Source organism: Crocodylus siamensis, chromosome 11 (assembly GCF_052110815.1).
Source record: "Crocodylus siamensis isolate JL-2025a chromosome 11, ASM5211081v1, whole genome shotgun sequence".
NCBI lineage: Eukaryota > Metazoa > Chordata > Crocodylia > Crocodylidae > Crocodylus > Crocodylus siamensis.
In genome coordinates this window covers 25,638,665-26,734,163 of record NC_143405.1, presented here as the reverse complement: position 1 = coordinate 26,734,163, position 1,095,499 = coordinate 25,638,665, and the positions used below count along the sequence as shown (strand labels likewise).

The 1,095,499-nt window shown below is 48.9% G+C and overlaps 5 protein-coding genes, 1 long non-coding RNA gene and 2 pseudogenes across 8 annotated transcripts; 2 read left to right on the top strand and 6 right to left on the bottom strand.

The window, feature by feature from the left end:
• The first annotated feature begins 77,035 nt into the window (after positions 1–77,035).
• On the top strand, positions 77,036–107,721 carry MST1 (macrophage stimulating 1). Its single transcript, XM_090022248.1, has 18 exons — positions 77,036–77,134; positions 78,405–78,549; positions 88,675–88,787; positions 89,640–89,754; positions 90,301–90,437; positions 90,758–90,878; positions 91,441–91,559; positions 91,914–92,076; positions 92,960–93,090; positions 93,476–93,578; positions 93,950–94,086; positions 99,556–99,591; positions 99,840–99,951; positions 101,846–101,923; positions 102,865–103,011; positions 104,363–104,469; positions 104,868–105,007; positions 107,161–107,721. The coding sequence occupies exons 1-18, from the start codon at positions 77,083–77,085 to the stop codon at positions 107,320–107,322; spliced, it is 2,118 nt and encodes a 705-aa protein (XP_089878374.1). The 5' UTR covers positions 77,036–77,082; the 3' UTR covers positions 107,323–107,721.
• A 28,520-nt stretch (positions 107,722–136,241) lies between these two features.
• On the bottom strand, positions 136,242–148,716 carry APEH (acylaminoacyl-peptide hydrolase). The gene is made up of 22 exons (XM_090022462.1): positions 148,658–148,716; positions 148,366–148,495; positions 147,549–147,675; positions 146,855–146,945; positions 145,936–146,011; positions 145,485–145,657; positions 143,912–144,049; positions 142,806–142,897; positions 142,311–142,351; positions 142,098–142,219; positions 141,524–141,584; positions 141,103–141,200; positions 139,927–139,978; positions 139,637–139,725; positions 139,054–139,192; positions 138,802–138,885; positions 138,625–138,705; positions 137,801–137,889; positions 137,218–137,408; positions 137,021–137,123; positions 136,826–136,932; positions 136,242–136,442 (listed from the first exon to the last, which is right to left on the bottom strand). Exons 1-22 carry the CDS (start codon positions 148,667–148,669, stop codon positions 136,337–136,339), a joined length of 2,202 nt encoding a protein of 733 aa, XP_089878588.1. The 5' UTR covers positions 148,670–148,716; the 3' UTR covers positions 136,242–136,336.
• Positions 148,717–148,799: 83 nt separating this feature from the next.
• Positions 148,800–165,262, top strand: LOC149855638 (uncharacterized). The gene is made up of 2 exons (XR_016438532.1): positions 148,800–155,288; positions 165,162–165,262. It is a non-coding gene; the product is annotated as an uncharacterized LOC149855638 (long non-coding RNA).
• A 142-nt stretch (positions 165,263–165,404) lies between these two features.
• Positions 165,405–681,356, bottom strand: BSN (bassoon presynaptic cytomatrix protein). Its single transcript, XM_090022461.1, has 12 exons — positions 681,076–681,356; positions 616,064–616,463; positions 472,306–473,148; positions 238,537–238,968; positions 214,447–221,319; positions 187,053–189,234; positions 185,886–186,706; positions 184,636–184,735; positions 183,692–183,832; positions 176,464–176,518; positions 175,168–175,265; positions 165,405–170,244 (listed from the first exon to the last, which is right to left on the bottom strand). The coding sequence occupies exons 1-10, from the start codon at positions 681,258–681,260 to the stop codon at positions 176,478–176,480; spliced, it is 12,018 nt and encodes a 4,005-aa protein (XP_089878587.1). The 5' UTR covers positions 681,261–681,356; the 3' UTR covers positions 165,405–170,244; positions 175,168–175,265; positions 176,464–176,477.
• Positions 681,357–723,268: 41,912 nt separating this feature from the next.
• TRAIP (TRAF interacting protein) lies at positions 723,269–762,646 on the bottom strand. 3 transcript variants are annotated; one of them, XM_090021748.1, is made up of 16 exons: positions 762,514–762,646; positions 761,881–762,043; positions 758,297–758,354; positions 755,338–755,421; positions 748,681–748,720; positions 746,118–746,245; positions 741,118–741,212; positions 740,292–740,405; positions 739,326–739,413; positions 736,199–736,288; positions 735,502–735,590; positions 734,460–734,615; positions 734,157–734,205; positions 733,416–733,541; positions 732,825–732,875; positions 723,269–729,948 (listed from the first exon to the last, which is right to left on the bottom strand). In XM_090021748.1, exons 2-16 carry the CDS (start codon positions 761,976–761,978, stop codon positions 729,817–729,819), a joined length of 1,398 nt encoding a protein of 465 aa, XP_089877874.1. In that variant the 5' UTR covers positions 761,979–762,043; positions 762,514–762,646; the 3' UTR covers positions 723,269–729,816. The 3 variants fall into 3 exon arrangements, with proteins under 3 accessions (XP_089877874.1, XP_089877876.1, XP_089877873.1); XM_090021750.1 differs by having other exon boundaries at positions 761,881–762,046; positions 762,532–762,646; XM_090021747.1 differs by having other exon boundaries at positions 762,532–762,646.
• Positions 762,647–765,819: 3,173 nt separating this feature from the next.
• Positions 765,820–841,346, bottom strand: CAMKV (CaM kinase like vesicle associated). Its single transcript, XM_090022531.1, has 11 exons — positions 841,109–841,346; positions 800,393–800,501; positions 777,926–778,057; positions 777,080–777,154; positions 776,141–776,279; positions 775,269–775,389; positions 773,921–773,996; positions 773,409–773,545; positions 772,856–772,934; positions 772,411–772,498; positions 765,820–769,594 (listed from the first exon to the last, which is right to left on the bottom strand). Exons 2-11 carry the CDS (start codon positions 800,485–800,487, stop codon positions 769,328–769,330), a joined length of 1,209 nt encoding a protein of 402 aa, XP_089878657.1. The 5' UTR covers positions 800,488–800,501; positions 841,109–841,346; the 3' UTR covers positions 765,820–769,327.
• Positions 841,347–902,653: 61,307 nt separating this feature from the next.
• LOC149855634 (actin-1 pseudogene) lies at positions 902,654–903,851 on the bottom strand (annotated as a pseudogene).
• A 63,272-nt stretch (positions 903,852–967,123) lies between these two features.
• LOC149855633 (actin-1 pseudogene) lies at positions 967,124–968,320 on the bottom strand (annotated as a pseudogene).
• Positions 968,321–1,095,499: the final 127,179 nt, after the last annotated feature.

Below are 1,095,499 nucleotides of genomic sequence, written 5' to 3'. Positions count from 1 at the left end.
GTGCCCCGGCCTCCGCCGAGCACCATCTCCCGTCCTGTGCCCCTCAGCACAGGGCAGGCGCCAGAAACCAGCGTCCCCAGCACACACCCGACCTCATCCCTAGGCTTGTCCCTCCCTCACCTCGGGGCACTGTCCTGGCCCGGACCCAGCTTGACCACACCAAGATCTTTCCCAAGCCCTCACCTTTATCCCAGGCTCCAGGGACCGGCTCAGCCCTCTGCAGTGCCCAGCCCCAGCCCTCCTCCTGTCCCCCACTTGGTTCCTTCACTGGCACCACTGGTAGTCCAAGTGCCATGTGCTGGGGTAGGGGACAGTGTCAGAGCAGGGGAGAGGAACAGCTCCCCCTGTGACCATGCAGGCCAGGTCCTGGTCTCCCCACTTGTAATGCCTGAGCAGCAAGATCAACTGAAGGAGAGGCCCATCCCATCCTCCCACCTACTGCCAAGGTGTGACCCTGTCTGTACAGGGAACTGGGTCCTGCTGTTAGTGCATCCAACACCTGGACTGAGCCACGTTCTCTTGGAGCACACAGCTCCGGGGTGTGCTGGGGCTGTTCTGAGAACCCCTAGCCATGAGCATCCCACACTTCAGGCTCTCCTTCCACTCCTGTCAGCATTCAAAAACTCCAGCAGAACTTCTTTATTTTTCTGGCTTGGAAGCAAACTTTCTGAACCCAGTTCAGCTAAGTGCTGTGTGACTGGGTTTGCAGAGAGAGCCTGAACTCACAGCATTTGGAGGCCAGGATAGCTGCCAGGTCTCCCAGTGAGCGCAGGCCTCCAGCTTCAGGAGAGAGAGTCACAGACGTATCCTGCTCACAAAGGTCATCTCATGGCTTCTGTATTTGGCTGAGGTTCTTTCTCCCACCAGACTCATCTGCAAGAATGGCCTGTGGGGATAAATCTCAAAGACTGAAGATGTGAATCGGCACAAAGGGAGAAAAAAGTCTTACTGAGTCATTGATTCTGAGATGTCAGACCAGAAGGAACTGTTCTGACCACCTGGTCTGGTATTCTACATAGCCCAGGACAAGAATTCTGCCTAGCCATCCCATAGCTTCCCCCAGAGCAGGCTTGCTGGCTGAGCTGGGGGACACCCAGCCTCCACTGACAATCTCCAACCAGTGGAGAATCCTTCTAAATAAGCTTTTCAAATGTTAGCTCCCTCCTATGTTAAAAATGCTCCTTCTTGCTCCTATCAGTCCTGCTCTGAGAGCTCTCTTCTGCACGCCAGTTCAGCTTTCCACCCTAGTTTTCAGTCTAGTCCCAAGCAATGGGACTTCCACCTTATTTCTTGAGCGATTCATCTCCAAAAGTTTCTGTACAGTGCCCAAGAAGTTTTCTATCCTTCAATCAATTCCCCTTCCTTCCCCTTCTCTCATTTTGCCCCATATCTTCCCCTTTCCTCTCCTTTTGACTGCATTAACTATTTCTGCTGTCCTGAGTGTTAATTACTTTCAGGTATCTGGAGGCTCCTAGGCCCTGTGGCAGTTGGTCAGCTAAGGTATGCTGATATTATCAGCTTAACTGCCCCTGCTTTCTTAACAAGGCCATCTCTCCAGGTTTTGTAATCTTTGTTGCTTGTCTTTGAATTCCTAAAGTTTCTCCCTTACATCCTGGTAATGCAGTCTGGGAGCATGAGGCAATCTTCCAGAGGGCCTTGCCTAACAAGAGCATTATGGGGGGCACTCTTAGAAGCAGATTATTGCTTAAAGCGTGCAGCCCACAACTGTACTGGCTCCAGAGAACTGCAAATCCATGTTAAATCTGTTCTCCGCTATTGGTTTTAGCTCTTTCTTTTAACACGCAGTTCTTTGGGACTTCAGCTGTATCTTGGGACATACATGTGCTGTTCCTAGCACACTGGGACCCTGATGCTGGATGCAGTTTGGTGGTAACACCTAACTTATGCAGAAGTATATAAGATTACTGCTTCCTCATATTTCTGCTTCCCATTTGTATCTGGCTTAGGGTTTTTCAGACCTGGATTTCACAATGGGTACAGCTCCATGTATGTTGGTGCCACCTGCAGACACCGCTGGCGACGTTATCAGCAGCCAGAGGTGATTGGGGACCTCCCACAGACACCACTGGCAGTGTTGGCAGTGCTTTTTTGCAGGGGGTGCACGTGCACCCACATGTACTCCCTACACATCACCAATGGTGTGTTGTGCAGCAAGGCTCAGGTGTTGGAGAAGTTCCTTAATTGCAGCTCCACAACCGGGGGGCAGGGGTCTTAGGGTCATCTGGCTTTGATTAGTAGAATCTGGGGCAGTGTACTTAAGGGCTGTAAAGCAGAAGCCTGTCTGAGCTTTACAGAGCTGACCCAGGCTGCAGTGCAGGAGCCTTACACACTTTATCTCTCCAGAGGCCAACGTGCACTCTGGTTACCACTGCACTATTTTGGGTACTATCTTACATAGCTTGTCCATCAGCAGGGTGATAAGCACCAAAATTTGCAAGATAAAGCAGCAGTAATAGCTAACTAACCCCATTAAAAATTTTTGCTGCCTTTTAGTTTTTGGCACAGGAGACTTTGTCAAGACACCTTTACTTTATCTGCAAGGGATTTAATCTCTCCATTCCCAAGAGCATGTCCCAAATATTTAGTCTCCTGACACCCAAGCTACACTTCACCAATATGTCATCAGGCCTTTAGTCCAGAGGGATTGTAGCACAGCTCTGATCAAATAAAGATGTTCCTTCTAAGTGCCAGTGAAGGCCACATTTGGTGCTGCATGCTTACAGTGGGGGGTCACAGAATCCTATTCGTCAAACACTGGAAGGTGGCTGAGGTGTGGTAGAGACTAAAGGGAAGAGGGCATTAGGGTGATAGAGCTCTCAAGGCGTTGTAGTTAGCTTGGGGGATTCTGGAGGAAGAGGAATTTACCACTTTGTTAAATCAAGTGTGAATATGTATTTGACTTTCTCCAGCTGTTGTATCAATTCATTGGCTCAGGGCATTGGACATGCATCAAACTCCAGTACTGCAATTTAGTTTGCAGAAAGAAATGCAGAACCAGATTGTTTTGTACAGTTTGGGGACTGACACAACTGGGTCGCACCATTTGCTTAACGATTGTTCAATTACTCTCATATCTAACATATTTTGTACATGCCCTCTTTACTATTTCCTATGGTATTGGATATCCAGGAGAACTCTGTTGCATGGGACAACAAGGTTTTAGGATAATTCAGTGATTAATTAAGATGGTTTTCTGTGGCTTAGTTATAACACATCAAGAAACTCTTTCGGTAGGTCCCTGGCCGCCTCCTGTTGAGATGAGGGTAAGTTCTCTCCTAGCATGACCCCACTGGATGGAAGCTGACTGGGACTTTGCAAGTCTGCTATAACCATTGGGAAAGTAGTCACAGTGCTTCCCAGGTCCACCAGGGTTTCTTGTGGTTAGTGTAACATATCTGCAAGATGTGTCACCTTCCCACAAGCCACATCTCATCATCCACCTCTCCCACTCACCTTATGGCACCTGCCACTTAGTGAGGAGTTTGCTTTTTGATCAGAGGAGTAACATCAGGACCCAGTCTGATCCTTTTGTTCCCTCCGGGCTAACACTGCTGAGCCAAGGAGATAAGAAGAATCATGGAGGCTGGAGCTGAAGAGCTGATAGATATTTATCAAAAGGTTAAAAGTTCTTCCTTGCCTAGCAGCCCTAGGGCTAGTTTAGTTATGGCATTCTAATTTCTGTAGCCAGTGGCACAGAAGGGAGTAGTGTGACTAGCATCATAACCAGCCACTTTTGACTCCCCAGCATAAATGACCAGGAACCCATTTACAGCAAGATCAACTGGGTGCAGCTTTTGGCAGAAGTCCAAGGCAGCCTAATGACTCTAACACTACGCCCTTTAAATACTTGTTTATGCAAAGCTTAAAAATAGACCTATCCTTGTCTGTTCAGATGTGTAATGGATATTGTTGGTTGTGTGTGATGGTAAGACTGGCGCTGGCCCCCTGCAGCTGATTTCAGGCTCACATGCAGCATGAAAGAATAGGAAATAAAGGACATCTTTAGACGTGCTCTGGGGAGGAGAGGGATACGCTTTAATTAGAGCAGCTCTCAGGAGCCACTGTGATTAAAGTGCCTGCAGCATCAATAAACATTACAACAGAGCTGTAATTCCTGACCCAAGGCAAAAAGCATTTCTGTAGGGACACATGGTAAGGAGTCCTACTTTTTAGATCTAAAGACGGTTTAGTAGCCATGGAAGTGGTAGTTCTGGCACTTGTGCAGGCAGTAATCTCCCTGCAGTGTGGACACATAAGTATGCACCCACAGACTGGGCACATGTAGTACACTAGGCAGGTACATGTGTGCCCAAGTCCCAGAAACGCAGCCTGCCAGAATTCCTTAATTAACAGGTATTAGATTAGGGTAGCCACTGAGGCATACCCAGAATACAGGACATCCCCTTGGTGGTGGGGAGGGCAGGCCCCTTCAGCCAATCAGCAGAAAGGGGTGGGGCTTCTGCCTCCTCAGCCAATCAGCAGCAAGGGGTGGACTCACTGGGCCCTGTGGCCAATCAGCAGCAAGGGGCAAGTGTACCACTAGAAGGCCACCTCCCTCCCTGGCTGGGAACCCTGCTTCTCCTGGCTCTGCACTACCCTAGCTCTAGGCACAGCCAATAGAATCACAAGGACAAATGTTAGACATGTATTTCTATGAATGAACTGAAAAACAGGACCTTTTGCCATGTGGCCCTCATTGAGAAACAGACAGGGGATAAAGGGTTTTAAAACATGACAGTCCAGTATAAAATGGGACCAATGGCCACCCTATTTTGATGCTGGAGGAGGATGATGAGGAGGCAGTCATTTTGGATTTTAGCATCAATAGCTGAGTATTTAGGGCACTTGCCCAGAAAGCCATAGGCCTGGATTCTAGACCCCTGCCACACAGAGGTGATTTTAATATGCATCTCTGACTTTCCAGAGTAGCATTTAAAACATGAGACCACCAAGCCACAGGACAAAAATCACCTAGGTGGTGTGCAGATCAGTGAAATGGATGCTGGCTTGGAATGAAACATCCTCTGGGTTCTGGTGTGGGTCCTTGCTCCCAGTGCTGCAGAAACTCTGCACTGGCGTCCATCCATTTTATTGAATGACTACGAAAAGCAAGGCAGTGGCATAGTCTCAAAAGGAGTACTGGATAGAGGCTTTTAGTTTATTGTTTTCCTCCTGGCTCCACATATCTTCCTCTCCTGACAGCCCAGCAGACTAGCTTCAGAGGAAGCCTGGGAAATGGGCATGTGTCCTGGTGGTCAGAGTACTGTCCTGGCAAGTCAGAGAGATGAAAGCACAAGTCCCTCTAGGCAGGGTCCTAGGCAGTATGGGTCTCTGGCTCTTTGGGGGAGTTCCCTAACCACAACCATGGAAGGTCCTCCTCCTGTTGTTTATTTCTTTTTGGACTAACACTCAGACATGCACACATGCAGATACATAGTTGCCTGGCCAGTGCATAGCCTACTGGACATGCCCTATCTACACTGTACATTTATGTGCGTACATTGCACAGGAGGTTGAATCACCAGAACAATTACTGACACAGCTAGAAAACTGTCATTTGGACACACAGAGGGAAGGAGAATTGCACCCAAGGTGTTTTGCAGGAGCTGCATCTTGTATTGAATTCAAGTGGCCTGTTGGCTTTGAGCTTTACCTTCACAATTTTTTCCACATGCTTAATTGCTTTCTTTTTAATGGAACTTTCTAGGAGGCGGAGAACAGCAGGAGAACAACTACTGGGAGTGGGGTCTCTCACATGCTGGGCCTGACCTTGGAGAAGTGGATGGCTACAAGGAATTTCTTGTATAAAAATGACAAGATGGATAATGAGATAACATCAGTTAGACTTAAGAAATATTTATTCCAATCATTTACTCAGCAATTGTGGTATGTTTCCACACTGGGGCTAAGTGACAGATTCTTCAAGCTTGCCAAAAATTTTCAAGACATCAAGAGGGAGGGGAAAATTTTACAGAATTTGGTATAATATCTAGCCAGTTAGTTCTCATCTAAGTAATGCCTAATACTGCCACTGAGCAGAAACATCAGTGCCAGATCCAGACATCATTTACACACCCTAGCATACACAATTAGTTCCAGCAACACATACACGCACACGGACACATCTTACCACATTCCAGCTCCAACTAAACATGCACATCATTTGTATTTACAAACAGAGACAAGCCATATCACACACACCCAAACCAACCCCACGTGTGCACACACCAACTATACAGAAACATATGTTACACATCCCAGCTACACCCATCAACTACACAGAGATGCATACACATCAGCTGCACATAAGAAAAGAGAATTAAACAAAACAATGTTTTAAATGCATCTAGAGTTGTAGTCATTTTTGGCTGGACAAGGTTTTACTGGGTGAGTTCCTATGCAGGAGAACCAACATTTAGCTTAAATCAGCTCTTTTTTTCTCTAGTGTTTACCCTCTAATACTTATATTGAGCATTTATGCCCCTTCTCAACTTTTGTTCCGCTAAGCTAAACAAGCCAAACTCTCGGTCCCTAATAAGACAGGCTGTACTGTTCAACCCAGCTTGTATGTATGCACAAACACACTCTAAATGCCTGGTATGTGCCCACATGCCATAGACAATCCCTCACACACACACGCTTTCTTTCTACAGAAAGACGGGCAGCACTGCTCGGGCAAAGGTACTCAGATGACAGCTTCACTGTGCAAGCAGCACCTAGGTCCTGCTGGGCATATGAGGGGCTCTACATTGGCAACCAGGGGTGGACCTTCCTCCAACCAGTTATGGAAGTCTTGCTTCCCTGTTGCATCAATTGCCAGAATGACTTTACACAGGCAGGAAGCAAGAACAGCTTCCAAAGGAGAAACTGGCCCGTTTTCAGTCTTTTAATTCCCTTTATTCCTTCCCCAGAGACCCCTCATTATCTGTTCTTGATGAAGCCAGCTCTTCAATTGCTATACAAGCTCCTGATGGCTTGAGAGCCTTCAATGAGCTGTTCTTCCAGAAGTCACTGAAAGAGAGCTTTATATGTCAGAACTTTATATAAAGTTCAGAAAGTATCCAACAGGCCATGTTCTTACCCTTTCAACAGTACACCACTGGCAATTAATGAGGGTCTCAGTACAAGCTAAAACTCTTGGCAGACACCAGCAACATTACCTCCAAATGCTAAAGGTAATAAAAAGGTACCAAAAGAGCAATTTTATATCCATCAAATACTTGGTTCATTACAGGTTTCTACAGTTTATGAGAAAGCTAAACTCCAAAGGACAAGGACCCAAAGAAATTCAGTGCTCTTTATCAAACAGGTAATTTGTCAGTGCCACTTCAGCTATGAACAATGAATTCTCAAGTCTTGTTTGTGGAGTCAACGTCTAGATGTGGATAGAAGTAGTTCCCCTCTAGCCAAGTTTCCTCAAGACTCTAGTGAAAGAGTTAAACGCCATTATCAAAGGTATCTGATACGGCAGCTAAATCTGTGCCCCTTATATTAACTGTACACAAAACAAGTCAAAGAGAGTTTTGTCATAGATGGGATAGAGTTCTCACGTGCCCATTTGTACCAGCCTCTTTGCGGTCAGTGCAGTATAGGAAATCAGAGAGGATGCAGCCCACTGACCTTGAGAGCTCCAAACTGGCAAGAGTCCTGCCTATTAGATTTCAGATGGTCTACCCAATGACAGTCTCAGTATCTAGGCAATGCAGCTTAGTTGACAGAATATGGCATTAGGACTCAAGAGAGCTGGGTTCTAGTCCTGTATCTGTCCATGTTCTTGCTGGATGATCTTCAGTGAGTCCCTTCACTGCTCAGTGCCTCAGTTTCCCTACTAGTAAAATAAAGCTAATACATAGCAAAGTATTAGTTAATACTTAATTATTAAGTACTTGGGAATTGAATGATGAAACATGCTGTTACATAAGAAATAGGTATGTATTACAAGTGCGATCTGGCCTTCTACAGTATGTCCAGACTGGCTAGACTTAATATCACAGGTCCAAGGCCAGATACTACACCCAGACCTAATTGCCGCACCTAACAACTTGTATGGTGGCTGATATGATTGTATGATTCTCTGTTCATCACTGCAGAACTATACTGTACTCCTCCCACAATCAAACACTTTTCTCATGTGAGTCTACGTACTCAAGGGGTGTCAATGCAGCATATGTGAGAATGGCAACAATCCAGGTCCTTCAGCAAAGCCTTTACCCTGGCTGCTAGGCAAGCACCTGGGGCCGGGGGCCACCCAGGTAGCAAGACAACTGCATCAGAAGCTGGTGTGTGGGGGTGGCTGGGACAGGCTATACACACGCTCTGATCAGGCTAACTAAGAACAGCCAGCATTTACAAACAAACAGGTATACTGCAGTGTTCCTCCTGGATACAGGTTTGCTGGGCCACTTAGCCTTAGCAGGATTACAGGGCTTGTTTGTAAGCTAAGGCACAGGTTTGCATGTCACAGCCCAGGACCCTGCTAAACACACTCAAGCCTGTTTGCTCCTTGTACTGCACACAAGGGCAGTACAGGAGTAAGCAGTTTCACAGGGCCTCCTTTCTTTGCAGCCTAGCTCATGGCCCACCTGCATCTGGACACTGGACAGCAGAAGCAGGGCCAGATTATGACATGCTGGGGCCCTAAAGTAGGGGTTCCCAACCTTTCTATGCTGTGGCCCAGCAAAATGCGGACCGGAAGCAGCCGTGGCCCGGCAAACTGCAGACCACCGCCTGGAGCCCGCGGTTAGAATTTCCGGCCGGAACACACATAAAGATACGTCCACCCCCCCGGGCAGGGGAGCGGGCCCAAATGTCAACCACGGCTGCTGCGGGCGCTGAGGGGGGAGTTGCGGCCTTTCTGCCTGGCTCTGTGGGGTTGCGGTTTGCTGGTCTGTGATCACTTCCAGTCTGGCAGCCGACCCTTCGTGGCTCTGGGGTTGGTTTAGAGGCCCCTTATAATGCGAGGCCCTAAGCTGAAGCTTACTTAGCTTATGCCTAAATCTGACACTGAGCAGAAGAGTGGGGCAGGCAGGTCCTATGGACCTGGGCCTCTCCTGCCCTTGCATTTGAAATATGTTTGTCCTTAAATAAGCAGCTTGCTGGGCCAGTAAACATTTCCCTTGCAGGTGTGATTCCTTCTGTGTTAACAGTTCTCAGGGAGACTCCACAGTGCAGCCCACAACAACATGCTCTTGTTGCTGCCCACCGCTAATGCCAGCATCTTAGCAAAGGGCATCTACAAGGATCGTCTGAATCAGTGCCAGCCCCTGGGTTCCATGAGTGTGTCAGACAGGGCAAGTTGCTTGCTCTCCTGTTTCAGGGTAGAGACAGCTCTGCAGGGCCAGCTGCTCTAGAGCTGGGAACAGTCACACAGTTCCAACAAATGAACCAGATTATGCTGAAGCTACTTCTTGTGAGATGAGGAACAAGTCCAGCAGCAGGTACTTGGGATGGAGATTAGGAGAGTCAATCTGGAACAGCCACAGTCAACATGGCATAACATATCTGCACTCCTGCCAGCACCACCCTGCCAAATCCATCATTAGTCTCCACAGATTCCCCTGCTTACCTGTACCAGGAAGCCACTCTCCCCTTATTGGGGACAAGGGAGCTGCCTGGGCACTTTTGCCAAGATTGAGGCTTCTGCAAACAGCTGTAGCTTTGTGGAAGACCCTTCTTTGCAGGAGGGTGGGCACTGTTACTTTGGGAGAGTTCCCAGCTAAGCAGGGTGTGGGGTGTCTTGGTGCTGCAATGGGACAGGTGCCCTGGGATGAGGGTCTCAGGACTGGACAGCCCTGCCTCATGGTGTGTTACAGCCCAATAATTGCAGGATTGGCATGCTGGCATACCTCTCTGCCACTTATTTGTCTTGTGGGTGAATCGTGCAGCTTCAGTGCATTCCTAAAGTGCCCCTGTCAATGCTGCTTTTGTCCTCTGCTAAGGCTAGTGCAGCAGCCTCCTTCCTACAGCCCCAGGAATGCTTTGTGCTTTGCTTTTCCACTGCTGACACTTGAATTCTCCAAGTGCTTGCTGGCTGTTACTTGCCAGGATCATTCCTGTCCACAGGGCTCTCCAGTTTGGGAATGACAGAGCTGAGCAGGATGGGAAGGGCTACAGTGCTAGTTGTGGAGTATGACAGGTGCTTGTATAACATGGCTTAGTGCCAAGAGGCCTCAACCTGCTACTGGTCCAGAGGAGATGGGCAAAGCTTTGTGGGATAACTTTCCCTTGATGTGGTGCTGCTACCAGGTACCCCTGGCCAAGGAGAGAGTTTGGTCTCCTGCCCCATGTGCCTTGGCCTCAGCCTGCCCCCCTTTGTGCCCTGGCAGGCTCTTCCCCATGCCTGCCCGAATAAGCCCCTGTCCCTGCCTCAGGCTGCAACCCCTGAGGGTGAAAGCCTCAGGGAGTGACATAGCACTAGATCCAATTATCAGACTAGGCTTGGCCATCCTGGCACCATCAGTATGGAGTAGGAGGCAGCTCCCTCCCTGCCCAGGGCTGCACAGGCAGCTAGGTCTGCCTGTTGAGAATGGACCCAGAGGGCTGGGCATTTTTCCTTCTTGTGGCACTGTAAAGGATGCCACAGGCTGCCAGGTGGCTTCTGGACTTGCTGGGCATGAGGTAGAACTCAGATAGTAGCCTCATGTCTTGGGCTGATCATTTCACTCCATGCAGTGGAAGCCTCTACTTCTGCTGACACTGCTGTGCCCCTGGAGAGGAAAATGATGGAGGGGTGGAGTAGGAGTAGTGAGGGGACTCCATAGGGATATCAGGGAAGGTGTTGCCAGAAGGCTAGGGTGGGGACACTGGGGGAAATGAGTGCCTTGAAGATATTGGGGCAGGAAGATGCCAGAGGAACACTGGGCAGGGATACTGGGGGATAAGGCATGCCAGAGGGGCACAAAGGTGTTAGCAGGGGATGCCACATAGATAATAGGGCAGGGATCACCAGGAGATTCTGGGAGGTGATATTCAGGTCACGGATAGTTGCTGGCATGAGGTGGGGTGTATAGAATGGGTGCAGAGCCCAGGCACTGCTATGTACAGCAAGGTACAATGAGGTAGAGTGCTGTACACTATATCTGAGCAGTACGGGGGTATTTTTAGTTGCACTCCCCCTCCCTACCCAGAGCTGTCACATACCTCTGATGTGAGTTAGTGGAACCAGAACCCCAGGATCCAGGACAGGCTCAGATAGACTTACAGGGTGGTGCCTTCTGAGAAACGTGCCATGCTCTGGGCACTCTGTGTGCTGGCTAAGCAGTTTAGGGTGGGGCAGGTATGGGTACCCTGAACCCTGTGGCTTAACATGCATAAGCTGAAATATCTGCAAGCTGGCTGCCCTATTTTCAGTGGCCAGGACAGGCCTGCTGGAGAGGGCAGTGCTGCTAGGGGGACAGGAGGAGGAACACTGAAGTGGAGTTGCTTCAAGGTCAGTGAGAACCCGGTCCAGGGGCACTGTGGCTTGCCTTGTAGCAGTGCCTTTGGAGATCTGTCTGTCCACCCTGTAACCTGCACACAACCATGGTTCCTGGAGCAGACAGACATCAAAGAGCACACTGAAGTACAGGTTAGGTGCAGACAGAAGTGCAGCTCCCTACTGCAACTCATAGCACTTTGCAGGAAGTGCTATGAGTTACAGCGATCCCCTGGACCCAACGGACATTCGTTGTTGGGTCCCAGGGGTTGAGGGATACAGCTGTAATTTGGAGAAGCTACAAGTCTGCAGCTGCTCTCCCCTAGCTTTACTCCTCCTCCTCCCAGCACTCCCAGTCTTCCGAATGGGAGAGGAAAAGGGAGCAGAAGGATTTTGGTCAGGATGGGGGGAGCTCCAATCCACCCACCCCACCCTCTAGCACGAGTTAAAAAAAACAAAGACCGGACTCTCTCTGCGCCCTTCCCTCTCCTCCCGTTCTGAAGACAGGGCTGGGAGCAGGGCTGAACTGTGTCAGCCCAGTCCTGCTCCCAATGCACACAGGCAGACATTAATGAAGGTGCTCCATTTTGGAGCACCTTCTTCTGAACCCTTCATGCAATGAGGGTTCAGATTGCCACAGGATCAGGCCCTTTTAAAGTGCTCTGCAGCTGTGCACCAGTGTTTGGTCTTGGCTGTAGAGTGCTTTCAGGGGCCAGGTTGGACAGAAATAGTCACTTCTGTCTGTGTCTGTTGTGCCATCCCATCAGGCTGGCCTTCTGTTTTGTAAATTTGCTGGTATTTAAATGTATTTATGATCAACTCCCCTGCCCTTGCTCCCTCACCTCAAAAAGTTTGTCAGCAGTATGTGGAAGTTCCCAGAGTAGCACAGAGCATACTCCCACCAACAACAAAAAATATGTTTTCTGTCAACCAGAAGTAAAGTTTCCCTGCTGAATGCTTCAAGTAAAGGGCACTTGAGCACTGACTTTTTTCCTTGTTCCTAAACCAGCTGCTTTTTCTCCATACCAGACTAGGTAAATATTTCTGGTCACAAGCAGTGGCTGTTGGCTTCTCTAATAATTTAATCATATTTCACATAATCTTTCTATGGAGAACAAAACACCTATTTGTCTTGCCATCACACACTGTACACTTGATTACAAGCATCCATTCATCTCATGCTTTCCATAATTTAGATTATTCAATGGACAAGTCACACATTTGCCTGCATGGTGCTCTCTGCAGTAACAATTCTTACAAGTTTTACGTCTTGGATTCCTTAGTACATTTTATTCAAAGCCTCCTCCTCCTTCTTCCCTCCCCATAAAAAGAGTCAGATATGTGACATTTTGCTCTGTGGAACTGAAAACTAATTTAGTGAGCAATGGGAAAGGATTAGGGTTATGGGATGTTATTACCCCATGTTTGCATTTACAAGAGACAACAGCCTGTTGCTGCTGCCACCTAATGGATTAAGGACCTGATCCAGTCTCTCTAAAGATCTCTTTCTGAGTCTTTAGTGGCAGTTGGAGCAGTCAAGTCAATACTGTACTGAACGCACAATATTTTGAGGTATTTGTGGGATGTAATGCATGTTTTCTTGACTTTGCTTTACTGATACAGTGTGTGTAATCTCTATATATAGGTAGCAACAAGCCTCATTACTGCGCCTGTATGAATTGTAGTATTTGGTATGAATGTAATTTTTATGTTTAACATTTGGCCAAGATTTTTAATAGGGCAACAAGTAATTTAAGTGTTCCTCCCCTATTCATACTCGAAAGAAGTAATCACTGAAAATTAGCACCTGGCATGGGTATGTTGAATAGCCAATCAAACATACTCTTGTGTACATAGTCTGAGGCACATGAGCCAGGCCTTTCCTGAATTTACATTTTAAAATGAGATGGCTGTGGCAAGAATGATACCTGGCTATTCAGGGAAGGACATTTCTCATAGTGGGTAAGTTAAATGAGAAACAATATCTTTAGGATACTGGATTATTAATTCTTGTGTCTGAAAGGATGTAAATAGTCTCCTGTTCCTAATTAGATCAGGAAAGACTCCTGGTCTAGTAAACCCGTAAACCCTTTGGGGGCCAGGAACTTATATGCATAGATAGCATGGACTCCCCAAGAGTACAACGCGTAATGTACATGAAGGACCAGATAAAAAAAGCCATAGGTAAGACTTGTCATGGGAGTAAGTGTTTGTCTTTAGTTTTCCTGAGCATACAGCCAGTGGGCAGAGTGAAAGAGGGGAACAGGAGAACTTGTGGGAAGTCTTGGTGGGAAGGTCAGAGTCAGGAAATGCTTTCTAGGCAATTGAAACTGCATTTTTATTTTTAAGATGCAAGGAAAGATCAGATTATTGTTCTGATGTCTCCCTTGGTTTATTCTTATTTCTGTCTCTATCTCAGCATATGGTTACTGATTTCTTATGCTTGCCTTTTTTTTTTCAAATATACAAAATCTTTTTGTTATACCTGACTGCGGTCCATGGTAAAGGTGATTTCAGATCATTTAACCATACAAGCAAACCTCTTCCAAGGAATCTATCATTCCTCCCAAATTTATCATTTTTAGCATGTGACCAGGTAAAGGATGTGATTCTTGTATGTAGCGAAACCCTCTCTGCTAATAACTGGCAAGGCCTAGGTGAGGCAGGTAATGCTGAGGTGCCATGGGTTAGGAAGGTGACCTTTGGAGCATCTCAGTCTGCTCTCAGTAGTTAGGCAACAGATAGCAAAGAAGGGTTTGCACTGAAAGGCACCCCTGAAAGTGTGAGAACACCCCAGAAGTGTTTCAAAGGCATATCTAACCAAATCCAGGGTCAAGGCATGTAACACTGTTGCCCATACAAAGTTAGCTCATTTATAACCCCAGTATTGCCCCTAGCTCAACTCCTGTCCACATGAAAATCTCTCTGCCTGACTGCAGTTGTTCTCTTAACTCAAACTGGTGGGCTTGCTGGAGACACAGGTCACTATGTTGCTGTGTTACATGACTGCCCTGTGGAACAGGCAAACTTAACTTCTAGGCTGCCTGCCCTCCAGCACTTCCTTGCAATTATCTCTGTGTGTTCAAAAAAAGGCAAACATATTCTCCCACAATCCACTGTGAAATAATATATAAATTACTGCCCCAAGCCATGCTTCCCAAAGTCTGAGTGACCTATGTGGCTAAGAACAGCCTCAGGCTGAACACTGCAGCTTGGACGCTGTTTTGTCTTCAGGCTAATTTGAGAGGAATGGCCAGGGTATAGATAAGAGAGAGGTAGTTAGCCATTTTAGTCTACTTACGGTAGTTCTGCAGTGAGAACAGGCCCTCAGTCACTTAACTCAAACACAGTGTCCCCTCTTCAAACTCTGTTTTTTATCTAGGAGTTGTCTTCTGTGCAAAAGTAACTCAGGTGTTCAGTATCCACTGAAGACGTTCTGCAAAGCGCTATTCACACATCAGTGGCCACACTGGTCCTGTACAAAGGCTTTTAGGGGCCCATCCCACAGTTCTCAATGCCACATTGTGCTGCACTTCCATATACATTTTGCAGTGCATTGTGGGAGAACTCATTTGTTTTTCCTTGGCCCCTGGGTGGAAGTGTCCTGTGGCTGTTCCTTTAAAGAGGAAGTCAGCCCTACTAAGAAAGCTCAACTGTGGGGTATTTGGGCAAGCAGGGAGTGTCACACTGGGAGCTTTAAAAGCTCCCAAAAGGGTAAACAAAAGGAGGAGGAAGCAAGCTGTGAAAGGACTATAAGAAAGGGCCAGAGGAAAAGGCCATAACACTACCATAACATGGAAGCTGCAATGGAAAATTCACAGTTTAAAGAAAAAAGAAGCCAGGTTAAACAGCAACCTCTTCTTAAGCCTGGGCAAGAAACATAACATCATTCCAAGGGACTTGTCATCTGTAACCCTTTAGCTAAACACAGCTATGCAGGAGAACTTTGCAAAAACTAGGAAACCATCTTCTTCACCTAACCTACTCCAAAAAGTGTCAACTTAAAACAGGAGATAGTCATTTATGCTACAAAACTAAGAGATATTAACCTGGAGACATATCTAACTACTATGCAGCAGACTCAAACATACTGCTAAAAATACCTGATGACAGCTATGCAACATAAGAAGAAAAACTGGAATCAGCTATTACAACAGGAGTCACCTTACGGGCAGTGCACCAGTAACAAAGGAGGAAATCATCCTGTGGCACTCAGACCACCACCATCAACTTATCACAATATGCACTATCCCATTCTAAAATATCTGTACTCTCCAGAGGCCTGAACTTCTGTCCAGAGGAAAAAAACACTCTGACAAGATACTAATGTATGCAGAATTAGAAGAATTTTTCTGTGGCCCTCACCTGAAAATATACTTCCACCTCCAGTGGAAGGGGGGCACTATCATCAGAGAGGATTATACGTCCATAGCAACAGCCTGTAGGGAGGCTGTTAGGAAGGCTAAGGCAGAGACGGAACTAGGGCTAGCAACAAGGATCAAGGTCAGGAAAAAATCCTTTTTAAAATACATAGGGAGCAAATAGAAGACATCAGGCAATGTGAGGCCCCTGCAGGATACGTTGGGCAATCTAGTGGTTGCACCAGATGAAAAAACAGACCTTTTAAACAATTTTTTTGCCTCCATTTTTCTGAGCAGGGACCAGGACTTTTCCCCCACCAGGATACAGGATGGACTCAGGAGTGACTCCACCAGGTCTAGAGTCAGGGAGGACCGAGTTAGGGAACTTCTGGAGGGGCTGGACGTGTTCAAATCAGCAGGTCCAGATGCTCTCCACCCCAGGGTACTGAGGGAATTGGCAGGGGTCATCGCGGAGCCCCTGGCACAGCTTTATGATCTGGTCAGGTACCAGACAACTGGAAGAAGCCAATGTGGTCCCCATTTTCAAAAAAGGAAGGGAGGACCCAGGCAACTATAGGCCTGTTTGTCTTTCTTTGGTCCTGGGAAAGCTCTTTAAAAAAATTATCAGGAGCACATCTGGGAGGGACCAGCGGGGGGAGGATGTTCAAGGGCAACCAGCATGGGTTCATTAAGGGCAGGTCCCATCAGACCAACCTGATAGCCTTCTACGATCAGGTCACAAAATCATTGGACGCAGGTGTCGTGGTGGATGTAGTCTTTCTGGACTTCAGGAAGGCCTTTGACACTATCTCCCACCCCCTTCTTATTAAAAAGCTAGGTGACTGTGGCACTGATGCCTACACAGTCAGATGGGTCACAAATTGGCTAGGAGACTGCACTCAGAGAGTGGTGGTAGACAGGTCATATTTGACCTGGAGGGGTATGGGCAGTTGAGTCCCTCAGGGCTTGGTCCTTGGCCCACACTGTTCAATTTCTTCATCAGTGACTTGGACAAGGGGATGAATAGCACCCTGTTCAAATTCACTGATGACACCAAGATTTGTGGTGAGGTGAGCACACTAGAAGGGAGGGACAGGATATAACTGGACCTGAACAGTACGGCTGTGTAAGCTTTGGACAGAGCTTCAGATCCGGAGAAGCTTCGGACACTTAGGGGTCCGAAGCAGCACATCCGGGTCGAAGCGCTAGCTTTGTTAGGCTTCCCGAACAGCTTCAGAGCTGCCTTGGGGATCTGGCCGTAGGGTATAATAGGGAAACAATCAAATATCTATAACTTTGTTGTTTTTTGTCCGATTTGGATGAAGTTTTGAGGGTGGTAGATTCTGCAGAGAGGATGAATCCTGCCAAGTTTTAAGAAGATCGGTGCAGGGGCTTGGGGGGAATGGCACCCCAAATTCTTGAAAGCAAAACTCATGTCACGTCTAGGCGTTACAACATAGTGGGGTGAAAACTGCAGGGGTGGTAGTTCTTACTGAGGCCACAAAGCCTGCCAAGTTTCAAGAAGATCGATGCAGGGATTTGTGGGGAACTGCCCCTCAAGCTGCGGACAAGCAAAACTCGTGTCATGGTTGCTGTGGGACTGACTGTGTCTGTCTTGGGTGGAGAGAGGAGACCCTGCTGCAGGCCTGGCTGCTAATCTACTGTGTTACCAGTTACCAATCAATCGATCATGATTCACTCAGGGACCAGGGACTCAGGGACCAGCTCAATACACAGGACCTAGCTACTACATAATGACTTAAGGAGCATCAATTAGCACCTACAAAACCAGGCTAAGGAGGCGAAAGCATCAATACAGAGAATCAACTGCCCCAAAACAGAGACAGTCTTGGCAGAGTTTTGCCCATCAGCAGCTAGGGGTGCAGGGCCCCAAACTCCCCTGCACCAGTTTCCTCGACAGCTGGCAGGTGTCATGGCTGAAGCAGGGGCCACCATCCCTGTAGCTGTCACCCCGCTGCGCCTTAACACACGTGGTGTCACCCATGGCACGAGTTTTGCTTGTCCACAGCTTGAGGTGCAGTTCCCCCCAAACCCCTGCACCCATCTTCTTGAAACTTGGCAGGCTTTGTGGCCTCAGTAAGAGCTACCACCCTGCAGTTTTGACCCCCTGTGGTGTGACACACAACCATGACGTGAGTTTAGCTTTCATTAATTTGGGATATAGTTCCCCCCAAACCCCTATACCAATATACTTGAAACTTGGCAGATTTCATGCTCTCAGCAGAGGCTACCATCCCTGCAAGTTTCGTCTACATTGGACAAAAAACAACAAAGTTATAGCTATTTAATTGATTCCCCATTATACCCTATGGCTGGATCTCCGAGGTGGCTCTGAAACTTCGGAGCCACTCCAGCTGGATCAAGGCAGAAACCCGGTCTGGAGCTCCAAATCGGATCACAGCCATCCAAAGCGGCTGGATCTGAAGCCAGATCGGATTGCTGCAGACTTGCACAGGCCTACTGGACAGGTTACAGGGTTGGGCAAATATGAATAGGATGGGATTCAATACTGACAAGCGCAGGGTACTGCACTTGGGCAGGAAAAACCAGCACCATACCTACAGGCTGGGAAAATCCCTTCTTGAAAGCACAGTGGCAGAAAGAGATCTTGGAGTCATTATCAATTCCAAAATGAACATGGGCCGCCAATGTGATACAGTCAGGCAGGCCAACCACACCTTGTCATGCATCCACAGATGCATCACGAGCAGGTCCAAGGAGGTGATCTTCCGCCTCTATGTGACACTGTTCAGGCAACAGTTGGAGTACTGTGTCCAGTTCTGGGCACTGCACTTCAGGAGGGATGTGGCCAGCACCAAAAGGGTCCAGAGGAGGGCCACTTGCATGATCAGGGGGCAGCAGGGCAGGCCTTACAAGGAGAGGCTACGGGACCTGAGCCTGTTCAGCCTCCACAAGAGAAGGCTGAGGGGGGATCTAGTGGCCGTCTATAAACTTACCAGGGGGACCAGAGGGGATTGGCTGAGACCCTGTTCCCCTGAGCACCTCCTGGAGTAACAAGAAACAAGGGCCACAAGTTGATTGAGAGTAGGTTCAAGCTAGCATCAGGAGGCACTACTTCATGGTCAGGGGGGACAGGATCTGGAACCAGCTTCCAAGGGAAGTGGTGCTGGCTCCTACCTTAGGGGTCTTTAAAAGGAGACTTGATAACTACCTAGCTGGGGTCATTTGAGCTTAAACTTAGTAGGGGTCATAAGAGCCCTGTATACATTCCTGCCCAGGGCAGGGGGTCAGAGTAGATGATCTGCTCAGGTCCCCTCCGACCCTCCTTCTATGAATCTATGACCCTCTACAACCCTCCTGCCACAAATGAGAAAGCAAACAGTAATAAAACATCAGGCTGCACACTTCCCAGCAGACATAGTCTATGCAGTAGCCCAATGTGTGGCTATCTCAGGAAGGATGCTAACAGAAAAAAATCTCAACAAAAACAGGAGTACAAGAACCTTTTTCTGTTAAAAAGAGCCAAGTTTCCTCAACCATCAAGTACATCAATGACGCTCACAGACAACTCTCTAACACCACATATAAAAAACTTGGGGAGGATCCCACACCAGAATTCACTCTGGAACTTGAAAAATGTCATCAAATCCTTCCCATCCCAGCTTCAGGACAAACTACTTTCACTTTCCCCGCCACCCTCTGACCCCAGGAACTTTCTATGTGTTCTCAAAGATCCACAAACAAGGTAACCCTGGCAAACCCATCTTATCAAACTGTGGTAACCTCAACTGAAGAACTATCAGGATTCACAGAAACTGAAACCACACATCAGTTAAGTAGCAAGTTTTCTATAACACACAACAGATTTCCTTAACAGAGTCCAGGACAACCACCACCCTGCGAAGGCCATATTTCCAACTATGGATGTCACAAGCCTATATACTAACATCCTACTGTGTGAAGTCACAGCTCCCTACCTGAAATACCTCAAGAACATGGAGTGGATTCAGATTTGCAACACCATGTCACACAACTCATCCACTTTATCCTTACCCACAACACTTCACTTCACTTTCAACAATTGTCACTTCTTCCAAATCATGGACACAGTTATGGGCACAAAGATGGCCTCCCAACATGCCAACTTCCTCAGGAGCCACCTGGAAGAAAAAATTCTAGAAAAGTACACCATCAAGCCTCCATTATACTTGGGTTACTGTGCGGGAAAAAGAGTGGGGCAAGAGAAAAACCCCGGGAAAGCCCAATGAGGGACACCTCAGGTGCAGCAGGAAGCCTGACCAGAGCAGGGAGCATGCTGCCATGTTTCCACAGCAAGTGGTTTCTAGGTGGAAGGAGCACACAGAAGGGTATTTCCAGTCCTGGAGAGGGTCAGTCAAGAGAGGACTATGGCCAGCAGACTGAAGAGATGCCAGAATCCTTCCTTGATGATAGTGGCCAGTTGCCAGCAGTGGAAAAGGGAAGTGAATCCTCTAGGCAGAGTGGTTGGAGGACCACTGACAAGCTTCTAAACACACCACTTCAGGAATCACTCAAAGACGGATGGGTGAGGGTTAACATCGTAGACTCCCTGCATGTTGGTCTGTGAATTTTCAGAGGCATAGCCCCATGGTTTCTTTTATATTTTTTTCGTCTTCAGTTGTGTTTTGTGGGGATTGTCTTTCCCTCTCCCAGTGACGGGTAAAGTGGCTGGAGGGAGAGCTCCCTTCATGTTAAATGCCCAGAGGTCCTGACCCTGAAGAGTTAAGCCAGCAGAAGAACCCAGTCAAATAGTTTTTAATTTTTGTTTGATGGGCAGAGTCATCCTTAAAGGGGGCTGACTTGAATTGATTGACCCAGGAACCTGGGAGGCATTTGACTTAATTTGTTTTGGGATTACTGTGGCAGAGCACTGTTGGTGCCTGCCACTTTAAGATTGGAGCCAAGCAGCCAGCAGGTGCTTGATTGCGGTGGCCATCTCTGGTGGCCCATATGAACAGGGCAGTTTGCTACTGGCAGGCCAGGTAGTAACATTGCCTGGCTGTAAGGTTCTACAACATCCTGGAGGTAAGAGCAGGAGCTGTAGTGGATGACTAGGAGGCTCCTGGTTCTGGGCATGACCTAAAACTGCACCCTGCTGGGAGTGGGAGGCCTGGTGGGGTTCTTGGTGGCACAGGAGCCCCCAGGAAATTCCAGGCCAATTATCACCCTGGTGAAAGGTGGGTAGGGGTGCCTTAACCCTAGCCCTCACCTTTGGGTGGGTCTGGTAACACTGGAGGTAGTTGCAGCCAGGTACAGCTATAGCTGCCTGAGCCCTGTGGGGTACAAGGCCCTGAGGAGGGAAAGTGGGGGCCAGGCCTGGGTATGGCCACCTGAACCCTGTGGGGTGCAAGACCCTGTAAAAAGGTATTTGGGGCCAGGCATGGCTATGGCCACCTGATCCCACCAGGGAGGGAAGCCCTGTGGTCCTGAGTGAAGGGGGAGGTGTAGAGCCCTGAGTGAGGGGAGTAGGCCTAGGTATATCTCTGGATGCCTAAGGCAGTAGTTTGGGACAGAGGCTGAGTAAAGGGGCTCAGTCCGAGAGAGAAGGGCAAGTCCTGACCCCAGTAAGTTCTCTACCACTGGGAGCCTGGGTGTGGGTTGAAAGTAAGAGCTATAGCCGAGCACAATCACCTGCTGCTTGGGGTGGGGCAGGGAGAGTGAGAGTCCCCATGAGACCCTGGCGCACCAGTCATGGTGTGGGATAAGAATGCCCCAGTGAGGGGTAGAGGAGGGAGGGATCCCAGTGGGGGAGAAAAACTAGATGTCTGAGAGCCCAGTATGTTTTATATGTATAAAGCTGCCCCCAGAAGGGGCCAGAGCAAGCTTAGACCCTGTTGGTAATTGGCTGGCCACTACCCCAGTGAGGGTCACAGGAAAGGCCCAAAAGATGGAGCAGGCCCTTTAGGCCATAGGCTTTACCTTGGGTGGCAGATGTCCCAAGACAGAGCAAGGCAGAATAAGTTTTCGATGCATGAAAGAGACCCTGTGAGAAGGTGGAGTCAGAGGCCCAGCTGAGAGAAGGGCAGTATGAATGTGTGTGACTGAGGCCTGATGATGAGGCCTAAGCTTGGCATCCAGGTGACAGTCCTACAGCTGGACCATCTGTGAGGCTTGGGCTGCAGTGTAGGGCAGGATCAGAGCCACAGATTGCATCCCCTGGTATCAGAGCAAAAATGGGTAGCCTCCCACCTTAATTAACACCATAATTAATTAAGAACAAAGCATGGCAGATGAGTCAGGTAAGTGGCATGCCCAAAGGCAAGTGGGGAAACTAGCACTGTGGCTCATCTGGGAGCCCCACTTTGCCACAATTACCTATTTAAGTATTTGATCAGGATCTTTAAAGGACTAAGCTGAGCTGATTAACCCAGGAAATGGGAGATGCTTTGAATTCATTTTTATTACTCACTTGATTATTTGATTGGAGCCTTAAAGGACTGACCTAGACTGATTGGTCCCAGAATACAGGAAGAATTGATTAGGCATTGTTTGGCCCTGAGAGGAAAGGCTCCCTTTTACAATGGAGAGCCCTTGCAGACTTGTGTACAACTATTTACAGAATTTAACTATATACAGGGAGTAATTATAATATGCAAATTAATATTAAATGATATCAAAAGTTTGAAATACTCTATTTACAACACAAGGGTAAGTTTATACAAAAACAGCAGTTAATAACTATTTACACTTAGGAGATGATCAAATTGATGGATACAAAGCTAATAACTGATATGCTATGCAAAGTACTCATTATATTAATCCCCTAATAAATTATTTGCAACTAATAACTGTTTACCCCAATTTATGCCCATTGGATGGAGGGAGGGGCAGTCCCTCACTCCTCTCATCGTGTGCTTTGAGGGTTTCTGCCTGTCTCAGGCTATGCCAGGAATCTCTTGGACTTCACTCCAGAGCCCTGAAAAACAGTCTTCTCCAAACACCTCTGTACATGCTTCTCTGCTTGTGCACTGCCTCTCCAAATCCATAGAGCTATTTAAGCATACTAAGAAAGAGCATGCTGCCACAGGTGAGTGAGGCAGCACCTCTGGTCTCACGCCCCCTTGGGCCAGGCCTCCTTGGGTCTTAGCCCACACAGGCGTCCTGGGAATTTTCCCTTGATGGCATCTCTTTCCATAAAGCTGACAATTCTGCAACAGTCCTCAGCCACTCACACAGTGGGCTTATCCCACTCTTTGACCAACCCCAAGTTTCCAAACCCAGTGGAGAATTGGTGTCCTGGTCTCCAGGGACTCACCAGGGCTGTGTCGCCACCCAAAGGGATTTGTGAAGCTGGCTCATGAACTCTTAAGGGCTCATTCTAGGGGTCTGGTCTCTCCTGCTTGACCCCCAGGTGCTCCACAGGCCTCTGGCTTGCTCACAAAAGCTTCAGCAGGCACCTGCAGGGTGGAACCATTTTGCAGGCTCTTCTCAGCCCTCTTCCCTCAGTGCACGCCTCTTTCTACCACCCTGGGGGGCAGGGAGACGCCCAGGTTTGAGGGGAGCTGCCAGCCAATCCCTGGGCTGGAATTTTCCCGGGCTCCTGAACTGATTTTTGAATCTTGAATCCTGTGCTGGGGATCATACTGGACTACATCCTACAACCAAGTGTGGCATCCTGATTGGGACCAAATTGATGGTAGTTCCTAGTAAGGTGTCCTTCCTGGGATAGTCTTCTTTAAGCATTTGGGTAGAGCTGAAGTAGGACACTCTGAAGGTAAGTGTCCCTTAAACTGCCTGTTATGCACCTATGAGGTATTTATCCAGATAGGACCACTCACCACTGAGGCTTCCACCCAGGTCCTGGTTTGGTGCTGTGCAAACTGCAGCTTGCAGGCTCCTTCCAGTGACATCCAGGTGGGGGAGTGCCTGTGATGTGAGTGGTGCCTCCTGGTGCTGTCCTTCAGGGAGCAGACAAGAGAGCTACAAGAGGATGTGGTAAGGCTCGGAGGCATTTTCTACCATGAGGACTTAATTGATTTAATGCTGGAGGAAACCTCTAAGATTGTGAAGGAAGGACTGCCAGAGGCAGCACTAGAGAAGAAAAAGGATGTGGACTCCCAAGAAGGGAAGACAGTGGAAACTGGAAGCTCATGGCCTCTGGCCCTCAGCAGAAGTCTTCATCTCCACCTGCAGTGGTTTACTGAAGAACAGAAATGGAGCCCTAGCAACAGAAGAGGAGGAGCACGTTCCATTGGTGGAAGAGGCCCAACCAGGTATCCCCAAGGTTGGGAGGATCAAGACCAGTGCCACCAAGAGAAAGAAATGGATGTTGGTGTTCATAGACTACCTTCTGCAGGGGATGGAGGCATCCATCTTCTGGCCTGACCTGTTGTCTCCGAAGGTCTGCCCAGAGCCCAGATCTGAGATGTCATGGAAGGATTACCCAGACTCATCCAGACTTCTGATTACTACCCCATGTTGATCATCCATGTGGGCACCAGTGATGCTGCCAGGGGTGAGTGACCCTGAGTAGATCACCCTTGCACCCAGAGCCCCAGTGTCACTTTTGAAGGGGACAAGGGCTCAGGTGGTGTTCTCTTTTATCCTTCTGGTCAAGGGGAAGGGCCTAGGCAGGAGCAGATGCATCCTGCAGATCAATTCATGGCTGCATGGATGGGGTAGCTAGCAGGGCTTTGGCTTCTTCAACCCAGGATGTTGTTCCAAGAAGAAGGATTACTAAGAGAGAAGGAACAGAATCTTCACAGACAGGCTTGCTAAACTAGCAGGGAGGATTTTAAACTAGGTTCACTAGGGGATGGAGACCAAAGCCCTGAGGTAAGTGGGGAATTGGGTGACCTGGAGGAAGCACAATCGGGAGGGAGAAATAGGGGAGGCCTACTTAGCTCACATGTCTATACATAAATGCACAGTCTAGGAAACGAGCAGGAAGAACTGGAAGTCCTTGCATAGTCATGGAACTATGATATCACTGGAACAACAGAGACTTGATAGGGTAGCTCTTGTGATTGAAGCACTGTCATGGATAGGCCTAAACTATTCAGGAAGGATAGGCAGGGGAAAAGAGCTGTATGATTCTTCAGAGCTCCAATATGAAAGAGGACATGGGCTTACTGAAAGTCTCTGGGTTAGGGTCAGAGGGGAGAGCAACAAAGGTGATGTCATGGTGAGTGTCTGCTATAGAACACCACACCATGAGGATGAGGCTTTCTTCAGACACCTAGTGGAAGTTTCCCAATCGCAGGTCTTGGTTCTCATGGTGGACTTCGATCACCTTGACATCTGGTGGGAGGGCAACACAGCAGTGCACAGGCAATCCAGGAGGTTTCTGGAGAGTGTAGGGGACAACTGCCTGGTGTAAGTGTTGGAGAAGCCAACTAGGTGCTGTGCTGTTCTTGACCTGCGGCTCACAAGCAGGGAAGAATTGGTGGGGGAGGTAGTAGCGGAAGGCGACTTTGGCAGCAGTGAACACAAGATGACTGATTTCAGGATCTGAGGAAAGGAAGGAAGGAGAGCAGCAGAGTAAGAATCCAGAGGGGCTGGAGGGGACTGGGCCCGAGGAGAGGACTAGAGTGCCCTTGCCTACTGGCGAAAGCAGGCTCCAGCCCTTCTCCTGGGACTAACTTTTGGGGCTTTATGTAAAGTGCCATGAGTTAGTGGGGCCCTGAACATCTGTAGACATCCTTTGACTAACTTGGGGAACTAATGGGCAAGATTCCCTGGGAGACCAGTCTGAGGGGAAATGGAGACCAGTATTTTAAAGAAAATTGGTTGTTTTAAAGAAACCTTACTGAGGGTGCAGGAATGACCATCCTGATGCACAGAAAGGTCAGCAAGTATGGCAGAATACCAGCGTGGCTTAACAGGGAGCTTAAACACAAAAAGAAACTTACCATTGGAAACTTGGACAAAATATTAGGGAGGAGTATAAGAGTATCAGGAAGACCAACCCACAATGGGAGTTGTAAGTAGCAAAGGACATGAAGGGTAACAAGGGTTTCTAAAAGTATGTTAACAACAAGAGGGAAAAGTATATATCGCTTACTAAATGCAGGAGACAACGTAGTGACAAAAAAAGCTGAGGTATTGCCCTTTTCCTGTGAAGACTGAGGTGAAAGGTCATCTCCCAGACTACTGCACCTGGCAGCACAGTTTGGAGAGGGGGTAACTAGCCAATGGTGGCTAAAGACAGGCTAGGGACTATTTAGAAAAGCTGGATGTGTATAAGTCCATAGGGCCAGACATGATTCATCTGAAGGTGCCAAGGGAATTGGCTGATCATCCAATGTGATTGCAGAGCCTCTGGCCATTGTCTTTGAAAACCTGCAGTGACTGGGAGGGGTCCCAGATGATGGTAAAAGTGAAAATAATAGTGCCCATCTTTTTAAAAAAAAAAAAAAAAATCAACAGAACAACAAACTGGTCAGCCTCACCTCAGTCCTTGGAAAAATTATGAAACGGGTTTTCAAGGAATCTATTTCTAAGCACCTGTAGGAGGAGAAGATAATCAGGAACAGTCAGCATAAATTAACCAAGGACAAGTCATGACTGATCAAACTGATTGCCTTCTGTGACAAGATGACTGGCTCCATAGATGCAGGGAGAGAAGTGGATGTGTGCCGTCGATAGGTGTTGTATGGCCTTGTGCGCCTTTTGGCTAATGCCGTGTTTCTTGGTGACACCAGGGTGGGACCTAGAAAACATCACTCAGGTACCTTGGTAACTTTTCTCTTGCCTGCTATGACTTAATCTGACTTGAATTGGGATCCAGTTCCCCTCCAGTTTACCCTTTAGAGCCGTAGCCCTGACTTCTTTCTGGGGCTTCACCACCCCTGAACCCCATTGTTACCACATCAGGTGAATTAACTGGTGTGTAACAGGTCGCCCTCCCCAGCGCCATCTTCCCTGGTAATCTACGCCTTATGTGGGGTGCTCTTGTGGTCTTCTTTGAAGTTCTTATGTCCTGCCCTATACTTTCCTGCCATGCCTTGATGGAAGTTATGATGATGATGTTCTTGTGAGCAGTAGACCTGCCTATTGTATTGTGCATGTTGGGGCCTTTCGTCTACGTGGGTCTGACCCCATCTTTCTCTAGCTAGGCCTTCCCATCTAAACCCACCAAACAGTTTGACTCCAAGGCTCTAGCCTTTTCTGGTGTCTTGAGGTTCATGGCCCCCCTTCCTGCTCCAATCTGGAGCCTGGCCCCCCCGGCCCAGAGGCCCAGGTGCCAGCCTCACAGCCAGGGGGCCCCAAACACCCACCCTCTCAATCCAAAAAAAACTGAAACAAAATTGCACCCCAGGTGCACCAGACCACCCTGGCCTTTTTGAGATCACACCTTCAGGTGCCAGGATCAGTGAACCCCAAAATCCTGAGCCCCACTGGCACCAGGGTCTATGTACCCCCAAAAGCCTCACTGGCACCAGGGTCCCCACTGTAGTGAGCCCCCAAAATGAAGCCTCTTCCTTCCCCTAATAGCCTTATTGAAACCACCGGTCTTAGTCATTAATCAAAAAGAAAAAAAATAATCCTGTCCGTGGGTAATAACTGCAACCAGCTAAAGTGATAAAGAAAAGCAGCATGTCAGCTTATGTTTGCAGGGTCTGTACTTTGGCTCCCCACCATTGGCTAATGTCCTTGCTGTGATGTGGCTGCCATCTCTCCAGGGCTTCCATGGTTCCCCTCTTCCTGCCTTTGGACCAGTCGCCCAGCTTCTCCATGGAGCTCTCTGAGGCACTCCTTCCCCTTCACTGCTGCTCTGTCCAGGGTTTTTATAGTCCTGCTCCTTCCAGTCAGCTGACTAGCTGGTCATGCTCAGTATTTAACCCCTTCTTTACCAGCACTCCGTGCCCAGAAAGTTCTGGCCTTAAAGGGGCAGACATGCCTTCTGGTGACAGGGCTAGGGTCCCCTGTTACATGGTATTAGAACATCCATAGATAAAGACAGTGTCAGGCCAGTTCCCCCACCCCCGCCTATTTTCTTTGCTCCTACCCCTTGGTTCAGAGTCTATTTTACTTGTTCCCAGGTATTACCAAGGTCTCTGGCCACAGTCTGACAGTCTTTTGGTAAATATACTAAATTGAAGCTAGCCCTCCAACTTAGATCCCTTTCAGTCCCAGGTGGCCCATCAAGGGCAGAACAACACTGAAAAGTCCATCCATAGAAAAATCACTTGAAAATAAGATCTCAAAAAGTACAACTGAAAATGTAGGCTGCCACTGTTACATGCCTTTCCAGGCTTCCCTTGAGCTTCTGCTGCCTGATCAAGCCTTTTTCAGGTCGGCCCTATGCACCAACAGTTCCAGTTCCCCACGAGTTAGCATGTTCTATTGCCCTACTCCTATTATGGCAAAGTCCTTAGGAGAACTTCAGCTGAGTTGCCTCCTCTTTGGTTCAGATATACTGCCCCAAGGCAAATTCCTCCACTACTAATCCCCTTTTGTCTTCATGGGAGAGAGACTCTTCTGAGGCCAGCTCCCCAGTGCAGGATCCTCCCTGCACTTCCCACCTGCCCCGGCCACATGTGACCTGGATCTTGCTCTCCCATAGGCGTCTGCACCAGAGTCCCTGCCAGCCACTGTGACAACCAGTGCTAGCTGCCTTTTTTTGTTTGGCCTTCCTCTGACTGCCAAGCAGCACAGCTGGGTCAACTGCGATGTCCCAGGCTGCCTGTGGATTCCCAGTGGAGAGTCTCTCTGGCGTCTTCTCCCTCTCGATACTATGGACTCCCCCCACAGTGGTCCCTCTCTGGACCCTTTCCAGGTCTGCCACACACCAATTCAGAGAAAGTAGTTGCTGTGGAAATGCTGTCCCAGACCCAGTGTTCTGGAGGTGTTATTCACTTTAGATGAAGTGAGTATCGGAATCTCCCTTTCTCCCCTATCTCCCTTTCCACCTTCACAATATGATATACCTTGAGTTTAACAAGGCTTTTGATACAGTCCCCAACAACATTCTCCCAAGCAAGCTAAGGAAGTATGGGTTGAACAAATGGACTATAAGGTGGATAGAAAACTGCTGGATTGTTGGGCTCAGAGGGTAATAGTCAATGGTTCGATGTCTGTCTGATTGGCAGCCAGTGTCAAGTGGAATGTCCCAGGGGTTGGTCTTGGGGCCAGTTTTGTTCAATATCTTTATCCATGATCTGGAAGATGGGATCGAGTGCACCCTCAGCAAGTTTGCAGATGACACCAACCTGAGGAAAGCAGTAGATATACTGGAGGGTAAGGCTAGAATTCAGAGGGATCTAGATAAATTGGAGGATTGGACCAAATAAGATCTCATGAAATTCAATAAGGGCAAATTGAAGAGTTTCTATAAGTATGTCAGTAGCAAAAAGAGGATCAGGGAAAATATAGGTCCGTTACTGAATGGGGAAGGCAACCTTGGGACAAAGGAAATGCTCAATGCCTTCAGCCTTTTCTTCACAGGCAAGGTCAGCTCCCAGACTACTGCACCGGGCAGCACAATTTGGGGAGGAGGTGAGTAGCCAATGGTGGTGAAAGAACAGGTTGGGGACTATTTAGAAAAGCTGGACATGTACAAGTCCATGGGGCTGGATGGGATGCACTGAAGGATGCTGAGGGAGTTAGCTGATGTGATTACAGAGCTACTGGCGATCACCTTTGAAAACACATAGCAATTTGGAGAGGTCCTGGAGACTGGAAAAGGGCAAAAATAATGCCCATATTTAAGAAAGGGGGGGGGAAGGATCCAGAGAACTACAGACCAGCTAGCCTCACCTCAGTGCCTGGAAAAATCATGGAGAAGATCCTCAAGGAAGCCATTTATAAACACTTAGAGGAGAAAAAGTTGATTAGGAACAGTCGACATGGATTCAACAGAGGCAAGTCATGCCTGACCAACCTGATTGCCTTCTATGACAAGGTGACTGGCTCTGTAGGTAGGGGGAGACTGGTGGATGTGGTGTACCTTGATTTTTAGCAAGGTTTTTGATACTGTCTCCCACAACATGGTTGCAGGCAAGCTAAGGAAGTATGGGCTGGATGAATGGATTGTAAAGTGGAGAGAGAACTTACTGGAGCATCAGGCGAAGAGAGTAGTAATCAATGGCTCAATGTCTAGTTGGCAGCTGGTATCAAGTGGAGTGCTCCAGAGGTCAGTCCTGGGGCCAGTTTTGTTCAATGTCTTCATTAATGACCTGGAAGATGGCATAGAGTGCACCTGTATAAAGTCTGCAGATGACACCAACCTGTGGGGAGTAGTTGATACACTAGAGGGTAGGGCTAGGATTCAGAGTGGCCTAGACCAATTGGAGGATTGGGCCTATCCCAGGGAAACAGTAACCGGGGAGCAGGAAACCCTCCCCATGGTGGAACTGGAGATGGGGGTAACCCACCTCTACATGGGAAAAACCCTGAAATCAGGGGTTACTTACCAATTTTGGGCCACTGGGTGCAGGATGAGCCATGCTGGAAAGAAATGCCCATGCAGTTTGTCAGCTATACTTATTTCTGGCTGGAGCTGGCACAGGCAAATTTATGTCATTGATGAATGCCGCCCGGCTGGAATAAAAGCCAGCACCGAAGCAGAGGGTGGGAGAGCAGTGGAGGCAGCTGAGGCTGACGGAGCTCTCCATGCCGGGCACAGGCAGCACCAGTGTGCAGTAATGGGTCCAGCTCCAGGAGGAGCAGAGGAGGACCTCGATGAAGGCAAACTTGGGAAAAGAAATTCATAAGCTGGCTGGACACTAAGAGTCAAAGATATCAGTTTTATGACACCTTATATTTTTTTCCAGCTTCTGAATTCTTTCTACACAGGAAAGGTGAGAACAACCCTCCTCCCTTTTGATAGGCTTTGAACTTCCAGTAATCAGCTTCTATTCTTCTCTTAGTTGTATGTCTGCTACCCTTGAGAATTTCTCTTACCCCCTCCCCTCTGCTGTTTTTCACTGTTTTGCTTAGGTTCTTGTGATCAGAGACCTGAGGAATAAAGACATGCATTCAAAAGCTTGTTTAACATCATTCCAACTACACAGCTACTCCAATAAGAGAGATCTTCCTAAGAAATCCTTGCATCTCCCTTTATTTTCAGGAATCTAAGTCTTTCTTTCTTTCTTCTTTCTTTCTTGCTGTGGCTCATGAAGGCCCATTTTCATTCAGAGCTCCTAGCTGAATTGGGTCCAGATAATCTTTGAGTAATTGCAAGGCAGTGGAAAATATAGGGCAGGCTGGCGTTGCCAGTACCCCAGCTGGATTCTGTGGTGTTTAGTGCCATTCATGTTACTGGGACCAGGTGTGAACTGCAGTTGTAAAGGAGTTGGGAAGTGTTTGGACTTGAAGTGGGTTGATGCCATGATGGATTACAGGGCCAGTTGCAAGTTTTGAGCTAACCAGAAAATGCATCTCTGATTGCTGAGGCTAGGACCAGGGGGGTGAGGGGAGCCAGAGAATCCTTAGATGCTGACAACCCCTGGAAGGGGAGCAGGGGAAGAAGATAATGTGAGCACAGCAGTACTATGGCCATGTACCTGGCAAATAATGATCTGCAAAGACCATCCATTCATCATGAACTCAAACTCTTGGCTGTAAAGTTCATGTCTCTCCATTTTTTTCCCCAAGTACTTACTCAGCAAGAGACTAGCGAGCTAAATACACATCAAAGACCAGCTTTGTCACAGAGAAAAGGATGAACAAAGGAAGCCCAAAGGAGCCTGCAAACAGTGTCTGTGCTAAAGAAAACAAAACTAGAGCCACACAGTGCCCCATCCCCCATGCCAGAACAGCACTGCATCTAGGCCCTATTTTCCTTCCCCCAAGGCACATGAGGCAGATCACTGAGTACATCTACCTATGTACAGGGTTGCTTATTGATGGACTCACTGCAAAGCCAAAATTATCCTGTGTTTGCAAAATGGGGTTCTGTGTTGGGGAGGGTATTGGGATTATAACAGAAACTGGAAACTGGGTTGGTGTGCCAGTATGCCAAGCGACCATTCATTAGATCTTTTTCTTTGCCTGTTCTCCTGCTAGTGCCTGTCAGCCTGTTCCTATGTGTCACAATCATAGATGACATCCATAACCAAACTTTCTAACATCCTTTCATTTGAGCCTGGTTTTTGGTGTTCACTTGGATACACCTATTTGTGTTGCGCCTGCAATAAGGCACAGCTGTTAGTGCTGTAGGGGCAATGAGGTATGGCTGTCTACATTGTAGGTGCACCAAACTATTACTGTCCATGTCATAGGTACACCAGAGTTTAGCTGTTTGTGTTGGAGGTACACGACATGAGGTGCTCTGTCCTGTTCCAGGTACTGAGCCTCCCTTGGCTCTATCTCCCCCCTGCTAGAGGAGCTGAGCCTCCCTGGCCACATCTCCGCCTGGCTCTGGACTCTGGGCCCTCTGGCCCCAAGCTCTGCCTTGAGCCTGACCTCTGGCTGGGCTCAAGGCAGTCACGTACCACCCTGGCACTATCGGGACCTCTGCTAATAGTTCCAAATCCAAGCCACTGAGAAAAATGCAAACCAAAACATCAGCGCACTGATTATAACTTAAACCTCTAGCATCTAGCTACCTGAAATCCCTATCCAGGCGGCTGAGTCTCATTCCCTGCCAGCCCTCAGCTCTGTACTGGCTTCTCTCTGGGATAGCAGAATCTATCAGGCTCTCATCAGCAAGCATCTTACTGCAGGGCTCCTTCCCTTTCAGCCTAGGGTTGCCATATTTCCAGTATGAAATAAGAGGACACCTGTGGGGGGTGGGGAAGGAAGAGGAGAGGGGGAAGGGATATATGAGTGTGGGGGGGAGGGGGAGGAGCAGTGATATGCCCATGCCCTGCCCCACACTCCTAAGCCACAGTCCCCCAGCCCTGCTGCTGCCTCTCACTCCTGACCTGGACAGAACACAGGGGGCCAAAAAAGATGACATGTATGGGAAAACCCAGATGTATGGTAACCCTATTTCAGCCTCCAGAGCCAGATTACCTGCCCTGGCTCTGGCCCTGGCTTATATTTCTCCCAGGCCCTGCCTCTTTCAGGTCTGGGATTGACAGACTCTGCTGCAACTCAGCCATATCTTCCTGTGCAGGGTGAGTGGCTCTGGATTCTTGATTCAGTTCACAAAACACTGTTTCTGCTGCTCCCACTTTCCCATCTCTTGTTGTCATTATAAGGCTTCAAAGCATTAAGATCCTTGCAGCAGACTCTTCCTCCATTTGGGGCAGGTCTGGGAGATAGTTTCCCGTGAGCTGATGTCAGTATTGCATTTTTTCAAGTTGACCATGAGGACATCTGTGAAGCACTTTCTCTGCCTTGCTCTTGAGTGTATGCCTTGACTGAACTGGGAGAATAAGACTTGCCTCAAGAGTCTGGAGTCAGACATCTGGGTGATGTGGCCAGCCCAGTGAAGTTGATGCTGGATGATCATTGAATCAACGCTTGTGGTGTTTGCTTGTGACCGGACACTATCTTCTCACTGGATTTGAAGGATCTTCCACAGGCCGTGTTGATGGTACTTCTCCAATGACTTGAGGTTTCTCCTGTATGTTGTCTATGTCTCAGCTCTGTACAGTAAGGTGGGGATCACAAATGCTTGATAAGCCATGAGCTTGGTTTCATATCTGAAGTTATATCTTTAAACACTCATTTCTGCAGGTGTCCAAAGACTGCGTTTACACATTTGGAGGCAATGTTGGATTTATTCACAGAGGTCAGTCTTCTGCATGAGATGGCTTCCAAGGTACGGGGAATACTCGACATTCTGATGTACGTGCGAGCGTCCCTGGTGATAGGGATATAACAGTGGAAGGATGGTGAACTGAGACTCTACTGACAAGCTTAACCCAGTCAAATGCCCCAGCCTTACCCATGGAATCATACTGAGGCCAGGGGGGATGACCAATTGGGGGAGGCTGGAGAGAGGAAAGTGACATTGCTCTGAGGGACTCCCACTAGGTGACACTCTGTAGTTCACAGGCCAGGCCCTTGCCATCCAGTATCACCTCCCAGTTTGCACCTCTGTGCTCTGCCTGTATCTGTTCCCTGGCCCTCTGTGCAGTGTTAGGTAAGAATGTAGGAGCTATGAATATGTGCACCTGAGAGCCTCTCCTCTGCACAGTAGAGAACATGCCTCCCTTTGCTAACCCCAAGCATTAAGCTGCCTTGTCTGTGGAAAGCCTGTTATGGTTGAAAGGCTCCTCAGGCAGTATTTGTGGCCCAGCTGTTTCCTTTCACATGCAACTAGGTCTTTGGACTCAACTGACCCAACCAGTTTTTTCTCAGAGGGGTATTGTTCAGAGGTGTCCCCAGGCCCTGGCCCACCCCCACTTCCTATTTCACCAGCAGGGCAGAACAGTGACAAAGCCCACAATACAGATGGAAGTGAGAATGTGACAGCATCAGCAAGTGCAGTGTTCTCTCCTTGTCCCCCAGCCAGGGCGTGTGCACACACACGCACAGGCGCGCGCGCATACACACCCACACCCTCTCTCTCTCTCTCTCTCTCTCTCTCTCTTCTCTCTTTCTCTCTCCAATACCATATGAGCTGCTGTGGCTTTGTTCACAGAAATGTTGCACCAAGGCTGTGTTTTGTGTAAAGCGGGCCTGGACATGGGAGCAGGGGATGGGCTGGAAGCAGTGCCAAAAACTGAAGTGCTCAGTACTCCCTGTCAGGGCTGGATTTCACTGGGTAATGCCAGGAAGCTGCCACCAGGTATGGACTCTAACAAGGAATGAGGCTGCCAGTGAAGTAGATCAGAAGGAAGGAAGAAAAGTGAACAGCCCCTCTAACCCAACATCACCCTGGAGGCAGCCTGACACAACCAGGGTATCAGCTGGACAGGGATGGTGCCCAGCTTAGTCATATGGCATGTGCAGAGTGGGCCCTGAGCTAAAGCAAAACAAATCCAAAACAGCAAACAAGTGAAATACGAATAAACACCACAGTATGAGCAGAGGGTCTTTGGGTAGAGCAAGACTGGGGCTCCAGGCCAAGCTAGGGAGTAGATCAATTCACTTGGCAGACACCATAGAGTAGATCTGGATGTCTGCAAGACTGAAGAACCTCCTATGCCCCAGCCTCTTAGGACTCCTCTCCCCTTTTTTGGTGAGCACTTGCCTAGCCCCAAGCATTATCTGATGTAGGTCCTGTGAGTGCAGAGGAAGGAATATTCTTGATGATGGGAGATAGTCACTGCATTCCTTAGCTTGTCTGGACCTGCTATTCCTCAAGACAACATCATGCTTCCAGCCAGACCTTTACTCTCACTGCTGGCGTCCAAGAACCATTTGACCCACCTGTGAGGCTGGAAGCCTCACACCCTCCAGGCACAGGGGCCAGGAGAAGGTCACTATATATAATCTTTCAGATTCAGACCTGCTTCTTCCACAACTGGAAAGAACCTCCTCCCCCTCCCTGCTTCTCCCTATCCGCACTGCAGCTTGTTTTCTGCCCATCCATGACCTATTGCCTGTGGGCAGAATGAATCAGCACAAATGACCCACCCCACCCCCTAGGTCCAGTGCTGCAGGGGTGACATCTGGTTCGGCTCCCTCTCTTGGTAACTTCTCTGTGCAAAGCAAGGCTTACTCCTTCCCTCCTCTTTGTCTTCCTGGGGATGTCCAGAGCATGATCTCTGTAGAGGCCATGGCCTCCCAGGCTATTGGGCAGGGGGCTCAAGCTTCTGGTAGATGACCTGCATAGCTCAGGGACAGCAGGGTCTGGGATCTCCTTGCAAACTCTGAAATGTACAGCACTGCAGTCCATACATCCTGCTTGCCCTTAGCAGGACCTCAAACAATGACCCTTTCATAGATTCATAGATGTTAGGGTCGGAAGGGACCTCAATAGATCATCAAGGCTGACCCCCTGCATAGGCAGGAAAGTGTGCTGGGTTCAAATGACCCCAGCCAGATGCCTATCTAACCTCCTCTTGAAGATCCCCAGGGTAAGGGACAGCACTACCTCCCTTGGGAGCCCATTCCAGACCTTGGCCACTCTAACTGTGAAGTTCTTTCTAATGTCCAGTCTAAATCTGTTCTCTGCTGGGTTATGGCCATTATTTCTTGTAACCCCCAGGGGTGCTTTGGTGAGTAGAGCCTCACCAATTCCCTTCTGCGCCCCCATGATGAATTTATAGGCAGCCACAAGGTCGCCGCTCAACCTTCTCTTGTGGAGGCTGAAGAGGTCCAGGTGCCCTAGTCTCTCCTCCTAGGGCTTGGCCTGCAAGCCCTTAACCATATGAGTGGCCCTTCTCTGGACCTTTTCCAGGTTATCCACATCCCTCTTGAAGTGTGGCACCCAAAACTGAATGCAGTACTCCAACTGCGGTCTGACCAGTGCCCAATAGAGGGGAAGTATCACCTCCCTGGTTATGTTTGTCATGCATTTGCTGATGCATGATAAAGTGCCATTAGCTTTGCTGATGACTTCTTCACACTGACGACTCACGTTCATCTTGGAGTCCACTAGGACTCCAAGATCCCTTTCCGCTTCCATGCTACTGAGCAGGTCATTTCCTAGGCAGTAGGTGTGCTGGACATTTTTCCTCCCTAGGTGCACCACTATGCATTTCTCCTTGTTAAATCGCATGCTATTGTTTTCTGCCCATTTGTCCACCCTGTCCAGGTCTGCCTGTAGTTGTTCCCTGCCCTCTAGTGTGTCCACTTCTCCCCACAGTTTTGTATCATCTGCAAACTTCACTCCCTCATCCAAGTCACTGATGAAGACATTGAACAGCACAGATTCAAGGACCGAGCACTGGGGGACCCCACTGCCCATGTCCTTCCAGATCGATACCGACCCATCCACCACCACTCTCTGGGTACAATCCTCTAGCCAATTTGCCACCCACCGGACTGTGTAATCATCCAAGTCACAGCCTCTTAATTTGTTCACCTTTCATTGGCTCCTGGCTTGGGTGCATGGTGCAATGTATCAAGAGTTAAATATGAGGGGTTTGTGGGCCACAGGAGGGCATGTCTTAGGCATGACAGGAGCCTGGGTGAACTACTGCAACTATTTTCTAGAGCCTGGATTAACCCCAGAGGTAGAACCAGCACTTCCCTCGGGGCACTGCCTCCCAGCAGATAACACCAGCCCAGCTGAATCTATCCTTCACATGCTACTACAGCTGCCCACCGTTCCCTCTTTCTCAACCCAACAATGCCCTGCAGCTCTGGTGACCAACTAACCATGCTGTCACCTGCACACAACAACCCATTGCAGTAGCCTGCTCCATAGAAAGCCAGTGGTCCAACCAGTTACAATCATCTAGTAGTGCCATCAGCCCCACAGTTCCACAAATATATGCATGTCATAGAGTCAGCATCATTTCAGAGGAACACGTTGTCTTGGGACTTCCCCAAAAACAGTTTTATTCTGTCTCCCACTCCCCCTTGTGTGGCTTCACAAGGGGCAACCCTCTGGCTTTGAGACTCTAGCTCTTCTCTGTTTCTGGTTTCCCTAGCAATCCATAGCACTCCCACCTCCAAGAGTTTGGTTGTTTTTTTCAGTCAGCTCCTGGGAAGGGGGGTGTTTTCTTCTTCAAAATGGTGGGTTCATATTGTCCACATCCCAAACAGCACAGCACACTACTCAGCTCCAAACAGTCTTTATTGTGCACTGCATTTCTCTCTGTCCTTCCTTGGGCTCCATTGTGTCCTCCCAGGAACTTTCTCACTCTATCCTCCCCTGGACTACTTCTTTTCTTCCCAGCCCTCTCAGACCCTTATCCATTCTCCTCAAGCCAAGTCAGCCATGCTTGCAACAGAACAGTTAGAAAACTATAGTATGAACCTGGGACAACACTTACCCAATAAAATGAAAAAAAGCCATGGGGAACCAACCAGGGAACAATCTCTGGGCACTGGTACCAGGCCCAGACTGCCATCTATCCCGGGATGGAAAAAAACCCATATAGGTGTCCTACTTATGGCACTCTTTACAAGAATTATGTATACCAAAGCCTGCTCACATTGAGCCCCACAGAGTGTTCCCAGCAAGAGCTGCACACTAGACCTCAGCCCACTTAGCCTCTTTCTAGGGTTATACCATCTACCCACTAGAGTGCCAGACTACATACAGGCTCTGTGACTATCCCATGGTGGCCTTTTTGTCACAGTCTGCCCCTAGGCTGTCATGGCATCCACAGCCCAGCCCTCCTTGCTGGGAAGTGGGGAGGAGAACATCCTGAGCTGGCTATGGCTGCCTTCTCCCCAAGAGTCCCCTGTGTAAGCAGAAGGGCACTTAGGTCCATTTGCAGCACTCAGAATGGGAGGCAGTGGCTCTGGCTAACTGTAGGCTGTGCATGGAGGGCTCAGTGCAGGCATAGGGGCATGCAGCAATTGCTGTGACAGTACTCAGTATCTGGAGGCTGGGTGCAGACATGCTGGAACGCCTGTCTCTGAGTGGTCATGCTTGGCCACTCTATCTCCTGCCTCTGAACCCTAGTCCCTGGTGGAGAATTCCTGGTAAAGCTAGCAGTTCCCTCCTCACAAGCAGCTGAAATAATCTCCCCAGGGCGAGAAGCCAACCCCAGCTGCAGCCCCGTACAAACATTGGCATGTGGGAAACAGCCACTGCAGCAGGGCTGCTGTGCTGTATTATGCAGCCCTTTTCAAGAAAGCAATTAAATGCTGTGTGTCTGAGATCTGGGAGTGGGGTTCAGTGGGCTATAGAGGGTGGTGGGCTGGTGGGGGAGTGGAAGAGGCAGGACTCCTGGGTTCTTTCTGTAGCTCTGGGCCAGAAGTAGGCTAAGCAGAGCAAGAGGCTGGGAGCCAGGACTCCTGAGCTGTGTTCTGGGCTTTGAGAAGGGAGTTATGTCATTTAGCTAGAGCAGAGGCTGTGTTTGGCTGCCCATTGACATGTGCACGAAGCAGCAATCCCAGTCACAGCCAGACTCTAGGCAGTGTATGGCTATCAGTTTTGCTCCATAGAGTGTGGCTTTTATTTCTTGTTCTGCAGTTCTGATCCCTGGGTCAGGAGGATCAGGGAAGGCATTAGCCTGCTTGTCTGATCTCCCAGGGCTGCTCAGAATTACAGAGCTGCCTCCACTTGTATCTCCCTAGCGCATTGCCTGAGAACCAAGGAGGGTGGAGTCCACACTAATCCCAGGCCAGGAGATGCATGGGATCTTGGGCACAGAGGGCCAGTAAAGAGGTTCTGGGTTGTGCTGAGCTGGAAAGAGGGTTAGCCCTTTTTGTATTGATGTTTGAGGGGAGAGAGCATTGTTCAAAGTGCAGACATGGAGTACGAGAGACAAGTGAGCTAATGCGCTGAGTGGGTGTAGCAGGGTCAGAGGAAAAGCCCCTAGGCAGTGGCAGCTGAAAGGTCCCATAGTAATAAAGGGGCTAGGCAGGGTGATGGAGCAGGTATGGAGGTGGAGTGGACAAGGCTGGGGTCCAGATTTAATTACATGGTGAGGGTGATAGCCTGCAGGGGGTTCACCAATTAATTGAGCATGGAGGGCAGAGACTTGTACCTAAATGGGAATTAACTGAAGAAAACAATCCTATCCTGACACTTGACAGTAACAGCCTGCAGGTTCCCTGTAGGCTGGAACAGGAGTTGTAGGGGGGTTATTTGGAGAGTGACACCAGGAATGTCCATTTGCTTGGGGAATTGTGCAACAGCTTGGGGAACACAATGCACCACAAGGCTGCAAGCAACAACCCTGGATACAGTGCATTTAAATAAGGATTCAAGTTGCTACTTCAGCTGCTGCTGACAGAGCCTGAGGCTCAGAACTATGAACGATGCGTGCCTCCAGAGGCTGGGGGGGCACGGTGACCCCCCGCAGGCGGCAGTGGTGGCAGCAGTGGTGGTGAGGTGGCAGCAAGTGGGGAACTCCCGCAGGTGGCTGCCGCGGTGTCGGCAGTTGAGGGAGAGGCAAGTGCTGACTGGCGGCCAGCGACCACCCATTGACACCACTGACAGCATGGGCGGTGGCCAGCACCATCGGCAACCTCCCGTGGATGCTGCCGGCAGTGTCAGCGGTGAGGGGGAGAGGGAGCTTGCAAGCGGTGATCACCCTCAGGTGCCACCGGCAACATCGGTGGTGGCCAATTGCAGGGGGTGCACTGCCAATCTCAGGGGGTGCACATACACCCCCTTTGCATTGTCAACTAGGGCTTCCCAGACAGGGGAAATTTCATTGCATCTGAAGGAGCCTAGTGGCTTGAGCTCTCTGTGCTTCCACCCAATCTCCTGGCAGGGACTCCGTGGAGCAGAACCAGCCTTTGGGGTGGGCAGCACGGGTGGCTGCCCCAGGTGTTGTGGGGTGTGTGAGAGAGAGAGCAGCCCACCCTGCCCCAGGAGGAACAGTGTCCAGCCCAGCCCTCTCCACCCCTTCAGCCACTGCTCAGGAGGAGCTGGGCTGGGCAGTGCAGACATGCTTGCCTACCCACCTGCTTGGCACACCATACTGCTCCACCTTTCTGCCCTGCCTGCTTACTTCTGCCTGCAGCAGTGCCATTGACCTGGGGAGTAGAGGGGGGTTATAACAGGGAGTCTCAGGATTTTGCTAGTTTAATGAGAGAAAAGGCACCAGACAGAGCCCAGAGAGCTGAATAGGGGCTAGCCACAAGAAGGAAGGCAGTAAAGAAACACTGCTGCCTAGGCAGGGAACTGCCCATTAGAGGGAAGGGGTGTACCTGTGGCCAGTTAGACCTCTGCTGGGCCAGTGGGCTGCAAGGGAATAGGCAGCTAAGGAAATAAGCCAGTAGGGCAGAGCCTAGGAGCAGTTATAAGCTGCTGTGGCAACCAGCCTCCAGCTCCTAAGCAGAACCCCCTGCTCAGCTGGAATGCCACCTGCAGGGAAGTGCTTATTTTTTTTTATTACAGTTTAATCTGGTGGTTTGGGTTTGGGACTTTCAGGGGTTAGAGGAGGTCCCAGTAGGGCCTGAGGCACTGGTGATGTGCAGGGGGTGCACATGGGTATATGTGCACCCCCTGAGCGTGGCGGTGCACTGCCTGAGAAAAGGTCCCATTGACACTGCCAGTAGCGCCTGTAGGTGGTCACTGCTTGCCACCCTCACCCTCGCAGCGGACACTGCCAGTGGTGCCTGTGGGCGGTCTGCAACAGCGTCCCCCCACCGCCAACAGCGCTGTGGTTGCCTGTGGGAGCTCACTGCTTGCCGCTGCCACACTTCTGCCACCAACAGCGCTGCCACCTGTAGGAACCTGTGCCTCTGGGGGCACGTGGCATTCATGGCTTGAGGGCATGTGAGTTTCCTGAGCCCATCAGGGCTAGGGGCACAGGACACAGAGTGAGCTTTGGACTGAAAGTAGGCAGCTGCCAAGGAGGAGAGAGTAGCCTAGCTTGGGCAGAAGCCAGGCTGGGCCAGGAGTCCCAGGCAGAGAAAGCCAAGGGACACTCAGTGTCTAGTACAGGGAGGAGACGGGGGCCAGGCAGGGAGAGACAAGGAAGGCTCTGCTCCCAGAGCAGGGTGAAAACAGGGCCAGAGGTGTCTAAAAAGGACTGATATGAGGGTCAGAGGGCTCAGGTTCCAAGGAAGAGAAAAGGGATGATACCTAGAAGCTTGGTCTGGCACAATGGACTGGAGCTGAAGAGTCCAGTAGAAGGCTGAGCCTCGACAAAGAAACAACTGCACAGTATACCTGCAACACATGGGTGTGGTACAAGACGTGGCGGGAGCCACTCTTAATGGACTGGCCAATGGCAACGTCCTGAGGGATAGCCAGCATGGGTTTGTTGCAGGTAGGACAAGGCAGAGGAGATTGATGTCGTATATCTTGACTCTAAAAAAGCCTTCAATCTAGTATCCCATGATGACCTCTTGGTAAAACTGGCCAACTGTGGCCTCGGGTCCAACATGATCCGCTGGCTGGGGAATTGGCTCCGTGGTTGGACCCAGAGGGTGGTGGTTGGCGGAAGTCAATCATCGTGGTGCCCTATGACCAGTGGGGCTCCTCAAGGCTCTGACCTTGGACCTATACTATTCAACATCTTCACTGAACACAACAGGTCTGCCCCAGCCTTTTCCCAAGATCTTACTGGTATTTCATGAAGCTGCAGCACCTCCTTCTGTTGTCTGTGTCCATGCTCCTTAAGCACCTCACACTGCTCCATGTATGTCCTCATCTGGGAATTCATGCCTGGCCAGTAGGCACACTCCTAAACTCATGTATTATTTTCATGATATCTTGTCTTAAAATTGGCAGGGTAATTACTTCTGTCACCTTTAAACAAGATCCCATCTTGTACATATAGTTTGTATACATTCATCCAATTCTGTGCTCTCTGGAGATAGGGAGGTATTATAGTGCACTGATAAATCTGATCTGTTCTACAGTCACATGTGGTGCATTCTTGAAGGTGGGCCCTACTCAGAGTATCTACCATTAGCGGTGACTTCCCTGGATAGAATCTGATGCTCATATTATAGTGCTGAAGTCTCAGTAGCATGTGTTGTAGTTGCTTTGGTGCACACGGGAGAGGCTTCGTCATAATGCTCTCCAGTGGCTTGTGATCAGAATGCACATCTCCCTCTGTCCAAAGGTGAACTAGTGCACTTGTTCTGTTCCAAAGAGCAGAGTCAGAAGTATTTTATCTATTGTACATATCCTCTTTCTTATCTGTCAGGGCCTGACTAGCAAATGCTATGGGTTGCTGATTCTGCATTAATGCTGCAACTATGCCTCCTTCTGAAACATCACACTGTAGCAGTAATTGCTCTGCTGGGTTGTAAGAGTTTGAGATTGGTGCCCCACAAGTTTCTTTATACTTTCAAATACTGCTTCTGGGCTTCTGCCCAGCTCCATACTGCCTTGGTGTATTCGCTGTCTCAAAGGTTTGCAAGGCTCTGGGAAGTGTGCACAGAATCTAGAAAGATAGTTATCCATGACATTTTTATCTGGGCATTTACTTAATGGCTCTTATTTTCTTAAGGTCAGGCTGAGATCAGTAGGTGTCCAATGTAGGGGACCTCAGTTCTCCTCAGGTTCAGCTTTTCTGAGTTCAATTTAATATTTTGCTTTCTACACCCATTTAGGAGCTGCTGCAGCTTAGCAACATGGTCTGGATAGCCTCTTCCTTGCTATCTCCATCCCCCCACAATAAGATTTCATAGACATTTGGGCTGGAAGGGACCCCAGAGTCATCGAGTCCAGCCCCCTGCCCCAGAGACAGGAAGTCAGCAGTGATCATAGGATCCCAGCAAGATAAGCATCCAAATGTGTCTTGAAGGCAGTCAAAGTGGGTGCTTGAACCGCCTCCAGCAGCAGTCTATTCCAAACCTTGGGGGCTCGGACAGTAAAGAAGTTCTTTCTTATGTCCAGCCTGAAATCGGTCACAGTGGAGTTTGTGACCATTCAATCTTGTCATCCCTTGGGGGGCTGGGGTGAACAGACGGTTACCAAGATCCTGATGAGCACCCCAATAAACTTGTAGGTGGCCACCCGATCACCCCTGAGCCTTGTGCTTTTCCAAGCTAAATAGCCCCATGGCTCTCAGCCTCTCATCATAAGATCCTTTTTCCTGACCTCTGATCATACGCATGGCTCTCCTCTGCACTCTGTCAAGCTTCTCCACGTCCTTTTTGAATTGTGGAGCCCAAAACTGGACGCAGTACTCCAGCTGCAGCCTCACCAAGGCCGAGTACAGCAGGAGAATGACATCCCGGGATCTGCTTGAAAAGCATCTATGGATGTAAGCCAGCATTTTTGCTCGCTTCACTAGCCACAGCATCACATTGCAGGCTCATGTTCATCTTGTGGTCAATCATGACCCCCAAGTCCCTTTCATCTGTAGTGCTAACCAGCGTAGCACTGCTGAGCCTATAAGGATGCTGCAGGTTTTTCCTCCCAAGGTGGAGAACCTCGCATTTTTCAGTGTTAAACACCATCAGGTTCTCGTCTGCCCATTTCATGAGCCTGTCAAGGTCTTCCTGGATCATCCTCCTGTCCTCAGGTGTGGATGCTTTACCTCTAAGTTTGGTGTTGTTGGCAAACTTGGCCAGTACGCTTCTGACACTGAAGTCTACCTCACTGATGAAGATGTTAAAAAGAATAGACCCTAGTACAGAGCCTCAAGGGACCCCGCTGGTCACAGCGAACCACAACAATTGACTTCCATCAACCACCACCCTCTGGGTCCTACCACGGAGCCAATTCCCCAGCCAGTGGATCATGGTGAGGTTGAGTCCACAGTTAGCCAGTTTTGCCAAGAGGTGACCATGGGATACCAGATCGAAGGCTTTTTTAAAGTCAAGATATATATGACATCAATCTCTTCCCCCTTGTCCAGGTGATAGGTCACTTGGTCGTAGAAGGAAATGAGATTGGTCAAGCCAGGCCTACCCACAACAGATCCAGGCTTGGTATCCCTGAAGATGTTGCTGTCAGCTAGTCTGTTAAGGATGGCCTCTTTGATAATCTTTTCTAAGACCTTCCCCAGGATTGAGGTCAGGCTGATGTGCCTGTAGTTTGCCGGATCTACTTTCCTCCCCTTCTAGAAGATAGGCACCACATTGGCCTTCTTCCATTCTTCGGGGACTTCACCAGGGCACCAGGAGTTCTCAAAGATCCATGCCAGGGGCTGAACTATGATGCCAGCCAGGTCCTTGAGTATCCTTGGGTATAAGCCATTAGGGCCAGCTGACTTGAAGGTATCCAGCCTCTCAAGGTGTTCCTTCACGAGCTCAGCTTTGATGGAAGGTAAGGAATCTCCCTCACCCAGGCTTCCCTGTCCTGCAGTGGGCAGGGGCATCCCATGGGACTGGTGAAAAACTGATGTAAAGTACCCATTTAGCAGGTTTGCTTTTTCTTGGGCATCAGTTGTCAGTTGTCCCATCTGGTTTAGCAGGGGTCCAATGTTGCCCTTGCTTTTCCTCCGGCTCCCCACATATCTAAAAAAGGACTTTTTATTGTCCTTGATATTTGTAGCTAGCTGGAGTTCCATTGCTGCCTTGGCTTTCCTGATTTGCTCTCTGCAGGTCTGGACTAGAGCAGAGTATTCCTCCTTGGTGGTGGTTCCAGTCCTCCATTCTTTGTCGGTCTTCCTTTTAAGATGCAGGAGGTCCGCTAGTTCCTTGGAGAGCTAAGGGTGCTTCTGTGCCCTTTTGCTGCCTTTCCTCCAAGACAGGATAGACTTTGCTTGTGCTTCCAGGATTGCTGCCTTGAGGAGCAACCACTTGTTTTGAGGTCCCCTTCCCTTTGGGTTGTGGCCCTTTAGGTCCTCACTGACAAGGCTCCTTAGCTTGTTGAAGTCAGCTTTCCTGAAGTCAAGGACTTCTGTATTACTGACTGACTTGCCAGCTTTATGGCAGATGGTGAAGGTGATCAGCTCGTGGTCACTGTCACCCAGCTTCCCTTTGATCATTAGGTTGCTGATTAGGTTGTCCCCAGTTGCCAGAACCAAGTCGAGCAGTGCTTTACCTTTCATCAGTCTGCTGACTTCCTGGATCAGACAGAGGTCATCCACACACAAGAGAAAGCTTTGTGACTGCTTGGATTTGGCCAGGAGCTCCTCCCATGAGATGTCTGGGTAGTTAAAGTCTCCTATGACAACCACATACCAGGAACACACGGCCTCAGCCAATTCCCTGGCAAACTCCTGGTCAAGGTCTTGACCCTGGGTAGGAGGTATGTAATAGACTCCCACCATAGTATCCCCTGTGCTGTATTCCCCACTGATTTTAACCCAGATGGTCTCAAGTCATCCACCGTGGGTGCCAGTGTTGGCTTGCAGGGATGCGTAACTTTTCTTAACGTGGAGAGCTACACCCACATCCCTTTTGTTCACTTGATCCCCCTTGTACAGGGTATAGCCATCTATACCTGTGGTCCAGTCACGGGTGGAGTCCCACCAGGTCTCTGTTATCCCTATGACATAATAGTTATTTGCGTTTAGCAGGTGGACAAGTTCCTCCTGTTTATTGCCCAAGCTCCTGCCATTTGTGTATAGGCACACAAGTGTCCCCTTGGGGGCCATTGCCTTGCCTACAGTTCGGTCCAGGCCTTGGGCAGGGGTGGGCTCCCTTAAGTGCCTTGGCCTGCTGGCTTTGCACGGGTTGCTCAGCAGGTCAGCAGTGACAGTAGTCCCCCCACCCCCCGGTGGACTGAGTTTAAAGCCTGGTGGAGCAGTTCAGCCAGTCTGGCTGTGAAGAGCCTCCTCCCCAGCAGACAGAGGTGGAGGCCATTCCTTCCCAGCAGCTTGCTGCTTCTAGCTCCAAGAAGTGGGCTGTGGTCATGGAAGCCAAAGCCTTCCCTATGACACCAGCGCCACAGTCTTTGGTTTACTACCTGGATCCTCTTCTCCCTCCTCAGCCCGTAGCTCAAGACTGGGAGGATCGATGAGAACACCACCTGGGCCCCCAACCCCTTAAGCTTCACTCCCAAATCTCTGTAGCGCTTCATGACCCAGCTGGGAGTGCTCTGAGCCATGTCATTTGTGCCCACATGGATGAGGAGCATAGGGTAGTGGTCAGTGGAACTTCATCCCAGGGTACTGAAGGACTCAGAGATGTTGGAGCCCATGGCTATGTTCTTCATGAAGATGTGGGAGATGGGCCAGGTAACAGAACTGGAAAAGGGCCATTGTAGTGCCCCTCTTTAAAAAGGGGGAAATGGAGAACCTGGGGAACTGTACAGACTGGTTAGCTTCACCTCAGTACCTGGGATGTTACTGGTGCATAAGGAGTCCATTTGCAAGCATCTGGAGGAGGAAAGGTTCATCACAAGCAGCCAGGATGGACTTACTAAAAGAAAAAATTGTGTCAAACAAGCTTGATCTCCTTCTTTGATGAAATAAGAGCTTGGATGGGTGGAGAAAATGCTGTAGATATAACGTATCTGGAAATCAGCAAGACTTTTGACAAAGTCCCAAATGAGTTTCTTATAAACAAATTGGAGAAAAGTGGCTGGACAAAACTACTTGAACATGATGACATTAACAGGAAGTTGTCAGCTACCTCTCTGTGTGTTAGTTGTTGCAATAAAGCCCTTTTGACAGCAAGAGTCTCCCTGCCTTTTCCTGAGCTATGAGATAGCACATGGTGTCAGAAGTGGCTGAATCCTGCCACCAACAGGAACACAAATATCAGTCAGCCTTTGGGCAATTCCCAAAGGACAGACCAAGCTCCAGCAGCAGCTGAGTCCAGCTCAGAGCAGAGGCTGGCTACAGAGACAATGGAGACAGTTACAGTTATATTACCAGAATGATTTGATTTCCGATTCCTTGGAATGTGACCTAGATGGATCAGACATTTTAACCACTTCAGAAAAAATGTCAGGTCTGGACAAAAACCCTGCATCTTACCAAGTAGACACTCATCTACTCAATGCGGGACCAGGCCAATGAAATTCTGATGTCACTACCTCTTACAAATGCAGAGAAAAAGCAATATCCTGATGTGTCAGAGGCACCAACTGAACATTTTTTTGGGCAAGAGAAATGTGATTTATGAATGAGTTAGATTCAGTCTTTGTAAGCAGGAGCCTTCAGAACCTGTGTACAGCTTTATTACATCTTTGCACACATTGGCTTAATCTTGCCAATTTGGGAAGCTCAAGGAAGAACTAATTAGGGACTGCTTACTTGTGTCCTCATGATGAAGAGGTCTCACAAACACTACAGTTGGACCCTGATTTAAACACTCCAGAAGACTGTCACACAAGCCTGCCAATCAGTTAGTTAAGCAGCAACAAATGGAAGTCAGAAGCGACTCTAAGCAAGGGGTGGGTAAACTGTGGCCCACGGGCCAGATGTGGCCCACCAGGCCTTTCCATCTGGCCCACAGGGCCCTAAAAAATTTAGAAAATTAATATTTATCTGCCCCGGCTGCCTGTCATGCGGCCCTCAATGGCTTGCCATAATTCTGTAAGCGGCCTCCGCCCGAAATAATTGCCTGCCCCTGTTCCAAGCCCTGTTAGAGATCAGCTAATGTGGATGCAGCAAACACTGTCAAGAAACTACAACCAAAAATAAATAAAATTGACATGCACAATGAACAAAGAGAGTGGTTGTCACTGTGGGTGCCAGTGGAACCAAGTGGGAAAGGGGGCCAATGTCACAGGTGTGGTAAAATCTCTGGACATGGTTATGCTAAGTGTCTAGCTAAGGAAGAGAGATGTTGACAATGTAAAAAGATGGGTCACTACACTTGAGTTTCTCGCTCAACCACAGGAGTTAGTGAAGTTCCAAAACTCAGAGGATTGTACTGTGTTATTGGAAGAACCTACAGAGTCTTCATGAGGCCCAGGAGTCTGGAAATAAAGCTAATAAACAGTCAATTCCCTTTAAAATTGATACAAGAGCAGCAGTTCCAAGTATGTCTGATACTTATGACAGCCAACATAGGGATGGGATCCTCCTTTCTCCTATTAAAAGATTACAGAGGCCAGGTGATGTTTACCCTCAAAGTACTGGAATTCTTCAATGCAAAAATTACCCTGAAGCAGAGAATTATAGACCAGGCAGCCTGTGATTTGTGATTTTGCTTTGCCTTTGCTTGGCTTACTGGCCATACAGGCACAACAACTTGTCCATTGACTGGATAAAATAACAGACCAGAAATCCTTGGAACATTACTACAGAACCAAATACCCATCCACCTTTTCAGATCTTGGAAAAAAAAAAAAAAGTCAGATGGATATAAGAGATGCCTAAAAGCTGATGCAGTTCCATATGCATTAACTACTAGAGATGTGCGATGCTTCAGGTACTGATTTGATTCACAGGAGATTCAGAGGCCAAATCTCCAAATTTGAATTGAATCAGGAGACCAATAAAGAAGTCCAAATCCATTCAAAGCTCTTCAAAATCGATCTGGAAATGTTTTGGGGAGATTCGGGCAGTCCTTACTCACTGCTGCAGAGAGTTGGACCTGGACTCCGTGCTGATAAGTGTGTGGGGGGAGGGGCTTGTGGAAGGGGGAGGGCAGTGGGGTGCAGCAGGGGCCATGAGATGCTGGGGCCAGGTGGGGCAGTCATTGACGGGGCCAGGAGAGTGGGCGGGGGATGAGGCCTGTTTGATTCAGAGATTCAGCCAATTCAGCGGTGGCTGAATCTCCGAATCAGATTTGGCTGAATTGATTCGGGACTGTGATTCAAGTCACCAAATTGAATCATTGTCCCCCGAATTGGCAGAATCTGAATCCGAATCCAAAGCAAATACTAGCTGCTTTACACAGGCAGTACAAGGCAGCTGTCCTGGCTAGAGAGGATACCCCTCATTCATATTGGGTAGAGACACATAGAGGGTCTTCTCCATAGGAATCCAGAGCATCTCTGTCATAGTCTGCTTGTTTACTATACTAGGTCAAGACATGCGTTTCACCAAATAGACTAGATTTGTGAACTTATCCACTCTAAATGAAAAGGCTTATTGATGTTTCTGTTTTGATTATTCTCTTTTTGTAGGGAAGTGAGTGGTAAAGACTAGGGCTGTGTGAAGCTTCACCGGCTGTTTCATTTTGATACTGTTTTGACTTGTTCTGAGCTTGAAACAGCAAAATTGAAATGAAATGAAGGGCTTTGAAATGGCCTCAAAACAAAACAAAGCCAGTGGAAATGTTTTGAAAGTTTCAAAAAGTTTCGAAGCAGGAACTAGGTGGTGGGAGGCAGGGGAGAGCCATGGCTGTGCTCCATGTGGCTCAGCCTGGCAGGGAGTGCAGCCTTAGCTCTCCTTGCCTCCCACCGCTGGGCTGGGCTCTGTGGGGCTGGTGAAGTTGATCAGAGAGCAACTGGCTCTGCCCACCTCCTGATGCCGGGCTGCACTCCAATCGGCTCCGCCAGTCCCACGGAGCTCAGCCTGGTGGAGGAAGGTGGGCAGAGCCAGCACTGTGCTCTGCCTCCTGCCACGGGGCTGCCAGCCACCAGGAGCTGAGCCCAGTGGTGGGAGGTGCTTCCCCCCTCCAGGCTGAGTTCCCCAGGGCTGTGAGCTGCTGGGAGTGGAGAAGCACCTCCTCTAGCTGGGCTCTGTCAGAGATGCCTTCCCCAGCTCTGGGAAACTCAGACCATCATAAAGGAACCAATCCCCCATTTATAACATTGTTTCTATGGGAAAATTGGTTCCAAGTTATGATGTTTTGACTTAAGATGCAGTTTTCAGACACCAAGTGCATCCTAAGTCTGAGGACTGCCTGTATGATGAATCTAATACCAGTAGCAATAGGTACCTGGCGGTGAGACATTGCCAACATTGCGAGTTGATACTGTCAGTTGAGACAATGCAGAAGGAAGTGGCGTCAGGTGTCCTTTTCAGGCTTCATAAGTGGCTTCTTCTCTTCTGTCTGTTGTCACTGGCAGATGTGCAGCATAGCAATGGGAGGTAAAAATAGGATGGATGGAGCATAGAAAGAGCATAGGAATTTTTTATTGGAAAATCACCATGTAGTGCCTCCCACCCAGACCTCTTGTACCCACCTTCACGACAAACAAATCCACCAACACAAATTACATGAAAAGTTGAAATAAACAATGCACTCCCTCCTCACCCTCAGGGCACAGCCAAGTGCCAGGTGTCACTTACCAATGCGTAACATTTGGCTGGTTGTGGAGCAGGTCACGATGTCCTCTTTCAAGTCCCACATTGCAAAACAGCTCTCATCCTGCATTCAAAGCTTTACTGCACCTGACTTTAGCAGCCTGCACATTTCTCGAATGCTGCATTTGCATTCCTGAGCCCCCCAGGGGGAACTCTCACCACTAGTCTCCCCGGTGGGCTGCCACTGGTATGCTACCTTCTCTCAGCCACCTCAAACCTTTCTTATCAGGGTGCACGTATGCAGGTTTGACAACTGCTTCCCCAATTTACAGGCCTTGAGCAGAGCAGGAAAGTTCTCCCACCACCCTCGTTCTGGTGTAAAAAAAAATCCAGTCTGGCACCAGGCTGCAAAAGAGCGCGGAAATAAAAGCAGGAAAAGTGCCTTTGCAAAGTGGCTGCCTTGGCAGAATACTTGTGGTGCCTTGGCAAACTGCTTGTATCCAAGCCAGACTTGTGAGGGGTGATGCAAGCCAGCCAACCCCCCCATAGGCAGAGAAGCCTGGGCAGGGAGCTGCCCCTTTGGGTGCCTTTGCAGAGTGGCTACCTTGGCAAAATGCTTGAGGTGCCTTGGCAAACTGTTTGTGTGCAGGCCAGACTTGTGCGGGGCAATGCAGCCAGTAGGGCTGTGTGAAATGGCCATGTTTATTTTCAGTTTCGGATTCAGCTGTTTTGGAGGACAGTGATTTGTTTTGGTGTTTTGGATCGCTGTTCCATTTCAGTTCAGCCGAATCTGTTTTGGAGTTTCGACACTGTTTTGGCACTGATTTGGAGATTCGGATTGGCCAGGGAGAGGCAGGCACAGCCAGCCAGCTCCTCCAATTGTTCCTGCCTCTGCTCCGGCAGGGGAAGCCATTGGAGAAGCCCCCATGACTGCCCTGCCTGGCCCCCCTCAAAAAAGAAGCCCTGCACTCATCGGCTGCAGCAGTGCCAACCAGGGCCTCTAAGGGCTCATAGCAGAGCCCCCCTGCACAGCTCAAGGCTGTGGGGGGCAGTGGGTATCACCCCCCCCTCCGTTTGGCACCTGTGTGGCAGCTTTTGCATTGTGGGGTGCAGCGTGGCTCAGCAGGGCGCTGTGCACTGTCTGGGAGCTGGGCCGCCCCAGCTCCCAAACAGCACACAGTGCCCTGCTGAGCTGCACTGCATCCATGCAATGTGACAGCTGCTGTGCGGGTGCTGAGTGGAGGGTGGGAATGATCCCTGCTGCCCCCCACTAGCCAGCACTGCATGGGGGGGCTCTGCCACGAGCCCTCAGAGGCCCCGATTGTGGAGCCTGCCTCTGCACCAGCAGGGGGAGCCACAGGAAAAGTGTGTTAGATATGTGGGGAGCCAGAGAAAAAGCAAGGGTAACATTGGACCCCTGCTAAACCATATGGGTCAGCTGACAACCAACACCCAGGAAAAAGCCAACCTGCTTAATGGGTATTTTGCATCAGTTTTTCACCAACCCCAAGGGACGGCCCTGCTCAGTAGGGTACAGGACGGCCAGGGCAAGGAAGAATTGATACCCTTTATCAATGTTGACCATGCGAAGGAACACCTTGACAGGCTGGACACCTTCAAATCAGCTGGCCTAGACAGCTTACACCCCAGGGTACTTAAGGAGTTGGCAAGCACCATAGATCTGTCCCAGTGGCAGAGCTTCGAGAACTCATGGCGGTCAGGTGCAGTGCCCAAAGATTGGAAGAAGACCAATGTGGTGCCCATCTTCAAGAAAGGGAGGAAAGTAGATCTGGGGAACTGCTGGCCCATCAGCCTGACCTCTATCCTGGGTGTGAGGGAGCGGCGACTAGGGGCGGCCGTGAACCCCCTAGCGCCGCCTACCGTCACTTTAGGGTGATGTAGCACCCTCAGAACCTCGCCCGCCACGACTTTGATGGTAAGATATGTAATGTGGAGGCTGCCAGTTTCCCTAATGGACGGTCTAGTTGTTCGTCCCTATTCCAGACGGGTATTTGATAAGCGTCCTGCCTTAAGGGCAATGCGTGCCTCCAAGCCTCCCCCTTAGCACGCCCCAAGCCTCGCAGCTATTCCGGGGGACGCTTGTATGGTCCCTCGCCCCTCGGGTGCCCTTGTTCTCACTCTCGGGCACCGGGGCTCTTCGCCCACCTGGCGCCTCCTTGGGTCGGGCCCCAATCTCTGGCCCGTTCCCCACGCCCTGGGCCTATCACGCTGGCGCCCAGCCACTTGCTGGCGCCTCCTGTGTCGGCTCCACCAGCGCCGCTCACTACCGGCCCCCCTTGGGCCGGGTTCTAGCCGGCGCCTGGCTAAATCGCCGGCTCGGTCTGAGTCTGGAGCACTCTCGCCGTCCTAGCCTCGGCGCCTTCGGGCCGGCTCGCTCACTCTGCCCAGATCTCGGCTCTATCGCCGCCCTAGCCTCGGCGCCTTCGGGCCGGCTCACTCTCGCCGCCCTAGCCTCGGCGCCCTTGGGCCGGCTCGCTCACTCTGCCCGGATCTCGGCTCTCTCGCCGCCCCTATCGCCGCCCTCTCGGCGCCCTCGGGCCGGCTCTCTCTCGCCGCCCTAGTCTCGGCGCCCTCGGGCCGGCTCTCTCTCGCCGCCCTAGTCTCGGCGCCCTCGGGCCGGCTCTCTCTCGCCGCCCTAGTCTCGGCGCCCTCGGGCCGGCTCTCTCTCGCCGCCCTAGTCTCGGCGCCCTCGGGCCGGCTCTCTCTCGCCGCCCTAGTCTCGGCGCCCTCGGGCCGGCTCTCTCTCGCCGCCCTAGTCTCGGCGCCCTCGGGCCGGCTCTCTCTCGCCGCCCTAGTCTCGGCGCCCTCGGGCCGGCTCTCTCTCGCCGCCCTAGTCTCGGCGCCCTCGGGCCGGCTCTCTCTCGCCTGGCGCGCTAGCCTTAGCTCTATCGCCGCCCTAGTCTCGGCGCCCTCGGGCCGGCGCTCTCGCCGCCCTAGTCTCGGCGCCCTCGGGCCGGCGCTCTCGCCGCCCTAGTCTCGGCGCCCTCGGGCCGGCGCTCTCGCCGCCCTAGTCTCGGCGCCCTCGGGCCGGCGCTCTCGCCGCCCTAGTCTCGGCGCCCTCGGGCCGGCGCTCTCGCCGCCCTAGTCTCGGCGCCCTCGGGTGGCTAGCTAGGCCTGGCTATTCGGCCCCTCTCTAGGGCCTTGCCCCTTAGGGGCCGCTACCGCGCTCCCTGCGCGTTGCCCCTTTGGGCTTCCCCCCTCCGGGGCCGACACGCCACGCGCCCCGCGCCCTGTCTCTGCCCCGCTCTCGGGCCTTGCCCTCTCGGGGCTGACTCTGCGCCCCTGGCGCCCTGTCCCTGCCCCGCTCCGGGGCTAAACACCGCCCTTATGGGCTGGGGTCTATAACCCCGCACACTGCACCTCCCTGGCGCAATATAATGCCCAGCCGCACCGACACTAGTGCCCCTGGCACTGTGCCTCAACTGGGCACTGGGGACCCCCAAGCTGTTGGGGAGCTCCCCTGAGGCCTCCTCGCTCCCCTACAGCCTCACCCGGTCCTCCGGTTAAACTGTAACTTAATACTCAAGCCATCTGGCTATAACATAAGCAAAGGCTCCACACGCCTAATAACTCCAAGCCCCACCAGGGCCTGCAATCCTACCTCCAGTCAGGGCGATGCTGTTCCCTGCATCATTGCAGCCGGTTAGCGCGATGAAGTAGCAGCCACTAACCCAGGCCGCTCAGCTCAGCCGCAGAGCTTCTGCTCCTGCAGCAGCCCAAAGGGAACTGTGTCTCAGGCTCTGGCCTACGCTGGTTATAAAGGCCAGGCCCTGCCCTCTTCCGGCCATGTGACCACCTGGTTGTCCTGGCAACCAGGCACCTGAGCTGCCTGGGTGATTGACAGCTCTGCCAATCACCCTCTCAATCACGGAGCACCTCTGTGACTCCGTGACACTGGGGAAGATCTTGGAAAAAATTATCAAAGAGACCATTCTTAACAAACTGTTCTTCCCCAAGGCTCTGTCCTTGGACCCATATTGTTTAACATCTTCATTAATGATGTGGACATTGGAGTCAGAAGTGGACTGGCCAAGTTTGCCGATGACACTAAACTCTGGGGCAAAGCATCAACACCAGAAGACAGGCGAGTGATCCAGGATGACCTGGACAGGCTCAGTAAATGGGAGAATGAGAACCTGATGGTGTTTAACACCAAAAAATGCAAGGTTCTCCACCTTGGGAAGAAAAACCTGCAGCATCCTTATAGGCTCAGCAGTGCTACGCTGGCTAGCACCACGGACTAAAGGGACTTGGGGGTTGTGATTGACCACAAGATAAACATCAGCCTGCAATGTGATGCTGTGGCTAGTAAAGCGAGCAAAATGCTGGCTTGCATCCATAGATGCTTCTCGAGCAAATCCCGGGATGTCATTCTCCCCTTGTACTTGGCCTTGGTGAGGCTGCAGCTGGAGTACTGCGTCCAGTTTTGGGTTCCACAATTCAAAAAGGATGTGGAGACACTTGAGAGAGTCCAGAGAAGAGCCAGGGGCATGATCAGAAGTCAGAAAAACAGACCTTACGACAACGGGCTGAGAGCCATGGGGCTCTTTAGCCTGGAAAAGCGCAGGCTCAGGGGTGCTCTGATGGCCACGTATAAGTTTATCAGGGGTGACCATCAGTACCTGGGGAAACGTTTGCTCACCAGAGCGCCCCAGGGGGTGACGAGGTCAAACAGTCATAAACTACTGCAAGGCCGTTTCAGGTTGGACATAAGGAAGGATTTCTTTACTGTCCGAGCTCCCAAGGTCTAGAAGAGCCTGCCATTGGAGGTGGTTCAAGCACCTACACTGAACACCTTCAGAGACAATTGGATGCTTATTTTGCTGGGATCCTATGACCCCAGCTGACTTCCTGCCCTTCGGGCGGGGGGCTGGACTCGATCTTCCAAGGTCCCTTCCAGCCCTAATGTCTTTTTTTAAAAAAAGACTGGCAAAAGGCAACATCCTGACGACAGCCAGCACAGGTTTGTTGTGGGTAGGTCTTACTTGACCAATCTCATCTCTTTCTACAACCAGGTGACATATCACCTGGACAAACCCCCCCCCCCACTGTACTATTTAGTACACCATTAATTTTCACTAAGAATTCATGGCACACATCTACTTCATAACATGAAACACCCACACACTGGTCCACCTTGCCACCACCATCAGCCTCAATTGCCAGCCAGCCAGGGTGGGACCACCTGCTACTCTCAAACCCATGTCTTTGTGATAACATATCCTATATACAGTTAAAAAAATTCATGTATAAAATTTCCTTTATTTTGTAACGGGGGGGTGGGGAATGGAAAGGGACAGGAGGGGATGATTCACATGGCTTGTCATCAGGATCACCATGGGGTTGCCAACTGGGAAACTGGCCCAAGCCTAGGCTGGCAGAGTTTTGGGGTGACTGTGGCCAAGTGTGGAGTGGGGGGGGCACTTAGCATGAGCCTCCTGGTGGGGGGGCAGGGAGGTGGGGACTGTGGAGGCCAGTTTACTGGCAAACTTGCAGGCCGGCTGTAATCCATTAGCAAAGACATTGCTGGGGGTAGATTAGTATTTGGCTCCCCCTGCTGGAATTTACAGGGAATTACACACAGGACTTAAGTCGTTTGAAAGCCCGTGGCGTGCAAACACAAATGTGACACACCAACATAACTGGGTTAAATTTTTTTTAGGTGTGTTAAATTAATGAAGATCAAATGCTGTGGCCATCCTAACCATGTCTCCACACTATACAAGTTCTCCTCTTATGAATGACCTGGGACCTGCCAATACACCCTCAAGTCTACTGCTATGTGAGCAAGCAAAAAAAGATTATCAACTTGATCCTTTACAGCCATTACATCAGAAGGTGACTTAGCAAAGCTTGGCACTGTGAGCTGCAAATCACATGATCTAAAAAGGCCTGTGGCTGGTGTTTCCGGGTTTTGACCACACTAACCACAGAAGAGTAGCCTGATGGTCACTAGTCCAGGCTCAAAGCGAGCAGGCAGGGAGCATTGCTTACATATTCCATCTGCTGGAATATGCCATTAGCCTTTGCTAATATGAATCACAGTCCCCAGCCTAGACTTATTGTGCCCTAGGGGCTTAAGAGCATTGTCCCATGCCAGGAACCCCCTGCAAAGCTAAAGCTTTCATCACTTGGGGCTACGCAGATCAGCACAGATTTGCTGGGCAACCTTCTCTGTTGGCCACCCAGAGGTTTGCAGCTTCATCTGTTCCCTGCCCTGCATTGTTGCATGGTGCAACAGTGGCACTTCTGCTGTACAATATTTAGGGAGGTAGCAGTAGGCAGCTGATCAGCTGGAGACTACAGCCCTTCTCCTGCCAGTTGGTAGAAACACTCCACCTGCCCTCCAGACCATGCCAGGACAAGAAATGCAAAACCTGCCAATATATCTCCACCACTCTCACTGTAACTACAGCCCATCACCATTCCTGGATCTTATCGCTGTACCTCCAGAAATGTAATATATCTCATCCAGTGCAACAAATGCCCTGAGGGAAAATGTGTTGGTGAAACCAAACAACAAACTATGCACCAGAATGAATGCATGCTGAAAATCTATCAAAGACAACAATACTCAACTACCCATGGGTGCACACTTCTCACAGGACAATCACTTCCTCTCCAATCTCTCAGTTCTAACCCTCAAAGGGAATTTGCAAAACACCTTCTGTAGACGAGCCTACAAAATTCACTTCATCACCCTGTTGGATACAAAAAATCATGGACTCAGTATATATATACACACATTGGTTTTATGACACATTACAACCTGCCTGACATCTGATTCACCAGGTACCTGCCCAACAGCCTCTTTTCTACCTTGTACTCTATCACTGCACTGCCTTCCTTCAGCCTTTTTTCCCCTGCTCTCTTCCCCCTCCCCTTCGCCTGCTCTGCTTCACCTCTCTGCCTCACTTTTTGTCTTTCTAATTCTACCTATTTACATTCTGACTGACATCCTGCCACACTTTTAGCTTCTCTCATTCCTTGGAGTCTCCGACCAGCAGAGGCTCCCTATGCCTGAAGAAGGATGACTGTGCTGGAAAGCTTGCCAAGAACTTTTTCCCAGGTACTCAGTTGGCCTAATACAAGATATCACATCTAGTCAAAGCACCTTGCCTGCCTATGTCCTCAGACCAATGTGGCTACAACCAAAAGCCCATTCACCTGCCCTTGTCATCTCCACAGGAAACTGAATCTTTGCCCCAAAATACTATAGCTTAGCTGAGGGGATCTTAGAGCCCTTCTGGTGTTAAACCCCATTCTTCTGTTCTGTTCTAAAAAAGCTGAAACTAGACTGGAACAAAGTGCTTGAGCTTAATGAATGGGGCTGAAGGCTCCTAATGAAGTCACAACTTGGCCTAGCAATGAGTTGACTAGCTTCAGCGAAGGCAGGGAACATTTACAACAGACTCCTCTGGAATGTGCTTGTCCCGGTTAGTGCTGCCCACCCTTTTGGACATTGTGTAGCTGGGAGTCACTGAACAAGCAGAGGAGAGGAGTGCCTTGGCAAGGGTACAAGCTGTGTCATCAGCATTGCCATCCCCCCATCTGCAAGGAACACTTTACCTATGCTGGCCTGCTCCTTGAAAGGTTTCCTGTCCCACATGGGCTAGAAGGAGAGAATCAACAGCATTATCATCTCTAGCTTTCGCTGTCCTGAATGGCTCCAGTCACACATGAACACATCCTGCCAAACCCATGGATTTTCCAGCCACACCCACCCACCCAACCTCCAAAACCTAGCGGATTTCCCAAATTAGGCCCCAGACAAAGTGATTCCTCAATTGCTCTCACCCTCTTGCAACCCAGAGCCAACACTCTCTTTTACACCATTGGCAGGATTTGAACGGACAAACATGTCCCTGCAAAGTACGGAATAAGGTGTGCCTCAGCCCTGAGGCTTTGTGCACAGCTTGGACTGGTCCAGGGGAAAAACTGAGAAAATCTACTTTGGAAATGGAAGGGGATGTGGATTTTCAACCAGGCTGCAGCAGCTTGTCGCAGCTGTTCCCAGGATCCTTGATGAACAGCCCATAAACCCATTGTATTGTCAGCTGCTACCAACATATGGGGAGAGCTATGTAACTGTGCTGTGGTTGAAAATTCAAAGGTCAAAGAGCTTGTCTCAGCATTGGGAGAACTCAGCCAGGGTTCAACCAGTTGTACACATAGCCAACCTCTCTGTTGACTCACAAGGCCACCATACAGCTAACCAGGCTAGCCAGCTGGGAGGAGCTTTGCAAATTGCCACAGCACCATAAGGGAAATAAAGGGAAATAAATTGCTGCATCTGAAAGAAGTTTAATTGGGAGTTTACCTTGCTAATGCTCCCAAGCAAACCAATAACCTTTCTCTTGGTCCACCCACCTAGTAGATCAGCAGTTGCCATTGCCACTTACGAAGAAAGCTTTAAATCATCATGGGACTTTTCAATACCTCAAGGCCAAATGAACTTTAAGCAGTTTTAAGACAGGCGGAGCTTTGATTGAGAGCAACAGCTCTCCCTTTCACCCAGACGCCACCATTCAGTGAAAGGAAGAGAATTTTCAGACCTCTGCAAGGCAGCAGCTGAGATCTGAACCTGCAGCAATTTTCCTAAAAATCAGATGAGGCTGAAGTTGCTTGCTTATTCCCAGTTCCTTATTCGTTACTCTCAGTTCCTGGTTCCTATTTCAAAGCTAATCTATACCCAAGAAAAGCTTGTTATTAATGAATTACATGTCCCAAACAGAGAGAATTTCATTAGCTATGGATATTTACTAATTAATATGTAAAATAATATTCCCCATCAAGTACAGAGCCCTAAATGAAGGTCAGATTAAGATGGGATTATGGAGACAAATACTTCTTGGGCCACCCCGAAATCCTGTTGATGCCACTGAGGAACTGTCCCAAAGATCCCTGACCACAGTCTTGTCTGGCCCAAAACACAGTTTGGCTGCGCCAAGCTGCCAAATGACAACCACCCCAGCCAATGTACTAAATGTATGGGTTTGCATTAAGAACTGGTATTTTGGCTGGGATTATAGCCAGAAATCCTTCTTGGGCCATCCCATAGCATACCTCTGTGCCACCAGGGGACTCTCCCGGACATCTCTCACCAGCTTGTCTGGTTCAAAACATGGCTTGCCCATGACAGGCTGCGAACTGACAGCATGCCAGCCACTGTGCTAAGTATATGGACCCAAATAAGGAACTGTTTTTTGGGCTGGGATTATAGCTAGAAATCCTCCTTGGACCACCCTATGGCATACCTGTGTGCCAACAGGGCACAGTTATGGCCATCTCTCACCAGAATCTTGCCCAGGCCAAAACGCAGCTTGGCCATGCCAGGCTGCCAGTTGACAGCTCCCCATTCCCACTATAATAAGTATATAGGCTTGAATAAGAAATTGGCATTTTGGCTGAGATTACAGATTGAAATCCTTTCTGGGCCACCAGAGCACTCTCCTGGACATTCCTAACCAGAGTCTTGTCTGGCCCAAAACACGACTTGGGTGTGTGTAACAGGTCGCCCTTCCCAGCACCATCTTCTTAGTCCTCTGCGCCTTGTGTGGGACATCCTTGGGTCCTTCTTTGGGGTTTTTATGTCCCACCCTACACTCGTCTGCCATGTCTTCATGGAAATTAGGATGATGTTCTTGCGAGCAGGAGGCTGTCTATTGTATTGGGTATGTTGGGGCCTTTCCCCTATGTGGGACTGACCCCTGATTTTCTAGCTAGGCCTCCCTGTCTAAACCCACTAAATGGGGTTTGACTCCAAGGCTCTAGCCTTTTCCATTGTCTTAAGGCCTGGGGCCCCTTTTCCTGCTCCAATCTGAAGCCTGGTCCAGAGGCCCGGGCGCCAACCCTACAGTCAGAGGGCTACAAGCCCAAAACCAGGGGACAACCCAAGCCTGCAGCCTCCCAGGCCACAAAAAAAACAATACCAAAATAAAGCTGCACCACAGGTGCACCAAATCTCCTCAGCTTTTAAGATTGCACCTCACTGGTGCCAGGGTTTGTGCCCCCTCTCCAGGGCTTCTCGCTGCCCCCTCTCCAGGGCTGGGGTTCCCACAATGCCAAGGGCCCCCTAGGAGACCTCCTCCAACCCCTAATAGCCTCTCCTAAACCTCTGGTGTTTTATACCACAAAAAACAAAACACAAGCCTCTGGGCTGTAACATAAATTCAAGATGCTCGGCTATAACCTTATTCCTGCCGCACCGGCGTACTCTATCCTTCACCCAGTCTTGGAGCTGTACCTGCAGTCTGGCCTCTCCCCTCTGCTTGCTCTGGGAGACCTCCTTCCCACATGGCTGCTGGCAGGGAACTGCCTGCCTGGCCTCAGCCTGGGAATTATATAGGAGCCAAGCCCTACCCCTTCCGGTCAGCTGACTTCCCTTGGTTGCCGTAGCAACCTGCACCTGTGCCTCTTCGTTACTACTCCACAAGTAGCAGGCACCTCATTGCTCTGCTACATTGTGCCAGGCTGCCAACTGGCAGCCCTGCATTTCCACTGTACTAAGTGTTTAGGCTTGAATAAGGAACTGGATTTTGGGTTAGGATTATAGCCAGAAATACATCTTAAGCCACCCTATAGCATACCTCCGTGACATCGGGGAACTCTCCTGGACATCTCTGACCACAGTCTTGCCTGGCCCAAAATGTGGCTTGACTGTTCCAGCCCCCATTCCCACTGTGATAAGTATATGGACCAGAATAAGGAACTGGGCTGGGATTATGGCTAGAAATCGTTCTTGGACCACCCCATGGCATACCTCTGTGCCAGCAGGAAACTCTCCTGGACACCTCTGACCAGAGACTTGCCCAGCCAGAATGTAGTTTGGCCGTGGCAGGCTGCCAACTGACAGCACCCCCAGCCACTGTGCTAAGTATATAGAACCGAATAAGGAACTGGCTTTTGGTCTGGGATTAGAGATGGAATTGCTTCTTGGACCACCCCACACCAAAGCTCTTTGCACTGGGGAATCTCCTGGACATCTCTGACCAGGGTCTTGCCTGGCTCAAAACGCGGCTTGGCCATGCCAGGCTGCCAATGGAAACCACCAATGCTCCAGCCACTGTAATAAGTATGTGGGTTTGAATTAGGAACTGGTTTTGGGACTGTGATTAAAAATGGAAACGCTTCTTGGGCTGCCCCACACCATGACTGTGGCACCGGGAAATCTCCTGGACATCTCTGGCCAGAGTCTTGCCCAGCCTAAAGTGCGGCTTGGCCATGCCAGGCTACCTGACAGCATGTCTGTGTGCCACTGGGGGACTCCCCTGGACACTCCTGACCAGAGTCTTGCCCAGCCCAAAACATGGTTTGGCCATACCAGGCTGCCAGCTGACAGCACCTCAGACACTGTGCTAAGTATATGGACCCGAACAAGGAACTGGATTTTCAGCTAGGATTACAGCTAGAAATTCTTCTTGGGACACACCACGGCATACCTCTGTGCCACTGGGGAACTCTCCTGGACTTCTGTGGCCCAAAGCACGGTTTGGCTGTGCCAGGCTGCCAACTGACAGCACCCCAACCACTGTGCTAAGTGTACGGACCTAAATAAGCAACTGGATTTAGAGTTTGGATCATAGCTAGAAATCCTTCTTGGGGCACCCCACGCAATGCCTCTATTACACTGGGGGACTCTTCTGGTTATCTCTTACCAAAGTCCTACCTATCCTAGGAAATGGTTTGGCTGTGCCAGGCTGCCAACTGAGTCCCCCCCAAACACTGTACTAAGTATATGGGCCTGAATAAGGAACTGGGTTTTGGGCTGAGATTAGAGATGGAAATCCTTGTTAGGCCACCCCACACTATGACTCTGTGGCACTGGGGGACTCTCCTAGGCATCCCTGACCAGAGCGTTGTCTGGCCCAAGTGCAGTTTGGGTCTGCCACGCTATAAACTGAGAGCTCCCCTCTCCAGCCACTGTACTAAGTATAGTGACTTGAATAAGGAATTCTTTCTGGGCTAGGATTAGAGATGGAAACCCTTCTTGGGCCACCCCACACTATGACACTGTGGCACCAGTGGACTCCCCCAGACATCCTTGACCAGAGGCTGCCTGGCCCAATGCATGATTTGGCCCTGCCAGGATGCCAATTGACAGCTCCCTCCAGCCATGGTACTAAGTATATGGGTGTGAGTAAGAAACTGGATCTTGGGCTGGGATTATGGTTGGAAATCTGTTTGGGGCTAGCTCACAGCATGTCCCTGTGGCACCACAGGACTCTCCTGGTCATCTCTGACCAGAGTCCTAACCAGCCCAAGACACAGTTTGGCTGTGCCAGGCCATGAACTGACAGCCCCCCAGACACTGTACTAAGTACATGGGCTCGAATAAGGAACTGGGTTTTGGGCTGGGATTACAACAGGAAATCCTCTTTGGGCCACACCATACCATGCCACCGGGTACTCTCCCAGACACCCCTAACCAGTCTTGCCCAGCCCAAAGTGCAGTTTTTTCCATGCCAGGCTGCCAACTGATAGCTCCCCATGCCTACTGTACTAAGCATAACCCGGGTATACCAGAGTGTGTACCCCTCTTTCCAATAGAAGGGGATGGTCAGCAGGGTGTACATGCTGGAGATGGGAACCACAGCTTGCTTGAAGCTTCCCCTTCTCCGGTGTCTCTATAGAGGAAGACCAGGACACAATACCTTAACTTTATATATATGGTTTATTCAGATGCAGGATAAAAGGGGAGGGATAGAATAAACTGGATGGGTGACAAAGATAAATATTTACATATAATTCTAATATTATAAAAGCCTAACTCTGTCTGTCTGTCCGTAACACTTTATTTGCGCTGACATACAGCCAATCAGAGTGTGAACAAGTGTTCCAACAGAAGCTGGCGGCGTGGTGGAGTGCCACCATGATGGTGGAGACACAGGTAATGGAGGGGGTGGCAAAGCCAGCAGATCTGGCCTCGTCCTCCCAGACCCTGCTCCCTGGAGGCGGGGGCAACAGAAGGGATGGAACAGGGTGGGCAAGGCCAGCAGCATTGCCCGCCCCCGGTCCCTGCAGGTGGCAAGGATAGGGCGGAGGGGGTGGGCAAGGCCACCGGAGCTGGCCTTTCCCTGCCCCTTGCTCCTTGCAGGTGACAAGCAGTGGTGGCACGGTGGGGGGAGGGAGTGGGGTTGGGCCGCTGCAGGGTGGGGGGAGGGAGTGGGGTCACCTGCACGGCCTGGCATGGGACGATGAGGCGGCGTATGGAGCAGGCCTGATGCAGGTTGGAGGGCTAGGCACAGTGTGGTGGTAGCAGTGGGGGAAGGGAAGGGGAGGGGAGGAGTGGCCCCACACAGGGCAGGAGGAAGACCAAGCTGGAGCCGGGGGAGAAGCCAGCCCCCTGTGGCGGGAGGAGCAGCGGGCCTGGGCTGACACGGTGGTGGGGGGGGAACGGGAGGAGCGGGCTCGGAGCCAATGGGGGAGAGGAGTGGGCCCAGGCCCGATGGGGGAAGAGGCTTGCTCCTCCCCTCCCCTCCCCTCCCCTCCCCTCCCCCAGCTGATGCTGCATCGGGCGGGGCTGGCTGCTCCCTGCCACTGCCAAGGTGGGCCAGCGTCTCCCCCAACTCAGGCTCTGGCCCACCCCTCCCCAACCCCCCTTCTTCCCCCCGGTCAGCTTTGAGCCCGCTCCTCTGGTTCCCCTGCCACTGGCAGGTCAGCTTGGGCCCGCTAGTCCCCTCACCACAGCGGGCTGGCTTCTCTCCACCCTTGGGCCTGGTCCTCCCCCACATCAGGCCCAGACCCACTCCTCCCCCCCTTCCCCCCCCGCCACTGTGCCAGGGAGGAGTGGAGTGGGCCCAGACCCCAAGCAGCAGGTGGTAAAGGGGGAGCGGGTCCAGATGCTGGGAAGGGCACAGGGCTCCATCCTCACACACTCTCCCCACCCGGTTATTCCTGATGGGCAATTCGCTGGTATATTCAAGTAAAAAATAACAGAACAGGTAAATATAGCAGTTCCCAAGACTCATGAGAGAAGCCTGGCCCACAGATCCTCAGAGGGTAAGTATGTCCCAGCAATTAATGGGTAAGCACCCCCAAAATGTAAAGAACAATAAACAGTTAATAAACTTTCCAGAATAGAAAACACAACAAGCAATTAATAAACAGTCCAAAATATAAGACACAGCAAACAATTAATAAACACTAGGGCTGTGGGAAGCTTTGAGTACTGATTCAATTCGGAGGAGATTCGGCCCAATTCAGCGGCCAACTCTCCAAATCCGAATCAAATCAGGAGACCAATTAAAAGCTCTGAATCGATCTGAAGCTCTCTGAATTGATCCAGAGAAGATTCGGAGAGCTTTGGCAATTCAGGAAGTTTTCACTGACTGCCGCAAGGAGCTGGACTCAGACTCCATGCTGGTAAGTAGGAGGTGGGGGCTGGAGATGCAGGGAGAGGACCATGGGGGGACCCCTGCCAGGCCCCATCCCCTGCCTGCACCCCCAGCCCCCCTGAGTGCCCCCCGACCCCCACCCGCTGTCCCAGCTTCTCCGCTTCCCTCCCCATGGCTGTCCTGCCTAGCCCCAGCTCCCGGCTTTTTAAGAAAAAGCCGCTACTCACCAGCTGCTCCCCACTGCCCCATGCTGCATGGGGGGCTCTGCCACAAGCCCCCCAACCCCCTCCCACTCTCTCAGCCCCACCATGGCTGCCCTGCTCACCCCAGATCCCAGCCCCTTAAAGTGGTAAGAGAGTTTTCATCAGGTATGCAAAATATTAGCTGGGACATGTGCTGTTGACCACTTGTGTACAAAGCATCCAGAGCTGTCCTGCTCCACTGCACTAGGGCACATTGATCATCACTGACTGCTCGGGGAAGAATTTCCTAAGTATTATGATAGGGTTGAAAATAACCAGATAAGAGACCTCCATCACAACACGTTATGGGGTTGTTATAAGGATCATAACACCTTGCTATGAGGACCCTGGCATCAAAAGGAAACACCAGGTCAGACCTGAGGAAGGGCATTTTTGTGCCCAGAGCTTGTCTAACATCTCTCTCCCAACAACAGAGTTGGTTCAATAAAATATAATACCAAACAAACCTTGCTTCCCACAAATTCCCTAGATTGTCATGATTACGACAACTCTACAACATCACTACAGATTTTATGGATATATTTTATGATCTCTCTCCACTTCTGCAATAACTGAGCAAGACTTCAGAGAAAAGAGCATGTGCATAGAAATCAGATACACTCCACCCTGCCATCTTGGACTGCCTGTCTTGCCCTGGGGAGAGCTCTGCCAAATATTACTTTAACCATCAAATGTCTGGTCTCTGATCCCTTATGGGAAAGACTCTGTAAAACTTTGTGGGCTGAGAAGGGTTAAAGGGAAAGGAAATTTCAGCTTTTATATGCCAGGACACAACATGGGTCCTGATCCCCAAACCGTGGTGCCCCAGCCTGCCCATCCACAGCAGGAAGAACTATGCAAACCTTTGTGTAGACATTTCCGACTGAAAGGGCAGGCAGTTTTCAGCTGTTCTGGAAAGTCAGGATCCAAATCTCTTAAGCTTTATGTAGCACACAAAGGGCCTTTTCAGTGGTGACCCAAGTCCCCTGTGGAGCTTTAGGGGCATAGCTCAGTAAGGAGATGCTGCCACTCTGTGGTTAACTGGTGAGATAACACACAGAGATGCTGCTGTACTAGTAAAATCACTTAATGGCCTGGATACTAGTGATGCAGGGACACTGCCCCCTGGAGGTGGTTTAGAGACATCACAATAATATGGGCTTGTTTCATTTGCCCATGACCCCTTTGGAAGTTTTGAATTGAGGTGCAGACCCCTTTGAACTGTAAAAGTGGGCATGCACATACTTTTGATTGATCACAGTCATCTTTCACAGACTGCTTAGACAGTCTGCAGACCCCCAAGGGACAGACCACAGGTTGAAAATCACTGATATAGGCAATGTCTCTTTAGGGGCATAGGGCTAGATCCATAAATCAACTGAGTGTTGCAATACCTTCATAAGCCTGCAGGCGCTGGACAGCAGTAATAAGGTCCATGTTCAAATTTAGGGTCTAACACAAACTTTCTATTCTGACTCAAACCCAGTGGCAGCTTATGCTTTATTGGGACCCTGGGCTCCAGTGGGTGGAGGGGCTGCTTCCCCTCCTGGTGCTGCCGCTGCCACTGCCACTGCCACTGCCAAGGGCAGGGTGGGCCTCCGTGACCTGTGGGCAGGGGCAGTGCTAGGAGAGGAGGTAGGTGGGGAGCTATACCTGCCCACATGCCCCAGAAAGGTGTGGTGCTTCTGGCAGGGGTGGTGTCAACCTCTTCTCGGTGGAAGGGCTGGGCTTGGAGCAGGTGGGAGCGGGGTGGGCTCAGCTGTGCAGGGCGGGTGGTGGTGGCATTGGGAGGGGTGGCTACAGGGGGGCTAAGGTGAATATTAGGGTAGCTATAGTCCCTGCAGCCCCCGGCCTAGCCCAGCCCAGCCCTGGCCCAACCCCCTCCACCAGGAAGAGGCTGGCCTGCCCCGGTCTGTGTAGGAGACTGGCTGGACCCAGCTGGACTGGTGGTGGGATGGCACATGTCCTCCTCTCCTCTCCACCTGTTCTGGCCCCAGCAGTATAAAAACCTGCCCTGTGCTGGCCTCAGCAATATAAAAACCTGCCCTGGTGAGCAACTCAGGGCTATTTGCCCTCAGGAGCTTGAGGCCCAGCCAGTCGGTATCTGGGGTCAAAACCACTTGTGCCAGCTGGACTGCTGAAGCAGCCCTAACCTGAAGTGGCCCCTGCACCCTCTACCCACTGCAGCAGTCTGCCAGTGGGGCTGCTGCCTGCCTGTGACCTGCTGCCATCTGTGACAGCATCCACCCCCTTGGACCTGGGGCCCCATAGCTGCACCTCTGCCAGACCAGGATGGGGTGCCCCTGCTCTGCCATCTGGGCAGCTATTGCCCAGAAGATGTGCTCTTTGCAGTGGTCCACTTTGAATTGTCAAAGCATGTCCTCTTGGCCCCAGATGGCCAAGAGCTCAGCCACCTCATCTGCCCTCCAGCTGGCCCTGGACAGGCTTGGGTCTCGCCATTTGTCTCACCAGCAGAGATCCTGGTGTTTCCTGTTTAACAATGGCAAATTCTCTGATAGGAAACCCAAATTCTCTCATTAAAATACCCAAAATAGTGTTCTAATGCTATTAAAATGAAATGCCACTATACATAGAGAGATCAGTTGGCCAATGTTTTATTGATATATTTACAAGTTTAAAGCAATTTGGAAGCCTACCAGTGCCTCTATCATCATAATAAAATTGATGCTAAATATCTATACATTTAGGCATTTACTTTTGGGCTTTTCATCATAGAAAAATCAGAGCCACCCCAACCCCCTTTGGTCACCAGAGTGTGTGGTGCTGAGCAGCACTGATATGCCAGCGCCCTGTCCCTACCTCTCACTTTTAACCCACAGCCCCCCCACCTCCACGCTGCGTGGGTGAGTGTAGGGTTTGTGGGGGTGAGGTTTGTGGGGGTATGGGGCTTGTGCAGGGGTTTGGGGTTTGTAGCTGGATATATGGGTGAGGAGTTTATGAGGGTGGCTTGGGGGTGTGGGATTTGTGGGTGGATTGTGGAGGGACTGTGGGTGTGGGGGGGGCTGTATAGGGAGGTTGCCCACAGCTCCCCCACACAGGGCCACAGTCCCCACCCCCCACACCAGTAGTAGCCATCAGGCACTCAGGGCCCGCTGCTGCCAGAGCTCCCCGTGGCACAGCACAGCCCCAGCTGCCTCAGACCTGGCACTATCTGTGCCACTTGTTGCGGCCTGGCCTGGCTCAGCATGGGGCTGTGCACCTTCAGGCAGCACCAGGCCACTTGGGCTGTCACCTGGGGGCCGGGCACCACTTGCAGGGACCACACATAGCACCAGACTGGGTCCTGCCTGCATGAGCCCCCCATGCCATCAGGCTGGGCCGATTCCATAGAGGCAGAACCTGGCCTGGCATGATGCATTGTCCCTGTGTGCGGTACCAGGCCCCTGGGTGACAGCCCAGGTGGCCCAGTGCTGCCTGAAGGTGCATGACCCCATGCTGGGCTGGGCTGGGCTGGCCCAGCAATAAGCAGCACAGGCAGTGCCAGGTCTGAGGCAGCTGGGACCACACCACACCACACCACGGGGGGCTCTGGCAGCAGCAGGCCCTGAGGCCCTGATGGCTGCTGCTGCTGTGGTGGGGTGGCATGTACTCCCCCACACCCACAATCCCCCACACCCAACCCCCCCACACCCACAGTCTCCCCATACATCCTGAGCACCCCCTACACCCACAATCCCTACTTACCAGGGACAGTGCCCAAATCATGCCACAGCATTACACCGCTTCTGCTTGCCCCCCCACATATGGAGGGAGCGTGCTAGGGCAGCAGAAGCACCATAAAGACGCTCTGGCTGGGTATCTCTGGAGGACCCAAGTCCACTTGACTCAGGGCATCGTGCAGGACTGTGCCTGCCTGACCTTTTCTCCATGGGTTTTTTTTTATACCTGGATTTCCAGGTATCAAATTTTGAGTCCATGCAGCAAATATGCAGCACAGGGAACATTTTTCTGTTTACAATGTGCCTCTTGCAGCATCTCATACTGCTTTGAGACACCGCAAGAGGCACATGCTCACTCATCTAGTTGTGCCCTTTATTTTTTTTTCTGCATACCCTCATGTGTGGAGGTTTGGGGCTACCTGTTTTCACTATTTGTGGGCTTGGATTGTTTGAGATTAGAATGTGCAAATGTAAAGTGTAGGTGCATCAGATTTTGTGTCAACTGGCCCTCCCTTCCCAAACGGTGAAGTTTGTAGGCACACAAATGTTACGAATGCAAACGTCACCAACAGGTTGGCACTCACTGTGAGTTGTGCAGAAACATTCAGTGGGATAATCCTTAGTTTTGGTGCAGAGATGCTGTGCGTGAGGAACAAGAGAGTGTCTAAATGGAAGTCACTCTGGGGATGCCCTTTGGCTCATGGTAGATGCCCCAGATGGTGGTCCTGGGTGTCTTCCTTCCCAACAGATTGAGCCAGGTGGCAGCTCCCTTGAGTTTCTTTGCCAGTGACTGAGACTGATAACTGTTTTGGGTTTCAGTTAATTGTTTAATAGTTAAATTTTTCTCTAAGGTTGTGTGTTTGCTCCCATTTCCCCCTGTAATAAACCCTGTTATAGTTGAATATTGCTTGTAACTGGGGAAGTTTATTTATATTAAGACATCCAGTTACATTTTACTTTCCTAAGTTTCTGGATCAGGGCTCAGTCCAGGTTGAGAAAGTTAATGTTAAATCCCTAAATTTGAACCCAGCACTTGTTACTGCTGTCTGGTGTCTGGCAGAAGATTTACATTTTGGGGCTCATCCAGGATTTCTGGGCTGGTACCCCTTGCAAGCAATTAGGCAATAGTTTGGTAAGGTGTTATTTTACTGAACTATTTGGGGAATATTTGTGGTCATCATAGCAATGTACTTGCTAGAGCATGGGTTTTCAACCTTTTTTAACAAGTGTACTCCTTCTGGTGGTGGTGGCTGGATGCAGGGGGGAGGCGGGGCTTGCACACAGTGGCTGCCACCACCATCTACCACCCCATGCTGCTGCCACTGCCATCCACTGCCCTGTGTTGCCACCACCCACTGTCTCGTGCCACTGCCACTGTGTGCTGCTTTCCCACATGTGGTCATATGTGTGGCCTCATGAGCTGCTGACGGGCCTAACGCCCAGTCAATCACATACTACCCATTAGCAGCCTGCAGAGCCGCAGGTGCAACCAGCCATGGGAGAGCAGCATGCTGCAGTGGCACAGGTTGATGTGTGGCAGTGGCGGTGGGGGCCACATTTGAGTGCTCCCCCCACATCCGTCTGCAGAGGGGTGCTGCTGCCCTCACCACCCCCCACCACCCCCACTCCAGGGAGCAGGCACAGCAACACACATCCCCGCTTGTGGCTGTGCAGGCAGGAGGTGGCCATGGCACCTCCTTGCCATTGGCTATTGACTGAGGGCAGTGGCCCAGTGGCCAATCAGGAGAATGAGCTGTGGGGTGGGGGATAGGGAGGCACTGTGGGCCAGCAGTGCCCAGCACACCCGTCCCCCTCCCCTAGGTAAGAAGCGACGTGTGGGAATGCACTGTAGGAGATACCATCCCCATGCCCCAGGGCACACTCTATCCTTGCCTGCCCACATGTACCCCCTATGGCCTTTCTAAGTACCCCTAGGGGTATGCATACCCCTGATTGACAACCCCTGTGCTAGAGAAATAATACAATGCATGGGGTGGGCAAAATATGGCTTGTGGGCCAGATCTGGCCTGCCAGACCATTCTATCTGGCCCACAGGGGCTCTAAAAAATGTAGAAAATATTTATCTACTCTTGGCTACCTGTCAGAAATGACAAAAGCCGGGGGCAGTAGGACCCAGGGGGAGCTGTCAGCAGGAGGCAGCAGTCCAGACCCGCCACACCCCAGTCATTTCCCTGCCTTCCTGCCCTTGCACTGCTCCAGCACTGTGTGGCTCCTGGCTGCATGGTCTGACCACGGGATCATGGGGTGCTGGTACCCTGGTGTGTGTGTGTATGTGTGTGCACGCATGTGCATGTTTGTGTGTAGGGAGGGTTTGCATGTGTGTGTTTAGGTAGGGAGGGGCTGTGTGTGTGTGTGTCTGTTCATAGGGTGAGTCCCACATGCACATCCCACTATACACAGGCACCCCCCTTGCACTGCCATACACACAGACTCCACACCCACACCGCCTCATGCATCCCACAGCCACCCTCACCCCCATACACATCCCTTCAAAAACCCCATACCCATCCACACCCCACATACCGATACACACCCCCACATTCTCCCTCACCCCACCCCCACACCCCCGCACCTATCCACCCCCACAGACAGAACCACACCCTCCTCCACACCCCACATACCCATACACCCACAGCCCCCCACAAACCTATACCCCTCCCATAATATACAAGAGTAAGTGTTCATTTTAAGCTATTATATGTAATCACCTCTATGTACACTACACAAGCCCATGTGAACCAGGAAAAAATGTTTTTTGAAATCAAATTAATGAATGTTTTAGATGTTTGCTTTTTAAAATATAATCTGCCCCTTGACACATGGAGTCAGGGGCTAGGGGATGGGGCTTCCAGTCACAAGATGGTGACCAGGGGTGGGGCACCTGTCAAGGGGCAGTGCTACCCATGTGGCCCTTGACAGCTTGCCAAAACTCGTAAGCAGCCCTCTGCCTGAAATAATTGCCTGCCCCTGATATAAGGAGATGTACACAGATCCCAAGAGTCCCTATTTGTTACGGGCATATCAGAGGCTTACACTGAAACCTCTTAACAGAACACTGCAAAATGCCTCCTACTATTAAAGGGTTGTTGGTTGTAGCTGTGTTGGTCTAAGGCAGGGGTTGGCAAAATGCAGCCTGGGGGCTGGATGCAGCCTGCCAGGCCATTCTATCCAGCCCACAGGGCCGCTAAAAAATTTAGAAAATTAATATTTATTTCCCCTGGCTGCCTATCACATGGCCCGCAATGGCCTACCAAAACTCGGTAAGCGGCCCTGTGCCCAAAATAATTGCCTGCCCCTGGTCTAAGGACATAGGCAGACATGGTTCTTTGGGTAAATGCGATATCTTTTATTAGACTAACTAAATAGTTGGAAAGTTGTTCTTTGCAAGCTTTCAGGCATATATACCCTTGTTCAGGAAGAGAGAGTCATTCTATGATGGCCACCCAGATGGAGCCCATGGTCCCGGGCTCCACGCAGATGGAGCCCCTGGCTCTTGGCTGCGGGGGCTGCCTGTCCCTTTTTCAGGCTCTGGGGCCCGGGAGCATGGCCATCTCCCCTTGCGGGGTCTGCTCCCTACTGGGGTCTCTGGTGCGCCAGCTGGAGGAGCTCCAGGCCACAGTCCAGAGACTGCGTGCCATAAGGGACTGCGAGCAGGAGATAGACTCCTACTGCCACGCCCTTCTTCCCTGGGAGCCGCAGGGTAGAGCACCGTCTCCCTCCAGGACTACGGAGGACTGTGGGACCTCCCGCTCTGCCCAGTCAGGGGCATGGACCAAGGTGGTCAAGGGCCCTAAGGCCTGCTGCACCAAGGCCCCTCCCTCGCCGGAGCTTAGCAACAGGTTCGCACCTCTTGCAGCCCCAGCAGAGACTGCTCAGTTGCCAGCTCCTGCAGGCAACCCAGGCTCAACCACAGCTACTGCCCCCGCTCTCCCCAAGACAAAACGAAAGGTGTTTGTTGTGGGAGACTCCATCCTGCGGGGCACTGAGGGGGCAATCTGCTGCCCTGACTCCTTAGCCCGGGAAGTCTGCTGCTTCCCGGGGGCCCGCATCTGAGACATTGCGGAGAGGATCCCGCAGCTCCTCTGGCCCACAGACCACTACCCCATGCTCCTTATTCACGTGGGCACCAATGACACGGCTCGGAGCACCCCCAGCCAGGTCATGAGGCGCTACAGGGATTTGGGAGTGGGGCTTAGGGGTCTGGGAGCTCAGGTGGTGTTTTCGTCGATCCTCCCAGTCTCGGGCTATGGGCTGAGGAGGGAGAGGAGGATTCATGCAGTGAACCAAAGACTGTGGAGCTGGTGTCATCGGGAAGGCTTTGGCTTCCATGACCACAGCCCGCTCTTTGGCGAGAGAGGCAGCAAGCTGCTGGGAAGAGATGGCCTCCACCTCTCCCCCCTGAGGAGGAGGCTCTTCTCAGCCAGGCTGGCTGACCTGCTCCACCGGGCTTTAAACTAAGCCCGCTGGGGTATGGGAGGACTACTGCCACTGCTGGCCCGCTGAGCAACCCTTGCAAAGCCAGCAGACCAAGGCACTTAAGGGAGCCCACCCCTGCCCCAGCCCTGGCACAATCTGTGGGCAAGGCAAGAGCCCCCAAGGGGACACTTGCCTGCCTGTACACTAATGCCAGGAGCCTGGGTAACAAGCAGGAGGAGCTCGTCTGCTCAGTGCAAAGAATTATGATGTGACTGGGATAACGGAGACCTGGTGGGACTCCACACATGACTGGACCACGGGGATAGAGGGCTATACCCTGTACAGGAGGGATCGTGTTGCCAAAAGGGGTGGGGGTGTAGCTCTCTATGTGAAGGAAAGCTACATGTCCCTGCAAGCTGATGTTGGCGACTGGCATGGACAGCTAGAGACCCTCTGGGTAAAAATTCATGGGGAATATGGCACAGGGGACACAACGGTGGGAGTCTACTACAGACCTCCCACTCAAAGTCCTGAGCTTGACCAGGAGTTCGCCCGGGAACTGACTGAGGCCACTTGCTCCAGGACCTTGGTTGTCGTGGGTGACTTCAATTACCCGGACATCTCATGGGAAGATCACTCAGCAAAATCCGAGCGGTCACAAAGCTTTCTCTCGTGCGTGGATGACCTCTACCTGACTCAAGAAGTCTATGGGCCAACGAGAGGCAAAGCGCTGCTCCACCTGGTACTGACTACGGGGGACGACCTAATCGGCGACCTAGTGATTGATGGGAAGCTGGGTGACAGCGACCACAAGCTGATCACCTTCACCATCCGCCGTAAAGCTGGCAAGTCAGTCAGCAACACAGAAGTCCTTGACTTCAGAAAAGCCGACTGTAACAAGCTCAAGAGGCTTGTCGGTCAGGCCCTTAGGGACCATGACCACAGGGAGATAGGAGTTCAAGAAGAGTGGTTGCTTCTCAAGGAAGCGATCCTCAATGCACAAGCTAAATCTATGCCAACACGGAGGAAAGGTAGCAAGAAGGCACAGCAGCCCTCCTGGCTCTCCAGGGACCTAGCGGACCTCCTGTGTCTAAAAAGGAAAGCCTACAAAGGATGGAGGATGGGATTCACCTCCAAGGAGAATTATTCTGCACTGGTCCAGTCCTGCAGGGAGCAAACCAGGAAAGCCAAGGCTGCAACTGAACTCCAACTAGCTTCAAACATCAAGGACAACAAAAAGTCCTTTTTCAGATATGTGGGGAGCCAGAGGAAAAGCAAGGGCAACGTTGGACCCCTGCTAAACCAGATGGGGCAACTGGCAACTGACGCCCAGGAAAAAAACAACCTATTAAATAGGCACTTTGCATTAGTCTTTCATCAGTCCCATGGGACGCCCATGCCTGCTATGGGACAGGGAGATCCGGGTGATAGGGATCCCCTACCCTCCATAAATGCTGACCTCGTGAAGGAACATCTTGAGAAGCTGGATACCTTCAAGTCAACCAGCCCTGACAATCTGCACCCCAGGGTACTCAAGGAGCTGGCGAGCGTCATAGCCCAGCCCCTGGCGCGGATCTTTGAAAAGTCCTGGCGCTCTGGTGTAGTGCCCAAAGACTGGAAGAAGGCCAGTGTGGTACCGATCTTCAAGAAAGGGAGGAGAGTGGATCTGGCTAACTACAGGCCCATTAGCCTGACTTCTATCCTGGGGAAGATCTTAGAAAAGTTTATTAAGGAGGCCATCCTTGAGGGACTGGCCCAGGCTAACATCCTAAGGGATAGCCAGCACCGGTTTGTCGCGGGTAGGTCTTGTTTGACCAATCTCATTTCCTTCTATGACCAGGTGACCTATCACCTGGACGAGGGAGAAGAGATTGATGTCATATATCTTGACTTCAAAAAAGCTTTTGATCTGGTATCCCATGATCACCTCTTGGCCAAACTGCCCAGTTGTGGCCTTGGCTCCACCACGATCCGCTGGCTGGGAAATTGGCTCCGTGGTCGGACCCAGAGGGTTGTGATTGATGGCAGTCACTCACTGTGGTGCCCTGTGACCAGTGGGGTCCCTCAAGGCTCTGTCCTGGGACCCATAGTGTTCAACATCTTCATTAACGATGTGGACATTGGAGTCAGGAGTGGACTGGCCAAGTTCGCCGATGACACCAAACTTTGGGGCAAAGCATCCACGCCAGAGGACAGGCGGGTGATCCAGGCTGACCTGGACCAGCTCAGCAAATGGACAGATGAGAACCTGATGGTTTTTAACACCGAAAAATGCAAGGTTCTCCACCTTGGGAGGAAAAACCTGCAGCACCCTTATAGGCTCGGCAGTGCTACGTTGGATAGCACTACAGAAGAAAGAGACTTGGGGGCCATCATTGACCACAAGGTGAACATGAGCCTGCAATGCGATGCTGCGGCTAGTAAAGTGAGCAAAATGCTGGCTTGCATCCATAGATGCTTCTCGAGCAAATCCCGGGACGTCATTCTCCCCTTGTACTCGGCCTTGGTGAGGCCGCAGCTGGAGTACTGCGTCCAGTTTTGGGCTCCACAATTCAAAAAGGATGTGGAGAAGCTTGAGAGAGTCCAGAGGAGAGCGAGTCCAGAGGAGAGCCACGCGCATGATCAGAGGTCAGGAAAACAGATCTTACGATGACAGGCTGAGAGCCATGGGACTCTTTAGCCTGGAAAAGCGCAGGCTCAGGGGTGATCTGATGGCCACCTATAAGTTTATCAGGGGTGACCACCAGGATCTGGGGGAACGTCTGTTCACCAGAGTGCCCCAAGGGATGACTAGGTTGAATGGTCACAAACTCCTGCAAGACCGTTTCAGGCTGGACATAAGGAAGAATTTCTTTACTGTCCGAGCCCCCGAGGTCTGGAACAGTCTGCCAGCGGAGGTGGTTCAAGCACCTACATTGAACACCTTCAAGAGTAAATTGGATGCTTATCTTGCTGGGATCCTATGACCCCAGCTGACTTCCTGCCCTTTGTGCAGGGGGCTGGACTCGATGATCTCCCGAGGTCCCTTCCAGCCCTGATGTCTATGAAATCTATAAAATCTATGCCTGAAGAAGGGTATTTGTGCCCAGAAGTTTCCAAAGAACAATTTTTCCTACTATTTGAGGCACTGCCAGGTACATGGGCTCAGGCTTAGGAAGGAGGAAAATGATTTTGCTGCCCTCTGTGAGCCGTAGCTGCCAATGGGACCTCAAGGGCTCCCAAGGAAATAAGGATATGGAGCAGGACTGCTTTCAGGAGCCAGCCCCTCCTGCTCTGACTCCTGATGCAGCTTTTTAAAGAGAATGTTGGAGATTTTGGAGACAGAGAAAAAGACCAAGGCAGATCTATTAGGACACTTGGGCTCTCTACCATCAGTTCCAGCCATTTGTGGCAAAGTCTCTGGGACAAGCTTTGAAAGAAACCCCACCCTAAGTTAGCCCTATATAGGAAACTCTGGGTGTTTTCAGGGAGCAGAGTCCCCATACTTGTAGAAGAGGCATTTGAGCTGTGGTTTAATCATGCCTCAGAAACCTAGTTCAGAATATCTGTGACATTCTTGAAATGATTCGAGTCTTATATCTGTCCGCATCAAAAGTCACCATTATGGAACATGTACAACATAAGCAGGGGTACACCTGACATTGAGGTATCCTGGTGCTAGTGCTGGGTGGAGCTCCATGGCTGGGTAAATATGATCTACAGCATCATTGGCAAAAACTTTTGCTGACCCTTCATTCCCATCTCCAGCATAGCTGTGCACCTCTACTGCAAGGGAACCTGGGACTGTTCCCTGGCTGAAATCTGGGAGCAGCTCCCTCCTGGGGAAAGCTGCTTCATTACTCGTGTTCATTAAAGGGTTGAGTCCTGCTTGAAATTTTGCTGTAGAGTGCCCTAAGGGGTTAGTATGGAAGATGTGATGCAATGATTGGGGTCTTGCAGGGTCCTCAGTGGAGAGTCCAGACTCCCATGTGAGGGTGTGTGTTGAGGAGATTGCCTTGCTGGAAAAACCCTGTGGGTATTGTTGCTTCATTCTGCAGCTGCTTTGTTGGCTTGTAGCCCAGAAACAAATATTTGCAGAGGGATGGAAGGGGGTCTCACTCTTCTGGGAAGGCCCCACCCCTGCCTCTACGCAGTTCCTGTAAGCAAGCCCAGCTCACATCCTGGGGGGACAAGCCAGAACACAGGAACCATGAAGGCCAGTGCAGGGCTGCTGCTCACCCTGACTTGTGCCCTCAGCACAGGTAAGGAGCCCTGTCCCAGGTTTCTCTAAAGCAGCTGGGCCTCACTATGAACATGCCCCACAAGGCCAGGGTCTGGGACCAAGGGGCCCTGCTACTGCACCCCCTCCCCAGCTATATGGCACAGGGATGGCACTCAGCCTCCCCTCCGGGCCAATGCAGGGGACCCACATTATGTACCTACACTGTAGGGGACCTGGTGTGAAGTGAGAGCAGTATGATCCAAGGCCAGCTCCTGAGGAAAGGCCTCAGCCACTCTGTTAGGGGTCTGCCCAGGCTGAGCAGCAGCAACCCTCTCTCTGAACCATGTAACAAGCAGAGAGCCCCAGTACAGTTCATGCCTCATGAGGCAAAGGCTTCTATGTTACGTGGCCATCTATGGGCAGCTGAGAGCAGTGGTGAAATCAGCCATTGTTTCCAGATACCAGAGTCTCTATGGTCTAGGCCAGTGGTTTTCAATCTTTTTTTTCATTTGTGGACCCCTTTGGAAATTTCAAATGGAGATGTGGACCCCTTTGAATTGTAAGTGTGGGTATTCATATACTTTTGATTGATCATAGTCATCTCTTGTGGACTCCTTAGACACAGTCTGTGGACCTCCGCAGGGGTCTGTGGACTACAGGTTGAAGACCACTGGTCTAGGCAGAGAAGCATATTCCTGAATTCCTGGATTTGCTTTCTTTCAGCTCCAGCTGCTGGAAAGCTCCTATGAGTGTTGGCCTCTGAGTGTAGGATAGCTCCTGCAACGTGGGTGGGAGACGCTACTTGAGCCCTCGCATTGCCCAGTCAGGTGGGAGCATTTTGGTATGGGGACTGCATGGAAGCTAATGAAAGGTGGGTTGTCTGGATTCAAAGGCTGGTGACTTTCTGGCTCATAGTGCTGTCACGTGAGGGAGCTTCTTGCTAGGAGGAGGGACAGAGAGATTGCTAGGGTTCTGGTAACTACAGTGTGGTCCCATGTTTGTCCCTCACCCCACTGTGGCAACTGCTGCCCCCATGTGTGAGAACAGGCCTGAGCTCCATCTCTGTGAGGCTTGTACAACTGCCCAAAGTTCCTCACTCAGTTGTCCCACCAAAGGCACAGCTGGCACGTGGTCAATACAAACTTTGGCTCCATTAGCTCTGCACTGCCTGCATAGCTACCCCCATGCATCCCAGGCCCCTCCTGGATGCCTGCATGTTGGGCAGTGACAAAAGCCAAGCAGCATTGTCCTCTGCATCCAGGCTGTGGCTAGCTCTGTGCCTAGCTCTGTGCCTTACTGCATCCTTCTAGGCCAGTGCTCCCCTCTCAACAACTTCCAGAGTCGCAAAGCCACTGAGCTGATCTCACTGAGTCTCCAAGGCCCTGCCCTGGTGTCAGAGGAACCCATGAAGGTGGACGAATGTGCCAGACGCTGCACAGCACTGCCAGACTGCAGGTAAGGGCACAGAGTGGAAGGAGGGCAGGCAGCAGCTGCAAACACAGAAGCACATGGGAGTGTGGGAGTGCTTTGTGCAGTGGGGGCTAAGGGGTGATGTGATGGTAACCTATCTGAATGGTGAGAAGACTGTATGGAGTAGTGTTGACCTGAGTGTAGGGTGGCTTAAGTGAGGTGGAATTGTACTGACTCATTTTGAAAAGGATTGTATATAGCAGGGTTGTCCAGCCTGAATATAAGGAGAGTTGTGTGGGGTGGTGCTGGCAGTGTGGATGTAGGGAGAGGTTGGCCTATCTGTGCATGAAGGGACTTGTGTTGGATGGTTTCAACTTGTCTGGGTGTGGGAAAATTAGGAGGCAAGGTGTCATCCACTTTAAAGGGAATTGGAAATAGTAGAATGGAGTGGAGTTGACCTGTCAAGTTGTAGACAAGGATATATGAGGTGCTGCAGTGTTATCTGGGTGTATGTAGGGATGGTGTTGGCCTGTCTGCATGTAGGAAGTCTTGTTTGGAGTAATGGCAGCCTGCCAGGTGTGGGGTGGATTGCATGAGGTTGTGTTGTTTTGTCTCAGTGTGGGAAAGATTGTTTGGGATAGTATCAGCATATCTGAGGGTGAGTAAGTTTGGGGTGGTATCAGGCTGCCTGAATGTGGGGAGGGTTGTGTGAGGTAGTGTGGGCTTCTCTGGGTGTGGGTGGAGCCATATTGGGTGGTGTCAAGCTGTCTTGTTGTGGGCAGAAAAGTATCAGGTGGTGTCAGCCTTCTCTGGGCATTTTTACACATGCTCTAGGAGACGTGGCGGGGTGATGCTTTAATTAGCAAGCCATGCTAATTAAAAGCTCCCAAGGGTCACATGTATCAGTGCCCCCTGCACTAAAAAATGACAGTGGGGCACTTTGAACCGAAGCTTATTCAATGAGCTTTAGTTCAAAGTGCCCCACTGCCATTTTTCAGCATGGGGATCCTGAAACACATGAAGCTAGAGTCTGTCGGAGCACATCAATTTCTGCACTCCAGCAGGCTCAATTAATCGCTCTGGATTTTCAGTGCATGGGAGCCAGCTCCCTGTGCACATATAGGAGCTCTCTGGGTTTAGGGTTGTTGTATTAAATGGTATTGTGTCAGGAGATTGAAAGCAAGAGCAGCAGAAACAGTTGGTTGCAGACCAAACCAAGAACCCAGAGCCACCCACTGCACAGAAACACATGCCCGAGTTGCAGTAGAACCTGTCGATTCCAGACTGGTCTTGTCAGCTATCTTTGGACCCGCAGATAAGGCAGTCATGGAAGACACAATCATCATTATCCTTGACTGTGATGGATTGCTGATGATAATGATGATTGTGTCTGGATACTCAGGAGGTTGTGTAGGATGGTGTCGATCTCTCTGGCTGTGGGAAGATTTGTGTGGAAAAGTGTTGGCTTATCTGGGTGGAGGGAGGGATATGTGGGGTGGCAGTGGTCTATGTATGTGAGGGAAGGGTTGTACAGTCTGTATAGATGTGGCAAGAGTTGTGTAGGGTGGAGTTGTAAGTAGGGAAGGATGTGTAGGGTCATGTCAGTCTGCCTAAGTGAAGGGAGGGCTTGTGAATGCTGTGATGCTGGGGCACATGGAGTGTCCCACAGGAGTGCTGTCAGCATGTCCAGGTGTATGAAGGGTTGTGTGGTGTGGTGTGGTGTGGTATAGGCCCGTCTTGGTGTGGAGAGGCTTATGAGGGGTGGTGTCATCCTGGGGGGAAGTGGGTAGGTTGGGTGGGGGATCAGCCTGTTGGAGTTTGTGGAAGTTCATGCAGCATGGTGTCATTCTCTCCAGATATGGGGAGTATTTCTTGGCTGGGGTAGGACTATCTGGGTATGAGAAGGGATTATATTGCATGCTGCCGACAAGTTTGCCTGTGGCAAGTGGTTTACAAAGTGGTTTTAGGCCTGTCTGTATGGGGGGAAATTTGTGTGGGGTAGTGTTGGTCTGTTTGGATGTGGGAAAGATTGTATCAGGCTTTCTGCATGTGAGAAAGGATGTGTGCATTGGCATTGGCATACGTAGGTTTGGGAAGTATCATGAACGATGTGTGCTCCCTGAGGCTGGGGGGGCGTGGCGACTGTCCGCAGGTGTCAGCAGTGTCGGCAGCGATGTCAGCAGCGGGGGCATGTCAGCAGCGGAGATGTGTTGGCAGTGAGTGGGGACTGTCTGCAGGTGGTGCGGTAGTGCTGACGGCAAGGGCAGACCAAGAGGGGCCTGCCTGCTGGCAGCTGCAGTGATGTTTACGGCAAGGGCCGGCTGAGCAGGGACCGCCCACAGGTGGCTGCAGCAGTGTCTGCAGTGAGGAGAGGACGGTGGCGAGCAGTGACGAGGACGTCGGTGTTGGCCAATTTTGGGGGGGGCACCTATGTGTCACCTATGGGAAGGGTTGTGCAAGGTGGTGTTATTCTAGCTGAATGCGGAGATAGTTGTGTGGGATGATGTTGGCATGTCTGGGTGTAGAGAGGGATATGTGGGGTGATCTCATCATCCTCACTGGATGAGTGTAGGCTTGTGTGTGGCGGTATCAGTCTGGATGTAAGGAGATTTGCATGGTGGGGCCTGACTGCACTTGGAGCAGATTGTAAGGAGTATTGTTGACCTGTCTGGGTATGAGGAGGGCTGTGTGGTGACTTCCAGGTTGCATGGCATTGGCCTATGTGGATGTATCCACAGGGAGGAGGGTAGGTATATTCATTTTTACAGTATATTATTTTGATGGTACAGTGAACATGGAGCTACGAAGGGGCAATGGACTGACCTCTAGTTTCTCCTGTCACTACTCTCGTCTTAGTGTTTTACTCTCGCTGTTACTGCCCTTTCTGTTGGGGCAGTGGAGATGGGGCTGGCTAGGAGCAGGTTTCTGGGATGGAAGCTCCTATAGGAAGCTGTCATCTCTTGGGGAGAAGGGGGAACACTGGGAAATTTAGAGAGTTGGCATTATCCTGCTAAGCCAGAGACATGGTCTGGGGTTGGTGATAATTTTACTCCAGGGCCCTGCTGGGCCTGGTCTCAAAAGGGAGAGGTTCCAGCAGTCACCCTCTTGGGGTAGTAGCTCCACATACCAGTCCTAGGGTTCCTATCCCTTCTGCCCAGACCTTTATGACTCATGTTGAATGTCTGCGCAGTAGGGCTGTGCGAAGCTTCGGTCCCTGATTCGATTCGGCAGAGATTCGGCCTGATTCGGTGGCCAAATCTCTGAATCTGAATCCAAATTGAATCAGAGGACCCTTTAATCTCTTTGAATTGAATCAGAACCTTCCAGATCGATTCGTCGAGATTCAGAAAGATTCGTTGATTCGGATCTAGACACAGCTTTAAATGTTTTTTCTGCATACCTCTAGGTAGCAGGGGCTTGTGAATGCTGTGATGCTGGGCACATGGAGTGTTCTACAGGAGTGCGGAGGGCTCCCCAGTGTGCTCAGCAGCAGACCCAGGAGTGGACCAGAAGCACTTCCAGTCCACTTCCGGGTCTGCCAGGGAGCACGCAGGGCCTACCCCGGCTCAGTGACTGGTGCCTTCTGGGTCGAGGGGAGCGGGGGGCACCCAGGGTCCCCCTGTGCCTGATCACGAAGCCAGGGAGGCATGGGGGAGCCCCCAGCGTACTCTCTGGCAGACCCAGAAGTGGACCAGAAATATTTTCAGTCCACTTCCAGGTTCACCAACGAGCATGTGGAGGACCCCTCCACACTCCTGTAGGATGCTCCATGCGTCCCAGGACTGCAGTGATCATGAGCCATGCCTGCTACCTCAAGGCATGTAGCAAACCCTTTTAAAGCTGTGTCTCTGTCCCCATTGCTGATTCTCTGAATCAGCATCGAATCTTCGGATTCAGATTCAGCCGAATCGAATCAGGGACAGTGATCCAAATCAACGAATCGAATCACTATCCCTGATTCAGGCCGAATCCAAATCGAATAGGGCCCGCTTCGCACACCCCTACTGTGCGCTAGCTCAGTCTGCCCCACCACTCCCACCCTGACATGGCTGTGTGATAAGGGGCAAACTCCCAGGCCCAGTCGCAGTACAGGCCCGCCTGCCTGTCTTTGGGCAAGCCATCCACCTTACTTTCCTACCATGCCTTTTTGTAAATTAAAGATGTTAATTAAGCAGAAGGCTGCCCTTCGAGCGCCCTGCTGTTCATGGGCAGTACACACAACTCCTACCTCCCCCTATCATGTCCTGTGCCTCGCAGATGACATCTTTGAGCTGGTCTATGCTTTGGCTTAAAGCCAAGCAAACTCACTACATGGTTAGGCCTCTCTCATTCTGCCCTGTTCAGGACCTCACACCTACAGCCCCCACTCTCACGGGGGGATCTACCACTCTGCCTGCTCTCACCAGGCCTCTCACACTCATACCCCTTACTGGGCCTCATTCACACTGTCCTGCTCCCTTGAGTGACCATGTAGGTCATCAGGCTTGTCCCTGCACTCCTTGGCTAGCTCTGGCACAGCATTTGAGGGCCAGATGAGGGCCTCTCCCGTGACCCTCATCTGCGTGGTGGCCAGGCAAAACATGGGACTAACTATGCTGCTGGCCCCACAGTTCCCTAATGGGGCCAATGACTTGTCCCTTCTTCTTGCAGCTCCCTCTGAGCTGCCTCACTCAGCCTCAGGCCCACTTGTAGCCTCAGGTGCTCAAAGGCTTACCTGGGCCTCTCTGCCCCTTCCTCAGAGGGCTCCAGCTCACTCACCCCCTTTTCTCTGGGGCCCAACTCACTCGCCCCCTAATCTCTGGGGCTCAACACAACTCTCTTCCCTTCCTGGGGCTCCAGGGTCTTGCACCCCTACAGGCTCAAGTCCCACTCATGGGCATTCCTAGCCTCACTACCCATTTTGGGCTCAGATGCCACTCATGGGCATGCCTGGCTCTCCTACCTCCGGTCTTACACTAACCCACCAGCTGGTGGGGCTGGAGTTTTCATGCATGCCTATCTGCCTTTCACCAGGGAGGTAACTGGCCTGGTGTTTCTTGGAGGTTGTCTCTCCACAGACAGCCCTGCCAAACCACCCTTCCTTGGCAGGGTGCGGTTTTCAGTCATACCCAGGACATGGAGCCTCCTGCCATCCCCATAGCTCCTGCCATTACCTCTAAGATGTTCCTTGATCAGCAGGACAGCTGGGTGGTGTTGCTCCCTCAGCTGCTGGCAGCAAACTGCTGCCCCAGCCCTGAAAGCCGGGATCTGAAAATGGCCACCTCATCAGGGCTGGCATGGACACCCACATTACCCCTTAAAATGGTCACTGTGGGAAGCTTTCCCTGCTTCCCACACAGCAAGCTCACTCAGAGCTTGCAACAGCCCTTAAGTGGCGAGCACCCTGATGGTGCTCCGCCAGAGGCTCTGGCATAGGCTGCCACCCTTTGAGTAGTCCAAGGGAAGGACAGCGCCTGTGCTGTTTCAAGGACACATCTTAGATCTTGAAGAGTGCTGAGAGTTGGAACCACAGAAGCTGAACTGGACCCCTGGGGCTGTGTTGCCATTACCTGGATGAATAGATATTGTCTGAACAGGACCCCTGGACCAGTTCCATCCCTTCAGCCAGGATCAAGGGCTACAGAAACTCTTGCATTTGGTATATGTCAGGCTGGGGAGAAGTAAAGGGCTAGAGCAACTCTTGCATTTGTATACGTCAGAGGTGCTTTGCAAACTCAGACTCAGAAGTGGCCAGTGAAGGGTGGCCCTCATGTTGTGGGGACACTCCATGCCTGAAGTGCAGAACACACAGTGAGTATTGGCCACAGTGTCATAGAGAGAGTGTGTGCTGAGGGCAAACAGCCCACAGAGCTACTTGTATTTTTGCTCCTGACATGGATTCAGTAAGGTTTGGGAGGCAGGACATATTTTGGGAGAGGTGGGTTCCAGTCCCAGCAGGAACCACTGCCATTTGCACCCCTATAAGCCATTTGGGGCAGGGCCTGTCTCTGGCTGTTTTCATCTCTTTGCTTCAACCATGCTGATTACTAATGATGGGGCAGATCAAAGGTAATGCAAATCCATCTCTGGGGTATTTTGTTAAAGCTGGGATGTCAAGCTCATCAGGTGCCACGGGCTGGATGAATGGTGCAAGGCCAGTCCATGGGCCTACCCTGGCCTTTCATGCAACATGAAGGATGTGCCTACCCCAGCCCCACGTGCTGCATGTTGTGTGCCCCTGCCCCAGCCACTTGCAGAGGGCAGTGCCAATGCAGCAAGCAGCACATGTGGTGTGTGGATCCATTCCAAGCAAGCTCCACAGGCAGCACCGTGGGCTGGATGATATGGCTCTGAGGGCCTTATCTTTGATTCCCCCTGTGTTAAAAGCTAGACAGGTTGTTCCCAACTCGAAACTGGACTGGGCACCTTGGAGTGCCACAAGAACCTGCCAGGGGTGCTGTAGCATCGGTTCTACACAGTGGCAGTTCTTTATGGTTGCAGCAGCATTTGTCTCCTAGCTGCTTCTGCCATGGGGTGAAACTACCCTGGACACCTCCATTTTTAGGAGGCATGTTGGAGCCAAGCCAGGAAGAGCTACTGAATAACATTTTCACTGAATAACACTTTCAGCTGCAGTCCCTTGTCAGTTTGGCTCTGACATGACCCCAACCACAGAAGTGTGTGGGACAGATTCACCTGTCCTGTGCACCTATATTCCTAGGAGACACCATGGAGGGTCAGACTGGGAAGGGCTGCTGCGTTCCTGCTACAGCCATTTTGTAATCTGACTCTGGAGGAGGTGTGTGGCATAGTTCCACCTGGCCACAGTGGTGGTGGCAGCAGAGTTAATATAATATAATTATATTAATAATTATCTAATCAATTATTAACATTTTAATTAGTATCAGATTATAACATGTATGTTATAATATTCACAGTACATTTATGTTAGTTTTTCAAATGGGGTGCAGCTGAATTCTGAAAAGTGTTGGAGGGGTGTTATCTCTTGAATCTAAAAAGGTTAAGAAGCGCTCGACTAGCCAGCTGCTGTACTCTTACGAACTTCCTTTAGCTGCCCTCCAATGAGTTGGTATATATGGGCACCTGTACATGTAATGGTGTTTAATCCTTACTAAATTATATAGGTTTATTAAAATTGAAATGATTTGTTTAGTTTGATATGTCACTGTTTACAGGTGACAGTGGAATTAAGCACAGTCTGCAATTCACAGTAACTTCCAGCAGGGGGAGCCATATAACAACCCACTCTGTTGTTCTCTTTGGTACTCAAACACCAGCAAACCAGGAATCCCCTCACTCCTGAAATGCCACCCCCTCCTCCTTCCAGCCCAGAAGCTGTGACTGCCGGCATGGAGTCAGTCCCACACGAATCTATTATGAAAAAAACAGACCACACCCAGAAGGAACTTTATAAATTAAAACCTTTAGTTAGTTAAAAAATGCTATAAAAATATAAATTATACTATTTTCTGTTTATTGCTTTATAAACATAAATAAATAAAAACATCAACCATAAACACACTTTTCCTCAACTGAGTGGGGCCAGCTGGATGGTGGCATTATCTTCTATTATCTTCTATCTTATTAGAAGAGAGAAGATAATAGAAAATAGGGAGAGAGAGACAGAGAGAACAACAAGGGAAGGAGAGAGAGAGAGAGTGTTTAGTGAGGGAGGCAGTGTGTGTGTTCATAGGGTGAGTCCCACAAGCACACCCCACCATACACATGCACCCACAACCCCACTCACACTGCCATACACACTGGCCCCCACACACACCCCAGCCACCTTTCCCCCCCACACAACCCCCACAAAACCCATACCCACACCCCACATAACCACACCCACACCCACATGCTCTCTGACCCCACACCTACACCCCCAAACCTATCCATCCTCCCACAAACCCCCCACACATACCAACACCCTCCCCACATCCCACATACCCACACACCTACAGTCCCCCACAAACCTATACCCACCCCCCAACTCCCACCTCCCCATAGTTTACAAGAATAAGACTTAATTTTAAGCTATTGTGCAGTCACCTCTGACACAAATGCATGTAAATCAAGACAACAATATTTTTTGAAATCAAGTTAATGAATGTTGTAGATGTTTGATTTTTAGAATATCATTCGGTATTTTTCTGATTCAAAGATGGTAAAACCCCTTGCTGAAAGGAGTATTTCTGGGGGCAAGGGGAGGGACTTCTGGTGGCAAATGTTAGGGAGTGATACTTCTGGTCCCAAGATGGTGACCAGGGGGCGGGGCACGTGTCGAGGGGCGGGGCTACCCATATGGCCCTCGACAGCTTGCCAAAACTTGGTAAGTGGCCCTCTGCCCAAAATAATTGCCCACTCCTGGGCTAGATGGATACCTGTTGCAGAGCTACACAACTCTGACCACCAATACCAAGGATGACATCACTGCAAGAATCAATGTCTTCCTCAGCGCATGAGTGGCATGGTCCTGCCCATCTCTGGGGAAAGGAAATGCAATGAAAAATAAACCTTGTCCTGCCTGTGCATATGCTGTGCTGATGGGAACAAGGGGCCAGAGTGATGCTGTTGTGCCATCCCATCCTAATACTAATCCTAATCCTACTTAGATCTTCATTTAGCACTGTCATACCCATTGAGGAAAGAATTGACCCGATATTCCTAAAGAGTGCAGCCGCCCTTAACGGTTCTGCAGGATCACAGAACACCATTTGTTGGGTTTTCTGTAAAACCTTCACATGCATATGTGGGTTGGGGGTGTGTGGAAAATTCAGCCACAGCACACCAAAAAGGGATGTTTTAGTGGAGGGTAGAGGGGACCAGTGGTTCCTCAAGGCCTCTGCTTTCATGCAAAGTCTGGAGAGCTATGCTCTGCTGACATTTTCTGCAATGCAATGGTTGCAATTTCAACTGGCTCCAGTGAACACCATGCTCAGCAGACTTGTCACCACTGCTGAGGTTTCTGGGGAATCATACTGAGGAAAAGAACCTTTGCTAACCTCAGTGACCCAGACACTGTGACCCATTGACCCAGACAATGGTAGCAGGGACCCCAGCCCAACCACCATCCCGCACCCCTGAGCAACTGGGACTAGGCATGGCCCTTCCCTGGCATTGGCTCAGGCAGAAGCCTCGAGTCTGACTTATGCCTGGTCAAAGTAAAGGGTGAGGGGGTTAACACAGGGCAAAGTAGCTCTGATGCCTGCAGCTGTGGAATCCAAAAACCTCATGCTAGTTTAAACAGCAAACGAAAACGTGCTCGGGAGCCCACTCAAAGCAGAGAAGCAGTTATTAATGTCATACTAGTGTCGGATTAATGCACAGGCACAAGGGGGCTGGAACCTGGGGTTGTCTTACTAATCGTGATCCGCCTGGAGTTGACGAAGAGGGAGCACGAACCTGGCGGGCATGCTAGCTGCTGTCATCCATTGCAGGCTGCTGTCATCTGTGGTGGGCAATCTGTGAGCCTGCTTGAGGGTGAAGTGGACTTGCTTTATGAATAGTAGGTCATTTCTGTTGTGTCCCTCTGATGGCTGGAATTGGAATTGCTTTTGTTTGCAAATGTGCTGCCGTTAGCTATGAAGGGTCTCATGGCAGGGCCTGTGTTTTGCATGCAGGAGGATCTGCGTTCCCTCCTGTAATTTCCTGCATGCCCATAGCAGCATGGGGACAGTGCCCTTTTACCCCTGAGCAGTGGAGCTCATACAGGTTTGGGTTCTGGCCTGTTTCTGGCCTGTTGCCACCCCTCTACATAGGCATGCCCCTAGAGCTGGGATGATCCTCTCCTTTTCCTGCCTCCCCTCACCTGCCCACTAGCAAAGCATACTGTGGTTCAGCAGTGAGAGATGCTGGCAGCCTTGTAACCCTTGCTGGATCCCAGCTAAGTGCCTGCTGTGTCCCATTGCTCACTGACTCTGCAGGGCAGAGCTCTTGGGTCTGCTGTCACTTGCTCTTGCTTCACACCAGAGTCAGTCATGAATTACACCATGTGAGGAGGCCAGAACTGGGACCACAGACTTGAGGAGGAAGTCTTGACTGCATATGACAAGGGGGGATATGAGACAGGCTGGTGTCTGAAAGCAGCCCTGGAAGAGGAGGGGGATCTGTTCAAAGGTCAGTGGCTAGTGGTTCAGTATGAACATAGAGGATGTTCTTGCTTTGACTCTCCAGGGCTTTTAACTACAATCAGCAGAGCCGTGGTTGCCAGATGCTGTCCTGGACCCAGCACTCAGCACATACCCAGTTGCAGAGGAATGTCTACTATGACCTCTACCAGAAGAAGGGTAGGTGGGCAGCAGGGTATGGCAGGTAAAGTAGGGGCAGGGAGGCATGGAGGGAGCAGCCAAGGGTGGAGGTGTGGAGCTTTCTCTTAGCTTGCATCTGAGCTGAACTGAAAACAAAGGGAAAGAACCTGACTTGACTTGGATGAGCAGTGGCTTAAACTTCTGGAATCAATGTTACTACATGTCTTGGTTTGCACCTGACACTGGAACAGCAGAGCTCCCTGTCTTAAGTGCGAAGCCACGTGTGAGGTTGTGGAGGTGAGCCTGGGCTGTAGGGCAGTCTATGGCCTAGGGTAAATGATTCACAGTGGCAGGCAGAGAACTCAGCATGCGAGGGCAGAGCTAAGGTGATGCCTTGATGCAAGCTGTGCAGGCCCAGCAGGAACACTCCGTTGCTTGGCCCTGATGAGGGCTTTGACGTGGCAGCTCTTATATTAGTCTGTGCTTTAAAGTTACTGCAGCCTTTGATCTGGCATCTTCAGAGCTATAGAGCTATTGGGCTCTGGTTTACATACACTGACTACAAACCTATCAGTCTTGTCCCAGGGCTCTCTGGGTATTTTCCCCCTCTTGGGGCCCCAAACAAGGCAGCTCTGTGCTTCTGGGTAATGCAGCCCCTTGTGCCAGGGATGACTGGTTGTACAGACCGTTCACCCCCTACATTCATTCACCAGTATCTGCCACAAACTTGCATATGGAAGGAGGGGGAGGCTGAGTCTGCTTGCTCTGGGGACACTGGGCCACAGATTTGGCTTTGCCTTGGGGCTATGTGAAGGGTATGTGTCCCAAGAGCTATGTGGCAACTGTCCCCAGGGACATGCTCAGGTTCTGCACCTGTTTTGGTTCCCACAGATTACATGCGGGAGTGCATTGTGGGAGAAGGCGCAAGTTATCGGGGGATGCAGTCAGTGACAGAGAAAGGCAAGACCTGCCAGCAGTGGAGGCTGACATTTCCCCATGATCACAGGTACTGAGAATGGGGATCTGATCTCTGTCTGGGGGGCTCTCCCACTAAACTTGCGGCCCCATGATGTCACTAGCCCTGCAGCCAAGTGCACAGCACACCCCACCCACCTCTCCCCTGGGCATGTATCACAAGGGCTGCAGCTCTAGGACAGATGGTACTGCATCTGGAGATAGACAGGGCCACTCTGGCCATGACTGGTGCTGTACCTGTACAAGGGGCCTCTCAGACATTCTGGAGGCACCTGGGCAGGGCTTGCATTCTGCAGAGAGTGAAAGATAGCAGGTGGGAGGTAAAGGGCTATGAAGATGGTGCAACCCTGTGGGGCCTGGTTAATGGGCCACTGCTACTGCAGTGAGCTTCCTAGGATTGCATCTGAAGGCACCTGGATTAGGGCCACAGGGCCATTTACTACTTGCTGCTAGACCCCTTCTGGATGCACCAAGGGGAGCTATACCCATGTCAGAAATAACCTGGCTGGACATGACCCCTAATAACCTTGCTAGGACATGAGCCCCTCCCTGCATGCCCTGCTCTCTGTCTTCCCAGGTTCTCACCATCTCTGCAGAATGGCCTGGAGGCGAATTACTGCCGAAATCCCGATAGAGACAAACGGGGACCCTGGTGCTACACCACAGACCCTGATGTCCGGTACCAGAGCTGCAACATCAAGAAATGTGAAGATGGTGGGTAGACCAGGCACAGAGCCTCCAAGCAGCTAGTGTCTGTGCAGCAGCCCGCAGCACTCCCCAACAGACAACCAGAGTTACACAAGCCCTGACATACCTGCACAGTCTGGGGTTTTTCCCGCAAACTTGTCTTTGACACTTGTAATTTCTGGAATCTTTTTGGGGCTACGGTGGCAAGAACTGGGGATGATCTGGACTTTATGTGGGTTAAGAGCCACCATTTAGGTTTGCCAGGTGATAGATGTGTGCTTTTCTTTTGCACTGCTGGCTTCTAGGCCAGCTTGTGCCATGTCTAAACTCACAGCTCTTTCTTGCAGCTGTATGTATGTCATGTAACGGTGAAGACTACCAGGGCTTTGTGGATCACACTGAATCTGGGCGGGAGTGCCAGCGCTGGGACCAGCAGCACCCCCATAAACATCCATATGAGCCAAACAAGTATGGAGCCCTCCTCTTTTCAGCCTAAATGGGACGGGGACAGGAGTGGAATTGCACAGCACAGGACCCTGGTGGAGAGAAGGATGCCCCAAGCCCCTTATTCTTCCCTGACATGGGGGTAAGACCCTGCTGGGAGAAGTTGGCCCCCTGGGACATGGGCTTGGCCTTCTAAGAGAGGTACTTTGTCCTTTGCCATGGACATTGGTGGGAGCACCTCCCTGTCACCAGCCATGCATCCACAGGCTGCTGCAAGGATGATCAGTGATTCACGCACAAGAATGCACTCTAAGCCACTACTTGACACAGCAACACTTTGATAGGGGCTCCTGCACTGAGATTCTCTGGGCAGCACGCAGCAGCTGTGTTGCCTAGACAGAGCTAGTCTGGGGGGGTGCTGTGCTGTGAATCCCCTTCCTGGGTGCCAGCTGGGAAACGGGAGCATCCCAGAGGCACCCTGATCATGACAACATTGAAACTTCTGGCTTTTTAAATCTTGCTGCTTCTTCCTTTCCCTCACTTTTTTCTGGCACTTTCTTCTCTTTCTCTTCCCTATGTTGGCCAGGTACCCTGATAAGGACCTGGATGACAATTATTGCCGCAACCCTGACAGCGCTGAGCGCCCCTGGTGCTACACCACAGACCCTGCCCGGAAGCGGGAGTTCTGCCACATCCGCAAGTGCAGTAAGTTTGGGGCTTCAGGATTACCAGTGGTGTCAAGTCCCTGAGTGGGTGGGGCCAGGTGCTTTGATCCCACGGTGCACCCCCACAGTGCCACCTCACTTCCCACAACTTGAGGGCATGGCATGGGCTCTGCCAGCCAAGGGACCCAACTCAGTGTCTTAGCATCTAACTAGCCTCCATGGCTGGTGGGGAAAGCTTGATGTTGCCTTGTATTTAGTGTACTTAGTGAACAGATGCCACTTTGAAGAGTCCTGATGCCAGCAGTGTATGCCACCACTCTCTATCCCTTGGGAGGGCACAAGGAAGTCCCTAGTAATGCTTTCCCCTTCCTCTGTCTCACAACAATAAAAACAGAAAAACGCTCACGTCTCACGGACATCACTACCAACTGCTTCAAGCAAAAGGGTGAAGGGTACAGGGGCAAAGTGAATGTTACGACAACAGGGATCCCCTGCCAGCGCTGGGACACCCAGATGCCCCACCAGCACCACTTCGTGCCTGAGAAATATGAGTGCAAGTAGGCCACGAACTCTTGCTTCTGTTTCAGAGTTATTAGAAACAGCCAGTGCATATAGGGCAGATAGCATATGTGTGTGTGTGTGTGCATGTATACATGTATACAGGCAAAGGTGGTGGCAAACGGTGAGGAGGTGTGGGGATAGGAAAGGAATGTGAGAAGGTGCATGTGCTTGTATATAGGGATGGGAATGCAGTATGTGGCTAAGAGCGTAAGTGCATGGGGTTTCTAAACAACTCTGCAACTCGGTTGCTGGGGAGGGGGCCCTGTGGTGAGAGATTGCTGAGAGGTTGCTCTTTGTAGAGATTCAGCTGGAGGTGAGGATTCACTTGGTGGAGATTCAGCTGGGGTGGGAGTTTGCAAGCCAGTTGTGGTATGTAATGCCCAGGGAACAACCCCATTTTGTCCTGCTCCAACTGGCTAAGGTCTTGCCCTATAGCCAGTCAAGATTTTGGAGAGTTGCTCTGATATTAGCTGATGGTTGCTGGCTAAGATTGCAGCATGGAGTAAGCCTGAGCTCCTCAGAACAGAGTACTGTACTGAGTGTGAAGTAGGGGATTGGCCCTGTGCTTTAGCTCCTTGCTCCCCACAGAGCTTGCTGCAGAACAGACACATCCTCACCCAGGTGGTTATAAAGCCCACCTTCCTGACATGGTTAACCTCCTGCCCCTGTGTATGTGGTGAGAGTCCAGCACAGAGGCTCTGAGAGGTCAGGCAAGGTGTTAACTCGGTTTGAAAATCCAAGCCTGAATTCTCTTAGGGTGTTTCATGGCTGATTGCAGGACCATAGACCTTCCCTGGTGGCTTTGCTAGAGGAAGTAGGGGATACCGTTCTGTGGGAGGAAGAACCAGGAGTATCCATTTAAGTTGCTCTGTCTCCTAGGGACCTGCAGGAGAATTACTGCCGGAATCCCGATGGCTCAGAGGCTCCCTGGTGCTTCACCACTCTGCCTAGCATGCGCGTGGCCTTCTGCTTCCAGATCAGACGATGCATGGATGAGGTGGAAGTAGAGGGTAGGCCCTGACCTGTGTGTGGAGGAGACAGCTGATCCTGGCCACCCTATAATAGCAAACCAGTGTGTATGGCCCAATGCCCGTGAGGCACCCTACAGTAACAAGCCAGTGCATATAGCCATTGCCCATAAGTAATCCTACCATACCGAGCCAGTATGCATGTTTTGCCTCCAGAGTGGACTCTGGGAGATGAGGTGAGGTGGCACGGGTTGTGGGCATAGGAAGAGGGCAGGAGATCTCAGGGTGGGGAGCTCAACTGGTGTCCTGTGGGTTGTGCAGGGGGGACGGAAGAGGGTGGGGGGTTAAGCTAGGCCTCTAGTCACCCTGCAAAGTCTGCAGGATGGAGCCACATACCCCATTGTCTTCTCCTGTCCCTGCACTCTAGACTGTTACCATGGTAATGGTGAGCTATATCGAGGCCACACAAGCAAGACCCGGAAGGGTGTCACCTGCCAGAAGTGGTCGGAACAGTCTCCTCATGTCCCTCAGTGAGTACGTGGGGATGGGAGGTTGCCCTCTCCTGCCTTGCTTAGTGCTACAGGTGCCTGTAAGGAACTGTGCCATCTGGTGGGGAGCCGGGAAAGCCAGTACTATCCCTGAAGCCAGCACTCCCCTTAGCTGCTCCTACAGCAAGAGGGGGTAGTCATACCCATGGGCAAGTGCCAAAGGTAGGTGGCAGAATGAATGGGACTCAGTTCATGGGAGAGGTAAGCAAAAGGGTTGCTGCAGGCTCTGGAGGAGGGACAAGAAGTTTGAGATGAGAGAGGGCAGGGGCAGGGGGGCAGTGGAAGGGACTGAGGGGACATGGCAGGGGAGGGAGGAGGGCATGAGTCAATTTCCTGTCCCTGTCTTCCTCCAGGATCTCCCCCACCACACACCCAGCCGCACACTTGGACGAGAACTATTGCCGCAATCCAGACAATGACAGTCATGGGCCTTGGTGCTACACCATGGACCCCCGCACGCCATTTGACTACTGCGCTATCAAGCCCTGTGGTATGTATGTGTGATGTCATGGGGATGGCTCAGCCACTGGCCTCTTTGGGAGTGAGTCACAGGGAGGTGCAGAGAGACAGCTCTGGGCTCACAACGCGCCTCCCTTGAGCACGACTGAGCCATGCATGTCCTTGCATTCACTATGACCCATCATCCCCTCTGTGTCAGGGCATGACATGCCCCGCCATCTCCTTTGGGCCAGGCTCAGCTGTGACCCAGTCTCCCCTCTGATCCAGGTTATACAGTCTCAGTATCTCTTCTGCGCCAGACCATGCCCTGACATCCCCTCTGCACAATGCTATGCCCTAATGTCCTGGCTGTGCCAGGCGTTGCAATACCTCTGTATCCCGCCTTTGTGGGGTTTGCTGTTCCCTGTGCTTTGATTCCCATAGAGTGATGGGTGGAATCTGTGCTGCTTCCGGCAGAGGACTGTGACCCATTGGAACAGACCTCTTTCCAGTGCTTCCCTGGAACTGGAGGCAGCATGTCCAGCTGCTGGATCTAGTGCCTCTGCTCAAGGGATCCCAGTGCTGATGGGACTGGGCATGTGAGGAGCAGAAACCCTCTGTGGACTATGGAGTGGGGATGTTTGGTGCCTCTGAGAGTGAGATTACACATTATAATTGATCATGTTAAGAGTGCTAAAAACTTAAATGATCACATGTTAAAATTGATTAATTAGTGGTAATGTTAATGGCATTTTAAAGTTATGTTACTTCATGCTAGAACTATCTCTGAGCTCTGCTAGCTAGCTTGAGTTAATGTCTGGGTATTTACCTGAACCACCAGTTCGCGGTCTTCCTGTATCCCAGGAGGCACTGCTCCCAGGTGGAGTAGCTGCATTCCAGGGCCATAGCTGGGAACAGTCAGGCAACAGGTGAGTGGGGAGAGAGGGAAAAGGAGTAAAGCTGGGTAGGAGAGCCAGGGTGAAGGAGGCATACGGAAGCTGTGAGAAGGTAGGGGGGAGCTGCCAAGTCACTGCCCCCTCTGCATCCCAAACTCCCCCTCAACCTCCAAATCACCTCCTCCACCCCCATATTGCTCCCCTGTCATCCTAATTCCCCCTCTGCCCCTAATCTCCCCTTCCACCTCCAGATCTCTGCTGTGCTCCCTCGATCAGCCTGAGAATAGCGGAAGTACCATTGAAGGGGTTTCTCTCCTTGCCTGCTAATAGGGTCCCTGCAGGCCATGCAATCGCTGTGTGCCCAGATCTAGTCCCTGCCAAGTCCTGCAACTGAAGAGGAGGCAGGGGGAAGGTGGGGAAGCGAGAGACAGCCAGGAAGCTTCAGGGCCTGGTGGGGCTGGATCTGAGTGCATGGGGGTGGCAAGGGCTACAGGGGAGCAGGCATAGAGGCCCCCCCACCTCTCCACTCTGCTGCTGCCGCCACCACTGCTCTTGTGCTGATTGGGGTGGCAGGCAGTGATCCGGGACTGTAGGGGCCTATCAGGGGCTAGGAAGGGCAATCTGGGGTGTAGGGGCTAATCACAGGGTGCAGTTGGGATCCAGGAGCCAATGGAAAGCAGTGGGGTGATTTGGGGAACCAAGAGAACAACCCATGTAGCATAGGGGGGCCCTTCCCCTCCCTGGTCCTTGGCCTATACTGTGACAGGAATGCCAGGCATGGAGCAGACTTGCAGCCCCTAGCTCAGAGGCAGGCAATTATTTCAGGCAGAGGGTTGCTTACCGAGTTTAGCAAGCTATTGAGGGCTGCATGGGTAGCCCGCCCCCTTAACATGTGGCCCTCCCCCTGGTCGCCAACTTGGGACGGGAAGTACTGCTCCTTAACCCCTGACCTTTGCCACCAGAAGTCCCTCCCCTTACCCCCAGAAATACTCCTTTCAGCAAGGGGTTTTGCCATTGCAGAACCAGAAAAATATCAAATTATATTCTAAAAATCAAACATCTACAACATTCATTAATTTGATTCCAAAAAATATTTTTGTCCTGATTTACATGTGTTTGTGTAGTGTACACAGAGATGATTGCACAATAGCTTAAAATGAAGTCTTACTCTTGTATACTTGGGGGGAAATCATGGGGGGTTGGTATAGGTTTGTGGGGGGCTGTGGGTGTGTGGCTGTGGAGGGTGTAGGGAGGGTGTAGGTGTGTGGGAGGGTTTGTGGGCAAGGTGGATAGGTGTCGGGGTGCAGGTGTGGGGTGAGGGAGCATGTGGCTGTGTGTGTGGTTATGTGGGGTGTGGGTGGGTATGGGTTTTGTAGGGGGTTGTGTGTGGGGGAGGGTGGTTGGGGTGTGTGTAGGGGTGGGAGTCTGTGTGTATAGCAGTGCAAGGGGGTGTGTGGATGCATGTGTATGGTGGGGTGTGCTTGTGAGACTCACCCTATGAACACACACACTGTGCCTCCCTCACTACATATACACATACATTCTGTGCCGCCCTTACTACACACATTCTCTCTCTTTCACTCTCTCTCTCTCCTTCCCTCATTGTTCTCTCTGTCTTTCTCTCCCCCTCACTCATTGCATGGACAGACAGATGGACACACACACACACACACCCCTCCCACTCCTGGCCCCAGGGTACTGACACAGCCCCATACTCCTGCAGTCCAGCGATGCAGCCTGGGGCCACATGATGCTGGAGCAAGTGTGCAGGGAAGCAGTGAAAGCTGGGGCAGGCAGAGGCTTATTGTTGGGCAGGAGGGGAGCAAGAGGGGGCTAGCGGGGCGGGGCAGGGACCAGCCTTTCTCCTGAGTCCTGCTGGCTTCCCCTGGATCCTACTGCTCCTGGCTCCAGTCATCTTTGACAGGCATCCATGAGCAGATAAATATTAATTTTCTAAACTCTTTAGGTGCCCCGAGAGCTGGATAGAATGGCCTGGCAGGCCAGATGCGGCCCACGGGCCATATTTTGCCCACTCCTGCGTTAGCTACATCCCTGCTCAACAGCCCTCTAGCTGCAGGTCTGAGCAGTGCACGTTAGAGAGGGTATTAACACCACTAGCACCAGTTAACCTTAACACAGACATTTCTTAGAATTAGCATCTGTTAACTCTAATGTGTAATCTCATCCTGAGGAACACACACATCTCTTTATGACCTTGCCTTAGGCTTCCAGACTAAGAACCTGCCAGAAGTGTCTTGCCCAAGGTCACAGAGGTGGAGGGGCACAGCTAGGGGCAGGGCCAACTCTTAGGTCCCATTGAGGATGTCCTGCCCCCTGTGGCACAGATGGGCAAAATATGACCCGTGGGCTGGAGCTGGTCTGCCAGGTGATTTCATCTGGCCTGCAGGCACCCACCCATTAATTATACCCTGCTGAGCCCATCCATATGCTTTGCTCCCACCCTCCTGCACAGGAGGGCCCCAGCCCCAGCCAGCATGCACAGCTTGTGGGGGGGGGGGGGAGGGGGATGCTGCTGTAGCCACCGGGGAACCTGCTCAGCCTCCAGCAGATCTTCATTGTGTCCCTTCTGCAGTGGTCGCTCCAGGCCCCAGGCAGAGAAGCTGCAGCTGGGTGGGAGCATGGAGAGTAGAGCTGGGGCTGGTAGGAGCGTGGATTTCAGGGCCCATGCCCAGAAGGGCAGTGGGAGTGTGGAGCTCAGGTTGGCAGGGTGTGGGTGTGTGGTCTTTGTGGGGTGAGGGAAAATGGGAGGCTGTGGGAACCCCCGACATGGCCTTCTCCATGGTGCACAGTGCCATCACCGGCGGTGGCAGCAGCAGGCCCTTGGAGTGTTTCTGGCCCATGCAGATGCAGCCACAGCCACCAGGTGGCTGCAGCTCCTGCCAGTTCTGGGAGCTGCATGTAGCAGCAAGGAGTGGAGCCAGGCTGGCCCACCCCTATCGTGCAGGGCCTACGTGCAGCTCCTAGCACTTGTGCACCACTGGGGGGAAGCCCCATGTGATGGAGCCGGCAGCCTTCCCTGCTCCCTGCCCCTATGTGCAGCTCATGGGACTCCGCAAGAAGTGGCAGGGAGCCCCACTTCCCTGTGGAGTCCCATGGTCTGCACATGGCAACAGGGAGCAGGGAAGGCTGCCGGCTCTATCGAGTGGAGCTTCCCTTGGTGTTGCATGAGTGCCGGGAGCTGCATGCAAGCCCTGTGCACGCCAGCCTGGCTCGGCTCCTTCTCTTCTCACCCCACAAACCCCACGCAGCCACCCCCCCAACCCTCCCACATATACACACAACTCCACACACATCACAAATCCAATACGCACACCCACATACACACCCCACCATAGACACATACCCATCCCCCAACCACACCCCACACAATATAAAAAAGTAAGAGTTTATTTTTTAGTTATTATGGAATCACCTCTGTATACACTATTCAAACACACATCGATCAAGATGAAAATAGTTTTTGAAATTAAAATACTTTAGAGTAGATGTTTGACTTTTAGTATATGATTTGGTTTTTTTCTGGTTCCAAGAAGGCCCCCCCCCACCTCAAGGAGTACTTTCAGGGGCAAGGGGAGGGACTTCTGTTGGCAAAGGTCAAGGGTTAGGTGGGAAATTACTGTTCCAGGATGGCAACCAGGTGGTGGGGCACCTGTCAAGGGGTGGGGCTATCATCGTGGCCCTCGACAGCTCACCAAAAGTCATTAAGTGTCCCCCACAGCCAAAATAATTGCCCATCCCTGCTGTATGGGCTGGGGCTTTCACAGAGCCTGCTTGGCAGAGCAACTTCTTTGGGGCCTTCCTCACACCATGGCCAGCACAGCTGCCTGTTATCTGCTGAACTCACAATCCCTGGGTACGACTGAGACCCTAGCTCTGACAGCAGTGATGGGTGGACTGGCACTGCCATGTGCCCAGCCTGCTCCCCACTGCCTTTGTGCCATGTGAGGAGGGTGGTCAGAAATTACAAATACTTAAGCATATCCCATGTGAGGGACTGCTAATGACTGGGCTCAGTGCTCTGGGGTGATGAGCTTGGCCCAGTGGTGGGGCACTCAGTGAGGGGCTGTGAGATGTATGGAAGGGGAAGGGCAAATGGGTGTGACTGGCCTCCAGTGCTAATCACTGCTCAGTGCTGGTGTAGCACGTTCTGGGAGCAAGTGGCTCTTCCTGGAGCCAGGGGACTTTGTGCTCTTCTCCCTATTGAGCAGGCCCTGCGTGTGGCATTTCCAGAGCAGCAGCTGTCCCCAGTAAATCAAGGAGAGGTTTTTAAAGATTAAAGTTAATAATAAGAAAATGCCAGTTTCTGTGGGTGGGGCCAGTGGAGCTGGGTCTGTGGAGATGGGAAGGGCTGTGCAGGCTTGATCATGGCCTGCATCTCACAGCAACCTTTCTCCCCAGCCCTGCCACCTAAAGGAGTGTTCTTCCTTTGGCTGAGAACCTCACCGGCAGGGGCATGGCTGTGACCCTGGAAAACTACCTTTGTCTCTTTGGTGTGGGTGTGTCTCTCCAGAAGTGAGGCTGGCTGTTCCCTTTCCCTCCCTATTTTCTAACCACTGCATATTCCAGGTCTGACATTCATTCCTTATCTGTGCTTGCTTTCCCAGCTGGTGACAAGATACCGTCTGTCCTGGAGAATGCAGGTAAATCTACTGGCTGCAGCTGGGGCCCTGATCCTGAGTCTGGGGCAGCCTCAATAAAGGGATAGATGCTCAAGGGCAGAGGCTAATGTCCCAAAGTGGCCCCCACCATTTGGGCCCAGGGGTGTTGGCTTCATGCTGTGAGGGAGGAGATTGTCAGACAGAGGCATCTGTGGGAATCTTCTCCTGAGCCTAGTTCTTGACCTAGACTTGCCTATCTTGTATCACCCTTATCCTTGCTGTGCTTACAGGTAATGTGGTCTTCGATGAGTGTGGAAAGAGGGATGAGCGCCTGCAGCTGAAGGGCCGCATTGTTGGAGGACGCCCTGGGAACTCACCCTGGACCGTCAGCATCCGCAACCGGTGAGCAAGATCCTGATAGGGGGCTGCAGCTGACACCAGCTGGGGGCAGGCATAGAGCTGGGATCACCGGGGAGCAGCTGCAGCAGCCTGCTCCAACCTCATATCTGGATGTTTCTAGAGCTGTCATTCTGAGGCTTAGCTGTGATGTATTTTAACTCCATTTAGTGTGCAAGAATGTTCTCTGCACTTATCAGTATAGTGTGCCTCTTCCTGACTGGAGATGCAAAGACCGTAGCCAAAGACCTGGGGTAGCGTGCATCTGCATTAAATTTAACCAATCCCCACCCACCCTGTGAGCTCCTTCTCCTGCCATGGGAGCACATGTGCCACAGCTTCCTGGGAAAGGGGGCTGGAGAGATTAAAAAGCAGAAGCCTTGAGCTCATGGTGGAACTGGCTTCCTAACCTCAGCATGGTCTTGCTGGCACTCTGTAAGACACCTGAAAGTTGGGTTAGTCAGGGCTGGAGGCCAGTAGTTTAGGGACACTAGCATTCACAGAGCAGCCCATGGCAGCCACAATGGATGTCCTGTCAAAATTTCACCACAGACAGCAGAGAAAGAGCAGAGCCAAGCAAAAGCATGGCAAGACATTTGCACAGTGCCAGTCACTTCCACTGGCGTCAGAAAAAAAGTGAAGACCTCTGTTATTTATTCATGACTGAGTTATTTATTCATAATTGGGGGCAGGGACCCAGAATTGTTCTGGTCAGTCCACTTCAGGGAAGATGGAGGAACTTTGGAGGAGTTAAACCAGATCAAAAGATGGACAGCATAGATAGCAGATGACAATGAAAACTGATAAATGTGAAGTGATGTTTATTGGAGGGAGCAACGGAAGCTAGTCACACACCATGAGCTACCTCTACTCAGGAATGGGATGTAATTGTTATTGAAGACAGCCCAAAGGAGACTTCTGTTTAGTGTGCAACTGTGGTCAAAAAGCTAAGATGTTAGGCTGCTTGTGGAATGGGAGAGAGGGTTTCAAGAAGAGATTGGATGGGCCTCTGTCAGAGATGGTTTAGGAACAGCAAATCCTGCATCTGTGCAGGGAGCTGGGCTGGACAAGCCTTAAGGTGCCTCCCAAACCTCTGATGTGGAGAATATTCTAATGCTCCTAGATAAATCGATGGTGTAGCTTCAGGCTCCTCATCAGCATTGTGTGCAGGATTGACTGTCCTTCTGCTAAATGGCTGACAGAACTAGAAGGGGGCAGCAGCAGGACATGAAAATGATCAATGACCTGAAGAGACTTCTAGGAAGAGACTGGAAGGACCCAGATGACTCAATGCAGAGTGATGCTAAATATATAGGGATGGCCATAGGTGCACAGAGCAGGGAGAGGCAGATGAATAACTCCACCTTCCCCTTCAGCAGTACCAGGGGCAGGTGGGACCAGGCACATTTCCAACCAAAACTTTAGACATTTGGCATGTGGAACTTCCTTCCACAGGAGGCTGGCATAAGAGATGACACGGCTACTAATGAGAATAAACACCAGCCCTTTGGGGACGGGTCTGGATGCTCCTGCTGCTACACATGCTGATCCCCAAGCAAAGAGGACAATATGCAAACTTTCTTGGGGAATGTTATTCCAACATTGTTTGCTGTGGTATTTCTTGCTTTCATCTCTGGAGCACCTGGCATTGGCTCTTGCTGGACATGGGAGTTCTGAGCAAGTCATGCCCTTCCTCTTAGCTGTGCAAAGGCTTCCTGTGCCACATGGCCGTCTCCAGGTCAGCCCTCAGTTCTGCTGGCTATAGGCAGTAGTAAAGTGTGCCATGTGTGTGGCCCAGATCGTGTGAGGCTGACAAGTGGGACAACACATAGGGGTAAGTGCAAGAAGTGGTACACAAGGACCCTGCTCTTCCAGTTTATGATGTGCCTCTGTCTTGCAGGGAAGGAGTCCATTTCTGTGGGGGATCCCTGGTGAAGGAGCAGTGGGTCATCAGCACGCGCCAGTGCTTCTCCTCCTGGTAATCTGCCTTGACTCTGCCCTGGGGCTGCACTGTAGGGGTTTCCCTGGGGGAGTGACTGTTTGGAGCAATTCTGAGCCCCCAGTGCTGCAGGGGGCTTAGAGCCAGGCTTCTTCCCACTGGTCAGGAAATACCAGTCACTTTGGGTGGGGGGGGTAATGGAACAGAGGAGACACAGCTGAGTTTGGTCTGAGTTCTGGGGTGTGAATGGCCTGTAGTAGCAAGTCTGGGCCCAGTCACAAGGAGGGCCAAGCAGACCCCAGCAACCAGCTGTACTGAAGAAGACAAGGGCTCTGATACAGGCATGCTTCTATAGCACCCCTAAGTCTTGGCTACAGGAAGGGTGGGGTCAAGCCTTGTCCCCCACCTCTGTGTTTTGTCTCAGTTAGTTCCTAGGCCAGTGGTTCTCAACTTTGTTAGGCTCAAGCACTATCTTGGAAAATGCAAGCTCTTAGCTTTCACTTGCTTTTTGACTGTGAAAAAATAGCAGAACAGTTCTTCCGTTGCAAAAAACTCAGAAAGATCACAACAGGACAGAATGTTTCTGACATTATGGATTCCTGTTCAATATCTCTGGGTTTATCTTGTAAATCCTATGTGGGTATTTGCATACCTAACAGTGCTAATATTGTGTGGCAATGAACTGCGGAGGCTGGAGATGGGTACAGTAGCCCTGGAGCTTGTTGCAAGTCACTGAGCCCTTTGGTGGAGGGAGCTGTAGCTCTCCAAGGGGACTGCATAGGGCTGGGCTCAGGATAGGGAGGGAAGCAGAGGGTATATGGGTGGGATAGGGGACTGAGTAAGTCAGGGCACTGGGAGTGCTGCTGGCAGGTGGCCTGCGTGAGATAATGCTGGGGAGAAGGGGCAGAGGTTGTGCATGCTGCAAGATGGTGCTGGTGCCAGTAGGAGACACTGCAGCTTGTTCTGTTACCCTTTGGCAGCGATGCTGATCTGTCTGGCTACGAGGTCCAGCTTGGGACTCTCTTCAAGGACCCCAAGCCCAGTGACCCTGACAAACAGGCCATCCCCATCCTGAAGATCATCTGTGGGCCTTCAGAGTCCCAGCTGGTCATGCTGAAGCTGGTGAGGTGAGAGGTCTGTGAGTGCTGGATCGGCAGACCTTTCTCCCTGGGCTGGACACATACCCATCCATGCCTGTGTGGTGGGGAAGGAAGGGAGAAAGATGGAACACACATGCCTGCCCATTCTTCTCCAGCTGTGATTCTGCACAGAGCTTCTTCCCCTTCACCTGGGCAGTGTGTGCCCAGTTCACCAGTGGAAGGCTCATGTGTCTGAGGAGAATCCTTTGAGGGCTGATGGCATCTTTCAATGTGGGAGAGCTCTGGAGCAGTGCCTGGTCAGTCACAGGCCAGGCATATTCTGTTTGGGCTTGCTGCGCATGTAATGAGTAGAGCAGCATGCCAGTGTCAGGTCAGTGCGAAGAGGGCTCTGGTGATGCAGGGAGCCAGCTTCTGACTAGTAGCATCAGGTCCAAGGTGAGGTGCCCACAGGGAGCTTGGCTGGGGAGGGTGCTGTGTTCAGAGGTGCACTGGGTCTCTCCAGGAAAGGATGCCTGATAGTGCCAGGATGGTGCAGCAAGAATCTATCCCCACAGCAAAGGTGCTGGGCAGGCACATTCATTCTGTCTTCAGGTCAGAGCCTCCAGTTTTATCCTCCTGATTTCACCAAGCCAGGACTCACCGCTGACAATCTGCAGACCTACATCCAGGCAGCCTGGCTCAGCTGCCTCCCTTTTCCCCCATCCTGTGCCAGGGAAAGGGCACTAGGTAGCTAATGTTAGCAGCTCATTTCTAGCTGCCACAGTCCCTGGCTGTGAGCTGGACACTAGCCCTGGCTTCATGGCTTAGTGTAGATGCCCGAGCCCTTTGGTGGAGGGATCTGTAGCTCTCCAAGGGGGCTGCATGGGGCTGGGCTCAAGATAGGGGGGGAAGCAGAGGCCACATGGGTGGGATAGGGGACTGAGTCAATCAGGGCACTGGGAGTGCTGCTGGCAGGTGCACTGAAGTCCAGGTAGCTCCTCTAGTAGAAAGGGAGGGCTGCAAAGGCAGCTGCAGGCAGATCCTGGCCAGGCAGGGAGACAGGAAGCAAAACTTTTAGCTATCGGCTCTATGCAATGGGGCATTCCACAGCCATATGCTGCAGCCTGTGGCCAAGAAATTTTGAGCCCCCCAGGGCCCTGCTGAAGAAGAATGGGCAGCTCCCCCTTTAGGCAGCAATGGTCTCAGGCTCTGCACATTTGGAAGGTTTATCCTTACTGTCAATGCTGGGGGCTGAATTCTTTGGTGGACATGGACATGTGGAGCCTCCATGTGCTGCCAAGTGTGGCACATTCTGTGCCTAGGCCTGGAGCCCAGAGCCTGGGGTTCTGCGTTCCTCTATTTCTATGCAGGTTGGCTTAGTGTGTCTCTGTTTTGGCAGGCCTGCCACTCTGAGCAAGCGTGTGGCTCTGATCTGCCTCCCACCTGAGCGGTACATTGTTCCTGAGAATACAGAGTGCGAGATTGCCGGATGGGGTGAAACCAGAGGTATCAAGCTAGAGTTGGGAAGAGGAATGACCCCAATGCACACAAAGCATCTCAAGCATGGCCCCCAGCTTCTCAGACTCATTGGAGCTGGGCTTCACCAGTGATAGCTTTCTCTTCCCTCGCTCTGTGTGCTCTGCCCATATAGTGTGGAAGCCTTGGCTTGGCAAGGGACACAGGTTAGGTTGATGCCCCCTTCCACCTTTCATCACTTTAACCTCTAATCCCAGCCCATGAGATTTTCCCTTGGCCTGGTGGACATGCTTTCCTCTAGCCTGTGCTGTCACAAGCTGTGGGAACAACAGAGAACCCCAGAAGCACAGATAATTATATAGTTAATGTCCTGGTGGCACCAGCTCTTGCCCTGCCCTTCAGTGCTTTCCCTTTTCTCCTTCCTTCAGGCACTGGTGATGAGACTGTGCTCAATGTGGCCAGGCTACCTGTGATGAGCAATAAAAAGTGCAGCATGGTACACCGGGGCCAAGTGAAGGACAGTGAGCTGTGCACTGCACCCCTGAGGGCTGGGGTGGGTGCCTGTGAGGTGAGTCCCGGGGGCAGGCTATTAGGGGAGTGCCATGGAAGGAAGGGGTGTGTTAGCAGGAGTAATGGAGCAGTTGGGGGAGTCCTGTGGGGGTGGGGGGTGAGGAGAGAGCCAAAAGTGTTGGACGCTGTGGGTTAAGGGAAGTAGTAGGGATGGGACAGGCTGTGGGGGAAGAGATGCCAGTGTGGGGACAGGTTGTGGAAGGTAAGGGAATTACTGTGGAAGCAAGAGAAATGCCATGGGGTGCAGACTTTGGGAGTTAAAGGGAATGCTGTGGAGAGCAGAAGGTGCTGTGGGGGACAAGGAGAGCACCACAGGGAGCCAGATCTGGAGGAAGGGGAGTGCCATGGTACAGTGAGTAGCTGGGTTGACCAGGACCAAACCCCCAAAGTTCATCTTTGCCCCTGGTTTATTGTGGTGTTGGGCTGGCATAAGGCCAGAAATGGCACATGGAGCTGGGCTGGTGTGCAGCTGGATCTGGTATGCAGGGTCAACTTGATGTGCTGGATCACACCCATGGACCAGCCCCACATGCTGACCCCATGCAGGATCTGGGCCATGGACAGATCCTGTGCCATTCACCTGGCCACTCATTTGGAAGGTTGGGCACCACTGTTTTATACCTTTGCTATGTACTGAATAACTAAAAAACCAATCAGATTCCAATGATTGCATAGGAAGATCAATCACCAATTACCACACCGATACCCATGGATGGGTACCCTATTCTACTACTCTAGTATGTGTGTATACTAAGTAGTTGTCTCTTACTGTTGAATTTCCCTAGCTTCCTGGAAGATGTCGCTTATCTTCCAGATGTGATCTGCCAGGCCGTTGAAACTCCTACTTCATTATATTTTTTGGCAGCCCAATCAAGCCTGGTCATCTTCCAGGAGGAGACAGGGAAGAGGGGCACTTGGTTAGAGGCAAAGCCCTTATTCAACTAAGGAGAAACAGGAGGGATGTTGAAAGGGGAGGGGGGACTATGAAAAGCCGAGACCTTGTCGATCCATGTGTTTGCCAAAACCTTAGCAAGACATTATCATGTAGAGGTATCATATGTCCGGGTTGTCCCAGATATGTCCTCTTTTTTGGTCCTCCCTTCTCCGTCCAGGTGATTTTTTTTAAATATCAGCAGATGTCCCAGATTTTGCTCTGCCTCTGCTTTCCCTGCACTTCCTGGCTTGCCCTAGCAAGGAGCTGCTTTGGAGAGTAGGGGCAGGGTGATTGGAGGTAGGGCCGGTGCTGGGGCTGCAGTAGGGCAGGGAGGCGGGGGAAAGGGAAGGGAGTGGGGTTCTTCAGGGGCAGGGGACTGTGGGTTGGGAGTGAGGAGCACCGGCAGGGCTGGTGGGGTGGGGCAGGGGATTACAGCTCCAGAGTGAGGGGTATCAGCAGGGATGAGAGGGGCATTGCAGGTTGGGAATGAGGGGCACCAGCATGGCCTGGGGGGCAGGGAACTGTGGGTTGGGAGTGAGGGGAAGCAGCAAGGCTGTGGGGATGTGGCTTGGGAATGAAGGGCAGGGGTAGGGCACAGGCCTATCACTGCCCCTTCACAATCATATACCCTCTCCCCCGCTCCCCGTTCTCCCCCCTGACAGGTGTCTTCTTTTCTGAAACTAGAAATATGGTAACCCTAGTACCAGGGGCACAGGGCCTCTAGTCTATCCAGCACATAGGAGGCAAGCTTTGAAACAGTTTGAGGAATGCTGTGGGGGTGCAAGGGGAATGTTGTGGGAGACAATGGAGGGGAGTGCAATGGGGGCGGGCTTTGGGGCCTAGGGGAATGCTGTCGGGGTCATTCTGTGGAGAATATGGAGTGTCTTGGAGGGCTGGGTTGTGGTATGGAGGGGAGAGACACAGGGGCAAGGGGAGCACTGGGATAAGGTCTGACTGCAAGGGGGAGACTTGGGATGTAGGCCACGCAGCAGGCTGGTATGATGAGGTCATGGGATGGGAAGGGCCCACAATAGGGAGGCCTGTGAGGCAAACATGGTGGGGGTCTGCCAGGGGAAGTGGTAGGATTGAGGCCCAGGTATACAGCCAGCAATCAGCTCAGGTGCTGATGCCAGAGGGGTAGTGGTGGGGGAACCTGCTCCATGCTGCAGGGCTGTGGTGGATATAGGAGCCTGTGCAACTTTTTTGCCCCCCTGCAGGGCGATTATGGGGGACCCCTGGCCTGCCTGACCCATGACTGCTGGGTACTGGAAGGGGTCATCACCCCATCCCGTGTATGTGCCCGCAAAGACCAGCCTGCGACCTTTGTCCGCATCTCACTATATGTCGACTGGATCAACAAAGTGATGAAGATGATCTGAACCCCAGGGGCCTTGCAGAAACAGGACAGCCAGGGCTCTCTGTACCCCAGGGGCAACCTGCAGCTGCTCTGGGGCACAAAATGGCAGGAACAACCCCAAAGGACTGAGCTCTGTGCTCTTTCCATACATAGATGGCTATGGGCTCCGGGATGTATGTGTGCCTTTGCCTTTCATGTTACCTACCTATGCCAAGCTACAGGTCGCAGTGGAGTTTTCTGGGTAAAGCTTCGTATGGAGAGGGGAGGGCTACCCTGGGTGGGCAGGCAGCATTCTGATCCTGCCTAGAAGTGGTCCTATCCCATCTCCTACACTGACACTCAGCTAGGCCCTTTAGTCCCTTTCTTAAGTAATCATCTCCTTGTTACTGCATTGGCTAATGGGAATAAATATGGAAAGTGATGGAATGGTCTCTCTTTCACCCATAAGGGGGGCTGGGATGAGCACTCCATGGGATGGAGCACAGCTGTCAGGGCAGACCAGGGGTAGTTGGGCAGATCTGTATTCCCCAGCCTGTGCAGGGCCTGATGGGGTTTGAATTTGTTACCCTGGGGGCACAGGTAGGAACTCTGCCAGGAGTGGGGCCAAGAGTGCAGCTGGCCTTATCCCTGATTTGCTCCTGCCCCCACTCTGCGAGCCTGCTTCTGGGGGTATTCATGCCTGGAGGTACCCTATGAAGGAGGGTTTCTGTGCTATGACTGGCAGGAGTCCAGCCACCATGGCTTCCCCTGGTCAAGTGAGGGGTATGTTCCTCAAGCACAGTCAGAGCATGCTGTGAGGAAAGTATTGGGTGCCCATCACTTCCTGTAGCCACAAAAGCAGCACTCAGGCTGGCTCTAATGTAGGAGTAGGATGAGGGGTTCATTAGGGCTTGCAGGCCAGCAACCCTCTTTGAGGCTCAGCCCATTTTTCTAGTTTTGACAGGAAAAGGACTTCTCCACTCCTGCGTGGAACGCTCTGAGTGCAGGGCAGGGGCTTCTCTGGGTTGTCACAGGTAAAAACAGGGAGGGGCTGGCCTGGGGCACTGATACCATGCCAGGCCCTCTGCCCTTCATGCTGCCTATAGCTCTGTACATTGGTGCCCATCTTGCTGTACAGCAGCCAGAACTGTTGGGAATTGGCAAGGCACAGTGCAGGAATTTCCTTGGCATCACCTGTTTATTTGTAAGCTGCATGCAAAGCCAAGTCCCTGCCTGGGCAGGAGCCCTGCCCATCTGTTCATCCATCTGCCTACCTCACTCTCTGTCAACCTCCTGACTCCTGCTTGCCCTTTCTGCATGCCAAATGCCCTGCACATCCTCCTCCTGGCCCTGGCCATGCAACATGCTATTGCAGCCCCTGGTCTGGCTTCTTGGTCTTCCCTAACTCCTGCCCCATCTCTGTGCCTAGATACTTGCACCCCAGGAGTGTCTGGGCACTTCCTGGGACTGAACTACCCCTGCACTGCTGCAGGGACTGTAACTTCTCAGGCTGCCAAGGCCCCATTCACTGACCATTAGGCCTTGTCAACATGACAAACAGTGCCCCTCACAAATCCCCTTCACTCCCGACACTCAACCACCATTACAGCTAACTAGGTTTAGACCAGACCCATTGCTGTGGGATCAACCCTTCTTCCTCCCCTCCTAGCAGCCATGCTAGCCCCTTGCTTCCATCAGGGGGAGGGAAGGGGGCAAGGTTATCCACTGAGCACTGTTCACAAACATGCCAGCCTCAGTCTCCACTCCAGACAGCGCATGGTTCCCCACAGCAGCTTGCGAGAGAGGAACATGGTTAACCGGCCTTATATCCCTGTCCTGCATGCCCAGTCAGGTTTAGGAACAGAGATAACCATGCTTCTCTCTCATACCCCACCCAGTATGAGTGATAATGTTAGCCAATGCCTTGGCATGAGGCAGGGTGCTGCAGGATGACATGAGCTAAACCCTTGTGTCCTCTGGATTAGAAGCCACTACGGGTGTCACAGCCACCCTGGGACCCCAACATGCTACAGTCCCTATTGCATACCACATGTAAATGCAAAGGGAGATGAGGGACACTACCTTGCCATGGGAACAACAGGAAAGTAATTGGTTGTATGCTTAGAGGATCCTAGGAAAAGGATTACCTCCAGAGGAAGGGAAACTCTCACAGCCTTTGCTACTATGACCTAGGGGAAAAATTCCTTATTGATCCCAATTTTGGTGATCCTGAGAGGAAAAGCAAGACCATCTAGGCAAGAATCGCTGTTTTTTTTAAGTACTGGCAGAAGCAGCAGCATAGCCTTGTTAAAAACTGGAGTAACTTCCAAGGCCAGCTCTGATGAGCACAGTCAGTCAGCAACAGTGGGACCTTGCAGGATCAGAGACAAAAGAGGAGGACTAGCACAGGCATGCAGAATGGGGTGTAAGGGAAAGACACCTTGCTCCTACCAACTCTCATGCCCTGGCAGTGGAGCAGATGCTGGGCATTCAACCTGCATTATGAGGCCCAGCCCCATTATGTAATTGAGGAAAGCCCCAGACCTGCTGAACCTCCATGCCAAGGTTCGATGGTCTGGCCTGGGCAAGGACAGCCCTACATTCAGTGAGGGGCATGGAGAATTACTGCATGGGCCTGTGGCCCACAGAACCCAGTAATATTTTACAGTTTGATAGGGAGACACTTGCTGGTCCTGGGCTCCTACCCACAGCAGCAGTGGTGTCCTTACCTGCATCAATCAACTGGTATCAGTATGCAGCTGACCAACACTCTGCCAGGCCCTCTGTGATGTCAACCACCTATGCATGCTCTTGCAACCTACACCTGGATGCACAGCCACTCATGCCAAATGCCAACTTTTCTTCTAGTCACTTTACTCTTTTATGTCAACCTCCTCTACTACCCTTTTCCACCAGCTAGACCAGGGGTGGCCAAACTGCATCACCGGTGCTACAAGTGGCACAGGCAGTCACTATATATGTTATGGAGCAAACAGGGGAGGGGACAGGCAGCACAGCAGCAAATAGGGAAGGAAGAAGAAAAAAAAAGCAGCAGATGAGGCGGGAAGGGGATCAGAGTGGCACTTGGACAGGGTGCAAGGCTAATTTATGGCAAATTTACCAAAAAGATTGGATTCTGCTGAGCTAGACCTATCTTCCCAAGTACTGTCCCCTGGTTGCACTCCTCCCCTTTTCTCCACCTTCTTTCTCCCCAGAAGGCTTCCTTCACTAGCAATGGAGTATGGTCACCAGGGACCTGAAGGTGTGTGAGGAGTTGGGGGTGTTACCATCTGGATGGGGGCTCTGGCATTGCCTGACAAATTCTCCAGGCTCCCAGCTCAGCAGCTCCACTGGGTCAGGCAGCCTGTCTGGCTCAGGCGCTGATCTTGTCTTACCTGTGGGGCATAAGTGATGGGTGAGGGCAGATTCATGATAGCCAGGTCCTCTCCAGGGGGAACCCACTCAAAGGAGTAGTCCAAGCCCAGGATAGTGTAGCGCCTGCCAGAGACACAAAGCCTGTCAGCTCCGAGATACACTGACTCCCTAGGAGGGACATGGCTTTTGATAGTCCCATATCCCCATGAGGTTGTGCAAAGAGAAAACAGGAGATAGTGGGGACATAGTATATATGTGTGTGCATGTGTGGGGGGATGGGTGTTAGTTCATGGATTTGACCAGCAAGGGATAAATGAAAAGAATGAGCTAATGCTGTGAATTGGTGATGGAGGCTGCAGGATGGGCCCGCACAAGGTGGAGGTAAGCAGTGGTTGTGGGCTGGAAGGATATATTGTAAAGCGTGCAAGTACCTAGTGGTGGTGGGGTGGGCCTGCACAGTAAGGGGGTAGGACAGGAAATAGAGGAGGTGAGCCTGAACAGGAGGTAGGAATCTGGTTAGTGCTGAGTTGGTGGGGGGGAATGGGCACAGGTTGGAGTCTCACCAATCAAGGATGCCAGAGCTTCCAAGAAGGGTGGCCAGGTTGGTGACAGGGCTCCAGACTCTGCAGGCCTGGTATCACTCTGAGTAACAACCAATCAGATGACAGCTGATGAAGCCCCCATGGGAGCCTCCTAGCAGGGCAGCATGCTGTTGATCCATGGGTTCAATCTGAAGCACCTGGTCCACTGCCAGCTGCAGGGACACAGCACAGTGGGGTCTCTGTGCTGGGCTTACACATACACATCTCCCAAAGGCCCCCCACCCTGGACAGGCCTGCCCTGTTTAGATGTGGAGACTGGCATCAAATCTACCAATGATCCCACCCTTCCCTGCAACCCAGTGCCTGATAGGCACCCAATTGGTCCTCTCCTCCCCAGCCAAGAAAAGCTGTGACTGTCTCCCATGTAACTTTTTCTGTTTCCTCCCATGAACCTAGTGACCCCTGTGGAGTGCCAGGAGTAAGCTGGTGATGGACTCCTGCTGCCCTGCATGTTCTGGTGCCTGGCAGGGCACAGTTGCCATGTTGAGCTCTCTGATGTGGCTATGAGAAGTATGCTCAAAGATTTGTACATTTCCCCTGCTGGTGCTAGGGTCCAGCCATGACAACCCCTGAATCGGTATGTGTGATGTGTGTTGGGAGCCTCCGCAGGGACCCTGAAGGTAGGAAGCTGACAGGGTTGATTTCACTCTTGCCTGTGCCCAGCGTGCCCTTGCAATGGGGCATGATGTCAACACCAATTCCCTTGGCTGAGCGAACAGGCTACTTGGCCCTGGGAGCTGCAGAGGCCTGGGAGCCAAGTATAGGAGCCTGCAAGAGGTACCACCAGACAGAAAAGGATGGGCAGACCTGTGTGTCCATCACATCCTGGACCCCTACCTGGGAAAGCAACGAGTCAATGCTGTCTTGGCCAAAGCCCAAGAAGCCTCTGTAATTTACTGCAAGGACCAAGCAAGAGTAAGGCCTAGGCTGGGCTGTGTGGGACACAGCCTCTCCAGTGCTGCCCAGCTCTGCAGGAGGGCCCAGGCTACCTCCAGGGGGCTGAGAATGACAGAACCAACCACACAGCTGAAGGAGAGGTGAGTCGTGGAGGGCACAAAATTAACTCTGGACTCGGGGGACTTTGTATGGGTAAATCCTATAGTAAGTCAGGGAGTGAGGAGGGACCAGGCATCCTGCACCACTAGGCCCATGAAAGGGGCAAGCTGTTTAGCTCAGGCCCCATGGGACAGACAGTGAAGCTCACTGCTGTATGGTGTGGCGGGGTCACCTGAAACTCAAGCAGCAGACATGAGATACCAAAAGTGTTTAAATAAATGTTCTGATGTTGGGGCCAGTCTGCCTACACTGAGCAGAGAGAAGAAGGCAGGAAGGGACAGGCGGCAACTGGGCTGGCATCACTAGAGCTCCAGGGCGTGGCATGCCCTGATCTCTGCAGCCACCACCATAGCTGTAGGGCAAGCTGCAAAGCCCAACCACCTTCCCAAGCCATGATGCAAGTGCCTGGGGTAGCTGCTGCTCAGCTAGATGGAATCTGGCACTTGCTGCAGGTTCATGGTGTATCATAATGATTAAGGGGCAACCTAGGTTGTGACCCCAGCCCAGACCCAGGGAATAACAGTGGGGTAGAGGCAGCTTTCTATGTACAAGTCCAGCCATCTTGGTTTGGATCCTGCTTGGGGAACAAGCCGCTGGTGAGGCTGGGATCTGGGTGTTGGTATATGATCACATCAACCTTTGTGAGATGCCCATGGACACATTTATACTCAGCACAGGGATCCCAGCAGGAGAAAAGCCAGACTGACCTAGGTGTCCCTCTAGCAGACACCCAAATTCTGGGTTGCATCCACTCAGTGCCATGCACAAGTAACCTCCTTCTCCTGTGCAGTGGGAGGACAGAGACCCACAGGAAGGGGTGCCTGCGGAAGCACTTAGGTGTGATGTGATGAGTGTTGTACCGTCCGGGGACCTCTTCCCTCAACTCACCTGCCATGATTTGGTGTTACTGGATGAAAAGGAGGGGTTCAGTGGTGATCCTCTTCCTAGGGACCCCAGGGATGGCAGTACTCACGGTCTTGATGTGATGTTCCATGGGGCTCCACCTCTCCTACCCCCATCCACTTGCCAACTGATTGGTGTAGCCTGCATTACCCAGCCATGCCCGGTATGCCCTGATTTTCCTGGGGGACTGGCACTGTAATGGAAATTCCTAAGAGCTAGCCTGGCTGTTATGGCAGCTGGAATCCCAGCCTTGATTGTGGCTGGGCTAGGCTTTGGTCTCCTTCCTTCCTTTTTTTTTCTGGTGTCCTCCTCCTCACCTCTGGGAGGAATGCCTCTAATGAATTCCTTAGAAGTTAGATGCTGGGGGTGGGGATGGAACTGGTTCCTCCCTCCCAGTCTAATGCAGGGACATAGCTTCCCCTGCTCAGGATCCTGGCCCTGAGCTGGCTACAATGCTCCTGCTGGCCACTGGAGCTTCACCAGGTGAGGTGTGCTCCCTGCTGGTATGCTCCTTCTCCTCCCTGCTGCTGGGTTCTGGCAGGGCTTTTCAATCTTCCTACTGTGGCAACTCTGGCTGCCACAATTGGCCTGGGGTTTTCCTGCCCCAGGAACAGCTGTTTGAAGAGCCAGCCTAGCACAAGCTCACACAGCCGCAACTGCTGCTCTGACTCCAGTCATGCTCCCAGAGGTAAGCTTCCTTGGACAGGGGTTTGTTCGGGTGTCATGGGACTTATGTGGGGTCCCCTACCCCCTTCCGGTGCCTGTGGAGGCTTCTCACCATCACGGTGTGAGAAGCACCAGGAAGGGTACAGGATCCTTGTGCTACTCACCTGTCAGAAGAGCAACACCCAGGCAGCAGAGAAATGCCGTAGATGGGCGCCAGCAAGCATCAGAGTATGGACCACCTGGAATCTGATGGGTAGTGTTACGTGGGACATGGACAACTCCCCTCTATGGTCCCATTTAGAAATAGATTTATCTGTGTGTGAACACACTGAGACTGAACCAGTCCAGGGATGTGTCCTGCCCTCTGCCAAGAACAAGCCTCAGGCTGCACAAGGGCCTTGAAAACTTCCCAAGGAGATGCCAGCAGTTGCCCATCATTGGCTAGACAGGCCCGTGGTCCTGTCACTATGGTGGAACTCAGTTTGGCCCCCTGGGAATCCCCTGGCTTTTTGCTCTGTGTGGAGGAACAGCAAGGGGCACAACCCTGTGCTGCCACCCCCACTGCTGCTAAGCAGGCAGGGGGTGCATCACCAGGGCAGCTTGGGGCTCACAGCAGCTGCAATGAGCTTCCTCAGCTGGCCCTGCCATGCCGGGTCCCACCTGCCGGGCTGTGAAGGCTCCAGGGGGAGGGCAGCAAGGCAGGGAGCCTGAGCCTGCAGCAGGCAGCTTGCCCCTACTCCAAATGCAGATCTTGGGGGCATATGCCCTCCCTGTCCCCCCAGGAGTGTGCGCAGTAGTGGGGATGCAGCCCCCCGCCTAAGCCTGCAGCAGGCAGCCTTCTCCTGCCTCACCACAGGCTCAATTCTGGCTGTGTCACCCATAGGGGAGGGAGAGCTGGGCTCCATGCTCGGCTATGCTGCAGCAGCCACCACCTCTCTCAGCCAGCAGCCAGGGCTCAGGAACTGCTGCAGGGGGAAAGGGGCTGCAGACCCATAGCTCTGGCAGCTGGGGGCCCCTTCTGGTAGGGCTGGAGGGGCAGAGGATTGCATAGATGGAGGAAGGCTGGGGATAATGAGGCTTAGGCCCCCCAGATGCAGGCAGCCTGGGCACAGGTTCTGGGCAGTTGCAGTGGGGGGAGAAGAGGCACACAGACAGACACAAGCAGCCAGAGCCTGCAGACACCCAGGAACTCAGCCCAGCCCGGCCACATGTGGAGCAGTGCCCAGCAGGTAAATGTGTGGACAGGAAGGGGCACAGGGGAGGGAAAGGATGTTGGGGCAGATAGAGGCCTGTGGGGGGGGGAGGGGGGTGACTGGGGCCCTGGGGTGGGTCATAAGATGCTTGGAACCTAGACAGCTTATCCAGGAGTGCAGGGGACCCCCACCACTGTGCACACCTCCAGGGCAGGCACAGAGGGCATGTGGCCCCCCAGTCTGTGTGTGGGGTGGAGGCTGCTGGGGGGATGGATGCTGCACCCCACTGCCAGTGCCCTGGGAGCTGCACAATGCCATGTGCCTCTCACCACCAGGCAGGCGCCGCAGACAGTGCACAGGGAATGCACACAGCAGCAGGAGCCCCCTGCACCCCTGGATGAGCCGCTCAGGCTCTGAGCATCTCATGACCTGCCCCAGCCCCAAGGCCTCAGGACCCCATTCACTCCAGCCCCTGTTTCTGCCCCACTCCCTCCCTCACTGCAGGGGGCCTCATTCAGCACCCCCCAAACTATATTTGCTTCCTCCACTTATGTTGGGTTGTATTCATTAGCATAGCTAGGGGTGAGTAAGAGGGGCATCTGCCTTAGGCACCAAGTTGGAAGTGGTGCCTGAATCATCCTCAGCCCCTGAAGAGTGTGTGCCCCAGCAGCATCCCCATGCCAGAAACTCCAAAACAGTCCAGGCTGCTGCCTCTTTAAAAGGAGCAAGGCGGGCAGAGCACGTACGCCAGCAGCAGCAGCTCAGCTGGGATTATTCCAAGGGTGGGCAAAAAAATGGCCTGTGGGCTGGATCCAGTCCACCAGGCCTGGCCTGCAGTACCCCTAAAAAATTTAGAAAATATTTATCTGCTCCTGGCTGCCTATCAAAGATGACAGAAGCCAGGGAAAGTCGGACTCAGGGGGAGCCATCAGCAGAAGCCAGGAGCCCAGCCCCACCCACCCCCAGCTATTTCTCTGCTTTCTGCCTCTGCCCTTCTCCAGCACCACTGGCTCCGGGCTGCAAGGCCAGACTGGGGAGAGTGGGGCCATACTGGTACAGGGTTGTGTGTGTGTGTGTATATAGGCAGGGGCAGAGTGTATGTGTGTGTGTGTGTGTATAGGCAGGAGCAGTGTGTGTGTGTGTAGACAGGGGTAGAGTGTGTATGTGTGTGCAGGCAGGGGCAGAGTGTGTGTGTGTGTGTGTGTTCATAGGGTGAGTTCCACATGCACACCCCACCATACACATGCAGGCACACACCCCCTTGCACTGCCATACAAGCACACCTCCACACCCACAGCCCCTCACACACTTCAGCCACCTTCCCCCACACAGATCCCCTCACAAACCCCATACCCCCCACACATATCCCCCACAAACCCCATACCCCCCCACCCCATGTGTGACAGCTTAAAATTATGTCTGTATGTTAAAGATGCTTGCTGAAGGCTCTATGAAGATTAGATCATGTGTTTTTCTGTCATTTGTTCAGATATTAAGCTATATGTTGTTGTTAAAAGCCTAATTAAAGTCAAAGATGTAATAAGGTCTTGTATGAAGTAAAGCCTAGTAAATTTAACAAAGCCTTGAAGTTGTAGGCCCTGTGGAGTAGTAAAAATTAACCTTCTCAAAAGAATGCAAGGCTTGTACTGCTGGTCAGTCTAAGGACAGTTTTAAGTAGGGAGAATCTGGATGGCTATAAATTATCAGCATAGCTCAGAAATTATAGTTTGGCTGGCACATCTGGAAATCATTTAGAAGGAAGACTCAGCTCTGTAAAAGAAGCTCCTGATTTAAGGAGCTGGCCTGGATTCGTTGGGCCCGTGGATCTCAAGGAGCCCAAGGACTGAATACCAGGGTCCTTTCCAGTACCCCTTGGACAGTGCTGATCGGGGACGCCTGACTTCGCTGGGCTTTGCAGAAGAGAAACTTGTTGTATATCAGGCCTCAGAGGGGACTGCCAATAAGTTGCCAATGCAAATTATTAATGTCTGTTCTTGTTTTGTTATTTACGTGTAGTTGTGTGTTTGTTAAGTCAATAAACCTTTCTTACCTTTCTACCCCTGACCACATTATCAATCCCAAACCCTCTGCAGGTGGCTGGGACACCTATGCATCCATACACACAGCTACATGCTCCCTCACCCCACATACCCACACACCCACAGCTCCCCACAAACCTACACCCCCCCAACATACAAGAGTAAAACTTCATTTTAAGCTATTGTGCAATCACCTCTGTGCACTCTATACAAACACATGTAAACCATGTGAAATTAAATTAATAAATGTTTTAGATGTTCTCTTTTTAGACTATAATTTGGTATTTTCTGGTTCCGAGATGATAAAACCCCTTACTGAAAGGAGTACTTCCGGGACAAAGGGGAGGCAAAGGTCAAGGATTAGGGGGTGGGACATCTGGTCCCAAGATGGTGACCAGGAGGTAGGGCACCTATTAAGAGGCAGGGCTACCCATGTAGCCAAAACTCTGTAAGCAGCCCTCTGCCTGAAATACTTGCCCACCCCTGGGCTATACAGTTCCTTGCACAGATAAGAGTGTTGTCCTCACCCTTAAAACTAGGCCTATCCACCCCACTCCAGTTCCTTTGCCTCACCCACCAATCCCCTCCCCTTCCTCACTCTCAGATCCTGTTCCCCCACCTCCCTTTGGAATCTGTCCTGCTGCCTGGAAGCCATGTATACCACTCCTCCACCAGCTCTCCCACAGGGTTTGCCCCAGGTAGCAACGCTGCTTATGCCACTGGCTGTTTTCATAGGACTGTCATTTGTAAATCAAGGGAAGTGATTCTTCCACTCTATTCAGCACTGGTGAGGCCTTGCCTGGAATACTACGTCCAGTTTTAGGTCCCACACTTCAAGAAGGAAGTGGACAGACTGGAAAGAGTCCAATCTGATTAGAATTGATTAGAGGCTTAGAAGGCAAGAATAATGAGGAAAAAGCTATGTGACAGGCTAGCTGGTAATGATTTAGCTCACAGGTCTTGGCCCATGGCTCACCAAAAGCATCCAGGAACGTCTCAAAGCCAAAAAGGAGGGGTACACCCAATGGAAGGGAGGAGCCATTACCAAGGAAGACTATACCTCCATTGCTCAGGACTGTAGGGGGCCGGTCAGGAAGGCCAAGGTGCAGATGAAACTGGGACTAGTGACCTAGATCAAGGATAACGATAAGTCCCTTTTAAATACATACGGGGTGAAAAAAAAGGTACTAGGTAATGTAGGGCCTCTGCAGAATACGCTAGGAAATCTGGTGGTTACATCAGATGACAAAGCTAACCTCTTTAACAATTTCTTTGCCTCCATCTTTTTGAGCAGGGACCGGGACGTCCCCCCACACTGTGATCCTCGACAGACCCAGGGGAGGCACTGCCAGGCCCAGGGTCAGTGAGGACCTATTCAGGGAACTTCTGGTGGGAGTAGACGTGTTCAAATCAGCAGGTCCTGACTGTCTCTACCCCAGAGTGCTGAGGGAATTAGCAGAGGTCATTGCATGACCCCTGGCACAGATTTATGAGCACTCGTGGTGCTCTGGCGAGGTGCCAGAGGACTCGAAAAGGGCCAATATGGTTCCCATCTTCAAAAAAGGGAGGAAGGAGGACCCAGGAAACTACAGGCCCATTAGTCTTACCTTGGCCCTGGGGAAGCTCTTTAAGAAAATTATCCAGGAGCACATCTGCGAGGGACCAGCAGGGGGGATCATGCTTAAGGGAAACCAACATGGGCTCATTTGAGGCAGGTCCTGTCAGACCAACCTGGTGGCCTTCTATGACCAGGTCACAAAACCTTGGACGCAGGTGTCGCGGTGGACATAGTCTTTCTGGACTTTAGGAAGGCCTTCGATACTGTCTCTCACCCCATTCTCATTAAGAAATTAGGTGACTGTGGCATCGATGCCTGCAGTGAGATGGGTCACAAATTGGCTGGAGGGCCGCACCCAGAGAGTGGTGGTGGATGGGTCTTTTTTGACCTGGAGGGATGTGGGCAGTGGGGTTCCCCAGGACTTGGTCCTCGGGCCCGCACTGTTCAACATCTTCATCAGCAACTTGGACGAGGAGGTGAAAAGCACCTTGTTCAAATTCGTGGATGACACTAAGATGTGGGGAGAAGTGAGCACGCTGGAGGAGAGGGACAGGCTGCAACTAGATCTAGACAGGTTACAGGGGTGGGCAGATGAGAACAGGATGGGATTCAACACTGACAAGTGCAAGGTACTGCACCTAGGAAGGAAGAACCAGCAGCATACCTACAGGCTGGTGAACTCCCTTCTCATCAGCACAGAGGCAGAAAAGGATCTTGGAGTCATTATTGATTCCAAAATGAACATGGGCTGCCCATGTGGGGAACAGGTAGGCTAACTGAACCTTGTCGTGCATCCACAGATGCATCATGAGCAGGTCCAAGGAGGTGGTCCTCTCCCTCTATGCAGCACTGGTCAGGCCGCAGCTGGAGTACTGCATCCAGTTCTGGGCGCCGCATTTCAGGAGGGATGTGGACAACATGGAGAGGGTCCAGAGGAGGCCACTCGCATGATCAGGGGGCAGCAGGGCAGGCCCTACGAGGAGGCTACGGGACCTGAACCTGTTCAGCCTCCACCAGAGAAGGCTGAGGGGGGATCTGGTGGCTGTCTACAAACTGACCAAGGGAGACCAGCAGGCAGTGGGAGAGTCCCTGTTCCCCCGAGCACTACCAGGAGTAACAAGGAAAAACGGCCATAAATTGACTGAGAGTAGATTCAGATTAGACATCAGGAGGCGTTACTTCACTGTGGGGGTGGCTAGGATCTGGAACCAACTTCCAAGGGAAGTGGTGCTCACTCCTACCCTGGGGGTCTTCAAAAGGAGGCTGGATAATCACCTGGCTCAGGTCCCTTCTGACCCTACAAGCTATGAAACTATGAAAGTGCAAAAGATGATTGGAGGGCTTGGGATTCCCTTTCCTCACCAATCAGGCCCCAGAGATTCACCCTCCATGTCCCCTGATTTGCCCCTCGGGTCACCTGGAGGGGGATAAAAGAGGCAGCGCAGCTGACTTGGAGACCAGCGAGGACCACAAGGAAGGAGTTTCAAAGAGCTGGCAAGAGCTGGGCCAGCAGCAGTTGCCCCAGAAGAGCCTGAAAGAGCAGGACCTGCAGGCAGCAGTGGGACCCTCAGCAGTGTGGCATGCTGCCAGCAGGAGAGACTCCCCCTGGGCTCCAGGATCCCCTACAAGAAGCTGCAGCCAGCAGGAGAGGTTACCCAGCTCCAGCAAGAGTCCAGGAAGCTCGACATGAGGCAGGGGATCCTGGAAGGTGAAAACCCCTAGCAACTTAGAGCAGTACCAGCAGCGGTGGCTGTGTGGTAGAGTTTCTACCACGATGAATTGGGGCAAGTGAAGTGGCAGGGAGAAATTCTTGTTACAATGGAAGGGGATCATTGTGTTTTCCCTTTCCCGCCCCTCCAGATACCTACGCCCTATATTTCTTGTTATTTGACATTTTGTATTTTGTGCGTTTTATATTTCACCAACCAGTATTGTTTGTTCTGCTGTTTGGTTTTATATTTTGTTAAACCTGTCTTTTTTCAACTGGAGGAATATGTGTATGATTGTAAGTGCCTAACCTTTATTGAATCCTGCCCCCTCGGGGTGTTGTAGTGTCCACTAAGCCCCCTGGTTTATACATGTTATGTTCCCACTACTGTTTTCTCATTAAAAGGGATATGGTTAAGTCCCCATTGGTGGCCTGGCTCTGCTCTATAGGGGAAGGAGGGTCCCTACACCTCCCACAGTGCTTGTGCACCTGCTCTGATCCCTTCAGTTGGAGAGGGTGTACGTCTTGGAGCCCGGGTTACAGCTGAAAAAGCAGGGATTATTTAGTTTGGAAAAGAGAAGCCTGAGGGGGAATTTTATTACTGTTCTCACACACCTGAAGGGTGATTACTGAGGGGATGGACATAAGATTTTCTCTGTGGGCATAAGGGACAGGACTAGGAGTCATGAACTCAAGCTGCAGCAGGGGAAATTTAGGTAGGAGATTAGGAAGAACTTCCTGACTATGAAGGTGCTCAAGCATTGGGACAGGCTCCCTAAAGAAGTAGTGGAATCTCCATCTCTGGAAATTTTCAAGAGCAGGGTGGACAGACACTTGACTGGGATAGTTTAGTCAGGGATGACCCTGCCTTGAGCAAGGGATGGACTAGATGACCTCATGGCATCTCTTCCAGCCCTACTTTCCTGTGTTCCTATGATCCTAATATACCAACATTATGACCAAATTCAACAAGTGAAGCTGTCCCTCAAGACAGGAAGAGGCCAAACTGGAGGATGCTGCTGCAGGTGCAAACTCTTGTTCTATGAGGGAAAGAGAGATGACGGCTAGAATCCAAGGTAGATTAAATACAATTTTAGAGAGATGAAAGGACAAGATGGTTTTCTGATGGAAGGAGGAGTGGGAATAGATTGATGTCACAAAAGTGAACCAAAGAATGTGCTGTCTGCTGAAAGCAAAGACATGTGTGACAGACCTGAGGTCAAAGAGGATTGTATGGAGCTGGGTAGTATCTACTGATTGTTCTTTTTGGAAAAAATGATACGGCCAGATCATCATCAATATGGAACAAGGATGACTACTTGTAAAAGGGGATCCAGTATTGGCCCCTGTTTGAGGGAAGAAACCTCAGAGAAAAACTTACCTGAGACAGGTGTGTGGCTTGTGGCACTGCCTAATGATGTCATTCCACAGCGGGTGGCTTCAAAGCTGGCTGGAGACACCTGTGCAAGAGGCGGCACTGAGCTGCCAGCCAGAACGACCTACAAAAGTGGTAAAGCCAGTTAACATCAGTGTCCCAGAGAGGGGACAACTGGGCAACTGAGTGTGTTGTGATGAGTCTACATGGAGGCCTGGAATCTCTGGACTAAAGAGAATTGAAATTTATGGCAGTGAAGACAATGCAGTCACAAGATATCCAGATGCCTGATGGTGTGGCACAAGGAACGGGGACACTGAAGAAAAGGGGAACAAGGGTGAAAAAGAGGTCTTTTTTGAAAGTTTCAAAACGTTTTGAGTTTTGAAGCAGCCAGGTGGTGGGAGACAGGGGAGAACCAGGGCTGTGCTACCAGCGGCTCCACAGCCCTGTGTGGCTCAGCTAGGAGTGCAGCCCTGGCTCTCCCCACCTCCTGCGGCCGGGCTGTGTGAAGCCAATTGCAGTGCAGGAGAAGGGAACTGAGCCCCAGCTGAGTTCCCCCCACCAGTGCTATGATCCCAGCTGGCCTGAGTTCATTTCCCCAGCCCAATTGTAGTGCAGGGGAGGGGAACTGAGTGATCGAGCTCAGTTCCCTTCCCCAGCTCCCTGGTCCCAGGTGGCAGCACCCGGCTTCCTCTCTCAGCTGGCAGGCAGATCAGGGGCCCACAGCCCTCCTGGAACTGCGGGCCCCCACCTGCATGCCAGATGAGAAAAGCTGTTTTGAGCTTCCCCATTATAGTGAATGGGCAAAATGTCAAAACAGCATCACTGTTTCAACAAAGCGAAACAGAACAGCAGTTTCTAATTGAAATGAAATTCGAAATGAAACACTGTTCTGTCGAAACCTCAGATCTCAAGTTGAAACAGAAGGGTGCTGCTTCACAGCCCTACAAGCCAGCTGTGCCCATATGGCTGGAAGCAGGACATAGGAACACAGTGCAGCGCTGGCCCAGCCTGGCTACCTGCCAGTGACTGAGGGTGGGGGCGTGGGTGCAGGGGGAAGGGGGCTGGGAGCCTTGTGTTATCTGGGCCCAGCTGGGCCAGTGCTGTGCTGTGTTCCCCATCTCTCCCTGGTACCCTTCCCTCACCCTGACTCCCAGTATTTGGCTGGGTTGGGCTGGGGCTGCTCTGTGCTCCTGTGTGTCAATTTCTGTGCATCACTTTGGCCCCATGGGTGCAGCTGGCATGACTCCTGCCCAACCCGGCAGTGTACCAGGGACTCAGAGTCAGGCAGGAACCACACCAGGGTAGGGCAGGAGCTGCGCCCACATCGTGCAGCCTGAAGCAGTGCGCAGGAACACAGCACAGCACTGCATTAGCAGCACCTATGTCCCTACAAGGCCCTAGCCTGGCAGAGCCCAGATAACCCAAGGCTCTTGGCCCGCTTCCCCCCTGTGCTCCCTCCAGCATGAAGAACCTTACCTGAGCTTAGGCTTGCATGGGGATGAGTTGTCTGATCTGCAAACAGCTGCAGGGTTGGAGCTGCGCACAGACAGGCTTGCAGGGCAGAAGCCTGGCCAGGAGCTCAGTAACCCCTACCTTGGAGCATGCACTGGGGGTTGGGGGGTGGAACCAGGAGGGCCAGGGAGGGGAATGGCTGCTGTTGCTGCAGCCAACTGGCATGGGGAAGGGAGAAGGCTGAGAGGTGCCAAAAGCCAGGGCAGCCATGGGGCAGACACAATTCTCCTTCAAAAGTGTAGCCACGGGCCAGATAGAAGAATTTGGAGCATTTATAGACACACTCCAGGAGGTGGGGTGTGGTGGGGGAGGCACTTTAATGGTTGGGGATTGTACCTTGTCTGCCTGCCCCTTGCGGCACCTCCACCTTCTTGCACCTTGGAGCATCATGGGGGGAACACAAGCTGTATCCTGGGCCATCTCTTCTCAGCCACATACAGGAGCTCTGTCTCTGAGCTGGACCAGACTAGACAGCCAAACTGATCTGATGTAGAGAGAGATGGGGCTGGGCTAAGTGCCTGCTCCAACTGGGTTTCTATTGGATTGAGGCTCCAGCAGTATAGCCTTGCTGGGGAAGTGGGGAGGGAGGATATCTGCCTTGTTGCACTTGGCCTTCTATGTCTGAAACACCCCTTCAGTAGGTGGTGGGCACTGTTAGGGTGGTGCTGAGGTAGGGCTAGAAAGGGTGAGCCTCAGCATCCCTCCTCCATGCCTAGGAGTAGAATTGCACTGGGGCTGCTAACTTTAAACATACCCCAGCACCCTTGGCTAAGTCCCAGAGCACACAGTGGCAGGCAGGCACTGCCAGCTTGAGAAAAGCAGGGACAGTAGCAAATAGGCTGGGGCACCAAGGTTAAGAAGGGCTTGAGAAAGAGTGGCTTAAGGGAGGCCTGTCTTGGGAGGGGCAAGGTCACAGCTCAGGGCTGGTAGTGAAGTGGGTGCCATGAGAGCAGTGGGCTCTGCAGCTGGCCTTACTGTAAGTATGGACCTGGCCATGCCTCTCCAGTACTGCAAAGTTTATGCTTTTAATTCTTCCACTGCTGCCCCAGATCTGCAAGAAAGTGTAGGTCTCAATGCCTGGCCATGCCCCAGCCAGGAAGGGCATCCCCATCCCAAAGGAAGAGCCTGGGTTTCTTGAAGGAAGTGAGTGGGGACATCCACTCCTTCAGCATGGGTGTTACAGGCCAGCTGGGCACTGTGAGTGTATCAATTTATCACAGGCCAACTCGGCTGTTTGATTCAGTTTTGGATTGAGGAGGGAAAGTTGGGTGTGAAGGCAAATTTATTATAGCTTACACACACACAACAGTTAACAGAAAGATAAATGTGATAAGCAGATAATGCAGTATTAAAGAGCTAATAGTAAATAACAGATAATAACAACTGATAGATCAGTTTTGTCGCAGGTCAACTAGGCACTGTGAGGGTATTAGCCACTGGGCTGTTCAAAACAACAGCTAGACAGACATGGGTTGGTAACTTATCGATAGTCCCTCAATGCCAGGTGTGTGTCAAGTGATTCCAGCGAAGTCAGGCGTCCCCGATCCATGCTGTCGGAGGGATTACTGGGGAAGGTCCCTTGATCAGGATCCGATCCTTATTCACACCAGGAGTCCAGGCATGGAACAGAAATGACCATTCTGTTCCCTCCTTCCTGCTGGTTACCTGATGCGCATGCTTTTTATACCTAGTCTTATGCTAATATGTTGGCTTTAGAGCTGTCAAAGATCGAAGTCTTTGATTTCAGATGCCGATGGCAAACAGGTCAGAGGCTAACACAGCAAACTCTGTAATTGTAGTCTATCCCTCTGTATTAACAGTGCCGCATGCACACACCCTTGTCTGTGCCTCATTTCAAATCACTTGAGTCTCCCATACAAGAGAGAAGCTAACCTTGGATTGTATACAACTCAGTCCTATGACGTCAAAAAAGTATCGTACCTATGGTAACAAGATTAGCTAACTTTAATAAAATTGTAAAATTAAATAATGTACTATACTTGCCCTCCTGTGACCAAACAGGCTCAGTACCACCCAAGCAAAAAAAATTACCCCCCCTTTTCTGAAACCTGAGCGAACAAAGAAAGCACGATTGCCAGCCTGTTAATTATTCATGCCTGGCGTGTAGTAATTGACTACCTTGCCGAGTATAACTCTGAAAGAATTTCCACCCAAAGCGGAGAACTGCGTACACACTCAGAAAGTACAGTTTGTGAATAAGCTATTCACAAACAATATCTCCCCGCCCCCGGTTTTTTTCCAGGCGTACCCCCGTTTTCTTTTTTCTTTTTGCCAGCTTGTATATTTTTCTCGTCAAGCTCTCGGTAGTCCGCAGACTGTGACAGCTTGTGTGAATCACTCAGAACCTGTAACAAGCAAGCCTCTTACCCACCCTGTAAATGCTGGGTAATATGATATCTGCATGCTGTAACTGAACAAATCAACTCTTATGCCTATGCTGCAACCATCAGTGGCGTAAGTAAAATAAACTTTCTATGTAACCAATACACTTTAAGTCACCTGACTCCTACTCGCCGTTAACACCCACCTGTCCAATCACTGATCCCTTTCGTGCCAAGCCGGTCATGCTGACCAAGGCTCTCAGGTCAAGGGTACACCGGTCTTCGGGGCGCGACAGAGCCACTCACAATGTTACCTTATAGCTGTTACCCTATCGGATTCAAAGGTGTTAAAATTCTCATAAAAGGTTACTACCCAGACTCGGATTTATCCAATAAGCAAATTATGATGCAGCACCGTTAGGTTTGAAATTGACATTGCTCCACCTAAGCCCCAACCCCTTTTAGGTATCATTTGAATATGCTTTCTTGGGATGTGCTTTCCTGGAATGTGTTGGGTGTGCCAGGCAGTTGGATCCAGTTTTTATCATCAAGGCTGAACCCTGAGCAAAAAACCGTTAGGTCTCCTAATCTTGCAGCTACAGCTTTGCTTATGGTGCCCAGTCAATTCCATGAACAGTTAATTTATCATTTTGGGTAAACTTATGATAGACAAGTTACATTTGCAGTTTACAAACTTAGAAGCTTTATATGAACTAATACTACCTGTTTAGGCAAAATACCAAATACCTCCAAGAAGCACATATTTATTGCTTATTAATCCCTCTGGTTCTGGCCATCACACATGGTCAAGTAGGGGTGTTTTGTTCTTCCCCACCTCCAGTCCTGACAGAGCCTTTCAAATGGGTCTGGCTGTATCACTGGGCTGAGGGGTCAGATATCAGGCCTTGTGGAGCACAGGGCTCAACCATGAAATGCCAGGCCCAGCTGCTTCTGCTCCTTCAACCCTAAGCCTTGGAGCTTTTCTGGGAAAAGCAGTGCATAGAAAGAGATTGCGTGTGGGACATGGGCATCATGTTGAATGAGGGACCCCAACTGGCTGGAGTCCAAGGGCTCTGTGCTGTGGGGATGTGTGCTGATCCTAGGGCCTCCATCTGTAGGCACTATGCTCTCCTGGGCCATGGTGGTGCCAGATCACCTATGGATGCAGCTACACGTGACACAAATTTCATAGATTTCATAGACATTAGGGCTGGAAAGGACCTCAGAAGATCACTGAGTCCAGCCCCCTGCACCAGGGGCAGGAAGTCAGCTGGGGTCATAGGAACCCAGAAAGATAAACATCCAAACTTCTCTTGAAGGTGTTCAAAGTAGGCGCTTGAACCACCTCCGATGGCAGGCTATTCCAGACCTTGCGGACTCGGACAGTAAAGAAATTCTTCCTTATGTCCAGCATGAAACAGTCTTGCAGGAGTTTATAACCATTCGAACTTGTCATCCCTTGGGGCGCTCTGGTAAACAAGCTTTTCCCCAGATCCTGGTGAACACCCCTTATAAACTTATAGGTGGCCACCAGATCACACCTGAGCCTGTGCTTTTCCAGGCTAAAGAGTCCCATGGCTCTCAGCCTGTCATCGTAAGGTCTGTTTTCCTGACCTCTGATCATGTGCGTGGCTCTTCTCTGGACTCTCTCAAGCTTCTCCACATCCTTTTTCAATTGTGGAGCCCAAAACTGGATGCAGTACTCTAGCTTTGGCCTCACCAAGGCCGAGTACAAGGGGAGAATGACGTCCTGGGATTTGCTTGAGAAGCATCTATGGATGCAAGCCAGCATTTTGCTCGTTTTACTAGCCGCAGCATCACACTGAAGGCTCATGTTCATCTTGTGGTCAGTCATGACCTCCAAGTGTCTTTCATCCATAGTGCTAGCCAGCATAGTATGGCTGAGCCTATAGGGATGCTACAGGTTTTTCTTCCCAAGGTGGAGAACCTTGCATTTTTTGGCGTTAAACACCATTAGGTTCTTGTCCACCCATTTCCTGAGCCTGTCAAGGTCAGCCTGGATCACCCTCCTGTCCTCAGGTGTGGATGCTTTACCCCAGAGTTTGGTATCACCGGCAAACTTGGCCAGTCCACTTCCGACTCCAATGTCCACATCATTAATGAAGATGTTGAACAATATGGGTCCAAGGACAGAGCCCCACTGGTCACAAGGCACCATGATGATTGACTATCGTCAACCACCACCCTCTCGGTCCGGCCATGGAGCCAATTCCCCAGCCAGCAGATTGTGGTGGACCCAAGGCCACAGTTGGCCAGTTTCGCCGAGAGGTGATCATGGGATACCAGATCAAAGGCTTTTTTGAAGTCATGATATATGACATCAGTCTCCTCTCCCTTGTCCAGATGATAGGTCACCTGGTCATAAAAGGAAATAAGATTGGGCAAGCAAGACCTACCTGCAACAAACCCCTCCACTGGGCACCTCAGAGACGGCCACCCAGACGGAGCCCATGGTTCCGGGCTCCACGCAGATGGAGCCCCTGGCTCTTGGCTGCGGGGGCTGCCTGTCCCTTTTTCAGGCTCTGGGGCCCGGGAGCATGGCCCCCTCCCCTTGCGGGGTCTGCTCCCTACTGGGGTCTCTGGCGCACCAGCTGGAGGAGCTCCAGGCCACAGTCCAGAGACTGCGTGCCATCAGGGACTGTGAGCAGGAGATAGACTCCTACTGCCAGGCCCTTCTCCCCCGGGAGCCACAGGGGAGAGCTCCGTCTCCCTCCGCGACTAAGGAGGACTGTGGGACCTCCCGCTCTGCCCAGTCAGGGGCATGGACCAAGGTGGTCAAGGGCCCCAAGGCCCGCTGCACCAAGGCCGCTGCCCCGCCAGAGCTTAGCAACAGGTTCGCACCTCTTGCAGCCCCAGCAGAGCCCACGCAGTTGCCAGCTCCCGCAGGCAACCCAGGCTCGACCGCAGCTACTGGCCCCGCTCTCCCCAAGACAAAGCGTAAGGTGTTTGTTGTGGGAGACTCCATCCTGCGGGGCACTGAGGGGGCAATTTGCTGCCCCGACCCCTTAGCCTGGGAAGTCTGCTGCTTCCCGGGGGCCCGCATCCAAGACATTGCAGAGAGGATCCCGCAGCTCCTCCAGCCCACAGACCACTACCCCATGCTCCTTATTCATGTGGGCACCAATGACACGGCTCGGAGCACCCTCAGCCAGGTCATGAGGCGCTACAGGGAGTTGGGAGCGGGGCTGAGGGGTCTGGGAGCTCAGGTGGTGTTTTTGTCCATCCTCCCAGTCTCGGGCTATGGGCTGAGGAGGGAGAGGAGGATCCACGCGGTAAACCAAAGACTGCGGCGCTGGTGTTATCGGGAAGGCTTTGGCTTCCATGACCACAGCCCACTCTTTGGAGAGAGAGGCAGCGAGCTGCTGGGAAGAGATGGCCTCCACCTCTCTCCCCTGGGGAGGAGGCTCTTCTCAGCCAGGCTGGCTGACCTGCTCCACCGGGCTTTAAACTAAGCCCGCTGGGGGATGGGGGGACTACTGCCCCTGCTGGCCCGCTGAACGGCCCTTGCAAAGCCAGCGGACCAAGGCACTTAAGGGGGCACTTAAGGGAGCTCACCCCTGCCCCAGCCCTGGCACAATCTGTGGGCAAGGCAAGAGCCCCCAAGGGGACACTTCCCTGCCTGTACACTAATGCCAGGAGCCTGGGCAACAAGCAGGACAAGCTCGTCCTCCTGCTCAGTGCAAAGAAATATGATGTCATTGGGATAACGGAGACCTGGTGGGACTCCACCCATGACTGGACCACGGGGATAGAGGGCTATACCCTGTACAGGAGGGATCGTGTTGCCAAAAGGGGCGGGGGTGTAGCTCTCTATGTGAAGGAAAGCTACATGTCCCTGCAAGCTGATGTCGGCGACCGGCATGGACAGCTAGAGACCCTCTGGGTAAAAATTCGTGGGGAATTCGGCACAGGGGACACAACGGTGGGAGTCTACTACAGACCTCCCACTCAAAGTCCCGAGCTTGACCAGGAGTTCGCCCGGGAACTGACTGAGGCCACTTGCTCCAGGACCTTGGTTGTCATGGGTGACTTCAATTACCCGGACATCTCATGGGAAGATCACTCAGCTAAATCTGAGCAGGCGCAAAGCTTTCTCTCGTGCGTGGATGACCTCTACCTGACTCAAGAAGTCTATGGGCCAACGAGAGGCAAAGCGCTGCTTGACCTGGTACTGGCTACGGGGGATGACCTAATCGGCGACCTAGTGATTGATGGGAAGTTGGGTGACAGCGACCACGAGCTGATCACCTTCACCATCCGCCGTAAAGCTGGCAAGTCAGTCAGCAACACAGAAGTCCTTGACTTCAGAAAAGCCAACTTTGACAAGCTCAAGAGGCTAGTCAGTCAGGCCCTCAGGGACCATGACCCCAGGGAGATGGGAGTTCAAGAAGAGTGGTTGCTTCTCAAGGAAGCGATCCTCAGTGCACAAGCTAAATCTATTCCAACACGGAGGAAAGGCAGCAAGAAGGCACAGCAGCCCCCCTGGCTCTCCAGAGACCTAGCAGACCTACTGTGGCTAAAAAGGAAAGCCTACAAAGGATGGAGGATGGGATTCACCTCCAAGGAGGATTACTCCGCGCTGGTCTGGTCCTGCAGGGAGCAAACCAGGAAAGCCAAGGCTGCAACTGAACTCCAACTAGCTTCAGGCATCAAGGACAACAAAAAGTCCTTTTTCAGGTATGTGGGGAGCCAGAGGAAAAGCAAGGGCAATGTTGGACCCCTGCTAAACCAGATGGGGCAACTGACAACTGACACCCAGGAAAAAGCCAACCTATTAAATAGGTACTTTGCGTCAGTCTTTCATCAGTCACACGGGATGCCCATGCCTCCTATGGGACAGGGAAATCTGGGTGAGGGGAATCCCCTACCCTCCATAAATGCTGACCTCGTGAAGGAACACCTTGAGAAGCTGAATACCTTCAAGTCAGCTGGCCCTGACAACCTGCACCCCAGGGTACTCAAGGAGCTGGCGAGCGTCATAGCCCAGCCCCTGGCACGGATCTTTGAAAACTCCTGGCGCTCTGGTGTAGTGCCCGAAGACTGGAAGAAGGCCAATGTGGTGCCGATCTTCAAGAAAGGGAGGAGAGTGGATCCGGCTAACTACAGGCCCATTAGCCTGACTTCTATCCTGGGGAAGATCTTAGAAAAGTTTATTAAGGAGGCCATCCTTGATGGACTGGCCCAGGCTAACATCCTAAGGGATAGCCAGCACCGGTTTGTCGCGGGTAGGTCTTGTTTGACCAATCTCATTTCCTTCTATGACCAGGTGACCTATCACCTGGACGAGGGAGAAGAGATTGATGTCATATATCTTGACTTCAAAAAAGCTTTTGATCTGGTATCCCATGATCACCTCTTGGCCAAACTGCCCAGTTGTGGCCTTGGCTCCACCACGATCCGCTGGCTAGGAAATTGGCTTCGTGGTCGGACCCAGAGGGTTGTGATTGATGGCAGTCACTCATCATGGTGCCCTGTAACCAGTGGGGTCCCTCAAGGCTCTGTCCTGGGACGCATAGTGTTCAACATCTTCATTAGTGATGTGGACATTGGAGTCAGGAGTGGACTGGCCAAGTTCGCCGATGACACCAAACTTTGGGGCAAAGCATCCACGCCAGAGGACAGGAGGGTGATCCAGGCTGACCTGGACCAGCTCAGCAAATGGGCAGACGAGAACCTGATGGTTTTTAACACCGAAAAATGCAAGGTTCTCCACCTTGGGAGGAAAAACCTGCAGCACCCTTATAGGCTCGGCAGTGCTACGTTGGATAGCACTACAGAAGAAAGAGACTTGGGGGCCATCATTGACCACAAGGTGAACATGAGCCTGCAATGCGATGCTGCGGCTAGTAAAGTGAGCAAAATGCTGGCTTGCATCCATAGATGCTTCTCGAGCAAATCCCGGGACATCATTCTCCCCTTGTACTCGGCCTTGGTGAGGCCGCAGCTGGAGTACTGCGTCCAGTTTTGGGCTCCACAATTCAAAAAGGATGTGGAGAAGCTTGAGAGAGTCCAGAGGAGAGCCACGCGCATGATCAGAGGTCAGGAAAACAGATCTTACGATGACAGGCTGAGAGCCATGGGACTCTTTAGCCTGGGAAAGCGCAGGCTCAGGGGTGATCTGATGGCCACCTATAAGTTTATCAGGGGTGACCACCAGGATCTGGGGGAACGTCTGTTCACCAGAGCGCCCCAAGGGATGACGAGGTCGAATGGTCACAAACTCCTGCAAGACCGTTTCAGGCTGGACATAAGGACGAATTTCTTTACTGTCCGAGCCCCCGAGGTCTGGAACAGTCTGCCAGCGGAGGTGGTTCAAGCACCTACATTGAACACCTTCAAGAGTAAATTGGATGCTTATCTTGCTGGGATCCTATGACCCCAGCTGACTTCCTGCCCTTTGGGCAGGGGGCTGGACTCAATGATCTCCCGAGGTCCCTTCCAGCCCTGATGTCTATGAAATCTATGAAACCCATGCTGGCTATCTCTCAGGATGTTGCCATCAGCCAGTCCATTAAGAATGGCCTCTTTGACAATCTTTTCTAAGACCTTCCCCTGGATAGAGGTCAGGCTGTTGGGCCTGTAGTTTGCCGGAAGCACTTTCCTTCCTTTCTTGAAGATAGGCACCACATTGTCCTTCTTCTAACCTTCTTCCTCCAGATATTTACCTCCAGCAGCTCTTGCTTCTTCCCCAGTCCTGGTGTCAGATGAGAATGACTCTATGTGCCCCTGTGGGTGAATCCCAGCTCAGCAGCCTGCAGGGTGGGAAAGAAGGGCAGGCGTAAGTGGCAGGGCCTGAATGGTAGCTCCACCATAGCTGCACAGAGCAGGGTGAGGGTGGGGTGCTGAGTGCAGCGAGTTCCAAAGACAAAAGCCCAGACATGGTTTACAACCCCTTGACCTCTGATGGGAATCACCAGCCCATGCTCACACCTCCAATTTCTGCAAAGGGTGAGAGTCCCAGTCTCTGCTGAGACTGTATGAGTATTAGCTGTCTCCTTGTGGCTCAGGAATCATGCGGTTGATAGGCTGCAGTGTGCCTGTTTTTAGGACTGTACTCTTTATGTGGCAGCAGTTTCTCCATGCTGCCAGCATGGTAAGGCAGGAAGGATGCTGTGAGATACCAGCAGGATGCAGTGGAGTATTGCAACAGGGGCGCTTTGGGTATACGGTGCCACAAGGTACTGCACATGCCATGTATTGGTCCCAGATATCAGTGGAGATGATGTTACCGGTGACAGAGTCAATAGGCTGTCCGCGAGGTGCACACTGCACTGGCAGCTGAACCACAGATGTTTCTGGTGTTCCAGGTCAGGGTGGCACCACTCTGTAGGGAGAGGAGTTAGGCAGGTGCCAGGTTAGCCTTGAGCCCTCAGGTACACAGGATCCTGCCCTGTCTTCATGATGCCAACCCCAGGCTGCACAAAGGAGCACCAGCCCTTTGGCGAATGCAGAAGGGCAGGAATGAGCAGAGCTCTAGGACTCTGGCACACCTGGGGGACAGATGGGGTGGGGGGAGTGATACTGCAGTCACTGTGACCTCCCTGTAGTTCTGGCATTGAGAGTAAGTGAAACTGTGCTGCTTGGCTCCTTCAGCCAGCAGGAAGCCCCACCTACTTCAGACCCTAGGTGGTCATGACAGGTGAACCCCTGGCCCTGGGCAGACATATTATGTCCCAGGGCTTTTCCCTCAGGCCCTGGGGTTGCTGGCTGGGTCTTTGTGGAATAGGTGTTGTGGGGCTAACATGCATCCCATGGAGCAGGGTGTGCAGGGAATGACCCTTCCCTAATATACCTGTGTAGAGTGGGAAGCACAGACCACACATCCAGCTCCAAGGACAGTGCACACCACAGAGGGGAGATCCTGCTACCAGGCAGCAACAGCATCCAGCCTGTCATGGGACTGGGTGTAGAGAAAGGTAGGTCCCATAGGTGGAAGCAGCAGTGGAGCCTATTGCTGGGTTAAAAGGCAAGGCCAGAGATGCTGGATTCCCTGCACCCAGCAACTGCTGCCACCTGCCTCTGCACCTCTCCACAACAATAGCCCCGTCCCCCATGTTCCTGTTTCCCTCCATGTCTCTAAGCCCACCCTGTGTCTAGACTCCCAGGCTCCTGTCTGCACAGCAACCCTGCCCCCAAGACTCTTTCACCAGGCTCCCCTTCTTGGTAGTTCACCTCCTTTTCCCACCTCCCACATTTGCTCTGATTCGGAGGCCATGGAAGCAGAGCCAGGCCCCACCAATGACTCTGACTTCTTCCTGAGCTGGCAGCCAAGAGCCTGTGTGAAGAGCACAAACAGAGCAGGCTGGGCACCAGGCCAAGAAGCTGCACAGCTGCAGCTAGAGATGGTCCCAGGGTATGGTGCTGTTGCAGTGAGAGAAGGCAGAGACCCCAGGGTGACCAGATAAAAGGAGGTATGTTCAGTGCCAAAGGACCTGAGCAGACATTGCTATCCCATGCCAGCTCAGCCAGTTCCCATCCTTGGTTTGTCCTGCCAAAGCTCACTGTACAGTGTGACCTGGTGCCTCCTATTCACCACCTACACAACACCAGGCTTTCCCCTCACCCATGCAGGCCTTGCCCCCCACAGCAGTGTGACCAGATTGGGCCCCAGGGGCAGCTGTCAAGCCCCCTGGTGGCCATGCGGCTCCTGCCCTGCTCCAGCTCCTTGAATACCCTCCCTTGCCTCTCTCCTGGTACACCTTAGGTGTAATTAGATTATGAAAAGAGGCTGCCCCAGTGGTACCCAATCTTTTCACCCCATAGCTCAGATGAGTGGTGCTAGGTTGGATTCAGTCCATAGGCCCAATGTGGCATGCAGTACTGGCTTAACTAGGGCCTGATGCACCTGCATAGAAATGGCCTGGCTGGGGTCCACTGCAGCTGTGTGGGAAAGGCCCTGCTGGAGCCAAACGCAGCCTCATGGGGCTTGGAAATCTAGCAACAGGGGAGTAGTGACTGTTAATTGCTGCAACTGCTCTGCTGCCAAATTTCCAAACCAGTGGGGAGCCCCAAAGGCCAGATGGCATGGATCACGGGGCAAGTGATTAAGTACTACTTTATTAAACTAAACAAGGTATGTTTATAGGGCAAGTGTATCCTGCCCCAACATATTATGGAGCACAGTGCAGAGACATAAAACCTGTTCTGCTGGACCAAAGCAGGGCCAGGGGTACATGGTAGCAGGGCAGATCAGACAGCTATTTATTCTGCAGCCACAGCTGCTCCTAGCCAGATCTCAGGCCATAAGACCTTTCGGTGTGTGGACCACAGGTGCTTCTTGGGGGCTTCCTGGACTGCCACAGCCCATCTTCCCTGCTACACAAAACACAGTGCTCTTGGGGGAAGCACCAAGCTGGGCTTGTACTTTGCCCACTGCTGCATTCCTCAGAGGGGCACAAGGCAGCCTGTTTGAGTTAACGGAAAGTTAACTCTCAAGGCAACACCTTGACAAGGCAACACCTGTCTTGAGTAACTCTTAACAGGGACGTGGCAGCAGGGAGATGAGACTCTGGGGATCTAAACCTGCTGCCTCCCTACAGGTTTTTTTCCTTTTCTGAACTACTATGGAATTCATCTCCCTCAGGGCAGTCTCAAATCCATTCTGTCCTGAACTTTGGGTACAAGGATGTGCTTGTCATGGGCAGTTTCTTGCCATTCTCACAAAAGCCTGTCCTCCCTGCTGGAGCACACTAGCAACCCCCATCCCTGTCCTTTCCAGGAGGATCCATGCAAGCACAGCCTGGGGCACTCCAGCTGAGCTCCTGGGATGCTTGGCAGCAGTAGATGGCTGAGCCTTCACTTGCGCCTGTGGCTAGAGAGGACTGAAACAGATTTGATCAGTAAGCTGTTCTCTCTTGCTGAGAAACTGGAGTGTAGACAGCATGCTCCTGCAGTTACAGATCCTTCTGGCCATCCCTTCAGTCTCTTTCTCGTTCCATCTGCTCTCATGTGGCTCCTGGTGGAGCAGTTAGTATGACAAATTTGTAAGCAACTTGGAACAGTCTGAGAATAGAAAGCATCAATAATCAGGAGCATGGGCAGCGCCATGTGTCCTATTTAAAAGCAGCAGAGTGTTCAGTAAATAGGACACTAGCGAAGTACCATCTCCTGTGACGGCCAACTGTGCCACGGGGCAGAGAATCACTCTCTGGTGCAAAAGGGCTTCACAGGGCATAACTGCCAACTTCACTGACAGGTGGGCTGGGCAAAGGGTACCCTATCAGACATAGTTTTGCTGGAAGCAATGATGGGAGCAGGAACAGTGCTAGATACATGGGAGGGGGGGATTATGACTTGGACTACAAGGTGGCAGTAGACCTGCACAGCAGAGTCCCTCATTCCTGTATTTAGAGAGCACTGCTATTGCCCAAGGGTGCAGGGCTCCTTTTTCTCTTGTCCCAGTGCTTTAAAGGCCTTCCCAAAAGGAAGAAGCACCTGTCTATTTGTAGCCCATGGCTCTCCCAGCCCTGCCTGCTGTTCTCAAGTGGGATGGTGCCAAGGGCACAGGGTGGCAGAGGTCAGCTGACATTGGGGTCCTTAGCCCCTTCACATCTGGTAATAGAAGCCATGCAGGCTGCGCCCTAGGGATGAAAGTGAGGCAGAGGCTAGCTCAGCTGTACTGTTTATTAACAGGGGGTTACAGCATTAGGTGGGGGTGCAGTGCACAGCAGCATCCCCTGCAGGGCAGGGTACAGGTGCCTACAGTCAGCACTTAAGGTGCTTTATCAGCCACAGTGCCATGTTCATGAAGCCATCAGCCTCGGCCTCCACGCCAGAGAGTGCATGGTTGTTCCCTGGGTACCACAGCAGTCTGGAGGAAGAAATGGGAATTAATAAGGGCCTTCAGTCTGCTCCAACCATCTCCAAGGGATCTCTAACCACTTGCCCTGTAGCTGGACATACAGTCCAGCTCCCAAGTGAAGCAAACCCTTCATTCGTCTCGTCTCAGACCTGACCAGTTCCTCCATGATGCCAGCGAAACACCAGCCCACCCCACACATGGCCCCCCACCTTCACTCTTGGCTCTAGTCCAAACCCAGCCACCCTGTTCAAACACGTGTCCATCAGTCCCTGCTGTGCAATCCAAACTGCCCCCTGGCAAACCCAGGTACAAATTCTGTCCCTGTCCATGCTGCCCACAAGCCTCCAAGCTGTTCCCAACAATCCCTGGGCCCCTCCCTGTGACCTGCTCACCGGGTGGGGACACCCCTGGCTTTAAGGGCATGGTAATACTCCAGCCCCTGTTTTGGAGGGACTCGCTTGTCATCTTCTCCCAGCATCAGAAGCACAGGGGTCTGGACCTGGAAGGGGAGTGAATCAGAACCTGGGTCCCACAGCCAGCACTAGGGGTCCAACTCTGGGAGAGGAAGAAGAGTAACGCAGTCTTACCTTGTCAACATACTGCATGGGAGACTTGTGCAGCATCTCCGTCCAGTGGGCAGCATTTGGGAGGGTGGTGGGTGTGAAGAAAAAGCCAGCTTCAGTCAGGCACCTGTGGAAGAAGCCGAGGCCCAATTTCACTGAGGGCATAGGGGGGCAGGGGCTGGGTGCAGTCAGGGGCTGTGATTCAGGCCTGAGGCACTCACCAGTCTGGGATGTCAGTGCAGCTGATCATGGAGGCCATATTGACAACTGGGTTTCGAACGACACAAGCCTGGTAGGTGCCTGGGTACTGGCCAATGAGATGGCAAGCAAGGAAGCCCCCATGTGAACCACCCACCAGGGCTACCCGGGTTGAGTCCAGTGGCTCTTCCTGTAATACCCGTTCCACACAGTGCTGCAGCGGGATGAGAACAGACAGTTGGGAGGGGCAGCAGGAGTGCCCGCAGCCCAGCAGGGCAAGGAGCAAGAGGGGCAAGCAGGGTTGTTCAGGGTCAGGTCAGGAGAGGCAGGGGTGGAGAGGGAATAGGGAGGGGTATAACTGGCTAAGCAAGGTTGGGGCAGGGGAACAGATAGCTCACTTGGTTGAAGAGCACATGGCCCAGATCCCTATCAGGTGACTGGCAGAGGTTACCCCCGCTGTTCCCTAGGGATTAACTAGACAGAACTTTCCCCCAGGCAAAGGATCACAGCGATGGCCCACAGGGTTGCAGGGAGGATCTCAGAGTTGTGGCCCCAGCTTCTTAAGGGTGCAAGCTGCATGGTGGTACTCAGCTTTGTGGCCTGTACCTGTACATCTTGTACATCCTGGCTGCCCACATTGCCTGGCAGGGAAGCGATGTTGTCCTGGCCGAAGCCTAGCGAGCCCCGGTAGTTCACTAGAACAGAGAGCACTGTCACTGTAAGTCCCTTGCCCCCACCTCAGGCAATCCCCAAAGACACTCCCCAAAGTGTCTGTCTGCCACTGAGCACAACAGCAGGCGACAGGCTGGTATGTGGGGGGATGGGGACTGCCTCTGCTGGAGATTCTGCCCTTCAAGTGGCATAGTGGCCTAGTCTTTATGTGGGGTAGGAGTGGTACCTATGCTGCAGGATGGGTAGGCTCCAGGTTCTGTCCCTGTGACCTCCCTACCCTCTGCCTTGACCTAGCACTGCCAGGGCAAACCTCACATATTAAGTGCCTTGAGAGCTGCCCCAGTGGTTGTGTCTCCATTCCATCAGCCCCTCCCTACAACTGTGCACACCAAATGCATAGCTGCTGCCTACCAGCTGCTGTGCCTCCAGTCTCTGTCCAAGAGTCTGGTACTTCACTAGAAGTGGGTTGCATGAACTCCTGGCACTGTGGCACTTGAGAGCCTCTGCCTTTCCCTAGGGCATCCCTTGGAGTGAACCCTAACCCAGCAGAACCTCCCCAGGGCAATTTAGCTAGGATGAGAGAGAGTTCACAGCATCCACTAAGTAGGCTCCAGCACCACTGGTCCATGTTAAGTAGTCTGTGATAGCCCAATTCAGGCCCAATCTGGGGCAGCTATCTGTGCCCACCTCCCATCATGTTGCCAGCCTTCAACCCTATGCCACTGCCACATGATTCTTTGGCAGTAAGTGGGACTCACCCAGAAGCACAGCAAAGCCCATCCTGCAGAGCACTGCTGGGTACAGCATCCAGCTGGCCACAAAGACTGAATGAGGACCTCCTACAAACGGGAAGCAGAGGTGAGCCCTACAGGGCCTGCAAGAAGAGGTGGCAGAGGTGGCAGTGCTGCCAGTGTGGTGGGGAGGAGGGGGCTTACCATGGGGTACAACCACAAGAGGTGGCTTGTTTGTGCTGGCCATCTGGCTGGGCCGCAAAAGGATGGCTTCAAAATCAAGACCCTCTGCAAAGGGGTTGGGTTGGGGAGAAAGAGAGAGAAGAAAGGTTGGCAGTCATTAACAATGACAAGGCTGGGATCTACAGTGCTTGCCAAGCCCAGACAAGGAGCTCCCTCCCAGGTCCCCAGCTAAGCTTGTGCTCATGGCTCTGCCCCTCCTGCCCTTGTACTCACCATACTGAGGGTTTTCCTGCTCTGAAGGAGGCTGCAGGGACTGGATGACCCAGCTGATGTCTGACAAGGGGGCAGCATCTTCCAGACAGACCCAGCTCACCTGGGCCTCTTGGCCAACACTAGGAAGGAAGCCCACCTTCTACAAGGGAACATCAATAGCATCAGAAGCACTGGCACCAGCACACATGCTGTTCTTCTATCACCAGGGGTGCTACATTGCTGAGGGCTGGGGCAAGATGCTCTCTGGAGAGCCCCACAGAGAGGACAAAGTGGGCACAACCTTTGGTGACAGCTTCCTTTGGTGTAGGTAGGAAAAGACAGCATCTGACATGAGCTGAAGGCTAAAACTGACAGTGATGACTGGCACAGCCACCCAGAGCTCCAGTGATGTTCTCAATGATGACCTGCAACATCTGGCCCTGTGCTCCTTGAGAGCAGTATAGTTGGGTGATGCGTTGGGACACTGTCTGGAGGTGGAGGCAACTGGAAAGCTCTCACTACTGTAGCAGGCTCAGGGCTGGTGCACAGGGGAGACTGGTTCCAGCCCAGTGCCCCTTCTCCCCGATCCTGAATTGCCCCTTACCAGAGTTGGAGGGCAGCTTGGGGTCGAGAACTTGGCCACTAGAAGATCCCGGTTGATAGTAAGGAGTGTCCAGCTCCCTGGGGGAGCATCTGCAGGCGGGAAGAGAAAAGATGTCACAGCCTATGGAGCCTGCTTGGTGCTGGGAGTGCACTTAAGTCACTGGCCAGAACAGGAGGGATCTGGGGCAGTGGCTGCTGCCCAGTCCTGTAGGAACATGCAGGACCCCCAGTATCTCCAGAGGCAGGGAACAGAAGGGCCTGCAAAGTGGCTGCAGGGCTGCCAGTACTTACCAGCTGTCAGGCAATGCACACTGCTGGTCTGCGTGTCCACAACAAACAGGTCCTAGAGGGAACACCAAAGGGCAGAGCTTCTTCAGGCCGCTCATATCCCTGCATTGCCCCCTGCAGGGGACAGAATAGACACCTGGCTCCCCTGGACCACTGCTGGCCTGCAATGGGCAGGATGGCCTGACACTCTGGAGGCGAATGTACCCCAGTGAGGGGAGGGGGAAACCCGTATGGGTACAGCAGTTCATCTGGGACAAAGTGGAATTGATCTAAATCACTGGTCGGGAAGCCTCAATTTAAATCACTGTTGTTTTCTACAAAAATTGCTTTCTTGTTGTTTGATATAATCTTCATTAAAATATTCCCCAACAGGGTCTCTCGTACAGCCTTCCAAGCCGGATGCCATAATAGGTTTTCCCTTCTACTATACCATTCCCTCACTAGATCTCAAATCAATGGTGAGGCTGTATTCAGAAACATCCCACAAGACTTCCCACCAGACTCATCTCCCTTGTCCAGATCTACTCCACCCCCAACAATCCCCTACATTCATTTAAGTTCTTGAAACTTTCCACTTTTAGAGAGAGGCAAGGGCGTGACTCTGTGTACACAAACTTGCAGAGAGACAATAGGGCTGATGGATAGATAAGCAGGTCTGTTATCTATCATCTCCATATGCTGCTATTAACAAGGATGTTATTTCTGGAGAGACAAAACTGAAACTAAGCATCACAGAAATGCTTAATGAGATCTTCTAGACTGAGCACTGAGTCCCACTGGGTAGAGTGGTTTTCTTTAATCTTTACTAATCTATACAGAGGAGCCTCTGGGAACCCCATAAGATTAGGCCCCTAATATAGTCCATGGCCCATTGTGACCTATTTATAAAACTTTTCTAAAAAATTTAACATGAATATGTTAGACGTTACAATCCCTATTCCATGGTGATACCTTTGAGTGCTAACATATCTTAAATTAAAATGATCTTTAATGTAGATTTTTTTTTTTAAAAAAGCATCTTAACAAAAAGAATTTAAAAATACAATTAAATAAAAAAAACTGATTTAAATTTTCTTAAAAATCTGATCTTTCGATTTTTTTTTTTTTTTAAATCGTTGATTTTTAACCATCTTGATCCAGGAGCTGAGCTCTGGCCCTTGCCAGCCCCTGCCCTCTTACCTGCTGGCTGCGCTGTGCTGTGTCTAACACAACCCGCCGGCTGTCAGCTGCCCAACACATCTCAGGCAGTGCTGTGCAGTAGATCCCTGGGAATACACCTGCGAAGAGAGAGCCCGATCTCTGCCAGAGAGAGCACAGACCACTAGGTCTCAGTGGCAAGCCCTGGGAAGCAAGGTATGCCACTCAGCTTGAATCTGACCCCTTCCCCATGTGCACAGCTTTGCCTTGCTGCCCCAGCCTGGGTTCCCCACATACAGCCTTGCCATTGGCCTTCATTCCTGACAGAAAGCACCTCTTCTTGCTGCCTAAGCAGACACTGCTTACATGCCACCTTGCACTTGCTGAGCCTAATTTCTGGGTACTCCATCGTCCCCACTTTTTAGCTACCTGGGCCCTTCCCTGCCTCCAGTCAGCTACTTACCCTGGCTCTGCCGAGGCACAACCTCTAGCACAGTGGAGGTTTGTTTTGTGTACCAGTCATACTGCAAAAGATAGCAACACAAGGCAGTCAGGCAGTACCTACAGGGCTCTACTCTTATTTCTGCTTTGACAGAGCTCTCCTCCCCAGGAACTGAAGCCCAGCTGGTACCCTAGATAGCTGACCCAATGCTGGCCCTAGGCAGACACACACGCCATTCTGTCAGGGAAGGTGGATGAGATGCCCAAGCATGACTAACTTCCAGGCAGCACTGAAGGGAGGCGGGGCTCTGCTAAGATATGCTGCCTCAGCTCTCACACTCACCATGGGATACTGTCTACTCTGCTATGGTGATGCCTCCCAAGCCACTCACACTGACAGCGTGGTCAGAATTCTTGGCTACTGGCTCCAGCCACACTGCTATTCTGGTGGGCTAGCAGAGACTTCTGGGGTGCCCAGGAACAACTGCCCCACGGGGCAAGATGATGGCCAGGGTTGGCTCTGGCAGGCATTACTGCCACTCCCCTGCCTTGGGTCCCTGGTGCAGGCACCCCCCGGTTGGTGTCACACCACTCACCATACAAAGGCGGCTGCATTGCTGATGGGGCCCAAGTGCATTGTTCTCCAGATAGATGATGCGGCACTGGTCAGGACTGAGGCGTGGGGACCATACAGCCTTGGTGTCATTAGACAGCAGCTCTGCAACAGAAGAAAAGGAGGCAGGCAGACAGGTTGTGGGCCAAGAGAAAAGGCAAAGCTTGGAAAGCAGCACAAGGAGAACATCACTCACCACAGCACCCCCTTCTGAGGTCCACATAGAACAGTGCTGATCTGCAAATGGGATCACAGAAGTCATCATGGAAAGGGCCTGAGCGCACCTTCCCTTAGCAGCAAGGGGCTGTGCCAGGCACCCAAAACTCACCCTTGCTTTAGCTGCATCCCTACAATTAATGGGCACCACAATCACAGGCCTGGATTCCAGGCTCTGCCCAGTGGCCCCTCACTAGTGCCAGCCTTGCACTAGACAAGCCATCTGCCCATGAGAACTGCTGCTTGCCAGCCTGAAGGGCAGTGGAGAAAAGTCACCCAGCTCAAGAGCCATAGCATGCCCTAGTAGGACTTGAGGGCTCAGCTGAATGCTGGTGGAGATGCTTCTACAACCAGCAACACTCTGGCTCCTGCTGCAGATGTAGCACGCAGGTAGGTCCCTTTCCCCAGTACCTAGTGTGTAGTTTGCTGCAAGCCATGGCTAGGTTTATGTTGAGGGGTGCCACAGGGCTCTCACCTGCGGTTGGTGCAGTGCCGCAGCCCCAGACGGAAGGGTTCGTGCCACCAGCCTGTGAAGACCACACCAGTGTCACCGGGGGACCAGAAGGCCTGTGGGACAAAGCAGGAAAGCATCAGACAGCATAAGTGAAATAGCTGGGACCTAGAAGGACACTGGAAAGAAACTGGGAGAAGAAAACAGAAGAGACAGCAGGATGACAATTTAGAGACTAACTGGTTCAGAGACATAACCTTTCATAGGTGACAGCCTACTTCATCAGATGCTAGCATCTGACAAAGCATCCTTATTAGTATCTGATGGAGTACACTGTTGCTTACAGAAAAGCTCATTTCTCTCCGAACCAGTTGGTCTTTACATTGGCACCCTGCCCTGCCTTCTGCCCAACACCCTCACAGAACTGTTTCCTTTATAACAACCCTGTATATATTGGAAGGCTGTTCTCATGTCCCTAGCCCCATCAACCTTCTCTTGCCTATATCAAACAAACCCAGTCACTTCCATCTTTGCCCTTGGGGCATGTTCTCAAATGTTGTAGCATTCTTATCCTTCTTTGTTAGACAGTCTCCTGTTTCTCACCATCTTCACTGCAACTCAGTATTCCAAATGGGACACAGGACTCCAGTTGAGGCCTCACTGGTGCTAAGCACAGTAGAACAACGACCCCTCACATTATATATACACAACTCTCCTGTTCATGCATGATATTGCCTTTTTTGCCACAGTCTTGCATTGCTGACTTTGTGTGAGTTGTAGCCCCCTTTCAACCACTTATATAAAAATGAAGTACAGAAACACATCCACAGAGCTGAAGAGTCTGACACCTGCCCTACATGCAAGACAGGAACTGAGCCTGGAATCCATCACTACTCTGGTGATGAGGGGGTCTTGGATCCAGATTACCTTATTGTTATGCTTCAACTCCTCATGGGTGCCAGACAGGGTGCGAAGGGGAAAGGAGAAGAGAGGGCTCTTTGGGTGCTTCTAGCTGCTGGCATCTGTATGCTCCCTACAGCTACTCAGCAGGGGAGGTGTTGGGTTGCAGTGACATGACCCTGCTCACCAGCCTCTCCCTATCCAGCTGCTTCCCCGATCCTCATGCTGACCTGTCCAGGGGAGATGTGGTCTGGGACACCTTCCAGCACAGAGACGTTGCTGCTCTCAATGTCCAGCACGCATAGGGCAGGGACACTCTTGCCGCTCAGTGCCTCGCCCCAGTCCTCATGGTACACAAACTGCTCCCCCTAGAACACAAAATTTTATGAGTTGCCCAAAATGCCCATGCCACCCTGGTACCAGCACAGGCCATGTCATGGCCCAGGCCCACTGAGTCATAGCTTTTAAGTCTTGTGCCCTCCAGAACATAGGATCCTAGTAACAGTACAGGCCTGGCAGGGCTCAGTAGTCCTGCTCTAGGAACAAGTCACACCCAGGAGGTTTTGGCAAAGCTGACTTATCTGTATGGCTGAAGCATCCCTTAAAGCAACATAGAGCCCACATTGAACAAAGTAAACATAGTACAGAAGAGAAAAGAATGACTACTCCCCTGCCCCGAAAAGTCAACCCAGTGCTCAAGACCAACAGAGCACTTTGTGAGTGTAGGAGATAAATTTGGATTTCCTGTTGTAAAAGGAAGCCTGTTACTTTAAGGGATGCTTCGGCAGGTTAAGCTGGCTGTGTGGGGGCCAGCAGCTAGGAAGCAGGCTAGCCACTGGACAGCTAGCTGCTAGAAAGCAGGAAGACTAGTAACCATAGAGATAGGGGCTACCACTAAGGAGTGACTATTCCAGGAGCTAGGTGCACAAGTTGCACAGGGGGCAGACATCTAGGCAGCCCAGAAACAAAGAGAAACAAGCAAATGAGCTAAGCCAGGGCAGAGAAGGGCATGCTCATCATCAAGCCAAAATGGAAACTCCTGTGGATGGCTGGAGAGCTACCTGACAGGAAGGGGTGGAGCTTTGGAGGAACACAAAACCAGTACCTTAGGCCACATGGTCAGTCTGGCCTTGCAGGCAACAGACAGAGGAGATCCTGAACTGCCTGGCTGACACAGCAGCCTTAAGCTGAAAGGGCCAGAGCCTTGGGCCCAGAAAAAAAGACTGGTGTAGTAGAAGCAGCTCAGCCTGGGATCAGGGACCCAGAGGACTAATATAGGGCTACAGCTGCTTTACAAGGTCAGGGGCCAGAGAGAAGGCTGGGGCCAGAACAGGTTTAAGCAGAGGGTGAAAGCCTGGGGAGGGATTAGGGCCAGGGGCCTGGCAGTTTGATGGGAGTGTGACAGAGGGACCAGAGGATCCAGTGGACAACTTGAAGTAACATCTGTGAGGCATGGGAATGGCTGTAGGGGTTGAAGGTCACAAATAGCCCTTAAGGCAGTGGGTACGTGGAGAGACTGATGGAGCCAGGGGGGCTTGACTAAGGTCAGCAGGGTACAAGATGGACCTGCTGACTAAGAATAAGCTAGGGTTTGCTCTGCAACCTTGGGGCAGCCTCCCTTTTTACGAAAAGAAATAGTTCCATCAAGGCATAACAGGCGAGAGGAAAAGGAGGGCATCTTGAGTGGCTGGAGTGGGGCAGGAAGCATGCAGCTGCCCCTGGGCCCAGCCCTGCTACACCTGTGTCCCTAAGCTGTGTCGCACATCACTCCAGTTCCTCAAGATCTACCCAACCCCTGCGCACCTTGAGGGCTTTGTCTTGTTTCTCAGGCCTCGACACTGCGTCCTCTTCCTCAGCTGTGCTGCTGAGTTCAGGTGCCTTACTCTGGAAGAAGGACTCAGTCTTTGGGCGTTTCTTCTCCGCCACATACAGAAGATGGGTCTCTGAGTGCGACCAGGCTAGGCAGCCAAACTGATCTGCAAAAACATAGGTCAGACATGGACAGGCACTATGGCCCAGCACATCCAGTATAATGCCTCAAGGGCCTACCCCTACCTTACCAGTCAGCCCCAGGTATGCCATTCTACTACTCAGCCAGCCCCAGGGTCTAGGACCAACCTTTCCCTCCTTTGTTACTCATATACCTTTGCTACCAGCCCAGTGGCCCTGTAAATATACTACTACACCCCTACCTCCACTTCAGAGAGAAGGGGCTCCCAGGAACCCAGGGATCCCCCACAGTGAGCCTGCTCACCATCTTCGTAGATGCTGCCATGTTTCTCCAGTCCTGTCAAGTTGATGCTCTTCACTTTGCGATTCTGATCCCAGATCTGAGATTACAGAGATGTCAAGAGATGAAGCCCTGCAACCTGTGATTCTAACCCTCAGAGACATCAGGAACCAAGGCATCCAGTCACCCTCCTTGGGGAGCCATGCATCAGCCTAAGAATTACTGGCTTTCCCAGCTGCAGTGTGTCCACGGCAGATGCCTTTTAAAACTGACTTGATGCCACTCTGCTGGATGCAGGTAAGCCCTGACCTCTGGAATTTCAACAGGGTGGGAGCCATCACCTCTGGGATATTCAGATAGTTGTGGGGACCATTCTGATGGAACAGGTACAACAGAAACCAGAGACAGCTTTGTTAGCTGTACAGCAGGGAGCTGGAGCTGAAGCTGATACCCTACAGACCCCTCTGGGTCAGCCCCACTGTGCCTGGCAAGAAAATGAGTGTGGATATCCAACGCTCAGTGTTCGCTCTGGGCCCTGCCTCTCATCAGAAGGCAGGCCTCACTGAGCTGTACTGGGGCGGGTCCTAATCATGGGATCCAAGCATGGCAGAAGCCCGTGCCTGACTGATGCTGTCGGGCAAAGATCCATACCCAGCTGCCTGGCAGGTATGCAGGGAAAGGGATCCAAGCCAATCAGGTATGGGGTTTGGAGCAAGCATAAGGTATGGAGCCACAGGTGGGAGTCTGCCAGGAATCTAGAAAAAGGGCAGCAAGCAGCTTGGAGGTCAAATGAAAGTCTGCCCTTTCTCCTGAGAGCTACTAGCACCAGGTCCTGTCTGGCTCTTCTGAAAGGGCCAAGCAAGGTTAATGCAGACACATGGTATCTAGTTGTAAATGACTGAGGCCCCCTGGTCTCCTCCAGCAGCCAGATGGATGGACTCACTTCCAAGAACTGCTTCTCCTCGCCTTTGCTGTTGCTGGCCTTTCTTAGGACGGCTTTCAGTGTCCCACTGGGTGACTCTCTACTCAGCAGCCTGAAAGGTAGACCAGCCCCATTACCAGAAGGGCAAGGAGGCACCAAGGGGCTCCGGTACTGAGCACACCCCTCTCAGAGATGTGATCAGTGAGCCTGCACTAGCCCTCTGCCTGAGGTGGCACAGCAGGAGATACCAGGCAATGCAGTAAAGGGTGAGAGCCAGGGGCAGTTGCTGCATAGGAAAGCCTGGTAGCAGAACTCCTGGAGCTACTCTCGAGATGTTCTGTGAACAGGACCAGGTTGGGGGTTTCAGGGCTGGGCAAGGATACGGTGGCTCCCAATGGGGCTGTGAGGCCCCCTGGAAACAGCCCTATCCAACCCCTACCCACCCTAGAAGGGGCCCTCTTTCAGGCATGGGGCCAGATGCATCAAGTGTCCATCCCTGCCACTGGCACTCCTGGAACAGTGATCAGGGCAGGGGCAGGCAACAATACTGCCCGAACTACTCACTAGCTGCTCAAAGCCCCCAGAGCCCAGGCAAGACAGCCCTTCGCCATCGTTCCAGTCAGGCTTGAGTAAGGGAGACAGTAGCTCCCAGCCAAGCCTTGGGGACATGACAGCTGCTGATGGGGAACACTACTAGCAGGCAGTGCAGACTCACTCGCCCTTTATCTCGGTGCAGGCACCCGAGGGGCCCGAGTACACGATGGTTTTGCTGTCATGGAAGACAAGGTACTGACGGCAGAACTTCACACTCTCGGCTCTCTCCAAGTCCCGCTGAGACCACTCTAGAAGGGGAACAAATTTAGCTGCCACCCAGGGGCACCAATTCTTCCCCCCTGTACCATCTTCATGCACCAAGGAAGAAACCAGATAATACAGCTGCTCCCAGATGCCCCCATTCTGCTGTGCTGGGTCCCAATTCTCACCTCTGTGTGACACAGAGCACGTGAGGACAGAGATCCCATGGGGCCCAAGTGCCCATGCCATCTGGAAGCAGGCCCGCCTACTGCCACCAGATAGGACTGGGCCTGAGACCTGGGTCCAATTCCTGCAGCTGCCTCAACCCCTCTGCACGGCCTTGGGGAAATCAGACCTTGATTTTCAAGCCTTAGCAGTTCCCTGTGCCATTAGGGTCTGGCCAGTCAGTCCCCAGCCCCTTCCTGTGTCTCAACATCCCGCTGTGAGGTGGGGGTAGGAGTGCCCTTCCCAGCAGGGGCCATACACTGGCACCACACAAGGTGCCCTGGGCAGCACAGAGGTGGACAGGCAGGAGGCACGAGGGGGCTGGGCGCGGGGCTGAGCCACATGCGGGGGTCACATGCATGTGAGCACGGGGCTACCCCTCTGACTGCCACGAGCCGCAGCCCTCAAGATGCCCAAAGGCGAGGGGGCGGGGCGGGGGCCGGGCTGCACCTTGAACTCAAGGCAGGCGGGCGGCGGCCATCGGAGCCGGCCCGGTGCCGCGGCCGCGGTACCTGCGTAGACGTTGCAGTACTTGCCGCCGTACTGGGTCGTGAGCTCCGGCCCCAGGCAGGCGGTGCCGAGCGCGGGCAGCTGGCTCAGCTGGCGGTACAGCGCCGCGATGTCCTCCGGGTCCGTCAGCACCTGCGCGCGACACGCGGCGGCCCCGTCAGCGGGGCTGGGGGCGCTGAGGCCCCGCCTCGCGGCTCCCGGGCTGCGGCCCCAGCGCGGGACCCCGCCCGCGAGCCCCCCTGGAGCGGGCCCGCCGCGGGGCGTTGTGGGAACGCGGCGGACCCGAGCGCTTACCGGTGACTCCATGTTGTGGCAGCAGCTGCCTGGGCAAGAGTCGCTTCCGGGGCGGGGCGAGAGCCCCCTCCCATTGGCTGTCGCACTTCCGGCGGGGGCGGAGGCGGGGCGGGGCGGGTGTTGTGCGTTTGCTCCGGGGCCGCGTGGTTCCGGACACTCGGACTTGGAATAAGCTCTGGCTGATTTGGCCTCCGCTACACAAAAACCACCCCGGGCACGCGCTGGCTTTGGGCAGGGGCCCCGGCCGGAAAGCTCCCTTCACCTCCTGTCTCCTCGCCCCTCAGTGCAGCTTGCGGCCGCTGCGCCTCATCCAAGCCTCTTCGGCCACGGGGACAAGTCGCTCTGCGGCCTCCCGGGAATCGCCCTTCGGCCTCGCCCGTTACCGGCCCCCTCCGCTGCCCTCCCGCTCCCTCCTCCGGGCCGGGCTCTGAGCCTCCCTCACGGGCCGCTCAGGCTGCTCCTGCCCGGCCCCGCGCCTCCCTCGCACGGGGCCCGCGGCGAGACGCAGCTCAGCGGGGGGCGGCCGGAGCCCTCCTGCCGCCGGAGCCCGCGGCCGCCGCACCCAGCTCGTGCTCGCTGTTGGGCCCAGCGTTGGGGACCGAGCTCCACTTTGCTGGGTCTGCAGCTGCTCTACCCAAGCCCCCTCGCCTCGCCTCCCCAACAGAATGGGGCGGGGGGGAGCCTGAGTGGGGGTTTGCCCAGTCTGAGATGGAGGCTGGGGTGGGTGGGTTGGAACCCCCATGTAATGAGGGTTCAGTTTGTTGCACAATCAGGCTTTTTAAAGCACTCTGCAGCCATGCTCTTCTGTTAGGGTATGGCTGTATAAGCTTCAAGGGGCCAATTGCCTGACGATCACTTCTGTTAGCGCCCCTAAAGAGAGACACCTTGCTTCCCTTTCCTGATCCCTCCAGATGGTGACAGAGTCCCAAGACCTCCTGGTCAGCTTCTTCCTGGCCCTGACTAAGTTGGCTGTATGTCTCTGACCAGAAAGGATTCTGTGGTTGGGAGGACCCCATGTGCCTTGGGGAAGGGGGTGGGGGAGTGCTCTTTTCCTGTCCTTTATCTGTTCACATCTGTGAGTAGTTTTACTGGGTGCTGTCCAGTGTTTCCTAGGGCTCATTTGAGGGCCAGTGGGCACTGGCCAGCTTGCTCTGCTCAGTGTCATTCCCCATCCCCTCCCCTTGGAGTGCTTGTTATCAACCTTTAACCCCCACTCGCACTCCTGTTTTCACCTTGGTTGTCTCCTGGAATCTGCTGTTGTGTCCTCAGTGGCCTGCATGGCTGAGGGGAGCTTAAAGTTTCTTGTTGGTTTTAGGCCTGCTGAACCACAGCACAAGAAATGGGTCTGGCTGTGTTTACAATGTGAGTTGGTGGTGTGAACAGTTCAGGGCAGTTGCTCTTTGGTGTTCCAGTCACCTGCATGTACTTCCTGCATTTCCTTTCCTGAATCTGGAGGAGCACCACACCACTCTTTCTTGTGAGATCCAGGGCAACAGAGCTACCCTTGAGAGAAGCTCTCAAGCGCCACCTTTGTGCCTTGTATAGTAAGGAAAAGTCAGGGTATGGCAGAGATGTACTAGTAGAGCCACGTGAAGTTGGCATCTTTCCAACATGTGCCAGGTTTGCCAGAGTTCAGTCTGACACTCTGCCTTGGAGCAGGGTGATGCCTGTCTCCTTTCACCTGTATCCCCTTGACTGGGCTCATTCATATTCAAGAGACCAATTTCAGAGCACAGATTCAGACAGAGATGGCATCCTGGGCTTATAGGAAAGCTGACGGGCTGCCTAGACATGTGCTGGGTGGGGGCGTGTTTTAATTAGAGTGGTTTCCAGAGAGCTGCTCTAATTAAAAGTCTGCGGTGTCTTGTGTATTAAGCCTCTGCATGTTTAAAAATGACTGTGAGACACTTTTAACTAAAGCTCATTCGACAAGCTTTAGTTAAAGTGCCCCAGTGGCCATTTTTAGACCCGTGTGGGTTTATAAACACGATGCTTTGGCAATACCAGAGCATTCTAATTCGAACATGTTGGAGCACATGTGTAGGCACCTGGAGACTCTGAGTTAGGTTTGGCTTTCCTGTAAGGTTAAAGATCTCATATGCTGTGTTCTGGTTGGCTGACAAGTGCTGGCCTATTTTAAAAAGGCTGTCCTATGATTCTGCAGTTCCTTGCTGGTTGCTTCATTGCCTGAAAGGGTAAGTCACTAATAGGAGTCTGAACTCACTGGAGTTGCTGTGAGGCCAAGGACAGAAAAGGTAAGTTGCAATCCAAAATGAAGTGAAGTGATACAGGGATCACAGGTCAAGACTCATGAAGCATTAGACAGAACATGGATGCAGACTAATATGGACCTGAAATGTGGATTTGATTTTTCCCAATGGAAAATAGAATAGAAACTACTTTCTATCCATTAAAACTTCTTTTTATCCACAAGAAAACATACAACTGGTGTTTTTCCTGTCAAGTAAAACAACCGTCTTGATGGAAAATTACTGCCCAGCTCTGCTCTTGTGTCTGTGCTGTCCCATTCAGTTTTGACTCCCACACTATTTCCTTACTGCTTGCTGTGGCCCAACTATTATGAATTTAGGGACAGATTAAGATTCGGAATGGAAGTCCTGCTCCCAGCTTCCTACTTGAGAACTGACCTCTTTGTCTCCCCTCTGCTTAGGGCAGCTTGCTGGGTTGTGTAGTTTGTCATGCTGGAGAAAAGGTTGCTTGCTTCCTGCCTTTCCTGCACTAAGCTACTGTTGCTAGTAGCTGGACCAGGAAGTGAGGCTGCCCAGCTATCCTTGGCTGGGGGAGGAGCTGGACTTAGAAAATGCCAAGGAAAATGGTCTTCTCAGATCAGCCGGTCTCCCCTCTCACCATATGACTTCCTCCTGAGGGGGTGAATGGGGATTTGTGCTAATTCCAGGTGAGGCAGTGGTGCCTGATGGGAACATGGGCTTCGTAGGCACACAATGGTGCCTCTGTCCTGTTTTGCTATCATGGGGCATGGGGCCAGCTACCAGCACAAAGCTGCTTCTGTGGGGCTCCTGCAAACAGGTTGTCTGCAAGTCATGGTACGCAGTGGGCGTCTCACATGGCACAGCCAAGTGCTTGTGTGGGACTGGCTGTCCCTGCGCCAGTACTGAGCTGGGAATAGCACTCGAGGCACGACTCCTACGTGAAAGCTGTGCAGCAGCAGTGGGGGCTGTAGGAGGCGCTCGGACTTGCTTTAAGTTTGAATTAACTGGGTATGTAGCAGAAGGCAGCTTCATTCATCCCAGTTTACTCATGACTGAGGTGTCCCAAGGTGATAAGCTGAAGATGCTCCCCTCTGTGATTACAGGCAACAGTATTTCAGGCTGAGGTCAGGGGCTGGGAGGCATCCTGTCTGAAGCTGAGTGAGGAGTTGCTATCTTATGCTTGCAGTCAGCATAACAAAGAATGGCACATGCTAATTTGGCATTTCCTTACCGCCTCTATGTTTCTAATTAGAGCCAAGTGCCAGTCACTTTACGTGGTGGCAACGCAGAAGACAGATGGCCATGCAGGCATTGAGTGGGAGCTGCATCCGTGTGGGGTGCACAGGAAGGAGCACCAGCTAGGGATGGTGACAAACAGCAAGTAGTAGGGTGGGCATGCAGGAGCAGGAGTTTCATGTGAACTGGAATCAGCATCAGGAGTCAGAGAACTGCAGCATGAGAAAGCAGAGTGTAGTTGGGTTTCACTCTATGGCCAAGGCCTCTTGTTTCTTTCTCTTCTCCCACAGCAAAGCATCTCTCAGTAGGGTGAGCATCAGCTCCTACCCCCACCCCTGTTTGGTGTATCCTATCCTGCAGAGCTGGTAGTACAGCACTGCCAGTGGTAGCCTGGCCTGAGTTCCAAGGGGCAAAAGAATGGGGAAAGGAGCAGTTTCCATGCAGAAATTGACTCTTGACAAGGAGATGTTTCTCAGCACAATTCTTTGTCCTTCCCTAGTGTTTGGCTGGGGGCTTTGCCTCACTTATACCAGGATTTGTGTCTCATAGCTAATTAGTGGCATCCAGATCTTTTGTGAAAAAGGAAGTGAACCAGTGAGTCAGGAAGGACCTGGGACTGCAGAGGTTTGGGGAGCTGTATGGAGCATTTCATTCTGCAGGAGGTTTTGCATCCGTCACTGCTGTAGCTTCCTATCTGCCCAACAGAACAAGCATGCTATTTTTACTGTAACAGTGGAAGTTGCCAAACAGTGATGGAGGCCATCATTCATGTTAACTATTACACAGAGCATGATATCTACAGAAAGTAGCAGGTAATGAAAGGTGACAGAAGAATGTAGTAGAAAGAATAACGAGCAGGAGAAGGAAGGGGACTTGTAAACTGATCACAGTGCCACTACTCCTGTAGTGTGCCCAAGTGTCAGTCTGAATATTTGTTGTTATGGAGCAGACTTTTTACATTGCCATGCGTCTTCAATCCTGATTTCCAGTACTGACAAACAAGGCTTTTAGCCACTGCCAGGGCTCTCTACGATCATGGCTTTTTGAAATCATGTGATCTCTACCAACTCCAAAACAGCATGTTCTCTGTTAAGTACAATGTTAACAAGTACTGATATGGAACTGAATGTATTTAGGGCAGCCCGTAGCATATGGACCAAATGCCACCTGTTTCCTGACAGTGCCAGCATGTATTGCTATGAATAGCTCCAGATTTGAATAATTTAGATGAGCCCCAAAATATACAACAGGTGAGGTGAATTAATCAGAGGTGTAAGTTGAAGCAGATCTTATACTGGATAATATTAGTGGGGAGGGGAAGGGGTGCTACCTCCAAATGCTAGAGAGCTGCAGGCATGCCTAAGGGCCACATCCAAATAAAGATTTAGGTGTCTAAACCTAGACTTAGGTAGGTTGCAAGTGCTTAAGTCTAAAACTATGATCTAAAATACCCTGGTCAATTGTCTCCTAACCATGGAGATGCCTAAACTCACTAGGAACCTTCCTGTATTTTCTGGAAAGCCCTTATATGCCTTCAGTTTTGCTTCTGTTCGTGCTCAGGGCTGTCACAGTCTGAGCAGAGGCGCAAAGCTCCCACCTGAGCAATGGGTGGATCAAGAAACTAGGGCTTGTGACACTTAACTTTACTTAGGGGCCCAGTTTGACAGGTGCAATCAGGTCCTGCCTACCACATAATTGACAGCATTGAGTTCAGCACTAAGCACAGTTGCAGGAGGGGAAAAATGGTGGACTCTGCTCCCAGATCTGTTAATGTTTTTCCAGTTAAACAGTCATAAAAATACCCCAAATCATCCTCAGGGCAGAGACTGGAGCCCACAATTTCCCACTACCAGCAAAGTGCTTTTACCCCTAATGAGCCATTCAGGTCTCCCTCTTGAGAGCTCTCCTGCTGCCATGAATTCTGTTTTTGTTTTTTTTTGCTTGTTTTTTTGCTATACAGTAGTTTTACTTTAATGGAAGGGGTCAAAAATGTTCCCATCCCATTCTGGTGGTAAGAGCATTCACCTAGAATGTAGACAATGTTAATTAAAACTCCCTCAAGCTAAGGCCTAGATCCTAGGTCTCCCACTGCTTGGGTAAGCATGCTATTGCTTTCTGGTTGTCTAAATAGCTATTTTTGGCATTTATGTGCCCAGAGGAATTCTGTGTCTTGACATATATGGACAACTGCATAGTCATTGCACACACTAGATTCAGTTATAAAAAGAAGTAGGTTTATGAATGGACCTCCTGTGAGGCTTCTACCAAGATGGGGCCTTTGGATGGGTCAGCAGTACCTGGCCCCGTGTCTGTGGGAGCTGCTTGGTGGGGGCTCTAGGCACCAGGGGTGGTCAATGGCCCAGGAGTCCCCTCGCCTGTCCCATGTGTGCCAAGCTTGAGGCCGTGGAGGGACAGGTGAGGGAACTCCAGGAAGAGGTGAGCAGGCTGCAGGGGATCAGGGTGACTGAGGAGGGGATTGATGGATACTTCCTTTCTCTGCAGGACCACACACCTGAAGGGAAGGAGTCACAGGAGGGAATTGACGCGTCTGGATGGCAGACAGCCACCTCCAGGGCTAGACATCGCACTGCCGGGGTGACTCCCGCAGTGCAGCTGGAGAACAGATATGAGCCCCTGGCATCACTGGCAGAGAGCACAGCAGTGGAGGCCACACCCACCACCAAGCAAGCTGTGGGACATCCATGCAGCCGGAGGAGAAGACAATGGGTCATCATGGTGGGTGACTCCCTCCTGAGAGGAATGGAGGGAGCCATCTGCGCAGATCCCGCAGTGCAGGACGTATGCTGCCTGCCCGGAGCCTGGATTTGAGACGTCACAACGAGGATCCCAAACCTGATTAGGGTCTCTGACTACTATCCCATGGTCCTCATCCGCGTGGGAACGAATGATGCAGCCCATTGTAGTCCAGGCAGGGTCATGAGTGGCACCGTGAGCCAGGATCAGAGGTTTTGGGGCACAGGTGGTCTTCTCAGCCATCCTCCTGGTCAGCGGTTGTGGACGGCACCACAGCAACTGTGTTAGAGAGGTCAACTTGCAGGTTTGGAATTGGTGCCATCATGCGGGGTTTGGATTTCTTGACCACAACTTGTACTTCCAGGATAGGGCCTTGTTTGGATGAGATGGGCTACAGCTTTCTCCAAGAGGTAAGAGTCTGTTTTCTTACAGGTTGGCTGATCTCCTACGCAGGGCTTTAAATTAGGTTCGTTGGGGGACGAGGATGTTGATGACAGGGTGAGGCCAGGAATGACGAACCATGAGCCAGGTGTTAGAACAGTCCAGGTAAGTACCAAGGACCCAACTAAGCATCAGAATGGGGAAGTACTAAGGGAACGTATTGTGGGGCTTAGATGTCTCTATATTCATGCTAGGAGAATGGGGAACAAGCAGGAGGAACTTGCACTTCTGCTTGCAAACAAAGAATTCAACCTGGTTGGACTAATAGAAACCTGGTGGGACCCTACCCACAACTGGGCAGTGGGCATTGAGGGCTACAGGCTGTACAGACAGGGTAGGATAGAGTGGAGGGGAAAAGTGTGTGGTGGTGGGGGGGAGGGAGTGTTGTTGCTTTCTATGCCAAGGAGCAATATATATCTTCTGTATTTAAGTAGGGCCTAGGAAAAGGACAAATTGAGGTACTATGGGTCAGATTACAGGGGGATTGGGGAGAAGGGGACTTGGTAGTGGGGGTCTATTACAGACCCACACCAGAGGGACGAGTTAGACCTAAAATTTTCAAGACGGCTCTCAGAGGCGGTGTGCTCAAAGGACCTGGTTATCCTGGGTGGCCTACATTTCCCAGACATCTGCTGGGAGGAACAGGCAGCCAGATCTGCCCATTCACGTTAAGTTTTTAATCTGCTTATGGGACCTTCACCTAACACAGGAGGTAAATGTTCCCACTAGGGGAAATGCCTTACTAGACTTGGTGCTGGCCACAGGGGATGACTTGGTGGGGGATCTGCAGGTACAAGGTAAGCTAGGGGATAGTGATCACCTATTGATAGAGTTCATTATCTGGCGAAAGGTGGGGAAGATAACTAGTAGGGCTGAAGTGCTAGACTTCAGGAAGGCCAACTTCAACAAGTTCAGGAGATTAGTGAGGGAGGGACTGACGGGCGAAAGCATCAGAGAGATGGGAGTCCAGGAAGGGTGGGCATTTCTCAAGGGACTGATCTTCCAGGCACAGAAAGGGACCATCCCAGCACACAAACAGGGGCAAAAGAGGAAAGAAACCCTCTTGGTTGAGCAGGGAAATCCAGGAGACCCTGGAGGGGAAAAGAGAAGCCTACATGCTGTGGAAGCAGGGGGCAGCCACCAGGGAGCAGTATACCTGCTTGGCTCGAGCTTGCAGGGAAGCAGTGAGGAGGGCCAAAGCAGAAATGGCGCTTAGGCTGGCAGCAAAAGTTAAGGATAACAAAAAGTCATTCTTTAAATACATAGGAAGCAAAAAGAAAGCACAGGATAACATAGTTTCAAGATGGACTAGAGCAACTTAGATGAGCACCTTTAGATGAGCACCTTGCCGGGGTCATCTGACCCCGGTGCTCTTTCCTGCTAAGGCAGGGGGTCGGACTAGATGATCTACCTAGGTCCCTTCCGACTCTAGCTACTATGAAACTATGAAACTGGTAACGGATAGGATGGCTGAAGTGGAGCTCCCAAATGATGTCTTTGCATCTGTGTTCCCGGATGTGGATACAAGCATGCATCTCAATGAGACTTTAGGTAAGCACGAGATAAATACCAACCCACCAACTGTTAGCGCTGACCTAGTAAAAGGGCACTTGGAGGGGTTGGATGTACGTACCTAAGTCAACAGGCCCTGATGATCTTTCTAGGGTACTTAGGGAATTAGTTAGATTCATAGCGGAACCACTGGCGTGACAGTTTGAGCACTTGGGGTGCTCAGGACAGGTCCCAGAGGACTGGAAAAGGGCCAGCGTGGTCCCTATTTTCAAGAAGGGGAGGAAGGAGGAACCAGGTAACTATTAGGGCTGTGCGCAACAGCATTGTTCCACTTCGAGTTCCGTTTTGATGGAACAGCGTTTTGTTTAAGTTTTGTTTCTTTTCAAAAGCACTGTTTCATTTTGTTTTGTCAAAACTGTTTTGCTGTTTTGATGCTGTTTCGACATTTTGCTCACCCAACGCCAGGAAGATTGGTGCTGCTGCTGGCCCCAGCCAGCAGCACCAGCTTCCTCTCATTTGGAAGGCAGATCAGGGGTCCACACCCTGAGGAGCAGTCCGGCACAGCCCCTGCAGCCCTCCCAAGGGTGCAGGTAGCCCTGATATGTCTGCTAGATGACAGGAGGCTGCTGCTGCTGGCTGGGGCCAGAGGGAGCAGCGATTTTTCCTGGCATGGGCTGCGCCCAGCCAGCAGCACCAGCCTTCTGTCATCTTGCAGGCAGATTGGGGCCACCCACACCGCTGGGAGGGCTGCAGGGGCTGTGCCGGACTGCTCCCGGGGGTGCAGGCCCCTGATCTGCCTCCCAGATGGCAGGAGGCTGGTGGTACTGACTAGGCACAGCAGAAGATGGGCCCAGAGCAAATCAGCTCGTGCAGGGACCTGTCCCTACCTGGGATTGAGGCGGTGGTGGGTCCCTGCATGAGCTGATTTGCTGGGGGGCCCCACACCCTCCTTGGGCCGGCTCTGGTATGGGGACTAGGGCATATCAACTCATGCGGGGACCTGCCACCCCACTCCTGTGGTGGAGGAGGGTCCCCACATGAGCTGATTTGCCTTGGGTCCCACACCCTCCTCGAGCCAGCTCCAGTACAGGGCCTAGGGTACATGAGCTTGTGCGGGGCCCCCCCCCACCCTGGGATCAGGGCGGCAGGTCCCTGCATGAACTGATATGCCCCAGGCCCTGTACCAGAGCCGGCCTGAGGCAAATCAGCTCATGTGGGGACCCTCCTCTGTCCAAGCTGATATGCAACAGGCCACGTACCAAAGCCGGCCCCAAATGAACATGAGTCGCCAATGTGATGAAGTAATAAGTAAAGCTAACTCCACTCTTTCTTGCATAAGTAGGTGCATCACAAACAGGTCTAGGAAGATGATACTTCCTCTCCATGCAGCATTGGTCAGGCCGTAGCTGGAGTCCTGCATCCAGTTTTGGGCACCATACTTCAAGAGGGATGTAGATCATCTGAAAAGAGTTCAGAAGAGGGCCACCTGTCTGGTTAAAGGCCTACAGAAAAAATCCTATGAGGACCCATTGAAGGACCTGAATCTCTTCAGCCTTCACAAGAGAAGGCTGAGAGGTTATCTTGTGGCCATCTACAAACTCATTGGGGGGGGGGACAGCAGGAAATAAAGGATACAGTGTTTACCAGGGTGCCCACTGGGGTATCGCCTCGACGCAGGAGGAGGGGTGGATGTCGTATACTTGGACTTCAGGAAGGCCTTTGATACGGTATCCCACCCCATACTGGTGAACAAGTTAAGGGGCTGTGACTTGGATGACTGCATAGTCTGGTGGGTGGAGAATTGGCTGGAGGGTCGCACCCAGAGAGTCGTGGTGGATGGGTTGGTTTCGACCTGGAAGGGTGTGGGCAGTGGGGTCCCGCAGGGCTCGGTCCTTGGACCGATACTCTTTAATGTCTTCATCAGCGACTTGGATGAGGGAGTGAAATGTACTCTGTCCAAGTTTGCAGATGACACTAAGCTATGGGGCGAAGTGGACATGCCAGAGGGCAGGGAGCAGCTGCAAGCAGACCTGGACAGGTTAGACAAGTGGGCAGAAAACAACAGAATGCAGTTCAACAAGGAGAAATGCAAAGTGCTGCATCTAGGGAGGAAAAATGTCCAGCACACCTACAGCCTAGGAAATGACCTGCTGGGTGGCACGGAAGTGGAAAGGGATCTTGGAGTCCTAGTGAACTCCAAGATGAACATGAGTCGGCAGTGTGACGAAACCATCAGAAAAGCCAATGGCACTTTATCGTGCATCAGCAGATGCATGACAAATAGGTCCAAGGAGGTGATACTTCCCCTCTATTGGGCGCTGGTCAGACCGCAGCTGGAGTACTGTGTGCAATTCTGGGCGCCACATTTCACGAAGGATGCGGATAATCTGGAGAGGGTCCAGAGAAGGGCCACTCGTATGGTTAAGGGCCTGCAGGCCAAGCCCTACGAGGAGAGACTAGAGAAACTGGACCTTTTCAGCCTCTGCAAGAGAAGGTTGAGAGGTGACCTGGTGGCTGCCTATAAGTTCATCAGGGGGGCACAGAAGGGAATTGGTGAGTATTTATTCACCAAGGCGCCCCCGGGGGTTACAAGAAATAATGGCCACAAGCTAGAAGAGAGCAGATTTAGATTGGATATTAGGAGGAACTTCTTCACAGTTCGAGTGGCCAAGGTCTGGAACGGGCTCCCAAGGGAGGTGGTGCTCTCCCCTACCCTGGGGGTCTTCAAGCGAAGGCTGGATGAGTATCTAGCTGGGGTAATGTAGGCCCAGCACTCTTTCCTGCTTATGCAGGGGGTCGGACTCGATGATCTGTTGAGGTCCCTTCCGACCCTAGCATCTACGAATCTATGAACTAGAAACAAAGGCCACAAACTGAAGGAGAGCAAATTTAGATTGGGCATCAGGAACAAATTCTTTCCAGTGCGGGTTGCCAAAATATGGAATATGCTTCCAAAGGAGGTAGTTCTGTTTTCTTCCTTGGAGGTATTTAAGAGGAGATTGGACAAACACATGGCAGGGGTCATCTGATCCCAGCACTCTTTGCTGCCCAGAGCAGGGGGTCAGACTCGATGATCTAATAGGGCCCTTCCAACCCTGAAATCTATGTTATTGTATAGGATAACGCTTTAGCCTCATGTATTTCTGATTTTATACCTCATAATTGCCCAACCTGTGTTGTCAGTGGTTCAAGGGCTTTATTAAAGAGCAAGAGTGAGCGGAGATCCAGCTGAGGCAGATCTAGTCCCAGGCTCTAGCTGAGTGTAAATGGGGAATTGGGCTGAGTCATTCCTCAGGAAGAGGGCCCTGCCCACACTGGCTATATAAGCTCAGACTAGACAGCAGTGAGCTGTCTGGACAGTGGACTGTTTTGCTCTGTTTCTGGCTACTTGAAACTCCTAAACCAGATTCCCTGCTCTGAATCTCTGGCTTGGACACTCCTGCTTGCTCTTGGTTGCTCCTGTTCATGATTGTTCTTGACCTGGATCAACTGTTTGCTTTGACTATGGCCTTGTCTTGACCTTCAGCTTGTTCTCCTGGGCTAGGACTGGTATCTGGCTTGACTTTGCCTTCCACTCCGGTAACTCCCTGACCCATCCATCCTAATTCCCTTGGACTGACCCCCTATCTTTATAATGGGTGACATGTGATGTCCCATATTCTTCTACTCTAAAGCCTGAAAGATTGAGAAGTAAGTCCATTTATAATCACATGACATAATCACAGCAAATCTAACAAAGAGCTCCTCAAAACTATATCTTCATAAAAAACCAAGCAGGCCCTGCCCTCCAATGCTGTCAGATGCTTCTGCATGGGCAGATGATTTATTTGCATGATGATGAAAAGCTGTTCATTCCGTCAGTAATCTTGTATTATCAACTCCCTAACATTTCTGAAAGAATCCCACATGCTTAGTGACTGATGTCAGCTATTATTTTGTTTAATCTAGCAACCCACATCTTTGACAAAGATATATATCAGCATTCATCAGGAATGTTGATCTGGAATTGCTACAGAATTGTTAATCTTTCAGTTATTTGATTATGAGGGATGGGAGTGTCTCTCTCCTCAGTTAACATACTTGCAGTTGTGTATACTGCCAGAAGATTAAGGGCCAACATTTCCTGAAAACGATCAAACTCTGGTTTTGGAGTGTGCTGTGGGTGGTCAGAATACACTTGGTGTGGCTAGGACAAGTTCTTAGGGAGCTTAGGTGTCACAATGCCTAAAATTAGGTACTTGACTTAATGATAGCAAGTCAAAGAAACAATTATTGGGGAAATTTAGGTGCTTCCAGAGAGCAATTCAGAGGCCTCATGTGAGGGAGCACTGAGCAAGAGTAGATTAGTGGGTGCATCTACATGAGTTGCTTTACAGTGCATTAATCTAATATGCAGTAAAGTGTCACCATTACATATATGCAGCAATTACTGCACAGTAGATTAGTCTAATATGTCATTTTCTAGTACTAGATTTTGGTGGATTAAACAAATGTGCCAAAGTGCACATGTAGATGCTGACCAGGAGCGAATTGCTCCCTGTCCGCCTAGGTAGCAGGGGGCCACAGTGGGTGGGGAGAACTGTCCCAGTTTTGTGGGACACTGCCTGCCAGGCACCTGGGAGATCAGCAACTGGATGATGATATCTGTATTGATGAAATGCAGCAGCCAGTTCAGCCCTATACTCCATCCGCACTGCCTTGGGGCCAAGGAACACCTCTCATCTTTTGGCCTCTTATCATGGGCAGCTGATAAGTCAGGCTAGTTATGCCTGGATAGAGGCCAGGTCTCATGTCCAGGACTTCCCTTTACCCAACCAAGTTGGCACCCTATGCTGCATAGTCCACAAGTCAGGGGCTGAGTAAAGCAAGGACTGGTGCAATACTGTAAGTGACAGACTGAGACCAGGCAGAGAGAGCTGTCCCAGATGCTGAGCAGCTGCCTCCCAGCCATGTGGAGATCAGGACAGTTCTCCCTGCCTCACGGGGATCTGGAGGGGTCTCAGTCTGTGCAGAGTTGTAGACAGCTGCCTGCAGAGCTGGGGCAGCTCCTCCTACCCCCCTCATTTTCAGGATTAGTGTGTATGGTGTGGGGGGGCAAGGGCACACTTCAGAGTGTCCTCAATGGCAGTGGGGAAGCAGCACAAACATACTCTAACTAGAGTCTAGTCAATAGGGCAGTCACCCAGGGCTCTGTTCCCAGCTCCTATATCTGTGATATACAAAGTGGCACAGTGTCAGCAGGAGGGAGTGAAAGCGTCCTCACCACCACCCTTTGGCTCAATGGGAGATACAAGTTCAAATTCCTTCAGGCAGTGAAGGGGTTTTTACCTGTACTTCTGCCATCCAAAGCAGTGCTCTAACTGCTGGGTGATTGTAGGTCTTCCTTCAGCTGTGTTTTGTGGTGGTTAGACATGCCAAATGGCTTAGGGTATGAGGGTAATACCTATTTGTGTATCCCAGTGTTTACATGTGAGCTGCATGCCGAGTAGTCCAGTACTGCCAGGTTTCTACTGGTTCTGGAAATGTTCAACAGTGAAAGCATGGGCACCAGGGGAGCGTATAAATTTGCAGGGTTAGTAGCACCTAACATTGAACTGAAATGCCCCTGGAGGCATTCAGATGCTTAATGGTCCCTTTGGAATCTAGCTCCAAATCCCTCATTTATATAAGTTCCTTCTTATAAAGCTTGTGAGTGCAGATGCGTGGCAGGAACCACCTGATCCAGGGCTCCCTCTGCTGTGATCAGGGTCCTGGCTGGGGCTGTACAGCAGGGGTACTCATCCCCCATCCCATGGGCCAGATCCAGCCCACAGAGCCATGTCATTTGGCCTGTGGGGTTGATAATTTAGTGGCAAGGGAGTACTGTGGCAGCATTAATTGTTGCTCCCCAGCTGCCAAGTTTATGGACCCATGGGGACAACTGTAGGCCATATAATGTGACCCTGCATACCAGGTCACACCAGTGGATGGCCAGATCCAGGAGTGTGGGGCTGGGCCAGTACATGACCAGATCTGGGCACTTAGTGTCAGGCTCACATGCTGCATTGCACCTGTGGACCAACAGCAAGCCCCAACCCTGCTCAGGATCTGGGCTGTGGACTGATCCTGCACCACTCATTCAGCTCACTGGGACAGAAGATTGGGTGCCACTTCTGTACAGCAAAGCAATATGGCCTCGAACCGTACAAGATAGAGGCTTGGAACTGGATGATGATGACACCTGCACTGATGAAGTACAGCACCTGGTTCAGCCCTATATTCCATCCCCACTGCCTTGGGGCCAAGGACCATATCTCATCTTTTGGCCTCTTATCATGGGCAGCTGATAAGTCAGGCTTATTATGCCTGGATAGAGGCCAGGTCTCATGTCCAGGACTCTTCCTACCCCAGCCAAGCTGACACCCTGTGCTCTGAACAGAGGCTACGCATAGTCCGCAAGGCAGGGGCTGCATAAAGCAAGGATTGGTGTCATACTGCAGGTGACAGACTGAGACCCAGGACACCTGACCTTTCCTCAGAGGGCTTAGATGGTGTTCAGTATTCACCCCCTTCCCCCCAAATTCTAGGGGTAATGCATAGCTGTGTGCAAGGTCATGCAGAAATCCTACCAGGGGTGCCTCAAGGGTGGATCGATTGTTTGTGAGTGATGCACGGGTGAGACACCTGGGGTCCAAGTCTGCCACTCTTGAGATCTTCCTCCAGGCTTACCTCAGTTTCTGCAGCTGTTAGCTACATAACCCCTCCAGGAGCCTAGCACTTTGCACTCCTTTGGGTGGGGTTCAGGAAGCACTGTGGAGTGTTTTGGAGCTGAGAAGCTTTCTAGAGGAGCCCACAAACTTGTTTGTTCCCCATCCTAGAAGGGGCAGTATATAGAGGGGTAGTAGGGCAGGGGCTGTGCTAGGTGAGTTCCATGGGCAAGTGGCAGTGGGGTCAGAACAGAGGGTCAGTGTGCTCGATGGACATGTGGGTGGAGACTGCATTGCTAGGCTGGCTCAGATCCATGCTCCAGTGATGCCTCCACCATATCTCACCACTTTGGAGGTCAGCTGTCAAAACTTGGTACCAGGAATGAATGGACCTGGAGCTTTCAACCTATAAGTAAAATATATTCCTTGGGTAGGATACAGCTGATTGACTTCCTCACTTGGGCATCTCGTTACAAAATGTGATCAAGATGGCCCTGCCAGTGGTACCAACTATAACACATTAATGGTCTTGACTTGCGTGCAATTAGCTGAGGCAAACGTGGGACATTCATTCATCCCCAGAGCACAGACTTGGCTCCTACCCTGGGGGTCTTTAAGACAAGGCTAGACAATCACCTTGCTGGGGTCGTTTGACCTCAGTACTCTTTCCTGCCATGGCAGGGGGTCGGACTTGATGATCTGCTCAGGTCCCTTCCAACCCTACAAACTATGAAACTATGACACTTCAGCCACTTGTGCTAAAGGAGCAGCTCTGATAACTGGTGGCTCTGCTACTTGAGGAAGGCAGGATAGATTCAGCAAGCAGGTCTTCTGTTTTTCGTGTTATTTCAACTTAAACCTTGAAGTCAAAGGGGAAGAGAGGTGGTGCCTGGTGTGGGAGGTGGGTCTCTGCAGACGCAGGGCAGTGTGGTTGGTCTCTCCAGCCCTATGGAAACGGCCCCTATTAATTCCTTAGGTGACATTCTGAAGGAAGGACTCCACACACACTTAGATTTCTTCAGTTCCTCCAGAACTGAGCAGGAGCTGTCTGTTTCCATTAGCCAGAGCTACTGGGTCAGAGCAGGGAGAAATGTTGGCAAGTAGTTACCAGCAACAGAGCCCACATCCACCTTTAACCTTGTCTGACACCAGGAGCAAGGCAGCTGCCTTGGAACTGTGGGAAAGCAAATCTCGTCTTGACAATGTAGCATAGTGGTAAGTGAAGCCTGTACTACCAGAAGAGCTTCCCTGAGCACTTGGGAAGGCATTGAAGTGGGGATTGGCAAGCAGGAAGGAGGGTCTGTGTCATGCCAGAAGAGGGGAGTAGCCCTAACCTGTCTTTTAGCCATGTGCTGTCCTTGCAGCTGTTCCCCAAAGAGCATCTTGGGTCTGTGGCAGGCAGAGATCAAACTAAGGCAGCCTCTAATTTATATCAAGTCCTTTTATTCTGTTCCCACAGGAATACCTTGTAGGGGCAACTTCTCACAATACATGAGGTGGTACACAGAATACTACAGGTTCTCATAGAGCACAGCAGGACACGCACACTGTTCACAATGGTCATAGGGAGGACTCAGGTCATTGCACTTACAACTGTAAACTTGTTCTTTTGTTTGATTTTTTTTTTTTTTTTTTTTTTTACAGAACCCCTTGCCCCCCTCCAAAACCCAAAGTAAAGAAAACAACCCCAAATACACAAGCACTGGGTGACAGTGCGGAGAGAGGGCGTGTACAGCCACGACAACTCAACACGATTCTGCTACGCTTCGCAAGAGTAGAGGAAAAGTCTGAACAAGCCAGCCACAAACACCAGGCTTTTTTAGTATTCTTTTTTTATACACAAAAGCGAGAGTTGGCAGGTGTGCTGGTCAGTGAGATGAGGCCCTGCAGGGCATTGTTTGGGTTTGTTCTTAGTACCACATGAGATTTACACACTGTACAAATATTTACAATGCAAGGAATGGAGGGGGAGCAGCTGAGAAAACCTGCAGGGGGCAGGAGTCAAACTAGAGCCCTGAAAAAGCATCCTCAAACTATGCACTTGTCATTGCGGGGGTCCCTGGGAAAGGGCTGCGTGGTTGGGACTGCTGAGTGAAGCGTATCACTGCTAGGAAATACCCTGCTGTCCTGGGCAGGAAGGGAAATGCACTCCCCTCTCAAGAGCTGGGAGACCTCCACTTGGCTCAGAACTGGCTTGACTTTGAGCAGAACTGGAGAGCATTAGTCTGCACATACTGGGAGCAGCCACATGGGCACGTCTACATGTTGCCATAGTGCTAAAGCACAGTGCAGTACAGGTGCTTACTCTGCTGTGTGTGTGGTGCATGGGTAAATGTCACAGCTATCTCCCTGTAGCAGCGCACCATACTGGGGAGTGCACTGCTATAGCAACATAGCTGGTGATCATGTGTAGACCCACGTGATTGCTATGTTACCATAGTGAACTGTATGGCAATGCAGCACGTTGCTACGTCACCATAGGATGACGTGTATATGCACCCAATGTCCCTGCAGACAGGCACTCGATTCACCTCCTGTCAGGCTATTCCCCCATGCACTGCCCTTCATTAGCCCTGTGGGGTAGAACATATCTGTCTGCTCTCCGTAACCACTGTCAGTGCAGGAAAGAAGTCATGCCCAGTGGCCATGCTAGAACTGTATTACAATATAGCTGGCCACGATGCCAAACATGACTCATCCTCCTCTTTACTGACTGTGTAATCATGGGCAGCACTGTGCTAGCTAATGGCACCCATCCTAGCTATGCTCAAACTTGATGAGAGGCCAAGGCTTATGACCTGCCAGGTAAAGGGCCCTGCACACTCTCTGAGCCTGGAAGACTTGTGAATGGCAGGAGCCAGGTGGGGAGGAGAGGCACAGCTCTCACAGAGGGGCAGGGGCCCTCTGTATAACATCTACCTCCCAGTGAGTTGCTGTTTCTGGGCAGAGGAGGAAAGATGCTCCTGCTGTGCCTGGAGAACTGTGCTGATGCTGGCACCAAATGCCTCAAGGAGGGCAGTGCTCTTAGCACTAGACCAGCTGTTCCTTAGTTATTTTGGTGCTGGTGATAAATCTAGAAACAGACATGCACCTTATCCTGGGAGCCTAGGGAGCTCAGATAGTTTTCCCATCTGTGCTTCCCTCCTCATATGAAGCCTTTTAAGTAAAGAAGAGAATTCAGTGTCCCTGGCTACCAGTACATGGCTCTCTGCTGGGCCTGCCAGAAAATGGCTGAAGCAGAGCCCACAGCATTCCTGGCAGCTGCCTTCCATGAGATCAAGGTGAATGTTGGCTGACTCCAACCAATGAACAACTCTACCTACTGTGGTTCTGGCACTGTCCCTGTCCCAGAGGACAAAATAGTAAGTGACTCGCACAGTTCCCCCTTGACGCCAGGCTCTCTACCTTGTGCCCAGCTATACTCTGGTGCACAACTGCTTTAAAGTTGTGTATGCTCCCAGATGCCATCTCAGACTGTTTTCACCACACCTCTGAGGTCTGACCATGGAGCACAAGAGGCCCTGGGAAAGGAATTCCACTCAGGAGCTGATCTGTCAAGGCCCTTCTGGCTTTGTTCTTTTTGCTGTGACAATGGCTTCTCTAAAACTTGTCTATTCCTGCCTTGGAGAAGCAGTTCTAGGTTCCAGGAGTATAATGAAGAGGGGGTGACTATGGCACCAGCCCTGGGTACTGACCTTCAGGGGAGGAGAAAGGTGCAAAAATAGCAGCAGCTGTGCTGCTGGCCTGGTTGCCACTGCTGCATCACCAGCAGCACAACCACTGACTTGTCCTGTGCATGGCTGCTGCCCAGGGTGCTCAGGTGCCCAGTTATGCCTATGCTAGGTCCCACAGGGATCGACACTGGGACCACTGCAGTCATTTGATTTAGGCTGTATTGAGGAACTGTAATGGGCTGCACACCTCTCAGGGAATATGATGTAAATCTGAAATCGCTCTTTTGTCTCAAAATCCTTGGATGCACCTGTAGCCAAGACCTCATCTAACTATGGTACAGGTTTGGCACAGTGCAGGTAACAATGCCCATTCCAATTACTCATGCCCTGAAAAGCAGTGGGCTCCTGCTCTTGCTTTTTATTGGGAATGGAGAGTGGCCTAGCTGTGTGGCAGGGCCTGAAGTGCAGCTTTTGAGATGATATGGCCCACAGAGACCACCCTATCTAGCTCCTGCATAGTGGAGGGAGATCAATCTGTCCCTCTGACCTATAGGTAGGTCGCTGACATGGGTCTCAGCACTTGGGTATCTTGGGCTTAGAGAATGGAAAGTGCAGCAAACTCTGTATAATGCAGTGATTTCACTACTGATGGGTCACAAAGAGCTGAGCGGGGCAGAACTGTCACTGGCTGAGCCACTCACCTGTGTGTGCTCGTTCCAGCATGCTCCCAGCATCCAGGCACCAAGGGAAAGATGTGGCTATGCTCCCAGATGAGGCCATGCAGGAGAGGGTGTTTCTGTTTGTCTATACCAGCACTGCATTAAGTTCTCTCCTTATTAGTTTCCCAGTGCCTTGGCCTCAGATGTTGTTCAATGGCTCTTTATATGTTAGCAATACTGCACCAGTGGCCGTGGCACTGACAGCTGATAGCAGCACGAGAGCTTGGATTCTCAGCTCTCACAGAAGGCAAGCACTGGGATTAAATCACTTTAGTGCACACAACTCTAAAACTAACTTCCAGAAATGATTAGACTATCCTGCCCAGCTGACTATTTCATATCACCTCCCCACTCGTGCTGTGACATCTGTTTAGGCCTCTGGCCTGGCGGGGGGTGGGGTGGGGTGGGCTGAGGGGGTGCTTTGGGGCTAGCAAAGTCGATTTCAAGGGAACCTCTCAAGGGTGTTACATGAAGGCAGAATATTTGGTGTCTTTCTGAGGAAGAATTGCGCTTTACATTGTGACTGATGGATCCTTAATAACAAGTGCAAAAATCTGTTAATAGCATTCAATATAGGAAATTAATCATGAGAAAAAAAAAAAGAAACTTCAAGCTAAGAACTGCAAGCATTAAATGTAGATGGAACCGTGCAGAAAAGTAGCAAGCCATGCTCTACGACAGGACAGACAGTCACAGGCTACATGGCTACCCTTTGGCAAAGTGTCCCTTGATGGGTCGAACATGCCACTAATCGAAAACTTCATACACACAGGTGTTTGATATAAAGATAGCTATCCAGTTTCTCAGTAGCACATTTGCAATTAAATCCTTATACATAACATTGAAGTTATTAAATATTAACAGGTTTTTTTTCAATTTTGTATTTCATTGCATAGAACATTAGACATGAGCATCAGTCACTGTTACCCAAGGTGAATGGAAGCTCCTATGGATCACATCAATGACTTGTTGTTTTGAGCATGCTCAGCATGAAAGAGAGCCTGGCAGGAAGCTGACAACACAAACAAATGAAAACCAGAGCATCTGTACAGGTGCCAATTTCTTTACAGTGAAGCAAGCAGTTTCATTTGGCTGCCTTCTGCTCTCCCGGGTTATGGTCTGAGGAACTTCATAGTGGCAGGATAAACGAGATTTTGCTTTGAGTAGCTCCTCCGTCTTTCTGAGCATGCCCATTGGTAATGGCTTAAGGACGACTTGAATTGCACAGTAATAGAAAGAAGAATGGCAGAGGCGAAGCTCTCCTGATCTTGTTCCATGGATTGTGCTCTTAATAGCCTTCTGCACTACTATTGCTTCAGCAGACAACAGCCCATGTGCTAACTCATGAAATAAAGCAAAGAGGAAAAACAATTCTGTAGAAAGTAAAAAAAGAAGCCCAAACAAAAAACCTACTAACGACAACAAAAAACTCCAAAAAAACCCAACCCTTGGGTGTCAATGAGGTATACACATAAACAAAAGTGGAATGATTAAGGCTGTTCTTGAAATAAAAATAATACCTAGGCATACTTAAAACAATGTGCGACATCAACAATGGAAAGCACTGCCATTTGAATGCTTTAGAATGGCTTCAGGATGGCTTTGGGGCGCCTGGCCAGCAATTGCTTCAGTAAAAGTCAGCCAGTTTACGCACTGCCTTTCAGAGTCCTATGGCCTCTTATTTCAGTAATGAAACAGTGTTAGGTCCTAATTGAAGTTCTCTTAATCCCACAGATCAGGTTTTGGAACTTTTTCCAGCACAGAGACAGCGAGAGTAAAAGAACACCCTCATGTAGAAGGGACCAATGGGACAAACTGGAATGTGAAGGAAAATGGAGCCTCTGGCTCCCAGCCCTCAACTCATACACATCGCAGAGAGAGGGAAAAACCTATGAAGACTCTAGAGCTAAAATGCAGTGGAGTGAACAACTCTGTGTATAATCTCAAGAAAGGGCCATGGTTCCCAACATCAGCCTCTAGGCATGGAGGAGACCACAGCAGGGAGCACTGCTGGGGAATCCATGAAGCAGAGCAGGCTGTACCCATATGATCTAATGGTCTGGAACAGGCTCACGCTTTGAAAGCTTCCTTTATAGACAACCTTTCAGTCTAAGCATGACTGACCACCTGCTCCTATGGCTCAATCCACAGTGCACAGAGCTGACAAGAGGATGCTCCTGATGCCCTCCTGGAGTGCTGCTTCTCAGATTCTGAAGAAGCTTGCTCTGCATCCTCCACCCAGACCCCTGTGTAGACACTGTGCCATGAGATCCAATGTCCTCTCGTCTGCATTTGATCTCACAAGCAGCCTAGGGGTTTCCATGCTTTCAAAAGCTTGGCAAAAGACAGAAAGAGAGAGATTAGTGTCAGTGGAGTTGCATTTGGGTTTTGTGCTGTATATTGCCTAGGGTGATGGGGCCCTAGTTTAGGACTGGGGCTCCTAGTACTACTCTGGTCAAATGCATAACCAAGAGCTGGCAGCATAAGCATTTCTGCCAGCTATGAGATGACATCTATGCCTTTCCCAAGGTTTCTGACCCTGGGGTAAGAATATCCCTAGAATTGTCCTGCTCTCCCTCATGTTTCTGGAGGCCACTGCTTTCATAGTGGAAACTGAAGAATTGCTGCAACAGAACAGGGCAATCTGCTGTTCAAGCAGCTATCTTTTCTTTCAACACTGAAAAGGCTCTCAGACCAGGTCTTGTGTAAGAGGCCTCAGACAAGCCCCTCTGAATAATCTGGTTTGGCTCTCTAGGAAAGTACACAGATCTAGATCTCATCTACACCACTCTGCAAAACTACATGACAAAGACACCCACTTACTGGCATTGGATCAAGTTCACCCCCCAAGTCTAAAAGCATGCAGCACCTCCAATGACTATCTAAGGTGGGGCACCAGACAGAGAAGGAACAGGGATTTGTGCTACTATGACTGTGATAAGGGGTGACCTTCAGGGTTACCTTTAACTAAAATGAGCCACCTGTCAGCTTGCCCTAGCTGCATATCAAGCACAGGAGACACAGACGGACTGATTTCTAGAAGGGTTTCACCCAAGGAACAGGGAACGTTTTGTTTCTCAAGCAGTGCCCTTCTAGGAATTAGTCTGCCCACTACTTGTCTCTCTTTTTGTGCTTGGTCCTAATTGTGGCCCATAGAGACAGGAAATGGGGTGAAGAGGGGCCAGAAGTCAGGTAGAAGTTGCAGCCAGCCAGCTTCTTGTGCTTGGGACTATGGCATCCATGTGAGTTCTGAACATGCTGTAGGGACAGAGCTGGCCTAAAGGTCAGGAGAATATTTCAGGTTGGGCTGAAATAAGGGGTTTTTAGAGTTGGTGGATCTGGACTACAGGGCAGGTTACATATCATCTCTAAATGGCAATGTAGACAAAATGGTATCTTTACAGGGCTTCCATGGACCACAGCCTTATTCATGGCCTCTGTCAGGGGCTGTCTAGCTGTGCCCTGGGCCCTGTCTGTGAGAAAGGGACCTAGCGTTAGCCCCAGCAGATGCAGCAAGTTGGAGTCTCTGAACACATCTAGATGAGATGCTGACTGCGCAGTAGCCTGATACAACTGCAGAGTAGCATGGGGTAAAAACCATGCTGAGACACTACTGCACAGTAGCATCACTTAAAAGCCATTCACCAGTGCTACTGTGCAGTAATTGTGGTTACTATGTATTTATTTCATGCTTGCTTATACAAGTACTAAATAAATGTGCAGTAACACCTGTGCAGTAGCATCTTGTGTAGATGCGCCCTCTGAGAGCTAGTGCTCACTTGCCTCGTGATCAGGCTCCAAAGGAAGCATGAGCACTCTCTATTTCTCTTCCTTCTAATTTCCTCTAGGTAGAGATCAGTCACACTGCTATCACACTGTCCCCTGTGGCAGTGGGTCCTTGTTCATGAGTGCCAAGCCCAGGTGGAACGGGTGGCCCTCTGGCTCATGAATTTACTTGGCAGTTCCAGTGGTTAGTGCATGGAAATGTACAACCCCATTTGGTATAAAAGAGATGGCATTTTGCCTAAGCTGAGGCTGGCAACTGCTATACAGTCCACAATAATACCCCTGGCTCTTGTGTGACACTTAGCCCCACAGGGTGAACATCTTGTCATCGCTGACCACAAGATGAACATGAGTCTGCAATGCAATGCCGAGGCTACTAAAGTGACCAAAACGCTGGCTTGCATCCATAGATGCTTCTCAAGTAAATCCTGGGACGTCATTTGCCCCTTGTACTCGGCCTTGGTGAGGTCGCAGCTGGAGTACTGCATCCAGTTTTGGGCTCCACAATTCAAAAAGGATGTGGAGAAGCTTGAGAGAGTCCAGAGAAGAGCCACGTGCATGATCAGAGGTCAAGAAAACAGACCTTATGACAATAGGCTGAGAGCCATGGGGCTCTTTAGCCTTGAAAAGCGCAGGCTCAGGGGTGATCTGACGGCCACCTATAAGTTTATCAGGGGTTACCACCAGGATCTGGGGGAACGTTTGTTCACCAGAGCGCCCCAAGGGATGACGAGGTCAAACGGTCATAAACTACTGCGAGACCGTTTCAGGCTGGACATAAGGAAGAATTTCTTTACTGTCCGAGCCCCCAAGGTCTGGAACAGCCTGCCATTGGAGGTGGTTCAAGCACCTACATTGAACACCTTCAAGAGCAAATTGGATGCTTATTTTGCTGGGATCCTATGACCCCACCTGACTTCCTGCCCTTTGGGCGGGAGGCTGGACTCGATGATCTTCCGAGGTCCCTTCCAGCCCTAATTGATGAAATCTATGAAATCTTGCTCAGCTCTCTTGGGAACAGCTCATGTTTGGATCCCCATTTCCACAACAAGGAGGAGGCAGCAGCCTTGGCATGTAAGGACAGACTGATTCAGAAGCTGTGTTTTAAACCTGTTTCCATGGCCAAACTCTTGAGGGGAAGTTTCTGAGACAGTGGTAGCTTGATCCTGGTGGAGAGTAGCATGGGCTTTGCAAAACTTACATAATATAAAGGAGGGTAGGAACCATCCCACCGCTGAACACTGCTGTTAGCTTGCTGAAAATTGTACACACCCTATTACATCTGTTCCATCCACAAGCCAACTTGTGTGCCTCCTCTCCCATCCTGCTGTCTCTGGCTGAAAGTGTTTTGGGGCAGAGATGCAGCAGCCAGGCCAACAGGGCCCAGCCTGGTGCCACCATGGTGACCGTGTGAAATGACAGAGAAGGGTTCCAATGCCCAGAAAGTGAGCTGAAGCTCTGGGCTGAGTGCAGTGTGGGAGATGGCCTGCTGCCAGCACAGGGCTGCAGGGAGCAGCTGCTAGAGCAGGGGTGGGCAATTATTTTGGGTGGAGGGCCACTTACTGAGTTTTGGTAAGCCATCGAGGGCTGCATGGCAGGCAGCCCAGGGTGGATTAATATTAATTTTCTAAATTTTTAGGGGCCCCGCAGGCTGGATAGAATGGCTTGGCGGGCCACATCTGGCCTGTGGGCCACATTTTGCCCACCCCTGAGCTAGAGGAGCTTTTCTGCCCCTGGTGAAGCTGTAGGCATTCTTCTGTCTGACTGTCATGCCCTGAGATGGGATGTGGTGGGAACAAAGTCCCTGCCCAGGCTGCATGGGAAGGGAATCCCACTCAGGAATTAGTGTGCCAAGGCCTGCCTGGGTTTCATAGATTCATAGAAGTAGGGTTGGAAGGGACCTAAGTAGATCTTCAAGTCCGACCCCCTGCCCTGGGCAAGACAGAATACTGGGCTTCATATGACCCCAGCTAGGTAACAAGCTAGCCTCCTCTTAAAGACCCCCAGGGTAGGAGCCAGTACCACTTCCCTTGGAAGTTGGTTCCAGATCCTAGCTGCCCTTACTGTGAAGTAGTGCCTTCTGATGTCCAGCCTGAACCTAGTCTCAAATAGCTTATGGCCATTATTCCTTGTTACTCCGGGAGGTGCTCGGGGGAACACGGTCTTTCCCATTCCTTGTTGGTCCCCCGGTAAGCTTATAGACAGCCACCAGGCCCCCTCTCAGCCTTCTCTTGTGAAGGCTGAACAGGTTCAGGCCCCATACCCTCTCCTCATAGGGCCTGCCCTGCTGTCCCTGATGATGCGAGTGGCCCTCCTCTGGACCCTCTCGATGCTGGCCACATCTCCTGAAATGCAGCATCCAGAACTGGACACGGTACTCCAACTGTGGCCTGCCCAGTGCCACATAGAGGGGGAGGATCACCTCCTTGGCCCTGCTTGTGATACATCTGTGGATGTGTGATAAGGTGCAGTTAGCCCAACTGACCGCGTCCTCACATTCGTGACCCATGTTCATTTTGGAATCAATAATGACTCCAAGATCTCTTTCTGCCACTGCAGCCCCCTGCACTTGTCAGTATTGAATCCCATCCTATTCTCATTCACCCACTCCTGTAACCTCTCCAGGTCCAGCTGTATCCTGTCCCTCCCTTCTAACATGCCCACCTTGCCCCAAATCTTGGTGTCGTCAGCGAATTTGAACAGGGTGCTTTTCACCCCCTTGTCCAAGTCGCTAATAAAGAAATTGAACAGTGCGGGCCCGAGGACCGAGTCCTGGGAGACTCCACTGCCCACATCCCTCCAGGTCAAATATGACCCATCCACCACCACTCTCTGGGTGTGTCCCCTCAGCCAATTTGCTACCCATTTGACTGTAGGCATCAATGCCACAGTTGCTGAGCTTTTTAATGAGAATGGGGTGGGAGACAGTTTGTTCTTCCCACTGTGACAACGGCTTCTCCAAAACTTCTGTCTACTCCTGGCCTAGTCTTGGAGAAATAGAGTCCCTACCCAGTGCCCCTTCCCCTGAGAGACTCCCTAGTGTTGCCATTCTGCTCACATAGCAAAGCCTCTGCATGCAAATGCTCGGCCCTTTGGCCCTATATGCTTTTCACTGTCCAGTTTTTTTTTCTCCAATGCATGGAGATGGACTACAGGGAATGAGCATAGGCTTTTGAGGTTCTCAGTACAATGCCTACCACACAGCTGTTTTGATCAGCTGTACCTGCTCCAGAGACAGCCAGGAGGAAGAGGCCCTAGCAGGACTGTTGGACTGGAGCCCAGGGCTAGGAGAGCAAGGGACTGCAGGTTAGGAGTGAGGTGCACTGGGAGACCTGGGAAGGAGTTTGTGCATCTGTTCCTGCCCTGTGCTATTAGTTCCTCAGTTTCAAGAGAACTAAATTCCCACTAAACCCATACTAGGCCTGAAGTGAACAGACCCCCCCAGCTGTTGTCAGACCCAGGAATACTCACTGTTATACCCAGAGTCCAACGCTGCAGGCTGAATTCACTGGTTTCTTCATAGGTTTTTCCTCTGCGGTGACTAGATATCTATTCGCTCTCTCAAATTCCTGTGAGTGAAGGGAGCGCAGGAGAGAAAAGGGAGGATGGGATGGTTAAGGCAGAGTAGGAGGGCAGTGAACGTGCACCCCACCCCTGCTACTGCCCAGACAAGGGGAATAAACTTGGCCTGCAGACAGGCCCTGCTGCTCTGTGAAAGGATGCTCTCACTGGCGTGTGTGTGGAAGCCAGCATGTGTGTGTGCATCTGGCATGTGTGTGGGGAAGTCAGGTGGGTCAGCACATGGGAATGGGCAGGGGAGTCAGGAGGACAGTCAGGGCCTGGCTGGAGATAGGGAGGCAGTGCAGAGTGGTGAGAAGTGCAATAAGGTGAGAGGCAGTGGGGGGGCCCAGGAAGAGTACTGAATGGGTGAAGAGACCAGAAGCATGCTGGATAGCACACTGGTGGGACTGGACAGGGCAGGGAGTAGTGGACAGTGCAGTACTGAGAGGAGCAGCAGGTAAGCAGGTGACGGGGGCGGGTATAGTAGTCAGGGAGTGTACAGGGACCGAGTGGCAGAGTAAGTTAGGGTGAGAAGGACAGCAGGGCATGGATGTTGTGTGAGGCAGTGAGCAGGTTGGGGGGCCGTAGTTGGGACAGTAGAAAAAGTGAAACCCGTGAGAGGGGTGGGGCAGCGGATAAGGGTGGGCAGGGTTGTGAGTAGGTCTGTGTACAGTGTCAAATGTTTGCCAGTCTTATTACATGAAGCTGTTGTGGTGCTGTGGCGAGAACCCTGCTAGGGGCATGAGCATAGGGAGGCACCTGTGTATTCACTTGTATCCCCACAAGACATGAGCAGTAACTACATAGTGCTCCCCGCATCATTCCCGCCTTCTACCCTTGCTGCAGGAGGCTGTTCTGTCCAGGTCCCACCTTTTCTTTCTGCAGTTTTCACTATCCCTGCCCACCAGCTGGATTCGCCCAGGTACCTGGGCAGCACTGAGGTGATGTGGTCAGCACAGCAGGACAGCTGTGGAGCTATATAGGTCAATGTATTTGGGAAGCTGTGATAGGATGTGAGCCAGCAGTGCAGGTGGCCACAAGATGGTGGGCATTGGTATGTGGGAGGCCAATATGCTGGGTGGCCATGGGATGGCACAAACCAGCGCACTGGGGTGGCAAGGCTGGTGTAGCAGAGCAGCTATGGAGCAGTGCGTTGGGGCAGCTCAGCATCAGCATAGTGCATCAGAGTTGTTCTGTAAGACTCACCCGGTGGAATTCTCTCACCAGAATGATGTGAATTTCTTGCCAAAAGCAGACACCGCTGTGCAGTGGAAAGAAAAAAAGAGAGATGAGTTTGATAGCGTCTCTATAGCACCAGCATTGTCTGGCAATAGGGCATCGATTGCTGGAAGTATATGTGCCTGGCAGAGTCAGCTCCAGGTTATCCCTGCTTACAAGCTGCATCTGCCAAAGCTTGTATCTTGGAGCATCTGCTGGAGCCTGGCGTATGCTAGCTTCTGGCTGTTCACACTGTAACCCTGACACCATGGTGGTAGCTAAAGTTGCATTTTATTGCCTTGTCTTTTTCTACAAAAGCTATAATGGAACTAGAATATAAGAAAAAAAATTTAAAAAACCGTGATTAAAATTAAAGTCTGCCCTCACAGCCCCCCTGGCCCTTCTGGTGTCCCTCATTCCACCCCAACAGTCTCCCCAGCCCTGCTGGTACCCCTCACTCCCCCCACAGCCCTGCAGGCACAGACACACACACACCAACAGGTAAGTGTGTGTGGAGGAAGGGAAGGGGCTGGGGGGTGCAGATCTAGAATGGGTGGGAGTTTGTGTCTGTGCCTGCTCCCAGGAGCAGGGCCGGGGGGGCAAGGGAAATGGTGCCCCTCTGCAGGCCACATACAAGTTGCCTGGCTGCTGAGGGGGTGGGCCTCATATGTGGCAGCTGCCACTGCCACCACCCACAACTGCTGCGCCCCATGCCGCTTGCCTGTGGAGCTATGCGGCTGACCTCCGGAAGACAGCATGGGGCGTGGCAGTGGTGATTGCAGTGAGGTGGCAGTGGCTCCACCGGCAAGCAGCGCAGGACAGCAGTGCCCCTCTGTGGGCCGCACACAAGCCACCCAGCCAGCTGGCTGTGGGGGGAGGGGGGCTAACATGCAGTGACCGCCACCACAGCACTGCTGCCACACTGCCTTCCCATGGCTGGCTGCATGGCTCTGTGGGCACTGCCCTATGGCTCCGCAGGCAAGTGGCATGGTGCACAACAGTGTCAGTGTAGTGGTGCCCACCCTGTGCAAGCCTCTTCCTACCCCTGGCCAGCCAGGAGGCTTGTGTGTGGCCCACAGAGGAGCACCGCTGCCCTGCGCCCATTGCCTGCAGAGCCGTGTGGCCATGGACCTATGCCCACAGAACCATGTGACTGACTGCGGGAAGGCAGTGAAGGGCATGGCAGTGGTGGCGCAGTGGCAGCTGCCACATGTGGAAGCCTCTGCTCTCCCCTCCCTGGCACTGCCTTATCCACTGCTGCTGCTGTGCCCCACACTGCCTTTCCGTGGCTGGCCGCACAGATCTGCGGGCACAGCTCCATGGCTGCACAGCTCTGCAGGCAAGTGGCATGGCAGCAGTGGGCAGGGTGGTGGCGGCCATTTCAGGGCCACTCTGGTTCCACGCGCTGCCACCCAGGTGGCCACTCCAGGGCTTTCTCCACCTCCCCGCTCCCTGCTGGAGTGTCTGGCTGGCTGCACCCAGCCAGCTCCCCACAGCCAGTTCAGCCCCCAGCCAGCTTCCCCCCAGCCCTGCCCTGCAACCCCCCAGCCCCATGCAAGCCCCACTTACCCAACCCTGCAGGCTCGAGAAGGAAAGCAAGCTTGAGCCAAACCTTGGGGCTGACTAAACATCTCAGGCCCTGCCCTCCCCTCCCCCTCCCCCTCCGAACAGGGCTGGGAGTTTCCCACCCTTTTTGCAATCAGTTCTTGCAGGCTGGAGCTCTGCCAGCCTGCAGAGCTCTCTGCAAAAAAAGGGAATCGCCACTTTCTGTGCTAAAAGGTAAAAAACCTGCATTTTCTCTGATAAAAATGGGAAATCTGTGGTTTTCTCCATTTTCCCATGGGAAATGGAAAACCTGGATCCCTGCAATCATGGCCAGAGACATGGAACAGCTGATATGGGATTCAGGCTGTAAAGAATTAAAGAGTGACAGATTAATGAAGACCAGTCAAAATGTCTCTGTGGGACACAGGTCTTATCAAATAACTTTGTACTATGTTTTGATGTCCCCATAAATGTGGTTGGTTCAGGTGATCATGATGATAGGAACACAGCTTCCTCTGAACCTCACATTATTCCCTATAATTAATCTGTCCTCACTGGCATTTTCCTTCCCACTAATCTGTGTGTCACTCAGTCACTTTCTTGGCAATAATTTTATAATTTCTGTCAGATCTCTGATAAAGATATTGCACAGATATCTTTAGATATCAGAGAACATATAGATCCTGTGACGATCCCTGCTTAAACTCTTCTTCTGGTTGATAAGCCCCAAGTTACATGTGCTTTTTCAGATCCACCAGCTAGGATATTTTAAATAATTTCAGATAAACTAGTGATTTGGAGGAGGAATGGTAAGAACACTCTGAACATCAGTCCTTTGAAGGTTTTGCCCTCAAAACTTGATTTTCATCCACCAGAGGACCCCAAAACTACAATGAAAGTCAACTGAAGACACCAGACAGCAATTCCAAAAGGCATTAACCAGACACAAAATAAGATATTTCCTTCCGTTCCTTTCTTTTTATATGCCATCCTCAGAGGCTTTGTGACCAGTTGGGACTTTTTACAGACTACAATACTTCTTCTACCTTTCCATGATGCAACACTGATTTTTGTATTGTGCTAGTGTTTTTTAATCAGAATGTTATACAGAACTGAGTCAAGTAGCTTACTGATGCGTAGGTGTATTTGAGGGCCATGTCTGAATATAGCCACTGCAAGAGTCAGACATCTAGGAACAAAGAAAGTAGGTCAATGCTTACAAGATGGGGAACTGCGTCCTAGAAAGCAGTGACTCATAAACAGACTCAGAGGTCATGCTGGAAATCAACTGCATGTGAACATGCCATGTGCTGTGGTGGCTAGGAAAACCAATGTGATCCTCAGATCTGTAGGCAGGGAAATATGAGGAAGGAACAGGGGGAGCAGACGTAAGTGACAATTTTTGCCAGATCTGGCTGTAGGAAGAAGTTTATAGCCATGACCAAACATAAGTGCATGGATGCAGACAGCTTCAAAAATGGCCAGTTGGGTGAAAATCTGAACTCTCACTGCATGAGAGGTCAGATGAAGACATTTCAAAACAGAGTAGCTTCTGTAACTTGTGTCTGCGCTGCCTGCCAGCCTCAAGCTGTTTTCAGAATGGGAAGGGGGAAAGGGAGAGGAGAGAGTTTGCTCTGGAGGTTTTTTAGCCCCTGCTAAAATGTATTGGTAAGTGTATTGGAGACCTCTGTCCGAGGTGGGGGGACTCCGGTTCACCCACCGCACCCTCCAGTGCTGGCTGGGGAACCCCTAGAAGGAGCTCCCTCTGCTCCCTTTCCCCCCTCCTATTCTGAAACAGGGACAGGCTGGCAGGGAGGAGGGGCTGTTGCTAAGGCAAACCAGCAGCAGGCTCCCAGCCAGCAGCTAGATTCCCCTCTCTCCTGGAGCCAACAGTGAACTTCTCTGTTTGTTCCAGGGGATCCTTGTAACTCAGAACATTTCCTGCAAAGTGTTTAGTTACAGCAGGGAGCTGTACTTCTGTCACACCCCCTGGTGGCAGTATATTACTACTGTTCAAGGCACAAGCAAAAACCATTTTTACCTGTTGGGTCTGATCTGGTGTCTACACTTTGAAAGCATGCAGACACATTGATAGGGGCTCAGAGAAGAGCTGCAAGAAAGACCTGTGGCCATAAGCCTACCTGGCAGTTAGCAACTAAAGGAGGTCTATTTAGTTTATTCAGTGAAAGAAGCTTGATCACACCTTGACAGCACCTACACGCAACAAAGACTGCTGAGAGGAAGAGGGCTTTCTAACCCAATAGAGAAAGCCAGAACAAAAGCTGATAACCAGGAGCTGAAACAAGAAAACTAGAATTACAGTATAAATTAGGAACAATGAGGGAAATTAACCATTGCAACACTTGACTCAGAAGCAGAATGCATTCCTCCTCATTCTGAGTTTTTTAGTGATAACCAGGAGTCCTGGTTTTCTCTGTTTAAATATCCAGAACTCTCTGATTAACCTCCCCGCAAATTTGCATTTTTGTCATGATTAAAATGAAAGGCCACTATACATATCAATATAACACTATATCAATAGAACATTGTGTTCGTGTGTGTGTGTGTATGTGTACGTGTACGTGTATGTATCAGATGATCACAATGTTTTATTGATCTATTTACAATTTTAAAGCAAATTGGAGGCCTACCAGTGCCTCAGTCACTATAATAAAATACAGCCTAAATACCTATATATTTTGGTATTTGCTTTTGTTTTTTTTATCATAGAAAATCAGAGCTCTCTCTGCCCCCTTTGCTCACCAGGACATGGGTCCAGCTGCGGCTGTTCCCACAGCTGCTTTGTGGCACTGAGAAGCACTTATATGCAGGTGTCCTGTCCCAGCTGTGTGATGTCCCCTCACTCCCAACACACAGCTGTCCCTGCCCTGCCAGTGCCTGTCACTCCTGACCCGCAGTCCCTGCTTGTCCCGCCCACACTCCCTCCTGGCAGCAGCTCCCCTCCCTGTACCATGCCACGGATCCAGTTTCAGCTGTCTTGCCTGCTGCTTTGTGGCTCTGAGCAGTGCCAGCCCCTGATGTTCTGTTCCCCATACCTGTGCCCAGACCCCAGCAGTCCCCATGCACTTCCTGGGAAACCCTGGACTGGGGATCAGGGACTGGGCTGGGCAAGCCCCTTCCCTTCCAGGCCAGCCTCCTCCTGCCCAGGCTGCTTTAGTGGGCCAGCAGGCTCCAGGCCTGGCTCTGAAGGCCGCTTCTACCTGGAGCGTTCCCCTGCCTTCTCTCTCCCTCTTACCCACCACCCCTGTTGCCACCCCTGACCCATCACACACACACACAGACCCTACTGCCACTTTCTCCCCTCCCCCTGGCCCATCATGACCCCCCTGAGTGGTTCCTGGGACCAGGAGCCCTCCTGGGGCCAGCAAGGTCCTGTGCTGGCAGGGCAGCATGTGGGCTAGTTGTGATGCTCATCCCCTCCCCTCCCCTCCCCTCCTTGCACCCTGCCACAGTGGGACCCCAGCCACTGCTTCCAGTGCTATCTGCTATCTGGTCTCAAAACTATGAATCTATTGTCATACATATATACCGCACTATTCTGATCCTCCCCTTCTAGGGGATTATTGAATGGGTGGTTGCCCAACATCTCCAGGTACATCTGGATGCTATTCCTGTATCCTTGTCAGTCTGTTTTTCATCCTGAGGATAGCACAGATACTGCTTTTGTGGCTGCAGTTTATGATCTTCACTTGGAGATCGGCCAGTGAAATTGTGTCCTGTTGACCTTACTAGATTTTTCAGCAGCCTTTACTACAGTTGACTGTAAGGCACTGATAATACATTAATATGAGCTAGTAGCTCTTTCTGGGATTGCTCTTAGTTGTTTGTGCTCTTTCCTAGCAGGGTGGTATCAGAGGGTGATGATGGAGTATTCATTGCGCTTCTGAGATCTTTTCTGTAGGGTCCCCCAAGGTCCTGTCTTGTTACCTGTTCAATGTGTCTGTCAAGTCAGTGGGCAAGGCTGTGCAGAGATTTGAGGGGAGGTGCTATCAATATGCTCATAATACCCAGCTTTATCTCATCTGATCCAGGCTCTGCAGCTTCAGTACCTACCCAGTGCCTGTTTGCAGCTGGGGATTGCATGCAGGTGAACCAATTGGGTGCATCCAGATGAGTGCACATGTGCATTTCCCCATGGAAAAATAGCAGCGGCATACAGTTGTGCCTGGTCAGCAGCTGGACTGTGGCTTTGGCCACCAGGCTCCAGTTTCAGGCGATGCACACTGTTGTCATGTGTGCCACCCAGCTTTTTTCAAGCGTTGGTTTTTTGACATTGGGACTTCCGGTGTCAAACTTCCCCCTGCCCCCTGCACTGCAAATTAGCAGACATGTCTGTGGTCCTGCATAGCACATGTGCATGCTCATATGGATGTACCTATTGAAGCTGAATCCAGACAAAGCAGAGGTGATGGTGGTTGAGAGACCTCATAACTTGGGGGTGTGGGGAGGTAGGGACATCCATCATTGTTGGGCTTCAGCTTCTCTTTGTCACTGAGGTTTGCAGCCTGAGGTGCTCCTGGATCCGCTGCTGCACCTGGATCTTCAGGTAGCAGTGGTGGCTAGAAGTGCCTTTCACCAACTCCATCTGGTGAGAAGGCTGCAATAATTTCTTTCAGATACACATCTGGACACCATCATCCATGCTTTTGTAACCTCAAGACTTGACTATTGCAATGTGCTCCATGTGTGATTGCACTTGATGATTATCCAGAAGCAGCAACTGGTGCAGAACATGATGGCCTGCCTTATGAAGGAGGTGGATGGCCAGGAGCTCATTATTTCAATACTTCAGAGACTGCACTGGCTTCTAATTAGTTTCCAGGCACAATTCAGGGTGCTGGTATTGATCTGTAAGGCCACAAATGATCTAGATTCTACACATTTAAGTGCCTGCTTCCTCTCTTAATGTTCCACCTTGATCTCTAAATCATCCAAGAACAACCTCCTGGAAGTACCATCTGTGCATCAATTTCTGCTGAAGAAAACACATGGGAGGTCTTTCTTGGTAGTAGCTCCTCTGCTCTGGAACCCTCTTCCCTTTGTGGCTTGCCAGAGTCTGACCCTGGACATCTTCCAGAAGCACTGCAAGACCTTTCTATTTGGGCAGGCATTTAACAAACATGGTAAAGCTGGAATATTGTATTGCTTGGGGAGCGTTTTAATTAAATCTTAAATCTTATTTAATATTTATTGAAAGCTGCCCTGAGCCTTTTTTTGGGGGGGAAGGGTGGCATAGAAATCAATAAATATTCATTGACAACTATACATAGGCCTTTTCTCTCTCTGTCACTACATGCATCCATTCCTCCACACATCCATTCACATGATCATCCCTACATTCCCATGCATACCCTTCTCTCTCAGTTCTCAACAGCTTATAACAGGAATTGGTGCACAAATGTTGCTCTGCTAACCCTGCATTGCATTGACATTTGGGCAATTGTTCTGTGGTTGATTCTGTCTCAGGAGCTCCACATGCTGGTGCATGTCCAAAAAGACCCACCAGGTAAGTTTCCAAGGAGCTTCTTTTTTGAGTTGCCCAGCAGAAAGAGAATGTCCCTGCCTGTCTCCAGGGTGCAGCCTCCCAAACGCTCTCCAACCATTTGTAGGAACATCCCAGCCGGAGGCTGGCACTCATGGCCATTCTTACCTTCAGTCAATTTGCCTGCTTGTTCCGCTGCCCCTCCTGGTAGGATTTTGGAAAACATGCTCTCTCCATCCACCCCGGGCTGTCCAGCTGCTGTCGCAGCAGATGGAGTTGCTCCTGAAGGCTTTTGACCCACTTTATTACCTGTTGGGAAATAAATAGACCCATGGTAAGTGACCTTCCAGCTAGTGACCCTTCCCCTGCATGGGGAGTGATCTCTAAAACTGTCATGCTTCCCCTGGTAGGGCTGGAAAACTGGTGGCAGCACATGAGTGGTTTTAACCCATCGCAGGTACAGACAGAATTCCAGTACAGAACATGGCAGGTTGCTTATATCTGCTTTCCTGAATGGGCACTGCCTCATTACAGATCACTGAAGCCATCCTACATGACCCTGTCAGATGCAGCTCCTGCAGGATGCTAATCTAGGCTTGTTCCATAACCTGGCAAGAGCAGAAATGTTTTGGTTCCATGCTACCCTGGGCAACGTTACCTGTGATGGCTTTACTCTACAGCATCTGAATGATGCTGAGGGACTGTAAAAATAAATTAAAGACTAGCTGTCCATAAGGCTGGTGGGAGAAAAGTACAACAGTTTGGTAGCCAATGGCACACAGTAGAGCACAACAGTCAGATTAGAATTACATCCAGCTGCCTTTGACACCTCAGCCCAAGTGACCAGATTTATGGCTGGAATAAAAGTAGGCTTTGACATAAGACCAGAGAAAAGCTTAAAATCATCTTTATGGTACTGTAGCAAGGCACTTTAGTGCTCTGAGACTGTCCCTCTGCTGAAGGGCTATGGAGGACTATAACTAGATCTTCTCCAGTCAGGTGGACTGGTGCTGCTTTCTCCCCCTCAGTGCGAGCACTGGTGGCAATGGTACTGAGAGCCTGGTTTGGAGAAGTGACATAGCTGGGTCAATGGTGGCAGTCTGGCTACTGACCTGCAGCTGCTGCCCCTGGTGGCTGTGCTTGGGGCACTCTCCCCGGCTGCTGTGGCACTTTTGTGGTGGGTTTGGATGCCTCCATCTGTTCTGCTTTTGGCTGTAACATAAAACGTACATCAGACTTCCTCTGGTCTTCTGTGGTAGGCAGGAACATGGGACGTGGCCATCAGGGCTGGCATGATAGTGAACCCAGCGGAAAGGGGAAAGGGCAACACTTCTGCAAGGACTGGCAAACACAGCGTATGCACTGGGAGAAGGACTGCAGTGAGTAAGCAATGGGCACACTGCACACCTGCTCTCAGCAAACTCACATGTACATCCTGCCCCTACACAGAGCTCCACCATGCAACCAGCCATGGGTCTATAAAGAGCATACCCCTGTGACAACCACGACAGCTATGACTGGCTTTAGCTTTCACAAGCAATCTCCATGCAGCTTTGAAGCAGCTGTTCCCTCTGTCTTTCCACTCAGTGGGCAGCTGGTGGGGCTGGCTAAAATGATGGCTGGGCAGGTGGAGGAGTCCTGGATGTGGATGTGGGGCCTGGATTGGTTTACCAACCTCCAGCCCTCTTTACACACTCCCTATGCCCAGACCCCTTGCTTCCATCACCTTGGCCTTCCTCATCCCTCATTCTTTCTCTTGCTCCCATAATTCTCCTCTCTTCCACTCCCTCCTTCCTGCACATGTGTGTGCAAAGCTTGTGGATAAGGGAGGCAGATGGCTATTCTGGGGGATGAAAATACCTGGCAGTGAGCCAGCAGGTTCCTGCCAGCTGGTTTGTCTCAAATGTGGGGGGTAATTTTGTACGTCTGTGTGTGACTTCTAAAAGAGCCAAGCTTGGGGCCTGAATTCGGTCATAAAAGTATGAAAACAAAGAATTTATAGTCCTGCACTGCGGGTGGGTCTCAGCACAGCCTTAGCTCTGGAGCCGCTCCTGATATCCCTCTGCCGAATACCTCGTTAAGATCTCCTGTGCCATGGGCGCAGCTGGTACTTAAAACCTGGGTCACCTCCCTCTCTTTGAAATGCTCTGCACTCTCCTGTGCTGTGCAATACGCCAGGACTAGCCGTGGTGAGTGCCACCCTGGGTTTTGGGATACACCAGGGTATTCCCGCCATTGTGCTCCCCTGTACTGGGTGAACTACCAGGGGTGCTGTTGCTGGTGCTGTGGGACATGACACGCTGCAGCTCCTCAGTGTAAGGGGCAGATACATTGTACCGAATATAGCAGAGGATATACTTACTGGTGTTGCTTGGTGTCCCCCTGCTTGGGTGTGGGGACTTGGCTGTGGCTTCCCTACTGGCTGAGGTGGAGTGGGCTGCTGCTGTGGTAGTCGCGAGGAGGGTGGTCCTTGAGCTCCCAACTGCTGCTGCACCCTAGCCTGCTGCTGCGGCTGCTGTTGCGGGGGCTGCTGGGAAGGGCCTCCTTGCTGTTGAGCAGGTTGCCTGGATGATGGCTGCTGCTGCCTGGTTGATGGCTGTTGTGGCTGCTGCTGCGGTGGCTGCTGCCCTGGTTGTTGTTGCCTTGTTTGCTGTGGTGGCTGCTGTGGTTGATGGGGAAGGGGCTCTGTTTTCTGTGGCTGAGGTGGTGGTTTTTGTGTTTTCTGGGACTCTGAGGTATGGTGGTAATTGGATGGCTGCCGGGATTGCTGTGAGTACTCTGAAGTGCTGGAAGGGTAACCTGGCTGTGTCCTCGTTTCTGACTGCTGAGTCTTCTTCTGGGAAGAAGGCTGTGTGTGTGTGCGGGGTTCATGGCGGCCCTGATCTCTGGGGTGCTGCTTGGATGACCTCCGAGGTTGATCATCATTTGGGTGGCGTGAGGATGAATGCCTTACATACTCTCCATGGTGCCTGTGGTCTTTGGAAGAAGAATGACGTGGTTGAGAGTAATCATCATGCTGCCACAGGTCGTCATCTGGAGGCTCATCATAGTCATGGTAGGTGTGTTTAACTGAAGCTCTCTTCTGGGAGGAAGAGGCGTGGCCACTGCAATGCCTTAATCTTTCTGAGCGAGCATCCCTGGGTTTATCAAACCAGTCTGTCTCCTCCTGACCCAAATGATAGGCTTCAGAAACCAAAAATAGATCACAGTCAATCTCTCGATCCAAAGGCATGAACGTGGCCCAGACTGAAGCCATGCAATGAAATAAAAAAATGCAAGCAGCTTATCACATGCATATGGGATACATCACAGCAGCAAGTCAAGACCCCTCCCCAACAACGTACAAACAGGGTTTTACATGTCTTTACATTGAGCAAGCACTGAACACCAACAAGCTAACACAAAACACCCAAAACAAAGAGTGGAAAAGGGAGAAGGCACATGGTGAGCAAACTCAGGCTGTGAGACTGTCTTTGCATATGAGGTGCATGAGCATGCTCTGGGATGTATCACCACAGGTAGCTGTTACCTTCACTGTCTGAAACAACGCAATGTGAATCATCCATCATGTAACCATCCTCATGCTTGTAAGCGTGGTTCCTTGGCACATCTTTGATATGTTCTTGTACATCAGGCAGTGAGTGGCTGGAGCAGAACTGAGGACAGCTGTCCCCAGCTGATGGAGGGAGAGGTCCACCTGAGGAACGGGACACACCCACGGACTTTCCTAAAGGACTGATGGGACTTTCCTCTTCTGAGGCCTGTGTGCGAATTGGAGGTCGCCCTCGACCCTGACTCATGATAAGAGAAGAAGGCTTGGAGCTGCCTTTCTGGGATCTTTCCATGCTGTCTCTCTCATAGGACTTGCTTCTGCTGCTCACATCGCGGCTTGATGATTTCTCTGTCCCATAACCAGATGATCTTGATCTGCTTCCACTGCTGTACACTCTCTCATCATCTGTCATATCCCTGCCAGGCACACCATAGTATTTCTGCTGTTCATACACATTCTTCTTGAGGCCATAGGTGATCTCATCCTGAAACTTCTTTGCTCTGGATGCCACATTGCTGCTGCTGACAGATGTAGTCACTGTGTATGAGGCCAGGTCTGACTCCACATCTTTGGCTTCTTCAATGGGGGAGAATTTGGAGATCTTCTGCTCCATACCTTGTTTTCTGTGCTTACTGCGCTTGGAGGAGATAACAGCAGGGGCCAAGTTTTTGGAGGAATGTTTCTGCACCCCTGTGCCAGAACCATGCTTGTCTGGCCGTGAAGAGTGCCGGTAATCATTGTCCCCATAGTAATAAGAACTGCTGCTCCCTGACATCCTGCCATTGCTCTCTGGCCCCCTGTGGTAGCTGCCCTTTCCTCGATGGTCAGTACTGTGGTGGTCATACATGTCCTCCTCTGACTCCTCCTCTGTTTTGGCATAGCAGCATGGTCTGTTGGAACTGTCAGCATCCACCAGATCACTTTTTTCTTTAAGTTGGCGGCCATTACTGCCTTGCATTTGCACCTCTCTCTTCTGGCTTTCTGCCACTGTGCTGTCTTTGGTTAGTTCACTAATGTCATCAATCATCACGTAATTGCGAGGAATGTTCTGCTCCAGGTTTGTATAAAGAGACTCAGATGAATAAGTGGCTGAAGGGCTGTGCACAGCATTGCTCCGGTCAGGTGGCTTGGCCTCTGGGGTCTTGTACTGCTCATAGCTGCTGGTCACTGTTGTGGTGCTGAAGGTGACATCTGGGGCAGCTGAAGAGACTGTCACAGCTGGGCTGCCAATCACTTCATAATTAGTAGGAATCTTTTGCTCTAAGTCAGCCAGTGATGTCTGCCGTGGCTTCTGGTGTGTGGACTGCGTGTCTGCCTGGGTTTGGAAAAGCGCACTCTGCGCTGGCAGCAAGGGTGTTGAGTTGGGGTAGGTGGTCTGTGTTTGATAGTGATTAGGTAGCCGGAAACCTTGCTGGCTCTGCAGCCCCAAGTCTGATTGGTAGCTGGTGTTTGGAGTGAAGGTATGTGCTTGATACGTACTCTGGGAGGGATAGGTGGGTAGCTGACTTGCCTGGAAGCCATTCTGAGAGGTGCTGTTGCTCACCACAGGATACTGGGGAGGCTGACTTCTCATTTGTTGGAAAGCACTGGGGCTCTGCAGACCTGCTGGTCCTGTGGGGTACTGATAAGGGGCATAAGAGGAGGCTGATGTATACTGCAAGCTGGAAAATTCAGCGTACTGGTTAGCTGAGGTGGTGCTTGGCCGGGTGAGCAGGCTGCTGCCCTCATAGCTGGAGAGACGTAAATTGTTCAACTCACTGTCAGACATGTAATCCCTGTTCTCTCCAAGGCATCTTAGGTAGGGATAGTCTCGGATACTCCTATCCTTCAACAGAGACTCCTTTCTTTGATTAATTCCCAGCTCCAGATATTTCAGCTTGGCATCGATCTCCTTCTCTTCCTCATCTAACTCAGCTTGCTTCTTCCTTAGTTTTGTAGATTCATGCTCCACCAGCTTCAGATCACGGTCAATGTCTTTGAGTAGACTGGCCTTGGTTACCTGCATAGCTTGCCCTCCTATCCCCTTCTGCATGAGGCTAGGCAGGTACATTTGGGAGTGGGCTTGACTGGCCAGAGGTAGGTGAGCTTCCTCTGGAGGGGGGCTGGGTAGGGTGCGTTTCACCTTCCGAATCAGTGTGCTGGACTGCAAAGTGGAAATCTAGAAAACAATTGAAACGTGTTAATTCTAGACAGGGGAAAATTTTTCTAAAGAGGATAAAGGCACATACTGCACACCTCATTGGGAACTGGTTCTGTAGGAACACTCTGCACTTCTGTGCTGCCCTTCATCAGAGTTTAGCAAAGCCCTTAAACATTAATTTGTTAAGACTCTACATGCTCCCAGGTTATTACAGTAGTTGATGGACTAAAGTGAAAACTGAGATGCAGGTATGAGAAATAACTGATCAAGATCAGAAAGTGAGATAGCAGTTGGGATGGAAGATGTATCCAACAGACTTGACTTACGGCTTCGTTCTACCACAAAAGGAGGTAGGTGACTTCCATCCTGCCTGATTTCCATATCATGCATCTAGTTCCAGGACTTCAATCCTAGTTTAAAGTCTGTAAGTACCTAAGTTTTCAAGACTTAAATCTATCAGTTACCTAAAATTCTGCTTCTGTACATGCCCAGAAGTACCTGAATCTTTCAGTGCCAAGCAGTTCAGCACCTTGCTCAGGCTTAAGCCCTGCTGGGACCAAGTGACTAGATGTGCCCCTGATCATTTGGCCTGAAGGTCTCAATCTCAATAGTGTAACTAAGAGAGGATAAGCAGTACTCGAGCCCTGGGGGTGCAAAAATAGCAGCCACCCCAAAATAATGTGGTGCAAAAATAGCAACCCCCACTGCTGCTGCCTGGAAAAACTGCCCAGTTATTCCTCTGTTCAATCTGCTAGGTGTTCCCAGACCACAAGGAACAGATCAGGCCCCAGCTAAACACGGCTGAGGCAGCGGCACTAATCCATTTTATACAGTAAGTAGAGCACTCACCTGGGATGTGAGCCCAAATTTTAATTCCCTCCTCTGCCAGATGAATTCAAACACTCATTTTTCATGATTCCAGAGAATACTCTAATCAACAGGCTACAGCGGAGAACTCTTCCTCCCTCCTGTTCAGGCTGTTCCACTTTGCATGGAATACTTAAATATTAATTGGGTATGAGAACAAAAGTATGCACGTGAGTAACACTATAGCCTAGTGCTTAGAAAACATATGGGGAAGGAGAAACCTGGCTTCAGTCCTTACTCCACTAAATGTATGGCTCAGTCCTTATTCCACTATATATCACTGTTTTATGTTTAGAAGTCAGTTGGACAAACACTGTAATCCATGTCTCCTCTTTATCAGGTGGTTTCCCTAACCACTAGGTCTAATCTATTATTCTCATAACCTTGAGACAGCCTTACTAGAAGATACGGCAGCTAAACAGTTGATCATACACATCAAATCCAGTTTTGCTGGATATAGTAATAATGGGCGCCAGTTCAACAGACATGAGTTTAGAATCATAGAATCACAGAATCATAGAGAAGTAGGACTGGAAGGGACCTCCATGGGGACATCCCTATCCAAACCATCCTATAACCATTGCCTAGCCTATTAGCAAAGGTAGTCAGCCCTAACACAACACAGGACATAACACCCTAATCTGCCACAGGTAAGGTAGCGGGACCATGGTGGCCAACATCCTGCTTCTGTAAGGGCACATCTACATGTCACTGTATGACAACATTGCTATGGCACCATGCTTTAGTACTTCTTTTTGATTTTGCAGCTATATTGCCATGCAGATATGTAGACACACCCTAAAAGTTATAAAATATGCTCAAGAGATCCAAGGAAGACGTTCATGGCCCCTGCTACAGAGGAAGCCAAAATTCCTTCCTGACCCCAAATATGGCCATCAGTCTGACCCTGAGTTGGAGGGCAAGACCCTCCAGCCAAGAACAGGAATGATGCATAGGGGGTGCACGAGGGTGTACAGCTATGCCCCGACAGAAAAGCATGGTTGGAACCCATGCAGAGTGCTTTAGAAGTGCCCAATCTCATGAGTAATCCAAAGTGGATTACATCTTCATTACATCTGTCAGTGCGTGGGGGAGCAGGGCTCCAGTGCTGTCTTCCGAGGTCGGGGGGGAGGGGTGTCTCCAATCCATCCACCCCACCCTGCAGTGCAGGCTGGGCAAACCCCAGACAGAACTCCCTCCGCTCCTTTCTCCCCTTCCCATTCTGAAGACAGCACCGGAGCTGGGAAAGGGGAGGGACAGGGCTGGGGGAAAGCAGCTGCAGACATGAGGCTGCTCCAAAATGGAGCTTGATCCCCCAACCCACTAGGCCCAACAGCAAGCATCTTTTTGGTCAGGGGGATTGCTGTAACCCATAGTACTTTCTGCAAAGCATCATGAGTTACAGAGGGGAGCCGCATGTCTCTCCATGCTCACAGTGACACTAACAGATCAGTCAGATTCCTTAGCTTTGTGTGATTGGTGAACAGCATACAATGAAAAAAAAAAAAAGAAACCCTTTAATCTTTTCCCAGAATCTGAACAAAATGGCCCAAATGCATAATCAACTTGTATGGGGGGCATGGGGAAGTGCCCCAGCTGAGATTAGCTGCCACCGCCGTCTGCTGGTGGTTGCCACTTGCCACCCTCCTCCCCCATACCGCTGCCACCATGCCAGCTTCTGCAGGTGGTCTCCATTTACTGCTTGCCACTGACGTTACTGCCTACAAATGGTGTCCCCCCAGCCTCAGAAGGCACCAGTTATTCATGCCTAAATGGGTTCCAAGTTTAAAAGAAACCAGTTGGAAATGCCTTTTAAGTAGCCAAAATTAGTCTAATTTATTGATGAGAAGATTACCAGCCTGTTAGACCAGCACAGTCTCTGCTGATGATGCAGCTCTCCTCTGCACAGATACTTGTGAAGTTGTGGGAGTGGGGTTGGTAAATTTTTTTGCGTCCATTCAGAGGGGAGGTTTTGACAGTCAAACCATGCTACTGACTCGTAATGCTAATCAGTAGTAGGGCTGTGTGAAGCTTCAGTAGCCGATTCAATTCAGAGGAGATTCGGCACAATTCAGCAGCTGAATATCTGAATTGAATCAGGAGACCCATTAAAAGGTCCAAATCAAATCAGAAGCATCTGAATCAATTCGTTAAAGATTTGGAGATTCGGAAGGCAAGCCTGCAGGAAACAGAAACTGACAAGAAGGAGAGGGAAGAGAGGAGGGGAAAGACTGATCTGATATTGACATCTGTAGCTGGCCAGTGACTGGGATCTCCCCCCGAGTTCCTTACCAATCACAGTGCTCTGCGGAAAGGATGTAGAAACAACATATAAGGCTGTGTGTGAAGTGATCTGTTTCTGTGCCTTTGGTTAGCTGTGTCTGTCTTGCCAGCAGCATCTGAAAGGTTCTGGCTTGGTAGCACTAGCTAGTCTCATGCTAGCAAATTGTATCCAATCTTTTCCTACTTACCCTTGCCTAGCATCCCTATTGTTATCCCTTTCAACTTATTATTCCCCCAAAATATTCTTATTTGTTCTTGTTAAGTCTTTTTTTTCTCTGCACAAAAAGAAATCTCATCAAGAGGTGTCATCACTGTGCAGGAAAGCACAACACAGACACACAGACACACAGACACACAGACACACACACATTTTGCAGCAACACAAAGGGTGCTGGAAAAGCAGGTGCCAGGTCTTTTGGCAGGTGAGGGAGAGGGGGGCAGAGGGAGAGCTGCAAGTTCCCCCTCCCCCTCCAAAACATAGACACACCCTCTTTCCTGGCAGCAATGAGTCTTCTGCTGCTAGTGGGAGCAAGGAGGTGGGAGCAGTGTCTGCACCTGCACCACTTTCACTAACACCAGTAATGACCACCAGCATGACAATCTCCACCCCCTTTCAGTTCCCAGCACGAGCCTTTCAGTGCCAGAGGAGGAGCTGGATCTGGAAGCAGAGGAGCTAAGTGCCATAGCTAAGGAAATTCTGGGGAAGGAGGGAGAACCTGAATTTGGGCTCCACACCCTTCAAAGTTCCCCTAGAAGCAGGTCTTTTCTGGAAGGCACTTTGGAGGAGGTTGTGGGGGCAGGTGGCTCAGCTCTTCCTGTTGTTGTGCCTCTGCCTGGTGAGGAGGGGGATAAGGCAGGATCCCCACCCTCAACCCAGAAGTGGGTAGGTGGTGTAGTGTGGGATCATTCTGAGATGGCAGATGATCCCAGGTATGCTACCTGCCAGGTATGCTACCTGCTGAAAGCAGATCAGTTGGGGCAAGGAGATGAAACACTTCACCACCACAGCAATGCTCTACATCTCAGGAGGCAGCACCCCTTTGCCCTTGTCCCTCCTCAGCCTGGCACCAGTGGGAGTGTGCCCAAAAAGAAATCTCCCTCTAACTCCAAAGCACCCATCCCCAAGAAGCAGAAGCAGGCCACCCTGGACCAGTGGGGGAAAGGCAGAGAGAAAGGGGGGCATGTTCCCAAGGCAAGCAAGGTCACCCAAGCACTGGGGAGATGCTTGCTCTGGATGGCCAGCCCTTCTCCTTAAGCATCCAGGGTTCAGACAGCTCATGGTGCTCGTGGCCCCATCCTACCAAGTCCCCACATGCACCACCTTTAGCAGGACAGTGGTGACCTCCCCGTAGGAGGCATGCAGGAAGTTCTTGAGGGAGGAGCTGCAGAAGGCAGGGCTGCAGGTAGCTTTGTACTTCACCTCGGACATCTGGAGCAGCCGGGGTAGAGATCATACCTACCTCTCCCTCACAGGACACTGGTGCGATCATTAAGGGTATTGGTGGGCTCTGCTTTAAGCAGAGGTGATGGATGAGTCCCACACAGCAAGGGAGATCATGGTGGCCATGAACCACATGGTGCAGGGGTGGCTCATTGGGCAGGGTGAGCTCACCCGTGGGTTCATGGTCACTGACAACAGGGCCAATATGGTCAAGGCAGTGTGCGATGCCAACTTAGGAGCAGCTAGTGTTCCTGAAGGTGAACCTCCTGCTACTGGAGTTCTCCAAGCTTCATGTGCAGACAGAGTAAATGCCACCCTCCTCACTCTGCACTTATTTGCTTTTTAATTTGCTTTCAGAACCATTTAATGCCCTGCTCTCAGAGCTGGAGGTGGCAGTTTAGTTTATCACCAGCCAACAGGGGAAGAACATCTCCCTGCTGAGCTCCTGTGCCAGGATGAACTTGGAGATATTGACTGGGGCTATGGGGAAGGAGGAGGCCCCAGGTTCTGGGCATGACCTAAAACTGCACCCTGCCTAGGAAGGCCTGATGGGACTGCCAGTTGTGTGGCCACCCCAGAAAATGCCAGGACCCTGAACCTCCCTGGTGAAAGGTAGGTAGGGGGCACCTGATAACCTCCAGCCACCACATGCATGCACAGTCCTTGCTGGGGAGAGCTCAGACCTGTAAGATCTTTGAGTGTCCTGAGGCTTACTGGTTGCAGTGGAGTTGTGAGGGTGAGAACAGCCAGGTGGCTCAGATCTGACCTGAAGTACCCTTGACTATTCCATGCTGGGGCCAGGACCCAAAGTGGGGGGGTCGAAGGGCCAGGGGGCCCACCGCGAGGAATGCCCAGAGCAAAAGGCTTGAAATTCTGACTGGCCTGAAGGTGGGGTCAGGGCCTAAGGGGGAGCCAAAAGTCTCAGAGAGGGGACCACAGCTGGAGGGGGTGAAGGATGCCATCTGTGAGGAATGAGCCACAGTGTAGGGAAGTAATGAAGCCGCGGAAAGGATGTCACCCCTAGACATCAGGGGCCTAAATGGCAGCCTCCCGGCTGGGTAACATCTGAATCAGTTTTCCATCAAGGTGTGGCAGGTGACAGAGGGACGGGCGGTTGGCCCAGAAACAGGTGGGTGGGCCGAGATCTAACCGGCACTGGGAAGGCTCCCTGTTATAGGCTACCATCCCTGCTGCATTCATCCCACTCTGCCTTTATACACACAAGGCAGACAAGGTTCTTTGCGTCAAACTGATATCTTTTATTAGAACAACTAAATAGTAGGAGAAATGTATCTTAGCAAGCTTTCAGGTTTAAAAACCTTTTGTCAGGCTGAGGAAGAACCTGCAGTTGGTGTGTGCTCTTCCTGGATGGAATGAATAGTAAAGAAGCCAGAGGCTGTTATGCATGCAAGAAAGCCAGTCAGTGAAAATGTAAATTGAGGCACCAGTGGCTGAGAGACAGGCTGGGGGATGGGGATGTAGCAGGTAAAAGTGGGGAGGTACCTGGGAAGTCAGTTGTCAGGCAGGTTATAGTGTGTCATAAATCCAATGTCTATATTGAGTCCATGAGTTTTTGTATCTAGGAGGTTGATGAAGTGAAGTTCATAGGCTCATCTGTAAAAAGTGGTTTGTAAGTTCCCTTTGAGGATCAGGACTGAGAGATTGAAGAGAGAGTGGTTTTCTTGTGAAAAATGTGCCCCACAGGTAATTGGGTATTTTTGTCTTTAATAGGTTTGCGGTGTGCATTCATTCTGGTGTGTAGTTGTTGTTTGGTCTCTCCTATGTATTTTCCATCGGGGCATTTTGTGCATTGGATGAGATATATAATGTTTCTGGAGGTGCAGCTGTAAGATCCAGGATGGTGATGGTTCTGTTGTGGAGAGCAGTAATTGTGGGGGTACTGGAGATATGTTGGCTGTAGGGGTGTGCGAAGTGGGCTCTATTTGATTTGGATTTGGAAGTGGGCCCTATTCAATCCCCAGCCCTGGAACAAACTGTAGGTAATGCTAGGGCCCCCAAGGGGACACTTATGCACCTATACACAAATGCCAGGAGCTTGGGGAACAAACAGGAGGAACTTGTCCACCTGCTAAATGCTAATAACTATGATGTCATAGGGATAACGGATACCTGGTGGGACTCCACCCATGACTGGGCCACAGGTATAGATGGCTATACCCTGTATAGGAGGGAACTACCCAGACATCTCGTGGGAGGAGCACTCGGCCAAATCCGAGCAGTCACAAAGCTTTTTCTCATGCGTGGATGACCTCTACTTGATGCAGCAAGTCTACGGGCCGACAAGAGGTAAAGCGCCGCTCGACCTGGTACTGGCAGCTGGGGATGACCTAATCAGCGACCTATTGAAGGGAAGCTGGGTGACAGTGACCACAAGCTGATCACATTCACCATCCGCCGTAAAGCTGGCAAGTCAGTCAGCAATACAGAAGTCCCTGACTTCAGGAAAGCCAACTTTGACAAGCTCAGGAGGCTTGTCAGTGAGGCCCTAAAGGGCTGCAACCCAAAGGGGAGGGGAGTTCAGGACGAGTGGTTGCTTCTCAAGGGAGCAATCCTGGACACGCAAGCAAAGTCTATCCTGTCTTAGAGGAAAGGCAGCAAAAGGGCACAGCAACCCCCGTAGCTCTCCAGGGAACTAGTGGACCTCCTGCAGCTAAAAAGAAAGGCCTGCAAAGGATGGAGGAGTGGAACCACCACCAAGGAGGAATACTCTGCACTGGTCCGACCTGCAGAGAGCAAACCAGGAAAGCCAAGGCTGAGATGGAACTCCAGCTAGCTACGAATATCAAGGACAATAAAAGTCCTTTTTTAGATATGTGGGGAGCCAGAGGAAAAGCAAGGGCAACACTGGATCCCTGCTAAACCAGATGGGACAACTGACAACTGATGCCCATGAAAAAGCAAACTTGTTTAATGGGTGCTTTGTGTCAGTTTTTCACCAGTCCCATGGGACCCCCCTGCCCACTGTGGGTCAGGGAGGCCCGGGGGAGGGAGACTCCTTACCCTCCATCAAAGCCGACCTCATGAAGGAACACCTTGACAGGCTGGATACCTTCAAGTCAGCTGGACCTGATGGTTTACACCCCAGGGTACTCAAGGAGCTGGCGAGCGTCATAGCCCAGCCCCTGGCACAGATCTTTGAGAACTCCTGGTGCCCTGGTGAAGTGCCCAAAGACTGGAAGAAGGCCAATGTGGTGCCTATCTTCAAGAAAGGGAGGAAAGTAGATCTGCCAAACTACAGGCCCATCAGCCTGACCTCTACCCTAGGGAAGGTCTTGGAAAAGATTATCAAAGAGGCCATCCTTAACAGACTAGCTGACAGCAATATCCTGAGGGATACCCAGCATGGGTTTGTGGCAGGTAGGTCTTGCTTGACCAATCTCATTTCCTTTTACGACCAGGTGACCTATCACCTGGACAAGGGGGAAGAGATTGATGTCATATATCTTGACTTTAAAAAAGCCTTCAACCTGGTATCTCATGATCACCTCTTGAAAAAACTGGCTAACTGTGGCCTCAACCACACCACGATCTGCTGGCTGGGGAATTGGCTCCACGGTAGGACCCAGAGGGTGGTTGTTGACAGAAGTCAATCATCGTGGTGTGCTGTGACCAGTGGGGTTCCTCAAGGCTCTGTCCTAGGGCCAATATTTTTTAACATCTGCATCAATGATGTAGACATCAGTGTCAGAAGCGGGCTGGCCAAATTCTCCAACGACACCAAACTCTGGGGTAAAGTGTCCACACCTGAGGACAGGAGGGTGATCCAGGCTGACCTTGACAGGCTCAAGAAATGGGTGGACGAGAACCGGATGGTGTTTAACACCGAAAAATGCAAGGTTCTCCACCTTGGGAGGAAAAATCTGCAGCATCCTTATAGGCTCGGCAGTGCTATGCTGGTAAGCACTACAGATGAAAGGGACTTGGGGGTCATGATTGACCACAAGATGAACATGAGCCTTTAATGTGATGCTGCAGCTAGTAAAGCAAGCAAAACGCTGGCTTGCATCCATAGATGCTTCTCAAGCAAATCCCAGGATGTCATTTTCCGCTTGTACTCGGCCTTGGTGATCCCACAGCTGGAGTACTGCATCCAGTTTTGGGCTCCAAAATTCAAAAAGGATGTGGAGAAGCTTGAGAGAGTGCAGAGGAGAGCCACATGCATGATTAGAGGTCAGGAAAACAGACCTTACAATGATAGGCTGAGAGCCATGGGACTCTTCAGCCTAGAAAAGAGCAGGTTCAAGTGCGATCTGGTGGCCACCTATAAGTTTCTCAGGGGTGTTCACTAGGATCTGTGGGAATGTTTGTTCACCAGAGCGCCCCAAGGGATGACAAGATCAAACAGTCACAAACTGTGCCGAGACTGATTCAGGCTGGACATAAGGAAGAATTTCTTTACTGTCCGAACCCCCAAGGTCTGGAACAGTCTGCCAGCGGAGGTGGTTCAAGCACCTACATTGAACACCTTCAAGAGTAAATTGGATGCTTATCTTGCTGGGATCCTATGACCCCAGCTGACTTCCTGCACCTGGGGCAGGAGGCTGGACTGGATGATGCTTCGGGGCCCCTTCCAGCCCAAATGTCTATGAATCTATTATTTGGATTTGGTCCAAATCAGGGACAGTGATTCGATTTATTGATTCAGATCACTGTCCCTGATTCGATTTGGCTGAATCTGAAGATTTGATGCTGATCTGGAGAATCAGTAATTTGGACACAGACACAGCTTGAAATGTTTTTTCTACATACCTTGAAGTACCACCACAACTTGTGATCACTGTGATGCCGGAGCAGATAGAGCATACCACAGGAGTGCAGGGGGCCCTCCACGTGATCAGCAGTGAACCTGGAAGGGAGCACACTGGGCCCCTCTTACACCCCTCCAGCTCAGTGATCAGTTGCTGGGGGACCCCGGGTGCCTCCTCCAGACCCAGGAGGCACCAGTCACTGAGCCGGAGGGATGCGGGTGGGGGGTGGGGAGGCAGCACACTCCCTGGTGGGCCTGGAAGTCAACCAGAAGTCCCTCTGGTCCACTTCCTGGTCTGCTGCTGAGTGTGCTGGGGAGTGTCCCTATGCTTCTGTGGGACACTACATCCGCCCCAGCATTGTAGCACTCACAATCTGCCTGCTACCTAAAAGTATGTAGAAAAAACATGTAAAGCTGTGTCTATGTTTGAATCACTGAATTTTTCTGAATCTCTCCAAATCGATTCAGAGGGTTCTGATTTGATTCGGAGAGATTAAAGGGTCCTCTGATTTGATTCAGGTTTGGAGATTTGGCCACTGAATTGGGCCAAGTCTTTGCTGAATTGAATCAGGGACTGAAGCTTTGCACAGTTCTAGTTGGCAGGTTTTGCATTTCTTGTCATGGCATGGTCTGGATCCATTTGGTGTGTTTTGGGCTGTAGGGAGTTTGCTTCTTGTGATGAAGCTAGTGAGGTTCGGTGTTTCTTTGAATTTACAAAATACTTTTCATAGCTGAGCCTATGAACTTCACTTCATCAACCTCCTAGATACAAAAACTCATGGACTCAATATAGACATTGGATTTATGACACACTATAACCTGCCTGACATCTAACTCCCCAGGTGCTTTTCCACTTTTACCTGCTACATCCCCCTTTCCTCCCCCTCTGTCCCCGAGCCTGTTTCTCACCCCCTGATGCCTCAATTTGCATTTTTACTGATTGGCTTTCTTGCATGCATAAGAGCCTCTGGCTTCTTTACTATTCATTCCATCCAGGAAGAGTGCACACATCAACTGCAGATGCTTCCTCAGCCTGATGAAGGGTTTTTAAACCCAAAAGCTTGCTAAGATATATTTCTCCAACTATTCAGTTGGTCTAATAAAAGATACCAGATTGACCCAAAGAACCTTGTTTGCCCATGTCCTTAGATCAACATGGCTACAATCTACATCCCTTAACACATACAAGTGATATGAGTTTTGCTTTTAACACTTTGAGGGGCACATTCACAAAAACACCTGCATCTATCTCCTCGAAACTTGGCAGGCTTCATCCCCTCAGAAGGGGCTACCATTCCTCCTGTTTTCATCCAATCTGCAAAAAAAATGACAATGTTATAGGTATTTTAATGATTTCCCAGTATAGTCTATGGCCAAATCACCGAATCGGCACAGAATCTTTGTATCCAATTCAGCTGAATTGAATCGGGACAGTGACTTGAATCACCAAATCAAATCACTGGCCCTCCGAATCGGCCAAATACAAATCCGAATCAAATACTTGCTGCTTTGCACAGGCCTAATCAGTAGCATAATGCACGATGATCTATTTTTGCTCTAAAATAAGTCAGTTTGCATCATATATATAGAGGTGATTGCATGAAGTCTTATTTTTGTATATTGTGGGGGCTGTGGAGGGGTGGGGGGTATGGGTGGGCAGGTGGCATGGGGTTTCTTGGGGGCTGTGGGTGTATGTGGGGTGTGGGGTATGTGTTGATGTGGGCGGGTATGGCAGGCTTCTGGGAGGTGTTTGTAGGGATGAGTGGAGGGGGAGGGTGGCTGGGTGTGTGTGTTGGGGTGTGTGGGTGCATGTGTGTGATGGGATGTGTACAGGTAGTAGTGAGCGGGGCTCCCAGACCCATGGGTGTGTGGGGGGGTGCATGTAGGGAGGGGTATGGGGGGTGCAATGTTTGTGGGCATTGTGTAATTGCTCTAGACAGTGATCCCACACTCTCCCAGTGATTGTGTGTGGGGGAGAGTGTGGATGTGGGGTTTTCAGGGAAGGGTTTGTGGGTATGGTGGGGTGTGCATGGGAGCCCCCCACCCCAAACACACATGCCCCCATGAGCTGGTCAGCACCAGTCCCCACCCTGGAACAGCCTGGAGGCTGTGCACCCTACAGTGCACCCACTGCCAGTAGCGTGCAGCCCCAGCACACTCTGCACCTGTTCCAGACTGACCCCGGCAGCAGTGGCTCAGCCAGAGGCACAAACAGCTTTGACCTGGACCCATGCCTGCTCTGCACTGCCCGCCCAGGGTGTGTCCTGCTGCCCCCTGAGCACACAGTGAGGCTGGGGGAGCTCTGTGCTAGACTGCCTTTCTAGGCAGCTGCTGGCCCCAGCCCTGTCCTGCTGTGGACTCACCTGCTCACACTGAACAGCTGCAGTAACAGCAGCACTGGTGGAGCAGAAATGTGCTCAGCAAAGGGGAAATGCAGCCCCTCCCACTCAGCGCTGCCTGGCACTTCCTGCGGTAGGCACACAGAGCCCATGCCGGGCTGCCTTGCGCTGTCACTGCTGCCTGCGGGCTGCCCCACAGGGCAGTGGGGGCACCAGAGCAGCTCCAGGGCAGCCCAGTGTGGGCTCCACGTGGCTGATGCAGGAAGCACTGCGCAGAGCTAAGAGGGTGGGGCCACTTTTCCCCCATGCTGAGCACATTTCTGCCCCACCAGCACTGCTGTTACTGCAGCTATTCAGTGTGAGCAGGTAGGTGAGTCTGCAGCAGGTGTGGGGTGCGGAGGGGCTGCGCATGGACCCCCACCAGTACCACAGGGCTGGGGCCAGTAGCTGCCTAGAAAGGGAGTCCAGTGCAGAGCTCCCCCAGCCTCACTGCGTGCTCAGGGGGTGGCAAGACGCACCACCGTGGGACAATGCTTGGGACAGGCAGGACCAAGGGAGCCACTACAGGCCGGACAGAGCCCCTCTCAGTCCATTTTTTGCCCACCCCGATTCAATTGGTCCTGTTAATTTTCAGGGCAGGGATAACATCAACTGCTTATGTTGGTTTTTGCCACCTTTTAGCCAGGGGCTGGTCTTGTCCTCTTTGTTGCATACTCTGTTTCATATAGAAACATATATTGTATTTTGCCTAGATTCTCTGGTATACTGTGAAAACAGCATTTACATATCACATATCAATATATATTATAAAACAATGCTGATAATTACAAGGTGCTAGATCTCAGGAAGTAGAATAAAAAATACAAATAAAAATGGGTGACACCTGGCTGAATGGTAGCACTATGGAAGAGGATCTGGGAGGCCTGGTAGATCACAGATGCAACATGAGTCTGCAGTTTGATTCAGCTGAACAAAAGGCAGATGCAGTTTTGGGCTGTATTAGTAGAAGCATTAAGTGCAAGACAGGCGCTGATTGATAGTGCCTCTCTACTTAACACTAGTTAGGCCGCATAGCGAGTATAATGTGCCCTTTAGGGCTTCCTCTGTAGCAGGTGGTATGGCCCTCTTCCTTGGATCTCTCCAGCATATTTTGCCAATCTTGCAGCAGTAGGACTTCGGCTACCCTGGTGTCCCTGTTTTACCTGTGGCAGATTAGGGTGTTATGTCTTTTGTCTTTTTCAGGGTTGACTATGTAGTTTTACTAATAGGTTAGATAATGGACTTGTATAGGATGGCTTGGATAGGGATGATCTTGCCTCAGGCAGTGGGTCAGACTAGATGACCTCTGGAGGTTTCTTCCAGTCCTACTTCTCAATGCTTCTATGATATGAATCAGACATTGAAAAAACAAGAACAATGATAGAATTAAGGAAAAGGATGCTTTCTGTTAATAATTACAGAGGGAGTGGCAGGAACTGCAATATAAATCATGCCTAACACACATTAGTATACAAATACTTTCTGCTGTTTTTTGAAGTGCTCCATCCCTCGTGGGGTCTGCAGCAGGATATTAAATTTGTCAGAAGGATCATCTGGGGGGTCACTGCTAGCCTCATGAAAGTGTATTTGCATTCAGCCCAGCTACAAACTGTCAAAAGTGACCATTTTTCATCTCCGTTTTGCTCACTGGAGCTTGCTCCCAGTTTGTTGCCAAGGATCTGTCACCTTTCCAGTAGAACCACACTTGCATGCCCTACTGTGCTGAGTCTGCTTGCAATGCAGGTGGATACCTGGATGATGACTCCTCACTTCTACTGTCCTCAGCAATGTGCCCTCTTGGCCTAGGAGACTGCAGAGGACTAGCGTGCTCTACTCCTTCTTTCACTGACTGTTCTTAATTATCCAGCACCTGATTTTTTAAAGGTGCATATGTGCATCATTTGCAACACTACTTACTGAGCAAGTCCTCACATCCCATTGAGAGCTTATACAAGCTACTGAAGCAGACCCAGAACTCGCTATGCTTTCTGTATCATGCAGCAGCTCCTGGAAATGCAACCTAGAGTTTCTGACCATAGGTAGTGGTTGGTTTGCAGATGAAAGCAGTATCTTCCTGCTGCCAGCTATTGGTATTTATTGTTAACTCATTAGCATAACTAAGGGAGGTGGGGGGCAAACAGGGCACCAGCCCTAGGTGTCAATTTAGGGGTGAACAAATATTGCAGCTTCCGCTGCTGCTAATCTGGCCACTGCCAGCATTAGTGACACAGCCACTACCCCATGTAGCGCTGCCACCCAGGGCATGCAACTGCCCAGCTATGCTTTTGGATTAAGTACTGACAGTCAATGCCTGTTGTGAGTCCACAGAGGTTGGACTCCAGTGCTTCAGTCTGTGACTTTTTCCCACTCCAGTTCCTTGCAGTTTCACTGAAAATTAAAGTTGGCTGATAGCTCCTCACCTTCCCAATGGCACCATCTGTCTCTTCTTTCCTTCTGTCATGTGAGTAGGGACACTTGTTAACAATGGCTTACTAAGGATTTAGCATATGTTTTGCGGCTGATAAATAATGCAGTGAGATATCCTGGAGTATCCTGTATGCTCTGGGAACTGAATGCTACCTATGAACAGATCTCCTCATTTCAAATATTTGCGGTTTTCTGGCAACACCTTATGCAATTTAATCTTATTTCTTCCACATTTTTATTTTTGGTGATCCTCCCATGGATCTTCTCCATTTACTAGTGTAGAAGTAAGCCAATCCCTGTAGTGACTCAGCTATTAATGGCAGTTCGATGCCAGTGCTCGGTTCTTCCTGTACCTTCTCTTAACTCCATGATGAGAGCCAGTCTGTGTATGTGGGTTCTGAAAAGTCTGCTGTCTCTTTTAGCTGAGCTTTACCTTTTTCTATGTACTGTAAAACATTTTGAGTTGCAAACAGCTGAGCAGAGACTAACCAATTCATTAGACCTCTGAGTGCACAATGCACCTTTAAACAGAAGGTGCAATTATCTCCACTTTACTATTGGGGAAGCTGACGCATAGGATGACAGAGTCCGTCTTTCACTGGCCTGGTCTACCCTAAGCAATGAATAAGGCAGAAAACTTGATGAAAACAATGAATGATCAAGAAACTAGAGACTGGGGTACAGAGCCTGACTATGGGGGGATCAAACTAAAATTCCATGCACTACCCTAATTTTGGCATTTCCTGATATTTAGTGCTTGACTCGGCAACCTAAACAATGGTCTTTCAGCATATTTGCATTGTAGCGTGTAACAGGGAACCCCTACTCCTGTTCCAGGAGGGTTTGAGTGGGTAGAGCATCAGCTCAGGTGGCTAATAAGGCAATTAGCTGCACCTAGTACTGGGAAAAGAGACAAAAGGACCAATCAGGTGGCCGGAAGTGGACTGGACTGAGGAGTATAAACCCAGTCCCTGAGCTAGAGCCCCTCAGTCTGGCCCTACAGATAGCAAGGTAAGGAGCTCCTGGGCAAAGAGGTGGACTGAGCAGTGCCGATGCAGTGCCATTGAGGTGTGAAGAAGAAGCTAAGGGGAGCTTGTAGTCCTGCAGGGCTGGGAGGGTTTGGTTTTACAGCCATGAGGCTAGCATTTATGTTTTAGTGAGATCCACTGGTGGACCAGGAGTAGTTATAATGGGTGATGAGGAAGCCACAGACAGGGGTGCTTGAGGGCAGTCCTGTGCAGTAAGCACCAGAGGTCGGGCAGAATGGCAGAGATTACTGAGGTGGACCCCCAGGGAAGGTGACTGGTGTCCAGGCAAGGGCAACCCCAGAGCCTGAGGTCTTGAACAGCAAGCTCAGGCAAAGGGTGCAGCCAGAGAGGAAAAGGGCTGAGGCTGTGACAGCCATGACCCCAACAAGAAAACTACAGGGCATGTCCCATTAAAGGGGAAGTAATGTGAGAAAGCAAAAGGCCCAGGTGTGGGTGGACAGATCAGCCTACCCCATGAGGTGACTACTGACACCTCATCATCAGTAAACAACATCAGAGGCATAGCAGGTGGGTGATGGAGGTGAGGCAGGGTTGGGAAGGAACTGGCAAGTGGGGCTTACCCCTGTGGGTAGTACACGGTGCCTTTGTCTTCTCACTGCTTAAAAACTTTAGCTTGCTTCTATAACAAGCAATGTCCTGTTACATGCAGCCATAAGGATTTTCCCATCTGTGCATTAGCAGCAACTTTAAATCCCTAGACCAGTGGGGTATCACCCTTTTCATTAAGCATACCACAAATTAGTCCCATGCTCTACTGCTCTGCTTTCTGCTCCCTACACTGTTCTCCCTGTCTAGTCTCCTGCTTTGCCTTGTGCTTCCTGCCCTGTTTGCTGCTATGCTGCCTGCCCTTCCTGATCTGCCACATGTCACACATACAAGTTGCCTGTGCCACACATACCACAGGTTGGCCACCCCTGGCCTAAAGCACTAAACCCTGAGAAGGGATTAGACCAGTCCTAGGTACACAGCACATGGCACTATTGGACCCCTAGGCCATCTCCTGCACAACTACAGTTATAGCAGAAGGCCTGTAACGCATGCAAGAATGACAAAAGAAGCTTTAATGCACCCGCATGTGCTCCAAGAAAGAATTACTCTCCCACAAGTATAGCAAAAGCAACAAAATATCTCTTGAAATCCCCAGGTACCTGGACATAAAGGAAAAGATTTCCAAGTATGTTTACGTGCACCAAGGATGTCATTAACTGTTATTTGAAGCCAACTTTTTAAAATATTCATTGCTGGAGTATTAATGGAATCATGTTGCCTTAGTATGCCTTCTGAGGACATTCTCCTACCAAGAGGTTATTCCATAGCATGACCGGTCTCTGCAGAGAATTCATGGTATACAGCTGAATAGTAACATTTCCTTGGATATGTGAAAATAATGACAAGTGGTTGACTGTCTGTCACAGTACATTTCCTCAGCAGTGTATTCCCCATGACAGAGATCTCCCAAAGCAGAGGGACGTCTCCACAGGGCTGCAAGAAGGTCAGTAACCAATATTTCATAGCACCAATAAGAAGCTGCTCTTTGTATAAAAAGGATTTGCCCAAGACTTTTCTAAAATCAGTCTACAACAGCCTTATCAAGAGACTTCCTGAAAATGGTAAAGGATGTGCTATAAATAGCATATATGGGGCTGACAAGATGAGATGTTAACCTGGCCAGGGGAAGCTGCTCTCAGCCCAAATACAGATGCAATCTAGAATGATTTTGTTGTCTTACATGGCATCAGGCCAAAGGTAGTTTCTATTAATCTGAGAGAGAGAAGAGCTAGCCACACACTTCTTTTGCCTCCTCTGTTAAGGTCTGTCTCTGTCTATGCATGAGCTTTGGGCACATACAACAGAACTGGAGATGGGTCTGGAACAGCATGTAACGGACTTGGGTTGGGGTTGAAGTTTGGGTTCAAGGCTGAATTAGGTTTTGAGTTCAGCTATGATGTTAAACCCTTGTGAACAGGACCTTATGAAACTTCAACCCCAAGCAGTGGAGAGCTCAGCTTATCTTATCTTTTCTGAACCAATCCTGAAAAACAGGCTGCCTCTGGTCTCAGATTTAGTTCAGGACTAAAACTGTAGTAGTCAAAAGTGGGGGATTCAAATAAACCCTTTCAGGTTCCAAAAATTTTTTTTCTATGATTCTAGGGGTTCAAAGCTAATTTTCTGGTTAGAAAGCCCTTGAAAAAGAGCTGAGAGAAACTGTTTGGTCACCCTAGACTTTACACAGCCTCAGATGGCTGGTAGCCACTTCTGGGGGATTATCTCTTTCAACTCTACAGTCCTTTGTACCTTATTTTGAAAATCGGAGACCCAATGGCTAGGGCCGGAAGTTACACATAAACCAGGTTAAGTGATCAGAAACCAGTTTAAACCTGTAAAAGAACAGAAATTCAGTACACATAAACCACTTTCAAAATGGCTAAAACTAGTTTAAGATGAACTTGGTTGAATGTACTATCAGACTTAACTGATTTAGGTCAAAACAGTTTATGTAACTTCTGTCTCAGACTCCCTCCTGGTTTAAGTTAACTCACAGTCCCCCAGCATGCTTTGCAGAGCTGGGCTGGGTGGGGCAGCAGGGTTGGCCCCACACCTCTCTTCCCTAGCTGGAGCACTATCAGTACTCTGGCTGGCTGAGAAGGGGGTAAGGGTGGGACGGGGGGGGCCACATGGGACATGGCCAGATGCCAGCCCTGGGTCTGAGGCCAGAGGGGAAGGGAGGGGCTAGGATGGGACAATGTTGTGGTGGGCAGAAGCAGAGGGGAGGCAGGCAGGGGGAGTGATGCCCCTGGAGGGATCCTTGTACCGCCCCTCTCTGTGACGCAACAATGGAGAGAACACCAGGTATTCAGACGCGGGTGCTGGCCCGGAGGCACCTGCTGAGTGGCTTCTTCTCCCGCCAGGCCCAGGCCCAGCACAGGGTGGGTGTCCCCAGGGGAGGGAAAGGCAGTAGCATCAATGAGGAGGGAGGCAGGGATCCCCCTCCTCCAACCCGCTCTGCCAACTCTGCCCGAGTCACTCTCATCCACCTCCAGGGAGCCCCAGCCACTGCTGGGGCAATGGGCACTGGCCCACAGAGTTACTGGGTGCTGCAGCTGCCTGATTACAGCCTCCTCTTTTAGACCGCCTGGCAGCTGGGCAGGCCACTGAGAGCAGCAGTGGGGCTCAGCGTGGCTGGGAGCAGCAGCAGCAGGTCCCCCATAAGGAACCAGCTGGCTGGTGCAGCACCTGGGCCAGCCTGCACCTGGGCACCCAGCAGCTCTGCTGCTGCTACAGAGCTGCCCCAGCCAAGCAGTGCATCCAGGCACAGTGCCTGGAGAAGCTGTGTGGGGTCCACATGCAGCAGCCAAGGCACTGCAAGCAGGGAAGTGGCCCTGGCCAGGCCTTCTTGCATGTCCTATCTGAGTGTCCAGGGTGTGGGTTGGGCCCTTCTCACTTCCTCTGGTCCCTTAAAATACATGGGGGGGGAGGGGAGGGACTTGAGGGGAAGGGCTCCAAATCCTGCTTGTGGCTGTGGGAAGCTCCCTGGCTCTAGGGTGCTCAGCCTGGGGTCCCAACTGGGCAGGAGGAAAGACTACAGACTTCATGGCGATATGGTGTGATTCTGAGGTGCAGCGGCAGTTCAGGCAGGGCACACAAGCCTCTTGTGCATGTCTCAGCATGGAGGTGACTGTTCTAGCAGGCAAACAAACCCCAGGCATTTCCCCCTCTTCTTTCTGCAGTATAACAGGGTCTGAAATGCTCTGTTCTTGGAGGAGCAGTGCAGGAGCTCCTTTCTGGATCAGGTCACAGAATCCTAGAGGAGTGGGGCTGGGAGGGACTTGCAGGAGTTGCATCTAGCCTAGCCCCTGTCTGAGGCAGAAGCATCCCTGTCCAGACCATCCTGTATTCACCCATATTCTAAACTGTACATAAGATGACCAGCAGCCCTGACACAAGGCTCCCCTGCCTCAGCTGTTTGAGCAAGGCGGGGAAAATCCAGGCAGACCCTGGCTGGACATCCTGCAGGCCAGGGTTGGGGTTTAAACCCTTCCCCAGTCATACTCAGCCTGCTGGGGCCTGGCTGCTTCCTCCCCCATGCCCCTGGTCAGCTTCCTTCAGCATTGCAGCTGCTGTGGAAGGGAGGGCTCACCCTAGCACCCCCTAGCGTCTAGCCTGAGCTACTGCAGGCATGTGTCTGCATTTTCAGAATCAAAAGTAAATGTCTATTCACTTGCAAATCAGTTCAATCTATGCAGGTTAGACTAACCTGTAAAGATTTAATCAATTCAGGCTTGGGCCTTTTGCATGTCTGTACTTAGCCAATATCAAGCTCTTGGCAACCTATTTTTCAGAAATGCTGGGCTTTCAGCTACACCCACTGAAATCTGTGCATCTGGCTCACGGTGCACTTGGTATAAGCTGCTTGCCAATTTGACTGTTTGAAAAGTGCCTCTAGTGCAATGGTTGTCAAACAGGGCAGAATGATTTTAACAGAATGGATTCCTATGTGCAAACCCTGGATTTATCCTGTGAATCATGTTTGCACGCTTAATGGTGCTAACATTTTGGCTAGGGACAGGCATGACACACACACCGATTTATGTAATCAGAAACTGGTTTAAACCTGTAACAGAACATAAGTTTAGTGCACACAAACCAGTTTCAAAATGGCCAAAACCAGTTTGAGATAAATCTGGTTGAATGTAGTATCAGACTTAACTGACTGAGCTCAAACCAGTTCATGCAATGTCTGTTCCAGGCCCTTCCTGGTTTAAGTTAAACTAGAAAGCCCCAGCATCCTGGCATGCTCTCTGCTCCAGCCCAGCATGGCTGCCCCCACCCTTCTGCTTCCTAGCCAGAGCAGGGACAGGCAAGGGGCTGGGGCCTAACCTGATGCTGGCCCCAGGAAGGGGGCAGGGAAGAGGTTTATTCCCCCTCCCCCTTATCCTATTGTCCCACTAGGGCAGACCTGCATGTCTCCGCTGGCTGCTCTAGCAACTAGCAGTGGTTTGAAGTAGTGAACTGGCCAGAGAGGGGGTTTAATTCCCCCTCCCAGTCCCACCCGCATGGACCTGGGCCAGGGTCTGCCTGGCGCTCCCTCCTCACTGCTGCAGTGGCGGGGCAGGGGGTGCAGTGAAACACTGCCCAGCACTGTATCACTGCACCTCCTGCTGAGGCAGAGGGGGCAGGGAGTGGGGGTTATTTCCCCCCTCTGCCCCCACTGCCTCCAGGGCACCATAGCGAGGTCTGCCCACCCTGAACACTGGAGGATAAGCCCCCTCCTGCCCCCTCCACCAGATGCCGGGGGGCGGGATAACTCCCTTCTCTGCCCCTTGCCCAAGGGGTCCTTCTGGCTGGCCTCTGGCTGGGTCCCTGATCCTGCTGCTGGAGCGGCGAGGGAGCAGGGCCCTGATGGGGGCTGCAGCCCTTATCTTGGTGTCTGGGGAGTGCAGGCCTCTTCTGGGGCATCTTCTTTAGGTTTTGAAAAATCTGGTGGGTATTTTGCTTCTGGTCTTTGACTTAGTGTTTCAATTGCATGCTATTACGCAGAAGGAAAAGTTTACCCATGCAGCCCTAGTCTTCCCTCCAAAGAACATTTTGTCAGCTGCACGGTGTTAACCCCCTCGGGTATGTAGCATTGTGTTTTCTGTCACACTCTGAATTCCTTTGCCTAGAACAAGTGTACTGCAAAGAGCCTGGCATTAGAAGAGTTCACTTTAAAGATGTTCATGTTACTGGTTGGTGAGTTACTAGTCGAGTAGATAAGTTGCACTTGATTTAGTCACTCCCTGTGCGGGTATCTGGTTTGCTTCACATTTAAAAAAGACTAGTAATATATATTTGGGCAATATCACAGCCCGTGCAAACATTTCTACCTGCACACATTGAGGGGGCAACATTAACATTTAGCATCTTGCTTAGACCTTGCCTAACTCCATAGCTAGCCTGCAGCTGTCCACCCACCCTCCTTCCCCCTTGTGGTTCTACTCTGCCAGGAGTCAGTTTGGACTTGCCAGGAACAAACTGCTTTTTCCTCTGTCACCCACATGTAGTCCTCTTTAGCTTCCCATGGTCTCTCTTACACAAAAGTCCTTTGAGGACAAGAAACCACTTTTAAAAAAGCCTTTTATGATGTCATATATCTGGACTTTTAGAAAGCCTTTGATCTGGTGTCCCATGATCTCCTCGTGGAAAAATTGGCAAACTGAAGTCTGATGGCTGGGGAACTGGCTCTGAGGTTGGACCCAGAGAGTCGTAGTCTATGGAACTGAATCATCATGGCTCTCTGTGACTAGTGGTGTCCCCCATGGCTCCATCCTAGGACCTGTACTCTTTAATATCTTCATTAATGATATGGATATTGGTGTCAGAAGCGGATTGGCCAAGTTCACTAATGACACCAAACTTTGGGGTAGAGCATCCACACCCGAGGATAGGCTGGTGATCCAGGCTGACCTTGACAGGCTTAGAAAGTGGGCGAATAAAAACCTGATGACATTCAATACAGATAAATGTAAGGTACTCCACCTCCGGGGGGCGGGGAGGGGGGGAGATGGGGAGGAGGGAGCCCCGCATCATGCTTATAGGCTCAGCGGTGCTACTCTCGCTAGCTCCACAGTCAAAAGGGACTTGGGGGGTCATGACTGACCACAAGATGAACATGAGCCTTCAGTGTGATGCTGCGGCTAGTAAAATGAGCAAAACTCTGGCTTGCATCCATAGATGCTTCTCAAGCAAATCCCAGGACGTCATTCTCCCCTTGTACTCGGCCTTGGGGAGGCCGCAGCTGGAGTACTGCATCCAGTTTTGGGCTCCACAATTCAAAAAGGATGTGGAGAAGCTTGAGAGAGTCCAGAGGAGAGCCACGCGCATGATCAGAGGTCAGGCGAACAGGCCTTATGAAGAGAGGCTGAGAGACATGGGACCCTTCAGCCTGGAAAAGCGCAGGCTCAGGGGTGACCTGGTGGCTGCTTGTAAGTATATAAGGGGTGTGCATCAGGATCTGGGGGAATGCCTGTTTACCAGAGTCCCCCAAGGGATGACAAGGTCCAACAGTCACAAACTCCTCCAAGACTGTTTTAGGCTGGATGTAAGGAAAGATTTCTTTACTCTCCAAGTCTCCAAGGCCTAGAATAGACTCTTTCCAGAGGTGGTACAGGCACCTACTCTGGACTCTTTTAAGAAATGTTTGGATGCACATCTTGCTGGGATCCTTAGACCCTAGCTGACTTCCTGCCCCTGGTGCAGGTGGCTGGATCTGATGATCTTCCAGAGTCCTTTCCAGTCCTAATGTCTGTGAAATCTATGAAACCAAAAGGGTAAAGGCAGTTTGCTTCAGCCCATCCGCAAGACAACAAACTCTTAGGATCTCATTTACTCAACAAAGTGCCTCTTAGGTTGCTCTGGTTGCTTATGAGGACCTTGGCTCACATGCTATAAGCCTTTCTTTGGTTCTGCTTCTTCCTGCTGTCAGTCTCTATAGGTAAAGTAGAACTGTGCTGGAAAGTCTCCAGGCTTCCTGAGGCCAGTGTTAATTCTTTCTCTGACTTTCAAGTACTTACAGCCCAATGATACTATCTGCTATTCCCATAGCACAAGAGGGAAAGTTTTTGCCTTTCTCTGTAGTGGGGGCACGGTCCTCTTTCTTGGATTTCTTGAATGTATTTTAACAAACTACTTCCTGTTCTTGCCATGGCAGGACATTAACAGTGCCATTTCCCCCATTTTATCTGTAGTAAAGGTGGTTTTTGATGTTTTTGTGCATTATGCCTTGACGTTGTACATGAGAGTTGTTCATGAAGCTTTTAATAATAGGTTAGACAAACACCTATCTCAGGTAGTTTAGTCAGGGATGAGCCTGCTTTGAGCAAGGAGTTGCATTAGATGACCTCCAGAGGTCCCTTCCTACTTTCCTGATTCTAATGGTGGGGGGCTTTCAGCAGTGGGAAATATGGCATCAGACTCTGTTCTCTTGCTTCCTTCAGTAAGTGATGTTGGCCTGTTAGGTATATTTACCATTCCAAAGAATGCTGCCTATTCTGAGGTCAGTGCGATAAGAAAAATAAGGGCTCCTGTGGAACTGAATACAAGGCCGGTAGTTGGGTTCAGTTTCACACGGGAAGTGGTGGTGTGCATCTTTGACTGTGTAGTGCACATACTTTGTGCTCTCTACCACCAGGCACCCTGATCTTGGCCACCTGTCTCTGACAGTATTAGCACCCTAATTCTGTATGAGGGCATAGACCAGATCTTTTCCTTAAGACCACTAGAGGGCAGGACAAGGACTGTAATGATGATCCCTGCTTCTTAAAAATTAGTTTTATGAGCTTGCAGAGTATTAGGCTGTGCATCAGGGAAAGGGATCTTTTCACTCTCCGCGGGTACATCTACACGTGCATTAATATGCAATAGTGGGCACGTCTACACATGCATTCATGTGTAGGTACTGTGCATTCAGTTAGTACCTGTAATAACAGGTACTAACTGAATGCACAGTAATCAGTGCTACTTCGCAGTAGCGCTAGTGCATGCCTTTTTAGTGATGCTAATGAGCAGTAGACTAATTCTACTGTGCATTAGTGCAATAGCACAGCTTTTGCCATGGCATGCTAATGCACAGTAGAATTAGTCTACTGCACATTTAGGGTCAGGTACAGATGTGCTCACTATCTCCCAGAAGTGGGGTTGTTTATCCAGTATTTGATGATAAACACATTTGCAAAGTAGCAAATGTTTAATACAGAGAGGGGATAAAGAAGGAGACTGCTACAGACCACCCTAACAGAGCACTATCATACTGCTCTGTTGTACCAACAAATTGCAAAGTCAGGAAGAAACTGGGCCAAATGCCCCAGTGCAAGATGGTTCAGGAGGCATGAGGAGAGCAGACAAGTCTGTGAGCTTTAGTTCTTCAGGCCTGGGGCTTATCTTTGGCTCTGCTATGTAGGGCATTGCTGGATGGCATTTCTGGAGTTTTCTGACTTGTCACAAGGGAGCTTCTCTGCTATATGGGCAACAGCAGGGTTAGGAGCCATGCATACCATGCCTGTCTTTTCCTTAACTCAATCACCAGACCACTTCAATGGCCTTTTGCTTTGTGGTTCTTCTCACTCGAGTCTGGGGACTTTCCCACAAGAAATAATTCCTCGCAGAGTCCTGCCCCTGTAGGGGCTATGCAACTTGTTCAGTATTCCTCCCCTAAGCAGGGCTGATGCTCACCCAAGTATGAAATTCCAGTGTCGGGGCACTTCCATTTTACCAGCTGCTATTGTTGCTTTACGGCACATTTTGCCTGAAAATGTAGTACTTTGGCTTCACTTTACCTGTTTTTTCCCTTCCACCTCCTCTGCCTCCAAGCCCTCTAGACTGGGGGAGTTAGGATGGAAATTCCCTCTGCTCCCCACTCACCTGTCCAGCCTCAGCACAAAGCTGTGTGCAGCACCATCAAAATACTGCAAGAGTCAATGCCTTAGAAGAGTCAGTGCCTGGACTGTGTGCGCATCAGGAAAGGAGAAGAACAATGAGTGAGGAGGCACTGTGAACTCCTTCAGGCACTAAAGGTCCACAGGCCATATATTCAAGGCCAAGCATAAGTTTCACTTGGGCCTTGAAAAAGGAGAGAATTCCCTTCTGGGGGAAGATTCAATATGAACGGCTCCAGGAGGTGTCCCAACACAGTGCCTAAGGAGAAAGCACCTCCATGCTGAGCTGATGAGATGCTGTCCTTACCTGAAGGAGCTTAACCCTTCTGTGGGCATAACTAATTCCTGGACAACCTCTCTGGGAGGGCAATAAACCGCCTCCTTAGTAAAACATTAATGTTGCTACTGGGGTTCCTCAAGACACTCCTGATCATGAAGTATGTGAGCAATGGAAAACCCTCCTGCTCTCATACCTAAAGGCTTGCTCTTTTGTCTGCATTCAGCTGCACATCTCTACCAGACTTGCCCAGTTCTGGGCAGTGGATGAAGTCTAAGAAGACACAACATTTGTGCTGCAGCTCATGATTTGCACAAAGAGTTCTCTTACCTGGCTGCCTGGCAGTAATGGGTGCTGGTATAAGGAGAACCTGTCCTTCCCAGACTCCTCTGAGGTAGGGCTGATGGGCTTGGGGTCAGATAAGGATCTCTGCATGGTTTTGATGGGACGAGGCAGGGTCTGCTGGTGTTGGGTGGAGTCAGCCGTGAAATGCTTCTGTGGTGTCACATGGGCCTTATTAAGTCTTTCACTGGTAGTGAATGTAGACTCTAGCAGCCGGTGTGGGGAGAGGGGGGAGACGGGGGAGTAGAGTACCTGGGGGGATTTGGGAGGCTGGCGGGTCATTAGCTGGGAAAGAGAATCTGTAGGCAAATGGGACTGATATCCAATTTCCAGAGGATCAGGCTTCTTCTTCTCAAACTTGCCTAGGGCCTGTTGCCTGATAGCATGGGGGTCCAGGGGACTTGTGCTCACCATCTGAACATTAGAGGAGTAGGGTGTGATGGTTGTAGGCACAGTAAGCTGGGGGACCACAATGCCTGGCTGAGGCTGCGCTTCTGGCTCAGTCTGGCAGGCCAGGCTCTCCCCATGCTGAGTCTTCTCTGGAGCAGAGATATACTTCACTATCTCCACTTTGGGGTCATGGGTAGTGATGTGGATGGAGGGGGACACTCTGAGCAGCTGGTCAGGCTCAGTCTGCACAGAGCAGTCGCTGATGGTTTGGATGCCTATGCTGGCTGTGCCTTTTGAGGAGGAGTCCTGCTTACTCTCGGCACTGGAGTCTGAGTGCCGTGAGAAGCGGGATCGGCGCCGGCGCACTGGTTGCTCCCATTCTGCATTGTCCTCCTCATCTGTTTGCACGCTACAATCAGTGCTGCGCCGGGTGCGGCGGCGCCGGGACAGGTAGTAACGTTCCTCGCTATCTTCCTCATCTGTCTGCACACTGCTGTCTGTGATCTTTTTCACCACGTATGACTCATGTGGGGCTTCTTTGTCATAGGCGTCCCGGAGGCGTGGCATGGAGTTCCTCTTTTTTATTCCCCGGTTGGACTCCCACTGCTCCTCTGTCTGCAGGGACATTTCTGAGGCAGAGTTAGTGAGTGGCCTCTGCAACCCAGGATAGCGAGGCTGTGCTGGCGCTTCCTGCCCTGCAGCTGGGGTAGCCATGAAGGCTTGGTTCAAGGGTGGCCAGTACTGTCCATTTTGGGTCAATGTCCTTTGCATTTCCATTGCTATCTCAGTGACAGCCTGAGGAGGGATTCTCCCTGCTGGGTCACACACAGGAGGGAAAGTACTTTTTTGCCTCTTCTGCTCCTCCAGTTGTTGTTGCAGCTGCTGCTGGAGCTGTTGAATTTGCTCCAGCTGTAAGCGCTGCTGGGCCAGCTGCTCCCTCTGCAAAGCAAATTGGGCCTGGCGTTCTTCCTGCTGCTGCTGCAGAACCTGGTGCTTTATAGACTGCAGCTCCTGGATTTCTCTGTGTACCAGCATCTGCTCCTTCTCCCTGTGCCGCTGCAGCTCCACACGCTCCCTCTCCAGCTCCTCATGCAGCCTCAGCTGCCTCAGCTTCTCCAGCTCTACCCTCTCCCTCTCTATCTGGAGAATGTGTTCTTGCTGCTTGCGCTGGCGCTCCTCCTCTTTTTCCTTTTCTTCTCTCTCCAGGCTGCCTTTGCTGGGGACACTGGTCTGAGGCAGCTCTGCCTGTGGCTTTTGGGCTGGGAGCACTAGCTGCTGAGGCTGACTGATCTCTTTTGCAGTACTCTGGGCCCCTGAAGCTGTAGCAGGCCCCTCATCTCGAGTGCTAGCCCCAGCCTGCTCAGGCCTTTGAACACCCACTGCAGTGAAAGCTGGTGCTTTGGCAGTGGGCACTGTGCTGATGCCACTTGCAGCAGTGCTGGCTGCAACAGTGGTGACAGGTTTTCCCAGGTACATGGGCGTTTCCATCACTGATGTTGTGGGAACAGATGGGAATCTGCAAGGAGCTGAATAGCGGTATAGACCTGGGGCTGCAAGGGGGATCCTTGGAGTAACCAAAGGCACTCTGGTCAGGCTGGCCAGAGGGACAGCTGTGATGTTACCTGGGGTGTAAGGTCTATATAACCCTCGGAGCATGGGCCGAAGCACAGAAGCTGGCTGGGTGGTGATGGGAAGGGTTGATGCTATAGGAGTGTTTATAGTGGAATAAATCATGCCATCTGCAGCTCGCACAGTGGCTGTGGAAGGGAATATCTGTCTGACAGCTCCCAGACGGACACCAGGGAGATTGTACTGTGCTAGATTCCCGAAGCCCTGACGTGAGTCCAGGAAATTGGTGTTGTACATCATGCTGGGTTTGATGGGAGTGATTCCCTGTGGAGCAGAGATGTTGCTAGATCCTGTTGGCCCAGCACTGAGAGAACTGGGCCCATACTGCAAGAGATCAGGACTGTTTGTATGTCTTCCTCCATACTGGTCCATTGAGTTGAGCGCAGCACACATTCGGCTGATTTCACGAGCTGTAGTGGCACTGTACTGGGCCAGACTAGACTCCTGGAAATTTGCCAGGTCTCTGGGTGAGTACCGGTAGTCAGAGTAGATATTTGAGGCTGAACTGTACCTTCTCATTGGAAGTGGGTGACTTAGCAAGTCTGTGGGCTGCCGGAGGTCAGAGAAAGAGCCATACTGCAGGCCGTGGCCCAAGTAACCCCCCTCTGTGAAGCTGATGCTGTAGGAGTCTTTCATTGTAGTCAAATCCACTGCAGATTCTCCTGCAGGGGAGTGGAAAGGCTGCTCCCCCTTAGCAGGGTAATAATTCATGCTGATTTCTGAGATGTTTGTATCTGACATAGATGAATACAGCCTTCCAAACATGCCTTGTGGGTAGAATCTGTGTTCCTCATACAGACTTGGAGCTGGGGCTGACTGCTCTCTGAATGGGTAGGTCTCAGGCAATTCTTGTTCTTTGTTTCCATAGTATGGGGCACTAGATTTGCCAGTTGGAGCTGTGTCCCCAGCTTTTTTCTCTGGCATCTTTGGGGAAGGATTGAAAGCTCCAGTGCAACTGCTGCCAAAAGGGAATTTATACACTACATCACAGCATGCCACCTGGCTTTCGGGCTTTATCCCTGTGAGATCCAGCACATTAGCTGGTGGTTCGTCTTTGAGCACTTTTGTTACTGGGCCTGCTGCTATATCATCCATCTGTACCATCATGACTTGTGATTTTTTGCCTCCCAGGTTGACTGGGGGACCCTGGGTTTTCAGTTCCACAGGTACCCCTCTATATATGTCTGGGCTTTGATCCTGAGAGAATTGCCTGGGAATTGTACTGATGTTAACACCACCCGGTGTGCTACTGGTCTGAGTTATAAGCACATCTTTCTTCACAAACGTTGTCATTTGATTGGGCAAATTATATCTTGCAAATTTTGTTTGTTGCGGAGTAACAGCTTCAGGTTTTCCTTCCAGAGCAGAGGTCCCAGTTTCACTCCCACTCCCTCTGAAGGAGCCAGTTTGAACTGCTTGCTCTACCTGCTTGACTTGGGTCAGGCAGACAGGACTTCCTGCACCTTGCCCATAGTCCATCCTGTTCTGGAAAGGGTCTCCATACACTGCGGGTTGTTTTGGCTGAGACACAAGCATGGAGGATGCCACAGTTATGCTGACTGTAGTGGTTGTGCCCATAATAGCATGGGGCTGTTCTTGGGCATTGAGATTTATGATTAAGGGCTGGATAGCTGTTGATTGCCGATTTGGAGTCTGTTCTAAAGCAAGGCAGTATTTTCTAGTTTCAGTAGCTAGAGAAGTGAGATCCATGCCATGGTCTGTTATGATGATTGGGGCTGATTTCAGAGCTGTTCGTAAGTCTACAGCACTACTGCTTGGTGGCTTGGGTCCAGGCTCTACCCTGGATGTTCCAGGAATTGAAGATATTCTGCACAAGGAGATATTCTCTGCAGGCAGCGTTCCCCAGCTGTACACACCAGCAGGGCTCTCTGCAGAAGTGGTAGGCACTTTCTGAACTGCACCGCTGGGCACAGAGGCTCTGTCTATCATTGACTGTGTCTTTGTGTAAGTGGATTGCAGCTGCTCCTGCTGAAGTTGTGCTGCATTGATTATTGTTTGACTGTAGCTATGCAATGTCTGCTGGCGACTCAGCCTGGTTGGAGATGAGGCAGGGGATGTGGAGGAGTTTACATTTATTGGCTTTGTTTGGCTAGATGCATCTGATGCTAATGTAATGACCATAAATGGAGCTTCTTGTGATGACTGCTGCCTAGTAATGCGAGGAGAACCAGCACGATGGGGTGTCTGTGTTCCTTGGGCTATCATTGGAGAAGAGGTTGATGTACTGGTGGTAGTGGGGATATCATACGTGAGAACTGTGCTTTGTGTTTGAGTGGAAAACTCTGCAGTTGATTTTGGTCCCATCCCAGGGCTAGCTGGCATCCCTCTTCTTGGGACCGAATGAGTGGGACTTTGAGTAGGAGAAGTTGGGGAAAGTGGTGGGCTGGAGCCTTTGAAGAAAGAGTACATTTTGGATGACATAGTCTTGCTATCATTCATATTCTGGAGTTTCTCTCTTGCTGATGGCCCGCTGACCTCGGTAGCACTCTTGCTTCTGGAGATATCCTCTGTCTGAGAGCTGTAACTTGCAGTACTCTTAATTTGACTGTAACTTCTGGTAGATACAGATGTTGTGTCTGAGCTACTCAAAGATGGAGAGCTGTAGATTCGTGGTGCACTCACTGGGCTGGAAATGACAGTGGTGACAGTGCTGGGGCCTTTAGCATATGGATAGGGAGCTGTCATAACTCTGGACACTGAGGTAGAAGCTGCCGATAAACTCTGAAGCTTTGCATGACTATGCCCCTCTTTTGCAAAATGCTGAGTGACTCGAACATCAGGAATTACCCTGCCTGCACTTTCTTCAGAGGATGAAAAAGATACAGGAGCAGAGAGCTGGGTGGGGCTTGTGCCTGGTGTGAGTGGAGCATTGTTTTGCTTCATCAAATCGGCATAAGCACTTTCAGCATTCAGATAGTGCTTTTCCTGATATACTTCTTTTCTCCCTTTCTTCTTTTCCTCCTGTTCTAGAGCCAGATCAAAGGAGGAGGACTGGTGCATCCTGGAAATGCTCTGCGATGTCTGCAGGATTTCCTCGTACACTGCTCCAGGTTTGGAGAGTTCACTCTGGTAATCAGACTGAGAAGACTCCAAGTTCCTGGAGTCATAGCTATACTCATCTATGTAATGATATTCAAAATTATTTTGATCTTCTGTGCTGCAGTATCCTACCTGCTGGTAGGTGTCACTATAGGAAACGCTTTGTTGGGACTGCTGGACTTGCTGCTTTTGGAACATTTCTGCCTTCTTCATAATCTCTTCATATGCTTCTTCTGCACTTTTCAGAGGCTTGCTTGAGGGATAACTAGAACTACTGTCTGTTTTTTCTGTTGGGGAGTAAAGGGACATGAAAGTAGGCAAGTTGTACTCACTGCCCGACTTGTACAGCTTGGAGGCTATGACATCAAATCCCTCAGCATCAGAGTCTACAGAGGGCGAGTACTCTGAGCAGGAGGATCTGTGCAGCTCCTCCATCTCCGCTGCCTGCCGAAGCTCCTCTGTGGGAGAAGCATCCTCAATGGGAGACAGGTTACTAGGTGGTGTTTTGGATCTTTCTCTTCTCCTCTGTGCCCTCAGCTCCTCCTTGTCCCGCTTAGTTTTGCGTGCAGTGCTTCGAATACGTTGCTGCTCCACTTCCCGCATCTTCTCCTGCTCCCGCAAGAGCTCCTCTTCCTCCCGCAGCTCCTCTTCTTCTGAGGAATCCTCTATGGTTGGCAGCAAAGGCCCATGGGAGCGATGCCGTGCTTTTCGCTGCTGCTTCACTTCTTCCAGCCTCTGCCTTCGGCTGGGGCTGCTGTCACTGTCCTCTTCCAGAGAAGAGATAGAAGTTGGGGAGGTACCTGATGTGTAGCTAGGTGTTGTTGCAGGCAAGGTGGAAGAATATTCTCCCCTTGACCGTTCCTCTGGGGAGCCTGTCAGGCTCTCCATTTCCAGTTCTGGCTCCCTGTCCATATTGGTGTCTGTATCCTGGCTAATTTCCATGTCTCGGTTGTAGCTCTTGGTGCTATTTAACTCAATGGTTTTGAAGCGCCGCAATCCCCCCTGGGATGCAGTCATGTCATCTCCCTCTGCAGCTTCTAGTTCTTTCCTCTCCTCCTCATACAAACTGCCAGAGCTGTGAGGCAGGCGTCTCTTGGCTGAGGAAGGATCTTTGCTTTTCTCTGTGTCGGGTTTGTGCCCATTTTTTGTGACACTGTATTTTATATGATCATATTCCTTTTCCTCATCTTCAAGGTTGTCCTCTTCGGCACTCATCTCCAGGATCTGTCTCCTCATAAACTCCTCGTCAGTCATCTCTGTGTCTCTGCCTTTCGGCCTGGTTGGTAGTGGGGAGAATCCTCCTTCACTGCTGTCGTCCACGTAGTCATGACGCAGCTGGCTGCCAAAGTCATCTGATGACTCCATACTCTCTCTTTGATCTCTCTGGTTTTCCCACTCTAGGGAGTCTTCATCTTCTTCCATGATATCTTCTAGCTCCTCATCAGAGTCGAAGGCTTCTGGGGTGATAGAAAGGGACCGAGGTCTCTGCCTCTGTCTTTGCTCTTCCCGTATCTCATGGTACATTTTCCCTTGGTCGCTCTGGTCTTGGGACATACCCTTTGATTCCAGCAGGGGGCGTACGCTGCTCTCTAATTTTGTAAGTTCAGAGGGACTGGGAGGGCTCTGCTCTGCTAGGCCTGTTCCATTCAGCCTCTCCTCTTCCTGCTGTACCAGGCCTGTTATCTCACTCTGGGAGCTGGAAATGCCATCAGATGAGTAGCCAGTGTCACTCAAGCTTTGAGGGCTGCGGGACAGGTCTGAGGGATAAGGCTTGCTTGCTTCCTGTAAACAAGAAAGAACAAAAAGTTACCCATTAGGCAATGAACATTTTGATTTTTCACAAAAACCCAGATAATACGGGTGACATCTGGAGTGAAATATCATGAATAATTTCAGCTATTTCATTAAATTACTTCAAATGGCAGACATTTTGCACACTTATAAATTAGAAAATTATACTTGAAAATAACTTTTCTTCTAATAATTTCCCCCAATTCTGACTCAGAGCAGATTCACAGGTGTATCAGTAAGTCAATCTCATGACAGTTGGTTGTTTTTGTCTTTATAATGCATCTTTTCCAAATAAATCTTATGAACACCCCTAACCATGGATCCTGCAGTGTGATCCTTACAATTCAGATAAGCCTCACTGACATCTGCTTGCTGAAATAAAAGTGTGTGATGAGAGACTGAAACCGTGTGTACTCTGTTTGTAGAACTTAAAAGCTTCAGTATTTTGGTTGGCTCTGAGTTTTAAAAGGGGCCATCTGGCTTTTGGCTTGCCCAGGGCCACTCAGCTTCAGAAGCTTCTGTGGTCTCCTCGAGGTGGCTGTTTTGTAAACAGAGAGGGCTGTCTACGCGTTGCCCTACAGCAATGTAGCAACACCTTACGCTGCTGTAGGATGCACTATGTCAATGTAGCAATCATGCAGGTCTACACATGATTACCTGCTACGTTACTGTACTGGCATGCTCCCTGCTCATAGCGTGCTCCTACGGTGATGTAGCAGGGAAATCTAAGTGTGCACCACCTGTAAATCATAGTACCCACCCATACTGCTTCGTGGTACTAAAGCACAGCACCATAATAATGTTGCCATATGGCAATGTGTAGATGTGCCCAGAGGAAGTTTGGGTCCTTTAAGGCCAACCTGTATCATCTACATTGGGCATGCCCATATGTCACCATGCTTTAATACTTTTTAGGAAGTACTAAAACACAGCACAGTACAGGCGGGTACTCTGCCATACAGGCAGTGCATGCTTAGATTTCCTCACTATGTTGCTATAAAGGCGCACTATAAGCAGGGAGTGTGCCACTATGGCTATGTAGCAGGTGATCATGTGTAGACCCACATGATCGCTATGCTGCCATAGCGCACCACAGAGCAAAATGTAGATGTGCCCATTGTGTGCTACTCATAGGTTACCAGTTCTGCTGCTTTACTGAGAACATGCTTTGTTGTTTAAGTGAAGTTCAATAAATAGGTGCTGTACAGGGATGTATTTCAAAAGCACTCTCCACTATTCATGGGGTGCAAGCAAGGGACTTGAGGTGCCACCAACACCAATGCTGAGCAATGATATAAAACACCTAACACAGTAGCAGGATTAACCGCTGGGCTGCAGGCTCCCTCTCCCCTGCACCTGCCTTCTCCAGTGCCTTGTACCCTTTGCCTGCTGGTATCTGGCCATTTCTGCCTGCTCCAAGCTGCTGGGTGCTGTAGCTGTTGAACTCTTGAGCCCGCTTATCCCTGTTCTGGCACCCCTTAGCACCAGGGCTTGTGACCTCCTTGCCCACCACTAGTTATACTACTGATTTAGTAAGGTAAAACTTTCAAAAGTTAGCAGTGCAAGTACATGTGCATGCCTATATTTGTAAACCCAGATACCCAATGTGCATGTATAAGCATATACAGGCACAAATACATGGCCAGTTAGGTGCCTTGCAGTCAGTGGGCATGTGCCAATCTATGTAGGCATCTGATTCTGGCACACACAAAGTCTGAATGTGCTTGACTTCAAAACTCGAGCCCAGTATGATTATTTGATGCCCTCATCTCTAGCAGTTTTTTATAATCAATTTAGACCATTAATAAAATATTTATTAAACAAAAACCAGGTACTGGAAAAGCAAATGTTCTCTGGTGTGCGAGGTTTGTTAACACACAGAAGTTTTAAAGATTTAAAATATTACAAAAGTGCTCTATTAAAAGTGAAACTATTCTTCAGAAGTGCACATATATTTCATCAGCTGAGTTCCGACACCATCATTTGTGCATATAAATTAACCCGTGCATATAATCTAGCTATGGTACCATTTTTTCCTGTCCCTATCATCTGTTTGGAGATCATTACTATTCCATGACAGGAAGGTTAAGGGTCAAAACTGAGACTGCATTGTTTAAGAGGGAAGGGTGGGGGGCATGGGACAACATGGATTTCATATGGAGGAGTTCAAGTTTTTGTTTGGAGGTGTCAGATTAGATCCACGAGTACTATTAGCACCATAGAAATTATTATTTTTTGAAAAGTGGGGTGGGGGAGATTATCCACGTTTGTGCATTGTACATTTCAGGATATTTATATTCCCAATGATATGACATCCCTAACCACTCCTGGGAGTAGCTCAGGGTGGACTGTTCCTATAGCTACAGTCTCTAAATGTCGTAATGCATCAATAATAATTAAGGTGGGTAGTAAATGTACTGGGTTAATGCATTAGCTTTTTCCATATGGAAAGCTAGACATAAATCCTATGTTTAATCACATGAAAAATACATTTGGGGTTATAACTCCTGGTGGTATTTACTCACATCAGGAGATTCTCACATAACTTAACATGATCAGTAGTCTGTCCTCTGGGCGAGATGAGAATGCTTGGGTAGAGCTGCATCCCAGAGGGTGCATCTACATGTGCATTTGATCCAGAAGTGGTTCACTTACGAGTAAACTACTTAAGAGTAAATGCTCCCGGGGCATCTACATGTGCAGGGATGTGGGAGCAGATTTGCTGCTGCTAGCAGCAAACTGCTCCTGCTTCCTGCGGCCTGGCAATGGACCCCTTTTGCTACCGAGGGAGCTGGAGGCTCTGGCTGCAGCTGCCTGTGGCTGGCAGCCATCTACAAAAGGCAGCTTTGCTCTAGGGCTGTGCAAAGCTTCAGGTATTGCTTTGATTCTAAGAAGATTCAGCCCGATTTGGTGGCCAAATCTCCAAATCTGAATCGAATCAGGTGACCAATAAAAAGGTCTGAATCGATTCAAAGTTCTCTGAATCTTCAGAAAAGATTCTTTTTTCGGAGAGCTTCCATGATTCAGACAGTCCCCGCCGGCTGCAGCAGGGAGCTGCAGCTGGACTTGGAACTGGTAAGTAGGGGCGGGAGAGGGGGGGGTGGGGGAGGGGACCATGGGGGGACCTCTGCCAGGCCCCATCCCCTGCTTGCTCCCCCACCCCCCGCCTGCTCTCCCAGCCCCCCCATGGCTGCCCCGCCTGCCCAGCTCCTGGTGCTTTAAAAAAAACCCCCACTCACAGGTGCTGCCAGGGAGGGGATGATCCCTGCTGCCCCCCACTACCCCCTGCTGTGTGGGGGGCTCTGCCATGAGTCCCCTGACCCCCCTCCCCTGCTGTGCCAGCCCCCTGCATGGCTCCCCTGCCCGTCCCAGCTCCAGCCCTTAAGAAAATAAAAAACTCGAGAAAAACCCTGGAACTGATTGCTCCTGCAGCAGCTTCGGGGGGCTTGTGGAAGAGCACCCCATGTGGCGTGAGGCAGTGGGGATAGCCCCCCACTGGGCAGGAATGGTGAGTGCAGGGTTTTTGGGTGGCACAGTGACCCATTGTATCCATAAAGCCTTGACTTTTCTTAAAGGGCCAGAGCTAGGGCGGGCGGGGCAGCCATGGAGGGCGACTGGGGGAGCAGGGGGCAGGGGCAGAAGGCTTGTGCAGAGCCCCCCATGCAGTGTGGGGCAGCAGGGGTCACCACCCTGCCTGGCAGCACCTGTTGAGTCAGGGCTTTCTCTTTCAAAGTGCTGGGAGCTGGGGCAGCTATTACCAGCCTGGGAGAGATGGGCCTGGGTGATCAATTCGGGACAGTGATTCGAATCACCGAATCGGATCACTGTCCTCCGAATCGGCCGAATCCGAAGCGAGTACTAGCCACTTCACACAGGCCTACTCTGTTCCCTGTTCCCTGGCCAGCTGCTTTTCTGACCGGAAGCAGTGAGCAGAGCCCAGGTGCAGCATGCGGAGGCTCTCCCACTGCAGCCTCTGCCTCCCCACCCGCCATGGCTGCTCTGGCCCCTGCCCCTGGTAATGATGGCCAGGATCCCGGGCTCCTGTTGGCTATGGTGCTGGCCCTGCTGCCCCAGTGCCCCACATTGAGGCCCTGGACAAGGCACACACCCACCAGCAGGGGCCAGGGCACCAGGTGTGAGAGACGCTGGCCAACTATCTCCTCCTGCACTCCCTACTGTAGCCCACCTGGACAGCTGCCCATGGATCCCTGCCACACAGCACCATGCTCACTGAAAACAAGTTCTCCAAAAAACACTTTACTGCCTTCACAGAAACAGATGCCCCGCTCCTTTCTCCCTCCCCAACCACAGACCTCCCCCTATTCCCTCCTCCTCCTTCCCCAGTAACAGACACCCCACCCAACAAGAGAGCCCTTTCACCACCCACCCCACGCACCACCAGTAAAATACACTCTTCCCTTTGCAAACTGTGTACATTGTTGTGCTGGCTTGTGAGTGCCCTCTCAGGGTTGGAAGCCATGGGGTGGGAGTGCCTAGGGGGCAGAGCCCAGGGACAAGCAGTGAGCACTCCAACATCTGGCTATTCCCTCATGGGTGTGCATGCTGCCGTGAGCCCAGCAGTTGGGGTTCGCCCAAGGATGATGTCAGGTACAGTCTTCTGATATGTCTGTCTCCCCCTTTGGCAGACAGTGGCCAGGATCAGCAGGGCCAGTGCACAGTCCTGGCCCTGCTGCAGACAGCTTCTGCTTCATAGCCACATGAAGCCAGGGCAAACAGCGTGGCTGGGCCCAGGCAGGGGGGCAGGGGACCCAGGGCAGGGACCGGTGCAGTAGCTCCTGGCTGGTGGAGATGGCCCTGGATCTCTGCACAAGCACACAGCGGGGCCTGGTGTTGGGGGGTGGGCAGCTGCCAGAGGCCAGACGGGACTGTAGTCAGGGGCTGGGCAGCAGGTGGCATGAAGGAGAATGCCAAAGCCAGGACAGTGTCCAGCACCTGGCAATCCTTCTCCATCGCCTCCACTGCCCTAGCCATTAGCGTAGCCTGCTGCTCCAGGGCCCCCATGTGCCGCTGCTCCTAGAAGCTGTGTTCAGAACACCTGTTCCACACAGTTCTATGCCTTCCTGCAGTCCAAGTCCTGTGTGTGACATGTGTTCTGCCAGGGGATGTCCTCCACTTGCTAGGCATGCGCATCTGCCACCTTCTCCTCTGACACTGTCACCAGCCATTCCAGGAGGAGGGTCCCGTCCTGGGTCCTCCAGCAGAGTTGGAGCATCTGCAGGGCCCTGGATGAGGGCAGTGTTGAGTCTGAGGCCACATCCTGGCTGTCAACTGCAGCCTCACCCCTGCGTGCAGTTGCAGGACCTGCAGAGCCATAAAAAAGAAGCTGTTTGTGAGAGTTTGCAACATTTCTGAGATAAGGTGCTCTGTATCAGGGGATCGCATGCTGCCCAGCCTCAGATCAGGGGTCATGCATGCATGGGTGCACACGGACCGTGGTAAGTTGGCTGAGCAGGCCTGGGTCCAGGTGGCTGCCAGCTGAGCCCCTTGTCCCTGCTTCCTCCACAGGGATGGGTGGGCCGCTGGGTGCTGGCTGCAGACAGTCTGCCTCCTCCACCCTGTTCCCGGGCTGGGACAGACCTGGCTCCTGGTAGCACCTGCTGCCTGGGTCCAGACCCATTCCCTCCAGCCACCTGCAGGCCAGCCTGACTCCTGTGCTCCTGCCAAGCCCATGGTGCCCAGGCTTGGTAGGTATGGGACTCCTGGATGACTGGGACATGGAGCTGCTGGCGCCCCTACCCGCCCCACAAGGAGCCTTCCCAAGAAGGCACCCTGGGGCCAGCCCCCTACTACACCAGCTCTGCACGCCCAGTGTTTCGCTGTTGCAAGTGTCCCAAGCACAGTGCAAGGACCTGTTTGTGCTGACCAAGGGGTGCCCAACCCACTATGCCCTGCTGCTGCTGCTGGCCATGGTGCCCTGGCTGCACTTGTGCACCTGGCATGGGACCCTGAGCTTTAATAGTGCAGGAGGCAAGCCCGGGCTGCCCTTCAATCTCTGCTGCCACTTGGAGGGCTATCTGTGGCTGCACTACACATCCCTAGAGGACACCACTGCTAGCATTGATACATTCCTCAATGTGCAAGAGGCCCATGCCCATCTAGTTGCAGGGGCACAGATGCTAATAAGGTTTTACACTGTCTCCCACATCCCTGTGTGCTGGGGGTGGGGAGGGAGGGTGGAACCCAGGGGCACAGGTGGACCTGGCAGGGAGTGGGGGCTGGAGCCAGGGTAGGGCCAAGGTCAGAGGCTGGGGTAGGGAGGGCATTCCCTCCCAGTGCAGGGCTTACCATGTTGGTGGGGCTGGCATGCTTGGTGGCTCAGGTCAGTCCCTATTGGTGGTGACAGCGTGTGGCTCCCAGCAGTATCATCAGTCGAAGGGGTGCGGTGTGTGGCTTCCCAGGCAAGGGCCCCCTCTGGGGAGGAGCTGGTACTGCTGGCAGCCGGCGGTGACATGGCTGGCTTGGCTTCGTGGTCAGGGCTGAGGCTCCAGAGCTGGCAGTGTAGGTGCTGGCTCAGGTTCTCAGAGCTGCTGGAAGATGCTGGGGGCAGGGAGTTCAGTGGGATGGGCTGCTGGTGGGCTGAGGGGCCCTCCCCTGGTGACATATCACAGCAGGTGCCAGGCTGTAGCAGAGGATTGGGCAGGCTGCCCATACTGCAGTACACAGCATGGCTACGGCCACAGTCCCAGGGTGCAAGGATAGCATCCAGTTGCCACATAAAGGGCGTGGACTCATGAGCAGTCCATGACTGATGGTTGTGGTCAGTCACAGTGACCCATTGTATCCATAAGGCCTTGACTTTTATATGGTACTGGCATGCCAACCAGTCATGCCTGTGTTCCTGCATACAGTCTGACAGCTCCTCATAAACATGCATGTTAGGTGCTTGCCCCATGTGAACTGTCTCAGCACCTCAGCCTCACCCCACAGCACCACAAGATCCCCAGTCTCTTCCAGTAACCAGTTGGGGCCCTGGGAGGTGACATGTGGCACCAGTGAGGATGCCAGTGTGGCTCCCACAATGGCTCTCTGGGTCTCTGTGCAGTTGTTCTGGTGCTGCTGGGCCTGGGCAGTTTCCTGTAGCACCCAGAGCAGGGGCACAACACAGGACTGGCAGCTGCATGGTGAGGCAGTGTCAGGCAGCAGCTGTGGGGTTCAGGCAGGCTGCTGGGGGCCGCCTGAGGCCAGGTAGAGCTAGCCCTGGTGGCTAGGAGCTGGCTGCAGCTGGGCCTGGATGCTGGCAGGTAGCTCCAGCACCCTGAGGGGCTGGACAACACAGCCCTGGCAGCTGTGTGACACTATAGTGCCAGGGAGTGGTGCCAGGGTGCAGGCAGGCTGGCTGAGTTGGCCTGTGGCTTGTGCAGGAGGATGCAGTGGCCACAGGCTGCCTGCACATACCCCAGGACTCCACAGTGCCTGCAGGCTTTTAAGGGCCTGGGGCTGCCATACAGCTGGTCCTGACCTGGGCTAGGAGAGGATCCCAGCCCCAGGACCTTCAGGTGTGGATGAGGCTGGCCCCCTAGTGGCAGGGCTGACCGGGGGGAAATTTACTCCTGGTTAGCATCTAGATGTGCTACTGTGCAGTAACTACTTGCAATTAAATTTGCAATATGCAAGTGCAGGTAGCAAATTTACTCAAGAGTAGAAGAGTTTACTGTGCAGTAAGCATGTGCACTTGTAGACAAGCAAACTTTCTGAGTAGTAAACTCTACTGTGCAGTAAAGCAGCTTGTACAGATGCACCCAGAGAGAATGAAGGGGGAGGGGAGGAGGGCGAGAGATGCTGCAAGTCAGGACTGAGGAGTATCAGCAATCCTGGGAATGAAGGGACAGCCGGTCTATACCTGTAGGAATTATGCCTGGCAATAGACAGTGCTATTAGTTTGAGACTTATATGACCATGAAATCTGAGCAATCTAACCTGAACCTGTTCAGCCTCCACAAGAGAAGGATCTGATGGCCATCTATAAATTTACCAAGGGGGACCAGCAGGGAATGGGAAAGACCCTGTTCCCCCGAGCAATACCAGAAGTAACTAGGAATAATGGCCACACGTTGACTGAGAGTAGGTTCAGGCTGGACATCAGGAAGCACTACTTCACAGTCAGGGTGGCTGGAATCTGGAACCAACTTCCAAGGGAAGTGGTGCTTGCTCTTACCCTGGGGGGTCTTCAAAAGAAGGTTAGATAATCACCTTGACGGGGTCATTTGACCCCAGCATTCTTCCCTGCCCATGGCAGGGGGTCAGACTTGATGATCTGCTCAGGTTCCTTCTGACACTACCAACTATGAAACTATGAAAAATGGAAGCATTTTTCATTCAGGTAATTGGACTCTTCATATATCCAGTGCTCTTTGGGTGGCAGCTGTGATAATCCTTATCTGGAACCCTGCCGTGCTCCCCAGGGATGGCTGTTACTGCCCACAGAACCAGTCTGCTGCAGATACTGGTCCTTTCCCTCTAGAGCAGTGGTTCCCAAACTGTGGTACACGTACCATCAGTTGTATACAGACATCCTGGAAGTGGTACATGGAAGGTCGGGGGGAGGGGCTGCACACACCCAGAGCCTAGCGGCAACCTGCTTCACATAGCCTGCTTCACACAGCCAGGAACACAATACCACATGTCGAGCAGCACCCAGTAGGTAAGTGTGCGGGGGGAAAGGCAGGGGAGAGCGGGGCAGATCAGGGTCCCCACAGTGAGGGAGGTAGCGGAGCAGAGGCAGGTGCTGGGGTGAATGGGGCCCTGGGGAGGGTGGTGCAATGGTCAGAGCCTGGGCAGCTCATGGCGGGGGGGCTCCCCGCCATTGTGTGCACCCTAGGGCAGACATGGGGAGCACATGACACCCAGATCTGCGTGTGGGGCAGAGACAGGCTGCCACTGCATGCTGGGCTCTGCACCATGCTGCCACTGGCTCGGGAGCTTCGCGCGATGCCATGCGCGTCCTGGCTGTACTGCATCCTCTGCCCGCCTGGTGGCAGCAGGCACATGATGTCCCGTGCGGTGTTGGAGGCAGCTGTAGCATGGTGCAGAGCACACTGGCAGCCCACTGCTCACCCTGTCCCTGAAGCAGTGCTGGCACAAAGGCAGCCTGGGTCTTTCCAGGGATGCAGGGGGGTTCTCTCCACTATGCACACCCTAGGGCAGGCATGGGGACCACGTGCCCCCCGGATCTGAGCATGGGGGGGAGGCAGACTGCATGTTGGGCTATGCATCACATGGTGCTGCCTCCAGACCTGCGTGGGACGCCATGTGCCTGCCGCTGCCAGGCGGGCAGAGGCATTTGGCCAGTGCACGTAATGCACATGGGCATCCCACGCAGGTCTGGAGGCAGTGGCAGCAGCAGCAGCGTGATGCAGAGCCCAGTGCACATCATACAGCCCACTTCAGCTCAGACTCGGGGGGCACATGCCCCCTATGTCTGCCCCAAAGTGTGCACATGTCCTCCACGTCTGCCCCTCTGCTGCTGCTGAGATCCAGGGGGCAGCACACAGCCCACTTCAGCTCAGACTCGGGGAGTGCACACAGTCTTTCTCCCCCCGCTGCTGCTGCCTCCAGACCTGTGCGGGACACCATGTGCATACTGAGTGCTGGTTGAGTGCCTCTGCTCGCCTGGCTGTGGCAGGTAGATGGTGTCTTGCCCAGGGAGATCCCGGTTGCAGCCCGGGGGGCTCCGCCCTGCTTACGCTGCACCTGGCACACACAGGCCAAGCAGGGAGCCCTCCGAGCCTGGCGTCCTGCCCCAGCCAGGTGGTGTTCCCCTGAGTGCAGGGGGGCTGTGCTCCACCCCCATGGAGCTGCACAGCCCAGGCTGGGCCCCACCTTTGGCGTCACTGAGCACCCCTGCTGTGGCACGAGTCTCTGAAGCCCTGGGGCAGCCTCCCTCTCTATTCTCTCTCTCTTCCTCTTCTCTTCCCTCTCTCTCTTTCTCTTCTCCCTTCTTCTCTTTCCTCTCTTCTTTCTCTATTCTTCTCTCCTCTCTCTTCCTCTTCTCTCTCTCTTCCCTCTCTTCTTTCTCTCTTCGTTCTCTCTTCCTCTTCTCTCTCTTCTCTCTTCTCTCTCTTTTCTTTCCCACCCTTATCACAACATGCTTAACAAAAAAGAATACACAAGAACAAAGGTAGTACAGGAAGTTTTATTTATTGTCATTATGTTTAGAATTTTTAGAAAACCTGGCATTTATGATTATTAACTATATTACTATGCAGTGCATCCTGCCATGTACCCTCCACCCGAGTTTTGTTTTTCTGGTGTGCCTGTACTCTGCACCTTACAGGGTACACATTGCATTTTTTTTCAATACTCTGGCCAAAAATGTTGTGTACCTCTGGTTTACACTGTCTTTTTTTCCAATTTACAATTGTTTTATATTGCTAGCATAACTTTTAAGACAATGTTTTACAATTACTAAATGTTTCGATGTTTTAATACATAGTCTGCTACCTATGTGTATGAAAAATCTGCTGGTAGTACTTAAGGGTGTATCATTTGAAATTGGTGGTACTCTGTCAGAGTTTGGGAACCACTGCTCTAGAGGGCCTCTTACAGTTGGGGTGAAGACTGGAGCTTCATTGCCCCAGTGACTCGGGCGTGATTAGGAAGCAGATCCCTAGATGTTCCCAGGCCCTCCCAACAGAGGGGGGCAGGGTTCTTCTGCCCTGTACCAATGGCATCTTTACTTACAGTTTCTGTTACCTTTAGGTTCAGTCACACCTCGTTTTATTCCTATGCAAATACTGCTCAGTGGACATGTCTCTGTTTGACAGAGACAGGATTTTGCCTGTAGTCCAAACCCTGCCTCCATACTCCCTAGAGCAGGGGTTTTCCTTTTTTAATAAGTTTACCTCTGGCAGCCAGACATGGAGTGGGGTGGTGGTGGGGTGGAAAGGGCTGGCATGCAACTGGATGCGGAGTGGCAGAGCTCGGGGTAATGGGTGGCGGTGGCAGTGGCCATGTGCAAGCTTCCCTCCCATTGCCCTCTCTGCATCCGGCTGGCTGGGCAGTGCCTGTGCGGCCTGCAGAGGGGCACCACTGCCCTCACCCCCCTGCCCGCCCTGCTTCTGGTGGGCAGAGGTGCGAGGTGGTGGGTACAGGCACTCAATCCCCACACGCCTGCCCACACATACCCTCTAGTTTCATAGTTTCATAGTTTCTAGGGGCGGAAGGGACCTGAGTAGATCATCTAGTCTGACCCCCCTGCCATGGCAGGAAAGAGTACTGGGGTCAAACGACCCCAGCAAGGTGTTCATATAACCTCCTCTTAAACACCCCCAGGGTAGGGGCCTGCACCACTTCTCTTGGAAGCTGGTTCCAGACCCTAGCCGCCCTGACCGTGAAGTAGCGCCTCCTGATATCTAACCTAAACCTACCCTCTGCCAGCTTGTGACCGTTATTCCTGGTCACTCCTGGCGGTGCTCGGGGGAACAGTGACTCCCCCAATGCCTGCTGGCCCCCTTTGACTGGTTTGTAACAGGCCACAAGATCCCCCCTCAGCCTTCTCTTGTGGAGGCTGAACAGGTTCAGGTCCCGTAGCCTCTCCTCATAGGGCCTGCCCTGCTGTCCCCTGATCATGTGAGTGGCCCTCTTCTGGCCCCTCTCCATGCTGTCCACATCCCCCTTGAAGTGCGGCGCCCAGAACTGGACGCAGTACTCCAGCTGTGGCCTGACCAGTGCCGCATAGAGGGGGAGGATCACCTCTTTGGACCTGCTCGAGATGCATCTGTGGATGCATGCCAAGGTGCGGTTGGCCTTCCTAACTGCCTCTCCACACTGCCGGCCCATGTTCATCTTGGAGTCAATGATGACTCCAAAATCCTTTTCCGCCTCTGTGCTGACAAGAGGGGAGTTCCCCAACCTGTAGGTATGGTGCTGGTTGTTCCTCCCCAGGTGCATCATTTTGCACTTGTGTGTGTTGAATCCCATCCTATTCTCATCCGCCCACCCTTGTAACCTGTCTAGGTCTGTTTGTAGCCTGTTGCATCCTTCCAGTGTGCCCACGTCCCCCCACATCTTAGTATCATCAGCAAATTTGAACAGGGTGCTTTTTACCCCCTCCTCCAAGTCACTGATGATGTTGAACAGTGCGGGCCCGAGGACCGAGCCCTGGGGAACCCCACTGCCCACATCCTTCCAGGTTGAGAAGGACCCATCCACTACCACCCTTAGGGTGCGGCCCTCCAGCCAGTTGGCGACCCATTTGACTGTATGGGTGTCTACACCACAGTCCTCCAGTTTCTTAATGAGAATGGGGAGAGAGACAGTGTCAAAAGCCTTCCGGAAGTCCAGGAAGACTATGTCCACTGCTACCCCTGCATCTAATGATCTGGTGATCTGATCGTAAAAGGCCACCAGGTTGGTCTGACAGGACCTGCCACTGATGAACCCATGTTGGTTGCCCCTAAGCATGCAGTCCCCTGCTGGCCCCTCATGGATGTGTGCCAGAATAATTTTCTCAAACAGCTTGCCTAGGATCAAGGTAAGACTAACTGGCCTATAGTTTCCCGGGTCCTCCTTCTTCCCTTTTTTGAAGATGGGAACCACGTTGGCCCCCTTCCAGTCCTCCGGCACCACACCAGAGCATCACGAGTGCTCACAAAGCCATGCCAGGGGACTTGCAATGACCTCGGCCAGTTCCTTTAGAATTCTAGGGTGGAGATCATCCGGACCGGCTGACTTGAATACGTCCAACCTCTCCAGAAGTTCCCTAACTAGTTCCTCACTAACCCTTGGCCCAGGTGTGCCTCCCCTGGGGCCCGAGGGGGGCCCAGAAGGGAGGTGGCTGTTCTGGTCCCTACTTAGGAAGATGGAGGCAAAGAAATCATTAAACATGTTAGCTTTGTCGTCTGGTGTGACAACCAAATTTCCCAATGTGTCCTGCAGGGGCCCCACATTACCCGGGACCTTCTTTTTACCCGCTATGTATTTAAAGAAGGACTTCTTATTGTCCTTAATCCGGGAAGCTAGTCCTAATTCCATCTCTGCCTTGGCCTTCCTGACTGCCCCCCTACATCCCCGAGCGACTGCAGTATAGTCATCCCTGGTGATGACCCCTTCTTTCCATTGGGTGTACGCCTCCCTTTTAGCAAGGAGACATTCCCGGATGCTTTTGGTGAGCCATGGGGGCTTCTGTGCTCTCCGGCTCCCTTTGATCCTCGTTGGGATTACCTCCCTTTGGGCTTGGAGGATTGTCTCCTTAAGGAACGACCACTCTCCTTGGACACCTGGCTCCCCTCCCCTCTGGGATCTCAGCGCTTCCCCAACTATCCTCCTTATCTTGTTGAAGTTTGCCCTCCTGAAATCTAGGGCCGCTGCCTTACTGCAGGCTTTTGCCACCTTGCGCTGGATGGTGAATTCCAGCAGGCGATGATCGCTGTCGCCCAGGTGGTCGAGCACTTGCAGCTCCCTCACCAGGTCATCACCCGTGGCCAGCACTAGGTCCAACAAGGCATCTCCCCTGGTGGGGCTGTGCACCTCCTGGGTTAGATGGAGGTCCTGCACTCTGGCCAAGAACCTACGCGAGCGGTCAGACCTGGCTGACTGCTCTTCCCAGCAGATGTCCGGGAAGTTCAGGTCCCCCATGACTACCACATCCTTAGACTTTGCTACCTCTGTGAGCTGACCTAAGAATTCCTGGTCAAACTCTTCTCCCTGGTTGGGAGGTCTGTAGTAGACCCCCACCGTTAAGTCTCTTTCCCCTCAACTGCCTTGTACTCTAACCCAAAGCACTTCAGAGTGCCCCTCCTAGGGCCTTCCCAAGTACCCCTGGAGGTATGCGTACCCCCAGTTGACCTCCCCTGCCCTAGAGCAGCAAATGGTCCAAAGGCCAGTTCAAAAATGTGACTGCTGTTCAGCTGAGTGGTTCATTCCTTGGGCAGAAGAAGGTTTGCAGTAGGTGCAATCCCAGGTTGCTCTGAGCTTTTAAACTTCAAATTGAACTTGGGGAACCTGTAATTAGTTTTTAGTTTGGGAAGGGAATAGTTCTGCTGTCCTGTACGAAAGACTGAAGGTCTTAATTCCTGTACCGCACACTCCCAGATAGCCTAATAAATGAACAAAGAAACCCACAGACACAGGCTTTATTAGGAAATCCTTTGGGGACATTAGCTATTTAATGAAATTTAATTTTGATGGTTGGCATCACTACAAAGAATTTTTAGAAGTCATGGCAATTGTCAGAGAGTGGTGCGGGAGACACACTGGGCACTCTTAGAAACAAACATGTTATTTTAATTGAACCCACAATTAGGCTATTATAGAAACACCAGGGAAAGGTGATCCCCCAGCAGATGTGGAACAGTTTTCAGCACCCAGACCCCACTTTGTTATCCTAGCTGTCACAGAGTAATCCCAACTATCTGCTGGCAGATGTTATTCAATTTAAGAAGCATCAGCAAACATCTGTATAAGCAGCCTTTTCCTTTACTGGCTGTGATGTAGGTTTCTCTAGCCTTCCCCCTAGGTGATGTCCTTTTCCACTGGAAGGCAGCCTGGGTGAGAATCTAGCACACTTAGCAGCTGCCCAGCTCATAATCAGCTTTCCATCCTGCTGCTCATGCAGCTGTCAACAGCATACTCCCTTCTTGGCTGGACATTTGTTCACACTGTAGATCTCTGTTCTGGGTCCTCACCTCCAACTATTATCTCACTCTGCGTATCTCATAATTAGTCCTTGTAAATTATGCCCCCCCACCCCCATGCCCCAATTCACTGTGTGGGCAGCTGCTGCCCGAGCAATGAGCGCATGTCACAGGGATATGTGGGGAGCGGATTGCAGCTCTGTCCTGGGACCCCAGCCCCATGCTGTCACTGCTCCACTATTCTGGCTCTGGCCCTGTCCCGTCCTACTCCCGGCCGCTGCTCACCACCTGCCTGTGACCCTATCCCATATGCCCAGCTGAGCATGCCCTGCCCACAGGAGTCCTGGGCCAGTCTCCATGAAGACCCTGCCCACCTGCTCACCCTGTTCAGCATCTCTGGCAGTGGGTGCCCAGCAGATGGGTCAGGATGCCCAAGCAGCAGGGCCAGGTCTGGCAGTGGCAAAGACACTGGCACTGCCAGCCAGAAAGTGCTGCTGCTGCAGGAGCTGCCAGGAAACTGAGTCCAGGCGCTGCACTGTCCCTGCCCCACCGCTGTCCTGCCCAGTCCCACAGACTATAGCTCCTGGCATGCCCAAGAGCAACACGTGAGAATAGGGTAGGCTGTGCTCCATGCCAGGTGGCACCTCTGCACCTAGGGGCAGAATGGACATGTGCTATGGCCCAGGCTGCCCCCTGCACCTGGGCTGGGCATGGCCGAAGGACATGCCGCAGGCTGGATAGAATAATTTAATAGGCCAGATCCAGCTGCAGGCCATATTTTGCCCACACTGCCTTACACCAATTTTAAAATAGCCACTGCTTTGGCTTCAATAGAGTTGATTCTGATTTATAGCAGAGAGGGTGCGAACAGCATCAGGCCCAAAAACTAGCTTGTTTTTTTTCACGTAAAAATGCTCTTTATTTAGCAATTTTGCTTTCCTTGTCACTGTCCTTAACTTGGCCACTATCTCTGTCCCAGACTAGAAATCTGTGTCCCCATCCTTAACTACAGATTCCCAGTTTCCTCCCACATCCTCCTTATCTGCAAGTCACTGATCTCTACAACTTTCCGAGAATTCATCCCTTCTCTGACCATGTGGAGCTAAAATCATTACCCAATGTTCTGCATTTTTTTTTACTTCATCTATTGCAATTGTGGTCTTCTGAAATCCCTGCTTTCCAAACTTGAGGTGATTCAGAACCTGGCTGCCATCAGGCTCCTTCCCAATCCCCTAAAAAAGTAGGCTGCTGCCTACAAAATTTCATGCCTCTATGAACCAGTTACTCTCCAGCATGCCACACTGCCCTATCTTTTATCCTGTTCCCAAGGACAAGAGCTTAGCCCCCTGTCCCTCTCTGCACACCCAAAAGCAGTCTCTTTCATTTGCTTCCTAGTTGGGCATTGTATTCAGAGTTCTCTTTTGGTGTTCAGGACTCTCAGGGTCATACTTCTCCATTCTTCTCTTCTGTTCCCAAATTCTCTGCTCTCTTCAGTCCTTTTTGTCCCCTTCTCTCTGCTCCCCATAAAGAGTTACTAATGATTCTTTCACCTGATTGCTCTGCATATCTGGAACATTTTCTCCGCTGAGACATTGGGCCTGATTCTCCTTACAAATACACTAGTATAGAGCAGGCATAATTCAGTGGAGGTCAACAGAAGGTAGTGTAGTGTGAGGGGGAATCAGGCCCCAGGGCACTTCTCCAATAAATCACACCTGCATTCTTCTCTCTCCATAGCATGTTGCTGACTCTCTTGGCGAGCTAACTTGGGATGAGGGCACACTGTGAATGAATTTTCACTGAAATAGCTCTCTGTTGGAAAAGGCTGTTTAGACAAAACTCAACATTTTTATAAACATGTTTAGATTTCAAGGAAAATCCCCATGGAATAAAATATTTTAAAAAAAAATCAGAACAACAGTGTTGTTACAGCACAAACAAGCGACATTTTGAGCCAGAAAAGAAGGTAAGATATTTCAAGCAGTACTGAGTAGCAGCTGTCCCGAATGGTTTTAAAAATAAAATAAAAACATATTTCTAGATAATGAAGAAATACTAAAAATACTATAAACATGAAAAGGCCAATACCAATTTAAATAACATTTTGAGGTTTCCAACTGAAAATTTCCTAAAGCCATTTTTTTCTACAAATCCATTTTATGGGGGAAAAAATACTTTTTTCTTATCTGGAACAAAAATATATGTCAAAGTATTGATATTTTGCATTAAACCATCACTGACCATACAGTGTCTGAAGGGTGCTATATAAACAGACTATATTGTGTAATAATACCTGAAGAGCCAGCATAGAAATCTAGATTGGCTAGATTAACACTGAAAATTTCTGATGAGCAATGAGACATTGCTTTCCCTAGAATGGCCATTTATATACACTTTTCCCATCACCTTGTTGAAAATATACTTGAAGGCGAATCCACTGTTTCCTGAAGCTATCACTTTTCTTTATTTCCTAGCACCGCCCTCTGACTCCTACCTACTGGCACCCACAGGATTTTCCCTATAGGTGAGGGGGTATATTCCCTTCTGAGAGAATGTGGCTACGTTGTATGATAAACAGGGCAGCCCAGTGGATGCTGGGACAAGGAGTGCTTACCTCTTGCTCTTTCACTTTCTGAGCCTCAATGATTGTCTTGCTTTCTTTGCTGTCTACTTCTGGCTTTGATGCTGTGCTTTTCCCCTTTGGCATTGGACTTTCAGGAACTTTTGGAGAGTCAGCAGGAGGCTTTGATAGTGGCTTTTCTTCTGTTGAAACAAGAGGCTTTTTCTCTTGGACTATGGTCTGCTCTGAAGACCTGAGATTCTTGACTTGGGGAGTTGTCTTGGAGAGGTGCCTGTCTGGAGGAGCTGTTGTTTGTGACTGCTGAGGTGTTGCTCCTCTCTGTTGCTGATTGGTTCCCACTGGTTGGTGTCGGGGTGATCCTGTTGGCTGTTGCTTTGGAGCAGGCAGTGGCATCGGAGCAGGATCTCCTAGGCTTCCTTCTAGCAGCCTCTGAGTTTGGCAGTTCAAACACAGCCATTCATTTTTCTGCAAAATAACGAAAGAGCATGTCATTCATTACTAAATTAATTTTTTATCTGCAGGTCTCTGTGGAGCCTGCATTCCAGCCAGGGCTCAGTAGAGAAGTGACTTTCTATTGAACATGAAGGGAACCACTTTTCCACAGGTCAGACTTTCTACTCCTCTGGCTAGGTGCAGAGGATGGCATCTAGAGTGTTTTCCTGAAGTTATAACCATTAAGGAAGACATTCCCTTGGGATTGTCTCTGGAGAAGGGTATATCCCACCTCATGTCCTCTGTTCTGAGGTCCCTGAGAGTGTTTGACTTGCAGGGAAGAAGGAACAGCTATGTACAGTTCTTACACACCAAGGAGCAGGTTTCTTAAAAGAATGAGCCAAATGGGTTAAAGAAAACACATCTATTTCTCAAGAAGTAAATGAAAGATGAAGCCTGCGCAAAAAGGGCATCTCTTTGCTGTACCAGGGACACAGAAGACATGCAGGGACCTGAGTGGCCTGGGACATAGTTCTCTTGCCCCTTGACCATATTTGAGATTTTCAAAATTTTCGCATCTCATGTTAGGACAAATCAGTAAATAAATAAATAATAAAACAGCAAGAAGAACAGCAACGCATAAATCCTGTTTTCCAGGTGAAAATCAGTATTGTCACTTTGGATCAACTGAGAATTTTCTTTCTGATTTTGAAGTATTTTATTTTGATTTTGACCCCTTTTATTGCTTTTTAAATGATTCTTTCTATAATTAGCTTAACTATTGAAATGGAAGTTTGTTGTGAACTACAAATCCAGATTCTCTGTTTCAAAGCTGTAGACAAGAAACATTCTGATATTTTAAAAAGCTTTTCCATACTGTTTTAAAATAAAAAAAAATATCAAGACCACTGCATTCCTGCAAAGAGTGCAAGGTTTGATGCATTTAGTTGAAACTTTCCCAACCAGCTCTTATACTAGGAAGAAATCATTTAAGTCAGAGAGTATTGTAGGGGCTAGGGGATACAGTAACTCCTAAGTTACTGTAGCTCAGGCAGCACTTCCAAACTGGGCATGTCTACATGTGAATTTACGTGCACCTAAACTTAATGACTCTTAGTCTAAGGCGCATTAAGGCGGTTTAGGCATGTGTCTACACATACACCCCTTAAGGTGCCTTAATGTGGATCACTGGGCGAATGTGTTTTCAGCCTGCCTTGAGCAGCACCCTGGACAACACTCTGAATGCACAGCCACTCCAGGGCCAATGGGGGACAGGTGGGGTGCCATGCTAGGAAAGTGTCATGGAGCAGTGAGAACAATGAATGCATTCCTGGCCAGGGAGTACAGAGAAAGATGCAGGGCATGCCCAGGGGCCACAGAGTCTGACAGCTGCACGTGCAGAGCTGGGGCCACTGGATCACAGCCAAGGGTGGCTCTGCTCCAAGTGAGCAGACAAGCCCCCAGGCCATGTCTAGAGACTCGAGGTAGCTTCACCCAGCGCTGGGCCTGGCTGTGCAGTACTAAGCCACCTGCTGATGCTCCAAAGCCCATGGTAGCATAGCTGGGCAGTGCACCCCAGCGCCAGCCAAGTGGGTGGGAGCCTCCAGTCCCCCTGTATGTGATTGACCCAGCCCCAGCTCTAACCCTCTCCTTGTGTTCCTGCCTTCCCAGCATCAGTTGAAAGCAAGACAAGTCGGTTGGCACACCGACAGGTACCACTGCTGCTGGAACCACTGCCTCAGTTCAAGCATCTGTGCCTTGAAGAACAGCACCTACTGCTTCTTCTTCTTGGTGGCACCCAGCGGCAGTGCAGGGCCCCCTGGTCTCAGCTCCAGCCTGCTCAGTCGACATACACAGCATTGTCACCTTAAGGCATCCACATGTCCCTTAAGGCCAGTGCAACGTGGCAAAGGCCTGCAGCAAGGCAGCAACCCTAGATTTCAGGAGGGCAAACTTCACCGAGCTAAGGAGAATAGTCAGGGATGCACTGAGGTCCCAAAGGGGAGGGGAGCCAGGTGTCCAAGGAGAGTGGTCATTCCTTAAGGAGACAATCCTCCAAGCCCAAAGGGATGTAATCCCAATGCGGATCAAAGGGGGCAGGAGGGCACACAAGCCCCCATGGCTCACCAAAAGCATAAGGGAACATCTCCTAGCTAAAAAGGAGGCATACACCCAATGGAAGGGTGGGGCCATCACCAGGGAGGACTATACTTTGGTTGCTCAGGGCTGTAGCGGGGCGGTCAGGAAGGCCAAGGTGGAGATGGAACTGGGACTAGCTACCCAGATCAAGGACAACAAGAAGTCCTTTTTTAAATACATAGTGGGTAAAAAAGAAGGTTCCGAGTAACATGGGGCCTCTGCAGGACACACTAGGAAATCTGGTCTTTGCACCAGACAGCAAAGCTAACCTATGTAACGATTGCTTTGCTTCTATTTTTCTGAGCAGGGATCGGGTCACCCCCCACACTGGGACCCTTGTAGGTCCAAGGGGAGGTGCACCCAGGCCTAGGGTCAGTGAGGACCTAGTCAGGGAACTTCTGCAGGGACTGGACGTATTTAAATCAGCAGGTCCGGACGATCTTCACCCCAGAGTGCTGAGGGAATTAGCAGAGGTCATTGAGGGACCCCGGCACAGCTTTACAAGCACTCGTGGTGCTCTGATGTGGTGCCAGAGGACTGGGAAAGGGCCAATGTGGTTCCCATTTTCAAAAAAAGGGACGAAGGAGGACCCAAGAAACTATAGGCCAGTCAGTCTTACCTCGGTCCTAGGTAAGCTTTTTGAGAGAGTTATCCTGGTGCATGTCCACAAGGGGCCAGCAGGGGAGATTATGCTTAGGGGCAACCAACATGGGTTCATTAGAGGCAGGTCCTGTCAGACCAACCTGGTGGCCTTCTATGACGAAGTCACAAAATTCTTAGATGCAGGAGTAGCAGTGGACGTTGTCTTTCTGGACTTTAGGAAGGCCTTTGACACTGTCTCTCACCCCATTCTCATTAAAAAAACTAGGGGACTGTGGCATCGACACCTACACAGTCAAATGGGTCACTAACTGGCTGGAGGGCCGCACCCAGAGAGTGGTGGTAGACAGGTCATTTTCAACTTGGAGGGATGTGGGCAGTGGGGTCCCCCAGGACTCAGTCCTTGGGGCTGCACTGTTCAACATCTTCATCAGCGACTTGGACGATGGGGTAAAAAGCACCCTGTTCAAATTTGCTGATGACACTAAGATGTGGGGGGAAGTGGGCACGCTAGAAGGGAGGAATAGGCCGCAATCGGACCTAGACAGGTTACAGGAGTGGGCAGATGAGAATAGGATGGGTTTCAACACTGACAAGTGCAAGGTGAGGCACCTGGGGCGGAAGAACCAGCAGCACACGCTGGGGAACTCCCTTCTCGTCAGTGCAGAGGCAGAAAAGGATCTTGGAGTCATTATTGATGCCAAAATGAGCATGGGTCGACAGTGTAGGGATGTGGTCAGGAAGGCCAACCGCACCTTCTCATGTATCCACAGATGCATCTCGAGCAGGTCCAAGGAGGTGATCCTCCCCCTTTATGCAGCACTGGTCAGGCCGCAGCTGGAATACTGCGTCCAGTTCTGGGCGCCGCACTTCAAGGGGGATGTGGACAGCATGGAGAGGGTCCAGAGGAGGGCCACTCGCATGATCAGGGGGCAGCAGGGCAGACCCTATGAGGAGAGGCTGCGGGACCTGAACCTGTTCAGCCTCCACAAGAGAAGGCTGAGGGGGGATCTAGTGGCCTGTTACAAACTAGTCAGAGGGGACCAGCAGGCATTGGGGGAGTCCCTGTTCCCCTGAGCACTGCCAGGAGTGACTAGAAATAACAGTCACAAGCTGGTAGAGGGTAAATTCAGATTAGATATCAGGAGGCGCTACTTCACTGTCAGGGTGGCTAGGATCTGGAAACAGTTTCCAAGGGAAGTGGTGCTGGCTCCTATCCTGGGGTTTTTTAAAAGGAGGCTGGATGAACACCTTGCCAGGGTCGTTTGACCCAAGTACTCTTTCCTGCCATGGCAGGGGGTCGGACTTGATGATCTGCTCAGGTCCCTTCCGACCCTAGAAACTATGAAACTATGAAACGTTTTGCCATTTTGATGCTGTTTTGACGTTTTGCCCATAGGCTATAATGTGGAAGGTTGAAACAGCCTATAACATTGTCATTGCTGGCCTGATCTGGATGAAACTTGCAGAAATGGTAGCCCCTTTTAAGGGCATGAAGCCTGCCAAGTTTCAATACGTTAGGTGCAGGGCTTTCAGAGAACCTCCACCCCAAAGTCTTGAGAGAAAAACTCATGTCACATGTATGTGTTAAGCCACAGCAGGGTCAAAACTGCAGGGATGGCAGCCCCTGCTGAGGCCATGAAGCCTTCCAAGTTTCAAGGAGATAGGTGCAGAGGTCTGGGGGAAACTACACTTCAAGCTGCAGACAAGCAAAACTCATGACATGGGTGACACCGTGTGTATTAAGGCGGAGCAGGGTGAAAGCTGCAGGCCTGCTAGCCCCTCCTGAGGCCCAAAGCCTGCCAGCTGTCAAAGACATAGGTGCAGGGCTTCTGGGTTCTGGGGCTCTGCACCTCTAGCTGCTGACAGGAAAAACTCATGACATGGGTACTTGTGCAACTGTGTCTGTCTTGGGTCACCAGGGGGAGGGGCGGAGGGAGGGGGGAACTACTGCAGGCCTGGCTGCTAGGCCCTGCTGCAGCCACAAAGCCTGCCAGCTGTCAAGGAGCTTGGTGCAGGGGGGTTCTGGGTCCCTGTGCCCCTAGCTGCTCACAGGCAAAACTCGTGACATGGGTGCTTGTGCAACTGCTGCCTCTCATCAGGCAGCAGGACTGAAGATCTCCCATCACTTGCCACCACAGTCCTGGGGGTAATAATTGACCACTGTATGAACATGAGGCAGCAGTGTGATGCTATAGCCAGCAGGGCCAGCAATATGGTGGCACGCATCCATTGATGCATCTCCAGCAAAACCATTGCAAAGAAGTGATTCTCCTGCTCTACTCGGCATTGATGAGGCCACAGCTGGAGTACTGCATCCAGTTCTGGGCACTGCACTTTAACAAGGATGTAGTAAAGCTTGAGAGAGTCCAGAGAAGGGCTACCCATATGGTGTCACCTCTCAGCTCTGTGTTCTTGGGGACCCCTGGCACAGGACTCATCCTGTCTGACTCACAAAGAACTTTCCCCCTCCCCACCTCTGCCTGAACAAGAACTGATTAGAGGAAGGACTTACAGAAGACAAAGAAGATGCAGTGGGAGATGCACCTAAAGCCCTCCAGACAAGGGTGACAAGAGTGAAGCAACTCCCCTGGTCTCATTTGCATCCGAGATGGAACCAGATGACAACTCATTTAAATGGGAGATGGGACAGGGATGCACCTCCATTAGCATTCAGGATGGACAGCAGAGATTCCAAGGCAAGGCCCGCACTGAATTCTGGGGTCAGAAAAGCAGGGGAGCACAGCATGATGGGGAACCCTTGCTCCAAATGCTAATCAACCCACATCTACACACACCCAGCTCAGCATTTATCAGACCAATTCTAGTAATGACTCCTCTATTGGTATCCAAAACACTGAATCTTCCTGTCTGTATTGTGAGCTCCCTCAGAGTAATGTCACCTATAGCCAGCAGTGATCAGTTCCTATTATCCAGCATGTGAACCACTGTTTACCCCTAAACAAACCTAGTGTCCTCCCTTGAGCCACTGGTAGTTCTCTACAAAAACCCCGACCCAAGCTCAAGTTCCTGTCCTGGCGTTTGGATCCAAAGCTGCACCGGTTCCACCCCTTTTCTGCCTGGAATCTCTCCACTGATCGTGCTGAGGACTCCGCCTGTCTGCCAGCTCCAGCAACACCTGGGAACCTCGACTGGTTCCAGCTTCACTGAGTGGTGAGATTCCCAACTCTCTCTCTCTCTCTCTCGCTGACTCCAGGAACCTGACTTTTATTCTCTCACTCCAGGCATGGCTTTCTAAACTTGACTTTTGCTAATCAAACTCAAGTTAAACTTCCCCCAAACCCTAATTGAAACTATGTAATATTGTAACTGTTTAGTTGTCTCTCTCTTGTATGGCTGTTATTACTGGTATAACCATAAATTCATATACCTGGCAATAAATAACTGTTATGGTCAAGCTGGATGCTATACTTTTTCTATGAACTTCACCTACTCTTTCTTCCCCTCAACCTCTCCATTTGCTCTGCAGCAACGCTTCTTTTACCTAAGGCAAAGATCCCTGTAATGCCCAAAACCACAGTGGGGTCTGCTCATCAAGGGGGTTACTACTAGGACAGTTAGGGCAAAAGATTGGGACGGGCTGAGTTACAGACACATAAGGGGATCAGCTTGTACAGGCTGATTGACCCAGTTTGGCTCAGACGTGCCCTAATGAACTGAATGCTGGCCCATGAGGGTGTCAGCGGATCACCCACCTGGATTCAGAGGTATTCTGTTTACCTGTGTGCTTGTGTCTGACTGCATTTTGTTGTTACCTTAATTAATTGATTCCTGACATATGAGGGTGTCAGCCTGTCCATGCTGGTCAACCTGGCCAGGTTAGGTGTGTCACGTTAACCTGTGTGTGTGTGTGTGTGTGTGTGTGTGTGTGTGTGTGTGTGTGTGTTTGACTGATTTGGTGGCTGGAGGAACCCAGCCCCACTGAAACTGAGCCCTGCAAGGTAGCTCCATTGGGGATCAGGACTTGCAGAAGGGAGAGATACAGCTCCGTATAGAAACACAAGTAACACAAGCAGCACATTGACAGAATTACAGAGACCCCCAGAAATGTACCCCTGATAAATGGGCACACCCCGAAGTGATGGGCAAATCTGGTAACAATGGTCAGAGACGTGCACGGCAAACCATACAAGGAAAGGCTGAGGGACCTGGGACTCTTCAGCCTGAAAAAGAGAAGGCTGAAAGGGGACTTGGTAGCAGCTTACCACTACATCAAAATCATTCATCTAGGGCTCGGTGAACAACTATTCACCAGGGCACCCTTGGGGAAAACTAGGAGTAATGGTTATAGTCTGGACACCTTAGTTGTGAAGTAGTTTTTCCTAATGTTGATCTTGAAACAAGCCTGAAACGATCTTCCATGAGTGTGTGACCATTACTCCTACTTTTTCCCAAGGGTGCCCTGGTGAACAATTTTTTTGACTGAGTTTTTCAGGATTGTGTTTTTCAATTTTGACCAGTTTAACGAGCACACATACACATGCACGTATGCACGGTGGCCACTGCAGGAGCTGGGGGCCATGCCGGGAGGGGGTTGGAGGGGCAGGGCTGGTAGTGCCTAGGAGCCCAGTGCTGGTGGCCCCTTGCTTTGCTTAGGCCCCAGCTGGTGCAGGTGCCAAACTCCTGCAGAGCCTGGCCCAGCCTGGCCTGGCCCCTGTGTGATCAGGGCAGGAGACAAACTCCCATGGAGGCCAGGCCGGTCAGAGCAAGCTGCAGAGTGAGCAGCTGGCAACACCAGCCTCCCCGCTGCTACAAGCCCTGCCCCTCCACCCCCAGCACAACCTTACCTGCACTGCCCTCAGCTCCTGCAGCAGCTGCCATGCGTGTGTGTGCGCGTGCACATGTGCACTTGCAGCACCCCCCACCCTTGATTTCTTTACCTCCATCCCAAATGGGTTTTTTGTTCTTTTTTTACATCTCCTTTATGTACATTTCAGTAATTATCAGTGGAAATAGTTTTCTGTCAGTCTGTAAGTGTCAGGTGAATTCAGTGTTTATCAATGTCTATCAATAAAAATCAAATCCTGCCAAGCTAGTCATTACACTTAGAGGGTGTGTGGAAAGTGTGGTGTTCCTGGGTGGATTACAGCCCTCTGACCAATACGGTTCTTTCTGTTCCCATTTTAGCTTTTGGTGGCAGAACAAAGACTAAAAATGGACTGTTGAGTTGTGTGTATTTGGCAGCTGTCGTAACATCACAGACCTTTTTATGTATTTACTGATAGACGCACATGGAAAGTGGCTGCAGCCTCTTTACTGTTCTTCTTATATTTTCATAATAGAAAATCCTTTTTCTTTGACTCTGCTGAACTACTGGACATTTTTCATACTTTTCTTAAAATACAATAACTTTTTCTGAAACTACAGGAAGCAATTCTTGAGTCATTTGCTACATTAAACCAAATGGCTGCTTAACCTTGATATAAGACCACTGTGGCCTTCATGAAAGGCTGCAAGACCTCCAGTGCTGCTGTGCCGTAACTTCACTCAGTTACCAGGTGATTCCCACAGGGTTAATCATAATGGCATCCAAATGGACTCATAGTAGGCCCCTAATACCACCATAGCAATGTGGTGCTGTTGTGTGCAGCCACTCAGAGGAAGTTGAGTAGCACACATTACTGCTGTCAGTCCTCTCTTTAAAATATTCCTAGGAACATGCAGGAAGGACTCTCCACCTAACCGGGATCATGCCGGTACAATGCAAGGAGGCAATGGTATACTATTTGTTGATGTACGGTGGGGAGACAGAACTGGGCTGTTGGTATTGCTTCACATTACACTTCTCCCTGGGTGCATCTACATGTGACGCTATGCAAAAACTGATGCTACAGCTACATTGCTGTAGTGGCATGCTCCCTCGGTATAGCGCATCGCTACAGCAGCTAAAAATAACCATGCCCTGCACGCACAGCACAGTATGGGCTGTTACTACACTGTCATTTAGTACTTCCAAAAGGAAATGTAGATGCATCCTCTGTATTGGAATACTTCTGTGCAGGCAAAGGATTCTGGAAAAGCTTTATAGACAGGATTCCTGAAATTACTTTTCTCTGCCTCTTGTGTTAGTAAACATGAGCTGTGGTATGGGTTTACATTATTTTGCAACTGTTTTGCTTTAAATTTATCTCACACTTCTCACCAAGGTCACAGTTCCATAGTTTCTAGATGTTAGGGTCAGAAGGGACCTATTAGATCACTGAGCCTGACCCCCTGCCCTGGGCACGAATAAGTGCTGGGGTCAGATGACCCCAGCCAGGTGTGTCTAATATCCTTTCAAATACCTCCAAGGAAGGGGACAGCATCTCCCTTGGAAGCTTATTCCATATGTGGGCAACCCTCACTGTAAAGATTTTTTTCCTGCTGTCCAACCTGAATTTCCTCTCTTCCAGTTTGTGGCTGTTATTTCTAGTTACCCTGACAGGCGCCCTGGTAAACATTGTTTCCCCTATTTCTTGCTGACCCCCCCGATGAATTTGTAGGCGGCCACGAGATCACCTCTCAGCCTTCTCTTTTGTCTCCCAACCAGGCCACATAGGGTTTTTTCTGTAGGCCTCTAACCAGATGAGTGGCCCTTCTCTGAACCCTCTCCAGGCCATCCGCATCCCTCCTGAAGTGTGGTGCCCAAAACTGGATGCAGTACTCTGGCTGCGGTCTGACCAATGCTGCATAGAGGAGAAGTACCACCTCCCTAGACCTGTCTGTGATGCACCTACATCTGAGTAGCTAAAGTCCCAACTAGCATCATCACTTAAAACCAGAAGAGTGTATGGCTACATTTTATACTTCTTATGTAATACATCACATGCCTTCCATTTCTAAGCTCCAGGCATTTATCATTCTACTACTAGGTACGTGAAATCAGTGTCTGCCTTAAATTCAACTGCATTAATACTCAGTAAGCAGAGCAGCTCAGAGGAGGTTACCTTATACGGAAAGGAAAGGACTCCACTCTTCTGCTAAAGAGGGCTGCTTATCCTTCTGCTCCTTGCCCATTGCGTGGTACAGACGCAGAGTGACTTGTGTTTGGTTCTAAACGGGTTTGCCCTCTGTAGCTGCTGGTTACTCTGGTTTGCTTCCAAATTACTAAAGCTTTCCTGTTTTCCCATCACACACACATTCCAGTTTGCAGCTGAGAACTCTCAGGGCCTTTTGAGACCCAGCCACTCATTGATCAGCAGGGTCCAGAAGGAAGAGGGTAAGAGCCTCTCCAGTTTTTGCTTAGCTGTACGGCTGCTGCTGATCAGAACAACGAAAATCCATGGAAACACCAACTCCGGGAGCAACCTGCTACAAAAGTGCTTTATCCCTATTAAGTGCTATATTTGTCCAAGAAAATCCATGCGCTTCTGGCATGCAAATTCAGAAAGCCAGTTACAAATCAGGCACTTTTGTGGATAGCATTTGGTGGGGTAGTAACTTAGGGCCAGATCCAACGAAGGATTTAGATGCTTAATACAGGACTTAGGGGGACATTATATCTCTAATGTCAAAATAGGATAAAAAACCCACTGTTCAACAGATGCCTAAGATCACCAGGCGCCTCCCTTTTCATCTGGGAAGCTCCCTACATGTCGGCATTTCTGCACACACTCAGAATTTAGCAGCTTAGTGCCTTGCTCCTCCCTAATCTCTATTTGGGTCCAGAGATTAGGCAGAGCAATACCTAAGTCTCTTGAAGGGCTTGATCCTGTGAGGAGCTGTCTGCCTTTTATATGAGAGCCCATGGAAGGGATCAACAATGTTTTGGAGGGGGTGTATTTTAATGGAGCTTGGCACAGGCATTTTCCAACCCAGCCCACACTGCCACTGCCTCTTCTTTCCCTTCAGTTATTGTTCCCAATGAGGTGCCACTGCTTCTACTTCTCTCTGATGCCTAAGTAAAGAAACCTTTACTTAGAAGCCCCCTGCCACTAGAACGTTGCAGAATCCCCCCAGCTCCACAGGCCAGATCTGACCCCTTGCATAGGGATTACATCACTTACCCAGGAAATGGGAGTCTTGATGCCTTAAGCAGAGGGGATTCAAACCAATATTTTTCACTTCCCAGAAGAGCATCCTACCCATCAGGCTATATGCATTCACCTCCTCTCTCTTTGAAGACAGCGCACTGTGAAACCAAGAATGGGACCAGAAGGAGAGCAAGCAAAAGGGAGTCTGACTGTAACCTAATGGTTATGGCTCCAGGAAGAGTCCTAAATTCCAGTTTCTTATTTCAGGGTTATTTCTTTTTTATCCAATGACTGTTCAATGTAAACTGTATAAGCAAGGTAGGAAAGACCAGAACTCAGATCTCACCCCTAGAGCTGATTGTCCTAACCACTGGGCTACAAAATCAAGCTCCCAGTTGCCTTCTTTCTAGCCTTATGAATTATGCACTTTTGACTGCATAATGGCTTGACTTCAACAAATGGAGTAGAGAGTGCCCCCATGCACTCATCACTAGCTTAGTGGTCAATACACTTTCCTGGATGCGGGTTGTAATCTGCTTGGGCTCAGGAAGACCGAGAACCCATATCTCTCATTTCATAGGTGATTGTGCTAAGTGCACTATATTATTATATTGAAAGTGACTATCATCACCTCTTCTTTAACAAACACAAACTCAGTTATTTTCAAATATTACTCGAAGTGCTGACCCATAGAGGTGAGGACTTATTTCTGAATCCCAAGTGGACAGAGGTGCCCACCTGCAACCTCGGGCACTTGAGCTCCAAGGTTGAGGTAGGTGTGGCTTCAGAGAGACTCCTGTGCTGAACCTTTCCTAGCTCCAGCTCTCTGCTGCTCCCCACTTAGCATTCAGGATTTAAAATTGCCTTTCTGAGATATCCAGCTCTTGCCATGCACTGGTAGAGACCAAAAGTACTTAATTCTGCCCCTGAGCTCTATGTCTAAAAGTTAGACATTATGGCACCAAACTTAAGAGGTGCTGAAGCCCTTCTTGGACGTGGTCCATAGTAAGCTGGGCTCTCCTCCCAGAGATTACTATCAATTCTGGCTGAGGTCATTGACTGGAGACTCTAGGCTGTTCCTCATTTCTAATATCCAAATCCCAAGTCCTCAGGTGCCCTGAGAGACTCTATTTAGGGAGGAGCCAATGTGATAGTGCTGGCACAGATCACAGTCTGCTTATCAGATAATTAACAGTGCTCCAGGAGTATTCCAGGTACCAGAGAAATGACCATGCATTCAGCTATGCAAAAAAGAATCAATTACAAATACCTCCTGGAACCAGAGAACAGGCAGCTGAGAAACAAGAACAAAAACATTTTCATCATATACACAGTTTTCAGTGTTCAGCTCTCCTATCCCCAAGTAGCTGCAAAGCAGGCTGCCTGCTGTTTGATAAGATGCAGTAATGATGTATTGTCACTGCACTTAGCACCTCCATATCTCTGATAAAGACAAGTCATGAGGATCCAGAGGAGAAACATCCCAGTTGTGCATTTGCAAAAGTATGTATATGATGAGGTGTGAGTAACTACTGTGCTGAGCAAAGAAGCTTCCACTATTCCTGATTGCTATAGGTAAAAGGGCTGGCACAGAGGTAGGGGTCTGCATTATCTCTGTGATGAAGTGGGAGGTAGGCGTCTGTATTATTGCTATGGAGGTTGGAGAAGCTGGCAGAAAATAAGGGTTTGTAATATCCCTGAGTGTCATGGGGTGATAAGGCTGGCATAAAGACAGGGGCTTCATTTTCCCCTGATTGCTTTTGTGGTGGGATGAGCTGGTGATCCTCATTATTTCTGATTGCTATGGGGGTGGGTGAGCTGGCATAGAGATAGGAGCCTGCATTATCTGTTTGTTGGTAGAGAACAACAATGAAAAAAACCCTCACATTAGTCATTGAAAGGGAAAGGAAAACATTTTAACAGATACTACTACAGTTGAGCTCCAAAAATTCTGTATGGACATCTGAATAAGTGTCACAACTCTCAGATGTTGTGCGTACCCACTCCTGATTTTACAGATTCTTAGATTTATGGCTTGCAAGAGGCTGGAAGGGATCTCAGAAGATCTTTGGGTTCAGCCCCCTGCACCAGGCGGGAAAGACAACTGGGGGTCAGGTGGCCCCAGCGAGGTGACTGTCCAGTCTCCTCTTGAAGATTTCCAGGGCAGGTGATCGCACCACCTCTGGAGGGAGCTTATTCCATGGTCTGGACACTCTAACTGTGAAGAAGTTTTTCTTAATGTTGAGCCTAAAATGGTCTTCCAGGAGTTTGTGGTCATTACTCCTGGTTTTCCCCAAGGGTGCCGTGGAGAACAGTTGTTCACCAAGTCCTTAATGTATTCCCCTGATGTAGCAGTAAGCTACTACCAAGTCCCCTCTCAACCTTCTCCTTTTCAAGCTGAGGAGTCCCAGGTCCCTCAGTCTTTCCTCGTATGGCTTGCCTTGCAAGTCTCTGATCATACGGGTAGCCCTTCTCTGGACTCTCTCAAGCTCTACCAGATGCTTGTTGAAGTGTGGTGCCCAGAACTGGATGCAGAACTCCAACTGGGGTCTCACCAATGCCGAGTAGAGTGGAAGAATCACTTTCTTAGTTTTGCTGGAGATGCATCGATTGATGCATGCCAGAGTATTATTTGCCCTGCTAGCAACAGCATTGCACTGCTGGCTCATATTCATACTGTGGTCTATTATTACCCTCAGGTCCCTTTTGTTTGTGGTGCTGGTCAGTTTGGCGCCAAGTTTTGAAGTCAGTAGGAGTAGTAGGTGCTCAGCATCTCTAACACTGGGCCACTCAATAAATATGATGAAGCAGAGTTATGACTGAAAGACCCCATCAGCACACTAAGGATAAAAGAAATCTTTATAATCATGTAAGAAGTCTTAATCAATCACAAACCTGAAAAGCATTACAAATTCAGAGTTTCAGTTAGGTTAAGTTTAAAGGAGACCTAAAGATCTGGACACATGGAAATGCAGTTAAGGAACCTAAACAACTCTAACTCTGCCATGCAGCAAGGCCCAAATTAAAAACAAAACCTAAGACAACCTTATTCATCCCTGAAGCAGTTTAATCTCATGTGCCCTATGGCCTGGTGTTATAAACATAAACACTAGAATGTTTTTTTTTCCTATAGTGATTGTGATCCTACGGTGATTTATCTACAGCCATTTGCTGCCCCTGAGAAAAGGTTTATTCTATAAGACAAATTGAATTCTGAAATGTATAGTCCTAAAATGACTCCGTGCACCACCTAGGGCATGAAATACAAAGCTAGTGCATCTATGCCTCAGATCTCCAAGCCTTACATTCTAACACCTATGGAAAGATGTAAGGCAAAGCAGACACTTCCAATTGGCATCACATGTTGGTACAAGCTGTATGGGTAGAACGAGCTTTCAAAATATAAACCTGTATGCACAGAAAACTTTTAAAAACCCTTATCAAAGGAGAGCAGTTATGCCTTTGAGGATCTGAGTCATTCATCACTTAGGGCTTGGACATACCTTACAGTTACCCTGGTGTAATCAGCCTTTACACCAGAGTAAGAAAAAGGAGTGGACACCTGATATATGGCCTTACATTGGTGTAATATACTTGAATATGGTATAGAATTACCCTAGGAAAAGTAAGGCATAAAACTTTGCAGGCGCATCCACACATACAGGTATCTGCGCTTGCAGCAGCTCAAATAAAAGGCACAAATTTGAGCTGGAGCTTTTTGCCCAGACATGCACTTTGATGTGGGACAAATTGTGCCACTTGGGGCAAAATAACCCTGCCTGGCTCTTCCCGGATCTGGAGCCAGGGGGAGCTAGACCCCAGGGCCTGCACCTGTGCAGCATAAAAAGCTGCTTGCTGTCAGGACATTCTGGGGGCCATCGCCACGGGTGTGTATGTGGTGAGCTTTACAGACACCCCAGTCTCCTGCCCCTTCTGTGGGCAAAGGGAGACCCTGACACACATGATACTCAAGTGTGCCAGGCTGTAGCCCCTCCAACTCTGTAACCTCCTCCTGAGGTTCTGGATGGACTTCACCCCCCACCGTTTTATTTTTGGCAACCCCATCTGTGACCCCACCAAGCCCCAGGATCTCCTGGTCAACCTCCTCCTGGCCCTGGCCAAGTGGGCCCTCTACATGACCAGAAAGGAGGCTCTGGTCAGGAAAATGCTTGGAGACTGCAAGGCTGCATACCTCTCACTGGTCCGTGCATGTTGTTTCCAGGCAGAGCACCAATGGGCAGCACCCACTTGCTCCTTGGCTGCCTTTGAAGACCAGTGAGCATGGCCTGGGGGCTCTGTCCTGTGTCCCTCTCAGGAGCACTCTTTCTCACATTTTGACCCTTTAACCCACAAAACACTCTTACCCTATTTTTGCCTTTGTTGTCTCAAGAAATTTTGTTGTATTATTCACCCATTGGCCCCATAACGGGCTATTAGTTAGCTAGGTGGGCCTTAGGGCCCACAATACTTGAATAATACAAGTAGACAGAAGCTTGTGGGGGACATCTTTGAGGACCAGTGGGCGCTGCCTGGAGGGCTCTACACAGTGTCCCTCTCAGGAGCACTTATTTTCACATTTTGACCCTCTGACCCTCATGTCACACCTGTCCTGCTTTTTGCCTTTGTTGTCCAAAGAATTTTGTTGTGTCATTCATCCATTGGCCCCATACAGTAGGGCCTACTAGTTAGCCAGGTGGGCCTTAGGGCCTATGGTACCTGAATGACACAAATAGACAGGAGCTTCTGGGGCCTGGCCACTTCATAGCTGGGGACACTACCCCATGTGGCAGCTGGACTGCTGAAGCAGCATCTCAAATCCACTCTTCAAAATACCCAAAAGTCCATGTTCTTCCACAATTAGACCAAAAGACCTCTCTCTTTCTCTCTCTCTCTCTCTATATATGTATATGTATATAGAGAGGGAGAGATCAGTTGGGCCATGTTTTATTGTTATATTTACAATGTTAAAGCAACGTGGAAGCCTATAAGTATCACTATCATCATAATAAAATAAATTCTAAATATCTATATCTGTTGATGCTTGCTTTTGATTTTCTTATCACACGATGGGTGTGTGATGGGGGGATGTGCGTTTTGCAGAAGAGGGGTGGGAAGGACGTGGGGGATGCGGGTGGATGTGGATGGGTGTGGGGGTGTGTGGAGGGATGTGGGTCAGTGTGTGGGAAGGTGTGGGGGGATTGTGTGTGGAGGGCTGCTTAGGAGGGGTGGGTCCCCTGTCCTCCACAGGGTGCAGTCCTCTCCACAGCACTTGAATTGTTCCCCTTGCAGGCTCCCAGCCCTGCCCGCAGGGCCCAGAGCCCCCCTGCAGGGGCTATTGCCCCCCCGCCCCGTAGGAGCTACAGGCCCACCCACAGGGCCCAGAGCCCCCCCCCCATGAGGGCTACTGCCCCCCTGAAGGGCTCAGAGCCGCCTCGCAGGGGCTACTACCACCCCCCACAGGGCCTCCATGTCCCCTGCCTGTGCCACCACCCTCCCCCACCCTCTCTACTGCTCCCCCCATGCCTGGCCCCAGCCTCCCTGCACTCACCAGCAGCATCAGCAGCCATTGGGGCCACTTGGGGCCCCATGGTACAGCTCCACTGCACAATGCAGGGCAATGGGGCTTGGTCCCAGCCACCTGGCACCTACACTGCCTCTGCTGCATTGCATGGGTGCTGCCCAGCTCGGCAGGGTGCTGTAATTTCTGGGGCTGGGCGGGGGCTGGATGGGGGAGAGGGTGAGGGAGGCTGGGCTAGGTGGGGGGCAAGTGGGGGACCCATCCATCCCAAACTGCACCCCCATACTCCTCCCCCCTTCCTCCAGCCCCCGCTAACCCTTACTTGCCTGACACAGAGCCCACGTCCAGGTCCCTGCAGCTTGCACTGCTGCTTGCCTTGCACAGGCAGGCAGTGTGCTTCAGCACTGGGGCAAGGGCCAGCCATAGAGATGCTCTGGTTGGGTACCAGAGCAGCTCTGTGGAGGATCTGAGCCTGCGATTGCCTAAGGGCATGATCTGGGACTGTGCTCTGCCCTGCTTTTTTACCCCAGGGTATTTTTTGATACCTGGATTATGGGGGAGCATGGTCATGCTAGAAGACAGGATGGCATTACAGGCCAACCTGGACAGGTTCGCGAGGCAGGTGGCTCGCAGCCTGATGTCATTTAATCCCTGACAATCTACACCCCAGGGTACACAAGATGCTGGCAAGCATCACAGCCCAGCCTCTGGCACAGATCTTTGAAAACTCCTGGCGCTCTGGTGTAGTGCCCGAAGACTGGAAGAAGGCCAATGTGGTGCCGATCTTCAAGAAAGGGAGGAAAGTGGATCCGGCAAACTATAGGCCCATCAGCCTGACTTCTATCCCAGGGAAGAGCTTAGAAAAATTTATTAAAGAGGCCATCCTTAATGGACTGGCTGACACCAACATCCTAAGGGATAGCCATCACGGGTTTGCTGCGGGTAGGTCTTGCTTGACCAATCTCATTTCCTTCTATGACCAGGTGACCTATCACCTGGACGAGGGAGAAGAGATTGATGACATATATCTTGACTTCAAAAATGCCTTCGATCTGGTATCCCATGATCACCTCTTGGCGAAACTGGCCAATTGTGGTCTTGGGTCCACCATGATTCACTGGCTGGAATATTGGCTCTGTGGTTGGACCCAGAGGGTAGTAATAGATGGAAGTCACTCATCGTGGTGCCCTGTGACCAGTGGGGTCCCCCAAGGCTCTATCCTTGGACCCATACTGTTCAACATCTTCATTAACGATGTGGACACTGGAGTCAGAAGCGGACTGGCCAAATTCACTGATGACACCAAACTTTGGGGCAAAGCATCCACACCAGAAGACAGGTGGGTGATCCAGGCTGACTTGGACAAGCTCAGCAAATGGGTGGATAAGAACCTGATGCTGTTTAACACTGAAGAATGCAAGGTTCTCCACCTTGGGAAGAAAAACCTGCAGCATCCTTATAGGCTCGGCAGTGCTACGCTGGTTAGCACTACGGAAGAAAGAGACTTGGGGGTCATGATTGACCACAAGATGAACATGAGCTTGAAATGCGATGCTGTGGCTAGTAAAGTGACCAAAATGCTGGCTTGCATCCATAGATGCTTCTCAAACAAATCTCAGGACATCATTCTCCCCTTGTACTTGGCCTTGGTGAGGCCGCAGCTGGAGTACTGCGTCCAGTTTTGGGCTCCACAATTCAAAAAAGGATGTGGAGAAGCTTGCGAGAGTCCAGAGAAGAGCCATACGCATGATCAGAGGTCAGGAAAACAGACCTTATGATGACAGGCTGAGAGCCTTGGGGCTCTTTAGCCTGGAAAAGTACAGGCTCAGTTGGGACCTGGTGGCCACCTATAAGTTTATCGGGGTGACCACCAGGATCTGGGGGAATGTTTGTTCACCAGAGAGCCCCAAGGGATGACAAGGTTGAACAGTCATAAACTACTACAAGACCATTTCAGGCTGGACATAAGGAAGAATTTCTTTACTGTTCGAGCCCCCAAGATCTGGAACAGCCTGCCATCGGAGGTGGTTCAAGCACCTACACTGAACACCTTCAAGAGCAAATTGGATGCTTATCTTGCTGGGATCCTATGACCCCAGCTGACTTCCTGCCCTTTGGGACTCGATGATCTTCTGAGGTCCCTTCCAGCCCTAATGTCTATGAAATCTATGAAATCTAATATGCAGAAATGTAAAGTGCTCCACCTGGGGAGAAAAAAATCCACAACCCACTTACAGGCTCAGCAGTGCTATGCTTGCCAGCACTACAACTGGATGAGACCTGGTTGTTGTGACAGACAACAAACTGAACATAAGCCACCAATGTGATGCCGTAGTTGACAGAGCTAATAAACCACTGGCATGCATCTACCAAGGCTTCTCGAGCAGGGCTAAGGATGTCATTCTCCTGCTCAACTCGACTTTAGTGAGACTGCAGCTGGAGTACTGCATCCAGTTTTGGGTGTCGCACTTCAGGAAGGATGTGGAGAAGTTTGAGAGAATCCAAAGGAGGGCCACACACTTGATTAGAGGCCTTGAGACAAGGTCATATGAGGAGAGGATGAAAGACTTGGGACTGTTTAGCCAGGAGAAGAGAAGACTCAGAGGGGGCTTGGTGGCAGGCTATAAGTGTATCAAGGGCGTACATCAGGACCTTAGCAAGCATCTATTCACCAAGGCCTCCCAAGGGAGGACAAGAAATAATGGGCACAAACTGATTGAAGATCACTTCAGGCTAGACATAAGGAAAAACTTCTTTACAAGTCAAGTGCTGAGGGTTTGGAACAGGCTCCCCCAGAGGTGGTACAGTCATCCACCCTGGCAATCTTCAAAAAGTGTCTTGACACCCATCTTGCTGGGGTCATCTGGTCTCAGCAGTCTTTCCTGTCCAAGTGCAGGGGGGCTGGACCCAATGATTTGTAAGGCCCCTTCCAGCCCCTAACAACTATGAAACTCCTGCCCTGGTACGGCATTCAGTGAGTCTGCTGGGTCTCAGCTCTGCCCTGATACATGTGGTAACCCAACTCCCCAGTTCCGTAAAACGTGCAAGATTTTGGTCCATTATTATTATTATTATTAGTCAATTACCTGTCAAGAATGACGGCGGGGGGGGTGCAGGCAGGGACAGAGGCCTGTGTTTGGCCCCCTCTCCTCCTCACCTTCAGGGCCGGGCCCTCTCCCCCTTTTCTCCTCTACCATGGGACCAGGCCCACCCCTGGCCTTGCAATGGCGGCAGGGAGGGTAGGAGGGTGGTGGGCCCAGTGCCCCCCACTCCATTGCTGTTTTGGGGCTTGACCCACCACCCCGCGACCCTCCTTGCCACCATTGCAAGGCCAGGCCGGGCCGGGTCCAGTGACTCATGCCCCCAACCTGCTGCCACTCTGGGGCTAGGCCAGGTGCACCACCCTGCCACCCTCCCCACCACCATTGCGGGGCCAGGCCAGGCCAGGCGTAGTGTCCCCCCCCCCCCCCCACACACAATCCCCTGCCCACTGCTGTTTTGGAGCCAGGCCCAGCATACCCCACCACTTCCGTTTTGGGCCCATCTGCCTGGCCTGCGTCCACCTGCCTCCCCTCCCCATGTATGATAGGGAAGGGCATGGACAGAGCACCGCCACTGCATCCAAGGAGCAAGGGGTGGAGGGTAAGGCCAGCTCCACTCCACTCCATTGCCACCACCTCCCGGGAGCAGGGCGAGGGGGGTGGGCAAGGCCAGCTGTCTTGGCCTCACCCCGCCGCTCCTTCCCCTCTGTCCCCACCATCATGGCAGCGTCCAGGCCTTCTCTTCCCCCATGCCACAGTGGGCCCAGGCCCAGGCCAGCTCCCCCTCCTCCCTCCTGCTGCTGCCGTGGGTCCAGTACTGTTCCCCACCCACCTTGCGCTGCAGCTGCTGTCTCCAGTTCCTCCATGACCCCTCTGTCCCTGCTGTCATTGCAGTCATGGTGGTGGTCTGCTGCGGCACCGCAGCCACCTGCTGTCCGAATGCTCTTGGAGCACTCTGATTGGCTGCTGAGACAACCAATCAGAGTGTGAATAAAGCATTATGGACAGACAGACAGACAGACTAAAGCTTTTATAATATTAGAATTATTATTATTATTATTATTGGCATTCCTTTCTCTTTACACTCCTCCTCCCTTCCCCCTCCCCCATCCCTCATACTTCAAGTTTTTTTCTCAAGATTTTTCTCCTGACAGCCTTGGCTTTGGATGGCCTCAAATAATGATTACAGTTTTGATCTGGACTCTCTCCAGTATTTATGCCACCTTTTAAGAGTGCGAATACAAGAGCTGGACATAGTATCCAGTTATGGTATCACCTATGTTGTTTAAAGAGGAATGTTTCCTTCTCACATCTATTGAATATTACCTCTGACATACATCTGAGGGTCCCATTATCCCACCTAGTCATACCCTCACTTTAGGAGCTAATGCCCTGCTGGTTATCTCCATGATACTTTTGGGGTTGCTTCTTTCCAGGATTCAAACTTTCAACTTGTGAAAACTATGTTCTTTTTTCCTAACTGCGAGAGCTTGCATTAGATCTTATTAAAATTCATATATTTTGCTGGGTTACCAAGTCATCCAAGTAATTTTCTCTCAGTGATCTGACACCATTACTTACACTCCTTCTTCAGGATTTCATTATTTGCAAACTTTTTTCAATAAAGAATTTTTATTTTTTTCTAGGAAAGATCCTAGGCTTCACCTGAACAAGTATATATTAAAGTCAACCTTGCCTTGTCTCCATTATACTTCTAGAACATGTTACCTAGTATATGGTAGCAGATACTTTCTGATATATCTGTTGACACTGATTGAGACTAAGCCAGAACCTGTGCATTGAATTGATACTATAAACTAAGGTTGCCAAAAATACAGCCTGTGGGCTGAATATAGCTCACAGAGCCATTTTACCAGGCTCACAGGACTCCTGGAGGCATCAAGAATTCAGAAGCAGGGTGAGCTACCATGCAGCTGCTGGTAGATCCAGATCTGGCCTGCTCCAGATCAAATTCAGAGAGTTAAAATGTGTCTTAATTGGTATAACTCATCACCAAGGCCACAGAGACAAAGATGCATCAGATAAAGCAGCTTCCAAGGGGAAGAATGCTACAGCAGGCTATCATGACTCTAATGCATCCCTAACTCTTTAGCAACTATACCTGTATGTGCTTTTCTTTCTATAGCTCCCCTACTTTTCAACCTTAAGGACTCCCTGAGGACTCTCCTTTACTGGTAAAAATAAGAATTTAAATAAAATACTAGCTAACTCAGTTTAACTAAGGGTGGAAACAGATGTCACCATTGCTTGCCTGTGCACCACCATAAAAATTTTCATGGCAGAATCATGGTTGAGCAAATAGACATCCATATGCTTTGTTGTACCACAAGTACCCAAAATTTCTAGCCACAACAAAGGTGGTAAGATTGTGTCACCTTATTACAGTGAACATCTGTTTGCTTTGTGGCAGGAAATCATGGGCAGCTACAGCTGCCCATACTCTCCAGCCACATTGAGCAGGTGCTCCAGAGGCTTGAAGGGCCTGATCTTGCACACCCTGGGAATTCCCAGGTAGGATCGGGTCCCTCAAGCCCCTGGAGGGCCTGCCCAGCTTTCCTGAGTACCTAATAAGCAGGGAAAACCAGAGTTTCCCAATTATAAAGATGCACCCCTGGGATGCACAGGGAGGTATAGGAGCTGGGGAATTTTTGGTGCTCCATGCCTCCATGCTGGGACCCACAGCAGGTCCTGTGCTGACCCATGCTTTGCACAGAGGCATGGGTCAGTGCAGGTCCTGGAATGGGGTGGCATGGAGCTGCAGGGTTGTACAAGAGCCAGGGAATCCCATGCTGTGAGGGAGCGAAGGAGCAGCCTGAGCCAGCAAGAGCAGAGGCGGGCTGAGAGGCTTCATTACCTGAAGGCTCCAATCCTGTGCGACTGGACACTGCTACAGATTGATGCTTTTCTAGCTGGTATTTCCTCTGGATTGGAGGAAGGAATCTGGCACCAGCATTTGTAAGCCTGGCTGCAACCAGTCGGGAGGGGGAAGGAACATGGAAACCAGAAAGCTCTTCAAGATAGCCGGGATTGGTAGCGGCAGCCCCAGTGGAGCAGAAGGAGCTGTCAGTAAATGGAGGACAGGGAGGAGGACAGACAGCTCTGCACTGGCTGTCCATGATACAGTCTAGCCCCAGCAGCCTAAGGGGTTGCAGCAAGAGCCCAGAGACTGGCTCCATAACCAGGGAGAAGAGGCACCAAGTAAGGACATCAGATCAACTGTCTGCACACCTTGCCAAGTGAGTTTAATTTGTTTCCTTTTTTTTTTTCTCCTCTTCAACTGTTTTTCTCTTGATTGCTCAGTTGCCCTGTTCCGTCATTGAAGGGCACTGTATAGTCGAGAGGACATTAAATGCAGAAAGCATCTCAGCTTTGAGCTGCCATGGGCTCAAATACCCTCACTATAGCAGGTCCCAGCAGGCTTCCAGAGAGGGTTCTTTTTTTATTTTGCACTGTTGGTAGAGTAGTTGGGTCCTTCAAGCTGCTCAGAAAGAGCACGTGATACAGGGCCCAAGCCATGCCCAGAGTAAGCTCAGTGTACTTTTTTTCTGTCTTCTTTGATATATCCTATATGAAGCCCTATTTGAACTGTAACTAGCTATGGGAGACATTGGACAAAGACTGTAACCTGGGCTGCTAGACAAAGGTGACAAAGGATGCAAAGAGGCCAGTACATTGTGTTTTTTTCTCCTTTCTGTTATTGTTCCACGTGTAAGTTATTGAATAAGGGCATGAATGTTATTACTTTAACAAACAGCAATGTCACATCGGTGTGGCACAGGCAGGGTGTATAGCAGAAGGAGGAGCCCCCAGAACCTTGGGGCTGTACCTATCCACATACTCTTCCTCCTAGTTCAATTAGGTATACCATCAAGTCATGGCAGGCGAGTCCAACTGCAGATAAGGACGTCCTGAAGCCTCTTTTCTGATGGCCCAGGCAAACACGCTATGTAAGAGGCATGGACCCCAGCCATATTTGGTAAGGACTCAACATGTGGCTGATGCAGGACAGGAAGCAACGTGTGTTTTACCTAGTGAAGTGGATCAGCTGTGGTGGGTCATTTTTGTTTTAGTTTGGCAACATCTGTTTCTATGCTAAGTGCTGTTTACATGCAAATTAGCCCCCAACATAAGCAGAATTTAATACTTTTCAAAAGCTGTTTGTTGGTCAGAATGTAACAGATGTAGATTGTATCCTTCAAAAATGTGTATATGGCAGTGAATTCCCTGCTACAACAGGTGGTGAAAATTCATGTAAAAGAAATAGCTACTTAGGACCTTCCCTCCAGATCAGTCCTCCACTTCTTCAGTGAGAATCTGTAACACCCTGTTCCTCATTTTCTGCAAAATTCAGTGATAGCCAGTGCCTAGATACAACAGCAACAGCAACCTTCCTATATGCAAGATGGCCAGAACAGAAGCCAGGATGTAACTGATATTTTGCTAGGACCATGGGCAGAAACAGTGTCCCACTTAAAATGAGGTCCTGCCTATTGAGGGGCCCCATTTTGGTTTAAATTCTGAGTGTGTTGCAGTAGCTGAGTCTTTGTTAGGCTCTCAGGAAGGCCACAGGTATGTTGAGCTCTCTTTTCTCCTTTGTTCAGTGAAGCCTCCTGTCCTCACATAAATCACAATAAAACCATGGTAGGTCTTGTTTTATGTATGTTTTGACTGCAGGGATGGAGGAAATAGAACGAGCATCTTGTATTTATTCATACAAATTCCATTTGTTTCCTAAATTTACATTGTTTCTGTTTACAAGCGTGTCTCTTGTTAAGGGTGGGGCTCTGGAAGCAGCTCAGGTGAGTGTAATGGGGACTTATGAGAAGGATGAACAAGCAGGAGTTCTCAAGAGAGGGAGGGGGCAAGTCTTGGGGTTAGATGTCCTTGGATGCACTAGATCTAAATTTCCTGGATGTACTAGAGCAGGTGTGTCAAATATATGGCCCATGGGTTGGATCCAGTCTCTGGAGCCTCTCTATGCAGCCCACTGGGCTAGAGGCAAGCCACCAGAAGTTGGGGGGTGTGGCTTGCCATTGAATTTAGGGCCCTTTGTCTCTGTTGGCCATGGCTTTTGGTGGCAAGGTTGGCTCACTGCTGCCACCCATGAACATTTGCTGTATATCTGGACCCCCTTCCTCAGACCCCTTGCCATCACTGCCACTAGGCCCCTAGCTGCCACTGGGTCCCTCACCATTGCTCCCATACTCTAGACTGGATCTGGCCTGTAAGGAGCCATGTGGTCTGGATCTGCTTGGAGCCCCTGGTAAGTCTGACACCCCTCCCCCCCACTTTATTAGAGTATGCTTTGGGGAAGTGAAATAACTCCAAAGGGAACTCATTATTTTGAAGCAAGGACAACTACTGGGAGAACACAACAGGATCATGCATCTTGAAAAGAGACTATATGGGGGCAAGAATGGGAGAAATGGGTGGCAGAGGCGCTTCTATGTATGGAGCTTGCATGAGTGTAGCTGGCACCAAGAAGTCACCTCTGTTCTCCTGGAGCTGATGGGAAAGCTTGTCACCACTCCCTCCAAAGATTTCAGCCTAACTGGGTTTGACTATAAAATGGCTTCAGGAATTCCACATTCCCATGACTGTTCATTCTATATGCGGTCCAGGTGTGGAACAGTGATACTATTTAACAAAGTATCTGTCTGATGATTTGTTGCTTCTGGTAGACCTGTTATTCTAACGACTACATTAGGTGATATTTCCCATTTTCTTGCACAGTCCTGGTGATCCTCCTTCATGGGACTATTCCCCCCAAAAGCAGTAAATAACGCTGGAGGCTAGGGGAAAGATGGTATCTGTTTCTATCTTCCCACTTAAAAGGCTAGGGTCTGGCTTCTTGCTTCTTTGACCTGTACTCCCTGCCCTCAAATTATCTCTGAAAAGTAACAGTAGGTTGCTATGCCCTGTTCTTTCCAGTACATTAGAACCACATTCATTGGCTTGTTCCACTGGCCTCCTTGGCCATATCTGAAGTGGAAGTGTTCAACCACAGGTCAAAATGCACAACCCTGAAGCATTCAGTGTGTGGTTTCCTAAAAGACGGTAGTAAAAAGAATGTGATGCAGTGCTCCCATTACTAGGCTCAGAAGGCTCTTCCCAAATGCCATGGGGAACAGGGGAAGCCCAGGAGAAGCTACATTACAAATGTAAAATACTGTAGTTCTAGATATGCAACAAGACAGTTTCACAGGATATCCAGAGCTCAAGACTGAAACCACTGAATCAGCCAATTCCTCCATGGCTACCAGTTCAAACCTGCTGGATTTCTATGGCACAGTTTGCTTGAGCCAGATATACATTTCCTACAGAGCTACACAACAAAGGACACTTAGCTGAGCCTGTAATTGGGCTCATTGCTCTCTCCAGCTCAGAGCATTGTGCTGAGTGATCGCAGACACTCCTATGGGCTTGATCTAGAGGTAAGAATACTTCTCATCCTCTTCCTGCTTTCCTTTGGGTGGGGTGCTGTCTGCATGTCTGTACCTGCAGGAATCATGGAAACCTCTTTGTGAAACCCCCAGATTCCAGTTTAACCCAAATCAGTTGTCTGATGCTACATTCAACCGGGTTTATCTCAAACCAGCTTCAGCCATTTTGAAACTGATTTATGTACACTGAACATCTGTTCTGTTACAGGTTTAAAACAGTTTCTGATCACTTAAACCGGTTTATGTGTAACGTCTGTCCCGAGGCCCTGATGTCAAGTTGCTGCATGCTTTTAGCTGAGAAGCCATAGGCAGAATCTCCTTTGGAGCTCATACTCATCTGCACCCATTGCTCAGGTGGTGAGTTCATGGAATAGCGTGAGGTGCTGCCTTCCCATAATGGCTGGGAGCATTCGGTCACAGGGGCCTCCAGGAGGAAGCCAGTATAGTTCCTCTCGATTTACTTACAGACTGGTTTCTATAGCATCCTCAACTGCCTTCGTTGTGTGCTAGCATCTGTTGTGCTCACTGCACTTCAGATAATGGAGTGATTAACACCACTGAGGATTCTGACTTATCAAGAAGCTCCATTAGCTCCTGCTGCTTAGTAAAGTTTTTTAGCATGATTATATCTCCCTCCTGTTGAGAAGGAGTAAGCTCTATCCCCAGGAGACTAATGGTGCAGCAGGAATTGGGAGTAAAAATAACCCATTGAAATGGAGGGGGTTACCATAGTGAAGGGAGCGCTAGAAATGTAGAGATGGACACATGGGTCACACAAAATCTGCATTCTCCATCTTCTGGGCTCTGTCACACCTACACCTTGTATGCTCACTTTGCATGTACATATTGTATGACTAGCTAGGGACCCACAAAACCCTGCACATACAAACCTCCCAGAATTTGAAGAGGTCTCTGCAGCAGTGTGTACATGCTTAGCTTTGCTGAATTATCAGTCCTCTAATTTAATTGGCCCCTTTTCTAAAGCATTCTTTTCTCCTTTGTTGCAGTGAAAATCTAAGCAGCAAAGTGTTTGGACCGGGACACTTGAGTAAGAAACAGACCAGGCCATTATCCCCTTTGAGCAGCTTTAGAGCTTAGGGTCCTGGGTGCCCTGCTGATGATCCTTGTTAGGGTTTGCATTGACATTTGCTTTGGGATTGAACAGTGTTTTTGCCCCACTCCAGGCATTGGAGGCAGAATCCTATTTTACTTTACATGCCCAAATGGCAGTTTTACAGCTGCATGACTACCATTTTTGGCACTTATGCACAGTTTTTGGTCCTATTTCATGTGCAGGATAGATGTGTAAGACCTCCTTTTGAAGCTGACACCCAGAGATGCTTTTTCTGATCTCATCTCTAGGGTAGCACTTTGGCTGCCTGAATTTTTGTTGGATGGAAAAAAACACATGATAACCTGCAATTTTAACCTCCAGTTGTGACCAAACCACTTCCGACAGCTTTGTTCCTTCTCCCCTGACCCTGGTGGATTTGGCAGAAGGGCACCCTGCAATATCCCCCTGCTTTACCTGGAGCAGGTAAGGGCACTAGGCTTTGTGGCTGTGCGACACAGTAGCCTGTGTAGTTTTAATAATAGGTTAGACAAGGAATTGCTTAGGATGGGTTGGATAGGGATGATCCTGCCTTAGGCAGGGGTGTGGACTAGATGATCTCCAGAGGTCCCTTCCAGCCATACTTTTTTATGATTCTTTGATAATGACTAGTTCTGGAAGAAAGCCTGATACACAGTGATAAGGGTTTTTTCCTGCTGCTAAACAAATTCTAGTTTTCCAGTCTGTCAGCCCCCTTGTCTAGGAGAAACAATTTCTGTGCTTAGTACAAGATCCATATGTCTGCTCTTTATCTACCAGTGTCTGTTGACATCTCTGTGATTTTATTTAAATTGTGAGTAGCATGAAGTAAGGACTGTTTCTTTGTATTTACCTGTGTGCCCAATGGATGCCTGGAGCAATGTATACTATACATGTAATAACAGTACCCAAGTATAATACACACACACACTACACCTCACACTGAGCTGCTTACAGTTATGTGACATAAAAAAAATTACATTTAACGTACAAATAATTAGGATGTTCTTAGTATCCTAATGAGCTTGATAGTCTGTTGCCATGGTTGACATGTATTTTAGACCTCTGGGGAAGAATGCTTCCAGGTAGGACTGTTCTGTCCCCAGATTTCTCTGTAGTGTTGTGGGACATGATGGTTTCTAATCTGCATTCAGGCAAGCCAATAAGATCTCAAATATCAAGTATAGCTCTAGATCTCTCTGAGCAGTGTTACCAACTTGTTTGAAGCCTCAAATCTCTTTGGCTGTTTGGGAAGAGCCACTCATTCCAGAAGCCTCTGGCACACAGAGTCCCTGCTGAGCCTTGTTAACTAATAACTCTAGATTGCAAAAGTGACTCGACAGGAAACAGATAAAGCAGATCTGATCAGGATAAAAGGAGACAAAACCCAACCCAATTTACTACTATTGCAGCTTTCATGAACACTGGCACTGAGGTCCTGCCTTCCTTCCATTGCACAGAGACAGCAATCAGTCACTCAAACTCATCATGGAAAAGGCCAGTTAGAATATTATTAGTTATTGCTAGGGGTCTACTTAATTCATGGTTTTGTGGTTTTTTGCAGAAACCGTGAAAAATGGCATTGGCTACAATTGCCAGGAAATACTGCATTGGCTGCAATTTCCCATAAAATCAACCTAAAATGCCCTACCATCATCTTATTAATACAATACACTGTTTTATAATGCCCCTGTGCTTACCACAATACAAAGACAACACGGCAATCACTGCATCCATAGATCACGTGACTGAGTTACTGTTTGCTAGTGATGTAAACTAGGTGAAGGCACCAGTCAGTAAAGTGAAAATGTTTCAGTACCATCTTTTAAGAAGTGAAATGCTATGCCAATTTCCTCTGCCAAGCCGCAGAGAGGGGCAGGGCTGCCAGGAAATGCTTGTGAAATTGGCTTTTTGTGACATGACCAACCTGCAAAAATTCCTTTGTCTTGCCATGAGGTAAGTAGATCCCTACTCATTGCTATTATGTCATATTACCCAAGGAAAAACAGAGACAAAACATCTTAGGCACTAGCCTGACAAAGTCATGTCCTGTTTACTTGTGGGACCATCACAGCAGAGATGCCCAACCTGTCCCTACCCAGATCCCATTGTGTTTATCCTCACTTGGGGCCAGAGGGAGGAAGAAGTGGATGAGGTCTTTTTCAAACAACTAACAGAAGTGTCCAGATTGAAGGACCTGCTCCACATGGGGGACTTGAATTACCATGACATCTGCTGGGAGCCATGCACAGGCAGTTCATCAAGTTTTGGAGTGTGCTGGGGATAATTTTTTGGTATAAAAGTTGGAGAAGCTAAGTAGGGACAAGTTCTTATCAATTTGCTGCCACAGCAGGGATGAGGCAATGTGGGTAACAGTGACCATGAAATCACAGAGTTCAAAATCCAAGGAAAGGAAGGAAGGAAGGAGACAAGTAGAATATAGGTACCAGACTTCAAGAAAGCCAACTTTAACAAACTCAGGAAATTGATGGGTAGGATTACCTGAGGGGCAAGTCTGAGGGGAAAAGGAAAGCTATCCTGCTACAAAGAAAGGGTACGAGGTGCAGCAGGAGACTGGCTTTGCTAAAGACTGAATAAAGGCAACTATCAGATGATGAGTGTGGTTGGCAATGAGAATAGGGGACAGAGAGGCAGCCTGGAGTAATGGATGAACAGATGAGAGATTACTTAGAGAAGCTATATGTTTTTAAGTCAGTAGGAGGGATGCACCCTAGAGTACCCAAGGAATTGGCTGGGGGAATTTCAGAGCCATTAGCTATTATTTTTGAAAACTTGTGAAGGTTGGGTGAGGCCTTGAATGACTGAAAAATGGCAAATATAGTGCCCTTCTTTAAGAAAGGGAAGAGGGAAAATCCAGAGAATTACAGACCAGTCCATCTCACCTTACTACCAGGAATTATAATGGGGCACATCATTAGGGAATCTATTTCTAAGCACCTGGAAGAGAACAAGGTGATTAGGAACAGTCAATATGGATTTAAGAGCAAGTTATACGCAACCATGGGCAGATTTAGGATTTTGAAAAAAGGGGTGCAGATGGGGTGGTGCATTGTCACATATAACAGCATGTATTTTTCTCCAGGCAAAACTAAACTAGAAGCTTTGCTAATATGCTAGGGGCCTAGGGTTATATTATTCAGTTTAAGATCAAAGTAAAAAAAAAATATACTCGGGGAGACCCATAGGGGGTGCACGCAGGTGCAAGTGCACCCCCTGCAAAAATGCTGCATACCCCCTGCTGCAAAGACACTGCCAGCAGCACCTGCAGGTGGTTGCTGACCCTTGTGGGTGGGAGCTCCCCTGCTTACCACTGCTGCAGTCCCACCACTCCCGCTGCTGCCACCACCGCGCTCCTGCCACTGCCGTGCCCCGCCAGCTGCCGGGAGCATGCACCGTTCATGAATATACTGTAACTTTATTGGAATGTGCATTAATTTGCTGTATCACATACAATATATAAAAACACAACAAACTAGGCAGATATAATCAGATGTTTCTTTAGTCCTGTAGTTATTAGAATTTAATGTACCTCTCTTTCAGTTTCATAAAACAAAATCTAGCCTTCTTCAGCTTCACTGAAAAATATTTTCATACATGAGTTAATGTTTCCACACCTGAGTTAAAGTTTTTAGCTAGAGTTAAAAACAGTCTGCAGGTTTGTGAAATAAGAGTCACATTACTAGAAGCTGCTAACAGACAGAAGACTTTCAGAAAGAAGAATAGCTTTGTTAGTGGAAAATTAAGACCATTAAAAAAAGGAGAGAGGGTTGTTAAAGCCTGTGGAATGAAGAGTATAGCAGGACTCAGGTAAATTCTAATAAGCTATGAAGTCAAATGACCCCCTCACTGCTGCCTGAATAGAAATGGTGCTGCCACTGCCAGGCAGTCAGCTTTAAACTTGGGATGAACCAAAAATCTAAAGAGGAAGCAACTGCACACCCGCTGGATCTGTCTCAATGAACCTGATGTCTTTCTATGGCAAAGTGATGGGCTCTGTGGATATCAGGAAGATCAGTGCATGTGATATATCTTGTATTATAGCAAGACTTTTGACACTGCCTCCCATGACATTCTCATTAGTAAGAGATGGAAATACAGTCTAGATGAAAGGAATGTAAGGTGGATACATAGCTGGTTGGATCATTATGTTCAAAAAGTAGTCATCAGTGGTTTGATGTCTAGCTGGGAGATATCATATGGAGTTCCCCAGCTGTCTGTCCTGGGTCTGGTATTGTTTAATATCTTCATTAATAGTTTGGAAGATGGGATTGATTGCTCATTTAGCAAAATTGCAGAGGATGCCAACCTGATCTAGGTGTAGCTACAGACACTCTAGGAGCAGGGGAGGTAAGATTAGGATTCAGAATGATTTTGATCATCTGGCAAAATGCCCAGAATTAAATAAAATAAGGACAAGTGCAAAGTCCTTTGCTTGATATGGATCAGATGCATGCACAAGTACAGACTAAGGAATAACAGGCAGAAAAGGACCTGGGTTTTATAGTAGACCATGAGTGAATATAAGACAACAGTGCGCTCTTACAGAAAAAAAAGCCAGTAACATCATACTAGGTTCCTAATAGGAGCATCACTCACAAGCCAAAGGAAGTGATCCTTTTGGTCTGCTCAGCACTGGTAAGGCTGAATAGTTTCGGGCACCTGTAATGGGGCCCATTCCCCATTACTGGAGGGCATGAGTATCTGAGGCAGCCCTTTGGTCTCCTCGGGGCTCAGCCTATTGTCCCTTTCTTTCCTTCCCCCCTATTCCTGCTCCTCTTTCTCCCATGGCTGTGCTAGCTGGAGCTCCTTCCCTCCAGCCCATTCCTCTCCTCCGCCTCAGCACAAGGCTCCATAGTGGGTTCAGGTAAAAATTGAATATTTACTATAGCTAAGACAGCTGAAGTTCCTAGGCCTGCTGTTGAGTAGGTCAGGGTCTAATAGAGCTGAGGTTGTATGGTCAACCTGAAGAGGACTGGTGGTGGAGGAATGGTGGTTACCTCCACGGGCGGTGAAGGAGAGGTAGTAGGCCCTGGTGGCAGTGGTCAGAACAATGATCCCCAGCAGCAGTGGAAGAAACTTTGGTGAGAGCCTCCCTACTCGGCACTTGCTACTTTGGCTGGTATAGGTGATGGATCCCCCAGAGCAGAGCAGCCACCCCTGACAGCAAGGGACAGCAGAGTCCTCCAGGGTGGGCCTTCCTTTCCAGCATCCATCACTGTTGGCTGGTGGAGGTGGTAGAGTCCCCAGATAGCAGTCCTGGGGGAGTCTTCTTTCCCAATGGCCTGGGCTAGGCGGTAGTCCCCTGCCTAGGTAGGGCTGGTTTGTGTTAAACCTCTAAATTTGAACCCCTGTTACTGCTATCCAGTGCCTGGCAGAAGGGTTACAATGAAGGCAGAGCTAGACTATTTTTGCTGGGCATTGGGGAAACGACAATGGTCTTAAAATGCAGCAGTGGAAATTTAGGAAGGATTTTGTCACTGGAGTGATTGTAAAGACAGACATATGTGAAGGAGAAAGATCTAACAATGAACTGTAATTGTGTAACAGCAAACCAATAAACCTTCTCTGCACCTTTGTCTCTAACTTGCCTGTAAGGAAGAAACCATCTCCTAATTCCATCTCTAATGGATACATTTTATCACTACACTCAGTATGAGAAGGGGTAAGCATTAGAACAACATACCTGGAGAGGTTGTGGAATCTCTGTCCTTGGAAGTCTTTAGAAGTGGGTTAGACAAATATTTGCCTGGAATAGGGTTGCACTAGATGACCTCCAGAGGTTTCCTCCAGCCCAACTTTTCAATGATTCTAACTAATTTTTGAGAGAACAACTGGAGACACCTTGGACCTGAGTGCTTCCTATTTCAGCTAGAATCAGTGGAACATAAGAACAGAGGGTTGCAAGAAGCCTACTTGGCCACTGAATCCAGCTCTCGACATGCAAAGAAAACTGAAGGCACATAGTACATCTGCAAAGGATACCCTTTAGGTCTTAATTGGGATGGCTCTACTTAGTGGTAGTGCTGAAAATATGACTATTGATTTCTACACTTGAAACAAGACCACTGGTTTCAGAGACAAAAAGTGAGTTACTAATTGTCAAGGGCTTTTCTTTTATATTTTTAAATGACATGTTCAAATCTTTACATGTAAATTACAACAACTCACCATGGTATCATTTCCAAGGCTTAATCTTTTTCCAGTATGTACATAACATCCTCCAGAAAAAAAAAACAAAACCAAAACTCTTCAGGTATCTGTAAGCACAGCTCTGAAGAATATTTATTGCTGGAATTTCTAACACTACATTCATACAGGTCTGTAACAGAATCTGCAGACAAAGCTGGCCAGTTCCATTGAAGATGTCCAGTGAACATGATGGAGCAATCATATTAGTACATAAGTATTGTATGACTCGCATCTTGTCCCTGTAAAAATGAAGCAGAACCCCAGTGCAGAAGATAGATAATAAAGGTATCATGCAGAGAAGAGAGCCGTTGGACACAGCCTCTGCTTCCAATGAATTCCTGTCCCTAAATCTCTCAGGACCAAGACTGGACAATTTTGATGCAAAAGTTGAATATTGTTAGCATCTGAAAGTAGATATTTAGAACAGAAACTACTAAGCAAAAGCTACCTGCACCTCCTACAGTTTTGCCATTTGGCTCTTTAAAAGTGCAATTATGTTGTTGGCAGAGGGACTGAGAGGAAAAAAATTACTGTGTTATTAGCTTGATTGCATAATGCCTCAGTATCCCAAATTTGACTCATTTCTATACTTGTTTACATTTCAGTGATAAATTCTCTTACATGACAGATGGATTGCTCTTGCCTTTATTGGGCTGGAACAGGCTCTCTTCTATTCTGATTTGTTTGTGATGGTTCAATGAATGTTTGATCACATCCCTAAGCACAGTACTTACATATTTTTGCCTAGGTTATCAGAAAATTATGGGGACACAAGCAAGAAGAAACCCACTAAAGATATTACCCAAAGAACACGTTATGCAGAAAAAAACCCAATCCTGTCTGCTAAAATTCTCAGCAAGAGCTGTCATTTTCTGACTTGGCCTACTGGGAAAGAGTGGCCTACAATTGGGGATATAAGTGGCAGAAATCCTGCAGGGATAAGGCAGGAGCTCTGCCTTAATAGATCAGAAGCACTTTCTTCCTTGGATTCATGAAAGGGCTATTTTTACCTATGCAGGTGTGTCTAGAACCAAGGGGCTTGACATTTTCTTCCCTTTTAATATTTTATCATTTTAAATCTTTTCATTTTTCTACTGACAGCAAAATGTTGGAAGCTATTTTTCTCAAATCCTTTTTTTGTCAATCTATTATTGTAGAAAGCAAAAAGTGCATCATGTATAGGAGAAACATGAGATTCAGCTAAGCATTCCCAAAGGAGTTTTTCCCCTGCTTGAGAATACTCTTTATTTGAACCAGTCCTGAAATGAGGACATGCATGTGGTTTCCAAAGCTGATTCAGTTAGCGGAGCACTATTCTCATTATATATCAATACAAGTTATTTGAAAGCTCCATCTAGACTCTGCAAGCCCTCACATGTCAGACACAAGTTCAGTACTAAATGTGGGGGGTAGGACTGGTGGTTTTGCCATTCACCCATGTCTCACTGCTGCCACTGGAAAAAAGAGTAGAGCACATTTCTTCTATCCTAGATTAAAAGGGAAAATGTTATTATTCCATTGTCACTGCTGGGGAAATGGAAGTTCACTAGCATGTCCTATATCAATGACAGAGAGGGGACTACATCCCATGCCTTTTCCAAAGACCAGGAGAAGGGAAGAAACAGCAAGGAAAAGATGGCTGGTACCACACCTTTGCTTGTGCAGTCACACTATGTGGAAATATTCATGACCCCCGCCCATCCCAGCCATGGCAAGACTGTAAGCAAATCACTATCTGGGGTGCTTGCTCCGAGCCTTTTCCAGATCTGGGCACTTAGAGAAGTCAACAAAAGGGCAGCTGGGCTTCAGGACCCAGCAAAGCCTGAGGGAAATGATGTAATTAAGTGGTTCCAGAAAACACAGAAATGCCTTTGTGGATCAAGATGGGAACATGCCTGCAAAACATTTTAGTAGAAAACATTTCTGCTTCTGGAGAACAAAACATGCATGTACTTTCAAAGGTGCACTGAGATGTCTGGAGGAAGAAAGCCAGTCTAGAGTAAATGTGGACAAAGTTCAGAGTGACCTGGATGAGTTGAACACCATGACTGGATCCTGATTATACCACTCAGAAGAAGGAAGCTTCCCAGTTTTTCAAGAGAGGGCAGCAAGGATTGAGTGGGCATCGTCTCCATTTCTGCTCCCATATGCAGCCATGGGGATGCTATAATGTAGGGCGGTGGTAGCCAACTTCTTGGCAGATGTGCAACCAATTAGCCTCACACTCTCCCTTAGTATCATTCCCATCCCGTTCTCCTACCTGATCAACTGCTCTGATTTCTGGTCTTTGGCCTGTGCCCCTACCCAATCTGCTGCTGTGCTTTCTGCTCCCTGCCTGATTTTCTGTTCTGTTTTATGCTCCCTGCCCCATCTGTTGTAGTGTTGCCTGTCTGTGACTCTATGACTCTACTCACTGGTCTGCCATACACAGAGGCTGACCTGCCACTGCAGGTTGGCCACCGCAATGTAGGGCATGCAAAGCTCATGAGCACCAGAGACTGTAAGAACCTTGCATACCTCATCTCTCCCAACTCTCAGTGAAATCTTGTTTGCTCTTCACATAAGCATTTTAAGATATATTCTGTGTTTGCCTGGCCATAAAAAATCCCCATTCAGCCTAGCAATATTTAATTACTGCTTAATCAAAAAGAAAGTCTAATGAAAGGGCAAGTGCAGCCCTCTGTATCTTAATGATTGCATTTGTCTCTTTTATTTCAGAATTTGCTCTCATCAAGTTTGCTTTTGAATCAGATTTCCTCTTCACCACAGACTACTATGTAATTATTTCAGACTGCAGAAGAAAATGTAATTGCTTGTCACAAATTGAATCCCTTCCTAATGGAAATGTATGACATTTCATTTTTATTTCAGGAACATCATGGCTAAGCCCTTCTCTGCCCATTCACCATCTGATGTGTACAGGTTGGGAGCAGGGAGGATAGATGGTCTTCTGGGTAAAAAATCAGGCTATGGCTCAGGAGAGCTAATATCAAGTGCTGACTATCCCCCTATAACACCAAACCTGTTAAGTCACCTCATTTTACCTCGGTCTCTGATCAAGGCATGTATTTCATGGTCAGACAAGATCATTATAATTATTTCTAATCTCAACATCTGTGAATCAGTCATTTCATAGATTTCATAGACATTAGGGCTGGAAGGGACCTCGGAAGATCACTGAATCCAGCCCCCCGCCCGAAGGGCAGGAAGCCAGCTGGGATCATAGGATCCCAGCAAGATAAGCATCCAATTTGCTCTTAAAGGTGTTCAATGTAGGTGCTTGAACCACCTCCGATGGCAGGCTGTTCCAGACCTTGGGGGCTCGGACAGTAAAGAAATTCTTCCTTATGTCCAGCCTGAAACGGTCTTGCAGGAGTTTGTGACCATTCAACCTAGTCATCCCTTGGGGCACTCTGGTGAACAGACGTTCCCCCAGATCCTGGTGGTCACCCCTGATAAACTTATAGGTGGCCATCAGATCACCCCTGAGCCTGCGCTTTTCCCCATGACTCTCAGTCTGTCATTGTAAGGTCTATTTTCCTGACCTCTGATCATGCGTGTGGCTCTTCCCTGGACTCTCTCAAGCTTTTCCACATCCTTTTTGAATTGTGGAGCCCAAAACTGGATGCAGTACTCCAGCTGTGGCCTCACCAAGGCTGAGTACAAGGGGAGAATGACGTCCCGGGATTTGTTTGAGAAGCATCTATGGATGCAAGCCAGCGTTTTGGTCACTTTAGTAGCCGCAGCATCGCATTGCAGGCTCATGTTCATCTTGTGGTCAGTGATGACCCCCATGACATACATTTCAGAGTTAGGGCTAGTGCAGGTCTGAGGAGATCCACTATGAGTCACAAAAGTTTCCAGCCAAAAAAGATGGTACACCATTGAAGAGCCGAAAGGGAATGTAGGGAATGTGTCAGGGCTAGGTTGAATTCTGCAGGGCTGGCCACTATCTCTATGATCTACACAAGTTCAGGAAGAAAACTTAATTATAAGCCTGAGAGATAGCAGGAGACTTAATGTCCCTGTCCCTAGCTGAGAACCACATAGGACACCATCTGGCACAGCACTGTTTCTGCAATATCGTTCCTCTCTGCCATTTTTGTAGGTTTGGGGACTGCTCTAGAGAGTGAGCAAGGCCCCTCTGTCTATGTTAACAAAGGCCGAATACTAATATAGGTTAATTAACATGACAGCCCTACACTATAAGAAATCCCTTGGGAGCTGCGTGGGCTGAGGCTCTTGTGTCCCAAGGAAGGCAAAGCCTACCTCTAGAGGAACTGATGTGATTGAAATTTGAAGAGAACCTTATTTCTTTTCCTCTGCTGTCAGGGGAATTGTTATTTATTTTTAACTGAAAATGAAATGATGTGGGTATATTATGCAGACTCTATTGCTGGATCCACCTCAAATAAAGGCCATCAGCATAAGTGAACATAGTTCCTGGAAGGAATGAGGGCATGGAACTGCTTCTCTGGAATTCATCCTTGTGCTCTGGGCTTGCTGCCTAGCAGAACTTTGTATTCAGTAATTGTTAACAATGAAGCAAATTCCATCCCTCCCACGGCTGTCCACGAGAATCCTGCTCATGTAAGCAAGCAAGCAAGCAAGGGGGTTAGGACAAGGTCTCATTAGTGAGGCTCCCTGAGACAGCACTCACACCAGCCATTACCATAGAATGGCATGAAGTTGACAAAGTCATAGGGTTTGGGAAAGATCCTGCCGGAGACTAAGAAAAGCAGACATCTCCTGGCTTTTGAGAAGTCAGATTTGGTGGTCAGCTCATATTTTTGGGCAGCTTTCAGAATCAGTGCAGTCATTTCCCCACACTTTCCAAGAAGTACAAAGTGCAGGTCAAAGCATATATCATTTTGGAAGACTGAACCAAAACTTTATGGGGAAATTGTGGATTCATTGAGATCAGGAAAAGCTTTGCCTTTGAATTAATCAGGGTACAAGATTTTACCATACATGTCTAGGGTTCAGTTGTGCCTGACAGGTAAGAGCCTGCATTGGGACATATCATTGGTAAATCTAGGACCATGACAAGAGGGATGCAGCCATACTCTTTCAGATTGTGCAACACGAATGAGGCTTTCTTCTTCAAACAGTTAATGAAAATTTTTGCCACAGGCCCTGGCTCTCATGGAGGACTTCAATCACCCTGACATCTGCTGGGAGGGCAATACAGCAGTGCACAGGCAATCCCTGCTTACAAACAGGGAAATATTGGTGGGGAATGTAGTAGTGGATGGCAACTTGGGCAGTAGTGGCCATGAGATGACTGAGTTCAGGATCCTGAGGAAAGGAAGGAAGAAGAGCAGGGAAGTAAGGACCCTGGACTTCAGAAAAGCAGACTTTGACTCACTCAGGGAATTCATGGGCAGGATCCCCTGGGAAGCCAGACTGAGGGGGAGAGGAGTGCAGGAGAGCTGGCTGTACGTTAAAGACACCTTACTGAGAGCGCAGGAACAAAACATCCCAATGTGCAAGAAGACTAGTAAATATGGCAGAAGACCAGCTTGGCTTAGCAGGGAACTCTTCAGTAAACTAAATCACAAAAAGGAAGTTTGTAAGAAGTAGAAACTTGGACCAATAACTAGGGAAGAATATAAAAGTATTACTTGTGCATGCAGGGATGAAGTCAGGAAGGCCAAAGTGCAACTGGAATTGCAGCTAGGAAGGGATATGAAAGGTAACAAGAAGGGTTACTACAAGTATGTTGGTAGCAAGAGGAAGCTGAAGCAAACTATAGGTCCCTTACTAAATGGGGGAGGGAACCTTGTGACAGAGAATGCAGAAAAGGCTGAAGTGCTCAATGCTTTTTTGGCCTCAGTCTTCACAGGCAAGGTCAGCTCCCAGAATACTGCACTGGGCAGCACAGTTTGGGTAGAAGGTGAGCAGCCCTCAGTGCTGAAAGAACAGGTTAGGGTCTACTTAGAAAAGCTGGATGTGTACAAGTCCATAGGGCCAGATGGGATGCACTCGAGGGTGATGAGGGAGTTGGCTGATGTGATTGCAGGGCCATTGGCCATAATCTTTGAAAACTCATGGCAATCAGGAGAGGTCCTGGATGATTGGAAATGGGCAAACATAGTGCCCATATTTAAGAAAGGGAAAAAGAGGATCCAGGGAACTATAGACCAGTCAGCCTCACCTCAGTCCCTGGAAAAATCATGCAGCAAATTCTCAAGGAATCCATTTGTAAGCACTTGGGGGAGAAAAAGGTGATTAGGAACAGTCAGCGTGGATTCACCAGGGGCAAGTCATGCCTGATCAAACTGATTGACTTCTATGATGAGATGACTGGCCCTGTGGATGCGGGGAGACCAGTGGATGTGGTCTACCTTGATTTTAGCAAGGCTTTTGATATGGTCTCCCATAACATTCTTGCATGCATGCAAAGGAAGTATGGGCTGGATGAATGGACTGTAAGGTGGTTAGAAAACTGGCTGGAGCATTGGGCTCAGAAAATAGTAATCAATGGTTTGGTGTCTACTTGGCAGCCGGTATCAAGTGGAGAGCCCCAGGGGTCAGTCCTGGGGCCAGGTTTGTTCAATGTCTTCATCAATGACCTGGAAGATGGCATAGAGTGCATCCCCAGCAAGTCTGCAGATGACATTAAGCTGGGGGGAGAAGTAGATATGCTGGAGGGTAGGGCTAGGATTCATAGTGACCTAGACAAATTGGAGGATTGGGCCAAAAGCAATCCCATGAGGTTCAACAAGACAAGTGCACTTATGATGGAACAATCCCATGCATGAGCACAGGCTGGGGACTGACTGGCTGGCAGCAGCTCTGCAGAAAAGGACCTGGGGTGGGGGGGTTTACAGTGGACAATAAGCTGAATCTGAGCCAGGAGTGTGCCCTTGTTGCAAAAAAGGGTAACAGCATACTGGGCTGCATTGATAGGTGTGTTGCCAATAGGTCAAGGAAAGTGATTATTCCCTTCTATTTAGCACTGGTGAGGCCACATCTGGAGTACTGTGTTCAGTTTTGGGCCCCCACTACAGAAATTATGTCAACAAATTGGAGAGAGTCCAGTGGAGGGTGACAAAATGGCAAGGGGGCTTGGGGACATGACTTAAGAGGAAAGACTGAGGGAACTGGGCTTATTTAGTATAGAGAAGAGGAGACTGAGAGGAGAGGAGACTGAGAGGGGACATAATAGCAGCCGTCAACTACCTGAAGTGGGGTTTGAAAGAGGATGCAGCTTGACTGTTCTCAATGGTAGCAGATGCCAGAACAAGGAGCAATGGTCTCAAGTTGCACCAAGAGAAGTTTAGGTTAGATGATAAGGAGAATTTTCTCACTAGGAGGGTAGTAAAACACTGGAACAGGTTACATGGAGAGATGGTAGAAACTCCATCCTTGGAGGTTTTCAAAACCCAGCTAGACAAAGCTTTGGCTGGGATGATCTAGTTGGGGATGGTTCTGCTTTGAGCAGCGGGTTGGACTAGGCGACCTCCTGAGATCCCTTCCAACCCTAACTTTCTATGATTCTTTGTGTGGAATGAACTCAGAAAGGAGCTCACTGCTCATGAGTGATAGATAGTGTTGCAGGAATTGTGACTGCACACTCCTCACCACAATCCTGGATGCCACAAGCTCACTGATGTATCCAGTACCGGGGCAAGCAAGTTTGGTGCCCAGTGCAAAACCTGCAGCAGCAGCCCACCCTCACCCCACATGCTTGCACATGGGGGGGCACATGTCCCCCACCCCCATGCTTGCCCTGCAGTGCACGCAGCAGTGGGAGCCACCCTCCTCCCGTCCCTGTGCCCCCCAAATGAGCTGCTTGCAGCTCCATCCCACACCATGCCCTACTCCAACTGGGCAGCACCTGCTGGCACCCCTTCGCTTTGGTGCCTGGGGCAGCCGCCCCGCTGCCCCCCACCCCTGCCCACTTGCTATGACACTGGATGTACCAGTGTAGCTCCTGCCAAAGAGCTGCACATGCTATGAGTTCAGAGCTCAGCAGCTGATGTCTACAGGTTCTGGCTCGAGCCCCTGTTTTGGTGCAGCATCAGAGCCCATGAATGCTGCTGCCACTCATTCCCTCTTTTTCCCTGCTGCTGAATTCAGTGTGGGGAAGCCACACAGTAGTGGCCTCACTCCTGGACTCTGGAACTTCATGAAAGCAGGAGCTCTAGCAAAAGCCTGTGCCTATGGTTAATGGGCTGGTGAGCTCAGAGCTCAAGGCACATGTGGAGCTCTGCCAGCAAACTTAAGAACTGCACAGGTAATGGGCAGCGTGACTGATCCACTAGACTACCCCCCTGTATCTGCCCCAGGACACATGCAGACACATCCTCAAGGAGAACCAGATGTAATGGTATTTCCAGAGCTCCTATGCCTGTATCAGGGCTCACCCACTGCACCAGAGTAGGCCTCAGCTTCAGAACCTCAATGGTCTGATCGCTAGAGATCTTCTCTTTTTAAGCCTCCATTTATTCATAGCCTTTAGTCCTAGCAGCTTGCTAACAGATGCTTCCCACCTCCTCCTCATCACCTGCATTATAATACTAAAGCAACTAAGTCCTGTCCGTTAGCATTCACTCTGTTTCAGTGTCCCATGGTTCAGGACTCCCATCAGCATTGACTAGCAATTGAAATGCATAATGGGCTGGTTTCTTCGTAAGATCAGCAAACCTGCTTTTTTACTAAACAAGATTAAAACCCAGACGTGCTGCCCTCCCTTCCCCTCCCCCTTGACAGAAAACAGCTATTCTTAATCAACATTAGAAGATATGCCAAAATATGCAAAGTACACCATATGCTTGTGTTAAAACCTGAAGGGATAACTAAAAAATGCTGATGAAAGTTTATGCAGTGGCAGAACCATGCAGAATAGAGGAATGCTGCTGCTTACAGGATTCTTGTAAAGATCAGGCAGATGTGTTTTTGAAGACACAAGGGAATGAAGGACTGATCTTTACAGTGGTAAATGTCTCATGTAGACACACCAGGATCATGAAAGAGTAGATATGCAGTTCCTGCACACAACTGGTGGCTATTACCATCCATTGCCACTGGATGGCAGGGGAGACAGGAAATAGTCTGCCTTCATCAAACACTATCTTTGGATGGAAGTGGACAGTGGGCATGTCTAAATATGCATCAATGCACCTTTGCTACTGCACATTAAGGTTAGTACCTCTTACATGAGGTACTACATAAATGCACAGTAGCCAGCGCTACCGCACAGTAGCAAAGGTGCACAGATTTTTGTGATGCTTAATGTGCAGTGGTATGCTTAATCCTACTGTACGTTAGTGCATTAGCACAGCTTTTGCCATGACACACTAATGCACAATATAATTACAAATTCACAGATGTTTAGGGCTGGAAGGGACCTTGTGAGATCATCAGGATCAGTGCCCCTGCTCTGGGCAGGAAAGACTGATGGAGTCAAAAAACCTCAGCAAGGTGTGTGTCTAGTCTCCTTTGGAAGATCTCCAGGGAAGGTGCCTGTACCACCCCTGCTGGGAGTCTATTCCAGAGTCTGGTCACATGAACCGTGAAGAAGTTTTCCCTTATATCCAGTCTGAAACCTTCTTTTAGGAGTTTATGGCCATTGCTGGTTTTCCCCTGGGGCACTTTGGTGAATAGTTGTTCACCTAGCCCTGACACTCACCCCTGATATATTTGTAAGCTGCCACCAAATCCCCCCAAAGTCTTCTCTTTTCTAGGCTGAACAGTCCCCATATCTGTCAGCCTTTCCTCGTATGGCCTTAGTCTACTGCACATTAAGCATCTCGTGTAGATGTACCCAGTGCGTGTCTACATGCTCATTAATGCACAGTGCCTACTGCACATTAAATTTAGTAGTTGCAAAAGGATGTACTAAATAAATGCTCGGTAGGCTGCCCTACTGAGCATATGATTGCACATCAGCGCAATCACACACTTTTTAATGACAGTTAATGGGCAGTAAATTAACACTACTGCGCATTAGCAGAATAGCATATTTTTTGTTGTGATGCTGTAACACAGTCAATCAGTCTACTGTGCCTCATGTAGACATACCCAGTAACTCCTAAACTGTTGTGTGGTATGAGCTGGATTAGACAAAGGTAGCCCAGTTTAGGATATGCATCCTCTTTCTATTCCTTTTTTACATCACCACTATGCTGATTACTTTGGTATAAAGTTGTCTGTCCAAGTTCCAAGCATGTCCAAAAGAGGACTTAACACCATGCTACCATTCCACTGCAAATTCACTCTCTAGCTTATTACTTAGTAACTTCCTCATGTAGACTAGTTCACTACTTTTTTTCTTAGCATTACAAGTGGAGTTAAAGTGACTTATCTTCTCCCACATTACGGGCCGAATTCTGTTTCACTGATATGCATGCTGCTCTGGAAGAAAGCAGATCCCAATGGGGCAGAAACTCCTCCATTGCCTCCATCCATCTTACCCAATGAATATTAAAAACAAGGTGTAGTGTCTCAGCTTCAAAAAGAGGGCTAGACACAGGACAAGACAAAACCTGACCTATGGCTTGGTGGTCACAGTGTTCCTTTAATATGGCAATGTCAGTAGCATATTGCTTGCTCCCAGGGGATTGTGAAGCAGCTTTAATGTGGAAGCAGGCCCTCTCAAAATGAGAAACTGAGTCTGAAATGGAGATCTTACCATGTAATGTTAGAGCCAACAAGATTAAATTGCCCTGGGGAAAAGGGTAGACAGCATAAGTTAGAAGGCCAGGCACTTTGCTAACAACTTCCCAATACACATAAACATTAACAAGATCCAATGAAGGCAATAATTAGTACTTTGCAATGTGAAACTATAGAACAAACTTCAACTTCTTCCCACCCCTGGTTGGAAAAATAGTAGAGTCTACAGCCAGATTTTCAAAGATGTTTAGGTACTGTTCTGCACTTTAGATATGAAAATACTTTTTTAAATCTGATCCAGCCCAGATCCTCAAAGGTATTTTCTCATCTAACTCCCTTGGAAACAACACAGTTGACTTCAATGAGAGTTAGGTGCCTAAAAACCTTGAAAAATCTAGCTAAAGTGAAGTACCTAAATGCTTTGGAGCTCAGACCCTAAAATTGTGATTGCATCTGTATAGAGGTTTTGGATATCTAGATTATCCCCATTTTATTGACGGCGAGGCAAAATTTAATGGTTTGCCCAAAGTAGTGGAGTGACAAGCAAAAGAACCAGCAGCTGCATTCTGCAAAGCCATAAAGTGCATCTCACTGGAGTGTTAATTCTCTTTGCCATAGTCTATGTACACCATCTGACAGGTGGATTTGAGGAAGCTAGAATCCAGTAAATGACACTGTCCTGGTTAACTGGTGCATAACTCAGCTTCTGGACCACCTGAGCTCTCCTTCTGTTGAGCCCTTGTGTGCACTTTCAAAATTTCACATTGAAGCTGGCTGCTCTTATCTGGCTGCTCTCACCTGTCATTTTTCCCTCATCCCAGAAAAATCTCAGACTCACCTCCTAGGCCTCTTGCTTCAACCTGCCCTCTCTTTAGAGAGTGGGCCTTGCTCCTTCCCCTCAGATGACAACATTCACTCTTATCTGCTTCTTGGCAGCAGGTTCAGCTCCATATCAAATACTAAGGACATGTAACTAGACATGATAAGGACATGTAACTAGAATTCACATCAGAAGAGGATGTGGAATGGGGAGACAAATTACTGTAGGAATGCAAACACTCTATGGGGTTTGGGGCTCTCTGTAAACCGACCTGTATAAGTTACTTATAGCAGATGCCTCTGAAACATCTGAGGAGATTCCCAGCAAAAAAAAGAGACAGTCTTTACGAGAATAAGGGAGAAACTGATGAGTTGGTATTGAAGCTATCTGCACAAATGGTATTAATCAGGTTGTTCCAAGAAAGCTAAGGGGTTGTAGGGTGCAAGAGAAAGTGCAAAACCTTCTAACTGACCTGTGAGCCTTTGCATTTATTTTATGAATCATGTTCAGACTGGAGTATTGGGGACTGGAGGAAGATAAAGACTGAGGTTAACCAGCACGTTTGTTGGGTTTACGTATGTTCATAATTCTTGAACTCTTGCTCTCATGACTGTTGCTAATCATCTGCTGGGGTTGAGGGTATGAACCGACAGTTGCACTGACAGATGACAGGTGCATAATTTCTTGCAAAAATATTCTCTGATTTGTAGATTTTTAAAAAATTGCTGTTTCCATGTCATTTTTTTAAACCAGTGCCTGCTGCATGGAATCTGGCCATCTGGCTTAACTTGGCCAGCTGCCATGCCTGCTGCATCCAGAACAGTGGAGCATCTTTTGGTGTGGCTTTGGGGAGACAGGTGCTTGTGTTCTTATCTGTGTCCATGATGCCTGCTATGGATAAGCATTACTGAGAGATTCAGACTGGAAACGTACAGGGAGATGAAGCTGTGTGTGCTGGGAAAGGACTTGGAAGCTCCTGCCTGTGCCAGTGAAGAGTGGAGGTGGAGGAATAGAGGGGGTAGTATATGGAGGGGACTCTGTCCTTGTATTAACAGTAATGATGGCATCCATAAAAAACTGGAAAATGTATAAACAAAGCTTTACTTTGAAAAATTAGTCCTTTTTTGTCCTTATTATATTGCAAAGAAATGATACATTCCTCTTCCTCGTACCAAACTGTCTCAGCCACTGGATCTAAATCCCTGCAAATACAGATAGGCTCCTTGCTATATCTTGGTCATTTCTCATTCAGCAACTTTTCCATCTGGCCCACCTTGTTTTTTCTATCTCCCAGCAAGCATTGCAAAGATCCTCTATGCTAGGGGTGTCCAACCTTTTTGAATGTGGGGCTGGATCATGAACTTTTTATCACCCAGTGGGCCAGTGAGCCATGTTGAAAGACCTCACAGGAAACGGCATCACATCAGGAAGTGATGTCACATGACCTTTGACACCAATGAAGTTGCAAGAAGTGACAATGAAATGGGTCTGGAAATGAGGTTTAAAATCCAAAATACAAACAATATAAAAGCAACAATGAAATAATACCAAACATTTGACTAAAATAAACAGGTTATAGCAGCAAGCTATTTTGGCATTCCCCCCTTGTCGGCCTGGCACCTTTGCAGGGAAAGGGTCCAGGCCTTGGGTGCTGCTTTGTGTCCCGGCCAAATTTTGCCCAAACCCATCCTCCCAGACACTTACTGCTTGGAAAGAAACAGGCTGGAATCAGGGGCTCAGCAGGCCAGACCCAACCCCCTTCTGGCTGCCTTGGCCTGAGTTCCTCAGAGTTTTGCATCCTATTATTATTTTTTAAAGGTGGAGGTGGCTGAGACCTCTCACCTGTACCACACAAGGCGTCTGAGACAGAAGGATGCCCATTCTGCTGCCTTGGTGGCTGTGGACACCACCTTTGAGGGGGAGGCGAAAGGTCAGGGATGCCCCTGGCTTCCCTGCTTTGTTCTCTAGCCTCCTCCTCTCTAGTGCAACTTTGTATTAATTTTTATTTTTTACTTTTTGGGCCCCTGTGGCCTCTTGGTCGTGCCCGTACAGGCTGGGAGAGAGATGGCCTCCACCCATGGTGTTTGGTGGCTCTGGGCTGGGGGTGCAGCTGCAAGGCAGCCGAGTTGGTGCAGGGCTGCCTGCAGCCCTGTGTGGGTAGAGCTGTCTGCTCGGGGGCAGCTGGAGGGGTTTAGTTTTCTCTTCCTGGATAAAAGCCTGGCTCAGGTGGCCTTTGACCAGTGGCAGCTGGCAGGCTCCAGGGCTGGGGGCTGTTAGCTGGAGCCCAGCCGCCTGGGCCTTTCAGCAGCACAAGGCACACGGCGCTTTTGGCCTCATGGCTGCAAGGAGCAGTCAGGACTGGGAGCAGCCGGCGGGGCAGGGCAGGGCAGGGCAGGGCAGGGCAGGAGCGTGGCAGTCCCAGGGCCCCCGGCTCCACCCGCAGCAGCCAGCTCCTGCCCCGGGCTGAGGCGAGGCCACCCGAGGAAGTGGCAGCAGGTCCTGCCTGGGCTGTGCAGCACTGGGCTCTTTCCCCGGCTCTTCACCGGCAACGGCAGCAGGCGCCGCAGCTGCTGCCCCACATACCGACAGTGGTGCTGGGAGGCCCTTCCGCAGATGGGAGCCAGGTGATGCTGCGCTGCCCCCTGCGGGCTCACCTCCCCTCTCCTCCCGCCACCCTCCCTCCCCTCCCCAGCAGGCACAGGTGCAGGTGCTGGTGTTGCCGGCGCAGTCCCCTGGGCCTGGGCGGGCAGCACTTGGGGCTCAGGACCCAGCACTGATGGGGGTGGAGGAAAAGGCCTTCCTATCACCTAACTTTGATGGACTTTTTGGGTGATGAATGCAGTGGACCTCACAGAAAAGCAACAAGCACCTTCCTGCAAGCAGCGGAGAGAAACCAGCTGCCCTGCCCTGCGCCACCCCTTCTCCACCAATGCAGTGTGGACCGCCCCCGGAGCAGGGCTTAAAGGAGCTGCATGATGGGCGCGGAGGGACTGGCGGGGCATGCAGCTGAAGTCGGCTTCTCACGTGCTGCTGGGGACAGGACGGGATGAGGCTGGCCGGAGTGGCAGAGGCTGAGCCGCATTTTCCCCCTGCCTGCACTGGTCAGTCCTGAGCAGCACATGGCTCCGCTGCCGCTTCTGCTGGCTGGTGCAGACCCAGCCGGCCTCCTCCCATCCCTAGCAGCACGTGGGAAGCCAGCTTCAGCTACATGCTGCCTCGGATTGGACAGACCTGCCCAGTCGGCACCAGCCAGCAGAGGTGGTGGCAGAGCCATGTGCCACTTGGGACTGACCTGCGCAGGTAGGGGGAAAGCGCAGCCGAGCCCCTGCTGCTCCAGCCGGGCTCATCCTGTCCTGAGTGGCACATGGCTACTCCTCTTCCTACATGCACCGCGTCGGCAACGTCAAGCTGACGCAGTGCATGTGGGAACCTTGTCCCTTCCCCAGTCCTTCAGCAGCCATTGGGAAGCTGCTGAGGGGCTGGGGGAGGGACAAGGGATGGGAACGAAAGTAAACAGTGTTTACTTTCATTTCCCGTCGCAGCACCGAGGGCCTCAGAAAATGCCTTGGCGGGCTTCATGGCGGCCCGCGGGCCGTGTGTTGGAGAAGCCTGCTGTATGCAATCTAGTAGGACACTGCATAGAACAGAGTACAACATGGATTGGCTCCAGTTTGCAATCAAATAAGCCTAATTTCTTCCTTGAACTGCACCTATGATTACTTGTCCCTGGCCGTGTGTTTAGATAGTTCTCAAAATTTTCGTACGGCTACTACTAGCTGCTTCCAGGTGTCTCTTATGGCTGAGTTTGATTGTGCTTGGATCTCATTTCCATACTAGTCTCAAGTCCGTTTCAAATCAGAAGACTCACAGGAAGTTCTCTTCTGAGACATGCTAATGTCATGCAGAATAAAGCTGATCACAGAGAAACAACAATACTATCCATACAGGAAAGTTTTTCCAGTTTCCAGGTGATGGTGTTTTCTAAGCACCACCAGATTAGTGGCTTAGGGGCCATGTCATGTACATCTGTTGTGGTTCACCTGAAGGAAACAGATATTTGGGAAAATGCAAAAACAGATCTTTTTCAGAGTACATTGAAAATTACAGTCAGTCAAAGGAGCAAATGGGCTAATTTTCATAGTGTTCAAGTCATAGAGGCAGCAAAAATGAAAGCAAGCAACAGCCTGAGAAATGTATGACCCCTGGTCCTGGCTGACATCAACAGGGTCCTGCGGTGAGGAAAGGTATGCTAGGAGAACTGCAGCAAATGTTGGCAGCAGCATTTCCACCAGAATGCTGGCAAAGGTGTGGTTTTCTGTCAGCAGCAGGAAGGTATCTGAGGCAAAAGTATTTTAGAAGCCTTATAGAACAGCATTTTACTCTGCATGGGACCCAAAAAATCAGCGATAGGCAGAACAAGGCAACACGGTACAACGAAAGTCATCACACACAGTGAATTGCAAGTGCTTTTGAAACATCAAGACTGGAATGAAACAGGGCTAATTTCTGAGTAAACTGACAGCAAAGCCACCCAGGAATTGGTTGGAAAATAATGGTGCTACTATAAAGATAATACAGATGAAAACAAGAGCAAGTCAGGAATGATGCATTGCAAAGCTAAGCCAGCCAGAACGTTTAGGGGAGTTCACGTTACCAGTGCATTGCAGACCTTCTCAGGCTTTATGCAATACAGTGGCAGCAAATCTAGTTCTCAGACTTAGAGATATTGAGACTACATCTACACTGCAGCTTCAGTACTCCCTTGTTTATGCCCTACCCAACACACACCTATGCTTTTGCCAAACCCACAAATATGGTGGGTAAGTTTCTTTGGGGATGCCCCTGCAGTCTCTCAAATATCCTTGGGCATCTGTACATGTATTCCAGGAATGGGGGTGAAGAAGAGGGGGCAAGTCTCATGTATCAACATCCCCACACTTCAAAATGGCAGTGTGGGTGCTTTAACTAAAGCTCATTGAACAAGCTTTAGTTAAAGTGCATTCCACCACCATTTTGAAACACGGGGATGCTGATACACAACACACAGAGGCTGCTGGAATGTGCAAATTAGCACACTCCAGCAGACTGGATTAATTGAGTCTGCTCCGACACGCTGTAATTACAGTGCATCTGAGAAGCCTCCCTGCATGTTTACAGGCATCCCTGGAGACTGAGGTCTCAAAAGCAGCTATGAAGGGCACCCCCAGGGCAGCTTCACTGCTGCATTTCTAGGTTTGGTGCAAGGGAGTAGGTGGACAGAACATGTTCGAGAGCAAGCACTCCAAGCAGTGTCTGGGATGCAGTGAGAGTTAAATACTCCCAAGCTCCAACCTGCTTGCTGAACCTCAGTTTATTCTTTGCAGAAAAGTCCATTTTGGGTTCCTCTTTTGACCAGTAGCCTCTGCCTTAAATAGGGAGGACGCAGGTCACCTCATCTTTTGGTTACGTAGAAAGACTTAAAGCCTGTCACAGCTCCCCTAATAACAGTGGGCATGTCTCATGTGCATTGATGCACCATAATTATGGTGCATTAAACTTAGTACCTGTAATAACAGGTGCATGCCTTTGATGTGACATTAATGCACAGCAGACTAACTGTACTGCACATTAGTGCATTAGTACATCTTTTGCTGTGACATACTAACTTGCTGAAGAATTAGTCTACTGCACTTCTAGCATCTCGTGGAGATGTGCCCAGTGGCCACTGCTTCCTCACTAGAGATGGCCATAGCCTCCTGCCTCGGAGGCTAATCTCATCGCGTTCATTAAAGACATCACTTCCATGGGCGGGGCCTAAGGGCTCCTAATGCTGTGAAACATGGAGAACTACAACCAAGGGCCTCAGAGGCAGGTGTTATTCACTGGACCCAGAATGGTGATTTGAATTAACACGGCAAGGTGCCTAGTGAAACAGTCTGCTAAGTTAGTTCAACTGGTAATTAAAATTGAAGGTCTAGTCCGACCCCTGCCATGGGCAGGAAGGAGCACTGGGGGTGAGAGGGGTCATAAGACCCCAGCCAGGTGCCTATCCAGTCTCCTCTTGAAGATCTCCACGGAAGGTGAGAGCACCACCTCTCTGGGAAGCCTATTCCAGGCCCTGGCCACCCTTACTGTGAAGTAGTTCTTCCTAATATCTAACCTAAACCTATCCTCCCTTAGCTTGTGGCCGTTGTTCCTGGTGACTCCAAGGGGGGCCCCGGTGAACAGACTTTCCCTGAGTCCCTGCTGGTGGTCCTGATAAGGTTGTAGGCAGCCACAAGATCCCCCCTCAGTCTCCTCTTGTGGAGACTGAAGAGATTCAGGTCCCTCAGTCTTTTCTCATAGGGCTGGCCACGGCGGCCTATGTTACCTGTCAGCGTTGTGTTCCTGAGGGAAACCTGGCACCCAGCTTGCTGGATTTAGAAAGAACTTTTTCTATCCCCCCCCATCTAACCAGAACTAAGCAGAAGAAAAGTTTAATAGGCAACTCAGGCCATACATTCCATGGTCCCAGTATGGGAGGCCTATTAAAACTTGAATGACTAAAACTCTGTTGCCGGGTTAGGGAATGCTGTGGCAAGAGACCGAGTCAGAGGGGGTATGGGCAACATTTGAACAATGGTTAAGGGTTCATCACAACATCCAACCTGTTGGAGCCCTGACTATAAAGCTGTCATACTTTTCCCAGGATGACTAGTAGAAGTCCTCCCCACAAAGTTTATGAACACTCCAAGTAATCCCCTTAAGTATATTAAAAGACTACAGTAAGATCTGAAAGTCATGCTAAGCTGAGGCTTATTCACAACAGGGAAAATACAAAACACTGATGCTGACTTCACAGTGCAAGCATAGCTAGGCCAGCTGAGAAGAAACAATGTGGTATCCCTTCCAGTATATATTCTATATTCATAATAATTTCAAGCTGGCTCCTAGGTGTCTGGTTACTCCTTAAAAGTTTACGTCTTTCCTGGCTGTTAATCAGTTTCTTGAGATATTTCAAACCAGATAACCCAGGGGTGGGCAAAATACAGCCTGTGGGCTGCATCCGGCCCATGAGGCCAATCTACCTGGCCTGCAGGGCCCCTAAGAAATTTTGGAAAATTAATATTTCTCTGCCCTTAGATCCTGTCAAAAATGACAGGAACCAAGGGCAGTAGGATCCAGGGGAAGCCCAGTGGGCTCCAACAACAGTGGGGCCTGCCTCCCAGCTGGTTCTGAGTGTGGGGAAAAGTAGCCCCTCGCACACCCCATGGCCAGCGCCCTGCGCCGCAGCCACTCGCAGCCTGCCTGGGGCTGCCTGTGGCTGCTTCAGACAGCCCTGCAAGGGCTGCGAGTCGCTGCAACGTGGGGTGCTGGCAATGGGGCAGGTGAGGGGCTGCTTTTTCCCACACTCAACATGAGCTTCTTCCCTGCTGGTGAGCAGGGGGTTGGGGCTGTGTGCTACCCCCCTCCTGTACTGCGGGGCTGGGGGGCACTGGGTGTGAGCAGGTGGGGAGCTAGTGGGAGCACAGGGCCCACACCGGTGTCCTGGGGCTAGTGCCGGTGGGGCCCAGAGCAGGGTGGCAGGAGTGCAGGGTCCCAGCTGGCAAGGGCTCTATGGAGCTAGGCCAGCTCCCCACTCCCTGCTCGTGCAGCCCAGCCTGGCTCCACAGACCCTTGCCAGCCTGTGCCTTGTTTTGGGCCCCGCTGATGCTGGCCCTGGGACATTGGTCTCAAGATGGTGACCAGGGGTGGGGCACACCTGTCAAGGGGTGGGGCAGCTGTTAAGGGGCGGGGCTACCCATGTGGCCCTCGACAGCCAGTCAAAACTGGGTACCTAGCCCTCTGCTCAAAATAATTGCCTGCCCCTGAGACAACCTCTTGTCACTGAAAAAGGTAATTTATTTAAATGGAAACTGTGGATATAACAGGATTTTCCGTCAATTACAGCTTGGGACCCTCTTGATTTACACAAGTAAAAGAATCCTTTGAAGAGGCTGAACTAAGGGTATAAGAAAGCTGTAAAGCAGCAAACAGTGTGCTTCAAGAGGGAGAAATCTCTCTGACACCATCTGCTGTTGTTCTCGAGAAGCTGGGATAAACAGATCATCTCTTTCCGTTGCCTGTTTGACCTTCAGTGATCACGTTAGTAACTTTGCCGGTCAACAAACCACCGAAGTGCCTTAGAACCGTGAGATCCCACCTCTCCATTTCTCTTTCTCTCTCTTTCTCTCTCTCTTTTTCTTTCTCTCTCTAGGCATAACTTTCTGTACCTGAATTTTATTAGTTAAGCTTGAGCTACGTTTCCCCAAGTACTCAATTAAACCGGGGTAATACTGTAATTGTTTTTGTTTGTTTTCCCTTGCATGTGTACATGAATCATATATTTCATATACTTAGCAATGAATAACTTTTATAGTCAAACTGGTGGTAACCGGGTGAATTTTTCCTTTTCTTATTCCCGTTCCCCACTTGCTCTGCAGCAATGCTTCTTTTACCTAAGCCAAAGATCCCTGTGAAGCCCAAAAATACTGTGGGGTCCACTTATCAAGAGGCTACAACTACTAGGACAGTTAAGGCAAAAGTTTGGGACATGCTGAGTTTGAGACACATAAGGGGATCAGCATGTATAGGCTGATTGACCTAGTTTGGCTCAGACATGCCCTAATGAACTGAATGCTGGCCCATGAGGGTGTCAACTGGACACCCAGCCTGATTCAGAGGTATTCTGTTTACCTGTGTGCTTGTGTCTGACTGCATTTTATTGTTACCTTAATGAACTGATTCCTGGCATATGAGGGTGTCAGCCTGTACATGCTGATCAACCTGGCTGGGTCAGGCGTGTCACATTAGTGTGTGTGTGTGTGTGTGTGTGTGTGTGTGTGTGTGTGTGTGTGTATTTGACTGATTTGGTGGCTGGAGGAACCCAGCCCCATTGAAACTGAGTCTTGCAAGATAGCTCCATTGGGGGTGAGGACCTGCAGAAGGGAGAGATACAGCTCCGTATAGAAGCACAAGTACCACAAGCAGCCCATTAATAGAATTACAAAGACCCTAGAAATGTATCCCTAATAAATAAGCACACCACAAAGTGATGCACAAATCTGGTGACATCACCCCTACCATAAAGAAGTTCTTCCTTACATCCAACCTGAAACCATCCTCTAACAGTTTATGTCCATTTCTCCACAGATTTCCCATGTCTATCGAGAAAACACAGATTTTCCCTTTTAGCAGAGAAAACCGTGGATTTCCCACTTTTGCAAAGAGCTCTGCAGGCTGGCAGAGTTCCACCCTGCAAGAGTTGATTGTAAAAAGGGAGGGAATGCCCCAACCCTGCCCAGAGGGGCAGAGGGAGGGAGCAGGAGGGGGGGGAAGTGTGGGGCCTGGGGCTTATAGTTAGTCCTAAGGGTTGGGTCAGGCTCACTTTCCTTCTGGAGCCTGTAAGGTAAGTGGGGCTTGGAGGGGGCTGGGGGTTGCAGGTAGAGCTGGGGAGGAAGCTGGCTGGGGGCTGAGGGACTGGGGAGGTGTTGAGGAAAGACATGGAGTGCCTGGCTGGCTGCACATGTAACACGAGCAGCTTGATCAGCCCAACTGGGCTCGTCACCTCCATGTGCGGCTACCCTTAAGGGCATGGAGGAGCCAAGCTGGGTCAGGCCCATCAAGCCACTTGCGTTCCACATGCAGCTTGCCAGGCACTCCGTGTCTTTCCCCAACACCTCCCTGCTCCCTGCCGGAGTGCCTGGCTGGCTGCACATGGGACACAAGTGGCTTGATTGGCCTGACTGGGCTTGGTGCCTCCACGCCCTTAAGGGAAGCCACACATGGAAGCCCTGAGCCGACTCAGGCCGATCAAGCCGCTTGCGTTCCATGTGCAGCCGGTCAGGCACTCTGGCAGGGAGCAGGGAGGTGTTGGGAGAAGCCCTAGAGTGGCCACCCAGCCAGCAGCACATGAAACTGAAGCGGCTCTGGAGTGGCCGCCACCACCACCACCCTGCCTGCTGCTGCTGTGCCCCATATCACTTGTCTGCAGAGCCGTGAGGCTGTGGAGCTGTGACCACATCACTTGCCCGTGAAGCCATGTGGCTGACCACAGGAAGGCAGCACGGGGCATGGCAGCAGCAGCAAGGTGGTGATGGCTCCCAAGGCGAACAGCACAGCCGGCCAGGGGAGAAGGAGGCTTTGCATGTGGCGGCTGCCACCACCACTGCCTCTGCTGTGCCCTGTGCTGCCTTCCTGTGGCCAGCTGCATGGCTCTGCAGGCTGCACACAAGCTGGTCAGCTGGGGGTAGAGGGCTCACACACAGCAGCTGCCAACACACCACCACCGCTGCTGTTGTGTCCCATGCCACTTGCCTGCAGAGCTGTGCAGCTGCAGAGCTGTGTCCGCAGAGCTATGAGGCCAGTCCCCTGCCGGTTGTGCTGCTTGCTTGTGGAGCCACGGCCACCTCACTGCCACCACTGCTGCTACGCTGTCTTCCCGCATGGTTCCACAGTCAAGTGGCACGGAGTGCCGCAGTAGCAGGTATGGTAGTGGCGGTGGTGGCCCTCTCCCCTCCGCGGGCAGCTTGTGTGCGGCCTGCAGAGGGGCACCACTGCCCTTGCCCCCCAGGGCTGCTCCTAGGAGCAGGTACAGGCACAGGCACAGGCACAAACTCCCCTCCCCACCTCACCATTCTCCATCTGGGTCCTTCCAGCCCCTTCCCTCTCCCCCGCCCCCCACACACACTTACCTGTTGGGTGTGTGACTGTGCCTGCCTGTGACTGTGACTGTGCCTGCATGCATGTGTGCCTGTGTATGTGTGTGTGCCTGCTGTTGTGTAGGGCGTGAAGGGCACCAATAGGGCTAGGGAGGCTGTGGTGAGGAGTGAAGGGCACCAATAGGTCCAGGGGAACTATGGATGGGGCTTTAATTTTAATCACAGACTTCTGGGGGTTTATCAGAGAATTTGCAACTTTTTATCAGGGAAAACCAGGATCCCTGGTTATCAGTTGTCCCATCCCATTCTACAAGGGCCCCACATTTCCCTTGGTCTTCCTCCTGCTCCCTGTATACCTAAAGAAGGACTTCTTGTTGTCCTTGATTTCGGCTGCCAACCTGATCTCAGTTGCCGCCTTTGCCTTCCTTATCCTTTCCGTACAAATACAGGTTATACTTGTGCATTCCTCCTTGGTGACCAACCCTTGTTTCCACTGTCTGTAAGCCTCCTTTTTCTTTTTTAAGCACTTCTTGGCTTCTCTGGTTAGCCAAGAGGGCTTCCCAGCCCCTTTATCACCTTTTCTGTATGCAGGAATGGACCTTTTCTTTGCTCTGAGAATCACTCCTTTGAGGAATGACCTATCTTCCTGAACTCCCTTCCCCTCCAGCCCTCTTTCCATAAGGTCTCTCTCACTATTTTCCTAAGTTCACTGAAATCAGCCTTCCTGAAGTCAAGCACCTACTGGCTGATTTCCCTGCCCTATGATGGATAGTGAATTCTATCATCTCATGATCACTAGCTCTCAGATTAGCCTCAACCTTCAGCTCTTCCACCAAGTTGTCTCCTTTGGTTAGAACCAAATCCAACAAAGCCTTCCCCCTAGTCAGCTCGTTCACCTCCTGTACTAAATATCAGAGGTCAGGAAAACAGATCTTATGACAACAGGCTGAGAGCCTTGGGGCTCTTTAGCCTGGAAAAGCACAGGTTCAGGGGTGATCTGATGGCCACCTATAAGTTTATCGGGGTGACCACCAGGATCTGGGGGAACGCTTGTTCACCAGCGTGCCCCAAGGGATGACGAGGTCGAATGGTCATAAACTACGACGAGACTGTTTCAGGCTGGACAAAAGGAAGAATTTCTTTACTGTCCAAGCCCCCAAGGTCTGGAACAGCCTGCCAGCGGAGGTGGTTCAAGCACCTACTCTGAACACCTTCAAGAGCAAATTGGATGCTTATCTTGCTGGGATCCTATGACCCCAGCTGACTTCCTGCCCTTTGGGCAGGGGGCTGGACTCGATGATCTTCCGAGGTCCATTCCAGCCCTAATGTCTAGGAAATCTATGAAATCTATGAAATAAAGATCTTCCATGCAGGTCAAAAACCTATGTGATCAGTCAGATCTGGATGACTACTCCTCCCAGCAGGTGTCAGGGGAATTGAGGTCACCCATGATAACCATGTCCCTTGAATGTGCAGTCTCCATCAGTTCTCTGGAAAATTCCAGATCCAGATCCTCTTCCTGGTGTGGTGGTCTGTAGTAGATGCCTAACATCAAGTCCCCTTCTCTTCATCCTGTACTTGATCCACAGGGTCTTGAGTCACCCGTCTCCCAAACCAATTTGGGTCTCCAAGGATGTATACCACTCCTTTACATAAAGAGCTATACCTCCTCCCTTATTTCCTACCCAATCCCTTCCATGCTGCATATAGCCCTCTATTTATCTAGACCAGTCATGCGTAGTGTCCCACCAGGTCTCCATTGTCCCAACAATATCATATTCCCTATTTGCTATCAGGAGTGCCAGTTCCTCCTGCTTATTCCCCATACTCTTTGTGTATAGACACTTAAGTCCCCCATCAGTAACCACCAGTTCCCCACCACCCCAATGTCGTTCCAGCCTGTTGACACCACCCTGATGGCCCTCACTACGTCCTTCCTGTTTGACTGTCCCCCTCTTTTAAGAAAGAGACTTGTCTGAGATGGCAGTCTGAAGTCAGGTGCTGAAGCTTTATAGCTGGGAAGTCAAGTAACTTTAAACAATCGTTGTATTTTGTACAAAAACAAGAGAGGACTTAAAACCATTAACTTGTTCTTGGCTCATGCTTGATCTTAGGTAGTTCTGTCTAAGCTTCATCCTTTGTGTTCTCTGTTATTTGATTCATGGCCTGAACAGCAAACATGAATACTATGAGCCTGGTATTGAAGAGTTTTCACATATTTTACTCTGGCATTCAACACCTGGGGAAAGAAGTCAAAATGTCTGTGAAGATGGATGCAACTGGATGTGTGCAACACAACCAGACATATGCAGTAATATCATTCCACTTTCTCCAATTCAACCAGCCCACTGTAATGAGCCTGATGGGTGAGAGACTTATCTGTGCTTGCAGGTAACCTTGAACAAGTTTCTACAAGCAAAACAGAAAGCTGCCACCTAATCACAGCAAGAGCTCTGTTTTACTCCTACCTTCAGAGTATGGTTGTTAGTTTTCTGTTCTGATAGCTATGTAAATCAGTGGATGTCTTCCCCTTTTCTTTTAGAACCAGTACATTATATTTGTTTAACTTTTATGCATCATTCTAAACCATGATTTTCTTGTCTTATAATAATGAAGAAGCATGAAGGAAGAAAAGGATTTTTTTTCTATTTTAATCTTTTGTTTTTCAGATGTAATTCTGCCTCTGAGTTTAAACATGAATGCTTAACTTTTGTTTCAACGACTGGGTCCTGCACAGTGTAGGGCCTTAGGAGACTAGTCGGGGGTCAGCCCTGTCTCAAGGTCAGTTGCAAAGCTTGGGGAAGGTCCAGGTTGCTGTACGAGTTGCTGCTGTTATTTGGAACTCCAGATATAAGTGAAAAATTACTCCAAATACAAATATCCTCTCAGTGTGAGCAGCAGCCTATTTTTCCATAACTAAGGAGCAAAATATATTTGATGTAAAAGGACTGCCTTAAGGCAGGCCTTGCTCTTAGCTAATTCTGACAATTAGCATCACAAACAGCAATCAATACTTGTGCACCAGGTACTGAATCTTTGTGCTATAAAAGGATGTGGCTGCATCACAGAACACTGTACCAAGAGAAAGGAGATGCTATGTGAGACAGAGGGGAGCACAGCTCTCATCCCACATCACCAAAGGCCCTATCAGCTCTGCAGTGAGCCTCTGCAGCTGCCCTGCCTGTGCCAGGATGAATTTGTCTGTCAATGACACAGAGAATTAATTTACAACTGAAAGAAGATGAATTTTTAAATGCAGTGGGAATGTATATGATGTGTAATGCAGCAGCCAGCAAACTGCAACCTCCCAGCATGAGGAAGGAAAAGGCATACCTTTCCCACACAGCCAGCTTGCATATGAGGACAAACTACGCTGGGGGTGGGGGGCAGGGAATGTGTGCATGCACACTTGGCTCCTTTCTTAGCTGTTCTACAGTAGTTGGCATGTGGCCAGTATAGTGCCAGCCAACATCAAAGGACTTTTACCCAGTAATTGTTTTAATTTACTAATGGGTAACAAATAAAACTGTAATTAACTAAGATAGAAATTCTTTTGCTCAATTGTGGTCAACACTGTCACTTGGTGAGTTAATTAAATGCTGAGTCTATCAGTGCTGTAATTTTTTTAACAAAGAATCCAGCAAGCTTTAGCCTTACACTGGGCATGAATCTATGGCTTACTGATAGCGCAGCCTGGAATGAGAAGTGGTAGCAAACGCCCTGAAATACCAGTCCTCTGCCCTTGCCCTCTCCCCAGCAAGCTCCGTCAGCGTTCTGCAATCCAGACTGGAAGCCTTCTCCGTCTACTTCAGCAGGAGACTCCTCTTTCTCAGCTCTACTGATGACCTTCAGTCTCATCCCACAAACTAACACCTCTGCTACTCAGCTTTGCTGAGGGCCTTCAGTCCTACTCTTCAATCCTTACTACTGTTCACAAGAGTCACAGATCTGGTCATCAATCCATCCTAACCAGGCAATGGATGGGTCCTTGCAATATCATCTCTAGGTCTTTGCCCAGGCCACTACCATTATTTCAGTTTTAGATTATTAGCTTAAATAATAAAAAACAATAAATGTATCAAGGTAAAACCTTACAGAATAAGAAAAAGAGGTATAAATACTCTACAAACTAAATCCCACATCACAGTCAAATATGTGAAGTCTTATTTTAATATATGTATTCATAGATATTGTATCTGGTTCCTTGATGTGTTCCATGAGTGCCTGGAAAATGGGAAACACTCTTGGTATTTGACTCAGGATTCAAACTAGCATCAGGAACTGCTAAAAATAATTTCTGAAAAGTTCCTTTCAGAATCTAGCACTCAGTATGGTTTCAGGAATTAATGGAGCCTTCAAGTGCAATTACAGTATCTTATACCTTCATCTCCTCCTGCAGCACAGGCTAGAATAGCTCCCTCAGGAACCACACCTTTGCCTTCATTTTTATGAGCAACTTCCACATGGGCTTCTCACAGTAGCTCAGTGTTTGGTCTGAATAAATCCACACCTTTATGGAGAATTTGACTTGCATTCAACATTTCTTTTAATGAAACAGTTTTCATTACACTGGTGAGGCCAGGGAGCAGGGGATCTTTGATATTAAACAGGACTGACTGCCTCATTCACTTGGACCTGACCTTCTGCAGGTGAAAGTGTGAGCCAGGAGGGGCCTATCTCATCTTCCTGTTTTTATTTGAATATTGGAGTCTTCATACACGGGTGGATGTTTCAAACAAAGGGATGGATCCTCAGCTACTGCTGCTGCTTTCAACTCACAAAGACATTCTCTGTCTATGTCAATGGAGCTTTACTCATTCATCCTAACTGGAGATCTAGCCCAAAGTCCCAATCTTCAGCAAAAAATGAAAATTGGCAGTGTATCCAAGGAGGCAGTGTGCATGGTGCCTATGAGACAGAAGAGAAGGGACAGCTCAGCGAGCAGCAGACTTCTCCTAGAAATGCCTACCTAAACCTAAACACCCCTCACTAACGTGACAAAGCTCAAGGCTCATCCAATAAGAATTAATGTTTGAGTAAGTTGTATGAGATCCTTCCCCAAGTCCAGCTGTACCATATGTCCCTCATGTCCTTCCCCTTCTTACACTGTAATTAGATTTCTACCCTGATATGTAAACCAATGCTTATGTAGTTCCAGACATGTGCTTAATAGTTGCTCCATTATTTTACTATATATTGTTATTAGATTTTCAGATAGCAGAGGTGGAAGGGACCTCAAGAGGTCATCTAGTCCAACTCTCTGCTGAAGACAGGATCATCCCTATCTGACCATCCTAGATGAATGTTTGTTTAACCAGTTTATAAAAACTTTACAAACATCCCTCTTGTAAACTACCAACACAATGCCCAAAACATCAGAAACATCCTGGCTTGCCACAAGTAAAGCAGGGGCCTAAGGGCACTGTCACTGTCCTGTCACTGCAAGGGCAGGAAGTAGTTATCAAGAGGCACCTACCCAAATTGTTATTGTGCAGATTTTGCAGAAATCATGAAATTGGGTGATGTCCATGAAATCTTCAGGAAAAAAAAGAAAACTTGCCAAAAAAAAAAAAAGCTGGCTCTCCAGTGGGAGTCAGCAGGTCTCCTAGCCAAGTAGCCTAGCACGAAAGGGGATGCCTGCACAAAGGTAAGCATGCAAGATGGCTGCTACCGCCACCTCTTGCTGCTGACCAGCTGAGAGGGCAGCTTGTCATGTGCTCCTGTTCCTCTCCACCAATCAGCAGAGGCAGGCAGGGCCACTGGGGCCCCTTGGCCAATCAGAGGCACGAGAGGCCCTGCCACAATAAACCTTACAAAATGGCAGCCAACCCTGAAATCTGCCTGCAATATTGGCAAGCTGCCACCTCAAGTTGGGCAGACCTCTACTTATAAAATAAGTTCAAAACATCCAAGAGAGTGGACAATGCTCTGGCTAAAGAGGAAGGCTACTTCCCTCCCAACCCCCCCAAAACAGACCATGGGGTAAAATTTCTTCCTGATCCTAAACATGGCAATGGGTCTGACCCTGAATTTTGTAGTCCCAGTGGAAGCACCAGTACACCCCAGTCAGAATCCTCAGCCTGGACCTGCTCTAACTTCTCCATGCCCTTCTTAAAATGCAGAGTCAGAACTGCACACAATACTCTAAATGAAGCCTAACCAGGGCCAAGTAAAGTGGTCTATCACCTCCTGTGTCTTACATCTAATATCCCTGTTGATGAAGCTTAAGACTGCATTTGCTTTTTTTACTGCTGCATCATACTGCGTCATGAGTCTGTGATCCACCAAAATCACAAGCTCCTTCTCAGCAACACTGCCACCCAACCACTTATTACCGAGTGGGCATGTCTACATGAGACACTTTACTGCAAAGTAGCATAGTTTTCTGTGTAGTAAGCATGTGTGTCTACATGTGCACGTTTACTGTACAGTTAACCTCACTAATGGAAAGTAAATCTGCTACCTGCAAATGCAAGTAGCAAATTTCCGTGCAATTAGTAATGGTGCAGTAGCGTTCATATAGATGCCTGACGAGGAGCAAATCTATTCCTGGGCAGCTGGCCACCAGGAAGCAAGAAATTGCTCCCTGCCCCCTGGAGCTGCCTGCTGCTGGGATGGACTCCACCACCAGAGCCCAGGCAGGGACTATGTCCCTCTGTCCTGGCAGCAGGGAGCTCCAAACCCCCCACTCCAAGATTGTGATTGGGGAGCAGGGGCTGGGAGTTCCTTACCTCCCAGCCCCTGCTTCACCATCATGATCAGAGAGCTGGGAAACCCTTATCTCCCAGTGCCAGCTCTGTGGTTGTGGAGTTGACACTGGGAGTTCCTCATCTCAGAGCTGGTGCTGGGAGCTCCCTGCTGGTGGGGGCTGGGGAGCCTGTTCTCTGCCCAGCTCTGTGAGTGCAGATCTGGGTGATGAACAGGTTGGAAAGCCTGTTTTCCACTCAGTTTCATGAGCACAGAGCTGGGTGGGAAACAGGCTGTGGAGCTTGTGGCCTAGCCCCCACCCCGCCGGCCCTGCTTCTTGAAGGCAGTGGTGGCGCTGGCGGAGGAGGACAGAGTGGATGGCGGGGCAAGCTCCCCACCTTGCTCTTGGGAGGCGGCGGCAGTGCTGGGCAGGCATAGGGTTAGGGTTAGCAAGCTTCCTCCCCTACCACCTGCATCCTCCCCCCATCATTCTTGATGGGCAATTCGCTAGTATACTTATAGGCTGCCACCAAGTCACCCATGAGCCTGCACTTCTCCAGGCTGAAGAGTCCCATGGTTTTCAGCCTCTGCTCATAAGACCTGTTCTTTTGACCTCTAATCACGTGCATGGCTCTCCTCTGGACTCTCTCAAGCTTCTCCACATCCTTTCTAAAGTGTTGAGCCCAGAATTGGATTCAGTAATCCAGTTACAGCCTCACTAAGGCCGAGTAAAGCAGGAGGATGACTTCTTGGGTCTTGCTTGATATGTATCAATAGATGCAACGTAGAGTTTTATTTGCTTTACTGGCTGTGGCATCGCATTGGTGGCCCATGTTCATCATGTTCATGTGCATTAAGGTGATTTAGACAGTGCACAGCACGTGCACAAACTAAGGCACATTAATGTGTTGTGTGGATCAACTTGAGACTAATGTTAGTCTCAAGTCAGTCGACATACACAGTGTTAATGTGCCTTAGTGCATCTATATGTGCATTAAGGTGCTTTAGCTATTTGCACCTAACTTTAGGTGTGAATAGCCTAAAATTGCACGTGTAGACCCATGCTCTTAATGCTCCTTAAAAATGGCTAATGTGCCTTAAATTGGTACAGGTAGATGCACCTTAGGTGTAGCCCCTTGCATTTTTTTGCACAGAGCTTCATCTCATTGCCTTTGGCCCAGGTTTCCAATCTATCACGATCCTTCTGAATTGTGCTCCTGTCCTCTTGTGTGTTTGCAGTTCTTCTCAGTTTTATGTCATCTACAAATCTACTAAGGATATTCCCTATTCTAGAATACAAATTATTAACAAACACATTGAATATCATTTGACTCAGGACAAACCCCTGTGGGACTCCTTTTAAAAACCTCCTGTCATTCTGACATAGATCCATTTATAATTACCCTTTCCTTGCAGTTATTAAGTCAGTTGTCTATCCACCTTGCAGTAGTGTTGTCTAGTCCACATTTTTCTGATTTGCTTATGAGACAGTTGTCTGACTTTGCCCAAAGCCTTACTGAAGTTCAAGTATATATACCCAATCAGAGATCCTCTCTGCCAGTTCCTTCAGTACTCTGGAATTAAGTTCATCGTGCCCTGCTGATTTGAATTTGCTCAAAAGCTATCGGATAGTCTCTTTCATTATCATAACCCTCAGTCTTTCCCTTTCCTTGTCCACATAATCCTTACTAAGTTGTCTAATTTCAGAGGTTGTTTTCTTTTAAGAAACTAATGCAAAGTACCCGTTGAGAGGTTCCACTTTCTTAGCATCTTCTGTTAAGAGCTCTCCCTGGCTTTTAGCTGTGGACCTACAGCTTCCTTTATCTTTCTTTTCTGACCAACCTATGTACAGAACCCCATCTTGTCCTTAATTTCCCTTACCAGGTGTTATTCCTGTTTTTAACCTTAGTTCTAACCTTAGTGGGGAAGAGGATAAGATATAAAGAATACTTTTCCCTCACATATCAGGAAGACTATAGATGAGTCTGTAGTCAAGATCTAGAGATAGGGAAAATTTTACTTAGGTTTGACTCCCACATCTCTGGGATGGACCTGGCACCAGCAGGATCACCTATGGGAAGAAAGACTGGCAGAAGCTGTTTGGCTTGGGTTTGAGCTTTCCTACCCTGGTCAACACAGCCACTCATCCTGATCTGATACCCTTCAGCTAACTGCCCTGAACTGACCCAGGCTGGTCTAAAGCCTCCAGCAGAGCCAAACCCTTCTCTCCTTGTCACCAGAGAGGCTAGCAAGTGAGCTGACACTCTACTTCCCCATGTCAACCCCTATGCAAGAATAGGAGGTATCTAAGTAACAGGGCTGAACCTGAGCCAGTACTACTTTACCATTCTCTCAGGCTTGCTCCTCAACTTCTTCCTCCATTTGTTCTCTTAGCTTCTTAACTCAGCTCTCTCCTAGGGGGGATGTGGGTGCACTAGAAGGGTGCAATAGGCTACAAGCTGACCTTGACAGGTTGCAACGGTGGGCGGATGAGAATAGGATGGGGTTTAACACTGATAAGTGCAAGGTGTTGCACATGGGGAAGAAGAACCGGCACCACACTTACAGGTTGGGGAACTCCCCTCTTGCCAGCACGGAGACGGAAAAGGATCTTGGAGTCGTCATTGACTCCACGATGAACATGGGCTGGCAGTGTGGGGAGGCAGTCAAGAAGGCCAACCGTACCCTGTCATGCATCCACAGATGCATCTCGAGCAGGTCCAGGGAGGTGATCCTCCCCCTCTATGCGGCACTGGTCAGGCCGCAGCTGGAGTACTGCGTCCAGTTCTGGGCGCCACACTTCAAAAGGGACGTGGACGATATGGAAAGAGTTCAGAGGAGGGCCACTCGTATGATCAGGGGTCAGCAGGGCAGGCCTTATGAGGAGAGGCTACGGGACCTGAACCTGTTTAGCCTCCACAAGAGAAGGTTAAGGGGGGACCTTGTGGCCTGCTACAAACTGGTCAGGGGGGATCAGCAGGTATTGGGGGAGTCCCTGTTCCCCCGTGCGCTGCCAGGAGTGACCAGGAATAACGGTCACAAGCTGGCGGAGGGTAAGTTTAGATTAGATATTAGGAGGTGCTACTTCACAGTCAGGGCGGCTAGGGCCTGGAACCAGCTTCCAGGGGAAGTGGTGCAGGCTCCTAGCCTGGGGATTTTTAAAAGGAAGTTAGATGAGCACCTTGCCGGGGTCATCTGACCCCAGTGCTCTTTCCTGCCAAGGCAGGGGGTCGGACTAGATGATCTACCTAGGTCCCTTCCGACTCTAGCTACTATGAAACTATGAAACTATGAAACCAGCCCTTGGATTGACCTGTTGACTTCCTGACCCGATTAGTCAAATTCTGCTCACCCATCCTGAACATGGTTGGTGCCTTGGTCCCCAAATGGTACCAGACCTGGCCACCCACATTGCAGCATGACAGTTTACATGGACCACCCCTTTCAATGAAGAGGATGCAGCAGGGAATCCAGTCCCCTGCTGATGCCCTCAGACCTGCCTGCTTTGGACACCGCAATCTAGGGAGACCCACAGGTTGGGCAGGACTGGCTGAACCTGCTTGCCTTTGATCAACAAGTCCTGGAAGCCCATGTGCTGCAGTTGCTGGCTGAGAACCAACTCCTCTAGTCCCGGGTGGCATACCACCTGGAGGACAACTAGTGCTGGTGTGAGGAGGCATGATGGCTGCACTCCAGGCCAGTCCCATGAAGTCCTGTGCCCGTCTAACATTACCCAAAAGGTATGATGGGGACTGGTAGTACTTCAGAAACATTTTTGTTCAATGCTGCCTTTTGTTCCTAGCCCAATCCAGAACCTACTTCAGGGATCAACTGAAGGTGAGGCTTGTCATAAGCCTCCTGATATGGGGGTGTCCTGCACTGGGCTTCCCTGCTGGCAAAGCACAAGAGTCTGGTCCTTCAGGACTGGGAGGTATTCCTTGGAGGATTCTCCATTATGTCTGATGATCCCCACTGCGCTCAGACAGCGGAATCTGCATTAAGGAACTTTTGCCTGGGACAGGGTACTGCTGCTGCCCATGTGAACCTTTTCCACTGCTATGTGGATGACATCCAGTGGAACAAGGTTGCTCAACTTCGGGTCTGTGGGAAGAAGTAAAAGATTAACTTGCATGGGTGGAACTACCCACGGAGTTTGATGCCTTTATGGACGTGGTAGTCTGAATCAACCAATTGTTTCCAGAATTGAAGGGAGGGAAAAAGGTACTCACTACAGCCTCTGGTTCCCTGCACCTCCATTGCTATTCCTGAACTCATGCAGACTGATGGGGGGTGCCATTGCCTTACCCTGGCTGTAAAGGAGTGATACTGCCAGCACAATTTGTGTCTCTACTGTGGGGCCCCAGGACACCAACTCTCCCACTATCCCAAGAGAGGGGACACAGGAAAATAATCTACCCTAGGCCCAGTGTGGGGGCTGTCTTAGGGTTACCACAGGAAACCTGACCTTACTTCATCCACCCACAGCAAACCTGACCCTTGGAACCCTCAATTACAGCTGTACATTCACTTCCAGGTCCCAGATCAAACTCAACTGCTTCCAGTCCTAATTGCATTATTGGACTTAGGGGCAGTTGGCAATATCAGTGAAGAGACTGTGCCCATGGCCTACAAATTCCATTACAATGGTAGTCCAAGCCAGAGACCATTGAGGCCATAGGTGGTTCAACCCCTGCAAACCCAGCCTGCCTTGGAAATACCAGGATTACATAGATGTATTCAAGAAAAAAAACATGGAGGTCCTCCCCCCACATCAAAATTATGATTTCTCCATTGATCTACTCCCTGGGGCAAAGATTCCAGTGTGGTAAATCTATATCATCTCTAAGTCAGAACTTGCTGCTCTCCCAGGATTACTTGCAGGAAAACCTAGCCAGGGAGTCCACCTCACCTGCTGGGGCCCTGTCTTATTTGTCAAAAAGAAGGATGGGAGCCTCTGCCTTTGTGTAGGCTCCACCTGGGCTTTGACTGCAGGTTACCATCTGCAGTCAGTACTCCTTCCCTCTCATTCCAGAGCTGCTTGATCAATTGAAAACTGCTTACATATTTACCAAGCTTGACCTCTGAGGGGCATGTAACCTGGTATAAATCAGGGCTGGTAGTGAATGGAAAACTGCTTTCTGAACTCAGTATGAGCACTTTGAGTATTTGGTTATGCTTTTTGGGCTTAATGCCTCAGCTACATTCCAGTACTTCATTAATAATATGTTGTGGGATTTCTTGGACCAGTTCGTTATTGCCTACCTGGATGACATTCTGAACTTCTTCAAGAACCCTGATCAACACCCATTGCATGTCTAGGCAGTGTTGGAGAGGCTGTACCAACATGGCCTTTTTGCAAAGGTGGAGAAAAGTGTCTTTGACTAAACCTCCACTGAGCTGTTTGGTTTTATTTTATCCCCAGAGGGCTTGAAAATGGACCTCCAGAAGGTACAGCCAGCCAAGAGTGGAAGGTGCTCTCAAACATCAAGGAACTCCAAAGATTTTTGGAGTTTGCCACCTTCTACTGGCAGTTCATTAATAACTTTGCCCAGATGGTGGACCCTCTCACCACAGTGTTACATAAAAACATGGAGTGTTATTGGTCTGTGGAAGCCCAGCAAGCTTTCAAGTACCTGAAGCAGGCCTTCACCTTCTCCCCCATGTTAGCTCATCCAGATCCAGCCTTGCCCTTTGTAGTAGAAATGGATACCTCCAGCACTGCAAAAGGCATGGTATTCTCACAGTGGCAGGGCCTGGAACAGGTATTGTACTCCTGTGCTGCCTTCTTTTGCAAGCTGTCCCCAGCAGAAGAAAACTATGAGATCTTGGAATCTGAACCCATTGCCATCCGAGCAGCTTTTGGGGAGTGGTAGCATTACTTTGAAGGAGTGCACCAGAAGGTATAAATTCTTTCTGAACATAAGCATCTAGAGTACTTCTGAAAGACAAAGGCACTGAATCAAAGGCAACTTTTGTGGGAACTCTTCTCCCCCTTTAACTTTCAGATAATTTACCAGCTCAGGACCAGAAATAGGAAGGCAGATGCCCTCTCTCAGAAAGTCAAGTGTGATGCAGACTCATCACACAAGCCATATAAACCCAGCCCTATTCTGAAGCCTTATAACTTTCTTGATGCTGTGTTGCTATCAAAGCTTTCTCTGCTCTGTGCCACCACCCAAGAGAAAATACCCCCCAAAGTCCAAACCATCTTCACTCAACAACTGTGCTAGTTCCAAGATAGGGTTGGGTTAGAATAACCATCTTTTCCCTAAGCCATGACTTACCTGAGGCAAGATCTATTTCCCCCTTGGTTTGGCTAGACTAACCATCCTTCACCTAAGCTGTGACTCCCCCCGGGAAGCTATCCTGGAACTGAAAAGTCCTATCGCCTCATCTCCCGCTACTTTTAGGAGTCATCACTGCACAAGACAATGTGGGCCTTTGACCACTCTTTTGATGTTTTTGCCTGCACCAGAAGACTATGCCAGAAGCCTTGTGGATTTCTTCAACTCCTTCCCACCCCACCTTGGTAGCTGTCTGCAATCTCCATGAACTTCATAATAGATCTGCCAGTGTCCAACAGTTGTTCTGTGATCCTGACTGTAATGGATCAACTCACAAAAATGACCCACTTTATCCCAAGCCTTCTGGCAGCAAAAGATACAGCCCAGCTATGGTTGGACCATGTGGTATACCTACATGGCTTTCCGGATTATATCATATTAGATTGTGGGTCCCAATTCATCTCCTGGCTCTGGTATGAAACTTTGTGCCTATCTCTTGTGGGCCCATTAGTCTCAGAAAAATGGCCAGACTGAGAGAACTCATCAGGTCTTAGAGCCATACTTTTGCCATTACCTTAATTTTCAACAAAATAACTAGTTCTTACTCCTAATTCATAGATTCATAAATTGTAGGGCCTAGGAGGGACCTCTTGAAATCATCAGGTCCAGCCCTTCCTGTACTTGGGCAGGAAAGACTTCTGGGGTCAGATGACCCCATCAAGGTGACATCTGGATGTTTTTTGAAGATATCCAGAGTAGGCAATTGTACCACCTTTGGGGCGAATCTATTTCAGGCCATGGATACTCAAGTTATAAAGAAGTTTTTCCTTATGTCTAATCTAAAGTGGTCTTCTAGCAATTTATGACTGTTAGTCCTCGTCTTCTCCTGGGGAGCCCCAGTGAAGAGGACATTCTCCCAGTCCCTGATGTGGCCTCCTTATATACTTATAGGCTGCCACCAAGTCCCCTCTGAGTCTTCTCTTCTCCAGGATGAACGGACCCAAGTCTCTCAGCCTCTCATCATACGGCCTACTTTCCATACCTCTAACCATATACATAGCTCTCCTTTGGACTCTCTCAAGTCTTTCCACTTCCTTACTGAAGTGTGGTGCCCAGAACTGGATGTAGTACTCCACCTGTGGCTTCACCAAGGCCGAGTAAAGCAGGAGGATGACATCCTTAGTTTTGTTTGAGATGCATTGGTAGATGCATGCCAATGCTTTGTTTGCTTCGAGGCTATGGCATCGCATTGGTGGCTCATGTTCATTCTATAGTCTATGAAGATCCCCAGATCTCTTTCAGTTGTGGTGCTGGTAAATGTACCACTGCTGAGCTTGTAAGTATGTTGTGGGCTGTTTCTCCCCAGGTGGAGCACCTTATACTTCTCAGTGTTGAGCATCATCAGGTTTTGATCTGCCCACCTTATGAGCCTGTTCAAGTCAGCCTGTATCTCCAGCCTACCCTCCAGCATGACCACAGTCCCCCATAATTTGGTGTCTTCTGTGAACTCTGCCAGTCCACTTTTAACACCCAAATCCAAATCATTAATGAATATGTTAAAAAGCACCAGTCCTAGCAGTGAATCCTGAAGGATGCCACTGATCACCAAGCACCAATTTTAACTCAGTTCCATCTATTATTACTCTCTGGGTCCAGCCTTGGATCCAGTTTCCTAGCCACCGGAACATTGGTTATTGAGGCTGCAGTTTCTCAGTTTTACCATAAGCATGTTGTGGGAGACCAAGTCAAAGGCTTTTTTGAAATCCAAGTAAATGATATCAACCTCGTCTCCCTTATCCAGGTGGTATGTTACCTGATCATAGAAGGAAATGAGGTTGGTCAGGCATGACCTGCCCAGAACGAAGACATGTTGACTATCTATTAGAATGTTGCCTTCTGTTAGCCTATTGCTAATGGATTCTTTGATAATTTTTTTCCAGGATTTTCCAGGGGTTTAGGACAAACTGACTGGCCTGTAATTCCCTAGACCCTCCTTCCTTCCTTTCTTGTAGATGGGTACCACATTGGCCCTCTTCCAGTCTTCTGGAACCTCTCCCGAGCACCACAAGTTCTCAAATAGTTTTGCCATGGGTTGTGTGATGACATCTGCCAATTCTTTCAGCACCCTCGGATGCAGTTCAACCAGTCCTCCTGACTTGTAGATATCCAGCATCTCTACATGTTCCCTCATGATATCTTCGCCAGCTGTTGGTGGGTGATAACCCCTGCCTTGATTGTCCTGTATCCTGTCAAGCACAGTAATACCCTTGGACTAGTGGAAAACTGATGCAAAGTATTCATTTAGGAGTTAGGATTTCTCCTGGGTGTCAGTTGACAGTTGTCCCATTTTGTTCAGCAGGGGTCCAATGTTTTTCTTATTTTTTCTCTGCCTTCCTATGCATCTGAAGAAGGACTTTTTATTGTTCTTGATTTCCATTGCCAATTTGAATTTGGCTTCTGCCTTTGCTTCTCTAATCCACTCCCTACAGGTATGGTTTATTGCTGTGTACTCTTCCTTGGTGGTACTTCCTGACTTCCACTCCTTGTAAGTTTCTCTTTTCAATTTCATGAGGTCCATGACTTTCCTATTGAGCCGAGGAAATCTCTCAGCTTTTTTGCTGCTTTTCCTGTAAGCTGGAATGGATTTCCTTTTTGCTTATAATTTGTCTACAATAACTCTGAGCATGCCTCAACTGGGTAAAGCTCATTCATTGCAACTATGGATTCCATCACACTTGCATCCTGCCTTACCCACGGACTCTGGCAACCCTGTGGTTATGGAATGGGTACATCAGCTACATAAAGTCCAGGAGGAATTATAGCAACATCTGGAGAAGCAGAAAAGACATAAGCAGTAGGTACACTAGCACCAACAGTCAGGGCCTGCCTACTCTCTGGGACAGCAAGTGTGTCTGTCAACTGAACCTCTCTGCATGAATTAAGTCTCTTGGAAACTGGACCATTGCTTCCTTGGCCCCTTCTACATAAACCACCAAATCAACCCAAAAGCTTTGAGCTACCATTCCCCCAGACACCAAAGATCCACCCAATATTCCATATGTCACTACTCAAATGGTACAAAAAAAATTCTTTCCCACACCATACCCAACCTCTACCACCCCATAACAATCCAGGGATAGAAGGAGTACCTAGTTGATGAGATAGTAGGTTCAAAGCGGAGATGGGGGAAGTGCACTACTTGTTAGACTGGGAGGGACATGGGCCCTAAAATGGCACCTGAGAAGCAGCAGAAAATGTCCACACCCCCAACTGACTAGAAAAAACCCATAGGGGCCACCCAGAGAAACCAGAGCCAGTGAGACCCAGGGGCCACCACTAAGGACGGGGGAGTGGCGGTCAGGCTGTGGCTTCAAAACGGGGGCCTCAGACTGGCCACTACGTCACTAATCCAGCCCTTCCTCCAGCTGGGCCTAATCCTCTGTCCTGTCACCAAGGTGTTTGAAGTCACTTGACCTGACACTTCCTCCATATAAACCCCTGGGCAAAAACAGGAAGTGTCAGGGCAATAGGGCTCAGTCTAACCCAAGACTGCTTTGCTATTCCTTGCTCCCTGTCTTTGTTCTTTGCTTGACCTCCCGGTTTTCTCCATCACTCCATCTTCTGCTTGCTCTCCTGGCTTCCTGATGTGGCTCATTCCTAGGCCCCACTCTCAGATTTAACTCCTGGCTTCCTGACCAGTCTTGTCCTCTGATTTTGTTTACCCGTCTTGACCCTCATCAGCACCTTGACTCCTTAAGTGGCCCCAGACTCAGCCACCCATGTCCTAGCATGTCACGCTCATCTCTTTTCTTGGGGTACTATTTCGTAGGCTAATCCAGTGGTGCTCAATCTTCTGGCCCTGAATGCTGGATCAGGTCATGAACTGACTCTATGCGCTGGTGTAATCGAGCATGTATACCATGTCATTTTGCCTATGGGGCTCTCCATGGGTCTAGACATTTGGTGGGAGAGGATCAATGGCAGTGTTAACTGTCATGGCTCTGGAAGCCCCAGAAATTAATACTGTCAATGCTCCCCTAACACCAGATTTCTGGACCCTAAATGTCCTGACCTGTGGGGAGTCCCATGGTCTTGGTTATACAGTCCCAAGGGATGGAGGTTGAGCACCACTAAGATAATCCATTTTATTCTCAAGAAGCTGTTCTCTGAGTATTAGCTGATGTTTCTTTTCCTTACTATATTTTTATTCTACTGAATTAGCTGAATCTCTTGACCCTAAATAATTTATCTGCCATTCAGAGATGCCAGGGAGCTCTGCCAATTCCATCTGACTATCTTGTTCCATTCTTAGCAAGAGGTTACCAATGGAATTGAACTGTGCAAAATGTGTGCTTCTCTGTGATGGCCTCAAACAGAGAAAAGGACAAGTTATTTAAACATATTTTAAGACATAAACTATGTTCTGAGCCCGGATCATCAGAGATGCACAGCTGAACTGCTGAAACCAGAAAGCATATTTTTTAACCTTGCAAATATTGGTAGCAAATAATCAACGAATTCATTTTATCCCTGTCTTTGTTCTTATCTCTTGTAAATAGCTGAAGCAGTGACATGATTTGAAATGAAAAGACTTCAAGGAATAACAGGAGCCTCTTCATGATGCTACAGCATAGGCCCCTGAGACTAAAAAACAAGATAAGGCAAATGTAAGAAAACGATGCCCAGTCAAACTGGAGCCAGTAAGAGATTTTATTTATGCCTTCTGTTATTAAGAGACATGAATCTGAACTGTTGCCAAGAGGACATTCAAGAAGCTGAGGAAATACTCAAAGTTTATTTCTGTGCTTTAGTCCTCATGTGAAGGAATCATTGTTGTGTTATTTGTGGGTTCAGCAAAGATGCCAGTCAGTTTTCAGGGAGGGGTTAGACTTTATTAATACAAACTAAAGGTGAGGATAACTGGGAGGTAACTCCATTATGTTCTCTCCAACCAACCTGGTTATATTCATAAAAGCCTCTAAAAAGTTCACTATCTTTGGGTGCCTATACACAAGCATCAAGGCTGCTCCTACACACAGTAATTACAGTGCATCAGAGAAGACTTGATTATTCAAGTCTGCAGGCATGTGGTGATTACTATGTGGCAGCAGACTCCAGCGTCACATATATCAGCATCCCTGCTGCCATTTTTCAGTGTGGGGACCCTGATACACATAACACTTTGATACACATAACACTCAAAGAGCTGGTCTAATTAAAGTGTCTCCCCCCTGCCTCCTGAAGCACATGTATGCATAAATGTCCTATATCTTTGCAATTTTCCTCACAGGATTTTTGTCCAAACATAATTGCTTGTGCATTTTCTGCATCCGACCCTTAAGTAATCAATCTTCACCAGTTGCTGTTCTATAGCTCAGGAAGCAATAGCCCAAGGTTACGCAGTGAGGGAGTGGTCAAATGAGAATGAGAACTCAGCTCTGCCTTCTTCCCAACAGTATGTTCATGTATCGGCAGTGCCTGTCAGTGACTCCCATGTGAAGGCCAACTCTGCAAGCCTCAGCACTAGGCAGTTTTTACAGCCAACTCAGACTATCTACCACCTGTTGCATTTCTTTTGATAACATTTTGGAGTTGGTATTATTTTAGGACAAAAACTGATTCACAAAGCAACTGTGCTCCTTGAGAGGAAACACATTAAGTTGATAGCTCTATTACCATATCTACTCAAATAGAAGATAACTTGATTATAAGACAACCCCATAATAATTAGATTCTATATATGGACAATTTATAAACTTACAGTTTTCCAGGTATAGAGTCTAATTATTAGAGGTTTGCCTTGAATGTGTCTCCCTCTCACTGTTACAGCAGGGAAAATAAATATGGGGGAATCAGGTAGCTCTTTGCTCTCTACTTTACCCCAACTTTTCCCCCTGGCAGCCCCTTCCCCCTCCTCTTACTGTCAGACCCTATTTCCTCTGAACACAGTGGAAGTGGAGTAAATTTGAAAACAATAACCTTGAAATTAAACATGGCTGTAGCAATTTGCAAATGGTAACCACAGACTTAATTAATCCAGAATTGATGTATGTTACCTTGTTTTGAAACTGCTGCAAGTTTTAACATAGGTATTTCATAAACAAAGCAAAGCTTTGTCAATGTAGTATAAACATTTTTTTATGTATTTCATTTCAAAGGCCAAATTAGTTTCAGATTCAATTGGGCAAAGTCAGGTTCCAAAATTTGACTGAGCCAAGCTCAATCATCAAGTCTGTGGCTCTACTACCAGGCAAGTATCCGCTCTCCCAGACCTATTGGTCTGGGGCTTTGGATACTCCTCAAATCCAGGGCAGATATCCTATGTGCAAGCCCCAAGCCCAGATACTTTGCAGTCTGGATGCCCTCTAGATTTGTTTGCTCCTAGGAAAAAAAGGCTAAGGAAGAAGCCACAGGGAAGACAAGAACACAGTCCCATATTATCCCAAAATTGTGCCACTGAGTTTTCCGTATTTCAGGAAACTCACAAGAGACAGCCTGGCTGGAATACAAAGAACAGACCTCACCCTATAGCTGTACTTGATCAACTAAAAGAATACCTCCTTGACAAGTAAACTACTTGCTCCTTGCTTACTCTCTGCCAAGTAAAGTACACAATTTTTCTTTTTGGAAAAATATATTTCTATATATATAAAAAGTTATATCTATCTATCTATATCTCCTCTACCATAAACTTTCCATCACATACCTTCAACTGCATTAAGAAACCCTCACACCCATTATAATAAACGCACCCGCTCCCCCATTTCCCATCTGCTGCCCTTCCCTCACCCAACTGCAGTTCCTTAGTCCAAGCCCCAGTTTGGGGTTTACATTCTCAGTTCATTCACTGTCCTTGTTGCTGGCAATGTCGCTGTCACTTCTGCTGCTGCTGATCCTGTTGTAGTCCTTCTCACTGTCTCCAGGTCCAGTTGTGTTGCTGTTCTCTTTGTTCTCCCTGGCCACTTCCCCTACAGAGGGGGTCTTTGAACAGCCTGAGCCAAATGTTGCTTTTCCAGGTGAAGTTGGCTATGTCTTCTCTGTCCTCTCCCACTGATTTCCGGTAGTAGGACTGGAGTTCGCTCACAAACGTTTTAACACACTCTGTTTCCTTGAGCTCAGTGTGTCTGTATAACAGTAGATTCCTGCATTGCTACAGGGCACTCCTGATGTAGGACACAAACTGGTTGAAGCGGGTTGTCTGGGACCCCTGATGTTTAGTCAGATGTCTGTACAGCGCTGCCTCCCTTGTCATCAGACTGACTCCTGTCACTTCCTCAAAGAGACGACTTACCTTTTCCCACACTCCCTTGGCATAGGGGCAGAGCCACAGGAGGTGGTTGATGGTCTTGTTCTCACCTTGGCAGCTTTCCCTGGGGCAGCTGAGTCTGGTCTCTTGCTTTGCTTTGTGTCTCCATGCCTTCACTGGGAGTGTGCAGTGAGCTATTAGCCAGTTCAAGTCTCTGGCCTTTTTGTAGATCCTTGTAGAAGATCTGGTCCCAGATGGCTTCACAGTCTCTGTCTCTGACTGCTTTCTGTATCTTTCTATGGTTAGTCATAGTCACTGAGTTTTCCTTCTGTAGCCTGCACTCACTCCAGAACTCATTCAGCACACTGTAGAACCAAGGGTATTCTATGATACATGGTCTCTCTCTGGCTGGTGCGTACATCCCCCACAGTCTCAGGAGGTGATCTGTAAAATACTTGATAAGATAGGCTGCTTTGGTTGCTAGCTTGCAGATCTGGCTTGTGTACCTTGCCCGCAGGAACAGGTGGATGTCTGGCATCCCTGTACCCCCAGTTTGTTTCTTCTTGTATAGGTTCTTCTTTGCCACCTTTTCTATTCTGGATCCCCAGAAGAAAACACACATGGCCCTCTGAACTGTATGTGTGACACACCTTGCGGGAATGGGGAAGACCAGCACAGCATACAGAAGAAAGGGTAACAACACCACCTTCGTGAGTGCTACACACCTTACCCCCACAAGGATAGGTGGTACACATGCCACAGACCCAACCTCTGATTCACCTCAGCCTTCTTCTTCTCTCATTCTATGCTTCCACCTAGCTCAAGGTGAAAATACTAACACTGTACACATACTATTAGTCCAAAGCCAAAAAGCTCATGATTTGTTACATAGTTCACTGGGCTGAGCCCCACCAGAGTTGGCAGAATTTCAGGTCATGGTGAGCCACGACACTTCATACCCAGACTCCCTCTGTCACACCCTCTCTCAGCCTAGTATGTGATTAGCATGGCCCCATACTTCTTGGTGACCCCATAGCTCAGCGTTGCTCAGTATGTGTGTATACTCCAGATCCATCCCACAAAGGATCCATGTTTGTGTCCAGGAGTCATGGAGGGAAAAGGAAGAAAAGGATCCATGTGCTAATTAGCCCCCACTCATGAATGGAACAGGGTGGAATTGTCACACGTCCTGGAATGCTCCAAAAGTTTATGTGCAGATGAGGAGCAGGGTGACTTGGTACAGCTTCACCTCACAGAGAGCGAGGCCACCCTAACCATATGTGCCAGGCTGAGAGAAGAGGTGCCAGAGAGAGCAATGTCATAATCGTCGGGGGAAGGGGAAGATGAGGGCGGAGGAAACATCAGACTGCCAGACCAAACAGCACCCACAACTACAGCCCAGCCCAGCCCAACGAGCGAAGCGAATACACAGGTAAGAGATAGGGGCCAGGGTAACGCTGGGACTAGGGGGTCACTACACACACCCACAGGAGGCCTCAAATGCCTCTACACAAACACTCGTAGTATGGGCAACAAGCAGGAGGAACTCACCCTCCTGCTGGATGACACCAGCCCGGACATAGTGGGGATTATGGAAACGTGGTGGGATGCAACGCATGATTGGGTGGTGAATGTCAAGGGCTATAGGCTGTACAGGAGGGACAGGATAAGAAAGAGAGGTGGGTGCGTGGCGCTCTATATTAAGGAGGAATACACATCCTCGTCAATTAGCCAGGAGTCAGGGGAGGGGCACTCTGAAGTGCTTTGGGTTAGAGTACAAGGCAGTCGAGGGGAAAGAAACTTCACGGTGGGAGTCTACTACAGACCTCCCAACCAGGGAGAAGATCTTGACCAACAATTCTTGGGTCAGCTCACAGAGGTAGTGAAGGCTAAGGATGTGGTAGTCTTGGGGGACCTGAACTTCCCGGACATCTGCTGGGAAGAACAGTCAGCCAGGTCTGAACGCTCAAGTAGGTTCTTGGCCAGAGTGCAGGACCTCCATCTAACCCAGGAGGTGCACAGCCCCACCAGGGGAGACACCTTGTTGGACCTAGTGCTGGCCACAGGTGATGACCTGGTGAGAGGGCTGCGGGTGCTCGACCACCTGGGTGACAGCGATTATTGCCTGCTGGAATTCACCATCCAGAGCAAGGTGGCAAAGGCATGCAGTAAGGCAGCGGCCCTAGATTTTAGGAGGGCAGACTTCAACGAGCTAAGGAGGACAGTTGGAGAAGCGCTGAGGTCCCGGAGGGGAGGGGAGCCAGGTGTCCAAGGAGAGTGGTGGCTCCTTAAGGAGACGATCCTCCAAGCCCAAAGGAAGGTAATCCCAACGAGGATCAAAGGGAGCAGGAGAGCACACAAGCCTCCATGGCTCACCAAAAGCATCCGGGAATGTCTCCTTGCTAAAAAGGATGCTTACACCCAATGGAAAGAAGGGGTCATCACCAGGGAGGACTATTCTGTAGTTGCTCGGGGATGTAGGGGGGTAGTTAGGAAGGCCAAGGCAGAGATGGAATTGGGACTAGCTTCCCAGGTTAAGGACAATAAGAAGTCCTTTTTTAAATATGTAGGGGGTAAAAAGAAGGCCCCAGGTAATGTGGGGCCCTTGCAGGACGCGATGGGAAACTTGGTCGTCACACCAGACGGCAAAGCTAACATGTTGAATGATTTCTTTGCCTCTGTCTTCCTAAGTAGGGACCAGAACAGCCACCTCCCTGCTGGGCCCCCCTCGAGCCCTGGGGGAGGCACGCCTGGGCCATGGATTAGCGAGGATTTAGTTAGGGAGCTTCTGGAGGGGTTGGACATATTCAAGTCAGCCGGTCCGGATGATCTCCACCCTAGAGTTCTAAAGAACTGGCCAAGGTCATTGCAAGTCCCCTGGCATGGCTTTACGAACACCCGTGTTGCTCTGGTGAGGTACTGGAGGACTGGAAGAGGGCCAACGTGGTCCCCATCTTCAAAAAAGGCAGGAAGGAGGACCCAGGAAACTATAGGCCGGTTAGTCTTACTTCGATCCTAGACAAGCTGTTCGAGAAAATTATGCTGGCACACATCCATGAGGGGCCAGCAGGGGACTGCATGGTTAGGGGCAACCAACATGGGTTCATCAGTGGCAGGTCCTGTCAGACCAACCTGGTGGCCTTTTACGATCAGATCACCAGATCATTAGATGCAGGGGTAGCAGTGGATATAGTCTTCCTGGACTTCCGGAAGGCTTTCAACACTGTCTCTCACCCCATTCTCATTAAGAAACTGGGGGACTGTGGTGTAGACACCCACACAGTCAAATGGGTCGCCAACTGGCTGGTGGGCTGCACCCAGAGGGTGGTGGTGGATGGCTCCTTCTCAGCCTGGAAGGATGTGGGCAGTGGGGTTCCCCAGGGCTCGGTCCTCGGGCCCGCACTGTTCAACATCTTCATCAGTGATTTGAACAAGGGGGTAAAAAGCACCCTGTTCAAATTTGCTGATGACACTAAGATGTGGGGGGACATGGGCACACTGGAAGGATGCAACAGGCTACAATCAGACCTAGACAGGTTACAAGGGTGGGCGGATGAGAATAGGATGGGTTTCAACACAGACAAGTGCAAGGTGATGCACCTGGGGAGGAACAACTGGCACCATACCTACAGGTTAGGGAACTCCCCTCTTGACAGCACAGAGGCGGAAAAGGATCTGGGAGTCATCACTGACTCCAAGATGAACATGGGCCGGCAGTGTGGGGAGGCAGTTAGGAAGGCCAACCGCACCTTGTCATGCATCCACAGATGCATCTCGAGCAGGTCCAAAGAGGTGATCCTCCCCCTCTATGCGGCACTGGTCAGGCTGCAGCTGGAGTATTGCGTCCAGTTCTGGGCACCACACTTCAAGAGGGATGTGGACAGCATGGAGAGGGGCCAGAGGAGGGCCACTCGTATGATCAGGGGACAACAGGGCAGGCCCTATGAGGAAAGGCTACGGGACCTGAACCTGTTCAGCCTCCACAAGAGAAGGCTGAGGGGGGATCTTGTGGCCTGTTATAAACTAGTCAGGGGGGGACCAGCAGGCATTGGGGAAGTCACGGTTCCCCCGAGCACCGCCAGGAGTGACCAGGAATAACGGTCACAAGCTGGCAGAGGGTAGGTTTAGGTTAGATATCAGGAGGCGCTACTTCACGGTCAGGGTGGCTAGGGTCTGGAACCAACTTCCAAGAGAAGTGGTGCAGGCTCCTACCCTGGGGGTGTTTAAGAGGAGGTTAGATGCACATCTTGCTGGGGTCGTTTGACCCTAGTATTCTTTCCTGCCATGGCAGGGGGTCGGACTCAATGATCTGCTCAGGTCCCTTCTGACCCTAGAAACTATGAAACTATGACTCACCATGACTTGAAAAAATGCCAGCAGTGAGGGTGACTGCACTTAATAGGTTTACTATATGTCTTTAGATAGGCTGCATTAAACTATTCTTGTGGTAGGTTCCTATCTGCACTGAAATCTTGATTAATGTGTTAAAGGTACAGAAAGTGGCCAACAGGATATGGGTGGTGTAAGCAGTGGTGGAGGAGAACCAAAGCTCAAACAATGGCAGTGTGGCAAGCAGCAGGGAGGAGAGATGAAGAATGGAACAGAAGTAACAGAGACAAACAGAAAATAGACAAAAGTGGAGAGATGAAAACAAAAGGCAAAGACAGTAGTAGTGATGATGGCTGCAGCAACAGAGACAGAGTGACCACAGAGAGAGGACAGGAGAGGAGGAATGTAGGAGACAGAATATATGCAGCAGGTGAAGGCACTTTGAACAAGAGACAGAGAAGGGCAGAGGGACAATGAAACACTGGCCAACTGGGACTGGCACAGTGAGAAGACACAGAAAATGAAACAAGAGGCTTCAGTAGTGATTGAAGGTTGTTGGTAAAAGCAACAGCAGTCAGTAATGAGAGAGAGACAAGATTGCAGATGAGCAGATATGACTTTCTGGATAAGATAGTTTGAAATTTTCAGGGTGCAGGTGGAGCATAAACACCCTGATTACACACCAAAACCAGAAGGCATGGGATTTCACATTTTAGAGTGGAGAAGGATATGAAAACTTTGGAAGAAATATGCAAAGGAAAGTGGGAGAGAAGAATTAAGAGGGATAAGATTCACAGCAAGTGAAATATCAAGAGAAAGGGTGATTCTAGTTTGAATGCATTTAGATTTAATTCATGAGGATAGCATAAGAAGGTGGATGCAAATGTACTGCTAAAGGGTAGTGTGGGTGGATAAAGTACATGAGAGATATGGCATTTGGATGGGGGCATGGTGGGTGTGTGTAGTGTTAAAAGTGGATGTGAGGAATCCAAGTGGGGTAGTGAACTTCTCATTTATGATCCAGATGAGAGCACACCTAGGGTTTATAAATTATTTTGGGCAATCAAAAATTGCAGCAAATGCAGAAAGGAGGGGCATCTATCCACAAAATGGCCCTTAATGATGTATTTCCAGTGTGAAGGGATGGGGCATAGAGCAGTAGAGTGCTGAGAGTCCTTAAAATGCACTAGCTGGGGGTGGGGAGGGTCACTTATACTGCAGGTGTCCTGAAGCATTTGGAAGCAAAGTCAGATCCCCTGGGGAACAGCAAGAATCAGAAAGGGAAAGTGGTGGAGAAGAGGGGACTGAGACAGTGATAGGAACAGTGGAGAAGACTCCACAGGAGGGAGGAATGGGGAAAGAGGGGAGTGTGATCTCTGTGACTGAGGTGGTACAAGAAGAAACAGGAAAAGAAAAAGGGGAGGGGGAAGCGGCAGATTTCACAGACATGTAGGTGGGGAAGGCGAAAAAGAAGAAAATAAACAGAGGAAATGGAGGTGGAGCAAGTAAAAGAGCCCAGGAGTCAAGGAAGGAAAAAGAAGGAAACAGAGGGCAAGAAAAATCAGGAAAACAAAACCTTGTAGCAAGGGAACTGAGTCAGAGTCAGAACAGAACAGTTTTCCATCATTAGTGCCCTTGGACCCCAGCCCAGATTGGAGACCAGGAGGCAGGAAATGGTGTGAACGTGGGAAAATGGAAGCTTTTCTGAATGCAAAGGCAATCCAGCAGCTTGCAGAAGCTACAGGCACGAGAGTAGGGGGAAGAGGCGGAGTCAACCATGGTGAGCAACAACTCCAATGAGCCTTAAAAGGACAGGTGCACTCATTTCAAACAAGCAAAATGGCACTGATTATAGCAACTATTAATGAAAAGATGGGAACAGATCAGACCAACATTGAAACAACTAAGAACAGACATAATCTGCCTTCAAGAATATGGTATACTGGGGAAGAGGGACTGTAAGTGTTTTGAGAAAAGGTGGAAACTGAGAAAAGGTGGACTATCCTGGTGGACAGGAACAAATGAAAACAAAGTGGCTGGAGTGGCATACTATTTAAGAATCCAGAGGTGAAAGCAAAGCAAGTGGAAGATATTCAGAGATGTAGGGTTGGAAAGGACCTCATAGATCTTCTAGTCCATCCCCCTGCCCTGGGCAGGAGAGAAAACTGGGCTCCAATGACCCCAGCCAGGTAAACGTCCAGCCTCCTCTTAAAGACCCCCGATCCTGCCTGACTAACCCGGTCTCCTTCTATGACCAAGTAACAAAGAGCTTAGATGTGAAGGAGGATGCTGATGTCATCTTCTTGGACTTCCAGAAGGCCTTCGACACAGTGTCCCACCCAATTCTGGTGGTCAAGCTGAGGGACTGGGCATTGACGAATGCACAGTCACATAGGTGGCAAACTGGCTTCAGGGGTGCACCCAGAGGGTGGTGGACGTGTTGATGTCGACCTGTGAGGGTGTGGGCAGTGGAGTCCCCCAGGGCTCGGTCCTAGAGCCGGTGCTGTTCAACATTTTCATTAGCGACCTGGACGAGGGTGTGGAGAGCACCCTGTTCAAGTTTGCTGATGACACAAGCTGTGGGGTAAAGAGAATACACCAGCAGGCAGGGACCGCATCCAGGCAGACCTGGATAGGTTGGAGAAGTGGGCGGATCTGAATAGGATGTGGTTCAACAAGGACAAGTGCAGAGTGCTGCACCTGGGGAGAGGGAACCAGCATTATGGTTATAGGTTAGGGGCTGATCCTCTCAACAGCACAGAGGCAGAGAGGGATCTTGGAGTCAGGATTGACTCCAGGATGAATATGAGTCGCCAATGCGACGAAGCAATAGGCAGAGCCAACCGCACCCTGTCATGCATCAACAGGGGCATCACTAACAGGTCCAGAGAGGTCTTGGTCCCCCTCTATGCGGCACTGGTCAGGCCGCAGCTGGAGTACTGTGCCCAGTTCTGGGCGCTGCACTTCAAGAAGGATGTGGACAGCCTGGAGAGGTCCAGAGGAGGCCACTTGTATGGTTGAGGGCCTCTGTGGCCAGCCCTATGAGGAGAGGCTGAGGGACCTGAATGTCTTCAATCTCCGCAAGAGGAGACTGAGGGGGGATCTTGTGGCTGCCTACAACCTTATCGGGGCCACCAGCAGGGACTCAGGGAAAGTCTGTTCATCGGGGCCCCCCTTGGAGTCACCAGGAACAATGGCCACAAGCTGAGGGAGGGTAGGTTTAAGTTAGATATTAGGAAGAACTACTTCACTGTAAGGGTGGCCAGAGCCTGGAATAGGCTTCCCAGTGCGGTGGTGCTCTCACCTTCCCTGGAAATCTTCAAGAGAAGACTGGATAGGCACTTAGCTGGGGTCTTATGACCCCTCCTAACCCAGTGCTCATTCCGGCCCATGGCAGGGGGTTGGACTTGATGATCTGTCTAGGTCCCTTCTGACTCATTGATTCTATGATTCTATGGTAGGAGCCGTCATCACTTCCCTTGGAAGTTGGTTCTAGATCCTAGCCACCCTGACTGTGAAGCAGTGCCTCCGGATGTCTAGTCTAAACCTACTCTCTAGCCATTTATGGCTGTTATTCCTTGTTACTCTGGGAAGCGCTCGGGGGAACAAGGTCTTTCCCAAACCCCACAGATCCCCGCCTAGTAAGTTTATATCATCAGTGCCAGACTATAACATATGATACTATCAGTCAAAGGAGCAGAATTAGAAGTTTTTGACATATATGCATCACCAGAGTGTGAGGGGAGGAAGGCTCTACTTAGAAAGTTACCAGTTTATGGGGTTGGAGTGGACCATGGATAATAGTGGGGGCCTTCAATTGCATAATAGAAGTGGGCGACCGAACAGGGGAAGGAGACAGAATTTTAGACACTTCATCCAGAGTGTTAGCAAATATAATAAAAGAAGTCACTAGGAGACATGTGGGCAGGGGACAAAGTTTTCATTAGGACTGACCCCAGTGGAAAGAAACTTTGTATTTATATTAAACAAACAGAGATAAGGAAGAAAGAAACTGTACGTGTGGCATTTAGTGATGCTGAAGGAAGAACTGAGTCTTGATAAGAGCCCCTGTGGCACCTTTGGTGTCTGCCACTTCAAGGGTTTGGAGTAGCAGCACAGCAGCCAGCAGGTGCGGCCAGCTCTGATAAGGCACTCACATGACTGCAGGAAGCCCATGTGATTGTGGGAGCAGGTTGAGTAGCCCCATTTTAGCTTTGGCCTTTAGGGTTGAGCTAGCAGTCTGCTGCTGGCAGCCAGAAGGGCACTACCTGGCTGAGTAGCTGCTAAGCAACACCTTGGAGGTAAGGGCGGGAGCTTTGGGAATGGTAAGCTATTTTTGTACCATTTCTGTGTTACTGCCAATTATTCTATGGAGTGGAACTGTATTTCCACTGACATGGTGGCAGATAGCAAAAGTACAGAGGGAAATATGTATGTTCTTCTGGAATGCCAAAAGAGAAAGGTTGGCTAGATCTGAACTGTACCAAGCAACAGAGATGGGGGAATGGTGGCTGCCAGATTTGGAATTGTTCATCTGTGTGAATTATGTAAGTGTGGCATTCAAAGCAGTAACAGAGGGAGAGGAGAAAGCAGCACGTATCACCCCATTTCACATAGCTGCAATTTTGAGGAAATGGGGAATAGATCAGACCTCTTTGAAGAGTCCATGGGTTTGGAGACCACCAATTCATTACATCATGATAGAAGGTTTTATGCAGATAGGTACTGTTCCACATTTTCAGTTCCCTGGTAAATTACCAGATTGTATTTTATTTGGTTTTTACTGATTGACATCTGTTTTTCAGCGTAAATCAGTAAAAACTGAAGGGGGTGGTGGTGGCAGCCACTCGTGGAGCAGAGGGTGAGGGGAGTGATGGTGGCCACGTGGAGGCAGGGGGAGGGTGGCTGGAGCTGCTACATGGGGGCACAGGGCTCTCGGCTCTGACCCTGGATGGGGCAGGAGGGGCCGTGGGAATCACTCCCGGTGCTGGCAGGTCCCAGCTGCACCTAGCAGCCCTGGCTGCAGCCCTGCCCTGGGCACTGGGAGCTGCAAGCCATGCCAGGGGGGCAGGCAGGAGAGCACAGCCCTGCTCCCTGTGGCGGGCGCTGCACTTGGCCACACTGTACAGGCCTGCAGGGCTGGAGTCACTGCCCGGGGCAGAGAGCTCCTGGCTCAGATCCCAGATGGGGCAGGAGGGGCTGGTGTCAGTGCTGGGGTCAGGTCCCCCCCCACCCCACCCTGTCCAGCTGCGCGCCACTCCCCCTTTCCCCCAAGTGCCAGGGCAGCTGCAGCAGGGGGTAGGGGCATGGCGCAGCCTATCAGCTGCTCCTGGGGCTGCAGCAGGGAGCAAAGCAGGGGAAGCTGTCAGTGGGTGCAGGGCAGGGGACTCAGCTCTTGTTGCTACGTGCCCCCCAGGAGAGCTGCAGGCTGCACTGGGCTCTTCCTGGGGAGAGTGTGCCCCCAGATCTGCATGCGGGATGAGAGCAGGTTGTTGCTGCTGGCTGGGATGGTGGCAGCACGGGGCTGTTCCCGGCGCTTGGGGTGGGTGGCAGCCTGCTCTTGTCCTGGGTGCAGATCCGGGGGCATATGCCCCCCCCGGGAAGAGCCCAGCACAGCTCCCCAGTCTGCAGTCCTCCGGGGGGGGCATGTAGCAGCAAGTGCCATGCCCCCCTACCCCATTGATAGCTCCCCCCGCTTAGCTCCCTGCTGCAGCTGTGGGACCGCTCCAACTGGCTGCCCTGCGCCCCTTCCCTTGCCCCTTCACTAGTCCCAGCCTTACTCCAGTCCCTCTCTCAGCACACTATATAATGTATATAATACATTCTGTGGGCATGTATTATTATTTTCCCTGATTTAAACTGATTTTTTTCCCCTCTTTTCTTCCTTTTATCCTGATTTCAACCCGGTTTTTATGTTTGGAAGATAAACACTGAAAAATTCCTGGATTTTTTAAAAAAACATAAAAACTGAAAAAGTGGAACACTAGAAAAATAGGGAAGGTAGGGATGGAGGTCCTGAAGGATTATAAAAAATTGATGAAAGTGGTAAGGGAGAGAGACAGGATGGTGCTGGTGGGAAGCTTCACAGAAAGACAAGTATAGAAGGTGTGGGGAGTGGTGGCGAGTAAATAAGTAAAAAGGGAACATGCTGACCTAGCAAGGATGGTTGTAAGAAATATCTTGCTGGGGAGAAAGGTTCAACACAGATGGGGCTTGATGAGCTCATCTAGGTGCCCAAGGGAAAAGTGTGGGAAAGAAGAAATGATGGGATGTATCTTGGGAGTGTATAAATGCAAAGGAGTTATGGGAAAGGGTCTACCATTTTCTGAGTGTTGTCAGAATAAACCTGTTGTTAGCATGGGACCTATTAGTATATGGACTCATACCAAAAGGACCAGAGGAAACATTATTAGGGACTTTCTTAGCATGTTTTAAAATTAGTTTATGGAAAGTAAGAAACCTCTGGGTTTTTAAGGGGTTGGCTTTCACTGAAAGAAAAAGCTGAAGCTGGGGTGGCATGAACTGAAATACTACATTGATGGGGACAAGGAAGAGATTGGAGAAAAAGAGACAGACATGAACTGGAGGAAAATGGATTGGACACACTTGTTTCATTGACCCAACAGAGAGGACTGATGGGAAGGGTAGAGACTTTCAGCTGGCTATCGAGGAAATAGTTTTTTATGGGGCGCTATACAAAGAGTTCTGTAATAGCTTTTTTAGGAAGTTGATATATGTTGTTTAAGGATTTTAATATATGTAGTAGTATGTTTTTGATATGCAGTTGTTTTTGTGATATGAAGTCTTAGTAAAACAAGAATGCTCATTATATAATGCTTTGTAAAGTGTAGGGTGATATGGGTGGTTTTTTTTCAATAAAATTTTGTAAATAAATTAAAAAAGGGTTCCCATCAGCATGTCTGCCCTATGTGGGCCATGTGATTAAAAGTCATGCTCAGTGTTGGCTGCATTTAATTAACTTCATAGCTGGTTTCCATTGCTGAGCACATGCTGCTTTGGGCAGCAGCGTAATGACAGGCAATGCATTTAATGAGATTTCTTTGTATGAGATTATAAAATGAGGTTTTTTCACCCCATGGGGAGGTGTGGGGGGGGGAACCTTGTTTTGGAATTGAGTAAATATAGTAAATCTGCCAGAGTAACTATTTTAAATTAAAAAGATAATGTAACCACATCAAATATGATATGTTCATACATGGGAAAGGGGCTTTCCAACATAACACAAGGCCTGAATTCCTTATAATGCCTTTGAGTGAGCAGCTAGCCACATACTCTATCCTGCAGTGCTGCTTGGGCAGATATTAGTTCACCTCAGCCTACATTATGCAGTGTGCAGTCTTGTCACCTCTGGTGAAATCTCATATTTGGTATTCCTGGGAGGAGGTGTTCCCTCTAAGGCAGAACTACTCAGACCTGAAGAGATGACTTGTCAGAGAGAATCTTGCGACACCCCCTGCACAAACGCTGGCTGTTGGCAGAAATGCTTGCTGTGGGCTGAAAGGCACGTGATGCACTAGGAAGAAGCTCATGGCATAAGGCCAAAGGACAGTAAAAAGATAATGTTGTGCCAAAACTTTAAAAAGGTAAACAGCAGTACTAGGGAAATTACAGACTGGTTACCCTGATATTGGATCCAGGCAAAGTCCAAAAACAGCGTGTGAAAAATCAAACAGTGGTCCTGGTTGGTAGGGATGCTATTCCTTCCTGCACTTCCTGCCATCTCTGTAGCACCCCAGGTATACAAGCTACCTCCACCCCTCCATACACACACACACACACACACACACACACACACACCCACCCACCCACCAAGGACACCCTATATCTCCTCCCTTGGTCGCTCAAGTGGGCCTCCTGAGGAATGCTATGGTGTGCATGCTGCCCTTTTATCCCTGGGAGCTGGGGCAGTACCGTACTTCTGGAGGGCTACAGGTGAGCACAGTGTATCATTGTGAAGCACAGCTTCTAAACAAGCTCAGGGGCTGAAATCTTGAGGGATCTCATAATTGCACTTTGACCTCAACAACAGCCTTTCTAAGGGGGCTGAAAGGGTTTTAAATACCATGACATGAGCTCAGGTTCTAGGTTCCTCCCATGGGAGCCAGTACACAAGGTGATAAGCAGCAAAGCAGGTGGATGGGAAGGAGTCAGTCCTCAGAAGTGAGGCTGGGGCCTCTAGCTAAGTAAATTACTTCTAATTAGTGAGATTACATTTATGGGTTTTGAGACCAGAAGGGACTATTCTGATCATCTGGTCTGACCTCCAGCACAGCAGGGCCAGAGCATTTAATTCAGGGATTCCTGAAGCAGTCCACAGCTTGTGCTCAAATGATAGCATTCCTTTTAGCTTCATCTTTGAAATGCATTTCAGCTAAATATAGGCATGAGGTGAAGCCAGTGAGGTTTTCCACAAGTGCAGGTCTCACCCCGGGCTGCTAGGACTTTATGAATGATCTGGAATTGTTGCTCATTTACAAAAAATTCTATGCCCCCCCTGCCCTTTACAGGCATCTGATGCCCGAACTTGGAAGAGCTGCTATAATTCTGCCACAGAGGAGGTATTGCATAGGAGCATACCTTGCATACTGTTCTGCAGAGGCTTGCTGAACACGGTCTCTTTTTCACTCTCTCTCTGGGAGCAGTTAGGGGACATATGGAAAGGTCGAGTGGATCTAAAAGGCTGTATAAACCTCCCACAGAGGTGGTATATAAGGCTCCGCTCCTGCCAGGCTATGGCTGTTAAAGGCAGCAGCAGAACAGTAGTACAGGGATCTTTACCAAACTACAAAGCTGGGATGTTTGTGAACAGTTTCTTTGTCACCCCCTGCCTGCTTCCTAGAACCTTTGTGCAAAATCCACACCTCCTCTGTGTTTGAACAGGATGGGCCAGCCTTCATCTTGCTCCCTATAATGAAAATACCATATACAGGCCAACATAAACACCTGGAAGCAGCTGTAAATCTAAGGGGCAACCACAGGTGCACGCTTCAAAGCAGAGGACATGCAAATGCCTCTGTTGGGGAATCTAAATCCCCCCCCGAGAAAAATCTGAACTGCTTTGAACACTTTTTCCTTGTGTCTCTGCTATCAGGCAGCCTCAGCTGTGAGTCACATTAAACTGTGCAGCAGAAAACAATCTGTTTCAGACACAAGTGCCTTGGCTGGATGCACTGCACTCACGCTGGCTTTTTCTAGAAACTGATTACTATGTTGTGGAGGGAGAAAAGGGTTTCACTAATCCTGCAGAACACTGATAAAAGCAGCAAGAGACACGGGTGATAAGAGAGCCCTACCTCCAGGAAGGACATCTACTTTTGTGGATGGGCTGCCCTGTGTAGGATGTAGGTATAAGATTGGACTCAGTAGCAAATCCCTTGAACAGTTCAAGCATCTGCCTACTGGGCAGTCAGTAGGTTTCTGAGCAGGGATTGTACAAATGGGGCTGTGAGAGCACCAGCCAGTCAGCTGTTGTTTGACTATGTCATGTGACCTCTTCACCAACCATTTTGGAGATACTTCCCTGTGTTGCCAATTTACCAATTTTGTTAATAGATCTAGTGACATTGTGATATTCTGAACAACAAAATGCCAGTATTAAAGATCCAGTGTCACTTCACTTTGTGTAATATTTACTAATATCAAGGGCTAGGGACAGAAGTTACACACAAACCAGTTTAATTGATCAGAAACTGTTTTAAACCTGTAACAGAACAGAAGTTCAGTGCACATAAACTGTTTTAAAATGGCGGGAACTGGTTTAAGATAAACCTAGTTGAATGTAGTATTAAACTTAACTGATTTAGGTCAAACCAGCTCATGCAATGTCTGCCCCCTTCCTGGTTCAAGTTAAATCAGAGTTCCCCAGCATGTTTTATAGCCCTGGGTTGGGCTGGGCTGTCTGTCTGCTCCAAAGAGCAAGGCTGGCCCTGCCCCTCTGCTCCCCAGCTGGAGCAGTGAGGGCTGACTCACTGCCCCCCCAGGAAATCCAGGCTATAGTCTGGGGCCAGAGAGCGGCGTTAAACTTGCCTTCCCCCAAGTACAGAACTGCCCTGCCCTGCTGGCTTACTTAGTGCTGCCTGTGAATATGAACTACAAATCCCAGGAGCATCTGGAAGCAGGAAGAGGAAGTGATGAGCAACCCTGTAAAGTCTTGCTGCTGTGATTGTGGACTGCAAATCCCAGAGACCTCCGGGGCAGCAGGAAGAAGCAGCAAATGCACAGCCCATGCTGGCTACGTGCTAGAGAGCCATGCTGAGCCACTGTAGACACATGGCTGCATTTCCTGAATCTGTTCATTTCTGCAGTTTAGACTAATCTATACAATGCCTATATAGCAGGGGACTAGATTTGATAGCTCAGGAAGTCCCTTTCAGTTCAGTGTCCTATGATTTTTCTTTTTGTCCAAAGCAGGGAGAACAGCAGTGGGGTACAGCCATGCATTTTTGTTGGATTATTTGTGTGTCTGCATACGGGCAGAGGGCAAGACAATTTTATGTAGAGAGATCCAGAGGCACTGGGGTCAAGAGGGTTAATTATTGTGCATACTGAGCACGTCTATGCGAGACGCTAAATGTGCAGTGCTACTGCACTAATGCACAGTAGAATTAGTGTACTGCACATTAGTGTCACTAAAAAGGTGTATGCCAGTGCTACTGTGCAGTAGTGCTTGCTACTGCACAGTAGTGCTGGTTACTGGACATTCGGTTAGTAAACGTTAGTTAGTATTACAGGTACTAAACTTAATGTGCAGTACCTACAGTGCATGAATACATGTATAGACGTGCCCACTCAGTAGCTGACTGAAGCTGTGAAGAGGGTTTTCATTAAGAACGAACAATTAGCGGGTTCCATATACCCTCTCTGAGAGTTGAACCTATCAGGACTTAGTGGGGAAAGATTATAAATCATGGGTCTAGCCGTGTAAACTGAACAATGAGGGACTAAAAAGTATCAGTTGCAACAGTTTTGTCCTGAAACTGGGCTACCCTGGATTCAGAATATAAATGTCCTGCTTCATTGGATCCTGAAGTGATGCCAACTAGTGACTCCAGCGCTACAGCTGCTGCTCCCCAGGAGGCTCTTGGGGTTGTTTTACTGAGGGAAGATGGGGAGTCTGGAGGAGAGCCATGGGGATGCCATTCTCCTCGGGCACTTGAAAACCTGTGCTACAGAGACTAAGACACCACCCCACTGAGAAGATTGGGAAGTAGAGAGTGGCTGTGTGCATGTGTACACACGCACGTGTGCATGAAGAAATTCTTCACATTTATGCCTATGTGTATGCTAACGTATACCTTCTCCTTGGATGCATGTATCAACAGCAAAAGCGGGATGTCTGTATGGGAAATGCCAGAAGTGTTATGGAGTAATTCTTCTGTTTGAGAATGTTATTGCTCAGTTTCCCAGAAGCTGGTTGCAGATGTTACAGCTTTTAACTATTCTTTTCTGAGCAGTTGCATGGTAATACCCTGGGCAGAACTCTATTTCCCCTCGCACTTCTGAATGACAATTTTTTAGCCATCTATTTGGCCATTTTTGGCCCCTGCTTTAGATTTTAGATGCTTTAGCCCAGTCATGGGAATTAACTAGTTAAAAAGTTAAAGAAATGGCTTTTAACTTTAACTAGTTACATTTTTCAGTTGTCAACTTTAATTAGTTAAAAAAGGTTAACTTTAACTTTCTTTAAAGTATAAGCTAAAAAAAATTGAAATCTGGCTTTCCCTGAGTTTTTCCTGACACAGCCACTCTCCAGGACTTGCATGGAATATTTCTTTACTGAAATTCTAGGACTTCTTGTCTGAGAGACAGAGAGGAGTGTGCCTTGGTATGAGATATGGTCTCCTAAGAACTACAAGTCCCAGAGTTCCTTAGTTCATGCTGGCATTTTCTGTGCATTTGCAAAAGTCAACAAGGCAGCCAGTTGGCTGCAGAGGAGGGAGCAAACACAAGCATGCAGAGACATTGGTCCCAGTAAGAGTGGGAGCAAGGAGTGAGGGTGAAGGAGATGGTGACTTTTTTTAAATTTTAATGAAGATCCAAAGGGCCCAAGAAGTTGAGCCATGAATGGTGCGTGCCCCTGGCGGCTGCGGGGGTACGACTGTGCTGGCGGTGGTGGGAGCATAGTGGCAGCAGCCCAGTGGCAGTGAGTGGGGAGCTCCTGCAGATGCCACTGGCAGTGTAGGCGGCAGGGAAAGGGGAAGGGAGTGGCGAGTACCGACCAGGGGTTGGTGACCACCAGCAGATGCTGCGGGCAGCGTTGGCAGCAGCCAGGGGCGACTGTGGACCACCCACAGGTGGCACCGGCAGTGCTGGTGGTGAGCAGCGACTGCTCACAGGCGCCACTGACAGTGGCGGCACCTTTTTGCAGGGGGTGCACATGCACCCACAGGCACCCCCTATGCGTCACCCCTGAGTTAATCATTACTTCTCATCTGTGAGAAAATTATCTGAGATGACATCTACTATGAAAAAACTATTCATCCGTTATAACAGAAGCATTCCCTCATCTGTCCAGGTACAGCAATTGTCCAGTAAATGGGGGGACTTAGTTTTGCAAGACAGAGGAGGAAAATTGTCAGAAGCAAATTTTGAAATGCAGCTTTTGCTGAAGTTCAGTAAGCATGTTTAAATAGTTTCTGCTTTGCAGCTGAACTTTCTTTTTCTCATTTAAACTGATTTCCTCATTTCAGTCGAATTTTGATTTTCAGACACTTTCTAATTCAGATGTATTTCATATCCTTTCGTTACCTTTTGAGCAATAAAAATTGTAACAACAGAGGTTTTATGTGGAAACAGCTTTCATTTGTCACCTAGCTATGAATATCTCCTTTCTGTTATTCGGGTATACCTGTATGATGCATTGACTTTTACAAAGTACTTTACATGGGGAGGGTAAGAAGGATCTAACGTGACATAGGTATTGGTAAATTGTTATTCTGAAAACTGTGACAAGTACAACATTATTTTCAGGTAAAGCAGGGTGAGTTCCGAGTAGATTAGTATGTTTCTGTGGGCTTATGGAAAAGAAACCCACCCATTGCATTTGAAAATGAAAAATGACGCTAAGAGACAATTCACCATATTTCACGCATTTCTCATGAGTCAACTTAACTTTTAACTAGTTATTCTCTTTTTAACTTTCCTTTTTAACTAGTTGAAAGTGGAAATATTTAACTTTTAACTTAAGTTAATTTTAAAGGCTGCTAACTTTTAACTTTAACTAATTACATTTTTCATAAAATTTTCCTGTGACTGCTTAAGCCTGCCTGTCTAGACTGAGCCTGTACAACCTGGCTACATGCTGCCTAGGTACATATGTGGCTACATACTCACATACCTGAGAGCACAAGTCCTGGAAAAATGACTGGGGAGGAGAGGAGGACCCTCCCATGTTTTAGCCACAATAGCTAAATGGCTAGGGCACTTGCTGCCATTTAGATGCACAAAGGAAAATACAACTGCTCTTTTTATTTTTAAGTCCTGTAAAGCAGGAGCAGTGACATGGATTAGAGTTATCTATAATATGACCTCAGCATTTCCATGACTGCTTATTGTAACAAATTGTCAATTAATGAATAGGAACAGGTATAAGTCATCTCTGCTTCCTTGCTTTAACCCTCTTTCTGAGCTTCGCTCTCCTCATTCTTTTCCTCGGCTAGTGAATACTGCACACTTCTCTCTACGTATTCTACTTTTCCCATGTCTCCTTGGCATTAGTCAAGCATATTCCCTGTACCTCTTTTCCACATTTATCTTTTTCAACCATTACGTTCTTCAGTCAGGGTTAAAGTCACTGCTGCAGTGACTGATGACACAGGATCCCATGCTGCTCAGAAGTCTTGATAGCCTTTTGATAGGTGGGACCCCTAAGAGCTCATGAGGATACACCTGTGTGTTCATGCATCTTCTGTCAGGCACCTACCACACTTGCATGCAGTTCAAGCAGTGTCAGATACTATCCAAGTAGTGTCAGATCCTGTCCAAACCTTCAGCTGTCTGCTTCCTTACACCTTAAGCAGCCATCTAACAGCCAGGGGATTAAATTAAAATGCAAGGGGCTGCCATATAGGGCAGTATCACAACTACAGATGGGTGAGCCAGACACCAGCCCCAGGCACAGCTTTAGAGGGACTGTCAGATCCCAAGGATCCCACACTGTGGCACGCTGTGGCCAGCACTTGGGAAGCCTGTAAGTCAGCAGCAGCAGGCTGAGCCACTAAAGCAGCATCCTTGAGCTTTATTTGGTGGTGACCCCATGCCATGGGAGCAGCAACCAGCCTCTTTATTTGAATCTCTGAGGTGAGGTAAGATTCTGCTCTGTCCAGAACACCAAAATAGCTAGTTACACCTCTGGTATAGGGGCAGCAGTGTAACTAGGGTGGGGCAAGTGGGGAGCTGGCCTGGGTGCCAACGTAGAGGGTGCTGTTCTGCGAATGGTCTCTACACATAGGTGTAGCCAACTGCTGCATCACCCTGGGCACGGTCCTGAGCACTGGGGAATTCAGGGACAAAGAGTTGTGCCTTCCTTCACAAGCTTTCTCTCTCTCTACTCTGGCGACAGCTCCTGTGGCTGTAGTAGCAGGCTTTCATGCGGCTGCAACTGGGGAGCAGGCTCAGTGGGGGGAACCACAATGCATGCTCCCCCCCATTTCCCCAAGAGCCTTTGCTGCAGCAGGCACAGCCCTGCTAGGCTTGTGCAAAGTAGGTAGTATTCACTTTGGATTCGGCCAATTTTTGGGGGACAGTGATTCAATTCGGTGATTCTAACTCCTGTCCCGAATTGATTCAGCCAAATCTGATTTGGAGATTTGGAAGCAGCCAAATCTCTGAATCACCCAGGTCCATGCCACACCTGCTCTCCCAGCCCTGGTAATGGCTGCCTCACCCGCCCCAGCTCCTGGCACATGGGGGACAAGAAGCCCTGACTCAGCGGTTGCTGCTGGGCAGGGGAGCGATCCCCGCTGCCCCACACTGTGTGGGGGGCTCTGCATGAGCCCCAGCCCACCCCAGCTCCAGCCCTTTAAGGAAAAAACATACAAACAAACCCTGGACTCACCAGTTCCTGCCAGGTGGGGGGCGATCCCCAGTGCCCCCCGCCATGTGGGGTGTTCTTCCATGAGCCTCCAAAGGCCTGAGGCTACTGCAAGAGCCAGAGAGTCCCAGGTTTTGGGGTTTTTCTTTTTTTTCTTAAAGGGCCAGGGCTGGGGCAGGCAGGGCAGCCATGGGGAGCAGGCAGGGCAGCCATGCCCAAATCATCGAAGCTCTCCGAATCTTTTCCAAATCAATTTGGAAAGCTCTGAATCGATTTGGACCTTTTTACTGGTCCCCTGATTCAATTTGGATCTGGAGATTCAGCCACTGAATTAGGCTAAATCTCCTCTGAATCAAATCAGCACCCAAAGCTTCGCACAGCCCTAAGCCCTGCATTGACAAGTCATAAATACCAGGCAGCCCCTCTTCCCATAGTGTATGCGAGGGAGGGGTTGAGCTGAGCAGTGACCCTCCCTAGGATTTCTGCCACAGAAGGCTTAGCCCTCTGCCTAGCAGAGTACAGGGGACGGTAGTGAGACAACCAAACGGAGCACCAGGACAACCCCCCTCTGCTTTGCAAGTCTTCAGTCAGTGCTTATTAGGTAAGTATAAACCCTCCCAATTCCTTTTCATTGCTGGAAGAGAGACATTATTCTTTCCCTGTACTCTGTACCCCCACTCCAGAGTCTCCTAAGAGCTGTACAGATGGTGGTAGCAGCAGGGTCCTTTACCAAGCATCTGTCCATTTAGGATCTTCAGTCTGGAGAATAGCTCCAGTGCCTGCCTCTATGAATAGACTTTCCAAACTACAGCACAATGAATTTTACCAGTTGCTTGGCAGTGTCACTTGCTTACAGGTGTGAGCAGCAGTGAAAAATGGCATGACAATTTAGGATATTCTAAGCAATGGTCATGGCCCTGCAGTTACCTCCAGGCTCTGGAAGACAGCATTGTTTGAGTTTACCCTGGTTCATATTTTCAAAGTCATCTTTACACCCACAAACTTGTTATTGTTTCTAATGAAAGCTTTAACATGGCATAAATTCATAGTGTCAAGAAGGATCTCTCCTCAAATGGAGTTTTCAAGACTTGTCTGAATATTGCAGGAAACATCCGCTGTGGATTATAAAAACATTAGAAAAGGGAAAAGAAGAAATATTAAAGGAAAAGAAAACCAATCTAACTGCAGTGCATGTATGCAGCAAAAACAACTACATGGGTGCATCTACGTGTCACCGTGCTTCAGTACTTCCTTTTGGAAGTACTGAATCGTGGTGCAGTAAGCGCCCATACTGCACCGTGTATGCAGCACACAGTTAGGTTTTGCTACTATGTCTTCATAGTGGTGCGCTAAACCAGGGGAGTGTGCCACTATGGTGATGAAGCTGCCAATCATGTGTAGACCCACATGATCACTACCTCACTGTAGCGCGCTATATGGTGATGCAGCATGTTGCCATGTCACCGTAGGGTGATGTGGAGACATGCCTCATGTGTCCACATTGGACTGAGCCTCTGTCACAGGCAGTGTATATTCACATGTGTACAAATTATCCCTGTTTATTATTTGAGCCGTGTCAGAGAGGTACATAGTTCTTATAAGATGGGAAAGGGAGACTGTATGAACCATATAACCATTGCATATGTGCATTCAGTGCATAAGTAACTCACCCTGCACTTTAATGCATTACCTGTATTTATACATGCATATGCTGTAATGATTTAAATAGATTATTTTTTTTTTATTATGCTAAAAATGTGCCTCTGGCTCCAGGTGCCCTGGATATAACTTCAAAATACCAGCCAAGCTAATTTGAGAGCATAACTGACATGCAGCAGTAGAGGTCAATAGAACCTAACAAGGCAGGCAGCTTAAAAGCTCCAGTGTCACTGTTGGGAAGTAATTGGGAGGTGTCTGAATGTCTGTTCACGTGAGATGTTTCTGTCTATCTATGAGAGGAAAGTAGTGTCTAATCTTGCTGAAAAGCTGTGAAATTGAGCCATAGATTTCAGTGTACTTCCATAATTGCATTTTGGCTTTGAAGTGAGATCGTGTGCTGTATTGGGAGTGTATTTGGTATTGTCACCAACCCTTATTTATATACTGACAACTTATTGTTCCAGTTAGATTACAAGGACTCAAAGTCAGGCTAAGCATAGTAATTATCCACTGGACTATATGATATGCAACCCTGGAGCTGTACACGTGTGAAGAGAGCGCCCCTGGGGAAATGTATTTGGGCAGACCTTCTGCAACACACTAGTGTGTATGTCCACCACTGTACACTGAAATGTGAAGAAGAAATATAATTTAAAGCTAATGGTTTCTGCCTCACCCCAGAGCCTGATCTTTCATAGATGTCTATCTTACATTTTAGAGCTTGACAATTCATAGCCCAATCACTTCTGAGTTATCTGAATGGGAAAGTATTTCTTTTTTAGAGGAGGAAATAGTTTAATTTTCATCATATTCCCAAAACATTGACTATGGGCATTTTTCTTAAGGTTTTGTGAAAACTTTAATGGTGGAAGAAAAGCCCTGCATGTATTAGTCCAAAAGTGGGATTTGCAGAAATGAAGAACTTTTTTTAATACAGAACTTTTTAGCCAAACTAGTGCTTGTGATGTGGATGAGTTCAAACAACTCAGCTCAATTGCAAGTGGAGGAATGACTACTGACAGCATAAATCAAACACTTCTTGCCCCATCCCCCAGTCACCTTTGCAGCAAACAGCAGGCATAACTTTTTTCAGACAAAAATCTTAAAGAGCTATAAAGACAGACTTGCCCTAACACAAAATTGTGGGTCTTCACTCCTACCCTCTATTCCCTGACTGCTGGAGGCACTTGTAACACGAGGAAATTCTTGGACCATGGTAATTTGCACTTTTAAGAGTAGATGGTTAAAACCTACAGCCTATCCATTCATTCATCTCACCCATGCAACAACATGTTTAAATGGCCCTAGAAGAAGTTGGCAGGCTGCAGCATAAACACAGAAGCATGCAGGTAGGAGTGGGAGGAGTTCCTGGACATACACAGGCAGCAGCTGATGCATAACACAACTTGTTCAGCTCCACAAGAGAAGGCTGAGGGGGGATCTAGTGCCCTGTTACAAACTAGTCAAAGGGGACCAGCAGGCACTGGGGAAGTCCCTGTTCCCCCAAGCACTACCAGGAGTGACTAGAAATAACGGTCACAAGCTGGCAGAGGGTAGATTCAGATTAGATATGAGAAGGCGCTACTTCACTGTCAGGGCGGCTAGGATCTGGAACCAACTTCCAAGAGAAGTGGTGCAGGCTCCTACCCTGGGGGTCTTTAAGACAAGGCTAGACAATCACCTTGCTGGGGTTGTTTGACCCCAGTACTCTTTCCTGCCATGGCAGGGGGTCAGACTTGATGATCTGCTCAGGTTCCTTCTGACCCTACCAACTACGAAACTATGCTCTGCTGTTTGCAGCTAGAGAGAAGCAGTGTTCTCCCTCATCTTTACGGCAGCCTTTCAGGTATTAGAAGACATCCATCATGTTTCCTCGTAAGCAAAACATATCTGTTTCCTTCAACTTCTCATATGGCTTGCCTTCCAAGCCCTTTTTCATCTTTGTCACACACCTCTGGACCCTCTAACTTCTCCATGTCTTTTTTAAAACGCATATCCCAAAACTCCACATTATACTCTAAATGAGGCCTAACCAATGCTGAGTAAAGAGGCATTATCACCTCTCGTATACTGTACCTAACACAAGATTGACTGATGCAGCCCAAAATGACACTGACCTTTTGTTTGGATGTACCACATTGAGTCTGTGATTCACCAACAATTTTAGATCCTTTTTCATAGCGCTGCCATCCAGCTAGGTGTCACCCAACTTGTGACATTTATGTTTTTGGCTATTCTACCTAAGTTGTAACACGTTTTTTGGTCAGTGCTAAACTTCATCATCCTGTTAGCTCCAGCCTAACTTTCCAATCTGACACATTCCTTCTGAATTGCACTCTATTCTTCCAATGTGTATCAGTGTCATCTGTTTAGTTGAGTTTTTGGGGCCTTTCTGAGTTCACACACTGAGTTAGTACGGTAATATTGCCATTTTGACTCCTTTCAGCTCTTATTTCAACATGAAGACAAAGCCTGTGATGGATTATTTTAGCTGAATTTTTCAGAGTGATTGTTACTGAGTAACAGTGACATTTCCATTCCCTTTCCATCAAAAAATAGTTTTGTAGGCTTGCCAAATCCAGCCCATTTTTAATGTCTAGGGGCAGATTAAGTGATGGACAAAACTGATGAGCATGTCCACTACTGGGGGAGAGAAGTGTGAGATAAAAGCCTGTACAATAGCTCCAAAACCGTCAACTAATAAAGGGTATGAGTTTACAACGTCAGAGTTAAGCTACCATAGTGACAACTATGCCATTAGAATGATTCTTGCTTATGGAGTATGCATGTGGAAATTGGAGGATGGACCTACTACAGTACAAAACGTATCACTATAGACAAACAGTAAGTCTTCTTGGTAATTTAGATATTGAAAATTGGTTCTGTGTTCCTGACCTTGTTAATAGAAGTGCTGAGTCATCTAACAGCGCTGACACTGCTGATGGATCAATAAACAACACTTACAAAGTTACATATCAAACACATCCTTCCTTCAAACTTAAGTAAGATGTTATTGCCTTCAGTTCTTCTTCGTAAAGAAGTGGAGCAGTGCAGAAAGATCAATGAGGTTTTCTGAATTTTGACAAGTTCACTCAGGAAACTGATAGCTTGCCATATCCCACTCTTCTATGATGTGCTTTTCCTGACTAGTCCATGCCAACAAAAGCAGCTTGCACAATAAATAATAAGAATTTTAATTTTGCAGGCCTCATTGGCTATGAGGTTTGCCTATGTTTCATAGTTTCATAGTAATTAGGGGTCAGAAGGGACCTAAATAGATCATCTAGTCTGACCCCCCACCACTGGCCGGAGCACACGCTGGGATCACACGACCCCAGACAGGTGTTCATCCAACCTCTTTCTGAATTTACCCAAGGTAGGAGTGAGGACCACTTCCCTAAGAAGTTGGTTCCAGATCCTAGCCACCCTAACAGTGAAATAGTGCCTCCTAATCTCTAACCTGAACCTATTCTCCAGCAGCTTCTGGCCACTGTTCCTCATCACCCCAGGTGCTGCTGGGAGGAATAGGACCTTTCCTATTTGCTGCTGATCTCCCCTAACGAGTTTGTAGGCAGCCAGCAAATCCCACCCTCAGCCTCCATTTGCTGAGGCTGAACAGGTTCAGGGCTTGAGATGCATCTTCGGATGCACGACAAGGTGCAGTTGGCTTTGCTTGCTGTAGTCTGGTATTGGCAGCTCACGTTCATCTTGGAGTCGATAATGACTCCAAGATCCTTTTCCGCCTCTGTGCTGACAAGGGGGGAGGTCCCCAGCTTGTATGTATGCTGTGGATTCCTTCTCCCCAGGTGCAGCGCCCTGCATTTATCTACATTGAAGCCCATCCTATTACCATCTGCCCACTTCTGTAGTCTGTCTAAATCTAATTGCAGCCTCTCTCTCCCTTTGAGCGTGCCTACCACTCCCCACATCTTGGTGTCATTGGCAAACTTGGACAATGTGTTTTCCATCCCCTTGTCCAAGTCGCTGATGAAGATGTTGAACAGCGTAGGCCCCAGGACTGAGCCCTGGGGGATCCCACTATTCACATCCCGCCAGGTCAAGTACGACCCTTCCGCCACCACTCTCTGGGTGCGCCCCATCAGCTAATTTCTGACCCATCCAACTGTGTAGGCATCACTGCCGCAGTCACTCAGTTTATTAATGAGAATGGAGTAAGAGACGGTGTCAAAGGCCTTCTTAAAGTCCAGAACGACTATGTCCATGGTGACTAAATCATCCAGGGATTTAGTTACCAAGTCATAAAGGGCAATCAGGTTGGTCTGGCAGGACCTGCCTTTGATGAACCCATGTTGATTTCCCCTGGGCATGATCTCCCCTGCTGGCCCCTCACAGATGTGAACCTTGATAATTTTTTCAAGGATTTTCCCCAAGACTAATGTGAGGCTTATGGGCCTATAGTTTCCTGGGTCCTCCTTTCTTCCTTTCTTATAAATGGGGACCACATTAGCTAGTTTCCAATCTCCGGCCACCTGGCCCGTGGACCACAATCGCTCATACAGCCGGGCCAAGGACACAGCAATGACCCCTGCCAGCTCTCTGTATGTAAAGGTGATAACTTAGAACAGTGGTTTTCAAAAAGTCATAGAACCCTTTCACAACACTTCTGCTGCTGCAGAACCCCTGCTCCGCAGGCTATGTGAGCTGATGCAGGGCCAGGTGACTAAGCCCTGCAATGTCAGTGCACCATCTCTGCCATTACCCCTAATCTCCCATCAGAACCTCTCATGACCTACTGCAGAACCCCACAGTTCCGTGAAACTGTTTGAAAACCACTGACTTAGAAAAATCTGATTGATGATCAGCACATGTACCTAATCTAAGACCACATGCTTCAGCTATACTGTGTGGCCACTAGGCATCAAACTGCTCTTTTAGGGATTCCAAACTAGCAGTATTGCTAACCCCAAATGTTCACAACTCACAAGTCAGCACCTCCAAAAGTGTCAACTGTCTTAAAACTCATGAGTTTTTACAAACAATACATCTAGATTCTTTCTTTTTTGCTTTCTGGCTTGGAAGTCTTTAGGGTTCATATTTTCATACATATTAAAACAAAAGCTGACACTGAAGACACAAGATGACTGGCTCAAGGCAAAACACAAACCAAATCTTGTTCACCAGCTGGTCCTGCTGGGGGCTTGCCCACAGAGACACAGGTGTAAGCCAGTTTGCCATGGCTCAGCTAAGGCAGTGCAGGTCTCTTGATGCTGGGGAGGCTGAACTCTCATACCCCACCTGATTCTGAGTATAGGGTTGCCTTAATTGGATTTCTTGCAGGCGTGACAAGCATTCTCCTTTCTTTGCTTCCCACTGGCCATGTCTACATGAGATGCTGACTGTACAGTCATTTGTTTATGCGATTACTAAATACTAAATGACTGCATAGTAACTGGTGTTACTGTGCAGTCACATTGCCAAATGGCTTTTTCATGATGCTGATGGCATGGTAGCCTGAGACTACTGTGCAGTAGTGTCATGTCACACTGCCAGCCATGTGATGCTACTGCGCAGTCAGTGTCTTGTGTAGATGCAGCCCGTGTTCTTGTATTGCTGGCAATAACCCTGCTGTCAGGTGCCTCCTTATTCCAAAATTCCCCACTCCAAGCACCTTGCTAGTGCTGCTGCCCCCTTAGCCCCTATTGATATTCTTCACCAGCCCACAAAATTAGTGGAGCTGTCTTGTGTTATGATGGTGCAGTAGCATATCTAACAGTAAGTAGGACACCAATCCTGGATGCCAACTTAGAGGAGGTGCCAGAATGGTGGCTCCCAGGGAGTCCACCTTGGGACAGCAGCAGCCTGAAGGTGCAGGGCCCTACTTTTGTAACAGCAGGAGCAACCACAACTGAGGGCTGGCTGACTGCACCATGGCAGCATCAGCTATGGACTTTGAATCCCTGGGGCAAATAAGACTGACATGCTTTCTCTCCCCCACAGGGTTTTGTCCAGGACACAAAACTTGCTAATTTTGCCTCTGTTATAGCATTTCAAAAGTATCCTGTGCTCCGGTGAGCAAACTGGCACCAAGTTCCTGGTAGAAGCTCTAGAAAGTGTTTCAAAAAGTGCTTATACAGCTATTAAAAACTAGAAACAAATGTTTTGTGAGGACATATATTTCTCCTCAGTAAACACATTTCCTGTCAACTCTTTTAAAATGAATTGAGTGGCACTCAGGAGAGTATTCTGGTGCTTTTAATTCATCTAAAAGCTATGGGATAGGCTTCTAAGGCTGTAGGGAAACTTTCATTTCTGTGGGAATCAAGACCTACTTGAACTATGGGATTACTATCAATCTCCCTGAACAAAGCCTCTATGTTAGCAATAAAAACAGTGGCTGGAAAAATATCTATGAAATGGTGGTGAAGGGACATTGGTTTAGGAATATATAGGCTTGGTAGGATTAGATTTTTATCAATAAACATAGATAAACATTAATTTCACCTGTTGCACACAGACTGACGGGAAAAAAATTGCCAGTAATCATCAAAATTAATAGAAAGGAGACATTAAAAAAATTTTGGATGGAGGTAAGGAAATCCAGGGCAAGGGGGTACTATGTATGGGGGCATGTACACACATACACACGGTGGTGGCTGCAGGCAGCAGGTGGGAAGAGTCCTCTCGGACGGCTACTGCACAGAGGCCGTGCTGGGAGGGCTGTACTGGAAGGGGGGTTGGGGGAGCAAAACTATTGGCCAGATCTGCCCAGGTCTCAGCCAGCAATTGGGCATCAAACTCCTGGCAAGCCCAGGCCAGCTCGGGCATGACTGGGGTTCACTGGGAGTTTGGCCCCTGCCCTGGTCATGGAGGAGTCAGGCCAGGCAGCAGCTCCAGGAACACAGGCTCATTGTACTGGGAGGCGGGGGGGCTGGAGTGTGTAGAAGATGGCCAGAAGCTGGAATGGAGGCCCACATACTGGGGCAGGAGCCACACAGCTGCAGCTTCCCTCATGCCCAGAGTGGCACAGCAAGGGCAGGAAGAGAAGGAGGAGCGGCTGGAGGCAGGGGAACCCGAGCAGTACCTAGACAGCAAAAGCTGCACCAGAAGCAGCCCTACTGGGACACTGTGTGCGCTGGCCAAGGCCAGGGCTGGTGGACACAGGCACAGGCTGCCCTGGGCAGGACCAACTGGGGCTTGACCCCATGCGGAGAGCTGGGCAGGAGGGGAAAGGCGGGGGCACCTATAGGCTAGAGCCAATGAGTTGGCAGGCGCCTGCATCTGGGCCAGATTCAAACAGTTGGTGGGCTGGATCTGGCCCATGGGCCATATTATTCCCAACCCTGATTTGGAGGATTCTGATGCAGCTTTATACTACCCTCTCATACAGGCATATAGGCTCTGTTCATTCAAAAAAACAAAGAATCATCAGAGTCACAGATTTTAGGTCAGAAGTGATTGTTATTGTCATGTAGCTTAACTCCTGCCTAACAAGCCAAAATCTCCTTCAGTGGTTTCTAGGCCAGGCCTGTCACTTTCTGTTTGAGTTCCAGTAGGTCTGTCAAAACGATATCCACTCTTGATTTAAAGTAATGAACAGCCTACAACAGTGGTCTCCAACCTTTTTGGGTAGGAGATCAATTTTTTAATTAAAAAGTGACCCAAGATCTACCCTATAGGTAAGTCTGTGCGGAGGGAAGGGGGAGGCAGATCAAGGCAAAGGGAGAAAAAATTATTTGGGGGCATGCCCTCCCCCCAGCAGGTAAGTCTGTGGGGGAAGGGGCAGCGGGGAGGGGAAGGGAAAAGGCTGTGGCAGGGGGGTGCAGATCAAGGCCCCAGTGGTGGGGGTAGCAGGGCACAGGCAGGAGCAGGGGCTGGGGGGAGTGGGCCTGGCCAGGTAGTGGGACAAGTGGAGTCCCAGGGGGCACATGCCTCCCAGGCCTCTGCTTGTCTCCCACTCTCCCCAGCCCCTGCTTCTGCCTGGGCCCTGCTCCCCTCACCGCTGTGGTCTTGATCTGCTCCCCACCCAGAAGTGGAGTGGGGGAGTGGAGCAGGGGCTGGTGCTTTACAGCTGGGGCAGGTGTAGGATGGAGCCATGAGCAGCTAATCTGGGGGGCACAGGGTGGGGGAGGCACACAGCCTGGGAAGGCACGGGGGACATGTGCTCCCAGACCTGCACACAGGGCAGGGCTGGGTAGGTTGGGACTGGGGCAGCGCATGGCAGCGGTGCTGCAGTGGGGCTATGGTGAGGGCTGCAGGCACCTGAAAATTCTCTGTAGCTTCTCCCCCACTCCCTCCCAGCACTGCCGCCACCACACAGCCAAAGAGCCGAGCCGCATGCTGCCCTGTGTGCCAATCTGGGGGGCATGTGCCCCCATGCTCTCCTGTGCTGTGTGCCCTGCCCCCTGTGCCCCCTGGATGAGTCGCTCACAGCTCCATCCTGTACCCGCCCTGGCTATGCAACACTGGCCTCTGCTCCACTCTTCTGTCATCTCTGTGTGTGCCCCTCCCCACCCCTGCTGCAGCCACCTGAAGCCCACGGCTGGGCTGCCTTGGGGCCCTGCTGCCTATGTCTCCATGCCCCCTGCCACCAAGTGAGTAGGGCCCTGGCTAGGCTGGGTTGGGGGAGGGTTGGAGCCTGGGTGGCTTGTTCTGGTGCACACGGGGGCTCCTGCCAGTGCACACACCCTGGTGGAGGCCTGGGGGGCACATACCCCACCAATCTGTGTGTGGCACTCGGGGGGGGGGGGAGAAGCAGAGTGTGCAGCGGCAGCCACCTCTAGCCAGTGCATGGATCGGGAGGGCACGTGGACCCCAGGCCAGGTGTGTGCAGTGGTGGGAGCCCCCCCCCGCATGCCTGGATGAGCTGCCTGGGTCTGACCCTCCCATGGCCCAGCCAGGGTCCCACTCACCCCTGCCCCACCCCTTCCTTCACCACAGGGCAACAGAATGCAGAGGGGGATCACCCCTCTCACCCAACCCGGCCCCGGTGTCAGGGGGTGCAGTTCAGCCAAGCCATGTGGGTCCCACCGCTGTGTCCTGGCCACTCCACACATGCATCCTGTCATTCCTGATTCTGGAGCCTCTGACAGTTGATTTCAGTCTAAGCATGTACTCTCAGCCCTCCCAGACTGAGACGGACTGTCAGAGGCTCTAGGATTGACCAGTCGATTGGGATCCACTGGTCAATCCTAGTTAAGGGTTGCATTGTTTCAATGAATAAGCATTTGCACTATCAAAAAATGAGTGCCTTATTTCTTTGTTTCGCTTCAGCATCGAACATTTGCTCTCATTTTATATTTGTCTGCCAGATTCAAGACAAGGCTATTATCAAAAATCTTTCTCCTGGAAGTATGTGTTGATTGTTATAAAATTACCTCTGATCTTTTATAGGATGAACCAAGTATGTTCAGCTTCTTTAGGAAGCAGTGGAAGAAACCACAACAGTTTTAAAAGCAAAACAGAAATAGGACAAGGATAAAGTACAGTATCAGCACCAAGAAATCAAATAAAATGGATAAAAATTGTAAGAAGATTAACTATTCACAATAAATATAGATAGCAGTGTGTAACAAAGAGAGACCTCCTGCTTTATTTAAAAAGATTAAGAATGGCTTTTCTAAGGAAGGGGCAAGTTTTTAAAGCTGTTATCTTGTCTGAATATTAAGAGAATTGGACAACCTGATAGGAAGAAGAATACCAGTAATAATTTAAGAAGTTCCTAAGGGGGTCTCAAAACTGCTGTAACTGTGTCCTGTCTTGAGAAGTTTGCTGTTGGAGAACCATAAGGAAATGTGTCATTGTGAAAGGTATCTGTGATGTTGGCAGTGCTCCCTCTGCAGAGGGACATGCAGGGAGAGGGAATTGAAGGGATCTAAAAACAGTGAAAAGGATAACAGCTGAAGCATTTGTGGGAAAAAAGCTCTCTTAACAGGAAATCCTAACAGATGAAGGTCGGAAGAGATGTAAAATCTGCAAAGCATAACAACAAACAGGATATTGCTAGCAGGAAAATAGACAATGAATTAATAAGCCCCCCTGCCCTACTGACTTAGAAAGCAGCAGAGCTGGTAAACATAAAAAAAGTAGGGGTGCACTGATAGAGATTTTTTGGGCTGATACCGATGGCTAATTTTTAACAAGCCATATTGGCCAATACTGAACCATATGCAACCCCACAACGTGCAAAGCGGTGTCCAGCTGGTAAGTCTGTTGTGAGGGATGGGGTGAGGGGAGAGAAAAGGTGTGAGAGGGCAGATTCAGGCCCCCATGGTGAGGGAGGGAGTGGGGCTGGCACTGGGGCGGAGCCACAACTTGTTCAGGGGGCATGGGGAGGTGTGGGGTGGCTCTCGCTGCTACACGCAGACCTCAAGATGGCATGGGAGGGGACATGTGTTCCCTGACCTGAGTGCAGGGAAGGACAGGCTGCCACTGTGGGCTGGGACTGGGGCTGCACTGGGTTGCGCTCGGGCATGAGGTGGCAGCGCTGGGAGGGGGCTATGGCAAATTTTGGGGTGGCTGAAGCATCCCCACACCCTCTCCCAGCACTGCCACCACCCACCCAGAGTGCAGACCAGCCAACCCTCCCCGCCGCCCCCCCCGGAAGAGCCCTCCCCGCCCTGGCTGGGCAATGCCTGCCCCAGTCCCAGCCCCACTCCCTTCCTCATTGCGGGGTTCTCAATCTGCCCCCCGACACCCTTTCCCTCCCCCCTCACCTCTTCCACCACAACAGACTTACCAGCCGGACCCAGCTGTTCTCCATGCTGCCAGGCTGCACTCCTGCCCGCCTGTGTGCTGCACTGCGGCTGCGCACATTCATGCAGCATTTATCGGCCACATTATCGGTCACATCAGGCACAAAAAGCCGACTGCCTATACTCTCAACTTTCTTCATATTGGTGCCAGTCCAATATGGGACCAATGCATCGGTGCACCTCTAAAATAAAGAACTACACAGATTTCATGAGTTGCCTGATTTTTCATGCCACTAGCTCAGTAAACATATCGGGAGAGAGAGCTAGTGACACAGTGGTTAAATTGTTTACAAATATAGTTAGATCCTATAATCTATGATTTCAAAAAAAAGAAAAAAAACCCACTAGTGGGCAGAGCCACTGTGGTGTCAGGCTCTTGCTTGGGAGACAGCACTAAAAGATGTTCTACATGTATTAAACCCACTGAAAAATCCTTAAAATCATTGATTTAAAAATAAATGACTCCCCCTGTTACCTGTATATTGACAAGGGAATTAAGATTCTTAAAACTCAAGTTATGAGTTATAGTATATACTATATATTTAATATTATACTATATGCTGCACTGATATATTATACTATATTATTAATAAAATTATGTATAATGATATAGCATATACTTGTCTTAAATAAGTATACAATAAAATAATATTATGTATATGTATGTGTGTGTTACATATTATATTATATTATAACATAATATAATATATTATATATTAGAGCTCAGCTGTGGCCAGTGCTGAGCAGGATGCCTCCTCATGAGCCAATCCACATCTTTATCCATAGGGCACTATATGGGCATGTCTACATATGCATTTAGGCGTGGCCTAAATGTAATGCACATTAGGTTAATGCTCATTAAGGTGATTTAGGCTCACATCTACATGTGCAAGCGTTAAAAAGTATTAACGCTGTGTCCATGGACTGATGTGGGACTAAGGTTAATCCCACATCAGTCCATACACAGTGTTAATGTACGTTAATGCAGCTACATGTGCGTTAATGCGCTTTAGCTATTCACACATAAACTTGACACCTGCTTTTGCAGGTGTCAAATTTAGGCACAAATAGCCTAAAATCGCCATTTTTAAAGTGCATTAAGGGCATGAACATGTAGACGTGCATCCTTAATGCACCTTACATTGGGCTGAAACATGTTAAATTGGTACGTGTAGATGCCTCTATGAGGCTGAAACCCACTTTGTCCCACTTCCTGTACCTGTAGACCAGGGGCGGGCAATTATTTCAGGCAGAGGGCCGCTTCCTTGCTGAGTTTCAGCAAGCCATCGAGGGCCATATGACAGGCAGCCGGGGCAGATATATATTAATTTTTCAAATTTTGTAGGGGCCCTGTGGGCCGGATAGAATGGCCTGCCAGGCCGCATTTGGCCTGTGGGCTGCATTTTGTCCACCCCTGCTGTAGACAGAGGTTTGACTGCTAAGAGCTTGTGGCCAGGGCAAGTAATTTCTGCAGGGGTTAAGGCTTCTAGAATGTGGGCATGTCTACACAAGACATTTACTATGCAATTGATTAACTGTGCTGTAAACATCTCGGTGTCTTCATGTTGCACCTCTATTAGGGCACACAAAACTAATAAACTTTGTAACAGGGTAGTACTTATATTTACAAGTACTACCCTGATGCAGAGTTTTTTTCGTGTACAGCAGCACACATGTAAACGTTGTCCTGGCTATTTGGAGCACAGGGTGCTTCAGTGCGAGCCTAGCCAGCAGGCAGCATATGAAGCCTGGCTGATCCTGGCTGGAGCAGCCCAGGCTGGCAGGGACCCATGAGTCAGCCTGTGAGGCCAGGGCTGCTCTGACGGCTCCATGTGCTGTGGAGGGGCTGGCTGAGGTACAAGTGTGCTTTAGTGCCAGACTAAGCAGGTAGTAATGCGAGTAATAATGACCTGCATGTAGAATGGCAATTTAAAAGCCAAAATGTGTCTGCAAAAAATAAATGAAAGAGTCAACCCTCTCATTTCTGGCTGGGGCATGAGCATGCTTCAGTGCAAGGGAGCCTGCTTACAGCATCATAGCTTTTTCCTTCCCCTACAGCAGTGGCTTCCATTGCAAGCAAGGCTCTTGCTGGTGCCAATCGTGTGGCTGCTCCTCTGCCTTGGTTACCAGAGAAAAGGTGAGGTGAGGCATTCCTTCTGCCTCCATTCTAGCTCCCCTCCTTAGCCAGTGCCTGGGGCTCAAGCCTAGCTAACCTAGCTGCGTCTATGGACAGGATGTTTCGAAGCCACTCCCCGGACACTGGACCCAGGTTGTTCCCAGGATATCCTGGAGTTCTGATTGGGAGATTTGTCTTTGCTGCACTCACACGAGAGACCAGGGCTGAAGAGAGACAACCAAACACATAGTGACTGAGGTACTGACTTCTACAAAATCACATTTAGGAAATTTAAACTCCTTGGCTGTCTGAGTGTGCTACTGTGATACAGCTTTATGGAGACTGCAATGCATTACACTGATTTCTTCTGGCAATATAAGAGCAGGGATGCTCAAAATTTATCTTATTAAGGCAACTGAAAAAAACATCAAGCTAACTGAATAAGCACTCAGTGTTTCTGCTTCATGAGGCACTGCAGTCAATGCTTTGCTCACTACATATACTACTTTTTATCTAAAAACAAACACTGTAAATATTAGAGGCAGATAATGTAGCAGCTCTGCCGATGGGGGATGTGAATTCACAGTTGTCCTGAGGGTGAGAAGGGCCCAGTCCTAATGACTGGAACACATGGACCAGATTTGATGGCCTTCACTCAACAATGCAGAACGGAGGAGGACACTGGGGTAGTGTCATTTCTACCTTGTGAATCTGTAAGAGCTGACCACAAGTGCAACACCTGCAGAGTTTACAGATTACTTGCATTGCTTTTCCTGCAAAAGTAAAATGGCAGGGTCAGTGCTATCCCTCTCTACCTGCCAGTGAGGTGGAGTCAGTGCATTAATAATTGCTTTTCTTGGATGGAGCAAATTCATTTCCAGCTCATGCAAAGAAACCCACAGGTTGTGCCTGCCTAAGACGCACTTGGTTTCACTGTACCATAGCAGTAGTATGTCCCATGGAGGCTGGGGCCAGGTATGCCCCCCATACCTGCCTACCTCAGTCTCCTGACATTCTCCAGATCTACAGTTTTATCAGTAAGGCTGCACTGTGCTTATCTTCTGTGGCTGCTCTCAGACCTGACAGGGACCATGGCTCTGCTCTGCCCTCTACGTAGGCCCATGACAGAAAGGTTACAGTTTCAGTCTACATGAATGATAAGCCACTCGGAAAAATCTTGTTCTGGTTAAAAACATGCATTTGCTTGGAAACGCGGGTTGCTGGGAGCAGAGGCATAACAAAGAGGCTGTGTGCCCCAGGCAGATGCCACACACAGGGGCAGTGGGGACTTCCATTTGTGCTGCACTGCCAGTGAAACTGTGCGTGCCTATATGCAAGTGCAGAGGTTGTTCTGACGCACGGTAATTAATTGAGTCTGGTGGAGCAGCATTTCCCAACCAGTGTGCCGTGGTATTTTGGGCTGGAGCCATCTCCCCCGCCTGCTGCTGCTGCAGACACAGACAGACAAGGAGCGTGGCTCCAGCCCTAAATGCTATCCGACTGGCTGTGTACCACCCCTCCCCATCAGTGTCCCCTTGGCTGTGCACCACCCCCACCCCCCGGTTGGTGTCCAGTGGGTTGCACTCTACCCACCCCCCGTCGGTGTCTGGATGGCCGCTCTCCCCCTACTCTGCATCCAGTGTGCCACAGTGCTTTTTTATTTAAGTAAGTGTGGCATGGGGCGAAAAAGGTTGGGAAACGCTGTGCTGGGTAATGGTAATTACTGTGCTTCAGCCAGCCTCTGCATCTCACGTATCAGTGTCTCGCCACTTCAAAATGGTGGTGGGGCTGCTTTATATAAAGCTCGTTCAATGAGCTTTAGATAAAGTGCCCCCGCTGCCATTTTGAAGCATGGAGACACTGGTACACAAGATGTTTCAGGCACTTTAATGCCGCTCTAATTAAAGTGCCCCACCTCCAATGAAATAGTGGCACAATTTCCTCCCGCTCCCCTGAGGTAGCTGCCCCAGTCGCCTGCCCTAGTTATGCCACTGCCCACGAACATACCATTCCAGTGCATTGTAAGTTTGGCATCTCTCTCCTTATAGAAAAAATATTATCAAAGTCTCGGCTACTTGAGATATCTGTCTTTTTCTCTGTTTCCTTGACCTCCCATGGCAGTTGGGTTCCACCAGAACAATTAGCAACAAGGGGAAGACTGTGACAGCAGGAGACAGTGTTTTGTAGCAGTTCCAGGCTTGGAAGAGGCACTATGGGCATGGACTTGATTTTACTGCCCTGTCTCTTTCTCTTTCTTTTCTCTTTTTCTTTTTCATTTTCTTTTTCCCTCTCTCTGTTTCTCTCTCTCTCTCTTCCCCCATGAACATCCAAACCCCCACCACATACTGCAGTATATTTTTGTCCTAGTTTTGCTGGGAATGCAGTATCTGAAAAACAATATATTTTCCACAAACCACTGAGGTAGCAGTCATAATACAATTGTTCATCTGGCACTGGTACATAAGTATATGAGAAAGAGAACTCTATCTTTTCATTGATAAAGAAGTATTTTATTGTTCATTTTTGTTTGAACTGATCCTGGCCATGCATTGTAATTCCTTCTGTGATTAAGTGTTCTTTAAATTTTTGTGAAGCAGCTGGGCTTATCTTTAATAGTCCACATCATTGGGTTTTATTTCTCAGCCAACATTAACAGTAGTAACAAGACTTCTGCACATAATCTCCACAGTAATAATTCTGAACTGATGCATGCTGTATACTGGGACATACGGGGACCTTTATCTTCATCATTCTAGTGGGTGATACCCAAATTTCATTCCTTACAGCACACTGTTAAAGCATGTTAAGGAGACTACTTCAAGTTTCTCATGGCTAAATTACCATTTCATGCATATATCACCTACATTTCATAAAATAACTAGTTAGTGAGAATGTGTTTGCGTCTTCTTTTGTGGAAAATTTTCACTTCTCACTGGAAACAACACCTGAAAACTGAAAAATTTCGCAGAAAGCTATTGATAACTAGAAACACTGCAGCTGAAAACAAAATTTGCTTTATGGCTTTATGAAAAAAATTGAGAATTTTCAAGGAAAGATAAATGCTTTCAGTAGAAGGCTGTATTTAATGAATGCACAGTTTTTCCAAAGTAGTAAGTTTTAACAAAAAGTGGTATTCCATTTCCATGCGAGTTTTCTGGAGAATTTCATTTTAAACTGCCTGGGGCCATCAGGTATACTGAGAAGCAACTATTTGTCTTTGTCTTTTCTGGGAATCCACATCTTACTGATAATCTCCACTCTGGACAAGAGTCATCTAGGGCTAAATCCTATTGCACTTCCACATACCAAAGTAGCACTTAGTTATGCAACTACCATTTTTGGCATTTACACCAGTTAGGATTCCATGTAACTAAGTTTTTGCTATTTTCCCTCCTGAGCATGCTCAGCAACCTGAACTAGAATCCTAATGGCTTATAGGGGAATTTCTAAGGCATGTGTGTAATATTGAGTAAATCCTGAAAGTTTACTCATAGAAACACTAGTGGGTGCTTGATCTGTGAGAAGAACATCTCACCTTTTAGCCCAATATCCTAGTGGTTTGGGCACTGGCTTAGGAGCAAAAGATCCACATCGTAAGTCTCCCTCAACACGTGTGGAAGGTTGTTGGGGGGCCCCTCAATGTGTATCCTCTGCTTCCAAGCACAATGATGTAATAACTAGCTCAGGAATCTGCCTGGTGAAAATGTGGGAGAAACTGGAAGATAAGAAAGAGGAAAGGGGTGGGAAGAAGAAAGGAAAGACAAAAAAAGAAGGAAGCAAAACAAAGATAGAAGAAACAGGACTGAAAGAAAGTCTTCTTGATCCATGCTATGCCTCCTGGGCAGAGGACTGTAAGAAATAGTCAAGTTTTTTTAGTAAAGCAAGGAAGACTGGCAAAGCTATGACCAGTCCAGCAGAGACAAGACAAAGAAGAGGGGATGCTGGAGGCAGCAAAAGCCTTCGATCAGGAGCTGTACACAGCATGCTCATAAGATTTGGGAGCCATGCAGGAGTGCCTGCAAGAACTGACCCAAGTATGAGGGAAGGTGAGGGCATAATGTTGGTGGGAGAGTGGTCACCTGAAGAGACAACAAGAATACTCCACAGCTTTCAAAATTGGAAGGAGGAGATGTGTCTCCCCAAAGATTGGAAAAGACCACCTATGTAGTCTTTTGGGACTACATGGATCAAGACTTGCTAGACATGTACACACAGCAGTTGGACAAGCAGCACCTTGCAGCAGGGATGGACCAAGGCCCCCAAACTCTCTTGTACAATAAAAGAACAAAAGACAAGCTGAATAACTGGAGGTTGATAATCCTCTTAAATTTTTGCTGTAAGTTGCTGAATAAAGTGTTGACAGATCACTTTAAGTTTGTTATAGGTGCAGTAATTCTTGTTCATGACCCTGGAGCACATGTCGGTCCCCCCTGCCTTTGTGGTCTAGATCAAGATGCTGTATATGGATTCCCATTCTCTCTTTTTTTGCTTATTTGTGCAATGGAGCCCCTTGCACAACACCTCAAAAGGGACACTGGGATTTGGGGAATAAAGATGCTGGACAGTGGTAGGTTAGAGGTAAAGGCAAATGTCTATATATGGCCTAAATGTGTTATCCAAAGACTTGGGCGACTGGTGCCTCCTGATGCACACCCCTTATACTTACTAGCCAATTACCCATCAAGAATGATGGGGGGGAGGGATGGGTGGGGATGGAGCGACACCACCCCACACTGCCGCTGCTTCCTAGGAGCAGGGGCAGGGGGAGAAGCTTGCCCTGCTGTCCCCTCCATCCCCCTCCACCAGCACGTCGCGGTGCTGGCCTCACCACCCCACTCCATTACCTCAGTCCCTGCTGTCATTGCAGCACGTCCTGTCTGTTACACTTTTGGAGCACTCTGATTGGTTCTTTCAGTAACCAGAGTGCTCCAAAAGTGTTGTGGACAGACAGAGAGATGGACTAAGCCCTTTGTTATATTCGAATTAAAGCGTACCAGTCTGAGTATTGAGCCCGAAGGACACCACTGGACACCATGAGCCATGCTAACTCAGTTCCATCGACTTTCACTCTCTGGGTCTGGCCATAGAGCCAGTTCTCTAGCCATTGGACCATAAGGTTGTCGAGGCCACAGTTCCCCAATTTTACCATGAGGACATCATGAGAGACCAATTCAGAGACTTTGAAATCTAAATATGTGACATCAAATTCTTCTCCTTTGTCCCAGTCATGAACGACACATGCCCCTGGCAGCTGGGAGGCATGGCATCAGCAGGAACACGGTGGCGGGAGTGTGGCTACTGTAAGCAGGGAGCTCCTGTAGACGCTGCCAGTGCTGTCAGTGGTGGGAGGGAGTGGGGGGTGGCGAGTGGTGACCGCCTGCAGGCACCGCCGACACTATTGGCAGCATCTTTTTTTGGGGGTGCTCTGTCATGCTCAGGGGGTGCATTTGTACCCATGTGCATCCCCTGTGTATCACCCCTGGTCCACGTGGTGCATCACCTGGTCATAGAAGGAAATAAGGTTGGTCAGGCAAGACTTACCAACAACAAAGCCATGTTAGCTATCTCTCAGAATGTTGCCTTCCGTTAGCCTGGTGTTGATGGTTTCTTTGATGATTTTTTCCAAGATCTTTTGAGGGACTGAGGTCAAACTGATTGGCCTGTAGTTCCCTGGATCTTCCTTCCTTCCTTTCTTGAATATAGGCACCTTGTTGGCCCTCTTTCAATCTCCGGGAACCTCTCCCGAGTGCCACGAGTTCTCAAATATCCTCGCCATTGGTTGTGTTATGATGTCAGCCAACTCTTTTAGCACTCTTGGATGCATTCCATCTGGGCCAGCTGACTGATGGATGTCCAGCCTCTCAGGCTGTTCTCTCACAAGACCTTCACCAATTACAGGTGTATGATCGCCCTTACCCTGGTAGTCCTGCGTCACATCAAGCAGGGTGACCCCTTGGGCTGGTGGAAAACCGACGCAAAGTAATTGTTGAAGAGATTAGCTTTTTCCTGGGTGTCGGTTGTCAGCTACCCCATTTTGTTCAGCAAGGGCCCAACGTTGCCCTTGTTTTTTTCTGACTTCCAACATATTAGAAGAAGGACTTTTTGTTGTCTTTGATTCATGAGCCAGTTTGAGTTCAGTTTTTGCCTTGGCTTTTCTGGTCTGCTCCCTACAGGTACAGGGCTGAGCCTCCCCACCCCATTCTGTGCTGCCACACCACAGAGGCCTCCAGGGGGAGGGCAGCAGGGTGTGGAGCCCCAAGCCCATAGCTGCTAGCCCGCATTTGCCTCCCCCATGGGCTCCACACTAGCCACGTTGCCCACGGGGAACGGGGAGCTGTGCTCCGCACTCCACTCCGTCTGCAGCAGTAGCTGCCTGCCCTGGGTGACAGCTGGAGCTCAGGGGCTCCTGGAAGGGGGAAGAGGGCTGCTGACCTGGGTCCCTGGCCCCATATACCTGCAGCTGTGGGCCCCCTCCAGCAGGGCCAAGGGGAGGGGAATGGGGCTGTAGGTCTTAAGTGAGGGGCACCAGTAGGGGTGGGAGGGCTGTGGGTCAGGAGTGAAGTGTACCAGGAAGCCTGGGGGGCTGTGGCTTTGGAGTGAGAGGCAATGGCATGTGCAGAGCACCGGCATATAAGTGCCACAAAGCAGTCAGGGAGACAGCTGCAGCTGGACGTGTGTCCTGGTGAGTGAAGGGGGCAGAGGCAGCTTTGATTTTCCATGCTAAAAAACCCCAAATCAAACACCAAAATGTATAGGTATTTAGAATTTATTTTATGAAAATGCTTGAGGCACTGGTAGGCTTTCAAATGGCTTTAAAATTGTAAATATATCAAGAAAAAAATTGCGTTCAACTGATACCTATATATATATATATATATAGTGGCTTTTCATTTTAATTGTGAAGAACACATATTTGGGGTTTTTTAATCAGATATGAAAGTTTTGTGTGTGTGTGTTTTTAAAAAATCAGAGAAGTTGTGCTTTTTAAACAGAGAAAACCAGGATCCCTCATCTTCAATCACCTTCCTTACTAAACATGGTAAAAACAGTTAAGCACTTGAGTAGCATTCTTATTGTCACAGATCCAGTACAATCAGCAAGTCATCAAGTACTTTAAAGCAGGGGTGCTCAACCTCTGGTCTGCAGGCTTAATGAGGCACATGGAGCCATTGCATCTCGCCCATGGGGGCTCCCCATGAGTCAGGAAATTTGGCAGCAGGGGAGTGGTGATATAGCAGAGCCTGAGGCTCTCTATTACTTTACAAGGGAAGAAATCTAGGGAGAACCCCAGGTGGGGGAAGACTGTGTGGAAGAAGCTGCAGGAGACCTGGCCCAGGGAAGCAGGGGCTATGAGCTATTAGCTCTGCAGGAAGAATAGGACAATGTCCAAGTGAGCAGTAGGAAGCCTACTGCAGTACTAGCTACTTCACAGTAGGACAGCGGAGCAACTAGCTGAAGCCCTGCAGGAGACAAGACACTGTTACAGGTAGGCTGCCATGGAGACCAGTTAGTGAGCCTAATTAGAGGGCACCTGCAGCCAGAAAAGGAGCAGGGTCTGGAAGACATATAAGCCGGAGCCAGAGCCAGGGCAATTAGTTTGGCCCTGGAGGATGAAGAGGAAAGAGCTCTGCCTATTGTTGAGAGCTGGACTGTGAGGATGCTGTGCCTGGAGAGAGCAAGTAAAGGGCTGAGGGATAGCAGTGAACTAAGGCCTATGGCTGAGTAGGAGTTCTGTTATATAGACAGGAGGCTAGAGGTTAAGTTATAGCCAGAGTGCTTATATTTTTTGATGTTTAGATTTAACCAGTACTTTAGGTTTGGGATTGTCAAGGGAAGGCACAAGAGCCCAATAGTGTCTGAGGGCACAGGAATGTCTTGAGTCCTGCCAAGGCCTAGGGGCTCAAGGCACAGGGCAGATTGAAGCTTGGAGAAAGTGGCTGAAGTGGGCCAGGAAGCTGAAAACCGGAACAGGCCTAGGGGCCCAGTCTGAGAAGGACAGAGTTAGGGCCAGGAGCCCACAGCCTAGATAAGTGAGAACCAGGTCCAGGGGCCGAGAAGGCCAAGGAGGGCAGAGACTGGACCTGGAAGCCCAGTCTGAGAAGGGTGGAACCAGGGCCAGGACCCCATGGCCTAGGGAGGTGAGCACCAGGGCCAGGGCCCCAGCCTGAGAAGGGCGGAATCAAGGCCAGGGGCCCAGTACCCAGAGAAGGGTGAGATTGGGGCCCTGGGCCCAATGCAAGGGACACAGGGACCAGAGGCTTAGAGATAGCCAGACCTGAATCTGTGGGCCAGGGTTGGAGGCTTGCAGCCAGAGGAAAAGGGAGGAGGCTGGAACACCTGCTAGGTGGGAGGTCCCAGGCTGTGAATAGCTCTTAAGGCTACAGGTGCCCTGGGCAGGCACAGATGGGTCAGAAGGACCCACTTAGCCTGAGAGGGGCATAACTGAGACCAGCAGAGTCTAGGAGGGACCTTCTGGTGGCTAGAAGACTGGGGCTTACTCTAGGACCTTTAGGCAGCCTCCCTTTTCATCAAACAAATACTTCAAGTTGTGGCAGGTGAGGGAGAATGGGAGGGCACCATACAGCTGGAGCAGGGCAAGGGTTGCATGGTTACCCAGGGGCATCTTCGCCACCCCTGGAATATTAACCTTGCTACAGGTGGCTATTAATATGGCCAAACTCCCCCTGGTCAAATCCCCACCCCCAAGCCCTGTGTACCTGGTCAGAGCCATTCCAGGCACCCTTCCTCCTGTGAGGCCAGGTGGGGGCCAAGCTATGGCCTCTTTCCCCCTGTCCCCCTTCCCCGCCCCCATGGGGCCGAGCCATGCCTCCTTCACTCCCTATCCAGGTCACTTCTCCCCCCCCTCCCCCCCCACCATACACGGGGCGGGGTGAAGCATCTTTCTGTTGCTGTGGGGCTGGGCTGCCTCCCACCCCTGCTCTGTGAAGCCGGATGGTGGCCACCATATAAGCCCTGGGCACTGGACTGAAGCCACCATCTGGTCTATGGTTGGACCAGGCACTGGCCATCTAGCCAGCTGGGAAAAAGGTTGGGAACCACTGTTTTAAAAGACAACACTAAGTGTTTCATTCACTTTGCTGGTATATCAAAGTTGCTCTAACATGCAATGATTCGAACCTCAGCAGGTTCCTGCATCAGGTGAAAGGCTGAGAGCCATCTTTGCCTTTCCAATTTTAGTTGTTGCAAGAGGAACAAGGGCTAACGCTTATCAGTGACTCACCCTATCAATATATCTAATATCCATGCACCAAAGCCATGCTTTGAGAAAAACATGATTCAGGATTCTGACCATCATTACTTAGTGAATTCCCATATTTAATTTCCTCCTGAGACTCTCATTTTCCTGTTGCTTATCGTGCCTTTGTTTTTTCCTTGCTTCCTCTCCTTCAATAGGTTATTTTTTCCTGCCCTGTTATTCACACTCATTTCAACCCGTTATAGTAAGTGCTGTTGAAATACCCTATGTAAGTGGCATCATCCACTCAGCTGCTCACATAGCTGCAGATGTTTTGGTGAACAACAGGCAATTCAATTCCTGTAGTCAATAAGGTAAGATGTTCCTCAGCCCTTTTATCTTACAGCTAGGTACTTGATTTGAATCTGGGATCAAATTTGCTGCTAGTCAGCTGGAAAAAATTGTGAATGGCCTTGAAGACAAAATTACAATATCCCAGTCTGGAGGCAGTGGAAATGAAGCTCACTAACCATTACATGTGCTCTGGGACATGGCACTGGGAACTTTAATTAGTGAGCCATGCTAATTAAAATGCCCGCATGTCACATGTATCGGTGTCCCTGAGCATCCCTGCACTGAAAAAAATGGCGGTGGAGTGCTTTGAACTCAAACTCATCAAATGTGTTTTATTTCAAAGTACCCCACCATCATCTTTTCAGGGCAGGAATGTACAGTGGATGCTGATACATGTGATGTGGAAGGTTGCCAGAGAATGTCAATTACCAGGCAAGCCTCAAGAAGAAAAGGTACCAAAAGTGAAAGGCATATCGATAGGTAGGTCTAGGATTTTGAAAAGGGAAGTGTAGATGGTGTGGCACATCACCACACATAGCAACACATAGTTTTTTCCTGTTAAACAGAAACTAGAAGTTTTACATGCCAGTGATCTCTTATTCAGTTTCAGATCAAGGCAAAAACAAAAAAAATGTACTGAAATGTACACTAATTTGCTAGATTATATATTAAGTTTAAGAAAATACAACAAGTTAGGCAAAAATAGTCAAAATATATTGTTTCATTAGTCCTGTGTTCATTATAGGTAAATGTATATCTCTTATTCAGATTTGTAAAACAAAATCTAGTCGTCTTGAGCATTTTGCCAATGTCTCCAATACTTCATGATCTGCCATTTTTACACCTGAGTTAATATTATCACACCTAAGTTAAGATTTTTTAGCTAGAGTTAAAAATAGTCTGTGATACAGAAGACAGACATTACCAGGAATGGCTAACAGAGACAGCAAAATTGCAGAAGGATAGTTTGAATAGTGGAACAGTTCAAGCAATCTTGCGACAATTACAAAGGAGAGGGTCATTAACACTTGTGGAGTGAAGAGAGATTAGTAGGAATTAGGGAGATGATAGTGAACTGCGGAGCCAAGTGACTGCCTCACCGCCGCCTGAATGGAAATAATCAGAAGTCACATATATATATATATATATATACGATGTCCTGCAGTTACTGTGACTCTTCTTTCACAGGATTCTTCTACCACTCAGAATTCCCCAGGTTTATGCCCTATTTTTATTACTTTTACTCCTTAAGCTGACCCCAGGATATGATGCTATTTTTGTCTTTGTCTCAGCATCATAGCACTAGCTGTTTTTGCACATATTCCAGTCGTTCACTGCAGTTTGATCCTGATCTCCATGTTTTTCTCTCTTCTGCAGTATGTTAATCCATATGTTAATGGCTGTAAAAAGAGAACAGCAGGGAAATCATAGTTTCCACGTCTAAATCCTGATTCACTGAATGAGTAATTTTTATCAATTGATAGGTTAATGAGGCATTTGTTTGGCATTGGCACATCAGAGTTGGAGGTTAACTTCTCTATTGGTATTCATCCACCCTCATCTAATTTGTAAATGAACTAGACATCTACAAGCATTTTTTCACATGGCAACTGGAAGCCACCTCTATATTTGCATGGATAGATTTACTTTTCTAACCATAGTTTGCTGAGCTGTATGACTTGTAAACAAGGGATCCAGGAATCTTTTATATTGGGAAAGGTGTACATGCTCAGGGTGAAGTTACATGTTATACTTGGACCACACTAAATCTGTGCAATATTAAGTGGTATTAAAGTTACGGCATGTTGTGAGTAGTTGTATGTTAAGGATTAATACTGTTTCTTTCCTGCACAGCTCTGATTTGCCACTAGAGGATGGGTGAGCAGGGATGTGGCCAGGGCCCAGGACACATGGGCTCTGTCTCTACTCTGAGTATGTGGTGGGGGGCTAAAAACAGTGCATTCTGGGACGCTGGTGAACTGCATATTGCTTGTTTAATCTCTGTGGAGCAAATTAAAATTACCCTGACATGTGCTAGGTGGCATGGCCCAGAATTAACCTTTGCCGGAAGTGAAGTAACTTTTGAGATGCTCAGAGAACAGTTAGCGTAAGTTAACAAGATTCAACATTCAGACACTCACATTTTAAGTGCTATTAGTATGGCCTAAGTGTAACATGTTACTTCACCCTCAGAAATGACTGAGCTTGTATGCGGTCACACTTTCTCAGTTGCTATGTATAGCCACCACTAGAAAAATGACAAACTAACTGCAGCTTCCCAAGTTCTCCTAACATCAATTTGCATGTTGAAATATTGCATGAGTATCTGCATATTTTAGAGCACTTACTCTGGAGAGGCACAATGATTTCTGTAGTTAGTCAGCAACTAATTTTGTGGAACTCACTGCCTGCCATATTTAGTATTTTATTGGGGAAAGAGCTTGTTCATAATAGAAACTAATTCCATATATATGTAATTGCAATCTCCAGTTAGCTTAGACAAGACAGGCTGCATTCTTGCAAGCACATCAATTTTATAAAACCTTTTATCTTTCAAAATGGAAGTCAGTCACTAACTGAGTGGTACTAAGAAGAAAATATCCCATAACGGATTACTTCAGTATTCCTTGCACCTTTGTCTAAAGTAGGACTAATCGCTGTGAGGAAATGAAAACCAGACTAAATGGATCAAAGATCGGAGCTGACCATACCTCAGTTCTGTGAGAATATGGCCATTAAGAGGAGGCAGTGATTTGGTCTATGCAAAAAGCCTTCCAACAATCTCTGCATGTGGAAGGGGAGAGAGATACTTGACTCTGGTACAGTTTTGAAGATCAGAGGGAATTCATCAGTAAAAAGGAGGGCTCAGGTTTCTGTCATTTGGGAAATCTGGAAGGAGCTGTTTGGATTGGCATTTTGCTGTAAATCCATGATGGAGAGAAGGATGCACTTTTCAGAGAAACAAAAATGTCACTTTGTTGTTGAAACTCGGTGTTCTTCCCAAATCTTTCTATGACGGGAAGGATCCAGACCCAAGTTTAAGACAAAGTTTGAGCAAACAAAACTTCATTTGGGTGTCACAGAAAGTGATATGGAGCTTAGCTAGGGCAGATGGGGCATTAATTACCTTCTGCTTTGCCATTGACACCACAGTAAGAGCTAACCTCTTTATAATCTGGACTCAGCTTCTTGTTAAAGACTAAAGAAAAGATGTGATAAATTTAGAGATGTGAAGGCCTGGGGGGAAAAAAACAGAAAAATTTGGGGAAAAACTAGGGTTTTTCTGGTTTCCACCCCCCCACACCAAGAACTTTTTTTTTTTGGTTTTTGGTTTGTGGGGTTTTTTTTGAAAAATTGGAAATTTTTTGAAAAATTAAAAAAAAACCCTCTTAAGAAATATTTTCTTTTAGAATGATGAATAAAATGTTTAACACAAGGTGCTCTGGCTCTTTCAAAAAGCATCTGGATGTTTTTCTTGCCAGGATCGCTTGATCCCAGCTGACTTCCTGCCTATGGCGGGGAGGGGGTGGGGGGGGGCTGGACTTGATGATCTCATGAGGTCCTTTCCAGCCCCTAATGTCTATGAATCTATGTAATAGGAAGACTTTTATGTAAGACTAGCCAATTGCCCATCAAGAATGACAGTGGGGGCGGGAGGGGGGAGAGCTGGCGGGGACAGAGCCCCGGGCCCCCCCATCTGGGGCCACTCTCCTTTCCTCCTGCTGCTTGGGGTATGGGCCCTCTGTGGCAGGAGCAGACCCGAGGGGGGGAGAAGCTAGGTTGCTACAGTGGGGGGATGAGGAGGGAGCAGTGTGCCCGGGCCAACCTGGCAGCGGCGGGGGAGAAGAGGAGCAGGCTCGGGGTAGATGTGTGGGAGCAGGGGTGGGGGAGGAGTGGGCCTGGGCCTAGCCCTACGGGGGGAGGAGGCTCACTCCTCCCCTCCCCCCACAGCTGCTGTGTTGGGCTGGCTCCTGGCCAGGCCAGGCCAGGCCCGCTGTCCCCACTCACTGCTGCAGCTGGCCGGCTTTTCCCCTGGCTTGTGCTTGCTTCTCCTCCGCATCAGGCCCGGGCCCAGCCCTCCCCTGGCCCCACTGTCACTGCCAACACCATAATGTCCCTGCTTCTCCCACACTACATCAGGCTCACTCAGGGATGGGAGGAGCGGGCTTGGGGCCAATGTGGAGGAGTGGGCCTGGGCGTGAGGTGGGGATGCGGCCTGCTCCTCCCGTCCCTTGGCCACTGATGCGTCTGCATTGGGCTAGGCCTACTGTGTGTCCTACCCTCCTACAGCAGGCCAGCTTATTCCTTGCTCAGGCCTATTCCCCTCACCCGCATTGGACCCAGGCCCACTCCCCCCCGCAGCTGTATGGGCCTGGCCCCCCACGCTCCAACCCGTGTCTCCACCATCATGGTGGTAGGTTGCCTTCTGCAAGAATGCTTCTTCATGTTATGATTGGCTGTTACAGACAGACAGACTGACGGATTTAGGCTTTTATAATATTAGAATTATATACCATATCAGAACATTACAGTTCCTGTACACTGAGGACAGGCAGTACAGTACAACTCTCAAATGCAACAGCAAGATGCACTTATGCCCCCAAGGGACACTGCCATTTTCACGAGAGAAGGAAAAAGGATTCAGTGCCACCTTTGCTTCTGGACTTCCTCTACAATACTGTTGACTTTTGATCTAGAAGTTGGTGGATCTGCTCCTGTCCTCCTAACTAGTCTTCAAAGGACTTGGAGTGGACAATGGCAGCAGCATCCATTTCTTCCTGTAGAGATTAGAAACAAGAAGCATATTCCCCTGCTTGCTCTAAAGCCTCAGTAGATGAGAGAGAGCAAGTCTAAAGGTTTTGGAGTGGGAAGGAATCTGCATCCTTCTGGCCCTGTGACCTTGAGATCCACAGAAGTACAGAAGCAGCAGAAAGGAGCTGAAAGGAAATATAACTTTATAGATATTTGGGCTGGAAGGCACCTCAGCAGATTGAGTCCCACCCCCTGCCTTGGACAGGAAAGACTGCTGAGGTCAGATGACCTGAGCCAGGTACCTGTCTAGCTTTCTCTCAAAGACCCCCATGGTAGGGGAGAGCACCACCTCCCTTGGAAGCCCATTCCAGATTCTGCCAACCCTTACCATAAAAAAGTTGTTCCTGATGTCTAACCTAAAACTGCTGTCAGTCAGTTTGTGGCCATTGTTCCTAGTTACTCCAAGGGGTGCCCTGGTAGACGAGGCATCTCCTATTCCTTGCTTCCACCCTGTCCCCCCCCCCAATGAATTTGTAGGCAGTCATAAGATTTCCTCTCAGCTGTCTCGTGTGGAGGCTGAAGAGATCCAGGGCCCTCAATCTCTCCTTGTAGGGCCTTTTCTGCAGGCCCCTAACCATACAAGTGGTCCTCCTCTGAACCCTCTCAAGGTTGTCCACATCCCTCTTGAAATACAGCACCCAAAACTGGATGCAACATTCTAACTGTGGCCTGACCAATGCCGCATAGAAGGGAAGTATCACCTCCCTGGACCTGCTTGTCATGCACCTGCTAATACACAATAAAGTGCAGTTAGCTTTACTGATTGCTTTGTCACACTGAGGACTCATGTTCATCTTGGTGTCAACAATGGCTCAGAGATCCTTTTCTGCTGATGTGCTGCTGAGAAGCTCCTCCCTCAGCCTGTAAGTGTGCTGGTAATTCCTTCTCCCTAGGTGCAGCACCTTGCACTTATCTTTGTTGAACTGCATTCTATTCTGTTCCGCCCACTTTTCCAACCTGTCCAGATCCGCCTGGATTACTTCCCTACCCTCTAGTGTGTTAAGTTTACCCCATAATTTGGTATTGTCTGCAAATTTGGACAGAGTGCTTTCCACACCCTCAACCAAGTCACTGATGAACACATTGAACAGCACAGATGCAAGGACCGAGCCCTATGGGACTCTACTGCCCACATCTTTCCAGGTCGATACAGACCCATCCACCACCACTCTCTGAGTATGACCCCTAAGCCAATTTGCTACCCACCTGTATACTACTTTATTGAAAGTTAAGAGTTAAATATCTCTGAATTAAGTATATTAAATTATATTTTAGCTGCATTACTATATTTTTATAACCCATATAATTCATAATTGAACTTCTACTAATGAACTCTGCTGTTTGTGACAAATCACTCAAACTTAGCAGTGAGGTAAGGCCTGCAGGTCAGGGAAGTTGTTCACAATTTGGTGGCTAGCTTAGTGTTTATATATGCAAGCTAGCCACCAAATTATATTTTTCTTTTTTCTCCCTCAGCAAACTGGTGTAACCAACTTACAGCATATGGAAGCATTTCCACACTGAAAGTTATTTTGACAAAAAAATGTGATTTGCAAATACTTTCAAATGAAATATGCATTTCCAAATGCTACTAGGATGACCAAATGCATCCTTGTATGTAAGAAGTGTCCTGCAGGCATTAAAAAATCCTTCATGGGTATAAATGAGGAGGAGGTAGATCATGATGATGAAAGTGCAAGTAGTTCTTTCCAGTGTTCTGAATCCAAAAGTCCTGCTGCTGATTCTAGAACATCAGCATCACAAAGGGTTGCCCACTCAACATCCTCAAGTAACCAACTGTATACAAAAGACTCTCAATATCTTCATTTGTAGACAAGATGACACCTGAATACTAGGAAAAAAATGACCAAGCTCTTTGAAGAGCAATATATTCTTCTGGAACGCCATTGTCAATAACTGAAAATGCATACTGGCAGGAAGCTTTTAAATTACTAAGACCATCATACCATTTGCCCAGCAGACATTCTTTGAGCAAGCCTCTTTTAGAGTCAGAATCTGAACGTGTAACAAAATCAACAAAGCACTGTGTCTTGCAGTACTTATAGAGGGATGGACAAATGTGCAGGGAGAAGGAATCATAAAACTTTGTGATAACAACATCTCAACCAGTTTTTTTACAGAAGCATTGAAACAGGAAAGAACAGGCATACTGCAGAGTATATCAGTAGTAAAATATGTGAGGTCCTACAGAAGATTGGGAGTGGTAAAATATTTGCTTTGATGACTGACAATGCAAGTAACATGAAAGCAGCATGGGAGATCATAATGGATAAATATCCACATATTTCTGCAATAGGATGTGCATCCCATGGGCTAAACTTGCTTCTCAACTGCATCATGAAGTTAGATACTCTGCAGAAGATCTACAGAAGAGCAAAAGTTATAAAACATGTAAAAGCTAGTTATATTATAGCTGCAGTCTTTAAGAAGAAGCAGGAAGAAAAGAATGCAAAGAATAAAATAGTGACACTCAAACTCTGTAGTAAAACTAGATGGGGTGGAATAGTGATCTCATTTGAAAGTTTACTAAAAAGCAAAGAAGCTCGTCAAGAAACAGGAATAATTGAGGTTCTTGAAGTACCCAGAAGTGTAGGAACACTGTACTTGATGAGGATGTCTTCTGGGTTCAGCTGCAGAACTCCCTGAAGATTCTAAAGCCAATGTCTTCAGCAGTCACAGCATCTGAATCAGACAGTGCACTTTTGTCAGACTTTCCTTACCAAATGGACCACATAAAATAACTGTTTTTGAGAATCTAAGTGTATCTTTGCTTACAAGTACAGGAGAAAATAAAGTCTTTCACTTTTCTAACAGGAGGAAAGAATTTTATTGCCAATCAATTCATGCCACTGCAAATCTCTTAGATCCAAGATTCAAAAGCAGAAATGCTAGTGATGATAGCACTGTTACTAAATTTGACTGGATTACAAAACAAGCAACACTTAGGACTTGATGTTGGACATGTACTTTCAAATGTTGCAGAATATAGAATATCTTCAGGTATTTGGTGCAGGAATGCAGTCTGGGACTCTGCCAAAGATATCCCTCCTGCAACATGGTGGCACGGCCTTTGCATGACACAGCCTCTGACTTCTTTTGCTTCTTGCTCGATTCAGATTCCTTCATCTTCTGCAGCACATGAAAGAAACTGGTTTACATTTGGAAATACTCACACCAGATCAAGCAATAAACTAACATGTGAAAAAGTAGAGAAGCATTTCTCAATCCAGGCAAACCTTCAGTTTTCAGAAGTCCATAAAGATGATAAAAATGAAGGATCAGAAGAAGCAGAAACTGCTGATAGTGATAGCTTAGAAAATGAGACTGATTAGACAAAGATTCATGTAGCAGAACTTGTTTTCAATGAGTCTGGGGGTTTTTTTCCTTTTTTTTTCCCCCCCCTCAGCTCTTTTTCTAAAAATGAGTGCTTTCTGTATCTGCTTGACACTGTGGAGGAGGCCAAGTCCAGAATACATAATAACTTTCTTTGTTTTACTATAATGTTGATGGTTTCTTGTATTTTCAACTTTAAATTTTTCCCTGCTTCTCAAACTGGCAAAAACTGAGATGTTAGGTTCCTTAGAGTACAGCAGCTTGTAGCTCCATTTGTAACAAAAATTTAAAACATTTTAAAGTAAATTCAATTAGTAAATTTCTAATTATCATCTGAATAAACAGTACTTCTAAATTTAATAAATATACCAATCATGATCATTTTATGAGCAAACCAAGTTATACATAATACATTTTATATTCTTAAAGTAGCAACATGAATTTAGATCTGTAAAAGTTGCTAAGAAAATAAGTATTGCACATATTTCAATTTTCCCTAAAATTTCCATTTTTTCCTGAAAAAAAACAGGAAAAAAGTTTTTTCTTTTTCTCATGGCTTCAACATCTCTGGAATGTTTACATCTCTAGATAAACTGCTGCTGAATTTTGTCACAGAGTATGGCTTCCTAAGGCAGCAGAGCCCAATACTGGAGAATTGTTTTGCACTCATTAGGGAAGAAATCAAAGGAGTCATGGAGAATCATCTAATCCAGCCCCCTGCCTGAGGCAGGATCATTCCTATCCAAACCATTCTATACAAATGCATTGTTAAACATCTTAGCAAAACTACACAGTCAATCCTGATACAACACAAGACATAGTGCTATAATCTACCACAGGTAAAGCAGGAGGACTGTGGCAGCTAACATCCTGCTGCTCTAGGAATTGTTAAAATATACTTGAGAGATCACAGAAAGAGAGCTACACCTCTTATTAGAGAGGAAGGCAAAACCGCCTACAGTCTATACTATGACCATGGTCTATGATATGCCCATGGAATAAAATTCCTTCATGACCCCAGATAGGGCAAATCAGTGTAACTGAGTAGAGGGGCATGGCCCTTTAGCCGGGTACTTCCAGGTTTAAGGCCCAGCAGGAGCACTGGCACACCCCAGTCAAAATCCCCAGCCTTGGCTGTAGCCAACACCCAGTGCCTCTAAGGAAGGCTTTAAAAAACCCTGACCCATGTAGGAGGCGGAAAAAATCTGAGCTGTGTCTACCTAGCCTACAGTCTCCTTTCTTTTCCCCAAAGGACCTTCTATGTACTGAACTAGTATCATCTTAGATTGGATCAGTAAGGGTTGGTCCACTCTTCCAAGCCATGGTGTTCCCTGGTCTACCCTCCCAAGCATGCCTTACCTCGTGGCACCTACTTTTATGCTCTACACTTCACTTGGATTCTATTGAGAATGGAACTGGCGATGGCTGTACCTGAAAGGCAGAAGGAAACAGACATGTAGGCTGCTTTTGAAGGTGACATGGGGGAAGGAGTTGCTTTGTGCTCTCACAGCACTGTTAAAAGACTATGAATGGGTGTTTGCAGTCTGAGAGAGGCTATGGAGGCTCAGGAATGCATCCAGGTCCACTCTGAGGAGGAGGAAGCTTTCTTTAAGTGGCAGGCTGAAGCTGTAGGCAGGCATCTGAGCCTCAAGGAAAAGTTGCCTCTTGTGCTTCCTGAGAGGGAAGGGGAGTTAACATTTCTTCCATGTGGATAGTATAATATATTTTTATATTGTTATTTGCTGATAGCTGTTTGTTTGTCCTAAGTCATTCTGTTTCTCTGTTTCTTTCTTGGGGTTGATCCTGATCAGGTGAGGCTGGCATGTTCTGTGAACACCGGGGCCATGCAAAGCTTTGGTCCCTGATTCGATTTGGCAGAGATTCAGCTCAATTCGGTGGCTGAATCTCTGAATCAGAATCAAATCAGAGGACCCGATTTAATTCAGATTAATCTCTCTGAATCAAATCAGAACCCTCGATGCAGATGGAGCGTCCCACAGGAGTGCAGGGGCTCCCTAGTGCCCTCGGCAGCAGACCCAGAAGTAGACCAGAAGCACTTCCGGTCCACCGGAGAGTGCGTGGGAGGGCTCTCCATGCCCCCTCTGGCTCAGCGACTGGTGCCTTCTGGGTTGGGGGGGGCACCCGGGGTCTCCCCACGGCTGATCACCGAGTTGGGAGGGCTCCCCTGTGTGGTCCCCGGAGGACCCAGAAGTGGACTGGAAGTGTTTTTGGTCCACTTCTGGGTTCACCGCCGAGTATGTGGGGGATGGGGGGCCCTCCTTGTGCTCCTGCGGGATGTTCCATCCACCCCAGCATCACAGCATTCATGAGCCATACTAGTACCTTGAAGTGTGTAGAAAAAAAACTTTTAAAGCTGTGTCTATGGCTGATTTTCCAAATCAGCATCTAATCTTCAGATTCAGATTCAGCCGAATCAAATCAGGGACAGTGATCTGAATCAACTAATCGAATCACTGTCTCTGATTCAGGCTGAATCCAAATCCAAATTGAATAGGGCCTGCTTCACACACCCTAGTGAATACCTGGGAGAGCCATCCAAGTCAGAAGGGATACAGTGTAGAGACCAGACAAATAATGGACTATTGAACGCCAGGAACAGGATTGAGCAATAGACCAGCAGCCTATCCATGGGAAAATTGTAATTTACACAAAAATAATGACTCAACCATTCCAGTAATATGGATGGCGGAGCCTTTTTTTCTGCCTTCAGTGATGTCTATTAGCATAAGAACAATTCAGATTAATATATTTCTCTATATTTAGGTGCTGGGATCTATAGCACTAAACCCTCTTTAGTGTGTGATGGCAGCCCCCAAAAGCAAGCACTGGTGTGTGCCACATTACAGGCACTCACCGCAGCATAACCAACTGTATTTTGCATAGCATCTCTTCCTTCTGTTGTGCTTTGTTGAAATATGAAGAGTATCCCTGACCATCTCTTCTTTCTTACAATCTTAAAAGACCTTCCAAAGAAACCATCCCCAAGTCAACTCCCTTGAAACAATTTTATGTTTTATTTAGGCAACTGTTTCCCAAAATAGTAAATGGGAAATCTTTACCATGTCTTCTGCACTAAAGAGCACTCTGAAGACATATACAGCCTCCTGCAGCTGCCAAGAACAACGAAAGCCAGAGTCAGTGGGCACAGAATTCTATATTTTCAGTATATGGTTCTAGGCATGCTACCACCCAGTAGTGCCCCTGCTCCCTGATGCTTTGGAGAGGATAGTTTCCCAGAAGAGGAGACAGCAAGCTTGCACCAGGGATTCCCCCAGTGATATCCCATTGTTCCTGGAAGTAGGTTGGCATGCATTTCAGGTTTCTCTGCAGAAGGCCCAGTGAGGGAATTACTTGGCTGATCAGCTTTGTGACCTCAGTGTGCTAAAGGATTTTGATTTGCTTCTTTATGAACAGTCAATTTGTAGACAATATCGAATTCTGCTTTGGTTGATAGCAGTCCTTGAACTGACAGCATCACAAGAAACAGGTCTTTGCTTTGTTTTTTTGGTGACTGGAACTGCTGCTTTCCAGATCCCATTTTCATGTTGCAAAATAAATAGCTTACAGTCTACTACACTGGGAGAGTCTTTTCCAAAAGCTCCTTCTTCTTTCACCAAAGATGCTCCAGGGCTATAGACAGGCAGTGTCAAAAAACACCCCCAAAACCAAACTAACTAACCATTCATCACAAGAGGTTGACTTGAAGTGTGATTTCAAGAGGCTACAATGAATCAGAAGCAGTGTCAACTCCTTCAGCGAATGAATGCACAGAACAGTGTGATAGAAGCATGATTTTCCAGTATTGACTGAAACAAAATGGTAGGACCAAGCAAAAACTGTAACATCAAAAAGTCACTCAAAAACGTGTTTCGCTGAAGGATTTGTTGAGGTTGATAAAATTTTATGAAAGTATTCAGCTTTAACCATGGTATTTTTCAATTTAAAAAGTTATTTGAGTGTCATTAACTGAGCAATGGTTGTAGATGAGGAAGGGAAGAATCCTTCAGATTCTGCACTTTCCCAACCTCATGTGAACATGAAAGCATTGATTACATTTAGTTTCATGTTTTCCATGATTACCTGTAATCGTAACGTGTTTAGACACTTAGCCAGACTAGGACCTTTGTTGAACACATTTACTTTCTGGACCTGAATCAAATCAGGGTTTTCCCTTGCTCCCCTTCGCCTACTTCTCTCCCCTCCCCAAAGAAACAGAAGCCAAAAAACAAAAGAAAACAGTAACGAGTTTTTAAACAGTGCTGCATATTTTTTAAATCTAATTCTCTGAAGAACAGGTGGTAACACTACATTTACATTCAAAAATGATGTCTAGAGAGGGAGGGCATTTAACATTAAACAAAGAGGATGATAAATCCCATGTAAGTTAACAGCTATTATTACAGATTATCCACATCTAATATTAAATTGTTAAGAGAGATGGGTTTGCACTATGTGCTTTAACATTAATTTGTGTTCCTTCCCTTTTTTATCAGTGTAGCAGGCCTCCCAGCTGGCTCGGAGAACTCCCTTAGCAGGATTCTGCAGATCCCTCATAGAGAACTAGATGTGAGAAGTTAGTACGTGTATATATTGTAAGTATACTACCAAATTCTAATTGGTTGGCTTCCTATGTAGGTTCTCATGCTTTTTTCTTCTACTTGATCATTACAATGATACTGGACACGCTTATACAAGATGTTGACTGTGCAGCAGCACAATACTACTGCACAGTAGCCTTACGTGGCAACAACCATGGCAAGATGCTACTGCTCAGTAGTATTAGGCTACTGCACGTAGTGTCACGAAAAAGACGTTCATCAGTGCTACTGTTCAGTAACTCAGGTTGCTGCACAGTCATTTAGTACTTGCTTATACAAGTACCAAATGACCGTGCAGAAATGAATGCACAGTCAGTGTCTCATGTAGACGTGGCCATAGTTTTTAATACCACCAATCCATTTTGTTTTATGGTATACTTTTTGATCACACATTCAACAACCATGTCCAGCATTACAGACTAGAGACTGCCAGTTAAATTAATTCATAACATGATAAATGTTAAAACCATCTAATTGTAGAAAAAGAATGCATAAGCAAGATTGAGATATCATTTAAGGATCCCAAACAGGGCTGGATTTAAAATTGTATTGTAATACAAATATTGTACCCTGGTGATCACAAATGGAGAAACATATAAAATCCCTTCCAATTTTCTGGTGTTTATACAAGTCCACATTAATGGTACAAGTCTTGCTTTACTTCTGTTCAAGTCTTGGTTTCAGTGGTCTTTTGTGGACATGTTTTCCATAGGCTGTGTTTTGTGTGAAGAGATCCATCCTTTTATTTGCTCTACATCTGCTGTTGTTCCACTTCTTTTAATACCCACTTTTTCTTGTCTTATAAGAAACTGTAAATTGCATTGCCTGATCTACCTTCTGCAGAGCACTCCATTTGTATAATTCTTTTGCTATGCCACCAAAATTCCTTTATTTGTCAGAAGTTCATGTCCAGTCTGGCCACTGTGTGCCAGTCAGGCAGTGAAAAAATGGCCATCAGAAAATTCCCTTCTCACAATTCCCTGAAGAGTAAAGCTGGCAGAGCTTCCCCCATGCATAAATTACTAGGGACATGACAGAAAGCAAGGTGAGGTGGAGGCAGGGTTGAAATCTGGCTTTTAGTTCCTTAGGGATCTTAAGTTAGTAGCAGAAGTTAAAGCAACTCCCAGGCTACTCTAAATCATGCTGGGACTAAATAATACAGTGGCTCTTAGGTGCAAAGAAAAATCAGTCCTATGAACCTACACATGATGATAGCAGGGCACTGATCATTTTTCTGAGAAGTTCCAGTTTAGGGTCCCAGCAGAAGCTTCTCAAGCATAGCATCTCCAGGAAAGAGGGTATTTAGGGAATGAAGTTTAAGTACAGCTGCTTTTTACAAGTCATAGGATAACAGGAAAGGGACCAGGACAGCTGTAATATAATCTAGAAGATTAGAGAAAGCAAAGATGGGTTTGGAAAGAGCCTTGATGCATGGAAGGTGCCCTGCACTGTTTAAAGCCCTTTGCCAGGATAACCTTGGAAGCTACTTCATAATGAACCTAATGCATGAGTTCCTGACAATGTAATGGGTACGTCTACACATGTATTAGGGTGCTTTTTTAATGCACATGAAATTTATTACCTCCCATATGAGGTACTAAAGAAATGCACATTAGGCTACCTTAATGCTCAGTAACAAATGTGCATGGTTTTTAAGTGATGCTTAATGCACAGTATCTCATTTTACTGAGCATTCGTGTAATAGCACGTTTTTTATGTGACACAGTAAAAGAGGTTCCTGTGCATTACAGCACACATTGAGAATTGCCTGAAAATCAGATGCACTGGAACAGAGAACATGTAGAAAGGATTTTATCTCAATATTCAGCTGTCACCTGCAAGAATGGTTGGTATTTCTTATGGCAGAACCACAGGAATGCGCACTACCTTGGGAACCTCAGTACTCTGAACTAAGTGGTGGCAGTCTTGCAGTAAACTGCATTTTCAAACTAATCAGTCTTTGGATAGAGTCCATGCAAGAACATTCTTCAGCTCTGTAACTGCTTATGGGCAAAGGCAAGGTAAAACATGTCTTTTGTTCCCCCAACATGTGTCACTAGTGGGCACTTTTGTGACTGAGCTGACCGCTACAGGCGTTCATATTGTTGTCTTATGGATTTTAGATTTCTTTCTGCCTCACTTGAATCCTAAGGCCACCTTCACTTTTGTATCTTCAAAGAGGCTCTGAGAGTAATGAAAGCCCTTCCACCTAAACCCTGAGGTGGTGCAGGGTCACTTGGAAGAACTGGATGCCTTTAAGTCGGCAGGCCCGGATGAGCTCCATCCGAGGGTACTGAAGGCACTGGCCGACATCATTGCAGAGCCACTGGCGGGAATATTTGAACGCTCGTGGCGCACGGGTCAAGTCCCGGAGGACTGGAAAAGGGCCAATGTGGTTCCCATTTTCAAGAAGGGGAGGAAGGAGGACCCGGGTAACTATAGGCCAGTCAGTCTCACCTCCATCCTTGGCAAAATCTTTGAAAAAAACATCAAGGCTCACATTTGTGAGAGCCCGGCAGGACAAATTATGCTGAGGGGAAACCAGCATGGGTTCGTGGCAGGCAGATCGTGCCTGACCAATCTAGTCTCTTTTTATGACCAGGTCACAAAACGCCTCGACGCAGGAGGAGGGGTGGATGTCGTATACTTGGACTTCAGGAAGGCCTTTGATACGGTATCCCACCCCATACTGGTGAACAAGTTAAGGGGCTGTGACTTGGATGACTGCACAGTCCGGTGGGTGGAGAATTGGCTGGAGGGTCGCACCCAGAGAGTCGTGGTGGATGGGTCGGTTTCGACCTGGAAGAGTGTGGGCAGTGGGGTCCCGCAGGGCTCGGTGCTTGGACCGATACTCTTTAATGTCTTCATCAGCGACTTGGACGAGGGGGCGAAATGTACTCTGTCCAAGTTTGCAGAAGACACTAAGCTATGGGGCGAAGCGGACACGCCGGAGGGCAGGGAGCAGCTGCAAGCAGACCTGGACAGGTTAGACAAGTGGGCAGAAAACAACAGAATGCAGTTCAACAAGGAGAAATGCAAAGTGCTGCATCTAGGGAGGAAAAATGTCCAGCACACCTACAGCCTAGGAAATGACCTGCTGGGTGGCACGGAAGTGGAAAGGGATCTTGGAGTCCTAGTGGACTCCAAGATGAACATGAGTCGGCAGTGTGACGAAACCATCAGAAAAGCCAATGGCACTTTATCGTGCATCAGCAGATGCATGACAAATAGGTCCAAGGAGGTGATACTTCCCCTCTATCGGGCGCTGGTCAGACCGCAGCTGGAGTACTGCGTGCAATTCTGGGCGCCGCACTTCAAGAAGGATGCGGATAACCTGGAGAGGGTCCAGAGAAGGGCCGCTCGTATGGTTAAGGGCCTGCAGGCCAAGCCCTACGAGGAGAGATTAGAGAAACTGGACCTTTTCAGCCTCCGCAAGAGAAGGTTGAGAGGCGACCTGGTGGCTGCCTATAAGTTCGTCAGGGGGGCAAAGAAGGGAATTGGTGAGTATTTATTCACCAAGGCGCCCCCGGGGGTTACAAGAAATAATGGCCACAAGCTAGAAGAGAGCAGATTTAGATTGGATATTAGGAGGAACTTCTTCACAGTTCGAGTGGCCAAGGTCTGGAACGGGCTCCCAAGGGAGGTGGTGCTCTCCCCTACCCTGGGGGTATTCAAGAGAAGGTTGGATGTGTATCTAGCTGGGGTAATGTAGGCCCAGCACTCTTTCCTGCTTATGCAGGGGGTCGGACTCGATGATCTATTGAGGTCCCTTCCGACCCTAGCATCTATGAATCTATGAATCTATAAACAGAAGGAGCATTCAGATTTGGGGGGGGGCAGCCTTTGTGCTAGCAGTTCCAGGCAGGGCTGCAACATAAGTTGAGGGAGAGCAGGGTGACACAGCATACCTACTTTGGCCTTTGAGATGTCACTCACTGGTCCTGCACACCACAGGAACAACAAAACTTCCTTCATGTACATTAAAATAAATAGAAACTAGAAAATCTTTTTTCACTGTGGATTAACTGTGTGTAACTGGCCACCACTAGGTTGAAGGAAGTTCTAGTGTGCTCTGATGCTGTTGTTAAAAAAGTGCCTATATACAAGCAGGGAGACTGCTCCAATGCACTGTAATTCCAATGTGTTCGAACAGACTCAATTGAGTCTGCTGGAGCATGGCAATTAGCTTGTTCAATGAGCTTTAGATAAAAATGCCCCCAATGCCATTTTGAGGCATAGGAATGCTTATATAAATGAGATGCTCCAGGCATTTTAATTACAGCAGCTTTTGGAGCTGCTGTAATTAAAGTGCCCCCTGCCCCTCCTCACAGCTCACAGAGCACGTGTATAAATATGAAAAGTATGCAAAGCAGTTTCAGAGATATGACAATAAGGGATATCACAGCCACTTGATAGCTGACTATTTTGTTTCAGTGCTTTGGGCCAGATAGAGCGTTTCCTTTTATTTATTTTTTTTAAATAGACAATATGGCTGGGTGGCCATATACCACAGAATCTTTGTAGAAATAAGTGCACGTCCAAGGAGACATTTGCCCTATCTACATTTACCCCTTTTCCAGGTTGATTTTTCCTTTTCCTGATATTTGTACCATAAAGATAATGGACACTCCTGTAGAGAAGGGAAGCCATGAATAACCATAGATTTGTTACTATAGGCAAGTAGTTTTCAAACTGTATTCCATGGAACCATGGTGTTCTGTGATATGTCATAAGGGGTTCTGCAAAGCGATTGGGAGTAATGGAGGAGAAGCTGAGAGGCAGTACGCTGCCATTGTGGGCCCAGGTAGCCTGGCTCCATGTCAGTCTTTAAGAAGCAGTAGGGGTTCCACAGCAGAAGTGATATGAAAACTTTCCATGACTTTGGGAACTTTGAAAACCACTGCTCTAGACCAATGTATAGTGGGCCAGGCAAATACACCATGCCAAGGCAGTTCACTATGGTAAAAACTCTGAAACTTTGGCTGCAGCTTGTATTTCACAGCCTTGAAGCTGCCATACATTTAGATGCCCTGTTTATTTTCTCAAGTAACAGCAACAAGAATAAAAAATAAAATATAGTAGTTAATATAACAATGCATCTCACATGGTTAAACAGCAGCAGCTGCTCCTTCAAAACAGTTCCTATTATAAAAACACAGGAAAATTGTTTAAGTTGCAAAGTATTATCTGAGGCTTTTGAAGCAGAGTCTTAATTAGCTGAAATTACTTGCTTTGTTGGAGAATCCTTTCCAGAAGCACCTGAAAAGTTTTAATATTAATTCTAGCAATGCCCTTAGAAATCAAAAGCATTCCCATCAGGCATCATGACACCTGGTTCCCCTTTGACTCTTTGGGCCTAGGATGTGCTAACTGCACTTACAATGTTAGCATCAGAGTATTCAAGCACAAAAATATGGGTTAAGTGCCACTGGGCACATCTACAATGTGCCATTAGTGTGCAGTTAGGTTACTGCACGGTAAAATAAGGCATAGTAAACTGCGCCCCAGAAGAGGTCTGTACATGCAGTCACTTAGAAGCAAATTTGCTCCCAACGGGAGCCATTGAAACCAGGGATATTCCTACCCCCTACCCTGCTCTACCCCGCTGTAACAGCCAGGGAGAGCTCCAGGCTTCCCCTGGGCTGACAGGGGGCACAGGGCTGATCCCACTCCCCAGGTGGGGGGCAGGAGGGAAGACAGCTTTCTCTCTCAGCAGTTAGGACTGCTATATCCCAGCCACATGGGGATTTGGTCAGGACCCAATCCCCATGTGACCAGGAGAGGTGTTCCCACCCACCAGGCAGCCAAGTGGGGATTGGGAGGGTCTCAATCCCCACATGGTTGGGAAAGGTCTCCTAACCTGGATGGGATGCTGCCTGGCAGCCACATGGGGATCAGGACCCTCCTGATCCCCACCTGGCCAGGTGTCCTTGCCAGGTAGGGATGCCACATAGGGATCGGGAGGGTCCCAATCCTCACCTGGCTGGGAAAGTCATCCCTGCTTGGCGAGGACACTGCCTGGCAGCCAGGTGAGGATCGGGAGGATTCCAGTCCCCACCTGGATGTCAGACAGCCTCACTGCTGAGCAGGGACTGCTCTCCTGACCAGGTGGGAATTAGGACCCTTCCTACCCAATCCCCACGTGACTGGGACACAGCAGTCCCGGCTGCCAGGACAGTTCTCTTGGCCACATGGGGATCAGGACAGTCCTGATTTCCACATGGTGGGGAGACAGTTCCTAGCACAGCGCTCCCCCACATCAGGCCTTGTACACGGTTACATGGTGATGCCTTACTTTGCAGTGCACAGTAAAGCATCTCATGTAGATGTGCCCACTTTAGCAAAGTTAGGACTTTTTTGCTGAGTAATTATCTCCAGATTGTATTACCTAACATGCATTGAGCTAATGTCTGATTGTCCAGTCATTCCTAACTTCCTTACTGCGCTGGAGCCCTGAACTGGCTCCTGTGCCATGGTTCCAGTTCCTGTGGCTGACATAGAACAGTGCTGCAAGAGGGCTAATTAACTGTCCAGAGGCAGAACTAATTGCCTGGGCACAGTGCAGAGAGAATGTGATATCTATATTCCTCTTAAGCAGGAGAGAATATATCTCCTAAATCAGACAGCATGCTCAGTCACTGGAGGTGGGGTAGGGTGAGCACTTCAAACTACTCAGTGCTGGTGTCTCTAGTCACACTGAAGTTTCAGAGAAATCTACAAGAGCCCTACTTACCCAAACGGAGAGGATGCATGGCACCAGGCACAGGGAATATCATTGGGGCGCACCTGTTTTGTTCAGTTCAGAGATTTAAATCCCTATTTTTATGTATGTATAAGAGGAAATTGAGCAGACTCTTCTCAGAACTTTTTTACATATATAGCAACATAATAGGTCTGGAAGGGGCAGAAAGGTTCAATGAGTCTAATCCCCTGTAGCTGCAAGCAGTCAAATAGTAGCTATTAAGTCCAAAGTGCATATGAATACCCACTCCAGCTCCCTCTGTATACCACAAAACACAGCTCCCCCCATTAGTTTTGTAATAAACAAATCTCTTGAGGGCAAAAGCAACTAACCAAAAAAACCAGCCAAAAACCACCAACAAGAATTGTACAGTGCCACAGGAAGAGAGCAGGAGAAACCAAAATTACTACCAGGACCTTGAGCCCTTTTGATGTCAGGTAATTAGTTAGGTGCAATAGATGTAGACGATCCTAGGAAGTGGTCCGCGTTCCATATTACAGTGCAAGGGGGAAAAAACCCAGGTGGTCCTTGCCAAACTGAAATGAAAGAAAAATTCTTTACTAATCCCAGTCTGGTGATCATCAGATTAACTCTGAGCATGTGAGCGAGACATACTAGCTAGGCATCTGAGCACTCTCAGTGCCACTTAGAGCACCAGAACACCCTAGAAAATCCCTTGTGTCCTATTTCTGATGTTTCAGAGGAATGTTTTAAAAAATCCAAAACCAGAAGCTGATTTATGCACCAAGAGGTGGAAAGATTTTTTTCCTGATACCAAAAGACAACCAGATGAGGCTCTGAATCATGACATTAATTGATTAAATATGGTATAATTAAATATGCTATAAATACAGTGAGATGAATATTATAACCATACTGAAAGCTCAAGAGGAAGGAGTATGAACAAGGGAAGGAAATCCAACCCAGTAAGAACTGTAACAGCCGTCCAGCCCAACACTCCTTACTTGTGCACGCAAACCAGAGTTCCTGTAAGCTGAAACAGCCGTAGGCAAACTTTTTCGGCTGTTGGCTGGAATGACTCCCTGGGTCAGACATAAGCAGGAGGCCAGGCACAAGAACCTAGCCGCCATGATCCAGCCACCACTGCCGCTTGTCCCTGCAGTGGCATGGGGAGAATATCTTTAACTGTGCTGCTGTATGTCGCCAAAACCCCACATCTATAGGCTAAATCCAATGGTTTTCTGGGCAGGATCTGGCCTTCAGGCCAATCCCTGATCTAAACTAAAGCACATTTTAGAATGATATCTAACTTACCTCAAGATCCCCAAGCGTATCTATCCCAGAGCAAAGACTGCTATAATGGTCAATCTGCCCTTCCCCACCAAGAAGCTGCATCTCACCCTATGGTTATTGCTTCTATCGTCACCTTTCCCTATAGATCCTGCTTGCACTGTCAGTGAAGTAAAGCATCCCCATAACATTTTCCACCTATGCTATGAGCCCACCCAGGGATCAAGTCTCTTTTCAATACCTTCTTGCGGGTGCCAACAAATCAGACAGCCAATGCCTCATTTCACAAGCTTTAATTACTCCTATCCAACCTGCTATCCTTTCCATGAACTTATCTATCTCCATCTTGAGCCTAAACTGCTTCCTTGTCCCTACTATACTGTTCAAAAGGCTTTCAGAACTGCATTCCTCTAATGGTGAAAAATAATCGTCAAAATATCCGATCTAAATTTATTGAAAACCAATTTAGACGCATTGTAGCAGTGCTGCTTTAACATAATCCATTCTTTTCACTCTCTGGTTTTTGCCGCCTCTTCCTCACCAAGTATATTTATAGAGACTGATCATATTTTTCTCAACTTTACTGCAGTGAAGTTAACCAAGCCAAACTCTTTAACTTTCTTTCATTAGGTAGGCTCTCTATTTCCCTTATCAACCTAATAAATCTTTCTTGACAATCCCAACTAGAAGCAAGGGGGGAAAAAGCCCCCCGGCTCACCAAGGGCATTCATAAATGCCTGATTGTCAAAAAGGAGACATACACCTGATGGAAGGGAGGGGCTATCACCAAAGAGGAGTATACCTCCACCGTTCAGGTCTGTAGGGGGGGTTGTCAGAAAAGCCAAGGCAGATACTGAGCTAGGGCTAGTGTCAAGGATCAAAGATAATAAAAAGTCCTTTTTTAAATATATAGGGAGAATGAAGAAAGCACCAGGTAAATGTGGGGCCCTTGCAGGATATGCTTGGCAATCTCGTGGTTGCACCAGAGGAGAAAGCAGACCTCTTTAACAAATTCGTCACCTCCGTTTTCCTGTGCAGGGACCAGGACTCCCCGGCCAGGATTCCAGATGGACTTGGGAGAAACGCTGCCAGGCCTATGGTCGGGGAGGACTGGGTTAGAGCGCTTCTGGAGGGGCTGGACGTGTTCAGATCAGCAGGTCCAGATGCTCTCCACCCCAGGGTGGAGAGGGACTTGGCAGGGGTTATTGCAGGGAGCCTAGCATGGCTTTACGAGCACTTGTGGTGCTCTGGCCAGGTGCCAGATGACTGGAAGAAAGCCAATGTGGTCCCCATCTTCAAAAAAGGGAAGAGGGAGGACCCGGACAACTATAGGCCCATTAGTCTTACCTCAATCCTGGGGAAACACTTTGAGAAGATCATCAAGGAGCACATCTAATGGGCCAGCAGCAGAGATGATGCTCAAGGGCAACCAGCAAGGTTTCATTAGGGGCAGGTTGTCAGACCAACCTGAGTGCCTTCTACGATCAGGTCACAAAACCATTGGACACAGGTATTGCGGTGGATGTAGCCTTTCTGGACTTCAGGAAGGCCTTTGACACTGTCTCCCACCCCAGTCTCATCAAAAAGCTAGGTGACTGTGGTATTGATGCCTACATAGTCAGATGGATTGCAAATTGGCTGAAGGGTCGTACTCAGAGGGTAGTGGTAGACGGTTCATTTCCGACCTGGAGGGATGTTGGCAGTGTAGTTTTCCAGGGCTCTGTCCTTGGGCCCGCACTGTTCAATTTCTTTATTAGTGACTTGGACGACATGGTAAAAAGCAGCCTGTTCAAATTCGCTGATGATACCAAGATTTGGGGTGAGGTAGGCATGCTAGTAGGGAAGGACAAACTACAGCAGGACCTGGAGAGATTACAGGGTTGGGCCAATGAAAATAGGATGGGTTTCAATACTGACAAGTACAGGGTGCTGCACTTGGGCAATGGGAACCAGCAGCACACTTACAAGAAGGGAGTTTCCCAGCTTGAGAGCACGGTGGCAGAAAGAGATCTTGGAGTCATTATCGACTCCACGGTGAACATGGGCCAACAATGAGAGGTCACGGTCAGTAGGGCTAACGGTACCTTGTTGTACATCCACAGATACATCTCAAGCAGGGCCAAGGAGGTGATCCTCCCCCTCCATGCGACATTGGTCAGGCCGCAGCTGGAGTACTGTGTCCAGTTCTGGGCACTGCACTTCAGCATGGATGTGGACAGCATTGAGAGGGTCCAGAGGAGGGCCACCCGCATGATCTGTCGACAACAGGGCAGACCCTATGAAGAGAGGCTATGGGACCCTAACCTGTTCAGCCTTCACAAGAAAAGGTTGAGTGGGGACCTGGTGGCCATCTACTTATGAGGGGGTATCAGCAGGGTTTGGGAGAGACCCTGTTCCCTATAGTGCCCCCCAGGGTAACAAGGAATAATGGCCACAAAGTGTTAGACAGTAAGTTTAGACTAGACATCCAAAGGCACTGCTTCACAGTCAGGGCAACTGGGATCTGGAACCAACTTCCAAGGGAAGTGGTGATGGCTCCTACCCTGGGGGTCTTTAAGAGAAAGCTCGATGTTTACCTGACTGGGATCATTTGAGCCCAGTTTTCTCTCCTGCCCAGGGCAGGGGGTTGACTTGATGATCTACAAGGTCCCTGCCAACCCTACTTCTATAAATCTATGACACCTCTTCCAGTTTAACTTTACCTTTTTTAAACATAGGTTACCAGAGTTACATATAATATTTGAAATCAGGTGGTGTTCTCAATCTTTGTATAGTGGCATTAGGACTAGGCCTGTCTCGACCTTTCTCCTCCACTTTGTTCAGGAAACTTCAAGGATATTTCAGTCCTTGCTGATTTAGGCCTGTTTTTATCTTTATTGTAGCAGTCATAAAGGCCCATTCATGTGGACTCCTTTGTACACACTGGGCACATCTACATATTCATTAATGCACAGTAGTTACTGTGCATTTAGTTTAGTACTTGCTTAATGAAGTACTAACTAAATGCGCAGTAACTACAATTACTGCAGTAGTGCTGGCACATTGTTTTTAGAGATACTAACTGTGCAGTAGGGTATTAACACAGTTTTTGCCCAGCATGCTACTGTGTGGTATTATTAGGCTACTGTGCATTAGGTGTCTTGTGTAGATGCACCTAGAGTAGCTTTAGTGAAGCTGCTGCTTCCTAGATGCATTTTACCACAGAAGCAGTGAGCCTCAAAGTAAAAGCAGTGATCATTCAAGAGCCTACTGTGTACAACCTACTAGGCTTTCAGCTGGCTCATCTGCTCCTTTGTGTAAAAGGCCAAGGGTACAAAGACAGTTAGATATGTTATTCTGAATTCAGACTGAAGGTAGGGCAGGGTGGCATCTCAGGGACAAACTGGATCAGAGTGGCTTGAGCTTTTGTAGGTAACAACCTACTTTGTCAGAAGCTTGCATCTAGTGCCTGATGAAGCAGACTGCTGCCTATGAAAGCTTAAGCCATGGGTGATATTGGCCTCCCCATTTGGAATGTCATGCAAGTAAAGAATTTGGAAAGGGGAATTCAGAGCTGTGGTGCGAGACTGAGGAGAAGTTTCACCCAAAATGTTTTGTGGTTAACTGTTGCTCTTAAGCAACAGAAAGAAGTTCCTGTAGGCAGAGAACTTACAATATTTTGGTATTATCACATCAAAAAGAGAAGGTAATTTCTGGTCACACGAGGGATCAAAAATACCTGGTTTCCAGACAGTGTTCTATACCAAGTTACCCAAAAAGTTTAAATAGGCCACTTTTGTAACATGCAGAACTTGATGGAATTTCTTTAATATATTATTTATTTATAACTGTTAAAATAGTTTTGTGCCTTTTTCAGCAGATTTCACTCCTTTTAGGTGTCATTACAAGTGACATATTTAGAAAAAAACTTAATGAAGTGCAAAATAAAGTGATGTCCCTGTGAGATTTCACATACACTGCAAGTCACACAAACTATTTCAGGCACTCTTCTGGTACATCTCTGGGTTTACTTTGTGAGTTTCCTCTCTTGAATTACCCTCTCTTGTTACTTCTTAGGTTTCCATCTTGCTGGGATTGAGCAAAAAGTGTTTGTGTTTTATTTCAGAGAAGGTTTTGAACATCCCTGGGTGTATCTACATGCCTGCTTTACTGCAGTTGACTAATTAGCTCTGCTTACAGTCTACATATACACTTGTATTAGGGTGCAGTAAATTAATTAACTCTACTGTAGGATAGTACTGTCCAGGACAAATACTATCCTTCAAATGGAGTAATTACAGGCGCTCAAACGCATGTGTAGACTGTAACCAGGGCTGGCTAGGGCATGAGGGTGCTACAATGCTGGGACTGCCTGCTGCCTAGCCTCACACTGTAGTAACCTCAAGCCCCAAGTGGCCACTGTACTGCCCAGTGCCACCAATGCTGCTCTGCCCTGGCTCAGATTGCTGTGGTCCCAGGTATACGTGAAGATTCTGTGCCCAGGAAGCACCTAACTGGTGCAAACTGTACCAGAGTTTATTCAGGCAAATTAACAGCATGTGTAGGTGCACCCCCTGTGTAGCTAACAGTGAAAGGAGCAACAGAATAGAAGAAGGAGAAGCTAGAGGATGTGACACTGGTCAGGCCACAGTTGGAGTACTGTGGCTAGTTCTGGGCACTGCACTTCAGGAGGGCTGTGAACGGCATTGAGAGGGTCCAGAGGAGGGCCACCTGCATGATCCAGGGACAGCAGGGCAGACCCTACAAGGAGAGGCTATGGGACCTGAACCTGTTCATCCTTCACAAGAGAAGGCTGAGTCGGGACCTGGTGGCTGTCTATAAAAACTTACTGGGGGCAGTGGGGAAAAACCAGCAGGGAATGGGAGAGACCGTGTTCCCCTGAGCGCCTCCTGGAGTAACAAGGAATAATGGCCATAAATTGTTAGAGAGTAGGTTCAGACTAGATATCAGGAGGCACTACTTCGCAATCAGGGCAGCTAGGATCTGGCACCAACTTCCAAGAGAAGTGGTGCTGGCCCCTACCCTGGGGGTCTTTAAGAGGGGGTTGGATGGACACATTGCAGGGGGTTGGATGGACATGACCATGAAGTCGTGACTCCTGATATCCAGCCTAAATCTACCGTCTACCAGCTTGTGACAGTTATTGCTGGTCACTCCTGGCAGTGCTCAGGGGAACAGTGACTCCCCCAATGCCTGCTGATCCCCCCTGACTAGTTTGTAACAGGCATGTCTATAGAGTCTATAGAGTCACTGCAGTCTCAGAAGTGAGGATATTACAAAGAATATTTGTTCTCACAAGGACGAAGGGCCAGATTTTGCATTTAGGAGAAACACCATAAAAAGTTTCACAGGTCCCACAAGGGGTCTTCAGTGCAGAATTCGGAGCCGAGTCATTGGCTGAGGGATAGTTCCCCTCTTCATGTAGAGTCTGCCAATGCAAAGGACTTCCATAGCTAAGTTAGAATTTGTCTTGCAAAGACAATACTTTCTTGTAAGAAATAAAACAATGAGTAGTTTCATTACAGAGCCAAAAAAAAAAAAAAACTACACTGCTCCACTCCTTAAACGCACCTTTTATTATACACTAGATGGAGTAGATGTTGTGGCTCTTACTACTCAAAAGAAAGAAACATTGAGTTTATCCAGAGAAATTTCTCCCTTCTTTAGTATGACCCATCATGGGCATGACCCATGATGGGATTTTATCAGTAGCATGTTCCTCAGGGAAACAATACACGAGGACTGTGACAATTACGTATATAGGCTGCAGCCCCACTATCCGAGACACTGCTGTGGAAACACTCTCCCTGCCAAGTACATGAAAACAGGTTTGTACATCACAGATTTGAAAGACTATGGTAGAACACGCAGAGGAGTGATGGTCATATTTGCAGGCTTTTAAAGCAGTATACATTCTCCACACCTTGCAGCAGCTACTACTGATCTTATGGAGTGTGGTCCGGGGGAAAAGAAAAGCAAGTTATTTTTTATGTTCTAGTTATACACTAAATAGCCTTTTTGTGCTTTATAACCAGGTAGGTAAAAGACAGGGAAGTCAAGAACTGAGTGGATCAGAACTAATGCCACCATCGATACTGCCTAGTTGATAGACAATTAAGTCAGAAATTCTATTTTTCATATTTTGTTTCAGCTAAAAAGAGCTTTAGACCTAAAAAGCCAGATTTACTAAAAAAGATAGGCATTTAAAAAAGTTGCAGGCTAATATCCACTAGGATTTACAAGTCACGCAAGCACTTAAAAAGCCAATGGGCGCATCTACACAAGATGCTCAATGTGTAGTAGACTGATTTTATTGTGCATTAACACATTATAGCCAAAGCCATGCTAATGCACACTAGAATTAGTCATAGATTTCATAGACATTAGGGCTGGAAGGGACCTCGGAAAAATCACTGAGTCCAGCCCCCTGCCCCAGGGGCAGGAAGTCAGCTGGGGTCACAGGATCCCAGCAAGATAAACAGAGTAGGTGCTTGCACCACCTCTGGTGGCAAACTGTTCCAGGCCTTGGGGGCTCGGACAGTAAAGAAGTTCTTCCTTATGTCCAGCCTGAAACGGTCTTGGAGAAGTTTGTGACCGTTTGACCCTTGTCATCCCTTGGAGCGCTCTGGTGAACAGTCATTCCCCCAGATCCCAATGCACACCCCTTATATACTTATAGGCAGCCACCAGGTCCCCCCTGAGCCTGCGCTTTTCCAGGCTGAAGAGTCCTATAGCTCTCAGCCTCTCATCATAAGGCCTGTTTTCCTGCCCTCTGATCATGCACGTGGCTCTCCTTTGGACTCTCTCAAGTGTCTCCACACATTCTTTTTGAATTGTGGAGCCCAGAATTGGATACAGTACTCCAGCTGTGGCCTCAACAAGGCTGAGTACAGCAGGAGGATGATATCCTGGGATTTGCTAGGGAAGCATCTATGGATACAAGCCAGAGTTTTGCTCATTTCACTGATTGCAACAGATCACCTGGGTGGCTCATATTCATCTTGTGTTCAATCATGACCCCCAAGTCCCTTTTGGCCATGGTGCTAGCAAGTATAGCACTGCCAAGCCTATAAGGATGCTGCAGATTTCTTCCCAAGGTGGGGAGCCTTGCATTTTTCGGTGTTAAACACCATCAGGTTTTCATCTGCCCATTTTCCAAGTCTGTCAAGGTCAGCCTGAATTACTATCCTGTCCTCGGGTCTGGACGCTTTACCCTAAAGTTTGGTGTCATCAGCGAACTTGACCAGTCCGCTTCTGATACCAATGTCCACATCATTAATGAAGATGTTGAAAAGAATAGGCCCAAGGATGGAGCTTTGGGGGACCTCACTGGTCACGGTGCACCACTATGATGGACTTCCATCAACTACCATTCTCTGGGTCCCTAATGCGCAGTCTACTGCACATTAAGCATGATGAAAAGACCGTGCACTGTTGCTACTGCACAGTAGCACCAGGAACTGTGCATTTAGTTAGTACCTCATATTAGGAGGTACAGTAAAAGTTCTTTTATCCGGCATCTTACAAGCTGGCATGCTCTACTAACCGGCATGCTGGCTTGTAAGATAGAAAGTGAAACCCGAAGTGTTCACTGTGGCACTTCTGGTGTCTCTGAGCCCCCACGGCCCGGGGCAAAATAGCTTGTACTGCTGAGCCCCCACAGCCCGGGGGCATAACAGGCTGTGCAGGGATGTCCGGGGCCTGCCTCCCTGGCCTGCGGGGGGGGGGGGACGGTGATGCCATAGGAGGGGCAGAGGGACACCCCAGACGTGGCAGGAAAAAGCAGTGGCCGGGGCCACTCAATTAACCGGCATATTTTGTTATCCGGCATCCCCCATTCCAGGGGGGATTCCGGATAACAGAGCTTTTACTGTACTAAACTTAAACTTAATGTTCAGTAGCAACGATGTATTAAACACACATGTAGATGTGCCCAGTGAGAAATAAGTACTTTACTCCTTTAGTTGCTTTTGCAGATCCCACTCCAATTCCTTCAGCATACCTGTATACACTTGGCTCACAGCTCCCATGATTCTATAGAAAGGAGCTCTGCCCACCCTACCTGTAGCTCTGGGAGGGAGAGAACAAAAGTTGGGATCTCAACACCTGGGCCACCCAAATAGGACCCCTACTGATAGGACCGGCTGAAGCGGCTTACAGAGCATTAACCTGGTCTGAGGCTAGAGACTATAAGAAGGTCAAAGCTGCGATCTTGTATTGCCTGGAATTGACTCTCAAGACATACAGACAAGTTTAGGGCCAAGAAGCGGGGGGAGGAACTTCGGCCATGCTTACTCACCCAATGATTAAGGGATCTAGCTGAATGTTGGCTACACCCTGAAGGGAAGACAGGGGAGGAGGTTGTGGACTTGATAATACTTGAATAGTTCCTGACCGATTGAGTGGGGGAGGGGGCATCAGCCTAAGACTGTCAAGGAAGCCCTGCAGCTAGTAGAAGACTATGTTGCAGCCGAGGCTGAAGGGGAAACCCCTAAAGAGGGAAAGGAATGGGAGCCCTGCCAATCCTGGATGAGCAGAAGGTGGCTCAAAAGGGAGGAAGATGAAATTCCCTAGGGTCCCGAGTCAGGAGGTCTGGAATGGGGAACCATGTGAAATTATATGCTGCTGGTATGGGGAAAAAGGGGCACCTGGCCAGTTTTTGCCACCAGAGGCTGCAAACTGAAGCGGTGTCCAACTACCCTCATGAGGAGAAAATGGACTGTAGTTTTGGGAGACATAAAGGCCCATGGAAAAAAAAAAATTCTTGATTGATGTTAGGATTGGTGACACTATAATCCCTGCATTAGTCGACATGGGCTGTACACAGCCTGTGGTAAGGGTAGCTCTGGTTTCCCCACAGATGGGTACCCCGAAGAACAGTCAGCATGGTCTGTGTCGCAGGACACTTCCGTGTCCTGCTCCTAGTGGGTCTTGAACATAAGTGGGGGGAGGTGTGTTGCAGTATAGTGCCCTGCTCCTATAAAGAGGCACACGTGCCGGTTGCCAGGGCAACCGCAGTTTGGTCAGCTGACTGGAAGAGGGCAGGGCCTGACCTATATAAAGGTAATCCAGGCTGAGACCAAGGAGGCAGTTCCCCACTTGCAACCAAGGAAGAAGGAGCTCTGCTGGAGTAAGCAGAGTAGAGAAGCCTCATGGCCTGAGCAGATCCCGTTTGAGGATACCGGGTGGAGGAAGCCCTGGTAGGGATTTGAATGATGGTTAGCCAGATGGCTTAGAGTTTACGCGCAGCCCCTAAGGCTTTAGTGCATGGAGCACAGACTTGGATATATCAGGGGTACCATGTCAAAGAGGACAAAAGGCAGCCTCCCTTAACACTATTAACATCAAAGACATGGCGGGTGAGATGGTGAGGGTGCTTTATCTCAAACTTGGCATGGTAGGGGGTGCTACGAGAGATCATGACCTCTTCTAGGACCCCGCCCCGTGACAGTCTTCATACACGGGGCTTCCTACATGTATGAAAGAAGGAAACTCTGGCTGATGATACTGGGACAAACTGAAGAATTGGTAGTGGTGTTAACTGAAACCCCCTCTATGCTTCTGGGTGTAGATTGGCCCCACTTGTGGGAAGTACTGACACAGGTAATGGGAAAACTGGGGGTGAGGATTACCTTACCCAATAAATCTATTTTGGAAAAAGTCAGCCAGTCAGGAGGAAGAGGAGTTAGATTTAGATCAGATAATTGGAGGAAACACCTTCAGGGAATAGCACATCGCTTTATCAAAACATTCTGAGGGAGCATCAGGCAAAGAGAGAAGATGAGGTGCTAGACCCTAACCTGATGACGCAGAGCCCAAGATTCAAGGTAAGGGATGGCATTCTATACCACATGAAAGAGGGGAAGGGATTGGGTGAACGGATCCAGGTACCGGTGCCCTGATCTTATTGAAGGATCCTGCTCCGAGTGGCCCATGCCCTCCCTAAGGGAGAGGGGATGCATATGGGGAGAGATAAGACAGAGTGACCAGGTGGGTGTTCTGGCCTGGGATCTATAAAATGGTCTAGTGGTACTGCCAGGAGTGTGCGGCTTTTCAGAAGACCGGTGGGCTAAAGCCATCCCAAGCTCCATTAATGCCTCTCCTGTAGGCTGGGCGACCCTTTGATTGGATAGCTTTGGATATAGCAGGTCCCCTTCCACAGAGCTGGGTGGAATACCAGTTCATCCTCGTGACTGTAGATTATGCTACCCGATTCCCAGAGACGGTCCTGCTATGGTCAGTGATAGCACCCAAGATAGCTGAAGCACTGATGAAGTGGGCACCCTGGGTAAGATTTCCTGGGAAATCCCTAACAGACCAGGGGGGAAAAAAAAAAAAGGTCATGTCCGTGGTCCTACAGGAGGGGGGCAGTGTCTGTAAGACATTGGTACACCAATGTTTGAAGTTGTTGGATTTGCATTCACAAACAGATGGCCTTGTGGAGCACCTTAAGAATCGTACTCTCAAAACCATGATCCAAACTTCAATACAAGAAGATCCCAGTAAGTGGGAAGAAAAATGTTGCCACCTTTGTTGTTTTCACTAAGGGAGGCCCCACAGGCATCTACTCAATATCCACCCTTTGAGTTGGTCTACAGCCACCAGCCCAGAGGACTAATTGACCTCATATGTGAAGGGTGGATTGAATCTGAACCAGGATGGTCCACACCCCAAAGGTGGTAACTGATTTTAGGGAGAGACTGGAGAAGGCTAGCAGCATTGCACAGGAAAACCTGGGGTAGAACCAGGTAAGGCAGAAGTGCTTATACGATCAAATCACACCCAAGAGAGAGAACTGCAAGAAGGGGAACAGGTGCTGGCGATGCTACCAGACAATACCCACAAATTGCTGGCACATGGGCAGGGACCCTTTCGGGTGGTTAGGAAGGTGGGCCCAGTGAATGATGAGGAGTTGAGGACAGAACCTAAATGAAGGAAACAGGTTTATCACATCAACATTTAAAAAAAAAAATGGCACTCATGAGAGGGGTGGCTTATGCAGAAAAGTAGGGACCTAGATGACCTTGGAGGTCCAAAGCTCCCTCCGGAGGTGGGGAGGTGCCCAGTGGTGGAGAATACACTAGACAGACACCAACAGGAGGAGATGGAGGAAATAATAAATGAATTCCAAGATGTTTTCAAGGAAGCCCCAGGGGAAACATGAGGCATTGAACATCGGATCAAGACTCCAGCAGGTTGCATCATCCAAAAATCAGTGGAGAAGATTACCCAGAGATCAGTGGGAGGCTGTTAAAAAGGAGATTGAACAGATGTACAGATTGGGGATCATCGAGGAATTGCGAAGCCCCTGGAGGACCCCTTTCATGATAGTTACTAAGCCTGATGGTGTTCTCAGACTTTGTGTATTTCCAGAAGGTGAATGGGGTAGCTGAAATTGAGGAGTTTCCCATGCTCAGAATAGATGACATGCGGGAGAAAAATCGGGACTGCCAGATACATTGCAACAACAGACCTCACAGAGGGGTACTGGCGGATACCCAGGGCGAAGGAAGATCAAGAGAAGATGGCCTTCAGTACCCCATGGGGACGGTTTCATTTTAAACAGATGCCCTTCAGGGTACACGGGGTAGTGGCCTCTTTTCAGAGGTTGATGGACAGGGTCCTGGCACCCCACCAGGAATATGCATCTGCCTACATTGATGACATAATCATCTTTTCAGAAGAATGTGGACAACACTGCAAACATCTGCAGGCCATCCTGTCAGAAGTACCCAAGGCAAGTCTGATGGCAAACCCAAAGACATGCTTTCTTGGACAAAGTGAAACCCAGTACTTGGGGCTCATTGTGGGTCAAGGCAGAATTCAGCCAGTAGCTGATAAGGTTGATGCCCTGTGGCGATACATGCTCCCCAAGACCGAGATCCTTTCTGGGGTTTGCTAACTACTACTGACAGTTCATAAGAGATTTTGCTCACATAGCAGCCCCACCCAACCAGAGGGAAGAAAAATCCGGTGAGATGGAATGACCAAGCGGTTCAGGCCTTTGAAGACATCAAACGTGCCTTATGCCAGGCACTGGTATTGTATACCCTGAATTTTCAGGAAATATTTTACCTACAGATGGATGCTTCAGGCACAGCCTTAGGAGCTATCCTGTTCCAACATGGGGAAGAAAGACCAGTGACTTATGGAAGCGAGCAGCTATCAGAAACCCATTATCCACTATTGAGTGTGAATGCTTAGCTATTCACTGTAGGGTGGAACTAGTTAGGTATTATCTCCTGGGAAGATGATTTGTTTTCATAACTGATCATGCCCCTCTCAAGTGGCTTCAGTCAGCTAAAACTGACAACGCACATTTAACAAGATGGTCTTTAGCCTTACAGCCTTTTTATTTTTCAGTGGAACACCGGGCTGGCAGGGCCAATGTAGCCACTGATTCCCTGTCACCACCTGAAGGTGGAGGTGCTGTCACTCCTGACTAGACCCTGACAAATGCAACAGAAAAAGGACCGCTCAACATAGTTTTGTTCTTTATGTTCAGACCAGAGGGGGAAGGTGTGCAACAGGGCAAAGATGTTACTAAGTTGCAAGTGGAGGGGGTGGGGAAAAGGGGATGAGAGAGTCAGGTCAGGGACAGGGCAAAGTTAACTTAGTAAAACAGTTGGGAAGGGATCACACCCTGGGTGAATATTAACCGATTAGGAGCCAGCAGCTACTTAAGTCCACAGCAAGGGGTTTTCTTTTGCCCCCTGGGGCACAGTGTGGAGAGATTCAGCAGGGACACCAGGAGCCACAGACCCAGTGCTGGAGCAGCTTGCTGATAAGACCTACCGACTGGGTGTGGATAACCACGGCGACCAGTGAAGTAAGGAGGTGAGGAAGAGAGGAGAAACTTACTGGCTGAGAGAAGGTCCCACGGAGAAAGGATCTGCTGATACCACAGGAAAGAGAAAAGAGAGTGGGACTGGAGTGGAGCTGACTGACTTGGGGGAGAGGGCTGCACAGTGGCGGAGAAAAGGGAGACTGCGAGCTGTGAGAACAGCCAGAGTGCTCCACAACCTGCGGGGAAGTTACCAATAAACCAATTTTCTTTTATCCTGCTTCTGGGGTGATTTACTACTCCCTCTTTCTTTGGGGAATTAACTTCTTATTCTTCCATCATTCCAAAGCATGGCAGGAGAGTCCCAGGGAGAGAGATTTCGTTATTCACCCTCACCCAGCCACATCCTTGTGGATACAAAGGTCCAAACCCAGCTCCCCTTTAGGCAGCTAAGTAGCATTTAGCTGGCTAAAGTTAGATGCTGAAGTGGCACAAAGTACTACTTACATTCACTTTAGATCCTATTTCCACATGTGCAACATGACTTGTTCTTCTAAGAATGTTCAGAAGTCATTTGCTATGGCCATTTATGCTCTGCTTTGATCCTATACACTAAGGAAATCTCTGAAATTTTAGTTGTATAAAAACCGTAGCTAGTGCCCGATTGAAGAAGGAGAAGATGTAAAGTAGGTGGTCTGGCCTAGTGGGTAGGCTACCGGGAGCAGGGAGGAGGCAGGGCACAGAGGGTGCATCTACACGAGATGCTTTACTGAGCAGCAGACTAATGTGTTTCATGGTAAAGTGACACCATCTACACATGTGCAGCAATTACGGCACAGTAAACTAATGTACTGGGCTACCCAAGTCCCAACAGATACAAGTGGGATCCCGTAGTACAGTAATTACTGCACTTAAAATGCACATGTAGACAGTGACACTGGGATTAGTTTACTCTGGCTCAAATTGAGCCAGAGTATATTCAGTCACATTAACTGCATGTGTAGATGAGCCCAGATGCAGCCACAGAGTGTGGGCAGGGACTGAAGTTCAAGTTACAAAATCCTAAGGTGGGATTCCAGAGGCAGGATCCAAATCACAGGCTGAGTCAGACACCAAGTTACTGAAGTCAAGGAAAAACTCCCAAAAGCCAGAATCCAGAAGCAAAGTCAGAAAACCTAAGGCAGGAGATCCAGGGAGACTTATTATTACAACAGGATCAAATAGCTTCTTTCCTCTTCCTTTTTTAAACTTTGCACATTCTCTTCACCTGCTTCCAATCCCCACCCCTTTTTCTCCCATTTCACTATAACTTCTTCCCCACCTTGTTCCAATTACCCTACCCTCAAAATCATACTGCAAAAATAAGTAGGCTGATAATCCTGTTTTCATCATGACTATATCCTGTTTCACAGCCTGTCACTATAACCCTTACTTGCCACCCTACTGTTATATCCCCACCTCCTCTCACATCGCTACAAGGACCAGTATCCCTGTATAAAGTTACACTGACAATAAATAACTGATTAAAGAGTAAAATATGTTTAAAAGTTCTCACCATGCCATCACCACTGTGCTTTTGTTCACACTTAGTTTGGCCCTGGATGCTCCCCTTTTTGTATGCCCCACCACCAGTTCCAGGAAGAGTCTATCCCTTACCACATTGGATGGTGGCAGATGTGCAGGTCCCGGCTCCAACTCATGGCACTTTGCATAAAGTGGGTTGGGTTGGGGCGTGGGGGAAGGGGGAAATCAAGCCTGCCTGCCACATGATTGGAACTGGGCTGATGCAGTCCTGCCCCCCCTGCCCCGACAGTCTACAGGAAGGGATGGGAAGGGAAGCCACAGGCTGGGTTTTGCCCAGCCTGAACTGAAGGTGTGAGTGTGAGTTGGGGGGGGGGCTCCAATCCATCTGTCCCCCCTCCAAACCACGCTAGAAAACTCCCAGCCTGCAGGTCCCCTTCCCCGCCCCCCTGCAGACACCATTGACTGTGCTGATAGATTGACCCAGCCTAGAGAACACCTTGGAGCACCCTCATTTGATGATAGTTAATTTGTTGCATGATCAGCCACATTTTATACACTCTGCACCATGCACGTGTGTCACAGCACAGCTGTAGAGTGCTTTCAGGGGGCCAATTACATGACAAATATAACTTCTGTCTGCACCCACTGATATAATCCATATACAGCTCTGCTTTCATTTGTTGCTCTCCTCTACCTGCCACTGGAACACCCCAATGACCATATCCTACTTCAGTCTCTGCAGCAGTAGCTCCATAGCACAAATAAGTAGTGCTAGGGACATCCCTGCTGTACTCCAGACTGAACACTAAAAGACTCACTCTGGTGGCAGTTTATTAATATCTGACTAACAGCATCTTGATCCAACTTATCAACCTACCAGGGAAACCTATCACATCTAAAACCTGAAATAAAAACTGTGTGTCAGTCTAAGTTCATAATTCTATGTTTTCTAAGTCTAAATTCAACTTTCAATCCTTACAATACATTACAATGCCCTTACCATTCTCAATGCATTTGCAATATACCACCCCAGCACTGCACAGGTCTGATCTTCACATATAATATATGACAACAGTTTTCATATCTGTAAAACCAGCACTTCTGTTAAAATCTTGCAATCAGTATTTCAAAGTGTTGTGTGTCTCCAGTTATGCAAGGATTCCCTGTTCCCCTTTTTGTATAATAAAAAAACCAGTCCCATGTTAAAATCTTTACCCACAATCCCCTCTCACAACACCTCTTTAAAAAACTTTAATCAGGTTAATCCCACCTGTCTGTCATGGGACAGGGTCCTGCCAGATGGCCGTGATCTCCCCAAGGCCCCCTTACCATGCCAAGTTGGCCCAATGGACACCCTCGATTCTCGCCCGCCACATCTTTGATGGAAATTATATAGTATGGGAGGCTGCCTTTACATCCTCTTGGACATGGTTTGCTGTACTCTCTGACTCCGTGGACTCCTGGACCCCTGGTGGGTCCCGCTCCAAGACAGATGTCACAATGGGTATTTTGGGGCACCCTAGCCTCATGGGCTACGTGTGGCTCCAGCCACCCCTTTACCACACCTCAAGCCTCGCAGATGGTACTAACATTGTTTGGTCCAGGCCTTGTTATGAATTTGGCTCCCTTGTCCTCCCTGGGCTCTCCACAGCCCAGTCTTGCTCTGCGCCTCACTGGCGCTTGGGCTCTCCGTGGCCCTGCAAAGTGCTGCACCCTCTCTGGCTCTGGGGCTGGTGCACCCCCAAATGCTGCACCTTCTCTGGCTCTGGGGTTCCCCACGCTGCTGTGGGTCCCTTATGAGGCCTCCTCCTTCCCCTAACAGCCTCACCCAAACCCCCGGTCTTAAACAGCAAACAAAACACAAGCCCTGGGCTATAACATAAATCCAAGCCATCCAGCTATAACTTCATTCATCCCTCACCAGTATCAGAGGCTATACCTGCAGTCAGGCCTCTCCCCTTTCCTTGCTCAGGGAGAACTCCTTCCTCCTTGGCTGCTGGCAGGGAACTGCTTTCCTGGCCTCAGCCCTGGGGTTTATATACGAGGCAGGCCATGCCCCTTCCGGTCAGCTGACTGCTGACACGTGTGGGCCACTAGCTCATTCTGGCTCCCCTGGTAACCAACCGCTGGGGCTTCCAACTCAGTGCTAGAGCTCTTCCCTTAGCAGTTTCAGCTTTTTAAAGGAGCAGGGCACCTTAGTGTCCTGCGATACCACCAGATCCCCAAACCTTTGGTAAAATTCAGTTGGCAAGCCATTCTGCCCCAGGGTTTTACCCTTTTTAATACATCCCCCCCTTCCATTAAAACTACCTTCTCCTCCATCTTTGTCCTTCTTCCTCACTTTCATCGCTACCTCCTGCATAACACTGCAATTGTACCTCCTCCTCTACTTCCCTGCTCAGGTACAATCCAGCGTAATAGTTTAGAGCCGCTTCCATCACCTCCCTCCTGGGTTTCTATTCGTGTTCCCCCCTCCTCTATGCTTGCAGTCAGATCTCCCTGCTTTTCCTCACCCTGCTAGAGAAGTGGAGGGACAAGCCATCTCTCTTCTCCACCAATGGGGGACATACTAAAATCTTATTTTCTTTAAAAAACACTCCTCCGAGGCTCTCTTCACAGCATCCCATTCTTCCTTCACATTCCAGCCCAACTCTGCCTGTTTAAAGCGACTCTGTAACCTGCATTGCATCCTTTTAAAATCCCCTTTCTGTCTCCTCATTCTTCTATGCCCCATAAAAAAAACTCTTGCTTTCTGTTTTATTGCTTGTCAGCGTTCCCACTGAGTTTTAAAACAGATAGTAAGCATCTGGCAGCCCCTATACAATCCTCTAAAATCCTCACACACCTGCTCCTCCAGCAATCATACGTTCAATTCCCATAGGCCCCACCCCATCATGCTGCTTTGCTCTGCCCCCACTTCCACTCCTAACATTAAATAGTTTGTAAAACCCACTAATAAAACCTCCTTCTTGATAGTTTTAAAATCCATTGAGATAAAAATAAAATCAGTATTAGAGCGCACCTGCACTCTAGGGTCCACTCTTGTCCCCACTTTTTCACTCCCAAACATCTTTTGACATTTCCTTTTTAAAAATGTTATAAAGCAGCTCTCCCACATGATCCAAGCTCCCAGCCTCTTCTCCTCTTTGTCTATTCCCTGCCCCAGTTATACAGTTAAAATCCCATGCCACAACCTGGGGCCATCCACTCACCACACATAGTACCAGTTTCCTAAAGACCTGACACCTAGCCTCTCTCTCTGGAGGGAAAAATACATTAAAAACTTCTATTTCTGCTCCACCACCTCCACCATCATGTGCAAGTCTGCCACTAATTGCTTTCTCCACTCTTACCATTTTAACATGGGGGCTTATGATTAAAATAGTCATCCCTGTCTCCCTATTCATGAGTGCCTGGCCACCACAAAGGCCCCCACCTTCAACCTCCTCTCAAAACTGATGTGCTCCAGGTTACTTGGCAACCTGCACTCTTGCGAACACAAGATATCTGCTTTCACTTGGGCCAGGAAGGGCTCCACTCAGTCCCACTCTTCTGACTAAAAACACTTCTCACATTCAATGATGCCACCATTAAAACCTTGGCTAATAATGCAGGAAAGTGTTCCATATTATACATCTGCATCACTACTGACGTTTGAGCTTTCCTCCTGCTCCATTAAGCACATTCCTATTGCCTCCTCAAAATCTTTGGTTCTGTGTTTATCTAAAAAACCCTCTGCTGCTTTATTGCTTCTCCAATACTTCTGCTACCCATCTGGGGATGCAAAATGATATCTCTGATAACAGGGAGAAATCTGCCTCTTCCTCAGATCCCTGCCCCTGCCCCTGTCTCCAAATACCTTGGACTTCTTTCCTTTTTTATTTGAGCTGGTCTAATAAATGATATTGGATTTACCCAAAGAACTGTGTCTGCCTACATCCTTAGACCAACACGGCTACAAAACTACACTCCTGCTTCCTTTTTTATCACACTTTTTCTTCTTCTTTCCTGACCATGTCACTCTTTCTTCCTCTCCCTTCTCCAACTCTTCCACTTACTCTTCCCTCCCCCTTCTCTTCCCACTCCTTCTTTCACTTATCCTCCTTCCTGTTTTCTTTCCTCCTTGTTTTCCACTCCCCCTGTATCTTCGGTGTCCATTTTGTCCCCCAGCTTTTCTGCCCCTTAAGCCACCTTTTCCTTGTTAACCTCAAGGCCCTCTTCTACTCCCTCAACTTAGGGGTCCCTTCCACTACTTCTGGCTCTTCTTCCTTTAGCTCCTTCCTTAGTTCCTCTTCTTGAGCTGCCTTTGGGGGTCTTATTTTATTCACAGAGGACGTGGGGCATGTCTGAAATACATGCCCTTCCTCCCCACACAAATTACATTTCTTTTAGCCTGGCACTCCCCTGCCACGTGCCACTTGTCCCCACACTTATATAGTGTGAGGGCAGTGGAGTCCCACGTAGCTTGCCACTCCACATTTGTTGTACACTTTGCGTTGCCCAAAGTAAGTCACATATCTGTGCTGTATGCCTAATGCGATCACCGGAGAAAATGCCAAACTCCTGTGTTCACTGGGTCTGGGGTACAGGGCTGAGAGGCAAGTGCCCAGGGGAGGGGACAGTCCCTCCTCCCCCTGCTGCCTGGGCTGACCAGGACCAATTTGTTCCCAGTCAGCTGTCTACATGTACACTACTGCACAGCAACTACTGCATGGTTAATCTATTACCGGTATCTACAGGTAGTAGTCAGCTGCACTGCAGACTATTTTACTGCAGTTAATGTTGACCATGTGTAGGCAGTGATGCTTTTCTGCACAGTAGTTTAGTCTACTGCACAGTAAAGCATCTTGTGTAGACACATCCATTGGACTGAAGAAGACTGGGGAATTACACTTCTTTAAATAACCGTAGTTAGGTTAGAAATCCATCCTGGTAGGTTCGGGTTAGTCATGGGGTACAATGATCACTACGTGATCCATCCTGCCCCAAAATGGTGGCCCTTAAATGCTGTTCTTTGGTGCTGGAATTTTCCTAGGCACCTTAATCACTTGTATGTTAATCTCTTGAGGGACTTTGCCTAACAATCTTTTCTCTCAGGAATCTTATGCACTGGCAAGAGCTTTTGTTGCATAGTTCCTGCAGCATTAAATATTAAGAGTACTTCTTTATTTAGCTTGAGGTTCTAAACATTAAGTATGTGATTAAGTTCCTTTTTCAGCTGTAGATGTCACAGGTTCCCTTAATTTATTTATTACCTTAAGTCATAGTGTGAGGGAGTATGAAAGAGTAACAAGTAAAAGAGAATAATAGAAAAATAGGGCTTGAAGGCAGTCATATCAGACCATGTGTGGCCAACTTGTGCCATGCATGCCACAAGAGCACTAGCCACCTCAGAAAGCAGAGCAGCCAACTGGGCATGGGAAGGGGATTGGAATGTCACTTGGGGAGGGGGTGGGAGCCAACACCCAATGCTTCTGGGGAAGGCTTAAAAAAACCCCTGACACATGTAGCATCAGGAAGGGAAAACAATTCCCTCTCAGCCTGATGTGACAATCGGCAAAGCCCAGAAGCATAAGAAATACCCATAGTAGAATAGAGGCGTAGCTACTCCTACATCATCCATGACCAATGCCTGTCCAACCTCTTCTTAAACACGTCCAATGATGGACAGCTAAATATTAGTTCTTGTATGATGCAGCAGAGTATGCTTCTTAACCATGACCCCTCCCAAACAAGAAGACAGGGTTAAAGGCTAACTAAATCAGAGGTGCATAACATAATGTGATGCAATGTCACAGCTGGTAACCAATGCAATGTCGCAGCTGGTAAAGCAAACAAAACCCTGGCTTGCATCTATAGATACTTCTCAAGTAAATCTCAGGATGTCATCCTTCTGCTGTACTTGGCCTTAGTAAGGCCGCAGCTGGAGTACTGCATCCAATTCTGGGCTCCGCAATTCAAGAAAGATGTTGAGAAGCTTGAGAGAGTCCAGAGGAAAGCCACACACATGATGAGAGGGCAAAAGAATAGGCCTTATGAAGAGAGGCTGCAGGCCATGGGACTCTTCAGCCTGGAAAAGCACAGGCTCAGGGGGGACCTGGTGGCACCCTGTAAGTACACAAGGGGTGTTCATCAGGATCAGGTCTGTTCACCAGAGCAGCCCAAGGTAAACCAAGGACATGGTCATAAACTCCTACAAGACCATTTTAGGCTGGACATAAGAAAAAAAATTCTTTACTGTCCAAGCCCCCAAGACCTGGAATAGACTCCCTTCAGATGTGGTGCAGGCACCTACTCTGGACTTATTTAAGAAATGCTTGGATGCTTATCTTGCTGGGGTCCTTTGACCCCAGCTGACTTCCTGCCCCTGGGGCAGGGGGCTGGACTCGATGATCTTTGAGGTTCCTTCCAGCCCTAACATCTATGAAATCTATGAAGTCTATGAATTAAGCACAGAGCATGCTCAAACCCAGCCTCAGACCTGTCCAGGCTTTGCAATTTAATTTTTCTCTTGCTCACCTCTTAAAAGCAAGAGTACAATGGAAAGGAACTCAAAATAACCAGCAATTGCTACCATTCAGAGGTATGACCTCACTGAAGAGTAGCAACTCACAGTAGGACCAGAAATGCACACCTCTCCTTTTGAGAATTCATTCTTTTTGTGCAAAAAAGCTATCCTGGGTCACTGTCTGCAGATGGAGCTACCACCACCTTTTCCCTTCCTGGGTGAAAAGAGACCCTTTGTAGCAGGATTGTCAGCACCTCTTTGACAAGGGAATCTATCAGGCATCTTAACAAGCTAACTTGTACTAAAGAATATTTGCAATCTGCTGCAGTGTCCAGCGGACAGTAAATAAAAAGGAATTTTTTTTTTAAATATTTTTTTAAATTTAAAATATTTATATATTTTTTTTAAAAATAAAATGTAAATGTATTATTGTAACAGCCTACTCATGCCTAAATTTATTATAATCTATTAAAAATATTTCAATAAATATAAAATAATATACAGCATCAGTGAGACATCTGTGTTAAAATGAAACATTTTTATAATCATATACAGAAATATTAAACTTCTGATGTCAATTCAATCTTTATAAACATGTTACCATATTAAATACTGAATTTTATAGAATCATATAAAATTAGGGTTGGAAAAGACGTCAGGAGGTCATCTAGTTCAACTCCCAGCTCAAAGCAAGACCAATCCAAGTATATCATCCCAGCCAAGGCTTTGTCTAGCTGGGTCTTAAAAACTTCTAAGGATGGAGATTCTACAACCTCTGGGAAGCCGGTTCCAGTGCTTTACTAGTCTCCTAGTGAAAAAGTTTTTCCTAATATCTAACCTAAACTTCCCTTGCTTCAACCAGAGAACTTTGCTCCTTGTTCTGGCATCTGCTGTCACTGAGAACAGTCTAGCTCCATCCTCTTTGGAACCGCCCTTCAGGTAGTTGAAGGCTGTTATTAAATTCCCCATCAGTCTTCTCTTCTCTAGACTGAATAAGCCCAGTTCCCATGGCATCTTCTCATAACTCATGTGCCCCAACCTCCTAATGTTTTTTCTTGCCCTCCACTGAACTGTCTCCAATTTGTCTATATCATTTTTCTAGTAGTGGGCCTAAAACTAGACATGGCACTCCAGATGTGGCCTCACTAGCGCTGAATAGAGGGAAATAATCACTTCCCTCAGTCTGCGACAACACTCCTACTAATGAGACCCAGTATGCTGTTAGTCTTCTTCATAAAAATTAGGGGTGCACCAATAAAGATTTTTTGGGCTGATGCCAATGGCTGATTATTAACGAGCCATATTGGCTGATACCGATCTGATTGTCAATATGCAGCACAGCAGCTTGGAAAGCAGTGTCCGGCAGGTAAGTCTGTTGGGGAAAAGAGACATGGGGGGAGGGAAGGGGTATGGGGGGAGCAGATCAAGGCCCCCACAGGGCAGGTGCTGCTCAGCTGGGTCAGGGTGGGGTGCAGGACAAAGCCACAGTAATTAGGGGTGCACATGGTGGTGGGGAGGGCAGCTCCTGCCACTGTACACACCCCTAGGGGAGGTATGGGAGGAATGTGCTCCCCATATTAGTGCACAGGTCAAGGGCAGGCTGCCCACTCAGGGCTGGGGGTGGTGCCAGGCTCTTCCCTGCAGGGGGGGCCAGGCCAGGGTTGTGCTCAGCGCAGGTGGGGGAGGCAGCAGCAGTGGTGCTGGGAGGGGAGCTATGGGGGGCTATAGCAAATTTGAGGGGGGCTGTAGCTCCTCTCTAGCTCCGGCTCCCAGCGCCGCCACCACCTGCCCACCCACCCCAAGTACAACTCTGGCCTGCCCCCCACCCCCCACTGGAAAAGCCTGGCGCTATCTCTGGCCCAGGGTGGGCAGCCTGCCCTCACCCTGCACACATATCTGGGGGGGGCACATGCCCTCCATGCCTTCCCTTGGGGCACTCACAGTGGTGGCAACCACCCCCCTCCCTGCCCCCCAGATGAGCCACAGTTCTGTCCTGTGCCCTGCTCTGCCCTGGCTGAGCAGCATTTGCCCCTTCTCATGCCCCTGCCCCACCCCACTCCTTTCCTCACCACAGAGGCCTCAATCTGCCCCCTGAAACCCTTTCCCTGCCTGCCTGACCCCTTCCCCACCCCAGACTTACCAGCCAGACACTGCTTTCCAAGCTGCTGGGCTGCATTCTTGGCTGCATGCATGCTGCAGCTACACACATGCACACGACATTCATCAGTGACATTATAGACCACATCAGCCAAAGAAGCTGACTGCCGATAATGTCAATTTTCCTTTTATCGGTGCTGATACAAGTATCGGTGCTCCTGTAGTAACGATGGAACACTGTTGGCTTATATTCATTGTATTGTCTGCTGTAATCCCCAGGTGCCTTTCTGCAGACTTGTTGCTTAACCAGTCAGTCCCCAGTCTGTACCAGTGTATTGGATTGTTCCATCTTAAGTGCAGGACTTTGCACTTGTCCTTATTGAACTTCATGAGATTTTATTTGGTACAATTCTCCAATTTGTATAGGTCCTTTTGAATTCTAGTCCTACTCTCCAATGTATCTACTATTCCCCACAGCTTGGTGTCATCTGCAAACTTGCTAAGGGCACATTCCATCCCATCTTCCAGGTCATTGATGAAGATTTTGAACAAAACTGGCTTCAGGACCAACCCCTGGGGCACTCCACTTTATACTGGCTGCCAACTAGACATCAAGCCACTGATTACCACACTCTGAGCCTGATGATCCAATCTGTTTTCTACCTACTTTACAGTCCATGCATCCAACCCATACTTCCTCAGCTTGCTTGCAAGAATGTTGTGGGAGACTGTATGAAAAGCCTTGTTAAAGTCAAGGTATATCACATCCACTGCTCTCCCCACATCCACAGAAACAATCATTTCATCATAGAAAGCAATCAGGTTGGTCAGGCATGACTTGCCCTTGGTGAATCCATGCTGACTGTTCCTGATCACTTTCTTCTCCTCCAAGTGCTTAGAAATAGATTTCTTGAGGACCTGCTCCATGTTTCCTCCAGAGACTGAAGTTAGGCTGACCAGTCTGTACTTCCCCAGATCCTCCTTTCTTAAAGATGGGCATGATAGGTGCTAGCAGAAGTGACATTTATTGTATGATCGGCCCCCTGAAAGCACTCTACAGCCATGCTGTGATACATGTGCATGGCTGCACAGCACTTTAAAAGTAGCCTATCATGCAACAAATTAACCCCCATCTAATGAGGGATCAGATGAAGGTGCTCTAAAGTGAAGCACCTTAGGTAACTTCTGTCAATCCCTGCATGTGATCTGGGCTTCTCCTGGTATTGTCTGGAGGAAAGGAGGGGCGAGAAGGGAGGGGAAGGGAGCTGCAGGCTGGGGTGTACCTAGCCTGGGCTTGAGGGGGGGCTTGTGCATTGGAGCCTCATGGCTCCCCCCTTCCAACCCTCTCCCCCTCCAGCTCAGGCTGGGCAAACCCTAGCCTTCAGCTCCCTCCCCCTTTCCAGTGCCTTCCTGCAGACAGCACCAGAGCTTGGAGGGAGGCAGGACTAAGAGTGACTGCAAGCAGACAATTCCTCCACTGGACAGGCGCCAAAGTGGAGCTTGATTCCTCCTCCCACCCACCCCACAGCAAACATCTCTTGGGTCGGGCAGGGGAAGGTTGCTTTAACTCATGGCGCTTTCTATGAAGTGCCATGAGTTAGAGTGTGGAATGGCACGTTTGTCAGTTCCCTATATTTTCCCCTTTCCAATCATCTAGGACCTCTACTGATCAACACAAGTTTTCAAAGACATGGCCACCTGCTTTGAAATCACATTGGCCAACTCCCTTAGCACCTTCAGGGGCACTGTGTCTGGCCCCATGGACTTATACACATCCAGCTTTTCTAAATAGTCCCTAAACTGTTCTTTTGCTACTGTCAGCTGCTTACCTCCTGCCCAAACTGTGCTGCCAGGTGCAGTAGTCTGGGAGCTGACCCTGCCTGTGAAAACTGAGGTAAAAAAGGCACTGAGTTCTTCAACCTTTTCTGCATCTTCTGTCCTTAAGTTGCCTTCCCCACTTAATAAGAGACCCACATGTTCCTTGATCTTTGCCTTATGGCTGACATACTTGTAAAAACCCTTCTTGTTACCCTTTGCATCCCTTGCTAGCGCAACTCCAACTGCTCTTTGGCCTTCCTGGTCATGTTTGCCCTGCTTGTTAGTCTCCCTGCACATTGGGATGGTCCATTCCTGCACCCTGAGTAAGGTTTCTTTAAAATACAACCAGCTCTCCTGGACTCCTTTCCTCCTCAGACTGGCCTCCCAGGGGATCCTGCCCATCAGTTCCCTGAATGAGTCAAAGCCTGCTTTTCTTAAGTCCAGGGTCCTTAACTCTGCTGCTCTCCTTCCTTTCTTTCCTCAAGATCCTGACATTTGTGTTACTTGGCTAATCAAAAATAATTTTAAAACACTATTTTTATACATTTATCTCATGGTCACTGCTGCCCAAGTTGCCATTCATTTCTATGTTCCCCACCACTTCTTCTCTGTTTGTGAGCAGGAGATCAAGAAAAAGTGTGGCCCCTAGTTGGCCTCTCCAACACTTGCACCAGGCAGTTGTCCACAACACTCTCCAAAAACTTCCTGGATTGCCTGTGCACTGCTGTATTTCCCTCCCAGCAGATGTCAGGGTGCTTGAAATCCCCCATGAGAATCATAGTCTGTGATCTGGAAGCTTCTGTTAGCTGTTTGAAGAAAGCCTCATCCACCTCATCCTCTTGCTCTGGTGGGCTATAGCAGACCCAAATAAATAATTAGTAAATACCTATATTATTTTCAGTTTTTATGGTAAAGTGAATGCTGGCATTTACATTTTTCACTAAGTCAGTAGTTTATATTATGAAATAAAGCCTTTATCTTAATTAAATTTTATTTCCATTTACCTAGCAGGTATAGAGAGAATATTTTTTTCATTGGACAAGCTCATGCAAGGTTGAGAAACTAACTGGGAGTTGAAAAAGCAGGAAAGCCTGATTTCCTTTGCTAATCTATAGAACAAAAACCAGGTGGCAAAAGAAAAAAAAAATTCTAAAAACCGGAAAGACATAGGACGAATTTTCAAAGGTATTTAGACATAGAAAGTTGCTGATAATGGCCTAGTGGAATTTTCAAAGTGTCAAAGCAAGTTAGATGCTTAAGTTTCATTTGTTTGAAATGGAAGCTAGTTCTCTAACCTGGCTAAGTATTTTTAAAAATCTATTAAACACCCACTGGAATCACTAGACAGCTAAAATGTCTTTGAAAAATTGGCTTACGGTGATCAAAATAATCCATCAATTCACTAAGTACAGTTAATAATCATAGAAATAATAGAAATCATAGAAATTAAGGTCTGGAAGAGACCTCGAAAGATCTTTGAGTCCAACCTCCCTGCTCTGGGCTGCTGAGATCAAATGATCCCAGCAAGGTGTCTGATAATATTTCATTTGTTTAACTATGTTAGTTTTAAATGAAAACATAAATCCTTTTTATGTGCCCAGCACATTTGTGTTACTTGACTAATCAAAAATAATTTTAAAACACTATTTTTATACATTTAATCTAATTCCAATTTCCAATTCCAATTTCCATCTAAATGAAGTTCGATAATAGACTAAGTAAAAAAAAAAAGTCTAGCAAATAAGAAATTCATCATTTGTCATTTTCTAATACTATACATATATATAAACAATAAGAACATGAATAAAGGCATATTAAAATATATAATTGCTTAAATCAATGTTTACCAATATAGTATATCCTCCTGGTTACCAAAGGAATTTCACGTTTTAATAGTTATCCCAACTGTCATCTGGTATGCAAATCTGCAACTGTTCATTTTGTGGGATGCTATTTCCACACACAGAGGTATTCTCCCAAATTTGGCTAACTACTGTCATGTTTGGTCTCTGTTAACTAAGCTTTGATAAACTATGTTTATTTTGTGTATGTTTGTATGAAACACAGCAGCTAATATAAAACATGTTTTAGTAGTCTGACCAAATTAACAAATGATCGGTTATTTATATTACATCTAAAGATTAGGACTTCCACTGCTTTACAGTAACCCTATGTCAGTAGTTTCTTTTGATACAGTAACTAAATCTGTATCAAAGGAAACTGCTGACATAGGTTATCAAGTGGATGAAAGTTCTGGGATCAACAGCAGAAGTAGAAAATGATCTGGATAAATGAATAGAGAAAAAATGAGGGAGATAAGGCAGCCAGTGGATTTAAGGAGAAGTTTCTTTAGGATGGATAAGAACAAGACACCCCAAATTTAGGCAAAGGAGGAAACCCACCCAAGAAGGGTAACCCCAGAAATTAGGGGTGCACTGATAGAGATTTTTGGGGTTGATACTGATAGCCAATATTTAAAGAGGCACATCGGCCAATACGGATCCAATTTCCTATACAGCTGGCTCTAGCTGGTAATTCTGGTGTGGTGGAAGGGGAGGAAAAGGGCATGGGGAGAGGCAAATCAACACCCCCCATGGTGAGGGAGGTGGCAGGGGCAGGCACTGCCCAGGTGCAGTAGAGGGGGTGGAGCTGTGGCTCATGGGGGAAGGGTGGCCTCTGCCGCTGCTTGCATCCAGGGAGGGCATGGGGGTTAGTGTGCCCCCTGGATCTGTGTGGAGCAGGGCAGGACAGGCTGCAGCCAGTGTGCGGGTGGAGGCAGGGCATTGAGCTGGGGCTGTGCCAGGCAGCTGGCGGTGGTGATGCTGGGAGCAGAGCAGTAGCAAAATTTGGGGTGGATGCAGCATCCTCCCAGTACCACTGGTGCCTGCTCCAAGCCCAGTCCCCGCCGAGACGAGTCCCATGCAGCTCCGGCTGCAGCCCATCCCGCCCTACCCTGCACAGATTTGAGGGGTATGTGCCCCTTTGTGCCCTCCTGGGGTGCAAGCAGCAGCAGGTGCTGCCCCCTGCCACAAGCTGCAGCTCCACCCCGCCCCCCCCGGTCCCACCTGGGCAGTGCCTGCTCCTGCCCCTGCCCCGTCCCTCACCACAGGGGGGGATGATCTACCCCCCCAGCCCCTTCCCTGCTCCCTCCCCTTCCACCACAATGGACTTACTAACTGGAGACAGCTCTCCACACTGCCAGCCGTGCTCCTTGCTGTCTGACTGCTGTGCTGCAGCTGTGCATAGCATGGGCATTTATCGGCCAAATTATTAGCCCCATCAGGCCGATATCTGATACAGCCAGTTTTCTTTATATCAGTACTGATCCCATATCAGACCGATGTATCAGTGCACCTCTACCAGAAATTAGACAAGTGCTAGCTGTTTGAAACAGAATGTGAGAAGCTGCTTCAGGTTAGAATAGAGCAATGATCTGTTTTAGAGCCTTGATGGTCTGAGACAAAGAAGAATACAAAACTCTAAAACTCTCTCTTCCCTGGTAGTGTCAGACGGCAGGGAGGTATAGAAATCTTTCTTTCTTGTTTAGCAATGAAGTTAATAATTCCAAAGACAGCTAAAATCTGGTATCTTCCATGTTTTGGGGATCTGTTTTATAGTCGTGTTGGTCTGAGACAAAAAGGAATACAAAACACTAAAACTGTTGGTTAAGAGGTGATAACATTTATGCGACCAACTAGAAAATAGCAAAAAAAATCTTTCTTTGCAAGCTTTTGGGCACATGCACCATTCTTCAGGCTGACGGGAAGAGAAACTGCCTTATCTGCACATCAAAGCACAACTCACATGAAGGGACTCACATGGACACAGAAGAACATACATCCACCTTCAGCTTCCTCTGTGCAAAATGAAGTTTATTTTCTACCTAAGGGGACTTTTACCATTTCTAATTTCCATCATGAAGAAATTATGTGTGTACCAGAAAGCTTGCAAAGAAAAAAAAATTATTTTTTTTTGCTTTTTTCTAGTTGGTTTAATAAAAGGTATCATCTCTGAACCAAGAGTTTTAGAATTGTGTATTCCAATAGAGCAGTAAGGCATTTCTGTTTTATTTCTATATATCTGTCTCCAAACTTGACAATGTTTTTTTCAATATTTTTTCTGCCTTATGCAATAAACCTCTTTTGCTTTTTAACTTACAGTATATCCTGTGATAAGAGTGATTTTGAAGTAGCTAGCAGCAGAAGACATTCTGTTCCTATGGGGATGGCAGATGGCCTATTTTTGCATATGCAGGCAATCCCAAGAGTTTGCAGGGTTTTCTTAAGGGCCAATCAGCAGGCTGGTGAGACTAAGACTTGCTATAGTGGGACACTATATAGTCCCCGCCCACTCGGCATCCAGCCACTGGGTGTACTTAGACTAAAAAAGGTGGAAAGCCTCTGTTCTATACCATTTGTTAGCTCCCGGTCTCCTCGCAGTCAGCCTTTATGCCAGGTCCTGGTACAGAGACAGCACTTGTGATCTCTGTAGGTTAGAGGTTTGCTCATAGTCCAGCAATTCCATTCATTTCCATCCTGCTGGCTTTGCTGAGATATTGGATGCTACTGATTATCAAATATTGCTGAGGTTTAATGGGTGACTTGTAATGCCTTGCAATGAAGCCTCATAAACTAGAAAAAGCTCCCAGCCTGTACAAAATACAACAGTAGTTTTACTTTGCAGCACAATTCATTGTGAATACTGGCTTCTCACTGAACACAGAATTTAGTTTAAGGTTTCTGTTCTGTTATTTAAAAAGCTGTCCAGTACGAGAAACTTGAGAGACTGCATAGCCCTCCATGCCTTTAACAGCTGCATTCCACTGGTTTAATTAAAATGTTGGAAGTTATGATTTGGTCTATGGGGCATAGCAGATGTGTAACAATGCAGTCAGATGCCCCGGGCAACTGTGACACATGGGGGCAGCAGCAATTCTGGCTGCTGTCATGCTGCCCATGCTATCGCACAAGTGTAGCAGCAGCATTTCTTTCTGCCCCTCTACTCTGATTGGTTAAGCAGGCACTTGGGGCAACTGCCTAGGCTGCCCTGCTCTAGGTACACTCCTGGGATATGGAACAAATACTGAACCAGAACTATCAAACTGACTATCATAAGAAAGAAGATAACATAGGTCTCACTGCTAAATGCAAAATTCCTTCCTGGGACATCCTTCCCTTCACGTGCACAGAGACATAGGGCTAGATTTTTAGCTGCCAAAAATTCCTATGAAGCCATCTGAGAATCTAACTGTATGCTTGTTAAAGTGTTTAACATCAAACTGTTTTTCTAGAGGTTGGGCAGGATAAATGAAGAGGGAGAAAAATGCCTATTTTTAAATACTTGGTAGTTTCTGAGGCACTATAGTAATGGAGGCCAGACAGCCTACATAACCAAGTGCCACCTAAGTTCAATAGGCAGGCAAGGTTCTTTGGGTAGATGTGATATCTTTTATTAGACCAACTAAGTAGTTGGAAAAAAAGTTCTTTGCTACTTTCAGGCACAGTCACCCTTCATCAGGCATAGGGACTCTCTGCTGGTCTGAGACGCCAAGGAATGAGAGAAGCTAACAGTGTGGAGGGATGTCAGTGAAAATGTAAACAGGTGGAGATAAAGAAGACAAAAGAAAAAACAAGGAAGGGAGGGGGAAAAGAGCAGGGGGGAGAAAAAGCCAGAGGGAGACAACAGTGATAAAATATAAGGTGAAAAAGAGGCAGTTTGTGAAAAAGGGAAGAGTTGGAGATCAGGAACGCAGGAATGGGAGAACCTAAAAGTGTGATAGGATATCAGTGAAAATATAAAAGGGTAGATTTATGTTTTCACTGACATCCTGTCACACTTTTAGCTTCTCCCATTCCTGCTTTCCTGATCTCCAACTATGCCCTTTTTCACAGACTGCCTCTTTATCACTTTTTATTTTATCTTTGGTGTCTCCCTCTGACTTTTTCTTCCCCCTCCCTACCCTGCTTTTCTTTTTGTCTTGCTTATCTCTATTTATTAACATTTTTACTGATATCCCTCCACACTTTTAGCTTCTCTCATTCCTTGGAGTCTCAGACCACACGAGACTCCAAAGGATGACTGAGCTCAAAAGCTTGGAAAGAACTTTTTTCAAACTACTCAATTGGTCTAATAAAAGATATCACATCTACCCAAAGACCCTTGCCTGCCTATGGCCTTAGATCTACACAGCTTCAACCCAAACCCCAACACAACTTTAATTTCCTTCCATTTGTCCATTAGTTTTAGGTGTTTGACATAGGCCACTATAAAAGTACTGGGTGTGACAAGTGCTTTCATTATGACCTGGAAACTGGAGTGCAATTCTAGTGATAGTTTTGAGGGAACAGGTGCTGAAAATAAATTAATCACTTTTTTCCCTGTGATGACGTAACGTCTGATTTGTGAGAACAGCAATAGCAGAGATTCTTCAGGGGTAGTTTTTCCATTCAGCAATGCTAATGTAAACTCTAAGCAACTTGGCTGCCATTCATGTCAGGTTATGCTGGTGCAGCTAAAAGGAGAATCTAAACCTACAGCAATAAATTAGTTCAAATACTGTTTGCATTTCTTCAGTTTATTGAGGTAGCTTGAGTTTCTAGGGGCAACTTTGTTTGATGTTTGAATTTTAGTATATAATTTGGGTTTTTTTCTGGTTCCAAGATGGCAAACCCCCTTCTCAAAAGGAGTGCTTCTAGGAGCAAGGAGAGGGATTTCCAGTGGCAAAGGTCAGGGGGATGGGACTTCTGGTCCCAAGATGGTGATTAGGGGGGCGGGACACTGAACAAGGAGCGGGGCTACCCTTGCAGCCCTCAACAGCTCACTAAAACTTGTTAAGTAGCTTTCCACCCAAAATTGCCCACCACTGTTCTATGGTGAGCTAAAGGAGGGAAAGCACTCTCTGTGAAGTTAGAAGAAACATTTTAAGGTCTCCCTCAAATCATCCTTGAAACATTTCAACATTGACCTGAAGTCTTGGGAAGATCTCCCTCATCCTTGTTCCACCTGGTATAGCCTCATCCATATTGAAACTACAGTCTATGCATGGAAAACTGCTGAGGCAGAGCAGAAGAGCAAATAGCATAAATCTCACAACAGCAGCACATCCACTGTTGATCAACCAACCCAAAAAGACAGTTCAAAGCACAAATTTGCCTGATCACCAACTCACATGCTATGCTCACAGCAACCAAACCAACCAGTGATGTCATGGTCATCTCTGAATTAGAAGGACGAACAACAAAAGACACAAAAAAGACACAAAGAAGGCAGAGCTGTTCCACCACTACTTTAATTCAGTCTTCACAGAAAAATAAATCATTAGAGAACTAACAAAATTAATATAGAGTATAAAGGTGATGGGATGAGAATCACAATAAGTAAAGCATGCAGCAGAGAGCTTTTGACTAATTTAAACAATTTTAAGTCAGTAGGGCCTAATGAAACTTATCCCAGGTTGCTGAAGTAACTGGCTGAAGACATCTCAAAGCCACTGGGAACAATATTTGCGAAGTTACGGAAGATGGGCAAAGTCCCGGAGTACTAGGAATGGCTAACACAGTACCCATCTTTAAAAAGGGGGGGAAAGAAAATCCAGGGAATTATAGATCAGTCTATATGACTTCACTAGCTGGAAAGTCACAGAAGCGAATTATAAAACAATCTATTTGTAAAGACTTGGGAGAAAGGGATGATTACCAGCAGCCAATGTGGAGCCATAAAGAACAAGCCATGCCAACCCAACTTGATTTACATCTTTAACATGATAATTAGCTTGGTGGATAAAGGGGATGCAGTGGTATAATATATTTTAACTTTATTAAAACTCTTGATATAGTCCCATATGATATTCTTAAAAGTAAACTGGAGAAATGTGGGCTACATAGAATTACCAGTAGATGGATACATGGTTGTCTCAATAACTACAAGCAAAGATTGATGGATCAATGTTAGAATGGCAAAAGGTTTCAAGTGAGGTTCCACCTGGATCTGTTCTGAGTCTGGTGCTGTTTAACATTTTCATTAATGATTTGACAATGATCAAGTTACCAGAAGACACAAAACTAGGTGGGGATTACAAACAGTTTGGAGAACAGGAATAGAATTCAAATGAAACTTAATAAAGTGGAGAACTGGACAATGGACAACAAAATGTTCAGCAAAAACAAATGTGGGTTGCTACGCCTAGGGAAGAGAATGCACATACACAAATACAGAATGGGTGAGTTAGCATTCCTGAAAAGGATCTGTGGTTTTTGGTGAATCATACATTTAATATGAGTTGGCAACACAATGCAATCTCCAAAATAAATACAATTTTGGATTGCATTAACAAAATACCGTACATACTGACATACGAGATGATAATACCATCGATACTGGATAAGCTTCAGCGTGGCATTCTGGAGTACTGCATGCAGTTCTCGGCTAGGCATTTTAATAAGGATGTGGAGAAACTGGAGAGGATCCAGAGGTGAGCAACAAAGATGATAAAGGGTTGAGAATGAAAAAGGTATGAGGAAGATCAAGAGAACTAGGTATCTTTAGTCTGGAGACAACAGATTAAGTGGAGACATGATGGCTGTTTTTAAATATTTGAAAGGCTGCTATAAAGAAGAGAGAGTTCACCTTTGCCACAGAGGGCAGGGTATGAAGGAAAAGATCTAAACTACAGCAAGGCAGATTTAGATTGGATTTCAAAAAAATATCCCTGCCTATCATAACCATAGGACAATGGAACAAGCTGCCCAAATAAGCTGTAGAATCACCTTCATTGGGAGGTTTTCAAGAAAAGGTTGGATAAGCATGTAACAGCAACAGGTTAGAAATAGTGCATCCTGTATTTGTGTAGGGCAGGTGTGGGCAAAATGTATCCAGCCAGCAGCCAGACTCCATTTCCCAGCAGCCCCTGCCCATGTCATTGCAGGCTGGTTTCCATGGAGATGCCAGGAGTGGCAGAGCCATGACAGCATGGGGCCTGGGTTTCCATGGAGACCAGCCCCAGCAGTGCTGGGAGGGCGTGTGGCAAGGCAGGAAGCTGGTCCAGGGCGGGGGCTGGGATCTCTGTGCAGGGAGAAGATCGCAGCTCTGACTTGGCTCTGGACCATACTGTCACCACCACAGGATCCTGGCCCCCGCCCTGCTGCGCGCCTTGCTGCACACTGCCAAAAGCAGCATCTTTGCTGCAGAGTAAGAAGCCCCATGCTGTCACAGCCCCGCAGCTCCTGGGGTCTCCATGGAAACTGGCCTGCAGCCACATGGGCTGCTGGGAAATGGAGTCTGCCATGGGCCCAATCTCACCCATGGGCTGGACTTTGCTCACTCCTGGTGTAGGGGATTGTATTGGGTGACCTTTGAAGTCCCTTGCTACCATGTGATTCTTGACACACTTGACTGAAAAATATTTAGAATCAGTTATGGAAAAGAAATTCAATTAGTCAAAATGGCTGTAATGGTGGCTATTCTTTGGTGTTCTATTATACACTTAGGAGTTAACCCCCCACACCCTTTTTTAAACAAAGATAATATCCAATCGCAAAAACACCTCCTCTCAGAATGGAGTTCCCTCTTGCTTAGATGCCATGTTTTTTTTCTTTCACTCAGCCTCTCTCTGTGCTTGGTAGGTGAACACTGTCAAGGGGACGGCTCTTGTTTCATTTCATGAACATCTACTGTGAGGGCAGGCTGGGGGGACTCGAGGAAGAGACTGAGAGGCCATTAGTTCCAAAGCTGGGTGTTGTGAGAGGAAAGACAGACTAGTGATTATGTCACTGGTCTGGAAGTCAGATTCCCTGTTTAACTACAGTTCTCCGGTGTTACCTTGCTCTTAAGGCCAGATTTTCAAAGGTACTTAGGTGCCTAATAATGAAATTTGGTACCTAGTGGAATTTCCAAATCAGTCCTGGTGCCTGGCTTCTAGGTGTGCCTACACATGCTATTAATGCTATAAAAACTTACTGCGCAGTCAAATACTGTGCAGTAAGCTGTCTCTGGGAGCACGTCTACACATGCTCCCTGTGGGGGGCAAATTTGCTCCCAACAGGAGCAACCCAGTACAGGGCTGCTCTTACCCTGCTCTGGCCCTCTGCAGAAGCCAGGCTCCCTTGGGATGCTAACCCAGGGTTTGGCAGGGAGCATGGGACCACTCCCCATGTGCACAGGGCCAGGAGAGCTCTGTCAGCTGCAGCGGCAGCTGTCTCCTTGCCCCCTACACATCATGAGAGGTCCTGAAGTCCATGGGACCAGGAGACAGCTGGTGCTGCAGAGCTCTCCTGGCCCCATGGGGACAGCCTAGGGTTGCCAACCCTCCAGGATTGTCCTAGAGTCTCCAGGAATTAGATATAACTCTCCAGGAGGCTGCTGAGAGTCACCCAGGAGATAAATGATGTGGCATTTATTAAAATAAATATTAAATATTAAATCCAATTTATACAGTTGTGCAGTGGGTTTTTAAAATGTCGTTGTAATGTGCATTTGCCTTCCTGATGTAAAGTCTGTTCAGTACAGTAGATCAGTCATTACATCATGTGATGAAATCTCCCAGAATAGATTCAAATAGAGTTGGCAACCCCAGGATAACCCCATGCCCAGCAGGACTTCCCTGAGCAGCCAGGGGCTGGCTGGGAGCTGTCCTGCTTCTGGGAACTACCCCAGAAGTAGGACAGCTCCCAGCCAGCCAGCCCCTGGTTGCATGGGGAAGCAGAGAGCTCCGTAGTCCTGACACTGCTCGGCAGACCCGAGCAACACCAGGGCAGAGTGTGTGGAGGGAAGGGGCAAAGACCTACCCTGTCCCAGTGCTGCTCAGCTTCTGGCTTCTGGGTAGAGCTGGGAACTGAACAATACTAGGGCTGGGGGAGTTCCTTGTCCCCTTAGTGTTGGGGCTGACTGGGAGCAAATTTACTCCTGGTTAGTATCAAAATATGCGCTATTGCACAGTATCTACTGTGCAGTTAGTTAACTACCTGTAATTACAGGTAGTAGCTAACTGTACAGTAGACTAACTTATTGCACAGTAAATGGTGCACATGAGGAGATTAACACTTTCTTGGGCACATCTACACATGCTCCTATAGCACTGTTGTTACTGCGCCATCATGTAGTACTTCCTTTTTGAATACTAAATGATGGCGCAGTAACAGTCCATACTGCATTGTCCATTCAGTGCAGTTATTTTTAGCTGCTACATCACCTTAGCCAGGTGCTATACCAAGGGAGTGTGTCATTACAGTGATGTAGCTGCAGTGTCATGGTTTTTGACCACTGACGCTATGTCACCATAGTGCATTGATGACTGCTGACACTACGTCACCATAGCGCATTGTTACGGTGATGTAGTGCCTTGTGTAGATGTGCCCACTGTGCAGTAGATTAGTCTACTGAACAGTTAAGTATCTTGTGTAGATACACCCCTATAGAAGTTAAGTGCCTAGGTTCTTTTAAAAATCCTAACAGGTCTCTATCTGCATCTTCAGGCACTTAAATACATTTTATACCCTGGTCCTTCTATTTTTGGGTTTCAATATCTCATCTGGTTGTTTTTTTAAAGGATAGTAGAGTGCTTTGCCTCACAGACATTCATAAAACTAAATACTAATAGATGTATATCTAATTTTGTTTTGTTTCAGAATTTATTTTGGTTTTGGTTTTGCATGACCATGTGCTTTTGTGTAATATGGCTTCTTTGGGAACCAAAAATAACTGGCAGAGAAGACAGGACTTTAAGCCAACCAGAGGTGTTTCTTGGAATACAGAGGCAGAAATTATGACAATGAGAACTTGAGGCTAAGAACCATCTTGTCAGGGGCCTGCCAATTCCTTAAAACACTTACCACTGCCAATATATGTCACCTCTGTCTTTTCCAAGCTGAGCCTCAGCCAGCTGACTCTCTTTCAAGTCTCTACCTCCATGAGAAAGGCTTGTTCTCTGAAAGCACTCCCAGTGGCTTGAGCTGGAGTTATAGGTGCTTAGCACTTCTTACTCTGCAGCAGAGATGCTGCTTTTACCTAATATCCAGCTCTGTAGTGTAACAGAGGCTACTCCTTTCAGGTACGTTAAGTTTAGCTATTTCAGTGTTACTAGACCATATGCTAACACAGGTCCTGTTCTCTGATAGTTGCATTCGGCTACCTTGCTGTTACTCTGTAGGTTAATAACAGAATTTTCATTTACAGTTGTGACTCAGGCCAGCCAGCAAGCCCAGAAATAACCATTTTAATGGACAACTTTATTCCTCAATAAAACATACACTTCCTGAAGAGCAGGAGCCACTTCTCTGAGTGTGAATATTCAGAACATTGTGCTGAGCCAAGCAAGTGCAGATGTCTTTAAAGTTTGCTGCTCACTTCCAGTAAGGCCCATTTAGAAGCTTGCATAGCTTATTCATTGCTATTTACAACACACTGCGCATTTCATAGTTTCATAGTTTCATAGTTAGTAAGGTCAGAAGGGACCTGAGCAGATCATCGAGTCCGACCCCCTGCCATGGCAGGAAAGAGTACTGGGGTCAAACGACCCCAGCAAGGTGATTGTCAAGCCTTGTCTTAAAGACCTCCAGGGTAGGAGCCAGCACCACTTTGCTTGGAAGTTGGTTCCGTTTACTGTGCAGTAACTGAAATTACTGCATTTACTGTGCAGTACCTGAAATTACTGTGCAGTACAGGCATGTGTCTACATATACATGCCCGTAATGTGCAGTAAATATGGCAGCTTATGCTGACCTGAGTGTAAATTTGATACCTGCATCATACAGGTATCAAATTTATGTGCAATTAGTTACCGCGCAGTAACACACGTGTAGATGCCTTACTGTGCAGTAACACTGTGTGTGTGGACTGACTTGGGATTTAGTCCCAAGTCAGTCCACACGCATCATTAATATCCTTTAACACCTGAATGTGTAGACATCAGCCTATTCCTGCTTACTACGCAGTAACTTACTGAGCAGTATATTTAAGCCGGTGTAAATGCATGTGTAGACATGTGCACTGTGTATCATATATATATATAATTTTCCAATGTATGGCAGCTCCAACAGCAGCTATGTTACCTGTGGAAGGTACAGCTGTAGGTGATGGCAGCAGGTAAGGTCAGAAGGGAAGACATGGTAACAAGATATGCTAGGCTAGAGAGGGTCAACAATTCACATGCTGTAGGTAGCATTCAGAACTGGAGCTTTGACATGCGTTTTAAAGAGGCTTTGAAAGAAGTGAGAAACTTATTCTAGTAATAGAAAAAGATTTGACTGGGGACAGGAATCATGAAGTGCCAGAGTACAGTGGAGAAAGTGAGGGTACAGGGAGAGGTGAGATCAGAGGTAAATGAAGCCTACACAGGGGAACGGCCTTGAAGACGTACAGCCGGATTTATTCTTGTGCTGGCACTAGCACTGGATTAGGGACTGAGAGGTAGCTTTTGCCTTCCTTATTCTAGGGCCTATCATGCTGCTGATGCAGGCTAAGGCAGTTCTAAGTCTCAAATGGCCCTTGCAGTTGTGTAGGATGAGTTGTACACTGTGTTCTTCACATCACAACACAAACCTTAACTGTCATCTCATACTCAATACTGAAGAAACAGCAAGCTAAGCAATTGTTAGTGCCAGGATACTAAATAAAATCTGCATAATTTTACAAGGAGGAAGCAACTTTGACCATCTGAAACCTGAGATACTGCTCTTGCCTTTGTTTGAAGTAATTTGCATCATCACAGGACCTCACAACAGAGCTCAGAGACACCTTACCAGATAAGAAATGCCTGCCCAGAAGAGATCGCATCTATGTACTCCTATGTGAAATATGAAACACAATAACCAGAAGGAAATATGACTACATCCTGCTTACCAGCAAACAACTTCAAGGTAAACAGACTATTCCAACTTTTCTCTGAGCCTAATCTGCATATAAAATGAACTTTTTCAAACAGGAGATTTTACAACCTTCAATTCTCCTATGAAATATGAACTCTCATTTCCACCCAGGAGAACTTTTACAATCTTTTCTCTGATGCCCGATGAAGGGTGTTTGTGCCCGAAAGCCTGCAATTATTATTATTTTTTTCTGTAAATATCTGGTTAGTCTAATAAAAGATATCACCTCTACCACAAGTCCCGATTACTTTTTTGGATACAAAATAGACACATATGTTGATCCCACAGCCTCTAGGTAAGCTGTTCTAAAGACACAGCTAGAGAAGTAGGGGTAAGAGAGGCTTTGTCTTCTGCCTAGAACACTAATCAAACTCCAGGATTCTCAGGAGTTGGGGAATGGTGTTCAGGTGTTTGTTATGCTGTCTATGAGTAAAGTGTGTGTGTGTGTGTCTGCATGCGCGCACGTGTGTTTCAGACTTATGGTGCAAGACCTGTGTTCTTAGTCTTCTCTGTTCCCTGAAGAGTTAAACTATAAACCAAGGTGCCTCCAACGGTAGAGCTCTGGGAAAAGTGTGCATAGGCATCTGGAGAAACTTGAAAATTCAGCATGGGTTTCAGGCCCCACAGTAGCTTGACTGTGGGGTCCTACACCCCCCCAAAAAAATCCCAGACAAGGATCCATACCTAATGAATGTGCTCTGGAGGCTAGAGCTAGAAATGTATCTGGATGCTTCCTGGTGGTTGGGTCCAACTCAGGACATTGGTGAGTACCCAGATGGGAAGTGTATTAAAGCAAGCATAGTTTTTTAAATTGTAGAAAAAATTCTTAAACTGAATCAAATGCTGAACTTAAGTATGCTGCCAACATCTCTGTTCTCTGAGATAATGCGTAATTGCATGTGTAAATGGCACACTGAGTGCAACCGTACTCTCCTGGGATATTGGTGGTTGTGTGCTGGTTACCAGTTCATATGTGTTATTGATATACTTGATGACCTCATACACCTGCAGTAGAGAAGGTTCATTTTGAACTTATGAACCCCTTATGCATAAGCATGCTCTGTGTGGATGAGTAGTGTGCGAAGAGCAAAAGATGGTATGTTGTGTTGGCTACATTAGAAACAGAGAGCAACACTGCTTCTTGCTTAGTGTTCAGTGTTGTATGTAAAAAATTTGGTTGCTCTTGTTGTTGTTGTTATGGTTTGTTGTTCATAATATACTTAATTATTACCCCTCTAACTTGTGTCCTTTGTGGTTTTGTGTGGTTTCCCCAATTATCATGAGCTAGGTGGGGTTGGGCTGTAGGCCTACGCTTAGTAAGAGTAGTCTGCCCATCACCTCTGGCAATTTCAGGATAATTAGATAACTGCTAATTGGTTGTCCTAATTGCCCTGTTGATTGCCCATTAGTACATGGTTGGTGGTTAGAGCTCCAAAGTGGGGAAAGAAATCAGAGAGAAACAAGTTCAAATGCCCTTTTGGTGATGGAGGCCTATAACATGGATCTCCTGATTCCCAAGTGAGTGAACACTACAGCAGGGGTGGGAAAAATAGGGCCCACGGGTGGCATCTGGAGTATTTCTGGGGGCAGGGGGAGGGACTTCTGGTGGCAAAGGTCAGGAGTTAGGGGGTGGGACTTCCAGTCACAAGATGTTAACCAGGGTGTGGGGCACTTGTCAAGGGGCGGGACTACCAATGCAGCCCTTGAGAGCTTGCCAAAACTCAGTAAATGGCCCTCTGCCTGAAATAATTGCCCGCCCCGTATTACAGCTAAAACACAAGACAGTCTTCTTCCTTCCCTACCTCCTCCACTCAGCTATTGGGCCTAGAACATGGGCGGGCCCTCCTTCTCCCCCTGCCTGATAGTCCTGGGTTTTTGCCCAGCTACAACTGCATATGCATCTACATAGTTTCCCAACCACTGTGTAGCCTATTGAGTATGCTCAGCATAGGTGCATATGCTTCTGTGTCCATGCTGCATGGGTAATAGAACTGCAAACTGTGTCTGAGTGCCAAAAAGACCACTTACAAGGCTAGAATATTGCTGTTTAGGTGCACACAGGGGAACAGAATTCTGCCCTATACTTGTGTTACTAAAACAGGTCAAGAACCTTGAAGTGGTTTAGTTGTAGATATCACAGATGACCCTGCAATGCATTTGTACCTCTCCCTTAGTAACTCAACAGGGATTGTTCCACAGTGACATTAAGCATGTGCATGACTAATCAGAGCAGTTTCCATGGGTTTGGATCTTTGGTTTGTTTCAGTATCACACAGAACTATCATTACTTCAGTGCTGTGAGATGCACTTCTTAAATAGACCCCCACAGCTCAGCAGGTCACAAGGAAGTGGCCTCTGGCCACACCAAAATCACAAATACCCTTTGGCAATCTACACTCACATACGTGCTCTGTTCCAGGCAAGCAGTCAGTTGCCTTGACTGTAGCTGATGGCACTCAGCTAGCTCCACAGCATCTGCAAGTAATACTTGTTACTGCAAGTACTAAAGCAAGTACTAAATGACTGTGTAGTAACTGGCGTTACTTCTAAGTCCTGACACTGCACAGGTCTTTCCAAGCAACCTAGCGTCTCATGTAGACACACCTGCTGACAGACAGAGTTGAGGAGGCCATGTACCATATCATATTCTGACTCAGAAGCACCCATCTCAAGCGGCTTTTCAAGCCTCCATAAATAATCCCATTGCCTCACCTAACATTACCTCCCACTCCTCCAGCACTCCTACAATTCTTCCTCCTCATCATGTCCTCTCCATTAGAATCACAGAATCAATATTTGAGCTGAGACTTAACCAGTACTAAGTAGAGTGGTACTGTCACTTTTTGTGTCTTGCATAAAACTACAAAACACATTTGCTTTTTTTGACACACCACATTGTTCACTCACAATGAGTTTGAATCTCTGGAATTCTCAGCAGTGTCACTCCCTATCCAGTTATCCCTTATTTTGTATTTGTGCATTTAGTTTTCCTTCTCTAGATGCAACAACCTACATTTGCTTTTGTTGAATTTCATTTTGTTTTTTGTATCCCTGCTATCAAGTTTATCAAGATGCTTTTGCATTCTAATTCCATCTCCCACTGTGTTTGCAACCCCTCAGTTTTGTGTCATCTGCAGATTTAAGAACATAAAAAGTGCTATACTGGGTCAGGCTTAACACTAGTCCATCTAGCCCAGTATCCTGTCTCCAACAGTGGCAAAAGTGGATACTATACAGGAAGAACATTGAACTGAATATATCTAGAGTGATTTATCCCCTATTAAATATTCTGCCTGGTATCCACCATTATAGGTTTAGAGATGCCAGGGAAGACATCTCTAAATGTTCTATTCAATACCCATTAATAGATCTATTATCCATGAATTTATCTAATGCCTTTTTGAACCTGGCTATGCTATCTGCCTCCATCACCTCCTGTGGCAATGAATTCCACACATTAACTACACGTTACATAAAAAGTATTTTGTCTTGTTACTTTTAAACCTGTCACCTACTAATTTCAGTGGGTTCCCCCTAATTCTAGTATTCTGGGACTTGGTGAATAACAGTTCCCTATTCACTTGGTTCACAACCTTCATGATTTTATAGACCTCTATCATATCCCCCTTCAGCCTTCTCTTTTCCAAACTGAAGAGTCTTAGCTTTTTTAGTCTCTCTGACAACTGCTCCAGGCCACTGATCATTTTCGTTGCCCTTATCTGTACCTTTTCTAATTCCACTAAATCCTTTTTGAGATGTGAGGACCAGAACTGCACACAGTATTCAAGATGTGGGCACGTCATGGGTTTATATAATGCCATGATTAAGTTCTCTATTTTGTTTTCAATTCCATTTTTAATGATGCCCAACATTTCATTGGCTTTTTTTGTTTTTTACTGGTCACCACTGCACACTGAGCTGACAGTTTTAGAGGACTAAAATGACTTACAATGGGCATGTCTAAAGGTGCATTTAAGCGCAACTAAATTTAATGCACATTAAGCTAATGCACATTAAGCAATTTTTGGCATGTGTCTAGAGGTACAGGGACTTGGGACTAAAGTTAATTCACTTGCACAAAAATTAGTGCCAAGTCCCTGCAGCCCTGCCACGTGTCCCTATTGGCTGGGCAGACCTGGCACTAAAGTTAATGTTGGGTCACGTCTACACGTGTTAATGCACTTTAACTAATTACACCTAGATTTGATACCTGCATTTGCAGGTATCAAATTTAGGCATGATTAGCCTAATTTTGCAATTTTTAATGTGCACTAAGGGTGTGCACATGTAGATGCATGCCCGTAATGCACATTAAATTAGGCTAATGTGCATTAACACATCCTATGTAGATGTGCCCAGTGACTCCAAGGTTTCTTTCCAGAGTCAAAACAGCTAGGTCAGAACTCAGGATTGTGTATGTATAGTTGAGGTTATTTTTCCCCATGTGCATTACCTTATACTTGTTGACACTAGAGTTCATCTGCCATTCTTTTGCCCACTCACTTAGCTTAGTGAGATCTTTCTGCAGATCCCCTCCATCAGCTGGGGACTTGGCTACCCAAAATAATTTGGTATCAACTGCAAACTTGAAGATTTCACTGTGCACCCTCATTTCTAGGTCACTGATGAAAGCATTGAACCAAATTGGGCCCAGTATAGATCCTTGCAGGACCACACTTTTAACATCCCTCCATCTTCAAAAGCGACCATTTAGCTTTAACTTTTAACCCGCTCTCAATCCACAAAGGACCTTCCTGATGGCTAGAAAACGCTATTTATAAGTTTGTTTTTGGGAACTGGCTTGTAAGTAAAGTAGATATGCATTAGAACAATGGTCCAGGGCAACAGCAAGGGCTAATTGATTTCTAAAAGCCTGTTTGTGACAGTTTCCTTCAAGACCCACCCACTGCAGGCAAGGAACAAGCAGATACACAGGCTGGGAAACTGAAGATATGTACCACACTGTTCCATAACAGAGATAAGGGACTCTGCAGCATTGGCACCAGGTTACGGTGCCCAAGTGCAGAGCCCTTGGGTTTTCTGCTTTTGGTAGATGGACCAAATTAGGAGCAACTGGTAAAGCCCAAATTAGGATGTGTGCATGTGATGGGTTTGTGAAACAAAGGAATATGCTGACAGGACAGAAAGTGGACAGTATGATGACCACAGGGAGACCAATCAACGATGTCCAAGAGTGAAGAGTCATCAGAAGAGGAAAAAGAATACAAAAGGATGGATTTCAGAGCAGCAAAGTGTCCCTGAGAGGGGAATCTGAGGGTACTATGGACAGAGGGCATGCCACTAGTCCATCACACCCACCCCACTGGGGGGAACGGGTGGGGAGAGCTCAGCTTCCAACCTCCAGGCTGCTGACATCTGACATTCAAGAGAGAACCTCAAAGTAAAGCTTGCATACTGGCCAGATGTGCCTTGAGTCTGTGAACCCTGGGACTGGTAGATATAGGACTGTTTGCATTATTCTTATCTGCTATTAATAAAATTTGCCTATTATTGAATATAAAGGTCATGGTCAGTCTGAGGGTTTGGGTTCGCCCAAAACAAAGTATCTGGATCATAAATAATCATATTTATTCCTGTGACTGTTGATTTTATTCTTTGTTATAGATTCTACCAACTTGCTAGGTATGAAAGTGAGACTCACTGGTCTGTAGTTCCCAGGATTGCCTCCAGGGCTCTTTTTGAAAGTGGTTGTTATATTGGCAACCCACCAGTTCTTTGGTCTGGATGCTGTCTGTAATGATAAGTTACATATTTGTAGAAGAAGTGCTGCAATTTCACCTTTGAGTTCCTTCAGAACTCTCGGGTGAATGCCATCTGGTCCTGGTGACTGTTTAGTATTTATTAACTTGTTCTAAAACTTCCTCTTTTGTCACTTCACTGTGGTTCGATGGCTAAAAAATACTATTTAGAGATTTGCTTTTAGGAATTGGCTTGTAGGTAAAGCAGATATTGCATTAGAACAATGGTCTGGGGGAATGGCAAGGGTTAATTGGTTTCTAAAAGCCTGTTTGTAACAAAGTTTCATGGTCTTAGCCTTCAAGGCAGACACTGGATCTGAGGCCAGTGGCCAAACAGGCTGGGAAATTTGTACAGTGTTCTCTGAAAACCTATAGCAAAGACAAGGGACTCTGCAGCATTGGCTAGGTCACAGTGACCAACTGCAGAGCCCCTTGGATTTCCAGTTTTGGTAGACATACCAAAATAGGAGGCTGGGGCATGTCCAAATTAAGACACCAGTAAATGACCAAATTAAGATGCATGCATGTGATGGGTTTGTTGGAATAAAGGAATATGCTGACAGAACAGAACATGGTCAATATGATGACCTCAGGAAAACCAATCAATGGTACCTGCAAATGAAGAATCATCAGAGGAGAAAGAATACAAAAGGAGGAATTTCAGAGCAATGGGTGGTCCCTGAAAAGGGAATGTGTGGTGACCATGGACAGAGGGTGCACCATCAGCTTGTCTCACCTACCCTATTGTGGGGGTGGGTCTCAGCCCTCAAACTCCAAGACTGCTGACATTCAAGAAAGAACCACAGGGTGAAGCTTGCATGCTGGCCATGGGGTGAAGCTCACACACCCCTGCAAACTGTAGAACTGATAGGTATAGGATGGGGGGGTTGCCTATTATTAAATGGAAGAAGTTGTGGTCGGTCTGAGGGTTTGGGTCCACCTGGAATAAGGTATCTGGGTTATAAATCCATTGCCAACATGTTCCAACTCTTCAGACCCATCTACTCAAAAGGATTGATTTGGCATAGGAATTTCCCAAGTATCTTCTGCAGTAAACACTGATGCAAAGAATTTATTTAGCTTCTCTGCTATGGCCTTAACATCCCTAAGTGCACCTTTTATACCTTGGTCATCTAATGGTCCTAGCAATTCTCTAGTTTTCTTTCTGATTCTGATATATATTTTAAAGTTTTTATTATTAATTTTAGCACCTTCTGCTAGATGCTCCTCAACCTCTTTTTTGCCCTGCCTTATTTTGCTTTTATACTTGACCTGGTAGAGTTTGTAGGCTTTCCTGTTTTCCTTATTTCGGCATGCCTTCCATTTCCTGAAGGATGCCTTTTGCCCTGAATGGCCTCCTTAACTTTCCTATTAAACCATGCAGAGCTTTTACTGCACCACTTTGTATCCTTTTTCATTTGTGATATACACTTTTTCTAAGCCTCTAATAAGCTATTTTTAAACAGCTTCAAAGCTGCAGGTCTTTTATATTTTTTATTGCTCTTTTAAACTTCTTTTGAACTTTCTCATTTTTGTGTGATTTCCCTCCCTAAAGTTGTATGTTAGCATGGTAGACTTTTTTTGGCTTTATCTCTCTCATTAGAATATTAAATGTGATTATGTTACGGTTGTTATTACAGAGTAACTCACCAACAGATACCTCTTTAACCATGTCCTGTGTGTTACTTAGGATTAGGACTAAAATCGCTTCTTCTCTTTGGGTTCCAAAATGAGTTATTCTAGAAAGCAGTCATTTATCATATCCAGAAATTTTATCTCCACATCTTACCCTTATGAGATGTTTACCAGTCTCTCTGATGATAGACAAAGTCGCCCATTATCATTGGTTGTCCCATTTTAGCAGCTTCTCTAATCTTTCCTGAGCATTTCGTATCACTTTCACTTTCCTGATCAGGTGGTTGGTAGTACAATTCTAATACCATATTTTTTTTATTTAAGTACAGAATTTATACCCATAGGAATATTATGGTAGTTTTCCTTTCAGGTAAGGTTCTCATGCTGTTACTATCTATATTAACCTTAACATACACTCTTCCACCTGCAGATCCCACTCTATCATTCCTATATAGTCTGTAACCTGTAGGCGTGTCTATGCATTGCCATACAGCAACACTGCTATGGTGCCATGCTTTAGTACTTCCTTTCAGAATTATGTCACCATATTTGGAAGTATGTCACTATGTCACTGTAGTGGCATGCTATAAGCAGGGAGCGTGCTGCTACCGTGATATAGCAAGTGATTACATATAAATCTGCATGATTGCTATGTTGCCATAGTGCATCATACAGTGACGTAGGGAGACGTGTAGATAAGACCTGTTAGAACAGTATTCCACTGATTACTGTTCTTCCACCAAACCTCTAAGATGTCTATTGTATCAAAATCATCATTTAATACCATGCAGTCTAGTTCACCCATCTTATTTTTAGGCTTCTGCCATTTGCGTAGAAGCACTTATACATTTTATCTTTGCTCAGGTGCTTATTTCTGTTCATGATATTTGTTTTGAATTCTTGATATTCTGACTTATCTTGACTATTACCTACAATTACACTTCTTATCTCTCTAATATCCTCCTGAAGAGAGGAATCTCTGTATTTATCCATCCAAGTCATTAATAAAAATGTTAAATAGCACCATTATTAACAAAAACGTTAAACAGCAGCAAACTCAGAACAGATCTTTGTGGAATCCCACTTGAGATCTCCTGCTATTATTTGCTTGCAGTTATTCAGCTGATGACGTGTCCATCTAATATTACTTAGTCTAATCCACCTCCCTCCAGATTACATATAGGAATGTCTTATGAGACTTTGATAAATATATTACTAATTTCAAGTATTTTATGCCCATTTCAATCCCTTCATCCAACAAACTAGTCAACCTGTTAAAAAAGGAAATCAAAATGATTTGGTATATTTTTGTTCTAAACAAAACCATGCTGATTGTTAATGATCACTCTCTTTGCAGATGTTTATCAATCTACCATTTTATAATTCATGCTAGGAGGTTCCCAGGTATTCAGGTCAGGTTGATCAGTCTTTAATTCCTGTGTCCTACCTCTTGAAGCAGAGCACTATGTTAATCATTCTCCAGTTGTCTGGAATCCTGAAAACATTATTTCCACTAGCTCCAAGATTTCTTCAGTTAGTTCTTTCAGTAACTTTTGATGAATTTCATCCTCCCCTGCTTTCTTAAATTCATTTTGCAGAGACTAACACACACTATATTTTTCAGGAACATCAACCCTTCCTATTCTTTGCTTATACTAATTTTGTTAGCTGTCAGGTTGCATTTTATTTTTTGTAAATCAGTCAAATCCAGGGTAAAATTACCCCTTGAAAAATTTGCAGCAGCTTTATTGTGTGGGAAATTTACTACATGGAACATATGCATCCACTTCCCTACTCGATTTAATTTGGGGTAGCACTTTCTCAGTGCAAATCAGTTCCACACTGGGCATGTCTACACGAGATGCTTTGCTGTGAAGTAGCATAGTTTACTGCGCAGTAAGCATGTGTGTCTACACATGCAGATACTATATAGTTAACTTCACTAATACCAAGTAAATTCACTACCTGCAAATGCAAGCAGCAAACTTACTTGCAAGTAGTTACTGCGCAGTAGTGCTCCTATAGATACCTGACCAGGAGCAAATCTGTTCCTGGTCGGCCAGCTACCAAGGCATGAGAGATTGCTCTCTGCTCCCAGGAGCTGCCTGCTGCTGGGGCAGGCTCTGCCACTGGAGTTCAGACAGGGACTAGGTCTCTCTGGTCTGGGAGCAAGGAGCTCCAAGCCCCCAGCTCTGAGATCATGATCAGGGAGCAGTGGCTGGGAGATCTTCATCTCCCAGCCTCTGCTTTGCCATCACAATTGGAGAGCAGGAGGCTGGGAGATCATTATCTTCCAAAGCCAGCTCCACAGTGGTGGGGCAGTACTGGGAGATCCTTATCTCCCAGTGCCAGCTCCACAGTCACAGGGCTTGGGCTGGGCAATCCTTATTTCCCAGCACCCGCTCCATAGTCCTGGAACTTGGGCTGGAAGATCCTTATCTCCCAGCCTGAGCCCCATAACAACAGACCTGGTGCTGGGAGATAAGAATTCACAGAGCTGGGTGGGGAACAAGCTCCCCAGCCTGTTTCCCACACAGCTCCATATTCACAGAGCTGAGCAGGGAACAAACTCTCCAGCCTGTTCCCCACCCAGCTCCATGCTCACAGAGCTGAGAGGGGAACAGGCTTTCTAGCCCCCACCCTGTGATCATGGAGCAAGGGCAGGTCCCAGACCCACACCTCAATCAGGCGATCAAGGCCTGGGGCTTGAAAAGAGCTGCAATGGTGGAGTGGTCCCAGCCCCCTGCCCCATCAGCTGGTGGGGCAGCTAGTAGTGAGCCCCCAGCTGAGTGGGGAATCCCAGCCCAGCCTCCAGCTTGCTGCTAGCTGTCCCACCAACAGGTCAGGGTAGGGAGCTGGGACTTGACCCTCCCCTGCAGCTTTTTCCAAGTCCCCTTCTCTAATCAGGGGGCTGGGACCGGGAGCTCCCTGCTGTGAGGGCAGGGGGACATTGTCCCCACCCTGATGGCAGGCAGCGCCCCCTGCCCCCCTTGGGGGACAGGGAGCAATGTCCCAGCTCTGGCCAGGAGACAGCTTTCTCTTGGACCAATGCTCTATGCCAGCCTGTGGACTAGCACTCAGGGGGAGCCTTGAGCTCCCCCCTTGTGGTTGCAGGGGCCCACTGCAGTGCCTCAGGAAGTGGGAGTAGTTTGCTGCTACATGCAGCAAATCTCTCCCACATCCCTGCATGTGTTGATGCCTGCCCAGAAGCATTTACTTACAAGTAGTTTACTCACAAGTAAAATGATCTTGGATCAAATGCATGTCTGGATGCATCTCCTGTGTAGTTTTCAGGCACTGTAACATCATCCACTGCAGGCAGCCAAGTTAGGAGAGCTAGCCACAGGCCCACTTCTTACAACAGAATAAAATCAGGGGAGGAGTGGAAATTTCTCCATAATAATTGTGCTGTGGATCTTCACTCATGGTTAAATAATGTATTAAAAGATTTCCTAGCATGAGTTTCCTGACCTTTAGTCAAATGCTTCCCGGCCTCAACAGATAAATTTACAAGATGCATCTGTACAGGGGGATAGTTAAGGTTATATATGAATTAGCATATGAATTATATATAGATTCTTAACTGGTGTTCTTAGGTTTGCATGAGTTTGTGGTTTATTTTTCCTCTTGGTAGCTAATTTTTGTAAGTGAATATTTCTTTAAAAAATGGCTGAAACACATTTACTTTGACTGGCTTTCCTGACACCAGTGGGAGATATGGGAATGTAATGCAGAACAGAATTTGCAATGTGAGTTGTAATGGTGTCTCACAGAACAGGCATTTCTTGACATTGTTCCTGCCCTCAGCCCATTTCTCATGAACACAGAAGTGGAGGCTAGAAGCAAAACAATGCTATTCATCCTTGGAAGGTAGAATGGGATCTCCATGGAGGCAGTCAAACTGAAAGCTCCCAAAGGGATATATGCCAGCCACCCCTTTCTGCAAACCAGTATTTCCAAAGCTGAGGAGGCACAAACTACAAGAAACATTTCAGTTTGGAACTACAGCAAATACCTAGCCACTTTCCAGATATCATTATAGGAACAGTTTAGCCCTATTTTATAAGAATCTCTTCCTGGCCTAACTTGAGAGCAAATGATATGAAATCCAGTGATAAATCAAACACAATTAGAATATTTGTTTTTTACTAATGGGCTTATTTTTTCATTTTTCCTCCTGATATTTATAAGCACATTTCTGATATACCTAAACATTATGGCAGCTTTAACGTGTTCTGCTCCTTGTCTATCTTTTTCTGTACACATTAAATTCTTATTTTGTTGCCTTTACTTCTTCTGTTTACAGCACGTGGTTATTTTTAGACATCTCATCCTTGAGAAAGTCCCTAATGAAGCCACATTAGGCTTTTCTTGTTCCTTATTCACTCTTTTTTTCCAGAGGCAATTTAGACTATTGCGTATTAATCATGAGACCTATAGAACTCCCCAGTCTTCTCTCAGGCTGGTGCATTTTAACACTTTCTTCATTCACACCCAACTCACTAAATTTCTTGTGTCCCCATAATTTGCTTTCCTACAAAATTATTGCTTTATATTACTATTTCTGTAGCGGTAAATGGTTACAATGAGGGGATTGTTTATGGTTCCTTTTACCTTGTCACCTTCCCCCTATCAGGTATGTTCTACCATCTTAAACTGCCTCTTAGATAGGTCTACCTAGTCAAAAGAAATTGTAATCCATCTAAGGAACTTCACTTTGAAAATAGATGAAATTCAGAGAAGATCTTTCTAAACCTGAGGAAGTGAAAAGTAACTTGCACATCAAAAGGACAGCAAGGAGTGCTACAGGAAATGCAGTAACCTGGATGGTGTAAAACTGTGCTGCCTCCTGGGCATGTACCTTAGTTGGATTTTGACTCTTTCAAAAACCAGTTACAGAACAAGAAAATATACACAAACTGGATTGTGTTAAATATGGTTTAAATAGAGACTATGGATTAGCTTCAGTGACCCCCCTGTTCCTCTAAGTTCTTTGCCTGTTTGCCTCTCCTACCACTGGCTGTTCCCCCCTAACCTGGCCTCCACACCTTTTATATTTAAATCACTTTCTCCATTTTATACACTGCCCTGTGCACTTCCTTTCACAGCATCTGATGAAGTGAACTCCAGCTAAGGAAAGCTTATGCTATATATTAGGGGTGCACCAATAGGGATTTTTGAAGGCCAATACCAATATCTGATATTTAAGGAGGCATATTGGCTGATACCGATCTGCTATCCAATACACTGCCTGCAGCAGGTAAGTCTGGTGTGATAGGAGAAGGGGCGGGGGGATGGGGAAGGGAAGGGGCATGGTGGGGGGCAGATCAAGGCCCTGCTGTGAGAGAGGGAGGCAGGAGCTGGGGCAGGGTCAAATATTGCCCAGTAGGAGAGGGCGGGCCTGGGATGAAGCTGCAGCTCGTGTGGCAGGTGCAGGATAGAGCAGGGATCATTTGGAGGCCACAGAAGGAGACAGGGGTGGCTGCCACCACTGACTCATCCACTGGCTCCCGCTGCTGCTGCTGGCACTTGTCCAGAAGGCCACGGGGGCGGGGGGTGAGGGGCAGGCCTGGATCTGCACTGGGAGAAGGGGGATATGAGGGGGTTATGGCAAATTTCAGGGTGGCTGCAGTGCGTCATGTAGCCCCCTCCCAGCAGCACCACCCTCCATCCCATGACCCACCTGGCCCAGGCTCTGCTGGGAACAGCCCTGGCCACAGTCCACCCCATGCAGATCTGGGGCCTGTTCCTGGTGGAGCCTGGGCCAGGCGGGGTGTGAGACAGAGGGCGGTGCTGCTGGGAGGGGGCTATGAGGGGGCTGCAACCACCAGAAAATTCAGGATAACCCCTTCATATCCCCCTGCTCCCAGTGGCACTGGTGCCTGCCCTGTGCCCCACCCAGGTGGCCCAGGCTCCATGGTGAACAGCCATCACCCCAGCCTGCCCTACCTGGTGTAGATCCAGGGGTACCACCCCCGCCCCCGCCCCATGCCCTCCTGAATGAGTGACAGCAGCAGCAGCAGGAGTCGGTGGATGAGCTGTGTGCACTGGTGGGAGCCGCCTGCACCTCCCCTGCACCCCCTGGACAAAACCTGCTCCATCCTTTGCCCCTGGATGAGCTGAGGCTTCCTACCCTATCCACCCACCCTGACTGGGCAGCGCTTGCCCCTGCTCCAGTTCCAGCCTCTGCCTGCCTCCCTCCCTCCCAACAAGGCCTTGATCTGCCCCCTCCATGCCCTTTCCCTTCCCCCTGCCAGACTTACCAGCTGGGGGCAGCTATCTATGCTGCGAGCTGTGTCTTCACTGCCTACATGCTGTGCTGCTGCTGCACACAGTACAGGCATTTATTGGCCCAATTATCAGTCACTTAAGGCCGATATCTGATATAGTTAATTTTCTTTATATCAATACCAATCCAATATGGGACTGATGTATCTATTATAATTATCTCTTTGCTTCCATCCATTGGACCACAGCCACTTCATATTGAGCTGCACCCAGTGTCAGATGTTCCCACCATATCAGATGGGATTCTGTGAACTCCTCGCAACTTTCTACGTCTATGTTGAATGACTTCATAGCATTTTTGCACAAATTGCAGTACTGCCATAGAGGTTGACCCTGCTTTCTAGAGCCATCTTGAACCTTACAATAAAAAATATTCTTAGGGCTGTGCAAAATTTCAGCAGCTGTTTCATTTTGGAGGTGTTTCAGCCTTTTTTGACACCCGAAACACCAAATATGAAATGAAACAGAAGGCTCTGAAACAAAAGATAACCCCCTTATTCACCATCCAGCACAGGGTGTGAAGGGCCTGCAGCAAGGCGGTAGCCTTAGACTTCAAGAGGGCCAACTTCAATGAGTTGAGATTAGTGGGAGAGGTGCTGGGGTTCTCGAGAGCAGGGGAACTCAGTGCCCAAGATGAGTGGTCGTTCGTTAAGGAGACAATACTCAGGGCCCAAGGGGTGACCATCCCAACAAGATGCAAGGGGGGCAGGAGTGCTCAAAAGCCTCCCTGGCTCACCAAGGGTATACAGGAATGCCTGATTGCCAAAAAGGCGGTGTACAACCGGTGGAAGGGGGTGCTATCTCCAAAGAGGAGTATACCTGTCACGGAGGCACTGGGGTGCTCCGTGCCTGAGATGAAGAAGAGGTGAGCTGCCAGTCACCAGGGCAGCTCAGGTGAGGGTTGTCAGAGCTGCCAATCATCAGGGCAGGGCAGCTGTGGGTTGCCAGGCCAACCAGCTGGTCAGGTGACCAGAAGGGGGCAGGGCCGGGCCCTTTATAACAACTGAGGCCTGGACCCAGGAGCTGCAGCCGCAGCCGCAGCTTGAATTGGTAGTGGTAGCCTTGTGGTGCTGACTGGCTGCAATGATGCTGGGGATGAGAGCCCCTTGACGAAAGGTAGGGTTGGAGGCCCTGGTGGGGGCTCAGTGTTTGTGTTGTGAGCAGGAGGCTCTGTGTTTTGTGTTGAAGCCAGGTGGCTTGCGTTGTGCTACAGTTACACCGGAGGACCGGGTGAGGCTGTAGGGGAGTGAGGAGGCCTCACAGGGATTCCCCAGCAGCTTGGGGGTTCCCAGTGCCCATTAGGGGCACAGTGCCACAGCGGGCAAAGTATAAGGAGTGCCAGGGGGGTGCTCGCTGTGTGGGGGTTGTAGCCCCAGCTGCGAGAGGCGTGGCACAGGCCCTAGAGTGGGGCGGCGGGTGCGAGAGGTGTGGCACAGGCCCTAGAGTGTGGCGGCGGGCACGAGAGGCACAGCACAGGCCCCAGAGTGGGGCAGGCTCTGATTGATAAAGACCCAGTAGGGTCGGGGAGGCCAGGTAAGGCTCCGGCCGCCTGAGGCCAACCGGTAGTCTTGGCAAAGATCCAAGAAAGGGTCAAGGGGGCCAGGCACGGCTACGGCCACCTGAGCCCCAAGAGCGGGAAACGCGTAGCACAAGAGGCGCGGTATAGGCCCCAGAGTGGGCGAGGCCCCAGAAGGGGCGAAGCGTGAAAGGCGCGGTATAGGCCCCAGAGTGGGCAGCAGGCGCAGCGACGACGAGCCAGGCCCAGGGGTGCCGGTAGGAGCCGGACAGTGGAGAGACAGGTCTGGGGCGCCGGTAACAGGCCGGTGGGTAGAAGCCCGGCCCAGGGGGTGCCAGGCGGGCGACGAGCCCAAGGTGCTAGGGAGAGAGCACCTGAGGGGCAGGGGACTGTACAACGTCCCACAAAACAGCTGCGAGGCTTGGGGCGTGCTAACGGGGAGGTTTGGAGGCACGCATACCTCTTAAGGGAGGGGCGCACAGAGGCACCCCATTTGGAGTAGGGGCAAGAACACACTTACCGTTCACTACGGGAACAAAGGCAGCCTCCTATTTAACCTATTAAACAGCAAAGTCGTGGTGGGCGAGATTCTGAGGGTGCTGAGTCCACCCTAACGTGACAGTAGGGGGCACTAGGGAGTTCATGGCCGCTCCTAGGTGCCACTCCCTCACAATACCTCCTCTGCTCAGGCCTGTAGGGGGGCTGTCAGGAAAGCTAAGGTGGACATAGAGCTAGGACTAGCATCCAAAATCAATAATAATAAAAAGTCCTTTTTCAAAAATATAGGGATGATGAAGAAAGCACCGGGAAATGTGGGGCCCCTGCAAGATTCTCTGGGCAATCTGGTGGTTGCACCAGAGGAGAAGGCAGACCTCTTTAACCAGTTCTTCACCTCCGTTTTCCTGTGCAGGCAACGGGACTTCCCCACTGTGATGCAAGACAGACTCAAGGGGAATGCCTCCGGACCTCAGGTTGGGGAGGACCGGGTTGGAGAGCTTCTGGAGGGGCTGGACACGTTCAAATCAGTGGGTCCAAATGCTCTCCACTCCAGGGTGTTGGGGGAGCTAGCAGGGGTTATTGCAGGGCCTTTGGCACGGCTTTATGAGCACTCATGGTGCTCGGGCCAGGTGCCAGATGATTGGAAGATAACCGACATGATCCCCATCTTTAAAAAAGGGAGGAGGGAAGACCTGGGCAACTATAGGCCTGTTAGTCTTACCTCAATCCTAGCGAAACTCTTTGAGAAGATCATCAAGGAGCACATCTGTGATGGGCTGGCTTCAGGGATGATGCGCAAGGGCAACCAGCACAGTTTCATTAGGAGCAGGTCATGTCAGACCAACCTGATTGCCTTTTATGGTCAGGTCACAAAAGCATTGGATGCAGGTGTCACCGTGGATGTAGTCTTTCTGGACTTCAGCAAGGCCTTTGACACTGTATCCTACCCCATCCTCATTAAAAAACTAGGTGACTGTGGCATTGGTGCCTACACAGTCAGATGGATTGCAGATTGGCTGAAGGGTCGTACTCAGAAGGTGGTGGTGGATGGGTCATATTTGACCTGGGGAGAAACGGGCAGCAGAGTCCCCCAGGGCTTGGTCCTTGGGTCCGCGCTGTTCAATTTCTTTATCAGCAATTTGGACGATGGGGTGAAAAGCAACCTGTTTAAATTTGCTGATGATACCAAAATTTGGGGTGAGGTGAGCATGCTAGTAGGGAGGGAAAGACTGCAGCAAGACCTGGATAAGTTGCAGGGGTGGGCTAACAAAAACAGGATGTGTTTCAATACTGACAAGTACAGGGTGCTGCACGTGGGCAGTAGTAACCAGCAACACACTTATATGATGGGGAAACTCCCTTCTTGAGAGCATGGAGACAGAAAGGGATCTTGGAGTCATTCTGGACTCCAAGATGAACGTGGGCTGACAATGCGAGGTCATGGTTGGCAGGGTTAACTGGACCTTGTGCATCCACAGGTGCATCTCAAGTAGGGCCAAGGAGGTGATCCTCCCCATCTATGCGACATTGGTCAGGCCACAGCTGGAGTACTGTGTCTAGTTCTGTGTGCCCCACTTCAGGAGGGATGTGGACAACATTGAGAGGGTCCAGAGGAGGCCACCCGCATGATCCGGGGATAACAGGGCAGACCTTACAATGAGAGACTGCAGGACCTGAACCTGTTCAGCCTTCACAAGAGAAGGCTGAGGGGGGACCTGATGACCATCTATAAACTCACTAGGGGGGACCAGAAGGATTTGGGAGAGCCCTCGTTTCCCCTAGCGCCCCCTGGCATAACAAGGAATAACAGCCATAAGTTGTTGGAGAGTAGGTTTAGATTAGACATCCATAAGAATTACTTCATAGTCAGGGTGGCTAGGATCTGGAACCAGCTTCCAAGGGAAGTGGTGCTGGCTCCTACCCTGGGGGTCTTTAAGAAGAGGCTTGATGCCTACCTGACTGGAGTCATTTGAACCCAGTTTTCTCCTGCCCAGGTTGGGAGTTGGACTTGAAGATCTACAAGGTCCCTTCCAACCCTACTTCTATGATTCTATGAAAACAAAACCATCCAAAACATTTCAGAAATGTTTAGGATGTTTCAGAGGCGCCTCCCTGGGAATAGTCCAGCACAGACCCACAGCCCCCCTTTTAAAGTGCTGGGAGACTGGGGATGGGGTTGGGCAGGGCATCCATGGGGGCTTCTCCCATGGTTTCCCTCACCGGGGCAGAGGCAGGCACAGCCGTAGGAGCTGTAGGAGAAGCCCCCATTGCTACCCTGCCCAGCCCCATTCTCTGCCCAGCCCTGGCATACCTCTTAGCCTCCTTCTGAGCATACCTCTTAGCTTCCTTTTATATTTCTCTTCAAGCCTTTCTTAGATTTTCCAGGATTATGGTGTTGGAGATTTCTTATACAGTAAAAGCTGCCTTAACCAGCACCTTACAAGCTGGCAACAGGCATGCTGGCTTGTAAAATAAAGTGAAACCAGAAGCCTGTTCAGGCCTCTCAGTTAACTGGCATATTTTGTTATCTGGCACCCGCCATTCCCCATGGGTGCCGGATAACAAAACTTTTGCTGTAGTTGGTTAGCGCTTTCCTTTTGTCCTCAATCAATGCTAAAAGGGTTTCAAAGTGCTGTGCCTGAAAGCTTGCCTGAAAGCTTGCAAAGAACAATCTTTTAACTATTTAGTTGGCTTAATAAAAGATATCATAACTACCCAAGGAACCTTGCCTGCCGTCAAACCAGTCTGTATTTTTCTTGCATTTTTACAAAACCCTGTCACAGCAGCGTTGTACATGTTAATGGTTAAGCTTTCCCAAGCCTCAGTGGCTGAGTTGTTAGTAAACTTGCTTTCACAACTTCTTCATTAAATAGTCTGCATTTTCTATGTCTTCAATTTGTCTGAGGTCTGTCTGAGAATGACTGGTAGCATAGGCAATGCATAAGGGGAGCACGGGAGGGGCATTGTGCCCCCCCTAAAATTTGCCCTCACTGGCTGGGGGGTGGGGAGGCTGGCCAGTGCCCCCCGCTTCTCCCCCAAGAAGCACCGGCAGCACTTTTGATTTGCTGCCGGTGCTTCTGGGGTTGGCAATCAGGTGCTAGGAGACACCGCCCCCTGCATTGGTGATTGACAGCGGTGCCCCCCCAGAGCCAGGAGGTGCCTGCCCATGACTGGTCATTGTGCTATGGTGGATCTTTTTGACATTGGTTCTGTCTTTGCGGCAGACTAAGGCATGGTCAGTGTCACAGTCAGCGTTGTGATAAGACCGCATATACACGATTTCTTTCAAGTCGTTATGCCTGGTCCATACTAGGTCTAATTGGTGCCAGTGGCCTGATCTTAGATCTTTCCATAATGTCTTTCTTTTGATTTTTCCCAGTGAAGTAGGTGTTGGTAACACATAGATTTTGACTTGCACAAAGTTTTAACACTCACTGGCAATGTTCATTCATATTACCAATTCCGTGTTTGCCTAGAATACCAGGCTAATTCTTAAAACTACATCCAACTCTTGCACTGAAGTGACCAAATATAATAGTGGTCTCATTTCTGTGAGTGTTCTCTATCTCTTCTTCAAGTTGTCGGGAAAAATATTCTTGTCTTCATTGCTAGTTTGAAAGGTAGGCGCACAGATGCTAAACATGATAAAGCCATTCTGTGCATTAATTCCAAGTGTCATAAGTCAAATAGATACAGCAATGGGGCTTTCAAAAAAAAGATAGTAAGTTGTTTCTAATAGCAAAGCCTACTCCCTGCTCTCTCCTTTCTCCTGCTGGTTTTCCATGCCAGAACAGGGTGTAATCATTCTCTTGGACAGAACCTGCCTGAGGGCTGAGTTTCTGATAATGCAGCAATGTCAGTTCTGAGTCTAACCAATTCATAGTTTAGTAGTGCTGTTTTCCCTAAATCAGAGTCTGAATTGAACCCAAGGGTCAGAGTCTGAAATTCCAGCATGAGAGTCATTTTTCACATTAAGACCTTCAGCGAGTACAACTAGACAAGTGTAAGGAGGAGTGGAGGCTGTCCTGGGCCTACCATCCCCGCTTTAAACCACTGAGGGAAAGTCCGAAGGCCAGACCAAGTCCAGACATTCAGTGCGTTGGTGGTTGTAGCTTCTGCCAGAGAGCAACAGATTAAAGATGCTGCTGACTGCCTAACACCTCAACTAGGGCATGTTTCTGTCAGGGTGATGTCCCTTAGCTTTTTTCCAACCAAGAAATACCCACAAGGCAAAGGGGGCTAGGGTTTTGAGGTGCCCTAAATTCACCTTACTGTGGAGGTTGCAACATTGTGGTATTTTATAGGCGCTACCCTGCCACGAGTAGCCCCATCACATTGGGCAATGTGCTATGTCGCCGTATGGCACACTATGGTGACATAGCGACCGTGTTAATCTACATGCAGTCACCAGTGATGTCCCCATAGCGGTGCGTTTGCCCGGTATAGGGCACCACTACAGTGATGTAGCTAGGAAATTTACCTGTGTGCCGCACACACGGTGCAGCAACAGCTCGTACTGTGCCCTGTTTAGTACTTTCAAAAGGAAGTACTAAAGCCTGGTGCCACAGCAATGTTGCTGTAAGGCAATGTTGAGATGCGCCCATTGCCACCAAGCCCTCCAGCTGCATGCAGTTTATGGCCATACCCAAGGCCATACAGTGGAAGTACACCGTTCATAAAAAAGTAACTAGTTTACATTACTTTGTACCAAAATGCAAAGACATATCACGATGTAAAGGGATGTTAATTTGCCATAGTTCATCCAGCTAGAATAGGAACTAATCTGGTGTCTTGATAATATTCAAACAAAACATTTGACTGGGAATTTAAATATTTACTATGGTTAATTTTTGTCCAGCTATTTCCTGCCTGCTGGGAAATGGAAGTACTCCACTGGTATTTTCAGTACAGAAAACAGCAGCTTATACAAAATGATAGGGACTGTCTGATATAAGTTATAAGTGAGAGGAAGAAAGGATAGTCTTGTAGCTAAGGTACCCGTCTGATGCTTAGGAGGTACTGGTTCAGTTCTCAGCTAACGCATGGCCAGCTGTGCGATCTTGAGCAAGTCCCACTATGTTCTTTGGTTCCACATTTAGAGATAATTCCCTTGGTGTCTTCTCTCTTTAGACTCTAGGTTTTCTGGGGTAGGGATAGTTTTTTATTTGAGTCTGTACAGTACCCAGCACAACAGAGCCCTGATCTGGACTCGGACTACTAGAAACTCTTATAATATAAACACTTAGGAACAGTTTAAGCTCTGCTTGATGAGGAGGTTTGTATATTTGTCTGTCAGCTGTTAGGAGAGCAGAGCAGCTCCCTGCACACCTGCATTGTTCTCAGAAGAAACATCTGAAAGTCAAGTGCAGAATTCTGCACAATAATTCAGCCTGACACCCATCTGTTACCTCAGCTATGTTAACTCAGCCTCAACAGCAATACAGACCCAAAAAGCCAAATACCAGGTTACTTGCAATGCTATCTCAATGACAGAGGGTATAAACACAGTTCCCGTGTCAGGGATTCCAAAACTTTGAACTCACGGTCCAGATTATTTAAAATACTGGATAGTGACTCCAACTCCTTGCAGCAGGTTCTATGCAGAGATGGTATCCCCAGGGAAGGTCAAGTCACGTGTAATGCAACTTTATTCAAAAACAAGGAGAAGGAAGACCTTGGAACTGATCACTCACTATCACCACTGTGAGTACACTGCATAACTTCATGAGCCATCAATGCTGAGCAGAGTCTGTACATACAGGCAGTAGTTACCAACAGTTAGGAATTAGCCCTCAATGAAAGAGGGGTAAATTAACATAGTCTAGCACCTACGTAAGTAGAGGAAAGAATTTCACTTAATAACTGCCATCAGTTGTGCAGCTAAAAGGTGGATGATGGCAGGTTAATCAAGTATTAGCACAATGCTTCAACAAGACAGGAAAGCTTAAAGGAAATGGGGCAATGGGGGACATTATGCAGAAGATGACAGGATATTGATATATGGTGAGTGCATAAAGGAACACAGGAACATAAGACAGACAAATATGTCTGAAACTAACACTGAATAATGGAACTACAAATAAAATCCCAGGACAAAGTCTATTAACAGGGAAACCTACGTGGGTAAAACATCCAGGGAGGCTGTAGACCAAACATTTTATAGGACTGTTAATTCTTGTTATGGTATGTGATTTGGACTACTGTGTTCACCTACAAAAGTACTCTAGAAGCAACATTTCTTCTGAAAGTATTCTCTAACCTGTTCTTCCAGTCTTTCAGTGTGAAATTTTTCAGGGTCTTTTCGATCCTTGGCCAAGAATCAGGAGCTAAATGCACTGATACTCTAATGTAGGCACCACAAATAATTACAGCTGGTTAAGAAGTGGAAGAAAACTGAGTCATTGGAAGCTATTAATTACTGATTCATAAAGGGATTTGGGGGATCATAAAGACAAGCTGACTGCCATATACAGCTCCTTTGTTCTCACTTAAGTTTATACAACTAGTCTAAATATTTACACTCGCCCCCTTCCCTGATGGGCATGGCAGAGCTGCTTTCAGTGCTCTACCTGGCTGTTCAACGCTGCAGTAACTTTTATAATTTTACTGGATTCAGAAACTTGACACAGCGTTCCTTAATTTCACTAATTCCTTTCTCTGTTCTGAACAAAAGCAAATTAAAACTATAACAGGAGTGTTTTCTCCCATGAAAGACAAACATGATGAGAATGCAAAAAGAACAGCTGTTAATTATAAATACTAAATAACACCATGTCCACATTTGGGAAAGGACCTGGACTAACAGAGGGAAAAGTTAATCCAGTAGTTCTCTACCTTTTTAGACTGAAGGCACCCCTCATTAGACTCAAGGCACCCTCAGAAAATGCCAGCTCTTGGCTCTTACTCATTTTTTGACTACAGAAAAATTAGTAGAGCAATTCTTCTGTTGCAAAGAACTCAGACCAGAACAAGTCAGACTGTTTCTGACACTATGGTTTCCTATTTGAAATCTCTGGGTTTATCTTGTGACTTGTATGGGTTTGTGCACACCTGACAGTGTTAACACTGAATGACAACCATAGCACCCTGGTAGAGAATCACTGGTTTAGTGAAATGATCACTCCTTTGCTGAAGTAGTCTCTGTAATGTTACAGAGTAATGTTATAGAAAGCCACTTCTCCATAAATATGCAGAAAGAAGCAGTAATAAACTCTTCTTCAAGGCCCATACTCTCTGATGCACCCAGATTCCAATGGATACTGAGGAGGGGAAACATAATTTCACTTTATGTGCCTATATGGTACATACGTAGCTGTATGCTTGTAGTCTTCGGCACTTACAGACAGCTCTAGACTTTAGTGGGTGCTGTTAATAATGCATGCTCTAATGCACCTGAATAAATTCCAGCACATGGAGTTTACACATGTGGCTGGGACTGCAGCACACTGAGCCAGAGCAGCACAGCCCTGGTTGGCAGGGTGCCAAGGCATGGGGTGGGGTCAGCCTGCCAGGCTGGGATTGCTCTGACCTGCACACATGTACATGCCCCCAGTGTGGCCTGTGCTTGCCTACTGAGCATGCATAATAGGGCTTTGCTTCAGCAGGCAGCTGTGCAGAGAAACAGAATCAACTTGATATGCTCACAAGACTGGCCAAATCTTGAAATTTTAGTCCATAAAAAAATCACTGCATCTCCAGTGTTCCTATGGGTAATGCCCCTGAGCCTGTCCTACCCACATACTCGTGTTCACACATGCTAAACTGGGAAATGATGTGGTAAGGCCACTGCAGAGACATTTCATATATTTGATTTCATAGATGTTAGGGCTGGAAGGGACCTCGCAAGATGATCGGGTCGAGGGCAGGAAGTCAGCAGGGGTCAAATCATCCCAGCAAGATGGGCTTCTAAGTGTTTTTTGAAAGTATGCAGAGTGCTTACACCACCTCTGGAGGGAGTCTATTCCAGGCCCTGGGGACTCGGACAGTAAAGATTTTCCTTATGTCCAGCTTAAAACAGTCTTCCAGGAGTTTGCCCATTGGACCTTGTCTTCCCATAGGGTGCCCTGATGAACAGTCATTCTCCCAGGCCTATAAGTGTGTTGTGAGTTTTTTCTCCTAGGGTAGAGTACCTTGTATTTCTTAGTGTTGAATGCCATTAGGTTTTGATCTGCCCACCTTGTAAGCCTGTTGAGGTCAGCCTGGATTGCCAGCCTATCCTCTAGAGTGACTGAACTTCCACAGAGTTTGGTGTCATCAGCAAACTTAGCCAACCTGCTTCTGACACCAGAGTCCAGATCATTTATAAATACACTGAAGAGTACAGGTCTGAGAACGGAGCCCTGGGGGACATCACTGCTCACCATGCACCATGTTGATTTGGTTCCATCAACTATCATTCTCTGGGTCTGTCCACGAAGTCAGTTCCCTAGCTATCATACTGGGAAATTGCCAAGGCTGCAATTCCCAAACTTTTCCACAAGGACATCATGGGTCACCAGGTCAAAGGCTTTCTTGGAGTCCAACAATATGATATCCACCTCTTCTTCTTTGTCCAGGTGATGCATCACCTGGTCATGGAAGGAAATGAGATTGGTCAGACAAGATCTACCCACAATGAAGCCATGTTGGCTATCTCTCAGAACGTTACTTTCTATTAACCTGTTGTTAATGGTTTCCTTGATGATTTTTCCAAGATCTGTCCAGAGATTGAGGTCAAACTGATTGGGCTGTAGTTCCCTGGATCTTCCTTCTTCTCTTTCTTGAAGATAGGCACCACATTTTCCCTCTTCCAATCTTCAGCCACCTGCCATGAGTTCTAGAATATACTTGCCATTTGCCATGCTATGATGTCAGTTAGTTCCTTTGGCACTTTTGGGTGCATTCTGTCTGGGTTGGCTGATTTGTGGATGTCCAGCCTCTTGAGGTTTCATAGATTTCATAGACATTAGGGCTGGAAGGGACCTCGGAAGATCATAGAGTCCAGCCCCGAGCCCAAAGGGCAGGAAGTCAGCTGGGGTCATAGGATCCCAGCAAGATAAGCATTCAATTTGCTCTTGAAGGTGTTCAATGTAGGTGCTTGAACCACCTCTGATGGCAGGCTGTTTCAGACCTTGGGGGGCTCGGACAGTAAAGAAATTCTTCCTTATGTCCAGCCTGAAACGGTCTTGCAGGAGTTTATGACCATTCAAACTTGTCATCCCTTGGGGTGCTCTGGTGAACAGACGTTCCCCCAGATACCGGTGGTCACCCCTGAAAAACTTATAGGTGGCCATCAGATCACCCCTGAGCCTATGCTTTTCCAAGCTAAAGAGCCCCATGGCTCTCAGCCTGTCATCGTAAGGTCTGTTTTCCTGACATCTGATCATGTGCGTGGCTCTTCTCTGGGCTCTCGCAAGCTTCTCCACATCCTTTTTAAATTGTGGAGCCCAAAACTGGACACAGTACTCCAGCTGTGGCCTCACCAAGGCCTAGTACAAGGGGTGAATGACGTCCCGGGATTTGCTTGAGAACCATCTATGGATGCAAGCCAGTGTTTTGGTTGCTTTACTAGCTGCAGCATCGCATTGCAGGCTCATGTTCATCTCGTGGTCAGTCATGACCCCCAAGTCTCTTTCTTCCATAGTGCTAGCCAGCATAGCACTGCTAAGCCTATAAGGATGCTGCAGGTTTTTCTTCCCAAGGTGGAGAACCTTGCATTTTTCGGTGTTAAACACCATCAGGTTCTCATCCACCCATTTGCTGAGCCTGCCCAGGTCAGCCTGGATCACCCGCCTGTCTTCTGGTGTGGATGCTTTGCCCCAAAGTTTGGTGTCATCGGTGAATTTCGCCAGTCCGCTTCTGACTCCAATGTCCACATCATTAATGAAGATGTTGAACAATATGGGACCAAGGACAGAGCCTTGGGGGACCCCACTGGTCACAGGACACTATGATGATTGACTTCTATCAATTACTACCCTCTGGGTCTGACCACGGAGCCAATTTCCCAGCCAGCAGATTGTGATGGACCCAAGGCCATAATTGGCCAGTTTCACCAAGAGGTGATCATGGGATACCAAATCGAAGGCTTTTTTGAAGTCAATATATATGACATCAATCTCATCTCCCTTGTCCAGGTGATAGGTCACCTGGTCATAGAAGGAAATGAGATTGGTCAAGCAAGACCTACCCGCAACAAACCCATGCTGGCTATCCCTTAGGATGTTGGTGTTGGCCAGTCCATTAAGGATGGCCTCTTTAATAAACTTTTCTAATATCTTCCCCGGGATAGAAGTCAGGCTGATGGGCCTATAGATAGCTGGATCCACTTTCCTCCCTTTCTTGAAGTTCGGCACCACATTGGCCTTCTTCTAGTCTTTGGGCACTATACCAGAGCGCCAAGTGTTTTCAAAGATCTGTGCCAGAGGCTGGGCTATGATGCTCACCAGCTCCTTGAGTACCCTGGGGTGTAGATTGTCAGGGCCAGCTGACTTGAAGGTATCCAGCATCTCAAGGTGTTCCTTCACGAGGTCAGCATTAATGGAGGGTAGGGGATCTCCCTCACCTGGACCTCCTTGTCCCGTAGCAGGCATGGGCATCTCATGGGACAGATGAAAGACCAACGCAAAGTACCCATTTAATAGGTTGGCTTTTTCCTGGGCGTCAGTTGTCAGTTGCCCCATTTGGTTCAGCAGGGGTCCAATGTTGCCCTTGCTTTTCCTCTGGCTCCCCACATATCTGAAAAAGGACTTTTTATTGTCCTTGATGCTCGACGGTAGTTGGAGTTCAGTTGCAGCCTTGGCTTTCCTGGTTTGCTCCCTGCAGGACCAGACCAGTGCAGAATAATCCTCCTTGGAGGTGAATCCCGTCCTCCATCCTTTGTAGGCCTTTCTTTTTAGCCTCAGGAGGTCTGCTAGATCCCTGGAGAGCCATGGGGGCTGCTGTGCCCTCTTGCTGCCTTTCCTCCGAGATGGAATAGAATTAGCTTGTGCATTGAGGATCACTCCCTTAAGGAGCAACCACTCTTCCTGAACTCCCCTCTCCCTGGGGTCGTGGTTCCTTAGGGCCTCACTGACAAGCCTCCTGAGCTTGTTAAAGTCGGCTTTCCTGAAGTCAAGGACTTCTGTGTTGCTGACTGACTTGCCAGCTTTACGGCGGATGGTGAAGGTGATCAGCTTGTGGTCGCTGTCACCCAGCTTCCCATCAATCCCTAGGTTGCCAATTAGGTCATCCCCAGTAGCGAGTACCAGGTCGGGCAGCGCTTTATCTCTCATTCGCCCATAGCCTTCTTGAGTCAGGTAGAGGTCATCCACACACGAGAGGAAGCTTTGCGACCGCTCGGATTTTGCTGAGCAATCCTCCCATGAGATGTCTGGGTAATTGAAGTCATCCATGACAACCATGGTCCTGGAGCATGCAGCCTCAGCCAGTTCCTGGGTGAACTCCTGGTCAAGCTCAGGACTTTGGGTGGGAGGTCTGTAGTAGACTCCCACCATTATGTCCCCTGTGCCGTGTTCCCCATGGATTTTAACCCAGAGGGTCTCCAGTCATCCACCCTGGTCACCAACATTAGCTTGCAGGGACGTGTACCTTTCCTTAACATAGCTACATCCCTGCCCCTTTTATCTACACAATCCCTCCTGTACAGGGGATAGCCATCTATACCCATGGTCCAGTCATGGGTGGAGTCCCACCAGGTCGCCATTATCCCTATGATGTCATAATTATTTGCATTAAGCAGGAGGACGAGCTCCTCCTGCTTATTCCCCAAGCTCCTGGCATTTGTGTACAGGCAGGTGAGTGTCCCCTTGAGGGCTCTTGCCTTGCCCACAGATTGTGCCAGGGCTGGGGCAGGGATGGGCTCCCTTAAGTGACTTGGCCTGCTGGCTTTGCAAGGGTTGCTCAGTGGGCCAGTAGTGGCAGTAGTCCCCCTGTCCCCCAGCGGGTTAGTTTAAAGCCCGGTGGAGCAGGTCAGCCAGCCTGGCTGAGAAGAGCCTCCTCCCCAGCGGAGAGAGGTGGAGGCCATCTCTTCCCAGCAGCTCACTGCCTCTCTCGTCAAAGAGCAGGCTGTGGTCATGGAAGCCAAAGCCTTCCCAATGACACCAGTGCCACAGGCTTTGGTTAACTACGTGGATCCTCCTCTCCCTCCTCAGCCCATACCCTGAGACTGGGAGGATCAAAGAGAACATCACCTGTGCCCCCAGACTCTTTAGCCCCGCTCCCAAATCCCTGTAGCACCTCATGACCAGGCTGGGAGCACTCCGAGCTGTGTCACTGGTGCCCACATGAATAAGGAGCATGGGATAGTGGTCTGTAGGAGCTTAGGGATCCTTTCTGCAATGTCTTGGATGTGGGCCCCTGGGAAGCAGCAGACTTCCCGACTAGGGGGTGTTCCCTCACAAGATGTTCCTGGGCGAAGGGGGTGTTCACTCACAAGGTGTTCCCTCACAAGATCAACATCAATGATGGGTGCATGTCTGCCCTTCCCCTGGTGATCCTGCATCTTGTGAGGCAGGGCGATCCTACTGGGCTGATGGACAACTGATGCCAAGTAGTCGTTAAGGAGATTGGCTTTTTCCTGGGTGTCAGTTATCAGATGCACCACTTGGTTTAGTAAGGGTCCAATTGTTACCTTTGTTATTTTCTGACTTCCCACATATCTGAAGAAGGACTTTTTATTGTCCTTGACTCGTGTGGCCAGTTTGAGCTCAGTTTCAGCCTTGGCTTTCCAAGTTCGCTCCCTACAGATGCAGGCCAGTGCTGAATATTCATCCTTAGTGGTATTTCCCTTCTTCCATCCCTTATAAGCTTCTTTTTTCAGGTGCAGGAGGTCCAAGAGTTCCCTATTGAGCCAAGGGGGTTGCCCGGCCCATTTGCTACTTTTTCTATGGGCTGGAATGGACTTCCCTTGTGCTTCAAGGATTGCATCCTTGAGGAACGACCACTCATCATGGACACTCCATCAGATTATGGCTTCTCAGGGCCTCAATAACTATGCTCTTAAGCTTGTGAAAGTCAGCTTTCCTAAAGTCAAGGACTTTTGCATTGCTGACTGACTTGCCAGCTTTGTGGTGAATAGAGAAAGTAATGAACTCATGGTCACTGTCTCCCAGCTTCCCTTCGCTTCTCAGGTTGCTCACTAGATCTTCTTTGGCCAGCACCAGGTCCAGCAGTGCCTTGCCCCTTGTCGGTCAGTACACTTCTTGAGACAAATAGAGCTCATCAATGCTTGTAAGGAAGCATTGCGACCAATTGGATTTGGCTGAGTGCTCTTCCCATGAGATGTCAGGGTAGCTGAAGTCGCCCATGACAACCATGCACTGAGAGCGTGCAGCCTCAGCCAGTTCCCTGGTGAATTTGCGGTCAAGTTCTTGCTCTTGATTAGGAGGTCAGCAGTAGACTCCTACTGTTATATCCCCTTCACCATGTTCCCCGCTTATTCTTACCCAGAGGGTCTCAAGTCGCCTTCCTTGGTTGCCAATCTCCACCTGTAGGGAAGTGTACTGCTCCTTCACATAGAGAGCTACACCCCTGCCCTTCCTTACAACACAATCTCTCCTGTACAGAGTATAGCCATCTATACCTATATCAGTCATAGGTGGAGTCCTACTGGGTCTCTGTTACCCCTATGAGATAGTAATCATTTCTGTTTAGCAGAAGGGCCAGCTCCTCCTGTTTGTTGCCCAGGCTCCTGGCATTTGTGTAAAGGCAAATGAGCCTGCCATTGGAGGCCTTAGGCTTCCCTACACTCCTAGACGAGCCTCATCTCTGGGGTGGGGTAGGAGCGTGTTCCCTTGTACAGTCTGACCTATTGATTTGGTGGCTGATGCTTGGTGGGCTTGTACTGGTGGTTATGTCCCCTTCCCCCAGTGAACTTAGTTTAAAGCCCAGTCAGGCAGGTCAGTCATTCTGTCTGAGAAGAGCTTCTTCCCCATGCGAGTGAGGTGGAGGCTGTCCCTGCAGCTGCCTCTCTCTGAAGTGCACGCTGTGGTCAATTGCCCATTGCCACTCAAGCATGCCAGAGGTACAGAACTCTCTAGCAGTGGTGGGTGGTACTTACTTTGAAGACATAGTAAGAGGACAAAGTGGAGGTACCTACATTTTGTATAACAGCATATAAGTTAGATCATTCGCCCAGGAAGTGGGAGACATGGGTTCAGTCCTGGACTCCTGGAGAGTGCCCTAACCAGCAGGCTAGAGGCTGGACCAGAAGTGGAGGAAGAAAGGAAATTCTTTACTTCTCTTTTTGATGCTGTGGCACTGGGCAGGAAAAAGTGCAAAATTAATAGGGCCAGAAGGAGAAGAGAGTATGACTCTATGGCCTAGTGCTTAGGGCATTCACTTGGAAAATCAGAGTCCAATGCTTATCCAACTTCTGCTTGAAATTCTACAATGGCAGATTCCATAACGTCCCTATGCAGTCTATTCCATTGCCTCATTGTTCTAACAGTGAAGTTTTTCTTGATGGCCCACCTAAACTTTGCTGCGACTTCAAGCCACTGGTATTCATCCTGCCCTCTGCAGCAATGGAAAAATGTGTTCTCCCTTCTCTTTGTGGCAGCACTTGAGGTCTTTGAAGACTGCTGTCATGTCCCCCCTTAATCACATTTTCCACAAACTGAATATGTTTAGCTCCTTCAACCTCTCCTGGTATGACTTGTCTGCCAAACACTTTATCCCTTTTGTCGCCCACCTCTGGACCCTCTTAACTTCTCTGAATCCTTTTTTCAAAATATGGAGTCCAAAACTGCATGCAGTACTCTAGATGAAGCCTAACTAGTGCTGAATAAAAAGGCACTATCACCTCCCATGTCTTGCACATAATGCCCCTACACTTGTATCCAAAAGCTTCATTTGCCTTGTGTACAGCTGCATCACACTGCAGACTTATATTGGGTCTGCGATCCACAAAGACTCCCAGTACTTTCTCCACAGGGTTGCCATCCAGCCAGTTGCTACCCATTTTGAATTTGGATTTTTGATTATTCTCCACACTTTGCATTTGTCAGTACTGAACTTCAGCCTGTTGGCTCCAGCCCACCTTTCCAGTCTATCAAGATCCTACTGAATTGTGCTCCTGTCCTCCAGGGTGTTTATAGTCCTTCCCAGTTTGTGTCGTCTGCAGATTTCCTCATCAAGCTGTCTATTCCAGGATATAAATAATTGATAAACACATTGCTTGCAATGATTGAGCCAGTCCCCTATCCACTTTATGGAAATTTTATCTAGCCAACATTACTCCATTTTGTTTATGAGAAGGTAATGTGCAACTTGGTCAAAAGCCTAACTAAAATCCAGACACACTATATCTACTGCATTCCCTTCATCCTCTCAGCTAGTTATTTTGATAGAGAAGGAGTTCAAGTTTGTTTGGCATAATTTATTCTTAGCAAATCCATGCTGGGTGCTTATGATAAGCTTTTCCTTTTCCAGATGCATGAAGATGGACTTCCTTATAATATGTTCCAGTAACTTACTGTGTGTTAGAGTGAGGCTAACCTGTCTATAAATCCCTGGATTGTCCTTTTTGCATTTTTTAAAGAGGGGCACTATGTTGGCTGTTTTCCAGTTCTCTTTTACTTCACACAGCTTTGTAAATATGATTGCAAAGAGCTCTGGAATCTCTGTTATCAGTTCGGGGTCCTTCAGGCCCTACTAGGTTTAATTCATGTAGACCCATCAAAATTTCTCTGATTGTCTTTTGTTATCTGAAAGCTAAGCTTGAACCCTTCCTTATCTAAATAAAACTTGTTAGCTGCCTGGTTGAAGCTTATTTTTGTGTGTGTACACCAAGTCCTTGGTTTCACTCCAGATTTCCATTACTGTTTTTGTGTTTTATATTACACATCCATAAAACACAAGAACAGCCCACAGAGAAGACCCTACAGCTCAGTAACCCTCCTCTTTGAGTTAAGCACCCTAACCAACAGACACAGCTTCAACACACAGGAGTAGAGAGTGACCCCATTTCACCTAGCCTTTAGCCTGTGTGTCAAGGCACTCTCTGGAGAAACCGAGATGGTTTGAACCCCCTCTGGCTGAGAAGGGCCTCAAGCCCAACTCTCATACCTCTGGGGAAAGTGCTCTAGCCACCAGGTTATTATATTGAAGGTTGGTACCACACCACCACATTTTCTAGGTTTGTTTTCAACGAAAACTAAAAATGCTGCTCAGTTCTTTGAAATAAATATGATAGGCTTATACCCCCAGAAGAGTCCTGGTTGTGTGTTATAAATGAACAGATGCACAACTTGAATGAAGCACCTAAACTCTGCAGAAGAAAGGATTTCAAATATGCTCATGTGCTTGATGTTTCCTATTGGCTAGTTCAGGCATTCACTTCTTCAGTGTAGTAGTTAGTTATTTAAGAACTCATAGAAGGGCACCTAAATCTCTCCATGCATTACACAGAAAGATTCAAAGCTTGTCACAGGCTCCTATATTACATATCAGAGGGTGGACTCCCAAAAGATAGATGCTACAGTTCCTAAGACCACAAAAAATCTAAGTCCTTCATTGGAGTTAACCTTAGGGTGATTTGTAGGAAAAGAATAAATCCAGGAAGGATGACATTGGCTGGACTTGGTGAGCTTGAGTCATGTTTGGAGGACAGTAGGAATGCAACGTGGCACAGAATTTTACCCAATGAAGTGATGTGAGGGCATGGCAGCCTATGAAGTACTTGCCATCCTGCCAAGCTGTCATCTCCAGGATTCCTGATTTAAGAAGAGAATAGCTTTAAAGGGGTGCTGATTAGCTGACATTGGTAACAGCTGCTCTCTGCTAAATTAGGAGGGGGAAAATGTGTTATCCTGATAGCCTCAAGCCTCCTACATGCCATGGTAATAAAAAAACATGACTCTTACAGAAAATGATCTTTACTAGCTTGAAATGACTATCCATGCCAGTCACACATTTGCTGCTGCTGCTTCACACCCATGCCAGCTGTAATGTTGCTCATGAGAGAGGCTATCAATAGTAGGCAAGATTTCTTCCTAAACTCCTCCTCTTGGCTACTATAGGCTACTTAAGAAATTTCTTCAGTGGGTAGGCAAAGCACCTACCCCTCTTGCAGCTCTCTTTGGTAGCGTCTCATCCCTGCTGTGTCTCCTTATGCAGAATGGGGCACTAGGAAATAGGGAGGAATAGGGGACTAACACTGCACTGAGCAGTACTCAAAGCAGTAGCCATGTGGTCACAGAAATAGGAACACAGGAATGCCAAAGAAATTTAGAGGAAAGGAACACCAAGGGAGATAATAGTGAAGAGAGAGACTGAGACCACAAGGAGGGGAAGGAAAAGGAATATTAGGAGCAAACAAAGGAAGAAGAGACTTTTGTTTTTGGCTAATATCAACAATGCTGTGCTTCATCCTACCTCTACCACTGAATTCTGCAAGAATGCAAGGAAAACTAGTGTTCCTGTACCTCAGTTCCAGCACTGTGGGACAGTAATAATAAAACAGACCTTCTTTCCAGGTTGACAATGTACTTGTATTCTTGGGAGGGCAGGTTTTTAAGTTATTAGAGATGGGGGTGGGGAGGGGGAATGAATCAGGAGAAAAAAACCCTTATGCCTGCAAAAATATTATTCAAAGATCAACTTAAATTTGCACAGCTATGATGTAACTTCCACTGTGAGAGAGAGAATGGTAGGCATGTCTCCTCCCTCCTAGGCTGTAGTAACACGTACCAGAATTTAGGCTTGCTGAAATACAGAGCAAAAAGTAGGGCTGAGTTTGTTGCTGCTTGCTATGCAGACCTGCTGCTGTCTCATTCTAGCTAAAGTTATTCTTTTTATTCTTGTGCATACAGTGACCCTAACTTCTGGGCTCAGTATGATAAAGGCTGAGAGGTACATGGGGCCTTTTAGGCCCCAGTCCATGATATAGGTAGATGCAAAAGGGTCAGCAAGATTATCACATTCCACCCTAGGGACAAATATCTGCTTTTATAGACGTTAGTGTGAGCGCCCCACTATCATTGCCTTCACCCCAGTCATACCTTCAGCCTGCCCTCTTTGGGAGAATCAGTTGGTGTCATGAATTCTAGGCTCATTGGCTGGATCCAGACATGCAGGCAAGTGTGGTTTGTGGTGCTGCAAACCTCTTTGCAGCACCACCAACTGCACAAGTTGCACATTAATCCATGCATGTGCAAAAAAAAAAAAAATCCCAGGCAAAAAGCAGCAGAACTCACACCAAAGTGGTGAGCACTGGGACAAATGCAGAGACGGGAAACAGATAGCCCAGAGCTGCTTGCTCTCCTGTCTTCACACACTATGGAGCCCCTGTGCTGAGGCAGTCTGTGCCCCAACCAGCCAACGGTAGTCTTCAGGGTGCCTCAAGACAGAGGAGCAGGCAGCCCTGGGCTGGCTTCTCCCCTGTATACATGTGCCACAGCACAAGAGCTCCATTATGCTGGGGCACATGGAGCCCCTGCTCTAAGGCACACTGAGCCCCAGGCAGCCGCTCACCACCTGGCTGGGGTGCAGTGGGGCTCAAGCAGGCAGCTTGCTTCCCTGTCAAGACACACTGAACCTCAGCCAGCTACTCTGGCTGGGTAGGGCACAATGTGCCTCAGTGCAGAGGCTATACGGGCCTCAGTGTGGGGGCTCTGCAGTGAAGCCCCTGTACTGAGGCATGTGGAGACAGGAGAGCAGCCAGTCCAAGGCTGCCTGCTCCCCCATCTCAAGGCACACTGTGCCCCTGCCAAGCAGCAGGGGCGCAGGGTGCTGCTTCAGCGTGGGGGCTCCATAGCACACAGAGATGGAGGGGCAGCCTGCTCCCCTATCTCTACGTGCCTTTACCTGGCTGGCTGGGGCACAGGGTACCTCAGTGCAGGGGATTGCTAACCCCTGGGGAGGCACCGTGTGCCCCAGCCAGGCCTTTGTGCAGCACGTGGAGCAGCAGGACAATGTGTCCTGCTGCAAAGCACAAGAGCAGAGGTGTGCATTGTGACACAAATAGCCGCACAAATATGTGCCACTACTATTTGTAGGCATGTACCCTGCTCGTGTGGACCCGGCCACTTAGTCTTTATGTCCCCTGTTGTATTGGGAGCTGATTCCTCCATGTGCCCTCTCTCCTACTCCACAAGGTCCTTTGCACAGCCACACAAAGGCCAGCCACAATGAAAGGTATTGGTTCTTTACCCCGTCTCTCCTGCTTGGTTTTCCCCTCAGGAAGGGAAGTGCTCTGTGGAATAGAGGCATGATCACGATTTGAGAGAGCCAGAGGTAGAAGCACAGTTGGGTCTTCTACCCAAGGGGCAGTACGGAGTTACTGGAATTGCCTTATTAATTTTATTTGACCAGAAGTCACTGAATAATTACATTTTCACTTGAAATGTGTCCTGTTACCAGCGGAGACAGGATGAACTTCACAGCCATCAGGTTTGGCTGAGGGAAGATGAGATACTGTCATAAAGAGGATTGACTGCCTACCTAATTGCTAGCTTCCTTGCTCCTTTCATTGGCAGCACTCAGGAAGTATATGTGGCAGAATTGGGCTCATAAACCTCCCCTTTGGTGTCGGTCAGGACTAAGGCTGCTCTCAGGACTCTTTTTCTCCTTCTAAAAACTATATGTGCTAATATATTTGTATTAAAATATATTTCATTTATATTAATTATATTTCATTTTGACTTGAAATCATGATCCTAGATTCTTGTATCTGCTCTCTTTGTGTCTGGGGCTATAGAAACTTCTACTCAAATACTTATTTCAGTTTTTTTCATATAATTTAATTTTCATTTCCATAAGCCTTCTTCCCTGTAGCCATATATAAAGACCTCCTGCATTTGCTTCTGCAAATATAGGGCAAGCTCTTCTCTATTCATCACAGTCTTTGCTTTGTCATGATTTTAAACTGAAGAGGCACTGTTCAATGGTAGATGTTACTTTTAGGACCCAATTCTCCCTTGGATTTTGATGAGGGAAAAAAATGCCCCTAGCTTTTAGGAAAGCATTTGGTACAGTAATTCAAAAATGCTTACATGAAAAAAGCTATTCAAAAGGATTTGTATATCACATCAACATCTGGTCACAGGACCCTAACTAAAAGATCCTAATCAGAGAGGGTTCATGTCTCATTAAGTATCTGAAGGACTGCTGTTAGGTCTGTTCTTTGTTATAATCTTTTAATCATGCTACAGAATACAGATAATGAGAAGCATAGCAGCATTCACTGACGATACTATATGGAGAGACGCTGCAAGTACCAATGAGGACTAGAGAATTGTAGAAAAAGATCAAGGACATTAGAGATAGCAGCACGAAAAAAACAGCAGGTGATTCAGATTGGAAAAAAATAGCAAAATCTTTCCCCTAACCAAACTGTTCAGTGAAAGAAGATTCATATAGTTCAGTGATGCTCAAAATGACCTAATGATAAGAGGGAAAGTACACAGCAAATTGGAATTGAGAGCTTCTCATATGATATGGCAACCCAAAAAAGAATCTGCAGAGTTCTGTGCTATACTTTCAGAGGATTCACGGCACAAAGCATGCAAGTATTACTCATTCCAACAGACTCGTTATTTGTTAATTGCCTCAGTTAACTACATCAGAACTTCCCTTGTCCCATCTCCATCCATCTACCTTTTCCCCAGATGCCTGGGGAAAGAAGCAGTTTTTGGGACCAGGGGGTTCACTTGGGACCAGAAGGTTAATTTATGTAGCTTATGGCATACCAAAGGCAGAAGTGATCTTTACATTCAAGTGTGAAATCACAGAAATCATTAAGAAGATCATTGAGTCCCAACCCCCCAGCTCTGGGCTGCTGAGGTCAAATAATCCTAGCAAGGTGTCTGTCCAGTCTCCTCTTGAAAACTTCCAAGGTTGGGGACTGCACCCCCTCCTTGGGAAGTCTATTCCAGGTTCTGGTCACCCTTACTGTAAAGAAGTTCTTCCTTATATCTAACTTGAAACCATCCTCTAACAGTTTATGGCCACTGTTCCTTGTCCTCCCCTGAGGAACTCTAGTGCAGCCTTTCCCAACCTTTTTCACCTGCCACAAAAAATTACATGGTCTCCCCCACCCCACAGGAGGGGGGGCAGCAGGCTGGTAGTAAGCCGCCGAATGCTACAGAGTAGGGGGGAAGAAGGAGGGGGATTGGGTGGGGAGTGGCTGAACGCTGCAGAGCAGTGTCTGAATCGCTGGCTGGAGCCACCCCCTGCACCCCCTCCCAGGCTGCCCCACAGCAGCAGCAGGCAGGGGGGCATGGCTCCAGCCCAAAATGCTGCAGCATACCTGGACATCCCATGGCACACCAGTTGGGAAACGCTGCCCTAGTGAATGGTGAATGTTTTTTCTCCCAGCTCCCGATATTCACCCCTTACACACTTATAGACAGCCACCAAGTCCCCCCTTAGTCTTTCTCTTCCCCAGGCTGAACATTCCCAGATCTGTTAGTCTTTCCTCATAAGGTCTGGGCCCTTAATCATTCATGTGGCCCTTATCTAGACCCTTTCAAGATTCTCCATGTCTTTTTTGAAGTGCGGCACCCAAAACTGGATACAGGACTGCAGCTGGGGTCTCACCAGTGCTGAGTAGAGGGGAAGTATCACTTCCTTAGCCCTGCTCACAATGCATCAGCTAATGCATCCCAATATGCTATCAGCTTTGTTGACTACAGAGTCGCACTGGCAGTTCATGTTCATCCTATGATCAACCATAACCCTGAGGTCCCTTTCAGCCATCATGCTGGCCAGGACATCTCCTAATTTATATTCATTTCTGTTTACTTTTTCCCAGATGAAGCACTCTGCATTTATTCTTACAGAACTGCGTCCAGGTCCCGCTCCGCCCACCTTTCCAGCTTGTCCAAGTCCACTTGGATCCGCATCCTATCCCCTAGTGTGACTGCTTTTCAACATAACTTAGTATTGTCTGCAAACTTAGCCAGCATGCTTTCCACATCCTCTTCTAAATCACTGATAAAGATGTTGAGCAGCACAGGGCCAAGAACCGAACCCTGCAGGACACCACTGGCCACCTCCCACCAGGACAATACACACCTGTCCGCTAATGCTCTCTGGGTTTGACCCCTTAGCCAATTCCTAACCCACCCGACCGTGGACTCCGCCAGCCCAAAATCCTCAGTTTTTTTATAAGAGCATCATAGAAGACCATAGTGAAGGCCTTTTTAAAATCCAAGTATATGACTTCAACTCCGTCTCCCACATCTAAGTTCGTTCCTTGGTCACGGAAGGAGAGGAGGTTGGTCAGATACGACCTGCCTGCAACAAAACCAGAAAGAAAGGGCCCTTCTCTGATTGCAGCTATGGAATGACAGTTACCAGGAAGTCTCTACTGTGTTCCAGTGGCTGCATAGCAGCATAAACATTTTTTTCTTCCAGGGAGCTTTGAAGATGTTACCACTGCACTCCCATGACTCCCTCAGGATTAAGGGTAGCTGTTTACTGTGATGATTGGTACCACAATCATGGGCCTTTTGCTCTGCCCCTTCCATCGGTTCACTCATTTTGTCCTTTCTTAGCTGCCAAACTGAAAAGTGGCTTCTGGTTGGTTTTAGCTGGATGGATTCATCATACGCATCAGACCCCATCTCCAATGGGGATAACATTCCTGCCGTGATATGATGGCTCCTTTTTATATTTGCACAGATTCTGTTTCCAGGGCTGATTAATCCCTCTTCAAGAGCCTCACTTCTTCAGCGACTGCTCAAAGTGGTGACTTGGTAAAGCACCCTGCGGGGATAGCTGGTGTTTACTTACGAAAGAAAATCCTTTCTGCTAATGTGTATTATCCAAACTGTGCACATAGCTCGCCTCCATGCCTGAACATGTATTTTTCCTTTCTGTGGTTTCTTATACTGTCTTGGTGAGTATTTTTTTTTCAGATTGGATTCGAAATGATTTGGATGCTATTTAGGTTGGAAAGCTAAAAAGTCAGAAGGTAGGAAACACCAGACTTCAAGTTGCTGATACATCCTTATTTTTTTCCTATTTTTTATGAATCCTGTACACTAAATGAGGAGGTAAGAAAGCAGCGTATGATCATGTAATTAACGGCTGTATTATAACATATTTGCATAAGAATACAAAATTAAGGTTGCTACACATTCCTCTAGATGAAAATTCAATACATCCTGTCTCCTTCCATTCTTTGTGTTTCTTTCTGTTAACCACTATTCTCCTCCTGGGGTACACATCGGGAAAGAGTACAAGTGATTTGTTAGACAAGGAAGTTATCCTGTTCCTGGAGAAAGCAGCTAGGGCTTTGAGTATCAGACTCATAATACGAAAGCAGGGAGCATGGCCTACTGTACAAGGTGTTGCATGGATAACAACACAAGTCAGTGAAAGAACAAGCGATTAAGGTACAATTCAAAATACCAATACCAATTGTAAAAATTCAAAGTCACACAATTAAACAGTGGCCTTGAATTTCAAAACTCTTTACAATTTTTTTGTCAGGACCCAGTAACATCTTTCAATGTAGATTTGACACAGCTTACATTTCATTTTGGTTTATTAGTGCAATGGCTATTATGACACAGTCATGAATTAGCATATTCTGTCTAATATATATACCTCTTCATAAATAGCTACTGTGGTTCATTTTAGGGCTTTAGAGAATTTACAATGCAGTGCACGGTAATTATTCCAAAACCAAATCTTGCCAGGTTGCCTGCTTGCTCCATTTGTCTTGGCTGTTTTCTATAAGGGAATCATTTGTTAAGAAGCCAGGCATTTCACATGAGATTTCTGAATGGCTATGTAGTCAGTCGCTGTAGCAGCCTCCTCCCTGTCTGTCCTATCAATTGTCTGAATGTTAGTACTGCAACCATGACAAGCTGGTTTGTTCTTGATGGTCTTTTCAGGCATTTCTAAGAGCAGAATTCACTGAGGATGGTATGACCTGTTTACTGGTACAAGTGGGGTCAGGTAGCATTCACTTTCACTTAAATTATAATAATTTGCACACAACATCACATTGTTTAGAGACCTCAGAATACACATCCTCCCAACACCTTAGAAACATGGGAAGAAAAGGTTAAGAAAACGAGAGAGAGAGAGAGACAGAGAGAGATTCTCACCATCTCTGCATCATGTACATCATCTACATGAGCAGTCTGTGCTGGGGTATGTAACTGCAATCTGGCTTCATCCCTTGCCCCACAGGAATTGTGCAATTCTGCACTCAGAAATCCTATTCAGACACCGAGATCCAAAACTTAGGCACAGGGAGGCTGAGACACTGATGCTTTAAATCCATTTCCCTATCTCCTTTTTTAACATCAATGGATCCCAAACACTATCCTTGCATAAAGCCTGTGCCACAGCCTCTTTGAAACCTCATGTTAAAATCCCAGTCTAGCAGCTACATAAGTCCTCAGCTCAGAGTACAATTTTCTACCAACCCTGCCCATGGGAATGAAACACAAGTCTAAAAAAGCACACATGCTCTCACATCCTAAGAAAAGTTCCATTGGCTCTGGCATCCTCCCGAAGCCAAGAAATGTAAGTTTTGATCAGCAGCCAGAAAAAAGTTAAAATAATTCAAGGGCCAAATTCCACCCCACCTAAGAAGCATGGAGGCCTCCTGTGCATGGGTGGGCGAGTAGGACATGAGCCCGGGGCACGAAGCAGAGGGGCAGAATACAATGTCTCACACTTATGTCCCCGCTCCCTGTCTACCCCGCACTGCACTTTCACCTCCAGCTTTCGACTCCAGCTCCTGCTCCAGCAGCATGGACATAGAGCCATGGTGGTGGCACAACAGTGTGTGTGATAGAGTGACAGGCACCCTGCGAAATGTTGTTTCTGCTGCTGGGGGCAAATGTCTTTTTTTTTTTGCCACTTAAAAAGGGTTTTGCTCGACCTGAGTGTCAGTGGCAAAACAATGAGGTGATATCTCTCCTCAGCAGCAGGAGACCCCAGCTGCTGTTCCTTCATTACCATTGCTGCTCTCCTCTCCCTGCTTTTGGAGCTTCTGGAGCCTTAGGTGTTCTAAAGAGGCTGCAAGGAGATGGGGGAGGATGAAGAAAGGACTATCCAGGGCACAGTAATGGCTAGTTATGCCTCTAGATAGCTGTATGCCATAGCCAGCCCAGAGCAATAGGTAATGTGAAGTACCTGCTCATTTACTCCACACTCAGTAACCTGCTCAGTGACCAAGGACACAGGGGAATTGCTGGGCTCCAAGTCTGGCCTTAGATTCTGAGCAGACATAGTCCAGGGGTCACTGTAAACCCAAGAGAGATACCTATAAAGAAGAAAATCAAGACCCTCGGTTCTGTGCTTCCCTTTTCTCTTTCACTGCACCGCAGATGGAAGAGTCCTTTAGTGGCCCGGGGCCTTCCCTAACTGGCTGCTGCAAATGAAGCTTGCCATTTGGGCAGGGAATTTTTCCCTTTGGTGTTTCCTCTATGCTAGCTGAACTTAGATGATCACCGGGGATCCAGGTTTTCCGTTTGCTGTGGAAAAACACAGATTTTCTCCTTTAAAGGAGAAAACCACGGATCTTCCTCTTTAAAGGAGAAAACCACAGGAAATTGCAGATTTCCCCTTGCAGGCTGGCAGCCTTCCAGCCTGCAAGCAGCTGTTTGGGGCTGCGGGAGAGTGAGGAGAGGGCGGTTAGAGGTAGGGGGCATGTGGCAGGGCACTGTTTGTGCCTGCCACTTTATGATCTAAGCCAAGCAGCCAGGAGGTGCCGGATTGTAGCAGCCATTTTTAGATTCAGGGCTGCCTATATAAGCAGGGCACTTTGTGGCTGGTGGGCTAGCTAGCAACATTGCTTGGCTACAAGGTCGGTGGGATCATTCTGGAGGTAAGGGCAGGAGCTGCAGGGGATTGTTTGGAGGCTCCTGGGCATGACCTAAAACTGCATCCTGCTGGGAGTGGGTGGCCTGGTGGGGCTCTCAGTGCTGCAGGAGTCCCTAGGAAATGCCAGGCCAGTTATCACCCTAGTGAAAGGTGGGTCAGGGTGCCTTAACTATAGCTCTCACAACCAAGTGGGTCACCTGCTAGTAGGGTCCAGAAGGCAGACCCCAGAGAGAGAGTGAGGCTAGAGGCTCAGATAATAGATAATTGATAATAGAATACCCTCTACTGGTCAATGCTGGGGCCAGGACCACACTGGTGAAATGGGCCAGGGGTCCACTGTGAGGGATGCCCAGAGCTAGGAGGGCCTGGGGTTTCTGACTGGCCTTGGAGGTGAGGCCAGGGCCTGTATGGTCAAGGTCCCAGGGGACCACACCTGAGAGGGGAAATAGTTTCAGGGAACTAGATAGCTGGAATGAAGGTGGGGTAGGCCACCTGAATGGAGGGATCTTAGAGGGGTTCTGATTGGAGGATTCTGGGGCCCAGTGTGGAGCTGGTGAGATTATCATCAGTGGATGCCATCTGTGAGGCATGGACTGTGGTGTAGGGAAGGTATGGAGCCGCAGATGGCACCCCCTGGCACTGGGGCAAGAAAATGGGCAGACTCCTAATTAAGACCGTTAATTAATTGACAACAAAGCATAGGAGGAAAGAAGGTGGGCAGTTGGCCCAGAAACAGGTGGGTGGGCCAAAGGCAAGTCAGCCCTGAGGAGGTCCCCTGTTACAGGGCCCCATGTATATGCACATACCCACGTGACCAGCATGCAAACAGGCAGGGTGGTGGGAGCAGCCCTGGCAGCTGAAAGCAGGTAAGTCTATGGGAGGCGGGGGTTGGAGGGGCAGGTCTAGGGGACTGTCTGGGAGACAGGGGGGACATGTGAGTGAGAGTGTGTGTGAGACAGGTGTGTGTGAGGGGGCAGCGAGTATCTGCCAGCACTGGGGCAAGATGTCCAGGAGCTGGGGCTGTAGCAGGGTGGTGGGGAGCACCAGTCCCTCCAGCAAGGGAAGGAAGTAGGGGAGGGGCACTGTGGGGAGTGTGGCTGGGTCAGTGGCACCAAGGTCAGTGGCCATGCTTGCAGGGGCAGGCCAGCTGGGAGACACTGCCCAGGGAGGTATGGCCAGGCTGCCTGGTGTGGTGTGGGAGCCCCAGCCCCAGGACAGGGTTGCCACAGGCCTCCCCTCCTCCTCTCTCCAGCTCACACTGGGGCCAGACTCACTCCACCACTCCCTGCACATGTTGAAGCCACTGCAGCCACCATGGCCCATCCCAGGTGGGACAGGGGCAGCTGGGGACCCCTTTTGGCAGGGTTAGTTGGGCAGGAGGCTGTGTGTTGGGAGTGAGAGGCACTGGCAGTGCTGGGGGGACTGTGTTAAATTGTTATCTATAGATATAGATGTGTTTCACTTTAATCATGGAAAAATGCAGATTTTAGGGGGTTTTAATTGGAGAATTTGGGCCTTTTTTTAATAATTGAAGAAGCTGCAATTTTTAACAGAAAACCAGGCTCCCCAGTGCTCATATCTTGCCACCTAAGATACCAGGAAAGGCAACGTTCCCCTGTGATCCCCCACCTTATATAATTGCGGAGGAGTATGGAGCCATTGCCTTCACCTCCAGGACAGGGACTGCCTGTGAAGTAGTTCTACATCTCAGATGAGTAATAGTGTTTTGAATGGCTCTGTACGCAAGCTGGGATTTGGCTCTATTGTCTTAACCTGCCTCTAGGAAGTTTTCTTGGGTTCTATCATCCAACAAGGAATAATCTGGAGGTCTGTACTGATGATCAGAGAAATTGATAAGGAGCGTGCCTACAAATGAAAAGGATTCAACTGAATAAACTCCAGCACAGTTCAGGTGGCTGGGACCACAACACATTGAGGTGAGTTAGAGCAGTCCCAGCTGGCAGGGGGCTCTGGGGGTCAGCCTGCCAGCCCAGGGCTGCTCTGACTTGGTTCAATGTGTTGCAGAAGGACTGGGTGGAGCATGAGGTTGCTCTAGTTTGGAACTAGCTCACATGCAGCCCCTGCACTGAAGAATCCTCATACCCTAGCCAGTCCCCTCAGCATCTATATGTGCATAGAATAGTACTAGTGTTGACAAGCACTAACTTATGGCAGGGTTTATTAGTTAACTACAGCCTGTAGCTGCTGAGACTTTACTGGACACGTCTTCATGAGATACTACAGCGCAGTAGCAATGAGCTACTGCACAATAGCTCATTGTTATGATTCTGCAGTGTTGTGGGACATGAACCATGATGACAAGGCTACTACACAGTAGCTTGTTACTACTGCACAATGATGTCTAAAAAGAACAGTGTGGTAACAGGACTGCACAGTAATTCTGGTTACTGTGAAGTCATAGTACTTGGTTAAGCAAGTACTAAATGACTGCACAGAACAACTGCAGTGCACCACACCACACATGTAGATGCACCCACTGAGGAGCTAGCTGGGCAACTTCGCAGTAAACATATCATGTAGATGCACCCAAAGATAAGCAAAGGGAATCTTATGGCTAAACTCCTCTTAGAACTGTCACCAGTGAAAAATACTAGGGTTAAGGTTATTATCAAATTCATTAATGTATGATGATAGATGATCTCTGCCTTACAGTTCAGTTATGACTTTATTTTAGTCCATTGACAAAAGCAGGTAAAAAGTAGACTGGAGTTTAGTGCTTCTTTGAGATGGTCTGTGGCATTGCCTCAGGTTAGGACCCTATTTGTTGCATTTCCCATCCCTGTGTACCTCCAAGAGCAGCTAATTCCCTGTATTTCAGTTTGTATTTTCCCTTTTATTTTCAGCAGTGACTGTTACATGACAATGTCTCCCAGAACCTTCTGCTTCACAGATTTGATTTGTTGAAATAACAAGGAACCTTCTGGTTTTCTATCCTGTATCCAAACTATTGAGGGACCAATCGGAGAACAGGATTGTTCAGCATGTACCTATAGCACCCATTTTTATTGCTTAATGTATTATTCTTTAACAGTCTAGGTATCTCCCGTGTGTATTCAGAGTGCTTGGAGTCTCTGCTGAGCTCAGTAACTAAATAAAGTTTTCACTGCTTTTCCTGAGCAGAACCAGCTGACCTCAGGAAAAAGGAGCTTCAGTCTAAAACTGAATCTTTTTTGGTAGAGCTGGCCTAGCTCTGGGACTGGAGCTACAATCTAGGTCCTAACTTCTCTGCAGAGATGAGCTAGAATCTTTCCTAGCTCCTGCAGAACCTGCCTGGATCATGGAGATCACATCTCTTGATAGTGATCTGTACCATAAGTAACTCTTATACCACATAGAAAATCACGAAGTCCTTTGCAGAAGTGGTTCTGCATAAGTATCCCCATTTCACTGACAGCGTAGCTAAATTTGAAGCATTTTACTGTAGGGTGTGGTGATCAGACTTTAGCATGTTAGAGATCAGGGAAGATTTTAATTCTACATTTACTGCAAATTTCCAGTGTGACTGGAAGCAAGTAACTTAACATGTACTTTCCCAGAAAGTGCAGGATTGTTTCCTACGTCATCATTTCCAATGCTTTGATTGGGCACCCCACTGCTTCCTCTGAGATGCTGCTCCCCAGTATAAAAGAGCTCTGTGGGTGTGTCTACAGGTGTATTTGATGTGGGAGCAGGTTACTTGTGAGTATACTACTCATGAGTAAATCTTCCCAGGCAGGCATCTACTCATGCAGGGAAGAAGGAGCAGATTTGCTGCTAATGGCAGCAAACTGCTCCTGCTTCATGGGGGCCCTGCAGTGGGCCCCTGCCACCACCATGAGGAGCTCTAGGCTCCCTCTGGGTGCTAGCCCAGTGGCTGGCAGGGAGCACCAGGCCAGGAAACAGCTGCCTCCTGGCCAGGGTTGTGACACTGCACTCTGCCCCAGGGGGGGCTGCCTGGGAGGAGATGATGTCCCCCTGCCCCAACAGCAGGGAGCTCCTGGCCCTGGCCCAATTGGGGCAGAGGATTTGGAAAGAGCTGCAGGGGAGGGGCAGGTCCCAGCCCCCTGTTCTGATCTACTAGCTTGCTGCTAGCTGCCCCATCAATGGATGGGGACTGGGATCTGTCCCACTCCTACAGCTCTTTCTAAGCCCCATACCTTGATCACCTAATTGGGGCACGGGGCTGAGACTTGCCCCTGACCTGCCCCAGACCTGTCCCTGACAGTTCTGAGCCCCTGTTCCATGACTGCAATGTGGGGACTGGAGAGTCTGTTCCTCACCCAGCTCTGTGATTGTGCCTGCCAATACCAACTGTGCAGTCAGGGGCACATGTAGACATTCTCACTGTGTAAACTACATTACTGCACAGTAAAGCATCTCATGTAAACACACCTAGTACCAAGGACATTTCTCACTCCCTTTGCTTGCTCTCATCTTGTTACTTTGAGTTCTACAACAACGGTGGGCAAAATATAGCCCATGGGCAGCATCTGGCTCCCCAAATGATTCTATCCAGTCCATGGCTGCTTCTCTGAATTTGAATCCAGCCTGAGGCTGCCCTGGCTTTCAGCATCTCACCACTTTTTCCTTCCCCGTGCCAGCTGGCTGAAGCAGCAGCTACCACCCCACTTCTCAGCTAACCCTGTTCCACACCCCAGCCCACAATATATGCTCCAAGGCAGAAAGAGCTGACTTTCTGGCCAGGCTTCTGCCCTCCAAGGCCGTCTGTGTGCAGCCCTGACCTTGCGGCCATTTGCAGACCAGACAGCTCAACTCCCAGCAAGAGCTGAAGCTCAGGTATGATTCTCACCACTGAGGGAGGGGGTGCAGGGGGAAGACGGCCAGAAGCTGTGGGTTATCCAGGCCCTGCCAGGTGCCAGGCTGGGACCCAGTAGGGGCATGGGCATTGCTAACATAGTGCTGCACTATTTTCCCTTGTGCTGCTTAGGCTGTGTGGGCACAGTTGGCTCCTGCCTGACCTGGCCATGTGTTGGGGACTCAGGGAGGTGTGTGTGTGTGTGTGTGTGTGTGTGTGTGTGTGCGCGCGCGCGTGTCAGTCATACATGTGTCTACATGCATGTGTGCATGCAGCCCTCAACAGCTCAACAAAAGTCATTAAGAGGCCTTTCAGCCCAAATAACTGCCCACTCCTGCTCTACAACATCCTTTTAAGAGCTCCTCTCCTTCCTTAAGATTTATGAAGCATCAAAGTTGTCCCAGCATGCACGAAGGGTGTGTCCTCTCATGCTGAGGTCAATAGGAGCGCTACAAATCTTTGAAAATAAGGCCTGAATGGATGAATTTACCCTTGGTGTTACTCCACTGACTATAGTATGAATGCATTAGGGATACATTTGCCTAACTCCATTGACTAAAGGTGTGTTGGAATTTTTCTGAAGTATTTTCCTTTGGAAAAAGCTAACATGTCCAAACTGAAATTGTCAATTCCAAAGGATTGGCTTAGGCAAATATGCTGGTTTTTTTTTTGTTTTTTTTTTAAAAAAACAAAACCAAAAAACCCCAAACAAACCCTCAAAATGATCAAAATGTCCCATTTTGATATTTATGGGGAAAAATTTTATTTTTCATGTCAAATGACATTTTCAAAAGGTCAGTTAATTTACAATAAAATACGAAAAAGAAACTAAAGGTCAGACAAACCAAAATCCCTATTGGTTCTGATTAGCAAAATATTCTGATTAGCAAAATGAAACATTTCAATTGATCCAACATGGGGGTTTTTTTTTTCTTTTTCAGTTTGCAAAAATTGTTGGGATGGAGCATCAATGCCAGATGGGAAAGTTATTAAAAATTTCAAATATTCTTGTGGGATGGGGAAAATGATCTTCCACCTGATTTCATCCTTGACTACAGCAGCATTCACTAGTTGACAGCCCCTATTTATCAAAGTGGTGTTAAGCTTTGAGAACCCAGGTGACTTCTTGCTAAAATGTGAAGGCTATTAACTGCAACATCACCCCCACACACAGTCTTCATACCAATCCTGGAAGGGTAACACCACTCTTGTGTAAAATGTGACAGCTGTTTAACTGTAACACTATTCCTCAATTTGAGGAAGTAAAGATTACTGTGTGCAATTGAAACGGCAGGGGAAAATTAGGGAGGTAAACTGTAATTATCTAAGTTGGATTTTGGCTCGGTTATGAGAGTTACCATCTCTACTCTTAGACAACATTCATGAAAACTTAAAATGACACATGGTCATGACTGGTGTTATGTCCCATCCAAATGACAGATACTCCATAGCACGTCACCAAATCGGGGCATTGTTCCCAAAATAACTCGGAGAGAAGAGTGTCACTGCATTCTGCTTAGCTTGCAAAGATCAGGGAACTCTGAAAAGTAAGAACCAAATTCACTGCAGGAATTGGCAAGAGCAATTTCAGAGTAGACAATGTAACTACACTGGTTTATACAAATGGTGAATTTTACTCTACCTTGTTGGTTTTATGCCAATATTCATAATGAAAATAAACTATATATGATAGGTAAGCTAAATTAGTTACAAATAGGATGTTTCTCAGTGCTTTTTCCATGAAATGTCTTTCATTCCTGAAAATGAATTGGTGGGTGTGTCTACACAAGATGCTTCTCTACACATTAGACTAATCTAATGCGCAGTAAAGCATCACCATCTACACATGTACAGCAATTACTGTACAGTATATTAGTCTAATGTGCCCTTTTCTAGTACCTGTAGATACAGGCATGAATGACTGGTGCCACCTGAGACTGGGCGGGGGAGGGGGACTATGGCAGTAAGTGGTGAGTGGGGACTGCCTGCAGATGCTGGTGTTAGTGTCAGTGAGCAGAGACCGACAGCAGTATTGGTAGCAGCGAGTGGGAACCACCCGCAGACACTGGCAGCAGTGTCGGTGTGGGGGGGGGGGGCTGATAGTGAGTGGCAACTGCCTGCAGACACTGGTGGCAGCTTCGGCGGTGGCCCATCTCAGGGGATCCATGTGTTTCCTGCCTCCCCCTATGTGTCACCTATGGATACAGGTACTAGAAATCAATACATTAATGTACCAAAGTGCACATATAGATGATGACTGGGAGGAAATTGCTTCTGGGCAGCCTAGGCAACAGGGGAACACAGGAGGCAGGGAAGCTGTCGCAGATTGGCAAGATGCTGCCTGCCAGCCACATGGAGATTGGGACCCATCCTAATCCTCACAGGGCAGGGAGAGCTGTTCTGGCTGCCAGGCAGCTGCCTCCTAGCCATGTGGAGATCAGAACCCAATGTGCACAGGGCCAGAAAAGCTGTTCTGTGCCAGTCCCTACAGCTGGCACAGATCTCCCAGGCCCATGCACATCAGGACCCATCCCAATGTGCAGGGGCCAGGAGACCGTCCCCATGGCTCACCAAAAGCATCCGAGAATGTGTGCATACCTCCCTTTTGGCCAGGAGACAATGGAAGGGAGGGGCCATCACCAGGGAGGACTATACCTCGGTTGCTCAGGGATGCAGGGGGGCAGTCAGGAAAGCCAGGGCGGAGATGGAACTAGGGCTGGGACAACACAAAGTCCTTTCTTAAATACACAGGGGGCAAAAAGAAGGTACCGGGTAACATGGGGCCCCTGCAAGGAAATTTGGTCGTCACCTATTTAATGACTTCTTTGCCTCCATTTTCCTGACCAGGGACCGGATCAACCCCCGCACTGGGCCCCCTTCAGGCCCCAGGGCAGGCACACCTATGCCAAGGTTCAGTGAGGATCTAGTCAGGGAACTTCTGGATGAACTGGATGTATTTAAATCAGCTGGTCCGGATGATCTCCACCCCAGAGTGCTGAGGGAATTAGCTGAGGTCATTGTGGGACCCCTGGCATGGCTTTATGAGCACTCGTGGTGCTCTGGTGTAGTGCCAGAGGACTGGAAGAGAGCCAACATGGTTCCCACCTTCAAAAAAGGGAGGAAGGAGGACACGGGAAATTATAGGCCAGTTAGTCTTACCTTGATCCTCGGTAAGCTTTTTGAGAGGTTCTGGCACATGTCCACGAGGGGCCAGCAGGAGAGCTTATGCTTATGGGCTTATGCTTATGGGCAACCAACACGGGTTCATTAGAGGCAGGTCCTGTCAGACCAACCTGGTGGCCTTCTATGACCAGGTCACCAAATCCTTAGATGCAGGGGTAGCAGTGGACGTAGTCTTTCTGGACTTTCGGAAGGCCTTCAACACTGTCTCTCACCCCGTTCTCATTAAAAAACTGGGGGACTGTGGTGTTGACATCTACACAGTCAAATGGGTCACCGACTGGCTGGAGGGCCGCATCCAGAGAGCGGTGGTGGATGGGTCATTTTCGACCTGGAGGCATGTGGGCAGTGGGGTCTCCCAGGGCTCGGTCCTCAGGCCCGCACTGTACAACATCTTCATCAGTGACTTGGACGAGGGGGTGAAAAGCACCCTGTTCAAATTTGCTAAAATTCAGACACTAAGATTTGCTTAGATTTGTTAAGATTAAGACACTAAGATGTGGGGGGAAGTGGGCACGCTAGAAGGAAGGAATAGGCTACAATCAGACCTAGACAGGTTACAAGGGTGGGCAGATGAGAATGGGATGGGTTTCAACACTGACAAGTGCAAGGTTCCCCAGCCTGTAGGTGTGCTGCTGGTTCTTCCTCCCCAGGTGCCTCACCTTATAGTTTCATAGTTTCATAGTTTCATAGTAGCTAGAGTCGGAAGGGACCTAGGTAGATCATCTAGTCCGACCCCCTGCCTTAGCAGGAAAGAGCACCGGGGTCAGATGACCCCGGCAAGGTGCTCATCTAACTTCCTTTTAAAAATCCCCAGGCTCGGAGCCTGCACCACTTCCCCTGGAAGCTGGTTCCAGGCCCTAGCCACCCTGACTGTGAAGTAGCGCCTCCTAATATCTAATCTAAACTTACCCTCCGCCAGTTTGTGACCGTTATTCCTGGTCACTCCTGGCAGCGCACGGGGGAACAGGGACTCCCCCAATACCTGCTGATCCCCCCTGACCAGTTTGTAGCAGGCCACAAGGTCCCCCCTTAGCCTTCTCTTGTGGAGGCTAAACAGGTTCAGGTCCCGTAGCCTATCCTCATAAGGCCTGCCCTGCTGACCCCTGATCATACGAGTGGCCCTCCTCTGAACTCTTTCCATATTGTCCACGTCCCTCTTGAAGTGTGGCGCCCAGAACTGGACGCAGTACTCCAGCTGCGGCCTGACCAGTGCCGCATAGAGGGGGAGGATCACCTCCCTGGACCTGCTCGAGATGCATCTGTGGATGCATGATAGGGTACGATTGGCCTTCTTGACTGCCTCCCCACACTGCCGGCCCATGTTCATCGTGGAGTCAATGACGACTCCAAGATCCTTTTCCGTCTCCGTGCTGGCAAGAGGAGAGTTCCCCAACCTGTAAGTGTGGTGCCGGTTCTTCCTCCCCATGTGCAACACCTTGCACTTATCAGTGTTAAACCCCATCCTATTCTCATCCGCCCACCGTTGCAACCTGTCAAGGTCAGCTTGTAGCCTATTGCACCCTTCTAGTGCACCCACATCCCCCCACATCTTAGTGTCATCAGCAAACTTGACACTAAGATGTGGGGGGATGTGGGTGCACTAGAAGGGTGCAATAGGCTACAAGCTGACCTTGACAGGTTGCAACGGTGGGCGGATGAGAATAGGATGGGGTTTAACACTGATAAGTGCAAGGTGTTGCACATGGGGAGGAAGAACCGGCACCACACTTACAGGTTGGGGAACTCTCCTCTTGCCAGCACGGAGACGGAAAAGGATCTTGGAGTCGTCATTGACTCCACGATGAACATGGGCCGGCAGTGTGGGGAGGCAGTCAAGAAGGCCAATCGTACCCTATCATGCATCCACAGATGCATCTCGAGCAGGTCCAGGGAGGTGATCCTCCCCCTCTATGCGGCACTGGTCAGGCCGCAGCTGGAGTACTGCGTCCAGTTCTGGGCGCCACACTTCAAGAGGGACGTGGACAATATGGAAAGAGTTCAGAGGAGGGCCACTCGTATGATCAGGGGTCAGCAGGGCAGGCCTTATGAGGATAGGCTACGGGACCTGAACCTGTTTAGCCTCCACAAGAGAAGGCTAAGGGGGGACCTTGTGGCCTGCTACAAACTGGTCAGGGGGGATCAGCAGGTATTGGGGGAGTCCCTGTTCCCCCGTGCGCTGCCAGGAGTGACCAGGAATAACGGTCACAAACTGGCGGAGGGTAAGTTTAGATTAGATATTAGGAGGCGCTACTTCACAGTCAGGGTGGCTAGGGCCTGGAACCAGCTTCCAGGGGAAGTGGTGCAGGCTCCGAGCCTGGGGATTTTTAAAAGGAAGTTAGATGAGCACCTTGCCGGGGTCATCTGACCCCGGTGCTCTTTCCTGCTAAGGCAGGGGGTCGGACTAGATGATCTACCTAGGTCCCTTCCGACTCTAGCTACTATGAAACTATGAAACTATGAAACTATAAGGTGAGGCACCTGGGGAGGAAGAACCAGCAGCACACCTACAGGCTGGGGAACTCCCTCCTCATCAGTACAGAGGCAGAAAAGGATCTTGGAGACATTATTGATGCCAAGATGAACATGGGCCGGCAGTGTGGGGATGCAGTCAGGAAGGCCCAACCACACCTTGTCATGCATCCACAGATGCATCACGGGCAGGTCCAAAGAGGTGATCCTCCCCCTCTTTGCGACACTGGTCAGGCCGCAGTTGGAGTACTGCACCCAGTTCTGGGTGCCGCACTTCAAGAGGGATGTGGACAACATGGAGAGGGTCCAGAGGAGGCCACTTGCATGATCAGGGGGCAGCAGGCCAGGCCCTACGAGGAGAGGCTACGGGACCTGAACCTGTTCAGCCTCCACAAGAGAAGGCTGAGGGGGGATCTAGTGCCCTGTTACAAACTAGTCAAAGGGGACCAGCAGGCATTGGGGGAGTCCCTGTTCCCCCGAGCACTACCAGGAGTGACTAGAAATAACGGTCACAAGCTGGTTGAGGGTAAATTCAGATTAGACATCAGGAGGCGCTACTTCACGGTCAGGACGGCTAGAATCTGGAACCAACTTCCAAGCGAAGTGGTGCTGGCTCCTACCCTGGGGCGTCTTTAAGACAAGGCTAGAAAATCACCTTGCTGGGGTCGTTTGACCCCAGTACTCTTTCCTGCCATGGCAGGGGGTTGGACTTGATGATCTGCTCAGGTCCCTTCTGACCCTATTAGCTATGAAACTGTGAAACAGCTCCCCCCTGCACTGGGGCTTAGCCACTTAGCAGTGGCCCCCTGTCAGCATCTACACTTGCATTACTGCAACTTACCTAATGCGCCATTTATCTAGTACCTGTATGGGTCAGTACTAGCAAATGGTGCATTATACTCATTTAATACACAGTAAGTCCAGAGCACATGTAGATTAGTCTAATGTGCAGCAAAGTGTCTTGTGTAGATGTGCCGTGTGCCCATAAAATACTGAACAAGCTCGGAAAATTTTACACCCATGTGAAAATTAAAGTTGCTGGCCACTACTAGCCTCATTCCCCTCTGTACCACAGCAGAGAACCATTATGGGCAAGGCATTGTATTTTACCCTTCCTTTATCACTTATTCAGTGAATTAATTACATTAGAGTGGGTTTGAAGATAAGGTACCATTAACTTTTTGGTTAAACAGACAATCTCCTTTAAATTGAACTGTACCAAGCTCCCAGCTAGAACTATACAGAAGCAGTGGCACCAAAGTCAGACATCTCAGTTGTATCTGCATAGTCAAGAGTCCCTTTTTAGAAAGTTATGGGTGATTACTGATTGATTAACTAACAGCCTTCCATAAAACAGCATGAACTCAAAACCAGGATGTATTTCCAGTATCATATTGTACTGCAAAATAACAGGCTACTAGCTCAGCCTGATATAAGAATCTTTTTTTCACTCCTGCACAAAACTGCAAGGATAGAAGACCCCAAAGGCTCAACCTCCTACTTCACAGCCCTGTGTTCTTGCTCTAGCCACTTGTTGCAGAAGAAACTATCCCACTGATGTTCACTCATTTTATCCAATGAATATATAAGGTGCAAAAAAGCCACTGGGCCAGAACTTAGGTCCCCAGTCCCTCCTGGGAAACGTCTATGTCACTGAGCCATGCTCCCACTGTCTCACCCTCCTCCTTCTGGTCCCACATACAGTATCTTTGCCTTCTGGCTGCATAATGGAGGACTGGAGAGTGCTGTGTTCAATACCTAGTACATGGCCTGGTACTTATACCACTTTGCTGAAAGTGGGAGATGCAAATTCAAACCCTTGTAGGTACACAGGGTCTAGAATATGAGTTTCCCGTTTCCTTGGTAAATTACCTAAACCCTAGAATAAAAGGCAGAAGGGCTTTGCTCCTTCCAGGAAATACATGCATATCAGAGATACTGACTGCACAGTCATTACTGCGCAGTCATTTAGTACTTGTATAAACAAGTACTAAATGATTGCACAGTCACCCAAGTTACTGCACAATAGTGTCACCGAACAGCTTTTTTGTGACTCTGAGTGTGCAGAAGCCCAAAACTACTGCACAGTAGTACTGCATCATAGTTTCTGCATACAGTGCTACTGCAGAGTAGTCAAATTGCCAAATATTGCAATTACATGGCCACACAAGGGCCACTTAGGTATACAAGGGTGAAATAAGATTTACATGTTTCCAGGGTGTAGCAAAGAATGCACAATACTACCTTCCCTTCTAGGTTGAGGGTCGCTTCCCTGGAGACTCTTCCCCTCCTAGAAAACAATACTTTCTTCCCACCTCTCTTACCATCCAAGGAATACAACCCTTTCTTCCCACTTGTCACCTAATCACTGAGAAATGGAGTGCCACAAAGTCACAGTCTTTAGTGAGACTGGGTGCATCTACATATGCAATTAATGTGAAGCTATAACCTCTGGAGCAGTTTAAGCCAGAGTAAACTACTCCCAGGCACAGCGCCTACACACATGCACCCAGGAGAGCAGCAATTTCAGCAGGGGCGGAGCAGGCCTGGGCTGGCAGGAGACACAGAAGGTCGGTCCCAGGTTCTGGATGGTGGTGTCAACCAGCGGAGGAGATGGCTGGAGCATAAGGTGCTGAAATGTGTGGCTAGGCGGCAGGCAGGAGTCTGGTCCCTGACTGCCTGTGCTAACCAGGCACACTTTACACCCCTGGTCAGCATCTACACATGTGTTTAACCACAGAAAATTACCTGGCATAAGATAGTACTGTCCTGACAGTAGTATCTACATCGATGTAAATTAGTTTACTGCTACCTAATGCTGTCTCACGTGTAGATGGTGATGCTGTACTCCACAGCTAATTAGTCTACTCCACAGTAAAGTGCATGTGTAGACATGGGCACTGCCACTTCCATGCCTGACCAGTATAACCTAATCACACAATTTCCTCAACTACTTTATATTGCTTCCCCAGATTATTAACAAGTGTATTAAACAACATATGAACTATTACGGAATCTTATGCCACCGCTGTTAAGCTTTAATCATAATGAAAACTGGCCGTTTATTTTTATTTTCTGTATCTGCCTTTTGGCTAATTTCTAATCCATTAGCAGAGTCTTCTCCCTCCATGGTCCCCGTTTCCAGTTTCTTAAATAATCTCTTGTGAAGGAATTTTCTTAAAAGCTAAAAGTAAAAAGCATTGACTTTTCCCATTTTCTTAATGTCACAATCTCAAAACAGAATAAGGATTTTTATTACTCTAACAGAAACTCAAGCCCAATAAACACTCTCCTTACCTCCACCAGATGAGGTGTTGGATTGAATCCACACATGTTACAGACCTGCTGTCTACAGGTTGTACAGGTATTATAGTTGCAGGGTCCACCAGAGCCCACATTGATCTCTGCTTTGCACAGAGGGCACAAGACCCTTTCTTTCGGCACTTCCTTTGGCTTGAAGACTCGTTCTGCTTTTCCTTGCTTTGTAGCTGAAGCAGTCCCAGCCCTACCCTGTGCTCCAGGTGTAGCACCTGGGGCTTTAAGGCCAGCTTCCTTGCTGGCATCACTGAAGACAATTTTTGGAGGCACTTTGCCAGGGGACTGCTGACTTTGTGGGGTAGCCTCTGGCTGGACAGACATAAGTGTGCTTGCCTGGGTCAAGAGAGAAGCTCCAAGCCCAAAAAGCTTTCCAGTGAGTCCCTCTTGGGTTTGCTCTTGTGCTCCAGCACTGGGGGGTGGTGCTGAAGTCTTTGCTGGGGAGTCTCCCATACTTTTTTTCTGGTCAGAGGAAGAAGGTTTTGCTTGCTGATGTTGAGGTGGAGATCTCACCACTTCCTGAGGAGCAGCAGGTTTTGGCTGGCCTTGGCTGTGTTGTTCCCTCTGCACTGTAGCTGGGTGTGGTTTTGGTGCATCTGGCTGCAGTACACCAGCACTCTGCCTGGTGCCTGGCAGCACAGTTCCTGGTAGTTTCTCTTGTCCTGTCTTTACCTGGGGTTGAGGTTGGGGCTGTTTGGCTGGGGAATGGGATGGAGAAAGTGAAGGGGAATGTAGCTGCTGCTGGCTTTTGGAGCGAGGTGCTGTGGTCATGTCCATCCCTAAAGCTCTCTGCATCTGGCAGTTCAAACATAACCATTCCTTCACCTAAAAGACAAAAAAAAAAATGTAAGGCCCAACAGTAACACACATGTGTAGAGTTCTGCATCTTCATAATTAGGTAAACTAAATGACCAAATGCTTTTTACCAAACTCCATTCTGAAAATAGTTAGGTTTCTTGTACTTTTAGTGAAAGGCTGTTCAGAGCTTTTGCTATTTGACAGACAAAAGCAGAGAAAACTTTCTGGAATGGACCTACTGCACACCAAAGAGGTCTCCTAATTTTAATAGTCCTGTTACTTTACCTCACTAACACAGATAGCTTTCCCTCTCTGGTTCATGGTTCAATATCCATATAGCACAACTTACTATGGCTTCTGAAGCCTGACAGCATTACATGACCTACATTATCTGTAAAGTTAAGGAACTTGATAGAAATCAAGGTTTCCTACCCTCTAGGACAAAGGAAGACTATATATAAACACCATACTTCTTGAAAAAAGAGCAAGGAACATTTTCTCCTATACATAATAAGTCATCTCTCCTGGGCAGATAAATTTCTCAGTCTAAAAGCAAATGTACAATTTTCATTTCCTAAATTATGAAATTCTGGATGCAAATGAAAAGAAAAAAGCTCCTTGGCTAAGTGGTGATAAATGAATTTCTCTTGAGAGAAATTCCCTATGTCACACCAATGTCAGAATTAAGTTAATTAAAAAGGCTGTACGGGAGCTGCAAGCTTTTGATTGTGGGAATCCCCAGGATGCCATGTGGCTGTGCAAATATTAATATATAATACTGTTTGCAAGATAATCAGCTCTGCATGCATAGGGCTTTCCTAAAACAAGCAATCAGGGTGCCACACAGAAATATAGCATCCAAAAACAGGATCCATCTGAGCCATAAATGCCCCACATTGTTAACTGGAAACCAAGGGCAATGCAGCTCCAGGCACTTTTAAAAGCGTTCAGGGCTGCCTCACATGCATTTGTACAAACGGCAACATGTGCATCAGTGCTTAGAAAAGGGCAGCAGTGCGCTTTTGGACCAACACACATCAAAGGTGTTTTAGTTTCAAAGTGCACCACCATTTTCTTAGAGCTGACACGCATTTTGCTGTTTATACAAATGCATGCAATGCAGCACCAGGCACATGCAGTCTGCAGTCTGGATTTCCAGCACGTCAAAGCAGGTAAAGGCATGTGTATAAATGCCCCAAGAGACTGTCTTCTGGAAGATTAGGTCAGCACTTGTTTTTAGCACTAATAAGGGGCACAGACAGAGGTGACAATTTTTACCCACTCTGGCCACAGAAAACAGTTTACAGCAGTGACCAAACACAAGTACACAGCTGTAGACAGCTTCAGAAATGGCCAATCAAATGAAAAGCTGACCCTGTTTCAAAATAGAGCATCTTCTGTAACTTCTGTCTGCACTACCTGCCAGCATTGAGCTGCTTCCAATATCGGAGGAGGAGAAAGGAAGAGGAGGGAGTTCGGTCTGGGGGGGTTTCAGCACCTGCTGGAAGGTGGTACAGGTGTATTAGAGTCCCCCTGAGGTGAGGAGGGGGCTCCAATTCACCTAGCCTACCCTCCGAAGCCAACTAAGGGGCTCCATTTGCTCCCTTTCCCTCCCCTCCCATTCTGAAACAGGGACAGGCTGGCAGGGAGGAGGGACTGTTGCTAGGGGAAACTAGCTGCAGACTCCCAGCCAGCAGCTTGGTACCCGTCTCCCCTGGAACTAACAGTAAACTTCTGTTTGGTCTGGGAGATCGCTGTAACTCAGAACACTTTCTGCAAAGCATTCAGAGTTACAGTGGGGAGCTGCACTTCTGTCTGTACCTCTTGAATCAGGATGGGTGACTTAGCACTTACAAAGGACATGCAGAGCTTGCTTTGCTCAACTAGAACAGGCAGCAGCTAATATCAAACAGTCATCAAACAAATTGGAACCAAGTGACTAAAACAATATTTTGCTCACCAGTTATGTAGTTTTACCAGGGGAACAGAAAACAGTAGTAAAAATTAAATGTAGGTAGAAAGCTAATTATGGGGAGTTAACACTACATAACTATCATGGTAATGATATTTTCACTATACATGGAATTTTTTCTCCTTTTAAAATCCTCAGGAAAAAGTATATTTTTGGGTCCAAATAGTCATGCTATTCAAGTAAACTGCACCACTAAGTTCTCAGCCTAAATAATATGTGGCAAACTCATCTTGCCTTGTGGACTAGATGAGGAAGGCGCGGCCAGTCTGTGAGCCAAATTGGGCCCACAGACCAGCCCCATATGCCAAATCCAGTGTGCACTGCCAGGCTAGTGTGGGTGGCACATGCAGCATGTTGCTTGCAGCACACATGCCAACTTTAACCCCACGCACCACATGCTACACATGCCCCACACAGCACTGGTGCCTGGGGATGGTCCAAGGTTTATGGTACACATGATGCCCACACTAGAACAGCCCTTCATGCTGGATCCAGCATGTGTAGCCAATCTGTAAGCCTGATCCAGCCTGGATCCAGATCCAGCATACAGACGGTCTGGTATAGGTGCCACATGCAGCACATGCCCTATACTGGCCAGGCACACTGCATACAACTTATGTGCTGTGTGCAACCCATACTAGACAGGCTCCACACACTACATGCAGTGCAGGGGGCCAGGACCAGCACACTGCATGCAGCACATGGGGCTGGTTTGAGGCCTACAGGCAGCACTCAGTGATAGATCTCCATGGGCTGTATCTGGCCCACAGGCCAGATCTTTGAAACCCTGATGTAAAATGCTTCTTTTTGTTAGTTGTGAATGTCACTGGATGTCTCACTGTTCTTTTACTGTGGAGTAGAAAGCACTGATCAAACTAATGTTTTGTACAGCCATTAATTCATATTACCTTGTATTTTATCTGTTTTCTTTGGATATTCTCTCCACCTCTGAATATATTTTTACTGGGATTTCCCAAACTTCAGCATAATACAGCTCTCAATAACATTATGAGAGCTTTTAGACTCCTGCTGTACCCAGAGCCGAGGTTTTCACTGATGTGTCTGCTGTGATCCACACATTTCATCAGAGATGTTCTAGTAAGTGTGGAGCCCATCAGTGTGTATGAGTAATTCATATTGTTTCTTGTACTTACATAAATGTAATTTCTTTTACTTAGCTTTTTTACAACATTCTCCCTTCCTTACAGTACTTTCTACATTTAAATTATGTTATTTTTGCATTCTCTGTCAGATCAGACCAGGTCAGGTCTGTTACCATTATGACAATAGAGGGTACTACCTGCAGCTGTAAACTCCGAGAGCTGGGCAGCAGGAAATATAGCCTAGCAACCTTTATGGTGTCAACAGCTTCAGGCAGAGGAGCAACCTAGAGGGGGATACTAGTCCTTATCCCTAGTGGAGGAAATGCCACCAAAAGGTGGCTACCATGGCAGGGTGGACTGGACTCTCCAGCCTTAGTTGGCAACCAGTCTAGGAGTGGAGTCCCTAGTACTGGCTTCTGCCTTTCTTTTGGAATCAACCAGCTAAGCTGAGAATGGGACACTGATATATAGGCAACTCAAGTGTCTCCATATCAACTGTCCAGGCCATTGCAGCCAAAACTGAATGGAGAGAATATTCCATCTTTGCTACCTGAATAGGCACAACACGGAAGGAGGCAGTCACAGGTTATAAGCTCGACTCAACTGATGTAGAGTAGAGCACCACGGGTCACCTACATCAGTGGGTGGAATCAGTTGTGTTCCCCTGGTCAGCTACTGCCTGCCTTAACCTGGGCACCCCCCAGCAAATAAGGTGCTGGCCCACCATGGTCTGCCTGCCTCATTTGGTGTGTAGGCTACACAAAAACTCAAAAAACAGACAGCAAATCAAGTACTAGGCAACAAGGAAAGAAACTTTAAAACCTTTCAGCAGGGAAGCTGGAATATTAGGACCATGTTTTACCAATTTACCAATGATCAACAATGTCCAGAAGCCCACACTGATAGAGAGCTGAAAAAACTTAACGTTAACATTGCAGCTGTGCAGGAGACAAAATTGGCCAACTAAGGCTTCATTCATGAGGCCAACTACATCTTTTTCTGGGAAGGGAGGAGTGCAGAAGATACTCACCTACACAGTCAGATTTGCAGTCTGCCACAGGCTGGTCAAAACCATTGAGACCCCCACTGGAACATCAGATTACATCATCTCACTCCAACTAAAATCGACTGACGGTTTTGTTAACATCATTAGTGCCTATGCACCAACTTTACATGCAAGTTTACTTGATAAAGATAACTCCTACAATGCTTTGAACCAAATCACTGAGCACCTACCATCAAATGAGAGACTTCTCCTCTTAGGGGACTTCAGTGCTCGAGTAGGTGCAGATCACAACTCTTGGCCAACTGCCTGGGATATCATGGGATCAGGTAGAGGTGACCTGAGCAGGGTGCGGGGCCCAGGGCAAATCAGCCTGTGCGGAGCCGCGCCCCTGGATGTGATGAAGCCAGTGGCAGATTTGGCAGTGAGGGGGAGGTGGGATGTGTGTGTGCTGAGTGACCGTATGTGCCGGATTTGGTGGCTGGGGGTGGGGGGTGCCAAGAGGCTGGATGTGAAGCCAGTGGCAGCACTGAGTGGCTGCAGCTGCTCTGCCCAGCTCCATGGGGCCCCCCAAAGCACGGGGCCCAGGGAGGTTGCCCTGATTCATCCCCCCTCTAGGGACAGCACTGGGATCAGGAAAATGAATGAAAATGGCCAATGTCTTCTCAAACTCTGCATCTTAAACCTGTGTATCACTAACATTTATGTTGCAGGCAATAAGCATCAAAAAGTATACTGGAGACACCTGCAATCTGGCCACTGACATCAATTAGACCTCATGATCACCAGAAGGAAAGACCTGCCCAGCATGCTACAAGCCTGCACTTACCACAGTACAGATTATGACACAGACCATTCCATTATTGTGAGCCAAATAAAAGTGATACCAAAGAAGCTGCACAGAATCAAACATAAGAGTCAGCCAAGAGTTAACCATGTCTACAAAAGCACTGTGGCAGAAAGCCACCTTGGTTTCTCCCCAAAATCTCTGCCCTGTGACAACATGATTAGATGGGCCAGCACAGAGGATTCACACCTCAGCCTGTCTCTTTAGGTAACCTGAGCTGGCTGCATTCCCGAGGGAGGGGAGAAACTGCTCCCTCTGCCTACGTGACTGGCATCAGCCACCTGGGTGAGGGGCATCTACCTGGGGAGCTGGAATCTGCCCGGTAACAGGTGATGTATTTCAAATTGGTTGGCTGACAGCCAACTGGGGATGACTTCCACTGGACCAGGTGAATGAGGTCACAGGGGCTATATAGGTTGGGGGGGGGAAGGAGGCGCTCTCTTTGGCCATGAGGTGAAGCAGCAGCAAAGCAGGGGAGACAGAGAAGCCTTACCATCTGGACCTAGCTCTCGCTCTCACCCCAAGACTCCAGAGGGGAAACTGGAGAACTCTGGAAGATGCTTGTGAGTAAGCTACTCAGTCGGATTAGATATTTAGCTGGCAGTAACACAGATGCGTAATCAAAAGGCTACCTCAGCCACACTGTTTGCTCTTTAGGATTTCTAAGATATTGCTCAATGCTGTACCCTAGTTTACCCTACCCCTTGTAATCAATAAAGTTCTCCTTTTTGGACTGGTGTGGGAGACTTATTGAGGGGTGGGTCTAAATTACGCCTAAGAGACCCCTTAGGTCTGCGGACTAAGGGAGACTTTACTTTTTGCTCCCTTGACTTGGGGAAGTGCCCCAAGTGCCTGTACTGGGTCGAGTATCCGTCAGACTATTAGGCCTGTGTTTCTCTGAGGACACAGGGCCGAGACAGTCCCTTCTCAGGGTGGTGGCGAAGTTACCCCCCAGACTAGCGAGTGTGCTCCAGGAGAGGGGTCAGCCGAGCATAAGGCGCCCCTAGGGAGGCATTCGGAGCCTGGAAGGTGGTCAGGTGCAGGGAGGTGGGCGGCTCAACACAGGAGCGCCCCCTACTGGCCCGCCACAAGCACCAACTGCAAATACTGAAAGAACCTGGAGTGGACTAAGAGCAGTCATCCTGGAAACAGTCATAGAAGTATTTGGAAAAAGAAATGGTCAAATAAGACTAGTTTGAGGCACACTCAGAAGAGATGCTACCACTTTTTGAACCCAAGAACACAGCCTCCTTGAAACAACCAGAATCCAACAAAAAGCTCCAAGGCTTAGCTGCAGCATGTCAGGGCAATGGTACAGAAAACAGCCAGATGCTGCGCAAACCTGAACTGGACTGATCTATGTCAAGAGATACAGTTTGCCTCAGACACAGGAAATCTGTGAGTTATGTATGATGGCCTGAAGAAAGCCCTTGGCCCAACTGTCACTAAAGTCATCCCCCTTAAGTCTTGAGATGGCAAAGTAAAAATCACTGACAAGAACAAGCAGGTGTCACACTGGATCGAACATTACTGAGCTTTATTCCCATGAAACATACATTTCAGAAGAGGCACTGAATCAGCTTCCACCTCTAAGTGTACTGGCAGAGCTAGACAAAGAACCTACAGCTGAAGAATGTAGCAAGACCATAGAGTCTCTAGCAAGCAAAAAAAAAAGCAGAGGGGAGACTGGCATCCCAGCTGAGGCCCTCAAGTGCAGGAAGACTAGCCTGCTAGCACATCTTCATCAACTCCTAGTGTACTGCTGGAAGGAAGGCAGCTGCCCCAGAACAAGGGACACGAGGGTGAATGCAACAACTATAGGGGCATCTCTCTCCTCAGCATCATAGGCAAGGATTTTGCCAGAGTCATGCTTGCAACAACTTGCTGACTGCATCTACTGGGAATCCCAGTGTGGATTTAGAGCAGGGAGATCAACAGTGGACGACATGAGAGGGCATATAATGACATAAATAATATTTACAGAGTTATGGTGTGGGAGAGGAGTTATTTAAGAACAATGTTGACACAAGAACAAGCAGTTACAAATTGACCATGAACAAACTGAAACCGGAAAGTAGAAGGTGTTTAATGATTACAAGGGTCAAGTTCTGGAATGGGCTTCCAGGCAGAACCTGAAGCACTTCAAACTGACAAGCTTATGGAAGGGACAGTACAACTACAAGAAGCAGGGGTATTCCTGGATCAATAATCAGAGCGTGTGATATGTGAAGTCAAGCTTTTGCAACCACCACATTAAGGTTAAAAAGTGACTATCTCCACCCCTCGCTGGTAAATTTTTCTCTTGTGAATGTTTTATTGGCTCTTGCTGCGTTTCTGCTCTCTCTCAAGCATTGGCTATCTGCCACAACCAGAGGTCAGAGTTATTGAGTGAGATGTGATACCACTCCTGTCAATATGCAGATATTTCTCAAGTATTGCTCTTCTGATCAGTTATACCGATTGTCAGGCAGTGAACAAGTTCTGCTATCTTGGATCCAAAGTAAGTGATAACCTGTCACTAGATGAAGAGCTAAATGTGCGCATTGGAAAGGCTGCTACCACTTTCATTAAACTCTGGAACAATACAAAACTCACAATCAAAACTAAGTTACTTGTGTACAAAATTTGCATCTTCAGTATCCATATGTATAGCAGTGAGACACGGTCAACATATGCATATCAAGAAAAGAAGTTGAACAGCTTCTACCTATGCTGCTTACAGCACATCCTTGACATCAAGTGGCAAGACAGAATCACTAACACAGAGGACATCACCAAGGCCAAACTTGCCAACCACCACTGTACGGCTCAAACAGGGGCACCTATACTGGCTTACCCATCTCCACAGGGTGGAAGAAGGGTGCATCCTGAAAGACATCTTGTATGGGCAAACTGCAGATGAGGAGAGGAGTAGGGTGCCCAAAACTGCACTTCAAAGACATCTGCAAGCAGGACAGGAAGGCTTTTGGAATCGACCCATACCTTTGGGAGGCTTTAGCCAGAGACAGGACAAAGTGGCGCTCCCTTCTCAATCGTGGAGTCCAACATCACAAGGAGAAATGGTTACTCAAATTACAACAGAAACATGACCAAAGAAAACAGCCTGTCAATACAGTAGCCCTTATTGCCATGTACACCTGTGACCACTGTGGCAGGACCTGCAAGTCTAACTCAGTCTTTCCAGTCACAAGAAAAAATGCACCACCAGTCAGTAGAATAGCTGCAATATCCACCATCATTTGCTGATGAACAAATGCCATTTTTTTTTGCATTGTTCACAGTTTGAAATTTCACTCATCATGTCTTTCCCCAGATCATTACTACATTTGTTAAACCACCCCGGTTAAACACCACCAATCTTTGGAACACCTTCATATGAACAGGTATCAATACTCTTTTGGTCAGAGGTCTGATGGGGGAGGGCTGTGATGAGCCTGCACTCCAGCTCAGCACCCAACACCCTAGGCACTTCTGTGCAATGCTGAGTGCTGAACTTTACTGTTTTGTCACCCGTAGGATCCGTTTGAAACTTTGACCTTTATCACTGTAGCGGGACTGACCCCAAGGGAAGCTGTGGTTCCCCCCTAAAGGCCAAACCAATCCTGTCCCTTCACTCCAGCTCTTCAGAGTACCCCCTTTTGCTATCTCACCTGGCTTGCTTTGATGCAACTGTAGTAGCACATAGGGAGGCTGCTCCAGAGTCCTGGAATGCTCCTAGTGGTGCTACTCATAGTCTCACTTCACTTATTCCACCAGACCCTCAGTCTGCAAACAAAATTATTTTACTTCTTGTTCTGCTTGGGCCCTACTGATACTCAGCTGGCCCTCTGTGCCCTGATCATGGCCCTACAGGCCCATATTACCTCAGGGTGCTAACAGTGGCCCTCTTGGCTCCAGCTACACTGTAAGGCTGCGTCCACACAAGCATGGATGTGCAGTATGTGGTGCTGCAGGCCTGTCTGTGACACCACACATTCAGGCATTTCCTGTGCTGTTACCTTGCAGTGTGGGGTTCTTTTCTGAACCCCAGAGATCCAGGGGGTCAAAAAAACTTGCACAGAAAAGAAGCAGGGCAGCACATGTGGAAGCAGTGTGTGCCACCCAAAACCAGAGCCTGGACAGATGGAGCCACACTCCAGCTTCCGGCCAGGCTCCAAGCTGCAGGAGTGACATGGCTGTAGCTTCCCTGGTCCCCAGGGCATTCCCCAGCACAAGGTGTCCTGCTGCTAGTTGTCCCTGGGAAACTAAATGTCTGTGCTCATCTGGACGCAGCCAAAGGGCTTTAATTGTGGCCTCCAGCCTCCCCCATAGCCACAACCATGCCTCACAGGTCTTACTCTGAATTCATTTATCTTTGCCCTCTGACTGTCTGTCCATCTGGCCACCAGCCTATTCCCTGGACCCCTGGCCCTGTTCCATCTTCAGCCTCTTTCAGGCTTCATCCCCTCAACCCAGGCTTTAGCCCTCAGAGCTTCTGTCTGTCTCCACCCCTCGCTGCCCTGCCTCGGCTGCAGCCTCTCATAGACAGCAGCTACATTACAAAGGCCTCAGCCCTCTCCACTGGCCTATCTCCAGCCCTCAGCCTTCTGGATCCCTGTCCCCAGGCTGGGCTGCTAGTCTGCAAACTTGCTCCATCTACTCCTACAGCTGCAACCCAAACCTCTGGTTCTACTTAAACACAAACCCACCAGTCTCTAATACAGGGATGGGCAATTATTTTGGCTGCAGCATCATTTACCAAGTATTGGCAAGCTGTCGAGAGCCACAAGGGTAGCGCCTGACAGGTGTCCTGCCCACAGGTCACCATCTTGGGACCGGAAGTCCTGCCCCCTAACCCCTGACCTTTGCCACCAGAAGTGCCCCACCTTTCCCCTGGAAGCACTCCTTTTGGCACGGGGGTTTGCCATCTCAGAACCAAAAAACTACAAAATTATAAGTCTAAAAATCAAACATCTACAATGTTCATTAATTTGATTTCAGGAAAAAAATGTTGTCTTCATTTACATGTGTTTGTGTAGTGTACATAGAGGTGATTGTATCTAATAGCTTAAAATGAAGTCTTACTCTTGTATAGTCAGGAGAGTGTAGGGTGGGTGGGTATAGATTTATGGGGGGGTATGGGGGAGGGCGTGTCTGTGTGGGGAATTTGTGGGGGTGGATAGGTGTGGGGGTGTGGGCATGTATGTGGCTTGGGAGTGTGTGGGTGTGTGGGGTGTGTGTGGGTGTGGGGTTTGTGGGGAGCTGTGAGTGTGTGGGGGGAGGGTGGCTGGGGAGGGCTTTGGCATGTGTGGAAGAGGAGGGTGGCTGGAGTGTGTGAGGGGCTTTGGGGTGTGCATGGGGGGGTGTGGTTGCCCACAGCCTCTGCCACCAGTGGCAGCAACAGGCTGTGACTGGTGGCAGAGTGCTCAGGTCCACAGCAGGCAAAGCCCCCACCAGAGCTCCTGCTAGCCTTGACTTAGCACTTCTGCCACCCCTGGCCTGGCACAAGCCCCACACTCCTGCCTGCTGCTACTTCTCCCTCCCCCATCTGCCACTGCTGTCCTTCTCCTGTTGCTTTACTACCTTCCCGCTGGCTGCTGCTTCCCTGCACCTTCCCCCCCTACCCCAGCACCATATGCTTTCCAGCATGGCCAGGACAGCAGGATGCAACAAGAGCCAGCCCAGCCCAACTGGCACCACAGAGAGCCAGCCGGGAATAGCGGGGGCAGGGCCAGGCTGGCTCCTGATGCATCCTGCTGTCCAGGTGATATAGCTGGGAAGTGTGTGATGCCAGAGCGTTCCTGCCGCCCCACCCTGAGCCCCCACCAGCCCTGGCCCCAGGGCACTGGCACGGACCCCACGATCCTGCCTGCTCTCACTCCCCAACCCTGCCTGCTGCCACTGCTTCCACCATTTCACCGCTATCCTGCCCAGTGCTGCTGCTTCTCCCCACCTCCCCACCTGCCTGTCAGCTGTTCCCTGCTCCATCACTGCATGGTTCCCAGCTGTATCACCAGGATGCACTAGGAGCTGTCACAGCCCTAAGGACTGGGGTGATTGCTGGCAGTCCCCCTCTTGTTCTTAGCTGAGTTCCATTCCTGAAGAGAGGGAAGCAGGGAAGAGCCCCAGGGTTGCCAGGCCAGAAGCCTCTGCCAAGCAGAGGCTTCCAGTTCGGGGCTGGGGGTGGGGCAGGGTACGGCAGGGCAGGCCTTGCTGCTGCAGCTGCTGGGTCATGCCTCCTCTAGGTTCTGCTGATGGCTCCCCTGGCTCCTGCTGCCTCTGGTGCCTTGTTATCTTTGACAGGCAGCCAGGGGCAGATAATAATTAATTATCTAAATTTTTTAGAGCACTCATGGGTCAGATAGAATGGCCTGGTGAGTTTGATCTAGCACACGGGCCATATTTTGCCCACCCCTGCTCTAATATAAACTTGCACCCCCACCTCAGGTCTTTAGGTATTGCAAACCTCTCTTTAGGTTTCCAGCTTCCCTGCAGCCACTCCTGCAGGCAGAAGCTCCTCTCCTTCAGGGGATCAGGACCTAACTGCTCTGAATCAGGGTTGACCTTATGTCTCCCTGGGTTCTTCCTTTTCCAGTCAAATGCTCCCCTTTAGTTCAATATGCTGCCTGCTCTCCTAAGCTACAGCTTGCACAGCTGAACTGCTTACTGTAATTTAGCTGCCCTAAGCTTAGCTGTCCCCATCAGAATGCAGTGTTAGTGTGCTGTACTTCCCTCTTAAGATACAGGGGATCTACACTGCCCCTCCCCCCATTACAAGCCCCTTTTCCTCTTCCTTTTTCTGTTAATTTCCAGTTGTAGGCCTGGACCTGTGGCGTTTCCCTCACATAGCAGGGGGACAGGCTAAAAGCCCCTTCCCATCTTTTTCCAGGGCTGCAAACCTTGTAGCCTAGATCCACGGCCTCACCCCCATAACAGACAGAACCTTCAGCCTTTGGAAGGCCCCAAAAGCCCACAGAGGAAGCTGAAGATGGATGTCTGTTCCTCTGGGTCCATGAGAGCACATCACACAAAGGAATTCTCATGGACCAAGAGGAACAAACATCCATCTTCAGCTTCCCCTGTGCAAACTGAAGTTTATGATTCTACCTATGGGGACTTGTACCATCTTTAATTTTCCCTAAACTGAGGAAGGGTGCGTGAACCCGAAAGCTTGCAAAGAAAGATTTTTTTTGCAATTTCTTAGTTGGTCTAATAAAAGTTATCATCTCTGAACCAAGAATTTTAGCATTTTGCTTTTCAAAATGACAAATGGGTACTCAAGCCCAATGTATTGTACACAGATTAAACTCATGACATAAAATATGAGAAGAAATTTTCCAGTTGCTTATACACCAGTGACTTGGGTTAAGATCAAAAGGAAGTGAAAATTTTCAAGGATGAAAAGAACTTTGTTATAACTGGTGTTACCGAAATCCAGCAGGGTGAGCTGCATGATTCAAGTGTTAAAACTGCTAGTTATAACCTGCTAAGGAAGAACTGAGTGGGTAAAGTGTAGTCTCTTGTCATAGCCCTATAGTGCTAATTTCTCACAGCTGAGGGACATCATGAGCAAAATTGATTGAAGGGGTAAATTCAAGCAGAAAAATATGAATGAAATCTAGAATTTATAAGTAGGCCAAAAGGCAAGAAAAAGGATGATGTTGCCTAGTTCAATGGCAAAGGGAATGCAGCAACTGGCAGTAAACATATATACATATATAATGATTTAAAAAAGGCATAGAGACATAGGAAGCAGAAGTGGGGTGTGGGTAACTGGGCTCAGCTCCCCCAAATGCAGGGGGTAGCAGGTATGGCTGCAGGGCAGCTCGACTGCAGGCTGCTGCAGCAGGGGAGAGGGGTGTGTACACCTGTGCACCCAGGGTCATAGCTGGCCCAGCAGGCATGTAAGTTTCTTTCTTTACCTGGGCTTGGGGGGGAGAGGGGGGTAGATCGAGACCCCCATAGTGCAGGAAGCAGTGGGGTAGGGGAAGGGGCGAATCATTCATCCCTGCTTCTGCCCCACTCCTTGCTGCACTGTGGGAATTATTCCATGACCTGGCCTGGCTGGGGCCCCATTTACAGTGAATGGGGCCCTGGCCGGGCCAGGTCTAGCTCAGCAGCTCCTCCAGAAGCACAGCACCAGGGGGCCACGGGGGGGGACACATGCTCTCCCAATCTTTGCATGGGGCAAGGGTGGGCTGCTTGCTCCCTGCCTCCATGCCTTCCTGCTGCTGCTGTGAAAGCAGCATGGCACCGTGCGGTGCCATGTGAATCCTGTAACTGCAGCGAGGCTCATGATGCCGCTCTGCTTTCAAAGCAGAGGCAGCTGGGCACAGAGGCTGGGAACAGGCAGAGCCCAGCTCACAGCTGCGGCCCACCCTTGTCCCATGCAAAGACTGGGGGAGCACATGCCTCTGGAGTAGCCACTGGGCTCCAATTGTCCCACAGCCCAGTCCAGCTGGGACCCCATTCACTGTGAATGTGGCCTAGGCCAGGCCAGGTCTTGGGGCAATCAGAGCCCAGTGGCTCATCCAGGAGTGCAACACAGGGGAGCCAATGCGGGGAGAACATTCCCCACCTTTCCTGGCTCCACCGCAGTGCATGTAGCAGTGAGAGCCACCTGCCCATGCCCCTGAAGGAGCTGCTGGGCTCCGACTGCCCCACAACCCAACCTGGCTTAAACACAGCCTGGCACAGCTCCACTCCCCCGCTCTCCACGGCCCTTCCCCCACCTCCCACCCCTTTCCCCCAGACTTTTGTGGGGGGGGCACATATGTGTGCATGCACTCAGACCCTGCCATTTTTTTTCTCCCCCCCGCCTGTGGAGAGTAATAAATATAAGTTAAAACTTATGAATTGTATAACATTGTTAAGGAATAGCAAGAAAGAGGAGAAAAGCCAAGGCACAACAGAGAAGGGCTAAGAACAATTAGAAGTCCTTTTAGTATATTAGAGACAAAAGAAATTCTAGCAATGGTGTGGGCTTATTACTGAATGGAGATGGTAAAATTAATAGTGACACTGACAATGCAAAAGTGTTCAATAAATATGTCTGTTCTGTATTTTTTGGAAGCAGACATATAGTTGTACAAGATGAGGAGGATAAAGTACTCTCTAATCCATTAGTAATCAAGGAAAGGGGTAGCAAACATTTAAATGGGGAGTAAACATTTAACTTGACCAACTTGCACCCAAAACTCCTAAAAGAAATGCTTGAGAAATCTGTCCTACTGATATCCAATTTTAATATATCCTGACATACTAAGGAAACATCATAAGACTAGCTGAGCACTGACGCTGTGCCAATATTTTAAAAAGACAAGGGGGGTGGTCTGGTTGACTACAGGGAAGTTAACTAGGCATTAGTCCTGGGGAAAATAATGGAAAAGCTGCTATGGGACTGTGACAGTTGTGCCTCCTCGGGTCCGTCTATTAGTGACCCCGCAACACTGATTAAGGGCCAACCGCCCACCTTCTCCCCTGCCATGCCTTGTTGTTATTTGCTTGATTGGAAGATATTAATCAAGCAGCAGGCTGCCCATTTGCTGTCTCGGTGCCTGGGGCACTATCTGTGGCTCCTTTCCTCCCCTTACACCAGAGCCATAGTCTCGCAGATGTACCTGATGTTGTTCGGGTCAGTTCCACACCCTGTGCCACGCGGACCCTCTCTGGCTTGTCCCCCAGCCTGTGCCCCTACCGGCACTCTCTGGCTTGTCCCTCACTACCCACTCCAGGGCTTCTCGCCACTGCCTGCTCCAGGGCTCCTTGCTGCCCGCTTCACTCTGGGGCTCCTCACCCCTCGTGGCCCTCTCTCCAGGCTCCTCACTGTCCCCCTTACTCTGGGGCTTCTCACTGCCCCCTAGCTCTGGGGCTGGGGCCAATGCACCCCAAATGCTGCGCCCTCTTTGGCGCCAGGACCCCCCCACGCTACTGTGGAGTCCCTGTGAGGCCTCCTCCAACCCCTAATAGCCTCACCTGGTCCTCCAGTTAAAACAGTAAACACAAGAACACAAAGCCCCTGGGCTACAACATAAAAGCTAAACCGTCTAGTCAAACAAGATTCAATCCCTACCAGAGAGAGAGCACCCCAACCCCAGCAGCAACCAGGGGATGTCCCCACCATCAGAGTTCTCCCCTTCATCTGTACTAGCCGAGTTCCTCCTCCCTCAGCCGCCGGAGGGTAACTGCCCTCCTGGCCTCCTGCCTGGGCTTAAGAAGGGCTAAGTCCTGCCCCTTCCTGTCACTAGGTTTCACTGGTTGCCCTAGGAATCAACACCTGCGCAGTCCTGGTGACTAGCAGCTAAGCCTCCCCCTTCCCACCACTAGGGGTCTCTCCCAAGCCGTTTCTGCTCTCAGGCACAGGGCACCTGAGTGCTCTGCGACAGGGACACAAATGATGAAGAATTAAAAGATAGGAATATATTTCAGTTAATATGGTTTTGGGGAAGGTGGGCCACATCAAACAAACATAATTTGACTTTTTAAGCTTTTAAGTTTGATAAAGGTAAGTTTGCTAAGGATTGTGTAAAGTTCTTTACACACCTACTGTGCAGATGTAGTATACTTAAACATTTGTAAGGCACTTGATTTAGTATTGTACAGTATCATGACTAAAATAACACTATGCCATTTCAATAGCACATAGGCTAATTGGATAAAAACTGGCTAACAAAAAGAACCTATAATGTAATTGCCAATGGGAATCATCAGTGAATAAATGTTTCTGATGTGGTTCCTCAGGGATCAGTAGTCAGTCTAACAGTATTTTGTATTTTATGAATGAATTAGAAGTAAATATAAAATCACTGCTGATAAAATTTGCATGTGACAAAAATTGGCAGAGTAGAAAATGATGAGGAAGAGAGATTTACGGAGAGGTATTTGGGTGTCATAATCATCTATGCCTACTGAAACAAAAATGTGTCTTAATGCAGAGAAAAGCAAAGTTATACATCTTGGAACAAGAAAGGTAGGTCAAATCTAGGCCACCTTCACCAAAAGAGGGTTTGAACTTGCAACTCTCTTGTCAGTACACTACTCTAACTACCACAGGATTGTTTCAGGACCGTTCTCTGGAATTTCATTTGAACCTAGTCCCCAGGGCAGTAAAGAAAGAGAAATATGTGGGGAAGAAAGAAGTAAGCAATTAAGCCAGGGGGTGTGCAGCTCAGAGGGCAGTTGCTTCTGAGACCCAATGATCTCAGGATCCCTCTGGACTGACAAGTTGAAAGCTAGCTGCCTGCAGTCCCACACTTGGAAACTTCATCTAACTGTTGCTCCTTCTCTTCCCCCTTTCCCCTGCCACTCTTCACTCCTCCCCCAACAGGCCCCTGGTCTGGTTTGAGATATGGGGCTGTCCACGGCTGGGATTGATAATCAGGTGATCATCAACCCTGGTGGATTTGAAGGGCTTCATCCTGTTAGCTCAAGCCCAGCTTTCCAATCTTTCAAGATCCTTCTGAATTGCACTCCTGTCCTTCAACATCTTTGCAGTTCTTCTCAGTTTAATGTAGTTTGCAAACTTGCCCAAAAAGCTTTCTTAATTCCAAATCATTAATAAACAATACTTGGCCCAGAACAGATCCCAGTGGGACTCCGCTCAAATCCTCCTGCCATTCTAACATGAATCTATTTATAATTACCTTTTACTTGTGACTATTGAGTCAGTTGTCTATCTACTTTATCTAGCCCACATTGTTCTTTGTTCACTGTGAGGCAGAAGTTTTCAGTGTGCTGCTGTTCATCCCTTTTTTCCAATGTCTAGCAAAAGCAATAGGCTTGTGCTTCATCTTCAAAAGAAGTCAAGGAGAAGACCTAGGCAGTACCTGACCTGCAGTGTGGTGGCTGGAGTGTTATGTTGGCAAACCAGAAAGACACAATTTCAAGCCCCTTCTGGGTGACTGCACAAGCCACTCAGCTCTTGGGATTAAAACATGAGAGGGTCTTCTTCATGTTCCATTTTGTTTTCAGAACTCAGGTTCTCATGCATATAGTTGCCTATACCCACAGGGTTGTGCGTCCAGAAAACAGAATTCCTACATGCACCATGGTGCCAAAAGTGCCACTTACATGACTGAAAACTAATACTAAGATGACCAAAGGAATATAGAATTCTGCCCTAGATGTATAAATAGGGGAGTAGTGTGTAGGACTAGGGAGGTGATTTTACCTCTGTTTACAATATTGGTGAGATCTGTCCAGAATACTTAAATATCATATATCTGGGACCACATTTTAACAAGTATGTTTAAAAGCTGGATGGGGATAGAAAAGAGGCATAAAAAATTGTTCTAGGGCATGACAAAATACTGTAAATGAGAGAATTAATTCAATCTGTTGAATTTATCAAAAGAAGTTTGAGAAGTGATGTGATTATAATGTTTGAGTTTCTAATAGAAAAAGTACCAGATACTAAAGGAGAAGGGCATCTAGCGGAGAACAAGAACAAGAACCAATGGCTGGAACAGGGGTTGGTAATGTTTTTTTGTCAGAGTGCCAAAAAACCCAGAACATCTACCTGTAAGATACTGGATTGCCAGGCAAACAAAATGGGGGCTTATAGACAATGTGAGGATGTCTATTGAGAATGGTTTGAGCAAATAAATCAGCATGTGAACCTTTGGGGCTTTCTATATAATACAACATGACTCCCTGACAAAGAAACTTTGAAGAAGCACTGTAAGGACCGTCACTGTGTGCTGACATATGGAGAGAGCTCTGATATAACAGTATCAACCTCTGAGGAACTTGGCTGTCTCCAAACTCTACTTCCAATGGACTATAGTTCTCCTCAAGAAATTCTACAATTTATTTACAACAACAAACTCCATGCCAATTTCCCAAACAGATGGATAGCACTCAAGATCCTGTTAACCATGCATGTATTGGTGGCGCACAGCAAACATAGCTTCTCAGAGTTGAAACCCATAAAAACATATATGTGATCGACCATGGGAGACAACAGGTTATCTTTGCTGGCCATCCTGTCTATTGACAAGGTTGTGACACAAAATATAGACCTGTCACAAGCAATATCAGAGTTTGTGGAAGCAAAAGCATGCAGAGTCTTCTGAGTTTTGGCATCTTGGTAAGCAAAATGTTTATTTGTTATTGTTATTTATTAGTTTAGCGTTTAATTATTTGTCACAGCTACAATTTTTATGACATATCATTTATTAAACTAAAACTAAAATTGAATTTAATTGAATAGAATTGTCATTTCCTCTCTTGTATTTTTTCTTTAGTAAATTATAAAAAAACTTTTGAGATTACAACTTTATTTCTGAAATGAGAGAAGAGGGGGAGGGGTGTGCAAACTACAAGTTTGCCCAGGGCACCGTTTTCCTTAATGCCAGCTTTGGAAACACTTAACTGATAATGACTTGACCAGTCCCAGAAATTGCTTGCCTTCTTGCAGAAAGAGAAAGATCTCCCACCTCCTTGCATGTTGATGGGGAATATTATGGTGATACTAGTGAACTGTATGGCTGTGCAAAGCTTTGATAGCCGATTTGATTCGGAGGAGATTCAGCCCAATTTGGCAGCCAAATCTCCAAATCTGAATCGAACTGGGAGACCCATTAAAAGGTCTGGATTGATTCAGAAGCCTCCAAATCAATTTGGAAAAGGTTTGGAAAGATTTGGAGATTTAGAAGGATTTCATGAAACAGAAACTGAGAAGAGGGAGGGGGAAGAGGAGACTGCTCTGATACTGGCATCTGTAGCTAGCCAGTGACTGTGATCTTTCCCTGAGTTCCCTTCCAATTACAATACTCTGGGGAGGGACATAGAAACAACATATAAGGCTATGTGTGAAGTGATCTGTAACTTTTGTAAGCTATCTCTCTTGGATCAGCAGTGTCTGAAAGGCTCTTTCTTGCTATTTAGTCTCCTGGTAGCTAGCTAATCTCTCTTCTGCTGTGTTTTCCCTGACAGTGTGTCATCACTGTGCACTGCAGGAAAGCAAAACATATGTTACAGACACATACACATTTTGCAGCGCACCAAGCATTATGAAGCACGCTGGAAAGGCAGGTACCAGGTCTTCTGGCAGGGCAGGGAGAGGGGGCAAAGGGAGAGCTACAAGTTCCACTCCCCCTGCCCCAACATAGATGCACCCTCTTTTCTGATGAGTGATGAGTTTTCTGCTGCCAGTGGGAGCAAGGAGGTGGGAGCAGTGTCTGCACCTGCACCACCTCCACTAACACCAGTAATAACCATCAGCACACCAGCATGACAGTCTCCACCCCAATTTCAGTTTCCAGTGTAAGCCTTCCAGTGGCAGCGGACGAGTTGGATCTGGAGGTAGCAGAGCTGAGTGCTATAGCTAAGAAAATTCAGGGGAGGGAGGGGAAATCTGAGTTTGTGCTCCATACCCCTCAAAGTTCCTTTAGAGGCAGGTCTCTTTTGGAAGGCACTTTGGAGGAGGTTGTGGGGACAGCTGGCTCAGTTCCTCCTGTTGCTGTGTCTCTGCCTGCTGAGAAGTGGGATAAGACAGGATCCCCACCTTCAACCCAGAAGCGGGTGGGTAGTGTAGTGTGGGATCATTTTGAGGTGGCAGATGATCCCAGGTATGCTACTTGCCAGCACTGCCAAAAGCAGATCAGCTGGGGTAAGGACGAGAAACACTTCACCACCACGACAATGCTGCTGCATCTCAGGAGGCAGCACCCCCTTGATCCTCCTCAGCCTGGCACCAGTTGGAGTGTGCCCAAAAAGAACCCTCCCCTCACTCCAAAACCCCAAGAAGCAGAGGCAGGCCACCCTGGACCATGAGGGGAAGGCAGAGACAAAGAGGGGCACAGTCCCAAGGCGAGTGAGGTTACCCAGAGCACTGGGGAGATGCTTGCTGTGGATGGCTAGCCCTTCTTTGTTGAGTGGCCAGGGTTCAGGTGGCTCATGACCCCACCCTACCAAGTGCCTGCACACACCACCAGGACCGGTGGTGCCCTTCCCTGTATGAGGCATGCAGGGAGTACTTGAGGAAGGAGCTGCGGAAGGTAGGGCTGCAGGTAGCTTTGCACTTCACCTTGGACATCTGGAGCAGTTGGGATGGAGATCATACCTACCTCTCCCTCCCAGGGCACTGATGAGATCAGTCAGGGTGTCGGTGGGCTCTCCTTCAAGCGAAGGTGATGGATGAGTCTCACATGGCAAGGGAGATCATGGTGGCCATAAACCACATGGTGCAGGGGTGGCTCGTTGGGCAGGTGAGCTCACCTGTGGGTTCATGGTCAACAACAATGGAGCCATTATGGTCAAGGCAGTGCATGATGCCAATTTTGTTGGCATCCACTGTGTGGCACACAAGTTCCATCCCACAGTCAGGGATGCCTTGGAGGGGGACATATTTCTCACAAGAAAACCACACTTTCTCCAATCTCTTGGCCCTGATCCTCAAAGGGAATTTATAAAACACTTTTCACAGATGAGCCTATGAACTTCCTCGTGCCTTTCTCTCACTTTCTGTTGCCTCAATTTACATTTTCACTGACTGGTTTTCTTGCATGCAGACCAGCCTCTGGCTTCTCTACTATTCATTCCATCCAGGAAGATCACACACACCAACTGCAGATGCTTCCTCAGCCTGACAAAGTGTTTTTAATCTCAAAAGCTTGCTAAGATATATTTCTCTTAACTATTCAGTTGCTCTAATAAAAGACATCAGATTGACCCAAAGAACCTTGTCTGTTATGTCCTTAGACCAACACAGCTACAACCTACACTCCTTAATGCACACAAGTGATACGAGGTTTTTTTCCAACAGTTTGAGGAGCTCTTTCACAGAAACCCCTGCACCTATCTCCTTGAAACTTGGCAAGCTTCATGCCCTCAGAAGGGGCTACCATCCCTGCTGTTTTCATCTGAATCTGCAAAAAACTGACAAAGTTATAGGTATTTTAGTGATTCCCCATTATAGCCTATGGCTGAATCTCTGAATCAGCACTGAATCTCCAAATCCAATTCAGCTGAATCAAATGAGGATAGTGACTCGAATCACCAAATTGAATCACTGTCCCTCTAAATTAGTTGGATCTGAATCCGAATCAAATATTTGCCACTTCGCACAGGCCTAGTGAATTTCTCATCAAGAATGGCGGGGGGGGAAGCTTGCACACAGCAGCCACCACCCACCGCCCCGTGCCGCTGCCACTTTGCAACCAGCTGTGTCCTGCCAGGAGCCATGCCCCCCAAGAGTGTTACAGACAGACAGACAGCCTATACCATTTATATATATAAATTATTCTTTATAATCTGAACCTGATGTCCCTTGATATAATCTAAGAATGCCTGGCATGCTCTGTGTATCACCTTGAGCTGCAGAATGTTAACATGCAGCTTTGCTTTCTCAGGAGACTAGGGACCTTGTAATTCAAAGTCATTAATGTGCACCCCACAACATTGTAGGGAAACTTCTTGAGAAGCTTGAGAGGGTGCACCGGAAAGCCACACACATGATCAGAGATCAGGAAAACAGACCTTATGATGAGAGGCTGAGAGCCATGGGGCTCCTCAGCCTGGAAAAGCGCAGGCTCAGGGGTGATCTGGTGGCCACCTATAAACTTATCAGGGGTGCTCATCAGGATCTGGGAGAATGTCTGTTCACCAGATCGTCTCAAGAGATGACAAGATTGAATGGTCACAAACTCTGCCACAACTGATCCAGGCTGGACACAAGAAAGAACTTCTTCACTGTCCAAGCCCCCAGGTTTTGGAATAGACTGCCACTGGAGGTGGTTCAAGCACCCACTTTGAATGCCTTCAAGCCAAATTTGGATGTTTATCTTGCTGGGATCCTATGATCCCTGCTGACTTCCTGCTGGTGGGGCAGAGGGCTGGACTTGATGATCCACCGGGGTCCCTTCCAGCCCAAATGTCTGTGAAATCTATGAAATCTGTCGTGATGCTGGAAATCAGGAAGTGGTAGCCAGACAAACAGCATTTCTTCTTTAAAGGTGTTATGTGGCACTAGCAGGAAGCAAGGGATCAGTGTAACTGGAACTGGGGCTGTCATCTGAGACAACAGTTTGATGAAGACCTCTATAGGTGATGCTGATGGATCCTGGACCAGAGAAGGTTCTCAGATTGGAGGTAGATAGAGCTCATGGGAGCTACAGATCTGTGATCAGTACTGACAGCAAGAAAAGCAAGGGATCTCAAGTTCGGACCAGATGGCTAGATCACTTGGTTCCATAAATCAAGATGACACCACTGAAGATGCCAGATTATGATAAGAAAGGTGTCAAGTCAGACAGGCAAGACAGGGTGGCAGAAGGCTGCTGAGATGCACCAATTTTGAGCATAACAGAAGACACTAAGACTGAAGCTTTTGGTGTTAGTTGTAACAGGAAGCCTAGAGGCTCCTGTCACTTTAAGAAGAGAGAATTCTGTAGTTAGGACCCAGGGCAGCTGAATAGAGGTTAGCTGCGAGAGGACAGGCAGTCAGGAATCCCTGCTACTGAGGCAGGGAGCTGCATTAAAGAAAAGAAGAACATCTACCTTTAGTCAGTCTCAGTACCACTGCATAGAATAAACTGGCTATAGGAGAGGTGGCAGCCAGGAGACCAGCTGGCTACTAGGGGATTGGCTGCTAGCAAATGGGCATGCTGCAAGCTGCAGGCTGCTGATCTAACCCCTAGCTGAGAAAGCAGGAAGGCCATCAATCACAGGCAGGGAACACCTGTGGGGAGCTGCAGGGTCACATGACTGGACGGGGCAAGTCTTAGGAGACATAAAGCCAGTGCATGAGAGCATGCAGGACAGTCTGGCCCTGCAGGCTGCAGGGATAGGTGCTCCTGGAAGAAATGCTATGAAGGAATGCCTGGTTGACCACTGAGCTACCTTTGAGCTACCAGTAAGACTCTGAGAGCTTGCAGGGGCAGGGGATGTAGCCTGAAGTAGGGGAAGCTTTTTGCATACAGGTAGCGAGCTGTAGTTTATGTTCAGACCCAGTGTGGGGATAGTCTGAGTTACAGCTAGGGAACTTATATTTTTGCTGTACTGTTTAGACTGGTGGCTTGGGTTTGGAATAGCATGGAGGTGGGATCCCAGTCATGCCTGACGGGCGTGCGACTGCCTTGAGCTCAGCCAGGGGTAGGACTAAAAATAGCGAGAGTAGTAGAGACAGGGCCAGGGACCCAGTGCCCAAGCAGGGCATGAACTAAGGTCAGGGACCCACAGCCCAAGAATGGCAACACAAGTGCCTGAGATGGGTGAGAACCAGTATCTGGGACCTGTAGCCTGAGAGTGCTGAGATCAGCCCAGAAGGGCAGAGACCAGGGTCTAGGGCCCAGAAGGACAAATCTTAGGATCAGATGCCCAGAGCAAGAGATACAAGGGCCAGAGGCCCCCAGACATTGTTGACTGACAGGGCTAAAACCAAGAGGGATGAACATGAACCAGTGGGCCAGGGCTGAAAGCTTTTAGATATACAAAAGGAAGGCTAAAGTTGCAAGAGCCATGGCCTCTACATGGGACAGAATGGTAGCAAGTGAGGCATGGGTACAGCTGTAGAGAAGGTTGGAGGCTGTGAATAGCCTATAATGCAATGGGTGTCCTGGAGCACATACGGGCCAGGAGTGCCCATCTAGAAAAGGGATGTATTTTGTCTAGGGGGGATCTGGGAGGGGAAACACTGGCAAAGGTAGGACAAAGGTATATTCTAGGACTCTTGGGCAGCTTCTCTTTGAAAAATTAAGAATTACATCAAGGCGTGGCAGATGAGTGTAAAGGAAGGGTACCTACAGCTAGTGCTGGCTAGTAGCCTCTGGGCCATCAGGGGGCATCACGGCTGCCCTTGGGGCCCAGTCCTGTTACACAGTGTAGAAATCAATGCCAGAACGTTGGACCTGTGATGACGAGTGGTGTAGGCAAAGTTGGAGAGTGCCTATGTGCTTGTCCTTGTAATTCCTGGGCTCTGCACAAGTGAATTCTTTGAAGCTGAGTTCTAGTGCCAGGTCACTGGTGCTGGGGTACTACCAAACTTCACTGCAGTGTATGCAGAACGGATGACATAGTAAAGAAGATCAAGGAATCCCAAGATACAGATTTCCCTCTATAACTGTTCCTAGGTCTGTGTTCAACTGAGAAAGCCTTCTGTGGTTCTTGTGATAAAGACAGCCTCCTTGATAGGCAGCCTCTTTTATTCTTTGAGTTTCTGTTCCTTGCCAATTTTTGCATTCTAGAATCAGAAGCCACCCACATAGATTTACATAAGAAGTAAACCTGGGGCTTGACCTGAAACAACTTAGCCCATGAGGTCTGCTGCCTCCCAGGGACCCGTATCTAGGATGCAGCTGAGAGGATCCTTAAACTTATCTGGCCCTCTAACCACTAACCCAGGCTCCTCATCCATGTGGGCACAAATAACACAGTTCAGAGCAAACCCAGCCAGGTCATGAGTGACTACATGGTGCTGGGGGATGGGCTTAGAGGGTTGGAGGCACAGGAAGTTTTCTCCTCAAACTTTCCAGTTATGGCTCATAGGTACAGGAGGGAAAGATGTATTGAAGCAGTGAACAGAAGACTGTGGCATTGGTTCCATCGTGAAGTCTTCAGCTTCTTCAATCACAGCTCGCATTTCAGAGAGAGAGGCAGTGGTTTGTTGGGAAGGGATGGCTTCCACTTCACTCCGATGAGAAAAATGCTTTACTTGGCCAGAATGACTGGCCTGCTCAACAGGGCTTTAAACTAAGATTACCAGGGGATGGGCAGACAATCGCCAAAGCAAGCCCCAGGAAGTGACTACCACAGAATCAGCATGTCAGGTAACACAAGGGAACTTGCTCCATCTCCAGCCAAAGGATAGGACTCTTCTAAGACCACAGGGAAGCCCAGAGCTTCCGATGGCAGGCTTAGCTGCCTGTACACAAATGCCAGGAGCATGGCAAACAAGCAGGAGGAACTGGCTCTTTTGCTAAGTGAAAATGAATATGATCTCACAGGGATAACAGAGACCTGGTGGAACTCCACCTATGACTGGACCACTGGTGTAGATGGCTATACCTTATACAGGAGGAATTGTGTTGCAAGGAAGGGCAGAGGTGTAGCTCTCTATGTAAAGGAGCAGTACACTTCCCTGCAAGCAGAGATTGGCTCCCGAAGAGGGTAACTTGAGACCCTCTGGGTTAAAATATAGGGAGAATGTGGTGAAGGTATATAAATGTAGGAGTCTATTACAGACATCCTAACCAGAAGGAAGAGCATGACCATGACTCCCCCCAGAAATGGTGCAAGCACCTTCTTCAAATACCTTCAAGAAACATTTGGATGCTTATTTTGCTGGGGTCATCTGACCCAGTTGACTTCCTGCCCTCTGAGCAATGGGCTGGACCTGATGATCTCGCCAAGTCCCTTCCAGCCCTAACGTCAATGAAATCTATACAATCCATGAAACCTTCCTGGCCAGGGAAGTAAACATTTTACAGACAGAAACTTTCTAGGAATATGAGAATCCTTAAACAGTAGATGTGTAGGTTGTAGCCGTGTTGGTTTAAGGACATAGGCAGACAAGGCTCTTTGGGTGAATCTGATATCTTTTATTAGACCAACTTAAATAGTTGGAAAACAATTATTAAGCAAGCTTTCGAGTTCAAAACCCCTTCGTCAGGCCAAGGAAGTTTCAGCAGTTGGTGTGTGCTCTTCCTGGATGGAATGAAAAGTAAAGCAGCAAGACTGGACTGGTATGCATACAAGACAGGTATTCATCCCCCTTCTCTCCAAACCTCCCCCACCACCCGCAGCTGTCTCTCACCCATTGACTCCTCAATCTACATTTTCACTGACTACTTGTCTTGTATGCATACCAGTCCAGCCTGTCTTCTTTACTACTGAATGCAGTTGCTGATGCACTGTCAGCCTGTTTATGTGTGCCTTCAGCTAGGCCAAAAACTACATGCTTCTGCTGGGCACCTGGCCTGATTCTCAGTCCCCAGACCTACCTGGAGGTCTGTCTTGGTGCTATGATGGCTTCAAAGCCTGGGATTTTTTTCCTATGCCTGCCACCCTGCCTATATCAGAACTGGGAAGGCCTCATTGTTGCTACCCTGAAGGATCACTTCTGAGAGTGATAAGCACTCCCCGATGGAAGCTGTATTGATACTCCCTTTATTTATGCTGCTGCTTGGCACCCCAGCCACAGACAGTGGCACAGGTGGTAGGCCTAGTACCCTGCTATCTTTTATCTTGCACAAAAGTTGGAGCATCTGCTTTGAGAACCTTGAGAGCACATGGACAGTCAAGACCTCCATCCTCATCCTCACTGCCTACCCCACCATAACCTGGAGGCAGTGTCTACCATCAGTAGTAACAAAGCACACCTATCCAGTCTGCTGCACCCTGTCCAAGCCAACCATTGCCAAATGTCTTGCAACTTCCAGGGGCATCTGCTGCAAAGGGCCCTGTCTACTAGTGATTTGTCCACCGCTTACACCTGGCAATATATACTCTGCCCCTTCTGTGGGGAGTGTAGGAGATGTTCTTCCATACTTTCCTTGACTGTCCACTCTTCCCCTGAACTTTGAATTCTCCGAGACAGTATACAATTTCTTTGTCCCATAACAGGCAGCCAAGGGGAAAGTAATTTGCTTGGCCAATTCCTGCTTGGTCAGGCCCAAATGGTGACCCTGAAGAGCTGCAGGAACATTTAACAACAGCCTCCACCTTTTCTGGTTCATTTTCTGGACACATCTCTCTTTTCAGTTTGGGTAATTCAACCTACAAGGTAATACAGACACTCAGGAGACACTCCATATGGCTATTCCTAAAAGTCTGAGTGAATGAATGAGTGGCTAGGGAAAGGAGGTTCAATCTCTAATTATAATGCAAGTTTGATTGATAAATCAAGCCCAGCCCCTTGTGAGCTTTGTACTTTTATCTTGTTTTTAATGTTTTTGTAATAAAAGATAACAAATCTTTCTTTCTTTTTAATCTTAAATCTAATACTAAATCTTCATGTTAACTAGATCAGGTGTTTCTGAACTATGAAGGCATGGACATACAAACAATTACCTGTGAGGTAAAACAAGGGAGGTTTTGCTATGTTTTAACTGCTCCATAGTGGCTGTGTTTATGTTCTCACCCAGTGGTAAGTGGAACCTAAACTACAATAATTTACTCCTTTCACTGAGGTCTATGCGGCCATGGGTTAGCCTCCACTTACTATGTGAAAGACAGGGAAGACTGGCACCTTAGAAACTAATTCATTTAGAAAGGTATACGCTCTTGTAGGCAACAATTCAGTACCTTTAGGCCAGTCCTGGTAATAACGTAGTGTTAGCAGCAAAGTTGGAATGCCATCTCTTTACAGGCTTGCCAATACAGCTCACTTTCACTTTTGGAAAAGTTTTAATGCTTTTATCTAAAAAATACAAGGGTGTAGCAGAAAGATAATAATGGCTACTTATTTAATAGTAACTTATTCTTTAACATACTGTGTTCACTTGAATCACAATCTAGGTGGGCATACACTTAGTGTATCTGGGATCAGGTTTTTTCAGCCAACAGCACCTGTTGTGACTGTGCATACATCTTGCTCACCTTTGAACCTTCACCTGGGATGAAAAGGGTAGGACTACCCAAACCTGTATTTAGTTCCTTTACCAATACAGAATTCCCATGGCTAACAAACTCTGCACTGGGAATAGTGGGAGTAGAAATAGGCTGGACGTGGTATCCATAAGCACAACATCTTGAAGAATCATAATTATTGTAATTACTGTAATCTTTTTCTTTGTGTACTGAGATTCCACTCAAGTGACTAGCAAGCAACTCTCTCTCTACTGGTGGCTATCAGAATTCCTGTTTAAATAAGGACTGCTAAATCGTGCAACAGGTTTGAAAGTTGAAACCAGAGAACAGTTTGCAAAGCTCCAAGTACAAGCCTCGCAGTCAAGGAGACTGGCAAGGCTCTAGAAGAACATGATTTGCTATGCAATGATATAAATAATTTATTCAGTTCATAATAAATTCTAAAGCACTTTGACACCCATTATAAGAGACTTTCTGTTAGAATAGCATGCCCTCTGGATTTATTGTCAAAGAAATGAATGGTCTTGCACAGTGGTTTTGTCCTACTAAAGTAATGCAACATAGCTCTTAAAACCTCCTAAATCCAGAGTTTACTCTCTGCAGGGGATGAGCATGGTCTCATAAAGAACAACAGTAAGTGAATAAACTGATTTAAGTGAAAGTTTAAGATCCCTTCAGGCAGTATTTCATGATAATAAAAAGTAACTCCAACTTTAGGAAAGACGGGTAAGGTAGTTTTATCATCTTTGCCTAAACTTTGTTCTCTGAAACTAAAGGCTATATTTACCAAGAAGGCCATTTTAATAGAAAAAGGATACAAAGAACAAGACATAGGACAGCCACATTAAGCATGAGGGAGGGGGAAAATCATTAGGTGAAAAAATGTGTTACTCTTTCAAAGTTGTGTTTGTTGTAGGGTGGCAAAATTATACTACAGGGTAACAGAGGATATTAAGCAGATACTTCTCATCAGTGAATCTTAATGAAAGCAGTTGAGAGACCTGAATGCTACAGAGATAACAGGTAATCTAGGATGAGAGGACCAAGTGAGCTCACAGGTTGAAAATGATGGTTAAAACAACCATCCATATTGGAACTGTTTCCACTTGGCACTCTCAGTAAGCCTTGTTGAAAATTCCTAGCTCTGAATGAGAATCTTTTATATAATCAGTACCTTCTAAGCTCAGCCACTTGCTACACAGTATATAAGAGATGGGTTCAGGTAAAGAATCTGGCCTTGATCCCACTTTTTGATATCTGAAGCTGAATCCTACTGCCTAGGGTCAGATATATTCTGGGCTATTACAGCCTGAGAACACCTTTTCTTTTGGTAACGTGGCTTGATATGTATGACCCTGTTAACAGGATGGCAGGAATTAGAGGGCATGTCTACAAGTGCACCCGACTGCGTAATTGTTACTGCGCAGTCATTTAGTACTTGCTTTAGCAAATACTAAATGACAAAGCAGTAACCCCAGTTACTGCACAGTCCTGGCAGCGCATGGGTCATTTCCAGCACTACTGCACAGTAGTGTCGGCATTGCAGGTCGTGCCTGCCGACAGTTCGTCACCATAGCAAGAAGCTACATCACTGTAGCTTGTTGATATTGTGACGTAGTCTCTTGTATGGATGCGCCCAGAGTAAACCTTGTTATTGGTGGCAGAATTTGTCAGTTTGGTACTGGTGTTACAGCAGTATGGAAAATGCTCGTACAAAGATAGAAGAAGCAATGATGGCAGTACCACAGTCAGTATCATAACTGCTGTCGTAATTGTCTGGTCAGATTTAGAAGGCAGAGTCAGTACTAAGATGAGTGGTACACTCTCACTTTGCTTTACTAGCACACATGGTATTCATCAGTGCCAGGATACAGTTTCAAAGCAGCTCCCCATGCACACATAACGGTGTGTGTGCCTTCTGCCTTCCTCTAAAGCAGTGGTGCTTAACATTTTTTTTTTGCTTCACAAGCCAGAAGTGCCCAATTCAGAGTGGGGGCCAGACGCAGCCAAGTCCCAATCTCTATCCAGCCATTTGTGGGGAGAGGCATGGGTTGGCCCTGATCCAACCATGCAGAGTGGGGAGGGAATTTGGCGAAGGGGAGAGGTGTCAGCATTAATTGCCACTGCTTCCCCATGGGGAGCCCCATGAGCCAGAGGCTGGGGCATCAGTACCCCTTTGCTAAAGTACTGGGTGCTGGCAACAGATAGAGGTGGGAGTTTGCCTGGGGGTGTACTGGTGTTCTTGAGAGCCTAAGCTATCTCATGTGCTTATCTGGTTGTCAAATCTGGGACAAGAAATAATTTTTCCTGAAGTCAGTCTCACATGGACCACATGTTCTTTTAGCTTTCCTCTATAGTAGAAGTCATTGTCCTCTTCCTAAAATAATTTGAACATTAGTCTCATTAACTGCCTACAACTCAAGTGGCCAAGGCATTTTGTTGTATCCATGACTCCCTGCTCTTTGTTTGTGGCCATTACAGGGTTTTCTCAAAGAATGTTTGAGGTTATGGTATGAAACATTTGGCGAACCCCTTGATTCCTGGCAAATGCAAGGGACTGGATTCCAAAGCTAGGGAGGTCCCTTCCACTCCTATGTCCCTTGTAACGCAGGAGTGATTTTGCAAGTACCTAGGGCACTGGCCAAATGATGTTTTTGTAAGTTCAGGAGTATCTTTCCAGCAAAGAGTATTAAAATCAGACTTCCCCTTCATGGAGAGATCTAGCAAAAATATAATTTTAAACAAATGTTTCTAATCTTTAGCGTTGTTGTTGTTATTTAGACTGATATTCTGCCCTAGCCAGAAAGGCTCAGAGTGGCTTACAATAACAAACAAAAAACCTACAAGATAAGAAACCACACACTCCCTAATCGACATGCAAATGCATAAATCTTCCCTTCCCCCCACAAATGCAATATTAAATTAAAAAAACAATAATCGAGAAACAACTGAAAGTCCTCACCAAATAGCAACTCCAAAGGGCGTCCTCCCTCAACTCAAGTGGCTAAGATGGTGTCTGTGCTGGGCTCTGACCCTCCTGCAGAGGGAAAAATGGTAGGAGTTCTTTAGCCCAGAAAGGCCTGACTGCTCTGTAAGGCCACAGGTTGGCCAGGTCCTTCTTGAGTTTGGGTGGCCAAGATGCTGTTCAGCCTCTACTAGAAGGGAGACAGGGAGGAGATGTAATGATGGTGGAGTACTGTCTCGTGGCAAAAAGCATGACGAGACACTACTGTGCAGTAGTATTTGGCTACTGCGCAGTAGCATCACAAAAAGGTGTTTGCCAGCACTACTGTGCAGTAGCTCAGATTACTGTATGCTTATTTAGTACTTGCGTATACAAGTACTAAATAAACGTGCAGTAACCACTGTCCAGTAACATGTCATGTAGACATGCCTTAGGAATGCAAACGGAGTTACAGTTCCAGGGTGACAAAGGCCCTGAGGTACTTCTAACTTAGTATCACAAGCATAATTGGATGATGGCTATAGTCCTGCCTCTGTTTCTCTAGGAGGGGGCTCAAGGACATGCAAAAGCATACGTACATTTCCCTAATGGACACTGCTGGCATAAGCACCGACTTTGGTTGCGCTAGTGGATGCTTGCGGATGCAACCCCCCTCCCCCCACCCAAAGGCACTTTACTTTAAACTCAGTGCGTTCCCATGCCGAGCCCTGCACATGCCCTGAAGAAGCAGCGCATTATTTCAACCCAGCTTGCCTGACATCTGTAAAGACCAAGCACATTAGTGGGGCTTTTTTGGTGCTTTTATCTAATAGCTGATTGAATCAGCTTTAGCTAAAAGCGCCAACCCCCTCCCCCCCCGCTGAAGTGCTGATCTATATAGGTGATGCAGAGACAGGTCGAAATAATGCTCTGCTTCTTCCGGTAAAGCACTTTTTTTTTTTAACATCTGCACAAAAATGGCTGTGGCTTGTAGGGGCTTAGTACCCGTTAATTTTTTTCAGTGGTTGCTTGAGCCCTGGAGCACCTACAGAGTTGGCGCAAAATATGACTGCTGGTCAAATGAATCTGCTCTCAGGTGCATGTGCATCTAAACTGGACAAATTCCATTTGTACAACTGAGGTTGCAACATGAGTTAGCCAAATTTGCAATGAATCAAACAATCATTTAATACAAGTGAAAAATGCGTCTTCAGCTGCATATGCTGGTATCCTACCTACCCTTTTAAGATCTAGAGATTTCTGTTGACACAACTCTTCTGGCACTACTTGATAAATGCTGTGTTTTCTTGGAAACAGCTTCTAATTATCCTAAGTGCCTGGGTATTGGTGACAATTGTTCTGATAACACTTTGACAGAGCTGTGTCTTATATAAAGTGAAAGATGCACTAGAAGGGATACAACTGCACATTTCATAACTGCTGTTGGGGGAATACCCTTCCTTGGATCACGGCCCTTTTCAAGGTGGCCAGGTCTAGTTTAAATTGTCCCCACAGCAGTAACCCTCAGTCTTCCATGTTTTTCTCTTTGGGGTGGTATAGCTCTACAACTCTATTAAGCAGACTAGTAATTGACTCAACTAACTAAAATGACGATACTTACACTCTTCAGTGACTCAGACACATTCCCTCATAGACCTTCCCTACTGACTGATTTTGTATCAGTGTGACTTTGTCATCTAGGAGTGTTGTTTTTTTACCAATATATTTACACTGGCACTGTCCCTAAGGCAGATAAAACTATACTTGTATGCATCCCTTGCAGACAGGAATAAACTATAGCACTAGAAACATCTTGATACTGATGTAACTGCATTCATGTTAGGTACAAACAAGGTGTAACAGGAAGCCTGGGGGCTTGTCATGTTAGGGAGAGAAAACACTGCAGTAAGAGCCCAGGGCAGCTGGACAGGGGCTAACTGGAAGGAACTGGGAGCCAGGAGACAAGCTAGCTATTAAGGAGATGGCTGCCAGAAAATGGACAGGCAGCCAGCTTCAGGCAAGAACCCTGGGAATGTGACTCACCCAGGGAAGGAAAGCAGAGCAATGAACTGCACCAGGGCAGACAGGGAGGAAGTCTAGAAGCAAAGGACTGCAGATGGCTGAGGTAAACCTTGGCTGGGAAAGCAGGCAGGTAAACAGACACAAGGAAGGGTACATCTGGGAGAGGCTGCCAGGTCACATGACTGAATGGGCTGGGCTTAGGAGACACATAAAGCCAGTGTCTGAGGGCATGTGGGCAGGAGTGAACCCCTGAGCAGGAAGGCTGAAGGGGACTGCTTAGCTGACCTAAGATGCCTTGAGATCTGCAAGCAAGACACAGTATTGGGAAGCCACTTGGCGGTTGAACCAGGGAGCTGATGTTATTGAAACGTAGTGTGGGAGAGTTTAGGTTACAGCCAGAGAACTTACTCTTTCATTATAGTTAAACCAGTGGTTTGGGTTTGGGACTACAGGGGTGGTTTGTAGGTCCCATTAGTGCCTGAGAGGCACATGACTAACTTGAGCCCGCCAGAAGCCAGCTCAAGGTACTGACTGGACCAGAGGGCCCAGAGCCCCAGCAGGATGGAGAAAAGGGCCAGGGAGCCCAGCATTGCCCGAGAGGGGAAAGAACTGCCTGGAAGGGCACAGACCAGGGGCCAGGAGCCCAGCAGCCCAGAAGGGTGAATTCTGGGGCCAGGAGCCCAGTGTAAGAGATGAGGGCTAGAGGCCCAGAATGACTGAAAACTGCCAGAGAGAGCCAGACCTGAATCAGTGGGCCAGTGCTGAAGGCTCACAGTCACAGAAAAGGAAGGCTGAAACTGAGACGACCAGGGCCTCTACAAGGGATGGAATGGTATCGGGTAAAATCTGTGAGGCATGGGTATGACTGTAGGTGAAGTCAGAGACCGCGAGCAGTCAGGCAATGGGTGTCTTGAGGCATGTACAGGCCAGGAGGGCCCATCTACTGACAGACTGGCTTTGGGCTACTGAGGTCCAGGAGGGGATCCTCTGGTGAAGGAGTGATGAGGATGTGTTCTATGGCCCTTAGGTAGCTTCCCCATAACATCTAACAATTACATCAAGGTGTGGCAGCCAAGAGCAGAAAGGCGGGTACCTAGAACCAGAGTAAGGCAGTAGCCATTTGGCCTCTAGGGGACATCATAGCTGCCTCTGGGGCCCAGTCCTACTATGCAAGGCCTATGTTATCACTTAACCTGGAAATACTTATTTACTACTTTTGCTTTTCCTGCACAAAACTATCCTTATAAGCCTTTTATTAAAGGCCTATTATGGTTTGTGCAGAAGGCCAGACTAAATGATCATAAAAGCCTCTTCTGAATTTATAATCTGCAGGTCATTTTCCCTTCCTCCATTCAATTTGGTACTCTCTGGTAGTGAGAATAAAAAAGACAGTATCACTATAGTGGGTCAGAAAATTTTACTCAAAACAGGTTTCACTTAAAAAGCTTTTCCCATGGAAAACTTCCCCCCACCCTAAAAAATGTTGTGTTCATTTAATTAAAAAGTACCCACAAAAATATATATATTTTAAAGTGGGGAGGAAAAATCTAGATTTCAGTTTATTTTGATATTTCATTTCAAATGTCATGTAGCATCTGCTTGTTTTCAATTTTATATTGAATTTTATTATTTTGAAATTATTCTTGACATGACATCAATAGCAATATAAAGCTGAAATGTTATAATTTGACATGCAGTATATGAAATTCTCTACTACAAAAACAAACGATATAAAGTGAATTATTTAAGGGGTGAAAACCCCAAAGTTCACTGAATAAATAAGTTGGCAAATATTCAAACAGCTCGTTGATCTTATTAATAAAACAGCTGACAACATGAATGACATATACATGAAGTATAGGAATCCTGCTACACCTACAAGCTCCTCAACTTCACAAGCACAGGGCTGATCTGGCATACTCAATAAGAGTATTCATCTATGCAAGTTACTTAATTTACTAAGAAAGCTAAGTGGTGTTGGGTTGAGAGCTACCTGTATCCATAATTCTATCTGTACACGTACCTATAGGCTGCAAGAAAAAAATGCAAAAGAAAATAAAGAACCTTATACCTGCTCACAGATTAAAACTGCTGAAGGGCTAAGAGGAGTAACAAGCAACAGAAATTTATTCTTGTCGTTCAGTCAGTGAATGGAATCCCCAAATATGCATGAGGAGCAGAGTCCTAGAGTATGGTGATGCCATTTCATTCTCTTAGTCACTTCTGTGTTTACTTGTTATTAAAGATTACTTATTAAAGAAACTTTCATATATATTTAATAATGCTGAATTGGTTATGATAAGACTACAGCAAGTCATATATACATTGTAAGCTATCTAGCATGCTCTTTCCTCTCAAAAGTTCTGGGGCATCTTTAACTTACCAGAACAGTCATTGTATGATGCCTTCAAAATGACCAGAAGTCACAAATGCTAGGTGGCTATTTTCTTTTCAAAAGAAAAAGACATGGGGGCAAATAAAAATGGATACTCCAGTCTTTCCCTTCTGCCAGGCGATTGCTCTTTCAGTGTGTCTAAAGCTGGTGTAACAGGGACCCCCCCTGGCTCTATTACCAGACAGGAGAGAAAGATAGATGGAGGGACAGAGGCCATAGGGGTTAAAGAGAAGGGAAGAACACAACAGAAGGTAACCACAGGCAGGAATATAAAGGGCCAGTATTTTCATAGAGGAAAACAGTGGGTGGTTTAATGATTCACCAATTAAGTGATTAACAGCTCCTTCACAGGTGCTGGGAAGTTGGCTGGAGAGAGTTACCTAACTACTTAAACCCCTGCTGGAGGACCCAAAAAGGGAGGGGAAAGAGTTTATGAGTTGGATCAAGAGGACTCAGCTGCAGGGATCCTGGTTTTCTCTGATAAAAAAATTGCAAAATTCTCTGTTAAAAAGCCCAAAATCTATGATTAAAATTAAAGGCCTCCCACAGCTTCCCCAGCCCTGCTGATACCCCTCACTCCCCCCACAACAGCCCCCCAGCCCCACTTGTGCCCCTTGCCTCACAGCCCCTGCCCCCTAGCTGCCAGGGCTATGGGGCCAGGGACCCAGGTCCGCAGCTCCCTGCCCCAACAGAAGGCAGCTGCAGCAGAAGGGGCATGGAGCTGGCTCCCCCACTGAGGCCCTGCTGCGAGTTGAGGCAGGGGCAGGGCAGGTTCCTGGGGGCCGGTGCATTCCTGGGGGGCACCGAGCCTGGTCAGGCTGATAGCGCCACGGGCAGTCTACGTGCAGCTGGCTGGGCAGTCTATGTCTTTCACTCTCAGGGGGCAGGGGGGACCTGCATTCCCCAGATTTGTGTGTGGGGCAGGCTGAGGGCTTGAGGTCCCACACTGCTTCCCTCCCACAAGGCCTCTGCAGTCCTGCAGGCACAACCTGGAGCAGCGGGGCCATGTGGGGATTTCCTCACCCCTCTCCCCGCTGCCCTGGAGATGCACCTCCTGCACGGCCGCCGCTTTGAGGGGCACAGCCCCACTCTGCTTTCCTCAGTGCGGTCCTGCATGCAGAAGGAACGTGACCAGGGCAGCGCGGGGTTAGCAGCTGCTAGGAGATCCCTGTACAGCTCCTCTGTCCCCAGCCACTCCAGGTCACAGGGAAGTGAAGCAGGACACCAGGGAACAGTGGGCCCATGGCTGCTTGCCACTGTTCCCTGCCACCCTGCTTTCTTCCCCCGCAGCTTGGCACAGCTGGGGACAGAGAAGCTGCGCAGGGATCTCCTAGCAGCTGCTCTCCCTGCGCTGCCCCAGAGACTCAACTCCTGTGTGAAGGGCTGCACTGAGAGAAGTGGTGTGGGGCTGTGCCCCTCAACATCGCAGCAGGCGCGTGTCACCAGGGCAGCAGGGGGCCAAGGAGATCCATATGCAGCCCCGCTGTTCTCCGTTGTGCCGAATCATGCCTGCAGAGCTGCAGAGGTCCCGTGGGAGGGAAGCAGAGCAGGAGCTCTTGCCTGCAGCCTGCCCCACACACAAATCTGGGGGATGCAGGTGCCCCCTGCCCCCTGAAAGTGAAAGACATAGAGTGCCCAGCCAGCTGCACGTAGACTGCCCGTGGCGCTTTCAGCCTGACCAGGCTCGGTGCCTCCATGTGTGGCTTCCCTTAAGGGTCCATAGCACCACTCACAGTCCACATGCAGCTGGCCGGGCACTCCATGTCTCACCAATATCTCTCTGCAAGGGCAACCCCTGACAATGTCACCTGACTTCCAAAGCTAAAGACTAATGTGTTACAGGCAAGAAAGGAGGCAAAGCAAGAGAAATGGGGATTGTGACAGCAGGCTGCATCCCCCAGGTAATTGGGGAAGAACAGGCCAATTGCCTTTGATTATCAGTGAAGCTATCACAGTTAGAAACATTTTTTTCAGTGATTTATAGAATATGCACACAGCTGGATGTCACACACTTTCACTATCTGGTTCAACCCCTCTTTGTGTAACAGTTCATAGTAGAACCCTTATCTGCGGGACTTCCCTTTACACCGATGCAGAAGCTTCGCTAAGTCAGAAGCAGCAGGGAGATGAAGGACAGAGTTTTATCTCTCCTTCTCAATGCACTGTCAGGAAGCAATGATGTTACTCCAGGCAGGTATAAGGCACACCTGCCTGCTGTGCTTAGCAGCTAAGAGTTTTGTAAGATGTCAATGAAAATGTAAGGCCCAATTCTCTTCTTACTTACCCTAGGAGTAGGGTCTGAACAGAAGTAACAACTGAAATGTTTAAAATGCCAATGAAATGTTTCAAAAGACCAGCTGTTCAAATGTACCACCTCTTTGAAATGTTCCAAAATCTGCTGATGTCCTCCAAAATAGTACCTTTAAATGATGTACTATTTTGAGGTGTTTCACTGTTTGTTACTTGTACACAGAGCCCCTGTGAATTTCTGTTTCTGTTCTAAGCTAACCAAAAATACTAACCAAGCAGTTTTCCCACAACATCTCAGGAAATCAAAGGTGTCAGTTGGGAACCTCAGCTGCCTGTACACCAATGCCAGGAGCATGGGGAACAAGCAGGAGGAGCTAGCCCTCCTGCTCTCTAGTGGGCAATACCACCTGGTAGGGATCATGGAGACCTGGTGGGATTCCTCGCATGATTGGAGTGTAGCCATAGAAGGCTACACCCTGCACAGAAGGGACAGAGTAGGGAGAAAAGGCGGAGGGGTAGCTCTCCATGTGAGAGAGCAATGCACCTCTCGGTAAGCTGACATGGGCTCCAAAGATAAACAACTTGAAACCCTCTGGGGTGACTTCAATTACCCAGACATAGATTGGGAGGAACACTTGGCTAGGTCAGATTGTTCACGCAGTTTCCTAACAGTGATCAAGGAGCTCTTCCTGACCCAGGAAGTGACAGGGCCAACCAGAGGTAACACTCTCCTAGATTTGGTCTTGGCCAAGGGAGATGATCTGGTGTGTGGCTTGAATATTGAGGGTAACCTGGGCAACAGCAATCACCATCCGCCGCAAGGTCGACAAATCAACCAGCAGGATTGAAGTCCTGAACTTCAAAAATGCTGATTTCAACAGGCTCAGAGCATTAGTAGGAGAGGTGATGTGGGACCAGGAAGGGAAGGAAAATGGGATGCACAAAGAGTGGTTGTTGCTCAAGGATATGATCCCTGAAGCACAAAAGAAAACTCTTCCTGCAAAGAGGAAAGGTAGCAGAAGGGCTGGCAAGCCATCCTAACTTAATAGGGATATTGCAGTCCTCTTTAAAAGGAAAAAAGAGGTGTATGCACAGCAGAAGCTAGGGATGGTCCTGAAGGTGGCCTATACAATAGTGGCCAACACTTGTAGGGAAATGATCAGGAAAGTCAAGGCAGCGACTGAATTTAGGTTAGCCACAGGAATCAAGGACAATAAGAAGTCCTTCTTTAGGTATGCAGGCAGTAGAAGGAAAACAAATGGAAATGTGGGACCCCTGCTTAACACCTCAGGCAGCTGGTAACCGACATTCAGGAAAACACTGAACTCCTGAATGCCCACTTTGCTTTGGTATTTCAGCAGATCAAGGGGAAAGATAAGCGAGATAAGGCTCGTAGGGGCCATGCCAGGAATGGCAGCCTCCCCACTGTGGGTGCTGAGCAGGTGCAATACCAGCTAGAGAAGCTAGACATTTATAAGTCAGCAGGACCTGATGGACTTCATCCAAGAGTGCTGAAGGAGCTGGCTAAGGTCATTGCAGAACCCCTGGCAAAGCTCTTTCAGAATTTGTGGTGCACTGGAGAAATCCCTGAGGATTAGGAGAGGGCCAAAATTGTGCCCATCTTCAAGAAGGGGAAGAGGGAGGACTCAGGCACCTATAGACCAATCAACCTAACCTCTATCCCAGGGAGAAGCCTGGAAAAGCTCATTAAAGAATCTATGTGCAATATGCTCATGGAAGGTAAGATTGTGAACGGCAGCCAGCATGGCTTTGTCAAGGGTAGGTCTTGTCTTACCAATCTCATCTCCTTTCTATGACCAGGTCTCTCATCACCTGGACATGGGAGACGAAGTAGATGTTATATACCTATAGACTTCCAAAAGGCTAGTGGGAAAACTGGAAGATTGTGGGCTCAGCTGCTCGATGGTTCAGTGAGTGGGAAACTGGCTACATGGTAGGACCCAGAGAGTTCTCATGAACGGATCTGTGTCGTCCTGGTGTGAAGTGGCCAGTGGTGTCCCTCAGGGGTCCGTGCTTGGACTGGTGCTTTTCAACATCTTTATCAATAATTTAGATGGGGTAGTGAAAAGCTCACTGGCCAAGTTCACGGAAAACACCAAGTTATGGGGCAGTGTGGTCACATCAGAAGACTGCAGATACAGGCAGACCTGGACAGGCTCGAGAGTTGGGCAGCCCAGAACCAGATGAAGTTTAACACTTCCAAGTGTAAGGTTCTCCATCTGGGATAAACAACCCTCAACATATATACAGGCTCAGTGGTGACAGCTTGACTTGCACCACAGCTGAAAGGGACCTAGGGGTAATGATTGACCATCGTATGAATATGATCAGGGACTTGCAAGGGAAGCCATACAAGGAAAGGCTGAGGGACCTGTGCCTCTTTAGCCTACAGAAGAGAAGGTTGAGAGGGGACTTGATAGCAGCTTACAGCTATATCAGAGGAATGCATCAGGAGCTTGGTGAACAACTGTTCATTATGGCACCCCCAGGGAAGACCAGGACCAATGGATACAAACTCCTGGAAGGCCGCTTCAGACTTAATACCAGGAAAAACTCTTTCACAGTTAGGGTGTCCAAAATGTGGAATAAATTCCCTTCAGAGGTGGTGCAGTCACCTACTCTGGAGGTTTTTGAGAGAAGACTGGACAGTCACCTCGCTGAGGTCACTTTACCCCAGTTGTCTTCCTGTCTAGAGCAGGGTGGGGGCTGGACCTGATGATTTGCAAGGCCCGTCCTAGCTCCTAACAATCTATGAATCTATAAGCCAGAGCCTGGCCTACCCCTGCCACCGGCTCCCTATGGATGCCTGGGGATGCTGCCACCACCACAGCCATGCTCTTCAGTTCTGATCCCTTTTAGATATCCATTTTGCTGAGAGGGGGAAAGGAAAGGTCAACGGGATTTGGAGCTGGACAATTGGGATCCTAGTGGTGAGGAGCTTCCCCCCACACCAGATCTCTGCTTACATCTTCTCTCCTCTCCGCTCCCTGGGGGACTGGAGCCTCAGGTCATTACAGCCTCCTTCAGTAGGTCCTGGCTGGTAAAAAGCACCCTGTTCAAATTTGCTGATGACACTAAGATGTGGGGCGACGTGGGCACATTGGAAGGATGCAACAGGCTACAATCAGACCTAGACAGGTTACAAGGGTGGGCGGACGAGAATAGGATGGGCTTCAGCACAGACAAGTGCAAGGTGATGCAGCTCGGGAGGAACAACCGGCACCATACCTACAGGTTGGGGAACTCCCCTCTTGTCAGCACGGAGGCAGAAAGGGATCTGGGGGTCATCACTGACTCCAAGATGAACATGGGCCGGCAGTGTGGGGAGGCAGTCAGGAAGGCCAACCGCACCTTGGCATGCATCCATAGATGCATCTCGAGCAGGTCCAAGGAGGTGATCCTCCCCCTCTGTGCCGCACTGGTCAGGCCGCAGCTGGAGTATTGAGACAGCTCTTACTCAGCAAGTTCTTCCATAGTTAAACATGTGATCAGTTTCCCAGTGAATATAAAGATCTGTTTCTCCAGTGCTGGCCTTCATTGATATAGAAAAATAAATGTGTAATGGACTGAAGAAAATCTTATAGCCACAGTTAATGCAGGTGTTCTTCTATTCTTTCCAAAACATCACAGTTTCTCTTCCCAGAGTGCAAGTAACACAATGAGCTGTGTATTATAAGTAGCTAAACATTCTCCACTGACCAGCCCATGGTAAAGGGATAAGCCATGTAAGTTCATTCAAAATGTTTCTTATGCAACTTGCTGTCTCACTAGTTTGTTGAGATGGTTCCCTACCCCAGGAACACATGAAAGATGTGGATGTGTGTACAGTGAGGCTTCTTTCTTCCAAGGTTGAATTATAAAAAGTCTACTCTACTTTTTAGCCTCCAGAGTTTTCAACACTGATGTGCTTTATACAGTTCTGGAATCCCTCCTATTCTGTACCCTGAAATGTCTGTATGTTATCTTTCTCAACGAAAAAGAGGCTTTGGGGATACCTCTTCTGGTGCTCTGCAGAAAGATGCAAGGGGGAGACATCAAAAGTAACAAGAGGCCTCAGGGACCTGGCAACTGCATTCTTTTGTCTTCCCCAGAATTAAAATAGCAACCTGGGAGGGAGTGGGAAAGCTGCAGGCAGCAAAGATTATTGGTGCTTGAAATTGTTTCCATTCACTGCTACTTTGTGCCTGAAGGAGAAGAAATATATGAAGACATTGATTTCTCTCTCTCTCTTTCTGTTTAAAAGGCTTGGGGGGGGGGATGCTGGTGGGAGAGTAATGTAATGATGTAATTCAAAATATTATAAAGAACACAGACAGCTCTGGATACATAGTTTTATATCAATGACTTTAAAAGTAGGTAAGATTCCTAACAGTAAAACAAAACAAAATAATTTTTTCTTTAATCTGCTGTGTTTATATGGCTCTAGATATTCCATCATGTGTAGACCCTAGTCCACCCTCTTCCACAAAAGCAGCACTTCACAGATGCGACTGCTTCCTTTGGGAATGTAGGCAGGCTGTTACAATGACAATGATGATGACAATGACAATAGTAATAATAATAATAGATATTGGCTCTGTAGCTGTAGTTCAGTGAAACAACTAAAAAGTGCCTGAAGCTTTCAAGGGTCTTCCCACAAATTCAATGTCCCTTTCCTTTCTAAATGTTAGTTTTCACTGACCAAGCTGGGCAAGGAGGCTAGAGATGCCAAGGACTGATACTATGCCAGATGGATACATTCTTCAGTACAAGGAAAGCAAAATTTTCATTTCTAGTACTAGCAATAGCTCAGACACACTAAGAAAGTATGATCACATCGGGCAAAAAATTATAACATCAAGAGGCAAGAAATATCTCCACGTACAGAGCTTGTTGAGATTCCGGCTCAAGTTCTGCTCTGCCCTATGGGTACACACCCAACTATATTTTTAACCAGTAGTGGCGAACTCAAATGACTTCATGGGCCAGGTCTGGACCACAGGGCTTCTCATGGATCCACAATCCTCTGGATCTGGCTCATAAGTCTTCCTGCCACCACTATATAGTGGCACACTTGCCACTGTACCTGCATCAGTTAACACAACTATCACTGAAGCCCTGTTGCCATAGTTGCTTGTATTGCAGTATTAGCACAGCAGCATCCAGGGGATGAACTCTGCAGATTTTTCTTGCCACAGTATTCACCCCTGGGGTGCTGGCCACACTGATATACCTCTGCTCCGGCAGTCATGGTGGTGACAGGGCTTCAGTGGCAGCAGCATTACTCCTCAGCTACTGGCAACCATGGTAAAAGAGCCCTAAAGGCTGGATGACCTACCCCCTTGGGCTGGATCATGCTTGCAGTCAGATACAACACTCCAGCTTTACACCCATTTGTGGACTGTCTTAACTATACTCCTCAGGCACAGGCTTTTCCTTCTTCTCCTCCCCCACACAGGGAAACCACTGCCATACCAGCTCTCTGAGTTGTAGTCACATCTTCACTGACAGACCATGGCTTCTTTAACATGATCAGCTGAGCTGAGCTGCTGAAGAAGACTTCCCTTTGGAAAATGTGACTAGCAGCTATTTCAAGGGAATCATATCAACTTTTTCAAAACCAAAATGTTTATTTGCCTAAGGCTGTATAGTGATATATAAAAGGGTTGAAACATAAAAAGGCCTAAGAATCTTATCTTTCACTTGTAAGTTTTGGTAAGCTCCACATGGCCCAGGCATGACTCTCTCTGGGCTGGGAGAAAAGGATTAACCAGCTGCCATTTTTCTCTCTCAGAGGTGTGTCTATTAGGCCTGTGTGAAGCAGCTAGTATTTGCTTCGGATTCAGATTCAGCCGATTCAGGGGACAGTGATTCAATTTGGTGATTCGAATCACTGTCCCAAATCAATTCAGCTGATTCAGGCTGGAGGATGACCTTCTCAGCAGCACAGCAGCGGAAAAGGATCTTGGAGTCATAGTTGACTCCAACATGAACATGAGTCATCAATGTGACAAAGTGATCATCAAGGCTAACTGCACTGTATCGCGCATTAGCAGATGCATGACAAACAGGTCCAGAGAGGTGATGCTTACCCTCCATGCGGCACTGGTCAGGCCACAGTTGAAGTACTGCATTCAGTTTTGGTCACCGCACTTCAGGAAGGACACAGAGAATCTCGAGAGGGTTCAGAGGAGGCCCAGTCATATGGTCAGAGGCCTGCAGGCAAGGCCCTACGAAGAGAGACTGAGGGGCCTAGATCTCTTCAGCCTGTGCAAGAGAAAGCCGGGAGGTGATCTTGTGGCTGCCTATAAATTAATCAGGGGAGGGCAGCAGGGAATAGGATATGGTATATTACTAGGGCACCCCTTGGAGTAACTAGGAACAATGGCCACAAATTGATGGAGAGCAGATTTAGGCTGGACATTAGAAAGAACTTCTCCACAGTAAGGGTTGCCAGAAACTGGAATGGGCTTTCAAGGGAGGTGGTGCTCTCCCCTATGCTGGGGGTCTTCAGGAGGAGATTGGATAAGCACCTAGCTGGGGTTGTCTGACCCCAGTGCTCCTTCCTGCCCAGGGCAGGGGGTTGGACTCGATGATATACTGAGGTCCCTTCCGACCCTAACATCTATGACTCCATGTCCAGTAAAGGTGTGCTGCTACCTAGGAACTTGTACTGAGTGGCTTTCTTCCTTGGGGGTTCAAATCCACAACAAATCAGAGACAGGGAGGAAATGGGTATGGCTGAGGGCAGGCTGAGCTGGGCAGTGGTGCAGCAGACAGGAGCTGCAAAGGTAAGGTGAGAACTAAATTAATACAGTAACTCTTTCCTTAGTTATTCATTCCAGCAGACAGTGAAGGCTGGGTATATCCCATTCTAGCGAGATGACCAGTCTAATGGGTAGAACTGAAAGTAGAACCAGGGATTGCAAGAGTGGGGGTCAGAAATCACAAGTCAGGAAGTAAATACTAAGTTGGGATCAAGATCTGGGAATCAGAAGCCTACTTATGTATTCTGAGGGACAATTCAACAGGGTGAAGTCCAAGAATAGAGTCAAACAGGGGTTAGGAGCCAGGAAACAGATCCACAGGGAAATGCAAAGCCAAAACCCAGGAACAAGCCAAAAGCCACATCAGAAACCAGGAAAGCTTGAGATGTTGCTAGGACATAAGCTGTTCAGGGACTAGAGACCTGTACGTTGTGCAGCAAGGCTCAGGTGCTGGAGCTGTTCCTTAAAAGCAGCCACAGAACCAAACAGGAAAGGGCTGGGGGTCTCCTGGCCTTGATTAGTTTGTTAAATGTGGCTGATCCAGTTACAAGAGCTATAGGGTAGAAGTCTGATTGAGCTTTACACAGCTGACCTGGTTATCCAGGCTGCAGGGTAGGAGCTTTACTACATGAAGCTGAAGCAGTAGCACAAACAAGGTGCATCTACATGTATGCTTTACTGTGGAGTTGACTAATTAGCTCCACAGTAAAGCATCACAGTATACATGTGCACTGGTTTTAAGGCACAGTAAATTAATTAACTCCACTATAGGACAGCGCTGTCAGAGATAGCACTATCCTACAGTGAAGGGGGATGGCTGGGGCATGAAGGTACTAAAGCGCGGGGGCTGCCTGCTGCCTAGCCCTGCACTTTAGCACCTTCATGTCCCAGCCAGCCCCTCCGTCACTGCCACTCAGAGCCCAGAGCTGACTCTCCTCTCCCCTTCGCCCCACCACCCACCCCCGCTCCAGGGCTGCCAACCCATGCTGCTCCAACCCAACTCAAAGTACTGTGACCCTGAGCACATGTACAGACACTGCGCTCAGGAGAAGTTTTCTTTGGCACAAACTGCACCAGAGATTATCATGTCACATCAACTGCATGTGTAGATGCACCCACAGAACTGCATAAAACTGGGCATAGCTGGATCCAAAGGGGCTGATCTTCCCAGGTAGAGATGCTGCAAACAGTTGAAGCGAGTCCACCTCCAACCTCAGCTCTTGGTTTCTGTAGGGACAGTGGAGGCTAGCTATGGGAATGCTGTGGGGAGAGGGAAGCAGTTGGGAGGGGGATGGACAGTTACAATCCCTGCTCCCACCTGCCCTATGGTTGGAGGCTGAGGGGCAGGAGAAACTGTTCAGGAGGGGTTCTAAGGTGAAAGGGCTTCCGGGGGCTGTGAGGGGCTGAAAGGGAGGTCATGGACACCGAGAGACATTCAGGGAGTGGGGGACTATAGGCAGAGTGACACGGGTTGAGAAGGGGCCAGACCATTATGGGAATGGGGAGTGTGAGGAACAGGTGGGATCTGGGGCTGAGAGGATGGTGAGAACCATAGCAGTGAAATGAGGTGTGAGGGGGTTGGGAGCAAAAGGGGTTGTGAGCGAGGGGTCACCAGGTGGTGTGAAGGGCTGCAGTGAGGTTTGAGTGCTCCTACAGTCAAAGGACTGTTCCTTAAAGTATGAGGGAGACGGTGAAGAGTCAGTGGGAATAGGGCCTGATGGGGCCACATCTGTGCAGCTGGATTCATAGGGACACTGAGGAATCAAGGGAGAGTGATGGGGGATCTGATAGGGCTTAGAGCATGATGGGCATGGGGCTGAGAATTGGGGGGTACATATGGATAACAGGCAACAGAGTGGAGTTACAGGGGATTTGAGGGGACAGGTATAATACTAAGGATGCACCAATAGAGATTTTGGGGCCTGATACTGATAGCCGATTTTTAAGGAGGTCACCAAGCAAGTTGAGAGAGAACCGTGCAGCGGGAGGAGAAGACGACAGGTCATCGTGGTGGTTGACTCCCTCCTGAGAGGAGCCATCTGCCGTGCGGATCCCACGGTACGGGAGGTATGCTGCCTGCCCAGGGCCTGGATTTGAGACGTCACAATGAGGATTCCAGACCTGATTAGGCCCTCTGACTACTATCCCATGGTCCTCATCCATGTGGGAATGAATGACATGGCTCAGAATCGTCCAGGCAGGGTCACGAGTGACTACACGGTGCTGGGAGCCAGGCTTAAAGGTTAGGGGGCACAGGTAGTCTTCTCAGCCATCCTCCTGGTCAGCGGTCAAGGACAGCACCACAGCAACTGTGTTAGAGAGGTCAACTCACAAATTCGGAGCTGGTGCCACCATGCGAGGTTTAGATTCCTTGACCACAACTTGTACTTCCAGGATAAGGTCTTGTTTGGATGAGACAGGCTACATCACTCTCCAAGAGGTAAGAGTCTGTTCTCTTACAGATTGGCTGATTTCCTACTCAGGGCTTTAAACTAGGTTCGTCGGGGGATGGAGATGTTGACGACAGGGTGAGGCCAGGAACGATGAACCATGAGCCAGGCGCTGGAGCAGTCCAGGTAAGTATCAAGGGCCCTGCTAAGCATCAGAATGGGGAAGTACTAAGGGCACCTATTGGAGGTCTTAGATGCCTCTATACTAATGCTAGGAGCATGGGGAACAAGCAGGAGGAACTTGCACTCCTGCTTGCAAACAAAGAATTCGACCTGGTTGGGCTAACAGAAACCTGGTGGGACCCTACCCACGACTGGGCAGTGGGCATTGAGGGCTACAGGCTGTACAGACAGGATAGAGTGGGGGGGCAAAAGGGGCAGGGGGTTTTGCTCTCTATGTTAAGGAGCAATATACATCTTCTGTAGTTAAGTTGGGCCTAGAAGAAGGGCAAATTGAGGTACTATGGGTCAGATTACAGGGGGATTGGGGAGAAAGGGACTTGGTAGTGAGGGTCTATTACAGTTAGGGAGGGACTGATGGCTAAAAGCATCAGAGAGTTGGAACTCCAGGAAAGGTGGGCATTTCTCAAGGGACTGATCCGGCCGGCACAAAAAGGGACCATCCCAGTAAACATGGGGGGGGGAGCAAAAGAGCAAAGAAACCCTCTTAGATGAGCAGGAAAATCCAGGAGACCCTGGAAGGGAAAAGAGAAGCCTACATGCTGTGGAAGCAGGAGGCAGCCACTACGGAGCAGTATACCTGCTTGGCTAGAGCTTGCAGGGAAGCAGTGAGGAGGGCCAAAGCAGAAATGGCGCTTAGGCTGGCAGCAAAAGTTAAGGATAACAAAAAGTCATTCTTTAAATACATAGGAAGCAAAAAGAAAGTGCAGGGTAACATAGGACCGCTTCAAGATGGACTAGGGCATCTGGTAACAGATAGGATGGCCAAAGTGGAGCTTCTAAATGATTTCTTTGCATCTGTATTCCTGGATGTGGATACAAGCATGCATCTCAATGAGACTTTAGGTAAACATGAGATAGATACCAACCCACCAACTGGTAGTGCTGTCCTAGTAAAGGGACACCTGGAGGGACTGAATGCATTTAAGTCAACGGGCCCTGATGATCTTCATCCTAGGGTACTAAGGGAAGTAGCTGGAGTCATAGCGGATCTGCTGGTGTAACTGTTTGAGCACTCGTGACACTCAGGACAGGTCCCGGAGGATTGGAAAAGGGCCAAAGTGGTCCCTATTTTCAAGAAAGGGAGGAAGGAGGAACCAGGTAACTATTGGCTGGTTAGCCTCACCTCTATCCTTGGCAAGACTTTTGAGAAAATTGTTAAGGATCATATTTGTAGGGGACCAGTAGGTAAAATAATACTAAGGGGCAACCAGCATGTGTTCGCAGCAGGCAGATCCTGTCCGACTAACTTGGTTTCTTTTTATGACTGGGTCACAAAATGCTTGGATGAAGGAACAGAGGTAGACGTTATTTACTTAGATTTTAAAAAGGCCTTCGACACAGGGATTGTTACTCCCAATTCTTATAAATGAACTGAACAGTTGCAATGTAAATTATTACACAGTCTGGTGGGTGGAAAATTGGTTTATGGGACACATCCAGAGAGTGGTAGTGAATGGGTCGGTTTCTACCTAGAGAAATGTGGGCAGCGGAGTCCCTCAAGGCTCTGTCCTGGGACCGGTACTGTTCAGTATCTTCATTAGTGACTTGGATGACGGAGTAGAAAGCACCTGTCCAAGTTTGCAGATGACATTGAACTGCGGGGAGGTACACAAACTAGATGGCAGGGAGCAAATCCAGGCTGATTTGGACAGGCTGGGGTAGTGGGCCAAACAGAATAGGATGCAGTTTAACAAAGATAATAAGTGCCATGTGTTGCACCTAGGGAGGAAGAATCATCAATACTCCTATAGCCTAGGAGGTACCATTCTAAGTAGCACAACTGCGGCAAAGGATCTCAAAGACATAGATGACTCCAAAATGAACATGAGTCACCAATGTGATAAAGTAATAAGTAAGGCTAACCACACTCTTTCTTGCATAAGTAGGTGCATCTCAAACAGCTCTAGGGAGCTGATACTTCATCTCTATGTGGCACTGGTCAGGCTGCAGCTGGAGTACTGTCTTCAGTTTTGGGTGCCACACTTCAGGAGAGATGTAGATCACTTGGAAAGGGTTTAGAGGACAGCCACCCTACGAGGACCAGTTGAGGAACCTGAACCTCTTCAGCCTCCGCAAGAGAAGGCTGAGAGATGATCTTGTGGCCGTCTACACACCCATCAGGAGGGGACAGCAGGAAATAGGGGATACGATGTTTACCAGTCCGCCCATCGGGTTAACTAAAAACAACGGCCACACACTGAAGGAGAGCAAATTTAGATTGGACATTAGGAAAAAATTCTTTACAGCGGGGGTTGCCAAAATATGGAAAATATGGTGTTATCTCCTTCCTTGGAGGTATTTAAGAGGAGATTGGACAAACACTTGACTGGGGTCATCTGACCCCGGCACTCTTTCCTGTACCTCTGCCTGCCCTGTCATTCATGAAGGGCAATTTGCTAGTATTAGTAATAATAGTATAATGTTATACTATATTGTATTATAGCACTGCATGGCTCCCTCCCCATCTCCCTGTTGCACCTATGGCTGGCACCTTATTTCACTGTGCTTATGGACATTTTGGAGGTACCATGATATATCTTAATAATAAACATATGTACACACAGCCCACTCTTTACAGCCACAGAAAGTAATGCTTCAGGGGCCTTAGCACCCAGCTTCTTGCTCGGGAAACTGCCCCTGCCTAGCTCCCTCTTGCCCCATGGCAATGCGCATGTGCGCGCGCACACACGCACACACACACACACACACTTTACCCTAACTGCTTCGGGAATGCTCTGGATGCTCTACTTTCCCCATGGCTGGGGGCTTGCTCGCTGGATGGATGGCATACATATATAGCAGCCCCACAGCTGGGGCTTCTGGCTGAGAAAAAATTCCCTCCCTCGGTCCCTCTGTCCCCATGACTGTCCTCCCCTTTCCTGGTTACTGGCCATGTCCCAGCAAATTCTGGATGGGGAAAAATTCCCTCCCTGTCTTCCTGTTGCACCCTGGGGTCTTATCACCACCCTCCTTTACACCTTGTAATTTTCAAATTGGTGCTGGCCACAAATACTGCTGAGTTTTCTCTTCTGTCTCCTTGAGTTTCTTCTCAGAATTGTGGAGGAGGCTTTCTTCACAGGCTTTGGCCTCAGCATCAGCATGAGTCTGGTAAGAAATGAAAAAAAAATTGTCCCCAGGTCCCAGTTGCCCCATGCCCGGGGCCCTATTGATTGCCCTCCACCTGGTTGCTGGCCATGTCTGTTAGTGAGTATGTTTCCTTATTGCCCACCTCACCCGTCTTGTGGCAGGAAACATTCCCCCCTGAGGTCCCTGTTGCCCCATGCCTGCCTGGCAGGGGCCCTATCACCCATCTCACCTGTCTTCTGGTGAGGAATATTCCCTCCATACATCCCCAGCTGGGATACGGCCAGTAACCAGGAAGGGGGGCTCCCTCCCTAAGTTTTGTGGCCAGCAGCACTTAGAAAATTACCATATGTAAGAGAGTACAATTCCCTCCATATCCCGGTGGCTGAGCCCTATTATCACCCAGCTTCTGACTGCAGAACCATTTCCCTCCATGGGTCAACATACATGCACATATACACATACATACATGCACACACGCTAATACACCAACAGTCTCTTGATAGTAGTAATACTGAGGGGAATATCAAGGGATATTGAGGGGAACATTTGAGCTGTAAACATTTCAGCATATTATGGGTAGTGCCTCTTAGTACAGTGCGTGTTTCTCGGCCAAACTCCGTTTGCTTGCAATGGCTGTAATATCTTTATTTAGAAAAAACTGTACATGGGCATGTTAAATATCAAATATGAAATACCTATACCTAATAATTATCATCATCATTATTATTATTCACCACTTGACAACCAACAGCATTGTTTATTAAAACAAAAGGGTCTATACTGTTTGTGATTTCCTAATCAATGGATTGCATTTCAATTTATTGTGAAAAAATAAAGAACAGAAAGAAAAAACGTTGATTTGTACTTTTGCTGATTTGTCTTTTTTCCTCCAAAAAATGCTGGCTGGGAGGCTCACTGGGATCACTGTACATTGGGATGGGGAGGAATAACACAAGCACTGGACAAGCATTCGACCTCCCTTCAAGTCCACCCTGCAACTCTTCCTAGTAATGCTATGACTCTATAAACGTTCCCAAGCACAGCATCCCCAAGCTGACTTAGGTGGGCGCAGTCATCAGCTCTCCCAGCTTTCCCAAACCATCCCACCTGCCCCTGACTGGCTATGCATGAAAGGAAACAAAACATGCCACCACAGATATATAGACAAAACAATTTACAAAACTTTATTCCTAAAAAGGTGGTGCAATTCTCATTTTATCAAAAATGAGTAAGTAAAAATGTATTTAAATAATAAATAATAATAATGAAATTATGGAAATTTTTAAATAAATAGGAAAATAGAAAAATTGTATTAAAACAGTATGAAAAAATTATACAAACAGCCTCTAACATACTTTCTATATACAATAAGTACAAACTATTTCCTATATAATTCTATACCATGTCTATCTATCTAAACATCTATCTATACACTATATGCTATCTATACACTGCAGTGGGTGCAGTGGGCAGGGGGTACATGGTGTGTGGGGGTAGGGAACAAGGCAGCAGCAGAGGAAAGGGTAAATTACCAAGAGGTAATATATTACTTGCACCACACAGAGGGGTTGCTAAGATATTTCTCTTTATACCAATCTATTATAATATTCTGACCCTGCATGCTGCATGGTGCCCTGGCTGCCTCCAGTCAGCTGTGGAGTGGGAGGGACAGAGTTAGGGGGAAAAAACCACATACAATAAAATACAAAAAAACCACAGCAGCACCTACTGGCTAAAAGCCTGAACTACAGAAATAGCACAGCACCACCTGGTGCTGACGGAAAGTAATTACAAGTCTTTGAGTCTGACTGCATGACACGAATCTATAAATTTTAGCAGGCAAGCGAACTCGACATAAAATAAAACATGGCCCAGCAGCGTTAGTTTAACTTCCTGAAAAGAGTTTTAAAGCGGCAGGAAATCCTGCTTATGCAAACACATACTTCAAAATAAATACTGGATAAACTGTAGCATATCATGTAGTAGTTAGAGAACTTTGCTGGGAAGTCACCAAGATCGTGGCTCAAATCTCATTCTGGTTAAAGGGGGCCTAGAATCATGGTCTTCGTCCTAGGAAAAATGTCCTGATCACTCATCCTTTGAGTGTGAAACACTGGCATCTGTTTGTTATGGGAATTCTACAGTTTCAAGACTTGCACACACTTACGCATCCACAGTAGGCATGTGCACATAACTGCATGTGTCCAGCCAGTCCTAAGTAGGGGTGCACCACTGAAGATTTTTTTGGCCAATACCAATGGCTGATTATTGACCAGCCATATCAGCCAATACGATATGATAACCTTGGAGAGCAGGGTCCAGCCAGTAAATCTGTGCGGGGAAGAAGTGTGGGGGAGGGAAGGAGTGTGGGGAGGGCAGCTTGAGGTCCCCACGGTGAAAGAGGGAGTGAGGCTGGGGCAGAGATAGGGGCAGGGACAGGCACTGCCCAGCCAGGGAGGGGTGGGGCACAGAGCAGAGCTGGCAGCTCATCTGGGCAGCTTGGTGGAATGAGAAGAGGGGTGGCTTCCCAACTCTGCATGCAGCCCTGGGGGACACATGGGGGGAGGGGCATGTGCACAGAGCAAGGTGGGGCTGCCCACTGTGGGCTTGGGGCCAGGGGCTGCACCAGCCTCTTCTTCACAGGGGCTGGGCCAGGGCTGCGCTTGGGGCGGGCAGTGGTGGCACTGGGGGGGGGCACATTTTAGCATGGCTACAGCCCACCCAGTAGCCCCCTTCCCACTGTTGCCACCTCCACCCACCCTGCACAGTTGACCCCAACCCTGGCCCAGCCTCCCTGCCAAGAAGAGGCTGGCACAGCTCCTGGCCCAGAGCCCACAGCAGGCAGCCCACCCTTTCCCTGTGAACAAATCCAGGGGCAAATGCCCCCCTGTGCCCCTTGGAGGTGCATGCAATGGCAGGGAGCCACCACCCTACCCAGCGCCCCCTCCAAATGAGCCCTATCCCACCCCACCTGGGCAGCTCCTGCCCTGCTCCCTCCCTTACCATGGGGGCCTCCATGTGGCCTCCCTCAGTCCTCTTCCCTCCTGCTTTCCCAGCTGCCAGGCTGCATTCTTGGCCCTGTGCACACTGTGGCTGTGCACATGCACCCAGCATTTATCGGTGACATTATCAAACTACACGAAACAATGCTGATTGCCAATAATGTCAATTTCCCTTTTATTGGTGCTGATCTTATATGGACTGATGCACCAGTGTACCTCTAGTCCTAAGCTTATTGGGCATACTCAGACTACATGCGCATGCCTATGCCTCCATAGCACAGGGCTGGACCCTGTGGGTAAGTGCCACATATGCCAGTTATGCATCTAGAAAATTGCCACTCAGGTGCAAAAGAGGAAAGAAAATTCCACTAACAGTAACCAGAAACAATTAGTACAATTAACTATGGATACTAGCTTATTTGTTTATTAAATCACTGGGTGTATCTACATGTGCCCCTGACTGTGCAGTTATTTAATACTCAGTACTGTGCAGTTGTTTAGTACTTGCACATTTGGTACTGCACAGTCCCAGTGTTGCACAGGTCGTTTCTGACCCTATGTTGTAGTAGTGACAAGCTACAGTGATGTAGCTTGTTGCTACAGCAACATAGCAGCAGCATCACAGTTAGAGACCGCTGACACTAGATCACTATAGCGATGAGCTACATTGCCATAACTCATAGCTACGATGACATAACGTCTTGTGTAGACATGCCCAGTAAGTTTCAAATACAAAGCCTATTGCTAACCATTTTTTCTCTGAAGCATCCATCTTCTACAGAAGGCATGAAGTGCATGCTTGACCAGACCTAGACCATGGTGTTCAGGTCACTTTATTGAGAAAGGCAAGATGTAGGTTCAAATCCCCTCTGGCTGAAGTAAGCCAAGTATCTGGGTCTGCTTTGCCCCATTATCATCACATTAAAGCCAAGACCCAGAGGAAAATTTGAGAGCAAAAGAACAAGTGGTGGGAGAACAAAACAAAAGAGATTCAAAAGTTTGCTGACAGCTGTGACATGCAGTTTTCACATCCCAGTAATCAGGTGCAGGTAGCAAGCGGCAAGCGATCGGGCCCCTCCAATCAGCAGCATGGGGTCATGCAGGGGAAACTCCAAGATTAAAGAAGTAGTCGCATCATGTGCTTCTGGTGTGAATTCAGGAGATCCCTACCTATGAAAGATCCTGATGAGATTTAGATGCCCAACAAAATTAGGCCTCTGTGCCTAATGTGCAGAGGAACCCAGTTATATACTTGTAGGCTGCCACCAAGTTCCCTCTAAGTCTTCTCCTCCCCAGCCTGAACAGTCCCATGTTTTTCAGCCTCTCCTCATATGGCCTGCTCGCCAGACCTGTAATCATAAATGTAGCCCTCCTTTGGACTCTTTCAACCTTCTCCACACCCTTCTCGAAGTGTGGTGCCCATAAGTGGACACAATACTCCAGTTGTGGCCTCACCAAAGTCAAGCAGAGTAGAAGAATGACATCTTTAGTCTTGCTTGAGATGCATCAGTAGATGCATGCCAGCGTCTTATTCGCTTTGCCAGCTACGGGATTGTATTGGTGGCTCATGTACATATATTGCTGTGTACTCCTCCTTGTTGGTAATTCCCAACTTCCATTTCTTATAAGCATCTCATTTCAATTTCAGGAGGTCCATGACTTGAGTCAAAGGGGTCTCCAAGCCCTTTTGCTATCTTTCTTAAGAACAGGAATGGACTTTCTTTATGCTCCAAGGAGCACATCCTTGAGGAATGACCACTTGTCTTGGACTCCCTTCCCCATTGAACCATGGTCCCACAGGGCATCACCAACCAATCTCCTACACTTGTAGAAGTCAGCTTTCCTAAAATCAAGGATTTCTGCCCCACTGACTGATTTCCCTGTCTTGAGATGGATGAAGAAAGTGATCATCTCACGGTCATTGTCACTTAGCTTCCCTTTGATCCTCAGGTTGCTCACTAGAACATCCCCTTTGGCCAGAAGCAAATCCAGGAATGCCTTACCCCTGGTCGGCCTGTAGACTTCTTGAGTCAGACAGAGATCTTCAAAGCAAGTGAGGAAGCTTCATGACCAATTGGATCTAGTTGAGTGCTCTTCCCATGAGATGTCTGGGTAGTTGAAGTCACCCTTGATGACCATGCTCTGAGCACATGCAGCCTCTGCCAGTTCTCTAGAGAATTCCTGATCAAGCTCTTCCTCTTGGTTCAAAGGTCTGTAATAAACTCCTTCAGTCAAATCCCCTTCACCATGCTCTCCTTGTATTTTAACCCAGAGGGTCTCAAGTTGCCCTTCTTTAGTGCCAATCTCTGCTTCTAGGGATGTGTACTGCTCCTTCACATAGAAATCTACATCCCGCTCTTCTTCCCAACACAATCCCTCCTATGCAAAGTATAGCCATCTATACCTGTGGTCCAATCATAGGTAGAGTCCCACCAGATCTTCACCATCCCTATCAGATCATAATTCTTACTGGTTAGCAGGAGGGCCAGTTCCTCCTGATTGTTCCCTATGCTCCTGGCATTTATGTATAGGCAACTAAGCCTGCCATTGGAGGCCCTAGGCTTGCTAGGATGCTGAGGAAGCACCCATCCTTTGGCTGGTGTTGAAGTATACTTCCTAATGCTGCTTGACTCACTGGTTCCATGGTTGCCATTTCCTGGGCTTGTTCTGGTAATTGTCCAGCCATCCCCCAGAAATCTCAGTTTAAAGCCCTATCCAGGAAGTCTGCCATTCTAGCCAAGAAAAAGTCCTTCCCTTTGGCTTGAGGGGGATGCCATCCCTTCCCATCATGGGACCTCGGAGCCATTTCCTATTAGCTAGGAGAAGCCTAGCTGGAAGGAGGAGGAGCCTGGCTGTGTTGGTCCAGAGAGAGTTGCCTTAGAGAGGGGTAAGCACAAGAAAGGGAGAGTTCGCGTGAGCTGCACAGAGGTATGGAACTGATGACCAGAGTGGACTAGTGTACTGGAGATGGAGTGGAGATAAGGGGGACATGGAGGGCCTGCAAACACCACCTGGCAACAATGCTTGGAACCTCAGGCAAGGAAAGACTTCTGGACCTGGTAAGGTGGGAAGTTTAAAGGGGCATATACCTATGACATTGAACTTGACTTAGAGGTATGGGGCAGGGAGTGATAGGTGCCTGACCAATAGACTCAAATGAGAGATTTGCCTCCACAGGATCTACTAAAATGATAAGCAATGTAGATTAATCCTGGCTGGTAAGCTGGGTAGTTGATTTTAGAAAATTGGTAAGTGGGAAATGGATGGACTTTGCAGCTTAACATTCACAAGATGAGTCTACTGAGAACTTAACAGTCCTAAAGTGAGGTTATCTGATTGACCGAGCTGGGGATGGGGTATTAATTAATTAATTAATTAAGCTTGAGAGAGAAGTGTGATAACATAGCAAAGCACTCCAATTAGAGGTGTAAACCATCAAGCAACTGAAGTAAGGAGTAAACCAGGTAGCCATTAAGAAGATGGCAGGTTGCTGACAAAGCTGCAATACCTGATTCTTGAGAGGATGAGACCCGGAGCAAGTTACAGACCAACACCTATCTGGGTGTGGTACTGAAAGGGTGTAGGGAAGGAGGAGCTCTGTAAAAGAAGATCATGAGTCACCCTACACACTAATGGTAACAAACATCTCACCTCCCCTTATTCCCCTCCTTCAGTTGAATGTCAAGGCGTGGCAGACGAACATTAAGGGAGGCAATCAAGAGTGAACAGGAGTGATGGTAAATCCAGAAAGAATGTGGAACACTGTTTACCAAATACTAGGTCCTGAACTTTGGGTTAGCTTTATATAGGACATTATAATACAAAAATGAGTTTCAACTTGATAATGGTATGCCTTTAGAGAACACTCCAAAGGTTACTAAATTGAAGATAACAACACAAAACAGCATAGCTTTCTATTTTTCATTTAATTAGATTAGCCTGCACTTTAGACAACACCTATGTATGTCTAGTCAGTTTTTCTTGACTAGTCAGTTTCTTTTTTGCTGACAAAATTCTCATAGGTATAAGAAATGCCTAAGGTTTTGTACCTTTCTTTTTTAATTTGGGACATGTTGTACAGCACAGGCTATGTGAAACTGGGATTTTAATGTAATTATTTCTAAAAATTGAAGTTGATGTTGTTATTTTAACCTAATTCAAAAGGACTTTGAGTAGATCTCTTTTGTCCTGCTTCCACATAGATGTAATTAATGCAAAAAATGGAGAACAGAATCCCTGCTTATAAGACACTTCCTCTCCATTTCAGATCAACCCCTTTCTCAGAGAGGAAAAGACGAAGAAAAATTGATCATCACTGCCATGACAGAAAGAAAACAGTACAGCTGTAACCAGAACAAATATGAATTAGAGCTCAAGTCAGCATAAGGGGAAGGGGAGTAAAAAAATCTTCCACTCCTTGTAGCAAGCTCCAAAGCTGGATCTTTTGCTTCCCATTATGGGGCGCTCATTCATCAAGCACAGCAACTGTTGCAGGTAGCCATCTTTCCTAAAAAAGTAAATATAGACAACAGTATTCAACACCAGATAAAATCTGCCAGTGCTGCCTTTAGACATTTCTGAAATCAAGTCTTCAATTATCTTGCTCTCAGGACCCAAACCAAACTTGTCTATGAGGTTGCTGTCATTCCTACCCTGTCTTATAGGTATGAAACCTGACCAACATATTGGAAACATCTGAAAGCCTCAGAATATTACCAGCAGTGATGTCTTCAGAAAATCCTCCATATCAAGTGGAAGGACAGAAGAAAGAACACCAGCATTTTGGCTCAAGCAAACACCACCAGCAAATGGTACCAACTCTGTTGGATAGGACACGTCATAAAGATGCCTGACAACCAGCTCTCAAAACAGGTCCTATATTCCTAAGTCACCGATGGTCACCACTCTAGAGGTGGACAGTAAAAGAGATTCAGGGACACCTTTAAGGCCAATCTGAAGAAATGCAAAACCAATATCAATACCTGGGAGATTTAAGCACTGAATCATCTCCAATGGCAACATGATGTACAAGAAGGCATCAATCATTTCAAGCACACTTGCCTCACTATTGGAGATGTATAGATGAGAGAAAAGAGTGGCGGAAAGAGCCAAGACCTAACATCACCAGGATTCACTCCTTCTTCCCAGGACTATTTGCTACATCTGCCATTGAACATATGGATCTCAAGTCAGCCTCTGCAGTCATCTTTGGACATACCTATAATTTCCTTATTTACTGGAAGACTGTCATCTTTGTATCAAGGGACTGCTGCCACTACCAACACCAATGACAGGGTTAAGCATAAGGAGGCTCAAAAAAATGCACCATATCTTCTAGGGTATCTAAGAAGGGCTTCCCTGATGCTCCTCATGATAGAGGGCCCTACTACTGTTCCTAAGAAGAAGAGCCCATGGGCCCCTTAGCACAATTACTCTAAGTAAAAGGAAGGATCTATGTGGTGTTGAGTTGAGAGTTACAGGCAGTCCTGGGACTTACAACACAATTGGTTCCTGAAAACTGCGTCTTTTAGGTCAAAACATTGTAACTCGCAACTGATTTTCCCATGGGAAACAATGTTATAAATGCCGGATTGGTTCCTGAACCAACGCTCGATACCCTATTTTCACCAAAAATAAGCCAGAATTTTGTACTCAGTCACTTATAGATGAGTAACATAGATACATCAATGTATTTATATTCTAAATAGGAATCATATTGATTTGGAAGGACTTCTTTGAAGTGACTTCGCTGGACTTTTTGAAGGGTTCTTGGCTGGAGTCTTCTCAGGAGTCTCAGCTGCAGATTTTTCTGGAGTCTTGTCTGCTTTCTCAAAGAAAGTGTCCAAGGAAGTTTGCACAGATGTTCTCCAGGGAGATGGGTGATGCAGCGAACTCATTTGCTGGTGGGGCATTGTGTCGGATCAAGCATTGTAAAGTTGAAACTGATGTCAGAAACTTGAAACAGGGTGTCAATTTATAAATGTTGTAAGTGTGAAACACTGTAACTCGAAACATTGTAAGTCGAGGACTGCCTGTACTATATTTTCTCACTTACCACATGCTCCCAAATAAAACATAGACCTTGCTTTTGAAAGGCAGAATGTAGAAAAAAGATTTTTCCAGAATCACAGCTGATTGACAGAGTAACTCCTCCTGGAAACAGAATATTCAGGAAGTGAGGTGGCCCCGGAGACAGTCTAGGTGAGGCAGCAGGAACTTTCCGGTGTGGCAGGACAAAAATAAGGCTAGGCCTCAGGCCCTTGCAAGGGCAATAGTAAGACTCTTACTTCTTTACTGTAAGTCATTCTTTATGTAAGTGCCTATAATAATGTGTTGTTTCCACACTACAAGCCTCATTAAGATATTACAGACTGAATGCAGTCGCTCATTCACCCTCAGCTGGTTCAGTGGGTCTTAAGTCAAAAGCTACTGCCTCATCAGTAGGTGTGAGTGATAACACTGGACTCTGCCCCTGCTCTTTTCACCCCCAGGGAGGAGAAGCAGCAGCCATCTTGACCTGAGTCATATTGTCTGCTGGCTCTGTTCTGTCTGCTTCTATTCCAACCAACAAAAATTAGCCTGCCCCATGTAAAATATGCACTCCAGTTTTGGAGGGATGACTTTGAAGAAAAAGGTGAATGTGTTACATGAGTAAATGCCATGTATTTCATGGCATGCTTAGAATTCCTAGATCGCGTAACTTAGCCCTGATTGGGAGAAGTCAGATTTTTTTTTATCTAAAAGCTAACATAAAATGTTGTAATATATTGCTCTCTCTTCTCAGAGTCAATAGTTTCTTTACAATGCAAATGGGTATTTAGCTTCTGTAATCATATAAATTCTGACTGTACAATCTGCAGGGGATTTTAGATTAAATATTATTCAAAAACCTCAAACTGACTGATCAGGTTAAACAGAAGTGGACAGTTCTTCTTACCTCTGAATGGCATTTCTCAGATGAAAGCTGCACTATACAACTATAACAGATAATAATATCTGGACAACTGATTTGTAATTTTGGTGTTACACCTCTATATAAGCAAGTACTTATTGCATGAGCACTTTTTACTAAAGTTATGGACCAAGGGACAATCTCCAAAGGGACATGGTCTATCTTACTGTTCTGTGTTTGTATATCACCCAACTGGCTGGATGATATACCTGATGGGGGTCTTAGCATTACCCAACACAACGCATAATTTTGAATGGGATGATAAATAGTCCCCACTGTTTAGTTTACTTTGGAAATTATGCCACTTTCTTAGAACCAGATGAAGGGGACAACTGAGAAAGAGAATTAGCATTATAGCTGGTTCATGCTGGTTCTGCCAGGAAGTGGTTATACAAGTTCCAAAGGTAAAGTGAGACTAGTACTAAACGAGAAGGAGGGATAGTCTTGTAAGCACTGAATTGTAACTCAATAGTACTTGTGTTCAATTTCCACCTCTGCTACACATGCCTTCAAGGGGTTTGAGTTGCCTTGATTTTTGGATTCCCAAGACATTGTGAAAGTAAATACATGTTTGTAAACCATTCATATACCGAAGGCTACCAAAGAAAAGTGTATATGAAATATAAGTATAACATAAAAAAACAGACAGAGAAAAAGAGAGGCATACTGGACATATCTGCTGTACAGTGGCAGTATTACCCAGCTAGGCTGCCTCTGAGCATATCATGCCTGCTTACAAATCCAGAAATACTCTGGTAAAGACATCTGGGGCATGCCTTTGTGGCCTCTCTCAAGACCTTGTTTTCTGCAGTGCTTGATAAAAGCTACTGGGGATGAGCCTCCAGAGGTCTCACTGGCATATTTCTAGATTTTGAGCATATGAGTGAGAGCAAATGGGTAGTGTCTGTTTAGGAACAGCTCAGATGGCGCTTTCTGTTGCCACAGCGTAGAGAAGCCCAATCTGGCTGGGAAAGGACAGTGTCGGAGAAAGAATGCAAATTGGTTTCAGAAGTGGTATATCACCTAAGAGCCTAAGTCAAGTGTGTGGCAAAGAGGTTTGAGAGCTAACTCAAACGAATATGATGGCTCATATTCTAACTACATACCGTTAGAAGCTGTAAGTTCTTATAACATTTTTGAACAGGCTGTGGGGAAAATCATGGCCGTGATGCACATCAAATGCATTATAGAACTCAACCCCGATTTCAGGTAATATATGGCACCTAGAACCAGCTTTGGAAACCAAGTTTTTAAATTACTGGAACTTTATTTTGGTTCTAGAGACCAGTATGACAACCTTCTGAGAACAGGTAATAAGATACCTGCAGCATTATAACAGAAGGTAGCAGCAATATGTTTATTTCAGTGTAGTTTTTCAAAGTGCTCTCACATTCAAAGACATAATCAGATCAGCTAAAAAACAAGTATGTCAGGTCAGGGCATAGGACAGGGTCTGAGAGATGTACTTGATGTGATCGGCTCAGGATGGCCATTAGCTATGCTTCTAGCCCAGGACTCAAAGGCCAGAGCTCCAGTTGTGTTCAATCAAAGACTCCCTGAGAAAATCACTTATGGACAGACACAAATCAGTTCTGTAAGCTCCTCACTCCAGAAAGGCAATCCAAACTGACAGAGGTAGGCACCATGGGTGTTTGTTTATACACATGCTCCAGGAGTGGAGGGGGGAGAGCTGCTCTAATTAAAGCACCTCTGAGAGCTGCTCTAAACCACCCGGAGTGTCACATGTACCAGCATCCCCATATTGAAAAATGGCGGCAGGGGTGCTTTAACTAAGCTCATTGAACAAGCTTTAGTTAGTCTGCCTCTGCTGCCTTTCTGTATATGCAGGTAAAGGTGCAATGAGATCTAATGCAGTGTCCGTACTAACTTGTAGTCTTTCTTTTTGCCCTATGACACAATCCAATACAGTGCACCTGTATGGAAACCTTGAGGCTTTGGACCTGTATATAAACTGTTTCCACCTCTGTACCTAGTCTGAGATTGCCATAAATCAACAGTTTTTACACTACAACCTCAATCTTGTGGAACAGAGAGCAATGCGTGGCCTTAAAACAACCAAGACATTATCATACAACAGGCTGATAAGGGGGTGTCATTGTTGTCATGGACAAAACAGCATACATACAGGAAGTCAAGAGGCAACTCTCCATCACCACATTTTACCAACCCCGACAGAGGACCCCAGGGCACAATACCAGGAGGAACTAAATAATTCCTAAAAGAAACTAGGTCTGGAAACTTAGAGGCGCCTCAACCTGCTTACAGTTCCTGGGAAACTAGGTCAGGCAACTTTTACTTATTACCCAAAATGCACAAACCTGGCAACCCAGGATGCCGCATCATCTCTGGAAATGGAACTATCACAGAGGGAGTTTCTGGCTATGTTAACTATCCTGATCTCATATGCCACTGGAGCTGCAGGCTATTTGAAAGACAACACAGATCTCTTAAAGAAATGGCCCCCATTGACAAGCTTCTAGCAAATGCCAAGGTAGCTACCATGGTTATCATGTCTCTGTGCACCAGCATCCCCCATAAGCAGGGATCCTATTTTTCTCCCTTAAAATTCAAAATTCTTTGATTAAAAAACTCAATATCCATGTTTTTCCATGATTAAAATGAAACACCACTATATATATAGGTATTAGTTGAACAACGTGTTTTATTGATATATTTATAATATTAAAGCAATTTGGAAGCTTACCAGCACTTCAATCTCTATAATAAAATAAATTATAAATACCTATATATTTTCATGCTTCATTCTGGTTTATCAAGGAGAAGCAGAGCTCCCCCTTCCCTCACCAGGATATGGATCCAGCTGCAGCTGTGCCCCCCTTCCCCCTCATGGGGTGCCCAAGTGAGGTGTCCTGTGCCTACCCAGCAGCAGCTGAGAGGCACAACTGTACACTGCTGCCACTGGTAGCCCTGTGCCAGCCATGTTGCCATAGCTGCTAAGGTGAGGCACTACAGTGGAGGCAGAGTGGAGTTTGCTCCTCACCTTGGTGGCTTTGGCAATGCTGCACTCCTTCCCACACTGAGTCCTGGCCACTGGGCTGGGGAGGCAGCTCCTGCCAGTCCAACCAGGCTGCAACCCTGTGCCCCTCTGTGGACACAGAGATCTGGGGGGACATGTTCCCTGTTTCACCTATGCTCCCCACATCACACCTATATCCACCGCCTCCCCAAGTCTCACCTACGCCCACCCCCATAGACCTGCTGGGAGCTACTCTCTATCACGCTGCCTGGCTGCACTGCTGGCCACATGCATGTGCACACATGAACATGCATATGGCCCCCTACCTCTGATTGCCTTCCTCCTGCTCCCCCAGCCCTAAGCAGCCCCTTGCAGGTTGGAACACTGCCAGCCTGCAAGGGGAAACCTGCAATTTCTCACATTTTTTCCACTTCAGTGGGGAAAATTCATGATTTTATGTTTTAATCCACATTTTTCTGTGGGAAATGGAAAACCCAGATCCCTGTTCATAAGGATGGATTACAGGACATAAAAAACATTATCCCTGACAAAATTAGTCTTCTGTTTCCATTAAGCTCTCCTGCTTTGTTCTCTCACACAATTATTTTGGGTTTGGGGACTCCCTATACCTAATGAATGGACACACATTGTCATCAGCAGTCCCTCAATTCAAGAATGATCTCTACCATGGCTCATTGGTGAGTCTTGAGATGATTTAAGAGTCTAATCCTTGAGCCATAGATCCATCTGCAGAAGTTGCAGGTCTTCCCACAGGGGAGAGTAAGCTGCAGCCTGAGATTCTTATCCTTTTCCTTCATCTGCTTTCTCTTCTCTGCTTCAAGGGCAAGATAGTTTCATAGTTTCATAGTAGCTAGAGTCGGAAGGGACCTAGGTAGATCATCTAGTCCGACCCCCTGCCTTGGCAGGAAAGAGCACCGGGGTCAGATGACCCCGGCAAGGTGCTCATCTAACTTCCTTTTAAAAATCCCCAGGCTAGGAGCCTGCACCACTTCCCCTGGAAGCTGGTTCCAGGCCCTAGCCGCCCTGACTGTGAAGTAGCACCTCCTAATATCTAATCTAAACTTACCCTCCGCCAGCTTGTGACCGTTATTCCTGGTCACTCCTGGCAGCGCACGGGGGAACAGGGACTCCCCCAATACCTGCTGATCCCCCCTGACCAGTTTGTAGCAGGCCACAAGGTCCCCCCTTAACCTTCTCTTGTGGAGGCTAAACAGGTTCAGGTCCCGTAGCCTCTCCTCATAAGGCCTGCCCTGCTGACCCCTGATCATACGAGTGGCCCTCCTCTGAACTCTTTCCATATCGTCCACGTCCCTCTTGAAGTGTGGCGCCCAGAACTGGACGCAGTACTCCAGCTGCGGCCTGACCAGTGCCACATAGAGGGGGAGGATCACCTCCCTGGACCTGCTCGAGATGCATCTGTGGATGCAGGACAGGGTACGGTTGGCCTTCTTGACTGCCTCCCCACACTGCCGGCCCATGTTCATCGTGGAGTCAATGACGACTCCAAGATCCTTTTCCGTCTCCGTGCTGGCAAGAGGGGAGTTCCCCAACCTGTAAGTGTGGTGCCGGTTCTTCCTCCCCATGTGCAACACCTTGCACTTATCAGTGTTAAACCCCATCCTATTCTCATCCGCCCACCGTTGCAACCTGTCAAGGTCAGCTTGTAGCCTATTGCACCCTTCTAGTGCACCCACATCCCCCCACATCTTAGTGTCATCAGCAAACTTGAACAGGGTGCTTTCTACTCCCTCATCCAAGTCACTGATGAAGATGTTGAACAGTGCGGGCCCGAGGACTGAGCCCTGCGGAACCCCACTGCCCACGTCCTTCCAGGTCGAGAAGAACCCATCCACTACCACCCTCTGGGTGCGGCCCTCCAACCAGTTGGCGACCCATTTGACCGTGTGGGCATCGACACCACAGTCTCCCAGCTTTTTGATGAGGACAGGGTGAGAGACAGTGTCGAAAGCCTTCCGGAAGTCCAGAAAGACTACATCCACAGCAACCCCTGCGTCTAATGATTTGGTGACCTGATCGTAAAAGGCCACCAGGTTGGTCTGACAAGACCTGCCACTGATGAACCCATGTTGGTTGCCCCTGAGCATGCATTCCCCCGCAAGGCCCTCCTGGATGTGTGCCAGGATAATTTTTTCAAAGAGCTTACCCGGGATTGAGGTAAGACTAACTGGCCTGTAATTTCCCGGGTCCTCTTTTTTTCCCTTTTTGAAGATAGGGACCACATTGGCCCTCTTCCAGTCCTCTGGCACCTCGCCAGAGCACCACGAGTGCTCATAGAGCCGCGCGGGTGATGGGCCACCCTCAAAATGCTTTACCTCAAAATGCTTTACCTCAAAATGCTTTACCTCAAAATGGCCTGCTGCTTGGTTGAGGTTGCAGCACCATTGGAGGTGGCTGACAGCTAGCTCCTCCCAACTCTTGATGTTGGCATCCATTATCTTGAGGTATGCCTTCAAGGTGTCTTTGTAGCATTTCCTCTGGCCATCGTGAGATCTCAGGCTGTTAATAAGCTGAGAGGAGAGCATTTGTTTTGGGAGTTAAGAGTCAGGCATCTGCACACAATGTCCAGTACAGTGAAGTTGGGGCTTAAGGATCACTGAATCAATGCTGGTAACATTCTCTTCAGTGAGGATGCTGGTGTTTGTGCAGTGAACTTCCCATCTGATGTGGGGGGTTTTCCAGAGACATCATTGCTGATACCTCTTGTGAAGTTGATGGTAGGTCACCCAATGTTCCAATGTTTCACATACAGAAGAGGAGATGGGATGATGACTGCACTGTAGACCTAGATCTTGGTATCTTTCCAGAGATCACAATGAATAAAAGATGTATTGGAGCAATTTCCCAAAAGAGGCATTTGCACACTAAATCCTGTGCTGGATCTCCTAATCAATGTTGCTTCACTGAGAGGTGGCTAGTGAGGTATGGAAAGCGCTCAACTATCTCCAGAGTCTTTCTTCTCTCAATGGTAATTGGGCGGGGGGGTCACATTCATGTCCCAGGGCAGGCTGATAGAGCACTTTAGTCTTCTCAATGTTGAGACAGAGGCCCAAAGATCATAGACATTAGGGGCTGGAAGGGACCTCATGAGATCATTGAGTCCAGCCCCCTGCCATAGGCAGGAAGTCAGCTGGGGTCAAATGATCCCAGCAAGATAAACATCCAAATGCCTTTTGCATGAATCCAGAGTAGGTGCTTGCACCACCTCTGGGGGGAGTCAGTTCCAGACCCTGGACACACGGACTGTAAAGAAATTTTTCCTTATATCCAGTCTAAACCAGCCTTCCAGGAGTTTGTGGCTGTTAGACCTTGTTATCCCTTGGGGAACCCCGGTGAACAACTATTCTCCCAGGTCCCGATGTACCCCCCTATCTACTTATAGGCTGCCACCAAGTCACCCCTGAGCCTTCTCTTCTCCAGCCTCTGCTTGTAAGGCTTGCTCTCTTAGCCTTTGATTATGTGGATGGATCTCCATTGGATTCTCTCAAGCTTATCCACATCCCTCCTGAAGTGGGAGGCCCAAAACTGGACACAGTACTCCAACTTCAGCCTCATTAAGGCCAAGAACAGTGGGAGGATGATGTCCCTGGTTTTGCTTGAGATGCAATGGTGGATGCATGCCCTTGTTTGGTTTGCTTTGCCAGCCACGGCATTGCATTGGTGGCTCATGTTCATCTTGTGGTCAATCAAGACCCTCAAGTCTCTTTTGGTCATGGTGCTACCGAGCGAAACACTGCCAAGCCTATAAATATGATGCTGGTTTTTCCTCCCAATGTGGAGCACCCTACAATTCTCTACATTGAAGGCCATCAGGTTTTGGTCCGCCCACCTGGCGAGCATATCCAGGTCGGCCTGTATCCTCAGCCTGTCTTACAGTGTGAACGCCTTCCCCAATAGTTTGGTATTGTCTGTGAACTTTGCCAGTCTGCATCTGATACCTGAATTCAGATCATTAATAAAGATATTGAAGAGTACTGGCCCAAGTACTGAGCCCTGAGGGACTCCACTGGTCACCCTGCACAACACTGATTTGCCCCATCACCTAGTATTCTTTGGGCCCAACCCCGAGTCAGTTCCCCAGCTAAACCCTGTGAGATGGTCAAGGCTGCAGTTCCCCAGCTAAACCATGAGGACATCATGGGAGACCAAGTCAGAGGCTTTCTTGGAATCCAGATATTTGACAACAACCTCGTCTCCCTCATCCAGGAAATGCATCACCTGGTCATAGAAGGAGACAAGGTTGGTCAGGCAAGACCTTCCAGCAACAAAGCCATGTTGGCTGGTGTTCAGAAGGCTACCTTCCATTAGCCTGTTGCTGACGGATCCCTTGATGATGTTCTCCAAGATCCTTCCAGGAATGGACGTCAGACTGATTGGCCTGTAATTCCCTGGATCTTCCCTCCTTTTCTTCTTGAAGATTGGGACCATGTTGGCTCTTTTCCAGTCTTCCAGTACGCCCCCCACCCGAGCACCACAAATTCTCAAATACCTTCACCGTAGGGCATGCTATGATGTCCGCCAGCTCCTTCAAGACTCTTGGGTGCATTCCATCCAGGCCCATGAACTTATAAATGTCTAATCTCTCAATGTGTTCCTTCACTTGATCTGTGTCAATTGTGGGCCCATCTCCCACTCCCCGGATGTTTGCATCCTGTCTGATACTGTGACACCCTTGGGTGACTCAAAGTAACCATTTAGGAGATTGGCTTTTCCTTGGGCGTCAGACATCAGCTGCCCCATTTAACCTCACCTGGGTCCAACGTTGCCTTTAATCTTTCTCCAGCTTCCCACATATCTGAAGAAGGACTTTTTGTTATTCTTGATTCTGGTGGCTAGCCTGTTTTCAGTTTCTGCCTTGGTTTTTCTGGACCACTCTTTACAGGTGCAGGCTAGTGTTGAGTAGTTCCTCTTGGTGATTATTCCTGCTTTCCATCTGGTGTAGGCTTCTCTTTTAAGTTTCAGGAGGTCCAAAAGTTTGACACTGGCTGTTTAGCCAAGGGGGCTGCCCTGCCTGCTGACTGCGGGATGGGATGGACTTTCCTTGTGCTTCAAGGATTGTGTTCTTAAGGAATAACTATTCCTTGTGGACCCCCTTTCTGACAGGTCATGGTCTCTTAATGCCCAGCTGACCAGTCTCCTGAGTTTGAGAAAGTTGGCCTTCCCAAAGTTGAGGATTTCTGTTTTACTGAGGGATTTGTCTGCCCTGTGCTGGATGGAGAAAGTGATCAGTTCATGATCACTGTCACCTAGCTTCCCCATGATCCTCAGATGGCTCACCAGATCATTCCCTTTGGCCAGAACCAGATCCAACAGTGCCTCTCCCCTAGTCAGCCCACAGACTTCTTGAGTTAGGTAGAGGTCATCAACGCAAGCGAGAAAGCTGTATGACTGGTCAGATTTGGCTGTGTATTCTTCCCACAAGATGTTGGGGAGGTTGAAGTCCCCCATAATGACCATGTAGTGGGAGTTCTGTATTGAATTCGTGATCCAGTTCTTTTTCTTGGTTGGGAGGTCTATAATAGACTCCTACCACTAAATCCCCTTCCCCATGCTCTCCCCATATTTTAACCCAGAAGGTCTCAAGACACCCTCCTTGGTTGCTGAACTTGGTTTGAAGGGAAGTGTACTGTTCCTTGACATAAAGAGCTACACCCCCACCCTTCTTCCCAATGCAGTCTCTCCTGTATTAGGTATAGCCTTCTATACCTACAGACCAGTTATAGGTGAAGTCCCACCAGGTCTCCATTATCCCTACAAGATTGTAATTTTTATTGCACAAGAGAAGGGCCAGTTCCTCTTGCTTGTTTCCCAAGCTCCAGGTGTTACATACAGGCAGTTGAGTCTGCCACGGGAAGCCCTAGGTTCTCTTGTGTGATAAGACATGACCTTTCCTTGAGCTGTCATTGGAGTGGATTCACTTGGGCTACCTAAGCTTGACATGACCTGGGCTAGAACTGTTAATTTACTGCCCGTCCCCCAGCAATCTTGGTTTAAAGCCCTGTGGAGTAGGTCAGCCATTCTGGCCAAAAAGAGCTTCTTTCCTTGCAGGGTGAGGTGGAGGCTATCCCTTCCCAACAATCCGCTACCTCTCTTGCTGAATTGCAGACCATGGTCAAAAAAGCCGAACCCCTCATAGTTTCATAGTTGGTAGGGTCAGAAGGGACCTGAGCAGATCATCAAGTCTGACCCCCTGCCCTGGCAGAAAAAAGTACTGGGGTCAAATGACCCCAGTAAGGTGTTCATCTAGCCTCCACTTAAAGACCCCCAGGGTAGGAGCCAGCACCACTTCACTCGGAAGTTGGTTCCAGATCCTAGCCACCCTGACAGTAAAGTAGTGCCTTGTGATGTCTAGTCTGAATCTACCCTCTGCCAGCTTGTGACTGATATTTCTAGTCACTCCTGGTAGTGCTTGGGGGAACAGGGACTCCCCCAGTGCCTGCTGGTCCCCTCTGACTAGTTTGTAACAGGCCACTAGATCCCCCCTCAGCCTTCTCTTGTGGAGGCTGAACAGGTTAAGGTCCTGTAGCCTCTCCTCATAAGGCCTGCCCTGCTGCCCCCTGATCACACGAGTGGCCCTCCTCTGGACCTTCTCCATGTTGTCCACCTCCCTCTTGAAGTGTGGCACCTAGAACTGGATGCAGTACTCCAACTGTGGCCTGACCAGTGTTGCATAGAGGGGTAGGATCACCTCGTTGGACCTGCTCGAGATGCATCTGTGGATGCATGACAAGGTATGGTTGGCATTCCTGACTGCATCCCCACACTGCCTGCCCATGTTCATCTTGGCATCAATGATGATTCCAAGATCCTTTACTGCCTCTGCACTGATGAGAAGGGAGTTCCCCAGCCTATAGGTACACTGCTGGTTCTTCCTCCCCAGGTGCAGCACCTTTCACTTGTCAGTGTTGAAACCCATTTTGCTCTCATTTGCCCACCCCTGTAACCTGGCTAGGTCTGATTGCAACCTATTCCTGCCTTTTAGCATGCCCACATCCCCCCACATCTTAGTGTCATCAGCAAATTTGAACAAGGTGCTTTTTACCCCCTCGTCCAAGTCACTGATGAAGATGTTGAACAGTGTGGGCCTGAGGACTGAGCCCTGGGGGACCCCACTGCCCACATCCCTCCAGGTGGACCCATCCACCACCACTTTCTGGGTGCGGCTCTCCAGGCAGTTAGCGAGCCATTTGGCTGTGTAGGTGTCGACACCACAGTCCCCCAGTTTTTTAATGAGAATGGGGTGAGAGACAGTGTCAAAGGCCTTCCTAAAGTCCAGAAAGACTATGTCCACTGTTACCCCTGCATCTAAGGATTTTGTGACCTGGTCATAGAAGGCCACCAGGTTGGTCTGACAGGACCTGCCTCTAATGAACCCGTGTTGGCGACCCCTAAACATAACCTCCCCCACTGGCCCCTCGTGGACATGTGCCAGGATAATTCTCTCAAAAAAGCTTACCCAGGATCGAGGTAAGACTAACTGACCTATAGTTTCCTGCATCTTTCTTCCTCCCTTTTTTGAAGATGGGAACCATGTTGGCCCTCTTCCAGTCCTCTGGCACCACACCAGAGCACCACAACTGCTCATAAAGCCATGCCAGGGGTCCCGCAATGACCTCAGCTAATTCCCTCAGCACTCTGGGGTGGAGATCGTCCCGACCAGCTGATTTAAATACGTCCAGTCCCTCCAGAAGTTCCCTGACTAGATCCTCACGGACCCTTGGCCTGGGTGTGCCTCACCTGGGGCCTGAGGGGGTCCCGGTGGGGGGGCTGATCCAGTCCCTGCTCAGAAAAATGGAGGCAAAGAAATTGTTAAATAGGTTAGCTCATGATGGCACCATCACCAGAGTCTTCTGTTCACCTCACTGATGCATCTTTCCCTGCAGGGCCTGAGACCAGGAGGATGGAGGAAAAAACTACCTATGCCCCCACACTCCTAAGCCCAACCCTCAGAGTCCTGTAGTCACACATGACCTGACTAGGTTTATTCGTGCCCACGTAGATGAGTCCCACGGGATGGCGGGCAGAGGGCCGGATGAGTTTGTGGATCCTCTCATTCACATCCAGGACACAAGCCCCAGGGAGTCAGCAAACCTCATGGGCTAAGGGGTCAGGGTGACAGATCACCCACTTTGTTCCCCTCAGGAGGGAGTCACTCACCACAATTACTCTGCATCTTCTTCGGGGCACAGCTACTGATGGCCCTCCATACTCACATGCTGGAGCCAGTGGCTCGCCTGGCTCTGCTGATGTGAGAGTTTCAAAACAGTTGTGTAGATCCAGGGGAGTGGTCACCCTGGTGCAGTGCATCTTTGGGCTGGAGACTACCTTCATCCAGGCAACCCCTGGCTGGACTTCATAGTGGCTCTTCATTTCACTCTCCTGGTGAAGAGCCTGGTAGTCGGCATTGAGTTCCTGTTCTACCTCCCTAATGGTGGTGATCAGTAGACCTCTGAAAAAATCCAGTGCAGTCTAGAGATTTTCCTCCATGTACGCAAGTGTGGCACAGTCATCAGTGTATTGAAGGTCAAGGATGACTGAGCACTTTGGTCTTACAGCAAAAACCTCCCAGACTAAAGAGCCCTCCATCCATTTGGTATTCAGTGCCAATTCTGGAAGGAAGGCAGTCCTTAATGAGAACCAGAATGACTGCTAGAAAAATGGAGAACACAATTGGGATGATGATGCATCCTTGCTTGACCCTATTTCAGATGTTCTGTCTCCAATCCTCTACAAAGAAGAGTCACAATCATCTGGTCATGCCTCAAGATCTTGATGCATTTTTCAGAACATCCAAATCCGGTCAGTATTTTCCACAAAGCTTCACAATTGATGGAATCAAAGGTCTTAGTAAGGTAAATGAAGGCTGTATATAGGTTCTGATGTTGTTCCCAACACTTTTCTTGGACCTGGCAGGCAACAAAGATTATGTCAATTGCCCCATGGGATGCTCTGAAGCCACAATGAGGCTCCAGCAGGACTTCCTCAACAAGAGGTAGAAGACAATTTACAAGGATGCAGGCAACGATCTTCCCTGCTGTGGAAAGGAGGATGATCTCTCAACAGTTCCCACACACAGACTTATTGACTTTCTTGAAGATAGTTGCAATGTTGACATTCCTCAGGTCCCCAGGGATCTCTTCATTGTTCCAAATTCAAAGAAAAAAGTCCAGTAGTCTTCTTGTTCTTGGTTTTCTTGATGGCACACCACACTTCTTCTAGGACAGGAGAGATTTTTGAGGGATCCTCTTTGAGTGTGTTGGGGCATGCACTCAGTGGTGGTATCTGTCACAGTTGACTCACAGTTCAAGAGTGCCTCCAAGTGCTCTTTCCATCTAGCTGGGACAGATTAATTGTCGTTGAGGAGTGTTGAGTCATCCTGCAATTACAGGAAACTATGACACTAGGAAGTTCAGCCATAGATGACTTTCTTGCCTGGGGAAAGCCATATATGTCATGTTTGTCAGCACAGAGCTGGATCTCCTTGGCTTTATCTTGCCACCACTGATTTTTGATTTCTCAGATCCTTCTTGGAGCTTTGGCTTTGAAGAGATGCTATGTCCTTCTTCTGCTGAGATGAGGTATCATTCTGCCAAGCAGAATGAGGCCTTCTGTTCTGGTCAAGGAGGGCTTAGATCTTGGCACTGTTCTCATCAAAACCAGTTTTGGTGTCAAGGGGTGGTGTAGCCAATGGATTCAGCACAAGTCACATGGATGGCAGTTTTAAACCCCTTCCATAGTTCCTCAGTGTTGCCTTCACTTGTGAACAGGGCAGAGAACTTTTCATGGAGACACTACTGAAGATCCTTATGGACTTTCTGGTCTTAAAGAGATTTGGTGTTGAGAGTCCTTCACATTACTTTTGGTTGTCTTCAGTGTTCTGATGCAAGCTGTGTCTTCATAATGGATCTGACCAGATGGTGATCTGTCCAGCAGTCTTCAGTTTCTTGCCTGGCTAACCTAATACGAACATGTTAGATCACAAGCTCTAACAATAACATAGTTGAGGAAGTGCTAGTGCTTAGAGTGAGAGTGTCTCTAGGTAGTTTTGTATTTGTCCATCTGAAGATGGTGTCCTCTTTGCGAATATTAGTTAGAACATAGTCAAGGATGGAGTACAGCTGTTCTTTAATATAGTCATCAGCATTAAGTGTTGGGGCATATGCAATGATGACTGTGGCATACTGGTTGTTGTTGAGTTTAAGATGGAGGGTCCAAAGATGTTTGTTAATGCACACAGGGAGCTCCATAAGTTGACTAATGAGTGGGTTCTTTATGGGGGAGCCAACATCGTGAATGCATCTGTTCTGCGCTGACTTTCCCTTCCAGGAGAAGGTATAGCTTTCACCCTCTTTCTTCAGCTAACCCTCATCCAGTTGCCTTGTCTCACTCAGAGGTGTAATGTTGATGTTATATCTCACTAGTTCCCTGGAGATGATGGCAGTTCTCCTTTCTGGTTGTCTGTTGTCTTGGTTATCCATCAAGGTACAAACATTTCATGCAGCAAAAATCATGCTTTTCTGATGTTTTTGACTACAGAGAGAAAGAGTGATCCCATTGGATGTGGTTATCCAGCCAGGAGCAGATAAGACAGCCTAAGTTTAGGGCACTCTCTCTAGCCCTTTCCACACGTCGGGTAAACAGAGCAGATCCTGAATAGGACTGCCCAGTCATGGTAGCAGCTGCCAAATTGTACCCCTGTCTCAACCGGGGTGCAAGAAGTCTACCAAGCTACCACTGCCTGCATGCAGATTAATGGGTGGAGACTGCCAGATTCACTAGTCCTGTCTCCATCACCACTGGCCCATCCCCACAGGATTTTGGTACAGGAGAGCATGTTGTTTCCTGTGGTACAAGTCTGCAGTGACTTCATTTAATATGAGGAAGCTAGTGCACAGCAACAGTAAATATATGATCTTGACAAGGTGGAGATCTGGGCCCAGTGGCAAGGGAGAAAAACCTACATGACAGGAGACCTTTCTTCCTGCAGTCTTCTACTGTCTGCAGCCATTGAGATCCTGATACCTTCTTCTACCTGATCCACCACTGAGAACTTGTGGTTGCACTATGTTTTGTCTGGAAACCTTCCTTCAGGCCTGTCTGCCATGGGTGACCCTGCCAGGATTGTGAAACTTCAGGCAACATATCTCTGAAGGCCATCAGGACACACAAGCCTCACCACCACTACAAGGTCTTGGTCCACAGAGAGGAGCCAGGCTCTAGAATAGACTCAGTAAGTGTACTGTTATGTTAATGAAGCTGAGCCACTATGCAGCCAAAAATGCAAGATTAAGGGGCCAGAAGGACCTTAAGCAAGAGAATATATGATTCTATAGACCACTCTTTTAGTAAATTAATTGCAAATCTTTCTCTTTTTTTTCAAATTTGTTGCATATACATTTTACAGATTGACTTTCTGTCTCGATTTCATACAGGAAAGATTTTCAAAATTTCAAAAATTCTTGTGGAATAAGAAAATAATTTCCCATGTTACACAATGGATGCAAGACTCTTCATCTGCACTCTGGTTGCAATGAAGGTCATATCTAAAACTTGCAGGAGCAAAAGAGAATGAAGAACAGTATCTCTCAAGGCAATAAACAATTAGCATTAGACGTAACCTACTGAAGATTACTGTTTCTTATTAGAAATAGATGTGGCTGTAAAAAAGCGGTGGAGGGAGTTTAAAAACAGGTGGTAGTAGTTCGGTACATTAGAAAAGGTGAATACAAAGGCCCCTATTCTGAGGCTTCATCACAGAAGTAGCATTTGTTTTTAGGGAAAACTGAAAAAGCTCTAGAACACGGAGGCGGTGGAAGAAAATTTGGAAGATGTTCAAGGACACCTGGCTTGCTTCCCCCAGATTCTATAATTTCACTGGCCATACATGATCTCACCACAAGCCCACTAAACTGTGCCCTGAACTTGAACAGGTGGAGAAAGAGCCTCAGAGCTGCAAAAGTCCCACCATTTTTAGTCTTTCTCAGAGCAGCTCAGTGCCTGCAGTCGTTATCATGACACACATCTCCAGCGATAGGCCTATGCAAATAGGGAAGTATTTAATTTGGATTTGGATTTGGCTGATTCGGAGAACAGTGATTTAATTCAGTGATTCAAATCACTGTCCCCATTTGATTCGGCCAAATCAGAATTGGAGAATTGGCACTGATTCAGAGATTCAAATTGGCCAGAGAGAGGCAGGAAAAGCTGGGTGGCTGCAGGTTCTTGCACAGCTCCTCTGGCTGTGCCTGCCTCTCCCCAGGCAGGGGGAGCTGCGGGAGAAGCCTACAAAGCTGTCCTGCCTGGCCCCATCCCTGGGCCGAATCTCCTCCAAATCGAATCAGAGACTGAAACTTGCACAGCCCTATCCAGTGATTGAACATGGCATCTTTCCACTGGAAGTGACTAATAGACAGGCAAAAACCAAATTAGACAACCCCAGCAGAAGCTATTACTTACTCAACCCAATAAAACAGTACATGCCAACAAGATTACAGTTTGGCCCTAACAACTTACCAGTGCCCTCACTGCCTGCATTTAGCGTTACACACACCTTCTTAACAGGCTTTTCTTAGAGGAAATGCTTGATAAAACTAGATGTTTCTTGCAGAGCTGAGTTATGTATAGTGACAAGACCTCTCGCTCTGCTGGGACACTACTTAGACTAGCTGTTTGCTAGTGACAATTAAATGGCAAGAACACTGCTATTGATTCTGATAAAGAAGCATCCACTATGACTGATGTAAGCAATGTCTGCACTGCTCTGATAAGGAATTAGAATAATCTAGACTTTGCTGAGCACTGAAAGCTGAATGTTTACTGCTTCTCTTTCATAGAAACAGGAACTCTTGTTTAGCACATTTATTAAAAGTAGAAGAGAGCACTGTCATTGGGTAAGGCCAGGATGAGATTTCTTCTCTACTATAAGCTTCATTTATTGCTACTGTTCTGTCCACTGCAGTTTGCTGATGAAGATTGTGACTAGCAGAAAATATCTTGCACAAATAGAGGTAATTTACAGAAGCCAGTTTCGAGAGCTGGAACTCAAAATTCATTTTTAAGTTTTCCTCTTTATTGCCATAATCTTTCATAAAATGACTTTCCCTAAAAATTTCCCATGAGTTTTCTTTCAAACAGCTCGTATCTGGAATCAGGTAATGCTTTTAGTAAGTATCCTGTAAAAGCCCTGTAAAGGGCAAATGCCATGAGACGGCACTAAGAGGCCTTCTGGTTCACACCTTACAAACTTACTAGGAAGAACTCTTAGGCAATGAAGGCTAAAAGAAGTGGACAGTGGAAGCAGATAAAAGCCCCAAAAGTTGGAAGCAGGTGGCAACAGAAACAAAGAAATGAGAGTGCTCCCTGGAGTGAGAACATAAGAACACAGGACTGGAAGGGGACTCATGAGCCACTGGGCCTAGACCCCTGCCTTCAAAGGCAATAATTTGCCCAAAGGCCCAATTACCCAAACCCTCATATACGATTACACAGAACAAGACCCAAATCACCAAAAATACCCTATAACTAGGGACCTACAGAATTCACAGATGTGTGATTTTTGTGGAAAAATTGAAATCAGGCAGGCTCCATGAAAAATGGTAGACTCTGTGATTTTGGCAGGCTTGCTGCAAAAAAACCCAAAAAGCAGAGAAAAGGGCGGGAACCCATGCAGTCCTGAAGCACTAGGCAGGGGACAGAGGAGGGTTAGCAAATCAGAAGTTGAGCCTGTGATGTAGGCTCAGTCCAGGAGGCAGTCTGAGGCCAGTCAGGGAAGCAGGAGGGTTATGGCACCAGCTTTTAAACTGGCCACAGGCATGAAACGTGCTTTGCGGAGACCAACAGGCAGCTTCAGGAAAGGTGTCTCGACGTGGGCTTTGGCTTCCTCAACCATGACCGGCACATCACGACGAAAAACATGCTTGGATGGGATGGGCTCCACCTTTCCCCCAAAGGTAAACGTGTGTTTTCTTCTAGGTTGGAGGACCTCCTCCGGTGGGCTTTAAACTAGGCTCGTTGGGGGAAGGGGAAGACGAGGGTGGAGGAATCATCGGACTGCCAGACCAATCAACACCCACAAGTACAGCCCAGCCTAGACCAACGAGCAAAACGTATACACAGGTAAGTGACAGGGACCAGGGCAATGCTGTGATTAGGGGGCCAGTACACACATCCACAGGAGGCCTCAAATGCCTCTACACAAACACTCGTAGTATGGGAAACAAGCAGGAGGAACTCACGCTCCTGCTAGCTGACACCAACCCGGACATAGTGGGGATCACTGAAACATGGCGGGACTCAATGCATGACTGGGCGGTGAATATCAAGGGCTATAGACTGTACAGGAGGAACAGGTTAGGAAGGAAAGGTGGGGGCATGGAACTCTACATTAAGGAGGAATACCCATCCTCATCAATTAAGAAAGAATCAGAGGAAGAACACTCTGAAGTGCTTTGGGTTAGAGTACAAGGCAGTCGAGGGGAAAGAGACTTCACGGTGGGGGTCTACTACAGATCTCCAAACCAAGGGGAAAAGCTCGACCAGGAATTCCTAGGTCAGCTCACGGAGGTAGTGAAGTCTAAGGTTGTGGTAGTCATGGGGGACCTGAACTTCCTGGACATCTGCTGGGAAGAACAGTTAGCTAGGTCTGACCGCTCACGTAGGTTCTTAGCCAGAATGCAGGACTTCCATCTAACTCAGGAGGTGCACAGCCCCACCAGGGGAGATGCCTTGTTGGACCTGGTGCTGGCCACGGGAGATGGCCTGGTAAGGGGGCTGCGGGTGCTCAACCACCTGGGCGACAGCGATCATGGCCTGCTAGAATTCACCATCCAGCGCAAGTTGGCAAAGGCCTGCAGCAAGGCAGCAGCCCTAGATTTCAGGAGGGCAAACTTCAATGAGCTAAGGAGAATAGTCAGGGAAGCACTAAGGTCCCAGAGGGGAGGGGAGCCAGGTGTCCAAGGAGAGTGGTTGCTCCTTAAGGAGACAATCTTCCAAGCCCAAAGGGAGGTAATCCCAATGAGGATCAAAGGGAGCAGGAGGGCACATAAGCCCCCATGGCTCACCAAAAGCATCTGGGAATGTCTCCTAGCTAAAAGGGAGGCATACACCCAATGGAAAGGAGGGAACATCACTAGGGATGACTATACTGCAGTTGCTCGGAGATGTAGGGGGGCAGTCAGGAAGGCCAAGGCAGAGATGGAACTGGCACTAGCTTCCCGGATTAAGGACAATAAGAAGTCCTTCTTTAAATACATAGTGGGTAAAAAGAAGGTTCTGGGTAATGTGGGGCCCCTGCAGGACACGTTAGGAAATTTGGTCATCACACCCGACGACAAAGCCAATATTTAACAATTTCTTTGCCTCCATCTTCCTAAGCAGGGATCGGAACAGTCACCCCCCTGCTGGGCCCTCCTAAGGCCCCAGGGGAGGCACACCTAGGCCAAAGGTCCATGAGGATCTAGTCAGGGAACTTCTGGAGGGACTGGGCGTATTCAAGTCAGCCAGTCCAGACGATCTCCACCCTAGAGTACTAAAGGAATTAGCTGAGGTCATTGCAGGACCCCTGGCACGGCTTTACGAGCACTCGTGGCACTCTGGTATGGTGCCAGAGGACTGGAAGAGGGCTAACATAGTTCTCATCTTCAAAGAGGGTAAGAAGGAGGACCCAGGAAACTATAGGCCAGTTAGTCTTACCTCGATCCTAGGCAAGCTGTTTGAGAAAATTATTCTGGCACACATCCATGAGGGGCCAGCAGGGGATTACATGCTTAGGGGCAACCAACATGGGTTCATCAGTGGCAGGTACTGTCAGACCAACCTGGTGGCCTTCTATGATCAGATCACCAAATCATTAGATGCAGGGGTAGCAGTGGACATAGTCTTCTTGGACTTTCGGAAGGCCTTCGACACTGTCTCTCACTCTGTTCTCATTAAGAAACTGGGGGACTGTGGTGTCGACACCCACACAGTCAATTGGGTTGCCAACTGGCTGGAGGGCCGCACCCAGAAAGTGGTGGTGGACGGGTCATTTTCAGCCTGGAGGGATGTGGGCAGTGGGGTCCCCCAGGACTTGGTCCTCGGGCCTGCACTGCTCAACATCTTCATCAGTGACTTGGACGAGGGGGTAAAAAGCACCCTGTTCAAATCTGCTGATGACACTAAGATGTGGGGGGATGTGGGCAAGCTAGAAGAGAGGAATAGGCTACAATCAGACCTAGACAGGTTACAAGGGTGGGTGGATGAGAACAGGATGGGATTCAACATAGAGAAGTGCAAAGTGATGCACCTGGGGAGGAACAACCGGCACCATACCTACAGGTTGGGGAACTCCCTTCTTGTCAGTACAGAGGCAGAAAAGGATCTTGGAGTCATCATTGATGCCAAGAAGAACATGGGCAGGCAATGTGGGGATGCAGTCAGGAAGGCCAACCGCACCTTGTCATGCATCCACAGATGCATCTCGAGCAGGTCCAACGAGGTGATCCTACCCCTCTATGCGGCACTGGTCACGCCGCAGCTGGAGTACCGCGTCCAGTTCTAGGTGCCACACTTCAAGAGGGAGGTGGACAACATGGAGAAGGTCCAGAGGAGGGCCACTCGTGTGATCAGGGGGCAGCAGGGCAGGCCTTATGAGGAGAGGCTACAGGACCTTAACCTGTTCAGCCTCCACAAGAGAAGGCTGAGGGGGGATCTAGTGGCCTGTTACAAACTAGTCAGAGGGGACCAGCAGGCACTGGGGGAGTCCCTGTTCCCCCAAGCACTACCAGGAGTGACTAGAAATATCAGTCACAAGCTGGCAGAGGGTAGATTCAGACTAGACATCACAAGGCACTACTTTACTGTCAGGGTGGCTAGGATCTGGAACCAACTTCCGAGTGAAGTGGTGCTGGCTCCTACCCTGGGGGTCTTTAAGTGGAGGCTAGATGAACACCTTACTGGGGTCATTTGACCCCAGTACTTTTTTCTGCCAGGGCAGGGGGTCAGACTTGATGATCTGCTCAGGTCCCTTCTGACCCTACAAACTATGAAACTATGATTGTACAAATACATGGAGACTGCAAGTACATGATTCCATATATCACGGACACCAGTTCCATCTTACAGCAATTCATGTTCTTTGCCCCCCCAGTATTTGGCTGAGAAGATGATTCTTTAAATTTTGCTTCTCTAATAATTAGAAATTTTATAACCAAAGGCACTGCAGATAAACAAAAGTTTGAGGGATTACAGGGAAGTAAGAGGGAAAGCTACACAGATCGAAGAACATGCTCATTTGAGATTAAAAAATGAAGTTACTAACTAGTAAAGGGAGTTCTTCAAATATAGATTCATAGATTCATAGATGCTAGGGTTGGAAGGGACCTCAATAGATCATTGAGTCCGACCCCCTGCATAAGCAGGAAAGAGTGCTGGGCCTACATTACCCCAGCTAGATACTCATCCAGCCTTCGCTTGAAGACCCCCAGGGTAGGGAAGAGCACCACCTCCCTTGGGAGCCCGTTCCAGACCTTGGCCACTCGAACTGTGAAGAAGTTCCTCCTAATATCCAATCTAAATCTGCTCTCTTCTAGCTTGTGGCCATTATTTCTTGTAACCCCCGGGGGCGCCTTGGTGAATAAATACTCACCAATTCCCTTCTGTGCCCCCCTGATGAACTTATAGGCAGCCACCAGGTCGCCTCTCAACCTTCTCTTGCAGAGGCTGAAAAGGTCCAGTTTCACTAGTCTCTCCTCGTACGGCTTGGCCTGCAGGCCCTTAACCATACAAGTGGCCCTTCTCTGGACCCTCTCCAGATTATCCGCATCCTTCGTGAAGTGCGGCGCCCAGAATTGCACGCAGTACTCCAGCTGCGGTCTGACCAGCACCCGATAGAGGGGAAGTATCACCTCCTTGGACCTATTTGTCATGCATCTGCTGATGCACGATAAAGTGCCATTGGCTTTTCTGATGGTTTCGTCACACTGCCAACTCATGTTCATCTTGGAGTCCACTAGGACTCCAAGATCCCTTTCCACTTCCGTGCCACCCAGCAGGTCATTTCCTAGGCTGTAGGTGTGCTGGACATTTTTCCTCCCTAGATGCAGCACTTTGCATTTCTCCTTGTTGAACTGCATTCTGTTGTTTTCTGCCCACTTGTCTAACCTGTCCAGGTCTGCTTGCAGCTGCTCCCTGCCCTCTGGCGTGTCCACTTCGCCCCATAGCTTAGTGTCATCTGCAAACTTGGACAGAGTACATTTCACCCCCTCGTCCAAGTCGCTGATGAAGACATTAAAGAGTATCGGTCCAAGGACCGAGCCCTGCGGGACCCCACTGCCCACACCCTTCCAGGTCGAAACCGACCCATCCACCACGACTCTCTGGGTACGACCCTCCAGCCAATTCTCCACCCACCGGACTGTGCAGTCATCCAAGTCACAGCCCCTTAACTTGTTCACCAGTATGGGGTGGGATACCATATGTTGCCCATATTCTCACATTTGAGCACATAAGTGTACTCAGCTTCTGACTAGAGACACTTTCTCTTTCCCAGTATCTGTACCGCCTGCTCCAGCTAATCCAGGTGACAAATGGTCGAACACAAGATCCCACCCCCAGTTTCCTTTCAACTGCAAAGTCTCAGAGAGGAATTTTCTGAGAAAGGGGGGAGGGAGTGCTGGATTCAGATGTATGTGGATATCACATGTCAAACAACTTCAATTACTGCTAACTTCCTTTTGTCCTTCAAGTGGCTGCAGCACACGTATGTATAGATTCATATGTGGGAAACTCCAAAACAGTGTTGACAAACACCTGGAGGCAGAAATCAACTGGAATACTACTCTACCAAAGGCAGGACTACTCACGGAGGTCTCATGAATCAATCAGTGTTTAATGAAGGTGTGGGCAAAAGTCCATGGTTCTGCCCTGCAAATACCCATTACAATGATACCATGCTGTGAGGAAATAATAAAGTGTTAAAAGGTAGGTCTACACTGGCCATTTCATAGAAAACTGACATAACTGGAAATCTAGTTGGAAAGTCTTTTAGAAGGAAATATCCAAACCACTCAATTTATTAGCTATGGGCATGAAGAAACAGAGAGACCTCCTAAAAGCTTTGTTTCTATGTAAGTACAAGGCTAGGGCTCTCTTCACATTCAGGAAGTGAAGAGAGGCCTCAGCTAAGGAAGCAGAAAGAAGAGTAGTAGTAGAATCTGTTGACTGAGATGAAATTCATCAAGCCGTTTGATGCAGTACCACCTTATCTGAAAAGAAGATTGTGTAGGATGAATCTAGCATTAGGAATTTGATCTTACTGACTTATCTGGCAGAGGTGATTACAACCAGAAAGACTGCCACCACAGAAAAATGCAGAAGCAGGTAGGTTTGTCATTAGATCAAATGGATCAAATAAAGACCAGATTTAGGTCCTTCTATGAGACGAGGTCCTTTACACATGGGAAGGCCTTTGCCAATTTACTTAGGACTCTCAGGGTTAAGAAGTGGAATACAATTGGGCAGCCCTCAATAGGGGGATAAGGGCAGAGATAGTCTTAATTGAATTTTATGAAAAAAGTTTGAGTTCAATTGCAACAGATGGACCAGGGATGACAGGAATTAAGGATGGCACAGGGGAGATATCCTGTGACTGATACTATGATGAGAATCATGACCACTTGGAAAGGTAAGTGTGTCTTCTGGAGGCCTACTGCTGTAGGTCAGAAAAACCCTGGCACGCGGAGCAGATAGATATACTCTGTGAGAACCAACCAGTATCTGAGAGGTTAAGTGAAGCAGGTACAGGTCTGGATGGACTGCTGTACTATTGTCCCAAGGCAGCAGGTCAGGAAGCAGGGGGAGAGATGTGGTTTGACATAAATAAGTATTGAAGACCCTGAAAGTATGGTTGGCTAGGCTAGGGCAGGTAACGGCTGCTCCTGCACCGTAGGGCACATACAGATGCGTCCACTTTGTCCTCTCATTCTCTTGTCTATTTGTGTTATGCCTTATTATAATCTTAGATAACCGGATTTCTGGGGCAGTTTCTGACTTCCTATTGTTTGTATAGTACCTTGTACAACAGACCCAAGGTCCCTCATTGGTGGCCTTGGATATTATCATAATAAAAATAAGTTGTGGAGTGTGAAGACATAGAGACATGAGAGGGCTCATCTGAACACTGCAATAGGCACAAAGTTTGTAGCTAAACTATGGGGTGTGATGGAAGGAGGAGAAATGGAACTAGCATAAGTCATCAGCCCTTTGGAATACAAAGAAAGGCACATACTGTACTGCTGGCAGACCTCAGAGGGTTGTCCATACTCCAAGTATGCTGGAGTAGTATTTACTGTACTTCCTTTCTGCACCATGTTTCCTGAAATACTCTCTAAAAGGCATAAAGGCACATGTGACAGGGGGCCATCCCCAGAGCCAGTCCCAGTATTAGCCCACCCACCTGTCTAAGGCAGTCCTCCCACCTAATTTTCCTGCTATGCCTTTCTTGTATAATAAATAGATGTTTCTATGTGGGAGGCAGCCCATTTAATGCCCTGATGCCAAGAGCGCTATACACAGCTGACCGTCCCTTTACTGTGTCCCATGTCTTGCAGATGGCATCCAAAATCACTAGCCACTATCCTCCCCCAGCCCCATTACTGGGCCGTACTAGGCCACTGGCTCAAAATATCCACCATTACTCCCTTGGCTCCATTGCTGAGCTGCACTCGGACTGTGGCTCAAACTTGGCCTCAGGTATCCAGAGACGTACCTTGGCCTCATGCCCCCTCACTGGGGCCTCAACTCATGTCCCCTCACTGGGGCTTGCATTATCAAACTATTGGGGCTGGCCTATGTGCTGTCCTTCAGGCCTCTCACACAGACCCTACTCTATGCGTCCCTGTGCAGGCCTTCAGGCCCACATACATGGACCCTGCTCTACGCCATCATGCACAGTCCTTTGGGCCCCCCCCCCCCCCCGTGAGCCCTATGTGGCCTACTACTCACATTATGACCCCTCACTGTGGCCACTATTCTGCCTCCTCACTGGGGCTATGGGGGCTTACCCCCTATGGGCCTCAGGTGTCTGTAGACATTCCTGGACCTCACTCTCGGCCTATGGCCCACTCAGGACTCAGGCATCTGTTGACATAGCTGGACCCTGCCTCAGGCCCCACTCAATGGGCCTGGGGTCCACCTCAGGCCCCACTTAGTGGGCCTGGGCCCCTGGGCTTTTCTGTTGGGATGTGCTCCCCTAGCCTTTCCCCTCCATGGGGTACCCACACAGCAGTGGGGGCTGTGGCTTTCTGGCATCCCATACTTGCCCTTCACTAGGAGGCACACATGTGGCACTTCCTGGAATGTCCTCTGCCACAGGCAGCTCCACCACACCATCCAACTTCAGCAGGATGTAGTTTTAAGTCATTCCCCAGGACCAGGAACCTCCCCCATCCCCATAGTTCCTTCCCCTGACCTCCAGATATTCTGAGAGCAGCAGCTCTAGCCAGGCAATGTTCTCACTCTGGCTCCTTGTAGCAACTACTGGCTCTACTTCTCAGGGCCTGCTCTTATTCTCTAGCAGCTAGGCCCTCCTTCCAATCAGGCTGTCCATGTGACTCTCCTGATTGGGAGTGCAGTCACCTGTAGAGTCACCTGTAGACTGCTCTGCTGCCTGCTCAGGCCCTTAAAGTGGCAGGCACCAAGGGTGCCATCACTGCTTCCTGTCTCATCTCTAATAAATCAGTTTGGATTTACTGGAGGTATAACAACATTTTATATTTTTTTTAAAGGCTGCTGATAGCTAATTAATTGTAAACAGAAGGTAGACAAGCCAGCCTTATAAAAACTTTTTGCTTCGCAGCAAATGAAAATTCACAAAAGTCAATATTCAACAACTCCTGTGTAAAGGTTGTACCTCAACAGAAGAAAGAATTCCAACAGAGGACTGCACAGATAGTCACGTACTTTGCTTTGCTCTCCTCTGAGAGCAGCAGGAATTGGTCACAGACAGAAGTACACTATCACACTTGATGGGCCAGTGTTCAAATCTAATTCTCCAGCTGCATTCGTGCTATGGGTATCCTCAATCCACTTCATGCTATGATATGCTTTTAGTATAATGGCCCTAACATACATATCAGTCCTGTGCAACTAAAAGACACATTTCATTTTCTGCATTTTTCTACAGTGTAATCTTAATAGTTTTTCTTTAGATTCCATTCAGAGAACAAAGCTGAATCTAACAGTATATCTTATTAACAGTATACACTGGGTTAGGAACTGAAATATTTTAACCTCAAGCTATCCTTAATCAAAAGGTTTACAGTACAGATAAAAGTGACATTTAAATCAAAACTAAAAATAACAAGTTTTCATATTCCAGATAACAGCTGCCTGACAGCACATTTGCATATCAGATGTCTCTTAAAAGAACAGTCCCCCACACCACAAGTGCATGATTCTATAGCAAGATTGCATGTGCACAGGGCAGCTGTCCTTGACTGGAGTGCCATGCCATCCAGGGATGCTGCAAGAGCCTTTTAGGGATGGTGTAGTGCAGGCACTGCTGACACAACTATGACTGCTACTACAACTGGGTGAAATTGTCTCACATGTCTCTGTTTCCAGGAGGAGTACACAGGATCATGAATGACTGGTGCCTCCAGAGGCTGGGGTGGCACCATTTGTAGGAGACAGCAAGCAGGGACTGTCCACAGACACCAGCAGCGGTGTCAGCTGAGGTGGGGGGGGGGCAGCAAGCGGGGCCGACACCGGTGGCGGTAAGGGGTGGGGTGGTGAACAGCAACCACTTGCAGAAGCTGGCAGCAGCCAATCTTGGGGGGGGGCACATGCCCTCCCTACGCATCGCCTCTGTGCAGAATCAAATCAGGAAGTTCTGTAGCACTCTTGCCTGCTTTAGGTTTATCTAATAATCCTAAACCAGGCAGAAGCATGTGCTCTTGTTGCAGTTATTCCCAGTCTGGCTCTGCACAAGGCACACAGGACAGTTTCACTTGGAGGCAGTGTTAGCAGCACCCCAGTTGAGAACAGCTTAGGTAAACTGACACAGCACAGCAGTGATTCTCAACAGGAGTTATTTTAAATTAAAAAAATTATGGAGTCTCGGCTGTTGATATGGTCAGTGACTGGCAGACTACTGACTGGTTCAGACTATGGACCTAGCAAAAGGCCGAGTTACAAATAACAGGTGCATAAGCTGTCATATAATCAGTAATCAATATATTTGCATTTAAGTCAAAAGCTGTAGCCTGGAAAGTAGAACAAGATTATGTTTATCAAAGCCATTAATATTAGACTAGGCCAAGAATGAGTTACTGCTTTGTGGAAAGCGCTTAAAAGTAACAACTGATATCCTGCCTTTTGATAAGAATTGATTTATATGTAATTAGCTAGAATCCTATTGAAATAATAATCTGTCTGTTTTAACCTGCTGTCAGCCTTGGCCAGCTTCCTCCTCCCTCCCTCAGGCAGTATAGGTAAGAATCCGTATTGTGCTATTGCAAGTAGCTAGGCAGGCAGAGAGACAAGTGCTTATTCTTGTGCTTTAGGGTGTAATCAGTAACAGGTTGGGTTATGGACCTGTCTCTTGCCTCTTTATCTGACTGGGTGGTAGCACTATGTTACTGGCTAAGAGAAAATAGAGGATCATTGGGAAATGTAATTATACCTTGATTTGGTATACAAAAAGGATAATCACTGAGGCAATTATAACTGTCCCTTCATTCTGTGTCTATGCCTGCAAAGAGGCCCTGTTCACAGACGGGTTGTAGTTTTGTTTCTTGAAAGACGGAACAATGCCAAGATTCTGGTAACAGGAGGGGTGCCCTGATTCTAAAAAGGCTGAGAACTGCTGGCCTAGGGTTAGGATTTATGAAGCCCCATTGCACATGCATGAATTGAAGTGCTACAGAATTCAGCAAATATTCCATTCTACTATAATAAAAGCCTTAGTCTGTCTGTCTGTCCATAACGCTTTATTCACACTCTGTTTGGTTGTCTCAGTAGCCTGAAACAATCAATCAGACTGCTCCAAGAGCATTCCGGACAGGAAGCGGTGGCGGCGGAGCACCACCATGACAGCAAGGATGGAGGGGATGGAGTGGGGGGGCAAGACCAGCGCTGTTGTCCTTGCCCCCCCCTCCCTGGCCCTGCTCCCTGGAAGCGGTGGCAGCATGGGATGCTGGCTGAGGGGGACAGAGGGGATGGAGGGGCAAGCTTCCCCCCTGCTCCTGGGAGGCGGTGGCAGTGCAGGATGTTGGGTGGCAGCACTCCATCCCCACCCGCCTTTCCTCCCCCCATCATTCCTGATGGGCAATTGGCTAGTAACATCAATAATGTTACCCTCAGAAATTTCTCTCCCTGTTCAGCTTGTTGCCAAAAATAAATCCACTTCCAGCCTTCAAGCAGCTACATGTGACAATAGGTGAAAGATAGAGGGGAGAGATAGGAAAAAATCATTGCTTAAAAAAGCAAGATAGATTTTTGGCAACAAGAGTTCACAGCTCTATAAATAACAACTCAAAATCAGGTCAAAGCTAGGCACTGTTTGGATACATCCATCTCTGCAAAATACTAGCAATGGAGGGAAAAAAGTAATATAATTGCTATTCATTGCACAAAAGGTCTTTAGCTGGGATGCAGCAGTAGAGCCTCCTTTGATGTACTGAAGCTGTGTCACATTGATGAAGCAATTGTAAGCAATGTAGGACAGGTGAAGCAGGTAGCAATATCAATTAGAACTGAGGCTGCCTATGTATCTTCACTATTCAATTATAAGGCAGGGTCATACTGAGATATCAGAATTAGGGCAGCTACCTTAGTGCACTGCACTAAGCTGTTTTGGGAGAAAGTTGAGGGACCATGGAGCATGGTTCTGTGAAACAACGAGGTAGGCACTCCCCTGGTAAGTAGGATTGCTCAGTTCCAGTTCCTGCTGCTGGATTTTTGCATTTTATATTAGCCAGCAATTGGTTCAAAAATGAAAACAATTCTGGCAGCAGGAGTTAGTACTTAGGACAGCACCTTATACATTGGACTTCAGAGTCATGTTACACATGCTAGTATCATAGTACATAGGGTCAGAGGGGACCTAAACAGATCATCAGGTCCGACCCCCTACCCCAGGCAGCAACGAGTGCTGGGGTCATAACACCCCAGCCAAATATCTATCCAGCCACCTCTTGAAGACCCCCAAGGTAGGAGAGAGCACTACCTCCCTTGGGAGTCCATTCCAGAGCCCGGCTGCTCTAATCGTGAAGTAATGCTTCCTGATGCCCAGCCTGAACCTTCTCTCTAACAAAGTGGTTAAGACACACCCTGAGAAGGGTTTAACTCCCTATTGCAGGGGTGGGAAAAATACAGCCCAATATAGCAAAATATGGAGGGACTTTCTCTGGCCCGAAGTGGGTCCTTTGGTCCCACCTGGCTGAGGTGCTGTCCAGCCCATGGAGCATCCTGTTGCCTCCTGGTCACACAGTGGGTTTGGGGTGGCTCCACAGCTAAACTGCCTTTCTAGGCAGCCCAGGTGGCAGCGACTCCTTTCAGCAGCTGCCGCCACTGGTCCCAGCCCTGTGGTACTAGCAGGGACCTGTGAGCACAGCCCCATCCCTGGCCCACCCTGTGCCCACTCCGGACTCAACCTGGCAGAGCAGACCAGCTACAGACCAGCCACAACCTGCACACACAGCCCCAACCCAGCCTGCCCTGCACTTGTTCCAGACTCATTTGCCCATGCTGAGCAGCGGCAGCAGTGGCAGCAGCTGGGCAGAAACTGCTTCTCAGCACAGGGGAAGAGCGGCCCCTCCCTATCGCTGCTGTCTGGCCCTTCTTACTGCAGCTGCCCAGAGCTGTGCCTGGGCAGCCCTGTGGCTCCTTTGCACTGCCACCACTGCTCTGCTGGGCAGGCCTGAGGCAGCAGTGACAGCGGTGGAAAGGAGTGGCAGGGCAGCCCAGGTGCAGACACCAGGCGGCTGTAGCAAGGAAGGCCTGAGAAAGTGCCTTTCTACCAGGCCCAGTAGCAGCTTCTGCCCAACCGCCACTGCTGCTCAGTGTGGACAAGCCAATCCGGAGAAGGCCTGGGCCAGGCCGAGTTGGGGCTGTGCGTGAGGTTTCTAGCCAGTCCAGAGCTGGTCCACTCCACCTGGCTAAGTCCAGAGCAGGCACAGGACAGGCTGGGGTTGGGGTGGTGTGCGCAGGTCCCCGCCAGTACCAGGCAGCTGGGGCCAGTGACAGTGGCAGCCAGGAGACACCACTGCCTGGGCTGCTTAGAAAGGTGGGGAGGGCCAGGGTCAGGGCTAGGGTTGTGCGCTGTTGGCGGTGACAAGTGGGTTCCGGGCTGTTGTGGGGGTGTGGGTTTCGGAAGGATGCTGACCAGCTCACAGCAGCTCCCCAGAACTGCCTATGTGGCCCATGGCCCAAATAATTGCCTGTCCCTGCCCTATAGGGTGAGGCAGGCCTAGAACTCAAGTCTTTGATTTTCTGGGCAAATAATCTTATCACCAGCCTATGAGACCACAGGTGAATCTAAATACTACCAGCAGCCTTGTTGAGCAGTAAGCTTAATGCTGAGTTCAGTTTTGACAAGATGTTCTGGTTCAAGTATGCATTTCAACATAACTGAAATGCAGCCTTGAGTCAGATGATTAAGCCAAGGAAGAATTGGACTTCAGATAACATAATCAGAGGCTCCCTATAGGCACCTCCCTGACAAGTGACTAGGAGCTCTGAACCAGCCCTGGAGGTACCTAGGTCTCCTCATTCACTATATAGGGAGCTTAGGTGCCTAACCCTCCTGAGGTCAGGGGCCTAAGCTTTAAGTATTATGACACATACATAGAGGTGCCTTAGAAGGTAATTGGGATCTAACCTCAGAGCAATAAATGGGTAGATTTCAAGACATTTTAACAAAACTAGATTGATTTATTGACATCAAGCCTGCCTTCAGAGTATGAGTTAGTTCAGTAGTTTTGCACATGGAGGTTTGGGGTGTTCGGATGGCAGAAGGCTTTAACAATTCATAGAATCATAGAAAATTCAGGTCAGAAGGGACCTCAGAAGGTCATCTAGTCCAACTCCCTGCTCAAAGCAGGACCATCCCCAGCCAGGGGATATTATTCCAGCCAGGGCTTTCTTGAGCCAGGCCTTAAAAAACTCCAAGAATGGAGATTCCACTACATCTCAAGGTAACTTGTTCCAGTGCTTCACCACCCTCCTAGTGAGAAAGTTTTTTCCCAATATTCAACTTAAACATCCCTTGCTGCAACCTGAGATGATTGCTCCTTGTTCTGTCATCTGTCACCACTGGTAACAGTCTAGCCCCAGCCTCTTTGCAACCACCCATCAGGTAATTAAAGGCTGCTATCAAATCCCCTCTCAGTCTTTTCTTCTGCAGACTAAATGAGCCCAGTTCCCTCAGCCTCTCCTCAGAAATCATGTGCCCCAGCCCCCTAACCATTTTCACTGCTCTCCTCTGGATTCTCTCCAATTTGTTCATATCCTTTGTATAGTGGGGGGCCCAAAACTGGACACAGTACTCCAGATGTGGTCTCACCAGTGCAGAATAGAGTGGAATAATGACTTCTCTCTATCTGCTGGCAGTGCTCCTACTACTGCAGCCCAGTACGCTGTTAGCCTTCTGGGCAACAGGGGCACACTGCTGACTCATATCTAGCTTAACTGTAAACCCCAGGTCCTTTTCTGCAGAGCTGCTGCTTAGCCATTCAGTCCCCAGGCGCATGGGATTCTTCTGTCCTAAGTGCAGGACTTTGCACTTGTCCTTGTTGAACCTCATGAGATTTCTTTTGGCCCAAGCCCAAATTGTCTAGGTCACCCTGAATCCTAGCCCTACCTTCCAGCATATTTACACCCCCACCCCAGCTTGGTGACATCCACAAACTTGCTGAATTCCTCATAATGATTTCCTGAAGATGGTCCATAGTATTACAGAAAAGTAGGACTGCAAGAGAACTCATGAGGTCATTGAATTCAGCCCCTGCTTTTGAAAATTTCTAGGGATATAAAATCCATAAGCTCTCCAGGTAGCTTGTTCCAATGCTTAACCACCCTCATTGCCAAAACATTTCTCTTAATCTTCAACCTAAATTTCCTCTGCTGCATCTTGAGGCCATTGCTCCTAATCCTGATACCGCCCCCTGCCCCGCAACAAACACAGAAAAAAGTCTATCTCCATCCTCTCTTATAATCACTCTTCAGGTATTTGAAGACTGTTATCAAATCACACCTCAGTCTTCCCTTCTGCAGACTAAATAACCCTAGTTCTTTCAGCCTTTCCACACAAATGTGATGGTCAAAACTGAAAGGAATGGTTGTTTAGCTTATGGTAACTAAGACTCTTCAAGAAGTTTTGTTCATGTGGAATCTTCTCATTGTGTACATGAGATTTAACACATGCACAACACATGCACAACATTTTTCAATTAAAAAAACAAACAAAATAACCCCAAACCAAACCACATCAACACTCCAAAGGTTATAAATGTTCCAGTTATTTCAAAGAAGTAAGACCCTGAAAGACAGCAAGGGAGAACAGGAGGATAGAAAGACAATAAGAGCCACAACTAGATCTTCAACAGGGCATAGGGGGCTCCAGGACATGCTCATATCACAGTCATCATGGGCAACTAGTGCCTCCTAATACTGGGGGGGGGGGCAACAGTGGCCTATCACGAACTGGAGGGGGAGGTCCCCAGTGGAAGTGCCAGCGGCAAACCCAGAAGTGCCACTGACACTTCTCTGAAGGGGGACATGGACAATTTGAGGGAGTGCACGTGCACCCATATGCACCCCCTAGGTGTCACCAAAGACAGTCGTGACCCCAAGCAATGTCCTAGACACTGGCAGAAAGAGCCAGTCTTTCTGGATTTCTGCCTTTCCATTTTTTAATTTTTAAAAATGGCAAACAGGTAGGGAGCAAAGAGGGATTAAGGTCTCATCAAAGCAACAGTTTACGCAGCCTTCCTTCACTGCATCAAACTATGAATATAATATATTAGTATTTAATATCTCTATATAATAATATGACTATAAAATACTGGAGATAAGATAAAGTAGGGATAGATTGGTTCTATATAGGCATTGCTGTTTGACATTTAACAAGCAAAAAAGAATGGATAAAGAAAACACATTGTTTTTATCTGCTGGCAGTGTTTTTCTCTTTCAGTTGTTTTAATGGGTTCTCTTTCTACCTCACAGTCACATTTGTACTAGTAAATCTATAATCCTACATAATTTCCTCAGAGTTTAAAGTTTCAGTTGACTCTTTTTTGTTGTTTATTGAAACTTTTAAAAAGTCTCCAAAACTCCTTGGTCCCACTTCCTTATTATATCAGAACAAAAATATGTGGATTAAAATAATTTCAGTTAATAATGGTACCATCTTTCGCTTTCAAATTTGAAGTCTTTTTACAGTTTGGACCATGTGCTTCTAATTCCATCATAGGTTCAATGAAGATCCCCTCTTTCAAAGTGGATCTGAATCTTTTTTGCATTGTCTTGCCAATACTTCTGGACACATTCTCCGGTGGTTTTCTGGACTGCAGCCTTAACTTCTATGGATGTCTTTGGAACAACCAGGAAAAAAAAACCTGAGCAGTTCACAGTGTCTGAATATCTGCTGCTCCCACTTATAGAAAAGCAAAAGTGAGCTCTCTTAACTCTACATCAACAACCAACTAAGTCTAGAAATCTCAGGTTCAAACAGAATCATGAGTTGCACTAGTTTGCATTAGTCACTATGAATAATTTAGCCAAGAGATTTTTGACATTTTTCTTATAAAACTTTTCCATAATTTGATTAATTTAAGCAAGTAGAAGCACAAAGTGCCATCCATGGAAAAGAACAATTAGAATTACTCATGCATTTCTAAATTAATTGCAACATGTAGGTAGAACTACCTGGATGTCATTGTAGACAACTCTATTCAGTATGCAACAGTGACTAAAAAGGCAAACAAATCATTTATATTTTGAAAGGGTTAGAGAATACAAGTAAATTGTGCTGTTTTATATTTTCCCTTAAATATTTTGTTCAGTTCTAGTCACTCTATTTAAAAAAGAGATAGTAGAAAGGGAAAAGATCCAGCAAGAGGCAATGAAATTAGATTGACAGAAACACTTCCAAATAAAGGATAAAAGCAAATCACAGTATTAGTTTAGAAAAATAATAAACATCAGGTGAAATTAAAAATGTATACAATAATCAGGAATTGTTTAAGCCAGAGGTGAGCAATTATTTGGACTGGAGGGCCACTTAAGGAGTTTTGGTGAGCTGTTGAGGGCTGGTGTGGTGGGGCAGGGCTGACCCAGCCTCAGCCCCCTGTCACGGCTGTTTACTGTGCTCAGCGCAGCGTGCAGTGGGCCAGGAAGATGCCAATTGATCCTACCTGGCCCTGGGCCTGTCCGCCCCACACCCACCGCTGAGGGTGCCAAATGGAGTGGGCAGGTGGGATCTCCATGGAGACTAGACTGGGACCCCCATGAGCAGGGTGCACTCAGCCAGGCAGATGGGACAGGGCTGCAGGTGGGCAGGGAGCGGTGTCAGGGAGCTGGGCTGGGCAGGCAGAGCCAGGGCCGTGATCACGGGGCAGAGACAGTGCGGAACCGGCGCCCGATGCAGGAACGCGTGGGGAGTGGATCACGGCTCTGCTCCATGCTGTCACTGCCCCATGATCCCAGCCCTGCCCGCCCATCCACAGCTGCCTGAGGGAAAAGCTGAGGAAGAGAATAGGATGCCGCCACTCCCCACCCACCCACAGCCCCATCCCAGCCAGCCAGCCAAGTGCACCCTGCCCGTGGGGGTCCTGCCCTGGTTTCCATGGAGACCTAACCCACCCACTCTGTCCAGGTCCCTCGGTAGTGGGTGCAAGGTGGATGGGCTGGGGTCCCCCCAGGTAGCAGGGCAGGGTGCAGCAGTGGAGACACTGGCAGTGGCAGCCAGTGTGAGGGTACCATGAACTGCCACTACAGGGGCTGCTGGGAAATCAAGTCTGATAAGCGCTCCACACCCACCCTGCCCCACAGGGGCGTCACCCCCACCCCACATCTCCTGGACACCCGAGAGGTATGCTCAGGGATAGGGAGGGCTGCACTCCATACCAGGCAGCACCTCTGTGCCTGGGGGCAGTGCAACAGGCTGCACATGCAGTGGCCCGGGCTGACCCTGGCACATGGGCTGGGTGGGACCGATGGACCTGGAATGGATCCAATTGAATTACTTGGTGTGCTAGATCCAGCACATGGGCAGTATTTTGCCCACGCCTGGTTAGGGCCAACACTGCCATGGAGGGAGCGTCAGGCAGTGTTATGTCACTCCTATTCACTTCCCCAACTTTTTCCTCACAGCTGTGGACTATAAATGAGATTATGGCTCACCACCTCGGGGCGCTAACATGAAAGTCAGGGGCCATCCAAAAGAACTGGATATATCTAAGATGGTGGGCAAGCTCTCACTTCCTCAGGAAGAGGCAGGTTGCAATAGGGAGGTTTGACTGAGCCTGCCATTAGACATATGGCACCCTACCTATGTCTAGCAGCTCCTGCAGTCACCATGCCAGAGACCAGCAATGTTGGCAGGATCAGTACCTCCAGAAGAAGGTAAGAAGTACAGCAGGGACCTGGCAGAAGCCTCCAGCCTCAGTTTCTTTCATGGACACAGAACACAGCAGGCCATCCACCCTGCATGGCCCAACACATGATGTATCTGGGGGAAGGTTACAGAGCACTCCACAGAAAGGCAAGACCTTGGGGGAGCACATACTCCCATTCTGCCCCTGAATCTCCCTTTATCCCTCCCAATCTCTCACTCCTCCCTCATGATTCACACCCTGCCCCCTCACCATCCACACACAGCCGCCCTTGGGATGCCCTCTCTGCTTCCCAGTCTAGTCTGGCTAGATGCACGCTGTTCCTGTTCTTTGCCTACTTCCTCCATTTGTTCTCAGACTTTCCCTGATTTCCCCTAGATGTCTCTCTTGTCCCTGATCTAGCCCCTGCCCTCTTCCCCTCAGCACTCCCTAAAGAAGGGGTTGCCAACTTGTGGCACAGATGCCAAAAGTGGCACAGGCAGCCTCTGTGTGTGGCACATGGCAGACTGGGGAGGGGACAGGCAGCAGTGGAAGATATGGAAGGGAGCAGAAAGCAGAGGATCAGACCAGGCATGCAGCACAGGGCAGGAAGCAGAAAGCAGAGCAGAAGATAAGGTAAAGGAAAAGAATCAGAGTGGCACTCATGGATAGTGCAGAGCTAATTTGCGGCACATCACCAAAGACGTTGTCCTCCTGCATGCCCCCAAAGCAAATTGTCAATCTAACTGTAGTTGATTTTTCCGGTCCTCGGTTCAGTTGTGTCTACCTGACTTTTCACTACAGGTAGCCCTAGCAATGGCTCCCTCCCTGCAGGTGGTCATGGCCCCTGCTGCCTACTTTTATTGGCATCAGGTGCAAGAAGGTTGCTGAAGCACTCAACAGCCTTACCTGCACTGGAGGTAAAGTCCCTGTAGTCCTGCTCTGAGCATCATTAAATTTTTCTAGCTATGCAGGGCTCTAGATGGTTAGAGACACCTAACAAACTGTCTCTAGTTATGCAGAACCTGTTCATGACTAGGAACAGCTGATTGCAGAGATACACAGCTGATTCATGTGGCTATATTTAGTTGTATCCAAAACGTCCATGCATAAGTCCCCCTAGACAGGGATAGACACACAGGAGCAGAATTTAAAAACCTATTTAGCTGAGTAAGTTGTATATGCATGTGACTTATTCGGCTAAATCAGCTAACAGAATATCACCTTAAGTGTTGTTTATTTATAATGTATTTAAAAAATATAAGGGGACAGCAATGAAATAGAAATGCAGCAAATTTTAAAATTATGCAAGGAAGTATTTTTAATGAACAAGCCATAATAATCCCATGGAATTTATGGCCCCAAGATATGCTTGAGATCATACGATCACAGCAAAGTAGGGCTGGAAGGGACCTTGTGCAGTCTTCTAGTCCAGCCCCCTGCTCAAAGCAGACTGTCCCTGACTAAAATTTCAAAGGATGGAGACTCCACAACTTTTCTGGTTACCCTGTTCCAATGCTTGCACACCCTCATAGTAAGAAAGGCCTCTTATGTAAGCCTAGAGAATTGCCCATCAAGAATGACAGGAGGGGGCCGGCAGGGACAGAGTGCCACCACCCACCACTGCCGCTGGCTCCAATGAGTGTTGCGGGGGAGAAGCTTGCATGAGGTTTTCCTACTCTCCAAACTAAATTTCCTCTGCTGCAGCTTGAGGCCATTCCTCCTAGTCCAGCCACCTACAGCAACAAAGAAAAGCCCAACTGCATCCTTTCTATAAACACCCATCAGGTATTTGAAGACTACTATCAAATCCGCTCTCAGTCTTCTCCAGACTAAGGAGCCCTAGCTCTCTCAGCCTTTCCTCATAAATCTTTCATTTTGAGAAAAATCAATCAATCAAAATTAAGTCAGTCATTTTTGGTGCTCTGTGGTGAACCCTTTCCAGTCTGTCCACATCCTTCTTGAAGTGCGGGGCCTAAAACTGGACACAGCACTTCAGGTGAGGCTGACCAATTCAGTATGCTGCTGGGTTTTTTGTTTGTCTGCTTGTTTTTTCTGCAACAAGAGAATACTATTGGTCATATTCAGCTTATGGTCTACTGTAAACCCCAGGTCCTTCTCTGCAATACTGCAGCCTAGCCAATCATTCCTCATTCTGTAATTGTGCATGTAATTATTCTGTCCCAAATGCAGAACTTTGCTCTTATCCTTGTTAAATCCAATCTGATTGACTGCAAATCATTTTTCCAGTTTATCCATGTTATTCTGGATACAGACTCTACTGTTCAGAGGACCTACAACTCCACCCAACTTTATAAATCTATAAACTTACAAAGCATGCATTCAATCCTATTTTCCAAATCACTAATAAATATATTAAACAACACTAGACCCAGGACAGACTCCTGGGGAGCCCCACTTGATATCTCCTCCCACCTAGACATTGAGCCATTGATGACTATTCATTAAGCATGATGATCCAACCAGGCATGTATCCACTTTACCATACTTTCACCTAGTCTGCATTTCCTTAGCCTGGTAACGTGAATGTCAAGGGAGAGTGTGTCAAAAGCCTTGCTAAAGTCAAGGTATATCACATCCACTGCTCTACCCACATCCAGCAATATGGTAAGCATGGGAGATTCATGCCACCTTAGTTGGGGGGGCACATGCCCTCCCCCCTTCCCAGGAACTGGTCAGTGACTACGGACAATCTTGCCAATTGGGGGGGGGGGGAGGGCGGTCCCCCTGCAGCAAAACTTACCGACTGGTGAGCAGCTATGCTGCCCCCAAAAGCAGCTGCAGCTATTCCAGAAGCAGCCGCAGCCTACAACCGGCACTCGCGCTTCCCAGCCAGTGCTCACAGGGGGCGCATCGGAGCTCCCACGTGCCCCTCGCCTAAGCAGGGAGTGCAGCTGGTCAGGGGGTGCACCGGTGCTCTCAGAGGGTGCACATGCACCCCTGTGCCCTTCCTACGCATTGCAACTGATGGCAATGGTAGACTCCATCAGTCGCCATGGAGCTGGTGAAGTCTGCATGCAGCATGAATCAGTAACACTGTGGCCTCACTTACTAAGTCTCGGATTTAAGATGTGAGGTTAGCATGTGCACATGTAAGAATTTGTATAACAATACCCCAGTACTTGCACCTAGCTTGGTTGAAGTCACCTTGGGTTGTATCCTGATCACAAGAAAAAAGCAACAGCCTTCTGGAACTTCCTATCAGTGCACAAAAATGAACACAGACATTGATACAATAGACCAGGAGTCAGCAACCTCTGGCACACATGCTGAGCACGGCACTCAAGGCCTTTTTGCTCAGCACACCACCGCCAGCCTGGGCTCTAAGCAGCTGCTGCCAGCCACAGAGCCCAGGCTGCTCCCAGCAGGTGGCTGGGAGGCTGCAAGTCCTGCTGCCAGCAGACCAGGCTCCGTGGGCTGGCTGCAGCTAGAAGGCTGCAAAAAGCTGCTCCAGGCTTCGGCATGTTGGCACTCCAGCACCTTCCAAGGTAGACATTGTGGTTTTTCCGCACTCCAGCCAAAAAACGTTGCCTACCCCTGCAATAGACCCTTCTGTATTGCCTGCTAGGCTGTGTGCATGGCAACAGCATTGAAAAGCACCTTGTTCAAATTCGTGGATGACACTAAGAAGTAGGGAGAAGTGGGCACGCTGGAGGAGAGGGACAGGCTGCAACTAGATCTAGACAGGTTACAGGGGTGGGCGGATGAGAACAGGATGGGATTCAATACTGACAAGTGCAAGGTACTGCACCTAGGGAAGAAAAATGAGCAGCATACCTACAAGCTGGGGAACTCCCTTCGAGTCAGCACAGAGGCAGAAAAGGATCTTGGTGTCATTATTGATTCCAAAATGAATATGAGCCACCAATGTGGAGACGCGGTCAGGAAGAGCGCACCTTGTCATGTATGCACAGATGCAGCGCAAGCAGGTCTAAGGAGGTGATCTTCCCCCTCTATGCGACAGTGGTCAAGCCGCAGTCGGAGTACTGTGTCCAGTTCTGGGCACTGCACTTCAGGAGGGATGTGGCCAGCATCAAGAGGGTCCAGAGGAGGGCCACTCGCATGATCAGGGGCAGCAAGGCAGGCCCTACGAGCAGAGGCTATGGGACCTGAACCTGTTCAGCCTCCACAAGAGAAGGCTGAGAGGGGACCCGGTGGCTGTCTACAAACTGGCCAAGGGGGACCAGCAGGCATTGGGGGAGTCCTTGTTCCCCCGAGCACCACTGGGAGTAATGAGGAATAATGGCCATAAGTTGACTGAGAGTAGATTCAGGCTAGATCTCAGAAGGCGCTACTTCATGGTCATGGTGACTAGGATCTGGAACCAACTTCCAAGGGAAGTGGTGCTCGCTCCTACCCTGGGGGTCTTCAGAAGAAGACTAGATAATCACCTAGCCAGGGTCGTTTGACCCTGGCATTCTTTCCTGCCCATGGCAGGGGGTCGGACTTGATGATCTGCTAAGGTCCCTTCCAACCCTACTAACTGTGAAACTATGAGCATGGCACCTGAAAGGAAAGATTGGATGTGAAACATTAGAGGACACACAGGAGAAGTCCTGTTGCTAGCCTCTTACAAAAGTCTAGGGAATTGCCCATCAAGAATCACAGGAGGGGGCCAGCAGGGACAGAGTGCCACCACCAACACTGCCGCTGGCTCCAAGGAGTGTTGCGGGGGAGAAGCTTGCATGTGGCAGCCGTCACCCAGCACCTCACAGTGCTGCTGCTCTGCATCCCCACCAGCCCCCCTGCTCTGCATTCGGCCCTGCACCACCCCTCCCTGCTCTACATCTGGCCCCAAGCCTCCCCCGCCTGGTGCCCCCCTCTAGCACGGTGGCCCCATGCTAGCATGGTGGCCACCCCCACCCACCTCTCTGCATCCAGCCCCATGCCACCCTCCCCCCCCACTCCACATCTGCCTGGCCTACTCCACTGGAACCATGCCCAAGCCAGCATTCTTGATGGGCATTCTTGATGCAGCACTGGCTGGAGCCACGCCCCACCAGGAGCCACCCCCCCAAAAGCATTACAGACAGACACACAGACAGATGAACTAAGCCCTTTATATGTATAGAATTCTATAAAAGTTTGCTGTGGCCTATTAAAAGTGAGTGATTTGCATTTTGAATCCTATAATGTTTCAGTCTGACACTCTTCCTTTAGAGGAAACATATCCATATTCTCTAAATATAACCTCACATTTCTGCATGAGTACAGTAGCAATTTTTTCAAGATATAATGCAATGTGCATGCCAAGCTTCTGAGATTAGAATCTGCTTCATATCTGGGAAAATGAATAGCTTGCAAAGTCCCAAGAGCAGAAGGGAACCTTGTGAGCATTGTTATATAGTGAGAACAGAGAATGTGTTCTCAATTCTTGAATCCTTATATTGACTCAGACTGTAGGGACCTTATTCAAACATGGAATTACTTGGAACTAGACATTATAAGAACTCAGCAATCACCATAGCATATCAGCCTGGCTGTCTATTTAGTCCAGTATCCTGTGACCAATATGGGTTTCATAGATTTCATAGATTTCATAGACATTAGGGCTGGAAGAGACCTCGGGAGATCATCGAGTCCAGCCCCCTGCCCAAAGGGCAGGAAGTCAGCTGGGGTCATAGGATCCCAGCAAGATAAGCATCCAATTTACTCTCGAAGGTGTTCAATGTAGGTGCTTGAACCACCTCCGCTGGCAGACTGTTCCACAGTAAAGAAATTTGTCCTTATGTCCAGCCTGAAACGGTCTTGCAGGAGTTTGTGACCATTCGACCTCGTCATCCCTTGGGGCGCTCTGGTAAACAAATGTTCCCCCAGATCCTGGTGGTCACCCCGATAAACTTATAGGTGGCCATCAGATCACCCCTGAGCCTACGCTTTTCCAGGCTAAAGAGTCCCATGTCTCTCAGCCTGTCATCATAAGATCTGTTTTCCTGACCTCTGATCATGCGCGTGGCTCTCCTCTGGACTCTCTCAAGCTTCTCCACATCCTTTTTGAATTGTGGAGCCCAAAACTGGACGCAGTACTCCGGCTGTGGCCTCACCAAGGCCGAGTACAAGGGGAGAATGACGTCCCGGGATTTGCTCGAGAAGCATCTATGGATGCACGCCAGCATTTTGGTCGCTTTACTAGCCACAGCATCGCATTGGAGGCTCATGTTCGTCTTGTGGTCAATGATGACCCCCAAGTCTCTTTCTTCTGTAGTGCTATCCAACGTAGCACTGCCGAGCCTATAAGGATGCTGCAGGTTTTTCTTCCCAAGGTGGAGACCCTTGCATTTTTCGGTGTTAAACATCATCAGGTTCTCGTCCGCCCATTTGCTGAGCTTGTCCAGGTCAGCCTGGATCACCCACCTGTCCTCTGGCGTGGATGCTTTGCCCCAAAGTTTGGTGTCATCAGTGAACTTGGCCAGTCCACTCCTGACTCCAATGTCCACATCATTAATGAAGATGTTGAACAGGATGGGTCCCAGGACAGAGCCTTGAGGGACCCCACTGGTCACAGGGCACCACGATGAGTGACTGCCATCGATTACAACCCTCTGAGTCCGACCACAGAGCCAGTTTCCCAGCCAGCGGATCGTGGTGGAGCCAAGGCCACAACCGGCCAGTTTGGCCAAGAGGTGATCGTGGGATACCAGATCAAAGGCTTTTTTGAAGTCAAGATATATGACATCAATCTCTTCTCCCTGAGAAGGTCACCTGGTCATAGAAGGAAATGAGATTGGTCAAACAAGACCTACCCACAACAAACCGGTGCTGGCTATCCCTTAGGATGTTAGCCTGGGCCAGTCCATCAAGGATGGCCTCCTTAATAAACTTTTCTAAGATCTTCCCCAGGATAGAAGTCAGGCTAATGGGCCTGTAGTTAGCCGGATCCACTCTCCTCCCTTTCTTGAAGATTGGCACCACATTGGCCTTCTTCCAGTCTTCGGGCATTACACCAGAGCGCCAGGACTTTTCAAAGATCCGTGCCAGGGGCTGGGCTATGACGCTCGCCAGCTCCTTGAGTACTCTGGGGTGCAGATTGTCAGGGCCGGCTGACTTGAAGGTGTCCAGCTTCTCAAGGTGTTCCTTCACGAGGTCAGCATTTATGGAGGGTAGGGGATCCCCATCACCCGGATCTCCCTGTCCCATAGCAGGCATGGGCGTCCCACGGGACTGATGAAAGACTGACGCAAAGTACCTATTTAATAGGTTGGCTTTTTCCTGGGGGTCAGTAGTCAGTTGCCCCATCTGGTTTAGCAGGGGTCCAACATTGCCCTTGCTTTTCCTCTGGCTCCCCACATATCTGAAAAAGGACTTTTTGTTGTCCTTGATGCTTGAAGCTATTTGGAGTTCAGTTGCAGCCTTGGCTTTCCTGGTTTGCTTCCTGCAGGACCGGACCAGCGCAGAATAATCCTCCTTGGAGGTGAATCCCATCCTCCATCCTTTGTAGGCTTTCCTTTTTAGCCGCAGGAGGTCCGCTAGGTCCCTAGAGAGCCAGGAGGGCTGCTGTGCCTTCTTGCTGCCTTTCCTCCGTGTTGGCATAGATTTAGCTTGTGCATTGAGGATCGCTTCCTTGAGAAGCAACCACTCTTCTTGAACTCCCATCTCCCTGGGGTCACGGTCCCTGAGGGCCTGACCAACAAGCCTCTTGAGCTTGTCAAAGTCGGCTTTTCTGAAGTCAAGGACTTCTGTGTTGCTGACTGACTTGCTGGGTTGTTACCAGATGGTTTACAAGAAGGTTCAGAAGCCCCATAGCAGGCAATTTGGGAAAAAAATCAAAGAATCATAGAAAATTAGGGTTGGAAGGGACCTCAAGAGGTCATCTAGTCCAACTCCCTGCTCAAAGCAGGACCATCCCCAACTATATCATTCCAGCCAGGGCTTTGTGGAGCCAGGCTTTAAAAATCTCCAAGGATGAAGATTCCACCACCTCTCTAAGTAACCTGTTTCAGTGCTTCACCACCCTCCTAGTGAGAAAGTTTTCCCTAATATCCAACCTAAACCTCCCTTGCTGCAACTTGAGACCACTGCTTCTTGTTTTGTCATTTATCACCACTGAGAACAGTCTAATCCCATCCTCTTTGCAACCACCCTTCAGGTAGTTCAAGGCTGCTATCAAATCCCCTCTCAGTCTTCTCTTCTGCAGACTAAACAAGCCCAGTTCCCTCAGCCTCTCCTCAGAAGTCATGTGTCCCAGCTCCCTAACCATGTTTGTTGCCCTCTGCTGGACTCTCTCCAACTTCCCCCCATCCTCTGTATAGTGGGGGGCCCAAAACTAGACACAGTATTCCAGATGTGGCCTCACCAGTGCAGAATAGAGGAAATAATTACTTCCCTTGAACTGCTGGCAACACTCCTACTAATGCATCCCAGTATGTGGTTAGCCTTCTTAGTGACAAGTGCACACTGTTGAATCATTTCCAGCTTACTTTCCACTGTAACCCCAAGGTCCTTTTTTGCAGAGATGCTGCTTAGCTGGTTGGTCCCAAGCCTGTAGCGGTACATGGGATTGTTCCATCCCAAGTGCAAGACTTTGCACTTGGCTTTGTTGAACCTCCTGAGTTTTCTTTTGGCCCAATCCTCCAATTTGTTTAGGTCACTCTGAATCCTACTCTAGTGTATTTACCACACCCTTTGGCTTGGTGTCATCCACAAACTTCCTGAGTGTGCACTCCACCCCATCTTCCAGATGGTTGATGAAAATATTAAACAAAAACAGCCCCAGGACCCTGAGGCACTGCAATTGATACCCATTGTCAGCTAGACACTGAGCCATTAATCATTACCCACTGAGCCTGACAATCCAGCAGTTTTCTATCCACCTAACAGTTCATTGATCCAACCCATACTTCCTCAGCTTGCTTGCAAGAATGTTGTGGGAGACCATATCAAAAATCTTTGTGAAGTCAAGGTACATCATGTCCATTGCTTTCCCCACATCCACAGAGCCAGTCATCTCATTATTGAAGGCAATCCGCTTGGTCAGGCATGACTCACCCTTGATGAATTCACGCTGTCTACTTCTGATTACTTTCTTCTCCTCCAAGTGCTTAGAAATGGATTCCTTGAGGACCTGCTCCATGTTTTTTCTGGAGACTGAGGTGAGGCTGACCAGTCTGTAGTTCCCTGGATCGTCCTTCTTCCCTTTCTTAAAGATTGGCACTGTATTTGCCCATTTCCAATCATCCAGGATTCCTCCGATTGCCATGAGTTTTCAAAGATAGTGAACAGCAGCTCTGCAGTCACATAAACCAACTCCCTGAGCACCCTTAGATGCATTGCATCTGGCCCCACGGACTTGTATATGTCCAGCTTTTCTAAATAGTCCCTAACCTGCTCTTTCACCACTGAGGGCTGCTCACATTTTACTCAAACTGTGCTGCTTGGAGCAATAGTCTGGGAGCTGACCTTGCCTGTGAAAACCAAGGTAAAAAAGGCATTGATTACTTCAGCTTGTTCCTCATCATCTGTCCTTAGGTTGCCTCCTCCAGTCAGTAGGGACCCATATTTTCCCATACCTTCCTCTTGTTGCTAACATACTTGTAGAAACCCTTCTTGTTGCCCTTGCTAGCTGTAGCTCCAATTGTGCTTTGGCCTGCCTGATTTCATCCCTATATGCCCACGCAATATTCTTATACTCCTCCCTGGCCATCTCTCTAAGCTTCCACTCCTTATAAGCTTCCTTTTTGTGTTTAAGCTCACCAAAGACTTTTCTGAGAAGCCAATCTGGTCACCTGTCATATTTGCAATTCTTTCTGTACATCAGGATGGTTTGTTCCTGTGCCCTCAGTAAGGTTTCTTTAAAAGACAACGAGCTCTCCTGGACTCCTTTCTTCCTCAGACTGACTTCCCAAGGGATCCTGCCCCTGAGTTCACTAAGGGAGTCAGAGTCTGCTTTTCTGAAGTTCAGGGTCCATACTCTGTTGCTCTCCTTTCTTCCTGTTGTCAAGATCTTGAATTCAATCATCTCACGCTCGCTACTGGTCAATTTGTCATCCACTTCTGCATCCCCCACCAATCCTTCTATGTTTGTAAGCAGCAGGTCAAGAAGATCATGGCCCCGAGTTGGTCTCTCCAGCACTTGCACCAGTAAGTTGTCCCCAACACTCCAAAAACTTCCTGGATTGCCTGTCCACTGCTGTATTGCTCTCCCAGCAGATGTCAGGGTGATTGAAATCCCCCATGAGAACCAGGGCCTGTGATCTGGAAACTGTTGTTAGTTGTATGAAGAAAGCCTCATCTACCTCATCAACGTAGTCTGGTTTTCTATAGCAGACATCCATCAAAATATCACCCTTGTTGCTCTCCCCTCTAACCTTCACCCAGAGACTTTCAACAGGTATATCTCCAATTTCACACTGGAGCTCTGAGCAATCATGTAGCTCTTTTGCATACAGTGCAATTCCTCCCCTGCCTGTCCTTCCTGAACAATTTATACCCATCCATTACAGTGCACCAGTCATGGGAGCTATCCCACTATGTCTCTGGGTATTCCAATCAAATCATAGTTCCTTGACTGTGCAAAGACTTCCAATTCTTCCTACTTGTTTCCCAAGCTCTGTGCATTTGTGTACAGATACCTGAGTCAACTACATGACTGCCCTACTTTCTCAGGAAGAATGAGGAGGCCTCCCCTTGTGCTTCCTCTGGGTCTCCCACTTCCTCACTTACCTCAGGACTTTGGTCCCCCCCCTCCGTGAACCTAGTTTAAAGCTCTCCTCACTAGGTTAGGGAGCCTGTCTGCAGAGATGCTTTTCACTCTTTTCATCAGGTGGAGTCTGTCTCTTCCTTGCAATCCTTTTTCTTGGAACAACATCCCATGGTCAAAGAAGCCGACTCCCTGCTGGCAACACCACCTGTGCAGTGATCTGCAGGATGTATCCACTTCTGTCTGGACCCTTCCTTTGACTGGAAGGATTGAGAACCACACCTGTGTCCTCATCCCCTTCACCATTGCACTGAGCCCTGTAGCCACTCTTGATCTGTTCAGGGTCACTTCTGGCAGTATCATTGGTGCCCACATGGATGAGCAACATGGGGTCTTGGCTGTCCAGTAGGCCACCTTGAAGAGGGGAATGGAAAGTGAAGGTGAAATAGGGTTTAGTCCTTGGCCTTTGTTTTCAAAATTGTTTGAAAGACAACTACAGAATGAGAACACTGTTGCTAAGCTTGGTTTAACTTTGCTAGAGACAGTTTCAGGCTGATGTCATTCTCGCATGAAAACAATTTCCTGACTTCATGTGCTACTTCTTTTGTTTGACAAGCTATGCTCCACAAACCATTTACTATTCATTAGTTTCCTACAGTTTATCTTTCCTCTTTGATCTCGCTCTTTATCTGAGTTTTCTCATAACTTCAAGCAGAAAAAAGTTATAATGCTATTTCATGACACAATGAAAGCAGTTCCGCAGTGTAGCTTTACATTTATTGTACTTACTTTTGTATTTGTTGTGTCACTACAACTTATAGTATGGTTTTCTTTATACAATAAAAATATGTAACAAGTTTAATAAATACATTTCATCCCCTCATTGAGAACTGAAAAACCGATACATTTCTTTCAAACTTAAATAATTCTGAAATCTCTTTGCCCAGGAGTAGGCACTTATTTGGGCCAGAGGGCATAGGCGTGGAAAGGGAAGGCTACTGGGGCTCGGCCTCTCCCAAACACCAGGGCAGCCCAGCCATAGGCTGCTGCAGCAGGGCGGGAGGGGTGTGTACACTCAGATACCCTGTGCAGCCAGGATCACAGCCCCGATGTGTGGCTGTCCAGCATGAAAGATAAGTTTCAATCTAATTTCTTTGTGACTGGACTTGCGGGGAGGAGGGCAGATTGAGACACCCAACATGCAGGAAGGAGCGGGGCAGGGGGGAATCATTCACCCCTGCCGCTGCCCCACTCCCTCCTGCACTGTGGGGACTATACCACGACCCAGCCCAGCAGGGGAGTTCCTCTTGAATGGGGCCCCCGCTGGGCTGGGTTGTGGGATGACCAGAGCCCAGTGTCTCATCCTGGGGTGCAAGGCGGGGGGCTCCCACCATTATTTACACTGTAAGGGAGCCAAAGGGGGGCACGTGCCCCACTCCAATCTGTGTGCGGCATGGAGGTGGCTGCCACTGCAGGCTGGGTTGTGCTCCCTGCCTCCGCACCACGCTGCCACTGCTTCAAAAGCGGTGCAACGCCAGGTGCATCCCACTGCTGGCGTCACACCACTTTTGAAGTAGCAGCAGCAATGCATGGAGGCAGGAAGCAGAGCCCAGCCTGCAGTGGCAGCCTTCTCTGCCCTATGCATAGATCAGGAAGCACATGCCCATTCAAGTTTGGTGGAAGGATAAGAGAGGACAGCAAATTCAGGGGTGAATGAAGTAAACTAAAGCTTATCAGGTGAAGCTGATGAGCTCTATACTGCTGTAAAGAAAATAAGAATAAGAGCCATGAATGTATGTGGGTGAAAATTAGGGAAGAAAATCTTGCTTGAACTATTTTAATAGGACTCAACTTTCTTACTCCATCTGAAGGCTTTTGTGGAGAATAACATAAAAAAGGAAGCTGTATTTCTTGTTTTAGATATCTACAATCCACAATATCTACTCTCTCCATCTTGCATTCTCCAAAGTGATTTCAAATGCATCTGAAGCAATAAATAGCTGCTTACTTCACAATATGTCTATAAGGAGCAAATGTACCCTGCCTTCTGCCTGTCTTCAGAAACACATGACTAAATACCTCCCTCAGAAGAATTCTGTAATGTCCTGATGCAAACAGTGCCTTGTTCAAACCAAGTTTATGTTTGCTTGAGATTTTGGTTAGATCTGAACATTGAACCAAAATTTATCTGGTTTTGCCTCACACATTCAAAACTCACTTTCACTAGGGAAGGGATAATGCTTTAAATATCAAATTTCAGTGTAGGTGAGTAGGGGAGTGCTTGCACTAGAGCACAAGTGGGCAAAATATGGCCTGAGGGCCGCATTCGGATTACCAGGCAATTTCATCCGGCTCACAGGCAACAAACAAGTAAGTGTACCCAGCCCATGTGTCTCACTCCCACCCTCACGCGTGAAAGGGCCTGGGCCAGCCAGCACACAGCTACGGGGTAGGGCTGTAGTTGCCACTGCTGCAGCTGCTGGGGGACCTGCTTGGCTTCCCTGGGCTCCAGCAGCTCCTTGTCTTCCAGCTGTAGCACTCGCTCTGGGCAGCAGATAGGGAAGCAAAGGGGGCAGGGGGAGGGAGAGCTGCAGCTGGTCAGGAGCATGGAGTATGAGGCTGGTAGGAGCGCAGAGCCCATGCCCAGGGGGGCTGCGGGAGTGCAGAGCTTGGGTGGGCACAAGGTATGGTGGTGAGGGAGGGTGGGGGAACCCCCTCACACACTCGCCACCATGGCGCAGAACCCCTGCTGCCAGTGGCAGCAGCAATAGCAGGCAGTGGGTGCTCAGGGTGCATGTGACCTATGCAGGCACTGCCACCCAACAGCACGCGGGTAAGGCTACTGTTGCATGCGGTGGCAAGGAGCACAGCCATTCTACAAAGACCTGTGCCACTTCCCCCCAGATCCCTCACACCCACAGAACAAGGTGTGTTCCAGAAGAGTTGCCCACAAAGACCCCAGCAGGCTACAGCTCAAGAAGGCCCACGGACACCATTCCTTACACAGGGGACACAGCTGTTCTGGAGCAAGTGCTCTCACACAGCAAAGTGTACTGTACCAGCCCCCTCAACAGTGCAACAGCCGCTGCACTAGTATGACTGGCAGAACCTGAGGCCAGTGCTCCCAAGATTTCTCCTGGCAAGTCAGGCCATGCACAAGGATGCTGCACAACTCACAATGGTAAGGTTTGTCCCAGCTCCATGAGAAGAGAAGACTAAGAGGGGACTTCACAGCACCCCTGAACTACCTGAAGAGTTGGTTCCAAAGAGGATGGAGCTAGACTGTTCTCCATGGTGACCAATAACAGAACAAGGAGCAATGGTCTCAAGTTGCAGCAAGGGAGGCTTAGGTTAAATATTCGGAAAAACTCTCTCACTAGGAGGGTGGCGAAGCACTGAAACAGGTTACCCAGAGAGGTGGTAGCACCTCCTTCCTTGGAGGCTTTTAAGGCACAGCTCAACAAAGCCGTAGCTGAAACAGTGTAGTTGGGGATTGTCCTGCTTTGGGAAGGGGTTGGACTAGATTACCTACTAAGGTCCCTTCCATCCCAAATTTTCTATGATTCTACTGTTCTATGACCATAAGAGGCAAATCATAAGAGGGAAATCATCCTTGGGGAAATCATGGAACCCCTGGGGAGAAGGGGAGTGGAAAGAATGAGCAGCAGAAATGCCTAAGCAACCATATGCTATCCCCTGAGGTCACAGACCTCTCTCAGGTGGTTATGGACAAGAGGCCTACAAGGGGGTTGTGGCTGGGTGCAGGAGGGAGGAAGGGTGTTGGGCACTGGGAATACTGGGGCATAGGGAGTGGGTGAATTGCCTGCTTTCCTCCCACCCCCGCCCTCCCCTGCTGAAGCCTGGAGCCTAGCCAAGGCGGCAGATTTCCCACACCCAACACACTCTTGGGTGCTTAAGAAAGCATTTCCTTTTCAATGGACATTATAAATTTGCATAATTAACATGTCCTTGCCATTTCTCTCAGGGCCATTATGTACTCCATGGGAGATTGGAGTCTAAGCATAGGTACCATAAGCACTTGCATGCAAACAGCTCCACCTCCCCCAAAGTACTCACGGAAAGGCATTGCTAGCATTTACTGAGCTCAGCAGGCAAATGATAAAGAGGAGTTTTGGCAAGAAGCACCCCCAGTTCAGCGATAGGAAACAGCACGCAGCTACATCTGACAACCGCCGCAGTCATGGTGCAGCAAGAATGAGAAAAAAAGGTCCCTTTGTCAAAATCCCCCCAGACCTGTCTCCCTCACAGTCCAGGAAAGGGACATATGTGAAGGAAGGATTCCTACATGGGAACCGCTATCTCAGCCACTTGGTTCTTGCTGCCAGGGTGACTCCCAGTTTGCACACCTGGACAGTCTGACAACGGGACTTTCTCCCCCTCCCCTCTGATCTGATCTGTGGGTGAAGTCCAATGGGCACTGGCTTAGTCCAATTCTCATAGCACAAATACTCACTATATTGACCTCTCAGGGCAATCCCCAACACCCCTCCTGCAATCATGGCTCTATCCTAGCCACAGACCTGCCCGCCCACCCCATTCCTGAAAGCTAAGCAACTCCTTGTCTACAGGCTCCACATTTGTGCGCAGAAGACCAGCTTGCAGCAGCTGGCATAGTGAGTCCAAGGACAGGTGGCCAAACACCTGTAGAGCACATAAAAGACATGAATATGAGGCACCAGCAAAATAAAGAAGACTTTACACGCTCTGCTCACACCCTCTGAGATCAGGCTGCACACCATGGACTCCTGATGCCAGGGGCTGCAAAACTAGGATGAGGAACAATTTGGATGTGTACAAGGGAAATGGACAGGCCAGGGAGTGCTTACACCTGGGCTGCCAAGTCACATGACCAGGGACTCCGGATGGTCACCCGCTGTTTGGAAGAGCTATTCTGCAGCACAGCAGAGTTGAGAGAGACACAGTGGCATGATAGAGAGTTAATGCACACAGTCCTGGACTGCTTGGGGCCTACCTACAACAACCCTGACTGTCACCAATGCTGGCTCCTGTAAAGACTGCGTAGCTCTCCCAGGCAGCACTGGTGGGACAGGCTGCTGCTCAGTCCCACTGGAGAGACCCACTCCAGGGACTCTTCCCTGGGGGGACAAGAACCGGGGTCCCAAGGGAGAAACCCCAGGATGGAGGCTGTGGGGGAATGCTCCCCACTGCATCCTGACTGGGAAATACTGGGGGCCAAAGGGGGTTCCAGGTCAGGAGATGTGGCACATGCATGCCAGTGACCCATAGTCCGAGAAGACAGGAAGGAATCCAGTAAGGTACACTCTAGGGAGCAGCAGTGGGTGAGTGGAGCAGCTCTGGGCTGCCCAAGACCTGATATCAGGGCTGTCAGGGATACCACCAGACTTCCAGGCACAACTCACTACCTCTAAGCATTGATGGTCACCCTATATGCCCTAACACCTCAAGCAGTACCAAGCTAGTCCCAAAGGTATGCAGAGCTCAAAACAAGGAGGAAAGCACAACTCACCAGCCCACTGGACCAGGCAGTTGCTGGGGCAGCTGAGCTGGGGTTGCTGGACTTTACTGCCATCCACCTACCAGACAGAAGGCCCAGGGGGGAGCTCTTCTGATCCACTCCAGGCATTCCCCCTGACTGCAAATCCCCAGGTTCTACCACATGATTGTCAACTCCCCCACACACCACCCCCTCCAAAGTTTTGCTGTTTTGTGTTTATTGTGAGGAGGGACCAAGCTGAGACACAGGCAATATTCAACAGGTTTGGCAACCGCAACATTTCAAACTGAGGTACGTCTCTTCCTTGCGCCACATTTCCCTGCACCCCCATGTATGCCCCTTGGGGATTGGGGAGGGAGAGGACAAGGGAAACATTACCTAGGCAGCCTGGGTTGTGGGCAGCATTGCCCATGACGCAGAACCAGAGGAGTCTGGGACAAAAGACCCATGGCTTGGTGCCAGGGTGGGGGCACTCAAAGCCCACTGGCCCTACTCACCTGGGGAGGACTTCCGGTCCACACTGGTGAAGAGCTAGTTTGCCAGGGCTTCGCAGATCCAGACAGCCTGCCACTGTGGGGGCTGGGGCTACCAACATTGGCAGGGGGGTTGCCTTCTCCCCCATCCCTGAGCCATGTGTGCTGGTGGTGCCAGGCCGTGTCCATAATTGAAGTGCTTCTTCCAGCAACCCAGCTGGTCCCCATAAGGCTTCATGAGCCAAGGCGGGAGGGGACAGGCCAGGCCCCTGATGAGGATTTGGGGCAGGGGGGAGGGCAATGATGTTGCTAGTGAAGAAATCGGGGACCCTGGGAGCTTAGTGCCCATTCTCCATCAACCTTGGAATGGGTCATTGTACAAGACATAGTCACTGTCCTCATCAGACGTGTGAAAGTCAGGGGCCCACTTGTGCCCAAGATGATTGGGTTCTGTGTGTGTTTACATGTCCCGAATGCCTGCATTCTGTGTGTGTACCCCAGATGCCTGCATTGTGTGTGTGTGGGAGGGTTCATACACAGAGCCTAGGCATCTGGGAGACACACACACATACACACACAGAACCCAGGTATCTCGGATGGATACACACAAACACACACACACACACAACCCAAGCACCTGGGACAAATTCACACACGTACTTGGGAGTGCAGGGTGCACTGGATTCCATACGTGGGATGGCCAGATGGTGGCTCATGGCCATGAGGGCACATGACATGGCGAGCCACTGCCACATCATGTCCAGATGGGCAGCCATGATGTCCCACAGCCTCTAGCAAGACTCTCAAAGGGTGATCAGCAGGACCAGCCATGGCTCTTGGGTCTTCCTGCTTGGAAATACAGGCCGGGACCCAAAGGCATGCACAAGTGACAACAGCAAGTAGCAACGGTGTTATGGTGGCCCATTGGGCTCCATTCAGGAGTCTTTGGCAGCCCAGGGAGGCATGAGAAAGCCCTTCCCTACCTGCTGGGTTTGGCCCATGCAGGCAGGCTCCAAGCTCTGCCCCACCAAAGGGCTTGCATCTGTTGTATTCAGTCACAACAACCATGGGCATTTAAAGTAAAGCTAAAAAATTACAGTGCTTCCACCTCAGACTTCTTGAATGCCTGTACTTAGCCTAAGCATGTAAGTTTCTATCCCCAAATATGATTGTTTTTTTAGTGAGATGAACTCACTATAAAATGTGCAGCAAATGACATTTAGCTATATGAGATGAACTTGTTTTCTAGCAAGTATATAAGCCCTAAAATTAACATTTTCCTTAAAATACTTCCTTCTATAACGCATGTAGACACAGTCCTGTATACCTACCTTCCTGCCTGTTCTTTATTTGTACTACTACAGGGCCCTTTAAATAAAGTATTACATATGATGATTTGTATTGTAAAGACAATGATTTGTTACAAAAGACAGCATGTTTTCTTTTACAACAGCTACAGACAGTGTTTCTCTTTTCAGCCTATGGCCATCCAGGTAGAGAACAGGTATGAAGCCCTGGCACTGGAGGGGCTCCGGCACACTCCACTGATGCAGGAGGCCAAGCCATGAACCAAAAAGGCTAGGAGTATACAAATCACTGCCACAAGAGAAAGCCACAGGTAGTTGTGATTGGTGAATTCCTTCAGCACAGTTTCAGCTACTTACGTGAGACCTTTGACCGGAGAGCAACATAAGGCTCATAAGTCGGTTGTGGGGGAAGGGGTATGGGGAAGGGACATGGGGGGAGTAAACTGACATCCTTGCGGTGAGGGAAGGAGTGTGGCTCTGGCAGGGACAGGCACTGCACAGCCAGGGTGGGACGAGGCATGGGATGGAGCCACAAGTGGCTCATCCAGGGGGTATGGGGTGGCTCCTGCCACTGCATGTATCCCGGGAGAGCATGGGGTGCATGCAGATTTGTGCATCGGGCGAGGGTGGGCTGCTGCCACAGACCGGGGCTGGGGCTGCACCAGGCTCCTCCCGGCAGGGGGTGGGGGGGGTGGGCCAGGGCTGCACTTGGGATGGGTGGCACTAGGAGGGGGAACTACAGGGTGGGGAAGGAAACTGCAGCCATCCCAAAATTTGCCATAGCCCCTTGTCACAGCACTACCACCACATGCCCTAAGTACAGCCCCAGCCCAACCCCCCACCAGGAAGAGCCCAGTGCCACCCCCGGCCCCAGCCTGCAGGGGCAGACTGCCCGTGCCCCACGCACAGATCCAGGGGCACATGTCCCTCATGCCCTCCTGGCATGTGTGCAGCAGCTGGAGCCGCCCCTCCCAACATCCCCTGGATGAGCTGCTCACAATTCTGTCCCATGCCCTATCCCACCCTGGCTGGGCAGCACCTGCCTCTGCCTCTGCCTCTGCTCCAGCACCAACCCCGCTCCCTCCCTCACCATGGGGGCCTCGATCTGTGCCCCCCTACCACAATCCTTCCCTCCCCCCTTACCTCTTCCTCCACAACAGACTTACCACCAGATGTCATTCTCCATGCTGCCAGGTCACATACCAACAATTGGATTGGTAACAGCCAATACGCGCATTAAAAATCGACCATTGGTACTGGCCCACAATTGGATTGGTAACAGCCAATACGCGCAATAAAAATCGACCATTGGTACTGGCCCCCAAAATCTCTATCTGTGCACCCCTAATAATGATAATAGGATTTCTGCATCTAAGAGATGTTGTACAGATAATCTAATTGATATTTGTGAAGCTCTCAGATAATGTGGGGATGAACATCACAAAAACTCTATGGGGAAACCGGTTATTCTATATTCAATATAATGCCTGGATGTGCTACAGTAAATAAGATAGAGGCCACAAACTGAAAGATAGGAATAAAAATAAACATTATAACATCTTCCTCTTTCTCTAAGCATTATCAATCTGCACACTCAATTAGGTGGGGTTCTTGTATTTACTCAAATATAAAATGAGATTATTCTCCCCAATCAGCATGGAGAAAAAGGCTTCTCATCTTACATTCACAGACAAGGAAACCTCATTAAATACATTCTCTATCATTAAATTGCTGCCAAAAGCAGCACATGCTCAGTAATGAAAACTATAAAGTTGATTAAATGCAGCCACCACTGAGCATGACTATGAAACACAGGGCCCATAACGGGCAAACATATTGTTTTGTTTTGTTTTGTTTTGTTTTCAATTTAGTCTTTCAGGCCAAATTAGCCAAATCAGTTCTGAATTCTATTGACTGGGCAGAGTGCAATTGTTCAGGTCTATGTAGTGCTATCGCCAGCAAGTATCTCTTCAGTCTGGGGCTACCAATACTCCCAAATCCATGACAGGCATCCTACATGCAAGTCCCAAGGTTCAGATGTCCCCAAGGCTAGCTTGCCCCTAGTCAAAAGGCCATAGGAACAAGCTAGAGGGAGCACCCAAAAGCAATTCCTCATCACCATAAATAGTGTAGCCAATACCATCCCTCCAGGAGGCTACAGAGGTGCCCACCTATAGTGCAATGGACAGGTCTCTACCCTCAACTACACCAAGTCATTCAAGGCCAGGAAGAATGGGATCTCCCCTGCCAGGTATGTAAAAACACCTGGGCCAAATCCATCATTATGCTGTCTCCCCTGATGGGAATCTTTTTTTTTTTTTACACAAAACAACTAAAAGTTTTGGATGTGGTTGGTCAGGGTGAATACCCCACAATGTCTCAGGATGTGCCCTGCAAAATATCTCACCAGGCAAGCGGTTTTGGATTTCATGTCCATTGCCAGCTTGGAGAACTGGCTTGTATACTTGGCCTCCCCACGGGGTGGAAGGCAGAGAAGGCCCAATGTACACCCCGTGTGCTTCTCGGACCACTCCCTTCTCATCCTCCGGGCTGACCTGGGGGGACAGCTGGAAAGAGGCAGAAGAGTGTGGAAGCTGAACACCAGCCTCCTGGAAGATGAGCAGACCAGGTGCAGCTACAGAGAACACTACGCGGGCTTGAGGACCCTTCGGGATTTGTACCAGAACCAGACCAAGTGGTGGGCCAGTATCTCCTCTAGCTCTGCACCTGCACCGAGGAGGTATGGAAAAGGGTGAAACAGCTCTGCGAAGCGGTGACCGGCATCAGCCATCTAACCAGCAAAGTGGCACTGTATGGGCACCTCACCAAATATCAGGGGAACCCGTTGCCCCATGTCACCGACGGGCCTTCTTGTCCCCTCCGGGGAGCTCTGTTTTTCTGGTTGGTAACTATTCCCCTTCCGGACCGGTTTGTCTCTGTGGGTGATCTTCTCTCGTGTCACTAAACCCCGCCCTCTCCTGCCACGACTTGGTTTCCTTAGTGGGGCAGGGCTAGTGCATGGGTCCCTCGGTGGCCCGGGCTTGGCCTGCTGGTTGCACACGGGGCTCCGCCACCCCTTACACCCTGCCCCCCCGCCACCTCTGGGCTCTGCTTCTCTGATCCAGCTTCGCTGCTTCCGCCGGCTTCTCCCACAGCTTACTTACTCAATCCTACAGACTGTAGGATGCCACTATGCCGCTACCTTTCGGTTGATCTCCTCACCATGACCTACACTGGAGCCTAATCTGCACCCTCTATCAACCCGTCGCCACAAGCCCTCCACCCGGTGCGGCTCTTCCCCTGTGTCATCACTAACTATATCGCTATCCCTCCACCAGATCCTAAGTAGCCTGGGATGGAAGGGGAAGGGATTCCCCCCTCAGTAGCCCTCCGGTTGTCCCACTCCTGATCCTTGACCCGACATCCCTGGGTCTTGGCGGTGATCCCGCCCCGATCTCCCTTCAGCCCGGGGATTCTCGGTCTTCCACCCCTCTTCAGTGAGCCCTGCACCCACCATTGCAGAACTTACTTCGGAGTCCCCGAACTCTTCTTGGATCGTCCCGATCCTTCGTCGCTCACCCGATCTGTCACTCCTTGCACGATCAGATGTCATCCCTGTCGTCAGGCTCTCGATCAGGGTCGCCTCCTCCTCCAGGGCTCCAGCTCTGTCCCCGGGGTCCTCTGCTGGCACTTTCCCATCCCGCTGCACGATCCCTGAGCCATCCGCCGCCTCCAAAGTGGCGGCTGCCATTTTTAAATCTCCCGGCCGGTGTCTGATGTCATCGCCAGCTGCCGGCCGCAGCTGTACATAGATGCAGCTGACAAGCCGCACAGGTTCTCCCTTCGCCACGGCGTTCCTCTCCGCCCGTCCTTCTGGTAAGTTTTCCCGGCTTCTTCGGGTCCCGGGATACCCTGTTTCAACCAGTTTGCATCCTGCATCAGGAGTGCCCTGTTTAAGGCCAGGAACCTCCTGCTGTACAGACAAATGGACATAGAGGTAGTGGGCTGCGTGAAAATGGCACCGAGCGAACTCCAGATCTACTACCAGAAATCGGTAGCAGAGGATGGAGAAGACACGGCAAATGGCACCTGGCACAGGGACATGTGGCACAGGATCGTACAATACCCGCCCCCGCCAAGTAAAGAGGGGGGGCCAAGGCAGGGAAGAAGAGGAAGAGACAAGCAGAACAGAAGACAGCAGCAGCGGGTCCTCTAGCAGGAGCTGGAGCAACAACGACAGAGAGGGCACTTGAACTGAGTATATAATCATAGAAGCAGGGCAAGGGTGGAAAGGAAGGATGGACTGGTCTGAGGGAACAGCATGGACTTAGTTGTTTTGTGTGTGTTACACGCGTTGCGGATATTGTAACGGGTTCAGGTGGCCAGCGGGCCTTTGTACGGGTGCATGGGTGCGGTTTTTTTGTAACAGGAAAGGTTTTATCCTTTTGTGGTATAATAGGTAGAGTGTAGATATATATAACCTTATATACAGAGACACATATATCTTTACCAAAAAAAAAAAAAAAAAAAGCGCTCCCATTTAAAAAAAATAAAGGAATCAGTAGCATAACTTCTCAGCCACCTTTGTCTAAGATCAAATGTAATGGCTGAACAGAGGCCTGGTATAATGCCCGGATTTTTCCTAGAATTGCTATGGGAACACTGGGGTGGGAAAGCAAGAGAAACTCTCAGAGCCCAAAACAGCATTGGTGGTAGTCTTGGAGAGGAGAGTGACAGTCATGGAAAGGAAAGTGGGTCAAGAGATGAGAAGTGAATCAGAGAGCAGAAGCAAAGATCCAAAGTCTAATGGAGGATGGATAAAGGTGGGGAAGATGGCAGGAAGCACAGGAAAAGAGAAGGAGAGTAGTTCAGGGGGGAGGAATGAATCAGGAATGAATGAAATGAGGAATGAAAGAGTTATTGAAGGGAAGAGAAAGACTAATAGGAATAATAAATCAGACCTGTGAAAGAATGATGATGAGAGGAAGTGAAGAGCAGCAAGTAATCTACACCTGAGTATAAGAGCAGTAGTAACAGGGGAAGGGGAACAATAAATAGAAATGTATTTATAGGAAAAAAATATTGTTTAAAGTTTTAGATGTTAAAGCAGAATATTTGAATAGCCTGAGCACCTTTCCTAACTGGAAGTCTTGGGAAATGTTGTATTGGAGCCAAGAAAGTTACGAGGATTTTTGCAAGACATATGTGGCAGTAGGTGAGAGAGAAGAATTTAAGGGGATAAGTTTTATTGCAGGAAAAAAGACAGTAATTTTTTAACATGCATGGACATGCTTGAGATGGAAGAGGTAGAGAATGACTGGAGAATTATGTACAAAAAATTATGTATTTTGAGAAGATATATGATAAATACAGTATATGCACAGGATCATGGAGAGCTCAGGTGGTAATAAGGATGGATGACAGGAGTCCTGGTGGGGTGATGCACTTACTGCCAGTAATCCAAGTAGGGCCACACCAAGGGTTTACAGTGTATTTCAGACAGCCTGAACTCTGTAGCAAGTGTGGGCAGGAAAGACACCTGGCTGCATACCACCGGTATACAATATACTACAGATACAGAAGGAAAGAGCACGGGGTAGCCAAGAAATACTGAAGTGTGTAATTTGCAGGGAAGAGGGACATTTATAGCACCAATGCTCATGGTCATTCTCATATAAAGCTAGATCTCCAGGAGAGCAACAAGACAGAAAAGGGAAAATGGGGAAGAAGATGTTGATTCAGAATGCATGCCAATGGAGGAGACACCACAAGAAAGAAGAGTGGAGGAGAAAGAGAGTGAAATTTCAATAGGCAAAATGGCACAGCTGGCAACAGAGGAGGAAAGAGAAGGAAAGATAAGTGGAACAACTGACTTTGAGACAGAGGTGAGAGAAGGGAAAGAGGAGAGAATGATACAGGAGGAAGAAGGCGGAGTGAGGATAGAGAGGAGAAAGAAGGAAAGCCAAATTAGGAAAAGAAATAAATCACATGCGATGAAGCTTAGAAAAAAGAAGGCAGACAAAAGAGAGAGAGAGAGAGAGGGAGGGAGATGGGTTGATGAAATGCTCATTGGAGTTAATATGGTCTAACTCTAAATAAGAGGGGAAATGGGAGGGGAGGAAGTGGAACCTTTCTTAAATGTTAAAGCAATAAAACAACTGGGAAAGGCTATGGGAATGCAAAGAGGTGGGGAGGATTAGAGCTGACAGTGTCAAGCAGCAGCGTAGAAAAGTGGTTTCATTTGTAAAGTGGTAAAGATGTGAAATTTAAATGGACAAGCATGACATTGCATATTGCAGCTATAAATGTCAGGAAGTGTGTTATCGAGGAAGAGGTGGGATAAGTTTATGTCCATACTGAGTGGGATAAAAGTTTGCAGGAGTGTGGAATCTCATGGGAGAGGGATTACAAGTGTTTTGTAAACAGATGAGGATGGGGGCCATTGTGGTGGGCAAGGTCAAATGCAAGTGAAGCAGCTGCAGTCACAATTTTGCTCAAGAGTGAGGAAATGGAAGTGCTGCAAGTGCAAGTTATTGTGGAAGAGAAATGCAATGGATGGTGGTGGAGTTTGAAAAGAAACCATTAGACATATGTAATATATATGTGCCAGCTGAAAGAGAAGGAAGGATCTCCCTGTTTAAGAAATTAGATGTATATGTAGGCAGAGGGAGAATAGGAAAGGGTGATAGGAGAGGGGATGGGTAGGAGGGAGAGTTAGATAGCTCATCAAAAGTACTGATTAATATAATAAAAGAAGGAGGTTTAAAGGACATATGGGCCAGCAAGCAGGTGATTACCAAATGGGAGACAGGTGTTGAAGACTGATTTTTGTATTAACATCAACTGCTAGGGATTGAAAAAAAGGAGATCTTAGAGGTGACCTTCAGTGATTGCCGGATGCTGAGAATGGAAGTGAGTTTAGAAAAAAGTGAAAGTAGGGGAAAGGGATGCAGAAGTTAAATGTTCAGTTATTGGAACTGTAGAAAGGATGGAGGACTCTGAAGAGATACTACTAAAGTGTCTGGAAATGTTGGACTATGATAAAAAGAAGAAAAAGAGAATTTTTCAGAAATTGTGGTTGAAGAGAAGCAAGAGAGTGTGGAAGAGTTAGAAGAACTGCAGGCAAGGAAGCATGAATTATTAAAGGAGGTGGTAACAGCAGTATGAGTGAAAGAAGAACTGGAAGACATAAAGCGATGGACTGAAGAATGTTTCAAAAGGCTGAGAAAATCTTTCTGACCAGAGCATCTTGGGTGGACAAAGGGAAAGGATGGTATAAGTATTTTTTGATGAATTTGAGGAAAAGAAGGAAAGAACTGAAAGCAGTGAGAACTAAAGAAGGAATCCGAATAGAAGAGAGTGTGAAGGTGTTGGACACAATGGTGGAGTTTTATAAAGAGTTGTACAATTAAAGGGGAGTGGACGGTGGAAAAATGGTGTTCCTTGAGGGGGTAAAGGAAGGAATAGAAGAGGGAAAGAAACAAAAATTGGAGAAGTTGAGTATGAGAGAGGTGGAGGACTGCTTAAAAGCTTGCAAGAGAGGGAAGGTGCCAGGAAGATACAGACTTCTGGTGGAATTCTATGAAAAATTTTGGCAATGGCTGGGGACAGATATAATAGAGACATACCAGGAAGTAATGGAAGGTAGGGAGAAAGGGAAGGATTTTGCAGAAGGTGTGGTAATTATGATATTTAAGAAGGGAAATGAAGATGTGTTAGACAACTGTAGGCCAATAACCTTTTAAATGTAGACTACAAATTGATGGCAAAAGTATTGGTCAAAAGAATGCGCGACTGTTTAGTAGATGTGAACAAGAACAAATGTGTGCCATTTCTGAGAGGAGAATGTACCAAACTCTATGGTTAATGAGAGATGTCATATAGGATGTACAGGAGAGGAAAAGAAACACGGTCATAATGAGTTTAGAACTGGGAAAAGCTTATGATAGTGTTGAACATGAGCTCATGTTTCAAGTATTGTGGAGGACAGGGTTCCCGGCAAAGATGATCAGATGGGTTAAAGCGCTATACAGGCAGTCCTCAGACTTATGACACAATTGGTTCCTGAAAACCACATCTTAAGTTGAAACGTTGCAACTCTGAACCAATTTTCTCATAAGAAACAATGTTATAAATGGGGGATTGGTTTCTGAACCAAGGCCCGATACCCTATTTTCACTAAAAATACCCCAGAATTTTGTACTTGGTCAGTTATCGATGAGTCATATAGCTACATTAATGTATTTATATTGTAAATAGCCATCATATTGATTTGGAAGGACTTCTTTGAGGTGACTTTGCTGGACTTTTTGAAAGGCTCTTGGTTGGACTTTCTGAAGGGTTCTTGGCTGGAGTCCTCTCAGGAGTCTTGGCTACAGGTTTTTCCTGGAGTCTTCTCTGCTTTCTTAAATAAAGTGTCCAAGGAATTTTGGACAGATGTTCTCCAAGGAGATGAGCGATACAGCAAACGTGTTCACTGGTGCGGCATCACATCAGATCAAGCGTTGTAAAGTTGAAACTGATGTCATAAAGTTGAAACAGGGTGTCAATTTATAAACTTTGTAAGTGTGGAACGTTGTAACTCGAAACGTTGTAAGCTGAGGACTGCCTGTATAGTAAAGGCATCCAAGGTGTCCAGGACCTGGAGCCAGAGCTCCATGCGCAGGGCAGAAGCTTCCTGCACCCCTACCCAGAGTGGTGCGACAGCGCAGGTGCAGGTGACTGGGGCAAAACAGCCCCCTGCCCCAGCCAGCCCACAGATGTTTGTTATGCTGCAGGCCCAGGTGCTGCACAGGAAAGGGGGCATGACAGTCATGACTGCTGAACTCAGGACCCACCGGCACCTCCAAAGTGACCAGGACAGCCCGCTCCCCAGCCAGCCCCAACCTGGCAGGGCCAGACACCGACCAGGAGGGCCCCTTGTGGGGCACAGGGACAAGGATTATTCCCCCTTCCTCCAGTGTCTGGCAGAGGGGGCAGGAGGGGGACTTATTCTACCACTTGGCAGCAGCTGGGGCAGGCAGACCTGGCTGCCGTGCCCCAGGGGCAGTGGGGGTAGAAGGGAGAAACTCCCCCGCCCTACCTCACCCCCCTTCTTCAGGGGCCAATCAGCACTGGGGGGGGGAGGGCAGCAGACCTGGCTTGGGTCCCTGCCAGTGGGAAGGGAGGAGGGAATTAAACCCCTCTCTGGCCAATTCAGCCTGGACTGGCCATGCCCCACTCTCCCCCCCATACACACAGCTTCCCTGCAGCTGAGGGTACACTTTAGCACCCCCCGCACCCGACCTGAGCAACTGCAGGCATGTACACACATGCCTGTGCTGTTACAACCTGGTTCAGCCTAGGAAACCTGTAAAGGTTGAATCAATTCAGGCTCCGGCTTTCTGAATGTCTGTCCCTAGCCCAGACGTCAGGGTGATTGAAGTCCCCCCATGTGAACCTTGGCCTGTAACTGAGACACTTCCACTAGCTGTTTGAAGAAAATTGTGCAGTTCCATATTTAAATAAGAGCTTTTTGTACAAAGAAGGCATCATAATCTGTGACTATGAGGAGGTACACAGAATAAATTCCAAGAATTCAGGAGAAGTGAAGGCTTGACAGAGACAAAATAATTTGGCAAGGGGAATAAACTCAAAACATGCTCCTTTTATGCAGAGAAAATATGATCTGTTGAGTAGGTCTGAACGTCTACAATCTGCATTTCATTTACAGGCTTTCAAGGCAATATCTTTAAAAGCACAACAGAAGTGTGAGAAACAAGGCAAAGAACTTTCAAGCAAGATGTTAGTAACAGCTAGCAGACATTTAGCTATTGATTCAGCAAAACTCTAGCATATTAAGTGCTTTGCTGAATCAGGGCCTTAGAAAACTGAAAGGAACACACAAGAGATTTTTAAAATCTTTACATTAGAAAAGGAAGAACAATAATTTAACAGAACCAAAGAAAATTAAGTTTCAGAGAATACTTGAAAATTATTAATGCTGTAACATCCCAAAATTTAGGAACTCAGAACATGGCAAAACCTAGAGATTATTCCTTACGCACCAAAAGAAAGGCAAATTCAATAAACTGGAGATTTTGCAATGTCAGTCAATCAAAAAGCCATGAGAGTATCAGTAGTAACATCAAGCAAAAATGCATATAACTAAGAGGATCTCCTAATGCAATCTTGTATCTTGAAACTGAAGCATTCATCTGCACAAGGTGTTGAGAATATTACCAGAAAAGTCCTAGAAAGATTTTTTCCTCAGTGCCTCTCCCCTCCACCCAACTAAAACACACAGAGAAACCATAAAAATGTAAGTTGATGAGAAATTAAAATTCCATCTGGAAAAGTAAAACTGATACACTGTATTTAACATGTACAGTCATAAAAAAATCCTACCCATTAGGGCTGTGCGAAGCTTTGGGTGGTGATTTGCTTTGAACGAAATTCAGCTCAAGTCGGTGGCCGAATCTCCAAATCTGAATAGAATCAGGGGACCAATTAAAAGATCCAAATCAATTCAAGGCGCCCCGAATCTTCGGAATCAATTCAGAACAGTGATTCGAATCACCGAATCAATCACTGTCCCCCAAATCGGCCGAATCCAAAGCAAATACTAGCTGCTTCACACAGGCCTACTACCCATAGCATTGGGAAATGTAAGTCAGTGTTACTATCAGAACCTTACCATTTCCATTTCCTAACTTCTGTATGTTTCCATTCTTGTCCTTAATGTTGCATTATACTTCCTGTACCAACTTAACAATAAAAAATGAAAGAAATCCCCTATAGCAGTAATACTGCAGGTTTGAAGATGAATAAATTAATGAATAAAGTCTTAGAAAATCTCTCATGTGAAACAAAGTTGAAATGATGAGGCTGCTTATTTAAGAAAACTGCTGATTTAAGAAAGGTGATGAATGAAAGAAAGGAAAACCTAATTACATGTGTACAAAATAAAGAATAGTAGAGAGATGCTACACTGGAAACATCTTTTTGCCCAGTCTTATAACCTGAGAACCATAGGACCAAAAGGGATAAAATTAAACATAATTCAAAGACATATCCACAGTTAAACCATGGAACATTGCAACATAACAGTGAAGCCAATTGCTTAGTAAAATTTTAAAAAATAAGACCACGCTCTTATGGATAGCAAAAACTTTCAGTTATAATAATAAAGATTAACATAAAAGGCAAAATGGAGAAGGAAGAGTTTTATAACAGAATATCAATTTTCTTCCTTCAGACCATAAACCAGGCTCTACCTACAGGATTAGGACATTTGTTTCTATATGGATCACTATTTCAAGGCTGCCCAATGTCAAATTTCTTGTATCCCTTCTGAAGCATCTGCTCTTGTATCCTGTCAGTAACAAGATAGTGGGCTAGCTACATGGACCACTGATCCAGCACATTTTCTCTAGCACAACCATCAGTTATGGCAAACAACTCACAGACTATAGGCTGAAATTAACTGTTTAATTCCAAATATCAAATAATTTGAAATAACAGGCAGATGAGTAAAAATGAAAGTAATTCATGAAGTTAAGAAGGGAGTGCATTCATCAAGGAAACTGTGAACCTATTCCCAACCCAGAGAGAATGGTTTCTAAGTCAAGGAGAATGAACTCTTTCTCAGTGTGTCACAGAACACCCCAGTGCTCTGCTCCTATGAAGAGGGGAGGTGTGTAGCAGGACACTGAGACGCCTGCTACTTGTGGAGCAGCAAGTAAAGAGCCCAGCTGCACATTGCCAGGGCAACCAGTAGAAGTCAGCTGACAGGAAGGGGCAGGGCCTGGCCCCTATATAAACCCCAGGGCTGAGGCCAAGCAGGCAGTTCCCTGCTAGCAGTTGTAGAGGAAGGAGCTCTGCCAGACTGACCAAAGAGGAGAGGCTAGACCGCAGGTATAGCTGTGAGACTGGGGGAAGGATAGAGCACCCCGATGTGGCAGGACTAAGGTTATAGCCAAGCGGCTCAAATTTATGTTGTAGCCAAGAGGCTTGAGTTTCTGTTTGCTGTTTACAACCAGTGGTTTGGGTGAGGCTATTAAAGGTTGGAGGAGGCCTCATAGGGGGCCCACGATGGTGTGGGAATCCCAGCCCCAGAGACAGGGGCAGCAAGAAAGGTGCCACAGAAAGCACAGCATTTGGGGTATACTGACCCCGGCGTCAGTGAGGGCGCAGCATTTTGGGGGTGCAGACCCCAGCCTAGAGCAAAGGGCCAGGCACGGCTACGGCCACCTGAGCCCATCTGGGGGGGGGGGCGGTTTCTAGTAGTCTATTTGGCTGTTTTGGGCCTTGGCTTTATGTTTGGGCCAAATAAGCCAGCATACACAGAGTTCATTGGCAAGCATAGTCCAATGGCCATATGTACACCAGGACTATGTACACACACACATAACCCAGGTATGCATATACCTGAACACAAATCCTAAAAAAAGCAATGGGGGAAAGGAAGGCTCATTCCATAGTCTAGCCCCCCAGCAACTCAGTCAGGGATGGGCAAAGTACAGCCCGCAGCCTAGATCCAGCCCACAAAGCCATTTTATCCTGCCTGCAGGGCCCCTAAAAATTTAGTAAATTAATATTTATTTGCTCCTGGCTGCCTGACAGGAGATAGGGGAAATAGGACCCAGGGGGAGCAGTGCAGCCTCACCCCACCCCCAGCCATTTCCCTGCTTTTCTTCCCCCGCAGTGCCACGTGGCTCCCAGCTGCATCACTGGACCAGGGAGCACGGAGCCCCCACCAGTACTCCAGGGGCTGGGGGGGTGGTATGTGTGTGTAGGGGCAGAGTGTGTGTGTGTAAGGAGAGGCAGAGTGTGTGTGTGTGTCTGTGTGTGTTCATAGGGTGAGCCCCACATGTGCCCCCACCATACACATGCACATACATCCCCTCTCACACTGCCATACATGCAGACCCCCACAACCCCTCATGCACCCAAGCCCCCCCACACAGCACCCTACAAACCCCCTAGCGTATCCACCCCCACAAACATACCCACATACCCACAGCCCCCCACAAACCTATACCTACCCCCCACGTCCCCTACCCACCCCACAATATACAAGAGTAAGACTTCATTTTAAGCTATTGTGCAATCACCTCTATGTACACTATACAAACGCATGTAAATCAGGACAAAAGGTTTTTTTTTTTTAAAGTATTATTTCTAAAATCAAATTAATGAAGGTTGTAGATGTTCAATATTTAGAATATAAATTTGGTACTTTTCTGTTTCTGAGATGGCAAAATCCCTTGCTGAAAGGAGTACTTCCGGGGGCGAGGGGAGGGACTTCTGATGGCAAAGGTCAGGGGTTCGTGGGCAGGACTTCCTGTCACAAGATGGTGACCAGGGGGCGTGGCACCTGTCAAGGGGCAGGGCTACTCATGCTGCCCTTGACAGCTTGCCAAAACCTGGTAAGTAGCCCTCCACCTGAAATAATTGCCAGATCCTGAACTAAGTGCTTAGGGCTAGAGATAGAGGACATTTTTACACGTGTGCTTTGAACTAAAGCTCATCAACTGTGTTTTATTTCAAAGAGCTCCAGTGCCATTTTTTCAGCACAGTGACACACAGGGATGCTGATACACGTGACATGGAAGGCTGCCAGCCAGAATCAATTTCCATGCTCCAGAAGACTCAATTAATTGAGTCTGCTCCGATGCGCCAGATTTCCAGCGCGTCAGAGCAGGCTCCCAGCACGTCTATAGGAGTCTGACGATTCTAAGCCCAATTCACCCAGGAGTTTTAAATGTTTATCTACCTGACTTTCCAGCACACTGCTCTCACTACTACACCACAGATTAGGTGTTGTTCAGACCCCTCTCTGCCACTCTTTTTTAAGTGCACCACTGGCCCTTGCATTTAATAGTCACTGGGTAGGGTGGATAGAGGACAGTGGAGTGGGAAAATTTTTGCCTCATTGGGATCAAGGGTCCAAGCTGGGATGCAGGGCCTGCATCCTTCCAGACCATCAAGCATCTCACTGACCTTCATATCCTCTAGCTTGCTCCATTCCTCCTAGATCCACATACAACCCTACTTTGGCTATGCAGGGGTCCAGCTTCCAAATAAGTGCTGGAGGGGGCTCTGAATAATACACGACTTGTGGCACTCTGGTTAGAATACTGTGATGGGAAGTCAGAGGGATGCAAGTTTAAACTCCCTCTGGGTAGAGGGGGTCTAGAACCTGTGTCTCTGATTTCTTAAGTGACTGCTTGAATCAATCAGGCCCTGAGTCTAAACCATGAGACAGTACTTTTCTTTCACAGTCTAATACCTACTAATCACAGATTTTTGGCTGTCCATATTTTCAGGAATTACATGCCAGTAGGCATCCACAACAGGTATGTATATGTGGTCACATATATATACAGCCAGTGCACAGCCTACTGTGTATGTTCAGTCTACATGTACCAATTTATGCATCCCCACTGCAAGCAGGACAGAACAAATCACCTACATATAAATACCACTTTGGGCATTTATGAGGATAGAAAACTTTCATTTAGATGTGCAAATTTCATGCTATGTGGCCACAAAATGGCAGTTAATACAGCTTTCTTTCCCCATTCTCTGAGGAAGCCCCTTCCACGTGGGGCATAATGGAGGTAAGCAAGAGAATTTCTAGGACCAAAAGAAAGTCTGGCCACATGTGCATCACTTCCCTTTTACAGGCACCACAAGTGATGTGCCCAAAAATTGAGCCACCGAGAATCATTAGACACTTAAAAAAAAAATCGTGCACCATCTAAAAGATAGTGTGACACCAATTTGGTGTCACTGAATCAACACCACTTTTGGGGCAATTCTCTACCTCTGGACTCCACAAGAAAGAGCCTATTCAGTCTCCCACTCCTGAGAGCTTCTCCTGTGATGCCAGGCCTGGTATTATTTCACAAGGGACAAGCCAGCTTTTGAGACCCTGCCTCTTCTCAATCCCTGGTTCCCCCAGGGATCTGTAGCAGTCCCATGTCTGAGAACTCCTCGTTTGGTCAGCTCCTGTGAAGCAGAGAGAGATTTCTTCTTCAAAGAGGAGGCAGCAGAGTGCCGACATCCCAAACAGCACAGGCAACTGCTTCAAAAGTCTTTATTGTGCCACTCCAGTTACTTCTGTCCTTCCTTGGATTCCCTTCTGTCCTCCTGGGACTCTCTCTCAACCCTCTAGCTCTCTCAAAACCTCACTCATTCTCCTCAGGCTCCAGACAGCTCCGCCTGCAGCAAAACAGTTACCAAATTTGATTCTTAACCTGGGGACAATGCTCACCCAGTAAAATGATACATGATGTCAGCTCTTCTCCAGATAAATCACCAAAGGCTCCAAAGAGCTACTACCCCATCTCACTATTCTGCATTACATACAAACTCATGGGCCACATACAAACTCCACAAACCTCTTTGCAGTGCCACAAACCACATGTGTTGCATGTTAAATTGTGAGTGGTGCTGCTAATTTGCCCAAGGCTGCCTACTCCCTCATCTCAGGGCACACTGTGCCCCAGCCAGCACCATACCTAGGCTCCTGGTGACCCTGAGTGAACTTTTAATATCGGGCCCCCCTTTGCCAGAGATAATGATAATAACAATTGGACAATAAAAAAAATTACCATTTTTGGGCCCCCTTTCTGTCCAGGCAGCAGCCACCTGGTTTGCCCATGTCCATGTCTGGCTCTGGCTCTGGCTCTGGCTCTGGCCCCAGCCAGCTGGGGAGCAGCTGGCTGGGTTGCAGGGTGCCTCAATGCAGGAGCTCTGCAGGGTGTGGAGACAGGGGAGCAGGCTAGCCCTGGACTGCCTGCTGTCCTGTCTTCACATGTCTCTTCCAGGCTGGCCGGGACACAGGGTGCCTCAGCATGGGGGCTGCCTGACAGCTAGCCCTGCACTGAAGCACCCTGTGCCCCAGCCAGCCCTTGCTGCAGCACCTGGAGCAGCAGGACAATGCATCTCACCGCAAACCACACAAGCAGGGGCATGTACTGCAGCACAAAGTAGCAACACAAATTCGTGCTGCTGCAAACACACATCCCTGCTTTTGTGAATGCGGACGGAGTACAGAATCCTGAATAGAATAGGGAATATCATTGATCCTCAGCTCCCAAAAGAACAAGCTGGCTTTCAGAAAACGCAGTGCCTCGCTGACCAAATTATATTACTTACATGTTACAAAGAAAATGGATTTGAAATGAGGCAGAAAACAGGCATGGTCTTTATCTCACAGCTGCCTATGACGTTATATGGCATCTGAGGCCTCAAATATAAATTGCACTCCATGATACCTAACTATGCACTTTCATCATAAATGTGATCTCCAGCAGATCATTTAAACTTACTACCTGCCAAGGAGAAAAAAACAGAATATGAACGCTGAAGAATGGAGTCCCCACAAGGGTCAGTGCTAGCTAGCACCAATACTTTTCAAAGTATATAATCTCAGACTCACCGCATACAACATCTAAGCGGCACGTGTAAACTGACGATGTTGCCATAGTAGCCCAAGGAACAGATGTGACAGAACTGGAAAAGACACTGAGAACTGACATCATTGCTTATCTCCATGAGTGGCGCTTAAAGTTGAACATCAATAAATCAGTATCGTCGCTCTTCCACCTGGACAACTGTCGAGCCAAGAGCATGCTGAATATCAGAGTAAGCAACCACATCCTTCCTCATGAGCATACCCCAACCTACCTAGGAGTCCCTTGAAATCATTCCCTCATCTATATACACCATATCCAAAAGGTCAGCAGTAAAGTCTCTGCATGGGTAGCTGCCTAAAGATGTTTAGCCAGCATGACATGGGATTCCAACTTCAAAGCGCTCAGAAACACCACACTTGGAATGGTATATGCCCCAGCAGAACACTGTGCTCCCGTATGGTCCCAAAGTTGTCACACTAAAAAGCTCAACCTGTACTTAACAATGTGCTGAGACTTATAACAGATTGCACAACTTATACACACACAGATGTACTCCCTGTACTCTCGGGCATTAAACCAAGTGATACAAGACAGACGCTAACAACATTACTGGCAATAGAGGAAAGAGATGATCAAAATCACTAGTTCCATTAACTATTAACTGAAGACCTGAACAGATGGAGACTTAAGAGGTTTAAAAGTCATAAACTTTACATGCTGTATGTACATGAAGCTGACAAACTCCTGGAAGAGACTGGGGATGCTGAACCAAATCTATGAGCTGCAATGGAGTGGGCCAACTGCTGGGAAAGGTCAAACCTATTCCTACAGTATTTGATGACAACACCAAACGAATCCCCCCATTGGGCATGACCTTAACAAAGAAGCGTGGGTCCAGCTGAACAGACTGAGATCTGGATATAGACACTTCAAATCAACACTTTACAAGATGAGTGTCTTGGACAGCCGCCTGTATGAATGTGGTGCCTAACGAACAGCACAGCATTTAATTGGTTAGGGTCAGAAGGGAGAACAAGAAGGGTGATGTCATGGTGGGTGTTTGCTAGAGACTACCAGACCAGGAGGATGTGGTGGATGAGGCTTTCTTCAAACAGTCAGTGGAAGTTTCCAGTTCACAGACCCTGGTTCTCATGTAGGACTTCAATCACCCTGACATCTCTAGAAGACCAGTACAGCAGTGCACATGCAAACCAGGGAGTTTTTGAAGAGTGCTGGGGACAACTTCCTGGTGCAAGTGTTGGAAAGGTCACCTAGTGGCCATGCTCTTCTTGACCTGCTGCTCATAACAGGGAAGAATTGGTTGGGAATGTAGTAATGAATGGCAACATGGGCAGCCGTGACCACAAGATGATTGTGTTCAGGAACCTGAGGAAAGGAAGTCATGACAGCAGCAAATTAAAGACCCTAAACTTCAGAAAAACAGACTTCAATTCACTCAGGAAACTGATGGGCAGGATCCCCTCGGAGGCCAGTCTGAGGGGGAAACGAGTCCAGGAGATCTGGCTGTACTTTAAAGAAACCTTACTGAAGGCACAGGAACAAATCATCTTGATAAGGAGACAGACCAGCAAGTATGGCACAAGACAGCTTGACTTAATAGGCAACTCTTCAGTAAGCTAAAACACAAAAAGGAAGCTTATAAGTGGAAATGTGGACAAACAACTAGGGAGAAGTACAAGAGTAGTGTTCGGGCAAGCAGGAATGAAATCAGGAAGGATAAAGCATGACTGGAGTTGCAGTTAGCAAGGGACACAACTGGGAGAGGTCCTAGATGATTGTAAAACGGCAAATAGAGTGCCCACCATTAAGAAAGAGAAGGAGGAGGATCCAGGGAACTATAGACCAGTCAGCCTCACTTGAGTTCCTAGAAAAATCATGGAACAGGTCATCCAAGACTCCATTTCCAAACACTCGGACAAGAAGGTGATTAGGAACAGTCAGCCTGGATTCACCAAGGGCAACTTAACCCTGACCAACCTTGCTTTCTATGACAAGATGACTGGTCTGTGGATACGGGGAGAGCAGTGGATGTGATATATCTTGACTTTAGCAAAGCTTTTGATACGGCCTACCACAACATTCTTTCAAGCAAGCTAAGGAAGTATGGATTGGACAGAAAGGTCTTTAAGGTAGATAGAAAACTGGCCGGATCATCCAGCTCAGAGGGTAGTAGGCAATGGCTCAATGTCTAATTGGCAGCCAGTCTCAACTGGAGGGCCCCAGGGGTTGGTCCTGGGGCCAGTTTTATTCAATATTTACATCAATGACCTGGAAGATGGTATAATAAAGTGCACCCTCAGCAAGTTTGCAGATGACACCAAGCCAGAGAGAGTAGTACATACACTGGAGGGTAGGGCTAGGATTCAGATAGACCTCTGGAGGACTGGACTAAAAGAAATCTCATGAGGTTCAATAAGGAGAAGTGCAAAATCCTGCACTTCAAACAGAACAATCCCATGCACTAGTATAAGCTGGGGGCTAACTGGCTAAGCAGCAGCTTTGCACAAATGGACCTGGGGGCTACAGTGAACAGTTAGCTGAATATGAGCCAACAGTGTGCCCTTGCTGCAAACAAAGCTAATGGCACACTGGGCTGCAATAGCAGGAGTATTGCTAACAAATCAAGAGAAATCATTCTTCTCCTCTATTCAGCGCTGGTGAGACCACATCTGGAGCACTGTGTTCAGTTTTGGGGCTCCCACCATAAAAGGGATGTCGACAAATTGCAGAGGGCAACGGAAGTGGTTAGGAGGCTGGGCCACATGACTTCTGAGGAGACGCTGAGGGAACTGGGCTTATTTAGCCTCCAGACAAAAAGACTGAGTAGGGATTTAATGGCAGCCTTGAACTACCTGAAGGGTGGTTTCAGGAGGATGGAGCTAAACTGTTCTCTGTGGTGGCAGATGACAGAACAAGGAGCAACGAACTCAAGTTGCAGCAAGGGAAGCTTAGGTTAGATATTAGGAAAAAACTCTCTCACTGGAAGGATAGTAAAGCCTGGAACAGGTTACCCAGAAAGGTTGTGGAGTCTCCATTCTTGGAGGTCTTTAAGACCTGGCTAGACAAAGCTTGGCAGAGATTATCTAGTTGGGAATGGTCCTGCTTTAAGCAGGGGGTTGGACTAGGTGACCTTCTGTGGTCCCTTCCAACCCTAATTTCCTATGATTCTATGATTCTAATTGAAAGTTACAATCTCTACAAATGTCCAGACAGGATAGATGGACTCCGCAAGCTGAGTGACAGTACCAGACAGTGGCTCAGATTTATAAGCTGATATCTGACATCATACAAAAGAAATGAGACAGAATGGCACGGGGAACCAATTAGGCTGCAATAGTGTCTGGGCTCTGGTACAAGACCCAAACTATCATCTCCCCTGTGATGGCCAAAACCAAAGAAATGAATAAGCAATAAATATGTGCTTCTTGGAGGCATTTGGAACTTTTGTCTAATATGAAGCTTGTATTTTTGTAACCCGCAAATGTAACTTGTAACTGTTTGTGGAACTGACTAGGCCTCAAAGACAAAGCTATAGCTGTGAAATTAGCTGACCTAATAGTTCTTTCTTGCTCAGAATTTAGCCTTGATGATGATGAAAACTGGATTCAACTGCCTAGCTTATCCAGTACATTTCAAGAAAGGACATCTCAAAAAAGCATAGTCAGAGAGTTCTGAAGGGGCTGGATTTAGGCAGGGTAATGTTAATTTTAAACCTGAGATGCTGTGTTGCAATTTGCTTATTGGATAAACCCAAGTCTGGGTGGTAACCTTTTATAATAATTTTAACACCTTTTAACCCCATAGGATAATAGCTATAAAACAAGATTGTGAATGGCCCTAAAGCCAGCAGATTAGCATAAGACTAGGTATAAAAAGTGTGTGCATCAGGTGACCAACAGGAACGGGAAAGAAAGGAGAGAACAGGACGGAAATTGCTGTTCCAAGCCCGGACTCCAGACTCCCGGCGTGAGTGAGGATCGGATCCTGACCAAGGGACATTCCCAGGTAATCCTTTGGACAGCGTTGATCGGGGACGCCTGACTTCGCTGGAATCACCTGGCGCGCACCTGGCATTGAGGGACTGCTGATAAATTGCCAACCCATGTCTGTCTATTTGTTGTTTTAAACAGCCCAGGGGCTGATATTCTCACAGTGCCTAGCTGGCCTGTGACAGATTGATCTATTTATCTGTTGTTATTATCCGTTATTATTTACTATTAGCTCTTTAATATTGCATTATCTGCTTATTGCATTTATCTCTCTGTTAACTGTTGTGTGTGTAAACTATAATAAATTTGCCATTGTTTTACTCCCAACTCTGCCTCCTCAATCCCAAACCAAACAGCCAGGTGGCTAAATTGATATACCCACAGTGCCCAGCTGGCCTGTGACACTCCCCCTCCAGTGAAAAGGGCATTTAGGTGTCCTGCTTATATTATTATTTACATCACTTATTTATATCAACATATGCTCACACTGAGACACCCCTCACAAGTGCTCCCCACAAGAACTATAGGCTTGTTCACAGCCCACACAACCCTTTTTGTCACAGCTGGTTACTCCTTTTTCTCTCATTGTTCCCAAAAGTTTTTATTGGTGCAGGACAACCTGGGTACGATAATCTGACCCCTTGCAACAAGCATTAAGATTAAATGTATTAACATAATATAGCCCCATTAACAGATTCAGATTGCTACAGTCACCTTTGTGAAGGTCTGTATAGTAGCAAAAGCAATATGAGTAAGGGAATGGGTCACGTTTAAACAAATGAAGAGTTGTTTTTATTCTGCTTTACATTCAGTTATACAGGATGCCAAAATAAGATCAGCAAAACAATGTTCTGGTGAACAACTATTCTCAAAGCCCAATTCCCCAAATTATCTATTTAGAAATCATGCACTTGAAGGTATTTGCAACTGAAATGCATGTGAAACTTGAAACAAAAGAAAAAGTTGGGTCATTTTTAATCCTATATCCATTTTGAATTTGATTGTTTAAGCAAAATAACATGGTGACTCAAGCTGCAGAGGGATAAATGACACATTAATGAAATTCACCAGTAACACTAAATGAAGGAGAGCTATAAAAACAGTGAGAAAACAGAAATATAAATGGGATCTAGAGCTACTGGAAGCCTGGGCCAAAAATAATACAGATACTCCCTTTGGGAAAAAAAGGAGGGGGAGAGACATGGGAAAAGATCATTCTGACAAAGCCCTTTGGGCAAGAGTATTCAACCAATTATATACAAGTCTAAAGGAAGAGAGCAGGGACTGAATTCTTCTGTATTCTTTCTAGTTACCCTCTTTAAATGCTATTAAAGAGATTAAAGGCTAAGCAAAGGCATAAGAAAGGAATATTTCCATTTGTTTGCAGCAGAAGAAATCCCTAATAAGTTAGCAAAGCTACAATATTCATGGTTTTAGATGCCAGTAGTGAATTTTGGCAAATGCAGCTGGATGACAAAAATTTTAGACTTTGTATTTTCACTTAGCCATTTGTCAGGTACAGATTTATCAGGCTTTCTTTTCAGTTCCTAAAACATATCAAGGAAGGTCTGGTGTATCACTCCAATACAGGTTATATAGGTGATAGACTAATGTGGGGAAGTGCCAAACACAGCCAAGATGAGAGGTTTAAGAGATTTCTGGATAGGTATCATGAAAATAATCTGCAGCTAAATAAAAACAAAGGGTAGAGTGGCTCTGACAAAAAGAAATTATTTGTGACGTTACTTGAAAAACATGTCTGACTCCAATAACTCAAAACCTGTTGCAGTCACTTGCAATGGCCACACCCATGTGCAAGTCTGAATTGCAAAGATTCCTGGGAACTGCTGCATACATTTATTCTATGATTTATCCTATGCAGATCAACAATAGCTGCTCCTTAAAGCAACTGTTACGAAAAAAATAACTTAAATATGCCTGGCTGTCAAGGCATGAAGCGACATCAACATTTAAGAGAATTTCTTACGAGACCACCAGGACTGAAGTACTCTCATTTTGGCCCCATAGCTCTTTCCTTCCTGGCTGCCCAGAGGACTGGCTTCAATAGGAAGAGGCATGCAGTGTATTTATATCTCTGCCTGCTCCACAGTGCTTCATTAACGGTTGGGCCCTTATGGCATTCTGCTGGGAGACAAGAGAGGTGGGACACCCTGGGGCTGAGGGAGGGCCTGGAACCCAGCTACCCCATGCCCTGAGCCAGGGCTCTAAACACTAGGGCAGATCTCGAAGCTGGGGCCAGCAGCTGCCTGCTGTCAAGGTAGAGGACACTGTCCCAGCCCGCTCCCCAACTGACTGCTCGCTCCACGACTGGGTATGGAGGCTCCTTGCAATCTGAATCCAAACCGTATGTATGTAGCCTTGTAGCCCAAATCCAGCCTGAGGACACAGGTGAGTTTGACACCCCTGCTTTATATAGTCAAGAAGAACTGGAATTATGATGAGACAGGCATGTTTTAGTTAGGTTTAAACTCCCCATGAAATTAACTGAAAGCCACATACTTTTTAGGTACTAAAATATCTATCTCTGGAGATGGTTAAGTTCCCATTACAGTGAATGGAGAGGTGAGCAGTTCTGAAGCACAATGCAGAACGTGCCTTCAGGGGTGCTCTAGCTCCCCACTAAAAGTATAGGAGAGTGTCTGCACAGGTATTTATATAGTTACATTAGCCACAAAAATGCCATCTTAAGTCAGAGACACTGTAGTGGGTAATTAAGATATTGTCCGGGGTCTCTATGCAAATAGCCATGAACTCTTGAAAAACTTGGCTGCGGGGAGCTTTGTAGCTGTCGGGAACAAAACCTCTGCCTGGTCTGTAAGTAGATAAAACTGTTGTGGGGCAAATTCTGTAAGGACATAATCTTCAAAAATTAAGAACTGGGCCCCACGTTCCTTCTTACCCTGTCCATTTTAAGTTAGTTTCTCATTTCTAGGCCAGTCTACTGTGACCACTGCCTGATATTTGCATTTTTATTTATAAGAGGAATCACCATCAATTAAGCAACAGTGACTTTATCTTAGTATTCCCCAGACTTCTTCCTGATCTTATTGCACCCTACTCCCCAGATTTCTAGATACACCACACTCTGCTTCTTGAAGTCTAAAATCACTCCTGTCACAGTCTATTAACCTAAGGTTTATCAACTTATATCAAACACTTCCCAATAACTGGTACCACTCCCTACTCTTCACCTTCCAAAACAGTTCCTCCCCAGATTTCAGAAGTGTTACGTTTTATTTTCCACATTATAATTCAGAACGCAGCCTTCCAAAAGCACAGCAACCATAATGCTGCCCGACCCAGCCTCAGGGAGCAGGAAGGGATGGGGCAGGGCAATGCTGCACAGCTCATGATGCCAGCAACCTGAAATGGTTATGTGGCATGGTGCCATGGGAGAGCCCATAGGAAGCTGTAAGTGAGGCAAGGCCCCATGTAGGGGTGCCTACCCCCACATGCATGGTGCAATAGGGTGGAGGAGCACCTGTCTGCCTCTGCCACATGCAGGCTTGGGGGCCTGTGCTCCCACTAGTGTCACCCTGATGATGTGCAGCCTCTAGTGGTACTGCCCCCAGCCACTTAGAAGTTGGACAGCCCTTCTCTAAAGCAACACCATTTAGAAACTGAAATTTCTGGTACTGGGAATCTACAGGATTTTGGATTCTAGGGCTGGAAGGGACCTCAAGGGTAATCTATACCAGATGCAGGATTCACTCTTCCTAAACCATCCCAGAAATATGTCTGTCTAGCCTCTTCTTTAAAATCTTCAATGGAGATTTCACAATTTCCCTAGGCAGTATCTTCTGTTGTCCTACTCTTCTTATAGTTAAGGATTTCTTCCTGATATTTGATCTAAATAAGCTTTGCTATATTTTAAATCTAATGCCTCATGCCCTGCTCTCTGTGACGATAGAAGAATGTTTCTTGGTCTTGTTTGTAGTTTCCTTTCAAATAATTGAAAACTGCTATCATACTATTGGCAAAGACCCGGCATACTCATCACATGCATGGGCCCTTTAAATAATTCTGAAGCTACTGACAGACCTGCAGCAAGAGAGGTGTGCCAGGCTGCTTAAACTGGCTGTTGTGGTATAAGAAAGCAGAGAGATACATTTACATTTCAAAGTGAGCAGCAGATGCTTCGTTAACATCTACGAAAGCTGGGAATGACCAGAAGCACTGATTGATGTAGCTGAATGCAAAGAATGTTACTTAATGCTATAATTAATAAATGTATTTTTGTTAGAATGTTTAGATAAGTTGTAAGAACCAAGCAACCTTATCAGACCCTAAAGTTCAGAGGTAACAAATTAATGTAAATGAAAAAAAAAAAAAGAAACAAGGAAGTCTTCCTTTTGGCCCATTTTGCTTTCTCAAAGATATGAAGTTTTACTAATTGACACTTTTCTGGTCCAGGAGAGATCTGGTTTAATCCAGTTCTGAAAGTTTTAGTAAAACAAAAAAATTTAAGTTAAACAAATCAGGGATCATGTATTAGAATATTAAGATTATGTTTAGCAGCCATCTATAAGTAGTAGGTATAGGCTGTGGGGAAATTTGGGAACTTCTACATACAGTGACATATAGTGGACTGTTTGCCTGTGGGACTGTGCGGAGGACCCCCTGCTGTGAAGACCATAAGCCTGGCCAGCTTCACACAATGGCAGCCAAGACCTGTACTTAAGATTATGCTTTACCTCAGTTATTAATCTTGCTTGGTCAATTAATTGATAAACTTCTCACATTGGCTGGAATGATCCAAGGGTCTGTTTAATTTTTTTTTACCTGTCCACCCCATGTAATATTTGTTAACAATATACCTACCCCCTCATCTCCTTTTCTCCAAGCTAAACATAACTAGTTTCTTCAACCTTTCTTCATACAACTTGCATTCTAACTCCTTTATCATTTTGATTGTTCATCTTTGGATCCCCTCCAGTTTCATTATATTCTTCTTTAATTGTGGTGCACAGAACTTGATACAACACTCCAAATGAGGCTTAACCAAGTGCTGAAAAGAATTATATTTTCAATATATCTTTCATATAGTGCTTCTATTAATGCACCCCAAAACTGGATTTGCATTTTTTGTAACAGTATCACAATGATTTATGGTAAATACGTGATCTACCATAAACCCCAGATCCTGCTTGACAGTACTACTGCCAAGCATGTTATCTTCCACTAGCAAAATGCCTGTCATGAAGGACAGGGAGTGGGGCGGGAGGAAGGAAGGTGGGCGAAGCAGGAACGGAGACCCGCGGCCAGTTCCACGCCCCCCCCACACTACCCTGGGTATAGCCCCTCACCCCCCCACCCGCTGCCACTCCAGGTCTTACTTTGCTCCTAGCCCTGCTGCCGCTCTGGGTCCTGCCTGCTCCCCCACTCCTGCCACCGTTCTGGGTTGTGCCCTGCTTCCGCTGCCACTCTAAGTCCAGCCCCATTCCACCCCTCTTCCCCAATGCTGTGTGTGTGCAGGGGCATGGCACGCAGCTGCATGCGGGGGGGGGGTGGAGCATGGAGCAGCCACAGTGTGGGGAGGGCTCACTGGCTGCGTGATGTGGGGAGTGGCTCTGGGGTGTGACGTAGAGCATGCAGGGGGTGTGTGGCACACGCCGTGGTGTGGGGAGCAGCCATAGCATAGGGAGCACTTGCGAGTTGCATGGCATGGGGAGTGGTCCTGGAATACAGTGCAGGGAGGTGTGGTGCGCGACTACAGGGCATGGTACAGGGAGCAGCCACGACATGGGGGTGCAGGGACTGCCTGCCGGCAGCAGACCCAGGGTGTAGCACAGAGTGCATGGAGCAGGAAGCTGCCATGGTGTGGGGAGTGGCCGCAGCCTGCACCCACATGGCATGAAGAGCGGCTGCAGGGCGTGACATGGGGGGCCGTGGTGCTTCGCTACACTGGGGGTGCGATGCATGACCACAGGGCATGGCACAGGAAATGGCCATGGCACAGGGGAGCGTGGAATGCCTGCTGGCTGTAGCCCCATGGGATAGGCAGCAGCCATGGGGTGCACAGGTGGCATGGTGCATGGCCATGGGGCATGGTGCAGGGAGGGGCCAGGGTGCAGGGAGTGCCTGCAGACTGTGCCCACGTGAAGCAGCCCCAAGATGTAGCACAGGGCATGCAGGGGGGCATGGTGCACAGGGGGGTTAGCATGGCACATGGGGGGGCATGCCACACAGGCATGCAAGAGGGGTGGCGCGCAACTGTAGGACATGGTCCAGGGTGGCGTGGCATGATGCATGGGGAAGCGTGCCAAGCACACATGAAGAGGAAGTGGCATATGGTCGCAGGGCATGGCACGGGGAGCAGCCACAGCATGGCAACTGCCTGCCAGCTGCAGCCATGTGCCACGGGGAGTTGCCCCAGGGTGTGGTGTGGGGTGTTTGGCTGCATGGGCAAGGGGGGTGGCACACACCCGAGGGGCGTGGTGTGGGGAGTGGCCACAGTGGTGGGAGCACCTGCTGGCTATATGGCATGGGGTACGGCTCTGGGGTGTGGCGCAGGACACACGCAGGGGGCATGGTGCACAGCCGCAGGGTGCTGCACAGGGAGTGGGCGTTGGGGAAGCACCTCACCCTGCGGCCACGTGCTGCAGCTAGCGGGTGCTGCCCATGCACCCACATGTCATGGCATGTGGTCGGACTAAATGATCTGCTCAGGTCCCTTCTGATCCTAGAAACTATGAAACTATGTCAACTCCCCACCGCCCCTGCACGCCCCATGGCTGCAGCCAGCAGGCACTTCCCATGTGGGGGGTGGGGGGCATGCCTTGTGGCCGCAGGATGTATGCTGTGCCCTGCGGCAGCATGCTGCAGCCAGCGGGTCCTTTCTGCACCTACCACACCCCCCTGTGTGACCTGTGCCCCACAGTCATAGCCAGCGGGTGACCCCCCCACGTGGGGGGGCATGGCACGCAGTCGCAGGGTGCTGCGTAGGGAACGGGCACGGGTGGCACGCCCCACCCTGTGGCCATGTGCTGCAGCCAGTGAGCTCTGCTGGCACACCCCACAGCCACTCCCTGTGTGGCACTCTGCGGCTGCGTACTGTGCCCCCCCCAACCATGCCACATGCCACACCCAAACAGGGCCGTGCGCCATGCCCCCTACTGCCCCGCCTCCACTCATCTCCCCTTCCCTCCATGTGGTGGGGCACAGCCTGGCTCCCACTGCCTCCGCCTGTGTGTCTATCTGTCAGTAAGGACACAGGCGGCGCATGTGCACTTAGCCCAGAACATTACAGACAGACAGACACACAGATAGAAGTGCTACAGCTTTTATTATATTAGAATTCTATATTTGTGCATTTGTTTTTTTCTTCCTCTTTTTCCCCCTTACATTTGTCTTTCCTGAATTATATTTTGTTATCTATTTCCCAGTTCATCAATTTATGCATATCCTTTTTAATTTTAATCCTAAACTGCAAAGTGCTTGAAACCACTCTGTTTGGTCATGTGCATACGTGATCAATAAGCTCTCCAGTCCTTTACCTAAGTTATCAATAAAAATGTTAATCAGCCCCAAATCCAGAGAAGACCCAGTGGAATCCCATTGAGAACTCTTGCCATTCTGATGTCAATCCATTTATAGTTATTTTTTGCTTGTGGTTATTCAACCAATTATGAATCCACCTACTAGTAATTCTATCTAGCCCACAGTTCTCAATCATACTTAGTAAAAAGTCACATGGGACTGTGCCAAAAGTATTACTAAAATCTAGGTATGACACATCCACTGCCTTTCCTTATACACCAAACAAGTTACTAGGTCCAAGAAAAAAATCAAGTTAAAATGTCATGGTTTGCTCTTTACAGAACTGTGTTGGCAGCTAGTAATCACCCTTTTTTCTTTGAATATTTACAAACTTAATATTTATAATTTGTTCTAATGCCTTCCTGTCGTAGAGCACTCAGGTGTCCTGCGCCTGAGAACAGAAACAGCTCGGGAGAGACCCCTAATGGCAAGAAGGGGGAGGCCCAGGTGCCAGTTACCAGGGCAGCCAGAGTCACAGGTGCTGGTTGCCAGGACAACCACTGGGGAGCCAGCTGACAGGAAGGGGCAGGGCCTGGCCCATATAAGCCCAGGCGTGAGGCCAGGAGGGCAGTTCCCCTCTGGCAGCCGAGGGAGGAGGAGCTCGGCCAGCGTATACGGAGGGGAAAACCCTGACTGCGTGAGCAGCCCCTGGTCGCTGCTATGGGTTGGAGTATTTTCCCAGTGGGGATTGAATGTTGTTTGGCCGGACAATTTAGCTTTTTATGTTATAGCCCAGAGGTTTTGTGTTTTTGTGTTCACTGTTTTAACCGGAGGACCAGGGGAGGCTATTAGGGGTTGGAGGAGGCCTCATAGGGGCTCCACAGTAGCATGGGAACCCCGGCGCCAGAGAGGGCGTGGCATTTTAGGGTGCACTGACCTCAGATCCAGAGCAAGGGGGGACAGTGAGGAGCCCTGGAGAGAGGGCCGTGAGGAGTGAGAAGCCCCGGAGAGAGAGGGCAGTTAGAAGGAGGTAGAGGAGAGGGCCAAATCACAGCAGCGCCCAGGTCAAAACCACGTCAGTACCAACTGCAAGGCCTGGGCTGCAGTGTAGGGGAGGAAAAGGAGCTGCAGATAGCGCCCCCTGGCACCAGGGTGCATAAAGTGGGCAGCCTCCCACTAATTACATCAATCAATTAATCAATTAAGATCAAGGCTTGGCAGGCGAGTAAGCAGGCGGTTGGCCCATAACAGGAGGGCAGAGTCACCAATAAGAAGGCTCCAGTAACAGTACTCCTGTCACACTTCCCAAGTATTGAAGTGAGGCTGTTGGTTCTGTGATTCCCTGGATCTCATTCTTCTATTTTTAAAAAACGGGCATTATGTTACCTCTTCTCCAGTTCTCTGAGACCTCAACTGTCATTAATGAGTTAGCCATTGTAAGTGGCTCTGATATTCACTCAGGACCCAGGGAGGAAGTCTGCTACATCCTGCTGACCTAAATTAATTTACATTAGGGAAAAAAATTCTCCCATAGTTTTTACTTATTGTTATCTGCATCCCAATCTCATTTAAATTAATTTAACAAGTCTCTGTGAAAAATGAAGCATTGGGTTGCACTGAGAAACCACCTTCTTTGTGTCTTCTCTTAATAGCTCACCTTTTCCACTATGATCAAAGCCTTGGCTTGCCTAATCTTTTTTTTCTAACTATTCTTTATTGTTTTGAACAGCTTGCTCTAGTCATGACTGAGTTTTTGCTACTGCTTTCCTAATTTTGTCCCTACACATTCATACTGTTCTTTAGTATACTTTCTTAGTGACAGGCTCTTCCTTCCATTACCTGTAGAGTCACTGGCTGGTCTTTAATGTAATTTTTTTAAAGATACCTTTATGACTCAGACTCACATTAACTTAAGCTTAAGGGTTTGCCTATACTGCAGCAGCAGCATGTTTGGACCACTATGATGGTGTAGCAAACCCTAAGTGAAAATAGAATGTAGGTACCTAAGTTATATTTGTGCTTTTGAAAATTTTACCCAAAATTCTGACATTCTGACATTTCATTAATTTTACCTAGGAAATGTATGGAGATTTTAATACTTTTCAACTATTTGCCTCCCAAACAGCTGCAAAAAACGTTACCTGTCCTGTGTTTCAGCTAAGAATTTATATGTACTCATAGCCAGAGATGCAAATAAGACTGATCAAGTGATTCAACTAATCCCACACACCAGCATGTCCTCAGTACTGTGTCACTCGGCTACCCCAAACACTGTCAAATCTGCCCACAGGAATATCATGCATATATTTTACACATCCCACATTAAACACTGCAAGTGAAACACTTCACAAGTAGACACCAACTTGCAAACAAGTATTTTCACTTTTCTCCCACCAGCTAATCTAATGAAAATATCAGTTTCCAATACTGTCAGGCATTCATTCAAAGCAAAACTTAACACCTGCATCACTCAAAATCTAAAATATCACCATTCCAGTACTGCCACCTGTCACTGCATTCAGCTCACACTGTAGAATAAATTCTTCACTCCTAGGACACTTTCATGCACGTAGAACTTCCCTGGCTCAGGAATCCATGAGCTCACCATTTGAAAACAGGAATCTAAATGAAAACTGTGCCTCCACAAAGGACTAGCTTGCCTCCTGAATATCATAACTTCCCTTTCTGCCCCTACAAGCCTCAGATAAACACAAACATCCACTGATTAGCTAGAAGTGTCACTGTTAAAAGAAACAAGGATGCTAACCATTCATGGATACAGAAGATGAAGATACAATCTCCAGGCTTTAGGAAAGGAAGACATCATCTAAAATTTGAACTCAGACCTGCTGTCTTATAGCAAAACATGTTCCCTCAGGACACCAATCTGTTTCTTTACATCTTAAAAATTTCAAAGATGATCAGGTATTAAATCATTTTATTACCCACTTCCAGACTTGCCATTTTGAATAAAATCTTGTAGAAAAATAGAAGCAATTACCTCAGTGAGATGGGGGTTAGGGTTGAATCCACATTGGTTGCAGACCTTGTTGTGACACTGTGTGCAGGTGTTGAAGTTTGGCTGGTTAGGGGAGGAAGTGAGTTCTGTTGTCTTGCATATAGGACAAAGAGTGCTGCTTGGAAGGGGCGCAATTTGTGGGACAGAATAAGGTGAGGTAGGGGTGCTGCCTCGGTCTGGTGAAACAGAAGGAGACCGTCCTGATTTTTGACTTCTGGTATCCACTTGAAGAGTCCTCCTAGGTCCATCTGCCTGTTGGCTGGCCTGACCATGATGCCTCATATCTCTTGTGCTCTCACCAGTCTGAGCAGGCTGCGTAAGGGATGGGGAAGTTGATCTCTGTCCTGCTGGGTGATCCAATTGATCTGGTCTTCTGGGTGTACTGAAATATCATTAAAAATACAACATGTACATAATCCAAGTTTCACAAATTCATATGATTACAAATCAATTTGGAAATGCAGTTCCCACAATTATGGCGAACCTTCCATCACCACAGCTACTGCAAGTCACTGGAGACAGACGTACAACCCTTTTCACTTTATGTGCCTAACTGACACATACATAGCCACATAACTGCAGTTTTTAGTGCTAATGCACAGGGGTGCTCAACCTCTGGTACACCAGCCAAATGTGGCTCACAGAGCCATAGGTATCTGGCCCATGGAGCTCCCCACACATTGGGAAATGTGGTGGCAATAAATATGCCCATGGTCCCCTGCTGCCAAATTCCCAAGCCCCAAGCAGAAGGCTGGGGCCAGGTCACACCCCCTCCCTCCACCCCTGCAAGTGAATGAGACCAGGCCCATGTCAGGCTGGGACGATAAGCCAGATCTGACCTGCACAAGCACTGCCCATTCATCCCACTGGTCGGAAAGGTTGAATACCACTGACTTATGCATAGTTTTAGATTCTATTTCCCTTTCTGGCATATGAACTGGCTGGAAAAAGAGGTTCCTCCTACTTTTCAGCTGACGAAACTAGTGTTATAGTACTTGGCAATGGAGTAGAAGACTAGGGTTCTAAGTACCCTATACCCAGACTGGGGTTAGAACCTGCATCTCCTGCTAGACAGCAAAGTACCTTAGCCATAAGACCAGGCCCAGTTTGCCTCTTGAAGCTGGCCTTACTGTACTATGCATTTAATATTCATTGGATAGAAAGTATTGGAAAAGTTTCCACCTCCCCTCCAGGGGAAAAACGAATCAGGCTAGAACCTAGGGCCCCCTTGACTCAAGGGCAACAACTGTGTCACTAGGCGCGCATCTGAACATGTGCCCATCAGAAGCAAATTTGCTACTGATGGGAGCAGTTCAGTCTAGGGCTGCTCCTGCCCTGATCTGCTGCCCTGCAGCAGCCAGGGGGCAGGCAGGGTGCACAGAAGGTGCTCCTGATCTCCATAGGGCAGGGAGAGCTGTCTCAGTTCCTGGGATGGGTCCTGATCTCCACATGGCTGGGAGGCAGCTGCCCAGAAGCCAGGACAACTCTTCCCATGAGCCAGGACAGCTCTCTCCACCCTGCAGAGATTAGAACTGGTCCTGATCTCCATGTGGGTGGCAGGAAGCATCCTGCTGAACCAGGACAGTTCTCCCCACCTCCTGTGGTCCCCTGCAGCTTAGGCTGACTGGGAGAAGTTTGCTCCCAGTCAGCATCTATACTTACAATTTGGTGCGTTACTTTAAGGTGCTGATTTCTAGTACCTTTATCTGCAGGTCAGGGCAGGGACACTCCTATCCTGCTCTCCTACAATACAGCAGCCAGGGGGAGCTCTAGGCTCCCCTAGGTGCCAGCCCTGGGCTGGCAGCGGGCAACAGGGTCCGGCCTGGGTTCCTGGGAGTTGGAGAAGAAGCTGTCCCCCCTCTGGGGCAGCTGCCTCCCACTCTACATCCCTGCCCTGGACAGTTGCCTTCTACCTGACTCCCACTCTGATTTTGGAGTGGGGGTTAGAATAATGTCCCCTACCCCTGTAGCAGGCAGCTCCTGATCCCAGAGCCAGGTCCCAAGAGCTGTGCCTGCTTTGGGGGCAGGGGACATTGTCCCCTCCCAGGCTCCAAGATTGGAGCCAGCCCCAGCAGCAGGGAGATGGCTGGGGCAAAGGACAATGTCCCAGCCCTGGCTCCAAGCTCTGAACCGGGGCTGACAGCTGCCTGCTGTGGGGCCAGGGAACACTGTCCCAGCCCCCTCTCCAACTGGCTGATCCGAGTCGGGGCTAGGAGTCAGGAAGGTGCCTGGGGGAGAGGGCAGTTCTCCCACCCCCTACTGCCTAGCAAGCTATGTAACCATGCACTACTGTGCATTAGATAATTTACATTAAATCTACTACCTGTATTTACAGGTTATGGAAAATTGTGCATTAACCTATTTCAATGCAGAGTAACTGCTGCTCACGGTTACATAGTGAAGCTTTACTGCGCAGTAAAGAGTCTTGTGTAGACACACTCCTGAGTACTTAATCTCCTAGCCTCACATATAGCCCTTGCTTGACCACCCAGTAGCCCTGTTTAAGAGCAGGGCTGGATACTGGGTCTGAGCAAAGGTTGGTGGGTACTGTACTTTGCTGGGAAGAAGGAAGTGTAGGTTCCATACTTCTTGGGGTGCCTAGAACTCATTCAGGTACATACACTGAAATAGAATTAACTTGTAGTAAAGCCACCCTGTAAGACAGAGGTAGGCAACATTTTTGGCTGGAGTACCAAAAAACCTACAATGTCTAGCTTGTAAGGTGATGGAGTGCTAGCATGCCAGCAAAACAAAACTGTGGTGGAAGGTACATGGTAGGATACACTGCGTATTAATATAATTAATAATCATAAATGTTGCTTTTTTCACAGTACATACCAGGTTTTCCAAAAATTCTAAACCTGGTGACAATAAATAAAACTTAATATACTATTTTTGTATGCCTTCTAATTGTCAAATTTTCTGAAGCTCATGCAAACCAAAGGCAGGGCAAACAATGTAAACATAAAAACAGAAAGCAGAAAATCAGAAAGAATTGAATTATTTGAAGTCTGTATAAATCTGGATAAGTATTTCCAAGAAGTCAGTCAGAGCAGAAAAACACACATAAAAGCGAACAATATGAATTGTTTAAATCTAGGAATATAGAGAGATCAAAATAAACCGAATATGAGCTTTTTTAAGAAAGTAAAAAACTGACCAATATTAACTGGTTTCATTTTTGATTTCAAATTCACTTTGCCCTATCCAGGAAACTGCAATGAAAGTCTCTTAATACTATATTGATAAAACAAATATTCAGGGTAATTAATTTTTATTTGTATCAAGTATGGGGCCCTGGGCAGTCACCCATTTTGCCCTCCCTTAAGGCCATGACTGCTTCAAGGCCAACTGAGAGCAAAAACTGAATATGAAATGATTTAACAGAGCAAGAAAAACTGAATAATATGCAACATTAAATGCTCAGTTTGCACAGCACAGGCATCAGCACCAGCACCAACAGGCCTTACTGAGCTATCTGCCACCCAGAGCCAGGTGCTTCCTGCATACATGCAGAGGGGGAGGGGCTTCCAATGTCTGTGGCAGTGCTGAGCGCTCCACAAAGCTTCATAAAAACTCCCAGCGCTGCATCAGGCACCGGGGGCAGGGGCAGAGGCAGGAGAACGTGGGCAGGGGCGCAGGGACACAGTCTGCATTCTGCCTGCCCTGGCCTCGGTGCCTGTGGCTGAGTTTGTGAAGCTTTGTGAAACAATCAAGACCGCCTTTCATAGACAAGTCTACGAACTTCACTTCATAAGTCTACTAGATACAAAAAATCATGGACTAAATATAGACATTGGATTTATGGCAAATTATAACTGGCCTGCCATACAATAACCCCAGACAACCTGTCTCTATTTTACCACCTACGTTCCTGTATCACCAGTTCAACATTCCTCCTTTCCCCACCCCACCTGTCTCACACCTATTGTCTCCTCTCCCTCTGATCCTCACTGCCACACATCTGCATTTTCACAGACCTGAATTTTGCATATTGGTTTCTATTCTACCCAAGAAAGCACACAATTCACCAGCAGGCTCTCTCTAAGCCTGAAGAAAGGTGTTTGTGCCCAAAACCTTTCAAAGAACAATTTCCCTAGCTATTTAGTTGATCTAATAAAAGATATCACATCTACCCAAAGACCTTGTCTGCCTATGTCCTTAGACCAACACAGCTACAACCAAGACCCCACTACACCAGAAAAATTCTCATTTGGCCTCTTAAAGCCAGATTTCAGCCACTTTATGCTACCTTACCAATACAAATGGCCAGGAACAGGAGCAGAGAACCTAGCTGAGCAATGAAGTCCTAATAGAAACTTTTTTGACTTATGAAAAGGAGAAATGTTGAAACTGGTATTTGTAGCTGCTGTTTCTCTGTATTTACTAATTAATTGTAGCTAGTAGCTAGGAAAGTTGGCAGTATCTAAAGGAGCACTCAACACAAACACAAGTATGTACACACACTGCCTTTATTGCCTATATTTATAGAGTTCTCATGATAGGGGAGAAACAACACAGAGAAGTGCTAGGTTCCAGGAAGCTTAATCTTTAAAATATTTTAAAGTTTTATCTTTCTGAGAAACAGAAAGAAAGAAAGTTCTTCCCTGTTCCTACCTGTTACCCTCCTCACTCACTCACTCACTCACTCACTCACAGGATCCTGGAAAGGTTAAAAAACTTAAATTCTCACCCTTAAACATCTTCAACAGCCTATGATATTCCAAACATATTACAGGTTCTATATTCCCCTATATCTAGCACATATACACACATTTGACTACCTCTCCACACTGATCTTAAACTAAATTCTAGATTTCAAATTTAACCCATATTGAACTAATTTCTGAAATAAACTTTGTCCCTGTACCTTCCCAGTTCCAGTGAATTTCAATTGCACTGAAACACCCAAAAGTAGTTTCCATGCAGGAATTAACCTACACCCTTTTTTTATACATACTGCTTAAGTATGTTAATCATATATCACATGTCTCAAGGGAATGTGTTTGTGGCAAGAGAAGATGACATTGTTAACTTAGCTCTATTTAGTTATGTAATCTGGCACAATACACTTATCAAACATTTATGCAAAAACATTTCCCCTGAAGGCAAAAAGTATATAATTTATACTGCCTAGGACCAAAAGATATTTAATGTAAAAAGTATGTTTCAGCATCTTAACTAATGCAAATAGCAGATTTACACCAGCAGAACCTGGCACAATGTCTATACAGCAATAAGGATAAAAAGAAAATCTAAACACCTACAATTCATGACACTCAAAAGAACACTTTCTGCTTAATGTTAACTCATATAAAATAAATATTAGACCTTAGCGCTTGGCAAAGTATTTTGAACCAGACTTCAAAACCCTTTTTCCAAAGGTGGGCCCCAAAAGAATAGAAAACTGACATTTTTCCTTAAGTGACTTGCCCAAGACTGCATAGCAAATCTCTGGCATTGCAACTAGATAGCCAAATAGGGACCAGATCCAATTTGGTAAACCGTGTGCCTGAATAGGACTTAAGTAGAATGTAGCTGAGGACATTGCAAAAACTAATCTGTAGGCATGCCATGAGCATATCAAATGCACACCAACAAGCACAGACTGAAGTGGTGCTTTCACTGCTCACCTTTTATACATGATTTGAGTGGTTACTGCACTTACCCAAGAAATGGAATGCCTGGGTCCTAGGCCCTCCACAGGGAATTCAAAACCATAGTGACCCACTTCTGCGGAAAATGCGGTAATCACAGGACTACAGAATAGTCTGAGCGGAGGGGTACCTTCTATTAAACCTGGGTCTCTGTACAGGCAGGCAGGAATCATAGGGCCTAAAGGAGAGCAAACTAAAGGAAATCTAACTTTGTAGCCTAATGGTTCAGCCATTCAGCTGAGACTTGGGTTCTGGCCCCTGATCTCAAGATTATTATGGCTTTTATCCAATGATTATCTTGGGCAATGTGCATGAATTGTTCCAGTTCCTGACCCCAGGACCCTTTACAAAGACTTGATGCAATGAACCTTGCTGATAACTAGGGCTGTCAATTAATCACAGTTAAAGTGCACAATTAACACATTTATTGGTTCTTGAGTTTTTTTTAACATGTTACTCATGCATGTGACTTTGAAGCCTGTGCCCAGGCTCCACCCAACCACCTCCAGGCTGCCCAGCAGGGCAGCGCAGAGGACCACAGGGCAGTCCAGGCATGTGCATAGACACAGACATGCACACGCAGCCTGCATGTAGAGCAGCACTGTGCCAGTAAGTCTGTAGAAGGGGAGGGGCAGGGGGAAGGAAGGGCTGGAGGGAGTGGTCACAGATAGAGGCCCCCATATTGAGGGAGGAGTGGGGTAAGGGCAGAGGTGAATGAGGTCCTAGTGCCAGGTCGTGGGTTGGAGATGTGGGAGGCTCATCCAGGACACAGTGGCGGGACAGCTCCCTCCTGCTGTGGGGGCACATGCCCCTCAGATTTGTGTGCAGGGCAGAGGTGGGCTGCCTGCTGTGGGCTGGGGCTCTGAGCCTACTGGCTTTGCCCAAGACCTGTGCACTGACCATGCCACACGTCCCCTACCTGCCTGGCAGCAGGAGGCACAACATAGTATTGCGCAGCTCCTGGGGCAAGGGCAGCAGGGCATAGAGCCCCAGACTGCAGCAGGCAGCCCACCTCCACCCCACATATAAATCTGGGGGGCAAGTGCCCCCTATAGCTCCTCTGGGGGTGCATGCAGCGGTGGGGAGTTGCCCCCCCCGGATGAGACACCCACGGCTCCATCACATGACCCACCCCACCCCAGGTCCCCATTCACCCCAGCACCTGCCCCCATCCCACTCCCTTCCTCACCATGGGGGCCTTGATTTACCTGCTAGGTGCTGCCTCTGTGCATCTGTATGTGTCTGTGTGTGTCATGGATTAACTTGCCTTCAGGGAATGCTACTTTTTGTCCTCAGTAGCTAGAGTTTGACTTATACCATAAAGCAGGAGAATCTGCATCCCTTATGAAACTAACTTATTTTTAAATTTTTAATATTTTGCATTACAACTGTATATCCTTGTTATTCATAAAACTGGTCTTCTTCCTCATTGCATTCTGAAAAATTCTTGACCTCAATAACATCATGTGGCTATAAGGACTAGAATTTATATGTGATATTTGAAAAGGTACCTCCTTTTATAAGTGTAGAATTTTCAATCTTTCCATTTCACTGAACATTTCGATGTTATAATTTCCATTTAACCTTCACCATATCGTTCAATATTTTGCATACGTGTATCAAGTTCCCTCAGATTAACTTCTCTAATGCAAAAGTCCACAAACGTTCCCAATCTCTCTTCATTTGAGAATTTTTCCATGTCCTCAAATGGTTCTCCTCACTCAATAATGATCCCTCTTCACTCTAATTCTGCACCCTCCCTTTTAAGATGGGTTGAGCCCAACATTGAACAGTACTGCAAATAAATTTAGAATTAAAATCTGTATTTCTGAAACCCTGGCAAAAAAACAAATAATCAGAATGTAACATTCTGTGTATCAGTAGCTGCATGAAACTTCAGTCTCAATCATTTTGGGAAAAATTTAATTTTGATAACATAAAATTATTTCCATTTTTATTATTTTGATTCATTTCAATATTATGTGCTGCATTACACAAATCAAAACAAAATGATCTAACATTGTCAAAAGAAAATAATTCTGTGGTTCCATTTTTTTAATTCTCATTGTTCAAGAAATTTTAAAATTTTAGTTTTTGGTTTGATTTGGAATAAGCAACAAAAAACCTACCATCAACTAGAAAGTCTGGTTTGTAAACAGCTTGTGTCAAGTAAACATAAACTGTGGACATGTCTGCACAGGATGCTTAATATGCAGCAGACTAATTCCACTGCGCATTACCGCAGTGGGCAAAGCCCATGCTAATGCACAGTAGATTTAATCTAATGTGCAATAGCGTCACTTAAAAAAGTTCATCTGCACTAATGACCAGTAGAACTGACTATGGTGCATTAAGTTAGTACCTGTCATCACAGGTACTAAACTTAATGAGCCATAATTATGGTGCATTAATGAATGTGTAGATGTGCACAGTTTGTAGTTTTTATCTGTAAGGAAAGTAGATGGGGAAAAATAAATTTGAGGGAAATATTTGTTAACAGCTCTCGGAATATAAAGAACTAAATCCTATTTCCTAATTCCTAAATCCTATGTCCCAACCAGCCACACAGGGTTCGAGGTTTGGGAATTTGGCAGCAGGGGAGGCCCATGGGCCAGATTCCTATAACTCCACTGGCTGCATTTGGTCCATTGGCCAGAAGTTGAGCACCCCTGGGCTAACCTATCAGGGCTTTGCCTTCCACTCTAAAGCAAGTCCCAAACATTAAACCAATGCCCACTGGGAGAGGCAGCACAGGGCTTAGATCCTGAAGCTGGAGCCTGGTCCCAACTGGGTGGGGATTAGGCAGAAGTGGCACACAGGGCTTCAGGGCCCAAACCCAGCACCCAGGGGCAGCTCAGGACCCAAATCTGGCCCTCAGTCCAGACCTGCAGCAATCACCTGCCCACAGGGCCAAAATTGTGAGCACCACCAGTATACATCTTAAGTCTATGGAGGTCAACTTTTGGCAGGCCTGCCACAAATTATCTGTGTGCTCTCACTAAGCACGGCTCCAATCCCAGTCTTCTGCCTGATCTGCTGTGCTCTGCTTTCTGCCCTATATATTGCTGTCTCATCCTAGGGACTGGAAGAATGTCAGCATCATGATTACCTTCAAAAAAGAAAACTTTTGTGTAGGAACTATCAAGGTATCGCTTCCCTTTCCACAGAAGGAAAAATCCTTGCTCACATCCTCCTGAACCATCTTCTGCCTCCAAGACTGAAGACTCTTGGGAAACATGTGACACTGGTTTACTACCCTCCTCATGAGAAACATTTTCCTGCTATCTAACTTAAATTTCCCTGCTGCAACTTGAGACCATTGCTCCTTGTACTATCATATGCAGTATTGCCAACTCTCATGATTTTTGGTGTTGCTCTGAAAGTCTGCACTTCAGGAATGTGAAAAACGTAGTTCTTATATATGTGTGTGTGTACACACACACACACACGAAAGAGCTAAGTTTTTCACATTCCCAAAGCATACACTTTAAGAACAGCACCAAAAATCATGAGAGTTGGCAACACTGCATATGCCACCACCATATGAGAGGTGTAGCTTCATCCCCTTTAGAACATTCCTTCAGGTAGTTAAAGGCTGTTATCAAATCACCTCTCAGTTTTCTCTTCTCTAAACTAAATAAGCCCAGGTCCCACAGCCTCGGCTCATAAATTCTGTGTCCCAGAACCCTAACCATTTTCATTGCCCTCCAATGGACACTCTAATTTGTCCACATCTGTAGTGGGGAGCCCAAAATTGGACAAGGTACTCCACATGTGGCTTCACCAGAGCCAAACAGAGGGCAAGAATGACTTCCCTCAATCTCCTGGCAACACTCCAACTAAAGCAGTCCAGCATGCCATTAACTCTGTCCAATTTTGGGCCCCCCACTACAGATGTGGACAAATTGGAGGCTTGTCAGTGAGGCCCTAAGGCACCTAGACCCCAAGGGGAGGGGGGTTCAGGAAGAGTGGTTCCTCCTCAAGTGCGCAATCCTAGATGCACAAGCTAAGGCTATTCTGTCTCGGAGGAATGGCAGCAAAAGGGCACAGCAGCACCCTTGGCTCAGTAAAGAACTAGTGGACCTCCTGCATCTATAAAGAAAGACCTACAAAGGATGGAGGACAGGATCCACCTCCAAGGAGGAATATTCCACACTGGTCCAGAGCTGCAGAGAGTGAACCAGGAAAACCAAGGCTGTGATGGAACTCCAACTGGCTACTAGGATCAAAGATAATAAAAAGTCCTTTTTCAGATATGTGGGGAGCTGGAGGAAAAGCAAGGGCAACACTGGACCCCTGCTAAACCACATGGGACAACTGACGACCAATGCCCAAGAAAAAGCCAACCTACTAAATGGGTACTTTGCATCGGTCTTTCACCAGTCCCACGGAACACCTCTGCCCATCACGGGACAGGGAGGCCTGAGTGAGGGAGAGTCCTTGGCCTCCATCAATGCTGACCTCATGAAGGAACACCTTGAGAGGCTGGACACCTTCAAGTCAGCTGGCCCTAACAAACTGTACCCCAGGGTACTCAAGGAGCTGGCTAGAATCACAGCTCAGCCCCTGGCACTCTGATGAAGTGCCTGAAGATTGGAAGAAAGCCAATGTGGTGCCGATCTTCAAGAAAGGGAGGAAAGTGGATCCGGCTAACTATAGGCCCATCAGCCAGACCTCTATCCCGGGGAAAGTCTTGGAAAAGATTATCAAAGAACCCATTCTTAACGGACTGGCCGATGGCAACATCCTGAGGGATGGCCAGCACGGGTTTGTTGCGGGTACGTCTTGCTTGACCAATCTTATTTCCTTCTACGACCAGGTGACTTATCACCTGGACAAGGGAGAAGAGATTGATGTCGTATATCTTGACTTTAAAAAAGCTTTCGATCTGGTATCCCATGATCACCTCTTAGGAAAACTGACTAAGGCAGCCTCAGCCTCACCAAGATCCACTGTCTGGGGAACTGGCTCTGTGGTAGGACCCAGAGGATGGTGGCTGACAGAAGTCAATCGTCGTGGTGCCCTGTGACCAGTGGGGTCCCCCAAGGCTCTGTCTTTGGGCCTACACTATTTAACATCTTCATTAACGATGTGGATATTGGTATCAGAAGCAGACTGGCCAAGTTCACCGACAACACCAAATTCTGGGGTAAAGTGTCCACACTAGGGTTTACAGAAACATGGTGGGATTCATCCCACGACTAGGCAGTTAGCATTAGGGGCTATAGGCTTTACAGGAAGGATGGCGAAGGAAGGAAAGGTGGGGATGTGTCACTTTATGTCAAGGAGCAATACACATCCTCTGCCAGCAGAATGGGGTCAGAGGAGAGGCAAGCTGAAGTGCTCTGGGTCAAGATACAAAGGGACCATGGGGAGAGGGATCTAATGGTGGGGGTCTACTACAGACCCCCCAACCAAGGGGAGGAGCTGGACTGGGAATTTTTGGGCCAGCTTGCAGAGGCACTTAAGGCAAGGGATGTTGTTGTCATGGATGATTTAAATTACCCGGATATCTGCTGGGAGGAACAGTCAGCCAGGACGGACTGTTCCAGGAGGTTCCTGGCTGAGATACAGGACCTCTGCTTAATTCAGGAGGTGCACAGTCCCACCAGAGGAAATGCCCTGTTGGACCTGGTTCTGGCCACAGGCAATGACCTGGTAAGGGGCCTCCAGGTTCTTGACCATCTGGGTGATAGTGATCATCGCTTGCTGGAATTCACCATCCAGTGCAGGGTGTCAAGGGCCAGCAGCAAGGCGGTAGCCCCAGACTTCAAGAGGGCCAACTTCAACGAGCTGAATAGATTAGTGTGAGAGGCACTGAGGTTCTTGAGAGCAGGGGAACTCAGTGCCCAAGATGAGTGGTCATTTCTTAAGGAGATGATACTCAGGGCCCAAGGGGTGACCATCCCAACAAGAAGCAAGGGGGGCAAGAGTGCCCGAAAGCCCCCTGGTTCACCAAGGGTGTCTGGGAATGCCTGACTGCCAAAAAGACAGTGTACAACTGGTGGAAGGGAGGGTGCTATCTCCAAAGAGGAGTATACCTCCTCTGCTCGGGCCTGTAGGGGGTCTGTCAGGAAAGCTAAGGTGGACATAGAGCTAGGACTAGCATCCAAAATCAAAGATAATAAAAAGTCCTTTTTCAAATATATAGGGAGGATGAAGAAAACACCGGGAAATGTGGAGCCCCTGCAAGATTCTCTGGGCAATCTGGTGGTTGTGCCAGAGGAGAAGGCAGACCTCTTTAACCAGTTCTTCACCTCCGTTTTCTTGGGCAGAGACCGGGACTTCCCCACCGTGATGCAAGACAGACCCGAGGGGAACGCCTCCAGACCTCAGGTTGGGGAGGACCAGGTCAGAGAGCTTCTGGAGGGGCTGGACATGTTCAAATCAGCGGGTCCAGATGCTCTCCACCCCTTGGTGTTGAGGGAGCTAGCAGGGGTTTTTGCAGGGCCTTTGGCACGGCTTTACGAGTGCTCGTGGTGCTTGGGCCAGGTGCCAGCTGATTGGAAGATAGCCAACATGGTCCCCATCTTTAAAAAAGGGAGGAGGGAGGACTTGGGCAACTATAGGCCCGTCAGTCTTATCTCAATCCTAGGGAAACTCTTTGAGAAGATCATGAAGGAGCACATCTGTGATGGGCCGGCTTCAGAGATTATGCTCAAGGGCAACCAGCACGGTTTCATTAGGGGCAGATCACGTCAGACCAACCTGATTGCCTTTTATGATCAGGTCACAAAAGCATTGGATGCAGGTGTCGCTGAGGATGCAGTCTTTCTGTACTTCAGCAAGGCCTTTGGCATTGTCTCCCACCCCATCCTCATTAAAAAACTAGATGACTGTGGCATTGATGCCTACACAGTCGGATTGAAGATTGGCTCAAGGGTCGTACTCAGAGGGTGGTGGTGGATGGGTCATATTCGACCTGGGGGAAGTGGGCAGCGGAGTCCCCCAGGGCCCGAGCTGTTCAATCTCTTTATCAGTGATTTGGACGATGGGGTGAAAAGCAACCTGTTTAAATTCACTGATGATACCAAAATTTGGGGTGAGGTAAGCACATTAGTAGGAAGGGAAAGACTGCAGCAAGACCTAGATAGGTTGCAGGGGTGGGCTAACAAAAACAGGATGCATTTCAATACTGACAAGTGCAGGGTGATGCACGTGGGCAGTAGTAACCAGCAGCACACTTATAAAATGGGAAATTCCCTTCTTGAGAGCACGGAGGCAGAAAGGGATCTTGGAGTCATTATTGACTCCAAGATGAACATGGGCCGACAATGTGAGGTCATGGTTGGCAGGGCTAACCGGACCTTGTCATGCATCCACAGGTGCATCTCAAGTAGGGCCAAGGAGGTGATCCTTCCCCTCTACGTGACACTGCTCAGGCCACAGCTGGAGTACTGTGTTCAGTTCTGTGCACCCCATTTCAGGAGGGATGTGGACAACATGGAGACGGTCCAGAGGAGGGCCACCCGCATGCTCCGGGGACATCAGGGCAGACCCTACAATGAGAGACTGCGGGACCTAAACCTGTTCAGCCTTCACAAGAGAAAGCTGAGGGGGGACCTGATGACGGTCTATAAACTCACTAGGGGGGACCAGAAGGGTTTGGGAGAGACCTTGTTTCCCCTAGCACCTCCTGGCATAACAAGGAATAACGGCCACAAGTTGTTGGAGAGTAGGTTTAGATTAGACATCCGTAAGAACTACTTAACAGTTAGGGCGGCTAGGATCTGCAACCAACTTCCAAGGGAAGTGGTGTTGGCTCCTACCCTGGGGGTCTTTAAGAAGAGGCTTGATGCCTACCTGGCTGGAGTCATTTGAGCCCAGTTTTTCTCCTGCCCAGGCAGGGGGTCGGACTTGAAGATCTACAAGGTCCTTTCCAACCCTACTTCTATGATTTATGATTCTATGATTCACACCTGAGGACAGAAGGGTGATCCAGGCTGACCTTGACAGGCTCAGTGAATGGGCAGATGAAAACCTGATGGTGTTTAACACTGAAAAATGCAAGGTTCTCCACCTTTGGAGGAAAAACCTACAGCATCCTTATAGGCTCGGCAGTGCTATGCTGACTAGCACTAATGAAAGGGACTTGGGGGTCATGACTGGCCACAAGATGAACATGACCCTTCAATGTGATGCTGCGGATAGTAAACGGAGCAAAACGCTGGCTTGCATCCATAGATGCTTCTCAAGCAAATCCCAGGACGTCATTCTCCCATTGTACTCTGCCTTGGTGAGGCCGCAGCTTTAGTACTGCATCCAGTTTTGGGCTCCACAATTCAAAAAGAATGTGGAGAAGCTTGAGAGAGTCCAGAGAAGAGCCACACACATGATCAGAGGTCAGTAAAACAGACCTTATGACAACAGGCTGAGAGCTATGGGACTCTTCAGCCTGGAAAAGTGCAGGCTCAGTGGAGATCTGATGGCCATCTATACATTTATCAGGGGTGTCCATCAGGATCTGGGGGAACATTTGTTCACCAGAGTGCCCCAAGGAACAACAAGGTCTAACGAGGTCTACAGAGCTGTTGCTTAGCCAGTCAGTCCCCACTGGTGTGCGTGGGACGGTTGCATCCTAAGTGCAGCACTTTGCACTTCTCCTTATTGAATCCCTTGAGATTTCTTTTGGTACAATCATCCAATTTGAATCCTAGGCCTACCCTCCAGCAGATGTACTACTCTCCTCAGCTTGGTGTCATCTGCAAACTTGATGAGGGTGCACTCCATCCGATCTTCCAGGTCCATGAAGAAGAAATTAAACAAAATTGGCCACAGGACTTATCCCTGGGGTCCTCCACTTGAGACCAGCTGCCAACTACGCATCAAGCAATTTACTACTACCCTCTGAGCCCAATGATCCAGCCAGTTTTGTATCCACTTTATAGATCATTCATCTAACCCACACCTTCCTGAACTTATTTGGAAAAATATTGTGGGAGACTGTATCAAATGTCTAACTTAAGTCAAGGTATATCACATTCACTGCTCTCCCTGCATCCACAAAGCCAGTCATCTCACCATAAAAAGCAATCAGGTTGGTCAGGCATGACTTGCCCTTGCTGAATCCATGCTGACTGTTCATAGAATCATAGAAGTAGGGCTGGAAGGGACCTTGTAGATCTTCAAGTCCGACCCCCGGCCTGGGCGGGAGAAAAGACTGGACTCAAATGAGTCCAGCCAGGTAGTCATCAAGCCTCTTCTTAAAGATCCTCAGGGTAGGAGCCAGCACCACTTCCCTAGGAAGTTGGTTCCAGCTCCTAGCCACCCTAACTGTGAAGTAGTTCTTGCAGATGTCTAATCTAAATCTACTCTCTAATAATTTGTGTCCATTGTTCCTTGTCATGCCAGGGGGCACTAGGGGAAACAGTGTCTCCCCTAAACCCTTCTGGTCCCCCCCTAGTGAGTTTATAGACCGTCATCAGGTCCCCCCTCAGCCTTCTCTTGTGAAGGCTGAACAGGTTTAGGTCCCGCACTCTTTCAATGTAGGGTCTGCCCTGATGTCCCTGGATCATGCGGGTGGCCCTCCTCTGGACCCTCTCAATGTTGTCCACATCCCTCCTAAAATGGGGTGCACAGAACTGGGCACAGCACTCCAGCTGTGGCCTGAGCAGTGTCACGTAGAGGGGAAGGATCACCTCCTTGGCCCTACTTGAGATGCACCTGTGGATGCACGACAAGGTCCAGTTAGCCCCTGCCAACCATGACCTCACATTGTCGGCCCATGTTCATCTTGGAGTCAATAATGACTCCAAGATCCCTTTCTGCCTCCGTGCTCTCAAGAAGGGAGTTTCCCATTTTATAAGTGTGCTGCTGGTTTCTACTGCCTAAGTGCAGCACCCTGCACTTGTCAGAATTGAAACGCATCCTGTTTATGTCAGCCCACTCCTGTAACCTATCCAGGTCTTGTTGCAGTCTTTCCCTCCCTACTAGCATGCTCACCTCACCCCAAATTTTGGTATCATCAGCAAATTTAAACAGGTTGCATTTCACCCCATCGTCCAAATCACTGATGAAGAAATTGAACAGCGCAGGCCCCAGGACCGAGCCCTGGGGGACTCCGCTGCCCACTTCCCCCCAGGTTAAATATGACCCGTCCACCACCACCCTCTGAGTACGACCCTTGAGCCAATCTGCAATCCATCTGACTGTGTAGTCTTCAATGCCACAGTTGCCTAGTTTTTTAGTGAGGATGGGGTGGGAGACGGTGTCAAAGGCCTTGCTGAAGTATAAATCACCTTCTTCTACAAGTGCTTGGAAATGGATTCCTTGAAGACCCGCTCCATTATTTTTCCATGGACTGAGGTGAGGCTGACTGATCTGTAGTTCCCTGGATCCTCCTTCTTCCCTTTCTTAAAGATGGGCACTCTATTTGCTCTTTGCTAATCGTCCAGGACCTCTCCAATCACCAGGAGTTTTCTGCAATCACATCAGCCAACTCTCTCAGTACCCTTTGTGATGAAACCCACCTCACTCTGCCCTCCCTTGGGTCCTTCCAGGAGTACACCTCTCTTTCACTTGTTTGGCATTTGGTTCAGGCTGGTCAACCAGGTGACCTAGCCAGATAAATTCCTGAGGGGAGGGGGGAATGCTGTCTTCCTCCAGTGGGCATTTTAAAAAGCCACAAGTAAAGTGTCTCCAGGCTGTGGCCTGGATGAATTCCTGTAAGTAAAAACTTGGAAATTACCTAGGAGTTAGGATTTATATCTAGGCAGATGCATTTTAAAAGGATTCTCATGTCCATAACTGTTTAAGACTCTGACTGATTATGTTTATTCAAAGTGTATTCTGACTTCCTTGTTCTACTCCCCCCCCCTCCCCTGATCAATAAAGGTATTGGATTACAGTGTGCCTGGTTGTTTCACTGTAGGGGTGAGAGGCAAGCCTTTTGCTTCCAGCCTGGCCTCAGAGCTTGCCTGTTTATGTTCTCTCAGTCATACGTGAGGTTATCTGGGGATGCTTTGGGCTGAAAAAGGTACCCAGAAATATTACCAGTGGGCAAAGCACCTCCAATGCTGACAGGGTCTGTGTGCCCCAGGCAGCACAGAGCCTTAACAGAGACCAGTGCCCGGGTGGTGGCAGCATTACCCCAGGCTTGCAGGTGTTCTCCAGGAAGGGGGCTGGCCGGCTATCGGCTCCCCAGGGAAAACTCCCAAAGCGTGGTTTGGGGCCTGGCACAGAGAGGCAGGTGTCTCTGTGTAGTAGTGCCCCTACTGTATAACCACAACTTCAGGTGCATTGCATTCAGCTCCATGGACACGTATACAGTAAAAGTTCCGTTACCTGACACCTTACAAGCTGGCATGCTCTATTAACTGGAACACTGTCTTGTAAGGCAAAGTGACACCGGAAGTACCCACCATGGCACTTATGGTTTCTCCAAGCCCCCACAGCCTGGGGGCATAAAAGGTTGCACGGGGCCCACCTCCAAGCCCTGTGGGGCCCTCAGGGCCCACAGGAGGGGCAGCAATGCCACGGGGTAGGGGGGGGCGGCAATGCTCCAGATGCAGTGGGAGAAGCAGCAGCCCAAACAGGCAATATTCCGGGGGATGCTGGATAACAAAGCTCTTACTGTATATCCATTTTTTCTGAACAGTCCCATCCCCCTCTGTTCTTTCACCACTGTTGGATGCTCGCCTTCTCCCCAAACTGCCATGCCAGGTGCAGTAGTCTGAGAGCTGACCTTGCCTGTGAACACTGTGGCAAAAAGAAAAAGGCATTGAGTACTTCAGCCTTTTCTGCATTACCTGTCGGTAGGTTGCCTCCCCCATTCAGTAAGATACCCACACTTTCCCTGATCTTCATCTTGTTGCTGACATACTGACAGAAACCCTTCTTGTTGCCCTTCATGTTCTTTGCTAGCTGCAACTCTAGTTGTGCTTCAGCCTTCCTGATTTCATCTCTGCATGCCTGAGAAATACTCCTCCCTATTTGTTTGTCCAAGTTTCCACTTCTTATAAGCTTCCTTTTTGTATTTTAGCTTATTGAAGAGTTCCCTGGCTGGGAGCAAAGCTGCAACTCATCTGGGGGGCATGGGATGGATCAGGGCATATCCGGGGGACATAAGGGGAGGCAGCTGTGGCTCCCACCACCTTGTGCAGCTGGTCCAGCGGCTCATCTGCTGGCTCCCACCACTGCTGCTGTTACTTGTCAGCAGGGCACAAGGGAGCACGTGCCCCTGGATCTGCGACAGGTGGGGTGGGCTGGAACCAGGGCTGTTCCCCATGGAGCCTGGGTTGCACAGGTAGGGCGCGGGGTGGGTGGTGGTGCCACTGGGAGCAGGAGGCTATGAGGGGGTTACAGTGAATTTTGGGGTGGCTGCAGAGCCCCCTGTCGCTCCCTCCCAACATTGCTGGCCCAGACTCCACTGTGAACTGCCCCAGCCCCAGTCTGCCCTCAGCAGATCTGGGGCCTGTTCCCAGTGGAGTCTGTGCCAGGGGCAGTGCTGCTGGGAGGAGGCTACCCAGGGAAGCGGGCAGGGGGAGAACTGTGGCTACCCCAAAATTCACCGTAGCTCCCTCATAGCCCCCCAGTCGCAGCGGCAGTGCCGCCTACCCCTCACAGCCCAGGCTCTGCTGGGAAAAGCCACAGCCCACCCCACCCCATGAAGATACAGGGGGCACATGTCCCCCATGCCCTCCCGGATGAGTGACAGCAGCAGTGGCAGGAGCCAGCGGACCAAACTGCATGCAACGGCAGGATCACCTCCACCTCCCCCCGCACCCCTTGGACGAGCCCTGCTTCATCCCACGCCTATGGATGACCTGAAGCTTTGTTTCCTGGCCACCTGCCACAACTGGGCAGTACTTGCCCCTGCTGCAGCTCCAGCCCTTGCCTCCCTCCCTCACTCACAGCAGGGCCTTGATCTGGCTCTCCACGCCCTTTCCCTTCCCCACCCCCCCAAGACTTACCAGCTGGAGGCAGCTCTCCATGCTGCAGGCTGTCTCTTCACTGCCTACATGCTGCACTGCAGCTATGCACAGCATGGCATTTATCGGCCCAATTACCAGCCACTTAAGGTTGATATCTGATATAGATCATTTGCTTTATATCGGTACTGATCCAATATCAGACTTACGTATTGGTAAACCTCTACTCAAAACACATCATACCTCCATGACTGTGCAAGGACTTCCAGTTCTTCCTGCTTGTTTCCCATGCTCCATTCATTCATGCCCTGACACCTGAGGTAACTAGCTGATTGTCCTTCTTTCTCAGGAAGAATGAGAGCCTCCCCTGCTCCTCCCTAAAGACCAAAGTACTCAAAACCACCATCTTTGACCTTCAATATGCTGATGACTTCAAGATCTTTGCATGCACTGAGGAAAACCTCCAGACTGCACTGGATCTCTGCAAACTCAATCAAGTGGCAGCCCATTTTGAGATAAAGCTTCTTGCCCATTTTGAGATAAAGCTTCTTGCCTTTGAAGCAGAGAAGAGAGAGCAGAGGAAGGAAAAGGAGAAGAAACCCAGGCTGAAACCAATTCTCTTGTGTAGAAAAACTGTAATTTCTGCAGACAGATCTGTAGCTCAAGGACTGGACTCTTAAGCCACCTCAAGACCCATCAGTGAGCCATAGTAGAGATCTTCCTCAAATCAAGGGATTGCCAATGATAATATGCTGCTGCTTGCTGCCTGTTCCCTCCCCAAAATGCTGCAGGCCACACACCGAAGCCGCCTGTTCCATTTGTGGCACTCATACCCCAGGTTGGTCATTCCCCATCTTAAATAATGCCCTTGAAAGTAACAACACTATTCTGGATTATATGTTTTAGTAACAGGAGACAGGATCTGGGGCAATGGAGTTGCATCAATGTAAGTAACAGGAGCTTTGGCCTGCAGTGTTCAGGACAATCAGAAAACATAATTAACATGCCCGGCGCATCTCTGTGCATCAGGTGGATGTGTAGTGAGAGACATCATTGCAGAAATAAGATTTCAAGAGACATTTAACAGTGCAGAGACAGCCAGCATCCTTTAAAACAGAACTGGATAGTAACGCAGGGCTGAAGAATGCTGAATATAGTGCACATGTGCTGTATTTTTTTAAACCAAGGCTGTCCAACTTCTGAGCGGCTATGCTGCAGCCACACCCATGTGGACTGCATCCCCCTGAGCCACATGCTGCACAGGCCACACACCATGCTGCATGAACCCCTTTCCTTCCTACCATACTTCATCACACACACACACACACACACACACACTGAACCATGACAGCACCCCTGCAGCCCACACCTGGTTCCCTGCACTCTCCCCCCTGCCACACTATGCTGGCACTTCCACACCGTGTAACGTCCCAAGGTCCCCCCAAGCTCCTTTGCTGTGGACTGCGTTGGTCCACAGGCCATGATGCTATGTCCCCAGAAGCAGGAGTAGGAAGTGGAAGCTGAATGAGGGAGAAGCCTGGAGACTCCAGTGACAATGAAAGAAGCCCGGGGGGCCACTGGTTAACCTCTTGGGGGTCACCACTTGGATAACTCTATTCTAAAAGGAAAGAAAGACCTTGAGGTTTGCTATTATAGGTGTTGCAGGCTTTTTTCCCCACCCTTCTTTCCAAACACTGGCATGTACTCCTTCCTGTTAGGGATTCTGGGTAGTATTTTCTAAGGTGGCTTTGAGCATGAAGTAGTTCTGAATGAGGACGCTACTGAAAGGCTTTCCAAGTAGTACAATCTGGGAATCTATTCCAGGCACCAAGGGAGGGATTTTCAAGCACCACATGAAGAAACCTGAATTCTGTTCTTTGTGCCATTTATTCAGTTTTCACAGTGACTCTATAATAAAAATGGCACAATCCACTTTTGAAGAAAGGTCTAATTTCCTTCCTCCCTAGTACCACCTCTTGGAACCACAAGCACCCTTCTGCTTATGCCTCTTCTGTCCCATTGATAAAACTCCTTCTTGGATGTTCAGTGGCCTAGCTTCAACACAGAAAGATCTATCAATCCTACTTATGACCTGGTAATTAGAATACTCTCCTGTAATGTGTGAGGTCAGGTTGAAATTCTTTCATAGGAAAATAGTCCCGGAACCTGGATTTCCTGGGCGCTTGTACATGTGACATCAGGGACTTGTATACATGAGTAAAACTGCCTTTTTGTGTGGCTTAATGGCATCACACTTTACATATATGCGAGTTTTTGGCAATTTAAATGAATAACATCATCATAAAGTAATCCCCAGCTCAATGCAGTTTGCAACAACACAACTTGGAACAGTGCAGTCATCATCTGTCACATGCACATGTTAATTCACTGAATAATGTGTGGTGAGCCCCTCTGTCAATCTGGTGTTGCTACAGTTTTTGTGTAGTGAGACCCCTTGTCCATCAAATTTTGCTATAATGTTCAGGTATTTGTGTATAATGAATGTTTTAGGACACCAAGGGGGAGCCCTGGTGAATACCACTGACTGATCTGCATGAGCAGTAAGTGTGCCCGCTTTATAAATAGTGGGCGAGTTCTGTCAGCATTCATTCCCTCACCTGCTCAGCAGTTCAGACCATGTCCTGCTCAGAGCCATGGCATACACAGGGCCAAAGGACCTAGCAGAGCTAAAACACGCCCAAAACAAGCATGCCCATAAAATACAAAAAGTTGCCACAGGTGCAGACAGAGCCCTATCCCTGCCTTGACCCTGCCTGACACCAGCATGTGCCGGGCAAACACTGCCGACTGCTACCGTTGCAACTTTTGGCACCAGAGTATGTCTGCTGTCCAAACTTTTCCCAGACACAACAGGGTGGAAGGGGGTAAAATTCCATTGGCCCTGTCACCTCAAGACATAAATTGAGAGCACAGCTTCCTGGGGTACCCCTTGTTGACCCAAGATGTCTGATGGTCAGGGGAGAATGGAGGGGACTAGGGCACATAGGTCTAGGTCCAATGGGACCTTCGCTGAAACAAAGAACCTGCTGCAGATCCTGGGGGACCCCGAGATTGTGAGCCAGTTTGTCCGCAGCCTGCGAGCCAACTGGCACATCTACCTTGATGTTGCCAGAATAGGCGAGTTGGGGGCACAACAGGATGACAGTCCAGTGCTGTTGTCAAGGCAAAGATGCTGTGGGATGTCACCAGAGCACAGCAGCAGGGCACCACACTGTATGACGTGGCTCATTACAGGTACCTCCAGCCACTAGCAGAGCTACTGGATCACTGTGAACACACAGGGACAGAGGCCTCCAGGGTATCTACGCCTGGGGAGACACCACCAACCACCACTGCGACTTGTGGAGGCTCCAGTGGAGAAGGTAGTGGTAGAGTCTCAGCCATGTCACTTGCTGCTTCCTCTGAGGAGGATAGACTGCAGAGCTCAACCTCCACACTTGGTATGTGAAACCTTGGGGATCCTTTAAATCCCCTGTTACCTGAAATAACAGCTGCAATCAGGCTGAGCTGTGAGGCAAATGTGGGGGAGGGCAACAGCATAGGACAGTGCTTTAAAGACCCTAGAAGTTAGTGGGCTTTGCAGGGAGGTTCAGGGCAACCTACAGCAAGGAGGTGCATATGTGGCTAACACTGGTGGGCACCTGTTTGCAGCCACCCAGGGCCTGCTGCCACCCACAGCCAGGCACCCCTTCTTGGTCACTTTGGGTCAACCACTTCTTGTCTGCTCTCAAGATTTTCTGAGTACATCTTTTCCCCCTCATTTCTTGATTTTCAGCTCCATTTGCAATACCACCAGTGAGGACACATTGGCTACCAAATCAGGCTGCTACTGATGCATGCACAGACAAGATCATGAATGCCCTCAGGGACTGCAAGCATTGGCTACATGAAATGGTGAGACAGATCCATTTAGATACAGACAGATTCATGGCCATCCAGCAAGGCAGGAATCATGCCGAGTCCAGGAGGTAGTCTCAGACCCAGGAAGACCAGCAAATAATGACTGGGCTCCTTGCAACAATTCTATACCTACTGGTCATCGGCCCTGCTCTTGCCCAGGAGTGGGACAGGCCAGTACAGAACTGCATTCTGCTATCTGCTAACCATTAGCCTCAGAAAGTCTACCTTAGAGCCAGTGTCTTTTAGTTAGAAATGATTATTGCTTAGGCTGATTTTTTTCATGACTCATGCATTGTTACACTAGTAAAAAGAAATTCCTTTAGTAATTATGCATCATTTTCTTATAAAAGTTGTTCTGTGGTTTGTTTAATTATGGTTAATATATGGTTTGTAAATAAAGGTCTCTATTAGCTTTGTTCAGTTCTTCACTTCATGTTCCCTGTGCGCAAGAGGGGAACTGTAGAAGGGTGTGGGGAGGGGGTTTGCTGGCTTGTAGTGGCAATTAGCAGTTAGTCAAGCTAACTTGCAATTAGTCAAGCCTGCCTGACTGGTTTTGAATTGTCTTTGTTCTCCATCACTGCCAATCATCCAGTCGAACTCCTCACCCCTGAGAAACTGCATGCACTCACCAGAAATATTATGCATGCTGTGCAGCACCCACCCAATTAGTGCTTCCTACATTAACAAAATTCTGGGCCAGTCCACCACCAACCAGCTTTGGTTTGGCCACTGTGTCTTTTTCTGGTCACAATAATAAAAGTCCAGGCCTTGAAAGTCCTCCCCTCCCCACCCCCCCAAGTTCCCCCCCTGGGTACAGTGGCCAGGGAGCAGAGAAGGTGCATGTACTCAAAGGAAATATTGTGGGAGCTATGCAGCACCCCAATCACTGCTCACCTCCATACCCTGCAGTACCCACATTCTGGGCAGACATACTTCCACTCAGTCCAGAGGTGGGTGTGTCCTATTTCGTTAGTGAAATGCATCCAAAACAAGCCTGGTTTTCTTTAGTTTGGCTTACCTTCCCGCCACAACCCATGACATGACATAACCCTGCCCATGACAGCAGACAGACATGGATAAAAACTCATTTTAACTTCACCAAAATATTTTATTGTCTGTCATGGAAGCAGAATCTAAAAAATGCAAGAGCACAATTCCTACTCTCCAATTTCCTACAGAAGCAACAGCATTCACACCTAAAAACCAACCGCCCGTCATAGGCTCTTCTTCCCTCCCACATCCCATGCTCCCTCCATTTCATTGTCCCCTTCATCCCTAAAGCATAGTGGCACTCTCCTTGGCTTGCTCAAGTACGGGTGCCCCTTGCTCACAGGCGCAGTGGTTGCGGCTGAGGTTGTCACTATGGAGGGTTGATCACGAATAATGGGTCTCTATGAGAGGCAGCTCATGGATGGAGCATGCACAGTGGATGTCACATAGATGGTCCCAAGGGGGAGCTGTTCAAAAATGGGGGCCAGGGTCATGCATCCAAATTGTTCCTCTCTAAACATGCCCTCCATTCGCTGGGTCTCAGCAATATCCTGACAGCACGATCTGGTCAGGTCAAGGAATTCTCTTGTGCTGGGCATGATCTCCAAGTGAGCTGCTGATCTTTCGCTCTTCCACCTTTCTATACACCTCCTGAAGCTTGTCCCACCACTCATCAGCAGACTGTGCTCACAGTTTCCAAGCCACCACCAAAGCCTCCATCATGGTTTCTCTTGACCGTTGTTGCCTGCAGTGGTGTTCATGCATTTGCTCATCTCCAGACCATGCTGGTGTCCGTGCTTCAGGTGCACATCCCAAAATTCCAGCAGATGAGGTAGCTGATAAACAGGAAGGGGGAAAAAAATCTTCATGGTCAAAGATCTTGTCCCCACTCCTTGTAGTGGACGGACTATTGGCAACTACCAAGCAGCAGTATCCCTGCCACTTGGTAAATTAACACAGCCAGCCATAAAGGATGATTATGCAGGAACCCTGATGTCTCCCCAGTCCGCTAAGGAGTTCACTGTACAAATTCCTGCTGCTAAATGAATGAACACTCCCCCCCACACCAACTTTGAGAGGACACAGCACATCCACCCCCACATAAGTGAAACATTGCATTACTGCAAGCAAGAGATTTCAGACACTTTTTACTGTGATATTACCTGGTAGCTCTGGCACCTTGATGTCTGGCATAGCCCTTCATGTGCTAATAGAACCTATTCAAAAAGGGCATAGGGACCTCACACCCACATGTCTTCCCTAGTTTCTGCCAGGTTGGGGGCATGTGCTAGGGTGATACTTCATGGCTGGTCTATTCACTATTACGCTAAGTGCTATTACCTGCAGACTTGGGCAGATCATGGATTTCTGGGGTCACTGAACACTCCAAGTTTTCAGAGGAGCGGTTGTTACAGGAAATTGGAGGTGTATAGCAATTGAACTGTAAACAGCAGGGCTGTTATAATGCTAATGATCCTATTCAACAGCCCTACCTATTCAACCTCTTTAACACAAGCTAAAGCTCTGAGCTTTGGTGCTCTGAGCAAAACAGTAGTAACCATTGTGTCCTGCATGACAACACAGATAACTGTTGTTATACTGTACTGCATAACTGTCATCTCCTGCATAACAACAGTAGTAACTGTTGTGTCCTGCATAACAATATGGCTTCAATGAATACTGATGGAATCTGCAAGGAGAACACATGCTGCTGGATGCCCTGGAGGTGTCCAACTGGAGAATGGAGGCACTCGATAATGTTGAGATACTGCTACTGAACACAATGCAAGCTATGATGGACCTTCTACAAAGACACCAAAGCAGGGTAGCAGCTTCTCAGGCCTTGCTATACCAATCAATGGGCCATGAGCTGGAGTCTGAGAACTGAGAGGAAGCCATGGATCTTGAGGCTGACAGTTCTGTGGGTCAATGCACAGAGCAATGATCGCACGGTCTAGGCCCACACAAGCAGGTTTGACTGGTGACAGCACATCATACTGTCAACCTGGGATGATCAACAGTGGCTCAAGAGCTTCTGCATGCGCTGGAACACATTTTTGCACATAGTCTCACTGCTGTTCCTGCACACTGAGTGCCAAGACACTGTCGTGCATCACCCCATTGCACCAGAAGAGAGGGTGGCCATGCCCATCATGAAACTGGCCACCCCCCACCCCCGCCTCTGCTTCATTGGGAAAGAGTTTGGCATGGCTCCCTGGATGGCTGGGGTGGCGATACACAAGGTATGCCAGCTGCTGCAGGACATCACAATGAACAGCTTCCTCCATATCCCCAGGGAAGTTGTTGAAGGCTTCAAGGCCATGGGATTCCCTACCTGCGTGCGTGCATTGGATAGTGCACATATCCCAGTCCTATCCCCATTCCAGGGGAGCCGCTCATTTACCAACAGGAAGGAATTTGCCTTGATGATCCTCCAGGCCATAACTGATCACCAAGGACATTTCACTAACATTCATCCAGGCTGGGCAGGCAGCAAATGATGCATGTCTTTCAAAACTTGCCACTGCCTGGCATGATGGAGAAAGGACAATATGCATCTGGGGTACCCAATGGAGTGATCTCGGATGTTGCCGTGCCCCACTTACCATAGTAGACATGACATATCCCCTCCTGCCCTGGCTTATGAAGCCATATGAAGAAGTTACTGACCACCAAAAGAAGGTATTCAACAACTACCTTAGCAAATGCCAGATGACTGTTGAATGGGCCTTTGGCCGCCTGAAAGCACGGGGGAAGGTATTCAGCGAGTCTGGGTCCGAGAAAGTGCAGGAGGCAGCAGCCAAACACAGACATGGGCAGTCAGGGCATAGTCATAGGCAGCGGAAGGGGGGGGTGCTAACCAGGCTCAGCCCCCATAAATGCAGGGAGCCGTAGGTATGGCCAGTGGGCAGCCCTGCTGCAGCAGGGGCAGGGGGGATAAAAATCAATGATTTAAATATATTTTAAAAAAATAAAAATAAAAATAAAGAAATCATCAGTAAAACACTAAGTTTCTTTCTCATTTAAAAAATAAGTTACAACTGAAACTCATCATGAACATGCTAAACCTACACTCACAGTCTCATAAAAATGAATTAATGGACTTGTCACATTCATACACATTGAGTTACCTACCAATCAAACATGGGCATTCATTTCAGTTTTTCATCTCATGAAAACGGCTCTAGCCTGCCTGTCCAGCCTAACTACCAGCTCTTGCTTCTTGAAAGTTCTGAGCTTTCCGTTTCTGTTTCTTAGCAGACTAAAGTCACATGTGCAAAGACACAGGCTGGATAGGATTGTTGCTATTCTGTGCTTACACAGTGGTGGAGCTGGGCCAAGCAAGACAGAGGAGTTAGTTAAGACACTATCTTAAAAAGAAAGAAAAACAATATAGGAAAGGATGGAGGCAGAGTAGAAAGGAAGAGTGGAGGGGACTGGAAAGAAAAAGGGAATACATTATTCAGTAGTACACACACAGCTTCCTATATTCCCCCCACATTTTTGCCACAGAAAAACTGCCATGGCTTCTGGGTGTAAGAGAGACACTATCTGGGAATATTTTGAAGAAATTCCTTCCCTGGGTAAAAAAGGAAAACATGTCAAGTGTAAGCAGCGCAAGAAGGAGATGCAGGGTCAAGTTGCAAGAATGAAATATCATAATGAAAACTGCTTACTGGGAGAAAATGATGTGGATGAAGATGTGGAGATGTCTGAAGAACAACATATATCAACTGGTTAGTAAATTAAATAATTCTCTTTACAATGCATCATTCTTCGAGACTGTCTCTATCCCTTTTAATATAAGTGCGATTTAACAAGTAAATTCCCAGGCTGCTTGGATGTTGCTAGGAAAAAAAGTTTAGCTTAGCTAATCCTTATGGCTTGTTTAATTAGTTAACTAGGTTTAGAATCTATCACCCAAGTTTACAGTACAAAAAGCTGCAGTAAGAGAAATCTAGAGGTGTCAGTTGCCACTGGGTGTCATTTTCTTATTTTATAATACACGTCCCTTATTTTGGAACATTGTGGCCCCAGACCATAATGGTGATGCCATAGGTCTAGTCTCTATTTTACTTCAGCATAACTCAGCTTTCCCTAAGGAACCCCATCCTATACTTGTTTTCTCAAAAAACAGAAGTCCCAGTGAGTTCAATGGGGCTTACTCCAAAATTAAGTGCACTCTAAGCGCAGTCAGTCTTAGCTTTTTTTGGTAATTCAGAATCAAATCTGCATCCTTGCTGAAAAAAATGTAAATGATTAAACTGAATAATAGAGCGAGAAGAACTGATAAAAATGACTATTCAAAAATAAATTTTTATTTCAGGATCCCATTTAAGCATAAGAGACTGACTGTCTATCTGCAACAGCTTCAAAGTCATCCACTGGTACTTTTAGTGGCAATGCTGCAACGAAACATATTTCAGACAAAGTATCAGTAGCAAGCAAAAGATTTCAGTTATCCAGTAAAACCAACACCATGGATGGGTTTGTAGTAAGGACAGCAAATACCAATAAGACACCACAGATGAAAAGATTGCGGGGTTCATTTATGCTACAAATACTTCACTGACATGGCTGAGTCCTTACAATCAGGCTACACTCCACCTGGTAGAGCAGACATTGGTGGAAAGTTGCTAGATACAGTGTATAAGAAGGAACTTGAACAGTGTGCAAGAAATACTGAGGGGAAATTTGCCGATTTAAGCCTTGATGGGTAAAGCAATGTACATAATGACCCAGTAATTCGTGCCTGTGTGACAACAGAAGGTGGGGCTGCATCTCTTTCAGAAACAACAGATACATCAGGAAATGCCCACACAGCAGAATATTTAAAAGAAATGGCAGTGAAAGCGGTAGTAAATTGTGAACAAAAATTCAACTGTCTCATGCGCAGTTTTGTCACAAACAATGCTGCAAACATGGCAAAGATGAGAAGATACTTAGAAGAAGAAACAGAAGGATGCTCCTTAATAACATGGCTGCATTACCCATGTAATAGATCTTTTAGCCAAAGCCTTAAGTACTTCTCCAGGAATAAAAAAAAATGTTGTTGAAGTCACAAAATACTTTCACAACAACCATTTTGCTTCAGCTTTACTGAAGAGAGCAGGAGGATACAAACAAATTCTCCCTCAAGATATTCGATGGAATTCTGCGGTTGTTTTCAACAATTATTAAGATCTGGCCTATTCTCATAACGATTTGTGAAGAAAACCATGATAAAATAGACAAAAGTATCTCATTCGAAGCATCTAACATTGGATTAAAGAGGAGTGTAGAAGATATGCTCAGCATACTGAAGCCTATATCCATAAGCTTAAACAAACTTCAGAGAAATAGTTGCTATATTGCTGATGCTGTTGAAATTTGGAAGGCACTTCAAGAGACATTGAAGAAAGAAATACCTAACCAGAAAGCTAAACTGCAGGCGATAAAGAAGTCAATGGATCAAGCACTAACTCCACCTCATCTTCTTGTGAACATTCTCAACCCCAGATATAAGGTAGATGCCTAACTTCTGAAGATGTTGCTGCCATGGCCTGGGCATTAGGCCTGTGCAAGTCAGCAGTGATCTGATCCAGCCGCTTTGGATGCCAGGGATGCAATCCAGAGCTCCGAACCAGGTTTCCACATTGATCTCACCAAAGCGGCTCCCAAGCTGCCTCGGAGATCCGGCCATAGGGTATAATGGGGAATCAATGAAATGGGTGAAAGCCGCAAGGATGGTAGCCCCTGCTGCAGCCATGATGCCTGCCAGCTGTCAAGAAGATTGGTGCAGGGGGAGTCTGGCTTCTGGGGCCTTGCACCTCTAGCTGCTGACAGGCAAAATTCATGACATGGGTGCTTGTGGGACTGACTGTCTGTCTGTCTTGGGGCAGTTGATTGCCTGTATTGATTATTTCCTCTCCTTAGTCTGGTTTTGTAGGTTTTAACTGATGGTAATTACCTGGCTACATTAGCTAGGTACTGTGTATTGAGCTGGTCCCTGAGTGAATCATGACTGACTGGTAACTGGTTACACAGTAGCTTAGCAGCCAGGCCTGCAGTAGTGTCTCCCATGACCCAAGATAGATGCAGTCAGTCCCACAAGCACCTGTGGCATGAGCTTTGTCCGTCAGCAGCCAGAGGTGCAGGGCCCCAGAACCCCTGCACCGACCTCCTTGACAGCTGGCAGGATTTCTGGCTGCAGCAGAGGCTACCATCCCTGCAGCTTTCATCTTGTTGAGCCTTAACACACAGTGTCACCCATGGCGCAAGTTTTGCTTGTCCATAGCTTGAGGTGCAGTTCCCCTCGAACCCCTGCACCAATCTTCTTGAAACTTGGCAAGCTTTGCAGCCTCACCAGGGGCTACCACCCCGGCAGTTTTGACCCCCATGTTGTAACACATAGACATGACATGAGTTTTGCTTTGAAGAATTTGGGGTGTAGTTCCCCACAAAACCCTGCACCGATCTTCTTGAAACTTAGCAGACTTTGTGCTCTCTGCAGAGTCTGCCACCCCTGCAAATTTCATCCTCGTTGGACAAAAAACAACAAAGTTATAGATATTTTATTGTTTCTCCATTATACCCTATGGCCAGATCTCCGAGGTGGCTCCGAAGTGCTTTAGAAGCTCTGAACCACTTCAGAAAGCCTAACGAAGTCAGTGCTTCGATCCAGACATGATGTTTCAGACATCAAAGCTCAAAATCACTCCTCGGTTGTGCCAGTCATAATAAATTTCAGGGCTGGAGGGGAACCATTTAAACAGTACATGTTTACTACTGATGTTTTGAACAAAGTCACTCCCCTGAACTGGTGGAAATCATTAGCCAGGCACGTTGAAACAGAGTTCCTTCAGTGCTAACCCAGCTTTTCACAGCAGTCACTTCCTCTGCAGGGACAGGGAATATTTTCATCAGTTGGTGTTATTCACTCAAAGCTAAGAAATCAACTGGCAGTTAAAAAAGCAAGAAAACTCATATTTCTGTTTCAATCTATGAATAAAAATGACAGTGGGAGAGGGGAAGATGAGATCTAGTTGTAGAAGTTTTAAGGACAGTGTACGTGTAGTGTTGTGATGACTTGTCTGTTAGAGTTAATAAAATTTGAAAATTAAAAACAAGTTTAAGGACAGATGTTGTAAAATGCTCTATCGAGTTGTAAATTAACATGTTTTAGCAATCAGATTTGCACCATTGTTTACGAAATATGTGAACTACTATCAGTGGGAAATTTGATTTAAATCAGTGATTTAAACCAGGGTTTTCTCTTGGTGATTTAAAATCAATGATTTAAATGGCCTTGATTTAAATCAATCCACCCTGAGCAGGAGGGAGGAGCGTGTACACTCAGATACCCTATGCTGCCAGGATCACAGTGGGCCCAGCAGGCAGGTTAGTTTCTTTCTTTACCTGGGCTTGGGGGGAAAGGGGGGCAGATTGAGACCCCGCCCCCACAATGCAGGAAGCAGTGGGGTATGGGGCAGGGGCGAATCATTCACCCCTGCCCCGCTCCCTGCTGCACTGTGGGGAGTGTTCTATGACCCGGCCCAGCCGGGGCCCCATTCACGGTGATCGTTCTATGACCCGGCCCAGCACGAGGGAGCCAAAAGAGGGAGGGGAACATGCCCCAGCTCCCCGCAGTGCATGCAGAGATGGGAGCCACCCACCCAGACCCCAGGAGGAGCCACCGGGCTCTGACTGCCCCACAGCCCAGCCTGCCCAGCACAGCTCCACTCCCCCTCCCATGGCCCTTCCCCCTCCCACCGCCCCTTCCCTTACAGACTTTCCTGCAGGGGGAGTCAGCCCCCACAAAAACAATTTTCTCCCTTCAGCTAGGGGCATGGTGCCTCCCAAGACCTGCATGCAAACACTGGTCAGGGAGCCATTGTGCAAAATTGCCTGGCCGCACACATTCTGGTTGCTGCAAATGGAGAGGGTACTGTAGGCCACCAATTAGTACTGAACACTAAACTCTTCAGCAGTTACCATTAAGTATTTCTATAAATAAAATAAAAAACTTAATTGCAACACTTCTGTCTGTCTCATATGTCCATTGTCTCTAGTGAGGGGAGGGGGCAGGCTGCGGTGACAGTGAGAGATGGGGAGCCAGACGGGGCTGAAGTCTAGAGGTTTTCCTTTGATTTATGTGCATGGGGGATGGAATATAGCAAGGACATTAAGTGCATTACCTACCATGGGTCACATTAACTCAACATCCAATACACATGCAAAGAAATAAGAAATTCACAGGGTGTCAGTTTGTGCACATATTATAAGCATTCAGAGAATAAGCACCCTGTTCAGAGGTGGGAGCAGAGCAGGGGAGGCAAGGACCCCCCCATTCTGTCCGGTCCACTGCCACCGCCTCCGGGAAGAGCAGGCCACCGGAGCTGGCTTCGCCCTGCGCCCCACCCCTTGCTTGTTGGAGGTACTAGCGGTGTTAATGTGTGTGGGGGGAAGCAGGGTCAGGACACTGGGGGCCACCAGCACTGGCCTCAGGCTGCCCCCTCCCCCTTCTATCATCACCGCCTACAGGGCTGACAGTGACAGTAGGGGGAGGAGCAGGCACACCGCAGGGGCAGGAAGGAGTGGGACTGGGCCCAACGTGGGGGGTGGAGGGGGAAGAGGAGTGAGCCCGAGCTGGGGGAGAAGACAGCCTGCCACAGTGGTGGGAGGGAGCAGTGGGCCTGGCCTGATGTGGCAGCAGGAGGGGAGGAACAAGCCTCCTTCCCCTCCACCCGTCCGGCCCAGGCCACTCCTCCCCCCACATCAGCCCTGAGCCCACTTCTCCCAGCCCCCTGCTGCCATGGGGTCAGCCTGGGCATGCTGCTCCCCCCTCCCCTCCAGGGGGGCCTGGCTTCTCCCCACTCTTGGAACCAGTCCGCCCCCACATCAGGCCCAGGCCCACTTCTCCCCTCCCCCTGCAGCTGTGGCAGGGATAGGGAAAGCAGACCCGGCCACAATGCAGCAGGAGAGAAGGAGGGAGCGGGCCCGGACAGTGGGCGGGGGGCACGGGGTTCCAGCCCCCCACTCTACTCCCCCCATCATTCTTGATGGGCAGTTGGATAGTATATGTAAGAAATTCACAGGGTGCAGACTTGTGCACATGTTATACGCTCTCAGAGAATTGCAACACCCTATTCGTAGGGCACGTTGTTTGAGTGAAATAAAAAAACAAGTGGATTTATACATGAAATAAAGTTACTTGATGACACAGAAATAGAAAATAAAAAATAAGATGCAATTAAAAAAATAAGAATGAAAAGAAAAGGAATAAAATAAGAATTTTTCTTAAACATTGGTATAAAAAAATCCAACAAATTTAAAAAATGTGTATAAACAATTTAAATTAATTAAATTACACAATTAAATTCATTAAAATTAAAGCAACCCCCCGCACCTCTGCCCTGGGCAGTTGCCTGCTGCCAGGGCTGGCTCTGATTGCAGAGTCCAAGAAGGGACAATGTCCCCTTCCTCCACAGTAGGCAGCTCCCAGACCTAGCTTAGAGCTTGGACATTGGAGCTGGCGCTGGCAGTAGGCAGCTGCCTGGGGCCAGGGAGCAATCTCAGTTAAGACTGACCATCCTCATCCCCTCCCCACCCCACCCCCAAACACACTCTCTACCACTCAGAGCACCATACCCACCAAGACAAGTACAAAACCCTTGTGGAGTGCTTGGAGACCCAGGGTGCAAAAAAACAAAACTTGTAGTGCTAGGGGTACACTGATAGAGATTTTGGGGGATGATACCTATAGCTGATTTTTAAGGAGGTATATTGGCCGATACCAATCCGATTTCTGATCTGCAACTCTTCAGCTTGAAGAGCTGCATCCAGCTGTTAAGTCTGGTATGGTGGAAGGGGAGGGAAGGAGTTGGGGGGAGGAAGCAGATCAAGGCTCCTGCAGAGAGGGAGGGAATGGGGCTGGGACATGGGACAAAATTGCAAGTGGCCTGTCTGGGCAGCTGGGGGGTGGGGGAGGGGAAAGGCGTGTGCCTCCCAGATTATGCAGCACAGGGTGGGCTGTAGCTGCAGACTGAGACCACCGCAGGACGGAGGCACAGCTTGTCGGGGGTGACTCTCACTGCTGTGTGCAGCTCGTCTGGCAGTCCCCACTACTCGTCCAGAAGGGCATGGAGGGACATATGTACCCTTGGATCTGCCTGACCGGGAAGAGCCCAGCCCCAGCCCACCCTGTGCAGATCTGGGGGCACACCTCTCCCCTGCCCCCGGTGCCCTCCTGGACAAGCAGCAGAAGCAATGGACAAACTATGCACAGCAGCAGGAGCCACCCCCACCTTCCTGCACCCCCCCCAAAACAAGCCACACCTCCATCCTACACCCACCCTGGCCATGGCTGGGCATCCCCAGCCCCAACCCCACACCCTCGCTCACCGCAGGGGCCTTCATCTGCCCCCCCCCAACATCTCTTCCCCCTCAGCACACCAGACTTACCAGCTGCACACAACATCCCACACTACTGGTTCTGCTCCTCACTGCTTATGTGCTGCGCTGCAGTTGCATGCACGCTCGGGCATTTATCAGACAAATTATCAAAACACACTGGGCCAATATCCGATATAGAAAGTTTTCTTCATATTGGTGCCGATCCTATATTGGACCAATGTATCAGTACGCCTCTATGTAGTGCCATGCAGAGACGTAGCTAGTGAGAGGACTAATTAATGCTGCTAAGAGACAGCACTGATTAGCTCACCCACAGGCTGCACAAGCATAGCTACATGCTCTGGAAAGGAGCAGAGATTCTGACACATCTCTGTGTTCTTACTTGCTAGCTTCAGACAGCTCCCCACTCAGCAAGGTTTCTTAATCAATCCTGTTGAAGCATCTAAATCTCTCTACACCTTTTAGGTAGCTCAGGCACCTAGGGGTCTGGATTCCACTTCAGGAGCCAGTTACCTATAGGGCTGAAAACACTACCACTTTTGTGCCTCCATAAAAAATTATGGGAGCACAAAGGCCAAACAAACAGATGTTCATCTCCCTTGTCATGCCACAAAAGCCCAAATTTGTGGCCATAACACAAATGGTACAAACTTTACACTGTTTGAGGCATGTATCCATCTACTTTAAGGTGGGAGAGTACAGGTAACTCAGAGCTGCCTGCACTCTCCAGCCACCCCTGTCAGGTACTCCCAGTGGTGTCAAGTTATACCAGCACTACTGCCAGGCAGGCAGGGAACCCCTTTTCATGGCAGCACAGTGGTCCTGAAGGCCACACTAAGCTGCCCGGCTCCACCCTGTCCTGCCATGCCAGGTCCCAGCTGCTGTGCTGCAGAGACCCTTAGAGTTCTGCTCCAGCTAAGTTGCCTGCAAGGGTAGAAGGTGAGGGCAGGCTCCACACTCCACTCCAGCCACAGCAGAGAATTCTCTTTAATAGAGAATTTGATATTTTTAAATCAGGGAATTTAAAATTTTAAACAAAACAAAAAAACAAAAAACCAGGATCCTTGCTTATCACCAGGGATCCTGTGGTTTTTTTGTAGTTTGTTTAAATCAGAGAAAGTCACAAATTCTCCCATAAAAAACCCCAAATCAATTATTAAAATTAAAAGCACCCCTGCAGCCCCCCCTAGCCCTGCTGGTGTACCTCACTGCCCCCCCCACCCTACTTGTGCCTCTTGCCCCCACCTACAGCCCCTGCCCCCTGGCCCTGCTGGAGGCGGCCTCCAGATGCCAGGGCTATGGGGCTAGGAGCCAGCTCCCTCACTGCTCTGCTTGCTCAGGTTGGGGAGGAGCCAGCTCCTGGTCCCCCCAGCCCTGCCAGTGCCCCCAGCCATGATCTGCAAGCCCTCAGCCCTGCCAGAGGGGCCCCCAGCCCCCTGCAAGCCCCACCTACCTCAGGCTCCAGGAGTGAAAGTGAAGCTGAGCCAAGCAGAGACGTGGTTGACAGAGCCTCAGGCCCCACCCTTCCACTTCTGGGCAGGGCTGGGGGGGGTCCCACCCTGTTTGCAAACAGCTCTTGCAGGCTGGAGCTCAACCAGCCTGCAGAGCTGTTTGCAAAAGCAGGGAATCTGTGGGTTTCTCTGCTAAAAGGAGAAATCTGGTTTTCTGTGGGAAACGGAAAACCAGGATCCCCACTTATCATTGATATATCATTCGATATATTGTAGAAACAGTTCTAGTAAGATAATTTTCTTAGCACTTATATTTAGTTGTTCCTTACTTTCTTTTTTACTGAAAATTTGGGACTTTCTGGAATGGGTCTCAGGGAGATGCTGAATTTAGTATCCATACCTCAGCTTGTCAAGCTGATTGCAGCCAGGCAACACTCATCTCCATATGGCATAAGTAAGGCTTATGCACCATTTAAATGTAATTTAAGACCTATTTGATGGGATAAGCAGATTTTGACATATACCTCACCCATTGTGAGCAAAGTTAAAACAGTCTTCATATTATCCTGAACCACAGAATGATTACAATCCTATTAAATTACATGCAGACTGTTCAAAAGCAGCAGGATGCTCTCTCACCAATTTCACAAAAAAAATAACATAGTAAATCAAATCTGCAATCTTTATTATTGTTTAAAACACATCAGTACTTGTTTTATAAGACCTTTATGGCACTAAAGACTTAAAGATCATGGCCTATGAATCTGTTAGATATCATTCAAGCCTTCATTATTCAGAGCACTATCCTCCTAACTTAACAGGCAATCGTGCTTTATTGTGATGACCTGTGGTCTTTGCTCCCTGATAAAATCTATTTACAGTATTAGTATTTCTGAAGTACTGAAAATATACACCAGCTCAGTTCACCCCTCCCAGATTATCCAAAGTACATAAATTATTCCTTCCCCCCTCTACGCATTAATTAGAAAAAGACGGTTCTTGGCCCCATGAATTATTACATTTCTCTTTCAGCTTCTTCCTTTCTCTCTCTTTTTTTTTTTTTTTTTAACATCAACCCTCAAAATTCTGATACAGAAATTTATCAGGAATATTTTAATTTTTCTTCTATAATATTGTAATTTGTTGCATCTTTTGGGGGTGTATTTTACAAATACAATTATTCTTTTTTTCTTCACTGTACTAGCGTTGACTAAATAGCCAATACAAACTTACTATGAATGAGACACAGGCAAGGAGCCAGAATAAGGAAGGAACAGGTTAAAGAAATACTAAATCATTTTAATGCATTCAGACTAGCAAGACATAAAGAAACATGCCCAAGGGACCTAAAGGAACTAGCAGAAGTAGAAATGAAACCAGCGACTGCTAGCTTTCCAAAACAGATGAGATCCCAGAGGGCTGAAAAAAATGCAAACACTTCCAGGTTCTAAAGAAGGGAAACTTATAAAATTAAACTGGCAAAAATAAGTTAAATCTCTAGTAAGTTTTTGGAACAATTAATAAAAAGTCAGTTTGTAAGAACCTAAAATATTACCTAGAATAATTCATAGCAGTAATGCCAATCCCACCATGCCAAAAACCATGCGACACACTCTTTAAAAAACAAAATCAAGAGATTGGCATGTAAATCATGAGATGCTATTTTTGAAGTGTGTGTGTGTGTGTGTGTACGTACACGTACAGGGGACGGGGGTTATTTGTGAAGGTGCTGGGAGCTGTGGGTGTACGGGGGGTCCCCACATACACTGGTAGGATGTGAGGTACTGTGGTCAGGAGTGAGAAGCAGCAGCAGGGCTGGGTAGGCTGTGGCTTGTAAATGAGGAGCAGACAAAGGCACAGACACACAGAGACACTGACAACACCCAGCTGGTTAAGTGGAAGGAAAGAGGGGGAAGAAGGAAAAGGTATGGAGGGAGCAGATTGAGGCCCCCACAGTGAGGGAGGGAGGGAATGGGGCAGAAGCAGAGGCAGATGGAGCCCTGTGGCCAGGGCGGGTCATCCAGAGGTTAGGGGGAGAGGCAAGGTGCCCCACAGCAGTGCATACCCCCAGGGGAGGTATGGGGTCATGCTCTCCACCCCCACAAGGCAGAGATGGGCTGCCTGCTGCAGACTGGGGCTGTGCCCTGCTGCCTTGTCCCAGCTGCTCAGCCATGTGATGCCATTACTGCCTGCCAGGTGGGCAGAGGATGTGGGGCACACTGGCACATTCCTGTGCCCACCCAGTGGCAGGAGGCACACTGGAGTCATGCAGCTGAACTCCTGGGGTAAGGCAACAGAGCCCCAGCTCATAGCCCGCAGCCCACTTCTGCCCCCACTCCCAGCCCCTGTTCCTGCCTCACTCCCTCTCTCATCATGGGTGCCTCCATCTCCCCTTCCCTCTCCCCCCGCCCCTTTCAACTGGGAAAATCCGGAGATCTGAGGGCTGGATCGGGAGACTGAGAGTTGGCGTTACTTTGACCTTGGAATCCCAAGTCTTGCAATAGTTTTGTGGCAGTTGGCATTACTGTAATAGGTAAAATATTCCAATCAAAACCAAAGCACACCAAATTAACTTCATTTCTTCCTTAAGAAGATAACAGACTTAGGGTCACTTTCTGTTCATTTTGGTCACTTAAGCAGTTTCACTGAAGTTGAAAGGGCTACTTACATGAATTACCCAAAAAGAGACTGCCTCCTAATGAACAAAGGAAATGTAATAAAAAAAAGTATATTTTTTTTCTTTAATAAGGCATCTGTTACACTTGTCCTATGGAAACCAGAGAAAGGAGGATTTAATGAAACTACTAAGTGTATACAGGATCCCTTAAAATGTCAAAGAAATTATTAACAACTCAATTTCAATTCACTCTCAGTTAATGAATTCAGCATCAAGCTGCATCACAGGCTTTGGCTCTGCATACATCTCTAATTGCAAAGTTTTCAATAATGCCTTGAGGGAATAGAATGGAGAGTTTGTTATTGAAGGAGCCTATTTCACAACAATTTAAGAACTTCCTTTAATGTTCTGAACACTTTCCATCACAATGCAAGTTGAGAGGACATAATTACACCCAGGACACCCGTAATCGTTTAACTGATAAGTGCAGTGATAACTGGTTAGTTTACCGATTATTGTTCAGCGTGCACTCAGAAGGAGTCCGCCAGGGAAGAGGGGGAAGAGAAGCCACACACTAGGGGTGTGGGAGACAGGCTGTATTCAATTTGGATTCGTATTCAGTCCAAATCTGGGACAGCGATTCAATCCATTGATTCGCATCACTGTCCCCCATTCACAGAAAAATCGGCCAAATCTGAATCTAAAGATTCAATGCCGATTTGGAGAATCAGCAATTCACCCATAGACATACCTTTAAATGTTTTTTCTACATACTTTGAGGTACCAGGCATGGCTTGTGAATGCTGCGATGCTGAGGTGGATGGAGCATCGTACAAGAGAACGGGGGGGGGCACATGCTCAGCAGCAAACCTAGAAGTAGATTGAAACTACTTCCGGTTCACTTCTGGGTCTGCTGGGGAACAAGTCTAGGCCCCCCTCCCGCACCCCTCTGGCTCAGAGATTGGCCATGGTGGGGCAACCCCAGGTTACCGCCCCCAGACCCAGGAGGCACCAGTGACTGAGCTGGGCGAGTGGGGGGGGGGCCCTGTGTGCTCCCCAGCAGAACTGGAAGTGGACCAGAAGTGCTTCTGGTCTACTTCCAGGTCTGCTGCCAAGCGCAGATGGGCCCCAGAGTGGGTAGCAGGAGCACGGTGTCCCAGCTGGCAGGGGCTCTATGGAGCTCAGTCAGCTCCTTCCTCTCCCTGCTGATGTAGCCGAGCCCAGCTCCACAAACCCCTGCCAGCCCAGACCCTGTGCTCCTACTGCCCCAGTCTAGGCCCTGCTGGCACTGGCCCCGGAACACCAGTATCGGCCCCGCACTTCTGCTTGCTTCCACTCCCCGACACCACTGCTTTCCCACCCGCCCACTGGTCAAGGGCTCAGCAGGAGCCAGCTTGGCCCTGAGGACTGGGGCAATCCCCGCAGTACTCCCCTGCCCCTCCACTTCTTACCTGAATTTCCCATGCCAGTGCAGCCACAAAAATCGCCCCACAGTCCCAAGCCAGAAGCCCTTGCTAGGCAGGAGTTTCCAGCTGGGGGCAAGGCAGGGCCAGACAGGCCCTGCTGTTGCAGGAGCCTGCTGTGGTTTCCCCTGGCTCTTGTCATCTTTGACAGGAGCCAGGGGCAGATGAATATTAATTTTCTAAATTTTTTAGGAGCCCCATGGGCTGAATACAATGGCCTTGGCAGGCTTGTTCTGGCCTGCAGGCCATATTTTCCCCACCCCTGGCCTAGGAGGTCAGAGGAAAACAGTGGGCAGCCTGACTCATGAATTAAGCAATTACTTGCTCATTCACAGGTGCTCCCTCCCTCCCAATCCAGAGCTTCACATGGGCTGTGTTGTCTGGCTGGGCTTGCCACTGCCTCCTCCTCCTCCTCCCCGCTCCCATCCCACAGCCTTAGGAGCAGCTTCCAGAAACAGCTGTGTCTTAGGTGCTGTCATCAGTTAACCACTTAACTGATATAATTAGAGAAGGTTAAACAGATATTTTTGGAAACAATATTTATATCCCTAACTACAATATATCCATAAGGCATTCAAAAGCCTGTCCTTTGACCTTATAGTTTTTTCATTAAAAATAATGTATATAATATACCATCGTGAATATATGTATAAGGAGCATATTTTAATCTGAGGTTGGCGTTCATGCTGGGATATATTGGACAAGTGCATTCAGCAATTGTTTGTTGCAGGGGTGAGTGTATTCAGGGGCTGTAATATACAGCACATGAACCGAGGTTGACATGAAACTAGTATATTCATGCCTACTGATTTCCTTAACTGCCACTAGCATTAAGTAAAATGTTTCAGCCATTTCTAAAATGATGCAAGGAAATAAAATGTTTTATTATCGTTTTAAAATTCTTGGGGACTTTTGCTTAAAATTAAGTGCCTCCAGATTTTTCAACACAGAACTAAGGTTGCCCAGTGACTTGTCAAGACAGCCTAAAACTTAAATCCCTGAAAACCAGGAAATAAGAGTTAAGGTATACATCTCCTCTTACAAAGCTATATTAACTCTACCTTTTGTGCGCCATGCTCCAGCACAAATACACATACTAGCATTCTGTGCAAACACATGCTTCAGAACTCTTGGAAACAAAGCACAGGGGCATTGTGAACAAAGTCCAACACCTCATTGTAGAGGCATAACTCAGGTTAGGTTAGCTGTAAGAAACAGGAGCGATGTAGTTAGCTTAATAAGCCCTGAACCTTGTTACAAACTACCCAACCTTTGCTAACCACTCCTTTTTACTCTTGTCCCAAGACACTTTCATCACTTGTCTTTAACACAAGGCTCTTAACCAGGGTGCTGAGGCACCTTGGGGTGCCCTAAGAATCCTTCAAGGGTATCACAGGGTGCTACACAATGTTAGCACTGTTAGGTGCGCAGCATTGTTCACAAGGTAAACCCAGATATTTCAAATAAGAATTCATAGTGTTAAAAGTCATTCGAAGTTCTTTGCAACAAAATAACTGCTCTATTATTTTTCCATAGTCAAAAAACTAGTGAAAGGCAGAGCTGGCATGTTTTGAGGGATGTCTTGGGTCTAATGAAGGGTGCTTTGAGTTTAAAAAGGTTGAGTGCCATTTCTGTACCCAAAACCCTGGGTACCACTGTTATAAATAACACCAGGCAGCTAACAGTCTCCATGAGAAGCAGCAGCCCTCATGAATCTCTGTGAGAGGCTCTGTGGATGGGGGGCAGGGATTGAGCCACAGATGTGACATGCTTTTAGAAAAGCTTTTGACATCGTTTCCTACAACATCCTCATCCTAAAGAAATGTAGATTAGATGAAAGCACTGCAAGGTAAATACACAACTGGCTGGATCATTGTGCTCAACGAGTAGTCATCAATGGTTCAAATGTCTGGTTAGGAGGTATCAAGTGGGGTTCCCCAGGGGTCTGTCCTGGATCCAGTATTGTTTAACATCTTCATTTGGATGGTAGGATTGGCTGCATGCTTAGCAAATTTGCAGATGACACCAAGTTGGATGGAGTTGCAGACACTCTGGAGAGTAGAGCTAGGATCCAGAATGACCTGCATAAATTGGAGAAATGGTCCGAAATCAATTAAATGAAGTTCAACAAGGACAAGTGCAAAGACCCGCACTTAGGACGGAATAAATGCATGCACAAATACAGACTGGGGAATAATTGGCTAAACTGAAGTACAGCAAAGAAGGACCTGTGGTTACAGTGGATCATAAGCAAAACATGAGCCAAAAGTAGGCTTTTGTTACAAAAAAAGCCAACAGCATACTGAGTGGCATTAACAGGAGTGTGTCACTGCAAATCAAGGGAAATGATTCTTCCGCTTTACTCAATACTGGTGAGGTCTCACCTAAAGGACTCTGTCCAGTTTTGGGCCCCACACTTCAAGAAGGATGCAGACAGATTAGGAAGAGTACAGCAGAATTATTAGAGACCTGGGAAGCAATGCTTATGAGGAAAGGCTGGAAGACCTATGGTTATTCCACTTTGGAAAGGGAAAACTTAGCCTCGGATTTAGTAACAGTCTTCATACCTGAAAGGCGATTATACATAGGATGGAAACTATGGCGTACAGGTCAAAACCAGCCCACAGGACTCCCCGCAAGTCCAGAAGTTTGGTGAAAGGAGACCAGTGACAATTAATACTACCACTGCTCTCCCATCACCGAATTTCCAAGCCTCAGACCAGATGACGTGGCCTCACGTGCTGGATCTGGCCAGGATAGGGCCAGGGCAGCAGATCTGATCTGGTGCACATGGGGCCGAGGTCCAATCCAACATACCCAATCTGGCGCGTGCAAAGCCAGAGGCCAGGGCTGCAGCAACAGGCCCAATCCAGAATGTGCAGGGCTAGGGAAGGACCAGGGCAGCAGAGAATCTAGCTCTGTAGTACTGGGGTCAAGGTCAGAGCAGCAGGCCCCATCTGGCACCTATGCCTGGGGTCATGTGCTGGATCATGCCCATGCACTGGCTCCACACTGGATGTGGCTTGCACACCAACTCTGCATCAGTCATCTGACTTGCAGGGCTGAAAAATTTGGGCACCACTGAGATAGACAATTCTCTATGGCTGTAGGAGACATAGCTAGGAACAATGACCTCAAATTGCAGCAATGGAAATTAAGAGTGGAGATTAGAAAGAACTCCCTCTCTATGAGGGTGGTTTAAGAACTGGAACAGGCAACACAGAGAACTTGGAAATGCCCAGGGCTGGAGATTCTACTAAAACAGGTTGGATAGACACTTGGCAGTTTTAACAAACTTAGGGCTCCACAGTCTCCCAGCTGTTCAGATGTCCTGCCAGCATGCCACCGCTGCTTCAACACCTCCAGCACTTGTTATATTGTGTGTACTGTTCCAAGTCTACTCTATATGTAAATCAGCTCTACCTTCTTTGTTACTCCAGGAAGTGGGAAAACAGTAAGCCTCAAGTTTTGCCTGCAAAACTACGAATATGTCCACACTCAAATTTCCTTTATGAAGGCAGAACCTTTTTTCTGCAAGCAGCAGAAGCCTTCTCCCAACTCAAAGAGGCTGCCAGAATGCATGCTAGATGTGGATGCTCTGTTAGCAGCCATGGACCCTTAAATAGCTGATGCCCCCCAAGGTGCATAGTACCCCTGCTGACAGCTGCCCTGGTTGAGCTACACTGCTTGGCAATAGCTGCACAGGTGGACTTCTGGCAGTTTTCCTGTGGCAAAGGCTGTCTGTCAACAGAACTTCAGTTGGAAGAATGTTTATAATGTAGACAAGCCCCCAGTGAGATGTTCTCAGCTGAATGATCCCTCCACTGAGAGGAATACAGCTTGAAACAATAAATCTAGGATGTGTTAATTTATCTCACTCCCTTTTCTCCAGAGCCAGCATGCTGATTTCATCCCCTCCCCTGATCCAGGTGTGCTTTGTGCTCTAGAAGTGCCACTCAGCTTTTCATCCATGGGATGGGCAAGACCCTTTATATTCCAGTGTATGCCTAGGAAGAGGAACCCTAGTTCACAGGTCACAAGGCCAGGGCCCCACAATCCTTGCTCACATGGCAGTTCACAGAGACACCCCCTTCTAATTAGTTACAAAATTAGTACTCTTCAAGATAGTTATACTACTCAGAATGCATTTTCCTGAGTGCAAAGCTCAGATGAAGCAAGGAAACTGAAGTTGGATGGGGAACCCAGGATGGGACGGAAGACATATCTGAGGAAGACCCAAGAGAACAGAACTGCAAATAGCTGGGCAAGGAAACTGGAACTGGGGGCAGGAAGGGAGGAAAAGGCCAGGAACCAAACAGTAAGCCAAAGAGGTGATCAAGTGGTGCAAGGAATATGACTAGAACTGGATAGGCAAGGAAGATGGAAACATGGGGCGCTTACAAAAAAGTTACATTTTTCATGTGATCAGGCCCCTGAAAGTGCTCTACAGCCATGATGTAACACACACACACACACACACAGCTCCAGAACACTTTTAATATAGCCAGCCGCATAAATCAACCCTGTCAAATGAGGTAATAGTTGAAGGCGCTCCAAAGCAGAGCACCGTAGGCAACTTGTGTTCCCTGCAAAGTTAATATTTCCCACTTTGTGGGGCTGTCAGCAAGGGGGTGGAGGGAGAGGCAGAAAAGGAAGTGTGCATGTGGCAGGGGGGAGAATGGAACAGCCAGCAAGGAAATGTTGGCTGCTCTGCCTGACCTGAGCTTGGAAAGGGGAGTGCAGGGTGGAACAGAGCCCCCTAGCCTTGCAGTTCTCCCCTTCCCCCCACTCCCCAGCTACCCTGACTCAGGTACTGGGGGGAGCTGAGCCAGGTCTGCAAGGCAAGGGGATGCCATTCCACCTTGCCCCTGCACCCCCCCCATCTCCTACCTGCCCCAGCCAGTAGCTCTGCGCTTCTGCTGTCAAGAGGCCCAGGTGGGGGTGGGGAAGGGGGGGAGGGGTCTGAGGCGAGAGGGGCTCCGAGTAGCTGAGGTACTGGAAGGAACTGGACCAGGCTTAAGGTGAGAGGAGGCTCCCTTCCCCAACCCCTGCCTAATTATGAGCAACTGCCTGCCTCTTAAATGGACCTTCCCACTCCCAGTTGTGATTAACCGTTATGCTTGTTTGCATTCCAGCCCTTCTCAAGTTTTTCATCCCTCACTGCACTGCACTTTTGTTATCAGTAGGGATGCACTAATAGAGATTTTTGGGGACCATACTGATAGCCGATATTTAAGGAGATATATCAGCTGATACCAATTCGGTTTCCAATACAGCTGCCTCCAGCTGGTAAGTCCAGTGTGGTAGAAGGTGAGGGGGCAGGGAAGGGCCTTGAGGAGGCAGATCAACGCCCCTCAGTGAGGAAGGGGGCAGGGGCAAGGCACTGCCAAGGGGGTGGGGGAAGCAGAGCCAAAGCTCATTGGGATGGGGGGGAGGGGAAGGTGGCTCCTGCTGCTGCTTGCACCCCAGGAGGGCATGGGGGGGGCATCATGTGCCCCCCAGTCTGCGCAGGGTGGGCTGCACGAGGCTGTTCTCAGTGGGGGCTGGGCTCGGAGCGGGCACCAGCGGCACTGGAAGGATGTTCTATCCACCACAAATTTCACTACCACTCTGTTTCCAGCACTGCCACCACCAGCCGCCTAGCGCAGCCCTGGCTCAATGCCTCATCTACACCGATGCGCCGGGAAGAGCCAGGCCTATGCCAGGCAGCTGGTGGCACTGGGAGCAGAGCGGTGGCAAAATCTGGGCTGGATGCAGAATCCTCCTAGTGCCAGTGGTGCCTGCTCAGAGCGCAGGACCTGCCGAGAACAGCCCTGTGCAGCTCCAACTGCAGCCCATCCCACGCAGATCTGGAAAGCACGCATCCCCCTCAAGCCCTCCCGAAGTGCAAGCAGCAGCAGGAGCTGCCCCCCCACTACCCATGGCTCTGGCCTCCCTTGCCCTACCTGGGCAGCACCTGCCTCTGCCCCTTCCTTCACCATAGGGGGCATTGATCTGCTCCCTTCCATACCCCTTCCCTCCCCACTCTCCTTCCACCACACCAGACTTACCAGGCAGAGGCTGTGCTCCTCGCTGCCCGAGTGCTGCGCTGTGGCTGCGCATAGCATGGACATTTATCAGCCAAATTAATCAGCCCCACTGGGCCAATATAACAAAAATTTATTGTATTGGATATCGGTACCAATCCAATAAATTGGCCCAATGTATCTGTGCACCTCTAGTTATCAGGTTACTTGTTCACTTATTGTTTTTGTGCTTGTTGAAGAAAGCCTTCTATTATTTTCTTAAAAGACCTTTATTGATCATTTAATGCAGATAAATACATATTTTAAATTTAGTTCATGGATCAGCTGGGCAGTGGGCCAGGAGATGCACATAAAACAAGATCAAGTCTGTGCACTGCCTGTAATTGTTGCTTCCACCAACACAAAAGGAAAAAATACAGAAATGTCCACTTTACACAAACCTCAGCCTTATAGGCAGGCAAATGTACTGTATTTTTATGGGTCTATCAAGTGCCTGTAGCACATTAAGGAACTCTTGACAAGAGGTGTTCACGCTGTGCTCTTTACGGCTTGAATATGGTACGGTCTCCTTCCCTAGTTTTTCTTATGAACTTGTCCTAAGTAACCAATGGAAGTTAAAAACAAGAGACTTCACAGAACTCTCCTCCATACTGCTGCAGCAGCTGTCCCATATATCTCTTGAAAAGACATGGCATCACGGGACATTGTGATACCTTTCCTCAATTTAGCATATCCTAAATTAAGCCCTACATAATCTGGACACAATCTTGATAATTCCTGTACCAATTCTTTTTATTCCAATTTTGTCCTGATCTTACCAAGTACTGATCTGTCCATAGATCAGTCTAAGCTCCAATTTAAGATTTAGAGTAGGGGCTGTCAACCCCCAGCATGCGTGCCAAGCATGGCACACAAGGCCATTTTCCTCGACATGTGTTGGGGCCAAGGCCGGAGGCGAGGAGGCAGCAGCTGTTTGCAGTCTCCCAGCTCCAGCCGGCCCCAGCTCTGGGTAGCTGCTGCCAGCCAGGAGCCCAGGCGGCTCCCAGCAGATGGCTGGGAGGCTGCAAGCTCTCCTGGGAGCAGCCCAGGCACCACGGCTGGCAGCAGCTACCCCAGAGCAGGGGCCAGCTGCAGCCAGGAGGCTACAAACAGCTGCTGCCTCCCTGCCCCGGCCACAGCCCCAACGGGCACAGTGCCAGCATCTGCTGCCTTCCTGGAGCCCAGGGCTGGCAGACGGCTGGGCCCAGGGCCAGAGGGAAGCAGCTGTTTATATCCTCCCAGCTGCAGCTAGCCCAGGTTCTAGGTACCTGCTAATAGCCATGGTGCCCCGGCTGCTCCCAGCAGCCAGCTGGGAGGATGGAAGCCCTGCTGCAAGCAGCCTAGACTCCATGGCTATCAGCAGCTACCCAGAACCTGGCCCCCTTCCAGCTCCAGCCGCCTCCCAGCCCCAGAACTGGCCCTGAGGAGGTAGCAGGTACTGGCGATGCTCCCCGCTGTGCTGACCTCACTGCCATTTCTGCAGAGCAGTCTTGGAACCTGACACAGCAGGGCACAGAAAGCTGCCAGCCGCTCAGAGCTCCCTGCTGCCCTGGCCACACTTCCCTTGCAGGCAGGAGCAGCAGCAAGGGGCACAACCTTGTATGCTGCCTATGCTGCTCCCATGCACACAGGGGAAGCATGACCCAGCAGCATAGAGGCTGCAGCAGCAGGCAGCTTCCCTGTGCAGCCCCTCCGCGTGCTTCTGCTCTGGGTCGCACACAGTGCGCTCTGGAGGGCCCAGGGGAGGACAGCAGGGCCGGAAGCACAGCATGTGCAACCCGGAGCGGCTGTGCACAGAGGGGCCACACAGGGAAGCTGCCTGCTGCTACAAGCTCTGCGCTGCCTGGGTCACGCTTCCCATGTGCACAGAAGCAGCGTAGGCAGCATGCAAGATTGTGCCCCTTGCTGCTGCCCCCACCTGCAAGTGAAATGTGGCCAGGCAGTGGGGAGCTCGGAGCAGCAGGCAACTTTGTGCCCCCCCCGCTGTGTCCTGCCGTGCTGGGTCCCACATGCTGCTCTGCCGAAGTGGTGGCGAGGGCAGCACAGCAGGAAGCACTGCCAGTATCTACTGCTTTCCCAGATCCTGGGGCCAGGAGATAGCAGCTGTTTGCAGCTGGTCCAGGTTCTGGGTAGCACCCGATAGCCACAGAATCTCAGCAGGGTTGGGGGGCAAGGGCACAAGCAAGGCATCCTGCCATGTACCCCCTGCCCTCATTTTGTTTTTCTGGCATGCCAGCACTCCAGCACCTTCCAAGGTAGGCATTGCAGTTTTTTTCAAGCACTCTGGCCAAAAAATGTTGCCTACCCCTGATTTAGAGGGACTTTTGCTGCTGTTAAACTTATTGGTAAAGCAAGGGCGCATAATGAAGTGAAAACACACTCTCACTCATCCACTGCTGACCAGTAAAAGTGGATAGGATCATGCTCAGAGAGCATAGTCAGGGCATGACGTGTGTTCAGCCTTGACCAAGTGGGTTTTTTTGTAGCCTTTGGAAGAAATGAAAAATAAAAATGTTGTTCTCTACCACAGAAAAACAAATCCAAGACACAGAGCTCTCCCTCAGACGAATCTGCAAGCTAACAAAGGTAAAAACTACTGCAGAAAATCTCAATTATCTCTACCCGAGCCATCTTGGATTAATCCAACTCTCACCCTAAACTTAAAACCAACTCGTTTTACTCTTTGATAAACATTTTTGTATTTTATAAAGTCAGAGTTACTGCTATAAAGAGGAAGTAATGAAACCAATTAACTGTTTTTCCTAAAAATATCAAACAAGCCCAGATGCCAGAAATACTAGGGAAACCAAGCTATAATGTGGAACAGAGCTCCGTGACAATAGAAAAAATCCTGACTTTGCAATTCAATTTGTTTGTGACTGAGCAAATGCAACTCTAGACATTCTAATGGACTTTTTGCAGCTGTGAAAATTGCAGCTTCTTTTTATACATCTTGTAATTGCATCTTATAAATTTCTGTTTCTCTCACTGTTTGGGTCTTTAACTCTCAGCTGGCTAAAGCTCCCAAAGGAGCCAACAGCAGGTGCATAAGAAAGCAAGAGAAACGAGTCAGTGGGGAGGATATAGAGGGAAGGGAAAGGACGGAAACAAGAGGCCAGCCCGTGTCACTTCTGTAGCTTTAGCTTGTAAATGCTGTAAGAATAATATACTGTAAAAGCTAACAGCCTTCATCTACCTCTCTTTAAGGCTATGTTCAGAGGCATTCAACAAGCTTCACACACTAGTTCCTGCCTCCCCCCCACCCCCCCAAAAAAAACAAACAAACAAACAAACAAACAAAAAAACCCAACAACAAAACAATAAATTCTTCACATTCACTGACCTTTGTGTACCTAAAAGAAATTTCTTTATACAGTCTTCAACTTAGTGTTTTAAGTTACAACATTCCACACTTACATTTATAAATTGACACCATTTCAACTTTCTGATGTCAGTTTCAACTTTACAACACTTGATCCGACACCACGCCATGCCAGCAAACAAGTTCGTTGCGTCACCCATCTCCCTGGAGAACATCTGTCCAAACTTCCTTGGACACTTTCTTTAAAAAAAAAAAGTAGACAAGACTTCAGAAAAGCCCACAGCCAAGACTCCTGAGAAGACTCCAGCCAAGAGCCCTTCAAAAAGTCCAGCAAAGTCACTTCAGAGAAGTCCTTCCAAAGCCATATGATTGCTATTTACAATATAAATACATTGTGGCTATATTATTCATTTATAATTGATTGAGTACAAAATTATGGGGTATTTTTGGTGAAAATAGGGTACTGGGCCTTGGCTCAGGAACCAACCCCCCATTTATAACATTGTTTCCTATGGGAAAATCAGTTCTGAGTTACAACATTTCGACTTAATATGCGGTTTTCAGGAACCAATTGTGTCAAGTCCGAGGACTGCCTGCACCACCACATACAGTAGTCTTTCCATTCTTGAAAGTAAGGAGTCATAATCACGTGCCTGCTGCAGAGGTTATGCTAACATTGACCATGAAGCCCAACAGATGTGAATGGTAACATTTCTTAGGGACCTCACTCTGCTGAACATTTCCTGTTTTAGGTGTCTTAACATAGCAACAGACTGTACCAGAGATTCACTCAGAGCCAGTGTAGATGCTGCATAACCTTTAATGCCTTTAGCAAATGAGATAAAGGAAAGAATTCCATTACTTTCTGTGTACCTAAATGGCACTTATCCACCCATGCAAGTACACTCTTTGGCAGTTACAGACAGAGTGCAATTCTATTCATTACCTCTGCAGTGTGGATGCATAAGTGTACATCTGTACACTGTGCATGTCTAACAAGCTATGCACTGAGCAGACAACTATGTAGCTACATGAGCATGTACATTGATTCAAATCCTGGAAAAACCAAGGAGAAGGAGGGTGCTCCCATATTTTAGCCCCACTAGCTGAGAGCTTAAGGCAGTTGCGCAGGAAGTTAAGAGTCCCAGGTTCTCAGCCCTCCACTCAAAACACAGATGGCTTGAACCTAAGTTCTCTGTAACTTCCTACTCTAACAATCAGACATTAGCCAGAAGTTTCTGTCCCTTTGGGAAGAAGGGTTCAAGCTAGAATCCAGGGCCCATTCCCTTGCAAAACGGCAGTCTCACTAAGCTACAGTCCGTCTGGCATGGTCTCTTCCTCCAGGCCCCCCAAAACTCCTTCCCTTGGTTGCCCATGAGGCCAGCTTTAAAGAAGGGCTGGGAAAGAGACTGGATAAAGCTCAACTTGGAGCCTGGCAGTCAAAGCACTATGCTGGAAAGTCAAAGAAATAAACTTTCAAATTCCCGTTGGGCATGCACGGGAGGAGGGGTGGGAGGCGAAGAGGGAGAAGCTCAGCTAGATCCTGGGCCTCTTGGATGGGTGCCCTAATTAGAGAATGCCTTGCATTTGCAATCTTGTCTAACTCTATCCCACCAATGCAGTTGGTGCTATACAAGATAGACATCAATCCTTGTCTCTCTCAATTCCTGGACCATCACAGCTACATCTCACTGACACTGCCCTAATTACTAGGCTTTTAAGTTAAAATATAGGAGAGGATTCTTTAAAATCTAATACCCAGCAGTCCTGGGTTTTTGTCCAGTTACGATTTTGTGATTTACACAAGTACATTGGTAATGGACATGTAGTCATGTATAGGCCCAGCCAATTTATGGCCTACTATGCATGCCCTGTATACATACCCATGTTGTGCACAACAGAATCGTGGACTGTGTATAGGTTTCAAAAATGTCACATAGCTGAAAAGTTCCCATTTAGGCACACTTAAGACTCTTGTTGAATCATCTTACTTTAGGAGATCATCTGAAAGATCTTACCCTCTGCAAATAAATACCATGGCTCTCTTGATATCTAAGAAATGTAAATTTCATTCACTTCGGTGATATAGAATTCATTCACTTGAGTAATGCAGAATTCAGAACCCCCTGCCACCACCTGCCAGTCAGGCCTGCTCCACTGCAGCTTAATTTGCTTTTGTCTCAGGCACACATGTAGATAGTGCACCTGGGAGTAATTTACTCCAGTTCAAACTGTTCCAGAGTTCGTTGCTTCATGTAGATGCACCCAGAGAATAATAACCAACATGACACATCCAGCTTCGTAAGGAATTTCTTCTTGTAATCTTCATTTTTTCATGGACATTTAATATTGCAGAATCTCTTATTCCTCATTAAATTTAAAAGATATGAAATTAAGAAGCAAGCTAGACACCGTATCAGAGAAAAGAGGTTAAAATTTAATTTCCTTATGTAACCCGTCTGCCAGGCACCAGTCAGCAGGAACAAGGGCTGGGTTCAAATTTCAGGGTACCCAATAAGTTTTCACTATGGCTGGAGTCCCCACCGAGAAATCAGGGATAACTGAATTTGGATGGGGTGTCCTACATAAACAAAACCCCTTCCTCGCAAGCAGCGTAAACATAAAAGGGCAGATTTATTACAGAAGGCAAAGAAAGAAAACACCAAATGCAACTCAAACACTCTTAACTACAACGTATAGTCTATATGCACCCCTTCTGGGGAGACTCCACCCATGCAAAGGCAGTCTGAGACATGGGGACTCACCCAATGGGTTAGTTTTGGGGGCCTGCACCCCTATACCTGCTACTTGGAAACAAACTGGACAGGGAGGCCCTATTTTACGAGCTGTTCCTTGGGGTTTGCTGTACCCCACGGAGCTGCTAGTGCGATGCAAAGGATCCCATATTGTTCCCTGGAAAAAACCGTAGGGCACTAATCTCCACTTCCACATAGTGGCTTTGAGGGGGTGACTGCAGCTCTAATCAGTGTACCGCACCCCAAAATTCCTAGTCCCAATCCCACAGCTCCAGTTGGGGCAGGAAGCTACTAAAGAAGAGCCAGGCCTGTCTTGCACTGGGGCCTGGACTAAGTAACCAAAGAGACCCAGGCCTATTTGCACTGGGTCTGGGCTACAGCTAGCACCCAACCACAGTGTTTGGTGGGACATAAAAGCTACAAAAGCAACAAAATGTGCCAGGCCTCAAGCCAGGCCCAGAACTGCTAGCAACACTGCCAGGTGCCAACCCTAAGGTATTATCCCACTCAACACCCAGGAAAATGAAAGGGAGGCCAAGCCTATTTGTGCCAGCGCTTGGAATACAGTAGGGCTCAGCCACATAGCTAGGCTGAGATGAAAGAAATTGCCACAGCAACAAAAAGTACCTGATCTAAAATTGCCAGGCTTTAATCCTGGTCAGTTTGCTCCAGGGATTAATACCTCCACTAGGGTTACCAACTCCGAGTCGATGCTGAGAGGTTTCCAGGATGCCAACATGCCCACAACCACACAAATATGCCCATGTGCTTATGTACATCATTTACAAATTACAGTGCATAGACTTTGTCAGGAAGGCAAATGCACATTATTATTACATGTTAAAAATCCACTGGACTACTGTATAAAATCAGATTCAACATCTAATATTTAATTTAATGAATGCCCTCTCATTTGTCTCCAGGGTGACTCTCAGCAGTCTCCTGGGGGTTATATCTAATTCCTGGAGACTCCAAGGCAATCCTGGAGGGTTAGCAACCCTAACCCCCATGGTATTCTCTCACTCAAAACCTCAGGGAAAACAGAAGTGGGAAAAGAAGAGGGAGAGAGAAGAGCCTCAAGCCCTAAAAAAACTCTCCCTTTACCTGAGGCTTTTCCTTCACATTGCTCCAGCTTGCTTCTCCATACACCCCCATGGGAAGCTTCTCCCCAACCGGCATTCAGATTTGCAGCCTTCAGCAGCCCCAAGAGAGAGATTCAAGCCTCAGTCGAGAAATGCCTATATGCCTCATCATTACATCACCCAAGTATCCAATAAGGGTCCCAGCCTCTCTCTCAACCAATTAATTAAACCAAAACAAAAAACCCACTGCCCAGCCTAGCCAGTCAGGGTAGGGGCCTGGTCTTCATGCTTACGGTACATAGCAGGGTATGTTTACAAAGGGCCTAAATAAAAGGGCCTATTTGCCTCGGGTATCAAGACACTGCAGGGGGCTTTTTTGCCTAGTTTCTCCTCAGATTACCCAAGCAGGGGAGGAGACAAGATACTCAACTACAGAAAACGATTATAATACATGCTGTACAAATCAGACACATAAAAAACCCATAATCATATTTAAACTAAGAGGCACTCTGTCTTAGTTTGTACATTGTGTTTGGTGTTATACTTATGACAACTCCAAGAGGCTTTTGTCCTTCAAATGAATATTAACAAAATATGTACAAGGGAGCTGAAAACTCTTTACACAGCCCCAGATTTCTTTGCTCTTCTTTTTGTTAGGAAGCAGCTACAATGGCATTTGTTAATAGTCCACTTGCCAGCTTACATCTGACAAATATGGTTAAATTCTATGATTCTACGATTCCTTCTACTTTTATTGATAGTTACTGTTTCGGAGCCATGTCTTCTCCTCAAAATGAGGAGTCACTACGTATCTCTAGAAATTGTAAGAATTTGTTATATTCCCCAGCTGTACTTCCTTTAGCAATTCACTTTTCTGACTTTAATCACAGAACTGAAACCTTTATGTCTAATGGGATTAGTTAGTGTTGCCAACACTCAAAAAAGTTAATTTGATATATCAAGTTAATAAAAGTAAAAGGTACTAGCCTAAAGCAGGCAACACAAAGTAACATCAATTCAAATCAATCTTAAAGCAAGATCAGCCACCAGTAAAATACATAACATTATGACAGATGAAGACTTCAGTATGACCTTCTTCAGAAAGATCTGGCTGGACAACACGAGAAATACTGTTTAATACCTCCTTCCCCTCCTTCTGCTCATCGCAGACACAAAAAGGACAAGAAAGTAGGAGGACTGAGCACAGATATTGACTTCATGACATACTATACTCCAACTCAGTGAAGGCTAACCTTTTTTGCATGCATGCCCCAAATTAGCTCCATACCCTCCTTCAATGCCCCTCCAATCTGCTGCTGTGCTTTAGACTTCCTTCCCTGTGCTCCCTGCCTGATCTTTTGCTTTAATTTATGCTTTCCACACTACCTGCCATTGTGCTGCCCATCCCCTCTCCAGGCTGCCACATGCCAGAGGCTGCAGCATGTGCCTTAAGTGGCATGGGCAGGTTGGCCATGCCTGATCTACCAGATTCCCGACATGCTGCCTTCACACTACAGGTGATAATGACACTCCTCCTCTTTGATAGGTCTTGATTTCCCATTAATCAAGCTTCTTTTCTTCTGTTGTTTGTCTGTTACCCCTGAGAATCTCTCCTCCAGTTTCACAGCCCTAAACATGGTTTTAAATCATCCTTGCTGCTTCTTCCCTCAGATCTGTTGAAAAATATCTTGCAATTCAAAACCTCATCTAACTTTATCCCCACCAGATAGTTGGTCCAATAAAAGATACCACCCACAGAAATCCCTGCCTCTCATAATTCTTGGAGCATCATGGCTACAACATCACTCCAACACTGCTTTTCTCTTCTCCAGTTTCAAGTTTTTAGATAAGACAATGTCATTTGAATTCAGTCATCTAATGATGGAAAACAAACCAAAGCTAACATCAACTTCATGCTCACTTACAGACCTCCAAGGATTCAAGGGTTCATGAAAGGAGCTGACTGAGACACTGTCAATGGTGGTAATAAAATGCCCCACACTTGTTATCCAAAAATTCCTCAAAATCCACTTTGACAAGGCAATAAGTATTAAAAATTCATAACTAGATTTTTTGCTTGCATCTCTAGAGTTCCCACAAATCATCACAGGTCCAGATCACAGAGCCAGTCAAATATAAGGGAGGCTGAATTAGACATATACCTACAGCAGGGGTGGGCAATTATTTCAGCTGGAGGTCCACTTAATGAGTTTTGGTGACCTGTCGAGGACCACAAAGGTAGCTCTGCACCTTGACAGGTGCCCTGATCACTGCCTTGGCACTGGAAGTCCCACTGCTAAACCCTGACCTTTGCCACCAGAAGTCCCTCCCCTTGCACCCAGAAATACTTCTTTGGAAAGGGGGTTTGCCATCTTGGAACCAGAAAAAAGTAATATACTAAAAATATATATCAAACATCTACAATAAAATATTTTCATTTAAAAAAATATTTTGTCCTGATTTGCATGCATTTACATTGTGTGTATAGAGGTGATTGCATAATAGCTCAAAATGAAGTCTTACTCTTGTATATTATGGAGGAGGGTGGAGGGGTGTGGTGGGGGTGTAGGTGGATGTGTATGTGAGGTGTTGGTGTGTATGGATGTCCGTGTGGGGTTTGTGGGGAGTGGGAGGGTATGGGTGTGTGTGTGTGCATATGTGGAGTGTGAGGGGTATGGGTGAATGTGTTTGTGGGCATGTGTGAGTTGGTGTGGGGCATGTGGGGCCTGTGTGTGTGTGTACAGGTAGGGTTTGTGGGGGGGTATTTGTGGGGAGCTGTGGAGTGTGTGGAAGAGGATGGTGGCTGAGGGAGAGTGGGTGCATGCGAGGACCCCCCCCCCCAATCACACATGCTCCCCCACTGTGCACAGCCCCTGCCACCAGCGGCAGCAGTAGGCAGTGGGGCCTCAGGGTGCTCATGGCCCACAGCAGGTGGAGGCCCCCAGAGGTGCACAGTCCTGGTGAGCCCTAGGACAGCATGTGGCCGGGCCACCAGCACTCCCACCCAATTGCCATTTTGCTTCCATGCACTGCCGTGCCCCACCAGCTGTCACCACTTCCCCCCCCTGCCACCACTGCCACTTGGCCCCCCAGTCCACCTGCTGCTGCCTCTGCTTCCCTACTCACAGGACTGGGCCATCCAATGGTTGAGGGTACAAGTGCAGTGTGCACTGCCTCCACAGGAATGAGTGGGTCTTGACCCCATGCAAGCCCAGGACCAGGCCAGTTGTAGTGAATGTGCAGGCACCTGCCCACAGGCCATATTTTGCTTGCCCCTGACCTAGAGGATTTTACAACCCAGTCACTCTTTTATAGGCCATCAGCTATTTAAAGTAGTTGTCAATATTCTCTCATCTCTCAAATAACTGAAAGAGTTTGTGAGCTTGGACCATCCACAAATACTCACAGGCACCATCAGATTCCAAAACACAAGAACAGACACTCTATTCGCTGTACAAGAACCATTTTCATAATGCAGCCTCAACCATTGGCGTGCTGGTCCTCAGTATCTTGCTCTGTAGCAACAATACAAGTCTCTTTGACTTCGACATGCTTGACCAGATGAAAAGAAGATCAGAAATTTTAAAACAGACTGAAACTGAAAATCTCAAAGACTATGCGGAGGCTGTATTATGGCCTCGGACAGTATTCCCTATGGCCTCCAAGAAGCTGCTAAATCCCAACCTAAGCAAATCCTCAGTATAAAAAGACCATTTCATTAACTGAGTACCTAGTGAAGCATTCTGTTCTATCCCTAGCCATTTAAATATCTAGGATTTGGAGATACACAGAGCATTTTAGTACTGACACATCCAGGAGTATTCTGTTGTTGGACATGTAGCCCATGAGCTTGGACAGCTACAGAGTCACAGAAACTGAGCATGAGCAATAGCAGCCACAGCCCTAACCATGTAAGCATGTGGACATATAGTGGACTTAAATGCCTGAAAAAGGAGTTTTGAGGCCAGCACTACCATGAGAACCACCAAAAACACCAATAAGGACTGTGGTTTAACTATCCTCTTCAGGCAGATGGGAGTGTCCATTAAAAATAGACAAACTAATAAATGCAAGGGTAAGACTTCTCACTAAGACTGGGGAAATCTGTCCCAGAGCCAAAGCCAGAGACTCTCAAAAAGCAACAGCTGCGAGTCTATGTTCAATCACTTCTAGAACATACTATGACACCCAAAACATGAGGCTAATAGAAAAAAATTAGACCAAGTTATTAAAATAACAATACAATGGTAAAAATTGCAATTACTGTGACTTTTTTCACATTTGAACTTAAACAAGCAAGACAACTAATACTTGTGCTTGCTGCTGAATAATGAGATGCTTCCAACTTGTTCACTTTTGTCTTCTTTAAATTGAGATAAAAATATATACCTAGAATTAATGCATTTCCTGACTTTCTTTAGGCTGCCTTCAATCTGTTTTTCCAACGCTATCCCAAATATGTGCTTATATTTACTTGGGCTTCTGATGAAACCAGATCATTATTAGCTAGTACAGAGTAGCTGCTTGCACCCAGAAGCACAAGCATTGGTCTTCATGTGTTTAATACAGTTCATCCATTTTGGATGTTGCCAAAATAGGGAAGAGGTGGCAAGTATTGCTGAGGTTGAAGCAACCTGGTAATTTTTTGGAAAGTAAAAGAGAATAGCTTTTCTACTCCTAGAGAATGATTGATATTACCAGAGACAAGAAATAAACTACAGGGATGGGCAAATGTTCAAGGTTCCTGATATTCATGCGTTCACAAAGCAGAATGTTTCTTTTTTGTTCCTCTGCAAGCATGCTTCACACAAAAATCTTTATCATGTTAATATATGTGCAAATGTGCATCCCTCTTCTATTGACAATGATCTATAAATACAACCACCTCATTTTAAATATGGAGATACAGAAGGGAAAATCCAATAACAGGAAAAAACACTGCTATTTAGTCAAAGTTTCATAGAGAATAGGGTCAGAAAAGAGCATTATGATTATCTAGTCTAACATGTAACATGTAACATGTAACAGGGGCCACAACTTCTGGCTGAAGCCAAGTATTTCTTTCAAAAGGAGGACAGGTCTTTAAATAAGAACTTCAAATGGCAAAGAACCCACCATATCCTTGGATAAAGTCTATTAAAGTAATGTTCCAACAATGAATTAAACTCACTATTAAAACCTTGTACTTCACTTCCCATTTGAATTTATCTATCTTCACCTTTGAGCCACTGCAATTTATTTTGCCTTCATTAGCTACATTAGGGGTGTAGGCTGTAGCTGTGTTGGTCTAAGGACATAGGCAAACAAGGCTCTTCAGGCAAATCTGATACCTTTTATTAGACCAACTTAAATAGTTGGAAAAAATTTTAGCAAGCTTTTGTGTTCAAAAACCCTTCGTCAGGCTGAGGAAGTCTCTGCAGTTGGTGTGTGCTCTTCCTGGATGGAATAAATAGTAAAGAAGCCAGAGGCTGGTATGCATGCAAGACAGGCAGTCAGTGAAGATGTAAATTGAGGAGTCAGTGGGTGAAACAGACTGGGTGCAGGGGAAAGAGAAAAAGGGGACGAATGTAGCAGTTAAATAGTGGAGCAGTACCTGGGAAGTCAGAAGTCAGGCAGGTTATAATGTGTCATAAATCCAATGTCTATATTTAGTCCATGATTTTTTGTATCCAGGAGGAGCCTTAGCTACATTAGAGATGTTTACTATCAAATATCTTCTCCCATGATAGATATTTATAAAACTTTACTTACAGATCTAGTCACCCCTTAATCTTGTTTAATAAGCAAGATTAAAAAAAAAAAAAAAACTTATTAAGTCTCACTGCATGGCAGGTTTTTTCAGACCTCAAATCTTTCTTGTGGCTATTTTCTGAACCCTCTCCAATGTTTCAGTACCTTTTATAAATTATAAAAAACAAAAGCAGACAATTTCAGTGCTGTGCACAATGGTAACATCACCCTATTCCTATTCAGAACTTCCCTGCTTATACGTCATAAGATTCATTAGCCTCATCTGCCATAGCATTGCACTTGGAATTAATGTTCAGATGGCTATATACTGAAAACACTTGAATTCTTCCATAGCTTTTATTTCTCATAACACAGTCCTTCATCCTGTGCGTGGCCTAAACATTTTATTTCTACCCATACAACCTTGCATTTGCCCACATTAAAACATAAATGACTATACATTAGTGCAAGCTTATCAAAGCTAAAGATTAAATCTGAATAAACTTCCATTTCAAAAGAGAAGATCATCTCTCCCAACCAGCTGGATTTGTTTTTACTACTCTGCAAATTTAGTTTGCGTTCTGTGAAAGATCCCAAAGAACCAAGAAGTTACTCAACCCTGCAGCTCCAAGAATGATATATAGCATTCACTCCTAATTTGCAATACCATAATACCTACTCACAAATACATGGGAAGACAAGAATTAGTGCACTCAGGGATTCCATTTAGCCAAGAAGTCAGAAGGAGAATTCTGTTTCTCTTTACATCCCAAAATAACACTTGCCCAGCCATGCAAGTGCATGTTCAGTTAGCTACACAGTCAACAATCCAATTCCTTATGTATTGTGGACACAAGCATCCATATGGCTACAGAGGATGTGCAGTAGCCTGTGCTCTGGCCAGGCAAGTATGGGCTACTGTATATACATAAGTAGGTGAGCACGAGTCCCATATCTGCACCAGGATGAAAAAGCCTAAGTCTAGTTAAGGGGTCAAGGAAAAGAGCCCTCTTGTGTTTCAGCCCAGCAGACTAATGGGTTAGGCACTCACCCTGGAAGCTGGAGACTCTAAGTTTAGGCTCCTCAGAACCTAGAGTGGGTTTAAAGCTAAATTTCCCACTTCCCACCACAGTGTTCTAAGAGGTGAAGGAAGGTGGCATCACCACGCTCCTTCCCCCAAGCTGTGCAGTACATGTGCAGCAAGCTCTCGGAACAAACTGGCTTGTCAGCAGGGCATCTACTGGAGCTTGCGCCAGCACAATTCCAGAGCCCATGAGGCGAACACCACCACCACTCACCCACTATTTTCCCCCTACAATGGAATCAGGCAACAGGCAAAAGGGCAAGCAGCAATGGCATTCACCATGCTGATAAACCAGTGAGTTCAGAAAGCTCACTGCACAGCTGAAGAGGGTGTGCCCACATGCACCCTCCATACTTCCCCCAAGATCCTCTGAAACACCAGGTGATAGGTTAAGCATTAAACAGTCCCCAGTCCACCCATCCTCTTGAAGCTGGGTCACTAAGCAGCCAAGAAAGGGACTGATGTGAGACCTGAGGAAGAAAATAAGCTAGGCAGCATGTGGTCAGCGAAACAACTGCTGCCCTAGAAGGCTTCTAGCTTAGCCCCTGGCTTCCTGTGGGCTAGGAGCTTCCATAATACCCTCCATCCACCTTATCCAACAACTATTAAATGCAAGATGTAGTGGCTCAGCTTTAAAAGCTTCACTCCCTGACTGCTCAGTAGCAACAAGTTTTTGCCAACCTACAGTTTTATGACTTACACTTACCCAGGTACACGTGTATGAAGTGTGTACCTGCGTGGCCAGAGTGCAACCTACTCAGCATGCACACTAGTAGTGCAGACAGGTAAGCATATAGAAAAAATTGCAAACTATGCGAGTGACATTTTTGGCTGGGTGCCATTTGAGCACAAAGTGAAACAGGACTTTGCTATTAAACCGTGCAAGTGTCGTGGCTTTTGCAAATGTTAGTTTGCGAAGTTTCCTTCAGTCTACCTTCACCACCTTTTCCTGTCTTTTGAAATTAGCTTTGTTCTTAATCTTCTCAAACTGCTACAACTAACAAATGTATATGTGCCAAATTCACACCAATATAAACAATATCAGAACTGAATTTCAAATTTTATTCAATGCACTGTCTTTATGTACTGTTTACATGGACTTCCCCAGCCAAGCTAGACTCCAACCTTCACACTCTGCTAGGACTAGTCTTTCATTTCCTAAACAATTTACTGCTTTACAATTTCTTACAATGTTCTGAAAGGAGAAAAATCATTAAGTGATTTGATACAAAGCAACCAACACAATATCTGCAAATAAAAGGCCCAGTCCTACAAAGCCTTGTTGTTTTAGGATTACTCCTTTTGAACAAATGGAGCAACTCATGCAAAGATCACTCATACGGGTTACTGCTCAGTTCTATAAATCTTTATTCACATGAGTAATCTGTCCTTAGTTTCATTGAGCTATTGAGACTCCTTGAATTTACAAAAGACCCCAGTGATTATACGTTTGAGAGTGTGGATCTAGTTGGAACCTTTAAAATGCTTAACTAAACACCAAAAAGCATTCTGCAGCAAGGGCTGGAGGGAATGGCAGAAGGAGCCAGGGAGGAAAGAAAGAAATTGATTGCATGTGTTGAGCAGGGTGCCAGATAGAGACCCAAACCACTCACCTCACTGCCAAATCCACAGTTACCCATTGCCTACAGCAAATCGATCGGTGGCAGTCATGGGGGTGTGGCAGCAGTTGCAGTAAAGCAGGTGGTAGAGTCTTCTCTAAATTTAGGAAATGCAGCCAAGGGCAACATTCAGTGGCACGGAGCAACAGAAAGGCAGCAAGGAAAGTCACCGGACAGCCCACCGTGGGGCTGAGCCGCATTACTTAGGCTTACCCTTTATATGAAGTTACCTGCCCTTGGTTTATAACATCAGGTAATTTCGAGAGAATACGGATAGATCACCCAAATCTTTAGGGAACTCTATTTCGCTAGCTTTGTCTTTTTGGATCTCCCAATTGCCATTCCATCAGTTTTACACAGATGGATGTTTTCCATTTACCACACTAGACTGGTTTTGATAGATCTATTATAATATATATTTTACAAGTACGTTCCTGCATTTCACAAATATTATTTAAAAGTGTTGAGCAGAAAGTAGTCCTCCTCCAAAAGCTTTATCATTAAGAACCATAAATATTATCCCTGCTCCCTACTTCCCTACCATATAACTTCTATACCTTAATACAAATTAGCAATTAAAAAACTGCATGTGGCACTAGAAAGCAAGGCACAGTGGACTGCAAGGCTTTGCAGTGAAGCTGGTAAGAATACAACATGTTATGGAGTTGCACTGGGGGATTCAAACTGTGTGTAGGTTCAACCTAGAGTGGCCTGGATTTGCAGCGGAGTGTTGCACTCCTATTTCTCCTCTCATTTATCTGAGAGAAGCTGCACTCTGAGGAACATTGGGTTTGTTAGAGTGAAATCCCTCTCTCTCCTTTAGCATCCCCAAGTACAAACCCCAATTTCTATTCATCCTCCTAAAATGCAACAATTCATCCCACATCTCTTAACATCTCAGTTCCACCCCAAGGTGAGCTAATAGAACAAGCAGCCATGGTACATAAAAACAAAAATAAGGTGGAGGTGAGGGATGCTGGAAGACAGAAGAGAGTCTGGCGCTATGCAGGCAGTTGAGAAACCCAGTGCATCTTCTCGAGCACCACAGCTCACCATCCTCATTTCCCAAACTGCATCACAACTTCCAGGCCCTTGCATCTGTCATTTATATTTACCATTTTTTCCTCAAAGAAGGCAGCCCTTTTGGACAAACACAGATAAGAGGGGAAAGGATGTAGTCAGGCATGTTTTATGTCCTGCCCTATTCAACACGATTGAACAGAACACTGTCACAAAATGGGGTGTTTTTCAAAATCAACATTTGTAATAGGATGTCAGATTCCAGAAAAAAATTCTGTTATCAAAACAACAACAAAACTAAATCTCAGTTTTTCTGAACTTGTTCAAGATCAGAAGAAAAACAGATGCTGAAATACCAGAATTTCCCATGGGATGATAACTTTATTTTCTCTTTTGCAGCAACAAAGGGGAACTTAGAAACAGATTTCACACTGGTGGCTTTTCACTAGAAAGAGAATGGTGCTTCTGCATCAAAGCATCAGTATTTAAAGAGCTTTGCAATACTGCTCCACCACACACCATAGCAGCAGTGTAATAGGAAACCCTCAGTACACTGATGCCTCAGCACATAGGTACTTGGTTTTCTATGGTGACACTGCTGGAGAATCTAGGCAGCGGCACCAGAGGAACCTTACAAGAAACAATGCCTTCAGAGGAAAGTAAATGAGCTCTCACTCCCCAAGCCACCAAAGCAACCTGCTAAATTAAAATGTCTTTCCAAAGCTCTGCTCACTGCCCTCAAAGCTAGATTATTCTGCCATCTCCCACCATGAAAACATCCCTACCTGACATCTCCACAATCTGCCTAAAATATCCTCTAGTGCTCAGCCTGCCCAACCCACCCCTTGGTTCACCAACCATATTTACTTCTGAGCTGGGCTCTGCACAAGATCAGAAAATTGAAATAATTGGCACATCTGAGCAGTTCTATTGGTTCATTCTGAAGTAAATCAATTAGGTTGTCCCAAATAGTTTGCTGTGTATTTAATTTAAAAAATTTCAAGAGCAGCCTATGTCCAAGATGTTACCACACAGAAAGACTGAACATGATGTATAAGGAACCTATCTTTGCTTAAACAGAGTAACTTGAAGAAAACAGGGAACAGTTTAAAAAAGGAACATTTTAACTAATTCCTCTGCAAATTTGAATACATATTTGCTAAGAAAATTCACTTGTTGAAGAACTGAGTCAAATTTTGACACTGCATTCAACCATGAAACTCTAAAATAAGAAGATTATTAGTTCTGCTTTAGGTGCAAATTTCAGTGTGATCTTAACTATTAAGAACATCCTATTTTAATTTCTAACCAGAATTCCTTATTTTCTGTACTCCAAATAAAGCAACAGGCACCACTGCTACTTCTTTTAAAATGTGTTACCTGCATATGTCATTTTAACAGATCACACACCCCACATGCTGTAGGCAAACTACACAATGACAAAGTATACTGCATTTCATTGTAACTTTGTTTCTCACATAAGCTTTTCTCATACATATTAAATATATGTATGTTTTAGGCTTGGCTAGCTTAATAAAATGCTTTCAATCTTATTCCAAAATATAATCCCAAAACATTTCACTTTTGTTTTGTATTTAACACTGTATATATCCCAAAAAAGATTTACATTGGTTATTTCCCTATATAGGTGTACATCGTTTAGGTTACATAACCACTTTTTTGTTCCAAGTCACAAATCAGATACAGTTAGGGTAGCCATATTCGGGGTACATGTTCCTATATTGTACAAATGAATTACTGCCACTGGTGTTCTACAGTCTAGCAGTACTATAAAGTGATGAAAGAAAGCTAGACATAGACAATAAACATGAGAATGATTTTTCTGCCTCACTCTCCATCCTGACACCAGACTGGATCCCATCACTCCTAGCTTCCTTACACTCACAGATGCCCTTGGCCTTCTCTGCTAGCTCTCCACCCACATCAGGCCAGTTCTCCTGCCTTTTCTTCTAGTCCCCCCCCGCATCTACAACGTACCTCTCTGCTCTCTCCCGAAACTTCTGCCAAGGCCGTGTACCTCATTCTATTGAGCACATGGCATCATTCACATTCTTTCCTAGCTCCTACTCTGTCACATGCGTCTAACCCACAAATATAGGCTGCTCCCTACCCACTCCCTTACACCTCTTCATCTCTCCAGCTGCCCCCTATTCTCCCCTGCCAAGCTCCCCACCCTGTTCCCTACAGGTTGCACTCCTGCCACTCCCCAGGTTTCTAACAGCTGCACCTACCTTCTCCCCAGTTTCCCCCTCAATGCCCTTTCCCTGCATATAGATGGTACCATGCTACCTCCTCTCTTTCTGCTGTATACAATCTGCATTTCCATCTTCTCCTCTAAACATTTCCTCCCCTGCACCTGCTCTTCCCTGGCCTCTGCACCATACTGCCTCCCTTCAGGTAGCACCCAGATCTCTCCTAGCCGCTGCCCCTGCATGCAGACTGTACTCCTGCCTTCACCCCATTTCTCCACCCCACACATGGTCAGCACGCAGGCTTCCCCCTTCCTTCTCACATTCTCCGAGCAGGCTTCACACCATCATCTCCCCTTACACCTCTGCCAGGTGTGGCTGGGGGAGGGGGCTGTACTCTTCTACCTCATCCCAGGCAGCCCCCAACGCACCCCTACATCTCCTGCAACACCCTCCTCAGCACAGGCAGCTTCCAGGGCCGCTTCCCCGGCAGGCTGCGCCCCCGCTCCCCACCCCCTGCAACGACGGGTGCAGACTGTGCTTCGCTTTCCCCAGGAGCCCCACGCAGGCGCCTCTCTCCCCAGCCCCGGCCCCCAGGCATGCCGCGGCCGAGCGAACCTCCGCTCCGGCCCCGCGCGGCCGCCCCTCTCGCAGCGCCCCCTGCAGGCTGCCGCCGCCTCCAGCCCTGCCCCCCGCGGCCGCTCCCCGGCCCCTTCCCGCCGCCGCGGGCCGAGCGGGCTCACCTGCCGGCGGGCGCCGGAGCAGCGGGGCCCAGGGCCGGCGCCCTGCCCGGGAGCTGTCCGCCGCTGCCGGGTGCTGAAGGCGGCTTGGCGGCGGCGGCGGCGGGCGGCAGGGGGGAGCCGGCGGCGGGGCCGGGCGGCAGCTGCCCCTCGGCCCCCCCTCCCTCCAGGCTGGCCTCGTTGCCCATGGCGGGGGGGCGCGGCGCGCGGGACGGGATCGCTCAGCGCAGCGCCGCCTCCGCCGCCGCCATCAGCCCAGCTCCACCATCTCCGCCTGCCGCCGCACGGCGCATGCGCCAGCCGCGCACGAGCCTGACGCCCGCCCTCAAAGAGCGCGCCTGGGATACGCGCGCGACCGAGCCAATGAGCAGAAGAGGCGGGCTCGGTCCCGCCCCCAGAGGGCACGTGAGCGGCCCGGCCAACTGTGGGTGGCGCGCTGCCGATCACCGCAAGTGTGCGCAGAGCCCCGCCAATGGCAACGTCGGGCTGGAGCGTCCCGCCGAGTCGCTGTCGCTGGCCAATAGGAAGCGTCCCCCGCTATCCCGCCCGGAGGCGGCGCCCACCTGCTCCTCCGGCCCCTCCCAGCGCCCGTGGTGCCCGCAGCCTCCCTGGGCCTGCGCTAGCGGGTGCGGCCGGGCTGGCCTGGGAGGGCGCCCGGCTCCCGGCAGCGCCGCGGCCTTGGCCAGTGAAGGGCCCGCAGTGAGGAGGCCCCTCCCCCACGACCATGACGATGCCGACGTTTGCGCAGAGCTCGGCCCGTGAAGACCACACCGCCACCGCCGCCCTGCCCGTACAGCCGGCACGGGGGGTCTGCGCCACCCCGTCACCCTCCAGCGCGCGCACCAGGGTTCCCGTCCAGCGCTGACATCGCAGGCAGCTTGACCAACAGGAGACGGGGCTCGCTCCGTGTACCTTTTAATGGGATCCATGACTACTTCATCCCTGCTTGAAGGATGTAACGAGAACCAGTATCGCCCTAATCCTTCCACTGGCATACATCCTCCTGAGCTCCTCCTTCCCAGCCGAAGCCTGTTCCCTGCACAGTTAATGGAACAATACCCCTTCTTGTCACTTCCTCCCACTGATCTAGAGTAAGAATCTAGGTTTGGCAACCGTTGATCCTTCCAGATTGTGGGGTATGCGTGAGAGGCCACCCAGACCTTCACTGCATGTGCCTAGGCGGGAGTTTTGGAGGAGTGGATCCTGCCCAGACCTCCCATCCCCCATTTAGGCCACTGAGACAGAACCCAAAGGCCAGGCTGGGTCCAGACAGCTGGTGCCTCCATGGCTGTAGTTCAGGAGTGGGCAAAATGCAGCCCACCAGAGCAGTTTATCTGGTCCACGGGGCCCCTAAAAATTTAGAAAATTAATATTTATCTGCCCTTGGCTGCCTGTCATGCGGCCCTCGATGGCTTGCCAAAACTCAGTAAGCGGCCTCCACCCAAAATAATTGTCCTCCCCTGCTGTAGTTGTATAAGCATTCAGGAATTGAGGCTGGGTGTCCTGTGACAGACAAGGATTCTACCACTGAACCACAGGGGACTCCAAATAATTTAGAAATACTTTGAAAACTCCCACTGGAGAGGACACATTCAGGAGGTTATTGCCAGCCTGTGACCTTGCGGTCATCAGTGCTACAGGTGACTCTAGTTTTGAACCCTGTTAAAGAGTCATTAGAACATATGATGCATTTTGTTTTCTTTCATGTTACATTATATAAATAGCATTAGTAATGCCATCATTTTCATTCATTGTAAAGGATTTAATTAAGGCAAGATATAACTTAGTCCTGACACTTAAATCCAGAAAGGTTGTGTAGACCAAACCTCACTTTCCCTCTTTATGTACATGGTTAGTTAATACAAACCTGTACCCAACTAATCCCACCCTGTGTGCATATATATTTCCTTCCAATGGGAGTCCATACCAGCCCCAACTTCAGCATGCTTGCAGTACCACTAATGAGAGCCCATAGCTTCATGGTTTTGTTTAACCCTGAAGCCAAGTATACCTTGGACTGCAAAGTGGGAGCCAGGCAAGGGTCGTTTTGCCTCCACCCTCATAAGCTTGAGCCTAAGAGAATTTGCTAGACTGGTTCCCCACCCCTCACAGCTTATGATTTCCACATTCAAGCAGCATTCAAGGAGAAAGATCCTGTTGAGCTTATAACTAATATCCTCAGTTGGACCATAGTCCAGCCACTCAGCATGATATCAGAGATCATGATCAGTGTGTAGGCCTAGTGGTTAAAATAAGAATATGTTTTTCTTTGTACAGTGAGTACTTATTATATGGAGAAAGTGAGACCCAGTGAAAACAAAACCCAGTAGTGACATTGTCATCTTTTTCAAAGGAAGAGCACACTAAATACTAAATATATATTTGTAAACTCTGTTGTCTATTATAATCATTATTTCTCTAAATTCTTTTCTTGCTCTTAAATATAGAACTATATTGTAACTGTCACCAGATGCAGCCAATAGTACTAACTGGTAGCAACTGCCAGAAGTCACCATAAATTGCCAGAAGTCAACCAAATTTCCTCTTAACCTCCTTCAGTTCCCAAGAGACTGGACAGGTTTGTTTCCTGTCTGCCAGCAGGAGCCAGAGCTCCAGCTCTGATCAGTTAATGTTTTTAAAAGAACAGTCCATTTCAGTCAACCAGACCCTGCCCCTCTTCACAGAGAGCTCTCTCAGAACACTTTCTCTCTGGGCCAAGCTGTCATACATACCCCAGCCCAACCTAGTTAGTAGGATACTGTTTTCTTCCCTCAACCTCAGGTGGTAAGCACAACTGCCGGCCACCCACCACCATTTCCCCAGCAAGTATACTCAAGGAGGATTTCACTGATCTTCCCAGGATGAATGCATTTTGAAAAGTTCCCTTCAGTGGTACAGTGGGATTACAGAAGCAGTTGGCATAGCTACAAGAATGAGTGCAAGTGCCCAAATTACAATAGTAGGAGGCAGTTATTAGCATATCCAATGCAGTTTGTGTCCAGGTGACTACATTCCTTCATTAGGACTTGGAAGATTCTCTGTAAAGCACAAAAATCCTTTTCTCATTCAGATTGAGAGCAAGACTTCTACAGTCATATCTAACTTCCAAGAAACATCCACAGATGCCACCAAATCCTAGCATCTGACATCCCTGTCCAGTAATTGTCACCAATGAGCTCAATCAGCAGCTATTGACCTAAAGTAGGAATCCCTGGGTAGTTGTGGCCTGTGCCAGCCAGGAGGGCAGATTGGTTGGAATAGACTTCCTGGTTTTTACATCTATGAAAATCTCACCAGCTGCCAGAACTGCCACCCAGCGTTCCAAAACACTACCAACTGGTACAGCTGCCAGTAACTGCCATTAGCTGTCATTGACTATGTTCACTGCCAGCAGCTGTCAGTAACTCAGTGTATTTTAGCGACTGCCATTAACTGCTACTAGTTACTGTTGATTACACAGGCTGCCATCAGACACCAGTAAGTACCATTAGGTTTCATCATCACAAATCACTAGTGATTGCCATTAATTGCTTGTAAGTCTTAGTAGTTGAGATTACCATCTACTGCAGGGGTAGGCAACATTTTTTGGCCGGAGTGCCAAAAAACACCACAATGCCTACCTTGGAAGGTTCCAGAGTGCCAGCATGCCAGAAAAACAAAATGAGGGCAGGAGGTACATGGCAGGATGCCCTGCTTGTGCCCCTTGCTCCCCCACCCAAAGCCCCTGCCTCTTGCCCCCCCCAGCCCTGCTGTCCCTTGCCCCCCACCCGAAGTCAGAATCTCCTAACAGATTAAACAGTTACTTCATGCAGTTCTACTTATCTCAAAGAAAAAGCAATGCTTATTGGTTTAGAATAGAAAATGAGAGATACACATGATAGATGTTATGCAAATTATAAAAGGACTAGGGTACTAAGTTTAGTGAACAAGTTACATTTTAGAAAGCCTATATGCTGAAACTGATTTCTGTAGTTTCAAGAGCTCTCTGGCAGCCTTGTTGCATCTCTCACGAGGTTTGTGGTGGGCTTCTTTCTTCTGTCACCCAGCAACATCGCAAATTCCTGGAAAGGAAACATTTCTCCAGTTTAGCATATTAGGGTTTAAATGCATTTAGATTAAAACAGGGAAGTTCTTTCACTTGTAATATAAGTGCCCCCTTCCTTTTATTTTATGATAAATACTTCTTTCTTTTCTTTGTGCAATATTAGAAGAAGAACAATTTGCATTTGACAAAAGATTTTCTTACTCAGTTACTTTGAATAAAATTGACCAGCATTCATTAGCATCTTGGTTTCTCTCACCTCTCTTGGAATAGAATAGCTCTTACCATACAAATGGAAAAAACTTATCTCCAGGTTTTTTCCTGCAATAATATAATGAATTTCCAGATCCACAAAGTGAAACTTTTAATAATGAGAAGAAGAATTTACAGCAGTAAATTCAATAACCACATAATTTCCCAGCTTAATTTCCAAACTATATATTGACTTACCCATTTGTATATACCAGGTATAATTCTTGTCAGGAAGTCAAGGCAACAACTGCTGCAGTAAGCATCTATCAGTGTTATTTTCACTAGCTGCTGGTATATGCTTTGATGTTTAGTCAGCTGGCATTTACCTGCCTAACCCTTCTAGATGGCTGACTTCTGACTTGAGTACTTCATATTTTAGTCAGGGATGGGAGGAATCCATCCATGCTTCTTAATCGTATAGGCCAGAAGCACCTCTTTGCATCAGAACAAAAAAATGGAGTGTCATAGCACCCAATAACAGACTAAATAGAGCAGGCCCTGTAATTTCTCATGATCTAACCCAACCACTTTGTAAGCAATAGAATGCCCGGCCAAGGCTAATAATAGGACCCTAAATTTAAACGTCTAAATAAAGTAAATAGTCTGATTTCCTTCTGAGCTCCTTTTGAGTATAAACCGCAAGACACGCTTTTCCCCCTTTTCCCACTTTACTGAACTGAAAAATATATTTTTTAAAAATAAAAATAGACTTTCACAATTTTCTCTCACTTTTCCCCTCCTTTACCAGTTGGAAAAAAGGGGGAGGGGTAAAAGAGAGAGAAATATGGGGGGGTTGGGAATCACACAAATCTTTGGCTTCGAGAGATCAATATTAAATTAAATGAATATTACAGTTTCTCTTTCAGAGATATGATTCAAAATGGAACAAAAAATAAAATCAAGTTTCCTATAGAATTTTATCCAAGTTACATTTTCCAGTGGAACATCTTTTTCTCCCAGTGGAAAAATGTTGACCAACTATTAATGCAGTGTTCAGGAAACACTGGAGAGCTACAGGACAGAGAATCCAGAAGCAAAATAAAGAGGAAGAACAAAGCAAGGTGAGTACTACTCCCATGGAAATGAGCAAGTGTGATACACAAGAGGGAATGGGTTAAACAGAGAAGGACAGCAAAGACATCATCTTCATCACCTTCAAACCACTCAGAAATTTCAACCAGTGCAAAACAGCCTGGTTGCTTACCAGTATATCCTGTAGGAACATTTCAACTTCTGCTCTGAAGTTTCTCCTGCCTTCTCATTCATTTCTAGGTGCTCTTCCAGGTATTGACTTTAGACAAGGATTTTCTCTGTGGTGCCCTGATTCAGAACACCATCATTATCCAGGAAATCATTTAATCCCCACTTGAAATGTGTTCCTGAATAGGGGAATATCAAAGAAGAGTCATGTTCTACTCTGGCATTTGGGATCAGCAGTCTGAGATTACAATCCCTAGATATTTGCAGCTGCCTTTCCCAGCCCATGACACTGGAATTCACCTTTCACTGCCTCTCTTTAATCAGGCAGAACCCATGGTACTTGTTTTCAGGACATCCTGCAAAGCATATTTGCATTGACTGATTAGAGGTGAGTGTGCTGAAAGAGGATCAGTTTTAATGTTGCCATTTGGGTTAATTCAGTTCAGTGTTTGGCTACTTTGCTTGTACTTTTGATACTTGTTTAGTCTCACCAGCTGTCCCACTTCACTCTTAATTTAAATAACTTTACTGACAGTTGTGGTCTGATCTATCTGCAAATAATCCAATAATTTGTTCTTTCTGGTAATTTCCCAGGCTTGTGTACATCTGCCTTCAGTACAATTAATTCATCACTTTATGAATCGGTGCACTATTACTCATAATTACTTGTACTTTCTTTTGATTCTGTACTTAATTCATCCCTTTCCCTTTGAGTTGTTCCATAACTCTTTTGGCATTGGACTGTTTAAATCATTCAATAAGGTTGAACAGATCTGAGGGGAGAAAAGGAAGTGAATCTAAATGGGATAGTAGGGATGTCTTACGTCATTTCTTCTAGAATGACGAGGAGAGAAAGAAAATATACAGATAATGTGCTGGAAATTCAAGCTAGAGACAAGGGAAGGAGGATGAGCTGAAAGTTCTTCATTACTTCTACTGAAGCTGCAAGTCACAACAGAAGCAAGTTTTCTTCACAGCTAAACAGGGCTGGAGGGAGGGAAGGGAAGTTCACATTTTTTCATGGACCTTTGGTAATTAACCATTGCATCATAGAAAAGTAGGGCTGGAAGGGTGTTTGGGTCATCTAGTCCAACCTCCTGCTCAAGGCAGGACTTTCGCTATCCAAGACATTTCATACAAATGTGTGTCTAACCAGTTTCTATAAGTATGCAACATGCCTATCACAAATCTACAAGGCACATTGCCCCAAAATGACCAAGAACAACCTAAATTGACATGGGTAAAGCAAGGGGATGAGGCCTGTCAATGTCCCACTACTGCAAGGGCTGTTAAAATACACTTGAGAGATCCAAGAAGACCATGGCCTCCACTATGGAAAATGGCAAAAAGCAAACAAAAAAACAGTCCATGCTGATCTGACCATGTGGTAAAATTGTTTTCTGATCCCAAGTGTGGTAATCAGTCTGACTCTGAGTAGAGGAACCTCATGCATTCAAGAAACTGTTATATTTCACCCATTTTTTTACAAAAGTAAGTTTTGGAGGTCCAATACCAGTAACTAAATGTTGACAAACCTACAGAGTTGCAACTGCCCTAAAATGTATGCTACCTTTTTAGGACAAGCATCATCACCCTGTAAAAGGATACCTCTACTGCAATCATAATTATGAAACTGCCAGCACACCTAAATAAGAAAAATTAATAATAATTAAAATACAAAGGACAAGAATTCAGGAAAAAAACCTCCCAGGCAATGCTAACTTTCCCTACTGTATCTTTTATTATTAGTCTCTGTAATTGTGATAACCTGAGGCCTTCTGCTATAAATGGTTATAGTCAGCCAAATTCAAACTGAGCAAGAAGTCTGGCAGATTTTTCATCATTTAATGTCTTTTAATCAAACTTGGATGTATTTCTAAATAGCAACTTGTGGGATTAGATGAATGAAATTCCAAATGAGGGGTTTTGTGAAAGGTTAGACAGGATAGTCAAAATGGGCCTTCAAAAATTATACAATGCTGTGATCTTTTGAATTATTTTTTCCTTAGGCTGTGATTTCCCATAATTGGCCTCATCCTACTATTTTAGTGGTATTTTACGTTTGAAAGGTTGATTAAAGTATATGTTTTTCCAATTTATATTTATTTTTCAAGTTTGTTTTCATCCCTTGAGACTTAAATGGAAGGCCTTTCCAGCTGGAAGGGTTCCAATTGGCTTGTTGTCAAAGGCCCAGAATCTTAAAGGTTCCTAATTCTGAGTGATTCCACATACCTTTAAGGATCAATTGCTCAGCAATTGCTGAGTCGGGGCTGGGAACTGTCCCAATCAGGGGCAGATCCCAGCCCTATGCTCCAATTGGGTGACCAAGGCATGGGACTTGTAAAGAGCTGCGAGGTTGGGGTGGGTCCCAATTCACTGGTGGGGCAGCTAGTAGCAGCTCCCCCACTGGCTGATCAGGGCAAGGGGCTAGGACCTGCCCCTCCCCTGCAGATCTTTCCAGGTGCCCTGCCCCTGACCAGGGAGCCAGAGCCAGAAGCAACCTGCTGCTGGGGCAAGGAGACATTGTCCCCACCCTGGCAACAGGCAAATGGCAAACACCTCCCCCGCCCAAGTCCATTTATGTGGCTGGAAAACTGTCATTTATGTGCACAACAGCATCTAGCCCAGGGAGACGCCATGCAACATAAACAGACTTGTTGGCTTTCCACCATATGAATTTAGCTCACACATTAATGACCTACTGCACAGCAAGACATTCAGTCTTTGAACAAAAACCTTATTACTTATTTATTGTTTTAAAAGAGTAATTAGCCCAATGAAAATGTAGCTATGGTGTCAGGAAATGCAAGTGTATTAGGCTATTGTTGGAACACTGGAACCATTGGCTCATACAGAGATATACATACAGAGTGCATCTCTCTCAATGATGGGAAAAGTCTTTTCCTCAAGAGATTCAGCTCCCTGCTCAGATATAATTACCTCCATGAAAGTAATTGGCTGCCAGTTGCTTTCTTAAACACTAGGAAGGGACGATGAAAATGTCTCTAGTTAATAAGTTAGTACGATGTTTTCTTCTTATGTTTAAGTAATAAGACCATAATATAAGCCAAGAAATATTTGGCAATTCAAACAAAGTCCCTGAACTCAGACTCTCTCCTGTGATGCTTAAGGTGCTGCTGCACTTACAAAAACCCACATGTGAGGCATTGTTAAAATATCTTCTCCAAAATTCAAACTGAAGTCAAAATTCACCAGTGTCAGAGGGCGAGCTTGTCCCCTCTCAGAGTTATTGACACCACTGTTCAAACCCCTCAGTTTGTACAGGAGGTGTAGAGATGCTACATGATATTGTTTCTTGTTGGTAAGAGTGGATTTGTTAAAACAGCCTTCTTCTCAGTGACCATTATTATTTAATTTTCCTCAGGAATGGCTTGAAGCATCTTTGAAGGAAAGCTTTCAACATTGATCACTTAGCTATCTTGACCTGGTTGTGGAATTTGAAGATTGTGGCTGATAGTTTCCTGAGAATAAGGAAGAATCCCCCATGTTCATTGTTTGCCAAAAACCAAATTACTAACTAATTTGGTGAATTCTGAAATGGAAGGACTGCTCTAACCCTGTCTATAACCCTCTAAAGTCAGGAATTATAACGGGGCATTGTGGCAGGCCTGTGTTTACCGTGTCACTGCTGGCCTGCTCTGCCCACCTAAGTGTGCTACACCAAGGTTTAGTCATCTGCCATGACTTGATGTTACTTAAGGTCCTACTGGAGGATGTTGTTCAGTGTTTTCCCAAACCCTGGGCACCTTGGCTGCTGGTTCTTCTGTGGGGCCCCTTATCCCCCCTTCACCCCACCCCTGTCCACTCAGGTATTATGGCTTGAGTCTCAGTGGGATCTGGACATACTGTGGCACAGTCTGTTCTGCCTGGGCAGTCTATCTCCACCCCACTTACCCAGTTGGTTGTCCACATGTCTCGAATTGGAAAAATGAACAACTTAATGATACTAGAACTTAAATTCTCCTTGGGATGCAAGTTAGCAGGGCAACAGTGCTTACCATGTCAGGTACTTTTTCTTTGGCTCATCCTCCCCTATGTGCAGGGTGCACTGTGTGGCCATCGAGTAACTCCTGCATCAGAGTTGTGTCCTCAAGAGCACTGGGCTCTGGATTGACTGGCACCAAGCCACATGTTGCATCCTGTGGGGCAGCTTTCCATGCCCTTGCTTCCTCTGGGGCCTGGTGTTGCCCAACCGTAGGTCTCAGGGCCTGAAGGCATACCAGCATGGTGGGATCTGCCAATGTGTCCTGGGCCACCCCTGTCCCACCCTGACCACCCTACATGTACCTGTGGGAGGCATCCAGTGTGGGTGTGGTCTTGGCAGGTTCTGAGTCCCTGGCTCCGTGGGTGACTGCCCCTCCACTGGAGCCTGGGCCCTTCTTTTCCTTGCTCCAGTCTGCGTAGGCCATGTCCAGTTTGTGTGGGCTCCAAGCCTTTAAAGAATGAAGACTCAGATGTGGCAGGGAAATCCCTGCCCGAAAGTGTGCCTGCTTGCAGATCCACCAGCCCATGGCAGCCACAAGGGAGGCTTCCAGAGATGCCATGGGTCCTCCCCCCTTTCTGCTTCCCATCATGCATGGCCACCCAGCTCCTTTGGTCCTAGAAGCCTTGAGGGCCCAGACCAGTCCACAGTCCTGCTTCTAGCCATAGGGTGCTGGAGCAGCCATGTGCAAGACTGGCCACCTGTAGCCTGGCAATGCGGTGAGTGGGGTGCAGACCTGCCACAGGCACTGACACAATCTTCATTTAATAGCGTGAACATCAGAAAAAAAAATCTCACAATAAGCTGTTGTGGGAATAAAAAGGCAGGACTAGTATCAGTGTTAGGCTCTGAGACACTGTTGCTACATTTCCAAAGTGATTATTTATAAAAAAAAGTCCAATAGTTCACAAAGGTCTGTTTGAATGGTAAATTCTGCTCACAAAGATTGAGCAGTACAGAGCCCTTTAGGATATAAAATCTGATCTGAAAAGAAGAGGAGAAAAAATTGGGGGCAGAAAGGGCATGGAAAACCTCAACAAAAAGGGTCTAAGGAGACTGCAGAAAGAGTGTCATGACTAGGGACCTACTTAATTGATGGTTTTACAGATTTCACAGAAACTGCAAAATATGGGATTTTCATGAAATCCACAAAATCAATAACCCCTGCTTTAATAAAAATAAAATGCTGGCTCTCTAGTGGGAGCCACTGGTCCTCACTGCCAGGAGGGGAAGGCACTGGCTGTCAGAGTGGCATGAAAGGCAGCAGACAAGATGGTGGCTGCTGTCATCCCTCCTCCCATCTCCCCCCACTAGGGTCTCTCCACCAATCAGTGTTGAGGGGTAGGGCAGCACGAAAGGCAACCAGCAATCAAGATGGCAGCTGCCACCGTGTTCCTCCTCCCCCACTCCCAGGCCTCTCCACCAATCAGCACCAAGAAGTGGGGCTGCTGCAAAATACCCGCAAAATTGACTCTGTACACCACAAGCGAGACATGAAAAACCCGTTGTCTCACTGTGATTTGGGTAGATCCCTAGTCATGACAGACTTAAGTGCCCTCAAACATATTCTATGCCTGACTAACCATCAGAGTGGTTTCAGAGTAGAACAGAGGTTGGCTTTACCACCTACTGAGGATCAGAATGACTCCTGATAAGGAGACTTGTAACAGAATACTAATGGCCTGTTGGCATGGCTTTATCCAGATGCTCCATGTAAATTTTTACATTATGTAAGAATACCCTGTAATAAAGACATTATAAATGCTGTCAGTAGTGTCTCCATCGCAGCCTCACTGGGGCTCTTATATGAGCCTTTCCAAAAATAAAAAAGCATTCATTAAAGCACTTGTAATTAAAATGGTGTCTTTGCAAAGCCTTGTTACAAAAGAAGTATATCAAGAATTATTTCTCTCTACTGGCCACACATAGAAATCAGAGTCTGCAGAATGAAGCTAGCAGGCAACATGATTTATCATTTATCATTTCTAGCCAATAACTAGTGTTACCAACTCTCAGAATTTTGTCAGGAGTCTCAGGGTATTTATTTCTCATTATGAACATCTCAGTTCTTGGTTTGTAAGAAGGAAAGTCCTAGCCTTCATGATTGTAGAGAAAGATTTGAAAATGGGACCCAAAGACACCCTGATGGCTCTAAAAAGGAGGGCAAATAAAAAGAGCTCCATTATGCTTTCTATTAAGAGCTCATGGTTTTTTGGGCCCTGACTGGTAGATATTAAGAACCTTTTCTGCTCAAGCCTGAGGGCATTCCAAATTTGATGTTCAGCCATGGACTTTTGGGTTGGCATTTTTTTCCCTTTGTAATTTAATAGGGCTGTGAGAAGCTTCAGTCCCTGATTCAATTCAGCAGAGATTTGGCCCAATTTGGTGGCCAAATCTCCAAATCCAAATCAAATCAAAGGACTCTTTAATCTCTCCAAAATGATTTGGAACCCTCCAAATTATATGGAGAGATTTGGATAGATTCAGTGATTTGGACGTTGATACAGCTGTAAATGATTTTTCTACATACCTCTGTGTACCAGGCAGCTCGTGAGTGCTGCAATACTGAGGCGCATGGACTGTCCCGCAGGAGCGTGGGGGTTCCCCAGCGCACTCGGCAGCAGATCCGGAAGCGGACTAGAAGCACTTCTGGTCCACTTCCTGGTCCACTGGGAAATGCGCAGAGCCCCCTTCCATGCTCACCCAACTCGGCAACTGGTGCCTCCTGGATCTGGGAGGGCACCTAGGGTCATGCTGCAGCCGCTGAGCTGGGGGGTCATGGGGGAGCCCCCCAGCGCGCTCCCTGGCAGACCCGGAAGTGGACCGGAAGTACTTCTGGTCCACTTCTGGGTCTGCTGCTGAGCATGCTGGAGAGCCCCCTGTGCTTCTGTGGGATGCTTCGTGTGCTCCAGCAGTGCAGCATTCATGAGCCACGCCTGCTACCTCAAGGTACGTAGAAAAAAACTTTTAAAGCTGTACCTGTGTCCAAATCGCTGACTCACTGAATCAGCATCGAATCTTCAGATTTGGCCGAAGCGAATCAGGGACAGTAATCCAAATCTACTGATCAAATCACTGTCCCCAATTCTGGCTGAATCCGAATCCAAATTGAATAGGGCCCGTTTCACACAGCCCTATTATTTAAGTGGCCACTTTTTAGACAGCTACAGGATATTTTTGGTACGTACACACCCACGTATATTCTGTTCCCAGGCACACAAACAGCTACATACATGCCCAAAATAGCAATAACAGAGAGAGTGCACATTCCCATATTCCCCCCACAAGTTGAGTGGCTAGCCACTCACTTGGGGAGCCAGATGTGTTGTGTTTTGGGTCTACTCATCCAGGTCAGATTTCAGCCCAGGACTCTGATTTTCAAGTACAACCTTCTAGCTACACTGCCACAAGTCAGCCACTATGCAGCCCCATTTTGATACTCCTTGTGAAGCTGACTCCCTGGGCAGCCATGAGAGGGAGATCTGTGGGGCCAGGTGGAAAGGAACAAGCCAGGGGGGTGTGTGGTTCAGCGAGGTGGCTGCTGGGCTGGGACAGGGTGGCTTCTAGAGTTTCCTGGACTATTACTCCCAGTGAAGCAGAAGCTTCCTCCTGCACTATCCTCGACCCTTTTGTCCCAAAGCAGTATTTTGGTGGCTTAGCTTGAAAAGGAGAACTGGAGAACAGTGGCAATGCATAGGGGGTATATAGGGGTGAACATGCACCCCCTGAGAGCGCTGGTGCACCCCGACAGCCAGTGTTCCCTGCTTAGGCAATGGGAGAGCAGGCAGCAGCACTGGTGCCCCCCCGAGAGCACCGGCCAGGGAGCGGGGGCACCAAGAGAATTGGCGCTGGCACTTCCAGGCATGCCCCTGGTACTTCTGGGTCGGCATGATCGGCTGTGAGGGGACCCCCCCACCCCAGTTTGTGCGATCAACTGCATGGGTACCTCCGTCCCCCAGTTGCTGACTGGCCACTGGGGAGGCAAGTGCTCCCCTGACTCAGGAGGCACCAGTCACCCATGCTGGAGAAGGAAGTACACCACTGTGTATGCTTCCGGGGTTAGGAAGCATGTGCCCCCCCCCAAATTTTGGGGTGGGGGCAGATGTGGGTTACCCATTGTGGGCTTGTGGTTCACTGTCCTACTGCCCTCCCCCAGAAGCCTCATGTGGCCACACCACTATAACAAGGTGCCCCTGCCTGCCCAGCAGCAGTGGGGACAGGGGCGGCAGTGCATAGTTGTGTCCCCTGCTGCTGCCAGGCCAGAAGAGGGCACCTTGCCATGGCAATGTTGCCAGCACAGGGCTTCCAGGGGGAAGGCAGCAGGGCAGGGAGCCCTGAGCTGGCCACATCACTATAGCCATCAGTAAAGACTTATTTTTGTTGGTAAAAACTGAACTCATCAAGATAGTACTCAGAACCTGTTTGTCTGGTTGGCTGGTATATTTGCAGGAGTGTTTTGGGGATGGTAAAGCTATTTGTAAAAGTGTCTTCTATATGCTTAGATAGATAAACTTGAAATCTCTTCTAGTCCCTTTTCTGCCTCATTAAAGTTTCTCTTCATTTGCTTGCTTTCACAGTTTTGTGTCAAGCCTACTATATGTGCAGTAATCTTAACCATCTTAATTGCAAGGTGCTTAAAACTCAAAACAAAACAAGGAATAACCTACTTGCTCAACTTGTGCTGCACTTGGGGTGCAAATGCCTCCATACTGAATTAATTTCCCCTCATACTGTGTTATTCATTTGCAGAATATTGTACCCCTGCATGGGCTTGTCCATCGCACAGCAAGCTAGTGGACACCCAACTGCATGCTACAATGCATCTTGTGTCAGGCACTTTACACCTCACTCCACTCCCATGGTCACCAGTCCTCGGTAACATTGCTCCCCTTCATCTCCACCGTACAAGTGCTGAAGTAAATTTACCAGCTAGACTCAATGATAATCCTGTGGTGCCAGTGCATTTTCGACATACTCCACATACCAATAACCCAGATCCCCTCAAGGAGTCCAGTATGGTCCACCCTTTCAAAACCCTTTGCCTCTTCCTTACTTACTTACTCAATGACATGAAAAATGGTCAGCACAAGTACCAATCAATCACCACATCATCTCTGACCCTACAGTCACTCAACCAGGGTTTAACTGACCATGCCATTATTGGGCATTTCGGACTCAGGCTCAACCCTATACCAATGGGGCCTTGCAATGACAACAAATGCCCTTGTGGAGAAGTTCAAACTATGTCTCACATTGTTGGCTCACCTCCATTTACTATGCTACTTGGTGGCCTTCAATCTCTTCACACTGGTGATGACATTGCCTTAAGATAGCTGAAACAATATGCTGAGACCGTATACACTAAATAAAGTGGGTTACAATAAATTGTAATTCTCTGCAATTATGAACTGGAAATGCAAAATAAATTAGAAATGTTTTTTGTACTTCATAATGACACACACAGAGTGAGTTAGTTCAAGTGTGACCATGTTGTAAGATTTGGCTAAGAAATATGTTCTAGATCTTCAGGGGAACTTCGGTGTCTAATGTTGGACCTATTACCCAATCATGCCTAAATAGATATTTCAGGCTAAACCCTATTTCACTTTACATGCCTAAAAGACAGTTATACAACCATGTACCTATAGTTTTTTGGCACTTATGCAGAGATTGTGATTCCACACATGCAAGTGCCCATATGCTGAGTATGCTCAGAAGAGCTGTGATCCAGCCAGGAAGAAAGGTAATGCTGTATACTCACCCAGGTCAGAAGATTCTGGATGTTTTCTGCATCCAAAAGGAATTTATTTTAAAGGACTCCTCATTTCTCAAGAGATTCTGCAGCAGACTTTAGTAAGGAATGAAATTTTGTTTGAAATTAACAAGCCTGTGTGGTATTTTTATGGATGAAATCATGAAACTATGAATGTATCTAAGTATCTTCATACAAAAAACTAGAACTCTTGGTTCCAAAATGATACCTTTTATTAGACCAACTGGAAAATGGCAAGAAAATTGCCTTTTTCTGCAAGCTTTCAGGATCAAAGTCCCTTTGTCAGGCTCTGGGAAAAGTGTAGATGGTACAAGATGGGAAAAGGTTGCAGAAAAGGACAATTTTCTTGCCATTTTCCAATTGGTCTAATAAAAGGTATCATTATGGAACCAAGAGTTCTAGTTTTTTGTACGTCTTCTTGTCTCAGACCAACACAGCTACCAAGTACACCTCTAAACATCTTCCTCATTCCTTGAGTTACTTCAGCTTTCATGCTTCACTCGATTGGAAGTGGGCTTTGTATTTCTTGGTATTTGGGATTAAGTGGTTGTAGGAGAGCTACATCTGTTTCACTTGCCCTAGAATCAAATGACTACTTGCCTCATTTTGTGTAGGACAGGCAACTCAAGCAGTGCTGCTATGCCACCTTATGGCGATTTTAGGGTAAGACTTTCAGACCCTTTTAACTACAAAAACCAACCAAGTCAGGAATCATACAGTTCAAATACATGGTTTTCCAGTTCAAGTGAGCTCCAAACTAGCATCATAAGCAGTGTGTAGACAAAATGAGGGACATGTGTGCACAACACTTCAAAGTGAGTTAAATGCTTTTGCACCGCTCTAGTGGGGTTGGTGTTTGCACGCGTCACTGGCATATTGAGCAGTAATTCCAGCCACTGTAGCAAATTTGGCAGCATAATGCACCTTAAATGACTTGGGGTGCAGCAAACTAAGACTCCTCTGAGGAGTCTTACAGCCATGGAGCAAAGCACTGGACACTGTGCAGCTCAGGGGCTCTGCAGGAAGCCCATGCAGGCAGCCTGGCAGCATCCTGGGAAGGCAGCTCCGCCCAAGAAAAGCAGCAAGGTTGATCTCCCCACAACCCAGCCATCCGGAGCCTGCCTACCTGAGCTGTGCAGGGGGCTGGTGCTTCCCTCTGTGACTGTGGTGCCCTACAGGAGCGCCCGACCTGGGTGCCTGTGGACGGGTGCTGCTTAGAGGGAAACACCAGCCTTCCCCCTCCCTCACTGTAGCCCAGGGACTGCTCCACCCGCCAGCAGCTTGCCCTCCCCGCCACCAGAGAGGCAGGTAAGTTTGGGTGTGTGCACGACAGGAGGGTTTAAGAGGGTCCTAAATTGAAGCAGTGTTTTTAACGCCCCCACCCCGCTTCAATTTAGGGCCCCTGTTTTGTCTACACATGCCCATAGTGCAATGTTGCTTTAGTCTGAAAATTTACAAGTAGCTAATGCTTTTCTTCTTCTGACAGTATTTGCCTCAGAAACTGATGTCATGAAAATCTGAAACAAAACGCTTTTAGAAAAAGCAACTTTTGTCAATTTTCAAGTGTCATTACATTTCTCTCTTACTAGGAGATTTGCAGGGCAAGGGTAGGAAATAAAGAATGATTTTCAATATCATGAAGTGACTAACTGCTATTCCATAGTTAAAGAGAAGCTGAGTTTTGCGTGAAAGCCTGGATTCAAGCATTTTACTCAAAATGAAGAACACAACAATTCAATTTTGCATAAAGGTGTCTAAGGGCTCCTTTCATGTCCAAGTTCTGCTCAACAGCATAGTAGTTAGGATGCTCACCAGAGATCCACATTTTGTGGCTCCCACAGAAAAACAGACCCCACCCCCCAGGTTTCCTGTTTTTAAGTCGGAGAAAATGCATATTTTCCCTTTTAGCAGAGAAACCCATGGATTCCCCACTTTTGCAAAGAGCTCTTGAAGGCTAGCAGAATTCCAGCCTGCAAGAGCTGATTGCAAAAAGGGCAGGAAACCCCCAACCCTGCCTGGAGGGGAAGGCGGAGGACGAAAAGTGCAGGGCCTGAAGCTCTGAGTCAGGCGAGGGTGGGCTCGGGCTCCAGGAGAAGAGTGAGTGTAAGGTAAGTGGGGCTTGGGGTGCGCTGGGTGCTGCCAGCCTGAGGAGGCACACCATGGTACCTCCCTGCCCCCCCACCTCAGCTCACTCCCTGTGCTCACTTCCAGGAGCAGGACCGGGGGTAAGGGCAGCAGTGCCCCTCTGTGGGCAACACACACCAGCCGGCCACTGGGGGAGGGGGTTTGGTGGCCACCACTGCACCGCCGCACCCCACAGCTGGCCACATGGCTCCGCACACACAGCTCTGCAGGCAAGCAGCATGGGATGCAGTGGTCGCGGTGCGGTGACCACCACTGTGTGCAGGCCACACATGTGCCGTCCACCAGGTGGGGTGGCAGTTCGCATGTGGTGGCCACCACCACTGCCATCCCGTGGACGGCCACACTGCTCTGCAGGCAAGCAGCAGTGGCAGCATGGGGTTGTGGTGGCAGCTGTGTGCTGCCCAGCTGCGGGGAGGGGCCTCACATGTGGTGGCCAGACAGGTGGCATGCAGCCACCACCACCACCCCGTGCCATGGCTGCCATGCTACTTGCCTGTGGTAAAACCAGGATCCCTGACAAATGTGGGTTTTCCAGAAAATTTTGAATTGGAATTTTTTTTCCAATGCCCTAAATAGAATGTGATGTGATTTAGTATGCTTATTTGACTTATATTTAGTAAACAAAACTAAAAGAACCAAAAGCACCGCATGTTAATTTTACATCCCAGTAGCCACCAGTATTTGAGCTGAAACATTTGATTAGGAAATACAATTAAACACAGCACACTTAATGTGGTTTAAGTGTTATATTCAAACAAATTCATAGCTTTATGTGGAAAGAAATTATTTTTATTGGAATACTTGTCAAAATGTAAAGACAATACACAATAGCATGTACTCCCCTTACATTGCTTGTTTAAAAGTTTAAGGAAAATATATGAAGGCACTGAAAAAACTGTTGACACACTAATTTTAGCACACTCAAAGAACTGTGCATGATATGCTATGCTTTGGTTTTGATTTGACCTGCACAGGTGAATTCATAACTTGATTTTTGGTTTGGATTATTATGTGAGTGTATTTATCCTCCTGTTTACAAATCAATAAAACCTATATCATATCATCAGTGATTTGGACGAGGGGGTAAAAAGCACCCTGTTCAAATTTGCTGATGACACTAAGATGTGGGGGGACGTGGGCACGCTGGAAGGATGCAACAGGCTACAATCAGACCTAGACAGGTTACAAGGGTGGGCGGGCGAGAATAGGATGGGTTTCAACACAGACAAGTGCAAGGTGATGCACCTGGGGAGGAACAACCGGCACCATACCTACAGGTTGGGGAACTCCCCTCTTGTCAGCACGGAGGCGGAAAAGGATCTGGGGGTCATCATTGACGCCAAGATGAACATGGGCCGGCAGTGTGGGGAGGCAGTTAGGAAGGCCAACCATACCTTGTCATGCATCCACAGATGCATCTCGAGCAGGTCCAAAGAGGCGATCCTCCCCCTCTATGCGGCACTGGTCAGGCCGCAGCTGGAGTATTGTGTCCAGTTCTGGGCGCCGCACTTCAAGAGGGATGTGGACATGGAGAGGGTCCAGAGGAGGGCCACTTGTATGATCAGGGGACAACAGGGCAGGCCCTATGAGGAGAGGCTACGGGACCTGAACCTGTTCAGCCTCCACAAGAGAAGGCTGAGGGGGGATCTTGTGGCCTGTTATAAACTAGTCAGGGGGGATCAGCAGGCATTGGGGGAGTCACTGTTCCCCCGAGCACCGCCAGGAGTGACCAGGAATAATGGTCACAAGCTGGCAGAGGGTAGGTTTAAGTTAGATATCAGGAGGCGCTACTTCACGGTCAGGGCGGCTAGGGTCTGGAACCAGCTTCCAAGAGAAGTGGTGCAGGCCCCTACCCTGGGGGTGTTTAAGAGGAGGTTAGATGAACATCTTGCTGGGGTCGTTTGACCCCAGTATTCTTTCCTGCCATGGCAGGGGGTCAGACTAGATGATCTGCTCAGGTCCCTCCAACCCTAGAAACTGTGAACTATGAAACTATATGTACTCTCTCACACACTTCCTAGGGATAATAATAATAAAAAACATTAATTACAGCTTTCATAGTTTCATAGCAGGTAGGGTCGGAAGGGACCTGAGCAGATCATCAAGTCTGACCCCCTGCCATGGCAGGACAGAATGCTGGGGTCAAACAACCCCGGCTAGGTGATCATCCAGCCTCCTTTTGAAGACCCCCAGTATAAGAGTGAGCACCACTTCCCTTGGAAGTTGGTTCCAGACTTTGAAACTGCCAAGCTTGCCTAATATTGTATTGGTATCAATTCATTGTTACTAATGAATTTTATGAAACAATGAATTCTTAGAAATTGAAGATTTCCCACAGAAAAATAAAGCACTAGAAAATTTTGGAAAATTTTCCATTTCCATTTCGGAAAATTTTCCTCCTCACATCTCTGATCCCTGATACTCACCTACCAAATAGGAGACCCAGCCTCTAGGTCCTCCTTAGCCAGAGTGGGCTTGAAGCTTATCTCATGCTTCCTAAAACAGTACCCCAGTTGTTAGACCCTGACTCCATGCAGCACCCAACGACTAGGGAGATGATGATCCAATTGCTAATGGGTCCTGTTACTCGTTAGCTAGAGCAAGCAGGGAGCAAACATCAGCACATATTGCTTGCAACAGCTTTATTCACAATAGAGACAGCTTCAGGCGATCTCCCTCACAGACACCCAGTCTATGAACACGGGGAGCAGCCCTGAACAATAGTTCTTTTCACATTTTATACACCTTGGCTCATACATATTAACATTCACTCCACCCATGTCCCTCCTTGGGTTCCACCCATTTCTCCTGCCATCTCAAGCTCCTCCTCTGTTTACTGTTTGTATCATTAGCATTGGATTGCTTATACATTTCCTTCATTTACATGCCTCTTTGCTAAGAGTGCATGTGTAAGGCCATGAACCCAGATACTCTTGGTCAACTACTGGTTCTTTCTAGTTTTCTGCTCACTTCAGCAGCCTCTCCAAGATCTGGATTCTGGCTTCTCTCTTGACGATAGCTGGTGGGCTGCATCTTGTTCTTCTTACACAAGGAATCATGTATCCTGAACACTATTCCATTGTTAAAGAAATTACTTGCCTAAGCATTTTCAAGGTTATTTTAATACACCATCTTGCCTTGTGGTCAGCAGCTTTGCTGAGACACAGATTAAAGCCTTGATCCAGCTGCAGATTCAATGCTCCTCAATAATCCAAATTATTGTCATCCTAACACCAATCACAAAAGCTTGGGCTACATAAGTGTTTCTGGTAGGTGTTATAGGGCTGTGGCCACTTCTTGACTGGTGCCTTGCTCCCCAGCAACATCAGGGGAGATCTGAATTCGGAACCACTGAGGTGGTTTGTGTGCTGCTCTTACTCACCTGCCATGTCTTTGATGTTTGTGTACTTTTTCTTGGGAGGCAGTTCCCTGTAGGTGGTCCAAGGGGATCTCAGCCCTGAGTTTCTTCGTGCGGCTACAACCTCCCCTTTACCCTACCCTTACCACATCCATGGCCAGGGCAGACTCTGCTCTCCTCAGGTCTTGCCCTTGGATGATGCCATCTCATCCATGCCACCTACCTCCAAGGGTCGAGCTGTTCTAGCCATCCATCTTCCCAAAGCCATCCTTAGTCTTTGGATGGAGCTAAACACCCCCCCCCCATAAGTTAACTGTAACTTAGGAAAAACTGAATGCAAGGGGTCGACCTCCGCTGACAGGGCTCCTGGGATCTTGTCTCCCAGGGCCCTTGATTTTGTTGACTCAGCCATCCCTCTTCACCTATTAGGTGCCTGGCAGGGGCAGCTGCCCTGTGCTGGGCCTCTGTTGGCTCTCTTGGGGAGGCCTCCCTGAGGCTCACGTCCCTTCTCTTTTTGGGACCATCTGACCTGCAGCTGGGATGTCTGGGTCTCACCAGTGTTGCTCATCCCCCTTGCATGGGGCTCCATGCTCCTCCATGCCTCCCTCAGTGCTGTGTTGCCCAGGGGTGTCATCAGTCCCTCAGGGCCGTTCCCTGCTGTAGTACCTGGGGCTTTTGTTGGAGCCCCGTCTCCCCTTTGTGGCATCCCCAGGGGCTGTTCCTCTCTGGTGAAGCTCCTTGGCACCCCTCTGCTCCCGGGTCTTGAGTTCCCCAGTTTGCCTGCCAGCATTCCCCAGCAGATGCAAGGCTTCCTGCTCCTGTCTTCAGGGTTTGTGTCCCCCAGATCTTCGGCTGGTGCCTCCCCTCCAGTGTCCAGCTCTCCTCCCTGCTGGCATCCAGCTGCATCCCCAGCTGCTTTTTGAGCAGACCTGTGCCTCTCAGGCCACGCCCCCTGTGCCCACTGATTTGCAGGCTCAGGCAGCTCTGGAACTGCCAAGCCTGCCCTGTAGTCTCTCCAGCTGCTGCTCTTTGTCATCCTAGTAAGTATTGGGGCGTTTTGGGAGTGGGTCTGGGGCAAATTTGGGGGGGGAGGGGGCTTTTGCCTCCCCTCTCACAGTAAAGCTAAAACCACTCTGCCTCCCTGGTAAAGTTGCCCCGCTGGGTAGTCAAGATAGGAAGGTATGCTACAAAAAAGCAAGCAAGAGGAGGCCTGTAGCTTACTGACATGGGCACAACCATGGGGGCCGGGGGAGGAAGAGCGACCCTGTCCCTACTCTTAGTGATGTTCTGCATTTGGTAGTCCACAGATAGGCAGCAGTGTGGGTGGAATGCAATACCCGCCTGTAGCAGGACTGGGCCCCAAGAGTGGCTGTGATGCCCCCTGGTGGCCCAACAGCTGCTCCCCTGTGCTAGCTCTACATACCCTCCCTTTACACTCTCCTGCCATACCTTGATGTAATGGTCAATTTTTCAAAGGCAAGCTGCCCAAGAGTCCTAGAGCAACCTTTTTAAATAAGTGTACCCCCAGCAGCCAGAAGGGGGTGGGAGAGGCACAGCCAGTTGGATGCAGAGTGGGGGGGGCAGGGCATATGGCCAGTTGACACCCCCTGTCCTAGAGTATGCCTTTGTTCTACCCTTGCCGACAGCTTCCCCTCTGGACCCCACTAGTTCAAATCCAGTTCTTCACTTAGACAGGCACCCATGGCCTTATGAACTATTCACAGTCTCCAACTTTCTCTACAGCCATGCCTATGCCTTGAAAATTTTACCCAATACCATTCTGTTCCTTGTAGAGGCTTTGGCCCTCTCAGATTCAGCCTTCCTTTTCTCTGGCTGCAAGCCTTCTGCCGTGGCCCACCAATTTGGAGCTGCCTTTCTTAGCTTCAGCCCTGTAAGTCAAGAGTGTCTCAGAGCCTCTGGCCCTTGTCTTTCATTTTGGGCCGCTTGCCCTAGAATTTGCCTTTCTGGGCTGCTGGGCTCCTGGTCCGTAGCCTCTGCCCTTCTGGACTGATCTCATCTCTCACAGGCTATGGGTCCCTGACCCTGGTAGCTTGCAGGTAGCTCTTTCCCCTATAGCTTGCAGGTTCAGACTATCCTGCCTGCTTTCATGCACTGGCTTTATGTGCCTCCTAAGCCCTGCCCCATCTGTTCAGGTGACCCTGAAGCTCCCCACAGGTGTTCCCTAACCTGCCTGCTTTCTCAGTTAGGGCTTAGCTAAGCAGCTTGCAGTTCCTTGCTTCTGGGATGCCTACCTGGTACAGCTTGCCACTCTGCTTCCTCTCCCCAAGAGAGTTACACTCTCAGGGTAAGTCCTTGTCTGCAGCTGGCTGCCTGTCTGTTTGCTGGCATTCAGCTCATTAATAACTAGCTGGTCTCCTGGCTGCTAGTTTTCCTACAGTCAGCATATTGTATGCAGTAGTCCCTTGCCTAGGTGAAGGTGTGCATCCTTTCTTTAATGCAGCTCCCTGTCTCAGCAGCAGGGATTCCTGGCTGCCTGCCCTATAGCAGCTAGCCCCTATTCAGCTGCTCCGGGTCCTAACTGCAGCATTCTCTGTCTTTAAAGTGACAGAAATCTCCAGGCTTTCTGTCACACCTTTGTACACAGACGGACTTGTACTCTTCCTGGCTCCGTGTATCTCTGTGCCTGGGCAAGCAGGCATACTAAGGTTCAGACATTGCTGCCTCCAGAGTGGCCACCATGCTTGAACATGTTGTGATCACTTTGTACTAGAAAAGAACAGATATCTTCTTTCACTGGTAACACCTACACAGTCTCCTCCAGAGAGATGTTAACTCTACTGGGTGTCATCGATACATACTAAGACTGGCTTTGGCAGAGGCATAACTAGCTAGTACTGTACCCTTGGTTGTGGTGGCACATGGTGCAGGGGCAGGAGCCAAAGATTTGCTGCAGTGCAGGGTGTGTTTAGGAGGAATGTTGTTTTCTTTTTTTTGCCACCAACATGGTTTCAAGCAGCCATTGAAACAGAATTTTGGCAGCAAACAAGGAGGTGATATTCTACATCCCACTTCCCTCCCCCACATAGCAGCAGACCTCCAGCCACTGTTCCTGTACCTTGCACCCCTGCTACTCTGACCTTCCCACACCTAGAGCTATGGTTGCAGGTAAGGTGCAGGGTGAAGGGAGGGTAAGATGCCCCACTAGCTCCATTCTGGTGCCTCCCCCTCCTCCTCCTCCTCAGGCAGCATTTGGGGCTTATGCCCTGCTAATCCATCCATCATTATCCTACTGGCCTGTGAGGCTGTATCACCTCCTGACAGAACTCTGAGAGCAAGGTCTCTAGGCTCCTTAGAAACAGAACAGCTTCCTGCACCTGGCTCAGGCCAATTAGAGCAGCAGGGTCATCTTGTGATAGTTACAGATACCAATGCCCAGCCAGCACAAAACACTACTCTTAGCTCAACCAAGCAATGTTCCAGGCCCCAGACCATGCCAAGTAACAGCCCAGCCAGCCTCCTGCTGTGTTTCTGCTTCTCCAGATCCAACAATTCCCTCCTGTGTTCTGCCTCCACGCTCTGCTGGTCATGCAGTGGCTACACTTCCTTTTCCTTCATGGTATCAATCAAAGTAAGCCTTCTGCAACTATCATTCCCTAAAATTGGATCTGTTATCATCAGGGATCTGGGTTTTCCACTGACTGTGGAAAAAACGTGGATTTTCTTTAATGGAAAAAAATGCAGATTTTCTCTTTTAAAGGAGAAAATCATGGATTTTCCTCTTTAAAGAGAAAAATGTGGAAAATTGTGATTTCCTTTTGCAAGCTGGCTGAGTTCCTGCCAACCTGCAAAGGGCTGCTGGGAGTGGGATGAGGGTGATTGGAGGCAGTGGGGCACCATATGCATGTGTGCTTGCACATGCACATGGCAGCTAGGCAGCGGTGGAGCAACTCCCACAGCTCCCTGCAGGTAAGGCTATGGAGCTGGTGGGAGAGAGGGGAAGGGGCACAGGGCATACATTCAGGAAAGGGGGTTAGAGGTGAATGGATGGGGCTTGCACATTAGGGCTATGCGAAGCTTCAGTCCCTGATTTGATTCAGTAGAGATTCGGCCTGATTTGGTGGCCAAATCTCTGAATCCAGATTGAATCAGAGGACCCTTTAATCTCTCCAAATCATATCGGAGCCCTCTGAATCAATTCGGAAAGATTCAGAGATTCGGACATAGACACAGCTTTAAATGTTTTTCTACATACCTATAGGTAGCAGGCAGCTTGTGAGTGCTGTGATGCTGGGGCACATGGAGTGTCCTACAGAAGCACAGGGGACTCCCCAGCACGCTCGGCAGCAGACCTGGAAGTGGACCAGAAATGCTTCTGGTCCACTTCCAGGTCAGCTGGGGAGCATGCTGGGAGCCCCCCTGTGTCCCTCCCAGCTTGGTGACTGGTGCTTCTTGGGTCTGGGGGGCCACCCGGGATCCCTCCGTAGCTAATTGCCGAGCTGGGAGGGTGTGGGGGGGCCCCCATGTGCTCCCCTGTGGACCGGAAGTGGTCCACTCTGCAGTGGACCCAGAATTGGACTGGATATACTTCTGGTCCACTTCTGGGTTTGCCACTGAGCACATGGAGGGCCCCCCAGCACTCCTGTGGGACGCTCCATGTGCCCCACCGTCAGAGCGATCATGAGCCACACTGATGAGGTATGTAGAAAAAACATTTAAAGCTGTGTCTATGGCCAAATCGCTGATTCTTCGAATCAGCATCAAATCTTCAGATTTGGACTTGGCTGAATCGAATCGAGGACAGTGATTCAAATCAATGAATTGAATCACTGTCCCTGATTCGGGCTGAATCTGAATCAAATAGGGCCCATTTTGCACACCCCTAGTGCTTGTGTCCCCCAAGATTTCTGTGCCCACATTAGGCATGGGACTGCAGCTGGGCTGGACCAGCTCCAGGCAGAAGCTGCCTCTGCAGCCATTGCTGCCAAACCAAGGCACCACCTGCCTACCTGGCAGCAGCAGGGGGCACAGCTCCATGCTGCTACTGCTACTGCTGCTGCTGCTGCTTCCACACCTCACCATGATGGTGCTCCCTCCAGCTCTGGTTCCCACCCACTAGGCCACAGAGGTGGCTCCTGCCTGGAGCTGATCTGGCCCCACTGCAGCCCTGTGCCCTGCTGTGGGTATAGCAGTCTCAGGGGCATGTACCCCCCCTGCCTTCCCCACACACCCACTCCCTTTCTCACACATTGGGGGGCAGGGGGCAGCAGGTCAGGAGTGAGGGGCACCAGCAGGGTTAGGGGGCTGTGGTTTGGGCAACAGCATGGGCCGGGGCAGGGCAGTGGCATATTAGAGCTGCTCAGCACCACAAAGCAGTGAGGCGGGGGAGAGGGGGAACAGTGACAGTTGGGCCCATGTCTTGGTGAGCAAAGGGAGCAGGGGGAGTTCTGATTCTCTGCGATAAAAAACCAAAATCAAAAACCAAAATTTACCAGTGTTTAGAATTTATTTTATTATAATGATTGAGGTACTAGTAGGCTTCCAAATTGCTTTACAATTATACAAATATCAATAAAATGTTATGAACTGATACCATGTATATACAGTGGTGTTTCATTTTAATCAAAGAAAAATGCAGATTTGGGGTTTTTTAATCAGAGAACATGAGATTTTTAAACAGAGAAAACCAAGATCCCTGATTATTATTAGGGACTTACTGAAATCATGACTTTGCAGATTGTGTGGAAAACACAAAATCTAGCATTGCCCACAGAAGTCGGCAATATCCATGAAGAAAAACACAACTGAAAATATAATGATGGCTCCCCAGAGGGGGCCAACAATCCTCATGGCACTGTGGCCCAGCCAGGGTGGAGAGGGAGCTGTTAGCACATAGGAGAGCCTGAAGTGGCTGCTACCCCACCCCCAGCTCCTGATTGGCTGAGAGGGCTGCCTGTCATGTAGCCACACCACCTCCACCAATTGGTAGTGAGGGGTGGGGCCACATGATGGACAGCCCTTGCAACCAATCAGTGGTGAGGGGTAGGGCTGCATGACAGAAATCTTTTGCAGACAATCAGCAGGAAGGAAGAGGCCACTGGGGGCCCCATGAACAACTGGTGCCTCCTGAGACTGGGGTGGACACCATTTGTAGGTGGCAGTATTGGCGGTGAGTGGAGACCACCCGCTGACAGTGGCAGAGGTGGGGAGTGGTGTGTGGTGAGCAGGGGACTCCCCACAGATGCCGGCGGCAGTGGCGAAGAAGGAGTGGAGGAGTGGTGAAGAAGGAGCGGTGACTGCCTGTAGAAGCCAGTGGTGGTGGCAGTGGCAGCCAATCTTGGGTGTGGGAGGGGAACATGCCCCTCTTACCCCCCCATACAAATCATCTATGGGGGGCCCCTTGGTCAATCAGATATGTGAAGGGGAGCTGGCCCCAATAAGCCTTCAAAAATGGCAGCTGGCCCTGTGATCTACCTGAAAATTTGGCTAGCTGTCTCCTCGAGATGGGTAGACTCCTAGTTATCATGTCAGGTACATACTGGCGGCCATTGACTAGCTCATTTGCTTGTGTGCATAACTCATGTGCTTTATATGGCTGTACTTGGCTTTGTTGACTCAAAGAAAGGGAAAGTGGCAGAAAGGAGGCAGGGATTTCAGCTGAAGCACATGTGCAGGTACCAGGGCAAGACAACTCAGCTAGAAGAACTGTAAGGGTCTGCTAATAGAGTGTGGAAGTTGCCCAACATGCCCAGGAGCTGATTCTGATGCTCAGTAGGAAGTTTTGGTTAATGAACTTGACTGGTGCCACCTCTTCATCCTCCAAGAACTGAGCCCATCAGACCATAAGGTGAGCCTATAAAGAGGAGACTATAAGAGACAACCTGCTCTGGAAGCTCCACAGTTGGTTGGTGCAGGATCCAGAGGTATCCACTTGCAAGGGATGACTCCCTTGTCTGTACCCTTTGGATACTGGCTAAGGGTTTCTATTTCATGAGTCATCTTAGTAATCCAAGGACTGGTGTACTGCTGACCATGGAGACCCCAGGCTGCTTGCTATCTGTCAAGCTTTAGAGAGGATGTTCTTCACCAGCCCGAAAGCATCTAGGTGACACTTGCTATACAAGCAACTTCTGACTTACGAGAAACGGCATTTACGACATTTGTAAATTGACACCCTGCTTTGAGGTTCCCATGCCGGTTTCACCTTTATGACGGATGACACAGCTGCATCCAACTGGTAAGTCTGCTGGGGGGGGGCGGGGCAGATCAAAGCCGAGGGAGGGATTTGGTCTGGGACCAGGGCTGGGGCAAGTGCTGCCCAGGGAGGGAGTGGGATGGCTTGCGCCGCTGCACGCTGCCAGTCCAGGAGCTGCTCATGTGGCAGCTTGTCCAGTGGCTCTCCCTGCTGCTCCCACCACCGGTCTGGGAGGGCATGGGGTGGGGGCATCTCAGGATCTGCACGGGGTGGGCAGGGCCAGGGCTGTGCTGGGCAGAAGGCAGAAGGTGCTGGGAGCGGGGGCCATGCCCCCCTGCCGCTTGCCCAGCTGATGCGAGACTGAGCCACTGCAATGCCTCTGGACAAGCGATGTGCTGTGATGGGAGCTGGCCTGGCCTCTTCCAGTACTATCTTGGAAACTTGTATTTGTACTTGAATACATGCGTCAGCACCAATGAGGAAAATTCTGACTGAGGAACACAAGTAAATGAACTAATAGCTTTACCTTAAAAGCTTTACATTCATAGTATTCAGAATACATACATTTTTTACTATCTGTAATCCACACTGTACACTAAATAATTGCTTTCCTAATAAATTCTATAGCACTTTCTCTTTGAAAGTAGATTGGGAGTCATTAACACTTACTTATCAGGGTTTTACGTACCATAATCCTGAGGTTTTACTCTGGGTAATGCTCTCAGCAAAGTTTTGAGGAGACAGAACCCTGGCCTAGGGCCCAGCCTATACCACCTGATTTGCCAGCAGAACCTTCCTTTTCTGCTGGCAAAGTCGCACCACCTTTGCTGCTGTCCAGCAGCCTGGGAAAGGCACATGTAGACACTCCTGGAGCTATGCATAGTAGGGCTGTGCGAGGCTTCGGACAGAGCTTCAGATCTGGGGAAGCTTCGGACGCTTCTCAGTTCGAAGCAGCACACCTGGGTTGAAGCGCTGGCCTTGTTCAGCTTCCTGAAGTGGTTCGGAGCCACCTCAGAGATCTGGCCATAGGGTATAATGAAATATCTATAACTTTGTTGTTTTTTGTCTGATTCGAATGAAATTTTCAGGTTGGTAGAATCTGCAGAGAGGATGAAGCCTGCCAGTTTCAAGAATATTGGTGCAGGGATTTGGGAGTTTGGGGGGAACTGTACCCCAAATTCTTGAAAGCCAAACTCATGTCATGGCTGTGTGTCACACCACAGGGGGTTGAATTTGGAAGGTTTCATGCTCTCAGCAGAGGCTACCATCCCTGCAAGTTTCATCCAAATCGGACAAGAAAAAACAAAGTTATAGATTTCATTGATTCCCCATTATACCCTATGGCCAGATCACGGAGCTTCGGAGCTGCTTTGGCCCGACTGAGGCAGAAACCCGGTCTGGCGCTCTGGATCAGATCATGGCCATCCAAAGCAGCCAGATCCGAAGCCAGATCAGATCGTTGCTGACTCACACGGGCCTAATGCATAGGCCTGCATGCCTGTGCAGCATGAGCTATGGGTGACAAACGGCACCATAACTTGAATTAAGTATACGCTAGCCAAGCCATAACCAAATTGCAGGGTAAGTGTGGATGTCTGGTTTGTCCATTTTCAGGGAACCTACCAAAGCTGCAGAAATATGACTGAACAGCAAGCCATAGGCCTGTACCCTAAATACTCTGAATTACTATTGCATCCTAAAACATGAATAACTAATGTGACCAAATGTATTAATAGCTATTTTGCTATAATAAATGTATTTTTGCTAACATGTTCAAATGAATATGGACACAAAGAAGGCCTTGAGGATGGAAAGAGTGAAGCAGTCTTGTCAGGCCACAGAGGCAACAGTTAGTAAATAACTGACCAAGGGCCAAAAGGCAAGCCATAAAGAAGATAAGAAATCTTTCCTTTTGCTATATCAAAAATGTAAATTTCAATTGATTAACAAGCTCTTGATTAAAGTAAAGATTACCAGATGATTAACAGATGCAGGTCAGACCACCTAAAAATAAAGAGCCTTAGCTAAGGTGATTCCTTGAGCCCTTTCCCAGGGCTGGTTGCATCCAGCTCCAAAAGTTCCAGTGACAGAGAGACATGTAAATAAAAGCAATCATAAATCAATTATTATCATGTCAAGTCAACCATCTATACATATTGGGCCTGGGGCAAGTGAGAAATTGGACCTTTCCTGAAGTTCAGCAGAAAACAAACAACTCAGCAACAGTCCCCAGGAGAGCAGAGATATCTGGCCAGCAGGAGGAGCCATCTCAGGTTGGAGGCAGCTCAGATGCTTCTCCCTGCAGTAACAGGGCCCACATTTCCAAAAACTAGAGACGTAGTCCCCTTGCTGGACTTGGCATGGGCTGCTTGCATTTGATCTGTGGCACTCTCGTACCAGGAGCTAGAATCAAATGCCTAGAGAGAAAAGCCACATTGTGGTGATCTTTTTACAGCAAGTCCAGTCAAAGTTGGACTGAGCACACGCAGTAAAATCTCAGCTGTTTGTCTTGTGAGGCGGACTATGGAAATGAAGTAGAACGTAGTGCCAAAACTGCTTAGAAATCCATCCCTCCCAGCTCTGCCCACGGTTCTGACATGTCCCCATATCGAAAGCTGTGAGCATCTTTACTACCTTTTCATGGAGAAGGAAGTGTAGACGCATGGGAATAGATATTTTCAGAGAGAGAGAGAAAATAACTGTGGGAGCCTAGGTCAGTCTGCAGGCATTTTGTTTTTACCATGCGAAGAACCAAAGTTGATCATCATTGCTGAATGGAAGATGAGGTAGCAGCTTCTGAAAATCGTGATGCTGAAGTTTTTCCAGGAGTCATGATAGCATGGCAGGGAACAGGGCCAGGGCAGGGAAACTGCAGCTTTAAAAGTTGACATCACCAGGAAGAAATGTAGCAAATGAAGACTCAGTAGTAGATGAGATACAAGAAGAGGGTAGAACTGGATCATGAAAGCCTTAAATGCACAGATCCCCTCTGGTTTCCTGTTTAATTTCCCTGAGGGAGACAAGGTGCAACTCTGTCCTGCCTTCTACCTACATGAAGCCAGAGCAGCCCAGATGTTTCCCCAGAGAACCAGCCTCTCCGCTTTACCCTTCATTTCTTATCCTCTACTGCCACCACGTGGTCTTCCCCTTCTCCCCGACCACCTTCCTCCACTGCTCATCCTTCGTGTGCTGCATGTGGCCAGAAGTGCAGCAAACAACCTACTTCCTGCATCAGCGGAGTACGTTGTTAAACACACTGACAACTGACACTTCAAGGCCTGAACCTGTATATCCTGTCTGTGCCCAAAGGCTGCGACTAAGCATCAGGGCTCTAGGCTGTATATATGCATCAAAAGGGACTGTTTGACTCAAGGGAGACTCGGGCAACACAGACACAGGAAAAATGGCTATGCTTGTTTGCTTGGGAGGGGAGGCAGGAGAGGGGCGAGGGAGGAGCGTCATGGTCATACACGTGGTCTGGCCCAAGAATTCAAACCAGACACCCTCAGTCCTGGCTTAGTGGCCCAAGCATAAGGCTATTCTCCTTGTCCAAGCTGGAGCAGAATCAACAATTCAACCAGGTGCTCCACCATCCCAGCTAAGCACCTTATCCATCCCCGTCTCTTGTACCTGCAGCCAGGGGAGAAATCCGTAACAGTGAAAGAAAAGTCATGGCTGGATCTTCATTTTCTTTCCCAAGGGAGGAAAAGCTTCACGGACTTCAACAGAAATAATACCCTAAGGTAGGGGCTGGGGAGACAGGGTGACAGGGTCAAACATTTAATTCACGGGCCAGAACCAGCCTGTGGAGCCCCTCTATGTGGTCTTCCAGATTACTGGCAAGCTAGCAGAAGTATCTTCCTTTTTTCTTTAAAGGAAGTTGAAATTTTCTTGTATCCACATGAGTCCAGGAGCTGGAGACTTGCAGTCAAACCACAGTGGATTTAATACAGCTTGGATGGTGAAAAATCAGGTGCTGCAGCCACTGGGGGACTTGCTCAGCTTCCCTAGCATCCAGTGGCTCCTCCTCATCTCCCTGCTGCATCACTCACTCCAGGCAGCAGGTAGGAAAGTGGCAGGAGTGGGGGGAGCTGCAGTTGGGGCAGGGAGTAGTGGGGGAGCTACAGCTGGGTGGCAGGGAGCATGGGACTGGAGCTGGCAGAAGTGCAGAGCCTGTGCACAGGGGTGGCAGGAGCATGGAGCCTGGGTGGGCAGGGTGTGGGAGTAAAGGAAGGTGGGGGGGATGTGGGGACTTCTCCCACAGTTTCCCCGTGGCACAGCTCCCCCTGCTTCCAGCAGCAGCAGGCAGCAGGCCCTCCTGGCACTTGTGGCCCTCACAGGCACTGCTTACGGGTGGTGTGCGGCTGTGGCCAGAGCTGCATATGGCAGCAAGGAGTGCAGTCAGGCCAGCCCATCTCTGTCATACGGGGCTCCCTGTGGTGCACGTGCAGCTCGCTTGTGCACCACCAAAGAGAAGCCCTGCGCAATGGAGCTGGCTGCCTTCCTTGCTCCCTGTGTAGTATTGCAGTGACTGTAATTGCTTTGATTGCTTATATTGTTATTTTTCTTTTTATGTAATGAAATATTTAACCATTAAGATAAAGTTAGTCTTGTTATGATCTACTTTTTATAATAATTTGATCAGTCATTATTAGTGTTCTGGAATTAACCATCTATTTTAAATTTCTTATTGCTTAGCATAAATATATTGGACATATTGGTCTCATGATTTTAGACATATTTGACCTATTGGTCTCATGACTTTACAACTTAAATTTAGTATAAGGAAAACACCTGTATAAAGGTTTGTGGCATGTCTGGCATATGTGGAAAGAGGTAATGAAAGAGTGAATGATGAATGTATGTGACAACATGGAGGAAGACAGTTCTCTTGCAGAGGTGAAAGTAGCCTTCTGTGGTTTAACGGTTAAAGGCTGCAGCAATGTCGAGTCAGCAGTTAAGAATTACCAAATACTGGATCATGCTTCACCCTGACAGTTGAAGATTGCAAGCAGTGCCCCCCGCCCCTGAAGACTGCAGACCACAAAGCCAGAAGATCATGTCTTACCAATCCCAGCCTGCCAACAGGACAAGGAGGATGACCTTCGTGTCTGACTCAGCGGAATCCATAGGCTTGTATGGACAGCTATCACTATAAAGAATGAACACAAAGACAAGGCTTTGGGTCTCCTCCACCTGAAAAAGGAGTTTTGGGCATGTCCAGCAAGACCTGACACCATCGCTCTGGTCAGTCTGGCCAGCCATCAGACTGACCTGAGCAACTTTAGAACTTGGTAACACTTTAACCTTTGCAGGACTGTCTAGCTATCTGTCTGTGTGTGCTTGCCTCTTTTGAATGAATGAATGAATGAATGAGTATGCATGGGAATGAGTGAAGCAAATAACCTTACTGTTCTTTATTCTTTTCACGTTGCATGTTTTATGTTCCAAGAAATGCGGCGTTGTGCCTTATCCCCTGATAAGATTCTGGCTTGTTTTTAATTCACACTGTACGCCCTGGGCACACAACACCTGCCACCATGTGCAAGTCCCGGGACTCTGCCAGAAATAGTGGGGAGCCCTGCCCTCTGCTTCTGTGGTGGCAGGGAGCAGAAAAGACAGCTGGCTCCATTGTGCAGGTCTTCCCCTGGGTGGTGCGTGACTGCTGGGAGCTGCATGTATGCCATGGGGAGCCCCATGTGATGGAGGTGGGCCGGCCTGACCCCGCTCCTTGCTGCCATGTGCATCTCTGGCTGGAGCCATGCAAAGCCCCACACTGCCCCCACGTTCCCTCAAACCCCCAAACCCCACACACCCACACCTGGCCCCTACAACCTCTCCCCACATATACACACACTCTGCAGCATACCCTACACTCCCCCACACACAACGACACCCACATTTGACTTTTAGTATATTATTTAGGGGATTTTTTTGGTTCCAAGATAGCAACCCCCTCATTTCCCCCTGCCCTAGGAGCACTTCAGGGGCAAAGGGAAGGTCTTCCAGTGGCAAAGTCAGGGATTAGGGGCAGGACTTCTGGTTCCAAGATGGCAAGCAAGGGGGCGAGGCACCTGTCAAGGGGAGGGGCTATCCCTGTGGCCCTCAACAGCTCACCAAAACTCATTAAGTAGCCCTCCAGCTGAAATAATTGCCCACCCCTGCTCAATGATCTTCCTCCAGCAGCAGACACTGCATTTCCCAGAATGTTGTACACACACACACATTCACGCACAGTGTGCGTTCAAACACATGGCTGCAGGGGAGGGAAGGGATAAGGGACAGAGCATAAAGTGCCCCTCCTGCTTTAGGTATTGCCCACCCTTCCTTACTCACTGCATTTCTTTGCCAAATTACATCCAGCTCCAGAACCTCTGGCATTGGGGAACTCTTAGGGAATATCTAAGCCCAAATAATTCAGCTGTTTCCCTGAATGACGCTGAGGAAAATACATTGGTTTCCTCAAATTAAAAAAAAAAGTTGTTGGATTTTTTTTTTAAACTGGCTGTAGTATCTCTGGGCTTCGAAGCAAGGCTTGAGATTTGGCAGTTGGTCTGCAAGACAGGAACATTGCTATCTGAACATTGACCACATACAGTCAAGTTTTAGGATTTTGGCTAGTCAATTGCCAATGACTTCTTCCGTTTTAGCCACTGAAGTCTTTGCACATCCTGTCCTGACTGCCTATGCTCCACTCCCTCCCAGTTCCTAGAACTGAGGAGGTTCCACCTCCGCTGACTGTAATCCAGTCTGAGAACAGAATGTGAACAAGATGAACTTTGTAATGGTTGCTCTCATCCAGGTCAGATCTGGGCATCACACATGTGAGCAGGAAGCCTGTTCCTCCTATATTCTCAGTGATAGTCCCTTCACAACATGTGCAAAGGATGCCAAAACCAGGGTGAGGGGAGGCACAGGATTGCAAGAGTTTAGTGCAAGTGTAATTGGAAATGTAAGAAGATTGGGGCTTGCTGGGCAAAGGTCAAAATGTACTGGCTGAAGGGATTAATCAGGAAAAGTAGAATGGGAGGAACAAATATGTCTGACAATGAACTAGAATGGGTGTGGGAGAACTGAGACTAATCAGGTAGAAGGGGCAAGGAGCTGGGGGAGATGAGAGGAGACAGATCAGATGAGGAGAATTATGGAAATGGGAAAGGACTTGTCAATGGGAGCACACCTGGGTGTTGAAGACTGGAGCCTTCTAGTCCCAATCTCTTGCTTCTCCAGGGAGACTAAGATAAGAAGCATAAAGAATAGGAATTGAGACTGAGGCAGCAAAAAATAACAGGACTGGGATGAGAGAGAGAACATCAGGACACACAGGTTGGAGGGGATAACCTGTGTCTACTAAAATACACTCCTTTCCTGCCAGGATTCCTGGATCTTACCCTTCCTCTGCAGAGTAAGTGTTTGCAAAATCCACTCATGGGACATGTCCACACATTCAGGCATGTCAAATAGGAGTGCCACAAATTTGAACTGGGGATTTTTCCCTCAGCACACGTGCCCAGACATGCACTTTGGTGTGGGGCAAGTTGTACTACTTGGGGCAAAATAACCCTGCCCAGCTCCTCCTGGATCTACAGCCAGGGGGAGCTAGAGGCTGGGGCCAACACCTGTCCCCCTGCCCCCAAGCCTAGACCAGCCAGCACACTCACTCAGCCTGTCCCTGGCCCTAGCTCTGGCCCCACCAACACGGCCCCCCAGCAGGGGAACCACAACTATGCACAGGCAGCTGTTGGCCCTTCCAGTTTGGGTGGCAGGGCCCCCTTTCCAGAACTCACCCTCAGGCATGGGGTGAAGTGCCAACTACCCAAGTGGGAGAACCTGCACTTTGAGACCTTGGTGCAGGCCCTGGCTTTGGTCGTGGGGGCCCCCAAGATCATGGCGGCCTTCTGCTTTCATGGCAAGCTGGGTTTTTTCCTTGCCTTGGAGGCCGCCACACAAAAGGCAGTGGAGAGGGGGCTTGTGGTAGAGGGACAGTATGTCCCCCTTGAGCCCCTAGAAGAGCTGGGGACCTGGGTGGTCCTCAGCTCTGTCCCACCCTATATCCCTAATTAGGCCCTGCTCCCCCAGCTCCAAATCCTGGGGAGGGTTATCTCCCTGGTGGTGGCCCTCTCACTGGGGTGCCGAGACCCCGACCCGTGCTACGTGCGCTCATTCTGTCACCATGTCATAATCCAGTTGATGGCTGGACCACAGCTGGAGGCTGAGGGGTGCCTGGCAATTCCTTTTCAGGGGGCCTTGGTGAGGGTGTTCTATATGCTGGGGAACCTGAGGTGCTTCCACTGCCATGCCCCAGGGCACTTGTGTCACGAGTGTCCCACAGGCTGGATGGGGAGTGCATTTGCAGGTCCCACTGGTGCGAGGGGTACCCCTGCCACTAGCACCCCTCCTCCCTCTGGTACTCCAGCCACAACTCCCAGCCCCCACCCATGATCTCAGGGGACCCTGCCCCCCAACCAAGTTTGGCAGAGTCAGGGAGGGGAGCAGCAGCCAAGGGGAGACAGAGAGCGGGGGCCCCCCTACTCCCAGCCATGCCCCTGCTGTAACTGCCCCCCCAACCCTCACCTTCTCCTGATGGAGCCTGTCCACCTGAAGACCAACCCATGGCTGAGTGGGTGCAGGTCCTCTCTGACCACAAAGTCAAGAGGAAGGCTCGGGTGCAGCTGGAGCCCTCTGAGGTAGAGGACCTCCCTTCCTTCCCAGAAACACCACATGGTGGGGGGGGGAGAAGAGCGGCCCAGCTTCCTGGGACCTCCTTTGCTGTGTCTGACACCTCACCCCTGGGAAAGATAAAACAGGTGATCCCAGTGAAGGAGGCTTTGGGGCTGCTGGACAGTCCCGAGCAGGAGCCCCTGAAAGAAGCCCCTCACTCTGCTGGCCAGGGCCAACCCAATGGAGGGTCTGGCAGTGGAGCCCTCCCTCTGATGATCTGGGGGAGACAGGGAACCTGCAGCTCACCCCAGTGAGTCCTGAGGCAGAAGATACCCTCCCCCAGGACCTTGAGGCAGGCACCGATGCCATCCCAGTGCCTGACAGGTCTCTTCCCCACCCCTTACATAAAAACCTCACTTCCAGCCTGCTCTATGGTCCCACACCAGAGAGGCTCCAGGTGGTGTCCCCTGATCAACAGGCCAATCTTGTTGGGACCCCACACAGACCACCCAGAGCTCCAGCTCTACCCTGCCATCTTGTGAGGGAGCCTCGCCCCCACGCTTACCCACACCCCTATCCTGAGGGGCTTTAGTGCTCTCCCAATCCCAACCAGAGTCCAGGGTCTTAGTGGACTGGGGTGGGGTTCAGACAGTGCCTGAGGAGCCCGCTGAGCTCCAGGACCAGGAGAAGGATGCCCAAGAACTGGCAGGCTCTATGGAGCCTGCAGACCTCTGTCCCGGTCATCCCCAGGGGCAAGCTACTTGCATTTCTTGACTGTGAGTACACCCAGCAGTCCACCAGCAAGGTACAGCTTGCCTTGGAACACTGGGGAGATTTTGACAGTGTCCTTGCCACTGTGAAGGCACTGGCAAGGAAAGACTAGGGGCCCAACAGCTGCAACACCTGGGGCTTGCAAGGCCCCTACTGAACTGTCTACTTCACCCCGCAGCCCCCCCAGCCATGAGGTCATTTAAGATCGCAACCCTGAATGTCCATGGCTACAGGAAGGGTTTCTGGAGATGCTGGGTGCTCTCCTTCCTTCAGGAGGGGGCGGTACCCCGTGGTATTCTCGCAGGAGCCCCTGATGACTCTAGCTGATGAGCCTAACTGGCGGCTGGAGTGGGGAGGCAGCGTCTTTTTTAGTGACCAGGCTGCCATGGGTGTCCTCGGGGAGATCCTGACAAAATACTCCCTGGTGGACATCTGGTGTGCCTGTCACCCTAACGCCCCCCTCCCCTCCCCGCCTTCACCTATATGAGGGTGGGGGAGGAGCAGGCATGCCACTCCTGGTTGGACCAAGTTTATATCTCATTGCCACACTTTATCCAGGCCCACTCCTTTGGCATCCAGCCAACCCCCTTCAGTTTTCACCACCTTGTCTGGGCCCAGGCCATGCTGCGGCCTAGGCATCTGGGGTTGGCCTACTGGCATTTTAATGCCAGTCTGCTGGAGGACATGGGCTTCAGGGAGGCTTTCCAAGAGTTCTGGCTGGCCTGGAGGGAGCAATGGGCAGCTTTCCCCTCAGTTCGGAGATGGTGGGATATGGGGAAGGTACACATCTGGCTTTTTTGCTGCAGCTACACTTGGGGGCACACCTGGCAGAGGGAGGTAGTCCAGGAGCAGCTCAAACAGGAAGTGCTGGAGCTGGAGAGGCACCTGGCCACTGACCCAGCCAACCTGTCCCTCTGTGGAGAGTGTCAGGAGAGGCAGGAAGAGCTTTGCACTCTGGACCACAAACACGCCCATGGTGTTTTTCTACTCGCATGTCCAGCTTTTCTGGGAGATGGATCACGGCTCTCGCTTCTTCTAGGCCCTAGAGAGGAGGTGGGGGGCCAAGAAGTACATAACTTACCTTCTGGCAGGCAACAGCATCCCTGTCAAGGATCCAGATGAGATGCGCCAGTGCACATGAGCTGTCTACAAAGAGCTCTTCTCCCTGGATGTGACCCATGCCAAAGCCCGTTGGACCCTGTGGCAGGGACTCCCACAGGTCAGCATGCATAACCAGGACAAGCTGAAGGCTCCTTTAACCCATCCAAATTTTCAGCTGCCCTCTGCCCGATGCCTGGCAACAAGGCACTGGGCATTAATGGGTTGACCGTGGAGTTCTACCGGGCCTGCTGGGACATCCTCGGCTCAGACTTTGCCACGGTCTGAGCCAAATCCAAAGAAAGTAGGGAGCTCCCGCTGTTGTACTGGAGGGCCATGCTGGCCTTCCTGCTGAAGAAGCAGGGCCCCTGCAACCTGACAAACTGGCGTCCCATGTCCCTCCTCTGCACAGACTACAAGGTGGCAGCGAAGGCCATCTCACTGTGCCTGCAGTCCATGCTGGTGGACATGATCCATCCCAACCAGACGTACACGGTGCCTGGACATTCCATCTTCAAAAATTTGTACCTGGTTTGGGACCTCCTGGAGTTGGTGCGCAGGGAGGGCCTGTCTTTCACCCTCCTGTCCCTGGGCCAAGAGAAGGCATTTGACAGGATGGATCACAGATACCTCACAGGCACGCTATGGGCTCTCCAGGTGCTGTACATCTCCGCAGAGTGTTTGGTCAAGCTCAACTGTACCTTGATGGAACCCATCCCGTTCAGGTGAGGGATGCATCAAGGTTGCCTGTTGTCAGGCCACCTGTATGCCTTGGCCCTGGAGCCCTTTCTTGTCCTCCTGAGGAGGCAGGTGGTGGGGTTGATGCTCCAGGAGCTGGTGGTGCAGCTGGTCCTGTTAGCATACACTGCCAATGTACTCCTTGCAGTCCAGGACCTGGGTGACCTGGTGCAGGTGGAGGCCTGCCAGGCATTGTACTCAGCAGCCTCCTCTGTCTGGGTCAACTGAGTCAAGAGCTTTGGCCTGACAGTGGGTGACAGGTGGGCTCAATCCCCCCCGTGCTCCATGGAATCTGCTAGAGTGCAGGCTTGCCGCTGTACCTGGGGGTCTACCTGTCCCCCACAAATCACCCTCTGCTAGAAAACTGGCACTAGCTGGAAGCAAGGGTGGTGGAGCAGCTCTGGGCATGGGCAGGACTGCTGCGGTGTTTCTCCCTGCATGGAAGAGCACTGGTGTTGAATCAGCTGGCTCCTTGGATGTCTTTGAGGACCGGTGGGCACTGCTCGCTGTTCTCCTCTGGAGCACTTATTTTCACATGACCCACACGACACTCCCACCCTGGTTTTTGCTTTTGTTGTCCCAAGAAATTTAGTTGCATCTTTCACCTATTAGCCCCACGTAGTAGGGGCTATTAGTTAGCTGGGTGGGCCTTAAGGCCCACGTTAACTTGGAAGATACAAATAAACAGGAGCTTCTGAGGCTCAGCCACTTGGTATCTGGGGACACTACCCCTTGTGCCAGATGGACTGCTGAAGCAGCATCCCCACATCACTTTTTAAAATATACCAAAATCCATGTTCTTCCACAATTTGGACAAAAGACCATGAGAGAGAGAGAGAGAGAGAGAGAGAGAGAGAGAGAGAGAGATCAGTTAGGCCATGTTTTATTGCTATATTTACAACATTAAAGAAATGTGGAAGACTACCAGCATCTCTATCATCATAATAAAATAAATTCTAAATATCAATATGTTTTGATATTTGCTTATTACACAATGGGTATGTGATGGGGGATGTGGCGTTTGCAAGAGAGGGGTGGGAAGGCATGTTGGGGGATGTGGGTTGGTGTGTGGGTAGGGGTGGAGAGATTGGGGGGGCGCTGTGGGTGTGGGGGGGACTGAGTGGGGACTGCTGAGGCCCGGCCCTCACAGGGCACAGCCGCCACAACACAGCACATGGACTGCCCCTCCCTGCAGGGTCCCAGCCCCCCTGTGCAGGGCCCACAACTTATCCCTGCAGCAGTAGCGGGTGGGGGGCTCTCTGGGCCTGCTGATGCCAGTCTCCCCCACAGCATGGCACAGCCCTGAGTGTTGCTTGTGCTGCTCGTAGCAGGACTGGCCTGGCTTGCTGCAGCACTGTATGGCCCTGTGCCCCTTCAGGGAGCACTGGGCCCACTGGTGCCAGCACCGCTCATAGGGACCATGTCTCTCATTGGCTTGGGTCCTGCCTCTGGCAGCAGCACTGCCAGACCCTCAGTGCATTCAGGGAGAAGGTGCATGGCAGGACCTGGCCCAGCACAGCTTGCTAGCGTGACTTGGCACCAGACAGGGACATGTGACTCTAGTGCAGCCACATGCTAGCTGTGTGGCCCAGGTCGGGTCAGGTCGGGTTGAGTTGGGCTGGGCCAGTGGGGCACGTTTTCCGTAAGGCTCAGGTGGCAATGCACTATGGCCGTGGCTGTGCACTGCTGCCTGAGCTAGCCCGCCCTGGGCCTGGCCGTGCAGCTACCACATGGCTTCACAGAAACTACACATCCTGGTTCAGTGCAAAGCCAGGCTAGCGGCCTGTGCCAGGCTGGGTTGGGCTGTGCCCTGCCACACACTTTATGGAGGGGAGCAGGGGCTGCCACATGCCTGCCCCCCTAACTGGCCCCTGTGGCAGCAGCAGGCAGTGTGTCTGTGGCTCTGCTGCAGGCACAGCCAGCGGTGGTATGATGCTGTCACTGGCTGTGCCTGCAGCAGAGCCACAGCCACACCGGAGGCTGGGTGGGACAGGCGTGTGGCAGCCCCTGCTTGAACCGCTCCACAAACCCACCACTCCCGATCACTCCTCACACCCACATCCAAAAACCCATCACCACCATGTCCCTAACTTACCTGTGACAGCACCTGGGGCAGCAGAAGCACCAGAGACACCCTGGCCACAAACCAGTGTCTCTCTTGGAGGACTGACTCCCAGGTTCCCTCAAGGCACAGTCAGGGACTGTGCTCTATCCAACTCCCCCGCTCCAGGTATTTTTTGATACCTGGATATCTGATTGCCTAGCAGGGCAGGAGGAGTTTAAGTAGGTTCTAGTATACCCCAGCTTGGAGGAACTCTGACGGGTAGCTTAGGAGCAAAAAACAGAGTTCAACCCAGAAAAGAGGGAACAGGTTGTCTGGGATAAGGGACCCACCCCTGTCAGTCAGGATCTCGGAGGGGAAACCCAGCTGGAAAAAGATCTTTGTCAGGGCATCTGCAACCACGGGAGCCTCTGTGGAGGTTAGGGCAACTGCCTCCAGGTACCACACCATGAAATCCACAAGAGTTAGGATGTATTTCTTCCCTCTACACGTCTCATGCCTTAAAGGGCTCACAATATCTATTCCCAGTCTTTGGAAGTTTTGATCAATGATAGGGAGGAGCTATAGGGGAGCTTTTCTCTTATGCCACTGGATGGGCAAGAGGGGTTGTCTCACGGTCTGCAATAGTTCATCTCATTCTGGGCTAGCCTGAACCAATAAGAGTTTGCCAGGAGCTGCTGGTGGGTCTGACCCATGCCCATGTGACTGGCATAGAGTCAGTCATGCACCATGGTGAGCAGTTGCTGCCTGAACTTAAGCGGTACCATGAGCTAGCAATAGGGCTCCCAGGATTCGGCATGGTTTTTAGGCACTCAGAGGCGATAAAGGAGTCCCTTATCCCAGACAACCTGTTCCCTCTTATCTGGGTTGAACTCTGTTTTTTGCTCCTAAGCTACCCGTCAGAGTTCCTCCAAGCTGGGGTATACTAGAACCTACTTAAACTCCTCCTGCCCTGCTAGGCAATCAGATATCCAGGTATCAAAACATCAGTGGTAGAGTATGTGCTAGGCTTTTGTGGTAAGCTGGCTGAAATGAAGGTGGTGCAAGAGTCCTTGGCATAGGCCCAGGAGAAACAGCGTGTCTGGTATGACAAAGGGGCTCGCTCGTGTATCTTTGAACCAGGGGATAAGGTTATAGCTTTCCTGCTGCTAAAGTCAGAAAAGCTGCAAGCAGTTTGGGAAGGTACCCATATCATCCAGGACAAGCTGGATAACGTGACTTATGTAGTTGCCATGAACAACTCAGGCAAAAGGCCTAAAGCGGTACATATAAATATGCTTACATCCTATTATGACAGGAATGATGTTGTACTGTGGATTACTTCCGCTGAAGAATCGCCCAAGGAACAACAGGAGTTGGTCCTGTGTACTAACTGGAACAGAGAGGCAGGAGTAGAGGAGCTTTGCCTGCCTGATAGTCTTTCCTCCCAGGACAAGGACAAGCCACACAGCTCTCCGAGATTTTGAAACCGTGTTCTCAAACAGGTCAGGTAGAACGGACCTGGCTGTACACACTATAGATACAGGCAGCCATTGCCCTATCCGTTCAATGCCCTACCCAGTCAATGGGAAGGTGCTGGAGGAGATAAAACACGAACTTGATGACATGCTAGAGTTGAGTCCCTTGGCCATCCCTGTGGTACTTGTCTGGAAGCAGGATGGGACCATCAGGTTCTGTGTGGACTACAGGAAGTTGAATGCAATTACTACCCCCAATGCTTACCCTATGCCCAGGATGGACTCTCAGCTTAACACCGTGGGCCAAGCCAAGTTTATCTCTACTCTCAGTCTATCCAAATGGCAGATGGCACTGGATCCAGATGCCATAAACAAGTCTGCCTTTACCATGTCTTTGGGACTGTACGAGTTCACAGTCCTACTTTTTGATATGCACAATTCTTTTGCCTCTTTTCAGAGACTGATTAGCAATTTGCTACAAGGAGTCGATCAGTTTGCAGCGGCCTACATTGATAACATTTGCCATCTTCAGTCAGGAGTTTGAATCATGCCGGACTCATTTAACCACTGCATTAGATGGGATCAAACAGGCTGGATTTACAGTGAAAGCCAAGAAATGCGAGTTGGCATTACCCAAAGTGGTGTATTTGAGACACTGTGTGTGGGGAGGCAGGAAGGGGACACAATCACTCTGATGTGGGATAAGATCAAGGCCATTAGAGACTGACCACCCCCACAAACTAAGAAGCAGGTCAGAGCCTTCCTTGGTCTGGTCGGGTACTACAGAAGGTTTGTCCCCACCTTTAGGGCAACTGCCACTCCCCTGCACAAGCTGACAAAAAAGACAAGCCTGATCAGGTAGTCTGGAAGCTGGGATACCTTGAAGCCTGCCCTGATCAAACAGCCAATTTGAAGGGCACTGGATTTTGAAATGCCCTTCTATGTGGCCACCAATGCCTTGGACACTGGATTTGAAGCTGTACTCCTGCAGGAGCATGAAGGGACATGACACCACATGGCATACTTAAGCCAGAAGTTGGTTTCCCATGCATGGAACCTGTTGTCTATACAGAAGGAGTGTTTGGCAATCGTCTGGGTGCTGAACAAGCTGAGGCCCTGAGGTGACAGTAGTTCAGTCCTATCAGACCATGCCCCACTTCAATGGCTACAGACAATGCAGAACACCAACACTAAGCTGCAAAGATGGGCATGGCAGCTTCAGGAGTTCAACTTGACAATGGAACACATCAAGGGAAGCCAGAACTGGTAGCAGACTTGCTGTCTAGACATGACTCGGGGTAATAGGCTGGAAAATGCCGAACCACCCCAAAGCACTCTAGCTCTTGGACATCCCAACCTTTTCTGTTGTTATAGGTAGCCTTATGTGTTTATTTGTGTTTTTTCTTTTTAGGTAATGAAGGTAACCTCCCTAAACAAGAAATGCTAGTGCCTACAGCCCTGTAAAGCAATGGGCACTGGCTTTTGAAAGGCTCCCACCAAGAAACCTGTGAGATCAGTTTTGTGACACTGGTCACTCCACCAGGGGTTGCTGATGAGTTTTAAAAGGACTGGGCTACATCAGCAGTGTTCAGAGGATGCTTGTTTCTGGTTGGAACCAGGGGATAAGGTCAAAAACGTTATTTATGGGTCAGGTCACCTGATCTGCGTGGACTTCCTCCAGCAGGCATTCTGGAAACACACACCGAAGCATGGGCCTCCAGAATTTTCTGGATGTATATTTAAGTAGCTTACCTGAAATTTAGCCAGTAAGGCCAACAAGCCCATTCTGTTTTGCTCAAGGCATTTTCTTTAATACTCCTCTGTCTTCTACCCCTCTCCCATTTCTCTCTTCTCTGATTAATAAAAGCTATGTTGCAACACGCCTAGTTGTAAATGCTTGAGGGGGGATGGGGGAAAAAAACAATAGGCTTTTTTGCTCCTAGCAGACCTTGGCCGATTATCTGATTCATCCCTACCTGAAAACTTCCTGGGTGGCTCCAGGCTATAAGGAGCACCCAGAATTACTACCAGAGGGCAAAACACCTCCAAGGTCTGCAGGGGGTGTGTACCTCAGGCTGCATAGAGCCCTAACAGAGACCAGAGCCTGGGTGGTAGCGGTGATTACCCCAGGCTTGTGGGTGTGCTTCATGAAGGGGGTCAGCTGGAGGTAGGCGCCCCAAAAGAGACGCGTGAAGTGGGGTTTTGGTCAAGCAGTGGGGTGGGTGGCTCATCATAGTAGCATCCCTAGTAATCGCACCACAGGGTATTCTATCATCACTTTTGATGTTTACCTCAGAAGTGGATGGCCTTTCAAAAACACAAGACCTGGACTTGGTACAGAAAGTCCTGGATGACAGTCTCTAGTCCATGGGCACACCTACACAAGACACTACTGTGCAGCGGTAACTGGTCATTTATTCAGTACTTGATTATACAAGTACTAAATAGATGCAAAATAATCAGAGTTATTGTTTAGTAGTGCCGGTGAACCCCTTTTAGTGACTCTACTGTGTAGTAGTCTAGTAATACTGCACAGAAGCATATTAGCACTGTTGGTACCGTGACGCTCTACTATGCAGCATTATTTGCCTGCTGTGCAGTTAGTGTCTTGTGTAAATGTGCCTCATGTTATGCATGAAGATGCTACACCAGCTGCCGCAAACCATCCTTGTTAGCTTTGCTTGAAGAACAGATCTTAAGGCTAATCAAGTGACTGTCTACCTGCCTAATGCATGCGGCTAATGCAGGTGAGGCGGCTCAATGATTTGGAAACCAGTAGCAACACGAATCCTGAGATGGGAATGATGAACCAGCAGCCAAGGGTATTTCCTGCTTTTCTCACTCCTCAGTGATCAACACCTATTCCAGCCTCACTTTTCCAGCTTTGCCCTCTCAGAGGACCAAACCTATCACCAGGGATCCTAGTTTTTCCACAGGAAAAAAAAAAAAGTGGAAAATCTCTATGTAAAACCCATAGAAATCTATGTTTTTCTGTGACCTACCAAAAATGCAGCAGTGTCCCACAGCAAGTGATGCCATTTCTGCATGGAGGGGAAGCAGGGTAGGGGGAAGCAGAAATGGTGCTGCTCATCGCGCTTTTGGTAAAGTCACAGGAAAACGTGGGTTCTTCAGCAAACAGAACATTTAAGATTCCTGTACTCACCTATTTTTCCCAGGCCTGTGAACGAGAGAGATACAGGAAGGCAGCACCATCCTCACAGGCAAGGAAACTGACTAAGGGCAGCAGCAGTCTAGAGGGGCAGATATTAGAAAACCTTAGACACCAAGCTCCATCGCTAGTGTTAACTAGAGCCAAGGATGTAGAGGGGAGGTCACTACTTTTTATCTTCCATATATGCTATAAAGCAATTTCCATAGCTTTCCAGCATGGATCCCATGGACAACATCACCTATCCTTAATGTGTCATTTTACCTTCTCCACTTCTCAGTTTCCCTCCGAAGATTGGAGATTAATTAATTCTCAGCAACAGAGCAGACTAATTCTTACAGTATGTGCTACAGAAACACTTTGTTTCCTGGTATTTTCCCTCCTCATCAGCCCCCCTCCCTGTATACCAGAGGACGGAATTGCCAGGTGGGATCAAACCAGTAGCCCACCCAGTGCAGGTCCCATCTCTAAATAGCCCCAGATGTCTCAGAGGAAGGTGAAAGTATTGTGTGCGCTTCCAAATGTAACTTCCTTCTGACACTACTTGAGCTAGGTTTCCAACACCTGTCTTGTAGTTAAAGGGTGTGAACCCTTCTCTGAGAAGATGCATCAAAAGCAGTCACTTCAGTTAAACAGTGAAACAAATACCTATTTTAACACAACATTTATTTCACAAAGTTCTCAGAAAGCCTTAAATGGAGGTTTCCATTATGTACCATCTATGAACAGATATTGCTACAGGGAGCTACTGTTAGATTTGGTCTATCTGGTGACACAAATGAAACAAACATTTTTGTTTCCATATAAGCACATTTCATCTGTCCAGCCAGCCCCCTAACCAATTTATTACGTACAGTATTTAGAGATGACTCCATTGTGTCCGAGTCAAACCCAGAATAGAGCCTTAAAATTTTGTCCCAGGGCTAGTTAGGAAACCTGATAGCTCTTTAGTGCCAAAGAGGCACGGTAGAAAGGCCTCACTAACAGTCAGCAGGTGTCTAATATCTTCTCAGCAAAGACAGGGCTAAGTTTTCTTTTTATTTTTTTTATTGAACATCTGCATTGTTGTCTGAAGGGAGCCAGTCTGAAGGGCAGGGACAGCTAATAACAATTAAAAACTACAAAAAAGTTTAAGTTACGTTTCAAACCAAAGTTAGACAAGAGTCCTTTAAAATTCACACTAGCCTCCAGCTCAGTAAGAGCCTGGGATGGACTTGAAGTTCTATTTAGGGAAATGAATACCTCCCAAGACTGGAATTATCCATGTGCTACCCTGTGAACATCTGAGTCCCAATAAGAGTACCCCCACAAGCATCCCTCTACTTTACACAGGCTCATTACAGAATACCCCTTAATCAAACTGCTGGTGCATATTTGGTAGCAATCTGAAGAAAAGAAGATACATAGTCAGGCAGCAATCCCTCAGCCACTTTCAAGCCTGTAGATCAGGTACTGCTTTGTTCTTTGGGTGGACACCAGGACCCAAGCACCCAACAGAAGGAGATGAAGATAGTAACATATGGGTGGCCTGTCAGACTCCAACCTTGTGGAACTACTTGTGCATAAACAAGTCTCCTACTAGGTTAGGTCCCTAGTCATGATGGAAGAGAGAAGACAAGTGCAACTATCTGGCAGAAGCATCTCCACTGCTTAAAATAAGGAACCTGGGATTACAGGCAGCTACTTTCATCTCACTGAAAACCAAAAATAAAAAGACCTAATCCATGCAAGTCCCTTTCTTTCAGTGGAGTTTACATTAAGCCTGGATCCAGCCCATGTCTCTGTATTGGAAAAGGATTGCTAAGCTACCCCAGTATCTGGGACAACTGGGACTGAAATGTAGATCCTTCTCTCCTCCCCCCAGCACAGGGAGCTGCCCCCAAAGTGTTGTCAAGGATGTTTCTGTTTATTAGATCTTGGATGCTATACACCACCACCTTTAGTCTCAAGCTAATTCTGAAACAGCTGGAGTACCATCACCTCCAGAAGCTTGGTGATGCTGCGAGTAAAGCCTTGGAGAAGACAGAGGAAGTTCTTTGTTTAGCATGCGTTGGGAGAAACAGAGCTATGGAAGACAAAAGCTCAATCAATCAACAGACAATGGATGCTGGAGGAAGGCAATCTACAACAGAAAACATCACCACCAGCTGCTTCTCCTGCCACTATGGCAGAAGCAGCTGCCCATGGAGCCAGTGGAATTATAGGGATTGAATCACAGACTCCTCAACATGTGTCTTTTGCTTCTTGATCAGACCTGCAAGGACCAATACTCAGAAAGCAGAGATAATTTCAGAAATCTCTTTATGCATCAATTTGCAGGAAGAAAAGTGCAGGCTTGAAGGGTAGACCAGAAACTCCCAGCTGCAGGGCTGTTTTCCACACTAAGATCCATCTGAGGTGGGGACTGGGTGTCAGGACATTGACTCTGATGCTCCACCTACATTCTTAGCCTTCTCTAGATCTGCTCTATCCCAAGCAGTTACTGGATTTCTTAGTAGATAGAACTGGGTGAAACAAATCAAAAAGGGAGTCATGGGCTGTGTGCACCTCTTCCCGCCCCCCAGAAAACCCCCCAGCACTTGAGCAACAGCATTAGCCTTCTTTCACCTTGAGATTGGCTGGTTCATGTCAGCACTCTCCTTTGCCCAGAAAGGCTGGCAGCTCAAAATAGGTCCTGCTCCAGCATTCTGCTTCAGCCTGCGTTTTCTAGAATGAACTGCAAACCAAGAAATTGCTGTATTCCCTTGTAAAGGGCTCTGAATGGCACCATGCATCTACTGTGGTACTGTGGTTCTTTAGAGGTTTCTGATCCCAAAGACTTCTGGCTACTCATGCAGGAGCGTCCGTACAAGTTGTTGAGGTTTACTGAAGGAAGCTATCCAACTTGGCCTGGTTAGAGCCAGAGGAAGACGCTGCCGCAATCACATATGCTGGCCTGGAGGCATTCCTTTTCCCGTACTTTCCAGGTAATGGACGAATCTCTGTTGGGTTTGTCTGAAGGGATAAAACTATCAAGGAAAATGAGTCTGATGATCTGGCTGTACAAAGGGGAGATTTATCATGAGTGCCAGGTCACTGAAAGTGTGCAGGGTTCTGAACACTCAGAGTGGAAGAGGCGACTCACTTTACAGTAGCCAGCATTCTGCGAGATGAGTAGTCAGCCTATTTACTCTTCTGCTGGTGGCTGCCTGTCCCGAATGCTTGAGCTAGAGAGCATTTTAGTCAGCAGTGCCCACATGCATCTTCACATTACAGGCTTCTAGTTCAGGGTAGAAAGAAAGGGCAGAACTGTTTGATTACACCTCAGTGCCTTCACCATTGCCCATGGCCAGAAGGGTGGCATATGCCTAAAGAACTTTTGCTTTTATTGTTTGTAAATAGCATCACCAGCAGAATTAGCATGCTTTTAAGGATATGCTGGCTGGTTTCTAATTGGGATGTTTTAATTTAAATTTCTATACTGGATACCAGAATGCATGACCATGGCAACACTGCAAGATGGGTAATTTAATCTATCATACTGATGGATGATGGACATTTAATCATTAGTGTGCTTTGGTTAAGGTCATGCTTGATTCCTGGGCATATTTATAGATCTTTTTCATGAGGCATTGAGTCCTTTTAGGAGTCCAAGAGTAAGGACTTTTCTCTTGGAGCTATCTCTGTACCCCCAAGTCTGATCCAGGTTTCCTTGCTCAGGAAACCACAGGTAGTCAAAAAAATCAGCACTTTCAGCTGTTTTTGTGAAGCCAGCTGATGTACACAGCAGGGCACTGTCAGTGAGAGCCAAGGGCAGGTCTCAGAAGCATGAGGCTGCTAAGAAGACATCTCTCAACTCTTGGTTTGACTGCATGCCCTTGAGGCCTGCTGAGGTCAGTGGTGCATCAAAATGAGGAAGCACTCATTGGGAGTATTTAGATGTGCTATTAGCACGCAGCAATAAACTCTGGTGCATATTGTGCTGGAGTTTATTGTTCTCGGGCATGGCATTTGAATGCGTGCCTGGGACATGCTGAGCCAGGTCAGAGCAGCCCTGGCTGGCAAGGGGACCAGAGTCAGTCATCCCAGGACTGAGGATCCAGGCTGTAGTCCTTACCAAGGAAAAGGAACATTTTGCTTGCCCCATCTTGTATGGTAGTAATGCAGGGGCAGGACAACATTGAAACATAGGCAACATTTAAACTTCAGGTCTGAGAGGCATTCTAATCTTGGTACCAAAAGAAAATAAAAAATACAGGGAGGTAGCTAGTCTCCCGTCACTACTATGTCAACTGAACTAGCTACAATATTAGCAGACTATATAACAGACAATATAAGCAATAGCTCAGGGCAGCAAGCTCCAACTGTAACCATGGGCAGCGAGAAGAAACTGGTGTGGCCAAGTAGCCCTAGTCACTACCAGCATACAGATGTAAAGTTTCTATTCCCCCTCTATGGTAACTGCTGACTAAAAAGCTCTACAGCTTAGGTATACTGCCCATGTATACATTAACAGCAGAATACATATAACAGACTATTCTTCAAAAGGCATTAAGGTTACCTGAATGATGGCCCAAAGGTTACACGCCAATCACTGCTATGTAGTGATCAGATAACTGTCCTGTTTCCAGTTCCGCATCCCTTTTGAATGGCATGATTTCCCTCTCAAAATAAGTTTAAAAAGCATTAGGCCCTGGGTCCAAGAAGCCATAAACCCTTCAACAGCTGTGTGTCTGAGCCACAAGTCTTCCACACAAGCACCTATCACACAAATTGATCTGCTGTCCAACCCAAGGCACGGCAGCAAGAAATGACACTACAACAGCTTTAACCAGGTATATTGATGCGTTCAATAGTGTTCTGGCTCTCCCAACTAGGCCATATTTTGAAATGTGGTTCAACTCGGTGCACAGAAAACAGGATTTGCTGAAATGCTATTATTTACCTGAATCCAAGACAGACCTGAATTTCAGACAATCCCCCAATAATTACATTTTGTATATAAAATTTTTTTTAAGTATGTTACAATTTTCCACATAGAATCTTATTATTGGAAGGTCATCTTAAATTCACTTTCCCCCTCCCCACAACTGCTAAGCAAAGAAAACAGTAGCAGGAAGATGGGGTTGCTTGCCTCCCAACCACATTTTCTCACCATTTGTCCCACCTGCCCCAGCTCCAGTGCCTTCACCCCTTGCCACCTGCCACCTTACATGGTGGTGCCCCTCCTTCCTACCCCCCTGCCTACTCACCACAGCCTCTGCTCCCACCCTACTTACTATCAGGCACTGCTCTGGATCCTCTCCCTCCCAGAGCACATGGAAGTTCTGGCCCCAGCATAGCCCGTAAGCAGTGGTAGCAGCAGCTCTGGTGTCCCAGGAAAATGTTGCGTGACCAGGCTGGGAGCCAGAGCTTCCTTGTACTCTGTTCCCCATGAGGGAATGGAGCTGGAGCTATGCAGGACAGCGGGTAGTGGTGTGAGGGTTTGGGGGGAAAAGAGGGGGCAGAGACTATATGAGGCAGGCAGGCAGGCAGCTGCTGCAGCTCTGACTCTGGCCCTAACTTGGGTTTAGGCATAGAGTTGGCACTGCAGCAGCTGCCTATCCCTCCTCTGCCTTTACTCAAATCAAAGACAAGGGGCTTCCTGTCCCTTGTTGAATGCTGGGGGTGGGGGGTGCTTATCTTGGATTCAAATAAATATGGTAGGTCTACTCTGAACAAAAACAAAAACTTTTAACAAAGTCAAAACAAACATGTTTCCTCTTAAGAGTTTCCAGCCTCTTTGTCTATATGGAGCACTGAATTGCTCAACCTAAACCTAACCACACCAGCTTGAGAGGGAAGCTGTTTTTCTTCAGTCCACTGCTAATTTCATATTGGGGAAAGGATACAGTCTGTACAAACTTTGTTCTGCCTCCTAAGCCATCGTACCCCATTCTCACCTAGAGGAAAAAGAAATAAATCTTTACTGCCAACCCAAAGCCCACATGCAGAATACTTTGAGGCAAAATGGGTTTGTGACTTTGGGTGACATCAATAGAGCCAGATTTGGAGGAACAGTTGATCATTCACTTTAAAAAAAAACAGACCTGTGAGATGAGTCTCCAATTAAATGCACCAAGTCACTAGCCCCTATTAAAAGTCTTGATAATTTCCTGAAGGAAGCTGATCTACCTTACACATGGGAAGCTTGTCTACTAAGATCTCAATATCTGGAGTCAAGCCCAGTCACTGAGAGATATGGAGGAAGATACCCAAAGCTCCATGGAGTAAGGGTGGAAACAATCTTACTGAATGTGTATGACTAGCTTCGTAGCAAAGGTTGGACAGTGCCTGAGGGGAAAGGGATTTCCAGAACAGAGAAAGGTGGCAGGGTAAAGCCTTATTTCATTCCTTGTCCCTCACTGGGGCAAGAATAAATTGTGCTAACCCTTAAAGAAGTCAAACTGCTGGAGGATTTGGGGAGGGCAGTTCACACTCACAGTGCCTGTATTCTTCTGCAACCCCAATGAGCTGCTACCAGATGGCTTCCTGGAAAGAACAGAATTCCTGATAAATGCTGGCAGAAGTCCTTTCAGAAGGTCATCATCTGGGTCATCTGTCTTGCTCTGTTCCATTAAAAAGAGAAAAGATTGAATGACCAGATTTACTTGCTGAATTTTGTTTAGACAGGTAACACTGAATAAGGCAGTGGCAAGGGAAGCTGAACATGTCCTCTGGCAGTTGCAGCTGTGGCCCCACCTGGAAGCTGTGTGCTAGCCAGGGCTGGGGCCCTCCCACACATGAAAGTGGGAGCAAAGTATGAGGGCTAAGCAGGATACAGTCAACTGGTGGGCACCCACAGGCTGGATGAAAGTCACCTGATTGGCCAGATTCGGCCCACGGGCCATATTTTGTCCACCCCTGGGTTAAACTAATAACACTGGCTTGGTGCTTACATTGCAGAGTGCCCCAAAACTCTGCAGAACACATAATCAACAGGCACCCACCAAGGCCAGAAAGTCCCTGACACATGGACAATGGCAAATGAGGCCCTGTACAAGTCCAAACAATGCACCTTGGATCACACATCACACTACTAAGATCTGATCAAAGTGGGTCAGCTGTCAGATGATCAATCTCCTGAGGGAATGGAACGCCAATTTCTTAAGCCTATTAAAAGTAGGAAGAGGAGGAGAATAAGAGAGGCAACAGAATGGAGTTCAATAAATAGGCTACTTTACCTCTGCTGCTTCCTTCAGAATTTTTTTGGCAAGGTTCACCATAGGAGGCCTGTAAGAAACCAGATCAGTGAGTCAGCAGACCTCTACCCTCATTTCACTGCTGCAGGGAAGCACTGCAGCCACAAGAAGAAAGTCATTAAGTCAGCATGCTACATGAAAGGTCAAATAATTAAGGTCTAAATGTCCCTTAATGCAATGACTTAAAAACAGCTGGAGATTAGCCCAGTGCTCAGGCAGATGTGGGAAGGTCAGAGGGATGCACACATTTATCCCATCTATGGCCAGAGGAAGGGAAAAACTCACTGCTTTTTATCTAGCTTAAGTCTTTTCGCAGGGGTGGTGGTAGATTTTTGAGGCTGGTGGTCAGGTGTCTGTACATCAAATGTGGCATCCAGATCAATCTCATCACTGCAGGCAGGATGGTGGAGTTTGGGTTTCAGCAACTTCACAGGAGCAGGGCTACAACACCATTTCGAAGATACATTAGTAACAGGCACAATGTTACATACTGTCTGGTAGACAGTGAAGACAGCTCAGTATCTCAAGATAAATACTTATTAATAGCAATGATAAAAACAGATGTACTGGTGCCAGAAAACCCCAGGCAAGAGGACAGTTTCATCGTACAGGGTGCTATACAAGCTCAGGAAGAAAACACCACCAAGCCAGTGTTCACTGCTGCACAGATCCACACATTCATAAGCTCTTGCCCCCTTCCAGTGTAAAGCACTCTGGTTAAATAGATGTTGGTATGGACTTCCAGTAACAACCACAGCATCCCAGGGACTTCCCAAACACAGAAAACAACCCCTTCCTAAGCCAACTTGACCACAAGACTGGAAGGGGCCTAGCATGTTGCTCCTCAATCTAAACCACCCGTCTTGCTATCCAGGGTTCTGAGGTTACAGTGTTTGTACAGTACACTGATTTCTTGAGTGGAAGGCGCTTAAGCCCTTTTGCCCTCCCAGCACCACTGCATCATGCTAAATCCAACCAGCTGGGAACTCCCACTAGGCCTAGCTTTTACCCAGCAACTTTCCATGATGCACCAAGACTATCAGCTCTAGATAGCAAGACAAAAGGTGAGCAGAACCCCTGGTTTCCTATCAAACCATCATCAATGAGGAGGGAGGAAAGAGTAAAATACACAAACCAGAAAGGTTAAGCTACCATGGTGTCTGCCATGCTTCACCATTTGCTACAATTTTCTGCTGCTACTTACCCTTTACTTTCCTCATTGCCCACTAGACTGTACATTCTTAGGAGCTTGAATCTCATCCTCATCCCTGCCTGCAGAGCAGTAACAGCATTACACACCACACTGATTCTCATACACTTATCTAACCTTTCCAAGACTAGTCGGCTGAGTGTCTCATTGGATACAGATGGCACCTTCAGGGTCTCCTGCATGATTTCAATCTTCTTCTTCAAACTCTTCAGGGAGAAAAAAAAAGCAACACAGAACCAATAAGACAAATGGTAAACTTATAACACAGATGAAGTTTGCACCCTCCTTCCCCTTTCTCAGGAGAGAACACAAGCTGAAACACAGGGAGAGATAGAATCAAGGGATGAGAACATGTGAGAATATCCTACTTGAAAGGTAGCTACAGAGAGGAGGCACTAGACTGTTCCCAGTGGTGGCAGAGAACAGTACAAGGAACAATAGTCTGAAATTGCAGCAAGGGAAGCTTAGGTTAGATGACAGGAAAAGCTCTCTCATTATGAGGGTAGTAAAACAGTGGGACAGGCTACACAGAGAGGCTGTTGAATCTCTGTCCTTGGAGGTTTTAAAGACCCAGGTAGACAAAGCCTTGTATGGGATGATCTAGTTGGAGATGATCCTGCTTTAAGCAGGGGGCTGAACTAGATGACCTCCTGAGGTCCCTTCCAACCATAATAGTCTATGATTCTATGAGGAAGGAGGAGCAGAATGACCTGTAAGCTAGTACCCAGCTAGCAGGTAGCTCAAAGTCCTGGCTCTGCTGCTCTAGACCATGGACTGCTGCGAAATCTTGAAGGCTTAGAAGTGAAGGTCTCACCATGATCTCCTTGTCTGCATTCCTCAGATCTTTTTGAGTATTTTTTAACTCCTCCTTCGTCTTCTCCAACTCCGATACAGTTCTCTGTAGCTGCAAAATAATAGCAGTTCAGCCATTCCAATTATACATCATGGTGCAATGCTAGACAGTGATCCCAGCTATCTTGACAGTACACATTTCAGCTGAATAGCAGCCACAGACTCTCCTAAGTCAGCTTTCAGAATGTGTCATTTGAGAACTAAGCTTTCTATCACACAGATACACAGCTACTGCTTAAATTTATGGAACATTTCTGGATGAGCAATCCACACCTATCCATTTTTTCAAGCCATCCTGAAACTGCCCCCTCTGCAGGTTGCTTACTTTAACCCCAGCTGAGATGCTTCATACACTGCTTCCTGTGCTCTCTCACCTAGCACTGACAGCTTTTCTGTGATCTAACGCATGGTGGCAGCAGCTAGTCTCTGCCTCAGTTATTTATAACCATAAGAAGTGAATACAAAGAGATTGTGGGTTATCAGCTGCAGAATGAACATAGTGACTGGGTTTTGCTAGTTCCACTAGAACAGCACCTGTGCTACATTGACACTCATGGTACAGACTTGCCAAAATCTGCAGTTTCAGATCTCAGCTAGGGCTTGGGCTACCTTAATGTGACACAAGGAAATTCAAAGAAAATAATTAAGTACTCTGGCCCTTGGGCTCCTAGCACATCACAGGACTTCAACAGCACTGTACCTTATCCTACTTTGGGTATTCCTAAGCTACAGCAGCCTGAATGCAACTGCTAGTACCTGAAACCATACAGGCTCTTTTAAAGCTGCCTTTGTCGATAACAGTGTAATGACAATGCACCCTCAGGATCTCTTCACCTTGGAGCGTGCATTTGGATTCAATACTCAATCCCACCCATTGTCCAAGTCAGTATGGCAGGCTAAGCACCACAGACCTTGCCAAAACTGCCAAGGGAGGCTACTAGGGGTTCACCAATAATTTTTTTATTGGCTGATACTGATGGCCAATTATTAGAGGGGTGTTGGAGAGGGAAGGGGTGTTGCAGGGGGACAGATCAAGGCCCCCACAGTGAGGGAGGAAGTGGGGCAGCAGCAGGTACTGCTCAGCCAGGGCAGTGAATGTGATCTCAGAATCGGGATGGACCCGCAAGTGGCTCATTCAGGGGACATGGAAAGGTGGGCAGCTATCCATCGCTGTGCACCCCCCCCAGGGGAGACATGTGAGGCATGTGCCTCCCCCAGAGTTGTGTGTGGGGCAAGGGCATGTTAACTGCTGTGGACTCAGGGCCAGGGGCTGGGCTGGCACAGGGCAGATGGCAGCAGTACTGGGAGTGGGGCTATGGGGTGGACTACAGCCACCCCAAAATTCCCTGTAGCCACTCCTCCCAGCGCCACCACCACCCACCCTGGCCCTCCCGGCCCAGAGCACAGCCCCAGCCCAGCTCCCCTGCCAGGAAGAGGCTGGCACAGTCCCTGGCCCCAAGGCCACAGCAGGCAGCCCACACTCACCCTGTGCACATACTCCTCATGCCTTCCCCAGGGGAGCCACCCCCCCGCCACACCCCATCATGTCCCCCTTATGAGCTGCCCGTGGATCTGCGCTCCTGGGGTCACATTCATCGCCCTGGCTGGGCAGTGTCTTCCCCTCCTCCACTCCCTTCCTTACCCCTCCCACAGACTTACCAGCTGGACACTGGTCTCCAGTCTGCCAGGCTGCACTCCTGATCATCTGTATGCTGTGACTGCATGCACGTGCAGAGCATTTAATCGATGACATTACTGGCCCCAAAAAAGCCAATGGCCAATAGTGTTAATTTTCCTGTTATTGGTTCGGATCTAATATGCGACCAATATATCGATGCACCTCTAGAGGCTACTGCCCAGGAAAGACCCAGATAGATTTACACTTCTCCAAGCTGGAAAGGCTGTAGCTGCTTAGATATGCAACAGCAAACTGATGCAAAGAATTCACTGCTGTTCCAAAGTGCATCTTGCAAGAGCATGTTTCAAACTAACAGCTTTATATGACAAGCTACCAGCCCTGCCATAACTTGAGGCACTCCAACCCTATGCATAGGAAGTCACAAATTAAAATCTGGAGCTCAAATTTGGATATTTACCATGTTTACTCAAATATGATGTGCATCTTTTCCCCCAACAATTAGCTACTGGAAACTGGGGGGCATGTCAAATAAGGAAATGAGATAAGCAGAGGGCCAGATCCTATGGGAACTGAATTGCTCAGCCCCTCTGAGGACACGTAGGCATCTAGCAGCACCTGCTGTGTTAACTGGGGGTCCACTTGCCTGAAGTAGAGGGACAAGGCAGTTTGGGTCCACCAAGATTGATCCCTCAGCTGACTAAGTGAACACTGCTAGTTGAGGCGTGAACTGCCTAGCTTCTCTTCTCAAGCTGGGCCCCAGATGAACTGGTAGGCATTCCTGGCTGTTCACCTTGCTTGAAGAGGGGCTGGGCAGTTCAGCTCCAAGAGAATCGGGCCCTCACTTTTCTTCTTGAGCGAAAGGAGGTAGGAAGCCAGCAGTGCCTGACAGGTCAGTTCAGGGCACAATCCTGCTGGACCCAAACTGCTTGGCCTGTGCTCAACCCAGGTGGATCCTTCAAGCTGGCCCCACAGGTGCTGCTGGCTATGATGGGGCCCTCAGCAATGCTAGCAGGCCCTGCTTGCTGCTCACCCACCTCAGCTCCAAAAGAGAAGAAGGGCTTGGCAGTTCAGCTCAGCCAGCAGTATCTGCCCTGTCCTGCAGGGGGTTAACAGAGCAGCCACAGGTTTTTGCTTCCCCTCCATGGCACCTGCTTGTGTTTTCCCTACGAAAATACCACGCTACTGGTATTTTCAAGGAATGATCTTTTCTTCTTCATTTCACATTCCAAAACCAAAGCGTCTCTTATTCAGGGACTGGTGAAATATGAGAGAATGTGGCAAACTTTTTAGTCCTAAGTAGTAACCAGCATTACTGATCCAGGTGGATGAAAGCAGTATTTGCTGCAGGAAGCTTTCTTTGCTGCGGGTCCAGGTCTGCAGCAACAGACACTGGCCTATGGAAGCAAGATCAACCCAATGCTTCACAAAATATTGTCTGCTTTCCCTTTACCTTGTTATTGCCAGAAAACAGCTCCTTTTTCAGCTTCTCTGTCATATCGCTAGACACCTTCTGAGCCTCCTTCAGATTTTCAAATTCCCTGGAAATGGCCCAAAAGAGTCAATTCTATGAATTATCGCAGGATTCTTAGTAGGAGCCAGTGACCAGATGCAGCCCCCCAAAAAACTCAAATCACAGCTTCTCAGCAGAATGCCTGGTGCAAATCGGTGTGTTCCATAAGAACTCTTCTGGGGAGCAACTCAGTTATGACTAAGGCTAATCTATAAACAAGCCTAGAGGGAGACTAAGCCTGGACAACTAGAAGGAGCAAGAATAAAGCCCTTGACTGCAAATGTGAAGACATGTCATTCACATGAAAAAGGAGATAGCCTCCTTCCTGAGAAACACACATATAATTTTGCTTTAAAAATACTTTCCACAGGCACTTTGGGTACCTTCTGTGCAAAATCTCTTCTGATAACAATGCAGGTGTGCTTGTTCAGCTCAGTATTAAGATTGCAATTACACAAAAGCTGTAATTTATCACAGTATGAATGGAAGGGTCTCCTGGAAGATCTGGAGTCACTGCAGATTAGTGTGATAGGAACTTGGGAGTACAGAACAACCTGGCCTGCAGCTGCACAATACTACACTCTGCATGGACATGTGGATATTATGCCACCCATCCTCTGAACACATGAAGAGATTGTTCTCTCGGCTCTTAGCCAATCATCATCCCCTAGATGCAATGACAATTGTTCCCATAGTGATGCTCATGTCTCTACAGGGACAGTGGGAGAATCTGTGTGGCAGTCTCCAATCTAAGTCACCTGAATTCTGTCAGTCAACCCCACCATGTAGTAATAGGCAGTCACTCTAGCTAAATCACTGTACTTCCTGGCAGTGCCCTGTAGGGGGAGTGCTATATCTACAGACAAAGGCGATAGAACAAACTACAGCCAAACCAGCAACACCTACTTTTTCAGTGAGATACAATAGACTGCAAGCTGTTCCACTGCCGCCTGCCCTGCTCCTATATCTCGGATCATCTCCTCCACTTCTGGGCGTTGGCTCTTTAATAGAATCTCAATCCTGCAACAGAAGCAGCTGGTCAGGTAACAGAACAGCAGTGCAGCAGGGGCTAAGAAAGCAGATGAGCCCTGGCACCCTAGAGCTAGCTGTCAGGACTCATGGAGAATTACTGTAGATGTAGGCCACCTGCTGCTTCTTCTCCAGCTGGGGGAAGAAGTTACAACTTCTTACCAGCATCCTCCCAAGTCACTGGCTGCTGGTGAGGAAGTAGAGCAGCAATGGCTTAGCACAGCAGGGACAACTTAACTCTTGTGGACTAAGCCCTGGATTAGGAGGCAGAACTCCTGAGTTTTATTCTTTGTCACTAATTTACTGTATCCACAGACAATACATTGCTATCTCTAGGCCTGAGTTACCCCATTCATAAGACAGCCTTAGTCAAACCAAGGCTAGGCAGGAAGGCATAAGTCAGGCATGCCTAACTTCATTATGCTAATGGAAAAACCTTTCTTCAACAGGTGAGAGAGGAGGTGTTGAGGGTGAGAAAGATAGATGGAACATGGTGGTAACAGGCTCAGACAGGCCAGGAGGACACATCTGTGCTCATATGTAGCTCTGCAGCTTACCCCAACAGAGAAAGAAGAAAAGCAGATTCATAGCAGCTCTGCATGTCCAGCATTTATAGCCCTTGTAAAAACCCTCTGCATAAGCCACTGCCCTGCCTGCTCATTTCTGCAAGTATAGGTGTACGTAGCACAGTCCCAGCTCTAACCTCTCCATAGTTTGCAGCTTGTTTCTGAGCCTGCATGCCTCTTCTTTCGCATTCTTGGCATCTTCCTTCTGCTTCTCCAAATACTTCATTTGTTTCTGAGACAGAAGCAGGATTGGGGATATTTAAAAAGGGCTTCAGGGACACCAAACCCAAAGCAGTCCCTCAAAGCAATTGTCAACTGAACAGTCCAGAATCAAAGGGGCTTTAGATTCCCACCCAACTGCATCACGCTTCCACAAATGGCAAGTCTTTGGCGCTAGTCACAAGGTGGTTCAGCCCAGGGCTTTGCTTAGAATTGTTTCTCCTACTAGGATTTGTGTGGGATCTTTCCCAGAAAAGTAAAAGGTTTCCAGTTATAGCAGTCCTCTTCCCCCTCTAACACAGTAAGCCTCCCCTTTTTTTTTTAAGGAGATGAAATAGGAAACACTGTAGGAAGCTCAGCTGGGATATCTGACACATGACCAAGAAGCAGGTACCCTTTCCAGATTACACTGGAGAGCTAGTTGTCTAGGTATTTCTGGGGCATATGGCATTAGGAAGTGACCCTGTCTGGATCAATGGAATATACAGAGGGTTTGGGTGGGGATCTGATGGTTTTTTAATGCACCTGTTGCCTATGCTTTGATCTCTGAATCCATTTTGCACATCAACTTCAAAGGTTCCTGATCTACTTTTTCAATGCAATGCTGTTTGATCTGATTCCAAAGACTGGCCAAACACTGAAGTGTTTTAAGATATAACGAGAAGCCCTTCTGCTTAAAGAAGCTGAATTGTTTTATATGCCTTCAGCCTCCCACCAGCTCACCTAGTCACAAAGACAGAATAGAAGCCCTGAGATACTTATGTCACCGTAAGATGCCAGCTGGCCTAGATCAAATACTTGCTTTTCCCATTCCAGGAAAAGCCAAAGGCTGTTCCTAACCTGTTCTCTCTACCACAGGTGCCTTCTGTTTCCACTTCCCTGGCACTGTTCTAAACCAGTGGAAGACAAATTTAGATTCCCGAGTCAGAACTACCACCAGGCCATTCTTCTCCTGTGTACCAACTAAGTCCAGCTCAGTATGTTCAGTAGTAACACACTGTGTTACTGGAGGACAGACATGGCTTGATGCTAGTCAGTTTAGCCCACGGTGGACAATTAGTTCAGTTGGCAGGCCACTCAGGAGTTCTGGTGAGCTGTTGAGGGCTGACAAAATCTTTCAGAAGATATCATTTTAACAAATTATAGATAAAAACAAATCACACACACACACCACACACAAAAATCTAACATCTACTATATTTTAACTTTAGTTAAAAAAAATTTTTTTATCCTGATTTATGGTTTTTTTTGAGTAGTGTATATAGAGGCATAATAGCTCAAAATAAAGTCTTAATTTTGTATAGTGCATGTGGGAGGTGGGTGTACGCCCATGTGTGTGGAAGGGTCCTGGAAGCTAGTGGTGGGGGGCAGGCCCACACAGCAGAGCTGGCCCAAGTGATGCACTGAGGTTTGGTGTCTACTCTCCCCCACCCCCCACCTGGCCCATGGCTGCACTTACGGTACTCTGCATAGGGCTGGGCCCTATCCACTCCTGCCACTCTGGCTGCCTTCCACCCACTCTGCCCGCAGGTGCAGCAAGGACAAGAGGAGGAGGAGAAGGAAGAGGTACCACTGGAAAAGAGGCACCCGAGTAGCACCCAGCTGGCTGCAGGAGCAGCAAAAGCAACCCTTCTGGGAAGCTGTGCATGGCCAGGGCCAGGGCAGGAGTGAGGTACAGGCTGCCCTAGGCAGGACTTGGCTTCATGTAGAATGCCACAGGGACAGCCATGGGCAGGATACAATCAATTGTAGGACTGGAAGAGGGCCAGCGTGGTTCCCATCTTCAAAAGAGGGAGGAAGAACCCAGGAAACTACAGGCCAGTTAGTCTCACCTCAATCCTAGCAAGCTGTTTGAGAAAATTATGCTGGCACACATCCAGGAGGGGCCAGCAGGGGACTGCATGCTTAGGGGCAACCAACATAGGTTCATCAGTGGCAGGTGCTGTCAGACCAACCTGGTGGCCTTCTACGATCAGATCACCAGATCATTAGATGCAGGGGTAGCAATAGACATAGTCTTCCTGGACTTCCAGAAGACATTTGACACTGTCTCTCACCCTGTTCTCATTAAGAAACTGGGGGACTGTGGTGTCGATGCCCACAGTCAATTGGGTCGCCAACTGGCTGGAGGCCCGCACCCAGAGGGTGGTAGTGGATGGGTCCTTCTCAACCTGGAAGGACGTGGGCAGTGGGGTTCCCAGGGCTTGGTCCTCGGGCCCGCACTGTTCAACATCTTCATCAGCGATTTGGATGAGGGGGTAAAAAGCACCCTGTTCAAATTTGCTGATGACACTAAGATGTGGGGGGATATGGGCACATTAGAAGGAAGCATCAGGCTACAATTAGACCTAGACAGGTTACAAGGGTGGGCAGATGTGAATAGGATGGGATTAAACACAGACAAGTACAAGGTGATGCACCTGGGGAGGAACAACCGGCAACCATACCTACAGGCTGGGGAACCCCCCTCTTGTCAGCACGGAGGCGGAAAAGGATCTTGGAGTCATCATTGACTCCAAGATGAACATGGGCCGGCAGTGTGGGGAGGTAGTCAGGAAGGCCAACCGCACCTTGTCATGCATCCATAGAGCAGGTCCAAAAAGGTGATCCTCCCTCACTATGCGGCACTGGTCAGGCCGCAGCTGGAGTACTGCATCCAGTTCTGGGCACCGCACTTCAAGAGGGATGTGGACAGCATGGAGAGGGTCCAGAGGAGAGCCACTTGCGTGATCGGGGGCAGCAGGGCAGGCCCTATGAGGAGTGGCTATGGGACCTGAACCTGTTCAGCCTCCAAAAGAGAAGGCTGAGGGGGGAATCTAGTGGCCTGTTATAAATTAGTCAGGGGGGACCAGCAGGCATTGGGGGAGTCACTGTTCCCCCGTGCACTGCCAGGAGTGACCAGGAATAACGGTCACAAGCTGGCAGAGGGCAGGTTTAGGCTAGATATCAGGAAGCGCTACTTCACGGTCAGGGCAGCTAGGGTCTGGAACCAACTTCCAAGACAAGTGGTGCTGGCTCCTACCCTGGGGGTTTTTAAGAGGAGGTTGGATGAACATCTTGCTGGGGTCGTTTGACCTCAGTATTATTTCCTGCCATGGCAGGGGGTCGGACTAGATGATCTATTCAGGTCCCTTCCGACTCTAGAAATTATGAAACTATGAATTGGTGGGCCGGATCCAGCCCACAGGCTGCATGTTGCCCACTCCTGGTTTAGCTTCTGCCCTGGCTAGAACGGTATGCAGTGGTACCACAGAGACAGAGACAAACTGTTAAAAGAGTTGTGAGAAGAAATAACATGCAAAACTACCAGGGAACTGCAAATGCCCTACTGAGGAGACTCATTCAACAGCACCTTTTGCATCCAGCATACCCAGATGGTGGTGAATAGCTTCTACACACTCGGAGGATTTTTACAATGACTACACAGGCTGCAAACCATGCTTGATGTATCCCACTTTAACATGGGACATGGGAAAGGTAAGTAGAGAGGGCACATAGAAACCTAGTAGCAAACACAACCGTCTTGAGAGAAATAAGTTGGAGAGGCTGTTTGCAGCAATTGCAAAGTTGCTAAAAAACACCTGATTTCCAGTTTATGTGAACAGGAATTATGATCAGGCCTCATAGTAAAACCCTGGCCATTGGAACCACTGAGCACTACAAGGTCCTTGAACAGAACATAAATAGGATAAATATATCCTCTGGTTAAGAAAAATTTTCAGGGCTTTTCCTTTATTCCTCCCTTTTAACCAACATACAATAGTAAAGCACAATTTAGAGTTCCATCCTTGGTTCAGTAGAGTTTACTGCTGGCAGCAAGGCATCTCCATTAAGCAGAATTTATGGTGTACTCCCCCCGTCCCCCCAGTCAAACCAGCAGCCATTCCCACTCGCTAGGATTTGGTTAAAACAGCTGAGACACATCCCAGTAAAATAGTTGTTTTACTTAAACCCATTTCCACTGTTATTTACTCTCAATTTATGACAAAATATCTTAGGAGACTAGAAAAGAAAATATTTGATCCCTGGACTACTTCATGTTAATGAAGTGACTGCAGAATAGGGGCTAGCTGTGGTTAAACTCAACTCAACTAAAATTTGCAATTTTCCCTTGGCACATTTTAATTAACTTGTTTGGGTGGGGAGAGAAATCAAAGATTAATATTAACCAATCCAAACCGAATACTGCCAGGCATTAAATATCCTATTTTGGGTTAGGCAGGGCACCAATCTCCGCTTTCATGCTCATGCCCTTCAAGATTGATAATGATATTTCATTAGGTGTAAGATGAGCACAACCCTCCCATCGCCCAATGCTACCCAATGCCGTCAAGTGCACAGCTGCCTCTCATGTGTGCTGCCTTTGGCCTTGAGCAGAAAGCCATTTTTACAGCAAGAGAGTTCAACACTAACCACACGGACCACCACTCAGCTACAGCATGGAGGACAGCCAAAGTCCTAAAGTGTGACGGACATTAAGTACTTTGGGTTCATTCAATAAAGCTTGCAGACAAATACAATGGAAGATTGTTTTCCCAGTGTCTTTCCCCTGCTGAGGTAACACAGATTCAAAGGAGGCATCTCAGGAGACTATTGCCTTGAGACATTGTTAAGAACAGTACTGCTTTTCCAGATATTTCACCTTCCACCTTCTTTGCCTTTGCATAGCCCTACCTCTGTAGGGAAACTGGCAAAGCTAAAAGGTGTCTTAGACAATAATGCAACCTCACTGTTGCTCTCCTCATACTTCAAAATTGGAAAAATGGAGGCAAGAAGTTGTAGGAAGCCATTATCAGAGGCAGGCACATAGCTCTGCCCAGGACTGTGGAAAGCAGTGCACAGAGAAAAAGCCCTTGAGACAGAATCCTAGGAATATTAAGGTCAAATGAGATGCCTCCTTGCTTGTGGAAGAATGTACCTTGAGGGTGGAACACAGCATCTCCGTCTCACCCAGGGATTTCTGGAGTGACTTAATGGTGGCGTTGCGTACGTCTAGTGTCTCCCTAAGCAAGTCCATAATGGCCTGGCACTCCCGCTTCTCTGTCTCTGAAAGGAAATATGCAAGTAGCACTTAGAATATCCCAAGATCAGGCAGCCATGTGTCCCACTATTCTGAACAGCAATATGGCTGAAGGATGAGACATTCAACTACAACATTCAACTACACCATTTGGAAACTGCCAGAAGCCAGAAGCTGCTTCCAGCACTGGTGGGCTCCCAGCTTCTCCAGTAAAAAGCTGTAAGTTCCTCTCAAGGATTGTTTGGTGCTGATCTAGCTTGCTCAATATGGATCAATTTAACTCTTGATGCCACCACCAGCTACTGAGCTCAGCACTGTTTCTGCAGACTAATGATTACAAAACTACAAAGTTCAGGTAACTTACCTTGACATGTTCTCTCAGTATAAACCTTGTGTGTTGGGTCCATGCTTAAATGTCTGTTGGATGATACTGTGAACAGCACCACAGTGTCTACACTGCAGAGCAATTAGACTTCTGTGGCATTATACTGCTAACACTCACCTTCACCTGTGCACATGTCTAAGGGTAAGATCAAATATATAAGCCAAAAGAGGCATTAAGACAAAGCTTTACAAGACACTGGGGACCTCAAAAGCTACATGGCACTTTATTAAGGCAGTTTTATCTTTCTGGAGCACTCCTACATTTTGCAGGTCAAAAGGCCTTAAAGTCACATTATTCCAATTATCCTTTGCCCGTGCTAGCATTCCCAATAATGACCTTTTAGCTGCCAGGGATAAAAGAATGAAATGGTAGTGTCTGCATTCAGCCATGCAAGTCAGAGGATGGTGCTAAAAATGGAATGCTTTAGAAAGAGGGCTGTAATTGACTGAGGAATAGAAAGATTACTAATACACTGAGCTGATGGAGTTTACACAGAATGTTTTGTACCAATGAAAAGCTGTGATCTCAGTTCTGTTGTGGTATAAAGTAATGACCCCTCAGATGATCAGTGTAGAATACATTAAGTTGTGGGCATAAAACTTTCAATAACTTTAACCCTGTTTGTTTCCCTGCTTGGTTCCATTTTCTCTCTCTGGTTGGACCCAACAGTTCCTGGAGACCTGTTTGTGTAGCTATTTCTTCTTCTAAGCCCTCCAGCTTCTTAGTCCTACCATATCCGGAGGCAGTGACTTTTTGACCTCCTCTTTACCTAATGGAAGCAGAGGTGGGTAGTGAAGGTGTTTTCAAAAGGATGAATCAGACAGAAACAGAACTCAAGAGGGCAGGAAACCCCAGTCAGAAGAAAGCTCTCTCTGCTGGAATGGGGGAACAGCTTCAGTTTTAACATCTACGAATCAGAAGCTGACTGGGCCCTAGGCAGTTCTGGATAGTATTTTAGCAGGAATCCTAGCACTCCTCCCTAGAAAGAGGAAGATATCAGCTCTCTACCAGGTCACAGTACATGATCACTCACAAGTGAATGGGCCTTGATAAAGAATGCTGGTAGTTTTTCAAACTCTGCTTTCAGCTCAAATATCTAGCAAATATTTCTGTCTGTTTTGCAGAGAGGTTGTAAGAGCCCATGAGGGGGCAGGGGATGGGGGTAGGAGAGAAGGAAGAGGACTCTTGAAGTGCTGAGACCCCCTTTGTTCCCATGTCTTTGGATTTCTGTCACACAGACTGACTGACACTTTCCTTTTGCTGCTCATGACTCATGTTCTGATGACAGGCTGCCTACAGACAATGCTTAAAACCCATTGACAAGTCTCCAGGGCTTTCACTTCCCTGCCTTCCTCAGACACTCTAAAATTAGAGAGATCCAGCTCTTTGAAGCAACGAGAAAATGGAAATGCACACATCGAACTACACCTGCTCCTCTGGGGATCCATTGCATCTGAGCAGCTAAAAAGGCCCCAAAATTCTCCTTCTTCTGTTTGGGTCCCAATTATACTTCCTCTTCCACCACTTCACACTAGAAGTGAGTCCTAGGCACTTGGCAACTCTGAGCGTCTTGATGAGCAGGCCTAATTTAACAAAAGGAGGTCGCTTTCAGCAGATCCTCCTCTGGAATAACAGTGGCACTTGGACTTCTGTAGCCTGTCAACTAGGACAAACTTGCAGAGGACATAAAAATTACTGTGCAGCTGGGCATACGCTGCACAGCTTGCAGCCCAAGCTGTCATGTAAGTCCCAGACTTGAATTCAAAATCTACAGGTTTCTCCTCAGAGGACAGCTCGGAGGAGATACAGTCCAAGCAAACCCAAGACTTCCGTTCCCCTGTGCTCTGTTTCATAAAAGCAAACTGTAGCATACTGTACAAAGGGGTGATGCCCAAGCCTACAAGTGCTCTGATTTTTCTGTGCCAAACTGACCTTAATACTGACATAGGGAGAAAAAAAACCAATTAAAAGCCACAAACTGTAGGAAGCTCCAAGCCTGCTGATCCCCTTCTGCTGCCTCCTCCTCTCACAACCTACAGATGGACAGAAAGCTTTTTGCTTCCTTTCTGAACTCACCTTTCATGTACAGCTGTGCTTTCACCTTGTCCAGTTCATTCTGTAACAAATCATGCAGAGGACCAAATTAGAAGCAGCACTACATGGTAAGCTTCACTTTGCTTAAAAGTACTGTGCTTACAGCTTGTAGTCTTCCTAAGTCCTTTCCCCTTGTGGGACAACCATAGTGATATTTGCTGAGAGCAGAACACAATAGCAACGTGTACCCTTGTTATATGCAACAAAACCAAGTGTTACTATAAGCAATGTGGGGAGCATCTCCAACTGGCAGTGTTTTGGGAGAAGAACAAGATTGCAAAGAACATCCCAATCTTGTCTTATCCTTGTCAACCTCCTGTTTCTCACACTGTCAGTCATTTTGGTTTAGTTGAACAACTTTGGAAGACTCTTGGGAAAACAGGAGAAATTAGAGAGGGGACCCTCCCCCTGAAACACTGATTTAAAAACCTCAAATCTGCATTTTTCTACAATTAAAATTAAATACTACCATTATGTAGGTATCAGTTGAACGCAATATGTTTATGGATATATTTACAATATTAAAGCTATTTGGAAGCCTACCAATGCCTCAATCATTTTAATAAAATACACTTCAAATACCTCTATATTTTGGTGTTTGATTTTGTTTGGGTTTTTTAAAACCACAGAAATTCAGAGCTCCCTCTGCCCCTTTCACATATCAGGACATGGGTCCAGCTACAGCTGTGACCCCTGCTGTTTTGTAGTGCTGAGCAGCCCTGCCCATGCTGTTGACCCTCACTCCCAACTCACAGCCCTCCACCCCACCAGATGCCCCTCACTCCCAACCCACAGCCCCAATCCTGCCAGCCCTGCTGGTGCCCCTCACTCCTGACCCACAGCCCTCCACCCCTCCAGATGCCCCTAACTCCCAAGCTGAATCCCCAACCCCTCACCCATGCCTCTCACTCTTGACCTAGTGCCATACTCTACCAGTGCCCCTCACTCCCAACCCACAGTCCCCCCTGCTCCACCAACCCTGCTAAAGGGGGCTTCCAGCTGCCAGGGCTACAGGACCTGGGCCAGTAGGCCCCTGCTCTGCCCCCCCACCAGCAGTGCTTGAACCCTGGCTGCCACACGCAGGAGGCAGTGACTGTTGCAGCTATTCTACTGCTCTCCACGTGGGGGCCTCTGTGGCCCAGCAAACAGGATGTGGCAGGGGCGGGAGGAGCACAGACGAGGAGCCTTGGTGCAGCCACCACTACCAAGAGCCCTGCACCAGCCATGGTGCCATGGTGAGCTGCCCCCTGCCCACCTGGCAGCAGCAGAGGGACACAATACTGTGCTGCTGCCCCTGCTGCTTCCAGGAAGAACCTCACCACAACAGCGTGGGGCGCTAAGCAGCAGTAGCATCGAGCCTCACTGTGTCAGGTCGCATTCACTGGGCCATAGAGGACCCAGAAGGGGAAGCAGCAGGGTGGGGAGTCCCAAGCCCTGCAGTGGGCAGCCTGCCTCCACTCCATGTACAAATCAGGAGGGACACGTGTCCCCCCTGGAAGTGAACGTGACAGCAGGGAGCTAGCCCCCTTGATGCCCTGAGGATGGGCTGTGTGCGCTCCATCCCGTTTTCTGGCTAGGCCCTGCAGCTGCGCATTCCTGCCCCAGCCCCGAAACATGGCCCAACTGGCCAGCACCCCCAGCCCTGCCCCACTCACTCCTTCACTGTGGGGGCTTCAATCTCTCCCCTGCTCCCAACCCCGCCAGACTTACCTGCAGGCAGCTGCTCTCCACCAATGCCTGGCTGTACTGCTGGCTATATGGATACCCATATGCACATGGCGCCCCCTGCATCCCATGCTCCCTAACCCCAAGCAGCTCCTTGCAGGCTGGAACTTTCCAGCTTGCAGAGGGAAACCTATGGTTTCTTTTTTTTTTTTCCTTTAAAGGAGAAAAAAAAATCTACATTTTTCTACAGTGAACAGAAAACCTGGATCCTCGATAATGATAAAATCACTGCAGGCAGTGTTGACAAGCTTTAAGAATAAGGTAAAATTAAAGACAGGGAATATTTAGGCTGAGCCTGAAGGAAAAAATTCCTCAACAGTAAGATGTTACAAGTGTGGAATAGTCTCCAAAGGGAAGAGTAACCTGTTACAGGGAGAAAATTTGGATAATCAGAAAGCATTTCCATCTCCCTCTACTTAAGACTTAGTCATTCTATATATGATTCTATACTGTGAGCTAAGCTTTATCTAAAACAGGAGTGGGCAAAATACGGCCCACGGGCCGGATTTGGCCTCTGAGGCCATTCTATCCAGCCTGAGAGGCCCCTAAAAAATTTAGAAAATTAATATTTCTCTGCCCTTGGCTCCTGTCAAAAAAGACAGGAGCCAAGGGCAGTAGGACCCAGGGGAAGCCCGGCAGACTCCCACAACAGCAGGGCCCACTGGGCCCCGCCCCCAATAGTTGGAAACCCCAGTGGGAGCTTCTGGCCTGGGACCATGTGGCTGACCCTTGTGGGAACCGCAGGTAAGGGGGAAGGCCAGGGGAGGACCCAGGGCAGGGAAGGAGCCCTGGGAAACGTGGCCCGGGGAAAAGCTGAGCATGGGGGGTGGGGGAAAGCGGCTCTTCACCCACCCGGTGGCCAGCGCCCCATGCTGCAGCTGCTCACAGCCTGCGTGGGGCTGCCTGTACCTGCTCTGGGCAGCCCTGCACCGGTTGTAAGCAGCTGCAGCAGGGAGCACTGACCACGAGGGCAGGGAAGGGGCCGCTGTGGGAAACGGGGGGGGCCACAGCTGCTGCCACCATGCGCAGCTGTCATGGGCAAGCCCAGAGACAGCACAGCCTGCTTAGAAGCTGGTACTGAGCACAGGGAAAAGCAGCCCCTCACCCGCCCCGTGCCCAGTACCCTGCACTGCAGCCGCTTGCACCTGCTCCATACAGCCCCGCGCAGGCTGTGAGCACCTGCAGCAGGGAGCGCCAGCCATGGGGCAGGTGAGGGGCTGCTTTCTTCCCAGCTGGTGAGCAGGGGGTTGGGGCTGTGTGCTGCCCCCTGCCTGCACCACAGGGCTGGGGGGCACTGGGAGTGAGTGGGCAGGGAGCCAGTGGGAGCACAGGGCCCACACTGGTGTCTCGGGGCCAGCGCCAGCAGGGCCTAGAGCAGGGTGTCAGGAGTACAGGAGTCCCGGCCAGCAGTGGCTCAATGGAACTGGGCCAGCTCCCCACCTCCCTTCTAGTGCAGCCCAGCTTGGCTCCACAGAACCCTACCACCCTGTGCCCCACTTTGGGCCCACTGGTGCTGGCCCTGGGACACTGGTCCCAAGACATTGGTTCCAAGTTGGTGACCAGGGGGCAGGGCACCTATCAAGGAGCAGGGCTACCCATGTGGCCCTCGACAGCCTGCCAAAACCAGGTAAGTGGCCCTCTGCCCAAAATAATTGCCCACCCCTGATTTAAAAGATAAGTGCAACACAAACTATTCGTGACATGCCAGCACAGTGTAAACCACTCAGCATAACAGCATTTCTCACTGTGTACTTGTGTCCTGTAAAAACAAGCAGTAAAACTAAATATTAAGGACTAGTTGAAACAACTTAGACTGTTTGGATACAAGGACTTTCAACTTTCTCTAGCTGCTAAGTGGCTCCATCTACTTGCTAATTTGTGAAGTTGTACAGTGAGAGCTTACAGCTTGTTTAACAGTAGCAGGATTCTCTCTTCAGTGGCATGACAAGTTACCATGAAACACTGGGCTGGGACACAAAAGAATGACTTCTCCCATGCTCATGGGCATCTCCATGAAGATCTTTGTTGGAGAATCAGCAGAGAGGAAGCTAGGTAGAATAAAAATGAGTTCCCAGAAGCAGCTGTGGTAGTACTGAAGAAATGTTGAGGAGAAAAGGAATAAATCAGCAGAAAGGAAAAAAAACTTTTTCTAGAGAGCTTTATCTAGAGTGACCATATGTTGCAGTTTGCCTGGGACAGTCCCACATTTCAAAGGCCAGTCCCAGCCAGTTGGTAAAAATTAAAACAAGAATCCCGGAATTGCAGCAGCCTGAGGTGCAGTCCAGTAGCGGGGGGCAGAGTGGCACCAAGCAGTTCTGCCTCCCTGCCAGACTGTGTCCACAGGCCTGCCCCTGCCTGCCAGCCTGTTCCACTGGCTACAGCAGTGATGCCAAATGCGGGGGGGCAGACAGTATCCCAGATTTCCTTTTTGTAATGCAGCCAGTGCCTCTTGCAAGAACTGGTCTATGTGCTAAAGGCAACTTTTTCTTCTCTAAGCCCTAGTCTTGGGCACCCAGCTAAAACAGATGCTTTCCACCTCTTCTGCACATTCACTTTAGTCATTGGCTTCTTTATTACAGTCTCTGAAGATGGTCTGGTTACCTGCGTTGAAGTCTGGCATGTTTTTATATATGATATACACATAGCCGTTGCCATGACAATGCTAATTATGGTAATTGCTGCGCACGCTCATCTTAAACACAAGAGGGTATAAGAGTCCCATTATACCAAGGTCAATGCATTTTTTTAAACAGTTGATTCAGCCACACAGGAAATAGGACTTTGTCAATGTGAAACTACGGACTAGAATATAGAACAGTCATATCCTTCTTTAACCCTTTACATTCAGGATTCTGCAGAGTTAGTCACCATACCTGCTGCTGGCACCAAGTGATTCATTCAGGCACATCTCTAAATCAAGGCAATTTTCCTAAAATTATTAGGGTCACTGTTGCCTTGCTGCTACTTTGAGAGAGCAAGAGGTACAGAATTCCTTGCTCCGATTTATTTAAAAAGGACATTAACTTGAAATCTCATCAAGTCCAGTGAGCTGGAAGCATGTCTAGGACTTGAGCTTCCTTCTAAGTCCCCTTATTAAATGAGCTGTTATTACCACTCTGCCCCATTTCTTTTTAACGTCTCTCTCCCATTACCATACGTAAGGCAAATATAAGTTTTAAAAGACCTGTACACAGAAAAAGCAAATTTTCCATGACACAGACAGTTATGGAATCTAAAAAGTGGCCAAACTCAGTATCTCTATAACAGCTCCTTACCAAACAGCTCAAATCTGTCCAGTTTTGCTAAGCTGTATGGATTGGCTTGATTGAATTAAGTACCCCAGAGTTTAAACCCCCCCCCCACCTGTCTTGACCCTAACACAACCACCAAATGCTCTCAACAGAAACCTGAAAAGGAGCCTAAGAGAGATGTGCGTCTGATTGCCAAGAATCCAGGTTTTTTGTTTCCCACAGAAAAATGGAGTAAACAGCAGGTTCTCTCTTTTTACTGGAGAAACTCATGGATTTTGCAGTTTTGCAATGAGCTCCCTGCAGGCTGGCAGAGTTCTACCCTGCTAGGAGCTGGGAGGGAGCAGAAGGGCAGTGAGACACAGGGCACCACATGCATGCAAGTGTGAGGGGTGGGGAAGAGGGGAAATCGATGCCCCCGTAGGGAGGGAGGGAGCTGGGCAGGGCTGGGGCTACTGCCCAGCAGGGTGGTACATGGGGCCCAGGGCCGCAACATGCAGCTGCAGGACCCCAGAGGAGAGTGAGACAGGGCCCAGGGCAGCTAGTCCGGAGGGCAGAGTTGGCTCCCCGCCCAGTGTGCACTCCCCAGGAAGGCAGAGGGAAACTACTCCCCAGATCTGTGTGCAGGGTGGGTGCAGACTGTGGACTTTGACTCCAGCCCTGCTGCCCTCCCCCAGGGTTTTTGCAGCCTGATGGGTGCAACCTGGAGCTGCAGGGAACAGCGGGGCCAAGCAGAGAAGCCGCCTGCTGCTGCTTGCTCCACACTGCCGTGGCAATGCATCCCCTGTGTGCGTGCAGCTACAGTGAGAGCAGCGGCGCAAGGTTGCCCCCTCAAAGCAGCTCCATGTGCAGGAGGCACGTTGCCAGGGCAGTGTGGAGATCACAACAGCGAGCAGCTTCTCCACATGGCACCTCTGTTCCCTGCTGTGCTGGGTCACGCCTGCCAGGCTACAGAGGCCCTGAGGGAGGGCAGCACGGTGGGAGACCAAGCCCACAGCCTGCCTCTGCCCTGTGCACAGATTTGGGGGGCGCAGGTCTCCTCTGCCCCCCTTGGGAGTGCACACCATGGTGGGGACCCAGCCCCACCCCACCCTGCAGCAGGCAGCAAAAGAGAGCAGGGACAGGGAACTGCAGACCAGGGTCTGTGGCCCTGGCAGCTGGGAACCCCCTCTAGCAAGGCTGGGGGAGCAGGGGCTGGGTCAATAGCAAGGCTGTGGGGGGAGTGAAAGGCATGAGCAGGGCTGGGGGGTGTGCGGTGGGGAGCCTTTATTTTTAAATTACGGATTTGGGTGGTTTTATCAGAGAATTTGTAATTTTATATCAGGGAAAACCAGGGTCCCTGTTGATTGTATAGAAAATTGTATAGAAAATAAGGGGGTTTCAAAGATGATGACAACTGGGGGGGAAGCAAAAGGCTCTTACCATTAGGAAGCAGAGTAGGTACCTTTCTAGAGCACTGCAGGAAAACATTTTGGAGGCAGAGCTGATACAATGGATAAGAACAGAGCCCAAAAGGAGGTAAATAATAAAAGGAAGCACAAGCACTCTAGGTCTAAGATGTACACAGGCATAACCAGCAAACCAGGTAGTGGAGAAGCATCAGCAGACCAGACTGTGGTCCTAGGCTGCTGTCCTAGTACCCAACAGGAGAACCCAGGAAGAATACCTGTAGGCTTTCTGCATCCAATGTTGTCTGCTCTTCCAGGGCAACATCAAAGAACAGCTTATTGATGATATGTCTTTTGCTGACCTAGATAGGAGACATGGGAGAGGATGAGAGGCATGATGCAAGAAATGCAGGAAGAGCCACTGCTGCTAGGGCAGACAGCTACAGTGGGAATAAGCTAGCATTCCATCACAAGACAGTACCATGTGAGATGGCAGGAGACAGTCAGCTCACATAGCTGGTGCCAGTAATAAGATCCCGCTTTGGATCTTCACCCCAGAAGCAGACTCCAGCTTCACAAATTAAATCCCAGGATATTATCTGGAGTGACAACAAAGATTCAGGCATTTGAGTGGAGAGCAGTTTGTTCTCTGGCAGCTCAGGCCCAGCAGCTGACGCTGAGCTCACACAATGCCAAATTCAAGCACAGGCTTACGTACCACTTTCCACATGCAGAAGGTGCTGTAATTGAATTTGATAGCTCTCCACACCTCCCCCATGCCGCTTCAGCTTTGTGTTTTAAGTATTATATACAGTCATGACACCAGCTAATTGCATAGTTACTGCTACATAAGATGTTATTTCGCGATAACTCCATGGTAACCTAGAGATGTAAGAGGCGGTGAAGAACAGAGGGAATCAACAAGTCAGGAAAGGAACAAGGGCCAAGACCTTGAAAGAAAAGAAAAGAAAAGAAAAAAAAAAGAGACAGGAGCAAAACTATAAAACCAATATGTTCCCCGTCTGCAAACCAATGCCTCTGTATAGCTCAGCGCCTATTGTAGCTGAAAGCCAGGAACAAGCCAAGGCCTCCTATCTTGGCTACCTAGATGAGAAGTAAGAATCAGACTGGATTAAGAAACAGGATCTTGGGGTACAGCACTGAATTGAGACTGCAGAAATGTTTCCACATTCCTTTTATGACACTGAACAAGTCAATAAATCTCAAGAAACCCAGCTGTCTGTCTTTTTAAAGTTGAATCTTCCTGCAGACAGTCTTTCTTAGTAAGGGGATGCATAATGCCCAGCATGATGCAGAGGCATATGGGTACTGCTATAACAGAAGTAAATTACTAAGCTTCAGGTTTCGATTACTTCCCAGCTCTCCAAGTCTTTTTTCTTTATGACACTTAATTTGTCAGTTTAAAGGCACTTAATTTGGCACTGGTGTAGTCTTGCCAGTAAAATGTCTGAAGGCTCAAAAGCCCTTATCCCAAACCCAGATACAATCTGGAAGGGAGAAGAGCATGCTTCTCACTGCGCCCCAACCTGACCAGGACTGTTAGGAGGAATTCAGGGTCTATGGCAGGGGTGGGCAATTATTTTGGCTGGAGGGCCATTTAATGATTTTGGTGAGCTGTTGAGCAGCACAAGAGGTGCCCCACCCCCCAATCGCCATCTTGAGACCAAAAGTTCCACTCTTTAACCCTGACCTTTGCCCCTAAGCTCTTCTTCCCTGCTCTGCTAGCTGGGAAGCAGAAAAAAACCCAACTCATATACTAAAGGTCAAACATCTACTATAACATTTTATTTGAAAAAATATGTTTGTACCAATTTACATAGTGTATGTACAGGTGACTGCATAATAGCTCAAAATAAAGTCCTACTCTTGTATATTACGTGTGTTGGGGGGGTCAATGCGAGTGAGTGAGAGATATTTCTGGGGGATGTGTGCAGCTTGCAAAGGGGTGCTTGTCGGGTTTTTGGGGGGTTGTGGTGGATTGCAGGGGGTGTGTAGTTTGTGGGGGCATCTGTGGGATTGTGTGTGGGTAAGTGTGGGGGGAAGGGTGGGTGTGGGGTTTGTGGGAGGAGACACCCCCATCGCATTCCCCCTTCAGGGTGCCAGCACCTGCTGTTGGCAGCAGCAAGAGGCAGCAGGCCCTCAGGGCACTCCTGGCCCACTGCAGGCAGAGCTCCCTGATGGCGTGTGGCTCTGGCTGAGTCCCGGGAGCTACACGTGGCAGCATGGAGCCCACCCAGCTCAGCCTACTGTTGTGCACCTTCAAACCAAACCAGGTTGGTTCCATGCCAGCACGTGGAGCTCCTGGCACTGCAGACAGGACTTGCGCACCATAGGGCTGGACTGGCCCAGCTCTATGCCTCCGCACGGGGTTTCCAGAACTACAACGGGAAGCTGCACATGGCAGCATGGAGCCCAGTCAGCCCGATAGAGCGTGGACAGGAAGCCATGGGGAGTCACACGCCATCGGGTCAGGCAGGCTCCATGCCTCGACATGCAGTTCCCTGGTGGAATGCTGGAAGCCCAATGTGCTGGCATGAAGCCAGCCTGGTCCAGTTCCAAGGTGTGCACCAGAAAGCTGGCCAGGCTCTGTGCCACCACGTGCAGCACCAGGGATTCAGCTGCAGTTACACACACCATCAGGGGGCTCTGCCTGCCACAGGCCAGGTGTGCCCTGAAGGCCTACTGCCTGCTGTTGCTGGCAGCAGGGCCTGTGTGCCTTGGCAAGGCCCCCCCACCCCACCCTCCTGCAGGCACAAGTTCCTGTACCCACTTGCCAGCTGTCCAGTTGTGTGCCATTGTGTTCAGTACCTCGACATGGGCTCCCAGCTGGAGTGCCAGGAGCTCCACAGAGGTGGAAGCAGAGAGGCTGCCCAGTCTAATGGTGAATGAACTCTGAAAGGTGGGAGGAGGAGGGTTTTCAGAGGGGCAGCCATGGGCTGGTAATAATTGTTTTTTGGAAGGGCCCTGCAGGCCAGATAGAATGGCCTGGCAGGCCATATTTTGCCCACCCCAGTCTATGGCAAGTTTAGTCCTTTGTTCTTTTGCTGAGATTACTTAAGTAGCAATATTCTACACAGCTTGATGGTGCTAGTCTAGCACGAAACCCTCTTTTCATTCCATTAACACCTCTGTATGCCACCACTGTCCTCACACCTATCCTCTAACAGCACCAGCAACGCTGTGTTTCTCCAACTCAACAAAGGCTAGTGGATTTACCTGGATTCTGCACTGTGGACAAGTCCAATTCGGCGCAGTCTCAAACCACTGAACAAGACTGAGAAAAAGGAAAGAAATGTACAGTGAGTTGTTTTAATACAATATATTAGAATAGTACAATATTTGGAATATAGTACAATATATTACAATAGTATATTCCAAAACCTCCAAGGGCTTCACTAGTAACTCAGGAGGAGGCAGAAATGCATATAACACACATAAAATGGAAGCGATTGCCTCCAGAGTAAAGGTGGCCAATGCAGGCTGGAATTGTAGTCTCCATGGACTACATTTCTGTATTCAGAAGGAACGGCTGCAATCATTTACTGAGTCTAGCCTGAAAGTTTACCTTCAGCAATGGACAGTACAGGTACACCAATACATCAATACAATACTGATATTGGATTGGCACCAATATAAAAAGAATTGGCTGCATTGGAAATCGGCTTTTTTTGCCTGATGTGGCCAATAACGTTAGCAATAAATGCTCTGTTCATGTGCGCAGCTGCAACAGCACATAGGTGGCAAGGAGCATCGCCCAGCAGCATGGAGAGCTGCATTCAGCTGATAAGTCTGTTGTGATGGAGGGGAAGGGGCCAGGAGGGTATGGTGGGGGGTAGAAAATCAAGGGCCCTGCAGTGAGGGAGGGAGTGGGGCAGGGAATGAGATGGAGCCACAGCTCGTCTGAGGGGCACCAGGAGCAGCTCCTACCACTGCACACACTCCGGGAGGGCATGGGAGGGAGGGGGGACCCCCCAGATCTGTGTGGGACAGAGTGGGCTGGGGCCAGGGCTGTGTCAGGCTTTTCCTGGAAGGGGCTGGGCTGGGTTGCACTTGGGGCAGATGGTGGCGCTAGGAGGGGGACTACAAGGGTCTACAGCGAATTTTAGGGTGGCTGCAGCTCCTGTGCCCCCCTGTAACCCTCTCCCAATGCTGCTGCCACTCGCCACAAGCACAGCCCAGCTCAGCCCCCACCAGGAACAGCCCAGTGCATCCCTGGCCCCAGCCCACAGCAGCAACCCACCCTTGCCCTGCACACAGATCTGGGGCAGACCCTAGCCCCCTTGGATGAGCTGCGGCTCCATCCAATGCCCCGGCTGGGCTGGGCAGTGCCTGCCTGAGCCCCAATGCCTCTCTCACCACACTGGCCTTGATCTATGCCCTCTCCCACCACAACAGACTTACCAGCTGGACACTGGTCTTCAAGCTGCCAGGCTGCACATCAGAAATCAGACTGGTATTGGCCAATATGCCTCCTTAAAAATTGCCTATCGGTATCTGCCCCAAAAATCTCTATTGGTGCATCCCTAATAGACAGTACTTTTAAGGAGGTCAAATATCACAGAAGAAAATTCATAGAAGTTAGGGGCTGGAAGGGACCTCACAATATCATTAGGTCCAACTCCCCAGTCTAAGGCAGGAAAGATTGCTGAGGTTAGATGACTCCAGCAAGGAGGTCATTTTCAGGGACTCTATTTTGAAAATTTTCAGTGACCCTACTTTGAACAATGAAGTTCGGGAGAAAATCAATTCACACGTCTATCCTGTAAAAGAAAAGGCACCGTTTCATTTCAGTATATGGTAGAATTGGGATATCCTGCTTTGCTCTAAATTCCAACAGATCCAGGGTGACCACAACCACGTCACTTCTGTACTGTGAGGCATTTTGTAGCTATGAAGTGGGAGCCCGATTACCAACCCGAGATCATGGCTACCTGAATGGAACAGGGAACCTCCAAAGTTTGGGGGCACCTATTGACAAATGAACAGCTGCCTTGGAAGAAGATACTTCAGACTGATACTGGGATAAAATTTCCCATGTTAGGGTAGATTTATCTGAAGTTGTAATATGCTTGCAACCACTACCCCTTCAATTTTTCACCCCTCAAGATGGTTGGGATTTTCCTGGAATATCCTGCTCCAATATCCATGTTTTGGGGAGTTTTAGAAGAGCCAACCCTCATTTCAGAAACCACTCTCAGGGCATATTAAAAATTGTATACTTATTGATGGAAAACAATTAATTTCTTCAAATACAAAGGACACTGTTCCCCACACCATCTTCTAAAAATAGGAGAGAGAAAAACAAACAGCCATTTCTTTGATTAGAGAAAGAGACCATCATCCTTGCATCCTCATCTTTCTGACACCTAACTGAGGCATGAAAAAGTGAGCCCCATGGCATGCACACACGCATATAAGACGACTCTCTCTCTCTCTCTCTCTCTCTCCAATGCAAATGCATTGATAAAACAATTCCAGCAAAAGCACAATATAGACAAGCATGTTTCTTCTTTCATTTATGGGTGCAGGCACATCACACTATTACTACAGAGTACTAACAATTCACTTCAGATCTTACTCCATGTTAAGTTTACTCTGCAGTAAGGAGCAGACACTCAAACAGCTTTCCTTCGCTGACTACTTGCAGCATGCACCATTACAATGTCTAACCACTGGTGAAGGGAAGCCAGTTTTCCCTGAGCAAACAACTTAGAGTTGAAATGGACCAGGGGAGTGAACCAACACAAGCATGCACATATTCAGTTAGTAACTTTCTTCACTAATAAAAGCTAGTGCTTGTATCCAGGGTAAAGTTATCAAATGTGTTCCAAGCAACACAACAGAGCTTTGCATAGTGTCTACTCCACTCTTACTATATTATATAGTACGTCAATTTACTGTGCAGGATTCCCTATGCTTCCCAGTGTGAAAGTGCAGCAACAAAACTGGACCTTCCTCCTAATAGTCTTGCCTCCCACTACTTCAATTACAAACCAGTCTTGTTCCACCTGCCCCCCTGCCGTCCAATCCTTGGCTCCCTCATAGGCTTGCAGATGCACCTTAGCCCCAACTTGCAGCTTCCCTAATATAAGATTTAAGATCTCCCAACATACAGCTATGCCAGTGCATCTCAATACCAACCCACAGAACTTCCTGCTATTTTAGTAATGGATTTCTCCTAAGCAGGAAAAGTCTGAGTTTCAGAAGCCTGGAATAGGCTGATTTCCAACTAACTCTGTCAACCCATCAACCAACCCCCTCAAAAAAGCAAGAAGGATCAGCCAGTCAAAAGGTACATGTTTTATGTCTTTTTCACCCTCATTCCCCTAAACCATAACTCTGGTAAACAACAGGAGTGGAGAGGGAGAGACTGACATGCAGAAAGACAGCTGATTAGCTCACTAATAAGCAGCACACAGCTCTCAAAAGAGTAACCCTGGAAATGCAGTTTCCCAGCTTCCCCAGAGATACTGACATCATCAGAACAATGATGGCTGGCTTCTGCATAGCTTTTTTCATCCAAAGTTCTTAATGTTTCATAACTTCCAATGTATTTATTCTCAAGACAGACCTGGGGTGATATTCTCCTGTTTACAGAGATTAAACTGAGCCACCGAAACTGTGGATCTCGCTCCAGGGCTGGGGCAGAGATGGAAACTGAACCCAAGTCTCCCCAAACTTTTGTGCAATCCTAGTCACTGGATAATCCCTCCTCTCAGGGAAGAAATAAGTCAACTCAGCAGTCACATGAAATGCACGCTTTCCCCCACTAACTGTCCCACTTTCCCATTTCTACTTACCATACATAGTGGAATGTGTGTCCACAGTGGATAGCTGCCACATCCTTCTCATTATCAAAGAAATCCGAGCATATAATACAATGGGCACGGATAGGCATCCTCTATGGTGACAGCATCCAGACGGCCCTTGTACCACAACCAAGGAAGTAACTCTTCGTGGCTTCTGCTGAGAGACAAACAAGCCTCAGGGAGTCTGACCCCAAAATGGACACTCATCATAGCATGCTGAAGTGCATCTGATCAGTAACTGGGATAACTCATAACCATGGTCTTACAGAGCCTATGCCTGGAAGCCAAGTGTCGCCTGTGCATGTATCAAGCATTTTGGCTAATTCAGCGGGTGGCTTCGCGGGGCCACGGAGCATTTCCTTCGCAGGCCCTGCCTCCCCTTGCCGTAAGGAGCTGGACACCGAGCCGTTATCCCCATCTTACACCGCGCACGGAAGAGGCCAGGGCGAGGCCGGGGCCCCAGTGCTCGAGCCATGCGTCCTTCCCCATCCTAGCGTCACGACCGGCGGCGCGGGGCCGGGCCGAGCGCGGGGCGCCCCGCCGGCACACGGACCACCTCGGCCCCCGGCCGGGCAGCCACGAGCGGGCGCGGGACACGGCAGCATGAGGGGGACAGCGCCACACCTGCAGGCGGGCTCTCACCTGCGCCCGGGCGGGGGCCGGGGGTGGAGCGCTGGACTGAGGAACGGAAACTGCCTAGGCCTAGCCGCGCCGCCTTGCTCGTTTCAAATTTGGTTCCTTCCGACGCACTTCCGATCTGGGCCGGAAGTGAGGGGCAGGGCCGCTCGCCGCCTGGCGCGGGGAGGGGGCGGGGTTTGCGTCGTGGAGCGCGGTTGGGGGCGGGGCCGGCCTGGGGGTGTCTAGCGGCATAGCGGGGGTGGGGCGTGTTATGGCCGGCGGGAGCTGCAGTCAGTACCGGTGCTCCGCGCGGGGGAGCGTCGCGTTGGCTGAGCGCTTCCCGGGGGCCCGGCCCGGCGGCAGAGCGGCAGCCGGGGCCTCAGCCTCAGGTGGCTTCATAGAGGGCAGTCCGGGTTTCTCCTACTCTGTCCTGTCTTGATACGAAACCCGACGCCTTTATGTCCTCTCTCACCAAGAGAGAAAAGGCGTCGGGTTTTGTATGAAGAGAGGACAAAGGGCAACCGGGCCGTCCTCTATGGTGGCCACTCTGCCTCAGCGCCGCAGCGGGCCGCGAGCCGGGCACGGGGGTTGTGGCGGTGGGGTCAGGCCCGGGGGGAAGGACGGGCCGGGCCGGGTAGGGCTGGCCCGCGTGCACAGTGCGGGAGGCTGGCGGGACGTTTGGGCCCCGTCCTCCGCACGTGCAGCAAAGTAGGAAAAGTCGGTAGAGCGGAGAGAGGGGAGGTCAGGACCCCGCGGGGACCGCATGTAAGGGGCAGGGCAGTGCTGCAAATGCAAGCTCTCCTGTGACTTGGGCCTTTCCAGGCCTGAGCCCCTCTGGTACTGCGCAGTCCTGCCACTTCTCAGGAAGGCCCAGCAATTACTGGATGACTTCATTGGGCCCATTCCGTTTTTCTGTTTGGGAAAACTTTTTCACATGGGAGGGTGTGTGTGTGTGTCCTTGTGAGCCTGCTCACTGGGCCCTTGCAGTGCTATGATGTGTGCTGCTGCCTTTTAAGTCACAATAAACGATGCCGTACTTCACATTTTAGCAGGAGCAGCTGACTGCTCCAGGACTGTGGATGGGACTTGAGTTCTTCTGCAGGAATTACTCACAGTATGCAAACACAGCCATCTCTGGGGTGGAAGACAGCTGTTGTTGAATAACACAGAGCAAAGGATATACCCGTTTGACACTGGGAAGGGTGCTGTATCCAGTCAAAAGTCTAGGGGGAAATGAGAAGACAGCTCCTTAATAGGAAACTGGCCTAACAGTGCTTCAGCCTGTGAAGAATACTATAGGACAGTGGTTCTCAACCTTGTCAGGGTCAAGGCACCCCACCAATACTTTTTGAATGAGACTGCACCTCTGGCTGAGAAGTTCTGCTGGTGTTGCCTCAACTTAACCCAGTGCTGCCAGGAAGGAGTGTGCAACTGATGAAATTGCCCTGTGCTGCAAAGCCAGCCTGGGAAGAGCTGTGCCATGTGCAGGTGCTCCCCCTGCATTAGGATTTTCTAATCAGCCTGAAGCAGGCAGGAGCTATCATGGAGTGCTGCTTTTTTCAGTCTGGTGCCCCCCTGCCCCCATGCTTCTCCCAGAAACTGAAGGGGGTGGAATGGTTCTACCTACACCTGTTTCTGGGTGGAACATTGGAGGGATGAACCAGAAAGAGCTGCACTGCATGAGGTGGCTTTGCTGCCTGCTTTAGGCTGATTAGAGCCCTAATGTAGGGAGAGTGCACAGGGCAGATTCACCTGGTCACTGCCCCTGCAGCATCCCAAGTAGGAACCACTGCCATAGGGTTTTTAATGTGTACATATGATCTGGAATTTAGATTCATATTTCTAAATGATCAGAATGCCCACATTTGGGCATTGTAGTTTGGTATAGATTTAGGGAGAACAGGGTCCACAGCTGGTCCACCACCATTATTTCCTGCAGCAGAGGGACTTTCTTGGAGGTTGTTGATCCACCTTCCAGCCTGGCTCAAGTCTGCTTAGTGAGATGATGTGGATGATAACCTGGCTTTGACAGCTGCTAGTCATGAATGCACCCATACCTTATCCCAGGATCAGTGTTTGTGTTGCATGCTGTGTGCACTTCATGGCCTTTGAAGAGCACATGTGCTAATGGACATATTCACAGGCACATACATACAGTGGTTTTAGCAACTTCAGTGCGTCTCCAAGGGCAGCATTTGTTGCGGTTTGCACAAAGGAGGCTAGGGCAGTGGTGTTGGAAGAGCTTTGGAGAAGTGCTGTTTCTGTCCATGTTTCCTCTGCTGCTGGAGAATCAAGAAGTCTGGACATGCTCTATGACTGGTTGTGGCTGCTGTAGCAGAATTATCACTTTTCTGAGTCTTCCAAATATGACCCATGTGCATCCCATGCAGCACTGTCCCCATGAACCTCTCAACAGATGGTTCCTCACCTGTGGCTGGAGCATGTAGCCATAGCTGTTAGGAACCGCTACCTCCTCTGAAGTTATATCTCAACAAACCATCCTGCCTACTCGCAGAGATGTCTCCATGAAGTATTACAGAGATCAGAGCAAGAGATTCTAGGAAACATCAGAGAAGTGGCTCCTTGCAGGCTGACTGACAAGTCTTTTTCAACCCATTTCCTTGCTACTCTTACCTCCTGAAAGTCTCTGTGCCCCACTAAATGAAATCAGTGTGCTGAGTAATGCTGCTTCTTGTCTGTAAAGCAAGCAGGGTAGATGACACCCCAACCTTCATAGCCCTCCTTTTTCTCCTTAGTACCACACCTGGGGTTGAGGAAAACTTGGGCAAATTTCTACCATGCCGGAGATGCTAATGCTCTGCAGCTTACCCTAGCAAGGTTATCTAGTTTCCCATGGAGATGGCTGTATACAGATTTACAAGATTAGGGTACAGGCCCTGAGAAGGATCTCTGCCTAACTCTTCTAGTGGGGGAGAGAGACAAACCACCCTGGGTTTGCTCCACGGACAGCACGATTAGAGTCTGTCACTGAGGCCTGGAGATACTGAAGATATACTGGGTCCTAGAGCCAGATAAGTCTATCTAGTAGGCCCCAGTATATCTTCTATATCTCCAGGCCTCAGTGATTAAACCACCCTCAGCTGCAGCTTCTACTTACTCCTGTGGCTAGAAGGATTGAGGGGTAGGGTATTGTTTTTCTATTTTTTCTTCCCCCAGCTCAGCTCTGAGGAACAAAGGCATATACTGTGGAGAGGGGGTAGAATCTGTCTCTGGCACCAGCCTGATGGCTGAATTAGCCTCTAGAAGGGTAAAGCTCAGGAGTGAGTTGGACAGAGACAGCATAGGCCTGGCTGGTGCTTTCTCAGTTTGTCCTTAGAAGGGTCTTTATTTGCCAGAGGTACAGTGCAGCGATCACACAGGAGCTCCCGGGTGGTCGTGGTTGAAATTAAACAGTTTCATAGACGGAACTCAACCCTACAAACATGCATCTGCAAATCAAGGAGGGGGAAAGGAAAGCTGGATAGTGGGACCATGAGCCAGAAGCCTACAGGCTGGGAGGGCCCTGGGGCAGGTAGTTGCAGAGAATGCCCCATAAATGGCAGGTCAACCCCATGGCCCATCACAGCAGGACCAGGGCTTCCTTCCTGTTTAGTCTAGGGCCATGGCAAGGGAGCACAGAGTGGATGGGCCATACCTGGCCCTGGGCATGTAGTGGAGGGCTGTCATTGAGTGGGCCAGGCTGAGTGGAGGTCACAGGACTCTGAGCAAGGCTGCTGTTTCTTTTCTTTCCTACCTGTGAAGAACTGATGACCACCTCTGCAGCAGTCTGCGCCTAGGAACGGGAAGGGAAGCTCCTATAAGTCCTAAACTTATTAGAACTCCTTAAACTTAAGTGGGGAAGTAGGTTTAGCCTACACAGAGCCTCCCGTAGCTGTGACCATGTGATGGTAGTGCAGAGCTGCTAATCAGCAACTCCAGTGGCTTATTTGCTAAACCCCTGGTACAGGCTACACCTTTGCTCAGAGGAAGAGTAGATGCTGAGCAAGCTCCATACTATACATTCTTCCAGAATATGTTTTCTGGAATCCTCTAGCATCCTTAAGAAATTTCAGACTGGATAGTCTGGAATTTCTACATAGTGATGGCAATCCAAAACACATTGTCAAATGTATGGCATGAGCTAGGACCTTTGTATGCTGGATGATTGGGATGCCTTGCAAACAGCTTTCCTTCAGGGTGATCTATAGCTTTCACAAGCACAAACTGCTTAGGAGATTAGATTGATAAACTCTGTTAATAAGAAATTACTCAGTAGTCAAGCACAAGGAGGACCCAGCAGCTAAAACTGATAGACAAACCCGAAACAAACTCGGAATGTGCCTAATCAGGCAGTTCCAGTTATGTATTCCAGGCACTAGAGTCCAGGCCAGACCATATGGCCCCTGAGAGGACTGAAAACCTCCTTATACTGAACTCTGTTCAGCAAATTGCTGGCTCAGTTTGGGGGCAGAGGGAATACAATTGCACAGGAGGTCACACTTTGACAGATGAGCATGATAACACGTATGTGTGCATGGGCACACATGCAATGGTATTATATAAACATATGCACATACACACATAGACGTACAGTATAAATACATACGCATCCCAGGTGGTATATAAACACGTGCACCACAGGCACACATAGTGTGTACCATATAAATCTCACGCAGGCAAAGACATGAGCAGACACGTGCTCTGTCTCACAGACACACACTGCTCAGTTTTCAAAGACAAGCAGCATTAATCATGCATCCCTGTACTGTAAACTGCATGATCAGCCTGAAAAAGCAAAGTTGGCGTTTTCAGAAGAAGGGCATAACAGCACTCTGCCAGTGAACGCTGGAGGGAACCTGCTCCCTCCTGACCAACAGATGGCTCCAGGGCTCCCAGGTTGCTCTACAACTACACCTATGGGGACCAGGCTCAGTAGCCAACTCTCAGCAGGAACAAATGTTTTGGCCGCCTGCTTTTGGGGTTGGTGACAGCCCACAGCTAGACAGCAAATTTCTTGAGGGGGCAGCTCCCAATGTATTGGCAATCACACAAACATTCTTAGCAAGCCCTTTCTTCCTTCGGTAGCTGTGCCACTGAGGGCTGCAGTGCACAAACACAGCCCTTCTAGGTGCTGAACCAGGAGTATTCCATGCTGCCTCCATGTTCCTGGCAGGATGGGCCATTGTCCTCTGTTACAAGGCTGGGGCAAGAGTGAAATCCAAGGGATCATTGGATTGAGGTTACTGTAAACAAGGGCACAGTATGGCTTAGTATCTGCATGGGCTTTAAGTTCCAGCAAAGCCCAGAATCAGTGGCAGAATGCAAGACTGGTACATTTCTCCCCTAAGCAGACTCAGCCTTTTTCTGGAACCTGCTCTGAGAAGTCTGCACAGGAAACACCGCAAAGGCCACCAGGCATGGTGATGTGGTGCAATCTACTCTCCTCCGAGCCTAAGTCTCTGGCCATGTGGTGTGAAGCAGAAACTTAGCACTCAGGCAAGGTGCCACCCATACAACAGAGGCAAGTTCCCACTTCTAGGGCCATAAATGCTGCTCATTCCACATCATCACTGTGGTTAGATCCCCAAAGCACTAAGCAAACTCAAGGGGATCTTGCTGGCATGAGGGGCATGGGGGGCACCTTGCTGATAGCAGCTGTGAGGAAAGCAGTGTAAACAAAGTGTCCCTCCTCTAAATTACCTGAATGCTGAAACCTTGCACCCCTCTCCTTCCTTTAACCTTAACCCATCAGCCAGCTCAGTTCAGCTGACATTCTTCTCCAGCCTGATACTTGTACTTAAAGTTACTTAAGGAGGTTTAAGATCCCCTTTCTTCTCAAGTCCCAAGTGCATGCACCAATGCATGCACGCTGGTTTTACAAATGGATAGAGGTATATGGATAGAGGTACGTGAAAATGTGCACACAAACTTACATGCTCACGCACACACAAACCAGTCTCCTACACACACACACACACACACACACACACAAATAATCACTAATATAGACCTAACCATTCAGCTATGCACTGATTCACATGGTCAGGCACACACAGGAATATACACACATATCCCACGTACTAAGACGTATACATGACTGTGGATGTGCAGGATGGAAATGAAGCTGTACGCAGACATACAGACGCACACATGCACTGAATGTGACACACAACTGGAGTTGTTGCACTCAAGTGGTAGGCAAAGATGTGTGTCCATCTGTGTATGGACACATTAACACATCTCTGGGTTGTGCACAGGTGCAACATGCACATATGCTAATATGCATATTCTTGGGAGCCCCAGCCCCCCCAGCCCCTCCATTGTCTCTCAAATACACTGGACAGAGGTGGGCTATTCTTTTTTATACCAATGCCCCAGTTTCTCCCAACCCGTCCAATTATTGGGGGATGTGGTGCTTGATGGGTGAGTGACAGACCGAGAGAGCGCCCTGGGAGCAGCCTCCAGCAAGGAAGGGAAACTAACAAAGCCACCAAAAGAGAGAGAGTAAAGAAACTCAAGAGGGAGAGAGAGAAAGAGAGATCTCCATGCAACAGGCTCTGCCTCTGTGTCTGTCTGTTTGTCTGTCCTTCTGGGCCTAGTAGGTTGCTTCCAATTCAGAAACATAGAAAATAGAAGCTCTTTCCTGAGGCCCAGCTGGGGCAGATGAAGCCAGACAGATGGGTACACAGAGGGGAAGGTGGGGTGGGTGAGCCACCACTCTGAAGAGATGGGATGGGCAGCCAGAAGGGGTTCAGGTACCATGCCAGTGACTATATACACAGAGATAAAGTGCGGCCCTGCTCCCACCCACCCCTCCCACTCAGCCAGTCTCCTCATTCCAGGCCTCAGGGGTGGCATTAGGGGCAGTGGCTTCTTCTCCATTACATGTGGCTGGGGCCCCTGCCACCTGGGCCACATTGTTGGGTGTAGTGGTGGCAGCAGCGTCGGCTTTTGGCTCTGGGGCAGCAGTGGGGGCCGTCGAGGTGACGCTGTCTGTTGGGATGGCAGCTGGCTGGGTCGGTTGTGCAGATTCTGTCTGCTCGGGTGCCCGGAGTCGTTTCATGAGTGTGGTCACTCGCACGGCTTTCTGTGGGGAGGCATAGAGGGAGGAATCCCATGGGTCTCAAAGTGCTATAATATGGGGTGAATACCCTTTCACTACAACTGCCAAGGAATGGTTCATTCTCTTGCACTAAGCTATCACTTTCCCACTTCCATATTCCTCTGCCCTGCGCTCCTGACTGTCTTGGTAGGGACTCCTCTGGTTTTCCCAACCCTTTAGGTCTCCAAGCAAAACCTACGTTAAGTGAGGAGACTCTAGCTGCTTGACTAGTATCTTAAAAGAAATGGACATTGCAGTTGAGGGTGTTACACTGCCTCTCTCACTATGGTACCATCCATCACTCATAGCTGGGCTTGTTCTGCACAAAATCATTAGCAGTAGCACATCTCCCTTTTCAGGATTCAAACTTGGAGGAGTCATTGTGGGGTAAGCTATCCCTCCAGGAGGGGTTGGTTTCAATTTCTGTTGTCCCAAATGTGGCACAGCCATGGGAGTCCATGTCTTGCTGAGAAGAGAGGGCTGAGGTACAGCAAAAGGCCCTGGGAAGGAGTTTTGAAAAAGCAGGGCTGTCAGCCCTGGCACCAAGGATTTTCAGGACTAGGGATCCATGGAGGAACCTGGGGGTGGGTCCCTCATGCTGCCCACCTCTGATTACAGGAAGACGGGGCCTGTGGATTTTCCTTAAAAGGGCATACATTTGGACATAGGCACTACAGCAACCAGAAAATGCTGAAAACTGGTAAATGCAGGTCAGAGACAACTGTAAAGATGGCCCCTATGCCAATCTGGGGCTGTCCTTTACGTTCTTATCTGAAGCATCACTGCCAGAAATCTTGGGAGCAGAAAAATGTGCTCATCACTGATGGGGTCTGTCATCATATACTGTCAAAATAAAAAAGAGGTGTACACACAGTGGAAGTTAGGGATGGTCCTCAAAGAGAACTATACATTAGTGACCAGCATTCATAGGGAAATGATTGGGAAAGCCAAGGTGGTGACGGAGTTTAGGTTAGCCACGGGAAGAAAGGACAATAAGTCCTTCTTTATGTATGTAGGCAGTAGAAGGAAAACAAATGGAAGTGTGGGACCCCTGCTTAACACCTCGGGCAGCTGGGAACCAACATTCAGGAAAACACTAAACTCCCGAATGCCCACTTTGCTTTGGTATTTCACCAAACCAAGAGGAAAGACAAGTGAGATAAGGCTCATAGGGGGCATGCTGGGAATGGCAGCCTCCCCACTGTGGATGCTGAGCAGGTGCAATACCAACTAGAGAAGCTAGATATTTATAAGTCAGCAGGACCTGATGGACTTCATGCAAGAGTGCTGAAGGAGCTGGCTGAGGTCATTGCAGAACCCCTGGCAAAGTTTTTCGGAATTCGTGGTGCACAGGGGAAATCCCTGAGGATTGGAAGAGGGCCAAAATTGTGCCCATCTTCAAGAAGGGGAAGAGGGAGGATCCGGGCAACTACAGGCCAATCAGCCTAACCTCTATTCCAGGGAGAAGCCTGGAAAAGCTCGTTAAAGAATCTGTGTGTGATACACTTGTGGAAGGTAAGATTCTGAATGTCAGCCAGCATGGCTTTGTCATGGGTAGGTCTTGTGTTATCAATCTCATCTCTGTCTATCACCACGTCTCTCATCACCTGGACATGGGAGACGAGGTAGATGTTACATACCTAGTTTTTCAAAAGGCTTTTGATCTAGTATTCCACGATACCCTAGTGGGAAAACTGGAAGATTGTGGGCTCAGCTGCTTGATGGTTCAGCAGGTGAGAAATTGGCTACAGGGTAGGACCCAGAGAGTTCTCATGAACGGATCTATGTTGTCCTGGTGTAGAGTGGCCAGTGGTGTCCTCAGGGGTCCGTGCTTGGACCGATGTTTTTCAACATCTTTATCAATGATTTGCATGGGGGAGTGAAAAGCTCGCTGGCCAAGTCTGCAGATAACACAAAGTTATCGGGTGGTGTGGTCACATCAGAAGATAGGTTGCAGATACAGGCAGACCTGGACAGTCTTGAGAGTTGGGCAGACCAGAACCAGATGACGTTTCACACTTCCAAGTGTAAGGTGTTCCATCTGGGGGCAAACAACCCTCGAAGAAAGGCTGAGGTACCTGGGTCTCTTTAGCCAAAAAAAGAGAAGGTTGAGAGAGGATTTGATAGCAACTTACCACTGTATCAGAGGAATGCATCAGGAGCTCGGTGAACAACTGTTCACTAGGGCACCCCTGGGGAAGACCAGGACCAATGGATACTAACTCCTGGAAGGCCACTTTAGGCTTAATACTAGGGAAAACGCCTTCACAGTCAGGGTGTCCAGACTGTGGAATAAACTCCCACCAGAGGTGGTGCAGTCTCCTACCCTGGAGGTTTTCAAGAGGAGACTGGACAGTCACCTCGCTGGGGTCACTTGACCCCAGTTGTCTTCCTGCCTAGAACGGGGGTCTGGACCTGATGATCTGTGAGGTCCCTTCCAGCCCCTAACAATCTATGAATCTATGAATCATACTGCTATGTGGCAGGGGGGTCAGTGGGGAGCTCAGGCATTGAGCAGATTTAGTGACAGGCCCAAGCTTTCATGGAGAGTGCATGGGTCAGCAGGAGAATGGACCTAGATCCCTAGTCTCAGGTCAGCTCCCTATAAGCAGATCACCATTTTTACTGGAAAAGATGAGAATGATGTGCAGAGTGGCTCAAAGGAGAAGACCTCTTCTCTGCATTGTTGTCAGGGCTCGTTCTATGAGGCTTAGCCTATACCACCTCCCCAGAGATGGAAGGGGCTCTACATCCCACAGGTCCCCGGATGTAGCGGCCCATGTTGGCTAAGGGCTACATACCTTCCATTTGGCTCTGGCAAAGTTCTTCTCGATCTGAGCACACACACCATCCTTTATGTTCTTATCTGAAGCAGCATTACCAGAAATCCTGGGAGCAGAAACACATGCCAATGACCGGCTTCTCAGGGCCACTCTCCCAGACACTTCTGCCCATGCTCTACCTATTTTGCTAAGCTGGTGCCCCTTAAAGGATGAATTCAGCAAAGACCTCTGACCATACCCCATTCATGCACTCCAGCCTCATTGTAGGACTCTGCCAACCCACCCATTTTGTGTCTTCTCTCCTGTGCCAGGAGGTGGAATTGCTACTGGTCATCAGAGGTGGACTCTCACATTCATTACAAGTTCCAAGATATTATCACATCCCCTCCATCCCTCCAACTTCCTTCCTGTCAAAAGAGTCCCTTTTTTTCTCAAGTCTGAGACTTACATCAACTATCCTTACCACTCATGGGAGATGGCTTCTTCAGCTGTAATCCTCTGGTCTTGGTCCACTTCCATTAGACGGGTCACCAGCTCTTTGGCTGCAGAAACAAGAAGCAAGAGGAAGGAGCTTAGTGCTCTGTCAGCCACAGGGCTAGGCACAGCCAGGAAGTATGGAATGGTGGCCAGTGGGGGTACTCAGACTCCTCAGCACCCATCTCCAAAGGAGCTAGAGATGGAGAAAAGAAGGATCCAAAGGCAAGAGAGAAGGAATTTCCTTCCTGCTCAGGGATAAGATTCCTGGAGATCCAGGGTCCCTCTTATGCCTTACAGCAGATATGGCTGGGTAGGGGGAGGGTGGGCAGCAGAGGGTGCAGGGAATGGACACATGGTGGCAATATTATTATCTTTCCCAGCCATGCAAGTCTGGCACACACACATGTCCCTTCCATCCCTTTTTTCTCAAGGCTGATTTTGCTGAGTGGGATTCTGGGTGATTGTCCCCTTCTGGCTGTGGAGGAAGGAGTCTTGACTACACAGAGGTACTACTCTGCTGGGTGGTGGACAAGCCTTACCTGCCTGTGAAATGTCATCCCAGTAGGGTGGGTCAAACTCGTAGTCACCAGCCAGGATTTTGCGAAAGAGGTTCTTGTCATGGTTTTCATAGTCATCCTCATCCACTTCCTCATAGAAGGGTGGATTCCCTGATAGGCTGCAGGAGGGAGAGTCAGAATGGTGAGTACAGAGCAGCCTGTCTCAGCTTGGACTTCTCCATGGCTTGGATTAACAAGGTAGTAGTGAGCTCTGGGCTCCGGCCTGTCTCCCTTCACCAGGGCCCAGGATTCTTCTGGGTCACTCCCTGAACTAGTTGCCAGGAAGCAGACTCTGGCTGTTCCCATTTTATTCCAGGCCCTAGCTCTTGTCTTTGTCCTGTCCTTATAGCAGTCATTCTCTGGTCACCCACCCGTTTCAACTCCACCCTCAGCTCCCTGGCCTGGGTGGCACCCAAGGATAACCATCCTTATCTCCTGCTGCTCACAGTCAGTTTCAGAGATCCCCAAATCACAGTTCATGTCTCTGTCCTTACAGAATGTACATGATGACGCCAATAGCCCAACAGTCCACAGGCCGTCCATACCGTTGGCGTCCCACCACCTCTGGAGCTGAAACAACACAACAGAAGAGTGACAGCCATGCCATAGAAGGATCAGGATCCCTACCTCTGCCTTCCAAGGATTTCCACAAGCCTTTGTATCCCTAAAGTTCTGGTGGATGGTACTCTCCCATTACATACATCTACTTCTAGCTTAGACACCTCACATTTCTGTTACCAGTGGCACAAGGACTAACCCAGATGGCTTTCCAGAGCTGTTTCTCACTGTGCTGTCCCTCCTCCTGATACTTTGGGCCTCACATAGTATCCCCCAAGACAGGAAACTCGCAGCCCCTCACACAAGACAGCCACCCCTTTCCTTAGCTGCCCATCATTAGCCTAGGCCAGGAGTTTTCACACTTTTTTGGATCAGTGTACCCCCAGCAGGTGGACGCAGAGCAGTGTACCCCCGGCGGATGGACATGGGGGGTGGGAGGGCGGTGCGCGGCCAAATGCGAAATGGCGGCAGCTGCTGTATGCCAGCTTCCCCCACTCCCCGCGCCCGGCTGGGCAGGTGGCACCTGTGTGATGGCACTCTGTCCCCACACACCTGCACGTAACCTCTAGGGCCTTCTCAAATACACCTAGGGGTATGCGTACCCCCGGTTGACAACCCCTGGCCTAAGTTATGGTACCCAGTGGCTAGATTTCCTCTGAAGACCCCTCTCCCCTAGCTGAAACATAACATAGGCTGCTTGGAAGGAAAGATCTTGTTGGCAGAAAATGTAAGATTCATGGCCAAGAGGGTCTTGTTCACATGGAGAGATAGTGATCACCCTCCTGGGGGAAAAGCAAAAGGTACAGAACAGCTTAGCATCGGAAAGCCAAATATAAAGAAGTGTAAAGGGATGCTCCATCACAGACATCACAGGTGGATTTAGCTTCCATATCCAGGGCAGAAGTTCCAGTCTTAGGTGGAAAAAACAAAGGGCTAAAAGGAAATCTTAGTCTTTATGCTTCAGCACCCAAACCAGCCTTTAACCGTGGGAGCTAAGAAGGAACAGGTTGGAACTGACAGTAAGACAGTAATTCCCTACTGACTCTAGAGCCCTGAGGGAAGGACCAGGCCTGGACTTCAGTGTCCCTGGAGCTCTGGGTACAGCTCCTATGAGAGGAAGGATTAGATCTGGGTTTCTGTCTCCATGGAAGGGGCTGCGGTAACTGCTTCTTACTCTGTGGCTCATTCTTGGTTTGCAACAAAAAGTATTTACATGTTTGCACCTTGTCTTGCCCACCCCTGTTCTGGTTGCCCTCTGCCAAATGCCACTGTAACATTTCTTACCCAGATATTCTGGGGTGCCGCAAGGCTCCTTGATGAGGCCATTCTCTAGCTTTGCCAGGTGGAAATCACTGATAACAATCTTGGAGTTCTTCAGGCGGTTGTAATACACTAAATTCTCCAGCTGAAGGTCCCATGCAAAGAGAAGGGAAGAAATGAATGGAGGGGAGAGAGCATCCTATCCTTTTGACAAGTATAAAGCCATGGCAATTATCAGTGCCCCATGACCACTAGGGCCTGCCATACTACTTGGACATCAGGATGCTTCTCATAGCCATTTATTTGGCTCAGTCAGCACCCAGTCCAACCCCAGGAAAGAAGGGCTACTTTCCACATAGAGAGTTCAGGGTGCCAACAACCAACCTGCAAACAGGAAGCCACCATCTAGAGGAGAGCACAGTGGGATCCCCTCCTTAAGCCATGCTCTAGTTTAGAGCACTGATGGCCAAACTTTTTGTCTTGTGTACCACAAATTAAGCCCTGTGCCTTTCCTGAGTCCTACTCTGATCCCCTTCCCACCTTGCTAAATCTGCCATTCTTTCTGTTCCCTGCCCTTTGCTCCCTTCCTGACCTGCTGTTCTGCTTTCTGCTCTGGGCTCCCTGCATGATCTGCTGCTCTGCTTTCTGCTCCTTGTCCTTTCTGTTGCTGTGCTGCTTGCCCCCTCCTTAATCTGCTGTGTGCCACACACAAAGGCTGCTCATGCCACAGGTTGGCCACCCCTGCTCTACAGAAAGGGAAGTCCTGGTATATCTGGATTGCTGGTGGCAGCTCCTCAATGCCTGTGACAGCAGATGAAGCCTGCAGGGATTGAAATGCCTAGGGGCTGTCCTAGCAGCATGGAGATACAGGCTAGTAGGGAAGCTGGCAGACTTACCTTGAGGTTCCTGTGCACAATCTTGAGGGAATGGAGATAAGCAACAGCCTCCAACACCTGTCGGATGACATTGCTGGTGTCTCGCTCAGAATAATAACCCTGATCCAAGATCCAGTCAAACACCTCCCGGCCTGTGGCCCTGTAGTTAGGGAGAGACACAGCAAAAGCCTGAGAGAATAGCAGTACCAGGCAGGAGTGACTCCAGCTCCACTGTGACTCAGAGTTCTGTACAGTGCTCTGGGTAGGAGGGACAGCAATGGAAGAGGAGTGTTATGAGGATTGGCTCAGCCAGATGGATGAAGCAGTGACCTTCTCACCTGGGACGCAGAGCTTAGCAGTCAGAGCCTTGGAAAAGACCAGAGAAATCTGTGAATTTCTAGGCACTTAGCTAAACGCCCAGAGCTTCTGCCATCCAAAAATTCAGTGCAGCTGGCCATGCCACCCCCATCCAGCAAGCATGCTCACAGCAGAGGCCTGAGTGTTCCTGACAGCTCCCTGTGGCTGGCTGTAGCTAAATTTAATATGATCTAGCCTGAAATCAGACCTCTGAAACAAGTCCTCCCATAGGCCCAGGTCCTTCTCAGGTGAATACATTTCCTGTATCACTGTTACAGGAAATATATATATACACACTGGTATATCAATGGTCCCAGAACTAGATTATTCCAGGAATCCTGCCTTTTCTACCCTAAAATCAACACCCTGTATTTGAGGCTCTAAGCTCTCTATGATCCACAGCACGGCTCTTTCTCTGGCTGTGGTGGCATGGATGGGCTGCAGCTCAGAGGGCACCACTGACTGATTTCTGTCAACAGACAGAGTAGATGGCCATGCCCATTGTGCAGAGAGGAAAACCATAGGAGCATATGGGGCAAGAACAAGTGTCAGAAAGGAGCCTGGGAAGGCTTTCTGGAGAGGTCCCAAGGGGCATTAACTTACAGTTCCAGGAAGATGAAGTACTCTTTCCGGGTGACATATACATCAACCAGCTGCAGGATGTTGGGATGCTTCACCCTATGGGGACAGGGCAAGAGAGCACAGACTCAGCAGGCTCTGCCTGATGTGCACCATGGCTCAGAAAGGTACCCCCTAGGCCAAGGCACAGAGACCCTGCCTGGTTCTGATCCAACATGTATATCCCCCTCCCCATGAGCTGGTGGATCTCAGGGGAACTCTACAGACCAGAAATGAAAGGTGACTTGGAGGATGAGCTACTGGGACAACAGAGCCCCTAATACAAGACTATGAAGAGCGCTCTGATTCAGCTCTTCATGGTGGCTGGGGTAGGCTGGCCTGGGGTAGGCAGGAATGAGTTTCTTGTTCAAAACCCACAGTTGCTCTCAGCTCCCCACTTCATACTTGCCAGCTGGTTGGTGCTATTTGTTTGCCTTTGCTCCTAAGTCCTTCTGAGAACCCTATTAGAGGAGGTAAAGATGCTGGGGGCACAGAAGCTGCCTGGTACTGAAACAGACCATTTCAGAAGGCAACAACCAAATCAGGCAGAGTACAATTAAACAAAATCACTTGTTGTCAGAGAAGAGCTTGACTGGGGCGACTTTTTGTCAGGGTGAGCCTTGTGGTATTGTGTCATCAGTTTAGCAGATGCAGTTTCTATTGGTATACCGGACTTCAGTCCTCTTCTACTAGCTGTTGCATATGAGAAGGTAAAAGCCTACTATAGCTGCTACATAATACATCTACTTTACTATGTTGCAAAGACAGCAGACTCATGCTGTTAGTATTGAAGGTTCCCAGGTCAAAGCCCAAGGGGTTCTACAGACTTACATTTTCAAGATGATGATCTCATTCTTGGCTGCCTTTCGCACCTTCCGCCCATCTCTCTTCAGAAATTTCTTGCACGTGTAGAGTTTTCCTGTTGTTTTTTCTTTGGCTCGGAAAATTTCACAGAACTCCTCCCTGGGGAATGTGTCACCAGAAGACCAGTTAAAAATGTTATGACATGATGCCTCACCTACCCATATCATGACTGCAGAGCATAGGACGGTGGGGTGGAAAACATACTAATCAGACTTAGACCCAAAGAGGGTGGCCAATGCCATTGGACAATTTGAAATGTTGAAATGAACTGACCATGTAGTTATGGTACCCATGCTTCTCTTAACTTATTTTAGAGGGAACTGGAGGGTAAATAGTAGTTACCATGTAGCAGCATGTCTGAGTTACAGCTTTAAAATGACTTCCTGATCAGATGATAATGGCAAGGACAGAAGAAGCAAGACTGAGCAGGGCTCCTTTCCCATAAAAGAAATGGGTTCTATAGAACCTTGTTCCTGGTGGGAATTCTGTGCTGGAGGGAGCAATTTTACATTATAGAAAATCTCTGTCTTGCTCAAATTTTCACCAGTTCAGAGAGACTCCACCCATTTTGCTGGAAGAGCCTCTGCTAAGCCCACACAGGCTACAAAAACTGTAGGCACAAGACTGAGATCATCAATGGTCAAGGCTGCCCCCAGTACAGAGCCAGTTTCTCCCATGGCAATCTGAAAACCCATGCCATCAAACATCAGACATCCTTCAGATATATGGATCTCTGACACCAAGTGTGATGCTTTGTTGCTATATTAACCTACATTTTAATAGCATAATATACATATAAGTGGAAAGCATATTGAAACAAAATACATTCAGACTAGAAATAAGGTGCCAATTTTTCACAGTGATGGTATTTAATCAATGGAATCATGTACCAAGGGCTGAGATGGATTACCCATCAGTTAAGACAGTTACATGTCTAAAAACTCCTGTAGATTAAACAAGAAGTTCTGTGGTTTTCTTAGAGAGGTCAGACTGTATGATCACAGAGGCCCCTTTTGGTTACAATATGATCCTGAGTCCAGGAGAATCTGCTAAAATTGTTCAGATTCAATTCAGAGTCTGGAGTGACATTTTGCTCAATAAACTGGGGAGCTTTAGTGAGTCTACTGGCAGCTTCTACAGATGAAGATGAAGTGACCTGATGATCTATGCATCTGTTTTGGTCTTTCTGAAGGCCACATGACAAGCCAGATGAAAGAAGTCTGTGTTTGAATCTCTGTGCGGAGAAGATGGTTCAAAGCTTTGGGGTCTTTGATTAGACTCAGCATTTGAGCTCCCCTGTGATTAATCCCCTCCCTGTCAGCAAGTGAGTGGAGCTAAGCAGCTAAGCATATAAGTCAGTGGAACTCCTGATTAGGTAAACTTGAGCAGCAAAAATTAAGGATTTGGAGAGAATTTGGAGAGGTGTCTGTGTGGCTCTATATCAGATATGGATGACAAGGGAACAGCTGCTGTGACCTGCTTTGGGTGAGCTGTTTTCATTTTTGTTGAAGAACAGAAGAAATGTCTGGTGCATGGACATACTAGGTAACAAGATAGATGACGGGGAGCCTGCAATCCTTCATAGTATCCAAGAAAAGAAGGACATCTTGGATAACCCAGTTCAGAAATAATTGCCACAGATTACACAAGGAGAAGGGTCAGTGAGGGGGGAATCAGAGAGAATAGAGTGGAAAAAGTTTACTGGTGATTTGTCACAAAGAAGGGGAATAAAGATAGGAGGTATTCAACCTAGCCAGAAGTATAAAATTGTTATCAGTGATTCTCTTCCTGAGAAGCCTGTTTGTAGAGGAATGGAAGAGAAAAATAGAGAGGGCATGACTAATAGACATCCTTCCTGTATGAAGCAAGAAGATATCACAAGAGCATCTTCAGGCCTTCTAGAAAGGCAAATAATCCTCATTAAGGTTAGTAAATTCAGGGAGAGAAACAAGGACAACAGGAAAGGGTGATGCCTGTACACGGTGAAAATATGGATGTAACTGCAAGACTGATTCTGAGGTCAACCTGCAGATTTAGTGATGATGCACAATGGAACCAATGACATGACATCATGTGAAACTGCATGGATGAAAGAAGATTTCAAGGGCCTTGGAAGAGAGCTGAAGAGGGGGAAAGTCCAAATGATCCTCCTGGATAGTCTTTTCATCTCAGAGTGAAGAGAGACGCACAAAATAACGAAGGGGAACCACTGACTGTGCGGCTGGTATAAGGCTGGAGGTTTCCATTTGGGGGAACATTGCACAGCTCCTCTTTCACTGAAATGTGGCCCAATAGGGCAGCCTGCATCTCACATGTAGGAAAATTGATCTATGTGGTTGGAGACTAGCTGAAGCACCCAAGAAAGCATTAAACTAGCCAGACAAAGGGAGGTGTTTAGAAGGCAAATGAAGTATAAGAATTTTTCAGTTGCTTACATACTGATGCTAAGAGTCATGTAACAAGTGAGAGGAACTGGAAATTGTCTGTGACAAAAACAAATTTGCTATAACTGGTATTACTGAAATCTGGTAGAATGATTCGCATGATTGGAATGTTAAAATAATTGGTTATAGCCTGTTATGGAAGGAAACAGCAGGAAAGAGAAATGGAGAGCAGCAGTCCATATTAAAAGCATCATTATCTGTGTTACAGTATTGATAACTTACAGCATAGGATCTTGGCTGCATATGGATTAATGTGCTAACAAAGTCAATGAGATAACCATCGTGAGGCAGCTCTCCTTTGAACCTCATTAACTCATGGCTAAAGAAGAATTAATCAGTGAACTCAAAATTAGTGGTTACCTAGGGACCAGTGATTCATCAGGCACCTGACTAGACCTCTAACATGTACACCATCATCCAGAGGATCAGTGGTTGCCTATATAATGATTCTGGTCTGAGAATATTCAATATAAGTAAATAGAGACAAACCCTAGCAAGTAACACGTGTACTTCATGTTTCAAAAGGATGTATTACAATATCTGAGGAAAATTATGAGAAAACTGAATTGGAAGGAAAAATGTAGATAAGAAAAACTACGAGTTCTTTAAGCAGAGTTTATTATTATTCCACAGTCAAGAAATAGTACACTTTGAACTAAATCCTATTTCACTATTAGCACCTAAGTAGCACTTTCATAGTCATGAAACTGCAATTGTTTGATGCTTCTTCACAGTTTAGATTGTATTTTCACCTGTGCCAGATTAGCATCATCCAGGTAAGTACATACCTGCAAGAGGCAAAACTAAGGAAGAGGTGGTCCTCGCCACTTTTAGGTCAACAGCATAGTGGTTAGGATACTTGCCCAGGAACCAGAGGATACTTGCCCTTAGAGGCAGGGGCTTGAACCTGCACATCTGCAGCAAATTGCTCTAGCTTCCAGGCAGGGGGGGTAGGCATTGCCCAGTGCACTCTCAACCTCCATTGAAACTATCCAGGAGGCAGGAAAAAACTAGAGGAATGATGATGATTCACTGAGATGGATGCTTCCCTGGACAGGAGGGGGCTCTGGCTCCTAACCCTAGTAGCTTTTCTATACTTTGAATTTAATACTGATTGGCTAAAATGGTTAAAGGGTAGTGGGATAGTTGCTGCCCCAGTGGGGGCACAGCTAGAACCCAGGACTCCTTTCTCCAGGACAGATCCACTTCACTAAGCCACCCTTCTGCTGTATTGTTCTTCTCTTCCTGCTGAGTAGGAAAGTACAAACTGAGTGTATTTAAAGAGGTCCAGGTAGAATCTAAGGTATGTGCAAGTGTCAAAAATTGTAATTATGAAAGTACATAAGTGTCATATGAAGTAGGAATACATGCTAGCCCATTGGCTACAAGCTTACATGTGTTCAGTGGATAAAAGCAAGCAGCAAACAGAACTAAAAATGAAATATATAAAAAGAAGAAGATATATTAGAAATTTCAGAGTATACAAATAAGTTTAGGGAAGCTAAACTCATCAAGGACAATTTAATAGGTGGCAGAGCTAAGGACTGTAAGAAATTTGTAAGTATACTAAGAACAAAAAAATCCTAACAAAGGTATAGACCTATTACTAGGCTAAAATTGTAAAGTTTTCGTTAATAAAGACACAGCAAATGCTGACATTTTCAATAAATATTTTGATCTGCACTTAAAACAAAGTGAAATGATGTGTTCGTATGTGGTGGAACACAACTGGAGTGCTCACCACTTAGTGTGGGCTGCAGCAGGCTGGAGAAGTGCCTGCAAGGAGGGCAGCCAGGAGACACCCCTGAATAGCCATTTTAAGGGGGAAGGTGTTTGGCAGAGCACCAACCAGGTATTCACCACTTAATAGTTTCATAGTTTCTAGGGTTGGAAGGGACCTGAACAGATCACCAAGTCCGACCCCCTGCCCTGGGCAGGAATGAGTGCTAGGATCAGAATACCCCAGCCAGGTATCTATCCAACCTCCTGTTGGAGACCCCCAATGTAAGGGAGAGCACCACCTCCTTGGGGAGCCCACTGCAGAGCCTAGCAGCCCTAACTGTAAAGTAATGCCTCCTGTTATCAAACCTGAACCTGCTCTCAATCAATTTGTGGCCATTATTCCTTGTTACCCCAGGTGGTGCCCTGAGGAACAGAGCCTTACCTATTTTCTGCTGGTCCCCCCTGATGAGTTTATAGACAGCCACCTGATCCCCTCTCAGTCTTCTCTCATGGAGGCTGAATAGATTCAGGCCCTTTAGTCTATCTTCGTAGGGCCTGGCCTGCTGCTCCCTGACCATGTGAGTGGCCCTTCTCTGGACCCTCTCCAGGTTAGCCACATTCCTCTTGAAGTGCGGCACCCCAAACTGGATGTGTGCTCCAATTGCGGCCTGACCGTGCCGCATAGAGGGGAAGGATCACCTCCTTGGACCTGCTTGTGATTTATCTGTAGATCCACGACAAGGTGTGGTTGCCCTTACTGACCGCTTCCTCGTATGGGCAGCTCACCTCCATCCTGGAGTCAACAATGACTCCAAGATCCCTTTCAGCCACTGTGTTGTTGAGAAGGGTGTTCCCCAGCCTATAGGTATGTTGCAGGTTCCTTCTCCCTCGATGCAGCACCTTGCACTTGTCTGTGTTGAATCCCATCCTATTCTCATCTGCCCACCTCTGCAACCTGTCTAGACCTAGCTGGATGCTGTCCCTCCCCTCCAATGTGCCCACTTCTCCCCACATCTTAAGGGCTGTTGCAAGCTCTGAGTGAGCTTGCTGTGTGGGTAGCAGGGAAAGCCTCCCCCAGGGACCATTTTAAGGGGGAAGGTGGGTGGCAGAGCACCTTGGGTATCCTTTAAGGAGGAGAGCAGGCAGCAGACAGGTGCATGCCAGCCCTGATGAGGAGGCCATTTTCAGATCCTGGCTTTCAGGGCTGGGTCAGGAGTTTGCTGCCAGCAGCCAAGGAAGCAACACCATCTGGCTGCCCTGCTACTCCGGGAACATCTTGGAGGTAAGGGCAGGAGCAATGGGGAGGGCAGCAGGCTCCTGGTCCTGGTCCTGGGTGTGACTGGAAACTGCATCCTGCTGAGGAAGGGTGGCCTGGTGGAACTCCTTGTGGCGTGGGAGTCCCCAAGAAATGCCAGGTCAATTACCTCCCTGGTGAAAGGCAGGTCTGGGTGCCTTAACCCCAGCCCCTACCAGTCTGGTGGGTTATAAAACCAGAGGGGAGTGTGGCAGGCATGCCCATGGGTGGCCCCTCAGCCTGTGGGGCTGTAAGACCCCTGGGAGTAGTGGGGCCAGACATGGCCATGGGAGGCACCTAAGCCCGAGCCCCAGCAGAGCGGGGCGAGTGTGTTGAGGCCCAAGTAAGCCTGCAAGAGTCTGAGGCTGCAAGTGGGCCTGAGACCAAGTGAGGCAGCATAGGGAGAGCCACAAGTGAAAGGGGTGAGTCACTGACCCCAACAGGAGACCAGGGGGGTGCATTACCTGGTGAGGGTCTAGGGGCAGGATTAGCACAATGTTTGGTTAATTGTCTGGCCAACGTGTAGACAAGGGTGGTGGGAGAAACCCAAAAGGTTGCGCCATGGCTGGCCAAGGAGAACAGAGACAAGCCTAATGGCCTACATGGTTGCTTGAGGGAGCTGGGCAGGGTGAATGTGGCTTGGTAAGAGGCATGAGTGGGAGAGACCTGGTGAGAGCAGGCACATGCCCCAGTGAGAGGGGGGTAGCATGTGTGAGGCCCTGAACAGGGAAGCATGAGAGAGACCTAACACTGTGCTGAGTTGGGCCCGGCCTCAGAGTGTAGCACAACTCCCGGAAACATCTGCAAGGCACAGGACACGATAAGGGAAGGTCTGAGTCATGTGAAAACCACCCTTTGACACCAGGGCACTCAAAGGGCAGCCTCCAGCTTAATTAACATCCTAATTTATTAAACAACAAGGTGGGGCAGGCAAGTAAGGCAGGCGGCTTGTCCAAAAACAGGCTGGCAGCCGGCACTTTTACTGGGCCTGGAAGCTTGCATCTGTCACATCATATCATATGAAGATGATTTAATACTTTAAAACAATATAACTTTGAAACAAACATTTTAAAATTACCAGGTCCACATAGTTTCCATTATTCAAGAGTCCTAAAAGAGTTAGCTGAGACCTTTGCCTAATGATGTTACATTTAAATGAATCTAGAATATCAGGCACATGGCAGGAGCCTGGAAAAATGCTAATGTTATGCCAATATTAAAAAATGGAAAATAAAATGTATTGAGTAACTGTACCAAGTAACTCTCTTAAATGTTGTATAAGACACTACACGATTCAACTGATAAAAAATTAAACATACGGAATATAATTAATTCCACCCAGCATAGTTTTATGGAAACTATGGATCCAAGTTACAAAACGCCTCGACGCAGGAGGAGGGGTGGATGTCGTATACTTGGACTTCAGGAAGGCCTTTGATACGGTATCCCACCCCATACTGGTGAACAAGTTAAGGGGCTGTGACTTGGATGACTGCACAGTCCGGTGGGTGGAGAATTGGCTGGAGGGTCGTACCCAGAGAGTCGTGGTGGATGGGTCGGTTTCGACCTGGAAGGGTGTGGGCAGTGGGGTCCCGCAGGGCTCGGTGCTTGGACCGATACTCTTTAATGTCTTCATCAGCGACTTGGACGAGGGGGTGAAATGTACTCTGTCCAAGTTTGCAGATGACACTAAGCTATGGGGCGAAGTGGACACGCCAGAGGGCAGGGAGCAGCTGCAAGCAGACCTGGACAGGTTAGACAAGTGGGCAGAAAACAACAGAATGCAGTTCAACAAGGAGAAATGCAAAGTGCTGCATCTAGGGAGGAAAAATGTCCAGCACACCTACAGCCTAGGAAATGACCTGCTGGGTGGCACGGAAGTGGAAAGGGATCTTGGAGTCCTAGTGGACTCCAAGATGAACATGAGTTGGCAGTGTGACGAAACCATCAGAAAAGCCAATGGCACTTTATCGTGCATCAGCAGATGCATGACAAATAGGTCCAAGGAGGTGATACTTCCCCTCTATCGGGTGCTGGTCAGACCGCAGCTGGAGTGCTGCGTGCAATTCTGGGCGCCGCACTTCACGAAGGATGCGGATAATCTGGAGAGGGTCCAGAGAAGGGCCACTTGTATGGTTAAGGGCCTGCAGGCCAAGCCGTACGAGGAGAGACTAGTGAAACTGGACCTTTTCAGCCTCTGCAAGAGAAGGTTGAGAGGCGACCTGGTGGCTGCCTATAAGTTCATCAGGGGGGCACAGAAGGGAATTGGTGAGTATTTATTCACCAAGGCGCCCCCGGGGGTTACAAGAAATAATGGCCACAAGCTAGAAGAGAGCAGATTTAGATTGGATATTAGGAGGAACTTCTTCACAGTTCGAGTGGCCAAGGTCTGGAACGGGCTCCCAAGGGAGGTGGTGCTCTTCCCTACCCTGGGGGTCTTCAAGCGAAGGCTGGATGAGTATCTAGCTGGGGTAATGTAGGCCCAGCACTCTTTCCTGCTTATGCAGGGGGTCGGACTCGATGATCTGTTGAGGTCCCTTCCGACCCTAGCATCTATGAATCTATGAATCTATGAATCTATGGAAAATAGGTCATGTCAAACAAACCTGATTTATTCTTATAAGAGATGATAAATTTGGTTGACAAAGGTAAATGTCAAGGTCCACTTCAGCCTAATAGTCCATTGCGATAGTTAAAAAAAGAAGCCCAAGAATATTACATTTGCTGACAACGTGGGATTCTTTTGCCATTTCCATTTGCCATTGTCACAGTTGTGTATCAATCTCTGTCCAACACACAAAACCCTGATCATAATTTTCATTTTTACAATTAACAGATGGCCTTCACGTAACTCTTGGTGTATGTGTGACTTGCTTCATAGATGCAACTACCCCGATGCCACACATAAGGCCACCTTTCTATACCACTTAATTGTTCTTTATAAATAAAGCAAGCTGGAACAGCTATTTGTGTGCCTCACTGAAATCCTCTCCAACACATGAGACTTTTAGACACCACTGGATCATTGTTTGCTGCACCTTCTACTATTTGTCTATGGCAAGGCAACAGTCTGTGCCATGCAGAATAGGTCAGCTGTCCCTGGTGCCAAGATGGTACCCATACCTGCTGCTCCTGGTGGGAAGCCTGATAGTGCTGCCCACAGAAGTTTCCTGTGGGTCCAAGACAAGTCTTAAGACATGACTGTCTCCCAGCTTGACACCCAATACCAATTTGCGACCATCCAACTTAGGGCGGTGTCTTAGTTATGTATCTGTATTTTAAGTAAGCATGATACAGCTCTATTATGGTTTCATACAATTATAGATTTGTAAAGCACTAGGGCTAGAAGGAACCTCCAGAGGTCTTCTAATCCAATCCTTCACCCGAGGCAGGATCATCCCTATCCAAACCATTTTATACAATCCATAAATCTAAACTCTTCATAAGGCTACCATCAACCCCGACACAACATAGAATTAACACCCTAACCTGCCACAGGTAAAGGCAGGGAACCAGGGCAGCCAATGTCCTGTTTCTATTAAATGTTTTCAATATATGCTCAAGTGATCCCACATAGAGGACCATGCCACAACCAGCAAGGCCCAGAAGCATGGGAAATACCTGTAGTAGAACATAGACGTAGCTACACCTAGATCATCCCTAACCAGTGGCTGTCCAACTTCTTCTTGAATACTCCAGTGATGGATAGTGCACAACTTCCCTGGGCAGTCTATTCCACTGCCTCAGTATTCTAATAGTGAAGAAGTTTTTCTGTATATCCAGTCTAAACTTATTTTGCTGCAACTTCAAGCCATTGGTCTACATCCTCCATTCTGCTACAAGAGAAAAAGGTGCTTTCCCTCTTCCTTATGGCAGTCCTTCAATTATTTGAAGACTGCTATCATGTCCCCTCTTAAGTGTTTTTTGCACAAGCCAAATATGGCTAGCTCCTTCAGTGCCTCCTCATATGACTTCTTTCCAAGCCCTTTATCATCTTTGCTACCTACCTCTGGACCCTCTCTAACTTCTCCCCATCCTTTTTTAAAATATGGAGCTCAGAACTGCAAACAGTACTCCAGATGAGGCCTGACAAGTGGTGAATAAAAAGGCACTATCACCTCCCATGTCTTGCACCTAATGCTTTTATTGATACATCCCAAAACTTCATTTGCCTTTTGTGTGGCTGCATCACACTGCAGACTCGTTTTGAATTTATAATCTACCAAGACTCTTTTTCCACAGTACTGCCATTCAGCTGAGAGTCACCCATTTTATCTTTGTGTTTTTCATGATTGTTCCTGAGGTGTAGCACCTTGCATTTGTTCATATTGAACTTCATCCTGTTAGCTTTATCTCAGTTTTCCAATCAAGATCCTTCTAAATTGCACTTGCATCTTGTAGCATGTTCACTATCCTTCCCAATTTTCTGTCATCTGCAAACCTGCTTAAGAAACTACCTATGCAAGCATCCAAATCCTTAATAAACACATGGAACAGCAATGAGCCCAGGACAGACTCCATTCAAAAACCTCCTGGCATTCTGCCATGGATCCATTAATAATTACCCTATGCTTGTGGTTATGGAGCCAGTTACCTATCCACCTTACAGTAGCTTTGTGCAACCTATATTTTTCCAATTTGTTTACGAGAAGATCATGTGAGATGGTATCAAAAGCTTTGCTGAAATGCAAATAAACTATATCCACATCATTCCCTTCATCTAGACAACTAGTTACTATGTCAAAGAAGGGGATTAAGTTTGTTTGTCACAATTCATTTTTTTATAAATCCATGCTGGCTGCTTTTCCTCCAGATGCTAACCAGTCTGTAGTTCCCCAGATCCTCCATTTTGGCTTTTTAAAAGAGAGGAACTGTGCTGGCTCTCTTCCAGTCCTCTGGTACCTGGCCCATCTCCCACAACTTCATGAAGATCCTTGCCAAAAGCCCTGAGAGCACAGAAATGTAGAAACTTAGGGTTGAAAGGGACCTCAGGAGGTCATCTAATTCAACCCCCTGCTCAAAGTGGGACCAGGCCCAACTAGATCATCCCAGCTAAGGCTTTGTCTACCCAGGTCCTAAAAACCTCCAAGGGGGAAGATTCCACAACATCTCTGGGTAACCTGTTCCAGTGCTTTACTACTCTCCTCATGAGAAAGTTCTTCCTAACATCTAACCAAAACTTCCCTTGCTGCAACTTGTTTTGTTGCCACACAAAGACTACTGCTCCTTGTTTTGTCATTGGCAGCCACTGAGAACAGTTTAGCTCCATCCTCTTTGGAACCTACAGGCAGTTGAAGGCTGTTATTAAATCCCCTCTCAGTCTTTTCTTCTCCAGACTAAATAAGCCCAGGTCCCTCAACTGCTCGTCAGAAGTCATGTGCCCCAGTCCCCTAACCATTTTTGTTGCCCTCTGCTGGACTCTCCAACTTGTCTGCATCCTTTTTGTAGAGGAGGGCCCAAAACTGGACTCCAGATGTGCCCTGATCAGTGCAGAATAGAGGGGAGAAATCACTTCCTTTGATCTGCTGACAATGCCCCTACTAATGAAGCCCAGTATGCCATTAGTCTTTTTTGCAACATGAGCATGCAACATGAGTTGGCTCCTATTCTTCTTATTGTCCATTGTAACAAACAGGTCCTTTTCTCCAGAGGTGTTGCTTAGTCAGTTGGTCCCAAGCCTGTATGGTGCATGGAGTTGTTCCATCCAAAGTGAAGGACTTAAACTTTTCCTTACTGAACCTCATGAGATTTCTTTTGGTTCAATCCTCCAATTTGTTGACATCTCCCTGACTCCCAGCCCTACCCTCCAGTGCATCTACTACTTCCCCCAGATTGGTAATACCTGGAAACTTGCTGAGGGTGCACTCTGTCCCATCATCCAGATTGTTGATGAAGATAATGAACAAAACCAGCCCCAGGAATGCCCTTTGGAGCACTCCACTTGATACTGGCTGCCAGCTAGACATCAAGCCATTGATTACTACCCTCTAAGCCTGATGATCCAGGCAGTTTTCTATCCATCTTGCAGTCCATTCATCCAACCCAGACTTCCTTAGCTTGCTTGCAAGAATGTTGTGGGAGACCATATCAAAAGCTTTGCTAAAGTCAAGGTATGTTACTTCCATTGCTCTTCCCATATCCACAGAGCCAACCATCTCATCACAGAAAACAAGTCAGGTTGGTCAGACATGACTTGCCCTCTCTGAAGCCAAGCTGATTGTTCCTAATAACTACCTTCTCCTCTAAGACTGCTTGCAGACATTAAAAAACAAGCCAAATGAACCACACCTTACCAAAAGCAGCAGTGCATTACTTTGACCCGGCTCTCCATCATCTGTATAGATAAGGTCTTCAGTGGGGCTTCTGGTGCTTTTATCTAAAGCTGAATCAATCAACTATTAGAAGTGCCAAAAAAGCCCCACTAAAGCACCTGATCTATGCAGATGTTGGGCAAGCTGAAGTCCAAATAACACACTGCCTGTTCTGGGTATGTGCTGGGCTTGGCGGGGGAGCACACTAAATTTAAAGTAAAGCACCATTTTCTTTTGGTTTTTCTTAACATCTGCAAGTAGCCCATGTCTTTACAAATTAATTTCTTCTGCTCCATGATTTTTCCAGGGACTGAGATGAGACTTATGGGTCTGTAATTCCCCGGATCCTCCTTCTTCCTTTTCTTAAAGATAGGAATTTTATTTGCCCTTTTCCAATCATCCAGCTCTGCAGTCACATCAGCCAACTCCCTCAGCACCTCTGTGTGCCTCACCTCTGGCCCCATGGGCTTGTACATATACAGCTTTTCTAAATAATTCCTGACCTATTCTTTCACCCCTGCTAGCTCACCTCCTCCACAAGCTGTGCTGCCAAGTATAGTAGTCTGAGTGCTGACCTTGCCCATGAAGAATGAGGTGAAAAAGGCATAAAGTACATCAGCCTTTCTACATCACCTGTCACAAGGCTGCTTCCCTCATTCAGTAAGGGATCAACGCTTTCCCTGATCTTCCTCTTGTTGTTGACATGAGACAGATCTTCTTTGCCATTTCCTTCTATACCCTGGGATGAAATTCATCTGGCCCTGCTGACTTGTATTAATTCAAACCCAACAAAAGCTCTCTGATCATCTCTTTTATCATCTCATCCCCCAGCTTACCCCTTTCCTTATCTAGATGATCCGTATTAGGTTTCTGGCTGCAGCTTAACCTTTTTGTGAAGACTGAGGCAAAATAGCTGTTGAGCAGATCTGCCTTCTTTTTATCTTCTGTTAGGTGTTCCCCCTGGCTTGTTACAGAGGGCCCACAGCTTTCTTGGTCCTTCTTTTCTGACCATATACTTGTAGAACAAGGGTAGGCAATTATTTCAGCTGGAGGGCTGCTTAACGACTTTTCGTGAGCTGTCAAGGGCTACAAGGGTAGCTCCACCCCTTGACAGGTGCTCCTGGAAGTCCCACCCCTAGCCCCTGACCTTTGCCAGCAGAAGTCCCTCCCCTTGCCAGTGGAAGTACTCTTTTTGGGAGGGGTGTTTTGCCATCTTGGAACTGGAAAAAAACTAAATTATATACTAAAAATAAAACATCTACTATATCATATTTTAATTTTATTTTTAATTTTTTTATCCTGGTTTACATGTATTTGCATAGTGTATATAGAGGTTATTGCATAATAGCTCAAAATAAAGTCTTACTCTTGTATATTGTGTGTCTGGGGTGTAGGGTTTGTATATTGTGTGTCTGGGGTGTAGGGTTTGTGGGGGGATGTGCACAGGGTGTGGGGGTGTGTACATGTGGGATTTGTGGGGGGATGCTGGGTCTATGGGGGTGTGCATGTGGCAGTGTGTGGGTAGATGTGGGGGTGGGTGTGTGGGGTTTGTGGTGGTGTGTGGGTGGGTATAGGGTTTGTGGGGAGGCCTGCTGGATTACAGGAATGTGTGGGGTTTGTGAGTGATGTGGTGTGTGGGGGGATTTGTGAAGGAGTGTGGGGTTTCTGGGGGGGTTGTGAAGGGGTGTGGGGGATGTGTAGGGTTTGTGGGGTGGCCTGTGGGGGTGTGTGGGAGTGTGTGTGGAACTTTTTGGAGGTCTGTGGGTGTGGGGCTTGTGGGGGGTGGGGTAGTGTGTGTGGGTGGGTGTGGGGTGTGTGGGGTTTGTGGAAGCGTCTGTGGCATGGTGAGTATGGGAGTGTACCTGGGGGGGTGTGGAGTTTGTAGGAGGGTGCAGGAGTATGCATATGTGTGTGTAGGGGTGTTTCTGGGGGTGTGGGGGGGTCCTCTGCTACCTGCACCCTCCCACCCATGGTGCACAGCTCCCTCCCACCGCCCTGCCCCATGGTGCATGGCTTCTACTGCCGGGACAGCAGTAGCAGCAACTGGCAGGCTCTTGGGACTTTCATGGCCCATGGCAGGCAGAGCCCTTTGGTGACACATGGCTCCGGCCCAGTTCCAGGGCCGCATGTGGTGGCATGGAGCCAGCCTGGCCAGCTGGTGAGCACCTTTGAACAAAAGCACGGTGGCTTTGTGCCAGCATGTGGGGCTTTTGGCACTGTAGGCAGGAGCCATGTGCCAGCAGGCTGAGTCAGGCCAGCTCCATGACAAGGTGCAGTTAGCCTTCCTGACTGCATCCCCGCACTGCTGGCCCATATTCATCTTGGCATCAATGGATGACTCCAAGATCCTTTTCTGCCTCTGCACTGACAAGAAGGGAGTTCCCCAGCCTGTAGGTATGGTGCCGGTTCTTCCTCCCCAGGTGCAGCACTTTGCACTTGTCAGTGTTGAATCCTATCCTATTCTCATCTGCCCACCCCTGTAACCTGTCTAGGTCCGATTGTAGCCTATTCCTCCCTTCTAACGTGCCCACATCCCCCCACATCTTAGTGTCACCAGCAAATTTGAACAGGGTGCTTTTTACCACCTCGTCCAAGTCACTGATGAAGATGTTGAACAGTGCAGGCCTGAGGACCGAGCCCTGGGGGACCCCATTGCCCACATCCCTCCAGGTCGAAAATGACCTGTTCACCACCACTCTCTGGGTGCAGCCCTCCAGCCAGTTGGCAACCCATTTGACTGTGTACGTGTTGACAGCACAGTCCCCCAGTTTTTAATGCGAACGGGATGAGAGACAGTGTCAAAGGCCTTCCGCAAGTCCAGAAAGACTTATGTCCACTGTTACCCCTGCATCTAAGGATTTGGTGATCTGGTCATAGAAGGCCACCAGGTTGGTCTGACATGACCTACTTCTAATGAACCCATGTTGGTTGCCCCTAAGCATAATCTCCCCTGCTGGCCCCTCATGGACACATGCCAGGATAATTCTCTCAAACAGCTTACCCAGGATCGAGGTAAGACTAACTGGCCTATAGTTCCCTGGGTCCTCCTTCCTCCCTTTTTTGAAGGTGGGAACCACACTGGCCCTCTTCCAGTCCTCTGGCACCAGTTCCAGTCCTCTGAACACTCTTCTTGGACACCTGGCTCCCCACCACCATAATTTTCATTATCTGTAGATAGGTTTGGATGAGATTGATCATGGAGAAATATTTACTGCCAACTAATGAGGCAGACTGTTGCCCTGGGTGCAGGATAATGGTCTACATGGAATAATGGGTTAACAGTTACCTTGAAATCAAAACAGACAAACACGGACCTATTTTCTGGCACTTTATAAATGTTCCATTCATTCCAGTTTACCTTGGATAAAGTTCCAGAATACTGCACATGCTGCAGTTCTACTTTTACCTTCAGCTGTATTGCAAAAGGTACTACTAAGCTTTGAAAAATGTATGTTTTGATGTGTCCTCAAGCACAATATTCTGCTTTCTTACTGACACTATCCTGAAAGACATCAGTTGAGCTAAAAGGACAGCTAATCACTGTTCTGAGATTCATAATTATTTTAAAACCTGCAGATGTTTATGCTTTGCTAGTTCAGCCAAATCTGTCTTAGATGTTCTCTACCAAGTAATGCATGACCTCCTCACTTCCAAACATGGTGATTTACCATATGTCTTTTGTGCTACCTTTGCTGTAATAACACCCAAGAGCATTTCCCTTGTACATGTTTGGTGTAACACGTTTTTTCTGCACCTTCTCCAAGTACTTGCTGATAATCCTACTGTGAAATGACCCTTGACCTTTAGGTAAGGGTTTTTTTGGGCACAAAGCCCAAGGGTGCTTTGTGCCTCAAAGCTTGTCAAACTTCTCTCCCAACTATGCAGTTGGTCCAATAACAGATGTCACAAAAAGCTTTCTTCTTCCACTTTTCCTGGAACACCAGTGCTACAGCAAGTATTTAACTTTATGACCATTTTAAGTTTTTCACAGACATTTGATAGACATTTGGGCTGGAAGTGACCCTGAAGGATCACTGAGTCCAGCCCCCTACCCCAGGGGCAGGAAGTCAGCAGGGATCATAGGATCCCAGCAAGATAAACATCCAGATGTCTCTTGAAGGCATGCAAAGTAGGTGCTTGAACCACCTCTGGCAGCAGTCTATTCCAAACCTTGGGGGCTCAGACAGTAAAAAAGTTCTTCCTTATGTCCAGCCTGAATCAGTTGCGGCGGAGTGTGTGACAGTTCGGTCTTGTCATCCCTTGGGGTGCTCTGGTGAACAGACGTTCCCCCAGATCCTGGTGAACACCCCTGATAAATTTATAGGTGGCCACCAGATCACCCCTGGGCCTGCGCTTTTCCGGGCTGAAGAGTCCCATGGCTCTCAGCCTCTCTTCATAAGGTCTGTTTTCCTGACCTCTGATCTTGCATGTGGCTCTCATCTGCACCCTCTCAAGCTTCTCCACATGCTTTTTGAACTGTGGAGCCCAAAATTGGATGCAGTACTCCAGCTGCGGCCTCACCAAAGCCGAGTACAATGGGAGAATGACGTCCTGGGATTTGCTTGAGAAGCATCTGTAGATGCAAGCCAGCATTTTGGTTGCTTCACTAGCCGCAGTATCACGTTGAAGGCTGATGTTCATTTTGTGGTCAATCACGACCCCCAAGACCCTTTAGCCCATAGTGCTAAAAAGCATAGTACTGCTGAGCATATAAGGATGCTGCAGGTTTTTCTTCCCAAGGTGGAGAACCTTGCATTTTTCAGTGTTAAACACCATCAGGTTCTCGTCTGCCCATTTGCTGAGCCTGTCCAGGTTAGCCTGGATCACCCGCCTGTCCTCAGGTGTGGACACTTTACCCCAGAATTTGGTGTTGTTGGCGAAGTTGGCCAGTCTGCTTCTAATCCCAATGTCCACATCATTAATGAAGATGTTAAATAGTGTAGGCCCAAAGACAGAGCCTTGGGGGACCCCACTGGTTACAGGGCACCATGACAACTGACTTCCATCAACCACCACCCTCTGGGTCCAACCGCGGAGCCAATTTCCCAGGCAGTGGATCGTGGTGGGGCCAAGGCCACACTTAGTCAGTTTTGCTAAGAGGTTATCATGGGATACCAGATCGAAGACTTTTTTAAAGTCAAGATATACGACATCAATCTCTTCTCCCTTGTCCAGGTAATAGGTTACCTGGTCATAGAAGGAAATAAGATTGGTCAAGCAAGACCTACCCGCAACAAACCTGTGCTGGCTATCCCTCAGGATATTGCCATCAGCTAGTCTGTTAAGGATGGCCTATTTGATAATCTTTTCCAAGACCTCCCCTAGGATAGAGGTCAGGCTGATGGGCCTATAGCTTGCTGGATCCATTTTCCTCTCTTTCTTGAAGATAGGCACCACATTGGCCTTCTTCTAATCTTTGGGCACTCCACCAGAGCACCAGGAGTTCTCAAAGATCCATGCCAGGGGCTGAGCTATGATGCTCAGCAGGTCCTTGACTACCCTGGGGTATGAACTGTCAGGGCCTGCTGACTTGAAGGTGTCCAGCCTGTCAAGGTGTTGCTTCACGAGGTCAGCATTGATGGAAGGTAAGGAATCTCCCTCACCCAGGCCTCCCTGACCCACAGTGGGCAGGGGCATCCCATGGGACTGGTGAAAAACTGAAGCAAAGTACCCATTAAGCAAGTTTGCTTTTTCATGGGCATCGGTTGTCAGTTGTCCCATCTGGTTTAGCAGGAGTCCAATGTTGCCCTTGCTTTTCCTCCAGCTCCCCACATATCTAAAAACTTGTAACTTTTTTCTTTTGTGAAAGACTCTAAATACTTTATTAATTATCATTTATTCTGGGGTGTTAAACATAGCCCAGGGGCCAGATCCAGTCTGTGGAGCCCCTCTATTCAGCTCACTGGGTTGCCAGCAGGATTCTGAAAGTTAGGCGGCATTTTCTCTCACAGAATGTGGGACCCTTTGGCCCTGCTGGTCATGGCTGTTGGTGGTGACCCTTGGTTGCTACTGTAGCTGACCCTGACCCCTGCTGTGCTCTTGGACCCCCACTGCTGCTGGACCCCTGCTTCAGGTCCCTCACCATCTCTGGATCAGCTACTGCTCCTACTGGACCCTTCACCATTGGGTCTGCCACCACTGCTTCTGCAGTCACCACCACTGCACAGGTCACAGTGGTTGCCCCCATATCCAGGGCTGGATCTGGCCAACAAAGAGCTCCAGTCTGTATCTGGCCCAGAGTCCCAAGTGAATTTGACACCTCTGCTCTACATTAAACAGATGGAGCATTACTATATCAGTCTCCATGTAATCACTTACAAGGTAATGAATCTAAAATGTTCTACTGTTGCCCTTGGCAGACAACTGTTGTGCTTTTTGCACTGACTTATAGTAAATTGGGGGAAATACAGAAAATGTATATTTCCTCCAAGGTTTTCCTCAAACCAACTATCATTTGTGTAATAAGCAGTAAGACTGATTACCTAAAGGGGGAGTGTCTCATGAGAAGCACAGCTGGGCAGCAGCATGGGAAGGCTCCCCCTCTAGGGACAATGTGCTGTGAAAATGGGATGCTTGGCCCAAGGAAGGCACCAGTGTGGGTGGATGAAGCCTGCCTGGAGGGACCCATTTTGGGAGAGAAAAAAGGAACAGGGGCCATTGTGGAGGCCTCCAGAAGAAATCCCTGTTGGCAATTGGCTAGGGAGGTCATGGATAACAGGGTTTTTCCCCTCCCCCCTGGGGAAGAGAGAGAAACAACCCACACCGCAAGCTGAAGGCTGGAGGGAGCCTGTCTGCAGGGGTTCTTCCCTGAAGCCTGCAGAGCCACTGAGGGAGTTGCTGCAGGCTCAGGGAGATGTCTGAGCCCAGGAATCTTCCCCCCAACCCCCGAGACGTACAGGAGAGCTGTGCTGTGGCTTAGCAGGGAAGGAGCGTACAAGCCTTGTGTGGGGGGATTGTGCATGGAGCAGAAGGGACCAGAGGGAGACAGGCCTGGTCCAACTGTGTGCGGGGTTGAAGATGGTGGGACACAGGGAGCCAGAAAAGCTACCTGGTTTGTGGTGGGGAAAGGGGGGTTTAGGGGACACTAGACCCTACTTACCTGGGGTGAGGCACCCTGTAGAAAGCCAGGACAAGGTGGTGACAACACCCTCTCCTGATTGCCTGGTGGGGAGTGTATGTACTGGCCAGGGGGACTGCCTGAGCCAGCAGCCCAGACCCTGCGGCCAGCTGTGTCAGGGGACAGAGATCAGGGGTGAGAAGTGTACTACAGATGCCAAGAGGGAGTGGTGGCTGGCAGCGTGTGACACCTGAAGCAAGCACAGAGCAATCCAAGCCAGGGAGGACCTGCCCATGCTCCAGTGAGAGGGGCAAAGAAGTAGCTATTCCTCTCACAGCATCGCCCCGGGCTGTTAAGTGTGCAGAGAGCCATTGTATTCATCCTGGTGTATAAACGTTATTGATTGGTTGTGTACATAAGTAGAGGCAAACCTATAAGTCTGTAATTCAGTTGGTTCAGTGTTGGTGCCTTAATATCTATCTGTGATTAATACTCTCCTTGTAGGTTATGGGTACTCAAAGGAAAGGTTATATGTTGTGACCATCATTACCAGGGTTGTGGGTGTGTATTGTATGTTCTCTTTAGTAGCCTTTACGAGCTAAACCTGTTTGATTATTTGTAATTGATACTGTATATAGTTAATCCTGTATATAGTTAACCCTGTTTGCAAGGCTCATCCTCTGTACAGGGGGACCCTCTTCTTGAGGAACCTGCCGCAACTACAAGAAGGGTTGGGCAAGGTCACTGGCTACCAGGCACCCCAGGATCCCACTATTCGGTGGTGGCCATGGGTAGCACCGTGTGCCTAGGTTACATTTGCATTGTGAGACTAAAAGCAAAACTCTTTTAGTTTCCTTTACATTGTGCTTGAACTTCAGATTATTTGTTGTCATGCTCACATAATGTTATTACAGCTTTAATAGCTGGTTCTAATGATACAGAAATGTCTACTGATTTGACAATAAGATAACAGTCTCAGTCAATGGCTATTTTGTTATTGTTTCATATACTATCCAGTCCCTTAGTGCATCAATAACACTCTCTTTGGACTATTAGTGCTCTCAATTTTCTTAATTCAGGCACATGCTCTGAAAACAGTACATAGCCTGCACCTCCCTTTCCCAAAACCAGCTGGGGAAAATTGGGGTGTGCACTATATGTGAGAAAAAGGGCTCCTCTTGTGTCTGGAAATTTGGCAGAGGGTAATGGGCAGGGGGAAGGGAGGAGAGTGTGCAAAGCAGTGGCAACATTAACTGCTGTGGCAGAGTGGTGGCAGTATTAATTGCTCTGGTATTGGGTCCGACCCAACACATGGCTCTAGAGCTGGGGCGCGGTCTTGCTTTCGGACTCAGCACACAGCCCTGGAGCCAATGTATAGAGTCGGATTTGCCATGCAGCCCTGGAGTTGATGTGCCAGATTAGCCCTCCATGTCAGATTGGGTCACTTCCCACATGTGGCCCCCAACTCCTGGCCCCCATCCCTGCCATATAGCCCCACTGACAGCATGCTGGATCATGTCCCATCATGGGGCCCCAGCATCAGCATGCCAGATGAGGCCCCAACACATGACTGCTGGCCCCCAAGCCCCACAACACGGCCCCCAGCTACTGGTCCCCAGACCTTTGGAATTTACCTGTACACCAATGTTATTTTTATTCCTTTTTGGGGCCTTCCAAAAATAGGGTGCATGTTATATGTGGGTGTGTTATATGGGAAAGGCAAAACAATTCTGTTTCTTATTCCATTTATAAAAGCAGACAGGTCCCATACTCACCAATTGCTTTAGAAAGAGTTGATTTTTGTAAAATTGCCACAAACTCAGCAAATGTTTTGTCTATAGGCTTAACAGGAGCTGCTAGCCAATAGTGATCAGCACCAGAGAAAAGCCTGTATGTACTTATTCAGTCTTTCTTCAGAACACGTTTTGCATCACACAAAGCATCACATCATATAATGTAACATTCTTTTCTTACCTGCATTTCTAAATGTGCAGATTTGGTCACTAAATGTCAAGCAAGCCTAGCCACCTAGGCCTGTGCATGTGGATGACTGTGCATACCCAAACTAGGCCTATGTACTGGCAACAAGATGAAAGAGACCATCTCTTCCCTCCAAGGGAGTTTAGTGGCACTCACCTAGGGAGGTGAAGGTCCTGAGTGCTGGGACCTTTTCCTAGAGGGGGTTGAACCTGGAGCCCTATGATTTCCCATCATAACACTCCAGACACCACACCACAGGCCAGCTATTATGTAGGTTGTTCTCTGATGCTCCTTTTGAAGTTGGCTTCTTGGGCAGGCACAGGAGAAAGACATGAGGGAGATCATTGAGGGTAAGAGGAGTAGAGCAAGTGAGAGTGTGTGCCTGTTGCTCTGAAAGGAGTTGAAAGCTCCTCAGCTCTAGCTGGGCTTCTGCTCCCAGTAAGGCAGAAGATTCTCTCTGTATTGCCTCTCCATACACATTTTCCAAAGACTGTATTACTGGCTTTGCTTTAAGGAGCATAAGTGACAGCTGACCTGTGCTGTGGTGTTAGCATGCTGTACTAGGAGGTCAAAGATGCATAAACCTGTTTCCTACTACCACCAGGTGAGGAGAGCCAAAAATCTAGCACTTGCAGCTTTCCAGGTGAGTGCATTAACTACTGAACTATGAGGGGAGGTACGTGCACACGTACACTTCTCTGCTGTTCCCGAGCCTAAATCTAATAGATATAGGTTTTGGCTAACTCCATTTCTGGGCATCTAAGAACAATATGCATCCACAAGGGGCATGCATACAGGCTCTTGCTACTACTATACATGCTCATTCTGTGTAACTACGTAGTCATGCGCTTTTGTTCACATGCTCAGGGCTATGTGCTCAGTATGTGCATAAGTGGTATTTTTGACAGTTTAATGATGAAAAGTGCTATCCAGATGACCAAATCTGAATGCTTAGATGAACAAGAAAGAAATAGACCACTGCCCTTACTGACCAATTAGAAGAAGAACAAATATTGAATAACCACTCTTTTGTGGAGCACTGTTTATTCTAACTGAGAGAGGTGTCCTGGGGATAAAAGTAGTTAGTATGTGATTGCATAATTAATGACAATTGTCATACTGTAAGTTCACATTTAGCCATAACTCTGGCTTTACAAGTTGAATGCTCTCCTAACATAGTTTGTGTGTATTATATATATTACACCAATGTAAGAGTAGCAGACACATGACACAAAACCCTAAACTGGGAAAACTTAATCCAGCCTGTTAGAGATTTGCCTCTGGAGGAATCAGCAGTAAAAACCTACCAGTGTAAGTTGCACCAGTTTAGGTTTCATCTCTCTGTGTCCATTCAAACAAGCTATACCTGGTCCCTCACTACCTGGAAAGGTAATAGCGCTTGTTACCTTTGGGCAGTTGCACATCTGTCCATTCCTGACCCCTAAGTGGTTTATATCAATAAATAACAGTCTTTCAGTATAGATGGGCCATAAAGGGATCCTACCCAATTCCTATATATGACATATTAACAATGGAAGAGTAAAAGACACAACAGAAAATGGGGCAGAGGCAGGAAAGGGCAAGGGAAGAGAGACAGTGTGGTAGTGGTGTAAGGTCCAAACTCACGTTTTGATAACTTGCCCCAAGTCATATCTGTCAGTCACCTCAGATGGCTGGTTGTAATCTTTCTTGTCCCCTAGGGTTACACAACCAAACGGCATCGCCAGGCCCAATGCTGGAAGGCAAAGAAGCTGGATTAGTGTCTGAGGAGGCAGTGATGGCTGGGGCTGGCAAGGCAGCTACATAGATTACTTTACATCCTTCTTCGGCGCACAGAGAAAAAAAATACAGGGATTAGAGTCCTACCCTCTGCTCCGACCCCCATCCCCTGCTTTCTGTCTGATGGGCCCCCTGAAGAGCTGGTGAGCCTGGCATCCTGTCTCTTAACAGTGGCCAGCACTAGGGGAATAGGTAAGAACTGAGGCACAGCAGTTCTGTAGCAATTTGTCTATATCATCAACTCTTACCTTTGTTCCTAACAATCGGAGTGGCTTAAACCCAGTCCAATATACTTTTTGCTATCATCAGTCAGGCTCATAAATCTGGCTATTCTTATCTGGCTCACTGTATCTTGCCACATTCTTGGCCAAGTTATTTGGCAGCAAGTTCCATAGCTTAATCATTCCTGAATGAACCAGTACTTCCTCACTCCTGAATTCCTTACCTGTTTCATTAACTTTTTATTGTTATTATGTTCTGAGGTGAAAGGAGCAGACACTCCTAGTTGCTCTTCTATAAGTCAGTTGTTATTTTATAGATTTGTGTCTGCCCCCCTCATTTATCTCCTCTCAGACAAAGGTCCCAGTTCGTTAATCTTTCATCGCAGAAAAGTTCCTTTGTCACTCTTTTCAACCACGCCGAGACCCCCATCTGTTCCTTCCCCTTGGAGATGGGGCAGGCAGCCCTGCACACAAGATCCAGATGAGGCTGCACTCTGGATCTATATACAAGCATTACAATAGTCACCATGATGTTTTCCCATTTGTCAAGTTCCCTAATTAGCTGTTTCACCATAGCTGCACTCCACTGAGCTGTGCACATTGACACCCAGGCCCCTTTCTTGAGCTGATAGTGAATTTAAAACTCTTTAAGGTGTGCAAGTAGTTTAAATTCTCCCCTTCAATACATGCTACTCTGCCCTTATTGACACTAAACTTCTATTACAGTCATGGGCAACCGGTGCCGCCTTAGTCAGGGGGTAGGGGGTGCATGTCCCCTCTCCCCAGCAACCAGTCAGCAACCGGGGGCAGGGTAACCCCGCGGCCAATCCCACCGACTGATCTTGAGATGGCCAATTGCTGCTGCCGCTTCCAGAAGTGCAACGGTGCTTCACTCCCCAGCCAGCACTTGTGGGGGGGAGCACCAGCGCTCCCACCGCTCCCCCTCCCAAGCATCGCCTAAGCAGCAAGTGCAGCCAATCAAGGGGTGCACTGGTGCTCTCAGGGAGTACACATATACTTCCCTGCACCCTCTACAAGTCACCACTGCTTACAGTAACATTGCCTGTCCACAATGCCTAGTTGGGTCGCTTTGAAATTCCTCAAAGCCTTTTCCAAACCTGACTAACCTAAATAACTTTTTGTCATCAAAGTTAGCTACCCCCTTTTCTGGAACATTAAATAACACAGGACCCAATATAGAACTTTGAGAAACCCTGCAGTTAAAGAAAACTGAGGAAAATTGACCATTTAGTCCTATTCTGTTTCTTTTTGACTTCTTAGCTTGTTTTTGATCATAGAAAATACTTTGCTTCTCACTCCATGAGTTCTTTAGCTTCTTTAGTAGCTGCTAGCAAGGAATGTAATCAAAGGTTTTTCTGAAATTCTAAACAAATTCCTGCCAAAGTCAAACCACTACCTCCTACAGCAGGGTTGGGCAATAATTTCGACTGGGGGGGCCACTTAACAAGTTTCGGTGAGCTGTTGAGGGCCATACACATAAAATCTTTTAGAAGATAATATTTTAACAAATTATAGATAAAAACAAATCTTATACTAAAATTCAAATATGTACTATAAAATATTTTCATTTGATTTAAAAAAATATTTTTTGTCCTGATTTATGTTTTTTTGAGTAGCATATATAGAAGCAATTGCACACTAGCTCCAAATAAAGTCTTAGTCTTGTCTGTTGTGGGGGGAAGGAGTTGTGGAGGGGGTGGGGGTGGGTATGTACATGTCAGGGTGGGTATGGGCTTCCTGTGTGCTAGGTCCTGGGAGCCAGCCAGGGATGCAGGAAGGGAATGGGAGGGCAGGGGGCACATGCAGTAGAGCTCACCCTGGTGGTACAATGCAGGTGCAGTCTGTGCTCCCTTCAGCTGCTGGCCCTGGCCCCAGGCTGCATGCACAGCTTCCCAGCAGGGCTGCTTCTGGCTCAGCTCCTCAGTTCCCCCCACCTCTGGCAGCTACTCCTCCTCCTGCCCCACTCCAGGTGAGGGGGTGGGGGGGAGGAAGCTGCAACCTGATGGCTTCTCCCACAGTGCACCATCTCCAACTCCAGCTCCCAGCCACCTTCCACCCACTCTGCCTGCTGGGTGTGATGAGCAGCCACTTGCAGGTGGCTGAGTGGGTGGAAAGCAGCCAGGAGCTGGAGCTAAACCCCTGCATCCTGGGGCAGGAGCCACCTGGCTGCAGCTCCCCCACCACCCCACCTGGAGCAGTGCAGGAGGAGGAGAAACAGCCACTGGAGGTGGGGGGAGTTGAACAGTACCCAGGTAGCTGCAGTGGCACTGGGAGCAACCCTGCCAGGAAGCTGTGCACACTGGCCAGCGCCAGGCTTGGCAGGCACAGGTGGAAGTGCAGCACAGACTGCCTGGGGTAGAAGCAAGCGGGGCTCAACCCCATGCAGAGCCCCATGGCGGCAGCTGTGGGCCAGATCCAATCAGTCAGAGGATGTCTGCCTGAAGGCTGGACCCAATTAGTTGACAGGCCATATTTTGCCTACCTCTGCCCTACAGTCTCTATCCTTTGTTGTTGCTATCAGGGCTGTAGGCTGGCTGAAGACTCATGGAGTGAGCCAGTTATGATGGTTAGTCTACTGATGGCCTGGTTAATCTATAGAATAGCACACTGAACTTGGCTATAGAAACAGCAGCATCCAAGCATCCACTCCCACTACTGCATGAGGTATGGGATCTGGAATGCAGGTGGCTCTTGATCTGTTCTGTAACTGAACAACTGTGGCATAGATCTTTCTTAAAGGACTATAGCATGGCAAGAAAATCTGGAGTGGACACCCTAAGGCAGTTAGGCAATTATTTAATCTTCTTTCTGGCAACTCCTACAACTTTTGCAGCCCCACACTGTATTGGTTCTACTTTTCCAATGGACACATTGGCAAAGTAAAAAGGGTGATTCTGAAACTCTTGATCACTTAGAAAACACTCAGGATTTGTGCCCTGGAGAGGTCACTCCAGCTTCGCCAATGCGTTGAAACAAACAGGAGTCAACAGTTACCAGTTACAATCCATAAATAGATTGGCATAGATCCAGGCACCAGAGGTTGTCTCCAACAGTGGGAGAGGTCATTGCACCTCATTGGAAAATGACCATTTGCCTCCAGCTGGACAGTCCCCAGCCAATACAATGTTTTTCCTGCCACAGTGACACTTCAGCAGGTGTTTGAAGCTTAGAGATTCAACTTGAAAGCAGTCTATTGTGCACTACTAGCTACTACAAAAAATATGAAGGAAAACCTTTTAATCCTAAAGACTGGAAGTTGGAACTTACGTACAGTGACCCCAGGTATATCCAGTGTTCTCCAAACGGTTGATGGTACACAAAACTGCAGTCACTGATGTGGAACTGCTGAGACTGAATGTCAATATAATCGCACTACAAGAGACTGGATTACAAGGCACGAGTTGCATGAAAGAAAAGAACTACACCTTTTTTGGTGTGGTAAACATCCTGAAGAAATAGGAGCGCATGATGTTGGCTTTGCAGTCAAAAACAAACTGGTGTTTGCAATGGTACTGCCAAACAAAGACTCTGAAAGATTAATGGTAGTTCGGCTCACTACTGCAACTGTAACTTTGACTCACTATTGCCTCTGGTCCACTTACATGCATACAGCCCTGTTCTCACCACTTCATCCAAATCAAAAGACCACTTTTATGATGAGCTTAGTGCCTTAATTAGTAATTTTTCACCTAATGAAAAAATCCTCCTGATTGGAGACATCAATGCAAAGGTTGGCATTAAGCACTCTGCCTGGCCTCACTGTTTGGGTGCCAATAGTGTCAGCAAAATGAATGAAAACGGGAAACACTTCCTCAAGCTATGCATAATACATTCTATCTTCAATGTGAAACCTCAGCACAAGATATCTTGATGCCACCCGCGATCTGGACACCGGCAACAACTTGACCTAATTATCACCTGCTTACAAGACTTCTGTGATATTAACATCATGCAGTCCTATCAGAGTGCTGACTGTGATACTGATCATACATTGGTATTGTGGCAGAAGGCCACCTCTGTTTCTTCCCAAAAACTCTGTTCTGTGACAGTTTGGTTAAGATGGGCCCAGCAGAGGATACACACCTTACCCTAGCTCTTTAGGTAACCTGAGCTGGATACATTCTTGTGGGAGGGGGGAAACCTGCTCCCTTTGCCTACATGACTGGCATCACATACCTGGGTGAGGGGCTTGGGCACCTTGGTGGGCTAGAGACTGCCAGTCTGCCCAGCAACCAGTGATGCATTTCAAATGGCTGGGTGACAGCCAACAGGTGCTGGCCTCCATTGGACCAGGTAAATGAGCTTATAAGGGCTATATAAGTTAAGGACTGCCCAGGAGGAAGGGGCAGCAGCCATGAAGAAAACTCAGAGAGAAGAGCTGGACCATATGAAACTTGCTCTCTCTCTCTAAGCTCATGATCAAGGAACTGCCTGCCCCCCGAGGGAATCTCCACCTGCCTCTGGATGATACTTGTGAGTGAGCTACCTAAGCTCTAACTAGATATACAGCTTCCAGTAACTCAGGTGCATGATCAAAAGCTACTCCAGCCACCCTGTTTTTTCTATGGTATTTCTCTGATACTATTCAACTCTGTACCCTATTCCAACCCTATTCCTTGTAACCAATAAAGTTCTCCTTTGTACCTAGCATAGGAAACTTAATGGGAGTAGGTCTAGATTATGCCTTGGGATCCCCTTGGTTCAGCTGACTAAAGGAGACCACTACTTGTGCTTCCAACTGAGGGAAGCACCCCAGGTTCTTGAAGTGAGTCAAGTACCTTCGAGGGCTACTAGGCCTGTGTTTCCCAGGGGGCACAGTGCCAGAATCAAGCCCATCCCCGGGTGGTGGTGGTGGTGGCAGCTCTACCCCCAGGCTAGCAGGTGTGCTCCAGGAAGGGGGTCAGCCAGACATCCCCAGGGAGGCACGCGGAGCCTGGAAGGTGGTCGGGCACAATGAGATGGGTGGCTCAACGCAGGAGCACCCCCTACTAGTCCGCCACAGGTATCAATTAGGAAAAGCCACTGATTATCTTGCTTGTGATAAAGCCCCAGGTGGACTGCATGCTGGGTGAAGTTATTAAGTATAGGAAGTCTGTCATCCTCTAGCTGCATGAATTAGTATGTATGTGTTGGAAAGAAGGTGAAATTCCTCAGTACATGAAGGATGCCAGCATAGTCACGTGAGCTATATCCTTACTTCACAATATCGGAAAGCTGTTCACCAAAGTCATCCTGCTAAGACTGCAGACCCTTGCTGACAGAGTCTACCATGAGTCTCAATGTGGTTTCAAATCCAGCAGATCCATGACATATAATACTCGCCTTGAGACAGCTACAAGAAGTGCCATGAACAAAGGAAATCTTTGTACATAGTATTTGTTGCTCTCTCCAAAGTTTTTGATCTTGTCAGCAGAGATGGTCTGTTTTCAATCCTGAAGAAGACTGGCTGCCTTCCTAAGCCCTTGAGCATCATCAAGGCTTTTCATGTATGGAACAGTGCAGTTTGATGGATCATGTCTGGAAGAATTAGAAATCAAGAGTGGTGTAAAACAGGGCTGTGTCCTAGCTCTGATGCTTTTTGGGATTTTCTTCACTGTCCTATTCAAATATGCATTCAGTGGCTCTTGAGGAGTATACTTTTGGACTAGATCCAATGGGAAACTCTTCAACCTTGCTCGTCTCAAACTGAAAGTTCTTGTCTGTAAAAGGCTCTTTGCTGACAACACAGTAATTGTTAGTCATTCAGAAGCAGGACTGCAAAGTCTCATGGATTGCTTCTCTTGGGCTTGTGATGATTTCAGTCTGACCATTATTAGCCTAAAGATGACAGTGGTTATGGGTCAACAAGGTGATTGCCCTCCTGAAGTTAGAATAAATGATGAAAGCCTGGAAGTGGTTGAAAATTCACTGGGGCTCCACTCTCTCACAAAACCTTGGCTTGGAAGTTGAAATTAATGCTCACATTTAAAAGTCAAGCAATGCCATCGCTTGAGGCTACCCTGAGTCTCAAGGTATGAGACTCAGGGTAGATTCAAGGATAGACTCTAAAAGAGAGTTTGGAAAAAAGGAGCACTCACTCTGTCGATAAAGATGTCCACCTACAGGGTTTGCATACTTAGTTCTCTATTGTATGGCAGCAAAACACAGACTCCTTATGCCAAGGAAGAAAGAAAACTGAACAGTTCTCATCTTCAATGTCTCCACTGTATGCTGGGCATAACATGCCATGATAAAATCCCCAACTTCACTTTTCTGGGATGGGCCAAGATACCCAGTATGTTTGTGCTCTTGAGACAGACCAAAGACATGTAAATTGTATGTGTGATGGCCAAATCCCCAAGGACATACTCTACAGTGAGCTGGCCGTTGGCGACATCAACTTGGACAGCCTAAACTCCATTTTGTTGATGTCTGCAAGAAAAAACTTCACAAGCTGTTCATCAATGGCCAATGCTGGTGGGAGTCAATTGCTTCGGACTGCTGCAGGTGGAAAGCCACCATGAAGCAAGGCCTATGCTGCTTTGAGATGGAGAGGGTCAATGATGAGATAGAGAGCCTTATTTTGTTAAACACTTTCAAGAATGACCTAGAAATGGGGGTGCACAGTGAAATATCCAAGTTTGCAGATGATACCAAAGTATTCTGGGTAGTCAAGTCCCAAGCTTATAGAGAGGATTTGAAGAAAAATCTCACCAGACTAAGTGAGTGGTCAAAAAAATGTCAGGTGAACTTTAATTTTGACAAGTACAAGGTAATGCACCTAGGGAAAAATAACCTTAACACACACACAAACACACATATGCAATACTGGATTCTCAACTATTTGTTACAACTCAGGAAAGAGATCTTGGAGTCACTGTAGACAGTTCTTCAAAAACATTAGCTCAGTGTGCAGTGGCAAACAAAAAAGCCAATAAAATGTTGGGCATTATGAAGGGACTTGAAAACAAAATGGAGAACATCATCATGCCATCATACAAATCCATGGTGCGCCCATGTCTTGAATATTGTGCGCAGTTCTGGTCCCCACATCTCAAAAAAGATGAAGTAGAAATAGAGATGTCATTATTGTGCAGATGATATCCAGCTCTACCTCTCCTTCTCTTCCAACCCTGGCCCCACAGATTCAGTCCTTTCCTAGTGCCTGGCTATACTTGGGGGCTAGATGTGGGTGAATCAATCGAAACTGTATACACATGAGACAAACATAATGGTAGTATAGACTACTTAACTGGGGGAGACTGAAACACCCATCTTGGATGGGGTTCAGCTCCTCTTATCACTCAGGTTCTCACCCTTGGGGTGCTCCTGGATCTTCAGATGGCAGTGATAGCAGCAGTCCCACCTGGTTAGAAGGCTGCTACCCATTCTTTCAGATTCATACCTGATCATCATAATCCTTGCTTTCATAATGTCAAATCTAGACTACTGCAACATGCTCTACATAGGGTTGCTCCTAAAAGCTGTCCAAAGGCTGCAGCTGGTGCAGATCACAGCAATATACCTTCTGACAGGGGTGGGTCACCAAGAATACATAACTAGGCCTCCAGTATCTGAACTGGGTCCCAGTAGCTTCCTGGGCATAATTTAATGTGTTGGTTTTGACCTAAATAGCCTTGGTCCTATATACCAGTGGGACCACCTTCTCCTTTATGGTCCACCACATCCCCTAGGGTCAAGTGAGAAAAATCTCCTGCAAGTACCACCAGTACACCAAGTCTGTTTGGTAGGGGTGCAGTAATAAAATTTTTGGGGGCGATACTGATGGCTCATTAACAAGGCATTCAGCCGATACTGATCCAATTGCTGATATGCAGCCCAGCAGTTTGGACAGCAGCATCCTGCTTTGGGGAAGGGACATAGTGGGGACAGACTGGGGCCCCCCCATGGTGAGGGAGGCAGTGGGGCTGGGGCACAGGTAGATGCTACCCAGCTGGTGTGGGGATGGGAGGGGAGGGGAGTGGGATGGAGCTGCGAGCAGCTCATTCAGGGAGAGTGGGGGGTGACTTCTGCCACTGAGCGCACCCCCAAAGGAGGCACATGGGGCATGTGCCTCCCATATCTGTGCATCGGGCAAGGGCAGACTGCCACTGTGGTCTGGGCCCAAGGGCAGCACCAGGCTCTTCCAAGCAGGGAGGTTTGGCCAGGACAGTGCTCGGGGTGGTTGGTGGTCAGCACTGGGAGGGGGAGGCTACAGGATAAGCTATGGCCACCCCAGAATTCACCACAGCCCCTGCTCCCAGCGCTACCACCACCAATGCCTGCCCTGAGCACAGCCCTGGCCCAACCCTCCCACCAAGAAGAACCCAGCGCCGCCCCCAACCCCAGCCCACAGCGGCAGCCCACCCTTGCCCTGTGCACAGATCTGGGGGGGGCACATGCCCCCCCATGCCTCTCCCCGGGGGTGCATGCGGCAGTGAGAGCCACCCCCCCCCCCGATGAAACACTTGAAGCTCTGTCCCATGCCCCTACCTGCCTTGGCTGGGCAGCACCTGCCCCTGCCCCAACCCTAGCCCCATTCCCTCCCTCACCGTGGGGGCCTTGATTTGCTCCCCCCACCACTGCCCCTTCCCCCCAACAGACTTACCAGCTGGAGGCTGCTCTCCAAGCTGCCAGGCTGGATGCATGGATGCTGCAGCTGTGCCCATGCACATGGCATTTATCAGCAACATTATTGCCCACGTCAGCTAAATAAAGCCGATTGCTGATGATGTCAATTTTCCTTTTATTGGTGCTGATATGATATGAATCATTGTATCAGTGAACCTTCACTGTTTGGTAAAATGTGTGGGAGGTCAGTCCTGGTAGTTGCTTCTTAGCTCTGGAGTTTCCTCCTTCTTGAGGCCTACCAGAGTCTGAGCCTGGACATCTTTCAGAAACGGTGCAAGATCTTCCTATTTGGGCAGCCATTTAGCAAACAAAGTTAGGCCAAGATGTTGTTTAGTTGTTCTTTGTTTTATTTTGATATTTTAGTTGCCCTGTTAAATTGTTCTGTTCCCTTACTATAAGTCACTCTGAGCCTTTGTTGGGATGAGCAGCAATCACATACATAAATAAATAATAAATAGAAATCCCACTATATTGGACACATCCACACATGCAGGCATGTGCGCTTGTAGCAGCTCAAATAACAGTGGCACAAATTTGTGCTGGAGATTTGTGCCTCAGCACGTGTCTGAACATGCACTTTGGTGTGGGGCAAATTGTTCCACTTGGGGCAAGCTGACCCTGACCAGCTCCTCCTGGATCTTCAGCCACGGCCCTGGCGAGCAGCTCAGGGCTACTTGCTCTCAGGAGCTTCTGAGGCCCAGCCAGTTGGTATCTGGAGATACTAGCCCCTTGTGCCAGCTGGACTGCTGAAGCAGCCCTAACCTAGAGTACCCCCTGCATCCTGTACCCACTGCAGCAGTCTGGCAGCGCAGGCTGCTGCCTGGCTGTGACCTGCTACCACCTGCAACAGCATCCACCCCCTTGGACCTACAGCCCCATGACTGCACCTGCCAGACCCAGACAGGGACTGCACAGCCTCCTGGGCTGTGATATGGGCACTGCAGCAGAGCCTCCTGCACATCTGGGCCACCTGCCAGTGAGCCGTGGTTGCACAGTTGGCATTTGTGCAGCACTGCTGTCATGTATTCTGGTGCCCCCACTCTGCCACGGAAGATGTGTTTGTTGCATTTTGAACTGTTGAAGCGTGTCCTCCTGGCCCCAAATGCCCAGGAGGTCAGCTACCTCCTATGCCCTCAAGCTGAGTCCCGAATGCTGGTCCTGGGCAGGCTCCTCCTGCCTGGGTTCCCCCACTTGCCTCACCAGCTGAAATCCTGGTGTTCCCCATTTAAAAATTCCAAATTCTCTGATAAAACTCCCAAAATCTCTCATTAAACTACCTAAAATCCACATTCTTCCATGATTAAAATGAAACAACACTATATAGAGAGAGATCAGTTGGGCAATGTTTTATTGATATATTTACAATTTTAAAGTAATCTGGAAGCCTACCAGTGCCTCTACCATCATAATAAAATGAATTCTAAATATCTATACACTTTGGTGTTTGCTTTTTTTTTTTTGATCATAGAAAAATCAGAGCTCCCCCTGCCCCCTTCACTCACCAGGATGTGGAACACTGAGCAGCACTGGGATGCCAGTGCCCTGCCCATGCCCCTCACCCTTAACCTGCCAGTGACTCTCAACTCCTGACCTGCAGTCCTTGCCTGCTCCCACTAGCTTTCTCCCAGCAGTAGCTCCATCTCAGCACTAGGACATGCTTCCAGCTGCAGCTGTCCCACCTGCTGCTTTGTGGCTCTGAGCAGTACCAGCCCTTACCGTTTTGCTCCCCACACCTGTGCCCAGGCCTCAGCGATCCCCATGCTGTTTTTGGGATACTCTCAACTGGGGCACATGGACTGGACTGGGCAAGCCTCTTCCTTTCCAGGCTGGTCTCCCCCTGCAAAGGCTGCTCTAGTGCGGCAAGGGGGCTCTAAGCCTGGCTCTGGCAGCTTCTTCTGGAGCTCTCCCCCAACCCCAATCTCTCTTTCTCTCTCTCTCACACAAACACACACACACACCCCTTGCTGTCACCTTGCCCCAGCCCATCACACCCCTCAAGTAGTTCCTAGGACCAGAAGCCCCCCTGGCTGGGGCCACATGTCTCAACACTGGTGTGAGCATGGGGCAGGGCTGCAGTGTGGCAGTTGCCCTGGCAGTCACGGCTCCCATCAGCAGGTCCTGTCCTATATGGTGGCTGGGTATGAGATTTGTGGGGGGGATGTTGGGGGAGCAGTGTGGGGTTTGAGGGGGGTATGGCAGGGTTTGTGGGTAAGTGTAGGGATGGGTGTTTGTGGGTGTGGGGGGACTGTGTATGAGAGTGGGGCCCCGCCTGCCCACTCCCCCCCACAGCATGGTGCACAACCTCTCCTGCAGCAGAGGCAGCAGTGGGCTGTTAGGACACTCATGGCCCACTGCTGGCAGAGCCCCCAGCACTGCATGGCACCACCTGAGACCTAGGGGCTCCATGTGGCATATGGTGCTATCCCGTCACACTGGACCATGCCTTTGGGCAGATACAGGCCAGCTCTTGCCGCCCCAGAGGGTTCCCTGTAGTGCAGACAGGAAACATTGGGCCAGGCCAACTCCTGCCTCCATGGAGCCAGCTGGCCCAATGGCACATGGAGCACATGGAGGCAGGAGCTGACCCGGCCCAATGGCACATGGTTCCTGCCTGTGGTTCCAGGAACCCCAGATGACAGCAAGAGCCAGCTGGGTCTTATTCAAAGGCATGCACCAGCAGGCTGGGCCAGCTCTGTGTGCCACATGGAGCCTCTAGGTCTCAAGTAGCACCGCACACCACTGGGGAGCTCTGACAGCCTACTGCTGGCTGCTGTGTGGGGGCTTTGTGCCATAAGGGGGGGGGCAGCAGGGGACCCACCCCTGCCACACAGTCTCCCCATCCCAGTCCCCCTACAATCCATCCATAAAACCCACATCCTCACCCACAAACTCTGCACTCCCCACACAATCCTTCCACCCACAGTCCCCCTCCAGGTTTTCTACTTCTGCAATTTCTACTGACAGAAGCAACAGTGCACCCAGTCAAAAAAACACCAACTTTCACTGCAGCCAATGCCCCAGTGCCTCAAAGGAAAGCAAGGCACCCAAATGCCAGTAGCATTCATGCAGGGGAAGAAATTCCTCCTTGGTCCCTACTGTCAACCAAGAAAATCCCTGAAGCACAAAACACAGCAAACACACCTTCCACCCCTAGAGACCAAAAACACATGATTCTACATATCATACACACACAAACTGATTAGTGATTAGAGAACTCCCCGTCTCATCATGCCATCCATTCCATAAACTTATCCAGGTTAATCTTAATGCATTTGAGGTTCTCTGCCACCTCTCCACCCCATCTGGTTTAGAAGACCACTCCAAATTTCACTCCTCTGGTATTTAGAAATCTTCTGATTTTCAGTCTAAATGTATCCATCACCAATTTATAGCCATTTGATCTTGTGCTGCCTTTTAAAACTCTTCTCCTTTCTAATATACTTCTCATAAATGTTACTTGTAAAGAGTGGTCTACCCCCTCTAGTCTTCATTTAGTTAAGTTCAACAAGCCAAGCTCCTTTAATCGTCTTTCATAAGAAAAGGTCTCAATTTCCGTGGCCATTTTAGTGATCCTTTGAATTTTTCCACTTTAAATTAAGCATTTTTCAAACACTGGTGACCAGAACTGCGTACACTATTGTAATGAGGGTTTTACCAATGTTTGTACAATGGCCATAGCAACTACATATCTCTACATCATTTACCCCACCTAATGCACCTTAGGGGTGCATCCACACATGCAGGCACATGTGCTTGTAGCAGCTCAAACAGGAGCAGCACAAATTTGAGCTGGGGATTTCTGCCTCAGCACACATGCTCAAACATGCATTTTGGTGTGAGACAAGTTGTGCCGCAAAATAACCCTGCCCAGCTTCTCTCAGATCTACAGCCAGGGGGAATTAGACCTGGGGCTAGCACCTGTACTGGCCGCAGCAGTATAAAAACCTGCTTTGGCAAGCAGCTCAGGGCTACTTGTTCTCAGAAGGTTCTGGGGCTTGGTCACTTGGTATCTGGGGACATGACCCCTTGTGCCAGCTGGACTGCTGAAGCAACCCTAACCAAAAGTTCCCTGCACCCTCTACCCACTGCAGCAGTCTGGCAGTACAAGCTGCTGACTGGCTGTGACCTGCTACTACCTGCAACAGCATGTGGTCCCAAGACTGTGCACCTGCCAGACCTGGACAGGGACTGCATGGCTTCAGCAGATATTCAGGTATGTGGCTGCACAGCTGGCCTTTGTAGAGCACTGTGCTGCCTCCCTGCCATGTGGGCAGCTATCGCCCAGAAGATGTTCTCAGTGTAGTGGCCTGCTTTGAACTGTTAAAGCATGTCCTCCTGGCCTCAAGTGTCCAGGACATCAGCCACCTCCAGCTGGGTCCTGGGTGCCAGCCCTGAGCAGGCTCCTCTGCCTGGGTCCTGCCACCTGCCTCATTAGCAGGAATTCTGGTGTTTCTTATTTAAAAACTGCAAAATCTCTGATAGAAAAATCCCAATCTTTGGAGGACCCAAGCCTCCGGGTGGCTTCTTCAAGCTTTCTTTTTTTTTTTGGGGGGGGGCAGAAAATACCTGAATATCCAGATATCAAATTTTGAGCCCGTGCTGCAAATACACAGCGTGGGGAACTTTTTTTGTTCCCGGCATGCCTCTTGCCACATCTCAAAAGGCTTTGAGATGTGGCAAGAGGCATGTGTGGGCTCATTTGGATGTGCCCTAGGATTGCACTAGCCTTTTTCACAGCAGCATTGCATTGTATTGCAACCAACCAATATGCCCAGGTCCCTCTCTCTCTTCTCTGTCTCCAGTCTAAGCAGCTCAATTTTACAGTTTGAGTACTTAATTTTAGTTCCTAAGTGCATGACTTGATTTAGTGTGGGTATGCTTAATGTGTATTGGACTAATGCTACTGCCTATTGGTATGGCTGGCAAAAACCATGCTACTGCACTAATGCACAGTAGAGTTGGACCAATGCACATTAAGCATCGCACAAAAAGCATTCATCTGAGTTAATACCTGTTATTGTGGGGCACTTGTACATATGACACCATTACCATGTACATGTGACAAAAATGTCACTGTGTGGCTTAATGGCATCATGCTGTACAGATGCAGGAGTTTGGGGGCTTTAAAATGAGTTTGCAATGTTGCAAACTGCAATGATACAGCTGTCAGTTCGTCCCCTGGCCATAGGAGAGACAGGCAGGCGCCACAGAAAAAAAAGGGTCGGGCACTTTCTGCTTTCAGCAGGCACCTTCTGAAGGCAGAAGAGGTGAGGGGCCTGATCCTTCTTTTTTGGCGGAGCCTGCCTGACTCTCCCACAGCTGGGTGGCAAGCTGCTGGCAGGATGAGTGGCCCCTGAGCTGCAGGGAGTCCCATCCTGCTGGCAGGATGAGTGGCCCCTGGGGCCACCCAGGTGGCTGCTAGCGGGCTGGGTACTGCCCCAGCTCAGGCTCAAGAAAGAATTGGATTGGGCTGGGTGCTGCCTCCAAGATGGGGCAGCATCCAACCTGCTAGCAGCCTGCCCAGGTGGCCCTGGAGGACGCTGCCACCATACACTGAAAGAATGGGGTCCCCCTGCAGCTCAGGGGCTGCTCAGCCTGCTAGCAGCTCACCCTCCAGCTGCAGGCAGGCTCTGTTGGAAATAAAAAAAAGATCGGGCCTGTGGGAGGGGAAACAAAAGCCCCCTCAACTCACTCCAGACCCCCTCCCAACACACCCCAATACTTACCACAGGGACGACAAAGAGCGGCAGCTGGGGAAAGACTCCGGGGCAGGGAGAACAGGCTCAGCAGTTCCAGACCTACCCGATTCTGCAAATCAGCAGGCACAGGGGGTGTGGACGGGCTGCTCAAAAAGCAGCTGGGGACTCAGCTGAGGCCATGCGGGGAGAAGGAAAGTTGAACACTGGCGGGGAGATACCAGCTGAAGACCCAGAGAGCACAAGCCCCAAGGACAGGGGCAGGAAGTCTGTCAGGGGACGCCAGCAGGCGAGCCAGGGGATTCAAGCCCCAGGAGCAGAGGGATTCCAGGGAGCTCCACTGGAGAAAAGCAACCCCCCGGGATGCCATGAAGGAGCGACGAGGCCCCAACAGAAAACCCAGGTGCCACGGCTGGGAACGGTCCTGAGAGACCGCTGATACCACAGGGCAGCACAGCAGTGAGGGAGGCATGGAGGATGACAGAGCCTTGTGCAGGGGGGACAAGCAACACCAACTGGTGGGACCCAGGCAGCCCAGCCGCAGCTCAGGTGGGCTCGAAAGAGGAAGGGATGTAGGCCCAAGGGAGGCTTCCCTGAGAGGGCCAGCAGAGGCCCAGTACAGGGCAGCCACCCCCCCCAGATGCCTACTAGGCAAAGAGGGACGGCAGAGTTCTCAACAAGATCAAAGGTCCTGAGAGACAAGATCTGAGAAGCCCATCAGTGGACACTGACCTTTTACATTCAGTTTTTCCTAATTTACAGTTAACCCTGCACAGGGGTGTGTTTAGTTGCCCGGGCTCCAGTCCGAAGACAAAGGACAGCCTCGGGAGGACTGACGGTCAGAAAGACACGACTCTTGGAGGTGGGCAGTGTGGATGAGACGGAATCATTCAAGATTAAGACCTGCAGAGAGCAGAGTCTGCCTTGGCTGTGGATGTGGTGAGGGTAGGGTAAGGGGGAGGCTGGAGTCCCATGAAGAAACCTAGGGCTGAGATCCCCTTGAGCTACCTACAGGGAACTGCCTCCCAAAAAGAAAAAGAAACACAAAGACATGGCAGAAGAGTAGGAGCAGCACCCGAACCACCTTGGTGGTGCCGAATGCGGATCTCATCCTGACGTCGCTGTGGAGCAAGGCACCAGCCAAGAAGAGGCCCAAACCCTATAACACCTACCAATGACAGGGCCCCTCACCAAAAAAAAAAAAAAAAAAAAAAAAGATTGAGACCCTTGCCGTAACTGTGACAGAAAATAAAACCCCTAAATTGAAATGCTGGGTTTCAATTCAAAATTCACCGTTTCAGCTTAGGGGGCATAGCGTCCCTTGATCCTTAGGGTCTACCTCCCTCATGTGTACAAGCACCCACAGGTACTAAACTCAATGTGCTATAATTAAGGTGCATTAGTTAAATGTGTAGATGCACCCAGCCATTCACAAATTTGATGAGGAGACACCTAATTCTAATACAGAGGTTAGTATTAAAAATATTAATAGGATGAGTCCTAAAACTAATCTCCAGGGAACACCACTGGTATGTGCTCTCCCATCAGTTAATTCTTCTTTCATCCTAACCCGTTTCAGTCTCTCTCAGCCATCTCCTTATTTACCTCAAACATAGCGCTGATCTCTTTCCTCTCCAGTTTGGCCAATAATTTGTCATGAAGAGTGGTATTAAAATTTTTGCTGAGGTCTAGATCAGAGATTCTCAACCAGTGTGCGATGGTCTTAAGAGAGCTTAAGGGTACCACAGGATGTCACACAATAATAGCAAAGTTAGATGCATAATTGCCATGTGCCCCCGGCGCCTGGGGGGGCATGGTGAGCTCCGGCAGGCAGCAGTGGTGTGGCTGGCAGCAGGAGCATGACAGTGGTAAGTGTGGAGCTGCAGCAGGCAGCTGCAGCACTGTTGGCAGCAGTGGTGGGGAGGGTGGCGAGTGCAGACCAGCAGTGTTGGCAGCAGCCAGCAACAATTGCGGACCACCTGCAGATGCCGCCAGCAGCATCGGTGGCAGGGGAGCAGGCAGTGGCAAGCAGCGACTGCCCACAGGCACCGCTGGCAAGTGTCGGCAGCACCTTTTCATAGGGGGTGCACCGCCACGCTCAGGGTGTGCACATGCACCCACGTGCACTCCCTACATGTCACCAATGGTTAGATGCGCAAACACCTACATGAATCACAGAATAACCCATAGATATCAAACAGAAATCCATAGTGTCCAAAACATTTTGAACTGTTGTGGTCTTTCTGAGTTCTTTGCAACAGAAAAACTGCTCTATTATTTTTCTGTAGTCAAAAATGACTGAAAGCTAAGAGCTGGTCCTTGGTAACTGGTGCCTCTTGAGTCAGGGGGGTTGTCCCCTGACAGCTGATCTCACTGATGGGGGGGGGGGGGGGGGGAGTCCCCTGGCAGCCGATTGCGCTGACTGGGGTGGGGAGGGGGGTGTCCCCCACAGCCCATCTCTCACTAAAAAGTGGCTGCGCAACTTCCAAAAGTTCCACTTCTAGCTCTGCTCCTCAGGTAGTGCTTAGAGGGGGGGCACTGATGCTCCTGCCTGCCCCCTGACTGCTGGCTAAGCGGGGAGCATGGCCTGACAGGGGGTGCACTAGCACTTCTAGGGGGTGCACATGCGCCCCCTACGTGTTGCCACTGGAGTTGGTATTTTCAGAGTCTAAAAAGGTTGAGAACCACCAAATAAATAAATTAAAGTCCTGCTTTTTTCAGCCAAAGAAGAAACTCACCTATGTTCCAGACTACTCTACATCCCAGCCCACTTCCTGTGATAAATATCCAGGAGAAGAGATGCACACCGATTGCTCATTCACATAGTTCTGCATACGAAGAGATTCTCGCCCTAGCACCTAATCCATTCTGCAGCCTCCACTCTGATGGCAATAACATTCAACAATGACAGGGCAAAGGGGCTGGGGTGAGGTCCAAGGATCAGACAAGCCATATCTCAGGAGATGTGGGAATTTTCAAGGTCTGGGTAGTAGTGGCAGGCAGAAATGGTACCAACATAGGTTCTTATAAGAATATTAAGATTTGCTATTTAGTGGGCGCTTCTACACAAGACACTACTGTACAGTGGCAATGAGCTACTGTGTAGTAGTGGTGGGGGGTACTGTAATGTGTGTAATGTTTTCTGCTGTAATGTGATGCTACAGCAGAAAACTACTACTGAGCAGTAACACTGATTACTGGGCAGTCATTTTGTACTTAGTTATGCAAATACTAAATGACTGCACAGTGGCGTTCCCTCTAAGCTGTGCGGCCATGCAGGCGTACTCATGCCATGCTGCCAGGTGCACCTGCGTGGCCACACACACCGCACAGCTTAGAGGGAACGCTACTGCACAGTAACAACTGTGCAGTTCACCATTTAAGTACACATGGCCACGGGGTCAGACCATATGTCCATCTTGCCCAGTATCCTATAGTACATAGGGAAGCTGGAATAGCGTAGACACTAAGGTGCACAGTAGGCCTGTGAAAAGCGGCTAGTATTTGCTTCGGATTTGGCCGATTCGCGGGACAGTGATTCGATTCGGTGATTTGAATCACTGTCCAGAACTGATTCAGCCAAATCGCACAGGCCAATCCCCCCCACCCACTCTCCCAGCCCTGACAATGGCAGTCCCGCCCACCCCAGCTCCCAGCACTTCGGAAAAAAAAAAAAAAGCCCAAACCCACTGGGTGCTGCTGGGCAGGATGGAGGTGATCCCTGCTGCTCCCCACTGCCCTATACTGCATGCGGGGGGTCTGCTATGAGCTCTCTGACCCTTCCTTACTGTTCCAGGCCCCCCATGGCTGTTCCACCCACCCCAGCTCTGGCCCTTTAAGAAAAAATAGCCCCCAAAAGCCCTGCACTCACTGGTTCCTGCCCAGCAGGGAGGCGATCTCTGCTGTCCCACACTACGCCATGCTACATGGGAGATTCTGCATGAGCCCCTCAAAGCCCCAAGACCGCTGCAGCAGCTGGTGAATTCGAGAGGTTTTTTTCCTTAAAGGACGGGAGCTAGGGCAGCAGGGAGGGGTTGGAGAGCTTGTGGCAGAGCCCCCCACGTGGCATGGGGCAGTGCAGGGCAGCGAGGATTGCCCCCCTGCCTGGCAGCACCTGGTGAGTACAGGTTTGTTTGTTTTTTTAAAGGGCTAGGAGCTGGGGCAGGCAGGGCAGCCATGGGGGAGGGGGGGCTGGGGAAATGGGCAGGGATCCCCCCATAGTCCCTGCACCTTACTTACCAGCTTGGAGTCCAACTTCAGCTCCCTGATGCAGCTGGTGGGGACTGCCTGAATCAAAGCTCTCTGAATCTTTTCTGAATCGATTTGGAGAGCTTTGAATTGATTTGGACCTTTTAATTGGTCCCTTGATTTGATTTGGATTTGGAGATTCGGCCACCAAACTGGGCTGAATCTCCTCGGAATGGAATCAGCACCTGAAGCGTCGCACAGCCCTAGTGTGCAGTTCACAGTCCAGAGGCTGTAAGTTGGAGGACACAGCAAAAGCACTCAGTATGGCCCTGTCAGATTCTAACAAATCTGTGAATTCTGCTAAATATCTACCTCTTCCTTCACACGAGAGCAGTGGTCATCAACCATCTAGTCCTGCCCAAGCACTGACACTGCTTCAACAACCTGCCTGTGCCCCCAAAGCTGCTGGACAGGCTCCAGAGACAGGCACTGGGGTTCTTCTGGCCAGGACAGCACTGAGTCTCTGCAGGAGTCTTGAGCCTCCCCTTCTGGGAGGGTGAGCAGGGCCTGGTCTGCCTCCACAGCCAGGTTCACAGCTTCTGCAAGCAGGCCCTGAAGAGGCTCTTGTATGATGCTGGTAGCAATGCAGCTTAGAGCCATTTAGGCTCTTCCACTGCCTTCAAAGGCTCCCCAAGCAGGACCTGGTGGCTGGTCTCTACCTCCATGGTGCTGAACCCCTGCTGAAAAACCCGCAGCTGGAGGTGCCAGTGATGGAGGTGCCTTGGGTGCACTGAAGGATGGTCTTGGCCAACATCACCTATATCAGTGACCTCCTAAACTATGCCAGGTAGGGGTAAGCAGATCCCACTGCACTGGCCTGGTACATGGAGCTTCCCATGCTACATGCACCCTGCTGGACACTGCCCAAGAGCATCCTTCCTGGAGTGTCCCAGGCTGCAGTCCTTGCATTGCCTCCTTCAACAAGTCTTGCTGAGCTTCAGGCTGCACTTCTCCCTATACATTATTTATGCATTCCCCATCCATTGCCCCACTAAGTCCCAGGACCTCCTGGTCAAACTCCTCCTGGTCCTCGCCAAGCTAGCTATCTATCTTACCAAGAAGAAGATTCTGGCCAGGAGAGCCCCAGGGGACTGCAGACCTGCTTTCTTGTCCCTGGTTCAATCCCATCTCTGGGAAGAGTTTCACTGGGATGTGTTCAATGGCTCCTTGGACTCATTCAAGGGCCAGTGGGCACTGTCCAGTTGTGCTCTGCTTGGTGTCCCCACTTGGTGCACTCATTTTAAATATCTGACCTCACTCATCCCATTATATATTTAATGGTCCCCAGAAATCAGTTGTTGTCTAGCTAGTGGCCTCCTTTTTAAAGGGAAGCTTATAGTGTTTCCTAGTGGCCACTGGACCATGTTCCTTAGGAAACAAATAGGCCTGTGTCACACAGTGGCAGAATATGGATGCTAAAGGGGGGAGTGAACTGCGTATGACCGAGGTTTTTTTTCCCCCTGCTGTTCCTCTCTCACTTGCAGCCTCCAGCATTTAAACTCCAGAAAGTTCTAATTCAGAGGCTGTATCCTTAACTCCCATGTTCAATTGCTACTGATGACCCTTTCCCCCAAGAATCTGTCGAATCCCCTTTTTAATCTGGCTAAACTGTCAGCTTCCATAACATCTGGTGGCAGTGAGTTCCACACTTTAATTACACGTCGTGTGAAAAAGAACTTAATTAAACTTACTACCTACTAGTTTCATTTTGTGATCCCTCATTCTTGTATTGTGAAAGATAGTAAATAATAAATCCCTATTTACTTTCTCTTCACTGGGCACAGTATTCAAGATGTGGATGCACCATGGATTTATAAAGGGGTATGATGACACTTTCTGTTTTGTTGACAATTTCCTTCTTAATCCCTAACATTTTGTTTGCCTTTTTCATGGCTGCTGAGCAGTGAGCTGAAGTTTTTAGCGACTCCCAGATCTCTTTCCTGTGTGTTAACAGCTAATGTAGAGCCCACCACAGTGTAGGTATAGTTTGGGTTATTTTTACCCATGTGTATCACTTTACACTTATCTACATTGAACTGCACCTGCCATTTAGTTGCCTCTTTGGTCAATCAGGCCAGATCTTTCTGTAGTTCCTTACAGCCTGCCTTGATCTTCACCACTTTGAATAATTTTGTATCATCTATAAATCTGGCCACTTCATTACTCACCCCCTTTTCCAGATCACTTATGAATATGTTAAACAGCACTAGTCCCTCCCAACACAAATTCCTGGGGACCCCAGTTTACTTCTTTCCGTCCTGAAAACTGACCATCTACAATCGCTCTTTGCTTTCTATCGTGAAGACAATTTCTAATCCATGAGTGAATGTTCCCTATAATTCCATGACTACCTAATTTAGTTAAGAGTCTCAGGGGGTGGGGGGGTTGTCAATGCATATTTAGGCTTCCAAAAAGCCTATGTCAACTGGATCACCCCAATCCACCTGCTTACCTGACATGCTCAAAAAACTCTAGTAGGTTGGTGAGGCATGATTTCCCTTTGACAAAGCCATGTTGATTCCTCGTCGGCAAGTCATGTTCATCCACATGCTGAAGAATTCTTCTATTTTTTATCATCATTTCTATCAATTTTGCAGGAACAGAAGTTAGGCTTACTGGTCTGTAGCTGCCAGCATCCCCCCTAGAGCCTTTTTTAAATATGGGAGTCACACTGGGAAACTTCCAGTCCACTGGTACTGAGGCAGTTTTTAGTGATAGGTTACATACTACAGTTAGAAGTTTGGCAATTTCTGATCTGAGTTCCTTCAGGACTGTAAGGTGAATGCCATCAAGTCCTGGTGATTTGCTACTTCAGTTAATTTCCTCTACAACCTTGTCTACTGAAACCTCAGTTTGGGTCAGCTCCACTGACTTGTCCCCAGAGAGGAGTGGATGTGTTGCTGGAATTTCCTTACCATCTTCCAAAGTGAAGACAGATGCAAAGAATGTATTTGACTTCTCTGCAATAGCCCTGCCATCCTTTAGTGCCCCTTTTACCCCCTGATCATTCAAAGGCCTCACTGACTCCTTGACAGGTCTTCAGCTTCTAATGTATGTAAAGAATGTTTTACTGTTACCTTTTATGTCTCTAGCAAGTTTCTCTGCAAATTTTTGCTTAGCTTCTCTTATTACAGTCTTATATTTGATTTGTTAAAGTTTATGTTCTTGTTTATTTCTGTTAGAATTTGACTTCCACTTTTTGAAAGAAGACTTTTTTCTGCTTGTTGCCTCTACAACTCTGCCATTAAACCATGCTGGCTTCTTTTGGTCCACTTTTTCTTTTTTTCCTTGTAGCATGCATGTGCTCTGTGCCTCTTAAGCAGTTCCTATGCTGCTTGCAAGTTCACCTCCTTAGGGGCCTCTTAACTTTTAACTAGCTTCCTCATTTTGGTGTAGTCTCCCTTTTTAAAGTTAAAAACTACTGTGGTAGATTTCTTTTGGTCTCTCCTCCTACATGGATGTCAAACACAACTGTATTGTGGTCACTATTGCAGAGTAGCTCAGTACTACCCTTTGCACCAAATCTTGTGCATTACTTAGGACTCATTCAAGAAGGCCTTTGTCTAGCAGATTCCAGGACTATCTACTCCAGGAAGCAGTCTGTTATAATGTCAAGAAATTTTCTGTCTGCATTCTAGTCTGATGTTAAACTGACCTAATCTACTTGTGAATAGTTGAAGCCACCCATTATTACCGCTTTTCTCTGCTTTCACAGTCTCTTAACACCCTTAGCATTTCTAGCTCACTGCTGCCATTCTGGTCCAAGTATATCCCCAAATGTACTTTTTTCTATTGAAACCTGGAATTTCTATCACAGAAATTCTGTGGTTCCTTTCTCATCAGTTGCAAAATCTACCCTATTTGATTTGATCCAGTCTTTGATGTAGATTACTAGTCCCTCACCAGTATGATCTACTCTGCCTGCTTTATTTCTCCTGTATAATTTGTATCCTGGTATTAGAGCATCCCATTAATTTTCCTCATTCCATCATATGTTAGCTATACCTATTATGACAATATCATAACTTACTGCTTCTTGCCATGCAATTAACTGCTCTGGTACCCATTTGCTCATTTCCTCTCTTATCCATGGGCTACAAAACAAGCAACTTGGCTTCTATTCTACTGCTGTAGCATGTCACTATGTCCCACAGCAGTGCTGTCTGGGATTGGATGGTGCTGTAATGAGGCCCCTACCACTTTGCTGCAGAGGAAAGAGCCAAAGAGCAACCAGCTGGCTCCAGGGCCCTAGAGGGATGTTAGGAGTAGAGAGGCCTTTAGGAAAAATGGCTGCTTTGCCCAGGTGCAGAAAGCACAAAGTGGGGCCCCAGTGATGGAAAGACCATGCAGCCAGGCTAGGAAAAGTATGCCAAGCTCAGTCGCCTGAGAGCAGCCTTCCCACTTTACTTTAACATCAAGGCATTGCAGGAAATACAGCAAGGTGGATGCATGAGAGGCCAGAGTAGGGCAGGATCAAGATTACTACTAGGAGGCAACACAGTGTAATGATTTACGTCCCCAAAGCTGTTTTAACTGTGGTAAGAATCATTATTTTGCCAAATGTTGCAAAGTGCAAGCCCATAAAGTCCAGGTGCATACGGCTGAAGATACTCCAGAGGGAGAGTATTATATAGATACAGTAGAAATAAGCAGAGCTACTGAGAACTGTCTCCAAAGTCCAGCCCTTATCACTACACACAGCTTCCCTCAGTGCCTGTCCTGTTACAGCTGCCCATATCCTTGTGGTTAAACAGTAGGGAGCCTTGAGCAATGGTAGAGCTGAATATAGCTGCTCTTTACTTTGCTCCCCAGTGGACTTCATAGACTGCTGGGCTAGAAGGGACCCTCCAGATCATTGGATCCAGTCCCCCCACTCTAGGCAGGAAGACAACTGGGGTTAGGTGACCTCAGCAAGGTCACTGTCCAGTCTCCTCTTGAAAACCTCCAGGGTAGGTGACTGTACCACCTCTGGAGGGAGTTTATTCCATAGTCTGGACACCCTGACTGTGAAGGAGTTTTTCCTGGTATTAAGCCTGAAATGGCCTTCCAGGAGTTTGTATCCATTCTTCCTAGTCTTCCACAGGGGTACCCTAGTGAACAGTTGTTCCTGAAGCACTCCTCTGCTATAGCAGTAAGCCACTATCAAGTCCCCCTTCAACCTTCTCTTCTTTAGGCTAAAGAGGCCCAGGTCCCTCAGCCTTTCCTTGTATGGCTTGCCTTGCAAGTCTCTGATCATACAGGTGGCTCTTTTCTGAACCCTCTCAAGTTTTTCCATGTCCTTAATGAACGGCAGCACCCAGACCTGGACACAGTACTCCAACTGCTGTCTCACCAGTGCTGAGTATAGCAGGACTACCACTTCCTTAGTTTTACACAAGATGCATTGGTTGATTCATGCCAGAGTGTTATTTGCCCTGCTGACCACTGCCTCGCACTGACAGCTCATATTCATGCAATGCTCAATCATTACCCCTTGGTCCCTTTCAGCCGTGGTGCAAGTCAAGCTGTCACCACTGAGACTGTATGCATGTTGAGGGTTGTTTGCTCCAAGATGGAGCACCTTATACTTAGAAGTGTTAAACTTCATCTGGTTCCAGTCTGCCCAACTCTCAAGCCTGTCCAGGTCTGCCTGTATCTGCAACCTATCTTCCAATGTAACGACACTGCCCCATAACTTGATGTCATTTGCAAACTTGGTGTCGTCCGTGAACTTGGCCAGCAAGGTTTTCATTCCCCCATCCAAATCATTGATAAAGATGTTGAAAAGCACCAGTCCAAGCACGGACTCCTGTGGGACACCACTGGCCACTTCGCACCAGGACTACAGATCCGTTCATGAGAATTCTATGGGTCCTACCCTGTAGCCAGTTTCCCACCCACTGAACCATAGAGCAGCTGAGCCCATGATCTTCCAGTTTTCCCACTAGGGTACCGTGGAATACTAGATCAAAAGCCTTTTGAAAATCTAGGTATGTAACATCTACCTTGTCTCCCATGTCTAGGTGATGAGAGACCCGATCGTAGAAGGAGATGAGATTGGTAAGACAAGACCTACCCGCGACAAAGCCATGCTGGCTGTCGTTCAGAATCTTACCTTCTGCGAGCGTATTGCACATAGATTCTTTAATGAGCTTTTCCAGGCTTCTCCCTGGGATAGAGGTTAGGTTGACTGGTCTATAGGTGCCCGAGTCCTCCCTGTTCCCCTTCTTGAAGGTGGGGACAATGCTGGCCCTCTTCCAGTCCTCAGGGATTTCCCCTATGCACCACACATTCTGAAAGAGCTTTGCCAGGGGTTCTGCAGTGACCTCAGCCAGCTCCTTCAGGACTCTTGCATGAAGTCCATCAGGTCCTGCTGACTTATAAATATCTAGCTTCTCTAGCTGGTATTGCACCTGCTCAGCATCCACAGTGGGGAGGCTGTCATTCTCAACATGCCCCCTATGAGTCTTATCTTGCTTGTGAGCCTTACAGCAGCATACTGGACAGAACACCGGTGTTACTGACAACTCAGTAAAAACAAATAATCCTCAAGTTCATTCAGCTAACACAGTACTGGCTGATGGTGAAAGAGAACATGTGCACTGTGGGTAGAGGGATGCATGCATGTGCAGATGGGTAGGCAGATCCCAGCCAGTTAAATTACTCCATTTCAAGACATGAAGGAAAAGGATAGGGTGCATGTGTGTGCACGCATGCATGCACACAAACCTAAAAGCTGGATCATGGTGGTCAGTTATGCTTAAATTGTAGGGGCTATGGGAAGCAATTGCTTTGGGGCAGAAAGAGAGATGCATGTCATTGCAGAGAAGGAGTTTGATCTGCAACAGCTGACCTGGCAGCAGGTTGCTATGGAGCAACAGACTCTCATACATGCCTCTAAAGGAGGCAATTTTTTTTGAGTTAGGATGAAGTTACATGTTACACTTTGCCCTTTACATACTAAGGGCAACTTGAAACATTAGAAGTGCCCACATACTAAAATTTGTTAGTTTGTACTAAGTGCCCTCTAAGCATCTCAAAATTTTGTCACTACAGGTGGTCATGCTACCTAGTTCGTGTTAAGGTAACTTCCATCTGCTCTACAGAGATAAAATGAGCAATTTGCAATCTTCCAACATCTCAGGATGCAGTGCTCTCAGCCCCTACTCCACCAGAGCAGGGATAGAGGCCAGGTGTCCTGGCTTCTAGCCACACCCCTGCTCACTAGCCCCTAGTACAAGGGAGGGCAATTACTTCGGGCAGAGGGCCGCTTACTGAGTTTTGGCAAGCCATCGAGGGCTGCATGACAGGCAGCCAGGGGCAAATCAATATTGATTTTCTAAATTTTTTAGGGGCCCCGTGGACTGGATAGACCTGCCTGGTGGGCCACGTCAGGCCTGTGGACCACATTTTGCCCACCCCTGCCCTAGTAGCAAGTCAGAGCTGTGCAGGCAAGAAACAGTATTAACCTGTAAAATGCAACTGCTCACAGCACATTCTAACTTAATACTGCTTAACATTCCAGATTTAGTATGATCCAAGTATAATATATAACTTCACCATTAGGAACAAAATAAACTAGCATCACTCACATATACTAGTATGCAGACATACTAACAAGTGAATACAAACCATCTTGCTAATACACATGGACTAATATACAAACCCAAGTACTATATATATCTATAATGTAATATACAAAGACCCATGTGCTGATACATGCCCGTTACTGCAGACATGCATTAAAAAAAAATGCACAGATGTGCTAACACATTCAGACACATGCTAACATGTGCATATATGCTAATATACACACATACTAACATACAGACATAAGCCAAATAATACACAGGTATGCTAATGGACTATCACAGACTCTCTCTCTCTTCAGATATGGCGCACAGGCACACAAATGCAGAGGCATGCATAACCACACAGGTATGCTAATACACTCACATACGCCGACACATATTAATAAATGCACAGGCACACGCAGATAAACAGTAACATACCTGCATACACACGCTCACAGGAAACCAGCTTTGGGCCCCTGTGTTCCAGTGGCTCCAGTGTTTCCAGCCTTGCTGACCGGGGGGTGGGGGGGGGAGTGGAACCCAGGAGCTTCCTACGGCCTGCTTTGTCACTAACTCATGTCTGCACAGCCAGTCTTGTGAGTTTTGATAGGTTTCTTAATGTCCCAGCTCCTGGTGCATTTGTGATTATAGGAGAATCTTGGCATTCATTTCAAAAGAACAAGAATTGCTCTCTTGCCAGCTCCAGCTTCAGCCTTAGCCTCCAGTCATTTAAAATGTGGATAATACACATTGGACATATAACCCCGTGCCTATTGGAAAGGGGCTCTGGGAGCTGGAAGGAGCCCAACTATTGGGTGGAAAGGGCACAAGTCAGCACTGAGTGAGGTGTTCATCCCAGCTAGCTCTCAGGTACATGGAGCTGAGCTGGGCAGAGGCTGTTCTCCAGTCACTATGCAACACAGACAGGGCTGGAACTTCATAGTCTTCACCAGGGGAGGGGAGACAAGGGCACCAGAAGAGAAAAGCACCCCTCCCTCCCCCCAACCCACAGCCTTGCTGATGTCATAGCCCTTGCCCCCATGATTTCCAGTTCAGAGTTCCAAGAAGGGGGTGTTGCTTCTCCTGCCTCCCACAAGCCCTGAATTCACGGGAGGCAGGTGCTTCTTGCCATATAGGTTCCTAAGGCACTGACTGAGGGTAATGCTGAACTGGAGTTGCTGCCCCCATACCAAGGCTCGGCTGGGCTCAGAGAGGTTCTGGCAATTGCTAAGCTTTATGCCCCTGTGGACCTGTCCCATTCTAGCCTCCCACCCTTCCCCAGTCTGATAGGTGCACCCAGAATGTGCTTTGTACAGGAACAGTCAGTCCTTGCCTCTATCTGCCTCTTCAGTCCCGTCACGCGAGTGAAGGGGAAGGGCTGTAGATGTTGGCAGCTTCCTGCTTCCATTGAAACTACCAGCAAAAACTCTAGGACCCTAGAAGGGACCTGAGCAAGTTCTCAGTATACTGACATAACTTTTCTGAAAATGCCGCCAGCTTTGGGATGGGACGCAGCCGCACAGCACAACAGCTTAGACCTGGAAGTACACAGGATCCCAGACGCCACCGGGAATTCCAGGGTTATCCATGGCTGCAGTCTCCCAGGATGGAATCTGGCTTGGAGACCAGGGATTTTGGATCAATTCTTACACAGGGTGCCGAGGATCCTTCCTTACTGCATATGCTCATAACCTTGCAGTCCCACCTTCCCTAGCAGGTACCCACACCCAGGCCCACGCCTACACCATGCCTGCTCAGCGCTGACCTGCTATCCCAGCTTCGTCCCTTCATCTCTGCCCATAGCTCTCAATCCTGACTCAAAGCCCTCTCTGTATCTTAGCCCAGACCTCTACCCCTCCCACCTCAGCTCCAGTGCTCCTCCCTCCCAACTTGCAATACCCAGTTATCTCAGCCACGGGCCTCTATCAGCACAACATATATCACTGCAGCTGGCTGGCTGGACCAGGGCATTGAGGCCTAGAGATCCTCCTGTACCCCAACCATCCCAGGAGTGTGGAGGTAGAAGAGGAATCAACGACCAGTAAAAAAAAAAAAACAAACAAAAAAACACTTCCCTTTTGCTGACAATAAACTACAACACAAGGAAAATGAGGCCATATTTCATTATTCGGCTGAGGAGCCTCGCAGCTTCTGGAGAGCTTCTCACGAGTGATGATACACTGCAGCTCCACTTCCTGCAGACAGCACTGAGGACAGGGCTCGGCTCCGTCAGCCCAGCCCCAATTGGTGCAGGGACAGACAGAAGTTAATGAAAGCACTCCACTTCGGAGCACCTTCATCTGAACCCTTATTACATTAGAATTCATTTGTCACACAATCAGGCACATTTAAATGCTCTGGAGCTGTGCACTTCTGTCAGGGCACTGCTGTAGAGTGCTTTCAAGAAGCCAGTCATCAATAAATATAATTTATGTCAGTGCCCTAAGGCATGAAGCTGAACCTAGCCCAGTACCAGGCACAGCCATGCCCTGGAGAAGCCCTTGGGGAAGGTATCACTTCCTGCCCTACAGTAAGGTCCAAGTGCCATTTTCCCCTGCTGCAGGGGGACCAAAGTTTGAGGTGCATGAATCTTGTGCTCCTCCTTCCTTTCATGTGGACTCTCTGCACAGTTAAATTCAACATGCTGGGGCCTCTGCACTTGTTAGTCTAGGTGGGGCAAGAAGATGAGGAGAGGGATGCAGCTTGCAGTGGGGATGTGAAGAGCTTGCTGCTCAGGGTAACAAGGAGCTAAGCCTGTTGCTATGGCAATGGGAGCTGAAAAAGCAAGATAAAGGCACATTCATTAGGAGGGGGCAGGGCCAGTCTAAGACACCCCGTTAGTGGGGGAAGGGGTAGAGAGGCTCTTTTAGGGGGATCAGGATTTTCCATTGAGACTGCTGGATATGGATGGGCCCTGAGGTGCTCTCTGGGCCTCCACTTCCCAGCCTGGACTAGCCATTGTCACCACAAGGGTCTTCCCAACCCCTGGTCTGGCTGCATAGCCACAAACAAAACCACCCATCAAGGGTCTCTTGATGGAGCTGGCCCTGACTGACAAAGTAGGCTGAGCCAGGCCTGTCCCAGTTCTCCAAATGCCCCAGTAGCTGTGCCTGTGTGGGGACAGAGGAACAGGACCATCAGTAAAAGTCTCTCTCTCAGTATCCTGAGGTACTGGGGCATTGCGGTGCACTTCCCTGGCCATAATGGGGGGTGAGTTCCAGTTTGGCTCATAACAGTCAGGCAGTAGGTGAAACAGTGGTCAAGCACTACAGGGCACGGTAGGGCCGATGCCAACATCAGCTTCATGTAGTATGACTCCCAGACAAGGGGACTGCTTGAGGGATGGGGCTGCTGACAGGATAGGGACATGGGCTCTCTCTAGCCTCGCTGCATTTACACCCAGTGCCCAAAGAGCTCTTGCTAGCCTGCCTACACTGCCGCCTCTCATGCCACCCTCTGTCATAGCACTAGGCCTGTCAGGCCACTGGGCTCCCTAAAGTACTCATCCCAGGAGTAGGGAAGTCAGAGAGAATGCCCAGGGTATGGAAGGAAATCAGACATATGCTCAGGTGTCCCAAATAATCTGCCATTCACCCCCCAAAAAGCACTGTCCTAAAAATCAGGGGCAGAGTGGTACAGCAGGGGCAGGAGGGAAGCAGCTGGTACAGAAGGTGGTAGGGTGGAAGAGGCAATAGCTGGCAAGGCAGCCTGGCTGTCCCAGTGTCAGGATGATGCTAGTATCAGCTGGGTAGCAACGTAAGTTCACTCTCCTGTTACGATGTGAATTTCATTCCTCCAATGACTGGCACTGGCTGCACAGAAAGACCCTGACTTCCCCACAACTCCTCTTCTCCCTCGCATCTATGGGGAAGTGGCAATGTAGACAAAGGCCAGAGTGTCCCACAGCTGCCTGGCTGGATGAACCAGGCTGTGGCAGCTGGTGAGGAGGGGAAGGCCCATATTTAATGGTCAGCAACTTGCTGGACTTAGAATGCATCTTCAACAGCTTTCAGATGCAGCACCCCGCCAAGCTGCACAGTATGGCTCGCTCCTTGGAGCAATGGTTGCAGCCTTTGTGTGGTGGGCGGTTGATATCACTGTGCCGATTACACTCAGGGCACATTTCCAGGCTTCCCTCTGGAGCCATTAAAGATAGAAGCAGTCTCAGTCTCAATGAGAGCTGGGCTTCCAGGCCCAGCTCTGCTGCAAGAGATGGACTCCCACAACTGCAGAATCCATTGTTCATCCTTACAGCGAGCCCACGGCTGGAGTCCTGGGTCTAGTTCTAGGCCTCTTGCTGACATGGTTCAACTGATGCTGCCAATTTTGACAAAGGGAAACATGCCCTGATCTTTGCTACTTTATCACTCCACGGGTTGGAGCATAGATCTAACAGCTATTTAGCACCAGTTCATCACTGTTCACTTATTTGTGACTAGCTAAGTTACATCCGCTATGCTATACTGCTTACTGACAAAGCAGCAGCAGCAGCTCCCACTCAGTAATGGGAGACTAATACTGTTTCTTTGGAGAGGTCCCAATGCAGCCATAATCCCAGCAAGGTAGCAAAATACATTGCAAGCAGATTTCAGGTATACTGGCATCTAATAAACCATATTACATTCTGGAGCCCCACAGTCTCAGTGGTAGACAGCAGCCATCTGGTGCACAGAATGGGTGGAATGCTCCCATGACACCAAGGCAAGCCTCTAATGCTTCCAGAAAGACTCTCTTCAAGGGATCTTGTCCATTGGCATGAGTGGTGGGAAAAGCGAGTGCCACAAACAGGGAGAAGGGATCCCTATGGCTAAATACGAGATTCACAGCATGGATGAGGTAAGGGCCTCTTGCAGTATATGACTGCCTAGAACTGCTGCTGGCTAGCAGAGACATCTTTTGAGTTGATGCAGAGGAGGCCTAGCAGTGATGCTCCTGATGACCCACACATGCTGTAGGGAGCTTTCCCTTCCATGGCTCTTTAAGTCAGTCAGGAAACACTGTGCCAGACACACACCTTCTCCTCCCACTCCTGACTCCTTGAGAGAAGATACTAAGGTAGGAGGCATTGCAGCTTCCAGCAAGGACAGGGAAATGACGTAAAGGGCCCAGGGTTAGAACCACTGGCAGTAAGTGACAATATGGGATTTAGCAGGAAGTGACAGCCAAGCACAATGCCTGGGAGGGGGGCAGCTGGGGAGACCAGGTGCAAAGAAGGGGACAGCACTTTGCCAAGAAGCCTGCAATGCAAGTGGGGTAACAATGAGTCACAGGACAGTGGGAGGATTAATTAGCTGCTGTTTATAATGGGCTTTGAAGATGAAGCATGTTAAGTATCATTATTAATGCTACAAGGCAGAAGAAAGGCCAGGGAGGTGCATTTGCAAGGGGGGGGGTGTACATTCAGAGACACTGTATTCCAGAGTAAGAGGGAGACATGCACACAGCTCTGAGAAGAACCCCAGAGATGCAGAATGCCGTGCTTGGCCCTGGCACCCTCCATCCCAGGCCTCGGCAGTCTCCAGGGCTCTGGAAACAGCCCACCTAGGATCTGACCTATTGATTCCAATTCATAGCAGTTGGAGGTATGGCCTAGCAGTAAGGACTGAATTTCCTCCCCTCACACAGCTCCGTGTCATCCCAGCTGCATTTTAGACACCTCCCTTACCCCTCGCCCTTCCCGACCTTGCAGCTGCTGCCTGGATTGAGACTGTGCAAAACTGAGTCAGCTACACCACTGCATGGGCGACTGGTGCCGCCTTATTTAGGGACAGCATGTGCCCCCACAGTGACCAGTCAGCAACCGGGGGGTCCCCCACAGCCAACCTCACCAACTAGGGAGGGATGGGTCCCCCACGGCTGATGTCACTGACCGGGGTGGGGAAATGGGGCAGCAGGCACATTGAGAGAGGGGCAGGAAGAAAGCTGAAAGATACCACTGACTCTGGGTAGATCCACTCTGCCTTCTTCTTGGGGCAGGGGGGACCCCTCAGACACAACAGGGTCATGGTTACATGGCCTGAGGTGGGGTTTGCTGCAGATTCAGTCAGGGCTGGGCAAGGGAGGTAGATGTGGGCTAAGGTTAAAGAACAGGAAGGCCCTGTATGAGGACCTTCCACTATCTCTGCCTTTTGCTTGGCTCCGTCAGTGATCAATTAACACGGACTGTGCAATAAGCCCTTTAACAACCTTAGGGATTCCTCTATCCAAGTGTCCAGGTCTCAAATGGGTAATAGGGATAAGAACAATGTATGAAGGAAATACAGGGACAATAGGGGTTCTGACGGGTGAAGGGGAGCTGCAGGTGCATAAGTAGGAAGGGAAGAGATGAGAAGCACCAGGAACAGAGCTAGCAGGAGGCTGTAGCTTACAGGGAGGTTCAGGAGGAATGGGACAGGCCTCAGCCTCCTGGGATCCAGGCAATGATGTGTTCCTCCCTGCCTGTCCCTGCTCTGCGCAGTGCACTAGATTCAGGCTTAGGCTGATTGCTCAGCTCTATAGGCCTAGCACTGGGAAACAGACTTAGGACCTGGGCTGTTTCTGGCTCCCCTATCCCTCCTTCTGCCTGTCCTACGCCAAAGCCTTGATTCTTCCTACCCCTCCATCAAGTCAGATGGGCCCTCTGCAGAGTTTGCAGCCCTGCAACACACCCTGCTCTGTATGGGACAAGGCAGCTCCATCCTGTTTTTTCCTCGCCCACTGAATTCTGGTGGCCTATGAACATTAACCATTGATTGTTACTCCATAGCCAGGGTCTCAGGGATGTGCAATGACATGGAGTTCCTATTGCTTGCAGTGAAACTGCCAGGAAAAGGCAAGAAGTGTTTTGCATGTAGGCACTTTTGTCACTCAGAAGCATCCATCAGGCCAGATGCCAACCCCCTGCAACGGTGGGATGATCACTTCCCTCCCTCTGTTCTCAAAGTCTCCTGGGTCTACCTCATTGGAACTGGAGAGGGTGGATGGAACCGAGGCAGGCAGCCCAGTAGCCTGGGCAGAGCAGTTCACATGCTGGGGTGGCCATGTGATACAGTGCGAGAGACCCAGTGTACTATTATGGATCCCTTTAGTGTCGTTGCACACCAGCATTTGAAAGCACTGCTGCCAGTCGCAAGTATAATGAAACGCTCTGCTAGTTTATGGGTGTAATAAAGGCACAGAAGCCAGAATTAGCAACTCAGCCTCACACCCCAGCTTGGGGAGCACAGCAACGACCCAGTTCCAAAGGAGTCTGGTGCACCGTGCCTGGATCCTCCCTTTAGTCACAGGGGCCATGCACCAGATGCAGGAAACCATCTGCTCTCAGAGGCCAGTGCTGGGGGGGCCCGGACATGGAGAGCTAGGGACTTTCACTAGGGGCACTGTTCTTTCCAGGCTTCACTATAGCATCAGTCTCATGTTCTTCTCTGGCTGAAGTAGCAGACTTCTAGTTATTTCTCCTCATGGCTGAAATACAGTCCCCTTTCCACATGTGGTTTTCAACCTAGGGACCCCTGAGCTAAAGAAGCAGTTCTGCCGGTGAGCAGCTGTAGCAAGCTGTTAACCTTCCACTGGCCCACCTGGGGCTCACTGCTTCTAGAAGATGCACAGAAGGCTGTTGTCTGTACTGGGATAAGGGTCTAGGAATGTGCAGACTTGGGAGGGCAGGAGAGTTCGCTCAGCAAACTGAGCAGTGGAGCACCCAGCAGGAGCTTTACAATCCCAGTAGGTTGGAAGCTGTCATCTCCAGACTAGGTTTAGTCTCTCTCTCCTGAGCCCCACACCAGGCACAAGGGAAGAACCAGGCACACCACAGAGGGGGCAAGGACTAGAGGAACTGTTTGCCAACGCTCGCTCACAAGCTGCTGATCAATAGAAAATAACACCCCCTCTCCTGGGACCCAGCCCCTCCCCCACGACCACTAGAAGGGAGTCGAGGGCTCTGGGACGACCCACTTCTACCATCTCAAATCTCCCCTCACAATCTTCCCTTCCTGTCCCAAATAAGCCCTACCACCCCCTTCTCAGGAACTCACGGCACAACAGAACTAGCTTGAGAGCAGCAGTCACAAGGAACCAGTGCCGAGTGGAACTACAACACAGCAAGGGGACGGTCCTCTGACTTGCACAATTTGTAGAAGCCCAGGGGATGGCGGACAAAGACTTGCTGCCCTGCTGATTCAAGGAAGGGCGACATTGGATAACACAGTAGTGTAATTCAGAGTGGGCAATGAGGGCACATGCCTCAGGCACCAACTCAAATGGGGTGCCAGAACAGACTTTAAAGGGATATTGCTGTGCTGTGCTGCCAAATCCACCACTGTACCTTACCACCAGTGATGGCAATTGGCAGCACTTGGGGAGGGGCAGGGTTCCAGGCTGGCTCAAGGCTTTGGCTGCAGGGAGCAGCAACAGGAGCTGCTTACAGCTGGTGGGGTAGTTCAGGACCTCTGGGGGTCATATCCCAGTAGCCCCACTCCCCTCAACTGCCTGCCTCCCCCCAACTTGGGAGATGCCGCTGCTGTGGCAGCAAGTGTCCATGCAGCCAGCAGTGAGAGGGTTAATGCAGGTCCTCTACTTCAGCTTCTGCCTTTGCTGCCACCAAATTCCTGGTGGCAACAGGAATCAGTAGCACTGGGTGATGGGGGGCAAGCAGCAGCTGGGAGTGCAGTCAGGGGTTTGGAGAGGAGTTACATTTTCAGAGTTCTGTACAACTATTTACTCTTTATAAATGAAAGCCCTTGATTCTGGGAACCAAAGCTTTAAGGAAAACAGCAAGTAACATGAGGCGCATACAAGTTATAAGGACGGGCAACACCAACACATAGTTTTCACTTGTCTACTCCGAATTCCTTTTAACTCTCTGCTGCTGGCAAAAAAAATAAAGGAGCCCTTGGAAAATGTGAGCCCAACTTTCTGGGCCCTGTATATACCAGGACCATAGAATTTGCTCCAGAATCCATCCTTTCCAAAAATGAACTGTGCTCCAAAGCAGATTTCTCTCACTGAAAAAGCTGCTCCTTCCTTCAGTTACAAAGGAAAATATGACTCAATACAGTACCAGCTGCCTGAGTCTGCAGACAACCTGAAACAGCTCTGAGCTGTGTGCACAAGCCTTTTCAGCTTATCAAATACTAACTCTAAAACAAATGTGTCAGCGTTGTTTTTAACTAGTTGGTGCAGCCCCTTGCAACAGATGACCCTACTAGTGGATTAGCCAAGGATCCCATGCCACCTTTCCTACCTCCCTGGGAGTCAGGCACCCAAATAACCTGTCAACCTTGAGAGATGCCCACCTAAAACATTGCTACGCTGCGGCTGTATGCTGTCAATACAAAAACACTGCACTACTGTGAAAAGTTGAGGGCCACATGAAACACACAGAAAAGCAGGGAAACTGGGGCTATTTCCTAGCTGTATTTGTTATCAAAATTAAAGCAAAAGGACAGAGGGGCCACTTCCTAACAGTCTTCAAGTACCTGGAGGGAGATTATAGAGAAAATAGAGATAGACTTTTCTCTGTGGCAGAAGGAGACAGGACATGGAGCAATGGCCTCAAACTGCACCAGAGGAAATTTAGGTTGGGAGATTAGGAAGAACTTTCCGACCATGAGGGTTCTCACGCATTGGAACAGGCTACACCTAGAGAAGTTGTGGACTCTCCATCCCTGGACATTTTCAAGAGCAGGTTAGACAGACACTCGGCTGGGATGGTTTAGATAGAGATGATTCTGCTAGATGACCTCATGAGAAGCCTTCCAGTCCTACTTTCCTATGATCCTGTGAAAACAAAACTAACGTCCAGTCTTCAGTTTTACCAGGCATGGGCACAGAATTTCCAGTCTGTCCCACCAGGGGCCTTGTCACAGGATTTCAGTCCAGGTCACCAAACGGTGAGGGGGAAGGAGCCACACACCTCTCAGCTACTGAGAAAATAGCTACATTATCATGCTCATTCCCAAGGGGATGGAAAGAATTAGCACGCAAACTCATTCTGCCAGCAATGGCAGTTTTAGTAGAAGCAGAGAGGGGTCAACATACTTGCCACACTCCAGAGAGATGGCAAATGCTAACACCATGCACCTATCTGTTCGTCTCAGCCAACAAGAAGGGAAGCAAAAGGAAAGACCCTCTGGACAATTAGAGCAGAATGCAATCCTAACAATCAGCAGCACAGGGGCTTATAAAGGAGTGAGGCTTGCTAGGGAAGCTTGACAGCTTTTATTTTATAATTAAAGAATGAACCACTCAGGGAAGCTAGGGCAGGGCGATATGTGAGGATTTTATGGCAGCATTCGAAAGTACTCAGCAGTAAACCTCACTCGTAAAATTAGTTCCTTTTGGTAGGGTTAAGCCTGATCTCATGTGTGCTGAATGACCCTGCACCTCCTAGAAGAGGTCTTATGTCCCCTGCTCACTCATCACAGCCAGCCCTGCATATAGTCCAGGAGCAATGATTAGCACATTTGCTTTGAGTTGTGGAGGCCATCTTTGTGAATGTTCTCATTAGTGATTGGCGAGAGGATGCAAGCTACACATGTAATCAAGTGTGCAGTGGAGACCAAGAAAGAGGTGTTGCAAAATGGCAGGGGAGACGAAGAGAATTCAAAGGAGACAAACAGCAACCAGGGCATGCAAGTGCAGCCACTGCTGGGGGAGGTGACAGAACGCTGACCACAGGCCTTCTGTGCCAAGAATGTCAGTCCACAGCATTGCTTGGGCTATCTGGTGCTGGGAGGAGAGTAGGCGACTTGAGGGTGTGACAGCATTCTGCCCATTACAAAAGCACCACAAGGTGACAGTCAGACTGGAGGACGGGGAGGGGGTGGTGGACACTGCTCACATACCTGGGCAGCCCCTACCCCTGCCCCAATTGCTTAGCATTTAAGACAAGACTCAACAGTAGATAGAAAAAAATAGCTAGGGAAGCAGGGCAAGGGTAGCAGTAGATGATGAATCTGCGCAAACAAAGAGGCTGGTTCAAGGTAAGCATCCTCCCTGCTATATTGCAGCTATATGTTAGTTGTTTAGCCCTTGCTCGTTCAGCTTGTGCACATAGCCCAGATCTGTGAGATCTAAACCACTGCCCCATTCCCAGCTTTCCTTATGAGCCCTGTCTCAGTTTGTTCCTGATTTTTAGGGTTAATGAGAGGCTGCTTCTGCTTAGCTCTTTCTATAGCACGACTGCCATTTCCAACAACACGATCTGGCTGTAAGAGAAAATCATAACAGCACTCTGGGCGATTGTGCTCCCTCAGAAGCAATCGCATCACATACCCAAGAGGCAAGGTCCCCCTGACCCCCATGCCACTCTTGGGTAACCTAATCCGAGACATCACATTAGGTTCTGGCACCCCCTTGCTGGAGGGGTTATGACAAACTGGGGTGGGGAGGGGCGGGGAAGAGAGCAATGAGAATGGAACTGGGGCCCAAGCTGGACTTAAATATTTATAGCTCAGGCAGACTGCTAATGGGGAAATGTGGTGACAGCCTATGAAATCTAGAAGGTATAAACAGCCAAGGAGGCATTGTTCAGGGTGGCATAAGTTGTAACCGACTGGAATAGCATGTTCGGCATCAGTGCTGAGGGGCATCACAAGAAGCATGTGCGGTGAGGTGGGGGGCATCCAGGACTTGAGCTCTCCCCCGCAGCTCTACCAGTGTCCTTCAAGTGTGGAACAACCGTCTTTGTCACTCTTTTCAACACCTGTCTTTGTCAGAGATCTCCCATGCCAGTATCAACCGGGACTAGCCCTGCTTCACTTGCAAAATCTAAAGAGAACAGACCAAGAGAGATTTCTGCAGATCATAGAGAAAAATTCTATATAGGCTCTAATAGTCTCAACATCAATCACAGCAGTAGAAAGGGGGAAAATTGGATGCTGGGCTGTATTAAAAGAATTGATAGGGGAGAAAAATACTGTACTATCAATCAGGACATTGTTCTCACTTCAAAACCAGCATGTGCTTACTGTCCTGTGTATGTTCACTGCTCAAAGGAGAGGCTAATAGCAATGTGCTAGGATGTCCAGCTGCCTGACCACAGGAAAGGGGCACAGCACAGGGAGTAAACCACTGGTATCACTGCACCTGCAGGTGCTCGACTGTAAGCCCAAAGGGCCAAGAGAAAGCAAATCTGTTCCATGCTACCCCATGGTAGAACAGAAGTACTCCACAGCAAGAGAACATAAGGGGGTGCCACTTGCTGTCTTTACAGAGCACTTCCGTGGCAAGAGCTCAGAAAGAGTCTGTAGATTATAAGTAACTTGTGGAACTTGTTGCCACAGCATATCCATGAGTCAGAGGCATTAGACAGAATGAAAGGGCTGGATACATTTTAGGATCATGCCTAGCATTTCCTATTATAAGAAAGATCTTGTGCTTCAAGGCATCAATTGGTCCATGCATATAATAGACAACACTGCACAGACAGCTGCATGCATAAGTTGTTTATAGGGAAGCAAGAGATGCTTTCTTCTGCAGGATCAGCCATTGGCTGCAGTATACAGACTACATGGCTCAACCAGCTGATCTCATCTGACAGCATCTCTGCTCCTGAGGCAAGGTGGGGGAGTCTGCCTCCTGCTCTTACACTTCAAACCCAGGCTACCTGGGTTCTACAATCTGCAGCCTAGCAGCTGTCCTGAGCTGGGACAAGGCCAGTGTCAAGCAAGAGGTCTGCCCTGGCTCCAGGGAGATAGAGAGGCTTTTGAAGCCTTCAGTATCTGTGATCCACGCACCCTGCAACTCAAGAGAGCAAGGCATCACCCACAGGTGTGCTCCAGGAGCTCTTGGAAAAAAGGGGTTTTTCACAAGGACAACCGCAGCCCCAACATCAATCCCTCCTCATGGGCCACTCATGCTTCTGAATGACCACAATGCTTCAGGGAGACAGGCAAACTGACATGCCCCTCTCCCAGCCCCTACTTTCCCTCCCAGAGGCAGAAAGGGAAATCCAGGCGCATGCTGTCATGGCCATGGGTTTGGCAGCAGGCACCAGCAGCTCTGAAGTGACCCAGTACAGACCCGCCAGGGCCCAGCCCGCCTGGCTGTTTCCTCAGTCCAAGGCATGCGGCACAAGAGGGGGGTAGCGGCCATGGCCCTGGCCCTCTTTCCCAGCTGCAGCACCAGGGGCCAGAATTCATCCAAGAGATTTCCCTCACAACCAGTTTCTTTCCCTGCTGCAGCTCCCGTCTCAGGGGCAGGCTCCCGACACCCCATCACAGACCTCAGCGCTCTGCTCAACCACCCCCCTCTGCCAGGCAGCAAGAGGACCAGCATGAAGAAATCCGGGCTCTGCCCCAGTCACCAGACCCCCTGTGCTGACGCTGGGGCTCCAGAAGCAGAGGGGACGGAGTCTTTTCTGGGACAACCTGGCTTCGGGTCAGGGCAGCCCTGTAAAGGACAGGGCCGAGCCCAGGACGGCGGGAGATGGGCGCAGGGAGCGCGGGCGGGAAGGCGGCGGGCAGCTGCGGGGAGGACGCGGGCGGCGCCCGGGAGCGGCCTCCCGCCAGCAGGGAGCGGCCGGAGCATCGAGGGCTCCCGCCGGGGCAGGGGGAAGCCAAGCGGGCGGGCCGGCGCCTAGGGGTCGAGGTGTCCCCGGGAAGGAGCCGCGGCTCACGGGGGGAAGGGGAGGCCCGGCCCGGCCGAACACGCCCACGTGAGCCGCAGCCAGGAACTTGCCGGGGGCGGCAGCGGCTCCACACGCGCTGCCCTGCCCGGCCCGGCCCCCGCCCGAGGCCGCAGGGCCCTGCCCTCCCGCCGGCAGCGCGCCCCCCCGGCCCGGCCTTCGCGACAGCCCCGTTGTCATGGCAATCGGCGCCGCGGCTCGCGGGCGGCGCCGCGCAGGGGACCCGCAGCCCCACGGGGGAGGGGGAGGCTGCCCCCTCCTGCCCCACGTGCCGCCGCCGCCGCCGCCGCCGGGCACCTGCTGCACCGGCCCGCCCGCCTCGAGCCGCCGACAGCCCCGGTGGCCCGGGAGCGGCGCGGCGGCGGGTGACGGCGGCGGGGCCTGGCGAAGTGCCCGCGCCTCCTGCCGCGCAACTTTCCCGGCGCGGGACCCGCATCGCGCACGCACCCGCGACCGCGCCGCCCGGAGCCGCTTCCCCCACGGGCGGCACCTGCCGGACCGGGGCAGCGCGGGCGGAGCCGCAGCAGGGCGGAGGAGCCCGCGCGGATGCCCGCCGAGCCGGCCCCGCTCCACTGCAGCGAGCGGACGCGCCCGCCGCCCCGGCTCACCTGCGAGCGAGCGAGCTCCGGCCGCGGGAGAGGTGCGCCGGCGGGCGGGCGGGCTCCCCTTCTGCTGCTGGCGCCTGCGGCCCGTCCCCGGGGCGACCGGGCTCCTGCGCCCACCCGCTGGGCTGGGCAGCGGCTAGCGGGGGCAGGCGGAGCCGAGAGCGCGCGCGGTGCCTCGCGCCTCCAGCACCCACTCGCAATCGCGCTCCGGCTCCGGCGGGGAAAGTTCCCGGGACCTAGCCGCGAGCACCGCCCCTGGGCGTGACCGCCGCTGACGTCACCCGCAAACTTTCGGCCCCGCCCCCCGCGCTCGCGAGCCGCCGCCGCCTGCCCGCGGGCTCAGGCGCGGCCCCCGGGGGTGCGGGGCTGAGCCGGGCCGCCGCGGGCAGCAGGAAGGGCCCGGGTCGGCCTCGCGCCCTCCCCGCGGGGCAGCTGCCGCCTCCGGGGACGGCCGTGTGCTGCGTGGGGGTGCCTGGGGCGCAGCGAGCCGCGGGACCCGCACAAGTGACAGCTCCTCGTCGTGACTCGTGTGGCAGCCCGCCGGTGTCACGTGTGCCACGAGCCCCAGTCCTGGCACCAGGCACGGGGGAGGCCCGTGGAGGGCAGGGGCACCCTGCGTTTCTTGTGCCTCAGGGGTCGGAGTGATGGCCCGCGAGGCCCCTCGGGGCTAGTCCAGGAGGGGAGGGGCGAGGTGACCGGTGAAGGCGGCTGGGTCAGAGCTGGGATGACAAGTTGGCAGTTCCAAACTGAGCACTCAGTCGTGCCTCGGACCTTCCCATCCTGATACTAAGGTCTGCAATGAGTCACGTTAAGACCCTTTTCTAGAGGTACTTTAGCAGGGCAGAAATTCCAATCTGGATCACGGCGGCCTTGTGCCTGGTACATTATGTGAGACAAAACTACCCCTGACCTGCTGGAGTTCACCAAAACAGATGCTTATCAAAGAAATAAGCTTGCCTGAACTTTCTGCTCTGCAGCACATCAAATACCCACAGCAAGTTCCCTTTAAAGCAATATATTACTTATGGGGTGGGGAGGAGGGATCTAGCTCCATATGGCAGTTTCTGGGCAGCAAACCAGCTCACATTTTTACCCGGAGATATGAAATAGTGTGGGCTAGTGGGCACACACAATGGCACCCAGGGGGTAGGGTTCTGTGGGGCATCAAAGATGAAGCTCGTACTACCTGTCAACCCACAGATGTGGATCCAGTGGCAACTGGCTGTCTGCTCAGCCTCAGTCTGCCCAGAGAAGCTACCCAACTGCTGTGACCCATTATTCTGGCTCCTATATTCAAACACCTAGTCTTTTTGGAAAAGGGCCTGTTTTATTCATCAGAGCCTATATTACCAATCCTAACTTCTCAGGCAGCATAAACCCAGAGAACCGAAAATCCCCCAGCAAAACCAAACCCAGCCCTGCAGAGGTAACGTTCTTCCCCACCAGCAGTTGTCATCAAAAGAGACTGGGAGATTTTTAAAAATGAGATGTAGCTAGCTGATGTCTTCCCTTCAGAGGAAATCCTTCTGGGCTCTAGCTTTCTACTTACCGAAGTCTGGAAGCTAGAAGATTGGGAGGGATGGAAATTACTGCTCCCTCTGCCCAAGAGTGCAATTCAAACAGTAAGAAAGGGACAAGTGAGAAATGAGAACAGGCAAGAAGTTTCTTTTGCCTTCAGTCATGTCAAGTTTTCCCTCCTCCCATCTGCCATGAGCAGTGAGTCTGCTGGGCCTCAGAGCCCATCTTGATGCCATTTTCTGAAGAGAAAGCTGCAGGGGGCTAGGAATGAATACAAGGGTGAGCAAAACAAAGTGGCAGAATGGAGCTAAGGGTGGGGGCGGTGGTCAGGGATCCAGGAGATTCTTGGCTCTGCCACTCCCCCCCCCGGCAGGAACATAAGACTGGGATGGGCCTCCTGGGCTACTGAGTTGAGTTCTATGCATTTGAAGGCAACTGTTTCCAAAGAAATCCTTAAAAGTGCCTCTTCAAATCCTCACACACAACTACAATGTACAAACCCAGAAACTTTGGGTCCACCACAATCCGCTGGCTGGGAAATTGGCTCTGTGGTCGGACCCAGAGGGTAGTAATTGATGGAAGTCACTCATCATGGTGCCCTGTGACCAGTGGGGTCCCCCAAGGCTCTGTCCTTGGACCCATACTGTTTAACATCTTCATTAATGATGTGGACATTGGAGTCAGGAGCGGACTGGCCAAGTTCGCCAATGACACCAAACTTTGGGGCAAAGCATCCACGCCAGAAGACAGGAGGGTGATCCAGGCTGACCTGGACAGGCTCAGCAAATGGGCGGACGAGAACCTGATGGTGTTTAACACCGAAAAATGCAAGGGTCTCCACCTTGGGAGGAAAAACCTGCAGCATTCTTATAGGCTCAGCAGTGCTACACTGGCTAGCACCACAGACTAAAGTGACTTGGGGGTCGTGATCGACCACAAAATGAACATGAGCCTGCAATGTGATGCTGCGGCTAGTAAAGCAAGCAAAACGCTGGCTTGCATCCATAGATGCTTCTCAAGCAGATCTCAGGACGTCATTCTCCCCTTGTACTAGGCCTTGGTGAGGCTGCAGCTGGAGTACTGCGTCCAGTTTTGGGCTCCACAATTCAAAAAGGATGTGGAGAAGCTTGAGAGAGTCCAGAGAAGAGCCACACACAGGAAAACAGATCTTACGGCGACAGGCTGAGAGCCATGGGACTCTTCAGCCTGAAAAAGCACAGGCTCAGGGGTGATCTGATGGCCAACTATAAGTTTATCAGGGGTGGCCACCAGGATCTGGGGGAACGTTTATTCACCACAGCGCCCCAAGGGATGACGAGGTCAAATGGTCATAAACTCCTGCAAGACCATTTCAGGCTGGACATAAGGAAGAATTTCTTTACTGTCCAAGCCCCCAAGGTCTGGAACAGCCTGCCATCGGAGGTGGTTCAAGCACCTATATTGCTTCAAGAGCAAATTGGATGCTTATCTTGCTGGGATCCTATAACCCCAGCTGACTTCCTGCCCTTTGGGCGGGGGGCTGGATTCGATGATCTTCTGAGGTCCCTTCCAGTCCTAATGTCTATGAAATCGATGAAATCAATGAAACACCTACAACATACCATATGTAAATGGTAGGGAGACAAGGGTATGCCTGGTGTCCTGCCACTACAATGACAGGGAGGTAATTAGTTAATATATGCTCAGAGATGACCATGCTACAGAAGAAGGCAACTCCTTTCCTGCTCCACCCCCCACCTCAATGCCCACAGTGCTTGCCAATTGGTGAACATTTCCTTCCTGATCTCATATTTACTGATGGTTCTGACTATGAGTAGAAATGCCAGGTTATCTAGTCAGGACCTCTGAATTTTTCTAAATGCCAACAGGAGGATCAGCACAGCCCAGTCAAAACCCCTGGCCTTAGCTGTGGCCAGCGGAAAGCTGCTTCAGAGGAAGAAGACACTTCCCCTTCCTGTGTCTCTGTACTTAGGGGTGCAGGGCAGGGGGTGGGAGAGGAGTGTGTAAAAACCTATACCCCTAAAAAATGTTCCAGCATGTGGGAAAGAAAACTATAGAATGCTATTAGTAATAATCTTCTGGGCTATTGTCTTTTTTTCATTAATCGTTACTAACTCACTATTGCCCTCCAAGCTAGTGTCACTTTGTGTTATGCTGTGAAGGCCAGATCCTAATCCAACTATTAGCTGCCTAACTGTGATTGTATTTCACCCTGCTTGAGTCCCTGAAAAAACAATTAACACCAAAGGTGGTGAATCCTCCTTCTGCTTGCCGCTTTCTGTGCTTTAGTCTTAAGGCTGAGGTGATGGCATGTTACAAAAATAGGTACGTTAACATTTTTCCAGGTATGCAAGCAGGGTGGTATAAGATCATGATTAGATGTTTAAGAGGTGGAGTAGGTCCTAGCCCTGAGTTTATAAGTGATTATGGGGAGGGGGGTCAATGTATGTGGGATGGGAAGGTTTAAACCATTTGCAATGCTCTCATTTCCCAATTAGCAAAAGGAAATAAGGATGAAGCTGTATGCTCTGATCTTACAGATTCATAGAATCATAGAAAATTAGGGTTGGAAGGGACCTCAGAAGGTCATCTATTTCAACCCCCTGCTTAAAGCAGGATCATCCCAACTAGATCATCCCAGGCAGGGCTTTGTCCAGCCGGACCTTAAACCTCCAAGGATGGAGATTCCACCACCTCTTCAGGTAACCTGTTCCAGTGCTTCACCCCCCTCCTAGTGAGAGAGTTTTTCCTAATGTCCAACCTAAGCTTCCTTTGCTGCAACTTGAGATCATTGCTCCTTGTTCTGTCATCTGCCACCACTGAGAACAGTAGCTCTATCCTCTAGGTAACAACCTCTCAAGTAATTAAAGGATACTATCAAATCCCTCCTCAGTCTTCTGTTTGCAAACTAAATGAGCCTCTCCTCATAAGTTATGTGCCCCAGCTCTCTAACCATTTTCTTTGCCTTCTGCTGAGCTTTCTCCAATTTGTCCACATCCTTTCTTTAGTGTGGGGCCCAAAACTGTACTCCAGGTGTGGTCTCACCAGTAAATAATAGGAGGGAACAATTACTTCCCTTTATCTGCTGGCAACATTTGTACTAATGCAGCCCAGCATGCTATTAGTCTTCTTGACAACAAGGGCACGCTGTTTGCTCATATTCAGTTTATTGTCCACTGTAACTCCCAGATCCTTTTCTGTAGAGCTGGTGCTTAGCCAGTTGGTCCGAAGCCTGTACTGGTGCATGGGATTGTTCCATCCTAAATGCAGGACTTCACTTGTCCTTGTTAACCTCATGAGATTCCTTTTGGTCCAATCATCCAATTTGTCTAGGTCACTCTGAATCCGTGCCCTACCCTCCAGCATATCTACTACTCCTCTTAACTTAGTGTCATCCACAGACTTGCTACGGGTGCACTTCATCGCATCTTCCAGATCATTTATGAAGATATTGAACACAAGTGGCCCAGGACCAGCCCCATGGGCCACTCCGCTTGACATCAAGCTGTAGATCACTATCCATTGAGCCTGATGATCCAGCCAGCTTTCCATCCACCTTACAGTCCATTCATTCAATTCATACTTCCTTAACTTGCTTGCAAGAATGCTGTGGGAGACCATACAAAAAGCTTTGCTAAATTCAAGGTAGATTGCAGCAGTACTGATCTGACTGTGCTTTGGCTGGAGTCAATGGGGATAGATCAGGGCTGAATGCATTTGCAGATCAACTTACTAAAACATGTAGGGGTGGTATGTTTTCCCTTGAAATCCCAACTCCCAAGAGTTGTGGTCAAGTCATCTGGGTTTTTCTAGCCTCTGCTGAAGATCGGCAGTATCTGATGGCAGGCAGCCAAATAATTCCATATAATAATGCAATTGACTGGCTCCTGGCAATTTCCTGAATGCTAGCCATGCCAGAGACTCAAGCATCTTCTTCTGACACTATTAAGAAGAAATCAAATGCAAAAAAACCCCTGTAATTATGTCAGAACATCATTCACTGCTTGGGGGAAAACTACAGCTAAGATGACAGTCGAACCTTTGTTGTAACCATTTTTATATGCCCAATCATGTCATAGTCCTTAAATAATTCAACATATTTAATTTTTTTCTACCCACTGCTTTCTAGATATGAACAGAGGAAACACAAAGGACCTCTTTCTCCCCTTGCTTAAATTAGACGTAAACTGTAAATTCAATTGACTTACATTACTGTTAAATTATAAAAGGAGGAAATGCAATGGATATGCAGACCTAATTTCCCTTGCCAACTTTGAAAATTTCAGCCACAGGCTTTGTCTATATATGTTCTAATATATGTATATATATATTTAGATAGATAGATAGATGTGTGTGAATATATGCTAATTGGTACAGGGGTAGACAACCTGCATGCATGCCAGAACTGACATAGCTTCTGTGTGTGGCACACAGCAGATTGGGGAGGGAGCAGGCATTACATGACACATAGGGCAGAAAGCAGAGCAGCACATGGGGCAGGGTACACAGGACAGAGAGCAGAAAGCACAGAAGCAAATCAGTCAGAGAAGATCAGTGCGGCCACAGAGGATGCAGGGCTCAACTTGAGGGCTGTTGTAGGGAGCTACAGAGAATCCTGTGAACCTCAAAGTCCAGCAAAGGGCTCCCTTCAGGGCACTGTGTTTCCACTTGGACACTGTAGTGCTGTTTTCCTCTGTTTGTGCTTCAGTGCCACATCCAGCTTCTTTCCTGCCATGGAGCTTCAATCAGCTCCAGGTACTTCCTGTTTTTACAGACTGCACAATTTCTTTATTGATTTTATGGGCAGGTGTTTTAAGTCTGGTTATTTATGGAGCATCAGTAAATGTAGAGGCTATTGGCAACCCTGATCAGGGGGCTCTGTCTTGTTTCTGACCCAATGGTCTAGTGGTTAGCTCAGCTTTGATGACCCACTTGCTCAGCTTTGAGTGGGTCATCAGCCATAGGGGTTTTGAACCTACATCTCTCCAACTTCCCAGTCCCCCTCTAACCCTCCTTTTGAAGTTGGCCCTCTGAGCAACCACAGGAGAAAGATATACATCATCATGGGCAAGAGAGCGCACCAGCAGGCATGAGGCTGTGTGTGATTGATCAAGCAGGGCTTGAGTTCTGTCTTGGACCCCTACTCTCAGTGGGGCAGAAGCTTCCCCTCTACTTCCTATCTATATTATCTAATGACTATTAAATGCAAGGTTTAGTGGCTAAGCTTCAAGAGAGGGGACTGGATAATGATTAATCTGTGACCTGGTGGTTAGAGCAGTGTACTGAAAAGTCACCAGGTGCAGGATCAAACTGCTTCTGATGAGGGAGGGTTGCATCTTTGAACTCCTACTGGCCTTAGCCACTAGCATAGAACATGGGAGGATCCTCTTCCAACTGAATTTTGCCAGGCCAGGATTATGTATGTGTACACAGAATTGCGTAGCGGCTAAGCCAGAATGCAACATATCACACATGTTCAGTAGCCATGTCCACCTGCATATGGAATAGAATCACAAACTGCATAAGTGCCAAAACTGACAGTTATGTAAATGAATAGCTGCTGTTTGGACACACAACAGTGGAACAGTGGATACTGCCAATGCAGCACTCTTGTTACAGTTGGTGCTGTCCTCTGTCTGAAAGAGGATCCTCGGGTAGAGAGACAGCATCCCCCCCCCCCCCCAAATCTTCCAGTCTATTAGTTCCTACATTCTGCCCATTTCCCTTTTACTTAAGGGGAGAACCCACCATCTGCTGATTCCTGCATAGCTTGTATGATGTAGGAACCATTTGAACTAGTGACAAGGACACTTGCTGAAATGATGGGGCCTCTTGGCAGCCTGTTGGTATTTGCTGTGTAGCTGTTGCACCTGTCTCTGCATTAACATCTCTGTTTCATGTCTTTGGATTGGGCTGTCAGACTGAGGTTTTATTTCTGTTCATTCTTTCACTGTGCGCAGTATTGGCTAGATGGGAGTAGAGTTGTTTTTGCATAATGCTGTCAGAAGACATAATTTTCAAAGCAAATCCAGTTTCTGAAGATAAAAAAAGAAGCTTGTCCACAAAGATCAAATATGGCAGCAGGAGGCAGACTTGTCAGTTGCAATGGTTGGAGTAGATTGGTGGGTCTGCCTGTCTGTTATATTGATTGGCAGTCTCATGGACTAGTTCTGGCAGCAAAACATCCCTAGAGGTGAACTATATCTGGACTTAAGCTAGTATAGAACTGGCCTGATCAAAAGACATGAACAGGAGGTCTCTGAACACCTCCCACCCTCTCTCCCTGAGCTGCACCCAATATCTACTGATATAGCTGGACATTTGTCTCTAAATGCTATAAATGGAGATATTTAATTTATGAAATTACTAAGCAACCTTGTAGATTATAAAAAGTAAAAGCCTTTGACAAATCCAAATCAATTTGCGCCTGCTTGTTCTAAGAGCTTAATTTTTGCATTTCCTCATTTTCAGCAATGCAAATCTTTTCAGTTTCATTTACAGTCAGTTTCACTTTTTACTAAAATCATTTTCCCATCCAAGTGGCCAGCTCTGCAGAGTTAGGATTTCAGATAGTGCCAGGGAAGAGTTTGGGATTTTTTAAAAATTGTTTTCATAGAGATTAAAAAAAATATTGTGAGCACATTTCAGTTGGTTTCATTTTTTTTAATAAATGGTTTCTTTTTTTTTAAATGTTTATTTCAAGAAAAAAAATTGACCGAGTTGCATTCCATAGAACAAAACAAATACATTTATAACATGAAAATAGATAAAGTAACAACAATGCATAGCAGGAAAGGTAACAGAGAAATACAATAATAACCATAGTGTATTAAAAAAAAAGCCCAAACAAAAAACCCAACCAAACAAAAAAACCCAACCTGGATTTGCTCAGAATACATATTTAAACCTCAATTTATAGCCTGCCTCTCAATCCCTTGAGTTTCTATCCTGGCTATTAATGTTTTGAGAAACATTATGCACTGTATAACCTTATTATTGTCAATGCTGGCTACATGGCAAAGCATATTAAATAAATAATAGCTGTCATGGGTTGTTACTTTCTTTCTAATTTTGTTGCGTTTTCTTCCTATATTCTATCAGCTTTCAGTGTCATACAGTGAAAAGTGCAATGCTCTAATTCTATAAAGAAATCAAAATAAAGTTTGGTAAGATAAAGTTAATTGTAGTTAATACTTATATGCTCTGATATTTCAGTAGCCAATCAGACAACTTCTTATGGGGATAAATGTAGCCAAATAAATGTTGCAAGAAAACTGTTTGTTTATCACAAGCACTTAAACTTTAACTAGTAAACATTGTAAAAAGTGAGACTTCAGCTCATATGGTCCACTAGATCCTGATCCTGCAAAGTACACGTCTGCTTTGCACATCATGAGCAGTCCTGTTGAATTCAAAGGGATTATCTACAGGATGTAAACTTAAGCACCTGTACAAGGGCAAAGCAATCTCATGAGGTTCAACAAGGACAAGTCCTGTAGACAATCCTATGCACCAGTACAGGCTTGGGGATGACTGGCTGGGCAGCAGCTTTGCAGAAAAGGACCTGGGGGTTACAGTAGACAATAAGCTGAATATAAGATAACAGTGTGCCCTTGTTGCCCAGAAGGCTAACAGCATACTGAGCTGTATTGGTAGGCGTGTTGCCAGTACGTCAAAGGAAGTGACTATTCCCCCCTATACAGCACTGGTGAGGCCACATCTGGAGTATTGTGTTCAGTTTTGGGCCCCCCACGACAGAAAGGATGTGGACAAGTTGAAGAGGGTCCAGTGGAGAGTGACAAAAATGGTGAGGGGGCTGGGGGACGTGACTTATGAGGAAAGACTGGAGGAATTGAGTTTATTTAGTCTAGAGAAGAGACTGAGAGAAGACTTAATAGCAGTCTTCAACTACCTGAAGGAGGGTTCTAAAGAGGGTGGAACTAGGCTATTCTCAGTGGTGGCAGATAACAGAACAACAAGAAGCAAAGGTCTCAAGTTGCAGTAAGGGAAATTTAAGTTAGATGTTAGGAAGAGTTTTCTCACTAGCAGGGGAGTAAAATACTGGAACAGGGTACACAGAGAGGTGGTGGAAGCTCTATCCTTGTGGGTTTTCAAAACCTGGCTAGACGAAGCTTTGGCTGGGATGATCTAGTTGGGGCTGGTCCTGCTTTGAGCAGGGGGTTGGACTAGATGACCTCCTGAGGTCACTTCCAACCCTAACTTTCTATGATTCTAACTCTTTTTTGGGGCCAGTCACTCACACTGACTTCACATTCTACAGGTGATTGTAAAATTTGCATCTCACATTCTACAGAAACCAGCCAGGCATAGATCAGAAGCAATCCTATATGATTTAAATAACCAAGCAATGCAGCAAGAAAATGCAAAGGAAAGTTTAACTGAAATTTGATGGAGACATTTGAGAATCATTTCATATGACAAAGGAATCCAAGAATGTTGTGACCTATTTGTGGATATCTGCGAGCAGGAAAAAGTGGTGACATTTTTAGTTGTGATATGCTCAGTTACAGATACAGCTACAGATATTTATTCCCTAACAAACTATACAATTAACAGTTAAACTATAGATTGTAAATAGGTTAAGTATGCCTGGTTCTGCTATGCAATCTTAGACAAGTTGTTTTTATTTTCCCCACTTAAAAAATGCAGATGGTGATACTCACTTTCCCATATAAAGTGATTTGACATCTAGGGCTGAAGAGTGTTTTGTAAGAGCCAAGAGGCTCATCTACATGTAATGTTTTACTGTGCAGTTGACTAATGGACTGCACAGTTAAGCATCACCATCTACACATGCTGATGATTACTGCACAGCCAATTAGTCAACTGTGGGTTTCATTTGCTACCTGCAAATGCAGGCAGCAAATTAACTGTGAGGTGGCCCTCGTGTAGATGGGCGACCAAAAGCAAATAGCTTGCATGTAGATGAGTGATCAAGAGCAAATTTGCTTCTGGTTAGTCCAAGCACCAGGGAGTGGGAGAACAATTTCACTAGAAGCTGCTTGCTGCTGGGGTGGGCTCTGAGTTCAGAGCCTGGACCCAGACAATGTTCCCCTACCCTGGCAGCAGGCAGCTCCTGGATCTGGCTCTATGATTGAAGCCAGAAGCTGATCAGTATGGGGACTGGGTCCCTCTCTGCCCCGCCCTGTCCCAGCACTGTGAGGTTCCTGGCTCCCCACAGGAGTGGGGAGTACTTGCCCAGCTGGGAGCTCACCACTAGCTGCCCCACTGGCAGATCGGGGCAGGAGGTTGGGAGCTGCCCTTCTCCTGCAGCTGTTTCCCAGCCCTGTGCCCTGATTGCCCAACTGGGGCTCAGGGCTGGGAAGAGACCCCTCCCCTGCAGCTCTTTCCAAGCCCTATGTCCCAATCAATTGATCAGCCCCTGGGCTAGTACCCAGGGGGAGCCTGGCTGCTGCAGGGGGGAAGAGCAGGGTGGGAGCATTCTCCAGGCTGTTCCCATTGGGAGCAAATCTGCTCCCAAGAGGGAGCTCCCTAGTAGGCTTAATGTGCTGTATTTTTATTGCTCATTAAGCCTACTGTACTATGAATTAATTGCACATGTAGACACAACCAAGTATAAGTAGAAGCCGCTGAGAAGAAAAGGAGAGAAACAGGAAATTGACCATTATGGGAACAAAACTGTGCCACATGAGTATTAAGTTTCTACAAATAAAATTAATTCTCTTTGCAGCCCCTGCTTACCAATCTCTTGTTCTGTGATGTATCTGAATTCAGCTCAGAGGCTCTGAATATATGGTGTAGGGCAATCAGTATGTGTTTTGGGAAGAGGTTATGGCAGATGAAGAGAACAGTATAATCTACCTAGAAGATGGAAATGGATGTCTAAAGGAAAAGAAAGTCTGTGCCTCATGTTGGTAACCAGACTCTGTCGTGTGTGGCACTGCAGACATGTTTGTGGTGCCACATACTGCACAGCCGGCCTCATCTGGACATGCCCAGAGTGTGTAAGTGCAAGGAATTATCTGACAGACAGGTAGAGGATGACTGGGATAGTGTCAGAGTCTAGGTTATTTGTGAAAAACACAACAGTACACTTCTTGGCTTTCAAACCCATAGTTTATCATTTTAATTTTAACTTTGAATTCCCAGGATTTCAAACCTAGGGGTTGAAAATAGATCACTTTAGCCTTTTGAAAGTCTAAGACTGCATCCTCAGATGGTGTAAAGCACCACAGTGCCAATCAAAGGAGTTGCACCAGTTTACAGCAGTTTTGGATTTGACCCATTATTTTAAATTCAGGAGCATATGAAGATAGAACTGGAATTGGCCTCCTGGTCCATCAGGTCTCATCCCCTGCAGTAACCAGCTTTCATATTCCCAAGGAATCCCCCTTCAAAGTTTCTCACACAGCTTGTGGACACAAGACCCAAACCAAGAATATTCTACAACTTGCCACAAGTACAAGCAAGGATGATGATGGGACTGCCAATGTCCTGCCACTACAACAACAGGAAAACAATTGGATAGTATATGCTTAGAGGATCCTAGGAAGGGGACCATGCCCTACACTACAGAGAAGGCTAACCACCCACCATAGTCTTTGCTACATAGCATTGGGAAGAATTTCTTCTTGACCTCAAATTTGACAATGGATAGGACTGAATGGAAGAAAAAGACTCTCTAGTCTAAGAACTCCTGGTAGGAGCAACAGCGCACTCCAGTAAAAAACCCCACTATTTTAGCAGTGACCAAAACTCCAGTGCCTCAAAGGAAGGCAGTTAAATCCTACTGGACTGCAGGGAGAAAAAATCCTTCTTGCCCATTATTAATGGGTGTAACAGGGTTCAAGTCCAGGGGGTGACTGTGACACCGTGCCCCACCCCGGTGGCACCACACCCTTACCCTGCTCCAGTCCTAGGGCACACTCCTCACTCTCCCATCACACCTTTGATGTAATTGTTTGATAGAAAAAGAGGCTGCCTAAGGGTCCTAGGGTAAGCCTTAGGTCTTCTGGCCACCAACAGGTCCCTCCTAGACCCCAATGGTCTCAGTTTTGTCTTTAAGTTGAGTGGGCCCTCTCGGTCTGGCCATGCTTCAGGGCATCTGCAGTCTTAAGGACTAATTGCATGGCTCCAGCCATCCCTTATACCATGCCCATGCCTCTTGGATGTGATTGTACATTCATTCCCTTTATCAGGGCCTCAGACTCCATCCCTTTTCTCTAGCTGGACCTTCTAGTTCAGGTCCACTCTACTGGACCTGGCTTCTAGGCACCAGATTGTATCTTGGTTACTTTAATTCTGGGCTCCCTGGCCTCACATCACACCTGCCCCAGGCAGTGAGCTTGCTTTGTCTCTGTCTGGGCCCTTTAGCTCCTAAGCTCTGCCCTTCTCTGGGCTCTGGACCCTCGGGACCCAAAGCACTGGCCTTGTTCCCAGGTATCTGACCCTCTCTGCCCTGTTCCTGGGCTCTAGTCTTGCTCCCAGACCTCTGGCTGCGCCTTGAACCTGATGCCTGGCAGAACTCAAGGCAATCACATGCCTCTTAGGCACTACTGAGACCTCCAAAACTTCCCTTCACAATCCCACGAAACCATGGGTGAAAACAGTAAGTTATATCTCACTGCCTTCCAGCAAGGCTTTCCCTTACCTGGGGTTGTGTTCATTCATAAGGCACCAGTATTATGCTGGCAGTCCTTTGAGCGACTTTGGGGCCAGCCTGGTATCCCCCTGCAGGTTTCCTGACTAGGAACTCTTTATCCTATTGCTTGCAGGGCTAGACTCCCTGGCTTGGCTCAGCCCCAGGCTTACATGCCATCTCCAGGTATAGCACACTTACAGTTTGTCTTCAGCAAGCAACCCTTTGCAGGGCTCCTTTCCACTCAGTTTGGAGAGCCCTACTGTTTGTCTGGGCTCTGGCCAGGGCTTATGGGCATTTTTACCTATGCTCTGAGATGTGGTGCCAGGCTAATTAAAAGTGCCTGTGTATCATGTGTATGAGCATCCCTGGACTGAAAAAATGGTGGTGTGGCGCTTTGAATTAAAGCTCATCAAATATGTTTTATTACAAAGTGCCCCGCTGCCATGTTTCAGTGAGGGGATGCTGATACACATTATGCTGAAGGCTGCCAGGGTGCATCAATTTCTGTGCTCCAGCAGACTCGATTAATCGAGTCTACTCTGATGCGCTGGATTTCCAGCATGTCACAGCATGGTTCCCACATGTCTGTAGGAACCCTATATGCCCAGAGCCCTGCCCCTTCCAGTCATCTGACTTCCTGACAGCCTGCAGGTACTCTCTAACATGCCTTGATTACCAGCCTGCCAGATGGCCTATAGCAGAAGGGCTAGCTTGGCAGTTGTTCACTTGCTGCTTCCCCAGGTTACTCTTCTGTTGTACTATTGTTGTGCTGTGTTTTCCCTTCTAATGGGCTCGGGCTACCTATCATGCCAGGTCTGGTCCCCCTCTTGACTGCCGGTGTGCAGTTTGCCTTCCTTACTCCCTCTCAGTTAACAGGAACCACAGGTTCCCTGTAACAGTGACCAACAAAAGTCCTGAGTATGGGATTAACACATACCTACCATAGCACAAGAGATTTTTCTCTACACCCTGTGGATTGCACATTCACAATTCAGTGTATTGCTGTAAGGAGGGGTTCGGCCTTCAAGGGTTTAGAACCCAGCTGTGGGCAGTGAGAAGATGGCAGTGTCCCTGGCTGGGAAGTGGGCAAGCTGGAAATGGTAACTAGCTAATGAGGATGGAGCCATAAAGAGACTTAAGAGCTCTAGGAGGGATTGCTGGAGGAGGAAACAGCTGGCTGTTGGGGAAAAGCCCAGAGCGAAAACTCTCATCTGAAGGAAGACAGCAGTTTTTTGGTTTGTTTGTTTTTACTGTTTATTGTGGAAGCAAGAGTGCCCTGTGTTAGAATAAACTGGTCTGAGAACCTGAAACTAGAGCTGACTCACCTATCTAAGGCAGCAGGGTAAGTGAGGTCTTAAGCCTCTTTGTGGCTGCACCATCATTATTGAGTTATCATTTCCAGTTGGCTCCAAGCCTTGCAGCCAACACACTGTCATCCGCTGACTGCCCATAGCTGGGTTCCAAGCTCCCCTTTCAGATAACATACTGATTGTTGAGCCTGGACTCTCTGTCCTATTATAGGAAAGTAGGGCTGGAAGGGACCTCATGAGAACATCTGGTCCAGTCCCCTTCTCAAGGTAGGATTGTTCCTTACTAAATCATCCCAGCCAAGTGTCTGTCCAACCTGCTCTTGAAAACTTCCAGGTATGGAGAGTCCACAACTTCTCTAGGTGGCCTGTTCCAATGCCTGACCATCCACATAGAAAGTTCCTTTTCAACTCCAATCTAAACTTCCTTTGCTGTTACTTGAAGCCATTGCTTCTACTCCTGACCCCTGTGACCACACAGCAAAGGCATTTGGGACCCGGCTCTGGAGTGAGACACGTGGGTGTAAGCCCGCTGCACCCCTGTGAGCCCAGGGACCCCTGGGAAGAGACCCCAAGACCCCCGACAAGCCGTGGCCTGCCCGCAGGTAAGCAGGGGCCCATGGTGGGAGGGATGTAGACATCTGGGAGCAGGCTGAGTGGAGGCGGGGAGGGTCACGCCCCCCTCTCCCCCCTGGGCTCCTACTTCTCCCAGCCCCAGGGAGCCGCGCAACCAGAGCCTCGCAAAGAGGCGAGCTTCTGGGCCCAGCACATGAGTTAGCACGGGAGCTCATGCAGGAGGGTGAGCGGGAGGGCCCGAGGCCCTGCCAGTGATCCCCCTAGGATAGGCAGTCCCAGCCATAGGCAGCTTACCAGTGGCACCATGCGGATGAGCAGATGCTGCACCCTGAGGGTCCCCTCAGGGCCTGTGGCACCCCCCTCCGGCGCCTCAGAGGCGTCCACCCAGACGGAGCCCACAGTTCCAGGCTCCATGCAGGTGGAGCCCCTGGCTCTCGGCTGTAGGGGCTGCCTGACACTTTTTCAGGCTCTGGGGTCTGGGAGCATGGCCACCTCCCTTTGTCAGGTCTGCTGCCTTTTGGGGTCTCTGGTGCACCAGCTGGAGGAGCTCCAGGCTGCAGTCCAGAGACTGTGTGCCATCAGGGATGGTGAGCAGGAGATAGACTCCTACTGCCAAGCCCTTCACCCCCAGGAGGTGGAGGGTAGACCACGGTCACCTTCCAGGACAAGGGAGGACTCGAGGACCTCCCTTGCTGTCCAGCCAAGGGGTTGAACCAAGGTGGTTGGGACCCCAAGGCCTGCTGCACGAAGGTCCCCACCCCGCTGGAGCTTTGCAACAGGTATGAACCTCTTGCAGCCCCAGCAGAGCCTGCCAAACTGCCAGCTCCTGCAGGCAACACAGGCTCAACTGCAGCTACCGCCCCTGCTCTCCCTAAGACAAAACACAAAGTGTTTGCCATGGGAGACTCCATCCTGAGGGGGAATGAGGGGGCAATCTGCAGTCCTGACCCCTTAGCCCAGGAAGTCTGCTGCTTCCTGGGGGCCCGAATCTGAGATGTTTGGAGAAGATCCCCGAGCTCATCTGACCCACTGACCACTACCCTATGCTCCTTACCCATGTGGGCACAAATGACATGGCTCAGAGTACTCCCAGCCAGGTTGTGAAGTGCTACAGGGATTTGGGAGTGGGGCTTAAGGGGTTGGGGGTGCAGGTGGTGTTTTCATCAATCCTCCCAGTTTTGGAGGAGGGAGAGGACTGAGGGAGTGAATCAAAAACTGCGGTGCTAGTGTCAGCAGGAAGGCTTTGGCTTCCATGAACACAGTCCACTCTTTGGTGAGAGAGGCAGTGAGCTGCTGGGAAGGGACGGCTTCCACCTCTCTCCGCTGGGGAGGAGGCTCTTCTCAGCCAGGCTGGCTGACCTGCTCCACCGGGCTTTAAACTGAGCCTGCCGGGGGATGGGGGGACTACTGTCACCGCTGGCCTGCTGAGCAACCCTTGCAAAGCCAGCAGGCCAAGGCACTTAAGGGATCCCATGCCTGCCCCAGCCCTGGAGCAAGCTGTGGGCAAGGCAAGATCCCCCAAAGGGACACTTGCCTGCCTGTACACAAATGGCAGGAGCCTGGGGAATAAACAGGAGGAGCTCGTCCTCGTCCTTAACACGAATAACTATGATGTCATAGGGATAATGGAGACCTGGTGGGACTCCACTCATGACTGGTCCACAGGTATAGATGGCTATACCCTGTACAGGAGTGATCAAGTGGATCAGCCTAATGATTGAAGGGAAGCTGGGTGACAGTGACCATGAGCTGATCACCTTCACCATCTGCCGTAAAGCTGGCAAGTCAGTCAGCAATACAGAAGTCCTTGACTTCACGAAAGCTGCCTTTGACAAGCTCAGGAGGCTTGCCAAGGAGCCTCTAAAGGGCCACAATCCAAAGGGGAAGGGAGTTCAGTGGTTGCTCTTCAAAGGAACAACCCTGGATGTACAAGCAAAGTCTATTCCATCTTGAAGGAAAGGCAGCAAAAGAGCACAGCAGCCCCCCTGGCTCTCCAGGGAACTAGAGGACCTCCTGCATCTAAAAAGAAAGACCTACAAAGGATGGAGGATTGGATCCATCTCCAAGGAGGAATACTCTGCACTGGTCCGGTCCTGCAGGGAGTGAACCAGGAAAGCCAAGGCTGCGATGGAACTCCAATTAGCTACAAGTGTCAAGGACAATAAAGAGTCCCTTTTTAGATATGTGGGGAGCAGGAGGAAAAGCAAGGGTAACACTGGACCTCTGCTAAACCAGATGGGACAACTGGCAACCGACGCCCAGGAAAAAGCCAACTTGCTAAATGGGTACTTTGCATTGATCTTTCACCAGTCCCACAGTACACCCCTGCCCATTATGGGACAGGGAGGTCTGGGTGAGGGAGATTCCTTACCCTTCATCAATGCTGACATCATGAAGGAACACCTTGACAGGCTGGACACCTTCAAGTCAGCTGGCCGTGACAGTTTACACCCCAGTGTACTCAAGGAGCTGGCGAGCATCATAGCTCAGCCCCTGGCATGGATCTTCAAGAACTCCTGGTTCTCTGGTGAAGTGCCTGAAGACTGGAAGAAGGCCAATGTGGTGCCTATCATCAAGAAAGGGAGGAAAGTGGATCTGGCAAACTATAGGCCCATCAGCCTGACCTCTATCCCAGGGAAGGTCTTGGAAAAGATTATCAAATAGGCCATCCTTAACAGACTGGCCAATGGCAACATCCTGAGGGATAGCCAGCACAGGTTTATTGCAGGTAGGTCTTGCTTGACCAATCTTATTTCCTTCTATGACCAGTTGACTACCACCTGGACAAGGGAGAAGAGATTGAAGTTGTATATGTAGACTTTAAAAAAGCCTTCTACCTGGTCACCTCTTAGCAAAACTGGCTAACTGCAGCCTCAGCCTCACCATGATCTGCTGGCTGGGGAATTGGCTCTGTGGTACGACCCAGAGGGTGGTGGTTGACAGAAGTCAATCATCATGGTGCCCTGTGACCAGTGGGGTCCCCCAAGGCTCTGTCCTTGGTCCTATACTATTTAACATCTTCATTAATGATGTGGACATTGGTATCAGAAGCAGACTTGCCAACTTCACCAACAACACCAAATTCTGGGGTAAAGTGTCCACACCTGAGGACAGGCAGGTGATCCAGGCTGACCTGGAAAGGCTCAGCAAATGGGTGGACGAGAACCTGATGGTGTTTAACACCAAAAAATGCAAGGTTCTGCACCTTGGGAAGAAAAACCTGCAGCACGTTTATAGGCTTGGTAGTGCTACGCTGGCTAGCACTATGGAAGAAAGAGACTTGGGGGTCATGACTGACCACAAGATGAACTTGAGCTTTCAATGTGATGCTGTGGCTAGTAAAGCAAACAAAATGCTGGCTTGCATCCATAGATGCTTCTCAGGCAAATCCCAGGATGTCATTCTCCCCTTGTACTCAGCCTTGAAGAGGCTGCAGCTGGAGTATTGTGTCCAGTTTTGAGCTCCACAATTCAAAAAGGATGTGGAGAAGCTTGAGAGAGACCAGAGAAGAGCCGTGCGCATGATCAGAGGTCAGGAAAACAGGCCTTATGAAGAAAGGCTGAGAGCCTTGGGACTCTTCAGCCTGGAAAAGCGCAGGCTCAGGGGTGATCTGATGGCCACCTATAAGTTTATCAGGGGTGACCACCAGGATCTGGGGGAACGTTTGCTCACCAGAGCGCCCCAAGGGATGATGAGGTAGAATGGTCACCAACTCCTTCATGACGACTTCAGGCTGGACATAAGGAAGAACTTTTTTACTGTCCAAGCCCCAAGGTTTGGAGTAGACTGCTGCCGGAGGTGGTTCAAGCACCGACCCTGCATGCTTTCAAGATCTGTCAGTCTGTCCATCTGTAATGCTTTATTCGCACCCTGATTGGCTGATGGAAACAGCCAATCAGAGCGCTCTATGCGTGGGGGACTGCTGCCATGCTTCTGAAGCTGCACTGAGGATCAGACGGGGTGGCGGAGCTGAGGCCAACAGCGCTGGCCTCAGCTCCCCCACCCCACTCCCTGCAAAAGGCAGAACAGTGGCAGCATGGGGCGTTAGGTGGTGGCACTCCAGCTCTTTCCCCCCCTTCCCCCACCCCGCTCATTCTTGATGGGCAATTGGCTAATCCTTTCTCTAATCACCCTTCAGTTATTTGAAGACTGTTATCAAATCCCGTCTCAGTCTACTTTTCTCCAGACTAAACAATCCTAATTTTAAGCCTTTCCTCATAAGTCTTGTCTCCCACATCCGTCTTGAAGTGTGAGGTTCAAAACTGGACACAGTACTCCAGGTGAGGCCTCAGCCATGCTTCATAGAGTGAAAACATCACTTTCCTTGATTTGGAAGTGACACTCCAGTTAAAACAACCCCAGTGTGCTTTGGCTTTTATGCAACAAGAGCACATGGTTGGCTCATATTCAGTTTATGGTCTACTGCAACCCCCAAGTCATTCCCTGCAGTACTACAACCTAATCAGTCATTCCGCAGTCTGAATTTGTGCATGCAATTATTTTGTCCCAAGAACTGTAACAGAAAGCCTGAGGCTGTCTGTTATTTTAAGAGAAAAAGAGCCCAGGCACCACCCTGCAGCAATGGCAGGGCACAGCTGCAGCTGGGTTGCCAGGACACCTAGATAATGAGATTAATTAGGAGGCACCTGCAGCCAACCCAGGAGGGTCACTTGAATGGAAGTGGGCAGGGCCAGAGAGATATAAGGCAGCACCAGAGGCTGATTAGTGAGTCTGGCTATGGAAGCTGACCAGGGAAGGTCTCTGTGGAGAAGCAGGTTGTGAGTGGCTGGAGGCTAGCCATGCATATAGACCCAGGATTGGGGTAGGAATTTAGTTATAGCCAGAAGGTCTTGTGTTTTGATTTCAGTTTGGTCTGGTGCCTTGGGCAGGGGGGAGGGACCAGGAGGGTCTGGTGGCCAGGGGAGACTAGGTACTGAAAGGAAGCCCAGGGTTCGGGTGGGACCATAGGGGTGGCTTTGGAGGTTTCATAGCTCCTGGTAGTGGGTACACTGAGCATGCCCAGAGGGGTAATCCCAGGGAGCCTGAGAAGGGCAGAGGGAGAGAGTCCAGGGAGTCTCAGCAGTCTGAGATGGGGTAGAGATAAGGCCTTGGAAGGCAGACAAGAAGCTGGGGACTCCAAAGGTTGGTCCAGTCAGTGGACTAGAGTTAAAGTGAGAACATAAAGGGCATAAACCATGAAGGCTGAAGCCTGACACTGGAACAATGGCAGACTCACACTAAGACCTTCAGGCTGCCTCCCTCCTTTCCAAAATAATAACAGCAAAGGCATGGAGGGCAAGTGAGGGAGGTGAAGGCCCTGGAGTTACAGCCAGGGCAGGAATCATGTGGCCACCAGGGCGGGTCATGGCCATCCTGGAACCCAGCTTGTCACAAGGAATTTGCATTTGTCCTTGCTACATTTCATCTGACTGGTCGTAGACCACTTATCCTTTTTATCCAGGTTATTCTGGATTCTAGACCTGTCCTCCAGAGTGTCTGCACCTCCACTCAACTTGGTGTTGCTCACAAACTTTCTTACCATGTACTCAATACCACTATCCAAATCATTAGTGACAATAAACAATACTGGACCCAAGACCATCCCCTGGGAAACTAAACTTGATACCTCCTCCCAACTAGACATTGAACCATTGAGGACTTAACTAGTTAGATCATTGTGCTCAGTACTGTAATGTATCCACCCTGCAGTACTTCCATCTAGTCCATATTTCCTTATTTTGTGGGAGACCGTATCAAAACCCTGATAAACTCAAGGTATATTGCATCCACTGCTCTCCTCCCCATCACAGAGCCTGCCACCTTATAATAGAAGGAAATTAGGTTGGTTAGACAAAAGGTGACCATAAGGAAATATGGGACATCTGGGACACTTCCTCCCCACCCTGCAAGTCAGTGGTGCTGCTTAAGGCAATGGTAGAGGCCAGCGGACAGGCACAGTCTGGTGGGGAGGCAGAGTGGCCTAGTGCACCAAGCTGATCTGCCTCCCTGCTGGACAGCACCCCTGTGATTCTAGGACTCCTGTTTTCATTTTTACCAACTAGCTGAGATTGGTCTTTGAAATCTGGGACTGTCCCAGGCAAACTATGATGTATGGTCATCCTAGTTAGAGATGACATGCTTTTGGTGAATCCATGTTGGCTGTGGCTGATCACCAGGTATCTGGGTTTTTCATTCACCATGTAAAAATGTGGATTTTCTTTTTTTAAGGAGAAAAATGGAGGGCTTCTCCTTTAAAGGAGAAAAATGGGAGTAATGGCAGGTTTTTCCTTGCAGGCTGGAAGAGTTCCAGCCAGCAAGGGGCTGGGAAGAGTGTGAACAGGCATGGGGCGCCACATACGTGTGCACAACAGGCAACATGGAGAGCAGCTCACCCCAGGTAAGCTGGGCAGAGGGGAGGGGTGGGAAATTGAGGCCCCCATAGTGAAGGAGGGAGGGAGGGAGGTAGTTGGGCAGGGCTGGGGCTAGGGGTGCTGCCTGGCTGGGAGGGTACATGGGGCTTGGTGCTTGGGGTCTGGGGCTGGAATGGGTGGCTGCAGGGCCCAGGTGGGGAGTGGGACAGGGCCATGTTGCCAGGGGGGCTGTGGAGTGGGGTGGTTTTAGAGGTCCCATCCAGTACTCTAGGCTATTTGACCCCTCCATCTTTGATGCCGCTGTATTCATCATTTGGTAACTGCCCCTATTTGGGAAGACTGAAGTAAAAAATAGTCATTAAATAGCTGAGCTTTCTTTAAACCATCCATACCTAGACTGTCCTCTGCATTCAATAAGGGATCTACATTTCCTTTGGTTTTCCTCTTACATACTTGTAGAATCCCTTTTTATGGCTTTTATGTCCCTCGCCAGCTATAATTCAAATTGTGCCTTGACCTTACTAATTTTATGTCTGCATACCCATGTGATTAGAGGTGCGTTGATATATTGGTTGCCTATTGGATTGGCACCAATAAAAGGGAAATGACATTATTGGCTATTGACTTTTTTTGGCCACCCAGCCCTGGGCAGCCAGGAAGACTCACACCTTCCTCCTCATCCATGCTTGGCAGGCTCAGGCAGCTGCCCCCAGGCTGTGGTTCAAGGGCATCATGTGGAAAAGCAGGGTTTGAAAGGTTCCACACAGCCAGTTGCAGGCACTGCTAGGGTAGCCCTGCTGCTGCAACTGGCATGTGCACTTTTACATGTGCTCCAGGAGTGGGAGGTGGGGGGGGCAGCACTTTACAGCAGCTCTGAGAGCCACTCCAATTAAAGTGCCACCTCATCTCCTGTATCAGTGTCCATGGCCACCAGGCACAGCTGATGAATTCAGACTCATGGGGTGGGTAGAGCGGCACATAGGAGTGGAGGGGTGGGGGGTTTGCAGCCTCCCTGCTCCCAGCTGGTGTGTTTGGCTGGGTGCAACACCCCCCTCTACCCCCTCCCCCCCACTCCCGGGTGACTGCAAACTCCCCATCCCCCAACTCCCACGTGACACTCTACCCGGCTCACCAGTCTGAGTTCACCAGCTATGCCTGGTCCTTGCACTTAGAAGGGGCAGTATGTCAGTAGTTTAAAATGACTTGCATTATTACTAAGTATCAGTTATTGGATCAGCACTGGCTTATATAGTTGGGTAATCAGTATTGGCCAAGAAAATCTTTACTGATGCACCCCTATATGCAATACTTTCATACTCTTCCCTAGTACAATGATCAAGCATCCACTTTTTGTAGGCTTCCTTTTCAAGTGTCAGTCCATTGAAAAGATTGTTGTCTAGCCAGGCTGGCCTTCTGTTGCTCTTTCCATGTTTCCATTGCATCCCAATAGAATCATAGAAACATAGAAAATTAGGGTTGGAAGGGATCTCAGGAGCTCATCTAGTCCAATCCCTTACTCAAATTTATCCATAACCAACTGCGAGTAGGCTGAGAAGGGCCAGAGGTGGAAGAAACTATGGAATAGGGTAGGAGCTGGTTGAGCATGGAGATAGGTACCCAACTCCAACTGGGTGACAGTGCCCATGAGATGATCACTTTCTCTATCCACTGTAAGTCAAGAAAATCAGCCAGTAGGGTAAAACCCTGATTTTAGGAAAGCTGATTTCCACAAATTCAGGAGATTGGTTGACAAGGCCCTGCTGGACCATGGTCTGATGAGGAAGGGAGTAGAAGAAGAGTGGTTGTTTTTCAAGGAAACTATCCTAAAAGCCCAAAGAAAGTCTATTATCTTTAGCAAGAAAGGCAGCAAAAGTGCTGAGAGACCCCTTTGGCTCAACAGGAAAGTCGTGGAGCTTCTGAAATTAAAACAAGATGTCTACAGGGTGTGGAAGTCAGGAATAACAACCAAAGATGAGTATTCAGCAATAGCCTGCACCTGTAGGGAGCAGATCAGGCCAGCTAAAGCACTAACCAAACACAAACTGGCAACTGAAATCAAGGACAACAAAAAGTCCTTCTTTTGATAGGTAGGAAGTCAAAAAAAGAACAAGAGAAGCATAGGGTCCCTGATGAATGAAATAGGATGGCCGATAACTGACACTCAGGACAAAACCGAGCTCTCGAATGATTACTTCACATCAGTATATCACTAGTCCAAGGGTGTTAGACTGCTTGATGTGCTACTGGATCATCATGGTGGGGGTGACCACTCACCCACAGTTGGCATAGATCTTGTAGGGGAGCATCTACAAAGGCTAAATATCTCCAAGTCAGCAGGACTGGACTAACTGCACCCAAGAGTGCTAAAAGAACTGGCGACATCATTGTGTGACCAATGGCAGAGTTATATCAAGGTTTGTGGCACTTGGGAGAAATCCCAGAAGACTAGAAAAGGGCTAATGTGGTACCTATCTTTAAGAAAGGGAGCACCCAGGAAATTACAGGTCAGTTAGTTTGACCTCAATCCCTGGTAAAATCCTGGAGAACATTATCAAAGAATCCATTATACACAGGCTAACTGATGGCAGAATTTTAAAGGATAGCCAGCATGGCTTTATAACGGACAGGTCATGCCAGACCAACCTCATTTCCTTCTATGATCAGGTAACTCACCACCTGGATAGGGGAAATGAGATTGATACTTGGACTTCAAAAAGACCTTTGACTTGGTCTCCCATGATGTCCTCATGGTCAAATTGGGAGAATGCAGCATTGCCTACTTTACAGTCCAGTGACTAGGCAACTGGCTCTGTGGTAGTCAGTGGGTGGCAGGGTGGGATGGAGAAAGAGGTTGTATGGGGACAGGGCAGGAATGGGGCAGAAATTATAGGGAGTAGGCACAGGTGGCAAAGGTTGCAGGTGGCAGAGGTAGGGTTCTGGTATGGTGATTGGGTCAAAACCCAATGGTAAGATTAGGATATGTGTTGACCTCACGCAGCTGAACAAATACATGTGCAGAAAAAGACACATTCTTCCTTCCATGGAACACACCTTTGCTCAACTGGCAGGAGCCAAAGTTTTCACAAAATTGGATACTCTGATAGGGTTCTGACAGATTCCTCTAGCTGTTGAATCGTCTAACCTAACAACTTCTATTACTCTGCTTGGATACTGTGGTTTTAAATGGCTGCCTTTCAGAATCTCATCAGCTCCTGAATTCTTTCAGTTTCAGATGTCACGGATATTGAATGGCCTAGAAGGTGTTCTTTGCCATGCTGATGATATTTTGGTTTTTGGGGCCATCAGGGCATAACATGATGCAGGAGTGGATGCAACACTCAGAAAACTCCAAGAAGCTGGAATTACACTTAATGAAAAGTTCACCTTTGCTACTTTGCAGCTCATGTCTATGAGACATTGGATTACACCACACAGAATCCAAGCAGGTCCATCAAAAGTTGCAGCCATCCAGAGAATCCCAGAACCCAAGGATGTCCTAGAATTATGCAGATTTTTAGGCATGGCTATATACTTGGGCCATTTGGTGCCAAACTTGGCAACAATAATAATGCCTTTAAGAGACCTCTTAAGTGACAAGAACATATGGCTCTTGGAACATTATAGCAGTTGGCCTTCAACAAGATCAAATCTATACTCAGTTCCTCCCTGATACTGGACCAATATGATCCAACACAAGAAACTTGTATTGCAGCAGGCACTTCATCATACAGGCATGGAGGAGTGATAAAACAACATCAGGAAGTGGGCCACTGGGCCCCTATTGCTTTTCTGTCAAGAACACTTGCTCCACCTGAAACTCAATATTCACAAATAGAAAAAGAAGCACTAGCAGTTACATGGACATGTGAGTGACTCAGAACTTTCTTTGTAGGCCTGATTTTTACTTGACAAACGGATCACAAGCCACCTGTGTCTGTTAGGCGACAAACCTCTCGATGGACTTCCACCAAGAATCCAGAGATTTCACTTCAGAATGCTGAAATTCACCTCTGATATAGTACACATCCTGAGAAAAGAGTTATAAACATCTCATACTCTTTCTAGGGCACCATTACAGACTCTACTGTCTCCAGAAGAACTCCACCAGGAACGAGATATTGCTGCTTATGTGGACCTTATTATGGATAGGATACCCATGTCTGCTTCACTACAAACAAGAATTCAGAAAGCTCAAGAAACTGATTCTTCTTGCCAGTGGATAAAGAAATACTGCTTGGAAAGATGGCCTCAACTAAGGTTCAAGAACTGTGAACTGGCAAAGTACCAACAAGAGAGACTCAATCTCCATGTTGTCAGCGACCTAGTCATGTTCCACAACAGAGTACTGATACCTTCAACGCTATGCCAGGAAATCCTAGACAAAATTCATGATGGTTCATCAGGGCATTACAAAATATCAGGTGAGGGCTTGCCAGACAGCTTGGTGGCCCTCCATCTGTGCTGACATACAGAACAGGGTGGCCAGGTATAAGGTTTGCGCTCAACACCAACCAGTCCACATGGAGCCATGCCTTATGACTGACTTACCAGATCATGCATGGCAGATGTTAGGAGCTGATTCACCTGGAAGGGTTCTGTTTACCTTGTTGCTGTTATTATTTCCATTACTTGGAGATGGTATGATTACAGAGCACCACAGCAGAGTGAATTATAGTGGCATTGAAGAGTCAATATATGCATGCCATGGTATACCTTCAGTTTGCCAAAAGGATGGGGGAGGGTTGCTTTCTATGTTAAGAAGCAATATACATATTCCATAATCAAGATAGGACCAGAGGAGAGGAAAATTGAGGTATTGTGGGTCAGAATGCACGGGGGTTGGGGGAAAGGGACTTGGTAGTGAGGGTCTACTACAGGCTGCCACATCATGAGGAGGAGTTGGACATGAAATTCTCCAGACAGCTTTCAGAGGCCATACGGTCAAGGGATGTGGTTGTCACAGGTGACCTAAACTACCCTGACATCTTCTGGGAGGAGCAATCGGGTAGATCCAACCATTCATGTTAGTTCTTAACCTGCATACAGGACCTTCACCTAACACAGGAGGTATATGGTCCCATGAGAATAAACGCCTTACTGGACTTGGTGCTGGCTACAGGGGATGACCTGGTGGAGGGTCTACAGACACAAGGTAACCTAGGGGACAGTTACCGACACTTGACTGAATTCACTATCCGGCATAGGGTGAGAAAGAGAACCAGTAGGGCAGAAGTGCTAGACTTCAGAAAAGCAAACTTCAGTGTGCTCAGGAGATTAATTAGCGAGGCACTGAAGAACAGAAGCATTGGTGAGCTAGGAGTCTAGAAAGGGCAGTCATTCCTAAACGGAGGAATCCTACGGGCACAGAAGGAGACAATCCCATTGCGCAGGAAAGGGGGCAAAGGGGCCAAAAAAACCCCGTGGCTGAACAGGGATATCCAGGAAAGCCTAGGGCCAAAAAAAGAGGCATATATGCTGTGGAAGCAGGGAATAGCTACCAAGGCAGAGTATACCTACTTGGCCCACACTTGCAGGGAGGCAGTCAGAAAGGCCAAAGCAGAAATGAAACTTAGGCTGGCAACAAAAATTAAAGACAACAAAAAGTCCTTCTTCAGGTATATAGGGAGTAAAAAGAAGGCACAGGGCAGCATAGGACCCCTACAGAACAAACTAAGGCAATTAGTGACAGATAAAAGGCTGAGCCCTTCAATTCGTTTTTTGCTTCTGTATTCCTGAACACAGATCAGGACAATTTTCCCAATTGGATCACAGACAGGCACAAAAAGGAAACCAGCCCACCAACTGTTAGCACCGACTTAGTGAAGGGACACTCCCTCCTGGGGTACAGAGCGCATGGAAGCATGGCCCTTGTCCAGCCATACAGCAGTAACCTGGGGCCAGAACTGTGCCGCTGCTAACTGGCCAGGCAGGGGTAGGAGCTTGCATGTGCTTCATGCCCCAGTGGAGCCAGACTCCCACCTGACAGTAAGGAGAGGAAGGGGCAGAGGCTTCACGGGTAGGCAATGAAGGGCAGAGGGTGCAGGGGGCAGGTGGAGGTGGGGAGGAATTCAGGGCCAGAGTCAGAGCCACAGCAGCTGCCTGTCCCCCTCCTCTCCATCTTCCTTGTACTCAAATACAAGATGAGGGGCTTTTCTCCCCATGCTGTATCTTGGATTTGAGTAAATACAGTAGTTTAGGATTGTCCTTGGATATATCCACATTGTGTTTCATTGCTTTTTCAATCTTTTTTTACCTGTTCATTCCTTCTTTATCTGTTCTAACACTTAAATACATTCTACTGAAGTCAAGCTCACAGGCCTGTAATTGTCTGTTTCACCATCTCTCATTTTTTACAAAAATCAGCAATACATTTGCTGATTTCCAGTCATATCTTTGAGTTGACAGATATAGTGGATCCATGTCCAAATGGCAGGTGGTTTTGAGTGGGGACCCATGGTAGTTTGTCTTTTTCCTGGTGCTGTTCTACTTGTTTATTAATGGTTTGGATGCTGGAATGGGGAGTTTCCTGAACAAATTTGCAGATCATGTGAAATGGGGAATGATTGGGAACACATTGGAGGACAGGAGCACAATTCAAAAGCATCTTGATAGATTGGAAAACTGGGATTGAGTCAACAGGTTGAAATTTATTTCTGACAAGTGCAAGGTGCTACACCTCATGAAGAATAATCACAAATATAAATACAAGGTGGGTGACTATGGGCTGGATGGCAGCACTGCAAAGAAGAATCTAGGAGTAGTGGTGGATTACAAACTCAATAAGAGTGCAGTCTAAGGCAGCAACATAGAAAATGAATGCAGTTTTGGATTGCATCAAGAGGAGCTTTAGCCACAAAACGTGAGGGACAATAGTGCCTCTTTACTCAGTACTGGTTAGGCCTAATCTACAATATTGTGTGCAGTTCTGGGCATCACATTTTAAAAAGGACATGGAGAAATTAGGGAAGGTCCAGAGGTGGTGACAAAGTAATAAAGGGCTTTGAAGGTAATCCATATGAGAAGAGGTTGAAGGAAATAGGCCTGTTTGGCTTGTGGAAAAGGCAGTTAAGGGAAGACATGATAGCAGTCTTCAGATATTGGAAACATAGGCAATGCATAGGAGGGCACTGGGGGGGCATGTGCCCCCCCTGAGATTGGCTGTTGCTGCCAGTGTCTGCAGGTGGTCACTGCTTGCTACCTCCCTGTCTTGACACTGACACTGCCGTGGCCGCTGACATCACCCTCCCCGCAGCCTCAGGAGGGACGAGTCATTCATGATTGGAAGGGCTGCCATAAAAAGGAGGGAGAGAACAACTTGTCTCCATTGCTTCAGAGAGCAAGAGAGTATCAACAGCTTGAAGTTGCAGCAAAATAGGTTTAGACTGGATATCAGGAAAAAAAATCATCACTGTTAGAACAGTGAGGTAGTGGAATAGATTGCCTAGGGAAGTTGTGGAATTTCCATTATTGGACATGTTCAAGAAGAGGTTGGAAAAGTATTGGACAGGGATGATCTAGGAGTAGCTATGCCTGAAGTGCTCTGTAAAGAGCAGGTTAGAAGCTCTGGTGAACTCCCCCACCCACTCACAGATTGCTGGAAAATGATGACAAGTACTGTAGACTTAAGTAGGTGGATATTAGAGGTTATAATCAGAGATCTGGGTTTTTGTTATTGAAATCCCCCATGACATTATAAAGACTACTATTCATTTCTGTGTCTGAATTTGGGAGAGACTATAGCAAATCCTTAATAGAATCTCTTTAAAGTCCTTGTTATTGTTCTTTCCTAATGTGATTTTGTACCCAGAAAGATTCTATTTTGTCTATCCCATCACATTTCACTTCTCCGCAGTCTACCACTTTAATAATGTTCACTGTTACCTCACCACCTTTATTCTTATTTCTACCCCTCCTGTACAATTTGTATCCTTCATTACTCTTAAAATGTCCAGTTTTGTGTCACACATCAAGAGTTCAAGCCCATTCATTTTATTGCTCAGACTCCTTTGCACTGGTGTGTGCATGTATTTTTCATTTGCCCTTACTTGGGTTTCCAGTTGGAATGTACGTGTGCGGAGAGATAGGAGGAAACAGAAAGAAACAGACTTATTTACTCTTGCAGCTATATTGTTGCCTTCCCAAGCTCTTTCATTCTTCAATGCCCTTCCATCTTGGGCCATTTCCTTGCTTACTGGACTATCCTCCTGTGGTATTCTTGGCAAGTAAATCTAATGGCATTTTCCAAGCTTTCCCTAGTGTAAATGTTTTCCTATCTGTTGGGTCAGCCTTTATGAATGAAAGCTATTCTTATCAATTCAAGTAGAGACCATCCGTGGAAAAAATATCATCTATCCATGAATGTCTGTCAGTGGTCACATGTCCCAAACTTTCCTAACAGCACCAGTCCTTGAGCCATCCATTTATCCTATCTTGCCTTCTCTTCCATCCTTTTCCTGGGACAGAGAGAGTCCCATGGAGATTAACTTGAGCTTCTAGTTCTTTATGTGTTACCCCTGGTCTAGCTTAGTTGTCCTTGCCAGGAGCTATCTGGCTGTAAAATTTGTTCCTACATAAAGAACGATTAAAACATTCTTCTCTGATCCCATCAGAAACCTCTTCAACCTCTAGTCTTTCTCTCATATCTTGGCTCCTGGCAGACAGCCCATCCTTTTATTTTCTATATTGTCCCTTATGACTGGTCTCTCTTCTCCTTAGGAATGAATCCCTAACAACATAAACCTGTCTTTTCCTGGCTGGAATTCTACTGCCCTTTGTGCACCTAAAAATTAGCTCTCCAGCGACATGGATGGCATCTTTAGGAACTTATGTACAGGTTACAATTTTATGAATCTTGTAGTGCTGATGTGTAAGCATGTGTGTATGTGTGGAGTGTGCCCAGTAAACTATGTAGTGCCCAGTAAACTATGTAGTGGCTATCTATGTGCATGCATTGTGGACACCTAAGTCTGTACAAATCACAAAAATATAGCCAGGCAAAACCCTGTGATAAAGGGGATGTGTTTTAGCCCCAACAGTCAAGTGGTTGTGGCACTCAGCCAGGAAGCAAGAAACCCAGGGTTTGAACCAGAAACTTTTTGAATTAACAGTACAGTACTCACCACACCGCAGCTTAGACATTACCCTGGGCCTTCTCCAGCATTCCTTCTGAAGCTGGCTTCCAGCGTACCCAAGTAAGGGAGATGTATGGGCCCAGAGGAAGACAGCAAGTCAGAGAGGTGTGTGGCTCAGTGAAATGGATGCTGCTTCAGGTACTAGGCACTGAGAGACTGAGGCACAAGGTGGCAAGATTTGCTCCCAAGAGCCAGGAACAGAATCCAGGACTGCTGAGGCCTGTGACAGGCATCAAGGGTTGCTTGGTCTACAGCAGGGATGTCAAACTCAGCCTTTGTCCTGGATTGGATCCAGACTGCAGGGCACAGAGTGGCTCCTTCCAGGGGCATCTGGTGGTTTTGGCTTAGGTCCCAGACCAGGCTACACATCAGCAGCAGCCTGGCTCTGGCCTAGGACACAAGTCAGTGGTAGTTCTGGCTCTGGCCTCAGTCCAGGATGTGTGCTGATGGCAGCTCCAGCTCTGGCCGGGGACATGCATTGGCAGAGGCTCCAGCTCCAGTCTGGGGCATGAACTAGCAGCTCCAGCTCTGGCTGTAGCCCAGAGCATGGCCTGGGAGCTCCAGGTCTGACTCGGGGCATGTGCCAGCAGTTCTGGCTTGGGGCATGCAGCAAAGGTGACTCCAGTCCAGGGCAGCAGCAGGACTGGCAGCACTGGAGGAAGGGAAGTACACGCAAGCCAAGCTCTCCTGTTGCCGAGGGCCAGATAGAGTGTCTCTCTAAGCCAGATCTAGTCCATGGGCTAGATGTTTGACACTCCTAATCTAAAAGATACAGTTAAGAACCCTAGTGTGTAACCATTGGCCAGGGGCTACCAGTCAATAGGAGGGCTGTCAATATAAGGAATAAGAGCCGGAGCCTGCATTCCAGGAAGCAGGCTAGATTCCTGAACTGGAGTCAGGCAGGCAAGGTTCTTTCAGTAGATATGGTATCTTTTTATTAGACCAACTGAGTAGATGGAAAAAATTCTTGGTAAGCTTTTGGGTGCAGTCACCCTTCTTCAGACTTAGGGAGTCTCTGCTGGTCTGAATTCAGGGGACCAGTCAGGGTCAGGATTTGGAATTGGAATTGGAAAGCTTAAGGGCTAGAAACAAAGAATCAAGGGTCAGAAAAATGGTATCAGGTTGGGAGCAGGAAGCAAGACGAGTAGATCTGCTTAGACAGGGAGCTGCTTGCAGAGCAGAAACTCAGTCTGTGCAGCAAGGATCAACTGTTAAGGTAGTCCCTTACAAGCAGATCCAGAGCCAGTCAGGCAGGCAAACTGGGTTAGTAGAAGCTGGATCAAATTCATCTGGGTCCACTAACTTGTCAAAGTGAGGAGCAGGGATTTAAAACTGTACAAGACCCACATTAAATGTAATAAAGTAAGTACTTTTACACACAATAGGTGATTAGTTTGTGTGCTAATCGCAGGATGATGAAATGGCCATCATCCTTGGAAAGATGCAAAGGGAGAGAGAAAGTTTTGGCATGGAGTGAAGACTGCAGATTGCAGGACTCTAACCCAGCTCTAGCGGGAAGAGAAGACGAGAACTTCCTGGGGACAGATTATTCCAAAGCTGCAAGTAAGGGGACTTCTACCTTTTGCAGCATCTGGTACTGCCCCTCATGGAGATAAAGCCATGGACTATGAAGGTGTCAAGTGTTGGAACAAGCTACCTAGAGAAACTGTGGAATCTCCATCCTTGGAAATTTTCGAGAGCAGGTTGGACAGACACTGGGATGGGATAGTTTAATCTGGGATGATCCTACCTTTAGTAGAAGGCTGCACTAGTAGAATTTGTGAGATCCCTTCCTGCCCTATTTTCCCATGATCTTGTGACTAGATGGCATTAAGTCCAATCCAGCCTGTCAATCCTTGTATTCTTACACATGCTCCTTAGACCACTTGTGACTGAATATAGTTTTATGATGTCCCTTTTGTCCATCTCCTTCCTCTGGTGAACAATCCCAAGTGTCTCATTATCATTCTTGTTGCCCCTGCACAAAGCTGAACAGGAAATGGCTGACAGTTCAGGCGTGCATCTGAGTCCATGAAGATTTAAAGCTACTAAACACAGAAAAGAAGAAGGCTCTTGTTGAGAATATCCCACTTCCCCACTGCAGGGCATTTTAAAAACATCTCATTTTGCTAATTTCTAATGAGTTATTTTTGGTTTCTCTCCAAATATAAACAACAAACCATGTACTAAAAATGTTTGTTCTTCAAAAACATTTCTCAGTATAAGCTATTCATTTGCAAAAACTGTAATGTTTACCAGAAGCTGAAAAAACAATGAAAAATGTTCTGATTTTACATTCCATGGTTTCTTTCCATAAAAAAATCCAGTCTTCTTTTTTTCTTTAAAAATGTTTATTTTGTTGGAAAACCACTGAGTTGGTAAAAGTGCCTTTGCAAAAAAACTTTTGAGCAGCTATACATTCAAGTGTACTTACCACACCTTCCTCATGTAGGTAGGAGGCTGCTTGTTACCCCATTAGAAGCTGGTAGGGTCCTCAACAGTTCAGAACCTAGATGCCAGCGAAGTGGGACTGGCTGAGGTCTCAGGTGAAACTATCATGTCACTTCTGAGAAATAAAGCAGGTGTCTGGTGAGAGCTGTTGAGGGATTTTTCATTTTTTGTTGGGGTTAGAAAATCATTTTTTTCTTGTGTTGCCTGCTGTTATAAGATGTGGTAATGCTGATGCTTAAAAGCAGTTCGTTTCTCTGGAGGCCACTAAAATCACAGACACACACTCATTAGATGGCACAAAAGGTGTATTTGCAAATAGGGTCAGAGCAGAGTCAAAAACTCAGATTACTCTGAACCCACCAAGGACTTTTGCAGGCTGTATTTATCTTTTTCCTCTTGGGCACGTGTGCAGAAACAGGAACTCTTACAGCTCACTTCTGTTTCATACAAGCATACATGTGGTTACATCACTACATACATCGCATGTATATTATAATTAACTACTTAAGTATGCAGGGCGGAGAGGTAAATATGCATCAGCTAATTAAGCATGCTCAGAGAGTACTATAGGTCACCAAGAGTTTAAACCCCCCCCTTTCAAGGACACAGGCAGTTGAATTCCAGCTTCTGTAATCTGCATGAGAAAGGCTAGGGAGAAGCTGGGGGAGAGTCTGCGATTTAGTATAAGAAAAGCTGTGGCAAGGCTGGGCAAGGAAAAATGTCCTTGGCAGTGTTTCTTTCTTATCAGGTGCAAGATGCAAGCTGTGCATTTCTAACAGTACTCCATTTCTAACAATGCTGTAAATCAAGTAGGAAGCACAAGACCAAAGACCTGTGAATAAAGCATTTGGTATGAGGAGGCCTGACCTGAACAAAGTGCTTGGTATGAGGAGGCCTGACCTGGCTTGCACCCAGTGATCAAGAGTAGGTGACCAATATTTAACCCATAGTTATAAAAAGTGAATATATCCTGAGATGGGTATAGCTTATACATATACCTCTCCTGTGGCATAAAGAGTATGTAAAGGGCATGATCAGAAGAATAGAATGTGAAGAACAGATGGGGAAATACCGGTACATCTGCTATGCTGACCACCACCTGTGCCAGGGGCTTTGCACAGGATGTGTGAGGAGGTAGTGGAGCAAGCATTGTTCATTGTATCTTCTTTCTCTTTCATTTTCTGGTTTGCTGTTATATATTATTTCTCTTCAGGTTCCTGTTATCAGCTTGCATTCAAACTCCTTGCTCTTACTGGCAATCCTCTGCGGGCTGCTGCCAAAGTGGTAGTGTGACTAATAGTAGTGTGACCAGCCCCAGACACTGAGTTTTGAGGGGGAGCAAGAATAGCCATAGCCACTGCTACCAGCCCAGCTGCTGCCATGCCCTGCCCACCACTACTATCCAGGGCACAGAAACTGCTACTATGCCTCTGTGCAAAAGGAATATTTCCACAATTTCCAGAACCAAATCTAATGGAACGTAAGAATTCTGGACTGCATTGGCTAAAGCAGAGATGGGCAAAGTTTGGCCCACGATCTGGATCCGGTCAGCAGTGGACATCATTTCCCAGCTGCTCCTGCATCTAGCTGGGGCCAGCCACAGCTGCGCATGAAAGCTCAAAGCTGGGGTTGCCATGGAAATGAACCCCAGCCTCGCTGGCAGGGTGTGCTGCAAAGCAGAGCAGGGGGCTGCTCCGGAGCCGCTGGGATCTTGTGATAGGGGCAGCTTGCTTTGGAGTCAGGACAGAGCCACAATCTGTAGCCTGCATGCTCCGGGTGGGGATGTGCAAGCAGGGGAATGCAGTTCTGCCCTGGCTTCTTGCAGTGTGACAGCCTGTTCCGGAGCAGAGGCAGAGTCATAATCCCCTGCTTGTGCGCCCCTGCCCAGAGCATGCAGGCTACAGATTGTGGCTCTGTCCTGGTTCCAGAGCAAGCTTCCCCATTGCAAGATCCCAGGAGCTCGGAGCATCCCCTTGTTCTGCTCTGCCATGTGCCCTGCCAGGTGGCTGGGACTGGTCTCCATGGCAACTCCAGCCTTGAGCTTCCAGGAGTAGCTGGGGCTGGAGTCTCCATGGAGACCAGCCCCAGCCATGCAGGCAGGGGCTGCTGGGAAATGGAGTCTGCTTTCCTGCTGGATTGGCCATTTTGCCCACCTCTGGGCTAGAGGATACATCTGACTGGTCTGTGTTTCAGGCAATGGCATCTTTCTAAAGATGCTCAAGGATCTCCTAGTAAGAAGTCCATAGAGAGAGAGAAGACAGCAGGTGATGTGGGCAATTTTAGTATGTACAACTTATTATGTGGGCAGTACCACCATCAGAGTCATCACCAGGATTTCTGATCCCTGATTATGTGTCCTGTGGTGGTAATCTCTCCTGCCTTGGGCTACAACGCCTGTATGTATGCCCTGTCCCAGGCTCATGCCCCATCTCAGGCTTGGACCCCAGGCTGTGCCCATGCTGTGATTGTCCCCTTGCTGGGATAGCACCTTTATATGAGCTCTGAGACCCAGTAATGTACCCTGCATCAGGGTCATCCCTCACTGGGGCTTTGAGCCGAGGCAGTTGCCCTGTGTTGGGACTCACCCATCATTTGGGATCTGAGCCTTGGAGTGTGTCCCATGAGGGGAATGTCTCATTCAGTCTCTGCCCCTGGGCTGTGCCCTGTGTCCTGACCTGCCCATGCCCACATTCTCACCCTGTGGCCTCTGCTCCTCCTCAGGATCATCCTTGGTCATGTGCTGCAGCTTCCTGCATCTGCCCTGGTCCTCACTGCCCTGGGAGGGTGAGGCTGGGAGTGGCACAGGACTAAGGCTCTTCCCCTTTCTCTTAATGCTGAATAAGTACAGCTGGTTACTGTGCCTAGGGGACAGTCAAATCTTCTGTGGCTGCCACCTGTGCTTTGTTCACCTTCTCTTGCCTCCTCACTTGATTGCATGAACACTAGGGGTGTGCAAAGTGGGCCCTATTTGATTTGGATTTGGATTTGACCCGAATCAGGGACAGTGATTCAATTAGCTGATTCTGAAGATTTGATGCTGATTCAGAGAATCAGCAATTCAGACATAGACACGGCTTTAAATGTTTTTTCTACATACCTCAAAGTACCAGCCCTGCTTGTGAATGCTGTGATGCTGGGGTGCATGGAGTGTCCCACAGGAGTGCAGGGGGGCCCTCCCTGTGCTTGGCGGCAAACCCAGAAGTGGACTGGAAGTACTTCTGGTCCACTTCTGGGTCCGCAGGGGAGCATGCAGGGCCCCCACCCCTCGCCCCCTCCTGATTCAGCAACCAGCCGCAGGGGGACCCCGGGTGCTCCCCCCAGACCCAGGAGGCACCAGTCACTAAGCCAGAGGGGGGATGTGTGTGTGTGGGGGGGCAATGCGCTCCCCTGGAGGACCTGGAATTAGACTGGGAGTGCTTCTGGTCCACTTCCAGGCCTGCTGCTGAGTGTGAAGGGGAGCTGCCTGCACTCCTGTGGGACGCTCCATCTGCCCCAGCATCGCAGTGTTCTTGAGCCACCTGCTACCTAGAGGTATGCAGAAAAAACATTTAAAGCCATGTCTGTGTCCAAATCACCGAATCTTTCCAAACCGATTCAAGGTGGGGGGTTCCGATTTGATTCGGAAAGATTAAAGGGTCCTCTGATTCAATTTGGTTTTGGAGATTTGGCCACTGAATCGGGTCAAATCTCTGCCGAATTGAATCAGGGACCAAAGCTTCACACAGCCCTAATGGACACAAAACAGCCAGCCCAGGGGACAGGGAGAGAGACCTGTGCCCCTCTCCCTTCCCCTCTTCTCTCCTCCCCTTCCCCATGGCTGTCAGATTCCCCTTTGTCTTAGATAGGCTGTGCCTGCCCTCTCTCTGCTCTGCAGAGGTATAAATAGCTGTGCTAAGCTGCAGCTCCCAGCCCATGCTGGGTGGGAAGGAAGAGCTGGCAGTGATCTTGCACTCTGTAAATAACTGGGTGATGACTCCCTGCTGTGAAAATCACACTCTGCCTGAGCTGGGAAATGGCTGCAGCCATGGTGGAACCCAGTGCAACCAGAGCTCCTATGCAGCTGACCTGGGCTTGCATCAGAGACATGTGGGGTGCTTGGGCAGGGAAAAGAGAGCAGAGCATGCTCTGAGGAGGCGGCTGAGGAGAGCAGCATGCTGGGGTGCAGTGCAGGAATGCATGCGGCTGTCCACTGGACCATGTCAGGCAAGGAAGGAAAGATACAGACAGGAGGTTGTTGTGGAGGGGAGCTCAGGGCAGGAGAGCACAAAGGAGAGCAGCCTGGGGCAAAAGAGTGTGGAAGAAAGGAAGTTAAAGGACAGGACTGCACAGGTATTTCTAGGAGGTGATCATATCTCTTTACCTTTCCTTTAAAGTGTTGCTCGCTCCTAAGGTCTCTTGCTAAAGCAGGTTCCTAGCCAGCCAGTCACTGCTGTGGCTCTCATTTGCATCTCTTCCCATTCTTCTTCACCAGAGATCCTGGATTTCCCTGATAAAAAATTGCAATTTCTCTGATAAAAACCCCCAAATCTGTGATTAAAATGAAAGGTCGCTATATATATAGGTATCAGTTGAACACAATTTTTTCTTGATATATTTACAATTTTAAAGCAATTTGGAAGCCTACCAGTGCCTCAATCATTATAATAAAATAAATTCTAAATACCTATACATTTTGGTATTTGATTTTGGGTTTTTTATCATGGAAAGTAAGATCTCTCTCTGCCCCCTTAGTTCACCAGGATGCAGGTCAAGGCCCCTCACCCCCAAGCCACAGCCCCCTAGCTCTGTCGGTGCCCTCACTCTGCATCCACAGCCCCCTGGCCCTGCCAGTGCCCCCCATTTTCCCTCTATAGCCCCCCATACCTGCTGGTGCCTTTCCACCCCACCCATAGCCCCCTCCCCAACCCCCCCAGTCCTGCCAGAGAAGGCCTCCAGCTGCCAAGGCTATGGGGCCAGAGACCCGGGTCCACAGCACCCTGCCTTCCACAGGAGGTGGTGGCTACTGCAGTGGAGTGGAGCATGGTGCCTGGCTTCCTTCTGCTGCTGCCTGCTGCATGCCCGCTGTGGGATTGTGCACATTCCCGGGGGCAGGGGAGACCTGTGTCCCCCAGAGCTGTGTGCGGAGTGGGGGTGGCTGCAGGTTGCCAGCTGTGGGCTCAGTCTCCCTGTGCTACTGCCCTCCCCAGGGGTCTCTGCAGCCCAGCAGGTGTGACCCAGCACTGCAGAGAACAACGGGGCCATGCAAGGAGGCTCGTTGCTGCTGCAAGCTCTGTGCTGCCCTGGTCAGGTGTCCCCTGCCTGCATGGCTGCAGCTGGGGCAGGAGCTTCCCCATACAGCCCCACTGTTCTCTGCAACGCTGGGTCGCACCTGCTGGGCTGCAGAAGCCCCGAGTGAGGGCAGCAAGGCAGGGAGCCTGAGCCCACAGTGGGCAGCTTGCCCCACCCCCGTTCCCACCCCGTGCACAGATCTGGGGGATGCAGCCCACACTCTGGGAATGCATGCAGCGCTGGGGAGCCAGTCCCCCTCCCCCGCGATGAGCCATCAAGCCCCACACGCCGCCTGGCTGGGCAGCAACCCCAGCCCTGCCGAACTCCCCCTCTCCCTATGGCCTCAATCCCCCCTCCCCCGACTTACCTGTGGGAGCTGCTCTCCAGGCTGCCTGGCGCCTGTATGCATGTGTGAGTGTGCACATGAACATGTAGGCCCCTACCTGATCGCCCCCCTCCCACTCCCCCCAGCCTGTTGCAGGCTGGAGCTCTGCCAGCCTGCTGAGAACTCTTTGCAAAACTGGAAATCCGCGGGTTTCTCTGTTAAAATGAAAAATCCGCAGTTTCCTCAGGTAAAGAGGGAAATCCGTATTTTTCTCCATTTCCATATGGGAAACGGAAAACCCAGATTCCCGTTCATCACCCTTTTGTAAGTGTGGCACTGGACCTGGATACAGGCTCTAGTTGTTATCGCCTTGGTGGTGCCACCATTGCCCTGCACTTCCTCAAGATGTCCTGTTCACATTTCCACACTGGTCTCTTAGACACAGCATTATACTGGGGGCTCACGTTGAGTCCTTGCTTTCACAGATGCAGTCCCCTTTCTTGTGTGACTGACAGTCGTGGTTCCTAGGAGCCTAGCCTTATTTTAGTCTGTGTCAGATGGTGTGCTGCCCAGGTTACTGAATGATTCAATGAGCTCTCTTACCCCTGTATACTGCACCTAGGTGTCACCTTCATACTTTACCAGCAAAGATTTGATGTTTTTCTAGATCACTGATAATGAGATTAAACAGCATCTGAGCACAGATCCCTGTAGGAGCCCACTCTATACATACCTGCCTGGTGAGGAATCCAGAGTAATGCTAGCACTTTTAGTTCTGGCAGCCAACTTCTATTGCATTTCATAAGGCCACACTGACTCTATATGGCACTCAAGTTTTGATCAGACTGTCATACAGGATTAAGGCAAACACCTTTGAGATGTCCAAGTCCAAGTCTACTACAACAGAGGTTGTCAACTGGGGGTACACATACTCCCAGGAGTACTTGAGAAGACCCTAGGGGGTATGCACAGGCAGGCAGGGATGGAGTGCCACCATGCAGCATCCCGTGCAGGCGCCACCTGACTGGCCGGATACAGGGGGCAGGGGAAGGTCACACATGCTGGCTGCTCCACGTTCAGCTACGCGCCACCCCTTTCCCCACCCCCCAGCTCAGCATCTGGCTGTGCACCCCCATCCCTCCCCAGTGTCCAGTCGCCAGAGGCACACTGATCCAAAAAGGTTGCAAACCCCTGCACTACAATATCATTTACCTTTATCAAGCCAATGTGAAGTCTTATCAGAGGATGATGTCAAGTTCTTTTAACAAATCTGTTTCATGAAACCATATTGGTTGGCAGTGCACAAATTACCATACTTTAATGACTGAGTCTAGATCAGTTGCTCCATGAGTTTGCCCAGGAATTATGTCAAGTTTTCCAGCTGATGGTTGCCAAGAATTTACCATTTCCCTTTTTAAAATATCATTATAGAATTGGCTTTTTTGTCCTTGGAAACATTCCTAGTTTTCCCAGATGTATTAACATGAATACCAGCTTCTTGTCTGCTAATTGGCTAACTCTTTTATAACTCTTTGGTGAAATAATCTAGACTGCAGATTTAAGAATACTTGGCTATAATGAATGCTATTAGCTGCTCTAGGAAGGGAAAATATTTCACCCTTATTTTGCGGTATTCTCATTTCACCTGGCCCAAACACAAAAAAGACGTATTTGTTGAGTGTTTCTGCCTTTTCTGAAGCACCATTGATAGGTGGGATTGGGGCCCTGGGCTCCCTGAGTTACAACTATAGACAGAGTCACAAGTCACAAGTCCCCTAGACAGGATCAGTAAGTTCTTACCATGCCATGTATTGGGTATGAGCATCCGCATTGTGATGGAAGCATATGCTGCAAACTGAGATCCTGGTTGGTAAAATTCTCAACACAACGCACCCCTGTCCCAACCTCTGGCTGCAATGATCACTGTGTTGGGGAGACAACAGCCCTGTGAGACCTTCCTGTGGCTGCAGATAGTGGGGATTAATTACTGGGATCTTCACTTGACATGAATGGAACAATGTCTTATCTCTTAGTCCTGGGGTGCCTGAACAGAACACCATCACCTGCCTCACGTATGAACCCCCAGAACAAGCCCAGCTGAAGATGGTGATGAGTTCTGCCCCAGGTCCTCTGCAAGCATGTAGGAACTGGAAGGTATTGTTGAACAATCTTAAGTAGTAAGGGACAGGGGGTGGGGGGAGGTGCAAAATTGCAATCGGCAACCGGCTCCTGGATTGCCTAGTCAATCTCTCCCCCACCCTGCCCTGGAGTGGGTATTTAATGCAGGGCCTGCAGTAGGCGCTGTGGAGCAGCTCTGAAGGCTGCAGATGCAGTGCTTTTCCTCCTACCCTTCCCTGCAGCCCAGACACAGGGGTCCACAGGCAGAATCTGGGGCTGGCTGTGTTGGATGCAGACATCGTCCAAGCATCAGGTTGAAACATGCCTATGAGCCCCAAAGGGAGTAGTGATTCTCAGGGATTGTACTGCTCCCCAAGCTAGCAGCATATGCTAGCAGCCCCCTCCCCCAGCTTGGCTTGAGCTGAACACATTTCTCCTAATGAAATTCAGCAGTTTGTTGAAAGCCTCCCAAGTTGCAGCGTGCTGCTCGCTGACATTCGCAGCCCATATGTTGCTGGTTGATAGCTGCAGAAATCCCCTCTGCCTGGGCTGGGATGGAGGAGGCAACCTTCCGACTCATTAAAATAATCTGGCTGGGCCACTCACGAGTCTGCTGGAGGCTTGTGGTGGTGTCAGGATGTAAACATCTTCTTTAAACTCGGCTGGAGGCAGCGAGGGAAGGAGTTAGCATAGCTGAGGAGGAGGCCAGAGATGCAGCTACCAGTTTGTTCCTAGGGAAGCAGAGCCTCTCATAGTTTCATAGTTTCTAGGGTCAGAAGGGACCTGAGTAAATCATCTAGTCCGACCCCCTGCCATGGCAGGAAAGAGTACTGGGGTCAAACGACCCCAGCAAGGTGTACATCTAGCCTCCTCTTAAAGACCCCCAGGGTAGGAGCCAGCACCACTTCTCTTGGAAGCTGGTTCCAGTTGGCTCCACCTCTCTTTATTCCCCAGTTTTAAAGCTCTTTGCAGAGGTAGTAAGAGGGGCACTAGTGTGCCCTGGTGTGAGACAGTGGGAGAGCAGACAACAGAGCCCACATTACCCTTCTCCCAGTCTGGGGCCCTTAACCATGGAATTGCATTGCCCTTCACTCAGTTTCACATGATGTCTGTGGTTGGCACTGGACAAATGAAATGTAAACACAAGCCTGATCAGAATATCATAGGGCTGAATAATACCCTGTTGGAATCCCAGGGTTGGCCACTGACTGCAGTGCTCTGCCCTCAGCTCCCATCCATGGCATTTTGTTTAACAAACTGCTGAGTTTCACATTTTACCCTGACAATTGAACCCATCTCATGTGGGCTTGGGATTTCCTAGGAGAAATGATTGGCATGAATAACAGTTATCATAATCAATCATCCCAGGAGCAGCTAAGGAACTACATGAAGCCATATCCTTGGTGGAAGAATTCAGCCCTCCTAAACAAAGCTCCTGCAGGCACAGATGGGGCCTTGTAGCTGAGTAGTTCTGACCCTATGTAGTAGGGGCAGCAGTAGCTCCTTCACTCTGTGGAGACAAAAATCCTTTTGGGAGGGTAACCCCTCCCTGCACCACCTCACCAAGTGGCATAATAATGGTAATTGTTAATTCATATCCAGCGCTTTCTTGGTGCAGGTAGTCCTCAGACTTGCAACACAATTGTTTCCTGAAAACCATGTCTTAGGTCAAAATGTCATTACTGGGAACCAATATTCCCATAGGAGCAATGTTATAAGTGGGGGGATTAGTTCCTGAACGAAGGCCCGATACCCTATTTCTTGCATGTGGTGGCCACTGCTGCCATACACCACCCGATGCCACCACACACCACTTTCAGACAGCCAGTTGCATATCCAGCCCCGCGGGCTGCCGATGGGTGGTGCGTGATTGGCCCGTCAGCAGCCCGCAGAGCCACATGTGCGACTGACTGTATGACACATAACCGTCACCGTCACCCACTGCCCCGTGCCACCACTGTGGTGTGCAAACCCCCCACTCTGTCCAGGTGCCACCCCTTTTCCCACTCCACGTCTGGCCACCACCCCTGCTCTGTGGCCGGCCAAGTGTCATAAAGTCGAAACCAACATTGGAAAGTCAAAACAGGGTGTCAATTTGTAAACATTGTAAGTGTTGTTTGCCATAACTCTACCATCATAAAGCCAAGGACTGCCTGTATATCCACAAGACTTGGAATCAAGGATTTAAGTAGCCTTCTAACATTGTGAGATTCATGATAAAACTTCCACAGCAGATAACACCGCATGGACAGTGGACAGGTGGGGCCAAGTGTGATGACATATATTTAGAACCTAGCAGGAGTCTAACAATATTTAATAGTTTGTTATAGACCCCAGCTCCTGGTGGCATGGGGAAACAAAATAATTGCCACTTGCATTTAAAAGAAAAAGTAAGGTTTTGGCTCTATAGAATGTGGAGAAAAGCTGGAACATGACCCAAGGGTGACCCTAAAGGCTCAAAAACCTGAACTGGCATGCTCCCACCATGTCAGCCATTGCCTAGAATCTGAACAAGGTTCTGCCATCACTGTTCCAGGTGGCTTTGCATGTCTTATGTGTTATACATGTCCTATGTGTTATACATGTTATACATGTGTTGCATGTCCTATGTGTTCAAAGCACAGAGGCAGAAAGGGATCTTGGAGTCATTATTGACTCCAAGATGAACATGAGCCGCCAATGCCAGACTGAAGCCAGCAAGGCCAGCCATACCTTGTCATCCATCCAAAGGTGCATCTCAAGCTGGTCCAGAGAGGTGATCCTCCCCCTCTATGTGACTTTGGTCAGGCTGCAGTTGGAGTACTGCGTCCAGTACTGGGTGCCGCACTTCAAAAGGGATGTGGCCAGCCTGGAGAGGGTTCAGGGGAGAGCCACCCACTTGGTGAGAGGGCAGCAGGACAGGCCCTTTGAGAAGACACTGAGAGACCTGAACCTGCTCAGCCTCAGCAAGAGGAGGCTGAGGAGGGACCTGGTGGGTGCCTACAAACTCATCAGGGGAGATCAACAGCAAATAGGTAGAGCCCTTTTCTCCCCAGCACCACCTGGGGTGATGAGGAACAATGGTAAAATGCTGATGGAGAATAGGTTTAGGTTAGATATCAGAAGGCAATATTTTACAGTTAGGGTGGCCAAAATCTGGAACCAACTTCCTAGGGAAGTGGTCCTCACCCCTGCCTTGGGCAAATTCAAGAGGAGGTTGGATGATCACCTGTCTGGGGTCTTGTGAACCCAGCATTCATTCCTGCCTGTGGCAGGGGGTCAGGCTAGATGATCTGTTCAGGTCCCTCCTGACCCTAGCTACTATGAAACTATGAAACTATACCTTTCCAATGGTTCAATTTGTTATGGTCAGTCCCTGGGGATGTCTTGTGAGAGATGGGGAACACAGTTACCCCCTCACCAATTCCTAACACTGTCTCCTCTTGCATGTTGCTGCCCTGATTCACAAGACAGAAGGATGACTGGAAAATTCCAAATGTTCTTTTTTAAAGAAACATGATTGTTAAACCAATCTCATCGGTTGGGGTGACTGGACTTGACAGTGCTCAGAGCAGCACTGGGCTGATGAGCAGTGGCTGGCATCTTGGCATGAGGAAGGAAAGTACTCAATTTCCTTACTGCACCAGCCTTCACAACAGTGTAGCATGAGGCCCTGAGGAGAAGAGTGCAGTCCACAGAGGGCACTATGCCATTGAGGTTGCAGGATGATGTTCGCTGCTACTGGGGGCTATGTGATCGAAGCGTACCAGTTGCTGCAGCTGAATTAGAACAATTGGGCTTTCAGGCAGTATCAGACCTGATGGTGGAACTCATGGTCCTAAACTGGACACTCCACACTCAGCAGTGCATGAGCACCCTGAAGGGATGCCATCCTTTTCCTGGCGGCCCAGCTCCTTTCCAAGCCAAAGGGCACTCTGCTTGGCAAAGTGCTCAGCTATCTCATCACATCATCCAAATTCAAGAGGAGGTTGGATGATCACCTGTCTGGAGTCTTGTGATCCCAGCATTCATTCCTGCCTGTGCCAGGGGGTCAGGCTAGATGATCTGTTCAGGTCCCTCCTGACCCTAGCTACTATGAAACTATGGCAGCAGGTTCCAAATCCTTAAATTCACTGGGGATGGGATCCCTGGGTGGTCACTGGTACCTACTGATCTTATTGGCTGGTTCCTTGATGTGAGTTTTGGTCACAGGTGTCAGCCTGATGAATACCGAACAGCTCCAGGTATCCTATGGCCTGTAATTCAGACCCTGCCTAATACAGCTTTGACCTCTGAGACACCACAATTGATTTTCATGTGAACCTGATCAATTGCCCTGAGTTAGTCACAGACTCTCTTGAGTGCTGAACACTCTCAGCCACCACTAAAATCAACTGGAGTCTGGATGCTGGGTCACTCAATGGACCTTGAGCTCCCCAATGTGTTGGGAGGCTGAGCACCTACTGACTAGGGGCCAAGTGCTCAACACTACTGCCACAAAATATGAAAGTTTGGCCTTTCACTCCAGTGTGAGCAGTATTTGGCCACAGGGTGGGACCAGGCCTGGTGGAGGACGGGTCTGGGCTGGATTTACAGAAGTAGCATGTGAGGATCCTTCCAGTTCTTTTTATATTTGCTAATATAGTCAGATGCACTGGAGTCTGCATGCACTGTTAGGGGGAGGATAGAGGCCTTGGTCTTTAATTAGAGAATAGGAGAGAACTGCTCTCCACAGCACTGCAAAATGGAGAGCGTGTGCAGAGAGAAGGGACATAAGTGTTGGTGGGAGAGCTGGGTGTAAGGAAGGGTGCCTAGAGCAGCCATTGCAATCTGATAGCTAGACTGTATCATTGTCATGAAGGCCAAATGGGAGTGGTAGGTGGCACCAGGATGTTGCAAAGTTTAGGCCATGTGCTTGGGAACCATGGGCCATTTTCTGATGGCTAGAAAGTGGTATTTAGAGGTTTGCTTTTGGGAATTGGCTTGTAGGTAAAATAGACACTGCATTAGAACAATGGTCCAGGGCAACAGCAAGAGTTAATTGATTTCTAAAAGTCTGTTTTGTGACACCAGGTGGCACCAGGTCACAGTGTCCATTAGCAGATCCCTTGGGATTTCCAATTTTGGTACATGGACCAAATTAGGAGCAACTGGTAAAGCCCAAATTAGGATGTGTGCAAGTGATGGGTGTACAAAACAAAGGAATATGCTGACAGGGCAGAATGTGGACAGTATGATAACCATGGAGAGAGCAATTAGCAATGCCCAGGGATGAAGAGTCATAGAGGGGAAAAGATACAAAAGGAGGGATTTCAGAACAGCAAAGGGTCCCCAAGAAGGGAACCTGAGGCCACTATGGACAGAGGGCACACTACCAACTCATCTCACCCACCCCACCGTGCATGTGGTGGGGCAGGGGTGGGGACTTGGCCTCCAACCTTCAGGTTGCTGACATCTGAATTCAAGAGAGAACCTCAGCGTGAAGCTTGTGTACTGGCCAGACATACCTTCCCTCTGATGACAGCCCTGAGACTGGTAGATATAGAATTGTTTGCTTTATCCTTATCTGCTATTACTGTGTTTCGACAAAATTCACCCTGGGTCCACCCAGAACAAGGTATCTGGGTCATAAATCCAGTGCCAGCATTTTCCATTCTGCCATGTTTTTAAGGGAATATCCTTTGTGGATGTTTGGATATTATAAAATCATGGGAAAATAGTCCTGGAAGGTCATCTAGTCTAGCCCTCTGCTCAGTCCAGGATCAACCCTGACTAAACTATCTCAATCAAATATCTGTCCAACCTGATCTTGAATATTTCCAGGGATAGAGATTCCACAGCATCTCTAGGGAGCCTGTTCCAATGCTTGACCACTCTTATAGCTGGAAAGTTCCTCCTAATCTCCAACCTAATTTTCCTCTGCTGCAGTGTGAGTTCATTGCTCCTAGTTCTGTCCCCTGCAGCCCCAGAGAAAAGTCCATCTCCCTCCTCTCTATAATTGTCCTTCAAGTAGTTGAAGACTGTTATCAAATCCTTACTTTGTCTTTTCTTCTCCTGACTAAATAACCCTAGCTCTTTCAGCGTTTCCTAATAAGGCTTGCTTCCCAGGCCTCTAATAATTTCTCTTGCTCTCTCCTATATTCTCTCTAGACTGTCCACTACCTTCTTGAAGTGTGAAGCCCAAAACAGGACACAATGCTCCTGGTGAGACCTCACCAGTGCTGAATAGCGTGGAAGAATCACTTCCCTTGATTTGCAAGTGACACGTCTGTTAATACAACCCAGTATGCTCTTGGCCTTTTTTGGTGTGGCAAGGCTGAAGTACTACCTTTTGATTAACATCAAATGTCTGCTGGTGGTCTGAAACTGGTTGATGTGACCTGCACCCTTTATTTCAGGCAGTTGTAAGAAGTTGTTGAAGTCCTTTATGAAGGGAGAGAGCTGAAGGGAGAGAACTCAGGGTCAGAGTGATTGCTGCATTTTGGGGTAGGAAGGAACTGTATCCAGTGGTCAAATTGGTATGGAATGTGGAGATTTTTGTCATCCTCTGTAGCAGGGGCATGGCCCTCTTCCTTGGATCCCTTAAGCATATTTTAACAACCCTTGTAGGAATAGGATACTGACCCCTACTGTCCTCCCCTTTTAACTTGTCAGACTAGAGTGCTATGCCTTGCGGTTGTGTGACAAGGTTGCCTGTGTAGTTTTAGTAAAAGGTTAGACAAGGATTTGCATAGGATGGTTTGAATAACATGATCCTGCTCCAGGCAGGGGGTTGGACTAGATGACCTCCACAAGTCCCTTCCACCCCTACTTTTCTATGACTCTATGAGCTCTCAGACTTGAGACAGGCTTGTGGCACCCCCCAAAACACAGACAAATGTGAGACCACTCAGGAATTTGTGTGGGTAAAATGCTTTCCTCGTTATTGCTTTGGGGAGAGAGCTGTGTGAGGACTGTGTGGAAGAGAAGCAAGAGAAGTACTACAGAACGAGAACTCCAGACACAGTGGACGAGAGCAGTTTGGGGCCTTGACAGAAACAAGGGAGAAAGTCTTTGGGTTCTGTGCCAGCTGGAAGAGGCCTGGGGCTCTGAGCAAAGAAAATATTTCCAAATGTTTGATCCTTCCAGTGGTTCAAAATCCCCGTACTTTGTACAAATATCATGAAGATCCAATTTTTTGGCTTTTTGAGGAGACATTTACACCTGGATAGCAAGTCTTTATCAAAGCAGCCTGACTCCATCACTGATTTCTCCTCCTATCTGGAAAAAGCTGCAGGACTCCCAGATTTTGAGATCAGACTGATACTGGGTACCATGGATAACTCATTTTCCACAGCTCCTACTTCAGGATTCTTCCACCTTCTGTGAAACTCTTCCCTATCAGACACTAGACAGTTTCACTGATCTTGGCTCTGATCTAGTCTGGCAATTACTATACACCCATCTTGGCATCACAGAGTTACAGGTCTGAGCTACAATAGAGTGCTGCATGTGCCACAATGGGTGATGTTACTTTGGGATGTGACACCAAGAAGCCACATCATGGCACAGTTGTCCTGGAAGAGGGAGTGGCTCTCCCTCTCCCCAGTGAAGGTGGTAGAGAAAGGAAAAGGAAGCCCATGTGTTCAAGGGCACTGAGGGCAGTAGGCTCTGCCATTGGCTGTCACTCAGAACAGCTCTAAGTTTGAGCTAGAGGTGGAAAAAACATGGGGAAAATCTAGAAAGTTCACAGATGAGGCCAGCAGAGTCTGGCCAGCAGGGACTGCCCTGATGACTGACCTCCAGCAGAACATAGGGCAGAAAATCCATTGGTGATTCCTGCCCTGAGCCCATCACGAATGGTAGTAGTATGTGATTTGGAGAGAAAGATACTGAGTGGTAAAAATATCTGGCACCTGCCCAGCCTGATTTCCTGTGGAAGCTAGTGTCAGACACAGTGCAGAAACCTGCAGGGAGCCAATACACAGGAAAAGTGTTAACTTTTACCAGTATATTAGTGGGTGTCTGCTTCTAACCAACTTCCTCCTGGGGTATCCATTTGCTCAGTGCAGACTGTTTCCCCCATGTTTGTATGGGCTTTATGACCCAGATACCTTATTCTAGGTGGACCCAAACCCTCAGATCAACCATGACTTCTTCCACTTGATAATAGGCAAATTTTATTGATACACAGTGATAGCAGTTAAGAGTAATGCAGCCAAGGCAAACAAAATAACTCCTCTGATTTTATTTATCTACCAGTTTTAGGGTTCACAGAGGAAACACCTGGTCACTATATGAGCTCCACCCTGTGGTTCTTTCTTGAATGTCAGTAGTCTTGGAGGTCAAGAACTGAGACCTACCCCCTGGAGTGGGGTGGATGAGACGGGCCAGCGGTGTGCCCTCAGTCCACACTGGCCTTGGGATCCCCCTCTCAGGCATCTTTTGCTGCTCTGAAATCTCTCCTTTTCTATTCTTTCTCCTCTGATGACTCTTTATTTCTGGGTACCATTGATTAGTTTCCTTGTGGTTGTCATACTGTTCATGTTCTGTTCTGTCAGTATATTTCATTGTTTCCACAAACCCATCACATGCACATATCTTAATTTGGTCATTTACTGGTGTCTTAATTTGGGCGTGGCCAACCTCCTAATTTGGTCCATCCCCCAAAACTGCAAATCTCCGGGGCTTTGCAGCCGGGCCCTGTGACCTGACACCACTGTGGCAAGCTATCTTTCTTATGGGTTTTCAGAGAAGTGTGTTGCATGTCTTCAATTTCCCAGCCTGTTTACCTGTTGGCTTCAGACACAGTGAGCCTTGAAGGAAACTTTGTCACAAACAGGCTTTTAGAACCCAATTAACCCTTTCTTTTCTCTTGGACCATTGTTTTAATGCAATATCTACTTTACCTACAAACCAATTCCTAAAAGCAAATCTCTGCATATCCAGCTATCACCTGATGCACACCTAGTGGCTAGGTGCTGTATTAGCACCTGTTATGGATACCTAGCTTGAGAGAGCTGATTGTACTTACTGGGCGCATCCATACAAGACACTACTGCACAGTGGTTATTGTACATTTATTTAGTACTTTTATAATCAAGTACTAAATGTGTAGCAACTGGAGTTACTATGCAGTAGTGCTGGCAAACACCTTTTTAATGACGCTACTGTGCAGTAGCCTAATAATACCATGCAGTAGCATATTAGCTACTGCGCAGTTAATGTCTGGTGTAGCTGTGCCCTCTATGAAGTAAATTTATTACAGAATAAAATTCAGCCAAAATTACTTTATTATAACTGGGTGTGTGTACATGGGATGCTTAACTGTGCATTAAACTAACCTAGTTTGACTAATCTAACTAGACTAGTTTAGTTATATAAGTGTAGACTAATTAGACTAATCTAATGTGCAGTAAAGGGTCATCATGTACACATGTGCAGCAATTACTGTGCAGTAAATTAGTCTCATACACTGTTTTCTAGTACTTGTAGATACAGTTACTAGAAATCGGCGCATTATACTAATATGCCAAAGTGAACGCATGGATGCTGACTAGAGCAAATTGCTCTTAGCCTAGGCAGCAGGAGGCCACAAGAGGTAGGGAGAGCTGTCCCTGTTCAGTGGGTAGCTGCCTCTCAGTCCTGTGGAGATTGAGACAGTCCTCCTTGGGTCATGGAGATTGGGATGGTTTCGATTTGCACAGGGCTGGCAGGCAGTTGCCCACCGACCCAGGACAGTTCCACTGTCCCCCAGGACAGCATGCCCCAATCTCCCTACAGCTGGCAGGGGGATGCCTGCTGAGCTGGGAGAGCTAGGGGCTGGCACCTGGGCGAGCCTGGAGCTCCCCCTGGCTGCTGCAGGGGGCAGGGCAGGGCAGGAGCAGGGCGAATGTGTAGATGTGTGACTGAAAGCACTTTTCTCTGCTTTTCTGTGGAGAAAATGTAGGTGCATTTATTGCACATGTAGATGTAGCTAGTGTGTTGTGTTTCTGCCTCTCATACTCATCACACCATATGTCTCTGGGTGGAGTTAGGGCAAAGGAACCTGGAGGGAGATCCTTTGCATCTGGCTCCAATTCTTCTTTCACTGCCCAGATAGCAAGTCTTCCAGGAGGAACTCCTTTGACCACTGAGCAACACTTCAGCCTTTCATCCACCCTATGTGCATAGTATGGATCTGGGAAAGAGCAGGAGCCAGATAACTTCTCTGGCCTCCTCTTGTGCCAAGGCACCATCTGGTAACATGGATTGTAGTGGTGCTGCCAGGCAAGGGTTGCAGGGGAGGATCAAGGGGCATGTTAGAGTTGGCCTTGAAATGAGGCATCCTTGCTTTGGCCTGAGCTGTGATCACATTAACCACAGACCACCTAGGTGCGTAATTAACTGCTGTGTGAGCACAGGGGAATTAGCAGCACACAGCAGTTTGAGTTTCTAATCAAGAGTTTAATCATACAGCCTGGGAACAGCAAGACACACCATTATTAATCTTTGAACTACTTGCTAACCTTGAATATAATTCCCAATTAATCAGCTGGACTCCAACGCAGCTTGATATTTACATGGTGTCTACTAATTTATAGAGTAAGCATGATTAGGTTGGCATATCTTACTGTCCAGATTGGCTGTTCTCTGGTCTGGCAGAGGTCCTCTCTTCTGTAGCATGGCTTTTGGCAACACACTGCTGTCTGACTGTCTTTCGGTCTAGGTAAAGGCCTAACACCTGTCATCCCCAAGGGGATAAGCTTTCTTTGCTCTTCCACATGCTTGGCATTCATCAATGTGGCCTTCCTCTCCTCCTCCTAGCTCCCATGGAGGCAGTTGCCTTCATTGGATGCTGAAGCATTGGCTGAGATTTGCATGTAACCAAACTACAGTTCAGCTTACCCCATGTTTGGATCTAGAACTTCTTAAAAGGGGATGTGTTGCACCACCCCTCAGACCATGTGGGAACGGGGAGGAAGAGTGGCTGGAGTTCTCAGATTGGCAGGGGACACTAGGAAGTCAGGAAGGGAACAGATGCTTGAAGGGGGGGAACCCATTTAGCGCTGCTGTCCCCAGATGACCCAGACCTGAGGGGGATCCCCCAGAGCCTGCCAGGGACTGCAAGGAGCAGTTGCATGGAGAGCTGGGCTTGGCCAGAGGGAGCAGTGGTAGCATGCAGGTTCCTCCTTCCAGTGCCTGCTCTGTGCTGCTCCAGCCACATTCAGCATCTCACTGGCTGGAAATGGGCATTGGAAGGAAGAATCTGGCCCCTGCTGCTGCCCCCTGTTGATATGGGCATGGGGGGAGCTGGGCTCAGTTGGGGTTGGTGGCAGCAGGCGGAAGGTTCCTCTGTGCCCAGCTGCCCCCTTCCCTCCCTCCCCCTACCTTGATGTCCCCTGCTGGCCTGGAGTAGGTGCTGGAAGGAGGAACCCACACTGCCATTGTTGCTGTCCCTGGCCAAACCTGTCATTATGCACAGCTGCTCGCTGAAACCCATGCCTGGAGCAGGGCAGGAGTGGCTCTGGGTTTCCTCCTGCGTAGGGGTCAACTGAGGACAACAGCAATGGCAGAAGAGTTGTAGTGGGGGGGGCCTCTGCACTACTGCCCCACCCCCTTTGAATGTGTGCCTGGCTTCACCCTGCAGCGAGGATCCTGCCCCAGAGCCTCAGCTAGAACACTTCACTGGGAAACCCCTTCTATGTGACAGGGGTCATAGATGCTGTTTCTCTTGATCACTGTGCAAGTGTCCAAACCATAAGACTAAAAGGTGGGCTTTCCTGCCTTCCTTCCCCCACCAGCCAGCAACCATTAGCTGTGGCTTTTCTTCAACTGCATTTTCAGGGACTTACAGACTTGCATGCCTGCCAGGCAAACCTAGTCCATAAGAAACCGTATGTGGCCATGGTGGAGCCATCTTGATCATGCTTAGCAGAGCAAGGTAGAAATACAATCCAAAGTCTGTGTAAGTGCCAAAAATGCACTGACACAGCTATATTTTGATATGTATGCAATATGTAAAGGTAAAATAGGATTTGGACCTTTATTTCTGCTTAAGCTCAAAGCAAACAAATTCAGTGACCATCTTTATACTCACAGAGTTACTTCTCTAAATCAAAGCTTTGAATGTCCTAGTCAAGTAGAAGTTATCAGAAACTTTTCCATCAAGAGTTTGTCTGGGAAAGGATGGACTCTCTGGTTAGAATCGGCAAAAAAGTAAGCTCCTAGAATAGCCAGGGTGTAGCCAAATGATTTGGGGGTAGACTGATATGTGGAAGCCCCAGGTTCAAGCCCTTGTTCTTCCTGATTCAGAGCCAGGGATATAAGCAGGTGCCTCCTCAAGTCCAGATATATGCCATGGCCTTCATAGAATTAATCTCTTGCTATTGGTCCAGTGATTGAGGTAGCTATGCAAAGTAGAACACCTTCAACAAGAAAGACTGAAAAAGCAGATCGCAGACTCAGACCTGGTCTCTTGTCAGCAGCCTTAACCACCAGGCTGATGACTGTTTTCTGTATGGGGATGAAAAAAGACCTTTTAAAAATGTTCATGGGGAGTCCCAGGTTGATCCTTGTCCAGAGCAGAACAAAATTATAAACTACATTGTTGTCCAGCTAACCCTTCCACCTGTTTTCTTGCAAACTACGGAAGGCAGCACCATCCTGCCTGTTGCTCAGGCCCCTAACCCTGGCATGTCTACAACTTGGCTAGCCTGCACCTCTATTCTCCCTTCTAGGCTCTGTCTAAGTCTTACAAAGGCTTCTGCACAATATCCACTGACCTAGCTAGGACACTCCTCCAGGCACTCAGCACCCTATGGCTTGATAACTATGGAGATCTGGCAGTAGGGTATAATGGGGAGTCAATGAAATATTTTAACTTTGTTGTTTTTTGTCCGCTTTGGATAAAACTTGCAGGGATGGTAGCCTCTGCTGAGAGCATGAAACCTACTAAGTTTCAAGAATATCGGTGGAGGGGCTTGGGAGGAACTGTACCCCAAATTCTTGAAAGACAAACTCATGTCATGGTTGTGTGTCACACTACAAGGGGTCAAAACTGCAGGGTGGTAGCTCTTATTGAGGCCACAAAGCCTGCCAAGTTTCAAAAAGATGGGTGTAGGGGTTTGGGGGGAACTGCACCTCAAGCTGCGGACAAGAAAAACTCGTGCCATGGGTGACACCACGTGTGTTAAGGCGCAGCGGGGTGACAGCTGCAAGGATGGTGGCCCCTGCTGCAGCCACGATGCCAGCTGTCGAGGAAATCGGTACAGGGGAGTTTGGGGCCCTGCACCCCTAGCTGCTGATGGGCAAAACTCTGCCAAGACTGTCTCTGTCTTGGGGCAGTTGATTGTCTGTATTGATGCTGTCCTCTCCTTAGCCTGGTTTTGTAGGTGCCAATTGATGCTCCTTAAGTCATTATGTAGTAGCTAGGTCCGGTGTATTGAGCTGGTCCCTGAGTCCCTGGTCCCTGAGTGAATCATGATGGATTGATTGGTAACTGGTAACACAGTAGATTAGCAGCCACGCCTGCAGCAGGGTCTCCTCTCCCTGCCACAGGACAGACAGTCAGTTCCATAGCACCCATGGCACCAGTTTTGCTTGTTTGCAGCTTGGGGGCAGTTCCCCCCAAATCCCTGCACCGATCTTCTTGAAACTTATCTTGCTGGCAGGCTTTGTGGCCTCAGTAAGAGCATCTGGTTTAATGCAGTCCTGAATAAGCCAGGCTATGACTTGTATCAAAATAGATGCAGCACAGCCATTTACACACAAAGCTTAAATAGCAATTAAGTCAAATTAGCCATGATTGTTCCAGGACAAAGTGTTAATTCAAATAATTCACAGGTATTTAAAGTAGGACAATGGGCTTGTCTGTCTGTAAAGTTTGGGGGGTTGCTGCGAGAGAAAACACTTAACTATGAATCAAGCTGGTTGTCTGTTTTTAGCCTAAGAGCACTACCATCTGAAGTTTTGTATTCCTGGTAAGGTCATCCATGGTGGCAAGGTCAAGAGCAAGGTTTTCAGATAAATAAAGATCTAAAAAAAAATAATAAAAGTCTTCAGTGTTGGAGGAGGCAGATGAAGAAAGAATACTTTTCAATGGCTGCAAAGGCAGATGAAGGCTGCAACAGAATAAAAACCTCCAGTTGTCTACATTTTCCCAGTCATTGGATTAAGGTTTACTTCCCAAGAAGTATTGTGTGGTTGCTGATATGCAATAGCACCCCATGTTAAAAGAAGACAAGTGCAGGCATCTTCTTTCAATACCAAGACTTATGGTGATGGGTGAGTGGTGATGGGAGCAGGTGCTAGTGATGGTTATCAGAAGCCCTTAGTCATGGACCTACACAGAGGTGATAATTGTATGATGACTGTTTTGTACTTGGAGCTGAGAAAGGTGTGCAATTTAGCAGCTTCAATCATGATTGAGTAGCTCTATTTAGGATCCACTCTGCTCACCATGCATGGAAAGGAGGCTACTTGCAGCTGCTATAAAACCTCTGGCTCATTACATTTGACTGGAAAACTGTATCCAGTGGGAGCTCTTAATCTGTGGTCCAAGTCAATTAATGATGTTTGCAACTTAAGACATCTGTGCTCTAATGGGCAGCCCTAACAGTGACCAGCCAGAGTCAAGAATAGCACTCATGGTCAGAGAACTGTCAAGATTTCATACTTGATCCTCAGAGGAACGGCTCCTTGTGTGCTGAAGACACTATGCATGCCTTAGCTGCCGGCAAACTTGAATCTATTTTGCTTTGTTCTCCCACCACTTGTTTCGTTCTTGAATTTTCCTTTGGGTCTTGGCTTTAACATGACAATGCTAAATGCCTTGCTTTTGTTTGGAGTTGATGTGCAGGAGAGGGACAGCTCACAGAACATGGCATTGACTGAACGTGGCATTGACTGCACTTCTTTTTGGAAAGGAAAAGCTGAAAAAGACAGAAACATCCTTGGTGCTGGTTTTGCTGTCAAGACCATTAATCAGATGCTGGAATGTTTAGTTGGCATCAATGAGAGTCTCATGACACTTCATAGGTTTAACAGATTCATAGACATTAGGGCTGGAAGGGATCTTGTGAGATCAGTGGGTTCATCCCCCTACCCAAGGGGCAGCAAGTCAACTGGGGTCAAATCACCCCAGCAAGATAAGCATCCAGACATCTTGAACTGACCAACAGACAACACTCAACAGTCATCAGATGACATTCAGACGATGGGAAAAAAAATTCTGTTCTAACTTTGACCAAGTCCTTTCATCTGTCCCCAAAGAAGAATATTCTTCTTGATGATTTCAGTGCTTGAGTAGGCAGGGATTTTGAGCTATGGAAAGTATACTTGGATAGGAAGGGGTGGGGGAAGTCCATTCAAATGGAACGCCTTTCCTGAGCAAGTGTTCAGAACATGATCTCATCATCATGAGTGCCTTATTCTACCAAAGCAGCACATGGAACATGTGATAGAAGCACCTGGCTCAAAACACTGACCTGATTGACTATATCATAGTGCATGCCAGGGACTATCGCAGTGTCTGTATCATGACATGAGCTATGACCAGTGCAAATGACTCCTGGATGGATCATCATTTTTTGTGCTGCATCAGGTCTATTCATAATGTCCCAAAACAATATAAACAAAAGCAACCAAGGAAGAGGTTCAGTAGTGAGTGCTTGGAAGACCCTGATAAAACTGATAGTCTTCATCAGTTCCTCAGTAAGAGACTTTCTGACCTCCCTGATAATCTTGACACCATTGATCACTGAGAGACCCTCAAGGAAGGTATCCATGAGGCATGCAATGAATTTCTAGACTTCTCCACAAAGAAGCATCAGACTGCTGCTTTGATGAAAATGATAGAGAGATTCAAGCTTTCATTGAGAGAAAAGAGAGCCTTCAAAGCTTGGCAGAATGACATCAACTCCAAACAGAAGCAAGGCATTTAGCATTGTCATGTTAAAGCCAAGACCCAAAGGAAAATTCAAGAACGAAAGAACAAGTGGTGGGAGGACAAAGCAAAATAGATTCAAGTTTGCCGACAGCTAAGACATGCATAGTTTCTTCAGCACACAAGGAGCCATTCCTCTGAGGTTCAAGGAACACTTCTTAAAGACAGCTCTACCATTAATGCACCGTGGAGCACTTTCAAGAGCTCCTGAACTGAGATTGTAATGTTAAAGACAATACTATCAAAGCCATTCCACAACACCCCACTAAGGATTACCTTGCAGATCCAACATTATATAAAGAGGCCTTGAAAGCCATTAAACAAAAGAATAACCCAAAGCATGTGGCCCTGACAGAATACCAGCTGAAAATATATAAGCAAGGTAGAAAAAAGCTCTCTCATCAACTACATGTCATTATTATAAAAATCTGGAAACATGAACACATCCCTAGTGACTTGAGAGATGCCAAAATTGTTACCATATTCAAGAAAAATATAGATCACATTACAGCAATTATCATGGTGGGTAAGTTGGTGGATCTGCATATCATGAAAATGAAGATACTTTGCCAACATGCCACAAATCAACCAGCTTCTCTTCCACATATAAAAATTAGAGCATAATCCTTGGAAAAGGTTGACTATTTCCCCTGCCTGGGTAATCACCTTTCCCAAGAAGTAAATATAGATGATGACATTCAGCACAAGATAAAATCTGACCTGTGCTGCCTTTGGACATCTTCAAAATCATATCTTCAGTAATCATGACATCAGGACCTGAACCAAACTTCTTGGTTACCAGGCTGTTATCATCCCTACCCTGTTATGGGGAGGAAGGTGGGGAATGACATCATATTTGAAACATCTGGATCGGAGCATTTCCAGTAGCAATGCCTTTGGAAAATCCTCTATATCAATTGGAAGGACAGAAGAATGAACACCAGCATTCTAGTTCAAACACCACTAGCACTGAAACCATGTTTATATGGCACCAGCTCCATTGGACAGAACATGTCATAAGCAGGGATACTGGCTTTCTGTCTTCAATCAGAGAATTGGCAATTTTTAAAAAAATCCCAAATTCTCTGATTAAAACCCCCCAAATCCATATTTCCCCATGATTAAAATGAAACACACAGCTCCCCACCACCCCTGAAGGCTCCCTCTGTACCCTTCCCCTGCTGGAGGGGCAGGTGTCTCCGCCTGCCCTCCCCTGCTCCACACACCTGCTACAGCCCAGCATCTGGATACTTTCTCCCAGCACCATCAGGCACCCCCCCACACACACATACCCATCCCCTCCACACATCCCTGTCACAAACACCCTGCTACAGCCCCACACACAGCTGCCGGACTCTAGCCCACCAACCCATGCCCCCCCATGGACTTACCTGTTTCCAGCTGCCGCAGTTGCTCCCACCATGTTATCTGGCTGCATGGCAGTCACATGTATGTGCATACACACATGTACATGGTGCCCCCTGCCTCCAGTCACCTTCCCTGCTCCCCTCAGCCCCAAGCTGCAACTTGCAGGCTGGAAGACTGCCAGCCTTCAAGGGGAAACCCGCTTTTTCCAGCCGTTCTCTCATTTAAAAAGGAAAATCTCAATTTTTCTCTTTTAAAGGAGAAAATCAATGTTTTCTGTAAATGGAAAACCCAGATTCCTGGTGATAAGGATGCCTGACAACCAGCTCACAAACAGGTTGTATACTCCCAATCCACCAATGGGCACTGCTCTAGAGGTGGGCAGAAGAAGAAATCCAAGGACACCTTGAAGGCCAATCTGAAGAAATGCAATATTAACATCAATACTTGGGAGACTCAAGTGCTGAATCATCTCCAGTGACACTGTGATGTATGACAGAGCATTGATAATTTCATGCAAACTTTTTTCACTATCAAGGCAGATAGATGAAAGAGATAAAAGGAAAGAGCTCTGATCTGATATAACCAGGATTTACTCCTTCCTCCCATAACTGCTTGCAATGTCTATAATTGGACATGCAGATCTTGGTTCTGCCTCCTCAGTCATCTCCAGGATCACTGATAATTTCCCTGTTTACTGGAAGACTGTTCTGCTTATATCAAGGGCCTGCTGACAATGAATCTAGACACCTGGTAGGCTGGCCCACTGAGCCCCCTGCCCATCAGCCCTGGCTCCTTATCTCCATATGCTCCATTACTGTCTCTCACCTTGCATCAGATTTTGAGCTCTTTGGGGCAGGGAGCATCTCTGTTCTGCATGTGTCCAGCATATAGGGCTGCAGGGCCCTGCTCCATGTCACGGCTTGTGGGAGCCAGGGTGGTAGTGATGATGATGATGGTACCATGTTGCAAATTAGTTGTTAGGTCTGGGTCACCATTGCCTCCTTAGCTCCACACACACACAAACATAAATGCTCGCAGACATGTCCTAAAGGATCATGTATCCTATCATGAATTACACATATTCTTCTGGAAGCACCTGAGACATCCCATCTAAAAGAAGGCCTTATTGTGTTGGGCACTGTTTCTGCCCACAGAACTGACCTTTGACCAATCCTCAGCTTTGCTGGCTGCTAGGATGCAGATGCCTTTACCCAAGGACAGCCCTTGCAGGTGTCCCTAAATGCTCTGCACGGTCTGGAGCACAGAAGCCTGTTCTCCCAAGTGGGAGAGGGCAGTGCTGTGGAAGGTGCCTCACACTGGGATGAAGCACGGCCATTGCCGTTATTGTTCCCATCTCTCATATGCTTCAGTGGGAAAGAATCCCTGGTTCCTTGAGAGCAAAGTGCCACCAGCTGAGCTAGAGATGGTAGTTAGAGCTGGCACCAGCAATGTGATCTGCTGGGTGGGGCTGGGGTGCTGTTGGGAGTGGAGTTTTGGTGCTGATGTTACAGCCAGGCAGTCTTAGCATGGGTGTTGGCCGTGTCCTCGCCCTGCATGAGGGCTCCACACTGAACTGCTCCTGCTCTCCTATGTGCTGATGTGCTTCCTGCAAGCTCATACCTCCAGTGACCTTTGTTCACCACAGAGCACAGCTGCAGTTTGTACTGGTGTTGTGAATTTCAAAGGCACAACAGTCTCGGTTTCAGCACTGGAGACCGTTTACAGAGCTCATGACTGCTGTTGAGCTGGCTTTAATGGGGTGAGCTGGAGCCATACCAGGAGGGTGGTCTCTGCTAAGCTGGGGCACCTTTGGTCCTGAGTGAGGTTCTGGAACCTCCTGGATGACGCAGCAGCTGCCAGGTTCTCGCTCCGAATGGGGAACAGTCCTGAAAGGGAGACCTGCCAGGCTTCTGCAGAAAGCATGGAGAGAGGAAGGGGAAGACTTGCGCTGATGGCCTTTGGTGAAAGCTGCCAAATCTCAGAGGGCTTTGCCCCAGGCATGGAGGGGTCCAGGTGTGATATCACCCACGCAGGAAGTGCTGCTGAGTTTGGGTTCCCAGGGGGAAGGCCACTTACCTCCTACAGCATGTGGTAGGATGGTCCAATGGGGAAAGAGCATGAAAGGATGGCCTGGAAGAAGGTAAAAGGATCAGTGGGATTGTGGGAGGACATTGAGGGTGGGTGAGCAGTGGCGTAGTGTGAAGGTTTGGGGTATCATGTGGGGGCAGAGAATTTCCAGGGGGATGAGGAGACTGTGGGTCTGCCCCATTTTACCAGCTGAGTATCCACCATTACTGTCTTCCCCAAAGAACACACAAGATCTTGACTTCGGCTGGTCTTTCACCCTTTTCCTGACAGTGCAGCCAATTTCACCAAGCAGTACTGGTGCCCCCAGAAGAAGCCATTGCTGCCCTGCTCTTGCAGGTGCCTTTGCAGCCCAGAACCCTGCTGCAGGCTCAATGCTCGGGCATTAACCCAGGCACACTGCCAGGTTGCATGGGCATATGCTAGGTGGGCTACACAGCTGCTGAAAATCACAAGAGCCTCGTACCCCTAGGTACATGTAGCAGACAAAGCTACTTCCAGAGGTGTCAATGGGGCTGAGGTCTTGTGACTTGTAGGGCCTTCTATGTAGTTTGGCCTGTGGCATCAGCTTCAGCCCCTGAGCCAGAGATAGCCAGGCAGAGCCTCCCTCAGCGCAGGTGAGGGGGATGGTGTGTTGGGGGGGGCAGCTGAGATGGTGACTCATTGCATGACATGTGGGCATTGCTGTGTATTTAAAATCACCATAGCAACCAACAGGCAATGAGCAGTAATTACACCATAGGTTGTTATGGAAACGGGGCAAAATAAACAGAATTAGCTTTCATCTCTTGGTGGAGAAATTGGCCCTCTTGTCTTTTCCTAGACTCTCTGCAGGAGGGGTGGACATGACAGCCATCCTCTCCCCAAGGGACTGGAGCTGGGACGCCAGGGAGCATCACCAAGAACTGCCCCAGCCAGAGAGAGACCTCTGGGCTAAGACACAGGCAGTTTATTCACAGACTTAGAAAACCAGATGGGCTGAAGGAAGGAGGGTCCGGCATACCTAAGGGGAGAAATCACAGTGAAGGCTGGGGCATAGGGAAGGATAAGCAATGTGAACCTGGAAATAGCTCAGTGAGGTGGTACTGGGCAGGATGGGCAGAGGACCATGAGGATTAGTGCAGCCAGGGGGGTCAAATGGTCAACAAACAGGACAAAATGGGCAAGGAGCCCTAGGGATTAGCCCAGATACAAGATACAGCAAGCAATGTGTCCTGGGGGTAACTGCCCAGCTGTGGGACCCCACAGCAGGATGGGCCCACAGTAGTCTAGGGACTACCCTGGAGCTATTGTTCCCCTGCTTATATTAATGGGGCCCAGATCCAATGAACATGGCCTTGGTGCAGACCTTGGGCCCCCCATTCCTCAGCCTGGCTAACACGGTGACACATCCCCTCACAAGACTTGTGGGCAGTGCAGCAGCGACAGATCTCATCCTAGCCCTCGTTCTTCTCCAAACAGCATTTATAGAGGGGATTTCCCATACCCACGGCCCAGCAGGCTGTCTCACACTTCTGTGCCCACTCAGAAGGAGTGCCGGTGAACCACGAAAGGCCCCTTCTCACTGTAGTCCTTTTGGCTGATCCAGACATTCTGGAAGGAGTTGAGAGAGGCCACAATGGAGCCGCCCAGCCAGGCAGCAAAGCTGCGATGGGGGGAAGCCAGGATGGCCACCTGCTCCTTGCCCGTCGTCTCCATCTTCAGCAGCTCCTTCTTGATTCTCTCCGAGAAGCCCCGGAACATGGTGGTGCCACCAGCCAGCACCACATTGGCCAGCAGCTCTGCGCGGTGTTTTGGCTTGCACTTTCTGATGCTGTTCATGGCATGGATGTGAAGACCTGCCTCAGGAAAGCCCAGCACAGTGGGGTTGAAGAGGGCCTCAGGGCCCCGGAAGCGCTCGCTGCCAATGGAAATGACCTGCTGGTCAGGGAGGATGAAGTCCATGAGGTATTTCTTCTCATCTGCATTCAGCTCTGCATGGAAGTCCTCAGGGATGTAGCAGCACTTTTCCTTGATCTTGCTCACCAGTTCCAACTCATCTTCTTGGAAGGGGTTGCCACACTCCCCCATCAGCTTGGCCAGGTAGTCTGTCAGAGCACAGCCTGCCACATCTAGCCGGTAGGTGGCATAGGGTAGGACGTAGCCATCGTAGACAGGGGCCGTGTAGGATGTCCCATAGCCAGAGCCGATCACCAGCCCTTTGGTGCGCCCATAGGAGTACACAGACAGCAGGGACTGGTGTGCCACAAACATTGCCGGGACCTCAAAGTTCTCAAAGAGCAGCTCAGCCACCTTCTCCCGGTTGGTGGTTGGGGACAAGGGTGCATCTGTCACCAGCACGGCCAGCTCCTCAGGGCACACACTGAGCTCCGTGTAGAAGATGTGATGCCACAGCATCTCTAGGGCATCCCAGTCTGTCACCACGCCATGGGTCATCACAGTCTTGGAACATCACCTCCGAGCGATTGCTGGGGATGCTTTTCCCAATGTAATACAGGGGACTGTCGTTGGTCCTGACCATGGGGACCCCCACACGGCTTGGGACCACACAGCGTGGCTTCTCATCACCAGCCAGGCCACTCTTGGTGTAGCCAGTGCCAGTGTCTATCACGACAGCACTGTAGTCCTTGTATTTCTCTGCTGCATCTGACGTGGAGACTTCCTGCGATGTCGGCTCGTAGCCAGCAGAACCAGGGCTCTTGGGAGTCCTTGGATTGATCATTTCTTCAGGCCCTCTCTCTCAACCCTTACTGCGATCGCAAGACCCAGCCCAGGAGTACCAGGCTCCAGGAAAGGATCCAAGATCATGCCTGTGCTACCATAGCAACTGCCTAAATCACAGCTGAAGCAATGACATCATAGTTCCAGCCCATTTACAGAGGGTGTCAGGAAAGAATTAACTCCTGCTTGACCAGGAAGCAAAGAGGTGTGAACCACAGCGATGCCTGAGTGAAACTGGAGGTGTGGGCTGAGGGGGCAGTCCGTAGGTCTCTGTTATGCCTGCTGTGGTGAGAGCAGACAGTGCCCTGGAGACAGTCTGGCGAAATGACCTTCTGTCTGATTCCTTCTGGCTCTGGGGAGGCAGCAGTGTCCTCTGGCATTCGCAAATTTTCTTGGCGATACCTGTAACCTCAGCGTTTGGGGCTCATCCACAAGGATCAAACCCTGTGTGAAATCCACTGACCCCCTGATGTGTACGCTGTAGGGCAGACTGCCAGGATGCCAAAGGGCTGGGCTTCCTCGACTCCCACTTGCGCTACCCACATCCACCTGGGCACCTGATAAGTGGAATAGACTCTGACCCCTAGCTCATCACCTTGGTAACAGTGATTACTGACTGGTGCAGGCCTTCATTGCTTGACAAAGGCCAAAGCTGGTTGGTGCCCCTTGTAGTTGGCAGAAGTTGGTAGATGGTGCTTTTCCTCCTGTGCACTAGTATGTCCCTGTGAAGGGTGGTGGGGGCAGGGGGGAAGGAATCGGTTTGTTCATAGCCTGCAAAGCAGATAGAAGGGCAGGTTGCTTGCACCTCACATGCGCCCATCCCAGGCAGGTGGCTCATGGCTGCTCCCAGCACTCGCTGGTATCATGTTCTTTCGGTGCCACTTCCAGCGTTCGGTGGAACCCCCTCACCACCACAGCCATGCAGAGCTCAGGAGCTTTTCCTTGGCTTCAGCTGGAATTTCTGGTCTAGCTTGCCTAGGCTCCCAGTAATGACCTTGCATCTTGCTCACTTCTGCTCCACTCCCATGGTGCCACATGTTCATACCCACCTCATCCAGGCTCCAAACTTCCCCACCTCCGGAGTCAGCCCCTCCTGGCCCTGCTCTGGCTGAAGGTCCCTGGTATGCATATATCAGAGCCACGTAGAGCAGGGCTTTCCTTCCTTTTCTGCTGACAGAAATTGGAGTGTGGGATGGGCGCAGTTCTGGGTGCAGACAAGTTCCCACTGCTCCTTATTTACAGATGACAGAGAGGCAGCCCATACCCATGTGCCAACCAGAGCCCATATAGTCTCTGAGGGACTATGGTGCATCCGTCCTGAGCAGGGGAAGTTTCACTTAGGCCATTGTAACTGGCTGAGCTCACAGTGTGCTCCATTTAAGAGAGGCAAAATGGCTGTCCTGCCTAGGCGGTTCAAGACACCCTGGGCACAGCCGCACTGTCTGCATGGTGCTCTCAGGACTGGCCCTGCTCCCACTCTACGCTCCAAAGCCAGAGCTGGGGCAGAAAGCATCCTCTAAGGATGTCCCCAGCCATGCTGTCAAGACCAGCAGCAAGGGCACCCCCACGCACAGCAGCCTCACTGCCTTGTTTTGGGGTCTGGTACACAGCATGGGAACCGGGGAGTGGGGCTTTGTTTTCCTGTGAAGCCTTAAGAGTGGCATGGAAGTAGCAGAGACATGTCTTGTGTAATGGAGAGAGGACAGGCGGACAGAGGTGTGTATGGGAACTGATAGACAGACAGGAGGGTTTGTCTGAGGACAAACAGTCGGGTAGAAGTGTATGGGAATGGAAAAACAGATTGTGGCTGTGTTGCCTATTCTATCTCAACTTCCTGGTGTCCTCCATACTCCCTAGCATGCAGATCTGGCCAGAGCCAATGCTGTACCAAGAGCCTCCCCCTCTTTCTTCAGTGTAGGATGGGCCTTTTCCCTTTGGGGTCCCCAGCAGCAGACCTGAGAGCACTCAGTGTTATAACATGCTGCTTGGTGCTCAGTCCTCATACTGGCTTTACGTATGGACTGCAGTCCTAGCCAGGAAGAGAGCATGCAATGCTATGGCAGAGAGCAGGTAGAGGCAAGTGAAAGGGGCAAGCAGTGGCACAGGTGACAATGTTCAGCATCACAGGAAGAGCATGTCATTCTTAGTGAGCCAGCCCTTCAGTGCCCCCTCCCCAACCCACTGGCACAATACCAGCCCACCACCATACCCTGTCCTGCATTTTTGAACTGTGAACCAAGAGACTCAGTGACTCTTTCCCAAATCTCCCTGTTTCATGTGTGCATCTGGTACTGGTGCCACATGGGAGGGGTCCAGGGTCCCTGTGCTGAGGTAGAACAGAGTGCGAGAGATCTTATTTCAAAGAGATGAAGTGGTGTGTGTGTGGGGTTGGGGGGACTGTAACTGCAGCTGTGCCATTGGTGAGCTCCATCACGCTAGAATGAGGAGGGGATGAAGGCACTAGGAGGGAAACAGTCATCACCATCATCACAGTGGGCTCTTCCCTTTGCCTTGCCTTCCAAGCCAGGGCTGGCTCTGGGAACTAGACGAGAGTGTCACTGCAGTAGAACCAAGGCTCCAGGGGTATCTGTCACACCCCGTGGTGGGCAAGTACTTCCTATACAGTCAACTCTGTTTCACGGCTACAAGGCATAGCACCCTAACCTGTCACGGGTGAAGCCGGGGGACAACAGTAGCCAGTGTTCTGCTGCTGCACATGTTATTAAAATGCACTTGAGAGATCCAAGGAAGAGGGCCACCCTCCACACTGCCCCCATGCTGCAGAGGAAGACAAACCCCCCACAGTGTGTGCCAGTCTGACCAAGGGGTAATTCCTTCCTGAACTTAAATATGGGGATCAGTCTGACCCTGAGTGGAAGGGCAAGACTCTAGCCAAGAACCTCTGCGTTTTAGTCCTAGCAGGAGCACTGGTCCACCCCATTCAAAATCCCCAGTTTTGGCTGTAATTGCCACCTCATAATTCGGAGGAAGCCCAAAACCTTGAAAACCTTAGTATGTGTTGTAAAAGGAGGGAAACGGCAATTCTTTCATGGCCCCATGTGGCAACCAGCAAAACTGAGAAGAATGGGAAATACTAAACATCTTCCATTATTCTCTGCAACCTAGAGACAGCAAGCATGACTCCACACACTACACCCTCTCCCTGGACAGCCAGAACTCCCCTTTCTGTATCCCCTCCGTAATCTTCTCCCAGGCCCCTTAGTCTTCTTTCGTAACTATGCCAGTTGTGGAGTTCTGCTCCATTCTCCTGCTGCTGGAGTATGAGCATCTCCAATATCCACCTGCTTTAGGCTACAGAACTTTTCTCATGATTTCCTAGCAGTTTGTATATGTCCTGTCATGTTTGCATATGTCTGATTATCTCCTAGCTTCTGGGCTTCTAACTGTTGCTGTTTACAAAGCAGTCCAGCCATAGCTACTCCTCCATCAGTGCTGACCAATACTTACCTAAACCTCTTTTTGAAAACCTCCAGTGACAGAGTCCACAACTTCCCTAGGTAGTTTATTCCACTGCCTTGCTTTTCTGACAGTAAAGGAGTTTTTCCTGATGTCCAAGCTAAACCTATATTTCTGCAACTTCAAGCCATTGGTATGTCCTGTTCTCTACAGCAACAAAAGATGTACTCCCACTTCTTTATGACAGCCCTTCACATATTTGAAGCCTGCTATCATATCGCCTCTTAATCACCTATTCCACAAGCTGAACATGCCTATTTTTTGAAACCTCTCCTCATATTGCTTCTCTTCAAAGCCATTTGTCACCCAACTCTAGACCTTTTCTAACTTCTCCATGTCCTTTTTAAAATGTGGAGCCCCAAATTGCACAAAGTACTCTTAATGAGGTTAAACTGGTGCTGCATAGAGGTGCAGCCACCTTCTACGTCTTCTGTCTCCTGCTCCTACCAATGCAGCCCAAAACTGCATTTGCCTTTGGATTTGTATTGAGTCCACCAAGATTCCTTAAATTCTCTGTAGTTCTCCCATCCAGGCAATTGTCATCCATCTTGTGTTTTTGGTTATTTTTCTTCAGGAGAAACACCTTGCATTTGTCAGCAATAAACTTCATCCTGTTGGCTCTAGCCCATTTTTCCAATCTACCAAGATCCTTCTGAATTGTGCTCCTATCCTCAATTGTGTTTGCAGTCCTCCCCAGTTTTGTGTCATCTGCAAATTTGTTCATGAAGCTCTCTCTTCTGTATCAAAGGAATTAATAAACATGTTTAACAGCATCAGGCCCCAAACAGATCCCTGTGGGACTCAAAATCTCCTGTGATTCTGACATAGATCCATTGATAATTATTCTTTGCTTGTGGTTATTGAACTAATTTTCTATCTGCCTATAGCAGTTTTATCTCTGAGGTTGATTCCAACCCTGCAGCTGCCACAAGACATGAGATCAAGCAGTGCAAAAGATGGCACCCAGAAAAAGGCTGGAAAAAAAAGGAACGCCCCTGTAGGTGAGGGACTGACAGCCACAGCAATGTGTGGCACCAATGTTCACTGCCATCTGGCAAGCCACACTGCATGCCGTGGATATGCCAACAGGTGTGTCGCATACAGTCATTTTCACAGAGCTCCAGACTGGGGCCCCTTTCAGCCATGCTACTTGGTTTTCTCTGTTGGAAACATAAACTTAACAAATGGCTGGAAGCGCAAGGTTGCCTTTGCTACCTGCCTGATGGCCTGCATGCTCTGGTTTTGCAAGGCACTTGTCCATTTCACATGCACAAATGCTCATGTTCATCCGCAGGATGAATTTAATGGCTGCTTTTGAGATTTTTCCCTAGCACGTCCCCAGGGAGCTCCTGGGGAGACCGAGACTTATGTTGGAGACCCGGCTGCCTTCTCCAGCAAAGAAAGACTCAAGTCACATTATCTGTTCACAGATTCATGGATTGCAAGTCTAGAAGAAACCACTGTGATCATTTTATCTGAACTCCTGCATAATACAGGCCATGGGAATTTCCTGAATTAATTCTCATTTGAATTACAGCAGATTTTAGAACAAATCTGATCTTGCTTTAACAATTTTCAATGATGAAGAATTTTTTGTCCAATGGCTCTTTCACTGTTCAAAATTTACACCATATATTTTGTCTAAAGTTGTCAGGCTTCATTTTCCATCCATTGAATCTGGTTACACTTTTGCCAGCTGCTTTGAAAAGCATCCCGTTACTAAATACCTGCTTCTTGTGGGAGTATGTAGACCAGGGGTCGGCAATTATTTCAGCTAGAGGGCCACTGAACAACTTTTGGTGAGCTGTTGAGGGCCACAAGGGTAGCCCTGCCCCTTAACACATGCCCCACCCCCTGATCGTCATGCTGGAACTGGAAGTCCCACCCCCTAGCCCCTGACCTTTGCTACTGGAAGTCCCCCCCGCCCCTTGTCTTTTGTGTGATGGGCTAGCCAGTGACGGCTTGGCCCAGGGGTTTTGAAAAATTAAAAAATGATTGGTGGGGGGGATTTGCTTTTTCCCATCAATCAGGCCCTGGGAAAGGAGGCTTGCTGCCCACACTCACCCAGGGGCCAGATAGGGAAACCATACCTGAGAGTGAACTCACCTCTCATGTTGCTTGATTGGTCCTGACAGCCACCTGGGTGGGATAAAAGGGGCAGCGCCTCTGGCCCCAGGGGTCAGATCACCAAGGGATGAAGAAGAGGGGCCCTAAAGAGCTGGTGAGAGCTGACCAGTGGGGGCAGAGCAGTTGCCTGAAAAGAGCCAGCAGAGGGTCAGAGCTGCAAGTGGTGACTCGGCTTGGTGGCAGTGGCACATGGGGTGGTGTGCGCAGCAGATCCCCTGATGGGATCAAAGACCTGAGCAACAGGTGGCAGCTTGGGCATCTAATCCCCTGGCAGGGAATCCAGGAGCTCAGCATGCAGGTGGTGTAGGGCATGGATCAAAGCCCCAAGCCGTAGGCAGCAGCTTGGGCATCCGACCCCCTGGAAGGGAAGCCGGGAGCTCAGGGGCACAGAAGCAGCATGGGTTGGGTCCCAGAGGGACAAAAGCCCCAAGCTGCAGCCAGCAGCTCGGGTTCTTTCCAACCCACCTCCAGCATGAACCTGGGCAGCTCAGCATGCAGACAGCACATGGCAGATCCCGGAGGCACTAGAGCCTGGAGCTGCACACAGCAGCCCTGGCATTGCTAGCTCAGTGGTCCAGTTCTGGTTTATAAGGCTGTCATGCTGACCACCCTCCTCTACTGCAGTGAAACCCGGACCATCTACCGATGCCACATTAAGACCCTTGAGAGCTTTCGTCAGTGGTGCTTGTGTCAAATCCTGGGGATCAAATGGGAGGACTGCCAGACCAGTGTGAGCTTCCTTCATGAAGCTGCATCCAACAGCGTCAGAGTCTTGCTCTTGAGAAATCAACTCCAATGGACAGGCCACTGCATCTGGATGTCTGAGAACCGGCTCCCTCGCCAGATTCTCTTTTCCCAGCTCTCTGTTGGCCAACGCTCAAATGGCGGCCAAAGGAAATGGTACAAAGACATACTCAAGGTTGCTCTCAAGCACGGAGGCATTGACACCAATGCCTGGTAGGAGCAAGCTGCTGACCGTTCGGTGTGGTAACACCTGGTCCACCAAGGTGCACACTACTTTGAGGCCCAACGACTTGATATTGAGGTGGAATGGCAGAGGAAGGAGAAGGAAACCAACCCGGGGCTGTGAATCCCACTTGCCTGTGCAACAACATGCCCCCATTGCTGAAGAACATGTGTATCCAGAATCAGACTCATCAGTCACCTGAGGACCATCAAGCCTGACAGTGTCATCCTCGACTCTGAGGGACTGCTGAAGACAGTTCGTGCCTGCTATGTGAGAGACCTGGGTTCAGTTCCTTTCCAGGGCACCAGAGGGGTGAGTTTCTGGGAAGAGGGATCCCCCATTGGTAGAAGGGTTCTCCTCACCTCTTTCCCCTCCCTGAGTTACCTGTGCCTTACATTTTGTGAAACCTTGTGCCTCAAGCTTTTTTGTTGATTTGCCTCTGCTAGATGTATATGTGTACCTTACCTTTACTGAATCTCCTCCTGTTCTCCTGCACCCATTGCCCTCCCCACGTGTCATATCTTAACCCAGTTCTTTTCCTATTAAAGCTATATATGATTACGTTCCAACTGATCTCGGCTGTACTCTATAGGGGATACATGGGGAGTGGCTATCCCTCCCACTGTGCACTAGTACTCACTAAATCTCTTCAGTTGAAGAGAGGATACCTTGTCTGAGTACCACCCGAATTATATTTGGGAGGAGTGTTTGCCATCTTGGAACCTGAAATATTAGACATAGACATAGACATTAGGGCTGGAAGGGACCTCAGAAGATCATCAAGTCCAGCCCCCCGCCCAAAGTCAGCTGGGGTCATAGGATCCCAGAAAGATAAGCATCCAATTTGAAGGTGTTCAATGTAGCTGTATTGCAGACTCTCACAGTGAGCCTCTCCCTCCAATGAACCATTCTGCAGAACCAGCTGCTAGATGTGGGGTGAAGCACTTAGAGCTGCCAGTGATGGGGCTCCAAGGATGGCTCCAGATGTGCTCTGCATGCACTGGCTCTGACTGGATTGGACAAATCTCCTTGAGTAGCTTGTTACCCTCTCCGAGGAGCAGCTCATGAGAAGAATTGAACCTGGCACTGTGAGTACTGCAGGATGTGGCAGGCCTCAGAGTGGGAGGACCGCAAGGACTGTGGAGGGCACTGCACCCTCCTGCAGAGGCAGGTGAAGGCCCAGAACAGGCTGGTGGCAGCCCAGGTGGGCCAACATGACATGGTGTGCCTGGCAGCAGCCACTGGCGAGGAGGACAGACACGTTGTTGACATGGTGCTGGCCACCAGTGCTGGCAGTGTCTATCACTATGCCCGGGATCTAGGCCCTGGACCTGGCTGGCCCCTGGCAGCCACCTGCGAACCTGCCTCAGGCTCCCCAGTGGGCATGGCAGCAGGTTCAGTGTCATGCACAGTGGACAGGGCCCCCTACCCCTGCTCCAGATCCTGGCCCTATGGTGCTGGGGCCCCCCGCGTTGCCTCCATCCACTGCTTGTCCCAGCTCCATGAGGGCCATGAGTGAGAGCTGCCCATGACAGGTCCAGCTCCTCATGCAGGCCCTGCTGACCCCAGCTCTGTGGAGAAAGAGGGGAAGTGGGCTGAGCAGGCTGGACAGCACCTTCCCTGGCCCTCAGACCTATCCCTGGGCCACCAACCTTGCCATAGCAACTAGAACCAAGGTGGTGTCAGAGAAGGCCATGATGCCAGGCACCTTCCTCTGGGCGCCACACCTCTTCCCCACTATATCCCCCACAATACTTGTCAATAGACACTGCGCATAGTTTCAAGGGATGAAGGTGTTTTATTGGTGTTGTGCATTAGGGGTGGGTTCTGTTTTTGGGAGGGAGGGAAGGAGGGACTCTATTGCCGGGGGGGCAGGGTCTGTTGTTTGGTTGTGGAGGAAAATAAAGTTTGGGGTTTGTTGCAAACTATCCGCAGTATGCATGTTTTTGGGGTAGTACTTGGGGCCTGGGATTCATGGATGGCTGCCCAGTCACCCTACTGCAGGTGTGGAGGAGGAGGTGGTTAGCAAGCACCTTGTAGATGTGGTGCCCTGGCTGCTGCTGCCTGGGGGAGGGCAAGGAGCATTAATGGCATGCTGGTGACAGGCTCCTGGGACAGCATCTTGGGGGACGGCATCTGCAGGCTGAAGACTGCTTGGAGCCACAGAAGTGAGTGGCCAGGGAACAAAGCACAAGGCAGCAGTTTACGGAGCATGGCTGTCAATGGGGCAGCTGCAGCAGAAGCCTGAAGGTCCCCCTGACTGCTGCAGGAGGGCAGAACAGGAGGGAGCAGCCCTGGCCTAAACTACTCTTCCCTGGCCCAATTTACTTCTGTACCAGGCACATGTGTAGATGCCACATCTGGGAGTAGTTTGCTGTAGAGCAAATTGCTCCATAATTCATTTAGTCACATTAATTGCATGTGTCACTTTGTTAAATAGGTAAAGCAACTATATTCTAATTCTAATTGATATTCTACTTCTAATTGATTGACACTTCCACAAATACAATTATGCCTTTCAGCCACAGTGGGTATGTCTACACGAGATGTTTACTGTGTAGTTGGCTAATTAACTGCACAGTAAAGTCCAAACATTTACACATGTGCCCCTGTTAGGGTGCACAAAACTAATAAACTCTGTAGCAGGGTAGTACTTGTAAATATGAGTACTACTCTGAAGTAGCATGACCATCCATTCCTAACCAGGCAGGACAGTCCTGAAATGTAAGCATCAAGTCCTGGTCCCGGGTTGAATGACTCTGGGATAGCATTTGTCCTGGATTCCTCTAGACACAGTCAACTATCGTCCCGGTATCATATGCAGGGATTTGGGTTTTCTGTTCAGCACAGAAAAATGCAGGAAACTGTGGGCTTCCCCTTGCAGGCCGGCAGAGTTCCAGCCTGCAGTGGATGGCTTGGGGCTGGTGGGGAGTAGGACACAGGGGCAACATGCATGTGCATGTGCGCCCACATTCATGTGGCCAACAATACAGCTAAGCAGTGATTGAAAGCAGATCCCCCAACTGCCTGCAGGTAAGTCAATGGGGGTTGGGGGGCAAAGGGCATAGGAGATGCGGGGGAGGAGGGGGGCAGATTGAGGTTCCCATGGTGAGGGAGAGAGTGGGGTAGGGTTGACAGCTGGCTCTGGGGGTGCTGCCCAGCCAGAGTGGTGTGTGGTGAGGCCTGGTGCCAGAGTGGAAATGCATAGCCATGAGGCCCAGCCAGGGAGCAGGACAGAGCCATGGGCCACTCATCCAGGGGACTGTGGGGGATCTGGCTCCCTGCTACTGTGTGCACTCCTGGGGAGAAAGGCATGGGGGGGCACAAACTCCCCCTGATTTGTGCATGGAGCAGGGGTGGATGCAGTTTGCCCACTGCAGGCTCAGGGCTCCCTGCCCTGCTACACTCCCCACTGTGGCCTGTGCTGCCCAGAAGGCAGAAGCCAGCACGGGAGGGTGGAGCAGGACAGGGGTCAGCTCAATGCTGCCACCACTGCCACCAGGACTCCTCTGTCAGCCATGCCACCATGGCTAGGTGCCCCCTGCCCACTTGGCAGCAGTGGGGGTGGTGGCAGCGGCAGCATGGAGTTGTGCCCCCTGCTGCTGTTGGGTGGGCAAGGGGGAACTTGCTATAGTGACGTGGCTGGCATGGAGCTCCTGGTAGGCTTCAACAGCGCGGAGCCTCTCTGCCCTCCCATGGTGGGTCCCACCCTCTGGCCCACAGAAGCCCCCAGAGGGAGGGCAGCAGGGTGGGGAGACCCACAGTGGGCAGTCCATATTCTCTGCCATCCTCTACGGGCTCTGCCTGGCTCTGCTCTGGCCATGCCACCTGTATGGATTGGGGGGGAGGGGGGCAGGGAGCCATGCACATTTGCATTTTCTAAAGGTGGTCACCCTACCCTGCTGCAGAGTTTTCTTGTGCACAGTAGCTGGCTGGGGCATGAGGGTGCTTCAGTGCAGGGGCTGCCTGCCAGCTAGCACCACACTGAAGCACCTTGTGCCCCAGACAACCCATCCACATCACATTGAGCCTGGTCAGAGGACCCCTAGGCTGGCAGGCTGTCCCCCTCTCCAGGACTCCTGCCAGCCAGGACTGCTGCGGCCTGGCTCAATGTGCTGTGGTCCAGGCCGACATGTAAACTGTGCACTCAGGAGCTTTCTGGGAGCAATACACTGTGAAGCAATAAGCTCTGCAGTTTATTGCTCCATGTTAATGGCATGTGTACTTCCATATCTTCTTCCCAGGGTGGAACTCCCTATTTTGCAAGTCTGGCCTGCATTTTTTGTTCCTTGGCTTGGTATTTAGCTGTATTGAAACACAGATTGTCTTCTTGGACCCACATTATATATTATAATACAAAATTTTAAAAAATTGAAAGAAAAAGTTCATAGATTTCATAGATTGCATAAACATTAGGGCTGGAAGGGACCTTGGAAGATCATCGAATCTAGCCCCCGGCCCGAAGGGCAGAAAGTCAGCTGGGGTCATAGGATCCCAGCAAGATAAGCATCCGATTTGCTTTTGAAGGTGTTCAATGTAGGTGCTTGAACGAGCTCCGATGGCAGGCTGTTCCAGACCTTGGGGGCTCCGACAGCAAAGAAATTCTTCCTTATGTCCAGCCTGAAACGGTCTTGCAGGAGTTTATAACAGTTCAACCTCGTCATCACTTGGGGCGCTCTGGTGAACAAACATTCCCCCAGATACTGGTGGTCACCCCTGATAAACTTATAGGTGGCCATCAGATCACCCCTGAGCCTGTGCTTTTCCAGGCTAAAGAGCACGATGGCTCTCAGCCTGTCATCATATGGTCTGTTTTCCTGACCTCTGATCATGTGTGTGGCTCTTCTCTGGACTCTCTCACATCCTTTTTGAATTGTGGAGCCCAAAACTGGACGCAGTACTCCAGCTGCGGCCTCACCAAGGCCGAGTACAAGAGGAGAATGATGTCCCAGGATTTGTTTGAGAAGCATCTATGGATGCAAGCCAGGGTTTTGGTCGCTTTATTAGCCGCAGCATCGGATTGCAGGCTCATGTTCATCTTGTGGTCAATGATGACCCCCAAGTCTCTTTCTTCCGTAGTGCTAGCCAGCGTAGCACTGCTGAGCCTGTAAGGATGCTGCAGGTTTTTCTGCCTAAGGTGGAGAACCTTGCATTTTTCAGTGTTAAACACCATCAGGTTCTCGTCCGCCCATTTGCTGGGCCTGTCCAGGTCAGCCTGGATCACCCTCCTGTCTTCTGGTGTGGATGCTTTGCCCCAAACTTTTGGTGTCATCAGCAAACTTGGCCAGTCCGTTTCTGATTCCTATGTCCACATCATTAAAGAAGATGTTGAACAATATGGGTCCAAGGACAGAGCCTTGGGGGACCCCACTGGTCACAGGGCACCATGATGAGTGACTTCCATCAATTACTACCCTCTGGGCCTGACCACGGAGCCAATTTCCTAGCTGGTGGATCGTGGTGGACTCAAGGCCACAATTGGCCAGTTTCACCAAGAGGTGATCATGGGATACCAGATCGAACGCTTTTTTGAAGTCAAGATATATGACACCAATCTCTTCTCCCTTGTCCAGGTGATGGGTCACCTGATCGTAGAAGGAAATGAGATTGGTCAAGCAAGACCTACCCGCAACAAACCTGTGCTGGCTATCCTTCAGGATGTTGGCGTCAGCCAGTCCATTAAAGATGTCCCCTTTAATAAACTTTTCTAAGATCTTCCCCAGGATAGAAGTCAGGCTGATGGGCCTATAGTTAGCTGGATCCACTTTCCTCCTTTTCTTGAAGATTAGCACCACATTGGCCTTCTTCCAGTCTTCAGGCACTACACCAGAGCGCCAAGAGTTTTCAAAGATCCGTGCCAGGGGCTGGGCTATGACGCTCGCCAGCTCCTTGAGTACCCTGGGGTGCAGATTGTCAGGGCCGGCTGACTTGAAGGTATTCAGCCTCTCAAGGTGTTCCTTCACAAGGTCAGCATTTATGGAGGGCAGGGGATCTCCCCCACCCGGACCACCCTGTCCCGTGGTGGGCATGGGCGTCCCATGGGACTGATGAAAGACTGACGCAAAGTATCCATTTAATAGGTTGGCTTTTTCCTGGGCGTCAGTTGTCAGTTGCCCCATCTGGTTCAGCAGGGGTCCAACGTTGCCCTTGCTTTTCCTCCGGCTCTCCACATATCTGAAAAAGGACTTTTTATTGTCCTTGATGCTTGAAGCTAGTTGGAGTTCAGTTGCAGCTTTGGCTTTCCTGGTTTGCTCCCTGCAGGACCACACCAGTGCAGAATATTCTTCCTTGGAGGTGAATCCCATCCTCCATCCTTTGTAGGCCTTTCTTTTTTAGCCTCAGGAGGTCTGCTAGGTCCCTGGAGAGCCAGGGGGGCTGCTGTGTCCTCTTGCTGCCTTTCCTCCAAGATGAAATAGACTTAGCTTGTGCATTAAGGATTGCTCCCTTGAGGAGCAACCACTCTTCTTGAACTCCCCTCTCCCTGGAGTCATGGTCCCTTAGGGCCTCCCTGACAAGCCTCCTGAGATTGTTAAAGTCGGCTTTCCTGAAGTCAAGGACTTCCGTATTGCTGACTGACTTGTCGGCTTTATGGCGGATGGTGAAGGTGATCAGCTCATGGTCGCTGTCACCCAGCTTCCCATCGATCACTAGGTCGCCGATTAGGTCATCCCCAGTAGCCAGTACTAGGTCAAGCAGCACTTTGCCTCTTGTTGGCCCATAGACTTCTTGAGTCACGCATGAGAGGAAGCTTTGCAACCGCTCGGATTTTGCTGAGTGATCCTCCCACAAGATGTCCGGGTAGTTGTAAATCACCCATGACATCCATGGTCTTGGAGCATGCGGCCTCAGCCGGTTCCTGGGCGAACTCCTGGTCAAGCTCTTGACTTTGGGTGAAAGGTCTGTAGTAGGCTCCCACTGTTGTGTCCCCTGTGCCGTGTTCCCCACAGATTTTAACCCAGAGGGTCTCCAGTCATCCACCCTGGTCGCCAACATCAGCTTGCAGGGACACATAGCTTTCCTTAACATAGAGAGCTACACCCCCGCCCCTTTTATCTACACGATCCCTCCTGTACAGGGTATAGCCATCTATACCCGTGGTCCAGTCATGGGTGGAGTCCCACCAGGTCTCTATTATCCCAATGACATCATAATTATTTGCATTAAGCAGGAGGACAAGCTCCTCCTGCTTATTCCCCAAGATCCCGGCATTTGTGTATAGGCAGACAAGTGTCCCCTTGGGAGCTCTTGCCTTGCCCACAGATTGTGCCAGGGCTGGGGCAGGGGTGGGCTCCCTTAAGCTCCTTGGCCTGCTGGCTTTGCAAGGGTTGCTCAGTGGGCCAGCAGTGGCGGTAGTCCCCCTGTCCCCCAGTTGTTAAATGTAAATTAAAAATGTTATGTCCCCAAAAGGCTGAGATGAAATGTTTTACCCTTACTGAAATGCTTGTTTTCACTTTTCCTTTGAAAAATGAATTTCTACCAGAGGCAACACATTTCAATACAGCATTTGGTTTTTAAGAAACCAGCATTTTCCAACAAAAAACATTTTACAGAAAATTTCAAACTGGCTCTGAAGTCTAATGTAGAATTTCCCCACATTGGAAGGAAAACTTTTTTTTAAATGTAATTATTGATAATTTTTCTAAACAGTAAGGATACTTGGAAGTGGCAAACTGATACCCTGTCCTATATCACTGACATTAAAGTTATGCAGGATAATGTCATTTTTTTCTGACACTTTATGGAAAGGTGCTTCAGGAGCCAGTCATCCTATTCTCTTGCGTGGTTTGTAGAACATCTTGAGCTATATCTGTTAGAACATTAATCATAAGAATTCAAGATCACTTGCTTCTGAGTTACCAGTGACTTGGAAACAGGTAATGTCATTTTTTAACATAAAATGCTACTTTCCCTTCCTTTTTGCCCACTGCCTCCTTTCTAAAAGGGCTACAGCCTGTTTTCCACACTCAGTCATGTGAATCATCTCATTGAGTTTCCATAATAGTAGATTGAATTTATGCTTATAAATGAGCAATTCCAGTCCTCTTTATTTTTACCCACAGTCCCAGCTTTGTATATAGATACAATGAGAATTCCTCTCTTTGTATTCTTCCATGCTCTAATTAATTTTGTTCTCAAAGTCCTGATTTTGTGTAATGTGAATCTCATTTATTCCACCTTTTCACCTTCTCCTCTTTTGTTAATAGTTTAACACTCTTCTGAATGCTCTAGCCAGCCCTTCTCCCCAAAGAAATCATTTCCTTTCCTACTGAGATGAAGGTCATCTGAACTCCGCAGCTCTTTTTCCCCACAGATGGTTGGCCAATGTTCCACAAAAGCCAAACCCTTTAGCTTACAGCACTTACCTTTTTTCTCTACATGTCTGTCTATTCATTGCTCATCACCAGGGTACTTAAATGTTAAAATTTCAACAGAAATTGGCCCATATGGAGCCCTATACTTATTTCTTCTGGAAAGAGCTGCATTTAGTCAAAATATCCTTTTACTTGTTTAATGCAAATGTGTAGAGCTGAGCAATTAATTCTCTGCAAATCCCACAATCTGTGAAATCTTTGTTCCTGGAATCTCCTACAGCAAAAGCAATTTTAATTTTCTCATTAAGCCAAGAAAAAAATGTTTGAATTTTTACTCCAGGACTTGATTTGGAGCAGGGAACTGTGTTGCTCAGAGTAGTTGTCACAAGTCAAGGCTATCTTCCACCAGTTTCTCAGGGCGCATCCCCATGAGCGGGAATGTGCGTTCCCCGGGGACAACTGGCAGTGGCACATGTTCGTGCCACAGTTATCCCCAGGGAATGCTCCTGCATGTGTGCACCTTGGCTGGCTTCAGCAGCCTTACCTGGGTCCTGGGGGCCTCCCAGGGCTCCAGTAGCAGCAACTGGGTATGCGGAGCCTGGCTGGCAGCTGGAGCATGGCTCTGGCCAGCCAGGCTCTGGTTTTGGGTGGTGCATGCTTTCTCCACATGTGCCACCCCACTTTTTTCTGGCTCGGGTTTTTTTGACACTGGAATCTCCCAGTGTCCAAAAAATCCATTGCACTGCAAATTAGCAGGGCAGTGAAAGCCTGCATGTGTGACACATACAGTTTGCACTACCACAGACAGGTCTGTGGTGCAGTAAACTGTACATGCATGCTTGTAGAGATGTGCCCTCAGAACGTAACCCCTCCAGATGACAGGTACTGTCTTCACCTCTCCAGAAGTCTCCCATTTTCAGCCTGGGTCCTGGGGTGCAGAACCCTCTTTAATGAATGGAGTTCCTCAGCAACCCCGACCGGATGGAGCAAGTCTTTGCTCTTTTAACGCCCTCAAAATTCTTTGTCTGCTTTGGGCCTCCTGAATCTGTTCAAGCCAGTTTATTCAGCCTCTTCCCAACAGTCATTCCCAGCCATACTATTGATCTCAGCTTGGTGGAGTGTCCAAAGAGCTCGATATTTGTATTGTCCCCTAAGATATTGGTTAATGGAAAGCTCCTTTTCCCCTCCTGGCCTATCCACTGTTTGCTTGGAAGCATGTAATTAATAGTAACATGCCATTTTACAAAAAAATAAGGGCACCCCCATATGCACCCCAGAAATCACATAAGTTTGCTTTGTTTAGAGTGGGCAAATTCCCCAGCACTCTCAGGACTGTGTATAGCAAACAGTAAACACATACATTATTCTGAAATTCACTTTTCACCAAGTGCTAGCAGGTCAAGCTCACTTTTCTTGAATGCTTGTGGAGACTGGCGTAAATCTGCTTCTACCACCATACATACAAGCCTGGGACATGCATTCTGGGAACAGGCAAGTCTCTCTCCCACACACACACAAACCCTACAGGGGGTTTATTGGCAATATGAGACAATAGAGAGAGGGCGTTCCACTTGTAGGGCAGCACGAGTTGGGGTGATCTGACATACAGGGAACTCTTTTGATTGTACAAAGTTCTCTGTGCTCTACGTCCCCTTCTCTGTGCTCTGTGTTCTCTTCTATTAAATTGGGATAGTCCTGCAAGGGCCTCAGGTGGATGGTGCCAGGGTTTACTACTCCAGTAGCATGGTCTGCTACTCCAGATCTTCCCCCTGCCACGCATCATGAGTGACCTAGGTGGAAAGTTTTGCCCCCAAACTACTCTGTTTGGCTGAGATTGGAGACAGGATCAGACATGCTCATTAGCCTCACTTCCTGTGCTATTAATGTCCAGGCCCAGCAACTTGCTGGCAGATATAGAGAGGGATCTATCCAGGGTAATTTCTGCCTGACTTCAAAGCCAGGAGCTGAGATTTTTTTGGCCAGCGCATGTCACTGAGCTGGACTCAGGCTTGCTGGCATCATTTGACTGGAAACAACGTGAGATCCGCCAGTGAATGGAAGAGGGGCCCTAACAGGTGCCACTACCAAGTTAACAATCTTTATCATCAGAATGCCTCCAGTCTGATCAAAGAGGCAGTGAGCCGCAGGCAGATCGGGGGGAAAAGGGTTGCGTTGTGTGTGCAAACCAAGGGGAGCATGCATGCACACATCACGTGCCTCTGGCTGCCTGGAGAGAGAACTGCTCCATCATGTCCTGTAGGATTTAGTCATACAGTTTACAAAACTTTTGAACCTTAAGATGAACTTAAGGTCAGAGGGGTTGAATGGTCCTGAATTTGCAGCAACATCCTGACCTCCAAGGCCTGATGCTGCTGAATCTTGAAGCTGTCTGGGGCATGAAAGATCAAAGCGGCAGGATTCCAAAGGGAAGGGATTCTTGGTCTGTATATCACAGTTCTGCTGATACTATTCGCAGTCAAAACTACCTGAAAAACCCCTTGCCTCATGGTTGATTTCCCAGGCATTACTCTCTGCTGCCTAGTTCCCAGTCTGCAGTCAGAGCCAGTGTCAATGGTACAAAAGTATCAAACGTGCATGTATTTGAGCGTGTGTTCAAAATGCTTTGTGTATATATGCACAAATATGGACTGTGGGGGAGCCAACTTGTTGCAGAACACAGAGTCCCTGTGTCATCCACCCACCGCCAGCTCTCTTGCCTTCCACAGACTGTGAATGCAGCTCCTATCCCCCATTCCTCATGCTTCTGGTAGAAGGGCACTGCTCCTGAGCCAGCACCGGCCTCAGCACTGGAGTTGTGACTAGGGCTGTGCAAAGCTTCAGTTGCAGATTCGATTTGGAGGAGATATGGCCCAATTCAGTGGCCAAATCTCTGAATCTGAATCAAATCACGAGACCCATTAATCTCTCCAAATCAAATTGGAAGCCTCTGAAATTATTCAGAGAGATTCGGAGACATTCAACGACTCAGCCATAAACACAGCTTTCTACGTACCTCGAGGTACCAGGTGTGGCTCATGAATGCTGAGATGATGGGGAGGATGGAGCATCCCACGGAAACGCAGGGGGCTCCCCCGCACGCTCAGCAGTGGACCCAGAAGTGTACCAGAAGTACCAAGCTTGGTGACTAGTGCCTCCTGGGTCTAGGGGGGCACCCAGGGTCCCCCCTGCAGCCGATCACCAAGCCGGGGAGGCTTGCGGGGTCTGCCGCCAAACGCACGGGGAACACCCCCCCCCCGCGCTCCTGTGGAGCGTTCCAGCTGCCCCACCATCTCGGTGTTCACGAGCCGCGCCTGGTCTTTGCGGTGCGTAAAAAAAACATATAAAGCTGTGTCTATGGCCAAATCGCTGATTCTCTGAATCAGAACTGAATCTTCAGATTCAGTTTTGGTCAGATCGAATTGGGACAGTGACCCAAACCAATTAATCTAATCACTGTCCCCCAAATCAGGCCAAATCCAAATCAAATACTGCCCGCTTCACAGACCTCTAGTTGTGACCCTCCTGTCGCCACAGCTGCAGCCTGATACAGTGGCGGTGAGGGAAGTTGTCCCCGGGCCTGCTGACTGTTTGCATTGCCCTAGCGCAACACCACCTGCTGCTCATCAGTGTCTACGCAACCATTGATGGCCAGGAGAGAGTGGCCTTTTTAGAGACCTTGGCCACCCTTCTGCATGACACCAGCCAAAGTAATGACCTGCTCGTTGTGGGCAGGGACTTTAACTGCACCACCAACGCCTCACTCAACTGCATGGGGCCCGAGCCTCACCTGCCCTCAGCCTGCAAGCTGCAGTCTGCCTGGGAGACCATGGACCTTGTCAATGCCTGGCGAGCCCTCCATACTGATGAGCGCCAGTAGACCTGGGTTAGGATGAGCAATGGCAGTCTTGCCATGGCCTGCCTTGACTGCCTCTGTGTCACCAAATGTCATCTTCCACTCCTGCACAGCAGCTGCATAGTCCCTTCGGGCTTGTCAGATCATGGCCTGGCCTGCTATGAACTGAGTCTCTCCGGCAGGACCTGCATACAAGCGCTTTATTGGTGCTTCAATGTCAGCCTGCTCCAAGCATACTTTCAGGAGTGCTTTGCCTATTTCTGTCGCGGCTGGGAGGCCGCAACTACGTGCTACTCCTCCTGGAAACTATGGTGGGACATGGACAAAATACAGATCCAGGCCTTTTGCTAGCAGTACAGCCAGCTGACCACAAGTGAGCTACGCCACCGTGTCTGAGAGCTGGAGGAGGATGTGGCAGAGCTTGAGACTGCCTGGCTGGCCACCAGCAGTGACGCAGCACTGCGTGAGACCCTCCAGTTCCACAGGAAATGCCTGCGTGACACGGCAGAGAACACGGCCCATGGAGTGAGAATCTGTGCCCGCTGCAGGGAGCTGACGGAAACTGATGTCCCAACCCACTTCTTCTTTGACCTGGAGTGGCAGTGGGCAGCGGGTAAATTCTTGGATCGCCTCAAGACCCCTGAGAGCCAGGTGATCATGGACCTGGGCGAAGTATGTGAGCACACTGTCACCTTCTATTGTGACCTGTTTGCCGTCAAGCCGACCTGCCCCGAGGCGACATGAGAGCTCCGCAAGGGCCTGCCATGCTTCTGTGCCCTAGAGGCCAGCAAGCTCGAGTGGGAGCTGTCCCTGGAAGAGCTAGTAGCCGCTGCAGCCGGCCTTGCCTCCAGCAAGGCCCCAGGCCTCAACGGGCCTTCTGGTCTCTCCTCAGCCCCTGCCTCCTGTGTGTCTTCCAGGAGAGCCTTGCTGACAAGGTCCTACCAGTCAGCTGCCACCAAGCGGTACTTATGCTGCTGCCCAAGAAGGGAGACTTCGGCTGCATCAAGAATTGGTGGCTGGTCTCCCTGCTGTGCACAGACTACGAGATTCTGGCCAAGGTGCTGGTGACCCACCTCAGCACCATCATGGCCTTCATCACTGGGCCCGATCAGAGCTACTGCATGCTGGGCAGGACCATTCAAGGCAACCTGTTCCTGCTACGCGACCTGCCCACAGCTAGTGAACTCTTTGGCCTGGACATTGACCTTGTCTCTCTAGACCAGGAGAGGGCCTTTGACCAGGTGGGCCATGCCTATCTCTTCCAGATCCTTGAGGCCTTTGGCTTCAGGCCCGTCTTCACCGGAGCTCAGCAAGTCTTGTACCAAGGCACCTCCAACGTGCTCAAGGTGAATGGCATGCTCTGCACCCTGTTCCCCGCTGGTAGAGGCATCTGCCAGGGCTGCCTCCTGTCGGGCATGCTTTTTTGCCCTGGCCATTGCCCTGTAGCACTGCCTGAGTGGTGTGGCTCTACCACAGCCTGTGGGCCCATTCATCAGCCCCCCACTCTGGCTATTGGTGTACATAGATGATGTGGCCATTTTCCTTAACACCCAGGAAGACGTGTGGGTCCTGACAGCTTGCCAGCGAATCTATGAGTGCACCTCTTTGGCCTGCATCAGTTGGGCCAAAAGCAACACCCTGGTGCTCGGTGCATGGACTCTGCTGGGGGGACTCTGCTCCCCAACTCTGCTGGGGAGGCCTTGTTTGGTACTGCGAGGGCCTCAAGGTCCTGGGAGTGTTCTTGGGGCTGTTGACTTTCATGGCACACAACTGGGATAGCGTTGAGGATGGGGTAGAGGCCCACCTGCAGTGGTGGCACTGGCACCTACCCAGCCTCTCCTACCTTGGGTGGGTCCTCATCACCAATAACTTGGTGGCAGTAACCCTGTAACACCAGTGCGCCGTGCTCAGCCTACCGCTGGACTTTCTTGAGAGATTTCAACACCTCCTGGTGGACTTCTTCTGGGATGGATGCCACTGGCTCCCATGAGCTGTCCTTTACCTACCTGTCCAAGGGGAGCCACAGCCTGGTCGACCTGGTGATTAAGGTGACCATCTTCTGCCTACAAGCCCTCCAGTGACTCCTCTATGCCACAGAGCGCCTGCCCTAGCAACAACTGGCATGCCAGTTCCTGCGGAGAGTGGGGGCCCTTGGCTTTGACCAGGCGCTCTTCCTGCTGGACCTCACACTTCTGAACTGGGTGGCGATTCTGGCCTTCTATTGCGGGGTGGTCCGAGCCTGGCAGGCCACCTTTCACCTCCGGCCCCAGGCCCGGTGCCTGTGATTCCCACAGCTTCTAAGGGAGCCCCTGGTGCACAACCCGGCCCTGCAGCATCCTGTGCCAAGCCTGTCCTCTGCCAGCCTCACAGCGACCCTCATCTAAGTGGGTCACCTCCTTGACTTCGCTTGGTTGACCTGACTCTTGCCCAAAGCCCTAGCCACCTGGGTGGACATGAGCTTTGTCCGCAGCGTAGGCCATCTCCTGTGTGACATCCAAGCCACCCTCCCACCAGAGGCAGCAGCCAACCTGAATGATCACCTCTGAGCATGCCAGGCCCTCCTCATCATGGACCCCTCGAGCGAAGCCTTCCCACCTCTCCTGGTTGCTCCAGTCATGGCCAATGAGCTAGGTGGCAAACCAGGCAGCCTTGCTGACACTCCCTGTGCCTCCCAACAGCAACTCAGGTTGCCCTTTTGCTTTCCTGCCCTGTAGAAGCCTGTATACCTGGGTGGTCTGCGTCACCCCGATGCACCATGGTGATGGCACCTAGGGTTGGCAGCTTCCCCACTGGCCCACCCAGCTTAGCACACACTGTATAAGCTGCCAACCACCAAAAAGACTGGCAACTTACAGTGGCGGTTAGTGCATGGCATCCTAGCCACTGACATGTTTGCATCCCACTTTGACCCAACCGCCTCGATGGCCTGCACCTTTTGTCTCGAGGGTTTCAAGGAGAGCCTCTTTCACACCTTCCTTGACTGTCCCCATGTATAGCTGCTCTTTACTGCCCTGAAGCCATCGCTTCGGGTGTTGGGCAGGGGCCTCTCAGAGAGCACTTACGTATACTCCTATCCATACTGGGCAATTGAGCAGGGCACCGTGTGCCTGACCAACTTCCTGCTGGGCCAGGCTAAGATGGCTGTTCTTAAGAGCCACCGCATCCGGCTTACCGAGACTGGCTTGGACAATGCCCTGTGGCTCTTCTGCCTCCTAATGCAGGCATGCCTCTCGCTGGAGTTCAAGCACACTGTTATGGCAGGTGGTTCATGTCTTTGAGGCACACTGGGCCCTTGAGAAGGCACTGTAACACATGGACAATGGCAATCTTTAGCACGTGCTCTGATGGCATAACCAGTCTGGGCAACTGGGTGGGCACAATGTTGGACTACTACCCCATGCTCACACCATGCTCTGGGCCCTCACCAGACTGCTTTCCACTCTTTCTTTTTTGTGCAGGTGTCTGAAGATATTGTCACATGCACTCCTGGGTTGAGCAGGGTAGGATGGAGGGCTCCAGTCTGTACAACCACATGGCCGGGTGTCCCGACTGTGTAATGGTGTGTTAAGCATGGTGTGTAATACTGCAATGATGTTTGTCACAGTGTGATGTTATGGTGCAATTGCACGGTGCTTCTGTTTGTTAGTGATCTGTTTTTACTTTGTTAAGTATTAGACCTGGATCCCGAAGGGGCCAGCTTTTTGTACCCTGAACCCCTGAATAAAGTAGCTAAAAAGTCAAAGTCCTTCCTTCCTTCCTTCCCTCAGGATCCTGAACTCAATCATGGGTATATAGCAGTAAAACAGCATTCCCCATCACTGTGCATGGGCTCAGGAGTAACCATAGCAGAACAAGGTCCAGAAGTGGGTAGGGTGTACTCCTTTTCTTCCCTCCACTACTGGAGTCATTGGTTAATGCAGATTGCCAGGTCCATGAAGGAATTAAACCCTAAGGGCAATTCACCCTCACAAGTTTTCCTTTACTTCTTTCCACAACACTAGATGAGGAACCCCCTGAAGTGCTGCCAGTCCCTATCATACCTTTCAGGTAGCAGGATGGGTACATGGGCTCCATGGAATGAGCTGGAGCACAGCAACCTCACTGCAAAGCTGGTGTGCCTCTTCACACCAGTGCTAGCTATTCTCTTTGTGGTATGCTACCTGGGACTGGATGGATTGGTTCTTGGCCTGCAGCTGCTGCACCCAGGCTTCCAATACTTGATGGGCAGAGGCAAGCTGAGTCAACTGGTTTTGCCCAGCCTGTGGTTCTCTCTGAGTTGTGGCATTCAAGTCAACAAGGTCCAAGGGCACCAGCAGGGGATCTGGTCTCAGCAAACTGTCACACTGGGTCACAGTGGTCAAGTCTGGGGCCACTCGAGGATTGAGATGTCTACCAGGGGCAGGAGGAACAAGCAGATTCCCAGAACAAGCCAGGTCAGTAAACCAGGACATCAATCCAAGAGCAGGGTCTAGGAACAGGCCAAGTCAGAAAGCTAGGGGATTAGGCAGAGCGTGGAGTGAAAGCACAAGCTGGAGGAAACAGTCAGGCAGTCTAGGATCAGGTTCACTCTGCTGCCCAGACCCTTCCTGTTCCAGATGGGAGGCTTATAAGTGGGAACTGGAAAATCAGCCAATCCTGGCTGGCCACTCTGGTGCCAGTGAATGGGCAGACAGCTAGGTTATGCTTGAGGCTTCAGGACAGCCTTGACCAAGCTAGATGACCAGCTGTAGAGTGCCAGGCTGGAATGAACAGCTGTGTTGGTCAGGCTTAGGCCCCAGCTCCAGGGTCACAGCCTGATATTTTTGGTGTGTTATACACCTTATGGCCAGTCTTAGTCATAGCTTTTGAGTATCACATGGACCATCCCAAGTTGACTGTGCTATAGAAAGCCAAGCTGGAAGTCACTGCTGCACATCAGTGGGTGGCTGTCCCCACAGAGCTGTATATGTTCCTAAATGAGCATCAGCGAGATATTGTCCTATATGCATGTTGATTTTGTGATCATCATAGGTATTTAACTGGAGTACTTGGTGCCCACTGGAGGCATTCCTCTGAACTCCCCAGTCAGCACTGGCAGTGTGAATTGATTAAGACAGGATGCAACCAGCTGGCTCTCACTTACGGGGACTAGGGCATGACTTTCCCAGTACAACCATGAGATGCAGGGGGAAGAGATACTTACTGTGCACCTGCAGAGATGGCAGAATCTGGTTCAGAGACTTTTTCAATAAGAGTATTAGGGTCCAAACATTTACAGCTTCCACTGTGCTCATCCCAGTCCTTCCACAAAGGACAACCTGCTGACCTGGGAGCTGAAGTTTCTGAAACTGGATCAGGTGGAAGACCCCACATCCCACCTCCATTCATGTCTCAGTGGAGTGGGTGGAAACTCAACTGTAGGCAGTTGCAGACCAACCTACCCTGCAAGAAGAGTTTGTCTTGATCACTAATGTCAGAAGCTTGCTCACCTCCCTAAGCAAAAAGAATTAGACCTCTTTGTCCAATCCTCAGCAGATACCAATCAGGATGAGCCCATTAATTCTCAGCAACTGAGGATCTAGCCTTTGGATATGTTAACTCTTTTAATGTCCCAGTTGAGAAGTGGTGCATGGTATATATCCCACCACACCAGACCTTAAAGGATTGCACCAGGGCTGTCTTTTCCTCTGTAAGGAGTAGCCAGTCCTGGGACCCAGCAAGATCACTGCCTGCATATTTTAATAACCCTTGCAGCATCAGGAGACTGACCACCGTTGTCTTCCTACTTTACTTGTGGCAGGTTAGGGTGCTGTGCCTTGGAGCTGTGTGATTGGGTTGATTATATAGTTTCAGTTTTCAGAACAGGTTAGACAAGGATTTATATGGAACGGTTTGGATAGGAATGATCCTGCATCAGACAGAGGATTGGACTGAATGACTTCCGGAGGTCCATTGCAGCCCCACGTTTATGATTTTGTGAACACACCCTGCTGCAAAGGGGCATATCTGAAAACATCACCCACCATGGGGCAGGGCCTCAATGTTAAGGCAAAAACCCCCCCAAAACATTGTCACATCTTTTTTTGATGTGAAGTAAGGCTGGACTGATCTTTGCCTTCATGGAGGGTAAGCAGACATGGTTACTTTCATACGCTTAATACTTGCACAAGACAATTGCTCATGGGCTTATGCTTTTAATTGCCCATTTAATTAAATACTTGAGCTAAGTAAGAAAGTCTCTGCTTTCTGTCAACCAGTGACAGGCAACAGGAGTATAAGAGAGGACAATACCTCCCTAGCCAAAAAGACAGTATTCATTATTGCCAACTGTGTTGACAGACTCTACTGCAGCTTTATCATTTCTACTAGCCAAATGCCCATCAGGAATGACAGGGGGGAGGGGGGGCAGGGAGCATGTGGGGACAGAGTTCCATGCCCCCTACCCCATCTGGGCTTGCTCCCCCTTTACCTCCTGTTGCTTGGGGTCCAGGCCTGCTCCCCACTCCCTGCTGCAGCGGTGGGGGGAGGGGAGGAGCAGGCCTGGGCCCAATGCAGGGGAGGACTGGGCCTGAGGGTGGGGAGAAGCTGGCCTGCCATAGCTGGGGGAGCAGTGGGCCTGGGCTGATGTGGCAGGGGAATAGGACGAGTGGGCTCAGAGCCAACAGGGGGTGGGAAATGGTGGGCCTGGGCCTGAGGGGGTGCGGAGACTCGCTCCTCCCCTCCCTCAGCCACTGCTGTGTTGGGCCATGTTGGGCCGGGCCTGCTGCTCCCCCACCACCGCCATGGCGGGCCGGCTTCTCCCTCGGCTCAGTCCTCCTCTTCCCCAACCCCCCATGTTGGGCCCAGGTCCACTCCTCCCCACCCCTCCCCCCTCCACCACTGCAGCACGCCTGCTATTCCCCCAACCCGCGTTGGGCCCACTCTTCTCCCCACCGCCACCACACTGTCTCGTGTCAGGCCCGGCTGGTGGCAGCAATGGAAGGGAGGAGGGGCGGGCCAAGGCCACCTCCATCATTGCCACCTGCAAGGAGCAGGGCAGTTCTGTCTGCTCCATTGCCCCTGCCTCCAGGGGGCCCCCGCCTCCATTGCCCGTCCCCTCCATGCCCTGTGTCCCCACCATCATGGCAGTGCTCCACTGTGCCGCCAGCTCCTGTTCAAACGCTTGTTTGCACTCTGATTGGCTATTTGTCAGCTGAGTAGAGCGCAAATAAAGCGTTAGGGACAGACAGACAGATTAAGGTTTTTATAATATTAGAATATTTAACATTTTATATTGTTAAACTACATTTTAACCATGTCTATAAGTATTAGTTACTAGGATTTGTGCTTTGCATAAAGTATTTGGTAGGGGTCTAATTGCACATTGTGAATATACTAAATATGGTAGGTTGTAAATCCAGTATTCACTTTAGTCAAGAGGCAAGCAATGAACAAGAGTTTTTTTGAAAGAGAGGACATAATACCCTTGTACAAGGTACCAATTTGGTGTAGACTGGATCTTTATTTCAAGAAAAAACTCCATTGGCTCATGCTTTAGAAAAAACTGGGCAAAGGAATGGAATATTCTGAAAAAAATCCCCCTCTAAAGGAGCAACGCTTAGTTTATAATGCAGCCTAGGTCAGAAGGGTCTTTTTCACCCCTCCTCTTTCCAGTGAGAAAAAATCTATACTTTTAAAAACACTCAGAGAATTCTTGGAAGATTCTTATTGAAACTGTTTGCTTCTATAAATAACTGTCTTAAATGTCCAATAGGCAGGCAAGATTCTTTGGTTAGATGTGATATCTTTTATTAGACCAACTGAGTAGTTGAAAAGAAGTTCTTAGCAAGCTGTTGTTTGATTTCTCCAGCGTATATTCCATCAGGGCATTTGGTGCACTGCATGAGATATATTACAGTTCTGGAGGTGCAGGTGTAAGATCCAGGAATGCTGATGGTTCTGTTGTGGGGTGTAGTTATTGTGAGGGCGGTGGAGATGTGTTGGCAGATTTTGCATTTATTGTCCGGGCATGGTCTGGATCCATTGGGTGTGGTTTGGGTCATAGGGAGCTTGCTTCTGGTGATGAGATTAGTGAGGTTTGGTGCTTGTTTAAAAGCTAGGATGAGTGGTTCTGGAAAAATCTCTTTAAGAATTGGGTCTTTTTCTAGTATGGGTTGCAATTGTTTGAGGATTTTCCATGTTGGTTCCAGGGAAGGGTGATATGTTATAACTAATGGTATGCAATTTGTGAGGATTTTCTTTTTGTACTGCAGCAAACCTTCACGTGGTATCTGGGTGGCTCTTTCAAAAATGCAATCTCTCTCTCTGGAGGAGTGTCCTTGTTGGCTGAAGGCCCTTTTGAGATTTGTGAGGTGGCAATCATGGGTATTCACAGGTTAAATGTCCACATGATATATGGTTGAGAAACACTTTACGAAAGACAGGGTAACTGCTGTCTAATTCCTGTTTCCATTTAATGATGAACATCTTAGTTGTTCCCACACAACCACTTAAGATGATATTAGATAATTTTGTGATGTATGTTTGTGTTTTGTATGTAAATGCAAGTCCATTATATAGTAAAGGCCCAGTAAATCATATGCAAGTAGCAAGATGTTTTGCATACAAGTATAACAATGCCATTGACTATGATAGATTACTCAGAAAGGATCCATTTGAGCATAAACAGTTATGTTAATTGGGTAACTGACTAGTTATCTTGCAGTACTTTGCTATTTCCTTACTAAACTCACATTGTGTCTACACTATAACCACATCCAAACTAGCTTGGGCATTGGTAGCAGTACAGTTGTTGCATCAGGAATTTTAGGCAGTTTGTACATGCCACAAAATTGGTCTTTAAAGCAGCTTAATGACCTTTTGCACTGCTTTAATGGTGAAGCTGTTTACAACATGCCGGTTGTGTAATGCATGTTGAATGATTTTGGGACGCAGCAAAATAAAACATGTCCAAGGTGTTTTAGTTTGCTACCCTATAGCCACAGAAGGAAGCACCGGGCCCTGTGCAGCTCAGGGGCTGCGCAGGCAGCCCATGCGTGGCAGCCGATGCAGGCAGGCTCTACTGGAGGGGGAAAGAAAAGTGGCAAGCCTAATCTTTTCTTTTTTTTCTCCCTGGAGCCTGCCTGCCTGCCTGAGCTGCGTGGGGGCCCAGTACTTCCCTCTGCCGCTGCAGTTGCAGTGACCTTCGGGACCTCCTGGGTCAGGTGCCCGTGGGCGGGTGCTGCCTTGGGGTCGCCGTTGCTGCCATGGGGGGAAGCATCAGCCCCTGCCTACACAGCTCAGGGACCGCTTGGCCTGCTGGCAGCTTGCCCTCCCTGCCGCCAGAGTGGCAGGTAATGATTGGGCCCACATCTTGTGTACATGCCATTGGGGTTTACTTCGGTTAAATTGAAGTGGGGTTTTTAAAAACTCACTGCTTCAATTCAGGAAGAATTAAACCGAAGTAACCCCCTGTGGCATGGTCTTAAGTGATAAGTTGCCTTGGAACCGCAACGTGGGCAGAAACCCATTTCACTTCACATGCCAAACTACTGACAATTACCCAAGGAATAACTGCCATTTTGGACACTTACATACAGAGCTTGAAATCCTATGTGTACAGCTACTGAGCCTATGCAGTAGCCTTCATGCTGGATCACAAGTATGTGGCATCACACATTTATGTTGGGTGAGCATGCATCATTAAGTCGTACTTGGCAACAACCACACAACAAGCAAGTCTTAGATGCCAGGGGGAGAAGGACCCTCCCACCTTTAACCCAACAGCTAAATGACTAGAGCAAGCACTGCCTCAAGAAGCAGGACACCTAGGTTTTTTCCCAAAGGGGATTTAAACCTGTATCACTACCACTTCCCAGCACAGTGGTCAAACCACCAAGCCACAGCTTAGGCATTATCTATGGCTTTATCCAGCACTCCTTTTGAACCTGACACGTGAACAACCAACAAATGGAGAGCTGTGTGAGACCCGAAGTGTGAACATAAACAAGAAAGTATGGGGCACAAGGACATGGCTACTGCTCTGGAAGGAAGTATGCGTTAAGGTCTACCCTGAACCCTTGCTTCCAGTTAGGCAGAAGCTTTCTTGCTGCACTACCTTCCATCCAGTTTATCTAATGATTATTAAATGTGAGAAGCAATGATTCACCTTTGAGAGAAGCATTTCCTAATGCCTAATCTATGGTCTAGATCTTCATGCTAGGAAGTCAAAGATGTGGTGTAAAATCCCCTCTAGGTGAGAGGGGCCTAGAACCTGGGTCTCCTGGGCAAGTGCCCTAACCCCTTAGTTACTGGGCCAAAACATGAGAGTCTCCTCCTCATTTTTGCTGCCCGTAATTTCCAGACTTGGCTCCACATGCATGTACCTGAGCTATGTACCTGCCTGGCCGCAGCACAGCCCACTGGACATGCTCAGTAGCTACGTGGAAGCTTAAACCTCAACACTGCACATGGGATAGGATTGCAAACTGTGTGTAAGTGCCAAAAATGGCAATTACATGGCTGAATAACTGTCATTTGGTGGTATAAAGTGAAATAGGATGCCCCGTGTGAACAGACTCAGAGATGAGACAGCTCTCTCCAAGGATTGATAAGAGGAAGCAACTTCGATTATCAGTTCAGTTAAAAAAGGTTCAGCACTGAAAAAACAATACAAAAATAACTTTTGGTCTTCCTAGAAACACAAATTCAACTACAGTTACACCTCTGGGCCTAAGGGGACATCTCAGAATACAAACTTGATGCAAACAAAAATTTAACTCTCTCTGTAACAGATTTCCTGCCACAAAAGATGATGACAACAGAACTTTGAAGTTAATGGAAAATTACAACCCTGATGTATTTGCATTGATTTGTATGCCTCCAGGATCATCCCAAGAAGGCACTGAGCCAATGAAAACTGACACTGGCTGATACCTGAATTCAGCCAAGACTCCAAAAGGAAAAGTTTCTTTCAACTGAAACACACACAGGTCCTACATTATAATATACTCTTGCTTCTACTCTTATACACACATGCCCTCTTGGTTCAACTTGTTCAGGTCATCTCATCTCAAGACTGATAAACAGAAGAGAACAGACCCAATCTAAAGAAGCAACAGCTTCCCAACACAGAACAGCTTCTGGAGCATGATGACAAAGTGAAGACTTCCACACCATTGATGAGATTTGCACTGATGAGATGGGCAAGGGATTAGACTGAATGCTCTCAGAATAATTCTAAAGGGATCCTAAGCAGCTGCCTGCTTAGATGCAAGACAGCTCAGAAAGTATCCATTTTCATGTCAAAATCACTTTTAAGGCAGTTTTATTGTTTCAGCAAGACAATCTCTCTGTCCACTGTGGGCCATATTCAAAGAGGCACCTTCCCTTCAGTTCTGCTCTGGGGTCTACTAGAAGGACCTATAGATTTTCTCAGCCCTTTACCAGGATCACTTGACAAATTCCCCCTTGAACTTGCTAACTGCATGCCTCCCCCAGAGTCTTGCCTCCAAAGCAAGTTCAGCAGCACATATCCTCAGCAAGAAGGTCGCCAGAGTCCCAGTTCTTTTAGCTCTAGCAAGTCTGCTGCAGACTCCAGCCATTCCCTTCAGCTGGTTGATCTCCAGAGTAACTGGTCTCTCATGAAGTGCTTCTTGCCACCTGTCCCTTTCATCTTCCAGGATTTAGCTGCAAACAAGTTAGGCTGTATCTCCTACCTCTTTCAGGGCCTGCTGTCTGACTTTTTCCAAAACAGTAAGTTTCATGTAGAACATTGCAGTTCAAGAGAGCATTTCTCAAATCCTGTCCTCCCAGTACTATATTGGTGCCCTCAATATAGCACCTAGGAAGCATACTGCTAAAAGCAGAGTTCATTTTCTCTACACTCTCCGGGCTGGAGCGCCTCCCGTGGACAGCAGTCAGAAAAAAAATGGGTGGGGGTGCTACTGTGCAGTAATGCCAGTTACTGTGCAGTCATATAGTACTTGGTTATGCAAGTACTAAATGACTGTGCAGTAACAACTGCGCAGTCCACTACTTGTGTAGACACGGTCATTGTGTAATTTCTTAGCTTCTGCCCAGGGAATTATTTTCATTGGTTTGCAGGACTTCCACTTCCTCCCACAGACACTAGATCTCTCCCATAGTCATGAATCCTGCATGCCCCGGAGGCTGGGGGGCATGGCGACTGCCCACAGGTGGTGGCAGCAGTGTTGATGGTGGGGCTGTGGCGGCAAGCAAGCTTCCACAGGCAGCCACACCAGTGTTGGTGGCTGGGGGGTGGCGAGCATGAACCAGCAGTTGGCGACCACCTGCAGACACTGCTGGCAGCGTTGGCAGCACTTTTTGCAGGGGTTGCACTGCCAAGCTCAGGGGGTGCACACCACCAATGCCAATAGTCATCCTTCCTCAAAGAGTGGAAGAATACATGCCCCAGTGATGTATCCCTCTTTTCCATACCGAACAGCCTCAGGCCATCTCTCACCCCTCCTGGGCTGTTCAAGCTGCACCTTCTATGCCTGCCAAGCTGCCCTGTGCATCTCCCACTAACTCTGTTCCCACAGGGATTGCACCAAAACAGTCGGGCTCTGCTGTTGCTGCACCAGGTTCCTTCCCATTTTTTTATAGAGGAAAACAAAAACAGGCCATCCAGCAGGCCCCACCAGCTATAGCTTCTGCTACTGGTTGCAGCTTTCCCATTTTTCTAACCTGCAGATTCTAGGCCTGTGTGAATAGGGAATTATTTGATTTGGATTTGGATTTGGATTTGGATTTGGATTCGGCTGATTCAGAGGATAGCGATTTGATTTGAAGATTCGGATCACTGTCCTGAATTGATTTTGCTAAATCAGCTTTAGAAAAAGAATCAGCATCGGATTGGCCAGGGAGAGGCAGGCACAGTTCGTAGATTCATAGATGTTAGGGTCGGAAGGGACCTCAATAGATCATCGAGTCCGACCCCCTGCGTAGGCAGGAAAGTGTGCTGGGTTCAGAAGACCCCAGCCGGGTGCCTATCTAACCTCCTCTTGAACACCCCCAGGATAGGGGAGAGCACCACCTCCCTTGGGAGCCCATTTCAGATTTTGCCCACTCTAACTGTGAAGAAGTTCTTCCTAATGTCCAGTCTAAATCTGCTCTCTGCTAGCTTATGGCCATTATTTCTTGCAACTCCCGGGGGCACCTTGGTGAGTAGAGCCTCACCAATTCCCTTCTGCACCCCCATGGTGAATTTATAGGCAGCCACAAGGTCGCCTCTCAACCTTCTCTTGCGGAGGCTGAAGAGATCCAGGTGCCTTAGGCTCTCCTTGTGGGGCTTGGCCTGCAAGCCCTTAACTATACGAGTGGCCCTTCTCTGGACCCTCTCCAGGTTATCCACATCCCTCTTGAAGTGTGGCACCCAAAACTGAATGCAGTACTCCAACTGCGGTCTGACCAGCACCCAATAGAGGGGAAGTATCACCTCCTTGGTTATGTTTGTCATGCATCTGCTGATGCATGATATAGTACAGTTAGCTTTGCTGATGACTTCGTCACACTGACGACTCATGTTCATCTTGGAGTCCACTAGGACTCCAAGATCCCTTTCCGCTTCTGTGCTGCCAAGCAGGTCATTTCCTAGGCAGTAGGTGTGCTGGACATTTTTCCTCTCTAGGTGCAGCACTTTGTATTTCTCCTTGTTAAATTGTATGCTATTGTTTTCTGCCCATTTGTCCAACCTGTCTAAGGTCTGCCTGTAGTTGTTCCCTGCCCTCCGGTGTGTCCACTTCTCCCCGCAGTTTTGTATCATCCACAAACTTGGACAGAGTACACTTCACTCCCTCATCCAAGTAGCTGATGAAGACATTGAAAAGTATCAATCCAAGGACCGAGCCCTGTAAGACCCCACTACCCACTCCCTTCCAGGTCAATACCAATTCATCCACCACCACTCTCTGGGTACGACCCTCTAGCCAATTTTCCACCCACTGGACTGTGTAATCATCCAAGTCACAGCCTCTTAATTTGTTCACCAGCATGGGGTGGGATACCATATCAAAGGCCTTCCTGAAGTCTAAGTAAACAATATCAACCCCTACTCCTGTGTCGAGGTGTTTTGTAACCTGGTCATAAAAAGAGACTAGATTAGTCAGGCATGAGCTACCTGCTACAAACCCGTGCTGGTTTCCCCTCAGCATAATTTTTCCTGCTGGGCTCTCACATATATGAGCCTTAATAATCTTTTCAAATACTTTGCCAAGGATGGAGGTGAAACTGACTGGCCTATAGTTGCTTGGATCCTCCTTCCTCCCCTTCTTGAAAATAGGGACCACATTGACCCTTTTCCAGTCCTCCGGGACCTGGCCCGTGCACCACGAGCACTCAAATATTCTTGCCAGTGGCTGCACAATGACATCAGCCAGTGCCTTTAGTACCCTCGGATGGAGCTCATCTGGGCCTGCCGACTTAAATGCATCCAGTCCTTCTCTACAATCTCATTGTGAGGCTTGTCTTACCCCTTGGTTAGGAAGACCGAGGCAAAGAACTCATTGAGGAGTTCAGCCTTGTCCCCCCTGTCTATCACCAATTGCTTTTGCCCATTTAGTAGTGGCCCTATACCGCCCTGGGCTTTCCTTTTACTCCCTATATATCTGAAAAACAATTTTTTGTTATCCTTAACTTGGGATGCCATCCTTCGCTCCATGGTAGCTTTGGCCTTTCTAACTGCCTCCCTACAACTGCAAGCTGAGGAGGCATACTCCTCTTTAGTAATTTCTTCCTGTTTCCACTGCTTATATGCCCCCCCCCCACCCCTTTTTGCCCTTAGGCTGCTCTAGATTTCTCTGGTTAGCCAAGGAAGCCTCTCGGCCCCTTTCCCCCCTTTCCCCGCATTGAGATCGTGTACCTCTGTGTCCGAAGAATAGCTTCCATGAGGCACAGCCACCCTTCCCAGGCTCTCATCTCACCAAATCTCTTACCCTGCAGTGCATCATTGACTAAATGCCTGAGCTCGCTGAAGTTAGCCTTCCTAAAGCATGGAGAATTAAATATACGTCATCTACTAAAGCTGCTATACACACAGCTGGACTTGGTTCTCCAGTGGCTCCTCCAGCTGTGCCTATCTCTCCCTGGGCAGAAGGAGCCATGGGAGAAGCCACCATGGCTACCCTGCCGGGCACCATCCCCTGCCCGGCCCCAGCCTAGTCTTGGCACTTAAAAAAAAATAAAGCCCCATATTCACTGGCTGCAGGAGTGGTGATTGGGGTCTCTGGGCGCTCATGGGCTTCTCCTGTGGCTTCTCTGGCTGTGCCTGCCTCTGCCCTGCTGCAGAGAGCCATGGGGGCTCTGCTCTGCTTGCCCAGCCAGCACCGGGGGGGGGAGCATGATGTAGACATGGCTTGCTCTGGGCAGCAGCAGGACATAGCACCCTCTCCCAGCACTGCCATGTCCACATAAGTACTGGGAGCAGGGGCTCTGCTCTGCCACCACTGGCCAGCCGGCATGAGGGGGGGCATGGGATCTGGACGTGGCAGTGCTGGGAGTGGAGGCTATGCCCTGCTGCCACTTGCCCACTTCTGTCTGGAGTGAGCCATGCCTGCATCCCACTCCCCGTGCCCTGGCTAGACAAGTGGCAGTAGAGCAGAGCTCCCATTCCCAGTGCTGCCATGCCCGCATCCCATGGCCCCCCGCCTGCCTTCCCGAGTAACGTGCTCCCCTGCCCCAGCTGGGCAGCTTGTCCCAGCCCAAGTCCCACTCTCTTCCTCCCCCACACCTCTTGCCCCCCTCTCCCCCAACCCCAACAGACTTACCAGTTGGAGGCAGCTGCCAGCTGCCTGTCTAGTCTATGGCCAAATCTCCAAATTGGCCATATCTTTTCCAAAGCTTTTCTGAATCAGTTCAAATGCTTTGAATTGATTGAGAGCTTTTACTTGATCTCCTGATTCAATCTGGATTCAGAGATTCGGTCCCTGAATTGGGCTGAATCTCCTCCAAATCAAATCAGCTACCGAACCTTTGCACAGCCCTACCCATTTCTTCTCAGCTATGGGGGCCAAGCTCATGGTCTCATTAACCTATTTCCCCATCTCAGGAGGAATTTATGTCTCCACCCAAGGGCATTTCAAGATGTAATTCTAGTCTTCAACAGTACTGCATCTCTTGCCTCTCCAACCCCTGCTCCCAGAGACACCTTCTCCTTTCAGGACACTCTCTTCTCCAGTTCCCTCTTAGCCCTGCTCAGTAAATTCCTAATCAACTCCCAGCTAGCCTGCTACTTGAAGAGGGCTGGCTAGCCCCTGACCTGGAGCTAGTAAAGAGACAGACCACCACATACCAGCTGATTTCTAGGGGTGTGCAAAATGGGCCATATTTGATTCGGATTCGGCCCGAATCAGGGACAGTGATTCAATTCATTGATTTAGATCACTGTCCCTGATTCAATTCAGACAAATCCTAATCTGAAGATTCAATGCTGATTCGGAGAATGTTTTTTCTACATACCTCAAGATACCAGGCATGGCTCGTGAATGTTGCAATGGTGGGGTGGATGGAGCATCCCTCAGGAGCCCAGGGGCCGTATTTGATTCAGATTCAGCGGTAAACTCGGAAGTGGACCAGAACAACTTCTGGTCCACTTCTGGGTCCACTGCAGAGTGTGCTGGGGGCCCCCCATGTTCCCACCTGGCTCGGCAGTCAGCCATGGGGGGACCCCCAGACCCAGGAGGCACCAGTCGCAAGGGGCCCTATGCGCTTCCTGGAAGACCCGGAAGTGGACTGGAAGTGCTCCTGGTCCACTTCTGGGTCTTCTGCCAAGCAATCTGGGGACCCCCCTGCTCCTGTGGGATGCTCCATCTGCCTCAGCATCGCAGCATTCACAAGCAACTTGCTACCTACAGGTATGTAGAAGAAACATTTAAAGCTGTGTCTATGTCTGAATCTCTGAATCTTTCTGAATTTCTCTGAATTGATTTAGAGGGTTACAATTCAATTTGGAGAGTTTAAAGGGTCTCCTGATTTGATTCTGATTTGGAGATTGGGCCACCAAATCGGGCCGAATCCCTGCCGAATCAAATCAGCTACCAAAGCTTCGCACAGCCTGAAGCTTTTCCCGTTAAACAGCAGACCGATTAAATTGTTTTCCAGGAGAGACGGTATTAGCTCACTTTGATAAATAGAAAGAAATAGGGAATTTAATTTGAATCTAAGACTATAAATAGGCATTAATTTATCTGTTTCATGATGGTTGCTTGAATGGAGGTGAGTTAAATAAATGACTGTGATGAATTTCAATCAGATTTCACTGAAATCATTCACTTGTGTCATTTTTAGTTGGTTAGGGTATATATAATAAACCAGCGGTTCCCAAACTCTGACAGACTGAGTACTACCAATTTAAGCCTTAAGTACTACCAGCAATTTTTTCATACACACAACAAACGTAACAGACTATTTATTAAAACAACATCAAAACCTTTAGTAATTATAAAACATTATTTTATCAGTTACGGTAACCATATAAAACAATTATAAATCAGAAAAAAGTGTAAACCAGGTGTAGGCAACATTTTTGGCTGAAGTGCTGAAAAAAATGGAATGTGTACCCTGTAAGCTGCCGATGTGCTGGCACACCAGAAAAACTAAAGTAGGATGGGGGGTACATGGGAGGATGCACTGCATATTAATATAGTTAACAGTCATAAATATTGCTGCTGCTTCTTCTTCTTTTTTTTTTTAAGTAAATACTAGGTTTTCTAAAAATTCTAAACCTGGTGACAATAAATAAAACTTCATGTACTACCTTTGTTCTTTGTGTATTCTTTTTTGTTAAGCATGTTGTGATGAGAGGGGGGAAGAGAGAGTGGGGGGAAGAGAGAGGGGGAAGAGAGAAGAGAGAGAGAGGAGGAAGAGAGGGAGAGAGAAAGAAGATAGAGAGAGGGAGGGAGGGAAGACACAGAGGGAGAGAAAAGAGAAAAAGAGAGAGGTGTGGAGAGAGCAGCAGAGGTGCTCAGTGGCACAGGATGTGGGGCCTGGCCTAGACCGCACAGCTCCACAGGGGTGTGGCACAGCTGCCCTTCCAACAGGGGAGTGCTGCCTGACTAGAGCAGGATGCCCGGCTCAGGGGGCTCCCGGCTCAGCCTGCGTGTGCCAGGTGCAGCACAAGTGAGACACAGCCCCCCTGGACCACTGCAGAGACTGCCTGGGCTCTGGGAATAGCTGCCGCAGGCAACGCTCAGAGCCAAGCTAGCCGGGAGCATGCAGCACAGCAGTTCTGCTCAGCACCTGTTTTGGCCCTGGCTGTGGTCCTGACCCCAGCTGCGGAGGGGAGCTGTGGGTGGACAAGGCCAGGGCTCGGGCAGCTGCAGTGGCTGTTCCCGAGACCTCCCATGGCCAGGACCTTGCAGTGGGTGTGGCTCCATCCCACTCACACTGTGTCCAGTGTACAGGGAGGCTGATGTCGGAGCCAAACCCACCCCCCCAGCCCAGCATCCTGCCTCAGATAGGCAGCGTCCCCTTATGGACCTGCATTGTCCCAGACAGGCCCCACCTCAGGTGTCACTGGGCAACCCCACACACCTAGCTGCCCTTCCTGGGGTGACCTGGGCCTTTCCAGGGGTGCTGGGGGGCTCCTGCCTCTGTGCACATCCCAGGGTAGGCATGGGAGCCACCTGCTCCCCAGGTTTGTGTGCGGGGTGGAGGTGGCTGCTGCTGCATGCCGGGCTGTGCACATTGGAAGCTGCACACAATGCCATGTGCCTTCCACCACTGGGCAGCCAGTGCACTGAAAGCACGTGTCATTGCTCATGGCCATGAGGCAATGGCAGCCACCTCTGCCCCATGCACAAACCTGGGGGGCAAGTGCCCCCTGGGCCTACCCCAGGGTGGGCACAGTGGTGGGAGCACAGGTGGAGGAAGAAAAAAAATTGGGGGGGGGGCTGAGCACGTTGTGCTCATGTGTGCATGCCCCCCCAAGTCTGCGGGGGAAGGAGGGGAGTGGGGAGGGACTGAGGCTGGGGCTGGGACTGGGCAGGGATCAGAGCTGGAGCCTGTTGCACCCATGTGGCTATCATTTCCCCTGTGCCAGGGCTTATTGCCCAGCACCAGCGTCCACCACCACCTTGGCTACACCGTGCCACAGCTCTAGAAGAGCTGCCGGGCTCCGATTGTCCCATGACCCAACCAGGGCCCTATTTACCGTGAACCATGACCAGATCCCCATTTACCCAGCTGGGCTGGTCATGGGGAAATCAGAGCCCAGTGTCTTGTCCAGGGGTGTGGCACAGGGGAGCCAGGGAGAGAGGAACATACCCCCTTCCCCTGCTTTCCCATGGTGCATGCATTGGCGGGAGCCACCAGCCCACACCCCTGGACAAGCTGCCAGGCTCCCATTGCCCCGCCTGGCTGGGGCCCCATTTCCTCTGAATGGGGCCCTGGCCAGGCCAGGTTATGGGGCAATCCCCACAATGCAGTAGGGAGCAGGGCAGGGGTGAACGATTCACCCTGCCCCTACTCCATTCCCTCCTGCACTGTGGGGGTCTCGATCTGCCTCCCCCAAGCCCAGGCAGTCAAAAGAAACTTACCGGCATTCTGTGCTGGGCTGCCTGTGATCCCGGTGCGCCCCTCCCCCCTGCTGCAGCAGCCTGCAGCTGGCCTGCCCTGGCATTTGGGAGGGCTGAGCCCTGTTATCCCCCTCTTCCACTGCCTATGGGTGGAAGCCCCCGCCCCACAGCCCTAGGCAAGCTGCCTGAGGATCCCACCATCCCACCCCATCCAGGGCACCACTCACCCCTGCCTCTACCTCTGCCCCACTCCCTCCCTTATTGTGGGGGCCTCAATCTGCCCTCCACTCCTTCCTCCCCCCCATGCTCCTTCCCTGCAACATACCTGCTGGGCACTGCTACACACGTGGCCAGGCTGTGTTTCTGGCCATCTACAGCAGGCTGGGCTGGGTGTCTGGCCCTGCCCCTCCCCCCAGCCTTCCATGTGTCACTCACAGGTTGCCTGCATATGACTGGTGATATACATACCACAGTCTGGGAACCATTATAACAAACCATACAGGATGCACCACTTTATATTTAAATTTCCTAGCCTATCTGTAACCTGCTTTTGTTAGCTATGATCCTGTAAGTCAGAACTCACTGCTATTTTGAGGAGTAATATATTTTGGTTTTTGTTTACCTAAAGATGAGACTTACATATCAGAGAAGACCTGCTAGCTGAGATATAATCCAAGCTGAAGGCCACTGCCAGAAACATGCATAGAAGAGGCAGTGTCTAAAGTAACCACTATTCCTTGCTCTCCGGCGCTCTGTTTTGTTTTTGTTTAATTTTCCCTTTTCATTAATAATAAAAGAGCTGTAGCTAATAATTTGGAGTATTTTGCTTCTCACAAACTGTGGTGTCCTGAGGCAGGCTGAGAACTGTGTGCAACTAACATAATGAGGATGACATCCCCAAGCTGGTATTAACAGAGACAAACACTGTCCTTTGAAACCCAGGCCCCTCAGGGGTATTTCCACCCGGTTTCCCAAAACAATCAGTCCCTTGGAAGATCTTAGTATTCAGATCAGAACTAAGGCTGGTGCTGTCTGTCCAGTGTTTGAGGACTAGCTTGAACAGTGGTAGAGTTAGGGTGCTGCAAGACATGCTGCTTCACAGGACCAAGCTGATCACTGCCCCCACATTGAATATGGTTATGTGTAATCTGTTCATCTAATAAAGGGTAGGAGCCTGAAACCGAACCCTTAGGGCCCCAAAAGATAAACTCTGTGCCGCTTGAACTGGGAAGACCAGCATCACCACAGACAAGTCACTTGTACCCAGAACCTTTTGATTCTTCTGTACCTAACTCCCATTGTAACCAGTGAGATCTTAGTGCCTTAACACTTCAGTGGGAGCCATGAGTCATGGCTGTGCCACCTCTACAGTGATCCTGAGATTGTTACCAAGAAATGAGCCCTGCTTATTTGCTCACTGCACGTGCTGCTTGCTAAAGATATCCTGTAGCTGCTTTTTGGCACATGCCCCAGAATCTCTCAGAATCACAGCCTTAGGAGTCCCCTGCAAGCAGCACTGTCTGTGCCCGTTGCCACTTTAGTGGTGACCACAAGACATTTCTTTGGCCCACAGAACATGCAGAATGGGAGCAGGAAACAGGGGGGAAGGGGTGGGTACTTGTTTCTCAGTGGCAGACTGAGGATCATGGCAGAGACAGTCCAACATACTTTAAGATCTGGACAGTAGCCTGTGCTTCGGTTTCCAGCCTGTACAATGCGGACAATCGCAGCACCCGATGCAACAGGGAAATGTAATGGTTACTACATTAACGATTCTAAGACTCACTGATGTCGGGAGCTATGCAAGCATCTGCCCAGAACACAGCAATGGCAAATATCTCTTTGATTTGCACTTTGAGGCTTGACGCCAGAAGCTGCAAGACCAGAATGATCCTTTGGGCAAACACACATGCTGTTTTGGAACATGAATTGCAGGGATCTTTAGCAGAGGCTGTTAATTTCTAAAAATGTAACTCTGCCATGCCTACCTGCTGCTTCCAGACAGGCAGCCTCTGTTCCAGCTTGTACCGAAGCATTTGATCGGAGTCTAAAAATGGCTTCTCTTTGAATGTTTTTCCTTATACATATTTTGAAAATGCTTTGACGTCAGGGGACTGGCTCTGCCGCTCCAACGCTGAATTGGCACTTTTTAATGGGAACAATTTCACAAGAGTCTGATTCAGCTGTTCTCTCACTCTCTCGTGGGATATATTTTGAAGTAAAACTGGGACAGTTCAAATATCCAAGTCACAATTGTATTTCATGTGCCAGCCACAGAAGAGCTCCAGCCCAAAGGATTTGCTCTATGATTTGATCTCAGGCATCTGCTTTCTCAATAAGGGGGAAAAAATCTAGAGACAAGAGATTTATTTTCCAATGAATTCATAAAATGTACGTGCGCAAGCCTACTGAGAGTGGCTGAGGCGGAGGTGAAGGTACTTTTGAAATATTAAACAAATATCACAGCTGAGTTGTCCTTGCAAGTAAATCACCCAGCAAACTTACTTCATTTCTCTTCTGACAAGCTGACCTTTGATTGCTGCATTGTCAGTCATGCGCTCATCATGTGGTTTGGAGGAATGGTCTTCACAATGGCTGTTTGCTCTGCATTATCCATGACTGCAGGTCCCTGATGAGGTGTGGGGAACTTTTTAAAGAAAAGTCTCCTGGTTTGTATGCATATATATATATATGTGTCCATACAAAAAGAAGCTCTGCACCCAGTGTGGGGTGTGCAAACTCCATTGGGGAGCAATGGAACAATACAGCAGTGCATAGGCAATCTAGGAAGTTTTTGGAGGGTGTTGGGGGCAACTTCCTGGTACAAGTGTTGGAGAGATCAATGAGGGGCCATGCCCTTCTTGACCTGCTGCTCATAAACAGGGAAGAATTGGTGGGGGATGCAGAAGTGGGTGGCAACTTGGGCAGCAGTGACCACGTGATGATTGAGTTCAGGATCCTGACAAAAGGAAGGAAGGAGGGCAGCAGAGAAGGTCCCTAGACTTCAGGAAAACAGATTTCAACTCACTCAGGGAAATAACTGAGGGGCAGGATCCCCTGGGAGGCCAGTCTAAGGGGGAAAGGAGTCTAGGAGATCTGATTGTATGTTAAAGATCAGCTTGGTTTAGCAGAGAACTATGTGGTGAGCTTAAACACACAAAGGAAGCTTACAAGAAGTGGAAACTTGGACAAACAATTAAGGAGGAAGATAAGAATATTGCTTAGGCATGCAGGGATGAAATTGGGAACTCCAAAGTGCAACTGGAGTTGCAGCTAGCAAGGGACGTGAAGGGTAACTAGAAGGCTTTTGACAAGTATGTCAGCAACAACAGGAAGGTTAGGGAAAATGTGGGTCCCTTGCTGAATGAAGGAGCCAACTTAGTGACAGATGATGAGGAAAAGACTGAAGTACCCAATGCCTTTTTTACCTTGGTCTACACAGGCAAGGTCAGACTACTGCACCAAGCAGCACTGTTTGGGAAGAAGGTGAGCAGCCCTCAGTGCTGAAAGAACAGGTTAGGGACTATTTAGAAAAGCTGGACATGTACAAGTCCATGGGGCTAGATGCAATGCATCCAAGGATGCTGAGGGAGTCGGATGATGTGATTGCAGAGCTGCTGGCAGTTATATTTGAAAACTCATGGAGATTGGGGGTGGTTTCTAGATGATTGGAAAAAGGCAAATACAGTGCCCATCTCTAAGAAAGGGAAGAAGGGGGATCCAGGAAACTACAGACCAGTCAGCCTCACCTCAGTCCCTGAAAAATCACGAAACAGGTCCTCAAGCAATCCATTTCTAAGCACTTGTGAGAAAAAGAAGGTGATTAGGAATAGTCAACATGGATTCACCAAGGGCAAGTTATGTCTGACCAACCTGACTGCCTTCTGTGATGATCTGACTGATTCTGTGGATATGGGGAAATCAATGGACATGATATACCTTGACTTTAGCAAGGCTTTTGAGACCATCTCTCACCACATGCTTTCAAGCAAACTGAGGAAGTATGGTTTGGATGAATGGTCTATAAGGTGAATAGGAAGTTGGCTTGATTGTCAGGTTCCGTGTATAGAGATCAATGACTTGAGGTCTTGTTGGCTGCTGGTGCCCCAGGTATCAGTCCCAGGGCCAGTTTTATTCAATATTTTCATTTACGATCTGAAAGATAGGGTGGATTGCACCCTCATCAAGTTCATGGATGATATGCTGGAAGGTAGGACTAGGATTTAGAGTTACCAAGACAAATTGAAGGATTGGGCCAAAAGAAATCTCGTGAGGTTCTACCAGGAAAGTGTAAAGTCCTGCACTTAGGATGGAACAATCCCATGCACCAGTATGGGATTGGGATCAACTGGCTAAGCAGCAGCTCTGCAGAAAAAGACCTGGGGATTACAGTGAACAACAAGATGCATATGTATCAACAGCATACCCTTGTTGCCAAGAAAGCTAACAACATATTGGGCTGCATTAGTAGAAGCATTGCTAGCAGATCGAAGGAAGTAATTATTCTCTTCTATTCTGTATTGGTCAAGTCACATCTGCAGTACTGCGCCGTTTTTTTCCCCACTACAGAAAGGATGTGGACAAGTTGGAGAGTCTAGCAGAGGGCAACAAAAATAGTTAGGGGTCTGGGGCACATGACTTATGAGGAGCGGCTGAGGGAACTGGGTTTATTTAGGCTGTAGAAGAGAAGACTAAGCAGGGGATTTGATAGCAGCCTTTAACTACCTGAAAGGTGGTTACAAAGAGAATGGAGCTAGACTGTTCTCAGTGGTGATAGATGACAACAAGGAGCAACGGTCTCAAGTTGCATCAAGGGAAGTTTAGGCTGGATACTAGGAAAAAACTCTCACTAGGAGGGTGGTGAAGAACTGGAATGGGTTACCGAGAGAGGTGGTGGAATCTCCTGTCCTTGGAGGTTTTTAAGGCCCAGCTTTACAAAGCCCTGGCTGGAATGATCTAGTGAAGATAGTCCTGTTTGAGCAGAGGGTTGGACTGGATGACCTCCTGAGGTCCCTTCCAACCCTAATTTTCTGTGATTCTAAGGTTGAGCTCAACAGCAGTTTGCCATTCACTATCTGATCAACTGGCGTAACCAGTGAGGCCTAACCACTACAAGTCAGGCTGCCAGACTCCAGAGAACCCCACCATATGCAGCTACAATCTGAATCTGAGTGAAAGCATGGTCCCCTAAAGCAGTGGTTCTCAAGCTTTTTTGTAACAGGACCCATTTTTAAACATTGATTGCCAGTCTTAACACAGCACCCCTCACTCCTGACCCACTGCCCTCCACCCCCAGGCCCCAGCACCCAGCATGTGGGGCAGGGGGTGTGTGTGTGGGGGGCTTGGGAAGGACTCAAGCAGCCCCTTGCAGGCTGGAACTCTGACAGCCTGGAAGGGAAAAGCCAGTTTCCTATGTTTTTTTTACTTTAAAGGAGAATCCATTTTAAAAATTTGTTGATCCATTTAAAAGGTTTATTCACAACCTTTTCATATATTCTTGCAACCCACTTTTGGGTCGTGACCCACGGGTTGAGAAACACTGCCCTAAAGCACAGTTGGACCACAGCGCATGAGAAAAGGCATCTGCCCAATCTGGCATCTGTCACAGAGAGGTGCTTGAAGCCATATTAACGTGACCTTCTACCCTCCCTCTGATTTTTAATGGAAGCACTGCAAAGCCATTTTTGTTGAAGGCTGGCAATGATGGTGTAAGCATAGACATTTGCCTTCTTCCTGTTGCTCTAAGGAGATCATTCCCCAATCTCAGGTCTGGACCACGTGTTGGGTGGCAGCCCACCTGGAAAGGGGTGGGGTTCAGGCACTTCTAGCTTGGGACCTGTCTGAGCTGTGGCATGGGCCTTAGAAGAGATGAACACAGTGATACTGGGAGCTCGGGGCATGGCCAGTCATGTTTTATGCATCATTCCTGATTTTAAAATTTAATCCATGTTAACCACAGCACTTTCCCTAAATAAAACATTTAAAATTGTTCTGTGTGCAGCTCCTGGAGAGCATGCCTAGCCCCTTGCATCTCATCTCAGTCCCAAGCTGCCCAGAGAAGTCTCCATTGCATCAGCTTGGTCTATGGATCTTCTACCTCATCAGTGCTGCCCACACAAAGTGGCTATAGCATGTCCAGAGATTCCTAGATTGTAAGGGGCTGAAAGGGACTTGGCAAGATCATCACATATATTACACACATATATTAAACACATATAAGATATATTACACACACACACACATTTTCCAGCACAGCAAACATTATGAGGCATGCTGGAAAGGCAGGTGCCAGGTCTTCTGGCAGGGGACTGGGAAGGGGCAGAGGGAGAACTGCAAGTTCCCTCCCCCACCAAAATTAGACACACCCTCTTCCCTAGCAGGCATGAGGCTTCTGCTGCTAGTGGCAGCTATGAGGTGGGAGCAGTGTCTGCACTTACCCCACCTCCACTAGCACCAGCAATAACAATAATCTCCAGCACCACCAGCATAACAAGGACCAGTGTGACAGTCTCCTCCACCCCAATTTCAGTTCCCAGCATGAGCCTCTCAGTGCCAGACGAGGAGCTGGATCTGGAACCAGGGGAGCTCAGTGCCATAGCCAGGGAAATTCTGGGGAAGGAGTGGGAATCTGTGTTGTGCTCTACATGTCTCAAAATTCCCCTAGAGCCAGGTCTCCTTCTCTGGAAGGCACTGCAGAGGAAGTTGTGGGGACAGATGGCTCAGCCTCCCCGTCATTGTACCCCTGCTTGCTAAGGGGTAAGTCAGGATCTGCACCCGCACCCCAAAAGCGAGGGGGTAGTGTAATGTGGGACCATTTTGAGGTGGCAGATGATCCTAAATATGCTATCTGCCTGCACTGCCAATGCAAGACCAGCCAAGGCAAAGACAAGAAACACTTCAGCACCACGGGGATGCTGATGCATATCAGGATGCACCACCCCCTTGCCTTTGCTGCTCTTCAGCCTGGCATCAGTGAGAGTGTGCCCGAAGGGAAGTCCCCCTCTCGCTCCAAAGCCCCTGTCCCCAAGAAACAGAGGCAGGCCACCCTGGACCAGTGGGGGAAAGGCGGAGACAAAGTGGGGCACATTCCTAATGCGAGCAAGGTCACCCAGAGCATTGGGGAGATGCTTGTTCTGGATGACCAGCTCTTCTCCTTAGTTGTGTGGCCAGGGCTCAGGTGACTCATGGTGCTCATGGCCCCATCATACCACGTGGCTGCATGTACCACCTTCAGCAGGACAGTGGTGCCCTCCCTGTAGGAGGCATGCAGGGAGTACTTGAGGGAGGATCTGCACAAGACAGGTCTGCAGGTGGCCTTACACTTCACCTCGGACACCTGGAGCAGCCAGGGTGAAGATCACATCTACCTCTCCCTCACAGGGCACTGGTGCAATCAGCAATCAGTCAGGCTGTTGATGAGCTCTCCTTCAAGTGGAGGTGATGGATGAGTCCCACATGGCAATGGAGATCATGGGGGCCATGAACCGCATGGTGCAGGGGTGGCTTGTTGGGCAGGGTGAGTTGGCATCTGCTGTGTGATGCACACAAATTCCACCTTTTAGTCAGGGACAGGGTTGCCAGTAAAGGCGCCATTACAACCAGCCAGCTCATTTCAAAATGCAGGAAGGTGGCAAGCTACTTCCACCAGAGCATCAAAGAGGGGCAAGATGCTTGATTGGACTCAACAGCCCCCATAACAAAACAGGGTGGGCTACCATCTCCCAGCTCTTGGTATGTTGACTTGACACGCGCCAGATCAACACTTGGGATCCCAATATTGTGCTGTTAGACAGGAGGGTGTGATACAAAATTATATACACACACAAACATCACTATGAGTTCACACACACATATACACATACGCAAACACACACTTCTGTGGCTGTCTGTTAACACTAGGGGGCATTTGGGGTAACTGGGGCTTGGGGTTACTCGGGGTCATGGTGCCAGGGTTATTTGGGGTCACCTGGTGCTGAGGTGGAAGTGAAGGAAAAAGCCAGGGTTTTGGAGGTGGCAGAGAGGGACCAAGATGGCTGAGAGAGAGAGAGACAGACAGACAGACAGAATGAAGGTCAGAGGGGCAGAGAGCAAAGACTGGAGCAGGGCCAGGAGGTCAGTAAAACAAAAACCCAACTCAGGTTTCCAAAATACAGTTTTATTAAACAGGCAACACACTACACAGCCCCATGAAGTTATTAGTTCCCATACACACACACAAACACTCACACACATGTACCCGCACAATGGTAGCAGGAGAGGAAAGGCTTAATGGAAGGATCTGAGGTCCAGGTATGTAGAGACAGAGTTCAGGTCCCTTGCCTGAGGGAAGAAAGTGAGTGATAGCTACCTATCTCAGGCTGAGAGTTGATCCTCAATGGCCACTCAGAGTCTTCTCTAGCAAGATGTTATTCAGAGTGGGAGTTGCCGGCAGGGCCCACAACTATCCTTCTCTCTCCAGGGTCTTACACCCTAAAGGGCTCAGGTGCCACCCATGGGTGTGCTTGGCTTCCATCTCCCCCTTACTAGGGTCTTGCACCCCCAAACAGGCTCAGGGTGTGCCTGGCCCCCCTACCCACTTTGGGCTTTGTGCCTCATCAGGCTCAGGTGTCCCACCTGGACATACCTGGCCCTAATTCCTTCTGATGTTACTAATGACCCACCACATGGTGGAGGCAGGGGTTAAGGCACCTCAACCTGCCTTTCACTGGGATGGTCCTTGAACCTGGCATTTGCTGACCCTGCTCCACCACTGGCAGGACCACCAGGCCTCCCTATCCCAGCAGGCTGCAGTTTTGGGTCATGTCCAGGACCAGGAGCCTCCAAGCCACCCTATAGCTCCTGCCCTTACCTCCATGTTGTCTCTGGAGCAGCAGCTCTGCTGGAAGATGTTCATTTCTCAGTGCCAGGTAGCAACTGCTGCCTCCAGCCCTGCTGGCCTGAGTCTTAAGATGGCCAATCATCAGGACTGGGCTGCACCTTCCTGGTGCCTGGCCCAGTTCTGAAAGTGGCAGAGCACCATGAGTGTTCTGACATGTCTTCACCCTTACAAATGTTTCCTGGGGAGGGCTTTCCCTGCTGCTTAGCCCACAAGCTCCCACAGGGCTTGCAACCTCCCTTAGTAGTGAGCACCCCACTGGTGCTCCACCACAGTATTGCACATTGACTCCTGGATGAATTTTTCCAGGATTTTACCCGAGATAAAAGTTAGACTAATTGGCCTATAGTTGCCTGGGTCTTCTCTCTTCCTCTTCTTGAAGATGGGCACAACATTGGTCCTCTTTCAGTCTTCAGGGACCTCCCCCAAGCACCATGAGTTTTGGAATACTTTCGCCAGAGGTCCTGCGATGACTCTGGCCAGTTCCTTCAGCACTCTCAGATGAAATTCATCTGGTCCTACTGACTTTTAAACGCCTAATTTTTCTAACTGATCACAGCCCAGCTGAACGTCAGCAGTAGCATGCCCACCATGCCCACTCTGTACCTTATGTAGCATGATTTTCCCTTTAGTCTGAAGAAATACTGAAGCAAAGTAGTCATTCAGGAGATCAGTTTTCTCCTGAGTGTCAGTAAGCAGCTGTCCTGAGTTGTTAAGCAATGGCTCCATGCTTCCATTTGTTTTCTTCCATTTCTTCCCCATGCTTCCATTTGTTCCCATCACACATAAAGAAAGACTTCTTATTGTTCTTGATTTCCGTTGCTAGTTTAAATTCAGTCACCACCTTAACGTTTCTAATCTGCTCCCTACCAGTACAGGCCATTGCTGTATAGTCCTACTTGGAGAATGTCCCAAGCTTCAATGGTTTGTATAGCCTGGGTGCACCAGGATAAGTGCTCCCTCCTCAAATGGAAGGGAAATGTAGGCCAGGCAGGAGTGCTGTGAGAGGGATCTGTGAGTACTGGGCAGTTCGCTCATGTCCCTATAGAGTCAGTCCAGGACAAGGGATGACTTATGTACAAATTTATTATATATGAGATTTAAATAAAAGCAATATTAATAAACATATTTCCAACGTGTATGTGTATGTGTATATATATATAAAGGCTAGATTATGCCCCCTCAGGGGCTTCACACCCAGCACAGGTAAGTGGATAAATTAAAATAGGTAAACAACAGGTTAACACAAGTGAACAACAGATAAGTACAGATGAACTACTGGTGAGATTATTGACAAGGATTTCTATACAGCATCTATGTATATGAATCAGTTAACTAACCAATCACAGTGAGGTAAACAAAATGTAACATGCTGGTTTAGAAAATTTGAGGCTCACAGCAACAGTTGTAAAACTGAACTTATTAAAGGGTCCCCAAAGCCCTGTCAGGCCCCAGGGAATAGTGTGGAAAACCCAAATACCCCTTTTGGCCTCTCACATCTTTAGAGAGCCTGTAAACATCACGGGGGGGGCTCTCCCATGGCTCCCGCCCCCTGCTAGGTATGGCGATTGCCCCTCCCTGGTAGGACCCTTTTCCCCAGCAACTCACGACTCCGGGGGCCTTAGATGGTTGGTCCTTGTCTTTCTGCTGCAGGTCCCTCCACATGTGAGGCCCTGGGGATCCCGGATCTTCCTTGGACCATTGGCTACTGGAGGCCCTGTGCACTGTCCCCATGCGCCGTGGGCTCAGTTCACGAGGCCTGGGCTGCCTTGTATGGCACCAGGGCTTGGTTCGATCCTGGGCCCTCCGTGCAGCATTGCCTGCACCGTGTCTGGGCCCTGGTGGCCCTGTGGATCACCATGTGCACTGTGAGCTCAGTCTTCTGCTAAGGGGTTGGAGGCCCAGGCCGTCTTGTGCCGCACCAGGCTTTGGCCTGATCCTGGGCCTTCCGTGCAGATTTGCCTGCACCACATCTGGGCCCTGGTGGCCCTGTACAGCTCCGCATGCACCGGTGGTTCTGGCCTCATGCTGGGGTTGAGGACCCAAGCTGTCTCCAACAGCTCCTGAGGTCTGGGCTTCATGCACCAATTGTGCACCAGGGTTTCCTGGCCTCATGCCAGGGTTGCAGACCCGAGTTGTCTTGGACAGCTCCTAGGGTCTCGCCCCATGTGCCATGCTGCACACCAACTGGAGCCAAACCCAGAGCCAACCGTTGCTCTGGTCAGGTCAAGAGGTGTCTTCAGGGACTCTTCAGGGCATCTGCTCCACTCTACTGGATACCCCTCCCAGCTCTTCTTAGCCACAGTCTTCTCTCCATCCCCCCGATGCATCTGCTGTGTGCTGGGAACACTGCTCCTTTTATTTGCTCCGAAGGCTCCACCTCCAGAGTGCTGCCGGACCTGCAAAGTGCAGGCTTCAATCAGGTCCAGGGCTCTTTGCGCCCTGCTCCCTGCCCCGGGCAGGTTAAGCCCCACCCAGCAATCACCTGATTGGTGGATGTGCTCCACCAGTCACAACAGAGATTCTCCAAGCCTGGACGGGCCAGGCTGCATCAGTAAGTCCACCACATTTGTATGCCTCTTTCTTCTTTTTCAGGACCATGATATCCCTATTAAGCCAAGAGGGCTTCTCAGCCCTTCTGTTACCTTTCTTCCTCATGGGAATGGACTTCTTTTGTTCTTCAAGAATTACATCCTTGAGGAACGACCACTCTTCATGCACTCCTTTCACCTTCAGTCCCTGGTTCTGCAGTGCTTCCCCTACTATTACTCTGAGCCTGTTGAAATTTGCTTGTTTGAAGTCCAAAACTTCATACTCGATAGCTGATTTGCCTGCCTTGCAATGGACAGTGAACATGATGGTTTTGTGGTAGCTGTCACCCAGGCTGCCCTCTATATTCAAGTTGCTCACCAGATCATCTCCTTTGGCCAAGACCAAGTCTAGGAGACCATTACCTCTGGTTGGCCTGTGCACTTCCTGAGTCAGTTAGAGCTTGTCAATACAGGTCAGGAAGCAACATGACTGATCCGACTTAGCTGAGTGTTTGTCCCAAGAGATGTCTGGGTAATTGAAGTCACCCATGATGACCACGTCCTGTATATGCATGGCCTCTGCCAGTTCTTGCGAGAACTCCAGATCAAGCTCCTCCCCCTGGTTTGGTGGTCTGTCGTATACACCTACAGTTAGGTCTCTTTCATTGCGCTCCCTGCATAGTTTGACCCAGAGGGTTTTGAGCTGCTCATCTTTGGAGCTAAAGTTGGCCTCCAAGGCAGTATACTGCTCCCTCACATAGAGAACTACACCTCCAACTTTCATCTCTGCTTGGGTCCATCAGTGCAGGGTGTAGCCCTCAATGGCTATGTTCCAATCATGTGAGGAGTCTCACCAGGTCTCCGTAATCCCAACTAGATCATAATGCCCAGTGGAGAGTAGGAAGGCTAGCTCCTCCTGCTTGTTCCCCATGCTCCTGGCATTAGTAAACAGGCACCTGAGTCCTCCAACTGAGACCCTTGATTTCCTGTCATGCTGAGGGAGAACCACACCTTCAGCTCTTGCAGGAGTGGCTCTTCAGCCCTGCATGTCCTGCAGCCTGAGATGACCATCTTCCAGGTAGCTCTGGGTGGGTCGTTTTGGCCAGCCTTCTTGTTGGCCACTAGGGCTGTGCAAAGCTTTGGATGCTGATTCAATTCAGAGGAGCTTCGGCCTGATTTGGTGGCCAAACCTCCGAATCCAAATCAAATCAGGGGACCAATGAAAAGGTCTGAATCGATTCGAACAGTCCCTGCCCTCTGTAGCAGGGAGCTAGAGCCAGACTTGGAGCTAGTAAGTAGGGACGGGGAGGGGGGGCTGGAGCAAGGGGAAGGGCACCATGGGGGACACCCCTGCCAGGCCCCATCCCCTGCCTGATCCCTCAGCCCCGCCATGGCTGCCCTGCCTGCCTCAGCTCCCAGTGTTTTAAAAAAACAAAACCCCACTCATCAGGTGCTGCCGGGCGGGGTGGGGGGGGCAATCCCTGCTGCCCTCCACTTCCCCATACTGCATGGGGGGCTCTGCCATGAGCCCCTCAACCCCCCCCCTCACTCCCCCAGCCTCCCCATGACTGCCCTGCCCACCCCAGCTCCAGCACTTTAAGAACTCCCTGCACCAAAACCCCCAGACTCACAGTTCCTGGCCACCAGGGGGCAATCCCCACTGCCCCCCACTGTCCTGTGCCATATGGGGGGCTCTACATGACCCCCCAAAGCCCTGAGGCCACTGCAGGAGCTGGTGAGTTCTGAGGCCTGGCAGTAGCCATTGATGTAGTCTTTGTGGGTCCTGATGGTGCGTAGCTGATGTACCTCCTCCTCGAGCTACTGCACCCTGCCCTCCAGAGACGAAACTAGGGAGCACATCCCACAAGTGGGGGTGCCCCCTTGCCCAGCTGCCAGCAGCTGCGCTACGTAGCCCCCAGAGCCAGGGGCTCTGTCTGGGTGGAGACCTCGGTGGTTCTGGGAAGCCTGCAGGCACAACGAGTCTCCATCATGGCTGAGAGCTAGTCCACCCCCCTACCTGGTCCCAGCAGCTTCACTTCAGGCTTCAGGCCTCAGGCTCCTTGCTCAGCCCAGCCCCCTGGGCACCTTCCACATGCCCCTCTGTGCAAACTCCCACACTAACTGCCACACCCAAGCAGATCTGTACCTGTTTGTGTGCTCTGTTCACATAGCTCAGGTCAAGGGGCTCGCTGAGGGCCTCAGCTAACTAAGGACCTGCGGTGGAAGGAGGCATCCCCCTCCCTTGTCCCAATCAGCTGGCATGTACCATGTGGCATGGCCCCCCACACACTCACACACGCACGCACGCACACACCCTCTGAGCACCCCTGTGCTTCCCACCTTCTCCTTGCCTTTGGTTCCCTTAAGGCAGCAAGAAGGCACAGCAGCCCTCCTGACTCTCCAGGGACCTAGCGGACCTCCTGCGGCTAAAAAGGAAAGCCTACAAAGGATGTAGGACAGGATTCACCTCCAAGGAGAATTATTCTGCACTGGTCCGGTCCTGCAGGGAGCAAACCAGGAAAGCCAAGGCTGCAACTGAACTCCAACTAGCTTCAAGCATCAAGGACAACAAAAAGTCCTTTTTCAGATATGTGGAGAGCCGGAGGAAAAGCAAGGGCAATGTTGGACCCCTGCTAAACCAGATGGGGCAACTGACAACTGATGCCCAGGAAAAAGCCAACCTATTAAATAGGTACTTTGCATCAGTCTTTCATCAGTCCGATGGGACGCCCATGCCTGCTATGGGACAGGGAGATCCGGGTGATGGGGATCCCCTACCCTCCATAAATACTGACCGCGTGAAAGAACACCTTGAGAAGCTGGACACCTTCAAGTCAGCCGGCCCTGACAATCTACACCCCAGGGTACTCAAGGAGCTGGCAAGCGTCATAGCCCAGCCCCTGGCATGGATCTTTCAAAACTCCTGGCGCTCTGGTGTAGTGCCCGAAGACTGGAAGAAGGCCAATGTGGTGCCGATCTTCAAGAAAGGGAGGAGAGTGGATCCGGCTGACTACAGGCCCATTAGCCTGACTTCTATCCTGGGGAAGATCTTAGAAAAGTTTATTAAGGAGGCCATCCTTGATGGACTGGCCCAGGCTAACATCCTAAGGGATACCCAGCACGGGTTTGTTGCGGGTAGGTCTTGTTTGACCAATCTCATTTCCTTCTACGACCAGGTGACCTATCACCTGGACGGGGGAGAAGGGATTGATGTCATATATCTTGACTTCAAAAAAGCTTTTGATCTGGTATCCCATGATCACCTCTTGGCCAAACTGCCCAGTTGTGGCCTTGGCTCCACCACGATCCGCTGGCTGGGAAACTGGCTCCGTGGTCGGACCCAGAGGGTTGTAATTGATGGCAGTCACTCATCGTGGTGCCCTGTGACCAGTGGGGTCCATCAAGGCTCTGTCCTGGGACCCATACTGTTCAACATCTTCATTAATGATGTGGACATTGGAGTCAGGAGTGGACTGGCCAAGTTTGCCGATGACACCAAACTTTGGGGCAAAGCATCCACGCCAGAAGATAGGCGGGTGATCCAGGCTGACCTGGACAAGCTCAGCAAATGGGCAGACGAGAACCTCATGGTGTTTAACACCGAAAAATGCAAGGTTCTCCACCTTGGGAGGAAAAACCTGCAGCATCCTTATAGGCTCGGCAGTGCTACGTTGGATAGCACTACAGAAGAAAGAGACTTGGGGGTCATCACAATGCTGCGATGCTGCAGCTAGTAAAGCGACCAAAACGCTGGCGTGCATCCATAGATGCTTCTCGAGCAAATCCCGGGACGTCATTCTCCCCTTGTACTCGGCCTTAGTGAGGCCACAGCTGGAGTACTGCGTCCAGTTTTGGGCTCCACAATTCAAAAAGGATGTGGAGAAGCTTGAGAGAGTCCAGAGGAGAGCCACGCGCATGATCAGAGGTCAGGAAAACAGATCTTATGATGATAGGCTGAGAGCCATGGGACTCTTTAGCCTGGAAAAGCGTAGGCTCGGGGTGATCTGATGGCCACCTATAAGTTTATCAGGGGTGACCACCAGGATCTGGGGGAACGTTTGTTCACCAGAGCGCCCCAAGGGATGACTAGGTCGAATGGTCACAAACTCCTGCAAGACTGTTTCAGGCTGGACATAAGGAAGAATTTCTTTACTGTCCGAGCCCTCAAGGTCTGGAACAGTCTGCCAGCAGAGGTGGTTCGAGCACCTACACTGAACACCTTCAGGAGTAAATTGGATGCTTATCTTGCTGGGATCCTATGACCCCAGCTGACTTCCTGCCCTTTGGGCAGGGGGCTGGACTTGATGATCTCCCGAGGTCCCTTCCAGCCCTGATGTCTATGAAATCTATGAAATCTATGAAACTCCTGTCTCTGCGCTGGGGGGGTCAGTGGTGTCCAGGTGGTGTCCGGGTCTTCGGCTCCCAGGGGTGCAATGGGTGTTTGCCCATGTGTCTCCACCAAGGAGCAGGTCTGAACTGAAAATAAGTTTCAGTTGGGGCCTAATTTCAAACACAGGGACTTCCAGCGCAAGGCAGAGGGAGATGCTAATTGGTCTGTATTTCCCCATGCATGGCCATGTTAGATGGTAAGGGACCAGAGGCAAGGGCTTGGAAGGCAAGTCACATGAAACAAGGGTTAAGGAGCTAGGCATGTTCAGCTTATGGAAAAGGTGCTAAAGAGGGGACATGGCATCAGTCTTCAAGTACTTTAAGTGCTGCCATAAAGAAGAGGGAAAATACCTTTTCTCTTGCTGCAGAGAGGAAGACATACCAATGGCTTAAAGTTGCAGCAAAGTAGGTTTAGATTGGATATTAGGGGGAAAAAATCGTTCACTGTTAGAATGGCGAAGCAGTAGAATAGACTACTAGGGAAGTGGTGGTTGGACGGCCAGGTTGGAGAGCCACTGGCCGGGGATGATACAGGTGTAGCTAAGCCTATGTTCTACTATGGGTGCATCTGCACATTGCTATATGGTGCTGTTGCTACAGCGCCGTGCTTTAGTACTTCCTTTTGGAAGTACTAAACACAGTGCAGTACAGGCAGTTACTGTGCTGTGTGTGTGCATGGTGCAATTTCACCCCTATGTTGCCATATTAGTGCACTATAAGCAGGAAGCATGCTGCTATGGTGACATAGCTGGTGATCATGTGTGGACCTGTGTGATCGCTATGTCATCTCAGTGCGCCATACGGTGACAGAGCTTGTCATTACATCTCTGTAGGGTGTCGTGTAGTTGTGCCCTATTGGTATTTCTCATGCTTCGTGCCCCTACCAGCCCCCCTGAGCACTCCTACACTACGTGTCAGGGTTTTTTTAAGCCTTCCTCAGAGGTACTGGATGTTGGCTACAGCCAAGGCCGGGGACTTCAACTGGGTATGCCAATGCTCCTGCTGGGATCAAAGGCAGAGGTTCCTGGCTAAAGGGTCTTGCCTCTTTGCTCAGGGTCAGATTGATCACCATATATAGGGTCAGAAAGGAATTTTACCTCACGGTCAGCTTGGTACAGACCATGGGGATTTTTGCCTTCATCTGTAGCAGAGGGCATGGCTCTACCCAGGATCTCTAGACCATGTATTGATAACATATCATAGGAGCAGAACGTTGGCTGCTGTGGTTCCCCTTGCTTTATTTGTGGCAGGCTAGGGTAGTAGGTCTGTGTTGTGTCCAGCCTGACAGCAGTATTATGCAGAGTTCAGATTATGGATTGTATAGGATGGTTTGGATAGGGATGATCTTGAGATGGACTACATGACCCCTGGAGGGCCTTTCCACTCCTACTTCTCTATGATTCTACAATTGGACAGACCTCCTTTGCCTGGACTAGGCAGACACTCATGGCCAGGTTCTATTCCACTATTCAGTGCAAGAGGCACCTCAGTGTGATTCTGTTCCACCCTGTTCAAGTCCTTGAAAAACACTGATTCAAAAGTCAAGTAGATCATAAAATCACAGAATAGAATCATAGAGAAGTAGGGCTAGAAGTGACTTCTAGAAGTCATCTAGAGTCCACCCTCCTGGTGGAGGCAGGATCATCCCTATACAAACCATTCTGTACAAGTCCTTATCTAACCTACTTATCAGGGCTGTCATTATCCCACTGTTCCAAGGATTGTTAAAATGTACTCGGATCTAAGGAAGAGTGCAATGCCCTGACCCCCACCGTGGCAGAAGGACAACCTCCCCAGGTGGAGAGGGACATCTGGACAAAAACACAGGCAATTCATTCACAGACCTGGAAAGCCAGATGGGCTGAAGGAAGGAGGGCCCGGCATCAGGCCTGTGCAAAGCTGCTAGTATTTGCTTCAGATTTGGATTCAGCTGATTCAGGGGACAGTGATTCGATTCAGTGATTTGAATCACTGTCCCAATTTGATTCAGCCAAATTTGATTCAGAAAGTTGCTGAATCTCTGAATCAGACAGGCCAGGCCCATTCCCTGCCCCTTTCCCAGCCCAGCAATGGCTGCCTCAGTTCCCGGCACTTGTAAAAAAAAAAAGCCCCAGCTCACCAGGTGCTGCCAGGCAGGGGGGTCAGAGGGGCTGACAAAGGTCCTCCCATAGTCCCCTCCCCCTCCCCGAGCCCCTAGTACTTACCAGCTCAGAGTCAGCTGCAGCTCCCTGCTGCAGCCACCGGAGACTGCCGAAGATTCGGAGAGCTTTGAATTGATTCGGACCTTTAAATTGGTCCCCTGATTCAATTTGGATTAGGAGATTCGGCCACCGAATCAGGCTGAATCTTCTCCTAATTGAATCACTACCTGAAGCTTCACACAGCCCTATTCTGAATACCTAAGGGGAGTGTGGCAGGACACTGTGTGTGCCTGCTACTTTAAAGGCCTGGAGCTAGCAGCTGCCAGGTGCCTAATTAGGGCAGCCATTTTGGGATCAGGGGCTGCCTATATAAACAGCACAGCTCAGCTGCCTAGAGGCTAGGCAATAATATTGCCTGGCTGGAGTGCTGCTAGTATCATCTGGAAGTAAGGGGATGGATAGGAGGCTCCTGGTCCTGGGCATGACCTAAAACTGCACCTGCTAGGAGTGGGTGGCCTGGTGGGGCTCCCAGTTGTTAGAAATAGAATATTGTTAGAAATGCACAGCTTGCATCTTGCACCTGATAAGAAAGAGATACTGCCAAGGACTTTTTTTCCTCTCCCAGCCTTGCTACACCCTTTCTCATGCTAATTGCAGTTTCTCCCCCATCCTCTCCCTAGTCTTTCTCATACAGATTGCAGGAGCCAGAATTCAATTATCTGTGTCCTTGAAAAGGGGGGGGGGGGAAGTAAACTCTTGGTGACCTATTGTAGTTTCTGAGCATGCTTAATTAGCTGATGCATATTTACCTCTCTGCCCTGCATACTTAAGTAGTTAATTATACTATACATGCAATGTATGTAGTGATGTAACCGCATGTATGCTTGTATGAAACGGAAGTGAGCTGTAAGAGTTCCTGTTTCTGCACACGTGCCCAGGAGGGAGAAGATAAATATTCCCTGCAAAATTCCTTTTGATCTATTGGACAAACCCATCGACCCACTTGGGCTGATGTCCAGATGATGCTCCAAACCCTCCTGACCCCAGAGGAGAGGAGATTAGTGTTGGGGACGGCAGAGTGCATTGCAGCAGCCAGGGTAGAAGCAGAGGGAGTTGCTGGTCGTACCTTGCGTGATACCTGCCCTGTTGAGGAACCAAGATGGGATAATCATACTGCAGAAGGAAGAGAGCTGAGTGCACGGTATCTGGGGATTATAGTGGAAGCAATGGGGAAGGCAGTGCCTCGGGTTATTAATATGTCTAAATTGTATGAAGTGAGACAGGGAAGAGAAGAGGATCCCTCAGCTTTCCTCGGGAGGCTGTATGAGGCGTTCTTCAGGTTTTCGGACCTAGATCCAGAAGCCCCAGATAATCAACGCATGGTAAATCTTATGTTTATTGGTCAATCCGCTGCTGATATTCATAAGAAGCTACAGAAAACTGAGGGAGGTGCTGGGAAACCGATTTCAGAGCTGGTGGAAATTGCATATAAGGTATATGAGAATCATGAGCAAATGCAGGAGCGCAAGGAGGATAAAAAGGCTCAGCGACAGATGGCAGCGCTGGCAGCTGCTATAACTGGAGGTAACCCTGCAAAGGCTGGGATGCAGAAAGGGAAAGGAGAAAGAGTGGGAGCAGATGTTTGTGCTTACTGCAGGGAGAAAGGACACTGGAAGAGGGAATGCCCAAAGTTAAAGGAGAAGAGAGAGGGTGAACCGAGAGGTCACCTCATGCGGGCAGAGGAAAAGGGTGAGGACACAGAATGAAGGGGACGGGGATCTAAGACCACTACCCTTCGGGTTGGAGCCCGAGAAGATCCCATGGTAACCATTAGGGTTGGTAGCAAAGACTTTGAAGCCTTGGTGGATACTGGGGCTACATTTTCAATGATTCCAGAAAACGCCCCCTGTGCAAGAGCTAGTGAACAGCATGTTCTTGTAGAAGGGATTGAGGGAACGCAATCCCGACTCCCTGTTTGTAAGCCACTCCTCACCAAAGTGGGGGACCATTTGCTTGAGCACTCCTTTGTATATTCTCCAAGTTGCCCGGTTGCACTACTTGGGCGGGACCTACTCACAAAACTGCAAGCTGAGATATTTTTCAGAGACGACCAGATGGTGGTCCAGTTACCTGTCAAGCAGAGCTCGAACTATCAGATGGCTCTCCTGGAGGACCGACACCCTGTAGTAAGTTCTGAAGATCACATGACTGGAGTAGACCCTTTGGTATGGGCTGATGGAACCCCTGCACGAGCTAAGTCGGTCTCCCCGGTAAGGATCATACTCAAGGATGGGGAGGGGCCCGTTCGGGTAAAGCAGTATCCACTCAGCCGAGCGGCCAGAGTTGGACTCAAGCCGCTAATAGAGAAATACAAGAAGTACGGATGGCTAGTGGAAAGGTCCTCACCATATAATACCCCCATTCTTGGAGTGCCGAAGGCAGATGGGGTCTCATACAGACTGGTCCAAGACCTGCGAGCAGTAAATAAGAAGGTCCTTTCAGACCACCCTGTAGTCCCGCACCCACACACGATTTTGACACAAGTACCGGGGGAAGCTGAAATATTTTCAGTGCTAGATTTGAAAGATGCTTTCTTCTCCATTCCCCTTCACCGAGAGAGTCAAAAATTGTTTGCTTTTGAATGGGAGGACCCAGATACTTTCCACAAAGCCCAACTCATGTGGACAGTTCTTCCACAAGGATTCATAGCAGCCCCCCCATATTTTTGGACTTGCCCTTCAGAAGGACTTGGAGGAGTGGAAGGGATCACACCCCACAGTGACTCTCCTCCAGTATGTGGATGACCTGCTAGTTGCAAGCCCAAATTTGCAACTCTGTGAGGAAGCCACCAGATCACTTGGAAACTACACACACCATGGAGACCACGGAGTTCAGGACAAGTGGAACGCATGAATAGGACCTTAAAGACTCTACTCACCAAAATCTGTATTGAAGCACGCCTTAAGTGGCCTCAAGCATTGCCGCTAGCTCTTACTTGCATTCAAAACACTCCCCGACGGGGCATTAAATTAACCCCATATGAAATTGTTTGGCAAGCCCCCTCAAGTCTTACCTCCTGGGATGCGAGAAAATGTAACTTTTGAATGAGGTAATAGCGAGCTTCATATGGAAGTTATTGCTTTGCAGTCTGTCTTGTCTTCTCTTCACAAGTATGCAGCCTCCTTTCAGCGTCTGCCTTTAGACGTTCCGGTACATGACTTCTGCCCGGGAGACTGGGTCTTGGTGCAGTGGTGGAAAAAGGAACCTTTGACTGAGAGGTGGAGTGGCCCTTTCCAGGTACTTCTAACAACCCACACCGCTGTAAAGATTGCTGGCCATGACCATTGGATACACCATACCCGTGTGAAACGACATTCACGAGCGTCAGAGGACACCAACTCCCAGGACGAACTCACTCTGGAAGCTGAGTCGTCCTCGGAACAAGAAGCCAGCAAGTGGAGCTGTGAACCTACTGGTGATCTCCAAGTGCGCCTGAGATGGCTTAATCAAAGTTCAGAAAATTAGACAAGAAAGTAAAAAGAAAAAGTTTAGGCTGTATTTGATCTCAGGAAAGGGAAAATATGGTGGGAGTCTTAATATGCCTTGTTGTTATCTATGTAGTAAGAGAAGCAGGATTGAGCAGCTCTAGCCGCCAGCCTATATCCCCACTTCCCCCAATTGCTCCCCGAGGAACAAATTTGTATGTTGACATGATGGAAAGGATTGCAGGTACCTTCAATCTCACTAACTGCTGGGCCTGTGGGGGACTCTGAGAGGCCGGAGAACGGTGGCCTTGGAGGGCTTTTCCTTTGGCCCCAAAATGGTTGGTAAGTGATAAGGCGGATGTTAAGAGTACTGGTCAAGAATGAGATGAGAACCGCAGCTAGGATCTTTCCCAAGTGGCATTAGGAGAGTACTGTATTAGCAATAATGGTACAGGGAGGAGTTTGGGACATAGCCATTGTACATGGACATTGAAATGGGTCCGAACATGCACTACCTGTTATGCCCTTAATTGAAGCAGGTATGCAGGTCAATGGAATTCTACTGGTGTTAAGCTTCCAAACTCCACGTGGATGAAATGTAACCCATCCACTCCACAATCATCCCCGTATGATGAAGACACCTGCTTCAAAAAGGTCAGAAGGGCAAGAGTATCACGTTTCGATCCTAACATTACAAAATGTCAGGCATATAATGAGACCTGAAGTGAATGATTCATACCTTACTTCTATAATTGGCAATAGGCGCACCTGAATGGCACAATGGCGTGGTTTAATAGATTTTGGAGTGCCTCAAATGACACAAATGAAATAACCGAGTGCAAGTATAGGGATAAAGATGGCATATGGAGATGTCGATTTAAACCGAGTGACCATTACACCGGCCCTTTAGGCATAGGGACAACAAATACTATCCCCCTCTTTTCTGGTGGAACCGTGACCCCCTGGCCTTGGGAGGGGAGAACAGGGCCTTAAAAGGACATTATTGGATTTGCGGAAGGCGAGCCTATACAGTACTGCCACAAAGGTGGACAGGAACCTGCTATATTGGGGTAATTGGACCAGCTTTCTTTTTGCTACCATCTGAGGTTGGAAATAAGTTGGGAGTCTCTTTGTATGATGATTGGAAAAGGACCAAGAGAAGTATTGATGTAAGTTTGACACAGGGTGGCTCCCAAAAGTGGAAGGAGGATGAGTGGCCCCCTCAAAGGATTATTGAGTATTATGGACCAGCTACATGGGCGAATGATGGGAGTTGGGGATACCAGACACCAATATACATGTTAAATAGAATCATCAGGTTGCAGGCGGTCTTGGAAATAATTACTAACCAGACTGCCACTGCTCTCGAGTTAATGGCCCGACAGAGTTCTCAGATGAGAGAAGCCATATACCAAAATCGAATGGCCTTAGACTATTTACTCGCAGAGGATGGCGGAGTCTGCAGAAAGTTCAACCTTTCTAATTGTTGTCTCCAAATAGATGATAACGGAAAAGCAGTCTTAGAGATTGCCAAAGAAATTAGGAAAATAGCCCATGTACAAATACAAACGTGCGAAAACACATGGGATAGAGACTGGTGGTCTAATCTGCTTGGAGGACCCTGGTGGAAGAAAGTAGGATTTGTATTTCTGTGTGCTCTGACTGAATTGATTTTTATTCCCTGCCTTATTCCCTGTTTCATGAGATTTGATAACCACCACAGTTGAAGGAATGCAGGTTGCAGCAGTCCCCCTCAAAGTGCAGACTGTAGCAAAAGTCATGGTACTCAGAAAAATTCCTCGTAATTATCTTGATCTGCCTAAATGAAAATGGGGAGCAGAAAGCATCTTGAGGGGGGAATATTGTTAGAAATGGAATATTGTTAGAAATGCACAGCTTGCATCTTGCACCTGATAAGAAAGAGATACTGCCAAGGACTTTTTTTCCTCTCCCAGCCTTGCTACACCCTTTCTCATGCTAATTGCAGTTTCTCCCCCATCCTCTCCCTAGTCTTTCTCATACAGATTGCAGGAGCCAGAATTCAATTATCTGTGTCCTTGAAAAGTGGGGGAGGGAAGTAAACTCTTGGTGACCTATTGTAGTTTCTGAGCATGCTTAATTAGCTGATGCATATTTACCTCTCCGCCCTGCATACTTAAGTAGTTAATTATACTATACATGCGATGTATGTAGTGATGTAACCACATGTATGCTTGTATGAAACGGAAGTGAGCTGTAAGAGTTCCTGTTTCTGCACACATGCCCAGGAGGGAGAAGATGAATATTCCCTGCAAAATTCCTTTGTTGGTTCGAAGTAATCTGAGTTCTTGACTCTGCTCTGACCCTATTTGCAAATACACCTTTTGTGCCATCTAATGTATGTGTGTCTGTAATTTTTTTGCGGGCCTCCAGAGAAACAAACCACTTTATGCATCACAGTGGTGCAGGAGCCCCCAGGAAATGCCAAGCCAGTTATCACCCCAGTGAAAGGCAGGTTGGGGTGCCTTAACCCCTAACCCCCACAACTGGGTGGGTCACTCTGTTGTTTGTAAAGCCTGGAGAACAGATCCTGAGAGAGAGAGAGAGGCTAGAAACTCAGACCTGATTGAGAGAGTACCCTCGACTGGCCCATTCTGGGGCCAGGACCAGGACGGTCAAAAGGGCCAGGGGCCCACCACGAGGGATGCCCAAGAGCCAAGGGCCTGGGGTCCTGACTGGCCTGGAGGTGGGCCAGGTCTGGTAGCCAAAGGTCCTGGAGGGACCACACCTGAAGGGAAAGTAGTTTCAGGGAGCTAGATAGCCAAATGAAGGTGGGTTAGGCCGCTGGAATGAAGGAATCTTGGAGAGGTCCTGATAGAAGGATTCTGGGGGCCAGTGATGATAAGAGCACCTAGATGCCATCTGTGAAGCTTGGGCTGCGGTGTAGGGAAGGAATGGAGCTGCAGATAGTACCCCCTGGCATCGGGGCAGCAAATGGGCAGCCTCCTGTTAATTAACATCAGTTAATTAATTATTGACATCAAGGCATGGCAGGAGAGAAAGTGGGCGGTTAACCCAGAAACAGGTGGACAGGCCACGGTGAGATAGGCCCCGAGCAGGCCCCTGTTACAGGGAGAAATCACAGTGAAGGTGGGGGCATAGGGAAAGATAAGCAATGTGAGCCTGGAAATTGCCCATCCTGCCCAGTACCCCCTCACTGAGCTGAGGACCATGGGGGTTAGCCCAGCCAGGAGGGTGCAAATGGTCAACAAACAGGACAAAATGGGCAAGGAGCCCTAGGGATTAGCCCAGATACAAGATACAGCAAGCAATGTGTCCTGGGGGTAACTGCCCAGCTGTGGGACCCCACAGCAGGATGGGCCCACAGTAGTCTAGGGACTACCCTGGAGCTATTGTTCCCCTGCTTATATTAATGGGGCCCAGATCCAATGAACATGGCCTTGGTGCAGACCTTGGGCCCCCCATTCCTCAGCCTGGCTAACACGGTGACACATCCCCTCACAAGACTTGTGGGCAGTGCAGCAGCGACAGATCTCATCCAGCCCTCGTTCTTCTCCAAACAGCATTTATAGAGGGGATTTCCCATACCCACGGCCCAGCAGGCTGTCTCACACTTCTGTGCCCACTCAGAAGGAGTGCCGGTGAACCACGAAAGGCCCCTTCTCACTGTAGTCCTTTTGGCTGATCCAGACATTCTGGAAGGAGTTGAGAGAGGCCACAATGGAGCCGCCCAGCCAGGCAGCAAAGCTGCGATGGGGGGAAGCCAGGATGGCCACCTGCTCCTTGCCCGTCGTCTCCATCTTCAGCAGCTCCTTCTTGATTCTCTCCGAGAAGCCCCGGAACATGGTGGTGCCACCAGCCAGCACCACATTGGCCAGCAGCTCTGCGCGGTGTTTTGGCTTGCACTTTCTGATGCTGTTCATGGCATGGATGTGAAGACCTGCCTCAGGAAAGCCCAGCACAGTGGGGTTGAAGAGGGCCTCAGGGCCCCGGAAGCGCTCGCTGCCAATGGAAATGACCTGCTGGTCAGGGAGGATGAAGTCCATGAGGTATTTCTTCTCATCTGCATTCAGCTCTGCATGGAAGTCCTCAGGGATGTAGCAGCACTTTTCCTTGATCTTGCTCACCAGTTCCAACTCATCTTCTTGGAAGGGGTTGCCACACTCCCCCATCAGCTTGGCCAGGTAGTCTGTCAGAGCACAGCCTGCCACATCTAGCCGGTAGGTGGCATAGGGTAGGACGTAGCCATCGTAGACAGGGGCCGTGTAGGATGTCCCATAGCCAGAGCCGATCACCAGCCCTTTGGTGCGCCCATAGGAGTACACAGACAGCAGGGACTGGTGTGCCACAAACATTGCCGGGACCTCAAAGTTCTCAAAGAGCAGCTCAGCCACCTTCTCCCGGTTGGTGGTTGGGGACAAGGGTGCATCTGTCACCAGCACGGCCAGCTCCTCAGGGCACACACTGAGCTCCGTGTAGAAGATGTGATGCCACAGCATCTCTAGGGCATCCCAGTCTGTCACCACGCCATGGGTCATCACAGTCTTGGAAATCACCTCCGAGCGATTGCTGGGGATGCTTTTCCCAATGTAATACAGGGGACTGTCGTTGGTCCTGACCATGGGGACCCCCACACGGCTTGGGACCACACAGCGTGGCTTCTCATCACCAGCCAGGCCACTCTTGGTGTAGCCAGTGCCAGTGTCTATCACGACAGCACTGTAGTCCTTGTATTTCTCTGCTGCATCTGACGTGGAGACTTCCTGCGATGTCGGCTCGTAGCCAGCAGAACCAGGGCTCTTGGGAGTCCTTGGATTGATCATTTCTTCAGGCCCTCTCTCTCAACCCTTACTGCGATCGCAAGACCCAGCCCAGGAGTACCAGGCTCCAGGAAAGGATCCAAGATCATGCCTGTGCTACCATAGCAACTGCCTAAATCACAGCTGAAGCAATGACATCATAGTTCCAGCCCATTTACAGAGGGTGTCAGGAAAGAATTAACTCCTGCTTGACCAGGAAGCAAAGAGGTGTGAACCACAGCGATGCCTGAGTGAAACTGGAGGTGTGGGCTGAGGGGGCAGTCCGTAGGTCTCTGTTATGCCTGCTGTGGTGAGAGCAGACAGTGCCCTGGAGACAGTCTGGCGAAATGACCTTCTGTCTGATTCCTTCTGGCTCTGGGGAAGCAGCAGTGTCCTCTGGCATTCGCAAATTTTCTTGGCGATACCTCTAACCCCAGCATTTGGGGCTCATCCTGGAAGTCCTCACATACCCTGGCTGGGATCAAGTTATCCCCAAATCTGCCTCCTCCTTCTCACTGCTCCTTGCTGCTGCCATGGAGTTCTGTCAAGCAGCAGGATGCTCCAGCCGGGCTGGGCAGCTGTGCTGGCCCCAAGGGGGGTTTTGCCACAAGGAGCAAACCCCGTGTGAAATCCACTGACCCCCTGATGTGTACGCTCTAGGGCAGACAGCCGGGATGCCAAAGGGCTGGGCTTCCTCGACTCCCACTTGCGCTACCCACATCCACCTGGGCACCTAATAAGTGGAATAGACTCTGACCCCTAGCTCATCACCTCGGTAACAGTGATTACTGACTGGTGCAGGCCTTCATTGCTTGACGAAGGCCAAAGCTGGTTGGTGCCCCTTGTAGTTGGCAGAAGTTGGTAGATGGTGCTTTTCCTCCTGTGCACTAGTATGTCCCTGTGAAGGGTGGTGGGGGCAGGGGGGAAGGAATTGGTTTGTTCATAGCCTGCGAAGCAGATAGAAGGGCAGGTTGCTTACACCTCACATGCGCCCATCCCAGGCAGGTGGCTCATGGCTGCTCCCAGCACTCGCTGGTATCATGTTCTTTCGGTGCCACTTCCAGCGTTCGGTGGAACCCCCTCACCACCACAGCCATGCAGAGCTCAGGAGCTTTTCCTTGGCTTCAGCTGAAATTTCTGGTCTAGCTTGCCTAGGCTCCCAGTAATGACCTTGCATCTTGCTCACTTCTGCTCCACTCCCATGGTGCCACATGTTCATACCCACCTCATCCAGGCTCCAAACTTCCCCACCTCCGGAGTCAGCCCCTCCTGGCCCTGCTCTGGCTGAAGGTCCCTGGTATGCATATATCAGAGCCACGTAGAGCAGGGCTTCCCTTCCTTTTCTGCTGACAGAAATTGGAGTGTGGGATGGGCGCAGTTCTGGGTGCAGACAGGCTACTGTCCCCTGCTCCAAGGGGTACCTCTGGATTGAGGACCCCAGAGTTAAATGTGAGTTCAGCTGGGGTGAATGGTTTCTCCCCACAGTCCTACAGAGAAAGCCTGTCCTGTTCTCAATCTGGTGCCTCTGAATCCCTGCTGAAAACCCACTGGTTCCTTCTGCTGTTGCCTTGCACTGCTTGAACCAGTCTGTAATCATCATTTGGTGGGTGGAGAGAAGACAAGGGGGCAGGTCCCACCTAGCATGTCCACAGTGGGCAGGCAGAAAGCGTGTTCCCCTGCAGGTAGTAATCAGAACTAAAAGCCAGGCAGAATGGGCAGGGAAGAGGGAGCCACGTCCCCATTGCTCCTCATTTACAGATGATATTTATGTTGGAGACCCGGCTGCCTTCTCCAGTGAAGAAAGACTCAAGTCATATTATCTATTCACAGATTCATGGATTGCAAGTCTAGAAGAAACCGCTGTGATAATTTTATCTGAGCTTCTGTATAATACAGGCTATGGGAATTTTCTGAATTAATTCTCATTTGAATTACAGGAGATTTTAGAACAAATCTGATCTTGCTTTGACAATTTTCAATGATGCAGAATCTACCCCAGCCTTTTGCAAGGTTGTCCAATGGCTATTACTTTCACTGTTCAGAATTTACACCATATATTTTGTCTAAAGTTGTCAGGCTTCATTTTCCATCCATTGAATCTGGTTACACTTTTGCCAGCTACTTTGAAAAGCATCCTGTTACTAAATACCTGCTTCTTGTGGGACTATGTAGACCAGGGGTGGGCAATTATTTCAGCTGGAGGGCCACCGAATAACTTTTGGTGAGCTGTTGAGGGCCACATGGGTAGCCTGGCTCCTTAACAGATGCCCCACCCCTGCACCATGCTGGAACTGGAAGTCCCATCCCCTAATCCCTGACCTTTGCTACTGGAAGTCCCCATCCCCCCCTCCTCATCTTTTGGGAGGAGTGTTTGTCATCTTGGAACCTGAAATGTTGCAAACTCTCACACTGAACCTCTTCCTCCAATGAACTGTTCTGCAGAACCAGCTGCTAGATGTGGGGTGAAGCACTTAGCGTTACCAGTGATGGGGCCCCAAGGATGGCTCCAGACACTGAAGGTGTGCTCTGCATGCACTGGCTCCGTCAGCACCAGAGCCGGGATTGGACAGCTCTCCTTGAGTAGCTGGTCACCTTCTCCAAGGAGCGGCTCAAGAGGAGAATTGGACCTGGCACTGTGAGTACTGCAGGATGTGACAGGCCTTGGAGTGAGAGGACCACAAGGACCGTGGAGGGCACCACGCCCTCCTGCAGAGGCAGGTGGAAGCCCAGGATGGGCTGGTGGCAGCCCAGGAGGGCCAGCGTGACATGGTGCTCCTAGCAGCAGCCACTGGTAAGGAGGACAAACACATTGTTGACGTTGTGCTGGCCACCAGTGCTGGCAGTGTCTATCACTATGCCTGGCATCTGTGCCCTGGCCCCGGCTCTGGCTGGCCCCTGGCAACCACCTACGAACCTGCCTCAGGCCCCTCAGTGGGGATGGCAGTAGGTGCAGTGCCACCCACAGTGGGCAGGGCCCCCTACCCCTGCTCCAGATCCTGGCCCCCTGGTGCTGGGGCTCCCTGCTTTGCTCCCCACCCACTGCTTGCCCCAGCTCTGTGGAGGAGGCGGGGATTGTTGCTATCCTTGTCCAATCCTTGCCCTGCTGCACAGAACAGCTGGCCAGAAGTCTGCCATCAGAGGACAACTGGGTGGTTTCTTAGAATGGAAAACTGACATTTTGACAACAAATTCCCCAAGATTGCTATGCAATTTCTTTTAATTTAAATGGAGGAGGTTTGTTTTCACAATTTTTTAAAGAGAAGTCCCATCTCCAACCAGGCCTGCAGCTGTGTTAACCACAGGAAATGCTTATAGGTGAGAAGTGTGAGATAAGAGTGACCTGGTGATGTTTTCCCAAAGCCTGTATCTAACAAAGGATTCAACCACACAAAATAGTACTGAAGTCTGCATGACGCAAAGTCTCACAAGGCTGCAGAGGTTGGTCCCTACACTATGGCATGTTCAAACCCTGCCTAATCATGCTCCGGCCCATTAAGGACATTAGTGAGTATAATCAGGGCTTATCTCTGGCGTGCTTTCACCTGTTTTCACTCCCTCAGAGAGCAAGTGCTGGTGATGAACCTGAAGTGGCCTCTCTGGGGACCTTCCACATTTGGAGTGTTTTCCCAGGCATGGATGAACAGAGCATGGAAAGGCCAGGTCCAGGCCTCTGGCACCAGGACCTGCCACCATAGCAATGCTAACAAGGGCAAATGGCTCCCAGACCCCAACTGAACCTATGTCAGCAGGATCCTTTGGTGAGGGGTTGCTAACTTGGGCATTTTCCTTAACATCAGACAAGCTGGCAGCCTTAATTCTGGTCTTGCTCAAGAGCTCAACCAGAGGTTTGGTCAAGATGATGTGCATTCCAGTAATGCTCATAAACCTTGTCTGAGATCAGGGATCCACTGGGCTATACAGACATATAGAACAAAGGACTGGAGGGGACTGCAGAGGGAGGGCAGGGAAGATCACTGAGTCCAGATTCCAGCATTCACAGGCAACCATGCCAAAGCGTGTGCAAGAACAAAGTAAGGGATCATCCCTAATAACGTAAGCAGACAGAGGTCTCACCAATACAACACTGCTTTGCTGGCAGAATTCTAGTTCTGGATGTGTTCAGGTCTGAAGCTGCTTTGCGGCAGCACAATCCTTTTGTCTGATGACAGATTAATCCTGCCTCCGCCAATGTGGCATTTGTACAGGCCCAGCTATGTTCAACCTTCTGACTTAGGCATGAGCCTGGGAAGCTGAAGAGCTGGGCTGCATTCCTACCTGTGCCCCATGCACTTTGTTTGCCCTATGGGTTCTTACTGTGAATGCTTCGATGGCTCTTTCAATTTGGGCATGGGAGCCACCAGGGCCAAATGGGCCCCACCCTCAGTGGGGGCCTCCACATGCTAGTCGAGCACAAATAACTACCTTTACAGCTTTTCTCAAGTGACTGCTCCTGATCCCTAGATGCTGCAAGGTGGGCTTGATGTCAATCTCCAGAGGGACAGCAGGGTGGGGCAGTGGCACTGCCTGATCCTTCATGGTGAACCCCAGCTTGCTGTTAAGTAGATGACATGGTGCTCAGAGGGCTCCTTTCTGGACTCTGTAATTCATTTCAGCTCCTCTGTTGGAGGGAAATCCACTCTGCACTCTGGAGTCAATACCTGCAGGAGAAAGGAGATGGGGAGCTGCGTGGTGAGCTTCGGGTAAATCATGCCAGATACAGAAAACAGTGGAACTAGGGGCCATGGCATCAGGACAGTAACCAGCACATTGACCTCTGTGTTATTGCTGGCCTGTTACTTTAAACCTAGGGTGCAGGCTGTTACTTTAACTTTTGCTTCATGCCTTTGACAGTATAATTAGGGCAGCATCAACGTGTATTAGCATGGAATCTGTCATCTCTGAGACCAAATTTACAGGGGGAAAGGGAAGTCAAAGGCAAAGGAACTCATATAATACACTTAATGATAATTATTTGATCTCCCTTAAAATAATTAGAGTCCCAGCTGTTTAATCCCTTATAAATTAACATTAAAAATGATGGGTGGCTAGGCTCCCACTCCCCCAACAGACACACCTCTTGGCCTAGCACAGAGAAGGGGGAAGACACAGGGAAAATGAGTAGGAGGCAGATGACAAATCACGTGGAGGTGCCATGGACAAAGCTGAGCTGGTGTGTGTATATAATGTTGTCATCATCAGGGTGTCTCAGGTTCTCAAACAGATTCACTTTGAACATCCCTGAGCAGGCTGGGGTATTCTCCCTGTTGCAAAGCTGTGGATCTGGGTCAATGACCCACATCTTTTTTCATCTCTGAGGTGACTAAAGAGCACTCAGGCACCCAAGTGCAGTCCTATTCCCTCCCCCGCACCCAAGTCCTAAAACACCATTAGTGGGTCAACTGCTTTAACATGCCTTCATCTGGGCAATTGTACACCCATCCTATCCCTACGCAGGACTTGGAGCAAAGGAGACAGGGCCCAATTTCAACTGACTCTGAGGATGCTGCTTTGTAATGGAGGGAAGGTAGGCAGCAGGGTGATCAAGATGCCCACTTTGTGCTGCCCCCTTGCTCCCCGGTGTTGTAGCAGCCAGTTTAAACACCCCTTTACCTAGGTGTATCCATAGGGAAGGGAGCAGACAGCATTGCCAGCAGTGCTGGTGAAGTGGCCCAGTGTTGTGTCAGGCCAGCCTGTCTTATGCCCAGGTGCTCTCCTTCTTGCCTAGTTTTCTTGAAGCCAGCAAGAGAGCCCCTCTTGCCTGTATAGAGCTCACCAGCATAGACCCCTGCTCAGAGGAGGGGCACTGCTACATGGTATCAGGTGGCCACAGCAGAGGCAATTCTGCCTTAGCTCTGGCATCAGCTGCCTTCAGAAAACTCTGAGCTACATGCTCAGGTCTAAGGTCCTGATACTGGTAGGCTCAGCTGCAGGGATGCCTCCAGTACCAAGTGACCACATTCTCTTCAGTGCCTTGGGTCTCCCCAGTATAGCCTGGGCCTTGTTCTTATGGGCAACAGTGGTGCCTGCTGCCAGGGGTGGGGCACATGAGCTGCTGGGAATGACCCTGGGAACTCAGGCACCACGGTGCTGTAGTTGTAAGGAATAACTCCCTTTTTGAGGTCTGACATGATGACATCAAAAGGAAGTTGTCAGCTATCTATGTGTGTGTTAGTTGTTGCAAGAAAGCCCTTTTGAGAGCAAGAAGTCTCCCTGACCTTTTCCTGAGCTATGAGATAGCACATGGTGTCAGAAGTGGCTGAATCCTGCCAATAGGACCACAAACATCAGTCAGCCTTTGAGTGATTCCCAAAGGACAGACCAAGCTCCAGTAGCAGCTGAGTCCAGCTCAGAGCAGAGGCTGGCTGCAGAGACAATGCAGGCAGCTACAGTTACGTTACCAGAACAGTTTGATTTCCAATCCCCAGGAATGTGACCTACATGGATCAAACATTTTAAACACTTCAGGGAAATGTCAGGTCTGGACAAAAACTCTAAATCTTACCAATTGAGCACTCTCATCTACCCAAAGGGGGAACAGGCTGATGAAATTCTGATGGCATTGCCTCTTACAAATGCAGAGAAAAAGTACTATTCTGATCTGTTAGAGGCACTAACTGAACATTTTTGGGTAAAAGAAATGTGATTTAAGAATAAGCTAGATTCAGTCTCTGTAACCAGGAGCCTTCAGAACCTGTGAACAGCTTTATTACATCTTTGCATACATTGGCTGAATCTTGCCAGTATGGAGATCTCAGGGAAGAACTAATTAGGCACTGCTTTAGTTGCGGGTCCTCATGATGAATAGCTCTCACAAAGACCACAGCTGGACCCTGACTTACTCCAGGAGGCTGTAATACAAGCCCATCAATCAGAGTTAGTTAAGCAGCAACAAAGGAAATCAGATGCAATGCACATTGTCAAGAAACTACAATAAAAAATAAATAGAATTGACATGCACAATGAACAAAGGGAGTGGTCCTCCCAGCACCCACAGCAACAGCCAAGTGGCAAAGGGGTCAATTCTGCAGGTTTGGTAAAATCTCTGGACATAGCTATGCTAGATGTCCTGCTAAGGAAGAGATATATCAGTAATGTAAAAAAAAAGGTCACTACACTTCAGTATGTTGCTCAACCACAGGAGTCCATGAAGTCATAGAACAACAATGAGGATTGTACTGTGTTATTAGAAGAACCACAGAGTCTTCATCAGACCCAGGAATCTGGATGACAGAAATACAGCTCAATGGACAGCCAATTCCATTTAAAATTAATACAGGAGTGACAGTTTCAGCTATACCTGATACTTATTACAGCCAACATAGGGATAGGATCCTCCTTTCTCCTTCTAAAAGATTAGGAGGACCAGGTGAAATTCCCTTTAAAGTACTGTGCCAAAAAAGACATATTCTTCCTTCAGTGGAACACACCTTGGCTCAACTTGCAGGAGCCAAGATCTTCACGAAATTGGATGCTAAGGCAGGGTTCTGGCAGATTATCCTAGCTGTTGAATCATCCAAACTAACAACTTTTATTACTCCATTTGAACAATTGCAATGGTTACCTTTCGGGATCTCATCAGCTCCTGTATTATTTCAGCTTTAGATGTCACAGATACTGGATGGCCTAGAAGGTGTTCTTTGTCATGCCGATGACGTTTAAAAGATTGGATGCAACACAGAAAACTCCCAAAAGCCAGAATTAAACTTAATGAAACGTATACTTTTGCTACCTCTCAACTCATGTTTGTGGGACACTGGATTACACCACAAAGAATCCAACCAGATCCAGCAAAAGTTGCAGCTATTAAGGGGTTACCAGAACCCAAAGATGTCCCAGAATTACACAGATTTTTAGGAATGGCCACATACTTGGGCCTTTTTGTGCCAGACCTGGCAAAAATAACAAAACCTGTAAAAGACCTTTTAAGTGACAAGAACATAGGGCTCTGGAGTGTACTACAATGGTCAGCCCTCAGTGGGATCAAATCAATACTCAGCTCATCCCTGATGCTAGCCCAAATGATTTTGCATGAGAAACATGTATAGCAGCAAATGCTTCATCCTGTGGACTTGGAGCAGTGTTACAACACTGTCAAGAAGCTGGCCATTGGGGCTCTATTGCCTTTCTGCCAAGAGCACTTGTTCCGCCTGGAATTCAATATGCATAAATAAAAAAATCACTAGCAGTTACAGGGACATGTGAGTGACTCAGAACTTTCCTTGTAGGCCTAAATTTTACTTTACAAATGGATCATAAGCCACTTGTGCCCCTGTTAGGAGACAAACTTCTCAATAAACTCCCACTGAGAATCCATAGATTTCACCTCAGGATGCTGTGCTTTACCTACAATATTGTACACATACCTGGAAAAGGGATACAGACAGCCGATACTCTTTCCAGGGCACCATTACAGACACCACTGTCTCTGGAAGAACTCTGCCAAGAGCGAGATTTCACTGTTTAGGTGAACCTATTGCAGAGGGGATACCCATTAGGGCTGTGCGAAATTTCACCAGCCATTTAGTTTTGACACTGTTTTGACTCATTTCGAGGTTGAAACAGAAAAATTGAAATGAAACAAAGGGTGTCGAAACAGCCTCGAAACAAAACAAGGCTAGTCAAAACGTTCGACCATAGCGCTGGGGATGGGAAGTCATTCCAGCTAGGCTGACTTCCCATCACTGGTGCTAGATCGCTGGGCTGAGTCCCTGTCCCTGGCCGATCTAGCGAAAGATCGAAACAGAGTTGAAACAGCCTTACTGTTTTGATGAAGCAAAACAGAACAGCTGTTTCGAATTGAAATGAGGTTCAATATGAAATGCTGTTCTGTCCAAACCTCAAAACTCAAGGCAAAACGGAACGGTGCCATTTTGCACAGCCCTAATACCCATATCTGTTTCGTCACAGACGAGGATCCAGGAAGCTCAAGAAGCTGATCCTTTCTGTCAAAAAATAAAGAAGTATTCCTTAGAACACGGATGGGCAAAATATGTCCCGCAGGATGAATCTGGCCTGCCAGGTGATTTCATCTGGCCCGCAGGCAGGTGCCCACCAATTAATTGTATCCCACCCAGCCCATGGCTGCCTGCCCACTCTTGCCAGGACAGCATGCTGCACTCCCATCCTTGAGAGCCCCAGCCCCAGCCCTGGCCAGCACACAGCTTCTAGGCAGGGCCACTGCTGCTGCTCCTGGCGAAACTTCCCCAGCAGCTCCTCACCACCCTGCTGCAGTGCTCTAGGCAGCAGGTAGGGAAGTACCAGGGGGTGGGGAGAAGCTGCATCTGGGTAGGGGCCAGGGCCCATGTCTAGTGAGGGTAATGGGAGTGGGGTTACTATATTTCCAGTTCCAAAAAAGAGGACACCTGTTGGGGGGGTGGAGGCGTGGGGGAAGAAAGGAGGGCAGAGGATGATTGTTGGGGGGAGGGGGCGTTTCTAACTGTTACAGTAAATAACAAACAATGTTATTGCCTCAGAAATTTAATGAGAAACAAAAATAAATGGAAAGAAATTTTAAAATGTACTTTTTTACATACTGTCAGTCCTCCCCTGTGCTTCTTCCGGTCATGTCCATGCATACTTCTCTGTAGAGTTGATCTTTCTCAGCAATTGTCAATTGCTCATCAAGTAGCCATGAAAATAGGGTTACCATATTTCCAATTGCAAATTCTCTGATAAAAAATCTGAATTCACTGATTAAAAAACCCCAAACCCACATTTTTGGGGGATTAAATTGAAACACCACTATACACATACACACACACACACACAGAGTAATACATATAATATGAGAATATATATATTCTAATATTATAAAAGCCTAAGTCCGTCTGTTTATCTGTCCGTAATGCTTTATTTGCACTCTGACAGCTGTCTCGGCAGCCGATCAGAGTGCACTACATAGACAGGGACAGACAGCGGAGTGCCACCCTGATGGTGGGGACTGAGGGGCTGGAGGGGAGGGGGGTGGTGGGGACCAGAGCACCATCATAGCAGAGGGATGGAGCTGGGTCTGCTCCTTGGAGCCAGGGGCCAGCGCCCATGCCCCCAACAACAGCTGGCAGGGAGGGGAAGTAGCGGGAAACATAGAAGGGAGGGAGGGAGAGGAGCAGGAAGGAGAGGGGGGGTTATTGGTGGCTGTGCCCTGCTGCCACTGTAGTCGCAGCCGCGGTAGCGGGCCCTGGCCTGAAGCAGCAAGAGGGAGGCAGGAAGCGGCCCTGGCCCCAGCTCTGACCCGAAGTGGCGGGGGGAGGTGGGGAATGGCCCCGACCTAAAGCAGTGGGGGGAGCCAGAGAATGGCCCAGGCCTTGGCCCCAGCCCGAAGTGGCAGGGGTGGCCCTGGCCTCAGCCCAAAGCAGAGGGGGCAGGCAGGGAACGGCCCTGGCCCCAGCCCGAAGCAGCGGTGGGGGCGGGGGGACAGGGAGCAGCCCAGGCCCCGGCCCAAAGCAGGGGCGGGGAAGGGGGAACAGCCCTGGCCTGAAGCGGTGGGGAGGAGGCTGGGAGCGCCCCAGGCTCCATCCATAGCCCTCGCCCAAAGAGGCGTGGGGAACAGCTCAGGCTCCAGCCCTGGCCCTGGCCCAAAGCAGCAGGGGAGGGGGGAAATGGCCCATGTCCCAGTCACAGCCACTGCCCGAAGCAGCAGGGGGAGGGGAGCAGTCCTGGCCCCAGCCCCAGCCTGACGTTGGGAGGAGAAAAGGGATGCAGGCCTCTGTCTCTCCCCCACCCCTCCCCTGTCATTCTTGATGGGTAATTTGCTAGTATATATATTTTGTTGTCAATTTAACACAATGTTTTATTGATTTATTTATAATTTTAAAGCAATTTGGAAGTCTACTAGTGCCTCAGTTATTATAATAAAATAGATTCTAAATGCCTATAAGTTTTACTTTTTTTTAAACAGAAAATGAGAGCTTCCCCGCCTTCTTTGCTCAACAGGATGTGAGTCCACCTGCTGCTGTGTCCCCCCTGCTGGTTTGTAGCACTGAGCAGTCCTGAGTGATAAACCAGTGCCCTGCCCCTGCCCATAGTGGTGCCCTTCAGTCCCAATTCAAATTCGCCACCCCACTCTGGGCTCTGCTGGTAACCCTCAGCTGCCACCCACAGCCCCCTGCCTCCTCAAGACCCTGCCAGGTCCCCTCAGTCCCAGTTCCCTGGCTCTTCCCTCTAGGCTCTGCTGGTGCCCCTCCCTCCAGCCCCCATGCCCTGCCGCTGCAGGTGCAGCTCCAGTGCCCTGCCACACACACACATGCACACACACACACAGCCCCTCACCCCAGTCTGGGGACCCCGGACAATCCAAAACCCCCACCTTCCAGCTTACGTCTTTCCAGGTGCTCGTCTGGGGGAGCTCCCATACCATGCCTGGTTGTCCGCATCTGCATTCAGACATCCACATCTGAATGCAGGCACAGACAAACATGACCCCTGCCCCCTGCCTCCTTTGCTGAAGTAGTGCTGCCTCTTCTGTATTTTTCCACAATAAACTGAAAACTCGGGTCCTGAATTCAGCTCCCGATCGCACAGGTACATATGCACGTGCTAGGAATTCTGGGAAATGTCATTCTACCTAGTGGTGGCCATGTTGAAAATGGACCAGGGGAGGAAATCCTGGACATTTTGCCTGCATTTAAAAAACCTGCCCAGACGCAGCACAGGGGCCCAGAAAAGAGGACATGCCTAGTAGGCCTGTGCAAAGTGGCTAGTATTCGCTTCAGATTCGGATTCGGCCGATTCGGGGGACAGTGATTTGATTCAGTGATTCGAATCAGTGTCCTGATTCGATCTGGCCCAGTCTGATTTGGAGATTCAGCAGCAGCCAAATCTCTGAATCAGTCAGGCTAGGCCCATCTCCCGCCCCTCTCCCAGCTCAGCAATGGCTGCTCTGCCCACCCCAGCTCCCAGCACTTGGGCGCAACTGTGGGGGGACCGGGGGAGCAGGGCAGGGGGTTGAGAGGGCTCGTGCAGAGCCCCCCATGCAGCGTGGGGGAGTGGGGGCATTCAGGATTGCCGCCCACCCAGCAGCACCCAGTGAGCACCAGGGCTTTTTTTTTAAGTACTGAGTCGGGGCAGGCAGGGGCAGCCATGGCGGGGGCTGGGGGAGAAGGCAGGAATCAAGGGGGCTGGGGGAGATTGTGGGGGCTGGCAGGGGTCTTCCCATGGTTCCCCGTCCCCCCTCCTCCAGCCCCCTAGTACTTACCAGCTCAGAGTGGCTGCAGCTCCCTACTGCAGCAGGTGGGGACTGTCCAAATCATCAAAGCTCTCTGAATCTTTGGAAAAGATAGAGCTTTGAATCAATTCAGACCTTTAAATTGGTCCCCGATACAATTTGGATTTGGAGATTCGGCCACTGAATTGGGCTGAATCTCCTCTGAATTGAATCACCGCCCAAAGCTTCACACAGCCCTAATGTCTAGGAAAACCTGGACATATGGTAACCCTAGATGGGAGTGCAGAGCCTGGGTCGGCCCAGTTCCATCACACGGGGCTTCCCATGGCTCACATGCAGATCCCACCAGGGGAAACCTTGCATGATGGGGTCGATGGACTTTGCTGCTCCCTGCTACCACATACAGTTCCTGGGACTCTGTCAGAAATGGTGGGAAGCCCTGCATGATGGTGCCTGGCCAGCGTGGTCCTGCTCCCAGCTTCCCGGAGAAGTCCCAGAAGCAGCACGTGTCAGGAGGGAGGGGGGCCAGGCTGCTGGCTCCATCGTGTGGGGTTCTCCCCTCACAGTCATGAGCACCTGAAGAGCTGCCACTTGCTGCTGCTGCTTCCACTGGTGGCAGGGGCTGTGTGCTACGGGGAGGACGTGTATGAAGGGAGGCACACCCCCCACACCCACACCCTCCCTTACATCACCCCACACATTCTCCCATAAATCCCACACACCCCCACACACATGCACCCCCACACACAATATACAAGAATAAGACTTTTTTTTGAGTTATTATGCAATGATCTCTATATACACTACATAAACACATGTATTAAAATTAAAATATATTATTGTAGATGTTTGATTTTTAGCTTATGATTTTTTTCCATTTCCAAAATGGCAACTCCCCCGCCCTCCCAAAAGTAGTACTTCTGGAGGCAAGGGAAGGGATTTCTGGTGGCAAAGATCAAGGGTTAGGGGCAGGACTTCCAGTCTCAAGATGACAACCAAGGGATGGGGCACCTGTCAAGGAGCAGGGCTACCCTTGTGGCCCTTGACAGCTCACTAAAACTCATTAAGTGGCCCTGCAGCTGAAATAATTGCCCACCCCTACCTCAGAAGAATAGACTCAAGTAAGATTCAAAGACTGAGAGCTAGCAAGGTACCAACAAGAAAAACTCAATCTCCATGTTGTTAGGGATTTAGTCATGTTCCACAACAGAGTCCTGATACTTCCATTCTATGCCAGAAAATCCTAAAGAAGATTCATGAAACTTATCAGGGCTTCATGATGTTAAGGAGGAGAGTGGATCCGGCTAACTACAGGCCCATTAGCTTGACTTCTAGCCTAGGGAAGATCTTAGAAAAGTTTATTAAGGAGGCCATCCTTGATGGACTGGCCCAGGCTAACATCCTAAGGGATAGCCAGCACGGGTTTGTTGCGGGTAGGTCTTGTTTGACCAATCTCATTTCCTTCTACGACCAGGTGACCTATCACCTGGACAAGGGAGAAGAGATTGATGTCATATATCTTGACTTCAAAAAAGCTTTTGATCTGGTGTCCCATGATCACCTCTTGGCCAAACTGGCCAGCTGTGGCCTTGGCTCCACCACGATCCGCTGGCTGGGAAACTGGCTCCGTGGTCGGACCCAGAGGGTTGTAATCGATGGCAGTCACTCATCGTGGTGCCCTGTGACCAGTGGGGTCCATCAAGGCTCTGTCCTTGGATCCATACTGTTCAACATCTTCATTAATGACGTGGACATTGGAGTCAGGAGTGGACTGGCCAAGTTTGCCGATGACACCAAACTTTGGGGCAAAGCATCCACGCCAGAAGATAGGCGGGTGATCCAGGCTGACCTGGACAAGCTCAGCAAATGGCAGACGAGAACCTCATGGTGTTTAACACCGAAAAATGCAAGGTTCTCCACCGTGGGAGGAAAAATCTGCAGCTTCCTTATAGGCTCGGCAGTGCTACGTTGGATAGCACTACAGAAGAAAGAGACTTGGGGGTCATCATCGACCACAAGACGAACATGAGCCTGCAATGCGATGCTGCAGCTAATAAAGCGACCAAAACGCTGGCTTGCATCCATAGATGCTTCTCGAGCAAATCCCGGGACGTCATTCTCCCCTTGTACTCGGCCTTGGTGAGGCCGCAGCTGGAGTACTGCGTCCAGTTTTGGGCTCCACAATTCAAAAAGGATGTGGAGAAGCTTGAGAGAGTCCAGAGGAGAGCCACGCGCATGATCAGAGGTCAGGAAAACAGATCTTATGATGATAGGCTGAGAGCCATGGGACTCTTTAGCCTGGAAAAGTGCCGGCTCAGGGGTGATCTGATGGCCACCTATAAGTTTATCAGGGATGACCACCAGGATCTGGGGGAACATTTGTTCACCAGAGCGCCCCAAGGGATGACTAGGTCGAACGGTCACAGACTCCTGCAAGACCGTTTCAGGCTGGACATAAGGAAGAATTTCTTTACTGTCCGAGCCCCCCAAGGTCTGGAACAGTCTGCCAGCGGAGGTGGTTCAAGCACCTACACTGAACACCTTCAAGAGTAAATTGGATGCTTATCTTGCTGGGATCCTATGACCCCAGCTGACTTCCTGCCCTTTGGGCAGGGGGCTGGACTCGATGATCTCCCGAGGTCCCTTGCAGCCCTAATGTCTATGAAATCTATGAAATCTATGAAAGCCAGGGCTCATCAGGCAATTTGGTGGTCCTTTTGAGAGCAAGAAGTCTCCCTGCTTTTTCCTGAGCTATGAGATAGCACAGATGCAAACCACTTTCTCACAACCACTCTGGAAACAGGTCTTCTCTGGCAATGTCATCCTGCCAGGGCCCCAGGCTGGGTCAGGGCTAGACTGGGGCTAACAGTTTGTGCCTGCCACCTGACTCTCTCAAGGGGAAGAGGAACCTGGGCTGACTGTCCACCCCACCCCATGAAATCTCAGCCAGTGGGTCCTCTCACTTCCTCTACTTTGTCATCCTGCTTGAAGCCTTTGTCATCCTGCTTGAATTCCTGGTCTGGGCAGTTGGTATGAGTCAGGGTAGCCCTGGGGCATCTGGGATATTTTCTCTCGCCTCTGGTTCAGTGGAGATCCTTTTCACTCTGACTCACCACCCAGCCTGTTACCCACACAACCTGGGTCAGATTTCCCATGGGGAGTTCACTGCCATTTGGCTGTGCTGGGCCAGACTAAGACAGATCCAGTGGCGATAAGGATTTGCCCAGATCTGCTACCTCCAAGGCAGCAGGTCACTGATGGCCCTAGGGAATCAGCTGTGCTTCACAGAGGACCTATCAAACTCTGACATCTGTCAGCTTTGCCTGCTGTCATGTTCCCATGACCTGGCCACATGGTCACTGGACACATTTCAGGGAGCTGGAGGGTGAGCAGGAGCACATCTTTACCCATGCTCTGGGGTGAGGGGTGGAGTGTGCTTTATTTTGAGCGTCTTCAAGAGCCGCTATAATGGAAGTGCCCACATCTTCACATGTATTCAGTGTCCCATGCTTCAAAATGGTGGTGGGGGCACTTGAATAGAAGGCACAGACAGAAGTGACATTTTTTTATGAAATCTGGCCACAGAAATCAGTCTATAGCCATGACCAAACACAAGTGCATGGCTGCAGACTGCTTCAAAAATGGCCAATCAAGCAAAAATCTGAATCATTATTGCATGATGGGTGAGATGAAGATGTTTCAAAACAGAGTGTTTTCTGTACCTTGTGGCTGCACTGCCTCCAAGCCAGTGGCTGTTTTCAGAATGGGAAGGGGAACGGGAGCAGAGGGAGTTCAGTCTGGGGGGTTTTCAGCCCCCGCTGGAGGGTGGGGTGAGTGTATTGGAGCCCCCCTGAGGTGGCTGGATGGAGAGAATGAGCCTCTTCTGCCCCCTTTCCCCTTCCCATTCTGAAAACAGCACCAGGCTGAGGGGGAGGAGAGGCCATTACTAGGGAAACCCACTACAGGCTCCCAGCCAGCAGCTAGATGTCCCTCTCCCCTGGAACCAAATCCTCATCCCCGCTGGATCTGTCTTAGTCTGGCCCAGCACAGCCAAATGGCAGTGAACTCCCCATGGGAAATCTGACCCAGGTTGTGTGGGTAACAGGCTGGGTGGTGAGTCAGGGTGAAAAGGATCTCCACTGAACCAGAAGCTGTGGGAGCTGCACTTCTGTCTCTGCCCTAAAGCTCATTTGATGAGCTTTAGTTAAAGTGCCCCTGCTGCCATTTTGAAATTGGAAACACTGAATGCACATGATGCAAAGGCACTGAGGTGATTAATCAAGTCTGCTCTGATGTATGCTAATTAGCATGTGTCAGACCACACATCCAGTACATGTATAGGTGCCCTCCGCGCATCTTCTGTGCATTCAACAGCTGCATATCCTGGCAATGAAGCCTCCAAAATGTAACCAGCTGACCTGAGCTGAGAACATTCTGTGCTTCGGTAGCACAAGGCTCCTGGGCGAGGACTGTGCTGGATGTAGCAGAGCCCTTGGGGGCAGCTGAAGGAGCTGATGTACATCAGCAAAAGCCAGAGAAAAACCAATAAAACTGCATCTCCTGGAGCAGGGCTGGATTCTCAGATCTCAGTTTGTACATTCCAGCTCCCAAAGCAGGTCCCCATATACACCCCTGCCCACAGCCCTGTATGTGTCTAGACATCCACATGCCCCAAAGCCCCGTATAGATTCACATTAATTACAAAAGAGGCAGAAATAAAATTTATACCCAACGAGCGGGGAACTGAGTGCTTTGGGTGCACAAGTGCCCAGGACTGGGGACTGTTGCAGCCACCGGGAGGTACCTTCTCTGAGCTGGAAACAAAGACAGAGCATGCACCACGTGTACTGTCAGCTACTTGTGGGGTCTCACTTTCTCCATCCAAGTGCATTGCCTCATATGCATGTTGAATTTCAGCTGACATTGTCTTGCCTAATTGCCTTGTTCTTTCATATTGTTCTGAGGTTCCCCCAGCTCTTCCTGCCTTGCCTACCAGTGCTTCTATGATAGTATGTTTCTACTCCCTTATCTCTGCCAATATCCGCAAGTAGATTTCTCCCTCTCTTCACCTCCTCCAGGTTACTTTCTGCATGAGGTATCTGCTGCTCCAAGTGCTATACTTTAGGTCAGGGGTAGGCAATGTTTTTTGGCCGGAGTGCCGAAAACCCCCACAATGCCTACCTTGGAAGGTGCTGGAGTGCCACTGTTCAGCCTCCACAAGAGAAGGATCTGGTGGCCGTCTGCAAACTGGGCAAGGGGGACTAGCAGGCTATGGGAGAGTCCCTGTTCCCCTGAGCACTACCGGGAGTAACAAGGAATAACAGCCATAAGTTGACTGAGGCTAAACATCAGGAGGGGCTACTTCACTGTCAGGGCAGCTGGGATCTGGAACCAACTTCCAAGGGAAGTAGTGCTCGCTCCTACCCTGGGGGTCTTCAAAAGGAGGCTGGATAATCACCTAGCTGGGGTCGTTTGACCCCAATACTCTTTCCTACCATGGCGGGGGGTTGGACTTGATGATCTGCTCAGGTCCCTTCCAACCCTACCAACTATGAAACTATCCTCAACTGGTATGAATTGGTCTCACACCACTATAGTCACAGGCAATGAACAGACGTCTGATTTGCCCTGGGAGAATCCATTTTCTGCTGGAACAATTTGGGACCTATCAGATGTCCATTTCCATTGTTCCAGGGCAGTTCCTGAAAAGGTTTGCAGGACAACCTCTGCTAACAGTTTGTCCCAGAATATCTCACAGTGCATGTGAACTGGTGTCCCAGGAATGCATCACTGGATGAATGTTAGAAAAGCAGCAGTGCATTCAGCTGTTCACTAAACCCCGACTGGAAGGGTGACTTGTGTACAGGTCAGTCTTGTGACTTCTGTTCCAGGACAAACACAGGCACAACTGCTCCTGGGACAAATGGAACATCTGTTCATACCCACAGTCCATTTAGGACTGCCTGCATACCCAGCAGCCTGGCTCTGCTCCCTGCCACTATATGCAGCTTCCAGGACTCCACCAGGAAGCAGGGAGCGGGACCAAGCTGGACAGGCACCATCGTGCAGGGCTTCCCACCATTTCTGCCAGAGTCCAAGGAACTGCATGTAGTAGCAGGGAGCAGCAAAGGCCATCAGCTCCAGCATGCAAGACTTCCCCTGGTGGGATCTGCATGTGAGCCACAGGGAGCCCCATGTGATGGAACTGAGCTGACCCAGGCTCTGCACTCCCATCATCCCTGCTAGACATGGGCCTTGACCCCCACCCAGCTGCAGCTTCTCCCTGCCCCCTGGCACCTCTGTACCCACTGCCTAGAGCACTGAAGCAGGGAAATGAGGAGCTGGGGGAGCCAAGCAGTTCCACCAGCAGCAGCAGTGGAGTCCATTTGCACTGGTTGGCTGGTTGTTCCTCCACTTAGAAACTACTTCCCTTTTCTGTTAAACAACTTATTTTCTTTGGTGCCTATGATATCAAGAGCCAGGACTGTTCAACTGATGACATGCAGGCCACGTGCAGCCTGTGAAGGGTTAACTCGAGGCCCAGCAGATGTTAACTGTAGTGTGTGGGCTCCTGCCTGGCTGGGGTCTCTGGGCACCCCACCTCTCTAGCTTCTGCTTCCTGCCCCCCATTCCTAAGAGCGGACTGGTGCAGTGGGAGGGAGCCCCGAGATGATTCAATGCTGCTGGCACAGCAAGGGAGGGAGCAGGCTGCCCACAGGGCAGGGGTGCACACCCTGGAAGGGTCTGTGGCCCATGTTGTATGCAGCTCAGGGGTCTGCAGCCCATGGGATGTGCAGCTCTGTGGACCATAGAGTCTTCCAAGACAGAAAGGGTAGACAGGATATGAACTGCTAGTAGAAAAAGAAACATGAAAAATTTCACAATCGCCCTCCACAACAATCTAACTGTCACTGTTAACAGACACGACTACGTAGACTCACACAGCCCCTGCTACATATTTGTCTCTCTCATACACACATCCTCACCTACACACAGACTCACACTCTCTCCCACTCACAGATCCTCCCTGCCGCTCACCACCCAGCACTGTCACACACACACACCTCTGGGCACACTGGGCTTTTGCTCCCTTTGCCTAATCAGGGCACAGCCCTGCCTGTCTTCATCTGCTACTGAAGCAGGCTAATTACAGCCTCTGCTTGCTGCTGTTCACCTAATGAGCCTGGCTGAGGCTGGGCACAGAGTGCGCTGGAGAGGGAGTTAATGACTTTTCTTTGACTGAGCTACGGAGCCCATTACTTTTATCGCCTAATTAAATTACTCCTACCCTTTCATGCCAAGCCTGCAACATGATCCTTGGGCTTTGGGTGCAGGGGATCTGAGGATCCCTGTGTGGGGAAGCAGATCTGGGGAGTTACTGTGTGGGATAGAAACCTGGGGTCATATGAGAGCAAGGGGAAGGACCCCACAAGGAAAGGCAGGACTGGAAAAAGAGGTCAAGCAAGTGAGGCACTACAGGCTGTCAGCTGGATAAGAGGGGCAGGCAGGGTCTGGCACTTGTTCAGTGTTCTGCCCCATCTTGCACTTTTAAAGGGCACCTGCTATTTTCAGCCTAGAAACGTGAGGCTTGGGTTTGTTATGGCAGCCATGAGCACTCTCCCAGACTCTTGTCCCTGTAGACATACTGCAGCCTTCTCTGCCGTGAGGTGTGGCTTCCATACTCCTCAGGGGGATCTGCTCCCAGCCAATGCTCAGAGGTCATTATATCAGCTTGCTGGTGGAGAAGCCACATGGGGCTTTGGGAAGGGCTCTTGGCTGCTCTATGCTTGTTCCACACGCTAGGGACAGAGTGGGCCTCCTGCAAGGAGCAGCTCTTCCTCTAGGACACGGGCAGGCAATTATTTCAGGCAGAGGGCTCCTTAGTTTTGGCAAGCCATCGAGGGCTGCATGACAGGCAGCCAGGGGTAGATAAATATTCATTTTCTAAATCTTTTAGGGGCCTCGCGGACCAGATAGAATGGCCTGGCAGGCTGCATCTGACCCCCGGGCTGCTTTTTGCCCGCCCCTGCTGTAGGAGCTTGTCTCCACCAGCCGTCTCTTTCAGTTTCCAACTGTTAGCTGGTAGCACACTTGCCCTTCAGCTCAAGTAGCACAGGCTGCACCTTCCAGGAGCAGCTTTGATCCCCACCAGTTATCTGTGTAAAAGCCTGGAAGGGATCTCCCCAGCGTTACTGCAGGGAGCCAGAGGGCAGTCACGCTGCACCATCAGGGTGATAAATGTACCACGTAGAGGGTGATGAATAAGGATGACATTGGCAGCTTTCCATGAGAGCTAAAGATTACAGTACTGTGTTAAAGGCTTTTAAATGGCTTTGAGGTACAGTGTCAGCTCCTAGTGAGAATCAGTCAGTGTCACAGCAATGGTGTTGCAAGCAGCTTAGAGCACAGCATGCTGCTCAGTTCGAAGACTGTGGACACCAGCCTCAGCCCCGCACTGATCCAGATCACCAAAGAGCAGCAGAGTGGCTTTGCAGTTCAAGTGCTGTGCTGGACACTGGAAGACCAGGGCTTCTTCCCCAGGACGCTCCTGGGGCAAGCTACAGACTTCCTTTTTGCCACAGTGATACTCTGAACAATGGGGTGCCTATCTTGGGTGGAGCCTCCAGACAGAGTGTTCTTGGATGAAGCTGTAGCAGAGAAAGGAGGCCAGTGGCACCCAGAAAAATTTTGGAGCTGGTAGAAGGGACAGAGTCAGCCTGTGCTGGAAAGGGGATTCCCATGAACCCCAGGCTGCACCTAGCATATGTTGCTAGTAGGGAGTGCTGAAGGCTCAGAGCCCATAGGCCATGCTTAGGCTCTGGTCAATCCCTAACCCTAGAGCAGGGGTTTTCACCCTTTTTGGATCAGTATACCCCCAGCAGCCAGATGCGAAGCAGTGTACTCCCAGCAGCAGGGTGCAAAGCAGGGCTGGGGAGGAATGCAGCTGATTGAGGAGCAGTGGCAGCTGCTGCGCAGGAGCTTCCGCCACCTCTGCATATGACTGGGAGGGCTGTGCTTGCATGGCAGCACGGGATGGTGTGTAGCGGTGCTCCACCCCTTTTATAGGAGTGGGCTACCTGTGTCTCCTATGGGAAGGACTACCCAGGCAAGGGCCAGTCCTTCTCAGATGCATATGTGCAGATCCAGGTGGCCTCATTGTCTGGTGGGACACAATGGTGGGGTTTCTGTTTTCTGTAGGGTCTTTGTCTTCCAAATTTGGGGTTCCTGCAGGTTCTTTATCTTTCAAATGCTGGGTTTTGTCTCTGTTCCTGGGTGAGGTCTGTAGTTCCTGGGTGAGTCAATGCAAGGCAATTGTCGGGTCATTGAGTTGATGATCTGGTGGTTACTAGTCATTCAGTAGAGGCTTGCTACCGTTATGCCTCAAGCACCCTCATTCATTACCATTCATTCAGGAATTAATTTACATAGAAGGGGTAGATATGAGTCACAGTTGCAACATATTGTATAGGGCAGGGGACACAAGATGGAGGCTTGACATTACAAAATAGAAACTTGACATTACAGACACAGGCCTAAACCATGCAATATTAATATGAAACAATAAAAATCAATGCAAAAATGATAGGAATACAATATAATACAATATAAAACAGTAAAAATCAATACAAACATAACAGGCATAAACGTCTTAAGAAAGGTAGAGCTCATCCACACATGTGAGAAAGCTTTGGGACCAATTGGATTTGGCTGAGTGCTCTTCCCATGAGATGTCCAGGTAGTTGAAGTCTCCCATGACAATCATGCACCAAAGGTGTGCAGCCTTGGCCAGTTCCCTAGCGAATTCATGGTCAAGCACTTGTTCCATTGATTTGGAGATCTGTAGTAGACTCCTACCATTGCATCCCCTTCACCACATTCCCCTTGTATTCTAACCCAGACGGTCTCCAGTCATCCTCCGTGGGTGCCAATCTCAGCTTGTAGGGACATGTAGCTCCCCTTCACATAGAGAGCTACACTCCCACCCATTTTTTCAGCACGATCTCTCGGGTATAGGATATAGCCATTTATACCTGTAGTCCAGCCATAGGAGGAGTCCCACCAGGTCTCTGTTATCCCTATGAGATCGTAATCCCTATGAGTAGTCCCACTGAGTTGGTCATATCATTCTGGAAGCCAGCCATGGACATGAGGGCATCCATGAGTGTGGAGAAGTGTTGCTATTTGAAAGTTGGCCACCCCCAATAATCTTAGCACCTTGCCAAGCACTTCAGTGTTGGTAAATCCAAAGCTGAATTGTCTATCCAGGGGGTGAGCTGTGCCAGCCAGAAGATTATTTTGCCATAATTCCTTTGACTATACAGCCCACAGAAGGAATGAGCTATAGTAGTCCATCTGGATCGTCCAGGCTTGCTGCATCCCCAGGAATGAGAAAGGTTCCTTGTGAGCTTTGAACAACAGGGCAACATGCTGCCACATTATGCAGAGAGATTGAAGGGGCAAGAGTCCCACACTGTGGCACTTCCCAGATGAGTACTGGGAGAGACCTTGGGAGGCCCAGGGAAGTGCTTGTACCCCTATATCCTTGAGTCTTTCTGGAAGAACACTGTCCTAGAGGTCCCGTCCATAGTGGAGAAGAGACTACAGGGTCTTTAGTTGCTCACAACATGGCTGGTACAGCAGGAGCAAAGTGTAAGCAAGACATGGAAAAACCTGAGACTGAAAGATATGGGTGGCTTGATTGAGAGGAGGAGGACAGTGCAGGGCATGAAGTTGTGTGCTTGGGGAGGGGTTCTAGTCCCTCTCCTGCTCTAGTCCTGGCCTGGGGTGACAAGGACAAGAGCTTGGTGGGAAGCTTGATCCTAGGCCTGGATGGTAGTGTTGGTGTCACTGGGCATAACCCTAGGTAACTCAGAGGGATGGAAGACCACGAGTGTCGATCAAGTCCTTCTGCTCTGGGCTCAGACGAGCCAGGACCCCCCCTTGCCCAACCTTTGTAACCTTTTCTCTGGTGCCTGTAATCTCCTGTCCTTCTGGAAAACAGGCAAGCTGAAACTGTTATCTGTGGAATGCAAGGGCACCGCTCGGAGAGAGAAGGAAGGAGGGAAAGGGGAGGAAGAGGGAGGCCAACTAGTGGAAAATCACTGCAGAGAATTGACCGGGGTATAAAAGTACACTGTTGCAGAGCTAAGTGTGCAGGATTTGAGACAATACAGTCTCCCTGTGCCTTTTACTTGAGCTCAAATAAACTCTGTCTACTTCTCCCCCCAGTGTGTTTATTTGGCGCGACGCACACCGGGCAACGAACCCAATTGTTGCCTCCCTCGGGCACCTTGGGGGGTATACAGCTGTCACTGTGTGTGGGGCGGGGGGGGAGGTGTTGGTTGGGCCTGAGAGTGGTGGGGAGTCCAGGGTTTGAGAAGCAGAATAGGACACGGACAGGATACTTTCTGTCTGCTGGCTGAGGGTGGCTATAAGAGTTTCATGTGTGTCCCTCCACATGCAGAGGTTCTCCAACAACATTTCCATAGCCTGGAAAATACCTGCAGGCCAGGTCTGAGATAGCCCCCTCCTGACTAGACCAGTACAGCAGTCTTAATGGAACTTCATCCAGGATGCTAGTTCTCTGTAGCCACGGCTCTCCTCTCCAACATTCAGGCTGGTCTGTAGGTATCTCCTCTTTGTCTTTCTTTCTCCTCCTCAGCCTAGTAATTCACTGAGCTCTGTTCTTTGGCTGCAACCTTGGGGCCTTAGCAACAGCAGCAGCAGTAGGAACAGCTGCAGCTGTAGGTGTTGGCCCTGGAAAGACAATAAATAAACAAGGAATCTTTGTTCAACTTACCTGATTTGAGGACTAGTAATGAATTCCCAAGCAATTGTTTGCATTTCATTGCAGTAGCCTCTTTACATTTGGTCCAGGCTCCTGAGATGGTAAGTACACATGCTCTGGCGATCTCTGGGGATACCTTTGGTGACCATAAGGTACAGAGGAAACTTTGAAAAGATTCCCCTCATGTGAGTTGCCATGGGACTTATCCTAGGTTTTGCGGGGGAGAGGGGTAGAAGATAAAAGTTGCCCCCCAAATCCTGGAGAACACGGTGCTGAGGACCCTGCCAGTCAGGACAGTGCCACATAGGGGGCCATCATGTAGAAAGGGAAATTGTTTTTCAACATTAAAGCAAAGCTGTGTGAGAACCACAGAAAGAGTCTGAACATCTCACTCCTGGTGACTTGATGTTAATAAGGCGCTCAACAGACTCCTTACTGGAATGACAAGTTCATCTCTGCTCATATGTCTCTCACCTCCTCCTGAACCTGGGGTACCTGCCTCTTGCTAGCCAGTGTCTGCTGAAGCCCCTACACCCACCCTCTAAAGCAGGGTGGCCAGAGTTACTCACCCTGATGTTAGAAATGGAGTATTGTTAGAAATGCACAGCTTGCATCTCGCACCTGATAAGAAAGAAACACTGCCAAGGACTTTTTTCCTTGGCCAGCCTTGCCACAGTTTTTCTTAAATCGCAGACTCTCCCCCAGCCTCTCCCTAGGTTTTCTCATGCAGATTACAGAAGCTGGAATTCAACTGACTGTGTCCTTGAAAGTGGGGGGGTTTAAACTCTTGGTGACCTATAGAACTTTCTGAGCATGCTCAATTAGCTGATGCATATTTACCTCTCTGCCCTGCATACTTAAGTAGTTAATTATAATGTACATGCGATGGATGTAGTGATGTAACCACATGCATGTTTGTATGAAACGGAAATGAGCTGTAAGAGTTCCTGTTTCTGCACACGTGCCCAGGAGGAAAAAGATAAATACAGCCTGCAAAAATTCCTTGGTGGATTCAGAGTAATCTGAGTTTTTGACTCTGCTCTGACCCTATTTGCAAATACACCTTTTGTGCCATCTAATGAGTGTGTGTCTGTGATTTTAGTGGCCTCCAAGAAACGGACCGCAATTTTTTGCATCACTGAGAACCACATCTGATCCTCCACCAAATTTTAAGAGATGGAGAGTGCGGGCGGCGGGGGCGCGGGGGGGGGGGAGGGATGCTGAGTGACCCGGAGTGGAGGTGACTGCCCCTACACCCTGCACTACCAGGGAGCGCACCCCGGGGTAAGCAGTGCAGCTGCAGCTCCCACCCTGGCAGCTTGGCACCTGAGCCAGCAGTCCTTGAGTGAGAAAAGGAGTGGGGAGGGTGGGCTTGGGGCACACTCCCCATGGGCACGCTCCCAAAGCTGGAGCAGTAGGAGGTGCCAGGTTGTGTTGTTCACCAGATCCACCTCCGGGAGAAGTGGGTGGGACTTCAGCCAATTTCTGGAGGGCCACAAGTACTGTGCTGGCAAGCTGCTTGCAGCTCACAAGGCATGGTTTGGCCACTGTGGCTTTAAAGGATTCCTTACTTCAGCTTCAGTGCTCCATTGCTGGATGCCCAGTGAAAGTCCAGAAGTCCTTAGCTGCAGCCCTTTCCTTGGTATATTTGAAAATGTCACTACAGGGGAGGGATGACTGGATGGACATACCACAGACTCACCCATTGCTTCTGAAAACAGAAAATCTCATAGGTCTAAGGGCCTTCCCTCATTCTGTGAATCCCCAGCAGTCAAGGGTGGGAGAGGTAGAGGAGCAGGGGTGAGGTCCAGTTTTGTGGAAGTGCTGTTCCATCCCTGTGGTTCTGTAGGATTCTCATGTGGTTTGCATTTTTGGCTCTTTGCCATGGAGATAGATACCCAAAGGTGTGTGTGTGTTGGGGGGTGGTTGTATGTGATGCTGGACTAGGCACTGGCTTTTGTAAACACTCTGTTTTACCAGTTCTGCTTTTGCAAATACAATCCTGATCTAGCTAAAAGAGCTCACTGTTTTTCCCCTGCTTCCTTCCCCAAGAAACTTACATGTCCTGGGGCCCTTGAGCAGGTGGAGATGGGGCTGAAGGAAGAGATGCTCTGTTTCCATAGCTGCTATGCTGCAATATGAGGTGAGGAGAAAGCAGATGATGGGACACATGGGGAAGCTTTAGGGGTTGGAAGGGTCCCATCCAGACAGCAATTGAAACAGGGAAGAAAGCAGTTTTGCTCCCATGGACAGCCCTGGGAGTAATGGGCTGACACCAGTAGTGTGTTTTGGGAAACCAAGAGAACTTTGGGGGATGGGAGGGTCTGGTCCTACCAGTAGTTGGAAACTGGGAGAGAGAAGCAGCCATGCTGCAAAACCAGGTGGGTCTGAGTCCTCCCCATAGGAGGTGGGCACCTGTAGCAGGGAGCCAGAGGCTCCTGTTACTAAGAGGGGGGGAACACAATTGACTAGCCTATGGGGGCAGACATTTATGTATTTTTCTTGATTGGCCCCCTGAAAGCACTCTTCAGTCCTGCCATGATATATGTGCAAGGCTACTGAGTGCTTTAAAAGTGGCTGATCATGCAACAAATTGACCCCCATTTAATGAGGGATCAGATAAAGTCACTCCAAAGTGAAGCAACTTAGGGAACTTGTGTTTCTGAGGGTCACTGTCAGCATGATTGGGGCTGGGCTTATGTGTCTGCAGGAAGGGAGGGGGAAGGAGAAGTTACAGGCCAGGGTTTGCCCAGCCTGAGCTGGAAGGGGAGCAGGTGAATTGGAGGCCCCCTGTCTCATGGCTTCCCCTTACCCCGCTGCTTCAGTTCAGGCCAGGCAAACCACAGTCCACAGCTCCCTGCCCCTTCCTCCCTCCCCCAGGTCTTCCTGCAGACAGCACCCAAGCTGGAACAGGGGCAGGGTGTATCAGGGTGTATCAGCCCAGCCCCAGTCACTGGACAGGCAGATAGGCCCCACTTGCCTCACCCCACCCCTTCTGACCCAATAGGAGAATGTCTGTTGGGTCAGGGTGGTTGTTCTAAGTGCCATGAGTTAGAGAGGGGACCTGCATGTCTGTCAACACCCTGTGTGAGCTCGCGATTCACCTGACTCAGATAAGGCAGTGCCTGGAGTAGATAAGACAAATGCTTTGGAGGCAGGGGGCCTGACAGGAAGCTAAGCTCTCCAGAGAGAGCAGCCGCCTGACCCTTGCAGGAACAGAAGCACTCTGAAGGCAGAGAGGTGAGAACCCAAGATGAAGGCTACCCTGGTGTTTCTTTGTTTACTCAGAGTGGGGGTTTTCACTAAAGCCACAGCTTACCTTTGTTTCATGGTGTTTGTTTACCCAGAGAGGGTGGGGGCGGTTGTTAAGGCCTTTATGTTGTAGTTTAGACTGGTGGACCAGTGGCTACAAGAAGGAAAGAGGAGGCTACTGGGGTGCATTGAGGGGCACACTGAGCTTTGGATCCCTGCCAGGGCCAGGGGTGCAATTTACAGCAGGGCCAAGGGGCACAGGAAGTTCTGAGCTCTGCTAGGGCCAGGCACAATTCAGGCCAGCTGAAGCCTAGAGGGCAAAGTCCTGAGCCAGGCAGGACAATATAAAGGCAGCCTGAGGCTGGGAGGGCCAAGGCCGGAGCTCAGAAAGGGCGAGAGCCAGAGACTGAAGCCCAAGAAGGGTGTGCACAAGAGACAGGAGCCCAGGAAGGGAAAGAGCATGAAACATGAGCAGGACCCAGGCAGAAGACCATGGCTGGGGTCTGGAAGCTGAGGTCCCCAGACAGGCAAGGGGGCTCAGCTAGACATAAGGAGCCAAGGCCAGGAAGGCTGAAGCTCCTACAAATGCTTTGAGGCCTGAAGGGCTAAACATTGAGCTGGGGCAAAAATTGCCCAATTGAGATAATAACCTGTAACACCTGTGTGGTATGGACATGGCCAGGCGGTCAGAAAACATGAACACAGCCCTTAAGGCACCCAGTGCCTAGAGGTACCAATAAAGCCAAAAGGGCCCTGGTAGGTTGAACAGAAAATAACTTGGCTATGGACTAGATTTCCTCTTGGCCTAGGGCAGCCTCCCAACCCCCTTTTTTTTTAAAACAAAGCAAGGCATGACAGGTGAGTAGGAGGGAAGAAGAAGTTATGCAATAACAAGGGGTCACTACAGCATCATTCAATGATGCAGATGATGGGAGGGACCAGCGAGGCATGATTTCCCTTGGTCCTGCAGCAGGTCCATGTGGGGATAGCTGCCAGTTGTGAGCAGGAAGTGCCTCGTTGCCTGGGAAGGTGGAAGGGGACTGGCCATGTTAATATGGAGAGACAATGCAAAGTGCCATTAGCTGTCATTAGCTGCCTGACCACCAACTGAGATGGAAACCCTAAAACAGTCTGATGACCCAGGAGAAGTTTCTAGGGTATGCTAAATGGAAGGGAGCCAACCTCATGAGTCTGTCGCTGAAACTGACAATCAAGCCCCTGATACAGGAGATCACAATCGTCTCCTGCCTTGCATCCGTGAAAACAGGAATCCTTAACTGCACATTTTCAGGCACTACCAGTCCTGCACACCCTAGGTCTGGGACTGAACAGGCCTCATAGAACTTGTGGCCAATTTGAAGAAGAGTAAGAGAGAGGATGGGTGTCGGTGAAACTGTCAGAGTGGAGGTGCACTGCTGATCACCTGCTTTGCCACTGACCTGGGATGGACCCAGCTCCATCCAACAGAGATGGTGCACAGACCAGGAAGATGAAGAGAAGGCTCCAACCCAAGCCCCAGCCCAGAAGCAGGCCCAGGAGGATCCTGGGAGTCCATCTTCCTGTTTGGGACTAGTCTCTGTTGTAATGAAGCCAAGCCAGAACCCTGGACCCAGCCAGTCCCAATCAAGAGATCAGGACAAATGATCCCTAGAACAAATACCACCTGCAGCAAGCCCAGAGCAGCACCCTGGTCGCAGCTGGGCTGAGGGGGGCAGCCAGGGAAGCCATGGCTATCTCATGAAGCCATAAGAGGCCCCACCTACTCCAGTCCTTAAAAGCCAGGCCCAACCTGGAGGCTCCTTGTCTGGGTAAAGATGAACGTTCTTGCTCCTGACCTTTCACATGTTTTCTTGCTGATCTTCTGGTTTTGACTCCTGGTTCTGACTCCGGCTCCCAAAGCTGGCAATAACCTTGACATTCCTTGATTCAGGTGCCCTGATCATAGTTCTGGTTTGACCTTCAACTTTGGCTTTTAGCTTCCAATCCCAGTTAACCTTTGGCTTACTCCGCCTCCAGTTTTAGACTTTGTCCCCAGCTTGTTCTGACTTTAGCTACAGCTTCCTAATCCAGTTTCTCTGGACCCCAGCTCCCTGTGGATTCAGTCTGGACTACACTTGCATTTTGGGCAATTAACCTAGGCTAGACTGCCCACGCCCCAATGCTTAACATGTGTCACTGCTGTAAACATTACATCTCCAAGGCAGCTCATGGACTTGTTGAATCAGGGGGTTGGAAGGGACCCCATGGGTCATCTGGACTAACCCCTTGCACAATTTCAGGGCTGCTATTCCTAAACTAGGCTATCAAATGCTTAACCAGCCTCTTCCTGAAAATCTCCAATACAGGAAATTACACAACTTCCCTGGGCAGTCTATTCCACATCCTCACTGTTCTAACAGTAAAGGAAGGTTTTTTTCCCCCTGAGATCTAATCTTGGCTTGCTTTTCTGCAATTTAAAACCACTGTATTGTGTCCTGCTCTCTACAGCAAGGGAGAAGAACTGTTCTCTACAGCAGCCTTTCAAATATTTGAAAACTGCTCTTATGTCTCCCCTTAATCTCCTTGTCTCCAAACTAAACCTAAGGCCCTCAACATTTCCTTATATATCTTGCTTTTCAGCCCCTTTAGCATTCTTATCAAGTGCCTCCAGATTCTCTCCAGCTTCTCTACATCCTTCTTTAAATGTAGAACCCAGAACTGCATACAGTACTCTAGTTCAGCGTTTCTCAACCCGTAGATCACAACCCAAAAGTGGATCACAAGAATATATGAAAGGGTTGTGAACAAACTTTGAAAATGGATTCTCCTTTAAAGAAGAAAAATGTGGGAAATCACAGGTTTCCCTTTGCAGGCTGGCAGAGCTTCAGCTTGCAAGATGCTACTTGGGGCTGGAGGGAGCAGGAGGAGGGTAGTCAAGCAGGGGGTGTCACATTCATGTATGCACACAAACACACACACACGCACACATGCACACACACACGCACACGCACCCACACACGCACATAGCAGCCAGGCAGTGTGAAGACCAGCTCCCACAGCTCCCCACAGGTAAGTCTGGGGGGAAGGGGGCACAGACAATGTGTTGGGGGTGGTGAGGGCACAGGTGATGTGTTGGGAGGGTGGGGGGACAATGCCCCCCCAGATTTGTGTGCCTACAGCAGGAATGGGGCTGCGGCCTGGCTGAACTGGCATGAGCAGGAGTCACCTCCGCAGCTTAGCAGGCATGACCCAGCGTGGGAGGGCAGAACAGAGAAGCATTGCTGCTGTTGCTGGGACCCCCATGCCAGCTGCCAGCTGCACTGCCAGCAGTGTGAGGAGTCACACATGCTGTGGCTCTGTTGAACCACTGCCACTCCCCTCAGGTTGCCTCTCTACCCTGGAGGGGAGGTGGGGTGGAGGACAGCACAGGTGGCCTGAGAGGAGTGGCAGGGGCAGCTTGGCAATGTTGACAGTGCAGGGCCACAGCTTAGCACCTGAGCGGCTGGCGGCAGGAGGAAATGAGGGCAGTGAGCCCCCTCATCCATTACTCCTTGCACTGCTGGCAGTGTAGCTGGCTCAGGAGTACTAGCAGTGGTGGTGGCAGCAACAAGTCTTGCCACCTGGGGTGGGAGGCAGTGGTTTGGGAATGAGTGGCACCAGCAGGGCTGGGAGACGGGGGGAGGTGACAATCAAGGAATGCCAAGGGTCTTGCCAGCTTCAGGAGTGAGGAGCACTGGCAGGGCCAGAGGGCTGTTTTTCTGTTTTAACTATTTACTGGGTCGAGGCTGGCCACTGATGTTTACAAATGGGTCCTGGTACAACAAAGGTTGAGAACCACTGCTCTAGCTAATGCCTAACTGGCACTGAGTAGCATACTTTTATCACCTCCTAACTCTTACATCTAATTCCCCTGTTGCAGCTCAATTATAACCCCTCAAATCCTCCTCAGCAATGCCATTGCCCAGCCAGTTATCTCCTAACCTGTCTCAGATAGTCAAAGACCTAGATCAGTAGAAACTTGACAGACTTATGAAGGTACCCCAAGAAAAGTCTCCTACACCTGCTCTGCATTGGTGCCTGGAGCACAGAACCAATGTGCTGCTCCGTTGTACCTAGAAGTTTCTGTCTGATGTTCGTCAAGAAGTGGTTGTGGCACGTCTGTGGGTGGGAGGGAGAGGGAGACAGGTTGCAGCCACTCTGTCACTCTGTCCTACTGCCCCTGGGATGGGGCCCCTTGTCACTGCTTCCTCTGTTATAGTTCCTTGACACAGGCTCTCTTTGTAAACTATTTCAAGGCTGTCTTTGCTCAAGAAGTTCCTTAGTTGCTGGCAGCAGTGGCTTTGTCTATAGAAACAAGTGAAGCTAACAAACTATTGTGCTGTACGCTAAGGTATCTTACAATGCTTTATATGTTTCACTTCACTTCAGTCTAGCGGGGCTTATTTTAATCAAGGTTTTAGCCCTTTGTACTTCTTTTCTGCTAATGCACTTGACTGTGTATAACAAGGGCTTGGACCAAGCTGTCAAAGAGAACTTTCAAAACGAGCCGTGCTTGAATTGTGGGCCAGAGTCTCTTATTAACTCACCTAGGACCATGGTGAGCAAGCTGCAATTTACTATTTATTATGTGGTTGCTCAGTTTGTTGAGCATCAGTTCAAGTTAAAAAAAGAATCTGTGCAGCACTGCTCTGGAGAAGTACATTTCCAACCTTTTGATTCACACACAGTGTGGGTGATCAGGAATCTCATGTGGGCTGTTTGCGTTTTGCTTCCTATCTAGAAATCAGACTGCACTGTGCTCTCATTCCTTGTCCAGCTTCATACCCACTGTCCACTGGCATTAGCTCGTTGATGCTAGTGCACATTGCTTGAAGACTTAGCCTCTTACCTTCAAAGCCAGGGTTTGTGCCAGGCCAGAGCAGAGTATCTGACACTTCTCAGTACCCAGATGGGCACCATGGAGTGTTCTGAACTGAGCATTATTGTGAAACCTCAGCTCTGACAGATCTTCCCCCCACCCGCAGCAAGTCGACTTCCATCTTGCTGGTGCTGCCTGCGCCTTCGCTGTTGACTGCCCCTGTGGAACAGTCCTCAGAGGCTCCCATAAAAATGGGCTGGTTTGTGCTTCTTATTTCACCTCATCAAATTGGATTTCAAGAACAGGTTGTACTTCTATTTACTTCAAACCCTGCTTCCTGCAGTTTCTGGGTATGCTATTTATAGGCACTCCTGGAAAAATCATCGTTGTACGATACTTCTTCCTAAGGCTGTGTGTCACTAAAAAGCACCATTGTAGTGGCAGGATTGCTGTCTGCAGACTAAGACAAGCATCCCCTGGCCATGTTGTAGTCTAGCTCCAAGCAGTTTATGGCCACTTGCTACCTTGAAAAGTGCCTGCTTACAAACATGCTTGTGGGACTGCACAGATCCAGAAGCAATTATCTGCATGCCGGTCTGGGCTTAGCTCAGAGCAGATTTGTTCCAGGCAGTGGTTGGGAGGCAGATGACAATGGGGAGCATCTTGCAGAGGGCAGCCACTTGTAGTGAATTGCATGGACCAAGATCTTAGGTAATTTGTTAACCACACAAACAGAAAGAAACCAAAGAAAGAAAGATGTGGGACTGCTGTGCAGTGAGGATGGAGTTGTTTTAAAAACAATCTAGGTCTGACCTCAGACCTAAATGAACACTGTGCATCTGTTTTCAGTAGTAAAGATGTGGAACACGGAGGCAGAGGCAGGATGGCTAATGCAAGCGAGGGTATAAAAATAGAAATGACTACATCCAAGGTGGAAGCTAATCCTAAAAATTTACTACGTTCAAGCTGTGGGGACCAGATAATCCCCATCCCACTATGCTGAAAAAAGTGACATATGAAGTGGCAAATCTAGTAGCAAGGATTTTTGTTAAAACTATCAAGTCAGGGGTAGTACCTATATGACAGACGAACAGTAAATGTATCCTTTGTGGTTAAGAAAGATGGAAAAAGTGATAGAGGCATCTCCAAGTCTATTAATCTGGCCTCAATGCTATGCAAGACTTTAGAATAAATTTTGCAGAAAAGAGTAATTAAAGACATTGAGATAAATAGTAAATAGCATTAAAAAAGACCAATTTCCCCACCAGACTAAATCAGTATCTTTCTTGAGACGATAATTTCTCATGTCCAGAAAAATCAGTTAAGTAGAACTCATCTATCTGAGCCTTGATAAAGCAGAAGGCAAGGCAGTATAGCACTGTATAGACCAACTTGTTCAGAGAGGCATGGACAACAGGGATGGGCCAGCTACAGCCCATGAGCTATATGCAGCCTGCCTGAGGATTCTGCTCAGCCCACAGCAGGCGTGCAGTGGGGTGGGGGTGGCACGGCAGCTGGATTTAGCTTCCCGGCAGCCCTGGCGGCAGTGGTTTCTTCTAGCTGCTGCTGCCAGTGTCTCTGTCACCGCTGGACCAAGCCCTGCTGCCTGGGTACCCCAGCCCATCCACCCTGTCCCCACTGCTGGGGGCACCACATGGAGTAGGCAGGTGGGGGGATGGGGTCTACATGGAAACCAGCCCAGGACCCCTGCAAATAGGGCCTGCTCAGCTGGGTGGATGGGTTGGGGCACAGGCAGCTAGGGAGCAGTGCCTGGGATTGGGATGGGTGTGTGTGGCCGAGATGTGGGATGGTGAGAGCATGGGGCTGGAGCCATGGCTGGGGCTGGAGCCATTGCTGGGGCCAGGGCCAGGGCCAAGTCAATACCTTCCCTCTGCTGTGCTGGGTCAGGACCCACCCCCTCCAGCCCACAACAGCTCATCAACACTCCTTAAGTGGCCCTCCAGCCCAAATAATTGCCCACCCCTAGGCTACAACCTATTTTGTCAGATTCTATGAATGGCCTTGAAGAGATCAAGGGTACCAAATAGAAAGGAATAATGTCACTTAAATACAAATGATGGGGAAGGAAAAGAGGGGGCATTGCTGAGAGAGGGAAAGGTAGATTGAAGCCATCTAAAGGGATAAACAAAGGAGTTACCTCCCCAGGGACATAGGGGTTATACAAAATAGTCTTTGTGATGAGATAAGAATCTAGAGTCTCTGTTGAGACCATACTTAACAGGATTCAGTCTGTGGGTGATTCTTTGTTCTGCAAGTATGCTGAAAGGGTAGGGGTGGGTGCAGCAAGGGAGAGGAGATACTCTGTTTACCAGGGCATCCCTTGGAGTAACTAGGAACAATGGCCACAAACTGACAGAGCAGATTTAGGTTAGACATCAGGAAGAACTTCTACACGGTGTGGGTTGCCAGAATCTGAAATGGGTTTCCAAGGGAGGTGGTGCTCTCCCCTACCCTGGAGGTCTTTAAGAGAAGACTGGACAAACACCTGCCTGGGGTCATCTGCATGAACGACACGTGCCCCTGGAGGCTGGGGGGGCACAGCGACTGCCCTCAGGCGGTGGTGGCTGCGGCGATGGCAGCAGTGGGGGCATGGCTCTGGCAAGCAGGGAGCTCCCACAGGTGGCTGCAGTGGTGTCAGTGGCGGCAGGGGAGGGGTGGAGGGTTGGCAAGTGCCAACCAGTGGTCAGCGACCAGATGCTGGCAGCGGTGTCGATTGGGGGGGGCGGGGAACCAGCGACCTTCTTGCAGGGGGTGCACCACCAAACTCAGGGGGTGCACATGTACCCACGTGCACCCCCTACATATCACCAATGGTCATCTGACCCCAGCACTCTTTCCTGTCCAGGGCAGGGAGTCAGACTTGATCTACTGAGGTCCCTTCTGACCCCCAAAATCTATGAAATCTATGAAAACCTTCTAGGGGGATCATGGGAATGGTGAGCAATTGTGGGAGAAGAGACAAAAATAACGGCCTGTTCAGCTTAGCAAAAGGAAGACAGAGAAGATGTTAATAGGTATATAGGGCCAGATTCTGTTCTACCTATTAGATGCATAAGTGAATTTAGGTGCCTAAGTGTGATTCGGTTTCACCCAGCTTTGGTGTCTGAAAAACAGTTAATGGTAGCATGATTAGGGGTGGGAGAGAGGGGCACCTGCCCTGGGCATCAAGTTAGGAGTGGTGTCAGGATTGCCCTCCACCTTTGCAGAGTCCATGCCCTGGCTGCATTACCATGCTGGGAACTCTGAAACAGTCCCAGGATGCTGTTGCTTTAAAAGCAACAGAGCCAGGGGTTGGCAGAGCAGGTGGGGCAACAACAGCTCTGCCAGCTGCCCACCTCTGCTCTTGGACCTGCTGCCCGCTCTCCCACCCACTCTCAGAATGCACCCCCCACCCCTCTGCTCAGAACCCAGGGACCCCCACCCTGAAACTGCAGCTGTCCCCCCCACCGCACGCACACTTTGCTCCAGGTGCTAACTTGGTTTGTTACAGCACAGCCAGTTAATAGAAAAGGTGGGTGGATTCTCATCCTCCTCATGGCTTTTGTGGGGCTCAGTCTTAAGGGTTATATGGCAGTTACAAAAGTAGATGCATTCATGGAGTTTCAGGGACTCTAGCAGGTGGAAAAAAACCGGCCCATAGTTTGCAAAACATGAGAGATAATAATACTATGGTATTTGTATGCAATTAGGCCTCAGCTGGATTACTGCATGCAGTCCCGGGCTCCACATTATAAGAGGAGTGTGGAGAAACTGGAGAGGATCCAGAGTCAAGCAACAAAGATAAGAGGGTTGGAATGCAATGTGAGGGAAAGTTGAAAGTGCTAGATATGTTTAGTTTGTAGAAAAGGAGATTACAAGAGGATATGATAACAGTTTTCAAATATCTAAAAGGCTGGGGAACAACTGTTTTCCCTCACATCAGAAGGAAGGACATGAAACAATGGGTTTAAATTGCAGCAAAGCAAATTTAGATTAAAACATGGGGAACAAAAATCCTTATTGTCAGGACGGTGAAAGCAGCTGCTCAAGGAAGGCAATCTCTTTCAGGAAGAGTCTGGACTGGCATCAATCTGGGCTGCTTCAGGAACAGCACGTTCTGCATTTGGGCAGGGGTTTGGGGCTGGATGACCCCCGGGGATCCTTCCAGACCCTTGGGTTCAACGAGTCTCTGCCTTTCACTGGGGTATCTCTGTAACCCTTGCAAAATGGGGACTGTCTCAGCCGTTGCCAGACCCCAGACCCTCAGATGTTCACCCAGCTCCCCATTTGCTCAAAAGCTAGATGTGTTCAGCCCTGGCATTTTGATCTGGGTCCATGCTCTATAACCTTTTGAAAACAGTTATTGGTGTGACTAATGCTCAGTGGGGAAAATGCACCCTCTCAGAAAGGTGAGACGGGTCCCTGATGATAGAATCCATCTAAGCTAGCAGACGAGAGAAATAAGTCAGAGACTGGAGAGCTGTATGTATATTGGATGCTCATACCCCTAAATCAGGGACCTTGCAGCTGTTGGGTCAATCACTGAAGCAGATGAGGGGAAATGAATTACATCTGTCCTTCTACACATCAAGACTGAGCATCTACCCACCTTTGCAGCCACCCATCATCTGTCCATTGTTTCAGGGCTTTATACTGTGCCAATCACCACCTTATAAAATGGTAGACTTTTACAGTTTTGCTCGGTGCTGACCTTCCACGGGACCTCACTTCCCGGACCATTGTGCATCTTTCTCTGGGCTGATTTAGACAGAGATGCTTGGAGCCCGTCTTGGGCTCTGTTGCCCCCTTCACTCCTATCTCCCGATTATTTTGAAATCATCTCTGGAAAACGATCTAGTCAATCGCCTCCTATTTCTGATTCAGAACTTAATGAATGTGTGGTGCGAGGGCCGGGTACAGGTTGCCACGGCAACCCTAATAGTCCTTGACAGCTTAACCCACTCTGAAATCACATTGTTCTGTTCCTGTTGGCAAGGATGTTTGTGTTCACAGGGGAAAGGAAAACATGTTCTAGAAACATCACCAGTTTGCAGAAGCCTCAACCTGGCCCTCCGAGGATGGTTGGCTGTTCCTTTGGGAGCTGCTACCCCATGCTGCTGGGCACGCCAACAGGGCCCCCAGGTGTACCCCCCAGCCCTAAGACATCCATGTGACAGGAGAATGCAAGCCTTCCCAGCTGCCAGCTTCATCCTCATTGCTCTGAGCACCCCCAGCTCCCCAGGATGTGGCACTGCTCTTTCATAACAATGGGGAAACTGAGGCAAAGGTGGGGAAGGGACTCAGTCAAGGACACACAGCTACTCAGCAGCAGGGGAGGGAACAATCCTGATTGCCACTGGACTCCTATGAACTTATATTAGACCATGATTTTTCAGGGCAAAAAAGATGACTGTGGGCAGTGCCTTGTGACCTTTCTGGGGGAAAAACCCCAAGGGAAATGACTCTTTGCTGAGTTAAATAAGGTGTTGCCCACCATGCCCAAATCACCAGGCTATATGGCCACTACCCCTGTGCTTACCAGAGCCACCATTCAGACAGGTCCAGTTGGACTCTGTGGGATCAGAGTTTGCTTGCCTGGGTGGCTTGGGCTTTTTGAGGGACAAAGGGATTGCAAAGTGGTCACTGAACCTGTGTCCCTCCTCCAGGGGCTCTGCACACCCTCCCAGGGGTAAGGGGTTCAAAGAATCAGAGCAAACTAGGGCTGGTGGGGCCCTCAGGAGGGCATCTAGTCCAGCCCCCTGATCAAGGTAGGACCAGCCCTACTACACCAGCATGGACCAATGTTTAATTAACCTGCACTTAAAAATGTCCAGGAGATTCCACAGCTTCTGTAGGTGATCTGCTCCAGTGCTTGACCATCCTTTGAGCTAGGCTGAATGTTTCTGCACCACTGGGAGAAGATCCATCTTTTGCTTTTTTTTAGCACCAATCTAACTCCCTGAGATACTTACCTGGTCCCAGGACTGCTACATCTCAGTGCTCCACAATCTGGGATGCACTGACCCTCAAACACGCCTGAATGGCAGGGCAGGGCTGTCATGCCCACTGTGCAGATGGACAGACTGAAGCACAGAGTAGTTCTGTGGCTTGTCCAAAGACACACAGTTCACTAAGCTCTATCGTTTTCATGGTTAGTGCTCTAGCCACTGGACTCTCCTTTCTTTCTTTTCCTTTTCACTATCTTTTATCTATCTCACTAGGTTTTAAAAAGTAGAGCTCCCTCAGGCTCTCCAGCCAGATCCCTGCCTCATTTGACCTCAGCCTGGGCCTTACTCTGAGAATATCTGTCTAACGCTAAAGCTTTCCCTGCCCTGGAAGTTTTTAACGTATAAGCTCTGGGTAGGGCACAGTGTTGTCTGTTTCGGCCATTTTAACTCCTCCTATGAAGATCACCTGCCAGAACATGCCTGGCCACTTAGAGCTTCTCTGGTGCAGCTGAGGTTACACACGCTAGGAATGGCTCTGTCAACCGACACTGGCTATCAGTAGAGCCGCACCAGGACTGGCAAAGGAGTGGGAGATTCTTTTTAAATGTCCATTGAGGACACAGCCCAGCCAGGGCCAGATTAACCCTTTAGTGGGCCCTAGACAAACAAGCTCGTGGACTGGTCATACACCCTCCCCACCCCCGTGTTGCTGCCCATGGGGAGCAGGGCTTGGAGCCACCGCTAGGAAGTAGCCACCATGGTGGTGAGGCTAGCAGAGGGAAGGGGAAAGAAAGGAAGGCAGATAAGGCTATTTATGCTACAGCCATAGAGGGATGGACTGGGGCCCACCCGCAGCTCAGGGCCCTGGGCATATGCCTAGTTTGCCTATCCATTAGTCCGGCTCTGAGCTCAGCCTGAGTTGCACCTTACATGTAGGGACTGGTCAGGAAGGAAGCTTTGAGCTCTAAGGGTGAAGTCACATGTTTCCATGAGAGCATACTAACGGCACTGAAAATGCAAGCATTGGTACATTAAAGTTTTTTAACTTGTGCCTTCTGACATCACAAAATTATATCACTTCAGGTGGGGATTAGCACTGGGCTATGTTATCTAGCTCATGTTGGGGTAACTTCAGTGTGCACCATGGAGATGGTTTCTGTGAGGAGGAAAACTCTGGAGAGGAGGCCACTCCACACACAGAATGGGCTGGAGGAGGCAAGCTGACCCTGAGGAAGAGATGCCAGGTACTCGTCATAGGCGACTCCATCCTGAGAGGAACAGAGGGTCCCATCTGTCACCAGGATCCCATGACACGTGAGGTCTACTCTCTACCCAGAGCACGGATTCAGAACATGACAGAGATGATCCTGACCCTCATCTGGCCCACTGATTACTACCCCATGGTCCTAATCCATGTGGGCACTAATGATGCAGCCAGGAGCAGTGCATACCACCTAATGAAGGACTACCAAGCGCTGGGGGACAAGCTGAAGGAGATAGGGGCACAGGTGGTCTTCTCATCGATCCTTCCAGTGAGCAGGCATGGAAGATTCCATGAGACCTTCATCTAGGACATCAATTTGCGGCTTCGGGAATGGTGTCTCATGGCGGGCTTCAGCTTTCTGGACCACGACCCCTTACTTCAGGACAAGAGACATGCTCGGGTGGGATGGGCTTCACCGCTCCCCAAAAGGTAAGTGTATATTCTCGTCCAGGTTGGCTGATTTCTTCTGACAGGCTTTAAACTAGGCACATTGGGGGAGGGGGAGGAAGAGGACCAAGGGAGCCACAGACACCAAACCAAGAGACACCACAAGTACAACCGAGCCAAGTCAGATGACAAGCACAAGAAATACCCAGGTAAGAGGGGCCCAGACAGTCCGGGGATTGGGGGGAGGCGCATACACCCTCAGGAGGCCTTAAATGCCTCTACAGTAATGCTCACAGTATGGGGAACAAGCAGGAGGAACTTGCCCTCCTGCTAGCTAACACAAACCCAGACATAGAGGGGCTCACCGAAACTTGGTGGGATCCAATGCACGACTGGGTGGTGAACAGCAAGGGCTATAACCTGTATAGGTGGGATAGAAGAGGGAGGAAAGGCGGGGGTGTGGTGCTCTACATCAAAGAGCAATACACATCCTCTGCAAACAGCACTGGCTCTGAGGTAGGGCAGATGGAGGTGCTCTGGGTCAGAATACAAGAGGGTCGGGAGGAAAGAGACCTACCAGTGGGGGTCTACTACAGGCCACTTAACCAGGGAGAAGAGCTGGACCAGGAATTCTCAGGTCAGCTCGCAGAGGCAGTCAAGTCGAGGGATGTGGTCATCTAAACTACCCAGACATCTGCTGGGAAGAGCGGTCAGCCAGGTCTGACCGCTCACATAAGTTCCTAGCTGAGTTACAGGACCTCCACCTAACCCAGGAGGTGCACAGCCCCACCAGGGGAGATGCCTTGTTGGACCTGGTCCTGGCCACAGGCGATGCCCTGGTGAGGGGGCTGCAGGTGCTCGACCACCTGGGCGACAGCGATCATTGCCTGCTGGAATTCATCATCCAGCGCAAGGTGGCAAAGGCCTGCAGCAAGGCAACAGCCCTGGACACCAGGAGGGAGGATTTCAATGAGGTAAGGAGACTAGTTGGGGAGGCACTGAGGTCCTGGAGGGGAGGGGAGTTGGGAGTCCAGGAAGAGTGGTCGTTCCTTAAGGAGACGATCCTCCAAGCCCAAAGCATGACAATCCCCATGGAGATCAAAGGGGGCAAGATTGCTCAAAAGCCCCCATGGTGCACCAAAAGCATCCATGAATGCCTCAAAGCCAAAAAGCAAGCGTACACCCAATGGAAGGGAGGAGCCATCACCAAGGAGGATTATATCTCCTTGACTCAAGATTGCAGAGGGGCTGTTAGGAAGGCCAAGGCAGAGTTGGAACTGGGACTAGCAACCCAGATCAAAGATAACAAAAAGTCCTTTTTAAAATACATAGCTGGTAAAAAGAAGGTGCCAAATACTGTGTGGCCTCTGCAGTGCTCTAATGTGCTTGGTACTCTGGTGGTAGCACCAGATGACAAAACTAATCTCTTTAACTGATTCTTTGCTTCCATTTTTCTGAGCAGGGACAGGGGCATCCCCCCCACAGAGATACCAGACAGACCCAGGGGAGGTGCTGCCAGACCCAGGGTCAGTGAGGACCTAGTCAGGGAACTTCTCGAGGGACTAGATGTGTTCAGATCAGCAGGTCTGGACGATCTCTACCCCAGAGTGTTTAGGGAACTGGCAGAGGTCATTGCATGACCCCTGGCACAGCTTTACGAGCACTCGTGGTGCTCTGCTGAGGTGTCTGATGACTGGAAAAGGGCCAATGTGGTTCCCACTTTCAAAAAAGGGAGGAAAGAGGACCCAGGAAACTATAGGCCTGTTAGTCTTACCTCGGTCCTGGGGAAGCTCTTTGAGAAAATTATGCAGGAGCACATCTGCGAGGGGCCAGCAGGGGAGTTTATGCTTAGGGGCAATCAACACGGGTTCATTAGAGGCAGGTCCTGTCAGACCAACCTGGTGGCCTTCTGTGACCAGCTCACAAAAGCCTTGGATGCAGGTGTCGTGGTGGACGTAGTCTTCCTGGGCTTTAGGAAGGCCTTTGACACTGTCTCTCACCCCATCCTCATTAAAAAATTAGGTGTCTGTGGTGTTGACACCTACACAGTCAAATGGGTCACAAATTGGCTGGAGGGCCGCACCCAGAGAGTGGTGGTGGGTGGGTCATTTTCAGCCTGGAGGGATGTGGGCAGTGGGGTCCCCCAGGGCTCGGTCCTCAGGCCCGCACTGTTCAATATCTTCATTCGTGATTTGGACGGGGGGGTGAAAAACACCCTGTTCAAGTGAGCATGCTAGAAGACTACAGCTAGTTCTTGACAGGTTACAGAGGTGGGCAGATGAAAATAGGATGGGTTTCAATACGGATGTCACAGGGACACTAAGGTGCCCTGTTCCTAGATAAGAAGAAGGGTGGCCGCCAATCACAAGGGGAACCCAGGTGATGGTTGCCGGGACAACTGATCTGGTCATGTGACCAGAAGGAGGCCGGGCTGGGCCCTTATAAACAGCCCAGGCCAGAGCCTAGGGGGCAGTTCCTTTCTGGCAGCTTGGTGTGCAGGAGCTGAGCTGATGGTTGCAGTCTGATCACCCTAGCGGCTACTGCATGGTAAGGGTGGAAAGAACCCTGATGGGGAGGCTATCACTAGAGAGGCAAGGGAGCTTAAATCCTATGTTTGAGTGAGGAAGCTTGTTGTTGGGTTACGGCCGGTGGGCTGATGGTTCTGTTCAGTTTGTTGTATAAATACTGGAGGACCAGGTGAGGCTGTAGGGGTGTGAGGAGGCCTCACAGGGGCTCCCCAGCAGCTTGGGGGGTTTGTGGTGCCTTGTGTGGGCACAGGAGTGGTGCCTGAGAAGGCACAGCTGTTCAGTGCTGAGGCGGCACAGCGGATAGCTGCGAGCGATAGTCAGAGACCTGAGCAGGGCAGAGGACCCCAACCAAGGGTCCTAGCACCAGACTGAAGCCTGTAGGGCCCCGTGTTGGGCTCCAGAGGTGGGAACCACACGAGAGGAAGCCTAGGGTGGGTGCTGTAAAGACGATGAGCCCGGCCAGGGCGAGTCAGTGGCCATATAGAGCCCGGAGAAGGTGCCGAGAAGCCGTAGGAGTAGGCGTGTATTTAAGAGAGGCCCCAGGCGGGGCATGTGTATAGAGAGAAACCCCACGGAGGTGGGGGAGGCGTGTGGCTGACCAACTCCCTGAGAGGGTATGGACAGGAAAGAGCCCCAGAGAGGCTCCATGGCAGTGAGAACCTCGAGGTGCCAAAAGGGCCAGGTAAGGCTTAGGCCACCTGAGCTTAATTGAGACAGGTTGTGGATGGAAAACCCAGAGGGGCTAGGTAAGGCTTAGGCCGCTGGCCCAGGGGGGAAGGATACCATTAGGGAGTCCGATAGGGCTAATCAGTAGTAAGGGGTGTCGGTTGCGTGGCAAGCCCAGGGGCGCCAGAGAAAGGGGCGTCGGTTGCCCATCGCCCTTGGGCCTGTCACGCAAGGCGCAGGTAGCAATTGGACCTGATAGCGTCCGGAAGAGCTGTGAGGCTTCGGGCGTGCTAAAGGGGAGGTAGGAGGCACGCGTAGCCCTAAAGGCTGGGGTGCACCTTGTCACTCCATTGCGGAACAAGGGGACAGTGTAAGCAGGGTATCGTGGACAAGGGGCTCAAAGGCAGCCTCCCATATAGAACCAGATATCATCAAAGATGTGGTGGGCGAGATAGAGGGTGCTGGATTACATACTTGACATGGTAGGGGGCGCTAGTGGGATCACGGCTGCTCCTAGACCCCCCGCCATGACAACGGACAACTGCAAGGTACTGCACCTAGGGAGGAAGAACCAGCAGCATATCTACAGGCTGGGGAACTCCCTTCTCATCAGCACAGAGGCAGAAAAGGATCTTGGAGTCATTATTGATGCCAAGATGAACATGGGCCGGCAGTGTGGGGATGCAGGCAGGAAGGCCAACCGCACCTTGTCATGCATACACAGATGCATCACGAGCAGGTCCAAGGAGGTGATCCTCCCCCTCTATGCGGCACTGGTCAGGCCGCAGCTGGAGCACTGTGTACAATTCTGGGCACCACACTTCAGGAGGGATGTGGACAGCATGGAGAAGGTCCAGAGGAGGCCACTCACATGATCAGGGGGCAGCAGGGCAGGCCCTACGAGGAGAGACTATGGGACCTGAACCTGTTCAGCCTGCACAAGAGAAGGCTGAGAGGAGATCTGGTGACCATCTGTAAACTTGCCAAGGGGGACCAGCAAGCAATGGGAGAGTCCCTGTTCCCCCGAGCACTACGGGGGGGTAACAAGGAACAATGGCCATAAGTTGACTGAGAGTAGATTCAGGGTAGATATCAGGAGGTGCTACTTCACTGTCAGGGCTGCTAGGATCTGGAACCAGCTTCCAAGGGTGCTTGCCCCTACCCTAGGGGTTTCAAAAGGAGGCTAGACACCCACCTAGCTGGGGTCATTTGACCCCAGCATCCTTTCCTGCCATAGCAGGGGGTCGGACTAGATGATCTGCTCAGGTCCCTGCCGACCCTACCAACTATGAAACCAGGAAACTATTAGAGAAAATGAGCAATTTGCAGTCCTCTAGTATCTCAGGATACACTGCTCCCAGCCTCTCTCCCTGCCACAGAGCAGGAATAGCGAGGCCCAGGTGTCCTGGCTTCTAGCCATGCCTCTGTTCAACAGCTCTCGAGTGGCAAGTCAGAGCTGGCCAGGCAAGAAACAGCATTACATCTTAGTGTGCGACTGCTCACAGCATGTTCTAACTTTATCACTGCTTAATATTCCACAGATTTAATATGGTCTAAATGCACCATGTAACTTCACCCCAGAACTGCAGTTACAGTTTAGCCAGCCCCTCCGGGGGGGGGGCACCATGGAGGCAGCTGGCAGCTGAGAGGCCAGCCAGATTCTCATTGGTGCCCCTCCAGGGATCGGGAGCAAACGGCTCTCCCAGCTGCTGTTATCTCTTAATCATTTGATCAATATAATGAAAGGAGATCAAACAAATATGTTTTTAAAGCATATTTACATCCCTAATTGATCCCTTGTGTCATGGAAGTTCTCCCCAGGCTGAAACCAGAGAGGAAGAGGCTATTTTATACCTCTATTTCAGATAGTGCAATGTTGCTCTTAAGAACCCCAAGCTACACAAGCCAGCCCTCCTCTTGGATATTGCCTCGCTGCTTTGCGCACACAAAGTGAGGAAGGAGAGGCAAGTAGTGGTAGTGCGCATGACTCCTAGAATGACTCCTGTTGAGTTTTCTCTTCCTGTCTGAAGGAGCCCTTCTAGGAACATGCCCACTACTTCTCTCTCCTATGCTTTGCTCCCACTATGGAGGAGTCGCATGCAGAAGGGCCCTGTGTGCCCTTCCTGTGCTTTCATCTTCATTACCTGGTGAATAATGATGACATTGCAGGGAGAAGTGGTTTCAGGGGCAGCTTTGCCTTCAGTTCTGATGTTCATTAGCATTTCCTTATGTAGGCTGGATTGCAGCAGGGGGTGAGCTCAGGGGCTTGTAATATGTGTGGTCCAGGGATGGGCAAAATGCGGCCTGCGGGCCAGATACGGCCCACCAAGCCATTCTATCTGGCCCATGGGGCCCTAAAAAATTTAGAAAATTAATATTAATTTGCCCTAGGCTACCTGTCATGCAGCCCTCAATGGCTTGCCAAAATTCAGTAAGCAGCCCTCCACCCAAAATAATTGCCAGCCCCCCTGGTATAGTCAGTGGGTTGTGTCTACAGAACGAGCTTGCAAATGAGTCTAAACAGTGCAGGCAGATCCAGAGAGAACCACAAGATCTGTCTGGCTAGTGGCCACAACACTTACTTCTCTTTATATTCTTCTGACCCAAGAGCGGGTAACAGAGGACAGGCCCTAGAAGTGGCAACTACCCAGGAAACTTCTCTTCTCTCTGACAGGCCTCTGAGTGGCTTTGTCCTTCATGCTGCTGCCCTGTTGTGGGTTTCTGCAGTAGCCCCCTATCCACTTGGCAGCCCTGCCCTTACCCCTGTTTTGGGAAAGAAGTGAGTTTAGTTTGGCAATCTCACACCTGATCATTTCTGTGACAAACAAAGAGATCAATACGCCCTCTTCCAACTGTGGTTGCAGTTGGCACTGAAAACCCACTCTGGGCTGCTCCCTGCATAGATGGTAGCCATGGAGGTGATGCTTTGGTGCCCTGTACTGGGGGAACTCTCTGCAGCCCAACTCTGTGCCAGCCCAAAGGCAGTGATGCCAGCCAGACCTGCTGCTCTCCCCATTGAGCAGGGCTGGGTGGGGGGGAGTGCCAGCAGAAAGGATATGCCGCACCCTTTGCCCGCAGCATGTTCCTTGCGAATTGAGCTCGGCCCTGTGGACAGAGGGGAATCTGGCTTTCCTGATGCCAGGGCTCTTTCATTGCATTCGTCTCCAGGGACTGTCAATCACCACCAGCACTAGCTGCCGGGTTAATGTTGCACTGACTGTACAAGAAGCTGCCCTACGGCCGCCTGTCACAGCTTGTTAACCAAGCAAGCGCTCAGCACAAGCCTGCTGGAACAGGAGGCCAGATCCAGTCAGTGTCAGAGCTGGGATTCAGCAGGAATCGGAACAATAATCCAGTTGACATTTCAACCCAATCCAGTCGGTCCCAATGCTCCACGCTTGGCCTGGGCCCTGCCAGTACGAGAGCTTGGATCACCAGCATCATCTGTCAGAGTGGGGAGGCAAGTGGCAGGAATCGGGGAGGCAGAGCAGAGGCTCCCAGGCTGGCATCCCTGGCACACTGGCAGGATCTGCCAGAGGTGGCTGGTCACAGGGTACTGACCCCTCGGCCAACAGGTCCTGCAAATGACCAGTTCTTCCACTCTGAAGTGCAGCTGGAAAGGGGAGGAGACAGTCATGCTGCTGCTGCCTGCCACAAGGAGGCTGGGCAGTGTGAAGAAAGAGAAAAAGCATGTTTTTTTTGTGGGAAGAGCACCCAGGCTGAGGTAGGGCAAGAGCAGCTAGGAAGGTACAGCCAGCCAGACCCCAGAGCCACCTCCAGGCCTGCAGCTCGCAGATCTCTGCTGCCTCCTAGAACAGCAGCCCCGAGGGAGTGTGGGGATGCCTGGCAGGGAAGGAGCAGAGGCAGGGAGGATCTTGCAGTATTAGGAGGCAGAAAACCTCACTGAGACTCCTGAACCTGCTGGTCATCCCCGAGGTTTTCATCTCTGACCCAAAGGATAGGAAAGGGCAGTCCTAAGTGTCTGGGTGGTGGGGGATGGGGCCAGCCTGGCTCGCTTGCCTGATGTGGCACAGCATAGCATATGGAAACAGTCCCTTTGAGGGCTCAGCATCACAAAGAGAGAATACCTTACTACTGCTGCCCACAAGTGGAGCTGCCCCCCGCCCCTCCCCCCAATGGCAAACTCAGCCCAGGCTAGGGACCAATAGGTCACCATTCAATTCCCTGCTCCCCACCTCAACCCAATCTGTGAGCAAGGGCTCAAGGTGGGCGCTGAAGGGCAGATTTGGCAGAACCTTGGCTCTAATCAGTGCAAAGAGGAAATAGCTGCTCTCCTGTAAAAGAGTGTGAGAGCTCACTGGCCCCTGGAGCAAGGAGAGAGCTCAGGCCCATGGCCTGTCCAGGGAGCTCTGGGAAAGCAGTGGGACAGCACTATTGACATAGGGCAAGAGGTTAAGTCAAGATCTGGCTGGGGCCCTGGGCCCTCTTGGCCCCATTTTGCTCTAACCACCTCCACAACATACCTCTATGGTGATGTGTAGTGCAACTTCTGCTTGGTCCCTGTGTGATAAGGTGGGGGCTGCTCTGCACAACAGAAGCAAGGACTGTACTGGAATTCTAAACTGGTATAAGTGACACTACCCCAGATGAGCCCCTGGGAGAAGCTGCCCAATCACTTGGCCTGTGACTCAGATTAAATGACCACTGGACTATGGTCTTTCCATACTCTAACCACTGGACTATGCTCTTTCCCCAAGTCGAAATCCAGGTATCCTGACTTCCAGCTATCTATTCAAGCCCACTAGACAGCATCCTCCACACACAGCTGGGGACCCAGCTCAGAACTCTGGGTGCTGTTTCCCACCCCTTATCACAGTCCTTCTCCCTTCCCCCAGGCCATGCAATATGCATCTCCTCAAAGAGCAGAACTAATCAGTGCTCTGCAAGTCAGCAATCCTCCCTCTCGATTTCTCCCTGGATCCCATCCCATAAGCAACAAGCTCAGCACCAGAAAGACACACAGCCCATAGCTGAGCCAGTGCCTGGAACCGGTGGAATCAAACATTCTGAAAGCTAAGACTGATCTCAGACTTCTAAAAATACCCAGCGGCAAGCAAGCTATAGGGCCGTGGCTCTGAGCACGGAGCTGGCCCAGGTTTGAATATACATGGCAGGGAGATGGACAGGTCTCTTGATAGAAGCTGATGGGTGCCAGAGCCCCAACCCCTGTGACTCACTGTACTCTGCATCTCCACCATGCAGCAGCATTAACAAGCATAGGGCTCTTTGAGGCTGCAATCTCTCTGCAGGCAGTTCTGTCAGCCCCAGCAAACTAGCTCAGGGATGGATTTCACAATAGGGACAGCAGTCCCAGAACTCATCCAAGCCCACATAACACACAGGGCTGCAAAGTCCCCCCAGAGATAGCACCCATCTAACCAGGAGGCAGTTAATACCAGCTTCTCCATTATGGCCAGGGCCTGCTCCATCTCACCAAAACCCCCATTCAGTTGGGATTTAGCCAAGACCCTCCCTTCACCTAGCCACAATACTTCACTGATTTAGCAATCCAGTGGGGCAGGGGAAAGAGGGAGAGGAAAAGAAGAGAGCAGGATAGTTGTGGCCTCAGGTGGAGAACTGTTGTGGTAGGATACCCTTGAGCAGTGCCACAACCTGTACGCAGCTGGAAGGGGGACAGGTGATAGCAGCTCCTTTGTCTGCTGCAGCAGGGGTCTCTTTGCATCCTCCATACTTGCTCTGGCAAAACAAGTCCAAGGCAAAACAGACCCTGGGGAGAAGCCGTGGAATGCGCCTAGCTCTGCTGCTTAGTCAGATGGCAAATTTCTGGTGCTGAGCCATCTTGTCTGCCAATCTCATATCTGTTCTTTATCTCTATACCACCAAAGCATCTCCAGGCCCCCAGTGACTGGGGCTTCATGGAAGAAGATGCCTCAGAGACACAGAGTGAAAGAGGGAGCCTGTCCTCTACAGCTTGGGCCCACATCCTCACAGACATTGAGTGAGGGTACCTGAGTACCTTTAAGACTCTGGGTTGGGTGCTCTGACTAGACTTAACAGCAGAGACAAGGCTGCTATTATCCTTCCAGCCTGGAGGGACTGAGGCACAGAAGTTCAGTGATTGACCCAGGGACGCTCTGGGAGTCTAATGCAGAGCCAGAAACTGAACCCAGACTTCCTTCTTCCTCATAATGTTTCAGCCATGAGCTGTACCTCCTTCTCCACCTTCCTGTGCCAGTTGCTCTTTGTTCGTCTTGGGAAAAAAAGCATTCAGTGACTCCTGTTGCCTGGGAGCTTGCTCTTTCCAGGTCAGTCACTCTGGGACCTTGTGGGTATCCTGATAGGGATAGCTTCCTTCCTGAGTCCACCAGATTGTCCAATAATGATATAAGGGCAGAACCGTTCCCTACAAAGCAGGCAAGAGCTCCTATTTACAAAGCTCCTGGCTAACTAGGATCCTGCTGTAGAGCTTTTTCCCTTTCTCCAAGCACAGCAGAAAGGACCAGCATCAGTCTTTGCAGGAGCTGTATGCCCCCAGCTCATTGTATTCTTCTCCCCATCACCCTACTTGGGAAAGGGTCCTTAGTTTCATTTCCTGCTTGGTGTCGGGGGTGGGGGTCGGAAGCAGACCCTGTCTCGTCTGTGTCAGTCACTGGCTGCCTTTCCTGGAGCAGCACAGGAAGGACCACAGGCTTGTGGGTAGGGGTGTGCAAAGCAGGCCCTATTCGATTCGGATTCGGATTCAGCCTGAAGCAGGGACAGTGATTCAATTCGTTGATTCGGATCACTGCTCCTGATTCAATCTGGTCGAATCTGGATTCTGAGAATCAGCGGTTTGGACACAGACACAGCTTTAAATGTTTTTTCTACATACCTTGAGGTACCAGCACAGCTCATGAATACTGCGATGCTGGGGCGCATGGAGCGTCCCACAGGAGTGGCGGGGGGCCCTACACCTGGTTGGCGGTGAACTTGGAAGTGGACCTAAAGTAATTCCAGTCCACTTCCAGGTCTGCTGGGGAGCATGCTGCACCCCCCACCGTACCCCCGGCTTGGCAATTGGCCATGGCGGGACCCCAGGTGCCCCCCCAACCCAGAAGGCACCAGTCACCAAGCTGGGGAGATGCAGGGGGATCCCCTGTGTGCTCCTCAGGGGACTGAGAAGTGGACCGGGAGTGCTTCCAGTTCACTTCCAGGTCTGCTGCCGAACGCACTGGGGAGCCCCCTGCACTCCTGTGGGACTCTCCATGTGCCCCAGCATCATAGCATTCATGAGTCCCGGCTACCTAGAAGTACATAGAAAAACACTTAAAGCTGTGTCTTTGTCCAAATCACTGAATGTTTCTGAATCTCTCTGATTCGATTCGGAGAGATTGAAGGGTCTCTGATTCGATTCAGATTTGGAGATTTGCCCACCAAATCAGGCCAAATCTCTGCCAAATCGAATCAGGGACCAAAGCTTCGCACCGCACTACTTATGGGTTGGGGGTCAAGGAGCAGTAAAGGATACAAGAAGAGGGAGAATAGAAAAGAAGAAAGAAAGAAATGGGTGGTGAGAGGGGAGGAGACGAAATAGAGGGTTTGATGAACTCACCCACAACACAGGGAATGAAAGAATAACTGCCTTTGCTTTCCGTGCCTCTGAAACAGAATTCTTGATGTGGAACCCAGAGTAACCCATTATGGAAAAGGAAAGCGTCTCTGTGTGTCAGTAGTAGTACAGAGAGATCTGGCCCCAGACCTTCAGCACCTGATCCTATGGCAGATGTCACCCTTGGCAAGCAACAGTGGAGAAAAAACAGCCACTATCACTGATCTTTGGGACAACATCTGTGGGAACTTGGCCTTTGCTCCATGTTTTACAGTCAGTCCAAGAGAAGTGGGAATGTCCCCTGGGGCTGGAACGGGTCAGGGAGGCAAGATGACTGCACTGTTCTACTCCTTGTCGTCCATGCCCAGACCTCCGTTCACGCCTAATCACGTCTTTACCAGGGCAGATAATGTTGTCTATCAGTTACTGAAGCTAGGTTCTTTGCTTCCCATGACTTTGAGTGACTCATTCCCTTGCTCTGTGCCTTAGTTTTCCCTCCAATTAAGTATGGACAAGGCTATTTCAAGCTTTATTAGAGGACAGTCAGGTTTAATTAAGGTTTATTTTTAACAGTTTCATCTAGGATGAAACCCCCTCCATCTAACCCAGGGGGTGCACAGCCCCACCAGGGGAGACGCCTTGTTGGACCTAGTGCTGGCCACGGGTGATGACCTGGTGAGGGGGCTGCGGGTGATGGGCCACCTGGGAGACAGTGATCATCGCTTGCTGGAATTCACCATCCAGCGTAAGGTGGCAAAGGGCTGCAGCAAGGCAACAGCCCTAGACTTTAGGAGGGCTGACTTCAACAAGCTAAGGAGGATAGTTGGGGAAGCGCTGAGGACCCAGAGGGGAAGGGAATCAGATGTCGAAGGTGAGTGGTTGCTCCTTAAGGAGACGATCCTCCATGCCCAAAGGGAGGTAATCCCAACAAGGGTCAAAGGGAGCAGGAGGGCACATAAACCCCCATGGCTCACTAAGAGCATCCGGGAATGTCTCCTTGCTAAAAGGGAGGCATATACCCAATGGAGAGATGGGGTCATCGCCAAGAAGGACTATGTTATAGTCGCCCGAGGATGTAGGGGGGCAGTCAGGAGGGCCAAGGCAGAGTTGGAGATAGGACTAGCTTCCCGGATTAAGGACAATAAGAAGTCCTTCTTCAAATACATAGGGGGTAAAAAGAGGGTCCCGGGTAATGTGGGGCCCCTGCAGGACACGATGGGCAACTTAGTCATCACGCCAGATGACAAAGCTAACATATTTAACGATTTCTTTGCCTCTGTCTTCCTAAGTAGGGACCAGTTCAGCCACCTCCCTGCTGGGCCCCCCTCGGGCCCCGAGAGAGACACGCCTGGGCCAAGGGTTAGCGAGGAGTTAGTTAGGGTACTTCTGGAGAAGCTGGACGTGTTCAAGTCCGCTGGTCCGGACGATCTTCACCCTAGGGTTCTACAGGAACTGGCTGAGGTCATTGCGGGACCCCTGGCACGGCTCTATGAGCACTCGTGGTGCTCTGGCGAGGTGCCGGAGGACTGGAAGAGGGCCAATGTGGTCCCTATCTTCAAAAAGGGAAAAAAAGAGGACCCGGGAAATTACAGGCCAGTTAGTCTGACCTCAATCCCGGGTAAGCTCTTTGAAAAAATTATCCTGGCACACATCCAGGAGGGCCTTGCGGGGGAATGCATGCTCAGGGGCAACCAACATGGGTTTATCAGTGGCAGGTCTTGTCAGACCAACCTGGTGGCCTTTTACGATCAGGTCACCAAATCATTAGACGCAGGGGTTGCTGTGGATGTAGTCTTTTTGGACTTCCGGAAGGCTTTCGACACTGTCTCTCACCCTGTCCTCATCAAAAAGCTGAGAGACTGTGGTGTCGATGCCCACACGGTCAAATGGGTCGCCAACTGGTTGGAGGGCCGCACCCAGAGGGTGGTAGTGGATGGGTTCTTCTCGACCTGGAAGGATGTGGGCAGTGGGGTTCCGCAGGGCTCGGTCCTCGGGCCTGCACTGTTCAACATCTTCATCAGTGACTTGGATGAGGGGGTAGAAAGCACCCTGTTCAAGTTTGCTGATGACACTAAGATGTGGGGGGATGTGGGTGCACTAGAAGGGTGCAATAGGCTACAAGCTGACCTTGACAGGTTGCAACGGTGGGCGGATGAGAATAGGATGGGGTTTAACACTGATAAGTGCAAGGTGTTGCACATGGGGAGGAAGAACCAGCACCACACTTACAGGTTGGGGAACTCTCCTCTTGCCAGCACGGAGACGGAAAAGGATCTTGGAGTCGTCATTGACTCCACGATGAACATGGGCCGGCAGTGTGGGGAGGCAGTCAAGAAGGCCAATCGTACCCTATCATGCATCCACAGATGCATCTCGAGCAGGTCCAGGGAGGTGATCCTCCCCCTCTATGCGGCACTGGTCAGGCCGCAGCTGGAGTACTGCGTCCAGTTCTGGGCGCCACACTTCAAGAGGGATGTGGACAATATGGAAAGAGTTCAGAGGAGGGCCACTCGTATGATCAGGGGTCAGCAGGGCAGGCCTTATGAGGATAGGCTACGGGACCTGAACCTGTTTAGCCTCCACAAGAGAAGGCTAAGGGGGGACCTTGTGGCCTGCTACAAACTGGTCAGGGGGGATCAGCAGGTATTGGGGGAGTCCCTGTTCCCCCGTGCGCTGCCAGGAGTGACCAGGAATAACGGTCACAAACTGGCGGAGGGTAAGTTTAGATTAGATATTAGGAGGCGCTACTTCACAGTCAGGGTGGCTAGGGCCTGGAACCAGCTTCCAGGGGAAGTGGTGCAGGCTCCGAGCCTGGGGATTTTTAAAAGGAAGTTAGATGAGCACCTTGCCGGGGTCATCTGACCCCGGTGCTCTTTCCTGCTAAGGCAGGGGGTCGGACTAGATGATCTACCTGGGTCCCTTCCGACTCTAGCTACTATGAAACTATGAAACTATGAAACTAGGATTGGCGGTGGAAGTTAAAATCAGTGTTACCACCTGGAACTGCACATCAGCATCGTGTGATCTAGGGTCCCCAAGCTAACAGAACAGATAGGATCCATTAGTTCCAGCCTTGTCAGCATGAACAAAGTGCCAGGCTTTGCAGTGGAGTTGGGTCCGCTCTTCATATACACTCAGTCACTCACAGAAAGCAGCTGATGAAACACTGATGGTGCAGGGATTGCCCATAGTATGTGGGCTTTACAGGGCCAGTGCACAAAATGAAGTTAAGAAAGCAGCTGCTGCATATCAGCAGGGAACAGAGATGGGACAAGCTGTGAGCCATGGCTGGTGACCACGTCATCTGCATGCAAGCATGTGCCCTTTTAGCGCCACCAGCCCCTGGCCCCAAAGAGACCCCTCAGCAGCCACCCTGATCTGCTCTTATTCCCTTTCTCCAAAGGCGGACACTTCCACCCAGCCAGATGGCTGGCTCCTAATTGCCCACAGCTGGGGAGCATTCCCCCCTGGCCAGAGCTGGCTGTCAGGGCTGTGCCTGTTGCGCTGGCTTTCAGCAACTGTGACTGTACTGGAGCCCTCAGGTGGACTGACATACTCCTCTCCACAGTAACGGGGCCCAACCTGATTACAGAGGAACCCCTCCATAACTTTTGTGAATTGAGCAGTGCCCCATTTCAAAGACTAATGTATTTATTACAGTGCTTACCTCCTTGCAGAGGGCCAGGCAAATGGAGCAGGGGAGTGGACAGCAGGGAGGACCTGAGCCTCTGCTTATATCTTCACACCTTGCTTACCACTTCACACTCCCTGGGGCACCCTTTAATGGCACCCCAGGGTGTCTTCGAACCCTGGTTGAGAATCAGTGCACTAAGTAATTTTGTGTTTTCCTTCTCTGTGTATCCTCATTAGTTTTCATGTTCAGAGCTTTCGGGGGCTACCTGGGCCTGATATTTGCTGTTTGGTGGTAAAGTATGCAAATGTAAAAGGCGTATGGATCAGAGCTGTGTCCACAGGCCCTCCCTTCCCAAATGGCAGAGCTTATAGGAACACAAATCTTGAACAAAAGTCAGCACTCACTGTAGAGGTCTGCAGTAGGATGGCCCTCAGCTTCAGCCCAGAGACAGTGTGTGTGAGGAGTGGGAGAGGCTCCAGAAAGGAGCTATTCCATGGATGGTATTGTGGACTATTCATTCCTCAAGTACTTGTGCACATAAATCCCTGGCTTAGGCGGAGAGACTGCTACTCACAGGTTTCAAAATAGCTGACATCTCAGATCCTACTGTTGAGTAGGTCAATGTGCTGAGATTGGATAAGTAATATGAAGAGGAATGGTGGGTCCCAGCAGTGAGTAGCAGTGACCCTGCCGTGACAATGATCCTTGCCAGCTGTGTCAGCAAACCTCAGTGGCAGCACAGTGGTAACCTCCTGACATGGGAGAGAAAGAAGCCGTGACAGAGAAGCAGTAACTTTGGCATGGGTCTCCCTACCTAACACTTGCCACTTTGGCTGATGTAGGCGGTAGAGTCCCTGGAGCAGAGCAGTGACCCCTGACAGTGAGGAGCACAGGGTCCTCTGGGGTGGGCATCCCTACCTAGTGTGGCGGGCTTATGGATACAGCCTGCAGCCCCCGGCTTGGAGGAGTTTCATTGCGATTGGTGGAGCACATCCACCAATCAGGTAACTGAGGGAGAGCTTGCCCTGCCTCTGTCAGAGTGGGGGGGGTGCAAAGAGGGCTGGACCTGACTGAAGCCTGCACACTGCAGGTCCCACAGCGCTATGGGGGTGGAGCTCCAGAGGGAATGAAAGGAGCAGCGTGCACAGCACGCGGGGGAGCTGCAGCGAGGGATGCAGAGGAGATGGGGGCTGGGGAAGAGCTACCCAGGGGGCAGTTGTGGTTGCCCTGAAGAGCCCGAAGACTCCATCATGGGACAGAAGCATCAGGTGGCCATGTTCTCCAACCCCTGCCGTGGAGGAGCACAGTGCACGATGCAGGCGGTGCTGCACAGAGGGTTCAGGAGGGACCGGGACCCTGGGAGCCATTCGAGGTGGCTTGGGTCTCCAACCCCTGGCATGCATGAGGCCAGGAGGCAGTGCAGGCAGTGCTGCACAGTGAGTCCACAGTGGACCCAGTGTAAGGGGGTGAAGCAGGTGCCGGGTGAGGGCGATGCCAGCGGCGGCAGAGACTGGCCCGACTTCCGGGTCCCGGCGGAAAGCCAAGCACCCAAGTTTCCCCCTTCCAGGAACCTGGAAGTACCCGGGTTGAGGCCTACCCAGATGGATAAAGGGAGCCCGGTGGGTCCGGAGAGGGTCCCGTCGGATGTGGAGGCAGGAGCGGCGGGTCCGGAGTTGGGAGCGGCGGATCCGGAGGAGAGCTGGGGAAGAGCTGGCGTTGGGAGAAACACCCTGGAGCGGGTGCAAGCCGCCTGGAGACACGGCAGGACCTACTGGGGCAGGGGTAAGCCCCGGCGCGGCGAGAAGGCCCGGCCAACTGGCGGCGAAGAGACGAGCAGCTTAACGCCGCGGGAAGTGACAGCACCCGGCAGGAGCCGGGTACCATAAGTACTGTAATATAGGGGCGATCACAGGCGGGGAAACCACCGCGCCTGTGATTCTTGGGAGGACTAAGGGGCAGAAGAAGGCCCCTGGGAGAGGGTGGAAGATCCCAGCCCAGATCCAGGAAGGGGGTCAGCCCTGCAGCTGATAGGGAATATCAGGGAGGACAGCCAAGGGGCCAAACAAACCCCGGCCCCTGTGAATCCCTGCCAGGAACTTTGTGTTGAACTTTGCATTTTTTCCTTTACGAAATTTTTGGGACTAGCGTCCTGACGAGTGGCCCGCCCTGAGAGGCGGCCACTTACCTGGAGGATCGGGCGAGGGTGTAGGGGAGGAGGAGCCCTCAGGACCCCTGGACCCAGCAGAGACGGAGTGCTGTTTCTGAACTGCACGTGCCACAATATTGTGAACCCCTAAGTTACCATCAAAGTCGTGGCAGGAGAGACTGGCGTGAATGCAGTGAGGACGACACACTCCCCTCCTACTGGGGGGTCCCCAGTGAGACGGTCAGTCGGCGAACGGACCCCTCACACCCAGGCCCTGGGAGCCGTTTGGGGTGGCTTGGCCCCCCCAATCAGCATAGCACCCAGAGCAGGGCATAGCCAGACCCCAGCCCTGGAATTGCACGAGGCAGCCTAGGTGGAGGCTGTAGCCATTGGGAGTCAGCCCATCCGAGGGGACACCAATTGCCTGCCCAACCCAGGAGTCATGAGTTGCTGGGGAAAGGGTTTCCCACAGGGGAGGGAACACCCAGGGCAGATTCTCCGGGAGGGCTTCATCAGGGACTCCGCTCTGCTGGGGCCACTATTGGGATCGGAGTGCATAGATATTTTCCCACTTCCTTCTAGAATGGGCTTGGGACCTGGGCTTTAGAGACAGGGGTTTCTGGGGTGCTGTGCTACCTGCTGAGGGCCAGGCTCAGAATCACAGCCCCTTATATCTTGGAGCGTTCCAATTACTAGTTGGTTAATGCTGAGTCTGTGTTGGTTAATGCTGAGGTCTGTGATGGTGTGGCCGCCACCCCGGTCCTAAGTGGGATCTCTGTTCTGTTATCCCTCTGGGGTTTGTGGGTCCCATCCTGAGTGCCTTGAGGTTGATGTTAAAAGTGTTACATAGTTGTTTGTTTCATTACTTACCTCTTCCTGTCACTAACTGCTTGTGTATACCCCTAATTATGTATATAGACTTGTGTGTATACAGGTATATTTTTATATCGTTACTTTATTCTGTAACCCAATAAATTTGAATACAGTGGAGTCGCATCTTACATGGGGGTTAGGTTCTAAGGTCAGCGCGTAAGGCGAAAATTGCGTATAGTCAAAATTATGGAGAGCAAGTTGTAGACGATGTGGTTGGCTCTGGTTTCAGCTCGAGAAGTTGATTGCATAGGCTCATCTGCTGCTGGTTGTTTTTTCTTGAAAAACATGGTGATTGGCAACTGTCACTGTTGTCTCTTGAGCTGCTCAAACATTTCTTGATACAGTCTCAAATCATCCATAATACTACATGTGATTTTGAGGCTTCATTCCATAGAGGGATCGTATACAGAAATTAAATCATTCAAGTGTTTCTCTGCTTGGAGCACTTCAGCAAATTTATGAAGATTCCAACTTGCTGGCTCTTCCTGTTCGTCGTCAGCATCTTTGTCTTCTGTAGACGATTTTATCAGTTCCTCTAACTCTTCATTAGTCAAGGTTTCTCTATGGCCCTCAATTAATTCTTCAATATCTTCCTTGAGGATGTCAGTGAAGCCATCACCACCCACTTGCCTGGCCACCTGAACAATGTGTTTCACTTCTTTGTCAATGGTCAGGGAAACCCTTACAATCATTCACACATTCTTTCCATAGGTTTTGCCAGCATGCATTGACTGTTTCAGGCTTGATTGCATCCATTGCCTGTTTAATATAAGTGATGCAATTGGCAGTGTTGAAGGACTTCCAACACTCCATCACATTAAGATTGGGATCAGCATCTATAGCCCTACGTATCCGTGAGAATGTAAGCCTCATGTATGTGGCCTTGAAACAGTGAATCATGAGGCCTTGGTCAAGAGGTTGGAGGATGGAGGTGTTATTGGGTGGGGAGAAGGATGACCTCAGCATCGTTATGCGCAAGCCAGAGTGCCTCAGGGTGGCCGGGAGCATTGTCTACGATCAGCAACACTTTGAAGTCAAGTCCTTTCTCTTCAAGGTACCACTTGACCTCCAGAATGAAACGCTTGTGGAACCAATCCAGAAATAATGCTGCCGTCACCCAAGCCTTTTTATTTGTTTGCCAGAACACAGACAGGAGATTTTTGTTCTTGCCTTTAGGGCACGGGGATTTGCAGCCCTGTAGAGCAAGCCCGGCTTTATTAAATGCCTAGCCGCATTTCCACAAAACAACACAGTCGCACAGTCTTTAGCTGCTTTGAAGCCAGGGGCTTGTCTTTCTGATTTCGAAATGTAAGTGCAGTTGGGCATTTTTTTCCAGAAGAGCCCAGTCTCGTCAGCATTAAAAACTTGTTCTGGAAGATAGCCCTTTTCTTCTATGATTTTCTTTAATTGTTTGGGGTAGGCTTTTGCTGCCTCTTCATTGGCAGATGCAGCTTCACCAGTAGTTTGCACGTTTTTGAGGTTGAAGTGGTTCCTAAAACTGTTAAGCCAACCTTGGCTGGCTTTGAATTTCTTCTCGTCAGAAGGCTGTCCCTCTTCGGCGGGAGGTTTGAACAGCGCATAGAGGCTAAGAGCCTTTTCTTGCAACGTGGTTCATGTCTTCCAGCCGTAAGTTTAATGCCTTTTCAGTCTTCACTAAAGTCTCATCAGTCTTATCACGCACTTGGCTCATCATTTTAGCAGTTATTGGAGCACTTGATGCCACGGCTTGATGAATTTATCTCGAATCTTGACAGCACAGATGCTGGATTCATTGCGGCCATATTTACGTGCCACGTCGGAGACCGACATACCGTCTCTCGGTAAGTCCAACACAGCCAGTTTTTCCTCCAGCGTTGGAACAGATCACTGTTTCTTCGGTTGAGCACCAGAAGCACCAGATGAAGTAGTTTGCTTGCATTTAGGGGCCATGTTGTACGAAAAATATGTACAATCTTTAAATGCAAGAAGCACACTCAGTGAGATGCTCACACTACGAGAGGCACGCGGGAACTGACACCGAACATTGGATGCAGGAACTGAGACCAAACATCTCACTCCGGGGCATATGCTCATTGAGTGGATTGGCAGGCAGAATCGCCCGCACTATTTAAATTGTTGTTTTTCTCTCTCTTTTTTTTTTTGCCGAGCATGTATAGTTGAATTCGCGTATGTTAAATACATGTATGATGCGACTCCACTGTATAGTTAAGTTACCAGTGTCCTGGCATGACTCTATAGGGGCAGAGGTGGAACCTGCGAGCAGTTGCCACTTTCCATCTCCAGTACGTGTGCCTTGCTGACACTTCCCTACTATTGGCAAAGGGAGTACACCCGGGCTACACGCATACCGACCACTGTTGGCTATGTAGGTGTTAGAGCTCCCAGACAGCAGCCCTGAGTGAGTCTTTTTTCCCAAGTGACTGGTTTACTTGGTGGTAGCTCCCTTGGCTTTGTTTGTCATTGCCTGAGACTGATAACTAGGGCTTCATTTAACATTTAACAGTTAAGGTTTTCTTTAAGATTTTTTATTCATCCCTTTTCCCCTGTAAGAAACCCTGTTGTAATTGCAAGTTGCTTGTGAGAGGGGAAGTTTGTTCATTGTGGTATACAGTTAAAATGTATTTTCCCAGGTTTCTGGGTGGGGGCTCAAACCAGTTTAAAAATGTTGGTGTTAAACCCCTAAATTTGAACCCAGCCTTTATTACTGCTATCCAGTCAGGCAGAGGGTAACAAATATGTTCCCCTGCAGCTGAGCCTCACTGTCTTCTCATCAGCTGTCCCCAGGGTGGTAGTCGTAAGGAGTTCATGATCAGCTCGGGTGCAATAGATGGCAGGCTGGATTGGAGGTATGCGGTGCTGCACAGACAGAAACAGACCACAGGTGTTTTTGGATGCCTGACTAGTCTTTTCCCCATTACAGCAGATCCTGCACTGTTTGGGGACTGATGCGCAAAAACTGTGCCTAGCCAGAAAGACACCCAGGCCTTTAAGCAACCTAGCTGAGTTTGCTTGGAACACCCATTGGGCCACATCTTTTGCCCAGGGTGGGTGAAGAAATGGTTGTGAATTTCTGAGCTCCATCTTCCCCAGAGATGTCTCAGCTTCTCTTGACCAGCGTGCTTTAAGTTACGGGTTTTCCAAACAGCAGCAAGTCTCCAGGGATTCAGGGGCAAGATGTTGCATTTTTAAAGGGTTTCCAAATCTAGCAGTGTCAGAAATATCTAATGAGGCTCCAAGGAAGGATTGGCAGCCCCGCTCGCTCCCCTCTTCTTGTCAGTCGCGTCAGCCTGCATCCTGCTCTCTTCACAATTAGAGCCAAGGTGACAGGTAGGATTGGTTGATGCAGGAGACTGTTCCTGCCTCAGGATCCTATGGATGGTGAGACAGATAGTTCCTGTCTGTTCCTTACAAGGACCAAAGATGGGCAGCGATTTAAGGGCACAGACCTCGGCAGGCTGAAAAGCTCATGCCCGCTGGAATCACTGCCTGCAGGAGAAAAAATGGGTGGTGCTTAATGGCTAGGATGAATTGTTTTTTCTGCACCCCCACTGTGGATACCTGTGGTCGATCAAATGCAGCTGGAAGCATCCCTTTGGAAACAAGAGCAGAGGTGACTGTTGGGAGAAATCACTGGAGTTGGCATAATGAATCCTGGGGGATTTAGGCACAGAGGGCAGAGGAGATGAAGGAAACCCTCAGTGTTTTTGGACTGACACACAGAGTTCCCGACCTTTCCTGCTCCTGCTGGCAGTTGTGTCCACAGAGGGAATACTGGACTGAGGGCTGGAGCTGCCTGGAGAAGCTGTGGCTTTGCTCATGTAATAGGCACCTATGCTATGGAGCCAAAAGTGCTAGGGTCTAATCCAGGGGTGGGCAATTATTTCGGCTGGAGGCTACTTAACGTGTTTTGGTGAGTTATTGAGTGCCGCGTGGGTAGCCCTGCCCCTTGACAGTTGCCCCACTCCCCTGGTTGCCACACTGGGACTGGAAGTCCCACCTCCTCACCCCTGATCTGTGCCATCGGTAGTCCCCCGCTTTGCCACAGAAGTGTCCTTTTGGGACGGGAGGGGCACTACCATCTTGGAACAAGAAAAAAAGCAAATTGAATACTAAAAAAACCCCAGAATCGAACATCTACTATAACCTATCTTATTTTTAAAAATATTTTTGTTCTGATTTCTGTGTGTTTGCAGAGTATATAGGTGATGGCATAATAGACCAAAATACAGTCTAACTGTTGTATATGGTGTGTAGGGGGCAAGGGGGTGTATGTGCAGGGGGGATGTGTGGCTGGGGGAGTGTGTGGGTGGGCATTTGTTGTGGGATGTAGGGGTGTGTGGGGAAGGGCGGGCACATGTGTGGGTATAGGCCCATCCTGTGCCCTCCTGACAGCACACGGTTCCTGGCTGCAAGGCTGGGACCCACACGGCATGGAGCTGGCTTGGCCTGGCCCAGTGGTGCACTAGAGTGCCAGGAGCCACAGGAAGTCCCATGACATTGGGCAGGACTGGCTCCATGCCTCCACATGATGCTCCTGGTACTGTAACTGGGAACAGCACATGAAGGCACCGAGCCAGAGTCCCGCAAGCCCCAGAGAGTGGGGCGATCACTGGTGGTTTCCCCCTACCCATCCTCTGCCTGTTCTTACCTGAACTTCAACTCTTGGACAAGGGAGGGCTGGGGAACAGCCACAGGGGCACCAGGGCAGAAGCCCCTGCTAGCCAGCAGCTTCCAGTCTCCAGAAGTTCATGGTGGGTGGGGATGGGGCAGGCTGGGGCAGGTCAGGTTGGGGTTGTGTTGGTTGCATTGTAACCAGAGCCCAAACTGCTTGCTGCTGCAGCCAGCACCTTGCGCCGCCGGGACTTCATCGGCTTTCAGACAGGCAGCCACTGGCAGGTAATAATTGTCTGAATTTTAGAGGGGCCCCACGGGCGGGATAGAATGGCTCGGCAGGCCGCATCCAGCCCATGGGCCGTATTTTGCCCGCCCCTGAATCTCACTTCTCTGGATTTGTGTCATTTGAGGGACTCGTAGCTAGGGCTTGTAATGTATCCTAAAGTCACTAGGCAGCTCCCATGCCCAGTTCTCAAGCAGGTGGGAGGTGACTGCATGCTCCGTCCTCGGAATAAGAATGGGACAGTTCTGTGTCCCCTCCGAATATACCGGGACCTGCAGTAACCACTCAGTCAAGTGACACGATTGAAGCTGAATTTGAAAGAACAGAAACTGGGGTTCTCACCACACAGCCTGGGCAGAAGTTGCTGGCGGCAGGTGGATGTGCTGCCCTGGGCTGTCTTTGTGACCCGACTCCCTCTCCTTTTTTGTATTTTCATGCAAATGGGGTTTTGTTTCCTAAGAGTTCAGCTGCTTCTGCTGCTTCGTCCTCCCTTGAAATCCTTCCTAATCCTCCATACGTGCTAGTATAGGCATCTCCACGGCAACAAAGATTATGTTTCCGAGGAGGTTGGGGATCTTCCCTTCAGGATCCTGGCCAAGACAGAGAGAGCACCCAGGAGCCCATGGCGGGGCTGTACGGAGCCTGGGTCATGCTGGGACAGGACAGCAGGGCAATGGGACAGGGCCACATGTGGATGGGAAAAAAGGGCCCCTTCTTATGCCATCTCCAGCAGCAAGGGGGAGAAAAATCCCTGCCTGCCCTAGAGGAGCAGGGGCAGCCTCAGAGCTTCTTCACGGTGGGTTGCTAGGAGCAGTGCTGCTTCCACAAATGCCACTGCTTGAACCAGCTGTAGCTTTGTGTCTAGCAGCTAGAACAGGGGCTCACAGGGAGGGAGGAAAGGGTTATCTTATATTTCAACACATCGTCTCCCAAATGAGCTGAAACAGCCAAAGCCACCAGTCCCGTGGCACTGTATCCCCAACAGGGGTCAGCACCAGCTGTTGCAGATGGAGAGAGAAGGTTCCCCTCAACAGCGATTTGTGATAATTTGCCCCCATGTTACAGCTCTTCCTGGGCTACAATAGACAAGATTGGTTTATTCCCTGGAGCCACCCTAAGGGAATAAGCAAAGCTCAGGAGCGAGACATGTCATCTCAGAAATCAGTGAACACAAGGCTGGTTACAAGCATGCTGCCCTGGCAGCAGGAGGTGGACAAGGACACTTTGGCCTGGCAAAGAAACTCTGCAGCTCAAAGAATGGATCAGGCAGGAGGGTCAGGGCATGAGAGAGGCATGTGGTAGCCACATACACCCACAGGGGGTTCAGCAATACCTGCACAAGCCCTTCAAAGCTGCAGGGTCTTTCTAAGAAGCAGCCTGGCAATTGCATGTGATACCACATGCCACCCCTTAGCAGGGCAGCTTGCAACCTGCCTTCCTTCCACATCGGCATTAGAGCCCACACATTCAGTTTCCATTTCTTCTTATTCTCATATCCAGCCTTGAAGTCCACAGGGTAACCCCTCCCAAGCACATCATTTATATATGTGAAGCTGAGACATCTGCCTGATGCTACATGGAGGCTGGGATGTTGGCTATAAAAGGAGGTATGAGGGTCCCCATTCATAGTCAGTGTCAACTCTGATGCCTAGTGGTGGGTATCTCATTGCTGACATTGTTAACATGGATCTCTTTAGCAACAACATCCAGCTGTTTTCACAAGCCCAAACAACCTCTCACACCTCCCTAGGCACCACAGATTCCAGCTGTTCCTTCCACTGGTACGCAGAGCTCCTGCTCCTCCCCACCCACTCTGACTTTTTCCATGCTGTTGCTTGGGGTCAATACAAAAGTCTGTGGTTTGTTGAAAATGTGAAAACAGCACAGAATCTATGGCATGATAATTTCATGGTTTCATAGTTGGTAGGGTCCGAAGGGACCTGAGCAGATCATCTAGTCCGACGACCCCGTGCCATGGTCAGGAAAAGATGCTGGGGTCAAATGACCCCAGCTAGGTGGGTGTCTAGCCTCCTTTTGAAGACCCCCAGGGTACAGGCAAGCACCACTTCCCTTGGAAGTTGATTCCAGATCCTAGCTGCCCTGACAGTGAAGTAGCGCCTCCTGATGTCTACCCTAAATCTACTCTTAATCAACTTATGGCCATTGTTCCTTGTTACCCCCCTGTAGTGCTCGGGGGAACAGGGACTCCCCCAATGCCTGCTGGTCCCCCTTGACAAGTTTATAGGCAGCCACCAGATCCCCTCTCAGCCTTCTCTTGTGGAGGCTGAACAGGTTCAGGTCCCGTAGCCTCTCCTCATAGGGCCTGCCCTGCAGCCCCCTGATCACGCGCATGGCCCTCCTCTGGACCCTCTCCATGTTGTCCACATCCCTCCTGAAGTGCGGCGCCCAGAACTGGATGCAGTACTCCAGCTGTGGCCTGACCAGTGCTGCATAGAGGGGGAAGATCACCTCCTTGGACCTGCTCGTGATGCATCTGTGGATGCATGACAAAGTGCAGTTGGCCTTCCTGACCGCATCCCCACATTGGTAGCCCATGTTCATCTTGGCATCAACAGTGACTCCAAGATCCTTTTCTGCCTCTGTGCTGATGAGAAGGGAGTTCCCCAGCCTGTAGGTATGCTGCTGGTTCTTCCTCCCTAGGCACGGTACCTTGCACTTATCTGTATTGAAACCCATCCTATTTTCATCTGCTCACCTCTGTAACCTGTCAAGAACTAGCTGTAGTCTGTTCCGCTTTTCTAGCGTGCTCACTTCTCCCCACATCTTAGTGTCATCTGAGAACTTGAACAAGGTGCTTTTCACCCCCTCGTCCAAATCACGAATGAAGATGTTGAACAGTGCGGGCCTGAGGACCGAGCCCTGGGGAACCCAGCTGCCCACATCTCTCCAGACTGAAAATGACCCATCCACCATCACTCTCTGGGTGCAGCCCTCCAGCCAATTTGTGACCCATCTGACTGTGTAGGTGTCAACACCACAGACGCCTAATTTTTTAATGAGGATGGGGTGAGAGACAGTGTCAAAGGCCTTCCTAAAGCCCAGGAAGACTACGTCCACCACGACACCTGCATCCAAGGCTTTTGTGAGCTGGTCACAGAAGGCCACCAGGTTGGTCTGACAGGACCTGCCTCTAATGAACCCGTGTTGATTGCCCCTAAGCATAAACTCCCCTGCTGGCCCCTCGCAGATGTGCTCCTGCATAATTTTCTCAAAGAGCTTCCCCAGGACCGAGGTAAGACTAACAGGCCTATAGTTTCCTGGGTCCTCTTTCCTCCCTTTTTTGAAAGTGGGAACCACATTGGCCCTTTTCCAGTCATCAGACACCTCAGCAGAGCACCACGAGTGCTCATAAAGCTGTGCCAGGGGTCATGCAATGACCTCTGCCAGTTCCCTAAACACTCTGGGGTAGAGATCGTCCAGACCTGCTGATCTGAACACATCTAGTCCCTCAAGAAGTTCCCTGACTAGGTCCTCACCGACCCTGGGCCTGGCTGCGCCTCCCCTGGGTCTGTCTGGTATCTCTGTGGGGGGGATGTCCCTGTCCCTGCTCAGAAAAATGGAAGCAAAGAATCACTGCCTCTGCAAGCTGACCTGAGAATTCCTGGTCCAGCTCTTCTCCCTGGTTAAGTGGCCTGTAGTAGACCCCCACTGGTAGGTCCCTTTTCCCCCTGACCCTCTTGTATTCTGACCCAGAGCACCTCCATCTGCCCTACCTCAGAGCCAGTGCTGTTTGCAGAGGATGTGTATTGCTCTTTGACGTAGAGCACCACACCCCCGCCTTTCCTCCCTCTTCTATCCAGACATGACACCAATCACGTTGTTCATGTGGGCTTAATTCAGGAAATGCCTCTCTTCTGGATATACCTGCTGTTGCCACAGACACTCTGGAGTGAAGCAGGGAGGGAAGGACCCTACTGAAGAACTAAGATCCACTTAACAGCAGAGGTGAACCTTACTGATGGTGCTAACAAGACACCAGTCACCTCCTCTGTCCTGGCCCTTTCCAGCCTAATCAGTTCTCACCTACTTCCTGGTGTTTTTGGCAGCTTGTTGGTGTCTGGTCTGTATAAGCTGTCACAGTGTAGGACATACTCCAGAGCTTTTCTGTATCCCATAGGGTAGCTGTAATGGGTTTGTTCAGCACTGATTATTTGGTAACCCTAGGAAAGATGTCACGCTAAGTGACATGTTATGTTCCTGGAGAGCAACCTGACAGCTGAGAAGCACCTGTCTTTCCAATGGAGACACATAGCAGTGCCCACTGGAAGCTCATAGGCCTGCCTGGCCGCCTCAGATACTGGTCATTCTGGATGAATGCTGCCACAGTAATGCTTTTCACCAATTGCTTTTCACCAATCAGGTCCTAGGATCTGCTAGTTTTCATAAAGACTTGTGAAGTAGTTGGGTCTCTGAAAGAATGGCTAAACCTGGGCCTCACCTTTTCACTGGTCCAAGCTGACTACAGAAGCAGCATGACCTAGTACATACAACATGCAACCTGGGCACCGAAGTTCTAGTTCTGTTTTGCCGCTGGACGAGTCACATGTGAACACTATGCCTCAGTTTCACTCTGCATAAAACCAGGGTTACGGATACTGACCTCTTCCTTTGTAAAACACTTTGGGATCAAGAAACTAAAAGACACAAGATCCAAAATTATTCAGTCTTCTGTAGAGCTCTCCAGCCAATGCAGTATAAAGAAGACAAGGCTGCATCTACATGAGACGCTGACTGCACAATGGTTACTGCACAGTCATTCTGCCCTAAATGACTAAATGACTGCACAATAACCCAAGTTACTGCACAGTAGTGCTGACAAATGCCTTTTTTGTGATGCTACTGTGCAATAGCCTAATACTACTATGCAGTAGCGTTGCATCGCGGGTGCTGCCATGCAACGCTGCTGCGCAGTAGTATTGGGCTACTGAGCAGTCAGCGTCTCCTGTAGACACGGCCAAACTGGCTGCGCTCGCTTTGTTCCATCTGCCCAGTATAGTTAGCTGTACGTAGCTCCTATGCCACAGCTTTCAGCCCCAGAGAAGGGGACACTATTTTCTTGGACTAAGGGTGTAAATCTGCTAAATGGCAGCACTGGGAGTTTTTTATTACCTATGAATGAGCCACTAAGGTGTGGTAGAAGTTGAATTTTCCCGGGGGGGGCAGGGAGCAGGGATCAGTACTTGCCCCCTGCCCATCACTAGAAGCAATGGAATGGAAACAAGCAGAGGAAAATAGAGGTTGACTATGGGTGGGGGTCCCTATAACTGTTAAGCCCTGCAGTCCATTTTCAGGTGATAGGAGCTTGTACTGACTGAAGATTTGGCCCATCATGATCAACCCTTTTTCTTGGCTCTCTTGAGTGTATTTTAATAATCCTTACAGCAGCAGGACATTGGCCACCATTGGCCTCCTGCTTTACCTGTGGCGGATTAGGGCAACTGTGCCTTGTAGCTGTTTGGCAGAAATGACTGTGTAGTTTTAGTAATACCATATTTATCTGAATTCAAGATGACTTCGAATTTAAGATGACCCCAAAACAATTAGATTCTAGACATGGACATTTTATAAATCTACGTATTGGAGGGTTGACTTGAATTCATCCCCCTCCACCACTGCAACGGGGCAAGCAATGGCAGGGGGCAGGTAGCAGGGAGTCAAATGGCCTGACTCTTGCCCCCTAGTGTCTCTTCCCCCACCACCACTTGCCCTCCCTGCTGCCTGTTCCCTGTATAGTGCCTGTGCCCCCGACGCATTGCTCCCTGTCACTTGCCCCCGATGCTGCTGCCCCCCCCCGACTTGCCCTCCCTCCTGCCTGCCAACCCCATGCCTGTGCCTCCTGGTACCTGCCCCACCCACACTTGTACTCAGATCCAAGATGAGATGCTTTTTTCCCCTATATTGAATGGGGAAGAAAACCTCATCTTGGATTCATGTAATTATAGTAAGTTAGACAAAGATTTGTAATGGATGGCTGGGATAGGGATGATCTTGCCTCTGGCAGGGGTTGCTAGATGACTTCCAGCAGTCCCTTCTAGCCCCACTTTTCTATGGATTCTATAATCTTATACCCAGCTTCAAAGGGAGCTGGGAGCTCTGATGGTTAGACTGTAGGCTTGGTGAACTTTTGTGGGATCCTGTTAGCCAAAGGTCTCTCTCTGAGTTGCTGTGAAGTTATTCTGGCCTATCAGTTATGTTGCCCTGCCCTAATCTTCACACCCCAGTTCCCTTGAATTTCCTATTCACAAACAGCCCTTTGCCAGAACTCTGGCAATTACTTTGATGGATAAATATTACCTATGTGGGGCTTTTATGCTGGGTAGTGGGAAAATTAGCTCCATTATTCAGTGGAAGTCATAGCCAGTGCCCAGCCCTTGCAGTTATGAAAACAATGTAACTCACTGGGTCTGGGGAGGATTTCGCAGCCATGAGACCTGGAGAGAGCAAGCCCAGGGCTAATTTCTGCCTCTCTGCCAATCACCACTGGTACAGATGGCACCAACTCCTCAGGCTGAAGCACTGGACACAGTTTAGGGCAGATTCAGAGATAAAATGCTACAATGAGCTTAGATGTACTGAAGCATGAGGTTCTTGGGAGTGATCTGGAACCGGGGCCCAGTGGCTCTAGGACAGTGGTGCCCAAACTTTTTGCCACACTGGCTGGATGGGCACTGCCCAATCCAACCATGGGCTGGATCTAGCTGGTGGGCCCAATCTGGTGCGGCAAGGGCTTATTCTAGCTATGTGGGGTGAGGGGAAGTGGGGCATGGCCTGATCCTGCTTTGACCACGTGAGGGAGAGCTGGGGGGGGGGGGGGGGCGGGGGCACAGCTCAGCCCTGCTCCAGCCTCATGGGACTTGGTAATTTGGCAGCAGAGGAGGGATGGTAGTATTAATTGCCACTGCTCCCCCACCACCAAATGTCCTGATCTGTCAGAGCACTGCAGGCTGGATGCCATGGTCTGCAGACCAGATTTGGCCTGGGCTGGGGGTTAAGCACCTCTGCTCTAGGAGAAAGTCCAAAGCTAAAAATTTCTCCCAAAAAAGATAAGCAGGGAAAGCTCAGAAAATAGTCTGTGTGCCAGCAGAAGAACTGGAGACCCCCAGTAAAGTCAGATCACTTGGACTTAGCACCTTTATCCTTTGCAAGCCTAATGCTGCCAGCTAGCAGTGCCATACTATACATTGTGGTGGTACAATCACTTCTGGTTAAGATCCATCCACACTCTCTACCCACCCACCTATCCCTCCATATGTCTATCCACTCATTCCTCTTTTTGTTTTACATGTGTAACCCTTTTGTCAGGCACTAGAAGCAGTACAAAGGGCCTCGGTTAAATTTAAGGGTATAACATAAACTTCCTGTTACGATCAGTCTCGAGGAGGCATCAGTTACATCTCATATATTTGTGCTTTTTGTTTCAACCACACAGGCTATAAATGTACTTTTGTACCCTAAAAGCTAAGACACTGGTGCACAGCTCTGCAACACTGGAGGAAATTCTGCAATGAATAACACATCACCCTAGGCCTTCATTCTAATCAGTCCCCAGAACAACAGGAGTCTGTAGCAGAATCCAGACTCTCGCTGTAGTACTGTTGTCCAAAAGCTAAACTTCTACCTTTACCTATTATCTTTATCCCTTATTATTACCCTTTGCAAAGCAAAACTACCCATGTGAAATCTATTATAATGATGCAGTGACATCTGCCTGAGTTGGCCAATAGCCTGAGACAATTACGTAAAGAGATGGAAGCTGTTCATATTTCCTCAATAGAGTGATAATTGTAAAACCTAAATATGATCATTTAACTGTTAGCACTGAACTACAGCGTTCAAAATACAAGGGGGCTCAGGGGGGTGAGCTCCCCCATAAGAGATGAGAGGCCCTGGCCTGCCCCACACCTTTCTAAACAGCTCAGGCGGCAGCGGCTCCTTCTAGCTTCTGGCTGCCACTGCCACAGACCCCCCCGCCAAGAGTCGGGGTGTAAATTCAAACCCTGCTGAACTGTTTCACTGCTGATTATCTTAGCAATAGCATTCAGCTCCAGCTTCTATGCTAGACTATACAACGAGACCTGAGCAGTGTGGCAACTGGTCCTAAATTCAAAGCCACTCCTGACCCTTCCCAACATGACAATCCTCAGCTGTTGCTTTGGTGCTCTCCACGCATACCTACATGCCAAACTTTCCAGTGCTCCTCTGACTTGCTGATATAACCTGCACCTTCTCTCCGAGCTCCACTACAAGGCACTGATGTACTGTTGTTGAAAATATCCTGAATCACATTAAAAATGAAGGGCAACGTGACTTATCAGCAGGAGGCTGTGTTACTCACAGTCATGGCTAGTTCAAGAGACGCATCCATGGGTGAATTTACCTGTTGGAGAGCGGGTATATACTGAAGCAAAAACTATCAGAAACCAGAAAGTCTATCTGGTCACGGAGCACAGGGAGCTGGGGCTCTGATGTCCTGCTACTCACCAGGTCCTCCAGCAAGGCTGAGGGTTTACAAAGAGAAGGATTCTACAGGTCTTTTACTGGGAGCGTTCAGCGCATTGGTTCAGTGGAGTGGTCACCATGTGCTCATCTCTTACATTTGTGAAGAGTTTTCTTAGTTCTTGTCTGCCCTGTCAAAACCTGCATGGATACTCTGTTTTGTGAGTGAATTATTCTTGAATCCTCTTTATTTCTAGTAGAGCATTTGCCTGGGGAGCTATTCTAAGAGATTTATTCTTGTCAATTTTCCTGTGTTGACAAACACTAATTCATGTCTACACTTTAGACTTCAGCCAGAATAGCATACAGGTCAAGGTTATAATGAGGTGTGAGCTCTTACTGACCACAGCTGTGCTGGCATAAACCCCCAGAGCAGATGCAGGTCCATCAGCACAGCTGTGCTTTTACTGGGAAAGCATATTCTTCTTCTGGGTTGGGAGTTAAACTACCAGTGCAAAGTACAGCTTTGTCAATGTAGCTCCATCTACACTCAGAGTACTTTGCTGGGAGTGTACCTGTATGTCCTTACTGCCAAATCTAGCCTAGCGTCAGCATGGTCTAGTCCCTGGTGAATACTTTTGATCAATGATTTCCAGCAGCTCTGGAGCTGTTTGGTTCAGCTACTTGGTGTGATTGAACAGTGCAGCTAGAGGGTGGTTATTTCTGCCCCTTCCCTGCATGGCAGGGAAATAGTGAATCATACATTTTCCAGTATTGATGTCCTGGTGAAAGAGCATTCTTACTAAAGAAAATGAAACTTTCTGGATTTGAAAATACCCAGCAGTCACACAAGCAGGTGCTAATAATGCAACCCAATGACTCACAGCAAAACAAGCCCAGAGCCTTTATCAGAAGAATAGCTGCAAACCAGTTAGGTATTTATTGGTCCTCACTGTCATAGTATCTGTGCACCTCACATGCATCAATGGATTTGACTCCCTTGACCCATCTGGGGTTGTATCATCCCTGTTGTGCAGGGTAGGAAATTGAGATATGGAGTGATTAAGTGACTGGCCAAAAGTTACACAGAAAGTGCATGACAAAGCCAGGAACTGATCCAAAGTGGAAACTGCTCCTCTGGAAATATATCCTGTGATCTTTGGCCCTTAGTGGGATTGCCGTGGGAACTGTAAAATAAGCCAATTTTCCAGATGATGCAGTATTGGCCCTCAATGACTTAAATGTTACAGACCCAAATTACATAGATCTCCTTCTGTACAGGAAATGGTATGAATTGATGAATGGGAACCTCATCTATTTTTGCAAAGAGCTACAAACATTTTGGAAAATTTATCCATTCACAGAAGGGGAAAAACCTTCTAGTCCCATTGCTTGATCAATGAACCTCATATTTTCATGTCATCAGCCCTGAGGATTATATTGCAGTCCTGGTGTTTTTCGTAAAGCCCAAGCTCCAGAAATCATGTGGTTCTCTACGACTATGAGATTTCCCTTTTTAAAGTAAAGTCTAGCCTTCATAGTTGGAAAGAAAAGCTGGGAAGTATGACACATTGGAGATTTCCAAAGCTGAAGGCAAAAATGAGCTGGCCTTTTTTTTTATTTTACAGAAATCTCATGACATTTGAGCCTGCCTCATTGTTAGGAGGGCCAAAACATGATTTTGAAAGCTTGGGCTGGTCATACTACTTTATATTTTAGAAACAAGTTTATCTGTGGGCTGAAGCTGAGCATGAAATATTTCTGGCAAGGAAGACCTCATTCAGAAAGCTGAAGACCAATCAGAATCAGGTTCAGAGGGAGGTTGGTTTTGCAGATGGAGTGGTAATGTTGTTCCTAACTTCCGTGAGGCTGCAGATGGAAGTTAGAATACCCATAAAGATCCTTGTGTACCTCCCCGGCGATCCAGTTTCATGCACTAAAGGCTTTTGTCTCCCAACTCAGTAAAAATAGCTTTGTGTGCTAGTTCCCATCGCCGACTAGTGAATAAAGCAAGTGTGACGTTTTCATAGGCAGGCTGGCTGGGTTTCAGCAATGAACGGACAGAAGAATGTAAAAGCAGTCTTCACAGACACCGGTATTTCCACGTCTTACGGTTCTAAAGCAGCCTGTTTGGATCAACTGAATTAATACAGAAATACTGTCCATATGGAAGGAGATATTCATGGAGAAATTCAGGCAAACGTACTATTGTTTAAGAAGAAATTGTGGTTTTGGCTGCATGAAGACAGTAAAACCCATCTCCAAGGATGTGGGCCAGACACCTATGCCCTGTTCCTAAGCTTCAGGTCGTCCACAAGAATTGACTAATCAGAACGCAAAGCATTACAGACTCTCCTGCTGCTGACACAAGTTCCTTCTATCCAAATTCTTGCATAACAAACACCTCCCAGCAGCATGTCTTTGCAAGGCCAAACATTTGCTTGCATGCTACAAAACAGGAGTTCGGAAGACTATGTGTAACAGCTCCAGCTGGTTGTGCCTGCCATAGCAATGCTGGATTAGAAAAGGTCAGAGAATAGAGTAGGAATAAATGGGCTGTTTTCAACCGGTAGGAGGTTGCTGCAGTTGCATGTTAGAACAAGGGATGTTTAATATTAACAAGGCTCTGATGATGAGGCCACAGGTGAGGAGTCAAGATTTGTATTATGTTTCATACTTTACATCAGTTTAATGAATTTTGTTCCCAAATTGGCTGATTAATTAAATGTTCTAGGTCATTTTCTAGCTGAAATATGCTCTTGCTTTAACAGAAAAAACATTTAAATATCATCATTTTTTAAAACTTCAGCACTTAGTGTCTTGTTCCTTCTCCTCCTCATTTTGTATGTTCTTAATAATAGAATATCACAGACTCTTCAAACTCCCCATGGAGTCAAAACTCATTGAAATCTCATGCGTAGGCTACAGTTGAAATAGGTTGTAATTAAGTGAAGTTATTACAACTGTTGGACTGACTCCTCTAGTCTTCTAAATCTCCAGTGAAGTGAATGGTGCAGTAGTAATTGAAGGGCTTAATATTTAATTGCCTCTGACATGGTCACAGATGTGTCAGGAGCTCAGGTCACTCAGCTGATGTCATTCTGCATTGCTCAGCCAAGTAGCTCTCTGCCATTGGTGATGCATAGGGGGTGCATGCAGGTGCACATGCACCCCCAGATATTGGTGGTGCACCCCCTGAGACTGGCCGCCACTGCTGATGCTGGCAGCGCCTGTGGGTGGTCGCCGCTTGATGTTCCCCCCCACCCACTGCCAACACTGACGGCGGCATCTGCAGGCGGTCACCGATTGCCACTGGCCACTGCTGACACTGTGGGCAGTGTTTGTGGGTGGTCGCCAACTGCCTGTTAGCACTCGCCACCCACCGTGTCCCCTGGCACCGACACTGCTGCAGCCGTCCCCGCTCGGCCCGCCCTTGCGACCGCCATCAGCACAGCTGCCTGCGGGAGCTCCCTGCTCACCACTGTCACACCCCTGCTCCCACCACCGCTGCCTACGGGCCATCGCCATGCCCACCCAGCCTTGGGAGGCACGAGGTGTTCATGCTTTCCCAGTTAATTGGCAAACCACAATCCTGTTGGTTCAGGTGAGTCAGCAGAAGAGGTCTCATTGGCAGACAAGCCATACACCAGCAGGGGATTGGTTTTAGGCCTCTGAGATTGAGGCTCCAGGCTTCATGTGACTCTCAGCTCATGGTCTGGTTCAGTGGGGTCCTGTAGGGTCCACACAGCACAATGGCAAGTGGGTGCAGTACCCATTGCTTTGCACAGGGGAAACGGGAACAGCTAACTCACCAGACACCCTCACCCCTTAGCCTGGACTGAAGGCAGCACTACCCATACCGAGAATTGCTGTGTGTTGTGTTTGGTGGGGTTCAGCCCAGAACAGTGTGTTGGAGGCACATGCTCCCACAATGCCAAGTTGGCTGCTGTCTTCTAAGCCCACTGGCACCTACCGGAGCTGGGAAGATAAAAGACCAGCAAAGGCTGAGTGGGGAGTTGCTAGCTGAGCGAGACACTGGAGCAGAGGAAGGAACGCAGGGTAACCTGCAACCCCAGCTATGTAGGCAGCAGCCACAAAGGCTTTAAGATGGAAACTGCATATTGTGCTTGGTGATGAGCTGCATTTTCCTCTAATTCCTGAAGGCAGCCCTAGGGAAAGGAACGAGCCCTGGTGGGAGCCATGTTGGCAGCTCATCTAGGCTCTGAGGGAACACTCAAGTCTGAGGCCAGGTGAGGTAGCCTGCCCTGTCTGCTAGCACTGAAGTAGGCGCTCTCATAGGGTAAGCTGGACAAAACAACATCCAGCTGCCCAGGCAGTCTGCAGAGCCAATGCCTCAATTCACACACAACACCCCCGCTCCCCCCACCCGCACTGGCTTCCTACTGCACCTTTAATGACAGAGATTGCACATCGCCACCAGGAGGGGAGCAGGGCAGTGGGGGAATGTTGGACTTGAGTCACACTGGAGTTAGACCTGGAAGAGACAGGAGTAACTTCGCTGTAACTTTCTCTCTCACCTCCTGCCCTGCCCTCAGCTCCCCCTTGGCACCTGCCACCACACCCTGCCTGCAGCCCCCTGGCATCCCTCACTTCCCCCTAGCCTGCCTGTAACTTCCCCTGTGCTGACCTGTCTACAGCATTTCTGTGTTTCAATTGTCCCTTGCCTTGCCCTCGCAGCTTCATTTCGGTTTTCTGCCATTCATCGCCCTACCCACAGTCCTGCCCATGCTCCTATCCCAACCACAGTTTCAGCACTGCCCAGTGCTCACTTCCCTTAACTCCTTATGGGACAGAGCCTGGCCTGCACCTCAGTGATCTCAGCACCAGCAGCAGACTCTGCCACTTGGGGCATGTGTAGACAATACAGGGGTTAATGTAGAGGCCTGAAAATTTTAACGTGGCTTTTTTTTAGTGCAGTGCATTTGTGTTTGCACAACACGGGGTTTGTGTTTGCACGAATGGTGCTTTTGAATGAGTTAAGCCTTGTGTGTCATTTCCCACAGATTTTAGGGGGAGTCAAATACCAAATTACGCCCTGTAATGTCTTTCCTAATGTATTACAGCAGGAGGTGCATATAAACCACCCGGCTTCCCCAGTCCCTGCCCCTAGATTCTCACTGGGCAGTACTGACTCTCACTGGGAGTTTCCCCTGGGCATAGTCACAGTCACCCCAAAATCCTTGTCACTTGCATCTGCCTATGTTCGATTGGTCTGGTCTCTCTCTGTCGGTACATGATCTAAAAGACCCCATCCCAATCCCAAAGACAAGCCACGTGAATCCTCCCCTCCCATTCCTTTCCCTTCCCATCCAACTATGTTACAAATATATGTGTAGCAGGCTCACCTTTCAGAGCTTGGGTTGAGGCCCAGGCTTGAGATCCTGCTGTTTTGATTGGTGGAGCCCATCCACCAATCAGGAGGCAGCTAGAGAAATAAAGTCATGTCCCTTTCCTGAGGGGATGGGGAGAAGAGCTCTCTTGGACCTGGTTGAAGGCTGTAAACCGTCAGGTCTGGAAGACGTCAGGGGCAGAGTCCTAGACCATATAAAAAGAGCTGCGTGCCCAGCATGAGGGGAAGATGTGGCAAGGGACTCAAGAAGAGTGGGGCCAAGAAAAGCTGGGGAGCTCTCCCCCAGTGGGCAATAGGTCCAAGGCTCCTGAAGCCGCCACTGAAGGACCCTTAGGAGCAGTGCAAGACCGCTTGGGCTGTTGACAGCACACAGGGACAGTGCGTGGAGACCTGACCCTGGGAGCGGTGTGAGACCTCTTGGGCCCATCATCGTGCACGGAGCCCAGGCTTTGGGAGCTGCAAGCGGCAGCTTGAGCCTGCAACCCTGCAGGGTCAGCAGGCCATATGGTGCACAGGGCAGCACACGAGGGAGCGGAGCCAGGGATGGCTTATCCACCTGGCATAAAGATGGACAGCTAGGCCTGAAGGGTCCAGCCTGTGCTAAAAGAGCCCTCGGTGCTGAGCCAGGGCATAGGGAAATAGTAGTGCTGCAGTGTGAAGCCCAGCACCCAGGAGCCAGCAGCAGTGGTGCAGCAGCTGAGAGGAGCTGAGCCCTTAGTGCCCAGAGCAGGGTACAAGGTGGGGAGGAATCCAGCGGTGCCAGAGAGGCCTGGAGAGGCAATCCAGCAGAGGAGACCCCATCAAGCTGCGCCCTGACCGCTGCCACCTGAGGGAGCATGAGTCATTGGGCCCTTGGGTCCGCAGGGGAAAGACGTTTGGGGTGGGCAAACCCAGAGAAGGGCCTGGGTGAGCAGCCCCCCTGCCTAATCAAGGTCCTAAGGAGAGGGGCCCCTGGTGCTTCCTGGGCACCCTCCAAAGGACCCATTGGAAGGAAGACTATCTCTTGCCATGGGTCAGGGACTATATTAAAGAATAGATTTTATTAAGATTGTTCCTGTTTGCACCTTATATTTTGTAATTGTGATGTTGTGTTGTGTTGATGCTGCTGAAATTGTTGTATTGTGATGTGCGTGTAACCCGGGCGGTACTCCAAGAGGTACCCTCTCTCCAGTTGAAGGGATCAAAGCAGGTGCACAAGCGCTATGGGAGGTGTAGGGACTCTCCTTCCCCTACCGAGCAGAGCCAGGCCACCAATGGGGACATAACCATATACCTTTTAATACTGGGAACATAACAGGCATAAATCAGAGGGTACAGTGGACACTACAGTGGCCCAAGGGGGCAGGATTCAACAAAGGTTAGACACTTACAATCATTGACAAAAAACGGTTAACAAAATATTAAACACCAACAGCAGAACAAACAATACGGGTTGGTGAAATATACAAAGGGCACAAAATGCAAGATGTCAAATGCCAAGGAAACATAGGGCCTTGGTACCCGGAGGGGGAGAAACACAATGGCCCCTTTCCACTGCAAGAAGATTTGCTTCTTGTTATTTCACTCAACTCAAGTCACCCCACCCCAGCTGGGACTTGAACTCAGATATCCCACGTGGGAGGCAGGGACACTACCCAACAGTCACCACAAGTGGCATGGCTCTAGCCTGCAAGGAGTCTTGACCTTCCTGGAGCCCAGCCTCATGTGGAGCTGCCCAGCCTCTGATTGGAGGAGCTGGAAGTGGAGCTGGGAACCCCTCGGGTCGGTGCCCAGATCCTTCCTGGAGCAGGGGAGCCTCTCCTGCTGGCTGCAGCCTCTCGTAGGGGATCCGGGAGCCCAGGGGGAGTCTCTCCTGTCGGCCGCACGCTATGCTGCTCAGGGTCCCACTGCTGCCTGCAGGTCCTGCTCTTTCAGGCTCTTCTGGGGTACTGCTCCTGGCTCAACCCTGTGAAGCAGCTTCCTTGTTGTCCCTCACTGGTCTCTCCCTTGAGTCAGCCCACGCTGTCCCTTTTATCCCCCTCCAGGTGACCCAAAGGGCCAATCAGGGGACATGGAGGGTGAGTCTCTGAGGCCTGATTGGTGCAGAAAAGGAATCCCAAGTCTTCCAATCATCTTTTACCCCTTCAAACCCCCTGGGCCAAATCATTACCAGATTGGTGAGGAAAGGAAATCCCAAGTCCTCCAACCATCTTTTGCCCTTTCAACACCCCTGGGCTAGGTCACTGCCAGCCAGCCCGTCACACGTAAATAGTGCTATTTAGGGTTTGAGCTTGGTTATTGGCTAATGTTCACTGTGTAAATATATGTATATGATATTTAGTTTTATGATTATGTATATTATAACTCAATAAATTGTATATAGTTAAGAACTTTGGGTTTGTGCTAACTCTATAGAGGAAAGAGGGATCTGCTTGAAATTCTGGCATCCCTCTCACAGCACCCCCTCCTACCTACCCATCCCATCCAATTGAGAATAAGGGCTAATTTGCCCAAGGCCCTGCACCAGTGGCGTACCATGGATCTCTGGGGCCTGGGAGACAAGCCACTGCCTTCACTCCTGCACACCCCAGACAAGCCACCTTCTGCAACAGCTTCAGCAGCAGGGGGAGGAAGGGGGAGGCGAGTGGTGCAGAGTGGTGGTGCCCCCTTTGCATCTGTGGCCAAGGCCGCCGCCCTGCCCGCCGCTAATGGTACACCACTGCCCTGCACCCTGATAGGGTCATCTCTGGTTGCAGGGGATGCATTTTTTAGTTCAAGTTTATTGTAAATGGGGCTGGTGGAATTTTATGGGCGTGAAGGAAGGTATGCACAGTGCACAAGAGGCACCAACACAAATTCCAGTGCTCTTTCTATCCTACCTCCCTCCGGTTTTTAGATCCCCTTCCACTGCTAGCTGCAGGCTGATCGATCTCCGTTGGTGTGACATGAGGCAGAAAGAGAAGGGAAGAAAGAGATCAAGAGGATGACAACACTTCCTTCAGGATTCTCTCAACAACTGAACTATTATGCATTATAATTATAGTTGACTTTCATCCTGATTTATATAGGCTTATAATATAATAACAAGTAATACTATTAATAGGAGTCAATAATACTATTAATTCCAATAGTGACACATTAATAAGAGTTTGTAATAATATTAACATTAATGATGATTTATTAATGGTCAATAATAATTATAATGGTTCGATTCCTTATCACAGCATTTCAAAGCAGGTAGATCTGCCTTATTACCGTGCCCCCCCCCCCCCACCTGCCTCTTGAAGACCTACATGTTGCTGCTTCTAGCCAGCTTCTCTTGCCCCCATGGGTGTCTGTTGCACACAAGAAACAGGGCAGGGCAGGGTTTACTCACTCACTCTCAGTTCCTCTCCCCCTTTTTAACTATCCTCTATTCTTCTCAACCTCGCTCCCTTTCACCTCCTCTGACTGTTCCCTGGCAGCTCCCCCTTCTCAAAAGGTACCAGTGCTAATTAGCTGGCAGGGCAGCGAGCGCACAGGCAGTCTGTGTGAGTCAGGACCCTGTTCTCTCCCTGCTGCCTGACAAGGCTGCCTTCATGTATAATAGATGGCCTGGCTGTCAGAGAGCCCAGTGCGCTGCCTCAATAATTGATGCACTGCGGCTCCTACCTTCAACAGGCTCCTGGGCTCTAGCCACGGCTGCGGCTGCACCACACACACCAATTCAGAGGGGCTTCTTGAAGGGGAAGGAGGAGGGTGAGGTGACTCCTGGAGCCAGATGCTCTTTACAGATGCCAAAATAGAGCTCGTATGCTTGTGGGGCACACAAGGCCTAGTGGGCATCACAGCAGACAAAAACACCTGGCAGGAAGGGATGGCCTAGCCTGCAATGACCCTTCAGATCCATAGCAAAGTCCCTTGGGGCATATCCTCGTCAGCAAGTGTAAAACTGTCTCACTCACCACCAGGCCTGACTGAGCCCTACAAGTGATAGCAGGGTGGCACACTGCAGTTCATGATGTGGAAAACATGCCCATCTACCCTAGGGTTCTCCCACTGCTAGCAACAATTGTACTGACCAAGGGCTGGTGCAATGCTGAAAGATGCTCATAAATTCATCAGCCCGGGCCAGACAAAAAGCCCCCATCCAGAAAAGCTCTGTTAGTCTACTCTTATAATTTCAGGTGCTTGACTTTAAATCCGTGCTAGGAAAAGAGCATTAAAGCATCCATGGCCATTCTGAGGCTATGCTGCACATAGTAGCCACTCTGCAACCCCAGGGCTGTGCTGCACGTGGCAGCTTCTCTGTCACTCTGGGATGCATGCTGCAGCAGGCACTGCATCTGATTCCAGAGTGACCAAAACAGGCATCGTGTGTTTTGTGTGGAGTGATCCAGAGTGCCCTGCATGTTGCCAGGTCAGCTCCGAGATCCCTGGGTAGCACCAGGGGCCAGGTGGTAGAGCTCCATAGGCTGAATCCAGCCCATGGGCTTTATCTTTAACACCTTTGTTTTAGCTGTTTTGTGTCTTTCAGAGAGAACTGAACCTTGTGGGTTCTCAGAGATGGCTGCTCCTACTGAGTGTCACACACTGTGCTCTCTCTTTAAAGATTTGCTATTGGCTTGTTCTGTTTCCTTTAATCTACCTTTAAAATCAAAGCAACTAGAAGTAAAATTTGGCTCTTTGCAGATAAGCATAATACCTGGCGGGGGTTGGCCGAATCAGCTCCTACTTGTAAAGAGTTGGATAAATCCAAGGTGGTGCTGTTAGCCCCAACTTGAGTTCAAAGGCTCTGTGTTTAGTATTTAAAACAATAGGAAGCAAAGCCCTCAGTGCCAGATAGGCAGGTGGCATAAATCAGTCTCATTCCATTCGTTGTGACAGTGATGTCAACCTATACCCATTGCGAGTTGAGCCCAGGTGCATGCCAGAGCCTCTAAATATGGGAACTTGTCATACTTGTTGTATACGCCTGTCCTTTTTGGGATCCAGAATACTGCAAGGGCACCCTCTTCTAGAGCTTACCCGGCCATGAATTGTTATTACAAATTCAAGAGTCCAAGGGTTGCCCTAGATCCTAGATTTCAGAACCCAAGAAGTGCCCTAGATTTGAAATTCTAGAACCCAACAGGTGTTTTATGGACTATAATCTTGCTTCTCAAACCCACACAGTTATGTCTACATTGCTTTACACTCTAGGCCAGCAGCTCCTAATCTGTGGTACGGGTGCCACCAGTGAGTGGTATGCAGACAACCTGTCAGTGGTATGTATTATGCAGATTTATTATAATTACTTCATTTGACGATAATTTGCTGGTGGTACCTAAGGTTGTATCATTTTAAATTGGAGGTGCACAGTCTGTCAGAATTTGGGAACTGCTGCTCTAGACCTATCTTTGTCTGACACTTGTCTAGAGAGCACTATCTCCTCCCTCACCTTCACTTCTAGACTTTGCAAAACTCTCTGGTTCTGTAACTTTTAAGGCTCTAGGTAGGATTATATGGTTCCTTGCTAGTGGCCATATTAGCATTGCTATTTGGATCACAGTAGCATCTTGGAGCTCCAGGCACAGGCCAGGCCCTGTGGTGCCAGCTGCTGTAATTACAAGGGCCAAAGACCAAGCAGACAGAGTGTAATCTAAGCCCAGTAGCTGCAGCTGCAAGCTGGAGATCTACGCTGGCATAAGGGCTTTCCTCAGGTGGGACAGGGCTGCCAGAATAGCTTTGCCCTGCCTTTGCGCAGCCCTGACATCAGGATGGTGTGAGGATGTGAGGCACAATGTCTGCAGCACTGTGTCTTTTAACTATTGTCAGGTGCTGCTTCCAAAGCAAAGGTGAAACAACCTTAGAAATGCAGCAGGGAGAGTCTCCCTTTTCTCCAACCATCCCCAGGCCAAGCAGGAATCGCAACAAAAGTCACTCCCCGTGCGTCTCTCACTGGAGACTTGACATTGATTCTTTTTTTGTTATTTCCTTTAATCTTCACTCAAAGCTCCCTGCACTTCCTAGATGGGAACAGGGATTTGCCGTTGCTCAGATGAGAGGGGGGGTCTGCTACCCCGCCACAACCCTGTCCTGACAACAGCCTACAAACATTTTCCTGCACTCCCCAACAACAGCATCCTGCCAGAGTGACTCTCCCCCTCAGTATCTCACTGACAGCCTGATGTTTGCAGGCAGACAGAGCGGGTGGAAAGAGGCAGCTAACAAGCAGTACCCTGCTGCTGTACTTTAAACAAGACATACAACGTTACACCTTAGCCTCCTTTTCCCTGCTGAATGCATATTTCATCTCTTTGCTTTCTGCCAGCTGCAGTTTCTCATTGTGGCTGTGCTAATTCAGGAGATCTGACAGTATGCAGTGCCTGGCCTAGACACAGCTGCTTTCACAAGATGCTTTTCTCCAAGCCATCCAGTGATTGCCTCAAGAACTTGACAGTTTTTATCATGCCCGTATAGTTACAACTTACACATTTTGCTTTCCCCATGGAGGAGAAAAGAAACTGGACAAGAAGTCTTTCCCTGTGTTTTACATTTGAAATCGAGGTCTCAGCCCCCCCACTTTCCCTTGGAGTCTTTGGGGAGGAATGGGGAGCTGGGTAGGTCAGGGTCTCACATCTAACACACAACCAGACTAAAGATTTCAGATTGCCTTTATCTGGACAGTAAAATCACTGGGCCTGGTTCTCAGGTTACTCTGGCAACATAAAAAACCTTGGAAATGCCTCCATTCAGAGGTCTTCCCCATCTGATGTAACAGCCCTGGCACTGGCCATAGAATCAAAGTAGAAGATAGAGCAGCCCAGAAGCCAGTGGTTCCCTTGGAGGCAGCATACGTGGTAACAGCCGACTGTGGGAGCTCCCAACCCTTCTCTGACTCTGCCAGCACAGGATCCTGTAGGATGGCTGGACCATCTCCTGTCATGGCATGCCTCATGTTCCTGGAGGTTTTTCTGGGGCCTTGGGATAGAGAGAAAGTGTTTTATTTCCAGATCTCAAAGTGCTGACAAAGAAAATGAGCGTTAGTTTTCATCTCAGGCAAGGCACTTGCCCCACCTTTCAGTATCCTTCCCCGCACAACCACTTCCCCTTTGTGCACCCAGCAGCAACACTCCAGCTTGATAGCAACAGATGTAAATTATACTACCAGAGACAGCTCTTCTCCCTCTTCCCTGGAGAGACCAGAGAACTCCATTTGCCAATGGCAGGAGAACATATTTCCCTGGGCATGGCCCAATAGCCAGAACAGCAGCATGGGAGTTGGGAGAACTGGAAACTCTTCTTGGCTCTGCTTCTGACCTGCTGAGGGATCTCTGCCAAGTCCCTTCATTCTCCATGTCTGTTTCCCCATCTGATTAATTTTGCAAAGCATTTTGTGACCCATTGTGGGGAAGAGCTGCGTGCCACTAAGTTCTCCAGTTCTTCATGGGATTCAGCAGCCACAAGAACTTGCTGTGTGTTACTGTCATTTCTGCCAGGCAGTGATTTTAGCACCACCCACCTCTCAGTTACACCCTGCACCAGAACTGTCCTGGCCCTTTCCCACCTGTCGGGGATTCAAAGCCGCTCCCTTCACTTTCATTCCAATTTTCTCCTTTGGGAGAAGAAAATATCAGCTCCAGAAGCTGTGCAAATCTGTGCTTGTTCACACTAGGATGCTGGGTCCTTAGTGCTGACACAGCCTAATCTTGGAAAGCTATATTTATTCATCTTGTCTTTCTTCACACACTCACATTTTGTGAAGACAACCTTCCCAAGGGGACTTCAAGAAGACAGTCCCAAATCTGTCTGTGATCCCTACCCCCAGCTGCCAGGCTGCATTGAGCTTTCATACCTCCTTATACAAATAGAGGCTGGCATTGAGATTCTCATCTTATGGATAGGGAAACTAAAGCAGGGAGAGATGGTGTTACTCACCCAAGGTTGCATGATGAGACGCTGGCTGAGCTGGGGCCCATTTAGTGTCTAGTCCGAGGTTCTAGCCATTGCGCCGTGTTGGGAAAGGAGGGGAGGTAATCAAGTGACTGTGATAGCCAGCCACCCCCATTGCCAGATCTTGCTCTCTTTCTCAGGGAAATGCCCTGACTTTGCCCAGCCATACTAGGCACATGACCAAAACCTGGTGCAAAGGATATACCCATCAGTTTAGCACAGGAGATCCAAGCAGCACTGAGCACATTGAAAAACCCAACCCATTTCTAGAGCCCAGGAGTGTGGAGAACAAAAGGCACCAGATTACTCCCCACATGGCTCTGCCAATGCCCTTCAGTCCATAGCCACAGCCCCCTGCTGTCCAGGCCTGGCCTGAAACCCAAATCCTGAAAGGCTGTGCTAGGAAACTGCAGCGTGGACCCTGTGAAGGCACCACATCACTCTGCAGCTCAGAGAAAATTGGTTGGAACTGGGGATGCCTGGGGTAGAAACCTGTTCCACTTTACGCGCCCGTATGGCAGTTACCTGACCACATGGCTTCTGTTTCTGGTACGTACCCCACAACTTGTTGTCCTGGGCAGTGTAGATGAGTAAGGATTCATGCAGCTACCAAGCCTGGACAATAGGCTGTGTGTTGGCTGGGGAGGTATGCAGCTGTGTATGCACATACGCTGGGTGAGTGCAAGTCACAAAATCTGACCTGGTCAAAATCCAGGACTAGCAGGTGTCAGACACCAGAGGAGGAAGCCATTCTCCTGTGTTTTACCCCAGTAGCAGAGAGGTTAAGCACTTATCTGGATAAACCAAAGGCTCAGGTTCTGGGCCTTCCTTGCCCAGAGTATCTTTTAGACCCACCTCTCACTAACTTCTCAGCACCGAGCTCTAAGCCACAGCACAGGTTACTGAGGCTTCACTCACATGCCTTTTGAAGCTGGCCTCCTAGGCAGCCAGCCGGGGGCCAGGAGGGAAAGAGCAAATTAGAGGTCGTGTGACTCAGAGAGAGAGAGAGAAATGTTGGTCTGGCAGGGAATGGGCCCTGGGGTCTAGCCTCGAGCTTTCCTTCTAAGCAAGCAGAAACTGCCTAGCTGTACTGCTCTCTATCAGCTTCATCCAATGAATATTTAACACAGCTCAGCTTCAAAAGGAGGGTGCCTGGCCAGTGTGTGATGTGTGACCTGGTGGTTGTTGGAGTGCTGTGCTTGTTACAAAATGAGAGAGCTATGGGTTTCAAATCCCCTCTGGGTAAGGGGGAACCTTGAACTTGGATCATTTGGAAACTGGAGCTAGACAATGCCAGTGTCCTGCTTTTTAGGATTTATGTTCTGACATATGTACAGAGCCTCATACCTGCCTTGCCAAAGCACAGCCTGCTGACCATACTCAGGAGCTGCTTGGCCTGCTGCATTATGTTTATGCAGCATATGAAGTAGGATCTCCAACTGTGCATAAGTACCAAAACTTTCAGAAAAACTGCTGTTTGGGTGATAAAGTGAAATAGGATTCTGCATGGTACAAAGCCTTCATCCCCAGGACCAGCAGAGCCTTGGCATCTCAGCATGTTTAGTCCTGCTTGGAAATGCTCCAGGGAGTGTAAGAATCTCAGACAGACCATGAGCATAAGCCTGGTTGAGGGCTGTGCGCACTGCCTGGGATGACCACTGTCAAAGCTGGGAAATCATTGCACCCAGCTGACCTAGCTCTCCCAATGCCCCACTACAGCAGCCTGTCCAAAATGGGAGTAGCCTTTGGATCCCCTCTGGGCACTGCCTGCCTCTTCTACTTCCACAGTGGTCCCTGCCCCCAGGACTGTGCTGGTTGGATCCTGCCCTAGGCTGCTGTATAAGGAGTCACACAAATACCCAGACCTCTCAATTTGAGGGCAGGTAAATGAGAGAAGAGGAGAGAGTCCAACAGAGGGTGACTGATGGCATAGGACGAGGTGGATGGTAACAGTGGGGTAGGAATGGGAGTGCAGGTGTAGTTTGTTCAAAGTACAGAAACCAAGTGGGAATCAAAAAAAAGCAGGAAAGCTGATTGTCATCTTCCAATCTGTGAATGGAAACTTCATCTCTGAGGCCAAGATCTACTAGTTCTAAAATCTTGGAGAACATCATGATCAGAAACAATCAGTGCAAACTACAGAGATTATTTCACTCATTTTATAAATCAATTAGTTTGAAATGCAGAACCGATTTTGAGAAACAAAGAGTTTTTTGTTATGTATGCAACACATACAAGGAAGCTGTATTTAAGTAATAAAAAACAATTTGAAAATGCTGGTTTTCCGATTTTTAGTTGAATTCCAGTTTCCATCTAAAAGCAGCTTGACACAAGTCACAAGTATAAAATTAGTCATCTAGTAAATCAAGAATGTCATTCATCCTTTTTAAACATAAAATGTAAAACATAAGAGACTGAATAAATGTATGTTTGGCAATGCTATTGCTTAAATGTGCATATAGTGCATCCTTTTGGTTACCAGAGAAGTACCACATTTAGTGTAAAGGCTATATTTAGTTGCAAATCAACATGTTTTAAAGGTTACCAACCAATGAAAATAACCTTTTTTAAGGAAAATAACTGAAAGGTACAAATGAAAAACAAGATTAAAATGGATGATTTAAATCAGTTTCCAGCTTGCTGATTTAAATCAGCATTAATGCTGGGGATTTTAATTACTTTGATTTAAATTGGTCCACCATAGCCCAAGGTGCTGTACCAGGCAGCACAGAGGAGACTTCAGTGCAAGAAATGTACCGGGGGAGGCAAGGCATAACCCACTACGTGACAAGCAGCTGCTGCATTGGGCATGTCAATATGCTGGTTGATTCCTCTGCCCACACTGTGCCCCATGCATCATGTTGTGAAGCAACATGACACAGCCAGGGGCAGGAGAAGAACAGCAAGGATGGGAAATGAGGGAAAGGGCCAAGTGGAAGACAGCATGGAGCAAGAAAGAGATATGGTGAAACTGAGTGATGCCAACATGCCCCAGAGCCAGACGAGCTGTGCTTGGATCCTCAAAGCACAGAACAAGGATGCTGTGGTCCAAAACACAGTGCTTCATAGGCACATGCATGGCAGCCAGTAGCAGACTGTGTGGGTCACACTGTTACTCATTGCTCAGGCACCAATTGTATGCTTTGACACTGGTGCCATGGCACAGGAATCGGCCATGGCTCTTGGCATAGGCAGTTACTGTACCCTGGGGTGTGGGCACTGACTGTACTCAACAGCACAGGCAGTTACTATACCCCATATTGCAGAAACCGGCCATATCCCATGGCACATGGGACATACCCTACAGCACACTAATTGCACTTGATGACACTGGCCATCCCATGTTGGGCAGGCATTCATCATCCTGTGGGGATTTTTCTTATGTTGTGAGTGCCAGGGTGGATGGTGCATCTGAATTTTACCTGACAAGGCATGAGTTGCTGGCAGTTATCATGGAGCATGCTGTCAGCACTACTGTAGATGACACTGTGACACCGAAGATCTGGGGAGGCTGCTGGGGACAACTTTTGGGGTGCCAGCACATGGGCAGTTACTGCAGGTGAGATGCTATGCTCCTGGCACAGGGCAGCTCCCTGCACATCCCACCTCCCTCATGCTTTATTGCCGCTGGTCTCCCTGGAGTCCCAAGCCAGCTCGTCCTCTACGTCAGGCCTCCCCAGAGACCCAGCACAGGCACAGCCACTGCCCCAGTGCGCTGCTTGTTTCCAAAGAGCTATGAAACCCATTTGGCACCTGGCAGCACGTTCTGCTGCTCCACACTGCTAAACATACTATAGGGAGCCAAACGAAACCAAGGGAGAAAAACCCAACATGGAGGGGGTGTCTACCTGTCCAATTATGTATGTACCTGAATTTTCTGCCTCTGTAAAGCTCTCACTGCTCCTCCTACTCCTTCACCAGACTTCCCCTGGCTGCACCTCCTGATGTCCTGTAACAGCATCTCCCTGAGTAGGATACCCTGCCTCACCCCTGCCTCCACAGCTGAGGAGCAACAATCACTTTGCATGAACATACTCAAACCTCCAGTGTCTGCAATCAGCCCCTCAGGAAGGCTGGGGGCCGTGCTTGGTGCAAAGCCAAGTGGAGCTGGGTGCCCTGCACGGGGGCCTAGAGGGCCTCACTCTATGTGTAAATCCTCAGGGCTCATCTGGCAGTACCAAAAGGGAGATGTGTGCTCATAATAGCAGAAACTGCTGTTCAGCTTGGAAGGAGGTGGGAAAAAGTAGGAGCTGATGGGGTGGCATCAGACCTTGGGAGGAGCTGAGACTAGGCATGCTGGAGCAGGCAGCGTGCTGCGGCCATGCCCGTCACCAGCCACAGCCGTTCCACAGGGCAGCAGCTGACCTGGGCAGAGCAGCACCCACAGTCCTGCTCCTACTCCAGCAGGCTCTCTGACTCAGCTAGTCACTTCCCCATCACCAGCAATTCGGCTGTGTCCTTGAGCTCTACACACAGCAGCTTTTCTAGCCACACCAGGAACCCTGCACCCTGGGGGACAGGTGTCACCTCTCCCGATAAGATCTGAGCTGCACAGGAAAGGCCAGGTTTGTCAAAGGACATCAGCCTCTAGTTCACATCTTGCTTGGACTGGAGTTGCTGGATTGTACCTCCCACTGTGGGAAGCAGGGAGGTGGAGGAGCTATGAGCTACCAGCACTGGATTCTTGGAGAGAGCACGTGCCCACTGAGCCCTTTGCAAATGCTGTCTGCTAACACTAACACAGCCCCTGCCAAGAGGCATCTTCTCTGCTTGACAGGGGGCACACACCAGTCATGCATACTGCTGGTGCTAAGCAAGGTACACGTTGGAGCAGGGGTGGGCAAATATTTTGGCTGGAGGGCCACTGAATGAGTTTTCGTGAACTGTCAAGGGCCATACACATGAAAATATCATTTAAACAGAGTATGGATACAAAACAATTGATATACTAAAAATCAAACATTTACAATAATACATTTTAATTTATTGCAAAAAATAATTTTGCCTTGATTTATATTTTTTTGAGTAGTATCTCAAAGTAAAGTCTTACTCTTGTGTGGAGGAAGGGTGGGGTTGTGCGGGGGTAGGATGCATTGGTGATGAGTAGGGGGTGCACACAGGTGCACGTGCACCCCCTGAGCGTGGCAGTGTACCTCCTGCAAAAAGGCACTGCTGACACTGCTGGCGGCGCCTGCGGGAAGTCTGCTGCCAGTGACATCTGTGGGTGGCCACCGACTGCTGATTGGCGCTCGCCACCCACTCCCCGCCAAGACCGCCGCAGACACCTGCAGAAACACCCTGCTTGCCACCACCACGCTCCCACCATTGATAGCACTGCCGCCACCTATGGGAGCTCGCAGTGCCCCCCCAGCCTCTGGGGGCATGCAGTGTTCATGGTAGGTTGTGTGTGGGGGTCTGTATAGGTATGAATGGGGGTGGATGTGTGGGTGTCTCTGTGGGTTGGTTGTGTGGGTGTATATGGGGTGGTTGTGTGGGGGGATGGGGTGTATGTGTGAGGGGATGAGCATGGGAGTTGGGTGTGGGGTGTGTGTGGAGGGTGGATGTGTAGGGAATAGGTGTGCATGTATGTGTGGGGGGCTGCCTGCATTAGGTCCCAGGAGCTGGGTGGGGGAGGAGGGAAGGGGGTAGGGGCAGAAGCATGTGCAGCAGAGCTTTCCCAGGAAGTGTGGTGCATGTGCAGGTGCAGTGCAACCCCCCCGCCCAACCACCATCCAGCCCACAGCAGCCCATGCAGCACTCTGCATGGGGCTGAGTCCCACCCACTCCTGCCTGGAGTAGCCCATGCTGTGCTCCTGCCTGCACCTGCCCCACACTCACCAGGCAGCACTACCCTGGTTGCAGCTGGCATGCACAGCTTCCCAGCAGGGCTGCTGCCACAGCCACCCACATACTGCTTGGTTCCCCCCACCTCCAGCAGCTTGTTCTCCTCCTCCTCCTGCTGTACCATTCAAGGCAAAAGGTAATGCAAAGAAGATTTGGGGACGTGCGTCAGGCAGCTGATGCCCAGCCAGGCAGGGGGGAAGCTGCAGCCAGGCAGCTCCTGCCCTAGTGGACAGGACTTCAGCTCCTGGCCACCTTCCAGCCATTCTGCCCGCCAAGCACAGTGTGCAGCCTCCTGCAGGTGGCCAGCTTGGGGAAAGCCACCAGAAGCTGGAGCTGAGACCTGTGCACTGGGGTAGAAGCCACCAGACTGCATCCAGCAGCTGCAGCTGCACTGGGAGCAACACTGCTGGGAAGCATGCATGCTGGCCAAGGCCAAGGACATCACCAGGCATGAGAAGGAATGCAGCATGAGATGGATACAATCGATTGTTGAACACTTGACTCACCCATGGGCTGGATTCAATTGTCTGGCAAGCCAGATCTGGCTCGTGGGCTGTATTTTGGCCACCCTTGCATTGGAGGGAAGACTGGGCTAGGGGCCCAGTACTGGCTTTTTAAGGCCCTTTGGTTCTTCTCCCAGCTGTGACTGACAGTCACTCCTAGCAAACACTGCGTCCTCCCTGTGCCCCGCATGGTGCTGTGTCCTGCTTCAGCTTCCCAGTGCTCCTGGAAGAACGAATGAACAGGTCCGTGGACAAGCAAGTGCAAAGACTACTACATCAGTGTCAGCTTCCCCTTCATAGATTTCATATTCATAGATTTCATACACATTTGGGCTGGAAGGGACCTTGTAAGATCATCAAGTCCAGCCCCCTGCCCCAGGGGCAGGAAGTCAGCTAGAATCAAAGAATCTCATCAAGATAAGCATCCAAATGTTTCTTGAAATTGTCCAGAGTAGGTGCTTGGGGGGAGTCTGTTCCAGGCCTTGGGGGCTTGGACAGTCAAGAATTTTTTATTTATGTCCAGCCGAAAATGGTCTTGCAGGAGTTTGTGACTGTTGGACCTTGTCTTCCCCTGTGGTGTTCTGGTGAACAGGCATTCCCCCAGATCCTGATGCACACTGCTTATGTACTTATAGGCTGCCAACAAATCAACCCTGAGCCTGCACTTCTTGCAGCCTGTCTTCATAAGGCCTGTTCTCTTGACTTCTGATTGTGCTTGTGGCTCCCTCTAGACTCTCTCAAGCTTCTCCACATCCTTCCTAAATTTTGGACCCCTGAATTGGATGCAGTACTCCAGCTGAAGCCTCACTAAAGCCAAGTACAGCAGGTGAATGACATCCTGGGTCTTGCTCAAGATGTATTGGTAGATGCCACCCAGAGTTTTGTTCACTTTTCCAGCTGTGGTATGGCATTGGTGGCGCATAGATTCATAGATTCATAGATGCTAGGGTCGGAAGGGACCTCAATAGATCATCGAGTCCGACCCCCTGCATAAGCAGGAAAGAGTGCTGGGCCTACATTACCCCAGCTAGATACACATCTAGCCTTCGCTTGAAGACCCCCAGGGTAGGGGAGAGCACCACCTCCCTTGGGAGCCTGTTCCAGATCTTGGCCACTCGAACTGTGAAGAAGTTCCTCCTAATATCCAATCTAAATCTGCTCTCTTCTAGCTTGTGGCCATTATTTCTTGTAACCCCCGGGGGCGCCTTGGTGAATAAATACTCACCAATTCCCTTCTGTGCCCCCCTGATGAACTTATATGCAGCCACCAGGTCGCCTCTCAACCTTCTCTTGCGGAGGCTGAAAAGGTCCAGTTTCTCTAGTCTCTCCTCCTAGGGCTTGGCCTGCAGGCCCTTAACCATATGAGCGGCCCTTCTCTGGACCCTCTCCAGATTATCCGCATCCTTCGTGAAGTGCGGCGCCCAGAGTTGCACGCAGTACTCCAGCTGCGGTCTGACCAGTGCCCGATAGAGGGGAAGTATCACCTCCTTGGACCTATTTGTCATGCATCTGCTGATGCACGATAAAGTGCCATTGGCTTTTCTGATGGTTTCGTCACACTGCCGACTCATGTTCATCTTGGAGTCCACTAGGACTCCAAGATCCCTTTCCACTTCCGTGCCACCCAGCAGGTCATTTCCTAGGCTGTAGGTGTGCTGGACATTTTTCCTCCCTAGATGCAGCACTTTACATTTCTCCTTGTTGAACTACATTCTGTTGTTTTCTGCCCACTTGTCTAATCTGTCCAGGTCTGCTTGCAGCTGCTCCCTGCCCTCCGGCGTGTCCACTTCGCCCCATAGCTTAGTGTCTTCTGCAAACTTGGACAGAGTACATTTCACTCCCTCATCCAAGTCGCTGATGAAGACATTAAAGAGTATCGGTCCAAGGACTGAGCCCTGCGGGACCCCACTGCCCACACCCCTCCAGGTCGAAACCGACCCATCCACCACGACTCTCTGGGTGCGACCCTCCAGCCAATTCTCCACCCACCGGACTGTGCAGTCATCCAAGTCACAGCCCCTTAACTTGTTCACCAGTATGGGGTGGGATACTGTATCAAAGGCCTTCCTGAAGTCCAAGTATATGACATCCACCCCTCCTCCTGCGTCGAGGAGTTTTGTAACCTGGTCATAAAAAAAAACTAGATTGGTCAGGCACGATCTGCCTGCCACGACCCCGTGCTGGTTTCCCCTCAGCATAACTTGCCCTGCCGGGCTCTCACAAATGTGAGCCTTGATAATTTTTTCAAAGACTTTGCCAGGGATGGAGGTGAGACTAACTGGCCTTATAGTTGCCCGGGTCCTCCTTCCTCCCCTTCTTGAAAATGGGAACCACATTGGCCCTTTTCCAGTCCTCCGGGACTTGACCCGTGCGCCACGAGCGTTCAAATATTCCCGCCAGTGGCTCTGCAATGATGTCGGCCAGTGCCTTCAGTACCCTCGGATGGAGCTCATCCGGGCCTGCCGACTTAAAGGCATCCAGTTCTTCCAAGTGACCCTGCACCACCTCAGGGTCCACGCATGGAAGTCTGGTGCCTTGCTGCTGCCTCCCTACACTCCCAGTGAGAGACTTGTCATGCCTCTCGCTTAGGAACACTGAGGCGAAGAACTCGTTGAGGAGTTCAGCCTTGTCCCCTCTGTCCGTCACCAATTGTTTCTGCCCATTTAGCAGAGGTCCTATTCCTCCCTGGGCCTTCCTTTTACTCCCTATATAGCTAAAAAAACAATTTCTTATTGTCTTTTACTTGGGTTGCCATCCTCAGCTCCATGGTAGCTTTGGCCTGTCTAACTGCCTCCCTACAAGCACGAGCAGAAGAGGTATATTCCTCTTTGGTGATCTCTCCCTGTTTCCACTTTTTATGTGCTCCCCTTTTGGCCCTTAGTCTGCCCTGGATTTCTCTGGTCAGCCAAGGAAGCCTCCTGGCCCCTTTCCCTCTTTTACCTCTCACGGGGATCGTCTTGCTTTGTGCTCGAAGGATAGTTTCCTTAAGGCACAGCCACACTTCTTGGGCTCCCATCATTTCAAAACTACTACTCTGTAGTGCGTCCTTCACTAATCGCCTGAGTTCACTGAAATCAGCTTTCCTAAAGTCCAGCACGTTCACCCTACTAGTTACCTTACCCACTCGACGCCTTATGTTGAATTGTATTTTTAGGTGATCACTGTCCCCCAGATGGCTACCGATCTGTAGGTCCCCTACTATGTCATCCCCTGTTGCCAATACCAGATCCAGTAAGGCATTCCCCCTAGTGGGACCATGTACCTCCTGCATATTCATCTTGTGGTCAGTCATAACCCCCAAGTCTCTTTTGGTCATGGTGCTAGAGAGTGTAGCATTGTCGAGCCTATAAGTGTGATGTGGATTTTTCTTCCCCGAGGTGGAGCACCTTGCATTTCTCCATATTGAATGCTATCAGGTTTTCATCCACCCACTTTGCAAGCCTATTGAGGTCAGCCTGGATCACCAGTCTATCCTTAAGTGTGGACACTCTTCCCCAAAGTTTGGTGTCGTCGGCAAACTTGGCCAGTCCACTTTTGACATCAATGGCCAGATCATTTAGGAAGACATTAACAAGTACAGGTCCAAGAATGGAGCCTTGGGGGATGCCACTAGTCACTGAGTGCCATGTTGATTTGGTTCTGTCAACTACTACTCTCTGGGTCCAACCTTGAAACCAGTTCCCCAGCCATTGGACTGTGGAGTGGTCGAGGCTGCTGTTGCCCAATTTTTCCATGAGGACATCATGGGACACCAGGTCAAAGGCTTTTTCAAAGGCCAAATATATTACATCAACCTCTTTCCTTTTGTCCAGCTGATATGTCACCTGGTCATAGGAGGAAATGAGATTGGTCAAGCAAAACCTACCTGCAAAAAACCCATGCTGACTATCCCTTGAAATGTTGCCTCTGTTAGCATGTCAAGAATGGGTTTTTTGATAAATTTTTCCAAGTTCTTTCCAGGGATTGAGGTCAAACTGATTTCCCTGTAGTTTCTCGGGTCTTCTTTCCTCCCTTTCTTGAAGATGGGCACCACACTGGCCCTCTTCCAATCTTCAGGTACTTTGCCTGAGAGCCACAAGTTCTTGAATATCCTTGCCAGTGACTGTGCTATGACGTCTGCCAGTTCCTTCAGCACTCTTGTGTGTAACTTATCCAGACCAGTTGATTTGTGGGGGGTCCAGCCTCTCAAGATGCTCCCTCACAAGATCCATGCCAATGCTGGGCATATATTCATCCTCATCCTGGTCATCCCACATCATGTTCGGCAGGGTGGTCCCTTTGGGTTGGTGAAAACTGATTCAAAGTCATCATTAAGCAGATTGCTTTTCCTTGGGTGTTGGCAATCAGCTTCCCCAGCTCATTTAGCAGGGGTCCAATGTTGCCCTCATTTTTCTTTCAACTCTTCATATATCTGAAAAAGGCCTTTTTATTGTCCTTGATTTCTATAGCCAGATGGAGTTCAGCTGCAGCCTTGGCTTTTCTAGTTCGCTTCTTGCAGGTACAGAACAGTGCAGTATACTTCTCCTTAGTGACGTTTCCTGTCTTCCATCCTTTATGCACCTCTCTTTTTAGATGTAGGAGGTCCATGAGTTCCCTGTTGAGCCAAGGGGGTTGTTGAGCCCTTTTACCACCTTTCCTACAGGTTGGGATGGACTCCCGTTGTGCTTCTAGGATCACTTGCTTAAGGAGAAACCACTCATCCTGAACTCCCCTCCCTGTCAAATAATGGCCTCTAAGAACCTCAGGAACAAGCCTCCTGACCTTATGAAAGTCAGCTTTCCTAAATCTTGCCAGCTTTGTGATGGATGGTGAAAGTGATCAACTCGTGGTCACTGTCACCCAGCTTCCCTTCGATTCTTAGGTCACTGATTAGCTTTTCCCCTTTGACCAGTACCAGGTCCAGCAAAACCTTGCCTCTTGTCAGCCCATAAACTTCTTAAAATTTCTTGCTCATCCACGCATGTAAGGAAGCTTTGTGACCAATTGGATTTGGCCGAGTGCTCATCCCATGAGATGTCTGGGTAGTTGCAGTCTTCCATGACAACCATGCACCAAGAGTGTGCAGCTTCAGCCAGTTCCCTGACAAATTCTTGGTCAAGCATTTGTTCCTGGTTTGGAGATCTGTAATAGACTTCTACCATTCTATCCTCTTCACTACGTTCCCCTTGTATTCTAACCCAGAGGGTCTCCAGTCATCTTCCTTGGGTGCCAATCCCAGCTTGTAGGGATGTGTAATGCTCTTTTACATAGAAAACTGCACCCCCACCCCTTTTTAGTTTTAGCATGATCTCTCCTGTACAGGGTATAGCCCTTTATACCAGTAGTGCAGTCATAGGAGGTGTCCCACCAGGTCTCTGTGATCCCTATGAGATTGTAGTCATTTTTGTTCAGCAGACAGACCAGTTCCTCCTGTTTATTAGTGTACAGGCAAGTAAGTGTGCTGTTGGAGGCCCTAGCCTTCCTTGTACTCATGGACAAGCTCTGTTCCTGGGCTAGGGTAGGAGAGGGTTCCCTTGAGCATCCTAACCTGCTGGTTTTGTGGTTGATGCTTGGTAAGCTTGCTCTAGTGGTTGTCCGCCCATCCCCCAGCAAGCTTAGTTCAAAGCCCGGTCCAGCAGGTCAGCTATTCTAGCTGACAAGAGCTTCTTCCCCACCCAAGAAGGGCGGCTGTGCCTTAAGGAAGCTATCCTTCTCGCACAAAGCGAGACGATCCCCGTGCGAGGTAAAAGAGGGAAAGGGGCCAGGAGGCTTCCCTGGCTGACCAGAGAAATCCTGGGCAGACTAAGGGCCAAAAGGGGAGCACATAAAAAGTGGAAACAGGGAGAGATCACCAAAGAGGAATATACCTCTTCTGCTCGTGCTTGTAGGGAGGCAGTTAGACAGGCCAAAGCTACCATGGAGCTGAGAATGGCAACCCAAGTAAAAGACAATAAGAAATTGTTTTTTAGCTATATAGGGAGTAAAAGGAAGGCCCAGGGAGGAATAGGACCTCTGCTAAATGGGCAGAAACAATTGGTGACGGACAGAGGGGACAAGGCTGAACTCCTCAACGAGTTCTTCGCCTCAGTGTTCCTAAGCGAGAGGCATGACAAGTCTCTCACTGGGAGTGTAGGGAGGCAGCAGCAAGGCACCAGACTTCCATGCGTGGACCCTGAGGTGGTGCAGGGTCACTTGGAAGAACTGGATGCCTTTAAGTCGGCAGGCCCGGATGAGCTCCATCCGAGGGTACTGAAGGCACTGGCCGACATCATTGCAGAGCCACTGGCGGGAATATTTGAACGCTCGTGGCGCACGGGTCAAGTCCCGGAGGACTGGAAAAGGGCCAATGTGGTTCCCATTTTCAAGAAGGGGAGGAAGGAGGACCCGGGCAACTATAGGCCAGTTAGTCTCACCTCCATCCCTGGCAAAATCTTTGAGAAAATCATCAAGGCTCACATTTGTGAGAGCCCGGCAGGACAAATTATGCTGAGGGGAAACCAGCACGGGGTCATGGCAGGTAGATCGTGCCTGACCAATCTAGTCTCTTTTTATGACCAGGTCACAAAACGCCTCGACGCAGGAGGAGGGGTGGATGTCGTATACTTGGACTTCAGGAAGGCCTTTGATACGGTATCCCACCCCATACTGGTGAACAAGTTAAGGGGCTGTGACTTGGATGACTGCACAGTCCGGTGGGTGGAGAATTGGCTGGAGGGTCGCACCCAGAGAGTCGTGGTGGATGGGTCGGTTTCGACCTGGAAGAGTGTGGGCAGGGGGGTCCCGCAGGGCTCGGTGCTTGGACCGATACTCTTTAATGTCTTCATCAGCGACTTGGACGAGGGGGTGAAATGTACTCTGTCCAAGTTTGCAGATGACACTAAGCTATGGGGCGAAGCGGACACGCCGGAGGGCAGGGAGCAGCTGCAAGCAGACCTGGACAGGTTAGACAAGTGGGCAGAAAACAACAGAATGCAGTTCAACAAGGAGAAATGCAAAGTGCTGCATCTAGGGAGGAAAAATGTCCAGCACACCTACAGCCTAGGAAATGACCTGCTGGGTGGCACGGAAGTGGAAAGGGATCTTGGAGTCCTAGTGGACTCCAAGATGAACATGAGTCGGCAGTGTGACGAAACCATCAGAAAAGCCAATGGCACTTTATCGTGCATCAGCAGATGCATGACAAATAGGTCCAAGGAGGTGATACTTCCCCTCTATCGGGCGCTGGTCAGACCGCAGCTGGAGTGCTGCGTGCAATTCTGGGTGCCGCACTTCAAGAAGGATGCGGATAACCTGGAGAGGGTCCAGAGAAGGGCCACTCGTATGGTTAAGGGCCTGCAGGCCAAGCCCTAGGAGGAGAGATTAGAGAAACTGGACCTTTTCAGCCTCCGCAAGAGAAGGTTGAGAGGCGACCTGGTGGCTGCCTATAAGTTCGTCAGGGGGGCACAGAAGGGAATTGGTGAGTATTTATTCACCAAGGCGCCCCCGGGGGTTACAAGAAATAATGGCCACAAGCTAGAAGAGAGCAGATTTAGATTGGATATTAGGAGGAACTTCTTCACAGTTCGAGTGGCCAAGGTCTGGAACGGGCTCCCAAGGGAGGTGGTGCTCTCCCCTACCCTGGGGGTATTCAAGAGAAGGTTGGATGTGTATCTAGCTGGGGTAATGTAGGCCCAGCACTCTTTCCTGCTTATGCAGGGGGTCGGACTCAATGATCTATTGAGGTCCCTTCCGACCCTAGCATCTATGAATCTATGAATAAGTGAAGCGGAGGCAATCTCTTCCCAAGAGACCATTGCCTTTCTCTCCCAAAAGCGGACTGTGGTCATAAAAGCCGAAGCCTTTACATGGCACCAGCACTGCAGCCTTCTGTTTACTGCCTCGATTCATCTCTCCCTCCTCTGCCCATGACCCGTACCTGGAAGGATTGAGGAAAAAACCACCTGCACCCCCAACTCCCTGAGCCCCGCTCCCAGAGCCCTGTAGCCACTCATGACCCAGCTGGGATTGCTCTGAGCCATGTCATTTGTGCCCACAAGGATAAGGAGCATGGGAGTACATAGTACCAGATGGGGACACTGGGGGCAGCAAGATGTGGCAGAAAAGCATGAACACAATACTCCCCATTCCTAGCCCCAGGTTTCATAGTTTCATAGTTTCTAGGGTCGGAAGGGACCTGAGCAGATCATCTAGTTTGACCTCCTGTCATGGCAGGAAAGAGTCCCTGGCAAGGTGTTCATCCAGCCTCCTCTTAAAGACCCCCAGGGTAGGAGCCAGCACCACTTCTCTTGGAAGTTGGTTCCAGACCCTAGCCACCCTGACCGTGAAGTAGCGCCTCCTGATGTCTAATCTGAATCTACCCTCTGCCAGCTTGTGACCATTATTCCTGGTCACTCCTGGTAGTGCTTGGGGGAACAGGGACTCCCCCAGTGCCTGCTGGTCCCCTTTGACTAGTTTGTAACAGGCCACTAGATCCCCCCTCACCCTTCTCTTGTGGAAGTTGAACAGGTTCAGGTCCTGTAGCCTCTCCTCGTAGGGCCTGCCCTGCTGCCCTCTGATCATGCAGGTGACCCTCCTCTGGACCCTCTCCATGTTGTCCATATCTCTCCTGAAGTGCGGTGCCCAGAACTCGATGCAGTACTCCAGCTGTGGCCTGACCAGTGCTGCATAGAGGGGGAGTATCACCTCCCTGGACCTGCTTGAGATGCATCTGTGGATGCAAGACAAGGTACGGTTGGCCTTCCTGGCTGCATCCCCACACTGCCGGCCCATGTTCATCTTGGCATCAATGATGACTCCAAGATCCTTTTCTGCCCCTACACTGGCGAGAAGGGACTTCCCTAGCCTGTAGGTCTGGTGCCGGTTGTTCCTCCCCAGGTGCATCAGTTTGCACTTGTCGGTGTTGAATCCCACCCTATTCTCATCCGCCCACTCCTGTAACCTGTCCAGGTCCGATTGTGGCCTATTCCTCCCTTCTAGCATGCCCACATCCCCCCACATTTTAGTGTCATCAGCAAATTTGAACAGGGTGCTTTTTACCACCTCGTCCAAGTCACTGATGAAGATATTGAACAATGTGGGCCTGAGGACTGAGCCCTGGGGAACCCCACTGCACACATCCCTCCAGGTCAAAAATGACCCATCCACCACCACTCCCTGGGTGCGGCCCTCCGGCCAGTTGGCGACCCATTTGACTGTGTAGGTGTCGACACCACAGTTCTCCAGTTTCTTAATGAGAACAGGGTGAGGGACAGTGTCAAAGGCCTTCCAAAAGTCCAGAAAGACTATGTCCACTGCTACTCCTACATCTAAGGATTTGGTAATCAGGTCATAGAAGGCCACCAGGTTGGTCTGACAGGACCTGCCTCTAATGAACCCGTGTTGATTGCCCCTAAGCATAATCTCCCCTGCTGGTCCCTCATGGATATGCGCCTGAATAATTTTCTCAAAAAGCTTGCCCAGGATTGAGGTAAGACTAACTGGTCTATATTTTCCCAGGTCCTCCTTCCTCCCCTTTTTGAAGATGGGAACCACATTGGCCCTTTTCCAGTCCTCCGGCACCACACCAGAGCACCACGAGTGCCAGGGGTCCTGCAATGACCTCAGCTAATTCCCTCAGTACTCTGCAGTGGAGATCGTCCAGACCAGCTGCTTTGAATACGTCCAGCCCCTCCAGAAGTTCCCTGACTAGGTCCTCACTGACCCTTGGCCTGGGTGTGCCTCCCCTGGGGTTTAAGGGGGGCCCAAAGGGAGGGTGGCTGTTCCAGTCCCTGCTCAGGAAAATGGAGGCAAAGAAATCGTTAAATATGTTGGCTTTGTCGTCTGGTGTGACGACCAAATTTCCTAGTGTGTCTTGCAGGGGCCCCACGTTACCCGGAACCTTCTTTTTGCCCCCTGTGTATTTAAAAAAGGATTTCTTGTTGTCCTTGATCCGGGAAGCTAGTCCCAGTCCCATCTCCGCCTTGGCCTTCCTGACTGCCCCCCTGCAGCCCCAAGCAACCGCAGTATAATCCCCCCTGGTGATGGCCCCTCCCTGCCATTGGGTGTGCACCTCCCTTTTAGCTAGGAGACATTCCCGGATGCTTTTGGTGAGCCATGGGGGCTTTTGCGCCCTCCTGCCCCCTTTGATCTGTATTGGGATTACCTCCCGTTGGGCTTGGAGGATCGTCTCCTTAAGGAGCGACCACTCTTCTTGGACACCTGGCTCCCCTCCCCTCTGGGACCTCAGTGCTTCCCTGACTATTCTCCTTAGGTTCTTGCTACTGGGCCAGCCAGAAGTCTTCTCTGAGGGTTTGCTATAGGTCCAGGAGAGCTGACCTTTGCTAGTGTGACAGGCTAGCTGGCAGTGACCTAGCCTGGGGGTTTTGAAAGGGAAAAAGATGATTGGAGGACTTGGGATTCCCTTTCCTCACCAATCAGGCCCCAGAGACTCACCCTCCGTGTCCCCTGATTGGCCCCTTGGGTCACCTGGAGGGGGATAAAAGGGGCAGCGCAGCTGACTCAGGAGAGACCAGCGAGGGACCACAAGGAAGGAGCTTTAAAGATCTGGCAAGAGCTGGGCCAGCGGGGTGGGAGCAGTTGCCCCAGAAGAGCCTGAAGGAGTGGGACCTGCAGGCAGCGGTGGGACCCTCAGCAGCATGGTGTGCGGCCGGCAGGAGAGGCTCCCCGCTGGGCTCCAGCATCCCCTACGAGAGGCTGCAGCCAGCAGGAGAGGCTCCCCCGCTCCAGCAAGAATTTGATCAGCAACCTGAGGGGTTCCCAGCTCTGCTTCCAGCTCCTCCAATCAGAGGCCAGGCAGCTCAACGTGAGGCCAGGACTGCGGGAAGGTCAAGACCCCTAGCAAGCTGTGGCAGTGTTGCCCTTGGTGGCTGTGTAGCAGCATTTCTGCTTCCTATATGGGAAATCTGGGTTCAAGTCTCAGCTGGGATGGGGTGACTTGGGGTGAGTGAGCTAACAAGAAGCTAATCTTTCAGCAGTGAAAAGGGGCCATTGTGCTTTCTCCTTTTCTCCCCCTCCAGGTACCTAGGCCCTATATTTCCTTGTCATTTGACATTTTGTATTTTGTGCCTTTTTATATTTCACCAACCAGTATTGTTTGCTCTGCTGTTTGTGTTTTGTATTTTGTTAACCCTGTCTTTTGTCAATGACTAAGTGTCTAACCTTTTTTTAATCCTGCCCCCTTGGGGCATTATAGTGTCCACTATACCCCCTGATTTATGCCTGTTTATGTTCCCAGTATTGTTCCCTCATTGAAAGGTATATGGTTAAGTCCCCATTGGTGGTCTGCTCTATAGCAGGAGGAGAGTCCCTACACCTTCCACAGCACTTGTGCACCTGCTTTGATCCCTTCAACCGGAGAGGGGGTACCTCTTGAAGTACTGCCCGGGTTACACTGGTCTGCTCTGAAACTGACTGGGCAGCCCCTGGCACTGGGCTCCACAAACTGTGCCAGTTGCCCACACCCTCTTCCCCAGCACTGTGCTCTGGTGCTTTACTTAAAAAGCACAAGCAACACTCCTCATGCTGCCACATGCCAAAGGCTGTCATCAGCTTTTCCCAGGTGGCATGAAGCAGCTCCTCCTTTCCTGAGGCTGCTGGCTGCAACACTGCCCTCTCCCAGGATGAACAGGAGACTGGCACTGAGGATGCCAGTTCTCCAGTTGGTCATAGTGCTGGCAGGTTTGTCTATCCATCTGATCTGTCATACAGAAGATAAATATCCCCTTGCCCTCCGTTTGTCCAGCCAACTATCGCAGCTCTTACACACCTCGGTCTAGGCAGCTGAGGTCCATGGGGGTTTCTTACACAGCCTTTCCCATACCCAACTTCTGGGAAGTTTTTCAGCTCCTCATGACTGCAGCTGCTCAGAAGCAGAGCTTCCACCTCAGGGGGGCTCTAACATTTCTAGGTTGGTTTTCATCCAGGGACATACTAAAACTGAGCAATGAGAAAGCTTCCTGAGATGGCAGGAAACATTTCCCCTCAGAAACATCCGACCGCAGGATGGGGATATTTTGATCAGAGTGAAACGTTTTGACATCTTGAGCGGGAATGTTTGCATGGTGCCATCAACACTCAGCTCACAATGACGGTTGATGGCAAGGTTGACTTGAAGAGAAGAATGTTGCCGTAAATGTCTCAAACGATGTTGATTCGCGCAGCTTTGGACAGGACCAGCTGGCACACAGGGAACCTTGACTAGCCCCAAAGGGTATCGTTCTTGCTCCTGAGGGTGAACACCAAACACATGCAGCTCCTGCCTCCTAGTGATGGCCTTAACAGAGTCTACTTGGCCATCGCTTCCAAGTGGAGTCACTGCCACAATGACTATCTAAGCAATGAACTGCAGGTAACAGCACGTATTTCCTACAGTGCTTTAACTCTGCTGATCGCAAAGCACTTTCCAAAGTAGGGTATGTGGGGGTGGGGGCGTTCTTAGGCCTACTTCACAGATGGGTAAACTGAGGTACAAATATGCAAAGCATGTTTCCAAGATAACCAAGCAGGTCAAAGCCAGCAACAGAATTCAGGTCTCCTGAGTTCCAGTCTAGTGCACTATCCACTAAGCTACACTATAACAAACTGGGGGCGAGGGGATATTTACCTTCTGTTTGACAGGCCAGATGGGAGTTGAACCTGTAACCATTTGCCCACAAGTTATGATACTGTCCACTGCTATAGGGCACTGCTCAGGGGGAAGGGATTTGCAGGTCTATGGAGGGTGGGTCCCACTTGTACAGGGTAAGAGTGGTGTTTATGCTGGCATTGCAGAGGACAGATCTGCTCCAAACAGCTATTTCACCCATGTTGTCTTGACAGATTCCATGGACTGAAAAGACTTGGGCCTGTGCTCAGTGCAGGATGGAGCCCTGGCTTACCCAACACACACACATACACACACATATCTGCCACCAGTGGTGAAGGCACTGATCTTTGCCCATCATGCTCCAAGCCAGTCCCAGCCAGTATCCCCAGATGTTGCTAAGCAGTGTGGCATCTCAAGATGCTCTCAGGCAGCAGGGAAGTTATGGCTATTTCATAGTGCCCAGGAAGTGTCATTTCCCAGGCCCAGACAGGCAAAGAACTTAAGCTTAGACTACAGGGACAGCACAGGAGTTGGTGGTGACAGCACTGGGTACAATGCCTGATTCGTCACACCAGTATAAAGCCACAGCTAGCTCTGCAGGTGGTGCCTGCCTCCCACTCTTCCCATTAGACACTTTCCTCCTCTGCTTTGGCTGGAGTGGCATGATTGTAACAGGCTGTAGCCTAGGAGAAGCAGGATCTGCAGGGTCCCAGGGCAGTTAGTGTTTAACTCCTGTCATGGCCCAAATTCAGGCCTCCTGGTAACATAATGCTGGGTGCCATGATAACACAGGAAGACAAATGCACTGGGTGTCTGGGAGGAGACCCCCTAATCTGTCTGTGGCTTCAGTAAAGTATTCATCCCTTCACTAGGGACAGCATTAGGGTTGTGTAAACCATGTGATAGCACTGAGCTCCAAGCTAGTCAGGGGTCCTTGTTTCGCTAGATGCCATGAAACTGAGTAGCAGCAGTCTATTTCATGGCTGCTCTTATCATGATTTCCTAGGAAGGTGTTGGGGTCCTATACTGAACCTTACAATAGCTCCCCAGAAAGTAAACTCTGCCTCTGCATTGCAAACTCAGGGACACAGGCAAAACACAGTAGGGGCTAGACAGACCAACCCTAGGATGAATGCAAGTGCTGCCAGACTCAACCATTCACGAAGCACCAGGCGTTGAAATGTTGCCACCACCTTAAAATCCAAGAGATTGTTTAAAAATAAGAAAATCCAGGCTCTTCATTTGTCATATGTCTTTCACACATTACTTGTTCCTTTTTTGCAGTTCCTCTGTATTCATCATGATTGAAGCTTGCATTGTATTTTAAAAGGAAATTTGAGATTCTCAGGGGATCGCTGCTTCAGGAGCTGGAAAACCACCAAAGATGGCAAGCCTCCTGCCAAAATCACAGTAATCAGCTCAAAGACCATGCAAGCCATTTCTGTCACCGCAGCAAAGATGTGCTAGAACTAAGGCTGGGAGCTTTCTGCTGTAATGTTCAGAGTAGGCAGCATCTGTAATTACGGCTACAAGTTTATTTCTCCAGGAACTATACATTTAACACTTCCCACACTCTGAGAAGACGTGCACCATCAATTCCATCTTCATGGCTTCCAGGTGCTTAAGTCCTGTTCAAGAAGATTTATGTATGAACACAGCACATATTGCAGGCCACCCATGGGGCCAGTGGGTAGTTAAAGGCCAAATGAATGAATGCCTTTGACCTAATCTGATTGGATGAACTGTGGCATGGAAGGTTAAACAGGCTAGTCATGGTGGCCACCATGGATGGAGGCCTGGGTTCTTTTGGTTCAGGGGGAGGGGGCAATGGCTGTACGTGGGACGGCAGGGATCTAACCTGGCCACACAACCCAGCACAGCTTGGGGTAGTCCAGGAAATTTTCTTAGCTGTATTAGTTTCAGCAGAGGGTCCAGTGGGTATAGGCAACGTGTGTCGGGGGGGGGCACGCAAAGTGTGTGTGTGGGGGGCACAGGGGAGCACATGTCCCCCATGAGATTGGCCACCACCAAAACCGCCGCAGGCTTCTGCAGGTGGTTTCCACCCAGTATTTGCCGCTGACATGGCCGCTGCCAGCTGCAGGTGGTCCCTGCTTGCTGCCCACTGCTCACCACCCCCCCTCGCTGCTGACACTGCTGTGGTGGCCTGTGAGTAGTCCCTACTCGGCCTGCCCTCGCTGCCACCATGGCCCCACCACCAATGCTGCCACTGCCTGCGGGTGGTCACCGTGCCCCCCGTCTCTGGGGGCATGCATTGTTCATGCCAGCAGGGATGATATAGCATGTCCTACGAATAGCCTAGTTCCACTCTTCTCCACCCCACACCTCTTCCAGCTTCACTGCTAGGCCAACAGCTCCCTGTGCAGCTTCACAGTCTGCCCTGCCCTATCCCTGCCTTCCTATGACAGCTCTGGCCAATCAAGACAGTTCACTTCTAGAACTGGCCCAGGAGGGGTCCCCCCTTCTATGAGCAGAGGGTTGATGGGAAAAGCCAGTCCAGCAGAAAACATTTCTTGGGCAGCATCTCCCCAGTCATTTGCCCCACATCAGAACAGGACAAACTACTCTTTTCAGGTCTCTGAACTTGGGGAACTTCCTCCAGCCCACAAGCCATCCTGCCCAGCTGCCTCCCCTCACTGATCAGCCTGCATTTCCAGGAGCCCTATAGCCACATGGTGTCCCTGGTGTAAAGCTCCAAGGGCTGGGCCCATGCCAATGCAGACTGCCCCAGTCTCTCCCATGACCTCAGAGGTGCTAGGAGCTTCAGATGAGCCATGAGGTATTAAGTTGCCCTGTTTCTGGCTAATAGTCCATACTACCCTGAAGTTCAGGGCTCTCTAGATCTCCCCTTGCAGCTACACTGGTGTGAAGATGTTCACAATGGTGCTACATTGGAGCAGTTCATAAGTTATACTGGTATAAGGCCCCCAAGAACCAGGCTAGTCATATCTATCTGGACCAGTGTAACTACACCAGGAAGAGATCTCTCCCTGACCTACCAGTCCAAATCTAAAAGTGCAAGCAGTGGGGAGACCAAGTCTACAATCCAGTCTGCCTTTAACCACCAGTCTCCACTCCTTTCAGCCCACTGAAGGCTCATACCCTCCCTTCCCTGAACTCAAATATAGGTGGCTTTGTTTCCCAGCTCATCTCTCACTGCTCTGCTGGAGTACTTAGCAGCTGCTTGAGCCTTTGTGTTGGCTCTGAATCAGCCACTAGAACCAAAGAACAAAATGTAGGAAGGCTGTTTCCTGCTTACATAGGGAAGATAAAATAGGGAAGAGAATGAAGCAATGATTTAAAGGGAAAAGAGAGATATAGAGAGGGAGAGGTGGACCCAGATATCAGGCCATACGCCTCATACCATCGACTCACTCTGGAACCACAGGGGATAAGCCCCAGCATCCCCTGTTCCAAGGCTTCAAATAGCAGGCCTCAAAATTCAGCAGACTGGTGTAAGAATGAAGTAGCTTTAAAAATGTATGTGGCTGGGCTCTGTGTATGTGCCTGGGCAGCCATCAGGGCTCAGTGCTTTTCAGCTTTCCTCTGTGCCAAGAAGACCTTGGAATATACACTTCGTATAGCAAAACCTTGACTTCCTGCTCACTCCTCTGATTCGAGGAGTTTGGGCTTTCAAGCAGCTGCCAAGAAACACGGCATTGGCAAGAGCTGCCAATAGTGGAGTCCCATACTACGTGCAGCCACTTGTGTAGATGAGATGTGTTACTCATAGGCACTGCTGTGATAGGTGGCAAGGCCAGGACTGTCCTGGTGCTAGGCACCATACATACTGGGCATGTCTACATGTGCCCTGACTGCGCAGTACCTGCCAGAACTGCACAGTCCTGGCAGTGCATGGGTTATTTTTGACCCTAAGTGCAATAGCAATGAGCTACTGGAGAGCTGGTTGTATTTTATAGAAACTTTTCTGAGGGTGCAGAAACTAACCATCCTGATGCATGGGAAGACTGAAAAGTAGGGTAGAAGACCAATTTGACTTAGCAGGAAACTCTTCATTGGGCTAACACACAAAGAGTGGAAACTTGGACAAACAAATAGGAAGGAGTATAAGAGTATAGCTCGGACATGCAGGGATGAAATCAGGAAGGTCAAAGCACAACTGGAGTTGCAGCTAGTAGAGGACATGAAGGGTAACAAGAATACAAGTATGTCACCTACAAGAAGATCAGGGAAAGTGTAGATCCCTTACTGAATGAAGGAGGCAACTTAGCATGTCTTTATATGTGCTCTAAAGCTGGGGGGGGGGGATGCTTTAATTAATGCATCTCCCAGAGCTGCTGTAATGAAAGCATTCGCAGCGTCATGTGTATTCAGCATCCTGTGCTTCAAAATGGCAGCAGGGGTGCTTAAACTAAATCTCGTTTAATGAGCTTTAGATAAAGTGCCCCCTCAGCCATTTTGAATTGCGGGGACACTGAATACACGTGATGTGGATGCTATTGGAGTGTGCTAATTAGCACACTCCAGCAGATTCAATTGAATCTGCTCCAATGTGTGCTAATTAGCATGTGTCCGAGCAGAAGCCCAGCATGTCTGTAGATGCCCCCTAGTGACAAATTATGTGGAAAAGGCTGAAGTACTCAATGTTTCTTTTACCTCAGTCTTCACAGGCAAAGTCAGCTCCCAGACTGGGGAGGCGGTGAGCAGCCAACCGGGATGAAAGAACAGGTTAGGGACTATTTAGAAAAGCTGGACATGTACAAGTCCATGGGGCCAGATGGGATGCACCTGCGGGCAGAGATGTGAGGCAGAAAATTTTCCAGTGCTTTATTTTTCTGTGAGAAATTTTCCATTTCTAAAAATTCATTGCTTCAATAAACTTCATTACTAACAATGAATGGATGCCAATACAATATTAGGCAAGCTTGGCAGTTTCAAAGTTGTAATAAATGTTTTTCAGGTGAATGCCTCGAGGAAGTGTGTGAGAGAGTACACGTATGTTTTATTGATTTGTAAACAGGAGGGTAAATACACTCAAATAATAAATCAAACCAAAATCAAGTTATGGATTCACCTAACTGGCTATGCAGGTCCAGTCCTGCAGGGAGCAAACCAGGAAAGCCAAGGCTGCAACTGAACTCCAACTAGCTTCGAGCATCAAGGACAACAAAAAGGCCTTTTTCAGATACGTGGGGAGCCGGAGGAAAAGCAAGGGCAACGTTGGACCCCTGCTAAACCAGATGGGGCAACTGACAACTGACGCCCAGGAAAAAGCCAACCTATTAAATGGGTACTTTGTGTCAGTCTTTCATCAGTCCCATGGGATGCCCATGCCTGCTATGGGACAGGGAGATCCGGGTGATGGGGATCCCCTACCCTCCATCAATGCTGACCTCGTGAAGGAACACCTTGAGAAGCTGGATACCTTCAAGTCAGCTGGCCCTGACAACCTGCACCCCAGGGTACTCAAGGAGCTGGCGAGCGTCATAGCCCAGCCCCTGGCACAGATCTTTGAAAACTCCTGGCGCTCTGGTGTAGTGCCCGAAGACTGGAAGAAGGCCAATGTGGTGCCGATCTTCAAGAAAGGGAGGAGAGTGGATCCGGCTGACTACAGGCCCATTAGCCTGACTTCTATCCTGGGGAAGATCTTAGAAAAGTTTATTAAGGAGGCCATCCTTGATGGACTGGCCCAGGCTAACATCCTAAGGGATACCCAGCACGGGTTTGTTGCGGGTAGGTCTTGTTTGACCAATCTCATTTCCTTCTATGACTAGGTGACCTATCACCTGGACAAGGGAGAAGAGATTGATGTCATATATCTTGACTTCAAAAAAGCTTTTGATCTGGTATCCCATGATAACCTCTTGGCCAAACTGGCTAGTTGTGGCCTTGGCTCCACCACGATCAGCTGGCTGGGAAACTGGCTCCGTGGTCGGACCCAGAGGGTTGTAATCGATGGCAGTCACTCATCGTGGTGCCCTGTGACCAGTGGGGTCCCTCAAGGCTCTGTCCTGGGACCCATACTGTTCAACATCTTCATTAATGATGTGGACATTGGAGTCAGGAGTGGACTGGCCAAGTTCGCCGATGACACCAAACTTTGGGGCAAAGCATCCACGCCAGAAGACAGGCGGGTGATCCAGGCTGACCTGGACAAGCTCAGCAAATGGGCAGACGAGAACCTCGTGGTGTTTAACACTGAAAAATGCAAGGTTCTCCACCTTGGGAGGAAAAACCTGCAGCACCCTTATAGGCTCGGCAGTGCTACGTTGGTTAGCACTACAGAAGAAAGAGATTTGGGGGTCATCATTGACCACAAGATGAACATGAGCCTGCAATCCGATGCTGCGGCTAATAAAGCGACCAAAACGCTGGCTTGCATCCATAGATGCTTCTTAAGCAAATCCCGGGACGTCAGTCTCCCCTTGTACTCGGCCTTGGTGAGGCCGCAGCTGGAGTACTGCGTCCAGTTTTGGGCTCCACAATTCAAAAAGGATGTGGAGAAGCTTGAGAGAGTCCAAAGAAGAGCCAAGCGCATGATCAGAGGTCAGGAAAACAGATCTCACGATGACAGGCTGAGAGCCATGGGACTCTTTAGCCTGGAAAAGCGCAGGCTCAGGGGTGATCTGATGGCCACCTATAAGTTTATCAGGGGTGACCACCAGGATCTGGGGGAACGTCTGTTCACCAGAGCGCCCCAAGGGATGACGAGGTCGAACGGTCATAAACTACTGCGAGACCGTTTCAGGCTGGACATAAGGAAGAATTTCTTTACTGTCCGAGCCCCCAAGGTCTGGAACAGCCTGCCAGCGGAGGTGGTTCAAGCACCTACATTGAACACCTTCAAGAGTAAATTGGATGCTTATCTTGCTGGGATCCTGTGACCCCAGCTGACTTCCTGCCCTTTGGGCAGGGGGCTGGACTCGATGATCTCCCGAGGTCCCTTCCAGCCCTGATGTCTATGAAATCTATGAAATCTATGAAAACCAAGCTAAAATTCTTATTTCAGCTCAGACTGCAAGAGAAAGCAAAATCAAAACTAAAACTGTAATTAATTTTTGTTTCACTTTCAGTTCAGCAAACACACAGAGCAGTGTCTCATTTCTTTTCTTGAGTTGGAGAAGTTGGAAGTGTTTGCATAAGATCTGTTAGTGTTTTAGTGCTTTTGCTTTGCAGTATTCATAATAAAGCCTGATCAGAAAAAAACTAGTGTGTGGCATCATTATAATAAAGTTCAAGCCACTAAAGGAAGGAAGAAAGTTGGTAGATGTAAATATTGTGGGCAGGTGTATGCTACCAATGCAACAAGAATGAAGAACCATTTAATAACATGTAGAAACTGTCCTGAAAGAGTACAAGCCATATACAGAAAGCTAATACAACCAAGTGGTGGAACAACATCATCTGGCAAAGTCTACTTCAGGAATCCTATGCAAATAAACACATGAATATGTTAAACAACATGCAGTATAGACTAGCATCTATATTGTTTTAAAACATTATCATTTTAAAAGTTGTTAATGCAACTCTGGACTACTATTTATTTATTTATTTATTTATTTAAAATATGTGTATCCTGCTTTTCTGCTTGACCAATCCTTCAAATAACCATTGTTATGGTTTGCACTCAGCATGCAAAGTGGCTTAGGCTTAACAATATATTTTTTTAAATTACATAATAGATAAATAGTTAACTATTTCAACCCAGCGGAGTGAGCTTTGTCCTCTGGCCAATGGCAGAGGCCAGACTATACTTCAGCCCCAGGGCAACTGAGCAGCAAGTTGAGCAGCAGAGTGCCCTTCCTGGCAGGGAGGGGGGAAGCAAGCTCCTTGCCACTTCTCCTTCTGATGGATGACGCCAGACTAGAATAGGCTAAAATAAAAAAACTGTTCCCCCTTTTGTTGAAGGAACCTGGTAGCTCAAGTGAAATAGCAGATTTGCAAAAAATAGAAAATGAAAATGTTGAGCTGACAGGTCTGGGGGAAGAAGAAACAAGATCCTCACTTTCAAGATCACTGTCACCAGATATGCGATCCACCACAAGTAGCTGTTTAAGACAGTGAAGCTTTTTATCAAGCTTTGTGGACAAAATGTCAAAAGAAGATCAAGAAAAAGCAGATGAGCCATTAGCTCAAGCTATATTTGCAAGTGGTACACCTCTTTCTATAACTGAAAATTAATACTAGGAGGAGCATAACAAACTAATTTTCTCATCATATAAGTTACCATCATGTTATTGCTTATTACATTCTCTCTTAGATAGAGAGTATGTCGGAGTTCAAACAATGGTTATTCAAAGGATTGGTCAAGCAGAATCACTGACTCCGATGTCAAATGGATGGACTGATATACAAGAAAATCCTTTATTGAACATTATGCTAGCAACACTTGAACGAATATTCTGAAAGCAATTGCTACCAAATCTTCTAGTCATACAGGTCAATATATAGCCAAATTACTGAGTGAAGAGACTGAAAGTGCAGGTTCCTCCAGGGTACAAGCCCTTGTAACTGATAATGCAAGTAACATGAAAGCTGCATGGCAAATCTTATAGGCAAAGAATGCTCATTTAATAGCATTTGGGTGTCTTGCTCAAGGGTTGAATCTTCTGGCAAAGAAAATAATAACTGCAAATACAATGAAGACAATATTGGCAAACTGCAAAGCAATTGTGAAGGTATTCAACAATCATCATTTTGCTAATCAGACTTTGAAGAAATAACAGAAAGAGAAGTGGGGGAAGGAAAGTGCACTTTTACTGCCAGGAGGGACTAGATGGGGCTCGGCTACAAAGTGTTTACATAGTTTGCTGCACACAAAGAACTGTTTGCAGCATGCTTCAATAGATGACACAGCATCCCAGATTATTCCTGTGAACTTTCAGAAGCAGACTACCGACAACACTATGTTCTGGGTTTGAGTTCAAGGAGGATTCACTTTGCTACTGGCAGTTTCAGTGGCTATCAAGAAAGTTGAAGGAGATACACCAAGCCTTTCAAATAGTCCAGGGATATTCAGACAACTGAATGAAAATCTAATTGAGCTTTTGTCTTCTTCGCCTCTATCCACAAAAGAAGACGTAAAGCAAATGTTTACTAAGAGATCTGAGTTTTGCTTTCATTCAGTTCATCTGGCAGCAAACCTTTTGGACCCTCAACCCAGAGGACAGCATTTATCAGAAGATGAATTATCTACTGCTCTCAATACAATTATGGAAGTAGCTAAGAACGTCCACAACATCGATGAACTAGCTATGGTGACAGACATTGCCACGTACCGAGTAAAAGAAAAACTTTGGAGCAAAGACATCATTTGGTGGGCAGCAGAGAATACGTCTCCTCTCACACAGTGGAAGGGATACTGTAATGCCCGACTTGTCCAGGATTGCTCTAAGGAGCCTAAGGATTCCACCAACAGCAGCTTCTTGTGACGGAGCTGGACCTGGTACTGGCCAAAGGGGATGCTGTGAATGGAACTGGAAGGCTTTCAGCTCAATCAAGACAACAAAGAGGAACAGACAAACAAATGAACCCGCTGCTGAACTTGTTTCTATGTCTCAAAATTTCTTGCTTCTGGAGAATCAGTTAGAAGCACAATTAGTGAAAAAGATGCAGTGTGATGATAAGTTGCCCTTGCCCACAGATTCATCGGTAAAACCATCCTTTAGAGAAGGAGAATGTGGTGCAAGTAGTTCTGAATCAGGTTTGCCTCAAACTGACTCTGAAATGGAAGTAGTAAGTTGTGATTTTACAGACAGTGACCTCAATGGAAGAGAGTTAAACTCTGTTGAAGTAGATGAGTAGACAGCCACAGCATATCATGCACAGTTCTTTGGATGTGCTAAAATTAGTGCGTCAACAGTTTTCAGTGCCTTTGGTTTTTTCCTTAAATTTAAACAAACAATGTAAGGGAAGTCCACGGTATTGTGTATTCTCTTTACATTTTTACAAGTATTCCAATAAAATAATTTCTTTCCACATAAAGCTTTAAATTTGTTTGAATATAACATTTAAACCATATACTGTATTTAATTTTTTCCTAATTGAATATTTCAGTACAAATACTTGTGGCTACTGGAACATAAAATTAACATGGGGGTACTTCTTTAATTTTGTTGACTAAACATAAGTCAAATAAACATGCTAAGTCAGATCATGCTCTATTTAGGGCATAGGAAAATTTTCCAATTCAAAATTTTCCAGAAAACCCACATCTTTCATCAGGGCATCCCTGAAAAGAACATCCTCACAGTTGTTATGTTCAAGGGACTTAGTCTTTGGTGCCTAGTACTAGCTTGAGAACTTATGGGTCTCCTATGCTCAGACCTCTGGTATGGTCTCAGCCTTCAGCTCACAGATCATGTGCAGCAGACAAGCAAAAGTGACCATCCAGGGCAGGTATTCAAGTGCACCCCTTACTGCCCTCCACCATGCCTCCATGTGCCCCAAAGTCATACTCCATGGTCATCCAGCAGCTGCATAACTAATAGCTGGGCAGTCTCTTCCCAGCATCGAAGTGCCCAGTATGGACCTTCATGAACCACAGAAAAAGTGGACAAGGTGAGTCCCAGGATGCAGCGACACAGAATGGTCACAGCCTGAAGCTAAGTGCTGGGAGCAGCACAGGCACATACTCCTGGCTTCGTAAAGGACACCCGACTGGAGTTCCACTCTTGTGACCAGGTTTGAGCTTCAGGGGTGACTGTGACACCCCTTGGTGGCCAAGCAACCCTTAGCTGGCTCCAGCTCTAAGATGCCCTCTCCTTCTTACTCACTTGCCACACCTTGATGTAGTTGTTTGATTGAAAGGGAGACTGCCTAATGGATCCTAGAGCAAGCCCCAGCTCTTCTGGATGCCAGCTAGCTCTTCCAGGCTCCTGCCAGTCTCCACTCTGCCCTTGCTAGGTGGGTCCCAATGGCCTTTCAATGCCTTTCCTCAGGGCACCTGCTAGCCTTAAGAGCTAATCACAGCCCCCAGCCTTTCCTATAGCCATGTCCATGCCTCACAGGTGTGACCAATTAATGACTTTATTGGGCACTTGGCCCCTATACAATACCAGGCTATCTCAGACCTTTACACCCTTGCTGGGGCCTCAGCCTTACCAACCTTAGCCCATTTCTCTTGCTCGTTGTCTTATCTTAGGCCTGCTGTGTGGGACCTCGCTTTGTGGTTCCAGCCCATGACCACTTAATCCAGCTCTGTCTTTGCCCTGTCCTAGGGAATACATGTGCTGCGCATGCTTAGTTTCCTGGGCCCCAGCCCTTGTCTCTGTCCTTTTCGTGCATGGGACTCCCTGGTCCTGTCTCTGCTATTCCTGGGCACTGGGCTTCCCTGGCTCATCTGGATCCTATCCAAGCTAGGCTTCAGCCTTTCTATCTCTCTCTCTCTAGGCTTCAACCTCCCCCTCAGGCTTAAGCCTACAGTATGCCCCAAATCAAGGCCCCAGTACGGCCCTGAACACTGGCATGCCCCCGACACTTTGCTGTGGGTTAAACCACCATGTACCCCTTGGGCACCTGACAATGGCCTCCATACACTCCCCTTTCAGCCATACCTAAACCACCAGTTGAAACTGGAACCAAGGACTAAGCCTTCTGGCTAACACTAACTAAACCCCTCTGGGTCTGAACATAAACAATGGGTAACTGCTTGCACTCTCTATTTAGGGCATTGGTAACATTTCCGAAAAATTATCCAATTAAAAAATTTCCAGAAAACCCACATCTCTGCCTGTGGGTGTTGAGTGAGTTGGCCCATGTGATTGCAGAGCTGCTGGCCATCATCATTGAAAACTCATGGTCATTGGGAGAGGTCCTGGATAACTGGAAAACGGCAAATATAGTGCCCATTTTTAGGAAAGGAAAGCTCCAAGGAACGACAGACCAGTCAGCCTCACCTCAGTCCCTGGAAAAATCATGGAGTAGATCTTCAAGGAATCCATTTTGAAGCATTTGAAAGAGAAGAAGGTAATTAGGGGCAGTCAGCTTGGATTCACCCAGGGCAAGTCATGCCTAGCCAACCTGATTGCTTTCCATGATGAGATTACTAGCTCTGTGGATGTGGGGAGAGCAGTGGACATGATACGCCTTGACTTTAGCAAGGCTTTTGATATGGTCTCCCACAAATTTCTTGCAAGCAAGCTAAGGAAGTATAAGTTGGATGAATGGACTGTAAGGTGAATAGAAAACTGGTTGGATCATTGGGCTCAAAGCCTCAGTGTCTAGCTAGAAGCCAGTAACAAGTGGAGTGCCCCAAGGCTTGGGCCTGGGGCTGGCTTTGCTCTATGTCTTAATCAAAGGTCTGGAAGATGGGATGGAGTGCACCATCAGAAAATCTGCAGATGACACCAAGCTGGAGGGAATAGCAGATACACTGGAGGGTAGGGCTAGGATTCAGAGAAACATCCACAGATTGGAAGATTGGACCAAAAGAAATCTCATGAGGTTCAATAAAGGCAAGGACTGAACAATCCCATGCACCAGTACAGTCTGGAGACCAACTGGCTAAGCAGCAGCTCTGCAGAAAAGGATCTGGGAGTTACAGTGAACAAAAAGATGAATATAAGCCAACAGTGTGCCCTTGTTGCAAAGAAGGCTATCAGCGTACTGGGCTGCATTAGTAAAAGTGTTGCCAGCAGATCAAGGCAGGTGATTATTCACCTCTATTCTGCACTGATGAGGCCACATCTGGAGTACTGTGTCCAGTTTTGGGCCCTCCACAGCAGAAAGGATGTAGACAAACTGGAGCGAGTCCACTGCAACAGAAGGCAACTAAAATGTTAGAGGGCTGTGGCACATGACTTACAAGGAGAGGCTGAGGGAACTGGGCTTATTTAGTCTGCAGAAGAGAAAACTGAGGGGGGATTTGATAGCAGCCTTTAACTGCCTGAAGGGTGTTTCCAAAGCACATGGAGCTAGACTGTTGTCAGTGGTGGCAGATGACAGAACAAAGAGCAAAGGTCTCAAGTTGCAGCAAGGGAAGTTTAGGTTAGATATTAGGAAAAACTTTGTCACAAGGAGGGTGCATCTACACAAGATGCTTACTGGTATTAGCCTAATTACACTTAGTAGTAGCATGGCAGTTAAAAACCATGTTAATAGCCTACTATGCAGTGTTATTAGGCAAATGTGCAGTACGCATCATAAAATAACTGTTTGCCAGCGCTACTGCACAGTAACTCTAGTTACTTATTAAGCAAGTACTAAACTAAATGCGCAGTATCTAAGGCTCATTAATGAACGTGTAAACATGCCCGGAGGGTAGTAAAGGACTCTCACCTTATTGACATCCTATCCAACCTCTCCCACAGCCATAAGCTACCTAAAACCATGCCTTCCCCATCTCTGTTTAGTTAATCCCTTCCTACCCCTCTGCCCACACAGCAAGGTACTCATATGTTCACTCATCGTGTGGGCCAGATCCCTGATGTAGGAACACTTTGTGGGTTAAGGAAGTGATTCTCATCCCTTGTACAGAACCAGGACAAAGGGGACTACATACTTACACAGCATCCCAAGAGCTACCAGTAACACAAACAGTGCTTCTGCATCAATATCAAACTTCAGTGACAGGTAGGAAGTTTACACAGGCAGGTGCAGTGTTGCTGAGCAGTGAACTCAGATTTCCTGCAAGTTCGCAAGTCTGGTCCTGTGCTTTAATCTGGACAATGATGCAGGCACCTGCTGTCAAGCAATCAAAAATAGCCTGAAAGCAAGACTGAGGACAGGCTCAAAGTAATTCAGAGAAGCTTTCTGTACCTGTAAGAGTCAGGAAGCAAGAACCCTTGGTGTATTCATGTATGCACAACAATGGCCTCTGGCCTGCACTCAAATCCTGCCCCTAAAGCATATCAAACCACTCTCACTACCAGCACTGCAAAGATGTTGGCCCTTCAATATGTGGAAGATTGCTCACAACACTTTTCTTCCAGGACAGTGTCCACTGAAGACAATCAGAATGAGATACCCTAAACTCAAGACTGCCCTTGAGTGGCTGCTTTTCTAAATCAGGATTCTGATTGGCTGAGACTCCCTTAATCTGAGTAAATGTCATGATTAAGCTCAGGAAGTGTGTTGACTGGTGCCAGGGCCACAAATCATAGCTGGAAACCACGTGCCACTTCTTCTGTTTCCCACATAGCTGGTTCTTTTGGGGAAGTGCTGGAACCACAACGTTACCTCAAGAATAAAGGCATCATAAACTATTGAGGCTTCTTCTGTTGTGTTTGGTGAGCTTGGTGTGCCTTTATTAGTCTGATGTACAAACCAACAACTCTTGCTCAGGGTCTGTGGCAGGGGGTGGATCGGCAGCATTGACTGCTGTGGGTCGCTGACCCTCCTCCCCCCACTCGGAGACCGCCTCCTGCCTGCAGTGGCCGTTCCTGGACTCTCACACGCCACTGGCTCTCCTGCCACGACTTTGATGGTTCCGGTTCAGTTCTGACTGTTCGGCGCATGTCGGTCCAGGACTGGGACTCGCTGCGCGTGCGGGGTCCCGCGTCGCTGAGGGCTCCTCCTCCCTTACATCCTCACCCGGTCCTCCGGTAATGTGACCACCTGTCTAGGCCGGCCACGTCAAGATGCCAGTCCAAGCTTCCGCTTAGTAGACGCAGATTACCTTGACAGTCACCACCAGGGATTCCCCCTCTGAGGGGAGTCTGCCTCCTCCCAGCAGGCGTGCCAACGTTCCCCTGGGTAATGCGGGCTTAAGACCCCCCCCCTTCATTCCCTTCTGGGCACTCCTCCGCCCTGATTAGGGATCCTCGGGGCAATGCTGCCCCACGCTGCTGGAGCACCGGCAGTGCTCCCCTCTTACAGTTTATATGGTATCCAGCCCTCTGCTGGCGCCAGCCACTCCCAGCGGCCTTAAGCAGTCCGGAGCCACGTCCAGCCAATTCCCTCAACTCACCAACCCCGCTGGGGCTTGCCCTTGCCCCAGAAGGTCCTGCAGCCTCCACGGGCGGCTCGCCTCCGCATCCGTGGGCTCTCTCCGGCGGCAGCTCCTCCATCCCGTCCCTCTGGTCCTGCCCCCGCCTCGTCCGGCTCTGGCGCCTCCTTTATGCAACTGCTGTCCATTCCGGGCCTTCTCTCTTCTGGGGACCTAAAAGAGGTGAGTTTCCGCCCGGCATGTTGAGTCTGCGCCCGGCAGACTTGCCCGACGATGCCGGGACCGGGCAACTCCGAGCCCACGGGCTCCTTACCTCCCTCACACACCCCGCCCCTCAAGACGCCATTAGGCGCTCTTTTTGACTTCTTGAGCACCTCTACCACTTCTGCCTCGTTTCCCTGGCCTTCCTCTCCGCATCGTGAAAGGAAGTCTGCAACCGTGTTATCTTTCCCTGGCTTGTACGTCACCCGGAACTTAAACGGCTGGAGGGCAAGGGCCCATCACATAATGCGAGCATTATCTGTCTTAGCTGTGTTCAGCCACCGTAAGGGAGCATGGTCCGTGATAAGCTGAAACTCCCGCCCAAGGAGGTAAAACCTAAAATAGTACCCTCCCCAGTGGATGGCTAAACACTCCCTTTCAATTGTAGAGTACCTTTTCTCTGCATCGTTCAGCCTTCGGCTGGCAAAGGCTATCGGCCTCTCCACTCCTTCCAGCTGTTGGGATAGCACTGCACCTAGGGCATAGGCCGAAGTGTCCGTCTGCAACGTAAAAGGCAGATCGAAATTAGGCGTGTCTTGGCACAGAGCTCTTTTAAGGTCCTCAAATGCCTTTCGCCATCTTTCGTCCCATTCAATAGGGCCCGTCTTACGCCCTTTAGTGGTTTCCACTAGTGGGTTGGCTATCTGGGCAAATCACAGGATGAACCTGCGATAGTAGCTTGCCAGCCCGAGGAAGGCACGCATCTGTTTCTTGGATGTGGGTGCTGCGTATTCCTGCAGGGCTCTCACTTTGATCAACAAGGGCTTTACGCGGCCCTGTCCTACTTGAAACCCCAGGTACTTAGTCTTTCTTTATCCTATGGTGCATTTCTTGGGATTGGCCGTCAAGCCCGCCTGTCTTAATTCACACAGGATCGCCCGGAGGGCCTTCACGTGTTACTCCCAAGTCCTCGTGTATATCACAATGTCGTCGATGTAAGCTGCCGCGTAACCCTGATGGGGAGCCAGAACCCGATCCATTAATCTTTGAAATGTAGCAGCAGCCCCGTTCAGGCCAAAAGGCATTCTTCGAAATCCGAATAAACCCCAGGGCATGCCGAACGCCATTTTGGGTTGGTCCTCTTCTCGCACGGGTATCTGCCAGTACCCCTTGGACAGGTCCAGGGTTGAAATGAACTGGGCCTGCCCTATGCGTTCTACCAGCTTGCTGACCTGGGCATTGGGAACGCATCAAACTGAGACATCACGTTTAATTTTCTAAAGTCCACGCACAGCCTTAAGCTGCCGTGTGGTTTCTCCACCACTACTAGGGGGCTATGCCAGGGGCTGCGGGAAGGCGCTATAATCCCTTGCTTAAGCATTTCCTCAATTTCCTTTCTTACAGGCTGATGCCTATGGTAGGGGATCCGGTGCCATTTCTCCCTGGCTATTTGCCCCTTCTGAGTAATAATCCTGTGTTCTACTCCGACCGCTTCTCCCGGACACTTGGAGAAGACGTCTTTAAACTCTTCTACCAGGATCCGTATTTGGGAGAGTTGATTACCCTGCAGCTGTCCGCCGACCACTATTCGACCCCACAGTCTGTCGCCTCCCTTCTCCCGGGCGGTGGGTATTTTGGACCCCTCTGCATCAGAGGCGTGGGCTACCAGGAGCCCCTCAGGCTCATGCCACTCCTTCAATAAATTAATGTGATACAGCTGCCGCTCTCTTCTCACCCCTGGTCGCACCACCTCATAGTCCACCAGGCCTGCCCTCCTGGTCACCACGAATGGCCCTTTCCAGTTGGCTGTCACCTTCCTGGTTGTGTCGGGCAATAAGACCAACACTTTCTGGCCTACCCTCAGCTCCCTTGGCCTAGCTCGGTCATCATACCTTTCTTTCTGTCTCCCTTGGGCCTGCCCTAGGTTGACCTGGGCCATTTCGGTGACAGCCCAGAGTTGCTCCTGAAGTTCTTGCACATGGGTGGGAGCACCCCTACCTGGGTCTGGCTCAGTTTCCCACCCTTCTCTGACTACATCTAGGAGGCTGTGGGGCCAGTGTCCGAACGTCAGCTCAAAGGGTGAGTACCCTAGCGAAGCCTGTGGCACATCTCTCAGTGCAAATAGTGAGGGGGGAATCATCAGGTTCCACTTCTTGGGCTCGGTCTGAATACACCGCCGCAGCATTCCTTTCAGTGTTCCATTAAGATGCTCTACCAAGCCATTAGTCTGCGGGTGGTACACTGCTGTTCTTAAATGGCACACCTGCAGTACTTTACATAGCGCTCCCACCACGGAGGACATAAAGTTGGTCCCCTGATCGGTGATGATCTCCTTTGGTATCCCGAACCTAGCCACCCATTTCATTAGCTCCTTGGCTATCTTAGGTCCTGTCACTGTTCTCAAGGGGATAGCCTCCGGGAACCTCGTGGCGTAGTCAATCAATACCAGCATGTATTGGTGCCCCCCTCCGCTCTGCGGCAGGGGCCCCATTACGTCTAAAGCCACCCGCACAAAGGGTTCCCTAATTACCGGCATGGATTGTAAGGGGACCTTTGGGGGCTTGTAGCTGCTCACCCTTTGGCACGCTGGGCAGGCTTTACAATATTTCTCGATGTCCTCGTACATGCGAGGCCAGAAGCACCACCATGCAAGGCGGTCCTCCATTTTGTGCTTTCCCAGGTGCCCCCCCAGAGGATTGCTGTGGGCAAGTCTCAGCAGTGGTCCCCGGTACGGCCGTGGGATAACAATTTGGGCCACTTCCTCTCCCTCAGCTCTTCCCGCCTTGATCCTATATAACAAGCCCCTTCTCAACTCCACCCTGGGGAGGGGCCTCTCACGATCGGGGGGCTTACCTGCTGGGTCAGGCACTCGGCTTCCAGCTCTCGGAATGGCAGCAGCTCTGGGTCTGTTTCTTGTGCCTCTCAGAAACGGTGGGTATTGGTGAGAGCCTCCATTTCCGCCTCGTCCGTTCCTTCGCTCTCAGCCCCGACAAGCCCGTCTTTCGGGTCCTCGGGCTGTTGCAGGGCAGCAATTACCTCATAAAGTTCCGGCCAGTCCCGGCCCAGAATCATGGGGTATAAAATCCCCTCATCGAGGCCCACCGGCATCATCCGTCGGGTGCCTTCCACCTGCACGTCCATTATTCGCCTCTCGACAAAGGACTTCTGCCTATGTAGACAGAGCATGTGGACTCCAGGGCACCGCTGAGCCCGCTGCCACTCCACCAGGGAAGGGCAGATCAGGGACTGGGCGCACCCAGTGTCCACAACTGCCAGGATGGGGTGGCCCCCGACCCACGCCTGCACCGTGAGTAAGGGCCGGCTTCCCCCCAACCTCTGGCCCCCAACCCCGCAGTCCATTGCTTCAGTTTCCGTCGGGTCCTGTGGTCCCCTGCAATCCTCCAGGGAGTTCGTGCCTCTCATGGGCCTATGGCGGAAACCCTGTGGGCAGTTCTTAACAAAATGCCCTGGTCTTCCACATAAGAAGCACGTTAGGGCTGTGGGGCTGCTCTTTTTGCCTCCCTTGCTTGGTCGGCTCACGGGGACCTTCCCTCTGGCCCCACTACTCTTCCGGCGATTCCCTCGAGCCGTATCAAATTGCTCGGCTAACCTTAAGGCTTCTCTCGAGGAGGAGGGGCAATGCCGTCTCACCCACTGCTGGTTCTCCTCATCTAAATCCGTCACAAACTATTCCAGTAAGATCTGATCACAGATCTCTTCTTTTGAGGCTGATTCCGGTCTGAGCCACTTGTTTAATTCATCTGCCAAATGTTGCCACAGGGCGCAAGGTGCCCTGGCCTCGTCCAACTTCTCCCCTCGGAAGACCTGGTGGTGCCGCTCCGGCGTGATATCGAGCCGTCTCAAGATCTCCGCCTTAACCTTATCAAAGTCTAGAGTGTCCCCTCTGGACATTGCCCGATAAGCTGCTTGGGCTTGCCCCACCAACAGCATACCTAGATGGCCAGCCCATTTCACCCTTTCCAGCCCGGCGGCCAACGCCGCTCTCTCGAACGTCTCTAGGAATGCCTCCGGGTCGTCCTCCCCGGTCATCTTGGGCATCCTGAAGTCCCACGGCCCTCTCTGGGTCCATACCTGCTGCTGGAGCATATGCTCCTGTATGCTCGCTTGCCTCATGGCGTGTTGTTGTTGTTGCTGCATGGCCTGGGCCATTAAATTCATGGCTTGTTGTAGCGACTCCGCCAATGCAGTTAGCGGTTGGTGCTCCATTGGGGTTCCTCAGTTGCCACTGGGGCCACCGTCACTTCCCGGCCAATGCACCAAAAGATGTGGGGGGTGTGGATCGGCAGCGTTGACTGCTGCGGGTCGCTGACCCTCCTCCCCCCACTCGGGGACCACCTCCTGCCTGCAGTGGCCGTTTCTGGACTCTCACGCGCCGCTGACTCGCCTGCCATGACTTTGATGGTTCCGGTTCAGTTCTGACTGTTCGGCGCGTGTCGGTCCAGGACTGGGACTCGCTGCACGTGCAGGGTCCCGCGTCGCTGAGGTCTCCTCCTCCCCTACACCCTCACCCAGTCCTCCGGTAACGTGACCACCTGTCTAGGCTGGCCACATCAAGATGCCAGTCCAAGCTTCCGCTTAGTAGACGCAGATTACCTTGACAGTCACTACCAGGGATTCCCCCTCTGAGGGGAGTCTGCCTCCTCCCAGCAGGCGTGCCAACGTTCCCCTGGGTAATGCGGGGTTAAGACCCCCCCCTTCATTCCCTTCTGGGCACTCCTCCGCCCTGATTAGGGATCCTCGGGGCAATGCTGCCCCACGCTGCTGGAGCACCGGCAGTGCTCCCCTCTTACAGTTTATATGGTATCCGGCCCTCTGCCAGCACCAGCTGCTCCCAGTGGCCTTAAGCAGTCCGGAGCCACGTCCAGCCGATTCCCTCAGCTCACCAACCCCGCTGGGGCTTGCCCTTGCCCCAGAAGGTCCTGCAGCCTCCGCGGGTGGCTAGCCTCCGCATCCGTGGGCTCTCTCCGGCGGCAGCTCCTCCATCCCGTCCCTCCGGTCCTGCCCCCGCCTCGTCCGGCTCTGGCGCCTCCTTTATGCGGCCGCCGTCCGTTCCGGGCCTTCTCTCTTCTGGGGACCTGAAAGAGGTGAGTTTCCGCCCGGCGTGTTGAGTCTGCGCCCAGTGGGATTGCCCGACGATGCCGGGACTGGGCAACTCCGAGCCCACGGACTCCTTACCTCCCTCACAGTCTGCTAAAAGCTGGTGATGTTTTTAATAGAGCGGGATCATTAAATTACCATTTGCTCACTGTGACAAGGCTCCCTATGTATTTTAATTCTGAGATGGTTCAGCGCACACCTCCTCAACCTTTCATGACCCTAGGCCAGGGCTGTCCAAATTCAAAACATTGTGGGCTGCCTGCTGCACTGGTCACACACCCTGCCACACGCTGTAAGGGCTGCATGTTGTATAGGCTCCTGTGATCTTCTCCGCCTCTGCAGCAGCGCAGGAGCAATGAGGGGAGTGGCAGCCAGTGGGCCGCACATTAACTCCCTGTGAGCCAGATGCAGTCCATGGGCTGGCAGTTGGACATCTCTGGACATACCCCATCAAATGACCCCCTTTTTGATTCTCCCTGTGTGATTCAGTAGCAGGAAGCAGGAGCTGGAGCTGGCATTATGGGACCAGGCAAGTTGTGCCCTGTAAGGACGGCCAGCTGGGGTAGCCTGTTCTCCACAGATACATCTCCATTTTCTTCCTCTATCTCTTCCTTTTGTGCAGATTTTAAAAGGTGGTTTCAGGGTGACCTAAGCAGTGATTCCCAGGGCATGAGCCAATGGAGGTTGGAAAGCTACTCCTGTGAGCTACACCCATTCCAGAAGTCCTCACAGCCCAGACGTTAGTGGCTGCATGATACCCATTTTAAGCCTGGGAAGCTAAGGCATGGGGAGGTGCTGTACCTTGTACAAGGCTGGATGCAGGGGTTAATTCTAGGATGTACTAAGGCCCTGCTCTGTTCACCTTCTGGGACATGGAAGCAGCTTTCAGGAATTTCTGGACCTAAACTGGCTCCCAGCTCCCAGGTTCCCGGGCAGTGGTGAAGGTACAGCCAGGACATACTGTGCACTGTGCATTTCCTGTGACCCATGGGAAGCAGTGTAAGCAAGAGAAGTCTTGGAATTACTTCTATTGACACTCAAGCCAGTAAAAAAAGACAGAGCTGAGGATCAAGCACCTTGCCTCTCTTTGCAGCGGGCCAACAAGACATTAGGAAATTGTAAGAACATAAGAAGTGCTGAAAAGGGTCAGAACAATTGTCTGTTGAGCCCAGATTGCTGCCTCTCTCAGGAGCAGATGCTTTAGAGGAAGAGCATACAAATAGGGTATATCTAGAGCAGTTGTGCTCCACCACCAGTCCACAAGCCAAATCTGGTCTATCGTGCTGTGTCATCTGGCCATGAGGCTCCCCATCAGTCCAGGAATTTGAGAGCAGGGGAACTATAGCAACATTAATTTCTTCTGCTTTCAGAACCACAGCAATTAACACTGCCACTGCTCCCCTACCATCAAATTTCCAGATGTGTTGAAAGCCCCAAGGACCAGATTTCATACACAAGATTCCACCTGTGGACCGACCTTGGGCATCAACTCTGTACCGGATCTGGCCCACGGACCAATCCTGCCCACTGGATTGGGCTCACTGACAGACCCTGTGCCACTCAGGTGGCCCACAGAGCCCAGAAGTTGAGCACCGCTGGTCTAGAGTGATCTGTTCCCTGTCATACCCACCCTGGCATCCACTATTGTTGGCTTAGAGTGCCAGAGGACACATCCCTGACTGCTCTGCTTAACAGCTGTTAATGGATCTATTGCCCATGAATTTGTCTAGTCCTTTTATTGAATCTGGCTTTACTACCTGCTTCTACAACCTCCCGTGATAATGAGTTCCACAAGTTAACCATGTGCTATGTAAAAAGGTACTTTCTCTTGTTAGTTTTAAATCTGTCTTCTGCTAATTTCAGTGGGTGCCCCTAGTTCTAGCATTCTGGGATTTGGTGAACCACAGTTCCTTGTTCATTGTGTCTGTGCCCTTTATAAATGTATAGGCCTCTATCACATCTTCCCTCTGCTTTCTCATTTCCAAACTGAAGAGTCCTAGCATTTTTAGTCTCTCCTTCTATGGCAACTGCTTCTTAGCCCTGATCATTTTGGTTGCCCTTCTCTGTACTTCTTCCAATTCTACTACAACCGATTTGAGATGTAGAGACCAGAACTGCATACTCAAGATGTGAGTGTACAAGGGATTTGTACAGTGGCATGATGATGCTATCCATTTTGTTTTCAATTCTCTTCTTAATGGTACCCAACTTTTAATTGGCTTTTTGGGCACTGTTTTTAGAGAACTATCTACAAGGACTCCAAGATTTCTTTCTTGAGTTGTAACAGCTAGCTCAGAGCCCAGCACTGTGTACATATATAGTGGGGGTTACTTTTCCCCATGCACCTTACCTCACATTTATTGACCTTGAATAAATAACCCAGGAGCCCAAACAACATGTAGTTCTCTGGCTTGGCCACTGGATTCTATAAATTGCTTTATGGGAAAGCTAAACAGGAGTTTAACTAGCACTCAGATCAGGCAATGGGAATGCAAAAACATATTCCTGAGAGGGATGTAGGCTGGATTCTTGATCTCTATGCCCTTGCTGGTTGCTAGATACCTGATTTCCCAGGTTATCAGTTTCCCAGGTCCTCAATTCCCCCTCCTCCCTGTTTCGCAATCACAGATATACCATCATTAACAATATACATCAATCTATACTTTGACTGAGAGTATATTAATGAAAGGAGTTGGTCATGAAGACCCCTCTTGCTAAGTCACGATTTTGTATAAGGAATGTCATCCAGATGCCCAGCGGTGACACGGGTCTTAAGTCTTATCTCCACATTTATTGTTTTAACAACTGTTTATTTATGATTGTTTTCAGATTTTTGCAGTTAGGTTTCAACCCTTGACACTGGGTGCCACTCCTTATATTAAACAGTTTCAGTTACTTTGTGTTACTGTGATCAAGCACTTAAGTGTTTTCTTGTTTACCTTAGCAAAATATGGATTCTGGCCTTGCAAGTCTGTATTTAGACCAGGTTAACTCAGCATTTCTATTATTTTAATTATACATGTACAGCAACAACACAAATATAAAGGATGGAGGCACTTATGCCAAGGCCTCTAATGTGTTCCTTACAATGGCCACCTGTTCTGAAAGCTGCCCAGAAAGGCTATTATTGTCGTATCTGTCCAGAGGCTGTATAGAGAGTCCCCTAGTAGCATGAGAGTCTGGTGAAACTAGGCCTGCCAATGCATCTGCCCAGATGGGATCTGATACACGATCACTCCCTGTGCTTGGCTGCGGAGCAGAGATGCTGCTCCAGCTCATGAGATCAGGGATGAACCCAAGGAAATCGGCTCTCTGGGGCAAGTTCCTAGGCTGCTGAGCCCCAGCAGTCTGCCTGGCTGGCACTGGGACTGCAGAGCCTGGGGCACCTTGGACTTCCCTCTGGGCTACTACAACCATAAATCAGGAGCTTGGCAGCACATGAGGAGCCATCCCCCATTTGTGGCAGTCACCACTGCTCTGCACATGGCAGTGCCTTCTCACACCCACTGCCTCATAGCCTGGGCTCTCCCTTCCAGGTGAGCCTCCCAAATGAGATCTTGGGGGCAGGCAGAGGAGACTCTGAGGTGCTCTCACTTTAAGTGGCCAGCAGGGCAGGGGCCTGTCAGCCTTTGAGGGAATGGCTCTTGCCCTCTGGCAGGCAGCTTGTGGAGTTGTTTTGACAGTGATTTTTACTACTGTGTTGCTAATGGCAGTATACATCAAAAATCAAATCCAGAAGCTGTGCCAGAAACACAGACACACACACGACTTCAAATGCTGCCCATCACACACACCTAGAGCAACACACACGTACTACCACATAGAGTAGCACAAGCAGCACCACATGGTGTCACATACAGATTCTCCCCTCCCTGCCTGCAGCCAGAGTAACACAAATAGTATCAAATGGTGTGGCACACACCAACACCCCAGACAAGCACACCCCTACATGCAGAGTAGCCCCCCCCTCCACACACACACACACACACACACACACGGACTGGATAGCACACTTTCTGCTGCTGCAGGCTGCAGTCCTCTGTGCTTCTTGGTGCAAAGCCCCTCCGGGCTGCATGTGTTCTCTGCCAGTGGTGGTACCAGCCCCCCACTACTACCCTTGTGCATGTGCACAGTAAGGGACAGATCACAGTGAACTGCCTGTTGGCTCAATAGCCATGAGGTTGGTAGCCAGAGGAGGAGGAAGCTGTGCCTTGCCATGGATGGGGGAAAAAGAAATTGCCGTTTTCAGTGGGTGTTCACCAGCCCACTGTGCCTGCATACACCATGGCCCTGAGCAAGGGGCTGCAAGGGAACCCTTTGGGATGACTTAGGCTCTATATACCACAGAGCCTGATATGATAGCCTTGGTAGCAAGCGTTCCTACTGCCCACTTCTTCCCTCCCATATGGGACTTGGTACAGAGACAGAGGATGTG

What these genes read in the sequence shown, in the direction of transcription:
- MST1 (XM_090022248.1), top strand. Translation starts at nt 77,083, where the DNA reads ATGAAGGCCAGTGCAGGGCTGCTGCTCACCCTGACTTGTGCCCTCAGC. An exon ending in CCTGAGAAATATGAGTGCAA is followed by an intron (nt 92,077 to 92,959) that starts GTAGGCCACGAA and finishes TCTGTCTCCTAG; the next exon opens with GGACCTGCAGGAGAATTACT. An exon ending in ACCGTCAGCATCCGCAACCG is followed by an intron (nt 99,952 to 101,845) that starts GTGAGCAAGATC and finishes TCTGTCTTGCAG; the next exon opens with GGAAGGAGTCCATTTCTGTG.
- APEH (XM_090022462.1), bottom strand. An exon ending in AGGAGAAGCAGTTCTTGGAA is followed by an intron (nt 146,012 to 146,854) that starts GTGAGTCCATCC and finishes CTGTAATCTCAG; the next exon opens with ATCTGGGATCAGAATCGCAA. An exon ending in TGTGCCTCGGCAGAGCCAGG is followed by an intron (nt 141,201 to 141,523) that starts GTAAGTAGCTGA and finishes CTCTCTTCGCAG; the next exon opens with GTGTATTCCCAGGGATCTAC.
- BSN (XM_090022461.1), bottom strand. Translation starts at nt 681,260, where the DNA reads ATGGGCAACGAGGCCAGCCTGGAGGGAGGGGGGGCCGAGGGGCAGCTG. An exon ending in CATTACTGCCAGGCAGCCAG is followed by an intron (nt 189,235 to 214,446) that starts GTAAGAGAACTC and finishes ATTGTTTTCTAG; the next exon opens with ATTTCCACTTTGCAGTCCAG. An exon ending in CGTTGTTTCAGACAGTGAAG is followed by an intron (nt 186,707 to 187,052) that starts GTAACAGCTACC and finishes TGGTTTCTGAAG; the next exon opens with CCTATCATTTGGGTCAGGAG.
- TRAIP (XM_090021748.1), bottom strand. Translation starts at nt 761,978, where the DNA reads ATGCCTATCCGTGCCCATTGTATTATATGCTCGGATTTCTTTGATAAT. An exon ending in CACACATTCCACTATGTATG is followed by an intron (nt 758,355 to 761,880) that starts GTAAGTAGAAAT and finishes CCTTTTTCTCAG; the next exon opens with TCTTGTTCAGTGGTTTGAGA. An exon ending in TGCAGAAGAATACAGGCACT is followed by an intron (nt 732,876 to 733,415) that starts GTGAGTGTGAAC and finishes TTTTTCCTCTAG; the next exon opens with GTGAGAATGGGGTACGATGG.
- CAMKV (XM_090022531.1), bottom strand. Translation starts at nt 800,487, where the DNA reads ATGCCGTTTGGTTGTGTAACCCTAGGGGACAAGAAAGATTACAACCAG. An exon ending in CGGCACCCCAGAATATCTGG is followed by an intron (nt 773,997 to 775,268) that starts GTAAGAAATGTT and finishes GTGTTGTTTCAG; the next exon opens with CTCCAGAGGTGGTGGGACGC. An exon ending in GAAGCCATCTCCCATGAGTG is followed by an intron (nt 772,499 to 772,855) that starts GTAAGGATAGTT and finishes TTCTGCTCCCAG; the next exon opens with GATTTCTGGTAATGCTGCTT.